General features: G+C 40.6%; 5 protein-coding genes and 2 long non-coding RNA genes across 27 annotated transcripts; 1 reads left to right on the top strand and 6 right to left on the bottom strand.

The window, feature by feature from the left end:
- Positions 1 to 27,900: 27,900 nt before the first annotated feature.
- On the bottom strand, positions 27,901 to 115,194 carry TMEM245 (transmembrane protein 245). 3 transcript variants are annotated; one of them, XM_030011085.2, is made up of 19 exons: positions 114,514 to 115,194; positions 104,217 to 104,334; positions 102,888 to 102,989; positions 101,836 to 101,943; positions 97,442 to 97,528; positions 95,906 to 96,115; positions 90,579 to 90,748; positions 85,613 to 85,636; positions 79,053 to 79,157; positions 77,669 to 77,751; positions 75,412 to 75,502; positions 74,513 to 74,611; positions 71,107 to 71,238; positions 63,248 to 63,370; positions 56,635 to 56,780; positions 40,004 to 40,104; positions 38,416 to 38,590; positions 35,405 to 35,599; positions 27,901 to 34,387 (listed from the first exon to the last, which is right to left on the bottom strand). In XM_030011085.2, exons 1-19 carry the CDS (start codon positions 115,135 to 115,137, stop codon positions 34,342 to 34,344), a joined length of 2,739 nt encoding a protein of 912 aa, XP_029866945.1. In that variant the 5' UTR covers positions 115,138 to 115,194; the 3' UTR covers positions 27,901 to 34,341. The 3 variants fall into 3 exon arrangements, with proteins under 3 accessions (XP_029866945.1, XP_029866943.1, XP_029866944.1); XM_030011083.2 differs by lacking the exon at positions 97,442 to 97,528 and having other exon boundaries at positions 114,514 to 115,191; XM_030011084.2 differs by lacking the exons at positions 85,613 to 85,636; positions 97,442 to 97,528 and having other exon boundaries at positions 114,514 to 115,191.
- A 1,751-nt stretch (positions 115,195 to 116,945) lies between these two features.
- Positions 116,946 to 135,261, bottom strand: FRRS1L (ferric chelate reductase 1 like). Its single transcript, XM_030011086.2, has 5 exons — positions 134,896 to 135,261; positions 133,050 to 133,134; positions 132,432 to 132,570; positions 128,975 to 129,221; positions 116,946 to 128,507 (listed from the first exon to the last, which is right to left on the bottom strand). The coding sequence occupies exons 1-5, from the start codon at positions 135,116 to 135,118 to the stop codon at positions 128,335 to 128,337; spliced, it is 867 nt and encodes a 288-aa protein (XP_029866946.1). The 5' UTR covers positions 135,119 to 135,261; the 3' UTR covers positions 116,946 to 128,334.
- Positions 135,262 to 158,336: 23,075 nt separating this feature from the next.
- On the bottom strand, positions 158,337 to 336,288 carry EPB41L4B (erythrocyte membrane protein band 4.1 like 4B). 3 transcript variants are annotated; one of them, XM_030011373.2, is made up of 25 exons: positions 335,949 to 336,288; positions 279,040 to 279,144; positions 268,265 to 268,307; positions 265,957 to 266,035; positions 262,466 to 262,510; positions 261,610 to 261,662; positions 257,245 to 257,365; positions 256,517 to 256,604; positions 255,841 to 255,929; positions 255,437 to 255,506; positions 255,095 to 255,264; positions 254,882 to 254,991; positions 252,767 to 252,797; positions 252,224 to 252,257; positions 251,119 to 251,186; positions 232,947 to 233,128; positions 228,023 to 228,138; positions 218,529 to 218,654; positions 207,827 to 207,894; positions 194,220 to 194,324; positions 189,720 to 189,858; positions 189,235 to 189,312; positions 168,852 to 168,920; positions 164,825 to 164,988; positions 158,337 to 163,192 (listed from the first exon to the last, which is right to left on the bottom strand). In XM_030011373.2, the coding sequence occupies exons 1-25, from the start codon at positions 336,228 to 336,230 to the stop codon at positions 163,123 to 163,125; spliced, it is 2,505 nt and encodes an 834-aa protein (XP_029867233.1). In that variant the 5' UTR covers positions 336,231 to 336,288; the 3' UTR covers positions 158,337 to 163,122. The 3 variants fall into 3 exon arrangements, with proteins under 3 accessions (XP_029867233.1, XP_029867235.1, XP_029867236.1); XM_030011375.2 differs by lacking the exon at positions 168,852 to 168,920; XM_030011376.2 differs by lacking the exons at positions 158,337 to 163,192; positions 164,825 to 164,988; positions 168,852 to 168,920; ... (5 more) ...; positions 228,023 to 228,138; positions 232,947 to 233,128 and adding an exon at positions 246,876 to 248,311 and having other exon boundaries at positions 335,949 to 336,277.
- Positions 336,289 to 337,438: 1,150 nt separating this feature from the next.
- On the top strand, positions 337,439 to 338,893 carry LOC115340199. The gene is made up of 3 exons (XR_003922978.2): positions 337,439 to 337,531; positions 337,624 to 337,688; positions 338,409 to 338,893. It is a non-coding gene; the product is annotated as an uncharacterized LOC115340199 (long non-coding RNA).
- An 8,547-nt stretch (positions 338,894 to 347,440) lies between these two features.
- Positions 347,441 to 351,915, bottom strand: LOC115340198. 7 transcript variants are annotated; one of them, XR_003922971.1, is made up of 4 exons: positions 351,651 to 351,915; positions 351,014 to 351,104; positions 349,368 to 350,101; positions 347,441 to 349,269 (listed from the first exon to the last, which is right to left on the bottom strand). It is a non-coding gene; the product is annotated as an uncharacterized LOC115340198 (long non-coding RNA). The 7 variants fall into 7 exon arrangements; XR_003922975.1 differs by lacking the exon at positions 351,651 to 351,915 and having other exon boundaries at positions 347,441 to 347,613; positions 347,985 to 349,269; positions 351,014 to 351,577; XR_003922976.1 differs by lacking the exon at positions 351,651 to 351,915 and having other exon boundaries at positions 347,441 to 348,977; positions 349,063 to 349,269; positions 351,014 to 351,577.
- A 117,916-nt stretch (positions 351,916 to 469,831) lies between these two features.
- On the bottom strand, positions 469,832 to 669,649 carry PTPN3 (protein tyrosine phosphatase non-receptor type 3). Of its 9 annotated transcripts, none has more exons than XM_030012301.2 (27): positions 669,629 to 669,649; positions 570,664 to 570,818; positions 559,960 to 560,067; positions 559,745 to 559,802; positions 558,576 to 558,654; positions 557,055 to 557,099; positions 556,066 to 556,118; positions 545,689 to 545,809; positions 541,531 to 541,618; positions 535,193 to 535,281; positions 529,787 to 529,850; positions 524,478 to 524,650; positions 519,337 to 519,471; positions 517,647 to 517,823; positions 506,599 to 506,622; positions 504,512 to 504,710; positions 503,442 to 503,519; positions 502,395 to 502,451; positions 497,306 to 497,462; positions 495,357 to 495,523; positions 493,206 to 493,296; positions 492,880 to 492,941; positions 491,881 to 492,027; positions 487,667 to 487,795; positions 479,239 to 479,384; positions 478,425 to 478,560; positions 469,832 to 474,509 (listed from the first exon to the last, which is right to left on the bottom strand). In XM_030012301.2, the coding sequence occupies exons 2-27, from the start codon at positions 570,799 to 570,801 to the stop codon at positions 474,432 to 474,434; spliced, it is 2,799 nt and encodes a 932-aa protein (XP_029868161.1). In that variant the 5' UTR covers positions 570,802 to 570,818; positions 669,629 to 669,649; the 3' UTR covers positions 469,832 to 474,431. The 9 variants fall into 9 exon arrangements, with proteins under 9 accessions (XP_029868161.1, XP_029868155.1, XP_029868156.1 ...); XM_030012295.1 differs by lacking the exon at positions 669,629 to 669,649 and adding an exon at positions 643,503 to 643,705; XM_030012296.1 differs by lacking the exon at positions 669,629 to 669,649 and adding an exon at positions 643,503 to 643,705 and having other exon boundaries at positions 495,357 to 495,520.
- A 2,221-nt stretch (positions 669,650 to 671,870) lies between these two features.
- Positions 671,871 to 1,023,661, bottom strand: MOCOS (molybdenum cofactor sulfurase). 3 transcript variants are annotated; one of them, XM_030012223.1, is made up of 16 exons: positions 1,023,604 to 1,023,661; positions 972,421 to 972,517; positions 874,190 to 874,279; positions 871,496 to 871,562; positions 811,222 to 811,863; positions 772,094 to 772,170; positions 727,709 to 727,908; positions 713,102 to 713,218; positions 709,816 to 710,262; positions 701,864 to 702,026; positions 694,562 to 694,643; positions 690,208 to 690,329; positions 689,484 to 689,589; positions 685,381 to 685,507; positions 682,895 to 682,999; positions 671,871 to 675,459 (listed from the first exon to the last, which is right to left on the bottom strand). In XM_030012223.1, the coding sequence occupies exons 1-16, from the start codon at positions 1,023,625 to 1,023,627 to the stop codon at positions 675,313 to 675,315; spliced, it is 2,613 nt and encodes an 870-aa protein (XP_029868083.1). In that variant the 5' UTR covers positions 1,023,628 to 1,023,661; the 3' UTR covers positions 671,871 to 675,312. The 3 variants fall into 3 exon arrangements, with proteins under 3 accessions (XP_029868083.1, XP_029868082.1, XP_029868085.1); XM_030012222.2 differs by lacking the exons at positions 972,421 to 972,517; positions 1,023,604 to 1,023,661 and adding an exon at positions 899,928 to 900,199; XM_030012225.2 differs by lacking the exons at positions 871,496 to 871,562; positions 874,190 to 874,279; positions 972,421 to 972,517; positions 1,023,604 to 1,023,661 and adding an exon at positions 899,928 to 900,066.
- Between the last annotated feature and the right edge of the window lie 129,772 nt (positions 1,023,662 to 1,153,433).

Below are 1,153,433 nucleotides of genomic sequence, written 5' to 3'. Positions count from 1 at the left end.
CTTAGAGCCAAAGTTTACAGATACATCATCTACAGGAACCCCACATGAGAGAGAAACCCTGATCTGTTACCACAGTTACATTAGCTCAAGTGAGAGAAGCCTAGGACAGCTATATTGTGGAAAACATGGTATGTTTTCCTAAAACTAAGGGCTGTGACTATGCAAGTTGATCCGTGTTTGTATAGGGATTACACAAGTAACCTTTTCTTTTGCATTCACAGTGTTCAACTATGCAATTTCAATGTTTTTCGAAAAGTTACTGGTATTGTCCCAAGGGCACAGCTAATCACCTCGGAGCTAACTGTCTGTGCTTTAACCTGTTGGTCAGGATTAAATTCTATTTCCATTCAGGCCAGGTGGTGGCAGGTGAATGCAATATATTTTCTCTGTCTCAAAACTGGCTCATCATTGCACTTGCCAGTAATTAGCACACTGAGCAGAAGAGACCAAACCTACGTGGACCATGGAGATTAAACTAATTACTGCTCCTAAGAAAATTCCTTAAGCTTCCCCCTCCCAAAAGGCATGCTTGCACATGTATGACAATCACTTTTTCTAGTTAATCGTCTTCCACAGTGCTATCAAGAGGACACCTCTTACCAGCACTACATCCACTCTGTTAAATAAAAAGGGATGACTGGTGGTGTGTGAGAGAATTATCACTAGCACAAGAAGGGTATTAGCTTCTTATTTTTATACCGTTTCACACACAGAGCTGCATAGTAGCTGGCAGCCAAATTACTCCAGGAGTATTATTCTGGGGCTTGCAGTTAAAGAAAGAGGTCCCCAAGAGTTCTCTAGGTCTCCCCAAGCAGCTTCAGAGAAGTTCCGATGGGATCTGATCAGCCAGAACCAAAAAAGAGAGGCCATAAGAGGATACAAAGGTCAGAAAATACATCGCCTAGTAAAGATATAGGCTGGAGTCGCAGGTTCACCTTACCGGTAAAATCATTGCAGACAGCTTTTTAAAAAATAAAGTTTGGCCCACAAAAAAACCTGACCCATGTCAGGCTTTGTTTCTTTCATAAGATCAACAAAAGACAGGTCACAGCATTGGAAATATATTAATCTTTCTCTCCAGAAAGTCAGATGTAATTAAAAAAAAGAAACTGTAGATTGTAAAGAACATCTCTAAGAACCACCATGTTCTAAACTGATTTATTTCTTTGGTCCCTAATCATAAGTTAGGCTACCTGCCATCCCACCAGTGATCTTTATTCAGCCTGAAATACTCCAAAGCCTCCAGGAATATATGGTTGTTGTTCTGTATTTAGTTTTTAATCTATCAATTAAGCTGCAAGGTGGCTATGAAAACAGAGAAGTTACATTTCTACTTGCAGGTACAAATTGCTTAAAGATGTCGCAACACTTCCAGTACATTCATAACTGCTCTCAGGTAGGCATGATTTAGACATGAAGTTCATTCTCTCACTTCCCTTCAACTAAAAGGAAGTATGTGAGAAAAATCAGTGTACCTCAATGGATGCTTGGTTGGTGGTTCACTAAGCGTTGCTGTAGTTAAATTGCAAAAGCTCAGACTTAACTCAAATTTACACATGATAATTGAGAAAGTAAACAATATTGATTTTAGCTCAGTATCTTCTTTCCATCAAAGGACAGAGAGAAGTGAAACTTGCAACGTTTTGACCAAATCAATTTAATGTAATTAGCTTTGAAACATCTCTTTGCCGTTGTGATAGTGGGAAAATAAGACTGTAAACCCAAAGCATATTATAGAAAAAGATGGTCATGCAATACAGGTATTTCCATCGCAACGAGATACAGCACTCGTGCATGCACTTTTTAACAGCCACATAGTTATCTCATCAACCTGTCAGTCCTCTCCAGAAGTGTCACAAATACCTTTAGAAATAGTACAAAAATACCTACAGAGAGCATTTCCGAAAATTGAGGCCTCACCTGTCAAATTTGCCAAGTCTCAGAAATAAATACTTTTGCACATCTCTTTAAATATATATATAAGACAATAATCTATGTCCCTCATTCTGACCTCGACAGGAAGCCAGTAGTGTCACAGAGCATTATTTTTATGGCAATTAAGCCCTACATAAATGTGTGTAAGCAACTTCCTTGTCGAGCAATTTTTTTCTTTTTTTAAAAGGAGAAAACCAGAACATTTAAGTTGAACTGCTCCGAGAAAGTCGAAACAAAATCTTCCCTGATCATGCCAAAATTTTTGGCTAAATAAAATACTTCCCTAATTCAAATGAAGTGTGAAGAAATGAATAAACAGCTTCTGAGTTATCCACCATGTAACAAAATACACAAGAGTGATGTTTCTGAAGGTGACATTGAGAAGAATTTATTTGGAGTTTCTGAAAGCTTTTGATAAAATCCTCACAGAAGCTTTATTTGGAAAAGTCAGTCAGTCAAGCCTCCTCTCATTAGCTCACAGTATGGGACAAAAGCAGGAGAGTAACAGAAACCAAACAAATAAACAGACAACTTCTTGAACTTGAGCAAAGTCAACAGCAAGGCACACCAGGATGGTTGCGGAGACAAGAGGTAATTCATATAGTTATTAGTGAATCACAAAGAACACCGAATTAAGTTTTTGGATGACATCAATGTTTTCTAGTTGTTAAGCACTGTAAGAAGCTTTGGGAAAAAAAACACATTGTATTAAAGAACTGAGCAGGAAAGTGGCAGAAAGTTTACTTTTTTTATACATTTATAGTAATTAGACACTAGCAAAGAACAAGCACCCTTCTCACACATGTTAATGCACTTGGAATTTTCTGACGATCTTCAAGACATGACTGAGATAGCAGTGAGAACCATGGACAACTTTGCAGCAACAGATGAACACAACTTTACCCTGAAAGCAACTGGGATGCTTAAGTTGGGTAAGTGCACAACCAATGCAGTATCAGAAACAGTGACATGAGCAATGAAAAGGATGTCACAAAACATGTTCGTAGGGTCTGTAATAGTGAGCTAACCCTCACTAGAAGAGTGAGATAAAACATGCGAGTAAATAGCACAGGTGAACAAGTACCATTTTTAACACTTCTAGACTGGATTAGAACATGTTCGAACCTAGATGGTGAATAAACAAATAAAGGAAAGAAGTCTGAGGAAGTGTGTCAGCAGAAAAAGAAGCCTCTAAGGTCTGAACAGCAGGAATGATGCTTGTATTGGGAGCTGCTGGCATTTTGTTCAACAGGAAATAAGAATGTGTTGTGAGAAACACATTAGGGCTCTACAAACATTCAAGACGAGAGACAAGCAAGAGAAAAGCAAGTCGCTGTAATTTGGAGTCCCATGAGCTGCCACCAAGTCAGGTTAGTAATAGAGAGCACAACTTGCAGAGGAAACAGCAGTTACAAAAAAAAAAAAAAAAAAAAAAAAAAAAAAAAAAAAAAATCAGACAACTAGAGTACCCTGTAAAGTTGTCATCAAAAAGGGACATGTCTGGAGAATCAGGTGACAACCCAAGATGAAAGATAAAGGGCTCTAAGACTCAGAAAGGTCTCAAACAAGCAACAGCCAGATCTTGCAAACCTGTAAGCAAAGAGAAGCAACATTGCTCTCACAGGAAAGCCCAACCGATCCATGGAAAAGCATGAGCCATATACAGATTGAAATACGCTGATTAATTTAAGGACTGTTCATTATAATGCCTGTATTTTATTAATTGTAATGTTGCTTGTAAATTCTCATTATCATCACTGCCTGGGAAAGGAAGATACACAGAACTGTGCTTGAAGATGCTCTTTGTAGTCAACTGGAAGCAGCCATTACGCTATGCATATTACCCCGGGTATAGATCAAACATGAAGGCAAAAGTAGATTGCATGGCATATTTACAAACATACAGAGAGGAAGCTCATCACCTAACACAGGTGCCTAAATTACCCAGATCCCCTTAGTCAACTGCTACAAATGTACGGGGCATTTACTATAGATATTACCATAATGTTCTACCAAAAGCAGAGGGAGTTTTCAATACCAATAGGGATGCAAGTCAGGCTACTTCTACACTTGTGGAAAAATTACAACCAATACTCATTCCATTCTCCCACTCACACCTATACTCCTTTTCATCAGTAGGCCATTAAGCACTGCAACGCAAGATAAGTATCATTATTCTTATTTTGGAGGTGGAAAAAAACCCTCAAACCCTACACATGAAATTGTTTCACCAGCATCACCTGGCAAGGCAATGGCAGAAATGGAAATTAAATTCAAGTTGGAGGAATCTTAGTAACCAACACAGCGGACACAAAGATGTATGTCACACTGCCAACTTCAAGTGCTTTAAAACATCATTAAACTAACGTAGAATGATTTTTCCATTCCTTACCCCAAAGCTGGATTCAATTTACAACTGCCATTATCTAGGTTCCCTAGGTCACTTTCAAGCATACTCTCAAACCTTATTTTCTTTGTTTTCAGCTGCTGATATTTTATTTAAAAAAAAAACAAAACCCCGACAACCACTGTGACATTACAATCACAAGAGTGGGTAACAATGCCTGCCTTAGGAATGGAAGAAATGCAATTGCTTGGGCTGGATCTTTTCTTACTGACTTTTTTTTTTTTTTTACCTTGTATCTGTTACATTCTACTTCCATGACTATCTCTATTTCTGTCAACTCTATTACAGAGATTTTGTACATACCAGATTTTTTTAGTATGAGGTCACAAAATCAATCTGCTCCTGTGACCTCAAAGAGCAGTTTCACAAACCCTCAAAGGCCTTACCCATCCCAGGCTACTGTTGCCTTTGAAGAAGCATATCAAATGCCATCTCATAGCATTCCTCAAGGCATCCAAGTCTTCCTCTTGTGTTGAAGTGGAAGACTGAAGCACTGATCACTCCCTATTGCGGATACAATCCTGCAGGCAAGGACTAACCCAAACTCACACCTCCCCTCCTTCTCCTTCTCCCATCAGCAACGTTTATATATTCTGAGTCGTGGGATACAGGTCATGGGATAGTAGTTGTTATACAGATCTACACCACCTTCCCTCCCCTCCTGTTCACAGCAGCAACATAGCTGCGTCCAGCCCTCTGTGCTTACTGAAATGCACTTAAATATTGTATTTGGTACTACAACACAAAGACATACCACAACTGATGACAATTTTTGCTTGAGGTTCAATACTGGTTCCAGAAAGCTCAAAGCCAAGTATTCCTGATGGTCCTAACTCCTCTAGCCTGTAACAAAAACCCATTTTTCCCTACCGTATAAAACAGAGAATTACAAAAGCCAGGTTCTTTTTCGCAAGGTAATGGTCAGCTTATGCTGTTGCCAGAGATACGAGGCAGCTGCTCCCCTAATAAGATTGGCATATGACTACCCTAGATGCATCCTGTAAACTATTAATTCTTGACTCTTATTTGAAGTTTATTGACTTTTCTTCTTTCTCTCCCTTTTTAAAACATATCAAAGTTAACTGATTCTAAACATAGCGTCAGTCTTCCCCTTTCCTCAACCCTCCTCCTGAAAAATTCAGGAACCTTGAAGTTTAGAGATTCATCACACTGAAACTTGCTGTATACAAAACCTGGATTTCACTTCACTCAAAAACACATCTGCATCTCACATACATCTTAAAAAAATAAACATTTTATTCTGACGGATATAAAATATCCCACAAACTTTGCCTCTGCTCTTCAGTTCTAAGGATAACTCAAAAAAGGTCTGGTATTACAAAATCCACCCCTTTTCCATTTTTCCACTTCTAAATCCTTTATTTGTGTATTGGGTTTGAGTGGTGAGGGGGGTTTTTTTTTTGGGGGGGGGGGGGCAGGTTACAGGGTTGGCTTCTGTGAGAAGCTGCTAGAAGCTTCCCCTGTGTCCGACAGAGCCGATGCCAGCTGGCTCCAAGTTGGACCTGCCGCTGGCCAAGGCTGAGCCCATCAGCAATTGTAGTAGTGCCTCTGGGAGAACAGATTTAAGAAGGGAAAAGTTGCGGCGGGCACAGAAACTGCAGCCAGAGAGAGGAGTGAGAACATGTGAGAGCAACAGCCCTGCAGACCCCCAGGTCAGTGCAGAAGGAGGGGAGGAGATGCTCCAGGTGCCGGAGCAGAGATTCCTCTGCAGCCCGTGGGGAAGACCACGGTGAGGCAGGCTGTCCCCCTGCAGCCCAGGGAGGTCCACGGTGGAGCAGATCTCCACCTGCAGCCCGGGGAGGACCCCACGCCGGAGCAGGGGGATGCCCGAAGGAGGCTGTGACCCCGTGGGAAGCCTGCGCTCCTGGCAGGACCTGTGGCCCCGTGGAGAGAGGAGCCCACGCTGGAGCAGGTTTGCTGGCAGGACTGGTGACCCCGCGGGGGACCCACGCTGGAGCAGTCTGTGCCTGAAGGACTGCAGCCCGGGGGAGGGACCCACGCTGGAGCAGTTCGTGAAGGACTGCAGCCCATGGGAAGGATCCATGCTGGAAAAGTTGGTGAAGGACTGTCTCCCGCGGGAGGGACCCCACGGTGGAGCAGGGGAAGAGTGAGGAGTCCTCCCCCTGAGGAGGAAGGAGCAGCAGAGACAACATGTGACGATCTGACCCCAACCCCCATTCGCCGTCCCCCTACACTGCTGGTGGGGAGGAGGTGGAGAATTCGGGAGTGGAGTTGAGCCTGGGAAGGAGGAAGGGGTGGGGGGAAGGTATTTTAAGATTTGGTTTTATTTCTCATAACCCTACTCTGGTTGATTGGTAATAAGTTAAGTTAATTTTCCCTAAGTCAAGTCTGTTTTGCCCGTGACGGTAATTGGTGAGTGATATCTCCCTGTCCTTATCTTGACCCACAAGCCCTTTGTTCTATTTTCTCTCCCCTGTCCAGCTGAGGAGGGCACTGATAGAGCAGCTTTGGTGGGCACCTGGCCTCCAGCCAGGGTCAACCCACCACAGTTTGTCTCTTGCTCTGTATCTGTTTCCTCCTTTCCGATCTCCAGACCTGTTCCACTTCTCTCTCATCTGGCTGACATGCTGAAAATAATCCCATATTGCCCCCTGCCACCGCTGCCACATCACTTTATCCCTTAACTCTATTATCAAAGTGCTTTTGCAACATGCCCAGCCTTAACCACACAGTCGAGGCACACCAGAAGTGTACCAAAACTGGTGTTGCAGAAATCTTTTTTACACTCCACTACACTGACGTTTTACTCACCCCTTTCAGTCACAACTCCATGAGGTCTCCCCTGCTGCACCCTTGGGCAGTGCTCCCACCAAGCTTCAGTTCACCTTCCCTCAGATCCCACATCCTCAGACCCTTTTAAGTCATCTTGATCTGAATAGGGGCCATCACAACACCTGGCAGATCAATAGGTTCAGAATGCAAATCAAATGGGGGTTGTTGAACAAAAAAGCCCATGCTCAGGCCACTGAGTAACAGCCAATGAACACTGAAAGGGGGTGAACGAAAGAAATGCTTCCTCCTGAGTTTACCTCTATCTCTGCTTTCAGTAACGCTGTCCTCACCCTCCTCAAATAAATCGTTGACTTGTTCCAACTGCACAAAATGGACCGAAGAGGCCTCAGGGGCAGCGCTCACCTTGCATCTGAAAAACATCAAGCAGATCTAGAGTGCAATAGAAGGTGAGAGTTGACAGAAAAGGATGTACTTTTGTTTAGCTCTAATTTAAGTATCTTAAGACCAAACTAACGCACAAGTCCATATACACATGCATGATAAACTGAGAAGTCACTCTTCTTCGTAAGAAAATCTGTCACTGATCCCTTGTCTGCTGGAAAAGGCAGTCTAAACTTGAGGCAAGGTCCGTCCGTAACGATTCCTAATTTTTGCCACTCATCGTCAGAGCGGCGGCAGACCGGACCTCCAGACCTGAAGGTCTGGGGGTGCTGGAAGAACCTGGCACACAGCTCTGCCATTGGGCGTGTTACTCCCTCGCAGAACCACACAATGCCTCGGTGCCCTCGCAGCCCCTGCTCACAGAGGTAGAGCCTTTTCCGAAAAACAGACCCCGCAGCCTTGTTTTTATACACGGGCTGACATGCTCTGCCCGTTTCTCCCAGCTGAGCTCGGGAAGCTGAATTTGCAGTCACACCTGAAACAGCAGCAGCCTTTCTCCTGTCAAGGGCAGAATCACCCTGATGACAGCGGTGCTTGCAGACTCCAGGGGAGGTATTCAAACACTTCAGATGCTGCAGCATAAAAAAATTAGAAACACAGCTGATCACAGAGATAGCTCTTTGGTTAAACACTCTTTCTTCACATTCACTGCAGTGCAGAATCACTTCCCCTTGCCTTAAGCTCTTTTATCAAGTGTTTCCCTACGGAAATACTTCTTATTACCCAAATCAATATCCACTGAAGTGGATTTAAGAATTTTAAAGGCCTTGATGTTCGCTATTAACATCAACTTGGATAGCTACTCTGTTAAACACACATGCTTTCAGTGGTGATTCATTTGCAAGAGTCTGTGTGCCCTGGCTAGTGAATTTATTTTCCATCAGAACATTCTGTACCAGCTTCTAGAAGGTGTCACTAGATTGTCACTGTTTGTGGCAGGGAGTTTTTTTATTAGTAACTGAAGTGTTTGCCTGAAAGCATTAGGCTTCTTCCACCTAAACTTAACATCACCCTGAGAGTCCTATCTACTCTGGAGATGTTGGCAGGAGCAAATCATCCACAGTGCCTATTGGATCATCGCGAAGCATTCAGAATAGAGAATAAAGTCACAAACACTTTACATAAGTTAAATATCACATTTTTCCACATTCCAAATGAAGAAATACCTCAGGTTTATGAAGATGCACACTTATTTTCTCTGTAACCTTCTGTTTACCTCACAAACTGGATTTGTGCCTACATTTTCTCAAAAACAAAACCAAGTTTTACAAGAAGTTACAGTGACTGTGCTCCCAAAATTAGTATGTCTATTAACTCTGAACACTTATGTTAATAATACACAATATGACTAATACCTAACTCTTAAATAGTTTCACATCATATGTAAGCTGTGTTCACACATTTGTGCATCTTCCTTCACCAGGGAACTAGCCACAGAGGGCTTGACCTCCTGAATGCTAAAAACTCCTGGCTGCTACTGAACTCCCCCGGTTGCAGGTGCTTAGAAGTTCACAGAACTGAGATCTACAGCTGCATAAAGGGTTTTAACAAACACAAATGCATGTGCAACAAGGCATCAAAGACTAGCTATATGCAGGCAAGCTCACGCTGAGGCCACTCTATTGCTAGGAAAACTGCATTAAGCTATACGCATGAATACATACTGCTAAAACTAGAAGTACGCATGAAGAGTTTTTTCATTTCTTGTGACTCTACTGCATCCTTTCTCCCACAGCCAAGGCACAACCCAGCCTAATTCTAGAATGTACAAACGGGTGGTCACTGGAGTTAGGTACTTCTGAAGACTTTTAAAAATTTTGGTTCTTAAGGCTCACTTGACCAGGGAGAGACCACATCTCAGCTGTCACATACGTAAGCCCGAGGGGAAAAAAAAAAAAAAAATGTGGCTAACTATGCAAAAAATGCAAAGCCTGTGCCTCATGACAAACAGTTAGGCCCAGAGCGTCAAAATACACATGAAGGACTTACACTTACAGACTCTCAGAAGCATAGACAGGCTTGGGGTGTTTCTCTCTGTATTTCTTAAATCTATCAGCTTTAATTGATTCCAAAGAAAACCTTATCAAAATCAAATCTTATTTCCACCCTCATATATACCTCCTCCTTCACAATGTATAGAAAAATCAAGGCTTAAAGACAGTACAGATGCAATTAACCTCACGTCACCTATCTATTCTGGGAAACTGAAGTTGTCTGCTGCGCTGAACGTATTTAAATTGACGGACTCCTATCTGGTTTTAATCTTTCGAAACTTGCTAAGTTGTTCTTAAATGGTAGATGACTTATTTACTTCAATCTTTATACAAATTCCCGTCTGACAAGTCCTCATGTAAAAGAAATTGAAGTTTTAAGATTAAGGAATCTGATAATCCATTCCGGATGAAACATTCCAGCTGTGGAATGTGTTCACCGTGTATCACAGATGCTGCCACAATAGAGTTTCTAACTCGGCTAAAATTTGCAGAATTTCACATCCTTATGTTTTATGGTGAGGTTTGTTGTAGCATTTTCTTTGTTTAGGGTTTTTTAAATTTTTGTTTACATTATCGCTTAAGTTACTTAAATCTCTCAAATTCTTCTTGCATATTCCTTATTTAAATTCTACTGAACATTTTAAAATCAATATGAAATAGTAATTGCACTGTACCTAATTAGGCAAAAACCATCTTTTATACTAAGAGAAAAAATTTCTTTAAATAAGAAAATAGATCTAGTGTATTTATATAGCTTTAACTATACTTTGCACTTGTATAAAAAAACTCCAATCTCTAGAGCAAGTTTAACTCTTCATGAAAGACATACTGAACAGTGATTTGGTTTTCTTCCACAGCACCTCCTCAAAAATCCATTCAATCCATTCACAAAAGTGGAGTATGAAATGTTTTCGGATACTTTTTTGATTTGCTACAGTTCTGCTTTTGCACAATTTTTCAGACAGAGCAAGAGGGAAGCAGAGAGAAGTCTACTTGTGTGCCTGATGATTTACTGCACTTCATGGACTCGGAACCATAGTTTGCTAGCTTTATTTCCCTCGTGAGCAAGGTTCATCTTAAGAAACCCATACCAGCTTCATCTCCCATGCTCCACAAGCCTTCGACTGGAGCATACTGCAGACAGCATTTACACAGCAGCTAACCTGCACTGAAGCTTTTTGCATCAGGCAATAATTACTAATTTCATCACTAACCAAAAACTCCCTTAATTCATTGATTGCACCTTGAATTCCTCCCTCTCCTTAAAACTGAAAGCTGCTGACCCTCATTTTAGAAGGAAAGGAATTTTTAAGTTCTGTTCTGACACAGTGCTGGTAAATTACTGTGAAAGGATCACTTATATCACAGCTAGATGACAGGCAGCTTCGCACTCAACAGCTCATCCTAATGGAAATCAAATCAGCTGAGGGAAGAGAAAAGACATTTGAGACATATTCATGTCATAAAAGTTTTGAAAATTTACAGCATAGTGGGGAAAAAAAACAACACAAAAGTATAAATTAGAGGAATTTCTACCATTTTTCCATTTCTATCAGTTCCATTATATAATCTCTAGTGAAGGGTATTTGTAACTCACCCATAAAATTTTCTCAAAACTAAAATCTTTATATAGAAAATCTCAACACAAATTTCATTATCTAGATGCAACTTCAATAACTTAAAATTAGGAACAAATCATTCTTCTTCAAATGCATTGATCCACTACTTCACTTTAAAACCTGTTCTAAATGAAGAGTCAGGCTATCCAGTAAATAGGTTAAAACAAAATAACAAAGACCCTGATTGCAAAACCCACAGTTTCTTATACCAAAAGTGAAGCTCCCAAGGAAGGGGAAAAAATTCTGGAGTGATTGTGGGATGATTTCCCCCCACAGAGAAAGAGCAGGACTGAAGTACCTTTTGGCTGACATTTCGTCAGGCAGCATGTAACTCGATTAGCTCAACGACAGCAAACTGCATACTTACACTCTAAAAATCTATGCTCTTCATTACACTGATTCAAACCGATGATTACAAATAACCAGTTGTAGGCACTAGCTGCATTCACCGAAATGGAAAAATTTGCAGATGTTTGATAAACACACAGATGTAATTATCACTTCAGATTTTTCAGCTAAAGCTGAAGAAATTCTTTACCCTCTCTGCAATGCAGGCACAAATACACAACAGCTATGATATTCCTTGGACGCTGCCCTCCAGCTGTTTGCTCATCCAATACAAAAAATTACTTTATTATTTTGGATAAACATACTTGATATTTAAAAAATGTTTTCTTATTTCACTGCAAAGAATGCAAAAAAAAAAAAAAAAAATCGTCTGATCCCTGTTGCCCTTAGATCTCTTGCAGTAGCATAACAAGGCAAGAGGAAACCAAGACAATTTAACATATAATTCAATTGGGTTCCCCTTTCTCCTGCACCTCAGGACACCCCTTTGCTGAAGGCTGAAATCTGTCTTTTCTGAAAGCATTACTGAGACCTCAGGATTATTGTACACAAATGATATATGTTACCAGCTCCAAGTCAAGTCTCACAGGGCACACCACACAGTTTCTAAATAACAGCATTTAGACTTCACGGGGAACATTGCAAACAGTATTTTAAAAATTCTGACTTTTCTAAGTTTTACACTTTTAAAATCTAACTATTACAAAGTAAATCCAGTGGTTTCTTAACTTTGCCCCTCTATTACTGTTAAAGCAGAAATTATAATGCAAAGTTACGGCATAAAACATTTATATTTCTGTGCTTCGCTATGCATGCAAAATACATTTTTCCCCTGTCTTTTCCAGGGGTGACACCTTAGGGCTCAGACACGCAACCAAGCCACCATGGGTCCTATGAGCACTGAAAATAGCTGATGGGCATGCTCTAATACCAGGGAAAATGCAAGGTAAGGCAACTCTGCTGAAACACCTTTTATTAAATCAACTTCCCTTGCATTTGCCCCGGGGCTAAGAGCACACACGGAGACAGGCAGAAATGTCATAACTCAGTCCCAATCCCGAATGCTTGGCCTTGACAGTGCGACTAGACAACTCCATGTTAACTGGATTCAGAGACTGAGGAAAAAGGCAAATATCTCTATCCCTGCCCTCCCCCTACACCCCCGTCATCAAACAGGCTGGGGTCTCTGTGGCTACAGAATTTCTCTACCGCTTAAATTAATTGTTAGAGACAAAAGCAGAAATCTGTAGCCTGCGTCTCAAGCACTACCTACCTGCGCAAGAACTTCTCCCCCACCGCCAGGCTCAAGCAGAGGCTAGGATTCTGCTCAGGCTTAGGAAAAGTAATGGTTGAAGAACACCCTTTCTCATCTCAGGTGGACCTTTCTTCAACGGTACGTATAAACACGCAAGTCAATGTCGTCTTTTATATTTCCTTGTTATAAATCCAGCTAAATCACATTTAGACATGTACAATCTTGCTCTGACTTATTTTCCTTACAGGGCCATCTGTAGTCTCTGGATTCCTAACTTGTCTTCCTCAGGACACAGCTAAGCTCTCCAAAGGTAACCAGAGAGTATCCTACTCAAAAGGAAACTTTCCTATACCGTTTCAAAAACGCCTACCAAGCAGTTCATGTCTTCTCTCCTTTGTGTCTCTTCCTTTCTTTTGGCCAAAGACAAGACACACAGTACAAACCAGAGCACTAAAAAGTTACAGCAACTGCTGAAAATCCAATGAAAACAGTTAAGTACCCTTTCTTTGACAGACTTAAGAATGAAACTGGCAGCAGTGTCACATTTTCTATGAAAAATGTACAACTTGGGGTAGAAATGTTCAGCTGCCAAGGGAATATATGCGTCTATATGAAAAGTTGCATACGAGTAGACTGAACAGCTGCCAGCTCCATTACATACGTGAAAGCCATAGTTTAGATTTTTAAAATACTTTTTTTAAGACAAGAAATAAAAAATGACCCAAATGCACGCCAGCATTATCTGTTAAATGCTAAAGCTTTTAAGTGACCTTTACCTTCAGATGTTAATTACGCATCAGACAACAGAGTCTTCCAAGTTCCTGCTAAGACAAAGCAAATCAATATAGGTACTTTCCCCAAGAAATAACAGCCTTACTTTACATCAGCATCAGTCTGCTGACAGCACTGCATACTAAATTCTGAAATAATCCACTGAAAGTAGCAGTTTCTCCAATACTGTTGGCTTAAGAGTTAGCCAGTAATTGCACCTGACGAGTATAGGATACTCAGCTGTTCACAGGATGAAACAATTTGCTAACACTGAAGATCATGAGATTGTTATTATTTATCAAGTGTCAATGAGATAAAACTGTAATATATGCAAATGCAACACATCTCTCCCAAGGTATTTACAGTACACATTAGAAAGATAATACAGTTTCTCACACCGCAGCGAGTAATTAGATAAACTCACTTCAAATCAGGATCTTTTCCTTGGAGTTACTGTTTGTACTAACAATGCAGACGGACCAGTTTTGCAAACCACACTTCTCCTGAACCAAAGGAACTACCTTTATTTTCTAAGGTCACTGCTGAGTCCCTATTTTACAAAAGCTTTTGGATTAAAGAAGTATATTAATTATATAGTAGACTTGGAAATTCTTTGCTTGGTAAACTACTACAACAAACAGTATATTTAAATCAATTTTTTTTCAAATCTATTTGTAAGCTAAGGATAGGATCGGTAGCAATGCCTTTATGCAAAAAAAACTTCCGTTTACGAAGTTCAAAGCCTATTTGTTGCTTTGCTGATCTAGTATCTTTTCGCTTCCAAGACGATGTTGGTTTCCCCAGCAGCACCGTTCTGTTAAGGAGAAAAATGTACCACAACTACAAACTAAGGTAGCCTTTGATTAACATTATCAGAAAGTGATAATATTGACTAGCAGTAAGGACTGTGCACATTAAACACAAGCCTTAAAATAATTCTCACAACATCACTTGTATCCCTCTATTTACTGAAGTCTGTGCATATTTCTCAAATACACATTTCTATAACCAATCATGTTACACTATTTCATATCAACCATTGCACTAATCATATGCTGTGCCTACAACCTTTGCTTACCAGTAACTCCACGTAACACACATAACTAATCATATTTAATTTCTAGGTTGGTTTTTTGTTTTGGTTTTTTTTTTTTTTTTTACAGTTTGCCTAAAAACTTATTTTAGCTACTGTTCCAGACTGGTCTGAAAGGGAAGGTAGTCTTGAATAATTTGTTAGTTCATAGTACGTAGGTATTCCTCCTTACTGCTCACTACAGTCCAGACTAGCATATTTAAACTCTTTCTGTACTTGACCACACAGTATTAGTCTAGGTCAAAATGATCAAGGTGGAATAAAGCAAGCGTAAAGTCTTGAAACTTCTTTCTTTCCTCAGAATCTGCTTTAGGCTGTCATTTAAGTACGAAGCTGTACGCAGAGCATCTCTCCCATGCTGAACAGCCACTATAGCAATACACAGTAAAACTGCCTGGGGCTGGCATTGGTGCTGTTCCCTGAGCTTACAGGAACATTTCCCTAATGGAGTCATCATAAGGACACACAAAGAAGATACCCTGAAGATCAACAGACCCAAAATAATCCCTAGGATCTTATCAGAAAGGACTTCTCAGAGCAGAATCAATGAGGGTTCTGACTTTCCGCTGCAGGAAACAAGAAGCTTACTAAGAAACATTCTTCCACAGCTTTTGTCTGTTGCTGACGATAAGACAAAATTTATATTTTAATCTGGTGTGCCCCACAACATGCCAGCAGTACATTTTTCTCTGCTGGACGACTTTGTTTTTTTTTTCCATATCCTCTGAACTTGGGACAACCAAAAATTTTGTGTAGGTAGTAATCCTTCTCTCAGAAGCTTAACTGATTTTTTTTTCCCCACAGGAACGTGACAATTCCCAGCAAACATTTTGGATAACTGGTGAGGAATATTCAAGTGCTAATTATAGGTTCAACACAAACATCGCTTCAATATTCAGCTTGGAAAAAAAAAAAAAGTTTCTGAAACTTGGTCAATGACAGATAAAAGCAACTCTAAATTTAGTTTTCAGGAAAAACACATTTTTAGTTTGCCATTTCTGGTGGGAAATTTTTGCATTTTCACTTTGTGCTGTTTTCCTATGGTTTCACTTCCTGTTTTAATTAAAACTTCATTTTGAAACATCAAAAGTCTTTGCAAGATGATTGTCTTTTCCAGAGAACTGCAGCTCCTAGAAAGAACATGGTCATCAGTGCAGCTGCCAACAGCAACATCAGAACCTGCTAAACATGAAGGTCTTGACAAGTTTCTGTTACGTAAGCTGCCAAGTAGATCTTCATTAGGAATTTCATTTTTAACTGTGCAGTCTCACCCTGCTTCAAGATGGTTCACTCTTCCATGAAAATACATCTACTGCTGAAAATGGGGTATACTACACAGCCAATGCTACGATGCCACTGCTTTTCAGAGAAATGGCTATTATTTGAAGAGCAGCATCTGCTTTTCATTAAGTTCTAACCCGTTCAGGAACCTACTAAGCAGATGTTCTGGAAATAGCAAGTTAAATGGACAACTCCTACAGAATTCAGAAGCATGCCCTCAGGTTTTTTTTCTTCCATTCTCCTTCAACACAGACAGACGTTCTCTGAGCACTACCTACTGGACATTTATGGCAAAGATATGTTTTACATCCATTTTCACTGGTGCTTAAGCAACCTCGCTTGGTGCGTGGTTTAAGCCCAGCCAGCAGCAAAGCACCATGAAGCCGCTCACTCACTCCTCCCCCTCCGGTGGGATGAGGAGGAGAAAATATAAAGAAAAGCTCGTGGGTCAAGACAAGGACAGGGAGCGATCACTCACTAGTTATGGTCATGGGCAAAAACCAGACTCAACTTGGGGAAAAAAACAAAATCAATTTAATTTACTACCAGTCAAATCAAAACAAGGATAATGAGAACTAAACCCAAATCTTAAAACACCATCCCCCCACCCCTCCCTTCTTCCCGGCCTCAACTCCACTCCCAAATTCTCCACCTCCTCCCCCCAGCAGTGCAGGGGGACGGGGAATGGGGGTTGGGGTCAGTTCATCACACCTTGTCTCTGCCGCTCCTTCCTCCTCAGGGGGAGGAGGACTCCTCCTCACTCGGCCCCTGTACTGGCGTGGGGTCCCTCCCGCGGGAGACAGTCCTTCACCAACTTTTCCAGCATGGATCCTTCCCACGGGCTGCAGTCCTTCATGAACTGCTCCAGCAGGGGTCCTTTCCGTGGGCTGCAGTCCTTCAGGCACAGGCTGCTCCAGCGCGGGCTTTACCACAGAGCGGCGGCCATCTTGGGGGGCCCCCGCTGCCCTCCGTGGGCTGGGGGACACAGCCTGCCGCCTCACCGCGGGCTGGGGGGGCATCCCCTCCTCCTTCCCTGACCTCGGCACCTGCAGAGGGGTTCCTCTCACACCCCACTCCCCTCACTGGCTGCAGGTTCCCCTTCTCAAACCTGTTCCCCACAGGTGTTACCACTCTCACTGACGGGCTCGGCCCGGGCCAGCGGCGGGTCCCACCTGGAGCCGGGGAACCTTCTAGAAGCTCCTCACAGGAGCCGCCCCTGCGGCCCCTACCCCGCTACCAAAAAACCCCACCTCACAAACCCACAACACTTGGCACCTACACAAAACTGGGGCAACGCTCTTTTGGTTTAGGACTAAAAGCTTGGGTCCTTGTCCTAAAAGCATGTTTCTGATGGAGACCAGCAGGGAATAACTCTTTTCTTATAAAGCAGCCGAAACAGAGTTGCATCCAGCCCGTTTTTACCCAACTGTCAAGCGTTTGAACACCTGCCTGAGAGGGTTCAATACTCTTTTCTGCCTACAGAGACTAAAACATTACTCTTTCCTCCTCACTTTCCTCCATCTAGAGCTAGGAAGGCAGTTTCCTTTCTCAGCTGAAGCTGTTCCGTTGCACACCGAGTATTTAAATAGCAATTAAAACAGAGTTGAGCAGCAGCCTCGGTATAAAAACAAGCTCGCTTACTTTGTATGAAGTTGCTACTAGAGCAGCAGCAAGGAATCAGTATCCTCTTCCACACCGGCTGCTCTCAGGAAGAAAAGTAAGCTGAACTTGCATCCCCAATGAACATTTAAGCCACCAGGCTAATTTACAAGGGGAAAAAAAAAATCCCGTATATAATGCTGAAATTGGCTGCGCTTTAGAATACAATAGCAGTTGCTTCTCTGTTGGGCCAACAGCCCAAATTCAGACATGCAGAGCAGGACTACTGAGAGTACGTGCACTTAACAGAAGCAGAGGAGCAACACCCAGTTACAGGTTTGGGAGAGCTCCAGTGCACATCTGTTCCTGAGCCGCTCAGCTCTGCCAAGCCGACGGGCCTCTAGCCTCATCCAAGGACAGGTTTTGGGGAACACGGTAATAAAAACAGTAGTCCTGCAAAGTTCAGCTGCCTCGAGGATTAAAATGAACTCAATAGTTCAGCATAGCAGTTGTGATATTGGGCATATAGATTCCAATTCCTTTTCCAGATCTGACCTTTAGCCTGCGCTTCCATTTTGTGTCTCTGAGTGACCGTACACCGACACACAAATAACAGCTTCTGCTCGTCAGTATCTTATACTTGTTGGCAAACAAAAGCAAAGGAAAAGAGGAACGAAACCCAAAAGATAATCAACACCATCAGCGGTCAGAATGAGAGCCCCAAGCTTCAAGCATCTGACAGAGCCTGAGGAAACGCTACCGCAGCAGCGCTGCCAGAACCGTCAGCAGAGCCGTGGTTACTTTTCAGCCTTTCAGCAGGGAAAAGGCAGCCGCAAATGCAATCTGCAGTGGGCAAAAAAGGATATTCAAAAACCCCACAGAACCCACGAGGGTGCCCCTTGTGCCAAAAGACGAATCCGGAGGAGACCCAGGAGGGGGATGTCCACATTTAATGGCTGTGTGGAGGAGGTGGCCGCCACCACGCTTTGTTTGCCTCTGTTGATTTTAAAAAATAATTAAAAAAAAAAAAAAAAAAAAGGCAGTATTACACAAAGCTGAAAAGGTTTTAGTAAAAAAAAAATTTTTGATTGGATATTAGGAGAAATTTCTTTACTGAAAGGGTTGCCAGGCATTGGAACAGGCTGCCCAGGGAAGTGGTGGAGTCACCATCCCTGGAGGTGTTCAAAAAACACGTACACGTGGCACTTCAGGACATGGTGTAGTGGGCATGGTGGTGGTGGGTTGACGGTTAGACTCGACGATCTTAAAGGCCTTTTCCAACCTAAACGATTCTGTGATTCTATGGAAATAATCTGAAGTGAGAGCTCATTAACTAGCCAATTAGTTCAGGCAGTGCAAGCAGCCAGGGGAGCCAGCTCCTTCACCTCCTGTAACAGGTCTACCCAAATCACCTTACCGCAAATCCACGTTATCCACAGGAGAGGTAACATCCCGAAGTCTGTTTCGGATGAAGCAGCCTTGGTGGTAGCAGCTACAAATAGATGTAGCAGACGCATGATGTATCCCGTATATAGGTAGAGCACGTAGGAAAAACATGCTCCATACCAAAATCCCTGATTCCTTCTACCACTGCGCCTATGGCTTCCTCCCTCTTCAATGCAAAGCGTGCGGGGTGGGATTTTTCAAAATCCCTTAGTACGCTGTTTTGACTCCGATGCTACTGAAGTACCCGATTAAACTCCCGCCGTTTGTAGTGAAAGCACAGCTATATCAATTCTGTTTAACCCACCTGGCATTTCCCACTACCTCATTTTATCTGTGAAAAATAAACAATTACCAACAGTCTCCCACTTCTCAGTAGGCTGAGATCTGCTCTTGACAAGTTACCCAAACATCCTCATCTGGAAAGAAGTAAAAGAAAAAGAACTGTCTGGCAGTAGAAATATCCATCTTTTTCCACAAAGGACTCCATGCATCAGCAAAAATGTTCCACTGTTGTTTTTTTTATAAAATACTTGGTTTTAAAGATAAAAATTAGTCATGAGCAAACACTACATGAAAAGGGTCAGTCTCTTAACAAAAACAGCACCAATGCCTCAGTATCACTTAACTCTGCCTGATGAAGAGGCTGCAGCCAGCAACAGTTTACCCAGTTCCTCTTCTGAACTGGATTTCATAGGGAGAAAAAACCCAAAGCCAACAAAAAAACAGGCGGTGCCAGTGGGACTTTCCTATACTTTTATCAACTTGGCAAAGCTACAAGGTCATTCTCGTGCACCAAGAGCATTATGGATTAGATTGCTCCTTCACTGAAGAGCAATTAATGCTTGGAGGATCAGTGGACACTACATGTCATTCCAGAAAATGTACTGACTCTGGAAGAAAATGAAGCAGCACCTAAGCAATCGAGAAAACTTGACAGCATTTTCCAGCACCACAAGCAACAAACGTTACTGTTAAGAGAGATCAAGGCAAGGCAACTTTTTTTTTAAAAACAAGACAAAAAAAGCAGAAAGTTTTTTCACTCAACATCACAGATATGTATTTGAAAAACATAAAAGTCAACAAGCTAACATCAAAGCCAAGCCACACAGAGCTGAAAAATTTATGTGGCTTCAGCATGACTCATGGACCTATTTCCAACTCCTAAACCCCTAGTGAAATCACTTTTTGTAACCACCATTTTTGTGTTATAATAAAAAGATACATTAAAGGACAAAGATCAGTAGAATGCAACGAACTATCATGAAATTTCAGGTGCTGATCTCGCAGCTGCCAAGACAACAGGCCTTGCTTATCTTTGCAGACAGCTACAGATGCTTTAAGTACATGAGGGGGTTTAACTGAATGAAACTATCTCTATTTTAAGCATGCACAGAATTCTGTGACAAAGGGGTTGTTCTAGCCCCTATTTTCCATCCTACACAACAGGGGCCATAGGATTTTTTCATTCAGAAACTCAGTTGTCCTGCACAGTGTAATGAATGATTTTAAATCCTCGAGGATGATTAATACCTTCATCAGTGAGATTCTTCCATTGGTTAATTAGTCTTAAAACACGTGCCTTAAGTCTAGTCCAAATTTGTTTAGAATCAGCTTCCAGCCATCTGATATTTTTACCTTCTTGAAAGGAGTACCCTTTGATTTTTAAATTTGCTTTTCCTTACAGTTTGATCAGTCCACCATCAATAACCCCTTTCTTGGCTAAACCCCAAAGACTGAGTTTCTTTAATCTTTCATTAGAAGGAAAATCTGTCAGGCCTGAATCACCCTTTTCTCTTGTTTCAGAACTTTTTCCACTATCCAACATCCTTTCCAATGCATGAGCCTCAGGACTAGCCCAATTATTTTCTCAGTTCTCCTATTAATGTCACAGACATATACCTGGTGCTATCTTTTTTACACATCCAAGGATCGTATTTGTTTTAACCATCATCCAACACCAAGAATTTTCATCCTGTCAGATGTCTAAGCCGAACCATAAATTCTCTAAGGAGGCATTGGCTTCCAAATTATAATCCGCATAACAGATACATAATTCTGAATGCATCACCTTACATTTGGCTCTATTAATGTATACGTTGTTAAAATGAGACCAGTTTGACAGGTAACCAGGATTTCTCAGAAGGAATTTCTACCTGTCATTGCAAATACTGAGAGTTACTACATTTAACCTTCAAATAATTACAATTTTTCTTCCTATCTTGATATACATCAACAATATTGTGACAGACCAAGAACAGTTTCTCCACAGGAACCTACTGCAATTCTTTCTAGAACAAGTAGTCTCATTTATGCTTTCTACAGTCACTTGACTAGTTTATAATCCATCTATAGTTTCCGTGTGTGTTACCAATTTTTTAATCTTGATGTTATTTTGACATGGTGTTTGTCAGCTCTCACAGGAGTCTACCAGGTCAACAAAATTCTTCACGGTCAATCAAAATGAAGTATTTCCTTAGGCAAGACTTGCCGTGTGCATGACTGCCCAGAAGACAGGAATCCCCTTTATGAAAGCATCATTTCGGTTTAACCAAAGAATTATTTTTCATATTTTATTTAATTTGTATGAATATTCAGAGCACTTCTACTTTGAAAGCAGGACATAACCGTAGAAATAAGCTGCTGTATCTAGGAAGAAGTGAGTGTCTTTGCTTTGTGGCCATGGATATGGTGGATTTCTCCCGGCTGGGAGAACTTAACCTCAAAATTATTTTCTTCAAATATTTATTCCTGAGAGATAAAGAGAGTAATGACATTTGAAAGTGCACAGGCAAATCTGGTGTTCTTGTACAGGTACTGAAAAATTTCCTTTTAGCTACTTAATAACTACCAGTGCACGGTAGCTCATTCTGACCAGAGAATTAAATCTATTGGAAGTTTTTGTCACCACAGGACATTCATTTGCTCTCATAAGAGAGAGAAGTGCTTTGAAGGCAGGCTTTTTAATGCTTGTAAACCAGTGGTGATGGCAAGCAGAGAGTTCAAATTAATTGACATATCCGTAGTTTTATTAGGAACACATAGCCATAAGGCTGACAATTTCTCAGATAAATATGGCTAGGAAAACATATAGGACTTCATCAATTTGGAATAATTGGCAATACTCCAAAGAGAAAATCAAATATATTTCATCCTTGAGACAAAAAAAATCTTTTGTTTAAGTCTCCACAAAGAAATTGGCTTTACAGTGTACAGGTAGCTTATGGTTTGTCAGGATGTACTGAAAAATGGGAGTAGACTAATCACTGCTAGAACGATTGCAATAGTATAGCAATGACAATCTAGCTACAACTATCTACTAACTGTATTTCATAAAGCAAAGAAATAACTTATTACATGTCAGTTGCAGACCACTGAGAAGCATACAAGAAAGTATTTGACATTCCCAGTGTGTAAGCTTCTAAATTCCCCTGCCACTGTCTCAGTTCTTGAAAGTCTACAGCAAAACCAGCATTTGATAAAAGCCAATAGCCTTGCTCTTCACAGAACAGAATTTCTTTGAAAAATTCTGTAGATTATTAACTTAACGGAAAAAAATAAATCTAAAGCATATCTGACATTGATGTTTCCTGAGGGGGATATATACTGGTTATAGGCTTTTACTCAGACATCTGAACAGGAAGCTGTGATTTTTTTACCTGGTTGAACTGAAATGAGTAGAACTGAATGGTCTTGACCAAGAAAAAGTTCCGAACACCCCAGGGAAAGATGACTTTTTTAGAACCTTTCTTTGACAGGGATCTAAGCAACTACTTCCTTTGATAAAAATCAGATCTAGATTCCCTTTCTGAATTGTACAGACTGTTTTTTTGAAATGCATCACATTTAAGCAAACTCTTATAACAGAAGCCCATACCACATAGTCCTCTTGGAGCATCGTACTGTTCTCACTGCAAGACCGCTATCCCCATTGTCACAAAATACTGTAGCAAACTCCCAACCAGCGAACATAAAATAATGAAGTTACCCTTTAATTATCGATCAATATTATTCAACTCTTTTGTCCTTTTTTTGGAGATCCACACACTTGTAACCTGTATGTGGACGCTGTTTGGGAACTGCTATGCTTTGACACCCACTGGACACGTGTTACCTTGACATCTAGCCTATAAAGCCTTCCTGTCATCAGTCCAATGCCAAAATCCCTGGGATGGTTCTGGCTGGCAGAGCTGCCATCTCCTAACTTTGCCATCATTAATTTGCATTCTGAAGCTACTGAGGCTAGGTCTTTTCTTGAAAATCCACCTAGTTAGATAAACCTACCTGGATAAAGTCTCCCTTAAATAGTAATTATAAACATATACATCATTACAACTCATTGACTGTGGCATCTTAGAAAAGATTTATTATTTAAACTGTAACGGGTCAGTTGTTACCTCTGTTCGTAAAACAGAGGTAGAAGAGAATTATATGGAAATTCGTCTTTGTCGTGGTGCTGCTTGTTAATCTGGTGATCATGAACCTGTTTGTACCATTAGTTACTCATTAATTCCTAAATCTCTGTATCAAATGCTCTTAGCCTTTCAATCCATAATCCCAGACTGAGGGCGGCAAGTTTAACTCACCAGCATAAGGGTGAATGCCCCAAGAAACTGCTGAAGTTCAAACAAGCCAAATTATCCAAAGCATGCCTTTTCTAAACAAGCCCAATTACATTCACAGACCTGACAATGAAGAGAAATTTTTTACTTCTGAAAACTGAGAAACACAGACTAAGATGCAAAATTTGTAACCTAACCTCTCTCCACAGATCTAAGAAGATCTGTGATCTTCTTAGAACGATCACAGTGTGTAGTCAGCAACAGCAGCACTTTAAAAGAGATGTGGTCAGTAGGGTCATGCAAAGGTTTTAAATCAAACATTTTTCTCCCATTAAAAAAAAGAAAAGAAAAGGCCTTAAGTCAGGCCAGCCAAGGTTATATGTGAGTTTCTCTAAAACTTCAGACAGCTTCAGCTGAAAGATACTTATCAACAAATTATGAAAGCACCAAAGGTTCTTAAAGTTTTATCACAATGGTCTTTTCTCTGCTGTTCGTCTTCTTAAGTAAACAGAAGCAGGTTTTTGCCCAAGATAATTTTGGTTTTATTTTTTATTAATAAAAAAGATTAGATTCTGGTAAGAAAGGCAAAGTCAAAGCAAAGAGCCTGTTTTCGTTATCTAAGGCATAAGGATTTGATTCCACCTGTGAAGCAAGAATGCAAGTCTGTGCACTGTTCTAGATCCACAAGAAAAAAACCAAACAAAAATCACAAACAAAAACCACCCCACACAGCTGTTGGTACACACTTGGACTCCAGCTTTCACCCGCATGCATTGCAAGTACCTTCAGTGTTTAAAACCAAGTTATACTGAAGGGAAGAGGAACTCGCTGAGGGAGTGGATGGAGATTTTTATAGCTATAGGAGATTGTTATAGTTATAACAACGGTGTAGAAACAGTGGAAGAGTCTAGTGTACATCATTTTGGTTGTGAATTGAACAGGGGACTGATGCAGTATTCCTGCCAGGCAGACCATTAGCTCTACTGCGTGTGGTCATGAACACAGTTTTGGATGGGGTGACAGCGAGGGCAACGTCTCCGTTAGCAGCTTTCAGTAATTGTTGCTGCTTCCAGGCATTTCCAGATACACAGCCTGGTCTCGGTGCTACTCGTGTGTATTCTCGGCTTCCTGCTGCGCTTTGGGACTGTGCTCCTATCCTACAGACCTACGCTCAAGCTCATTCTAGTCTTAGCACTTGGGGACCTGGTAGAAATTAAAAATATAAAATAAGGAGCCTAAAAGACCGGTGAGGGAGTTTGGGAAACGAAAGTTATGTTATTCCTTTGCTTCATGGCTCCCATCCTATCTTTTTCTCCGCTATTCTGTGCCCCAAGGCAGCAGAAACCCATGCAACCCATTACAAGACAGGGCTCTGGAGGACCTAGAACAGCTGGGGCTTTGTTTGCTTGAGACAGATCGTTTAAGCCCTACATGAAGCTATGTGCTCCACTACAGCCACCAAATCAGTAACCCCTGTGGCAGGTTCTAAGTTTGAGAAATACACCCCTCTGCAGTCGAGCAGAGCCATGAATTAGCTGTTTCCTGCCATTACGCACCTGCAAAATGCATTTCTTGTGTCTTCCTTAAAGCAACTTGCAGCCACCAACTTGACCAAAACGCTTGCGAGCGTGCATGCTCAGAACTTCAGGGAACTGGATCCTCAAAGAAGTCGTCAGGGTCCACCACAGCACAAATTAATGGCAGCATTAATACTGTAGTTTTAAAGATTACCTCATATAAAGAAAAAAAAAAAGAAATACTTGCTATGATGTGAAACATGAACTTCCTTGTGAAAAGTCATCAGCATGGAGTAGTTTCTGATTTGGGACAGTAGAAGAAAGCTATTAATTGTTTGATACAAAGCTATATGAAATGATTTAAACATCCTTCAGTCAAAGGTAATAATAAACTTAATGTTTCATGTGGAAGCTCAATTCTTTTTACATTTGATATGTTAGGATTACATTATATATTTCAGTTGCAGCATGAAATTTTATACAGCAGCATGAGATACCACGTTGGTGTTTTTCTGAACTTTCATTCTTCATACTATTTTCTTTGTTATCATTCATTGTGTGTTTCGATTTATGTCAACTAGACGTAGTTGAATGTCTACGGTGTTTTTTTCTTAAAATGCCAATTGCTATTTTTATGAGTAGTAAAGCCAAAAGACTGCAATTGCCTTGTGAACAAGGGACTTGAAAGTTCATGAAATTAAAAAAAAAAAAAAAAAAAAAAAAAAATCCTATCAACTATTACTTTTCAGTGCAGTTTAATTAAAAAGCAAAACTTAAGTGTATAACTACAGTCTTCTGAAGCAGTAAGAATAAAAAGAGTTGAAAGGAATCTTTGGAAAATTTACCAGTGTTCAGTGAAAGTTTCGATCTGATTTTTCAAATCAGAAGGCATTTGCTGTGTCTATTCACTGTCTAGGAAGATACTCCAACCTTACAAAGCAAACATATTCACAGCTAATTGTCCAGACCTGAAGCTTCACAAAACTGTCTCTTACCATCATCAATCTACTCAAAATAAATGCACCTGAACTGTATGCTTTGAGTGTACATACACATAAACATCCATGGAGAGTGCATTTTGATATAGGCAGACATGGCGGTGCGTACAGCAGTCGTTTGCTTTGGCCTCACTAAACAGGGAGAGGAAATATTCAAAAATACATTAGAAACCAACCTAAGAGAAAATTTTGTTCCAATTTATAACACATACAACAACAATTATTTCAGAATGGATGAAAAAATGCAATATATGGTAAAGGCTACTCTTCCAGCTTTAGTTCCCACCAGTCCCAACAAAACAACAGATTTATCTTCCAAGTAGCAACCACCTACTTGCCAGAGATTTCTTCTCACATTTTAATTAAATGCTAAGAGCTGAAACCATCTGATGGAGGGGCTTTTACCACCCCTTCCCAAGCAATTTTTTTTAATGCTGAACAAATTGCAACAAGCAGAACTGAGGAGGGAATGGAGAAGGTGTAAGGCCTTCAGAGGCTTGCATACATTCAGTACATGTCCTCCTCAAAAGCGACAGAGGCATTGTAACAAATACTGCAGCCCTGAGTAGGCAAAGCTCTGTTCTGAGGTTGAAAGACAGTTGGGTTTGTTTTTTTTTTTTTTTAAAAAAGGCCATCAGTATGTGAAAGAAATTAATCTCCAAGGCAATCTACTAGAATATAAATTACTGTACCAGAAGATCTTTGCTTAGATTAACAAGCCAATTGAATTCTCCAAAGAATAAGTTTTTAGTTTGTAAGTGATGATGACTTCTTACAATGAAACAATTATCTCTTTTAAATTAAATGTCTGGTCAAGCTCAAAATACATCGGTAACATATTTCTTTCAGCACATTTTTTGCCAACGTATCTGCCTGATAACTCATATTCTCTACCCTCCCACCCCCAAAATATTAATGAACAATATTGGACACATACCTCCTGAACTACTTTGAAGGAACAGTTGAGACTGAGCAATTAGGCTGCTTCACTGGTGCTACATCATTATAAAGCTTTATCTGCTATGAGTGCTGAACAGAACTACTTATTTTCACTTAATAAAAACAAACACTGTATCTGCACATTAAAACCACTAAAAAAACCCAAATGAGAGTTAAGGAGCTCTCACAGAAGTGCATGTGCTTTGGGCTGCCCGATTACAGCCATGTGTCTTGGTTCCAACTTTAAAGGAATTCTGAGCATCTTGGAAGACTTGCCCCGATTTTCAAAAAAATCATTATGAGGTTACTAGCATCAATTGCTAAAAAACCCCACCTTGTATGCACTAAACTAAACAAGGTTTGATCCCTTCAGCGAACTAAAGACCTATTAGCTAAAATTGACTGTGCTGTATGAATTACTTCAAGTCAATGAGTCTGGTCACAGAACAGTGAGAGGGATGGAAAGTGGAACATCAGCCATACCTCTTTTCAAAAGGTGTGAGCAGTCATGCAGGGAGGATTTGATCACTTTTGCTTTACAGTCAATAGAATGATCTAAAATTATGCTTAGACACTAAACTACCATTTCCATTTCAGAGGGTAAGCCATAATGGAAGTAACTTGAATCACCTACAGCTGCTGAACGTAAGCTTCTGTAGTGTCCGGACGCGAGGCTGTGTTACTGCAGGCAGCGCTGCCAGGTGTCAGCTGAACCACAGTTACCGTTGAGGCACGTCCTTCCTTACCCTGTGGAAAATGTGAAACAAAAAAAAAGAGAAGTACGGCTTCTCTCAGTGAAATGAAGTTATGCTCAGGGACTGCAGATCCACTGCGGTTCGTCTCCAGCAAACCTGTTATTTCATCAGATTAACTGCCACCTTAGTGGCTCATTCCAAAGATTCCATCATCCAAATCAAACTCAGTTTTCTTTACATTAACAGCATTTTATTTCAAAATATATTAACCATTCTGTGCTTACAAAGGACTGCAGTGTGAATACAATATTAAGTTAAAAGCTTCTTAATCCTGCTACAAAAAACTTTTTTATTAGGAAGAGGACTGGTGCATACAATCAAAATTATTTAGTTCAAATACCTCTGCAGTCTACATGAGTACTTCTCAATCTTAACTCACACATTTTGTTCTGCCACAGATGGACACAGGGGTTATATTTTCAATATTATACATGCAAAACCAGGTACTGTACCAAAACCAACTATGGCAACATTAGTTTAGAACATAGTTCCTTTCTGAAGATGTATCATGTGTACATTTACAGACAACACTTGCATCAACAGACAACAGAAGTTATTGCTCCAAATCCCCACAGCTTCTGGGTAGGAATGCACGCTTTAGAACAACCCGCGCTCTGTAATGCAAAAGATCTGCTGTAAGGTTTGAGTAGCATCTAGCCAGTCTTAGGACCTGATGTCAAAACTTTCTTTGGATTTGGTTTGGTGAAATTTACCAAAGGGAAAAGCTTTAAAACCGTCATGCTGAAAACTCTTCAGATATATACATGGATGCTAGAGCACTCACTCTGCCTCCATTACCTTGCAAATGCATCCTGCTGCAAGCAAATACACCCTGGTTCTAACTCAAACCTAGCTTTGGTATCGCCACATAGTGCTATATTCAAAGAATAATCTCTAATTCAGTGCAACATGAATTATGTTTGTCCAAGTCCATCCATGTGCAGAGCACATCAAGGATGCATTTACTCGCCAATTAGCAATTCCTTCCTGAATTGGACATACTATTTCAGTATGGACATTCAAAGCATGCCCTTCAGGTCCTGGAATCGATCCCAAAAAGAGGATGAAGCAATACTCTCATGTACTAAACCAGATTCAAAACAAGATACCAGACGAAGCGTGGAAGAGCTTAAGAGACTAGGGAACTGAAGACGTATTTCATGACCTATTAATTTTGGCAGCTCTTTAGTAGATGTATGCAAATACTTCCAGGAACAGTAATCTCTTAGCAATGTATTACTAGATGGAAGAACAGCTTTTCCCAACTTTGTATTACAACAAAACAGTTCTAGCCATCCTACCAGTATTTGCTCGGCTCCTCCCCAACCTTTATCAAGTAAACATTAATTCTAGAAAATGTTGCTTGTTTTCACTATATACAGGCACTATTTTGTTCTTAGGTATCTTAAAAAAAAAGATAGGACAAAATGTCAGTAAAAGTCTGAATAGGACAGACACTGCTCGTATTTATATAACGCTGCATATCGATATATATACATTTACAAACCCAGTGTAGAATCCCTGAATATGCTCATCAATTCCGGCATTGTTTCTGGTTTCAAAATACCAAGTTCATTTTCTACATTGCAATTTTTTTTCTTTTAATTTCCAATTTTATCACTTAAAAGCAATTTTGGAGAATTTTACCATAAAGCATTAAGGTATTTTACTAAAAGTGACAGATAAACAGTATCAGGTTAAAGGTCAAGCCTCCCTAACGTTTGTTAAGAGTTTTAGGTAATTCTAGTTTTGTAGAAGTAAGAAAGGAATTCCCAAAGTATGCTTCACCACAAAGCATAAGAAATAATAAGAAACCCTTTGAAATACAAGCTGAGATAGAGTTTATAAAGATGATGCATCCATGGATTTAAGAGATGCCAGCTGTCACTCAATAAAGATTACTTAATTGGGAAATCAATTTTCTCTTGTAAAATTGCAAATTTCAAGGCAAACAACTGCATCCCTAGAAGAAGAATGCTACCTCCATTGTGAAACATAATGAATACTAACTCCAATCCCAACAGCTTTCAGCACCTTCTGAAGGAAGTTGTAGCTGTTTCCAGAGGTAGTATCCATAAAGTTGGCACTATCTGCAGTGACAAGCTTAAGCCAATACAATATAAACACAATGTTTGAATAAAGGCAATGTAGGAGCATCTTCTACCACTGATGCAAAGCTACAGAGTCTCAGTAGAGCAATGGTATTTTCCCATCCTTAGTTTATCAGGTCCGTAGGAAAGGCAGCACTCTGCAGTATTCTGTCACCAGTACTAGGGATTAGCAGCATAGCAATTCTGCTGCTGCTTTTGCTGGGGAACAATTTTATCCAGTTTTCTACTTCCAGGCTTTCTGGAAAACAATGTTTAACATTGCACCCGTATACCTATTTCAGAAGTTACACCAATACCCACAATGTGTAATACTGGAGACAGCATCCAATCTTCCTTACACAATGCTTTTTTTCTTCTTTTGTTTAATTAAAGAGATTATGGGTTTCCTAATCCAATAATCACTGACAAAATACACATAAGTATATCTTTCTCCCCAAAGTCTTGAAGAGAAGCCACATAGTCCTTGAAATCAGACAAGCCTAAATGTACCCTAGATGAGCTGCGAATACATACCGTTGCGCATGGAAATATCTGACCGCTGTCTCTATTATTAGATACGTGGGTATCAACTTAATTTCTGAAAAATGTATATCATATGTATGACTACAATGTTAAACTTTAAAAAAAAAAAAAAGCAATCTTTCAAAATAAGTCATTACTGCTCCCAACTGGTCACAGCATCTGTGTGCTGAAAGTCACCATATTGTAGTAAGGCTGGCAAAATGAATGTGTGCCAGATTTTTGCCCATTGCAGTTTGTTGCTTCATGTATTAAATTAAAGCAGTATTTACAGTGACCTGAAGTTAACACACTAGGCTGTAAACCAGCACACATTCACTTCTGCTAGCTCTGCTACAGCACAGTAATGCTCAGCTAAGGTACAGGAAGGGGAGGAACGGCTAACTTGGTTCAAGAAACAGTTACCACTAGCCCTTTGGCACTATACTTACTTAAAACAAGCTTGATTTGCTAGAAGAGAATGATAAAAACCAGTGCAGTTGTATTTTACAATACCATGAGACCATATTGTTATGGTTTACTACAAGCATTCCCTTCTGAATTCCAAATTGGTTTTGCTCAAATTGAATACTAAATGTACTAAACACAAGTAAATACCTGCTCCTGGAATGATTGTTTACAGTAAAGTTAAAGGCCATCAACTTCTTGCATATAAGCATTATGAAAAAGATGGTCTCTCCCAAGAAAACTTAATGCCGCTAAAGAAACAGGCGTGTGAGGAATTCCCCCCCCCCCCCCCTTTTTTTTTTGAAACCCACAAGCCATCTAAAAGCTTAGCCCACTTATCCCACAGAGCTGCTGCTTGCTTATGCAGATGAGGCAATGTAACCAGGAACTGGTACATTACAATGACCAGAAGTCAAAATGACCAGTTTGATTATTTTCACATTAATGCGAGACTGATCTAAACTAAACTGTTCTTAAAGAGGCTGTTTCTTTTCAGAAAAGAATATAGATTGTTAAATACGCAAGGACAAGTTCTTGTATTTCTACTGGTAATCAGACGCTAAAGATAAACCCTAAATAATCAAGGTACGCTTTTTCATAATGTGGTGTTTTGTTTTGTTTTTCTAAACATGGCAAAATTCAGTGAATATTTCATATTCTAAGAAGGTATTACTGGAGGTTTTGTTTCTTCTTTTCTTTTTGTCAGTATATTGTTACTGTACCACCACAGAACCATACAATTGGTTCCTCAGTCAGGCATGGCACATAGCATGAGCTCCTTAAACTACATTTACTGAGAAAGACTCAGTAGGTAGAAAGACTCCCCCACGGAGGGTTCTTCATAGCAAGTCCTAGCTGAATTTGAAACAGGAAGCATCAATATGAAGCCTCATTTCAAAGGAGGACAAACTAAGAAGACTACATCAGATATGAATTCTTCATGTTGGGAAAGGACCATTTCAAAATAGCAACAGATCTTCTCAGCTGATTTGACTGATTTGCCATTATTGAAGATAACTGTGTCTGAAATACCATTTTAATCTTCACAGCAGAGGTCTAAGGGGGTTGGGTAAAGGGAGAGGGAGAAGAGGAAAACTTAAAAACAAATAAAAGAATGCTTTAGAATGACTCTTTAAAATGACTTTGTTGAGTACCATAGGAATCTGAAAGATTGTCTCAGAAATAACTGGGATAGCAAATGTGGTCAACAGAAACACCTTGACCAGTGAGCAAAGAGGAGCAATGGAAAACTGGAAATACATTAAAGATGCGTATTTCTTGCTAGTAATCTTCTTCAAATGCTCTCTACAAGAAGCTATAATAAGAACACAACATTTCAGTGCAAAACTGTGAACTAAAAAAAGTAACATAATAAAGAAGTTTCCCAAGTATCAGGGTGGTCTCATTCAAGCTGGTTAGAATGTTGCAGGAGTACTTGGGGACAGCCTCAGGTTCTTTGTTGTCCTCCACCCCAGCCAGCAACAATTGTAAAAAAGTGTTGCATTAAAGATTTGATGTGAGCCACAAAACCAAGGAAATAAAAGTACAGGACAGTTAATTCAAGCAATACATCCTTCTTATTCAGTTAGTTGGAATTGATCTGTAAGTCTTTCAGAATTTAAAATATTAAATGGGATGTTTCTGTATTTCAATGAACTTGAGTCAAACCACTAAATTAAGCCTGAGTCTGTCCTCCAAACACTTACCTGCGAGTTTGAAAGTGTAAAACCAGCATCCTTGAAACCCCTCATTTAAGCATAAAATTTCATCTGTAAAGTTGCAGCAGCTAATTTTGAGAATCTGAGGAGTAGGCTATTTGTGTCTTAATAGGCAGCCTGTTTATTGCAAACCTATAGCAGGACTTTTTTGCTTAGTATCAGAGTGCCTTCCAATCACTTTCTATGGCAATGTATTTTTAGAAACAATACAAAAATACATGCAATATTGGGAAAATAAGAGCCTTCCACATCTATCAGCACTTCTGCAACTTGAGTAAAACAAACATCGATGTTAGCGAGAGCTATTTGTACACAAATCTTGGATATCCTTATCGCTAGATAAGAAGAGATTTTTGTTGCAACAGTTGCATGACCGTCAACAATAAATGCAAGGCATGCCTGTATTTTGTATAACTCATTATCAAACTCCGAAATAAATTCAAGAGAAGTTACTAGAAACTGAAAGGTGGTTCTTTGGTTAAGCACATGCATCTGCTACTTTGTACCCAGGGCCTCACCGTATTTGTGGAAAAGCTGTTCAAGTATGAAATTTCTACGAAAAATCCCGCTTCCTATTTATAAAAAGGATCCATTTATAAAGATCCATTGTGTCAAAATATTTCAACAGTCAATACAAAAGGCCTTAAATGTCACCAAACCTGCAATTTAAGCAAAATTACATATGGAAGAAAAACACTAGAGGAGTTTGATGCTGTGACCTAGGCAACACACCATTTCAGGCATTTAAGAACTCTGTTTATTATTAAGATATATCTTAATTTATAAGATATATTTTATAACTTATTAAGATATTTCGCCAGAGCCTTACAGGGGAAAAAAACCCAAACTAAACCAAACCAAACCAAACTCCATGCTCTCTCCCCTTCCTCTTTGGAAATAAACTTAAATTTGTTTGAAAAGTTAATTGAACTCAGCCACAGCATTTGAAAACCAACACTGAACAACCCCCATTCAACTTCTTCCTATTACTGGAAGCAGACATGACAATCATACATTACCTCTGCCTGAAAACGCTTAAGGCCTTTGATTAAATTTAGTTGACAAGATGACTCCACTGCGATGGTGGGTAAACAGCAAAATACTATCACATTTCACTGCAAACGAGGGCAAGATTTAAACAAGTCCTCCTATTTCAATAGGAGGAAAACCCACATTTAACAAGTCGCATGTTTACTAATTTCAGGAAGATACTAGAAATACCAGTCTCCAACAACATTAAATTTCAGTGCATATAAGACAGTAATATTTAAGTGTTCTTATGAGTTACAGATGATGGTCAAAGCCTCTAAAGAAATACTCTGAGGAGCAGCAAATAAGTATATTCTACTTTCATTTAACAATGAGTGGTTTACACCTTTTTTCCCACCAGATTAACTGAGAATAAATATTTTGGAATTAGCTTTCTTTAAAGTTACTACAATTTAATAACACAAATAACCCAATAAATAAAAGCCAAGTTAGTTATTTCAGCAGATAAGATAATGACTCCAGTGGATATAGCTGTCCTCTTCACTATTCTTTTTATGAAGACAGAAGGTCTTCAACAAGGCAGTTGAACTGTGTGTTAGTATGCAAAGCCATGGGAAGTAGACATTCTCTCTTGAAGAGGCAAAGTGCACAATAATGTAAGGCCAGCAGATGTTCGAGAAGTGGTTTCTCCTAAAGCCTAAGCTATGCTTCCCTGTGAGCTGCCCCTAGGCACAGCTGGAAGTGGACAGAAGGCCATGGCTGTTGTGAACTCAAGACAGAAGACAGATTCTCTCATGTTGAACAGGCGCGGCACAGTGCCTTCATCACTCTGCAGCCATTTTCACCTCCTCAGGACTCTCTCTAGATGACCTGGGGGTGGGGTGGGGGGAGAGAAAAAAAGTAAGACTCAAATCTGTTGAGCGATTACAAATATCTAGTTTCCTACACATTAAACAGGAAACTAACACGCATGCAGGTTTTTGTGCGTGCTGTGGGAAGCTCTATCTACAGCATAAACAGAAAGTTTTGGAACATAACATCTACAAGTCAGAGACTACAGACAGGTCCAATTAGTGGTTTTTCTCCTAAGTTACCCATATGAAGGATGACAACATTATTCATGTGAATGAAGCAAAGGATTATTTCTGACAAGCACAGAATCCTCTTTAAGATATATGTGTGATGAGCTAACCTATGTAATTGAACAAGACAGTAGAGACATTAAAGTGGCTACTGTCATTAATAACTTCACAGTGATTTCCAACTCTAATTAAGTATTCAATTAGGAGTTTATTCATCCCATTCCTTAACCGTACAGTTTAAAGATACGTTTCTATATTCCACGTTCAGTAACTTGAATAAAGAGATTAATCAAAATCACACTTTTAATGGAATAATGGCATATAATGTTACCTCATTTTTTAAATTCAAGTATGTTTGTTTATATTTTGCAGTACTGTACAGTAACACACAACAATGCAATATTTGCAGGCAGGCCTCTTATTAAGGACAATGAACACTGACTATTAGGTATCCATGAATAACAGTCCAGCAAAAAGGATGTTCAATCATCTCCGAGCACAATGGCAACATATAAATTATAGGAGACAAAGGTATTATCGGTGAATTTTCTAAAAGAGCCTTCTGTAAGAAGCTGAGAGACATTAAACAAACATTTCAAGTTTTCAAGTTCCAGTGAGTATTTTACTTTACCAGAATTTTTATTTCTAGAATACTGGATAGCTGAATCCTCTCCAAAAAGTTCAATACGCATGCAGGTGTGTATGCACACTCATATATAAGCCTCATACATTCTCTATAACTATGCATACATACACTTATCCATGTAAAAACATTATGTATACATATAAGACACTTACAACTTACCGGTAAATCTGTAATGGCCACGCTGCTTGCGATGGAGTGGGCACTGAATTTGTTGGACTCACCAACATGGCACTATATATGTTGGAAGCAACCACAAGTATACAAAGTAGAATTGGTCCTATGATGGCTCCTTCCAGTCCCAGGTAATATGCTCCACCAGCTACCGCAAGCCCTGTCAGGTAAGGATGACCACCTCTGGAATTATGGCACAAGCAGAATAAAATAAAATTAAGAACAACAAACAACAATACTATCGATTATAAAATGTGAGTTATTAATCATTAAGTTTTATTAAGCTTAGAAAATGACATAGCTAGCTATCAATACCCATATTTACACTGTAAACTGCTGTTTGAATGACTGCACAAATATTCCAAGCTGTATTCTGCGCTGTACTTGCACAACAGATGAAACAATGTATTGTAGCATATAACGCTGGTAATATCCACAATGGAGTAGCTACTTTCTAGACATCTGCTGAAGAATGTCTGAAGGACTTAATGGCAAAAACATTTCCATTTTGAAAATGGAAAGATGATTGATTACAAAGACTGTTCATGCTTTACGGTCAAGAATTGTTAAATTTTAAGACAACCAGCAATATGTACTATGAGTGCCCCTGAGCAAAGACATTAATTTACACAATGATAGCAACTTGCATTGCATCTTTCAGAGAACAGTTAGCATATATTCTTTGAATAAATAGTCATGTCTTCTCATTTTGTTATAAAACAACCCCTCAGACTGAGTGTTTGTTATCATTAGCTTTTAATGTTTTCAGATGAAAAACAAAACCAGTTTTTTATGAACACATTAATATTTCTGCAAAGTTGGGGCCAGTGGAGCTTTTGATAAGAGCTATTATGGCAGCAAGTAAGCCATGCCGTTTTTCTTTTCCGTGTTTCAGTTCAGGTGCACAACATGAATCCTATCAACAGCATTTACACAAAACCTGCTCATCCTGCTTAATCTTTATAGCTAAAATAATGATGGTAATATGGAATTATATAAGAAAAGCTACAGTTGAAACTGAGCACCCAATTTTGAGGAAGCTGCTCTAAATTCTGAGTGTAATGGAGTAAAAATACCAGCTAGTCAGTTTAGAGCTCCAGCAGCTTCTGCCAGGTTTCTACTATGGTCCTGACTTCCACCCAACTCCCACATTGGCAGTCTTTGCCTTCATCACAACTGTGTGCAGAATGAGACCATGAAACATGACCTATTACATCATACACACCTCAGTCATGTCTTACCTAGATCACACTTAACCCACTGGTAGGGCCAGATTGTTTTTCTGAGGGGACAGATTTGACCTTAAAGTTTTATGTTTCTCCAACAGTAGACACGATTCATTTCTAAACCCCTAAAAAGTTCAAATAGTTTTTTTCCAGCATCTGCATCAGTTTAAACGTTCTTCTGGCTAGTTCGCTAAATTAAACAACAGATCACCTGATGAAATAAGACTACAGTCTGCATTTAATGCATTTGGCTAACCCTGCATAACCTAGTTATAGCTATTTCAAATAGAATTAATCTAATCTGCAAGACAGAATGATGCTTACTGTTCTATTTAATGGGAAGAATACAATTTTGCTCCACTGTCAGAAAATCTATTCCTGCCACATATATTTTCTGGACGGTAAACAGAGCCTGCATCCCCTACAGTCAAAAAATGTATTCTAATAAGTAGAAGACTTATTGGCTGGTTAAATAGCTACTAGCCTTGAATTTATCCATGATTTATTGTTGTAAAAAAAAAAAAAAAAGTAATTTGATTATACTTCACCTGTTAACTTTAATTCATGCAAAATAATTAATGCCACAGTCCATGAAGATTATTATTAATACTGTGCGTATTATCATCAGGTTCTCTCTGTTCAGTGTAATTACATTTGGTGAACAAAAATATTAATTTCTAACTTAACACAGAACTGAAAACTTAATGTCCTTATTCTACATTAACTCTACTATAATAAACATCAGCACAAATGAGGGACTAGTACCAGCATGTAACTAAGTCTGGACCGTGAAGTCCTCAATTCAAAGAGTTTACTAGGATTGTTTCTGATGATCAAGACTGAAGCAGTAACTAGAAGAGTGCAGCTTTTTATCTGTATTGTACATGGTTGTGCACGTCTTGCGCATATGAAACTTGACAGTTCACGTCTTTGCCAGCTCTGTTAAACAGCACTGCTTTGTCTTCTAGTCTGAATTGCGTAAAGGGATTCACTAGATATTTCAGCAGCAGAAAATGTCAGTGGACATTTCAGTTGCACTCGGTTACAACTGCAAACGTTGACTTTGTCTTCATAGTCTGAGTTTGTTTCTCTGTGTACAAACTCAAAGCTGAAACCAGGAGACATTTCAAGTCAAGAGAGGCAGCCAAACACCTAGCAAGATTTTTCAAGAAATCTGTGCCTGCCTCCCACAACACAGCATTGGCTACTGCCTCAGTAGAAGCCTATCTCCAGTTTTGCAGTTTCATCTGTCTCAACATATTTAAAGATCAATCCATAATCAATAGGTTTTTACACTGGGGTACGGTGACACAACACAAAGGCTGGCTTCAAAAAAAATCCTCAAATTCTCACAGTCCATTCTGAAAAATTATTTTTTTCAGGTCCCTAACTAGCTCATGGATTTCTTGTTTGTTCTGCAGCATCATCTGGCATTAGGTGATGTAAAGGAAAATGCGACACATCTTTAGTCAATGATTAGATAAATCACAAAGGTACTCTTAGAATTACTTTACCAATTGAAACAGTTGATTTTGCTGACTTTGAGAATGAGTTCAAGACCTCTGGAGTGACCAAGTTCACAGAAAAGAGGGCTGGGAAAGTAAAGGCACTTAGGCCAGTAAGACTTCTTACTATGAGGTGATACCACTACACCTGTTCCTGTGCTTGAAGATACTGTTCCGCATGCTTCCGAAAAGTAAGTTTAATTAAAGGCGTCAATGATCATTAAGGATTTTTACAATACTACCTTTAAAAAGTCTTTAATGTACTTACCCTGATATATCTGAATAAATTGCTGTATCTACAAAATAGGTTGGCAAGAGGTGAAAAACCAAAAGCAAAATGGCTTTGCATCCTTGTCCTTGCACAAGCCACAAATCTAGAACTGCAGGGATGGCTGCCCAGTATGTCCCCAGAAACGGCACTGCTCCAAGGATTGCTGCTAATGCTAGAGCACACAAAAGCAGAGGTGAGAAAAAGACCAGAGAAACACATTTCACAAACACATTTACAGTTAAATTCTGACACTTTTGCCACACCAGTAGTCCCACTTCTATCAACTCTTGTAAATAAGACACTGAAGAAGTGCCACATAAGGGTCTTGGTGTTTTATAGCTCTGCTTTAGGAAAAAAAGAAAATTCGCTATTCCCCATACAGAAAAGCTTCACCAACTGTCAGTCATAAGGAGTTACTTCCAAAAGAGACCAATTCAGAAAAATTCAAAGTTATACCGATCATGCTCATTTCAAACTTTTACATAACTACAAATTAGCCACTGTGTGCAAGAAAGTATACCAGCAAAAGTCTCATTGTAACTTACTGGATCTCCTGTAGTCAACCGTAATAATGTAAGTAGTACTGTGAGAAACCAGGCGAATACAAAATCCATGACTTACATATTTCTGTCTGCACATGTGCACACACAGGTGTACACCCTTCTGATTATACAAATACCTGCTGTAATCTAAAGTGATGCAGTACTGCTGTCATTTTAATGCAACAGGGATGACCATAATACAAAAAATAATTAAGGTTTTTTTCTCTTTCTTGGTCTCATTAACTAGAAAGCAAAAACTTTTAAGATTTTGCATGTAGCTGAAAGAAAAAGAATGATTACCTTCCAAGTAGGTCTAATGATTCCCAATTCCTTTAAGACAGGTGTACTTTAGAATACATTCTATTATATCTATTATATTATTATATCTATTCTATTATCCATTTTCTATTATATTGGGGTTTGTTGTTTTATAGCTTCCCCTTTTGTTCCCTCATACATGAATGTACAACATTTTTTTAATTACTGTTGTTATTATTTTTAGGGAAAGAGAGGCAAAAAAGGAACAGGGGAGAAGATTTTTTCAGTGAAAACTGTTCAGCCATTTCCAAAGCTACGATTAAAGAATTAGAGAAAACCAGAGGCTGGTAATACAGTCAGGCAACAGTACTGAGAATAAGAAGCATGCCTCTATCATGCCTTTTCATGATACCAAATCCTCCTGCATTTAAGCATCTTGAAAAAAATCAGCATCTGTCAACTATGGAAGAAACAAAAGCCATGGCAGGCAGAATGAAGTTAAAACCTGGAAAGACTTGGACTGAATAGAAGGAAGAAGGAATTACATCCAGCAAAAGAAAAAGACAGGAGAAGTAAAAATAGCTGGCAGGGGATGTGTTGTGAAAACAGAAAAAGGGAAGGCTTAGAGGTAAGGCAGCAATCAGGGACTCCACCCTACCCACGGCCATTCTCTAAAAATAACTTCAAGACTAATCTTATCAGCAACATTTAATCCTACTGATCTTGTACAATAGATAATTATGTAACATTATCTATAAATAGATTATAATTGTTCAAATTCTTACCAGATGGTATGAAGACTATGTTAATCCCAAATATAGTGTGAGTCAGCCAAGTGTAGAGTCCATAGAACCCAGCCATTTTGAGGGAAGCATCAAATACACCTCTAAAACAATCAAAGAAATTCTGTTAAATTTTGTAGCCAATAGGATTCTGGGAACTATAAAGATATACACAAGCTGTTTTGAAAAACTGCAAAGCCATTAGTGCCACAAATAACATAACTCAAAACGTAACACCAAACCCTTTATGCATTTGTTCCCTATGAAAAGAATAAGCATCCATCACATCTGTCATTTAAGGCATTTAGACTCAAAAACCCCCGACTGTTCTTTACTGTACAATGGGTTCCAGGGACAAACTCCTTGAAAGAAACTGCTCAAGTGTCAGACCACATCCTCCATCAAAAAAACCCTTTTATCTGTGAGAAGCAGTACCATTCTACATACGAACTACTTTTTCTTTGCCCTTTTCCACTTCTACCTGTTCGCTCATTTATCTGCTTACATTTCTATACCTGCTCATTCTCATCAGATTAAAACCACTGGTCTGTGAAGTGAAATAGGCTGCTTAAACTCTTACTTTCCTACATACTTACATGGCTTTCCAGATGAAAATAACTGACCACCTCATATTCACTACTGGATTTTAGCCTCAATACCTTTATATTCCTAGCTTTTACGTTGCTTACTAGATTACATTACTAAAAATCAAATAGAAAGTCTGGTAATCTAATTAATTCCTGCTGAATCTACATCCAACATGGTGGCCACAAAACAAAGTTCTCCTCTCTTAAGTATGACCACAGCTTCATGAGACAGTAAACAGGCAGCTAAGTGCTGTATCATTTTTACAGCACTAGTGCACTTAGACATGTGGAATATCCTATAACTGAACTGAAAACCTGTGCCTTAGGACTACAGTCACAAAAATTATACTCTATAACTGGTATGTCTCACTATTGACTATGCCAGTTTTTCACCCTTATTTGAGAAAGGCATGAAGTTTCCTGAAACTGCTATTTTAGCTTGGATCTAGGTAACCAAACTATCCCTGAGTTCGCCTCCTCAGAACAGTCTTAACAGTCACATCACTGCAGAAGCGGTGGCACACGCACCCTCTTAGCAAAGATAAATGCGAAGTTTGCTGATGTTAACTTCCCATTCTACGTTTCATGCTTTTAATTGCACTGCTTGTGTCTTTGCAGTTTTGGGAACTCTGGCAGGAGGGCAGAGAGGACAGGAAGACATGCAACAGAAATCATGGAGCCAGATGCTTAGTGGAAAGGTTTTCATTGCACTTTGAAGAAGAACACGTTCTGCGCAGAAAACGGCCCTTTCTGGAACTAAAGCCTCTAAGAGCACAGTTTTTTTCCTCTGTTGAGTCAGTAAAGCCTTCTAGAAAGGAAATCTTCTCTGCTATTAAACTACTAAGTAGAATCTTCTCTCCTGAACTACCAGCAAGCATTCCAAGACTCCCAGTTTTTGCTTCTTTGGGGACTATTCTCATTATTATTTCCATGGGCAGTTTGCATATTTTTGCCCTCCTTTACCACATAAAGGCACACATAGATTCCCAAATGACTGCTGAATCAAAATGATCTTATTTTAAATTCACCCAATGGAAATTACGAGTGCCTAATAAATCTCACACATCAACACTGTTGATCAAAATGTGAGATCTCTTAACAGATTAACTAGGAACAGCTGCTGTCAGCCATCTCCCCCCAAAAAAGAGGGAAAGGGAAAACATGGAAGAAAGCAAGCTTTAAAGAATGACCTGAAATAACAAATCCAACCTTTGACAGACAAATATTATGTGCTGCGTGAAGAAGGGGAAGAAATATTTACAAATACTTGGTGGCCTCGGTGAAAAGAACCTGAATACTCTGCAGTTTAAGTAAACTTCTATAATACTAAAATGGGAAATCACAGACCAAAATATATAGAATCTACAGATTTTGAAGAGTGAAACACTCACCTGTATTTTAGTCATAAGAAAAGTAAGCTTCTGGCATAAAAAAAAAAAATGGCAAGGAGGAGAGAAGACCCCAAAAACCAAAGCCACAGTAAGAATGCTAAATGTGAGTTTGCATTAAAAACTCAAGATGTTTTCATACTTTAGCTACTCAAAAGTCTTAATTTTCTGCATTTTCTGTGACATTTAATTCATCTCTGCTCTTTCTGAGAATATCAAAGGAGCACAATATTTTTGTTACAAGAACCTGTTTATTAATTGAAACTGATTCTGTCAACCATCAAGTATAAAAATCACATAAAAAAGGAGGGAAAAATAGTCAATCTATCAACATTTTAAGGACACCTTACAGAAACAGAGGGCTAAATACCACTTTAATCCATACATGCAAGTTATCTGTGGTTAGATTTTAAGAATTTAGAACATGAACAATTACAACTGGGTCCTTCACAATGGAAGCCTCTCGGCTGATGGAGAGACGAAGTGCTATCTGTACGGCAACGATCATGAGGGTGTGACAAAAAAACCCCATCACTTTTCCTGGTTGCACTGAAGATACATTTGTTCCCACTAAACCCTTATGCTTTTGTCAAACCAACTTCCTCAGCCTTGTTGGTCTCTTAAATCTTAGACCTGTCCCATAGAAAACCCTTTGCACTATAAAGAAGGTATCTCACAATTTCTGAAACTCTTCCCTGGTGACACAAAGTTTTCAACTGTTTTTAATGCTATTTGCCACAGGTCCTTCCAAAACAAAACCAAAAAGCCCCAACGTATCCAGAACAATTTGTTAAAAGGAAGCATTAAATTTGAATATTTAATAGCATCTATGAGAACCCAGATTTCAACATGCTATAATTAAATCTTCGAGTAAATCTTTTTCCTATCAATCAAACAGGAACTGTGGCAAAAATACATCTCGGTTGTCAAAAATATTTTAAAACTTCCCTTGAAATATCTCCTTATTTTTCCCATAAAGATGTTTTCTGTACTGTAGTAAAATTAACAAGGTATTAACAACTTCTGTAAGTATGCCCAAAAACTACATTTCAGTATACAGGAGGCGAGGCCGGCCTCTGGCTTGAGGCAGGTATCTGAAGTATCAACTGTACTTGAAATTACAATATCTATCTACAACTACAGGAAAGACTCACTTTTTAAACAAGCAGGCACTTTAGATTTTCCCACAGAGACTACAAAGGAAGGGAAGACAGTCTTATTATGGTAACCAAAAGAAAGACAACCACCCAGAAAAATGATTCCAACAGCTAGAATTAATTGCTGTAAATTTAACTGTGTTAGGGTGTAACTGTAGAACTGTTTCTCATTCATAAGAAAGCATCCAAAACTGCCCTTCTAATTTACGCAGTTTTAGCATTTCAGTTCAGAAAAGCATAACTGTTATCCTCAGACTAATTTTATTCAAATTTAAATTCAAGTTCTGCCATGCGTTTTGCTGCTGTAGTCATGCAGCTTGTGAGAAAATTTTACAGTTAAGTCCACTACTCATTACAGATGCACTAGTAGAGTAACAGAAAAGTTAATCATGGACCAACAGGTATGTCCTGGTCTGATGTCATTCTGCAAGTTGATATATAATATATTTCAATAGCAAAATAGTATACACCCCTAAAAGACTGTAAAACAGTACAGCATCTCTCTAGCTTCTTGCATGTAGCACACACAACTAATAAGCTGAAAGAAGGCATCACCCAGTGCTGAGCAGCTGTGAGGTGCCAGTGGTCAAGCAGGAAGCAAGAGGAGGTTGCACCTAATCTCATTCTCCTCCTCTCCTGCTCCTTCGTGTCTGCCTCAACTAGTCAGAAAAAAGCACAGAGGATCCTACTTTGTGGCGAGTGTGGCCCAGGAGAACTCTAAAGTCTCTGAAGACTCGTGTTTGTTACTTCTGTCAGAAAAAACAAGAATCATATCTTAAAGTCTCTAGAAATTCATATCCGTTTGACTTCATGGTTAAGGCAGCTAAAAAAATAATGCTGAAAACACTAGCCAGAATTTCATCAACAGTATGCTTCAGCTACTCTGCATCTGTGATACCAGATCTTAAAGATGATGTGGTATGCTAGTGCAAACGCTGAATAAATTTATTACCATCTGTAAAATGCAGACCTTCCTGGTGAAATTAAGACAGTAAATTAATTTAATCTCTTAATACGTTATTGGCATACATACAGTTTCCTTTTACATACACAAGAGTAACTGTATGTTTCAGAAATCAGAAAATCCAATTGCTGCTCATGTCTCACTTTTGGCACTTTTGTATCTGGATGAACCACTTTACCTGCAAGAGCTTTCATCTGCAAATGTGTAATTTATGAGCATTTCACAGCAATTTGGTGTAAGGCATACTTAGACATACATATTCCATTTTACTTAGCTTTGAAAAGCATGTAAAATTAAAAAAAAAAAGAAATCAGAGGACATGGGTCTTACTTCACATGATTCAGATTAAAAATGAAGAAACTTCTGTCAAATTGTCAAATGTTTCCACATAGCTGGCCTAAGTATTTTTTTTTTGTGAAAGTTCTTTCTACTTAACTGAAAAGCTAGGGAATTTGCTTGTAGATTTCACAAGGGAAAGTGCTACCTTTTCATTTTATGGGTTTGGTGGGGTTTAATGGATTTTTTTTTTTTTTTTCTCTTTTACTGATTTGCCATAAAAAGTCTTTGCTTCTATTGAAGTGAAGTTTACATTAAATGTATGTCCACCTGAATTCAGGTTCACTTCACAGAGCCTGCAGGTAAGGTCTGTTCACCATTAGCGACACAGTAGAATTTCAAGAATTTCAACCTAACGCTACAACAACCCCAGTTGAAAGGAAAGAGGCAGAAAAGTAAAGACTCCTGGGATGCAGAACATACCTCAAGCTTCAATTCAGAGCATCCATTTTTTTTGACCTCAGAGTTAATTTGATTTTCTAGATCTCTCTGTCCCTAGAGCACTGGAGGAAAGAGCATATGGGCTGAAATGATGAGAATTGGAGTTTCCAGAAAGATTAGAGTAAGTATCTAGTAAGTTCAGAAGAGAGATTTACTGGTTACTATACTAAATTTATAATGAAGCCATATTGACCCTGGCCACTGAATGGGTGTAAGAGTAAAGACTAGACAAAAGTGATATTTGTCTTTGGAAACATTTGCAAGAATTAGCATTTCCCTAAATACTTTACAAAACACTTTATAAGCCGTACAGTGGTTTACAATCCAATTAAAATGCAAGTTTGATAACAGGAACAGCCTAAGCCAAAAATACTACTAGAAAAACACAATATCACTCTTTCACCACCTTCTTTACACCACTGACGTTTGGTATTTTCCCATATTCTCTAAGTAGACATTACAAGGACTGTACTGCATCTTTGTTGCAAAATCTTCCTGTATACAGAGCTGACTAATTCAAAATGACACTTTAAGAAACTCCAGCTACTCAATTTCCTTTGAGAATACAACCTTTACATCTTGCAAGTAGAAGGTTCAAGGTATAAAAGCAAATGCAATGCATTCCAACCTTCACAGCAGGTTCACAATTTATTTCAAATCAGGTTAACTCAGAACTGCAAGAAAAGAGCCCTCCCATTCCCTTGTTCTCAAGCATTTATTTCTGCCCCACCCTTCCTCTGTCCACCTGCCAGCACATTCTCTTTTACATGCGACAACAGTTTGTACAATGAATTCAGCTAATACTTATTTTTTTCTGGGTTAGTTTTAACTAACTAGCTCAGCTCTCTACTCCCCATCCAACTTATAGGGCAGTAGCATAAATAGCTGCGTTCACACCAGGAAAGAAGCCAGCACCCTCGCAGCTGGAGGGCAGGACTCTTCTTTGCACAGTGTTGTCTTATCCCAGCTGAAACTAACAGCCGCTGTCACCGTAACTTCAAAGCCAAGTAACTAATTTTTTCCTTCTGACACTACCAAGATCCGTTGCAAAAGACAAGCTACCAGTGACAACCAAAGGACAGCTATTATCTTAAAAAGGACTGAAGTATTCTTCTACAATGATCCCCCAAATTTCAAGTGATCACCGGGAGAACACTGAAGAATGAAATGACTCAAAGAAGTCCTTTTGCAAAAAAACTCTTAAGCTGTTCTTTGACTTCTTTTAAGGGTTTTGTTCTTTTAGGAATAAAAAAGACCCTCATCATTTTTCAGTTTCAAATTACACATGAAAATAAGCAAAGAGCACTAAGATATATTCCAGCTATGAACAAAGCAGAAGTGGAAGTTAAGTGTTTCTTGACAGAATAAGATCATCTCAGGAGCAATATAAATATGCAAACGATTTTCAGAGACAACTCCATGACAAGATTTCAACAGTTTTGCTGTTGAAATTACTTTCTCCTTGGGAATGATACAATTGAACAAAGAGATGTAACAGCTCCAACATATGGAGGCTAGTAATGACACTAATCACATAAAGTGGTATTGTCTAGAACAAAGCACAGGTCCTTGAAATGGTGTAACATGCAAATATTGCACTTCTCAAGGCAGGACAAGGCTCCAGTGACTGCATCAAAACTTCACACTTCTAAACAGTAGTAACAAGCCCAAAGGACACAGCAGCAAACAGACTTTCTTCTCTAACAGAGAAATGGCTATATGCTCTGAAAAAGAACAATTAACATTTAGTCCAACCTCTAAGAAATTCTAGATCTGATTATTTTTTTGCAATACTTTTGTATTCATAATAGTCATTAAAAAATAATTACGAATATTTTGGCCTGTTTTAGTCACATATACCACATAAACTTAGAATTATTCTTCTGAGAAGCACATTTGAGAGCATTAGTTATTTCTGAATCAACTATTTCTAACATTTCCAGATTTTTATCACGAGCAGACCACAATGCTTACTAAGTGCAATACCTAACCATTCTTAATATGGATCTTGGAACATAACATATAAAAAGGCAAACTAGTTCAGACTAAAGGTCTGTCTAGCCAGCATCCCATCTCCAGTAGAGGCCAGAAGCAGATGCTCAGGGAACAAAATAGTACAAACTTAGTTAACAATCCCCCTGAACATTTTTCCAGCCTCTATTTCCACCTCAGGGAATATCATGAACCTCATGCAGGCTGTCCATTTAGTAATCCTCAATTAATATCTATTCTTAGCCCCGTCTAATCCTGCAAGTTGCTGCAGCTCCAACATTCTTTGGCAAGACCTTCCCCTTGTCTACTGCCTGTCGCATGAACCAACACATCTTTCTTATTTTTTGAAACTGCCTGCTTGCTTTTTGATGATCCCAAGATTTTATGTTGGAAGAGACCATGACCAGTCCAACCGAGGCATCCTTTCCACACTGGCTCTGACTCTGCAAACCTCAATTGTGCAATGTCCTTTTCCCAGACTGGAGAGTCCTAACCAGCTCAGTCACTCCTCGTACAGAAACTGATGTATATGTTCATTCCTCTAATCAGTCTTGTTGCCCTCCTAGTTTTCTGAGATGCAGGAACCAGAATGGCACACTAATTCAGGGTATAGGCAAACCACAGACTCACACAATGGCAGTAATATTCTGTGGTTCTGTTGTCTATGTCTGTTGTAACAAATCTAAATGATTGATATGCCTGGCAGATGTCTTTAAGTATTACCAAGCACTGAGCTAGCATGCCTACCTGAAAATACAGCTCTCAGGTGGTAACTGTCAGCACAGAGGGCATCAGTTTATGTGTGTAGTTAGGACTGGTTTTCACCTGCATGCATCACTTTCATCTACACTACATTTCATCAGTCATTTTATTCCCCAGACACTGCTGTCTTCTGAGTTTGTCTACAATCCTGCTGCAATTTCACGATCAGTCCTCATCCTTACTCGCCCAAATAGTTTTGCAGCATCAGTGAGGTGTCCCTCTCTACTTCTTTTCCAGGACAATTATGAATAGATGGGATAGTAGAAGTCCCTACCTCAACACCGTTATTTACTCCTGCCCTGTGTTTCATATCTTTTTAACTGATTATTTATCCATGCAGAAACCTTCTCTATTATCTCATCACTACTTAATTTCCTTGAAAGTCTTTGGAAAGAGATGCTGTAAAAAGCCTTTACGAAACTTCAGTAGAACATAGCAGCCAGATCAACTTATTAAGGGTCTTGCTTGCTGACCACTTCAAAAAAACATGAAGAGTAAGCCAGAACTTCTCTCTGTGAAAACTTGATTGATTCTTTGCAACTAAATCATACTCACCAGGTGCTGGTATGTCCTTAACTTTAGTTCCTACTAAGCTGCACAGTACTGATGTCCAGCTTACATGTCTGTACTTCCTGGGTTCCCTGGAACTTTCTTTTTTAATTATTATTTTGCCCTTGAGTTTTCTTTGGTGAGTTAGTATCATCCACTCTCAGCAATTTGCTATTGCTCATTTTGTCTGTTCCTTCTACAGCCTCTTCTACAGTTACTAATTTCTGAGAGATTGTGCCGCAGCTCACCCATAAGAAGGGTTTTACAATGTGACCCCCTCCACTTACCTTCACAGCAATGAAAAACACAGCACCAATTTACCTCCCCCCTGCAACAGCCTGCAGCAGCCTTGTTGTTGCTGAGTACTCCTTGTCATCCCCCAGCCCCCCTGAGTGCTTCTTGCTTCTGCTGCATATGAAAAATGGTATTTTGGTTTAATAGAATTTTGTGGAGCTTTGAGTAAATGAATCAAACTCCCCCCCCCCCCCCTGCTTTAGGCCTATTTCTATCTGCTAAAGTTTATGATCCTTTTGTTTTCTTCATTTAGCTAAAACTTCAGCTTTTTAAAGGGTAGTTTATCATTTCCTTGGCCTTTGTTACTTTGCTGTTCAGCTATGCAGTCAGTCTTCCCTTTAGCCTTACTCAAGCCTTTCTTAGCTGTTAGCATGCACTGGCACTGTACAATGAGCATTTATTATTCTCCACACCACTTGTAAGGATGTAATTCTTTTAGATCCCCATTTTACTTTGAAAAGTTCATCAATGAGAGCAACAGCTAGCGGGACTCAATAAAGCTCGAGATCCATTGCAGTCTTATATTAAGAAACTCCCAGTCTGTTTAGAATATTACCATTATAAAATTATGAATCACAAGCATAGAGAAGAGGGTATTTCGATTGCTTATGCTGGTGGAGAGAATAAATAATGGATAGACCTTATAATTCAACCTTATAAGACAAAAAGCAAAAAGGTAAAGCTGTGATGTTAAATCTCTGAAATGTTAGGAAATCCTGAATTTTTATATCAGCCTTCATGCTGTCTTCTTACATTTCAATAAATCTGTATTTTAAATAGCAGAAATCTAACCAAGGTTATAATAACATACACTGCAACCTTAAATACACACATAAAGAATTATTAGATATGCAAGCATAAAATCCTGCAATATGTTACACTAAAAATAATTCTCAATAGTATCCCTTTACTCTTAGAAATGCCTAATAGAAGATGTCTTCCCTATACATTTAATAACTATTTCACCAACCCTTGTCTTTCCATCCCTCCCAGTTAGCTACTAGGCCTGCCTTAGAAGCAAAGAGAAAAACTAATTCGCTGACCTGAATTCCAGATGCAAGTTAAGTGTCAGTGTTTTTACTGATACAGCCTATGTCACATACCAACTAAACTTTCATTCAAATAAAGATCGTAAGTTCTGACATACAAATAACTGTTCAAAAAAGTTGGTGTTGTAGAAAAAGCAGCGTATATGCATAATTGCCTAAGTGCAATAAGTAATTGAAGGACTAGTATCTAAGATGTAATGTAGTTACATTATTCTGAAAGACTGCGTGCAAACCTGGTTATGCGCTTACATGTGTGCACACACGCAAATAACCCACATCTATGTGTTTACAGATACCTTCAGTGTTAAACAAAGTGGATAGTCACAGAATTGCAAACTACAAAAATGCACTAAGAGAAATTGCTGTTAGAACATATAGAATTTGCCATCTGGAATATGAAAGAATGGCAGCAAATTGGCACTGCCTGATATAAAACACGGAAGCCCTGAGTAACCTGTCAATGTGTTTGAAAATACACTATACCAGTCTGCATGGTGTAAAGAGAACTGTTTGTTTCAGCATCAGATTATGCAGCATCAGATTATGCCCTTAAATAATCTCATGAATTAGGAATACTAAACTGTAAAATTCCTACAGGCTTTGTGACATACTTGACCCAAATTATGAGTGTACAATAATGAACATCTTTTCATAGTTTCAGGGAAATTTGGAAAAGGAGTACATGAGCAAATAAATTATTTTCTGAAATTTTATTTGAGTATCTGTTTGTATTATTCTTTGAATAACTTTTTAAAATCATGTGTACGTAAAGCAATATACAGAAAGCTGTGTTTAATAAGAACAAGAATTTTTGATATAAAAGAAAAAAGAAACAGAGGTAAAGACAAATCCCTTTTTTTTGCATATGAGAGAATATTTAAGACTAAAATAGTGGTATGAGCGAGTCACATGGTTATTGCTACTAAAACAATCAGCCAATAAATACTACTATCTATCCCACTAGGATAATAAGGTTACAGTTACTGTCAGTTTGGTCCCGCAAACGTACTGAAACATTGCAGCATCTCGTCTAGATTTATAGACTACATTCTACTTTTTTTTCAGGAACTCAACTGAAGCTTTCCTTTCTTCCACGTGATTTAAAAAAAAAAAAAAAAAGTACCTGTTATTCCCAGTTTTAGACTAGAAAATTATTTCATTAAGACAGAATCATTTTCAACTCTATTCCCACCTTGTAACATACACCAGAAGGAGAGCTTATAACGTTTCAGTGAGGTACTGTTAAATGCATTCCTGTGACAAAAGAGATTTCTGCTAGAGATACTCCTGCTACTAAAGAACATATATTGCATGCAAAAATTCAGTCAAAACATAATCAGTTAACAGTTGTCTTTGAAAAATTAATCTGAAAAACATTATTAATGTTGCAGTAAAATAAACAAGATCACACATTTTGCTTTTTCTAAGCATTAGCTTAACATGCTGGAAGATTATTGTTTTCTGTGGGAATTGTATCACCATCTCATTTTCTCCATCATTACTGCCAGGATGCCACAGCAAACCAGCTAGATGTTTAAATAGCTGAGATTTTTTTGTTTGTTTGTTTGCATGGTAGCTCATTTCAGATCTCTTTAAATGTTAATAAATAAAAGTTGAAAAATCAGTAAGAACCTATTTCAGCCATCAAGGCACTATAGGCTTTCTTCATATCAAATCTCTCTTTGTCTTTCTGGCAAATTTCAGTTAGGGATATGATTACTATTTCCCCTTTAGAAACACCTAATATTTTAAGTAACTTTTATATAACCAATGAAAAATCTGATCAAATTTGAGGTGTACGTGGCAAATGAAGAAAATGAAACAAATAATGATAACCGTTCTCAAATTGAAAACAAACAGTACTCATCTTCCTGGCATTACAGAACAAACGCCCACTAACACGTTTCAAGGCATCACTCAAAATACTGATCTGGGTTTAAGACCATGTCACAATGTAATTAGGCCCCACCAAAATTGAAAGCTGCAGTAACTTTAAGCCACAGCCATACCCGTGTGCATGCACTCATGTGAAAGTATCGCACACACTAAATTGCACTGAGGCCGTGACAACATGCAACTTAGTAATGTGCAATATCTCCACCAGAGCAAGCAGAATGGGAGCTTCAGGGAAGAAGGGTATGGTGCATTCAGGAAGAGAACGACATGCTGCTCAGGGAAAGGAAAATGGTTCAGGCAAAGGTGTGCATGCTACTACTTTGGAGACCTGTGAATTGGAGAATTACTGCTTCATCCATTCGGGGGGGTGCGGGGGGGGGGGGATCCAGACAAGAGCACCACCTCCCTATTTAAGGGGTAAAGGACGTAATTCTCCTACTTACGCAGTGAGGTAGGTGACTTAAGAACTGACTTGATTTTACAGAACCTTTCTGAACAAAGAAAATCTCACACCGATATTTGCAGATCATTTCCCCCAACCCTCAAAATACTACTTCATTAATATAATTATAATTACAATGAAAAATTTCACTAATATTGAAAACTAAAATTATCTGAATACACTAAACCGGTCCAAGTGGTTCTCACATTTCTAAAGCAAGTCATCTTCCTAACTCTGAGAGTGCTGCCAAAAGAATTCCTGCAGCTCAACCTACTCTGGCATAACCCTTGTGCCACAGTTGCCAGTCCCCTCTCTACTCCCCTTTCTCCACTGGTTCCTGTAGCTGACTTTCAGTAGTTTTAGTGAAAGAAAATCGTGTATTTACTATATTCACATGCTACTAAACACCACTGCCAGTCAAGGAAGACTACACACGATGAAGGTGCAATACTACCTTCATATTTCATCACATTTTTGTGCTGATCTCCACTTATGTAATATGGAAAACAGGAAAAAATTAAAATTAAAGAAGAAAAAAAAGGACAGAATGCCGGAAGGGACAAAAGGCAAAGGGCAAATGAAGCATTTATCAAGAAGAAGAAATAGTAATGAAGTATTGCCACACCAATAAAGTTAAAACTGGAGTGAGAAAGACCTGAGATTGATTGCAAACCAAAGAAAAGAGAAACAGATAAACCAACTGGGCACGAAAGACCAAAACTATGAGAGAACAGAAACTATTTTGCTACTGAGACATTAGCAGTATTCAGGATTATTACCAGTTTCCTGAATTTTTATTTCCCACCTCATTTGCAGGCAATGACACGGGAAATTCCAGCATGGAATTTGGCACTGTGAATTTTGAATTAGTTGCTTTATTTGAAGTAGCACCAGTACTTCATATATCAGTCAGAAAACCCTGTGGTCATACATGCCTTTGGTAGTGATCTTCCTCCCAGACTTTTTACTGCTTTTTACGGAATCATCAAGCAAATATTGATCTTTCCTCTCCCTCCGCAGATTAAATGCTGCCTTCCCCAAAATGCAAATGATCAGAAGGAGCAAAGGCAGTATATGGCAACAAAGCACATACAAGTGCTTACTCTAATCATCAAAGTTACTCAAAATTGGGAAAAATGATTTATGAATAGTTTGCAAAACTGTATTTGTTCTAAAGTGCAAACACTGTCGGTCCCCTTCTGGAAGATTGCTTGGAGGCTGGCTGCGACAAGTGGGACAACTCCATCAAAGGGAGATACCTGGCGCAAAGGCAAATGCCCACCTTACAAAGAGAATCACATTTGCAACACGGGGAAAGACCAAACCACCAGGAGGCTATGCCTTGTGTTTCCCTTTGCCTCCTTGTCCTGGGAGAAGCCTAGAAAGACTGAATTATGATCCCAGGCTTAGAAGGTCCACACTGAGCAATGGCGCTTCTTGCACCCCTCCCTCTCCTCTCGGTGTCTAAACTCTTAGAAAAGCTGCCCAACTACCACCCAGGCCCTTACTTCAGACGATCCCCAGCATCAGCCCCACCACCGACCTGATGCACACCGACGCTAGCAGCTGCCCTGCGCGTGGGATTTGTCCTGCTGAGCACAGAGCAGTGGTCCTCACGCCATACAGGAGTTCCCTCCTCCTCTCCACGCCTCAACCGTCTGGATGCCGTGGTCACGGGCCTTGCTAAAGTCAGGGTAAATGGCAATCACTGCTCTCCCCTTGTCCCGCTACGACAGTCACCTCCCCAAAGCAAGGCTCATGTTGGTCCCATGGGAAGTTTCATCCCATGGCTTGTAGCAGGTAACTCTTGGATTCCCTTCAAATTCTTTAAAACTCCTGCTTTGTCATCACAGCTGTATCTTTTTTTTTTCCCCACTAGTGAAGTGCAAGTTTAACATCTGTGGTATTGTGACAGAAACTGTTAGATTCAACACTTGGCTCAAAATAGGCTGGAAAGCAGTTCTTACCTCAATACAGCTCATAAATCAATCCCTATGAACAGAGAACTGTCACTGTCTTTGCAATCTCATCACCAAGGGAGTTCGAAAAATATTTGTAAGATCTATAGCTACTTATAGTCCAGACAATAAAAATCACAACACAGCTCTGATGAGAGAAACTGTAATGGGAAAAGGTCTTGGTTTGATTCGGTGCTTGTTGGATAACAGTTTCAAGTTAAGGGATTTCTTGAGCTACAGAAACCATTCGCTGACTGCCCTCCTCCTTTTCCCCTTCCTCTTCTCACAAATAAATGGCAAAGGACCCAAAGGAACAGACTTCCTTGATTGTATCCAAGTTCCCTAGTACTTTTTACAAACATATTTATAAGTAAAAGAGCAACAGAAGTGACTGACAACATGGAAGAGGAGTATTTTCATGTCATTTGGTCCATGAGCAACAGTGATGTAACTGCATGTCTTGCCAGAAGGATCCCTACCCTCTGACAGGACTAGTCAGATGCACTCTTAGCTTTGTGCATGTGCTATGTCCTGCTGAAGAGTGATGGGAGCTGGAACACAGCTGGTGACTTTCAGTATTTATAACCTGATCTTTCTACACTTTTGGTCAACTTGAGTGCATATTTTGAGGCTGAATTCATATTGTGTAATGCTGTCACAGTCTAATGACGAAAGTGACTACAGAAGTTTCATTAGTTGATAATTCATGATACAAATGGAGCCTCTTCCTCCCATCTTACCACCAGGCATTAACATCCATTTTGCATGCCTTTTATAGATGAGGTGAACAAGCCATTTTCACATTTCTACCCCTCTAGCAACAACTCATCTTCAAAAACAAAGGACAGCTGCTACTTTGTCACAAAAGAAATGGTTTGCAGTGGCAATTGTTTTTCATATGGCAACAAATTGGGCACGCATAAACTCATGGGAGTTTGTTACTATAATCTTCATATTTACATACTGAAGATCACAGTAAGTATTGAGTGGAATGCAAGCTAATCTAGAAGCATTACAATAAATCCTTAGGTACAACCGAGCAAGAGAGAGAAACTTCTGAAAAATCTCAGAAAAAGCATTCCAAAGAATTCAAATAAGGCACCAAGTACAGGCTACTCCAAACAAATAAATATGAATGACTGATTCAGGCTACCTTAGTGAACACACAGACTAAGTTCCCTCGCGTATGACAAACAGCTTCACATTCCACATTCTCCCGACACTGGCTTTTGCAGTTACTAATGCATGGTGGCTCTTTCCTACTCATTTTCCTGTGGCTTCTCTAACATTATTTTCTTTCTTTCCACCATTCTAAACTCTGTCAAATATCTTAGGTCACCTGCGTGACAGACCTATAAACTTAAAATTGCATTTAATACAATCCTCCTTGCAGAGTATCCATGTCCAGAGAAGCCATAACCTGGCTTTTGACACTGTTCCCCTCTACCAAGGGCTAAAGACAACAATTCGTGAGACAAGTTTCAGTTTCTAAATCTGCTCACTTTCTTCAGAAGAGACAGAACTGAGATACTAACCACATGATCAATGAAAACTCAATAGCAGTCACTCAAGAGAAGGGCTATTAGCTTTTTGGCAGAATTCCAAATTTGTTGCTGGATTGCCCCTTCATTTCAAATGACTATAGCAGTTATCATTGTTGTTCAAGATCTTACACAGCATGATATAACCTTCTTATTGTTAAAATGTACCCAGAAACAGCTTAATTCCAATAACAGATAACAACGCTCACTTGTAAAGTACACCTAAGAACAATGGCAAACATTCGGCAATGAGTCTGGAAAGCAGTTTTAATACATCTCTGGTTTAAAGTCTATTCATGTTTTATATATATGTGCAGGATGACACAGAAAGCAATGGTGTAAGAGACAATGGCTGTATAGAATTTAGCATGGAGTCTGTTGACTTTGCCCAGTCCATCAACTTTTTTGAAAAACCGAGCTATGACTTAAACACCTTATTTAAAATCCATTTATCACATTACCAACATGTTAGTGTTTCAAGCTGCTAACAGGTGAAAGCTGACAGTTTCAGTCATCTGTGATGAATGAAATACATTACTGTACCACCCCAAAAATTGCTTTATTGTGAGATCTCAGTGAACCATATTTAAAAACACAAAAAATCCTCCTTCAATTACTGTAGTGGTTTAGAGGTGAAACATAAGAATGGTAATTAAGCATGAAACACTGTGGATGCACTCTGGAGATGCAGTACTGTAGTGTTTTAAGTGGGATAAGGAGAGCTCTCCCCTGTTGTTCCCTTTGGTGTAATTTGGTTCATGGAGATCATGAACTAGATTTCTCTCAGATGAAAATGAACTGGAAAATGCACGCCAGGAGCATACATAATACACTCCAGCTGCAAATGGGTACTTAGTCCCCAAGATTAGACTAAAAATAGTTCAAACTAAATAACTCTGAAATGTGTACAGCACAGATGTCAGGTCCTCCATTTCAACTGTTTTGCTGTATGAATCTGCTACTACTGAGCTGTGCCAGCTGTTAATGCCAACATAGCTGCAAACACACTGCTTCCCGATACGTTAGGGATGTCACGTGTATCAGTTTTATAAAATACTAGTATTCACTACAGACCTCTGAAATTTTTTTTAGGCAAGTCCACTCAAATTGCTCTTTTAACAATCAAGTGGGAAAAGTCATCAATGCTAGGTTCTTGAAAATCTGTGAGATTTGCAACTCGTCTTTCAAACATGAGCTGTCGCAATTGCTAAGTATTTGTAGTTGAACATGAAATTCAAAAAAGAATTTTCCAGAAAGGGCAAGAAATCAACAACATACCTTATTGCTTCCTCCACCGACTGGCCGACTATATTTGAGGAGGGACCTGGCTGAGACAAAGGTGTCAGGCTTATCACCCACTTCACTGGCTTGTAGTACTCATCACTGGAACTCAATAGGTAGAAAAGTGTGGTCAGAAAAATCACCTGCAAACCAAATTCGAGTTTTAAATTAGAAGGCAATAAATACTTTCCAGAACTACAGCATGCAGCTATGCTTCAGGTATTGAACTTCATTGGAAAGGCACAAAATACAATTCCACAAGCTTGGATTTAGAGAAACACACACAGCTACAAGAATAATTTTCTCTCCTCCTCCACAAAGAACTTTACAGTTACAGCTAAACATTATAAAACTTCTAGCCCTGTTCAGCCTCTTCCCAAAGTCACATCTAGATCAAACAACTAGAATGTTGTTGATTCAGATCAACAACATTCTAGTTGTTGGTTTTTCTTCCCCAGCACATTTAGCAGATCAAAGAATTACTGAATAGTAATATCTATTCTTAAAAAGCCCCAAACAACCCACCACCAAAACACCACTAAATAAATCTGAGTTGTCTCAAGAGTCATTATGCAGCTGGATATCAGATATGAATTAAACAAAAACTCACAAACAGAAAATTTATAATATTTATTAGGCTGGCAATCCTGATTCATTACTCCTGTGAGTTTGAAGATGAGTCTCAGCAGAAGTGATGGCAGTTCCACTGTTTCAATTTAAAGACAAAAAAAATACAATCAAATTATATTAGCTTCCTGTAAGTTGCAGTCCACTATGTTTTCCTTATTTTCCTGTCAGTGGGCTCAGCAACTTCTTGGGCTAAGCATACATCACAAAAATGTGTCCATCCACATCTTAATCTTTTGATAAGCCAAACAGCCTGACCTCCATGAGTCTCTTACGTTCAAGCATTTTATCCAGTCTGCAGACACCTCATGCCCTTTTCCTGCATTGTCTCTGAACACGCTCAGAGAAAAAAAATGCAGACAGCACACTACCAGTACCATTACCAGTCTCAAGAATGACATCCATTTGTCGCTGTTCCTAATTCCTTTCCACTCAGGCAAATGTTACTACTACCTCCCCCGACCCTCCCAGCCTTTAACTTGAAAGTCACACTCAGCTGTTCACCTACTGTGACCCCTTTCCAAAATATCATATATAGGTTTAGGCTGTATTCCATCTTCCCAGGTGTGTAACTTCTGCCTTGGGTGATAAACCAACCTATCTACTAAAACAAGTCATTACATCAGCACATTTAAACAGTATACTGTTAACATTCATTTTGAGATCATAAAAACAAACACACACACACACACAAAACCAAATCCCCCAAACCCCAACCCTGAATTAGGCCTTGGTTTAACAGGAAATAATCCAGTGCCAGTAGCAACATCAGCTATGTTTTGTTACAATTTCAAATGAGTAAATCTTAAAGCTTGAATCAGATTTTAGCATCCTCTGTAATGCTGCAACTATGGTTATTTTCTCCTTGATAGGGCCTGCCATTTCTCCAAAGCTACTGTAGTATTTCCTAATTTTGCTACAAAACTCCCTATACTGAAACAGGCATCCAGGTGGTGTTTTGTCTTCCTTCCACTGGGATCTGGCTACAGATCCTTCTTGCAGTGCAGTTTTCAACACAGATAGCAGCATATTGCTCTAAGTACAACCTCCACTCATCCTGACACTCTCAGAAAGCAAAGTGAAAAACAGCTCCACTGGATCTTGTTTTATTAGGACTGCCTCAGTTAACTTCTGAAGATGTTGCCTCTTGAAAAGAATCCAGCAGCCAGGGAATGAGCTAATGAACTGCAGCAAACAAGCAAAGCTTGATTCCCTGTGGTATGAGAAACATACAGGGCTGACTTGAGACAGGCTATGAATAAGAGCTTAGGGATTAGTTCAAGAGGCAACATGCATAGCACCTGTACCGACTTGAAAAGCTGTTCTTCCCCAGTGTTCACAGAAGAAACTTGCTTTCTTAGGTAGTAACAGCACACCAACATACACATACCTATCTGAACTGTAGAAGCCAAAGTGACAGCTGAGGATGAACAGCAATGGAATAAAATGATGTTAAACTAAACTACAAGCTAGGAAAAAATACAAACCTAACTCCTTCTGTTAAGACAAGATGCATGTAACCACAGCACCATACAAAATCAACTGAATTTTAGATTACCTGCATTTTGAGAAATCAACATATTTGCTTTAGCTCAATAGGTACGGAAATGCAAAAAGAAGCAGTAGTCACAGAATATAATAATTTATCGTGAAGTGGCTTGCTGACTCTTCAAACAAGTAGAATAGCTTCAACAGTACATTCAGCAGGAAAAAGATATGTCCTACCCTGTATCAACTGGAGTCTGAAAGTTTTCAGACCTCTTTCACAGGGTATCTGAGATTTCAGATATTACCTAAACTGTTTCCTAAGCAACAATTCAAGATCCTGCTGATGACTATGAGGAGGAATTCACCAAAGATAAAATAGTAAGATCTCTCCATTGTTAAACAATTCATGGATTACTATTTCTTGCAGTAGAATTTGTTCTGTAGCCCAAAATGTTGAATACTCTAATTTGAGTGGGGATAGACTGAATTCAAGGAGAAAGCTACAAGTAAACACTCTATACTAAAATGGTAATTCAGCATTTCCATATATATCAAGAAAATACATGACTTAATTGCTTGTGCATCAGGTCCATAGACTTGGGAAATATTTTTGTATCTGCCTTTCATACTCAATTTTCTGCTCAAAAGCTTTGGTCTTGGGTTCTTTTTTTTTTTTTTTCTTTTTTTTTACAGCATCAAAAAATTTGTGTGTTCCCCACAGGACTGTGGATACCCATCAGCCAAATGGAGCTTTTCTCTTCTGATCTTTGTAACAGAGTATGAGCAGAGTGTGCATATATACATGCACACACAAAGGCATACATATACATCCATGTGCATGTGCGTGCAGATAGGATCTTGTATTCAGAAGTGAAATAGAAGTGGCACTCTTGTAACTAATGATGAGTTTTCAAACGCCTGTTGAGGATCTAAATACAGTCTTACTGGATCATAGACGGATATGCTGCACAGATTACTTCCTACTGAATGTTTTGATGGAAGATGTATTTTTCAAAATAGAGGTTCTGAACAAAGTGTCTATTATTTCTGTTCTAAAGTGCAATATTTTAAACCATTTATCAAAATAAAACTCACTATTTAAATATTTATTCAAGATGACTAAAACTGGACTGAAATGTAATCAGTTGAAAAGCTAACCACTTCAGGAATTGTCTTGTTGGAAAATTTAAATTAGTTTGTGCCACTTCAAACTAGTAAAAACTCTTCTGTAGCAACTAAGAATCCTGCAAAATGAAAAAAAAAAAATAGGAGTACAGTTAAAGCTGGAGTAGTGCTTTCTTTTAAACACAGCTCTACCTAGACATAATTTAAAAGAATTCCTTCTGTTTCACATTTAGAGAAAAAAAAAACAAACAACCAAACCAAACCTCCCTCAGTAGCCCATTAAATATATCTTTCATCAAAACACAGACATGGCATTTTCAAGAGTCAGCTTTTTCAGCTGACACTACTGGCTGGACCATAGCAACACACAAAATGTGCTCAAATGCTGCCTATCTAGCTTTAGGGTTCAGTCCATTCAAAATGTAAAAAATCCATTCCAAAACTGCATTAAAAAAAGGGAGATGGGGAAAGGATATTGGGCCAGGTAGCAGTCAAAGATGCAGCAACTAAACTAAAACAATCAAAAACTCTGAAACTATTTGCCCTCACATTCAAAACGAACTTTATACAAAAGCTCTTTCTCCTTACTGGAGAATAGTGAGTTTTCCCAGGAAACCATGAACTTCTTAATTCAATACTTTCCAAAAGAGAGCAAAAAACAGCTCAGCTTAAAGAAAAACTAAACTGTTAAAGATATCCACCCCTGGAAAGTAAATTATTGAAAAAAACCTTGCTACAGCAAAAAATGTAAGTATGCCTTGAGACCCCAGAAGAACAAGAACCGTTACGGTCACACTTCTGGTATCCTCCTCCTCACCTGGAAGGTATTTTTCTTTAGCTCTGAAGGAAGGAACACGAATAGCAGGTAAATCTAACAATGACATAATACCAAATGGGATTCAGTAACAATGCACATCACAAAAGTTAAGAAAGCTGCAGTGATTTATCCTAGGGTCACATCTGGATTTTTGGTGCTTATTGCATTAAGCTGTTGCAGGAGGGAAAGACAAAAGAAAAAAAAAAGGCACAAGGAAAAATTAAGAAGCATTTATATTATTTCTTCATGAACTCCATGACAGTTCATTAAGTTATCCTAAAAAGTGCTTTAAGGTTCAACTAAATTCTCACAACAACTAGCATTTTCATTTACTTACTGCCTCAAATAATGGACTGTATTAATCTTTATTTAGTGCAGGCTATTTACTGAATAACCTAGATTTAAGTCCTTTCTCTTTCAGTCACAAGCTGTTAACAAACCCAAACTAAACCCTACTAAAACAAGTTCCATTAATTTATCTTTTTGTGTTTTAAGAAAATCTGTTTAGTTTTTATAGCAAGAACCTTTGCGAAAGACATTCATAAAGATGAGAAACCATGCCTCTGAATAGACACAACAGCCTATGAAACATACAGTGCAAACAAGATGAAGTTATAGCAGTCTCCCACAGTGTTTAACAGCATTAGTAACTAGTCTCCAGGTACGCATGCAAATTTTAAATGCCTTCAAAAGAGGTAGTTCATACAGTTACAAGAACACCAACACTTAACACGACATTTTCTGTGCATAGAAATGGAGGTAAGTATATCCCTTTACCTTGGTGTATTTGAAGTACAGTTAACAGGACAAAGTTGTTCAGGGATTGTTTTGCCTTATTTCTTAAAAGTTGAAGTATTTCTAATTTATCAGTTCTGCTGTTTGCATTTCAAAGTCTACCATTATCAAGAATCTACAGAAAGAACCTATACGTGTATTAAAACAAATCTTTCCTATATATGTAAGATCACTAGGAGTGCAAAAATGGAAGCTCATGGTCAAATCCAAGAAACCAAGAGTGCAGGACTGATGTGTTTTGGTTGGGAAAGCCTTATACGACCATTTTAAGCTAACATGTTCAACCTACAACAGAAGTGGAGGAAATAGAGCAGCCTTTAGGGCATCTAAGCTTTCAAAGTTTCCAACACAGCAATATCCCAACTAGCTCTGCTAAACCAGCTGACTGCACAGTGCCCCAGCAAGTGGCAGGACCCTTCTGACAGACAAAAAGGCAGGATCACTCATGACAGCAACAGCATGTAATGAACTTGGTAGAGGCCATTGGGCATCTGGAGCTAAATTTTGTGTGTGAGCAATGAGCGCGTTGAAATTATCTGCAATTATTATCCAAACTTGTCATTTTTAAGTATGCTAACTTCTCAGATACTGTTTTCAATGTGTCATCATGGGTGAATTGTGGGCCAAGGAGAAGAAATGAAATATTACCATGCAATCTTTTCTTTACTAACTGAAAGATAACTAGAGAACAACAAAATTAAGTGGCAGTGATTTTCTTCAGTTCAAGACAGCCATTCGATTAAGTCTTATTGTGATCTTAAATACTGAAAAGAATCCACTTTGGTGCCTTGAAATGGCATTATTTCAATTTTGCAGCTTTGACTACAAAGACCTCCCTCCTGAGCAAGCACCGACGAAGGCAATGAAGTTAAACTGGCAAAACTGTTTTCTAACAAATGTTTTTGAATCCTGAACTAAATGTGAGGACATGGATTTCAGTCAAGCTTCCAAGATCAGTATCTGTTTAGTTAAACCAGGAAAAAGTCCCAGGCTAGCATTTTAGGAGATTTTTACTTTAAGTAACACCTGTCATAGCAAATAAGAAAGAAGTTACCTCTCATTATAAATTACTCCACACGGCTGTGACATTTACAAACAAAAGAAACTATAAACATCTAGCTCACATAATACACTAAAAAGTAATACATCTGTTAAAGAAAACACCTTTAATAAAAAGGTTTCAGAGACTACTACTCAGTGTGGGCAATAACATTATTAAGAATGAACTTTGTGTAGAAAGTGTTCTGTGAAGAACTCACATAGGTTAAATAAAAAAAACGCAACCACCCCCTCACACAGATTTGTTGAAGACACTTCATTAAAAGAGGGAATATAAGGTAATCCTTGTGAAATAAATACTTTGGCTGACATCTCCCTGTAACAATTTTTCCTCTCTTCAGAGAGCATTGGCTTGTTTAAGGATATGCTTATGAGGACATGCCGTAAGATTTCAGCAGTTATATATGATAACACAAGTTACAGCTCAGTATCTTCAAGGCCAGAAACAGAAGTTTTCCATGAATAGAATGATAGGAAGACTGCTAGCTCCTTAATGTGGAAGTTACACAAATCTTGCCCTTTGCCTAGAATACACCCCGAACAAGAGATTTGAAAGTTGCAAAATCTTAAGGAATTTTGATATTAGATAAGATTGGATGATGTTTTCAATGCTTCAGGTTTGATTTTTCTTTGTTACAACATGTGCAATTAGGTTCCTTCAGCAAAACAGACCATCTAAACTGATGACATACTACTTACCACTGAAAGCACAAAATTGAGAAGAGCTGTCCCACTATGGAAGAGGATTGTCACTAATGTTGTAACTGTAGTAAACAACAGGCTCACATTGCGACTCATCACTATCCACAGAGACTCCAGGATCTGGAACAGGAGGGGGAAGAGAAGACAGTCAGGCACCAGATAGTATTAGCTAGGACAGAGAATTGCTTACAGTGATTCATCTCCATCAAGCCATACAAAGAAGACATTTTTTAAAAAAAAGCATCTTCCCTCACTCCAGAATTACAGCACGTAATGTCAAGTGAAAATGTCTACTTTACCAAAGACAAGTTTCTAGGTAGATGGTTACAAGGTTTCAGAATTTTTCTCCCAGTGCTCAAAATTATTTCACCATGCTAAACTGCAAAAAATCTAGATGCTGTGACACTTGTTTATTGCAATTAACATCACCATCAGTTGAAAGCAGATCTTGTCTTGGGAGAGAAAACTCATCTTTTCAAAAGCAGAAATGCTAAAACACAAAGACGAAGGAGTAACACCACAAGGTAGAAATAAATCTGAAGACAGCTTCAAATCAAATAATAAAATTACTAGTTTAATAAATTTGTTCTAAAAATGTTTTTACAGTAATGAGATACAATTTTTATAATGTCTGCAGACAACTACACAAGTTGTGATTTCGAGGAGGGATGCACCAGTTAGTCAAGCAGTTGTGGAAAATAAATCAAACAATGCTAGACAATCTATTGAATTTTGTACTGGCTTGGGGAACTGACTGCTGATTAGTTACAGACAGTAAAGAGTAGTTTTGAGACATGCCTTTAAACACAGAATATCCATGACAGCCAAATTAGTTTATGTACGGATGCAGACACATCAATCTGAATAAGGCAGCAACTTCATGAGACGTTAAGGACATAAAGGCATGGCATGGCGCATGGAGGCATCCTAAACACAAGGCACAGTAGTTTTGTAACAAATATTTCATTCAGAAGGAATATTCTAAGACTATATTAGTGAAAGTGATTCAAACATATAAAAGAAGCAAGGTTACAAACAAAAAGCCTTACCTTCTTTCAGACTAATATAACTGGAAAAAAATGTAAAAGCTCTGACACATAAGCCCTTCTCCAGGCTCAAAGCTGTAAGTGAAGACTTCAATACTAGCAACAGTTACTCTTGGTTTAATGAGTATCTTAATCAATTAGACTGAATTAAAACAAAAAAAAGCCAAAACCCCAAAACAACAACAAAACAACCCCAACAGTAGCTGGCTTTTGCAGAGCAGGCAAAGGAGTGTGAGCCATCTGATTGCCTCTCCTTCGGAACTGAGTGAAAGATATGGAAGATAATTTATTAAGCATAAACTTGGGAGGGAATAAGTGCTGGGGAAGTGACAGGGAATTACAACACATAGTAAAACCAGAAAGATCTGCTTAGTTCATGCTTCTTGCTATTTAATGAGAATTATGAATTTTAAGGCTTATCTTTTGAACAGGTTTTATTAGTCTCTCTTGAGAATTCAAGTGAGGTTAGAAGTGAAGAGGATATTCTGCTGAAAAACATTCTTCCACTGGTACTTGTCCTCTTCCATCTTCTATGGATTAAGAATTCATTCTGGGGGTGCAGCAGTGGTATAATTTCATGCAGCCACCAGGCAACTTTATTAAATGTACATTACACTATGAGAACTGTAAACACACAGCACAGTGATTTTTGAGGGAATTGTTTGTGGCTAAAGCAGAGGCCTTTCAGCTGGTAGTCAGTAAAAATAGTACTGCCATTGCTAGTAACAGGCTGTAAGTTGTATGCTAACTGTGCAAGGTTCCAGTCCCAGATGTTTAAGTCTGTTACTAGAACCTGGTGTGTGAACAGGAGCTTGGTGCCACAGGCCTCTTGTTATGTTGCGGAGTTCAATCACACAACAGCAGCGAAGGCCTTGAAAATAGGGATGCAGGTTGAAGACAAGGGCCCCCGAAACACAAGCAATTCATTGAGGAAGAAGGCATTGGAAAACGTACAATCTTAAGAGCTAGCAAAAGACTGCTTTTGCTTTAAGAAAATGTGGTAGCAACTAAGGAAGGGGAAAAAAACCCCATAAAACCAAACAGGCAAGCAACAGGACAAGTCACCTGCCATGTCTTGGAAAAGTAATGCCTCTCCAAATATCACACAGCATATAGTCCACGGCAGAGGTCAAGGGGTGGAAGTTGTCCAGAAAAAGAAACACCTTATAAAATGACAAGCTCCTTAATTTAAGGGAAGAAGATGTCCATTTCAGTTCCAGCTTTCTGTATTTTAAGAGCTGTTGAGCCTGCTTGCTTTGACTTCTGTGACTCACGCCATCAAGGATAGAGGCTATTGCTGCCAACTACACAGCGTCACCAGATGGTATTCTATCCTCACAGCTCATGTAGGACATGATTGTTAAGGACTGACCACTTTGAATACGTAATGATAACAATTAGTAGATTGTAAAACAAACCATTAGCATGAAGTGTGTTGTTAAAGAAAGCTGGTCTAGTAAAGTTTTCAAGATTAAAACTAGCTTGATTTATCAGTCTTCTAAATACTGATCACAGCAATCATTAATTCCCTCCCTAGCACACCATCACTTGCAACATATCAGCTGAGCTGATATTGGTGAGTGGTTCACAAGGACAGGGGCTTATTCCATCTGCTACAAGACAGTGTATGTCTAGTGGGGGCTGGGAAAGCTTCCTTCAAAATAGTATGTTCCTCCAGTATAGGTTGTATTTGTTTAACACTTTCCCTAGAAGCTTTAGCCTAAGGAGCTGATAACCAGGAGTATACAACTGCAGTTAGTTTGAAGGCTGTTATCAGGTGGTTCAATCACTATCAGGAATGGTTCTCCTAAAAGAACATCCTTGTTAGGTAGAGTCACTGGTTGGAACTGTTGTACTAGTTATCACTACCATTTGCTTTAGAGTAAGTGCAGACAGTGCCTTTCGTTCAGCTTCAGTATCTTATGAAATCAAGTGCATCTTTTAGGACTCATCTCCAGCTACAGAGTAAGTTCCTCGTTATGCATATGTACCATTAAAATTTCAAGACACATGCTTCTCATTGTTAGGATGAGAAAACAGACACAGCAGACATTAATCACTACTGAATACAGTATCAGAAAGTGCTCAAACACTTCACTAAGTCACAAAATCAAAATACCTGCACCTAAGAAGAGTTCATGATGCTGTTTGATTCCCAGAGCATACTGCAGCTGAGTTAATGAGCTCAGTTACTATGCATAAACAATTTCTAACACCTTGCCAGCTGAGATGAGTTCTCTAAAACACAACTGTCAACATTTATGCAACAATGACACTTTTAATATTACTGTTACTCAATAACTGAAAAACACACCTCCTTCCCCAAAACTCTGCTTTGTAAGTAGCCTTAAGAGACCAGGGTTTAAAAGAGCTATGAAGCTGTACAGAATTCAAGACTCCCTTATGCATCACACCGTGATGTGCCACGGTCAGCATCAGTTGCTGTGCCTTTCCAATCTGTAACAGGCAAGAAATCAAAATTGCACTTAATGTTTTTAGCCACCTAAGGTACCCTACTGGCCACTTAAACTGGCCAATACTTGAAAGCAAGGTTTAAAAGGAATTTGACCAAAACAAGTTATTTGCTGAGAACTTCAAGTCAACAAACTTCTGGAAGCCAGGTAAATTCATGTTCCTAATTTGATTATAGAGATCATTAACAGATTTATAAAGGGAATAAAACTGGACACAAAGAGGGATTAGGAAAAAAATCTGTTCTTCTGTATACTTTTAATTTTTTTTCTGTTCAGAAAGATGTATCATCCTGACAACTCAAAAATGACAGCAACAGAACAAGTCAGTAAACCTTTAAGGTAAAAGACAAACAATGGACTTTGTGAAGAACAATACAGTATGCACAAGATCAAAGGCTTCCTGCTCCAGTTAAAAGCTGATTTCCAAACAAATGTTTACCCATAAAGTCATGGGATAACCCTTTAGGGCTCAACAGCTTATTTTTGAAAAAACATCTTTGCTTGACCTTTACATGAAACAGAGACAAAACAGCAACAGAAAAAGGACCATCCTCCAGCATCATGTCTTTGACCTTCTGATTGTAAAGAAATCAACTCCTCCTCTAAAAATATGCATCACATTGAATTTCACCTACCCTGAAAAAAACAACACCCATTATGAAGAGAACACAAAACCTCTGAATGCTTACCTTACCAGAAAAAAAAAAAAAAGTACGGTAGTTGAATTATTACTGAAGAGTGGACTGTATTAGCTATAAACTTAGGAGACTACTTGAAGAAATTCTCAGGGCCAGAGAAAACATTAGGATATGTGGTAACTCAGTGAAAGTATTTGAGAAAGTGACTTGATTTGGCACACACAGATCAGCCATGCTAGAGGCACGGATAGAGAAACCTAACTGAGCTGAAGCTCGCTGTGTACGTCTTAATGGAAGGTCCTCTGTCTTCCTGTCTAGGAAATCTCTGAATGAGATACTGGCTGCTGGTGGAATGATGAATATTCTTGTGCAAGAGGCAAAAAGATCAATTTAAGGAGACACTGCTAATGTCTCATATACCATCAAGGGAGTTCTGAGTGATCATTCACAGATTTAGCCAGCAGGAATTTACTTTTTCAAGGTTTCAAGCCTTCAAGAAATGGAGGAAAAAGGTATGAATGGAAAAGCAAGTGAATGGGGAAAGAATGAGGCTTTTTTATTTTTCAGAAATTAAATCCTAATAGTCCAGCTATATGTTGCTTATTTCATTCACCTGGAAAACTACCTTAGAATAGACCATGGGGTGCAAAATTCGAGGCACAAGTGAGGATCCACTCTAGTTCGCTCCCCAAACTAAGAACAGGATGAAGTAAACCCCACTTCAGAAACACATCACTGGATAAACTGGTTTAGAGCACTACTGCTTCTAAAGAATACCAGAAAAATCTGAAGCTGAAAGGCAGCAGTGCTGCTAACACCAAAGCTTTTAGAAAAAAGCAAACTGATGATCTGGAAGAGCTTATCTTCATAATAAATCTTCAGGCAATTTACATGTTTATACAGTGAATTACTTTAAAATAATTAAGGTCTGTCTACATCAAACTAGAGCTAAGCGTAACTGCTATAATGAACAGCACATTTTGAGGAGGGTACAGAAGTCTTCTGTGCTTTATCTAATACTCAAAGTACTGAATCGATGCATATTGTTACAAATTAAATGAATGACAGTAATTCCCCAGCACAGCTATACCAGTGATTTAATTATATGCTTTCAACTCTAATATGAAAGTTTCTTCCACTACGGGAAAAGCCTGAAGTGAAACTCTTGCATCTGTCATCTTTTAACATTTTTCTTACAGCAAATGCTCCTTCTCTTACTAAAGAGGATGAACACTTCCTATGATTTCCATCAATGGAAAAGAGCTTATCTGCTTGTGATTGCAATATGTCAAACAGCTGTATTTTCAGAGAATACAGTCATCTGTACTATTCTGAAATATTTCAGAAAGCCAAGGGGCCAGCAAGGCAGTTATTCTATGGTAAACACTAGCCTCAATCTATGCGTAAGTACTTATTATGTGCAAGTAGTGTAATCTTAGTTTACTCTTTTCCAAAGGTAGAGGAAATCTCACTATAGCTGCATATCCACACACACTTCTTCACAGTTATTTCATTGTCTTTAAATGTTTTGTGTTTTGAAAAACTGTCAAAGCAGTTTTGGGACTGCACTGTGTCTTGCTATATCCTTAACTGCACATTAGCATTGATTTCAAGTCTCCAAATGCAGAAACATCCTGCAGTTTGAATTACAGCTAACCTATTTAAATCCCCCCACCAATCCACCCCACAATCCCCACCACACACAACACATTCAACCAAAAAAAAAAAAAAAAAAAAAATCCCACCCAAAGTCCCACAAAACACACAAAAAAAAACCCCAAAAAAAGCCAAAAAATCCCCAAACCAAACACAAACAAAATCCACCCAAAATAAAAAAGGAACCTGCAAAACCAACACCCCTCAAAAGCACCCACTTAATTTAAAATATTGATCCTTCCCAATTCAGTATGCCATTCTAATAACTCATGGTTCCTCTTCAAAATACCAAGTGAAAGATTTTCATGCTTTGATAAAAACATAAATCCTGAATGCAGTAAGCTTCCATTGTATCCTAGGGTAGGTAAGCAACTTGCTTCGAAACACCAAACTTAAGTCAAAACTATTCTTATTTTCATCATCTCCCAAGTTTTAATGACCTAAACAAGCACAGAAATCAGACTTTCATCAATTTTAATTTGAAATATCAGTGAGTAACGTTTATGCAATGCATTGTGGATGAGCAAGCCAGCAAAGAAAATGCTGCCCAGTAAGGATGTGAAATCAGGATTTAGAGCTATATACTGTGCTGACTGGTTTACAGTCTGTCATTAAGGATGTGAGCGTATGGAGAAAAAGGACAGGTGTTTCCCAACAGCTGATGAGTAATGAGTTCATGGAAATAAACAGGAAAGCAAGTCAACTGCTGGCACTTTTTTTCCCTGAACTTCTAAACCAGATTTTAGAAGTAAAGCAAAGCATGCTAGCTAGATGTAAATTTTAATATTAATGTATTTCAGTCTTCAATATTTATTCTCTTTACACTATTTCCTGCATTATTCTAGCCTATTTAGATTACTGAAGCACACTTATCATCATGGTTTCTGAGCACTGTGCAGCAATGCTGTAAATGACATGGCTAGCACCTATCGTGTAGTTTCTCCTCCTTCTCTCCCTCTTGCCTAGAAGGAAACTCCATATTGATTTTAAATGATGATGTGTTGTGCATTTTTATAACTGCCTCAAGCATGCATGGTCAACTTTCAGAAAGTATTAAGCAAATTTCACTATTAACTGCAAGAAGGTTCACTGCAATAAAAAGTTTCTCTCAACTTTTTCTTGACTCACATCTTCTGTGATAGAAACTGTAACCATTTAAGCAGCAGTTCAGGGAGGACAGAAAAAGCACACAGGCCCACCAGTTAAACCAAGAACTGCCTCCAGGCAAATACTAGCTTTAATTGTATCCACACTTTAATTGTATCCACAGAAACATTATGTTGCGAGTTAGGTGTAAATAGTATTCTTCCAAAATGGATAAATAGTAATCTGAAGATACTTCTCATTTATAACAGCTCAAGTCAAAGATGAACTATATCAGCGATTGACTCTGTATAAAAAATGTTAAGTCTGAAATGCTTAATAGAGAAATGTAGTTGCTTCAGTTTGGATTGCTTTCAATGCTTTTTCTTTTTCTCCTTATGAGGTGAAAGGTCCAGTGCATTAATTGAGGAATTCACACAGTGTAAAATATTAATTTCATTCTCCACAGAACTTTCATAAAAGAAGAGAGAAATAAGCTGCTTTCAACCCAGTGAAGAATAATTTGAGGGAAAAAAAGTAAGACTACAAAAAAATATTTTGTTTTCACAACCTCTTGGTCAATAGTTTCCTCAATTATGACCTAGACAAATTGGTCTCTTTTTAAAAAAGACAAAACTACATAATATAAAGCATTTAAAACCAGCTTGCAGGTGACACAGGTAATCCTACAGTAACAACCTCCCTCAGGAAGAAGTCTGGGAAGCTAGTATTAATGAAGATGCTGAAATCAGGAGGGCTTCTTCATTGTAACCACTTCTGTTTGTAGTGTGGTTATATCCTAAGCAGGCTTACAATAATTGCTTAGGTAATTAATTGTAAGTAACACTGTTTCCATAATTTTCCATGCAATTGAATCCATAACCTTAGTGGTAGTCCTAGGAGGAATTCTTATCAGTTAAAAATGAGACCAATTTGGTAATAAGGGCAAAAATACATACCGAAAGAAATGTTTCAATGTTATCATGAACAAATGATGCGACATCTTGCCAGTCCAGAATATCACCAAGCCAGCTGTTTTGACGGTTTATGTGCCATTTGTGTCCTTTGTGTCTTCCAGAGTGTGTTACATTCTTAAAGAGAGACAAAGACGTAAAGAAAACAGACATTTGAATAACTTACAGATATGAGAAAGCCAAAGACTAACATTTTCTTAATGAGGAACAGAGCCAACATGCATCTAAATACTTAGAGCTGCTTTAATTGGCATCCTCAAAAAATACCTGGAAGTACTCTGTACACTGGAAAAATTAAAAACTGACAGAAAAATCATAGTTAAGTATCCCATGTAATTACAGTTCAGTATATTGTACTGATTCACCTCAGTTAAACATTAGCTTTACAGCTTCACTGATACAATGGTATCCATCTTGCTTTTTATGAAAGCACACAAGAAAGAAGTAATATTTTAGTTACTGCCTACATAATTTACTGTTTGCAACATACAACTTCTCCCAGGTACAACCCACAAATGAAAATACAAGCAGAAACAAAACAAGTAGTTTTCTCACAGTCAGTGTCTACTTCTGCACTGGCAACGTTCAGTCATGAAAAAGCTAAAAGCTAAACTAGAAGCATGGAGGATTTCTTCTGACTACACAGCTTTGTAACTGCAACACAGCGAGACAACAGGAAATGGCCATAACCACAACAGCTAATTCCTTAAGTGGCTTCACCCTAATTATGAAGTTGCCTATTGTCCAGCTGAATCACACCTGATTACTGTCTGGCATGAGACTATTTGACTCAGTCCGGGACTGCGACAACTGTTTCAGAGAAGGATGCCAAAATTCCACTGCAAGCAAGTCCGAGCAAACCCGTTAACTACAACAGACCTCATCCTAATCTTTAATAGCAAAAGACTTCTCAAGTTCTCAACTCTGATGTTTATATAAGCGTCCCACTACTTCTGTTAGAATTTTCCAAAAACTTTTAACCTTACCAGCCTGCATTCAAAATGACAGTATCTTTTTTGGCATACATGGCAAGTAGTATTCCAAGTGTAGCCCCTGCACTGATTTATCTAGGAGCATTACATTTTCTGCTTATTACCAATTCTCCCTAGATGCATTGTTACACTTTACAATGCACAATTAGCAACATTCTTTAACAATCCACAGCAACACAGAAATCTTTTTTCTGAGCTGGCAGTTTATTTAGAGCAGAAACATGAGTGGTCAAAAATCTCCCTCCAATAGGCCTTCTGTATTTGCAACCTGTATCAAGAACCGATTTTCTGTTCATCTAATTCTTTTTTCAAAGACAGCTCTCACCATTAACTAGCAGAATCTGGCATCATTTGCAAATTTTGTAACATTGTTATTCATACACATCAAGTTCATTGTTATTCAGCAACTATACTATTGTAGCAACTAAGGCCTCAGGTGTTGATAAATAAGGGATTCGAAGAAATTGTCAACTGGTTCCTCTTCAACAAATTCACTAGATCTTAGCAACAAAACAAATCCCCACACCTGAATGGACTAAGAAGAGGAGATTCTTGCCCTTGAGAAAGACACCTTGATTGCAGTGTTATGCCATCATCCTCCAAGTGGTTTATATTCTGCCACTGTTTTACTTCATTGAGTACATAGACACAATGGTGACTGATCTATCGCAACATCTGTAGAACCTTTTAAAATACACACCATTTGCTACCTACTGATCTTCTCAGAAAGTAGCAGTTACTGCTTGAACCCACATTTCGTCAGCAATTCTTCCTCAACTCTACAGCTTTCATGAAAGAGTTATCACCTGAGCCTGGGTTCTTCAGGCACCTACAGATTGCTTGAAAGCTGTATTGAGTTAGAGATGGTACACATGTCCTCCATGCTGCACTATCATCTAGTTTACCGGTTTTCAGATATACTAAAAGGACCACACAAGGCTGTTGTAATACTACAGAAGGAAATAGCCAGGTGGAAAGCACTCAGATGAGACATCTACATGGAGATAGAGTGTGACAGAAGGGGCAAGATTAGAAATAGTCTCTGGAGGAGTTACCTGCAGCCCGCAGATAACCAGCTGCAGCCCAGCATGCCAATGGTAACATAGGGAGCCTAGTATGCAAACAGCAGTCAGGGGAACAGACTTCAAGATTGCAGACAGCAACCACAAGTGTGTTCCTGAAGCTCTTTCTGCCATTTTGATCGCTAGGAAAGCTGTTTCTTACCCTACCAGAAGAGCATCTACAAGAAAGAAACCTCATAGCATTCCCTCAAGTAACAGCTGCAGGAAAGAAATCACGTAACGCAAAGAACACAGACATAACCTGTGCTGCATACTGCAGCGACAAAAGTACTCCTACTGCACATGTAGTGACACAGAGCTCTACTGAGCCATACAGAGCTACGGACCACCTGACACACAGCCTATATTAGTAAAAGCAACACGTTTATCGCTATAACTGTATCAAAAGTGGCACATTTCTTGGTCAAGCGTTTGACACTGAATACTCCCAAGTGCTTAAGGCCAGCCAAAATCTATTTTAGATACAGCTTTAATTTCTCCTCAGTGGTCCCATATTCCTCAACAGCGTCATGTTATCTCTCCACATGCTCTTCTACAGCATTATCTTGTCAGAAGGAGAAACTGATGCTTTCCCCTTCTATTTTGACTACTATACTGAAACTCTTAAACTTCTTTTAATACAGAGATCTCGGAACTTTAGAGGTATTTTAAAAACAACTGTATAAAGAAAGTGTTCATATACTATAATAGCAATTATTTAAATATACAGAAGTATTTCAGGGGTATGACTTCTGGATTTTGATATTTCCATTACTCCACAGCTAATGAATTGCTTTTTCCTTTAAAAGACAAAAAGCATCGGCAGCATGAAAAACATTTAACTCTTATGAACTTTTCAAGGTTCAGTGTGCAGAACCCATTATAGGAAGGCTAGTACATTTGGCAAAAAATGCATCATAAGAAACTCAGGGAAAGGACAATTTCTTTCACAAAATTTCAAAATTAATTAAAGTTACACAAATCATGCAGAATACCTGTTTGCTTTTCCTAACCCCTCAAGATCACAAAAATTCAAAAGAAAGCTCTAAACTATGAAATACTAAATATAAAAAGTGAGCAAAGTGTAAATTAAACAGCATACATAACAACACGCATAAGTACTTAAGTGAAGGACATAGCTCTGGCTGTACTCAACCTGTGACTGTAGAATGGATCTATCTTACACACTTAAAATTTTTACCAACTTTTCATTATTATGACCCTTACTCAGCATTCCAACTTTTTGCCAATCTCTTTCTCAGAAATACATACTTAGCATAATTATCTCAAAGCACTAAGTGATAGTTTATATAAATAAAATTTAAACAAGTTACCCACCTTCACAAACCAAGAATGATAAAGCCTGTCCCAGAGCTCTAGCACTTGTTTTTCAATCACAGCGGTGTTATTCACTTTTTCTCCTAAAATCTTATGGAGCTAAAACATACAGAAATCTTTTATTATACAGGACAGAATAAAGCTGGCATTTACTGACGAACTCCAAGATAGATGAATCACATAAGATTGTCAATAAAGGCATGGCTCAAACCCAAATGATTAGAAATGCCGAGTATCAGTATGGAATACGCACCTCAGACAACATAGTTCACAACATGAAGATTTTGTCTGTAAAAAAACCAACATTCTGCTGCACTAAGCTGAGGACTTTTTTGCACTGAAAAACCAATGCTGTCTCTAAAATGCTTAATCCAAAATCCTTGATCACCTTGAGAGTAAATGTTTCAAATAATTTGAGATGCGTGCTAGATATCAAAATGTATAAATAAGAATCTTGGCAAATTCTCCTGAAGAAAGTTAATTTAAATAAATAAATTGTAATTAAAAAAAAAAAAATCCAACCTACCACACCCAGCCCACATAAAATCAGAGTACTGGTGGCGAAAAAATAAAGTCTACATTGCCTACATCTGGACAGCTACAGCCAGATGAAAAAAATTACTCATCTTTATTTGATGCATTTTCACCAGCAATCTCATTAAAATGATGACAGATTTTTCAGCTCTTAAAAATAAATATTCCTCCGAGCAGAAAAGACTACTGAAGTCACTCCCACCCTGCCTTCAACTCACAAACTACAGAGTGGAAAGAATAGATCTGTCAACAAAATGGTTAACCACACAGAAAAGAATCACTGACAAAAATATTTTTATTTCTTTTTACTTTTATGAAATACAACAAATGAAAACATTAAAAAAGGTGGGAGAGGTCACTCTTACCTTATGTGTAATCCATTCTCGACCATATTGGTACACGTTATTAGCTGCTGAATTGAGTGCCTTCTGAATAACCTGGGCTTCTGGCAGCCAGCTAGTTTTTTTTAAAGAAGGAAAACAAAGTTAACTGCTACCTATTTTACCCATTTCATTACACCCAAAACACATTACAAATTAACATTATGGAACAACAACAAACAGTTAAGGTTAAATACATATAAACTTAATACAACTAGAATATTTCCTTCTACATACCAAAGAACAGACTTTCTCATAAGCAAAGCACAATTAAATCTAGGGCATGTCACTGCATTTGGAATTCTCCAAGGTTCCTGAAACCTTAGTTAAATTGATATCTCAACTTTTTCAAAAGAGATCTGCTCTTCAGTCTGTATGCGTGCCATTCACACTACATTCTTAGAAATTTTCCTAGTGTTCTACTTTTTTGAAAATACTACATGAAGAAGTCTCGTCTAGCTGCAAAGACAACCTTCTGAATTATGAGCTGAATGTAAATTGTTAACGTAGTTTCCCTGAAAAAGTGATCAGATGAAGCAACAGGTTTGGGCACCAGTTATTCCTAAGTCCCCACTAAACTATCTGCTCAGGAATTTCTTCAGGGATTCATGTCACCTTCAAGCTATGGACCTACAGAGTTGCCAGCAATTCAACACTTGTGAATACAGGGCACACGTTCTCTGCATTGACTTTCCTTCTACATCTTGATTCAATGGCATATGTTGGAGCCCTTCCAAAACAAGAAAGTATTCAGGAAATAAAACTGCTGCATTTGTTCACCTGACCGAAGATCAACATGGAAGCTTTTCTGTCTGTATAACCCTTCAGAAATGTTCTGCAGTGGAATTCCAAGACATTTCAGTCACTCACCTCTAAACATACTGTGAGCATCAAGCTCTGAAAGCTGGTGAAGCTTGATGGATTTGGCAGGAGGTATACTTACTCCTAATGAATTAAAAGATAGTGTTTTGGATGCTTCAAATTTGGATGCAAACACTGGAAGTAAAAATTTTAGCTAAAATTCTGCTAATTACTCAACTAGTACTCCAGTACTTTCATTATGTGAATAAGCTTCTGACAGTCAAATTTCCATTTTCATTAGTCCTACTTATTTCCATCTTATGGCAAAATGGAAAGGCCAAACAACACAAGAGATGTCATGAAGGAATACACAAACACATTTTAAAGTGCTTTCTGTTCTCTTGATTATGATTACTTAAGTATTACTAAAGCACATATTACTATAACATTTATTAACGATATCATTTTAGTTCTGTTTTTGAAAATTTCTCTCACTCTTATAATACCGCACACACTTTATTTCAATCCTGTTAAACCATTATCACTTTTGTTTAAAAATTGCCCTTGAAAGAAGTCAACCATTCTGTCCAGGAGACAATTCTTTTTTTCCTGGTAAGTGCCTGGACTCACCTTTACTCAATGTCTGTTTAGCTGAAGCAGAATGAAAGCAAACTGAAACATTCTCCCCTCGAAATCATACTCTTCAGTCTTACCTATTCCCCCTCTGCCATTCATGCAACCACTTCTTTGCTCACCAGTTTGCCCTTGTTTTTCTCTATATGCATTTCTCTCAAAATCTTCTCTCTCCCTTAATATTTGTCTTGGTGTTTGCTTTAATCATTACATAGACTGTATCTTACAAATTTCCCATTGCGTACACAATACACTTCTGCTCTTAATAGGAACAGCCCTTCCCAACTGATTCATACCACAACTCTCCCCATCCACCATTCCTTCTACTCTCAAAACTCTTCTTCAGTTCACTCCAAAAACATTTTCATCAACTCCTATTCTCTCAAAGGCATTCTGCAGCCAGCTCTCCATGTTGAAAAAAATAATTTAGCTCTCATCTCACAACCTTCTACAGAGAGCATTCTTTGCCATTACTTTTCTTTTGCAGGTAAAAGGGAAAAGAATATTGACCTCTTTATTCTCTGCACTATACAAGTTTTTCCTCCAAAACTGTAACTAGAGAAGTTTATACATCTGTCCTTCCCACCAATGTCCAATCAGTCCTCAAATGAGATACCAGATTGACAGTCCTCCAGAGTAATGCATAAATACTACTGCTACCTGAGAGTTTAGCTTTTACATCTGCCTGCAACAGTCACTCCCATTTCTGTTCAGCTATGGGTTTTTTTTAAATTAAAAACTATGCATAAGAGCACCTGGAAGCTTGTTCATCCACCCTATACTATTCGCTTAACTTCAGCATTCTTACTTTGCCCATTCTGGGTGACTGGCTACTGTCTCATTGATCAAGCTGCTTGTGACTTGAATCATGTGAACACTCTCTTGATGTACCTAAATTAAATATAGAGAGAGGAAATGTTATGCAATGCAAACTAGAACTCTTCCTATATATGACAGAGAGGCTTTTTTGGGGGGGTTGAGGGGGTGGCTGGGTGACCAGTTTGTAAATTTAAAGAATAATTCTCCCAACACAAACAACCCATTATGAAGAACAAAAGTGCCATTAACTCAAAAAAGCAGTCCATACAATAATCATCAGTCTGTTCTGACAATTTTGGTCACACACTGTGTGACTGGTAATAGCAAATGGAAATTTAAACCTTATCTCACCAGTGGAAAAAAAATTTAACAATACAGCAGTGCTGTCAAGGGAAGTACTAAAATACAAAACACAGTTTCAGATACACCTTTTTAAGCCATGGATCAAAGAAGTGTAAAAATTAATGAATGCTCAGCTCTAACATGACCAACCATGCTATGAAGTGCCGCACCAAATTAATTCTTCAATAAGACTGATAAAAGACACCTTTTATAAATATCTTAATGTTCCTTTTATGAATATAAGGAAGCTTTAGGCAGGAATGTTTGCACATCTTTTAAAGCTTTGAATTTTAAGTACTCAATATTATATAAGCCTACATTTTAGAAAAGGGACATTGACATCAGAACCCATCGATTTTTGTTCCGTAACTGTATTCAAGTCAAGTCAAACATTCAATCTCCATTGACTGTTTCAAGTATGAACACAGCTCCATTAAAAAAAAAAAAAAAAAAAAAAAAAAAAAAAAAAAAAAGGAAAAATAGTACATGAGTGACCTCTTCTGGTGAGCAAAAAAACCCCCAACCACAAACCAAAAATCAATTTCAGAGAACATCTGATCATGAATCTCAGCACATTTAAACTCAGAATAGGATACCATGAGGTTATTACAGGCAATTACACAAACAAATTGACAAATACACCTTAAGCATTTTGCAAATATGTTTCTCATGCGAGGTAAATTAAAAAGAAAAAATTCTAAGTGGCTCTACTGTTGACAAGAAAAGCGTTAACAGGATGAAAACCAAATCTGTTCCTGTAATATATAAGCTAGTAATTCTTTTACTAGAATAAATTTCGTATTTCCAAATGTCTATATATTCGTTTTCTCATATGTAAATAAACATATAAATGCAATATATAGATTATTATATATTAGAAGTCTTGGAATGGTAACATGTTCAACTACAGAGCATTTAGTTGCTTAATTTTTCAAAAAATTCTCTAAGCTACACAATTTTGCATAAATATCAGCAACTTTCATTCAGCATTTAAAATGAGCTCTATGATTACATTCCTTAGCACACTGTACCTTTGCAGTAAGGAGCAGGGCTAGCAGAAGGGTTCCTATCACTAGCAAAAATATTATGAAAATGCTGATTATTTTATCTAGCATTTTCTCCAACCACACGATCATCTGTACAGAAAAAAGAAAAAAAATCATAGCATATAAATCAATCTTTAATGAAAGCAATGCTATATACTATATGACAGTATTGTTAGCTTTATTTACAATCACAGTGCAAAATCAGGCTCTAATCAAACAGCATTTACGCCCAAGCTTGGAGATGAACAATTAACAAGCGATGTTAGCATGATTAAGGTCATGGTATGACATGTGATTTTGCAAACAACATTGACACATTACCACAAGACACAGCAAGCTCTCTGCAAAGCGAGCAGTAACTCAACATTTACTTACTAGACCTAAAGAAGCTAGCATTCATGTCGGCTATGAACCTAGAAATTTGTCTTTGTTTCTTGTCCTCCAGCAACTTGGAATCTTACAGATGCTATCTGCACAGGACCTGGAAGCTATCAAGGTATACTGCAAAGTACAACCATGACTTTCAAACTTCAATAGCTAGTAACCATCTAAATGACAAATGAGGTGTTCCTGCAAGTAACCAAACTTTTTCAAGCTGCTCATCACCTTCTGAACTGACTGGGCCTGGAGGTTTTCTACATTATTGAACATCAGGCCAATTATTCAGCACTGACTATTTCTATCCACTTCCAATCTTGAAAGGATGCTCAGCGTTAAACATGCATCAGCTAAACCTACTGATACAGGAAACAGGCATGTATGTTGTTCTGTCAGTTTATGGAAAGGCCCATTCTATATACGTCCACAAACAAATAGTGATACCAATTAGGATTAGAGAAATTCTGATAATGTCATTCCAAACAGTAAAACTGCTCAGCCACGCGACTATGCAGAGTGCTCTAGAACAGTGCAAGCTGAGCTTCGTCTCATACACAGATTGACTGTTTACATAAAAAACTGTGAAAGCCAATGCAAGTATGACCAAATACATTTTTCTAGCTTCTATGGTTCAAATACCAAGGCTATTTCTACTCCATCTGGCATTACTGCAGGAAAAAGCAGCAGCAGAAGGCCAGCTGTAAAATTTGTGCTTTAAGAAAACTGAAGTCAAAGCCAATATGCAGTAAAGGAAAGTATTTCCAAGTGAGTACAAGTTATATATTCAGTGACTAGGCCAGTAACTTTTTAGTTAGAGATCCTACAAAACTACTAATATGCCTGCTGATGGTTTACATTAGTTCTTTCTTCATTATTTAACCTATCCCTACATGTGAAACTGGGCCTGGAACAACTAAATTCTACAGACTGCTGTGTGATGATTGAATTGGTTAACGCTGAAGTTATAACTCCTATTTGAAAAAAAAAGTAAGGATTTTTTTTGGTGCTTAACCTGTAGCATCTGAGCAGTTCATGTACATTAAGCAATCATTTTTAAACTTCAAGTTCTTTTACAACCAGCTTCTTGTTTGATCTATATTAACGCAAGGATTGTATTCAGCATTTTAGGACTGTTGTTCAAAATGATGAAGAAAAGTGGAAGAAAGCAAAATCCTTTTAAAAGAAACAAGGTGTTGAGCCAACAAGTTTTTGTAACAAAATTTTTGTAACAAAATCTGCACGATACTATGACCTGCAGAAAGGAATTCAGAGAACCTGAAGGAATCTGCAAAATCTTTTGTCTTAGATATTTTTAACATTTTTCAGCACTGCTGAAATATTTCAGCCATCAGAAATGCCTTGCCAAGTGCTAGAGGGAGGTTACCTGACTGCCTGCAGCTTTCTGAAAAACTCTGAGTAGCCTCTACCTGGGGCTGTTACCTCTTTGGAAATAAGACTGAAAACAGGATTTGCTGTGCTCTTCCAAGCCTCAAATACATCTAAGGATTATGCAAGAGAAGCAAGAAATAAAAGTCCCTGTTTTAAAGGTCAGAAATAAAAAATATCACTGAAAAACACTGGATGGCCAGGGGATGGAAATTTTATAACATGGGCTTCAAAATAAAGCTATTAAAAATTAAAGCTGCCCTTGTTATTTCTTAGTTAACAAAGTTCAAACTAATTGCTATTTACTTTCTAACTTAGAGATAAAAGAAATCCGCTAGCTAGTCTTACATATAGCACCTTAATCAGACTCACTGAATCCAAGAGATTGGAGGTACTGTCAGAGATTTTTAAAAATGCTAGCCTCAATGACTACGTGAGTGGTATCCAATAGATGAAATCTCTGTGCATCTGAAGCTGGACGCTTTAGATGTTTCACCATGCTAGCAACTACTGGAAGATCAAGCTCCAAAAGATCAGGATGAGGACTCTCTCTGAACTGGAACGTGACGAACAGGGGATCTTTTCTTGACACTCCTTACTGTGGGTTAGAGTATGCCTACACTGCCACTGAGGTGCGGCTGCGGCACTTGTAAAGCCTGAATTACCCTTAATCTAGTTAGTAAAGTAATGGCAGCACTGATGTTGTACCAGTACAGGCAGCAGCCTCAGCCATGCAAGCCCACCTTGTGTTTATTTACTTGGGCAGGTAGCCCAAACAAGCTAGATGAAAGCCAGCTCTGGTATGCCTACAGGTACTGCAATTATATCTCTCACCACAGTCTTAAGGAGATCCAAGTTATACAACTGGTACACAGACATATCACAGGAGAAGACTGAATTGGATTGAGTATTGTAGAAATAAAAGCAGATTCACAGCATTCACGTAGGGCTATATTTACTCCTTCTCCTTTAATTTGCTTGCTATTAAACTTCCCTTCCTTTCTCTACATTTACCCACAATACTTCCTTAGGAAGCACTCACCTTTGCACACTCAGGCACACCCATAGCATAGGTGCTATGTTACTGCAGGTAAACTAGACTGTTAAATCCCTGTGTGCTTGTACTTACCACTGCATCAGGTCCAGACTTCATTCTTACCCCAACCCTGTCAGACCTCCCTTTACAACCTTCCTGTAAACCACTGGCATGCACGCAAAGACAAACATATATTGACTAAACACTAGTCATTAGCCAGAGATCATAAAGTTTTAAATTCACTTCCAAGCTTCTAATTTAAAGTTAGTCAACAGCAGGAAGCTGATGCTGCCACAACATACAAAATTACGCAACAAAAGGAAAGCCAGGCTCCTAAGCTACAGAAGGTCACACTTTTAAACCCAAACTGAAATGTTACTGATTTGTGATAGACTGTCCACAAAAACTATCCTTAATTGCCACAGTTTTGAAGGGAAAGGTATCAATTTTTTAAACTTTTTTTTTTAATTAACCTCCCTGTAAAAAAAAGTTTTTAAGATGAGATGCATTCTGTTAAAATGCTTCTCAATAATTTGCAAGTACTCCCTGCTTTCAACTTTTGGGTGATGATACAAACCACACTACACCCCGCTGTAGCAGAACTACAGTTCATGCTTAACAATCGGGAATCCTAGTATCTAGACAGGTTCTCCGTATTATGCAATATAATACATCATCCATGAATTAATATTTTCATGTTTCACACTGCATAGCTATCAGAACACTAGTTTTTCTGGTATGTTTTATTTACTGCATTGCCCACAGAGTGAAGCATGCCTACACATCTACTTCTTTTTCAATTAAATCTACATAAAATTATCAAAAGGACTATTTTTTTTTTCTTTAAACAGCTTCACTATCTATCAGGATTTTTTCCTTTCATTCCCTTTCATTCAGTTAATATCTGAGGCTATCACCTCATTAATATCATCTGATAAGAATAAGGGGAAGCCTGTAATCAGGAGACATCTCAGGGTTATGTTGAAATGAGTCAGACGAGAAGTTAGAAAAGACAGAGAATGGGCTATATGAGGTCTCAAGTCTACTTACACCAGTGTCCCACCAACAGCAACTGCAGAATTTAGCAATTCTTTCTAAAGACTCCTGCCACAGGCAACGTTATAAAGAACAAATCATGCTAGCCCAACTGAACCTATTCTGTATTTTGGGCTATATACCATGTTAAACTATGTGATTATATACTATTCTTGTTTGCCTCCTCCCCCCCAACAAAAAAAGTTTCAAGCAGCTCTGACAGACGCTCTCAGAACAGGAAGAAAAAAATAAGGTTTATCACTAGCAGCCATAATCAACCATCATTTCAAACTCTGCCATCTCTAGGTGGTGTATTTTTAGTTTCTTGGTGGATTATTAGAAATTTATCTTGGTGTTCTCACAAGTACTTCCCTTCAAAGACAGGCAAAAAAGAGAAAGGTGCAAAGGAAGCAACCTTTTAACTGCATCCAGTGTTCTATATTACAAATCTCCTCCTTTGCCTCTGGTAGAGTATGATTTTTTTTTTTTAAATGTAGTTATTAAAAACAAACAAACAAACAAAAAAACCCCCAACACAACAAAACAAACCCACAAGAACCTGATACGGTTTGCACAGTATTTTTTTGCCTTTTTTTTTTTAATCTTGATTATATTATTACAGCTTGCTCATGCACAGGAGTCAGCACTGCATGTAACACTATAGGACTTTCAGGATCTCTTCCTATGAAACTATAAAGTAAAACAGTATTTTTCAAAAATAGCTCCAAGGAAATAAAAAAAAAACCCCTCTGTTAAACTATATCCACAGGGTTTTGCCCAATAACACAAATCTCTAAACTAAAAATAAAATCCAGACATTTTAGAGTTGAAGGCAATTACAGTGAAATTTTTTTTGCAACCTATCAATATTAAGGAAAAAATTGATCTACACACATGAATTTTCAAACAAGCAAATGACAAACTCACAGCCAGAAAAAAAGTAGCTGAGACTAAACTTTCACCTATGGCTCACTGTACTCAGCTCTTCACCTTAAGTGTGCTAACAAACCAATACCTAATCAAAAAAATTTTATGAAGGGTTATGCTTGCACATATTTACTACTTATAAGTCACTCAAATAACACAAACGTTTCAAGGTCAAGAAATAAAAAAGTAATTTTAAAACATCCAAACTATGTTCGAGGGCAAAAGTACATTCAAAAATTCCCCTCTTAGTGGACAATTATAACTGAATCATAAAGCAAGCAACTCTACCCCCTTGTTCAGAAACACAGAAAGCCCCCCAGCATATGACCCTGAGTTCACTGATTAAATACTGAAGATCAAACTTTCTAACTTCATTATAGCTGCTCAGCCTGGACTATTACTACACGCAGCATTATTCCCCATCTGCCACCCACAGCAGATACCAGCTGTGCAGCCCCCTTTCATTGTTTACAAGAACCTTTTAGAGAGTTGTGCCAGTGCCCCCATGGCCTCCATGCTCTACTCTGTTCCGCTTGTTTTCAACAGCATCCAGAACGACAGTATTTTAGGTGTCTTTCACAACATGCAAGGCAGACCTATGGTTTCTACTGTAACAGCTACTGAATGGAAAGGATGGGTTGTTGTTTATAAAACCATAGTAACCATTCTGACTCTCCCACTAATACTGAAGTGGTACGTGAGGATAAGAGTTGCTGCTGGAAGAATAACCCATTTCCAGATATAGTATTTGATTTTTTTCCTATTTCACTTAATTACTTGGTTTTCATATATTTTATCACATACTAGATTTTCACCTTTAAAACTCGGAGGTCCTGCAGAAGTACACGTGCTACAGGCATCCCTCTCCAGCTCTGCGCTTGTCTGAAGCAATGACACTGCCAAAGTCCCAGAGAGATACCACTGCACTAAGGAGTTGTCCAGATTTCAGTCACACAAGGCAAAATGCGGACTGAATCAGTTTTAACTTCTCGAGATAACAGTTCCCCAAAGAACAATAGTTAACCCTAGTTGACTAAGATGAACCAAGGGAACTGAGGAGTACATTTCTTATAAAACACATCACACACTTTTAAAAGCCACACACATACACGCAAAATGAGTATTTTAGCTATACCAACTGCTTTAATTATATTTTGTAGATTTTTTTACTAGCCCTCACTTCCCTTAAGACTGTTGCTAGATTCAGCAGTTCTGAGATCGTGAGTATTCTCATTTCTCTCCTGCTGCACCAAATACCACTGAGTATACAGGCCAGTTTGACACTTCCAAAGTAAAAGATTAACAGCACTGACTGAAGCCAGTCAATGCGCTGTTTGCAAGCGCTTACGTTCATAGCTTTACAACTGTGCTTTGCCCTTACCACTCCCATGTTAATTCAGTTAACTAATGCTTTCTCTGAGCAGAGAACAGCTCTCCAGTCCGGGAGAGAACTGGTGGTGTTATGCATACAAGTGGGGACCAGGTAGAGATCAACTGTTCTTAAATAAAAGTGCCACTAAATCACCCTTGAAAGGCTAATGCAATATTCTGCTGTACAAAACATTTAACTATGTGCATTCATTTTAGAAGAAGACAAGAGATCAGGTAGAATTATATGACCTTCAGTAGCTTATATTAAGAGCTGGAAAAAAGACACTTGGGAGAGAAAAACTAAGAAGCAAGGCATGTTAAGGAGTGTTCATGCTGCGAAAAATAACCCCAACAAACCTCCCCAAAACCACAGAATCCATTAGTTGGAATCACAATTTTTCTGTTTCTTTACCTTCTTATTAAGCCAGTGCCACAGCTTGTCAGTGGCAGGGGGAAATGGAAGAAAAGGGAAAAAAAGACAAGAACACAGTGGAAAATTATTGAAAAATGCAGTAACAGAGAAGGAAAAAAAGCAACAAAAGGCAGGCAAAGTCATCCACAGAATGAAAATGAAATTGTTCCAGACACAAAGGTAAATTGCAATAGGAAGAAAAGATCATAACAACTTCTAATGCAAGAACCTAGATTTTACTATTAACATGCACTTTTTGAAACAAAGAGGGATATAGCAAATAAGAACAACTTTAATGATATTAACAGAGCTATCAGCATAATCTGGGCAATTCCAGTTTAATTATACTGAGAGCTAACATCTCAGATTTTAGGGCAGGACTTCTAAAAGCACTCAGAGAAGGGCACTTGACTGAAACACCAAAACTTAACATGAGATTCTTGTTTATTGCATTAATACTCCCATTCAGGCAGTTTCCTATGTATTTCAAAACACTCCTATTATGTCAACTACTGTTAAACAAATTTTGTATCTTTTTTTAGTACCACATTCATATTAAAACAGTCACATTCAATGGCACATCAAATATGTAATTAAATCTGATACACACACAACAGCAAATTGTAGATCAAATAAATGTATGGATTTCATATAATTTCATTGGTTGTGCAGAAGGTTCTTTGCACTTCTCAACAGTCAATTTCTCCTTTTGTAGTACAGTTATTTTTCCTTACTAATTCTCAATAGTGCTCAAGTACACCCATTTCAGGACCTAGTTTATGTAGGACTATACTCTTAATTCTAGCCATTAGTGATCAGTTAGCAGCATAATCACAACAGTGAAAAGCTTTAACGTTAAGATTCATCTATGTCAGAGGTTAAGATTAAGTAGGTGAAGTTTGTTTCTCCCTGAAAACAAGATCATTGAATGCTCAATAAATCCAGTGTTTTCACCAGTTGCCAGAAATTATATTAGCTCCCAATGAAAACAAAATGTAAGAATACTTCAAATTAAAAAAATCTCAGAATGTTAATTAAGTTACATCAGAAGCGAGAAACAGATTTACAAAGAAACATGAACATCACAAAACATGAAAATAAAATACGTCACAAAGCACCCACTTTTACTAGCTTTTAATACTCATGGAAAGAATCACGGTAATGGAAAGCAATGACAAAACTTCAAAAGCCTCAAACTGACACCATAGAATTTATTTCTATTTTACCTCTTCACCTATGGAATAATTTATCAGTGAAAAAAGGTAAAGTTGTTTACTGATTCAACAACATACTTCTGCCTTTAACTTTACTTCTGCATATTAAAACCCAGTATACATTAGGTTCATCCTGGAAAAAACATAGATCTCATGACTGTATTTCTCCACTTTGCAACTCCAATACAACAAAAGCTAGAGCTCTATTGTTAGCCTGAAATTTTAGCAGAATGTGAAAGGAAGTCTTTGGTATTTTTCTGTAATTTCAGCCTCCTGGAATTGGATGATAAATTTCATAACTAGGAAATAACATTCTATGTCAAAAATAACAATCATTTTTTTATAAGTGTTTAAGACAATATCTGGGAGGCTCTACCTGCCTACTATCTTACCAATACTGATGTTCCAGTAGTTCTACAAACGTAATCAATCCACATTTAAAAACAGACTACAGCTTATTTCTAATCTTCAAGTAATCCACAATTAATAAGGCAACAGCCACTTTTCCAGTATTTTACTGGAAAACTATTTATGCAAGATCTTACATGTCTATAGAAGTATTTCCTACAATAATATATGGACTGGTAGAGGTTCTGCCCGTTTTCTGTGCTTGCTTTAACTATGTGCTGAACTTGGTACCAGAAGAGCCAAACCTTGACTTTACCCAAAGTCCAAACAATCTATTACAGGCCTCCATACATAAAATTCTAGGACATTATACTGAGAAAAAGCATGTAATAACTCCATGATTCACTGAAGTCTACCAGAAAGCATGCACGCAAAGTACTAGCACATTCTAATTAATAAGTCTAGTGCATGCAGTTGAGCAACTGCCTGTGCTGAACTCCCTCACAAACTCTAACCAAAATAAAACTAGTCACCATATTAAAAGACAACAGTTTTCTTAAAAAAAAAAAAAAAAAAAAATTATCAGTGAAGCAAATTACTAGTTCTTGACTGCTGGTAAGAACATACATGATACCATACCTATTAAGTTTTATGATGACTTGATGGATGACAACAGAAACCTCCCTAATCTTCCTTCCAGGAAGTCTCCCATATCTGAACTGCTGCATCTGTTGGCTCCATGGGGCAAATGCACAACCAGGGACTAAAGAATACAGTAGGAACATCCTATTTGCATAGTCCATATTTAAAGCAGGCCTGCACATACAGGCACAGCTTGACCTACTGTTTATGAAGAAAATGAAAAGCAATGCCCTACTTTCTTTCCTCTTAATCAGAACTTCTCTTCAGTTCAAATTTGTCTGCATTTCCAGGATAACAAGAGGTTGATGAGCAGTGCGAAAGTAGAAGAGCAGTTCTTTTCTTACTGCTTTTATATAAGAAACAGACATAATCAGTAAAGCTCAAAGATTTGCATGCATGAGCAGTACTCTCTCATAATTTCTCACAATAGGTTATTTTCCAGACCATGTACACTAGCCTCCTAAACTCTGTTTGGGAGAAAAAGACATGCCACTCGTCTTCCTCATCCTCACTACCTTTTATTCAAAACTGGAACTATTTCCTAATCAGGCATAGCACTTTAGAAAGACCAAGTAGTACCACTAGATATTTGTGTGAAACTGACCTTGTCAATGGCTTCTTGTACCTACCTAAGAGCCCCAATACATCCTGATGCTGAGATTCAGCCTCCAAATAATTTGGTATACAAAACCCAAAACCAAACCAAACCAACAAAAATCACTAAGCAGCTTCAGCTCCCAGGAAAAGAAAGTATAAATAAAATATTTAAAAAGTAAACATCTCATTGCAAAGGAAATGATCCTTCAATCTTGGTTTCTCACACACACACAGAAAAGGTATGCTGTAACAATTCACTCTGTGAGCTTCTATTTTGTGTTTGCATATTTTTACTTCCTCTTCAACAGTGCCTACTGCAGCCAAAATGATTGGTAATCCAACTTAAATGCAGCTCATTCATCCTTTCTAAAAAAACTTGCAGGGATGTCAATTTCATTCCTCGCCTTTCCCTGTCTCCACAAAAAATACAATTGCCAATATCCTATGGCATTGCTTCCCAAGTTCTCAGAGGTGCATCCATGATCCTACAATGCACAGAATAAGCACATCCAGTAGAACTTCAAAGATATGAAAGCATTAGTGTGATAAGCATTGGAAGACCACATATAATTCCAGCCACCCACGATAAAGCCAGGTGAACTGTAATTAGAATAGCCACAAACAAGGACAACAGAATCATGCAGAGTATCAAATGTCCTTCTTATAATGGCTAGAAGAGCTTGAATTGCTTTAATACACACAGCACAGACTCAGAAGGAATATGACTGCCATCTAAAAAACGGTGGGGAGAGGGGAGACGGAGAAATGAGTTGCGCCAACACTGTGCTTTTGCTTAGACAAGAACAACATGTATATAAACTGACCTTCAATACATTTAAGCTGAAGAGTGGGAAGTTCTGCTGCACATTACGACAAAAGCCCTACCTTCTTTAAGGAGAAAAGACTTAGTGGAATTAGGAAGGATACTATATCATATAGTTATGCAATACAAGGATACTAAACTTGGCAACTCATGAAATACAATACATACGATATTGTGTCTGGAGAGTCTTCTTACTTACAAAACAAAAGCTTTTAAGGAAAAGCTTTGTATAATGTAAGCTTTTATGCTAAGACGTTAATACTTTCCACTACCTTTGGAAACCCCCTTTATCTTGTTCATAATTGTATTCTGAAAGGCTTTTCCTTTTTCAGATTCTTCCTCAATGAATCCTGTGAAACCGTTACTTATTTCCTACAGCCATTTTAATGCTTTTGTTGACCTTTTGATATCCATTTACCCATGAGATCTGGCTTAAGCTCTTCCTTTTCCTGTAGGAATTCAGAGCTCTAACTGCAGACAGATCTACCAAGGTAGAGATGCTCTGACAAGTGTACTTACAGGGTTCAGCTCTTCAGTTACAGAAACTCTGAGGTAACGGCTTTTTCTGAAGCAGAGAATACTTCAACAACACAGTTACAGAAAGCACACTCTTACACACTGGCATAGATTATTTTGTTTGTAATAGCTATCAGGTTAAGTCAAAACTTACAATTCTGAATGGAGGAGCCTTCAAAAATTTTATGGAGCTTTCCAACTCTGCAATTTGCAATGCAAATGTGGGCACATTTTGAGTGGGGGAGAAGGGAGGGGGGCACAGAAGCCTTATTCTATGACACTTCCCAAATACCTTCTCTCACACATATTTTCTCTAACAGAGGGAAGCCTCCCTTATGTACCACCACGCCACTGTGTTCAACAACTATACTTCCACACAGTATAAACAAATGTGTTCAAACTAGCTCAGGCCCTACTTAGAGAGTAAAACAGGTTGCTTTTTAAATTAAGTTTTCTCAACAGAAGTAGGAATGTCTCAACCTTCAGATTAAAGCTCATTAACTTCAAAATCTTTGTAATCAGGTGACTGAATCACAAGAAGTTTGCCTTACTCAGAGAAGGAATCTTCTGAAGCTAACTCAACATTTAAGAAGTGACTTCTGTCAAGCTTTGCATGTAATCGTTTAACGAAGTTTAAATGTGTACTTAAGTGTGAATAGTGACAGAAGAGACATGGTTTAAAATACACCATAAAACAGATACAGTTTTACATGAGAGACATGTCCATTAGTGACAGACATTTATTTTAGAATTAAAGCATCTCAGCATACAGTGAATGGAGAATAAAACAAACTTTCAGGTTTCTTAAGGAAATAAGTAGGAATACCTTACTGTCAAGCTTTAGCATGACTCTTCCGAGCCCTCTGATGGGCCTTGGAGCAAGAGCTTCCTGACGTTCCTTCACAAAATTTTCAACAAGTTGCCACCAACTTTTGCAATGGTTTGCCACGAAGTTCAAAACTCCAAAATGAACCACGAGTTTTTTAAGTGCCCAAACTGTAACCACAAGAAGGAAATCAAGTGTTAAAGGCTTCAGAGGAGCACGACAAGACTACACATCTATTCCATTCTGAAAGACCTACGAAAAAGAAAGAAAAAGATCCTTGAGTTTTATTTCCCATTAGAAACTCCTTTCAGAACTTTCAAGTGGTTTTAGTACTAATCTCCTCATCTGCTTTACAGCCGTGCTCATACGGAATTTAGATGGCAGCAGAAGAAAGGTGCCTGCGTACTGCTCGATTATGCAGCTAACAGACTTGAGCAAGGCATGGGATAAGCAGGTGCCATTCCGTGATTCCAGTACAGTGGATTTATCACATCTTCACACACACACACCCCACTCCAGACAACTACACATAAAATACTACATTCAGAACTTAACAGCATGTTACACATAAAAGAAAATTTTCAGCCTCAATCTTCGGTTTTAGGCCTTCAATACCATTAAAGCTGTATCTTTCCTTTAAGGACTGACAGCAGATCATGCATAATTTCACAGTAAAGAAGTGTTCATTTAAACCTTCAACTGAAATATAACTACTGATTAATTTTGCCTTTAAACATCAAAAACACTATTTTCAGATCAGCTTTTTATCTTGGCTTGAAAATGATCACACAAAGCTTCACAAAAATCCATACTGATCTTCAAAAACAGACAAGAGAAGAACTATTTACAACTTTTTTTTCCCAACAAAGGCAGCATTTTGCTACCACAAACAGCTTTTCTTTAACACTCCTAACATATATCCACTGTAAAATAAAGGGCTTCTTAACAACACTAGAAATGTCCAGCATTACAGTTACAGAACTAAAACCTCATGTCCATTTACTTGCCATGAAATAAAGCCCAGAGACTTTTGCATAAGGCTTATTGTTCCAATCCTGCAATGGCACTGCTCTCCCTCACTGAGTATACATGCAAAACTTGTGAATCATCACAATCAGGCATGTAAAAGCAAAAAAGCATGATACATATGAAACTTTCCTTCGAAACTATTAGACCTTTAATAGTCATGAAATATTTGCCATACTCCTTTTTTATTCAACAAGATGTTACACCACTCAAATTTCCTATCTTATCACTGAAAAAAAGAAAAGCGAGTTATCTTCCAAAGCCACCAGCAAATTTAACATCAGAACAGAGAAGTTAATTAATTCATGCTATAAACAAAGATTTCTATTACAACTGACTTTACTGGAGTATTGATGCAAACATACCAGTCACAAAAACATCATTACAAGATACATCAACTTAAAGGATCATAATTATTATATGCAGCAGTAACAGACCAGGAGATCTCGCAACCCAGTCCTGCCATGACCTACTGATACACAAATCTCTAAACAAAACTATACTGCATCCCCATACTGAAAACTATGGTTCTAAAGGAAAACAAAACAAAACTATTAGCAACAGAAACACATAATTCTCCTAATTTCTCCCTAATTTTTTTAAACCAGAATTCAGTAACAGTGAACGTCACATGTAGATCAAAAACTAGTCAGTGTTAAAAATTCTACTTACACAGTAAAATAACTTTCTGTGAAAACACTAGCAGCACTCACTCCTCTAATTATATCGTATTCCTCTAATTATATCGTATTTCTAGCAACATTTGATACTGAATTCCCCATCATTACATTCGTGTGTACTTTTAATAAAGCTTTTTTTTATTATGAAGGACATTCTCCAAACTAGATTCATTACTTACTGCCATACATCAACACCACAGTAATTCCCTCGTCCTCAAAAATTCACATCATGCTTCTACTTGGAAATGTGTAAAATGACATATATAGCTGAAAAGGTTAACTTTTAATATCCACAGGGCACTTCTCAAAGTTCCAGAAGAGCCTATTGTCTGTAAGCCACTCGTGTAATAGTTTACATTCTTGTTCGTGGAAACCTCAACTCAACAATTTGCTGACACTTGGTTTACTTACCCTCTGGCACCACCATGTGGCAAACATGGGATTTATTCTCTTGAAGAAATAGAATGATCTCATATCTTTCTACTAAAGATCACGTGGCAAACATATACAAAAAAGGAGAAAATACAGTGCGAATCCAGCACCTAACTTGCAGGTTCAAGTTTTGTATGATGAAATGCAACTCACGGTCAATACACAAACTGCTGCTCGGCAAAACATTGCAAGTTTGCATTTTACAAGGTGAACACCATACCTGAAATGGCATTTTAACCTTCTGCTATATTTAAAAATAACTGTTTAAATATTATCTTCTAAAATAACTGAGTGTGCACTCATTGCAAAGGTGATGCCAGGAGGTGCTGCAGTCAATCACATGGCTGTAATTGTATTAGGTTAAGAAGAGGCAAGAGAGAAAAAGCTAAAGGAGGGCTGTTATTAGAAAGATGTGAGCAGGAGAAAGGCTGCATAATAAGAAATTCCAAACAACTCCAGGAAGCAGAAAGCGACCTGAAGACAAAAATAGAACTAAAAAAAAAAAAGATGCAACAGAACGAGCAAGGAAGTAAATGAAAGATCTTAAAAAGACAATAACAGGATTCCCAAGCTCACATCACTGAACAAAATGCTACAAGTGTTCCACAACCTGGCTTATTGCTTAGCTTTCGAATTCAAAAGCCATTTTTTCATTTTATGGTATGATCACAGTATAGTTTTTCCACCTTCTACATTAAACAATTTTAAAAGAGCATCTCATTCCACCAAAGTACAAATGCATTCAAGGAAAAATGTTAATGGTACCAACAAACTTCTCATAATCTAAATGCTTCTTCATGTAAGTCCTGTCTACCACTACAAGGAACTCTGGTGAAATTAACACCTTCCTATTTAAGGTTTTAGGGGTGGGGTTTTTTGTTTGTTTTTTTGTTGTTTGTTTGGGTTTTTTTAACATACTAGAAGCATTCGCCTTAGGTCTCAGAAGTGCTTAAAGTTGCAAGGAAACTTGCTTTATAAGTCTTCCTATTTTCCACTACTAAATATTTTTAATACCATCTCTCTTTTAACAATCCAGGTTCACTGACCTTCTGACACTTAACGTGATCCACTGTTCTAAATTTGGCTCTGTTCATCATTACACTGCCTTTTCATAATATTTTTGTGGTGATCTAGTTATATTCAGTTATATGCCCAGAAAAAGTACTTAACGGCCCCGTGTCACTGCTAAGGCAACAGGTCACAAATATTCTCAAAATTGATTTCTATTTTGGCATGAGTTTATTGTTCAGGTAGTTAGTTTAGACCTAGTCACTGGCAGCAGGAGTATTCATCCATTTCAGTTATAGATGTGCACTTTAATCCAGATTTGTCTGGCTCAAGCTTAAAACCAGTCGTTGTCTGCCTAACTGCAAAACTATTGCACCCATTTTTCCTCCCACCCAAGTAGGTGTTTCTAAACAAGTGGTTAAGTCATTCCTTCACTTTTCAATAAATTAAGCCATGTAAGCTCTGCTTCTCGTAAGTGTAAAATTTATTTTCTAATCCCTTTATCATTTTTATGATGCATTTATGAGCTACATCCAACCTGCCATCACCATTTCCCAAGATGCCCCCACACGAGAACTGGGCAGTTTCTTCCACAGCAACTACACTGGGATGAAAAAAAAACAAACCTGTCTCCTTTTACCCTGTATTCACCACTTATACGACTAACAATCGCATTACCCTTTAGCTGCTGCTACAGCGTCACAGTCAAACATGCAGCTGTTCCTTTTGCCGTGCCTCTCAGTGTTCAGAGCCCCTCGAACCCGTAAGCATGGCCCCACAGTCATGACTTCCAGATGCAGAACTGGACGGTTTATAAAGGCTTTGCGTATTGGGTGTAAACGGCACGGTTTTGGTACCAGGGTGGCCACTGGGGTGGCCTCCATGGGGAAAGACCACAGGCTACCCTGTGCCAGACAGTCAGTTCCAGCTGGCTCCACAGCTGACCCACCACAGGCCAAAGCTGACCCCTTAAGGCATGGCGGCGGTACCTCTGTGAAAATATATTGAAGAAAGGTCAGAAAACACTAGAGAGGGAGAAGAGGAGGGAACACCGAGAGAACAAGTGAACAGAAAGGAAGATGGAATGGAGGGATGAACAGAGGGAATAAAAATGCCAGGGGAGAAGTGGTGCTCCATGGTGGAGCAGGAGTACCATTCAGGGTGACCACAGCCTGTGGAGAACCCACGCCAGAGCAGTTACACCTCTTGACGGGACTGTGGCCTAGGGACGAGGAGATGCCTGAGCCGGTACCTCCCCAAAGGGACTGCAGCTCATGGGTGAGCCCTCACTGGAAAAGAAGAAAAGAGCGAGTGGCTCTGTGGGTACTTGGCCACTAGCTGGGGCCAATCCACCACGCTCGGTAAAAGGGAAAATAGCTACCTTTAAGTGTTAGATACACGAAAAAATGCTGACAATTTGTGTTTTAACTGAAGTTCAGAGAAAACCCAAGCAAATTAGGAAACTCACTTTGCTTACAGGAGGGGAACGGGAGAAAATGCCTTCAGATTCTTAGTTACTTCCCATCTTCCCTTTTCACCCCCCCAAAAGAGTATTGGAAAAAGCGGCATTCAGTTTTAAAATAACCTCTTTACATAGCTATCATAACTACTCCATTCTTGCTTGATATACAAGAGAACAGATGCATGTAGATGTGAAGTAACAAAGCTAATTAACCTCAGAGCTAAAATTAGAATCAAATTTATCTTGCGACTTGTCCACAGAGCTTAGCAACCCACTTTTAATGGAAATTAAAAGCTAGCATGAGCTGTACTTCAGTACTGAATAACAGCTAAAATATTCTCTATCTATAGGTGCAAAAACGTGAAAGACAACACATCAAGAGGAAGAAAACCAAAGTACTCTAAACCAAAACTATTCTTACAAGGAAAGGTATGGCACTAAACTATTCCAGGTAACTACAATAGTCAACAGGCAAAGCAATTTTACAGAGTTGTCCACTACATGATAACAGGCAGTGCACATCAATCTTCCTATTTGAAGCTACAATTCATCAAGAACATTATTATGTTATTGATGTTCTTAAGAAAAAAAAAATTGAAAAAGTTTTAAATTAAAACTCATACAAGCCTGCAAGCCTTTCCTTCTATTTTATTTAACACAAAGCCTAAGGCTATCCAAAGTCATCATTTAACGTATATTTCTAATAACTGGAATATTACCTGCAAAAGGCACCGGCAATAGCTGCACAATCCAGAAATTTAGCCAGATCTGGACAATGACAATGGCCCACACTAGTGTAACAAAGTAAATATCACTAGTTTTCTTTTTTCTAAGAAAAGATCCAATCTCAGGTCTTTGTCTGCTCCCAGAAGAGGATGAAGAGGAGAAAGATGATGAAGCATGTGGAGGCTGATCACCTTCTGTTGCTCCTAAAACAAACAAATGCAAACAAAGAAGTGGAAATTATCACATTAACGTTCACCACAACAGAATATGCTCCCTAGTCCCAAATTAACCTTTTTTTTGTTGAGTTTTGCTTGGGTTTTTTGTTTTTGTTTTTTTTAATTTCTCTAAAAGACAGAGACAGCCTTGGCACTGATCTGAATTTTGAAAAGATAGAACAGGGCTGTGTAAGCTCTCCCCCATCATGCAACACCATGCCAAGCAGTGCCAGGAGGAGAGAAGAAAAGATGCTACGGCCTCTAAGAGGCCTTCTGTCACTGCAGGTAAGTTACAAGCCAAATATATTTTACCAAATAACTGTAAAACCCTGAAAAACACAAAGTGTAACTAACTTCTAAAAAAAAATCTAAAGTCTTAAAAGAAATCTTTGATTTCTCTTTACTTAAGTACTCAAAAAGAAATCTTAGATTTGATCAAAGCTCTTTTAAACCAAACAAAAAAACACAGCATACATTGAAGAGGAAGCTTGTATCTTAAAAATTTCTTACTACGCTTTTTCTGTTCCTGAACACTCGCATTACAAACATAGCACTCACACTGTGATCCTAAATTACTTGCTTGTGTAACATATTGTAACAAGAGCAAACATAAATCAGTGGGTAACAAACGTTGATCATTCTCTCAGTCTAAGTTAGTAAACATGAAATTCAATTTAAAAATGTGAACTGATGTGTTAAAGGCACTTACAAATAAACAGTAAATAGTCATTACAGGCAAAAATATGTCCATATTAAAATTCTTGTTTAGAGAACATAGTAATTTATTTTATTAACTTATTCAACTTTTGAGTTGGTACATCTGCCTAGTATCAGACTAGCATGGATGACACCAAATCCATTTTCAGTCACTGTTATGTAGTAGAATCTCTTCCTGAGAACACCAGTACTAACTTTTACTGAGGCCTCATGCTGATGGCGAAATGCACACACTTCCCACACACCATTATTTGAGAAAAATTTGCAGCCATGGTGGAAGAATGCACACACAAGAAAACCTGAAAAGTTACTCTATGCTGAAGAATAAAAAGCAGTATGTTATGCTGGTGCATACTGCAGCAGGTAAGTAACGAACACAACTCCCTTCACTTGACTTGTGTCACATCAGCACCAATTACTTTCCTCCCACGTAGAAAAACTGCTGTAAAAACTGTATTACAATATACTACAATGCGTATCAGTCAAACAACTCATGTTCCACACATGCAGTTTCAGCTGCAATGTGTCACTAAAGCCATTCTTAGCCTGAAGCATGACAGCTAGAATGTACAAAAAGACAAGACGGATTTGTCATACGTGTACAGTAGTGGTAAGTGACAAATTCTGCAGCCTCACACACTGGATGAACGGTCTTCTTTTGCCGTAGAAATCTGCACTGGTGTTCTACAAGTAAGGGGAACTCTTTTTAGAGCTTATAAACACTTCCCCACCACACTAATACAATAAGGCAGATCTACTGATTCTCCCAACTGATAGACACTGGGACAATGCGAGAAACATCAGCTGGTTGCTGGTAACATATTTGGTGGAACTTCAGAATATTCCCAAAGGAATTACAGCATGCAAACTGAAAGAAGGAACTCTGCAAGCAGCTAAACACAGCCCAAGCTTCCGGTGGAGTGCTTTTTGGCAAATCAGTTCATGGCTCAAAGGGATGAAGGCCAGCCCCATGATACACAAACTACACTTCAGAGAAAAAGACACAAGTTAATTTTTCATAAGGGGAGAGAAAGTTACCTGTGAACAGAAGCTTTCCTAAAAAGACAAAGTGTTTTAGTCGTAAGAAATATAGGGTCTATCATTCCCCTGTACTTCTCAGCCTATTTTTAATGAAGCAGAAGAGCACTAATAGAAACAAATGGATCCAGCTTACGATGTGCTAAAGGAACACAAATTTCAAAGCAGTATATGCATAATTGAGAATTCTCCCCTATCAATTCAACTTACTCAACACTTTTCTTTTTGCCTTTTTTTCCTCCAAAATTAATATAATAAACATAAGAAGTAACATGACAAGCAGCAGAAACTCAAATATTTATTAAAGGGAAGGAAGTGCTAAAAGTCAAAATAGAAAAACCAAAGGCATTTAATATGCTGAAGTCTATGCCTCAAGATAAAATTATCCGACACTTTTTGCCCCCAAAGCCCTTAGTAGAGTCACTTTTATGAAAGAAAAAAGAATATTCCTTCTTTTGGTAACGAAAAATTTGATCAACATATTTTTGCAATGAAGAAAACCTTAATTAAATAACAGCAACAGTAATGTTAAGAGTAGTACAAATTAGACCGCCTCGTTCTCTTACAGTTTTCCTATTAACTTAAGCAGACTGTACGTAGAATGCAAAGCACAGATGGGAAAGAGCTGACAAGGAAAAAAAAGAATAATAAAAAAAAACAAAACAGGAAAAAAAAATTAAAACCCCTAGGGGATTCCAAGACGAGAAAGCTTTTTCACAATGCAGTTCTGCACCACTTTAAGCCAAACTAAATTGGCATTGCCAACGACCCAGTATTCTCCCCATGCCAAAAAACACACAGACTCCTTAGCATCAGAATTGCCATTCAGATGACTGTAGCGTAAGTCAGTTCACGAAGCTGATCCACTCAAAAAACCCACCAAACTTTGCAAATGAAAAAAAATCACATTTTGTTGGCAAGATATGCTCTGCAAACCAAGGCATGAGTGCCTTGTCAACACAAATAGGAAAAAAAGGACTATCAGAATAAAGGACTATCAGAATACCGATGTAGAGCAACTTCAAGTTCTGTAAAGCCCCACTTAGTGTGCTTCATGATATTTTTAGAGATGAAATGTGAAAAACACCCTTCTATCTTCCAACTAATGAACGTATCACAGTCTTTCCCAACCGGTTAACATAATATCCAGTAAAGAATTCTAGCAAAATCAGAATGTATGGTATTTATTTGAATACAATAAAAACAACAAAAAAAGTCAGTTTTCCAGGCTGTCTTAAGACATGTTCTTTTCTTTACACAATAAGTTCTCTGTCAAGTCAACTTCTTGCTGCCATAGTGTTTTGAATTATTCTCCTCCCATTCCTTAAATAAAAGGAAAAGGAACAGCAGCATACAGAAAGGCAAGTATCTGTATCTCTATGGAGCAGGGTATCAGAATAAAATCTTCAGTTAGATGAAACAGTGATTTTATTACCATTAATGAAAAAGTATTTCAGAACAACAGGATGAAGGTACCCCTTCATGAATAACCACATTTTTCTGTAATTACAAAAGAAAAAGGTTTTGGTTTTTTTTTAAGAAAACAAAGAAGGAGGGAGGGAGGATAAGACGCATGACTACATTTAAGGATTTCAGTATCTATCATATTCAAAGCCAACGCGACAATAGAATCTTGCCTACAAGGCAGCTAACAAAATACTGCAGTGGTATTTGCTGCTTAAGTTGCGGACTTCTCATTTGCTGTATACTCTGGAAATTCTTGGGGCACCAGGAAGGACAAGAAGTCAGACCACCTTCACTGCTATCATTAAATTCCTCACCCCAACCCTAAATACTGGTATTCAACAACAAAATAAGGAAAAACATGAGTGGTCAGAAAAAACTGTAAAATCAATACAGCTTATTTCCCCTTCTGTTTTTTTCATGAACAAATTTAAGCATAAGGAGAACAGTAAAAACATGAAGCATTGATTGGTCTATAATTGATTTAATACAGTATAAGCATTGTTATTGCTACTAGCAATTAATCAACCTTGACAACCACTGACATATTTAGACTAGATATGAGGAAGATCTCCTCCTGCAGTCTGCTATCCACCTGGCTGAAGATGCAAAACCTTTCAAAATCTTAAACTTCTCATAAAATAGTTGTGTGTTACATTACAAGTTCCAAAGCAAGATAACAGAACATCTAAAAATCACTGGAGAGGAAAAACAAAAGAGTTGCAGTTTCTTAACCCTGCAGGTAAAACCTGTTGCTGTACAAGAATAATGTTTCATCACCATTCACACAGAAGATCCAAACCAAAGATGACCAAAAGGATGCTTAACACGTGTCACAGACTATAATGCTAACTCCCAACAGATTGTTCGAAAATTATCTGAACTACTGTTAGGAGTCAACAGGAAACTCCATATTTGTTCTTTTCCTGCTGTGAAGGAAAACAACAGAATTTGCAAGACAAAAAAACGTCTGGTTAACTGTCTCAAGAAAATAAGTCAAAAAACATTCACTATAAAAAGACATCTTTATAAAACCGCTGTAGGTGGGTTTTTTTGGCCATGAGAGGTTACAACTTGAAAACAGAAAAAAACCCTGTCTTAAAGAAGAGAAAAAAATTAAAACTGTTGTGCAAGTGGAAAAAAAAAAACCCACAACACAAGCAACAAACAAGAACACAGCCACTTACATAGCACATTTGTGGGAGACTGTTGCTTGACTGGGTGTTCAAAAATCCAGCTAAAAAAAAAAAAAATCTCATTTCCAAAATTAAAGATTAGAGACAGTAATACAAGAGAACTGTTACAATGATGCTCCATTCTCAAATTTCAGGACATATGTCCATAGGGTTCTATATTTATTTTGATGATAGTCATGTAAAATATAGAAACAAAGATAAGAAAAGAGTAAGTTGCCTAAAGCTGCCCTTTTTAAATTTAAAATTAAGCATATTTTCAAGTACAGCCTACACTGACATATTTAAAATTAGGAAGTGTTTACACTTCATCAAAAGATTTCTGAAGATCTTGTTCTACACCATTTCACCTAGTGGCTGAAATAACTCTTTAGTTTCATGAATGGTAACCTTTAGACAGAAGGTTTTAATGTCAGATGCTCAAAGCATTCTCTCCTGCACAATCACTATGTTTCCTCCTCTGGAGCATGATTTACACATTACAGACAATATTAAGAACATACTATCTTGAAGAAGACAACTCTTAGATACAGCCAATTTTAAAATGAAGTTTTGGAAGTTCACATTCTGTCAAGTTGAATGACCTGTTTTGTCTCCTTGCAGGAAATGGATGAAACCTTTCCATTTCCAGAGATCTCCGTAATAGCTTATTTTTCTAGTATCGCATTCCATCAAAGGCCTACCTGGAAAAATGATGGTAAAGTTCAAAACCAGTGATGGACATCTAAAAGACTTGCAAAGAAGGTGTTTAAGCCATTACTTACAGGTTTCTAGTTGTGTTATTGTAAGTGAAAGTATCATGACTCAAGCTACAATGTCAAGTAAACTCACTACAGGAAAGACTTTGAGCATGCCATAGCTAAACAGAGAACAAAGGTTTTTTTGTCACTGTGATGTATACAAAAATTATTCCAGTCTATCTGTACCTGGTCCAGAAATCCAGTTTTATCTTGTAACTGCCAACAAATCAAAAGAAGGCTAGGGAAAATAAAAAAATTAATAATAAAGAATAGAAAAAAGCCATACCCTCATTCTGGGGGAAAAAAAAAATTATTCTAGTCAGGCCATCTAAACGTACAGAAAGCCATGTAAACTATAATTTAAAAGACAGCTTTTATATTATTGTCTTGTTAACATCTTTAAAAACAGATAAACCTGTTTCATGAGGTAAGTATAAATGTGATATTTTGGACAGAATGAAGAGGATAGGGACTATTTTGAAATTTGTTCTTAATTCTCTCCAATTTCATGCCTTTAAAGCAAATTCAAATGTTTTCTTACAGAGTATTCAGTCACCTGAGGGTTGTGAGGAACGTTCATTATTGGACTCATCTTCTGTCATTGAAATTGCCATGGCAATTGTTGAAGCAGCAATGGAAATCATCTGACCAGGAAGCTCTGCCCCTGTAAAATACATATGTGTATGTAAATAAAAAAAAGCTTAAGTCTTAAAATGTTTTATTTGTTGCTTGATAGCCACGGATGCTGTCAAGCAACAGAAAATATATGGATAGACACTGTTAGTTTTTAATATGTATTATATGTAGTCAATACAATCAAACAGGAACAACTGCTATTAATTTTAGTGTTACAATACACCTGGAGCCAAAACACAAAACCAGTTATTTGCTTAGCATTTTCCTTGCTAATGAACTGTCACTGACCAAGTCACTCGCAGCTGCTGGCAGTTTGATTAATCTAAAAATCTCTATACCAGATAATCAATTTTACTAACCAAGATTATGACGACTTTCAAGAAAACTAAACCAGCAAGACAGGAAAAAAGTTTCCCCAAATAATCATACAGCTAGTACTAGAAAAGAACACCTGACATTTGATTTTGTGCAAAATTGACTCGCAACAGGCAGAACCGATTTTCCTCAAAGTCTGAACACAAACCATAGTTTTAAGAAACTGGTATTTTAAAAATGAATGACTTGCTGGATGGAGTTGTCTCAGTTTCTCTCATGCTGAGCATTATAGGGGCTACTAAACCCAAAATGCTCATTTCTTTCAAAATTAGCCTCAGATTTCAAATTTCCTGGGCTTGCTTTATGCTTGAAACTACACACAGGTTTCTGTAAACTTAAGCAATCGGGCTTGATAATGAGAGTCACTACTTTGCTATGGAAAACAAACATCAGTCCATTGCAAAGATCTTCTGTAAAGAATCAAAGATGCACTTCAGCATGTGTAAACCACTTTGAAACAAACATACTAAAAATCTTAGGGTAAATTCCTGCAATCCATCTGATATTGAATTTAGAGTAATATGGTCCAGATTCTTTCACTTGACTTTACACAACTTTTGCCTCCAACAATAAAAGAAATAGCGACTGATTTCTTACCAGAAGACTCCTTTCCATTCTGCTGTTCATGCAACATGCCTACAGTCATCAGAACAACTATAACCAGAAACACAGGAATCCTCCAGGAACCTGCCACCGAAGCTGAAAGATACAGGGGTTTTTTTTACAAGAAAAATTACGCCATTAATAAACTCTACATTTAGCAAAACCAAGAAAGGCACCACATCAACCAAGAACAATCTGGGCAGAAACTAAGAAGTGTCATAAAGCAAACAAATTTTCTACATTCATGGAAAGAAGAATAGAAAAAACAGGTGAACCAGTTGCTCAATGAATAAACCAAATTGTTACCATTCCTAACTCAATGACTTTAAACTATGCTGATATATTCTTTAGAGAACAATTTTTAAAACAACAAGCAAAATTACGTGAAAATACCCACAAAATAAAAACATTTTAGATATCAGAGGCAAATTAAGTTCCCCCCAAAAATCTGTATTTATGTTAGATCTCCAGAGAGTGGTGGCATCAAGCAGTGCCTTCTTGGGCTTTGGCTTTTCAGCTAGTACTTCCAACAAATACAAGACTGTCAAAATGTAAGCAAATGCTAAGCCATTATGTGTAGCTTAAAACCTCAGGAAAGTGTCCCGACATGGTCAGAACAACCCTTGAAACCTGCTGCTAAAGCAAAGTAAATCATTAAGTATGCTGTGAAACCTTCCATCATGATAGTCTTCTATTATTTGCATGCTACTTCCAGCATAAACTCTGATATGATAATATAATCTGATGTTATATTAAATATGTGAAATAATTTTAATACTAATAGATTACTATAATCTTATATTTGTATTAGCAGATTATACAGACTAGTGGCAAATTTATTTGGTATTGTTGATATATCGACATGCTTGTTGACTACTGAGAGAAATTTTTTTTGTTTTACTTCTATTACATGCATTTTACAGCCTCAGCCTTGGTTAATGGCAGGCTCTCAAGAAAACAATAATATTAAAAATTATCACAAGTGAAAAATCTAAATCCACCCACATGTGACCCCAGCCCTTCCCCACTATCAGGGAGTCAGTATCAGGTCTGGAGCCAAATAAGGGAAAACCATGGGAAGTACAAACTGAGCAGGAGGAGTGGAAGACAAATGTTGCTCAGCATCTTGATGCCTTCCCATTTCCTACTCCAACTCTCTCTCCTGGCCACATGCAGCCAGAATTTCTGAGCAGAGAAATCAGCCTGCATCTTGGCTAAGACTCCATTATAAAGACTTATCAGAAGAGGAAGCAAGTAGCTTTGTTTGCAAGACAACAGAATCCCAGCCAATGCATTAGAATAGAATAACTTCTTGTTACTCACCTAAGTGAAAGAGCAGCATAATCCAGACAGGGACAGAGATTGCTTTTAAGTAACGTTCCGTGCTTATATTCCACTTGAATGAAACCATCAGCAGGTAACCAACTACCAACGTCCATATCTTTAAGAGAAAGATACACACAGGTATGTATACATACACAAGGACAAATATTTTGATGTGTGCTTATACGCACAAACATGCACCCCTAACTGCCATATCAAGAGAACTGAAGTCAGGTTCTAATCCTTTGAGAAGCCTACATTTCCAAACTGTCAATCAATTACAGGAGTTTTTGCTCCATATAAGAGAAGCGTAAAGTTTGTGTGAAGTGTAAGGGCAGGCTAGACATGCCTTCGGTCTGCCTTCAGTGCGGTTCTAATGTGAGGCAGTATGCGTGCTTTGCTGGACGCAAACCCTGAGGGAAGATGGTTTTGCACCCGAGACCAAACAACTACTCTGGAACTGCTACTGAAAAGGTGAGAACCTAAATGAAATGCAGCCACCAGCGGAGCTACAGGGAGACAGAGCCAGCAGAGCACCACACATTCCAGCACAGAGCAGCTTGCCAGCTCCCGTGAGCCAGTCCCAAGAGACAAAGGGGGCTTTATGCCAAAGACAGCCATTAGAAAGCACAACAAAACCTGCTGCTCCTCAGCAGTGTTGGTCCACAAAACAGTCATGCCTTTAAATGACTTGTGACACGTAATTTGGCCAAATGTGGACTCAAGACAAACGTCTACAACCAACAGAAACCTTAGATATTAAGACTAAAGTTATAAACAAACAAAAAAAAATTGATCTGAAATGCATGGCAGCACTCTTTTAACAGCATAGGTTCATAACAAATTCACAAGGCATATTACAGCACAACTGTAATTGCAAGAGACAACTCAGCATGAAGATGCTATCCTACTCCCTAACAGCCATGTAACATCTTTGTATGATAGATGTTCCAGCATCAAGCCAACTTTTCTCTTTAGCTTTTAAATTTAATGATAAATTACAAATAGGAGACTCAGTAAGTTCAATAAATTAAATTTTCTGATTAAAAATATGCCAAAAGTAGGAGGCTAACAGGTCATAAGCCTATGTTTAACAGCTAACAAAGCAAAACATGTTGCACTGCTTTTAGCCATGCACGTAGCTGAACCAAAAGCCAGCATTTCAGGGTTTAGGTATTCAATAATTTTTTGTGTTGTAAGTTACAATAATTCATCAACTGTCATTTCTAAAAGCTTAGCAAATGACCCAAGTAAAAGTATTTCTTCTTTCAATTGAATAGAAAGAAATAGCTTATTTTAAAATAAACAAGTCATCTTGTTTCGGACATCAAACAATAACAATCCGGAAGCCCTGTAAAAAAACTTGTCAACTGACTGGTGCAAGAGGTTTAATTTCAGTGACACCATGGAGTAATAGTTCTTTATCGGTTAATGTTATGGCCAAGCACCTCCCTACGCTGCAAGAAATAATACTGCACAGGAACTAGGGTAGCCTACTTCTCTAAGTTGGGTAAGCCTACTTCGAACAATTCATAGCTGAAAGCAACTGACAAAACAAATTAACTTAAACTGACAGAGACTAGGATTTCAACCCATACTAACTTGGCAACAGCCTAATTTTTTTTTCCCCTTAACCCTTTAAAGGCATGTTATATAACCTTTCCCACTTTTTCTGAACGGTCTCCAAAGGTTTTGGCTACAAGAGTGTGAGAATATTACTAGCCTCTTTACTATTACATGTCCATCTCAACAACTGACATCATAGAAAAGAAGAATAAAAGATACTGCCTACTTTCATTAAAATTAAGCTACTGTCATTATTGCATTAAAACTAGAATGGATGCAAGTTCCATGCTAAGCCAAAATGCCTATAAATTTGATTTATAAGAGTATACAGCTAACCAGGTAACTAATATACACACTTCAGATATTGCAGAATGTCTTAGCTACCATAAACTATTTATCAAGCTGAAGTCAGTTGCAGATGCCTAACTTTCACCATGTACTCTGAGATTTTAAATGCCTGTTCAATCACAATTAATATTTACAGACATGCACAACTCCCATATATCACAATTTTAGGATGGTTTAATCCTGTAAGCTTTCCTTCTTCCTTCCCTCACTTATCTTCATTGTCTGAACAGAGAGCAAGGACCTCATTTCTCACATCTCCTTTGCATTTTATAGCACCCCTCACAAACTGAACAAAATGTTGTTTTGCCTTCAGACAGATAAAGTAAAACGGCCTGCTTCCCTGAACAAACTGCTGTAGGACTGCAGCGTAACTTCTTGGATTTCAGGACCCACTTTCGGGTTACATTGGTAATTTTAAAAGGCCGGATTTAGACAAGCCTAGGCAAGTCTGAAGGGCTTCAGTTCTCTTCAAATTGCCAACTGGATGCAAAATTACACCATACAAAGATGCAGCTTTTATGTTAAGTGCAAGCACCTGCTTCAGTGTTTTGATTTTTCTTTTAAATTTCAGTGTTGGAAAGTCTAGGATTTATCAGCATGACCATATCACCAATGTTACTGAAAGTCTGTTCACAGTTCCAGTTAAAGTTGAGAGAACTCGAAAATCTGAGACGCTCTTGGCTTCGGCATAATTTTTTTGATAACAAACTCTTTCTTACTACTGAACTCTTGACAACATTTATATTGAAGAGTAAAATTCTTTATTTACACAGTTCACTCCCTTTTTTCCTATCAGCAATTTAATCTCTAAGGGAGAGGTTTTACAGACGCTCATTTAATAGCTCACTGCTACTGAAAGCTGCAGTTCATTCTCTCCCACTGCCAGTCAGGCAGTCCCACCTCTTCTGCACACTAGCTTCAACGTTCAGCCAGCCAGCTCAAGCTCCCTAAGCTGATAAAAAACTACCCGGAAAAAACCCCACGAGTTTATAATCTAATTCAGTTATAGCTAAACAGGCTCACAGAGGTAAGGCAGGCACTAACAACAGGGCAACTGAAGCGTATGTCAGAAGTGGGATAAGCAAGAACAGCTCCTCATTGGCAGCAAAGCTGTCGGAACGACTCAGCCTTCCTTGGAATGTTGCCCCAACAACTCAACATCCACCAGGGAACACATTTCCTACCTGCTTCATGTAAGCCACCCCCCGGTAAACACAACAGTGAAGACTGAGTAGAATAACAAACAGTTACTTCTTTTGATATATGCTCTGCCAACCTCCTAAAAGTTTTCAGTTTTTAACAAGTCAGGACCTATCAAATGGCATGTTTGAACTCCTTCATTCCGTAGTTGTAGCTCTACTCTCTCCCTTTGCCATTTCAAAGTGGTGTGGTTTTTTTCCAGGCTGCTCTTTTCCACTTGGAAATCATATGGCAAAGTTTTTTAGGGTTTGGTTTGGTCTGTGCTTTTTTTTTTTTTTTAATTGAGATATTTAAAGCTATTTGATGAAACTATGGATCCAATTCAAACAGTTTCCCATTTATCAGCTTCTTTCAGGATTATGACCAAAAAACAAGTCCTAACCATCTCACCACTTCCCTTTGACATTTAAAAATAAAATTTTCATTTGGAAATAGAGATTTTCATTAGTTTTTCTTAAAATAGGAAATGCTTAAAAACATTGACCAAACATTCACATGGCACTTTTGCAAACTTGAAACAGTGCTGCACTGAGTGAAGCTGGTTGAAGAAGTGATTTTTTTTTTAACTGCAGTGCATTATTTCTATGTCTTCCTCCTCAGTGGCGATGCAGACTGGCAAAGGAAAATGCACCTACCGCAAAAGCTGAGCAGAATACTGTTTGACTTGAAAAATGAAGTGACACAAGGCATTAAATGCATCACTAAAAGCCAAACTGTGTTTGCCAGCATGAACATCACAGTGTTTTCTCTATTTGTCTGTTCATTTGAAAATGGTTTTCTAAACAATAAAAAAGATAATAAGGAGGCAAGTGAGGAATTATGAAAATGTCATTTTGATTCCAGTTTTCAGAACCAAAATTAATTTCAGGTGGCTTTACTGTATATTCCACAGTACACAAGAGGAAATGTACCACAATGTGCACAGTTTGGCAGAATGAAGAAAGTATAACTGCCCTTCATTTAGCATGGAGACAGTCTTTGTCAAACAGATACAAAACCAAAAAAGCCCCAAACCAACTAATCACACGTATAATACTACTGGCCACCTCAAAGCAAACCCAACCACCTTTTCCCTTCACTAAGGAAGACATCATTTACCTAAGCAGGTAAATAACATCCTGATTTTTTTTCCCCCCTAAGTGAACACAAGCATAAACCTGACAGACTGGGTTATTCCTTGTCCTAAGCCCAAAGGACTAGAACAGCATACCAGTTCTGTTTCTTCTAGAACCCTGAAGTGTGACATATATCCATGTAGATATGTTTGGCGTTGACACACAGACTGCTAAACCACATGAAACAGAAGCCTGGTGTTTAGCAAGACTACCTCTTTTTGAAGGGACAAAATTATGAACTTATAACTAGCATCCTGGGGTAAGGGGTAACTGACCATCAAAATCAACACTGCCCTACACGGGTTAGAAGTATTTTCAATGTGTCCTGCAACATTTCCTACACTATGAATTTAAGGAAATCCTTTATATCCAAGATATGCAGAAGACTGCAGGTATGGATGTTGAAAATGCTCCTCCTTTAGTTCACTTTTCCTGTCTTAACACAAAAGTTATTTATGAGAAAATCCATTAAGAGAAACACTACTCAGAAATCAAACTTTTCAAGATTCACTTGCGAAAAGAGCTTTTTCAGACCACATCAAATTCCCTGCAGACAGAGCAACACTCCTCTGACATGCTTCACGATGACACTTTCACAAGAGATGGCTCCTCAAGGTACGCAACTTCTTCACCTTCTTTATTAGAGAAAGCACAGTTAGAATTTTGCTGGACAGTTCCGTAGCAAGCATTCCTTTCAGAGGTGGTAGAAAAAGAAGTATCATTGTGTTCAAATAGTACATATAAATACCAAAAAAACCCCCCTAACTTTACATAGCCTATATAATCAGGCTCAAGGCTAGTGTCAGCTTAGTGCCTGGGGCTGCAGTTCATGCACATAAATCTAAACAAGCTCATAAGCCTTTTCAAGAAAGGTATCCCACAGCAGGTTCTCCCAAAACTGAGGGTGGGTGTGGAAGGGAAAAACAAAGGTGGAAAAGAAAACACTATCAACATCTCAGTCTTTCCCTGCCCTCCCCATCCTGTTTTTAAACAGGCCACATGTGGTCTCTACACAGTTGATCTCTACCAAGTTGTGAAAACAAACCCAAAACTGTGGTTTTGGCAAGATGTGTTTACAGTCAGTACCTGGCTGCATGATTTATGAGTCATGATACCAAATAATGAAAGGATTATTATAAAGAGCAGAAAGAATACTTAAGGGCTTTTTTTTTTTTTTTTTGGGGGGGGTATGCTGGGCAAGTTTTAAAAGCCTGCTCTAAGAAGAAAGGGAAGGGGAAAAAAAAAACCCCAACCCCCAAAAAACAACCCTATCTGAAACACTCGAAAAATAGGAATTGTACACAACTCAAAAATCAGAACTGTATTTTTCTCATTTACAGTTATTCCAACATTATAGTCAACCTTAACCCTTTCCTTTGCTAGAAGAGAAATTGCCCCATCTTAACAAAACGTAGATGCTTTTTTGCCTCCACGGGTGATATTCAATAGCACTGTGGAAGCCAAGCATCTGGGAACCTGTGACCCAAAACATTTGCCAAGAAGCACATTCGAGAATTTCAGTCTGCAAGGGTTACCTTAAAGGCTGCTGACATCTAGTGCCAACACAAATGAAGGTTTCCCTGGTGAATCCCTTTGATAGCTTCCCTGACAGGGAGCAGCAGACAGTCGACCGGCCAAAACAGACACCACCTACTTTGACAATATTGCAATGCAGTGGTCATGGCAAATGGTGTTTCCAGATTTGCCCAGCACTGTAGAGAGGAAAGGGTTGATTAGGTCCTCTAACTGCATGGTAACCACTAGAACAAAATAAGTTGCACCTAGTACAGTCAGAGATATAAAAATACACTGACACACATACATATGAGTACACAGTTTTTACCCTGACCAATAACTTGTGACAAACCAAGGAAGAAAGACTGGCCATGGGAGTAAGATTTTGACAGCCCTGTAACCAAGTTCACTCCAGAGAATTCTGCCAATTATGATTATATCATATTTAATTTACTAAGATGAACTTCAGAGTCAATGTAGAACAGCTGTACAATTCATTTCATCTGCCGAGATCTACAAACTAACTATTTTCTAAATAAATATGAGCATGTGAACCCTGCTGGGGGGAAAAAAAAAAAAAAAAAAAGAAAATACAACTAATAGTGGGCATTTCCCGTATATTACTCTAAGTGTAAAATGCCAGGCTAAAGTAGTTTGAACTCTTGCCATGAAGCAGAAGAATTTCTCGTACCTTAGATACAGTGCTGGATACCAGCGTACTTCCTACAAAACTAGGATGACAAGGCAGTCCAAGTCCAAGTCCAATCAGTCTTCAGAAGGTATGCTAACTGCATAGGTAACCATGCTGAAATTGCCATAGCATATAAATGCGTAAAGGTTATATTCAGTCTGCTATGAGACAAACTCCCCTTCTTTTCAAGGAAAAAAAAAAAAAAGACAGAGAAAAACATTCCCCTTCCCTATTACATGTAACTGAAGTTCATGTAGAGTCTATGTCCTCTACGTAAGACTTCTGCAAACAACCCATAAAGAAGGCTGGAGTCAGAGCAAGGAACTCATCTGAAATTTATAACCAGCTCCTAGCTTTAAGGTCCAGCAGCCTACTACATTTTTTGAGCAAGCTTCTTCAAAGATGATGCAGGAACTGTAGAGCACGAAGGGAAAGAAAAGGAGATGGTGGGAACAAGATGCTTGTAGACTAGCCTAAGATCTTGGACTCGGTCTTCAAATGCAGTGTTTTGCAATCACCTATCAAACAGTGCTACCATGGAGGTATCTACGATTCCTAATTCAAATTGCAGGTGTGACTTAAGAACCACAGACGGGAATATAGCCAATTCCAAATCTTCACTCATCAGCACTATGAATGGCTTTCCCAGATTTGAGGACAACAGTGACAACGGTACAAGAAAGCTCTGTAACATACTGGTGCCAAGATACAGTTTACTACGTCATTATCACATGCAATTGCTGCATTTGGAGAACATATTTTTCTGGAACCGAAGAGAATTTCTGTCACTGTATCACAGCCTAGTAGATACCATGAAACTGCCTTTAGTTAGAGAACATCAAACTGGTATCCCAAAAACCCATAGTTGTTCTCAGTCAAATTCCAATGATAGGCATCTTCTCACTTCTCTAGCACAACAGAGGGAATCAGAAAGGGAGAAGACAACCATGCATGTTGTTATTCTCTGTAAGCAGCAGGGCCATCCAGACAGGGCAAAGCTCCAAATGAGAATAAATACACTGTAAACCTTTGTAGCCTAAGACAGAATTGTTGGTGGCTGGAGCACAGACACAAGATGAAACCTGCCATAAACAAATGTACTATGCTAGTCAGTTACTGGTCTTGCACTTAAAACAAGCCATGCTCGCTCGTCTCTTTTATGCTTTTAATAAATGATTTATGTATCATATTCTTGGCAAGACAGTATTCCTTGCTGTCTAAGTGGAAAATTTACTTATTTTATCTTAATTAAGTTATTCCATATCAAAATATTTCAAAACACAGAAATCTAGATTGGCTTAGTGGACTGCTAAAAGAAACAGTACAAGAAATGAAATTACCATTACTTTTGCTTATCACATAGAGTGTTTACAAACAAAAATAGTTGTAATCTTCAGCAAGACAACATACAAAAGGAACCATGGAGGATTCAGATCCCAGAGAAGAACAGTACAATGGAGAAAACTGACTCGTAATACACAAAATTCCTGTGCAGCTAACAAGCAGACGGTACACGTGTAAACAGAGTCCTACAATATAACGTGGCAATTAAACGGCTTTAAAATGCTTAACTGAAGTTAAAGCAGATACTACGAACTGATCCAGCTCAAGGCTCCTCCGCAGCATGGATAAAATTAAGTTATCCTGCTACAGCTCTGAGATAATACAAATCCGGTAGCAGCAAAATTCAAGAAACTGGAATAGGAAAACACTGTAAAGTGTACAGATGATGCCAGGCTGAGTTGAGGTTACTTACAAAGGGAAGCCCCAGAGTTTTCTCACATAGGGCCCCAGAAAAAGACACAGGCAACTTGCACAGAAAGCTACGGCAACTGGTTTGCTTAAGGAAGTCCCTGGTCAGTTATTTTGACATGAACCCAAAATCTTCCCAAGGAACTCAAGTCAGAAGAGTCCTGGGAGCTTACTACCTTTTGGCCAGTTAAAATCTTACAGCACTTCAATGAACACGAGTGTCATATCAGAAACACCGGTGCAAAACAAAGCATCAGAGACTGCTAAACAAAATTGCACTGAGCACGCACAGACATCCAGCAGTGCATTACGACCATAGTTATGAGGTTATATTGGTGCAACTTCCCTCAGTACCCTTATACTTACCCAGTGTAAGTATAGCTTAATTAACTAAGTTTGATAAAGGACCGGACTTAGCGAAGTCGGTTAGTGTAGCAATATCGCCGATTCGTTAAAAATAAAATGGGTAGGCCAGTGCAAAGGGAAGTCTTAAGCTTATCAGGTAAATTGTGTGGCAACTAATCAAAACTTCCCATCAGTACCAAGCCATGCTTATGTTCTCCACTGCTCAGTTGAAGGTAAAGATGGGTGTATCTTGCCTTTTTATAAAAATAGAGCGACTGTCTCTACCTATCTACTCAGTCTTAATTATACTTCTGAGGACAAAACAGACCAGAAACACATCTCCCCTGATGTTTTCCAGCGTATGACAACACTTCAGAATAGAAAGCCCAGAAAATCTCTTCTTCCAACGTTCACCTTCAAGAGACAAAACACATTCTCCAATCCATCCTATTCACACTAGAAATAGCTCAAATATCCTTCATCAGTACATTCAGGAGAACTATGACTTTTTTGTTTCTGGTATGTACCTCTGAAGTTGTGTTTGAGATAGCAGCATGCACCGGCTCCACCAAAGGAATAAAACTTGTATTCAAAGAATATGTGTAATTCAAAATCAGAAGCCGGGACAAGCTTGGTGGCTTGTTTTCTTTCTTGACAGTTTCTCTCTCTTGCCCACATAAGATCAGTTTTAGGCAGTTCTTCAGTTTCATCTCCACGTATATGCCCATTAAACCAATTGTGCATGTCATTTTCCACCCAAGGTGGCGGTGGGGGGGCGCGGTTGTTTTGTTTGTTTAGAAAACTAGAGCAGCCTAAAGAAAGTCTTTGACACTAGGCAATCTGAGCATGCCAATCGTACATCAGTATCTAATAAGTACAAGTTACTGATCTTCTGTGCTTCGACACACCCATTTACTTGAGATTATGTAGTATTTCTTGCATTTTCAATTATAACTAACAAAGTGAAATTGAGTTCTGCCAGAGGTTTTAACTAGTCTACCTACTGAAAACACAGGAAAGAGTAGTCTCCCAGAATCTTTATTACCATAAGAGAAATTTGTTAAGTTAAATCGACAGCTTTACTTTTTACTGTTTGAACTGCGTTTGCACCGTATGATACTTTGAGAAGGAAAAAAAAAGAAAAAACCAGTACACTGAGAAACACGCCTTAAGACGCCTTTCCCCCCCAAGTCAGTTGCAGAGCTGAACTGCTGTTTCACAACACTGAGGACACACCTCGCAGCTCAGAGCCGATGTTTGCCCAAGACCTCCCCTGAATTACCTTTGACTTCACAGCACCTCAAAACTGGGGCATGACCAAACTACGGCCACGAAACACCGCCGGAGAAAACCCGTCTGCTTCTGCTGCACTCCCTGCATGATCCAGAGCACCTCCCCACGCCGCGGGTGATAACTCGGGACCTTTTCCGAAGGTATTTTACACACGGTTTTACAGCGAAGGCAAGGTTCGCCCTCCACCACCGCGATGCCCTGACAGCCGGCGGTTAGCTCCGGCACCCCCTGCTCCCCGCCACAGCCCGGTGCTGTGAGGAGAATGAACTGCTGCGCCCTTTAGCGCGGCGGCGGGGAGGAAAGAAGAGAAAACAGCAAAAGGCGACTTCAAACAGGCGATTTTACGGTTTTAAACCTTTGCCTCCACAGAGCCTCGCCGCCGCCGCCGCCCCGCAACAAGTGAGATGGCGGCCGGCGCCGCGCCTCAGCCCGCGCTCCCCAACCGCCCTTCCCGCCCGAGGCGGGCGCTCACCCACTGGCTGCTGAAGTAATCCAGCCCCTGGCAGATGAGGCAGGCGGCTTGGGCCAGCAGCACCTGCACGCCCAGGGAGCTGCCCAGGCAGTGGAGCCCGTAGAGCAGCGGTCCCCCGGCTCCCAGGAGCAGCAGGAGCCGCCGCCGCCGCAGCACCTGCTCCCCCAGCGCCTCCACCCCGTAGTTGGCGAAGCAGATGGGGAGCAGGAGGGCGGCCAGCAGGACGGGCGTGCGGGAGCGGTGCAGGCGGCCGAGCCAGCGGCGGCCCAGCGCCGTCAGGGAGCTCTTGAAGGGGTGCAGGAAGGTGCCGCAGAGCACGGCCCAGAGCAGCGGCCGCAGGAAGGCCTCCAGGATGAAGTAAACCAGGACGGCGGCTCCGCAGCACAGCCCCGCGAAGAGCAGCGCTCCCGTGTTGTAGAAGGCCTGCTTGATCGGCTTCTCCAGCCGCGGCAGCGACATCCCCGCCGGGCCGCCCAGCGGCAGCCTCGGCACGGCCGCCGCCGCCGCCGGGCCCTCCGCCCCGGCGGCACCCGCGCTGGAGGAGCCGCCCGGCCGCCGCTTCTGCGCCGGCGAGCCCGGAGGGACCTCGGCGGGAGCCGCCGGGGGCTCTCCGCTGTCAGCCATAGCGCCCGCCCTCTCCCGCCCAGCGCCGGGCAACGGCCGCCGCTGACAGGAGCCGACGCGCAGCCGCCGCCTCAGGCGAAGGGTAGGCGGCCGGGGCTGCTGGGGGCTGTAGTACCGCCGAGCGGCTCCGGGCACGGCCGTACACCCGGCCCGGCGGGGAAGGGTGCTGGGAAATGTAGTTCTGCGGCGAGGAGAGCCGGCGGCCGCGCTCCTCCCCGCGGCGTGCGGGGAGGGGGTGTGTGTGTGTGTGGTGGAGGCCCCTTTATCCCGCGGGGGTTATTCCCAGCGCCTTCGTTACTTTTCCTGAAGGCGGCTGCCAAGGGCCGGAGCTCGAAAGAGGCCGGCGGCTTGCCCCGCAGGCCCTCATCCCCACCCAAGCAGCGCAGACCTGTTGCGGCTCCGTTAAAGGCTCTCCCGCGGCTTTCGTCTCTGGAAACGGGGAAATACTCGGAAATTTGCAGCGTCATTGCGCGGTGGAGAGCGAGACCAGTTAGACCAGGCGGAGGATTTTTGTCTTGTCTGAACGCGCTCTGGCATCAAACTGTTGAACGACGAAGCATCTGCGCTTTTACTGGGAATTAGGCCCACTGAAAAAGTAGTTGCTCTGTGCGGGTTTTTTTTGACCTGGCATTTGTGACCTTATGTTGCACCAAATGTTTCTTGCAAATAATCCAGGGAGGAGCTAATTTCCTGCATCTGGCATACTCCAGACCTCGGTGTCCTTGCACGAGGGCGACGGCTAACATTTTACAGGTGCCCTAAATGCCTCTATAATAAATATGCTGCATCTGAGCAAGTTTTGTGAGGGCTGGAATCCCTGACATTTGAGCTAGCTTAGTGCTGCCACTGTGCTACTCAAACAGTTGTCCTTTCACAGCTTAACACAACCCCTGAGCAGGTACTAAAGCTGTTGGTAATGCTGCCATAGACCCCGCAGAGGGATCTTCCTCTTTCTTCTGAAAGAGAGATGCAGCATATCCTCCACAACATATTACAGAGGCTGCATACCTCTGAACACATAAGAAGCGCATAGATACTGGAATTTGATTTTTTTTTTCCTCCTCCTTTTTAGGATTTACACACAAGTTTAACATTATGTAACTTCATGGAAGATTTGTGTCCACCAGGACTTCAGTGGAGCGTTTCTTGGACGATGCAGATGTCTAAAAGCTGCAATTACCCTGAGCACAATTGTTTTGCAAGTTAAAAACAGGAACACAACTGTTCATAGCCCAACTTTTAAGAAGGCAGAGCAATCCAAAGGCAACAGACTATAGGTGAGACCTATCCCTATCATCATCCCGAGGAGGAAAGGTAGAGGTTTTTCCACACGCTTCCTGTAACCGTGTTGCATCCTACGGCTGTAGGTGGGACTGGGCCCAGACAGTTTCCTAGAGCTTTTGCACTGCAGTCCTGACTTGTCCGTGCTGCAAAGCCTTTCCTGCCAGTTACACGCACGTTCGTGCTTACAAAGGTCTCCCTTGGCTCCTGCAGACCCTTGTTTTCCTTTGCTGAACAGATCACGTGCAGGTTCGACAGAGTGCTTTAATTTCGTGCAGTGGAGGCATTTATAGACCTACAGGTATCTCATTTGATCCTGATGGTGATGAGGCATTACAAGCAGTTGTCCACGAGAGAAGCTTTTATTGCACCTTAAAACGATACTGTCACTTACTGCTCTTTGATCAGATAGATCTGCCTCCTGGGAGGGTGTTGAAATAGGTAACAAGCATGCATCGCTATCTGAACCTTTTCTCTTCGGTTCCTGCAGAGAGGAGGAAGCATGCCAAAAAAGAGACTCTAATGGCTCATTATAATACATTTATTGTATTAAAGTTCAATTAGCAAGTGTCAATTAAGATTTACACGGGGGGGAGTTGAGAGTACAAATCCTCCTGTTAGATAAATAGAGATGCCAGCAAATCAAACCTTATAGGCACATCCTTATTCCTTTGATTTTTCTTAACAGACTCAGGCAGTCACATTCTTCAGGAATAGAAATTAATGTCACCTCTTTGACTTGAGTGAAGCTATAAATACTGATTTACATAAACTGAAGATTCGGTCCCTACTATAGGAAACCTTTCCTTTCCAGTTTTGTGTTTCACTATTCATTATGAACAACTTGGTCCCTACTGTAGAAAACCTTTCCTTTCCAGTTCTGTGTTTCACTATTCATTATAAACAACTAAACACATCAGAAATAAAATTAAGAACAACAACAAAAAGCACCCAAACCCCAAACAACAAACCCACAACGCAGTAAAGATTTCTAACTCCTGTATTACCACAGCACGAACACTTAAGAACAGGGACATGACTATAAACATCAGAAAACAATCTCTGAGGTAACAGCTGAGGGAGGATGCGTGATCTTCACAAGACACACCTCAAGATCTGGAAACTTAATTCCACAACAGATCTCAAATGGCGACTGCAGCCTTAACAGCTGGTTTTGTTAAGACTTGAAAAGTTATGTGATTTTAGATTAGATGCCCATTTAGGTATAAATTGCACTGATAAACTGTGGTTTAGGCATTTTTATGGCCATAGATAAACAGTGCACCTCAGGGTCCTATACTACCAGAAATTCTCCAACAGTCCCTTTGGATGTAGTTTTGCTGCCAGCAATTCTTCAAGGGTGAAGAGGACAGCAAAGGAAGGCTTTTGTGTCAATGTAGAAAACGTGTGCGTGCCTAAAAGTACACGTGCCAAGTATTGAGAGTCCTCGGTGCTCTCCTATGTAGAGGGAAATATAAAATGCGGCATAACTAGTAAGAGAGAAGCTCGTAACTGCTATCATCTGCTTCTGCACTAGCACCCGTGATTTTGTGCATTGAACTGAAGCTGTTTGAGTCCCCTCCCAGAGCTCCCAGACACCCCTAGTTCTTATTCACTCGATGTGCAGTCAACACAGCCCAAAGCTGTCTTACATGTGATACCAAAATACTGGGTACTGAGGTGGCCAGGAAGCAGAGGAGACAGACAACGCTGGCAACAGCAAGTTCATCATGATTTACACCCGAAATAACCACATGAAACTATGAAATAACTCAGTAACAAAGCCACAAGGTGTCAGCATTGGCCTGTGTATTTAGAAAATAACTCTCTATCCCTGCTTGAGAAACAACTTGTTTGTTTTAACCTGTGTTACTGAACATTTGTGAACGTTCCATTGAGGTTAATCTCACTTCATTAATTCATCTCAGTTTAATATCCTCTTCAGATGAATGAAAAATACTCGACATAAACTACTATAGTTTCAACAGTAGCAGGACCAAATTAAAAAAAGATGTAATCTTTAAAGTTCATCATTAAGATATAAACTTTAGGTCATCAGCACATACCTTTCTATTTGGGGCTAAAGAAAAAAAATTAATCTTTTATGCAGATCAACTGCTAATTTAATCCAAATTAAATGTAATTTACAAAATAGTGGTAAAAAGAAAATGAAAAACAGCTCTTGGAAATACCGGCTCTGTTTGTACCCAGTGATTATAGCAGTGACTGACTTTACTGCAGAAACAACTTTGTTCAATATCTCAGTTAAAGTATATGGTATTATCAGCAGTGCTATACTTGAATGATTCACATAGACGACTATTAATTTTGTTCAGTTCACAAGGCGAATGAAATGCATGGTCGTAAGGCAGAGCAGTCAATAGCACCAAAGATGTTCACTCAGTGGACCAGCATGCAAAACACAGCACCAGTAAGACCTTGGGATGAACAAAATCCAGAGCACTATCTCGCAGGGTTTAGCCCACATGGCAGCTGTGTGCGTGGAACAAGAGCTGGATATACAGAGATCTGAGTAACAGAAGAATATTTTGGCTTCGTCAGGCTTGTGACAAAATGCCTTACCAATCTGTCAAATGTTACGTGGCACAAGACAAACAGAATATATTTTAAGACCCTCTGTTGAGTCTGTTTGAGGCCTCTATTGATCATGATCACTTGGATAGTGCACAAGTAGCTGACACACACGAGATGCGACCTTTCTTGCAGCCTGCAGCTACAGGGTAGCAATACTACAAACACAAAAAACAGAGCACACAGTGTAAACACAATACATTCCTTGGTGCCTTGAGCCAACTCTTGCTCTCAGTCCACCAGCAAGGAGCTAAAATACCTGGTCAAACCTGAGAGATCTCAGAAGTTGAAACACCCCTGTTTGAGAGACTTCTACAGCTGCTTTTGCTCACCGAGTATCATGAGACTTCCTCCTCTCTGTTGCCAATCTCTAATATAAATTCATTTTCTTCTTTTCTGTAAAAGGCTCTTCTGACTGCTTCAGGAGCTGCTCTGCCTGGCCAAGCAATAGGGCAGCAATGACAGTAGATAAAGAACACCCAAATTTGTAATACTGGCAGCTTGATTACAGTTGCATCAAATAGGTCACAAAAAACACAGCATAGAAGTCACCACAGGAACCTCTACAAGCTACTTACTACATGACCATTGAGTTAATACTTTGTTAACACACAGATTATTAGATTTATTTACAGCTTCACTGCGATTCTGATGGTGAAAGAAAAAAAAGAAGTAATCCCCCACATCTGTTAATTCACTACTGTGACCAGCCTCACTGACTTAAACAGAATTACTCAGGGTAATAAATTCAAGCCCATGGCACAGGAAGGAATTGTTAACACAAGGCAACAACAGAGACTTCTTTAGCCTCAGAGACCTTTTTTTTCCCTTTTTATAAAGGCCATACCACACATTTTCTTAGACTAAAAAGGCATTTATTGTAACAGATTTATAAATATTGTTGTCTGTCACTCAAATATCTAACAAGGCTCACTTGAACACCGACATTTAGTATAAAACAGATGTTACAAAGCAGTATTTTAGGGCATGCACTGATTGTAAAGGAGACCTGTAGGTCACCATAATTTCATTATGTATTCATTCAGTGTTATTTTTCTGAAAAGACTAGTGCATAAATACAAAGAAGTTTGATGATTACTTCTGGACTACAAAACCCCAGTCCTGTGCTCCTACCCGACCAAATGCTCATTGACTTCACATGGATGCTGGGTATTGGCATACAGAATGGAGCCTAGCATAAAGAATGCAGAACACCACTTAACACTATAGTTACAAGTTGCTTATTTGTATGTTTTATCTATGTATTAGTCTTGAGAACGCTGAACAAAGTCAAAAGGTAGAGATGACATTTCAGGTTCAACCATTACATTTCATGTAATACAAAACAAGTAGCAAGAGTTAACATAGTTACGACAGCCTGCTTACTTGCAAAGAGGTTAAAGCAAGCTAGACCTCAGGATATATTAATCAGAAAAAACAAGGCATACCAGGCATCTCTCTTCACCTAAAAAGAACTCATGATACTTCAAATATGCTAACAAAATGTATCTGTCTAAAAGGCTGGGGACGTGACACACAAATATCAGGGTCCCACCATTTCATTTTTCTAATGAGTTAATAGGTTTGGAATTTCATCTTTGAGACTCTGTGTCAAGACTTGAATGATACTTCCAGCTTTAGAGAAAATCTGTTGTGGTAGTTTTTTCTATTTCAGTGTTTATCACTGGTTTCATAGCACCAACTGTGCAAAACTGAAAAAGAAATCATTGCTTTTATATGTGAGCAGTCCAATATTTCAGACGCAGATATCATCTTTGGGGCTTAAATAAGATTTTTTTTTTCCTTCTAGATTTAAATATGGCATCTGTACTTCCGTTCCTATTATCCTAATACTCTATATGACAGTATTTTCTTGACTTATTGAACTTATCCTCCAGTTTGGAAAAAAATTGAAAATAACACTGTAAAAAGACTAATCTGAGGCTAATTTTCGTACCGAAGAAGGTGACAGAAGGTGAGTATATAAACACTGCAAACATAATACCCTAGCAGGTCACATCTCGGGTTTCTTTATATTCTGGATCATTCTGCCTATCAAAAATCAGCTAGGAGTCACGGAACATGTAGGATTCTGTGTTTTGTCTTCTTTTGTCCCCAAAGCAGAGTCTAGCCTTTTGTTTTTAAACTCTCTTGTATAATTCTCAGACTTACACACACACACACACAAATACCTTCAGCAAAATTGCACTGCCCAAATATTAATTCTGGGAAGAATATTTTTCATTAATCTAAACTTTGCAGATCACTGCTGTAAAAATTCGGCAAGAATATTTTTATTCCTTGGCACACAACTTAAGTGAATTGTTCCCTTATTTAATCTTCTACTAACACCTTCTTATGAAATTGAACTCAGTGATGTCAAGCTTGAGAGAGAGATGTGAAACTATATTGGGCAACACGTTGCAATCACTATTTGCCATAAAATGTTCACTGCCCTGAGTAGGCATTGGAGCCATAAAAGATTTGCAGCTGCTTGGCACTTTTGAAAAATCCAATTACTTCTTTAAAAATGTAAACATGAATTTAAGTAAGTATCACTTAGAAACAGCTCAGAAAAGTACTGCTACCAGCTAATTCTGTAACACTCCAGTCTATAAAGTCTACAACACCTTTACAGACAGTTTCTTAAGAGCACCATATAAAAGTTCACCTTGTAAGGACATCCCTAAATAGCCTCTCATTGCAGATCAAAACGAGCCTATACGGAGCAGCAGCTATTCTAAAAGAGGGGCCATGAAGTCCTGCACGTATTCCAACCTCACATTGGTTTGCAAGAACATTCCTACTTAGATAAGAAACACGGAAGTAGGACAAAAGCCACAGTTATGAATGACTGCGAAACTGCGGCGGGGGCAGTTCAGATTGGACGTTAGGAAAAGGTTCTTCACCGAGAGGGTGGTCGGTCCCTGGAACAGGCTCCCCGGGGAAGCGGTCATGGCACCCAGCCTGTCAGAGTTCAAGGAGCGTCTGGACAACGCTCTTAGTCGTATGGTTTAGTTTTAGGTAGTCCTGCATGGAGCAGAGAGTTGGACTCAGTGATCCTTATGGGTCCCTTCCTACTTCAGATATTCTATGAATGCAATTCAAACTACTTAGCAACCCAAGGAAAAAAAAAAAAAAAAATCTGCCCCTTTCCTTACAGCAGATTCATTGCTATTGCCAACTCAAATCACAGATTTTCAAAGCAAGTAATGTCTTTTCAGCCTGCTTTTTCACACTTATCAGGCTCCACAAGCTGCATACGTCCTTCTTGACATTTAGAAATTACACCGGTTTTGCCTCACTATCTGAGCCCAAATTAGATAAGTTAAATAACCAAGTTCAAGCATACATAATTTTAGCAAACCCACTGTAAATATTAAAAAAAAAATAAAATGGAGGTTACATAAGTGATTATTTCATACTAATAAAATAGGTTTAGAAAAGGAAGGTTTACCTAGATCTTACTCTGTATCTGCAAAAATCAGATACCTCAACATGTAAATTGCACAGAAATAACTAGATACGAAGTAAAGATGTGGTGAAAAGTTGACATACTGTCAATAAATACAAATTGTTTTGTTTTGATTAGTTTTTGTACTCAGGAAAGTGAAATTTTCTTTAAAGCCTCCCAGTTAGATCCATATCTGTGCTGGGCAGGCTGTGGGAGAGCTGCATTAGGCCCTAACACATCACTACAGAAATACCGATAATGAAATTTTAATTCGGGAAATAGACAATGTACAATGAAAGCTATTAAGAAAAGATGTAGAGCCTCCATCTTTTGATACTCCAACTGCTGCGGCAGTAGTTCGTAAAATGGCCAGTGAGCAGGTACATGCGCAGCAGCCGACTGTCATTACTGTCTACAGGGTCTTGACAGGTTTTCGTACCTCCAAAGGAAAGATCAAGCCTCTAGCTCTTACCTTGGAGTTTCATGGGAGTACGCATCTTGAGGCACAGTCTGACCTTGTGCTCACGTGAGCCCTTACGCAACTAGGACCTGCATAAAAGCTAAATTCTCATTAAAGTCAGACTCTGTTCCTTCTATTCACATCAAATCATATTTGCTTCTCATAAAAAGCGCCAGACGTGTTCTGCCACATGTAAACTCGTGCAAAAATAGGAAGTATGCCAAAACCATTAGTCATTCCTTGTCCTTCAGCCTTACTACCAGTCTATCCACTCTTCTATCCCAAACTGTTTGAGGTCACCGATGCCTCACTGTGTAGCATCCAAGCAGACTGCTTTGCCCGTTCATTACACACCGTGGAGTCAGAGTTGAAACAGAGGATGCCAATTCATGCAGGTTATGCATGTACACAGCTCCATGGAGCACTGAAACAACCATAATATTTAAATGTGTTTCCACTTCTATCATAAATCTAAGGCTCTATATGAAGTTACACTTTGCATAAAATACTAGGACTCTCACAATAGATATCTCTGAAAATAAGTGATTGTAGACCTTTCTGTAATTCTGTGATGTACACGTTTCCTTCTCCTAAAGCTATTACCAAATACTTCTCTTTGGGGAAATATTTGAAGATGTTTTAAAAAAAAAAAAAAAAAAAAAAAAAAAAAAGGCATGGGAAGTACACCTGCTACACATCATCATTCCATCAAACCAAGAAGTCACAAAATGCAATTTAAATGCTGATAAAAGTTATGAAGTTTGTTTACAAGCTTTAATTCTGTCTCTAGAGTACAGCATGGTGCAAACTTCCAGTGGACACTGAAGGGATCAGAAAGACCAGACAGAAGGTCTATTCCCTAAAAGGAGAATAATTTCCTTCTTTAAAAATGTCTGATGCACTGGATGGATGGGAAAGTAAGGAGAAGACAGACAAAAAATCGGGAGACCTGTATCTTCCCTTAAACTTATAGCAGTCATTTACTTACAGATAACTGGAGTATCATCAATGACACAGATTTCTAACCTGGATAATCATGAAGACAGCTGTGTGTCAGTCCTCCTTACCCACTAACTCCTCTTCACAGCTGGGCTAAGACTTCTTAGGATCACCTCCCTAAATAGCGTAAGGCATCCGCGGAAACAGCGACAGGACATAGGCTACTGACAAGGAGCATGGTACTTTTCTGAGGAAGACTAGACATAAAACACTCACAGTAAGAACACCATCCACAGCTTGGCAAAAGGAGATACACATATTTAAGGGATTTGGTGATGTACACCATGCTGCAGTCATTCTCTTAATCCCTATGTTGAAGACTGGAAAAGTCAGTGCCAAACACAGCTTTGACAACTTTTAACACAATGTGGGGGTTCCTCATATTAGGGAGGCCACAAGTGTTTATTTTCTTGCTATCCAAGTATTGCAGAACCAATCAAGAAGGACAGGAAGGCCACAGAGGGATTTCAATTTTTTCTCATCGATATGTTCTTTTTCAAAACCAGAGTATTTCCCTTATAATAATAGAATTCTGAAGAAAGCATCACCCTGTATCCAATGACATTATCAAATCAGCTAGGCTTTTTTTGGGAGGAATCAATTAGCATTTAGGAGTATCTCACATGTACATAAAAATAGTTATTTGATTCCAGCAAAGAAAAAAATGACTTTCTGAAAGTCTGTCCTCTCCACTTCTCTTTCTCTCTTTCCTATCCTACTTATTATTAATGTCATTTCGGGCCTAGCTTATTATTTGTAGCAGGGTAGCAGTCAGACACTACAGTCCAAAAAAAGGGTCCCTTTGCAATAGGCACTGTCACAAATATAAGCAGCTGATTTCTCTTCCAACTAACTTATAAAATTTAGGTATAAAACATTCTAGTTAAGATGGACAGAGCAAGCAGAGGGCGATAACATGGTTAACGTAACAAGCAACGGTCACAAGTGAATTTTGTTCTGCACGGAAAGAACATATTCAAGGATGTTAATTAATGCCTTATGGTCTTTGCCAGTCCTATCTTCCTAAGTAATAATCAGAGTTGAATTTCCAAAGGACGCCATACTCTAAACATGCACTTTCTAAACTCTGTGCCTCTGTATTAGGTCATCCTGCAGCAGGTAATTCTCAAAAGAAAAGCACATTGGAAAGGTATTCTTTAACAGCTGCTTGCTAGCAGTCACCATAAAGAAACTAAGAGTAATTTAATTTGGAGAAAGAAGTGTCTGTCTCCTTTTCCAAAGGAGACCTTTTCCTCTACTTTGTGTTGGTACCTGTTAATTAGAAAAATCCCAAAACTATTTGAAATGCCATAATCACTTAAAAGTTACTTTGAAGAAAGTTACTTTGTAGTAACTTCATGTAACAGGGATCAATCCTGCTTTTCAACATTAAAAAAACCAAAACAAACCATATGAAAACCAAAATGCCTTCCATGACAAGTTACTACACCCACTCAAATGTTAAGACTTACCAAGTATTATACAAAGTTAAACACCACCGAGGTAAAGCCTTTTCATTTCTCTAATGGCCTTTTTCTTCTCATATTTCTTCATAACTAGTAATTTCTAAACACTTGTACCTTCTTTGTTTGTCAACTTGAATCTCACGTTCCTGCTTTTCCCACTCTGAAGAGCAACTCTCAGACAAACTCTGTGCTAAACTCAACCCTCAGTTGAAATGCCAAAGAATAGGTTGTTTTGCGGCTTCTTGCGGCCTTTTATTTCCACCCCTTTGATTAGAAATACTTAATCAGTGCTAATTAAGTACTGGGAAGCTTGGGTGAAATTTTTAATAGAAGTGAATGTTTCTGCTAATACTTCAACAAAAGAAAAATACAATGACAAAAACACCAGACAGCACACTGACAAGTAAACTGAAAAAGGAAAAAAAAAAAAAAAAGTATTTTTTACCCTAATTGAGAACATGGGTACAGCTGAAGACTGAAGCAGTTTGTACTTTGCAGCAGACATAGCCTTAAGCAGCTGTGCCTCTGCTCTGAATTTGCTGTTGCTGTAGAGCCTGAACTTTAAACATGTGTGATTCCATATAGGTGGGAAGCAGCTCTACAGGTGTTGCACGTTTGCCTTGGTATTATTATTGTCGTCTTTAATGTACCTCTGTGCTCTGGTCCAGCCAGGCTATCCTAAACCCAGCACTGTATTAAAGAAGAAAAGAGGAGCCAAAATGGGTTTCTATCCTACTTCAGTACCTTTCAATTATTAGGTTAGCCCTTTAGTGGGTAATCAGGTAAATGCCTGAAACTAAAATAGTAAATACAAGGCCATAAACTAAAGCAACCCTGAGGCTACTTTAAATAGCTGTGATCTCTGGGAAGGAACTGCACTATCTCAGTTGCCTACAAATTAGCACAAAGGAGAAGGAATTTGCCCTAATGATTTCTTCACTTCACCTGGTTGCTGAATATAAAACTCATTATCCAGGCTTCAGCCATCTGCTTCAGCCAATCTTAAAGCTAAATTTCACAGCCATGGTGGACCAAAGCAGATCTTCCTTACTGGGTGGTCTCCACTATATATTTCATCAGATGATGAGTAGGCTATCCAACTTAAGAGAAATAATTTATAGGAAATAAAGCTACTATATGCACTTTTAAAGTTCACTTCATTCTGAATTTCTCTTCACCCCTCTCCTGAACTCTAGTCCAGTAACTTTAAGTGAACAAACCCTTAAAGACATCAATGAAAATACATATTACTACACAATCTTTCTTTTGAAACAGGGATAAAGTGTTTGCGATAAAACGTTTGGATTCATTTTCAATCTAATTCATATACTTTAAGCACAGGTTTGAAGAATGCCAAGCCTAAGAAAAATTAGTCTACAAACTTCAGTCTGTGAATAACGATGCAAATCCAGCAAAGCTAGTTAATCTTTTTACGCTCTGTGCAGCAGTGAGAATAGAAAGGAGATCTATCACATACTTTACCAGATCCTATGTTACAGAGTCCTCAAGCGTACCACATTAGATAGAACTTTGGCACAATTTAAATTTTAATTCTATTGAAATGGAATTTTAATGCAAGTTGGGAAGTGAATGAGCAACCTTATCTAAGCACATTTGACTGCTCCATGTAGCCATGTGTCATACACTTCCCTATTACGCGAAGAACAGAAATTGTCCACAAGAACTCAGTTTTTCGTAATATTCTGTGGCTCATAAATACATTTTGACATTTTCCATTTCTGTAATATTTAGCTTTGTAATATTTTTGGTGATAAAAAAAATCTAGTGTATTTCCTCTTTAGCTCATCTTTTTCCACAGTAACTACATTTCAGCAGTGGTTTGATGAAACTAAAGATACTGCTCTGCTCATTGATCTCTATGTTTCCTTACAAATAATCTCAATTGTATTTCCATGTCTTTGTAAGTTAACACCAGCTGCCCATATTCACCTTTAACGTGAACAGGATATACAGGCATACAACACAGAAAAACAGACTACTTCATACTACTACACAACTGCTTAAAAACGTATTTACATGTCACCAAAATTACTGTTTTTTTCATAAAAAGAAAAGAATTGATTTAATCTATTGAGAGGACGTCCTATGGCTTGTTGGAACTTCTATATTCTGTATGTTTTATGCTTGTTTTTCCTATCTATGGAGAATTTACATTACCGTATTCTCCCCTCCCCTTGTTTAAATAACTTGATATCTCACTCATAAAAAAGTAGCCATTTCTTTCAAGAAGGTTGTTGAAACTCTACTATTATAAAGACAGACATTCATCACCTCTTTTCCATTGAAAAAAAAAAACAAAAAACAACCCACATTAATGCTTGATTATGCAAGTTTAGTTTTGGAAAGTACCAGAGCAAGTAAACCTTGATAAATATTAAAAAAAAAAAAGGGAGAACTGTCCGTTACCGAAGGGCAGGTTTTATACTGCTGTGTCGGTATCCGGATCTTAAGTTCAGAAACTGCACTTGGAGTTGTGCTGTCTGCTCCAGAAGTACCAAACAGCATTATAATATTTTCCCAAATTTGCTTTTTGGGAGCAATTTGGAAGGCAATTTTGTTATTTGATAAGGTGTCCATCACTAAATTCACCTAAACACACATACAGACAGACACCCCTCCCAAACACACATACACACACACGCACACACATTGATTTTACAAAAGTCTCCTTTTCTTTAAGCAAGTAGTCACAACACTGAAAATATTCTCCTATGTGTTCAGTGATTATTCTTAAATGATTTGTCACCACTCTGCCACTCAAAGGAGATGGTTATTTCATTCTCCTGAGAAGCTAACTATGTTCAAAAGCAGCTAGATGAGGATGGTGGTGTGATATAAATTCCAATAGAAAAACGCATCGTCCATCCGTATAGCCGTCCATCCTGAGAAACTTCCACTGACAAATTCTTGCTATCTTCCATCGGTCATGGGGTTCCCATCAATAAATAGAAGGTCAGTGCAACAATGAGGAGTAAGCAGAATGGAGAAGAGAAGGTTTGATAGGCAGCCGATGGCATGAAAATATCTTCATACTTGTAAATACTGACAACACGCTCTGATACGGGTGGTGAGTCTATATCATGACGAGTTATAGAACCTTTAACAGGTAAGGGCAGAAAGAAATAACGTCAGATGCATTTTTTCTATAAGTCTACCAAAGAAACAGGTAGACAGCCAAGTAATTTTCAAACCTACAGGAGCATGCAATATTACACTGTCAGTGAGTAAGGTGATTTCTCTGCTTTCTGAAATTAAACTTCCAAGTAAGAGAAATGAAATTCAAGTAAACAATAAACATCCTTCAAAGGAAATCAGAACTTCTAGTTATGAAGTTCTTCTAAATTCAGCTTTGGGGAGTGGGAGTAAAAACGATGTAGCCGAGAAAACACGACATGTAGGACTCTGTTATTTAGCTTGTCTACCTTTTTATCTGTTTTTAAGCCTCACGCTGCCAGAATTTTAGTTCATTAGAAAAAAAGGGGGCTCTAGTAAGACTAATGTAATTGAAAGACATTTATCCATTTTGGCACCTCAGTTCTGTCAGTAACACAGAAATCAACTTACCCTGAATTGCTGGACCCCAAGCAAACAGATAGTACCAACTCAAGTGCAGATCTACGATGGTTTCCTCTCGGGGAACATATACAGGACGCTTGAATCGACAAGTTACACGATTGTTTTCAAAAACCCCTTCTTCATCTCTAGCAGGATTTCTCTGGATTTCTTTAGCCCACTGACCGACATTATAGAAGTGCTGTATTCGGACTCTTCCATTATCATCATGAACACAAGCCATGACATCATCTCCTCCCTACACCGTAAAAGCATATTGGTAGAAGGAAAACAAAAGTGTCACAAAGCATTTCCTCATTTATGTATATAATTTTAATTATATAAAAACTAATCAAGACCTGGGGCTCTCATTCCTTCTTTCAAAGTTATATATACACAATTTGTTTCCCTAACCATGTGTCTTCAATCAGATTGAAAAGCACAAAGTGGATAGTAATATTTACTTACCCTTACTAACTCTGAATTCTCTTTTGGATCTTTCCGAGAGTTATTTTACCTAACAGATATAACATATTTGTAAGACATGATATCACCCTGACATCACATAATTAATTGATCAGTGGAAGGCTGTTTTCTTCTGTAATTTGTGAAGTTCTGGGACCCTGCTTCATAAAAACTGGCAGTCTTGAATCCCTGATGTGTACAAAACCCACTGCATCAAATCATGGACAGAAAACCAATATAATTTAGTAAAATAGAGGAGATGAATCTACTAAATACAGGAAAATAATAGCATAAATTGCAGTCTGTCTTTTCTAATCTCTTCTCACGTTCACTTAAGGGAACACCACTTCTTGTATCTCTTAAGAGAAAATGAAAACTGTTCAGCTTGTAGTAAGAGAATACAGAACACCGTAAGATACAAGAAAAAAAGTAATCAGTATGTGCTTCTTTACACAGCATAAACAGCTGCCAAGCATTCCAATCAAGCAAAGAAACAACGGACAGAAGGAAGTGTGAGACAACTGTTTGTAGAGATCATTTGTAGAAATATTAAAGCAGCTGCTAGAACTATTCCTCAAGGTCACTGCCAAAGTGGTAGAGCACTGCATCACTCAGGGATTAGCATTAATTTTCGGAGTACTATCTCATAGAAGCTTTAGTATCAAGAACCATTAAAACACTGTGCAAATTGGATGAATGGCATTTTACTGAACACCACTGCCACAGGTGGTATAAAACACAGAGCCGTATTAAATACAGGCCCCACTTCTCCAATACTAGTCTTTCTGATATGTCGTGCTGATGATAGTACATGATGCTTGCTAGCACGATCATCTCTCAGTTCTTTATTATAGGGAAAGGAGAGAAAAAGGGTGCATTTCATCTCTCCGGGAACATTGCTGTGTGGATTTGTGAAAGGTGTGCCAGAAGTGTGGGAAAAAGGGGACAACTAGGTAAAAACACATGCTTGAGCAGTTTCTGCACCTCGGTGCTGCTGCAGGCAACCTTTCCAGCTTCTGTCTTGAGCCTATCCTTGCTCTCCATGACTTATTTTCCAAGTTTAACTTCTATACATCTGAGCACAAATCCCTCATTCTTAAGTACAAAGAGGCAAAAATAAAGCTGTTTTCTCATAGAAAAAAATTAAAAGGAAAGAAAAAAGCATTCCGAATCTCAATTAACAGAATGACATTACCAAATCCTGCCTAGGCACAAAAGCCTGCAAGTGGAAAAGCATGTTATTTGAGACAAAGAAATAGGTCACAGGAGTTAAAAAAAAAATCTATTGAGGACACAAAATAGTTTTTTTCTCCTGAACTTCTGTAGCTATCCAGGCCACACCATTTTGATTAGGGCCTCCAAAGCACAGCCCACTTCTCACAGCTAAGCTGTTTTGACCCAGAGTCATTTTACCATTAGAGCCTGCACATCCCAGGACACCAAAACATCCTGGAAGTTAAGAAAAAGGATGAAGTCAGCAGGAGAACAAGAGAGGAAGACAGATGCTAGCTGGTTTAGTCCAGCTGACTGATGGGCATTAGATCACCTATGCAGCAAATTTGGAAGCGAATCCTTTTACTTTACACTTACTTTATTCTTCTTACCAGAAGCTGAGGCTTAACATGCTGCTTGGTGTGCCTGGGACGAAAGGTAAGGCCTGCTTTCCAAGTGGCTGACGAATTGCAGGCAGTGGGACCCTGGGACCTACTGCCAGTATATCAGAGTTACAAACTGGTACTATGATCCTTGATAGCTTGGGGCCAAATACTTAAATGGTGCTGAGCTGCTTTGAAAACCCCGCTGAGTACATGCATTTCCAGGCATCTAAACTCTGCCCCAAATTTGGCTGTAAAACTGTTCCTCACACATTAAAAAGATGAACTGTTTCTTGTGATGTGAGCTGTTCTTTAGGACACAGAGACTTCTACCTTTATTGTGTTTATTTACAGTGTCATATTAAAACATATATGGTAATGACTGAAAAGTACCTGCCCTGACATTTTCTTTCTATTTCTCATTTTGGGTCTGATAAAAACATTGTTAGGTCAGCGTGAGACTTCCCATTCATTTTTGTGGGTCCTAGCCCAGGACGCCTAAATTCTGTATTTTTTCAGACTACTGCTTACAGCTGTACAAGAAAGAGTCCTGTCCTCTGGCTTGTGATTAGGACATAGGCTCAGTATTGTTTTATATACTCAGGAGTGTTTCTGCATACAAACACCTACATTATGAACTGCATTTTAATCCTAAACATTTTACCAAGGACCACAGACAAAACATCTTTGCATAAGTCGTCTATTGCTCAGGGTTTTTAAACTTCACACAGTACATGCTCCTGTTTTGCTTACTGAAACACAATGAAAAGTGAAGCTTTTGAATGAGGAAGTAAGTACAGGGATAAGCATAAGACCAAACCCAATAAAATCCAGGAGAGATAGAACAAAAAATTTTAAACAGGACTGCTTCCTAGAGCATGTATGTTTAAATTAGCAGGAGTCATTTTGTCACACATTTGTGGCTTCCCTGGAACAGCACACAGGTATGAAAGAAACAAAAATATTTTGAAAGTTTAACCATGAAAGCCATATTTATATCACTGAAAGTCAGCTGATTTACTGAAGAATAAAATTATTTGCTATTTAGTTTCTGATGTGCTTTTTGGCCAAGTAACACTGACATAAAGCACAACAGGTCATTTCCACGTGAATTGGCTTATCCCTGAGGGCAAAAAGCTGGTAACGTTCAGACATTCAGAGCTGAACTGAAATACTGTTTTAATGCTCAGAGAGGAAGGGAAAGGACACGTTAGGAAGGATGAGGCAGTTTTTCTGGGAGGCAGCGGGCCTGGCTTCTGCCTCCAGGGTAGCTACCGAATGGTGCTGTGTTTTCAGCAAGTCAGTTTCTCCTTATATTCTCTGTTTCTGGCAGAACAAATATAAACAATTTATATCCTAGCCTGTAAAAGTGTGCACACTGTCAACATGAAGAACTGTACATGTCTTACCATTTTCTTGTCCGAGGAAAATCCCACTGCCACCCAGCCATCAGTATCGGCACTCAACTCAAATTCAACATCAGCTCCTATTCTACGGTAACTTAGAAAGTAGTCACAAGTCTCTGCATTGCATCCAGGTTTACCATACCTAAATGGAATTGGAATACATGTAACTTTTCCTCACAATTTCCTGCTATGGAACTTCATTATGTTCCTGCAAGAAAAAACTAAAAGAATGCATTTTGGTATAATGGCAGTAAAACATAATATAATATGCTATACACAAAGTACCACTAATTAAGTGTTAGCAATTATTACTCTTTCAGTGTAAGAATGTATAGCATTTAAACAGTACGGCAAGCAATTAATTACGCACAGTGTTACTCTGTTGACCTTCCTAGCCCTGCTTTTGTAAGTGCTTCATGAAAATACAAGAATCATGAAATAGCTGTAGGTCCAGAACTATGATGTATATCCTTAAATAACCTAGTTTCCTCAGATAGTATAGTCCATAACTACAAAGTATGTTCTTAAATAATGAACATTTATTACAATGGATATAGTCTCCAATATAATCAGTCAGCATTTGCAAACATAAAGGTATCTGTGCTCTTATCTCAGACTGACCTGAAGCATCCCTTGGTTTTTCCACAGTCATCCACTCTTATTTTTGCGAATGGATCCACAGGAGGAGCAGTAGGGAAAGGGTAACCTGTATGATCAGAATAAATCATTACTAAATAAAATACAAGGAATAAAAAGCAGTAATACTAAAGAGAAAGGGTTCCAATAGCATTTAATTTGTCTGCTGATAACCGAGCTGTTCAGATGAGGGACTACTTTGTCACGTACACGATCCCTTGCTTAGATGGTCCTGGATCCAGATATCAAAGTAACACCGATAACTGAAAACAAAAATTTTCTCAGGTTTCCTACATTTGTCAAGAAGGGAGAAGGATGTCAGCGGATGGCTTTGCTACACCGAGGGCAAAAGTTAACTTAAGGCAGCAGGAACACGGAGTAGTGCAGTCAACTAACAATTAGGGATCTCTGCTCACTGCACTCTTTGTGTGCATTCTTAGTGCCCTCAGGAAGTCCGTAAGGGAACTAAATCTGACTAACTCCTTCGCCATAAATGACAGTATTAAGTATAAATGCAGGGCACCAGGTTCAGAGCTGTGGGAATGGATACCGAAAGGCCCTTATAATACATCCTCCATTAAGAAGTAAAATAAAACACACACGGCAGTAAAAGGTAAGAGAGTATCAAAACAGGGAATTGCCTGCAGGTGTGGCCTGCAATCACTTGTGAAGGAAGACCCAGAAGAGCCGGACAAGGAAAGTCATGATTCCGAGCAATCCCCTGTCTGCTGTACAATAGTACACCGAAGAGAAAGTGTGAACATTTGCAAACAGACCTTTTCTGTCCCGGCTTGTAGAAGTTTGTGTCTGTTGCATGAACACAGGTATTTTAATAGGATGTTCTTTTACTTAGCCAACTGAAACCCAAAGTGCTAGTTGTGAAACTAGGAAGTCCTCTGAAAGTGCTTCATTGAATAGGAAACAAACACTCCAGCTAGTTACAGCATCTGCAAACAGACGTTTGACCTACACAACTTTAGCGTTTGGGAGCCCTGATTCACTTCCCCAGGTTTCTGACAATACCAACAGAGAGAGAAAGTATGCTGTAAACTGCAAATTACAGCCCCCATTGACCGTATCGGGGGCCTGGGTAAATTACCCAGCATGAACATATTTAGTTGGCAAAATTTCACAGCAGCCTGTGGCAGAGCATCACTGAAAGACCGGTCACGGGACACCCCATCTTCTCACTTCTTCCTTTTTTTCGAATGCATCAAACAACCGGTCGTCAACGCAGCCTAGCCACAAAATTGGAGTTCTAACATTCCGCCGTTCGTAGATTCAAAAAAAAAAAAAAAACCCAAAACCAAACCCACCCCAAACCCCACGACTGCCACGTTTCTCACCACTCAGGACATCACACGGCATTTCGAAACACCCCCCCCCCCCCCCCAAACCCAGCACTCCTTTCAACTCAGCACCCCCGAAAGCTTTTCCCCAGCGGCTTTGCACCATCGCAAGGCGAGCCACCGCCGGACGGGACGAAGCCCGGACCCCCGGAGCCCTCCCGGGGTTCCAGCCGCGGCCTCCGGCTCCGGCTCTGCCTCCCGGCGTGGGCTCCCCGGTGGAAGACGCCCGGGCCCGGAGGGGGGGGGGGGGGGGGTACCGCTAACGCCGCAGCCCTGCGGGAGGACCCGGCCGTCGGGCAGGGCACCCGGGTCTCCCCTCAGCTCCCGGCGCCCTGAGGAGGAGGAGGACAGGCCCGCGGAAAATGGCGGCGGGCGCTGGCCTTCGTGCTGAACAACGCCAACGCCGCCGCCGCCGCCGCAGCCCACCCGGCCCGGCCCTCCCTTCCCCTCCGCGGCGGCCCCCGCTCCCCGCCCGGCCGCACCCTCCTCGGAGAGGTAGCGCAGGTCGTAAAACTCGCTGGCGAACGTGCCGTACGAAGAATCGTGGTGAGGACGCGCCGCTTCTTCGCCGTGCTCCCCGCCGCCCGCCGCCTCCCGCCTCCCGCCGCCTTCCTCCGCCGGGCTGGCGGCGGAGCCCGCCAGCAGCAGCAGCAGCAGCAGCACCAGCAGCCGCCGCCGCCAAGCGCCGCGGCTCCGCACCGCCATGGCGGCGGCGGCCGGGCGGGCGGCGGCCGAGCGCGCTTCCTACGCGGTCGCCCGCGGGGTTCCTGCGCCGCCGCGGCCGGCGGCGGAGCGAGGGGAGGCGGCCCCGGGTGGGGAGGGAGGGAGGGAGGGCGGGCGGTGCACGGAGGGACTGCGGGGGTGGGCGAGGGGACGGCGTGTGGGAGCGGGTTTTGGGCGGGAAAAGGTGTGGGGGGGGCGGCGGCCCCCAGCCCTGTCACGGGCAAAAACCCTGTCAGCGCTGAGCCCTCCCCGGCCTCGGGTCGCCAAAACCTCTCGGCGTGATAAATCCTGCTCGCTAATTGCCGGGCAAGCTCACCCCTTGTATATATATATATTTTAATTTTTTTTTCTATTTTTCCATGACTTTCTGAGGCGGGACTGAAGGCACCACGCGACTTAGCGCTCGTCTCAGGTAAAAAAAAACCAACCCCACGCCGGCGAGCGCTGGCTGTCGGATTGCGTGGTCTTGCTTTGCGTCCTACGCCACGTAACGGCAGCGACGCAAATATGCTGAAAAACTGGCAGAACTGAAAGAAAGCCCCGCTTGTGTCGTGTGTGTCCCCCCCCCAAAAGTTTGCTTAGGCTCTTGTAACCCTCGCGGCTAGGCGTTACGGATGCGGTCGCGTTCTCGCCGTGCCGTGGTACCCGCGGGTTGGTGGAGGAGCGATGACATTTCATCCCCCACGTTCGCCCAAGCGGCTCTTTTCTCGGGTTTGCGTTGCCGTCTTCTGGTTATAACTATAATTTCTTTCTTATATTGTTACGCATGGTTACACTCCCTCCTCTGAGAGTCTGGAAGAAAATTCAGCAAAACATCAGGGGGGTGGGAGGGAGAGAGAAGAAGACGCAGCGGTCGGCGATATTCTGAAGATTGAAATAACCCTCGGTTTAAATCTTTTCTCTTTTAGTATCGATGACTGAACCGAGTTACTTTTTGATGGGGCACTGAGACTGCCCGAGACCTAGGCTGCGTTCGGGGTAAGTGCATTCCCTTGGGCCGAGCGGTTGCTTGTAATACCGGAGCGTGCCCAGCTGCATCGAGTGGAGGACGTTAATTCACGTCTCCACGCTTTAGTCCGGTGGATTAGCATGCTATCTCTCACTGCAAAGAGAGGAACAGCCACACAGAGGTGAAAAATAAGTTGCGAAAGCGATTTCGATCGCGTGCAAATTCAACGTGTTCCACAGTAGCGTATGGAAAAAGCTATGGGAGAGCAACACCAAGCTCAAGTGCAAAATAATGAGTCCCTTCTTCCCACCTCGCTGAGCTTGGCAAACTTTACCAGGCCAGTGGAAAACAAGCAAACAAATGGCAATAGAAAAACGCTTATAAATCAGGCTAACAGGAAAATAAGGCTGCAGCTTATTCTTTCTGGCAATAATCAACTCTGATGAAGGCCCCCCGCCTCCTTTTTGAAATAGCTAGCTGAGGGTTGTGATGCCTGTGAAGAAGCATTTGCTCAGCGAGGGAACAGCTGTCAGCTGCATGCTAGTTTTTCCTCCCTGGAAACAGGCTTTAGTGCACTGCGATACGGGCGATGCTTTGCAGATATAGTAAACACTTGGGATATTTATCCTGTATTGTTTGTACCTACATGACACCTATCGTTTTAAATCTGACAGCTAAGATAACTGTCTGTGATTACAGTGGAGCTGCACTGATTTTCTAAGGTGAAGATACGGCTAAGAGACTGACCCTATTGCAGGTGCCTCCCTCCTTATAAATCTTTAAAAATTAAAATTAAAATACTCCAGACACATTTTTTTTCTTAGTAGAACCTCTTGTGTTTGCCTGAAGGTTGTCCCTACCACAAAAATGGGTTGCTTATAGGAAGCAACGGCATATTGGGACTGCTGGAGCACTAATGAGTACCTTCAGTTTTCAGCAGACGGAAGGGTCTACACTGCAACTAACAGCACTGCCCGTGTGGCAGCAGTTCTGCAGGGAAGAGCCTTATCTGATCAAGTGATTAAGGCTGCCATCAAAAAAAACATTTAGCAAAAGGAGTCCAAACTGCATGAGGTTGCGCGAGCAGCCTTAATCCTCGAACACCTAAACTTTCTGAATGCCGTAATTCACAGTTTGCACATGCTGGTAACACCTTTCTTAGACGGGACGTACGCATGCCATGTGGGAACCGTGGGTTGGAAGGCATGGCCGTCCCCTGACAGCAGGAGTCCTCTTGCTTTTGGTGAATTAGAGATGTGGTCATTTCCACCATGTCTTGCGGCATCACCTCCTGCCTCAGGGGAATCCAGCAGTCAAATGCCTTGCATGATTAATTGCCCTAGCTTGGGCGATTCTCTGGTGCTAGCGCTCAGTCTAGCGGTGTCTTCCCAGGACTGGAGACAGGGATTATCCCCAGCCATCCCTTGAGGCCCATCCTGCCTTCTCTCTTGGCTCTGTTTGTTTCTCAAAAGCACACCTTTCCCCTGGAGGCTCGTGCTTTTGGGGGCATTTAGACTAGAAATTAAACCTTCAGGAATAAGTCATAGTTTACCTAACAGACACTCAGAAAAAAATCTTGTCTCAGAGTCTCTAATTGCATTATTCAGGAGTGGCTGCAGCTCCTGTACTCGGGGCAGGGGGGAAGAGGGTAAAACCCCGCTAGTCATATAAGAGTATGGCCTGACTAATGAAGAGAGGGGTGGGGAAAGGCCAGTGATGCTGGCAGACCATTAGAAACCCCCAACACGGTGTCCTTTGTGCCCGCTCTTCCTTTGGGACCACCCGTGGCAAACAAGTTCCCCCTTCCCGCTGCTGTGGCCAGTTAGGCTGGATCCTGCCCGATCCATTTGCTTTTCTGTTTCTGTGTGTGATCTAGCAGGTTTTGTCCATTCGATAGTCCTCTTACAAGAGGCTCAACTTCCTTACTCAGCTCTAGGTTAAGTTATTGCTATTCCCAGTTCACCCCCAAAAGCCGAAGCTGGTTAAGTTCATACTGCCCTGCGCCTTCCCAGCTACTTCCTCAGCGTATCTGTGCCTCAAGAACAGCTCCTTAAAGTTTAGTGCTCTTGGTTATTTCCATCAAACCAATGTTTATTGAAAAATCACTACATATCCACCAGTGCTGACTAACAGAATGACTCCTGAGATGTTGGTTTTCTTACAATAGCCTGAACCAGAACTTGTAATTCATACGCAGTTTTCTCAAACCCTTACCGCAATCTTCTTCAATACGGTGAATGTATCTACTCTGCCAGTAATTTATCTTGGACTTTCCTTTATTAAACAACAATACAAATTTTAGAAAGTGAGAAATCTCCCTGATTTCATTAATAGTCATTCATCCTGTGCTCTAGTTAACTATCTGTGACTCTATACAGAAACATGCTTGCTGTGTTAGTTACTTAGACTAAGATATGGGAGAAAATATGCTAGGAATTTCTTGCACGCAGAGCTTTCTCACAATGTGCAAAACTGATTGACGATGAAAAAAATGTCAAATGCCAATTCATTACCTCCTGTGAGAAAAGTAAAAACTAAGCGAACGCCTTAGAAAAAAACCCAAAACGCTATGGAGGAAAAAGAGGTGTGCTAGTTCTGAAAGCTACTAAACAAAGAGATGAGCGAGGTTTTTGGAGGCATGGTACTGCTTTGTGTCTTCTGGAGAAAGGCAAGAAGATATAAACTCTAAATATGTTATCATCCAAATAAAAACTGCATTAGATCATTAGATCATCTCTTGCTCAGCACTGGTAAATCTTTCTATTTCTGCTGCCACTGAGTTATGTATCTGGTCTTGCTCCAAGGGCAATCGTGCCTCTGCAGCCAATACTGCTCACAACAGCACTCTTTCTATAAAATTAATCTAATGTAGGAAAAAAGCAACGTCTCCAAGCTCTTTGCCGCAAGCATAACACACACCAATCTAAAGACTAAGTCCAGCAGTCTTAGACACTAAATCAGCATGAGTTTTGCTTCCATAAGCACTATGGACCCTTCCCAAGGTAGCTTTTTTTTGTGTTAGTTTACATCAGGCAGCTTATGTCTTTTCTCCCAAGACTGCATTTTTTACCTCTCTGGCACTCTTTGCTACCCCAGCGTGAATGCAGCGCTGGGAGGTATATCTACCCTGAAAGCCAGATCTGCCAGATGGTGGCACAATGTGCACCAGGAGGTTTTGGAGCAAAACTTTCCACATTTTTTAGAAAGTCCTTGTTACAAAGAGGTTATTTATAGTGTTATTCTAATAAGGAGCCAAAACAGAGCAGCCTTTTATTAGAACTCGCAATAGAGGGCATTACATTGAGGCCTCCCCGTGCACAAATACCATTTACTTACTGTGCAAAAATTGGCCTGGAGAGCTGAAAAATTCAGCTTGTATTAGCAAAGAGCTCATTTAGGTGGGAATGTTTTAAAGAGTTTAAGCAGTACTGGCAGAATCCAATTAATTCCATGTGTGACAATGTCATTTCATCCTAATTAGTTAAGAACTCAGAAAGACAAAAAAAAAAAAAAAAAAGAGAAAACCCTGTCCCCTCGTGAGACTTCATCTGAAGAGTTACGATAAAAGTTCTATAAATTTGCCTGTTGGAAAACAGTCATTTAAAACAGCCTTTCCCCAGCCTGAACTCAGACACCTCTGAGTCTAAATAATAATAATAATAATAATAATAATAATAATAATAATAATAATACTACCCTTATATTCCAGGGAGCAGGCAATCAGGGCAGGAGAAATCAGCAGAGAAGCTCCTTTCGGCTTGCTCCTCTGCAGTGAAGTTGCTTTCTGTACGTCCTAACTGAGGCAGCTCCTGCCCAGGAAGCGGGGTTCCATAGATTACGCCTCATCCCCTCCCAGGTAAAAGCTGCAGGAGGGGATGCTTTGCTTCAAACAGCCCAGGGAAAAATTCCTGGATTAGGGGAGGGACTTTTCCTCCTGGGGACATCGGAGCCCAGGTGAAGGGCAGCCCCCAGACCCCGGGAACGCTCTCCAAGTCTGGTTTTGGGCTGGAGGTGCACAAGTGGCTTCCCTGACTTTAAAATAATCTGTTGTCTTGTCCGCATTTAAAACAAGTCAAAGTCAGTTATACTGAAGGCTTTGGGTACCAAAGAGGCACGCTAATGGAGAAGAGCTAAGCCTCTCAGAAGCCTCGCCGCAGGCTTTCTTAACATCCACGATGTGCAGAAGAGTCTTTGAACCTTGGATGTGGGGATGAACCAAGCATAAAACAATTTACTCTGATGTAGAAAAGATCCCACGCATCTGCTAATGGTGTAACAGCAAGCAGCTTCGGAGAGCTTGGATATATTGTTTTGAAATGCTTGTAAACTGAGTTAAAAAAGAGAAATTTTTAACGTTTTAATTTACTTAAGTTGTTACTAATATTTAAATTACTGAAATCAGGTTTACTTCTCATGATGCCAATGAAGTCAGAGTTCAACATGGTTTATTTATCCAGAGATGCTAGAATACAGCACTGTTTTATAAAACACAGTGTTATTGGACAGAACAAAACGTTTTGCAATGGCCAAGATTTAGAAGCACTTATACCAGTTGACGTGGGGATAAAAACATCGTATTTGAGGGTTGGTAGAGGAGAAGTTGCCTCCTTGAGAGAGGATCTCTAACCACAGTTACATCTCTTGTTTCTACTAACCAAAAAGATTGTAGCGTTGATAAACAGTTGGGATTTTCTTGTTAAGATCTTCATGTGACACCAGCAATAAATAAGACTAAACTTATGTTTTCTTGTTTCTACTGTGCAGCTACGTAATATATCCTAAGGTTACTTCCATGTTTTTCATACAGATGTTTACAAGGATAAACCTAATTAAAGAACAAGTATTTAACTGGCTTGTCTTCATTTGGCAGTCAACATGCGCGTGGAGGAAAGGTTTCCAACAGCCTAAGGTGTATGCTGTGCAATAACCCCTTCCCTTACACTTCAAATAAATAAGAGCATATTACGAATTCTGAAGCCATTTCAGTATGTTGTTAAGTCGATGCTTTTGAGTTTTGTTCTGATGCTGTTGCTATGCCAATTTGAGACAGGAATACAGTCTTTAAGCATTTGCTGACAACAGTGCTCACCAGTGGGGAAAAAGAAAACGGGGGGGAAAAATCCAGACATCAGTCTGGTACTTGGAGAGAAATCCAAACAACTCCCCTGTTCTGATGGCCAGTTCTCCCACATGTGCACAGAGCCCTCTCCATGCCGTTGTAAAATATCCACATACGTCAACACCCCCAAAACGTAGCAGCGGAGAGCAAAAAAAGCACTAAGCTGAGGTTTTCCATAGCTGCTCGCAGGCAGTTGCAGAGTTACTGTGCCAGCACCCGACAGCTTTACCAAGCTCAGGCCACGCTGGGGCAAGGTCCTTTTTCTACATACGGGTAGAAGCGCCCAAATCCTGAACCCAAACATGGAAAAAACAGTTAAGCTAACTGTCAGGCAGGGACGGGGTGCTGCTATAGTCCCAGCTCCAGGTAGCCCCTTGAGGATGGAGTTAATGTTGTGTGGCACTAGTGCTTGCGAAGCAGCACAGCTTTTTCCATCCATCGTAGTGAACAATGCTTCTTCTCATGCAATGTCTCAGCGTTTAGTTGGAGTATTTTTAGAAGTGTTCACATTTGCTAAAAACAGCACAAAGCAAAAAAACCTCAAACTCCTCAGAACTCTCATTTGTCGCGAAGTATCAATATTGGTAATATTTCCAAAGTGAAAGTCAAGAACAAGGTTTCAGTTTTCTTATTTTCTTTAGGGAATCAGAGTTCTTGTTTGATTCTACCATTTTGCTCAAACTCATGACATCATACTGTTCTTATTATATTCATATTTATTTTGATTGCCATTATCCAAAGAGTTTAGCAGCATCAGAAAGCAGAATTTGGATACTTTGTTTTCTCCACGGGAAAGCTTTCCTTCTCATTCCTAGTTCAAAGGAAGTTCTCAAACCACAAGAAACTCCTGCTTCTGACCAGCTCTTCTCTGAAGAGAAGTTCATGCTGAAGTTCAAGGTTGCCAGCAGTCACCCCTGCCCCTCTACCTGGCTCCCTGCCCGCGCATGATGACTCAACTTCTAATGACGCAATCACACGTGAGTTTTTCCACAGCACCTGGCCCATTTCACAGCCTGCAAGCAACGAAAGGGTTGACCAATGTTTATTTTTATCTTCTCTTTTCTATTTGAGCTCTACTTTGGGGGCAACTGTCAAAAGCATATTTAACCACTCACTTTTAAAAACTTGCACATATCCTTCCAGTCGTGGCCCCACGCTTATGAAACTGACCTTCAGAACTACAGCTAAGCGAAGTCACAATTTCTTAGAAGAAGACTATTTTGCTTTACTTTTCCGATTATTTTAAAGAAGGGACCCAGGAGCATTTTGCATTTCTCATAAGGGAACCGGGAGACCTGTGTAGGCTTGAGATGCAGTATTGGTATTTCTGCTTCAGGGTAAAAAGGGAGTTCTTCCAGCTCTTCCACAGCTTTGTAGCTTTAACAGAGAGAATCATCCTGCCCCATTTCGCAGAGGAACACTGTTACACAGGTATTGCACATAAAACATTTAGCAGGACAGCTGGCCACGGGCCTGAGGGACACTCACACGGACAACACGGGCTGTGCCGACAAGCGCTAGCTTAACAAGCGCGTAGGCAGGACCACAAAAATAAATATTTCTGGTGCTTCCATGATCCTTGTTTGAACAATTGACGCTCATATCACTTCCCTTTTTCTTCACTGGTTGTCCTCTGTCAGCAGAGGTCTCGTCTCCTTGTGCTGCTTTCCTTCTAACCATTCCCATACTGGGAGGGTTTGACAGGTACCTGACCCCAAGAGAGGGCTGGCAGAAGGCCTGAATGGATGCTGGGTGCTCTCTGTAAACCCTCAGCACCTTTTCTTACCCCCAAATTTCTTCTTCAGTCCTGGCTGTTCTTCCCCCGCAAGCCCACACGCCCCCTCCCGCTGCTGGGCATCTGCAGGCAGGAAAACTTCTTCCTCTGCCCGCTCCGGCTCATCAGGTGTGCCGCTCAGCCAACAGAAATAGCGACGTGTATACCCTTCGAGCATAAGAAATCTGCAGCGAAACCTTTGCTTGCATAGACGAGAGCGCGAGCATTTCGATTCATTCGTCAAGTGCTTTCACTTCTCTGCTTCCCAGGAGGAGCAAATATGATGACCGTTCAGGGGCTGTGCAGGGGACCGAAGCTTCGGCTTTGTGCGCTCTGGAATAACAATTCCCATTTGCTCACGTCAACCCCTGTTTACGGATTAGTCCCGCAAACTTGAGTGGGCAGTAGAGGAGCGGTTCAATCACAGAGGACCGTATCATTCATTAGCCCTGACCAGGTTCGTTGCTTTCTCTGGCGTGATGGGTGAAGAGGCTGGCTAGTTTCCTAACACACGCAAGCACCTGCGGTCCGTGTTTGTACAGCTGTGTATCCTTCAGGTGAGCCGCTCACCTAACCTGACATTGTCAGATGCCTGAACTGTATTGCAGGCGAGTAAAAAGGAAAGCGCTCCTAGATGCAATTGTACACAGTGACTCCAGTTGCAGACTGCTTTGCTTTCAGCATGTGGTAGAAGAAAGTAGAAAGTGAAGTTAGGACAACATTTATGGTAGCCATTAGTGGAAAAAACTGGGAGGCTTTATAAAAAAACTCTTTTCCAGTTATTATTCACATTGACATCTAACGGCAGTTTTTCAGGAACCTGCCCATCCTGCCTCCCTTTCTCCTCCCCCATATTTCTGCTCAGTAGGTACCACAGGGGTAAAGAGCTCATTAACTGAGATCGCTATTTATAAGCTATCGGCAGTTATTGTCATATGAGGCCCACAGACAAGATCAAGGCTTCATTGTTGCAGGTGATGCATCCACATGGATGTCACGGGTCCCTGCTGTAGGGCTGGCACTGAAATGAGGCAGCAGATCACAGCGAGCTTTGAAATACTACCCCCAGCTGCTAGCTCAAGGTTCAGATAAGCCAGCAGAGTTCCCCAGAGAGCGACATTACCAAAATCTCTTGGTGAGCTGACTCCACAGGCTAGAAGGGAAGAATAATATTTCAAATAAGTGGACTGGCAGAGTTCAAAGGGATAATAAGCATTTAAATTCAACATGAAAGACATCTTCCTCTGCAGGGCTTTAGGATGGAATGTAGCCAGCCAGACAAACTATTTAAAAACCCCTTTAATCAAGACTATTAACATGGAGATTTTTGTCTTAATTAAAAACATCCCACTATTCAATCACATTAAAGAGAAAGTGATACAAAATGTAATTTATTTCCCTATTGGAAATTCTTTAAAAAGAACGGTAAAAACATTTTTCCTTGCAGAGAGTCACGTCATCATTAACAGTTATCTTTGAGAGAAGATTCATTTAATCTATTCCATTGCTCATATTTTAACTCAGAGTGAGCTGTTGCGCTCATATTTCAATGAAAAAGGTAGAAAGCCTACTTTTTGGCTTCCCAAATGTTTAATTTTCTGGCCATAAGCAATAGTAAGACAACCTAAAAGGAAAATGTTTCTTCTCCCAAGTTTCCTGGGATCTCAAAAGATGCGATAGAAAACAACGCTAGCTCATGTATAAAGCAGACTTTCTCTTTTTTTTTTTTTTTTTTTGTGCTTTTGGAAGCAGACCACATTAAAAGGAGCCTATCCATTCTGCAGAAAGCAAAGCAGCCAGAATATTACCATGCACTTGTATTCGGCAAAGCTTTTAAGTGAGCACCAAAAAGGGAAGATGATGTTTCAGGAGCCAGAGAGGACTACCAATGCACCTCCCTCCTTTCCTCAATTAGGGCTTCAAAGTCCTGCCCACTACTGGGCTCCCTTCTTCCCTCCCAAATAGCTGTCGACTATTTAGCTCACAATGACAAAGAACAAGAGAAAAATGAATAAGACCAGAAAAGCCCTTACAGAACAGCCACGGCAGGGATGCTTCACACAGAAACATGGCATCTGAATGGAGATAGGCGGTCCTTAGCAGGACAATGGTTGCTGTTCACTTTATTTTCAGCCAGATTTGCAGACCTGTGTGGTTACAGAGGAAGAGCAGCATATGGGACATGCGTGAAACCTCACCGAACCTCCCACACAGCGCTAAGCCTGCCAGCTAAGAAACCTAACCCTGGGCAGGGAAAAATACCACCGTCTGACGGAGCTTTGCCAGTGTGAAACAGCAATTCTCACAAAATGAGAAGCGGTTCAGTGGGACTGCTGTGGTGAAGCTGAGGACATATCATGTTGGTCTTACTAGACCTGAAGAGGTTGCAGGGTCATTTGCTCATCGAGCTCCTATTTCTTTGCACTCCTCAGACTCCAAAGGTAACGCCTTTGCTGTAAATCCATCTTCCTTCCCAAGCGGATGCTGACTAAACTGGCAGATCCAGAAGAAGGAGCATATATGGCAACATATCTGATACATCAGTGCAGTGCTATATCTGGTTTATAGCACAGCCGTGTGCTAACTCAGCCAAGTTGCTTTGACCCTGGGACTTGGTTGGTCAGCTTCTGCAAAAAGACTTTTGTCAGATTGCAGAAAACCTAAAAATAGCTTTGAAAAATGCCCTATGTTCTCCATGATGTCTTCAGCAGTGCAACGTCAAGGTGCATCTTACCCTCTCATGGTGCTCAAAGTGATCAAACATCCCCTTACTTGAACTGAGCAGTGCTGGAGCAGCAGCATAACCAAGCATCTGCTTGATAAGGTGGAACGTCCCCACGTATAGCCTGGTTCCTCCATACCCTCCTGAGCCCTACCACGCTTTGCAAGGCTAGCTTCAAATGGCAAAAATTTCAGCTTTGCTGTCTTGTGATAGTCACATTAACTTTCTCCTGGTATAGCTGCCCTGTTTGGGCAGGAGAATGGATGTCGGATGGCAACTGCATTCTGAGGTTGCTGCCTGCCAGGACTCTTCAAAGAGCAAGGTTGCTCCCTGGAGCTCACTAAAAATATTCTAAGTGTATACCTTGTCCTACAGATCTGTATGGGTAAAGAGCAACATCTACCTTTTTACAGGGAAGCAGCGTCTGCATCACCATAGCTATCTACAAACTTAACGTCCTCTTTTCCAAGCAGGTCTAAATCACAGGCATCAACTTCCTTTACTTGGCAGCTTAGTCCTCTACCTCAGCCCTTCAGAAACTTGATGAAATATGCTAATTTCCACCAGGCTCTATTTGCTCCCATTTCTTAGAAGGTATTTGTGCAGGGCATGAGCTGAATAGAGCTGTGCCAGCTTACGGCAGCAGGCATCTGGCCCGTACCCTCTTGTGAGCCGTAGTAAAACTTGCTTACTAAGCCTTGAGCATTGCCTTGTTCTGCCTTGTGCATTATAGATAACCTTTCCTTGAGCATACATTTCTGGAGGAACAGAAAAGGCAGAATCCGTCTGAGGTGTTTGGACAGTTCCTAGGCATTAAATCTATTTAGTTGCTACTTGAAACTAAATCCATTTGAGGGCTGTTTGATGACTTTAGTTAATTAACCAGGCTTTTATTTGATGCTGGTTATTCTTACATTCAATGAAAAAAAAAGATCATTTCCAGTATTGTCTCTTCAGATAAGAAGAATTAGCTGCTTTTTCTGATATAATCACCTCTTAGTAAGTAGCCAAAAAAGATTCATTATTGCCTCTTGAAGCTAAAGAAATGTCAAAGGTATTAAAACGTTGACATTTTGTTGCAGTGAGATCTGTGAGATCAGCCAGACAGCTGCCTGAAGGCAAGCTCCAAGATTACTCATCTGATTTTGTTGCTTTGATATGGTATTGTGGCATACAACTGCCGTGACTCACTCCCTCCCTTGTCAAGCTGCACACAAATGGCTTTGCCCCATTTGTCGTGGTTATAATGGGCTCGAAAGGGCCAGCACTAGAAACCCAGAGCCGCTTGTGGTGTTGGTTTTGACAATGAAATAAGAGCTTGCTAGAATCTGTATTTCTTTCACCAGTGCAAAATGAAATGCTGCACGTGACCTGATCGGCAGATGCTGAGAAAAACAGTTTTAAATCCTTCGGGTGCAGGCGGTTTGGATAGCTCGGCAATGTCTAAATGCCCTAAGAAAAGATTATTTCTTCTAAATGACTCTCCTGCCTTCCTTCCACCTTTCCTGGTCCCATTTTCATTTTATTACAGTCCTTTGCAAGAGCAGTGAGAAGACAAGATGAAAAAAAATCCTTGCTTGGTGAGAAGAGCTCATCTGTCTGTGTGTCCAAGATGCCCATTCTTCTTGGTCACCTACTGTGGACTCTGGCTACCGTCCAGCTGTAGCTCTGTCCTCCAGCCTTGTGCTGGTGCCTTTAAGTTTACCGTCACCCATATTTTTGATCTTGCTCGAATTAGACCGCACAAAGGCAGACAATGTTCATCCAGCACGTAGAAGCAGCCTCAGTTTCTCTGTCTGCTGGCCAGGACAGCCTGTGGGATGCCCTCGGCTTAATTCACCACTTCTCCAGGCTGCCCGAAACTGCCACAGGTCACAGTGGGACAACCATTTCACTAGCTCATTTCTTCCCTTTCTCTGTGTATATGTTTTAGAGATACTGACTACTGCTGGGCATCATTTTCTTTTTCACAGGAGAAAACAGGATGAATAGCTTTTTTGACAGTTTGAAAAAAGCAGATTTACTTTTCTCCACTTCTTCGTTAAAGGAGGTGGTAAGACATGTGCGCTAGCAGTACAGCAATGAGAATCAGCGGGCAGCCGTTCCTTCTCCCCTAACCTACAATCTCACTGGGCACACAAACCAGTGCAAAAGCAGAGGCCTGAGTAACATCAGGAAACACCTTTCCTCAAATCCCCACTTTTGAAATAGAATGGATTTTAAGATCAAAAATCCCACCATTACCATCACTGCAATCTTCACAGAGTCCAGAAACGCAACTCAAGCTACAGCAAGACCTTACTGCCTTCTCACCAGCTCGGTTCTTGGCCTTGGCGTTTCCACTGCATTTTGTGCAACAGTTCAGAGCAGTCCAGGAAATGCACTTTTACTCACTGATTGTTTTGAAAGTCTTACCTATATTTCGAAAGGTTTGAAGTCCAACCCACACAGGAGAATGGTACATTCACAGATTATGGTTGTGTGGTTTTTTTCTAAGCTAAGTAGTAGCAGACATTCTCAGGATTTCTCTCTCTCTCTCTCTCTCCCCTCCAGTATGCAAAGTTTTGTCTCCGTGGTCACAGTACAAGTCAAATGGGAAGACAGTTTCTTCTAAATCCTTTTCCATCCCCAAAGACCGCCAAAACTCTTTCCCTGAGCCAGACCTCAAGGGAGAAGTTATCACTGTTTGTGCCTGAGGTCTCCTGGCTGCCTTTTCTCCTGTTGCATTTCTGCCTTTGCATTTACAGCCCATGGTAGCTCTGGAGAAAAGCAAACTGTAAACCTTCCTCAGCAGGACCAGTGAGCAGCCACACCTTGCTGGCTTTCACATGGAGCAGATAGCTCTGCCCACAAAAGGGCTTTATTCTCTTGCATATTTACCTTGCGGGAGACACAGCCGTTGTGCCGAAAACTTCAATGAAGTTCAAAAATGCCAGTGAACCGTCACCTGCCACCTCTGAGAAGTACAAAGCAGAGCAGGCTGAGGGTAAACCCTTCAGGCAGAAAGGAAGTCCAGAGATTAGAGAATATGGGCATGACTATGGATAAAGTCTATTCCAGCGAGTCTGGAAAGCCACCAAAGCAAATACCTCCAGTCATTTATTCCTCATTGGTATTGTATAGGTTTCTTCCCAGGTGCGGACATGAGCGTTTATTCATGTATGGAGAGTTATCCTACTTCTGCCCTTTTATTTCCTAGGGTTTTAGGTTTTCTACTGGTTTGCCTCTTTAAGCATTTCTGAAACACAGTGGTCGTGCTGCGGTATATGACCTCCCCTGGCTAGTGCCAACCCTCGAGTCTTCTGTCTCAGGAGAAGCGAGAACTCTTTCAGTTTTGAGTGGTGGGCTTTCTTCAGAGCGGAGGCAATGCTATATTCCTCTCAGCTCCTGAACAAGCCTGACAACCACAGGGTGTATCTTGTGCCCACAGGAAAGGGATTTACATCAGCCTCCATCCCCCTGGAGCCCTGCAGCCGAGGAAGCTCTGCCGGGATCCTTGCCCTTCGCCACAGGCTGCAGGTACCTCTGCAGTTACCCATGCTACCAACATTTTAGAGTGTTTTTTGGTGGTTAGCCCTCTCCCTGCCTTTCAAGAGCCCAAGGGCAAGGAAAGCCCATTCAGTAGGACTGCCCTGACTGTGAGTTTCAGCCTGTTTTGTGAGTGATCCCATGTTAATCACCAGCCTTTGCCTTTGGAAGGATCCCCAACACCTCAATGCCAATGCATCCCGCTTATGCATCACTTGCTGGGGCTACGTCTGGGCTCTCTGCAGCCGAGCTATCTCCAGACAACAAGAGCTGAACCAGCATGCTGTTCGTTATATCTCGCTGGTATTTTACCCAGTAGAAATTCTGTTAGCCAACTGCAGTTTTCACAAATTCAAGATGAATTCATGGTGCTGGCAAACCATTTTTTTCCAGGTTAGCTCTTTAGACATCACCTCCTGTGGTGGCAGCCCAATTGCCCCACAACTGCGTTGTTGTGAGGCGGTTGCTGCATTTTCCCAATGTCTTTCCACTGAAGGAATGCCAGTACCAGGATTTTCTTTAGATTTCTCTACAGCATTCTTTTTTTGAGAGCTCACACTTCTTTAAGTTTGATATCCAGTTGACTCTTTCTAAAGTGATCCCATTTCCATGTAGATGGTTTAGATGAAGCCCCATTGTTTAAATTTCATTTCTGTTGCAACCACGTACACACAAGAAAAATCCAGGAATGCAAAAATAAGTCAAGTCTGACAGAGTAACTCTGCAAGCCAAAAGCTATCTTCTATCGCTTTCAAAGCAGAAAAAGGCCTGGAGAAGTATTTCTCCTGTCTCTCAAGTCCATTTCCATTTGCCAACACACGCTTTAAAAGTATTGTGTCAATAAATACTAAAAAGAAAGAATCCCACAAGTTAACACACCATGCTGGGCTCATCTATTTGTACCAACATATAAAAATCAACTACAAAGCAACCAAAGTTTTCTACTGCCCATGCAGACTTTGGTGCAACTCTCCTCCTTCCCGCTCCCTTTCTCTCCCCCAGTTCAGAAAAACAGGAGACTAGTAAGACCACCACCGTGTTTTCCTGGAACCTTTTCCCAGAGGCCACAAAGCCCCTGCACTGCCTGCACCGTGCTCCCCAGCGCTTGCAGGAGGGATATGGACTGGGCACTTGTACCACTGCCTAATTCTCTGATGGCCAAGGAGAACCTCTCCTGTTCTCTAACTGGGGGTTCAGCCAAACCATTTTAAGGAACATCCTCTAAAAAGACAGTTGATGACTTACTTACTTAAAGAAAGAAGTGCTTTCTCCCTGCTCGAGTCGTTCAGCCTCTACCAGGCTTTTCCTCAGCCATTGCTGAGGGTTTTGCTTTGTGTTTGGGCTCTTACTGCCTCTCAGAAATGCTCACAAAACAAAGAGGGGTGAGGTCCTCTTTCTGCATTTGAATTTTAGCTGCTCAAGCCTCTGCAAGACATTTCATGAGAGCTCTCAACCGTTCCCCACTGCTCCCTTGCTGGAAAGCAGCCATAGCTGCTATGGCAGCAGGTACGGCCCCTGCCCTGAGGAGGAAAGGGAATTAAAACAGCCAGATCACCCCGAGATCTGCAAGCCAGGGGTCACAGATACATTTTTATGTGGTCCACGTTGGAGTGGGAAGTTCCCACAGACTCAGTTTGTGAAACACACCCTGTACCCAGACTTCTCTCCTCTTCCTCACCCAACTTTCACACTCAAGTCTTGAGCTCGATTATCTATTTCACGTTCAAAAAAAGATATCCCAGAACATCCCTAAAAGCCTCTCGCCACGTAGCCAGGGCCAGATGCAATCTGCAGGCAGCCTCAAACCTGGCAGGGGAGCCAGGGCTCACAAGCGAACCCAGACTGGCACCGGCACACGCAACACGGATGTAACCGGGCGAGGGACATCACCAAATTAACAACAGCAGCTTCCAGTCCTCCTCCGCCTTTCTGCAGCCTCCTCTGCCTTCAGAGCGCAAAGAACGGCGCACACACCCTGTAGCACACCCGAGCAAAAGGTCAAAGTAAAAAAAAAAAAAAATATATATCCCTTCTGGGATTTAGCTGCTTTTGGATCTTCCTTCTCCTGAACGCTGGTCCTGGAGACACCCAACTCCCCCTAGACCTGTCCACAGCACCGGACTCCTTTCCTTTAATTTCCTAGCCGAGCTGTCCCTCCGTGTGATGCCCGACAAACCCTCCTCCCCAGGGCTTCTGCCCCGCATCCCCGTAGCCTCCACCCTCGCGGAGCAGATGAGGACCGTGCGTGTCCTGCGTCAGTGCAAGCCAAACAGGCGAGGCTCAGCCCTGAGGATTTATCCAAACCCGACCATGCCGGCTACAGAGAGGGAAATAACTCATCTATCTTTCTCAGAGCAGGCTGCAGCTTCTCGCCTTCATTATGTATTATTCTTGTCCTCAGCAAAAAAAGCATGCAGGAAAATAGCTGAGCATAAGTTATCAAATGTGCCTGGTTAAAAGTATCTCGTGATTTAAAGCCTTGGCACAGCACGCAGCACAGGCGAGCGCTTTCGCTGCGACTGTTTGAATTACCCCAGCTATTTTGGAGGGAGGCCGGGGAGACCAGTCCCGCCCTGAACCTAGGCCAAAGTTTCCCTAGAAGAAAAAGGCAGAATTTGTATAAGCATGAAGAAAAAAGAAGAAAAAAAAAAATCTTGTCCATTCTCTTTTCCGTAAGGCATGGAAATGAGGAACAAATCAACAGTACATTAGCTAGAGATGAACATTTAGATTCAGATTTCATAAGCTTGCACATCTGGCTGATAACAAGGCATGATTTGTTGCAAGCTCTAATGAGATGTATGGGCTTCTATTAAGTGATTAGGGAGAGAAATCTCCCTCCCCTCTCCCCCTGGTCGCTTCGTTTCCTTTTTTAATTTCATAATGGACAGTTTGAATTTTCTACAGACACTAATGGGATCTATTTTCTCTCGTGGGATTTTGCTCCAACACATTCGGTAAATGAAGATATGAGAAGGAAGCAGCCTTGAGCAGAAGACTGATGGCGCAGCCCTGGGCGCAATCTGCCAGAATGGGCTCGGCAACGCCACGGAGAGCAACCGCCTGCCTCGACGGGGAAGATTTTCTGTTTACCCCGAAAGGACAGCAAAGCGTTTATAAAAAGACACTCTTCCATATCAACGAAATAGCTTGCATTAAGTTTGCCGAAAGCTGAGTGGAGCCCCAGGGGTCTGACGGTGACGTGAGGCACCTCGGGGTGGGAGCGGCAGTGCCGGACCTGGGATGCTCTGGGGACCAGTAGGTGCTGGGACCTTCCCACCACCAAGCCCCGTCCTCCTGTCCCATCCCGGCCAGGCTGCTGCAGTTCTCAGCCAGCCCGTGGGCCCTACATAAGGCTTTACGCTCCAAATCTGCAGGATGCTACTGCCCACATAGCCCCATGGCGGGGCCAGGTATTAGTAGCCCACCCCGCTGCTTTCCTTCCCAGCAACTCTGCGCCCCTAAATAGCGTGATTTTTTTTAAGTCGGATGGTGTACAAGTTGCCCAAAAGGCAATCTCCATCCTCCTGGGCGGGGGAGACACTGGTGGGATGAGATTCACATCCCTTGTCAGACACCCGAGAGCACAGAAAAGCAAAGGTAACTCCAAGCAAAGCCCGCATATGTTCTTGTTTACTCCTAGCGAAAATTCAGCCCGTGGTGTTAGGTGTGCGAGTGAGAAATTAAACAGTCATGTGTTTCACGGGATAGCTAGAGCTGAATGTACTCAGTTACTGCTCGAGCCCACACAGTTACAGGCTGCGGAAGAGATACATGCATAATTCATATACTTTTAATTAAATGGTAGTATCTTTCAATATATTGCATTTATTGTAATTACATTTATCTCTTCACACTCTTTGACCTACTGAAGCATCACTTTTTTTTTTTTTTTCTTTCCGTTACAATATGAGCATAAACAACACTAATTGGACTTTAGGGCTAGACCTACCACAGGAGACCCAGAGCTCTCTCCCCACCAGAACGAGCAGCACCAGAACTGGATGCCCGAGAGCCATTCAGGGAGATAGGACCTGCCCCGAGCTGGCCCACGGCTTCAGGTGGCAAGTCCTGCATGTCCTAAAGCAACTCTCTGGGGCTTGGGCGCAGTGTCCTTAGAAGGGTTTTCAAGGAAGCAAAGCTGTCCTGCAAGAGCTTTGGTCAAGCAGAGCCTGCCATGCAGCCAGGGCTCTGCAAACGGGTGAACAGGCCGGTGGGGACAGCGGCTCGAGGTCGGTGGAGGTGGCCCTCGGAGATCACCTGAGCCACCTTAGTGTTGAAGAAAAGATTGCTTTCAGGAGCAGGGTGTCCCTAGAAAATGGAGCCTGGAGCTTTTGCCACTCAATTCATAGGTAACGCACGCAGGTAGGAGGTTGCTGAGACTTACCGAGGCACGCTCTTCTCTGCCGAATTCACGCTGAGCTCCCCAGGGTCTTAAAATGGAACCCATCAGATGCAGCGAAGGCAGCAGCTTGTCTGTACCTCCCAGGGTTGGAGTCTGTTGAGCTGGGCAGGTGATGAAGCAGCAGCCAGCGGGACAGCTCTTGTGTGGGGAGATGTTTCAAGCTGCCGTGGATGGGACACAGGACCAGCAGTGCGGGGGTTCAAGTCGTTGCGTTAACGCAGCTTTTGCAGAGAGTGAACCAAGATCGCGTTGCTGGGGGAGGATGGGAGATGGAAATCCCGCAAGTGGAGAAAGAGCGCAAATTGCTCGGAAACATCATTCTGACTGTCAGAAGAAGGTCTTTTTCCCCCTCCGGGAAGGTATTTCACAGTTCTGGTTTGTTAGATGCTGCTCTATGAGGCCTGGCTTTTGTTTTGTTTTGCTTTTCTTAGCGCACACACACACAAAAGAAAAAAAACCCAATAATTCAAACAGTTTCACTATGACTTAATGGTATGTTTCTCCCGTGAGACCAGGTGGGCAAACCCAGAAGTTTGTTATCGGTTTCATTGCCAGAGCAGTAGTTTGGGTTTGGCAGGTGAGAGGTTTACACCTAAAAAAACCCCCAAAACACCCCAGCTTGGGCTGCCCTCCTTATTTATTACCACATAATATGTAGCAAGATTAATTCCAGCTGTGTTGCTTTGAGAAGAAAGCACTTACATTAGAGCACCTGAAGGGGATTAACGAGCTGGCAGTTTGGCTTAATGAAGAGATGAGACCTCTCCCTCTTCCACCCCATCACCCATCTCTTTCCAGTGGTTCTAAGTTTGATACAGCAATACGGAGCAGCGTAGCTAAAGACCTCATCTATCTGTAGGAAGGATAAAGGGATGGCCATGGCTACCCTGCAGGAGTATGGGGAGGTTGCTGAAACATGCTACCTGAAGAAAGAAGGAAGGCAAGGCTATCTTTGGTCATGTTTCTTCGGGGTGCCTCCATTCACTAATGCCTTGTTGTTAAAATAGAGTCTAAGCCCCAGGTATTTAGGCTGGACCTGAGTAGAGCCCCGGCAGCTGGACCAGGGAGCCCCTGGTCCCTAATGAGAGGTCATCTCATGGGGGTTTTCTGGCTAAGAGACCCCGTTGTGCTGCAATATCTGTCAGATGCTGCTCCCGGGGAAGGCTGGAGGTCCGACAGCAATGAGCCGAGCCACTTGGGGAGAGGGAGGCCACCGTGATGTGGGCAGAGCTGGCCAGAGGTGGGACAGACAGAGGGAAAATGAAGAGATGGGTGAGGCACAGGGGAAGGGTAGAAGACCAGTGTGGATGGAAGAGCACCTACTGAGGGTCAGGGAAAGCGAGGGCTGGCAAGGGGCTCCAGAAATGCAAATGATTTTCATCTGGAAAGCGAACAAAGCCAGAGTCGTTAGCGTGGGAGGGGAGGGATGCTCACGGGGGTGAAGGAAGCGGGCGTCTGTGGACCAGTCAGCGGGTGAGTGCCGAGCAGAAGAGCGAGGAGGATTAGCAGGATGGTGTGGAGAGACATGAAGGGGCTAAGGAGCAGGTGGTTTGAGGAGACACCTTCTGCTCCCAGTGGCTTGTGATAACCAGGGCAAGTTGTCGAGCTGGCCAAAACCCTCACTGAGCCTTGGCTTGTCAGGCTGGAAATGGAAAACGGGAGTGCTCTTGGGCTGCAAAACTAAGTCGGCTCCAGCAGTCCCCCTCCCTGTCTTCACACGCCGGCAGTCTTGGCAGAGGTGCTTTTTGGGGGCTCTCGTCCCTGTATTGCCTCAAAAGACCCGTCAGCCAGCACGAGGAGGATGCTGCTGGTGGTGGTCGGTACCGCCGACGGCACCGACCGCAGCCCTGCCGCAGCCCTCGCTCTGTTCCTTGAGCAAAGACCGGCCCCGTGGGGTTTAGTCAGCTGTGGAGGGCACAGGTATGGAACTCCTTTGCAGGAGGGAGGAGGGACCGGTCTCACAGTGAAGCCCCCGCCATCAAATCCCCAATTTCGCACACCCAGGTAGAGGGAAGCTCACACTGACCTCCCTCCCCAGAGCCTCACGTGTCTCCTCGTGCCTGCACAACCTGGGAGCTAAGGCAGCCTCTAGAATGTCCAGAGCCCCAGCTCCTACGTGTGCCTCTTTCTTACATCCACAAGCACCACAGCTCTCAGCCCCACCAGCCTCAAACCCTCCCTGGGTGACCCTGGAGCTGCAAACACCTCCCCACTGGGCAGCACAGGTCCCACCTCGGAACACGGAGCAGTTGTGTTGGCCACAGCAAAAAGCGTACCCCAGGAGGGAAAGAAGCGCTGGCGGGTGTTGGCAGTCCACCCCCTGCCCCAAAAAAACCAACCCTTGTCCCCTCCTGCCAAGCCACCCTGTGCCCTTGCCAAGCCTGGCACTGCTGGAGGGGTCCAGCAGCCAGAGCAGAGCAGGAGGCAGTTAGCATGGAAATCACAGTTTTTTGTTGTTGTTTTCAAATGCAGCAAGGCAAATGATTTAAAAAAAAAAAAAAAAAAAAAAAAGATAATTGAGTTCTTCACATCACGGGGCCCCTGTGATGCTAAGCGTCACTGACTAAATATCTTTAAAGAAAGGAATTTGTGCTGCGTTTTCCTTGGATGTCCAAAAGAGTTTGCTAATGAAAGGCAGAGGCAGAAGGATGCAGAAGGGTAAGTGTCTCTCCGCTTGAGGAGCTGAATAATCAGAGCTGCATGAAACAGTAAAGACCCGTGTTGCTTTTACGCCTCGCTGCTGTGCCAGATACTCTGATGGCAGACCTGTGCGGTTGCTGGCAGTGTATACCACACACACACTGTGGAAATATTCGTTAAGACCCCATATAATTAGTATCAATTGCATATTGCCTATGTAATGATGCAATTTTATATATGTAGTTTTAAAATACACTGAAAAGGCAAACATCGTTTTAGGCAATGCTTTGCCATCAGGCCACCCTGCGGGTGATGGTGTGGGTTGTTTGCTGCTCTCTTTCTTCCCGTTGTTTTCCTCCTTTCTCCCCTGACCATCACAGACCCTAAAGCCTGGCGAGAAGACACCTCACGTACCATATGTGTTACTGGCAGCACGTACGACATAGCCGCGACGGTCAGGGTTGTCAAACACATCTGATGCCACAGCTAAGCTGATCCCCTGCCCAGTTGCTCACAAAAAGGGCAAGCCGCTCTCCCCATCTGACACCAGGAGGTAGGGATGCTCCTGTGAACCTGCTGTGGGGTGGCTGGAGGAGGGCAACGGTTAATCTTTTATTATTTCACTCATTCCCCGGCATCTCCTCCGGCAGGTCTGGTGACAGCCAGCCCCGGCACTGATTTTGCCGTAGGGATGCCCTTTAGGGCGAGTTGACCATGGGGATCCCAGTACCAGCCAGTCCCAAAGTCTTCACTGAGGTTGGTGAGACCATGGCCATCGCCTTTCACGAGGGCTGGGGTTTGTTCCACCAGCCTGCATCTGCACTGGTTTGGGCACCTTCCTGCCCCATTGCTGCAGCAGGATTTGTGCAACACGGCCAGTCCGGTAAGTATTGCCTCATCCTTCCCCCCCATCCCGAGTTAATAGTGCCTGCACGCTACGTCTGTTTTCTGCTCTAGAAAGCATGTCCTCTGAGCTACAGAATTTATCTCAACAACCTCACACCCAGTCCCATAGATCAGTCATCTCAGAATAAACCAAAAAAATTGTTCAGATTTACATCTCTGAAGTCCTCATGCTTCTCAGTTGCAGCCAAGTTACAGGAGAGTCTTCGCTAGTGCACAGCTTCTCATTCCCTTACACCCTAGAACACTATCTCTTTAGCGAAGACGTATATTAAGGGGAATTAATTAACTAGGTTTGCTGGCTAGCTAATCAATTTTCTTGGTATAAATTGAGTACTGATGGAAGAACGTTGATCTGTTGCTCCCCCTGCTTTCCCTGCGTAGAGATTAAAAATAGATGAATACCCAGCTGGAGAAATTGGGATGGGATCATATTGCTTCCAAATATAGAGTTTTGGCAACCTCAGAAAATGGGGTGAACATTACTGGGATTTTATTTCATAAATGCACTGGGAAAATTAATGTCAAAACCGTCCTGATTTAGAGAGCTTTCAAAAAAAGAAAATGGAAGTGTTTCATTCTGAAGCAACCTTTCATTTAGACATTTAAAAAATGGCAAAATCAAGGGCAAAAATCTGAGTGAAATGTTTTGATTGTGTTAAAGCAAAAAAATATTTACAATGAACAGGCATTTATTTATTTATTTATTCATTTATTTATTTTCCTTCATAGAACAGTTTTATAACTTGGGGTCTTTCAGCCCTGTGTGAAATGGAATATTTCTCCCCACCCCTCCACTCCAGCAGTGCTTTTTGCCACCTTTTGAGCCCCAGCTGAAAAACCAGCAAAACGCCATGTTTCGCGTTTCTCCACCTTGATCCTGCCAGTGTTTTTCCAGCTCTGGTATTCAGCAAAGCGTGCCCCAGCTAATGACCCAACAGATGACTGGCACCCTACAACACTGGTCTGTAACTTTAAGCTGGAGAAAACCCTCTGGAGAAAACCGCTTTTTGAAGAAATTCTCTGGTTTTTCCTTAGGATGTTCTTTTTTTAATGAAGGTGGATCCACTTTATTAGCAACCAAATGTTTCCTTTATTTGGCATAGTGCCCCATGCCTCCTGAATGACTGATTTGACTACAAATTGCTCAGAGACTGTGATTTATTTTTCATCTCATTTATTGCAGGCATGAATACAGGAACAGGTAAACAGCTGAGCCGTAAAAGTTTCTCTCTAGGCATGTTTTCAACAAAATGCCATCATACACTGTCTGATGATACACGCTGCTACTCAGATGAAACAAAATGGTGTGAGCAATCTTACTTTAAAGCTGCTACCCACCAGTCAAAGCTGCAGCCGCCAAAGAAGCCTTCTCCTCCACTTGCTCTCTCCCTTCCCTCCTTCTCCACGTCATCTACAGGTTCTTTTACGGCACTTAACTTTACAAAACACAGTTGTGAAGCTGATCTTACATGCAATTATGGATCAGCCTCAGTATATTTATTGCAAACTCCTTGAATATCAGGACATTTAAAAAAAAAAAAAAGAAAAAAAGAAAGAAACAATATTCCATTGCATAATTACGAGTAGGGTTTTGTAGCCAATGAACCAGAAATGTATTCAGAAAAAAAAAAAAAGAAAGAAAAACAAAGGATATTTGTAAACAGTTCAAACAAAACATGGCGCTGCCTCCAATGAAACATTTCACTGCATTGCCAGCTCTGTTTCAAATGGGCACGTAGGCATCCTGTCGCAAGAGAGTTGTGAAGCCACGAACTGAAACTTTGGAGGATTAATTTTCAAACATTGCACTTTCAGGGTCTAAGTATGTCTGAAATGTGAAAAATCTGCACACACTGTGGGATCTGATAGAGATGTGGGATCTCAAACAACTTTTCTAAAGAAAACCCGGTTATTCCTTTTAAAACAAAATAGTGAAAACAGCTGAACCACACAAAAACAAAGCACAATTGATTGGCTTCCATAAGAGACTGCAATATGAGAAAATATTTAACTCCTTGCATAGCTATTGAAATGGCCAATAAATTTTGCTGGAATCACCCAAACATGACAACATTGCATTCTGCCGCTTAGAGACTTCACGCTGGAAAGCTGGGATCTGCTGACCGGGTCGGAGCATCGCTCGGGGCACTGTTAAAAGCCAGGGCCACCCCTGGTAGGCTTTGCCAGCGTGGCTATTAGCAAGAGGTTTCATCAACAAGCTATTCCCAGACCGGGCACAACTATAACGATGCCTCTGTGCTTATGCCGCTGTAAGTTACCCCAGGTCTCTGTTCTCCCCGTAAAGGGATAAAAGCTGTTCCGACAACAGGGTGTTTCTGGTAGTGTATTTACACCTAACACGCAAGGCTTTCGCTGGCAGAGCTACGTCGATCACAAATCATACCTCAGAGCACCCCTGGATGATGTAGCCGTGTCGGCAAGGGTTTGCAATGTAGACCTAACCAGAGGGACGGAGAGCCGGATTCATCTCACTTAACTTTAAGCAGCGTAAAGGTAGACGTTTAAGTCAGAGACACCTCCAGAGGGCAGTTCCTTTGATCTCTTGTCAGCGGAGAGTTGGGCATATTAACGTTAGGTGAGATGAAGCCTTTCCCAGGAGAGCTGAAGAGACGAACTCCGTTCAGCCACCCTTTCCTGTCACCGACTCTGGACACCATGCTTCAGAAGGCTGCTGTTCAAATGCGTTATCTTTACACACGTCAATGTACATGATAATGATAGCCTGTGCTGGGCTTCATGCTGCCACAACTACATAGGCAAGCTCATGAAAGCTAGCTCAGATACTTCTGCACTATTATATAGACATACCCTCAGGCAGAGTATCCTTTAACACCTGTAAAGTTAAAGTCGAGGGGCAAATCTAGAGTATTTGCCCCTCAGCGTATGTTCACGTTGACATTGTCTCGTTTACAACAGTTTTGGGTAACAGGTGTCCTAACACTGTAATTCCCAACCAAGAGGTGAGGCAGGAGGGTTTATTCAGAGGATGTGAAAAGTGAGACGCTCACGCGTGGCTGAAGAATGTACGTAGTAAGAAAGAACAAGGTGATGACATTCCGCAGTTAAAAGTTTAGTTTGATATCAGTAAAACAGTTTTAATAAAGCTCCATTAGACTACAGAATAGGAAACGGTGGCAGGCAGTGGATAAGACACTAAAACAAGACAAGGCAACGTACTTAGGGTTGTTCTGTGGAAAACAGCCCACGGGAACTAAGCGGCCACGCGAGCCTTTCCCTCTTCTCCTGGTGGGAACCAAGGAGGGAGGAGTCTCTGCTGTTTCTCAGCTATAAAGACTTGGCCGCTGTAAAGTAATCTCGGTTCACGTTTCTTGTTTTCCAGTTCTGGCTATTTCAGCTGAAGAATTTTTATACAACGGGAGCAAAACATTGCATTTAAAATAATAAACTAATAGCTGGTTTACGAGCCAGAACATCTGGTGGGCTGGTCCGAGTCAGGCATTCAGTTTTGCTGAAGGCTTTTCCTTCTGTGACCAGATTGCCCTAATGCGGGTAATTGGATCTGTTTGCCCCCAAACCTGAAGGCATGTCGCGGGGTTCCTAAAGTCCACTCCACGGCAATCAGTACGACCGAAACGTGCGTTCAGATCTGGTTTTGCTGTTTTTCCTTGACAATGACTTTGTGAAACTGCCGCCATTTTACACAAAACTGGGGCTTGCTTAACAGCAGGCAGAAGACCAGATTCAGCTAGTCAGCGCTGTGCCATTCCCAATGTTACTTTTGCTTTCCTCTCCCAAAACAGCACCTCTGATTACAATTTTCTTTTATTTGTTCTTCACAATGCTCCCTTTTACTTGGGCACAGACAAAATGCGCTGCTGCTTCTCCCTCTCCCAGTCCCTTCTGGGAAATGGTGAGTAACAGGACACGGGAGATGCAGCCTTTTGCGTCTGCTGCGTTTTCCCCTCCTTTCTGATTTCTTCACAGGGATTTACTGTTCCTAATCCATTTTTAATAACCTTGGGTTGATGGAGCGGTATATTAAGACATAAGGAACAGAAGTGGCCTGGCACCGTAACTAGAAGGTGGACAGCGTACAAGTCCTATCCGATTACCCAGCAAAGTCACCTGAGCGCTCCGAAATCTGCAGTCCAGGCGTGTTTCTATGGCTCCTTGTGCCCATTGCTCACGTTGAGCTACTTCATTACATTTTGTATTGCGAGTTTCTACCTAACACTTGTGCTGTTTATTTTGCCCCATTTTATGGCAACCAGAAAGGTTTGGGGTTGGTGGATTTAACTGGGGAGCCTAACGCTAATTTCTTGTCCCAGTAAATATAAAAGAGACAAGTCATTTTACACCTCCACGTTGCAATCCACAGTCCTACGATGCTCTCAAGAATTATCCTTTCAGAAAAAGAGCACAAGCTAACTCTGAAGGAAACTCAGTCTCACAGCAATCACTTTCCCAGCCTCCACACAAACAAACTGCTTAAGCTGAGATAAAGCCATCGTAATCAGTATCAAATTAAGGGCAATCTTTTATCTTAATACAAACAAGAGAACATAGCGTACAGAGTAACAGAAAAATATACATCTTCAGCCATACAAAACGCACAAAACTTTCCTGTCGGAAGAGTACCTTGTAGCTGACAGTTGTTGGTAGCTTTCTGGATGACCCTGCACTACTGAACGGGGGGAAATGGAGAACTTCTTTCTTCTTGGTTTTTTTTTTTTCCCTAGGAAACAGTGGGTGGCATTACCTGCATACCATAAACACCCTCCCTGGGGCTGCGGTTCTGCTAGCACTGGACTACCCACCCCACCTGATGCCCGAGATAGCTCCACTGAAGGTAAGAACCTGCTTGGGTGCTGGAGGTGAACGGGACGTAGAGCCAGGCGTACCCCCCACAGGTTTGCCAGTACACGCGTGCTGGTTAGTAGAGTGAAAAAAACGGGCATAGACACAGCTATGTCATTAACCGTCGTTGCTGTTATTCTTTGAAGTGACCAATCGATTCACGTCAGTCAGGAAGGTGGTTTATCTAGCCAGGAAGGAAAAAAATCCTCCCTGCGCGAGCTATGTCCACACCGCCGAGGCTCTGCAACCCGCAGTGCTGGGGCAGCAGCCGTCCGAGCGTGGGCGAGCTCTAATGCCTAGGCAACCCGGAGAAGGTAAAACTTCTCACTTCGTTAAAAAAAGTCAGTATCAAGCTAGAAAGTCAGTAGCAAATTACTTTAAACAACTGATTTTTTTTTTTTTTTTCATTAATGGAAATACGGTAAGATTTAGTTGAAGGTTTAGGTCAAGATGACAAACCATAGGGAGCGTTGGGTGCGTATACCTGTATGGTGGGGTGTCTTTCCCCCTTGCAGCTATTTATGTCTCTGAAGTGAAGGTTAAGGTTAGGAATTTAATAAGACAGCTGTTTATTTTTTTCTGTGGAGACTAACAGTCCTGGGGTTAGGATGTAATAATCATTCTTCTGCTTTAAAAATGGTTCTTTAACAAATAGCAGTAGCTCATTGCAATTTTCAGTTGTACAAAATGACATATTTTCTATGTTACTATCAAAATATTCTGCATAACATTAATTTCTGTGCACTTATTAACATATGTACAGAACAGTGTTTCCCAATAGAAATCAGTATGCTCCTTGCTGATCCTTTTTGCCCTAGATTTTCCAAAACCAAACCTGAAATTAATTGTGTTAATAGTATAAAATCTCAGGAGAGATAAAGGATTGAAGGTTTATTTCCCAGCAGCAAACGAATAAAGGAACTCCTTCAAGTTAAAGTCTAGCCGAGACCTAATTTTAACCAACCGCGGTGAATCCAGGCGAGCCAGGAATATCACACATTTTCCCGATGCATTATGTTGAGTACACAGAAGCAGAGGAATGTAAACAGACAGAAGGCACATGAAAGGCCCCAATCCATTCTCCATCTGACGGAAGTGCGAATTTCATAATTCTGTCATCAAGAGTCTTTTCATCATTTTCTCTCTCTCAAGTTCACGCCTCAGAGTCTCAGCGCTGTGTAATTAATGCACAAACAGCCAATTATGGGAACAACAATAAGTCTCAGATTTCAATTTAAAATAATTAACATTTTCAAAATACCAAAGGAGGGGAAAAAAGGTCAGACTCGATTCAGTGAAAAGGCTGATAACTGATGCCTGATTCACAACCAAGTACCACTTGATATTTCTGAAGAGCAAACAGAGGCAAGAAAAAGGACATAAAAAAACCCACATGGCAAAACAGTTTAGGATTTAATCTCTACCCCCGTTAAAGGCTACTGATTTCAAAGGAAGCCGGACTAGGACTCTCAAAATCAAACACCTACAGTAAATGCCATCACAAAAGACTGGTGTTACAGCCTTCTGCTCCTCAGCACGGTCGGATATTGGGGGACATCTCTACACGCTGAATTTACTACGGTCCTGCGCACGCCGGGGTGTGGGAAGCAGAGCCTGAAGCCCTCGCTCTCACACACCGAATCACTCCAGAGCCTGCTGACTGGCAGCCCAGTCTGCAACTGGGAATGCCCTGGGTTAGTGATTCCATTGCTTAAGAAATAGTGCGGGGGGAAAAAAAAACCAACCCTGTTTACTGTGTTGTTCTGAGAGTTAAGTATCTAATGCTTGTAAAACAGTTTGGAGATTTAAACTGCAGTGCAGAAACCTTGCCGTCCCTTCGTGGACAAGCAGGGGTGGAATCACCCACTTGTGTTTGAGACATCTTACAGAAGCTGAGTTCAGCACTACAGCTTCAGAATTACATTTTCACTGGAACGATAAATTTTTGGATGAGTTGGCAACGTTGAACAAGCGTGCAGGTGTAATTAAACTAACATCTGCAAAAAACAGCTAACAAATGAAAACGGGAATTGACTGTGAATCCAAAAGTAAAAAAGGCTCATCTATTATCATGCCAAAGAAATACTTTTCTCTTCAACATAAGCCTAGGACCTTTTTGCACTCCAGAAGTATTGAATATATCCAGTCCTACATTTGTATTCAGTAAATTATCGGCTTGGGAAATTCAGCTTTGCTTAAATTCTAGAATAAGAAGCCAGCATGCAAAACAGGTAGGATGGAACAACAGAAAACTGAAAGCAGGCTGCCTGTGGAAACATGGGATGGCTTGTTGTTTCTCTAAGAAACTGTAGCTTGACATTACTAAAAGAAAAAAAAAAAAAAAAAAAAAAAAAAAAAAAGAGGTAAAAGAAAGAAAACCAGTGCCCATTTTTCATTCAGAAGAGCGGGCATGTCTCAACCTTAGCTTTCCCCCAGGGACATTTAATTTCAAAAAACAAATTGCAACAGTAATTATTAAAAGAAAACATTTGTGGTTCAGACAAAATGACTTGCCTGAGGAATATCTTCATAACCCTTTCTCTCCAGGCCATTGGCCACAGAAATGGTACGCTGCCGGCCGCAGCAGTTAATTAAGGCAGGTTTTTTTCCTCAGAGCAGATATGTGTTATAGATATTTCTTTACATAACCCACCTATTCTGAAGTAGGTGTCAAGCAGCAACAGGAAATCTTTTGCTATCAGGGGAAACGTCACTTTATGGTAATTATGATAGAAAATGAGAAATCAAGCTGATACCTTTAATGCAGAGAGCATCATAGTATTTCTGTGAAAGAACTGCACGGTACCTGTCTGCCAGCGAAATCGGTTTATGCGACGTATATATTGTCTGGACCGTTGGAGTTGGTATAGTCTCTGCCAAAGATCTCAGTACGGGCGATGGAGTTACCAGCGTTATCTTAGGAGATGACTGCGCCGCACAGCATTGTAATTTGCTGTCTGTAAATTCTGCCTACAAAAAAAAAAAAAAAAAGTATACAGACACGGAAAGAAAAAAAGCGTAGATTAGCTTCTACTGCTCTTGCTACATTTCACCATCCAATTCATTGCCAAACACTCAGTAATAACAACTAATAATGAGAAAAACGGGGGGCTGTAGCTAAAGCTGCTCAGTGCAGCCTCCGTGGATGCTGAACGGCCACCTCTTTCGATGGCTCTTCTAGATGGCAACATGCGCTACGTGAGATGAAACTCCACGTACGGGACTGGCAGCATTCGGATAAAAGACATCATCAGTTTGGAGAATGCTGACCGCAGGAGATTTCTGGACTATTCTTCAGAAATCCTATACAATTTGCTGGTGGGTCCTCTGACTGATCTGTGTTTTGCAATAGCCAGGAGTCCGGGCTTGTAGGAGTCCGGGTTTCAAAGTGTCCATCCCTTTCCCAAATTCGCTAACTGGAACGTGCCTCAGGAGAAATATTCTTGCAGTATCTACTGACAGGCAATATTGGAAGGGCTGCTTTAGGACAAACAGCAAGCAACTATCTCCTGCCTTTCAGGTGAGGCATATCAGCGCTGCAGTATTACAACAGAGACTGTGCCAGCCTATACAGCTGGAGGGGGGGGGGGATCCCTAAAAATAAAACACCACCGTCTTGCTTTTCGGCACGGACTATTTCTCATGCCAAACCACAGTGGGTAGTGCCTGTGGTGCGCGGATGACCCTGACCTGGGAAAAGCACAGAGCAACTGCAGTTTGTCAGCGCGTCAGGACCATTAGGATATGCTCCTACTGGTATCGGCTGCATTTCTTTCTTGCCAACTTTTTCTTCTGAACTTGGTTCAGACTTTAAGGCAGGGAGGAAGAAAAGTCACCATCATAAAGGAGCAGCTATTTGAACAGCAACTTTTTTTTTTTCTTTGTCTTAATTATTTCTCAAATTCTGCAAGCCACACAGGATCAATGCTAAACACAAATCAGTTTAATCAGCGGGACAATTATTTGAGCCCAGGAAAGAATGGCTGTGTTAGGTTTGCTTGCTTATTGTCATTTTTTAACGTCTCTGCCGACGTTTCAGCTCAACCCGACTGATATGCTCCAAAACAACCTCTGAAGCAAAAGGAATTCCATTAATTCCACAAAATTAGTAAAATGGAAAATGTAAAACCAACTAAAGAAACTCTCCCTCCAACCCTGGCCAATTATGTGTGTAAATACTGGCTAACACAACCTGTCCAAACATCTCTCTCATTCAACTTTTAAAACTCAGCCTTACAAGCTGCAGGGGTATCAAATTTGGTGTTCCTCATACAGGATCCCTGTCTTCTGAGAACTGCCAGATCTTACTTTATGGCATGAGAAGGAGGCACCACTCTGTGAGGCTGAGGTAAATTCTCCCAGCCTTACTGAAATCAGCAGAGCGATGAGAAATTACACTTGCTGAAGATTTGCCCCGAGTGCTAAAGAGTATTTGCTCTGGATAATGGTTTTACAGTATATATCCAAAGCATCTTTTTATATATATCTGCTTGCACAGTATGTTTGAATCAAATATTTAACTGCTCTAAACAGATATAATTTCATTAGTTTAAATCTATGTGACTCATACCAGCCTGAGAATATGGTCATCAAGCCTGCCATTTCTCTATGGAAATCTCTGAAATTCAGAGGGGTTCCTGGCATGAAGCTTATTTTTAAATATTCCAGGCAGCCAAGTTCTCTAATTTTTCCTCTGATAAAATCAACACAGCTGCATATACACCACCAAATTAGAAGCCCTACACAAAAGGTAAAGCCTTCCAAATGTCACTGTTCATACCTTTTCCCCCTCAATAACATTTCAATGTTTTGTTCCAAGCAAAAAAAAAAAAAAAAAAAGTGAAGGGGAAGCAAGGAAAGCAAGGAAAAGAAAAAGAAAAAAAACCCAAACAAACAAGGAAAAAGATTAACAAATGTTACCATCTGGGACTGTGTGTGACTGGAGAACGTTCAGAGTTAGATCTACCTGTAAGTAAGTCCTAGCACTGATTTAGACCCTTCCTTTACAGCTCCCACCTGCAGGGCAGCTATCTTCAAGCCCCCGGCAGAGCCCGTGCATCAGGATGAACTGAAACGCTGCTGGGGAGAAGCACATCTCTTTGGGCTGGGATGGAGGACCGTGAAACACAGGACCAAAGTCTAATTAACCTTCCTAATCGTTTTCCCTTCTTTATGCAGTCCTCTAGGTAGCTGCTCGTTTACCACAGATGTTCGTACATAACTCTCTAAAAGGAATGCGTGGAATCATATGATGGATCGCACACCATTAGATTTTTATTGTAACGGTGTTTTAAATGTTTGTGATCTGGATTCTGCCCTCCACTCTGCCCAGGGAAACGGGACTTTATGGGGAGAAGAGGGAATTTCAGAAAGATTAGTTTGAATTTTACTCTGCTGCTTCTCTCCCGACAGAGCATAACAAAAATCTCAACATTGGAATTTGCCAAGAAACAGCCATTTCCTGCAAGATGGAAATTTCTGTGGGTAAGTATATCAAGGTAGCTTCTTTTTATATTTTAAAGTTCTAGTCCCCCAATGATGAAAAAATATTTTATATACCCCTCCTAAATTTTGCTTTCATCATAAATGTCATAGGCAGAAAAATAATTTCCTGACAATCATTACTAATTAGTGGGAAAGCTATTCTGGGTGTATCTTTTTTGCTTAGGTAAAGTAGTACTAGGAAAGACACAAACACTGTAACTTTGGTTTAGCTTTTACCACAACTGTACTATCTGGACTTGGCTGACCTAGTGAAAAGTTGCTGCGACATATTCCCGTGTATCTTTTGATACCTTTAATTAGAGCTAAACGGTGGCACTGACGTAGCTTAGGGACCCTAACTAACTCTGGCTTTAAAACACCTATTTGGAGAAAAACAACATTTAGGTCAAATCCCATGATCAGGTTTATCGTGAAAGAAAAGCCTCTTTCTTTAAATCATTAAATGCAGACAGTTACTGCACATGGCCCAACAGTGATTGAAGTTACTTATCTCTGATTATATGCCAGATATAGATTGCTGCTATCAGTAAAAGTTAAGGTTAAAGTCTGAAATGCTTTGTTTTGCAAATGTAATTTAAAAACTGTAAGTCAGTTACTGTGGTTTATAATTGTAATCAGAGAGTGTTTCTTATAAAGTAGATCATTTTGTCATACTTACTGCGTAACGCCTCTACCCTTAAAGTAGGACCTAGATTGGACTTATTTTTTAAATTATCAAATAATTGTTTCCTGTTTGTATGTAGTTTACCTTACCAAAAACCCCAAATCCCAACTTCTGTGAAAGTTTAACAAGAACTGAGTTCAATACTTGATTCAAGTTATTAAGTAAACATGGGAGTTTATACAAGGATACCATTGTAGTCATCAACACACTAACTATAATTCTTTTTTAAAATTCAGATGCAAATTCAATGAAAATCAGGCCCCTCTTTGTGATGGCACAGCAGGCGGTTTCGGGCAGGAGGCCATGCAATCGCTAGACAGAGGACTAAGTCTTCCCATTCCCTTATTGCTCCTTGGAAAGAGGCTATGGAGCTTCACAACTGTCCTCTACAGTCCTGAACTGAACAACATTCTGGGACCAACCGCATTAGCGGTGAGCCTTGACCTTTAACTCTTAGTCCTGTGTCTAGTAAGCGGCAATGTCTGAATGCAGGCAAGTTAATTATTTGTATAATGGAAATATTTAACTGATTTGCACTCTAATTTCTACTTGGAATTTTTTTTTTTTTTTGAGGACTGCTTAGCGCATAAGTTTCTGACACTGTTAAAAAAATCAGCTGGAATTGTGTTAAATACACAGTTTTTTAGTTGCACGTTCTACTTACAGAAAACTGTGGTACTGTTGTAAAAGGATCGAAAAAAGGATTAGATGTATCAGCAGGGAATGTCTTTATCTTTAAAAAAGATAAAGAAAAAGATGTTACTTTCAGAGCATAAAAATGCAAAAGAAAAAAAAAGCAGCAAAGCATTGCAACTACAGTGACATATCCAACAAATTAGAGCAGTTCAGCAGTGCTTGGACCAGACCAAAAAAGACCCCTCCAAAAATGCATACAGAAATCTGATGATGAATAGTCAAAGCATAAATATGAAAACTCGATAAATTAATTTTAGCATGTAATTAAATCTGTTGTGCAAATACAGAGCTGATTGCATACAATATATCTCCCAATTCTGTCAACAGCCATTGGATTATTATCTGCTGCCTTCAGCCAGCACTACATTTTAAAATGTGTAATATGAAGTGCAGGAGCAAATTCTGCAGAGCAGGAACTTTGGCTAAAGAACTTGTGCTTTCCACATTTTAGATTTCCAAAGTTTCAGTTCCACAGTTGCTGCCAAAGACAGACAAACGATCGCGTCAAGCGGGATTGAAAGAAAACCGTATATGAAAAAAGCACTGGGGACAACTGTTTGTTTCGGGCAGCTACGAGGCCCTGTGTTGAGAGGAGGGCTGTGGATAACGGGTGACCTTAGGAGGTTTTTTTGGAAAACCGCCCGCAGAGGTGAGAGACCAACACGTCCATGTGCCGAGAAGCCTGAGAGCTCCCAGGGCTTGGTCCATGGGCGTATGGTCACCGGTGTGACCAGGCCCTGCTGGAAGTCGCTTCTGCCCTTAAAATCACTTCAACCATTAACTGAAATTAAAGAAATATTAGAAGCAGCAACAATCTCTGTCCCACTGCATTGTGAATGCTGTTTCTCGTGATTTTCCTCTTTAGAATGCAGACGTTATTCATTCATTCAAAGAGATGACAAAATAGCAAATAAAGGTATCAGTTTTGAACTGCACTTCATGCTTTCCGTTTGGAAAGCCACATTTTTCACTGTAAAGGTGCGTTTTTCACTTTATTATAGAAACTGCTGTGCATTTGTTTGTTATGAATGTCTTCAAGCATAACTCACTAACTACACATATATAACTGTTGTTTAATAATGAGGAAAGCTACCCTGAGGGCCTTGAGCCCGTAGGCCAAAGCAAAACCTGAAATTATGACGTCAAATATAATTAAGTAAGTGTATAGTGTTTATTTTGTAAATAAAATAACAGAAGCATACTGGCTATAAGGATGCCAAGGGAAATTAACAGCCATCTGTGGGCCCACTTCTGCAAACACGTGGAATTAATCTGGCCATTAACTGTCAGGCTTCTTACACACAAAGAGTATGGATAGCAAAGATACAGTTAAACATGTAAATACCTTTTTTAACAGAATAAAGGTGTTTATAAGTCAATTACGCAGGCGCAAATGAACAAACAACTGTGTGAGGGAGAAATTCTTTTAAATCACTATTTTCTATTCAAACATATTAAAGAAAATTTCACACTCCTTTTATAGTCCTATATTCACGTCTGTTAGCAAAGTGTATGTACGCTACAATGCCGATTGAACCTACTCATTGGATTGAAGCAACAGCTCCTTGCAAGTTTCATACCCAGAGCCAAGTCTGTCAACGCAAAACATGGACAGCTGTAGCATGTCTCACTCTTTTGAGACACAGCAAATACCCACGAGCCCAGGTTGTCATTCTCAGGTTATAAAGGGTTTACAACATGACGTTGCAGTACAAAATACAAGCGCACTCCATTACGAACACAATATTTGAGCCAAAGGCAAACAGGGATGGGAAGCTGGTTGCTCATAGGCAGCGTGAGTTTGATATTCTACAGCCAAAATCTCTCTAATTTTGCAGGTTGGTCTCATTAAGGAAACGAAGCACGGTGACTGAATACAGAAAAGAAAAATGACGCAGAGCGCTATTCAAGAGCCCACTGGGATTTGGGACCAGAGGCCCGCAAGAGGAGTCAGCCCTGATTACACACTGCGGCACACAGCCATGCAGAATACTCTCTTGCAAAATCAGTCCTGCCATCTGTGGATGTGCCTAAGGCCAGCCTACGTATCAAAACACGGCAAAAAATGGTTACCCTGGCTTAGTTATCAGCGCGAGTTCCTCTCTCGGGGAGCTGTGCTTATTTAATCTTGGGAATAAGACAATCTCGATAAACGAAAGGCTCTCTAGGTTCTAAACCCACCAATTTCCGGCACTTTAAAGAAACTGAAAACAGAAATTAAGGAACAGAGGGGAAAAAAACATACTTGCGTTCAATTTAAGAGTGACAAACAGAAACCACCCTTGCTCAGCCTTTAGGATTTACTGTCTTCCTCTCAACTTTTTTCCATCTGAGAAGAGACCACTGTTACTCAAATGGCACAACGGAGTTTATCGGTTTGGCCCGGGCCTTGATAAGAGTGCTGCTGCCAGCTCCCACAGGCAAAACAGAGAGACAACGCTGTTGTTGTCTCCTCAGCGCTGGCAAGAGGTTCTTATCTATTGATGGCTTGGCTCCTTTGAGTACGAAGTAGGTACAATGTCCTCCTCATCCATGCGACAGCAGAAAAATTCTCTATATTCGAGAACACTTTTCAGACTGAGGATACGCAGGATGGGGAGAGAGTAGCGTGGAAAGCATCAGTGAAGCAACTGGTTTATGTGAAACTGAATTTGGAAATTTGAAAAGTCTTTTCGCCCAAGAATATACTTTGGCCTGACTGTCCTGCATGTCCACCATGGCCAGCAGTGTGCTGATAACAGCAGCGGTTGCCAGCACCTGGGAAGAGGAAGAAAACCCTGTAATTCCCACCCCACCACACAAGGAAAGCAGCGTCATGTGTGAGTCTCCTCCTAACCCTTGTCTTGGGGTCGAGTTTATTGCATGGAGTCAAAACTCTCAAAGTAGCTCAAAAAGCAAAACAACTCTCTGACCACAACAAGAGGCGAAGACCTAAATGTTATACAGTGCCCACACGGTATATAGCCTCTCTCCCTGTCCTCGGAGGAAGACACACCATACCTTTAAACGTCTCCTGACTCACGTGGCAGAAGCAGACTCTAAACTTTTCCTGGCTGCTTTCCTCTCTCTGCTGCGGCAGCATCTGTTGAAAGATGCCACCTGGGGACCGAGAAAGGAAGAAGAGCAGAGCCATCTCCAGCACCTACCGCAAACCTGCCGTTCCTCCAGCCTCTGGAGACCTTCAGCAGCTTCCAGGCTTCACCTGGGATTGCAAACACCAGGGGAAATTGGGAAGAGGAAAGAGGAGGTGGGCGGCCCTGTGTGCAGGACAGTCTCGCGAAGCTGCATTGAAGCTGCTCAGACTAGCAAAACACAGTAGCTGCTAGCGCGTGGATTGCCTATAGCCAAGCTGCTGAGGTATTCTGTCTACTTTGGTATAAGACAAAACGAGAAATAACAGCTTTAAAGTTTACAGCTGAGCACAAAAATTCCCGCGGTGGCAGCTGGAGCAGCAGCCGTGTCCACATTGCAGACCTGCTCCGATGAGCACGTTCTGGCACGCTCAGGCTCTTCCATGGGAGCGAAAGGGACTAACGGGTGTCACAGGGGCTAGAGAAATATCACGAGCAACGAGAGGTCGGAGCTGTACTTTCGATAACAGCACAGACAGACTCTTAAGTATAAAACTTGATTTCAAGCACACCTGCTCTCTGCAGCAGTGGAAACAGTCTTGCAGCCCCAGTCACGACCATAAAACAACCTTTAAGGCAGGTCCCATAAGTAACCGTCACGTCACAGGGGCACGGCATGAAAGGGGAGTGAAGGTGTTCTGCGTTCCAGCGGCATCTCACACGCTGAGGGCTTGTTTCACAACCTCAAATGCCCCTTGCTTGAAAGGTCAGGGTGCATTACCATAGCAGAACTACTTTCGACAAGTATTTCCTCGTCCGGAATATTTAGCTTGGCAAGTTGAGTATTTACTAAGCTTAAAAGAACAGTTGACTCTTAACAAAAAGAAAGAAAAAAAGAAAAGAATAATACAAAAAGGATCGGCACAGTCCCAGGACAGGTCCAGTGGTCAAGTAATCTTTAAGGAGAAAGATCTGAAAACCAGTCAATATAACAGTCACATTGATTTTGTGGGAAAATGAGTCGATTTTTATTCCTCTGTGGCCAATTTTCTGCTAGTACTCAAAGATTCTTGTTGCATTATTAGCTGTCCATTGGGGTGACATATTTTGGAGGTATCTTTGCCACACTCAGAAAGAATTAACAGCACTAATTTTCCTTGATATTTATACTGCAAGGAAAAATGAAGGAGAGTGAAGGAAGAAAAGGGACAACAGGACAAGAACCTTCCCCTTTTCTTTGCATTTGTGCAAAGAGCTCTTCTGGATAGAATTTAAAATCTCGGTAAAAACAATTGTACTCTCCTGAAACACCTTTTAGATGGGTTAGGAGAAAAAACCCGTAACTTTCTCATAAAAGCAAATGGAAGTGGAGGGAGACAAAGAAAGAGTACTTTTATCAAGTTAATTGATATAAAATTAGCTATTTTTGGTATTTCTATCGGAAGGGAAAATTACAAATGCCCTTGCTGTGACAAAAAAGTACCACTTTTGGGAGAAGTGGGCTTAATTTCGATATGTTCTCTTACATTGGGGACAGTCAGTATATTCACTGCCCTGCCACAACTTACTTTCCTTCTACAAAGGTCCGGTAAGATTTTCTGCTGTTGGCACTTCCCTTCCCTCCCACCCCCTGCACCTTGGCTGGAGGCCTTTAAAACATGATGGAGAAAACGTGTGATCTCAGTGGGTTTGCACTGTCACTTTGTATACTGGCCAGATGGAAGAAAAACTTCAGGCCAAACACTTCGCTAGGTTCCTGTGCATCACAGCAGCAGCAGAGCTGCTAACACCCGAAGTGGTGTCAGAAACACGGCCCTCAGTGTACACATATAGCCAGAGGAATATTCTGTGGTGCTTTATTTCAAAATACATGCTATAAGTTGAATACCATCACATCCATACAGCACAGAGGTTTGTTTCTACTCATAAAATTAGAAAAGATCAGCAGCCGAAACTTCTGGATTACATAGCAGAAGCATTTCCCAGCATTGCAGAACTACATTGCCGTAGCATTTCCCAGTCCTGACGTGTGATGTGACTTTAAAAACACCAGTTAACCATTAGACCTGGTTTCCAAAACCAGTGATATGATCCTGGACTTTGCAATTGTTCAGTAAAGCTCCTTGTCTGCTGTCATACCATTTCAGTGGCTGAAAAGAATAATAAGGCGGAAAATGTAAAACCAAAGTGGGAGTAGTTCCTGGCTCCAATGATCGATCACTCAGGTAATGTCAACCCCAGTTCTCTCCCTTTGCATGTGGCAGCAAAACCAGCACGATAGGTAGGCAGGTGTAATCACTGCCTGGATGTACGGGGCAAAAATCAGACCAAACCAGTGCAGTCCAATAAACTTGTAACAGGATGGAGACGTAAATCGGCAATACCATTGGCTAGTCAGTCTTGGAAAAGGCTTTGTAAACTAAATGCCTTGATGAACCACATGGTGCGAATCCTACGCGCATTGCCTCACAGGCCACCTTCGTTCCATGGGATGCAGAATTTTTTCCACTTGTTGAAATGATACCCAGGTGTCAGTGTCAGCAGACAGATTTCATTCATACGTATTAAAGAGGGGCAGTTTTGCAGAAATGTACTATTGAAAACACCCTGGGGCACCCAATGTGAAGTTTCTGAAGAGAATGGCCTTCTGTGCAAGTCGCTAAGCCAGGGAGACAGTGTGTGTTCAGAATGTCCCTGCCCACTGTCGCTCCCTCTGGGGAGATAACACCGCGAGATCTCCCTCCTAGCTCCACCTGGTCCTTGGGTCTCCCTTGGTCATCTTGCAAATAACAGGCGGAGACCGGAGTTCAAAGAAACGCTTCGAACAACGTTCATTGACACCCAAGAACCACCGTAGCTAAATCCAACTGTTTGACTCATCTGACTTATCTGCTTGGTGCGAGTTTCCACAGGACTGCAGTACGGAGTCCCCCTCCCCACAGGTACCACTTAATTCCTTTTGGTAAACTGAGAAAGCTCCACCTTGAAATTCACGTCCATTCCATGGTATCCTTGCTAAGCCAAGTTCTCTTGGGGTCCCCTCAAATGGTGAACTTGCCATTCCTCTGCTCACGGACATACGCCAGCCCTTCTCTGGACCTTGCTGCAGGCTGAGCGCACGTGTCATGGAACGTGCTCCGGCGGCATACGTCACGTTCTTGATGTCTCACTGGGTGCTTGTACAACAGGGATGGCACCTTCCTCTCCATCAGATATTTTCCTCCGACTTAGAGTGACTTTGTGCAACCCTTCCTACCACAGAGGCGTTGTCACGAGGTGGCTGCGTGGCTCCTTGGCTGTCCTCCAGTGAATTCTGGTTCCCAAATGGATGCTCAAGGGAGTTCATGGGAGTGACGTACGAGGTTCAGTCTCTGCTGAAGCTTGGCTTTGCTGCAGCTATAGCATTTTGCAGATAATTAATGCATAGTAGTTTGTGGCTACAGTGTAAGCTATACACTATTTACAAGCAGGTCTACCTAAAACACAGTAGTTAAGATGCCCCGGGTAAAATCCTGAATATTCATGCCAACTTTTGTACTAATTTACAAGGGCAGCCCTGCAAATCGTGTTGGTGCTAGTATTCCTCTGATGCTGCCTTTAAAGATGGAGTACTCTGTTGATCTTCACTCTAAGGATTGTAATCATGGGTTGCTAGCAAAGTGATTTCAGAGATATTCGGAGGGGATGGGGAACGATGGCAGTAATGTTATTAAGTGAGCCCAGCATCTCTCCAGCACATCAGAAGGGAATGCATGTCCTGGATCATTTTTACAATGTAGCTTTGCCTTGAGACTGTTTTTGAGAAGACATTCTTCAAAAGAATACAGAATAAGAACACTTCAGATGTGACCAAAGCAAGACAGTGTCCATGCTCTCACAGTCTTCAGGATTTTCAGTACTCTTTTGCTGACGCTGCGAAGGCGAGCAAGCTTAAGCAAAACATAACCTCAGCATGTGTTATCAGCCTAGTCAGCATCCCCTGAGGAAAACGTAGCAAGGCAAAATGATGTCCCAGTCCTGATGCGTTGGCTAAAATGCAGACTAAAGATTGCAGCGTTTTCTTGGTCCTTGTTTAAAACACGGAAAGGAAGCAAACAAGAAGCAGTAGGTATACTCGCTGGATACGGCTGCTCTCCAACGTTGCTGCAGAGTAAGTCAGTTGCATTGCTAGGACAGCTAATGCAAAGTTACTTTTTTGCCCCTTGGTCTTTACCAATGAAATCAATGATGATCCAGTGCCAGGTGCCTAGATCGCGTGCACAGCCAACAAAGTCAAGCGGCATCTTCTGCAGGTGGAGGCTGTTGTCATAGGAGAAAGTCACTAAAGATGAATAACACCAAGAGGAGGAAGTGAGTATTGTGATTCCTGCTAGTTGAGAGTGCCCCAGGTAAGCCATAGAATTCCCAATTTCACTGCCAGCAAGCAGACTGTACATGCATTTTGTACCAGATGGAGACTCACCACTAGCCACACCTGATTATTTCTAAGCACAGACACTGACAGCTCATCATCCAATAACTGTTGGTTCACCATGCCTTATTAACACGGAGACTTCAAAGCCAGGGACATTTCAATGAAAGCTGACTAATAACCACGTAACATACATGCACTTTTTCAAAAGCATCAGTATCACATTCCTCCACTGAAAAGTTATGATAGACTGATGCAAACAGTGCACTGCCTGACCCTTGTCCAACACAAACAAATAGTTTGTCTTTCTACTGTAATCAGTCTCTACTTCTGCAAGAGCAAAACCTGGCTGAAAGTCCTTAAGTGTCCAGAAACTCAACCAATCACGGTCTCCTTGAATGTCAGGGTAGTAAGAAATACTTTGCATTAATTTTCTGTCCTATTTTTCTGGGCTACTGAGCTCTGCCAAAATCCCCAGGCGTTTATACAGTTCGTTATTCTAAAGGAAAGGAATGGTACAGGTAGATTGAAGTCAGTGGAGCTGCAGAAAAAATGTTAAAATTACAAACTGGTGCACTACTTATATATCTATCCAGAAGGACACTTGAGCGTATTTTCAACTTCAGCACGTGACTAGTCCCAGTGACTACTGCAGCCTTCATCTATGCATATGCCTACAAATTTTGGTGACCCTTCATGGATTAGGATCTCCTCAAATACACATAGGAGTGCTGACTGCTGCGCTGTGCTCCAGTTTGCCGGTCTCACTACTCTAAAAGTCTGTTCTGAGCTAAACTTCTTCATAACAATAATCCTCTCCCATCATAATATGCCACCTTTTCCAACACGCATCGTGGAAACAGAGCACTGCTTTAAATCTAGTGGATACAAAACTATTTGATTCTGTCAATAAGACCAACTCAAGTAGAAGCTGAAAGTCTATAAGGAACAATGTTTTGCTTGGTTTAAGATTTGTGCATGAACAAATCCAATCCCATATCTAGTAAATCTTTTGTGATAAATGTTACATATAAAAACCTATTTATTCATAACCTCAGGTCTTTGGCTATGGAATCGTTCATATTGCCAGCCACCAAGCATTGAAAAAACACAAAGATTCTGTCCTGACTGCAAGTAAAATCTTGTTCTGCTCAAACACAACAGCTCATTAGGCATATACATGTACAGATTCAAACACCTGCATTGTAATACTTTGCCAATTCAGCGCCATGAAACACATCAAATGCCTCTGTGTCTGTTGAGTCCCTCATTAAACCAATCCAGTATCAAAGTAAACGTATTGTTCCTTTTCTCAGCTTATTTCCATCTTTTCAAGAACAAATTGGGATGCTACCTTAAGAGCCAGTCTCCCAGTCTGAGACACTGTACTCAGGCATGTTCCATAGCTAAAGAGATTAGTCCCAGCCAAGGGATAATCCCAATCGATTAGGGCTATTAGCACATAGCTCACTCTCGCCATTCCTTAATTACAGCAGAAATGTCTCCTTTGGACGGAGAGGAAAAGTACAAAACTCCTCCGCTTGGCGCAGGAATGACAGCAGTTTCAATGCCAGAAGGCTGCTCTATCATTTGAGCAGAGCTCTGCTTCCCCATAATTTGTTTATTGGGCAAAGGGTCCAGGGGATCCATTATTAAAGACATCTCTGTGAAAGCGACTGAAGAAGATTATAATGCTGCAGTGAACGGGAAAAGAAAAGGGAAATGGGAGAGAGGCCAAACAATGACAGTCTTCTCCCTGGAGGTCTGCTTGTGGCATTTCTTCAGGGGAAGAAACACACTGCGAATAAAATGTCACAGGCAGATAGATCCTGGTCCCCAGTCAGTGACTTCCTGCCCATCCCAGCAGGAGCTCACTGGGAAGCCAAACTGGGAGCTGGGGATTTCCTGCAAGGCGTTATTTCCAGCACCGCTGCCTCCAAGGCCCCTTCCCAGCACCGTGTGGTGATGGAAGAGGCCAAAACACACTGTCGTCTGGCAACCTCTGCTGATGTTACGGTCCCTGGGAAGATTAGAGTTAACTCATTTGACTCAGAAAAACCCTGAAGTCTTTCTAAAATCTAAGAGGAGCAGAAACTGGTCCTGCCAACTTCGTAACTGGGGAACAATGAGGGGGCTTACAGCGATTACTTTTAATTTCTCCCCAGGAGCCCTGGGATAGATGAAGGCTAAGATCCAGGATACTCTGTTTTCTTGGGCGGGTGTCATTCTGATTTGTTGTTGGTTTTGGGGTTTTGGTTTGGGGTTTTTTTTGTAATCTGTGCCCGCTGCTTTTTGAGCGCTCCCTCTGTGCACAAGCAAACATGGGCTCTGCTGACCGCAGGCATTCTGAAGAGAACGAGCTTTGTCTGAAGTCTGGGCAGCTCAGCCACTGATGCAAACACATGGAACTCTATCTGGACGTGAGCACTTGAGCTTCACGGTTATTGATTTTGACAGTTTGCTCAACTCGGATGCAGCGCGAGATGAGTGCCGAATTGTGCGCAAATTCGGGTGGTCAGAAGCCCACTGTGCTTGGCACACCATTTCCCGTCTCCAACACTGCCAACAGGATTCTCAGCAGAGCACGTGCACGTGGCTTGGTGTGCGTGCCGGATGGCACGGGCAGCTCCTTCATCAAAATCCATCCTGCTAATATCTGGCGCTTCGCCAGAAGCGGCCAGGCGACGTTCCGCAGCGTCAGAGCACTTGCGAGACTCTAGCCAACTTTTTGGCAGAGGAACAAGAAACGACATTAATTTGCTAAAAGAGTTTTGTAGAGGTTCGCTTTCCTGACCTCCCTGGCTGTTCCTCCTAGAGGGTGGGGGGCTTTGGTCTTAGGTTGCTGAACGTGAGATGAATGCCGTGCCAGAAAACAAGCCATAAATCCGCAGTTCTTCCATAGCATTGGTTTTGCGGCCAAGTTCCAAGGAAAAACTCTAAGGAGTATGCAAGAACTGTTTTCTATTCAGCAGGTTTAAATTGGATGTACAGCACATCTACCTCTGTAGAAATTTTCTTCCTCAGCCCACAACAGTTTAGCATTTTGTTTTTCAGAGGGTGATACAAGGGGTAAGGAACAGAAGAGGACCCTTTCTACTGAGTTCAGTGGTTTTCAATCCAGTTACCGTGATAGTTGATTAGCTGGAATGAAGAACTCCTGTTTCCTTCCTTCCACAATTAAATTACAATTTTCCTCTATGATCTACAATATTTGGGACAAGGCACAGAAACTGCGGAATTACCGCAGACGTGCTGAGATTTATGCGAACTTCAAGTTATCGGTTCAACTTACTGGTTATTTCTACTGCTGCCACTTCTCTGAGTTGTACAAAGTCAAAGCAGAAGATCTGTCCTGATGTAAATCTCACAAGCCAATGACTGGGTCTCTGTTTTGGTTTTGCTTGGTAGTAGACAGACTACAACGAATTAAATAGATATTATGCCTTGGTAGGGGATTTTCCCACTGTTGTGAATAACAGTAAAAAGCAGAGGACGAATCAGTAGATATAGGCCATGAGAGAAAATCTCTGGTCACTTAGGTGCCGCTTGTTGTTCACCAGAAGAGACTGCTACTGGAACTGCTGAGGAATTCTCATCAGAAAATGCCTATTTATTCAAACTGAATGTGTTACAAAAGAAACGGTGCTGATTCAATTTTCTCTATACTTAACTCCCCCCCCCCCCCCCCCATTTTAAAATGGTTTCACTCAGCATTTTGTCAGAGGAATTTTTAGTGCCTAATTTAGAAACGACATTTTGGTTGGAAACATGAGTTCATTGAAATTAATTAACAAACATTACTTGAAACTGAAACGCTTCGCAACTGCTAAAATGAAAACACTTCAAACTGGCCTGATCCTTCTCTCTACCCTTCTTACTGCGCTCTGGCATTTGGTTCAGGATGTTTTCCAAAATGCAGGCTTTTCAAAGAAAATATAGACCACCAGATTTTACTTTAATCAAAGAAGAAGAAGAAAAAAGAAGATTTCCTATCAGTTCTGATTATTCAACTGAGTGGCAAATAAAAGGAAAGTTTACTTGCTCTTTTTGCTGGTTTTACAAACTGAGTCACCCAGCCAGTCAAAAAACAGCTCGGAAAGCAGATGTTTCCATTTTCTGTTGGAGCTTGGAGGCATTCAATTGAAATTCCACTGAACAGCCAAGCAGTTAGCATCACACTTGCTATCACACTGGAAAAATGTGAATTAGAATTACACATATATCAATTCATTAGTGGGTTGGAAAGAAAACAAAACACACAATAGTTACTCACTGGAGTCTAAATGCAATTGTCACTAATCAAAGTGAGGAAGAGAGATTATGAACTTCACAGCTGCTGAGACAAAGGGAATTATGTACTTCTCAGGCCAAAGGAAAGGTGATTAATATGCCTTTATCAAAAGACTTTGAGACTTCATGACTATACTTGTCTCATTCAGAGAAAACATAAGAAGATATACCTAGTTTCAAGTAGGCACTTGCACAGAAGCTGAACATTTTTCTATTACACGGATTACTGTAGAGTAGAAAAGGAGACTCAGCCAGTACATCCAAAAGTTGACGCTCTAAGTCTGAAAAGCCCTGTCTATCTATTGTTCACTTTTATTCTTCTCAGGCAGACGTTACACCTGCTTAACTGCTGCTAAAGACATTCACTTGCAAAGTAAAGCAATAATCTGAAATTGAAAACCAAAATTGAGCAAAAGTATGACTGAATATATCAGACCTGATTTACAACAATATGCAGGTTCTAAAAGATTTGCTAAAGATTTGCCTTCTCAGCTTGCGGCAGGAGGTAGATGTCAGCCAGTTTGAAATCTGTTTGCTTGCATTTACTTGATCCCCTTCACTTACTCTGATGTTGATTTCAAGCAAAAGAGAAAGCCACTGCTGTCATGGAATGATCATGTTTTTGATAGGAGGCAGAAGAAAGGGATTGCAGGTACCATTTTCTTCTTCTTCTTGTCCTCTTTTTTTTAAGCTACAATAATGTTTATGATCCTCAGGTTTCCTGACTTTCCTAACCACTGCTGAAGTGGTGGCAAGCTATATCGCTTCAGAGGCACTTAGAAAATCTTTGGACTAAAAATGGTTATTGCACTAATTACACAAAAAGAGAAGCACCCAGACAGTCTTGCACTGCCCCGTCTATGGTGTTTGGCAGTTTCAGATGCTCTGCGCTGTCAGGGAGCAGTCTCCCTAGGATCTTGCCTGTTAGTTGGCCCCAAGTCACTGTTATTGCAGTCAAGCACATCCTAGACTCCTTCTCGTAAATTGATGAACCTTCAACAGCCACAATAGTCCCATTTGGAGTAATACTCCAGAAACTACGCTGCTTGCAAATGCACTTTATCACTCCCACAGTCCTCAGGAGAACCGTTTGTGAAACCACAGGGCTGGGACAGATGAAACCATCCAGCACCCATCTACAGAAAGACCTACGCGTACAGCTCTGACACCACAACCTCCGTCCTCCAGCTTCATAGGCAAGTCTGTAAGTGGCCATCAAACCACGCACCCTATAGGCACAGCAAACATCCCACAGACTTTAGTTACAGAGCACTAGCGGTTCTCTAAGCTGTTTTCCTGGCTCTATCTCCCTGCAGGCACACGGGTGGTAGAAGACCCACCAGTCTTTTGGTGTAAATGTCTTCTCAAATGAGCTCCCACCACGTGGCAGGCCTGCTATGGAGTCCAGGCAAGGTTTTAAGTTCCAGGACCAGCTCTGCCTGCACCATCTGGCAGAAACCAGATTTATGGATAGGCGTTTGCTTATTTTATAATTTCTACAGGCATGGGGCAGGCACATGGAATGCCAGAGGATGGTTAAGACAGCATCTTAAAATGTACAGAGGTGACTACAAATAATTGTATGTGGCAGAATTTATCACCTCTCTAGGGAAAAGCTTATGCCCTCTTGATCCAAACTACCTTCTGACATTCCACCTTTACCTTTATCTCAAGTTTTATAAAAAGTTAGCCAGTGGGCCATTCATTATTTAAAAACAGTGAATTAGAAGATACAAAGTAGGCACAGTGCAGCATCACACGCCTGCATTTTTTTCCACTTAACACCTTCCCCTCTTTTTGGTACCTTTTCTTGCTCATGTACACATCGCATCCAATTTATCACGGTGTCCACTGGTGCAAAGTCAGCAATGGGTTTCACCTTGTGGATCTTTTTATTTCTTGCAAAATTCACTTTCAATTAGTTAAAGAAATAGGGAAGTGTTAAATCATTTGTCATACATTTACCGAGCGCACCGAGTTGTTCTGCTCAGCATACAGATAATGGGGGAAAAAACATTCATTGAGCCAAGGAACTTAAATCCCTTAAGGCAAAATAAAAAGTAAACCTAGATGTTTCCAGTTCATCTTTTAGCATGGTCTCATTTTGTTTCTTCACTGGCTCTTGTGTGTCCTTCTGTAACAGATGAATGGGAGCAAATCCTCAAAGAGCTGAGCAGCAGTCAGAGTTTTACATTTTTTAGTGAATGTTAAACTAAGATCCAAGAGGCAGTCGCCGAGCCTGACACTCAGTTATCTTGCATATTAGTAATTCAACAGACTGCTGATGAGATTGGCATCCACCGATAAAGCCCTGTGCTTGAACACGCAGAGCTACATATTAGTTGCAAGTCCTATTTATAACGCTTTATGTGTGCAGACTATAAGAAGCAGCTATCGGGGAGTGTGAAAGTCCAATCCAAAATGTACTCACCCATTATTCTGGTTGCCCAAGTGCCACGATCGTTTTTAAATGTGCTAAGTCCCCTCTCTAGTTATTAGCATGCTTCATATAACCTAAATGATGCTCAGGTGATTTGCATTTGCTTGATTGAGACCGTGTGCTCCCAGAAGCCTTGCACCGCATGCAGCGCTGAGCGCTTTCTGCAAACCCCCAGCCAAATGCCTCATACTCAGTTTGACTGGGCATTACAGTGCAGCCCTTCGAATTGTGTTCTTATCTAGCTGATGCCCTTTTCTTGCAGCAGAAAAAATGGTCCTTTGCGATATCAGTAAATTTAGAGTGTTCCTTGAGTCCATACGCAACTAGATTTCCTGTTGCTACGAGGTTTTTGTATTAAAGTTCTTTGCTTTAGCAATTGCTGCTCTTTGCTTTTTCTAAGTTTAATACAGAGTTAAAGGGCGTGAACTTGAAACGGGGAATAAATGTACATTTGGTATGTTGCTTACTGCTTTTGGTTCTAATCTGTACGTATAACAGGCAAACTGCTTCTTTGTGCAAATAATTCTTCTTTTGCTCATAATTGGTCATTGCATGTAAGCTTGAATGTGCAAATACTGTTAATTGAGAAGCTGGCTTGGAAAATAGCATTTTTGAACATTCTCCTTTCAATCCAGGTCATAGTTATTGCTTCCAATTCATCTTGTACTAAGAATTTTTTTTTTTTTTGCTATGAAAATGTAAAAGTAGAAAGCTGCTAATTCTGAAATATATCACACAGCCTTCATAAGTTTTTTTGAGAAGACCTATTTTATCTTCGGTGTGTAGTTCACCATAAATAAAGTACTTACAAATTTGTCTCTGACTGAGATGTTTTAAAGACCTCTGGGGCATGCAGATGTACTTGATCTACACATTCAGCCAGTTAGATGGTAGATACATACCATCTAATGCTCTTATCAAATATTAGTCTGTAATTCCACTATAGCCACTTTTGTTTAGAATTCAATGCCAAAAGGACTGGTTTTGGAGGTATTAGAGTGTGATATGTTTGCCTGTCTTCCACTGAAAAACTGCTTTGCACCGTAAGTGAAAAGTTCTTCGAAATGAAGGCAAGAAATACTGAACTCATTTCCTACTCTGCTATTTGGCTTATTGCAACCTTGCAAAATTGTCATGAAAATTTAGCAACTAAAATCCAACCAACTCTTCTTTACCAATATAACAAACGTTAAAGGGGAGTGGAATTAAAAGATTCTTTACTCATTCTCCTCTATTCACTACCCGTTGCTCACTATAACTATCCACTGAGAGTTTGTCAGGATGTTTCGTCACCTCCATCGAGATACTAATACTTCTCACAACTTCACCCTGAGATGACTGGCTTTTGACCTGGTTACCTTCACTTTGTTTCCAAAATGGTAGATGCTAATGCATCAAATTCTGTGCTCTTTCAGCCTCAGTGAGATTGCTTTCAATGAGTAGGATTGCATACGCTAGTAATGCTATTACTGAAATAGAAATATGTATTTCCAACTAATCCTAAATAAAAATATCTAGTTTTACACTGAAGACCATTTTTTTTTTCATTTTTAAACTATCATACCAATAATTTATACCCCTTAAATGTTGCATCTCAAGTCTTGAAAAGGCAAATAATTTTGTACTTCCCGTTTTCCACCAATAGATGGCAGGTGAAGCTCTAGAAATTTATTCACTTGCTATAGCATGAATTAAGAACACCTATAGTTTGCAAGTATATAGCCAGCTATAAATCGGTGCTCTCTGTTATCTCTTCAGATGTGATCATGATTTAGTCCTAGCTCACCCACCTTGCATTATAAACTTTAGTCCAGGTTTAGGAATAGCTACATTTTGTAAATAAAACTGTTCATTCTTATTTCTTTTTATCCTACTCCATTGGGTCAAACCGAAGTTTGCGCACACCGTCTTTGCACAACCAACTCTCTTGGTCGAGAAGGTATTTGTCAGCGTGGCGCAGCAGCTGTTACCTTCTCAGGGTCTTAGGACTGAGCTTTCTGTGATTAAACAAGAAAGCTCTGCATTCATAGCCATGTCACAAATCATACTGATTGTAAGCTGGAACGGAATAGCTTGAAGCTCAAGCTTTGATTTCCAGTTCCATAAAAGCTAGAAATGTGGGGAGGGGGAGAGAGAGACTGGTGGCAGAAAGAGCCTACTACACTGATAAAATTAATTTTAATAAACCACAATAAGAATGCTCATAATGTGATACTACAGTTCTTCACATATAATGCTGTATTTTTTTTAAAAAATCCAGTTCTTTTCTGAAACACAGAAGCAGGAGGGATTGAATCTTGTTTACATACAAGCCAGGTACAGTGCTCAAAGTCACAATGGAATGGTATAAAAAGAAAGGGATTTTCTTCTGCACATGTTATAATGATTTTAAGGACAGCGAGTAATGCGTTGTAGTCAATTAATTGTAGGATTTACTTGAAAAATGAATACCAGTGGGCACAAACCATGTGGTTTGAGGAGTGCAGAGCACAAAAGGATACCTTGCCTTCTAGGCAATCTGCGTTAGTAAATGCAGATTCTTTTTCCTGCAAAATGATTTCCTGAAATCAGTCTGCCTCACAATTGCCCTGCTGTTACTGGCTGTCTAAGTATTGGTGACTAAGTGACCATCAGCTGGTTCTTGTATATATCACAGTAGCTCCTCCAGGCTGACCGAGTAGACAAATTTGACTGCTCTGATCCCTGCATGGCAGCCTGGATGAATTCTATTAATCCAATCCGTCCACTAATCCTTCCATTTTTATAAGTTAATTTGGTTTTGTGAGCTCCACTTCTAACTGTAACTCTCAGCATGTATTAAAGCTTCCACTGTACAGGCAACAGCAGCAAAACATGGATAAAACCCAAGGCCATCAAGAAGCATCAGTGATTAGACACCAAACAACAAAGATCATGCAGCTGAGTCAGTGACTATTAATCACTCTCCACCAGTAACGTTATAGAAGAGAAGGGAGGATGTCTGAAACTGCTTCAAATTAACAGCTCTCCAGTGAACTGGCGAAGTTTGGCAGCATATATCATAACCAAAATAAAAAAAAAATAATTGATTTTAGGTGTCCAATTTAGGTGCCTTAGTCTCTCTAGTCCAGACGACAAAGAGAAGACAGTTGTTTGAATGCCCCTCTGCAGGAGCCCCCCCTAACTATGTAGGAACCTGAACTTCCAGCCCTATCACCTCAGGCAAATACCCCAAATCAGGGCCGGGACATCGCATGCAAACCCGGCACACCACTGCTAACTTGACAGCAACACGACGCCCAGCTGTACGTGATCCTCACCCTCAAATGACAGCACATGTTAGCACAACAGAATTATTAAATAATCAGACTGGCTCAAAGTTACGCATTTCCCCTTAGCTCGCTTTTGTTTGGAGCCTCTTCCCCTGAAGAGTAAACTTTTCATTCAAACCTCGATTGAGAGCAGCCTGTAGCCAGTGAAACTGCAGAGAAAAGTCTGTAAACAGTAACTGCTCTGTAGAGAACAAGCTGACCTTTGCAGACATTAAACAAAACAAAAAGGGTTGATTGATGCTGTGCAGTACATGCTCTCCGAAATATTAAAACCAAGAAAGTCATGGAAGGTTAGTGTATGAACGTACAGCGTGATAAATTATGTCAGCAGATGGTGGGGTAGGAAAGGGGAAAGCATGACTGGGTAAAATATTTAGGGGAAAAAAGCCTGTATCCACAGCTGGAGAAGGAAAAGTGTGTAATACTGGCTTCTATTAAATGGAAAAAAACCTCCAAACCTATATTATGTAGAGCAGGTCCGTTGCTAAAGTCTCCATGACTCGTTTTTTAAAATTCAGATTAATACAGTAAGATATGGTATAATGTTTTTTAGAATAAGAAATCTATTAGTAAACTCCAAAGGATAGCTACTTACAGTTTAGCCACAAACACGTTATTAATACAGAGAGGGACAATCTAACCTATATAGAAGCATGGAATCGTAGAACTGAGTCCAACCGTTAACCTAGCACTGCCAAGTCCACCACTAAACCATGTCCCTAAGCATCACGTCTACGTGTCTTTTAAACACCTCCAGGGATGGTGACTCAACCGCTTCCCTGGGCAGCCTGTTCCAATGCTTGAGATCCCTTTCAGTGAAGAAATTTTTCCTAATATCCAATCTAAACCTCCCCTGGCGCAGCTTGAGGCCGTTTCGTCTTCTCCTATCAGTTGTTACCTGGGAAGAGACCAACAGCTACCTTGCTGCAACATCCTTTCAGGTAGTTTCGGTTTCGGTCTGCCTGAACTTGTCAACCCAAACTACAAACAGAGGCTGCAGAATGCTGCGCCTCTTTCTCTCTTTACTTTGCTCCCTTTTCATTTTCCCTTCCCGCAGAAACGTACAGGGCGGGCTGGGGGAGCTGTGTGTGTTGTTCAGCTTAAATACAATCTCTTCCTGTCACTTTTTGGAACGGGATAGTTTTCATCACCTGGCACTTCAAGGAGATTCCAGGTAAACCTCCTCATTTTCGTAGACGCTCCCCAGTCTGCAATGGTATTTTCAGGTGCAAAAGCAGGTCCCTCGCACACGGTGGATGCAGGAGCAGCAAGCGCTGTGCTCTCATTGCAGCTGCTAGCGCTGGAACGGTTCTCCCACCAAGGAGACCCAGGGGCTCAAGGAGCTGGAGGGCCCCTTAAATTTCAATTTGCTGCAGTTCAGACATTCAGCATCTGCAGTATAAAAGTCTCGGGGCACAAAGACTGTTCAGCTGACCAGGTTGAAGGGCAAAGAGAAGAAGGTTGTCAGCGGGAACGAGGCGGGTGCTGGCAGCACGCTGATGGAAGGTAAAGAACGTGCTTATTGAACACCCTGAAGTTATACAGGGACCACCGAGCGCCCTCGAGGACTTTGCAAAGAAACAACCTGTCCTTCTAGGGCTGGTGTCCATTCCCAAGCTGCGGCACACCAGTGACAATCTCAGCCGCTCCCCAGCTCCCGCGCAGTCCCCCGCATCCAACCTGTCCTCCCGTCCACAGCAGCAAGCCTCTAGGCACAGCGCACCTCGTGCCCGCCTCAACGCGCCTCTGAAGCCAAAAAGCCACGGCTGAATATTCGCAGCCCTTTCGCAAGCCGCGAGGGGCCTGAGAGGGATAAAAGCCTTCGCTTCCTCGGACTCGCAAGGGAAGCCTGCATCCACCGGTAACGGGACACGAGAAGTTACTTACAGACGGGTACCATACTGTCTCTGAAGCAAAAGGCACATCCCCCCCAGCACCTCTCCGACACCGTAAACTAGGACCTAACCGTGCGGTGAAAGCAACGCCCAGGACAGAAGTACCTTAAGACAAAAAATGTTTATGCCAAAAATGTAGTGCTGTCCCCGTCATGCTTTTTAGATGCTTTAAATATGGTTTCTCGAAGACAGCAAAAATGGCTTTGGACAGCAGAGGAGCTATCTGGCATTAGAGCTATTCGCAATGCAGAATGACTTGGAGATAGTTAAGGATCGTACTGTGATCCTTCAAGTGATCTGCTGGGAATCTGAGGTGAAAGCCTGAGATCACTGAAGTCGAGAGGCATTTTGACTTCAGTGGGATCAGCATCTCTCCTTGGCTTTCAAGCAAAAATACAAATCACATACCTCTAAGAAAAGAAGTTAATAATCAACATGTTGTAGATTATTTTGCCTTAAAGTGAAGCAAAGCACTCAGCTAATGAAACATGAAAGTGCGGGTACACGTCTTTGGATTGGCTATTGGGTAAGGTCTGAACAAAACTTGTGGGGAGAAGAAGGGACTTTTCAGAAAACTCCCAAAAGCAAATCTATGATCACATTAGGAATCTACGTTAAAGGGACAAAGAAGCTCGTGAAACCAGTCCAGCAAGGTGCAAAGACACCCGGGCAGGAGAGAGAAACAAGAGGTCATCCAACAACAACAAAAAAAATCGCATTCAGAAGATCAGCCGTAATATTTGTTGATGTGGACTGATTTTCAGAGATGCTGAGCCGGGTTTGACCGAGATGCTCAGTATCACTGAATATCAAGGAAACTTACTTTAATCCCGTGTACTATCCAACACACTGCATAGTATCCCATTCATTTCAGCTGCAGACAAATTATTGAAAACTTTTACATTTTCCTGGTTGCAAACTGAAACTATTTACCATAGGTGTGGCCTCTGTGAAATCCATCAGGAGGTCACCTGGCTCCAAAGCAAATGTACTTCCAGCATCTGTAGAACTCTAAAGGCAAAGAAGAAACCCAGCATTGAAAAAAGCATTTCATTTCTGTAATTCTGTTGGTTGTTTTGGGTTTGGTTTTTTAATGCCTTGAAGCATAGATTGCCAAGTGGATTTCAAATTTCACACCATGTTTTTAAAGTATGGTTACTCAGCAAGTATGCACTTTTGAAATCAAGGTAAATATTAATTTAATCCCAATCCACTGCCTCCTAATGTTGATGAAAAACTATTACTGATTTTAGCTGGGTCTTGGAGCAGGCTCTAAATATTTCCTTACACAACAGGTTAAGCATACTACTACAACTCTGCATTAAAAACTACTCCTAAACGTAGAGTTACTCCATCTAAGGAAAACGTGTTATCTGCAACTCTCCCAGCTGACATAAGCTCCTCTCTTTGCGTATTACCTTGCCACCAGGTGAAACCTGTGTTTGTCCTTCCGACGTCTGTGGTGTGCACGTTTTCTGTGACCCGGGAGATGCTGAAGACACAGGTGTTGATGCCGCTGCTGCTGCTGCCAGTGCTGGAGGAAGGTCATCTTCATCACTGCAGTTGATAAAAGCAGACAGATCTTCTCACCAGAAAAAGTCACCGGCCTTTGACCGTATTTGTGCTGGAGGAGGCACTGGTAACCTGTATGTCAGCTGTAGTGCTTTGGAGTGAAGTTCTGTTTACTCTTCCATCTGTAATGCAGCTAACTTTTCAAGTAAATTAGATTTTTTTAAGCTTTAAAGATTACTCAAAAGTGGATTGGCTAGGTAAGTCTCATCTGCAAATGGAAATCTTATGGGTATGATGTGCAAGTAGTGTTTCTGTGGAGTATGTATATATGAATAAATGAACTTATTTGATATTACTCTACTTTAACGTTTATTCTTTTCTGTGGAGGTTGACAGTATTGATAAGAACAGATCTGGTTAGATCCATCCGTGGGACTGACTGCTTTACTGGCTTTAGACCGCAGGAGATTTGACACCCATTGTGCAGCTAGTCTGTGCTATTGTTTTCAAACTGTTTTTAAAGGACTTTGACTCCAAAAAGGAGCTCTTTAGAAACATTCTTGAGAGGGTATCTTTTTCCTGTCCCATTTATTCCATCTACAGAGAAAACATTTTATTTAAAACCAGGTTGCATGCTTCCCTTGGGCTCTAGGACGTCAAGCTGAGCTCTTTCCCTCTCACCTACTGTCATCGCTAAATGAAAGCCAGTAGAGAATATTATACCTTCATTTACTTTTGTAGAGCCCCATTGACTACAAATCATTGGGATCAGTCAGCCCTGAGTCAGGATGTTTCCAACTGCTAATTCAATTGCATGGAGGTAAACAGAGTCACAATTTGGCCTACAGAACCTTTATTACTGGGGATGATGTCTGAAAAGGAGAGACTACAGCTTGACAGTTTAAAGCACGGGGAAAAATCATGAGAGAAATTATTTCTGCTCATAAAATGGCACCAATTTTAACTACCAATTAGGTAGTCACAGTGCACAGAAGCCTGCCATGTCAGTTTGACAGACACTTCCAGAACAGAACTGTACTTGGTTTAGTGCTACTTGAAGGCAGCATGCCTGGGCGACACAGTACTTCAAAACTACATGACATATGGGGTACACAGCCTTATGGTGGGTTGTTTGGGTGATAACAATGTTTTTTTATTATGATATAAAGCTATGGTGATTACTGTTATCTTTTCCATCCTTCATTTTTTTTATTTCTTCTGGGCTAGGAGAGAATTCAGCACCAGAGCATGTACAATACCCTGGTTTTATGGTGGAAAGAAAATGCAAAATCTTTTGGACCTGTTCAATAGATGTTTTATTAATGCAGCAAGCCAGAGTTGGGCTGTTGACCTAGTTAATATCTCTTTCAGAAACACGCAGCTGACATTTTCTCAGACCTTGCTCCCCACTCTCAGAAGGAATACACTGGCACCCTCCACATCCTTGCTGGGTAAAGCTGCTCTGTTGCATACAGGGAAGCAGAAAATTGTCAAGAACTTGCCAGTTCAGAAAGGCTCCTTAGTGTCTGTGAACCAAAGCTAAGGGTTAGGGTCCAGTCTTATCAGTCATCAAGCTAGTAGCACGCTAGCTAGAAGACTGAGAATCCGCCTTCTTCACTGGATTCCTTTCACAATACTCCTTCACTATTTCTTTGCATTTCCCATATTTGCATTCCAGACACAAGATAATTTAAAGTGGATAGAATTTGGGTCTACAAAAAAAAATTTACAAAATCACAGCCCGTATTTTTAACTAGGGAGTCTTTGACCCTACACACGGCCATAGCATAGGTGACACCTGTGGTTAGAAGTGTTTATGCGCCGTTCCTCATGCCTAACACTGGACAACTGAAAATCCACACGGGGGCAAGACATACTCAAAAGTGGTTCCTCAAAAACTCACCGATCAAAACCTGAGAATCCACTCCTGAATACATAAATATATTTTTTTTTTAAAACATACTGTTTAAACGTTGCTTCTCTCTACGTGTGTAATAACACCATTGCCTTTTCCACCGCGTGACCCTGCCTCTAGTCTCCTTTCCATTCCACTTGCCTCCCACCGCACTGTTTGTCACTTCAGCTCTTGCCTTCCCAAGTTCTGCTCTTCCCAGACGCTACTGAATTCTCTGTGGTACCGTTACTCCCAATGGCCCCTGCCATCCTTGCCCTTCTCTCTAGGACAACCTCTTATCATTTTCATTTACCCTCTCCTCCTCTCCTCAGTGCTGTTCTCGGGCCACGGGTTCTGCAGGTGCTCAGCAGCGCTGGGGGACTGGTTGACTGTTCACGTACAGAAAAGGGAGGTGCTTGGTCTCCGTCCCAAAGATTTTCTCTTTGCCCTTTGAGAACAAGTTGGCTAAACACTTTCTCAGACAAGAATGATCTAGTAATAGATGATTTTGCTATTACTTCAGGGATGCCCCCTTGAGATACCTATTTTCATTATTCTATGTCCTGTTACCTATACCTCTCCTTTGGTCGTCACCTTCTATTTATTGGTAAATACACCCTCTCCAGCCCTAACCTACCCTAGAGCAATTTTTTTCACCCAGACTCTTAAAAACTCATTTCTCACCAGCCTTGCTGTCTTCAATACCAACTTATCCTACTACCTTACTTCCCACGGGAAATTTTCTGCTTCTGCATACATAACATCACCAAGGTATCCTTTACAGCAAAATTGTCTACACAGCATAACCTTATTCTCTTTGTTTGCCATGTAGCAGTGTTTGAGGACCAAGTTTAACAACCTGTTTAGGTTACAACTTAAATCGAAAACTTTTCCAAGTGTGTGTACAAAGCCTGTAACTAGACCTGCAATAGGACGTGAATTTCTTGCCTGTCCTTACACATTGGTGTGCTCAAAGAATAGAATCAGCCACCGCATCCCGTTCGCTACCTGCCATACGAAGCGCATCAAGTAATCGGTCCTCTCAGTGACACAACCTTTTCCTTTGCTGACTGCTACCTACAAGTCCCTGCATTATATAAAAATCAGAAAAATCAGATGCATCTTGAAATATGTAGGAGATTTCCTTCCCCTGGCTTGTAGAAAAAGAGGTATTAGAAGTGGTGTCTCGTTCCAGAAAAGCCCACTGCTGTCTGAGCTGTGCTGGGCAGAGTGAGTGAGGAGACTTCATTCAGGCCTTGGGAAACTGCTCCTACCAAATGCTGCCAAGTTCCCTGTCACACATTGCCTTCAGGATTAGCAAGCGGTAAGGGAAGCTGGGTTGTCCTCCCAGCTTGAGTTGTCAATTCCCATCTCCTATCTCATTTTCAATCCATACTGGTTGATGTATCGTAGCAAAAGAGAGCGTGTTATGTGGCCTGCCGACCACGCTGTGGCTGTGCGTTCCATACGTCAGCCTTGGTCTCTTGGACAAATACCAGTTTGGCTAATTGCTCATTTTCCTCCTAGTTACAATTTGATTGATTCTTCTGTTTCTTCTCCTAAATATTTTTTCAGTTTTGATGATGTAGATTGTTACTTTTTTTTCCATAACAAAAGCCAGTGTTCTTAACAGCGAGACAGAAAATAACTACCTATTAATATTTATTAAAACGCTTTTGGAGAGAAGGAAAACTTTTGCTAATGTTGCTATATATTTAGTGACACTAGAATGTTAAATTGCTGGAGGCACTAACAGTTGCCATTCCGCGTAAAAAGCATACCTATTTTTTTCTTCATTATGGCATTGGTGTTCTTGTACTAATAAGTTTATGCTGACGTTGTCCATTTTTCCCCCTAGTTTCTGGTGGCCTTGTCTGTCCTTTCATATAAAGGACAAACCAACAAACTGATTTCCACATCTCTTCAGCACCTCACATCTCTAGAGACTCTCAGATCGGATGAATTATGCGTAAGTGGGATGCCAGAGCCCTATAGGCACAGATCACTCTTGCCGGGACTGAGACTTAACTTTGCTGGCTGTAGCTGTAGCAGGCTCAGCAATTTCTGCATGTGACAAAATCAGAGAGAGAGGGTGCAATTCCTGAGAGGGAATGGCTGACAGCACAGCTTGACCACCCTACAGCTAAGGACTGTTTTCTTCATTTTGCAAATGGGGTTGTAATTAAGCAGATAGAGAGCAGCTTGCTCCAGCTCACACCAGGTCTTTGACATTTCATGTGGAAAAGAGGTTTTTAATTCCTAACCTATAAGCTCAGAAAAAGGCAGAGGGGCTTGCAATCTGAGGGTTAGCAACTGCATAGGGACGGCAAATTCATTTCGTATTAAAAGCTTGAAGATTCTCGGCGATGAAAGGAACGGTATCAGTATAAGATCATTATCATGTAATTGCACTCATGCCTTTCAGAAGGCACAGCTAGAGCAATAATTAGCATCCCCCTGCATTTTCAGCTGCGGTAGGCAAAACCATAAGGATAATGCTATACGTTACTCACAAACTGTACTGCCTCGTTAACTTCCTCACACGAGAAACTTTAATCTCTTGCTTTTCTGTAGGGCCAGTTGACGGCGTAGTTTCAGGTCGCACTGGAGCTGGACTTCTAAAAATAACAAGAAAAATATATGTGGCACAGTCTACTCCAGGCATATCAACAAAGTTCTAACTCATCAACACGTATTTATCTTGCAAAGTGGCAAGTGCCCATTGAAGTTCATCCTTTTGTTCCATTTATAGTTCACAGACCAGTGTGCATGAACAGAAAAGGATGTGAGAACTCACCCTCCTGTGCATTGCTTACCATTTATAAAAGCAGCAACTGATTACAAATACAGAGCCTATGTAAGAGACCGTGTGGAAATGTCACTGTTTCCAAAATACAGTATTTTAATAACAGCTCAGCAATTCAGTCATGTCAGAAATATTTTTTACAAAAAATACCTTTAAAAAAACCTATTTGATAAATTGTGAAACCTGTTCTGCTTAAAATAGTTTTTACCTGAAATTAAACATTATCCTTCAGCGTTTGAAAGAGCAGCACAAGGGAAATAACTAATGGATTTGATCCAAGGAAAGGATACTTGTTAGAGAAAAGGCAAAACTCAGATGTGTTTCAGATGCTCATGAATGTGAAATACATCTGCAGAGCTCCAGCAGAGGATAGAAATGGGAATAAGGAGACCCAGATAAAAGGATCTTCTCTTTAACCATTTATCAGTAGAGCTAACTAAGGCTTGAATACAAATAGCATAAATACTAAATACAAGATCTTCATGATGTTGGGAGGAAACCATTGCAACCATGAGCCTGAGTGGCATGAAAACACATGAATCATCACAAATACTACTTTTATTTGAAGCAACACATTATGATTAAATACACCATATGTGTATTGCAAACTCTGTAAACATAATAAATATTCCAAACATTAAAAGAGTAATTTGAAAGTCTTGATTAATCAGTTTGTGAAATGGTATTCTGCCATCTAATCTGAAATCAGATACTAAGTTAGTACTTACGCAGCCCTGCTGATTGCTGGTGGGACTGCTTCATGCACTGAGCTACATTCCACAACTGACAGAAGTGGCACAATATTGTCTCTAATATTATAAATTTAGATTGAATTTTTCGAGTTTACTTGCATCGTATTAGCCTTCTAAAGCCATAATAAGAGAAGCATATTGAATCGTCACAATTGTGGTTCCCTCTGATGCCCCTGCGGGTTTTAAGCTTCATTAATTCTCTTTGATAACTTCTGAACCTGCTGTCCAGCTACAACAGAGCCCACTGGGATGGTACAGCCTTCAGATTATATCTTCAGTTTTCCTATGTGTTTTTTAGTCTTTGGGGAGGTCACAGAGCATAAGATGGAGCAATGGGAAGCATAAGAGTACAAAGGACATACATAAATCATAAACGCGACTCTACTAGTTCCACTTCTCATGGAACAACTTTTGTCAATTTTTTCCCTGCTTTTTGATCCCATTAATTTCAAGAATTCAGTACAGATAGCAGCAAGACTCATATTTGCCCCTTCCCAAATTCCAGTTTCAGGGTCAGTCATTTATATCTCAGATACGCAATGAGATTAATGCAGAACAATCCAGCCAGATTTTCAGACCTTTTGCTGAGTTTGTTAGGCTGGCAAATAAGGGGAAGATAAGAGAAGAAAAAAGCCCAAACCACCTTGTTTTAATCTTGAAGTCACTATGTCTGACCTGGAAATCTGTGAATCAACATCATGGTGGAAGCCCCCAATGTCATTTTCATCAAGTCGGGCTTCAGAGTGGACGACTGCTCTAGCTATTCCTTTCTTAGACAACTTTTGCTCAACCAAAGGTAGCTTTCAACAGCTAAGACAAATTACGAGTTCAATTTACCCAAACTAATTTTCAGTTCAAGTTCTGACATAAGCAGGATAAATATGTTAAGACCCATTTAACAGCTGGATCTGATGGTCGGATCCTCAAGGGGTATGAATGTGTGCAATGCCACTATTTTCAGCTCTGAAATACATTAGCTGAAATTCTTGCTCTGAAAGAGTAGTCCTCACAATTCTCCAATACCTTTATAAGAGGGTGCTTACAAGTTTTAAATATTTTCATCAACCCAGTGAAAGCAGGAACAAAAATAGTGGTATAAACTACAGGTGAGTTGAAAAATTCCTCAAAATGATAACAAACAAGTTCCTCAAAATGATAACAAACGATGCACTCATACTGTCAAGGTCAAGGGGCTCAGGCAACAGCAGTGTGGAACAGCAAAGCTGGTAACAAATCTATTTCCAGTTCATGGCTACTTCACATTTCTCAAGACAACATTACAATCTGTAATGAAAGTAAGTCAGATATTTTCACACAAAGGAAAATTTGAAATTACAATTTCAGTTCCTTTAAAAAGTTTCATTTTACAAAGTCTATATGTCTCCTTTTGATTCTCAGGGTTTGCAATTTTTAAAAAAAGGGGAGGATGTGGGACTTTCGACGGAGCTATTTCAGTTGCCAAAATCAAATTTTTGTTTGAAAAGATATTGTGCAATTTTGTAACTAAAGCAGTTTATAATGATTTCAAAGCAAGTTATGAAACTGATTTGTATATATGAAATGTTTTAAAGTTCTAAGTCTGAATTAATCTCAAAAAAAGTTTCACATGAAAAATTTCACTCAACTGTGATTAAAAGTGTTTGAGAACCAAACAGGACCTATTCTCTAATCCAACAAATAGATGAAAAACTTACTGTTTTCCTTTGAATGTTGCAAATTTTCAAATGAACAATAAAAAATAAAAAGCCAAGACACAGTAACACTAGACACGCCTGTTCTTATTTCAGTGATTGTGACTGCTCAGATAAACTTTACTTGTATTTTGTATCATGCCAGTAAAGTATCCCACTCGCTTATTTTGCAAAAGCAATACAAATTTAAGAGCAAAAATCTCTTTCCCTTTATTATAAAATTTTACCATCATTTTTATTAGAGGCTGGATGCAGTGACTGTCCTTCTCCCACTGTTTATCAGGCCTCCGGGAAAGACACAAGCACCATTTAATTGCACATTGCAAGAAGCTGCAGGTTAGCTAGGGTGTAAATTGAAGCTACTTCTGAATGCAAAGGAGCAGTGGCAATGCCTCCACCCGTAGAGGCTGACTGAATCCAGTCTACCATAAGCACAAAATGAAATGTTAGACCAGTCCTACCAACTGCAGAGCTGCATTTTTGCCCTCGCTAAAACCTTGCTAGGTTAGCTTTTTCCACACCAGCCTAAAAAAAATCCGTGACAGCTCCTGTTTCGTCTGCAAACACCCTTCCTTAGTCTGAACATGCTCAAAACTGTTGCTACTCTCACAACAGCAACCAGATGCAAGAAGCGCTCAGCTTGATCAACTCAGAGCCTGACCTGTGTTTTAAAAATGGCAGGCTTTTAATATCACACAAACTCTTAAAAAAGATCTTGTTGATACTCCTGAAAAAGAAGCAACTATAAAGCAGAAGAACTTCTATTGTTACCTTTTGAATTCTACAGCCAGAATATATTATCTTGTATGGAAAGACACGATTCTTGAAGAGAAGCCTTGTAATTATTTTGGCTATTTAAATAGAGTCATTATGTGCAGATATCACCATTCGTAGTTTATAGTCCTATATAAACCATATAGCTTGAACAAAACCCTAAGTGTTGAAGGATCAGCGGGACTCAGACTTAAAAAAAAAGAAAACATTCAGTGTATTAGAGTTCCTTTATAAGGCTCTGTTTCAATGTCATTAATTCATAAGAAACCTTTTTCCAGTAACAGTATCCAACCACTACAGCATAAAAATGAAGGTACTGAACCAAGACAGAGTTACTTAACGACCTGGCACCTTACATAAAAATCTGTCACCTCCTGGTGAGAATGACAATAACAACCACGAATGTCAGCAGGCAGCGGCAGGTCATCAGAAACCGCCTGCGCACCGAGAGCCCCAGCGCGCTCCTGAGCAGCAGCCAGCGCGCTCTACTGACCCAGCTTCACAAGCCTGCCCAGAAACATAAACGAGTTCTACAGATGCCCCCCCAAACCGAGAAATTAGTTTTCTTCTCGGAGTAGCAGCCAACAGCGCTCCTGAAACCCAAACTGCTCACAAAACCCATGCGCTGGGGAACATTCCGAGCGACCACAGACGTGTGCTCCGATTTATCTTGAATCTTCCGCGGGGACGCGATGTACGAGGGACTCGGGGTGTCCCACCCCGTCCTGGCTCAGCTGTAATGGGAAGACTGGTTTGCAGGGCTGTGCACCATCCCTTCGGGTACCGTGGCTTCTACAGACTGACATGCCTTCCTCATCCCCTGCTAAGCTGGCTCCGGGCAGACGTCTGTTTTTGTTTGCGCAGTATTTTGTTTGAAACGTGGCAAGTGGGCCGTGCGGGAGCGAACTACTGTGCACCCAGTAAGCTGAAAGGGATAAAATAACTTTTCTTTCCCCGGAGGATGCAGTTCAGAATTTTAAAACCACCGAAGTCTGCTGGGGGAACCCGCTTTCTGCGTTTCTCTTTAACAGGTTTTTTCCTCCTCGCTTTTGTTTGTGCCCGTTTCGCCATCTGGAACAATCGCTGTGCCGTCCTCCCAGGCTAAGGCCAAGAGGTAAAGGCTAAAAGCCCCATGATTTACAAGGATACTGCATGAAGGCTGACCTTCCTTCAGGTGCTGACTCATGGGAAAAAAACCCAAACAAACCCACTGGGTGATTTTTGGCTTCAGAACTCCCTTTGAGTGGGAATGTGGTAGTGAAATCTTGGGAAGTAAAAGCAAGGAACAAAGGAAAGAAGAGGAAAAATGTTTGATAGATGCATTCTCTTGTGTAGCAAAGACATAGCCTAAAAAGCTAAGCAAGCACACAAATCTTTTCTAAGTCTGTGCTCTAAGGGTTTCACACTTATTTCTTTTCCAAAGTTACAGCCATCTGAAGTTAAGAAACAATAATATGTGCTTTTTCACTCTGATAAGGTAGCTTTTCTCAGAAGACAGGTTAGCTCTCCAAAACATTATTTGGACATTTGAAAGCCAGCATCAAACTTTATGAATAAAGGTTTTTTTCTTCTTTTTACCCCCTCCCCCCCCCCCAAGTTAGATTGCAGATGTACAACAAAGCTCCTTGCTACAGTAGCCTAATCCAAAAACAGCTTGTGGACTTTCCTTACCCTCCTCACTTGACTTCTGTTTCTTCTAAAGGAAAAAATTCCCTCCCCTCCCTTGTCCTTATAATGAAAAAGCATCTGCAGTCTAGACAAAAATGTGATGCTCCTGTGGCCCAACAGATAATGACGATACAGAAACTGTTCTTTTCCCCCAGCTCAGGGTAATGTTGCAGGTCAACACCCAGTATCTAAGGTCAAACTGAGCTACAAATCCTACCTCTCCATACAGCAACCAGGAGAGCCATTATAAATGCTGCAGTTTCCAAAGAGCCTAGGCACAGTTTAAGGGACACAGCCAAAGAAATGCACCTTGAGTCGGGTATTTCATCAACTTAACCTCATCTGAAAGCTCTGAGTACTGCTGCTTTCTCTGTAGCTCAGAGATTAAGAATACACTTACAAGCAATTCATCAGCATCTGACTTCAGGCAACAGGTCAAAGAGGTCTTTAATACTCAGAATGAAGTCAAAGAACTTATCTAGGTGTGCTATCTGCAATCTTTAATGCAGACTGGCATGCAAAGGGTATGCAAGAGTTCAGCTTAAAGTTATGACTTTGATGCAGAAATTACTGGGTCAGGTTCTTGTAGAAAGCCAGAATAGCAGATCCATTAACCTGTCCACTAGATTTAGGTCAGGCTGATGTGTATTTAGATATTCACTTTGGTTTTGGAAACACTGGTTGAAATTTTTCAGTTGGAGAATGAATGTTTATTTTTTAGGATGAAGATTGAATGAAAAAGCAGCTTTTTAAAAGCAATTAATATTTGTTAGGAAGAAGTCAACATAGATAATGTTTTTAGTTTTTCTAGAATATTTCACAACACATTTAGAAGGAGGTATTTAAATGTTATGCTTCAGCCTCTGCCTCATAGAGTTAAGTCCATTCTGATTCTAAGAAAACACAACCTGTTGGGATTCACTGAAGTTCATGTCAGGTAAAACCAAGCATATAATTTTTGATCAGCTTCAACTCTGACCTGCCTGAAAGTTCGTTTGTATATATCTATTTTTCTAGGGAACCGAAGTCTTTGACTTGAGGAAACAAGCTGTCCATAATCATCCAGGTGACATGCCTATTCTTAGCCTCCAAACGTCAACATGGACATCTCTTACCACAGCTCTCGCTAGACAGCTGGTTCAAAACTTCAGCTCTGTGATGCTTAGAAACTACCTACCTAGAAACTGTCCATGGTTAAGGCCCCAGACTTGAAGCCCTGGTGTCGGTTTGCAGTCTTTGTAAGAACTGCTGTTAGATACAGTGTCCAAGAGAGCTTTGTGGGCTGCAGCCGTCTCTATCAATTGAAATTTCTAAATAAAAATCAATTCATGTGCCTTGAAGTCTGGAGCAGCTGATAAGCAGCTGTACAATAAATTCCACTTCTCTGAGAACACCACTACCACCCCAGAACCCTAGCTTTCCTTGCAAAAAGAGAAAGTTGGTTTTTTTCTTAAAAAAATGTTGTCTTATGATTCCAAAGAGTCCCAAGTCAGTGCCACTGACAGAAATCAGTGTGCAGAGTACATATTGTTGGATAAGCTAGAACAAACTCCCTGTGCACATACCTATATGGTGTTGGAAAGCTGCCCTGACATTCACTAGAAGTGTGTGTATAAAAACAGATACCGAGGTGTTAGTTTCAGCTCCAAAATGCGTACACATAAGGCAAACATCAGTACGTTTTGCACCCTGCTTATACAGTCATATCCCGAGAGCACCTGCAGAAAGCCAAAGTTCTCTGAAAAAAACTGGTTCAGATTCACACAGCACCAGGTACGTCAGCAGGATGTTAGCTCAGATACCAAGAGATGATAATTCAAATGTTAATATAGTCTGTGCAGGTGAGAAAGGAAAGGGAAAAACACAAGAATGCAGCCATCACTTTGAGTGACACTCCTCCCTTGATGATACTCAAAAGTTGTATGTAAGAAGTATCATCAGTTCGGTCAGAAAAGGTGTAGGACGTATTCACGTAAAATGAAAGGCGGCCAAACTCAAAAGCCTAGCGTACATCAGATGCATGAGCCACAGCAGGGGAATCACATTCTGACAATCTGCATAAGCAAAGCTTACTCTGCAGTGGGCATTCAGAAAAGTGCCTGCAATTACTTCTCCTGATTCATCTGCACCCTGTATAACTTGATATAATTTAATATTTTCCACCCTTCTTTTCTGGTGTGCAGCATCATCAAGCTCTGTGAGATAACATTTAATTTTACGTTACGTGTTGAGCAGCTTCTAATGTAATTAGTCTTAATGTAATAGCGTAATTTGGTTTTGGATGGGAAGATTTACAAAGAAAATTAGAATAAATGAATGCACAAGGCACCAGCTGGTGCTTATACCTACTCCCACATAAGAAGAATATTGCTATTTGCAATCCTATGAAAGATGAGATAATTTGGATAACAAGGATCAACAAAGGGTGATGCAGCAGTTGGTCTAAACAGAAAGAAATCCGCAGACAAATCCTGAACCATGTGGGATGTAAAGCATGCCAAAGCTGGTAGCAATCCAAAAGCATGTTATAAGGGAAAATAAATATTGCAGTCCATAAACGTACCACACGGTGCACGCCAGCGAGCGGCAACAGCGACAAGAACAGTAATAACTGACCAGCCAGCTTGCGGGCTTCAGTTGAAGAGGGCTCTTGACTAACAACACTTGGGCACCTGCCTCAGAAATGCAGGAACTTGAGTTTACACATTCGATCAGTATTTTCCATGAGAGGCTGCATAATCTCCATCCTTGGAGGTTTTCAAAATTCAGCTAGACAAAGCCATGGCTGACCTGATCTAGTGTTGGTCACAGTTCTGCTTTGAGCAGGAGGCTGGACTAGATGACCTCCGGATGTCTGCTCCAATCAACAGTTCTATAATTCTACAATAAATAACTAAAATTTCTCAGAAACAACGTCAATTACTATTTCAATTTTCCAAAACATAACCTCAAAATAGTGTATCTATTTTAACATCTGCATAATCTTGTGTGTGTAACGGTAAACAACTACTCACAAAATGAAGACTAACATTCAGCAGATGAAGAACGTGTTAGTGTTCACATGTACCAGCTCTTGAAGACCTTTAGCCAGACCACCTGAATCAGACATGTATCATGTCTAAACTTTCCTGAACTCCAAGTGACCACGAAGAAAAAAAGTATATCATCAGCAAATCCTGTTGCCAGATAATTTCTGTCTTACAAATTTGACTTCAGTTGCTTACCAAACTTTGTTTAACTTCAGGCATTTTTGCTAACGCTTCCACTGTCTGACTTGTCCCAAGATGAAAGTTTGGCTTGGCAAACAGGCTATGCCCAAGGACAGCCAGTATTTTGCCTAATTTTTCCATTAGCAGTACTAGCAGTTCCTGACATCCGGACTATTTTGGTCTAATTCTTCAATTACTGGAATTCCTGAAGCTGGTACAGCAGAGTTATACTGGGGATTACATTCGGACATATTTGAAGAAAAGAACAAAATAAGGAAAGCGTAGACCTTTATGTTAAATATAGTCAAACTCTGTGTGTGTGAATCTGTGTGCACATGCACACACATATACACGCTATAGGCTTACCCAGGTGGTCATAGCCAGAAAGAAAACAGATATTTCAAAGAGTTTTCAGGAGAAGTTAGTGTATAGGCACCGGGGAAGTTGTACAGATGGTCCTTCTGTCTGGCAAAGCTTTGAATAAGGAAAGGAATAATGGAAGGAATTCTCTTGATAGGGTTCTGTGCTTAGCCATGTATTTATTACATTTAACAAACGAAGCAGGCTGGCAATTAGGTGGTATACTTCTGGAAAGAAAGTTCAAGAGGTTATCTTTCTAGCAGCTCATCCCTTTACTAAGAAATGGGTGAGGTTTATAAAATGGTAAAGAGATGACTATGTGATTCACATTTGCTTGATACGCTGCAGGAGAGAAACCTCTGCATCCCTAATCACTAGACAGGGTGGGCCTCTGATCAAGAGAAGGGTGTGACCAGAGGTGATAAGAAATCGGGTGACTACAATTTTCATTTTTATATTTCCTACAATATTTTATACTTCCTTCATTACACAAATGTTCTGGCAGACAGCCTGAACCCTGATCTCTCAAGGCTAAAAGAATCCCAGTTGGAGGCAGGTGATGCGCGCCTTACCAAAACTATATACAAGAACATGCAGTAATCTCAAACCTGAATTAAGTTAGATATCTAATCAGCGAATTCTCCATGAACACTTTGCCCTTGACACCTCCATCTGGACACTGAGTCAGATACCTGGGTGTAAGGAAGTTTCTAAAAGACAGGGAAATAACCGCTGTTACTTCCTCATAACCCCTTCTGGCCCGTTTGGCACCATGACAGGTCCTTCTCTTACAACACTAAAGAAGAAAATGTTCTGTTAGAAAGGCTTTTCTAGCTCTAGTGGAAGATGAATTCTTCTTGTTGGTCATAAAAAGGACTGACATGATCGCTGCCTCCCTTGCAGACTTGGGCCCTACATCCCAAAAGAAATACTGTTAAAAATCACTGCAAAATGACTGGCATTGCAAATTCCAAACTAGACCGATGTTCCCACAAACGCATTGTTACTACATGCCTTAACAAAGCATGCCTCACTATGTAACGTGGTAACTGCAAGCTAACCGTATCTCTTCTTGATTCGATACGGGCAGTATAAAAAGCAAAATAATGCAAATATATAAATAACCCATTTTTTCAGGTATTTCTTTTTCCATAAATCAACATTATGTTCTGCTTTGTCCAAAATGCTTATGCCCCGGCTATATAGCTTGGCTGTACTTCTCTGTACGTATTACTTGGGTGTCGATGAAAACGCGTGTGCTTTCAAGTCTGTTACACCAGAGCTGTAACAAAGACACGTGTAACTCTTCCTGGTTAGGATTCCTGTGTCTTATCAAGAAAACTCTCCTATTTAACCCACTTTTGAAATTCCCCTCCCATTAGTTGCTCTCGTTTTACTCTGTTCAGCTGAAAGCTCTGCCATCTGCAGCCTGGATGGATCCAGCCGAGGTAACCGTACAAATTCCCCTACCGCCACTGGCCAGACCTGCGGATCTGCTAGGGGTTATCAGCAAAGCAGCAGGGTCAGCGAGGGCAATGGATGACTGTGTCCCAATTCGTAGTGCACTATATCAGTCTTAATTGAGGATTAAGGAGAGTATAAGTTAGGACACTGCAGCACGTATTGGGTTATTGAGTCACCAGCTTTTTCTTCACTGAATGTGGGAACCAGCACTTGAAACAGTCTGGGAGAAAAAAAAAAAAAATCCTATCCAGAGGAGGGAAAGCTATAGAGACATATAGCAATGCTCTCCAAAAGCAGGGAGGAGAGAGGACTGTACTCTTCTGTGGTTCCACATCCTCCTGCAGCTTAATCTGATGTGCACAGGTTAGCTATTAACAGGCAGATCAGGAGACAACCTTGCGCTTCCAGCCTGTGCACCAAATGACAGAGCAAATTTCACAAGCTTTCCCTTCCTGAAAGCTGACAAAATAGTGCAATTTCAGCTTCAGCTGTGGGGGTTTTTTCCCCCTATTTAAAATGACTTAGATATAGAACTATCCACGGTTTGCCAACAGACACAGAAAACAGGTGAATAAACTGTAACTGTTGATAAGTGTATCAACATGACGACTTTGCGTAAGCACAACATCGTTCCAAGGCCATGCCCAACAAAATGACTGGAGACCTGCTCGTAGCGAAAGTGGCTATACCACACATACATATGAGTAATTACTAGTTGAACCAGAACTAATGCTACAAAGAGCTATAGCAATTGTTAGCCAAATTGAGTCTGCCGTGGCAGATGCTAAAATAATTGCTCGGGGGGATTACAGGCTATAGCCGAGAAGTTAATTCATTAGAAGCGTAATCTTCAGAGTGGCAATGGACGAGCAGACAAAATGGTAGCAAAGAGAGCACAGTTCTTTAATCAAACAAGTACTACTGCCCTCCTTCCTCACCTTCTATTTCCCTATTTGTATGAACAACTCATGCTTCAGTTAATGATCAAAACTGCATATGTTTGTTTACTAGCTAGCCTGAACAAATTTCCCAGTGTCTTGGGTTTGGAAAAAACCAGAACGTTTTGCTAGTGCATTGTACAGTCATCAGTAATCAAATAAATAAAGTCACTGTCCCTGCTATAAATCCCTTGCATGAAAAGAGTGGAGTATTGTTAAATAGCTGCAACAGATACTGGTTTCAACCGGCAAGATATTTCAGCAAACAAATATTCCTCAAACATTCACATAGGTATTGTCTACAGGAATGTCTGCATGGGTACTCGCAGGAATAAAAACTATATTCCACGGGGAGGGCTTTTTTACAAAGGATACTTGTTTATTTCTCAACTAAAGAAGAGAAGAACTCCCAGGTGACTTGTCTGACCAGTATGAACTAACCCTTGGCTCTGCCCGGATGCAATTCCTAGCAGACCAAAGGCTCATTTATGTCCATTCCAGTCCACAAAATAGAGGTTATAGAGGATGTCATTGGCAAATCGGTCACATAGTGGCTATCTGCAAAGGTGCATATGTCCCTGCAGAAAGGGAAGCCACTTGAAGGAGAAAGCGAATTGGTTAGACACTGAATTTATTTTCCATTATTTTTTGAGTTTTGAACGCAGGCTGTTAAAATTAGTCTAGCCCTGAGCATTGATTACTTGTATATTTGCACCTCCAGGACACAGACACAAAGCAATAAAACAATACCATTTCATTTGGCACAACTAACTGTAGAGGAAACAATGCTTGACATAAACTAGATAAAAATAAATATTAGACAAATATACACCGGACTGCTGCTTACTGAGAACTCCAAAGTGGCTTTTATGAGTTTATAAGCTTGGATGTGTGCAAAAGAAAATAGTAAAATTAGCTTTGCAGCCAGGTTGCCATCCTAACTCATGCTGAATAGTACTTCACCTCACAAAGCACACAACTAATTTACAGCTCAGCGTGATGAAGCAGGAGAGAATCTATTACAACATGTAAAATAGGAAGGCTTTCCTACAGATATTATGCAGAAGTTCAGCAAAGGTCAGTATGGAAAACAAGTGTGTAGCCACGCTCCAAATCACACAGGGCTTTACAAACCAGGTCCTCCTGAACTGCTTCTGGAAGTGACAGCAACCCAACAAAGGGTATTGTGGCAAAGACAGTATACGAAACCCATTTCTATTAAATGAAGAAAGAGGTCACTGTAACATACATGATGGATTTTCTCAGTGGTCCTAAGAAAGTTTCGTAGGGGTCTAAAAAGGGTAATGGCACAGGAGAAAAGGTAGCTGCTTTCACTAAGCAAACATAGCAGCTCTGCTAGTCCAATCTAATCAGAAAGGAAATTTTAAATGAAATATTTTTTGAAGACTATTGCTGATTTATCACCATATAGGAAAGATACACATTTGAAAAAAGGGTTGACAAATTTTCACAACCATAACTGTTTCTTTTTGAGTTCAAAATGATTTAATTTGTCAGACATAATTCATTACCCCCCTCATCCAGACTTTTCTGTAAGATGCTTAAATGTCTGCTTTCAGTTGCAAGAGTCACCACCAGAAAGCTATAAAATAAAATTGTGAGATGACTAGTGCTCTAGTACATATGTATATTACATATATATAGCATATACACTAGCATAATTAGCTGATTAGCAGCCAGTGTGATTGCCACGCTTTAAACCCATCAATTTTTTTCATCAAACTTCCCCCTTAGATTTGGACACTAAATATGTCCAAAGTGATGGCACTACCACACATATAGAGGCAGGCAATTTCCAAATACCCACGGTGTAACCTCCTCTCTAATGACCTGCTGAAAGACAGCATACTGTGCCATTCAAATAATGTTTACAATTACTACGCCTCTTCAGAATGGCCACCTCAAAAAAGACTACCATCCACTAACAACAGACTAAAAGTACAATCCAAAGTAGTTACTACTGCCTGCAAATGAGGCATTTTTCTGAAGGCTGGCTATCAAATGCCTTTTTTTCTGCAAAAAAAACCTTGCACAAATCAGAAAAACACAAACACGGGTATATTCAGTTTGGACACCTAGCACGTTTCTGATACAAAAGTTATGAAAACTGACTTATTTTTATATACGCTTTTCTAAGTTTGTCACCAGACCTGATTTTTTTACCTTGACCTTTTATCAATTGTTTAAATATACACACTCGGTCTGATTTTTAAAGTTGAGCTTTTATTAATTCTTCAACTATATCTGATATAGGTGTATAAAATAAGCACCCTTCTGACAGACACATTCTCCTCAGGTCATCGCTTGGTGAACTTTACACAGCAGCTTGGGGATGAGCAAATTGACCTGTAGCACCTGTTTGAGATAACGTTTGGAAAATGCCTCACTATATCATGCATTCATTTGATGTTTTCCCTACGGACAAGAAGCAACAGACCTTACATTAGGGTCCTGCAGGCTGGAGGTCTTACTGGGATTTACAAAAGAGGTCTCTTCTTTCACAGCCTGTTAAAAGAAGGAGTCAAAGTTTAGTACAACATCCATATACTTAGGAGAATAAAACTGTTTATTAAAAAAATATTCCTGGAAGCTCCCCAGAAAACTGCAATACTCAAAATGCCTACTCTGCCCAGATTTAAAAGGCACCGTAATTTTTCTTTTTCACCTCTTACAGTTGAGATTCACTATGATGAGCTACAATGTACAATGTGCAAAGCAATAGCGTGAGGAAGAGATTGGATAGGGATAACGGAGGAGAGAGAAAGGAACATTGATATTTACGGTTCCTCCAGAAAGCATTTGAGCAGAAATAACAAAAATCAACCCAGGCAAGCATACTGTAGTTGAGTTGTTCTTTTAATTGGAGTAGAATAAATATTTATGTACTCTAATCAAAATAACGATGCCAACTTTTCATTCGGTCTTTGAAAAATTAATTGAAAAATGGAATCCCCCACATATAATCACACTGTACATGCAATTCACAGAAAATCTCACCCACTACTGCTCTCTGCTAAATTACAGTCCTGTCTCTCACATACCATTTGTATATAGAGTTGAAAATACTAGTATTGCAAAATGACTTACATGAAAATTGCTTGATTACCCAGAAAACAACCAACGCGGGCAGGTGTTGGTTTATACTCTTCAACTGAGATGCAGGGTTCCACAATTCCTGTGTAAAACACTGCACCCCTCTACAGAAAATACTGGCTGAAGGCGCAAGAGTATCTCCAAATCAGTAATGGACTTGGCAGGCTCTGGCATTTCCATTCTGCTAAATGGATAGAAGGGAACTGATATGGTCCTACGACAGAGTGATTTTTCAGTGTTCAATATCTGAACCATAATAATTTGAGGCCATCGGTCCAGATCAAACGGAGTTAAATGTGTCAGTCTCATCCTCTTCAAAAAGGATGAGACAGATTCCTTCAAATCCATCAAATCCAAATCAAAGGATTTTACAGGCATGTAAAAATACTGTAAATTTGACGCGAGGCCTTCCATTCAACACAAATTGATAAGATTTCATTTGAGGGTACTCATAAGAAAAAGAAAGAAAATCAAAGCTGAGTTTCTTCTACACCTTAGCAACGAACTACAAAATACCAGCAGGGATGCTCAGTGCTTGGGGAAATCGCCCAAGCCGTGACAGTTTTAGATTCGTTTCTCCCTTGTGCCAGAGAGAACAAAACCCTCGTGGCCACTCCCCAGGTCATTATTTACCGGAGCATCAGCCACGGTGGGAACAGACTGTTCCAGTTTGTACACACAATTAACCGTACGGACAATTAAACTGGAACCACTGGGAGCGTGGCAGCAAGTGAACTTTGTCCTGGGTGTACTCCAGCCCAGGCAAGTACCTGAGGTGATGGTTGCTTCTGTAACCCTTCCTGTTAAGAGTTGTTGCACCTTGGATATTGATACCAAAACCACCGTCAGCAGAGAGGGGACCCTCCGAACCTCACCAGCAGGTTTGTCCATCTCCTGGGGGCTAGGTTACACAGAGGAAGCTAGTTTACAGCTAGTTTACTCAGGGGAGAACAGGATCAGCAGTAGGAACTGGAGAAGCTCCACCCCAACGTAGCGCTCTTACGTATTTGGGATTAATCTCCCTCAGCCAGAGGTTTCCTCGGTTCTGGGCAAATGCTCTAAGCATTAAGGAATCAAATAAAAGTGGGACATAATCACACCATCACCACCATTGTAACTCAGCCACCGAACGTTTTGCAGCTAAGGTTTTCAGTGAATTAGCGTCACACTGTGAATAATTTCAGGACCAGGAGTGCAATTTCTATATTTTAATAAATTCATAACTTCAAGAAATTTAGCTCAGCTCTAGAAACCTTATTTTTTTTACTGGTCTTCTAGTAGCTCTGTCTAGCATAATGTTTATGCAAAATCTAGTGCTTCCTTGAAAGGAAAGAAAATGTTTTTAAGGAATTGAAAGCACTGAAAATCATTCTTTGTTGGCGTAGATGAGCACTGAAGTAATATTTCTTTGTTCTACAGAAACTATAATGCTTTTTATAAAGCTGTTGGGTTTCTCAAAGCTGTAAACATGAATCCAGCTGTCAGAAACTTAACACACAGTCTCTTCTTCCGTGCTGATGTCTTAACAACATTTTATTGTTAAGCCTGACAAGCTAGCTGCTTATTATGTGTCAAATTGGCTACTTTTTAAAATCATAAATTTTACTTTATTCCAATTTTCACCAAATTAATTGAGCTGCATTTTAAGATGCGCTTGAACACAACAATAGAAAAGAGAATACAGAGATCAAGGATGCAATGCAGGGGCTGTGACCAGGAATTAAATGATTAAAATTCCACCTACTTAAACGCTATAAGCCATGGACCTCATTAGCCGGTTGAGAGGGCTTCACTGTATTAGTCCCTAATAGCTGATCCTTGGTTTCTTCTCAGTTCTGTGACTCCATTAGCACTTTCTTTTGCCTTCTCTGCATTGGAAGGCTAAGCCTTCCGCAAATCACACTCACTAACCGCACAAGGACTTCCTCAACTTTACTGAAAAGATGTGAGCGTAAAACAAGGCTTACACTTGTACACAACTCTCACGATATCATTCCCAGGTGGTTTGCCTTCATCTGAAGACAAGTGCACGTGCGAGGGCCAGGATTTGGGTTTCCACTGCAGGATGCCCTCCGTCAGCGGAACACAGGACTTTAGGCAAGGCTGGCAGGAGGTACGTGGTGGGGAACATATATGGAGAGCTGGGCAGCGGCTCTGTCACCCACAGAAAATACAGCACTGAGCCGTGTAAGAAGACAGAGGCAGAAGCTCGGAGCTGCTCAGATCTTAACTAAGGCAGATTCTCTCCTCACCCAGAGGCTGCTGCTCTGAGAGGGAGAGGTTTCAGGGCACAGCAAGACCTGGAAATTTCATTTATACAAAAGCAGATTCATTTAACAACTATCCAAAGAGAAACAAGCTGGCTTTTCCGGCTACCACACTGCAAAACAAACAAAATTAAAGGTCGATCCATATAATCCATCCACACAATGCCATTCTCTTTTCTTATCTGCACTGGGCCCAGAGCAAAAGAAAAATTATTAATGTTCCAATTTCATATGCCATTAACTTTCTGGATGGTGTTAGAAACAAAGATAAAGCATTACTTTATCATACTAGAGACGAGAAACATGCCTGGACAGAAATGCCATTGTACAGGCTCTCTTCAGAGATGACTGCTAAAAAAATACTAGTTTCACCAAAAGATGAAAAGAGGAGAAAAACACCTAAGTAATACCAAATTTTGCCCACAGCTGCCTAAGCGATCTTACCTATGGGCTGCCAGGCTGATCCTGACAGTTTTCAGACGGCTTTTCAGTCGACTCCTGAGTACCCATCACCCCTGCTGCTGTCCCAGCAGCCAGGTCCCTTTGGAGCCTCAGAGAGGGAGTGGATGCTCCAGGGATACTACATCAGACCCTGCTGAGCTTTCCAGCAGGGGTGGGAACGTTTTCTGGCCCGTGGGAGCAACTCCACGTATGAATTCGTAAGCCCCGGTGGCTGGATTTGCCTAGTGAACAGCAGCTCCTATTTTCTTCTGAAGGATGAGTTAGCCCCAGGATGATGGGGAACAGGACCTCGAAACGGGAATTGGTTTCACTGGGGGAACACGGGAAAGACACAACTTTGGCTGCAGCCTTCTGTGCTTCTGCACAGACAACTAATTTTGGCTGGGACCGTGGGCTGGAGAGCCTCCAGCGGGGCACGGTGCGAGCCAGGCTGCGTTCTTCAAACCTCAAGCAAGCGTCTCGGGGAGCTAGAGCCCTCTGTGCCTCCCCTCCATCACAAGGGGCATCGCTGCGGCTCTCACCCCATCTGATTCGCAACAGGAGTATCTTGAATAAGCAAAAAAGTCTGCATGAAGAATCTGATCACTGCAGCCAAGGAAGGGTGTCAGGTTCTCATCTGAGAAAGACATGGGTCTGGAAGGCTTATATGAAACATATGATATCTCTTATTTAGCAATTTCACAAAGTTCCCAGTTGCAGAAAGAAAGGGGGAGCAACGCAGCTTTCACACGTTTGGAGATCTTCAAAGGTAAGGAAGCAATGGTTCTCGCTGCAGCGGCCTGGAAATACTTCTCTATCTTGGCTCTTTCTGGCTCCGCAGCAATGCTAAGGAGGCCTGAAGCGTACCAAATTTTTCAGCTCTTCATCAACTTTTTTGTCATTTGTCAGCCACACCGATTGTTGGCTGATCTCATTAGATAATACAGGCTAAGCAACACATCATGGGGAAGAACGCCCTGCCAAGGTAAACCTGCCTTGGTGATTTAATATGTCAAATGTATCCTTTCAGGCAGAAAAGCATCGCGGTTAGGTCTCTTGGGAACAGACTACTCTGTTTTTCTCCCTCTGAACAGGGCCTGGTACCATGTGTCTCCTGCCCTATGGCTGGGCTCCTGCACGTCACCGCAATTAACAGTACTTGTCTAATCATGTACTAGCACTTACAGACATGCCAGCTAGGAGACATAGCTGACATACCCACAATGCGTTGTCACAGTCTTGTGACACAACTGCCACATTTGCCTCCAGTATCCCAGGGAAGAAATTCAAGATTTCCCTTTTCCCACATTCTGTTTATCTAAATCCTCCCTCCCTTCTGTACCTCAGCAAGGCTGCCGCATCATTTCCTCAGCTCCTTCCCCGACTTTGAGGTATCATTGCTGACACACTTCTAATGAGCTGCCATGTATCATATATTGATCATCCTGGCCCACACACATTCAAAATCTTGTATTTTTATACCTCTGACACCCTTCATTTCTTGCAGCCTCGCTTTTAAAGTTGAGCAAACCTGTGTCCCTGTAGTGACTGAACACAGAGGGTTTGAAGCTGAGCCATTTTTAAATTCCATTCTTATGAGCAATTATAACTGACGTGATGTTGTGCTCGCTGCTGTTCCAGTCAAGAGTCCCAGCGCGGTTGCTTCTTTTCACTTAGCCTGAAATTCGCCAGCGAGTTTATTGCTCATCCAAGTGGGTGACTAACAGCAACAGCTTTAGCAAGGAAGGCATCGTGTACATAAGGAGCTGTGCAAGCTTCCCCCACAGCCTGAACACCTCAGCTGTGACCTGTTATACTCACGTAATTCCAGTTCTGATCTCTGTGCGAAGACTGTCGAATTGTGCAGTAGCTCTGTGCTGTGAATAAGGATGGGCGGAGGGAGGGAGGGAAGCAAATAGCATCTAATTCACGACGGAAAGAGGTTAAAACGTTGGAAAAGCTGATCCTTTCAAGGTACTTAAGTCAACATATAGTGAAAGCTAAGAACTCCTCTGGGGATCCAGAAGGATTTGTTTAAGTCCTATTATAAGAAAGATCGCATAAGTTTATAAATCCTCAAGTGTCAAACCCTCACCTACTCTATTTTCGTTCGTGACCTGATTAGGGTTTGAATACAGATCCCCTTAAGTGAATAAAGCTCCAAAGACCCAGCTCACATAAAGACAGCCAATTTTTTCTAGCCATACATGGCAAAAGCACCTGGACTTTGAAGTTGACAAGTCCTTACGCTTGAATCTGTCCTTAAAGGAGACAGCACAACGAAAAAGGCAAAGAATCATCAAAAATGTAGCTAAGACACAGTAGCGCTGAGTCACAACACTTATGCACCCTTTCTACCATAAATAATGCATAGATCCCAGTCTCGTTTACATTTGCAGCCGTGGCTTGCACCTATGTAGAGAGCGTGGGCTGCAGGATGACACCGGTACCCCTGCGTGTCCTGAGACATTTTCGGTACCACAGTCCAGGCCTTCCCCTGAGGCAACTCTAGATAGCACAAGCAACCTGCACTTACTCACATATTTGCAATACTTAAAGCAAACCGACATGATCATAGGTCTGTACTTGTTTCTAGGACAGGGAGGAAAAAGAGAGAGAGATGGCTATCGACCTGGCCTGAAAATTTACATGTGTATAAGCTTGTGAAGAAAGTTCGCCTGTGAAAGGGGCTAGAGGATTGAACGTCCCTTTGTTCAGCGTAAATGTCCCTTTGTTTACTAAGAATCAAGGCAGGGGAATCAATTGCTCAAGAACCCAAACCTGGCTGATAGAAGATACCTCCCGCCAGCCAAGAGCTTCCCTTGGGGTTGATAAAGCAGAAGCGAATGGGATTTTGTATGCTCTCTGTAAACAACTCCGCATCTCCAAACTACCTTTTCCCACCACTTTTTTTCTCAACAAACAGCGCGTAATGTTCAGTGCGGAACAGCTCGGTGGTAACGTCACCTCTGTTTGTCTTCCATAAACTGCATTGCAAAAAAGTATCTTAAAAACGAGCTTGGCCTTCCCTTGCCTGCAGACGGGAGTAATGCAAAAATCAGCCGCAGTAGAAATCTATGAGAAACGGGATCTCGGTTCCTTCCCTGCACTAACCTGCTAGACTTACATCGACCCAAGGGTTTAGGAAAGCTTGGGTAACAGGTGGAGAATACAAACACCACTTGTAGAAGACAAACTACTAGAACACAACACACACCGCCCGCCAAAAGAAAAAGCCCTGCTGAGATAGCTGTACATTTGCTCAGGAGTGTGTGCTTAATTCTAAGGATAATTAGGATTTGCCCAGAGCCAAAGTGGATATAAATAGCAACCGAAACCTGCTAGTATCTTTCCTCCATCAGTTGGGCCATGAACTGTTTGGCAAAAGGGACTCTTTGTGATACTAACAAGTCTGCTCAATCACAGTGTATCGGCACTGACTCATGCAAGCTGCAGAGGGGTTTTAAATGCCAGGGAGAGCTGGTCTTTTGTATTCTGGCAGCTCCTCACTGCTGCTTTATACCACTCCCTCTCAAATGAAGAGTCTGGAATAAATGCAAAAAAAGGAAGCAAAAAAAAAAAAAAAAAAAAAAAGAAGAAAAGATGTCAGCTGCTTCACAGTGTTTAGTGCTCCCCTGGAGCTTAATTATGTGGGAACTGTGATATGCAGTCTGTCAGCTAGAAGGTGGCAGATCCCTGTGGCAGAGTTTGAAAGGTGTGTTGTGAAACACTACTCGTTTGCTCTAGACCTACAGACACCGTATGGCATGCCCTGTGCAAACCACAGGTTCCCACAGTCGTGTGTGGGTTCCTCGTGTTTCTCACCTGCCGTGTCTGCGGCAGTGTGCTCCCGGATTCAGCTTCCAGCATCCCCGTGCACACTTTAGTTCGATTTTCCAGCTAGCAGGATGGCACATAAATTATTTGCATCTTCACCAAATAAACAAACTCACTCGTGTTAGTTTCCTGCTGCTCTATAACTCTAAACCACATGCAGGGCTCAGTGATCGGCACCATAAACTTACAAATTTTCAGTCTCTAAGTCAGGACTGTAGCTATGGGAGATGGTGTATTGCCCCCTAGGAATGCGATAAACAGCTCTTCAGCATAATTCTGAAATGAAGCAGTGCAGAGACCATCTTCCAGAGTATATTTTCAAATGTATTGCACAATTTCCCCTGGTTTTATTTTTTAAATCATAAGCATTGGAATCATTCATTTCTAAGGCTCTCTCTTGTGTTGGTGTCTAGCTGTCATAAAGAAAGAAAACTACAGAAAATTTCTGTCCCAGTTTATGTTTTCCACTTGCAAACATTCACTCCATTCTCGGAATTAACAAGGAACAGCTTCTTCTTCTACTACATGCAGGAGGTGCCTTCATAAACTTGTCACATCCTGATGTTAGTAGCATATGGTATTGAAAAGATTCCTACTGCTTCGAGAGAGCTGTTACAAATATTTCAAGCAACAGTTTGTTAATTTTGGATCTGATCCTACAGTGCACCAATATTTTTCTCATGCTTTTACACCTAACTGTATAATGAAGATGCCCCATGAAGTTTCATAAAGAATGAGTTAGACCATAGATTTTGGGTGCCTTTAAAAGAACATTTCATTTCAAATAGCGTGTGCATAAAAGACAGAGTCTGGTTCTTTCTTCTTCCTTTTACAAAGCAGAGGAGTAAATCCTCATCTTTTTTGTGATAGCATGAAATAAAGGAAGATCTATGCTGTACATGAGGAAAATCAGCCTGTCTTGCTTTACAGCTCGAGGAATATAGGCTGTGCCTTACAGAACCTAGATATACTTCCTGCTCTGGCTGCCTTGTAAGTTGAAATATGACAGTACAGAGAACAACAGATGAGAAATTGGAGTCTTAAGAATAAGGCCAGAAGGCAGGACTTCTCAGGGATTTAATATGGAACTGGTGTCAAAAGATAGAATTGGGCAGAGGATAACACGGTTAGTCCTCCAGATATACTGGGCAGCAGGATATGTCACGTGGGGTCAGAGAGGGGCAGGATCACAGCCCTGGAGGAATAAATGGAGTTAAATGGTTGTCTTCCGCGAAGAAACCATTTCTTATCCGTTCCCTCAAAAGGATGCTGTAAGAGTCTCTGAGTCCTTGACAATGTCATCCCAGCTCGCTTTTCCCAGAAGACGACTGAACTGCCACTGGGAAATGGCTTAGCTACTGGTATTCAGCTAGTTGTTTGGGTGGCGGGGGGTAGAGAAGATAACTGGGTGGTTTTATGGTATGCTGGTTTATCGGGGCCTCCTATAGCCCCCTTCCCTCCTCCCATTTTCTAGGTGATAGGTGGTGTGTTTCCAACCATTCCTTCACCGTGAGCATTTTGCCTACCCTTCCCAGCGCTTGTGTAGCCGCAGCTCCTTGCTGTAAAGGCTGGCCGTTGCCCGGTCTCTGCCCGCTTATTTTAATATTATTATTAAATGTATCTGAGAAGGGTGATCTTCCATACATGACAGGAGGGGAGCTCAAGTGCAGAAGAACTCATCTCTAGTTGCGCAGGCAATTTTGTGGCTAAGCAGGGAGTTGAATGAGGATTTCCAAGATTATGGTGACATCCTAATTTACTGGCTGTAACTCTTAATCCATACCTCGTTAGCACTGAAAGCTTCAGGGATTTCAAACTGAACTGTATGCCACTATTTTTCCACAATATGTGCTATCCTGCAACAGTCGTCTTTTCCCTCCTTCCCCCTGTGAAATCACAAGACTTTTCTCACTGAGGCCGAGCCCACAAACACCTATTTAACCCAATCTGACTGCTAAAGCCTTGTGCAAAACAACACAGGTAAGAAGGAAAAAAGGAATGCCCAGCTTGCTCTGAAACTTATTTACAACGTAGCAGCAGCTAAAGAATACCGTTATGGCATGCATGAAAAAGCAACCCAGGATGTTCTCCCTTGGAAAGCCTCAGAGTGAAAAATTAAGGCAGGGCAGGGCGTTGAGAGATGCATATGTTAAGCACATTTCCTATCTTGCTTTAGTAATGCTGTATTCTGAATGCAGCAGCACACACTGCTTCCAGTCTTTAACTATCCAGTCAAACATGACTATTAAGCATATTCAGGAGAAACTCCAAATGTGAGAAATATACCATGACATGCTGTAGAAAAGACACACAGGAAAAACAGAGGGCAAACCCAAGGGCAATCAAACGAGAAACATGCTGCATAAAACACAGTTGATACAACGCTGAATTCAGAGAGGTGAGAGAACTGCTTTAAGCGACTACTAAAAGAAAAAAACCCAACCTCCTTTCCCCACACGCTGTCAGATTTACGGTTTCTGTGCTTGAAATCTAGTCAGAATAACCAAATTTTGATACTTCCTCAGGTCTAGCTAGCCCAGATGTAATCTAGCTCTCGGATGAAAGATCTGCCAGGGAACAACAAATACACGAAGATGATTGTCAACAAAATCCTTTGCAGGGCAAGTTGACCCGATATGTTATTGTGAAAAGAAACAAAGCAATGGAAACACCAACATAATTTGTATTCAAAGAGAATAGTATGCACAAGGATACCACAGGAGCTTGGGATAAGAGTCATACCAATCTTTCTGCCTCTACTTTTGTTCCTAAAGCATTCTATTTGGCTTTATTTTTGGCACCAATGGCATTATCTTGTGGCCACAAATTACGCTTGAAAAGAATCCCATATTTTAGGTTTCGCTTAGGTTTACCTCTGACTGGGAAATCAACTTTTTACAGTCAGGCCATCTAGCAGCATTTTTCAGTTGCACGACATCATTACAGGACTTGTGGTGTTTTTCAAACAGGACGTAAACACTGACCAAGCAGTGAAAATAGCAGCTTAATAGTTAGTTAAGAGCACACGATCAAGTAAGAAAACAATAGACTAGCTAACATTTCACATTCAGACATCTAAAGTTAATCCCCTAAAATAAAGGTTGCATCTGGATGCATAGATATTATCTTTAGAAAACCCTTAACCACAGTTTCCACGAGTGGTGGGTAGCCTCAGAAAACTCCAGAGGTTGTTGTGTCTCAGCTACAAAATAAGTAAAAGCTGCAGTGACAAAATCAAAACATGGAGATTTCCTGGGGCCTTCTCTCCTATTTTCTCAGCCTCTCTCAGCTGCATTAATCATGTCAGTTAGGACAAATTTCCTACTTCCATCATATCAATCATTTTGAGTTACCTGAAGAAACTTCAGAGCAGCTAGAGAAAGCTAGATCAATGTGGATACTTGAGATAAAATAAGGTGCTTCCTCAGGAACGACGTGATTTTTGAAAATCGGTGCAAGCTATGCCAAAACTAGAAAGGTGACATATTAAACACAGATTACCTGGGCGCCTACTCTAAAAGCAGCTTCCACTTGAGCTTTAAGGATATTGCACTTCATATGGTCAGGTACAGATGAAGGTGACACAGGGGCATGAAGAGTCTTTTCAGATACTTTCTTGTCTTCAACCTATATTTAATATAAAAGACAAGCACAGTGACATCTATTAGAAAGATAAGTTAACAAAACGTTCAAAGGTCAAATTTTTACTTGTAGCAACTTGATTCAGCAATACTGGATAAAACTTCCATGTTCGTACCCTGATAGATACATCTTAGAATAAAAAGTTTTCAAAATATTTAATGACTTGATACTATTTTCAAGACAAGAAAAGCCTCAGGGAAGCCTGAGTGATAGAAGCAAGAAACTGCTGTGGAGTGAAGATACATGGAAAAAGCCCAGCCAGGCCCTGGAGTGGTTGCCCAAACCCGTGATCACACCGAGGAAGCAAACATTGTCTCAAAATAGCCCCCAGCAGGCAGAAGAGGGAAAAGTTCACAACACTCAACTATAGCGAACTTTGGTTTCTTACACCACCTTAAGAATGTAAAGGGGCTTTGCAAATTTAACCAGAAGGATCTGAAGGGATCTCCATGTAATTGCAAGCCAAGCAAAATCTCTTTCATCAGAAAGAGAAAAAAAAAACCAGGGAGTTTAAACATTGCTGCTGCTGTTTCCACTTGATGTCAACCCTTTACCTACGCAGTGATCTGGATCAGAAATCTAAAGCCTTAGGACAGCTAGTTTAGTGACCTGTTCAAACACGACCTAAAGGTTTTGTGCCTTGAACAAACTACATCCAGCAGAAATACCAGCATGAATAAACTTCCCATGAAGAAAAGAAAAAAAATAGAAAAAAAAATAAGGACAACATAACATTAATGTATAAACAAACGGGGTATGAACGAGACCAGGATTGTAAACGTGAACTCTTGAACAATCAAACTGTAATATCTTATATTTTTTTAAAGAAGAATTGGGCAATGGCATAACAGCCGTTGTAAACTTTCCTATTCTTCATGGAAGTGAGACCTGAATTACAACCGAGTAACAGGCTAGATTATGCATTCATTTTCCACTCTCATTGCTGCAAAGAGCGAGTGGTTGTATACACCCAGACAGAACAGATATATAATGCTGTCATTCAGATTTCAGCCAAAACAAGTACAAAGCATCAGTAAATCAGATTCAGCGCATCCTTGAGGTTCACCTCTGGCAAAGTATTTCAAGACGGAACCGGACATTTTTTAGCCACTGAAATTACCCTATGATTAGCCCTTTAACATCAAAACCTGCCTCCTTTATCTTTTCTACTGCCCTCCTCCATGGCATCCCACTGGCTGACAGTAACTACAATCTTACTGACTCTTCTCTCAGGTCCACGAACAATCACAGACAAAAGGGAACATCAAGATTCGGGGGACACTTTCCGCAAGTGGAGCAAATCACAAATGCAATTATGTTGCCTGAGGAAACTGTTCTGCAAACACTGGCCAGGGGAAGAGCCAGACCTCTGCAGAACTCTTATTGACACTGCAAGATATTTCTCATGTGTAAGCAAAATTGGTCCAGCAGACTTCTGTGTGCAAAATGCCATAGCTGCTAGGTAGGATTTTGAATAACTGTCTGTTAAAGGATTGCTCATCATGAGATTTTTTTTCTCTGGCAAATTTCTAATAATTCTTACATGTTTATTTGCTGAGCCACATTTACTATTTTTAGTGGAAGATACTTTTTGACTTTTCATTCTCCCCACTTTCTTCCTAAGGGAAGAAGAAAATACTTCAAATGAAAAGTGACAGCATCTAGCTGGAGCAACTTATGGCACTGTAGTCATCTATTCAGTCTTGAATATAATGGTAGTTCTGGCAAACATATAAAAAAAAACATGAAATATTTGTTTGCCACAGGTGTCTTTTCTGGGGTACTCATGAAGCTGAGAAGTGGAGATACTCACAAGGACAAAATCAACTGTAAAGAAAGCACAACTTTTTTTTTCACCAATAGTCTTGGTAGCCACAGTGCAGTACTACACACTTTAAAAGGGCCGCTATTATTGTCAACTTCTAAGCGTATTGATTTCTAACAGCAGAAAGAACAATGCACTAAGCAGTGGCATTTCTAAAGGCCATGCGAAATCCCACCTTTGTTTTAACACTGCATACTAATTGAATAGCATTTCAGTCAAGCAAGGTTAAGCAACTGTATTTTACTAGCTAAATTAAGACAACCGATGCTTGTTTAGGACACAAGCTTGTTTCATAACTCAAAAAGTAACAGAGTCCCAACCATCTGTTATTCAGATGGATATGGATATTTTTCAGTCCTTATGTTCTTCCTCCCCTGCCCAATTTCCCCACATTGACCAAGAGCAAGATAAAAGCCCTGGGGGGCTGCCCTGTAGCTGGGAACCCTCAAAAGGTCTAAATCTCCTGCTGTATTCAGGATTATACCAGATGACTCCACGTAATGGAGACTGTCCCCAGCGCGGGATCTGATGTGCAAGTCTCACACGGAGATTCTCATAACTTGAGAGGTCCAAACGCTGATGCTCACTGACCTGGCTAAAAAAGCTGCTCTTGGTGCTGCTGGAGGTTGCAGACTTCTTAGAAGTCATTCCCGGGCATTCCGCTCTGCTTTAACCCTCGTTTGGGTCACACTTTAAGGGTTTCACCTTCAAGCAAGCAAAATTTGCTTTGCTTGCACCCCACCAGGAAGAGCAGCACCTTCAGTGACCGATCACACGCGAGGAGCAGACATTGCTGCAATCGCTGCTTGGCCTCATCCTGCTCACCAGATGCTGAGCCAGTAGCCCAAGGCCACCACCTCCCCCTGCCCCAGTGGAAACGCTATAGAAAGCATCTATATAAGTTCGTGTTGTTCCTTAATGCCACTGATCTTTACATATAAGCCCATTCATCGCCCAATTTAACTCCTGAAATATAATTGTCATCAAGAAGGCAAAAGAAAAGAAAAAAATTAAGGACTATACAAAACCACACAGTACCTTCTATGGTTCATTTCACTAGTTTATAAGAAAATCAAAGATCTAAAACCTGCCTGCATTAAGAATCTCTATATACTATTGCTGCAAGAATGAAAACTGTAATCTACTTTACTTTGCTGAATAATAAAGAAATTTTACATTTCCAGAATCCTTTTCGCTTGCAGTGATGAATGAAGCATAAAGATAGCAGCTGGGTATTCAAATGTTGTACCAGGTTGGCAGTTATTAAAATTTTATTTTCATTTATAAACTAAGAGCATTCTATGTGGAAGCCATTAGAAAACTAAATGTGGCATAATATTAATGAAACTTCCAATTTTATCATCTCTTATTATGTAATTTCAAAGAATTTGAGATGCCCCTTTCAAGCGAATGTCTGAGAGTCAAACTTGCATATGAAAGAAATAATCTTCCTGCTTAAAACTGCGATCTAAGCTCATCCTAAAAGGTTTAGAAATGAGGAAAAAAATGTTAAGATACCTGATAACACTCCAATTTTCCATCTCCAGTTCTGCTGGTGCTAAAAAATAGCAATATGTTCACATCACTTTCACCATTGATGCAGAACCTTACTTCTCCAGTGAAGGAGAACACTGGAGAATTGTATTTAAATGGGTTTGATAGAAGTGGGTTAAACAAGCTCAGATATATACACATATAAAACTAGATGCCTTTTTTTCTTCTTATAATTGAGGTCTTATGTTTGCTTTTCTCCTCCCAAACATTTACTTTAAATTCAATTACATTTGCTGATACTAGAACTGAAGGCAGATTTGTACAGTGTTAGATAATGATGACACTGGCTTTGGTTTGCAAAGCTAACTGAATATTAAGTACACGTACAGAATATAAAAATAGTTGCATGAAACACAACAATACCACTCCTGTACTTAACATTTCCATTCTCTCTGCTTTAAAAGGTTCATGCTTTGTTCCACATCAAACTGTGTACCGAGAGCAAGATTCACGATCTTTTGCCTCCGTGAATTTATCAATATTCTCTTCTTAGCCAAACAGTATGTCTAGAACACGTATTTAGCTGGAGACATCTGCAGAACAGAATTAATATTTTGTTTAGGAACGCAGGTCTATTCTTCGTTGCTAGTCATCACTACTAGTGGGAGGTAAAATTTTAATGAAGACAACACAGATATATAGGTTCTGAATGCACATTAGCTATGTAAGATCAAACCCTTTTGTTTCCTGGGACTCAACTGCATCTGCAAATGTGCATGAAAATCTACAGACTCTTTCGCCCCCTTTCCACCAGGAGATTTATTGATTTTTTTCCATGTGATAGCTAACACCAATTACGAACAGACACCATAATGGTAAGACCTGTATGATTATGTGTTATTCTTATTTGAGGCAAAGTTTGCAAGCAGAAGCTGCATCTTTTATTAGAAAAATATATTTGGAAAAACAAACAAATGAAAAAGCCCCTCATTAAGCTGTCAGATACGCTAGACCTTCCTCGGGTCAACTATCAGTCGGTCTAATGAAAGGTGTAACTCCCAATAAATCTTGTTATGTTTATATCCTTGGAGCAAACCTCTTTAGTTCCTGGTATCAAATTTATTTTATAAAATGCTATTGCTCAATATTATTAGATTCTGCCTCTGTCAGTGCCAAGCTTCATGATAGCCTTACTGGCTCATGGTAGCCACGTTCCCTGGGGTATACCCTCCGATCAGAGAATCATACAGAACAGTCTCAGATATATCAACAAAGTGAGTTGGTTTTGTGGGGTTTTTTAAACCACGAATGATTTTTGGAACGGCGGTAGCTTTAGGCTTTGCAGTTGGGCACGGGGCAGGTAGTTCCACGGCTTTTTTGCAAGCGGTATGATTTGCAGTGGTATCAGTCAGTAGCATAACTGGGTAGCCCTGTAATATGGTATTGGCATGCTAGCAGAAGGCCATAAGCTTTGAACAAAGTTTGCAAAGTTTGCATTGAGGCTCATCAGGCTTGCTCTGTCTGAACCTTTCTCGATCTGCCTGCAGCTTTGTTTTACCAGGTTTAGCTGTAACAGCACTAATTTTATATAGAAAAAAGTAACACAAGCAGTTATTCTTTGTAGAATGAGATATTTATGACTCTAACACAATGATGTAGTACAAAGCAACACAGGGCTGGTATGATAACAGAGGCCCTGAGAAACGGAGACAGGCGAGGTGGTGTAGAGGAGCGCAGGCATCGGGTGATAACGCAAGGGGCACAGGCTGGCCCCACGGTTATAAACAACTTACCAATGGGCAGTTAAAGAAGTGCAGACCTAGAGCTGGACAAAACTGGTTTTCGGGGCAATGAAGAGAGTGAAGACATAGTATCTAGCACATATATGTAAAAGCCACCATGTATAGAAAATTTGGGTGCAACGTGAAGATGCAGATCAATGAAGAAAGAGCAAGATGTAAAAGCTACCATGTATAGAAAATTTTGGGTGCAACGTGAAGATGCAGATCAATGAAGAAAGAGCAAGATGGAAAAGCGTGTTTGCAAATATACAAAAGGACACAAAGTAGATCCTAGAGCGAGGAAGAAGAAACCATGAACGTGACTGGATGGAACACTGGAACAGGCTGACCAGGGAAGCGGTTGAGTCACCATCCCTGGAGATATTTAAAAAGACGTGTAGACATGGCACTTAGGGATAGGGTTTAGTGGTGGACTTGGCAGTGTTAGGTTAACGGTTGGACTCGATGATCTTAAAGGTCTTTTCCAACCTAAATTATTCTATGGCCATCATAACACCCCCTCTGACCCCACCAGAATGAAATCACCAACCTTAGGACCCAGGGGTGTAGGGGAAGGGTGAGCATAACACCAGGAAAAGGGGTAGAAATGATCTGAACTGTATTAGTATCTTTCTTTTTATGTAATAATTACATCTGGACTAATAATTACTAGACTGCCAAGATTTCAGAAATGTTAACAATACATTCTTGGCTTTATATTATATATATACACACACACATACACACATGGAGCAAGGGGAGATGGGAGAACATATTTTTCTAATGAAAGGTTTGCAAGAAAGAACATCAGAAATACATTCACAGCTACAACACTTAGGCTTGTCTCTCCTGGAGATTAAGGAGTCCGCTAGCACCAAAGGGCATGAAACGCATGTTGAAAGTGACTTTTATCATTCAGTAGGTGGACAGACATTTCCACTGTACCAAACAGCTCTGGAAAAGCGATTGGACGCGTCCAGTCCTCATTCCCATGAGATGAAGTTTGCTGTAGCGGACAATCAAATTAATTAACTGCTGAATCTAATTTTCCCAATTTCTTCTTAATTCTCCTATGGGTTGATTATTAAGCCTAACAAATTCCAGCCCCAAAGCATTTTGCTTGAAAAAATAATAATTAGCAACAGGAAGAGGGGGAGTGAAAGTCGGGGCTCTGCAATAGACGTGGAAACCGTTGCTTTATTTCCAGAAATAGAGCAAATGAAGCAGCTTTGTAACTGCTTCACTGGTTTTGTTTAAGCATAATATTTCAGAGGATGCAAAACTAGGGAATAAAAAGCACTTAGTAGAATAAAAATCAATGGAGTGGTGCAGGAGAGCTGTTAACGTTTCATTTTTTTGGCAGAAACGAGCCACACTGACCACTCGCTAAAATCTGTTCGCTGCTGGACTGAGTAGCTAGTTAACTACCATAACCAAAGGAGCTTTAAAGGCCACATTCCCAGCGAAAAACGCTTGTCACAGTTCAGGGCTGTTCAGTCCTGTCTAACCTGCCCCGCTGCCTTTGTGCCGGGCAACGCTCCACAGCATTTCAGCCCAGGGTTAGCCCAATATTTACGGCATGTCCCTCTCTTTCATCGGAGAAGCCATCTGCTGAGGCGACTCCAGGCTCCGCTCGAAGCTCAAAGACCTGCGGTTTGTTTGTTTTAGCTTTACGAGCTCTGCGTACATGTTTCACTAGGATCTAGGTCAGAAAACGGTGCTTGAAGAAGAAACCACAAGCCAGGGGCCAAAAGAACTTCAGAATGATTTGTTGGTCACAACCCACAGCCCGTAACGTGAGGGCTTGATCACTAGGTGCTTTCCAGTGGTGACTCTGGGCCTGTTTCAAGAGCACGTACACTTTTCAGATGGCTCAAAATGGCAATTTTAATAAATTTTGAGGGACTGGCCTCCTCTGCATTCACATGGTAACCGCTGTTCACGGGATTGCTGCCCAGCTCTTAAACCCAAACCCTCTATGACTGCCAGGAGAGGGTTTTCATGAGACAGCCCATGTCTCTAGCCTTGCCTTCTGCTGAGCTTCTGCCAGAAACAAAAGCATTCAGCAGCTCCTGGAGCTCATTGCAAGGCTTTTTCATCAGCTAAACTTTGACTGATGGCAGTCTCACCACAGCAGACACAGGCTGCGTTTACTGTGCAGCTGCATTTATTGTGAAGCGCTGACTTGCTATGATACTGGGTTCTGCTAATTAGTCCTTAAATAAATAATCCATCTGACTGTGGACAAGATTCTAGAGCTGTCAGGACAAGCCAAAGAAAACCATTAATTATAGAAGATCTGAGTTCTCCTTCCACAGATTTCCAGAGAAGACGAGTGAGAGGATCAGAGGTCAGGCCTTGCCAGGCAGAAGTTGCAGGGACTCTATTGGGACTACTTGCACAGTATGGTGGAATACAGGACCAAAATGTTTGGAGCTTTCATTTAAAGAAAGAAAAAAGACCATAAATCTACTCATTTTGAGATCACAAGGGTACCACTGAGATTATCTGTTCGGATCTTTTGTGCAACACAGGCCAGACTGGTTTATCCACTTGTGCGCTGTGGTCAACACGGAGAAAGTCCTCTCACTTCTTCACTTTAGCCCTTTATATATGTGCCAAACTGAGCTGTCAATAAGCTAAATAGTGTAGGACAGTGCTTTAAAGCATGTTTTGGACATTGCACCTAAGTGAATGTTCTCAGCTGGGGTTCAGACAGGGTATCAGTAATTACATCCGAACTACAGTGCTCCTCACACAAGACCTGGGTATTCACTGGATGAATCTGCAAGATGGAGAATTTTCCTTTGGCAAACTATGTCAATGCTTAATTAGCTTTGCCTACAAAAAACTGTACTTATTACCAGTTAAGAGTATTTCTAGAAGAAGAACTTGGAGAAATGTCCATGGGAAAAAGATGACTTATTTTCCATTTCACCCCAGTTTATCTACTTTATGATTTAACTTTTTATCCCCACTCAAATCAACCAGTCAGACAAAATGACAGCTCCTCACAGCTCATAACCAAATAGATTTGGGGAAAAGTCTAAAATATTCCACCTTCATCTGTTCATTCAGCAGTCTCCAAAAGTCACGGCATACGTCATCGCCTCATGACCACATTCATAAGGCATAAGGACTGCAGTCCGCAGCTGAACTACACCACCACCCCATGACACACCCTGGACACGGTTCTTCAAGCAAATCTTCATGACGGAAAATCTACTGCGTTATGGATTAACTTCAAGTAACTACAATATTGAAAAAAAAACTCCAAGATTTCACTTTTTATTAGAAACACCAGACTCGCTGATTTTCAGCCTTGACTTCCATCTCCTGGATTCTCTCATCCAGAGAAAAGAAAGATTATGCTATGTAGAAGATATACAGCCCCTTTGTGCTTGCATTTTTGATACACTTTGCCACCTCTCCTTTGATTTTAATTTCTCTAATGCTTGTTGAAATAATATCGATAACGAAAGGCTGTTTGTGAAACCAAGGCGAAGTAATTTAATTGAGTTCTCCCTTGAACCGACAGAAAACTCTCGAAACACCACCTTTCTTTTAACCCGTCTGCAGAGTCACTGGGGGGCCAGACCCACCTCATTTGAAGCCAGTTGCAATACTCTCATTGAGTTTACTGGGTCCGTCTCAGGACTGATGCGGTTGCAAACGAGAGGTCCGGGTCTCTGTGGTTCTATCCAGACCCAGCTCAAGGCACTGCACAGCGCAGGCACAGTGGATTTTGCCTCACATGGCTACAAGGAGCCACCGACCTGCTGGCCTCTGATCTCTAGCAGAAACAGCGGGACATGGCTGTTTTGCCACCCTTGCAAAAACTCACTCATAAAACACCCACTAACATCAGATGCCAGGGGGGTTTTAAGGCGTAATATGGACTCCTTATGTAGAAAAACAAGATTTTTTTTTTTTTATCACTTAAAGTGTTGTTATTTTTTTACAGCTCTGGGCTGCCTAGATGACTAACTCTTCGCAACTAAACTAAAACTACATCATAACATTGTTGCAGCAGCTTCTGAAATTTTAAAAGGCAAAGTTGAAGGAAATGCTACATCTAAAAACCAAATGCTAGTCCCATAAGGAGACGGTGAGAGGTGATTAAAAAGCAAGCCAGTTGCAGATGAATGTTGATTTGAATTGGAGGTGAAAAAGCAGGAGCTTTTGAATATGAAGTGACAAAGGCGCTCTCTGGCATATATAAATGTAAAAGTATATATATGTATATGCTATACCTTGTTCATGCTGACGTGCAGGGCTGGCCACGGTCCAACCACCTTCACACTCTCCGTTTCTATTTTCTTCAGATGAGAAGTTTCATCATAAAGAAGGGGAAGTCCTGAGCTCAGTTCTAAAAAGATGCCCAAAAGAAAGAAAGAAAGAAAAAAACACAGTCTGAAGGGAGGCTACAGAAGAATTGCAGAGCAAGACACTCAACTGCGTTTGAAGAGACAGCAGTCAGCAAACCATCTTCCCCGTAAGACCCTCCAAAATGTTTCATAATTATGCCTGTTGGGTCACGTCATTTTGCCTTTTTCTATTTAGCAAACAATTCCCCACCCTCCTCCTTCTCACCCGTCCCTTCATTCTAGCAGGGCTTTTGCCAGCTTTGGGCTAGATATTTTTCTCCTCACCTCCCTCCTCCAACCCCCCCCCTATATTCTAAAACTCAGTTGACACCAGAGGGATTATTTATGCAGCTAAGGTGCCACTCTCAGAACACGTGATGTGTAAAGAGATCAGAGTATAGCTTTTGGCTTCTCTCAGACATCTTTATTTATATGCCAGCCTCTTCCAGACTGTTGTCAGGAATTTGCTGTGCTTTGTCAACAGAGATTTTGAGCAAGCCACCGACACAGAAAGACAAGGAAAAATATTTTTTTGAGACAGACCTGAAAGGCCTCTGCCAACATCTCGGGGATGGTGTGGCATATATATGTATATTTGCAAGTACTCTGAGAAAAATGAGCTTCATCATGTGATGATTTAACTAATCTCTGCGTCACCCTGTATTTCTTTTTGCCACGGATTCTAGGTAATAACAGTTGGGAACAATCCGGTATTCTCTGGAGTCTGATTCAAAGCCCGCTGAAATCAATAAAAACCTTGCACTGACTGCAGATTGGTTTGGATCAGGTTCTTAACCTGTCCTAAGAATATTAAATATTACTCATTCAGGATCTAATTCTACAGCTGTTTAAATATACATTAAGGGCTTTGCTGACTCGAGACAAACTGCTAAAACCAGCTTATAGGGATAGAAGCAAAAAGCTGTTTCTGGCATTGCTGAAACATTATCAGACCCTGAGGTAACAGCGTCCTAGAAGGGGTTACAATATCAGCATCGACCTCCCCTTGGTGGTCTCTCATCACAAGTTAGCGATGCCAGAGTTCAGCATTTCTCACATCACAGCCGCTTCTGCGGATATGAGACTGTGAAACTGCCCAATGACACCCGGGAATAAATTAGCACAGCTGTAAGATAAGACACGATGATGTTGTTTTGTTTTTTGAAGAAACACAGTCATTCTATTTTCCTGTTGAGAAAGAACATAGAGGGGGGGAAAAGTGCCTTATTTAAATCATTCAGGTTTGCTATGATTTAAAATTGACTTTTAAGGTGTTTTTTTTGTTTAAAGGGAGACCTCCAGAAAACAAGCTCGCCGGTTTAGCCTTTTAACTCAACCTTGAAAATAGATTAAAAAAAAAAGGGGAAAAAACTGAAGTCCTACAAAAGACACACATTTCCTGAGTCAGCGTTAAGTCTTGGCAAAACCAGGCTTTCATTTCAAGCAAGGATCTGGCAGCACTGTGGTTTTTCAAAGCACTGTTTTCAGCCTGAAACTCAAGTCTGTATTACACCATTCTCTGCTCAGGGTTACACAAGGACTTTTGTAGCGAGCAGTTCAGGAATAAAGGATGTCTTTTTTTTTTTTTTTTTTAAGTGATAACCTGCAAGCTCAGCCCAGAGTTCAAGAGGCAAGCTGGGCCCCCTCTTCTCATTCATCATTTTCCGTTACAAAAAATTCTGCGAGCTACTTTGGATGCTTGTTGGCATCTGCTTTCAGCGATAGTCCCAGCTGCCGCCGGTGGATCTGCTCATGTGCACCTGGTAATAATCCATGCACAACGTTGCCATGCCAATTAGGCTTAGCAAGCGGCTCACCCTCTCTGTGCGGCACTGTAAGGCTAATTTCTGTTGAATACAGTGGTCCCTGGGAATACATTGGGGGAAGATCTGCTGCATAGAAAGATACGATCTGTCTAAGTTAGCTTGGAGGTGAAGGGCAGCCTCGCAAATACAATAATCAGGCTGAATGCAGGAAAACAACATCTTCTAAACATCTTCTGCTGAACTGCCTTCATAAACACACACGTCAGATTTGTTTCACCAGATTTCACTTCTTCCAGTAATTGAAGTAGACAAATTACTCGGAATGTGAAAAATCAGGCAGGTCTGGCCCGGGTTTGTTTTCTGTAACAAAATCCCAGGCCGTGTGTTTGCTGAGAAACATGCACCAGTATTTAAAGGGAACCCTGGCCGGGCGTACTGTTGTTTCCTTCTCTCCTGCCCATGTCCTGCGAATTGCGCCGGAATTTTGCCATTTATCAGAATAGGTGTAAGCGGAGGAAAGGCAGACGCCTTCTCCCTCGCTTGACCCGATGCCAGGTACGTATCGGTGGGTCACTCCACGTTCCACTTCAGATGAATTTAAAACCACCTCAGAGCTCGGAGATGAGTCCAGTCCATAGGAACTGGAGTAAATCACGAAACGCCCACGGTCCCTTGGAAAAACACAAGGTAGCTGAACCGAAGCGCTGGTGTGCGCAGCCTCGCGGGGAAGTTTCCACTAGGATAGCGTATTCCCCCCATGAGACCTTTTGGCTCTCCAGGCATTCCCACTTGAGATATTTTGGTCACAAGCACCCTCTTCCCCAAAAGCGTTCCCAGGTTAGTGACCACTTACTTCCTAGAAATAATTTCCCAGCAGTGGCCTTTCCGCACAGCCTGGAGCCAGACAGCAGTCCCCCGTGTCCCCGACGCAGATCCCTGATAGCGTCTCCTCTCTGCCCGAATTTTTCTTGTCCCACACGCGTGCCGTCCTAGATAACCGACTGGCAGCCAGCACGCTCCTAACCGTTTCAGCATATACCCCACGAGCCTTTTCCACAAGCTCTCTGCAAGACGGTTTTCTCAGCTGAGATAGCCTGAGCAGCATTTTAACGAAGCCATTAAAAACAAACCAAACCGAAACAAGCCCGCTGAGCACCAGCCTCGAAAAGGCACCCAGACCTGTCGCCCCAAACCGCAAATGAATAACTTTGATTCTGTTTTCAGGGAAACGGTCCCATCCATACCACCGCTGCTCTAAGGGCGCAAACGCGCCGGGTCTAACTGCGGACTGGCCTTTCAAGGGAAAAAATCAGCTTTGTGCCTTTCAAGGGAAATATCAGCTTTGTGCCTCCGGCCGGGTGCACGGGTACAGGTCTCCTCAGGGGACCAGCGATGGGTGGCCGTGGGGCAGCATTAAGCAGCGTTAAGACAAGCCACATTTCATCTCGCAGGTTAACGCTCCCTGGGCAGAAAGAGAACTGCTCCCGACGTTTGTCCTTCTGCCTTTCTAAGCTTTCTTCTAAGGTTATTTCAGCAAGAAGGAGGAGGAGGAAGGCAGCCTAAGAGGAGACACACAGCTGGAATAAACACCCCGTAGGGTGGTTTTTGCTGTTGTGTCTTTCATCACCTTCTGGTGAGCCCGGCTCGGCGGGACCCACGGCAGGGCCGTGGGGAGCTGGAGACCAGCCGACGCTTTCCAGCCACGGCAGCCCCACGCACCTCCCAGCACGAAGGTACGCCAGCGAGGAGCGTACGGTCCGCGAAAAGCCAGCACGTCTCCTGGAGGTTGCTCCTAAGGGAGTAGCTTCATTGAAAGACCCAGCAAGCAACTCGTATGGCTGCTTGGGATTCCTTCCTTAAACGTCTGCAACGCCCGGCGTTTTTATTTCTTGAGCTTCCCTCCTAAAAACTGTTATCTCCCTCTCCTTGGGAAAGAAAATGAAAGGAGATGTTTCTGAAACAAAGTCTGATTAAAGTGCCTGTGCAGGTAGATGCTTGTGCATTACTGCTGAGGTGGGACAGCCAGCCTACAGTCGAGGTCACCCAGCACCGTCCATTACAAGATCCTGGTTTCAGGAATTTTAAAGCTGTCACATTAACTGTCCAGGCTGACAGTTTCCATAATGGATGCCTATCTCAGGGTGATTTACAATTATAAAAGGCAAAAACTGGGCAAAGGAAGAACTTCTCGTCCCCTTGAGACGAGGAAAATAACAGATCCTGCCCCGTTTTGCCCACCTTCTGAAATTCTTACACAGCTTCAGCATCCCACGCGCTGCAGAGTGCAGAGTTTATAAATTTGGAGAGCAAGAAGTAGGATTGCTCAGTGGCAGGGATGTTTCTCTTCCAGTTCCTGTGTGGACCTACAAACATTTGGCCAAGCTACGTACCCTTAAAAAAGCCTGTACATGTTCAGCAGCGGAGACTTACACCCAAACTCCCCAAAGTTGCATCAGGCTCCTCTCCTCTTTGATTTCTACAAGCCAAGAATTCCTCCACCGAGCAAGCAAGCATACTGCAGTCGTGGCAGGTAAGGCTGAGCAGGAATTGTCCCCATTACCCAAACTGAGAACAAGATACTGTTTGTCCAGTGCTCCAAAATTTCTGCTGTTTGTGCCCAGACACGAAAGCAAGAGTCAGATCCAAACGATGAGGGCTGAAGGCCAGCTGGGCAGATCAGCAAAATACAATGGCAGACGAGGATAGGTTTGTGAAAGTATACAAATAAATAGTAACGATGAAAAAATAGCCTGTGCCAAGTAGCTAGAGACTCAGTATCTGTGACTAATTGGGTATTTGTTCAGCTATGGAACACCAGTCTAACACCAAATCCCGCAACCCCATACCAAAGCCAGGGAATTGCAAATCTTGTCTCATTTGCACATACTACAAAGCTAGCAAATAATAACAGGGAGCATATTCTTCTCTTCAAGGAGAAAAACTGAAACGCGTGTTGCTTTCCTTTCCTTGCCTTCGCCTCCTTGCCAGAGACAAATCTGAAAGCGGCACAGTTACTGAAATGACCTTCATGGCAATGGACTTACTGTTTGGGTTTGGAACTCCAGAAACAATGTCTTTGCTGTCCGGAGCAAGGGCACCAAAATTCGCGTGGTGGTGGTGGTGACGGTGGTGGTGGTGGTGCCTTGCAGGCATTTTTGTGGTATATGGTGCTCCACCATTCTCCTCAATGTTGAACTGATGCAGATCACTGTTGTTCAAGGGATAGCTACAAAATAAATCAGTTCAAATTAGAGCGGCAAGCAGTAGGGCAAATTGTACTTTTGGAGAGACAGAGTGCAAACTTTCTTGGGAAAAAAAGGCAGAGCTTTTTTGTAAATAAAATTTTGAACGAGGTATATCCCAAATCTTTACAGTTTTCTGTTAACAGGAGACTCATAAGGTGAGGAAAAAGGATGCCTTTGCTTGTTTGGCATGACTTTAAGATCAGAATTATTTTTTATTTTACACACTACGTAATCTCTGCTAGACTCTTATGCTGAGTCAAATTCTGACTGACTTATGGAAATATGATTCTCAAAAACATCAAAATTTGTCCCGCAGGAATTAGCAACTTCACCTGACATAGGAAAGTGGTCAGGCAGCAAACAATAACTCCTTTAAAGAGAAACTGTCAGAAAAGCAGACCAAGGAACAGTCCCAGAATAACGTTACATTCCTGAAAGTTTGGGCCTCCAAATTTACGGTGCAAAATAGCTGTACGAAAAATTTGTGACTTGGGAAAAAATGGAGAAACATCCCATTGGGAATAAAAGGTTTTACAGGTAACAACATACAAAATAGCACTTGGTCAAAATGGAATCACACCTCTGCTGGTAAACTAACTGGTTTTTGGGTTTTTTTGCATATGTTTAGTTAGGAGATTAACTGTTGTCAGTCTACAATATATGGAGAAATGGAGACCTATTGAAATCTTAATTCATCATCTCTAACTCAGAGGTGTCAAATAACACTGTTCATTTTCTTCAATAGTTTTAACTGATGCTGTTTCATTTTATTGTTTGAAATGACAATGAATTTCTAGAAACGATATTTTCTCTCCGTGCCAGCAACCAAAAAAGACTCAGATAACTCTACACAGATACTGCAAATGACTTGAATGTGCTTTCCTCACAGGAGTGCTTAAAATTTTTATAAGCTTTTAACTTATTCTATAGTATTGCATTAGACACTAGTTGCAGTAAATCAATTCATTCCAAGATGAATCCCCTGCCCTTTTGAAAAATGCGAAAGAAATTATATCTTCAGCTGCATGGGTTTTCAGTTTGCTTTTATTACTAACAGCAGCTGAAAACCTGACAATATGGAATAAAGACAAACAGATAAATTAAAGGAACAATGAATAAATTATACCTAGCTACTTGCTACATATGTTCTCTGCAGATTACTTACTGATTCAAGGCAAAATTAACCAGTCAGCTGCAAATAAACACATCTGTATCATTTCCAAAGATATGCTGAAGCACGCAACTTGGTACATCATTAATAACCACTGTCTTCTTAGCAACAACTTCTGACAACATGAGGTTTCTGACTGGGTGGTAATTGAATAACACTTTTATGCTGGTTACTTTTTGAAAGCAGGAGGTGGGGAAGGGGATTTTGTGTATATTAATCTTGGCAGGTTCCTGGCACGTAGCAATGACTGCCAATAAAGGCACTTCTGATGCCTTATTTGCCTTGAGGAAACAATACAAATAGGTGAGTGATCCACAGGGGACAGCTTTGGTGAGCTCAGATAATCCAGGACTCGTCCGTCTTTTGAAACTGCACTATATCTTCACTGTTATAATCAAATCAAGCAAGTGCCTACTAGGGGAAAATGGTACAGGTTAATGAGATTGCACACTAATTGTAACAGCTCTCCTGCACTCTCCCTTCAGGAGCCTGGGATTGAAGTGACATCTTTTGACCGCAAGGATAGCTGGTTTTGTTCACACGGTTAAAACCCTTATTGGAAATAAGATCAGTCTTGGGCTGGAGCCTCAGCACATCCTTTTTTTTCAATCTATGATTCAATTTTTTTTCAAGACACAAAACCCCAAGTGCTTGGGAGTTACTTTCACTTCACCCGCTGGCAGGCTGGTTTAGCAGATTTTTCACTGGTCTTTTCAAAATGAATGAGATCACACCAAATCCTTACATTGGCTCCTCATATTGCTATGGGCATGAGGTAGCTTCCATGCTAAAATGGGAATGAGATGAGCAACTGAATGAGCCAAAACCCCTCTGGCATGTGGTCAAACACGCACTAAATTCTCTAGAAGTATTTCTTGACTGTCCAGAGAGGAGTGCCCACACCACGTAAAATGCAGGGAGACCATTACTTCAAAGAAGTAAAGAGCGAGCCCAGCAAAGCGGATGCTCAGGTATACGCTGAAATCCTTGAGGACAGTAAGTCACAAAGCTCCAGTTAGGATGTCAATACCCAGGCAGTGCACTCTGATGTGAAATCCCATGTTGGAAGTGCTGGGCCCATTTAAAAGGATGCGGTCATCTGCACTCTTCCAGGGCTGACAGCAACTAACAGATATAGAAGCAAACTCATCTCAGCGGTCCGTCAACTCTTGCACTTCTGATGGATATGGAGTGGGGCTGAGGAAGACTTTTGCACCCATACCCTCACTACTAGACTGATGAGTTACTGAACAATCATAAACAACAGGGCTTGCATCAGCCCCAGAGCCAGTCTGCTAGAAGAGTTGACAGTACCCAAGCAAAAATATAATGAGTAGTCCAAATCCCTTTTCTGTGTACTCTACTATATAATTTAGGGGCACGCTGGACATCTTAGTGCAGTTCCTACAAGGTGGTATCATTATTACCATATATCACATCTGCTTTTCACTTATTTTTCTGTTCTTACACTGTCTTAAATCTAGAGACGTGAGACCTTTCCCCTCAGTGCATCTTTTTGCCATTTTTTTCTTTCTGTTGCTTGCTTCTATCTGGCTTACCTGAATAGATGCATCCTCATCATCCTTCCCAAACCACTGACGCAAAAAAATCGCTACTTTCAATGAACCAACATTCTGACCATATCTTAAGCCCTCCAGGTTTTCATATTTGCTCCCCAGACATCAAGTAACACTCTCAGATTATGTGCATACATGGACAAGTATCGGTTTTCATCCTTTCTCTTGTATTTGTCTTTTGGTCCTCCTAGTATGTCAACGTTACATGTTTGTTTTACCTTTTAATAGTCAACTGGCTGTCCTGCAGGCTTCCTCTTTTTCCTCTGTTATTTACCTGTGTAGTTTTCTCAACAAGCTCCAGCTGCTTCCTACATAACCAACTCCTGTCCTTCAAGGGAAATGAGGCAGGGCCCTACAGGCTGTTATGTAGAGGAAGAAAACGTTTCTTCCTTCTCTGTCCCTCCCTCAGGCAAAGCACTCCTGAGGATTCAGTTGCCGGAGGCTGAACCTTCAAAAAAGCCACTCAAATTTCACAAGACACTTGGTATTGCCTTTAGCCTCAAGCTCATGTAATTACTTTCTTCTGACCAAAAAGGCAGCATATTGAGGAACGGGGCAAATAATGTGTATCTTCTGATTACTTTTTCCATTTTTTAGTTTTATGTACATTACTAGTCCTCTATCACAATTTTATACTCCTTACCCTTCGCTTTGAAAGCAAGAAGACAAAAAGGAAGTTGACATTCCTACATTTCATGTGCTCCAGCCATCTACCGCCTTACCAAACCATGCCTCTAGTGTACAACTCACGCATACAACAGTGTTAAGAGATCATAGAAAAATGGGGAACAGAAGGGTAAAGACTGAATTATTCACCTCTCCCCTCCAAGCTGAACTAAGCAGGCCTATGTTACCCCAGCTGATAGGCTGAACTGAATCTTCTACACCTTCACTAGCAGCGTCTCCATGACCTCCCCTGTGCAATCTATTTCAGTGTCTCACCATGCCTACACTCACTTTCTTTGTTTATCCTGTCTCCTTTACAGCAATTTAAGCCTGCTATTTCCTCTCCCATCCACCACAGACACAGCGAACAGGTCTGTATTGCTACAGAAACCCGTGTTTTTGAAAATGGCTCTTCACGTCTCCTTTCAGAGTCTGAAGGGCTCTGAATTCTTCAGTTGTCCCTCACAGGTCACGCATTTCCTACACCTCTGATGCGCCTTGCCATACCTGTCCACCCTGCTCTGCCTCCGACCTGTGGTGCTCAGAACTGGGCACCCCATTCCAGTTGAGGCCTTGCAAATGCATTCCCAAGAGGAAGGATTGCTTCCTACGGGACGTACTCCTGTTTATACACCAGAACATGACATTTGCTTTTTCCTAAATAGCCTGGGGTTGTTGACTCCTGTTCAACTTCTGGTCCTCAGGAACACCAGATCCTTTCCGAAACTGGCCGGGTTTCCACCCCCCACAACCTCAGTTGTGAAGCAGGTTACTCCTACCTAACAGCACAAACATATTATCATTCCTCCTGAGCTGCGTCCTAAACTTTCTCACGTGCTAAGATGAGATGCTAACCCATTCAGGATTTTACTCTCATCCACGACAGACTTGGTGTGAGAGAACTTCCCATTTTGACGTAACCTGTGAGCGACAAGAGATTTTTTTAAAAATCAATTGCCTTTCCATGCCATCCTCCCAGCTGCCATCCTCATTCTCCTGTAGAACATAACCGTGTAGACCTGCATAAACATCTTTCACGGGCATCCCAGAGCAGGCTTACTCCTGCACCCTGTCTACGTCCCCTTCTTCCACACTTTTCTTGTAGGCAACTCCCACTTGTCCGAAGTTACACTTGGAGAGCAAATGGTGGGGCTCTCTTCTCTCTCCTCCGTGGAGAGGCTGGTGGAGCAATAGCAGAAAGCAGGCTCAAACTATCATGCCCCTTGAATGACTCTGCATTGAGTTCACACCCTCCCTGCTACAGCTGAAAGGTGGTTTAGAAAATCCCAGCCTTCTAGGTCTGGTTGTGATAAATAACCTTCAACAATTACCACACCCACCTCTATTCTTTGCTTTGAACGCTGCTTCTGCACCAAACCACTGCAATTTTCTGATGTTTAAAAATCCTCAAACTTTACACAAACGCCTTCAGAACCCCTCTCGATCCTCCCCCGTCCGCAGCTCAGAACAAGCCTGACGGTGACCCGCACAGCTTTCAGCAGCTCAAATCCACGCTGCAGGCTTTGTGCTGAACGTCTCGGGAGGCTCCCCCAACCACTTCACTCCCTAGGAGAAGACATTTCACCCATCACCATATTGTAACAATACCTTCTCCGACATCAAAACGGGCTTTAGATGTGCTCCCAAATGGCAGTCAGTGAAAGTGTTAAAGTGTATGTTAATGTGTATGTATATTAATGTGTATGCATGGCGGAGAGGCTCTCAAAAGTCTAATGAAAGCAGCCATTGTACGTGAAGCTTCAGTGTGGCAGCTGGGGGGGATGAGACTTAACAGCTATGTTAAGCCAAACATTCATTTTTTGGGGCTTCATCTCTCCCGTTGGGAAAAATAAAAATAAAAAAAGACTTTGGGTTTATTCCCTGTCTGTGCTTCAAAAGAAGTTAAAAAAAAACCCCAAACAAACCCAACTGAATTTTTAGCCAAACTTGCTTTAATCCCGTTTAGAATCTCACACACCCCTTGTGTTGCTAAAGCACGCAAAATAGCACAGAGAGCCCAGGAATTTTGCGTACTCTGGAAATTTCCCTGTGGAGAGGAATGAAGAGAAAACAGGGGGATAGAAAGAAGGTGAGGGTTCTGCGTGAGTATCAATTAATGGCCAGAACCATTGGATTGAAGCAAAAGACTTTGACAGGACCCAGCATTCTGCAAGAAGGGAACACAGACCATGGCAGGAGGACTGCTTACGAAGTAGAGAGGATGAAGTTTCATTTTTGCAGCCAAGGACTAGGACATACAAAAGCAATGAGCGTTCCTAAGTAAAGGAGGATTGGGATCATTAAAAGCAAACCTATGGGGTTTTGTTTTTGTTTTTTTTTCCTGCACCATGTAACCAAGAGCTCTTTGCTAGCCAGAACTGGCTTCCTAAACTGTGTATAATCAAAGCTGATAGTGCTGTTACACTTCCATGCTCTGCCCTGACATCACCAGATGACAGGAGAGCTGGCCCAGTTGCTTCCTTTAGGGAAGGCCTGGGAAGATGCGTTGCAGATTTCTCTCTGTGCTGCCAGGGATGATCCGCAGTCCCCATCCATTCCTAGGGACACCTCAGAAAGCAGAGCGGGCAGCCAGCAGCCTTCTCCCAGACAGACAAACCAACCTTGGAAGGAAAGAGAAAATGGCAATGGGGAAATACGTATTCAGAAACGGTGATGGGAGCGGGGAGAATTTCTCCTGCAGGAGATAAAAGTATATGCAGCAGCTTTCTGCATTACAAGATGCTGAATTAAGTTTTGAGGCAGGAGTAATCTGAAATTCTCCACAAGAAGAACAGAGCCTGCAGCAAAGCATGTTCTAATAAAATACCAAGAAACAAATCTCGACTCGACAAAGCCGTTGTCCTCACAGATTTCACCTTATCTACATAAAGATCATTAAAAAAATACTGCCTTGCAAAACTGTCATGCAAAATATGCCCACTGGGGAACTAAACTTGCTTTTCTTCCTTTACAAATGGTTTTAATTAATGATAACGATAGCTAATGATATTTAATCACCTGTCAAAAAAATTCATTGTCCCAGATGTCCTTGCAGATGAGAAAAACTCCGAAAAGCAGACACAAGATTTTCTAAGACAGATGAAATCCTCCCCCAAGTCAGTGCTGCCTTCCCCTTTCAGTCACAGGCAGACAATGTATGCCTGTCCTTGGGAAATAAAACAACTCGGGGTGGCTAACCCCGAGCAAGCTAACTCAGGTTAAAATGGGAGCAAAACCAAGCGAGGAACTTAGACCTCCGAGACAGCCCGCAGCTGATCTCGGGTCGCTAACCGTGCTACAGCCTCTTCCACCACTTAACCCATTAAATAACTCGGGTCCTGTGAGCTAAGCACATCCCTGTCTCTCTCTCCCCCTTCCTCAGCACCACATACACGCAGACACCAAAAGCATGCAGACAGAGAAGGAGGCACTGAGGCTTAGCTAAGAGAGAAGAACATGAGAAACCGCGGGATGCGACAAAAGAAGTTGCTGGACATAACTGACGAAAGCTTAAGCAGCTAACAAACGTTACAGAGCATGCCCCGAAGGATTGCCGGATTTCACAGGTAGTTACGGGAAAGCTACATGAGAAATGGCCAAACTTCACAGAGCACTGAAGGGGAGTATCAGGGACTTTTTGGGGAGAAGAACCTTGCGAGGCCAGCACTGCCTAGGAAACCGTATCAGTAAAACCACATAAGGTCCAAACTACCTAGGTAGCCTTGGGAAATTTGAGTATGGACTTAGCAAAACCGGGAGGAATGCAGGGAAAAAGCAGGGGTAACTGAGAGGAGACAAGGGAAGGGAATAGGAGAATCGATGTGCATCAGGGAAGAAAAAGCATGGGAAAAATGGAAAGGAGGGGGAGAAAAGGGACCAGCTACAGCAGTCTAGGCCATCTTCTTAACTGCAGTCCTATTTTCTGTGGGCGTGTATGCATACAGGATTGAGCTCTCTGTGCTGCCCCATGTTTGTCTGCTGCTGTTTGTGTCTGCGGGTGCTGGTAAAGGCACTGCTCTCCACCTCTTTTGCTCTGCACCGCCGGCTGAATGTGTGCTCCGTGTGTATTTACATCTCTGGAATACATGATCAGCATCTCTACAGGCTGGGCTCGGAACCAGGAACTACAGCAGCCTCACATCTAGCAGATTAGGAAGGTAAAATCACTTTAGCCTTGAAGCCAATCCACTGGATTTGGCTTCCCTTAACGATATGCTCCCATCTGACAAAACCTCTTTTCTGTCTCTCTCCCTACAAAGCTGAAATTCCTTGAAAAAAACCATGTTTTTAAAGAAACTAATCAAACCGTAGAAGTTCCATGCTTCTAAATTATTCAGATTCTGAATGTTGCCAATGCCCTACAAAGAAATACGCAGTCTTCTGAATTTTCAGTAATTTGCCATAACTTTAAAGTCCAGCATGAACATACCCGACGCCGTTGCCACACAAATAATTCAGGTTAGATTTTTGCCCTTTTAACACGTTACCAGTAAAGCCACTGAACAGGTACAGTGTGCAGCAAGTAAAAACTCTTAGCAAGGCAGGACAGAATTTTTCACTCAGTTGCTCAGAAGACAGTATTAACAGGTAAAACTAACACAAAATCAGTCACTCAGCACAGCGAGGGCTTTCTTATTTACAAACTTGCAACCTGTCCTATCTGTTCTCACTGCAACACTTGGGCACCTTATCTGAGTTACAGCAAGAAACTGTCCATTTGATCTTAAAAGCAATTTTCAGACTTCTTTTTAAAGTCAGAAATTGAGAATGAAAGACACGTTAAATACAACAGTAGAATCTGAAAATGAATAATAACAAATGGAGCCATCCTGGGCTCTAAATTTTCATACAGAAGCAGCATCCAGTTTTACATACAAGTTCCTTGAAGCCTTGCTTCAAATCAGCCTTGCTTATTGATTCAGTGAGCTCCAGGTGCTGAAAACACAGATGCTGAAGTCTCAAAGCTCCCTTGCCTCTTTCATTCCTCTTCTCTGTTCCCACAGTCTCTACCAGACTTAATTGCTTTTCCTTTTCCAGTTTCTCCCATTGCACATTCCACTGTAAAACTCTGCTTTTCCTAAACCCTCTACTTGAGCTTTCCGTTTCCCTGGCCCATTTTTTGTCCGAGCTCTTCCTTCCTTTTCGTCTGACTCCTACACTCCTACTGATGAGAAAGATTTGGCTCAGGGACACACGATGCTGGCCCTGCTGCCTGCCAGCAAGGCCTCAAAATTCAGGGGCTTGGCCCCTGGAGATGAAAAGCAACACAGCTATTTTGTCATCTGTTTAGCTACTGAGTTCATTGCTACATCATTAAACGATTTAGAGAGCACTGGAGATGTATTAATGTTTTGTATTTCTACTTCTCTAAGGTTCTCAAAATTGCAGAAATTGGTAATGGCAGGTAAACCATCGTGATTATAATTCCAGCACAGATTGTTATGGGTTTAGTAAGGAAAAAATAATTTATAAATAATTAGCTTCTTATCTGGAGTTTAATTGTATTAGATCAGTACTTCCTACTACTGATTAGGTGTGGCTACTTCTTTCATTTTCTTCATGGCACAGAAGTAAAAGATGTTTTTCATTGCCTCGTTTTAAAAAAAAAATACTGTTTTTTATAATCCATCAACATATGACATTGTTAAGCCAGAAACTACAGGTTTTCCAAACTGTTCCTGTATGAAACATCTGTTCTTGCTTAATCCAATACATCTTCATCTTTGATATGATGAGCTGCAGGTTTTGCTGTTTGATAGTTTAAATCTAAAGGTCATACTACTAGTGCTACAAAGAGGAAGAGGAAGAGGGAGAAGGAAAAAACCAAGCACATGACAAACTTAAAAGATAGAAAGTACAAAAAACAATCAAAAGCAGAAATGTAATTGTGGTGGCAATTTGAAAACAGAACCCTGGGGGCATTTCCACTGGTTCCCCAATAGCCTTAGCTCAATATTTATCTCATTTTTAAATTAGCAGATTCCTCAGCTCTCAGAAGGTGTGATGACTAAGGCAGTCATCATGAATGCTTCTTCTGCTAGAGAGAAGATGAACTAGATTTATTCTGAAAAGACACATGCAACAGATCACGGAAGATAAGATGCCACCAAACCAAAAGAGTAGTCCCACAAAGTCAAGAGAAAGGCGTTGTTCTAGAAACACAAAACAAAGAGGTAACATTGGGCCTAAGATACCAGGCTTTTGGAACTTCCCCTCTCCACCAATCTGTGTGCCAAGTCTGCCAAGACTGGGGAAAAAGAAAAAAAAAAAAAAAAAGATAAAAAAATTGCATCTTTAGGAGAGTTGGATGGGAGAGATAGTTGTTTTTTTTTTTTAAAAAAAAACCAACCCCACACCTTTTCCTCCTGTTCAAAATTCAAGGTATATTACATGCAGAAATTAAAAGCAATATGCAAGTTATTACAGACATGCTTGCATTTTCTGTAACAACCTACTAATACATGCAGTGGACAGTGCCCAGAGAGGCTTGACTTGTGAACTTTACAACTAAATTCAGATTAACACTCATAAAACCAACTGTTTCAAAATAAGTTGTTTTGCTTTAAAGGACAGTCATGAAAGAGTCATTAGTATGTAGTTGAGAGCAGCATTTAGTCTGCAGAAGCTTTATGACTGGAAGTGACTCATAACATGGGAGGAACTCCAGCTCAATCAAGTGTTTATCTGTTTTTTGTGACACAGAGGCAACAAGAGCAACAGCACAAACACTCGGAAAGGAAACCTATTTGGCCAGTCACTTCAAGGTACAACACTACGTGGAAAACAAAGGAAGCTGAACAAGGTCTTCATCACTACCACACACTGCTTTGCAATGTACTGCAAGAGGCAGAGAGAAAAGCGTCGTCCATCCCTTGACGTGTTTTTTCTTACCTACTTTGACTAGTATTGGTTTTGTCCAAAAGCTGCATCTTTCTGTGTGTTTGGTGCCTGCTGAGCAAGGAGGACTGATTTTCCTGCAGGCTCTTCGATACTAAAACTTGGGAACATGCATAAGAGCACTGTGTTTTTCCAAGCATTTGCAGTTTGACTGTAAAGTAGGAAAAAGTGTTTACTGTGAAACGGTTCAAAATCTCAATCCTCACACTGTAGCACAGGTTTGGTTAGGGTGCAGAGGCTTGACCAGCAGAGCGCTGGTTCAAGCTGGCTCTCAAAGAAGATTCGTGGCTAGCACAGTCTTAACAAAAGAAGCTAGGGTCCTGGTGGATCAGTCCCTTTTCGAAGCACAACACACACAGTCTGAGATCAATTTAAAAAAATACAGTTCCTATTTTATGTCCATTAATGCCAGCTGGTCTGTAACAGCTCTGGCTTGAACAGCCTCTTTGGCTACCATTAGCGATGCTGCAATGAGAGCATTCCCCTACAAGTCTGCTTTCCTTGTTTCTCCTTTGCAGAGTAAGAGGAAAACCACTCATCAACAGTCCTTCCAGAGATCTAGTGTGTCAGGTTAGGCGGATGTGTGTCAAAACTTCTCTCTTTCTAGCTAGGTAGCAGTAGCCTGCCTGCTTGATACAGAAACTGGAACGACTTGTGGAAAACCTCCTCTGAAAACAGATGATTGTGGTGCTGAACTGTCTTCTTCCTCCCCCTCAGAGGGCTCCATCTAGCCAACTTTGACGCCTGAGAAGCAAGTGATATCCTCAATTTCATTTTTTTCCTCGTCTTAGACATTCCCCAGCTCATTCCTTGCCAGCAGCTGAAGTTCCATTCTCAAGATTACTTGCAAGCTCTAACACTCTTTCTCTTGCAGGCTGAAGAGACATCTTCTGCAACACTCATCCAGAAGGAAGGAAAAATGACATTTTACATCACAAGGCCGTAATATATGCTTTGTTCCCATCCACAATGTGAGAAAGCAACCCTCCTTTTGGTCAATTTGCACATGGGTTCACTGATAAAAGGATCTGGAAGGACTCGTCCATTCTTTTCCTTCAGTGTGCGAGCCCCTGACTGCCAGCTCTGGAAATCCATTACAAAAGCCAATCCCTTTGTTCACTTTGCCTGTGACTCGCATCAGCTAGAGAAAAATAGCTGAAAATGAAAGTTTAAAGAAAAAGCCCACACTAAAACAATTTACCAAAAGTGCCAACACTTTCAGTATTGTATTTCAGTATTCAATATTACTCATTGGTTTGCATGCCAGGGCCTGACTGGGGCTGAAGAGCGATATGTTTCAGTCTAAGTTACAGATGTGGAACTGCCAGCTGTACGATTCCTCCACCAGCTCCTGGAAGAGAGGACGCAGGATTACAGAGTTATTACAGGGCAAAAGTAACTCCCCTGCAAATCCGAATCCACAGAGTGGAGCCTGAGCTCTGCTGGGGAAGAACTGGTGTCCAGCTTTATTAAGCGCAGGAGGAAGGTATGCAGAGAGATGATCAGAAGATATCCTCAGCCAAGATGTATCGAGCAATTCTCCACCGCGTGGAAGAATGCAGCTGATGACATGCTGGACTTCAGATCAGTGTAATTTCTCAGATGGCTACCACTGTATTCACACACGCCGCCCCCCCGACCCCCCCAAGCTGATGTGAGGATAGTGTTTATCTCCTGTAATCTGATGACAGAAGAGTTTCTAAGTGTATGCTGGACTTGTAAAAAGAAGACTTCAGACTTGCACAATGAACAGACTTCAGAAGGGGGTGGAGAAATTTTGCAGACACAGTTCAACAGGTACCCCCGAGAACATGCTTCATTTGGATTCAGAAGGTGGTACCTCCTTCAGGCAGTTTGCAAGGCTTTTTTTTTTCAACAATTTCCCTGTCTATTTAGAGCACATTCAAAATGCACTGATTTCTCTGTACCTAGAATGACTGTGTAACATGGTCTTTGGTAAAAATTGAGGCGTTTCCTCATGAAGAACTCCTAGTTAAAATAATTCAACACAATCTATAAGCACTCACATACCAGGGCTATCAAGTCCCTGTGTTGAGTTTGTGCATCTATAAACTACCAGTGGCTTTCTGTAGCAGCACGAATCTAGGATGTAGTATTGATTTACATTGCCAGAGCTTTCCCAATATTTTATTTTTAAACAAAAGGTGCTACTACATTTAACAGCTGAGTTAACCAAACATTTTCCACCTTTCTCCTCTCTCTCCTCTCTCTGCTCTCGCCACATAATTTGGTTTTCACCTGCAGTGTTTTGTGTTGCTTCAAACACAAAATTGCATTCCTAACATCACAAGGCCTCTATTAGTCACTTGTTAAAACCAATACTTCTTAAGGAAAGAGTGTACTAATTTTAGGAAAAAAAACCAAAGTGCTTTTAAATTTAAAACAAACAGATGGATACTACCACATCCACCTTTGTTCAGGTGATGTAGGCTGCACAGGTCAGTCAGAGCAATGCTGGGGTCAGAGAGCAAACAGGTGGAAAAGCTCCCTCTTCCCGACCACATCCCAGCCCATTTGCTACAAGAAGCCAGCTAAGACTAGAGCAAGGAAGGACAGAGAAATCGATCCCTTCTTACCTATCCGATCGCTCGGTGGCTTTGCTGGTACAGATTTCTGCAGACAGCAAGGATGTGGGATGAAAAAGCGAAAGGGGAGCGCAGAGTGCGTGAGCGCCTTCCCCAGAGAAGCAGAACGACAAGTGCTTCCCTCGAGGGGACACGCACAAACTGCAGAGCAGACAGCTCCCACGGGTTGTTCTTCACCCTGTGCAGACCTCCTGCACGAGGCGTTTTAACGCTTAAGGACCGGTTAGGCCTTGGGCTGTCTTTTCTTGCGATCTGTCAGGGAGATCCCTCATTCAGTGCACCTTCAGCAACAAACCAAACCACAGATAACAACACGGGATGAGGAGGAACACTGACGACAAACCACACAGAAACCAATGAAGTTACGTGACAAGAATGGTACTGTATTACGAACGTAGGTGTGTAAACTGTAAAGCAACAATGCTCCGCTTTAACGCGAGTATTCAAAAAAAAAACCTCCTCCAGAAGGCATCCAGAGCAGCAGCTAAACTAGGCTCTTGTTCCAGTGGCTCCAACAAAGTTTCTCTTTCTTCCTTTCCCAAATAAAATGCTGCTAAAGCAGAGGAAGACTAGCTGGGGGAAACTGAAGTCGCCCTCTGTGATTACCCACCTTAGGCTTACTCTGGCATTTTCACATCTCAGTGCACAATGGCTTTATTGTTTTCCGCTCTCTAGAGGCTGCACAGAAAACATCGATCCAGCACAGCATTAGTGATTCCAGGGCAACACAGGTACAAGCATAACGTGTATCATATCTCTCTCCCCTCCCCCCAAATCTTTCAGAAATCAATAATGCATCATAATCAGAACAAGAAGATTGAAAATTTTTATTTGTACTTAGCACATACAGGAAAGATCAAAACAAATATTAAAAGATAGAATTTGTAAACAAATATATTTCACAAAAGTTATACACTGTCAAATTTGCTCTGAAAAAATTCATGGTTGTAACCATTTATAAATGTGTATTTATCAAAATCAAGTTAAAAACTACTTAATTTTTAAAATATCCCAAATGAAGATTCATTCATTCCAACAACTTCAGAGACACCACAGGTGTAAGGCCTAATTAAAACAAATGCACGAGTGAAGATGGCACTATGATTTCCAGTTTAAAAAAAAAGAAAAAAAAAAAAATATCGGCAAGTGATCAAAATACCAGCCAAACCTATTTAAAGACCTAGGTTTGTAAAATATACATTCAACTTTGCAAACGTCTAACTTTAAAAAAATAGAGCTATTTCACTAGATCATTGTCATCTTGTAGTGTACCGATTAAGAGCTGTGGTTTTGAATCCACTCAGAGAAAAGTTATCGGTAGGTAGTTTTATGCGATTGTACAGTTCACTTCCATAATCACATTAAAAATAAGAAGACAGCAGCACCCTTTCAGCAAGGATTCATTTTTAACATTCTTGCCTTTATAGCAGCAGGTATGGTTCTGGGGAATGCTATCAATATGATCAGTAAGTCAAAAAAAAGGAATACACGTACTCCATGAAGTTTATTATAGTGTTCTTTCCCTATACTTGTTTTCAAAGTTAGGCAAGCACCTCTATTTTTGCTGTGGAACACAAAAATTAAAAACAAATGACACCCAAACCTATGACTGCCTCAGTAGGCTCCCTTTGTTGGTGGTCCACAAGCCATTTTGATTGCCAGCGTGAATTCTGTTTTTTCCTCCCTCCAAGCTCCTATTTGCATGTCAACTAAAAAACAAAGTTTCTCAAACTTCATCTATTAATTTGACTCAAAAGAAACAAGGTTATAAAAATAACTAAGGCACAAATGGCTGATCTTCAACAGCAGGCAGAGGGTCACAGATTCAAAAGTATGGTAGAATGTAAGTCTCCAGAAATACGTCTGGTCTCAGGGCACTGGAAATTCTTATCAGCTTTCACAAAAGGTTTTTCAAGATTTTTTACAAAGATACGGAAAATACTTTTCCCAAGAATGTCCATGAACACGAAACAACGATGGATGTACATACAAAGACACACACTTTTTGCACAATACACTTGGAACATACTGCAGACAGACAAGGACCATGGAATGCAATGATCGTCTAAGATGGCAGGTGAAATGAAGATGGCTGTTTTTCAGAGAGTCGTCATGAGTTTATCTTGGTACACCATGCTTTGGACTCCTCCTAAATTCTTCTGGTTCTGTTCCTGGATATATCGTAAATTGCTGTCCTCTCCACTTGTGGGGGGTTTCCAATATGGCCTGTCATCATGATAGGGTGGCCTGTACCATTTGCACAGTTATTGGTTAGTGAGAGATGGAAGTAAACTTATGAGTGCTACACAGTAACATGAATTCATCCAGCAAGCGCTAAGCATGAGTAGGGTGTGATGGGCAGCTATCGGGAAGGGAAGGAAATGGTGGCGGACCTATAGGTCCGATGCAGAAGCCACCAAAGCAGCAACTGGGAATCTTTTAGCTGATTTCAAAAGGCTTTGAATTGGAGCTCAGTCATTAAAAACCCTCTCTGTTTTCTAGTGTTATAGACAAGTGCCGTGCATCAATGCTCCTGAGGGAGGAGGAGGCTGTAAGAAAACTAAATGTGTACAACAAGTAAAATAAACCATATCATGCAAAAAGTTGAGCTCACGGAAATATATCCTTAAGGTCTAAAAAATTAAGAAAGGCAATCCTGTTAAGAATGAGAACTGCTCTTCTGTAAATATTGCCATTCGTTCAGTGCTGGTGCAGTTAATTACACTGAAGCAGCCTGTAAGTTACACAGTCACATTTTGTTAGGATGAACACCCAGGGTCTATAGTTAGTACAGGTATTCCTCTGTGACTATATAGTGAAACTTGCAGAAGTACTAAGAGAAAAAATATTTTTTCCTTATTTGTTCATTACTTATTGCTGCTTAGAGATATTAACCTCAATCATTCCTACAGCATCTCCTGAATCATGGGGGGGGGGGGGCGCGCGTGTGTGTGCATGTAAATAAATAAATAAAAATTTTGAACAGTATGTAGGAAACCACAATGTTTAAGATTCCCTTATTACCAAACTGAAGTGCACTTTTTACTTTAGTAGGGGTTTTTTTTATGCTAGCAGAAATATAGGCAGGTTTAGATTTTACCTTTTTTTTTGAGATATTCTAAAGTTATGTAATGACAACTGTTAATTGGAATTAATTTTCTCAGAAGACTGAACATTAAGTTAACTGCAAACAAATAATTTCAGCAAAAGAATTTTACTAAGGAAGACTGAGACGGAATTCCACATATTATTTCACAAATTATTCAACAAAACCCCCATGTGTAAGATGTATTGCACAGGTAGTTTCATTTCAGCCCTTGGCCCATTCTAGACTTGCATGCCCAGCAGAAAGAATTTCATGCATCTGTGGTTTGATATCAAGTTCATAGCTGGATGGATTAAGCTTTTTCAAATCAGGCTATCCAAGATGTTAAAACATCCAACTCTTCCACTTTGACTCCAAGTAAGAATAACTTGAAGCTTCCACTTCAACCGCACGCTTACGCGCTTCTACCTGACTGGGACAAAAATTCTAAGCACTTTTTCTACTGAGCTTGCACGACTGAGCTTTTCAGTACATTTTTTAGCCTTACAAGCCTAGCTATTTAAAAGCCATTGTTCATATTTCACTGACCTTGATCTTTGCCCAGGCAGTGGAAGGGCTGAAGGGGGAGGTTGTCTACACATATTACAATACATTATTGTGCTTATTTCAGTATCGCTCTGCTCCAGGGTGAACTATTTGGCTTTAAAATGTTACAGACTAGTACCATGAGTGAAGAAATCTTTAGAAAAATTTCATCAAAACCTCAAATGATTTATAAAATCATTAACCTCTCTCGGCAATCACTCTTTTGTAATGTGAAATTGTACATCTTAAATCACACAGAATTAAATGGACAAGTAAACCCTCAAAACAGGAAGAATCTTGAAGTACAGGCAAAGTTAATTACCCAATTTAAAGTTTTCTGTTTCTAGCATAAATTTAGTATCTGTTTTACTGCTGATGCCAGGAATTTTGAGATGACAATGAGTATGTCTGCTTCTCTGCCTAATAAGTATTTCTAATAACATATTTGCCCTTTCCCTGCATTCTCAGACTCAAACTCAGACCAAATTGTCTTTTCATCCATTTTAAGCTCAGCCTCATCTCCAGAGCCTGCCTACACTAAGAACAAAGTCTACCTATCCTGATGTAAGAATATAGAGATAAAAATGTAAGATGAATTGGAATGAAGATTAGGGTATTGGTATTTTTCAGTCAAGACAGTAATAATTTGTCTAAAAAACTGAGTAACCTAAAAAGGTTACTTTTTATTAGGATAAAGTAGCAGCTGATTTTTATCACATGTACATGTACAGACATATCCACCAGCAGGTGTATGCCTCCACTGTGCTGGACCACCAAGCTGGTTCTAACTTGGACTGAATTTCTTCCAAAATTTCTTTTCACTCAATTTCTCTCATTAGTAGTTACAAAATAAAAAAGTGTGGTGAGAAAGTAGCACAACAGCACATGCAGGAATATTTTTGTGAAACAGTTCTCAAAACCTCAATGTTATAATTTCACTAACGCTAATTATCAGTAAAGTGCCATTACATTGTTCCACGTACACGTCATTTTTCCATATACATTTCTGCAAAAGATGAAAAAAGTGCTGCAATGCAAGAACCTGTTCACTCGCAACTTAACTTTACCCTAAAATGAGTTTCTTCTTTGTTTTAGGAGATTAAACACTGATCAAATTGCAATTAGTTTTATTGAAGCTACTGAGAATCTTCCCATGCTACATACTCCCTACAGAAATACACTGAAGTTGTATTTCAAATTCTGAATTAAAATCAACCTGAAAAAAATTTTCACCAAGATTAGGACATTCCAAAGCAAAATCTAAACAGAAGTTATTTAATACTGCCTCTACATCACGTATTTCTAACTTCTGTTTGCTTTTCATGTGCAGAAAATTACCCAATACGTCCACCAAAGCTTCATGCCAACAGACTAAGATAAAGAAAGAAGTAATCGCCTTTTTCACAAAGTGAAGATTGCTTACCTTACATTCACAGGTGTATGTGGATGCCAGTGTGGCTGAGCAGGATGTATATTTGGATGATACTGTGGCTGCAAGTGAAAATATTGAACCCGGTTAATTAAATCATATAAAAACTCCCTATTAACTTTGAATTTTTATTTTCCTGGGGCCATGAGGAACATGCTCCCTGTGAGCCCTAGAAACCCCACTGTTTCAGACCTTCTCCTGTGCCATTGAGCATATACATGAGACCTCTTGGTGATGAGCTTGCTCATTAGGACACACTCATGGGAAAATGCAAAGAAAATTGCTTTGCTGTTTGAGAGAACCTGGCACACCTAGTGCTGCTCATAGAAAGCACATCAAAAGAATGTCAGCTTTAATCAAAGGTGGAGAGTGAGAAAGGTTACTATTGTAACAGCAATCTTCAGAAGGTCACCTATCTTTGGTGACAGCATTTCTCTCTCATATCCATAAGATCTTGAGAAGAAACAGTGACACAAAATCACTAGTGAGGCTTTTAATAAAAACAAGCGCTAAAACTAAGTTCTCGTGCACACACTCAGGTTGGATGAAAGCACAGCTTGCTTTCTCAGTAGCACTGACTGCTAGTATCGCAGATAAAAAATGGGTAAGGTTTTTCACTGAAGTGTATAAAGGAGCTTGTTTAAAAAAGACAAACAAACAAACATTTGACCAGCAATGAACTCCTTAAGTGTTGTGATGGGGAGATAATTGCAACTTGGAACTTGTTGTCATGGATCATCCAACCTGAGAGGCTGCTCTAGATAAAAGCTTGCTCACAGAGCAGTCTGCTGAGGTCCATCATATTCACAGTCCCAAAGGCTTTAACCTGTGATTTCACAGAAAGGGAAGGGAAGGGAAAGAAGGTGGCAAATGGAGTGTATTCAGCTTACAGAGCATCCAAGAACACAGGGGAAGAAAGAGCGGAGTCCTTCCACTTTCCCCTTAACTCCCAATGTGATGTTGTTCATTTCTGAACCACCTCAAAGAATCTCACCCCAGTGAAAAAGAAAGGGGAGCAAACCAGCTGTACTAGAGCAAAAATATTTACGACTAAATAAGAAAATGACAATATTCTCCTCAACAATTGTTATGCTCTTACCTGGTAGTTATGGACTTCAGGAGTATTTTTAGCACTAAGGGAGAAAAAAAAAAAGAGCTTTTATGTAATCAATACATCTATGTCACAATTTCCTATAGTTCAGGGTTCTACTCTTCAGGGAAGTATTACAGTGAAATAAAATTCCTATTCTTAAGGACATCAATATTTTATTCAAGATATACACCACAGCAATTAGAGTGCAAGAAAAAGGGGTGCAAAATTTTTTTCTTCATTTTACATTTATGAAACAGGAACAAATAATGCTAGATAAGTTAGCATAATAGCAATGAGCAGAAAGGAATTATGTTTAACTTTAGTCTGATCTCAAACACAAAAAGGAAAAAAAGATTTAAAAATGGAAGCACTTAAAGTCTCATAGGCAGTCCCCAAGAAAAATCTGGTGCTGAATAATGAGATCCCAAAGCAATTCATCTCACACCAGAGAATTTGCTTCGACAAATCCTAATGCAGAAATGGTCTTCAGAATCCTTTTTGCCTGACAACAGCAACTGAGAGGTAGAGAGAACTTGGGCAGTCACTTACCACAGTTGTGCTGCTTTCACAGGATTGTTTGCTTAAAAAGAAACAAACAAAAAACCTTAAGACAGGTGAAAAAACCTTAAGACCTGTGAAATATCAGTCATTTTGCAGCTATTGTGATTGGGATGTTACACTACAGCTTAAGCAAATCCTCATACAGACATATGTGCACAAATGCGTCAGAATCGCAACTGCAGCCCTGTGCTTTCTAGCATTCCTGTGTGAGTACATAAAGTATGAGGCAGACACAAACCTCCCTCTGTTTCTTCAAGGGGCAAAGCCTGTCAAAGATGACAGCAGACAGAGTATTCTTCCCAAATGTCACGAAAGAAGGACTTTTGGCAGAGTAAGTTCTGCACAACCAGAACACTACTCTGTTCTCACCTTGCTGCAGCTACCACTTCAATACCGAGTCCTTCGGAAATTGGAAGCTACCCCTCACAGAAATTTTGCATCTTACAGAAACCAGAGTATTCCTGAAGCTGGTAATGGCCTGTGTCTTATTATAGTGAACGATGGTAGACAAAAAAAGCCCATCGGTTGAGAATACAGGAAGGCACTGAGCAATCTTGAGCAACAAGGTCTTGGCTTGTGCTTTGGACGGGCTGGAAAGAACAGTGAAGAAGGCAGTTGAGTAACTGGGAGGTATCTTTTCCTTTTCCTGACAAACAGCATATTTCTCAAGAGCAGTGAAAAACTGCTGAGTGATACAGCTGAAAATCCAAGTCTCTGCTGAATTCAGAAAGTGGATGACAAACTTAATGAGACACTGTAGAAGTCTCAAAGAGACCGAGCTAGGACAGAATCCAATGCCTGTGGGCTGCAACTAGGTACAGGTCTTAATGGCCAAGAGATGCGTGAAAGACAATAATCTAAAGGGAGTTTTTGCATTAACTTAACAAACATGCTGTTGAGCTCTCTGGAGGGAGATCACCTGGGGGTGACAGAAGTTCTGCCAGGCTGCTATGCACAGAGAACTAAACTGAGCATAAGCCACACTTTCTCCCTTCTCCCCACATCTCACAGACAAAAGTACAGAAGCACTGAGACCCAAGGTATAACCTGCAGGTCTGACAAATCCTGTTATTGTAAAAATAAAATTAAAATAATCCATTTTTCCACTTATGAAATCATCCACACTTACCATATCATTGACTCTCATGTATCACGTAACAGTATCTCACAAATTTAATAAATTTGCATTTCCGTAAAAAACTGACACGTACTAAGGAAAGGGGGGGGGTAGGGTGGGTTACAGCCTCTAGAAAGCATGCATGCTTGCTACCCTTTTCCCCCCATTGTATATGAGAAATAGAAGTGCCCCCACATAACACCACCACAAGGACTTTTCATGGAACTGAGATTCATATTCTAGGAATACAAAGGAGTGCAAAGACATCCTAAGGGAATGTCAGCTCACCCTGCTTCATACAGCAACTACACCTCCAGCCTCAAGTAATACAGAATTTAGAGGGGGTTGTCTTGCAGTGCTCCTTCCTAGGTTTTTCTACAAGGAATAAAAATCTCAGCTTAAGTTTTGAAGGACAAATGACAAAACCACAAGGGAAATCAATTCCTTGTCATTCCATTCTAATTCAACACATTTCAAGTCCCAGAGAAAGCTAGTTAAGGTCAGAGTCTGGATAGGTTAAAAACGTGCCATTACTGTCAGGAAAGCAGCAACAACCACATAATGAGACTGCTCAATAACCCTGGAACTGTCTGGCTAGATAAGCAAGTCAGTGAGGCTTTTGGACTCTGCTCCACTCTACATGACAAATGCACTTCTTCAAAGGCAATGTTACATGCTTTCCCTCATTGAGTTTGATGCAACTTTCTTTCTTCCTCAACAGAGCAACAAAAGAAACCATAGGTACCTTCTTCTGCATAGATGGGGGATGGAAGAATTAAGTGTAGACAGAGATTAAAAACGGTAGATACGAACAACGGACTCTGACTCCGGAGAAAAAAAACCATGTAAAGTCTGATTTTTTAGGTGGTCTGACATGTTTTTCTTTTTATACTGTGGAACAGATTTTATGCTTGTAATACAACATTTATATTAGTTAACAGGACACCTGCATGACTGGTTCAGTGAACACATGTACAAACATTTACCCTTAAAAGTTGAATGCCTTCGAGAAGGATATCGCTTGCTGGGCCTTCTTTCAAATGTACTAGTCCTGCGTAATCTTGTCCCATGTGTTGCTTGATACTCTGTCCGCCCACTTAAAATACAGAAATAAACAAAGTTAACTACTGCCTTTTGCTGGATGCTGTACCCACTCCTTTGTATAAACACAAATATATTGCTGTTACTTCGCTAAATACCTGAATCTGAAGCGTGATCCCAGCCTTATGAAGTCGGATCTACTAGATTTACTATTTGCTGGGGCTCGCAATCTGAAGAAAGCATGGTGCTCCACTGCACACTTCCACAAATGTTTGCACGTTTTGGCACTGTCTAACCGGAAAACAAATGTGTGCTCTTGCTCTCTGCCCTAAATGCAGAAACAAAAGCTTTGGAAGTTGGCATGCATGGTATTAGTTACTGTCCTTGGCAGGAGAAATACAGCCTGGGCCAACAGTGTGCTGAGCCTCCCTTGTGTTCTCACCAGCCTGAGCACACAACACACTTTGTTGGATCAGGCCCAAGTAAGGGAAGAAAGTTACCTGTTCATCATCTTCCACAACCACAAGCGTTAGTTTGCTCTTTTTAAAGTCCATTTTTGTGATTTTAGGCCTAAACACAAGAAGCAAAAAGAAAATTAATGGAAAAATGGCATTTTGTAATCTAGGACCATCCCCCAAAACGCCGGGGGGATTTGCAATCCTGGAACACACTTCAGGAACTGTAATAGAAATATGATTTGCTGGAAATGTCACTATTTTTCAAACAAATACTTCACATTTGAGAGTGGTACTTCTAGCCAGGCCAATTTACCTTCAGATTTAACCTTGATATTTTAACCTTGCAGATTCAATCTAAATTACAAAACGTAGTCAAGATCCCATTACGTAAAGGAGAAAGATTTCAGCATTTTAATAGAAAGGAATATAACACAAAAACAAATTACCAAAAGAATAAGCCTATTTTGTTGGCTCCTTCAAAGATCAATATGCCCGTTGGTGTCAGTCCAAGAGCATATTCACAACCATCTCTTCCCTGCAAGCAAGAACAGAATCAATAATCAATTATGCCATTAGCAGCGTAAATCTTACTATAGTATAGTATGTCAAAATCCATAGGCTTTAAACTAAACAATAAGGTTTGCGTATTTTTTTAACATTACAGAGCAGAAGAATACGCATCTGTATTGGGTGCAAACTGGCGGGTTTTGGCAACAGGAGGCTGCGGGGTGCCCTGCGTGGGAAGAGGCTGCGTGCTGCCCCAGACGGCTCCGATGTCTGTGGAAATGGCCCCGGCACCAACACTGCAGCCAAGGGAGCCCACACCTCGGCTCACCTGTGTTTAACAGCAAGCAGTAGCTGCCAGGGGAAGGAGGCACAAAAGGAAAAAAAAAAAAATATAATAAAAAAATCGAGGGACATGGGAAAAGGCATGTGGAAAGGGACACTGTGGGGGACGTGGCTGGAGATGCACTCTTGGGAGGAGCCCTGCAGGAGGGAGGGAATTCTGAGGGACCACGGCCCACAGGGCAACCCACACCACACCAAGGACACCCCGAGGGACTGACCCGCACCAGGGCAGGGACCCCACATTAATAAAATAAAGTAGTACGTGGATCTTACCTTAACTACATGCATATCTACACCATACATTTCTAGCCATTTAGCTTTGTTCAAGTAGCACAATTCAGCCTGCGCCGGGCTCTTTCCCCTAAGAGCATAAAATTTATTTACACTTTATGGTAAGAAATTTTTGTGCGTTTTAAATGTTTTAAAATTCGTTCCTCTAACCCTTTCCTTTGGGTCCTCAATCTTAATGACACTAAATGGTATTTCAAGCTTAGCTTATGTTTTTACCCTCTTCCCTCCAAATGAAAATAAATCAGAGGGACAAAAACTGAAAAAGGTCTAAAATTGCCAATAAGGATGAAAGTTCAGGTAAGACAGAATCACTGAAATGTACCATATTTATTAACAAAAGACAGGAAAAAGAGTTTGCTACTACCCTGAACATAAAACTTTATATGTGCATGTGTGAAAGGAGAGAAAGAGAGAGAAAGAGAATTGTTTCCAACATAAACAGGAAAAAGATCTGACTGTTTAAACTGTTATGAAATGATCTAAATAAAAACAAATTAAAAAAATTAAAACTCACCCCACCAACCTTCCTTAATTATCACTTGCTATTTCTAGGGAAGGGGAGGGCTCAAAATCTATTTACAGCACTTCTCAACTGACAAACATAATCATCATTTCACATCTGTTGAAGGGGTTCTTGTAGACGTATTTCACTTTGGAAGAGAAGAAAACCTCCTGTTGCTAGAGACACCACTCCCACACAGGTACCCTACCTGCACTCTTTCCACTTCTGAAAAATGTCAAATTCCATTGTTTCGGTCTGGTTTGGTGCAAACCTGAATTCAGACACGAGTTCTGGTGTGTGCTCTGGGTGCTCACACTCTCCCAGCTCAGCTGCAATCAACCAATTGAAAAATTAAAAACATAAAGATTATGGGATGACCAGAAACATTTAATTCCATAATCTCCACAAAGACAATGATAGTTTGTAAGTTTTTAAGTATGTTGTAGAAGAATGCACTTGTGCCAATGTTGTAAGTTAACACCCCCCAGCCCCGGCAAACTCAAGCTAGATTGTAAGTTAACCGCTTGTCCCCGCAAACGCAAGTCAGATTTTACAGCAAAAGTCAGACAAATGCATTTGCAGGAGCAGTGTAAGGTTATGGTACAGAATTCTGACATTCAAGAATGTTAGAACTAAACCAGCTTAACTAAAGCCGCTTCTCTGGATTTTAAAGCATTTAAAGGAAATAAAGTTTCTATTAAAACCAAAAATCAATGCACTACTGTTTCAGAAGAGGTTACTTTGAAACTTCCTCTCATTGCGATGAGGTCATACTTTTCATTCCAAAACTCTTCCCATTCTGTTGCATGCTTTGTTACATTACTGTTCCTGTCAAAACATGAAGGCAATGCCTAGTCTCAAGAAACCAGTGACAAAGTTGTGGGGTTTTTTTTTAAAACCACAGTGGTGGTGTAATATTCTGATTAAGTAATTTTTAAGGAAAGAAATGTCGGAGCATTAACATAATTGAGGTGTCACTTTCAACTTATTTGCTTAGGGCCTGGTATCTTCTTTTCTAGGAGCAGAACACTTGCAAACTCTACTGAGCTCAGCAGGAGATGCAAGTGCCGAGCATCTCAGTGACTGACACCCTTAACCGTCTTGTGCCTGCGACATACTTTGCTTCTGGAACCTCTTAGCTATACAAAGAGGCTGTAACGTCACTGCCTCGGGACTGAGAGACAAACATCAGTGGCAAATACACTGTTCAGCAATACTGTGTGTCACCTGACATATGATGTGATTCCAAACCAGGCCTTTGTCAGTCGGGGTTTCTTGACTACTACTACTACCAAAAAAAAAAAAAAAAAAAAAAACCAAACCAAAAAAAAACCACAGGGGGAAATTAATTCCCTTGAAGAAAACAAGTTTTCTTGCTTCAGGGCAGTTTTATACGTAACGGTTGCAAAAATTTAATTCACTCTCTGTCTTCAAAAATACCTAGCATGATACATTAGAACATAGGAAGTTACAGTCAAAATGCAATCTGTTGACTGATACACCTACTAGGTGGTTTTGAGCACTTGAACTTCGCTCAAACATTTAGCATTCCTCAGGATATTAAACAGATTGAGTTCACCGATCTTCATTTCTAAATACTGCCTCACACACATTTTTTCTCTTCAACGGTAATCTTCCATGGTGAGTTACAGTATTCTTATCTACATGTCTTTAACAGAGATATCGCAGCTCTGCTGCTGTTTCGTCTAGGTTGGAAGCCTATTTAACACAGATGATGCTAAGAATTACTGGTAGTCCAGTCTCCAGTATATAAGAGGGAGCCACAACAAACATTAGCAAGGAGGACTTCAGTTTCTTACTTTTCTTCCCCTGAAGTTTGATGTGTTGACAACTATCTAGGAAAAACATGGGAGATTTCTCTACTAGTTCACCGAGAGGGAAGGTGGGGAATGAAGGCTGACTGTGCCATAAAGAGGACATGTAAGGGTGGGAATAACCATGAGCACGTAGGACAAGATACACAGAGAAGCTAGGGCAGAAGTATTAAGTACAAGAAAAATACCACCCTTGTTTCTCAATAGCTGCACTCGCTGTTTATCCACTTTCAGGCAAACAAACAACGTCATTATTTTGATCTCTAAGAAACAAGTCTTGAGAGTAAGAGCCAGTAAGAGTCTCACCAGCTCCCCACACAGGGTAGAAGGGCAGCGGAAGAAGGGGGAAGCGCGGCTCCGTAGGAGGATGCTCTCCCTAGTGTCTTTCCTGGTGGAATTATGTTCCCTGAATGGCTCAGCAGCACTAATATTTTTCAACACAAGAGCACAGCAGAGGACCCATCTCTTCATTTGCGGTTTTATGACAAAGTATCATGCTTTGGCATGCCCCTTCTCTGGTCTTTTTCTTTTATTTTCTTTTTTTTGTGTGTGTGGGGGGGGGAGGTGTTACGTAACTTGCTTATATACATTATCTGTGTTCTTTAATAACTGCAGAAACTGGGGGACATTTTTAAAAGGAAGTTTCCTAGAAAGTTTTTGAAAACTGCAAAAATATGTTTATCTGTAAATATATTGTTGATTCTTTTACAGAAGAAAAAAAAAAAAGTTTGCACTATCCCATGAAGATGTCTTATGATTAGAACTGAAAACTGGAGATCTGAGAAAAAGTTTTCCTTTTGAGTTTAATTAGTAGTTTCAAAAGTATACCTGGTTAAATACGAAAGCCACGCAAGACTCATGAGGTAGTTAACTTATTCTAACAGTGATGATTCAAGTTTGATGACAACCTTTCTGCAGATAATCCCTAAGCAAAGCATACGATTATGTATCTGCTTCACAAGTTACCCCATACTGCAAATCAATGTTATTTGCTACAGAAGTTCCTTCACCGGACTGGCAACAAACCAACAATTTACGTTTGCATGGTGATTCACACAGAACACCAGCCTTGGAAACTGTTGTTTGAAACAAAGAAAGAATTACTGTAACAGAACAACTTCCTTGAAAAAGAAAATGTATGAAGTTTAAAGCTGTCCTGTCAAGAGAAAAGGCTTTTCTTTCAGAGGGCTTAGAGTACCAATTCCTGAATAGCCATTTATAACTTTTTCTTTACTGTTAGGAAAGCCACACTAAGGAGCAAGACTGGATTTTACAAAGTAAATGTAACCTGCTGAGGGGGGGAATAATCATTTGACATTTCTTTGAACTCTTCTGCTTAATTAAGTTTCCAATGCCAATAAAATGTAACAAAAGTTATACCAAAGAATGCTAATTATAGCATATGTCAGCAGAGATAATAAATCAGTTGCAATAATGAAATAATTTTGGAGAAACTTATTGTGATGATGTCAAAATAGTGGAAAACTGAACTGGAAAAAAGACAGCAGGAAAGTATAAAAGTATGTTCCCACAGACAGTGTCAAGAAGTGTTAGTTTTGGTACCTAGTTGGAGACATTATAAACATGATGGATAGCTATTGTATTACATTTACATAGTAATCACAGGTGTCAGTTACTACCCAAAATCTTGAGGCATCAACCTATTATTCTTTGCTTGGTTGTCCTTGCTTAGACCAGGGGTGAGGTTACCGGTGATTTTATCTGTGGAAACGGAGGCAACAAATCAAATACGGGCTCCAGATTTTCTCCATCTCAAAAAGACGAACAGAGTTTGCCTGCGGCATTTCTTTGCACACCTAACAGTCAGAGCTGCGCCAGACTGGCGCAGAAAAATAACCCACTGCCCTGTAGATTTACATCTGTTGCTCTTTGGAACTGACTTCCCAGTTTTGACTGTCAAGTCCATCTAGAATCACTGAGTTATCTCCACTGCTGTATTAAACTAAGAGATTCTGCCTAAGCACTCCGTGTGCCATTGCCAAGCACCAGCAGAACAGGAAGAGTATTTTTCATTTCGATTCATTTTGCTGCTGATATGCGTAGAATGGACCAGCTCACTGCACTTTCTTTCAGAAAAAAATGAACTTGATTTGAAATTCATTACACAAGTTTCCTTCCCATCTGCAAAACAAACGGCCTGAAATGGAATGAGTATTTGTATTAATGTATTCACAGCAATAAAAAAAACCCCGTTTTTCCTACAATAAACGAATGAAACTTAGTGTCATAAGGTTGTTGTGGTTTTTTTTTTTTTTAATCTTGTAACCCTTGCTCCTGACACAGAAGTACTCTTAGTTCTTACCTTTCTATATAATTTTCTCTTCTCCAGCACCTGCCACCCCCTCCCTGCTGCTCTGTAACCATCTCCCATGTGGCTGAAGTAGTAACACCGTGCACACACCACAGCTGCTCCCTCAGTGGGGAACTATTTGGTGTCTGTCTTACCCGGTCAGTCCCTGGTTTCCCTGAAACCTTTGTCTATCCATGCCTTTGAGGCTCCTTCCCCTTGGCAAGCATGCCAACGTTGGCTCACGTAGTTCAGAAGTTACGAATGAAGGGAAGGCAGGAAAGCGATCTCCCTAAAATTCTTCTCCTCAGGTAAAGGAATGGCATTTATATATCATCAGTGAGAAAACATTAGTAACAAAGAGTGAAAAGAAACTAGTAGGTGAGGTTTTTAATACATTAAGATAAACCACTTTCAAAAGATTGCATACCTTGAAGACACAGAGCTGCTAGTTCAACAGCAGTTTCATACGGGCATTTCAGTCTTAAAAAGAAAAAAAAAGCTATAGAAATCATGTCTTTTTTCTCAGTGAACGCTTCTTGCAATAAAGCTGAAAAGTAGTCTGATATAAGAAATGGAAACATTAACTTCCACAAGCTATTAATGATATGAAACATCTACAATTGATTTTTACTTGCATATGATTATTTCCTAATTTGGTACATTCTAATTACTACTAAACACATGATACGCTCTACCATAAAACAAGCTTGAACTAATAGAGAAAACATTAAATGGACTAAGAAACCATTTTTGCTTCAACACTATATTTTAGAACATAGCATTTTAAGTTTTTGGGGGTTTGTAATTTAAAAAAAAAAAATAGAGCAGGTATGAATATATTGGCCAGGGTGAGACTATAAACACACAAAATATTTTTGCAGGGTTGACCTGTACAGAAAGTGTTGCACTTCATCATCTTTTCCTCCTCTACTTTACCTACCATACTGAAAAATATGGTAAGCCCATGTTACATTTTCAAGTATAAAAATCAGGACAGTCTTTGCTCTCTTTATACATTTCCATCACCTGGTCAATCCATCAAAGGTCTTTACCCATTCTATTTGTCAATAATATAGTCATGATGCACACAAAGTCATGTTATCTCTGTGTTCTAAAGGAAAAAAATAAATGCATGTGGAACTGTAAATCATGTTTATAATCTGTGCACGAATATCATAAAGAATTAAAAAGATGATGCAGTTAAAAGTAAAATTTTAAATCACTAAGAGATTAACTATTATAAATACCTTAAATTACAGCTGTAAGAGCAAAGATGTACTTACTTCCCCGAAAGAATGTCTTGCCGGAGCTGTAATACAAACAGGTACCTGACAAATAAAGATTAGGAAAGTCAAAAGTATATATAATGTCATCTTTCTAGCCCCAATGGCTGGAAAAATATCCCAATTCATTGAGCAGTCACAACATTTTCTTTAACTTGCTCTTAAAAAAAGGGGCCTTTGGGATCACTCAGATACACCCTGCAACCTTCAAAGTTCCCATAGCTTTCACTAAAATAAAAAAGAAGACAACATTTTTTACCTACTGGCTGTGTTCAGGACGTTGTCCAAAGCCTTGCTGTTTAGAGATGTGCTCTATCTGAGCATACACCACAGCCACCTAAATGTTATTGACACTCCAGTGTTCTCCTGAACTGGGTCTTGCCCAATTCAGGCAAGAATTGAACTAGAGAATCTAGAGCCAAAATACAGATAAAGGCATGAAGACTTCAGGGCTACCTGCTCAAACACAAATACTGAGCATGGGGAAAGTCCAAACTAGGCAAAAAGGAAAAGCTCAGACTGAATTTTCACTTAAAAAAGCAGAAAGGTTCTGAATGAAAGAAATCTGAATTCCATAGAGCCCAGGCATTTATTTAGGAGGCCAAGTAGGAATTTACAGCCTTCAAACTAGCAGTATTTTAAGCTGTTGCTAATCTTCAGTTCTAGGCATGCTTCATGTTTCACAGCCGCTCAAGAGTTGGGGTTTGCGGCATGCAGAAGTGCCCCAGGTCATGGGGAGCTCTGTACAGGACAGGATGGCAGAGGCAGGCTCTGCACTGCTCTGGACACTGCAGGGTGAGGCTTGCAACGATGAGTGACTCGAGAAAAGAAAGCATGAAGCACTACTGAGTCAACCCAGTAAAGGCAAACATCAACTTCTCCTATCTTTACAAAGGATGCTATGAAGACCAAGTGTTTTTCATCACAGAGGACATGCTGTGAACGTGGTGAAGGATGAGTTGTTGGAATCAGACAGGGAAACAGATATGAAAAGGAAGATTAAAAGAGATTCTCATGATACACTAAAGCAGAATCAGACTTATCCATGTTAGCTCTGTGTCACATCTCTGATTCACCTACTTGGCTAATACCTGACTTGCCACACAAACCTGGGTATCTGCATGCATAGATTAAGGGCAGACAAGTATATTTCCTGTTCTTACTGTTTTCCTCTAATGATGCACAACCCCCTGAACTCTTCTAAATTTGCAAGAAAAACCTGGGCAGTGCTTCTGTCGGTGTCAGCTGGCCTGTGCAGGGCTGCAGCTCTGCTCTGGTTGGTATGGCTTACTCTTGCTCCTTTTCTGCACGCAGACTGACAAGCATTGCCATCTCAACTGTTGATATTCCAAATCAGCAAAATACCTTAGAAAATTCTCCACAACACACATGTACAGACATGTATATTCCTCTGTTGTTTTTCTAACTAAACTAACTAATCGGGTCCCATAAAAGTGACAGAAGATGTCTTCCAAAATGCACTGGATTTCAACTGTGTTTTTAAATTGGAAAAAGATAGAGTGGGTGAAGGGTTTCAATGCTTCCCCATTACTGTGCTAATTATGGGAGTGTGGTGTTTACAGCTTCAGTAGAAACTGGAGTCTACTAGAAAACAGGTCTCCACAAGGAATTTCAAACACCCTCCCAAACCAGGCCAGTTCATGGTTACTGTTAATGATCATTTTTCTTCCTCCTCTTACTCCCATTCGCTTTCCCCTTGGAATAATTCTGAGTATATAGTTGTTAATCCTCACTTTTTACTCAACAAGCTACCTGGAAAATATGATCCAGCCAGCATAAAGATTCTTAAGAATCCAGCAACATTCAAAATTACTTTCCCCAACAAAAAAGGAAAATGCAACTATTTGTTCACTGTAAAATCAATTTCCAGCTCATTTTCATTTTCCTTGCATAGTTTCACAGTGGTCTTCTGTCAAGCTTATAATTAAAAAAAAAATTGTTCGTAACGCTGACAATTTAGCTGACTAAAGTGTTTTTCTAATTAAAATAGTCTTCTGAAATGTCACCTTTCAGCAATAATTAGATCACAAAACATCAGAGGTTAATACTTACAGAGCAAATGTCTTACTTGATCACAGCAATGATCACATAGCTCAGAAACCCACATCTCACAGTGACTAGGATCATATACTTCAGAGGATTAAGCAAGAAATCTTGTAGACAGTAATGGAATAATTTGACCACAGAGGGAATGTAATACTTGTCCAACATCACCCTGATGTATGAAGACTTACATCCATTTTCAGAAAACATATATTATTCCTACTAATTTAACTGCATTTTCTCATTAGAGAATCCCCCAAATCATCCAGGTTTTTGGATCCTCTAAGATCTTATACTCAATTACGTAAGTGGCAGGGAGTTCTATAGGTTAATTATACATTGTCTGGCAATATGCCCTTTTATTGAATTAACACTGCTGCACCAAACTGATAATGGATATTAAAGCCTCCATGTCAGTATCATAAGGTGGTGACAATTAGCTCTTTGATCTTGTCTCAGGCAGTGAAAAAAAAAATACATGGTCAACACAGCAGATAGAAGACAGTAAACATATGCCTGCAGGCATAAGTTTAATGTAAACATCACATGCACGCGAACTACAACAACCAACAATCTTTAAACATCTTAGGCTGACTGGGAGTACACTGATTATTGCCAACCAAATTAGAAGACATAGAAAGTGCCCTACGGTGAGAAACAGAACAACAAAAAAAGATAAAATAACATTAAGATAGATGATTACTCTACAAAGAAGACAAAGTTGGCAGATACAAAAGTCAACCCTTTTCCTCCAGCTGCTCTCTCCCCAGTTTTCAGAATATTCGCTAGATCACACCAGGGTGCTACAAACCCAGCAATGTATAGTCCTCACAGCCCAGAAAACAGCCCACCAGAATGAAACAAAAGACCTCCAGGTATTCTAAGGTGACTTTATACAATGCAGTCCTTACACCTTTTGCACCACAGAGAACTCGTGGCGAAGTGAAAGAGATTCAGCCAACCAACCAAGAACTCAAGCTGCCTATTCCCACAATTCTGTGGCCTTTATACCATTATTAAATCACCCCCAAGTCTCAGAGCAAGTGGGACAATGCAGAGCACTGGTATTTTAGCAGGACAGGATGGAAAATCCTCCCAGAGGTATGGCAGGTGTCGCTGGTGTAAGGAGCAGCTGTCTCCCAGCTGAAGCTCTCCCCACCCAACGCTGCCTTTCTTTGCTAACTTCAAAGCACCAGAACACAGCATCTCCTATAGACTAAAACACTTGGGAGAGGCCCATGAATGGTTTTTGGCAGCAAATAAAAAAGGTTATGTTTCTCTGACAGTAGGAAAACACCTAAGAAGTCAGACAAAATGACCACTCTTAGTAAGACAGCTCAAATCACCTGCTTACAGTACCCCCATGTACCTTAGATGTCGTATTTACCCCTCTGCCAGGCACCCAGTTAACCATGCATAGTTCCTACCTTGTAAACTCCTCATGAAGGTTGTTCGGTTCTGATGAATAGTACTTAATTCGAAAATGCAACGTGTACGGAGGTCCAACTGTATATGCAGAGATTTTAAATGGGGGAAAAAAAGTTTACACTAGTTGCGGTTCTGCTAAGGCAGAACAACAGCCACCACCCCACAACCCAAGAAACCCAAAATTAAGTATGTTTTTCAAATTCTTCAAAGCAGCAAATATTTCATGTTTTTTAATTAAAAAATGCATGAAAAAAGATTAGATGATTACCATACTTTATGATACACTAATCATTAGATTAATCAAGCAATAGTCCATTTAGCAAACACATTTTTGTTAAAAGCCCCGCAGCATCCTGTGAATGACAGCAAGTTCCAGGTACGCTGCCTGTTGCTGGGGCCAGGGGGATATGGAAGGGGGAGGGTGATGCTTCTTCTTACCAGGCACAAACACAACTCCAAAAAACCCCCACCCAATAGATTGGCTTTCGATTGATACACGCAAATGAGAAAAGGTAAGATAAATAAGGTAAAAGTGCTGACAAGGACTCTGGAAGGCACCCATGAACACAGAAAGCTAACAAATTCCAGGAATTGGAGTTGTAAGAATTGTTATGTGCTAATGCCAGAAGGTGAACACTAGGTCTGACTTTCTATGTAACACAGATAATAAAATGTTACCCAGCTACGATGAGACTGTGACCAACGCATCCTTATCTGCCTAAGCCTCACCTTCCAGACTAACAGCCTGCTGGTATATTAAATGCTGGAAAAAATGACTCTTTTTCACACCTCTCTAAGGTCTTCTGTAACACGGCATCAACACAGTATATATGTGCCTATTAATGATTCATTCTGCTAAACAATATGCAGCCCAAACTCTAACAATTAGAGCTTTGACGTTGGCTCCAACAACAGCTCCTAGAAGACAGGTTGTAAGTACCCTAGGCTGACAGTTAGGCACCACTGGTAAGGTCTGCGTAAGCAAGATAATGACTCTTACCTGCTCACTGCTGGCAAAAAAAAAAAAAAAAAAAAAAAAAGAGCAGTGAGCAACATCCATCATGAAAGAGGAACTCTTCTCAAAGCACCTGCTGAATGTAAGGTAAAGAAAAGTATCCTGTTGTGAGACAGACCTTTACAACACTCATCAAATTGCTTCCCTCTTCAGCGTTCCTCAGGGCAGGGCTTGGCCAATTTCTTTTAAAAACAGGCCCTTCACAGATTAAACACAGACAAACTGCTGCAACTAAACTGGTTGAAGGTGCCACAGAACCATTGATTTTCCACATTTTAAGACAGATCAAGAAAAGGACAAAGCTATCGCAGAAAGCGCACCTGCAAATCACTTAGTCACTTGAGGTAGTCTGTGATGCGATGAAAAGGTGAGAGAAAGCCAACCACCAAAACCTTAACCATAGCAGCTATCTTTCCGTCTATTCTAGCAGACTGACACCAACACACCATGGGGTAAAAGCAAACTGTCCTAAAGGTCTTTGAAGAACTCCACCATTTACAAAAATCATCTAGATATTTGGATACTTATCAGAAAGAAAGGCAAAGCACCACTGAAGCAATCAAGACCCATCTCTGTGAGGTCCTGCAAGGGGGTCAACAATTTCCTTGCAAAATGCTGTATTTTAATCTCACAGAAGCGATACTATCCGTTGGCCTATGGCTGTTGCCAACTGCAGGACATTAACAAAACACCGTTAGTGCCGATGCTGTACTGTATCCAAGCCTGCAACCAGATTATTAGAGATCCAGGAGCAACTTGCCTGCCTTAGCTGATTACAACAAACAACTCAGTGGCCAAACCCAACCCCTCCACCCAAAACTCCCTTCGATGAAACAGCAGGTATTTCTGCTAGTTTTACTCATAATATACAAAAAAAGAGGTTAACCGTTACTCAATGATATATTTGCCATTTTCTCTTTGGGGGAAAAAAAAAAAAAAAAAAAAAAGCAAAAAAGAACAGGAAATCTGTTCTGGATCAGCAGCAGTGACAGAAACAGCAATCTGTGTCCAGGCAACCTGATTTCACAGATCAGGCTGACATTACCTGGCAACCTACTCTGCCTCAGACAAACAGCACATGTTTAAGGAGGGCTACTGAAGGCTGGTCTATTGCTTATAAATGCTCTTGCATTTAGACATGTTACAGTCAGCCAATTAGTCATTAAATTAAATCTATTTCCTAAGAAATATTTATTCCATTAAAGGCCATATTTAAACATTCACAATCACATTCAAATACTTTAAGTTGAAATTCTTAAGGAAGTAACAAAATAGGCAGACATGGTACTTACTTTTTATTTGCTTCTTAATGAATTTTGAATGGTCCAACCAGTGCTAAAAAAAGAAAATCCACATTTAAAAGCAGTTCCATTTCAAGATTTTGTTGACACAATAAACTAATTACAGTAAAATTTAACAGATAAAAATCTCTTAGAAGGAAATATTGCCATATTTATTTGCTGAACTTCTACACATTTGCGAAAGTATTTATTTGCACATTTACCAGCTTACCTTCTTTCATGGGGGAAAGCTTGACTAAAAAAATGCATCAGTACTGCCAGAGAAGTTTCACTTTTCCAGAGAGGAAACCTCAAAATCCAAAGCCACGAAGCAGTGGTGTGTAAGGAAAAAACCCTTTTGGGCAACAATTAAACCTAGGGACAAGTGCCCCTGAGGACAGCAGGCCAAACCCCTGGGTTTCAGTCTCCTTTCAACTCCCCTGTTTGATGGAGAACCTCCAGAACCTGTACTGTCCTGCCTTCCATTGCTCCATAGCCAAGTTTTTTCAAGATAAGGATGAAGACTTAACCCCCACTAAAAGCATTTTTGGAAACATTGATGCATACTCCCCCTCCCCTTTTTAAACTAATGGCAAAAGATCTTGAATAGATGCAACTATGATGACAAAAAAGTATGCTTCCCAGCAAAGTTCGTGCAGTCTCTCATAAATGCAAGCTGCATCCACAGAAGAGTAGCAATAAACACTCTCTGGTGTAAATTTAGCTTAAATCTTTGACTGTCTCTGCGCAACGTCCTACACAAGGCTGCAATCTGATGTGAAGCAACCCCACGTAAATGCTCCTGTCGCACAAGGTAATAAACCAGCATTTGGACTTCCCTGAGATAAATGTTTTTCTATCTTTATGTGTATATTTATTTCAAAATAATAAACTAGGTACTATGGAACAAAATCTTAGGAGAAAAAAACCCTCTTTCTTCCTCCCTGTTGAAGCATTCATGCTTTCAGAAAAAGGAGGATCTCTGAATGACTACTTATCATTCCACTAACACCATGCCACCATGGCTAAATAAATGTGAAAAATTATTTGTTGGATAGTAATGCTGGTATTTATTTACTAAGCATGTCCTAAGCCAAGGCAAAAATTTATTTATCACAGGTACAGAAGAGTCTGACAACTTACAATCCTTGAGGTAAATAAATCTCACAAAAAAAGGAGAGAAAGAAGGAGAAATGGAACAATTATTCTGAAGGTGCTTTTATTTGCATGAGACTTGCTAGAGTCCCTTAGGTGAGGCTGCCAAGGAATCCATCCTTACAATTTGAGAAATCTCTACCAGAGTGGAAATAAAACATTACAGCAGCTCATACAAATACATTCTTTAGAGTTGGAAGTAATTTATTCTGTCTCTACTTTGCTCTCTTATGAAGAATTACACCAGAAACCACAGCAGTTCACAGAAGGTTTGTGAAATTTCAAATTTTTGATAAGGAAAGAATATCAACATTGAAACTTTGCTTTTTTTACTGAAATTATACAAGTCTGTTACTTTCACACCTCCAGGGCAGATTAAGTTTTTATGCTTCAAATACCTAGCTACAAAAATGTCTCTCTCCTCAATATTTATTCTGGCTAAAGATAAACCACTCACAAAGACAAATATACTGATTCCATTAAAAGAAAACTTTAGCTTCATGTTAAATAAAACCAAACATGAATAACATCTATAGTACAGGCAAAAATCCTTCAATAACTTTTCATCTATGGCTCACGTTAGTACCATGTTCAGAAATAAGCACCGCACAACCTGAACTACTATAATTCCCAGTGAAATAACAGCTGATAGTCCCAATCTTGGAATATAGTGTCCTAGACATATTAAAACTCAAATAACAGCAAGTTTCAAACTGATTATTCTTAAGTGTAAATACTTCAAAGAAGGTTTAAAAATAACTAACAAGACTCTAGGAACTACTTGCGCAGACCATTAAATGAGACTATAGCCTAGGCGGGAAGCTATCATTCATTCTCCGTACCCAAGCAGCCAGAGGCAGACTGCTCCAGGAGATAAACACAGCAAACATTAAACTCATCTCTCCTCAGAAGCAAGAATGAGCTGCCGTTTTACCCCCAAGCCACATTGCACATCATGGCTGTGTGTGATGTGGCCACCACACAGATCACAAAATAAAAATACAGAGGTAGGAGGACATGGACTGGCAGTATTATTGGCCCAGTACCGGCAGTATTATTGGCCTACAAAATAGCTATTTGATGGAACCACAAAAAGTACAAGCAAGTCGCACATGCAATTACCATGATATCAGAAATAATTTGAAACCAAGAGAAAATTTTGCAACACAATGTTTTGTGTGAACCTTCATGAAACCAATTATTATCATTTCTAATATGCAAACAGTCTCTGAATAAACATATAAAACAATGTGGCTGGGGATACCTCTTATCACAGTTTCAATACACAACAGCTCCTGAAAGCTTTGGCCTTGTCAAAGCAGTGGGTTTTGGTTTTTTTTTTTAAATATACTGACACATTCAATCCAGAAGTCTGATGTTCAGCATCCAGATTCCACCACTACATGATGTAAGCAACCTCTTAAATGCAATCAGTAGTTTCAGCTGGCTCTTGCAAAAATCTCACTGTATGCAGTTCCACACGTCTTCCTTTTGCAGTCATGGACCCCTACAAATAGTACTGCAAGTTATCAAATGTCGATGACTGTTGCAAACATGCTTCTATGAAGTAGCAACAATAGGCACCCAGCTGTCCTGTGCCACCCCTGCAATTCACCATGTCTCCCTAGAAACACCATGACCACTGCCATCAGGAGACAGTAAGGTCCTTCTTTGTTCATCTCCACAGTTGGACTGACTCAGCTCCAGCTTCCACTCCAGTGAAAGGTTCCCCTTTTCATGAAAAGGCTCTCAAATGCTTCAGCTATTCCCACCTCCTGCCCTTCCAGAGGTCTTGGTAAGACCAGCAACTCGATTCATTTGAAACAAAGGAGGAGTACTTTTCTCCTGCATCTTCTAAATGTATCAATCAAACATCCCATCCGTGCTGAGGCTTGCCATCCATTATTCCTCTGTTGCAAACACTGCTGCTGTTCTGAAGAATCCACTTCATCTTTACCGGCCACACTCTGCTAACCCTTGCGTGCTTTTGTGAAACCACTCAAGTGCATGCATCTTTTTCCAATGACAAAGTGTAGTGTCAGCTCATCTTTGTCATAGCCTAAGTATGTTCAGTCACTGGTTTTTGTGGACTCCAGTTTTATGATCCCCATGCCTTCATTTCCTGCCCCCCCACCCCACCCCGCTTAGTTCTGTTTCTAACCTTTAATACTTGCAGCAATATGAATGTTCTATGGCATCCATTCTGTGAGAGCACCAAGCCTCAGCCATAAAAGTAACTTTCTGGCCAATTGTAACTACTGTACAGAGCAGAGAAAAAGCTAGTATAAGGCTTTTAAGTGAAGTGTGCTCAAAACCAGCCATTTGTGTTTCCACGTGCACTGGAGTTTTCCTGAAAGCAAGCTCTGCAAGTGGAAGCGCAATGCTTCAAGCCACGCTTCACACCTCCCGGCTTTGGTAAGGCTCTGAGAACAACACACCCCTACGTACTTACTGACCTTCAGAGAAGGCTTGACCCCTACAGCACCCTCAGCAGTGACCATAAATTAAAACACAGTTTTGTCTACCAGGAAGTGATAAATAAAATTGTATTTGCAAAAAAGCCTAATTGTCTTAATCTTCTCATTTATTTTTAACTTAATTAAGGCTAACAGATGAGCAGAAGCAACTGGAGGCTACTTTTTTCCAGAAAGGACTCACTTAAGACTACAGCATAAAAGGCTTCAGTTCATCACTAATAGAAATATACCTGTGTTGTCTTAAACGGAATTTGGTCATAAGGACACGTAAAGAGACAAGCTGCTAGGGCAGCATACACTGAACTCAAAAGTAAAAAGCTCTCAGTGACACCAAAGGCAGCAGGATTACACCCCTTTGTTCCTACTAGGGTCAGAGCCACAATTATTTGTAACTGCAACAAAGAGGTTCTGTTTAATTAAAAAATATTTCTTTCAAACGTATCTGTGGCATATGATTTCAGTTGAATTTAATATGACAGAAAGTCTAGAAGGATTTTTTTAAAACAAACTGGTTTTAGCCACAATAAAATTTTGCCCCCTACAGTTCAAAACAACACAAAAATTTATTTGCAGAAACTCCTTCCCATTCTGCCAAGTTCCCAAGATCTGCCTTTTGATCTTGATTTTGCAGAACATTTATCTTGTTTTGAGAACATACCTGCTAATTTTTAGTCCAAATTAATTGCCAAGTTGCTTTAATAAACAGCTAGCTTTTAGTGAAAGAAAACTGTAATCTCCTACCAGGAAAAGGCTGCTACACAGCTCTTGCACCTGCCCATTTCATACTCCTGAAAATACATTTAGGATCATGCCGCAGATGGATTACTTTAAGGCATTTTTTTCATGGCTCTTTACAGAAACTAAACATAAAATTAATATCACACATATTTCAAATCCTGTCATGGTAACGTTTTAATTATCACCATGAATATTAAGACTGAAAGATAGAACTGAAAAAGAAAAATCCCAATTACAGTATTATTTTTGCATACAGAGCAGCATATCACAAGGCACCGTAACCAATCTGTGGCATTCATAAAAGCCTTGCCTGTCCCAGCCTGAGCCTGCACAGAGCCATCTCAGAAACATCCTGATACGTGACGTGGTTTATCTGTAGTCCAGACAGACTACACATGAATGATGGAGAGCTATATGGACATCCTTCAAGACCATCATCCCATCTTAATTCGTATACATGTGACAGTCTACTTCAGCCCAAGGAATATTTTGCTTTGCAGACATGAGGTGACAGAAGCAGAACTTATAATTGAACATGAACACAGACAATCACTACCACACAAAACAACAGTACATACAAGATTACTCCCCTTCTCTTCTCGGCAGTGAAACTTCATAACCCAGAGAGGGGGGGAATAAAAAAAGTAAACCACAAAATTATATAAAAACCTTGCTTTGTGTAGTATAATTCTCATTAATTATACAGAATGAAAGTTGATGTCACTCCAGATCAATTCTAGAAATATAAAGTAAGTTACCTTTAATTTTGAAGCCTGTGCCCAAACACTCAAAAAATAAACTGAAAGGATTTGTAACAAACCTAAACCTAAACCACAGACTAAATCTGTGGAAGACAACTAAGGAAACCACTTCAGCTTATACTCTGACCATGCACAAAGACAAAAGAAAACAGCAAAAACTGTTTGCTGTCCTGAACAGACTGGAGACTTGATTTCTCTACACTTAGAAGCGAGTGAAGAAGCATCACTGATGGACAGTATCACAACCACCTGCCCTGTACAGCTGCTTCTCAAGTCTGTGCCAGGGAAATGGTCTCCAGTCCTCCTGGAAACAGCAAGTGCTACTGGAAGACTAAAAACTAGAGATGCTCTGGAAAGTCTTAGTGTTTTGGAGTCTCCCACCAAGTGTTCATAGACTGCAATACAGCCTTGGACAGCCACAGCTGGAAGCAGTCGTTCATCAGGTGCTCCACATCCCTGTGGAGACAGCAACCTTGTCTTTGTCCAGTTACTTGAACTGGCATTTGCATCACTGCCACTATTAGTAACTGAAGCACTAAGAACTACAGGATATTGTTACCTGTACAGCTCTTGGGACCTTCCAGCTGTGACTGGCATTTGTCGCTCTGGGCTACAATCCACAGACACACATCCTGCAACACCACAGTCCCAAAGAGCTCATCATCCAGAGGAACAAAAGAGATTCAGGGAGGGGAAAGAGAATCACAGGTGAATTTCACTGTTTATTCATGGGGAAGTGGGATTTTTCTACCAGAAGCAGAAAAGGAAACCTTTTGCATTATCAAAATATTTACCAATCTCCCATCCTCCCAACATTCAATGTATTGAACAATAAGACTTGTCCCTATTTTGTTCTGCCTAACAAGCACTTGTTGTTACAGTATTAAGCAGTACGTAAGGAAAAAGACTCCTGGCTATCACACTATGAGGCTAATTGACTGGTTTGAGTTGCTTATTTTTCCACATCCCTCACACCCTTAAGAAGTCACAGCAGTAATATCAAAAGCAAGCAGTCAAAAAAACCCTCTTCATTTGAATGACAATGAGCCCTTAAAAGAAAATTCAGATGCAGCAGAGGCAGTCATGAAGCACCAAGTCCCTCCAAGACCCTGACCCAATAGCTGCTGAAACATCCAGGAGTCTAGTTCATGATGTGTGTAGAGAAAACAAAGGCATTTGAGTACTATACTTTGTTGTCCAGCTTGCTTCACCCCCGGCCCTCACACTGCGTTGTTGAAAACTTAGGTTGTGAAGCACACAGACCCCTGCAGAAAAACCTGGCCACAAGGCCACCTTCCATACGGGTGAGCATCTCAGTGTCCGGATCAGTGGGTCCTGACACATTGCTGCTGGTTAGGACCAGTCTGGGCAACACAGTTCTTGCCCCTTTTTTTTTTCCCTTCTATTTTTGTACTTGGAACACTGCTTTCACGAAAGCCTATTTTAGTTTCTATGTGCGCTTTCCCATCTCCTCCCTCCCTTGTCTTCTCACCTCTCACAGCAAATGAATCAAAACCCAATTTAGGAATTGGTCAATATTAAGAAGTTCAGATGAAAATGCAGCTTGACAGGACAATTTACTGCAGGTCGGTCCTGGCTCTCATTTCCCCGGGGAGCCCTGGCCCCCATCATAGCCATGGGCACCTGCAGGAGGCATGGGCTGTCCTCACACAAAAGTCTTGCTGTACACACGCTGTAAATCCAGTGCTTCCCAATGCGCCAGATACATTGGGAGTGTGCACACACCCTCAAAATGGCTCAACTGGCTGCAGAGCACAATCTATCTACCCAGCTGGGAACGGCTGTACCATATGGACCTTCTTTAAGCCAAGGGGCTTTTGTGACATTAGAGATCAGACATAAAGGACTTAGAGGATCACTGAGACGCATGTAAGAAAAGTGGCATTTTAATTCTTTTGCTTCCATGCATTCCCAACTAAAGTTTCATACTGCAAAGATTACAGCAGCTCAGTTGTAAAAAGAAAAAAATAAATTTAAAGATGTATCTTAAATCTTCTTCCCCTTCAATTACTCTGTAGTTGTACTTGCGATCAGAAACTAAGTCATGAGGGAAACAGAAGCAAATTCCAAGCTAATCAACATGGACAATCCTCCTGTTCTGAATTCCTATAAAACAGGGGGCTGGGAGGGTATCCGTGTTTTGCTATCACAGGACAGACAACTGCATAGAATATGTTGCACATGACCAGTTTCTGCAAAGATGAATAAAATACTTCCTCGTGGCAACTCAGCTTCAATAGTATGGTCTCACAAGTTTTTATTACTGCTATTTCCAACCTCGACTAAAGCTTTCAAGGCTTCCTGCTTTGCTAGAACACACACACCATAGTAAAAGTAATTAAAAACCCAATAAGCTTTACATTTCCTCTAAACCACTGCAGAGATCTCCTATATAAGAGTGACACTTTTATCACCCCAAGCACTGCTTCTCTGTTGTAGTCCTGTAACAGCTGAACAAGAAATTATTTCTTTGATTCTCATTTCCTTCCTTCACTCCTCCTTCCCCGCGCCCCCTTCCCTCTCTTCCACATACAGGAGGAACAGAAAAGCAGAGCAGGGTTTTTACTACAAGACGATGGAAACATTTGAAGGACCTTAGAATGTTCCCAGACTCATTAGAGCTGTCCTAGAGCAGTGGTCTCCAACCTTTTTCAATGGCGCAAAAAGTAAAGTTTTTGAGCACACACCTCCAATACATGCGTATGTCCCACTGTACTACTATATTATGCACATTACAAAACATACACAAAAATAGAAATTAAAAATGGATGAGAACGATGAAAGAACCACCAGTAGAACAGCTGCAGAACGCTAAGTCTCAGGAGTTTTGTTACTGAGTCTGGTAGAAAAAAAGGGTTGGTCCAAAGCACTTACAATGCAACTACAGTAAGATGCAGCTTTATTCCTCACTATAACCTATAAATTGTGATCAGTCAAGGTGCTGAACATCAGCAGGCAGTGTATCTGTGCCACTTTTTAAACCCCACTTAGGAACAGAAGTTTTCCACTACATCAAGTTCTTCCACACACTAACAATACTTAACAACTCCTCTCCCCCTCAAGTATATCTACTTCTGGAGTTAACATCAGATAACTTAAAAATACAGTAGTACACAAAGCTTTGCTTTAGAATAAACTACTAGATGATTGTCTACATCCTTCTGTTCATGGATATCTTCAAAGAGTACAAGATACAAACTGATGCAGAGCTCACTGGATAGGCTTTACAGTATTTTCTGCTTTACTGCTGACTTCTTGCCTTTCACAACTTTATGTTTTTTAGTTATATTGAAATTTTTTTTTGGGGGGGGGGGTATTAAAAATAAGCTGCTCAAACAAATAAAGTCTTTTTCTCTTTCAAAGCAGATAAGCCCTAATCATGATTTTCTTTTCTAAATCACAGCTATCAACACTGCTTGTCCTGACTCTTTGGCAAAGTAACAGGACTGCAAGAAACACAGTACACTCAAAAGCTGCTGGCCTTGAAGCACACAGAAGCAATCTCCACTATTCAAAGACTGTTCTGCGCTCTCTTATTTATAATGGTGGCTTAAAGATGTTTAGCACTTAACAATACCTAATAAAGACAAAGGCTTAGAGCCTCAAGGAGTTCATACAACTTTAATCTCCCAGTCCCGCAACTGCCGCTGTGTGGCTGGGCTGGCACTAAGCAGAAGCACATGGAAGCTATGCATTAATTGCTATGCAAATGAAATGAGTGGGTCACAAGTTCAAAACAGACCGAGGAAGGCTGTTAAAGCATGGAACCTTTTGCACAGGGTGCTGGGGAAGATAAAAGCTTGTACCTTGAAGTCTTCTAAACTCTACTCTGCCCAGTTTAAGCCAGACAAAAAAAACCAACAAAAAAAACATAACAAATGAGAGCTTTCAGCCTTGCGCTTCAGTGAAGGTGAAGAACTCTGCCCTCAACACTCCTCTTAATCCAGGAAACTATAACCCTACTACCAAGGCCCTACAACCAGTGTTGGCTTTCTTAGGCCTCCCCCAGAAGCTGCTCATAGCCCTTATCCCTCTTGTAACTGTAGATGCCGTGATTTACTTCCCCCCACTAATACAGAGCAAAGAAATAGCACACAAAGCAAGCTAAAACGATTGCACATATAGGCACATTTTGCCCTGAACACCAGGGATAGAGCTATCTACGGAAAACATACTTGTTCACACCTCTGATTCATTTTTCTTACCATTCAAAAGAGCCCTTCAGTTTTGCAAATATATAAGAAAATGAGCATTCTCTGCTTCCTCTGCCAGGTCTTCTGCTTCTGATCTGCCCTCTTTCTTGCTAGGAAGGGATGTTTTGCTCTCCCTTTCTGCTTCCCTTCTTTCAAAACATTAGAGAACTCCTTGCTAGGTAACTATTCCTAGCTATCAAGTTCCCAATTAGGCGATTTGACAACCAGTGACAATACAATCTGTTTTTCCTATTATGAGCAGGCTCTGCTCTATTAGCTGTGTCCTTATGATCAGGTCCATCATAAAAGGACACACAATTTATGTAATGTAAGTTTTATCAGGCACACACACACTAAACTTTCTAAAAACCCCAAACCCATTATGGACATACTTCATTCAAACATCAGTTTCCAGTGATAAATACATACCCTTAAATTAACTGGCATATCAGGATAATGTTTAAATAGAAAATACCAGTTTTCTCTTCCCCAAAAGCATAGATTCCCTTTCTCAATATCAAGTCATTATAGTATCTGGACAGGTTTGCTGTTTCTTGTTTAAAGTCATTGGTAAAACACAGATGATAGTGCAGCTGATAAAACACTGATCTGACCTAATCCCATTGACTCTTGCTAGAGAGTAAAGCTGAGAATTCTGAGATGATAAAGTTAGAACCTACATCTCACAAGATGTCAATATTGCAGCTACATTTTCCCATCATTTTATTCTAATAGCACAGAATAAAATGGAAAAAACCATCTATGTACTGACCAGATAGCCTAAAAGCAAACACTTATTTCCTAAGTCTGCATAGTCTCTAACCACAACGCAGGCTGCTGTCATACCAATACTTCAGCATGTAAGGTGAACAAAGGAAAAGATTAAATATATAGCAATACAGTTTAACCACAAGGTTGCAGTCTTTTAACCCTATCTTATTAATATATCTATCTACTTGCATCTGTAAATACATTCCTTTTTTTTTTTTTTTTTTCCCCTCCTCCTTCTACCTGTAGATGCTGGAGGTCATTGGATAGGGGAGAAGGAACATTTTTCTCTATTACAAATGAAACTAAATCTACAGAGCAACATAATCTGTGCATGGAACAGCAAAGATAGGAGTTACAAGAAGCCCTTGCTTGTAAGAGATTTAACCCATTGTTAATACTGTGAGCCTACTAAACATAAAGCACATTTTTCGTCACCCACAATTATTGCTTCTTCACTTATGTGCAATCAAGTCATGTGCATATGATATATAATGACACATGACTGATTTCGAAGTCTTGGCTTTATGTACAAGAACCAAACGTGATACTAGTTTTTTCAGCAGTATATCCCCTAAGGCCTACATCTCTCCATGAAACTGCACCAGTAATACATTTATAATAGGCAACACTAACTACTGCAGAACATAAAAATTAACTGAAGTTATACTTACCGTAACCTGGGAAGCATCCATGAATTGTAGGCCAAAGTAATCAGTTTCCACAAGGTCCAAATGATATACAATCTGGTCAAACAACTCCTGTCCCTTTGCATTTTTCTGTAACAGAAAAGAAAGTAGTTTTTTTTAATGGGTGGGTGCAAGTTGGTTTGTTTGGGCAGGTTTCTTTTTAAGTTCAAATGGGGGAAAGGAGATGCACAATGGAAAATAATATCTAAATAGTAATACTTTTTATTCTAAAGATTTGTATTGACATTTCTTTTTTATTTTCTTCAAGAAAGATACAGTGACATGTTGCTGCTGCCTGCAGCTGTTTCAACAGCATCAGACTTCACTCTCAAAGAAAATTTTCATAGTTCACTGTAACTCAAAGTGTAGGAGAGAAAGGAAAGGCTTATGTCCTGTAAGTGTCCTAAGTCACATTTTAAACCCCAGGAAGCCAAATTCTCCAGGAAAAGCTTGCTTGACACACTGCCTGAAATCTGCTGGCTGTTATCACATATCAACTGCAGTCATGCAGTGTCATACCACCACTCAAGCTGCAAAATAAATTCTGGACAGCTTGAAGACTTGAAGAGCACTATGAGGAAAATTAATGGAATTTGATAACAATCTTTCCATAATGTTGCTAATTGCAATCACATTTACAGCCTTTAAATGGAGAAACAGAAAAAGGGGAAAAAAAAAAGCTACAATTCTTACTTGGCATGCCATCTGAAACACATAGGCATGGAAACAAAACTAACCCTAATCATGGGCTATGGGTAGACAAGTTAGCTGATCTTAAAGCTAGGCTGCATTGGCCTGTGTACTTGTTCTGAGGTTAAGCCAAGAATTTGGATACCCAGTGTTTCAACTTCAAACACTAGAAGCAGCAAAGCTTGGAGGTTACAGGTGGGTAGGAGAAAGTGGGAATAACAAACCAATTTTTCATGCAAACCCTGCTGTGTTACTTGGGGAAGGAAGTTTTCAAGTTCCTGAGCAAAAAAATACCTTGGCTAAAAATATATGAGATGATCATAAATCTCAGTGAGAGACTGAAGCTACAGGTGTATTTTACACAGGAAAGTACAGATCTGGAACCACTTATGTGCCTGCTGTCCCTCACATACCTTTTTTTTTTAATTTTTTTTTTTTTAAAGCTCTAACATATTAGGTATTACCACTTCATCCCAAAATGTAGCAAAATTCCCTGATTTCAGCTGAAGGAGAGCTAAATAGCATTCAGTTCCTTTAGTTTCACCTTCTGCACAAAAGCAGCATCAAATGTAACATGCAGAACTCCTGTCCAGGATTCCAAGCTGTCTAAAATCTGTCTTTTCCAGCAAAAGACAAGATGAAGAGTTTCACCTCTCTCTATTTTTCCAAGGTCAAGCAAGCTTAGGTGTAGGTAGCAAGTTTTATTTGAGGTTTTTGGGGGTTTTGTTTTTGTTTTTTTACTAACAAAGCAGCAGCACAGATATCAAAGCTTATCAAATTTCAGGAACAGCATTAGGAGCTCCATTAAAACAAGCTGCATAAAAACTTAAAACAAGCTTTAAATTATCATCGTAAGATACTGCTTTATTATTTTGGGGGAGCAAGAGGTGGATAACAGCCATTCTTAATCAAGATTCAACATGCTATTGAAAGCAGATGAGCATACAACAGCTTCTTAAAGCAGTACACTGCTAAGAAACCATCACCTTTAGAAGTACAATAATTGCCATAAACCAAACAAAAAGATTGCTAAAATGTATCCAGAATGTATTTTCTCATATGTAGTAAATTCAGCACTTGTTAAAAGAAGCCAAACCAAAGCACAACAGAATTTAAATTGATTCTGTTCAAATGAGGGAGGAGGAAATCCTCCAAAGCAATAAAAAAAGAAATGGCAAGACACGAGGAATTCACAAAATTTGGAAAAACTGATTTGACACCCTACGATCACTCTGTTCCTGGTTGCTTGCTTTATGGCATTAACTGCCAGTACGTTTATCTTCGACTGCCACACACCCAATAGAAACCAGAGAGAGCACACTCCACCTTCTGTACCCAAATAGTAGTTAATGTTCAACATATGTGTTACACAGAGAATAGCTCTGCACTGCACGGCTAGACCATAAAATGCAGTATTACATACATAGCTTACAGGAGATCATAACATTTAACTTGTCACTAAATGAGCTTTCCCAGCAACTCATACCACTTAGATAAAGCTGCTGCAGCCAACAAATTGCTGACAAAAAACTTTCTTTGAGATGTTACACTAAAGGGGGAGATAAAAGTGACTAACTCCTTTCCTCCACGGACAGTAAAGGATGACCCGTTCTCCTTTCTTCTGCCTCTTCACTGCCTGACAATCTAGGGAGTCAGATTGAGGACTGATAAATTGGTACCTGTGCACTGAATGAAATGGGTGGTATAGGCAAAATAGAAGGGTTTTTCCTCAGAATTTACATATGCATAGAAGTGGTCTCTAATGGAAAACATGTCCATATTATGAGAAACTTGCGATTTTCACAGTCTTTTCCTCCTCCCCTCCTTCTAGATAACACAGAAGCTAAAAAAAATGCTTCCTCTTTCAAAACCTGGTACCACATAAATAATATGAAACTGATTTCATTCAAGAAAATTTTGATAGTAGATCTAATCAGTTGCAATTTAACAAATCACACTTTCTCTACAGACCTTTGACTACTGCATATTTTTTGAAGATAAGTCTAAAATAACCCAATCGTAAACTAAGAATATTTTACAGTCCTACCTTGCTAGACAGATGGTTCAGAACTGTCAGATATAAAAGACCTGCATAACTTACATCTCGAAAAAGGGAGAATACGGCAACAAACAATATACATATACTACTATATACAGTTAATACTTTGTTGTTACAAAAGTTGCTACAATTGGGAACAGTGATGTAAGGAAAGTTGCAAAACCTTGTTTGGTTTTGTGGCTGCGGTTTTTTTTTGGTCAGTTGTTGTTTTTTAAAGCAACAATTAAATTACTGCCAGTTTTTCGTGGAGTGTTCCTTGGAACCCAGGAGAACTTGTGCGAGCACCATGAAACCTCACAGGCAAACACTGGAGGGGGGGCATTTCAAACATCAGGCTTACAAACAAAACTACAGCCGCGACCCAAGGTAAAATTGAACTAGCATGAGGCAGTCACTTGTGTTCCCTTTTGCCCCTTTGTCCTTGAAGAAACCTAGAAAGACTGAATTACACTTGCAGGTTGGGAAGCTCCAGGATAACGAGCAACTACTGAGAGAAAGGGGGAAAAAAAAAAAAAAAAAAAAAGAAAAGGTGTTTCTCCTGTCAGTCAGCCCTGCCCTGCCTGACAGTCATGCCAGTTTCCTCCACTCTGTACCCTGCAAGCCCTTCTTAAATAACCCCCCTATCATATTTTCTTTGGGACCATGAATCATAGCATCAAAGAAAATTTTTATGTTGAATGAGGATTTATTGCTGGGTCCTCCTACAAGGACTCAAATTGGCATGGGTATAAAGCACCTTGTAGAGCCACAGTCACGGCTGCATGGCCCACATTTCAAGTAGGTTAACTTTTTAGCTGCCAAAGACTTCCAGTCTCAGGGAATCTACGGAAATTCTTGTCAGCTAAAACCTGACAAAACAGAGATTAACTTCTCTCATTAGAAACTCTGCCAGACTTGACATGTGAATAGGCAACAGGTTTTAACATGCTTTTGGTGGGCATGAGGGAAAAGGCAAATTCATCAGCCAGGGACATTTTACACTAACTGGCTCTGTCTAAACAGGCTGATCAGTGTTGATTTTAGCTGTTCCAGAGTCGTTTGAAAGGTTTTCGCCAAAGGGCATGAAAAGGGGACATCCAAGCCAGAAAAGTCCCATTTTAGTGCAGATACGGTGCAAGAATGCCATTGATCGCTCTCGGAGCACACACAGCAAAGCTGGACAGCTTCTGTGCACACCTTCCCCAAACTGAAGTTCAGTACGTAGCAACGAAGCGCAGTGCATTTACATGAACCCAAGTGGAGTGGCTGAAATTGTTGAGTCATACTAGAGAGCTCAGATTACAGCATTACAAATGAACTATTAACAGTTTTCAGAAATAGCTGAAGTTGTGCTTGAGAAAACAACCCGTCAAATAGGCTAGGAGGTACATGAAATAGCCTGCAAGTTGACAAAATGATAACAAAAAATAGGCAAATAAACTCCTGCCAAGAAAAAAGTCAAAGCCAATTAACTGTAACGTGTCCCAAATGGAATAGTGAGTAGTAGCAGAAATGAGTAGGTAGGGCAGATTTAGTTTCTTTTTCTAAAGAAAGCACAGGATTTTGTATTCTGCAATACATCAAATATTTTTGCAGAGTGGGCTGCTATGATCTCATGGTCACAGACCCCAGGTTTTAGCTTCTAGTAAGTTAGTAAAGGGGCATTTGTAGCTAGCAATTCTCTGCTCCACAGGCCTGATATTGCTCTACTCTGATGGTATCAGCATTTCCTCTCCTTGGCATTTGCTGGAACTGAGTAGCTCGGTACATTCTGCTCAGTCCTCTTACACCCGAACTGTTATGAACTCGTTTTTCAAACCTACAGCTAAGGCTTTATCTGCTGGCCATGTTCCTTAGTAGTGAGAATTCGCTTTGCCTTTTAACAATCACTGGCAATGTTGTTTCCCAGCATTTCAGACATACTACAGGCTAAACATGCACAAAGCCATCTGGGCTTCTAATTAGCCTTGACTCCTGGTACTCGTTATCACCTGTCCTTTAACTTGCATGCTTTTAGATAGTCAAGCCCTTGGTTTCTCAAACACATTCACCTGTACTGAAAGAAAGCAGTATTTGCATCATTTTAAGCACAAAAATGCAACTCTATATTCTTATAAATCTGTTCACGAGGTCCCTTGGGAAGAAGGTGGGACAGACATCACCCTCTGCGACCTCTAAGCTTGGTCACTGGGGAGGTATGTGACTACAGCAAAGTCATCCTTCAGATCCTGACTCTTGTAGGCACATCAGAGCTAGCTCTTAACTAAAAAGAGCTGCATATTATACAGCACAATTGCTATCATAGCTAACAGCTTCAGCCAAGTACGCATTTGAGGCCATGGCTGGGCTTGCAAAAGCTGCACTGAAAACCATGCTATCCATCCCAGCAATGCTGCTATAGGTAGTACTGTCAAAGACATCAAGTTCCAAGAGATGACACAGTGCAGAAGGCATGCTGCTCTCTGCAAACTAGCCATGACCTTCGTGCCTGCCCCACTCTCCTCCCAGGGGACCTAACGAACAGATTCCTAAGAATGTGGAGAGAGTTGCATTTTTGTGCTTGAAATTATGCAAATATTGCTTTCTTTCAATATACAATAAATTCAGTGTTAAGACTAAAAGAAAAGCAAGTTATTTCTTAACACATCATACTTCCAAGAGGCTAACTTGCTCGAGCTACGTGAAGATATTAGGTTATTTTCTTACCAGTCAACCATTGACTCAAGTTTTCAGTTCTGGCTCCAAGCTCACTTGAAAATGTGACGCTGTTCAAATGACCATTAAGCCCCTCACCCTGTCATGGCAGTAACAGCAGCATTGCTTCAGAGCCTGCTACTGCATGCAAATTATGTTTAAATGTAGTACAGACCATAGAAACAAGCAGCATTCCTGAACGTGCCCAGAAGAAAATGCAACTGATGCATTTGAACTTTCAGCTGAAGCAGAACAAAATTTGTTCTAGCCCCTTTGAGGAATTAGCTAAAAACAAGAGCCAAAATCACCTTAACCTCCCCTTAACCTGCAAAAAAACCCCAAAACAACAAAAAATGCCAAATGCATACATACACCACCAAAACCCCAGCCCTTCAACAGAAGACAAAAAGTCCCCTGAATAGCATTTACTTATTATAACCTTGAAAGCACAGTCATTTTGCTCCCAGTCATTTTTGTCAAGGCCCCAAACTAAAATTGCTATTTCCTGAGCAAAAGAGGCTTACAGGCAAAGTTAAAGAACGCCTCAAAAAACAGCAAAACACCAAAGCAAAAAAACCCCCAACCACAAACCAAGCCACTTCCTTCAAATTACTCTCAAAGCCTATGATAAAAATAGAACTCTCAAAAACTAGGACTCTCAAAAGTCGCATCCCATCAAGAGGACAGCAGCAACCTCAAATAAAGAAAAAGCACACTACCATTTAAGCACATTCTCTCTGCGGGTAGATTGGCACATAACAGCGCAAGTGAGCTGGATTTCTGTGACTAAGATGCCAACGAGAATTTGCAGACAGATACTAAGAAAAAAATCCCCAAAGAGTTGGTATAGTAAACCTCACTATTGCTGCACAGCAGCGTTTCTCAACAGCACTCAAACTCTCAGCTCTCCACCAATTATTGGCAAGAATAATCAGTGTTCACTCCCTGCTAAAGAAGATGGAAATGGGGATTAATGACTTCAAATGACAAGTAGCACCTCTGCTCCTTTCCACAGGACAGCAAGGACTGAAAGTAGAAAGTCTATAGAACCAGTATGGAGGAGAAGCCTGAACAAGAACAAATAAATAGATCACCACATTTTATATGTACCAGGCAAGCCACTACCTAAACCCAAATGGCACCGGGCTTCTAGTCAGACCACGATACCTTTACCATGCTAGCATGACATTGGCCAAGTCTCTCGTATCAGCCTAAGCTTTCTACCTGCTATGTAAGGGCAGTCACTTGTGTATTCAAAAAACAAACAAACAAACAAAACCAGAAAAACAAAACCAAGAAACCCAAACCACAAAGAATAAAGGGTGGGGAAGAATAATACGCTATTTTCAAGCTCTGCAATAGGAACGAATGAAAGATTTTTAATTATTCATACAGTACAAACTCATTGAGATGAATCAAAGATTGGATCGGTAGCACGGCATCATAGAGAATATACAGAAAATATAGCAGAGGGGGAATTACATTACATGCAGAACAATCACTACAGAGCCCAAAACCATGCCAAGTAACCTGTTCGGAAGATGTTGTATGTACAGCAACACTTAAAATATAAAACAGATTCAAGAAAGTCAGGTGAGATTTGAAGGGTGAGCCTAGGGCTTCCTTTGCCTTTGCCAGTTCGCCCATCCCTGCTTCCAGTCACTTCCTTCCCCACCTCCGAAACACATTCTACCTCTTCCTCAAGTGGCCAAGTACAACAACAAGTGGACCAGCTTTGTAAAATGATCTGTATAATGCTAACTTTTTCCGAAAGCTGCTTTTGCACGGTTGTCTTCAACATACATACTTTCACTAACTAAGCTTCACAGTAGAGTCCTTCAACAACTAACTATAGTAGCACACCTAGTCCATTTTGCTAGTGAAAAAAGGAGCATGAAAGTATCATGTCTCAAGACCTACATTATCTGGAAGGCAGAATTCCGTCACTTGCTTAGTTTTTTCAGGGAAGATGTCGGGGCTGGACACAGCTGGTTCCAGCCATCTCCACAATGGACCCACTGGCAGTGGTCAGAAGGAAGCAGGTACAAAAGCCAGGAGCGAAGGAGTGGATTTGAGCCTGGGAAAGAGCTGTCTTTATCTTGACCCATGAGCTTTCTTGTTCCTAATTTTTCTCCACATTTTCTTCTCCCACCCTGTGGATAGGGGAACTGAATGAGGGGCTGGGTGGGAGCCTGGCTGTTGGCTAAGGCTAACCCACCACAGTGGGGAAACCTTTATGCAGGGCAATTTTACATTTCAATCATGTCATCGGTCATCTGAAGGGCATGCTGTCTTTGAAGAGCCTTTAATCTCTCCAAAAGCCACATGAAGGGCAAGCAGATACTACCGCGATGGGTGCCCTATAAACGCAATTACTATTGGCAACGTTAATATCAGCACTGACATTTTTATTCTATTGGACTCAGATGAAGGTGAGAGTTTCTGTTTACTGTCCCTATCATCTACATGTACTACCGGCAACACAGACCTCTCCCAAGAGCAAAGCACTGTCAACACTTCTAAATGGGATCCTCAGGCAACAGATAAAAACTACCATCAGCCACAGAACAAAGGAGTATAAAAATCCTTACTTGTAACTTTATGTTCCAGAAGTGGGTCCAGACTCCTGTTATTTCAGATACAGGCAGGTTACCCCATCACATTTGTACACTCAGAGGCACAATTAAAAAAATGATTATTTGCACGGAAAGATGATTCTTTTTCACCCCTAGACTGCCAGCTCCCCCTCCTGAACTGCTTGAAATACTACATGCCCCTCAGGTTCAAGCACACAGCTGAAGAAACACGAAGTAGCTAGGATGAGGAGAACAGAAACCCATGCTAGAACTTCTTAACCTACATGATTTCACTTGAAATATAATTTACAGTTCTTCATCCCCACAGGAAGAGGGAGAATTTGATAAAGCTAAGCTGTGGGTGTTGAAGTGGCAGCCACCTTTAAGAGAAGATACCATCAAACACATAACGTAATGTTTTGCTTCCCTTGCATGACTTGCCCACTGCCCTCCTGCACAAACCATGGTGGGATATAGGTACCATTTTGCTGCAGAGCTAGAGAAGATTCTAGGTAATGACTTTAAATTGCATTTGAGAAATAACACAGAACACCGGCATAAGCTAAATTGACCTAAAAGAGAACAAGGAGAAAAAGGCAAATGCTATCAGAAGAGAATCCCAGGAGAGTTTAGCAAAGACTCTCTGCTTTCTTATGCTGATGGCAGTACCAAAGTTTCAAAAGACATCTTTGCTTTCTTATACGCCTGCATTTGAATGCTCCACGAGTAGAAATGGTGTTAAATAGATGCAATTGTACAAACAGAATTTTCCATATGGACACATGTCTTCCATACACATTTTGCATGTGTATGTGCCTGACTCAACTCTTCCCAATTTTTTTAACTTGTTTTTTAACTTATTTTTATGACTGTCTGCAATAAAACAGTTTACCGATAAGGCTCTAATGGCAACCTTCCTCTAGCATAGACACAGCTAAGACCAGCAGTAATGCCCAGTCAGACATACATGCAATACAAGCCAGAAGTACTTTTTATAACGAAAGCCTGCAGGGTCCCTCATACCCCAGCCAGCCAAGAGTACAGGTTCTGTTTCCGAGTCTTACCCAAGAGGTTTGTCAGCGTAGCTGTACAGCTATATGCCTAGTAAAGAACTGCCTATAGGGGGAAATTACATCAGTATAACATCACTACTAATTTAAGCTAGCAGTGTTTTCAAACCCCCTCCTCACACAAACATTCACTTAAGGGCCACGCTGTATAGCCCGGTACAGGGCCCGTCGTGCCAAAAGCTGTTTCTTGAATGCGGGGTATTGGGGCAAGGAGGCGGCCACAAAGCCGTGTTGTGGCTGGGAGGCAAAACCTGGAAGGGCTGCTCTAAGAACTGACAGCTTACACGACGCCTTACAGGTCCTCACTCTGAGTGTATTCAGCAGGGTCACCACCACCACCTGCTGACCTGTAAAAGCAAAAAGGTGCAGATTCCTCTAGAAATATCAGCATCATGTATGCTGCAGGAATTTACTTTTATCTATGTCTAAGTTCCTTAGAACCACTCCTCTCCTCCAGCATAATAATGCATACTGTTCACGTTCACATAATTCACATTCAATTGTTTCTATTTTTTTTTTTTACTGAAATAATACATATTATTTGTGGCACTTTTCATAGCAGAAAATTAATTCCACGTGCATACTAACATTAGCATTAATTACCTATTCCCTTATCTGGCACAAAGTCTTATAAAGTGCTAAACCTTCCATATAAATCATATTAATTATTGATCACCCTGACAGTTACAGCTGGTAAACAAAGTTCAAAGATGTGAAACATAGAAGCAGTGACCACAAAGGGAGTTTAGAACTTGAGGACAAAGCTCTAAGGTGGTCCTTCCTCAGAAGCTCTATGGATTTAAAACGCAAAGACAAACTCTTTTAGAAGTTACCTATTTATTCAGACAGCCAACAGACTTCAGCACTCTTCACTTTTTGTTCTTTCATACACTAAGTCACAGGACCTCTCCAAAGAATCAACTCCAATTATTTGCTTCTCTCTGAAGAGAGCCAGAAATCCAGAGATTCAGAAAAGTCAGTAAAACCTCTTAAACCGCAGGTTTATAATCAGCAGTTTAAAAAACAGAGAAAGACCAGGGAAGTTTGCCACTAAAAATATTTTATTTAGTGGGCAGCCAAGAAGACATAACTCTTTTTAAATACAAATGTAATTAGCCAAGTATATGCAATTAAGGAAGATCACTACAAATTACATTTCTTTCTAGAAAGACAGAAGATGCAATAGGAACAGCCGTGTGGGTTTTTAAAAAAAAAAAAAAATACCACCTTACTAGTATAATTTAAAGAAAGTTAGAATAAACAATAGTTCAAGCTTACAGGAATCATCTCTCTCAGATGATGCCACTGCTCAGTGAGAAAAAACTAATGCCAAACCTAGGTTTATAATATTGAAAAGAAGTCCAGCAGTCTAATCTCACTGCTGCTCAGGAATTATACGAGACAAGACAAATTCTCCTCGTGCTGTAGAATTTAACTTCTTGCTTGGTTATAAATATTCAGATCTGAAGGAGAAATGGACACCTCACAGCACTGAAATAGGCATGGCAGCACAACGTTCTGTTTATCTACATTCTGAAGAACGAACAAGGGCTGACATGTCTGCATTTTTTCTTTTAATTAAAGAAAAACCACATTTAAGTTAGAAGTTCTGAGTGTCAATATGAGGACCAGAAAGACTGGGTTATAGCTAAAATTGATTTCTTGCATTTCATGCCAACCAACAGATCACCCAATCAAGTTAAGTAAGTAAGAGGCTGAGAAGATAAAAGCAGTGATTATTGACAAAATCTCTGACACCATAGTTAGTATGCAGAAAAGCACAGTATTGATCAGAATCCGGAAAAGTGACATTTTCAAAAAAGACAGACAGAAAAGAGGAACCACAAATCTGCACAAGTGTCAGACTCCTCCCCTGTCAGGTTCCCTGCAAGCTGCAATTTTTGCTGCCTGCTTGGAGGGAATATCATACGCCAGCACTTCCTTTGGAGGTACCTTGAAAGACTGCCTTTGGAATTTTTTAGGCAAAAATACAGATGAAAATACATGATCAAAGGTACACGCTGCATGTACATACATTCCAGAGAGTATAGATAGATCAGCAATAGTTAGAAGGCTACCCCACATATGGTTTGGTTTGAAAATCCATTTGCGGCAGGCTGCAGTTTGTAGTAACTTGCAGGGAAGTTTGAGTTTTGCCTTTCACTTTGAGGTTTGGCTGCCCTGCCTGTCTCCATGCCATTAAACGGATTCTGGCCATTTACATGTCAAGGAAAATAAAACTGGATCCAAAAGACTATAGTGGAAATTAAACCCAAGCACATAAAGGAGTAAAAAACGAAAGTGTCAGCTTTTCAGCTTGCTTATTTTACCTGTGTATTAACACCACCTCCACAGGAGCTTACACTTTTGATTCAGACCACCACACAAACATAGGAAAACTTCGCCATTGCCACAGTGATTTCCAGATATTCAGAAGAACTCGTTAAGCTGGCAACACTCCCAGTTTACTGTGACAGGTTAATGGGGCATTCCTTCTGGCTGGCTCTTTCCACCTGGGCATTTTACCTCAACAGAAGTTTTGCTATGCTTGACAACTTTTACAAAAATCTTTTTCTCAGAGTCTGGACCTCAAGACAGATCAGATCAAACACTCCGAATTGGCCAGTCACAGGTGGCTGAACTGCTACTGTCTCAGTTATTTAAAATGATAACTTGGTCTTTTAGTGAAACTTTTTTTTTTTTTTAATTCAGGGAAAAAAATGGCAAGAATTCCTTACTTACAGTATGAATCTATCAGACCATGCTAGCATAGTCAAGTCCATATCTAAAAGCCACTGTAACATGAAGCCACTTCATAGCTTTTAGTTGGAGGGATAATGGGCCAGGTAAAAATGGAATCACTCTGTGGTGGCCCCAGCAAAGGCTGTACCACCAGTTCTTTGCAGTTGCAAGACAGCCTCCATGCAGATATTAACAAAAATGTTTGGTTATAAAGCAGACAAACAAAATCAGTAAAGGGGTCTTTGTCTCAGAAGAATTTTATTTCACAATGAAAGCGAACACAGGTGCAGAGAATTCCCCCAAACTCGCAATACTTCAATTAAATATTCAATCAATACTCAATTAAACCTAAACCATCAGCATTAATACCAAGCATTCTGACTGACTGAAAAGTGACTCACTGAAGGATCAGATTTTGCTGTCTTAATTCCTTATTCTATCACTAATCACAGAATCAAAGAATCCCAGGTTGGAAGGGACCTCAAAGATCATCTGGTCCAACCTTTCTTGGCAAAAAGCACGGTCTAGAGAAGATGGCCCAGCACCCTGTCCAGCCGAATCTTAAAAGTGTCCAGTGTTGGGGAATCCACTGCTTCCCTGGGGAAATTACTAATAGAACCAATGTTTCTCATTTCCAGACTTGCAGACTTGGACAACAGTCAAGAGCAAACTCCGGTTCTTCTGTTGGAGCAAAGTTAACGTATGCCAAGCTCTGACCGTAATAACAATTTTGCTGCCTAATGGCTTTTAAATGACACCGACAACTCAGCTGACTTCAAAGCCATACACGTGTAGCCAGCAGAGCCTTTAACTGCAACCAAATACAACACCGTACCAATGACGTAGGAAGAACAAGTGTTAACTCACTTGTTCAGCTGTGTCGATTCAGAAAGAGACAGCATGTGATGAAGTTTATTCAGGCTGAGCAACAAAGCACATATGACTGTTGATACAGCCAGAGAGTCTGTAGATTAAGAGAGACTCAGTTTTTCATCTCACTGTATAGAAAATACCATATGTTGGGGGAAAACAACCAATTCAGATGAACAGAGTGATAAGCTGAATGCTCAATCACTCGCCAATCATGCACACTGAAGATCTTAAATTATGCCCTCTTTTTAAATTTTGGATGAAAGACCAGCAAAAGTTGTTTATCTCGACTGTTGGGTTTTCAGCATGGTCTCCCACAACATCCTTGCATCCAAGCTGGGGCATTATAGTCTAGATCGGTGGATTACTGTGGACGGCTGAATCACTGGGCTCAAAGGGTAGTGATTAATGGTTTGTACACTACCTGGAGACCAGCTGTAAAGGGAATTCCTCAGGGATCTATCCTGGAACCTATCTTGTTTAACACCTCCATCTACCATGTGGAGTAAGAGATGGCACACATCTTTGCTGACTTTTTGGAAGACACCAAGCTAGGGTGTGCAGGTGACTTGCGTGAATGCAGTACACAAGGATGCCGACAAACTAGAAATCAGGAAAGGGCTCCAATGGTGTTATGAGGCTGCACCATATGCCCCATCAGATCAAGACAAGTACAAGATCACTACAGTGACAGGCAAAACAGACTCATCTTGGGGAAGATTAATTTAATTTGCTGTCAATTAATAACAGTAGGATAGTGAGAAATGAAAACAGAACTAAACCCACCTCCCCCTCCCTCCACTTCTTCCCAGGCTCAACTTCACTCCTGACTCTTCTACCTCCTCCCCACCGAGTGGCACTGGGGAACAGGGGCAGCGGTCAGTCCATAACACTTCGTCTCTGCTCCTCCTTCTTCCTCATGCTGTTCCCCTGCTCCAGCATGGGGTCCATCCCATCCCACGGGATACAGTCCTTCATGGACTTCTCCGCTGTGGGTCCTTCTCATGGTCTGCAGTTCTTCAGCAACGGCTTCAGCATGGGACCCTTCCATGGGGCACAGTCTTTCAGGAACAGAAAAGGGGTCACAAGTCCTGCCAGGAGCTTACTCCAGTGCGGGCTCTCCACAGGGTCACAGCCTCCTTCCAGGCACATCCCCCTGCTCCGGCATGCAGTCCTTGATGGGCTGCAGGTGAATATCTGCTCCACCGTGGTCCTCCCTGGGCTGCAGGGGGACAGCCTACCTCACCATGGTCTTCCCCACGGGCTGCAGGGGAATCTCTGCTCCGGCGCCTGGAGCACCTCCTCCCCTCCTTCTTCACTGACCTGGGGGTCTGCAGGGCTGTTTCTCTCACATTTTTCTTGTTCCTCTCTCTCACAGCTGCTGTGCAGTGGGTTTTTTCCCCCTTTCTTAAATATGTTATCACAGAGGTGCTACCAACACCGCTGATGGGCTCAGCTTTAGCCAGCGACGGGTCTGTCTTGGAGCCGGCTGGAACTGTCTCTGTTCAACACGGGGACAGCTTCTGGCATCTTCTGTCAGAAGCCATCCCTGCAGCCCCCCTGCTGCTAAAACCTTGCTATGTAAACCCAATACAAATGCCTGCCCTCCCTCAGAGACTCCACAGTCTTGACCTCGGTATCTAGGCTTCTCATAGATCATGTACAGATTACTAGGCCTTCAGTATGAGATTCAAAATAGCCCGTGTTCAGGCGGAGGGTGGAGAGCAGGGAGTCACCTCAGTCAGTCTTACTGACCTAGGTCAAGACAAGGCTATCTTAGATCTGCCATACTCATCGTTACTGAAAGGCAATACTCTCTACTCACAATACAGACCACTGAACTCATGTCCTCAATGAGTGACAAACACTCTTTCACTCTGTGAGAAGCAGGATGGCTCCTTTGTCTGTCTCTCTCACCCTCTCTCCCCACCCCCAGCATTCAGAGGACAAAATGCCTCTACCCTATTATTCAGTAACTATAGGCATTCAATTAAAAGACATATATATTTTCTATAATATATTTACTGATACAAACACAATCAACCCACCAGAACGTAGGTTATTCTGATGTGAGAACACTCTCTCCTTCCTGCTCAGAGATTCCACACAAAGTGAAGTGCCAAGACTCCATGGGTCACAGAGAGTCAGCGGGGAGCACACACGTGCCTGCAAGCAACACCAAACGCTTTCCCGCCTCATTTTCACAACATCCAGAGGCTGTGAAATCTCATGTATTTCAAATTGTCCTTCCCCAGCCTGAGTTGTTCTCTCATTCCCAGTGAATCCATTTTCCCTGGTGAATCACGAAAACATAAAATTTACAAACTACAATATGGCAAATATTTAACACTTTAAAAGCATTTTTAAAGCTTATGTTACTTGAAATGTAAACGTAGGTTACCCACACACCCCCCAACCCATGTGAGTCATAAACTCTCCCACTTTCCCCCACCCCCTAATTTAAGTTTCCTGCAAGTGAACAGACCTAAGATTGACAGTTCGTTGGTAACAAGCCTCTCCTGACTTTGTGTGTAACTTGCACTGAATTAATGCAGTTTTGTTTACAATGCAGCATTTAGAAGCAAAGCGTTTTCTCATGTTATCTTCCAGTTGTCTTCTAGATTTCATCACTGTTAAAGCTGCTGGTTGTTTTGAATTTTGGGGATAAACCGTGAACTAGGGCGAGTATTAAATTGTAGGAATTTGCTGAAGCACAAGGATAATGGTAGACATCAAACTCTAACTTAAACAATCATCTCCGTTATTCTACTCCAAAACGTCTATTTAGTCAAGTGTAAGTGCTTGAAAAATGGAAGCCTAACTACAAAAAGCATTTTTAAAAAAAATCCATTGGTGTAATACATCTGGTTCCCAAGACACACAAGATCAAATAACAATTTTCAGAAAAGTGCACGTCTAACCAGTTTGTTTTAAACCAACACATTCAATGCTTAAAACACCATCTTTCAGAGAGCCACCAGTTGTCTTCAAGACCCTGGAAGGGGTATATGGATGAAAGAATGAGTTATGGCTTGTTCACCTTTTGGATACTGAGCATGAAAGCCTGGGAGAACATCCCTCTGTAAGATAACTGACATTCCACTTCCCTCATGGAGAGGTTGTGCTACAAACGATTTATTCTGGAGTAACTCCTGCACCTTGGAAAGAGGAAGTTGTCAGGAAGTTGAGCACCCATTTCAGAATAGGAGGTCTGCAAGGTAACCACAGCTGAACAACTCTGCTAGAACCACTATGGCTAAGTTCCTTATGCTGTTAAGTCTTAATACTAAAAACTAAACACATATCATTTTCTACTGCATAATGAGACTGACTCACCAAAGATTAAAAAGGGTTCAAAGGGCATACCAAAGACATTGCTCAAAATAAAGAAATCCCTTAAAAAAAAAAAAATCATCTACCAACAGTCCTGAATATAACCTATCAAGATGAAAAAGAACTGAGCGTAGTATGTAGAGTACTCAGTGGTGTTTTTCATTAGTCATATTTACATCATACTTAGAGATGAGAATTTACACAAATTGCAAATGTCTTCCTCACTTTGGAAGATATCAGCAGGTATGCTGCACTATTTACAAAGCTTCATAAGGAAACTAGAACTGTCTTACTTACATTTCATTTACATGTCAGAACATGCTGGTGCACATGTAACACTATGTAATGGAACAGACATCACATACCGTATTTTTATCATGCACTAAAACCACATCTTAATTTTTTTTTCAACAGGTCTAGATGGCATCTGTATTTTTTGCACTTTGTAGCAGCTCAGCTATCGATCCCATATTCTTCTTCCAGCATCTTGATAAATTGACTAAATCTTACTTTGATGTTTTCAGACAGGGTAGGGGCTAGTGGAGCCAAATAATCTTCTGTTCACGTAATGTTACAATATTAATAAAAAAGGAGTATTTTTGTCTGTATTAAATATAGCAGGCAGATCAGCTACCTGGCAAAGAAAGCATGCAATACCAGGAGTATACATCTAACATCTCATCTGCTACTGATCCAGAAACTGAAGAATCAAAGTCACTGCTGTGAAGTAGAGGAGAAAGACTGTAACTGAAAGAAGCAAAGGCTGCAACTATGTGGAACATTTAAGAGTCAAGAGAAGACAGCAATAAAATGTGAGAAGAAGGGAACAAGAACCACAGAAGCAGGTGTAAATTTTGACACTTACGAGGTTCAACTGAGGAATGCGAATTGGGGAAGAGACAATGTGGAGAAAGACAGGAAACCAGCCAGTCATCTTCTACTAGCCTGGAAACCACAGGGTTTGCTAGCATCAATACAACAAACACCTTTCTCTATTAGATGCTATACACACTTTACTGAGTCTTACAAGATCTTTTTAAGGTCATGAATTTATCTTGCTGCCTGATCCTGCAATGTCCAGTGCAACCATGCCTTAATGGTGCCTGGTTGGCACCATGATCGAGATGCTCATGCTATAGGCCTTGCACAGCTGTAAGACTTGAGAGGAGCCATTCTATCTAACTTTCGCCTAAACACAGTTATTGGTAGTTTAAAGAAGTTATTTTTAAGTAGCTTAACTACAAAAACAAATGGAAAAGCCAAATCTGGAGGCCCCAGAGGAGGGAAGAAGATGGCATTAGAAAAATAAAGCAGACTATTTATAGACAAATTTATTAAAACTGATAAAAATTTTCCAAAACTAACAAAATTCTTGCACGTGTAAATAATTGTACTAGAGAACAGATTGCAAGACAAGAATCAAGGTACAGGAGGGAAATGGATTGGGCAATCAGTTGGCAGAAAGCCCTGAATCAACGGCCCATACTCAAAGGATTGCCCAAGCAATACATTGCCCAGATAAACAGCTCTAGAAAATTGTGCAACAAACTCTGAAGTGCCAGTGCCTCAAATTAAGAGAAAGGAAGCACAGCTCTCACACAGCCCACTACCCTGCTACGGCTTTCAAACACAAATGCAGGAGTAACTCACTCGGATTTTGTGCTTCAGGTTCCCAACACATGTCCACTACAAAATAGCTGGACTTAAAGATTATTGTAAAATTACTATCAGTTCCAGACAAAAATATCTGGTGTAGAGGTATGGCATACTACTTCTGAAAGATAATAATTAAGCAGCAACTAAGATGAAGGTAGGGGGATAATCAGTGGTGTACTAGTCAGAATAGAGGATTATTTCATACTAAGCATATTAAGCATGGAGATTTGGACTATGTTGCTGCAGCAAGCCAATGTTTACACTCAGAAAGTAAACTCAGTCCTGGTGTGAATATACATAGTCTTTACTAACTCTTGAAGCCACAGACAGGGATTACTAAACATACTCTTAAGAATTCACAAGCTCTCTACTGCTTTCAAGTTTCTTGCTTCCTATTATGCTGAACTTGAATTCCCATCCATCAGTGACAGAGAAAGCCCTTGTGACAAAGATGCTGATTTAGTGAAATACAAGGAGCTTAAGACAAAACCGGTTCCGAGGAAATCCCAGCTCCCCAAAGTAGTCAAACGTGTGCATGAGCGCACATGTGAAGATACCCACGCACACTTAAGATCCCACTTTCTGAGCCCCATTTCAGTCAAGAGGCTGATTCGATGCAATGAAGCCTATAAGGATACTAAGGATTCCCCAACAGCACTATTAGAACTCCATTACTAGGAGGGAATTTCTCATCGTTATGGGGAATATTAAAAAACAAAACAAAAATAAAACTTGCCTAGTAGAACTCTGCCTAGACTCCAGTCCCTTGACAGGAAGAAAAGCCAGACTGCAATCCTGAAGCCAGAAAGATAACATGTTCCCCTAGGACAAAGCCCAAAAGACTGCTTGTGCCAATGCTGAACAAAGCATTCTTGTTCAAAGGGACACAACTGTGTTTTTTTCTTTCCCCACCTCTCCCCCTACACACTGAAGGTACATTAATTAACTGCAAAGCATGCTGCTAGAGCATGTTAAAGCATCTCCACTGAATTCAGAGAGGTTTCACATCTATACACACACATTCCCAAGCAAAATAAAAGAAAAACGAACCAAAATAATGTAAAAATATCAAATGACAGGAGGCTCCAATATATCCTTTGTCTTGCTGATCCAGACACAGTAGGGATGGACAGATAGATAGACAGATAGATAGAAAGAAAGAAAGAAACAACAAACAAACAGCCCACTCCTGAAAACATTTAAGGGTAGAGATCTCATGGCTTCTCTGAATCACCTGCTCTAGTGCTACACTATCTTCCCAGTGGAGAAATTTTTCATGATGTCCAGCGTGAACCTCTCAAGCTGTAAAGAGGTCTTTGGTCTTGTTATATCATCTGCCACTACCACGACATCCTTGGCTCCATCATCTTTGTAACTGCCCTCCAAATAGTTGCAGGCTAATATTGGATCACCCCTTAGCCTAGTGTACTTCAGACAAAGCTCACTCCCCTCAGCCTCCCCTTGCAGATCATGCAGACCACCTTGGTAAATCATCCACTGAAACATCTGCAGTTTCTTGACATTTATTTTAAACTAGTGAGCTCAAAAGGAATGTTCCGGGTGTAGGCTCATCAGTGCCAAGTACAGAAGAACAATAATTTCCCTTGATCTGCTGGCCACACTCCTAATGTAGCACAGTACGAGATTCATTGACAATGACAGCACGCTACTGGTTCATTTTCAACTTGGTTTCAACTATAACCCCCAGTCCTTTTGAGCAAAGCTGCCACTTAGCCCACCAGTTCCCAGCCTTTACTGATTAACGGTATTGTTATGCCTCAGGTGCACAGCTTTGCACTTTGTGTTCAACTTCATGAAGCCTCTGATGGCCCAACCCTTAAGTCTCTCAAGATCCCTTGGGATTTATGCTTTGCCGTATGTCATGTCAGCCACTTCCACTAATTTAGTGTCATTTGCAAATATATGTCATCTTCCAAATCACTAGTTATTGAAAAATATGGACCCCAGAATCAACCCTTGGCGTACTGCACTCAGCTGCCAGCTGGATGTCGAGCTATTGATAATAGTCCAGCTGATTTTCAATGCATTAAGCAGATTGTTCATCCAGTCCATACTTCGCTCAACTTCTAAATGAGAATGCAGTTGCAGGCAGTGTCCGAAACCTTAGTAAACTCAAAAGGTAATATATTCACTGGTCTTATGTCATTCATATAGCCAGCCGTTTTGCCCCAAAGGCCAATGAGACTGGGTAAGCATACTCTTGTTATATGCACACTATTAAGTATTAATTTCTTGACCATGTATTAGGAAATGAAGCCCAAATGGAGACAAGCCATGATCCTTCCAGGGATCGAAATGAGGCTGATGAGCCTACAACTTTCAGAGTTAAGTCTGACTTTCTTGCAGATGGGTGTAGCATTATCCTTTTTCCATGACTTTTCACCTTGCAGTCACATTGCCAACCCTTTCAGCTTCCTAAGGTGAATTCGATCCAGCACCATGGATCTCGGTATATCCAGTTGCTTTAAGTAGTCTTTAACCTGTTGCTCCCTAATGTGATCTGCCCACCTCCTTCCCAGTCTGTACCAGTACACACAAATGTATGAGAACTGGCTCTCACCTGCAAAGATGAAGGCAAGAAAGGCATTGAATACACCAATCTTTCCCACACCATTTATCAGTAGGTCGTCTCCCCCACCTCATCAGTGGATCTGCACTCTCCTTGAGCTTCCTTTTTCTACTGGCATAACTGTAGAAGCCCTTCCTGTTAATCTTCATTAGCCCTAACTCTGGCTGGGCTTTGGACTTCCAAGTTTTCATCCTTAAATACCTGAGTAATGCTTTTAAACTCCTCTTCTGTTGCTGGTCCATGTTTCCAATTCTCATATGCCCTTTTTCTGTGGTTTTGTTCATCAAGAAGCCTCCTGCTCAGTCAAGTGGGCTTTCTGTTCAAAGTCCTGATCTTCATGGAAAATGAGATGGTCTGCTCTTGCTATTCTTTAAAAAGATTTTTAAATTTCCTTTTCAAGCCCCTTATTGACTACCTCCCCAGGGATTCTAATTTAGCAAATCCTCAGACAAGCCACAGTCCACAGGCCTGCTCTTACTGCTAAGCTTCCCAGCCTTCTCCAAAGCCTGAACTCAGTCATCTCAGGATCGCTTAAACTCAAGATCCACCAGCCTCTTCCACCTTTGTGGTCAAATAGGTCAAACAGGGCATTACCCCTGGCTGCTAGGAATTCATCAAATACACCTTCTAGGAACCTCCAACATTGTCTTCCCAAAGTTTTGAGGCCTTCCCAGCAGATGTCTGGACGGCTGAAAGCCTCTGTGAGGACAATGGGCAGCAGAGCTCTAGTTGTTTGCAGAAAGCATTAACCACAACTTCCACCTTGTCAGGCAATCTGTAAAAACTCTGAAACAACATTGCTTGTGTTCCCTCCTCTCTGATTCTGCCCCACAGACTCAACAAGCATGTCCCTGCTTTCACACTAGAGCTGTATGCAGACAAGGAGAGTGCAGCTTTCCCTCTCTTTCCCTTCTGACCCCTCCTAAACAGCCTGCACCTACCCATGACTGTGTTCCACCCATACATCCTACCTCACCAAGTCTCTGGGATTCAAACCATGTTACAACGCTGCAACTCTGCTGGATAAAACTTTAATTTTGGGTTGTGCCCAATTCTATTAAAAGAAAGACTTAAACAGAAAGCCATGGCAGAAAGTATTTGCGCTTTTTAAAAGGGAATGACATATGACATTCAGATATTTAACTGAAAGTGTTCTGAAAGTGTACATTTTGTAACTCATTTTGTAGCATTTAAAAACAAAACAAAACAAAACATTTTTAATTTCTCCACTGTTTCTTTTTGCCTACAAGTACTTTGAGGTAGGAAATAGTCACACGGGTTGGTTTTACAAACAAGCATGGGACAAATACTTTCATTAAGAAGTTTTTGACCCTTCCATTCACTGAAGAGATGTTTCAGATCCACCCAGTAACTCCCAGTTCTTGAGACACTTTGAAAAGGCTGTGGAGATTGGAGAAGATTTCAATGACTAGGGAAAAGCAAAAGTTGCATTCATCTTCAAAAAGGGTAAATATACAATTGGAAGAACTACAGGTTGGTCAGCCTCACTTCAATCTGTGTGAAAATCATGAAACACATCCTCTTGGAAAATACTACAGGGCACAAAAAGCAGATGATGATGGGGAAAAACACAAGCTTGGATTTACCAAGGATAAATCATCCTCAATCAACCTGATTAACTGCTATGACAAAATGACTCAATCAGTGGATAAGAAGAGAGCAGCTGATGCTTACCTCGACTATACAACTTTCAACACAGTCTCTGACAGCATCCTTGAATCCAAGTTGGTGTATTAAAGTCTAGATGGGTTAACTACCAAGTAGTTAACACTAGTTGGATGATTGGGCTCAGAAGGCAGTAGTTACCAGTTCATACTCTACCTAGAGCCCAGTTACAAGTCAAGTTCCTCAACTGTAACGCATCCTCATTGAGCCTTTGGAAGACATCAAGCTGAGGGGTGTAGCTGACATACTACAGGGCAGGACTGCCATTCAAAGCAACCTAGACAGGCTGGCAGAACAGGCCAATAGGAACCACATGAAATTCAAACATAAACAAAGTTCTGCGCTTGGGACAGGCTAACCCCTGGCAGTGGTACAGGCTGGGGTCTGATTAGCTGGGGAGCAGCTCTGCTGAAAAGGACCTGAGGCTCCTCGCAGGCAGCAAGCTGAACACAAACCAGAGGCACACCCCAGTGACATTGAAGGCCAACAAGCATACTGGACTGTATCAACAGGAGCAGAGCAGGTAGATTGAGAGAACTCACTATTCCTCTTTACTCGGCGCTTGTTAAATCACATCTGGGAGACAGCATCCAGTTTTGGGACAAGAATGACGTTGATAACTGGAATAGGTTCTGCGATGGGCCACCAATCATAAGGGGATTGCGGCACTTTCCCTGTGAAGAAAGGCTGAAGGAACTGGGTTTGTTTAGCCTAGAGAAAAGAAGGATTTGGGAAAGAGAAGAGCAATCTTCTGATACCTACGCATAAGTAACTGCAAAGACAGACAGAGCCAGGCTCTTTGCTGAGGTGTATGGTAAGAGAAAAAGACACAAATTGAAACAGGAAAGGTTCCACCTACATACACTAGAAAACCTCTCACTAGGCTGCCCAGAGAAGTTGTCTTGAAAACTTACAAGGATGGAGATTCTACAAGACGAAGCCCTCAGCCTGAATTCAAACAAAAAACTGGTCTAAATTCAGTTTTGACTCTGCTTTGAGTACAAGTTTGGACTATCATTCCAACCCACATGACTATGAACTGAAAGCATCTGGAAAGGTCTCCAACAACAAGAATATTCTCTAGTTATACTAAGCATTTTCCTGTTTAAGTTCCTCTGAAGAGCCAAGTTTTGGACAGCAACTTTACCTCTTTGTATACCACATCATTTTTTCTTCCACTGGAGAAAGCCAATTGGTTTTATAACTTCAGGATTTAACAATTCAATAGCTTATGAAGTATTACCTTACGACATTTCATTATGGCCTCTAAACTTACCTTACACCAAAGAAAAATCTGAATTCAAAGAGGGGAGGAAAACACCTCTCCACATCAAGATAGTTAGAGGTTGTTCTGTGACCAAAATGATCAAAGTGAGTATCTGTATCTACTGATAGGAGGAAGGATTTGAAAATATTTCCAATATTTTAAAAGCATTTCTGTACCGAAAAGTACAGAAACAACAGTCAACGTGTTGTGACGAGGTACACATTAGAACACACACCACAGTATCTCTCCACCCCCAACAAAGGAGGGAGCACTCTTTCAATTCCCAATCCTTTTTGACAAGAGTAGAAAGGCTCATAAAAATACTGCACTGACCAGCAGTCAACAGAACAATGCTTAATGTACGCTCAGAGATCTCTGCAGTAGATGGCATTTTCTGGTGAAAGAATAAACGGCATTTTCTGCAGAAGGCTGGAATAACGTAATTTCAAAATAACAATGAACAACTCGTGAGGTATCTCCTGATTTGCAGACACTCTATGAAGCATCTGCTTTACTGTGTCTAGTTCTGACCAGAAGGGGCCAAGGTGGGAATCTTTCTGCCCTATTACAGATGGAAGGATCCACATGCAATTATACCTTAGCAACACGAGCCTCAAAAATGACTGCTGGCTTGCTTCTTTCAGAGATGCAGAGTACTCCAGGATCCTGCAGCTGTATGGCCTCACTGTCAAGCAGGCAGCAGTTACAAAGAAGCTTTGCATTGTTAACACCAACCAATCTTCCATATGCCATTTTTCAAGAATTCCTACTATTAAAAAGGGAAAAATAATCTATTTCTTTTCCTTTATCAACCTAGGATACCAGAAAAGCAAAGCTGCTTCCATAACCAATTCTACTATGAGAAAAGTTACCACTGAAGTGGAAAACAGCAATATTCAAAGTAAATCCCCATAATATCACAGTAGCACTTCAGTGAGATAAATACAAAGGGAAAAGCTCCCAAAATATAAAATGGTCCACTCCAAGAAGGCAGTTTAAGTAAGCCCTTCCACAGCACTGGATCCTATCTCTACTCATTACTAGCAAGCAAATCCACACTGAAAAGAACAAAGAAAAAAATCCCTCTGATATACTAATCAGGTACCATGTTCCCTTAGAACAAAGGTCCTGGACAAATATTTTTAAATTTTATTCATTTATTCTCAGCATACCTTAGAGGGGGGTTAATTTGTCTAGGAAATGTTATAGCAAATAGTATGAAGACAACTGCATTTACAAGCTAGGAGTCTATTGATAGACTATTTCTTCCATCCTACTACTTAAATAAAACCCCAAAACTTTTAAGTGCTACTTTCCCCAGCTTGTGCCTTCTATCAGAATAGGAGAGGACTGCTCTCTTTCCATAGTTAGAATGGGTTACTTCTGCAAATTCTCAGTATTTCGGGTTTCACTGTAAAATACTTGGCTTCTCTTCACAGGAAGAGAAGTACATAATAGGTGTTACATTACTTTTTTTTTTTTTTTTCCCCCTTTTCCCTCAGACAAGGACATTTCGAGTATTTCCACAGGGCGTATTACTTTCAAGGTTTCCACAGGGATCCAGGTCTCCCACTTAAGAGTCCAAATGACCACAATGCAGAAGATACATCCGAAGGGAGGATTAAGATGGATGTTACCTCACAGCAAAGCCTGTTCTTTCTATTCCAACAGAGCAATTAACCCAAAGGTTGAAAGCAGAGCTACAGGTGAAGTATATTTCTATCTTAATAGGTTCCCAACATAAATTTCCCTAAATACTCTCATAAACAAGTTAGAGAAATATGACCCAAAATATAGCGATGTGGGGACTCATCTGGTTGATCAACTGCACTCACAAGACAGCACCTGAATAACCAGCAGAAGGGCATTTTAAGTTATTTCCTGGATCTGATTCTTTCCAACAGTTTTAATTAGTGGTTTGGATGACAGAATGGGTATGCCTTTAAACATTTATAGATGGCATCAAAACCATAGCTCAAATAACTTAGGTGAAAGTGTCCAAAATAAACAATTCTGTACCAAGAATTTTTTTTAAAGATCACACTGAAAAGTCGAAGTGGTACTAGTAATGTAAGTATTAACCAAAGGAGGTTTAAACACAAAAAAAATTCCATCAAATATAAGATACTATACAAAGGAGATAAATCAATGAAGCAATAAGCAGAGGAGAATGGGTGCTCACAGTGGATTAAAAGCTGCACACGGTCAATACTAGACTGTTGACAAAAAAATGCAAGTCCCATTTTCGAGGAGGAGTGTTATCTTAGACAATCAGTGAGGTCTGGAAAGCAATTATAGTTCCTTGGTGCTAATAACAAATCGCAATTGGAATCCCACGCTCAGTTTGGGGCTCCATGTTTTAAACTGCTGACAGATGAAGAGAAAGCACCCAAGAGAGAACTGCAAGGATAATGGTTTTAGCAAATGTGGCTTATAAGGAACAACTAACAAGGCTGTTTGGATGTTTCTCTCAAAAATGCAAAAGGCTATCCTGCCTACCACCTAGGAACCCGCAGCTCAACCACAACACTCTAAACATATACTCTTTCAATACACAGAAGTGTGTTATGAAAACGACAGCAATCAGCAATGTTCTGGATGGAACAGGAAAGTTTAAACTTGCAGCTGAGATTATTTGGATGAGAATAAAGTTTTAATAGTTAGAACACTAAAACAAAGGAACAAGATACCAAAGGATGTTGTGGGATCTCTTGCCTTTGATGATTTGCAAGAACAAGACTGACAAATAGCCCAAAGAGACTTGATTCTGCCCCACTATCAGGGGTAAATGAACACCATCACTTGCATTTCTGTGGTCCAAAATGCCTTTGCAGTATTAAGTCCTCGTCATCTTCAGAGTGAGTTTGTTCTTTAATTTAACAACTGCCCGTGTTAGGAACAGAATCAGAATGGTTGAGGTTCAAGGGACCTCTGGAGGTCACCTGGTCCAACCCCCCTGCTCACATAGGGCCAACTATAGCAGGTTGTCCAGGACTGTGTCCAAATCACTTCTGAATACTTCTATGGATGGAGACTCCATGACCTCTCTGAACAACCTGTTCCAGTGCTTGGTCACCCTCCCAGTAAAAAAAGCTTTTCCTGATGTTCAGATGGACCCTCCTGTGCTTCAGTTTGTGCCGATTGCCTCTGGTCCTGTCACTGGGCACCACTGAAAAGAGCCTGGCTCCAACTTCTTTGCAGCCTCCCTTCGGGTACTTATACACACTGATAAGATTCCCCCCCCAAGCCTCCTCTTGTTCAGGCTAAACAGTCCCATCCTCTCAGCCTTTCCTCCTCTGACAGATACTCCAGCCCCTTAACCACCTCAGCAGCCCTTCACTCAACTCTCTCCGGTATCTCCATCTCTCTCTCGTACTGGGGAGCCCAGAACTGGACCCAGCACTCCAAGTGTGGCCTCCCTGGTGCTGAGCAGAGGGGAAGGATCACCTCCCTCGACCTGATGGCAGCACTCCATCTAACACGGCCCAGGATGCCGTTCACCCTCTTTGCTGCAAGGGCACATTGCTGGCTCATGTCCAGGTTGGTGTCCACCAGGACCCCAAGGTCCTTCTCTGAAAGGCTGCTTTCCAGCCGGTCAGCCCCCAGCATGTGCTGGCGCATGGGGTTGTTCCTCCCCAGGTGCAGGACTTGGCAGTTGCTTTTGCTAAAGGACAGGAACGGGAAGGTAAGACTTCCTACCAAAGAACAAGCTGGTCTATGACTCTTAACAAAGACAAAAGATTCAATGGTTTCCAGATTCTGTGTCCCTACCACTGCTGTAAGATGAACTTGAGAGAGGGACCACGCGCTCTTTCCGTGCTTTAGTGCAAGAGTTACGAGTCACAAAACGCAAAGAAGGTCCTGACAGATCAGTTCAAACCACTGAAGTCTCACCCACACATACATGAGAACGGACAATGCCACACAGCATTTAGGCATATTTTAAAAGGAGAAAAGACTGAAATACTCTTTTCTTGTTTATTCCTCTTTTTAATTTCTATTTCATAATTTTTACTTTTTCATCCTTTTTAGTAGCTTAGCTTTAAGGTAAATAGCAGAACTTTCCTTCTATAAGTTATATTCTTCTTCTCAAGACTGACTTGAGCAATCTGTCTCCCGACTGTCTTATTTTTATACTTTACCCATTCTCTGTTTTCTTCCATATTTTTCACCTTCTACCAAATCTTTCTTCCGTTCTCTGCATCATTTCATCAACTCTTAATACTGCTCTTCAGAGCTATAAACTTACAGATCACATATGCCTTGCTACAACTTACACTTCAAGATCTTGTCAAGCCTGTTCTCCAAGGCGCGCACACCTTCAAGCTAAACGAAATATATTTAAATGAAGTCTGAAATTACTACTTGATAAACAGCACCGCACTTGTACAGTGTCTCAGATGTGACTCATCTCTACCAAGGAGCTAATATACACATGCATGCCAAGATCAAATAGAACAAAACAAATGCTATCAAGATTAAAAAGAATCACACATACACAGAGGTTGGCATTTACAAGGCACCCCAAAGGAGCGTGTGCCCAACTGAAATGAAGTGAAATTTGGGCACACATCGCCACCCTCCAAGGCACATAACCTTCAGCTATACTTCAGGTACAAATGAAGAACAAACAGATAAAAAAAAAAAAAAAAAAGCAACAATCAACAGAAATAACTCAGCGCTGGGAGGCAGACTTCCGATTTTAAACCCTAGGTTTTGCTATTGCTTCAGTCCCTTATTTTCCCAATTTGTTAAACAGCTGTCTGTGAAGTTTTGAGATGTAAACAATGTAGAGCATAGGCAGAGGTCTATGCTGCTTTCAATTTAACCCGCGGGAAGCCCAAATAATTTCATTGGGAACATAGTTTATAAAAAGCTGTATTTGTTCCCAATATTACTGCTAGTAATAGTGTTCTTTATTCTGGGTCACTGTGCATGTCTGTCTGCTTCCAAGTATGGAAGCAAATTCTCAGTTATCACTCTGCTATTTCAACACCCAAAACTCAGATGGAAAGATTCAGGTTTGTAATGACTCTTTCTACATTAGTTTCTCCCGTATATTACACTCTGCTACAAGCAAGCCATGACTGGTAGAAGCCTGCTTTATTCCAGGTTATTTAATAGCACTGAGTTTATATTTCCTCCAACATGAGGAACATTTCTTGATAATACACTTCAGATAATCCTGGAATGTGGGTTCAGCTTTCACCTGAAGCACTGCTGCTTTCTCACAAGCAATCAGGCCACTTTCTACATACTCAAAATGCTCTAATTTACTGAAACTTTGAACTTCTCTGCTATCTGGGATTTTAGCACCTTTACTAGCAGAAAAGTATTCCGTACCCTTCCAGTTTATTTGGGGGGAAAAAAATGCTATTTATCTGTGCTAGCTATGCCATCATTCCTAAGGCTCTAATTGTCTCAGTAATTCATTCTCATACATGAAAGCCCCCCCCTCCCCGCTCCACCCCAAATTATTAAACTGTTTTTGTTTTTTTTAAATGCAATCAGCTTTCAGGAAAAGATCTACTGTATTCAGAAAATTCAAACTGACATGTAAATATTTGTGTGGAATAAAATTAAGGGTCCTTTATTCTAAGAGCGTAACTCCTTAACATCTTAGAGTAAGAACATCAAGAAATTCACCAAAATGAGTTTTCTTCAAAATTACATTAAAAAAAAATAAGCAACTCCTCCTGGCACGTGTGTCATTTAGGAGTAGAAAAAGAGAACAATCAGGAACCAAAACAGGTGTCACTAGTAAGAGCTGTAGTGTAAATGTCTTTTTCAAATTGCACACACAAACACAAGAACAAACAACATTCCAGCCTCATTCAAGTTTAAATTAAGATTCAGAATACCTAAGGGCTGGTATGAAAGCATCCATTAATTCAGCTTTTTTTTTTTTGAGGGGAGGAGGGGTAAGACACAATCTCTCATTTATTTAAGCAGCTATTCAAGAAAACTGATTATCTTTCTAAGGGAATGTTAATTCCTCTGTCTTTTCATTCAGCAACTGAACAAGTCATACATACCTGTATTACATAACAGGATTGAGACACGCACTCAAAAAAATAAAAATCTTTTTGGATGCTTTCAGCAAAAATTTATTAATACGGCAATAGATTAAAAAGAGATGGAAGTGTTTGCACTACTAGGTCCTTTACAGTAGATCATATCACAAGCGCACAGCGAACATGCTGGACTATTTGTCAAGAGTACAACAGAAGTAGAAATCTGCACCTTAGCTTGAAACATAGCAAAACCTACCCTGTAAGTACATATGCAGGTTCTGAAATCCCATCTCATTATCACAGGCAAGCATGGTACCTGTGCAAATTATAAAATTTCTTGCCAAAGGCTATTTGTGATGACCAGACAAGGTTACAAAGCCATCTGCAACTGATGCATCAAATTTGTGTGGATAGTGCTGTGATTTCCTCCCCCTGCCATACACAAACATTTAGCCATTAAACAAAATCAAGTCTGCAGCACAATTAGCATAAAAATCATTATATGCTTCTGTTAAGTTCTGGATGGCTAATTATCATACAATAGATGACATTATGACATGAAAAGGCATATACCAAAGGTTACAATTGTGAAATTTAGCTGCAGTTTCCATGTTTATCAGAAGGCAGGCAGGAGATAAGGGAATCAAAATCTCATTTTGGTTTCAACACCCAGCAACATTCCTCTGTTCTGAGCCTGTGCTCACCACAGCAGCTTCTATGCCCTCTCTCACTCTTGGAAAGAGCAGAACATGGTGCCACTTTGTCCACAGGAAAAAAGCTCCTCACCGTTACCTCTCTTCAGTAACTGGGTCTCTATAAAGAAAACATGTCCCTGTGGATTCCACATCTCCCAGGAGAGCACCTCGGACTTTTCAGACAGGATCCAACTGGCACTGTCCATGGAGACTGCTCACCTGTGCAGAGCATAGACTGTAGAACTTCTCAATCACCCCAGATGCATGCAGCTTCTATATAAATGTAGCTTAGTCTCTGTTGTCCCCCTTCCCTTGCTAATGCCTCATCTCAGCACCGACCGTGCTGAAGAGGAGGAACGTAAGCCAAGTAAGACTTGCGCAGAGTCCGAACAACCACAGGTTGTGTAAGATCTGTTCCCTCACATTCTGCCTACTCTCATCCCACTTGTGGCAACAAATAGTAAATCTCAAAGTCTGCAAGATAAGAATCGGTTGAGTCTTAGCTACCTTTAGCCACCTAAATAAGAACAAAAGAACTGGGCTCCTGCTGAATTATTTTGGGGAAAGGAACACCCAGGATGAGGCAGCAGCCCTGCAGACATCCAATACACAAACACTGTTTTATGCAGACAGAAAGTGCCAGGACTTCTCTTTGAAGTGGAAAAGAGCACCTCTGTTAGCTAGCAGTCTCCTTGGACAAACCAGGAACAGAGTCCTCATTTGCTCATGTCTTTCCCTACCAACAAAACTAATGGACCTAAAGATATCCCAGGCATAAAAGTGACTTGGGGAAGAATGAGTACAACTAACATTCTCGTTTAACTGAAACAAAACCAACATGCTAAGCAACTGGAAAGTGTAGGAAAAGGAGGTAGAACAATCACAGCAGCACCTTAACCCAAGTTAACTGAAGCAGACAGGGGCTTACCTAGCTCTTCAGACTCAATTGATTTCAGGGAGTAAGCTTCAAGAATGAGCAACCGAAGACAGTACATTAGCAGGGCTCAAAATCTGCTTACTATATAGGCTGTAACACTGGCAATACAAAAATTGCTGAAGACACAGGAACTGGAGCTAGCATAAAACATCCCTCCTCGAAATTTAAATAGTGAAATGTAAGGGATGAGCTCAGGTGAAAAACACTTACTTCTATCAGTAATGCAATCTTGCAAAAGGTTTCTGTTGCATGGTAGACCTGTCTTGGTCTATTCTCTCAACAAACCAGTTTCCAAAATGGAAGACGGTGAATCTGAGGGGCATCAAAATGCTGTTGACTGCTAGACTAGCACTGACTCTCTACTTTTATCAAATCTCCACCCCCCAAACCGTACTTAAAAAGAAGTAGGCATAGAGAAGACTGGGACAACAAAGGCAGTCTGAAGCTTGACACCTGCTTCAGTAGTTTCTGTATAGAGAAACAGATCTACACCAAATCTGAATTACGGAAAAGAAATTCATTATGGCTGGCTGCGTATCATCTGCCAAGATAATCTACCAGTGTTTGTTCTGGGCAGGTGAAAGGCCTATTAAGATATTACTGTTTGCACTGCCTGCTTGCCTCCTGACAAGGGTGGAGCACTGGAATAAGCAGGTCCCAGCTTGTTGGCACCACAATAAACTCAGAAACACATATCTTACTCTGGTTCTGTCCAGAAATTTTAGTTGTGTCTTCTTGAGTTTCAAGTACAGTGTTGTGGAGTCAAACAGCTCTCTGGGACCAAGAACTGGAATGAAATAGGACCTAGAACATGGTTTCAAGAAGGGGAATGCAAGAGCATATGGGCTATATACATGATGCTACTGGACAAAGAGAACACAATCTCAGTATGCCCAAAAAGTACATTATGAAAAAATGGATCCGCGCAGGTAAAAATGCTCAATTATGAACTACTACAATTCACTGACACTAGCAATGACATACTTTCACCACAAGCCCCTATTTAAATAGCAGCCCTGATACCACTCACATTTAGTATCAAGACAGATAGTAGACCACCAGATCAACTTGCTCAGATCCCTTAATTAAGGTGACACACTACAACTTTTCTTCAAGTGTCTCCCCCCCCTTCCTTACCTCACACCCTTTGGGAAAATAAAATCATCATGCAACAGTTAAACACCCTTCCAGTGTCACAACCAGCTATCTTACATTTTCAGTATGAATGAACACTGGCCTTGTACTCATTTCTAAGGCTCATTTACAACACAGCTGGATCAGTTCTTTCCTAGTTCATTTGCTTTCAATAGGGGCTTCATTCTCAATTCAAATGACAAATTGCTCCAGCAACCACACATGCACATGGCTTCCTCAAGCCTGGCATTTATAGGTTTAATAGAGGCTTTTAAACTGCCGATGTTTTAATTACTATATAACAATATATACATGTTAATTACTTTGGAAGACCTGTGCAAAGTAGACAAGCATTCGACTTTAATACATAAATATTGCAGCCAAGGATGTTTTAGCTATTGAATAGAGTTCATACTGTTGATTCATTTCATCTTTGATGCATTTTCCCAGCAAAAAGCTTCTAACAACATGAACTAAAAGAACATAATCCCTTAAACATCAGGAATAAACCCAACTCTGTTGACCTGAATCTGTTCCCATCAGCTTCCTTTATCTGAAAATTGGCACTCATGCTAAATGGACAATATAAATAACAGCATTTAACGACTGGTGTTTTCTTGATAAGCTGCCTCTACTTTTCCAGATCACTCTAGGAGAACTGTATTTGTTAATGATCTCATTCAGATATTGCACCCTACTAAATACTTTCCTTCGTGCTCATTGTGGGCTGCCAGAATTCTTCATTTCACAAGGAAGATGGCACAGTCATCCCAGTTTCTCAACAACGTAACATCATAATCTGTACTTTACCTTTGCCGGACATTTAAGCTGTACAAAGTGCTTGTGAAAACCTTTATTACCAGACACCACAATTACTGCAGGAGGGAGGGGGTAGGAAGGAGAATCAGGATTGAAGTACGTTTCAGATATGTACCTTGCCTGCATTTGTTATTAGCAAAGCGTAACATTCAGTGTGATTAGTCAGGAAGCACGAGTCCTGCTTCATTCTATGACACTGGCAGAAGTGCACTGAGGTGATGACTGTCAACAAAGCTAGCTTGTGATCTGGAGCCATTAGAGGTGCGCACATGCTGCAGCCAGCCACCAAAGTCACATTCTTATTGCCTTTGCCCTTCCTCTCACTTTTACTGCTCTTTTATTCATGTGACATTTTAAGTTAACACAAGGTTCCCAACCTTTACACCACACCTTCCACAGCAGAGGCTGCAGTCTCATTAGTTTCCAGAAACCTTATCTCAACCCTGATTTTAAAAACTAATGTTAGCATAACATTTTTAAGAAAGAAAAAAAAAAAAATCTAACACCAGAAAATGCAAGCATGACAATTCAACCTACCTTATATAAAACAAAGATCCCCTGGCTGTCTATAAGAGAATCTCTGTAGTAAAGGCAATCAGAAATTATTTGACTACTACTTGACCATAGGAGATGATTATCCTAATGATAATGACATCAGTCAAGTTTTGCCTTATCAAAGAATTTTTTTCTTTCAGGAATTCAACTCCGGCTTTGACCACAAACCTTTTCTTTCTTCCTGCAGTTCTCCCCTCGAACTAAACAAGTATACCCCCTACACTGGAAGAACAAAGGCAACTTTTTTTTTTTTTTCTTTTTCTAAATTAACTTATTATTTATATTCCCAAGCTCAGGTTTGCTTTTACATCAAAGACAGTTTTTCCAACACTATGCTAAGTCCTGGTGCCAGTTTATTTATCTACTGATTTAGAAGTAAGTTTTTATCACTCCGTAGATCTTTAGGTCCCAGAGCTGTACTTGGAGTTTCCTTTGCCCAAAGCAAGTACAGAATGCACCAACATGCAATTGAGATAGGAAGTCAGGAACCAGTCATTAAAAATTCATGTGAAGAGCACAAGAGCTTCAGGAAGAGAATGTAAAAACCAAAAATTGTTAGGTGTCATGAGTTTGGTTTGTCATCACAGCCCATCCCCAAATGAGTCATGGTAACTCAAAACAGAGATCATTAGATAGTCACAAAGCATACATAATGAAGTTTTATTGAACAACAGGTGCACTTCAGCATTATTAGAGCAAAAACACCCAAGTTACTGCATTCTGTAAGCATAAGATCACTGAGGAATGCAGTAGATTTTATTCAAATTTACCAAGCATTTAAGTACTTAAAAAAAACCCCAAACCTTTCCCAACTCACATCATCTGACATTTGCACCTATTTCTATGCAAGTTAGCAAACACTTTCAAATTCTTAAGGGTGGGGAGAAACCCACACTTGACAACCTCAGGTTGATTTTTTTTTTTTTTTCCTAAAAGCATGCAGCAAATTGAAGGCATATTATTTTTTTGTCAACACTGCTGCATGAGCATGTAAATTCAATGTGTCAAAAAGAAGAACGACTATGCTGAGTTGCATGGTTTGTAACATTCTTTCTTACTATTATAAACAAATTATGATAAATTACACAGGCTTGTAGTAGAGTTAATGCAATCTCTGCCTTTAATACAAAAATATAAGAGTTCATCTTTGTTTAGAAAAATGCACTTTGAATGGATTGCTATAAGCTGTTCGGTTTCTAACTTCGGTATTTTGCCATTAATCTTTTCATGTGTTAATGCTTAACATTCCATTTAACTAAATCCAAATATCACTAAGGTTATAAAAACCAGTTTAACCCACCTTTTGACCATTATTCTTCTACTGAGCTTTAAGACATGGTCTTATTTACTAGAAGGCCTAAGCAGAACAATTTGTCAAATCTTTTCCCCCAGGTTAAACAAATACTGCACAGCAAAGTACCAAACTCCAGGGCATCATAAAGGTCTCTACTACTCGACTGTCCGAGTAATACTTTATTTGCTAAGTCTTCATGGAAGCCAGTTTACAACAGTTCTCCTCATCTAATCAAAACAAATACAATAGTCATACTTTGCTTAAAGTATTGTCTAAAATTACATTAGCAGTCTGAGGTTGGCAGCATCATTTTCCTGCCTTTGTTCTTAAAAGACGCTTTACAGATGATAGTCATAAGTTATGCCTTCCACAGAAATGAAGTTTCCTCTACAGGTCTAGTTTTTGAAGGAGACAGATTCCTCAAAAAAAGGATCCCAGATAAAGTTAAGACATGAGCGGTAAACACTTCTCCAACACACTGTCATCAAGTATCAAAAACACGCTTCATATCATACAAAACCAAGTTCCAGCTTTGAAACATTCCTAACAAAGATGTAGTTCAATACAAAACGTCAAGAGAAAAGAGTATGCTTCTGGAGATGGGGGAAGGCAACTAGTGTTTGACCAACTCATTCCCCATACTTATGCATGTATACATTCTGTCCACTAGGCTGGAAAACAATACGTTATGAGCTCAGCGCACCAGAACAGAGAGCATTTCAAATTCAGAGAATGAAACACAAAGCACATGGAACTGCTGCAAGGACAATCACTGGGGAAGACAGGTTAGCTCTGTTAGAGGGATACTAAGACAAAAATCCAGCTACAGCACCAGTCACATTAATGTACAGTCTTCAATATATTGGCCAACGCAGTTGAATCTGGTGGGAAAGGATTATCACAGCAAAATAGCTGTCTCCTGTGTCAACAGCAGAAAATTTGGAGAAAGCTGCAGTGATCACTTGGCAGATTCTTAGAGGTTTACATATCAAAAGAGTGGAACATCCATGTCTTTCAAATACTGCTCAGGAACATGTGGAAAAAGAACAAACTACAAACGACACTAAGAAAAAGTGATACCCCTCTCCCATCCTTACCAATGAGAAGAAAACCTAAAAAATGGTGGACCAGCCTGAAAAGCAGCTCTATTTAAATGGTATCTTTGAGAAAAGACGTGATCTGAATTCCTTCTTTTGAGCATATTCTTTAAGTTCTGTTCAATCTATTACCCACATACAAAGCCACTAACAATTCAGGTTACACATGTCATGCTGATAGCAAATTCAAGACTTGGATGATAGCTGAAATCTTGATCATAATTTACTGTGACAACTTCGTACTAAAAACATCCAAAAACAAAGAAGGAAGAGGTCTAGTTTGAATGAGAATCAGGTTGAATTTGAAGGACAACCAGCTTAGAGACAGAAGGAGAAGAGGAATAGAAGAAAGAAAAAGAAGAGGTTGCTGTTCCTCTCCTTGGATTCCTTAGCATAAGATTCAATTAACAACATTCAACTCCACAGCACTACAGGAATGGCACTTTTCCGACCAAGACTATCCTTGGAAAAGCATATAAAGATGGTAAATTAAAATACTGGAAGCAACTAACTTTACCATTTTCTAGTCTGTAGCTAGTTACCCAATGCAAGAAGCACTATAAAGCTTTTACACTTGGCGCCTAGCGCACCCAACTAAAAGCAAGAAAGTTTCATATTTAAATGCAGAAGCTTAAAAGCAGCATTGGCAATAAGTGGAGAAAGCTTTCCTTTTCTTTCTAGAGGAAAGGAAGGAGCTTAGCTACAGGGTTTTAGCAACCCTTAGGGCCAATGCAGCTCAACCAAAAAGAAGTACATTGAGATTTAGTTGAGATACGTCAGTTTCCTACCCTTAAACACATGGTTATTACAAACCATATACAAGCTTATATACATATACACACATATATAAACAAAGTTATAAACACACAAATAGCACAGTGGGCTGATTTGTCATCTCTATCACAACTGCAAACAGCCCTCATGCTACTAGTTTATCTGAACTGCAGACTCTGAACCTAGCAGTTAAGAGTGAAACCAATTTGACAGAAGTCTGCCAATTTACAAGCACACACCTACTTCATTGAGACTGGTCAAGTTCTAAATAAAGTATATTAAAGCATTTTAGATGACGCACAAGATACAAGTATTGCATTTAAACTTTGCCTATTTTGATTTTTTTTTTTTTACACTGACAGAACGAACTGGTAATTTGCGTGTTTAGACAAGTCATACAAATTCAGATGAGGACTTTGTTTCCTCCCCCTCAGAATCAGCAGAGAAGTTTAACAAAAGTCTCAAAGCAGTCAGAGGGCTTAACTTCATTAATTTGGAATTGCCTCCCCAACCTCACCCCTCCACCCTATTAACCTAAAGCACTTGGGCTGGGGGAATATCAAACCAGATTTCATCCATCAATTTGAAAAGTTCATGACAAATATTTGGTTTTCTGTGTTACAAGTGTGTAACAAGTCACTACTTCATACTTAGAATACCTATAATCTGACCAGATTAGTTGTAGCACAGACAGAATTGTATTTTAGTAAATTATCAGCTTTGTCTGTACTTTAGCACTGTTCTTAACTAAATTCTTCATGGCCAGCTTCATGTAAAAAGCTGTAAGTTTTTAATTTAGGCTTATTGGGTGTTCCACAAGGAAAGCTCACCTCTTCCACCCTACGAGGTTATGACAAGGCAGTCACCTCAATCCAATAAAGAATGTCAAAGCAAAAGGAACTTTGTACTGTAACACTGCAATACCCTTAGTCAACTTCCAGTATTTGTGTAAGGTGAAATTCTGCTTCTAGAACAAACTCCAGATAAAAAGGCACTACAGCTGAACTTATTTCCTCAATCTCACATAGTCAAGCAGCTTTGCATCTACAGTCTACATGCTATGTTTCTGTAGTTTATCAATCCAATTTCTCTTGCAGACAGTGTTTCAGATCCCATTTTGGCCAGTATAAAACTCAAAATTTGTTCCTGAAGTACACCTGTAGTAGTTTCCAGGGGCTTTCCAGACAAAAATCCCTACAGAAGAATACTGGGGATGCAGAAAGAGCAGTCCAGAATCATACCAAAAAACCTGACAGGGCAAGCAACCACTGCTCCCGGCTCCTCAGAGAACCACAACAGTGCTCGACTCCCATGACATCTGTCACACTACAGGCATAGAGCTGATAACTAAAACAGCGAGCTCATGGTAACTACAAGAGCAAAGGATTTAGTGACCCTTTGCTGGTGAAGCATGCTAGAAGAGTAGACTTTCTTTAATAAGGTGGAGGCCCAAACTGGCAATCTTGCTGCAGCTGTTGCATAGATCAGTACTCTCTACAAAGCGCATGCTCCCATGACTCTGCTAGAAATTGCCATTTCCTCCACAACGCAAAACATACGCTTTTATCTCAGTCACTGCAGTGCTGTATCTCACGGTTTAAACTCATATCTGGTTGTTCAACAGACAGGCTAAGACACAGGTGCACACACATCCTTCTGCCAGTTTAGTCGCAGAGCAAGACAGCTAAAGGCAGTAACGTCTTAGGCAATCTCCAGTAATCTTTTTGCAGCAGTTTATCAAAGCCTCAAGTCTTTCTGTCCAGATGAGAATTACAGATATTGTCACCTTACTACCCAGACAGTATAACACCTCCAAAGATGCTTTGGGAGCATCGCAAGAGGAGCAGCAAATGCCTGCAGCTTAAAATAAATAAAGAAAAAATTTAAAATTAATCAAATCTTAAATTGGAAACCTTCACCCATGAACACTAAAACCAGCACCTCCCAGCTCTCTGGTCAGCATGCATTCACCCTTTAGCTTCCCAGACCAGGAACTCAAGTTGATCTCCCTCACCCTGCAGTTGCAGCACAATGTCCCTGAGTGTACAGGGGTGCAGGCATGCATGTACACAAAAAAGCACCAGATGGCCGGGGAACTCTGTTTTCTCAAGCATTTTGAAAATTGGATTTATTCCACAAGCCATTAGAAGAACACAACTAGTTGGTCATAAGAAAGAAAATCCTGAAGCAAAACTTTGTTTCCCTAGTTTTCCCCTCAAAAAAGGGGGGAGAAAAAAAAAAAAAGGCGCATGCTTATTCAAATGTTTAAAATAGTTGTCATTCTAGTTGAAACTGTCTTTCTAATGTAACTCGTGGATTTGGAGCTAAAAGCCTATTTTCCACTGGAACTTTTTCAGCATGATCCAGAACTGTTCATTTGTGCTTTCAAGACATAAATAAACTTCCACCTGCTTCTTAAAGAGTGTTGGTTTAGATCATGTTCTTAAACAAAGTTTCTTTCCATGAATGTGACAATTTAATTATTACATTTAGAAAATGCACCATAAAGTCAAACTCATCCACAGTTTAGTTTCCAAGTGAGAGACTAAACTAAAAATAATTGAGGAATTAGAAATGTCAATTCAAATGTTTTATCTTTCTATTTTACTCACAATCAAGAATTACCGAGTGTGTACTAGGGGCAAGACTTATTTATGGAATACCTACAAATAAAGATTTACAATTAAACTCAGGCCACTTGAATTTTATGGATCCCTGACTGGTTAGGAATCCAGGCTCCACTCAGTGCAATGTCATTTTCCCTCAACAGCATAGTCTTACTTTACCTCACTTGCAGCCAGCCTCAAAGGGATAAGGAAAGTAGGAGTACTCCATCACAGGATATCCACATCAAGTAATGACTGTAAGAAAACCTTTTCAGCCCTGGTTCTATTTGAAACTCCACAGGCAGAACCTAGAAAAAGGAGACCTCCTCTAAAATTCCTAGAATCTTTCTAATTTCAGTATCAGCTTTGTTATTCTCATCAATTCTGGCTCCCTGTTAGATTCTGAAAATAAAAACTGGAAACGGCTGGGTCCAGTCAGCAGTAAATTAAATAACAGCAGGATAGTTTAAACCACTCATCAGGATTTTAAGAAAATTAAGTCTCATAAAACAAGTGTAACTTCTTCCTCCATAAGACGACACTTTTATCTGATTGTGGCAATAAGGAACCTTAGAATACGTTTCTGCAAGACACCTGACTTTGGCACAGATGAGCTCTTGCAGATCCAGCTTGAGCTACTTGCCACGATTTCTGTCACCGAACCACGTTGCTGCAGCAACTAAGCATTTCTTCCCCGCTGAATACTAATCTGCCTGACTTTAGCGGGGCAGAGGAGGAGCACTCACATGACCAAGCTATGAGAGCACTAAGTACATGAATCAAACCATTCCTAAAGTGATTATTTATACCCTCAAGGCCCAACTCAACATCACAGGGGCTTTTACAGCACTTTCACCCTAAAGAGCTCCCACGCCCTCTGTCAGGTTTTTCCTACTGCTTGCCCCCTTACTTATGCCATACCTTTAACAAATTTCTGACATTCAATGCTGCAAAAGTGTTTTTTACAGTGAAACATCCCTGGATCTGATCCCTGACCTGCCTTTCAGCACAGCCCCACAAACAACTGAAAGGGCAGGCATCTGCCTGCAGCACTAGGATGGGAACGAGAAGGCAAGAACTCTTTGAACTCGTATTGACCATGAAACACCTGTACTCTCAAAACACAGCCTATGAGACAGTCCAACAGAAGCAAGCGTAAGCATTCCTAAAATAGATGTGTGTAGTCCACGATAGGCAGATTTAAAAAAAAAAAAAAAAAAAAAAAAAATCAGGATGCAGAACTGCATCAGCACACTGTAGCTGAATTCAGTGAAATCACAGGTCACACACAGAGGAACAGAAGTTTCGCTCACACTCACTAGGTCAAAGATAGTGCCCTGGATCTCAGCAGCACTGTAAGAACTCCGGTGCAACAACAGAAGAACAACTGACCATGAGCTCTCAGTGTAATACTACAGCCAAGAAAGTAAACATGAGCCATGAATGCGTAACAAGGGAACATTAAGTAAGGAGCAATGCCATTTCATGTAACATTCAGCAGACCATTATAACAACATTGCTGTGCTCAGCTCAAATGTCCGCGCATTATGCACAGTCAGAAAAAAGCCACAAAGAATAATTTTGAGTCTGAAAAGCATCTGGAAATAAATTTTATCTATTTAGACAATCGAAGATGAGACTAAGAGGTGGCTTGCATGTGAATTTCGCACACCTTCATGTGTAAAATATTTTTCCCCATAGTCGCAGGACTTTTCATTGCATGCCTGCTCAGGTACCAAGACAGGGGATAACAGGGACCATGAAAATATCAGATACAATAAAAGACCTGTTATTATTCTGAAGAGTCCACGCACAAGGTGAATAAGTAACTGCTTCTCATTAAAGGCTCTTAAAGGTAGACAAAATAATGAGATCCAAGGAGACAGCTGATGCTAAAAAGTGACAGGCTTAAAACATGTTCTTGGAAGAAGTTCTGGAGACTGATCAGGGAAGGAGAACAGATTAAGTGTTCACAATGATCCTTCCTGACCTGAAACAAATCTACAGTTCAGAACCTATTCATTTACAAGCCATCCATATGACTAACTCTCCAATATAATTTAAAAAGCGATAGTCCAAATGATATCTAGGGAGAACAGTCAGTTGACTTCCATTTAACACCATCGTAACAGGCTTAACAGAAGATGTTAAAAGGAGGAACAAACAGGAACAGAGACAGCTGGAACCTCTGCTAGCCACTTACCCAAAGCAAATTTTCTTAGTTAGCAAATGTGGTAGCTCTGTCGAAAGTGGTGATCAAACTGCTGGGGCTTTGGGGGTGGCAGGGTGGGGAGGAGAAAAAAAAAAGATACAAACAGGTAACAATAATCACCTTACTGATTTTCTGTAAATCCTGCATTCTAACAATTCCCTTTGAAAAATAATTGCTTGTAAAAACAAGAAGTCCTGTTAGTATGTATAAGTTTGTATTCATTTAGTCAGGCCATAAGAAAAACTGTCTCCCTCCCTCCCTACTCAAGCACAAAAGTACAAAAAGAAAATGTGCGTCATAAATCCTAGCTACTTCAAACATCAATTCCATTCCTTACCGCCACCAGGAACCGGCAGCCTCATAAGGGCTTTTGAGATACAAAAGTCGCTTTGAATAACACCATAAATTCATTTAGCTCTGAAACCAAAGCTGCACGCTTGCCTCCTAGCACTAACTACGGGTGCCTGTTTCTGCATTTATAACCTATCCTTTAGCGATAAAACCACTCCAAGTTTATTAGCGTGGCAGGTTATGTCCACATATAGGACAGAAACAGAAGTATACCACAGAGCACACATTCCCTCATCAGCCCTGCACCCAGTCTCCCATTCCCCGGTTTGTCTCTCGAAGAGCTTCCACTACCATCTTTGCAGAGACAGAGGTTACCCAAGTTTGGAATTTCACAGAACATACTCTTCAAGCAAAGCGGGCGACACTATTAGAAGTAGGCAAAGTGGTCGCATCTTGTCCCTCCGGAACTGCACTGAATTCATATTTTGCCTTCACAGATATTTTTTCAGCACCACAAACTGCTGTTGGATTGCACAGGGTCGGTCAACTACCTGGTTGTTTGCTGTTTCCAATGAGTGCTTTCACTTCGTGTACAAGACCACAGAAACAAAAGAACAACTTTGTTCTCCATCTCACCTGTATCAGCTCTGCAATGCAGACAGACTATTGCACCATTTTACAAACTAGTACAAAAGATTGCAGTTCTCTAAGACTCACAAAAGGAAAAGTGGGAGAAAAGCTTTCTTCCCAGATACATACCGGGACTTGAGTCTGACCCAAATGCTCCTGCAGAAAAGCAGGCGGCACTATTTGGAGAGCTGCCCTCTGTAGCAAGAGCTCCCCAGGCCTGGGACTTCTCACAGGATCTATATTTGGTAGCTCCTGCAAGTCATTTCGCACTGCTCTAGTCTTGACAGCCTTATGCTGTTAATGAGGTTAGTGCATATGCAATAAACAGGAATTCGTACTCTTTAAATACTGCCCTATCTTCCTTGCAACCTAACCATTCATTTGCCCTGTAGCTTGCAAAAACCAGCTTTTCGAACACCTTGCTGGAGACTTTGGTATTACTTAAAAGCTCTATCTGCCTTAAATTAAGAAAGAACTTTTGACTTCAGTAAACAGTAAGATGCCTTGGAAATCCTTGCACTTCAGCTTGCCCACTTTCAACAGCCCCTGAAAGTCACAGGGAAGCCATAGAGGTTCTTCAGACTATTTTCTCTTCCCAGAAAGCTTCCAGCACTTAGCTTACTGAAACAGCTGGGAAAGTTCTCCACTCCTGGCATTACACAAACGCTGAGAAACTGACAGTTGTAACAGGGAAAAATCTGCTTTCTGAAACAAACTTCTAATTAACAATATTTTCTATTTATGAAAGACTACATCTTTTTGCTTTGTCTGACAATTTTTCAGATTATGATCATGCTGGAAATGTTATCAGATGATCCACTTCTCTCTGTCAAATTAAGATGAAACTCTTCTAGAAGAAAGACTTCTATCATTATCTAATACCATTAACGTGAGGGTGTAAGAAATCAAGGTCCCCTTTCCTGGCCATAACCATATTCCTACAGCAAAACAGCTGAACTTTTTTTTGAAAATACACTTTAAGATCAAACGTGAAAATACATCAATATCCAAGCACACAAACTGTAACATGAGAGTATCTGCTGGCAAATTTCAATAGCAGCAAACAAAACCCACTTGTTTTTGTTTCACAGTGCTGAATTTTTCTATTCCCATTCCCCTCCCAGGAATGCAGTCATCAACTTCAGTCTATTCTTTGCTAATACACAGACAAATGCTCAAACTCTTTCCTCATTTTCCCCATACTTTGTAAACATCTTTACTACTTAAAGCCAGAAATGACGCATCAGAAAGGTTTTACTATAGGATAAATCTATAATGCAAATTGTGCATCAACACGCTACACAGGAAAAAAGGAATTGTAAGCAATACCAGCAAAAGAGAGGATGGCTCAGAGAATTCAAGAGGAAAAAGAAGTGAAGGTAGTGGGTAATCTCTGCTTGTTTCCAATTCTAAATTTAAGAACACTAGAAAAACATTTGTTGTGCAGATTATTTCCTCATAGATTGACCTCCTAAAATATATTAAGCACCTTTCCTGAACTACCAAAATCCATCAATTAAAAAAAATTTTCCCCTCCAAGTCCCTACTGCTCACAACAAACAATTTGAGTACTGTTGCAAATATTTTGATGCCCCAAAGGCTCCCCCATTTTCACACCCCAAACCAAGGGTTTGATTTGCTATTTTACAAATTTTGCAACAGTTCATCCAACAGAGAAAAGCCAACTGTGAAATATCATTGTATGAGAGGAGGGGAGTGCAGGGAGACAGAGCAGACATACAGGCAGATGATAGCTTAAGCAATCAGCTTAAAGGAGAAAAGGTAAAGTGCTACAGTCAGCATTTAATGGCTTCACTGGCCTCTGTAAAAGGAATCGGCGATCTCTGCTGTCTTAGTAAGCAGGTCCCCCCATTAAAAAGAAAACCCATCAAAATCAACATCATCTAATTAACTGGAAGTCAAGACCAGGACTCTAACGTACTGCTGAGAGCTGCGTGCAGAATTAACTGTGCAAGGCAGCCACTGGGCACACGTAAAGCCACCCTGCAGCTAGGTGTTCCGAGCCACAGCTCAGAACATGGCCTTGGCAGACGAGACTTGCGGGCTCAGGAGCCGTCACAGAGCAGGGCTGGGAACACTCCTCCTCGGAGAAAGGGGATGTCGGTAACAAATAAGAAAACACCCTGCCACCCTCTCTTCATTGCTGAACAGCAGGGGAAGAAAAAGAAAAAACCTCAAGGAAGCCCAACACATGAAATAGCAGGAAAAGGGAGGAAGAGAAACTTCCACAACAAACAAGTTATATTGCTGCTGTATTAAACCAACTCTTCCCTCCACAGAGCTACAGCAGGACGTCCGAATTCACATCGAAATACATCGGCATCCAAAGATCACAGCATGAGAGAAGGTAAGCAGATACTGCCCACTGGACTTTACACTTCCAGGGCGCTGCCTACCCTAGTGATACGACCGATTTTGAAGAATACCACCACTCTTCACTTACTTGCTTAATTCAAAGAGATAACAGACTCATCATTCATCATCTCTCAAAGCAAAGCACTCATGGAAAGTTCATTATTCAAGAAGAATTTCTACTCAGTAAGTAGCCTGAATATAAAACCTACATACTGAGGATTTGCATCTCTGCTGAATAGTGATCTTTGTTGCGACACAACGATTGTACAGAGTACTGGCGTTTTCAGATCTGCTTATAAAAATGGAATTTCTTGGGTTTGGTCTTTTTACATAAATGGAAGCCCTGAATTTAAAATCCTACCATATAACAGCTCCAGGAACCACTAACAAGGTATAGAAGAGATTTATTTCAATGACAGAAACCAGCCTTGACCAATTCTGGATGGGAACAAGGGAGAAGGAAGAAAAACTTAATAAAACTGTTCCTTTTCTCAGAAAATGTGGAAACATTCACTTGCACAATTAAAGCAGGTAACATTTGGACATTAAGTAATTTTGTTCGGACATAACACCAACAAAAAAGATGTGATGCAGTTAGCATGTTTATTTTATCCATCAATATTAAAATGAAAATTTGCTTACAGCCTAGGATACTGTTAAAGCTTAACACAGCCAACTGAAATTGCTTATCTATCATCTAATACATAACCTACAAGACCTCACATAGTGAAATGTACACAGTAAGAAACCTGGAACTTAAAAATGGGAAGTGGTTTCCTTGTTTAGTCTCAATTTAGGCAGAAAAAGAAACAGGTGTTTTCCCAGCCAAGACTGCTAAGCTACAAAATTCCTCTCAAGTCTACAATTATTATTTTATATATATATATATATATATATAAAACACCAATGAAAATAACACATACAATCAATTACTAGTACTATGAAGAACTACTGTCAAAAAGCATTATTTTCAAACAGCCACAAAAGAATTCATCCTTGGATAAGTCAGCCTTGGAAACAATGTTGCAGTCTACAATAATTTAATTACAGGTTACAACCCCTAAGTTATAACACTGTGCTTTTCTAACTGTATATTTGATACTGGTATGTTCATACCAGCCCAAGTTCTTCAAAAGCAAGGACCTACACTCTGCACATATTTGTGTAGCGTTATTTGTTGTACTTCACAAACATTAAATTGGATCCTCTGTTAGGATTTCCAGTCTCTATTTATCATACAAACTGCACCACATGTATTAAAATCATGAAATACAGTAACATCTCAATTCAATGTGTTTTTCAGTATACTGGGAAGAAAAAAAAAAAAAAAAAAAAAGGCGACATTTGGTATTTGTTTGGATAAAGGATAAACTATCTGTGGTTCCATAACAGCAAGGAAGGGAAATAATCTGAATCTGTACAGATCAAAACCATAAACAGCCAATATAAATTAGCTCTTAATATTTTTCATGCTGGAGTCTGAATCTGGAACTTCAACAAGTATTTTGAAATAATCTCATCACAATATAGCTAATGGGCCAGGACATATTTGAATTGATGCATAGAAATAAACGGAAATAGCAAGTCAAATGAAGAGCAGATGGTCACTCTAAACACTTCATTATCCTCCAACCCTTTTATTTCTAATGTGGAAAGAATAAAAGAACATTTACCATAGTCTGCATTGGAAAACAAATACTAAAAAACCCCATGTGTTTCTCAAGTAATTTAAAATACTAACCCAGCAACACTGTACATACAGTTAACAGCTGTCAACTTCATCCTTCTAGCTAAAAATAAAAGAAATTATTTGTACTTACCCTTATGTTTTACTTTGCAAAGGGTCTACAGATTCAGTGACATGTAAGTTCTCCCTTCTTCTCTCAACCTCCTTCCCACACCATTTGAGTTTTCAGGTCCGTTTTTGTCGTCTCGTATGAAACCACGCATTTTTAAAGTGAGGAGGTTTAACCTTTGAATTAACTATTTCACCAGTCGCTACCAATGTTCCCCTAATGTCTGCTCTGCAACTGGGAATGCTCAGGACAAGCGGCCACCCGCACCATTTGTGCGCTGACAGACAGAACGCTTTGCCAGTCAAGCTGGCTGAGCCAGCGACGGACCTTCCACAGTTCAGACCCCTGGCCACAGCTGGAAAATTGCATTTTTGTGGGGAAGGAACAGGACTGAAGAGCGTTCCAAATTTCTGACAACTGCAGAGAACCACAGAAATTATCTAAACTGGTAGGAGTGAATGGGACAGAGAACTATACTCGAGGCCCTAACCAGAAGGCAGCAGACCTCTAGTGCTCTTTAAAGAGATCCTCCACGGTGAACTGTTTCACAGCTTGTGTAGCTGCTCCTGGGATGCAAAGGAAACTGCTTTTACAGATTGGAAAAACAGAGTGGGGGGGGAAAACTCTGCAAAACTAAAAGAAATCTGCTCTTAATAAAAAGAAAATTCAGTAGGTATCATGCTAGTAATACAGATGATATCCACACAGAAAAAGTACAGAGACTTGCTCAGGGAGGAGACTGCAAAGGAGAAGGGTGGGTGGAAATGGCTGGGAATTTAAAAACAGAAGCCCTGAATAGGAAAATGGACCTATGCTTGGAGAAGGAGAGACACTAAATGAAGCCAGCCTCTCAGAGAAAGCTACGGGAAAAGAGATACTTACGGAGGGGCTTACCAGTAGGAGCAGAAGGAAGCATGTGAGGAAGAAAAGCATGCGCAGAGAAGCAAGGGTAGAGATAACCTGTCCCCTCTGTTTCAGAAAAGAAATGGCTAGACAATACATTCCATACTTTACATACCACTTCTAGTTTCTTCACCATTTCAGCCTGTCTCTTCCTGTACTACCTTCTGTAATCCAAACAAAACTAGTCCTCTGCTTGCTCTTCTATATGGGCTGCACTTCCGAAGTCTCTTTACTCTTATTTCCTCCCTCATAAGAACTTTTTACATGCCAAGACACTCTTTTTCCTCTTCAGGACCACTACTAAGAGCCTGAAGCTACAGGTTTGCTACCTACCAATCTAGTCTGGAACACAACCACTGGGAAAAAAACAAAACAAAACAAAAAAAAAACCAGCCAAACATTAGATGTACACTGTTTACAAATAAACACATATTATCTAACTGTTCTGAAAGTTTCCTTCTTACTGACCATCTCCATTCGCATCCATGGTGGTCTTCAGAGCATCACCAGTGTTCATGACCGCGTAGTTAAGTTCAGTGCAAACAGCTGCTACTGAAATGCATTTTTGTGCTAACAAACAAGAGGCCCAGCCACATTGACATTTCACACGGTTACCTTCCTCAGCATAGGTGTGTTCTAGTCCATTGTAAAGAGGCTTCCGAAAGAATACATACAACAACCTTATCTTCTACCCATCTCTTCAAACACATAAGCTCTCCATCAGAGAATTAGTACTAGGTGCTCATACTTTTATCTTTTCAGTATACTACTCCCATTATTGGCTTTCTCCCCCTCACTCTTTGTCAACTTTGCAGCAGTGATCCTGTTACCCTATCTATCTGTACTGCATTGAAAAATTATATTGGCTTCCATAAATAACTAAAGGAACTCACAAGCAGAATTTATCTAGCATATGCCAAAACAAAACCCTGTTCACCGTCTCCCTCTTTTACTATATACTGTTGAAATGTCTTTTATCTGCTGTAGATTTATTGGGGATGTTTGGTGAGCATGTTCAGGGCCTAAAATTCCCTCTTCTCTCTCAAGAACCTAACATGTCGTTGTCCTAGTTTCAGCTGGGATAGAGTTAACTGTCTTCCTAGTAGCTGGTACGGTGCTATGTTTTGAGTTCAGTATGTGAAGAATGTTGATAACACTGATGTTTTCAGTTGCTGCTAGTAGTGTTTAGACTAATGTCAAGGATTTTTCAGCTTCTCATGCCCAGCCAGCGAGAAAGCTGGAGGCGCACAAGAAGTTGGCACAGGACACAGCCAGGGCAGCTGACCCAAAGTGGCCAACAGGGTATTCCATACCATGTGACGTCACATCTAGTGGCAAGGGATACCCGCAACCTTGCGGAAGGTGGCTTGTCCCGCTACCACCCAGGCCATTACTTCAGACGATCCCCAGCATCAGCCCCACCACCGACCTGAGGCACACCGACCCTAGCAGCTGCCCCGCACGTGGGAGCTGCCCTGCCTTCCCTCAGCCCCCACCGCCCTCCTCCTCCAACAACCATATTTGGGCATCTTTGGGGCCACAGGCCCACCGCGCCCGAACGCGTCATAATCGGCCACAGGCATCAGCCACCGTCACAGTCGCCATCACAGTGGCCTACTGATGTCACCGGCCCTATATAAGCAGGGGCCCCGCAGCCGGCCCACAGATGGCCGAGCTTCCCGGCCCTCAGACGCCAAGCATGCTTGGAAGGAAGAGGAGCCGGAGCAGCGAGGCGCACGGCTGCCCACCTCGGCGTGGGACGCCACAGAGCCTCTCCCCGCCACCGCGGAGGAGTCGGGCACCTCCCACGAGGAGGAACGCCATCGCCCCTCGCGCCGCCGGCGCCGTCGGCCTCGATCCGCTGATCGACGCCATGCAGCGCTTGGCTGTAGGCACACCACCAAACGCCGTGCAGCCCAAGCGAGTCTGCCTGACGGGTGGCGGCAGCGAGGCGGGCGGCTGCCCACCTCGGCGTGGGACGCCACAGAGCCCCTCCACGCCACCGCGGAGGAGGAAGGCGCGTCCCAGCAGGAGGAAGCAGAGGCAGCGCAGGAGGCGGAGGAGGAACGCCATCACCCCTCCCGCCACCAGCGTCGTCAGCCTCCAACCGCTGACCGACGCCATGCAGCGCTTGGCTGTAGGCACACCACCAAACGCCCTGCAGCCCAAGCGTGTCTGCCTGACGGGGAGCAGCCGCGGCAGCGACGCGGGCGGCTGCCCACCTTGGCGTGGGACAGCACGCAGACGGTTCCTGCGACCGTCAAAGAGGAAGGCACCTCCCAGGAGCCTGAGGAAAGACAATTGGTGGAGAAGAAGGAGGAACAACATCCCTCCTCGAGCCAGGAGAGCGATGGCCCTTGCTCACGCAACCATCATCGTCCAGTGCGCAGCAGTTGGCACGTCGGGGAACAGCGTGGGGCCCCGGCGTACCTATCTGCTGAGGCACGGTGGGAGGCCCAGGCGTGACAGCCCACCAAAGGACGACGTGGAGCCCATGGAGGTAGATCCACCTCAATGAGAGCCATCGAAGGCAGTGGGTGCACCTGCCACAGGGATCACCTGGCTGCACCCCGACCACCCAGGCTCCTTCGCCACACATGGTGCCAACACCGTCGCAGGAGCATCCGGCCAGCTCCCTGCCGGCAGCCCAGCCTCTGCACCTTCTTGACTGGACAATAAACAACTATGAGAATAAAAAAGCTTGCGTCCTCTCTTATTTAGCACTTGGGCAACTGCGTCTGCACTCCTGTCACACCACCTGATCTCTGCCTTTGAGTAGGAGGCTCTTTCTAGAAACTTTCCGTTTCCATGCCCACCCGCGCGCTTTGGCGGTGCCTTACATTCTGGGGTTTTTTAGGCTGTGACATCAAAAACTTGATACTAGTCTTTTAAATGGAGTAAAATTGTCATAATTAAAGGCACCGAACCCTAGGAATGTCTCATTTCCAAACTATCAGTCTCACTTCAGTGCCAGGTAAAGTTATGGAGGTCATTCTGGGAGTTACTGACAAACACTTGAGAGACAATGCAGTCATTGGTCATAGCCAACACGGGCTCACAAGGGGAGAGTCCTGTTTAACTGAAAACAAACTCCGTGGACTTCCCGCAGGCTCACCTGCAGCATCTCCCACCACTAAACAGTTCTTTTGCTCTCAAGAGTTGCCTGCGCCCTTCTTCCCCATCCCCACCACCGCCCCTCGTGAAGAGCTGCCACCTCTTCCGCACCAAGGCCCGAGCGAGAGGGGAGGAGAGGGCCTGGCTTCCATCGAGCTGCTGCCTTCCCCGGGTGGCAAGGGACATCCCCATCAGCTCTCCTGCCTTCCCCAGTGTCCTAGTTTCAGCTGGGATAGAGTTAACTGTCTTCCTAGTAGCTGGTATGGTGCTATGTTTTGAGTTCTGTATGTGAAGAATGTTGATAACACTGATGTTTTCAGTTGTTGCTAAGTAGTGTTTAGACTAATGTCAAGGATTTTTCGGCTTCTCATGCCCAGCCAGCGAGAAAGCTGGAGGGGCACAAGAAGTTGGCACAGGACACAGCCAGGGCAGCTGACCCAAAGTGGCCAACAGGGTATTCCATACCATGGCACGTCCCATCTAGTATAGGAACTGGGAAGGGGGGGGGCGGGGAATCGCCGCTCGGGGACTAGCTGGGTGCCGGTCGGCGGGTGGTGAGCAATTGCACTACGCATCATTTGTACATTCCAATCCTTTCATTATTGCTGTTGTCATTTTATTAGTGTTATCATTATCATTATTCGTTTCTTCTTTTCTGTTCTATTAAACTGTTCTTATCTCAACCCGTGGGTTTTGCTTCTTTTTCCCGATTTTCTCCCCCATCCCACTGGGTGGGGGGGGGAGTGAGTGAGCGGCTGCGTGGTGCTTAGTTGCTGGCTGGGGTTAAACCACGACAGTCGTGCATTTCTGAAGCAAAGCTGCGGTCACATGCGCATACCCCACCTCATTCCTATTTCTAGGGGGCTGCGTACGTCCCTGGCTTTTAGTACCTGATTCTACTATGAACGCTTTTCACGCACCTTCAGTATACACAGCAACGCATCCAAGTATACGGTACATGCATAACATAATTTAAGGCTACCGCCAGAAGACAGCACATCGAGTTCTAGCTACAGTTACTTGATCCGAGCTGTAAGGTAATGAAAAGGCATTTCAAGATGAGCTGTGGAAGCAAAATACCCAAGCCCTTCTAAAAAATGGAGCTTGATCAGTTTATGAAGGGGATTACAGGTGCTGGTGCCCGCAGGAGTTCATGAACATGAGAGGCCTTCCTAGTGCTGCAAATATGCTTTTAACGTTTTCCAGCAAGTACTCTAATTTTATGTTGTTGAAAGGTAACTTCTGCATAAAGGCGGCATATTATCAATTTCGTAAGTGATAAAAGCTTTAAACAATTAATAAAAAATCCTGTTCCCCATCTGATGTAATACATCTATTTGGGGGGTGGGGGGTGGGGTAACTCCTCAGTTAGATTCAAGTCATTCTCTGGAGTCTCTACATGCGTATTAGTCCATTTCTTTAGAGTTAATATTCCTGAAGCGTCATTAGGAAATCACGTGTGATATAAAAGAAAGAAAAAATGAGTTGTACTTCTCTCCCGATATTTATAACTTTATCAAGTCAAATACACTAACCAATAATTATAAGATAGAGATGACTACTCAAGAGCAAATTTAACATTTACATTTGATGTAAGCATAGAGGCCAGATAGCAAATTTTGTTATGCTCATGTTACTCCAGCAAGAAAAGGATACAACGCATAGAAGATTAGAGACTACAAAAGGCTATTGAAGAACATTCACTATCCCTATCCTGAAGTGTTTCCATAGCAGCCGAAACAATTATTAAAACAGATACACCAAAAGGAAGGCAAAGAAACAATACAAAAGCTATCCATCTGAAAACAACTCACAGATCTGAAGAGTTGTATTTGACTTGTTCATTAATCCAATCATTAAACATCACCTACTTTCCAGTACATCACACAGGTCTTTGTAATGACGTTCACAGCAGCACAGAAATTTATCAGAGCAAGGAGATTTTTAGAAAGGAGTATTTATGACAGAGAGTGCGTTGACTGGCTGTGGCTTCATGTCACAGAAAATGTAAGGTATCCTATATCTGCTTTGCAGGATGAGGATTTCCGTAGTAGAGTAAGCTTACCATTTGTTCCCTCTTTTTTATCCCACTTAGGTTACACAAACCCAAGAACACGCTACATGTGTTCATTCCCCTCCTGCCCTCCTGCAACTTATCACAGAATACTGTTTTCAGTGGCATTAAGAAAAGGGACACTAATTCCTGCTACCCTGGACAGTCCCACTGAATAGCCATCTTTCATATCCTCCCTTTAAGCTTTCATACAACGCACTAAATTAAAAATCAGAGGCTCATATTTTAGAAATGCCAGCAACCACGTCTTAAAGTCAACAAAAATTTGGCTTTTTGGCCTCATCCGAGAGCCATCTATAGACTATTTCGTTTATATATTAACTAGCAGGCATCATCACTGCTGCGGAAATGTCAATGCGCTTTCCCTGCATTCTTTATGTAAGAACACAGCATCATCCATAACCAGTTTTTCCTCTCATTAAAGTCATGAGTCCTCCAGAAAAAGAGGCAAGATTGTTTTGACAGCAGTGAGCAAGTGGCCTTCCGTCTACCTACAGCCGAGCTACAAAATCCAAACGAGTAACAGCCTCCAATGTAAGTGAAGATGCAACACAAAAGATACTAAACAGGTTCTCCATGGTAAAAAGAAATATGACGATACCTATGTGAGAGGGAGGAAAGGATGGTTTCTAATTTAAGTATTTTTCTCCTTGCGTCAATCCTTATAACTAGATTTCAGATGTGCAGATGCGTGGTGTCAGGTCAAGAGGAAGTAATGACACCATCTATGCTCCCCCTTCCCGTGGGAAATCACCCCACAGCAACAGAACTGGTCAACTGCCACTCACTCCTATACAACGGATCCAACCTTAATAGCATCTCACATTCAATACAGGGCCCTGAGGAGCTCCTGGGTTTTAAAAGCCATCCAGTGCATTATTCTGTTTAGAAAGAATACTTTCAAAGTACACGATTCTGGCCTTAATAGTGAACAGAAAAGCCAGCATCGTCAAGCAATCCTTGAAATTTCATGCGAGAAGCTGAGTACAGACACCATTATCCAGGGGTATCTACAGTGCTCAGAATAATTTTATGTTGACATTTGTATGGGGACAGCTGGGTAGGAAACAAGTTCAGGAAAGCCAGAGAACACCTACAAGTGAAAGAGTACACAGCACCGTAGAGGGCAGGCTAGAAGATGGGGTAGTCCGAGGGCAGAAGACATGCAGTAAAAGGAATGAAGTGCAAATGCCCCAGAAGGAAGCGAGCGTGGAAATGCAGATAAAGAAGAAAGGTGACCCTGGTCACAATATTGCTATACAGTCTAGAGAAGAACAAGCTAAGGAAGGACTCGGACATCCAGGTAGATCTCTACTTCTGTTTCCACCATGAGCAGACAAGAACTTACCAGATGTGCAGTTTCTAACACAGGTACTATCACATAAATGATAACCTTAACCCCAAAGACAGTTATCAACCTACTGACGTAGGATTTATTTTTCCAGTACCACCATCAGCCCCCGCATATGAGAAAACACTGTGGCAGAACCTAATACATTTAACCTAGACAAAAGTTTCAGGGTTTGAGCTTTACTTGAATATTAAAAAAACCAACACCATTAAGTCAACAAAAAGCCCTGAAACTTTTTTTGTACACGTATAGCTAAAGCTTTCCCTCAGTCATGTCTTTTCTGTCATTCCTCCACACAAACAAATAGATCCGGTAGTCTTTAAAAATCTAATAAACCTTTCAATTATTTCTAAGTCTTAGATAGCTGCCTAAAAAGTTGTAGTTGCAAGAGTATCACGTTCTAATATCAACAAGGTCCTTTTTCCACTGTAAAGACAACTGGGGTGTAATGTTAGCAGGCAGTAAAAAGAGCACTTTTTACAGATGCCAGTATCTCCCGAAATAAGTGCTTGTGAACACAATCAGCAGCACAGTAAAGTCCTCTGCCAATTAACTACACACTTGATTTCATGGGTAAGCTGCTCACTGGTAATGAAGCCCACACTCCCTCCCTTTCAATAAAATTTGAGCTGAAATGGGAAGAAAACACCATACAACTTTTTTTTTTTTTTTTTTGAAACGGAAAAGATGCTACTCAATTCATTCAGCTTAACCAGTCCTGTACCACAGCTTCTGAGTATTAAAGCACGTTCCATTTCAGGCCCTAATCCCATAAAATCTAGAGCTGCAAAGCTCAGAGAAACTTTACTGATCAATTTCTATAAATGGTGCAACGCCTCTTTCAGTTTTTCTAACTCTCAGTGTGGGTGTTACTTTCGTGAAAGAAAGGGAAAAAGCATGAGGAACAGATATGTAATTCAACAGAACCGTTTTTAATCCTCAAAACATTGACAGCTATTACGTGCTCCAGAGTCCTCCACCAGTCTAGGGATTTCAGTGAAAAAAAAACCAAAACCCAAACCAACTTCTTTCCCTCTCTTTGGACAAATTAACTACAACCACCACATGTGCAGCTCACATTCTGAGAACACTGGCAGTCTAGGCTTTGTCTGGAGGTCAAATTCAAGCAAGAGTGCTCCACGGCTGCTTTACTGGACCAAGCAGATACTTCCATATACTTTCAATACTCAAGGATTAAGAAGAGTGCTATTACCTTATTTTCCGATGCTTCAAAACCACAGACCGTCTTAAACAGGCTCTACAGCAAAAGCTGAACCCTGATAAATCAGAGGGAGTATAACCTTAAGCAAAATATTTACTGAGCTTATCTACATAAACCACTAGAAGTAAATCCTTAGCACGTTGATAACATTCATCAAGCCTTCTTTAGAAAAGGTTCGTGCTGAGATGTTAGAAGGACTGCAGCAAGTTGCGAAGGAGATGGGAGGAGAGGAAATGTATTAGCATTTCCAATATCTGGAAATGCTTGATCCAGGCGGTGAGGCAAGGGAGGCCTGATAATTCTGCAGCAAGTATCTCTAGGTGGCTCCATTCACATACTTCTATATGCACTTGTAAGAGTCTTACTCCATCCCTTCGGTTTCTTTTAAGCAGAAACCATAGGGTTGGCAAATTCCACGTTTTAGCGAAATGACGCCAATGTATACAGATAACTATTAATATGAAAGGCACCTAGCAAGATTCAAAAGGTACTCTTGAAAAAAAAAAACAACCACTCTCTCTTTTACACTACAGGTTGTCACACTCGTCATTAGTAAGTTCCCCCATCTGTTTTTGTAGATGAAGCTCACTGGCTGGCGATTATTTGGGTTGAAACGGAAAGATGATTACATGTTTTTCAAATATGATAAACTTCTGTATTATTTCATGGGAAACCTGGTTTTCAAGAGGGAGGGAAAGGGTCAGCAAAAAAAGGACAGGTATAGAGTGTTTAGCAGCCGCGAGAGGGAAAAGTCTGGCAAAACCTAAATTCCACAAATTAGCAATATACACCGCGCGGGCTTCCTTTAACAGAGACGAGGACGTACAACGGGCTCCGGGGATGCCGAAACCCCTACAAACGCGGCCCAACTTCACCAAGCAGGCAAACACGAACGCACACACGGCTCGGCAGGCCGGCACCGTCCCTTCCTCATTCCTTCAGCGCAGCACCAGGAAAAGGGGAAAAACTTCAGCTCCGGCACCGGCCGGGCCGCCCCTCACGGCCAGCGGGAGGGCGGGCGAAGGGGGACCGGGAGGGCGGGAAGAGAATCACCTCAGGCGTCCCTCAGGGGGGGAAAGGCAACGCGCCACACACACGCCCGAGCGAGGCCCCCGCAGCCCCTCGGCCAGCCCCGCTCCTCTCCCGCCGGCAGAAAGGCGGTGTGTGTGGGTCAGAAAACAAGAACGAACGAGGCGGCTCCCCCCCCCCCCCCCGCAGACCCCCCGCCGCCCGGCCTCGCCTCACGGCCGCGGCCTCGCCCCGCTCTCCCCGCCGGCGCCACAGGTGCTGCGGGGCCGCCCCTGCCGGCTCCCCACACGGCAGCCCGCCAAACCCTCCTCCTCCAAGCCGGGGGGGGGGGGGGGGGGGGTGACGAACGAACGACACACACAGAGCGGTAGACAGGGACAGCCCCTCCGGGGAGAGGCGCCGCGGAAGGCATCGCTGCAAGGGGGGCTGTTTTTTTGGCTGCGGGGGGGGGAACGGTTGCCCACCTCCACGCTCGCTCCGGGGAAAAAAGGGGGGGGGGGGGGGGGGCGCAGCCGGCGGGGAGAGCGGAGCGGCGGTCATGGCGGGGAGGGACGCCGCGCACCTGGCAGCAGGTGCACGCAGGCGGGGATCGGCGGCGGAGGGGAGGAAGAAAGTAGCCGGGCTCGCCCGGAGAACGGCGCACGTTGCGCGGCCGGGGCTGGGTGAGCCTGTCAGCACGGACGATGCGGAGGAGGGAAGATGAGGGGAGATGGCAAGCGCTGTTCCGCAGGCGAGGGGAGGCAAGCGCACGTTACTCACCGGCAGCTCCACGCTGACTTCGGTCCCGTCTAGGAGGAGGACGCGGCACTGCAGCACCGGCTTACTGCCGCCGGCCGCCGGGATGTGAACGGCCGCTCCGGCGCCGTGCACGACCCCTCCGGGGTGCGGCGAGGAGGGGAAACCTCCCGCGGCGACGGCGGCGGCTCCACGCAGCCCCCCGTCCCGCTCGTCCCCCTCACCGCCGAGCCCACCTCGCCCGCCTCCTCGCCCGTAGCGCTGCATCGACCGCCGGCCAAAGGTCCTGCGCAGGAACCGCAGCATCCTGGGGCGCCCTGCCCGGCCGCTCACACCCCCCCCTCCCCGCCCTCCCTCCCTCCCCGCCGCCGCCGCCGCCGCCGCCGAGCCCGCAGCTCCGCGCCCGGCCGGGCGCCGCCTCCCACGGCAACGCAGCACCAGCGCCGCCCGCCGGGAACCAGGCCGTCCCCGCCGCCCCGCTCCGCCTTCCAGCAGTACGGCGGGGCCGGCCCCGCGGTCCCCTCCCACCGCCGAACCGAGCGCTGTAGGCGGGGGAAGGCCGAGCGGCGGGCAGGGGGAGCTGCTGAGGCGGGCGACGGCGGCAGGGCCACCTGTGGTGGCGGGGAGGCCCGCCGGCCGCCTCAAGCCCCGCTCCTCCAAGCGAACCGCCCCGGCGGTTGTTTGGGACGATGGCGGCGCTTTGCCCCTCGCCGCCGCCCGCCGGGCCGGGGAGGAGCGGCGGGGCCTCGGCCGGGGCCCGGTTTGCCGCTTAACCTCCCCTTCGGCCGGGGCGGGAGAGGGGACGGGGGAAGCGAACAGCGAAATAAAAAAAAAAAAAAAAAAAAAAAAAAACGGGTTGGGGAGAAGGGAGCGAGGCCGGTGCGCGAAGAACGCTCCCGCCTTTGCCGATGCGATCGATCACCGGTGGTCCGGTGGTTTTGGGGAGAACGGGTTCCCCCGTAAAAGCGAGGCACCCTCTCCCCAGACCTTCCCGGGGTTTCGCTCCCTCTCGGTTCTGCTGCAAGTGAGGAAGGAGCGCGGGTTTATTCCAGTGCCATAGCGAATCCATAGGCACAAATACCCCCTCACGCAGTCGCTCCTGCCAATAAGTTAAATATTTACGTATTCCGGCTCGGGTGGGAGCACGTCTGATGAATGGCCGTGTGTAAAATACTGGACCCGAATCGTATCTCGTGGAAGCAATCAGTGGGACTAATTCTATCACCCTATGGTCAGATGCGATCTAAGGGGCTTTGAACTGAAATAATTTGCTGCTTCTAAAGTTTTTTCGTTGTTTTTTCTGCTGTGGATTTATTTCCCTTAACCTTGCTTCCAGGCCAGTTTACACAAGCGTCCTATTAGGTATTCGGAAAGCCTGCCAAAATGTCTCGGCTTGTCATTTTTTATTGAGACTTGATAGTATTAGGTAACTGCCTGCTGCTTCTGCATCCTTTTCCGTGTTTCTTCAGCGCGCTGCATCAGGTCTTGAAGTGTCTCATCAGCCAAGACTGTCACTAAACTGCATGATCTTTGGCAGGGATGCATCGGCAGCCCTTTCGGCACTGTAGAGCTGCATAAAAGAGCTTTTACAGAAACAGAGTGGAAAGGTGCTAATGCCTGCTAATGTTCACAATCAAGAGTAGACACAACAGATTATGGGGTTTTTACTTTTTTTTTTTTTTTTTTTTTTTTGCATTAGGAGCAGAATTTGAATTTTCTTTCAGATCCTGAATGGTACAGCACACTGCTTTGAGCACTGTGAAGGTATCACAGTCCCATCAAGCTCGTTTGCATACCGTATGCAACACAAATGATCCTAAGGGTTGGAAATTCAGCAGAAATACCCTTGTCTCTTGAGGGAGCTACAGCAATTCTGGTGCAAAGGAGAGTGGGGTGGAAGGGAGGTCTGGCATCACTCAGGACTGGCCTGGCAGAAAACTGAGCGAGTCTTTTGCAGTGCTAAAAAGCTTCTTCACTCAGCTGTGAGACTTCAGCCCTTTGTCTCAACTTCTGTCATGAAAACAGAAGTCTGCTATTTTAAAATACATAAACCTAGGCTTGCTTGACTTGCAGTAGCAGCACACACGATACAGGCCAGTGGCCATACCCCAGAGGCAGTGCTGTATTTACAGAACCGCCATAGAGATGCCGAGGTCCCATTAAATCTCGCATTAAGCAATAGGAGATAATGCTCACGGCAAAGGATCTTCTGGAAGGAGCTGGGGCTGGGGGGGGGGGGGGGCATGGGAAATAAAGCTGGTTCCTTAGTACCCAGCTTCTCTTGGAGTAAAACGATTCCACCATTATTTTGTCTCATGTTACCAGCAGAGCTATCTTTAGCCCTGAAACAAGAGCCTTGAGCAACTGTGGGTACTGAGGATGCCATGATACATTTATTGCAAGATGAGAAGTATTTAAACTAGTATTTACATTCGGGTTTGTACTTTTACGTTCCACTCGTCTACACCCTCTCTTCGTTTTCAGGTGGGCAAGCGCTAAAGTGATTCGGTTTGCTGGTACCTCTGTGCTGGAGACCCTCCTCAGGGTGCCTACTGCTTGCTTGCTTTCCAATGAGAGGCACGAGCAGAAACTGCTGTGGTTCTCATCTGTGCTGTGGTTAAGGGCATTACTTTTAAATCTTTATCAAAATAATAGCCCTTCACTGCAACATCTACCTCCCAAGGAGTACTCCAGTCTCCCCTGGAAGTCATAATTTGATCACTGCCCCAGGAGAGGTGGTGACCTAGGTGAACCGTTTGTACTAACTCGTATTGCAGTTCTGGGAGCAATCCCTGCAAGTAACCAGCTTTACCAAGGGTTTTGCCATAACGCTAAGCAGCTTGTAAATGGGAGAGTATTTATGAGAATCCTTGCTGACATTTGTGTAGTAGCAGCAAGATGGGCGATCTGTAACCGTTGGAGACGCTATTGCTGGTGTGGCTAAATAGCTAAATACAATTGTGATGAGCACTTTATTCTTGCCCTTTCGTTCAGAGTTTTGGTTTTGTTCAAATCCTGTCTGATTGCTTTTTGAAAGCTTCGTCATGGAGGCAGCCACCTCATGGGGATGGGGAGCGAACCACTGACAGTCCCGTGAAGAGACTTCTCCCGCACTGGGTAGGCACGCGCTGCCTGGACATCAGAGACCTCTTTTTTGTTTTACTTTCTGTCACTGCGATCACATTTATGGATTTTTCCTGGCCTGCCAGGCTTTCACTGTCTGCAAAGGAGTGATCTAAATTTAATTTGTGTGCAGCTAGAGTTTCTTTTTCTGCAGTTTTGAAGAAATGTTATTGTTACTGAGTAACTTAAACAGGCTTATATTTTGCAAGCTTCTGCCGGGATATGTTTTGTTACAGTCATTACTAAAAGAAACTTATATGAAAGGATTCAAAGAACAAGTATTGATGTGAACCCAAATGTCTGTGTTAATAAAACTAGGGGGGAAAAGGCAACTTGAGGAGTTACGACATACATTCATTCAGGCTTTCAGGTATCAATTTGTTGGGTTTTGTTTTCTAAACTTATAAATGAAATTAAATTGTTTTCTGAAAAAAATTCATTAAAGGAGATACTTTTCAGCATGAACATTCATTGGATTACAACATTCCTGTAGCAGTTGGCAGTTCTATCTGTTTATTTTCCCCAAAAGCATGTCGGTTATATGAGCAAGCCTAATGTCACTGGTTTTCAGGATGGCTTTATATATAGATACAGATCAAGAGTAAAATGCAAAGGTAATTCTGAGTTATGCGGCTAAGGATAATTTGCATTTCTATGCCATCTTTCAGCTAGAGAGATCCTGAAGCACTTTCATTAATAAAAAGGAAAATTATATGTAGAACTATTTCACCAGCCTGAAATGCAGCAGCTGTTTAACAGCAGAGAAAAATACTAAGAGTCTCTCTTATACAATTGTAATGGAAATATGAATTTGGATAGGCAGAAAGTTATTATGCAAATCGTATGGCCATGATGCTGGGGCTAGTGGATGTATTCCTTTAAAAGGTACCACACGGTCGCAGGTAGTCAGGGCTTTCCTTTATAGTACACGAACTATCTCCTCCAAGCATTACAAGAGAACTGCATTAGGAAAAAAATGTAATACTTCTCCATTTGGAATAATACCAGTGTTACAGTAGGCATGAATTTTGGCAGCTATTGCTGTTCATGTTAATCCTTATATTCTGGAAAAGAAAAATTCTTTTTTCTGTCAGAATAAATAAAAAAGTAACTCCTTCCAGAATAAGTGTGTCCACTGAAAGAGCTGTTCTAGTATATCCAGAGAGGTTTGTTGATAAAGATGTAACAGCAAAAACCTTTCCATTAGAAAATCTACAGAAAGAAAACGTTTCTTGCTGAGTGAACACTTTGCAATGCCTCCCGTCCATCTAATAAGCAGGTTCAATATGACTTAATCGGATGTTCTTCCCTTTAGTGAGAATTTTATCAGGTTTGTGCTGACCTCAGTGCATAGAAAATATTTATATTCAAATGTGTGATTAGGTTTAAAGCATTAACAAAAAAGTTTTCAATGCTGTGTTAAATTGCAAAGATACCAGATGCTCAGCTGACAAATTGAGGCATCTTTCCACTGGTGAACTGTTTTGATTTTAATCTTAGGGGAGCCTAGAAGACTGCTCCGAATATTACCTATAAACAAACATCACATGCTGAAACACTAATGTTTCCTTGAAATATTTTCTGGCAGTAATTATGTGTCTTTTAATTATATCTCCACTGAAAAGAGATATCCATGGCTTCTTGTGCTGTGCGGGAATTATTACGATCTGAATTTTGCAACAAAGATCCCTGTGATTGACACAGCAGTGCTGAACGGTACCTTGCCTAGGTATGATGGGGCAATGAGCCGGTTGTGAAAACCACTGGAAACCTTCAACGTGTATTGAAAATCATCCTAGAAATACAAAAAAAGGTGAAAGTTATAATGAATAAAGATCCCATTAGATTTGGATAATTAAAAGAAGCTTAAGTCAGATTCTCAAGAGTTTTTACTCCTCTGCCAGGACGTTAAGCTGGCAGCAGAAAGGAGATCCTCTCCTCATGTGGAGACTTGGACTCTTCATCTCTTGGACTGTTTCGGAGTCAGAGAACAAGGGACAGAAGAAGGACAGAGCGCTGTACTTGCAGGAGGAGGAACTTGTTGGAGACAAACCAGTCAACAAATGAAGAGTCGAGTCAAGAAAAGTAAGTATTCCTAAGGGAACAAAAAAGGAAAGGCAACAAAAAAGAAAAAGATGCAGCCACTGACATGGCTGCTGAGTAAGTTTCTTTGTCCTGTGTCTACTACCAACAACAAAAAGGAAGGAAAAATCAGGACTGAACGACTGAACCACCAGTGCCAATAGTTTAAGTAAAAATAATTAAAAAAATAAATAAATACAATCTTTATTTCCAATTTGTAAACTTACATTATCTAGCACAGGTTTTGCTGAAACCTGAGGGATGTGGAACCAAACTGTTGAGTTCTTACAAAGTTGCTTCATAAAGTAGAAATTTTCTGTAACTATTGTTTTTTAGAAACTGCATTTTCCCAGACAGCAAACAGTTCATTTTCAAATACAAAATATGTATTAATTAAAATGTAGTCTGTATCTGTCTGATAACCTGAGTATAAAATGAAACACCATCTACTTCCCACTGAACAAGAATCTGCCACACAAGTGGAACCTGCATTGATGTTCAAAAGAGGAAAATCGAAGGAGGACTGAATCACTTATTCACCCCACAGCATGGCTTTTAATTTCTGTTGTATGGCATATCGACGGGGAAGCGTACAGTCCTCTCTTGTGTGTATATGGACTTTAGCTTCCAAGATTGATTGTCAGACACAAATCCAAGTTTATTTTACAGTAAAGAAATCCATGCTAGGGTTGGAGAGCAGTATTTCTTCGTAATATATGACCTGGAGGGGAAGAATATTTTAAAGATGTTCAATGACTTCACAGCTACTTGATCACTTAAGTTTTCTGACATGCTGCTTTCCTACTGAGTTTGTGGGTGTTTTGTTTTGTAAGAAGTATAGCACCAACTGAAAGAAATATTTTTCTGAATCCTTCTCCTCTCTTTCCCCTCCTCCATCAAATATTAATATGTACATACCCCGTCAACCAAGGCGGCTTCTCGCCCAGCATTTTCCTCTTCTTATTGCCCCGCACTGTGCTATGCACACTGTCCTATGCCATCTTGCAGTGATGGCATCAGAACGCTCTAATGTTCTTTCGAGGCTGTTTTCTTGTCACATAAAAACATTTTTAATTAACGGTATATTTATTCTCTCTAGATCCTCTGTCGGATAATGGCAGTGTCAGGTGGAGAGATGCTTAGACCACGGGAGGAGCCGTGATGCTGCTGGGGGTAGAAAAGGGTTCAGCTCAGCTTTCTCTTGAGATTTTCCCATGCTTATGGCAATTTACCGGTTGGAGTCACTGGGCAAAACTTCTGGCAGGTTTGCAGAAGCCCTTTCCCAAAACCAAAAGTAAAGTGATGCAGACTGGCTGGAGCATGCAGAAAGATCAGAAAGATCCTCCTTACATCACCGGAAGAAAATTTGTATCCTGTGAATTTCATCAGGAGGAAAGGCAGTGAGTCCCAAGAACTCAAAGAAATTAATTACTTTTCTCATCTTTCAAAAGTCAGACAGTGATACAGAAAGACATGTTTTCTCTAAAAAAAAAAAACAACATCGAAAGGCATTTGATGAAGGACTGCTGCTGCTCAGAAGGCGTGGCTGCATAATGACATCCAGCAAAGTGCTGGGTACTGCATCTTGATCAGGGCAAGGTAAAAAAAAAAAAAAGGATGATTCATGTCATACGTATCCCTTATATGTATCCCAATACTTAGTTATAAAGAAATGTTTTTACGATATTTTCATAAGAAAGCTTGATAGCTTTGGCAACATTATAACACGTTGCTGAAGAGACAGAAACAACTATTTCTTTGTTTACCTAAATTTCCCTTAAGCATAGTCCAAGTTACAACACACAAGAAATCTGTCTAAAACCAAACATGACTGATAAAGAGAATTCTGCCTGAAATGAACAAATCCATTTACACACCTTCATTTTTTGTAAGAACAATAGTCCCCATAGGTATTTTCTCCGAAATACTTGGCATGCTTTCAGCCACACCTGAACTCGGTTGACTGGGTGCAGATGTATTTCAACTGCAGTGGCCTGACTCCTTTACAAGTTTGAACACACGGACTCTTGTAACAGCTGCAGCGCAGAAAACATCTGTCTTAAACCCTGATAGATGGGACCACTTGCAGACATGGCAAAGTCACTCGGTGGCTTTAGGTGAAGCCTGGAGGTTCAGGGAGCATTCCTTTCTTGTTCACTGGTGTGAAGCCATGCAGAGAGAAGTTTGCTGGGCTAGACGGGATTTTTTTTACCCTGGCAGCTCATGAAAGAGTAGGGCATGTGTCATCCAAATTATTAATACATAGTGAAAATAATTGTAAGCCTATTTAAATGTAAGTTCTTTTATACTGTGTGTAAGATCATTGTGTTGAAACACTTAGCAATTAAAAAAAAAAAAAAATCCAAGCTAGAAATAAAGGAAATGTTAGTAGTTGTACCTCACTGTAATCCCTTCTCCTGCTGAAAGCACAGCAGATGTTTGATTCCCATGTTTACAGTTTTGGAGGCAGGCGTAAAAATATTGTGCTAACAGGCAGGCAACCATAAGTATTCCCTGTTTGGATATTTAAATATTCTCACCATCATAGATGAGCAAAATGAAATAGGAAACTAGACTGGGCTGTAAACTTTTGTCCTTGGAGCTTGCCCTGCATGGAGCAATGCAGAGGATGGATGACAGGCGGGGAAGAGGCCGTGAGGGTGAGCGGCTGCTCCCCTCCTGTGCTCCGGGGAGGTGAGGATGCCTTTCGGGGAGAGGTGGGAAGAAAAGGGAGATCTCTAGATCTGCTAGACCTGGTCCTCCACAGGAGTGTAGCACCATGTTACCATCTCAGCCAGGGCACTAGCTCTACAAAACTTATCCCAGGACCATCAAGCCACGCATTAGGGGCTATCAACCCGGAATCCCGTAACGTTCAAGCTCCAGTGTGTTCAGGCTGGGGTTCTATTTAATGAAGAACTGGAACTATATTTTATTTGACCTGAGTGAAAAAGAGGTTCAGCGTGCTACTGGGAGGTCTCTTGAATGTGGAGAAACGGACTGCTTACTTTTTGTCGGGAGCTCTAATGTCTTCTCAGGCTTTGCTGGGAGATTAAATTAAAAAAATAAAAAAAACAGGGTTTTGTGGTTTTTCAATGTCTTTTGAAACTGCTAAGCAGGTTTATACGGTTATCCAGAAAAGGTAAACAGAAAGTTACTGAATTAGGTTTACATGTAGACATTGAGATAAAGCATTACGATTAAAATCTTGCTTTCACCATCTCTCTTAAATGTAGCAGCTGATGTTGTGTATTCTCAGCAATTAATGTTTTACTGCATTTGAAAACTGGAGCAGAAAGACTCTCAAACACGGGGCGGCAACAAGTACATCCAGCGACAGAAGCTGGCAAAACCCAAGTCAGAACTGAAGTAGAGACGAACGCTGATGACAGCGATCCGGTCTTCAATGGTGGCAGAGCACGGGCTGGAGGAAGCCGTTGGATGCGGTGGGAAGCTGGGATCGGGTCCCTTCCCAGGGTGTGGGAACACCAGAGCTGCATTTGCATAATGGTGCAAGCTAATATTAGGAGCGGCTGGGCTCCCAAGCAGGAGTTTACCAAGGGTTCCTTCACTGTGGGAGAAAGACTCGCCTCTCTCAGGTTAAAAAAAAAATAAATAGGACAGAGATGAGTGTTTACTTGTTGATGCACAAGTTCTTTGAAAGACCAACTTCTTGGAAAATTGATTTGGATGAATGTGCCCGGCCCCCTCAGCCAGTCAGACTGCATCTGCGAAAGACCCGCTTAGGCATGGGGAGAAAAGGTGATCCCATTTTATTTTCCAAGGGCAACAGAAGAAACAGGACTGTGCATAGCCCTTACCTAGTGCCCAGATTACTCTGTCGCTGTGGGCTCTCTCTGAATGTTGTGCTGTGGCCTCTTGTGCATCGCCCTTCCCTCGAACGCTGAAACTAAGCATGCCTTTTATTCTTTCTCTGGCCCAATCATGAAAATGTGAGTTTTTCATAAGGATGAAAACTCTGATTTTTTTCAAGCACATTGAACAGAAAGATCTTACTTTATAGAGGCTTCAGATAACTCAGATAGATAGGAACATTGCCACGTATAAGCTAGAATTGAGATGTAGCTCTGGAAAACTAGCTCTTATCTACCTGCGTAACAAGGGCCATCTCCATCTTGCATGGTGAAGTAACTCCCTACTTGCCAAGATCAAATGTGCAGCTCAGGCATTTATTCAGTTCCTAAAGTATACCTATACCTGCCTGGAGGCACATCTACACAGACTACAGAGTTGTTTACATAAAAACAAGAAAGGGAACCCAGAGCGATGTAGCCTCCTCTGGTAAAAAGTCAGACCAAAAAAATCCCACTCGCTCGTGAGGACTGAAAACCCTTCAGGCCTGGCTTCAGGGAAAAAACCTCCGCAGATAAGATAAGCCTGGCAGCAATCCCAAACTGGATCCCAAACTGGAGCTCTGCCCAGCCAACTGGGAGAGCTGGGAGCCGTCCAGGGGTAATACCTCCTGCTCTGAGATAGAGAGCGAGTGTCAGGAGGGGTGAGAAGAGCTCCCTGGCTGCTTCAGCGGCTGGCGGGGGAAAAGGGTGAGCGGGGAGGTAGCCGCGGTCCAGATCATAAATAACCTTACTACGGAGTAAACCCACCGATTGAGCAGACACTACAACCCGTGAGACGCCAATGCTGGGTTTTCCACAGCAGGAGTACATCGTGACAGAGGGGTAGCCGGGCTCCTGGTGTCTGTGGGTGGCCTTGAAGTCCAGTCCCAGGTAAAGTGCATCCTAAATGCTGCTGCGGAACAGAGCTAATGATCGTACTAACAAGAATGATGGTCTGCGTTTGGCTTTCTGGCTTGAATCTTCCTACTGCCTTCTTTGGCAGGCATAGTTAATAGCGCAATTATAGATCTCGGCTATCAGCTAATGTATAATTTTACAAATCTCAAACAGCAGTTGATGAGAACCCCGCTGCCAGCATGAAACCTGGCTCTCCACCCATCAAGCAGCAGGGTTGTCTAACATGCCACATCACAGCAGGAAAAGGGCCCATTCTGCTCTTCCTGAAACAGAGTTGGAGGAGGCATTTGGACGTATAAGATCATTCAAAATGAAAGAAATTCAAAATGACTCAAAATAAAATTCAAAATCGTTCACAATAAAAGAATCAAATAACATTTTAAATAATTAAAATAAAATAAATGAATCTGACAATACGAACATGGCAAAGAAAAGAGTAAAGCTCCAAAGAATAAAATTTAAGAAATATAGGGCTGCTTTTCTATTCTCCCTCATGTCCGCCCGGCGTTCTTGTAGCAGCGTGGAAGAGAGTTAAAGCTAAGCTAGTCTTCCTCTCCATCAGAAGAGATGGGTGCCTGTCCTAGCCCTGTGCCTGTAGGATCTGTGTTGCTATTGCTTCCAGAGGTGGGCAAGGGCTGATATCCCATCTACCGGCGGAGGAGGAAGAGTCACGGTCGTATTGCTTGCCTAACAGGGTGGCCAGTCACTTTTAGTTGCTTCAGAAACATCATTCTTTGTGCATAGGGAAAAGGAAAGATGTCACTCTCGGATCCTAGTCGGTCGCTAGCTCAAAGCTCATGGTGACCCTGAAAGCGGCACGCCAGGACGTATCGGCTCATCAGAGCTCTCTACTTGGGAAGGCTGGTTCTCTGCCTCCCTCCAGCTCTGCTTAGGAAGAAGAGGGTATTGTGTGGGTCGCTTTCTCTCTGGTATGAAGGGAAAGGGTTCCCATGTGTGGCCGTAGAGGAGTTATTGTTCTCCTCCTCTTTCTTCTCTCCCACAAGCGTAAGAATAGATGTAGCAAGACGTGTTGTGAAGGGTATGCTTGAATAGTAGGGCTCTTTTGTCAAGTACAGAGCAACTACAGCTTCAGCATACTTCAGTTTGCCTTATTTAGGTGGAATTAACTGAGTTCATGTGCACTCCCTCCCTCAGTCTATTTCTGGGCTTTGCTCGTTTATGTAACAAAACTTTCACATCAGTTTGGGCCCAGATCCCGTAAGAGTATTCTGGCCAGATTTGAAGGTTAGGTGAAGGTCACAAGGAAACAGAAGTAAATATACAGCCGGGAGCACGCCGGTGGTAGAGGAATGGACTGGATGCCTTTGCTAACGATAGGATCTGCAATTTTATCTGGCTTGGCTGTTCAGGGAAAAGTGATGGGAACGTTTGAGAGCTACCCGCTCGGTATCCCAATATGTGGACACCTTTGTTTTTCTGAGCTAAAGCTCTGTCGTCTGATGACACCCAGAAATTATAAAATAAAATGAACTAAAACTCAGATATAAAAACTCACAGCAGCACTGAACTTTGCACAGTTTAATTAAAATGCCTAATTGGATTAGCAAACAATAATTTGGATTATTGGATTTGCCACACAATAGTTTTCAAATGCATGACGAATCTCAACGAGTGAAAATTCTCTCTGTTAAGTGGGCCAGCAGTTGGAGTTCTCTTATTTTTCCTGTATCTTGGAAACATCTTTCTGAAACCTTCATTAAAAATAAACAAACAAACAAAAAAGGGGAGCAGGGTGTTTCTCAGGAACACTTAAAAAAAAACCCAACAACTTGACAGGAACTTTGCTCTAAGTCCACAATTATCAATAGCATCTACTAATTTGTTATGCCTGACTTGTAGCTCACTTCAGCAGCTTGATTTTTCAGGCTGGACTAAGCATCTCTCCTTTGAAAATGCATGTCCGTGTATACCATGTCACGTATCTAAACTGAGCAGCAACATCAAACATTTAATATCACTAATCGTGGTCTGTGGTCATTGCTCTGACTATATCTGCTGCTCTGAACAATCTTGCCTAAAAATTGAAAGAAGATGTCATGCTAATGCTTAATCTTGAAAATACCTGGGAGCCAAGGTGTCTATAGTAGAACCAGCAAACAAACAGCACGGATTTAGCTAGATTAGTGGCTGCTGATTTTTCCAGACAATAATCTTTCATATCTGACAAAAGAAAAACTGATTTAGATGTCTGACATTTTGCAAACATGGTTAAAATTTAAAGAATGGAAACAGTGAGGAAGCCTGGCACTCATCAGAATACAAAACCCCAAAGCCAGTCAGATGTCTGATTCCTAAAGAAATGCCTAGGAACTGGAAATGCTGCAAATGGATTTTCACTGTAGAAGCTTGCTGGAAATGTCACCAAAATATGATTCCCGGTAATTATTTGTAGCCCTGGACAAGTATTATTGTTCCTGACCAGCAGCGTGAAAGTAACATAAAGTGAATATGTGGAATTCTGTTTAAAACAAACAGCTCGACATTATTTGCTCAGCTAGAGAGGAGTATTGTTTCTGTGAATTCCAGCCATAATAGAAGTCTGAGCACAATATTTCAATAATAGCTTAAATAATCCTTGATCAAAGAGCAACAGGGTGGTATTAAGAGCCAGATGGATTAAATCTTCCTCGGGGAAGAATATGGAGTCCCAGACCTTACCACCGCTCCAGATGAATTCACCGGAGGGACCGGTCCTTTCTCATGCTCCTGGGGGATGCAAGCAGGCAGCGAGCGAGCAGGGAGGGAGCGGGACAGGACCGCGGTCCCTGGGCAAGGCTGCAGCGGCACCTACACCTCTGTAGGTGTAGAAAAAGGATGGTGAAAGGTCCCCACAGAAAGACACATTGTCCCCACAGCATCCCCGTGACTGCCTGCCTCCCGCGGTCTGAGGGACCGGAGGCACGGCTTCGGCCTGAGTTACCTTTGCCTGTCAGATTTGAAGGGCTGGTCCCAGTCCTGCCCCTCGTGGGGATGCCTTTCTCCATCCACTTATTCAATTTTTTAGCGCAGCTCACAGCAGTTAATTCTTTCCTGGCCCAAAAAAGTAGAAAAGGAACTGGAAGAAAGATGCGAGGGTGACAGTTATCACCCGCTGCCTGCTGTAAGGTGCAAAATGAAAGGCGGTGTCCGGATGGACTTACACCTGCGAGACACTGTATTTGAATAGATTTATGTGATAGTCACCCCTCTGCTGAGGACTGCCAGATGCCCAAAGCCTTGCTGGCTGGCTTCCCGGCATAGGGAAAACAGTGAGATGAAGTCCGAGTGGATGGGAAGAGTTGGAGACAGCAGGCAGGGCAATCCCTTCCATCTCCCCACAGGTCACTGAGGAGACACCGCTCGCTTCTCTGCGAGGGGAAAGGAAAACAAGGAAAAAGTGTTCGGATGCAATGCTGTCGCCTTGTAATACCTGCCATTGCAGTAGAGAAATTGTTCGGTTTCCTACCTGTAACGTGTATGTACCCGTGGCTTTCCCTATATCCAGAAACAGGGGATCAGAAAGGACATTCTGCATTCAGTCCTTGGTATTGCAGATTATCCCACCACCTGGCTCCGTACCTCATTTTAAGGTGGCTCTTGGTAAATCGAAGTTGTTTGCTGTCTGCAAAATAAAGGAAAACAAGGTGGGCAGTGAATGTAAGTGCTGTACACTAGTCTGCTTAGGAAGAGGCACTCCCAAACTCAATCCTGCCTGCCCAAGACCCAAGCCCTGCAATACTTATCTTTGAAGGCGTACAGAATAACAATCTGTAGTGCGTACATACAGATCCTGAGTTATTCGGGCAAGTCTGGCAGCACCACGTCAGCCAGCTTAACCAAATAATCTACTCGTTCTTAGTGCTTTCCCTCATTAAAGCATTTTACAAACCCTGCCTTAATTAAAGTTCACAGCAGTCCTGCGCGTTAGTAAAATGTCATTATCCCAATTTTACAGATGAAAAAATTGCAACAGAGAGGTGAAATGCTGTGCTTGAGGCCGCAGAAGGAGACACTTTTAGGGGCAGGATTAGCCATCGGGAGCTCTTGGCTCCTCCGAAGGCACTGAAGCTGGGTGCTGACATCTCCTGTTATCCCATACTTACCTTCCGGAACCGGACCGTGCCAGGTATGTGCCAAGGAGAATGAAGAAATCAGCAACGTGACCTTGCTGGGGCTATCGTGGAGTCTCAGAGAGCTGCCCTGTGAACAAAAAGGGGCCGCAAACAAGTTACAGCAGCCTCTGAGGCTGGGCCAAGCCACGGCAGGCACTGTACCACCTTTGACCGCTGCTAGATTCGGGACTTAATCCCCCAAACCACGCTGCCTCCCTGAGCCCGAAACCTACGGGTGACCGCAAACATAACGAGGATGGCTAGCAAGCTGTTGCAAACACTGATCCGAAAGCTGTGCCATTTGCAACCCATCTGGAGTGATGTGGGGTGCAAACTTCTACTCTGAGTCATGCGGCAGAGATGTGAAGCCGGGTCTCCCACCTTTTGAGCCACCACCCTAGCCAGAAGGCTCAGGTGGGTGCAGCTGACACTCCTACACCTTCCATTTTCATGTAAATGTTCAAAAGGTTTCATTTTTCCCAATAAGAAAGGAAAACCCCTTTCTACGTGTTAAAAAAAAAAAAAAAAAAAGAAATCACCACAAAGCAGGATCATCACCCACTACTCAGATGAAAACGTTTGGGTCAAAAGACACTTCAGGACGTCTCTAGTCCCACCGCCTGCTCAAAGCAGGGTCAGCTCTGAGATCAGGCAGGGTTGCTTGGGGTTTTAGCCAGTTGTGGCTTGAAAAACTCCAAGGATGGAGATTACACAACCACCCCGGGCAACCTGCTCCAATGCCTAATTTTCCTCGTGGTGATTTGTATTATTTCCTTATATCCAGTTGGAACCAGTTGGACTGTTGTCCTAGAAAGAAGTGTGTCATTTCACCTGGTTGTGGCCACCCCCAGTAATTTTTTCCTTTGTTTGAACCTCTGCTTAAAAATAGTGAAAAAAAAGACTGCAGAAACTTTTCGGTATGGATTTTAGCACAGTAGCACACTGTCAAGATCTCGTGCTGCAGGCTCATGATTACATCAGAAGTCTGATAAGAACATACCTTTTTTGTGGCAGAATGCAGCAGCTTTTTAAAGACTCAAGCGTTATTTCGTTTCCCCCCCTTGTTTTAATGAGACACTGCTTTCAGATTCCTGTAATGGAACACAGATAAGAGGTCTCTAAAGCTCTCAAGTTTACATCACGTCTTAATACCCTAAGGCATAGATATCATGATTGTGATTTACTGCTGAAATTCACCTATTATATTCACGTTGCATCAGTAATATTAGTCACCTGTTACTTTCTGGAAATTCTTTTATAGAAACATAATACTCAAATTTTCTTGTGGAGTTCTTTCTATATTTACTTTCCTGATTTGGGGCGGGGTGGGGGGGGAGAAAAAGGTGTCGTGCAGGATCTAAACTTCACCTGAATCACCCCTTAGTAATTATACATACACCAAAGCCAGGAACTCAGTATGCCGTGCGGATGAAGGAGGAACGTGGGTCTCATTCGGCTTTGACTGTTGTAACAAACTGCACCATCAATCCGGTCGTGCCCGTAACTGCGTATCGCGTAGCTGTGAAATACTCGGCTGCGTTTGCTTTGTCCTATGTGCAGGAGTTACGTGCCGCTGCGCTTGCACAAGAGCTGCAGCCGCAGCCAGCTGCGGGAGGACCCTAAGGTGTGCCACCTACCTGGGACTTTCGATGCTGATGTTTGGAGAAGTGCCAAAGGGCGACAAAATGACTTCTTTAGTCCACTGATATTTTCCTTTGTCTGGTAAAAAAGAGAAATGTGGCGTGGACTCTACCAGGCTGTTCTGCCATTGGTATCTTCTGGGAGGGCTGGTTAATGAAAGGATCTTTCCCGTGGAATGAAATACGGAGGGACGGCGTGCTAAAGCTGGCGTGGTTCAGCCTTTGGACGCTGCCGTTTTCTCATGTATCTTGAGGTCCACGGCCTCCTACACCCCAGACACTGCGGATGAAAGAGTAGTAACCAGTGGCCACACTTACCAGTGGGTGAACGCTGAAACCCCAGCGTGAATCATCCAAGACCTTGCTCTGCTTTCTCTTCCCTTGTGAATTTCTCGCTGCCGTCGGTCCCTTTCCCCTCTCTCTCAGCTTTCGTCTGATCTGCACTGCATCAGCAGGAGGGAAGAGTGCAGGGCAGGCAGTCCTGCCATGCCTGGAAAGGAGAAATGAAGCAGGGAAGCCTGATCGGACCAACGGACCCATGTCCTTGAGTAGCAAAAGGAGTCAGAGTCCTAAACTGTGGCTCACTGGTTACCCCAGAGCAGCTCCCGTGACTGCCCTTGTTCTGGAGAATACTGATTTTTATCATTTTCGCTCTTCCTTTTCCCCCTATTTTTGCTGTTCGCACTGTTGCTTCGCCTTGGTTAGGGTCAGAGAGACAAAGCCACGAGCTGGCTTAGGCACTGCTTAGACCATAGGTGCCGCAGCGATGCTGCCCAGGGAGCTGGCTGATCGGAGAGGCAAATAAATCCGCACTGAGCTCCCTGCTGCCAAGTCAGGCCTGGGAGTGGTATCCAGCCAGCGAGCTGAAGCCTAACTCAGGTGTGCTCATGCGACCTGCCGTGGCTGCGGTGTGGACATATGGTCTGTTTTGCTGGAGGCCAAAAAGTGACAATTATTTATATCTCGGTCTTAAGCATGGGACTGCACTCTTATTCCTCACCAAGATGAGTAAGATGGAATAAGAGGCTCTTATTCTCATCCTCTCTTTTCTCCCCTCCCTCCCCAAAAGAAAGATTTTGGTTGGTTTCTATTATGTTTGTTTTGAACAATCATGCAGTTTCAATGTGGAAGTGTCTGATGTGAAAAACACCTCTGTATACTCTGACAGAAGTTGACTATATCTCAGTAGGATGAAGTCCTTGCATTTCTAAACACAACGTTGGTGTTTTCTGTTTGAAGTTTTGCAGTAAGCCAGCCTTATAACCACTAGTATTTTACTGAAAATTAATACAGAAATTCTTACCTGCTTCTGTGTACCTACCCGCTTCGGACAAAATAGTCAAGGGGAGCCCATGTCCTTTTGAAAGCAAGCAGCTGCTGTCTTGAAATGACATCCTGGTAAATTGGACATGTAATCCTGTTGGTTTGTTACCCTGCTAGAGTGAAGTGAGGTTCAATTAAGTACTGAGAAGAAAAAAATAATAAACAGAGTATTGTGGAGCTTCCCCTAAACTTAGCCGGGAGGATCTTACTTGCGCTAGAAGCTTCAGCCTGCTGTCCCTGGCATCTCACTCCGGAGCCCAAAATGCACGCAAAGCACAGGAATAACTTCACCGAAGCTCATAAATGGGGCAGGGCAGCACGCTGATCGGGACCCCAAAGCCTCCAACCTTAAGAGACGGGAACGGTGCGCGTAGCAGCTTGTGAGAAATGCGCTGCTGGTGCCCCTGATGATTCACGTAGCCTCACAAGAAGAGTCGATGCTGATCTTCCTCCCTCCCGCGTCGAGAACAGCTAGGAAGCGGCCCCAAACACGCCGATGGCTGTCACCCGCAGAGGTGCACGGGGCTTTCCCCAAACACAGCTCAAGCCGAAGTTTTGCTGCGATAATATACGCTGAGCCCGAGGCCAGGGTTTGACTGCTCAATGGGTCCTCGCGCTGTGAGCAGGCTCCTTGAAGTCAGTTGGGAGTCCACGCGGAGTAATGCGTTACCCACCACGAGTAAATGCATCGCAACGCGTTTCAAACAATAGTCAAGGGCCCCAAATCAAAAAAAAGCCTATCTCCAGCTGCTAGGAACTGCATCAAGAGAGAAGTTTCCTTGATTTCAATGGCATCACCTGCAAGGATAGAATTGCCCACATCTGTAAGTCAGACCGGGGCCTTGAAGCATATTTCTCCTGGAGCGAGGATTGCATGTCTGCGTTTTGTGAGCATAATTGGATATTCTGCCTGTGCTGAAGTCACAATAATAGACCCGATCTCTTGAATCTGGAAGAAGGCTTACAAGCGTGCTTTCTTGCCCTGCCCTATTTTCATAGGCCAAATACCTGCTGTAGGAAAAATACACAAAAGAAACAGCAAAACCCCATACCTTCTGCTTTGGTTGCTGCTAGAAATGTTCCGGTTTCCAAAGGTTTGTTCCATAACCAATAATTAAGTGCACTCTCAATCCATAAGATGTATAAAGCAAGCAAATTATACAGTAGCATGTCTTACTTGTCTCTCCACAAAAATAATTTTTTGCAGTAAGCAAACACAGCGGGGTTTGGATCCAACCGCTGTTTCAGTAGAAGTATTATTTGGATTCTACATTATTTTCATATCCGTGGTGAAATATTTTTAGTTAAGAAAGAAGATTTATGTAATGAAATGCTTATACCTGTAAATCCATAGTGCTGGAGCATATAGGATGTATTAGGCACTTCTGGTCATTGAAGTTATAGATTCGCCTCCTCAGTCTGAGGAAAGCGTGCGTGGGGAGACAGTTATCAGCGAAAGTATCTGTCACAAAACAACATCTCTAATACTATGTTAGTAGTTCCAAACATGAAGTGTGAGAAAGGTGATTTCCTTTTCTTCTGTTTCCCTGTCCCAAAATTGCCACCTATTTCGTATCTATTCAAAGGCGGAAGGCATCAGCTGCCTTTGATCTTTAACAGGAAAACTCGGAAGCAAATGACAAGCTATAAAGAACATGTTTAATAGATACTGAATATTTCCCTACATAGGCGCAGCCTGGAGAAGCAGAGGCCAGCAATGAATATGTGATCTAGAAACCCCGCCTTCCTGCAGCGGTGCGTAATTTGCATTAATTATGTCTGTAGCCATTACATCTGGCACTAGCCTGGGCTTCTCTAAGCAAATGGGAGATGCCATAGTTGTATTAAGAATTTTGCTTTGTTTGTCAGTGAATTGGGCTTTCTGTCTTTGAGCAGAGTACCCTTTTATCAGGTGTTCGATAATCATTTTTTCAAGGCCGATTTCACAGCAAAGGTTCTCTGTTTAAAATTTTTAGCATTGCACAGGGAGCATTCTGCAACCTGGAAGTGATTATACGTTTGAAGGTATTTAAACGATGTTTGAAATGCTGAGTTTTTATTTTGACGTGTAAGATTTGCAAGTTGTGGTTAGTTATACATACCAAAAATAGCTTTTCAAGAATGTTCAGCCAAATGGTTTGCTTTTATACAAGAATATAGACAGAGAGCAAACCAACAAAATTGCAGATTTAGTCAGGGAGTTATTGCTTAAAAATCTTTCAAAATTTTCATATAATTGCAATGTGAGCTGAAGAAGAAATCTTGAAGTGATTTTGCTCTGAAACTCTGTTAGCAGTTCTTTGAAATTTTTCCTTCTCCCCATGGATAACTGTGAACTCCTGCAAGACAGCTGCCCTGTTACACTGGCATGTGTCCTGCAACACACTGTCTGCACTAGCCTGCAACGCAGAACTGCCTGGGACTTTCTGTCCTGAGGCAAAACAAGTCTAACAATAATTTACCTGCTTCAGTGTATTTTTTATGAAAAAAAAAAAAAAGAAATATTATATGTATGTAAAATGTATCATATAATTAAATATACTATCTATAATAGGTATAGTATATTCCAGATAAGATATGAAATACAAAAAATTATATAGACAATCGAGCCTACTTTCTGCAGACCTTCTAAAAGGGGAGACTGTTCTGACACACAGAAGCTTCAGGGATCCTATATTCTTCCGGAATCTAAACATTTGAGAGACTATTTCCACAGCAGTTCTCAGGCTAAAAGCAACTAAAATGTAACCATTTTTACTACTACCTGGAATAGCAAAATTATTCCCCATCAATTTCATATACTCATGAATATGCATGCACTACTACTTTCTTTGCAAAATGGGAGAAATGTGAGAAAACTAACTTTTGTCTCCAGAATATGTTAAATATTTCACTTACAGGAATCCATGAAGACAGATTTTTTTTTTTCCCCCCTGGATTCTACCGACAACAGGAATTGATTCACTGCACTCTCCTCGGAGAAAAGGTGCTTGGCATAGCTGCAAAGTAGGTCTGTCTACTAATAATGCATACATAGATAATGCGTATGTGCGTACATACGTACAATAAAGTATCACTGCTTGGAAAAGCTATTGGAGGCATATTCATCATTTTGCTTGGGCCTACCCAACCTAGCGCTGAGAATAGCTGCTGGAGATGTCAGCAAGTGAAAAAGAGAGTCCCACCGAGAATAGCAAAACCACCAGCAGCACCATCTACCAATTCGTCCTCGTTGCTTATGCATACTAAATAGGACTTGACAATCCTACACGCCGTTGTATCAGCGAGCGTCAAAGTAGGTGCAAGCTGATGGTTTGAAGAAGAATATATTCTTATTTCTTCCCATCCGCCAGGTTTCTCCGCGGCTCCCCACCCCCGGGAGACATTCACTAGCAAGGGAGAAACTTGCATCGCCGTCGTGGGAGTTGAGAAATGGGCTATCGCCAGTCCTGGCAGGAGCTGGCGTTGCCTACCTGACCGGCCTACCAACCAGCGGGGACACGCAGTGCATTTTTAGGGCTGCTGCTGACATTAGGACAGGCAGAAAGGTTTTTACGTAGCGCCGTCAGCGTCGGTGCCGACTGCCTCGCTTGTTTAAAAATGAGCCTGCAAAATTTATTAGATGGAGCCATCTGCTTCTCAGCCATTCTCCTACACTACCCCTGACAGTGACTGTCAGGAGAGAAACAATGAATTTACAGCAGTGGGTGAGAATCAATTGCATTTCTGATCCCTCTTCCAGAGCTGCTGGAGCCCTTACAGTGCAACCTGGAGTATCTGGTAACACATCTCTTTTGAACTTTTAGGGTGTAGAGTAAGTATTTGCGGTCACTTTTACTTTGTTCCTTGCAAAAGCCAATGAAGACGACCCTGCAAAGGAGTTGTAAAGTGTTCCCAATCACTATTGTTAATCGAGCTAAGGAAGGAGGAGCTTCACCGTAACAGCCCCGTGGTTTTCTTTTTTTTTTAAAAGGAACCTGTTCAAAGGTCATTTGGATCTTATTGAGATATAGCCGCTGATTTCAATAGGTTTTGAATAGGGCTATGGGTGTATGTTCTTTAAATAAGGAGTTTTCATTAACTGATTCCAGTCTGGAGCATGCATTTTTTTGTTAGAAACACATAATCTTCACGACAAAATTACTTTTGGTTGTGAACGCTTCTTGAGACTATGTTTACTAACGAAAACTGAAAGCGCTGTGGTTTTTTTCTGATATTTACCTGATGTGAAAATCAGGTGCAAAAACTTACAAAATTTTGTCAAAACAAGAGAAGAAATCACTTCGATTCCCTTGTATTGCAAAAGAAATGTATTAGTTATGCTCCTCCCACTCCGGATCTAAATAAGAAACCGTATGTCCCAAACCTTGGCTGCTTTTCAAACTATACCGGTTGATCTAACTAACAATAAAATACTTTTGCCTGCAAACCTCAGATGACAAAAATACGGACTCTGTTGATGTTAATCAGCGATTTAAGGCAGCAGCGTAGCTAATTCGTTTCAGCAGCTCTGACAGACGAAAGAAACAGGTGAAAGGCGTCGCTGCCGTTTCTAGAAGTCGATTCACGTGTCCTCAGGAGTTCGCTGGTTACCTGCTGCATAGGCTGTGTCTGTTCTTGGCAGGACCTTATGGAGGAAGCCGTTCACGAGCAAAGAGAAGCACCGACAGTAGCTCGGCGGAGAGAGGAGCCCTTGGGCTGGCTGCTGCGCAAGGCTCTCGTCGAGGGCGGGTGCCTATACCCTTGCAGCGCTTGCACGCTCAGTGGCGCGCACAAGACCCGCTAAATTGCATCTGCTTCCATCTCATGGGCTCTATCTGCCTAACGCCTTGCCGGTGCTGCTGGCACGGCCGCCCGCTCGCCGCCGTGCTCACCGCGGGGTGGGAAACAAGCGATGCCAAAACCCAGCAGCGTGCCGTCTGCGTTGGCTGCCGCCGCCGCTGATCCCCGTACGGCCGGTGCCCGCCTTCTCGGGGCGGCTTGTTTCACGTATCACTGTGTGGTCAGCTGCTCTTCTCTATTTTAGGATGCCCTGTGAGCGGCAGTCATGCTCATTCACATTTAAGAAAGCCCGAGCCCAGGTTGACTCGGTCCTGGAGCTGCCGGGCGCCGGAGGAGTCAGCGTGCCAACAGGGAGGCTTGCAAAGTAGCCCAAAGAACACGTTTAGGATAGAGTGGGCCATAAGCCGTGCCCGTCTCAGGGCAGAGCACCAGGAGCCACTGCTGTCTTAAAAATTTGCAAGTCCTTTCTCTCTTGCGGATGCCTAAAATCCTTGCATTTTCCTCCCTTTGGTATTTTTGAAGTATTTTGGTGTTACGAATATGCCAGCAGCCAGCTCATGCGGGCAGGTGGCAAAAGGCTGTCCCCTGCTCCAGACAGCTTCGGTTAGGGTCTCCCACCTCCCCAGGCTGTAACACGCGGAGAGTTGGGACTTGGGGCACTCACGCTTCTCCTGGAGAAGCTAGCCCTCTTTTCATGGCATTGCTAAACACCAAGTGGAAGAGAGAAAGAGCTCACGGGTGACCCAGGGACAGCGCGGTCCCAGCGTTCCTCTGAGGACAGCCCTTCCCCCGGGAGCACATCTCAGATCCCACCTCCCTGCGCACAAATTCGCCAGCTGTAACCATGGCTGTACAGAGGCAAGTTCATTCTTGTGCTCTTCCTCGCTGTCGATAAACATTGATTTATCCCGTGCAAAGGGGAGCGGTCGGTCGCGTCCGCCCGGCCGTCGCGGCACATTCCTGGGCAGGAGTTTGACGTTGCCCTCGAATCGGGCTCTGCCGGTGGGACAGACGGAGGAGCACCCGGCCCGTGACTCCGCGGGGAAGGGAGGTGTGCGATAAGAGAGCGGCCCCCGCGCTGCTGAGCATCGCGAAGGCAGGAGCAGCTCAGGGCACGCTGAGAAGCAGAACGTGACGACCCCGAAAAAAAGGCGAGTTTGGGAAATAGTGGCGTATTCAAAATGAAGCTGCTGCGTCAAATTTGGGGAAAGGGAAAGGTACGGGAACAGTTCAGCTATTGTTTGTGAGTAGTTTGTGGTATCGGGAAGTACAAAGTAGATACAGCGAAACCAAGAAGTATTTGCACATTGTTTGATTAGGTCACCAGAGAAAGTGAGAACGACACATAATGTACTGAGCAACGCGACTGGGTGATGATTATATTCCTAAGCCTAGAAGACACAAATGAGTGATGTATAAAAGAAAGAGGAGAAAAATGTCACGTTATCTGTTGGAATTGCTGCAACGTCACGAAAGCGATTTGCGGAAATACCCACAACTTACCAAGAAATAACGCCTGTGTCTCATCCCATCCGTAGCAGAAGAAAGCTGACACGTGCAGAGCTGCTCGTTGAAAGCACTGAGCCCATCCTCCTCCTCCTCCTGCTTCTGCCTCACCCGGTGGCGTAGCAAAGCACTTCTAGCTTTCGCTGAAATCAAGAGTTGAGGACATTTAACATCTACCTGAATTGTTTTGCACCTTGCAAAATTAGGTACTATGAGTTAGGTGTTTTTTTCCTACCCAGGCTGTGCAGGGTACCTGCTACTCTTGCATGAGAGCGAGTGCTAGAAAGCAGAGGCAGAAGTACTTTCTGGTACTCTCTGGAGCAGTTCAGCTCTAGCTCCAGCAATCTGTGTTTTCTTTTTATAACGGCACCTCTCCCTGTGGTATCTTAGCACTTGCTAAGAGGTAATCTCGGAGAGTAAATACATGTCCACTCCTCTGAGTTGCCTAGATTGGATTTGTCCTTTAATTCTATGTTCTGGTGGGATTGCTTATGTAACAGATTTTTTTTTTTTTTTCCTCGTTAAACTAAGGTTGCAAGTCCATGGTATGGAGAATTAGGCAAACATTTCATATCATAAAACTACAAGCCTGTGGGTGTGATGGGCTTTGGGCCAGCATCTCTGAACAGACAAATGGTTTTTGTCATTTTGAGGAGTTAGGAAATCAGACAGATTGCACAGAGATGAGAAATAGTAAATGTGTTTCATTAAAAATTATTTTCTCAAGATGGTTTCAACAAAAATATTGAATATTGGAAATGTTGTTACACCTTTTTCAGCATTGCAAATGTAGGCCAGCAGGCCTGTTTTAAAGGAGTAAGAGGGAGGAATAGAAATAAAAGTGGATAAAAAGCTTGCAACAAATCCCAAATGTGTATTTATTTCTTAGGGAAACAATCAGTTTAACACACATGTTGATGGAAAGGATGATTTCCTAGAAAAAAAAAAAAAACACAAAACTTTCTCTTCAGAAAAAGACCTTTGCATGCACAGGTTTGAATGGCTGCATGAGGGACATATACATGGCGTCATTGTGGTGTCTTGTGTTGGGGCGGCTTACCAAGGAGCGGTAAAAACCACCCATGAGCAAGCCGGTGAGCTGCCCTCTCTGATTCTTCCCAGAAATGCCCATTAGGCTGACTGGAAAAAAGGTTAATACCTGTAGGGCAGAGTCCTCTTTCTGTAGATCTGGGCAGCATCTGCCGAGTCTGAATGGGAGCAGCTCCCCGTTCAAAGAGGGACACCCCACCAATCCCTGGCAGAATGTTTTCTTCTAGTACCTCTATTCTATCTGTTTTCTTTTACCCTGCTCACGAAGGATGAAATGAACGCAAACCAGACAATTCCACTTGCAGAAACACTGCTCTGGCCAGCCCTGCAACTACAAAAGTCAAATCTTTGGCTCAGGGCGGCGGGGCTCTCTTTCATCTCCTTGGCGGCTTCGAGACCAACCGTGCCGCTCAGCTGGGACCAGTATGACTAGAGCTGATGGAGCACTCGGCGTCGGGAGCCAGCATCACCTCCCAGAAATAGCCAAGCCAAAGGCGCACACGAGCAGATTTTGAGCGGTGTGAAGCGGGGCCGACACTGCCTGTCAAAGAGGAGAGAGGTGATTAATTAGCTGCCCAGGCAGTGTTGTTTTCCTCTGCAAAGTAATCTCTCTTTTGGAGCTGGGAGACACACTGCTGACGGTGCTTAATCACTCCTTCGGGACGCCGAGGTACGGGCTCGCCGCAGCCCTGGGAGGACAATTAGGGCTTGGGAGGGTAATGCCGGGTTCCTGCACTGTTGTCCCAGCTCCGGCAGGTTTGCCGTGGGGCTACGACTGGTCGCTTGGGTTTTTCTGCCTTCATTTGCCCACCTGAATGAGTTAAAAGATGGGCTTTGTGGATTAGTTATTTAATAAATTCTATTGTGCTTTGCATATGCAGCACATCATTTAAGCATCCCTGTGGCTGTGCATGTTCATTAAAAGTTCAGGAGTGGTTGTATTACAGCAGGTGAGTGTATTTTGGCACCCCCAGTTGCACAGATGCATCAGGTTGCGAAGAGAATTTAATGTGATTTCAAATAAACCATCTGAAAACGTTACGAGCTCTCCCATTTGTTTGGATTAGCATAAGCTCTTCCTCCCCTCATCTCATTTCCTGCATGTTTAAACTACAAATACAGCTGAATTTAAATGTAATCCTCATGTCTTTACCAACTCATCTTCACTGACAAAAGCACATCATTAAGAAATAGTAGCGTAAGGGGGGGGACTAGCCCCCCGTTTCTGAATGTGATGAAAGCAAACCCATCCAAAACTGTGCTAGTCGTTTAAATTTATCCCCTAAGCACAATAAAATTGGTATCGCAGAGCTTGCAGATACAAAAAAAATCTAAGTTCAGGTTTAGCAAAGCATTTTGGTAATTTTGGGATGCCTTCCTCAGTTCATAAACACTCATTACATGTAAGCAGACCTGGTGCCTGAAGAAAACGTGTACTTTAATCTATTATTGATTATTTTTACAATCTTCAAAAGCAACCGGAGCGTATCTCAGGGCAGAAGTGGAGAAGCTGAATGTGCAGTGCGTACCCTGGGGAGCTGCCAAAGCCAGTTCCACCTGCAAAGTAGCAAGGGGTTCATCCAAGCCCGGTGCACCTGGGAGAGGAGAGCGGTTATAACCTGATACCCCAATTCAGTAGCAGTGTGCAGTTAGACAGCTTATATTTGGTTTGGGGCTGGGGTTTTTGGGGGTTAGTACAAGATGGGCTTCTGCAAGAGCCATTACTTTTAGGCGGAGGAGTGTTTAGGACGTGAAGCAACTCGTCACTGGGAAGTCGTAGAGAGCGCCCTGAAAAATGGTCCAGCTGTGGTTTGCTTTGCCCCGGCCAAGGCTGGCACTGTGGGAACTACAGCCAAAGGCACCACCAACCAGACCTGAAAGTGGGCTTCAGAGCAAGTCACTTCAGCGGGGGAAACTAAAAATCACTTTTCAGGAAGACTTCTTACCAGAAGGAAGACATAAATGCCAAAGTCTTCAGAAAAACTCTCTTTTTTTCTACAATTTAGATACTCAGATTCCTCTCTGTTATTGCCTGCCCTGCCTTGGAGAAGATAGTGACCACTGGAAGAGACGGTCACTGGAGGCACAGAAACATGTAGCTTGGTCATAACCAGCTGTCTCAATAAAAGCAGAGAGAAGCGAGGCACCGGGGTGGCCTGGTGCAGCTCTTGTGCTGTGGCAAGAGGAAATGTACAGGGAAAGCTGTGGCACATATACATTGTCAGAGATGTCACAGTGGCCGTACTGAGTCAGACTATTTGTCAATTTGGCCCAGTATCGAGCCTCTGACCACGGTCATAGCGGACACGTAAGGAAGAGTACAAGAACAGGTTAGGCGTGTTTTCCCAGACTATTCTTCCAGCCTTTGAAAATTTGCAGCTCCTGATCCAGAAGGGTTATTCTGGTCTTTAAAAGCCTGCAGTGGATATTTGTGAATTCACCCAGTTGTTTTTGACCCAATGTGAATATTTTACCCCATCTCTGTGAAGAACCATTTCCTTTTGCCAGTTCTGCCCTGGCCACCCTCTGGTGTCCCGGGGTCCCGGTGGGACACCAAGCTCACGTGGGACAACCAGCAGTCATTCCCTACCTACCTTCCCATGCCGCTTGGTGGACCTCTAGCACATCCATCCTTGGACACGTCCTTTCCTGGGCTGGAGAGTCCTGGTCTCTGTGGCTGCTCCTGGTGTAAAAGGCATTCCACACCTCTGAAGATCTTCATTATCTGTCTCTGAACAGAGCGGGTGCCCCAGGGACCCTCCTGGGGTGGACGGTTCTGCCACCACTGCTCCTCCTGGGAGGGAGTTGACCACAGGAGCAGGTCCCTTCCCTCCAAAATTGGGTAGGCTGGGGATGGGGGGAGACCTCAGGGAGGGAGGTGTGTGAGAGAGAAACCCTTCACCCTGAGATCACTGGCCCCTTCTTCACAAGTTTAATACTTGATGGCATAGCAACAGTCTTTTTTTTTTTCCCCAACGTATCAGTCCTGTGAGATGAACCTCACCCTTCTCATGTTGGCGAGGCTCACAACCGTGAGCCTTGCTCTTACAAACTGCCCGGCCTTATTGCCATGCCGCACTGCGAGCTTGCAGCTGATTTTCTGACTTTGCCCCACATCATTCCACCCAGCACTTTTCCAACACTGCTGCTTTCCAAACACCTCCAGCCCCATCAAACAGCTACACGTTTCTTCTTTTCTTCTGGGCATATTAGCTTGTGTTGTCCAGGTTGGATTTTATTACTATATCCTCCAGATAAGGCTACTGCCTGCATGATAGAGTCTTTGCCTCCTACTATGAGATTAGCTGCAAATTTAATTTGAGGGCTATTCATCCCCTCTTGATACCTACCATTAACAACAATAAAAGTAGAATTCAACAACTGAGATTCCCAGCACCCTTTGGGTGCCTGTCCTTATTTCAGTATACGGTTGTTGATCATTCCGTTTTATCTATTTACAGTCCTTCAAGTAGTGTTCGGTATACAGAGCAACTCTCTGACACGCTATTAATCACCTTCTTTGAAACGACTGTAGAAAAGATATTGGGCTGCGAGCCAGTACTTTTGGGATCATGTTAGCGGTTTGCTGTCGTATTTCAATCACTTGCGCTGTGCAAAATAACCCAAGATGTCCCTCCCTCAGGGTATTAAGTAAAGATTGCAGCCCCTGTGATAAGGGAAGATTCTGACAAACGTTAATCTGCAGGGAGCAGTTTGGTGGGAAATAAAGGGCAAGAGCATCGCCAAACGGCCTTTTCCTGCGCAGGGGGTGCTTTACGTAGGCGCACGCACATTTTGGGAGGAACCCTGTTTCCCCAGCATTCTCTCATTGCCACGAATATCGGGGTGCGTTCGGGTGATTTTCAGCATCCAGAGCTTTCAGTTTCTGCAGATTTAGAAAATCCTTAATTAAACAACAGAAGGCATATTATCCTGTCTCCTTTCATCAGCTTGGTATCCATCAACTACAGCTGGCACAAACCAATTATCCCTGTGGCAACCACAGCTTTTGACAGCTCTTGACACAGACCGCTTTCAACTTGCAGGCACCCCATGCTATTTTTGTGCTTTTGCGGATGATCGGAGACTGCGCCGCGCACCTCCTTTTACTTCGGGGAAGAGCTGCTGGACTTGTGCAACGTTGGCAGTCGGGAGAGGGCTTTCGGTGCAGCGTAGGAGAAGTTGGCCGTCCTCGTACTTGGGAAGCGGGATGTTTCCATCGGGTTGAAGTTGATGCTCCAACTTTCTTGGAGGAGCAGCGGTGGCAGAACGGTCCACCCCAGCGCTGCCGGGGTCCGTGGTGCGTACCCTGAGATAAGCCGGTGCGATGGCACAGCCTTCCTGATGTACGGTAGGAGTGGGACGTACGTCCCACCGCACGGGCTCTGGGAGACGGGAGATCGTCTCAGGCCGCCTACGAAGCGCTGTGATCGCCTGTAGGCTGCGGAGCAGTACGCAAGGCAACAGAAACCCGTTGCAATGTTTGAGAGGAAGGGGAAAAAAAAAAACATACCGGGAGGTCTTTCAAGGCATCAACGTCAGTTCACAGCTAATTAGAGGGCAGGAGGCTTCTACCGGGCTAGTGACCGGACTGGCTCTGCTTCATGGCTGCTCTACAGCTGACAACAAGATGTAGGTGACCAGGAGCTCAGGCTTTGGGCTGGGCATCTCCACCCCACTTGACGGCAAAGCCCGGCAGTCGCTTCCCACACAGAGATGGTCTCCCGGCTCAAAGGGAGATTTAGCCTTTTTCTTAGTTTGATCCACTTATACTTCTCCAAGAGCCCAAGCTAAAAGCTATCGAGTTAAATGGGCTTTGCTTTGGGTTTCCAGCTTGTTGGAATGAGGCGTAGATGAAATGGTCCCAAATGTCCTCATTTGTAAAAATATTACTTATTTTCCCTCTGTGCTTAATTCCATGATCTAACAAAAATATGAAGCATGTAGTAGGGCATAGTCACTATCTTAAGGACAAAAAAATTGTATTGTTCTTCGCAACACCTCCCCACAGATTTTTAGTCCAAATCTCCTCTCATGGAAATCGATGAGCATTTCAGAAGGGAAATCGATGAGCATTTCAGAAGTGAGATCAAGGAGGATCCAGAGCAGAGTCCCTCAATGCTTTTTGTTTACCTCAATAAGCTATAGCTCTAGGCTGCAAACCTGGGTTTAGCTTTGCATATTTTTCTCCCTTCTTTTAACGGAAACCTTTGTCGGCATCATTTCTGGGTAAATCTGCAATATACAGGCTTTTAAAGAATCAATATAGAGATTGTCAAAGAGTCAAGAGTCTGATTTCCCACACACACAGAGGTTGGGGTTTTTTTTATGGAATGAGAAGCAGAATACCAAGTACCAGCCTGAGGAGTAGGAGAACAATTTCATTACCAAATGCAGAACATTCTCAAATTCCTGGAGTTTACGTTTAAAAGGAACTAAGAACTTGAGGTTGATATTTTGCATTTGGGGGTGTTTTCTGAAAAGAACTTTTAGGGAAATTTTTCTCCAAGTGCCTCCACATATACTTAACTGGATTGACTTTTAAAAAATTGTCTCTTCAGTTAAAAGGTAACATTTTGTAAAATTCCATATTAAAATTGTATGGATTTTTGCAAGGTCTGAAGACACCATTAGACATTTGGATACCTCTTTAACACACTGGTAACATAGGCTCTATAATTTTAGCCACTGGAGGGCTCCCCAATTTTTTAATTAATTTAATAGGACATACGGTATGAAAGAACGGAGGAAGGAGATAAAGCAGGGTGGTCCTAACCACTACCACAGTCTCTACAAATACTGAATTTCATGCAAACTCCAGGTATTCTTCTGTGTATTCCTCAACCGAAATACTGAAAGAAAATAATTTCGATATTTCTAGTAGAATAAATATTCCACTACACAGTGGCCAGCCAGCAAGACTGGATGTAACTGACTAGCTAGATAGGCATAAAAACACAAGAAAATTAAAGTTTCAGGACTTGATAGCATCACACAATTAGGCAAATTCCCAACAAGTTTTACTTTAATACATCAGTCATTTACTTTAATATATTAGTTTTTTGTGTGGATGATTTACATTACCATTGCAGCCCCCCATACTCCCAGCCTGCCAACTCACCCCTACGCTGCCATTTGACTGATTTGCTCCTCAGAGGCAGCTGGCCAGAGAAACTGTCTTGGGGTTTTTTTTTAATAATTATCTACATTTTCTATACTGAAGATGGTTGCTCATGGCTGGATCAGGTTGCAGCACAGAACAGAGTCTGCTCCTGCATCCTGCTCCGGCCATTGCACTCTGAGCACTGAGCTAGCCATCTTCCGAGATCCCATTCTTCGCTCAAGGAATTGCTTTCCTTTAAATGGAAAAAAAGAAAGGGGAGCAAAGGGAAGAGAGGAGACATCCCAAGCTGAAATCGTATTAAGAGTGCCTGGTAAACCAAGAGCATCCTGCTTTTCCAGAAGTGGGGACATCCCAGACTGTGCAGGGCACAGACTCCTGCACCCACGTATACAACATCTGCTTGGTTGGTACATGGGTGACTATAGAGGCAGCACCACCACCCTGTTTCACCCCTCTGGATGCATAGTCCATCCAAGAAACTAACCGAACGTTTGGCTCCAGCTTCACAGCCTCAAGCCACAAAAAAAAAAAAAGCAGAATCTCCTCAAAAAATGGCACTTACCATACCTGCTGTGGTCAAGGGACTTGCTGGTTGCCCTACCGCATCCACGCGCGATCTCATCAGAGACCTGGCGGTGTGCCTCTTGCCAGAGCTCGCTGCGCTTGCGGTCCTTACAGAAGGAGACGCCAATAACCCTACGGAATGAAACATTTGCTGGTGAATACAGGAGGACAAATCGTGGGCACGCTTGTCCCGCTGGCAACCATTTTGTCAGAGCTCGGCTTGAACTACTTTTGTACATAGCGTTACAAACCTCTCCATCCTACCGACCTGCACAGCTGCCTCGCCAGCACCATCCTGATCAGGCACAGACCCAGCAGTCTGGTGCGGTGAGGATGATGCAGCTACGCAGAGGTTGGTACGTACTGCAGAAAGCAACGTGAATGGGGAAAAAGCTGAATTGTGCGGCTCAGACTTGCAAATCAAGGCACAGAGAATGCAAACGCTCATCAATGTGGATGTTTTCAGTGCATCCTTAGGAAAGAAGAAATGAGTGGCATCAATGTTTCCCTCAACTCTTGTCTTTCATTCTACCTTTGTGCAAGGTCACCAGTATCTCACCACGGTGAGCCGTAGCTGTAGAATCCTTAGCAGAGAGGCATGTTTGCTGCTAATAAAATATTAACCCAGAGGAAGGGCTTGTAAAATATTTAAATATCAGACATTCCTCTACTCATCGGCTTCCCACTTGGCACAAATCACTGCCATGCTTTGGAATCTGATCAAACATGTTTCACAGGTACAAAGAGGCTAATTTATAAAGAAGGATTAATCCCTCTACAAGACCAGGCTGGTTGGAATTTCTCTTTCCCCTTTTCATGCTGCAAGGCTCTCAAACTTTTTTCCACACAGTGCTTTTGTGGCGAATTTTTTCACCAACTTGACTTACAGCCTTTTGAGGCCACGTGTTTTAATTCAGAGACCCGGCAGCTGAAAATTCCTATTTATCCACAAGGCAAGTACTATTTTGCCCTTGGCACTATGAACATCTTTGCAGTAACCCTTCAGCATACTTCGAGCTTGACCCGTAGAAGGGCAGGCAAAGTTACAGCGAGCCCTGGGACCAGAGGAGATGATGAGCAAAGGTGGCAAGTCATGCCAAATATAGTGCAAATACCTAGAGGTGGTGCAAACGAAGTTCCCTTAGGACGTGGGAAGTCAGCAGAAACAAGGGGAGCACGTGGCGACCTTCACCTCGTGTAATGGAGGTGCGCATACCATGGTGACGAAGGCCACATTTCAATAGCAAGTGATGTGGAACAGCATTGATTTTTGTTTGAAATGGGCTGCTCCATCCTTTTGAGAAATGATGGGGCACTCTGAGAAATTGTGAATTATCATTTCCTATGCATCCTTCTCCCACCTTTTCTGAGTGTGAAGGCTTCTGTCACATTTCCCTCACTTCTCCGTCAAGAATCCTCATAAATTTTGTATGCCCTCACCGGCGGCATCAGTACACTGAGAAAACACAACTGCAGTTTTAATGGGGGGTTTCTGCACTGTGGGACTAGTTTGGGATTGATTGGTTTCTCTTGCCCAGCTCACCTCCTTCCTCAAATTACGATTTCTCACTTCAAACAGGAGCTAGCTGACTTCAGAGCAAAGCTGCGTTAAGCCCCTTGCGTTCACCTACGGAGGCAGAGCCCATGCGCTGCAGACGTTTTCACCTAAATAACCAGAGACAGAAGGTGGGAAAAAGGAAGCAATAGTATAACCGCCCCGGGAGGGGAAACGACCTCAAAACTGCGAGAGGCAATTTGCGAGAGCAAGCTCTAGAAGGCACCGTGGATCTTTACCTGTTGGATAACCCTTCCCCACGCAGACCCTCATACTCCTCGCCCAAGCGGGGTTCCCCGCTGCGATTCCTCCCCCCGGGACTCCCACCACGAGTCCCAGCTCTGCAGAGAGCACCTTCTGCCCTGCACCTCGCGCACACAGATGGGAATTCCTGTACTTGTCCCATCCCATCTCTTCTTTCCCCCAAACCGGCAGGAGCCAACTTAGCTGGCACCAAAACGTCAAAATCACCCAGGAATGCCTTAAGCAAAAGCTGTTTCTTCTTTGCCGTAGGCAAGTCTGGGTCTTCTGTTGCATTTTGAAGAAAGATGCCCTCTTAGCTCTCTCTGGAAGCAGATCCAGCCGGCACTAAATAAACGATATCAAAGTAACTCTGTGGTCCGAAAGAGGGACTTTTCACCTCATCCAGAGCCAACTGCCTACCCAGCTTACCCTGGGACAAGCCCCGTGCCCCACCGCATTTCTTGTTTTAGTCATCACCATAGAGGAGCCACAAACACGCACAGAGAAGCATCTTCCAGATGCATGTGTTGATCGTTAGTTAAATAAATTAATTTAAACAACAATTTAGCATTAGAGCTATCACGGAACTTTAAAATCATTAAGTGTTCAATTATTTCCTAGAAAAGCTTTGAAGTGGTGCTTTTAAGTTCAGCTCTCCAGCAGCTATCAGCGAGCTGCAGAATAGGGCATTTGCATACCCCTGGCTTGGATGCTGGCAGCCTTCCTGTCTATTATTTTATTGGGTCTAGATGCAGATTGTGGCAATAATGTAAAGGTTTGTCAAAGTGTTTTTTACTGTTTGGTTTTAAATTTACATTACAAACGCCTCTTCAAAAAGATCCAGTTAATCTCAGCTTGGCCTGTTGCCTGGGAAATTTTCTGTGTGGTGTTTAATATTAAATATAGCTCTTGAAGATTTCTTTATTTGCTGAAGTGTTTATAATTATTGCTGTTTTCATCACAGCTTGAAATCGGTTATTTCATGAGTACACAGGTAAGAATGAGACTCTTCCTATGTTTCATGCAAAAAAATCACCATCATTTTATTAATCAGAGAAAAGCTATTGCTAATACATTAGCCTGCAGAAGGTGAGAAAGGGAGAACTGAAAGGTTTCTGTAAGAATGCCTAAAGAAATGGCAGAAACACGATACAGCTTTCAAACACAGACAAGGCTTCATTCTTTCTGTCTTGTTTGATAAAAAATGAACCACATAGTGAATGCTGTAGCTTCATGTTACTCCTGTCAAATCTTTAGTAAGTGGGTGTCCAGGGAATTAGATCATAAGCAGAGGGAATGTTCCTCTCATTCGAAAGGTTTTTCATTGTGTTTATTAATTTAACCATTGACTTTAAGAAGGCAAAATATGCTGTTTTCAAAGGGATTCAATAAAGTGAGATCTGCCTGACCCCTTTACAGGCTATTCTGAGAGACACTTATCCTATGTATCAATGGAAATATCTAGAGAGAATACATGTAATATAATTATTCATAAAAGAGAGCTAAATCACTGAGCAGTTACACATCACTTAGGCTGAAAATATCTTCAATTAAGGTAGGAATGAAGTAATATCACATTTTATGCAAGTTCCCATCAATAAGCCTGACACATGCCAGCTCCCATTTAATAACATATTTTACTTCTAATACTTCTCCTTTTTTTCCTGGTTCAAAAAATGTGGAAGAGGGCTCAACTGTTTCACAGAAGTGAAACGCGGTTGTGGGAGGAATGTAAGGTTTCATGTTTTAGGGCACAGAACAATCCCCATCTGAGGAGGCTAAGATGCATTTTCCTGTTTGGAAAGGAGCACCAGCATCACTGGGATGCCTCATCACTGGACACAGGAGATGGGACAAGAGGCAGCATTGGTTAAAACCAGCCTGAAAGGTCCTGTGATTCATGCACCTCTATTTCTGTCCCCATAATGTTTGGGAAGACCTTTCCGTGCGAGCCAGTGTTAACTACCTCCCGTGAGTAAACCGAAATGAGCTTGTGTTGTAGCGCACAAGTATTTTCAATGCATTAGGCTTTCTCAAATTGAATGAATAAAGTACAACTTCATCCTGAGTAGCAACCGGGAAGAGAGAGAGAAGTAAAAAAGCAAAGTGCAGAAGGTGGGTTAGGACTGGGGAGTCATCCTGAGCGGTGGGGACCCGGGCAACCGGAGCACCTTTTCCAGCACAGGCAACACGCTGCAGCCGGTGAGCTGGAGAGACGGGGCTCTTTGCCTCTGTTAAGCATCCTAAATCCCACTCCGCGTGGATTGCAGGGACGTTGTGCACATAATCCCACTCCCCAGCACCTGGATCTCAGTGTCCGCAACACGGAGAGAAACCAGGCTGGGAAGGGAACCAAGAACACCGAGAAGCCGTTCCCATGGGAAGCCTCACTAAATCCAACCTCACACAAGCACGCTTAGTCAGGAAAGAGGAGGGCTGCAGCTCCTGACAGGGAGCTCTAACAGCAGTGTAATCAGAAAAAAAAACCCAAATCCATCCTGCGGCAGCACTTAGGAAGCAACTGCCAGGCTGCAAAAGCAGCAATGTGGGCAGCAGCAGCTAGAAACCTGAATTTCCATGTCAACGTCTCATGCTTCTCTCCCTCCGTTATTTCCCCCAGGGAAGGGGTTGCAAATTGGGATTCAGCTGTTGAGGTGCCTAGTGCCATTTCGGGCACCCTGGGGTTGCAGAGAGGTCTGCACGGCACTGGCAGCTCCCTGGGAGCTCTTTTTCCCTGGATCAGCTGCTGGAGGCCAGGTGGGAGAGCAGAGAACATCTCGAAAGGCATCACACCCCCATGTTAGGCAACTAACTCAAGGTAAACTCAAAGAGATCCCAACAGATGCACAGATCTAGAATTAAAGGAATGAAAGGTAAAATCCAACAAATTATTTGTCAACACGGCTCTAAATTTAGTCTGTATAAACACACACATACTGTATACATGTATACATAATGTATATAATTGTATAAAGAAACACAAATAAAGTATAAAATGTATTTTTAAAAAGTAGCGTATTATTACATGTTGTGAGAAATAACACTTTAAATCAATTGAATGTGAAGTACGGCAATTTCCACGTAGCCAACACCTTTGCCGAGATGTTTTCTGATGCACCTAACCAGTGCTGGCCTTCCAGGAGACACCCAGATTTGGCAAGCTGCGTGGCAGGAATGCTTTTGTGGGTCTTTTTGGCCATTTTTGATGTATTGTGATATGACAGCCCCACGTACAGCCTGGCCTCATTTGTCTCAGAGGAATAAAGTTACTTTTCAGTCCCAATGACAGCGCTGTAAAGTTTCTTAGGATTTTAAGGTATGGGAAAAATGCAAGTAGAACTTTAGCCCTTCTTGCTGTCTTGCTAAAACCTGTTCGTATTGCTCTTTTTTGGTATTGCCACACTCTTATTTGATATTGCCCTCCTGTATCTTGCTGATATTTCCTAACAGACCAGTTCTCCCAGTGCTCATTAAAGAAAAAGCGGAAGCAAGAGGGACCACGGAAGCTGCAAACTAATACTGACGAAAACTGAAGAGGACAGAGGGTATTCCAATAAGTCTTTCCTATCCCTCCGAGGATGTGCTCCAGCAGGGAAATAATCTGACCCTCCATACTGCAACCTAACAAATGCAGGATTCATGTCTGACTATAAACTACCCAGAAAGCCCTAAGTGTAACTCTGTTATACACGTAAAAGATATCATTCTTCAGGAATGTGATAATTTCTGAGGTAGAGACTGTTTGCAGCAGGTCAAAAAGTTTAGGCAGAAGAGATTCCCACTGAATGTTTTGTAGGAATTTACATTACATTTTGTATGACCTATCTGTAAATGAAACTAACCGCAAAGATCAAGACAAACAAAGGTTTTTATCTTGTTAAAATGAAACGCACAAACATGACCTATGGGAGAAAATTATGAAGTACGAAGTCAACATTTCCCAGAAATTTTAAGTAGTGTAGAATTTGAGATTTTTGTCTCTTGGTTCCAATTTAGAAGGATTTTTTCCCCTGCCTCAAATGTCTGTCCTTGGAAAAGACATTCAGGTTCCCAGCGAGCTCTGCTATTGCATTGTTCACCTATACTTCCAGTCTCCTGAGCTAAACAAATACAATTATCTTTATTGACTCTGCTCTCATTGGCATGAGTTGGTTGACTTCGGCTGTTCGGGAGCCACTTAGAAAGTGTAAGTTGTCTCTGAGCAAAGGCAGTGGCTTTCCTCTGTCATTCATTACAGCGCATCTTCACGAAGGGCAGAGGAAGTAATTTCGGTGTTATGCTTCTTGAATAACGTTAGAAAGCTTTATGGTCTGCAGACGTACACTCACCTCTCTCTGTGCAGCCTCCGGATACAGCTGCAACGGATACGCCTGTATTTACTGACCTGTAAACTGGCTTTAAAATACACCTAGATAACCCGGCTGCCCTCCGTTGTTGCTCTCGGGTGGTTAGGAACAAACGGTCCTGATTTCTCTGGAGCTCTGGGATCTGTGGGTAAACGAAGCGTGAACACGATTTTGCACTAAACATTTAAGTCTATAAAAGTAGCGACCTAGCGCACGGCATTCGTTTATACCTTAAAAATATCATGAACCTTTGCACGGATAACGTGGCCAAAGCCCACACGGACCGAGGCCAGGGCGTTGCGACAAGCAACTCCCGAGAGCCAAGGCGTAGAAACGGGGTTGCCGTAAGACCGGCCAGGAGGTCGTGGAGAGAAGCACGGGGGCACGTGCGATGCGTCGCGTGAGCCGTGGCCTCAACGCGTTTCGAGCTCAGCGGCTCAACTGTAGATGCAGGCAGCACAGGGACACATTCTGTACCTCTGAGCTGCCTGCCGGCATCGGACCTGCTGCAAGCATCCCTGCAAGCTCATCAGCGCAGGCGGAGCGTTACCGCCCGGTGTTTCTGGATCTCTGCAGGCACGTCAGAGCAACCGCTGCCGCTCCGAGCGGTTTGCCAGCTATCGCTGGGCAACGTGTCCAGATCCTCCAAACGCTGCTCGGAGTTTGTGACTGGACACGTGTGGGACGGTTCAGGCAAATGGTAACGCTGTGGAGCTGCAAACAAAATGAAAAGTAAGTTATGACGTATGAAATCTCGTGCTAGATGCCGTCACGCTTAACGCGGGGATGGCTACGGCTGCAGTCCTTATTCCCGTATGGATGGCCCCGCTCTGGTCACTAATGGTGCGGGAGAGCCGTCTGACTGGAACGGGTTATGTTGGGCTTCGTATGGGATGGGGAGGCAGCTGTGCATCAGGAAACGCTGAGGAGGAACATAAACCCACCGAGGAAAAGAGCATAAACTATTGCAGGAACCCACAAGACACTTTTCACACGTGCGAGGAATCAGTGCCATGCTCTGCCACCCTGCACCGGTGAGTTTTTAAGCAGCCCGGGCAGAGAAGCAACAGATGAAATGGGATGGGTGAAACGGAGCTGGCTGCCCCGCTCCTCCCTCAGTACGACCCCGGCAGGGATGGGGAACGGCTCCCGAAGAAGAGACCGAGTGGTTGTGGGTTTTCAGCCTGGCCTGCTAAAGCAAGGAGATGTGATGGGCGGCTGGGAGGTAATAACAGCTTCAGTTTTAATGTGCCGCTGCATGGGGGTCAGAGCTCTTACAGAGTCATGGAGCTAATGGGGCCGGTAAGGTTTTTGGACTGGCCGGTAGATGAACAGGGGACCTGGAGAAGAACCCAGAAAATGCTGGCAGAGGGTGGTGAAGGCAGCAGCGGTTGCGCTTCTGCATTTCTGAGCCGGGGTGAAGGCACTCACCTGTGGCTATCAGAAGGCGCTGGCACTTCCCAACAGGACCCCTAAGAGATGAACTGGTACTTGCCCCCTTCAAAGCAGGATGAGCTCCCAGTGTTTCAAACCAATACAGAAATGATGGGGCATCAGGTGGAGGATGGGGCTGCGGACGTGAAAACCAGGCTCCCAAGGAAAGCTCTTGCTCTGGAGATTTTGCCGCGGGCTCTTCCTTGTCGCCTACCTGCAGCTGAAAGACCTAAGGTTTATTTCTGTGGAAAATTCTGCCGTCCTTGCTGGGATTTCCCCATCCACAGCGGCTGCCTTGGCTCCAGCGAGAGCCTTTGCAGTTGGGTGCCAAGGGAGTCAGCTCTCGGGGATACAGGATGCTGGTGGTGGCTGCTCTCAACTGGGGCTCAAACGGCCAGAAGCTGAAAAAAATAGGGAACACGTGAGTCAGAGTTTAAAACTGCTGTGGTTCTGTGGGGTAAACATTATTTTTAATGTAGTGGCTATTTTTTTCATGGGCAGTGCACACTCTGAGAAGTTCCCATGTGAGCTCACTTACCACAAATTGTTACTTTAGTTCTGACACAACATATTATACAAACGCAGCACATCATACAAAATCTATAGTGAGAGAGTGCAATCCTGTAACTGGTTTTACGATAAAGGAAAGAATTAATAGGAACAGCAAAACAACTCTTTAAAAATCAAATAAAGCAAAACCAGATTGAAAAGCATTAGTGATAATATCAATGCAATTCCAGTTTAACTCCATTAGAACTGAGAAATTACCAGTAAATGACAAAGAAGTGTTCGCTGCACACCAGAAAGTCCAGATAATGTCAGATTTTTTTTAGGTTTTCTCACATTGTCTATATACAATACTGCTCAGCCTCTTAATGGAAGTAAGGTTCGACCCTGAGTTTGCTTCATTCCAGACAATAATCTCTCTCGTTGGTGTGGCATGATGGCTAGGTATTTTTCACTGAATATATACAGTCCATTCCTTCTACCGTTAAATTTAAAGGTTTTATGGACAAATACAATGTCCTATAAAACGGTACTGTAGAAGCTGTGACCGCATTTGAGTTCACACATCCCCTGGTTAACAGTGAAATATATTTGCTCAAGGTTCGGTAGTCACCGACGTTATCCATTTATTACCTGTTGGCAGATTTGTTTGTGCTGTATCATAGAGTGTTCCTGAATGCCTGTTTTACATTTTCTGAGAGGCTGCATTTTTATTTCAGCACACCCATACACACTGTCAAGCACCCAAATTCAGCTGGAAATTTCTTTCACATCAGTGGGTTTTTCTTTGTTTCCTTTTTTTATAATAGTTCAGAAAAAACCCCAAGAGCACAACAGTATAAAACGGGCATACATAAGCACACGTATCTTGTCAAGATAGAAAGCAAGCGCCCAAAAGCATTCAGAAGGAAACAAAGAGAAAAGGCTATCCTTGAATCAAATTATGACTCCTTCCAGCAGAGTTAGCAAATGCTTTTCCGAAATATGAACATATTCCCGTTTTCCAGGACCATTTCAAAAATGTTTGGTTCTGCTCTGAAAAGTGCCTGATATTAGGCTTACATCTAATTTATCCAACGCTCCGTCACAGACGTCATGTGTTTGCTTCGGGAAGAAAATCAACAAATCCAAGTTTTGAATAGCAGCCCCCTAATCTGCACTTGGAAAGGCCCGCTCTGCGCCTGTCCGTGTGCGCAGACACACACGTGTGCGTGGCTGTAGGCAAGGGGACGTGGCCAGGAAGGCAACCGGATAATTAAGCAGCTGGGGAAATAGGTTTAACGGCCCTCCGTCAGACCTTAGCCATTTCCCCTCGCCCTCCCACACAGGGTTCAAGCCGGGATGAAAACAGAAAGCGGGTACAAAATCCAGCTCTGAATTTGGTAGTTAGTGCAAGTGCTATAACCTAACGTTGGTCAGAAACGGGTCAGGTCTCCAGCTAGAAATTAAATGCCTTTCAGGGACGTGTCCAGAAGCTGGCGTTGGAGGAGAGGGATCCCCTGCCATCGCTCACGGACCACCCCGCTGAAGCGCAGCGGGTGGGCACGAAGCTGCGTGGGTTTTTTGCTCTCAAGGTCCTATTCATGCGGCGGGCGTGCAGTGACCCGACACCAGCTGCCTGGAGCCGCGGTCATCCTCACGGGGACGAAGACCTGGCTGGCTCCATCAGGGGAGGACCGGGCAGCAGCTCTTCCCTCTTTAAGCTTCTGATTTTGGCCCAAAGCTTTCCTGATGGCTTCGCTGGCACCACGTAATTTTCGGTCCACTTGGCTAAACGGGGCGGGGAAACGTTATTATGTCAAAGAGCTGCCTCTCGTTGGATCCCATTTCAACTATCCAGGTCTCGGTACTGCTGTAGTTGTTCCCCAGGTGCTGGGGAAAGGGGGAGCAGAGACCTGTGGCTGGTGGCTGCTCAGAGAGTTCGTGTGACCTGTTCTAACCTCCAGTATAAGTGTCATCCAGAGGTGGGCTGCTGACAGATCATGTGTAGGGAAGGTACTTGGAGCAATCTTCATCTTAAATTAAGTGGTTTTTTTTTTTTTTCTCCTGTAATTACCAATTACCATAACAAAGAAACTGAAGGGGCTGATCTGATTTGTATTGAGAACAGTTTTGTTTCCACTTCTTTTCTCTTGTCTTGGGAATAAAACGTGCAAAGTACCAGGGAAGAAACTTTCTAATAAATTGTTGAATTACAACTAAGCTTTTGAAAGATTACCTGTATATCTATGGATACACATACATATATATCTGTAGGAAAGTATAGAAAAGCGTCAAGTTGACAGACGATATTTGTCTTACCTTATGGCTAACAATCCTCCTGAAAAGTGACATGCTGTGTCTTTTTCCCTTACTGCATTTTGCCATCATAACTTCTCTCACCCTCAACCACCTGCCCCTGCAAAGCAAGCTAACGAGCCAAAATCCAGAGTTCCCCAAAGAATCCTAATCATTGTGCCCCACCACTCAGGGCAGACGGTGAGACATTTGCACTCCGTGACGCTCTTCGGGTTTTATCCCAATTATTATAATGGCAGTAAGGTCAGAGACTTCCAAATGCGGATGAGGTAATACCTGCCTCCTCCTTTTCTTCTGCTTAACTTGGGATCAAAGCAGTCCCAGTTTCCACCTTGACCGCTCTTCGGACCTGTCTAACGCGGCACACGCGCTGTGGACGTGCTGGCACGCTGCCTCCAGCTGTGGGTTTCTGGAAGCGTCGCATCCATCACGCAGGGTGCACAGTAGCCGTGCAAGTCACTCTTGCTTTTATGTGGCCAGGTTTTGGTAACTGGGGGGGGAGACCAGCATCAACTTTCCACGTAGTGCCACCAACGTGGGCTCTCTGCAGGGTCAGGAACCTCGGGGATCCTGGAGCCTCTGGCCAAGGCAAGCAGAGTCCAGAAATGTTGAGCCGTTAAGCTGCAGCAACCCTCCACAGCTAGATTTTTTTAGGAAGAAGAAAGAAAAGGATATACCCAGAGTAACACGGGCGAACATGCATTTCTGTAACCTGTGGTTTCTTTCTCCTGGCTTCCCTTCTTTATCACTCAGGCATTTGAGCTGCATCGAGGATTTCTTTCCATTACTGACTTTTCCATTTCGCTTCGTAGGTCATTTTAGGCCCACAAGCTAGTTTCCTTATTTCTATCTAACATTCCATGTAACTTCAAAGCATTCAATTAGGTTTCTGTCCTTATCTTCTCCTCTACCTTGCCAGCTCACCATGTTTGTTCCAGGCTTTTCTGACTTCTCACTGACACCCCGCTCTTCCCTGCTGCTCCTTACATTAGCAGTACCCTCCCTGGAAATTAACTCCTGCCATGTACCTTACCTTCTTTTCCCTCTCCTCTCCCTCCAATTCCTGTAAATTCGCTTGCTTTAGGATGTATGCCCCTGACAGAAACTGTGCCTCTGCTGTGCCCCTCAGCATTATACCTCACGGGCTTCCTTCGATCAAAATGTCTCTAGGGGAAAAAGCTTCTCTTCACTGCTCTGTGTGCTTTAGTCAGTAAAGCTCCAATCCACGCCTGCTTAAAGAAGCTTAAGTAATTCATAGATGGGCAGCAAGAGCACTGTAAACATCATTTTTCATAAAAATGTGCACCAGGGAATACAAGGTTGGTAGGTAGCTCTGCATTTGCATTATCGGGAAAGTGTGCTTAAAGGGACGAGTGATAAATACTTACAGCTCTGTAATGAACTCCGGCTGCAGTAGGAGTTGCTTATTTTCCTGCACTAATATACCCATACTGAGCAGCTGAGAATGAAAACTTGACTGGGTGTGGGTGCGTTTATACCAAACTCTGTCTTTTTGTTTGTCTGCAGATACTCATTCTGAGACAGCTAACTTTTCTAAAATAAGTTACCAAAATAGGGAAAACATCAGTTTGTTTGGCACGAAGGATTAAAAACAAAAAAAACCAAAAAAGGCATTTTTTTACAATCTTTCTCAGTTTAGCCCTGTTTTCTTTTGAAGGTTCTCATTAACTAGTAACCACATTCAAAAAGTAGTCTAATTAAGTAACATTCATGTAAGAGAAGGGGAGAGAGAAGGCTTTGAAACAGTTGGTAATTGTTAATAGTTTTCTACAAGCACATTCTAATTCTGCATCATTTGCCACAGCTGCAGAGTTGTAACATCTGAGCCTTGACTTCTATATGAGAAGCAATCCTATCTTCTATTCTTGTATAGGTGGTGAGCAGTCTATTTTCATTTATTTTGGTGCCGAACCAGCAGTCCCTCCACGCGGCTGTTCCTTATTCACTTCATTCACTTCAGCTACATTAGTTTTATATGTGAGTAAGAGGCCTTCCTTCTGCTCCTGAGATTTGAGACCAAGAACTTGCAGAGATATTGTGAAATACCCTCTTCAAGCACTTTATCTGCTTTAGACAAAAGATTTTAGAGCTTACTCCAAAGCCTTCATCTCTGTAGTTCTGCAATTTTTTATTACTTCTACTATTCTTCCTAGGCTACTTGAGCTTTGATTTCTCAAACAATTCTACTATTTTTCACAGTTATTTTCCTCCCTTCTTTCTCCTGTGCCTTATAATCTCTACCCACCAGCTATTATCCCCACTAACCTCTTCTGCCTGATCTTGGAGCCTGCACAACAGTTAGGAACATAAATAGGAGGAAAAACTATGTATTTGTGACGGTACCTGGAAGTCATCTTTTTTGTGAATCCTACGTCTTATTGACGAATACCACCTCAAGATCACCATCACATTTATGTAGGTTTCACTTTTGTTTGTGTGTTAGAAAGCATCCTGTGCAGGGTTTGGAAGACGCTACAAACCCACTCTAAATCAGAGCTCATAATACAGTAGGGCCACTCATGACAGAGTGATCGGACTCTGGTTCTGGTTGTCCTTTTCCAATTCCATGCTAAGTCAGGTGGACTCATCAGGACGCTATATACTTCTTTTGAGAGTTTTTCTGATATGTAGAGCTGTTTTATTGTAGTAGAAGATTTTTCTTTTTTAGGGACGCAATTTCAGTATCTTCTAGGCTTTGATGCTCACCTCCTTTTGGCAGCAGCTCAGAGTTGGAAAAACAAGTCTTTCCAGAGGGGAAATGTAGCAAAAGGAATTTCTCAGCCACCCCTTGTGTATAGCATCGAAGCAGAATCAGACAAAGCAATTGGAAAAAATACTGTGGTCTGCCCAAATATATCTACTAAAATAGGTTGCCAAAATAGATGGCATTCTCATGCAGCATATATGAAGTAATACTGGTACGGAGTTATTTTGTGAGTCTTTCCCAAGAAAAAAACGTCAGTTAGGTGGAACAGGAATTTTCCATGGATAGGTTCAATTAAGTTGGTATATTGATCCAGAAGGCTTACCAAGCCCAGAATTGGTTCCAGGAGGTGAAGGAGACTGAGATTCATACCAGCTGGTGCTCAAAGATTAAAGCATTCTCCTGAGATGTAGAAGACCCAGACTGAAAGCGTTACCTCTTTTTAGACTGGTAAATATTTGGCTAAATATATAAAATAGGATAGTTCCTTTTGGGAGAGAAAAATATTTCTTCATAAATCTGTTTGTCCAAGAAGCTGCTTGAGTCACGGTAAGCACAGGCAGCCTTATTCATGTTACCATCACATTCAGCTGATTTCTGTCCGCAGAGTAATTTCCACATTATTGTTTGTACTCAGGTGGAGATACTCGTACTCTCTTATCTGTGTTCTCTTTTCTAAGTAAGATGGTTTTCTTTTCGCTATGTTCAGAATGGAAAGTTTCAAACTCCCAGTTTTTTTAAACAAAACAAATCTCCTCAATTTTCTGGCCTGAGCCAAGTTAGATCTATATAATTGCCTAAAGCCACAAGAGTACCGCATTCTGCTGGTATACCCCTGCACGAGGCTGGACCTATCAAACCTGAATAGCGTAACTATCTTTTCTACAAATGTACTTGAAATGGGATTTCTATCTTTTTCATACTACTTAAGATACTTTAATTTTTGCTGCTCCTCATTACTCACAGCAATTTTATGTACTGCTTTCCATTTATCCTCTGGCCAGGATGCAAGTTGCTGATGATGAGAATGAGGACTTTGCGATCCTTTCTCACAGCTGATGCTCCCAGTTCCACATGTGGTCCTGGGACATATGTCCAGAGAGAGATCCTGTAGCAAGTGCACACTCACAGGGATGCCCAGATATTGGGAGCACGTGTGAGAGAAGGCATTTGAAAACAAGATGAGTAAACCCGTTACTGGAAAAAAACTGCAGTATTGGGGACAAACGCCTTCCAAGAGCTAATGAGTCCTTGGCAGGAGTGGCAACGATGCGTTTGGTTGATATTCTCTTACTTGTCTTAGCTAAGTCCTCTAAATCTATTAACTGAACCTTTGTTTTCAGTGTTAGCGTTACCAGACTTAAGTATGGAATGAGGTAAAATGAGTTGCTGACACATTCAGACACTGATCTATTATCGAAAAATGTGCCTCTCCCTGAGTCTGATTGGTAGTCATCATGCATTTCAGAGGTAAATAGCACCTGTGGTGAACACTGAATGCAGCCAGCAGGAGCAAAGACTGTTTATTAAATCAGCAAATGTGTTGAGGTAGTTCTAGCAAAACCAGATAAATGAGTTCAGTTGTCCTATGCGGGACCTCTCTTCAGGTCCTCTCTTCGAAGTGCTCCTAAAGCCCCGAATTATTATAATGACCCACGTGATCTGTTGAATTTGAAAACTAATATTTAACTATTGACTTGTTGGTAGTTACGTCACAGGCAGCTCCTCGATCCCATTTTGACAATGGGAACTGAAAACGAAAAAAAGGATGGCTTAGAACCATTTGATAAGACTGTCATCGTAAATGGTACTTATGTTTGCATTTTTAGAACAGGGGAAAAAGCCTTGCCATACTGGAGTGGAAGTCTCCGTCCTCCATTTTAGAGATCTAGGATGAAGGATGCTAAAGCAAGCGCACGTCTCACTGTACACTGGCTGTGAACGTAAGCCCTACCCCCCGTCGCAGCAAAAATCACAGTTCCGTACCTGACCAGTTAGCAGATGGCAGTTTTCTATGTATAGTAACATGGAAGTAAAGTCCAAGGAGATACATGTCATACCTGCTTGTACACACATGCATACATCACTGGAAGAATTGATTTCTGCTTTCTAAACACTATATTTAAAATATGCAAGCAGAACTATAGCGTAGCTACTGAGTGGCTTAGTGAACAGCATATCAGAAAAGCAGAAGGATATCACAGTTCTCAGTTTGATTCTCATTTGCCGTAGTAAACTTTGAGTGACTTTCATCAAATTGCTTCATCTTCCTGTGCCTCATATTCTCCATCTCTAAAAAATCAGGGTAAAGAGATCTTTTATAGGATGTTTGAGGCAAAGATTTGCTGTCAGTCTGTACATTACTTCATTAGGAAATACTGTTTTTCCAAAAATGAGCTTTCAAAGCATGTAAAACCTGTAAGTTCCTGTCAAGAAACATAAAAAGTTGTTTCAGAAGTATTCAAGACTTTTATAGTGTGGGAGTTCTTGTGAAGATGGGTCCGGGAGTACTTTTCAGGACCAAGGTTTTGCACAGTGCGGGACAAGTTACGGACGTTCCCGTATTTCTTCATGACTATGATTCTTGCTTTGTTTTGAAGGTAAAGATGATGCCTGGCGTGGTAATTGTCAGAGTAGGATGTGCTTAGGGATGAAAGTGGCTATTCCACAGTACTCAGAGATCAAATAGTGTGGTTGATGGCCTTCATCAGCAAGCACAATTTGACATCTCCAGTGAGAGCCCACCTATGGTCTGAAGATAAGCAGTTTAGCAAGATGTCACAACGGGAGAAGAAACAGTGCTTTTTTTTCATCGCGCTGCTGTGTAACCCCTGTGTCACTGCCCCTGGGGCACCCTGCACCCTCCTGGTCACCTTAAATCACGCGGAAGGGGTTCAGAGTGACGGTAAGCATGCAAATGTGATGAGTGGGGATGGTTAACGTGGGCACGAACAGGTGGGGACAGGCCAAAGGGAAGTAAGTTGAGGAATGGCGGAGAGGAGGTGGAAAGGGGACAGGAAAGCAATGCAAGGAAAGAGTTCAGGTTGTTGCTCCCTTAATTAGGACGGGAGCTCACTGCCACAAGAACTCAGTGAGTCATTCACGAGATAATTGAGCTGTTGTAGGTGGCAGATTTTGGAAGAGATACGAAACCTGTTTCAGACCACGAGCCAATTTCGGATTACTGAGGGCGTACACCTTACACGGGTGCCGATCGCTCCAGGTTTACACAGTTCTAACACACCAAAACCACCCTGCCTCGTCTATGACAAGAAACCAGAAAGATAGCTGGACCGATCCAGCCAGATCCCTCGCAGAGGATGTAGCAATAGCATTTTAGGCAGCGAGGATAAAATTTGGGTGAGTAACAGAATCGGCTTTTGTCATTACTTGCAATGAAACGCAGGTGACTCATCTACCCTCAAAAATTTATTTCCGTGGTACTCTCAGTGTCATTTTTGACTGTGAAAGGTTCAAGTGAATCATTTATGAACATATTCTGGCAGCTCAGCCAAGGGATATTCTTCCAAGCCCTGTTTCTTGATGAGACAAAAATGGAAAATGAAAAACTGCATTCTGATCAAACTAGAGCTTTATCCAAAATTTCACCTGAGCCCAGGAAAATTTAGTTCAAAGTTCTCCTCTGGTCTGGAGCCAGTGATTCAAACTTAATGTCTCTGCCTGTCAGAAAGGATAACATATAATTACCTACCTCACCAGGGCATTGCAAAAATTAGTTACTATTTGCATAGAGTGGTTGAATAATTTAAAAGTCTCCATCTCTGCTTTTGTGAAAGACTGTCTTTCTAAAGCAAAATAAAGTATCAGTAATTTCAAAGCGGTAGTAGGGGAGAAGGCATTCTCCAGAGCACAGCTTGAGTAATCCAGCGATGCCAGAAAGAAACAGGCAAGTGCTGGGGAATAGCTGGGACGTGTCGTGCAGAAGGACCGGACAGCCCGCTTCTGCAGCAGGCCTCCTCTCGCAAGATCTGGGACGACCTATTTGTTGTTCAGATGGAAGGTGTCTGCTGTCCAGTGAGGGCAGGCCACACGTATTTTGATAAGACAGAACCAGTAATTAAAGAAAAAATCAGGAAGTTGTTTGGGTTTTTGTTTTGGTTTGGTTTTTTTTTTTTTTTTCTTTTCAGTTCAACTGCCCCACACTTTTACCGCAGCTTTCCCTTGTTTCTTGGATAACCATACCTAATGGCACCCCTTTGCCCTCCCAGGTTTCAAGGGATGCCTGTGGTCCTACTGCAGCGTGAAGACGAGCATCCTCTGCTCACCTCCCAGGATTTTGTGCTGCTTTCGCCTCGCATGGCAGAACCGCGGTGACAGGGAAGCTGTAATTTGGCTTTGGTATTTAGATTGCACTTATCAAAACAGTTCATTTGCATTCGCAGTCTCACCCTTGATTACACCTGACATTTTAAGTCCATTATGTTTGAAAACGTCTTGTCTGTCATTTGCAAGATAGGAGAAGCAGGGTGTGCTGGGTTCCCAAAAACTGCAAGGCAAAGATCTCTTCTGTCCACACGCTTCTTCAATTCTCTGTTACTTTGCACTTCCATCAGCTATAATGGGGGTAGCGCATCAGGACTGAGCAGGGCTATGCAACAGAGACCTGCTCCAATTATTTTTTAAGTGCGATACTGCAGTGTCACCGCACGTACACATGCCAAGGACGCTGTTTCTGCGTTCGGTTCTTTGGGGTAGGGACTTTCCTGTTGGGGTGTATCCTGGCTGTACAGTGTCAAGAAAGACTTACTAGTTGGTTTTTTTTTCTCTTGGATTGCCTGATTTGAATGGAAGTACTTCGAGTTCAAATCGCAAGGCACTTCTGCTATGAATTGAATTATTTAAAACTCTGGCGTCCAGGTTTCCTCCATCTTTAAAATAGGCAGCCCTTTACCCACACACGGTGTCACCACTTGTTTTGTCCAGGTGAGACCCTGTGTGTGTAACTACACAACCTTGTGTAACTACACAAGGTTGCAGATGCAGTGCCTTGGATAGGTTTGCAAGAAGAAACGGAATGACGGCCAAACCCTTAACCATCTCAGCGTAGAAAGCTTTCTTAGTTATATTTTATTGCCTGAGTGTTCATTAGCTACCTAAACACCCTTAAATCCCTACGTAAAGTGTGGAGGAAGGAAGGAGGAGATCAAAATAGGATTACCCTGAAGACAGGGTGTTGAGGAGTCTACCTGAGGTCTGGGAACACCAGCTCGGTCTCCTAGGCTTGTGCTGTCCACTCGAGTGTGGCCCTTTGTGATTTTACCTGCAGAGCCGCTTGGGTCTGTAAAAGAGAAAAAACATGGTAAATACAGACATTTCATTTTTACTTCCCAGGGAAGGCTCACAGACATGGTTGGGGCTGATCATAACACACGTCTATTTGTGTCAAAACATCCTTCTGGCTAGGAGTTTCCTGACTGAGATAGGCGTGTATCATCACGTACCGTGGCGTAGTGAAGCATCCCCGTACGAGCGCGAGGTTTACCTCATGCACGCAGTCAATACGCTTGAACAGTTGTGTTTGTGCTTTGCTCCTTAGTCCGGGATTTCTGGAAGAAATGAGGAGATTAATAAAACAGGGAAGCAAATGGGGACATACAGAGGAGAAAAAATGAGCTTATGCTAACCCTGCCAACTAATGGGGAATGTGCTTTCCTATTTGCATAAGTATTAGTTTTATTATTTTAACTCATTGCTTCTCTCTCTCTACTTAGTTTTGTTTGTGGTTGGGATTGATTAGCATAAGTTTTTACAGAATATGAACTGCAGCAGACTTCTGCTTTATTCAACAGCTGGGGTCACCAAGACACGAAAAAGCGACTTCTCATTGATATTTCTGGGAAAAGATTCAGAAAGGATTTTAACCTACATAGTTTTCACGTGTAACAGGAACTAAAGGAAAAAGGATTACAGTAAAAGAAAAAGATGGCCTTTTCTACCCACCCAATCTTTCAACAGTTCATTTCAGTTATTTATATAATGAAAGAAAGACAACAGTTCCAACAGAGAGGGCAATGTACTATGAATTTTCCACTTCTGCATATATACCCCCTGTGGTAATATTCGTTGCAATGACAAAGCAGCTCCTAAAAAAGAGCAACTCTTTGTCTAGATTTTTTTTTACTTTCAAAATGCATTTGTAACTAAAATCCCTTTGAACCTTATTAAGAAATTCCAGCAAACGTTTTTGCTTCAGTTTCCCACTTACATCAGCCCAAAGGAATAAATTAGAAGAAACTACCTTATGCATGTAAATGTCCATGGGTATATGCATTCACATGAGAGCCCTAGGTCTGCAGGAATATAACCGATGGACAATATGGTTGCAAAAAGATCTCTAAGAGTGCCTTTTGAAAAGCAACAGCAGCTGAATGTGTTCTCACTGACAAGTATTTGAAACTAGATTTCAGAACTAGAAGGTCTTTTATTTTGAAACTGTGTTGGTTACACAGAGATCTGTGTGGCTGGTGGAAAAGGACATGGAAGCCCCAAATGTCCCATTCCATAAAAGGTCCCTTTATTCTCTTCCCTTTCTGATAGAAGATGCTCCCTTTTTTTAGTTTGTTTTTCCCAAAGCCATTTCCTCCCTCTTCTTTCTACCTACAAGTGAAAAGTGCACTCGTTTAAAGCCATGAGATCTACATTTCTTCATTAAAAGTGTATTAAAAAACACACACCAGAATTATATTGTGCATAATGCAGTCCCCATCACATTATAAAGTACCAGCAACAAGAAATATTGTCATCAGTGCTGTCTTATATTCATTAAGCAAATACTGCTTGAGACAGTGCTCGGGTTTTCTTCATTTTTCTATTACATGATCCATCGGACTTTATTTTCTTGTGATTATGGAAACAACTGAACATTACACCTATAAGTTCTAGTTGCTTGCTCCATCATTTTCTTTTAATAGGTTTCAACAGCAAAGAGAAAATTAAACCAGGGAAATCTTGTAACAGAAAATGAAGAATACCTGATTATGTGCATACAGCAAGTACTGAGGGAGGGTAGCTCATCTTAAGCTATGCCTAAAGGGCACGTTCACCATTTTAGTTCCTAGGCACACAGTTTACCACTTACTCATATTTTATGGAGACATTTCACACAAAAGTCTGACTACTCGCAAGACAGTGCTTTGATGCACACTTATCCAAAAGGGAACAGGGACTGGGGTTTGCATTTTATCCAACAAATGAAAACATAGGACATAGGCTTCGGCACTTTAATTCCAGCTACAGCCAAAACGATACCTCTGACACTCTGGCCGTCACTGCCTTGAAGGTGCCTGGGTCTACCCTGTCTGCCACGAAAAATTGCTCGTGCACTGGGCATTGCCCCGTGCCACAAGGTGCTCCTCTCTCGGCCGCGATAAGTGATCGTGCACTTTGTTTCTCCTGAAACCTAGTGAAATCCAGGAGCTGAGGGTGCTTCTGCCCATGGGAAGGGATGACCTTCCTCCAGTCATCGTTGTCTGAGCCTGCTGGACTGATGGGACAGGGTACGGCACAAAAACCAGCAGGTGACATGGAAAGCAGTGGTGGCAGCTGTTGCACTGTCCCTTCCCATGTCCCTAGACCTTTCCAAGGCTGCATCTTCCTGTGGAAGCTGTGCCACCTTGCCGGAAAAGAGTTTAGATTAACCAAAGCGGGGAGGATGCAAATATCTATAGCATCAATGGGGCATTCAGCTGAGAAGGTGCCTTTGATTCACGAGGACTCTCAGGACTGCTACTGTATTTTATGGAGTAACTGCAAAAAATAAACAAACACGCAAACCCAAACAAAACTCTACCAGTGAGCAACTCCTGCTCTGTTCTGGGTTTTTCTTTAATAAGGCATGGATACAAGGCACCGTCCGCCACGCTAATGTTCTAGATGGCAGATGGAGCTTCTGCCCTGTAGCCCTTGGTAAGTACCTAAGGCATTGGCTGACATGACTGATGCAGCAGGATGAAAAATTCGCGGATTGGAGGTGACTTGCTGCTCCCCAGTCAGGCTAGAATAGGTGCTATTAACTCAACACTATAGGAAGGATAGGCACGCAAGTCTCTCCTCCAAGGCAGAGAGGTTCTTGTAAATCAGGTGCTGCAAAGGTCACATTTAGCTTTTATCCTGGTGCTACTAACCTCTGGGGCCTCTCTGGCAGCGCAAAACTACTTTAAAAGTGGTTGCAAGTGAAATTTAAGTTCTCTGTGAGTAGTTGCAGCAACATAAAGAAGCCTGACTCTAAATGAGAGCCAGGCACAAGGAGAAGACATATATGCAAAAGCTCTGCAGGTGATGAAAGGATTCTTTGTTTCACCACAGCAGTTGGAGATGAACTACCACTGTTGAGTTGCTACCAGGGCAAAGACAGCTTAGTTAATCTGAGCTGCCCTCAGTCCACATCCCAGATGGAGGTATTGTGCTGTAAGAAATAGAGTTGTTCTGTGGACGAGAAAATAATTCAGTTACAGATTGACCTGTCTCCGTAACAGCAACTGCATGCTGATTTTTACCTCTAAAATTGTCAGTGTTTTAAGACCTACCCAAAAGCATTAAATGAGCATGGAAGTAATGGGAAGGAACAGGGTCCTACCTGCTTCATGCAGACGGAGCACTAGGCTGCTTGTTGCTGGCAAATGTCTCGCACAAGAGAAGGACACGATGTCAAAGTGACGGAGCTGAAGGTAGTCCTTGGTCCAGAAAGACACGCCATGAACTAACTCTGATCAGCTCTCCTCTTCAGAAGACAGAATAGAGGAGTTGGTGCTAAAGCAGCTTGCTACCATATGTCTCAGATTGCCAATCTCGCTTTGGAGCCTCTATGCAGAAACTGCGTTTCAGTGCTGCTGACTAAAAGACAGAAAGAACAGCTCATGGATAACCAGCCTTACACTGAGAACATATTTGGCCACCCCACTGGTGTAAGGCAGATTGGTCTGAAACCCCACGGAGACCTTGCGCATCGACAAGCGTGCAACCAGGGTGAACTAGACGTCCAAAAGCCACGCTATAACTTGGCTTTGGAGAAGAGCAATGTCCTGAGATCAAGGGGGCACAGTGCACGTTTTGTGAGATTTCCCACCCAGTCCTCGGGTGCTGCGAGAACTCCCTCCATCAGGCACGTGTCTCCAGGACGTGTTCAAGGACCAGAATCTATGCAGACAGTTTCCCTACAGAGCTGCCATGCTTTGCAATGTGGGAGAGCTTGCTCCTTTCTTTATTTTCCCGAGTAGGGAATTATTCATGCACATTACTGTGGCCCTGTAAGAAAAGAAAATATTCAGTTCAGAGCATACGTGCACCCTTTCCTCTGCCACTGGTGTGCGTGAATGCATGACCCGCTGTTTCTTTTAATCACACATGACCACAAGCTCTTTCCCAACCGCTGCCTTCAAAATCAGCTTGTGGATGTGGAGAAATACAGGGTAAGCCGTATTTGCTGGGAGGGTTGTGACTGCCTAGAGCACCTAATGGTGAAGAAACCAGACTTCAGCAGAGTCCTCTCCCTTCTGCCTCCCTCCTCTGTTGCAGCCGTAGCAGTATCCTGCCTCCTGCTCTGTTGCTATGCCAGCTTCAGTCAGAGGTTATCTGTACGGTAATACACAGCTAGTTAGGGATAGCAGCACTACTTTTATAGCAAAACACAGAATAAATGAGCAAAATAAACTGAGGATGAACATACGTTGCTTGGCCAGATGACCTGTGCCACGTCTGCTTCATTTCCCCGGGCATGGCTTTGCTGGCCACACCAGCACATCCACTCAGCCCGCAAGGAGAACGTGTGCGCGTGTCCGTGTGTCCCTGCCCCGGGGCTTTTGGTTTCCAACCTAGTTACGATACCTCGGGAAGTTCTTCTCGTAGCCTGGCCCCCACCTCGGTACAGCAGTCACTCCTGCTGATCTCTGTGGGTCCCGGGCCAGCGCCTGTGTAGTGCAACACGTGAGAATTAGGGCTCTGCCTCGCGGTCGCAGGAGAATGCGGCGGCTGTGATTTAAATGCTTATTGGCGCCTATGCTGCTGCCTCCAGCAGACATTACCATCCCAGCGGCAGAGGCAGTGAACCTCTCCCAGAGCCCCAGCAGTTCAAAACCCCAAAGCGACATAAACCACCGCTGATTTCAGCTTGCTCACAGATTCCGAGCAACAAACCGGAGCGGGTGAGCAGCAGAGGTGCTGCCCGTTCTGCAGTAACCCTTGGCAGATGGCTGGGTTTTGTACCACCTTAAGCTCCCCTCCAACACAAATCCAAGCCCCATGATAACAGCAGATGCACAGGGAAATCACGGAAGTTGTTTTGCTAAAAATTCACAAAGTAACATGTGGAATACAAAGACCAGAAGCATCCAGGGCCTGATTTTCTTATCTCAAGCTTTCAGTGTGATCCACAAACACGCACTGGCTCAGGCCACACAGGCGGCAGGACGTTCTCTCTTCCAAACTCCGGATGACCAGCAGATTCCTAGAATTTACTGCTATACGTATCTTGTTTCCGTGTGCCCCGCCGTTCTTCCTGCTTTGCCTTTTCATGCCCATTTGCATTCCTTTATCCAGACTCTTTTCCACAGTTGCTGGTGTCCAGTACAGCATAATAGAGCTTGATTGGCCCGCAATCAACTCTTCAAAATACAAATCACGCACTATTGTCTGATATGTCGTAAGTCATAGATGGTGGAGAATAATTTGCTTCTCTTTCTCTCTCTCATACCAAGAAATTTGAGGATACTTTGGTAATCCTGCCATAATGCTGTGTGTCACTTCAGAGACCTTCAGAGGCCACTAAGTTACAAATAGCTATCAATTTGTGAGACTCGAGCAAGCTTTATGTAGCAGTTTGATATGTAGCGTTACTGCAGTCAGCACTGATTTCACCTATAAACAGGTGCTACTTCCCGTTCTTGAGGATTTCTTTGGTGGGAGGAAGTATATTAAAAATAGACAGTCTTAGTTTTGCAATTATCTCAGAAATCAAGTTAAAAATACAGTTTTAAGGGTAGCTCTTTACTGACAGTGGATTTTGCGTCAAACTTTCTCATCTGTTCTGTGTAGATTCTGCTTTTAAGCAGGGTGGTATGGTATCGCTCTCCAAGGTGACTGAGATTTTTGGACTTATACTCCTTCGCTGTGTAGCTTTCCAAATCCTCCTCTCCATTTCCTTGTCCTTCCTACACTACAGGCTGCCTTTTCCAGCAGGTTGCGATCTTCAACAGTCAGATAATATACTTTGGTGGCACAAAGCCTCAGCACCACAAAATTCAGATATAACCTTGACAATATGAAGATGTGTCAATCTCCTTTTAAAAAAAAAAGTCAAACTTTACACGAAAAAAAAGCATACTTAGCTTGGAAATTCATACTAAAATAAGAGAAACAAACCTCTGCCCCTCCAAGAGTGCTGTATTACTTAAAAGCTGCCATTACCTAGGGAGACAAAGGAGCAATGTTTTATCCCTCATTGCACAAAGACTACAAATGCATCTCAATGTGAGATGCTCCGTCTACAACACTTTTGCACGGGGCATCGGTAGACCTTTTTCCACCAATTCCCTCGAGTGGCACTGCTGTGGTTTCTACGAAAGGTGCTGAGCTGACACCAGACTTTAAAAAGTAACCTTGCTAAGTGCAACGCAGTAAGGTGAGGTAGGAAGGAAACTTGTCTTCTGGCCATTTAGTCAGCAAGAGCAATACTGTGAGAGGAAAAAGCCAGACACCAGTCATTACAGCTTAGCATTATTCAAAGAGCGAAGTAAAGCTGGAGAGTTAGCCAAGAAGTGAAGTCATGCTGAGCAGCGCAAGGTCACCTTCTAAACGAAAGCCTTATATGACACCATCGCTACTACGTCCCATCCAGGTGGGGTGGTTCTCCACCTCACCATCCTATCAGAGGTGGTTTTCCTTGAGTCCAATGCAGGTTAGGCATTAAAAAGCCTTTTACACACAATGAACAGGACTAAGCTCTTCCACAAGCACTAACATGACAGAGCTTTTCGGAGGAAGGTTTCCAGAATTTCTGTCTCACTTTTGGAAATGGCTAAGCTGTGTCAGCTAGCATTGTGTCCCTCCTTTCTCCAAACAAGTAAATACAAACAAGTTAGTCTGAGGCATCCTTGTGGCACAGAAAAATCTCATCCCGATATTTACCGTCAGACAAGGCTAAAATAATTTTTTGTATCAACACTAGCGAGAACCTAACCGGTAGGATGTGCCTTCGATGACAAATGCTGAATAAAAAGTCTATCAAGCAAGAACGGCCTATTAACTCATCTCCCCTGCAACTAGGGTGAACATTCAACATAGAAATGTCTCATATCCCATTTTTTTCTCAGTGTCCTCTGTGCTTAGGCCAACTTGTGGTTTGGGTTGGGAGCAGTGTAGTCCCAGTGTTAGATGTACACTGGCCAAAGCTGTCCCTATAACTTGGGCAATACCATCTGGCCCTGCCGTTCATCTCCATTAATGATTTTTGGCTTTGGCTAGTGGCTGAGCAGAAAGGGCCTCACCGAATTAGCTCGTAACTTCTATTCTCTGCAGCACCGGGCAGGATCCTGCTAGATCTGACACTCACTAACAGAGTCAGCCCGGTGCCACCTTCTGCCTCGGATCCATCCAGGATCACAGATCATCACCAAAGACCAAAATCAGCAGGAATCCAGGATTTTACTCCCTATTACAATTAGTGAAGCTACTAAACCAGTTCTGATTTTGCAGGTCTTTCTGATATCCTCCCAACCTAACAAGTAAGAAAACTTCTGAAAAAAAGATCTTTGCTGTAGTTGTCTTGCTCAGTGCTCCCCAGCTGTTGGAGGCAAAGAAATCTGTATCTCTATAGCTTCGGGCCACATGGCTTAGCTCAGCAGTCAGTTTTCCAAGCCACAATTATAAGGATTACTAACTAACTACTCATTGTTATTATCTGTCACTAGACGTTAATTTGGGGGCAGAGCTTGTACATTAGAGTTTTTTGGAGGATGCTAATGATGTAATGGTAGGGGAGGGGAACCTTTTGATGCCACAGTAACTGAAGAGAGAGAAATGAAGCCAAAATCTTGTAAACCAATAATAAATCTAACAAACCAATACAATGAAGTGGAACAATTATCACTTTAAGTGACTTTGTGTTTGCATTCACCATCAAGGCCTCATTTATGCAATTATTGTTTGTAATATTGTATTGATCCTTTTGCAAAGGGACAACTGTACTGATTTTTTTAAAAAGAAGAGAATAAAAAAAAAAAGATTAATGCTCTTGTAAACAGGGATGGACTGGAAGATTTCAAAAACCATTTCACTATCCTGAAGGCTGGAGCTCAATTATTTACCAGTAATTGCTCAGATACTGAAACTCACTCTGCTCATCCAAATCGCTTATGAGAAGGAATTGGTTTACAGAAAATTCCTTTCTTTTGCCTTGGAGCTGTTTCCTGCATTGTACAGGCGCTTGTAAATATGAGAAGTGGGCAAGATTTCTGGAAGCTCTGGGTTCCTACAGAAAATGATTATGCATCTAAGAGGGTTTTCTGAAGTCCCTAAATAGCTTGTAGTCTATTTCTGTGAGTTTCAGCTCACTGTGCTACCTCTGCAGACCTCACCAGGTACATATTTGAATCCCAAATGTCTTGGAAAATATACTGCAACCACCTCTCCCAGCTTGTGACGCTGAGTGTTTTGTAATTTATCTGCATTTTTGAAATCCTTAGCATACATTTTAAGTAAATTTATTTCCCCAAAACAGGCTCCAGGGATGAGATAAGTGCTTTTCTGAGAAACTGTAAGAGATCCTGGGCAGATCTATCTCAAACAGACCATGCTGGCTGCCTTTTCACAAGGGCAAATGGTACCAGTTTGTGGTTTCAGGCTCAGGGCATCTCCTGAGATACAGGGAGTTTGTGTCCAAACAGTATGCAGTGCTTGCCACCGATTCCACAAAGTCAGCATATATTTTGCAGTTTTTAACATAGGTAAACTAGGCCTAGATCAAACATTTATGCTATTCCAGCGAGTCGTAATGCAAGTCAGGCTGTCAATCATGCCCCCGCACAGATTTATTATACCTTTTGATTGCCAGATACAAGCGAATTGGAAACAGAGGCTCCTAAAATGGCTTCATTGCTCTTCTTGTAAGCAATCAATTACTCCTAAATTGCTTTAAAAGATATGATTTTATGATGTCTCTCTTACAGTCTCCCTCTCTTCTCTGTCCAAATGCTCAAAGTACACAACTTCCCTATAAATCCCCCTCCTCCTTGCAAGCAGCACAAAATGATCTTCAGCCAGCAGCTGAGATTGCTTCCAGCACAGGCTAATCTTGATCCAGCAGTGGGCTTTGATAGTCAGCTCTGATGCAGGCAGTCCTAGCAATCCCTCTGTGCATGGGAATTGCTGAATTTCAGATGGGGCTGTGATGAACTCCATTAGTGTCACCGTGCTCAGCAGCCCCTGACAGTAACGGGGACTGCAGCGCTGTGGTGGCAATGAAATACCGGTACTTCGGTTAGGCGTGAACAGAACATACTTGATGGAAAATAACTGGTGAAATAGTCATAAACCAGCATGTTATCAGTAACGGACAGATCAAAACCCGAACTTCATGTTGTTAGGCTCTGTTGTCCCCCGCAAACAAGGTCATAGCTGGAATGGACCAATTCTGCTGTCTGGGAATAACCTCCTACTGATACGGAGGGTGTCATTTCTGTGTTAGTGTAAGCTGATCTAAGACTGTATTGCTGCTGAAAATGATGTTTTATTCCCTCTTCCAACTCGTGGTTTCAGGTCCCTGTGCCTGCCTCGCAGTAATGCAAGTAAAAGGGTGGAAGAACACAAGGCGGGGGGGAGGCACCTCTTCGCACAGGGGGTTGCTTGGTGCAGAGCAATAGCCAGACTGCCTGCTGAGGGGGACAGCCTGGAAGGACAGAAGTCCCCTGCTGTCTGCAGGCCAAAGAAGATCAAATACACAGAGAAAAATCTTACCGAAAGCTTTCGAATCGGTAATAACACAAAGTAGGGGACGCACTGCAGGAGCGGCACAAATCTCCTTTGAGCAGCGAGCGCTCCTGCATTGCCTAGAGGATGCTGGATAGGCAGAAGTTGTCTTGGCAAAGCAGCAGAGATGCAACAGCAGCAGGTAGGCACTGAACTCGAGTGCTGTCAATAAATGAGCGCTGGTTAGGTTTGCTGTCTGAAAATCAACCGTGTTGTTCTGGTTTTGCCTGTGAAAGTTTCACCGTGGGAAAGAACAACAGGTAAAGTCCGAGCTGCACTTAGGAAGCGTGGTGCTAAATTATTCTATAAAAAGGAAATTAAGCTATATCTCCTTCCCAAGTGCCGATCCAGGAACATGTCCAATTTCTGCCCTCCTTCTACTGCGCGACTTCAGACCAGAGCCATGTCTTCCCAATTCCTTAGCACTTTTCTTTCTGACTTCCTTGCGTTGTGTCTCTGCCTAGCATCCACTCCCCCAGGGCGAAGCGCTTGTGGGAGTTTAGTCCTGCCAAAGGGTCGCTCGGAGCAAGCACGGGCACCATGAGCTGCTGCCTCACAAGGGACCGAGTTAACAAGTGCAAGCAGCCCCACGAGAACTGCCTCCAGCACCTTTCTCTTCACTTGGAGCATACCTGGGCAAGGTAATTTAGGAGCCGAACCACCTTTGTGTCAGCTCAGAGCCAATGCCGGTGCGGGGCAGTTTCACGGGGTGATGTAAGTCAGTGGGGTGAAGGCTGCCTGGGCTACGTGGGGTTTCATACAACCGCAGGGACAGCCCCTGTCTGCCTAAGACTGGCTTTGGAACAAGTAAGTCCCACGGCAACAGCTTAACGGCCTCAGTGCCATTGGCACTAAATTTGAACTTTTCACTGGCAGCACACCCAAGCCTTAGCAGAACACGGCCCCTTTAGCCCTCTCCTCATGAAAAGATTGGGTGTTTAAGACACCGCCGCCGGCGTTTAGACTTTCTCCTTGACAGCAAAAAAAAATTTACAGCAAATATCCACGTTCTAGAAAGATTTCACAGGGGCTGAAACAGCAACTCAGATGCTCATCGTACATCAACACACGGAGCTGGTGTAGTAGTTGTTAAGCTGTTACCTGGCTTGCTTTGCTGTCGCTTGGACTTCAAGAACTTGCTAAGCTTGGCTGTAATACAGCTTCAGCAAGAAACAAGGAGAAACAGGAAAGCAGCTGCAGCTGCATAGAAAGGTTGAAAGCCACAGCAGCAATGCAGAGTCTCTGATGTTGTTTCTCTATCCAAGGCGTTCATTATCTTGTTCTGCACAACAACATTTTTCCTATTCCTACCTGCCGCTGCAACCACTGCCTCATTCATCATTCAGTTACTGCACAGCCTTTAGGAAAGGATATTTATGAGATAATCCATCTTTCTTCATATGCGTAATAAAAATAAATTAATAACTACGTTAATAAAGCAACTACAGTATTTTAAGTTCTTTTCTTTATTGTTAGTGTAAATCATGAATCCCCCTCCACCCAAATTATACCACAGAGCACAATTCTTACTCACAACTCAGAACTTTCAATTATTTTTTTTTCAATTTATAGCAACTTACCTTCTCTACCTACTAGTATACCCCCAGCTATTCTACTGACTGAAGACACTCATTAGGAACAAAACATGCATTATGGTTTTTGGAAATCACATTGCTGCTTCAAAATTTAAGCAAAGGGTTTACAAAGTTATACATATCAAGACAGTGGGTTAGCACTACATATTTCTTCTCAAAAGATCATGCAATTATTCCTCATCAACCTCCAGACTTCCATACCAACAGCTGGAATTGCTTTCACTGTTACTTCCTGGCAAGTATTGTGAATGATGACTACAGAAATCCTGTGACATTCAGAACTTTGGCATGATGAAGATTAATCTTCATTTTAGAAACTGGAAGCAAGCAAATGTGAATGTTAATGTAATTAAAAACTTGCCAGTTGGGGAACGTCGGGCATGAGGCTTGAACTTATGGCTAATGTCACTTTTTCACAGCTGTGATGCATGTGCGTATAGAGAAGAGAGATGCGCTGAATTCTAAAATATTTAACATTTGCAAATATGTTTCATGCTCCCTCTGTGTAGTTTGGTGTAATTCCAAATGAAGCTACCAAACCCACTTCTGTCTTGTACTCAGGATGTTTTACCTGCTTTTGCTTCTACATGGTGCATGATTGCTAGTCCCAATGCTAGAGCTGAGGGCAAACCATAAAAATCTAGAAACATATTCAGTTTTCCCATTGTTCTCTATTTCGATTCTGGAACTCAGAAGGGGATTTCCCCTTCCCGATTTTCTTTGCCCGTGGCCAGCAGGCAAACCTATTGCAGCAAAAGAAGACATTTCACACACAGTAACCTAATTTCAAGCGTAAGAATTATATTTCTGGAAAAACTATTAGTGTAAGACCGTAATGACTAATCTTATGCAACTGAGCTAGAGAAATCCAAAGAACAACAAAAACCTTTCCATTTGTCCACCAATATTCCTGATTTGGCACAAGAAGGCAGTACCTGGCTGTGTCACAGGATGCGAGGTATTCAAACACTGAAATAATTGGAAACGCACAATGTCTGGGACCAACTTGATTTCCAGGCTAAGGGTTTCATTGTCGCATGCCCAACATACCGAACCCAGCCTTTGGATTCATATCTGCCTGGGACAACCTGCCATGTTAACTCCTTTTCATTTTAACTCAGGCATAAATAAATTCACTGGCAGCTGAAGACACCCAACATTCAGTTCCCAACTAGGAAAGGCCTAGCTCAAAAGCAAACAATCTGCTGTTGTGTTTCAAGGTCAAAGACACGCTGTCCCTGGAGTTAAATGTATAGCTCTACCACATACTCCTTTCCTTTTGCCCAACCCAACCTGGTAAGACTATGGAGAATAGGGTGGGTTACGGGCCAAAGTGGCAATGCCACATCTAGGGGCTCAGGAGAGCCCCAGTTTTTCAGCAGGTCGTGAATTTAGGTCATATTTCTCTGATATACTTGCCTTATAGGCAGTGCCTCTCTAGTACGCCCTCCCAATCACAGCTTCTCCCCTTGAGCCTCAGCAGAGAAAGAAAAGTGAACGCATCCCGCCCTTTGAGACTGAAACTGGGATGCGTCTTCCCTCAGCCATGAAAGAGCAGGGAGGTCCGTGAACCTCAGGCTCAGCCTCATTTTTCTCCTCCCTTCTTTACATCAGGGAGGATGACGGCCAGCAGGGAAATACTTGCTGTCAGGTAGCCCAGGGCAACCGTAGGGCGCTCGCACCTTGCGAGGTCTTCTCTTCTCAGGAGGCTTCGGCACTCGTTCTGCCCCTCAAACCCCTCGGTCCACTTCCGTAAGGCAAGGGAGCGCAAACGTCGCTTCTCCAGAGAGGAGGCAGAGGGGAGAGGGAGGCAATAAGAGGCTGCTCCCACCGTTCCTCGAGGACAGGAGAGAGATGACCGCGGACAGCCCTACCAGCCTTGCTGTCTGTTCAACTCGCTCAACAGCCACCAAGGTATTGCAGCGGGATGTGTTAAAATGAAAACACCCTTCGTCTACTCTTCTAACGCGGTATGTTGTGGGATCCCTCGTTCCGCCTCCGCTCTTCCTTTCCCAGGAAAATGCAGGAATGGGCTTCACCAACACGAAGGCCACGTAAGGCAGTTTACCCCTTGCTTAATGGATTTACCTTACCTTTAATGAGTTTCAGCACATCTTCACGGAAGGTTTACACGCGTTTAGCTTGATCTTCTTTTCTTCAGTTCATTAAACCAATAATGAAAGAGCTCAAATACTAGGACTGTTAGTGAGCTGGTCATGGCTAAAGTGGAACACCCATTAAAACCCGAACTAACCGCTTCAGGTAGGATTTCTGGTTATAGAACTATTAATTTAAGCATTTCGCCATGCTAGCGAGTTCTGGTTTTTTCATGTACGTAAAAAAAAATTAATCTATTAATCTTCAGTGTGAGTATCTCCAGAAAGAAATGAACAGGAACATTTTAATTTTCAATCAGCATTTCTGGTGGATGAACACAATTAAGTACCATCATATAAAATACCTGTGATAGCTTAAGGCTGCAGAGTGAAACTACATGAATATATAAAAGAGCCAGTGAATGAATCATAAAAACTTACATCTAAACCACATAATTCTTCTTTAAAATAATAAATCAGGATTAACCTAAGCGCATGCACATATCTCTGTGTACTTACCTATGTGCTCAACCCGCATTTCAAATCCCTTCAAAAACATTCACTTCTGTTTGAACCAGTGGGAACACAGACAGTGGTGTGATGCTATTCCAAACAGCAAAAAAAATGCAGGTAATCCAAAAATCATGGTAAAATATTTATAGGAATTAATTTATAAATATATAAACGCTGGTCTATTACCTGTTACAAAGGCCATACCACAAATCCCATTGTAAAACCTTGCTTTCCATTATTTCCCACGTGTCTGCTCCAGGCAAGCTCCAAGGTCTCCATGCATCCTAGGCACCCTAGGACAAAGAAATTTCTGATTTAAGTGACGATGGGACAAGGGCTGGACTTGCAGAAGAAGTCAAGCAAGACACAGGAACTGTGGGGCTGCCTGGCCACAAGGGTGGGAGGAGAAGCTGAAACTGGTGGGGCAGGAATGTCAGGAGCCACTGGGTGCAGGGTACAGGAAAGATTTTGAGAAGGAAGAGGGATACAGGGAGAAATGGTCTGGAGGGACACAAGCCCAGGACAGACATAATTACAGAGGTGAGAGAGACATTGCTGCTGGACAGGAGCGTCAGGAGGTGGACAGGAGCAACAGAGGACAGATGGCCGTGACACAAGGCAAGAGCAGGGCAGAGCGTGGAGATCAGACGAAGACTGGATGGGATTCACCAAGCAAATAAGTGGATCAAAGGCAAACAGCAAGACTTGAAAAGATTTCTGGAGATAGGTCCCACGAAAAGAAGATATGTTATAAGGTGGTGGTGGTGGTGGGGAAGCAAAAAGGAGAGAAATCATATCCCTAAGGGCAAATTTATTCAGGTTTTGCACCACATATTTAGAAAGGGTGGGACTAGTTTGCCATTTCTGTTGAGCACTTGGACTAATTAACTTCTTTTTCTCTTTTTAAACTATTTTGGTGCATAGTATTTATTCTCTGCACAGTCCCGCAAACAAACGTACCTATGGCACCAAGAAATGAACTGCTGAAAGATAAAAAGTACTAGCTGAAAAAGTGTTGATGAATTCCTCAGGGCTTTGAGAAACAGTGAGTAACAAGCACCAAAACAAATACCATCCGCTGAAGAATATTTTTAAACTAACGTGTTCGCTGAAGACTTTTCCCAGTCATATCTATTATAAAATACACTATGAAGTGGTTTGTCTGGATTTTGGAGGAGAACGGACTGGAAGCTAAATCATAACCCAAATTGTAATAAAAAAGATGAAAAATGTACAAATAGACCATATTAAAACTTGCTTATTACATTTTAGTAGTCTCAGGAAGTTGTTTACTGTATATTTCTTCTTTCCTGATGCTAGATCTACATTTCATTTTTCCTTTCTGTCAAATCTATTTCACTCACAGTCTTTGTAGCTTAAACACTCTCTCAGTGGCAGCAATTGTATTTCTCTGTTGTCTCATCATCTGCTCCTGTTCAGGTATAGGTTTTACCTATGACAATATAAAGCCAGATATGCTTGAAGATTGTTTCACAAGATCTATGGAAGCTTTAGATTTCATTATAGGTTTATTTATTCTACTGAATAGATGTACTACTTCAACAGTGTGAGAATAAAATTCACACATACAAAAATCAGTAAAAGGTCCACTAACGATATGTTGCTCATTAAGAATGGATTTGTAATGGGCTACTCAAAATAACTCTTTGCTTTCTTTTTAATAGTATGAGGATGCTTAGATTTACAAGTCTATGGCTTTTATTGAATTAACTAAAAAGCAATATTTCTATAAACAAACAAGATACTGGCTCTCAAGTTGAACAACAAATCAAAAGTTCTTGTTCAAGTTCTAATAGTACAGGAAATGTAAGCAAAGAAATTTTACACTTTATAGCATGCACAGCAAAGGAAGGCAAAATTTTCCTTACTTAAAAAGGGAATCTGCTAGTTCCTGGCTGGTACGTGCACACATACCTAATATGTGCAGTAGCGGCAAATGCCACAGTTTAATATTTAATGATCCTATGATCAAAATGTTTTTATATGTCCTGTAAATGGCACTAATTTGTCATTCTTTTTAATCTACTATTCCGTATTTTTTTTTCAAATACTAATGGATGACAAGGTCTACCAGTCTACTGTATATATTCGTTTGGGTAAACCTTTGATGGCCAACAGAGATCAGCAGTGTGGTACAGGAGAGATTTTGATACTGAAAATAGAAGCAAAGCTCCACCAAACTCTCCTCAAGTGGAGAGAAACTTTAACACTCATCTGCTCATCAAGTGTCAAAACAAATCATCTACATGTGACGGGATATGATGGGAAAGGAAGAGAAAAAACCAAACATGAGAACATCTTTTTTCCCTAGTTTTTGGTGCTGTTATTCCTTTGCAAACTTATCTCCCATCAAGGCCTTTTATGTGGAAGCATCTTCCCTGCAGTAAGTCTGCTGGAAGTGTTCCATACTCCCGTGGACAACATGGCCAGGAAAAGGAGTGGAAATGGGGCACGTCCTGCCAGCCCACAGCACGATTAAGGGTTCCATAGATGCAGTATTCTTCTTAATAGACTTCTAAGAGCTAAAATTTTTCTAAAAGTTTTGCATTGTTTGAAGGGAAGCTACGAAATCTACTTACCTTCTGTCAAAAAGTCACTTGTGGAGTTCTGCAGCTCTGACTTGCCAAACACTGACTCATTCAACCTTGCAGTAATATCCCCTGAAACAAGATCTCCACAGAAATCATAATGGCTTTGGAATACAGTGCCACGCTCCTCCACAAATATCGTTAAAGCCGATGGTCTGTGCATCTCATCTCAGCAAATCCTCAACAGCAAACTTTGGGTCTGAAGTGTGGAAATGGTCTAACAATAAGCAAGCGGTTTGGTCTCCTTTCCACTGCTACTTCTTTCTTCCCTGAGGAAGAAGTTATCTATCCGTCTCATAGTTACCTTTGGTTTTCTTTCTCTAGCAGGCAAGTGTACGTAACGTCCAGCGCAAGCGAGATGTGATATTTGGACTGACCTGCTATTTGCAGATGGACTGCAGGAGAAGCAGGAGAATTGTCCCACACTGCCCCTTCACGCACAAGATGTGGCAAAATCACATCTGAAGCCACAATTACAGCACAGAAAACACTGAACCCGTGAGGAAGAGTACTTGATATTGCCAGGCGGTTGAGGAGAAAAGCCCAGCTCCCGAGATCACGCATGCTATTGCTGAGCATACGCACAGAAATGGGGCATCGGACAAAGAAGGGGATTATGTGGTGCAACACGCAGCTTGCACTGAATGCAGGTGTCTGAAACAAATTGCTCTGGAGGACTCACATCCATCTCTCTCCAGATAAAATTTGATGGAGAATTTGTATTCCCCCCAAGGAGGGCAGATGGGAGCAAATATGGATGTACTTCTATAATTTTCACAAGGATCTGACAATTATTAGTAGTTCGTCTTCAGGTAGCACTTTACGTTTACAAATCTCAGTACAAGCTGTATTTAATTAATGGTAAGTCCTTAAATACGCTGGAGTTGAACTAATGCAGCTTAGAATGACTGATGCATTCAGACAGAAGAATCGTTAACCATAATGAATCACATTTCGGACAACGGATGGAATAAGTATTAGAAATATACTTGGATGGTGTGTGACAGGCTGGTAAGATAAAAATTCAGTTGTCTGACACCAGCTGTTTTGTAGCCTTCCAGCTTTGGACTGTTTTCCTGGTAGATCCATAGCCATAAGGGAAGCTGAGATTGCAGTGTGCAGCGATAAGAAGATACGCAGTGTTTGCTCATGATCTCACAGACAATGTTTTTTTTGTACAGTACCAGTACAGCCAGGGCAGTTACTTACTAATTCCCGATGATTTTAGCAGATGCAAAATCAAGTCGACAAGTAACCGTCAAATCACTGTCACGTTCAGGCTTTTGGAAAGGGACATAGTGTAGTATTACTAATTAATGGGTATAATGTCAGTAATATCAACATAGCAGAGCCTTAATGGAAGACCTGAACGAAGACCATCACCTGTTTGAGCAGATCACCGTGATGATTTTGTGGTATGAGATTACTTGGGGTGAAACAGTTACCTCCCCAGTCAAGCCAAGAGTGGTTCTCTTCTGGGTGGAACAGCACTTCAAAAGCTTTGACCATCAACATCCATTAGTTACAGACACTGCATTCTCACAGAAAGCCTGAAACTCACTGGCTCTGTGCCTTGTATTGCTTTTTGGAAATACCAGACACTATCTCAATGTAATATATTTACAATTGCATTTTGAATACCTCTAAAGTGACTGGCAGGCAGATCAATTTTTTTGATAAAAGTGACTTTTTGATATTAAAAAAATCTGCCTAAGCAGTCTGCATTTAAATTTTTCTTTAATATATTGCCGTTAAACTTTCTGTGTCTGCTTCAGTGTTTATAAGTAACACCATTATTCCATGTCCAGATAAGCACCATTCATTTTCCATTAGATTTTCTCATCCTTAACCCCTCGAATTGAGGGAAATGGCAGGCACAGCTGCTTCAGAGGTTGCTAGCAGAGGCTGCGGCAGAGGACCAAGCTGTATGAGCACTGATTACCACCCTTGCACCCACAGCATGCCTGAAGGGCTTCTCCAGCCTTGCTGCTTAAGCTTGTTTATCTCCACCGAGGCAAAAGCTGGGTTTGACTGACATATGTTACTGACTCCAGAATTCTTACAACAGCATGAAAGTCCCCAGAAGGTTGTAAAAAACACTTACCCAGCTGCACGGTTGTTATTCAACTGTACAAAAAGCAATGGCCTACACCAGCACAGCGAGGTGCAGGTATAATCATACTGAAGTTAAGCATTCCTGTGTATCAAATCTATATGCTATTACTAATAATATCATAAAGCATCTTGATGTTATTCTCATTTCTTAATCTGCCACATTAAAACAAAGTTCATACTTTCAGTCCTGTAAGATATTGAGACTTTGCTCCTTTACGCTCACACCGATTAGCTTCCCCCTACAGAAGCAAATGAGAAGTGGACGCAGTTCTTGCTGTAAGTATAGGTAGCCTGGTAGCTATGGTAGCAAGCCTTTGCAAGAGTGAGCCCTGTTTTGGAAATAACAGTGCACAGGTTACATAGAGTAAAATAAACACAGATTTGTTTATTAGTAACCTGCTGCGATAAACAGACATGAAAAGGATTAGGTGTTCCTTTGGGAAATGTGTCTTCTTCATATTAACTACGCCGCCAGTAGCTTATTAATGCTGTGTCAGCTTTTGTTTACAGTTTTCACAGAAAAAAAAAAGAGAATTGATACAACAGAACATGAATGTAAATAAACTTATTTGTTTGCTCAGTACATGTTTCAGTGGCTATTTAAATCAACAAATGAAGATACCCTCACCATTATGAGGCAAAGCAGAAGAACTAAACTAAAATCCCAACAGAAAGTTGTCAAACCCTCACATTGGGCTGCTTGGGGAATGCATAATACATGTAGCATTTTCTTTGTGGAATCAGAAAGTCACATTACACAGCTGACCTTCACTTTCATCTTCCCCAGTGAGGTTTGGGGTTAAGTTTTTGGGAGGAACATGAAGAGTTCTAGGTCTGTGAGAAGCCACAGTTCTTGTTCTTCTGCTCAGCTGTAAAAATCATTATAAAATAAACTGAATTGGTCCCCTATGAGACATTGGCTTTCCAGAGCCCTGGGGAAACGCACCTAACCCCATTCCCCAACGCAGCAGGAGAGGCCCCTACCAAGGTCGTGCTATAACACATACGTTCCTACCAAAGTGAGTGAGAAACAGAGGAAACTGCTTGGGTTTTATAAATAACGCAACAGTGAACTGTTTTCTTTAAGAGAATGAAATACCGAGGAAAGGGCTAAAGAAATGGGTTGTGTTTGAAATTAGAAAAGAAACCTAATGCTTGGTCAGACCTCTGTCCTAGTAGGTGTACAATAAACCTGGTCTTGTTCAATTTTGTGCGTAGCTGTGACAGCAGCTCCATCGGGTTCCTTAAGACAGTAGTGGAGAAACTCAGGGTACAAGAGTATTACACCATAAAAACCTCCTTTCCTTCTTTTTTTCTGTCTAATCACTTAATTCTTCTCAAAGTCCCTCATCTTTTATTTTCTCCCTCAAGAGTTTACTGCTCCATTCTCCTTACCCTGCCTCCCTCCAGATGGGAGTACCAGGGATCTCAGTGGCAGGTACTTCACTCGCTAAATTAGGATCTTCAGGCTGAAAACACAATCTGTAATTTTATAGCAGCCTGCCCCGCTTGGGCCATTAATCACGCATTGTTTGTGGGGGTTAGGTGCTTTATCATACATCAAACTCTAAAAATAAAAGTAGCAGTAATGACAACACCCTGGCCGGCCGGGACGTGTTGCTGAGGTTCACCGTTGGAGGTACAGGGAGAAGCTGCTGGGACCAAACCCCATCACCCTGCGGTGTCCCTGGCACGTTTCCCCAGACGCTCCTGGCGTCACAGTGAGTCAGCTGCCGCTCCTCGACTGCCAAAACTACGTCAGCCGCCTGGGGTTAGTCAGAGAGAGACCAGGGGAGACGGCTGTCCCTCCCCAGATGCTATCATTAAATAGGCTGCGGCCCCGAGTACAGAGTGGGGCTGCGGTGGAAGGGTGGCCAGGCCCTCAGGAGGCTCCAGAAGCCCTGGGTGACCTACTTCGTTGACGGTCCATAGCTTCACGTAGCCTGCTTCTTCCTAATTGCCACCCTCCTACCGTCTCTCTCCTGCCCGCGTCACGGGGTGCCCCGGCGGCTGGTCCCCCACCTGCCGTCAGAGACACAACCCAAAAACGGCATCCCGGGTCCGGGAACGGGCCGAGGTCCCGGGAACTTCACGGTTTTGCGTTGTGCTGGCTGGCATGCCAAGGCACAGCTCCATCCGTGGCGGAGCATCCGTGCCCGCCGCCCTAACGACTCACCGCCTGGCACCCCAGGTACCGAGGAGATGCAGGCTGATGCTTCGGAGACCAGGCTAGGGAGGTGCACCCCCAAAATCTCTGGAAATCCAACGGGGCCCAGCTTCCTACAGAAATGGCGTTCCCCTAGGAATAGCCTTATTATTCTGGCCGATAATACGGGTCCCTTTTAGAAAGGCTGTGAAACGCAACAGAGCATGGGGGGGTGTTTGCACACATGTATTAATAATGTATAACAGATGCTCAAAACCTATGATTTGATCTCATATAAACATTTATAATGTTCCCTAGTTAGAAACAGGCAAGTTTTTCTTCTTTGGCAATTAAATGCATGTTTGGCTGCGTTCCTATACGTTGATAGCATCTATTGTTCATTACACTAAGCAGCTGGGTTAAAGAAATAAATAAAATTAAATAGGAAACGATTTCTCTACAGCTCGCTTTTCCTCCTATTACTTGTCACGTGCAGCAAGGAGGCTTGCAAAAGTCCTGTGTATGTTGCTGGTGGTGTGTTATGTTTACAATTTTCAGAGCCTTAGTGCTTTGTTATTTTAAGCATGTGCAGGCATAAAATAGCAATATAGTGATAATAAATATTTACCATTTCTGTAGCTGGATTCATTTACAGAAGTCCAACTGCTTGATTTCTATTTTACTCATATTTGAGTGGATGAGAGATTTTTGGAGATTAAAAAACCTGACCTGACTGTATCTCAAGCACCTGGGTCCAGTTCTTCTAGGTCTGGACTAATATTTATTACATGTAGGAAATATAACACGGATTGTCCACAAAAGCTTTCTTGCCTTAAATTGGCATATGTATCCACAGCATACGGAATAAAGGAAACTTAAAGGGATAATTAGAAAGCGCACACTGGAAAGTGAAGAGATGTTAATGTAGCTAAAACCTGAGAAAAATCCAAATATTTCAAAGTAGAAAACTTGACAAGTCAGATCCCTTCAATGCTAACGCAACATCATCAGTGACAACTACATCCTAAGTAGACTCATTAAGGGGAATGCCCACAGAAGAATACTTGTACCCTCTTTTTAGATGCAGAACAATCTGATCATCAGGCAATGATCAGCCTGACAGTAATCACTCCAGCTAGCTGAGAGGACTTTTCATAGCACCTTATGAAAGAAGCAGCCTTTTGATGCTCAGCATTTAGCCTTGCCGTTGTCAGGGTGACTGGAAAAGAACTGCACATAGAGTGGGATAAACCAGAAAAAAATTGATAAAACTTTTTGCATGGAAAAAAAAAAAATCAGTTTTACAGAAACAAAATACTGGTTTAAAGTCATACCAATCACACCGAGATTTACTAGAACTACTTGAAATAAAATGAAGTGTTTGATTTTATCTGGCCATGATAGAATACAAAATTTAGGTCAAAGCTGAAGTCTGACATGACAAAACGTTTACTAAATGGTTTTCTTTTTTCCACTCAGCTTTACATGAGGGAGAAAAGGAAACGCCTTGAATGAAGAAAAAGGAAAAAAAATAACAGATAATGACATTTTTGAGTGATTCATCAGCTGGGCCACTCAGATCTCGTAGTTCCTAGCCTGCAGGGATTTTACCCTGTGACCAGCATGGGCAGGTCCTGTGCAGCAAGTTTCACAGGTATTTAGCTGCAGATCGGGTGCTACCACCCTGCTGCCCCGCTGCTGGGCGTCCTACCCTATTGCTGACCTAGTGCAAGGTAACTCACGTGAAAAGCTGTAACGACCCTACACCTTCCTAGAAAGGCTTTTCCTTGACTTCAGGTACTAAATTACAGCAAAGACATTGTGTTTAAGGCCCAGCGGTGTAGCACATGGATTTGAATGAGACACGTATGGGAGCAGGACCTCGTTTTATCCCTAAGCAGTGGTGAAGGGGAAGAGAAAGGGCCTTGCATTTTCCCATTCGTGTTTTAAAAACCTAACACATTATATTATCACCTAGAATTAGGTGATAAATAAAACGTAGAACTAATCTGTATTCTAAACTAAAACGCATCTTGTACATTAAAAAAGCAAGCTTTCAAAGTGAAGCGCCAAACCTTAGCTGTGCTAACACTGAAACCGCGAGAGAAATTTAAAATTATTCCACTTCCCTACCTCGTGGCGATGAACCAGCTTGTTGATCGTCTTTATCGCATCTCCTATGTTTTTCGAAGAACTCTGGTCTTATTCCCCACCCAGGATGGGCCAGCCTGCGGAGCTGCTGCTTTTAAAATACAGCTTTTAATCTCTGATAAAAAATAATTTGTGGGAAACCAGCAAAGCAAAGCCACGCAGGGGGAGAAGGGTCCCCTCCGCCCTGGTCCATCTCATGGCCAAGGTTGCTGAATGAAGGCAAGCGGAGCCTCGCGCAGAAAGAGGTGCTGGCGCTGCCAGTCAGTGGGACACCAGTATTTGTGCAGGGTTCAGCTTCCATCTCTCTCTGCCACGCTTCTCTTGGGAAGGAACGAGGATGGTCCCTCTCTGACCTGAAGGAGCACGGCAAAAATCGTGTTTGTCAACTGCCGAGAACTGTAGTCATAGATGCCACGCAATGGCCCACAAAGCAGAGAATAACTCATTTTTCAGAACTGCGCTTGGACAGCATTTGGTAAATAGCCCATTAAACAATAAAAGAATAACAAAAATTGAGTGTTTGCTCATAAACTGGGTACTGTCCGCTTGGCGTGCCAGCCAGAGCTTTGTGGGAATAAAACTATGCGGTCACGCGACAAAAGGTTTCATCATCAGCACAGGGGGATGACAAGCCCTCACTTTCTACCACTGTGGTTCTTTACACAGCCCTGTAGCACTGCCTGCTGCATACAATTGCCTTTTTTTATCGACATTTTCTGACTCAGCACAGGACATGCGAACAATGCTGCTCACTGAAGGAATAAATATTGCAAGAAGACGTTTTTCACCAAAGCGAAAGAGAAACGGGAACAAGCGCACAGAAATGGTACAAATTCGTAGGGTACGTACACGTGACGATGGTCTCACCAGGCGGCTGTCCATATTGTCCCCAGATAACGTGTGCTCGCTGGGGGCTGAAGCCGTGTCCAGTTCCTGGGGAACAACTGAAATGATGTAATGATGGATAAGGAGGACATGGAAAGAGAGTCAAGTTTGGTCAAAAGAAACTCGGGTTACTTAAAGTACACGGTCTGTTTTCATTTTTTGGCTAAAGCACCTCACTGAAAACGTATTATGTGATGACAGAAAGAGGGAACTTGCCATCTGCCAGTATCCAACACAGCCAACAATATTTTCCTGTCCAAGCACCAAAACTGCTTTTGTGCCATATATACTCGAGCAGCTGGCAATCGCGGCAGAGCAACAAGCTGCTTCAGTGCTTTGACACATGGTTAAATGAAAACAAAAGGAAAAGAATCAGTGAGAAGATTCTGGCAAGTGGTTAGAAACTGGCAAGTCGTTGAGCACCCATCTGGGTCTAGACCCCAGATCCTCCACAATTCTGGGACGAGTAGATCTTTGGTTTGGTTTGCTCCTTGCAGGAAGGCAAAATTCAGCTTCCTTCCCATGCTCAAGGTATCCAGCTGAAAGACACTGGAATCACCTGCAACCCAACCGATTTAGCCTGTCTCTGTGTACATGTGTGCTTATGCTCCCAAGTGACGGGTACCAAGAACTGCAACGATTTGCTGCTTACCCCTGAAGAAGATCTCCTCGTTTGCAGGGAGGGAGTAATTGCAGTTTGCTCCTCACAGGCAAGCGTGGCATTCACTGGTCTCGCTGACGTTAGTTACTGCGAATGATGAAGGGGGCTACAGATGCCCCCGCAGCGGTGTCTGGGTCTCTCCATCACTGGTAGTTGGGCAAAACGTGCGGGATGAAGGCAGGTGGAGGCTCTGGAGAAGCAGCCCTTGCAAACCCTATGGGTGAGAAAAAGCCACATAGCTCCTACTGGCAGAGATGATGGACCAGTAGATGTCACCTAATGTATCATTCACATTTCAAAAACTTCTCTCATTTTGGGGCAATCTTTATAAGACAAGCCTGCCTGGCCCTGCTCCTCATGATAAATGTTTTAAGCAGTGGGTCTCCTTTTGTTTTGATTTTTTTTTTTAATGAGTGTCCTAGTGACATTTTTTTCCAATGCTGGTGTTTTTGATAGCAAATCTTTCTGACGTTTCTTGTTTGCTTCTGCTGCTGACATCTCATCTTGGTAGATCAGGAATGTGTGTGTGTGTCTACGATGTCCGTCTACTGATACAACCAAAGTGCCTTCAAGCACAGAGTGAACTTCCAAAGCTGCTTCTTTCTGCACTTTTTAGCTCTCTAATAATTTTTTATTTTCCTTTTATCCTTCTCTCAGTTCCCTAGTGACTCAGTGTGAACTTGTTTGAAATAATCTAAGATAGTTTGGCCTGAGAAAAGACATGCTACAAAAGGCATAACCTGAAAAAAGAAAACACCACTTTTTTTTTCTTACATGTGGGAGAGGAAAATAGGGCCAGTTTTCACCTTCTTCAAAGGAAGATACCACTTGTTGCTTCTTCTATGCTTTTGCAGGTGTCAAAAATGACTGAGGATTGCCTATCACTGATCAAGGAGAAGGACAGGCTGTTAAGGAGGGTGGTGGAGGTATTTTGGTTTCCCATAGCCTTTCATTCGCTATGTCCCATTTTCAGCATCCTGCTGCAATGTGGCTTTTTCTGATGGATGATGAGAGACACTTATGCACAGTTCCATTTTTCAGCCTAAATCCCTTCCTAGACGTGAATACAAACTGCAGCTATATCTGGGATTTCAAAAACTATTGTGGAGAAATCTCCCATTGACACAGAAACTAAAGAGAAACTCTCTGTGTCTAGAAAAAAAGGTTTGCAGCTTACTTGAAGAGCCGCAATAATAGAAGATTTCAAAACACTCTATTCTCTGTCATTTGTAAGCTTTATCTGGGTCTGTGTTGCAAACACTGTTGGTATATCTCCTCCTATTCCATGCCTGAAACGACTCCCAGAGCTGAGGATATTGAAGGAGAGGTAGTTTGCTGATGTAGCATACTGTGGAGGGGATTCAATTACTTAAAAATGGGTGTCTATTGCCTTTTGAGATGTTACAGAGCATCTTGAGCAGGGATGGGACTATCCATCTAGCGGGGGCAGGACTAGCAGGACACGACTCAAACCTCACAGGAGACCCCCACACTTCTGGGAGAACAGGTAGAAGACCAGGTAGTTTGTATTACCTAAAATGATGCAGGATGTGTGTGCGTGAATGGGGCTGAGCCTTGTAGTCTGCACTATACAAAGCTGCTTTGAATTTTTTTCTTTCTTTCTTTCTAGAATTCATTTCCAGCTGCAGTAGACAATGCTTTCTGTGTTAGCCCAAAGTGTGTTTGTCTCCAGTAATTTTATTTCAGAAGCCCTTCATTTTCAGCTAGGATTAATCCCAATTTGACTTACAGATGTCTGAAAAATAAGCACCTAACTCGAATAAGTTTCTTGCCCTGATCCCTACAGCCCATATAGCATATCTATGCTCCACGAACAGACAGGCACTGTCAACTGCTTAAGATCAGAAGGAAGAATTGTTATCTGAAACTACCTGCCATTCCTCACTAGCTGCAGGAGAAACCTAGAGAATGTGCTTAGACTAGACCCTCACTTCAGGAAGTTTAAAATTAAATTAGAAGTATCCCCCACTTTGAGTAAGACAAATACTACAAATAAAACCTTCTGTGCTCCACTTTTACACTGAGTCCTAGTGTTTCTACAAGTTGCAACAGAAGCCTCACTCTTCAAAGGCAATGTGAGCCCTCTGCCTACCCTTCGGGCAAGTCCATGGTTCTTTAATCCATTGCCTTGCTAACTTCATTATAACCACTAATAGCAAATTTAGATCTATCAGTATAAAAACCATCTAGCCCATTAGTTAAGGGAGGTGCATTCACATCTCCACAAACACAAATAACACAATGCGGTCTCCGCAGGTGTTGATTAGACCTTGAATGAGGAAGAGAAAATTGGGTCTTGGATTCCTGGAATGATGTGAAGAGCTTAATTTAAAAAACTCATCTATGAAGTAAACACTTTCTTTCTGTTTCTTGAGATGCAAATTACTTTTAGTGAGAAACATTAATGGCTATTTAAAGCGGTCATTCTGGCATGCTTCTTGTGATTTTAAGGTTTTCCAGACTATTAGAAGGTGACATAAGATACATGGAAGGTTGGGCAGCTTTTTAAGCTTCTATGTTTTTCTTTCTTTACCAGCACAGAGAGTGAAGTTGTCAGAAGCTCCTGAACATAGGAACCCATGGGCTATTTTGACAAGAGATACAGGGCTCAGATTCACAGTTAAACGATGATGATTTAATAAGTTTTGCTGCTGTTTTTGCAGGCCAGGGAGGCACGTCCAGCCGGGCACGGTGGCACGGCTAACACACGGGTACCATCTGAACGCGTATCTGAAGTCTCAGCCTCCCTGGATGATGAGAAGCTGTGTGAACCAGCTGGACTCCTCAATCAGCTCTAAAAGTGGTCCCTGGCATGCCAGTGTGGTGAGATGCCTAACTTTAACCTTGATTGTTTAGGCATTTTAATTGAAAGGGAATTTGTGGTTTATGCTTGTGAATAGATCTGGCATACAAGGGACTCTTCCGTCGTAAAATTATGATCCTGCCACAGCACTGCCATGCTCATAGGAACCTCAGAAAGTCTTTCAGCCCATCTTTAAGCTCTGAGGAGAGATCATAGAGCACTGCTGGTAGATGCCTCTCTACTAGATGATTCTCAAAGTCAGTAAATAAAAATGTCCCAAGCAGTCATCCCAAATAATCATTGCTAAAATAGGAATAGGAATTAAGATGACATGATTATTCATAATGCATCGGTTTTGAAAAGAAAGAATAAAAGTGTTTTGCCAAATATATTCCATTTCATGCAATGGCTAGAATTCACATCTACACAGTACATTATAGGAACTACCCACACCAAGTGACCTTGGCCCATCAGTTTCATCAAGGCTTTGGGTCACCTCAATAAGTAAATTTTAATTTATATTTTTCACCCCCCACCCCTTTTTTTTTCTCAAACGAGTCTACTGAAAGTTTCAATTTGAGCAATCCAGATACTTGCATTTGTGGTAGGTGGTATGATAGAAGGTAACATGTTTAACAAACAAACAAACATTCACCCGTCTGTGATTTTACCTGTGCAAAAAGCCAGCACGCACCTTACACTACGCTTCTGTAGCCTCTGGCTCCATCGCAGAGACTCCCAGCTGCGGGCAGGGAGGTCTGACGCTAAACAGAGTATTCCCAAACAGGAGTGGGAAAGACTCTGTGCTGGGCAAGACACCATCCACATCAGTGAAATCTCAGTAGCTCCACAGATGTAGGTAGAGAAGAAAACATTCACAACTCAGTCAGAGGTGGAAGCACTTCAGCATGCCAGATTATTTATAAGAGAGGGTATTTTTATAGTATCTGCCAACTGAATTTGGTAGGATACAACATTGAATATGGCTCCATTCACTTAGTTACCTGCCTGGCCTAACCATGTGGTCAGCTCTGTAATTTATTTGTCACCAACTTTTAATCATAAAATGTTTATGCTAGGATGCAAAAGAAGAGAGGAAATCACCTTGGTGCTCACAGACTAGCAGATGTGCCTCACCCCTTTTTGGATTTAGTAGATAGAAACTCAATCTATAAACTCCCCTCTCTGTCTAATAACAAAATTAATTGTCCCTCGAGGTAAATATTGATCCAAGCTTTGTCCTACTCCCTCTTGGCTTCCTGGATGAGTACACCCTGATATTGCCCTCAACATGTCAAAAATTTACCTCATACAGTCATTCATTTCTAATGAAAGCCTTCTTAAAAATACATCCTAAAAATAAATGCTGATGGTCAGTAGCTGATTCTGGCAAGCAATTTCCACTCAAAGAGCAACTATCTGCTCAGCTACAAACATTCACAATAAACAGCCTGGCCATAGAAACTGGTTCCCAGTTTTCTCTGCAGCAGGCAGTCTGCAATGTTTGTCAAAGCAAATAAATGGGAGGAGATGCAAAGCAGCTAACAGCTTATACATGAAAACCTATTTCCAAATTTCCAGCAATAAAGTCTTTCCAAAAAGATCGTCTCAGGAAAATGGGTCTGTCACTTAATATAATTATCTCAGAGTATGTCTTGATTTGCTATATTGATAAATGCTGTATTGGTGAGTGCACTTGAAAAACTAGCACACAGAAACATGATACCTTACAGGAAGCTATTACTAATAATGAAAACCTTTCAGAAAAAAAAAAAGAATAGCTGTAACATGTGCTGTCATGTGGAATAAATGAACCCAGGAATACCATACATAAAAACTGGATAGATCTGTATGAAAATAATGTGTTGAATTGTAAAAATAATTTTTGGTGATATCAATTATTTTTGATAGTAATACCAAGCAGAGAAGCAGCTGAATCAAAACTATCCTCCTCCCCATACATTTTTTTTTTAAACACATATAGGATCCTCTACTGTAATAAGTATTTAGACACAAAATATGGCACTGTGTCAACAAGGCTTGACTGTACATCCACTACACTACCAGTAAACAGGAACACGGACCTGAAGCCACCTGATAACAGGCACTTGCTTTTGGGCCAGCCACACAGAAAACCTCTTCCCTAGCCGATACGTGTACCGTATCACTTTCTCTCTACCCCATAATGTTCCATGTGTCAGCTTTCTGCAGGGCTGTCCTAAATCCCACCCTTGTCACAGGCAGACCAGATTATTCCTCCTCCCCACACAGTTCTGAGAAACCCAACTCCTCCTAGCTCAGAGGCAGCGGTGCTGAAAAACTGGCGGCGAGACGAGTAAAACACAAAATACAGTGTAGGGAGGCAAACGGTGTCAGATATAGGACTGGAATGAGAAAGGACCCAGTAAATTAACTTTTTCTTAGATATTCACTTGTGTTAACCTTAGCCAACAGCCAGACGCCCACCCAGCTGCTCTCTCACTCTCCTTCCTCAACAGGAGCAGGGGGAGAAATAGGATGAAAAAGCTAGTCGGTTGAGATAAAGACAAGGAGATCGCTTACCAGCTACCATCACAGGCAAAGCAGACTCGACTTGGGGATAATTAACTTAATTTTGCCAGTTAAATGCCAGTTAAACTTAATGCCAGTTAAAATAGATAAGGGTAGTGAGAAACAAAGACAAAAAATGAAAACAAGTCTTTCTCCCTACCCCCACCCCCAATTTTTTCCCAGGCTCAACTTCACTCCCTGATGCTCGACTCTTCTATGTCCCACCCCGAGCAGCGCAAGGAGTCGCGCCGTCCCAGACGTGCCCACCAGTGGCTGATGGGCTCAGCCATGACCTGCGGTGGGTCCATTGCAGAGACGGCTGGAACTGGTCTGGTCTGGTCTGGTGCAGGCCTCTGCTTAAGAAGAGTTTTTAAGAAGACTTTCCTCAGATAATAGCCCCCGCCGCTGGCAGCAGCTTGCCACCTACACCTGATACGCACTGCAATTGGTTTTTCTTAATGTTTTCAACGGCTGAATCTCAGTTTAACAAAGTGGTAAGTGGAAAGACGTAGGTATTGCACTGCATTGTCCTAACGCAGTAGCAATCTCTAGGACACACTATATGGAGAATATCAGCTTATTCTTCCTTGCTGACCTTCATTGTCATTAATAGCCGTAATGCCAAACAGCCATTCAGCAGCTTCATACCACTATTTACACAACTCAGCTTAAAAAGAGTTTAGAATCTCATCATCTGCTTTTTGATTAACCTTACTGTGTCTTTGCAATGAGACCTGTCATTACCATTACTGTTCCCTGGCACAGAACCCAGAGTGCCATTTGCAAAGGTACCTATGTCTCAATCAAGGCAGGGCGCAGCCAGAAAACAGCAGAAAACAATAGTACAAAGTGCTGAATTTGAGCTTATTATGTGCCACATACACAGAATCCCCTTGAGTCCTGCAAGATGGAGTCTTCCTAACTCCCTTCTGATTTAGGGCCTCCACCTCCTAGAGCAAAAACAAATACGTATTACCTCTTAAATGAAGCAGATGAGAATTTCTTGGCTTTAGCGATCTTGAAAAATATACTCTAGCTTTCCCAGTAGAATATCTGCACCGGTTTATTTTTTCTTAAATGAGCACTCACGTACTGATTTATATTTACAGCATCTGGCTATGTAAATTTTTAACATAAACCTGTATTGAGTAGGAAACCAACACCTACCATTACAAATAGGTTTGCATGGATGCAAAGCTTTCCCTCTAAGGATTTCAAGCATGTCTCATGTGCACTCCCTACAGTTTATCCCTAGGGACCTCCCCTCTCTATAACCCTGAAGGAGGTTGGAGCCTTGGCTGGATTAGCATTGAGACACATGGGCAAATGTAGTCAGGACTATGCCTGAATGATTTTGATTTACAAAACTAGGTTGGAGATATTCATCTGCCTCTGGAGGAGTGAACAGCAACTGTTCAACAGCAGCTTGTCACTGCTTTTAACATTCCCCTTTCTGCCTAGGGGGTAAATACATTACATTGGATTTGCAAGGTGGGTGTTTATAGTGGGGAAATACATTTGTTTCTTTCTAACATGTACATCTCTCTACTCTTGGGACAATATTACTTAATCCTAGTGAAGTATGTTGTTGGATTTTTATTTTTTCCCCTTCAGCTACACCCTTCTCTCCAGCTCCTGTTCGTTCACAAGCCCACCTATTTTCCTCCTTGTGTGTAGACTTTAGAAGTCAAACTCAATGTCCTTTGAGTTTCCTCTGTCCTTCTGGAACGGCTGTGTTTTCTGGTGCCTCTGGACACTCGCAAATTCCATCGTTTGACCAGGGGTACATTGTGTATACCCTTACCTGGCCTTCCAATAACAGGAAAAGTGTTTTAGAAAGAAAGTCTTAATTCCCACTGAAACATGCAAGCCAACATCTGTTTAAAGAAAGAGACACTCCAGATGTTTGGTACAGGGTGCTATGGCTTTGAGTTGCAATCAGTCAGGGCAACATGGGAAAGAGGATCTCGTTTCCAGAGACAGCTCCTCCTGATTCAGGCTAAATCCATCCTGTGTAGGCAAGGCAGAGGAAGGATCAGCCCCAAGCCTGAACTGCAGATACTCACCCTCTGGCCTTCTGCAATGGGCCTTGCAGAAGTGGGAGAAGACTGTCTCCTGCCTGCAGGATTTGTACACTATCTACCATTCACGCCGTGCTACCTCTCCTCTTCTTGCATGTACTCTGCAATGGAGATGGCTATAAAACAAAACACAGCTGCCCTTCTACTGAAATTTTACTAATTTGACGTTTTATTGCTGGTGCTAATAACGAGCCATTTGTTGTGGCACTGATATTAGAGATACCTTTTCCTGAAGAGAAGGAACTGCTTATTTGAGGCTTTTTAATTGTTTTGGCCAGGCTAAACCACCAAACTTGTTACAAAGCTTTTACGTAGATTATTACCGGCAACATTAGCATATTAATTATTCCTCTGTGAACTCCTAAAATGTTAATTCACCACATACTGCTAATTAAAGAGGGCACAGCTATGAAACTAGGCAGAGACTACAGTCCCATATCCAACAGAGTTTTCTGTTACCTGATAAATAAATCAGCTTTCATTACTTTTTTGCTACTGAGCTGAAAGGACTACCTGCCCTGACTCACCAACACGTAGTGGCTTGCCACAAACAGCTTGGCATCCTCAGGATTATTTCTAGTTTACCCCAATAAATATGGACTCCTGGATACTACTATATACTCTAATTTCACTCTTTCCAATAATGTTTTAGTCTGGAATCAGGGGACCAAGGAAAGACTTCTGGTTACATTGTTTGGGCCATGGATTTGGCGGATGGACCACTCGGTGGATAAGGAATTGGCTGGATGGTCGCACGCAAAGAATTGCGGTCAATGGCTCGATGTCCAAGTGGAGACCAGTGACGAGTGGCATTCCTCAGGAGTCAGTATTGGGACCAGCGCTGTTTAACATCTTTGTCGGCAACATGGACAGTGGGATCAGCAAGTTTGCCGATGACATTAAGCTGCGTGGTGCGGCTGACACGCTGGAGGGAAGGGATGCCATCCAGAGGGGCTTTGACAGGCTTGAGAGGTGGAACTGTGCAAACCTCGTGAAGTTCAACAAGGCCAAGTGCAAGGTCCTGCACATGGGTCGAGGCACTCCCAAGCACAAATACAGGCAAGGTGATGAGTGGATTGAGAGCAGCCCTGCGGAGAAGGACTTGGGGGTATTAGTGGATAGAAAACTAAATATAAGCCAGCAATGTGCGCTTGCAGCCCAGATAGCCAGTCCCATGCTGGACTGCATCAAAAGAAGCGTGATCGAGGGAGGTGATTCTGCCCCTCTGCTCCACTCTTGTGAGACCCCCACCTGGAATGCTGTTTTCAGCTCTGGGGTCCCCACCGTAAGAAGGACATGGACCTGCTCAAGCGCGTCCAGAGGAGGGCCATGAAGAGGATCAGGGGACTGGAGCACCTCACCTGTGATGATAGGCTGAGAGAGTTAGAGTCATAGAATCATTTAGGTTGGAAAAGACCTTCAAGATCATCGAGTCCAACCATCATCCATGCCCACTAAATTATGTTCTGAAGTGCCTTGTCGACATACTTTTTGAATACCTCCAGGGATGCTGACTCAACCACTTCCCTGGGCAGCCTGTTCCAATGCCTGACAACCCTTTCAGTAAAGAAATTTTTTCTAATATCCAACCTAAACCTCACCTGCTGCAACTTGAGGCCATTTCCTCTCATCCTATCTCCAGCCACCTGACAGAAGAGACCAGCACCCACCTCACTACAACCTCCTTTCAGGCAGTTGTAGAGAGCGATAAGGTCTCCCCTCAGACTCCTTTTCTCCAGACTAAACAGCCCCAGCTCCCTCAGCCACTCTTCATAAGACTTGTGCTCCAGGTCCTTCACCAGCTCCGTTGCCCTTCTCTGGACACGCTCCAGCACCTCCATGTCTTTCTGGTAGTGAGGGGCCCAAAAGTGAACACAGTATTTGGGGTGCAGCCTCACCAGTGCCCAGTACAGGGGAACAATCACCTCCCTGCTCCTGCTGGCCACACTATTTCTGATACAGGCCAGGATGCTCTTGGCCACCTTGGCCACCTGGGCACACTGCTGGCTCATATTCAGCCGGCTGTCAACCAACACCCCCAAGGTCTTCCTCTGCCGGGCAGCTTTCCAGCTGCTCTTCCCCAAGCCTGTAGCGCTGCATGGGGTTGTTGTGACCCAAGTGCAGGACCCGGCACTTGGCCTTGTTGAACCTCATACAATTGGCCTCGGCCCATCGATCCAGCCTGTCCAGATCCCTCTGTAGAGCCTTCCTACTCTCCAGCAGATCAACCCTCCCTCCCAACTTGGTGTTGTCTGCAAACTTGCTGAGGGTGCACTCAATCCCCTCATCCAGATCATTGATAAAGATATTAAACAGAACCGGCCCCAAAACTGAGCCCTGGGGAACAACACTTAAATCCAGTTGGTGGCTGGTCACAACTCCATTCACCACAACTCTTTGGGCCTGGCCATCCAGCCAGTACACCCATCCAAGCCACGAGAAGCCGGTTTCTTCAGGAGAACGTTGTGGGAAATGGTGTCAAAGGCTTTACTAAAGTCTAGGCAGACAACACCCACAGCCTTTCCCTCATCCACTAAGCGGGTCACCTGGTCACAGAAGGAGATCAGGTTGGTCAAGCAGGACCTGCCTTTCATAAACCCATGCTGGCTGGGCCTGATCACCTGCTTGTCCTGTACGTGCCATGTCACAGCACTCAAGACAATCTGCTCCGTAACCTCCCCTGGCACCAAGGTCATACTGGCAGATCTGTAGGTCCCCAGATCCTCCTTCCAGCCTTCCTTGTAGATGAGCGTCACGTTTGCTAACCTCCAGTCAGCTGGGACCTTCCCTGTTAGCCAGGACCGATGATAAATGATGGAAAGCAGCTTGGTGAGCACTTCCACCAGCTCCCTCGGTACCTTGGGTGAATCCCACTCGGCCCCATAGAGTTGAGCGTGTCCAAGTGGTGTAGCAGGTCACTAACCATTTCCCCTTGGATTATGGGGGCTTCATTCTGCTCCCCATCCCTGTCTTCCAGCTCAAGGGGCTGGAAACCTGCAGAACAACTGGTCTTACTGTTAAAGACTGAGGCAAAGAAGGCATTAAGTACCTCAGCCTTTTCCTCATCCTTTGTCATTATGTTTCCCCCTGCATCCAAATTTTTCTTACTTTCCCTTTCTTTACTCAAGCTAATGTGAAGTTGTATTTAGACTTGCTGGTAAAGAGCTCTGGGATCCTCCAATGAGGAGTGCTGTAAAAAGTCCAAGGCACTGTCAGACTGGCAATTATCTAAATCATGGGGAATTCACTAAAGAAGATAAAGCTATTAAACACTCCATAACCCGGTTGTTTTAGAGGAAATGCTGAGAGATAAGTATTATTTTTTTTTTAGAAGATAGGAGAGTGAAGAAATGAAATACTGCTAATACATCTTTTTTCCCTTAAATAAGAAAAATAATGTGTCCAGAAGAAGCAGAATCCCTTTTTCTTAGAGATAAAATTACAACAATTGCTAGAAAAAAATCCCACATGCATGTTTTGCTCTCATAATTCCTAATAGGACTTGAAAGTATGGTTTGAGAATTTTGGTAAAGATGCAATAATCTTTGCAAATTCATGCCAATGTTACATAGTCGATGGAAAGATCCCCAGATTTAACATCATGAGCATACTGCTTTGGGGTATAGCTTTGCTTTGCCATAGCATGAGGAATAGTGTTTCCATTGGTCAAACACAGCTGGTTTGATGAGAGCAAGGGAAAAAACATACATGCACACATAGCTCCCATAAAATTTCAGCAGGTTGGCATACACGGCTCTACCCAAAGAACTGAGGAGGACTGAGTAAGCAGAATTATATATGAGCTAATCTATCAAATAACAATAATTTTTAAAAATCACCACAGCAATACTGTAGGTCCCAACTCCCTTATAAGCTCCTTCCCAGCAGATAAACAGTGTAGAACAAATCAAGCAAGCAGAAACCCCCCGGCTTCACTACTGCTGCACCTGCTAAAGCAAATGCAGTCCTATTTTAAAAAGCGTGTCTGCTACAGTACTTGCTCACTTTAAATCAATGTTCATTTCCACTCAGTATTGTACTGACACCATAGAGTTATACCATTCCTACATAAACCTTACAGTTCAAAATGATGTAGAGAATCCTTACTAACACCTTACGGGCAAGATAACTGCAGTTCTTTGTTTAAGCCATTTATCTGAGTACCACGTTCCACTTCTTATGATGGGATTTAGCCCCTGAGCTGGCTAAGTGCCTCTGTTTATCAATTCCACAACACATTAAAAAAAAAAAAAGAAAAAGTAATATATCTCTCCTCACGTATTCAACTGGTTTTAAGATCATAGCCAAAGGACATATTTTCAGTCAAAGCTGTGTGCGATCCTGCTGAAAGTCATAAACCTCCCTAGCTTTAATGGTTCTGCCAGAGTACCCTTATTTAGCTGCTATGAAAGCATAACGTCAAGGCACTTACTGGGAAGCAAAGTTTGTATCTGTCTGTGTTCAGCCGAAGTGAGCCCTTGGCTCAGCGCGGCTAAATTGCTCTCTCTGCACGTTGGCCCCTCTCTGCCTGCTGGCACTGACATCGCTGTGCTCCTTAGTGCTGCTGCAATTTTGCTGCTCCTCCTCCTCTCCCTACAGCACGCAGAAGACGGGAACACAGAGACTGTGAGAGAGGAGATGTACAACCTTAAACGCCTCTAATCCAGGTTGTAAAAGACACAGAGCAACCAAAACCCAATTTAAGCACGACGCAGAATATGGGTCCTGGAGCACGACGGAGCCCACTTTCTTCTCTGCACATGAAGTCTCAACGAGCAACCGGTTCCCACCGGTGTCAGGGGGAGCTTAGCTTGTAAACTGCCTGCTCAAGACAACAGAGAAGGTGAAAGAGTTGTGGTCACATGGTTGACACACTAATAACTAGCATTTGGTATACCCTGACAGTACGTTTAGTGCCCCAGATTTACTTCTGGAGGTACCATACAAGGCTGCCAACACCAAACTTGCTGGCTGCATCCTGGCTTGGCCATCACCCCTGAGTAAGCAGACTGTATATAAGGAACTGACTGTACCTCTGGGATGCATGGGGTGGTCCTGCTCCTTCTTTGTTCGTACCTGACGTAATTTGCTTTTCTGCCTGCTCCCCGTGCTCTGGCTTGGGGAAAAAGCAGCTAGCAGAGTTTGCCTTCTTGCCCTCCGAGGTCTGAACGCAAGGTCTAAAAGCAAGCCATTTCCTCAAGGCAGGGTAAGAGTGCTTCTTCCCGCAACCCTCGGTCCCAGAATGGGGATGCATCGCTTGAAAAATAGTCCAGCCCTTGGAGCACGTCTGTTCGGGAACTACAGACGGAGGGAGAATAGCCTCGGCATTGGCAGAATGAATTTTTTTGACTACTAAATGAGAATATATTTAGAGTTCAGTTCTGGAAAGGGTGGCGGAATCTGATGACGAAGAGACAAAACTGACACAAAGAAGGAGAAGGATACAGCTAATGCATTCATAATGCAAGCCTTAACTCTCTCTCCTGGGACGAACTGAACATGAAGCTATCCAGAACAAAAGGAAGAAGCCAATTTGCATAGTAAGAATGGGAAGACCTAAGCATACAGTGGTGTTTCATCCACTTTCAGTGCTGTGGGTGAAATGTGGTGTGCCGTTTCCACTGGTGGTTGCCAGTTTCAAGTTTCTCGTGGAAGGAAAGACAGAAAGAGGGGCAAAATGAGAGACATATCCAGGGAGAATTGGATACTTTTTTACTTCCTCCTCTACAGTCCTCAGCTTGCAAATGAGCTTCCTTCAGCGACATGTGCCCGTTCCAGGCCTTGCTTTTGCTCCAGGCTGGGAGTAACTTGGCAGCAGATCAAGCAATCAAGCACACTTTCATTAATTCAGGGCTGAGCTGCCTTGCCATCACTTCTAACCTTGTCCCCTGACACAGAAGAGCTTCGCCCTCCCCACGTGCCCCGGTGGCACAAAGACCTGCTGCTTGGCGCTGGAGAGGATGCCGTACAATTAGAGGCCGTATTCAATAAACCCGATGGAGTGGAAATGGCCGAAGTATATTAGGAACACTGCCAGTATAGGACTCACGGAGAACAGCAGTTTTATCAAATTTGAAGCAAACAGCAAAAGCTGTCATTAACGGAAAGGTCATCACACTGTCTCCATAGTGAGTGATGTGACAAGTCAAACAGTTTAGCATTTTGAGAACGGTGCCCAGGAGAAGCCAATGTGTCTGGCATCCAACCATGGCCTTGTCACTGCCTGTGGGGTTCCCACCATGGGGCTGGAGTCATCGCTGCCCGCTCTCCCAAGGTGAGGCCACAAGAAAGGCTTGGAGAAGATGGAACACACTGCTGGTGAGACACATCCGAGATGAACTTGACAGCTAAACGTAACACATTGCGTAGCCGAGGGTCTGTTGCTGTGGTACTCTGTAAGGACGTGACCAAGAGTTCACCTCGATGCAGTGCCACCAAATTAAAGTGTCACCAAACCCAGGCTAAAAGCCTTTGCATGTCCTAAGAGGGCCTTATGCCTACAAGATACTACTTAGACCTATGCTAGAGCGGTTCATTGCAAATTTCAGTCTCAGCTTGGGCTGCAAGCATGGAAATTGCTGTGCATGGGTAAAGCAGAGAGATTCTCCGCAAGTCTATACCTTGTGGCATCTTTTGCACTTGTATAGAATGGACCTTTTCTGATCTGGCAGCATTTTGCCCAACATTTGCATGAGTACCGAGGACTACAGCAGAGATCAGGTCAAAGAAGAATCACTTTCTCTCTCATACGTGATTCAATTTCCCTCAGGTCTTTCTCGTTCTCATCAAATAGCCTTTAGAATTCTAATTTCTGTTCCACTTTAAGGAATCAAAATAAATGCTTCATGGCTCATGACGCTCTGTGGCTCTTTTTCCAACTATTTGCTGTAATGAAGTTACAGGGTTGGGGTTTTGGTTTTTTTTTTTTTGGGTAATTGTTGAAAGCTGGTGATTCTAAATAATGGATAGATCAAAACATAAGTCTTAAAATAATTACTGCCATAATAGCATTTGCAGTGTGCAGCAAACACCTCCCAGCTGGAGCTCATCCCTCCTGCTTGCCTGCATAGTTACTCTGACCAGTGCCAGGACCACCTTCTTTTCAGCATGGAGGGCACCGAAACACCTTCCCTTGTTGCCATGCAGGTTTATTGATGAATTAGAGTATTGGAAAATACATTATGGGGAATCAATGAATACATCTATTTCACATAGCCTGTTTCTCCTCTCCCAACCAGTCCCATATAGACTATGTTCTCTCTGGAAAGTATATTGCCTGTGAGGGCTAGTGTGCAATGCATCTGATGTCCTGGTAGTGCATACTCTCATTAGGCAAATCCCAAGGATAACTGAGAAGCTAATGAGAATGGTTACAGATGCATTAACAAGGTCACTGATAAGAATATAGTCACAAATCACCTAATTAGGAGGGGGGGGGAAAAATCCAGGCAAGCTTTTCTATATTTCTGTCTTACAAGTGACCCTCTGCAGCCAGCTGCCAGCAATTACTTCTCTTTCCCCTACCTGTATGGATGGGTGCCAAAATATCTCTCAGACTTGGAGTCTGAGAGGAGAGGAAGGAGCAGGAACTCCTGAATTCTGGTATTTTGATCCAGTACAGACAATTCATTTATGATTCTGGGTATATGTCTTCAGGGCTGCTTCTCCTCTACCCTGAAGAGTTGCTCACATCCATCTACTCCCCTTCTGAGTCAAGCTCATTCTGCACTCATTTTGTGTCAAAGGACATTGACGGGGGTGCAGCACTTGCTACACTGGATGTAAAACCCACAGAACCAAAGAGAAACATTAATCGGGTTTTTCATTGAAATCAAACCTCAATATATAAGAATTTGGGTGTCGTGGTTTAACCCCAGCCAGCAACTAAGCACCACGCAGCTGCTCGCTCACTCCCCCACCAGCCCAGTGGGATGGGGGAGAGTATCGGGGAAAAAAAGTAAAACTTGTGAGTTGAGATAAGAACAGTTTAACAGGACAAAAAGGAATAAACTAATAGTGATAATAATAACGATAATAATAATAATAGAATTGGAATACACAAAACAAGTGATGCACAATGCAATTGCTCACCACCAGCCGACCGATGCCCAGTTAGTTCCCGAGCGGCGATCCCTCCCAGCCCCACTCCCCCCAGTTTATATACTGGACATGATGTCACATGGTATGGAATACCCCTTTGGCCAGTTTGGGTCAGCTGTCCTGGCCGCGTCCCCTCCCAACTTCTTGTGCCCCTCCAAGCTGAAAAATCCCTGACTTAGCATAAACACTACTTGGCAACAACTGAAAACATCAGTGTGTTTTCAACATTCTTCTCATACTGAACCCAAAACATAGCACTATACCAGCTACTAGAAAGAAAGTTAACTCTATCCCAGCTGAATCCAGGACATAGGGTCAGTGAAACTCACTTCTCGCACCATTAGGAAATTCTGATTTCTCCAGGTTCTGTTTGATTGGTTAGAAGCAGGACAGAAAAATAGACACGCTAGTATTCCCTATGGGACTGAATAAAAATTACACTTCAGTCTGATGAAGTGAATAGGATGGAACCCAAAAGTTACATAATTCTGTCATTCTATAGGAAATGTAAAGCTGACATAATCCATTCCAATTTCATCAAACCCTCTACACTTCCATCAAGTAAAAAAAAAAAAAAATCCTTCAACTGCATGAAAACAAATTGTTTCAATTCAACCAAGAGTTTTCAGCTTAGCTGAATCAGCACATCTTGAGAAAAAAATGTGCCTTCAGAAAAGTTTTGTCAAACTACAAAGAGATGCAAAATAATGAAATGTCCTGCGTCTGCAGCTGTACTCTGAGCACTGCCTTACTGTTAAATGGGCAGGAGATTTATTCCTAATAGTGAGAATTTACCTGTTAATATGTAAACTACTACAACCTTGTTCTGTTATGGGTTTATAATACAAATAATTTGCAAACCAGTTATGATGTAGTGTACATGTAGGCACAATATATGTGTACACACATGTAGAATACTACAAATACTGAGCACACATATTTATAATAGTCGTACTAATATATGCCTAGATACAAAACTCTTACATCAGTCATACTGAATGTGTTTATATAAAAGGACTATATATATGCTAACTACTTGTAGCAGAGGATGATGCCATGTAAGCAGAGCCTTATACAACTAGAATACGGCCTTAAAATAGAGATTTGTCCTCCTGTCCATTAATATTCACTAAATACTGCTCAGTCTTGCTCAATACAGCAAATTTCCCTACCATCCCCCATCCAGTGAGACAACTTCATTCTCTCTTGGCACTTTCAAGGTTACCCTCTGCCTGAACAAATGATACCCATGTTATCTTTCCCCAACTTCGACAGAAAGGATCTTGTCCTTCAGGATCAGTGTGCAAATGGGTGTGCACTAATAAATAACAACTCTGCTCACTCAGACAGCGTCCTTCACAGAAGCGCTTTCCAATCCAGTCCAATTAATAGCAACATCAAACGAAACCCCTGCCAGCTGGGATATAAAAGTGAAAACCCACACTGACTGCCTGAAGACGAAAAGAAATCAAGGTAGGGAATAAACATAGAAAATCTACTCATACGTTTCTGAAAAATTTAAGTGGAGATCCTTTGTAGCCTGGTAGCCAACTGCAGGGGCAGCTGTGTTAAAACACAATCTTTTTTGGGTGCCCTGGTGTCAGGTACCCCCCACCCACCCAGGCACAGAGCATCGTGCGCTGTGGACTTGCTGGTGGCAGGGTGTCCGTGTCCCCCCCCCCCCCCCCCCCCCCCCCCCCCCGAGAGACAGAGGTTATCTGGTCTTCTGGGTTGTCAGAGACAACACAGATACTGCCCCAGGGTGTTAAGTCAAGTCTTGCCCTCGGGCAGCACTTAAGCCCTGCCTGGGAGGGCAGGGATGAGGGAAAGGAGCAGGGACAATGCCCACGGGAGATGCCTAAGGAACGGTTTGCTGATGTCTGCTTCCACTCTTGGGGAAGAGTGGATCCCCAAGACTTTCAACTCCTGCTGTAAAGCCACCGGGTGCTCGGTTTGGTATCCGGACCCCGGAGGCTTTGGCGGACGATAGCCCTGAGGGTCTGTAAATGTATTCAGGAGCTGCTCCATAGTTTAGGTCTGACCCTGCTGCTGGTTCCGACAGCAGTAGGAATTTTTTCCTTTAAAGCATAGGAAAAGGAAGTTAAAAGGTAGTGAGAACCTATTCAATGTCAGCAGTGCTTCAGAGCCAAAGTCCCAATTGTAATCGAAATAAATCAGTAGTCTAAGAGGAAAACTGGGTATTTTTTTCCATTTTCAAAGATCTCCATGCCTCTTGGATGTGCCGTGCATTTTAACTACTGAGTACATTATTTAGTAGGAAAAACTGTAGAACAAAAGATTACCTTTAGAAAAATCACTTTTGTCGTGAATGCCAAGTGCCACAGTTAGCTCTGCTCAGAACTGCAGTGGCTTAGTGGAGTCACAGCAGCCAAAAGTCTCCGCTGCAGTAAACACCTTGATGATAAACGAGTAAACAAGGCGGCCAGCCCAAGACCTTGAGTGAAGCCCATCAAAAGGTACTAGAGAAAGGGAAACATGATGAAACAGCAGCTTGAGAAGGCATAAAACATAAATAACAACCACGGACAAGCTTGAGAGTGTTTGGGTGCTAGTCTTGAATGCCCCTCTCACCACCCTCACGGACATCAAAAGATAATACAAGATTTTTAAAGCTGTAAAAAACACACTCCCAGCTGTGGCCCAGCTTTTCCAGTCACCTCCCCAGCTTCAGGAGCAGCTCAAGGGGGGGACAGGGAGGGCAGGACAGGGTGATGGAGATGGCATTTCCCAGGGACCCGCCGTTCGCAGGGAATATGTCAGCAGCAACTTGCTTGGCAGACTCTAAGACACCAGGCATATGCATACGTAACGCATACATAATTCTGTATATGATTATATCTTGTTCAGATCAAAAGATGAAATAAGGTAGCAGGTTCATCGGTGCAGAATAAGCCAAAGAGTGAACGATCACACCTGACAGCCAGAGGTTTGTGGAAGCTTCATGAACTGTTGCTCTGAGTTTCTCGCAGAGGTTTGCACCCACGTCCCTTCATCGCTACCGTGCAGCTCCCGGCTCCGCTAATTTCACGATGCCCCATTTATTCTCTGTAGCTTTTAAGAAAACTGAGGCACATTTAGAGGATGAGGTTCCTACTGATGTTGTTAATAACAGAAAAGGCCAAAAGCTATCTTTTGGGGCTTGGAAAAAACACCATTGTATATCGGAAAATTCAGACTGTGATCTAAGTGTTCTTTCCTCTCATTATCAAAAAGTCAGCATATGTCCCTTGCTGGTTTCTGTAAGGGCTGCGTAATCAAAGATTTTTGCCTGGTTTTGGAATAGAGATGTGTAAGCCAAACAAAAAGTCTTCAGGGTGCTTTTTTGTTCCTTTTTTTTTTTTTTTTTTTTTAAACATAGATGTTTTAAACAATATTACCTGTAAGGCTGGAATAAATCAGATCTCTCTCTTGCAGCCGGCATGCAGTATGAATGATATATTCTGATTTCATCTGTTTGTCCAACTTGCATGGTTCTAGCTAATCAAGTAGAAAATAAACAATAATAATGATTACAACTAGAACATCAGTCCTTCAAATTTACTGCTTTCTCTCTTCCTAAAACAGTGGGCGAGAGGTGAGACCATTTATTTATTTCAATGCATACCTTACGGTTTGAAGGAAAAGGTATGATTTGCTCCTGGCTCTGCAGGAAAAAATATTGTACATTGATAAACCCCTTGCCAGCAGGAACAAATTCAGACTGCACATTAACCTTAGGCCTGCAAAACACCAGTTGAAAAAAAAAGGATGTCATGTTCCTCGTGTGTGAAGAACACCCTATTCTTCAAACTGAATCACATTTATTTTCACAGGCGGGTCAATATTTTATCTTGATTTGCCATATTTAGCGTTCCCAGAATGAAAATAGGTAAAATAGAAAATCTTCTAATTGTCACAGATTCTGTGCAAAGCTACAATGGCTGTATGTCACCTTGATAAGCAGCTTATCCAGTACAAGAGAGCTGCGTTCACAAATTAATGTAAATTACGTGAAAGCACCAAGGAGCGGAACACAGGGCTATTATTCGCTGAAAAGAGTGACTCACAGTATTGCCGCTGGAGGAGAGCACAGAACCGTGCTCTTCAAAACCCCAGCTTTGGTGTCATTTCACAGAATACCGTAATTCCATTTCCTAATGAAAGTAGCTTTGGCCTTCAATCCATTGGTCTCGCCGTATTAAAAATTCATCAAATACAATTTAAATTAATATTTTATTCCCTTTTGTTCCCCCTGGCCTTTCCTTTCCGGAGGTAGCTACGCTCACGTGTCGCGTGCAAGAGCAGTCTCCTGCAGGCACCGTCGTCTCCGGGCTGCGGGAACACCGTGCCACGTGAAGGCAGAGCTCCTGCCTCCCACGCAGGCTACGGAAAGGACCCCCACATCCATTTTATAACTCCACGGCGGGACACGCGCGGCTTCATCCCCATGTCGTCTTGCCCGGGGGCTACAGCTGGTCGTGGGCTCCGTGCCCCGGAGAACGCGCAACCCCCGACCCGTGAGGCATCTTAGGGGCTTTTGGGCTAGGTTCATGAGAAAATGAGGCTGGGGGAGGTTTGTATCCCGAGGAACTTGGCCCGGGGCTTCCCATCATGGCACAGGGCTTTGGCCGCTGAGCGCCAAGCTCAAACTTTGTCCATCACAAGCTGCATGTTGGAAGAGCTCTTCCAAGCACCAGGTCTCCAGAGACAGCCAGGCGTGTCATCCAGGGAGCTACGCGAACCAAGGCTACTTGTGTCTAACGAACGCGTTACTAATTCCACGAGGTACCTCTTTTTTTCTTTTCTTTTCTTTTTTTTTTTTTAATTTTCACTTTGGTTTTTTTTCCCCAAATTATAAAAAAATGCTCTGATCACAGTAAAGTCATGCTTTGCAGACATTTTGTTATTCATGTTCCATTGTCACTTATTAAAATAGAAATGCCTCGGAGTTTCACAAACACACACACAGTGCTCAGAAGCTGCAAGCAGTTCTCTTCCCTCTTCCGTTTAGAAATTCGCTAACAGCTGGAAAGCCACTTCCTTTTCTTTCAAACTGAAGGCAGAATTTAACTGCAAATGAGACAGTGTTTATTAAGCATGATTTGTCATGATCTTATAGGAAAAAACAAGTTCTAAATCAGCATGTCCCAGCAAAAATTTAAAGTCTGTCCACACTTGTATCTTCTGCCCTCAATAAGAAGCGCCTTCACGTCGCTCTCAGTCTTAAATACTTCTACCTTTATATTTTAGGACTCAGCTCCAAACTGTCCACAGCCTCTTCACGGAGTGCCTATAGATCAGTCCCAGCCTTTATCTCATTTTTTTGCTCTCCAGACCAGGCCTTGCCTCTATTCCTGCACTTAGGCATGTTCATTCTGGGTCAAGAGGCTTTTTTTTTGGTTAGTTCTTGTCAACTGCACAGTGGTTTTGTGCCTCCTCAGCTCTCCCATCTGGCCCACCTTTTTAATTTCTGTGTTATCATATTTAATTTTAACTTTATATGATTCAGCCATGAAAAAGCATTTTACGGCATAGTCTATAAGACAGACATTTCACAAAATAAAAAGCTGAAGTGCATTTCTCGGGAAACAAAAAAAAAAAAATCTTCAGAGATGGTATGGTCTCTATTTAAGTTATTTGCCATTTTTAAAATGCTTTTTCCTCTGCGGCAAAAACTTCACCCACTCTTGTATTCCAGCCCACGGCCACTGTGAATAGTTTGGAGCACCCACACACACGTTCAACTTCCACAGGTCTAATCACAGAGTCCTTTTCACAGAGTGATTTTTCAGATCAACCTAGATGGAAAAATTAAAAATCGCAGTTGATTCAAAGTCCTGAAAATTTCCAGGTGGTTCTGCAGAAGTCAAGTCAGGCTTGACCACGAGATGAGTACTGTCACAGAGACGTGGTGTTGTATCTACCTCCCTGGCACCGGCTGCTGGGGCTTTCCAGTCTTTGATGCACAAATTCCCCGTGATATTGCGGTGAAGAGCCGACACCAACGAACCAGGCTTGTTTTTTCATTTTTATACCCTAAACGGTCTTTTCTTTTTACCGATGAATGTAACTACAGCCAAACCGGCTCAGAAAGCAATGGCAATCACTCGCTTGCACAGTGGGAGGAGAAATGAAAGATAAGATCATTTTTGTCCTATCTGTTTTTTTAATGACCATGAAAAAAGCCTCTGAAATTAGTTGAATGAATCTTGGCACTTCTTTCTTGGCTAAGATCATAATTTCATGGTTAATTATTCTGTATCTAAATTCTCTCTGGTTGCAGCTTCCATGAACTTTTATTACTTTAGCAATATTCCTGGTTATCAAAAGTCTATGTTTCTGTTTACCAGGGCAGTAATACCCACCCTCAGGACAGTGTCTCAGCTTGACTTTGGACTGTATAACTTTGGGGTTTCTTTTATGTGTACGAGATAGCAGGTCAGGTTACGTATTTGTTCTAGCTGCACTATAGCTGTTGAGCAGCATTAGTACAGGAACAAATGAACTTTTGTTTCTCTTAAGGGTACAGTTAACTTAAAATTAAAATCTGAAGAACGAGTTTGGGAAGCGTCTGTCTCTTCTCTTTGTCCGTCGCGGTGCTAGCTGGGCTTTGCCGTTCTTTAAAATACATTTTTGTCCTCTACTGCGGGGAGACGCAAATTGGAAATTTTGTACAAAATTTAATGAAATACTTAATCTGAAAAACTGAAAATGTGCTTTTTTCCCTTTAATGTTTTTCAGTTACATGTTATTTGCAGTAATAATTAAAAAAAAACCTAGTAGACCTGTATTTTAAGCTGTTTCTAAAACACTGCATGCAGAAACTTATACTTTTGCATAAGTACTAACGAACCGATGTCAAAACTCACTTCACACAACAGCTAACCATACAAACACTCTCTGCCCCAGAATCATTTAGCTTTTGAATTCAAGTTCAATGAACAGAAAATAAAAACTAAGTCGTCCAGTCATTCTCCCCTTGCCTCATTCAGAAGTGATTTTTCCCTTGGTATTACTATTTACCGCGGCATTTCAATGGAAAAAAATAATTCCTGGTGTGAAGACAGTAATATTGAGTAGCTGGGACACGATCTTGTTCTTGAGCGTTGCTCAGGAAGGGCTCTTACCTCTTACTGATTTCAGGTGGATTCACGGCTCATGAGTGAACGTGGATCCGACCAAAGGCCTGCGTGGCCACAGGCGCTCCTTGACCTTCGCGCGGCTTTCCTGCGGCTTTTTTGGCATTTACAAAGAGCACCAATAAGTTGTCAGGGGCTGGTGCCCTCCCACCGGGGAAGCGGGAGGTGGCTCCCATTTATCCTGGACTTCAGAAGAAGCTGAGGGCACTCCACGCGCTGTAGGCTCAGGCATTTAATCAGCTTCCCTCATGACATACAAGAGGAAATGTTTATCAACACTTGACACTTAATGTCCCTACCCCGCGCACACTCCCGCATGCATTTGTGTAAGAGCTCCTTGGCCGCTTGTCAGGCGCCAGCAGAGATTGTTTTGACAACATAGTTATTCGTGACGATTCCTCCAAATGGAAACATTTCACAGCAAAGTTGTTCACCCTCAGGGTGAGATTTCTGAGCACAACCCATGCGACCGATGGATGCTACTTGAACCGCTAAGTAGCTGTTCACTGAATGACAATAAACGAGTGACTTGGTTTAAGTCTGACACTCTGACAGGGCAGAGTAGAGAGCTGAACCTGGATATTTTCCCTTTAGATGAGTTTGTTAACCACTAGGTAGTTGGCTGTGCTGGGCTAAGAGATATTCTCACTTTCTGGAGCTAAATTTGCAGGTTTCTAGGCAGGTAGAACAAAAAATGTATTGAAATTAATATAACTTTTTTTCATGAGATGAGGTAACCTTTGTCCATCCAATTTCTACAACAGAAAACTGCTTCTCGAGTGATCCTGTAAGGAAACATACTGCATTGCTGATACGACTGTGATGAAGATAGCACAAGGATGGTATACCAGCTTAGGAGCGCTGGTCCTCTGAGCAGCGCAAGCGTTAGGGTGTCCAGTAAACCGGACGGACTCGTGGTGAGATGCACCGATGTGCTGTCTGAGGGTGCGCCTTCTCACCGTGTAACTCCTCACCTTTCTCTGAACAAGCTTTTTTTTTTTTTTTCTCTCTATGTGAAAATAATAGCTTTTTTTTTTTTAGGTAGTATGGTAGGCACTACTTTATAATCCTACGCATCTTCAGAGTGCAAATGGACATCAGCAGCTAGGTGCTCCACACTGAAAAGTAAACAGACTCCAAGAGGAGAGAGCCAGCTAAAAATAGTTATAATAAGAATAAACTAGCCATAAATGAGCATGATGGACCTTAAACTATCAAAAAGGCACAGGTCTCAAGCAGCTCTGCAGAGAAATCCAGACTGGAGAAAAATGAAGCAAACAGACAAAAAAACCCTCGTCAAACTAATGTTAGGCTGTCGGGCTTCATGAAGTTAACAAACTGTAGCCCTTAGTGCCACAGAGCTCATCCTTTTGTTGGGTATATTGACATCCTTTGGCCTACCAGCTTTGCTGTCCTTAGAAAGAAGCAAACTCCTAGTTATTTCTCAATATTATTCGCTCTTCTTTTCATTCCTTTTCTTCTCTTTGCTATGGGCAATGAAAATGGGCAAATGAGTATTACAGGCGTCAGGTACAGGGATAGTGCTAAAAGTCAAGGTAAGACAGAGAACGTAGTTTTTAAAAAAGCTGTCAAGAAAAATCATTCTTAGGAAAGGGAGGATGAGTATTTAAAAATAAAACTGAGGCATTTCTCTATGCCGAAGTTATACTGAAAACAGCTTTTTTTGCCACTTTCTTCTCCCCCCAGATACATATGTTGGGTGCCTAACCGAAAATGAACTACTAGAGAAGATTTGCCTGGGCTGTTTTGGCATGGAGTGAAATGTTCCCACTGCTGGAAGGCATTTCTTCCAGGTATGGCCCTACAGGAGAGCTTGCCAAGGCAGACGCAAGCGAGCAGTTCTGGGGTTTGCAATGCTTTCCTACCCAGAAAGTAACTTGGGAAATCCCTACGTGCCCTGCCTGCACAGTGAGGCAGACGGATGCAAAAAAGCCTTGTCGTTGGTACTATTCATGACCCTTGGGAGACAGAAAAGGATATGTAGCAGGGAACACTGGGCAATCTATAAATTGTCCTGTATATAAGGCCCCTGTGTTCGGTGTTTAAGCACCGCTAAGTTATATGGTGGGAACATAGCTGGGTAGGAGTTTGTTTTCAGTGCTGCAGAGTATTTGAGAGTATGCTGGCTTGCTGAGTTGCTCTGCTGGTTCTTACAAATAGGAATTATTTTCCCACTTGTTCAGATTTCAGGGTCTTTTTTTTTTTTCCTCATGGACGCACAGATGTACATATCATCATTGAAAGGCAACCAAGGAACGTGAGGTGAGGAAACTACAGCTGATGACTTTTGGGTCTCTTCCCTTATTCTGTCAAAGGAAAAACTCACTCAGCCAAGAAAGGGAACTGATAAACCTTTGAGCCTGCCTAATTCATTCAGCCCATCAAAAGGCGAGGAGATACACACACAGCCCCATTCATCCTGGTGTCCTTGCTGTACATTAGTGAGGGATGTATTCACCCTTTCAGGGGCTCTCAGTACATCCTTTCATTTTGGACAGTGCCTCATTCACCTGCTCCTGAAGTGCATCATTCCAGTAATATCAATCTAGGAGGCCATCAGCCCTGCATACTTGATCATTTCCAATTAAAAGAGCAACGTCTGCATTGTATAGGAAGTAAAAATGCTGGAAGACTAAGGAGGCCAATACCTAAGTTTAGCTATCAGAGGTGAACGTAACCTAATTTAAATGTGATGAAATTAGATCGTTTGCCCTAATTTTCATGCATTTAGCATTATCTCAAGAATACTGATAAGGATGGAGTGAACACTTGAGAGCAGCTGGCAGGCAGCATGGTCACTATGCTGCACCACATACAAAGTTTGCTTTCAAATGGAAAGTTAGATTTATTAAAATGAGAGATAAGAGTGAGCTATCTGACTCTCCAGCTTGTTCAGGTGGGAAAGGGAGAATGCCAACATCCCGATTCCTTCTTCTGCCTCTGCTAGCCTGCTCTGACTGTACATTGAAATAAACTCAATACCGTTTATCATTTTAAGGGGAGAGGATTGCTCTTTGAGATGTGTTGGTGGAAAAATTGGGATGCGGGAGATTATTTGTTTGCGTTTTGCTTTTTAATTAAATGGAGCTAGGAAGAGGAGAGCATCGCTCCTTTTGTCAGGCCATAAGTAGCGAAGACATTGCTGGTTCCACCTATTGGTAGAAAAGTAAAAATGACTTTACTTTCTAAAGAAAGGAATTCCAAGAATTTCTAGTGCCATCTATGAGTGAATACAGAGAATTGCCAGTATTCCTACCCTTGTTTTACACATACACACATAAAAATATAATACGGAAGTGAATGTTGCTCGTCCTGCCTTCTCTATGTCCACATAAGATCTACGTGAATACAATCCTGTTGCAGCTGTTTAATACATGCACTTAAATAAAGCCATCTGGAATTAGGAAAACTTTAAAATTCATCCCCATAGCTTAAGGCACTGGCCAAAACAGCTGACATTGTCTGCCATCATAATACCAAATTCTTAAAAGAAAGCCCAAAGGAGGTACCCGGGCTCAAGTCTCTAAACTTCCTAAATCACAGTGATTCAAGGTGAAAAACCTGCGTTTGACCCAGAGCATGCCGAAGTGGAACACCTTCCCACTGCCTCTGCTATAGTTCAGGTTTTTAGAAACACGTCCTAATGCAAAACCAGATGAAAATGGCAAGAGTTGCTGCAAAATCCTGTTGCGGTCCTCTACTCACCCCTAAAAAGACAAGCACGATCCGCCTGGAATTCCCCCCTGGATCTTTCTGGGAAGCAATTTAAAACCTCAGAATGATAATTATCTTTTGCCGATACACTATAGGTTGAATTCAAAATGCTATTGAAAACATACCATTAGAGACTGTCAGAAGAAGGGATGTGGGAAATCACACACTTTAACATTTCCTTTTTGAAGGTTCCCAAATGTACCAATTTCAAAGTGCTCAACTTATCCCCGAGAGAGCCTTTTCTTTTTTTATTTCTCCTCACCCCTACCTCAGTCTGTTTCCTGTTTTTTCTCTCCAAAGAGAACAGCAGCAAAGCAGAAGTGGCAATCCAGAAAATAAAGACTAGTCATATTGGATCTCATTAGAGAAAAATATTAAGAAAAGGACTACAAAATATCTTGAAAAACGTAGTGTTTTCCCCCAGGGAAAAAGTTAGGAGTTCACATTAAGGCAATATTCATTTGCAGAACCTTCTCAACACAAATTTGCCACAGAAAATGTTGTAAATGTTGTCATAAAAAGCGGAACACCAAGAAAGTATTTCCTGGTTTTTTTTCCTATTATTGTAAAAAAAAAAAAAAAAAAAGAAAAGAAAGAAAAACAACCAAACACCAAAAGTGCAAGGAGCTGTTTGGGGCAAAGTATTAAAAGCAAACCCCCAGCACTGAGAGGTGTGAATGTGTAACCTGCTTGGATCTGCGGACCCTCAACACCCCCGGCGTAGCTGAGGGACGGGTAAGAGGATGACGTTCAGCCGTGGCCTTCGCGCAGCTCAGGGCTGGCCGCCCAGTAGCCTGTGGGTGGGACTGGGCCCCCCCCAGCACGGTGTGCTGGTTCCTAAGGCACGCCGGCCAAAAGGAGACGAAGCAAATGGGGACCGTGTCTAGCAGGGCTGGGTGCAGAACCGGCTCAGGTCCAGAATTTCCTATTTCCTAGCCTATCTCCTAGGCTGACTGCAATGCCACGCGGGCACGTGCGTTGTTCTGGCTATTAAAGATCTGGCTGGGAATAAAAGTGACCCTGCAGTACACAGATGTCATCGCTCCCAAGTGGCAGAACCCCTTATTAAGCAGAGCATGTTAGATTAGCTCAGCTTTACAGTTTCCTTTCAGTTCTCTGCGGGGACGTCTTTGCAGCAGTACAAGCGATGTGTGCGTTTTCTTTACAAGGTTTCGCGTCCCTATTGGCCTAAAAGTCAAATAAGTACGATCACCTCGGCCAAATGATGACCTGGGTTTTCATATGTAAGTAGACAGCACCTCATTACGCTATAGAGAGATGTGCACAGGAGTAAAAATTGTAACATCTGCTCTGACTACAAAATTATTTTTAGTTTTAGGACAAGGTTCAAAGAAAAACCTTGTGGATTATGACACAGTTTCTATGTTAAACAGTAAAGGAAGTGTATCATTTGTATTGTGCTGCTTTCAATTTCTCTAGCAAGCAGAGGTTAAAGCAGAAGGTTTTCATTAGCCGGGGACTTGCATTCTCTTGGCATCAGGTTCATGATAAAAATACAGCTAAACATGGATTACCAAAGGAGCACTTAACTCAAAAATGACACGCAGAAACTGAGAATCCCAGCAAGCAATGTACATAATAGTGCAGTTCTCATTGTTGAAAATGTGAAAGAAAGAGAGCAATGTTACATCCATTGTATTTTCACCTAAATCTTTCCCTCTGAATAAGAATATTTTCTGTTAGCTTTAAGATGACACCTGATTTACAGTGGTCTTGAACGAACTAGGGGACGTTCTCCAGAATCAAGCACAAAGGAGATATAAAAATCTAACAGCGGCATTTTCGAGGTAATACATTTTAGTTCAGAGAATACGGATGTATAAAAATATAGGAAGATATGCATTTGGTTTCCAGTAGGCAAATGTCAGCAAATGACCAAGAAGGGCATGGTGCAATAGAGCCCTGGACTGAGACCCTCGTTTCAAAGCAGGTGTAATGCAGTGAGTAAAGGGCTTGTAGGGGTTAGTACTGTGGCAAGGCATTGCGAAACACACCCTAAGCTGTATTGTCCTGTTCTTATCTTTCACTTGTCCCTGTAATCCTTCACATTTCTGCGATGTATGTCCAGAACTTGTATTCCTAGATTTTGTCTAAGGCCAATGGACACAACCCTTTTTCCGTCTAGCGGAAGATCAGTTGGGAAACTATCCCAAATGCGGGTACCTCCACATTTGGGCCTTCTGCACATGCCCTGATGCAAAACGCTCTTTAACAAATCCATGTGCATCAAGTAATTAAAACTGCAGATAAGTGTTTCCCATGCACACAGACACTATTGCATGCCTCAACTTTTTCTAAGCCATCTATTACCAGACAGCAAAAACTTCAATACCTTTACCCATGATTTATCTATTTTTGCCCGTCAAGAGTCTGTGTAGATACGCAGTGAGAAACAATGGCACAACTGCTTGAAAATTTATCACAGGATGTGTTATCACAATTTCAGCACATTTCCAAGCAATAATGATAAGTAGGTTTTAACCAAAGTCCTCTATCTGACCAGGTTGCCTGAGGAATTACCTTTTTTTCTGTAAGATACCACCATGGAAAGGACAAGGTATGGTCCCCCAACTGGAAAAGAATAGAAGGAGCTTCAATTTTCTAATGCGCATTACTAGACATACTTTTATTTCCCTAAAGGTTGATGAGTCTTTGCTGGTTTTGGTGGAGGGTTTTGGTTTAATTTTTTGTTTGTTTTATTTTGCTTTGGTGTTGGGTGGTTTTTTTGGCTTCAGGAGAAGCGGAAAGGATGCGCTTCGGTATTAGGAAAAATTTGACCATGTGGTAATTTCGTGGTTATAATTTACATACTGCTATTCATGTGTATGTTTAAATTGCATAAATAAAACCAATGAGGAAACAGTTGATTAAACGAAACAAAAAAATCACAACCATATTTGGGGAAAAAAAAAAACCCAAACCCAAAAAAACCCCAGGAGAGATCATTAGGAAATACACTCCCAGGCAGCGACTACCGTGCATATTCCTGCATGGGAACTGAGCCCAGAAGATGCCCTTTGGTTTTGCCCTTGAAAATAGTGAGTCAAGGGAAGGAAATTTCAATTAACTAGAAAGCAGAAGGGCAGGTTTCTAGAAAATTCTTCTGAGAATTATGAAAATAGATCCTTATTTTTCTTTTCTTTATTACTAGACACTGGCTGCATTGATGTGGGCATATAATAAAATTGACCAGAAACACAAATCTCTACTAAAACAACCCAGAAATCCAGAGCAAATCAAATGAACAACTTATGCCAAGAACAAGGGGGCTAGGGGAAGGATTTGAAAGAGTTAAACCAGTTTGTCTTGCCTTTCTCAATAAAACATTTTGGTTTAGTCCTTTCATATTTTCACCTGTGCATACTATTTTTTAACATAAATTGTGAAAATAGGTCCACAAAATAGTGTAATAACCCTGAAAGTTCACAGAGCAGGCTGCATACAAAAGGCCTTCTTTGAACTCACACTGGTGTGGTTTTTTCCCTTCATTTTCAAGTAAAAAAAAAAAAAAACAAACAAAAAGGAACTGCAAGAGAATTATTTTCCCCTCCAATTTTTTGGTTCAGCTATCAGTTCAGCCCTCCCTCCCCCCCCCGCCAGCAAGTTCCTTGCTCAGCTCCACTTACGACCTTTCATTTTTTAAGAAAAGGGGAAACAAGATGAGAATTTGAAAATTCATGGAAAATAAGGCTGCCTATTTGACTAATGTAAACATTCACATTCAAAATCCTGGAATTGATCAGCATATCAATTTGTTCCTGACACCGAGGTTAGTATCTGAAACAATGGTACCTCCCCCACTTGCTCGCGATTCAAACCCAGCGTGTGTCATACCTCTGTGCACGTTGTTCTCCTGCTCAGGCTCAAAAGGATGAGCAACAGTAGTCTTATGAGTCAGTGCCTTCCCTGGAGAGCCTTCAACCATAGCATTATCAAGGTAGTAGTTCTGTTAATTCAATCTTGTGAGTATTTGCTTTCAGCCACTAATGATGGTAGAACGAGTCATTCCTTTCATATTTTAGGAAATCCATCTTTCGCATCATCAGTAGAGTCAGTTTTTGGGGGTTGAGTTTGACCAATCTGATATTCACCAGGACCAATTTCCTCCTGGTTTCATATCCTTACCTACGCCGCTGGTTTGGCTCACCTTCCTCGCGCGGCTGCGAGTAATTCAGCCGGCTGCTGTTATTAACATGCGATCGTGGTAGGTTTGTGTTTATAACCTGGTAAATCACTGGTGCCTGGGCAAAGAACATGCTGTTTCTGCTGTTGCGGGTATTTCCGTGGCACAATGCAGTTTGTGTGGCGACGGCTGAGATACAGCAGTGGGGTACTCCTAAGAGTACAGCTCGCTGCCCAGGCTAAGCTACCCCTTTGGCAGCACTAACTGGGTTGCCTTCATGGCTTGTGCCATGCAAATTCTTAAAAGTTAAGGTCCCTACGCACATCTACAAACTAGCTAGAACTAGAAAAAAAAAGCCTGCTGGTATAAATCAGAATGATCTTCTTATTTTCGTCAATATTAAGGGAGTTAATCTTAGGTTGTACTAGTTGCAAAACTGGCCTTCAATGTGTAATTGATGACACATAGCAGCTGCTGGGGAGGAACAATAGATATGCCCCCCCCCTTCTCCTTCTTTATGAAGAAGTTCCATTCTTTAAAATGCTCATCAGGTAGAGATGACTCCAAAGAAGTCAACGCACATCATGTTTTAAGATCTCAGATATTCCGGTGGTAGGTGATAATTTTATTTTAGCTTCAGCTGTCAGCATTAGTTAATTCTAATGCTAAGTAATGTTGCTTCACTTGCATTCCTTGGGTATAAGGAATGGGAAGCGTCACACCGGTCTGTGCTACTTCTTGCTACTTGTGCTCTCAAGTAATTCTCAAGGTATACTTTTTATTTAAAAGGCTTTTCCATGCATCTAAGGGCGAGGAATGTGTTCCTCTTCAAAACAGGTTTGACTTATTCCCATGGCTTATGCAGCTGAAAGAGCAGAACCAGCAGCAAATAGCTAAATCCAGCTCGACTTGTTGTATAATATTAAAAATTATTTATTTGCTCCCTGCAAACTTATTCCAAAAAATTAGACAAAAGTTTACAGAAAATAAGTGTTTGTGTTGCTAGCAAAGCACATAGAAGTTAGAGTTGGCTCTGTCTGCCATAAATATCATCTCCAAGGGCTATGGGAGCTGATTTTAAGAGATGTCTGGCACTCCAGCATCAGAAACTAATCCTGGGATGACTTTTTAGAGTCACCATCCTCAAATGTTTCCTTTCCACAACCCATTTACGGTGACAAAACAGACAGCAAATCCTTTCATTTCAACAATTTCTGGCTTCAGCACTGCTGTCTCAGCAGGATGTGAAGACAAGATAAAAAGGCCAGCAGTGACTTTGCCTGTAGATGGGTCAAAGAAATTTTTCATGAAAACAACTTTCATTTCATCCCTAAGATGAAGTTCAATGACTGCAGCACAGTCAGGTCCCAAGCTATTACATGTGTAATTAAACAGCTCAGAAGTTAGTATACAGCTGAGAAAATCTAGGGGGGGGGTGTTTCCTTCCTCTTTTTTTTTTTTCCTTTCTTTTTTTTTTTTTCTTTTTTTTTTCTTATTTTATACATGGTTTTCAGCTGAAAAAGGATTCAGGAGTGTGCCTCTACAGACACATGGCACAAGCTGGACTTCTGCTCCAAATGTCTTCACTGTGGGTTCTCCCTGTGATTTAATCCTCAGGAGGGGAAGCCAAAGAAGATGCAAGATTTAGATTCCATAAGACCTGCCACCGCCTTTTCCAAGCCCATCCAGAAAAAATAGGATACGGCAACCAGCACTGCACTAAAGTAACACAGAGCAACACAGAACAGAGCCAGCCTTTCCCAAAGCAGTACAAAATAGTTCCAACAAGAGCCTAACGTAAAAGCCATGCTTCAACAGAGGTAAGTTTCAGAAAACGAGCTTGAGATAAGTGAATGCCCAGCTCCCGATAGCTGAAGGTGAAAAACTTGGAGACTCCGGGGCTGAGCACTTGCTGAAACCACGATGTTGCTGTGCACGCCGGACGCCGAGACCAGCAGAAGAAACAGCTGGATTAGCCGCCTGTGAGCGGCTCCCGTTGAACGGCCCAAGGAAGGGGGGTCTTTTATGGGTGGAATAACAGTGGTGCAGAGGATTGAGCAAGGTCTGCCTCCTGCTACCCTCCAGCGGGCAGCTGGCGGTGATCCCCTGGACCCCAGGGTTGGTGCAGCAGCCAGAAGGCAGTTGTCGAGGGTTTTGCCGGGCATCTGCAGTGCAAGTGCCCTGTGCCCAGGACTTTGTCTTCAAGGCGTAGAAAGGGCAGACTGCCCACCATTTTCTGTCCCTTTTTCCCCGCTCTGAGGCAGCTAACTGCATCAGAAGGGGACACAGATCATTTCCACCAGACCAACCGTGAGCAATGATGTGTATTTAGAAAGGGATTTCAGATATACGCTGAAGCGAAGATGACCTTGCCTGCTGGGCTGCCCAACACATGGGAGCTATCTCAGAAGCACCCATCTGTAAAAGTGGCAGCCTGCGTCAACCTCCTCACTCCTCCATGTCACAGCAGAACCACCACAGGGATGGCAATTAGTTCAGGACAACATACGCAAGCCTCGAGCACGCACGCGCATTTTGCTTCAGTCAAGTAAGGATATTTGCGTTATATCAAACTACTTTGTAAGAATAATTTGTTCTGGACCAACGTATCTGCACCAAAAGTGAGCTGGGGACATGGAGACAAAGCTGAAGGTCTCTTCTCAAAGACACAATGTCTGAAGAATTATGAAAGTATTTTTCTGGATCACCAGAGTGGAGGTCTTAGACTCAAGCATTTTTTCATCCGCAAAGACTTCTCTGCCCACCAAAGAGGAGCATTTTTATACGTGTATCCAAACAAAGACAATGGGGAATTCTGACCTGAATGGACAAACAAGTTGCCAGTATTTTCCCTGCATTATTAAACGGCCAAGAAAACTGCTCTTTATCCATTTCTACGTGTTGATACGAAATGTGGTTCTGTCAGTGAACTCGTTACCAAAAAAATTATTCCTTGTTTCGAACAGAATAGGTTATTACATGACTATGTTGCAGATACCTCTGCTACAATCCTTTGTCATGTTTGTTTGGACATTCACAGCTAGTTCTCAGTTTGAGAACTGTAGAAACTTGCACAGCAACCAATTTATCAACGTACACAAATTGCCCAGTCTTGAGTTCCTTAAGAGGAACAGAAGAAAGGACCTAGCAGCTATTTTTGCATGACAGTGGCTCAGGCGCATCACTCTACTTGCTGAGCAGTTTCTATTTACCAGGGAGCATTCACACCTTTTCTTTTCAATGGTAGACCCCCGAAAAGTACTCTTTCAGTTGAGCACACACTCCTCAAATTTTCAATGTAGGCTTCAGTGAGGACATCTAAGAGTCACACACCTAAATTGCACGGCCTTGAATACTTGAAAAAGAGGGGTTTCTACTTGTGTCAAAACACAAACTGTTCAGCCAGGAATTCTTGGCGTCAAAGTGAGAGCCTAGGTCTTACTAATCTAGCGCTTCCACCTGGAAAAAGAAACACTAAAAGAAATGTGAAGACCACCAGCAATGTGGAGAAAACAAATGAGCCTGCAGTAGCTCAAGGGAAAGAGACATAACCTTGTTTGAAGAAAAGGCTCGATATGTCAGCAAGAGAACGAATTTGGACAAGAACGGGGACAACGACGCTTTACTGCGGTGACTTCCAAAATTTGGAGAAGTTACACCAGGGAGGCACGTGGCAGGGCTGGGGACACCTGCCCGAGAGGTGGCTCTCCGTGCCGAGGAGGACCCTAGTGGGACCGCAGCCCACGAAGGACCCACGCCAGGCAGAGGAGCAGTGGGTGGCATGGATCAGCAGAGAAAAACTGCTGTGCACCGGCCCCAACCTCCCGTGTCAGCGGTCACCTCACCCAAGGGACGGGGACGGACCGAGGGCAACTCGCAGTGAAAATAAGGACTGGGAAAGTGGGGACCGGGAAAAGGGGAGGAGAAGTGTTGGACTGAAGCTCAGCCTGGGGAAGGGGGAGGAAAAGCGTTTCCCCCAGTGTTTGTTTTATCTCTTGGCATCTTATTTTTTCCCCTCAACAGCCAAATCAGTTATTAAAAGTTTATGTTAATTGGCAATGAACTAAATTAAAGGAAATTCCCTGAGTCAAGACTGTTCTGCCTGCGACAAGAGCTCTTCATTTACTTGGCATTTTCACACAGCTCTACACTGCTTTTTTTTTTTGCCAGTCACCAAAATGTGCTGGTACGGGGATGTTTCTTCTTTAGGACAGGGACGTGTAACATGCAACACGCGGTGCCCATGGCAGGGGGCTGTGGGGTTACGAGAAGGTGCAGCCATTCCTGGCCATCGCCTCTTCTGAGGACACCACTGCTCTTTCCCCACCACGGCGGAGATCTGCTCGGGGACGAGAGGCAAAAGCAGCCGTGGTCTAGCCTATTTCTGAAAACTGAGCGTGAAAGGAGGCTGCCACTGTTGTAGTATTTCGTACAGCCTTTTTCCTAGCCAGGAGCAAACAGGGACTTACCTGTGCATAAATATCAGTTTAGCTGGCTGTACCACCCACATCTCGTCTGTATGCATTTAGGAAATCCAGCCTTCTCAAGAAGCGTTCATGAACTGTGCAATCGCAGCAAGACGCTAGGTGAGCGTACAGCAGCGGGACCCATTGCAGCTGATGAGAAGTACCACCATCGTAAAGCTGATAGCGACAAAACCCATCCCTAACGCATATGATAAAGCCCAAAGGAACTTTTGGCTCCTGCAAAAAAATATACAGCTTTTGGTCCACAAAGAAAACAGTATCCTCTTGTATCCGTAAATCATCATAGCTCAAGAGAAACTAGTACCTGCGTAACAAAAGTGTTACAATGCGTTCCTTATAGGGTCAGGAGAGTCCATGGCTTTTTAATCAGCTCTTGGATATTTGCAGTTTGGGCAAAGTCCTAGGCCACCGGCTTAAAAGTTAGAAAAATAACAGAAATATTTCTTGGGCCGGTTTTGAAATCTTTAAGCTGTTTGTGCAACAGGAAGACCAGGCCCCAGGAACAAGGGAGTGCCAGCAGCCTGTCCATCAACACAGGAGATGGCTTCCACTCAAGAAACATTCGAGTCTTTTGGGTGCGACCAGGGTTCACAGGTACAGAGGATAACAGAGCTATGCGGGGCATGCCTTCCTAGTTTGTCATTAACACCTAAACAATGGCTTAAAACTGCAGCTGTATTGTTCTCAATTAACTGCTACGTGAATGTTAAAAAAAAAAAAAAAAAAAAAAAAAAGAAGGCTGGAATACACCGAGGTCCATAAACAGTTCTCCATTGTCTGAAATCGAGTTTCATTTCCAAGATTTGCTGATGACACTGAGCTATTCTGGGTGTACTCCACAGGGAACTGAAGAAAGGTGGAAAACCAGACAGCACGTTGTCAGGTTAAGTATATGCAATTTTAACTGTTTCCAAATGCTGCTAGGTACTGAATTGAGTACATCAATTCAGAAGAGACACCACTGCATTTTAATAGACAATTTAGTGACAATCTCTGGACAATCTGTCAGGAGCCAAAAACAAACAAAAAAATCTGAAAGGAAGCAAAATATTACAGAATGAGATAGAAAAGTAGTCTACTAATATCTAGCTCATCATACAAATTACATTTACTTTTTTGCGAGAAATATTGCTGAGGCAGAATTTAAAGGTATCACAGGAGAACCGTGTGAGTCCCACAAGATTTTGTGATGATTTAGACCACTTTTTTAAAAGGTCCACCCCAGTAGCTATTACATGTGGCTCTAAGTGCTGAACATATAAAAGGATGACCTTGGGGGAGGGGGGTAGCTGTCAGCACACAACACAAGATTTTTAAAGAAATTAAATGATGTGAGTAGCTGCAGCATACTTTACACCCTCACCCAGCAAAGCACTTAAGTGCAGTCCCCTCTATCTTCAGAGAAACGGAAAGGACCAATGCTGCCTCAAAAGTTTCTGCTGCTAAGCCCTACCAGCCTCAGGAGCGTTCAGTGGGCCCAGGATGCTGAGAGAAGAGATGCGGGAAAGGTACTTTTCGAGAGAAATTTACTTTGTCATATTTCACCCACAAAGATAATAGCCATAGAGAATCTTCAGCCATCTGCCTGGCAAGTTCGTACGTAGTCCTTAGGACAAGGGAGACATGACAAAGGCTCACAGGGAGGAATCCTCTGTAGGATGGGTCTCATTTAACATCTGCACGAGTGACCTGGAAAAAGATGAATAACATGCTCATGACATTTACAGATGCTGATTAATTAGAAAATGAGGCAAAGAGCTAATACGCAGGTGAAAGACAGTAAGAAAATTAGGTAACGCTGTGGTGAGGCTTATACGTGCAGTCAACACACACATATGTGCGTGCACATCTGCTTCCAAACACAGTGAAGGAAATTATTTTCTAAATGACTGGTTTTATTGACATTGGACTCACTCTGTTGAATGGCTAAATGAAAACGCTTTTCCATCAAATGCAACCATCTAACATCTTTTCCTGCTGTGGGCAATGCTGTTGATCCAGTTGTTTGTTTCCACGAAGGTGACTTCAGACCAGATTCCCCGATAAATTTGTTTCCTCCTATCTTCTGTTTTAGCCTTTGTATATCTGTGTTGCGAAAGCAGCATGTGAAAGCATTTCAGGTAAATTTCAAACAGAAAAGGGCAAAAGTACAAACGAGCATATTAAAAACTATTCATTTGTACCTGAGAAAACAAAACTTCGGTTTGAGACATGTCCTGGAGATGACCTTGTGCCGGGAGGAAGAAGTGCAAGGGTGCGATTACTCCACGTGAGCAGCGCTTGCAGCCACAGCCAGGGAGCTGGCTCTCTTTGCCAGAAAAACACCCTCGACTCTTTCAAGTCCTTTCCCTCCGACTAGCTTCCAGATGGGGCTGCCCGGCTGGATGTGATAGCAGGGGAACGGCTGCCAAGGCATGAACACCTTCCCACCTGCTTGAGGCCGGCGGGAAAGCTTTCTTTGCACTTACTCTGTGACCTGTGAAAGAAAAGTTTTTCATTTTTCACTTCCGAACACCGGGAGTCGGAGCCGCTCGCAGTCAACGCAAGGTCAAACCACTGATTTATTGCTCGCTTTCCATTGTTTCCTTCCTTTGGAAAAACAGCTCTGCCCCTTTTTCACATACCGCTTGAAAAATCCTTCCCCAACTCATGGGCCAGCGCCCAGGACACCTGCAGGAATATCAGGAATATTGAGCTACGCTGTGCGCTCCCTGGCCCCACATTTTACACTCTGATACGCCGTACCAGGGAGACCTTGGTAAGCTGAAAGTGTCTCACAGATTTGACATGGGGCATATTTTTAAAGCTATGTTTAGGGTTGGTTGGGTTTGGGTTTTTTTTTTTTTTCCTTTTCAAGATACATCAGTCTGCAGAGAAGAGGCTCTCTAGGGGAAACCAGCAACACCCCCCCCCCCCCCAATAAATTCAGAATGGGTTGGACAAGTTGCTTCAAAGGATTTATTTTCTTTAAATCTGTCTGCTTATAAACCCAGACATGTATTCTAGGTGTTAGCATCCCCCTGTGACAAACCATCCCCTAGTTTATATGAATGACACATGGCAAATGAATCCCCATGGGGATTCCCATGGGGCAAATTTGAATGGGGCAAATATGGGGCAGCTCAGCCCTGCTAGGATGGAGCCAGAAACTCGTGGTAGCAGTAGGTGTGCTGCTGACCTCCTGCTTCTCCCCCGTTCCTCAGCTGGGGGCTTCTCCCCCGGCACCCTCTCTGCAATGCATCTCCCGTGCCTAACAAGAAATGCAGGAGGAGAAGACGCAACTCTGCAATTAGCCGGGTGGCGAAGCCAGCTGACGACGTACGCAGGGCAGCAGGTCAGACAGACTGTGAAGAAAATTAGATTGGTTTTGCTGTACTCTCATGTGCTCTCCCTGCAAGCCCAGGGTCATATAGCACGCTGGGTTGCCTATAGCACATCCTATCCCACATCACAACTCTGCTGTGCTATAAATGCGAAGAAGAACCTGCAATTCCCCTAGGATCATCGCTGCAGAAAAACGTCTTGGCCTAATGAAGGTCGTTCAGACTTTTATTAGATGGCACGTGCAGCTTTGCAAGAAAGGCTGCCGATTTGATTAGAAGAAGCGGAATTAGTGTGACTTTGTTAGCCTATTTTCAAGGTATCACAGCTCTGAGGAGCAGAAAGACACGTCAGCGTGGCACTCCCGTAGCTCCTTGGGCGTCAAATAGCTTCAAGCTTCTTTCAGAAGCCAACAGAAAAGCACAAACCACCCTCCATTAGCAGAGAGACCTCTGTTAGCATCTGTCTCTCCCTAATAGCCTCAGCCCGTGGCTGACCAAAGCCCCAAACTTTGCTCCGGCAAGAGGTGCAATTGCAGCAAAGCCTTTGCATGCACCTATATCCAAGGCTTGACCTTCCCGACACCCAGCCGGGCGCCCGCCCGTGAGGTTGCCTGGGCAGGTTGAAGGCATCGCTGCCTGCTGACTTTGCTCCTTTGCTGGCGTGGTGGGGGGTTTAGCAAGCACACCCGCAGCAGAGCGGGGCACGTCCCTCGCCCCATCCACCGGCGATTGCGGCGCGGCATCTTATCGCAAGGTTGCGTTCGTCGGCCCGCTGGCGTGGGAGAAACAGAGCAGCTGCCTGCTGGAGGGCAAAGTATTGCGTTTGAGGGAATAAATTTAAACCAAAGCGTTCGAGCCCAAGTCCAGCAGCTCATTTAAGATACAACGCCAAGATGTCTCACGGGGATTTGCGCTCTACTTTGCCCACGACGCAGCGCGGTCTTTGCGCTCCTGGTGCGGCCAGAGCCCGGCCGCGGGAGCTGCATCGTTGCGGCATATCCCCGGGCGCAAACGGCTTGGCTTTGTCTCGCTACGTGAACAGCAGCAGTCCAGGAGCGGTATCTCCTACTACCGCCGAAAAAGCAGCACTGACGTTTAGGACTGAAACCCCTGAAAGGGAAATATTTGACGGTTAATTTGTAAGACGGTCAAAGGTCGTCTCTGCTTTGGAAGTTATAGGTCTTAACCACTGTTTGAACTCTGTATGGTCCTGGGAGATGGACAGTACCCCAGAAATCTGGTGATTCCCTACCTCTCATAGCTGCAGCATGCCGCGTTTCCATCCTTCCTCCAGCAGGGATGCTTACGATCCGTGCACCGCGTTTGCGTTGCCACCCATCCGGCTATGTGGAACTTAGTCAACTAAATAGCAAATTCCGTGCTTGGAAGTATGCCTAATTAAGACAAGTAGAGCTGAAGGAATTGAGGAAAAAGTAATAAACTTAGGCTGTTCTGATACAAGACATCTGAAGTTGATCTGGGATCACACATCTGGGTTATTATACTGGCATTTAGAATATTGTGAATACTATATGTTGGGTGCCCCAGTTAAAAGCCTTACTGGGAGAAGTTGTGACTGATGCTGGCTTTCAGCGGTGCAGCATCCGAGGTCAGAAGGTCCCTTGGCACCGCACCTCGGACATGTTCGGATAACTGTGAGATCCCAGAGCCCAGATGCAGCATTTCACACAAACAAGAGGCAGAAAACAAAAGCATATATCATGCTTAGTACAGCGCATGCCAGACAACAGCTGGCCAGATGTATCATTTTCCAGAGGAGCATGAGAAAAGGTTATTCTCTGGGAGGACTTGATGAGACTTGTGCATACTGTTCATGATCCGGAGTCTTGCTCGAGCTTCTAGAGCAGGCCACAGAGTCAGGGTCCGGGTCATTTGCCTGACACTGCCGTTGGACTGGTCTGGGGCAAATCAGTCAGCATCCATCCCTGCCCTTTCACTGTCCTACAAAATGGATAGTGATCTAGCATGTCCCACAGCATTGGGAAACCAAAGGGATGTTACCGGGTCTTTCTAGGACCAAACCTCAGATTTAAGGGAAAAAAAAAAAAAAAAAAAAAAAAAAAAAAAATCATCAATTGTTTTTAAAGACTTAGTAACAGAAACTTTGTTCTAAGTAATGAAAAATGACTGATCAAATGTAATATTCCTCCATAAATATTAGTGTAGCCAGGCAAAGTCAGAGCATAGAGCGAAACAGTTTTTGGAGATTCTGCCTTCTTGTGGAGCAAGAGACTCTGAAGACTGTTTCATTTCAATTTCCCTCTAATTAAAAGCATGCTCAAATAAAGCCCACGACACACGTACCTTTCCATTTGCAAATCTATGCAAGTTATATGCAAACGTGAAACACACAGGCCTATGCTATTGTCTGAGCTGCGAGTGGTAGAAAAAGTGAAGGTAACGGCTGGCACAGGGAAAGTTGAATGAATTTTCATCGAGCCCTTCCTACATTAATGATGTGATATACTGTCAGCAGCAAAAAGACAAGCTTTAGCGTGCCTCAGAAAGCCCCAAGACCCTTCAGAGAGGCAGGGTCCTCTGGCACAGCCGTACCCACGCCTCAGCGTAAATGCCGCAAGCCCCTCGCTCGCGCTAGACGAAGGCAGCTTGCGCACGAGGCGTGTGCTTCATCAGGTCATCGCCGAAACCAAATTTGCTCCTTGGAACACACGCACACGTTCCCATGGTCCCGGGAAACAGTGGGCTGCCCAAATGGATTGCCTCGGCTGACCTGACGCAGCTCTTTCCTGGTAGAAAATATATATTAAAGCTCTGTTTAGGCCAATTTGCCAACTTCTGCAAAGGTTAAAACCTCACCGCCTATCCCCATCTAACTCATGGCGTGGGCACAAAACTGCACCCCCACAAATACCTGTAGGGTGAGTAGGCAAGATGATCTTACCCATAGGTATTCCTGCAAAAGGTAACCACAGCGTCTGGCTAAACAGCCTGCGGGCTGGTTCTGCAAGAAACTAGTGAATCTGCTCAATATTTTAACTCTGTTGTCTCAAGGCTTTTGCTTGCTTCCTCTGTCACGAACACTATCGCACTTACAGTTTTACGAGTCAAGAGATGAGGTGCACCTGGCTGTAGGGAAATTGATAGGAGAAATAAAGTGCTCTCCTTCAAGCTTAGCTAAATGCCAGGCTTTTTATGCAAAGGTGCAGACTGCAGTATGCTAACTACAGAGCTCTTAAAGGCACGTAGAAATCAGGCAGCAAAAAGCAATAAAGGAGTTATATGGCTTCCCAGATAGCCTTAAAAAAAAAAAAAAAAAAAGGCAAAAAAAGCTTAAAAGCAACTGGGTTTAGTCATAATTTTACCTTGGAACAACATGGTAACTCTGCCTTGCAGAGAATGTATTATCTTGGGCTTTGGAAGAGGTGGGATCTGGAGCAGGCTCTTTCACAACACCCGTGATTGTTTTCCTCTATCTAGAAACAGCGTTAACCCATCCAGACCAGGTGCCCCAGTTATGCTAGGTGCTGTAAGAAGACCTACGAGCCCAGTTTCAAATGGGGACCCCAGAGCGCCTGGAACGTAGGCACCAGTTCCTCTTCTGCTGCATGGAGCAAACTGGCGATTAGGCTGGGATCTGCCGTAGTCTTTGCTCTACCTTGTCGCTGGTGGTATCACTAGGTGGCCCTGTTAGATTGTCTATTTCTTCTGAGCAAGTTTTTAATCTTCAAAATAATATTGTAGTGTTAGGGATTGGGGCTTTTTTTTCTTTTTTTTTTTTTTCCTTTTTTTTTTTTTTTTTTTAATAAAGGAGTCTTATTTTGAGAGAAATTGTGGCATGAAGCTGGGAGCTTGCCCTGAGGTTTATTCTTTGTATTTAGAGAGGAAACCTGCAAAACCGCAACCCTTGGCTCATAAGGATGAATTTTGTTTAAGACAGGGTTTCTTATAACACTGCTTGAGATGACCTTTGCTCTAAAGCCAGTAAATGCACATAAATAAAAGAAGATGGGATTTGAGCAGCTGATACTCCAGCTTGCTTTAGTAGAAAGCTGATCCAGAAGTTTGCTACAATTTGGCCCAGTGCCAGGAGGAAAAGGAGAAGTTTTTTCCGAGTGGAAAGGCTGGAACATTTACATAGACCCTTACATTTACCTGGGCTGCCGAAGGACAGCGTACCAGCTTTGCGATTCTGTCACGTGCTACCTTTCTTCTTCCTCCAAGAGGTTATTTGTGCTTCTGTGGAAGAAAGGCCATTGCAACATTCAGCTTTTCATTGCAATCCTTTCCAATTCAAAAAATCAAGGGTGTTTATATAGTGAAGCCTGTAGTCACTTGTACAGCTGCAGCGTGAAGGCAGCTTGGGAGTGAAAGAGTTTGTAACTAGAAAAACCCACACAACCACAACCCTCAGCACTGAGGAGCTGGACCGAGGCTCTGTGTTTCATTTTGGGTCTGCTGGGTGAAGGAAGACATAAAAAATGGGAAGAGAAGAAATCAGTAGTGCCTGGGAGAAACAGTGGCACCAGAAGAGATGCTGAGTGGAAGAGGGTGATGCAAGCCCTCAAAAGTTACTGATGAGTTATCTCCTGCAAACAGCCACCTCTGCTACCAAAGAGTGGTTGGTACTGCATCAGTTAAGGAAAATCCAAAGACCGGTTAGATTCTTCAGCAGTGAGCTGACCCTCTCACAGTCTAAACACTTGACAACTGCTGTAGTTAAAGACTGTGCATGCTCCAGAAGACCAGCTGCCCCAGCACAAGTCAAGAAGATGAAAAAAACAAATGAGAAAAGAAGACCACACCTCTCCACCTTATCCACAGAAATTGTAAACAGAGCAAATCTTCGTCTCCAGCAACGTGTCAAAAGGGAGGGGAGGGAACAAAGAGTATATTTGTCCAGCTGGCAGAATACAGCCAGAAAAATTATGCAGCCTAAAATGCTCACTGTCTCTGAAAGGAGAACGAGCCCCGAAAAGCAGAGGTCTGCCATGGCACCAGTTGCTTTACGTGGGGCAACCAAGCGAGGGGTGGGTTTCCTCCATTTGCGTCTGAGCCGGCAAACCCACCAGTGACATCTGCTAATGTTAATGGAGGGAAATCTGTCCTGGGTACTGCAGAAATGCTGATGATTACTGTCTGGATAGCGTAATAGCATCAGTCCCAGTAAGAGAAAGAAACCCAGCTTCTCAAAGCAGATCGTTTCAGTTCTGAACACCTTGACTAACAAAAACATAAAGGGGCTGCCCAAGACCCACAACAAAAACCTCTGCTTTTTTCAAGCTATTTAGCTTCCATAGTGCTGGGATTTTCCTGGGCACTTGCTGGGAGGCTGTTACAAAGGCTCAGGCAGGATGGTACTTTCAAGCTGACAAGTACGGGAGATTCTGGAGAGCAGACTCGGATCCACAAATAAGCAAGGGCTACAAACAAGCATGAGAGATGCCACACGTTAGATTAGGCAGCCTCTAGGATCCCTTCCTTTCCTGAGGACACAGCTTCCAGTCAAGTGGAGCTTTGAGATGAGCCCATGACCACCTTTCTGATTAGAGTTGGCCATTTGCAGGGCTTTCCAGGGGTTATTTTCTCGTTCTAGCCTTCCACTTGAATAAGTTAAGGCATCATATTAAGTGGCAGAGACTGCAGCGAGAGGTGTAAAACCCGCTGTCTGAGAATCCCCTTTGCTTATCCATTGCTCCAAGGAAGGTCCTGCAATTACAAGTGACAAGGCAATTTGGCACAACAAGAGGCATTTACCACTTAGCAATTCTCACGATTACAGGGGATCAAGAGGCACGTCCAGCTCCTATCCCGGTGACAAGAGTTCCCTCCTGAGCACTACAGGAGCAGCAGCAGTCACTAAAGTCAGCTCGTATGACTGGCCGTAAGCTGAGTCGTAGGGAAACGTGTCACCTTTCAGCCACTCTTCTTAAACATGAGCGTATGTCCCCTGTTAAGTACCAAAATGATACACGCAGCAAAAATAGAGATTAAAAAATACTTAATGCAAGAAAACCTCCCAGAGAAGATGCTTTCCCTGCCTGCATCCCTTTCTCCAGCAGTGGCCCCTCTCCTCCCAGAAATAAATTATCTACGTATTTCTAAGCACTAAAGCAAACACAAGGGCTTTTTACATCTCTCCCAGCTCTGCCTTCTCCATACAACAGTTGTTTCCAGTTACAGCCGGCTTCCATCAACATCTCTCACCCTCCTTGCTTGCAGGAGCTGATTTTGATACTGACTTCATGTTTTCACCTTGGTTGTTCCCTGGGCTGGGGTGGGGGGAGGAAAGGGGAAGGAAGAGAAAGTGAATGTCAAGAACCTGCCTCAGATAAAATATTCAAATCTTACAGATAAAATATCCAAATCCCATCTTTACAATAATACATGGGAATGGAAAACGTTTACCCAGCTACATCCAAGCCCAACGCACTGGAGCAGGGGACTGTACCAGCCTGGTTGGCAGCACCTTACAGAGACCAAAGGAGGCAAAAAACTTTGCATCGCTTCTGTGATTAACTAGATCCCCTTCACCAATCCGACGGCAGACACGGGCTGCGCACACACAAATATCCTTTACGCTTCTGCTCCACCAGCATAGGTGCCGTGCTCACGCGCAGCAAAACGACAGGCGAACTTCTTCAGAGGTTTCAGGGCAGCCTCAGCTGGACGTTAGGCTGTCCCGTGCTGCTGATCGGCAGGAACTGCTCCCAAAATGATGAATAGAGGTTTGCCTTGCAGCCGCCTTGTTGCCCCCCGTTCTGCGTTCCCGTATGCCCCCCCAGCTCCCGAGCTTTGGGGTGGCCATAGCAACATCTCCAATATCGCCTGGAGTGCGAGCTCTTGCCTCATTTCAAGCAGCCTCTGCTCTCGAAAACAATCCTCTTGAGTAGCAAAACCTGCGTGCTTCACACTTTATAGCCATTTTAATCCCTGACCGTTTCACAGCAGGCTGGTTTCTGACGCTTACCAGGTGCAATTGGCCCAGCGCGTCCCCCTTTTGCCTTCCCCTGCCTCTTGCCAGCGCTGATTGCTGCTGATTAGCTTCACAGGAGAGTAACGCTGCGACACACCAGCCTCAAAGCACGGGTGGCTTTACCTGCCAGCAGCTTTTCTTCGGCACCCTCTTGGTAGCCTCAAAAGCTGCTCATCAAGGCGACGTCCCTGTCCGCGCTGCGGGGCTCAGCTCTGCTTGTTGCACCCCGGAGGGTCAGGTCTCTCTTCGTTCTTTTCTAGCCAGAGGGTTGGCTGGGCTAAACCCCAGCAAGCCCCTTCGTAAGAGCCGCTGAATCAAGCTGGGCACCATCTGTAGTCTGGAAATGGGCATCCCACTCCACCAGGTGGGAAAAAGCTCGTCGAAGCACTTATCGTAAGCTGGGCACTTCGAGCATCCGTTTGTACGGGTGCCACGCTGCCGTGGGAGCCACTCATCTCCCTGCTCTTACAAGTTACAGACGTTTCCTTCAGCCTTATTCTAGTTTCAGGCACAAACTGCACAAAGACCGAGAAATAAGGAGCCCTGAAGGATTTTTGGGAACCCCGCATTTGCTAGCTCGGGATACACATGCACCCCTCCCGCCTTAAAACACCGCGAACATCTAGAAACCACTCCTGAGAAATCACGGCGGGGTGGCAACCGGGAGCGGAAAGGAAAGAGGGAAGGAGAGGGAGCACGGAGGCCATCCCTTCCCTCGCACGGGCTCCAGGGAACCTCTCGGCACTTGTACAAACCCAGGAACACGGACCCCCGCCCGCACAGCGGTTGGCAGTTAATTCGGATAACGGCCGTGCCAGGCCAAAACTGCTGGTCCGCATCGTCTCTGTTCATTGCCTTTCTCTCTCAAATTGCTGTTTGCAAAAGTCTTCCAACGTGCTTTGCTTCCAATGCGCTTACTACTGTTTAAAAAAACCCCAACAGACTGCCTCGAAGACATCCAGAAGCATATATACAGCTTGAAGGAAAGATTTTGTTTAGTTTTTAAGCCCTTCAGTGCTTTCAGATCTAATCATTTATGCGAGGAGATAAAAATGTTACTTATTGCAGACCAGTGTATTTCCAGACAGATCTAATCATCATTAGCCTTTCTGATTACTAAGTAAACAACTTGCTTAAGTATTGATCATAAATCTATAATATTGCTTGGATTTATTTTAGCTTTGCACATTAGCGTCAGCTGCTGCGAGATGCAAATACAATAGATTCGCTTTTCTATTGCTTGTCAGAATATTGTACATGTGCTACTTCAGTATCCCTGGCTCAGATATTGCGTTCCTCCCCTGGGGTCTAACAAACAAGAATTTCAAGAGGGCAGAAAATGAATTTCTAGCCCAGGGGAAAACATTTGATGAAAAAAAGCTGCATTGTTAATAGTTTTCATGGAAAATGAGATGAAAGTGGGGATGAAAAAAATATTACCGGAGTGGTTTTAGCTCTAAGTGCCACCGAGGGCCTGATAAGAGCCGTGGTTTGTCATTTTTGAGCCCAGTCTCTTCTGCACACTGGGGCTCCCAGTCAGGCTCACGCAAGGCATGCCTCGCTGGGCGTAGGATAGGAGGAAGACTGCTGCTCCCCGTGGGCGATGTCAGGCAAGGGAGACTGTCTGGTAAAACCTAAAATGTAGCTCAGGAAGCATTATGACATCTAGATTGCCTAAAAATCATTATTTTTATTGGGTGTATTCTTTTTCATGATGAGAAGTTCTTTACTCTTGTGGCTAGCAGGCACTTTACACGAGAACTGTGAAAGCCCGATTTGTCCGATAGAAATGTCAATGGAAGTCATTTAGGTCAGCCTTCACAATATTACCTTGTACTTTGAAAACAGCAAGAAAAGTAATCTTCCTGTTTTATCCAGAAGGAATCAACGGCAGACAGGCCAGGTGGATCTCAGGGTTGGACAGCAAGTCATTTTTAGCGCACGGATCTGCTGCTCTGCTCATCGCTTCACCACTAGAAGAGGGAAAAGATGTGTCAGAGCGTTAAAGACTCACTGCATGCACTCCCGCATCCCCTCCTTGAAAGAGAGGGATGGTGACTGCAGAAATCCATCTTTATTGTTCTTGGATTCATTACGAGTCGCATACTGATGTGCAAAAAAAAAAAAAAAATCACATATAAAATCCAAGTGGGCCCAAAGTGTCAAGAGATCTTACAGGAGCTCCTGGTGAGGCAGCATGCAACTGAGGTAACCAACTTCCCCAACCTGCTAATTACCTTGATCCATTTTCGAGGAAGGGGATAAAATGTCACGATGATGTATTTTACTTCAGCTAATCAATGCTGCGGGCTGCAAAGCGAAAAAGAAATTAACCCCATGAATTCACCATAACCTTCTTCGGAAACCTTTTGGGTTTTTGTGCTTAGCTGCTGCAAAACAGAAGAGGTTAAATAATGAAAATGCAGGAAAACGGCTTGCTTTGCTTCTCATCTCTGCTGGGTAGCCTTTAGAAGAGGCACTGTTAGGCTTTTCCCTCTGCTCTCAGCAAGCAGCAGCGGACGTGCTCCGAGGAGCTCGCCCACCGAGCTAACGCTATAGCAGCGTTAGGATGGCTGGAAATCTCAGGTGGTGAGAAGGACATGGCAAGCCATCTACCGTGTGCTTCTTCAAAGGGCTGGGTGAATGAACCAAGTCCAAGCTCTCCCCTCTTTTTTTTTTTTTTTTTGTTTTTCGGGGTTTTTGGTTTTTTTTTTTTTTGTTAAATATCGACTATCTCTCCTCTTTCTCAAAACTGTCCGCTTATCACTGACACAAACATGCGTTCCCTGCCTCACTGGCGCGCACAGATGCTTCTCCCAACCCTTTGTATCAGACTCCCTCTGTGCTCCAGATCGCGTGTGCACTGAGAGCGGAGAGAAAGCAAACAACTTTCCTAGAATAAATTTGACCGTAAAAACGAATCTCCGTGAAATTAGAAGGTTTTTAGCAAAACTTACTTTTTTTATTTATTCATTTTAAAAATAAAAACACTCTGTGGAAAACTTTCCTTTAAAAACCAAATAGACCAGTTGAAAAGGAACTGAAGTTATTGATTTGGAAGTAATTAGAATGCCAAAAGCTTGCTAGGTGACACACGTGACTGGACTATTATGAAATAAGTTTATAGCTGTTTAGGAAGGGCCAACAAGAAAAAAATAGTTTGGTGTATCAATGAATCATTTTATTTATTTTTATATCCTGTCTTTATTCTGACAGGACACAAGGATAAACTTAGAAGTCTCTACTTCGTAATGAAAATGAAAGCAGCAGCATGGGACACACGAGACGTCTGCTACAGGTCAGCTAACAAAGAACTTTAGGTAGGCAGTTTCAATTTATTTTCTTCCTTTTTTTAAAAATGTTTTTTTTAAGCCATTAGTTGAAGACTTTGGTAGCCTTTTCCTTTCCCAACAGAAAGCTATGAAACCGGCAAGAAGCTCAAGAGCTTTTTGGGGTATGATGGCAATGATTTTCTGGAAAGTTCAAGGGAAGGGGGAGTCTCGGAGGATGGGTAGCTCTCTAAAGAAACGGCATTAAAGGCACGCACGCATGCTGTGCCAGTGCGGAGGAAGCATAGCAGGAGAGCAACTTGGCTCCGGCAGGAGCTACGCAACAGCCTGAAACTTGAGAAGAATAAGGAAAATAGGAAATAGGGTAAATTATTCAGAAGCGTGACAGAAGAGCAAGAATTTATAAGGGTAAAATCAAAGGCCAAAGACGTCGAACAGGCCCAGAGAACAGTAACTTTAACAGGAAAATATGTAAATTAACGTATTAGCAAGACAATAATGATCACTTCTCAGTGGGAAGGGAGCAGCTGGCACTGCACATCAGAGCAATTAATGCCGCTTTGCTTTAGTATTCCCCGAAAAGGATCCAGCTAGGACATGGCTGGGCAGAAGAATGATGCCCAGGGAAGCGGTGGAAGAGCCAAGATGATAACCAGAAAAGGGGCAACCCAAAAAGTAGTCTGGTAAGGTAGAAAACATCAAAGCTTATTTAACTGCCTAGACCTGAAGAAACGCACCCAGGCTGCTCGGCAGCCCGCGGCGGAACATGTCAGAAGCGCTACAGGATTTTGTTGAGCGCTTGGGGAAAGAATGGCACTGGATAATGGGAAAAGAGACATGCGAGATGTTCATCTTTAAAAAATGACTGAAACGTCCAAAGATAATAGAGCAAGTGGCTTCAATTTCAATTCCTAGAAAAAGCACTGGAACAAATTGTCTAATTATACGTGAACATGCAGCAAGCAACCAAGATACAAGCAACCACCATCACCAACTCATTAAAAAAGATCACATCAAATCAATCTAGTTTTTAACCCATTGCCATACCAGGATGTAAAATCTAAGAGAAGCCTGGGGTTTCTTTGTGGGTTTTTTTCCCCCCCCCCCCCCCGTTGTTTTGTTTTTGAGCTGGGCTTTTTTGTTCCACATTCAGCTAGGTTTGGAAAGGAGAAATAATCGCTCGCCACGTGAAACGGACCAACCTCGAGGGGCTTCAGGAATACAGGAGTTTAATAACATGCCATGAAATGAGATCCCTTTAATGTTTGTTTATTTATTTTACACTTGCTATTTTGTATCTTTGGATATCCAGACCACACGAGCCGGCTCCCCGCTGTGACACTAGCCCTACAAAGTATTTCTTTAAACCAGACGGTAAGATTTACACAGCACCCTGGGGTTCACAAATGCCAGATGAATGTGAATACACATTTCTTCGTGCACATGAAAGCGCACTGCAGTGACATCCAGAGCTGTTTTAAAAATAATTATCTGCATTAGTCACGGGGTTGAGCAAGGAACGTTTTTATAAAGGCAGAGTTGTCAGCCTCCATCCACACACAGCGGAGTGTGGGGAGGTGCAGGCAGAGATCTAATCTATTAAACCAGTTGATAAATACCTTATACCACTCAGCATGAAAAATTAAGCTGTGAACTATACAACATACGTGAATTATCTTCTAATTCTATTAGGCAGGAACTCACAGTACAATGTTGCTGAGAAGGCAGGAAAACTTCTGTTGCAACTCCCAAGTAGTCAGATTTTTTGCTGCACAGCTGAACAAGGGAATTCAGCGCCTACTGTTGGTACCACAGGTCTTCGAGGGACATCTGCAATTTGTTTCGTACAAAAAAAGATTGTTTGCGAGCTGTTGGACATGAATACTCTACCTCCTCCTCCAAGCTTTGCCAGATCTTCCCTCGTGTAGATTAAAATCTCTTTAGCTAAAAAAACCATATCCACCACAACTGAAACGCTGCAACAAAAAATACTTTTATCAAGATATTCATTATGACTCCAGAAAAAAACCTCTTAAAAAACCTCCGCCCAACCAACCAAACTTTGATGCCCTTCCTAAAGGAAAACCATCAGCACTGCTGAGTTGACTGGGATGCCATGGGGCATATCTTGTGGGACAGGAGCGGGCCATTACAGGTCACCAGTGCCCTTGGGGTGATTTGCCAGCTTTTGCCCTCAAGGGCTGCTCTGAACTTTCTTGAAATCATCCCCTCGTGGAGAGGGGGGGGGTCTCCTAGGACGAGGGTACGGCACGCCAGCCCCTGGAGCAGGGACCGGGCGGTGAAAAGCCTCTGAGCCCTACAGCTGCCCGAGGAGGGACGCGTGGGCCTGGAGAAGTTCAGGGAAGAGGCAGGAGACCAAGAGACTTCGGGGATCCACGGGAGGAGAAAGGTGGTGGGCGGCTGCAGGGTTTTCACTGCGAGGGAAAGGAGGAGGGGGGCCAGTTTGCCGGAGCAGGCTGGGCAGGGAAGGCGCGAGCGGCAGGCGACCTGAGCTGCAAGAAGCGATGGGGACATAAAAGAGGAAGGTAAGAACACCTGGAAGTTGTGGACTGTGGTCCAGAAATCTGGCTATTTATTTGCAAATTATCAAGAGACAGAAAAGAATCAGTTAATTTCTCTCTTCTTAACCATCCCCATCATGTTACTTCGGCCCAAGGCACCAAGTTCCCCTCATCTAAATAAGCCAAACGACTGACAACCACCGGCCACTGAGAAAAACCAAACTGACCTCAGCTTTCTAATTGTTCCACCCCCAACACATAAGAGAAAACTAACAAACCTTTTCAACAGAAACTCTAAATTATCCCCTTTTCCTTTAGCAACCACCTACGGCACATGCACATAACTGGTGGCTGCATTGCAGACGCCATCTGTTCCAGCACAACAGCAACTCACCCACTTCTGCCCACTCGGCATGACCAGAATTTAACACCGCATGCTGTGTGCGCAGGGGAGGCACATGTGTTGCGAGTGATGGAGGAGAGCAAACTAGGATAAGGAAGGGACGGTTGCTGCTAGAGAGGGAGCAGGGTGCAGCTGAGATGAACCCTTCTCTTCAAGACGATGCCGAGTTGGCTACGCTCAAGAAGGGGGGGGGGAAATTCGTCCTGGGAGAACCAAATGTTTCACCGTCTTGTAAACTGCTTAGTCCTGATGCAGCCACCCAACCCTATTGCTACCTTACCACCAGCTACAGCCAGTAATACATTTGTTTTTAGTGTGAAACTTCTCCGGTGCAGAACTCCACAGAATATATTTCCACAAGTAGAGCATCTTATGGAACACGTGTAAATCATTCTGGGAGCTGGCATCAGCCCTGGCATGGACACAGGACCACAAACTAGCCCGTAAGTTCGGTTCCCTGGTCTGGCAATTCTGCTCCGTGGCCGTGAGCACCGCAGTCTCTGCGCCTGACCTTACCTATTTGGAGAACGGATATAAATAACTGCATCGCACACTACTGTAAACCAAACTTTGCTTGGCAACAAGATACAAGGTGTTCACTGTACCTTGTCCATTGGGGGCTATCCAAAAAATGTATTATCTTCTGCAAAATTTCAGATTTCAGTTATTTCATTTATTGCTACCTTTCCCCGCCCCCATAAATAGGGAATATAAGAAAGCTAGCAAGATCCTTGCATTAGAAAAGTAAATTTTTTTTTTTTTTTGGTATGGACTTTTTAAACAATTGGTGCTGTTCCATCAAGATCTTGTCTCCATGAAGCAATAGGATCACAGTGAGAACAATTTTTTTGCCCAGAGTTTCAATTCTCTTTCCAGAAAGGCTCTGCACTATGTGGGCTTCCTCTCAAGGCACATTGCCAACGCTTTACTTCCAGTTTCTATGACTTTCTTCTTTCTTGTTTGCTCTACTCAGATAATCCGGGCTCCATGCAATACCGTTCCCTTTGCACTTGGATGCTTCAGAAACTCTCTCAGTTCACATGGCTCGACTTCTGCTCCTAAAATGTCTGCTGAAATTATTTGTGGGCTCATTTTTATTATTGAGCCATTAATAAAACAGAGTACATTTACTTGTTCCCATATTTAGCCTGACTAGGAGGAGGATGTCATACACTTGCTTCTTTATATACCATCGTTTTGGTTGATTGTGCACATATAAACTGTTTTGTCTCTCCTCTGAACTAGCTTGAAAGCCATTTGGACGTGGGAGTGCATTTGATCGTTATTTGCGCAGCATCAAGCGCCCTAATTGGATTAGATGATAAACTTGAATAATAAGTGGTTTGATTAAGGAAACAAGACATGATACGTAAGTCAATCTGTTTAAATATATGCTGAATGCAATCACGGCTACGTGAAGTATTTTATTTTTCCTATCCCTGCCATCTAAACTCCCTCAGAAAAGTGATTTCCTGGTATTTAAGTCATTATCCTTAAAAAAGTCCTCAATCTACATAACCTTGTAATGACAAAAAAGCAAACAGTTTACACAGATGGCAATAAACCAAGCAACATTCAGTGTTAATTGAACAAGTAAATCTATGCACGTATTACAGGAATCTGCAAAAGCAAGCACTATGCATATAAATAATAAAATCAGGTTATATATGGATTTTTTCAATAGTGTAAATGAAGTTTTTACTTTGGGACAAAGATTGCTGTGGCACGGTAGAAAAAAGCATTCCTTATTTATACATTATTTAAATTACCTGTATTGCCATCTTCATTTCAGACTCCCCCCTTTTTAATTCTGTTTATGGTTGAAATGCCAAGCTGAATTTATGCCTTCTCTGTCCTTTTTGGAGCTACATTAGTTATTCACTCGTGTGTTTGATTTTATATATATGTGCACACATACACACACATATATATATCTCTTTATATACATCCCCTTCCTATCCACTTGATAGAGAAAGAGACAGTATTTGAAAGTAGTGCCATTTAAACAAATCTTTAAGACTCGTCTTGTAGTAGCAGTTGCTAAGATGATGTTTCTTAGTTACACAGCTCAGGAGCTTTAAACTATTTTCCCCTTTTTTAACCAGGCCAGTTCTGAGTACTCACTGCCTTCTCTGTCAAGCTGAGTAACAGAGAACAAAACCAGGAAAATAACAGTATGACCTGCATCAGGCCATGAAAAAACAGACGGCTTTATGGAAGGGAAGAAACCTTCCCATTCCAAAGGGGGCTCAGGCTGGCTGTAGCATCCCCCCGCCACAGGGACTGCAGCCGAACTGCCTCTTTTCCTTCGTAAAAATCTAAGGGAGAAGGCAGAGGAGGAAGCAGCTCCTTTCAAATTGTCGTCCTCCTGCTTCTGCAGAAGGTCTGATCGCACTTTGGTCCTTCTAGCCCTTCTGCCTCGCGTCTAGGCTCTGTTCGGTCCTAACTTTACTCGAGCTGGAAGTTCTGCTTCTCCTCAGTTCCCGCTTTACTCTTCAAAAGCAAGCACATTATTCACCGTGGAAGGAAGAGCTCCTACAGAGAGGCGGTATGTTCCCACCCGCGTGCCCGAGACAGCCGCAGGCTCTGGCCCGTGCCCCGACATCTCGTTTGATGCGGCGGGCAGAGCTACAGAAGCGGCAGAGGTGCGACAGCACGGTAAATTTGCCGCGAGCAGTTCTCGCGGAGGACAAAAATGACATTCTCTATTCAAAACGCGAGTGTCCCCAGCAGCAAGATTTCTGAGGAACGCTTAAGCAAAGGGAGTAGACCTTCTCGTAGTAGTATTTCTTAAACTAAAAAAGAGCCCAGCAGCACAGGTGAAAATAATACAGCCTTCTGAACAGAAAAATGACACTTCCAGCCAGTCTGGATACAGCAACAAGTATCTTCAAAGGCAAAAGGCACTTCAGTTTTTGGCATGTAACCAGAAGGCTGGAGTCACTACATCCTTTTAGGCTAAGTATTATACATTATACATAAGCAAGTTGGCCGCTTTTGAAACCAGCAAGCTTATGCTAACTTGGAATCTGTATAAATGAATGCGAAGCTCCAGAACTGCACTACGTTTACGTTACATTTGCATTAATTCTTCTGAACATGCATAAGCAGAGCTATCCAGATTAAAGCTGAGGACCCACATACTCAAAAAGGATGACAAATCTCTTTGTAGCTCGCAGGGAGTAACATCCAGTATTTCATTTTAAATGAGAATTTATGAGGTCCAAAAGCTCGGGGCATTTGTACTGACACAGAAAGCTCAGAAGGCCAAAGTTAAACTTAAGTAGGACCAAACCCATCAGCAATAAGCACTCCTGTGGTATTCTGTGGGGTACGTTGATGTATACAGTGCTGTTTTTCACACACTCTTCCACATCTTGGGATTACCGTCAGCACTACTGACACCTTAGCCCACGCCATCACGCGTGCCAGTGCAACCTTAATGCCCCACATACAACTACCCGCTGCGCTTGAGACACGGCGCTAGTGCTCAGGAAACTTCTTCTGTCAGTGCCAGATTATTTATTTTTTAAATTGTAATTGATGCACAGAAGAACTAAAGGCTCCCGTTACGGACAATGTTGCATCTTCTGCGGGTGGATGCTAAACTCAATGAAACAGGAAAAATAAATCAGAATACCTCTGCTTTAAAACACAGGGTGTTGCAGGTGTCCGAGTTCCCCAACAGCAGCGTCAGACAACCGCACGAGACTGCACGCGAGTTCCACCGAGTCCGGCCTTTTAGCACGCTCCAGAGAAATGCTGATGTCCCTCATCCCTGCAGACGGACCTGCGAAAGTGAACTGGCTCTGAACCCAGAGATCAGCAGCAGTCATCCGTCTCCCCAAACACCTTTCAGTTATTCTCACGTGCTCCTTCTTTTTAACAAATGGAAAAAAATTCAGTTTTGTCATTCAAATGAAAAAACGAGCTTTCTTAGCAGATTAGCTTTTGCACCTGCTATCATTACATATTTATTTTTTAGTACATGGAAATCAATTTAGTTACATTATACTAGGACTGACCAAAAAAAGGCAATTTAATCCCAAATCAAGATGAAAACTGGATATTTTAGAATTTTTATGATATTTGTTACAATATTTTGAGTAGCGTAAGGAACATAAGCCAAACTGAGCCACTGCTTGAAAATTTTGGTGTCACCGAGATACGGCACCAAAACCCTATGCGTGGAAATAATACATATATTGGGAAATGCCAGTTTGACATACATACTCCCAACCGTCTTTGCCTGATATGAGTTACATAAAGACACTTCTTCCATACTCCTGGCTTCCTGGCGGAGCACCCCACGGTTGCTGGCACCGTAAGGATTTTAAAGGATTGCCCTGTGTGTAGGAATGGAACACCTCGGTGCTTTGCATGGTCTGAAATCACCCTTAACACTAGGCACGTTAAGGCCCTCTTCTCCCCACCAGCAATCAGCTGCGCAAGTCTTGACGATACAACCACGGGCTTGGAGTCTACTTTATCTCCTCCAAAAGGCACTTCTGCACCCCATCCTGCTAACAAGCTGCAAAGACACTGGTACATCTTTCTGTAAGCTGTTTCGTATGGATTTCCAGCAAAACCTTCATCCTGGTAGCTTCCTATGCACCTATGAGAGATTCCAACCTGCATGCATATCCCATATCTGGGCTGTGCAGATGGTTGGTTTTGGTCTTGTACTTTCTTTTACCAAGATTTCACTGAATTCATAGCTTCACCATGAAGGGTTATTGGCCTCAAGCTTAAAAAGACTAATCAGTAGGCAGAGCCATGTCTTGTAAACAGCAAAAAAGCGCTTGCTAACAACCATCGCAGTTCTTAACTGAATCCCAAACATATTTTAAGGTCAATGCTCTATCCATCTGGTAGCGTTAGATTCAATCTTCAGTGTGTTTTCTATTTTGAAGCTTATAAACTTGCATTTTACATACACATGTAAACAAAAATAATTCAAGAACAGCATCACTGGGCTCCAGTTTGCTGTGAAAACGTGACAACCACCCTGGAGCAACACAAGGTGTAGAAGATACGACTGCTCGGACACCTCTGGGGAGTACTTTGAGGCCGTAGGAAATCCCAAAAGGAAGGGTAGTCTGCGCATTTTATACACAGTAGCAAAAAAAGAAAATCCACGCTCAAACAGTTATTTATATGGCCTTGTATCTCATGAGTGCAAAGGTTTATTGGTTTAATTAATCGAGACAATCCTCTGTTATAAAAACTGTTGCAAGTGAAATATTCCTAAGAATTTGTGGCTTACTTGGTTGCTTTACTTCTCCGGCAAGCTCTTTATGAAAGTGTCATGGTTTAACCCCCCCCACTGTTTCTATAGGGAGCAGACACTTTCCATACATATGTTTGCTTGCTTAGATAAAATTCAAGCTGCAGCCACGTGTGATTTTTTTTTTTAAAAGGATTAAAAAGGTCAGTAACTTCTTTATGCAACTCTTATTTTCTTCTTGAATAAAGCCACAGTAAAACCATATAGCCAAAAATGTTTTATTTCACCATTAGCCATATAACCAATAAGCATAAAATGGTGGCTGTAATATTTTTGTTCAAAACAGTTCCAAAACCCAAGAAAACTATACTGAAAACATTAACCAATACTTTATTCCTATAAAAATAAAAAAGAAAAATGATACATTCATTTCAAGAAGTGTCTACATTTTTAAACAATAAATTAAGCTTTGTAATATCAACATCAATTTACATTTAAAATGATTTAAAAGAAAAGTACAGCTTAGGATACAAAATAAACTCTTTCCTTACCTTCCAAATACATCAAATACATTCTTTTATTCCTTTAATGCACTGGCACCTAAGAACTCAGAAGAAGAAACTAGAGAGTGCTACAGAAACAACGATAAAAAAAAATAAAAATAGCCAGAGTCACTGAATGGATATTATCCTCCAAGCTTTTTCTACATCTCTGACAAAAACGCTAACCTAATGTATATGAAAATACAAAAACTTAAGTGACTAGAATAGAATAGTGGAATCTTTTGCAAAGCTTGCAAAAAAACCCCAAACCCCCAACCCCCCCAACTTTGGCTTTCCCAACTGTTATGCAATTTATTCCAGTACTATTAAGTACATTTCTATGTTGGTTGCAATGAAGGTCAGTTTTAACTAATCATTACTTATTATTATGAATGCCTGGCAGATTTTCAAAGCCTTGGTAGGACTTGTCCCCATTATTTATCTTGTATTTCTCCATTAAGGTTACACAATGAAGTGTGAAAACCTAAATAAATTATGTTTCGTACTCACTGCACAGGTCACTGGAATATAAGCATTGATACTTGTAATTTATTTTGCAAAATCTGGATTTGAAATACATTTACATTTGAGCGCATATACTAATTCCCCACCTACCTTCTACAGTAATTTAATTTCTGTTAAAAACTAGGAAAGCAACAGTTAGACCAGGTTTTCATTCAAGTATGTGAAACTCTGAATTAGAAGGGCACTGATCAAGAATAACTCAACTGCTACCATGCTAACCTGCTGCTTAATTGAAGCAAATGAAGCCCATGAAAATTAACACCGCTGGTCTGAGCTTTTTTCCCCTGGAATGAACGTAGGCCTTCGCTGTTCTTGCAAACTCATATAGATATACTTGATCGTACTTTAAACTGGACTGCTTGGGTTAGATAATACAAGTACAACCCCACTAAGGTCAATATAGACCGCTGATTTACTGAGCAGGCTTTCAGTCTCCTCCCTAAGGAAGGAAGCCCTTTCCCCTTCCATTCTGCAGCAAGGACTTGTGAGCCAGGATCGCCATCAACTCTTCACGAGAAAGTTGAGAAATTAACGGGGTGGTTAGGTCAGCGTCGACTTTTCTGTGCTTTAGCAGCCGCACTGCTTACAAGTTGAGAACTAGTTTGGTTTATGACTACCTAAGATGCAGCCACAGCAAAGACGACGCTCACTTCTAGCAGCTGGCTTTTTTTACAGAGAAACTATTTTTCCCCTTGTTAAAGGTATAAGCGTGTTTTGTATAGATTTTGGTAAACAGTCCTTCCTTACTTGAAGATTCAGATTTCAATGTTGTTTTTTTAAAGCATTAATTCTAGCTTAGCACAAGAAGACTTCCCAACGTGTGGGAGAGCAAGCTCCAAAGACTTCCTACGTGCAAAATGGTTATTCTGCAAAAAGCTGATAGAAATATGATGCTAGACTGGTTTCAGTTGGTAACTGATGTTAGGTAATGGATTTATTAGATCTAGCAAAGCACATGTTTCCTCTTATCATGCGTGGCAACCTCACTAGTTACCCAGACACATTCGGGTTCCATTTATGTCTCAGGAAAAGACACCAAATGAAAACAGCCAAAATAATTTTTAGAAGGAAAAGAGTTCAGTTTTGTTTAATGTTACTTAAAAGGACAAAGCAGTACATGAGGAAAAAGTTCAACTTAAAAACCTTAAAATTATTTTCTAGGTCAGTTTGACAAAAATTAAATCCCAACAACAGTAGGGCTATTTAGTAAAGAAATTGCTCCAAAAGAAATGATGCATTTAAAACACAAAATAGTGTTCTGCAAAGGGAAAAAAAAATCTTGCATTTCTCCTACCCCTACCTTATCTGTTAAAAACATTTTCATCCTCACAATTTTCTTTTTTTTTTTTTTTTTAAATAAAAATCAGGTCTTATCTGCCCTCAACAAAACATTTCCTACATGCTTTTTCAAAATATCTTTATGATTTTTACCACTGTTAGCAGCACTGTTTAAATTCCTCAGGGAGGAGCTCAGTTCAGGCTGGTCTGAACACCACATTGCACCTTCAGCAGACAGAAGTAACATTATATCTTAAGCAACAGCAACATTACTTGGTCTGTCTACGACAAAGCCAGTTTTACAGTTGTGGGAAACCTCAAAGTGGTTTTATAAGGTAAAACAATGACAACTCCAGAAACGACATCATGAAAGCCAAGAAAACAGAGGTTGGGCAACTAACGGTAAACCAAAGTGTTTCATTAATGCCTATTAAAATCAATGCTTTAATATTTTAAATAAGAATTTCATTAAAGATGCAAAACCTGCAGCTAAGCTCAAAATAATACACAATCTAAGACTCTCATCCAAGTCTCTTATCCAAGTAATCTGCAACAAAATTAGGAGAGTCAATAAAGGCACATTCTACTCTGCAATCGCAAAGTCACCTCTTAAGATGAGTTTGTCTTTAAAAAAAAAAAAAAAAGACAATAGTTAGTAGTCTTTTAACTATAGCCAAAACTAAACAGTGTCAACAGCCCACATAATTTGTTTTTTCCATTATATTCTTGGTCCTTAACAATTGCTCTTTATATCAGTGGTTAAATCAGACCACTACTGTCACAGGGTTAGTCTGAGCTGAAAAAATGGTTAAATCCATCAATATCATGTGCTACTCCTTCCTTTTCATTCAGTGAAACTTACTTTTCTTAAAAAAAAAAAAAAAAAAAAGACGACAAGTTTCAGTGATTGTGGATACTATTTTTTGAAGCTTGTACAGCTACTGAACAACTGGAACATTAAATATGTTAAAGTACACTAAAACTAAATCATATTGCATTAGATTGCTATATTTAAAATGTTAATATAATACTATTGTTAAAACAGACAGTCATCGGAGATGGCTTAACACTATCAGTGTCAGAACTTAAATGCAAGAGAATCCATTTAATCAAAACATTATGTTTTATATAATGAATTAATCATTCACTTGGCTTTCAACTGCCTTTGAATAAAGTATTTAATGACACAACTTTACCTTCTATATAGTTTCAATTGATAAATGCTTTTAACCAAGTAGACTAATTGCAGGTTACCAATTGAAATACAAACATTTCCCAGCACATGCTCTTTCGATAAAGGCTTTATGTAAATGAGTAAAATAAACTTGCACTTAGATGCTACATTTCAGCAATAAAGCAATAACAATAAAGCCATTATCAGTGAAATAACTATGTTTAAATTTTAATTGATTGAATATGAACCATACGTGACTTTTCAACATATTCAATCAGTGGACCATTTATGCATTTAGTCTGACACATAAGAACACTATCTACAGGGGAGAACTTTTGTTGTAAAACGGTATCATATTATGCTTGTAATAAAGCAAATGCATAGTTCATTAGATACTTCAGAACTACAGTTCTTTTGAAATATAGATATACTTTTCACCAAGTGTTGCATAGTATAAAAAAGGAGGGAAAAAAAGAGAAACATTAAAAACAATGAGCGTATACAAAGAGCTATTGCTGAATTCTTAGGTACATTTTGATTGCATATAATTTAGTACCAACACCTAAAAGACAGGATTATTGAAAGCAAACCCCTGGATTACAGAATTTTTTGTTTGGTTGGTTTTTCAAAACACCACCACTATTCAAGGTTCGGTTGTATTTTAATGATTCATATTTCATACATCCTGTTACACAAAAGGCATTCATGGTTTACGGCACCGTTTTTCTTATTTTCCATACATGGTAAGATCTGTCCCTCCCACCTCTGTCTCAGAAGTGTTCCCCTGCGATATTTCTGAAGACACTGTGCATAGGCATTTTAGTTACTTCTGTATCAAATATAAAGCCACTTAGTTAAAATTTCTTTAATTCTGAAGAATAAATGTTAGTGTATTTCACAGTGATGAAAACCTCAAAGGCTTATTACTCCCTCTTCATCCACCACCATGCCAGAAATTTTGAATACTTATTGTCATGATCACACAAGCACAGGCAAAAACCAAAGTTAAACTGTTTATGAAGGTTATACAGAATCTTGACTTCACAGCATTTTCTGCTATTTGTCAATTGCTTGACAGTTAAAAAATTTGTGTTAGGAGTTTTAACTGCTACCAAAAAAAAAAAGAAAAAGAAAAAGTCAATCAACTCTGTGTCTTTTTAATTTCCTAATTCTTGTGGAAACAAAAGCCAGCATTAAGAAGATGTTTTCATAATTAGGCTTTCATTGCAAGATCAGATCTAAGGCATACATTATTCAGTGCAAAGTCATCACACACTACAGAGAGAAGACAAAAACCCCTTCATTCTCCCCTATGGACCCTACAGGTACATGTGCAAAACCCAGCAAGACTGAAATAAAGATGGACACAATGTACAAGATACTTGCGTAGTTAATATTTGCTCTATGGTTTTAAAAAAAAAAAAAAATCAAATATTACAGAGATTACTATTTTTATAGCTTTGAGTAGTCTCTTAGTGGCCATCAATGTCAAACAACTTATTAAAGTCCAAATAAGAGTTCATGAATGGTATTACCGAAACCATCTAAGTTTACCGGAACAAGAGCAGCATTTGTTGTCACAATACGATCATCATCATTTAAACACACACATACTAATGTAAGCCAAGCCTACACCACGTATCTTGAGGCTGGAGTTATATAAGGAATACGGTTACAGTGTTTTGGTAAATACACGTTCAACACAAAGAAACATAAATAGCGATAGGAATATAACAATAACCTTGAACACAAATAAACCGTAAGTTTAATCAAGTACTTCCATGAAAGAAACAGATGTCACAAAGAGATGCTCTAAATATTTTCTTACTATTTATTTTCTTGCTTTTTTGCTCCTTGCCTTTTTCACTTCTTCACAAACTATTAATTGGAAGTCATGCCAACTGCAAGGGATGACTGAGACCCGGGCACAACAAAACTTAAAAAAAATAATGAAAAAAGAGATGTTTTAACAGAAAGGGACACACATAACAAAAAGGAGGCTTTCGTTAACCACTCAGCAGGCACAGATTCTTTAGTGCCCACTACTCCTCACGTGGGAAAGAGCCACGAGGTTGTCTCACTGGTCAATATTCTCTCTAACAGCAGCAGGCAGCCTGCACTTGTACAACATTTCTCCACATGCATTTTTCAAAAAAAGCTTCCCGACCAACATGTGCATGTCCAGTATCATTTTACTTTTGGAGTCACAGACAGATTGAGTGACTGGATGCAGTTTAGCACGTTAAGACTGAACCAGTTACAGTCTCTTGCCTTCCAATCTGTGCCCAATCAAGCAAGAGGATAATGATCCCAAGTATTACAAAAGCTTCAGTGAAAGTGAAATCTGGAATGCAGCATACAAGAATGAGCGCAAACCTAATCATCTTTCAACCTAACAAAGCCAAGACACTTTCCATGTTGCCAATTACCCTGCATGTTCCAATTAAAACTCTTTTGATCACTCAATAGTAACCAGGTATCGTCTTTACCTGTAATAAATAATGTAATCTTGAAGAAAGGACCAAGCCTACAGAAGACAAGAGTCAGCAATTCAGCACATCCTACATTCACTTTTCAGCTGTCTCCTGGGGAAAAACCCATAACCTTCTGGTAACATGAGAGATGCATATTGTACAGCTGTGGCAGTTTCTATAATGAAACTCCAGATACAAATGATAATATCCATAATACAAACCATAATTCTAAAATATATCTGAATATGTGTGTATATATATATCTAAAAAGAAAATTATCTAATTTTCTTTTATACACATATAAACACCCAGCTAATATGCCCCATAAAAATTTTTCCTTATTTAGGACTAATCTTTTAAATAACAGATTTTTAAACAGTCTCTTAGAATATTTTTTTTTTTTAAACACTATTCGAACATGAAGACCTATCTCAGGGTAATCAAAAAGCACACACAAAATAAATTAACATCATACAAATGTGGTTATATTGTTCAGAAAGTCCAATTCTCCCATTTGAAATGAAATGGAGACCAGTGTACCTTAGGGTGAATTATTCATCATTGTACAAATTCATTCCCTCTTTCCACGTAAGTCTTCATGTGACTTTAGCTGCATTTCCATAAAGCAAGAAACACAGTAAATGCGCAGAACTCTTGCAAAAGGGAGTCGTGTTTCACTGGATAAGAGCAGTTTTTGCTGAAGGGCAGCAAGTCAACATTTTATCACCGTCTGAACACTAGCAACACCTGTGCCCTTGTAAGCTTCACACCTTGAATTAGCAGCAACATATTTGATGGGTTCAGTAGTAATTTTTCTTCCAGTATTGGATTAGACTACTTTGCATATACAGTAAGTCAAAAGTCTAGTACATGTGTGCAACATTAATCCACATTTACATCTAGGAACTCATAAATACACATGGAAACAAAGGTGACAGAGAATTAAACCTTGATTTAAATTAAAATATTTTCAGTCCACGTATAGAAACAGCAGTGAAAAACGAGTATAAAGGAGATAGACAGCAGAAACAGAAAAGGAGTACAATAACTAAAACTGTAAGTAGGTCACTGTTAAAAGGGCAAGTTGCAATTAAAATTGATCAACAGAAGATGTAGATTGTACCATCTGCATAAATGCTTAAATGCAGCATTATTTTGCACATCACATACAGTAGATGCGATTTCTAGGAAGCGTATTATAACAGCTGGCATACTTACTAATAGATTTACGGTATCTGAATACTTAATTTCTCCAGCTCTTAATGTACAGTAGTTACGCATTATTAGCCTTTAAAGCTCTTTGTCAGCCTTTTAGAAGTCAAGGTTACATTTCCATGAACATTTAGTGTCCCAATAAGAAAGTTACAACTATTCACCTTCAATGAGCTTTTATACAATACAAAGATACTAAATACCTTCTTAAGCTGAATCATTTCAATACTATGAGTTTTCTTTCTGCTATTTCAAAGGAAACACAAGGACCTTTGTAACTTCCAAAGTGAAGGGTGTTTTAAGGCAGTAAAAGACATGTATTAAGGTTTCCATGATTGTTTATGGTTGTCTATGTGAATAAAGCATATTACACACAATTGCTCTCATATATTTATCTACATGACTTTGTTATACTGTACATGATTTAGCAATCTTCTTGAGAAATTTAAAGTGCCACAGTTCAAATGTGCTCATCTGTCTTTTCATGGGCTTCTAGTCCATTATAGTTGCCTTCAGAAACAAGCCCTTGTTTTAGTTAAAGAGCAGTCTTTTTAGGGGAAAAAAGAATTCATCCTTCACTGCTGTGCTAGCTGGAATCCAGTGGTCGAACCAATCCTTCTTTGTAAACACGAAGAATAGCTTCACAAACAAATTTGTATTGACTCTGTATAAGAAAGAAAAAAAACAAAAACATTTATGGATGGTTAATTAAACTCCTGATTATACAGTAGTATTGAATAGGACTAACAGTCCCACTGCTTCCTTTTCTCCTGGAGAATGACAGGAGAGGAGATAGAAAAATGGAAGGAGAAAATCCAACTCTCCTGGCTGTGTTCACAGTAAACAAAGGTAACATTTACTCTTCTTTGAGGGACAAGCATTAAAAATCTCACACTAAGGAAAACACAGTCCCCAAATTTAAAGGAACACATGCTTAAATTTAAGGGAATAGGATTTATTTGTAAAAGCTATGCAGATTTATATGATTCTTCTGACTAAGTTTAACTAGCTACATATGTTCTTTATACATCTCATCTATATTCTTGGTAGTTACTTGATTATTACAAGTATTCTAACCTTGCCAATCCTGCAGTTACATATTACTCGGCACATTTAAGTTACATGACCAAAAATGCATTTAAAGTTACCATATATAGGCCCAACTGCCTTGCTAAACACTTTTTTTTTAAAACCACCTACACTATTGCAGAAGATGGAGTCACCTTATTTTCGATTTGTAATCAGACCACACATCTTTCGTAACAGAATGGGATCAAAACCTTTGGAATGAATATTTTTGAAGAGTAGCAGCCACATTACTTGTTCTGTCACCCAACATTTTGAGCTTATTTAGTTCTTAAACAGTATTCGCCAATTAGATTAGTGTTTCTTTTCTGAATTATACTATTACAAAGACTATTTCTTCCTTGATCTTGTGATGTACCTATTTGTTAAAAGCAATTAGCCTGTGAGCCTCTTTCTGAAGAGTGATACAGGGAGACATTAGCAATAGGACTAGTGCAGAACTAAAAATCCACATAGCCTGAAAACATTTTTGTGACTAACAACACCGAGACCACAAGATGATGGAAATTTAAAAGAACTTACAGAGATCAAAGCATACCTCTCCTCCAAAAGTACTTTTCACTATTGTCAAAACCCCAAAATGAACATCTTTCCCCAAAGCTCCATGTTATGTATTCAGAGAAGTGCAGCTTCACATTTTCTAAATCCCTTTTTACATCTTTGAAATGTTCTCCCAGCTGCCCTTGTATGTCAGCACTCATCACCTCTCCAGGAGCATCTGGAAACATTCTCCCAATATCTCCCAAAGGACAGGACTAAAAGATAAGGCTTGGACTGTGAAGGACCTTAGGTTGCATTTAAATAACAGTAGCTGGGGATGTTATTCTTGTCCATAACCTGCAATACATTTTCTCTAAAGTACAGAAAAACTTAAGGCAAACTGGGGGATGGAAATTAATTTTCTGCATCTCGATTTTCCTGCCTTTTCTTTCAACCTTTCAGTCAATTACTCCCACCTTCAATATCATTCTGTTCTTTTGTCTTTCTTTCTTAATTACCTTGACTTTTCTCTTCATTGTTATTGTCATTTGCATATTTCTACTGCCTGAACAAGCCAAGTGTGATATTTAGCTCTCTTCAATACTTCTGTTATCTTGTGTGATCAAGTTACCTAACAAATAAGAATGAGCACTTCAGCATTGCTTCCTCTGACTCAGACTGACTACTTGTTTTCTTTGCTCTTCTCTGCTGCATGCATTCTTACTGCTCACTGAGCTGATAACTAGTTCTATTATGTACGTCCTAAAGCACTGCTTTCTGTATTGTTTAGTATCTCTAATTTCTCTTTAATGGAAGATAATGGTTAGGGGTTTTTTTCCTTTTTTTTTTTTTTTTTTTTTTTAAATGAAGGGCCATATGGTTACACAAATTTTGTTGTAGCTTTATTATTTCGGTCGAAGCTTTTGTTTGGCTGTTCCCAATGACCAAGTTACAGGTCTTTGAGAAATGACAGCTGTCTCATGACTAACAGCAGACACTAAACTGACCAGTTAATAGCTCTGATGAGTCCATTCTTACTTACTGAGTATGCCCTGTCTGATATTAACTCACAACATGCATCTGGCTATGTGTATCATCTTAGAATTGGAGCGCACACACAATCCCCACAGGGCAGCTGAGCATGCTTCAGGCAAGGCTATTACAACACAACAATCCCTAATGGCTTCTCCCAGAAGCCCTAAGCTGAATATCAAATATGAGCAGTGGGGCTAGCTGGAATGCAGGCATGGGAATGCGATAGAGCACCCAGGATAGAATCAAAATGTTAACGTGCAGCTCTTTGGTGTTCTGTTTTCTCACAGTCGAGTGCTTGCTTCTTTGTCTCATTTACAGCAGCACAGTATGCCAATTCTGCTCATTGGCTTTTCACAACAGTATTTGCATACTTCAGAAATAACAAGTGAATTTATTTTCACAGTATTGCTCCTACAAATCACCCCTCTCCTGATTGTGCTGATAGTGAACTGTGGAATACAGCAAGCAAGGTAAAGAATCCTGTTTTAGATAATCAGTTTTCCACACTCAGGGTCTGGTTGCTAGTGTACTTATCACTATTCCCCATATTCTTCAGTTATATCAAACTGTAGAATACAAGGACAATTCCTGCTGATTTCTGTTGTAACAAGAGGGACTCGGCCTTCTGGCAAGCTAAAGTTTACTTCAGGTTCTCATGTCTGATTCTCAAAAAGACAACCACCTCTAGAAAATCTAAGCCTGAACTTGCTCAGTTCATTATAGAAACTGAGGGGTGTAGAGAGGTACAAGTTCAGAAGCCAACATTCAGCTTCCTTAAACTTGAGGCTAGTGTTGTCATAAGCTCAGCTTCCCTTTCTGCAAGGAACCGGCAGGGGACTATTCAGACATCTCCCTCCTCAACCATACAGTCCCGATGCACTTCCAGAGAGTGCACTCCTAATGCAATGAACAAGAGCGCCAGCAGCATGCATGAACAATCTCTGCTCACAGAGCACTCTAATGTTACATAAGCAACCGTAATTCCTGACGCTTTCACACTCTTTGATAAAGCATGACTTGTCCCCCATCTAGTCAATCATAATGCTAGCTTCTGCGGTCATTAATCTGTTAATGAATAGAATTTGTCTTCTCGAGTAACGTTTTTCCTTCCCTTGATCGAGTGGAAACACATTTTCTTTTGAAGACGAGAGGCAGAAATGCCCAATTTAACTGTTGACTTTGTGGGTCTAAACGCCTTTACTTCCATTTGTCATAGGGCATTTAGCTCTCTGAGATAACCCACACTTAATATTCTGTCATCCAACCTGTACTCAAGAAAGGAGAGCCTCCCATTCTTCATCCTTCGTCTCTAATGTTCATTTCCAAAGCTGACACAAAGCTGCCCTCATGATCTCAAATTGTCTTTGAGCCAATTCCATCTTAAAATCACCTTCTACTTTCATATTTCATTAATTGATACAACCCAACTTTTCCTGAATTTCAGTCTTGCCCTTTGTTTTTTCCAAACTGGAGTAGTGGCAAGATTTAGAAAAAAAAACATATATTGTTCCTATCGAATTTCTACTCCTGAAGTGGGCTCTTGAAAAGCCACTTCCTCTCTTCAAATCATACCACAAACCCTTTAATTCTACCTTCAGTTTAATAACTTCCTATAAGGCTCTGTACTAGAATGAAAAGCAAAAAATTATTTTAGCTTCTTGCAGAGCATTTAGGCAAAGGAACATGAACACGTTATTTGTGCAGGTCTGACTTTGTGCATTCTAACGACTTGCAATGTATAGAAATCAATTATCTTTTAATGGCAAGGTAAGAAATATTTACAAAAAAGTTAAATACACACCTCACAAGCAAAGCAGCCTTTGCCACCGTGCAATGTTATGATAAATGTAGGAAGCATGAAATATAATGGCAACTGAAGACTCATACAACCAGATAATTTAAAAAATTTTTGATCTGTTTTAAAACTGGACAAATGCAGCATGTATACAGAAAATGATGTTTCCTCTCCATCACTTACTGATGTTTGCACCATCATAGCTCGCTGGTCTCGCATTTTTCGTACAATATCCAGTGGATAAACAGGTTGGTTTCTTTCAATTAAGCACATGGCTGTTTCCATAGTGACCAATACACCAGTGCGACCGATTCCAGCACTGTGAAACGTAACAGAAAAATAGTCTGTAAAATTAGGTTTTTGCAATGCACCAGATTCATATCACAGTCTTAATACTAGGATGCTAAATAGCCTTAGAAGTTACAGGAAGACCTTAATAAAATTAGAACAGAGTGCAAAGTTTATCTTTAAAGCAACTTCAGTAATATTTCCTGCCAATTATTAAAAAGAAAAGAATTTTTATATAAATAAAACTAAAACCTCACTTAAGGTAAATGGATTTTTAACAATTATAACTGCTTACAAGTCTGAATGCACTGGTTTGGTATTTTTGACTAAAAAAAGGTAAGAGCTAACTGACTGCTTTTTGACAGGCACATAACAGCAGAAAAAAATTCGCAGTACCATTCAAAAGGAGGTTACAACAGTGGTAGAGGATGAAAATGGAGAACAACTTACATAGCAGATTATGAGCTCTATGATAATTACATAACTAAGCCATTTCACCAAAAAGTTGCAGGAGAAAGAGAGAGAAAAGAAACTCATCCTTTAGATACAACACCAGTGCTTCCATCTTCAACAGTGAATGCTGGTATTGCACAATTTAACATTTTCATTTAATTCAAGGAATCTCTTGTCTTGCAGACAAACTTTTCAAAGCAAATGCTCACTCTATGGCTGAAGCAAACCTATAACCAGAATTTTAAAGCACAGGTACCTGCAGTGAACAAGGACCGGCTCATTCTCTACCCTCTTTGGCCTCATACAGGTCACAAACTCCAAGAAGTCCATGGAGTCATCAGGAACACCATGATCAGGCCAAGCGACGTACTGGAGATGGGTGACGGTGTGTTGTTGTTCTGTCTAAAATACAGTAAGGTTTTCAAAAAGTGTTCAGTGTCATGACTCCTGTATTGATGTTTGCTAAATAAAAGTCATACTTTTCACAGTAAGCATATTCTGCAGATGCTATAAGATGCATGATGTAGAAAACGTTTGTCATTTTCAGATTCTCATATGAACATGTAATTCTTCGAAAGCGTGCAAAAGGCATAACATTTTCTAAATAAACGAGGTATCAAGTTTAACTTCTGTGATCGAAACACATTTTAATTTTTTGATTTTATTGACTGTTGACCTATTATACCTTGACATCAATGATTCACCTGAGGTAAAATGCTGCAAGACTTATGCATAATAGTACTATATAATAGTTTAGGACAGGTTGGAAGAAACAGCTAAAACCAGCAGATGAGCTATTGAGAACAATATCAAAACAACAGGGTCTTGCGGCTACACAAACTATTCTAAATATGTATGTCTGCATACTTACAGATTCAGTTATAATATAAAGTTGCCTGCAACATTTGTTAAATCTGGTTTCTGTTAGAAAACAATATCTATATTATTCATACATACATGTTCATTGTACATATGAGTGACTTCTGTATGATACAGGATACTTTTCTGTATGGAAGCAATATAACTAGTTAAAAGATTCTGTTGTACGAAGAGCTCTTTTTTTCATTCAATTATACCTAAAAATCTGGTTTTACATAAGTTCTTTCCGTTTACCTTTTTGTTAACTTTGATTATGAAATCACTCAATCATCTTTGCATTCAGATTGGGCTCAACTGCTATGTTACAGCTGTAACCAATGATTAAGACACTCCTGAGATCTGCTGCATCACACAATGAGGATCTCACTCTTTACAAACTGAGACAAGTCTTCATGTTCCTTTATTTCTTCCACACGTTTAGCAATAGTTAAACTGTTAGCTGCATTTTATCGACATCGGTTACTAGACTTCACATTTGACATACTACAGAAATAAAACTCTCCTTTATCACTGTATTAGTCTATAAAACCTGGCCTCTCCCTAGTGGTCCACACAAGAATGTTTTCATGATGCTAGTGACTTTAAGAGGTTTTTTTCCTTTTCTCTTAAGTGCACGACTACTGAAATATGTGACCTGCTTTAAATACCTTCAACTGCTTGCTTTCCTCTTCCACTCGAGGAAGTGGTTAGACTCCGAGGGAGCAGGCTAGGAAGATACAGAAGACAGAATAACTACTGCCTATGTACCAAGTAGAGTCCTAGGAAATGTGTTTATTCCAGTCAAAGTCATTGCAGAAATATACAATTGCCTCCAGGGACATGAAGATAAACAACACAGCTCATCCTTTGCTTCTTACAGATAAAGCCTGAGCAATCACAATTAAAAAGTCTAGCGTAAAGCCCAAGTGGACAATGTAACCTAAAATTAATGACCAAGCTCGCTATAATACAAATTGCATTGGGATCTACCACGCAGGTCGTCAAAAGACCCCACAATGACTGGGATCTCTGCAAGAAAAAGCATGGCCTTTTTCTACTCAGCTTTGCTGTCATTATGTAGTTGAGCTTGACCAAATGATTACACTTTAAATTTTTCTGAAATGCCACAGATAGAAAAAAAACAAAACACCATGACAAGAAAACGTTGTTAAAAAGTCCTCTTCTGCAAATCTGCATGTGCTTAATCAGAACCTCTTCAAAAGGGAAATGAGATAAATGTAAAAATTACATGTAAGAGTTGGAGCTGATTCTCTGAAATCAGAGACACTTGAATTACAGTATTCAGGTGAAACAAGGTCTTGATTCATTCTAAAGTAATCCAGGAGTGAGTATCCAGTCACCTTCCGTGTGCATCAAGAACTTCTAGCCATGCCTCATGGATAAGTGCCAGTGGCACACCCGAGAACCACCGACAGTGGTCTGTAGCATCAAAAGCCATTTTACAAGCTCAGAAAAGAAGAAAGAGTTAACTTAATTTTTACTTATCAGTAATTCAGGCTCAAATATAGCGAGTTGCATTTTTTTTTTAAATAGTTCATAGATATTAAGTACAACAAGCATGTTACATAAGGCATTCAGAGTAAGAATACACTGTAAGAGCATGCCCATAGTCCTCAGAGCTGCTTCTTTTGGTATGATCATTTTCTGTTACGTGCCCTATTCATCCCTAGAGACCAACATAGCTGTTTGGTAATTATTCCAGGTATGCCTCAAGCTTCAGTATAGTTTTCTAGTTATTTGTGTTTTGATATAATCAGTTTTGATTCTTTTGGTTGAGCTTTTTTGAGATGATTCAAATTGTTAAACCTTGACCATTACATCACTCGCTTTTCAAGATCAAGTATTTTAAAATACTTCATTTTTTTTATTAGTAAGTTAAACCTATTGTAAACAGTAGTTATATTCATATAGGTTAGAACTAGTTTTTCTAATTCTAATATTTTTTGTCTCATGTGGAAGATATCAAATCAGTACTCTGATGAAGTCTAGATTTCTTTTAAGCTATTTTTAGTGGTTTTTTTTTAATATAAAATCTTCAAGTCTTTACAATCATAATGAAAGTCAACTTTTAAATTCAGAAAACATCAGTCAAATACCACCACACATGGAAATAACTTGCATTAAAAGACCACAGTTACTACAATCTAGCACTCATACATTAAAAAAGTGCTAGAGTTAAAGTTACTGGTCCCATAGTTAGCCCCACTGTACATGTCCTGTTAACAATACTTATTTTTAAACACACTATTTCTCTCAGACCCTGCTACTTTGTACAAACCTGGTAATGGAAAATAAGAGGTAGCTTCTCATTATGCTCAAGTTGCTCTCCAAACCATTATTCTCTGCAAGTCAGCTTAAATCCTTTCCACAAATTTTTTTTTTTTTTTTTGAACTGAGGTTTTCAATGACAGTCATTGTAGCATCCTAATGACTGATAAATGTAGAATTTATCTTTATAAAATCGTGCTATATTAGTCCTGTTTTATAAGTCTAAACTTACACAAAGTGAGACAGCAAGAGTTGCTCATGTCCCAGTTGCTATTTTTGCTAACTTGACATTGTACACCTTATTTTTCCAAAAATATTTAATGTTTTTTGCACTCACATGGACTGATTTCAATTGAATTTATGTATTTGATATTTCCACAAATCAGCTTAAAAATGGTGGACTGAAAAGAATGAGTCTAAAGAACTTAGACTCCTGTGACACTTCTAGATTATGTAATTTGCCCAGTTTATCATCAGCCACTTGGCCAACATTTAGCTGCTTCAAGGTATTGACCCACATTTACTTGGCACACAGCTACAGAGATCTAAGACATCATATGTGTCCCAAGGTATTTGTTACTGTCCTTCTGATAACGGTTACAGCTACTGCAGCAAAGGTATCAGCCAAAAACAGATGTACTTGTACCTACCCCTCCTGTACAAATTCAAGACATCTTACCGCAAAAGCAGCTTCATTGTGGTTAAGCTAATATCACAGATTTCACTCAAAAACACAGGGTAAAGACACATGATATTTTCTAGTAAGTATGCCATTGGGATTGCAACTCCTGACAAAGTATAGGGTTGTCAGAGGTAAAAAGCTTCAAAAGGCTGCTGTAACACTTGCATAACAATCTCATTGTCAAGACCATCTTTCTGCAGTTTGCAACCTTGCTTATTATAATTACATAAAAAGGCAGGCTTGCTCGTTTCATTCTTCTGAAATGACTCTCCCTGTGTTCTCCAGAAAAATAATACACAGCTTAGAATGATAACACTCATACAGCAAGAAGGAAATTTAGGCTTGAAAGGACAACCTTAATTTTGACTTTTCTTAAAATTCAAGAACTGATTTTGCACTTCACCTTTTCATTTAATGTCCTTTTTGGTCTAAGTTATAATATAATCTTCAATAAAAAAAAAAAGAAATTTCACCATTTAGAACTACATTAACCTTGAAATGGTCCTATTATCTTCTAAGCAGGAAAAGGTATGGTCTTTGCTAGTAAGCTTCACAAATATACCTTGAAAGCTGAGACTCAGTGATCAGGGTTAAAGCCTAGCTTCTGAAGAGTAGATACTTTGGCAGTGGCATTTGGCATTTCTTTGGGTAACTGTTCCCACCTCATTATGCTTCTGTACACCCTTGCCATAACATTTTTAATCTACTTTTGTTCTTCAGCTCTTTACTGTTCAAAACCAACTCGTTTTCTTCTATCATGAGTATTTGACAGAACAGAACACATTCAGCGCAGATGCTTTTCAGAGAAGCCTTTAAAATACCTCCGCAGTGCAACAGGTTTGTTCAAGACATTTATGACATGGTCAAATTTACATAGATTTCTTTGGAAAGAGAAAATACAAGGTCTTGTTTAACGTGCAGAAGCAAAAGTTTCAGTGAACCAATCTAAGAGTATTTAGCATGAGCAAACTCAACATTTCCCCCCACAAACTGCTGTATGACAAGTATCTGGCAAGGAAGACAACTGGTGTGGAAAGCCTCAGCCCAAACAATTAAGATGTGTAAAAATTACAGATATCCTATTTTCAGCTGTTTATAGCAGAAAGTGCCAGCAGCATTGTTATTTACATTGCTGCCTTTGTTTCTTCTATTATCAATTTAACACAGTCACTAGAAGGCCTACATGCTGGTCATTCATAAACAGAAAGAAACCAGTCATTCTTCATCTTACAATTTTACCTCCTCCCTTCAGCAAACACCAATATCCTTCCTTAGCAAAATGAATTTATGCTTAATTCTCAATTTGTTTGAATGGCTGCATCAATTTATTTTGTTTTTCCTCAAATCATCGCCTCCATCATTGTGATGTCCATGGAAAGTGATAGCTTTTAAATTGAAATGAAGCTTGTCTCCCCAAATCCCTCTATTTGCATTGTCATTGTCTGCACAATCATGCTAAACAGTCCACATTATGACACGAGCAACTGCCTTAATTACCCTGACCTGGGTTGTTCACAAGGTGTAAGTGCTCTTTCATGGCACTGACTCCTCATTCATTATAGCAATGGTATAACTTTTCTTTAAAGGATGAAATTCAATCAATTTTTAAACATCTTGATTTTTTTTCCTTTTTGTTTGAATGATTTAGTTTAGTTAATAAAACTAAGCAGGTGGGAGAATGACAGGGCACTTTGGAAACAACTAACAAGGTGTGGAAACAACTAAGTAAGATGTGGCAGAATAAAGAAAAAAAACAAACTTGCAAAATTACAGTTCTTCAAACTTATGTGAGTAATATGCTTCAGCAAGCATCATCTCCACAGCCTTGCTAAGTTCCATGGCTGGGTTCTAGTCACACTGAACTGAAATCAAGAAAAAAGCTTGTTTAAAAAAGGGAAAGGAACAAAAAAAGTTTTTTTCAAAACATAACTGGATGAAATCAGTGAGATTTAATGAGCAATGATGTGTTGCGAGGCAATTATCTTAAAGGAAACTGAATGAAAGTTTTCTTCAATGATTAAAAAGAAATATTTATCTTGTTTTACAAAATAGTGTTCTGTGTGATGAATTCTGCACTCACACTACACAATTTCTTTCTTTTGGTCTGTTTGTTCTGGTGCCAAAAAGTGTTCTGAAGCTTTTTTTTAAAAAAAAAAAAAAAACCTCAACAAACCAAAACCAACTAAACCTCAAAAAACCAAACTTAGTGCTTTATTTGCTTTTCTTTCATTTTGCTACAGGATAGCTTTCTATCTTGGTCTTGAAAAGAAAAGGTAGGAAATCAATCCTTATTTCATTTCATGAGGCTTAGAAAGGTTACAAATATTTCACACATTTGCAGTCATTTGCTGATCTTCAATGACAGGTAAAGAAGTACTGAGTTAAACTGCATCAGAAAAATCCTAAAAAGTTTCTTGTTCATCAAGTCTCCTGAACATATATGAACAAAAGGCCAAGGGCATCATTTCATAAACTTCGCTTTTGAGCTATTTTCCCCTAAAGGCAGATTTGAAACCCGTGCAACTTAATTCACAGGAAAGTCTTTCACAAATATGCCGTTCCAACAGAAATCAAGTCTCTTGTGAGTTTGGAAGCTTTATCCATCTTACTATTAAAAGCTACTTGTCTTCAAAAACACCAGTCTGATGACACTCACATTAGTTCAGGGAATAATAAAACCTTGGTTTGAATTCAGATGACTTTTTATGTATTCTTCAAAGAATACAATAACAATATCTGTCAGAGGTAGTACATATAAAGCTTTGCCTTCTATAGAATACATTTGGTCAGCTTTAAGAAAGCAACTCAAATGACATGTAAACCTAGGAGATACTTCAGTGTTTCAGAGAGTTCGTTCACTATGTTTTAGCAAGCTACAAAGGTTTTTTATTTCCATCTGAAATGCCAAATGCACACAGAGCTATCTATTTTTGTTGTTATTGTATAGACAGCTCAGTGTTCAGTGTTCTTTTGAGTGTAGCCGCTTTATTTAAGTGTACAAGTAAACTTGCCTTTAGTGAAAAAAAACCCCTAAACCAAAACAACCTTACCCTCACCACAAACACACATCCACCTAGGACTAACTTTAGCATGCTTTTGTCTAACCTAGATGAAATCTATGCAAGCATATGCCTTTGCATTAGAAAGGATGTTCTCAGCCGAGAGCTATCATGAGACAACTCGCACAGCTGAAGAGCCCTGTAACTTTCACATCTGTTAACATGTCTACAAAGGTACACTATATTCTCACACAACTCAAAAAGAATTAACTTGTATTAAAAAAAAAAAAAAAAAAGACTGCCCCATTCTCATTAGGATTTTGACTTTCACATGCTAGTAAATAGACACCTGAAGTGAAAACACATAGTGAATACAGTTAACTGGTGAATTTACTCAAAACTATGTACTGTTTTGATAAATACTAACCAAGAAAAAGAACAAGTATTTGAGAAGACTAAAGTGTAATATTTTACATGAAGCATTAACTAACCCAAGTTAATTGGCAATCAACTAATTTGAGTGACAGGGACTAAAAGTTTGTCTACCTATACTCTGCAGTACTGCTTTAATGAGGTTCGTTTCTTCTGTGCTGACATTCAAGTTTATCACTTACAGATTAATTGGCTGAAGAACAGAACCAAAAAATCATGCTGCTCCCTGACTGTATGGTTTCTCATAGCTAGAAACTGAAACACTGTAAACCGTCTGAACTGAAAGACCTTAAAGTACTGGCATCTCACATCTTTATGATTACAAAGGAAGTCTTAATCATATTGAAACAAATTTGGATGCACTGCCAAGTGATAGAGTCAGTCACAAATTTATAAGACTAAAGTGTGGGTCATCTTGCTGTAAGAACATCAATTAAATGTTAAATTTTAAAACAGACATTTTCTTTTTCTTACTACTAGCAATTCTAGTAACAGTAACATCTACTTAACTATGCAGAAGTTTAAAAGACTGACTATTATTGGAACTGTAAGTTAGCATTTGGTCATTACACAGTGATTTCTTACACATGTATCTTATGATAGCGCAAACCCTTCATCTTTTTAGAAAATATTTGTGACCATAGAATTTTGGAAAGGCGATGAGAAGGAAATGTATAAGAAATGTAGGACAACTTACAAACAAAAGCCACACTACATCCCATATATTCAGGTTGTGGGAAGTCTAGATGTGATCTGAACGTAGATTTCACAACACAAGCTGATATGTAAGAAGTATTCCATGTATTTAACTTTCTTCTTGCTTTATAACCCTTCAATTGGCATAAAGTATTAACAGCTATGGTATATAAGTACCTTACATAAATTGAGTACATTTCAATTGAGCTATATAAGGATTTTTTTTCTTTTTTAAAATCGGACTAAAGACAATGAAAAGGAACTGGTGAGATTCTGCATCTTCTCTCAAAACAACATTACTACGCTTCACTTTGTTAGCTATTCTAGCTGCATGTGCCATTAACCAAGTGACCCATATTTCATCCTTGAAAGAAGACAGTTACTTAGAAAAAAACCTCATTGAAAATTGACGTACTTGTGAAGAGTCAGTGACTGCAAAACTGTTTATAGAAAAGCACTAAACTTCTTTATGAAGCTTATTATAGTACCTGTACAGCATAATGTATTATAGAACTTCAGAAAGTATGTTTTTAGAGAAGCTCTAAAGAAATAATCATACTATGTTGATTAATATATTAATATTCTTTTTCTAAAAATGGGTATATATACGCACACACTTTTATATTCACACACAGACATACATGCTCAGACACAGAGTCTATATCTACCTATCTATACATGTATTCATTCAGCTTGCTTGGGGATAATTAAACATAACGGGTGTTTACCTCAACATTCGTAATCACCATTTCTCTGACAACATAGGCAATCGTACAATCTTCAGAGTGGCATCTGACACGAAAGCTGCCATATTCCATTACATCTGGTGGATCAGGCCAATACTGATGACATTTGGTCTGTAAAGAAAATTAAGCAAACATCAAGATGGTATACAGGCACTTCTGTTTCCAGTCTCCCCTCCAATGCTATGGTTCAGGGAATTCAAGGAGCCGTATAAAATCTATTCTGGTTTGTTCATGAGGTGTTTACATCCAAATTGGAAAATAGCATGACAAAATAGGCTAAATTCTCTATAAACATTTTAGTAATTTATAATAAAAATTCAGGTAAACTGGATGCAAGACGCTTTCTGTCTGGTACTTATCTGCAATTGCTAAAATGACTTCTGAAGACATAATGTAGGAGGAGAAACAGATAGACTTATTCAGCCTTAAGAAGAAAAGTGTAGGGGACAAATTTTTAACTAACTTTGCTATAACCTGCTATTAGGTGGCTGAAGACAGACCCACAGTTTTCTTGAAAGCGAACAATGGAAGGACAAGAGGTAACTGAAAAAAAGATTCAAAAAGGGAAATTCTGATTAGAAGTTGGCAAAAAATTTCCGTGAGGATGGTCAAGCACAGAAACAAGATGCCCTATGAGGCTGTGGAATCTCCATCCATGGAAATAAAACTTAACTAACATGATACTGTGCAACCTGCACTAAGTTCAAAGCTGCCCCTGCTTTGAGCAGAGAGGAGTGGACCAGATATCTCCACAGGTCCCTTCAAACCAGAGTTATTCTTCAACCTTGAAGCAAGATCATGCCGTAAGTAGCGTGAACTAGTCTGTCCCCCTCTACTCCAACACTGCAATCTCGCAGCTGAGGGAAAGAGCAAGGCAGGCTCCATTTCTGGAGGCCCTAAGAGAGAACTCATTCTGCACAGAGAGAGGGAGCAGGAAAAGGAATAGCCAACAACACTGTCACCCCTTAATACGTGCCCTCCAGAAGTTCAGCGTGCCTGTTACTTGTCTGGCTGCTTCCATAGGAACGGTTTCCTTTCTCCTCTCCCTGAAAGCAAGTGGTGAAGGTAATGAAGCCACCCTAGCAATCTTCTAAAGATTGCTTCCCTAACTCGGGTATTAGTTTTCAGGCCACTAAGAGCTATATGTTCCTTTGGGTTTTGGCAGGAATTCACTGGATGGGAGAAAAGTCTTCATTTTTCCATTCAATAATATTTTGTGGTTTAAGGCAAACATATTTTTAAAACGCAAAATAAGGCCTATAAACATTAGTAGCAAGAATACTATATTGAAAATTATTGCAGGCACAATAATCCACAGTAATTTGGTCATATAATGAAAGCTGCCCTTCACACTTTCTAGTGAAAACTGAGCTCAGAAGCTGGAAGAACTGACGAACAACTTTAGTTCATGTGCGTGTCATTTGTCAAAGAGATGTATATTTTTTTTCAATGTCAGATGCAAGACTGAAGACAGAGATCTCTTAAATGACTAATTGTATCTAAATGCTAAAGTTATAAACAAAAACCTAGAAACATACCTACTGATCCAGGAAAGTGTAGTTTGCCCTCTGCCTCAGACAGGTTTCATGCAAGGCCATAATGGCTTAACCTTCAAGCCTACCAAAGTGTGACAAGCAAAGCCATACGTGCACACAAATGCACCTGATGTATTTTGGTGTCCCTCAAACTGCACGTACAGTACAAGTGAGAGCTGAAGTGGAATTCAAGATTAAAATTATATCCATGAAATACCCTATTTTTTCTAAAAGAAAATAGATTAATCAGTTCTGTGTACAGGAGAGAAAATGGTTCCCTATAGTCATTTTCTGCTGCTGATAGTAAGAGGCTGATCTTCAGATCCCTACCACTCTATTGCTGAAATGATAAAGTCTTTCTTATTCTGGTTCACTTCTAAAGGCAGATAAGATAGGCACAGTACATGTAACTAGTCAGTGTACATGTAACTTTTGCAGAAACAATCCTAATGCCAATATCTACTCCTCATTTTAAAAGGTAAGCTTAGAGCAGCGCTGATGCCAAAGTTTACTACCTCACTTCCCACCTAATCAAAGGCTGAAATGCTGTGGAATAAACTGAACTTGAAAAAGTATTCCGGTGAGATACTAGTTCAGTGAAATCTTTGTCCACTGAAGACAGCTCAAGTTTGCCCATCAACATAGAGTTTTCAACATTTCATCCCAGTAATTAAATATTCTCATCTTCTACTTCTGGAACTCCAGTCATGTAAATAATTGCTGTCATATAACAAATATAAACCAAGTAGCTTCCAAGTATGAGTCCACTGGACTTACGAGAAAGGCATACTAAAGAAAAGTCCAGCTGAGCTGTAAGAAAATCCAAAGGATTAATAAAAAACCCGCTTGACAACTCCCCAGACACGGTACCGAAAACTTTTAATACATTTTAATACATTTTAATAATAATTGTTACTAGCTCCAAAAAAACCCCAACAAATTGATATTCCCAACATGTTTATATTTCAGCTTTAGTTAATTTGGATTCTCAAACTTATCAACATTGCCTGTGCCATCTATAACATTTTTTTAACATAACTTCTTTTTAAGCCAATAGAGTGGCAAGATCTGGAAATTTTAAAATGTTAAAATTTCTTAATTCTGTCTTTCTTGGGGCTCAATTTTCAATGGTCTGAAATCCAAATTTTAACCATTATGCCTGAAACTTTTACTGTAGTAGTTTATCTGAAATACTTTCCCATTTAAATTTAAGCCAAACTAATGCATCCATTTCTAAAAAAATGAACATCACGGGGGGGGGGGGGGGGGGGGGGGGGGGAGTTTTTTATCCTATAATACAAATCTTAACACCATTGAAAAGAGACGTTCTAGAATGGCAAACCTCCAGGGTTTGGGAAAAGGTTTGGCATTTGGCAATGGGGATACTCTGGCAAGAACATAAATCTTTTTCTATTCCTGAAAATTCACCCACAAACTGGGCAACTGTAGTTCACCTCTTAAAGTAAACACAACTCAAAGTGTCTGGTGTATAAAAGGTACCAGCAGAATGGTTAGAAGTTAGCAACAAATTGCCTTGAAGTTTCCAGCTCACTGGGCAAAGTACAGACTAGTACCAGCGGTGTTTCTCCTCAATACAAGGAAAAGAAAGCAGGAAGCTATTTTGACTGCAGTAAAATTGAAAGATGTATTTGTGCCAGATGATGTTCAATAATGTCTGTCTCCATGACCAGCTACATAACCTGACCATGGTTAAAGTCTGTTGCTTTTCAGCTTTCACACTTCTTTCATACATTTCAATGAGGAATTACATTGTTGATTAACCGTCCTTACTTACGTCTCAATCATTATGCTGTTTAGGACCTGAAATACTCACTTTCTTGCTTTCCAGAAAACATTGGTTTTTGACTGGGATGCCAGATAAATTTGAGAGTGTAGGATAGATCACATAGGAAGTAAAGATAAAGGCTACAGTGAAGGCATATAGAAGTCATCATCTCCACCTCTTAAAAAAAACCCGTTCAGTTTTCAGCTTCTAAAACTTCAAAACCAATCCCTTTATGTGCATTAATAATCTAAAAACTTCATCTTTAAAGCTACAAAGGATACGTTAAATCAAAGTACAACAGAATGCACCATATACTGCTTTAATTTTCACTGTATTATTCTGAAATTAATGGAGTGCTACAATTTACTGAAACAGAATTAAAAGAATTATCAAAGCAATTCTAGGAAAGAAACTGCAACATAAATAAAAGCAAGGGGGTTAAATTCTGACAACCAGCATGCTGAAACTAGTAAGTAGTCCAATGGCAGGCTCCTGTTTGAAGTCAGACCACAAGTTTTGCTCAACCTGCTCAACGCTTCCAGGTGTCTGCTGAATTGTTAGGAGAGCAACGGCCACATGGAGCCAAGTTCTCAGGGGGAAAAAAAAATGACAGCACATAGTACCTGGTTGATCAAGAAGACGGAGTCAATGCAGTGATTTCTGTTCATCAGACAGCTGGTTTGTTTTCAAAGCAGCATAACAAAAAGAAAGTTGCAGAGTATCTGTTCCTCTAAGTAATTCAGAAAGCCTGGCCTTCAGAGAAATGATTCAACAGAATCAGCCAGCCTATTTTAGGGTTATTTAATCATAATGATGGGAAAAAAGTTTAAAGGCACAGTACATTTCTTCAGCATACAAAGAACCTGAACACTTACCCGTCCTCGTTCAGTGAGAGTTGTTAACATGATGATCAGTGACAACTTGTGATCCCAGACTACTTGCCAGAAGTGTGCACATGTGTGTGGAAGAGGCCCCTGAGTAGCAATGTACCTGTTCACAATGCCCACAGAAGGAATTTCCATCTATAAAGAGAGAGAAAAATCCTATGCAAAGTTTGCTCTCACTAGTCAAGTACTATTTTAATTCAGCATTTCATTCAAACAGGAAGTTTTGAGGGAAGATTAAGGCTGCAAGCTGAGTAATAAGACGATCAAGATCACAATTTGTTATGTGAAAATTCTTTAAATATTTAATTTAAACCACATGTATACTATAGATTCTATAGTCCTTCATGCTGACCTAGGAAAAGATGATTAACAGTGAAAATGTATTTGAAAACTTCAAACTGCAAAGTTTTCCAAATTTTCTTTAATATTTGGTAAGGAATAATGGTAAGGTATATCAAAGGTACACTAGCAAAAGCAGTTTATTGCCTGATACTAGACACAATAAGTTAATAGTTGATTCTGTGATTTAGGTGTTTAACTTAAGTATCTGACACAAACATCTATATATTTCCCCCTCTTTTCCCTGTCTCCCAGCCTACACACATGATTAGGGGAATCAGGGCTCTGGTTTATCTTCTGGACTCTTCATAGCATAGTTGGTAGGCCGTAAGTGGAAAGGGAAAAAGGCTTAGTTTTAAGCTCTAAGAGACAACGTCAGCATTTACAGTATATGGAAAGGTAAACCAATTTTTACTGGTTAATGACTCTGCACATATTACAGTGTATACCACATGATTGCATCTACTGCGTATCAGGATGGCCACTTGTTTCACAGGAGATGCTTCATCTTTTACATTACGAATCTTTACATCTTTTACATTTACAAATTCCCCAAACATAAAATAAAACCCCCTTATTCCTTAAAAAGGCTAAATTTAGTCTGCTATTGTAATATAGAAAGTGAGCAAGTGCAGGTCTCTGACTTACATTCACATAATTTGCATTAATGTAATCTTCATCCCCTTGCAATATTATCCTTGTGGCATCATCTGCACACACACAAAAACCAGAAGGAATAAAATTAGCAATTAAGGGCCATGCTTCCCTTCTACTAAGTCAAAAAACTGAAGAATTGCAGACATACAAACAGCAAAATACAAACCAGAATAGATTACCTTTTAGAAAATAAAATGAACAATGATATGACTTTGATTATATAATGAAATCTTTAATCAAGAAGTTCAATACAACTGTTTATAAGCTACCATTTAGAGGATAAGGCAAAACAGGCAGAAACTGTGCTTAATACTCACAAGGTAGAACATCTTTGTATCTATTCTTGTCCATATTCTGAGGTACTTTTGCACATGTAACAGCCAACCCTGGTTTCTTTCTATAAAGTTGCTGCAAAACAGAATGAAAAATGGTAGGATTTTGAGGGGTGTGATTATGCTATATACACCCTAAATAGATTCACATGAAAATACACAGACTGGAAAAAAAAAAAAAAAAAAAAATCAGAAGTTACTTTCTTTAATCTTTTTCCTAACCATCTGCAAAATTCACCTGAGAGTTTTTTGTATTTAACATGACAAGAATTTCTGTTATTGCTAGCCCATCATCATCTCTAGACGAATTTCTAGGGGGAAAAAAAAAAAAAAAAGGAAACGTGAGAGTCATAAACCATTTCCCTGCAAGATTGCCTTTTTCTAATAAAACTGTGGGCCAGTAGGAAAATAGCAGTTGAGGGTGGAAGAAGTGAGCAATAAAAGACATCACAAGAAAACCAACTGTATCTGGAACTTCATTATTGTTGCCTGGCAAAAAGTCATTTGCCATTGACAGACTTAAACTCTGCTTAAGTGGAGAAAGATATTCTGGAAAAACTGGATTATTCATAGTCTACTGGCTAATTATTTACTATTTTACTAATGTGAATGGAGAGTTTGAGAGCCACCAAAGCTGATGAGGTGATGTTGCCATTGTATCTGCTTCTGAAGATCACTAAACAGTGAACTCAAAGAAAGGCCACTAAGCTGGCCCCTAGTTTATTGGATTTCAAAAAGGTTTTGCGCTTTTTTGTAACAGCAGTAATATCCTTTTATAAGGGCTGTCAGGAAAAAAGTCATAAAGGATCAAATGTTCTATGAAGATTATTACAGGAACTTTGTGCACAAATTTAGTCAATGGCTTGACAATTCAGAAAGAATTGAAAGGCTAGTTCATATCTTTTGAGTTACTGTTTCAATAGCCAACAGGCTCATTGCTATTGCTGCATTGCAACAAGTGCTGTGGATTTTGGAAAGCAGCTGTGAACCACAGTCTACAATTCCTTAAAAAAAGGGGGAATCTTAACTCTCTGAAATCTTGGAAACAAAGCAAACCTGATAAAGAGAGTGGTTATGCAATAAGGAAGACCACATCTCCTCAGCTACCACCATTAAATCTTACGGCATTTGAAAAAACTATGAAGGAAAAAATATCAAAAAGGGGAAAAATTGTATTGCTGTTCTACAAGTTTTCAGCATCAGAAAGGGTTACTCCAGAACTCAACAATGTGAAACTTATAAATCATAATAACCAGGGTTTCTCCAAAGTTACTATAAATGTTTGGAACCATAACAGCAAAACAAGCACAAACATACATACATACACTGTACTCCCTTGCCATTAGAGAAGCAGCTAAATTATCTTTTGGAATTTCTTAAGCTAACACTGAAAGAACTAATTTAATAAACTATAAAAACATGTTTTCTATGACATTCCTTGCTAACACATTGAAGAACATGACAAACATTAATTCATTAATCTATACAGCAGTTCTTCAAAGTCTCATCCTATATATATAGGGGAATCTCACCTATGAAGTAATCCGCCCAAGAAATAACCATCAGAGTTTTAGATCACCAGGGAGAAACACCACAGAACTGGACATTACAAATGTCCTGCAAATGGAAATTAACATTCCAACACTTTCATATCAACCTCTAAGAGCAGGTGATGAGGAATGGTCAAGCTGCTACTGTTATTCCGTGAAAGAAGGCAATACATGAGAACTTGAAACCCTAACTTAAGATACAAAAGATGTTTTAGAAATGGCACTGAGCAGCATAGAAAGAGAAGCAAAGTACAAGACTGACCTCTGCCAAAATGCCACTATTCTACTCAATAAAATAATTAAGAAAAAAAAATACTAATGTAGTGATCTTTGGCTACTTGAGCTAGAAATATGTTCATTAAAACACATTTTTCTCAGCAGGTGATGTTTAATGCAAGACTGATAGCTCATTCTTCCCTAACCTAAGTAGTGAAGGGTGAAACCGATGGGCAAGTCACATTCCTGCTCTCTTGAGATAAGACTGAACAGGAGCAATGAGATTTCCAATTAATTAAGCCCTTACGTTACTTGCTGGTCACAGCTATTGGTCTATATTAATGGCGTTTGAGAGTTGAGTATTACTTACCTCAAACTGAATAAGGACAGTCCCACTTTCCAGCCCTCTTCTTAGCTGCTCCATAGACTCCTCCAGTGTATCACCACCATATTCAGAACAGATCGGAAGAAGAGATTCTGGGAGATTGTGGGAGTCAGCTTCGTCTTCTGATTTAGGCTCCACAAACTGTTTAACTACTGAAAGACGTATTGAAAATTAAAGTCTGTTACATACAGCATTAATGTGTTTGCAACACATACTAAAATTTACCAGCTTGCAAGAACAACAAAGTTTGCAAAGCCAAGGCCTCAGAAAAGCAAAGAGCAACACATTTAACTCCATTTCTCTATGTACTATATTACTGTAGAAACTACTAAGAATAAAATGCCCTTATGACCTTTCAGAAAAAGAAACTCCTCAAGGTGCCTATCTATGAAGGCAAAGAACTTGACTTCCAAGGACAAAGAGTTTTCTGCTACAACCTTGTCTTACAGAATGAACTGCTGAATAGGCTAATGAATCACAACATCCACCATGGTAAAAAACAAATGAGTTTTGCCTAAGAAGGTTTAAAGCATAATTAATGGAATATCTCTGTAAGAAGCTTATATAAGTTTGGACTCCCAACAGCAAAACAAACATGAACATACTTACATTGTACTCCCTTGCCATTAGAGAAGCAATTGAATTATCTTTTGCAATTTCATATGCTAACATTGGAGTAACTAACTTAATAAACTACAAAAAATGTATTAATCAGTTTTCTATGACATTGCTTGCTAACATGTTAAAGAACATGACAAATATTAATTAATCTACACAGCAGTCCTGTCTCTATGAAAGCTATTGTATCACCAAATATGTCCAGCTGTGGTTATTCTCTGCAATGATCAGAATGACTCATACCTGCCCGACTTCAGAAAATGGGGAGCTGTTCATACTCATGCCTATACAAACGACTGGCATGGGGCCACAGGTTATCTTTAACTAAGAGCAGACTTCTCTCATCTGCAAGTAAGAAGGGGACTAGAAAAGTTACGGGAAGACTGAACACTGCATAGAACCAATGGAAAGGCCTACAATAATAGGAGTGGGACCGTTCAGGGCAATCAAGACCAAGAGCCCATCTGTCTTCCTAGAAACACAAGAAATTTTAAATAAAGTAAATGCTACAGAAGTATATATCATTTAGGCAGTTTTATTCCATCCTGTTTCTCAGTGATGCATAATCCCTTCAGGTTTTTAAGTCTTAATGTAACCAGAAACTCTGTGCAAAGCTTTTCCATAACTGTGCATGTTAAGGTCTTACCACAGCTTTTCAGGAAAGTAAATAATAAACTCAAAGTTTCACATCATCTGAAAGCTCTTGGGATCTGCATGTGTTTCAATACAGAACAAGCAAAACCAAGCTGGATGGGTTCCCCATATTTTAAATATACGGGCTTAGGACCCTGCGTATTTCAGTGATTGTCTCCTGTTTGGTGGCAGCAGTTTAGCAAGTAGCCAGCACAAGTCAAGCTCAGTATTGTCACAAAATGTCTATTGTAAGAATGGAAAGAAAGAAAAGAAGCTTATTTGACTTGTTTCATTATATAATTGTGCTGGGGAACAGCCCATGGGTATTTGCAAACCTGCAATTGGGGATTTGTGAAATTATGCTGTATTTAAGAAAAAAACAAACCAACACTCAAAATCAAAAACAAACCACAAACTTTTGCAGTGGACTATTTGTTCTCACAGATTTTTAGACTTAAATAAAAAGAAATTCTAACTAGATAGATTCTTTGTTGCAGTGCTAAGAACCTATATAGTTAAAACTATTTGTACTACTAATTCAAATGCAGGGAGTTCTACTTTTTAGCACAGACCTATTCCCAGTGCGCTGAGAACACATCTATGTAAACAGAAAAGGGTATACCACCAAGCATAAGAGCAACAGTCTCATAAACATTAAAAGTGAACAAAATTAGCCCGGTTACCTTTCCGCCTGACCAAAAGTGCAAGCTCTCTCGTGTGAGATTCTCTGCTGGCTTTTATGAACATGACCACCTGGTCATGCGTGTGCTCTGAGATATCTCGGCCATTAATTAATACTATCTGATCACCTTCATTCAGTTTTGGAATGCATTTATCAGCCTGTTTCAAGACCAAAGAAACACATTAATGTCATTGCATCCAGTCATGTAAGCAGGAACACATCAGGATATTAAGTTCATCATGTAAGCAAAGTCTTCAGAGTTCTCCTGACAAGGTTTCATCTTCTATATCAGAAGTTCTATCAAAGGATTCAGACCTAAAGCTGTCTTTCTTGCTTCAAAGCCTCACAATGAAAATGAGAAACAGTTTAAACAGTATATTGATATCTATAAAAAGAATTTGTATTTATCAAACCGCCATCATCAGATTGCTCTTAAAGATCTAAATTTCAGACTCCAAGCCTCAACAACCCCTGGTTATAGCCATTGGCAAATGAATTTCTGGAAAAAGTGTTTTGGGCACATAAGATAACACGCTTCAGTTTTTATGCAGTGAATACTGAGAAGTCAAAACATGATTCTGATGAACATTATTTAAGTGACATGACATTCCCCAGGCATGTACTTTTTAAAATTTAAAGAAATCCATGCACACTTCACATTTTTGTTATTTATAAAATTCTTATTTGGTGGATATCAAATGATATCTACAAATAGAGAACGGTCTTCCTCACTTCATTGGCTGAAAGTTTTAACAAGAAGATGCAGGTAAGTACTCAATGTATGATGCTCAAGTACCCTGCATTTGTGACAAATTCTTTTGCTACCTGTGCTGCAGAGAACACTAAGACAAGGTTTTCCCCACCTCAGATGAAAACTTACATTATGTCTTGTCTTGGATACAGCAATTTAGATTAACTACTGAACTCTAGGGTTTGGTTGGCTTTCTTTTGCCACACTTCGTAGTATGCTTAGCTCTAAGGCCAGTGCAAAGCAATTCGGGCTATGGCCAGAATATGATGATGATGATACAAAGATGATTAAGGGGTTAAAGCATCTCCTGGATGAGAAAAGGCTAGGAGAGCTGGGAGTGTTTAGCCTAGAGAAGAGAAGGCTCAGGGTGGATCTTGTCAATGTATATAAATACTTGAAGGGAAGGTGCAGAGAAGATGGAGGCAGGCTCTCTTCAGCGGCGCCCAGTGACAGGACAAGAGGCAACAGGCACAAATTGAAACACGGGAGGCTCCATCTGAACATCAGGAAACACTTTTTTACTGTGAGGGTGACTGAGCACTGGAGCAGGTGGCCCAGAGACATTGCTGAGTCTCCCACCTTGGGGTATTCAAAAGCCATCTGGACATGGTACTGGGCAACTGACCCTAGGTGATCCTGGGGGGGTTAGACAAGATGACCTCAAGGTCCCTTCCAACCTTCTGTGATTCTGTAATGTCAATGTGCAGGATTCTACAACCTTTGAGTGTCAAATAGTGTAACAATTTGATTTTTCATTGCTATTCTAATTTTTATTTTGTCTAGGAAGTATCCAACGACACAAGAATGATATCTTGATATACTTATATATACTCCATTTCATTTGTTATAGAAATAAGACATAGACGTTTAGTGTTATTCTCTAGTCGTAGGTGTTGCCTATATTTCCTTAATGCCAGCACAGGTTCCCTGAACTTTATTTATCCAATGTTATTAGCCCTATCATAAAACCATCACTAACTCCCCATATGTGAACAAGATGTTCTAATTAGACCCAATCCTTGTTATGCCTTGCACTGATGGCTCATAAACCAAGTTTATCAGTGATGTACTATATACCAAGTGAAAAATAGGAAGAGGTGGAAAAGAGAAGTGTTAATGAAAGAACCAGCAAGAAGAAAAATGCAGAATAAAAAGAAAATAGAGGCAAGGATATGAAGAAGAGAATAAATTGGGAGTCACTTCTCAGAGAATAAAGTAAAAGGAAAGAAAACTTAAGACATGTATGAGTGCCACAAAACAGATAAAGGAGAAAAGAAAGAAGAGAGAGAAATGAAAGATGTATCTAAGAGGAAAAAATTCCAAGCAGAAAAGCTGCTCAAACATTTAAAAAAGGAATAGTTTCCCCCAACTTCTTTCAAAGAAATAAGGAAAGAAAATGATGAAGGATAGGGAAGACTGACAATGATTAATAAAAAACCCAAATGTAAACCGAAAAAGAATGGGAATTAGGAAGAACCATGGTGCTCTTCAACATTGATTTATCTAGGTATTCAAGGCTCCCTAAAAACTGCCTTGCCATATTTTGTACAATTTACAAAGGCAAGGCTGAAGAATGCAACTATGAATGATTGATTTAATCACTCTGAAATATTACTGTTTGAGATATAAGTTATTCTCTCTGAAATATAATTATTTGAAAAAATAAGTGATATAAAGACCATATCAGGTCAGTCTAGGAGAGTCAAGAAGTCAACAAGAAAATGGAGGGAATGGTGTCTGATCTCCTATATTTGTCTATAATTTAGATTTCTTGGCTGGCTGCTAGCTATTATTCTTTATTACAGAAGGAGATTAATGTCTTTGTGCAAAGAAACTTTGTTAATCATGTGACATGTTAATGCCTCAGCTCTCTTACTTGAATCATCTGACTACATAAAATATATCTTGAAGGAGAATTAATTCCTTCTATGTAAGCATAATTTGTAGATTTTTCAGATACCGAGCTTTTCCAGACAATTAATTATGTCAAAGGCTTCCTGTCCTATTGACACACCCAATGTTTCATTTTATGCTAATCACCTTATTATTGCTCCAAGAAGCACGCCTATCATTTTTCAACGAGAAGCACTATTAAATAAAACCATAAATGACTCCTTTAGCACCTTAGGACATTAATACCATTTGTGAAAAAAAGTCAGTTTAGGATTTTAGTTTTAAAAAAAAACAAAACAAAAAAAACCAGTTGCAATAAATGGTGGTTGATTAGATGTAATGCTCCCCCACAACAATTTTGGCTAGTCTGTCCTACAATCCTCCCAGCATACTAGATTGCTGCTGTATTAGAGGGGGATTTTTAAAAGAACTTTAAGACATGAAAGAGAAAATACTGCCTTTTTTTGGTGAGTAGATTTGCTTCCCCTCCTCCACAAAAACAACAGATCTTTTTGTAGGAAAGGGGCAAAAAATAACCTACAAACCTGAGAAATAATCTTAGCAAATAATATTACCAAACAGCATCCCTGAGGACAACTTACAGGGTAACAAGTGAATCCAGAGCAAGTTAAAATTGTAGCAAATACAATGAAGGAAAGGCATCATTGACCTAATAATATAAAAATGCATTCCACAGACTGCTTAACTTGAACTTTCAAGTATCAGCTACATTTCATTAAACAGTCAAGAACAGGTGAAATTTAGTTTATGGAAAACAATATAATCAATGTTAATACTGCTATGCTCTAAAAATAATTGGTTTTTTTCCTCTTGCTGTAACATGACATGATTTCTTAACGCTGCTGTTGAGTATATCATCTTGGATAACTGTTTCCAATTTATTCCCTGACCCTTGATAACTTGCTTGCTTGGTGGCTTAACGAGGCTACAGATCTAACTTGTCACTTGCATCTATGCCTATGCCACTAATTGGAGACACTTAAATGAAGTGTGTAAGTTAGAGGTCCAGTCCTATTTCAATCCAAGAGAAAAAAAAACAGATCAATACTTTCCAGGAGACAACCTGAATCTGCCAAAGGAACTCACTGCCTCTGGAGAAGCATCTTTCATTCTCTGATTGTGGAATGAGCCTGTTTGCCCTACATTAACTTCAGTATCTCGAACCACTGTCAAGAAGTTTGCTAGGTTGACCATGAAACGTTTTAAGGACGGTTTTATTTTCACTTTGTGGATTTAAGTTATAATGATAATTTCCTACTACTCTTTTATCCAAATAATTATTGTAGTTCATAAAGGAATGCTATGCACTGCATAAGTCATAAATCATAAGTGTGGCAAAACCAACTTCTCAAACAATCCGTTTTAGCTTGATTTACATCACAACATTTAGATATCAGTCCTGTAACTGCTTATCAAATTTCAAGAAATCTACAAGACGCAGAGCACATTGGATTTTTAGGATTAAGTCAGCAGTATTTCCAATCAAGTTTGCACTGAAATTATTTTATGAGAGTTGGGAAATACAATTTGGAAGACGATGAGTGAAAAAAATTTGAAATAACATATGTCCTCACAAATTTATGTACTAATTATTGAGAAAAAAGTTACTAAGACGTTATATTACTATTTCACAATTCAACAGAAGAATTCAATGGTTGTACTGATTCTGATGAACATTCCACCTAGTCCATAAATATTTCCATAAGCAAAAATCCATGGCAAAATAAGAACAGAGCAAACATATTCTGCACCAACTCTCCCCTGCCAAGTACTTTCCCATCCCATAAATATTTTTAGCCCTAAGGATTTCCTCAATCTATCGTGGTTTGTCTATTCAGTAACTGTCAGCAGGTTTTTCTCCCAAGTATTTGTCCTCTTCTGAACATCCACAAAATTATTTTAACTACAGCATCCTTTGTCAAGGAGTTTCACAGGTCTACTATCTTATGCATGAATAACTACTTCACTAAGCATGAAGAGCCTGACTTTCACCAACTTAATTGGTAGCCTGTAGTTCTTCTGCTGGAATTCCCTGCTCACAGTACTCCTAATCTTACAGATCCCTACTACATCTCCCTTAAACTAGTTCTTTTTTCTAAAGAAATGAGACTACTCACTCCTTTAATGAAGACTGTTCCACATCTTCAGTCATCGCTCTTGTCCCTCATCAAACATTTTCCAGTTCAAGATACACTTTTTGAGATAACGGGGGAAACAAACATGCTTTCTACTGGTATCTTGTCTGGCTAACGCTTCCAGATCTTTTCATCTGTGGTTTAAGAAACCACTGGTCAAATCAATTTCTAAAGAGAACAGCTCAGCTGCTATCTCATACTGGTTATGGGTGTCCAAATTCCTACATGTATGGACCTCTGAGTGGTGGAGTAACAAAGGAAGGGATTAAGAGTCTTAAAGATTTACTTACAGGTGATCCTGGAGTTATTCTTGATACCACTAATGGCATTTTTTGATCTACACCACCCTAGAGGAACATCAGGTAAACAACCACGATAAATATACCATTAAGCATAAGCAGCATTTAAAACAAGTAATCACTTTTTTTTGTTTTTATATAAACTTTATGCTCTGTCATTATAGGCAGAGTTGCCAAGATTGAATTTTCATCAGTAAATGGCAAGGGGCGTAGTGTCTTTAATTCTACCATTTTCCAGTAAAATAGATCCAGTGTCTTTGCTTGGCCATACATTTTAACAGGCAATAAACAGATCAAATACAGCATTCATTCTAACCCTACCCCTTCAAGCAAGCCCAATTCAACATTTGAACTTGCAGGGTGGACAGTGTTCTTAGCTGTTTTGATGGACCTGCAATAGATCAGGTAGGATCAAATTTCCAGACAACTGTACTCCCTTATTCTCTTTACATGACATTCTATCACTGCCCCACCAATAAATGCCCAAGGTGAAAAGATCAATCTGCTTCAATTTTGATATTATGGCTACTTTACAGTACTTTATCTGCTTAAATGGAATTTCAGTGAGGAAATGTAAAAAATTTACAATAGTAAACTTCAATAGTAATTTCCATTTCCTTCATAAATTAATTTTCACCTTTCCAATAGGATTTTTTAATGGATATATTCAATTGGATAGCAAAAACTATTTAACTTGTTTTATAATACAGACGTCCAGTTTTCCAAAATTTGATGCCTTAAATTAGGCTTCCAAGTTCATATTTAAGCAGCCAAATAGGCAGTCTGCTTTGGAAATGTGCCATGCCTATAGTATATGCAACTAAAACCCACAGAACTACTAGAGGCTTATTTCTGTAAATGTTGCTTTAGCATTTAAGGATTAGGCTGCCACTTTTAAAAGCTCTTGGTCCATAAGAAATTCCTGTAGAATATACTGCTTTCTCCAAAGCATTGCATTAAAAAAGAAAGATAATCATAAAGTCAAAGCATAGTATGTCTATAAAGCATTTAAAAATAACTAAAAGATTGCTGTTTTACCTTTAGATTAAATCCAAACTTCCCATCTTCATCTGGTATGATACGCACCAAAAGTAAATCTCCCTCAATTAGGTCATTCTGCAATATATAGAAAAAACAAACCCAAACTTTTCTAATTTTTAAAAGAAAACAGCAGCAAATTAAGAAATAGTGCATTCAAATTTAGATGTGCTGAACAAGAATAGTCTATGTAAATCCATGTTTAAAATAGGAAGAAGGTAAGGTTACAGAATATACTTATGATAGTAACCTTTTAAATTGTAAAAACAGCAACACACATAACAGCAAATATATTCTCTGCTTGCTCTGTCCTAACACTGTTACTCTCATCTTAGCTTTGTCAATTGACAGCTTCTATTAAAATTTTCAATGTGATGTCTTTACTAAAGGTGACTTAAAAGGAAAAAAATATTAGGTGCAACACATGTGAAACAATTCTGCTCTAAGGACTATGAAGTGACTACTTTTTCTCCAATTTTTCTCCTGTAAATGGGTGCATTGGTATCTTCTGCAAAAGATCCGCAAGCCAGAAGGATTAAAAGTTGGCAGCAGCTACTGGACAGGCAGGTTAGGAAGCTGTTTATCACCCACCTGAAACAGGCTGGAGAAAGGGGAGGAATGATCCACTACCTAACGCTAGCAAGGAGCAGCTGCTCTCTAGTCAGTGCAGAATTCAAAGGATGATGTTTAGCTATCCTGAAGAAGAGATGCCTGGGATAAAGCAGAGTTGTGCCTGCTATCAGGACATATAGCAAACTGAGTTGTCTGATCTTTCCACTTGGAGAAAATAAGATTTAATCATGTGAGGATTCCCATTCCACTAAGAATTTCTCCTACAGTTGCTTCTGGAAGCCTGGACACTACGGAAATCAATGCAGTTGGCAGGCTGGCCTATCATACGGTGTACACAGCCTTGGATAAATTGGAGTAGTAAGACAAGATTTATTCTTATTACTGCATAAAATATGCTCATCCTGAAATATAACCACAATTTTTGCACATTCTTAATCTACAGTTCAAAGCTACATTCAGTACTAGTTTCGACTTTAAAAGCACGCAGCTGAACATACCTTATCACAGTAGTACTGACTGGAATCTTCCGTTGAGCTACTTTTTGTAACGTTGTCATACGTTTCTAAGAACTGTTTATCCACCCCTTCCAACGGGTAAGAGCCAGAAATGTTACCAACTCCATTGGGAGACTGAGCCAAGGCTTTAGGTGAGATACGAGTCAGAGAACTCCGCGTTGGACTGTTTCCCAATACATTCCTTCATTTAAAAAGGATAAATAAATATTACAAAGGTATCGTTATCCAGATTTTTAAATTAAATCATAAAACATACAAATATACTGCCCAGTTAAAAGAGCAAGCCAACTTTATACTTAGATTTAACACCACTTCTTGAAGTGAAGGGTAACAGGATTGGAATATGAGCTAAACCTAACATTTGATCAGTGGACATCCAGAAGAATGGAAAAAAACAAAATTAGAGTAGCAAAAACATTTTTAGCAAAATATTTGGCTGTTAGCAGTGAACAGCACTGGTGCAGTGGTACAGGAAATCACAGTAACAAGAAGAGAGCTGAACCCCAGGGGAAAGGCACTTCACAGTTGCCAATCCTACCCATGAAAAGCTTTTGCCGTGGTTCCACCCTCAGTCTTGCAAAGCACTTTTTTTTCATTCCTCCCTCTTACGAGTGCCATCTCAACCTTATCCCTCTGGGAGAAGGTGGTGTGCAGAAAAGCATGGTAAATTGTTAAAGAAATAGGATATGAAGTGACAATGAAAGGTTTAATTACAGTTACTATATTCCGTCACTGAGGTAGTTATAACCATGTAGAAGGACCCAGAATTAAATTGGGGTGCAGACCTGGCCTAGTGATTCAAGAACCTTAAAATTCATGGATAACAAAAGTCGGTAATTAAATACCTCAAGTCTTAGAACTGGCCGAGCTGCCTGGTGGTGCACCAAGACCTTTCAAACACTCATTTAGCTACATGCCCCCTTGTGAAAAGGATGAAATGCAGACCTCTAATACAACTAAACCCCTTCTTTAACTGGACCAAACTCACAGATACCATACAAACTAACTGCTCCGTCTTTATAAATACTACATAATACTTTGTGAAAATCTCTGTCCTGGGGAAAGCTCAGGTATAGCTCAGCCACAGTTTCCTATCACTAACATAGAGCGCTGTGTATGGCAAAACCAGTCCTAGCTACTTGAACCATTTCCAGCAATCACTGCTAGCTGTCAATGAAGAAGTAATATTACACTATAGAGGAATGTAGCTTAGGCTTTTAACATACAGGACTTGCATTGCAGCAAACTTTAATAATGCAAATACTTATTTCTTGGCTTGTGGAAATCTGACTACAACAAATGAAACATTCTGAAAGGTGCCATCAAGCAAATGTATTCACGCCATAATATTTCTGATGTTCAGTTATAGTACATGTACTTGGCAATGGAAATGAAGTGTTTTGTGCAACATTTGCAGAATTTTCAGTTATTACAGAAAATATATTTTCAGTATTTGGGAGATATTATTCACTTGGCGCGCTCAATAATTTCAAAATACTTTGTAGTAGTGAACTATAATGACACTTATACTGTCAAAACTGTGTTTTAATCTGATAGCTTCCAGGACTTTTCATGATTCCTGTGAGGCTGATGTTAAGCAAGGAGGAACATTGTATATGTAAAAACATCCCAATAAGTTTTTCAGAACATAGGAATTTTGAAAAAACATTTCACTTACAAGTTGACATTACAGATCATAATGATTTTTGCAGTGTAGAAAAAAAAATTAACAATACCAGAAAAATATGACAAATTATTTCAGTTAATGCCTTCTGGCACTATATAAAGAGTTACCAGATAAGATTACCAGTGGATTTTTGTATCATTAAACTTTTACAACTTTTTTTAACCAAGTTCTAATAGTGATTAGGGCTCTCTTAGGACTTAAGATTTTACACATCCTGATCCAAAAGCTTTTTTTTTTTCCCCCACAAATCTTTACAATCTTCTTTTATTTGTGTCTTTTAACCATACAAGACCACTACTTTGAAAAATCAGTTCAAGTTTTGTATTTTATTACATATCTTAAAACTAGAGATTCTATAGCAGGAAGTTTAAAGAAAACTCACTTTGGTGATTCTTGTTCAGATGACCTGTTTAAAAAAAAAGACAAAAACAAGAGTAAATGAACATAAGTTAAATCTTCAGGAAAACAAGAACTAAATTCTAATAACAATTAAAAAAGCCTGCATAAAAGCCAGAAGGTGTGCTCATGGTAAATTAAAGAATACTTAATCCTCTGCTGGAAGTCTGAATCAGACAATTACGGAATTTCTGAAACACTCAACAAAAATCCCAGGGCAGCTCTAACTGCTCACTTCCACTTTTGGCACAAGCCCAACTACAGACAACACACATCTGCTACTGCTACTTAAACTATTTAGGAGTTTACAGAGGCAATTACTTAGCAAGACACCCTACATCATTTAAGAAAGTTTTCAATGTGGATCACAATGACTACAGACATCGCTGACTGTATTTTGTAAAAAGTCAAACATGGCAATATCTTTATGTAGAGTTAACAAGAAATGAGCATAGGCGGCTTCAGAAGCGTGAAGTTTCTTACACTTATTCTTATCATGTGAGAGCAGAACAGATGTTGACAGAGAACTTTAAGACAAAGCATAACTAAAGCAGAAGTGGTTGCACAGATGAGGACAATCTAGCAGGGAAAAGAAATCAAAATTTGCGGTACATAGCATTTTCCAAGGCATTCAGTTAGCTTCGTCAGAAATCACCTGAAACAGTGAGCTGAACTATATTACATCAATTAAGACAATAGCCATGATACTAAGATAAATTTGAAAGTAAGAGTTACCAAAAAGGTGCTTGCAAAGCAAAGTAAGTTTAAGGCAGATGGGATAGCTTTACAAATTTAATTAAGTAGTGTCCACAAAACCTGCAGTGATGTAAGTCCATGCTGGAAAAATACAAACATGAAGTAGTTCGGTTTGAATGTAGAGTTGTTGAATTGTCAAATTATAGGAGGCAATTCACAGTATGCAGTTAAATTTTCAACTATTGTTCTCTAAAACAAACACAATATTAAGAATTATGTACTATGTTTCATCAAAACTACAGTAAAAACAGCAGCAGTATCAATCTGGTTAAGTTTCTTTACATGTGTTCTACAATATGAAGAATGTCTTCCTTGAGAGGCAGAGATGGTGAAGCTTGATTCCCTAAGAATTTGTGGTGGTTTGGGTTCTGTGTACTTTTAATTTTTTTAAAGCACTAAACTTCTTCCTTTTTTAATGCAGTCATGCCCCCCTTCTGATTCCACTGACCCCCATTCTCCCACATATACCTGTGGTTCTCCTTGTTTGCAATCCCCATAGTATTTTTACCCCCTAAGTGCCAGCAGTGCACAGCAGATCATTTGGGAACATACACTCACTTGCTGCCTGACCAGCCCACATCTAAATGGAACAGACAACCATTGAACTCACGCTGTAATTGCTCAGTGAGAGGAGAATGTCAGTTTGAGTTTGTTTGGGGTTTTTTTTTCTGCCTAGTCACTGACTTTCACTAATCTTGTAGAAGACACTGCATCTTTGAAAACTTGACTCCTACATTAGATTTGACCGCAATTGTCCAAACACTCTCAAGTGGGAACAGAGGCGGACGGGCAGTGCAATGACATAAGCCTTCCTTAGGAAGTCACGCTAAAAATAAAGAAACATTGAATTTATTTTCGTTTAAGCTTATTGATTTCCTCGTGAGGCAAAGAACAATGAAACTGTACAGCTTTTCTACATTTTGCCACAGTAGAGCTACAGCTCTATTACCAAATTCTGTATAGAATTCAAGTTGCTGTAAGTTAACCCTTTCAAAAGACTTCACCAAAAATTTACACACATAGAATTGTGATGCAAACGATGCAATGTCCCTATTTTAATACATTATCTCCCCTCTTTCCTCCCAATAGAGTGAGGTAATTTGAGACAGAAAAAAAAGAACTGGGGCTTTCATTCACATACTGTGTATAAACATACAGCAAATTTTTCATCATCTCAGTAATACATCTGGAGACTTAAATGGAGGATACAAATTCTTAGTAGTATTTGCTGAAGGCTTATCTGTTAAATTATTGCACTTCAATTCAAACATATGAGCTCTGAAAGAGTTACTGAATCATTCTGTAACCTTTTAAAGTGGAAGAAGGTAACCAAAAATTTGACCTAGAAAGTGACCGAATTCAAGGCTTAAAAAAATTCATCAGTGACAATGCAGCTGTGTTATCCTAAAGTCCTTAGTAGCTCAGCATGCTAGAGCTGCAGAATTTTGCTCTGCAACTCAGTTAAATAGTATTTCTAACATTTAATTACTCGCCAATATCATAAAGTGCCTTAAACATGAATGACTAGATGATCTTTTCTGGCTATACGGTACCCCGCATTTTACTAACCTATCTTCCTCATTTCATAGCATACGACAAGGACCATATTTTAAGTCAATAAAAGACAATACTCACCAGACCAGCCATTCAACTTTTTCATTGAGAAAGAGCGCCCTTCCTTGCAAGGAAATTAAGCTTTCCATTGGTGCAGCTAACAAGCAAATACTTTAAAACTGCAGGTAGTTTCCCTTCCTTACTCCACAGTATATCTAAAATGATGCCATTTCAATCTTTCACTCACTATGGATTGCTCTGTTGGTGATGATCTTCATAATAAAACTCTTTGCCCTGAAAAGTCTAACACTTCTCTTCTGTCAGGAGGACAGAAAGAAAAGGTCTTAAGGAAAGACCCCTCCTCCCCATTTTGGTGGGCCCTACCAGGGAATTCTGCTATTCTGAGAACTGAGGATGATAAACTACAGCGGAGTAAAACCCCAAGAGAAAAGGGACAACTGAAACAATAGCACTGTAGCAAAACTCCCCCTTTACAAACAAATGAAGGAAACATCTGTAGGTTTTGCCCTTGTGCTGTTCCTGAAGTTCTTACAGCTTCATTTATTGTAACACCTGCAGGGCTGGGGAGACTGAATGTGCCAGCACTGCCATTATCACCTCTCTTCTGAGAACTGACCATTAAAACTGGGATTATTATTCATAAGCCAAATAAGTGGAAGATACTTGCAGCAACGCCTTTTTGCTGCCTTTTAGAGAAATTTATATACAGAATATTCAGCACTTCTATGAACAGAACAACTGCGTAAGAAGGCCACGTAGATTCTTTGTGCTGCATACTTAAGAGTACCGTTACGGAAAAACTTGAGGACTTCATGGTATACGCAAGTTTTTTAGTGATTTTCTACAAATTCCATTCACATTTATATGCTGCTGCCATCATCCATAAAAAGATACTTTCAGTTACTCCGCATTGCCTCTATTGACCGTATTCCAGTTCACTGACTTTCTGTGAAATTTTCATGCATTCTGATACTCTGCAACCACTTGGCTTGCTGCAAAATTTGCCTTATCATAGATTTGGAATTCAACTTTAAGACTTTCTTTTTGGATGCGAAATGATTGTTTTTTGAACTGACAAGGAAAGCGGAGTACATTTTAATAAGGATATATATTTAAAAAGAAAGGTTTACATGTAAGCAAAAATATATACATGTACTACTTTCATGTATATTTGAGTGGAAGAGCACAGTAAGACTCATAAAAGTCTAGTAGTCCTAAAACCCTAATTTGAAACTAACTGAAATGTTCTTAGACCCATTGTCTACTATTAGAAGGACGTCTTCCTTGAGAAAGACTGAAGTACACAAACAAGGACAAAGGACTTTTGTGAAATGCAGCGGGTTTTGTAAGAACAAGGAATTGATCACGTCTGCATATGATTAAAAACTAAGGATAAATAACTTAGTTTAAAATGTTTTTTTTAAATTATTTGCAATTTTCTACCAAGAAAGTAGTTACTAGGACTTGGCTGGATACATCTGAAAGGTACTTTTATCAACAGTAATGCTTTAAAAATTTTCTTTCCAAAAGGAATTATATTTAAGTTAAAATAATGATGTGTTCCCATAGTACCTTTACCAAAGCTCACTATGCAGCTACAGTTTATTGTCTATCAAAATGGTAAACTGAAAGAATTGAACAAATGCAGCATACGTTCAGGAAATCTATTTTCAGTGCAATACCTTCACCAGATGATGCATCACACTTACACCAGGAGCGTATATGCACTTCCAGAAATTCATAGCACAGTGCAAGTGAATTTCCTTTTTGTATACTAGTTCATCATTTCATTTCCTTCCCCTCCAACTCTGGAACTGTACACATTATGCTGTCTATATCACCAGCAAAAGATAGTTTTAGAATATAAGTTAAAGAGGTTTATAGCTTTGGAAGCACGTTTAACTTAAAGAGCAAAGCGTATGCAGGAATATATGGCATTTATCACAAGTAGAATTGTAGACTCCAAGTAATTTTGGTTGGAAGGGATCTTGAGACATCACCTAAACTCTTGTTCAAAGAACAGCCAACATCAAACTCAGATGAGGGTGTTCAGTTCCTTGTCATGTTGCGTTTTGAGGTTCTCCAAGGATGGAAACACCTCCACCTTTCTGTCAATGTGTATAAGGGCTTAACTAATCTCAGTGTGATTCCCTCTGTCCCCCTGCCAGTGCCTTTTGAGCATTTCCCTTGCTGTAACTCGTGTCCATTGCCTCACATGTTTTTGCTGTGCGCCTCCAAGAAGATTTGGCTCCATATTCTTGATAACCCTCTTCTGGCAGAGTAAGGCAACAATGCGACCGACCCCTCCTCAACGTCCCCCAGCCTCCTGGATCTCCTTATACATCATACGCTCTTACCTATGAATAACTAGCCAGATTCATCTCACCAATTATCTGAATATAAGATCTATAATGTCTCATTTGTCAGTAAGTTTTTCTAACCGACTGATACTATACCTTGTCACTTAGAAATGTGTTTTACAGTAACCTTCTTTCTGGTTAAACAGAAAATTTCACAGCTAATCTTTCCTGTCAGGCCATTGAGTCTACTCTAAAAAACTACCAAAACACTTGTTCCTACGCAGTCTGCTGTTCCAAACCAGACAGACATCTTTGATTTATTTAATTACAGAGTGAACAAGAGAAACTGAATACAGTTCAAGTAGCAAGACCCTACACAGCTTTATCAGGTAACTTTTCCAAGCCAATAATCCAGTTATTTTTTCCCTTAAGATAGCACCTTATATACATAGTTAAATTTATATATTCTTACTAACAAGTACCCTTCCCACTCAGAAAAGTGTGTTCAAAACCATGAAGAAAGTCATTAAGAGGGCAAGCAATAGCTATATTAACACTCCGAACAATTCCACCTATAGTATAAAAAAACCATTTAAAAAAGCACAAGCCATTAAACTTGAATTTACAAGGACAAAAATAAGCTCTGCTCCTCATGTAAAGGAGAAATTGGTCCTGCACAGGTAACGTGAATAAGGTTATCCTGAACCACAAGGAAATCTGTTTGTTTCAGTAACTGGTTTTTGCATCTAACACCTTCTTGTCTGAAAGAAACACCAGCTTACTTTAATGAGACAACACTTGGGACAAGTGTGGGTGTTGGCAACAACGCATGGTCTTCCCACAAAGCTGGATTAAAACTTTAAATCCATGAACAGGAAAGAGTGGAGGATACTCTTCCCTTTTCTTAGTGACCAGCAGAAAACCACGCAGCTTCTCACAGATGGGTTCTTGGAGGTTAAGATCATTAAAAAACACAGTAGTTTTCAGTTTGCATTTCTTGTCATTCATTCATTCACTTTCATTTCTCATTGCATTGTGAAGTGTGAACATCTGTATCACACCTCAGGCACCAGAAGATGCTTGAGAAAAAGGAAAGGAACATACAGGAAAAATTAAAATTCAAAGCTCCTTATATACTACTTGGTTACATGTCCCTATGTTTTCATGGCAGACCTTGGTATTTTAAATTCACCAAGTGTTTAAAATGTGTATTATTGAAACGTTTAAATCTTCAGATTTGTAATTTACATCAAATATTTGAACATAAGGAAACAAATAAACTCATTTTAGTTGTTTAAATTTTCACTTATTTACTTGAAGGTAAAGGGTAAGCTAGTTTCTTTCAAGTTTTTTTCTGTTCTTGTAGCAGCTCATCGGTGAAGAATCCTACACATGAACTACTGGGCGTGATAAACATTAAGTTACATTTTAATTTTTTTTTTTCCCCAAAGATATCAATACCAAGAACCAGAACTTGCAGTGGGGATGGACAGCGCAGTCTTTCAAGACAAAACCTAACATCTGATACAAGACCAAGCATGTCAGAGTAGCTAATTCCAAAATGTAATCAGTCTATTGCCCCAGTTGAAGCCAACTTAGTTTTGAAGGTTACTGCTTGCATCAACGATATTTTGGAATTTCCCAACCTGGTCTTGAAACCTTGTCACATACTTCAATATGACTACTTCATTTTCACTGTAGCCTTTTGCCCTTAAATGACACAGTAGCATACAGATTGCATTAGTGTCACAGAAAGGCAAATCAGTAACAATGAATTGTTCCTCTACACCAGTGAGGCTTTCCTTATCCCAGATTTGGAAACCGTAGTGGTACCTTTATCAAGATAGACTGCAACAGTGGTAATCTTCAGGTACTATACCAGGCTAAAAAAAGTAAAAATTGCAATCAAAAAGAATTCCCTGCACAAGTCCATCAGCCTGCCTTTAAAAATAACCACCTGTGGTTTAAAGCTGTTACACTGAAAGGGAAATATTTGTCTTGAAGGCAACCTCTTCCAGGAGGTCTATCCAGGCTACCTGTCAGGATAGTAGTTGGTCAGGATGGGCTTATGCCAGGTAGCCTGAAACCAAGACTAGGAAAAGTCAGTTTTAACTGAAAAAACAGTTATCAAACAAGTGCACTTACTAATTAGTGTGTTTTGTCTCAATATTATTCTTGAAATAATTTTAAAACCAAAATAATAGTAGCATCATGTGCATATGCAAGTAGGCGTGCGATAAATATAGTGACAGAGTGAGTACAACATATAGTCAGAAGATAGACTGGATTACCTGTTCTGAACTGGTGAGGCACAGCCAATAACAAAGTGTGGTATAACACAGAAAGCAACCTATGAGACTTCAGAAGGCTCAGGGCGGGGTCCATGTCTGTGTTAGTGTTAATTTTTCAGTGGCAGTAGCAGTCAGATGAGATGCACAGCAGCAAGGCAACAAAGAGGAGAAAGAACTGACAGGGGAGGCTTCTTCACAAAGGCTGGGGAGCCCTGGGCTAAACAAAAGTCCTCTTGAAGTCCTCTTCAGCACTGTCTTTGATGACAGGGTTTGTATGCAGCTGTGATTTGAGATAGCTGGCTTAGATAGGCAAACCTATTCATGCCCTGTGAATAAAGCTCTATTTAATATATGTTAATTTGGGATTAGAGCAATTTTTTGTCTATAATACATATGTAATAGACAGCTCCAATCTTTTCTGCAGACACTAATCTGAGAGAGAAAAATTGCTTCTTTTTACTATGAGTTTCAAATTGTACTTGAGTGTGAAAGTACCTTAGATGATTTGGGTAGCAGAAGCAGTCTAGCTACACCAAACACAATCACAAGCTTGCCCTGGCTTTCTGTCGTTCACCTATGCGCATGATTTGCTTTCTTTTTTCCAGTCACAGCCTGTAGGATATACCTCATATATTTCAGTTAAGAGGTAGAATGTTCACACAAAGCACATTTTTTAAAAGAATCACTGTGTTCTTCAGAGAAACAATATAATAAATGACAAAATATTCTTGACCCTCATCTCCAGCATGCTCATTTAAAGTACTTAACAGTAAACATAGTTCTAGGTGTTGACATGTTGATACAGTACAATATATTTAAAGAAATGGAAGAAGAAATGTTAACAACTGATATGTTTTATGCTCTCTAAACTAAGAGCTGTTCCACATAATTTGTTTTCTAAATTGTGTACTGTTTTATGGAAAGAAAATAGAACTCGATTGATTCCCTTAAGTGAGTAAACACAGCAAGGAAAAACATCAATTATTAAGAAAATAATTATACTTGGTATTGTCAGGAGAAAAAAAAAAAAAAAAAAGGTGTATAGGGAAATAAATGCAGGTGTACATACTCTGCCAACAGTGGTGGCTTCTACAGTTCTGATACCCACCAAGGTTCCTTCCAAGCATGCCTTGGTAGAATTATGTATACAGCAAGTCTCATTATACGAGTTTTACCTATGTATTTGTCTCAAAAAGCACTATACCACAACAGATCAGTTTGAAGGTAGGCCTGTCTTGGACCACTTGTCATTTTGACAAAAAGGACTTAAGACATTACCGAGGGGCTGAAGTGAAACAGGTGAAAACTATCCCCCCACCCCTGAAATACTGATGGCAGCCTGAAAAATAGAAAAGAGCCATATCCTGTGCTAACTGCAGCTTGCACTGTCTTGAGCTTCAGCTACTGTAAAAGAAATTGATGTGAACATATTTAGTTTACAAAAATCAAGCAGCTGCATGATTATAATTAAGATTTGAGGTCCGAGACAACAATTCAGCAATTAAAAATCAGCATCTTACAGTTGTTTGCTAGTAGCTCTCCAAAAATGTTTCAGATTTTTTTTCATACCAAAGCTATTCAGAGTTATAATTAGCATTAACTAACACCTTTTTTGACAGTCTCAGACAGCCGGCTAGGCAGTAAAAAGAGAGCCCTCTAAAGACAACGCATTTTAGCAGGACCATGAGAAGCTACTATTGGCTCTCCCTTAATGAAAAAGAAATAATGAAATTACAAATCTGGGGTTTTTTTCCATAACATGTTTCAATTTTGTCAGTTCAGATCTACTAAAGACCAGCATGGCAAAAATGGGTAAGTTGGCTTTAAAAGGTTTATCAGTACACTACAAGGTGTTTAATAGTTAATACCTAAATATTCCTAAAGTGTGGCAAAAGTCCAGCACAAGTGTCCATCTTTAATACTGAAGATATGCAAGTTAAACTTTTTTCTTCTAAAACAGATTTAGCTGATAGGGTAAGATTCCCTCATTCAATAAAGCATTCGGGGAAAGAAAGATTTTACAACACATATATACTCAATTTTACTTTACATCTTTCAACAAGGGGAGTGAGGCAAGTGATGACTACTGTAAGAATATAAGAGAATGTGGACTAACATAAACTGTTGAAAACTTCAGCGTAGAGAAGAAACATTTTTTTTATTTGTATGGTTAGTGTATATTTTACCTCAATTGTTGAAAAGTATTAATGATCATTTTACTTCATGAAAGTCTAGCAGTCAATACAACAAAGGATCATTCATTCCATGCATTCTCCTTCTAAAACACACACTTCAAATTTAAATTCATCAGACTTATGCAAGCATTTTTTCAGTTACCTGCAGAGTATCAAACATTATAAACATACCCAAGAAATCAAGAATGCATTGGGGATAAGACATACAGAAAATTTGGTTTATATGAGGTAATAACAGTAAGCTTCTCCACAGTGAGTGATATTACTCAGATATGGCATAGTCATGTAGTGCTCAGAAAATAAATGAATGTGTTATTTTCAAATTTAGACCATCCTATTTTCACTGTCTAAGAAACAGCATAAAAGCAGGCTTTCCCACTCCATTCTCAGTAGGCATAGGATAGGTGAAACAGGAAGGAAAGGAAAAAATACAGGGGAAGAAAAGAAAAATGAAAATAAAAGAAAAAACCCAACAACGTACTGATTGGGAGGACACAATCCGCCAGTCACCAAACACAGCACGGCAACTTAGTTTTCTGTCTACAGCTTCTACCCTCATCATCTCCTCTTATGGTCTGCCTCTTATTATTTTTACTCAGAAAATACTTCTAAAAGTGTATAATCTGTAAATGTTAAACACAGGAAAGACATGGCTTCCTATGTATGACTATTCACAACATCTAGAGGCATCACTTTTATATATTATCATGGTTATTACTGACGCTACTAGTATTAAAGTTCATCTGACTTCCAGTCAGAAAAACAGAAAAACAACTTAAAACACCAGAGTGACAAACTCCAAATAAGCATGCAACATGTTAATTTTCCCCTTCTTTCATAGAAACCTCTGCTGTAATGTAGTAACAATATTATTGTATTAAAATTTAAAGAAAACAGTTTAAATCCAGAGTTTAAAGCTACAGTTAGTAGCTGCACACTATCACAGAAGTAGGCGAGTCCTATTAGCTTTCATTAATACATTGGTTCTCAAAAGCATACATCTTGCCTTAAGGTTACTAGGGATCGCTAGAAATCATTTTCCTCTCGTAACATTACAAAGGAAGCTGCATTTTAATACACAGCTTTCTCCCCGGCTGAAAGTTTTAAAGTAGCTTTGTTTTCTTTTTGAGACTGAACAATCAATGACTTTTTTGTACATTATTCCTGAAGTTAATATTGTGTTAATCTGAAGTTACTCATTAAGAAATGCTTCTGTAAGATAAGAGTGAAGCCACACATAAAATGTAATATATGAGCAAACAAACAATCAGTGCACAAAGATAGGTGCCTCAAGCCCTGGAAGCAAATCTAGGAGTGGTTAGACTGCTTCAGGGGAGAACAAAGTTGGTCCTCAAGGAATACAGCAAAAATGCCTCAAGGCAAAAAGCAGAGACTGCCTTTACACTAGCAATCTACAGTTCCTCTGAGGAAGAAAAAGATGGATGACTGCTAGCATTATTATGCTCTTGTGTTTACTGAAATGCAGTACCTCTTTCAACTGACGATACTGAGCTGATGAGGTGGAACATAAGTCAAATCTTAAAAGAGTTCAATAAGTCTCCCCGCTCCCCCCCCAGAAAGGAAGAGTTTATAACAGGTAGGAAGGGGTTGCAGAAGCTACTAGGAAACAGGGTATTACAGATGTAAACAGGCATGCCTTAATAGCTTCGCTAATTTTACTGAGAACTCGACTACTGAATACTGTTTAGGGATGAAGGGTTGGTTTGTTTTTAACTTGTCATTTTGTATCATGGCAATTGCAGTTTAGGAATTTGTCAAAATAAAGCTTATGCAAACACAAAACTGTTTGAACTCATTTTAATATTATAACTGATGATGATTGTTTTGTACTAAAGCTATTTTATTTAAAAAAAAAAAAAAAAAAAAAGGCAATGAATTGTTTGCAGAAGGCCTTACCTCCTCTGTGGACTACGGTTCTGAGAAAACTCCGAATCACTGTCCTTCGACGTTGGAGAGCCCTTATAGGTGTAAAAAACATCCTCCGTTTCAGTAATGTAACTAATCTCATTTGTAAGGTTATCTACAGATGAGTGCCGTGGTTTACGAATTTCATGACGTAGTCTAGGACTCCGCCTTAAAAATAAGGAACACAAGCACAAGTTGGAAGATCAGAAGAATTCATAAAACTTTATCAAAGTGAAATTTCTATCCTATTGCAATCTATGTCCTGAAATCTTCATGAGAGGCCTATGGCTCTCAATTTAAATAATCAATTTTTAAACATTTTATATAGTATACTAGGCAATCAGTGCACTGAACTGATTCATTTTTCCCCCTCTTCTAATATGCTACCTGTATTGTTAAAGTTCTAATCATAGGATAATTCAGGTTGGAAGGGACCTATGGAGGTCATCTAGTCCAACCTTCTGCTCAAAGCAGGGTCAACTGAGGCTGCTTAAGCAGGATGCTTAAGGCTTTATCCAGTCAGATCTCAAAAACTTGAAGGGTGGAGACCGCAAAACTGCTCTAAGCAACCACTGCTCAACTGTCCTTGTGGTGAAACATTCATTATGTCCAGACAGAGCCTCTCGTGTTTCAACATATACCTGTTGGCTCATCCTCCCACCATGCAACACTGAAGAACCTGGCCTCATCCTCTAGCTAGCCTCCTCCTAAGTGTTGCCAGGCTGTTATTAGGCATTTGGGAAACCCTTGCTTCTCCAGGCTGACCAAGTGCAGTTGTCTCGGCCTCTCCTCATAGGGTAAGTGCTCCAGCCTCCTGACTAGCTCGGTGGCTGGTGGCCTTTGCTGAGCTCGCTCCAGTTTGTCAGTGTCTTTCTTGTATTAGTGGATACAAAAGCGGCTGCAGCATTCTAATAATGTCTAACGAATGCTGAGCAAAAGGGGGATAGTCACTTCCCTTGATCTACCATCTATGCTTCTGTTAATACTGCCAGGTTGCTGTGGACTTCTTTGCTGCCAGGGCACAGCAGATAGCTCACGTACAGCTTGCTGCCTACGAAGATTACCAGGTTCTTTTCCAGACAGTTGCATAGCAGACAATACTGTTGCACTGGGTTCTTCCTTCCCAGGACTTTGCATTTTCTTCACTGAATGTCATACAAATCCTATTGGCCCATTTCTCCAGACTATCACGGTCCCTTTGGATAGCAGCCCTGCCCCCAAGCTTATTGACACATCCCCCCAGTTTGGTGTTGTCTGCAAACTTTGTGAACAAGCACTCCATTGCCTCCTCAAGGTCATAAAGACGTTAAGCAGGACAGGTCCCAAAATAGATCCCTGCAGTACTCCACTTGTTATTGGCCTCCAGGTAGAGAATGACCCATTAACAACTCCCTTCTGAGTCCAGTCATCCAACCATTATTATTTTTTTTAAACCATCTTGTTGTCGACCCTTCCAGAAATGTAATGTCTTAACTTGGGTATAATATTTTGGCAGACAGTATGAAAAGCCTTGCTAAAGTTGAGGTAAGTGACACCCACTCTTCTCCTGTTGTCATATATATTCTCGGAATAACAATGTTTAAATATATACGTACACACTACCTAATTATTCAGCTAGAGTACATACAATTAGAAAAGGTAGGAAGCTGGAAGGCATGAGAAAGGCTGAAACTGGATTTACCAATTAGGGGTAACAGGAGGTGATCGAGAAGGAAGGCTTTTGGTCTCTAGATGCTCAACAGATAAAGATCGTCTCATAGATGGGTTCCAAACCATTCCACCTATAACTTTTCTGCAGTACTGGCTGTTTACAGACCTGAAAAGAAATAGAAGACTGTATGTGAATTATTTTGGATAGAAAATTTAAATGACATAAAATATGCTTATGAAAGTCAATTTTATAATTCATGTGTTTTAAAGAGTCACCTGTGCTCACCCTTCCTTACTTACGCATTTGCATTCTCGCAGAGGCAGTTGCTGTCCTTCACTTGTAGCAATAAAACTGTTAATCCCTGCTACAATGCTAATCACAAGCCTCAGTAAAAATAACTTTTTCTGGGAGTTATTTTTAACCCAATTGTGTTTAAGAAGATGGAGGGGAAAACAGGAAATTCAGTGTGTCCTATGGGTACTGAACCAAGTGCCAGACAAAACACGGTTCAAATACAGGCAAAAGATTCTAGATGTTCCCTGTTAAAACTCATAAAGAGGTAACAATTCACTAATGGCTTCACTGAGCACAGGACTACCTTAACCATCTCCCTGCTGCCTCAGCAAATAAGAGCTACACCAGACCACTCTATTTCAAGAAGGAAGCCACATTGGAGTGATGTGTTCCTTACAGGAATAAACCATTAGAGAAAGATCTGACATGAAAAGGAGATCTCCAAGTCTGGACTGCTTCTTGTGACAAGAATCTGACAAGATAAGGGTTGCATCAGAACCAGAACCTTAGCTTGAAAAGCAATAAAAATACCTTGCTAATGGAATTATACAGCATAAAGAATTTTTTTAAATAGATCAAAATTGAGATAAACTAACTTTTATGTATCTTATTACACAGCATTCCACAAGACAAGCAGAGAGATAAGCTGCTCATCCTCAAGTTTACAAGCCTAGGATTTCTCATGGGAAGGCAGCAATTTATGAGTTACAGAGAAATCACCTTTGGCTCACTACGTCCTGAGCTGTACCTAATGGGCAGCTGGGATAGCAGAGCATGTAAGGACTTTACTATAGAGCTGAAATGTCTCAATTTTACATAGCATTAAAAAAAAAAAAAAAGTTGTTTATCCTGTGGATATTACTCATGCTAATATCAAACCTTACGTATGCTTTGCATTGTACTCCTTTTTGTTTATAAAAGAAAAAAAAGCAACCCAAACCTTTTTTTATATTCTGAAGCATTTTACATATCTTGTTCATGATTTTAAAGCAAATTAATTCCTTCACCTTCTAAATGTGTACTTTTAAAGATTCTCCCAGTTTAAAAAAACAAAGAAGGAAAACTTAATATGAAGCGACTACATATCAAAATCAGCTACCCATGTATGTTTTTAAGCTTACTAAACACACAGACCATGAACTCAGGAAAAGCTTTTGCCTGTACTATCCATTTTATTTCTGTAAGTCTTCTGAATACCAATGACAAGGCACCAACTACTCTGGCCTTCTACACAAACAAAGAGTTCTTTCTAAGAAGCCTTACATGGGTAAAGTGGAGAGGGAGAGTGGAAAAAGAGGATGTATTATAAAAAACGTGTCTTGAAGAATTCCACATATTTTGCCTTCATCAGCTTTCCTTTTTTACAAGTACCTGTTCACGCATTTTCCAATGCAGGTGACTTTTGAGGTGCAACGTAACTCATGTGATGGAAGCCAAAGCCCTGGCCCTGACCCCAGAATGACTTTAACAATATATTCTTTAGATATTTCAGTTAAGGTACATAACAAACTCCTGAACTCCAAGTAGCTGCTCTTTAGATGTCAAATACGAGGATATTTCTCAGCAAACATACGGAGAGGCTGCCAATGCTTTTCTGGAATGGGCTGTAATATCTTGAAGTGACAGTTCCTTGCTCCCATGTATTACCAAGGTTATCCTTTGTGAAAAAATAGGTACATTTTTAGCTTTTCAGAAAGGAATGAGAATGTTGCATAGGAGACGTTACTCAGCATTCAGCCCAGAAACACTGAATGAACTCACCTCTCAATCTGAGATGTGATTCTGCCTTTCCTTAGAATAAGGCTTACAGGTGATTTTTACAACTCAGCAGCCTAATTTAAATGGAATTTCACTAGTACCTTAAGCTAAGAGAATCTAGAAGGGCACAGAGATGTGCAAATAAGAAATTGTATTAATGGTTTGCAAGAGTTTAACTATTTGAACTGATGCAGTAAATGCTAGGATATCTGCCTCACATGAGTTAAAAGAACGTAGTACAAGCAAGCCACCAATTCCAGAGGAAAACTTGTGATACTTAAGGTGGTAAAACCTGAATATAACCTCCCTCAAAGCTGACAGAAGTTGGCTGAAAAGAACTATTGAAGACAAGTCAGTCTTAAAACCTCCAGGGTTATATGGTGTGGTCGGTGGGGTTTTTGTGTGCGTGTTTGGTTTTGTGGTTTTCTTGGTTTGGTTGGTTGGTTTTGGTTTTATTGTTTGTTTTACTCAATGCAAAATTTTGTTTCCTTTCATAAGGGAGAATGCAGAATCCCTTTTTTTGTTGCGTAGCTTCCACATGAGATCAGAGCCATCCTTGAAAAGGAATGTGGAAACTCATGTTGTCTCTTACAACATTCCATAATCACAAATAAGTAGGAAAGTAAAAATTTTCAATATATGACTGATGACCTTGGAAGTGGCTTGTTCACACCTTTTCTTAAATCGTTGGAGAAAATTTGCTGAGTGACAGTGACCAAGTTGACAGGAACTACTGAAAGTCTCCCAAAATTCCTGTTGCTTCTTAGGTACTTTAGCAGTCTCTGGTAGTAAAGTTTGCTGAGTCATTTCTGCCTCACGTAGATCCTAAATTTCATGCTGGTTGCTGGCGTAAATAAGGCCAAAGAATGCATTAGTACAGAGGATATAATTAAGCTGATGGAAGGTACCACAATGAACAGTTCTCCCTAGAGATGCCTTAAGAGCTTAAATAAGCAATTCACCAGTGTTAACGCCTCAGAACATGAAACCACTGGAAAAGAACTCTTTCTTAGTAACTTAGTTCAACAATGAGAGCTATCCTGCATGCTACAAGCTATTAAGAAGTTGTAACAGTAAATTTGTCAGTAATCAAATTTTTTGGTAAAAATTGGCGATACTAAACAGGTACCCTTTGGAACTCATACTATTTTCTTTCTTAACAACACAAGGGCTGTGCAATGCCTGTGTGTGTACGTGTATATAACAAGCATCAGGATTTTGAAGCTGTTTGCAAATTTGAGAGAAATAAAGGACTCCAGGACGTGACAATCCTACAAGCTTTGAGAAAGTCACCTCCTCAAAGCCTTCACTATAGGAAGAACAAGTTCATATCACTCCATAGAGGGTCTAATTCTCAAAATATAGATCTGTAAAACATTAGAAAATTAAATTACTGTTCGTACAACTACTCGTTTTCACTTGCTTCAGCTGTCCTCTAGTACTAGGTGAAAAATATGGAATTCCACTCCAGCAGAAAACATAACAGTTTATCAGTCTTCTTACTGTTGGGCAGCCCTCATGGGTGAACTGCTTCATTTACAAGCAATACTAGTCCACTTGGTATTAATTTCTGCAGTATCTAGAGAGACATGACTGTATGAAAAGCCAAACAGCCACCGAAGTCTGGGAAGCTATTTGAAGTGTGATGACATCATCCAAAAGTTGAAGCTTATCCAAACAGGAAAAAGAGAATCAAGTCTGACAAATTAAATGTGAAGTTAAACTGTTAAGGGAACACACTGCAAAAATCCCACAAACAAAAAGAAAACAATAAGATACTTTTCCAAAAATCATCAGAACAAGTAGGTTTCTACAGAGACTACAGATGATCAAAAGACCAAAGAACCCTCCAAAATCTCACACTCAGAGAAGATAATGACATAAGACTTTCTTTTTCATTCACTATTAATATGAAAGATTTTTGGTATGTTTCATGACAGAATTTTTCTCGGGGGTGGGAATGACGGGACACAGATGAGACCATGATGACACACGACATGACATTTGTAGCTGAATTGCTGATAAATGAAACAACAGAACAAATCAACATAATGAAAGAAATCACTGGGACTGATACTTATCAAAAAAACTAAAAGCCTCTAAGATGAAACAGCAGAACTACTGGAGTATAACCTCCCACTTTAAACTAGTCATTTAATCTACTCAAGATCTCAAAAAGACATTTGACAAGGTTCCTTAAACCCATAAAGAAACTAAGGAGCTAGGGAATAGGGTCCTCACTTGGAGAAATTGCCTGTTCACTTGTGACATAAAAAAGAGAATAGGAAAAAATGTTTTAGATTTATCATGAAAAAAGATCAGTAGTGAAGCCTTAGACCAATATCTGTTGGGGGCCCTTCTGTTCAACATATTCACTAGTGATCTAGAGAAAAGAGTGAACAAAGTTTGCTGAAGATATTAATCACACAGGATAGCAAAAATAAAGGTCAATTGTGAAGAAGTGCAGAAGGACATTACAACATCAAGTGACTAGACGATAAACTGGCAGATGAAGTTTAATGAAGTTAGGGCCCAGTTGGTGCACATGGGAAGGAACAATCCCAGCTTCATACCACCATGAAACAACCAGCTCCATGACCAGCAGAACCCAACGAGGCAAATACAAGATTAGAAATGTCACAAAAGTGGTGTCTTGAATACTTGGATGGGACAAAATTTTTCATCTCCATGTCAGTAACAAGTGGTTGGTATGATGCACTCCAGAAATTGCCCTAAAATATTAAACAGAGTGTGTATATGACACTAAGGGGTAAACAGTTCAGAGCAAATCTGTTCTGCAAATTCTCTTATTGGATCATTACCTACATGACATTTTTACTTTCTAGTGGTTTTGAACTGAAAGAGCAAGTTGAAACAATACCAATAAAACATGCTTATATTCAAATACCTTTTTAGGAAATTATAAGAAAAGTTCTATTGTGACGATACCACGTTGCAGAAACTGAAACCATAGCTATATAACTTGTCAAATGGTTCACATACAGACTGGAAGACAGCTGTGGGCAGAACTGAACTCTGTCACTCTAGCTTGAGCTATCACTGACACAGATCCTCACACTTCAATTACAAAGCAAAACATGCTTTCACACAATACTTACTTAGCTGGATTTCTAGAACCCAGGGTCCAATAATGTGACAATATCTTTTTTTCATGAGGTAGTGACTTCTTTGCCTGAAAAAACGTGTGATGCTCTACACAAGACTTCCATAGATTTTTGCATGCTCTGTAATTCAACATGTTGAAGGCAACAATATGCTCTCTGGATTCATTCTGTAACAGTAGGAAATACCATGTTTCAATATATACAAGCAGATCAAACTCAGTAAACAAGCTCATAAAACAACAATAAAATTACTTTTAGCTTAAATAGGAAAAATGCATTTAGGAAAACAGAAAATCAGCATATAGTAGATTTTGAGCTGGAGATGGCCAAAATATGACTATATGTGACTATATGAAATTCCAAACTGCAAAAAGGACACTTTAAAAGTTTAAGCAATACTGAAAAACTATTAAGTTTTTCAGTTTCTAATCCTTACAGTGTTAATGAAATATTTAAGCCTAGAGTGGTAAAGATTTTGTATATATGGGTGTAATATTAAACAGCTAAATGTAGTTTCAGGTTTCCAGTCAGATCTTGACCTCCTGTGACAAACAAAACTCTTAAACATTCCATTAAGGGTGCAATGTAGAAAGGAAAAACCCCTCAATCTTTGAATTCAAACTCTTCACATAAGGCTTCAATTCAATAATGTTCTTTCAAGAGCCACCGTATGCAAAAACCATCTGCCTGAGAGTGTTTTAGAAGACACTAAAGATGTTAACAGTGATCCGTCTTGGGGGAAAGAAAGTAGCTGTGATGGAACTGGAGCTGCTGCTACCACTGTTCAAATCCAATCCTGTTTTCTGGATGATAACCATGAGGCCACAATGAGGAGATCAAAAGGAAGCAGAATACAAAGCTTGTGTGTCTTGGTGCAAACTCTTACTTGTAAATTCAGTGCCAAAGTGCCAGTGAAACACAGGTGTAACAATTGTGCCACCCACGTTTATGTCCTCACCAACTGTAGATCTTGTTGAGCTATTTCAGATCCCGAGAGAGTTTTGCATAAGATAGGTGGATTGCAAAGCCTTTTTATTAAAGGACTCAGAAAGATCTAATAAAGCTCTTTCTCATACAGTCCAGCAAGAAATAGAGGTCACACCTGGATAACACCTTGATTTGTCGTTGCCATTGTCCTTTTATTTGTTCACAGCAACAGTCCCGCTGGGAAGTACCTACAGACCATTTTGGCTGGAATACTCAATCTGTTTTTCTTTTATTCTTTTTATTTCTGGGCAACATTTTACAAATGCCATGTATCAGAGATTAATGCCACTTACTGCAAATCACTTTGACTAGTTCAGAGAATCTATGACTGAAGTCACTATTTTAGAAAACCAATGAGAATCTCAAGAGAAAGATAAAAAGGATTTGCCTCTTGATTTTACATAGGCACTGCAAAACATTTAACTGATTGCAGTCTTTCAGGCATGTTTTCCCTATAGCTATTAAAACATTTAAAAAATTTTTTTTCCTTTAAGAAGTAGGGTTTGTTATTTGAGCCTCATGCATATTAGAACCAACTAATCTTTGTCAGTTCACCACAGTTGCTTCTAATTAGCTTATGTAAAATAAAATGTGCAAGTATAGTGAAATTTTAACTCAGAATTTCTTGCAATATAAAAAGCATACATCACTTAAAGATTTAATGATAAATGGCATTTCTGACATACTGTCTGTTGGTTGAATACCACTTGATGTGTTTTACTACTCCAGAAGACAAATAAAAGGAAGTGTATAGATATTTTTGTTGGCCTGGAGCACTGGCCTTTCAATTGCCACAAAAATCAGTTTATCCAAACGTCTCAATCATATTGAAAAGTCATAGAGTAAAGATAAGGAATTAAGTACATCTAATATTCTGGTTTTAAATTTAAGTTTGAAATTAGTAACGAATTTTGCTCTCTACATCACAAGTATGTTCTCAACTGTTGTAACAGAACCTTCTTAGCATCTTCTAAGTGGGCTAAAAGTTTAAATACAGACTTAAACTAGGATAAAGACTTTCAGAAGTTTCAGAAAAACTTAGTCAATTTTTAAATTAACAAAATCTTTTGTGAACATAACCATCTGGCTCACTAACAAGCCATGTTGCAAGTCGTGCTATTAAATCTATGCACCGTTTTAAAGGTGAAGAGAGTTCTAGCGGGATCCAAGGAGCTAATGCCCATCATACTTCTCAACTCAAGTTCCAAAAGAACAGTATTTTAATAGTTATCAAGAAACAAGGATTAGAGAAATCTGTGGCCATTAAGGTAAAGGGAACAATTCTCAATATCTAAAGTGAGTGTCTTGCTATTTCAACATCAGGGAAAAACTTTGCATCAGATGTATGCCTATTCCATTCACAGAGAATTTGAAAATAGCTACAGCATAGCAAGTACAAATCTATTTTAATATGCAGAAAATGAAGGTGGTTTTAAGTATTAGATAAGCACATTGGAAATAAAGTTTCATTTCTGGAAGCTTTAAAATGTTGCCTGTAAACCAGCATAGTTCCTATTCCTACCTTAAATCTTGCACCCTTCATTAAGTCTACTTATCATGAGCTTTTATAGCACCAGACACTCACTGATTCATCAGTCTTGCTCCCCAGTCCTTATGTAGCTCTTCAGTAGAAACAGAAATATTGCATACTTCTATCAAGTAGCTGATCAACAGACTGAAGCAGTGGGAGGGTAAAAGAAGAGATGAGTAGCAGGGAGAGAGTGAGATAAGGTAAGTTGAGTCTTCAGAACAGGGGCATAAGGAAAGAAAAAAGGAGTAAGAGAAATAAGAAGAATAAATCAATGAAACATGGCACATCTCAGACGACTACAAATTCATAGCCTTTGAGAACTTTTTGTAGATTTTGTAATGAAACCTACACGTGACATACAAAACTGAAATGTTACAGCATTGTCACCATCTTTAATAAAATCTTGCCTATGAATACGTAGTATCAGCTCTGCTTTCCCCACATTCGTCCATCTTCCTGACTTTCAGCCTCATTTACCTATTTCCTCCTGTACCTTCAAGGAAAAATCTGATCAATCCAAAGACCAACACCACTTCAGTCACCTGCCCTCACAAACCCCTCAAGCGACCCACCGTTCTGGAGAAAACCCCTAGTAGTCCAGCTGCCCCCCCACTCCCACTGCACTGCGACAACAAGTTTTTCCAAGCAATACCACTGAAGTACTGCAGGCTTGCTGCTCTAAATTTCAACAAAAGCGGCTAACTGACAAGGATGGATGTATCTAGAGATTTAATAGCACACCTGGTCTGCTTTTCCATATCTACTGAGAAAGAGTAAAAAGGTCATGCGGCTGGCCTTATTTTCCCTACAGTTCTGTAGCACTTTAAGCATGATATAGTGTGCATTACTGTAATCTCAGTGGGTTATGAAATAAAGAACTATGATCACTTAAGAGGAGATTAGTTAAAAGAATCAAGGGCCTTGATCTCTCATCATTTATCAAACGCTTAATGGAACAAACTTTAAGAATGCTGCACTCTTCAAAGGTGACACAGGTCTCCAGAAAGAAAAATTCAATTTTTGACAGCAGTCAAATCTTTATACAGTGAACACACATATTTTATATGCTCTTTAAGTCCAGAGATTGTTATATGTTGACAATTCTTCCATATTCCAAAAAAACTGTAGGTATACTCATTTTACTAACCACTGTTACTCATCACTCTCAGAGAATTCTGTTCCTATGTTTATTCTCACAGACACATTTGGAAGTTGCTGTCCATAAGCTTGCCCATATTTGTATACTTGAAGATACTCAGAATTTAAAATGACTACTTATCAGTGAATTTTTAATCCTCAAATATAGAAGGTGGTAATACTTGCAAGTGTGATACAATTACACTGAGTGTAATACAATTACACTCACAAGCTAGTAGAATGGTTTGCCAACTCCTCGTTTCTTCTTACAGTGAAATATATATGAACAGAGAAGTTTGCATATAAACAATACATTTAGAAACCTAAAGGTTGCAAAAAGACTTAAGACCCTTCTACAGTGGCTTAGGACACACTCTCTCAAAAAAGAAAACAGTGTCATTTGTGCATGCTATGTGTGTAAGCATTAGTGCAGTAATACTATCTCTAGATACTTTGCTTACACGAGCCCTGAAAATTAAGAATGTGTACATAGATGTACACTCCTCAAGTTTGGAAGATACCCACCAAACTTGGAGGGGGTGGCAGTGCTGGGGAGAGGGGAAAAAAAAAAAAAAAGAAAAAAGAAAAAAAAAAAGATTAAAACATTCTCCTTCTGGGTAAAAAAAGCCTCCCTAGCAACCCGTGTTCAGCAGACCCTCTAATCAATGTGAGTCAAAAGGTATTTTTGTAACACAGCTCCTATCAGTTCAAGATGCCATTTACTACTTGAAAGAGCCTTCATAGAAGTTTATACATACAAGTTAACACTTACCTTTTACTATCTATTCAAGTTTTGTCCTCAAGTGAATTAAATTATTTGTATATCTGCTGGTCACTAATTTCTGTCTTTTTTCGGTCATATTAAATATTCTTTTCCCTTGTAAAAAGATATCTTAATTTAACTGATCATATTGTGCCAGCACAATACTGTAATCAAGATTTTTTTTCCCCTATTAAAAAGACTAATATTACAACTGTTCTGCAAAAAGCACACAGCATTATGAAGACAACTATTAACAGCAGAAAAATTTTACATCAGTTTTATTAACTATCTTCACCTATTTTGCCAACTTCTAAAGCTATGTTACAGGCAGCAGGAGGTGCACTACTCCCCTTTCCAACCTCATGTCTTTCAGCTGCAGAGCTCTCCTTTTCTCCAGGAACCTTCCTTTCTCCCAGAACTCTGAGCCCCATAAGCAGAAGGGACCTCACAAAGTCCTCCTAAATGGGATAAGCAGCCCTTTAGTGGATTCACTGCATTGAGGAACTCTACAGGGCAGGGATAGCATCAAAGAAAAAAGCAGCAGATGCTGGCAAAAACATGGAAATATATGCTAGGTTACTAAATACCGGAGAACGGACAAAGATCTGCAATTCTCCCAAGTCTCCAAGGGAGAAGAAACCTGCATGGGAAAGATACAGTCCAACAGACTGAATATGGAAGGATTCAATGTTGGAAAGGAAACATAAATGGGAAACAGAGCGAGGATAAGAGGACCAGAATAGCAAGGACAAGTTAACAAAACAGAATTTCAAAGGCAAGTTACCACAACAGAGCCTTTTGATCAGCGTTTTGTTGTCTTAACATTTAAGGCAAAAAAAATTGAACATGACCATTTGAGCAAAATAAAATTAAATGAATACTTACATGTTTTTGCCGTTGTTGTATAAAAAACTTTTTCCTTTTAAAGGAAATTTTTAATATGTTCACCCTAAAAGAAAGAAACAGACCATGAAATAGTAAACAATGTTTAGAGGGATAAAACAATGAAAAATAATACTGCATAGATAAAGCCTAAAAGATTACAGCTGTTAAATATTCAATGAATAGTATGCAGCCATCTCCTGTGTTGAGTGGCAAATAGGTGTCAAGAAACTCAAATGAAAAATTTTAGCTAAGAAAGGCCTTTTTAAAATTGAGTTTCTTCCTCATTTACTCTTTAAATAGTTCACATAGCAATTCTCTCCCACCAAAGCTATTCTTGCAGCAAAAACTTGATGACATCCTCTACTAAGCTGCACAAGTGTTAAATGTGTCATGTTTGTATAACTTCAGAATCATATGACAACTGTGACTAAAGGAACAAAATTTAAGACCCTAATGACATGACAAGGTTGGTCATACATCATCTGAAATTTCCCAGAGACTTTACAGAATTGGCTTCATAATGTGAAAAAATATCATGTATTAGTAACTAAACAAACATTTAGTTAAAATCAAAATTGTAAAAGGACAAAACCTAAGAAAATTCTTAATATATTTTTCACTTCAATTATTAGCATTGCTACATAATTTATGTGGTAAATTTATACAGAACCACACATCTCTTTTCTACATATACATAGTATGAATAAAGATTTTCTAAGGTAAGGATTATAATTGGAATTGGAGCTCAAGCAATTTTCATTTTAATTATCAGTTTTGCTAAATTAAACAAACTTCTAGGTACCCATGCACCTTCCTACAGCAAAACAAGATTTGTCCGAAATACCTAAGTTCTCTCTGCAATACTTCTACTTCAATAACGGAAAACCTACACATTTTCGAAAAAGAAACCTGTGACCTGTGATAAGCTGGAATCACAAGGATGCATTAGGAAAACTATTTAAGGTCTCATCAAGTCATATCTGCCTGAAAAAAACACCATGAAAGGGGTTTGGAAGGTTGCTGCTAAAAGTCTCAGAATATTCTTGTCAACTGATAATGTTTCACAGCACCTTAGATCTCATCAAGTATGAACTATATTGAAGGTCATCTCAGTTCTTACCACAGTTTTTGCATCACTCAGCAAGTGGGACAATGGCGTATCATTCATTCCCCACTACCCATGAGAGATACATGCTTCAGTTATAGAGCAGTGTCCTTTATTGATACAGGAGAGTATATTTGCCAGTTACAAACAATAAAGGTAATGGAACGAACAATCCCCTCCTGCACAAAAGAGGTGGAAAACTGAACGTGCGCCCATTTCTGAAAATCTTTTTCTCCATCAATTACAGAACCACAAACAAACAGGAATTTCACTAACGCTGTTCTTTGACTACCAGGCAAATTGTTGTGCAAGTTAATGGAAAGTTGAAATCATATCCACCTCTCCTGTTAGGCCAACTCTCGAAATACTTGCACCATTTGACTTGCTACCTCAAAGAGTAATGATCTGTATTGCTCATCTAAAACTTCTGGATTCTGAACTTCCCGATAAGTCACATAAACTTTCAGTTGTATTTACTGAGATGCAAATCATTTATGTATAAAACTTTTCTTAATCCTAGTGCTACTCCACCTGAACTAGTTCAACTCAAGTTTTGTGCTTCTGGTTCTTTCTTACCACATTTCTTGACTCAGATTAAACTTCAACAAGTAAGTTTTTGTAGTCATTCTCAGCTTACACAGTTACTGTCACAGTCTGTTCTTACTCTAACACAGAACCAGCAGAAATGCAGGACACAGAAAACTAACCTTGCAGACTACACAAAAAACCCTCCACCCAAGAACAAAAAGGTAGCCAACATCCCAAAATACCAAAACTCTCCCAATCCTTCTCCTCTCCCCCACCCTTTTTTTAAAAAACATGATTCACTGCATGACCACATAATCACTTCAAGCCAAATCAGGGCTTTAAGTCTCTTTATTTTGACTCTTCTCTAAGTAGAGCATCTCTCTCAATTCCATTCATTCTTTTTAAAGTACAACTAAACCTGTTTAATTCAGTGACAAAGAACACTTGCTAATCTGACAGTTTTATTTAACATTAACTAAAAATCATTTGCAATGTTACGCCTACAAGCTGAGTGAATGATGCATATAGCAGAATCCACAAAAAAAATCCAAGAGATTAAGGTATCAAAGGATTTAGATTTAACAAATGCTTGAAGATGCCACATCCAAAACATGATCTGAATAGAATGCAGTTACTCTTATTCTAACTGGTGGCTCAGTTGCCCTTATCACTCACCAATAATCTGTCCAGTGACTATGCAACATTCACAAATCATTAAATTTCACAGTTTACTTGTAAAACACTCAATACTTGTAGCATATTAATACCGATACATCTTTTGGGTCCCACCTTCCTATCATTTACAAGGGTCGAAATAGATTTGTCAGTGGGCAACAGAATTACTCATTTCTGATCAAACTGGTAGTTCTGTCATAGCAGTTAATACTAACAGCTGGTATTTTTGACTTGAAGAAAAAAAAAATGTTTCTTTAGCTGTAAGTCTTACACTTTGCCATTAGAAGATTCAGCAGGAAAGGTTCCATCAAGTTTGCTATGTAAGACTGTTGAGCTGTTTTTTAAGTTGTAACTAGCAATGTAGAATGTATTCCTCTAGCAGTTTCCCTGAAGTTTTCAAAGCAAAGAAACTGCATATACTGAACAGCATTTAATACAAAACCTTAACTGCTGCTGATGTAGAGAGGGCTCGTATGTTTTTGCTATTAAGATAATATTTTACTTGCAAAATGAATTTGGAAGTTATCACAAAACAGTTGAGCACCCCCAAGAATAACTTTCTAGAGCATAAAAAATACTGTGTTAAATCCAGAGTTATTTTTTAAACCTGTCTTGACTTGCATTGCCTCTGACTGATCAGTCAGCTCCTTACGTAGGTTGCTTGATTGAAAATCCTCCTTTTGCCAAGACAGTATTCTCTCACTGCCTCTGTTCCTGAAAACTTTTGGTCCCCTTTGACTACTACCATATGGCAGAATTGTATTGTTGTCATCCACTAATGCTGCAGAGTATTTTACTTAAAAGTTTTGGAATGAGTGCTTTGATGGTGTTTGCTGCCACCTTGAGTTCTACCACGTTTATGGTGAAGACTGCTGAGCCCATAGGAAAAACTACTTACTACGAATGATGTTACATAAAAAGCCTAAATACCATTTCAATTAACTGATTTTTTTTTTTTTTTTCTTCATTCTCAGGCATATACTGTTCTGTAAGGAATCTCCTAACCTGCACACTTTCAGCCCATCCAAGATACATTAAAACTCCAGGCATTACAGAAATATATCCTGCTCTGAGGTCTAAAAAGAAATTAAAATTGTATACTACAAATACAGCACAAGTTAGTCTGCCCTGCTGACTTTCCTTGTTTGCTTGTTTGGGTTTGTTTTTTTTTTTTTTGGGGGGGGGGGGTAGGAAATGGGCACGATTTTTGCATGAAGAATTATGACTAACTCATTCAAGAAGCCAGAAAAAAAATATCAAAAAGTTATCCCCTATGTAGTGATTTTTTTGCTCCTTTCAAGTTGCAAAGATATTTTAAAGAGAGAGTAGGAAATCTTGGAACAATTGCATTAGCTGACAGCTGAAAATATTGCTGCCTAAACCTCATATTTTAGAGTGAAAATTATTTGAACTGAAAAATCTGTGGGGTTTTTTCCTTCATTTTCTTTTTGTAAATGAGAATAGGTTTTTGGGAATGATGATTTAGCATCTGTGTTTTATTCCTCTGTGCTCTCCAGGAGTAAAAGTAGCACAGGAAGATGTGGATTCTTCCTGTCTTGTGTGCTATAAAGCTCTCTTTCCCTTCCCTAAAAAAATCATATAGTCCTGGATTTTAAAATGCCATCACCATGGTTTTCAGGAATAACTATTATCCATTCATACCTTAGGTCACTAAGTTGGCAGAACAAGACTTGCAGAAAACAGAACACGTGCCTCCAGCTGGCATATTTTAAAACCTGCAGCTGTTTAAAGAAGCTGAGAGATCGACATATGAAAGGGCAGAGCTCAGGGCACAAGGATGAAAGATAAAAGTCTATTATGCTTTAGTGTGCATTAAAAATGGAAAAATACAAAATGTCACTGTTCTGTAAGAAAGCATTATTGACATACATTTAGGATGGTTACAGTACATCCAAGTGAGTTGAAACACCACTCACTGCAAAGGAAAAGAGAAAAATCCAAAGACTGTGCAGTACATCTTCCACTTAAACTTAAATTGAAACCAATTTTATTGCTTTCCCATAGGAAATACCTGTTAGGATGGGTTCATAATGAACGGATGGAATGACTTCAGTATTTAAGGAATATTGCTAAGAAGTATCTTTTTATGTAATTAAGGGGCAAAAAACAAGTACAGCCCATTAGAATGCACTTTTCTGTCATGATTAAGAACACTATACCATCTTACTGAAAATGTTCTCCAGAAAAAACTGTTTATATGAGGAAATTATGCATAACATGATAAAGCTATACTATATCAAGTATACAAAACAAATTCATACTTACTTTAAAAAAAGAAAGACTGGGAAAAATGCTTTCTGATCCAATCCAAAAACCTTAATGAAATGCCCAGCCTCCATATAATTTCTAATTCATTTTATCATTTTTAGTATGGTATAGCTAATAAAGCCCATAAGTACTATAAATAATTATAGCTTAACTAATTTCTAATGTCATTCACGTTAGACTTCTTGTGCACATTGCTTCTTCATAGAGATTAAGTTCTACAGCACTATCATTCATTCTAATGTTTTCAGTATCATAGAATAATGCAAAGGTCTCCCCCTTGGAGACTCAAAAGCTTGTTAACATTATATAGCCTTGTTTGATGACATTTAAAAATTTGCCTAAATTATATTATCCTAGTTCCAGTAAATCTGAAACTCCAGATAACTCATTTTACATTTCTTTTCCAAGGAACAAATATCTTCTTGCTGAATGACAGGATAAAATGATCAGACCATTAGCTGTTGAGCTTTACTAGTAATACTACTGTTGTTGTTGTTTTTTTTAAAAGACAAATTATTGGATATAACAGCAGCAAACCTCTAAGACCACAGGGTCCTCCTAATCATGTACTCACACCTGTATGTGAATTAACTTGATCAAGACTTCACACAGTTGAACGAGTTCAAAAGTCTTAGAAAATTAAAAGGCTAGGCAACAGGTTTCATTTTCATCTCAACACAAGGAAATACCATGATACCCCACAGAGAACAAAATTTATGTATTGTAGGCTTCTTTGGAGTAAATGTTAAAGCAAATGGAAATAAGATTGAGAAGACCAGACATATTTCTTTACTAGTAAAGGAATTTACCAGGGATAGAAGCTTGTGCAAATGAGTTTTCTATATACAGCAATTCCACCAGATGCAATCCCAATCATGAGATCTAGATTATGGAGATCCTGAAAATGAAAAACACTGTAAGAACACAGATGAAGTTTGTGTCATTCCCATTTATCTACTTATAAATTCATTTTCAAGTTTTCTATACTTACATTGCTTGAGGCAAAAATTCTATCACATATTTCGATTTTTTTCTCTCATACATATTGTTCCTTTGATGTTATCTACTAGGTATTATAAACTTTCACTCATCAAAACAAGTTGTAACGTCCATCTTACTACACTAGATATTCCTTAGGTCAGTATCAGACTACATTTTCAAGTCCAGCCTTATTAATTTAACCATGGGAAAGAAGTTGAAGTACTTCCCAGGATCAGTCAGGTAAATGTCACAGAGTTTTGGGAACTGAACACAAATGTCCTGATTCTAAGCTGTTTAAAACGACAAAGGAAATAATTCCTTATTTTTTCCAAAAAGGTCTTACCAACAAAGACTGGGCAGGAGGTGACCACAATTCTGCATATGAGAATATGCTACAGGAATATACACGTGTACATGAATATTTGATACACTAAACCGAATCCATTGTTAACTAAACCAAAAACTGTGCATTAGCTTAACACGCTCAACTGGAAGAACGAATCCATAGATTCACAGTCCTTTATAGGTATTGAGATACTGTCATGGTTTAACCCCAGCCAGCAGCTAAGCACCACGCAGCCGCTCTATCACTCCCGCCCCCCCGCTCAGTGGGATGGGGGAAAGAATTGGGAAAAGAAGTAAAACTCATGGGTTGAGATAAGAACAGTTTAATACAACAGAAAAGAAGAAACTAATAATGATGATGATAACACTAATAAAACAACAATAGTAATAATAAAAGTATTGGAATATACAAGTGATGCACAAAGCAATTGCTCACCATCTGTTGACCGATGCCCAGTTAGTCCCAGAGCAGCAGCGATCCCCCCACCCCTACTGTGTTATCAACATTCTTCTCATACTGAACTCAAAACATAGCCCTATACCAGCTACTAGGATGACAATTAACTCTATCCCAGCTGAAACCAGGACAGATACTCAAGAGGAAACACATGCTTCCATATAACCAAACACTCGAGTTAAAAGAAAAAAGAGAAAAAAAAAAAAAAAGGCTGGGGGAAGGACATGGAATGGTCAGTTTGAGTCTAAACCCAAACTAATGTTACAAAAGTTACAAATCTTGGCTTCCCATTTCTCCATGATCAACATGTACTAATACGTTACACAAATTTCTAAACAGAGCTGAACACATGCATAAATCTACATGTAAGTGTAGAACCCCAAAACATCAGGTTTGACTCAAAAGTAGTTTCAGACTATTTGATAAAGGATGGCCAAAGGTAATGGATTCTCTTAAAGCCTTCAGTAGCTTAGCTGCTCCTCTAGATGGTACTCTGTGCTCAGTTAATACAGTTTTCTTGTATGTCCAATCCCAATTTCTTTATATTAGTAAGGTACAGAAGAAAAGAACAGGTAGCACGTGCTCTAACAATACTGTGGAAAGCCTACAATAAATCCTTTAAAAATAGTTGAATAGAAGCATGATACAGGCATATGAATGAATGAAGCTGAACCTAATTTGCAGCATGATTTACAAACCTCCAGTGAAATACCACAGCAGTTCATAGAGAATGAGCATAACCTATTTAATACATAGTGCATTAACACTGAATACTGACAAGATGAGAGGAATACCAGTCCTATCTCAGAGTATAATAAAAGAAAATCATTAGGTAGGTAGCAGTCCAAATACACTCAAAGTAGCCCAGTATCAGCTGAAATTACTGAGAATTGTCAGCAACCTGCTGCCCTGCTTTGCCAAGAACTGCTGCTAGAGGAGCTGGTTATATCTCCATTGGAAGAAGCTCCTGAACTGCCAGTTTATGCCAGCTTAATGCAGGAATCCAGAACTGACACCCCTTAATTTTAACACTTGGGGAGAAAACTGAAGTATTTCAGGAGATTAATTGCATGTAATTTAGCTGCCCTTGCCATGATACAGCCAACCTAAAGCAGGGCAGAAACCTGTATTATTAGCACTTGAAGCTTACTCCAGGTTCCTGTTTTTAAAAAATCAATACTGTAAAGAAAAAGCAGCTTTAGGAGAAAAAGCTGGAAACCTACACGATTTAGCAGAAATAAAGGATTAGCTAAACACTTGATCGGAATTAATTAGGTTAAACTACTCTGTTTTCTCCAGGAGCTTTCTCAGCATAAAGTTCATTCCCCACCCTCCCTCCTCTGCCCCAGTCCAAAACACTAATCTCCCATGCTATTTGTTACAAAGAATTCTCTTGTGTTAAACGTAAGAAATCCCAAACCAAGATTTTGGAGCAGCATAAAGAGGGTCTCCCAAAAGATGATGTAGATGTGCAGTTATTTCTCTTTCGAAACATCTATGCTGTTAAATTGCTGAGAAACTAAGAAATAACATGCATATATTTTTCTTTTTACCTGTTTCTTTGTAGACATAATCATTAAAAAAAAAAATAAAGAGAAAAATGATCATGCCAGGCACCTACCTAGTTAAATACTGATTCACATTTGATTTAATTTACAATTACCATCTGGATTTTCGTAGATATGGAAATAATATTGATTCTACAAATCTTCATGTCTCTGAGTACAAATGAAAGATGAGTTAACATCAGACTAATTATTAGGCAGATGAGAGAGTGGTCCAGAGTCAAAAGGAGATTAGGAATGAAAGAAATCTCAATACAGTTTTAAGGTATCAAATTCATTCTCCTGAGTTTCCTAACATTATTTCATTTTTTAATATTACGATTTCAGCAGTTCAGATTTATCCTCAGAGAAAAGCAGAAGTGTTTGCAGATGAAAACCAAGCTCAGATTAATTCACTAATGGAATTTTCATATTTAGCAAGTTGCTAAAAAGAAAGCTCACTCTCGACTTCTGCAAAATATTTAACTATGTACCATAAAACATTAAAATTAAGGAAACTAGATATTCATCTGTTCTTCAAGAAACATTATCCAAAAGTATCCCGTTCTCAACCACCAGTACAGGAGCAGCAGCTTCTTTTGGCCATTAGTATAAAAGCCAGGTGTTACCTGGTTCCTCTGCCATATACAATCTAAGAGGACTAACGCTATTTTAGCAGCAAAGAACTGAATCATAAGGATCCAGAGAGATAAAGCCTTTAAAAAAGCCACAGTTCAACTAGTACCTGCTAGATCTGTTCAAAGCACTTGGATCTGACAAAACTGGGGGGGTGATTTAAGAGCAGTACTAAGCGGGGGGAGGATAATCGGGAAGCATGGCAGACATCCCTGCCAAAGCTGGGGTATAACGTGGTAGCCCCTGTGAAGCAGCAGCATACTGGGGAGGATGTATCTAACCTTCACTACAAACTTCAGAAACAGACTGTTACAAACTTCAGAAAAGTGTCAACATGGGCTACCTGATGAGACCAAAGTTGAGGAGTATTCTTCTGCAGGACTGCTGCAGCAGAGGCAAAGCACTCGGCAAATGGAAGACTACCAGAAGACAATGCTGAGAACCTCCACTCTGTTATAAACCAGTGCTGTCACTTTTCTTATAGGCCTTCAGGAGCATAATCAATGATAAAGTGTTGGTTGAAAGGTTTGTCTCATGGCATTCAGTCCAAACAATGACTTGTAACCGATGTTTTGGAAGTACAAAACTCCAGAGACAACCAATCACACCTCTACTAATAACCCCCCTTCTCAGGTTCTGGCGATTCACAGCTAGAGGATTTCCTGGATCAGAAACTTTTTGTACGTTTAATAGACCGCAATGAATCATTCTGTTCCTGAACTGCCTAACTGCTCTTGATACCTATTTCACCTTGGTCATCCATTAAAATAGCAGTAATCCCCACAGTTCAATTGCAGCCATATGGAAAAAGTTCCTTTTGCTTAAACCTGTCTCTTTCTAGGGAGACTGAAGCTCCTTAAATCTCTTACTACCAAAGCAAAAAATAGTAAAAAATTGTTTGTTATTCACATTTTCCATGCCGTTCACCTGCTACAGAAGGCTTTTGCTTAAAACATTCATGATTGTTATCCTTCTCTCTATTTTTCTTATTCCGTTACCCACTTTGAGATAAGGAAAGGAGAGGAAGAACAAAACTCAACATTCAATTTATATCAAAACACAGATTTAAAAAGTGGCATGACATTTTCTGTTTTGCTTTCTGTTTCCTTCCTAGCAGCTTCTAATTGTCTAGATGTTCAGTTCAAGTGCTAGAAAAAACAGACCACTTCAAATATTGTCATGCTTCAAAAAAATTGAATTGTGGTAAAAACATTAACTTAGATTGAAACAGTAGCAAGACAGTCTGCATCATAGCAGCCTGGAATAGAGAAGGCTTTGATTCAAATCTGTACTCTATTTGACTCAGGTCGTACAGTTTGGCGTCTGGCAGTGTAGGGGCTCGTGACTAAGATTCTGACAACCCATGAGCCCCAGGTCATTAAATATGAAACAATGCACGGGAGGGGGGGGCAACAAAACAAAACAAAAACAAGAACACTGTTTAAGTAGGGCTCTCCAGAAGGTATTTCTACTCAGATGGAGTAGCCCAATACACTGCAATAAAATTTCATCTAGTTGAAAATGTCTGCACCCACTCTAAACTATCCTCACTACTTGGCACTGGTATGACCACTACTGATATCCTGCATGCAGTTCAGTGGCTTACAACTCAGGAAGGATGTTGGAAATTGAAGAACTTCCAGAAACGGCATCCCATGAATATTAAGAGAATAGCCTCATGGAGAAAGTCTTGGAACTTAAGTTGGCTTATCAAAATACTAGGCTACAAGAGAAATTAAAAGGCATAGACTGGTCAAGTTAAGTGCATATAGGGGAAAACTCAAGTGTGACAGTAAAGTGTTCTTCAATACAGCAGAAAGGTGAAAGATGACACAACAGGCAGGCAATGAACCTAGACAAAGTCAGATTTAATAAGATGCTTATCTACCATCTAAAGGTAATCACCTTATTAGAAATTGGGGAGGCTTTTACATTATCAGAAGACACAAGAACATAAGAAATTTGTTCACATATGCTAGAGTACTTACCCACAACCAATGCAAGTGAACCAAGGTATCTGATCACCTTTAACAGTTGTCACGTAACAGTTGCCTCTCCTGATGCTCATATCAGATGGTATGAGCACAGACAGTTCATATTTTGATCACTTCAGTTATTTCCTTTCCTTTGTACTTTTTCCCATCCCTAAAAAAGGCCTCTACTGTTTGAGCGTTGTATTTCATGAATATGAATGTAATTACAGTGGCTTTATACAGGAGTACTTTAGGAATTCTTAGAAATCTAATGCAACACTAGCTTATTTGAGGTAGCATAAAGAAAAAAACAGAAAAAACCATTATGCTGAAGGAAGAAAATGACCTTTTCTATCCCTTCCATCATTACATAAATTGATGATCTTTTAAATTAAAATTCTCAGTGTCAGGATTATTAATAAATCTCAGAACAATGTTAGGAAAAACAGTAGTCCTCTTCATTTAGGAAATCAATCGTCTGCACTGCACTTCATTAAGTTTTTATACTACAAGCTTTATGCCAAAATAATTTGCTATTGCATAAAAGCACAAATGGTAATTTGCACACCAGGATGCAAATAAAAAAAAAAAAGTATTTGGGGGATTAATCTCAGACAGCCAGTGTAATCAAACAATTAAATCCCAGTAGCCAGTGAAATATTAGGACATGCTTATCATCAATGCACACCCTGTATCTGAAAGATTCCAAATACATTTTTAGTGGTCATCTTCCACACTGTTAAATACTGCTTAGATTTAGCCTGGAGTCAGGGAATACAGGAATAAAAAAAAAAACCAAACACAACAAAATACCTCTATATTCTTAACACTGTGTTAGAAATTCAGAGAAAGTAAACTCTTAGAACACCTGCCAACTACATCATAGCACTAAACAGATCATTCATTTTCTTTCATGCCAAGACATTCATAAACTTTAGTAAACTTATTAAGTTAAATATATTGCAGTATTGAAACAATGTATCTTAAAAATACATTGTTACTCTTTCAAGGAGACCTAGCTGATTTGATTGACATTCCAGAACCCATGTTACACAGAAATTATTGTAAAATCACCCAACTCTTTAATTAAAAAATAACACATGATAAAGTCAATACTTAAACGCTACTTGTTTTACTGCTATTAAGTTCATGTAAAAAAAAAAAGACATAATTTTTTTTTTCCCAAGTGAAAAATCACAATGTAAACATACTCTACCACTGTGCAATTCCACTCCATAGAATTCAAGTGTTCGTGCTATATTTATGTAGCAGGACTCCGCTTCAGATTGCTTGAGGCCACTGAAAGAAGGGGAAAAAACTTTATATATATAATATATATATATGGACCATAGTCAAAAGTAAAAAACCCATTATATTTATTCCAAATGCAGAAAAATAGAAGAATCCCCCAACCCGGTGTCTGACAAATAAGCCTCATTAACTAGTGCCACGAGTTCTTCACTGGTGAATGCCCTCCTAAACTCCTCTCAAAAATCGAGCAAGCTATACATGATGTTACTACCTTAGCCATTTTGAACCAGTTCTTTCAGAAAAATCATTTATATCTGTTTTGTTTAGAGATGAGGAAGTGATTCCCCTATAAAAGCTTCTTTTATAGCAAGAAGCTGTATCTGTAAATATTCTATATTGCATAGTCTCTCAGAAGGAAGTAATTTAGAAGAAAGATTAGAAGCAGGAATGTACTAAAAAAATAAGGGGGAAAAAGATGATTAAATTAGTTAAAAGTTATGAAACTTACCAAGGAAAAGCTATCTGAGTTTATCTACAATCTATAAGTCCTAAAATACTTTTTTTCCTCCTGCTGCCAGATGTGAAAAGTGCTGCAAGACTTACAAGGAGTCTATCCTCTGGTCTTCTACAAAGCTTCTACTATTCTGAGACTTTTTTTTTCCCAGAGGCAAAAACTCAAAAATCCCCACAGCTCGAATAAATGGATCATATATCTTCATGGAAGGGCTACATGGAATCTAACAGGAGTTTTAAAAAACAGAGAATCCTATAGTAATCCCTACCTAGCTGGTTCTCCCATGCAGCCTACTGACTCTTCATCTGAAAGGAATGCAATGTGGCCTAAATAAGATTCCTGTAGGTGTGATAACAAAAGTAGCCCCTTCCAATAAATTGCAGGGCCAAGACCAGTCAAGAACCGATCAGACGAGAGGCAGCTCTAACCTGGAATCTGCCACAGCCTATTGACATTGTGCTGTGCCCACAGGGCTCCTGGTCTCACAGCACAGATCAGCGATTCAGGCACTACAGCGCTTTCGAGTAGCTGTAAGAAGAGGCTGAAGGATGCATGTAATATCTACACACATCTAACCAGAAAAGACATCCGATATCATCTTATCGTATCTGCAACTAAGTGCAGATAAAAACAACTCTTTGCTAGGTGAGCTTCTAAAACGACGTGTGTAAAATTACATTAATCAAACGCGGTTTAAATAGAACCTGTAAAAAGCTGACCTAACATTGTGTTAAGAACTCCAGATACAAAGGCATTCCACATAAGGCAGTAATTCTCATTTTTAAAAGGAGCTTTACCTCAAAAGGTGGACATCTATTACTTCCAATTAATATCCATCCTTTCAAATTCCAGGCCATCAGAATACCATATCCTGAAACAGTCACTTAAGGAAATACTACATCATGCTCCATGAAACTGAAAGTTACCTTGAAGTGGAAAGCCATTGCCAGCAGTGTGGCTTGAAGATGTCACAACATTGGAAAACAGAGCAAAGACAAACAAAGAGCTGTTTGTCACAATCCTGAGACAAACTGCTTACTCAGGTCTACATCTACAGTGACTACTGTCACCTTGATTTTGACACATTGGTAGACCTTATCTCTTTCACTGTGTCAGAAAGGTAGAGAAATGCACCACAAAAAGATCATTTTATTTTACAACAGGATGCTGACTATGTTTGCAAGAGTACATTATTTTCATTTTTTAAATTTTGATTAAGAACTTTGTTCAGAAAGATGCGGGTACCGTCTGTTGCATACCAACAAGATATGACTGCAAATTTTAATTCTCAATTTCCATACACCATCTACACCAGACGAATCAAGACTTGGATCTTGAAGGGCCAACAAGAAAAAGTATCTCAGCACAGACTTAGGTTTTTTCTTGTTGTTGTTACACCTCCCTACTCATTTAGAGATGAAATGAAACCTTGAGGTCCCTAAGCAGGCGGGAGTTACTTGGTGAAAGATAAACAGGCAAACGGAAACGGGCCTTGGTGTCTCTTTCCAATTTTTATAGCTGCTGATACCCAAGGGCTAACAAACATAATCTGGAATATAAGCATCATATCATGTTCATAGAACTATTTTCTCAGATTTTGCAAAACAACAAAAAAACTAGCTAAAAAAAACTTGCATTGAGCTACAACATTTAAGACATAACATGGCTTCTGAAGTCTGTATCGTGTTTCAGCAGTTGCAGCCTTTTAATTTTCCTTTGTGAAAGTTTCCCAAAGAATGGACACTAAAGAATGAAAAAGGGTAGATGTTTATAGGGCTGGCTTTGCAATCCTGTAATCTAAGAATGCCAATTTAATAGGGATAATAATTTACAGATATCCCATATGGTCTACAGCAAACATTATTTACTCCAGATCAGCAGAAATCTCATTCCAAAACAACACTGTTCTCCTCAAACTGTAAGAAGGTAAACTCTCCCTTTCTGTCTTTCCTTCTCAGAAGGCCTAGTAAACACCAGAACCATTCTTGTCAAGTTATGTTACTGGCACCGATCTAGTCAAAACCACATCTCAGACGTAAGTATTCACTATGAATGCCAAAGGAGAGTGCAAGAAATACTGCCAGGATATTCAATAATTTGCCTGCCTCTCCCTGCACTCCAAAATTAATAGGCCTGAAGAGCTAAGTTTCAAAAAAGGTGTTAAGACAATAAAGAAACATTTTTCCCAGTCCAGTCTGCTCAAGTATTTTTATTCAGAACTTCAGTTACCACCACCCATGTGAATTCAAATACAGCAATTAAACTTCTTGGTCATCAAGGCTTCTTTCTACCAAAAACACTCAATGAAAGCATCAATTTCACTGAAAGGACCCCAAAAAGAAAGGAGTCTTTCCAACAGACCCCACCACGCCTTTGTCTGGACCAATGGTAACTTCTAGTCTTTCCTCTGCAGGACATAACCAGTTTTATATCTCTGCCTAAGATAGCACTAAATCCATGAGTTTAACCCAACCACTTCAAGACTCTTCAGAATCTTCCCTCAGTGGTCTCCAAGATAACTTCTTCCTAAAGACAAGCAGTTTTATTGATGCCTGTCTACAAGTTCCCCTCTAAAAACTTCTGAGCCTACTGGAAACTGCAAATTAATTTGGAAGGAGTAGAGGCCTGAGCTGTTGTGCTCCTGAGCATGAACTGCTAGAAAAGCAGTCCAGATTAATACCTACACAGAGGGAATGGTTGCAGTTAGAGCTCAGTGGTTGTCTCTTCTTTCATCCCATAAATGACAAAGCAAAGTGCATGTTCTGGACTGCTAGGCAGCACACATGAAGTTCAGAACAACTCACTAAACCCACTAGCAGTAAAGAACCAAGAGGGAGAGGTGAGAGTACTGAAAGATGACAAAAAAAGTTGAGGAATATCAGGGGGAGATGAAAATGGAGATTTCAGGGTATAAACCAAAGAAACTAGGAGAGTAGGGAACTAGCTCTACTGCAGTAAAGATACAGAGAGAACAAGTCCATAGAAGTTCAGATTTCATTTGCCTAAATGCTCACAGACAATTTCTTGGGTTGGCATATTTGCATTCAGCTTGCGAGTATCTGATCAACACCACTAATTCTAAAGCTGCAGTCTTACAAGAGACAAATCAGCAGGGTCAGAAAGAGTAATGAGCAGTGGACTGGCTGGAATAATCTGTTGTAGCCTTTACAATACACTCAGGAGAGTGGAGAGAAAGCACAATGTTAATTGAAGTGTTCCTTTTTTTTTTTTTCCCCATAGACAGACAAAAAAAATTCTATAGGATTTGAAAAATGGTCAAATGTCCTTGATCCAAAAAACCCCTCAAACATCTAGTACAGCGTTCTAGGTGGTTGCCATTAATAATGTACAATGCTAACTGATCTACTGGTTGTTACAGCTAGAAATTTATTTAAAAGTTTTAACACACTGGTATCGTACTCTGAATATGATTAGTCTAGCACCTACATGATAAAACCAAATATTTAATTTAATAGAATATTTATAAAAAATAAAACTATTTGTTGTACTGAAACTACCAAGAACTTGAGTCTTCCTTTTGTCGTCTTTTTTTTTTTTTCTTTAAAAACTCAAAAGGTGCGAGAGAACTAAAAGTTAACGTTACCTGTGTTGCTCATGTAGCGATTCTACTTTGGTAAGAAAATCTTTGTTCTGCTCTGGTATAAAGCTGTAATTTGACAGATATCCTGAATGATGTACTGAAGCATTATAGTCTCCAAGTTGTGCTGTTAGGAAACAAGAAACACATACACAAAGTTTTCACAGTTAATTGATTATTGTTTAGAACGAATTCCTTCTCCTCATTAAAACACATACACATATGGGGAAATGCAGGAATTACGAATTATTTCCCAACAGACAAGCAGTGTTGAACACAGGGAATTGTATAACATCAGTGAAAAAAGATTTTTTTCAGAACACGCTTACCATAACTATAATCTCAGGCACTGAATGACTCCGTACTTTAGTTACTTATATAGCCCCACTTTTGCATCACAAGCTATAACGCTACCAGACAGGCATTACATGCCATGTCAGCACAGATGTGCAGTACTGTAACATTAGAGAAAACCAAATTGCTTCAGTAAGAGACAGCAAATGAAATCAATTTGATATACATTTGCTTGACTATAACATATTAGAAGTCTTCAACAAGATCTGTCACTTAGAAAGCATCTACTCTTCACAGTCAGGCAAAATTGTTCAAACCAACTGTGGCTCTGTCCTAACAAATCAATTGTTAATCTTGCCTCAGCTGAACAGGAGTTACTTAACAATGCATGAGAATTAACTGCTGATTTAAACATAACATTACTAAGCTGCTACCAAAAGTAAATATATGTTTACAGCCAAATAAACTAAAAGTTCCCTAAAACTTCATCCCTTCAAAAATGATACTAATTAGTAGATATTTTTAAATAGTTACTAGATAAAAGCTAATTCTTATCCACAGTTGGTGGTATATCTGAAAACAAATGAAAGTATAAATGACCATAAGTTTATAGCCTCAGTCTATGCAAGTTTCCTTTAAAAGCTAGGTCAGCATAAGTTTCTATCCTGGAAGACATACACAAACCTTTTAGTTATAAAGATGCAAGGTTTGGGGCAGCAGGGCAGTTGCTTCAGAGAAAGTACTTGCCTATTTGCCACAAATTTACCTAGTTTTAATTAAGTAATTCAAAACCCATATTTCATGAAATCTGTCTTTTCATTAAATAGTTGAAGAGATTAAACCCCCCAAATGATGGTACGTTTAAACGAATCACTAGAACCTGTACTAATCTGCTCTTTCACTAGCGAGCATGAAACAGTTATCATAAAGCATTAAAGCTTCCCAGAAGTTATTGGTATGACTTGTAAATTAACACAAAAGAAAGTACTTGTATAGACTGCAAACAATTCAGCATAGAAAGCCTCTCAACTAAATCAAAGTTAAAGAGCATACTTTTAGGAACAATACTATTACCATTATTTTCCAGAAAATGCGAAGTATAAAAGAGTGATTTAAATGATTCAGGTTGGGGGCGGGCGGAAGTTGTGGACTTCAGAAATAACTTACAGCTACAGTAACTGTGGAGTATCTGTAATGCAGGGGATGACTAATATTTGCCATTTCCATATTCAAAAAGCATGATTTCTATGGCTTAGAAAACAGAACCACTGTGATACAAAACAATTCTCAGGCAAATGCGGTCAGAAGCTAATATAGTTGCACACCTAATTGTCAGCATCAAGGGAAATATTTAAATAAAAGAGAAAGTGGAATGATAAACATTAAGTGATCTATTTTGAATGCAGACGTTCCTGCAATGCTTAGCCCTTTCTTTTTAAAGGTAGCCTGAATTTTCAATCAGTTCACAAAATGACTGGCAAAAGACTAAATATTTACCATTCCAATCAAAACATGTATTTGAACACTTCTGTCAAATAACAGATCTCTGAAGGAGAAAATAAAACCAAAAAAAAAAAATCAAAACAGGGGATCCAGAAGTATAACAAGAAACTGAAATAATTTTTAGGAATATCTGTGTATTATCAAAAGTCCAAGTCTCTGCCAAGACTAAGGCAATAACAATAAAAACAAAAAGTAAAAACTCTTTGAACAAAGTAGGTAAGTTAATGACAGCATAAAGATAAAACACACAAATTCACAAATGACAGTAGTTGACTGAAGACTTTTTCCTTTATTAGCTGTTAACACAACCCATCTTTTCTATGAAACATTGTCTAGATTTTAAAGGTTTGTGGCAGCTAGCTTGAATTACATTCTTGTCAATAAGAAGAGACCAGATTGCCAGGAATAAGACAACGTAATTGTCCAATTTCATTTGCATTAGGTGAAAATATTGTTTACTGTAGTTTTACCTTTCTAAAGAGGGCAACTGCTGTTCCTTCATGCATTATGAGGTAGAGTCTTCTTGCTCATCTTCCAAAAATGGAGGTTGCTCTGGTCTTTTTTCTTCTTCCTCCTAGCTACCTGAGGTCATGTCAACAAGGGGAGCAGTTTAGAGTACTATTTGCTTTTCCAACTCCCCAGCCAACTGTCACAGTTGAAGAGAAACTATAAATGCCGATTAGTAGACATCTTGGAAGACTAATGATCTTGTGCAGGATTTAGTTATCCAAGTAGGAAAAAAAAGTTAGGGCATATCAAGACCTCAGTAAGAACAAAAACCCAGGAGGTTTCTACCTCTTTACTGGATTTCTCCAGAACAGAGCAGAAGGGCAGGAAATATTAAAGACCTATTTCTAATCTGAGTTTCTCCTGACATTGCTGGCTCGTGATCAGAGCAGAAGCTGATACTGACTCAATGAGGAAAAAGTTACAGTAAAAAAAAAAAAAAAAAAGCATATTTTTATCTTTCTCCATTCTAGCCAAGAATTTGCTCTTTAATTTATTATAACTGGGAATGAATACAGAGTAAAATGAAAGAAAATGGAACGGAGGTAATAGAGGAGGGGTTGGGAAAAAAAAAATCAGTTATTTGAATAACAGATTCTTGTATTTTAGCGATCTGTATCTAATATGAAAGGCTTTAAAGAAGGGAATGTGATGGATTCATTTAGAAGGCTATATTCAATAAAAAGAGGACATTTATTTTATAACTCTTACTAAAAGGACAGTGCACTAGCCAAGTAGCCACAGAATAATTTTCTATGGATGAACTCCCATGTTGACATACCAAAACAGTAGTTGTACAAGCTTTCAATACAGTAAGAATTTATAAATGCTTGAAAACCAAATTAAAATCTTGAGATCATATATGTTTACAGAGGATATGAACTGCCTATGCCTTATTGAAGCCTAAACAAGCCATCTTTTCTTCAGACTTTGTAAAAAGAATTGGTTCAGTTAGAATGATGTGGTGGGTATGTATTTTTTGTCTTTCTCCTGGCAGCAGAAAGACTTTTGTGCAGGAAGGCAACAAAGAAAAGGACTAATTAAAATGAAGAAGAAAAACGTACACAATTTTGTAAGATTTGGATACAGAGGAAGGGAAGACCAGGAACAAGTGAATTTATGTAGCAATGATAGATTTCAATAGGAATTCTATGGGTACACATGCATCTTCCCTGGAAAGAGAAACTCAAGTACCAGATATATTGCTGCATTAAGGGGAAAAAAAAAAAAAAAAAAAAAAAGTTTTATAGAGGGAAGATCTGACACATATGGAAGCAGAAAAAGCCATTGATGCCAACAAATCTTACAGTAATTACTGACGCTTCATTTATTCAGTGGTTTCTTCCAAGAAACCATTGGTCAGTTGGCTTATATATTAGGGTAAGGCAGCACTGATCTCATTTCTGTTTTCCACTACCCTAAAAGAAGGGTGCAAAAAAGACAGCCAGATTCTTCTTTGAGTTGCAAACCAGAAGGATGATAGATAACAGAATTTCAGCATTGAAAATGCAAAACTGAACTGGAAAGGCCCTGAGCAACCTGATCTGACTTTGAAGATGACCCTTCCAAGCTAAATTTGCTTGTGGTTCTTTCTTACATGAAGTTATTTTTGACATCCAAGCTTTCTGCTGCATAAGTAAGATAATTACTTGTTTGGTTCCAGTTTTAGAAATTAATTTTGTTGTTGTTTTTGAATACTAACAGAACCAAAATACCACCATTTTAATCTGGCCCAATTTCCGCAGGCAGCCCCAGAAAACGTAACAGTAAAAGAGAGAAGCCTTTAGCTTTGTATAACTTAAAAGGTGACGAATTTTGGCTTCCCATCTATGTGATATCCTTCATGGTACAGAAGACAAGTTGGTCTCCAATTCTAAAGAGTTTGTTTGTAAACAATAATAAAAAAATTTGCATACCAGAACCTATTTCTGCATATGGGCATTCCAAGTAACTACAGGTGTCAGAAGACAAATGTACGAATGGCTCGTTAGGCATTATTTCTCATCAAGCATGATGGGAAATCAGTTATAGATAATATGGACAATTTGGTCCAAAGGAATGCCTACAAGAGCTAGTCCTTGAAAACAGGTTTAATATCAACTTTCTAAAGACTTGAGAAGTGTACCAGAAAAAAAAAATCAAGTCGTTTCACATTGAATTTGTAACTTTTTGCAGGGTTGAATAATTTAGGTTAAATGAATAAAGCACAGAAGTGAACTGGAGTCACCTGTTTTAAAAAGAGGATAATTACATAAGCAGATCAGGTTCTCAGTGGAACAGAAAATAACCAAACAATGGGACAAGTCTAGCATACAAGTTATATAACTAATTTAACTTTTATCAAGGAATAAAAATCCTCAGGTATAAAATTGCAATCCAGGATTAAAATATAGTTAGGGTCACATGACTGGCCTCCAATTTAGGACAGCAGTAATGACCGATGTGCTGAGATGAGAGTGAAATACAGCATTACAGGCTAACGATAAATTTGTCTTCCTATGGACACTGGGGTACAAAAAGAAGACATACTTCCTAATCTGTACAGTTCAATCAGTTTAGACATTTTAAGTCATCACTTCTTGGCACAAATAGAGAACAGAAGAAAGATGATGCACTGCATAGCATACACTAAAGCAGTTACTATTTCTCAACAGTAACTACAAAGTATTCAGGTATGAAAATGCTTCTGGAATCAGAAAATAATCCACTACAGCAGAATTCAGTTTCAAAGAATCAATCTAAAAATGTAGACGCTTATTAAAGAGAAGCTAAAAAGGAGCACTGAAATGAGCAAAATCCACGTAGATGTAGAGAGTAAAGACACCATGTTGAAAACGGTTATCAGAGAAAGACTTTAAAAAGGACCAAAACCCTCATAAGTGGATCTTGAGAGAAGGAGAGGTGTTTCAACAAGTGGAACCTGCATCCAAATAAGGATGAGAGCATGAACTCTAACCCACTCAACCACTGAGTAAGCAAGCATAATGTCCCTACTGGACAAGTAGAACTAGCTATCATGTGGATAAAACTAACCTGTTTTGTAAAAGGAAATAACGCTTCACACTCAAAAGCCGTTAAAAAAAAAGTTCAATCTAGAGATGACTGTAAGTAGCTGCTTATGACCACTTATGACAGCTCGTTACTTTGTGGTGAGACAGAATGAAAAAGTAGGCATTAACAAAAGCAAAGGAACATTTGTAGACAAAAATGCCAACTATACATACACAATGGTGGTCTCCAAGCTATCTATTACCACTGCAGAATGAAAAAGGAATCAGTCATTGTAATACCTTTTATTTAACAAAAATTAAAAAAATTAAAAATCAGCTGCTCAAAATCCAGCCACAGTTAAACAACAAAAAAAATCACAAGGAAGAAACAAATTAGAAAGTATAAGTTATACTGAGTCGCTATTTCTGCATCTCAAATGCAATATGTACTTCAGAAACCGCACAGTCACAATCAAAAAAAGTATTGAAAAAGCAAAGCATAATCCAAAGTACAAAGCGTATTCTTTTTGAAAAAGCATGGGGGTAAAAGAATTAAGGGAATAGTTATCAGTACTCCCAAAACATTAAGAGGTTTTGCAGAACTAACGCATCTTAAAACTGGTCTGATCTTCTGTCATGTATGTTTTCTCTCAGCATTCACCACTACTCATTATCATAATACTGTACTACATGGACCATGACCTTGGGTAACTGTTCTTTTCCCCTTTTTAGTTATGTTACACAAAAATATTTAATAGGTTCACCCACCTTAAAAATACAGAAGTACAATACCAAGTCCACGAGGCACTGTAGAAAGTCAGCTCCTTCAGCTACAACACTGGCCAATAGCCCAGTCTGGGGTTGTCCACTCCAGAGATTATAGCATTGTACTTTGTTTTGAAGCGTTACAGATTCAAAACAATTATTTGTGGCATAGTGGAAGAACACTAGACAAACAATACTCGAAGGAATGATCTCCTGAAGTGGCCTCTGTCTTGCCTAGCACAACTGTAAAATATAATTAAGGGAAACCAGTCCAAAACAGCTGGAGAGCTGCTGTATATCAACTATCAAGACAGTCTTAGGAGAACTGTTGTACAAAGAGATGCTAGCAAGCTCAAGAGCAGCAATCCAGACCACAGTGAACCACATGGAAGAAAACGGGTACATATTTCAATCAATCTCTCCAAGCAGATTCTTATATTGGAAGTTTCACCACCATCACATAGATAACACTCTGGTACTGCTGATGACAGGTACTGTAAAGACATGATAAAAGTTACCTGTGACTGAACAGCATTACTGCAGGCTTCAGAAGAACAGATGGGACATGCACGCAATCCTCAGGCTACCCAACACATCTGGTAAATAATTTCAAACACTGGAAATTTAGGTCAAAGTTCTCTTTGTTCATCCAGTCTGATTTTGATTCTAAGGCAAAAGGGCTACAGGTGCCCTGGAGAGTAGCAGGAACCTGACTGGCCTCTGAGCAAATCTCTCAGCTTACATGATGTCCTTCTGAGCACTATTTCACTTCAAAAAAACCATAGGTGGGGAGCATACACAGAGAAAAATCCCCAAATGCTAGCTATGAAAACACGCAGGTCTGTAAATTCGGAAGTCTGAGGTTTCAATGTAATTTCTATAAAAAGAGAGAGGGACAAAATTAGGGCAAGTTAGAAGAGTCAGGCAAGAAGAAAGTTGATGGGGGAATTATGTGGCGTGACTCTCACTGTGGAGCTGCTATTGATGTTCCTCTATGTCTTACAGGTCACCTCCTCCTCTGGGATATCAGCCTTCTGGCATTCCCAAAATTCTAACAAACTCTCTTATGTTTCCAGAACAGCATAAGTTCCTGAGGGACTCTCACACTAAGCTCAGCTTTCCTCGAACCCTCACCCTCGCTAAAGCCCATTTGATTCCCAAGCAACTAGTCAACTCCTTCCGGAACAAACTCCCAAAGATAGACAGCAGCGTGCTAGAGAAACATCCTTGTTCTCAAAACAGAGCTGAGATGGGAACAATATCACAGGAGATAAGAGAAAGACCCCAGTCATAATGAATCACTGAGCAACTGATGCTCAGGAAAAAGAAAGCTTAGAAGTATTCATAACACCTTTTGTTGGCTTTGATGATGTGCTTTAGATTCAAGTCCCAACCCCGCAAAGGATTTACGCACATAAGAGCATATTCCCGCCAAACCCATGGGACTTCTTACATTCCAATAGCTAGTCATTTAAACACTGTTCTGGAAATGAGAACTTACTACACAAAATGATAGAAAACAAGTAGTGCTAAATCAGCTTTGTGACATTTTAAATAAAAAAGCGATACAAACACTGCATAGGTCCCTCATTTAATGTTAAAGACTGTACAACATTCCCATTTTACACTAGTAAAAAGCAAGACGTACGATTTATCATTAGATTGTTTTTTTCAGCACGACTATCCTTCAGACTTAACGATTTCAAAATTATTTGAAATGCACCTTAACAAGTTCTCCTTAAAAAAAGACTTCAAAATCCACTGATCATTTCTGTCACAAAGCACATTTACTGATAATAAACTAACAACTTATTCTTCAAGTGTCTGAACCATACTTGCAATCAAGTTTAGTCACATGCTATTTAGTCACAGTATTCACACCCACTTGTATTCCCCTGTAACTTAGCACCCCCTGACAACATAGGGTGGGCCACAATGGCACAGAGCCACACATCAGAGGTTTTTTTTTCAGAACCACAGTGCTGAACCCAAACACCTGTGCAAAGGGCAATACAGAGCAGCAGCACTCCAGTGGCACGACAGACATCACCACCAACTGTCCCTCTGCAAAACTCAAAGCCTGTGAAAGTCAACCATACAACTGCCACATGTGAAAACTGTAGTTAAAAAGCAAGAGCAGAAATATGAAACATCAGCCTTCATGCGCAATGAAAGACACCTGCCTCAGCCTCCCGCCAGTAACAACAGCTCCACCTTTTAAATAAATAAGCATTAGATTGTCAGATAACGATGATTTCCCCTTCTGCATACAATTAACAGAAGTTACAGAAGGAGAGAGCAGCCTGAGAATCACCAAGAGGTGGCAGGAATAAGAAACAGCTCAGGTAGAACCAATCCATGGCAACTTCAGACAATGGCTTTTTAATAAGAAGATACCTCATATCCAAAAACTTCAACCCTCCTTAATAAGTATGATTAGAAAATAAAACACCAAAAGAAAACTATTTAAAACAATTTAAGTTGACAAGAATCCTAGCAAACATGACTAAATAAGCAGACCTACACACACAGATTTCAGAAGGTCTTTCCTATGCCATCTTCTTTAGGTAAATGCCAACAACCTGGTAGCAGAACAAAACCCTTTTTTTTTTTCTTCAAGGGAATACATCTTTCTGTTAAATGCTTCATTTATTCTGCCGATGCAGAGAATAAATATAGGTATCATACAAACAGCAACAGAAAGGCCATCTGCTAGCAAAAAAGAAAGTTTAGGGTTTGGGTTTTTTTGGGGGTGGTTGTTTGTTTTTAATAAAAGCCCCCCCCCCCCAACTGGAAATAATAGCATTATCATAAGTTAGGAAAATGAGGCAAATAGCTGCATGGGAAATTCCAGAATGCACCAGGAAAGAGAAAGATTAAAACACACTAGCACCCTTCCACAATACTCACTGACTGTCTGCTGTTCTCCTTTAGTAAAAATAACTGCATTAGTAGGTATTCAAAGCACTAAAATGGGAATGGTCATAAAACTGAAGGGGGAAAAGAAATTACTTTGGGATTTGGGGTACACTACCTGTGGCATAATTAATTTTAAAAATCACGTTAAGCTTGACTTTGTGATAAAATAGTTGCATTCTTCACTGTACCTTTATATTTTTGTGCTTTAGCACAATCAGGTCAACAACACCGCATTTAGCAATCCTAAAGGTTCAGAGTGTTTCAGCCTTCGAGTGCCCTACGGTGCCCCAGGGATACGGGAGCAGGGACACATTTCCTTTGGCAACAAAACTGGGACTACTGCCTACTATGGAAAACTTGTTCCGGTTTCAACTGTTCTTACTAAGCTTGAATGTGGTTAAAGTTCCGTTTAACAAAAAGGTGCACCACATGATATACTTAAACATAAAAGTGAATGTTTCGTAGCCTCTTGGGATTTTCATAGAGGCCAACAGTTTATTACTTTCTCTTTTGAAAACCATATTTTAATTATTTAGCTTGGTCCTTATTTCAAGCAAAAATTACCTCAATCATTTCTGTGGACCTTGCTAGCCTTTCCATAAAGAAATGGGATAGATATAGATCAGCCAAATAATTACACAACTATTCTAGTATGCTTTCCCCAACAACCATTTTTAGAAATATACAAACTCTACTAAACCCTCAACCTGTTTGTTTGTTTGTTTAATGAGAAGGATCTTCCTCCGTTTCTTCCTTTCACTGTTTAGGATGCCTATAAGGCATAGGATCAGGTCCATTTTAGTTTTCCTACAGAAGATATTTTTCTAATATCATCCTTAGAATTCCTTTTTTCCAGTTGCAGGCAGACGAGAAGAATACAAGTTCTTGTACGTAGAGTCACCTTAAACGTATTGCAAAGTGCCAGGCAGTTTTACATATCTAACAAATCAAATTCCCTGAGAAAACATTACATAAGAACATTGGAGTTTCTTAATCATGAGTTTACCTTCCCCTTAACCATTCTCTAGATGGTCTCTTATTTCCCTGGAATGCTTTCCCGTAGCTATTGTAACACACAGTAAGTTTCATTATTTTGTTTCCAATGACAATGAAAACCTGCCTTCTTTTTGTCAGCAGTACAAGCACACATAAGTAATAACAATGTTATTCTTGTATCAAGTTGGGGTTTTTTTTGACAGACCTAACAAGTATGCTTTTTCTATTTAGACTGTCTGAAGGCTGCTTTAATAACCTGCACCATCTTTACAAAGCATCACCTGTAGCATTTTAAATATTCCACACAAATAGATAAGGAAAGAAATCTTTCCTTATTTTTCAGTGCCAAACAGCAGAGAAGGTAGTTGGTCAAATACATTTAACAAAATAATGATTAGTTATTACTTACATTGTACTGCATATGATGCCAGGACAACAGCAGAATTAATGGGGCATGACAACCTGGAAAGAGGGGAAAATATTTTTATTTAGACATAGGCTGTATAAATGTATTGTTAACAATACCTCTGCAATTAGTTCAGTACATGAAGACTCATTTATCTTCAAAGAGTATCTGATTTTTTCTTACAAAGTTTGATTGTCAAAGCACACTAGGACTGGACATTAAAAGCTAGTTGCCGTATAACAGCTTCTTAAGAGAATGGAAGTAACGAGTCCTAAAGGCCATGCTCATATTGTTACTGGATGCTTATTCAGGAAAGCAAAAGGAGAGGCAATTTTTATGGGGCTCTGGACATTATTTTAATAGCTGCAGTCTGGTGTATTTAAAACTAGACACAAACACTAAAATTAGCCAAGTGCCAAGCACAAAGACAGCTCTGATCTCATGACCAAAACTGACTCCATAGAGGGAAAAAAAGCCAACACCTAAAGGCAATGTACATTAGGCAGCAAGTACTCGGACTACCTTTTCCTCTTTTTTTTTTTTTTTAAATGTACAAACACACAGAAATCGCAGGCAAAGGAACCACTGGGTATATTCCCACCATATAGGGAATATAACCCTGAAATAATGAGAAATGATAGCATAAATGGCCCTTTGCTACTCCCTCCTGATTACTGCACTAGACAGCGGGTCCCCACATTTGGAATACCATGCCTGGCACACCATGTCTTGCATAAAGATGTCTCAGGTTGACATTGTACCTGCAGATGCACAACATCTCCTACAGCTCATTCGCAACAGACTTCTAAACTGCTCTTCATAAGTGAGCTATGTGAAAATTTGTGACGTTTCCTAGCAATTTGATTTTCTTTTAAAGCAGTATTTCACAAGGCACAATTTTATAGCAACGATACCCTCAGAAAAAAGCTTTATTTTTTTTTTAATTTCATTTTTAAAAGAATTATAAACAAATTGAAGATTCTTCTTATTACCTTCCTTCCACAATATCAGTCTTCAATTGCAGGAAGAATAAGTGCCTAGAAAAGATTTTTTGGAAAACAAACAAACAAACATTTATTTATTTTCACAATTCAAAGGTACAGTTTAAATTGTTACATGTATTAGTTCTATTTTATTTGATTTCTTAGCAAACTATACAAACAGATGAATAAAGCTTAGTGCCACTTACAAACATACAATCATACACCCACTCACTCTCACAACAGTTTTAAAGATCTTTGTGAGTCTGTACTAAACTCCAGGACCATGGTATTAATGCCACAACGAACACTACAAAACCCAAACCATTACAGAACTGGGCTCTCTTTCTCCCAGGAACATTCATCTTGGATGTAACTTAAAAAAAAAAAAAAAAAAAAAAAAAAAAAAAAAAGACCCCAACCCCAAACTGTGATAGTCTATCTTGAACTACCTAATGGAGAATGAGATCTCTCAAGTAGCATATGCTGACAAAAAGCTCTTAATTCTCCAAGAGCAGTTTAGTCTTGCTCTTACTAGTGTGTTTTACAATGTTACTTTATAGTAATACTGGAGAGTTGGGATGTGAAGAACCATGAAGAGAAGGTCTTTGAATAATTTCAGTTTCAAACAACAGAACAGCTTACAACAGCATTATTAGCAAATACCAAAACAGGTCAATAGCTAAGTTTTCTTCAAGAAATATCATTTAACATGCTGTACTATTTATATTCTCAAGTCACTGAAATTAACAATGAAAACGTTACAAAAACATTACCAAAAAAATGCCCGATTAATGAGTGCCTGTGAATTCTAAATTCCAAATCATGTGCACTGAACAAAACAAGTATTCAGTTAAAGCCTTCTCACAAGTTAATTGAAAATTGCTTGTAATTCATGTACCCCACCACCCCAAAAACTCAGAGATAGGTTAAAGAAAGAAGACTTTAAAAGTCTACTATAAACTGCAGCATTATAGATCTTTGCATGTTAAAAGTAATGGGCAAACTAGAAAACAAGAACTGTTATCTGTTCTACCTGAAACAAAATAAACCCCACCCTCCCACGCCCTGGGCATTAAATCTACTACACATGTTCAAAAAACTGACTCAGTGTTGATACAAAACTTCTAGCAGACTTAGGGCGTGCAGACAGCTTAATAATTGAACTTCCCTATTTTTTAATCACTGCATCTAATTAAGGGATCAGAAAAGAAAAGGAGAAAAAATGCAACAGGCAAGCACTTCAAGCAATGAAGGGCTCAAAAAAACCAAGACGACTCCAAGGTGCAAATAAACCAACTGCCGTCTTTGTACTAGCTTATACTCTGGCTGCATTTTGGAGTTGTAGACAGCATATAGAAGAAACCATTCATTATAAGCATCACATCAAGCTGTCAATTCCAAACACATTCAATACAAAGAGTTAAACAAAGTTATCTACCTAATAAAGCATACTTTGCCAAGCTGTGGAGATGGAAAAGGAGAGCTTTACACTTTCTTAGTTCACGGAAGCAAACATCAAACAGAAGTTACCTGGTTTGTTCTTGCTGAAGTGTGTTAGGATCAGGTATAAAAAACCTTACACGGAAACGAAGGGTGCAGGGAAAACCTCCTGCAATATTTTAGAAGAACAAATAAATTTTGTTTAAAAAAAAAAAAAAAGAGCCTGAGGTTTTATTTCTATATTTATAGAAAAGTTACATGAGCAACCACATAGAAGTCTCATGCGTTTTTCTCATGAAACTAAAAGAAACCATGAGAAGTCTTTCCTGATCCCCCAACACCAACTATGAGAAGAAAATACTCTCAAATACTGTGATGCTTGCATTTAAAGTAATTTGTATATGCTACTTTACATAAAAGGCATTATTTAGTTATCTTTGCCTCATAGATAGTAGAAGAAAAAGCAGCAGCAAGTGTATTTGAAGCATCTCAGTTGGGATAATGCTCAATTCCATCTTACATATAAATAGAAGAAATTAACAGAAGTTCACCATGTTAACTGCACATACTTTTATTTCAATTCATATGCAATCTACAGCATATGGTAGAAATAAGAGAGCTGAAAAACATAGCTCAAGTTTCACAGCACAAATTGGGACAGTGTCACTCAGTCCTCCTAAGCTGCTATCTGGCAGGGTCACACTGGACTGGCCAGCCTGTCCTTGGTAAGCATTCTGCGTTACGCAAAGTTGTTTATAAACAAAACATACTAGACCACCACACACACTTGGAAGTGTGTGGTGTTAGGTTTTTGTTTGGTTGTTTTTTAATAAAAAAAAACAATATTTTTTTAAGTCTACTTAAGACAAGAAATCACCAGAGCCTATACATGAAACTGTCTCCACTTCCCTCAATCAAAACCCCTCCTCTTTATCTTCCCTGTGAGGAGGAATTTACTGGCACCACAATATAACTACTGCTTTCATGGCCAGGATGTCCGACACTGTTCAGAAGCCAGGCTTAGATGCTATTACAGCATCAAAAGTTAGTGCCCTACCCGGTCTTATTAGCACTCAGGTAGCAGTAAGATATGTAGAAAGCTCTGCTGAAAACACTGGCAGAGATAAGACTTGCTCCTAAAGAAAATCTACCATCTGGATGGATGCACTAGTTTACAAGAACTGTATTTATTCTAGTCATAAGAACACAGAAAAGCAGGACTATGCAGTTACAAACAAGATATTAAAAACAAGTCTTACCTTTCAACTGTTTTCTAATAGGTTTGTTTGGTTCAAGCCATCGCTGTGAAATGAAAAACTATTAGATGGATTAAAAATATTTACAAATAAATACTGTTTATTTATGTGTGTGTGCATGTACATGTGTGTATACATACATGTGTATGCATATATGTGTTTACATATATGTATACACACATACACATGCACACACGTTTATTATTTGCTATACTTACAGGTGAATCTACTGAAGTTTCATTTTGCTGTAAACCAAAATATTCCTTCTCTGTCACACCCAACTGGTTATAGGTCATATCCAACAAAATCTGTCCAGTGTCTTGTTTCTGAAAACAAGAAAACTTTAGAAGTGAAACTCTGCAACACTTACATGTTTTAAGACACAATTAATTGAAATAAATTAGTTTTTAAAAAAATGTAACTCATGAATAAAAATAGCTGCTAATCATTGGTTCAAAGTTTCTGAGCGATAAGAACTTTATTTGATAAAAGTTTGTTTGTTTGTTTGTTTTTTAAAAGAGGCTTTCTTTCCAAAATAGGTTAGGCATGTGAAATCTCATAATATGAATTGACATGAACTCAAGCCCTTGAGGTCAGTCCAGCAGTTTAACTTGAAGCAGACAACCTCTCCCTTGACCACGGTCTTTAGGAGCAATGCCGTTCTCCTGAGCTGTAGCCTGCAAGGATGGCTTACAGCCACACGGGGCTGCTCTGGTCCCTGCTGTCACCACCAAAGCACCCCGCTCTCTTTCCACATCAGCTGTCAAAAAGCAAAGTCAGTATACACTAGGACAGGGGAAAAAAAAGGAGGAGAATGCTGTGCTCCAGCCATATGATCCTGTACTTCAGCTCCCACCTGCCCCTCAGCCTCCACACGCTCAGCTGCCATTCAGCCACCCCACTTTCTGCCTAGATGTTCCTCAAGACAGGTATTACAGACCAACTGGTGTAACTGGGGAATTACACAGGCAGTGGAGATCTGGGAGCATAAGCACGGTATAATTTTCCCCCAATCAAACAAGTATCTCAACGCCACGGCATTGTGTAAAGCAGATTAACCAACTTCTGCCAAAGAACACTGTCAACCAATTCTATTAAAAAAACCCAACCGCAGAAAGAAACAAACAAAAAACCCCTCAACAAGATTGCAATCCTAAATATGCTAATATGTAATAAATAGCTTGCAAAGCTGTGTGGCATTTTAGGTCTAGATTATTATGTATGGAATTGCTGGACAAAACAAATATTAGGCCTGTTTGCTTGGTATCTTGTCTATTCAAAAAATATAGCAAACTAATTTTTCATATGATCTTCCAAATATTCTTAAAAGCAGAAATAAACTGCACACGTGCAAAAACAATGAATTCACCTTAGACTGCAAAAGACAAGCATTTTGTTCTGAAACAAATTTCTTAAAAATTAAGTTCTGATTTAATTAAGTTCCGATTTCTTAAACTTCTTAATTTCTTAAACAACCTCTTGAAACAAAGGACTTCATGTATAAGCATCATAGTGACTACATTTTTGTGGATGGCCCCAGTCTTAGTGCATATGAGTGCTCACTTAAGCCAGGGACACAATACTGTACCCAATTCTCTTTGTCTAGACCTTGTTTATTATACAACACTCAAGTCCTGTTCAGAAGAGAGATTTATCTTTTTGGTTTTTTAAACAGGGTACCACACTGTTGTAATCAAGTGCTTTAAATAGTAACATATTCCATAGTCTTCCCTTATCGCATAAAAGCATCCTTCCTATTTAAAAGATGGGAAAAGAACAAAGATTCAAGCAAAAGAGACTCACTCAGCTACCTTATTTGGGAGGATGGAATATTATCCAACACTTCCTACTGCTACAGCAGAACTCCTAGTAGCTCATTTGTGATTTGAATGCTCAGTGTTTCTACATCAGGCTCCAGATGCAAGGTAAGGTGACAGCCAACTGTTGGCCTCCTGTGAAAAGCTATGCCCATTTTTCTGGAGCAAAGTCACCTATGAAGAAAACAATGTAGGCAACACTCGACTGTCATACGTACGAGACTACCCTTTCTCCTCCAACAGCCTCCCATCTTGTTTAACTGCCACAACGAACAGTTGAAGTCTCGCAATAAATGCGAGTCCGCTCAGGCCTGTAAGTCTGTGGGGCCAGCAAAAGCAGCAGCTCTGTCCCCTTCTTCTTCCCCAGCTGCACATTCCTACTCCCCTCCTTTCAAACAGGCTACTGCTCCTTGGGGTATTCAAACCATGGCACTGATCAAAACCAATTTTTTTCTGAAATAGCGTAGACCTAGATCCAGCCTAGAAACTGAAATCTCAGTGACAGGTAAGGACCACGCAACCATGCGTTCCTCATCACACACAGCCACAGTGCCGTGCACCTGCCAGGCAGTTCTGTCCAGCACCATCAATGAGGTGGGCTCCACTATCAAGACTGAGATTTGCTATCAGAGATTATGCATATATGTACAGAAGAGGGCCCTATGAAAACAGCAGATGCCACCTTAACCCTCTGAAATCATGGGCATTTCCTGATGTGAATACGTTCATCTTTAGCACTGCCTTACTACACATACCATATTCGTTTCCCCAGGGTTGTGTTTTTGTAAGCAGAATATTAAGAACACTTTCAAGTGACAGCGCATGACACCTGCACAGCTCAGAAGCGTAATTGCACATCTATGGTGCTTGCTTCTGACACGAGCTAAATGAGCAACTGTAGTTACATTGTGACCAAAAGCAGTAATTACAGGGGATGAGACATACACTTCACTGAAAGTGTTCGGACATCTCAGGTTTCGTTACAAATGGGGCAGGAGAAGATCACAGAGGGCAGATGCTTCTGCTAATTTTCTCTCTGAATTTCAACACATCTGACTCCCTTCAGTCTCCTTTCTTTGCAACAGCATTATCTCTTAATTCCCTTCTCATTTTTCATGCTTCTGGTCCTTCATCCCAATTCAGATGCCTTCACTTTCTCTCTCCCACCCTCTCACAATTGCATCCCCCCTTCTCCCCCAGCACACATGAATTGCTAAGCCTTCTCACTGTTTCCCCGTAAAGACAAGCAAGCTCCCTGCTACAATATTCTTGCTCGACAGTCGCAGTTCTCTTTGCAATGTTCCCATGGGTTTCCCAACCCTAAACCCAGCTGCTCAGCCAGTACTAATCTCCTCTTCCTACATACGTACTATTTCCTTCTCTTCCTCCTCTCTACATTTGCTATCAAAAGCAATTTCCAACACTACTTTTCTGTGGCTCCAGTTCTTGCTCTCAGGTATTAAAAGCATAAAGTTTCTTCCACAGTGCCTAGATCAAGCACCCACTCCAGAAATCTAAGCTAAGTACAAAATGTCATTTTAAATTGTTAAAGTCTTCTTCAGTTGTTAAAATTCCCAAAGCTGAAGGTTTTTGTTGTTTTTCCTCAAGAAAACTCTATATTTACTCGGCTTTGGCTTTGTTTTAACACGTCCATTGTTTTTCAGCCTATACACCTAAAAATAAAGTTACCACACAGCTCAAGCTGCACAATCTTTGATCTATTTTGCACATAAACAGTTTTGAGATCTAGGTGTAAAGTGAGGCCGGCTAAGCATGTCACATCACTGCTTTTGAATTTTGACATCCATTCCAATACAGTCCATAGCCACAGTGTACTCTAATACTACAGGGAGTCAAGTGCTTTATAACACATTGTATTTTCACTCCCCTTTGCCATAGGAAGGGGGCAAAACAACATGAACACCACTCAGCTAAACTGGGCATTAGAACCAAGTTCTCCTTAACCCTGTCAACCGTTACAGCAAGTAGTTAAGACATTCTTAATAAAGCTCTTGCCCTTCTGCAGTGAGATGAAAAAAAAAAAAAAGTTACACACTTTCCACACTAGCCTATTCTATTACAATGACACAAGCTTTTAAGATAATCTTAAGAATTTTAAAGTTTTTTCTACTAAAAAGAAACATTTCCAAGAGGCTTGCTTGTTTCCACCCTGAAAAGAACTTTGAATTTACTTCATCTTCCTGACATGTACCAACCCTTATTCTGAAGTTTTAAAAGCTTTGCATCAACCACCTCATAACCACACACCATTCACCTCCATTTAAATCTGCCTTGAAATATATTTCACCTTATGTTGGATAGGCCAAAACTTAATATTTAAAGCAGTCATAACTAACATCTATTACATTCTGTCGGTGCCACAACAATTTCCTGCTATATTTAGGGAATTTAGATTAGTCAAGTTTAATTTCTAGTAAGCTACACAACTTTGAAGAGAAAGAACCCCTTCATTATTCTTAATGTCAAGTACTGCCTAGAAGCTGGGGTGATCAAGACCCACTGTCTTAAGAACTGCATAAACATAAGTGAAGACTGTTAGTTCTTTGGAGTGGAGAGGTAATATGCAAGTAATCCTTTTCAGTTTGTTAACTTCTACGAGGTAAGTGGTACAAAGTGACACTTTAGGAAGACAGTGCAACATATAGCACATCTCCCTGTCCCTCTCCTCTGCAAGAGCTTTGCCCCCACTTTCTGGCAATGATAACCTCACAGTTAAGCACCACCTGAGCTTTTGCAAATTCAGTCTCACTTCAGACACGATACCCATTGCCCCTCATGTGCTGTTTGAGGCCATCCTTTCCTAACTTAGCCTGTAGCAGTCATCCACCACCAAACAGCCTGCGTCCTTTGGCCTCAATACGCCTATGAGCTTGAAACAAAGTGCTACACTTTCTTTTAATTTCCACACTAATTTTACACACAGCTAATTTGTTTGCTCTTCTGCTAACTCTCCTTTTCTCTTCCTGGAATTTATTTACTCACTTGATGCTTTTATTCAGAGCATGCAAGATTTTGTTTAGCTAGAATGAACAGAACAGCCTTTTCTTTCCTTAGGTCCAGACTTTTGCAGAGCATCCTAGTTGTACTTTCTATGCCTGCCTGACTGGAACTTCCCGCTTTTGTCTGCCAGTAACCAGGATCCACACATGACATTCCCCAGAGGGTGGGCCTCAATGCCAAGACTAACACTGTTAATACTTCCTTGACATTGGCTGAAGATTCCTGCCTGGTGCATAATAGTGCTCACCTTTTTCAGCACGATAACACACGAGCAGCTCAGCCTACCAGTGTTTTCCTCCTCTATTGTTTGCAACTGAAAATTGAGCTTAAAAAAACATTACCTCATCTTATGAAAGCTATTAGTTTACACTACTGCTTTCCCTCACTGCAATTACTCCTTGTTCAAGATAACCTATGCGCTACCTCATATTCCTGTATCTTTTTTTACTGTTAATAATGCCTTAAACCTTACATTCGTGATTTACTGAAAAAGATTCAATAGCAACATGCTAATGGAATGTCTCAGCCAAGAATCCTATTAATGTCCTTACACTGTTTAACATCTCCTTTTCAGCAGGATCTGCTGTCACCTCTTGAGGCAACTCCCTGCCCATCCCGTAACTCTTCCAGATTCCATACACTCCAGCACAGTATTTTCCTATGTAAAGGTCATACAAAATATTTATCCAAGCCCACAGAGTTTTGACCCACTGCATTTCCTCTGCCTCAAAAATGATTTAAAACAAACATATACATGAGGTTAGTCATTCCAATTCTAACTTTGGAAAAATCTCCCCTCCACTAATTCTTTCCTTCAGCATTTATTATGAAGTCAGGCCCCACAAAGGGCTAAGACTAACAAGCCTGCTGTAGGTCAGATCACTTTCTCACTGTCCTCAAAGGCATCATCAAATTTCATACTGCCTTACTGTTTTCTAGTCATAGAGGATACTGATCTGCCTCGATATAAAATAAATATTTGTTGCGAGCCTGAAACTTCATACAGCCATTCTTTCAACATGCAGGGACACGGATTAGCACTAAACTGTCTTGTATTATCAGACAGTATCCACTAGGAAAACCTAGTGACAGAGATCCAACAATTCTGCATCATTGCATTTTACTGTGAGTAGTTTAAAATTATATAACTCACATCCACAATCAGAAAGAACCTTTAACACTTGTATCCCTGCCCATTATTTTAAACATACCAAGAGTAATTGTTGGTGTTAGTTGTAACAATCATGTTTCTTCTCAAATACTGGAAGAAGGAGCTTAACTGAGATGGTGGGGAAGGAAAAAACATTCCTTACATTTTGAATTTCAAGTCATGCAACTTTTCTCATTATTACTACCTAATCATTTTATGTCTAGAAGGAAACGCTATTACTGAAAGCCAACTAGTCTAAAAGCAAAAAATCACAGGTACTAAGACATAAGTGTCAACTCAGAAAGACAACACAATACAGAAGTGATCTGACACTGTAAATTTTATCCCTTCACAACAGTCAATTTACTGGAAATTGAAAGGCATACTTCCCAAGTGGTCATTCCTGGTAACTGAGTCAAAGTAAAGCAATAATGGAAAATTCCTGCATGTTTATATCAAAAGTTACAAATAAATTCGCATTATTGCTCAATATACACCTATTAAATACACCCAGACATGGTATGTGAGCACATTCTGTATATATTAGAACAACAACTAACATTTTTCCCCATGTGGAAAGCTTATGCATTACAGCCTGTAACATGACAGAGGTAACATCAGAGACAGAAGTGAATTAACCTTATCACAAAATTCAAACACCTGAAATTTATTGGGAGGCTTCAAGAAAACCTGGATATAATTAAAGTGCAACACTAGGTACCAAGTGCAGTCAAGTCTGTCTCAAATGTGTTTTTGAAAGAGGAACATTTCCAACTCTTAGCTTATGTGCACCTTATATCCTTTGCCTGGACTTTGGACATGTTCCATCTAAACACTGAAACACATTACGGGGGAAAGACAAGAAAGGCCATTTCAGCCTTGCGGAGTTAACATACATTTCAATTTGGACTGTAAGCAATGTAGTGGAATGTGTCTGTACTCCCATGTGAACTTTCTTGATAATGATGACCTAAGAACAGCACATACCACAAGTTATACTGATTAACTCCTTGTGATACCATCAATACAAATTCCAGATTCATCAAAACTGTAGTATGAACACCTTTAAATAAAAACAACAAACAAAAAAAGCCTATCGCTTCACTATTCTGCCAAAGCCAAAAATCCATGAGAAAAACGGCACTACTCTCTTGAAGTTAAGTCTTTATTTACAGTTGGTCAGGCTACTGATATTCTTTGAGATAAGCATTTTATAAGAACAAATTTGCAGAATCAAATTATGCAGCTAGCTTATGGTTTCTTAATAGATAGAAAGTCCCTCAGATTATTTCCATAAGCAAAATCCACCTTCCTTCTTCCTTGGCCCAGTTTTAGGATACTTGGTTTTCATTCACACTGCTACAGGTACAATCACTAGGAAAAGAAAGTACCATCTAGCGGAATGATAAAGAGACCTATAGCTATAACTTGATAAGTTTCATAAGCCCATGCAGTTTGCTAACAAAGTTTGATGAAAATCAGCTGCATGGACTCTATAAAGAACCTGTTGCTACAGAAAGAAAAGAAAGTCATATCTCTATTCTCCCTGTTCTGCAATTGGAGACACCATGAATGTTCTACCATAATTTTAAAGATGTCAGTACTAGTTCAAAATTTCAAAATACATACTTTGTTCTTTCCAGTGTGTCAATAGGTTGTAAGTTTAGACTATTTAATCTATCATCTTTGTATTAAATTTAAATCCACCTCAAATTTACTAGTCTTGAGCATCTGTGCAGTGCCAATAAAATATTAGAAATGACAACTTAGGAATATCTATTTGCTTAAATCCAAAGCAAATTTCTCTCAGGTTCTTCTTACCATTGATGTTTGTTTTTCTTTGATGTTATTTTTCTATATAATCCCTCTATGCCTTTGAAAAAGAAATCCTTGCAGTAAGAATTCTGTGTTCAGATAGCTGCTGCATGACAAAGCAATGCTCAGTATTTTTCAGTCTGTTGTCACTAGAATGGGAGGAGTCTTCAATTCCATTTATGCTATCAAATGGATGAAGGCCAAGCTTTGAGTATTCTGCTTTTCCCCTATCACTTTCCACTATTTGTGGTAGAAATGTATAATCCTGTCTATGAACGTAAAGCATACTTATGTATACATGAATATTAGCCTAATATTAGTTCAAAGTCTAACATATATCCAAACTTACGGCTTTCATAAATCACAAGCAGGTGCCACTAGCCCACAGACATACAACTCTGAAAAATTCCCAACCTTAATTTTCCACTGATACGTTGAAGTTCTTCAAAAGCAGAAAACACTATACCCTATGCTTTAAAAGAGGTGATCCTGTTCAGTTCCAATTCTCCAAACTCAGACAGGAGAGAAAAATTCAACAGATTTCAGCAAGAACAGTAAAAACTGAGAAAGTAAAAAACTAGAAAAACATATTTACAACATTCACAAGACATAGTATGTCTTTTTACCCATGTATCTTATCTATGTCTAGTCATTTCAGAAAGCACCTTCATTTTAATAACGTATTACTACATTAATCAATACATTGCTGTTAATTTGTCTTATAGATAATCGTGCCATGTGATATACATATTTAATTTCTTAAAAATAAAGAATTATCAGTTGAGCTGGCATCCAGAAATTAATAAAGTATGGAGCAAAATCAGATCTATAAATCAATGTCTTGATGTGAGAAACAGTTTCTCTAAAGCAACACAGAAAGACTTCACTAGTGGGGAAAAATCTGTTCAGAGCAAAACTTACTTTCCTTCAATACATGCCTAGCTGATTCCTAGACTGACCACAGACCTGAGTTACTCTTTGCTTACAGAGATAAACCTGAATGATGTTGGCAATTAAAACAAAAACACATGCACAGTCAGGCACAAACTTCACAAAGCTGAATTTTTCTGTTAACATAAGCAGAACTTGGATACAAATTTTCTACAGCTGGCTTCAAACCCTTTTGAGAACTGGACCTTCCGACACAACCAGAGTGCAGCAAAGCCTGTTCTTAGGCAGACATCAAGGTTAGATAATCAGTAAGGGCCATCCTGGCAGATAAGGGCAGGCTCCCTCAGTACAAGTATGAAAGCTCAGTACTTGAAGAACATAAATCTTCTGGTAAACCTCTTCCTTGCATTAGCCCATAACATAGCAGGGTAGCCACTCTCCCCGCTTCTTTTCAATAAAGCAATAATGGGTCCTGCATTACCCCTATGGCAGTTCAGCATTATAACTGCAGGAAAGGAAGCCCTTCGGATTCCTGGATGAAAGAGGTAGCCAGCAGGGATACCCTGGGGATACGCTGCAGGCAGAGAGAGAAATCAGCTGGGTCTGGAGTTTCAAAGTGGTTCCTATTTACCATATTGCACTCACTGCTTAAAGGATGAAATGAGAAGCAAAAGTTCACTTGTACAGTGCTGGACTTCAGGCCAAGCGCTAAATCTAAAGCTGCGTAAACACTTGTTTACAAGGAAGAATATACTACTGTGCACAGATTTCAAAAAGTTTTAAATTCCTCATTTTTCAAAAAGAGCCTTGTGCAAGGGGGTGGGCAATTATGTTAGCTCATTGACAGACAAGGCAATCCTATAGGACATGCTGGAGATGAACAATGGAAGTTGTATACTAATCTGTTGCTTCTTCTCTTATATATCTACTCTCCTTGTACTCCACTCCCCAATGTTAGCTATTTCATATATAGATACATATGCACATATATATGTATATAAATATACATACATATTAGTATATAAAATATATACTATATATGTATATAAATATACATACATATATAGTATATAAAATATATACTATATATGTATATAAATATACATACATATATAGTATATAAAATATATACTATATATGTATATAAATATACATACATATATAGTATATAAAATATATACTATATATGTATATAAATATATACTAAAATATGAGACTAATTCCATATGGAATAGAATGAAAATCATCTGTTTACCTATCAAATAATTTCTATTTCAATAAATATCCAACAAAGTTCAAAAATAAAATCAGTCTGCAAAGAGAACTGTAATAATACTTAGGAAAATATAGTTTTCAGGTGAAGTTTTGAATCTCCTATACGAAAGCACTGTATAATCTAACATACCAACAACGCAGCTTCCGCAGCAAAACGCTTCTTTGCAAATAGGGTAAATTGGATAAAACAAGTATCATATACACAAATTCACACAGTTATACTTAAATTCATCCACAGTTTTTCTGCACGGTCAGATAATTCTACTGAAAATTGACTGAGGAGTGAAGATATTTCCTTTGTTTTCCTTTAAAAATGAACAAATACTTTTAATCAGTACTGAAGGGTATAAACCAAAATATTTACAGAATAAAATACAGCAAAAAAGTAGAGTATAAACCTCTGTTAGTCCCCTTTCCCTCCCTGCTCCCAGACAAAGAGACTACACTGAAGTACAAAAGACTGAACAGGACTGTCCTACTAAGCCATGATGTCTTCACTATTTACATCATCTTTGCACTTCAGAAAATATGTATTGACATCACTACAGGAATTTACAAGGCCTCCTCCTTTTAACACTACCAGTCCTGTGATGGGAGAAAAGGAGGAGCACATTCAAATTTGGGAGTTCCCTTTAAATATGAATTACTTATTCATAGCTGATAATGATCGCCAGATCTGTTTCTTCATCATTCCCATATCATACAGAAGACCTTTTTCCAGATACAATCTGCATGCCATGATTTTATGACATTTCTGTTGGTTGACTTTAAATAAAATTAAAATAGCACTTCATAAATCCATTTCATAATCAGTAATTCTGCAATTTGTAATGGCAAAGCTACATCTTCAACATCTTTTGGAAATCCCATGCCTCAGAGTCCCCACATTCAACCTTCTGCTTTCAAACAAATTTCTATGTATTAAAAAAAAAAAAGTAGTTCTTCAAACTTACATTGACTTTGAAGCTTTGTACTGAGCCATCCAAAAAGTGGACGTTACAGATTATCTCTGATCGGGTTTTCTCTTTTGGTAGTTCTGATGCTCGTATGTTATTTATCCTCCCACCTAAGGCTCGTAAACGGGAGTTCATAACTATTGCTGAATAACCTATAAAACAAAAATTATGTTTAATAACAGTTCTTATAATTCACTATGTTTCATCTATGTTTTTTCAGAGAAACCCACAACATCATGAAGATCTCATTACACCCCAAATACCTGTAGTAACAAATGCTTCTTATAGAAAAGAAAAAGTTGTAAAATTAGCATGCTGTACACAAGAACATAAATGCATATATAGCGGGGCTTCCCTGTTCTAAATGTGAACATTCTGAAGAGAATCACAGGTAACCCCTGCAATGTATACTTAGGCTAGGCAGGGGCCATTGCCTTAGTTTAAATCTGTAAAAAAACCCAAACAGCTACTCTAAAGCGGGAAGGCAATGTCAAGACGAGTTTTTATCATTTGTAACTAGTAAATCCCTTACCGCTTTATACATTTCCTACATATTTCTATATTTACCATACAAGATTGACTACAATAAACCAAATTGGTTTCCTCTCAACTGACAAAACAGTCTTGAGTTAATGCAGATCACGTTTTGTCAAATAGCATTTTGTTTCAGGAATATATACACAAACACCATATGTAAGGCAACCAGAATTAACATTAAAAGCATGTCAATATTTTACAACCTAGCATACATAAATTCATGAAGCCAGAAATTTATATCTGAGAAGAGCATCCCACAAAAAAAACCCCACCCTTTTGTTGGAGTTCGTTTTTTTTTTCTTTTTTTGGAAAAATCTTCATGAACACCAAAACTCTGAAAAGCAGTTTAAAATGAAAACAAGGAAACCCCCACCAAACAGAAAAAAGCCATTCATTGAAAAAAGAGATGAATTAAATACAGTCAAGCCTGTAAACATTTCAAGCCTCTCTTCACTGGATCAGTTTACCAATTAACATCACAGCACATAAAGCCAGTTGGCAAGCGAAGCAGAGGATAGTTTTCCAGGTTAATTACCATACCAATTACCAAATCATACCTCACTTAAAGGCTAGCTACAAAGAGACTTGCATAATATGAGTGTTTCCTAGACTGCTGGCCAAGCTAGACAGGACCAACGTCAGGACTGTTTTGCAATCTCCCCTTATTTGTGTATCTGCCTTAAAACGTAGGCTGGCTTTTCTTTTAAGCAGCTAAAGAAACTGAACAATTCAGAATAAAATCACTTAAAGTTCTGAAACATCATATCTACTCACACATCACTACAAAAAGCAAACGTGAAGCGCATGAAGAGCCATGAGATGGAAAATTGTATAGAGCAAAGGCAACAAAGCAGTGCAGTGATCCATCCTCATGTAACAATGCGTAATCTAGACTTAGAAGCAGCTATAACAATTCCCTTCTCACAGAAAACTCAGAAGTCAGACACACAAAAGCATTCAACAAGTACTCTCATACTTTTTTTGTCAGCCAATTGATAGTTTGCTATTTTATATTTTCTAAAATCAAAACTGTAATTTGCCAAGACTCGTTTATTTCACCAGCACATTTTGTTTTTTCCTAGGAGATCAGCAGTATTTTCCTATTCTTTCCCAAAGGTGTGGTTTTAGGGGTTTGTTTGCTTTGGCTTTTAGTTTTCTTTTGTTTTTAAAGGAGGGGAAAAAAAGAAGAGGTGATCTTTAGGTGAATTCTGAACAGTATTTCCATATAAACCACTATACAGCCCTACTGCTTTGAAATTGTTCTTGATATACAGTCTGCAGTTAATCACAGTATGTTAATTTTCTATTTTTTTTTTTTTTATTACCGAAAATGGGCTTTCTTATTCAGGAATAGTTGTTGCTAAATAAAACATGCAGTTATCTAATTATCAAGGAAAAACAAAAAGGTGAAGATAGATTACAACTGTACACAAAGCCTTCAATCTCACATTCTTTAATTTTCTAGCAGCTAAGTTTTAAACTATTTATTCAGCACTGTGTTCATCTTTTACCAAAAAGCCAGGTGACTACATGAATTATATTGCACAGTCTTTTCTCCCCTTTCCACCCTGAGAGGTCAAAAAAGAAACCTTTCACTTGCAGAAATAGCTCTCTACCCACTAGTCCACTGATGGGTAAAAGCAGAAAGTTACTCTTCGCTCTGGGCCAGCCACTAAATGAGAAAGAAGGGGTTTGGTAGCCAGATTCAAACTTTCGTCAGCCCAGTCTTCGGGACTCAGTCTGCATTGCGACACCTCACGCTCCTGGAGCTTACAGATTTCTCCACTGTTGGGAAAATGCTGTTTGACCCTTCTGCTCACACTCCCCAACCTTTCTCACTTGCCACCCCCAACGCTTCCTATCTTACACTTCCACCATTCCCTTTTTCCAAGTATTGTTCTACTTCACTTCCACCTTAGCCAGGCTTCAGCAGAGAGCAACGATCACAGGAGTCTCCAGCACTCAGCTCCTGATCTGCCAGGAGAAAACAAGAAAATCACGCTCAGCCCCTGCACTCCGAGTGCAGAGCTTGCTGCAGGATGAGCCATGCTTGGAGACCCTGTGGAAATTTTGATATGTAATCCTAATCACCCTCCAGAAGAGCAGTATTTTTTCAAGTGTTACAATATAGCTCTGTCTTGCTACTCACTTGTTCAAGCTTCAAATATAGAAGACGATAAAATAGCACCAATAACATTTATATATCTATATATCTACGTATATGTTTGCTAAGCAGAAAAAAAAAAAAAAAAACCCCAAAAAAACCCTCCAAAAACCCAAACTCTTTTATAACTGTGAAAAAATAAACCTGAATAAACAAATCAATGATTTTTATTTAACTTACTGTGCATAGCAGCACAAACAATTACAGGTCCATTTCATACCAAGGTCCCTCTCTGTAGAAAGCCTAGCATGTCACTGGGATAACCTAGCCCATACTTGAGGTAGATTTAGTAGGCTAAGTTTAATCTTCAGATTATGGTCGCCTATGTTTTTCATAACTTAAACCCCTAACATTTCTTCTCCTCTTATGTACCAATTTCTACATGAAATTCGACCATTGCCCCTGATAAACCATATTATACTCTCTAAACCCAAGCCCAGGTCTCCACTGAATGCTGTCAGCTAGACACAAGAGATGACAGGAATGTCACCCTAAAGCTGTCTGTGACAAGGATGAAATTCCATTTTGAAGTTTTTCCCAAAATAGCGAGAATTGTGGATGCTGTCAAAGAGAACGTACAATATGCATCGTTATTGCTGAACTTCCACATGTCCTCCAGCTCTTTTCTATCCCATAAACCTGCTAACAGTCTGTCTCCTAGCATCCATAGAAGCTATCCAAGAACTAACAGTAACACGTACTTGCATATTGCTGTTCCTTATAAAATCAGAGAGGTGCTCAGTTTTAGATTAAAGTTACAGTTGTTTTTTATGCTAGTTCTTCACAGTTACATTTATTTTCATATCTTCAGGTTATATGCTGGATGCCCCAACTGAAACAGTAATTTGGGAATCCATCACAAGAAATTCAAACCTGCTAGTGTTACCAATTTGCATTGAGTTCACAAATGAAACCTTGAAATTCCTTGATTTCTACAATTTTATGTAAAATCAAACCAGTAACACAGCCGGAGTTCACGGTTTCTGTTTACAGCATGCAAAGCGCCCCAGCTGATGCTGTCCTTGACGGAGCCAGCTGACCATGGAAACTGTGCCAAGGCCGGGATAAACGGCTGAGTGTTTGGACACCACAGCCATTAGTCAACTGGGGCTCAAACAGCCTCATCAAGCCCCAGGGAACTGCCACCAGCTGGGAGTCCCGAGCAGAGAAAGCCAGACTCTCTACTTCCCACCTACGTGGCCTTCAACGTTACTCTGCCAACGAACGGCAAGCTGCTGAAGGAGCTGGTTTACAGGTGTCACGCCACGGGCCTAAGCCATTTTGCGTGTCCCAGCTTAACGTGCCGTTCGCTCAGAAACTCTGTGAGGAAACACCACTGCAAATCCCTAGTCTAAAGGGCAGGGGAAGGAGAAAAGAAGAGAGGTGAGCAGCTGCGTTATTAGCGCCTGCTCTACTACTTTTCTTCCATATATGACCTGCGTTTAAATCTGTATTTTAAATAGGCCCAGATTACTGAAATGGCTGATCAACCCCAGTGCAACATAAAGGGGTACGTGGAAGCACATGAAGCAACCTGGGATGGCAACTGCTTTTGGGATAGGCAGAGGGTCACCGAGATCTCAGGCAAGACCTGATGCCGGCTCTAAACACCAGCGACCAGCCTCCAGCAACCAGGACCAGCCATTACATGCAAATCCCAGCTCCCGCTTTGTAGCCTCGAGCAGGAGGCTAATTCACAAAACAAACCAACAAAAAACCGTAAGACAAATTTGAACGTTATCAACAAGTGAATAGTTTAATAATTATTGCCCTTTCCCTAAAATAAACGTCTTGAATCCAGAAAGTTGAGAGTTATATTTTAATTAAAAAACAAACAAAACCACCCGCAAAACAGTTATTTTCACCCTGAGGTATAAAACAAACACATGAAATTCTATCCCATAATCAAACCATGCAACAGGCTTACAGGAGCAACAAATACAGCTACAGAAAGAAGTTAATGTTTTCCAAGTACATTAAACACATTTCTAGACAAGTTTGGTTATGCATGCCTTCTTCTACAATAACACTGCAGTCAAGCAGAACAAAAATAACATGTTTTCCTCATCTTTTATATCGAAGACTGACTTTTAAAAAGACTTTTTCCAAATCAGCATGTAATTTCTTTCCAACTCACTTAGGAATTGTTGGTGAAGAAACTTATGACCTGATTCTCAGTATAACTACCATTAATGTGTTTGTTACCAAGGAATTAAATCAAGTGCAGATTTGCTGAGTATATACTGAGGACCTTCTATATATAATCACACTGTATATAACTGAATAGTTTTTAAAAAAAAAAAAATCATTCATTACCACCATTTCATTGGGTAAATGGGGATATTTCTATTCCTGCAAGTGGGTGCATGCATGTTTTTTCTAGAAGGGGACTACTGCACTCTTAGAGTTCTCAGAGTTTCTTTATAGTCATGACTGAAAATATATAGTTCCATGTTGGGCTCTTGAAAATCATAAATAATGCAGAATCTGTGGGAATGTCATTTTTAAAAGGATAGTGCTTCTAACCCACTTTCATTGTCTGAGTAACCACTCCGACAAGGAAGGAAGGAAGCTGTAGTACTGAAGAAGAAGCTGTAGTACTAAAGACATGGCCAAGTCTTGTATGTCCTTTCAATAACAGTTACATTTTAGGGTTACCTGTTGCTTTATTTAAAAGATATGAAATAAAGTAAATAGGAATATAAAGAAGTATAACAAATTAAAAGTGTCTTTGTATCAATGTATAGCCCTAAGATGACCAACACAAATGCTCTTCAGCATGTAGTAGCTTTCCCTATTTGCTGGTTAAAATAATCTCCCAAATTATCATCAGAAAAAAACAACCCTAGTGAACCTGAAATTTTTGTAGTAATCTATATTCTGATCATTATTCCCATGTAGTTAAGAATTATTTACACACCTCAAAGCCATATCTATCATCAATGCATCTTAGTGAGCGTTAAATTATCCAGCCAGATTTTCCAAATATAAGTCTGAAGTTTAACTCAACACCTATGAAAACCAGCTTCTGTTTTCACCTTCTGTGGAGGAAATGCTTCATCTTTTCTACATTCCCAATGAGAAACTAGATGTGTCCCCATTAATATAAAATTCCACTCTAATATTTCACAGGAAAATCCCATGAGGTATTTAACCACAATACAATATTTGCAAGTTTCTATACAAATTACAGGGCATTACTAAAGCAACAACCAAAGTAAAAGACAAACTTCATTTTGAGCAATGTGTCCAGGTTATCACTTGCTCCGTATCTGTAGTTATTTCCCACAAACTTTTCCTGACATATTGATCATAAATTATATAGAAAGTAAATTTGGAAGCCAGAAGTATCACAACGTGATGAAACTTCGTATCACTTGGAAAAAATCAATTAAATTACAAAAATAGAACAAGCATGAAAGCCTTACAGCTTATGGTGTAAAAATACCTCCAAATTGAGATACAAAGAATAAAAGACCTCTTGCAGCATCTTCTTTCTTACAAGCAGAATAAAGGTTAACATCCATGCTGAAAGTTTGTGTGCTTGCAGACACACACACAACCTCCAAAGCAGTACTGCAAGTTTTCCAACCATTACTCTTAAGACAGACAGCAATATCATTATAATAGTAGCTCTTCAGCCCCAAATTAAAATCAACTTCAAAAAAATTAAGATTTTTCAATCTTAATTGAAAGATTCAGTTTTCCTATATTTGCTTCCACTGGCTAACATCTGTGATATATTCCAGCACAGTAAAATTATTTACCTGTCATATAAATAATGAGTAGGTCTAGCAAAGCATTCTGAGAACATTATCAGAAAGTGCATGAAAAAGGCTTCAGTCATTTTAGTTATCATGTTAAGTTTTCCAGAAAAACAGATCTTACAGGCAGAGATTCTTTACAGAAAATGAGTCCATTAAGAAAAAAAAAAATATAAGAATAGGCGTTTTAAAGTTATACCTTAAATACGTATGAAAATACCTGTATTAACATATATTCTTGTACATATTGCCAGCCCAATATTTACGAGAACTAGTGTAGAACAGAGTAAAGAAAAAAATTCTTCCATAGCAAAATATGATACCTCTTCTTCATCTGACAGTTCTTTATCCACAAATAAACCTTCAGGGTAGACCGTATATACGATGATATCTCTATTTGCTTATTTAGAATGTACTTGAAAGCATTTTAGTTTCAACCAAGGTAGTTAGGAGGAAAAATGCTTCGATTTAAAACCAAAAACCAAACCACAAGTAATTTTGAATACTCTTTCCTTTGCTAACCTCCACAAAATTGGAACCTAACTTTTTATTTTACTTTTAAAAGCCAGTAAGTGGACAAACTGGATTGTTCCTATGTCTAGAAATCACGAACCTACCTAATTCTCAGTAGTCATTGCCTCTAAGAAGAAAATCCAATATATACAGTTGAATAAATTAAAAAAATCCCCACACCACTACAAGAGGTTAGGTGCTTACTTAGCGCATAAGATTAAGTGCTTTGCAAGACTTCCCTGCACTTCATTTAGCTTTCCATTATAATATATCTCTGGTAAACTCATATTGTGAAGTGTGTTCAAGAGAAATCCAGGTATTTTGAACTCTGGATTCAGCAAGAGCACACATGAATGTCAAAGGTGGACTGGAGGAGGTAGGCAGGAGAGGAAATAAGCCGGAGTTTTAGTTCTAGCATTACACTGTATCTTGATTGACATGTCCCTAAGATCCCACTAAGCCAATAACACACTGAAGGTAATGCAAGCGCTGTGAGAAGCTGCAAATACCTGGTGCAGATAAACCATGCAGCACAGTAAGCCACCCACTCAATTCAATCCTGCTGCCTAGTACATACATATACTCATGCAGCTGGACTGGGGACAACACTTCTGTTGGAGACCATCCAGTCTTCCAAAGGGTGGCAGAGAGGGCCTTGATGACAGACTCAGTACTCTCAAAATACTGTATAGGTGTAACAGAAAAGGCTTTACTCTCTTCAGACCATTACTATACATTAATATTGGTTAAGTTAAAGAAAACAGACCTGCACTTAAAACAACAGAGTAACAACACTAAGTAAGTGAATCATCCTTGAAAAAAAGGAATAGTCATGTCAAATATTTGTTCTGTACACATATTTTATATATATATATTCATTCTGAGACAAGTTTTAGAGACAAAGGCTCTACTTCAACTTTTCTCAGTTTCTTCTTCCTCTTCCCCCTCCCCTTTTTTCAAAAGGTTTGCATACCAACAGTGCTTGCTGTTAAGACTGAAGAGGACACAGACTGGCTAGCAATAAAGCAGGACAGGATCCTATTACAGGCTAATAGAGATTATTTGGCCAAAATAGTGATTTTTTTACATAGTCATAGTCTTTGCATGTGGGGAAAAAAAGAATCATCCCAGCCTCTCAGCAACACGTTCGACAGCAAGACTGGTTATCTGAAAACCTAATCTTGAAATCAGATAACCTAAAGGTAATTAAATTCTAGAAGAGTTTACTGGTAGAAAAACAATACTGATCATCGATTTCAGTACTTGGGTTCTTAACATCCTTTAATCCAACTTCTAAGGAAAATACTTTGGTTGCATTCGCAAAGGATCAAACCAGATTGTATGAATGACCCTTCAAACTTCAAGGGTGTGAATCTGGTCATGCCAACTTCACTGATGCTACTTTACGTACATAGAATTAAACCATGCACCTAACTCATGGCAGGATCCAATGTGTCATCTTACACAGCATGAAGCATTACTGTTAGACCTTAGATACTGGATTAGCACTAGTACAGAGATACCATCTACTGCATGCAGAATGAGTGAGAGAAGAAAAACAAATGGGAGGAAAAAGCAACTGAAGTAATAACAGAGACCTGCTCCCTACACTGTTCAAGTACTATAAAATACAGATGAGAACAAAACACACTTGTAATGCTTTCTCATTTTCAGTAGTTTTTATTGCTCATGTAAGAGATCTTTATGATGTTTATTTTTATAAACCCATTTATAAAATAAACACCTTAAGCCAGCATGTTCAGGGCAGTAACAGCTCACTGCTCCATTTCCTGCACTGTGCCAATCGAAGAATTCAGGAACTCTACAGCTTCCTCTATCGCCTGCCTCAGCTTTAAACCACACCACGGCACAAAAGAAAACCATCTCACCGAAAAACGCAAGAGCTATCACTAATTTATTTCCTAAATAATGCCTTTTTGGGGCTACAAACAACATTGAGTGAACTCAATTCAGAAACTGCAGATTGAAAGTCAAAGTTCACCTTCCTCAGCTTGATAGTGTCTTATGTTAAGAACACTGAAGAGTGGAAGAACATGAAAAGCCAAGTCAAAGTGGAAGCTGAGCGTTGCAGTACCCAGCTACCAACATTTCCCATAAATAGTTCAGGATAGGCTGATGTATACGAAGGTACTTTTCTTTAAGACTAACTGCCATGTTGTAAAATCAAATAATCAAATACGAAGCTGTGTCCACACCTACAGTATTTGGGTAAGCAAATAATGCCATTAGTTTATATATAATAAATAATTTATGCCTTCAGATTTTCAAACCAAATAAGTAAGCATTCACCACTGAATTTTACAAAGACAAGCTACTAAAATATTCTGAAACCTCAGGTATCGAGTTAATTACCATAACAAAATTTAAATACAAAAAGACCTCATATTCCATTAGCAGGCAATAAACTGTATTTCATGAAACTATTGTATGACAGATGAGAACCATCATGTCAATTTTACTGCCAAGTAAAGTTCTGATAATTAAAGAGAATTTTAAATCATCTGCATTACAGATTCAGGAAGGGATGCAGAAAAACAAATAACCAAAAGCTCTCTATAAGGATTAAAACAGATATATCCAAACCATACTTTCAAAGGGGAAATTCTACTGGTTTACTATATCCATAGTATTATACTAGTCAAGCAGTCTAGAAACTACCTGTGCTACTTCTACTGATCTTAAAAACACAGAAAAAAACTTAAAGTAAAACAGTGATTATCCACACAGATGACACACTATCCACTAGGCTTGCAGGTCAATACTAATCTCTACCTCCTCTAGTGTAAAATAAATAAATAAATAGAAATTTCACTTTTGAGAAATCACAGTGACAAAACTTTGCTGAGAATGTCAGAAAAGCATCGAGTCACCGTATCATGTTCCCTACCTGAGACATGCTGTTTTCTGATAGAGGACAACAGTTCAAAGTTACTATCTGCAAGTTAAACGACTACTGATCTACACTGAAACGATGTTTCATTTGCTGATGCAGCATGATGGCCTATAAATAAAAAAATCATAGTATGCAGGTAATAATACCTCTTATGAGGCAACTCCTACAGGTGTGTTCAAAAAAAAAAAAAAAAGCTTTCAAAAAAAGCCTCTCCTCTTATCTCAACTGCATGTCCAAAGTAATTTTTTTTCTTATATATTAGCCAGTCCAATAAAAGATCTCTTTCTACAATATTTGCCTCTGATTAACACATTACATTTTTCATGTCAAAGCTACAGTTACCAAACATTTCATTCTTTTCAACAGGACTGATGTTATCACACCTCGCATTTCATCCTCTTTCTTTAGAGTAAAAGAAGTTTAAGATGTTTTTTAGAGCAGTAAAGAAGCAGTTCGTAGACAGAACAGAATAGAGACAGAACAGAGTATAGACTCAACACAAGGCTGTGAATCTAAGTGTCCATATTCTATTCCTGATGTTGTCACTAACAGCATTTTGTGAACAGGTCACTTCCCTCCTCTCCAAATTGAACAAGGATCATGACTGAAGTAATTGCCAAAGCTTAATTTTTAAAAACTTGGAAAAAGCAGGCAGCTTGCTGTAGGTAACTGGATCGTGAATAAAAAACTTAAGAACTTGTTGTTACAATGCTATCTACTTCCATAGCACGACTGAAGAGAGTTTCTATGAAAGAACCAAATGGAGCTTAAATCCGCCATCTCAAATAGATGCTGCCGGCAGCGGTGACTGATTTCCATTGCCAAGGGGGGAAGAGAAGGAGAACAAACACCTTAATCATGGCCGTCACAGTATTAATGCCACAGAAAGCTAACTCCACTTTTAAAGAAAATAGAAATTCCACTCAAATTTCACTGGTGCATTGTTGCAAAACCTGAGAAATAGCCTGAATTTACAGATGACTGAGGTTTCTTTCTTGTTGTGGGCACAGTTGAGTAGTGGATCAAGACTGTGAAATCTACCTGCCACTTGAAAAGGGGATGAAAAGCAAATAGAAAATATAGAGCAAGAGGAGTGAATTCAGAACGTCATACAGCACTATGCAAAGCCTGCACTAATGAAGTCGCCACCTTAGAATAATTTTGTGTTTTCAATTAAAGTCTACCTCGTCTAGACATTTAATCAATGAAATTGTGAAAAATTTGGAAGTGCTGGGATCTTCAGCTGCCTGAGGTTCATTTGAAGTATTCAGATATAAAATAAAGCCATTAGTAGTGATGTCTTCACAAGCTTACACACATGCAACATCAGGTCTCCCAACATCAAAACAAAACTGCATATTTGCCCATCATTACTGTTAAAGATTTCCAATATTGCCCATGCATTAGCTAAAACAGTTTTTATTGCTTTCACAAACCTCAGCAGCAGGCAAGCAACGGCTACCAAGACCAATGACAAAAGTTTTCTGCTGCAAATGGTACTCAGCTGACAAACTCAAACAGATTCTTAAGCAATTTTTAATTATATATGCTAGATTTGTGATCAGAACTCTTGATCCCATACAAGACAAAGCCAAATTAAAGTTTTGCACTGTCACCCACTGTTTTCCATTGATGGTTGTTACTCAGTCTGCTTCTCAACACAACATAGGACTGTGTGCCATTCAAACTTGGGAAGAAAAAGTTTCATCACTGGCAGAAAAAAAAAACCCAGTCCATATTTTATGCAAGAAAACTTTCCTGTTGGAGAAACATCCAGATGTCAGAAGAAAGCCTATCTTGTAAATTGTGTTAGTGAACACAAAACACTCTTTAGACGAGTTATCTTTCTGCACCCAGACTTTTCTTTCAGACCTTAAATTTTCAAACATGATGGAACTGTTTTCTATACATTCATGCTTCATCTATTTTATAATCCATGTTCTGCCATGAGCTTTTAAAATGTATTCTCTCAAGCATGACAGAGGACTTCCGCTATAAAGCTTACAGCCACAAAAGGTCCCCAAAGGGATCTGGAACAAAGCACTGGAAATCATGCAGTTAACCACAGAATACTATTGAAAAAGATAAAATGGTAGAATAACTTAACCACAGCAATTCTTCCTTTAAAAAAAAGGAGGCACACAATAGCAGTCAGAAAATTAAAAGTTATGTTATGAAGGGAACTTCAAACTGACAACTTAACTTCAAGCTATAAGGACAGAAAAAAATTTCTTTTAGACACTATAGTTGTATTCAATTTATCCTCCAGGACCATTCAAAACAACACAAGTTCAGAAGATCTTTAAGTCTCACAAAACTGATTTGTTTGAAGGAATTACACAAAGTTCTACCTCTCTAACTACAGGAAAGAACTTGAAAATGTGTTGCAAAAGTCTTGCAACTCAGAGCCAGAACCTAAACAACATGATGAAATTAAAACACCTCCTGATACTTTGATCATAACTGTTACATATTCAGATTAGCAAAACTGAAGGGGTTCATGTATGAAGATTATTTGCCATGTGAGGGAACCAGGGGAGAACTTCTCCAGAAAGTTTACAAATGTGGTGATTTGCAAGTCTTCAAGAAGAAAAAGCAAATAGACACTGAGAAAAGCCAGCCTGCAAACATCTGCACTTTGTAAACAACTGTCATGGAAGAACGGTTTTCTGCTATTCTTTCCTCTTTATCTTCATCTCATCTTACTCCCCATTTATGACTGGCTGACAAATTTATATCTTAAGCTTACCAAAGAACACCTTTTTTTTCTTCCCCCTTCGGTTTATTGCAGAGACTTCAAAACATCTATGATCACACCAATTTGTTATCTTCCATCTAATAAGATCAAACTGTTTGCCAGGACCTGCAGCGGCACTGACTGCACATAGCTTTTGCACAAGTCCTTCTCCTGCATGAAGAGATTAGGTAAACAAAAAAAGAGCAACACTGCCACCCAAAATGGCTAGCCTTTTTTCCAATCCCTGCACATGCTTGGGTGTCCTCACTTTAAAAGAAGAAAGCAATTCCTACACACAGTGAAGAAAAAAATAGAGTAAACTTAGGACAGGACATGTCCTAGCTTGCAAACAATCTGTGCTTTCTGTTTTTCCATGAGCATTTAAACAGTGTATGCTTTAGACCAGCAAAATCTAAACGTTTACATCTTTACATCCCTGTTAGGCAATTTTTTCATCACCCTACAACATTAACACGCACCTACTGACCGCAGCATACCGCACCACAAGGAAACCACTCTGAAAAACATTCATCTAAAATAGATACTCCCGTGTCTTCCCTCCATCGCAAACGCAGTGATCTTTTGGTCAGCTCCTCCCTTTCAACAAATTAATTCACTTAAGCCCCAAAATAGTTAAAAAGCAGCCGCTTTTTTTGCATGCTGTCAGCATGCAACGTGGTTTTGGTGCCAAGCTTAGCCACAAGCTGCCAGCTGGCCGGGCAGCCGGGTCCCAGGCAGCACGGAACACTTCCCTGGACCCGGGCAGGCAGAGAACCCTTCCACCATCTCAGGGTGGGCAAGAACATTAGGCCAACTTTTAGGCAAATACCTTCTAAATCTTCTGCCGTGAAGCTACCAAAATGATACACTTATTTTTCTCAGTTATGTGCACTTTAATTCACGGTGCTGGCAAAGTGATAAGTCTGCCTGTTCCAGTGGCTACAACTGATGTGGACAGGCTCAGGCTCTGTTCTGACAGCTGGCGGCCAACTCCAAATCAAGCGGAACATACTGGGAACCTGGAAACCTGAGGCCAGTGAAGGGGATGCCCATGAGAAGGCCGAGGGAAGGTGGCTTGCATTCACAGTGAGCAGGAACCATGCAAGCCACGACTGGAGTTTGGGGGAAGTAAAACGGAGCAGGGTAGAGTGGGATTTTTGGAAGGGTGACTTGGTAAAGAGCTGCTTGCTCAACTCCTTTGGGTTTGTTATTTTGTTTTGGTTTAGGTTTTTTTGGCGTTTTCTTGGGTTGGTTGTTGTCTCTTCAACTCTCCTACTGACATATAGTGCCTTCACAAGTAATTCAAGCCCACTTAGGTGGTTTTTGTTAATTTTTAACACAGCTATCCAACAAACGAGCATTTATAACAATGCTTCCTGTTGCTATCTGAAGTAACGCAAGTCTCTTGAACGTTGTATTTACAAGCTTGCTAAAGCTCCCATGAACAGCCAGCCTCACAATTTACAGAATTAAACAACCTCCTTGTTTGAGAATGCATCTCTATTATCCACTATATAGCAACTGCTGCTATTTTTCAGAGTTTAAAACTTGGGGGCTAGTTTAGTTTTTACATTTCAAATCACTTAATACACGAGACAAGGCCAGGCATTTTTAAACACACACAAACCAAAGTTTGCCAAGTAGATCTGACATTCCCCAATCCTTCCTATTTCAGCTTTTGTATTCCTGGCTGGCAGGTAGAATACGTATCTACTTCCTGCAAAGCAATCTTAGCATGCTGTGGCAACCGATTACAGAGGAATGCAGGCACTAGGCCAGCATTGGTGGTTTATACTGAAACAAGCAAAAAAGGGAAAGCTTTGCTTACAGTGCTGAGATCCGGTATCTCTCTCCCGGTTACCCCACCATTAGGCGCTTTCGCATGGCAGTGATAATGAGGAATGCCTCCCAACAGGCAAATTCCTCCAACTTAAAGTGGGAAGGCTGGGACAGGCAAAGAGGGAGTTGACTGCAGCACCTTATCAGGTCAGAGCTATGATCACAGAACAGTTGGACTGAGAAATAGGACAGAAGTCCACAACCACTAATGCTTTCTTTGCTTAGTGTTTCTTTCACAACCCTGCTATAGACCAAAACTATATTTTAAAGGAAAGGCATCAAAACAAGGACTGCTTGAAAACACAATACTGTGTTTCTGGTTTTGCTTAAGACTAGTCAATTGACCAAAAGCAAGCAATACAGCAAATCAATAAACAAAACAGCTCATTTCCCTGGAAAGAACTGATTGTCATGAGAGCTTTAAAGGAGAAATTAATTTGAAATCAATTCTTCAAACAATGTCGTCAAGCTTATTTTACCTCATTAACTGAATAAAGGAGATTAACAACTTGATTTTGGAAGCTATTAGCTAAACCTTTATATAGATTTCTAATATTTAAGCTTATGCTATGATCAGTAACAAAGGTAATGACCCCTATTCCAGATTGCCTACCCTAAATTACACCTGTGTAAAAATACTCAGCTTAGCTTATTTAATCTTAATTGTTTTCCTGGTGCAAAATGTACCTTGTCATGACCAGGTAAGTGGTCTGCTTGCCCACAAGAGCTTTCTGAATATGACATCAATATTTACACATGCTGAATGCACTCAACCCCCACCTGATCTTTGGAATCAAAGTACAAATTCTGGCCTATGCCACATACACTTTCCTACCATTAATAAAACCTAGAATTTCACCTAAACAAGTTTGTCCCTTTCAAAAACAGGGTGGGGATTCAACTTCAGCATGTAACGGGAATTAACTGCCAAATCTAGCCAAAACTTCACCGAAATTGATAAGCAAGGTATCTAACCTTCAACCAGGGTAAATTCATGCAGTAGTACAGTCCCCCTTTTGAAGCAATATGACAAGAACAGGAATCCTTTCAAAGTAAAGGCAACTTGCAAGACTAGACAGAATAAGTGGTAGAACAGTTTTGTTGGGGACTGAATGCAACAACAGGCTGGTTGCCTACTCTGAGCCAGCAAATGCAAAGCAGCCAAAGAGAAACTCAGCGGCATGCTTGAAAGGGAAGTCTAAGAGAACTTCATAGCAGAGCTATGGCTGGGAAGCAGTTCAAAACCTTGAGAAAAAAAAAAAAAAAAAACCAACCTACAAAAGGAACGCCTCCTGGTTTAATTCTTATTGTGTTTACGAAGAAAGGGCTTCCCTTTCCATAAATTTCCAAATCATTATATCAGATGATGTTCAAATGAAAAAATAAATCAGAACCGATAAGGCTAATTTAATCAATGATTAGTGCAGGCTCTGAAGAGTATAAGGAGTTTCAAGTAGAATAAGTAGAGGATCAGACATGAAAACAAGTACTGGATGAATAAAAGCATAACAGGATAGGTTGGAACAAAGCAAACAGTAACGAGTATGACAGCAATGCAGAAGTGGAGGAAGAAGAAATTAGATATGATAGTGGAAGGGACTTATCTGGTACCTTTAAAATAATGAATAAAGTTCGTTCCTAAGGAACTAGATCAGAGCCAGGGGAAAAAAAAAAAAAAAAAAAAAAGAGAGATTTAGGATGGGTGATGTTCTCATTTGTACAAAACTCCTACTAGCACCATTAAAAAAAAAAAGTGAAGGTTTAGACCATCAATTACTCTGAAATACAAGACACGTTTGGGGTGGGGTTTTTTTGTTGGGGCTTTGGCATTTGTTAGGGTTTTTTTTTAAATACTCTTTGAAATTTCAGCATCTTTTGTGGGTTTCCCTTCATAAATATTAGATAGTATGATTTCATGCTGAGCCTGAAACGTTTCCTTGACAGCACTGCTTTTTAGTCCTAGTCAATCCCAAACAAAGTTATCTGCACAGTTGGGTAAGGATTCAGATGCATCTCATTCAACTGTTTGGCCTTCTCTTACTGCTGAATTTGTCCTCTTTTTATCCAACATTACTCAAATACATAGTGTACAGACAGCTGACTAACACTGACCACATGCACCTTACCTTCTGTGCCAGACATGCACTACTACACTTAAATACAGATCTTAACTTCTTGTTTTCCAAACAGATAAAGGTTTGACCTGCTGAAGTATAAAATATTTTGTCAGCATTCACTTTTAATGCTTCCAGACCAATTCCTCAGCTCCACTCTGTTACCATCCCCAGAAAGATGAAGAGGAAGGAAAGAAAAGAGAAGGAGACGAAAACCTCAGAAGAACAAAGATGACATCTCTGTCTGGCAGCATCATCACAACCATCATCACAGACCATACTAATTACTTTCTTCCACCCCAAGCCTCCAACCATATTTCAGTATACAACAGTTTAGCAAACTATTTTCCTCCTACCTCCAAGGACTTTATGTTCAATCACCAATATTAAAACATTAAGGAAAAAAAATGGCAATATTGTCAAAGACATACAAAATTAAACTAGTACACTGTAGCGTAGTAAGCTTGTAAGAAAGGTGTAGATGTGTGGACTATGTGCATTCTTACTTGGGTAGGTTAAATCAGAGGAATCGTACTGTAATTTGCTCCATAAGAAAAACAATATTAATTTAACTGTTTTGATTAATTAATCAAATATTTGGAAGGCAAAGAGCAGGACATCAAAACAGGTGAAGTAAAGTTAAGTCCTTATGAGGCTGTAGCACCTTTTCCTAAATTTATGAGTCCAGCTACGACTGAATAAGTTTATTCCAGTTCCCTCTTCATCAACTTTACTGTTACCAAGTCTAAGAAATTTAGTATTAAAATACAACTCTCATTACAAATGCAGTAAAGAAAGGATTAAAAATGTTTATGAGCAAAGGAGTCATGTATCTTCTGGAATAATACTGAAAGCCAAAATAAAGGAAATTAAAGGAAGAAGATAAAAATTAATTTTGGTTTATTACAGCCAACTAAGATATCATTTGAAGCATTACTTAAGAGCCAAAAAAAAAACCCACTCAAAAAACCAAAACCCCACCAAACCCAAAACCAAACCAAAAAAACCTGCATCTGTTTCTGGGTAAAACACACCTTTTTCAAAAACTCAAACCACAGGGCACTTTCCTCTGGTTTCCAGCCATGCACACCTCCAAAATTGGACCACAAACTAGGCTCTAAAGCTGAGTTTGGAAGCAATTCCCAGCCTTGCTGGGTCTCCCCCCACTCCCCGAAGAGAGCGGCTCCAGGGTCCCAAACCCCAGCACACCCCTGCCCACGCCGTCAAACCGTGCCACGCTGCCGCCGCTAAAACCAAACGCGGACATTCAAGCAACTCGTTAACCACACGGCTAGAATTCCCCACCAGCGCACAAGAAGCAGGTTCTCAAACAACGGCAAGAGATGGTGTTTCCAGAGCACCCGCGAGGTGTGCTAACGCAGGAGGTTTGCAGCCTCGTTGCCAAGAACAAACCCCAGGAGAATCCTGGGGGCTGCCTGCCTGGAGAAAATGGACTCATGACCAGTAGTGGGCATTTAAAACCACCAACTGCTTTATTTTAGGGCTAATCCATTTGAGGACCTTTTCCCTCCTTTCCTTCCTGCCCCGCCAAGGGAAGCCATCACCAAAATTACTATATTTGTAATTGTGCAAACAGTAGTTAATTATAAATCTAGCAATCAATACAGAAAGATGACAGCACGCCAGTGCCTGAAGCAGTGCTATCTGTTTGAACACGGTCTGTGATGGCTGCAATTATGCTAAGGAGTCAGGGAATAGTAAGAAACATCTACATCAAACATCTCTTCTTGCAGACAAGCACAATGGAAACACCTTGCTCCCCACTTCAAGAACAGGTCCTAAAGTGGTAAGGTGCTAGGGGAAAAAAAAAAGGTATGGTTGATCTAAACACAGGGGAAAATAAAGATATCAAACAATAAAAGAAAAAAATAAAATCAACAGCAACAACACAGGAGGTAAAAAAATAGAAAGTTTTTACTTAAGAGAAATGCTGACCTTGTAACAGTTTTTTCCCTGCTGAAATGCTTTTACTAAGACAATTGCCACAGTTTCCCATTAAGGGGGGGGGGGGGGGGGGGGGAGGAGAGCCTAAGAGCAACAGCCAAATTCAGAGGTAAGGGAGAAGTAGTCATTATAAAACAGGCTTATTAAGTATATCCATATATATGTATTCAGCTTTGATTGCAAGATATCCAAATAGTTTGATTGAAACAGTATCCAAAAGTTGCTAAACAAACTCAACCCAAATTATAACTTAGCCAAGTAGTCCCTACACTGAATTTTACATGCGTGTCAGTCACAGGTTAACACATAAGGTTTTGAATATTTAAGTATTTTTTTCCATGAAGTAGCTTACAGGACTTTGTTATCTCCAGTAAGAAATACTTAAGTTCAATTCTGAAATTCAGGTCTAAATTTTTAGGTTTTCTGCTGCATTGTACACATTTCATGTATTATACATTCAGACATCACCATGCTAATACAGATCTTAGGATTATTTCCTAACCCAGTGCACAGCAGAATTTCCTTGGCAAAATTTGAAAGGCTAGTTAGCATGGTGTTACAAAGAATGTCAAAAGAGTACACTGACTTTTGAATGATTTCTACAATGAACTGCTGGGACAAAACCAAAAAGACTTGCTGCAGGAAGCCCAACCACTACAGCTGGTCATTTTGGAAGAAACAAAACAGAAAAAAAACAACCAAACAAACAAACAGGATTTGTCTACCTCAAAGTGTCTTGAAACATATACATCTCCACTATTTATAAATTTGTCCTAACATGCTCAATTTGTTCTGCAACAAATATATATCAATATGTATATTATGTGTCTATATATACACACAGAGCCATAAAATCATCTTCATTCAGGCGTTCATCATTTACATATCACAAATAATAAACCAAAAAAAGGGTATTTGGTACTACTAGTCAAATGCTTTCTGATTATACTTGAAACTAGGTTTTTAAACACTACTCTAGCAGCATGGTGTGCATCAAGCAGAATCCTACAGGAGGCAACTTGACTGAGAGCTCTTTCCTCATTTTAGACTGCTGCCATATAAATAAAAATAACTGAGTATCAGTATTATAGTGGTTTCTCTAACATAGAACAACAGTGTCAACTCCTTTAATAAGGGTATCGTTGTGTGGTGGTAAAATTTTGCATTGGTGGACTGACTTACCTCCGACATTTATTTTTCAGTGGAATAAAAAATTATTACTTTAACAAGATTAATGTTATTTTCACACAGCCATCACCAATATTTTAGAAAAACATGGCTATATATGACCTAGATCATAGAAAAATCTAGGTTGAAAGGGATCTCTGGAGATCATCTGGTCTAACTGTTTTTGAAAACAGGGCTTTAAAATAGATTTTCCAAGGTCCCATCAGGTCAAACCTTGAATATATCCAGCAAGAAAGACTCCACCACTTCTCTAGGCAACCTATTGGAGGGTTTAATAGTTCTCAAGGGAAAGATTTTTTTTTTTGCCTTATATCTAGGCCTCTAATTTAAAAACAAACAAATAACCAAACAAAAAAAACCCAAAACCAAACAACAACAACAAAAAAAACCCACACAAAAACACAAACAAACAAAACAACACAAACCCCCTCCAAATAAAAGGAGGAATAAACAGGTAGTTTAGTACACTAACAATTTCCTCCTCAAATTTCAACATACTAACCTAACGTATCCCATTGTCCAATAATATAGTTTAAGCATGAAGTGAAGACTGAAATCTCTGTATTGCAGAAATTATCCAACACTGGACAACTGTCATGTCTTAACACTAGCAATGCAGCAGGAACTGACAGGCATTAGAAGTTAACATCTGCAGAGTATTTATTTCAAGTCACTACAGTTTATAATATATGTAACTGCTCAAGTTATTTATTTATTATTGAGTAATTTGGTAACACATCAGTGATCCCTTTTGGTGGCTGCCTCTGGCACCATTCACTGTCCTACTGAGTTGCATAGGCACATCAGGATGCCTCTGAAGTTGTACGTACTACTACTCTCATCTCCTATGCTGCTAGATTGCCACTTCTCCAAGCCTGAGCTCTTCCTCTCTTCTGCTCCCACAGCCCAAGCCTTCAAGTCCCACACATGCTTCCGTACTGCCAGTCCCCTCTCTTGTCTTGCCCAGCCATTAGTCAGAGGATGTAGAGTGAAGCAACATAGGTAGCGGTTGAACCCAAGTCAAGCACCTGCTTGCTCATTAGCCTGTGGGCAAACCAACATATATACTTGCTGAGCCTCACACTGAAGCCCTATCCTTAGGGCAGGCACTAACCTTTTTATATAATTCCCAGCTTAATGTCTTTAAGACATCTCAATTTATTCTTTTTAATATAAAATACGTTGAAACTAACCAACAGAGTCAGACATTACTGGAGTAGGGATGGACAACCAGTATGCTCTTTAGTCAACAAAACAGGCTCGGGAGTTGAACGTTCATTTGATTCATGTTGTTTTAGGTCACCTGACAGCACATCAAAGTTAAAAGTACTGAAGAAACAGAAACTTTCACCTTGTTTACTTGTTACACATCAACAGCCAAAAGGGATCTCAACAGATGGAAAGGAAGGACACTAATAAAGCCAGACTTGTCACGCTGTCGGACCTTATCTGCTGGCAAGAGGCACAGTCGCCTATTGCCTTGAAGTTGCCATCTAATCAATCCAGTAAAACAGGCTTTTTGGTTTTTTTTATTACCCACGTTAAGAGTTCAACTTTGCCTTATAAGGTACAGCAAATGGTTGTAAAGCCAGTTTTTCTCCTCACTGCCAGAAAGAAAAGCAAACGAGCTTCAATGAACCGTGCGAGCCATCTCTAACCAAGAAAGGCCGTTACACAATTTTGGGTGTGTGCACCTGGCAGCTGAGGACCATCGATACGCACAGGACTGACCCTGTGCTGCAACCATCCACACAACCGAGATGACACCTACGGGAACACTGTCTTCAGAGCTCCTGTAGTGTTTGGCCTACAATCTACTTCTGTAGAGAAAGTTGTAAGGATAAGCATGTTATTGATTAATTATTAATACTTGGGCTTAAAAGTAATTTTACTTAAGTAGTAGAGGGGATAAAACCAAGTTTGGCATTTAAGTTAATGTGTTCTGTTTACAAATATTTGGGGGATGGGAGGCGGAGGGAAAAACAGAGGACACACACAAAAAAAAAAAGCTACTTTTGCCTTTGGTAAATGAGGTGATAAAAGCGCTACAGTGTCGGGCACTTGGTAGACTAAGCAACATGCAGATTTATTGTCTTCATAAAAGCTTAACACAGCTTGTATTTGTCTTCGGCTGCTTGCTTTGACACCCAAAAGAGAAATTTTAAACCAGTTCTCTTATAGTGAGAAAGATTTACTTCCTGGGTAGTTAGAAAAAAACAAATACAGATGACCCTAGCACACAACATGACACTACTCCAAGTCAGTCAAACAGCACACTCTGGTTAACAAGTAACAGAGTTTGTAACTGATAATAGTAACAAAATCGCTTGCTTTTGAGAGTACATGATGACAGAGCTAACTTTAGACCCCAGTACATCAGATTGTAGAGGCTCACTTGTTAAGACTGCAGTTCAATTCATTAATTAATCTCAGCAGATGCTATTGGAAAAGTATGTTATCCATCAAAACTCCTTTTAATAAAGGGTCAGAGTCCTCCTTCACAATCTAAGGAAAATGGGTAACACGTTACGAGTAAGCTTGGTTTCCTACATAAAAAGATAACAACATCTCTTAATCATTTTGCTCCAAGAGGATGTTGTATTTTTTGAAGAAACATTATTTATATCATGTTTTCAGAATCAAGAATTCAACACAAATAACAGGAAGTTATTCTAGTGATGAATTACCTTTATTACTAGGTCTATTCTGAATGTACCCAGCTTCATATTCCACTGAATCATGCTGTTTGATTGCCACAAAACCTTTGATTGCTCACAAGTCAGATATATCTGTTTAGAAACCAAGTACAGTTAGATAAGTGACACTTACTGTAAAACCAAATGTACCGCTATCTCAGGATCTGAAGCCAATATAATCAGCTCAATATAAATTAACATGTAATAAACAGGGTTTACCAATTTACCACAGATTTTAAACAACTCTAATTGTGTTCTGTTCATATTGATAAGGAGAAATAACTAATTTTACATTACAGAACAGAGTTAAGCGTAGTACTTCTACCACATCAAAATGCAAGAATTTCACAATTAATAAAAGCAAAAAAAAAAAAAAAAAAAAAAAATCCCGCAATGAAAGAGGCAGGAATGTGTTTCAGCAGCCAGGCCACAGTGCAAACCTGGAGCAGGGCTTCCAGCGGTTTTGCTCTAAAGTCAGGTAACAAAACAAGTAATCAGTGGAAAGAGGCAACAAACTTCTTCCTAGAATGCTCAGTGAAACACTTGGATAGAAAAGAGCAAACAAAGAGTCTCCCATCTTTAGCTAAGGAGTTAGAAATCAAGTGTGTAAATTCACCTTCACATTATGTAATATATGCATAAGAAATTAAAACTCTAAGGAAATGGGGGAAAAGTATTCAAAGCACTGTATTTGCACTTGAGCATTTACCAAATATGTGAAGCTTGTGTCAAAAGGGTAATATCACATAGCCCTCCCTTACTAGTAAGCACATAGTTTCACTACAACAAGATGTCAAAGATCCTATGCTGAACGCAACTGCATATTTGTAAATAGCCAGTTGGGGTGTCAACGTGGTGCTGAATTATTGTATAGTAATGTACCAGAAAAGCACATGCTATTAATAAAAGTTGTCTGTTACCATTACACTGGTGGAGAGGTGTTTGTTTCACACTTAGAAAAAAATGTGATGTTGCAAGCCTATGCATTCAGCTACAACAAAAGTATGACGCTCCCTATTCATTCCAGGGAGATACTACCTGATATACACAGTAGACTGGCTAGGTGCAGAATGCTGGTAGGCAATTAAGTGCTTCTTAATTGAATAGTAACAGCATGCTCACATGCGCCATCAGTTATTTGGTACCTTTGGTCAAAGGTACCGCATATCAGGACAGAATAAATGAAAAGTTTATTAGTTTTCAGACAAATATTTAAAGTCATATCTGCTCAGAAAAGGCGTAAGACAAAAGAAAACACAACCTTTCCCATTATTAAACACTGAATCACTTCCTAGTTACCAAAAAAACACTGTGTTCCCCTTAATCCTGGAGTCTTATCAGCTCCCAGGTGCCAAATCCCCAGCTTCCTTCAGATAGATATCTTTTTCTCCAGGTGTGCATTTTCAATATGAATAGGAAACATACATAACCAAAACTGGAAAATTAACTTAAAAACCACTGAATTTAATGAAAGGAAAGCTACAATTAAGACAGCTGCTTTACTACAAGAATATTGCTAGGGAGTTCTGAAATCTGTCAGGGATTTTTGGTCTCTTGCCACATCAGTAGTGTGCCCTGACTGGTGCGGTCCCACAGACTCTCCCTCAGCTTATGAAACCTTCTGGCAACTACTTCAAAGAACAACTGTGTTGCTAAAGTCAAACAAATCTGAAAGCAAGAAGAATCAGTTGCTGAAGGTTTGTTGTTTTTTTTAATTAAAAAACCTCCACCATGGCTGCAAATATAAAAAACCCCACACTTGTATGCAGTCTTATTAAAAGCTACTGTTAATATACGTGAAGTACAGTATCACAAGAATTTTCACAGTTGAAGAGTTGCCCAATATTCACAAATCTGAATTTACTCAGTGACACCTCAAACTGCTTATTACTTTCAGAGTAAAATGGAAAGTATTGATTATGCCACCAATTGTTTCCACAATTATAAATTGTAAAAAAATAATTTATAATTATATCACTGGCTTTCAACACTGTAACAGCTATCAAATGCTGCTTATGTCCACAAGCAGCCTAAGCTGTGTTGTTCTACTATTGCTTTTTTAAAATTATTTTATTAAATACATGGACAATTTAAGTTTTTAACCAGGTATTCAAACTCAGAGATGACTAAATTCTTAGCAACTTTTTCAGATGTCACACAAAACAAATTATATTTACAGAAACATGCTTTGAAGGGAAAAAAGTTTATGGTCCTTAATACGATAGGATCTTTCTGTAAAAAGATTCCCAAAAGACATGATCTCTTTTCAAACTAATCCTAGATAGAATAACACACAAGATGATTTTGAGAGTAGCTTATGCTCTACCCAAACTAAAGTTCACCAATGAGTTTCCATCAAGTGAAAATTGTGACACTATTTTTACCAGGCATCTGAGAAAGCCATAGTTGAAGGTCGCAATGGGCAGAAGAGAGACCAAAATTGCAGCTGGGCTTACTGTATCATTCAAGTTAACAGAAGGACGGTTCTAATAAATAATTGTATTGATTCATGAATGAATTGAGAGAATGAAGATTTAAAACTAAGTTAGGCATTCGCAAGGGTGGAGATCTTCATCAAACAACAGTAGTCCAGAGAGTACCGTGTGAAAGAGCAAACTATCAGAGTTCAAGAATTTTATCTTCTTAAAGCCTTCTGATAATTAACAAAATCCATTGGCACACTGGACCCAAAAATAAGAAGCCAGGGACGTGAAAAAAGTTTGAACTATACCATAACTATGGAGTTAATCCACACTGCAGGCCAGGATGTTAGCCAAATTTTTTAAATGAGTTTCCAAGGTGCTTTAATAAATCTTTACTGAGATATATATATAGATAGATATATATATACACACACATGACTTGAAGTACGTGGCAAAAATAGAAATTGTCCCATCCTATAACAACCACTGAAAGCCAGTCGGGGCAACCTGTGCTCACTAGGTTGCTCAAAACCACCTTTCTTTCCTATAGTAAACATGGACTAAGACATTCTGAAAGAATATGAAGATAAGGCAAGCTGTACTTTAGCATGTGCTAGCTGATCTTCACGTTGACCAAAGTACAACCTGCTTTATCTACAGACTAGAGATCTTTAATGTGTTATTTAGAACATTAGCAACACTTTCAAGAAGTTACCCGCTTCCAGACAAACCACTAGCATTGAAGCAACCACAGCAATCAAAAAATCCTTGCATGTGCTTAACTTCAGGTACATGTCCAAGTTTACCTACAACCAAAAGCTGTGCCTCTACCTGTACCATTGTAGTTCAAGAAGTGCAGTCCTTTCCCATCTAGGTAAGAATATGAAAAAAACAGACAATTGCAAAAATTATGAAAAGCATTTTACACTGACTCAGATGTAGAAATAGAAGCCAACTGCACATATACATCCAATACCTGGGATAAAAATAAGCAGCTTTAAAAAAAAACCTGCCAAAACTCAGTGAAAGAGCAGAGACCAGACCTCTGCATACCCAGGGTCAATCCCTGGGAGATGCCCCATGTTGAACAACAGGATCCATATTCACACAACTGTAGGCAAAACAACACAAGAACAACACTACAGTACAAAAGCCCACGCGTATACAAGTCACAGCTCAGGCTCCCAGCTTTGATTCATAAAATGCGTCACTCCACAGAGCGTAACTGTATCACATAACTTGCTAGGGAAATAGCCATGGTTACTCACCACAGTTTGGTGTTATGAACCGCTTGCTCTCCATAACACTACATACACCAGATTAAAATCTGTCTGGGGGTGGAGGGAGAGGACAGCGGGAAATCAATGAACAAGATGTCAAATCGTAACTACTTTCGTACTTTAAAGTGCAAACAAAACAGCGTTTGACTTAGTAGTGAAATACTTCACTGGTGATTTCAGTTGCTTACAACTGCTCTTTTTCCAAAGCTATTTTTTAAAGTCTTGTTTAGGTTAAAAAAAAACCCAACTGGTTAATAGTGTAACTAATAAATTACTTAAAAAGAAAAGGAGCTTTTTCTTCTTACAATACAAAAAATGAAAAGGTAGCTTTACTGTGTGCACATGCCATGTTTTACTTGTTATTTAAAACATATTGTTGAGGCATCCAGCCTTGGTTAGTACTACTGGCATCTGTCAGAATTACTAAAATTAAAGCTGCTACCAAACCATTGTAACCGCATTTGCCAGCTACAAAGGTTGAAGCATTTTATTTCACACCAATTTTACCATTTCTTCTCTTTCAGAAAATAAAAAAAGTGAAGAACACTTTCGTATTGTCCACCTTGCCATTTCAGAAATGAAACCTTTTAGCTTGTTTGAAAGGTTATGGGAACTTAAAGGAAAAGTACGTAATTAGTTTCATATTACATTACAATGGAAGAGCAAAGTAGAGTTAGAATCACTTTCCGTACATCCAGTTTTCTTCTTCTTGCAGAGAACTTGAAAATATATTGTTTTCACCTCAAATGATAAAAAACCTCTCCAACCCGTTGTAAAACATTACCACCCACTCTGATAACACACATATACAGGTTTGAATTAAGGACTGGCTTTTGCTTCCATTTTTCATTAATTTCTATGAGCAGCATCACTAAACTTTAGTGGGGAAGTTCTAAAAAGAAAAACAAGAGATTCCTACGACTGGTATGTTACTGCCTTAATACTGCACAGTATTGATTAAGAATAATTATCTAACCAGCTCAGAGTACACAAGCCACTAGGTTGAATTAGGAAGATAAAAGCTGGTTCTTGATAAAGATGATAGAAAGTAGGTGGCCGTGACAAGGGTTACTACGTTACCTCTTGAAACATACTGATCTGGTCAATACAAGCAAGCATGCAACATACTACTTTGGCTGTATTTCTACTTTGTGATGCAAGGAAAAGTATCTGTTTCACTTTTGGCGACACACCACCTTTCAAAGAGCCCCAAATTCCTTCTGCTAGAAAAGGGATTATAATCACTTAGCTTGAACAGCTCCTTTCAATTTCAGATTCTGAAAAACACGGTTTCCTCGGCAGGGCTTTTAGTCATACTTCAAAGTTTGGGACACTCTCTCTCTCTCTCCCCCCAACATACGTTGCTGTAAGTGTTTGTATGAAACCTAAACTTGCCAAGAGAGGGAACTGATGAAATTACAGCCAATATGGCAGATTAATTTACGCCTGTACCATGTGCAAGCTTCACTGTTTCTTGTCACGTCCGCGTTGTCTGTAAAACGGCATTACTTATCTACTATTCTTTAATCTTCATATCCAAGAGAGATTTGCAGAAGTTTAACAGGGGGAAGCTAGTCACAGAAATCAACCAGATTAGCCCAGTCCTAATGATCTTCATTTCAAACAGATGCAATTAGGATAATGTGCTGGCTTCGGACTAAGGGCCCTACAGCCTGCAGAGATCTACCACATCCCTTATGCAGTAATACGCTCTCCTGTTAAATCAACGGTGAGGCTTCTTGGACAGAAGAACTGCATTTATTAAAAGGAGAGGTGGTGTTATTCAATGAAGACGCATGCTGAGATGACATAGCAAGGCCACGTGAGAAGGCACTCATACTGTGGAAGTGTGCCAGCCAAAGCTGGAGGAACTCTCAGAACAGTGAAAAGGCAGATACATTTCTGCCTGAACCTTTTCCAAATTTTCCTGGAAACCGATTTAAAAATACCTCACATCTTATTGAGGAGTGCCAGATGGAGAATCTGTATTCCAAACGTATGCCCAGCGCCCAGATTTTGCTTGGACTTCTCCAACTTGCAAGCCAAGAGCACACGGGACTCACCAGATGAGCAACAGTACAGCAGTGCACCAAGCATCTCTGAGGTTGTGAAGTTTCTCTTGAATCTTCCTGGCCCAGCAGATGGGAACCCTTTCTTTCCATTACTCATGTGCAACATTTAGAAATCTAAAACATAAAATCTAGCAGTTAGGCATGACCAGTTGTTTCGGCACAGTTCAAGTGACTGAATTATGTAAGGAAGTATCAGAATTTTCCTTAGGGAGAAGGCTCTTCAAGATTTTGAATGCAGTTTGCCAACAGGAGGAAAAATTAAGACCAAAAAAAGCTTTATAAAAGTAAGCTATTGGAGAATGTTTTCTATAGTATTTGATTTCCTAGCCTTTCATGAAGTATTTTCTGTGCAGGGATATGAAAAGAAGAAAGAAAAGGAATACAAAGTCCTATACAGGACACCCGAGTAAGTTTCATATTACAATGCTAATAATAGAAGTAAGAACCCAGTAAGGTTCAGTACATGCTGATATGAAGGCAACGGTATCTTAGGATATGGGGAGATTAGAATAAATTATCTCAAGGTAAGTCAGGATGGAACTTGCAGCACATCTGTTACTCCACTCCAACTGCCTCTGCGCCTGCTCTTTCCCCTCAGTAAACACCCCGACAGAAGAATAACTTACCTCCCATTAATTCACACTTGTCATGAGGTAAGACCGTACACACCTTCTGATTTTTAGGCCTTGATAACAAGAAAACACTACAGCTCATGAAAAGCATCCAACTCCAAAACAAAAATGCAGGCAGAGTGTTTCTGGCTGATACTGACACTTCCACGTAGCCTGGACTAAGTTGCCTAAACCCTGCCTTTCCTGTGGGCTTAAGAGACAACCCCAGTTCAGAATTGCCTGTTGATTGATTTAAGTAGCTTCCTACTCAAGTGAAAGCCATCCCATGTTCTAGCCCAAGGTATCCAATGCTCCCATCAGGGGCTGAAATGTCAGAGCTATGGATTCTCACCACCAGCCAGACACCTGCAAGCCGAATGTACTAGTGTTCATCAACATTGTGCCAATCCCCCTTGTTGACTAACCCCGTGCATTTAACACCATAGAACAAGATATACATTGCACTGCTACACAAAGGTAGCCAGAAGATAAGAGAAACCAACACTACAAGCTAACATCAACTAATATGAGGAGGACTTAAAAGAAATAATTTTTGCCTCATATACTCAAAGCTGTAGTTTTGGGAAAACAGCTGGAAAATGTTGTTCTCTCGCTTTTCCACTTTAGTGCAAACTTTTCAGTAGATGACCACACGCTGTTGCCTCTGACAGCAACCAGTTCTCAACTTCATGGTTATAAAGCTTACAGAATTGTTTCTCATTCAAAAAAAACCACACCACAAGGTTCCTACAAAACTTACAATGCACATTTACCGTATTTAAAATAATATGGTTGTCAACAGCAGTCCTCATCACCATTAACTTTCAGTTTACTTTTAACTGCTCGATTTGTAGTGAACAAACAGCCCTATGTATAGATGCCAGCACGACAAATACTATTTGTGAACACACAAAGTAACAAAATAGAAGAACTGCTCACTGTTCCTGCATTTAGTCCACCCTGGAGAATTTAACGTGACTTCTGTACACAACACTTTCGGTGTCATGCCTACGTAAGGTTACTCTTTTAGCATCTGTGTAAAGCTACCATTTACTCATCAGTACGAAAAGTACTAAGTCACAGCTTAGAAGTGTATGGACAACTGTCTCTACTATAATACTGACTATTAAAAAAACCCACTCAAGAGCTTTAGAAATTAGTTGCTATTTTAGACCACTGGACTGGATGAAAACAAGATTTATCACGTGACAAGCCATGAATGTATGCAAGAAGGTGATGTTACTACCACACTAGCTTTTTCATTATCATCTTCTGCATTAAGCGTATTACACCAATAAAACAAATTGATAAATTACAAAGCAATTATAGAGCTTTCTGGATATGCTATTAAATTACAAAGTTGACTTAACTATAGTCTTATTACAGTCTTAGTTTGTACTAAAAGTATTTTGGAGGCATAGGGGTAAAAAGTTAAGTACTGTGCAGTACAACATGTTACTGTGATATTACCCAAAATTTCTGTCCTGAAATCATGAACTAACTGTCCCTGTCTTAGAAGTGATAATGGACACATAAGAAATGCTTATTAAATCTCAGAGAGATATGACAAGTGTTACGAGTTTTTCCAGGAATCTACTGCCAGCAATATTAGAGTGTTTAATGAAACAAAATCAATCTTATCAACACAAGCTGGTTCTTCAAATGAGCTGTTCTGTTAAGTGTACTTAGAAATATGTGGAATATTACATTTTTTCTTATGAATGAAAAACCAAAGATGTATTAGACATTTGTCACCAACCCATCAATATTTTTTTGCCACAAGATAGTGCCAGAGAATGTCAGCATCATAAAAATTTAGTATTTGTATTTCGTTAGCAAGTTTTTCTGGGTATGGTAATTAAACAGACCTTTCTTCCCCATATCCCTGCTTGTTAACGGTTTACTTTATGATCAAAACTGCCCAGGTAATGGGGACAATTTGTTTCTTCTACAGAGTAGTTTCAGATAAACTACAAAAAAAAAAAAAAGTGAAAAAGCAACTCCCTTCCAAAGCTAAGTAAGTATTCCACACATCTAAATTCACTTTTTATGAATAACTTTTCTATGCAATACTCTGCAGAATTAGTACTTCAGTAATATATATATTTCTACCAAAAAGACAGTTTTGGATGATCAAAGTAGCAGTACCGGTATTTAATATTATCAAAGTACTGATTTGTTCAGATTTCTATTACATAGGTATTAGAGCAGTAGCAATTTGTCCAACAAGCTGTACAGCCACGAGGGAAGTAACCACCCTAGCAGGGAAAACCAAAAAAACCCTGTATCTTCGAAAGAGAGAAAAGCAACAGAAGGAGAGGCTGACTAACTACTTCAGATAATCTCAGTAAAGAGAGGAAATGAGAAATGCTGCAAGATGAACGGGAATTTTTTATTAAAAGAAATACCATCTTCTACTGCCATTGCATGTTTCACCAACAAGGTAACTTGGTTTCACACTTCATATATATATATATATGTTAGATATATTATGGGTATAGATATGGATAAATTATGTATTGGAGATTTTTCTATCCGTAAGTCGGCACCCGAAATGCTGAAAGTAACCACTGTAGAGACCCGGCAGCCTTCGAGGTGAGCTACCTCCCGACCCATACAGTACCACAGACCGCTTATCTCCGGGCTTTCAGTTCTGAGCCCTTGGCAGACCCGTGCCGAGCAGCCGTCCGTCCGTCTGTCTGTCCGTCCGTCCGTCCGGGCAGGGGCACGGGCGCTCCTCTCCTAACCCCCCCCCAGGGCACCCGGCGCTCGGACGGGCTCCAAAAAAAAAAAAAAAAAAAAAAAAACCAACAACAAACTCTTCGGCGAGCTGCTCCGCCGACGTTTTGGGGGAAGAAAAGGTCGGATGAGGGAAGGAACCAAACCAGCTCTATAGCAGGAGACAGCAAAGGCAAGCGCAGGAGCGAGCGGCGACGGGACCGGACCGGACCTTCTCCGGCGTCCCGTTCCGTTCCCCCCCGGGGACCCGGCGGTGCCCACCTGCCCGGCCGGCGGGCCGCACCGCCCTCACCCCCCCGCTGAAAACACGAGGCGCGGAGCGGGGAACAGAACACGGAGGGACCCCGCGGCACGGCACGCTACAAGCTGACAGCCAGCCCGGCACCGCCGCTCACCTTCCCGCTCGCTTTTCCCTCCCCTCACCCCCGCTCCAGCTCCACCGGGACCAGCCCTCGCCCCCGCCGCTCTCCCGCGGGGCCAGCCGCCCGCCCGGCCACTCCACCGGCCGAGGAGGAGGAGGAAAGCGCAGAGGCAGCCCCGGCGGCGGCGGCACCACCGCCTCCCAGAGGCGCCCCGGCGGCGCCAACTTTCCCCTCAGCCCGGTTTCCACCGCCCCTCACCGCTCCCGCCGACGCCGCCCCGCCCGGTACCTGCCGCGCTGCCGCCGCCGCCGCCGTCCGGCTCCCCCCGGGGGCGCAGAAGGCCGTTAAGGCCGTTACGGCCGTTGCGGCCGCCGCCGCCGCCGCGCGGGCTGAGGCGAGCAGGTGCGGAGCGCGGCACCACGGAACCGACCCCGCCGCTCCCGCCGCCGCCGCCGGCTCCTGCGCCTGGGCTGGGCGGGGCGGGGAGGAGAGCCCCTGTTAGCCCGCGCCCGCCCCCTAGCGGAGCCACAGGCCGGGCCCCCCCCCCCCGCAACTCCCCGCCTCGGCTTCACTCGGATGCCTTCGGCACTTTCCGGAAGGGGGAATGGGAGAGGCGGGGTGGGGTGAAGGGAGTGGAGTCACCCCGGGGGGGTGGGCTGTTCCCCTCCCCTCGCGGCGCATGCGCCCTAGCGGCGGCTTTCTGGTGGGCACCTGTCTCCACACGGCGGCCGCCATGGCGGGCCCGGGCCTGGGCCCGGTCGCTCCCGGGTTCCTCCGCCAGCGGGAGGGGAGAGACGGAGCTTCCCTGCCTGCGGCGTGCGGGCCGTACCTCCTGGCTGCGGGGCACGTAGAAGTCCTAAGGCGCGGCTTCAGAGGTTGGCATGAGATCGGGCAGGGCCCGCCTCAAGCCGCTTGAGGCCCAGGCCCCGCTGGCAGACTCTGAGAGGAACCTGGTGTCCGCTCGCGTTAGCGCCCGGGTTAGTAACTAGGCAAACGCAGAGCCTGGCGAAGGTTCGTCAAAGAAAGCGCACCCCACCCGCTCGCTTCTGCTGAAGGGAGGAGGACGGGCCTGGCCGCCGGCGAGGCCAGGGGCTGAGGTCCCCAGAAGGCATGGGGAGGAGCGCCGGCCGTGCCTCCCGCTTTCTTCTCGCCTTCCTACTTCTTACAGGGCATGCAGCAGCACCGTGCGGAGGGACTAGCTCAGGTCTCGCAAGTGGTGTAACTGTGTCAGAGTAACTCTACACCCATGCTAATTAACTGAGCCTTTCAGCGGAGCTAATTAACTGAAGCAGAATACTTCAATGGCCAAGAAATCCGGTGGTATGTTTTCTCCAGTGGCAAAGACGGTTGAAGAAATTTCCAGATGCTTGTTCCTGCCCTTGTGGCACACTTGTGCTAATGCGACTGTAAATGAGATCAGTGAAACAGTCCAGGTTAAGGTGTACACAAAAACTCTCCAAAAACGTATGAAACCTGGATGCTATTTTCCTGATCTGTTTCAGCCCCTGTCGTCAGACATCTCCGTTAACACAAATGCAGGGGTGGGAGCTGGGAGAGAGTGAACTGCTGTGCCAGAAGGTCCGTGCAAGAGACACAGATCCAGAGAAAACCGGAGACATGCCAGAGAAAAGTGTATCAGACTATTCTTTGACATGGCTATATTGTTTCAAATTCCAAAACTGCCCTTTCCAAACTTAATTTAGGGACCTCTGTGCTGCATTACATAGTATAAATATGCCTGCAGTGGAGATGTGGCTTTCCAAAATGCAACATGGCTCTTGCAAGTTTGCCGTTCCTTGGTATGCCACTTTGCTGGCTAGTTTGAATGAAGTAATTCGAAGGTAGCAACTCCAGATGCAGTGAAAGCAGGAGAATGGGAGCCAGTTTGTGCATGTCTACTCAGTACTGCCTATCTAAATTCGAGTACTGGGAGAAGCGTAGCTGTATCACATGTTTTCCCACCAGGGACAATGCACACTGCTGCTCAGCATGGCTGATTCACAGGGTTTTTCAGATTTCCTGCAGATTCCTCTGGACAGTGCTGTCTTACACTCATGAACATGTTCACCTACCCTGAAGAGCAATTTGTTCAAAAGTCTTGACTGAGGAACCCATCTAATAATCTAATCCCTCTTCATTTATAAAAGGTGCATAGACTTAATCTTCCACACATTTAAATCCTAATGAAATATTCAAAGTAGATAGGCTTCATTCTAGTTAACTAGTTCTGAGACTCAAAGTGGGAATAAGTTAATTTGTTAACTCTGTAACATTCCTCCCAGAGTGTGAGAGTATTTAACTCTGAAATGATAGAGTTTGTAAAAAAGCACTGGCATTGCCATCCCGGATCAGCCCATTAGGTCAGTGTGTTTCCAACAGAATGTCTCCTACTTAATGGGTGAGGATGAGACCCCTCTAACACTTTGTGTGCCATGGAAGGAAGTTAAACTTCCTTTAAACCAATAGTCTGCATTTTCCAAACAGTCGAAGTACTTTGTAAGCAATAGTTATCACCTCTTCCTTTAGAGGTAATGCAGTAAAATGTGCTGCATAACAGATACATGAAGTTAACACATGGCCAAGGGCCAAGCTGCTGCTCCCTTTATTTAAATAAAGGTTACCGCATCTTGCCCTCCACATAGTCCCACGTAAGTCTATAGGAGCATTAATTTAGTGACATGATAGCCAATACATTCCAATTAATCATAGTCAGGGCCTGATGACTTTTAGAGATGAAATATGAGTGTATCAGGCATTTTATTTAGTTGTACAATTCCTATGTTTCCAGTAGGACCAAAGCTGTTCAGCGGACAACTCTTCCACTACAACATCAGAAATTATACTTTTGGACCTTGAAGGAAATACGTAATCCCAGTCTTCTCATACGTTAAAACTATTACCTGTTATATTAAGCGCTGTCAGTCATACCAGCAAAGAAGAGCCTCCCCCGCTGTGTTGACTGGGAGTTGTAGATTTAATGGGAACAAACAACAGCTTTCTATTACACACAACTACTTACAGCTCTGAAATTCTGTTCTTGGCAAGTGCTTTCCCAAATTCCTTGGTTGTATGGAAAGGCAGAGAATCCTATGCTTAAGAGCAGAGAAGGAGGAATGTAATAGCTGTGATTACCACACAGGATACCATAGGAGCGCTAGTGAATTTCTCCCACCAACAGATGATCTCTCCCACCAAATGTGATAACAGCTAATAACAAAATAGCAATGTTTCAAACACACTTCTGTATGTGAATGTTCCTACACAATACCTATTTGTTAAAAATGTGCTAAATTAGATATATATTAATTCATTACCTGTAAGTAATTTTCCTATCACACAATCAAAAATGTGGACAGAATACTAACTCCATGAAAATAACAGCCTGAAATTAAAAAGAAAAAACAACACTCCCCTCAAAAAAAACCCAAAAAACCCAAACCAAACAAACAAACAAAAAAAAACCAAAAAAAACCCCACCAAAACCCCCAAAAACCAAAACCCAAACAAAACCCAACCAACCAAACAAAAAGAATCAAAAACCAAACAAACAACAACAAAAACCCAGGAAAAAGGTTGTCTCTGTTAATTTCACCTTTTGTGGGAGAGGCATTATTATTTTCTGTAATTACGTAATACACTACTTTTTGCAGGGTTGTCTCCCATTCACTGCATGTCTCAACAGCTGCCTTCACTGCACATGTTAACACCTACAAATTGGATGGCTACTCTCATCCTGTTGAGTACCCAGATGAAGACACCTAGGACACAGTTTTTCAACTCTCAGTTCCTGCGTGTGTTTATTCACATGTCTGAGCACTTCTTTAAATAAAAAAAAATCACAGCCTGAACCTCCATTCAGTTTACACAGAAAAGGAAAGCACTCGGTTGCTGCTCAGAGGGAAGAAGTCCTGCTAGAGTCACTTCCTCAGTATCACCCAGAAGTACTGTTGCAGTAGCAAACGTCTCTGATAGCAGTTTGCACAGCTACCTAGCCAGGAATCAAGTACTGATTAAAACTATGTAAGGAAAAAAGTTGCAGGTAGTGTTACTTTTAATATAGATAAGTTCTCCAGTTAGATTAACTTGTAGTGATACGAGGAAAAGTGTAGCACTGTAAAAAGTTGAGGGAGAATAGAGAGCTGCTTATTTGAGCAGCATAGCCAGCTTGCTCATGAAACCACAGTTTAATTCCACAGCTTAGACCAGTTTTCTTTTCTCAGCGTTAGTAGCCAGGGAAAGATTAACAGGAAGAAGTCCCGATCACTGCTGGGCTGTGACTTAATGGAGGTAAAGCACAGAGCATGTTTTAAGAGAGGTATAAAATGATTCTGTTACACTTAGTATCCAGTTTTGGACAACCTAGAGGAAAGAAGTATGAATAACTGATTCAGCAAACAAGTCTAATGGGGAAAAGTTAAAGATTTGGACAGGCTAGGGATAAGCACAAGACAACAAGACAACTGTCTTCAGTCATGTACAATGTCCCCTGTGGCTGGGATGAAGTGCAAGCAGCTTCATTCAAAGCAAAGATTACAATAACATGTTAGAACAAATCTTTCCAGATATAAACCAAACTACCTAGGTGAATGGCAGAACCTCTTTCACTGCATGTTTTAAGTGTAGCTGAAGTAAATATCCTGTATCTAGGGATTGATCCCTTATTAGAGAAGGGTAAAGAAAAAGACTTCCTGAGGCCTCCATCAATCCATGTCTGTAGTCTGTATGACCTGTGGAGGGTAAATGCTTTAGGCTTGTGTTGTCAAGACCAGCAAGCCTCTACTGAGTAAATATACATATGTGGTAAATATACATGTGTGTGTGTATATATATATATGTGCACACACACAGATTTTCAGAAGTTAATCAGCCAAATTTAAGAGGAATTCCTTCAGGTGAGCAAAAGACTCCTTGCTGTCAAAATCACGGACATGCTAAAGCTTCTCAATAGATAGTTACAAAGAGGGGAGGTTGTGCGTTTGTTGTTAGTTAACAATTCTTTATCCTAACTCTTCTTCCTGAAAAGGCTAAATCATGCTTAAACTCAGTTCAGCTTGAGACAGAAGCTCATGATGGGAAACTTCACCCCAAATAATTAAATTCTGGCACAGTTGTAACTGAAACTGGACCTTTATAAGGAAAATGTTTGGCAATCTGAGCTGTAGATGTTGTGGTCACTCTGCCTTATAGATAGATCCGCATATGTGTGCACAGAATAAGTTTCACTCCTCTTCCAGAGGCACTAAAGTTCTAACAACCATCCTTATCTCAAGTTCATGAGATATATTTTGAAGTCTCAGTCTTTTAAAAACATAAACCAACAGTGAACTTTCCAAAAAACCCTAAGTGGCTTAAAGTATGTTCACACTATCACGAAACGCTGGTTTAAGTGGCTACAGGCTGGGAGCGTACACACAGGCAGTGAATGTTGCTCAGCAGTTAGACAGTAACTTGTCTGGCCAAAGTAATTTATGTGCTTGCACAGTCTTCGTGGATGTTATCGTCCTCCCACACTTTGGCTGAGAATGTCAAAAGTGCCTACATTTACTTATAAGCACGTATGAAGTAAATCATGTTACGTGCTGATTCGTGATATATGCATCATGAAACATTGGTTAAACAGTGGAAGGGTACATGAAAAAATTGACACTGGGCATGTACCTACAATGTTGCTCTTAGTCCTAAACAGTGAAAATGTACCAGACTGTAAAAACGTATTTCTAAGGGAAACTGTGAAAGTACAATCAACTCAAGCATTTAAACTCAGGCAGAACATTGTAGATTAAAATGTGTTGCTGGGAAATTAATCTGTGTGTACACACATAGAAAATTAAGTAATCATTTTTATCTCTACTTCGATTATCTGATCAGTAGTATGGTGAATATGTATTTACATGAATATTGGCCTTTCTGTCACTGACAAATATGCATCTCAAATTATCTTTTTGGCTTGGTCTCCCTTTACTCCTCCTTATGGCCACTCAATGATTTCCTCTTATCAGCAATATATAATTATTGTAAATTATGAGAGAGGGAGACATATTGTTATAACTCACATATTTTTCTTGCATTCACATATAACAGTATTTCCCTACTTCAGGATATATCTTTTTGAACCTAAAAAAATACCATTCATAGGAAAGAAGTGTCAAATAATTTTTGCTTTGTCTAAAATTTGAAAATGTTTTACATTTAGCAATTAACAATGAAAAGCATATTTAAATGGATCTTATTTAGATGAACCCAGTATATATATTTAATACAGCTGCACAAGAGAAACAACGTGGCACTATGCTAATTTTCTGTAAAACATATTTTGTTTCTTTCAAAATTACCACTCCCTAAAGTGTAACAGGAGCCCATTTTAGGTTCTGTGTCATTTGAATTTGAGATGGAACATTGAAGAAAGCTGCTTTAATTGAAGCTTGAAAGATATGGAATTGAGCCTTCAGGGAGTGTTGGGCACTTTTCTTGTCATTCTGGTTGATTGATTTGCATTATGTAGGTGGGGAATGTTGTTGATCAGGCTGTCCATTTTAATTTTGTACTGGTTGTGTCAGCTTTAAAGTGAAGTACGAGCTCAGCTTTAAAGTGAGGGGAGAGCATATAAGCTATAGAACAGACACCGCGCTGCAGGCCAAAATAAGTAAAATAGCACCATTTACACTCTTTTGAAAAGTATGATATTTAAGTCAACTTAGAATATCATATGCTGCAATACATTATCATTAGTGTCCTGTATTGCATAAGCGCCTTCTCTTTTTTGGTGTTCTGATTCACATGTATATGAACAAGCTGGAAGAAAAGTCTTTAAACTTAACACGTCACTTTCCTGGTTCCTTGGGAAATACTGCTCTGAATTTAGCAGACAACTAACAAGACTTAATGATGACACTTGTTATGTCCCCTAAAGGAAAAAAAAAACCCAAAGCTTTTTTTCTTGTTCTGATTTACATTGCAATGTATGCCAAACCTAACCTGGCTGCCATCAGATCACCGTGTCTTGCCACTGCTTGATTTCCTATCAAATCATTCTATTTAAGAGGGGCTGAATCAGTCTCCTAATTTGTTGCTACATGCACATCTATTGCAATCAGACTTTCTTTTAAAAAACAAAAGCAAAACAACTCCACACTTACTAGTTTTCTGTGAACCATTTCTGCCCAGAGTGTTTAACTGGGTAACTGTTCTTGCTGTGTTGCTGGTAATACTGCTGTGACTATTGTGAAAACCAAAAGCACCTTCCAACAGATGGCATATAGGCCAATTAATGACATCAGTGCTTCTGCGTTATTTGGCATTCTACATGAATGGAACAAATAGCCTTCCCTTTTGCCTGTGTTATCATACAGCAGTGTTCATTAATGCTCTCAAAAATGGGGAAAAAAAAAAAAATCAGGTCCCTCTTCCCACCCACTCCCCACACCCTGACAAGGAAACCATATGTTTCAGGAGATTAGTAATAGAGCAGCTTCTTTCTGAAGGTCACAATTAATGCAAAAAATAAAACCTTAACTATATTTCTTTTAAGAGGTTGTTAATGAAATGTGCGAATGCCTCAGCATTTTCATATTCAACACATTTCAGTCCAGTAGCACACAGGCTTATAATGTACCTAAGGGGAGAAGACACAAAGAATTAGGTCTGGAGTCTGGGGAAGGCAACAGCTTGACTAGACTAATTGATTTCCAGACTGATGTTTTAAAAATCTATACAGTGAAAATACTAATGAGGCCCTATTTTGGAGGGAGGAGGAGAAGAAGTTCTAAATTTAACTATCAACTTCCAGTAACTTTCAGTTACTATGAGGTCTTATGCTCCAGGTATTTAGGTTGTAAAGCAGCTGGAAAGGGTTTTCTTCCTATGAGTCCTCCAAACATATCTCGTATATACCTGGCTCTATTTGTTGTGACATGCACAAAAAGCAGTATGTGTCAGAGGACTTAGAAGTTGGATGTTGTAGCATTAAACTTACAGATGCCCAGCTCTGGAGTAAAATCAGGACTCCTACCTGTAGGTCTTGGGCTGCTTCGACAGAGTATGTAGGACAAGTTTGCCAGCTCATGTTGTGTTGAACTGTCAACACACCGAGTAGGGAGTGCTCGGTCAACATCTTCAGCAAAGAGATGCTGATGTTAGTGGTAGGAAGTGCTCCCGACACAGGTACCCGTTAAGTCTCACATCTCTGCCTCAGGTGCTCCAGAGAGGCACCTCTTGAACATAGGTAGGATTTATGTCCCTTATTTCTGGATTCTAATCAGGACCAGGTATTACCTGAGCTGTGGTTTCACAGCCCTGTTAGTTGAAATGTGAGCATCTGCAGGAGCGCATCTCAAGGGACATAGACTGTGCATTATCAAAATCAGGTGCCCCTAAAGTCTCTGATTTGCTGCCTTGTAAACACTAAGGGTTATAGTGCAGGAGTTTTAAATTTAGTCCAAGTCCCGGTCTAGGCTTTCTAAACACCTATGTTGTATCTGGCCTTTCATGCTGTTCATACTTATCCTGACTCTTGTGAGAAACGTTCTGAAGCTCTGAAGGGGCTATCATCATTCTGTGGATTTCACACATATATAGAAGAATTAAAAGAGAACATTAAGCCTGCAGAGTCATGCATGCCCATGTTAGGAAATACAGGTGTTAAAATCATTCACAGATTTAAAATTCTGCCCTCCTAGCAAAGTTCTCAACTACAGGGTCCCATTTAATATTGGAATGTTACATATTCCTTGTCACAAAGCTATCTTGTGGGGGGGGGAACGACATGACATTATTTAACCCTTCTAACATATTGGCCAGTTTTGAGAAGAAACATAACCTCTTGAGTTTTTCCTCTTTGTTGCAAAACCATTTCCCAAGTTCAACATTATTTCTCAGAAGTTAGAATTTGGGGCAGTGCAAAGCTACCCAGACAACGATGATTAGTCTACCTCTTCCTGAATCACCTCATGATGGCGTTTGCATTGACCCTGGTGTCCTTGCAAGGCAAAAATAAGAAAACATGTCCAGAGAGAAGGAAAAGATGGTTTTGTTGCAGCCTGGCCTTAGATTGGCTTAGGCTGCCCTGTCTCTGTGCTGAGTAAATGCTTGTGGATAGCAGAAGTCTATTGAGTAATGAGAGGCAGTGGGAGGGCAAGGAGAGGAAACAGGAGGAAGGGACAACAGCCTTTGAAATTTCTTATATTAAGTAGTTTGGAACGGGGATATTCACGATGTTATTTGTCACTGGCTATTTCTTTTGTTCATGCATAATAGAGGCTTGGTTGTCTTTAGTGTGCTATGAATGTTTCTATTGCTTTTCTGTACAAAGTGGGCCAAGGGATGTTAAATGCTTTACTGCTATTTTGGAGTCTTAGGTCCGTCCTTTAGATCCTTAGATTGACTCGTTCTTTTCCAGACTAAAGAAGAACAAGATTTATTATCCAGGTCCCGGCACTGCGGTCAAGTGCTCTCATTCCTAATTATTCCAAGCAGAGTGAGACACATTCCCCAGAATGACCAGGTGCCTAAGCAACCTTTTTGAATTGCTTTAGTTAGAGAAAGAAGTCAAATCATTATTTCCTACTTTCCTTGTAAAGGATCAAAGCCAGCATTTCTAGATTAAACACGTGGTAAGAGTGGCATCTAATGGCTCTGAAATCCTCAGGACGGGGGCGGGGGGGCACGCTGATTTTTGAAGGATCACATATAGATGTTTTGCCATTTTTATGAGGAAGTACAGGAATGAAACAAGGATTTTGGATGCCACCAGGCACCTAGTTCCACTGGGAACTGCAGTTTTTGGTGCTCAGATGCATGTGGATCCTGTGTGGAGCTAGCTTGCCGGTATGAACAGTTTGAGTACTTTTGGTGAAGTACCATTTCTATAAATAAACAAGTGTATAGCGCCATCACATGTTCTTCTTTTCCTGCCTTCCACTCCATATCGGACTTTTATAATTCTAGAATTACAAATATGACATAATCACCAACATTTCCGCTGGTAACATTACTCTCTGTGTAAAGCCCGATAGCTAACAAAAACTGTTTTCAAAGCAGAGCTGATCTCATTGCTGATGCTTGTGCATAAAGATGTTTTGGCATGATAAGATTCTGTATAAACCGATGTGTTTGTTATTGAAACATACCTTAAGTTTTCATATCTATTCAAAAGGGAAAAGAAAAAAAAGATAGTAACTTCTTTCCTGGATGGAAATGGCAAAGCAAAAGGATTTTTGAAATCTTCTAATCTACGACTATTTTAAGTAGAGAAAGAAACAAATTAAGCTGATAAGAGTAGGCTATTTGGCCTTTATGCAAATAAAAATTCAGTTGTTTCACTACAACAGAAGATGCTTCTCCTCCAAACCTTTCTTTATGAGTCAATAGGTCCAAGTAGCAAATGTCAAGCACTACTGCAACCTGGTATGCTACCATCTGGGAATTTCAGATAAGACTCTGTCAAAAAAATGTCAAAGAACAAACCACAAAATAAAGGGGGGAATTGCTTACAGTGGGTTAGTGACTGCTGTTCTATTAAGAGAATTAACTGGAGCAAAATAACTACAATTATAGGTAGGAACTATAATGGGAACTTGAATGAAATATATATAGTTATATGACCCACTAATGACTCAAAAAAAAGCCATAAGATGAATGAGTCACCAAGTTCTAAATATAGTTCCCTGCTGCAATAGTTTTATCATCAGACAAGGCTCCACTTGAGTTAAAGGGGAGCAAGGGCTATCTGATGGGGTCCTACAGCCATGCCTCAGTGATTCGTACGCTGACAACAAAGGGAGAGGCTACACAAGTAGTTTCTATTATAAGTGAGGTAAGAGAGAAACGTTTGCAAAGGGATGACTCAGTGATCAGAGGGCTTTCAGTTTGACTGCGATACAGTGCTTCAGATAAATGCGTTCATTATTTTCTATAGCCTGTGACCTTTCCTGCTTCATAAATAGTAACATTTATTTTTCTGCACAATATTTATTTTAACATCGTCACTATTGATTTCACTGTATTTCATCAGTTGTTCCAATTGTAAAGTTAGGCTCACTTGCTAATATAAGATCAGCAGCTTTCTAAAGGCAAAGAAAATAATGAAGTTGTGCTACAATTTTAACAGCTGGGAACAGAAATAGCCTTTGACACAATGCTTATAAAATAATTTTTTTACTACATGACACAATTTGTTTTTAAAGAACTGTGATGTGTCTTACAGACACATGTCTGGCAAAACAAAGTCATGAGAGGGGTAAAACAAACAAAATGACCTCTGCTTTGCTGGCCACCAGAACAGCACAGGAAAGGAAGTGAAGAATTTTACAAGGTCCTTTGGAAACATAAACCCAGAGACTATATTGCAAATGTTCTTACTATCTTTTGCAGTGCTGTCTCTGAAGGTCATTTCTAATTTCAGCCACAATTTGCATGAAGTGAAGAAGTAATACAGATAGCCTGCTAGAAAGTTTGTGCGTTTGGGGCACCATATATTGATACAAGGTTCTTCTGAGAGCTTATATGCAAAAGTATGTCTCACTACTTCAAGAGATTTCTTTGCACATTTGAAGAAGTTTAAGGAAACTTCAAAATAATGATAAAAAATGGTAACCTATTTCTCCTTTTTCCCATTTCCTCTCTCTTGCACCACATATGCATACTTCTAAAGAGATAAGAGGAGTGAACTTCATTGCCACTCTGCTGCAGAAGTCCATAGAGACAAACTTAAACAATGATTTATTTCTCAAAATAAATAAAACTGAGAGCAGCCTTATTTCCCTGGGAAAAATTGGCATAATTTACTGATATGAAAAATAAATAAAGCACATAAATAAAAAGCATCTGGTATTTAAAAGCTGTTAAGAACCCGGCCCAGCCAGCCTTTCTCATGTCTATAGTTCAAATAAATTGGCTTCCTCTTCGGGGTGAACATGGGATGAAAGCACAGGGCTTGTCTCTTGGCGTGGGTGATTGCGGCGCACCATTGCCCGAGCTCATCCTGTCAAAGCAATAGAGCTCAGAGTTTAAGCTGCCATTCAATCCCTAGTTTAGCACAAGCTGTTTATAAGCTCTCCGGTAGCTTGTTAATACAACACCATTTACATTGGTTATAATGACACCAAAGGAATAAATTAAGAGAGAATATTTTAACTGTACCCAAATTTAACTTGTCTTTTGTTGCTATTCAGATCAGCTGGTCTGTATGTAACCTCGTCTTGAAAACATATATGTAAAAATAGGAGGTTCACGGATAAAACTAGTCCAGAAATATAACAGTATTCTGCATGAGAGTGTGCAGGTCTGGCTAATTTGTTCCTGTCAATATCAAGACAACCGTTACATGCACTGAGTTTCTTTGAGTTAGCGTGTTCAATAAATTCAACCCTGGCAACAGTGCTGATGTCTAGCATTAGGGTTACAGACCATACGTCCATAAAAATCTTTTCTCCAATCTATTCTGAAATTCTGGCAGTGCAGCTCAGAGAAAGGGAAGAGATATAGCAGGCCTGAAGCAAATGATGAAGAGCTTGCGATCTCCCCGTGCTTATTTATGTGACAAGTCCTAAAAACAAGTCGGCATTTCCTGCAAGTCACGTGCGTCTGGGAGTCTTTGGAGATTTGTGGCAGAGAGGGTGATGCATCCTTTCATTTGTAAGCTGTGCATGCCTTTTAGGGGTTTCATTGGTCTATCCAGGGTTCCCTCGCAGTTAAATTTCTTGTTGTCTCTTCCACACACTGAGGCAATTGCCACAATGGAAGATGTGTGTGTTACACGTTTAGACATATATTCATGAAAAGCCTAGTATTTTTAAAACCATGCATTTTCAAATAACCTGCTTTCACACTATTCATATCTTAGTGTAGAATTAAATAAATTTAGTAGTCCATGCTAGAATAGGAGTATTTAGAATGTGAACTGTTTTGTGGGATATTAACTATAGAATGCTACTGCCATTACCTTTGCAAGATGAAACGATGGAAAAGTGTGGTTGATACCCTCAATATCAAACGTGAAAATATTATTGGTGGTAGCACAGATTTTCACATCAAAAGCATGTAAATGCTCAGAACTATTTATTTACTTTTTATAGTTAAGACCTAGGAAAAAAGTCTTAAGTAAAATATTATAACTGTAATTTTTCGGTGGGCTTATTATGAGGAGCTTGGTGAAGTTTTTTAAAGAATTATTTGAAGAAATTGACAGCAGTAATTTCTTTAACATTGAAGCAAAACTTATGCCATTTTCATATAAAAAGTAGATCCCTTCTTAGAAATATTTTTTGTCTATTTTGTGTGCCAAAGAGAATTTCTTTCAATGCAATACTCTACTGCTGAAAATAGTATTCTGCCAAGGGTGTAAAATGTAATATGAAATGAAGATGGATTTTCATGAAATTTTTCAGCCAGGCAGACCTTGGTATATACCAGAAATCAATAATCATTTTAGTCTCTTTTAAATCTTGTTATTTATTTCTATTCTAATAGAGGGAGGGAATAAGAAGCCCCCTGGTGACAAAACTAATATCTTTGTATTGAAATGGATATTAAAAAAGCACAGTATGTACTTAGGGACTCTAAACTGCACATACTCGTGTGCTTTGTTCCGTGCCCATAAAGAGTCCCATGGAAGCTGAAGAGGACTGTTCATATGCATAAAGTTAAAGCATATTCCTAAGCACTTGTAAGCTGAAGGGCTATTTTGACAAATGCATTAAGGATCTGTCATCCTTTTCCCTTTATGCTTATATTTCCAGTGAAAAGAGCACTCTGTATCTTAAATCTTTTTCATCAGACAAAACTGCACTGGAACTCACAGGAAGGGAAATGAAATGCAGGAAATAAAAATCACTGTCAACCCCATTGTATAAGAAGTTTACTGTGGGATGTGTTCTTTCAATACCTTAAAGCTACTCCTCCAGACTGGATTTCAGGGGACAATGTGAGAGTATGAGCTTAGAAAGTGAAACCAGGGCTCTGAGCAGTGAAAAGCATTGGCCGTCAGTCACTTCTGAGGAAAACTTGAAAAGGATTAATGCAACAAAATAAATTGAGCATGAATTCAAATGACTTGGTCAAGCTGAATCAGAGCAAAAGTTTCTATGATGCCGACGGCCTGGGAAAACGGGCTTTGCTGTTTTGTAACGGTACAATCTACTTTTTGAAAAAAGCCAACAGCATGTGTTGCTGTTTCTGGTAATTCCAAAAATCTTCTTTTACACAGAAGACTGAGATTTTGTGATTTAATAGCCCACTTCAAAAGGCAGGCGGAAAACCACACCTGCCCACAAACTGTATTTTTTATTTATTTTATCATTTGCAGAAGTACACCATTACAGAAGAAATAGCTTGAAAGGAAAAAGACAACTGGGCCTATAGATGAGTGGGGTTCCAGGCTTAATTCTAGGGTTTTTAGCTGAAAGGAATTGACCCTATAGTTAATATAAGATGGTATGATCAACCAAATAAAACTTTCCATTCTGAAACTGCAGCATGTTTGTTTGGAGTGTGTGGAAAAGGGGAAAACACTTTTAATATGATCATACATTTAGCTGGGAATGAGAAAATAGATTATATTTAAAGAATGCTTTTTCTGGTGGCTGGGAGTAAGGTTCAGAAACAAATCCCTTAAACTGCTATTATTAGCCATCTCAGAGGAGAGAAATATTTTATGTGACTCTGCCCCAGTTTGAAGACCTCTCAGTAATACAAAGAAATTAAAGTAAAACTATATGAAAGTCATTTGTCCTAATTTCTAGCGCCTACTAAAGTGATCCATATTGAAAATCTAATCTAAGGAATGATGCTTTAAAGGACTAGTTCCCTGCTCCTAAACATAAAACATTTTTCCCATCACCTCTTCTCCTTTGCCACAGAGAGGCTGTTGTGATTTTGTTTTATACCTCCAATATAAAGGTAATGCTATAATCTTAATAGGAGCTGAGAATGTTTAAAATTCAAGATACAGTTTCTAGGCATAATGGCAGAATTGTATTGGGTCGCAATCTACAAGCATCACTTTATTTTCTTGTTATGTTAATTCATTGGTGGCAGGTTAGGTGCAGTCTCCCAGTTCAACTTACATTCAGTAAATAGCTAAAGAAAAAGCCTAGCAATTAATCTGATGAGGTGAAAACCCTTCAGAAAATCGTCCCCTTCAGAAAACTGCCTCCTATGTTCTCAGTACTCTGGAAAACAGATAGAAAATACTGTAAGGAGTGAAAATTACCAGAAATGTGTGGCAATTTAAAAAAAAATAAAATCAGGAAGCATGCGTGAAACTGCAGTATAACATTTCCTGTGATGGCACCAAAAGCGCATGAAGATTTAAGAAAAAAACTAAAACAAAACAAATCTCAGGGTGTCCTGGAAGTTGTTGAAGGAGTTTGAGGCAGGAAAGCCACTAGTCATTTACAGCCAAAAATACTGTGGATTTCTGCCAACCTTGTATTTCTAGGTTTGTGTCAGTCCATATTTTCCCTGTCTTTCTGTTGGCTACTTGCCTTTTCAGTACTTTAACTAAAGGGTAAGAAATAAAGCTATAATTGGCCAGTGGACCATACTGATGAGTCAATACACTGCTTCCTTGGAGGCCAAAAATACCTTTCGCATGATGTAATGGCGGACTTTTATTTTAATTGACAACTAGTGCTATAGTCAGTGTCTATGCTAAAAACTAATGATCTGGATACTTGAGGCACAGAGGTGCGGAGGAGACAGAGGCATTCATAGCCATTACTTACCAGTGACATCCAGTCAAATGGATACACTGTATGACGTAGCTGCAAAGATTACAGGTTTCTATTGGGTAAAATTCAAGAAGGCAGCATTTGCAGAGAGAAGTAAGATTTTATTAGATAAACTGATAGAGGTCAAAGTGTGCTCTGCTTGGTCATGGAATCTCATGGCTATAGCATATACCAGCAAGGTCTCTAGCGTCTTTCTAAACAGAAAAGATATCGCTTCCATTTCTGCCTGCATTATGAGGATTTTAACCCTGTATTTACAAGTAATTTACAGTGCTTGATGATTAACAAGAACAGGATCAAGCCCCAGCTCAGCCCTGCTCCCTTGCTGGCACTAGTAGTAATAAAGAACAGTACAAACTCATTTTGGATGCAAAAGGAAATATCTGTTGAGTAAAGTCAACACTTGAACTGAAGAGAGGGTGTGAACAACAGTACATAGATATTTCTGAGTAACTTTGTGTGTGAATGTACCAGTTGTGAGAGAGGAGTGTTTTGTGGCAGGTAACTCATGGATGAGTCAGGAGCAACTCTGGTGACAAACCTGCCGGAAGAGTAATTCGCATAAACCCGTCACATTAAAACTGCCTTTAAAAGTATGTACATCTGTGACACCAAATACTCTGAATATCCACAGAAGAAAAAAAAAAAAACAAAACTTCACGAATCAGAAAGCTGGTATCAGTCTGACCACAAGAGCCAAACCTGTAAAAATGGCCTGAAGTTACAAAAAACACATAAGAAAGTTATGAACAAGATGGTCATTCTCAAAGCAAGCTGGAGAGAAAAAAACCTTTCAGAGCCCTGGCACTTCTGGGAGTCTGTAAGGTTATGGAAATGCTGCTGCAGTTTTTGTTCCCCCCCCCCCTTTTTTTTTCCCCCTCTTTTTCTCTAAAACGGAATGAGAGCATAAAATAGAAATAAAATTCGCTTTTAACCTCAAAAAAACCTAACTCACTCGTTCCCCGGCTTTGACAGAAAAGGCCGCTTCTTTTTCTGTTTCGCAATTCCCAATTTTTAAGGCTATTTTTCCCCCTTTCGGTTCGGGGAGGGGGGGCGAGGCGCTCGGGCGCGCTCCCGCCGGTCCTTTGGCGCCCTCTGGCGGCCGCAGCGCCGCTCGTGTACCCCCGAGCCGCCGTCTCGGCGGGGGAGGAGGGAGGGAGCCGGGGGGGGGGGGGCGAAAGAGCCCCCCCCCCAAAAAAGACCATTTCTACAGAAAGAGCCGATCCCGCCCGTGCTGCTCCGTTCACGCTGGGTGGTACTTACAAAGGCTTGTACCTCCTGAGAAACGCATTCCTTCCTTTGCTGGAGGTGTGCCCTTTACAGGGAAACGGACCTGGGGGTCCCCGGTAGTCCTTCAGCTTCCTCTTTTCGGAACAAAGTAGTTTCCGTAAAGCTGCAAATTTGCAGCCCGCGAGCTTTCATTTCCTGTAGAAATGCCCCAATCTTGAAGCTCTGAATCAAACAAAAAGCTGGAAACTGGATGCCCGGGACTCGAAGCCCAGCACAGCCTCTCCCGCATCCGACGCCTTTGGAAGACATCCACGCTGCAGGACGGCCTACCGGCCTTAGTCATGGGCCAGGAACCTGTTTACACTAGGTTACAGCATGGTAATAATAATTTACAACTTCTGGAAATGAAAGGGTTTTGATTTGGGTGGTTTTTTGGGTTTGTTGTTTCTTTTTTTTTTAAACTATGTGACATTAGCTGTAAAGAAAACAGTGGAACTCCCAGCTGTATTAGCCCTGGTAAACTGAGCTGAGAGTTTGTTGTTGCTTATGCTCCTGCGGCTTCTGGTGTGTTGACACTGAAATCATGTGCAGTAATAGCGAAAACAGTTAAACACAAAATACAAATCCCATATCTAAGGATCTCATTCCATAGCTCTGTTTTTCCTCTCTCCCCAAACTCCTTTCTAATGTGTATTGCAACCGTTCCACTGCACAGTTCTTTCTTTTGAGCTTTTCTTGAAGAGTTTTGCCTTTTTCCACAGAAAGCAGCTTACCATTTCCCAAGGATGCTCCCAAACGCTCTGCATCGCTTTTGCTGCTTATCTTTGTTACGCTAATGCATTTTTATAAGTGTGTTTGAGCTTTACAATGTAGATCAAATTAGATGGCCTGCAGAGAGGAAGTAATGTAAATTAAGATGAGGGCAAATGGAAGAATAGGTGTGATACATGTTGTGTACTGAACTGCTGGAAGTAGTCAGCTGCTCAGTAGCAAGCAGAGCTCAAAATCGAGACTGAACAGAGAGGAGTTAATAGCAGACAGGGGAGCTAATAGCACAGAGAGAAAGAAGAGGAATAAGAGTGTGACTACTCCATCATGTGGCATGCTCCTGTCTGTGTCTGGCATGATGGGAGGAGGTATGTTATTGAGCAAGCCGTGCTTTTTCTCATTGCCTATAATTACAGATACACCCGTAACTGCACACACAAGCTTATCAAAAAGAGGATTTCACCTCCCTTTGGACATGAGCAATGCTACAATAGCTTCTGTTACAGGCAATACCTTTGTGCAGGTGCAGTTTGGTGGAATTCTCCAGAAAGCTGTAAAGTCTTCATTTTAGTTTTCAAGCCACTGTGGTAAGCTGGTCTAAATTATTCAGTGCTGCAGCCCAGATACCAATTCTGGGTCACCTCATGTGATGGCAACCCTCTCCACTCTCAGGAGTCCAACGATAGCAGTATATTCAGACACATACAGGCATAATTGCGGGTTATGCACACAGTAGCCCTGTCTCTATCTCCCTACTGTTTATACACCTGCAGAGTCTAAGGAAGAAGAGCAGCTCAGGAGTCACGTATAGATCACTTGTGTTTGGGCAATGCCGCACAGTTCAGCTTCTGCCACATGCACTGAGATTGCGAGACTAGCTATTGCTCCATCTGCCTTGCTGCTAGGACCAAGGATTTACCTCCCCTGCAACTCTGAGGAGATTCAAATCCTAGCTCCAAATAAGGCATATTGGAGAAAAAAGCACCGAACATCAGTCTCTTGTATAAGCTGAGAGCAGAAATTCTAAGACCTGCAAGTTATAACTGCTTATGCCTTACTTCTGGCAAAGACTTGACCTGACTTACATGCCTATATCCAGGACAGTGTCCATGGCTGTAATTCTTCCAGCCAAGAGCTAGATTCCTAGCTTTCTCCCAGCTGCCGACTCAGTCCCTGAGCTTCCCCTTGGAATTTCCTACTGTGATAACCTTTTGTCTCCTTGATCAGTAATACAGCTGTCAATATGCATAAGGGCTTGCTGGACTGAGGGCTTGGGGTTGGATCCATCTCTCCCCTGAAGGCAACAGAAAGCTTCTTCCTGACAGTGCTAGAAGGGCAAAGGGGCTACATAGATCTAGCTAAAGCAAACGAGGGAGAGTACACCCCACCCATTCTTTCACAGCATTTTCCCTCCCTGACACTGGATAAAGGAGGAGTCGTCCTTTACCATTGAGCATTAAAATCATCACAGCTAGATAAAATTAATATTTTGTTGTGACATTTAAGGAAACACATCTGGATCAGAAAAACGTATCAATAACAGGCTTGACCAAGTATTTATGACACTTACTGTTATTTTCTAGTAATATTTTCATCTTTCCCTAAGACAGTTAAAGTGAATAGGAACATGGTCAATACAAGCACAAATTTTCAACCTCCTATTTATTCAAAACAAGGTGTATTGCATTAATTTAATATGGGTTTTAAACATTTATTTACCTCTATCATCTTTGATGAAATCATCTTTCAATTGTAAATCTCACAAAGTCAGCTTCAAACATTCCTGTTGAGTTTTGTCCGTGACTTCAATGAAGCTTTAATTTTGATCCTTACTTAACCATTGAAATAAAGAAACACGAGCAACTGGGATAGTGCCTGGGTGCTTTATGTAGCCCCATATCAAAGATACTTCTGTTTTCTTTCAACAGAAGTCATTCAAGATCCCCTGAGCCTGAAGGTTCCCTCCCATTTCTTCTTAATCCTTCTCCTACGCACTTGTTTTCATCCATGCCCAAATATCAAGGCACACAAAGTCTGTTTATATGGGATGAGATTAACTGCCAAGACATGAGCAGTTTGAAGGTTGCTACCCTGCTGACTTCTGGATTTTAGACCCAATTTTAAGCTCTTCCAGTTGTTGATGCTGAGATAACAGTCATTTCTCTTATTTTTAGCCATGAGCAGCTTTGAAATTAACATTTATTTGGTGCTGAATCTTGCATTTGTTTCCAGCATAGGAATAAGATTTTCCCCACATGCATTTGGCTGTGTTGATCCTTAATTAGAAAAAGGAAAGAACAGATATGCATTTTTGAGAATTGAGTTAATATTTGCTTGCACTTCATTAACTAATGCCAAATGCAGGAAGGAAGTAAATGTTCCATTCTTTAAGAAAACTAATGAATGAAAGCGCATTACAATGTGGAAAAAATAACACGGGAAACATAATTACAGGCAGAAAGGGTATTATTCCAGTTCTGACACTGGAAAAGGAGAGGGAAAGCAAAGTATAACTAACTTCAGTTTCGGTCAGCTCACACCGTTACAAGTGTTGTTTTATGGTAACGTTTGAAATGCAGCTGTTTCCATAGAAAGAAATTCTGGGTCTGGGTCTACCCTTGCTTTCCCTGGGCGTCCTGTGCACTGCCCGTGGTAGTAGCGACTTGAGCTCTGCCTGCTCGCGCTCTGCTTGCGGACCTAGAAGACGTGCTGGTAAAGTGCCGGTTGGCCCGGCTGCACCATCGTTACTGCAGCTGCTGCTGTAGATGAGCCCTGAGTGACCTGCGTGGACGGAGCGAGCCGTGGCTTCCCGGAGCCGTGAGGTTTTTATCCATGGCATCGTCTAGAAAGTCGTGCTGCAAATAACCTAGTACTGTGATGGGGTGCCAGCGTCTGAGCAGCGATGGTCTCTGAAGATAAAACCGAGCAACCTTCCTCTGCTCCCAGTCATCCCTAACAACCGGTAACCGACTGGGACCCTTGTTGGCAGCAGCCGTGCTGAAATCCGATGTTAAGTGCCGCTGTGATGGCCGTGCCTCCGTGATGATCCCTGTCTCCCCACTGGGCTTGTGGCTGGTGACTGGGCGGTAGACTGCCCTACACACATGTAGAACGACAATAAGCCTGGATATCTCATCATCGGCATACAGCTGTTTATAAAACTGAAAGGCTAATAGTAACACTATCCAAAATAGAAGTGAACTAAGTATCAAATGTACAATGCCTCTCGGGATAAATAAATCATGTGAGTCACAGGGAGCTGCAATAGCAGAGGCTGTTGAAGTTCAGAAAGGAACAGGGGTGTAAATGTCATCGCCTTTTAGGGACTGTATACTTGAAGGAAGATGCCATCACAACATGCTGTGCTTTACTTTGTTTTTCTGAACCTCAGTGGTTTTGTGCTCAGCTGAAAGGGAAATCCACAAGAGCTTTGTGCACTGGGGTTCTCCATAAGGCTGTAATGTTGTCTGCTTTTGTTTTGGGGATCAAAGGACAGGGTCTGGTATCTCCTCACTGCAATATATGGCCTGATGAGAGTAAGCACAACTTTGTTTCAAGGGCTTTACCTTTTTCCGGTTCTTTATGGTTCTAAATGTCTTCAGCTTTCAATCACAGCAACGCACAGAGTGCCCAGCACCTTGCAATAACAAATCCCAAACCTGCTGCTGTGGAAGCTGGAGCTCCAAAATTAATCAGGGCAGGATTTCATTTATGATTTTATTTTCCATGCAGAACTTTCAGTAATCTGCTGATATTTGTAACAGTATAAAAGCATTGGTAAAGGAATATACACTGTGTGCATTCACTCAGCTGGGTTTCTACATCACGTTAAAAAAAAATAAACAAAAACACCTTTCTGGAGGCCATTGGTATCTATAAGTATCTGAAATACTGTCCTGGGAACGGATGGTCCCTGAAGAAATGCTAAGCTCCCTGGCTAATCTCTAGCTTGCCCACTGGAAACACTCACACTCAGTAAGGTAAAGCATCGCTGAATGCTGGGCTGCTACTTCACATGCAGACTTGTGGAAACTCCTGATGGAAGACTGGAAGCTATGGCTTGGCATGGACTTGCCCAACCCTGTGTATTAGGGGCACGTTCTCTTCAGACTTGGGTGGCTCTCCTTAAGATTTACCCTCAGTGCTAATCAATAAACAATACGTGAATTTGAGGAGCGGGTTCGGAGGACAAGGATGATTTAGGTGCTGCAGAGAGCACAGAGTACAACCCCATGGCTTCAGCCCTAAGACAACTGGAAAACGCAAAGCGATGGTGCAAGCAGCAGGCAACTGAGACTTAGTCCTGTACCAGATCCTATCCTTCTGGAAACGAAAGGACATTCCTAAAGGTATGAGCCTGGCAGGGTTCGGCAGCAAGGAAGCCTGTAGTTTCCTCCTCCTGCCCTGCGCCAGCTCGGGCCCCGGTGCTGGAGGCAGCAAGTGGGACAGGATATATGAATTGCACTCCAGGGAATTACAGCACTGAAGCCTCCAGCATTTCTCCAGGAAAGCAGGGAAGGGAGGGTGCAGAACACACCTCACCTTTTACCTCGTCTATATGAGTTGATCCTCAGGATGAACTGACGTGAAATAGTGGGGTAGCCTCAAGACAACAGCTACTTTTTCTTTTAAAAAGAGATATATTTATTTACACCATGAATCCAACAGCGGTTCAGTGACGACCGCAATATCGCCAATCTTCCCAAAGGTAAAACCACAGCTGGGATTAGATGTACAGCTAACATAATCCATGAAAGCTTTATTGAAGCCCATGCTAATTTACATGGCTTCATCTTGTGTGATACGTGGAAAGACAACCTCAGAACAGCAAAGCCACTAGGGAAGGAAGGACAAAAGAAAGTTAGTAACCTTCACTTTGAGGTTTGGTTTTCTTTTTTACTTTTGCAGGTTTCTGCCTCAAATTAACATTGGCTAATGAAGTTCTTTGCTGTGAACAGTAGGTCGATTACTGTAAGGATTACATTTGCCTTTAATGAAGTGAATCTTACTGCTATTGCTCCTGCTCAAGGATATCCTAATAAATGAAGTCTCGCATCCTAATGAGTTTCAGCCATATTAGAAAATTATGAATAAAAAAAATTCCAAAAATAATTTTTAATTACGCAGGGATTGTTCCCAAAGCGAATCCATCTCAGACAGGAAGGTGGCTTTAAATACCTGCTGGTTTAAGAAGAACCATTTCCAAAGGGATCATTAGAAAATTCATCTTTTACAGATGCAACACTCATGGCACCAATTAATTAATGAAGCTGGAAATTAGCATAACTTTAGTACCAAAATAGATACAAAGTAGCTGTTAGAACACAAGCATCTAAAATAGAAAGTCTGATTTGTTTCTTCTTGGTTATACCAGTAAAGCAGAAATTAGACTTTGGCCTATGAGCACTTCCTTAAAAATAATCTTTCCTATCTGCAAAATTAAGACTGTGAGATGAAACATACCTTAGACAAAAATACCTTAATTATTGTGAAGTGTCAAAGCATCACTGAAATAACTGGAGCTGTACTGATAAATCCCAGCAGAGCGCCTGAGCCATCTGGGTTTCTGTGCAGAAGAGAACTGCAGTTCCATACCTGCCTGTTCTATGGATAGTTCAAACTCCACATGGCTCCTCCTGATACTAAAACAAGAAAAGTCTAAATCCATCAGGCATTTTCTTTATTAACCTGCCAGTCTCTGTTATCCTGTTCTCTGCTTCTGACTTTAAGTTCCATTCTTGCATTTAATAACTAGTCTGATGATCTCAGCTGAGTTAAATAGCTCAGTTTTTTCATACAGTAGCTAATCCATCTTTGTGCAGCCATGCAGAAGTAACACTGATAACTACCGCAGTACTTCTGCTTCAGCAACAAGGCAACTAAAGCCGTGAGAGCGGATAAAGTGCCTCTGAACTCATGTCCATAGGGTATAAATCCAAGCTGGAAAATCTAACCAGACTTCCACCTGAGTGGGAGGAGGCCTGGTTAATTTGCTTAGAAAGTGGCTATGGTGCCCGTTCCTGCTACCGCTGCTAAAATCATGTTAGATGAGGGCAAAAAATGGAGATGACACATTTGTAAACAATCTAAAAAGAAGCAGTCTCCAAATTTACCTGTTCCACGACCTTCCAATGCATTTACAACAGGGGATGTGGGTTTTCTTATGAGTGTTTTTCCAACAATAGAAAATGACTTGATGTCAACTTCTGTTTTCAAATGGCACAGACCGAGTTGGGCGTAGGAGGAAGGAGCCAGCCAAGAGGAAATTTGAGGCTTTTTAGTTTCCCACTGTAAGCAGGTATGCATTGACTGTACAGCTTCCAAAGGCGTATGCTGCAAGTCAGCATTAATAATAGCTCACAAAAATGTGGCTAAACCTGTATAATACACAAGATGTAGTCATAGCACCCTATAGGACAGCACCCATTATAGTGCAACCTCCAGCTGTCTAAGTAATAAACCCTCCACCTCCTCCAAGTCCACCACATTTACACCCTATTTGTTTCTAAAACTCCTCAGTCCCAACCTTGAAAGAACGAACATGTCTGAGAGAGGCAGCAGAAGTCAGGGTGATCGGGGATTTTCCAAGGAAATGTTTTTACTGGAGAATTCCATTTCTGAGAACTCAAATGTTTCTCCAAAGTGTAACTGTTAAAAAACTAAATTACCCAAAACTGCCAAGAGAACAAAGTATCTTGAGAGGACACATGATAGGCTATGGTGCTCCCACAGCTTGTAGCGCTTGTAATACTTGTGGGTTTTCCAGTGGGATTCCTGCATGACCTTGCCACATGGAATAAAAAACCCCCTCAGGTTCCTGCCACAGAAACAAGGGTCTGGTAACCCTGGGGTTTTAGCTTCACTGCAACTTAGCTTTCGACTCTGCAGTACGGAGCTTGCAAACCTCAAATCCCAGTTGACTCAACCAGTGGTTTCCAGACTTTTATCTCACAACTGGTCCCTCCTCTCACTGGATCTTAAAAGCCACATGGAAGCCATGGAAAGTGGACTTTCAAGCTCAATTTCATTCATAAACAAAACATTTTGACTGTTTCCAAAACATGGGTTTTTTCTGCCACTGTGAAACATTTTGAAACATTTGTTTTCCTCTGGAGTGAAATATTTGTCCTTTTTCAGAGTTTTTGGATTCCCAATAAACATGGAAATTCTCATTTTAGTCAGTTTCTACTGAAGTCCAAAAGTGGAAAGAAAGAAAAAAGAAAAAAAAAAACCCAAACCCCAGCAGCATCCGCTACTTGGGAAAGCTGCGGAGCTTTCCGTTCCTAACAGCAGAATCGCATTGCTGGTTAGAAAGAGCAACACCCAGAATGGTTTTGCATCGGAAACATGGATGAACAGGAACAGCTACAGCCTTTGTCATTATAATCGGAAAAAAAAAAGAATTGAACCCTTTACTTATATAAGCTAAAGATTTTGTATTTCCCTGCTTTTCATCTAAGTGCTTTCTTTGTATCTTAGCCAGTGGATAAGAAATTAGTCAAGAGGTTTGAGATGATGTGAAAAGAAAAAAAAAAATCTGCTAGACCTGCCTTTTTTCAGATGTTTGGAACTTGTAGGAGCAATTAGTGCTTTGTTACAATAATTGAAAATGCTTATCTTCTGAGCTGACATACTTGATGCATGAATCCGATTACTTTATGTACTTAGTAGGGATTAGAAGAGGGAAAAATGAAAAAAATAGTAAGTTTTTTTTTTCCTCATAGAGGGTTGCGGGGTTTTGGAGAGGGTTCTTCTTTAATTTTTATTTTACTTAAGAACAGAAGGCTGCAATGTCCTCAAGTTATCCAAAAGTCAGTTCCAAATCACTTTTGCTTTGGTTTCATTGAAATTTTTCCCTTCAGCAAACTCAATTTTTGACATTTTATTTGGATTCACTAAAATTTTATTTTTGAATACTGTGGAGGAGGAGAAAGTTCTCTCTGATACACTTTGGTCTGGTGTCCTAAGGAAATAAGGATTACATTATCATGCTTTCAGTGTGCTGCTTTGCTTCCCTGTCCTCCCCCTCTCTTCCCACACCCCCAAAAGATTTTGAATCTAGTTTTGATCAAATCTGTCAGAAAGTTCTGCAATTCTTACAATCTCAGGAAAGAAGGCTGGTGAGTAAAGTTGGAAAAGAAACACTATTCATACACCATTAAGGGTAGAAAAACAAATATACATCTTTCTAAATGTGGGAGAATCTGCACCAGTTTCTTATTACAGTCCTACCACTTACAGAACAGCTTGTTACCAGTGTTGGGGAGTTCAGGCTGTCTGCATGATGGTCTCCTGGCTGAATGCATAGGGTTAAACCAAAAGCTTTAAAGAAACAACAAGAAACAGTAAAATAGAGACAAGGATAAGGCTCTGAAGAAACAATAGGGAAGCCAAATATTGAGAAATTGCCTTCAGCTGGGAATGGTCTAAAAGGATGTTGTCTTCCCACAATAAAAAAAAAAAAAAAAAAAAAAAAAAAAAAAGAAAGAAAAAAGGATGATCCCAAACTGTTGCTACATCTTGGATCTAGAAATCTAAGGACACTAAATGATCTGTGAGTATTACTGAGAAATTTCAAGTACACAAAGAGAGGCCCTGACAGAGAAGAAAAACCCTCCCCATCACACAGCAGGTTGCTCCCAGCCAGTGATGGAGATCTAGGTCAAAAGGAACGGATGTGTATTTTTTAGGAAATATTTAGAGATGGGGAAGTGGATCTGTTTCATCCTTTACTATAACGTATTGTGTATGTGAGTAGAAGAATCAGTAATGCTTTGAAGAAACCGTTCACAGGTTATTAGTAAAACACTAATATTGTCTTCCACAGAAGTGGCCTTAAACCTCCAAATGCAGCTAGGCTTTTCTGTGAACCAGACAGACAGGGTATGGCAATACTGGGATCCCACTAGGAATGGTTGCACTAGGTGGTCATACAGCCTGAGGCAGAGGAAGAGTAAAGATCACATTTAAGAATGGTTGAAAGGAGGGATTAAAAAAAAGCACAGGTTGAACCGCAAGCCTGAGAGAAACACGGTGGTAAGCCAAAAGCCATTTTAGAAGAAAAAAAAATTGAAACACCAGTTCTTAAAATCATTGATAGAGGAAACAAGTCTTCTTTGGAGTAGCCTTTTGTCCCACCCCACCATTTTCTCTTCGAAACAAAAATCTCCACCGTAAGTGGTTCTTATGCAGGTTTGCTGCCTGTGTGATACATTTTAGGGGCACAAAGGAGCCAAGGGAGAGCGTGACTGCCTGTGCAAGGTGACATAAACAAGTAGGGTGTACGGAGCGCTCTGGAGCAACTGCCCCGTGACACTATTCCCCCACAGTAAGCAAAAGCAGGATAAACTAGTCTGCAATTACCAAGTGGGTTAATTCACTCCTTTAAACATAAACATAGATCTAAAATGAGATTATATTACATCAGAAACAAGGCGAAGTTTGAAGATATTTGTTGGAATTTGGCTTAATGACTCTTTTGTCATTGTAATTCACACCTTTCACCTTGCTAATATCTAGCAATTGCAAATTGGCACACTACCAGAAAATGAAAGTAGCGTCTTTCACCTGTCCTTCCTGTTTGCTTTACCTGTTCTTTCCTATTTTTTTCCACATATTTTGCAGACATGGTGGATTTTCTCTTAAAAGCTGCTAGTCCATTTCCAATTTGTAACCACTGTACAGCCAGCTCCCCTTCATTTGTTTTTAAAATGAGCTTTTTTTTGTTAAGCTTATAATTTCAAAAAAACCCTATGCAACTTGGTGCATTTTACACTCGCTGGCTGACAGTGGATTACAGAAAAGACCCGTGATTCCTTATTTTGTCATATTTCCACCCATGACACATAGCCTACAAGTGTTTTGTTAAAGATGACAAAGAAATTCACGGGGACTGTGTCCAGAGGTACCACAAGTTATCAGAGCTTTTCTAAAGCCAGAATGGAGCCAGCACCCCGATCCTGTCTTTGCAGAGACTCAGAAGGAAAGCCCAAGCCACAAGCTGGTCAGCCGGCGTGTGGAGCGTTATACGAGGGGTTTCTCCACCACGGGATGGGTAGAGCACATGGCTGGCAGCAGGTCTGCAGCAGCAAGGGGGTGAAAGCCCTGAGATATGAGGAAAGAAGGCAGCGCAGGCTGTTTTGAAGGTGGTATTGCTGAGCTGGGCTGGGACCCAGCTGCCCGCCTAGCCGGGTCCCCTCCCACGGTGGATAGCCCACAGCCCTGGAGAAGCTGTTATCATCTGTCACCACCAATTACTCACAGAAATTCTCCTCCCTTTAGTTCTCCAGCAGATGTCTTGTGGCTCAGACTCAGGAAAATCACTACACCCCTCTTGGACACAGCAGACGCATCTTCCAGTGGCACAAAAAGCAAGGAAGGAATTTCCCATGTCTTATAAAGTCAAATTTTCCCTGTACACTGTCACGTGAACTGCCAGGAGAGGAAGTGCCCTGTTTCACTTAACATGTGCAGGCTGCGCTGCCACTGTGCCCGGGGGGGCCATGGTAATATCCACTACACCTATATATTTCTATAGCCCATAGTATGTTATTTATTAAGTATCCTTCCCAGCAGAATCATCAGTGCTCATCAGACCAGAGAAGAGTCCCTTTTTCCAGGAAGCTTATCCTCTCAAGATTCCAGTTTCATGAATCAGATTTCTGTTTAACTCGTTTTATCTGACACAAAACACAGCAGATACTTCTCTGCATAGAACGTAACAGTGGGAAACAATGCAGGCATCCTTCTAGAGGGAAGAAGATAGTATATCAAGTCTAATTTGATAGCTGTCTTTCCTTCAGGCTCACAGAACTTGCCAAGTAGATGCACTCTGCTGTCAGTTTTTAGCTTTCCCTCTCTTCCTTATCACTCTGTTAGGAATCAACACTTATGTTTGTAAACACCGGCACCCCAGTTTAGGAAAGGACTATGGCCATGGGGGCAGCAGGAAGAATTTGCAAGAGTTTTGTTATGGTGCTGACATGTTCTCAGCAGATATAGGAACGTACTGGATTCAAATGATGCCTTGCAGATCCATTTTCGTCCTTTGGTTAAAGCAAGATTTAATCTGGTAAAATGCATGGTGGCCACCTTTAAAAAATATATGGTATGAAAATACCAAATTGTGTATCTGAGATTAAAATACAGCCCTGCCTTTTCACTGACAGCATGTGGTGCATGCTGTTTGCTTACTCATCACAGTAACTACTCTGGTGCATTCTTCCAGGTTTTCAATATTAGATTATCTGAGCATCTAAAATCAAGCTGATGGAATGAGTCACCTGATAGATTATTGCCTAGTGAAAAAAAGCACAGGCTTGTCATTATATTTGCCTACAAAGCAGCACGCACACCAAAAGCTGACTGATAAATACCAGCAGGGTTTCTAATGGAGAATCAGAGCAAACCACACCAGCAAGGTGGTCCGAGTAAAGCTACGGGACTGTAGCCTGGCTCTTTTCCTTCTAAAATGATGGAAGGTGTTACCTGAGGTTCAACAGGTAATGAAGACTATGTTTCCACACAGCTTTGGACCGAGCGCTGGCAGCAGGGCTGGATGCCTCCAGCTGAGCCTGGAGGAAGGGAAGGGAAGGGCAGGCACGCTTCTCCACCAGGAGGCCTTTGGAGGTAAAAGGTATCTGTGGTGGGTTAACCCTGGCTGGGCACCAGGTGCCCACCAAAGCTGCTCTATCACTGCCCTCCTCAGCTGGACAGGGGAGAGAAAATATAATTAAAGGCTTGGGGGTTGAGGTAAGGATGGGGAGAGATCACTCCCCAATTACCGTCACAGGCAAAACAGACTCAACTCGGGGAAATTAGTTTAATTTATTACCAATCAAATCAGAGTAGGGTAATGAGAAATAAAAGCTAAATCTTAAAACACCTTCCTCCCCCTTCTCAGGCTTAACTTTACTGCTGATTTTCTCCACCTCCTCCCCCCCAGCAGTGCAGGGGGACGGGGAATGGGGGTTGGGGTCAGTTCATCACACCTTGTCTCTGCCGCTCCTTCCTCCTCAGGGGGAGGAGGACTCCTCCTCACTCGGCCCCTGTACCAGCGCAGGGTCCCTCCCACGGGAGACAGTCCTCCACAAATTTCTCCAGCGTGGGTCCTTCCCATGGGCTGCAGTCCTTCATGAACTGCTCCAGCGTGGGTCCCTCCCCCGGGCTGCAGTCCTTCAGGCACAGACTGCTCCAGCGTGGGTCCCCTGCGGGGTCACAAGTCCTGCCAGCAAACCTGCTCCAGCGTGGGTTCCTCTCTCCACGGGGCCACAGGTCCTGAAAGGAGCCCGCTCCAATGTGGGTTCTCCATGGAGCCACAGCCTCCTTTGGGCATCCACCTGCTCCCCCGTGGACCTCCCTGGGCTGCAGGGGGACAGCCTGCCTCACCATGGTCTTCATCACCACGGGCTGCAGGGGAATCTCTGCTCCGGCGCCTGGAACATCTCCTCCCCTCCTTCTGCACTGACCTGGGGGGCTGCAGGGCTGTTTCTCTCACATGTTCTCACTCCTCTCTCCGGCTGCAGTTGCTGTTCCACACCACCTTTTTCCCCTTCTTAAATCTGTTCTCCCAGAGGCACTACCACTATCGCTGTTGCCAGCAGCAGGTCCATCTTGGAGCCGGCTGGCATTGGTTCTGTCAGATATAGGGGAAGCTTCTAGCAGCTTCTCACAGAAGCCACCCTTGTAACCCCACTGCTACCAAAACCTTGCCATGCAAACTCAATACAGCATCCCATCCTTCTGGCCTCCCTGGGGGAAGGGGAGATGTCTAGACAGTTGGCCACCAGCCCCCATCCCAGCCCTTCCCCTCCCATGGCCAAGAGAGGGACCCTCTCTGATCGACAGCGACAGGCAGCTGGTATTGCGAAGGAAGAAAAAAAAAAAATAACAAGGAAGCAGGGGTAAAACCAGCACTTATGATACTGAGGTGTGGAAGGAAGGAAGACAACTTGCCTGAGCCCTCCCACAACACATAAACAAATGCCACAGGCGAAATCCAAAATGGCAAAGCAGAACCACATTTTCCATAGGCTTTTCAGTCATAGAAGCCATGACTACTAGCTATTAAAACAGACTTAATGGCCGAGAGCTTCCTGTCATCTCAGGTGGTTACAAAAATAACAGGGACGCAGGCGCTGCCAGCCTGTCCTGTGTCACGACCATGGCAGATGTCACACCGCACGTGTGGAGAACGCCACAGCTCTGGAGCCGTAATGGTCCCTCGCTGCTCCCGAGGGCAATCCCATGGATAGCACAGCACCTCCTACAGAAACGCGCTTTTTTTTATCCCCCCCTGAGTAATTTCTCTTTAACGAAGCGTAACAAAGTTGCCCAGTATTGCTTTCTCTGAGCGTGAACTACTGCTTGTAGGAAGGTAGGGTAGCTCCTTCCTGCAGGACTATGATGAGAGGAAAGGACCTGCCCTCATTTATTTAATAAATAAAATAAAGTTGCATGAAAATGAAAAATACTCTTAATGAAAGGTGTTGGATTTTTTTTTTTCTTAATAAAAAAAGCGAAATCCAAATTGGAATAGTCTCCCAAATACTTCTGATAAACCTCAAAAGTTCCACCCAGTGTGGAAGGAAAAAAGTTATGGAAAACATTTCTGAAGCCAGATAGAATTCTGTATTTATTAACAGGAGAAGTTCAAAAGATTAATCATACAGATTCTTTGACATTTCATCTTGCAAAAGCATGATCCTGATAAGAGAAACGTTCTGGCAAGAGCACCCTCACTGCTGAATACACGGTGGTTACTCTGGAAGAGGGAACAAGAGCTAGCTTGTTGAAATGGCACTGCAAATGCAGAAGAAAAGCAGGTTTTACCGAGCACTGCTTCTAGACACTTCTGCAGAAGTTTGTTTGTCTTACAGATGCGAATGAAGTGGGAGCTGCAGTCCAAGTTCTTGGACTACCTCTGACACGGCACCGGCAGGAGGAACGAAGGTAGAAAAGCCATCTCATCCTTGCCACTTATTTTTTCTCTCTCTCGTTCCTGCTGGTTTTAACGTTGGCAGAGGATTCTCTGGGGGGGGATCGTAAGGCCATTTGTCTCTGAAGCACAGAGATCAACAGGCAGCTCAGCGAAAACCACACCGGGGGAAGAGAAATCCAAACTGCAAGCCAGCAAGGTGAGCTACTATTTCCACCCATGTTTTTTCAAGGGATTAGCTATTAATAAAGATTTAACTAAGCTCTGCTTTGCCTGTACAGCTGCAATATTAATAATAGACATGCATCTTGTAGATCTCTTGTATTTCCTCCATGACAGGTCTGCAGCAGTGAATATAGCTCTGGGCTGTTTCTATATTACTGAAATTCATATCATTGTGATTTTTTGACCCTTTTCTGCCATTATCATCAGAAATAAAAATGAAAAAGTGTTTCTTCTACTCAGACTCTGCTGTCACTCCCCATGCCCACTGTGTATTATCTGCCTCCTCATTATCTCGACCACAACAGTAAAAGTACTGAATGAAACACAGACAAAAACCCTGGAGCTAACTTACAATACCTGACGTTGCATATTGCCTAACTAAACTAGCCAATTCCCTTTTGCAATCAGATTTTGATTTGATACCATGGCTGGAAATCTTGAAATTGTTTTTGATTCTGACCTTACTTCTGCCTCTCTCTTGTTTACGTACTTTTGTCACCTCTAGAAGCTTGGAGCTTTACTTCTTTTGTTTTGATTCCACAAATATTCATGTTTTAGGTTGCATGAATGTCTGCGGTTTCTAGAAAAGACTAAACCTAGGGTTTTGGGACAACGCACAAACTTCCAACTGCTATATTAAACCCTTTTTAGTAACAACCCCTAAAACATGCATCAGTATGGAAATGTTTGGTTGATAACATTTTTTTTTTTTCTGGATAGGAGTTACCTCAAACTTCAGGACACCTTAAATTCTGGCCTAATAAAGTGCTATTAGCTCTACCCCAAAATCCATCCCTGTGTCTTCTCAGCGTGGGAAGGAGGCCAGAGGGGGTGGGCATCCGTTACCTTCCTGGCAACACCAGAGGAGCTGCAGGGACTTTATTCACAAGTGGCTTGGAAACAGGCCAGCTACAGTATGTGGAAGCCATGTGAAATGCATATGGCAGTCTTGGTCTTTTGAGCTGTTGCGTTCTGATCGTATGACACCAAATAAAAAAAAAAAAAAAAAAACGGCGACATCAGATTTGACCTTCTCTGGTTCTGGACAAAACAAGCGTAATATCAAGGAGGTTTTTGGCTTTCATGTCTCTTCCAACTAATACGTGCCTCCCTAGTAAACGTTTTACAGATCCCAGTGGTTTCTGTGGAACAGAAACAAATGTTACAACAAACAAATCCAAAGGAAAAGGTTTGGGGTTTGGTGTGTTGGGGTTTTTTTTGTTTTGTTTTTTATCCCCTCTTTATTCTTTTGTCCAGAAATGACAAAATTGATTCCCAACTTGGAACACAATTGTTATGACAATAAATCAGTTGACTTCACTGCTGCTGTGCCATCCAAAATGACTTTGTAATCTGGAAAAAAATAATTGTGCTGAGGAGAAAGGGAGCAATGGCCATTTCCCAGGCTTTTTTGACCTTCTGAGCAAGAATTGGAACTTGCCTAGTGGTTTAGATGCTAATCTGTCTACCCAGTGTGTGGGTGTGCTCTGAGTCACAGCCAACATGTGCACTCACTTCTAAAACAGGGCTTCCTAAATATTTTTGCAAGGGTAACTTTTGTTTAACTTTCATTTGGCAGAGTCCCACATTGGGAATGGTCAAAAGCTCAGGAAGGACCATATGTTGTATATGGAGCTGCTAAGAACAACTTTGAAAGTTTTCAGACCTTTTTGTCTCAAACTGAAGAAGAAAAGCCCCCCCTTCCCCCAACATGAATTAAGATACCGCTTTTTTCTCACCCACTTGCCAGCAAACCACATCTGTCAGGCTTCAAGTGCTCAACAACAACTGTCTGTCCACAGCAAAGATAAATGTCTAATTTTTTTTTTTTTTTTTTTTTTTGGCTTTTGCGGTATTTATTTCTTTAGTCCATGCCTAGTTACTAAAACTCAAGGGGCATTCTGCTGAGGACGTTCCAGGCAACTGTAACTGTGCAAGTACTGAGCAAACAGGATACAGTGGCCATATACAGGCAGAAGGCACCGTAGAGATTTGTGCAAAGAGAAGTAATTTTTTTTATTGTGCTGCTTATTACATAACTGGGAACATGGATAATGAACATGTTTCAGTCAGAGCATCACAGGTGTTACAAATTGCTTTCTCTCTCAGAGGCCCTATTATTAACCCAGTTACTGCTGGTAATAATACCTGCTGCTCTGCAAATAAGCCTGAAAAAAGCACTGGGGCCAGATTCAATAAAGGGCTTAGGTGACTCAGCATAAGTTGGTGTAATACCCCATATTTAAGATCTCAGGCCTTTGAGCAGAGTCTGAATCCTGAGCAATAGATCTATAAAACGCACAAAGAGCGTTAGGTGCCTGCAATAACAACCCCAAGCAGCTTAGCATGCACCTGCTTAGACCTAGCCAATAAAGCTGGCTGGGTGGGGAGAGGAACCTTAAAACCCACCCGGCAGACCTGCGAGGAGATACTTGCATTCAGTCAGGATCTGCAAACCAGATCCTTTCCGAAATATAGCTTTGTGGGCTTTTTTTTTTTTTTTTTTTTTCCTTCAGAGAATCGAGCAGGCCTTAGGCTTTTTAATGTTCTTCCTTTGCCACGCATTTATAAAACGCTCTGCTGCTAAAGCTGTAACCTGGGAAGTGGATGTCCTAAGTTTGGTTCCCTGCTTTGGCTGCCCAGTGTGCGTGGGACCCCCCCCCCGGGTCCTTGCCTCCCCAGAGATTACGCAATTAGCAGCTCTAAAGTAGGTCAGTATGAGTGGGCTGGAGGGATACGCTCCTCATCCTCCAGCTGCAACTGTGCAGAAAACAATTCAAGATTCATTAGTCCATAAAGCGAAAGAGCATATTAAGCAACCGAGTCATGTTTTCTCATGCTCAGGACACTCACCTGGCATGAGGGCAACCAGGTTTCTGGCCCTTGTCTACGCTTGATTTTGTGTTTTAACCGGTGGCGGTTGTATGTGAACGACAAGAAAAAGAGGTCCCGGCTGGGGAACTAAAACTCAGGGATGTCACTGGAGTGAGTGCTGGACCCACCAGCAGGCTGGTGACATGGCTGGAGCAGGGCTGCATTGCCAGAGTAGCCTCTCTCCTGCTGGCCAGGCTTTCTCTCCAGAGGCTGAGTAGATCTGAACCCAACTATATTTGCATCCAAATAGATTTGAATATTCCCTATTCAAATAGGGAATGAAAATTTCCAAGTCCTCTAAGTAATTAAACAGGCTGCTATGTAGCGCTCGGGCTGAGGAGAGGAATTTTGCATTTCAGCAGCAAACAGCGACAGCCGCTGCGCGTGATCGGGTGAGAAATAGGTCCCTGAAAGCTGAGCGTGCTCTGAGGACACTTGTGGGACCGACTGTCCCTACAGTAGGCTTGGTTAGGGATGCGTACAAAGCAAGCCTTCAATTGCTCACTCAACTCCACCGAGGTTGGGACAACTCAAGACATGCACAGAAGTACAGCTCCAAGCTCCTGGTAAACTTAAGAGCAAATAAGTCCTTGAACTTCATGACCATCAGCTTTGTTGGGATTTTAGTCTTAAGTGTTTCAGTTGGGTCAAGACCCAGATCAGAAACTCTCGTATGGATTTGACACCTATCTCCTTTTTATATGAGTGGCAATGGATAGAGCCCCCCGCAGACTGCGGCACTCCAAGCTAGACCATCCCTCTGGAAGGAAACACCAGTTACCCAGTTACAGCTTTGACTCGGTGGTGATGCAGTTGACAGCATAACCGGGCCAAAAATATGATAGCAGAATTGGGTTTATTTTTCAGAGGCAAAGTCATGCTGTAGGATTGTGAGGATAAATGCAAGTAAGCAGACCCCTCACTACCAACAGCTCCACGTGGCCAATGCAGTAGAGCCTCTATCCCTTGGAAACCCAGCGCAGCAAAAACCTCACAGATGTGATGAAGAAAAACTCTCCAAAGAGTTGGAAACCCTTCCAGACCCAGGAGGTCAGCGGTCCATAGATGGGTACGCCTTTGAGATGCAAAGTATATGCCGAGCGGTATGGCAAACGTATTCCAAACCCATTTTAAAACTTCTTTCTGCTGTTTTCTTCCTCAACGCCGTTTCCCTTCCTCGCAAAGCCAGCCTAGGCCAGCCGCTCACTGTCCCTCCGAGCCCATCTTCCCGCACGGGGAGCTGAACGCCTCCAGCTGCTGGTAGCATTCCCACCCATGTTACCACAGCAGCAGAAACAGCAAAACATTAAACACAAAGATGCCGTGTGGGCAAAGTCCCTGCGTCCTCCGGGTTCCTGAGCAGCCTTTATACAGCTGCCAGGCCTCCGGAGGAGCTCCGGTTCCTTTTCCAGCCGAGCCTGGCACATTTCTGGGACAACTGAGATCATCTGTGTGCAGAACAAGTAGCCAGCACTGCTTATACCCACTATGTGTTTTTCAGAGAAGCATTTTAGTGGTCCATCTATTCAGAGTGAGCATAACTTAAGCAGTTTCCTCAAATATACTTCTCGGTAACCTTTGACTGGTACAATTGTCCTTCTTGTACTTCTACCTGGGCTCCACACTTGCACTGCATAAGCCCTTCTTCCAGAGATAAGTCAACACAGAGGAATTCACATGGAAATACCTTCCGACGTGGTGTTGAGATGAGGAGCATATAAAGAGCATGTGTATTACTTTGGAGTTGTTTTCAGTTTATTTTTTTCTTCCTTTGAACATATCTGATCTTCAAAAAGTAAGGAGTGATATAGACTTCATTTCCTATTAGCTGACTACAGCTATAGATTGGATTGACATACACTGATGTGTTAATTTGGCAAGTTATCAAAAAATCAGAGCCATAAAAGCTGACAGTCAGGCAGCACAGTTCCCTGGAAAACAGATTTCCTTATATAAATCTTTTGTTTTGACAATATGACAGCTCTGTTCAAGAACAGTAACTGTACTGGGACAGTATATTTTGATTTCTCCAAGACACTCAATTTAACACTGCATGACATTTTGATTTAAAATGTGCCTTAACTGGAACTTACAGGGTGTGTGTTAGATGATAGATTAAAAATTGATTCCCTGGTAGATCTTTAAAAGGTAGCTTTCCATGAGGAGATAATTAGGGCTGTTTTTCTTGGGGTGTAACTGGGACCAGTTTTAATCTGACATGATTGTATATGTCAATCCACAATCCAAACAAACAAAATCTGAAGTCTTTACTGGCAAATTTGGTAGGTGATTGAAAAAAATGAGTAAGGTCATTAAGAGGGAATCACTCCTGATTTGAGGCTGATCATTCATTTAAATGGCCAGTCTAAAAAAATGCATTCTGATATGATCAAAAGATTCTTTTTAAAGACTCCTCCTAGACAATAACCACATTTTTGTCTCCTCAAGACATACAGAGAACAGAGACCTCCCATATTTTCCCATCAGCACACACATAATACCACAGTGCTGCTTTTAAGCAGCAAGAATAAAATATATTAATTTTAGACTGCTTTTTCAAATCTGAAATGTAAGCAAGCCATCCTGAAAGTGTATGTTTGACATTTCATGGCTGGGAAAACATAATCATCAAAACCAAGCAAACAAACAAACAAAACCCCGTCACCCCAAACACAAATCCTTTTGGGTTGAAATTTCCTTGTTTGATTTCAACTTAAAGGTGATTGTCTTTTGGAAAGATTGAAAAAAATAATTTCAGTAGTTATTAATTGTGTGACAGATAACTAAAGTACAAGCACAAAAGTGCTTTGTATTTTAAAAAAAGTTGTTCAGACTAATTTTGTTCTGCCCAAAGTTACTTTCTTTTCCCTCCTTTTTTTTTTTTTTTTTTTTTTTGTAAAGGCTTAGACTAGTGTGCTTCTGTCATATGCTCTTCTAGAGTTATGAACAAAAATATGTATCATCTGGGCTCTGGGAATGTACAAATATTACCAAAAGGAGCAGACTAACAGAAGATATTTGAAATACATGAAAAATTATGAAACCATAATTGAAATAAACAATAACACAGAGGGAGAAGTGCAAAAGGATAGCTTCTGTTATTTTTCTTTTAAATTTACATTTTCAAATAGGCTATTTAGGAACATCTAGGACCATGCCACATAGTTGAGAAGTCTGTTTATCACTGTTAAAGAAGAAACTGCATTTATTACATACATTTTGCTTTCTAAGAGGAGTAAAAACCATTGTAATGGCTAATTTAGTATATTCTCCTTTGAAAACCATCTCTGCCAAGAAGGGATTGATTTTTAAATGGCTTCGAAAAGGTTGATCAGGTGGCGTGCCGAGCCTAGCTAGGTAGCTGTGCCTATATGCAATATGTACACCTCCCACAGCATTGTTTTGACAACTAATAGTTTTTGAGACAGGAAGAAAGCCCACAACAGTAGCGAGAGTTGGTGGGATCTTAGATCTTAACCTCTGTGATGCTGTTTCAGGACATTTTCTCTTCCTGGTCTTGTCATATCTGTCATGAGACAATCTCCTGGAGAGATACCTGACACCAGACGTTACTAATCAGTAGTTTGCCCCAACTGCCTGGTGCAACAGAGTGACAGACCACAGAAAACCCCAGCTAATATTCACAAGGAAAGAGCAGGATTCGCCTGTGGAGTGAATACCCTGGCAGTACAGCACTGGACCTCCATGGACCTAGGAAAAACATGTCCCATGTCTAACTCTGAGCTAATTTTTCAATGTTGTAACCATCCTGGTGTGTCTTGGAGGACAAAAAAAAAAAAAAAAACCAACCCATAAATGTCCTAGTTTTCCCTTGAAAGACATTTAGGGAGACAAAAGACATTAAGCAGAAGACACATGGAAGTGCGTCATCACTGACAGCTAGACCATAGGTTCAGGTACGAAGTTTCAAGTTTCTTGTTGACTTCACATAGCAACAGATACAAAGCCAACAGCTCCCAACAAGTAGCTGCAGACTCCCAAAGATGTACCATGCCCATTTTGCTTAGCAGAAAGGATTTCTTAAAAGACTTAGTTTTTTATTTATAAGCTAAAATCTGCTGCAGGTTGACCTTTTGGAGCAGTCTAAGAAAGCACTTAATTTTGAGCTGAAATGCATCACCTGCTGAAGCACAATTTGACCCTTTACAGCTAGAATGGGCCCATTCAGTGCTCAATTTGTATTTTTAACGAGTCAGATACATGCACTACCTGTTCCTAGCAAGTGCTTAATACCGTAAATGCAACCAGGCTGGTCCTCCACATAGTCCTTTCTTCAGCCCATGGGATAACTCCATCGGCTTTTTGAAGGGGGGGTCACTGCTGATTCATGCCACCAAAAGGTGTAATTAGAGGACCCAGCTTGTCCATCCTGAGGTATTACATGGCTTCCTTCTTCCTATGGATTTATTTCCTTTGGGTTTGATTTTATTTTTTTCCATGCAAATTTTTCAGCCTCTACAGTGCAGCATAGCACATTTCTGCGAAATTGAGGGCCAAACTGAGATTGAGAAATCTCCCTTTCCCTCTTACACACATGCAAAGGCAATGACACACGGTATAAAGTTACATTTCATACACAAAACTGAGCAATTTGAGAGCTCCAGTTACCTTTTATGTCTTCCGTAAAAGGCAATTGGATGATTTTAACCCAGTATGACTCTTGTTTCCTTCTTAACATTAGAGTGAACAACAGAAAAGGAAAAAAAAAAAAAAAAGAAATCAGCCCATGAAAGAGAAAAAACACTCACTTATATCGCTTAGGTTACAGCAAAGCTAAAATTAAATTATTGTCATCCTGCTTTCTAAAAACCTTTAATAGGACACTAGGCAGCAGAAAGGAAAGCATCGCTGTTTTTTTACAGCACAGATATTATAACTCCAGGTTTCATTTGAACTCTATTACAGTCAGTTCGTTACGAGGGGGCTGGCTCCTAAGTCAGCTCAGCAGGATGTTGTACGTAAGGAAAATTTTTAACTGTCTGTCGTCTTTTGCATATGGGACTTTGTAGGGAGTAGAAAACAAGGCAAAACAGAAAACATCTCTCCACAGGTGAACTGCATCTTTGCTGACATCCCTGTCTTATTCTGCTCTTGATAACCAACATAAAACCCTGTACAAAGTGACATTTTTACACCCAGAACAAAGACAATCCTTCCATCTGGAGTAAGTTTTAAATAACATCCTCGTGAAGTTGCCAAAACAAGCTGGGCTACTCAAAAGGCAATGTTTCTTGAGTTCAAAGAGAGAAGGTTTTTTTGCACTGAACTTTGTTCTGGCAGTGTATTGAAGTGGCTTCGGGACATACTAATTCCGTTTCTACCTTTGCTTAATATTTTGTTCAGACAAGTCCGGTCCAGACTTAGTTACCCGACTTCATTGTAGTCAGCTACATTTCTACCTTTCTGTCATACTCGTCTCTGGCACGCTGGAAATCTGACTTGGTGTTTTTCAGAAGTCTTTTAAAACATTCCTAATCATATTAAAAGCAAAACACGTACAGATTTTTTTGTTGTTGTTGTTCTTTCTTGCCTGTGTTACATCTTCGAGTAATAAAAATAAAATTTCTGGTTAGCAAAGAAGTTCTGTGACAGCTTCCTTTGGGGAAGGAGGAATGGATTTGGGAATATTTGCACTGTACCATAACTCTCAGCTGACATTTGGATAAAGTATTAGAAAGCTAGCTGATGCCTTAGGAAAGAGGCTTTGCATTGTCAAAAGAAAAGACGTTGGTTTTAATCATACTGTCTTTCTAGAAAATGCTTTCACAGCACTCCAGTCTGCCACTCAAGTTACTAAATCAAAGCTCGTTGTTCACATTCTCCGCCACACAAGCAGCCCCACGCCACAGCACTTTGCAAATACAAGTGGAAAGTCAAAGATTAAAGCAAGTGTCTTCATGACGCTTTTATATCAGAATTCTTCATACAAGTATCCTTTCCTTTGCTTGTAAGTACGCTAATCATATTTTAGTTGCATGCCTACAATATAAAGTTAATAGCTTCCTTATTTCCTTATTTTAGCATTTCCCCTCTACTCCCTCTGCCTTTTCAATTATACTAGCTAGATCATTTCTTTCATTTCCTTTCTCCAGCATCCTGCTTTCATATCTTATAAAAAAACCCATATTTGGTCACTTACACTTTTCTTGAGGATAAGCACACGACAGCAGCATCTCTTGCTCCACCATGGTGCTGTCTGTTGCAGAGGTCAGTGGTCTTTTGAATAGCGCTTTAAGAAAATATTTTGGAAAGCTAAGCTCACTCATGCAAGCTTCTGATCTTCTCCAGTACTCTTGGCTTCTGTGTGTTGTCACATGTTATCCTCCCTCCTGAGAAACCTGTGAAACAGGTCTGGCAACACACATCTTGTGTGTCAGAAGAGTTTTAATTGATTCATTGCAACAGGTACCCACCCTCATTAAAAAAAAGTTGCTGAAAGGAGTAGTCTCTTAGCGCCTCATTTGAAATTACAGAACCTACGGAATGTCACAGCTGGTGCACTTTAAAGGGAAACTACTTGATGGGTTTGCGAATATACAGGAAATAATTTAAAATCAATCCTACATGCCAAATAAACCACAGCTAGCGGTATAATTCGGATGCTCTGCGCTGTGGGAGAGCAGGAATCCTCCTGCCGTACACCGAGGTGGCGAGGGCTGCCACTGCATCTCCCCAAGGCACGATTCCTGGTGGGACAAACCAGCTCCACCTCTCCGCTACAGAGGCCTCTGCCTCCACGAACAGCAACTCCGATTGCTACTGGTGTGAACAAACGGCGTGGACCTGATTTCTGAGAAACGCATCCTCAGGACCCCGAGGTTCATAGTGCCTCAGTGCTTGCGGAGGGGATTCCTCCATGCAGCAACGACGGAGGTTGCTCTGCCTTTCTACCCATCCCAGGGCTCGGTGAGAAGCCCCCAGCGCTGCCCTGCAAACCCCTCACAGCTGTTACCATTTCTTTGTTACCCAGAGGGACTGCAGGTGGGCCCTCATGAAGACCTGCACCGGTTTCACATCAGGGCACGTGTCGTAGTACCCCCATAGCAGTTTCCTACTGCTTTTGCTCTTCCAAGCTGGTGATACCATCGTCAAGCGCGAGCAAGGCTGTGGTTAGCGAGGAACCAAAAAGCAGGAGACGCAGGATTTATGCCTGACTCTGCCTCTAATTTGCCCTGTCACCTTGGGCAAATTGCTTTACCTCTCAGTGTTTCTGTTTCCCCATCTCTAACGCATGCATAATTATAGTTCCCTTTCTTTGGAAAATGCTTTGAAACCTATGTACAAAATGCAGCATGAAAGAGGAAGCTATCATTACTGCACACTTGTAAAATATTGGGATGAGGCAGACAATAAGCAGTGAGCATTTGAGATTTCATGCTTGTAAAGTGTTGTGTTTTAAGAGGAACATGACCTTATTGTAATAATGGTTTAAAAAAAAGATACTCCTACAGAATTTGGCAAAAGTTCAGCTTCTGTTTTCACAGAGGAACGCTGAGAGAAAAATCTAAATCAATTCTCACTTCTAGGAACATTACGCCCTCCTGGAAACAGCAAGTCCACCAGAGGTTCCTCGGTGGAAAATTACATAATACGGCAATTTCCTGCTTTTCTCTCACCTGGGTAAATAAAATCTCTCATTTTGCAGCCTGTGAGTACTTACATTACACTCAATAGGTCTAAATACCCATCCTCTTTCTTTTTCTCTCTCTTTGAAAACTAAAACTCAACAAAGCTGGCAAAGATTGTTTTTTTTTTCTTTTTCATGTGCAGGTAAGCTTGAACAGATTGATGCAAAGTTGTGTTTTCCGGAGGTTGAATTCACTGACATGAGAGCCTTGTACTTGTTTTAATACTTCAGCGAACAAAATGAAGGAGGTGCTTGTATTCACCCCAGTTCTACAGCGTTGCTCAATGAGGGCCCTTCCTCAATGAGGAGGATTGTAAAGGGCATGACAGTGAATTAATTTTCCCCTGGAGTTTAGAGCAAATAATTTTTCACGTGCTTTACTCGGGAAGACAGCAGCTGCTGGGCTGAGAGAAGTGCAGGATGGAGCTGCCTCGGCTCTCCTGCCTCTGCTTCTGCTGCCACAATCCACGCGCTTTCAGCCTGAAGACATCTCAAGTGATGGCAACGCTCTTGAGATGATATACTGAGGACCCATATAAGGTTGAAAACTAAGACAAACTTGCAAAAGCTTTCGGGAATTATATTGTCTGTGTTGTCTGTGAAAAGCGAAGTTACTGCTTTTTTCCCTCTGCATCCTTTTTCTGTAAGACAGTTCTCAACAGAAATTTGTTTATGGACTGTCCTGCTTAGACTAAAATCCTGGGTAATTCTTAACATGGGCAAAAGCCCAGAGATTTAGCTGGGCAGTGCTGAAGTGAAGATAAGTGGCTGTGGGCAAATAGCTTTTTGTGAAATGCCCCTTGATTGCACGTTAGTACTGGCACATTCTGAAAGCTTACCTGAGTCTTGAAACATAATTCTCTACATGACTTAACATGGCCAGCCAGGTTTATTACAGACCAGGAGAATGGTAAACGTATAACCTACCTGCTTCTTACTCCATAATCCATTAACTTCAGAGCCATGTTCTAAGATGTCCTAAGGTTACTGCACTGACGATTTATAGTACGAAGTGAATCACTGAGAGCTGCAAGCTCCGAAACCCTTGGAAGTACATTTGCAGAAGGGCATGCATTTATTTGTATTTTCTGAATACATACAGTCGCAGTAGGTGACTTCTCAAAAATCACATTCTTATGACATTATCAAACTCATACCGGGTATCAGATTAGCATGGTCTGATTGGAATTTCAGTGGAAAGGACTGTTACGAAAAAAGAAAGGCTTCTTGTAGAGAGATAATACAAAAATTGGATAAGAAATCCTTTAAAAAATTTTTTTCTCTTTCTGTGTTGAGCTGTAGTTCTTCCTGGGGATGAAACAGGTCAGGAATTAAGGCAGTTACCCAGCCTTTGGAAATGCAAGGCACAACGTGAGTTGATTCCAACCTTTTACAGCATGAAGTGAAAAACAGCAATTGAAGCTAGGCTTTTTTTTTGGTGCTTGAGATAACATTTGGATGAGTGAACGCATTTGGTTAAACATCAAATCCTAAAAATCTGAAAACCATCTAATAAGCTAAGTGAACCACTACTGTCAACTGCAGCAAAAACACTAGGAAGAGTCAAGTTTACATACAAGAGCATTCTGTTGTAATCATGAAATTAAAGTATGAAGTGATAGCACCCATTTATGTCTTTGGACAGACTCCAGGCATTCAAACTGATGCATACATCTGTATGTGAGTTATTGCAAAGAGCGTTCAAATGACAAACATCCCATAATTGTGGTGCTTGATCTTCCAAGAAGCTCATATCTGTAATTATAATCATTGTCTGAAAAAACAGTGCAGGTTTACAGTAACTGTGCAATTCATGCTTGTCTCCACTTCTGTCACTGAAGTGACAAAATAACTAAGTCATGCTCACATCTACTTCCTTATAATGCTGCATTTGTCCTCACCCCAATATCTGGGCATAACCTACAATTATGTGTCATTAGCTTTCCGTGGAACTGATCAAAGGTTGTCCAACTCAAGGCTGATTTGGGAATATGCCAGAAGACTGAGGGTGGACCCTAACTGGCATAAAATGGAGCAGGTTTAAGCAATTGTTTCTTTAAACAGCACAGGTTTCCCACTTCAGGTAATAACTCTTGTTACCCGGTGCAATGTGAAGATGAAATCCTGAATATATTGGTCCACGGAGGCACGTGATGGTGTCATCCAGACCATTTGGGTAATCTTTATTTTCCTGTTCTAACTGAAGCACCCTAAAATGCTTAATTCAGCAGAATAGCGTTCGTTTGAAAAAGGCTTTCAGGTATTACTGCAAAGCATCTGCTGCTTGCGCAGCAAGTGCTGCAGGACTTCGGCAAGGGGAGGAAAGGGAGCCAGTGCTCTCTTTGGAAGGGATGAAGCTCACCTGGGGAGAAACGATGCTGAAACTGCTGCCTCAACCTGGAAGCAGCGAGCCGTGAGGTTATGATACACAAAGACGCGAAGCGTGGTGTTAGCGGAGTACGCATCCACGCCAACCGTGTGCGGGACCCGCAGCTGCTGTGTGCAACAGCCTTCAAGGAAGATTTCTCTTGTTGCATCCATGTGTTTAGCGTGAAAGGCTGTGTTTCGGACGCCTGCGGTGTAGATCCCTGTACGTGAGGCGGTCAGCCCAGGCTCTCTCCATAGTCAGAGAGACCTAGACTTTTTTGCGCTTTTTTTTTTTTTCCTTTTTTGCGCTTTGTGCGCTGAGTCGCTCTCTGTTGTCTGTAAAGGGGACCTACTCTGACCCGCCCTGAGGTGAACCTCTACATTTACTAAGATGAATTTTGCTTTTCAAAGACTGCACAAAACCAAATAAGGTTGCATTTATTCTTCTAGCTGCACTTTTCCATTCCTTTTCTCAGACAGGGGGATGAACAGTTTCCGCTATGTTGTGCCCTGCGGACTCTAGGATGACCCTGGGACATATTTCATCCTCCTGAGACCTACTACTTGCACCCTAAAAAGTAAGAGGAGCCACAAGGCAATACACAGCAATACCACTGCTGAACATGTCACTGCCTAGAAGCAAAAAGCAGGGGACCTGTGTGGAACACTTGAAATTTATCCCAGAATAAGATTTCCTGAAGATCATATAAATCCCTTGTAATATTTGTGGGGTTTTTTACTTTAAATTAAACAGCGACTCAACATTTTGATTTCTCAAGATCACAGATCCAAAGCCATGACATATTTTTAGGCAAAATCTAATTCAAGCATCCACTGGGAGGGTAATTTCTGTGCGACACGTATCCGCTGTCAGACACAGTGCAGATTCCTGCAGAGCAAACAGCAGTAAGATAACTTGGCACGCTGGCTACTTCATCTGGAGTCTTTTCAAGGAATGCAGCTTTAAATACTTGCCCATTCAACACTACTATCAAAGTTTTTCCTCCTAAACTGACAGTTCCTTTAGATTAATGAGCAGAAACCCCATCGGGCTGAAAGGACCATGGGAGTGAAATCAGCCTGCCGAGCTGCTCCAGAAACCTGAAGGGATCCAGGGACAAAAGGCTACGAGGAAGTGATGTGCTTTCCCATTCTCTTTGAGGGTGATGCAATGTGCTGTTAATCCAGCAGTATTTTTTTTTTTTTTCCCCAGCTTCAGCTCAAGGGATCAACAAACACACCTGAAGGCATGAGGGATGTGTTTAAACAAAGGAGATGTGAACAGAGTCAAACCTCAGACTTAAAACCAGGCAAACAAAAAGACTGCATAAGGCAAAAAGGAGGCAGCTGCAGTAATTGCAAGGGCAAAACCGTGCAGAATAACGAATCCAGTAATAAATTGCTGCCAGCACACACAGATTTTCAGTTAACTCTGCGTGCTGTTCCACCGCCTAATCCTGCCTGTTGAGGCGGGCACAGTCTGGAAGATTGGGGTTTAAGTATTAAGTTCTCTTTCCAACTTGTTTTCTCTCCGTATTTGGTTACGTTGTGGTGTGAGTTTCTGGTCAATGGGCTGGTGAAACGAGAGAGCTGATGCACTGAGAGTCTACTTCTGCTGTGTACTCGCATTTGCAGCAGGTCCCCTCAGAGCCCTACTGACCAGCTTCGTTATTTGCGGCTTTGAACCCAGATTCAGGATTTCCCGCGGTTCATCGGGCCATTACAGATGAAGGTGCACTGAGATGCTCGGTGGGCCGACATCCCTCAAGTCTGTGGCTGTTTTCTTTGCCAGTAGTGAATCATGCTAATCCCACATGGATAAAAGAAAGTCAGATGTAAACTGTGAAAGTCCCATGTTAAAGTCAGAAAAGCATACTCTGCAGGTCAAGATTTTTCTTGCTGAAAAAGGTAGGGAGAGGTAGATATCCAAGTGTCAGCCCTGGAACTCTTTATAATGACAAATAAAGGCAATACATAAGTTCCTTTTTAATGCTGCTACATTAAATAGAAAAGGAAGGACTGCATTAGTTGCCCCCATTCAAAATGTATTGGTAGAGAACGAGGTCTCCACCACTGGTTGTGCTTGGACCATTTTCCACAGTTAACCTCTGTGGATCACCCTAAAACAAAGGAGCCAGGAAGCCCAATTAATTTAATTCAAGAAGGGAGGATAGCTGGAGAAAAGAGGGCATGGATAGTTCCCTTGGTCGTGGAAATCCTCAGATAGTTGTCCTCCTCAGAGCCCATTTGCAGCTGCTCCACCACCTGGAGCATCTAAGTGTACATCGGGGCAAGAAGCCTCTTTGAGCAGTGCTGGGAAAGCGAAGCTGGCTTAAAACCACTGTTGTACATATCCTCCTCTCACTGTTTGTCATTTTATGTGAATGCCTGGGTTTTCATCTGTTTTTCAACTACAATTAGCATAAACTGGCACTTCCTCACCCTTAGTGCTGAAAATTATTTTTGTCAGGAACAAAAAAACCAGAAAGGTATAATAATGAGAGGAAGAGGATAGTCTTGACTATTAGTCAGTGCATGTAGCCAAGTTCTTCTAGAAAACAGTAATTAAGCATAAATAGATTAGATAATTCTAATCTTTGCTAGAAATGATAGGCTAAAACTAGAGGGCACACCGAGGCTATTAAATATACAGAAGATCCCTAGTACAATTGCATATATGTGAAATAAAAAAAGGGGATTATTCCAAGGGGGAAAAAAACCCAACCACAAACGTTCATTTAAAAAAAATCATAAAACTGATCATTTAGGGTGTAGGAGGTTGCTCAGAGTTAGTTGGAGGGTTTAATTAGGGCTGCATTTCTTGGATGAGTAAGCTTCTTGACTTCTTTTCAATGTGCTGACCAGAGGACATGTGTAAGCTTCACTGTATTTAGTAAATACCTTAGGGTAGATGAATTCCAAGTGACAGCCACATGGTTTCATGCAGCAAAATGGTGACTTGTCATCACCATCAAGTTATCATCACACAAAATGTCAACAAAGAAATGGCTATGTTACTGGCAAGTGAGTGTGACACCTTGATGACACGGAGTGGCATTTAGCTTCTTTTCCGCAGGTATAAGCCTCAGAAGTGTGACTCCTTCCTAACTTAGTTTTAAATCCCATCATTTCTTTTATCTTAATACTCATTTTCACAAGCGTGACTCTTCCACACCCACTACAAGCAGGCAGCCCCTATTAACTGTATCTTCAAATTTTAAGAAGACCTAATGCACCAAAGGAGCCTGAACAGGGAAAATGCCTCGCGGATGCAACCCAAATTTAGGCAGTCTCTGATTAAAGCTTTAACCCTACTCGATCATTTGTGTTGTGTCCAACAGCCGAAGCAAATTTGAAGCTCCAAATGCATTAAGCTTGATGCTCCAGGAAGGAGCTAGAAATGCCCCCGTGAAACTCCATTCTGGACTAGGGAGCCAGATGTGTCCACGCAGATCAGCAAAGAAAACGTCCCCCACTCGGAGGGCAAGGCGACGGGGCGTCCTCTATTTAATCGTCTAAGAACTCCTCACTGTTGGTGTGGCTTAAAAAATCAGGTAAGTGTTCAGTTAGATATTTGTTAGACTTAGATGAAAGGAAGTGACACGTTGGGTACAAATTAGCTTAGAGAAGGATAGCAGGAAACTATTTTAACACTGCATAGGATCACTATTTCAAGAATATGATTTTTGGAGATATGTTTGCTGCTGAATTTAATCAGTATTCACTTATGTTCATTACATATAGATGCCGCTTTGTCTTACACACAAGACTCCGGCTTTCTCACATCTAAGTGCGATATGCTTAATAACTCAGCCCTTTGAAGTACTGTATCTATTGATGTCTTTGCAGCTAGCCATAGACCTGTGATTTTAAGAATTCTTTTATATTTCCAAGTACTCTCTGCAGCAGGGGATGACATCTAGCTTATTATCCACTCTGCTACTGATTTCTTTGGCATCTCTGCTTTGCTTCCTGGGGATCAGGAGTTTTGATCAAGGATGTAAATAAAAAATACAGTCTAGGCTCAACTTTTTTTTTTCTTCATTCAGGTAACTAGATGTACGTCATGGTTTAACCCCCAGCTGGCAACTAAGTACCACGCAGCCACTCGCTCACTCCCTGCCCCCCCGCAAGTGGGATGGGGGAAAGAATTGGGGAAAAAAAAAGTAAAACTTGTGGATTGAGGTAAAGACAGTTTAATAGGACAGAAAGGAAGAAAATAATGGTAATAATAGTAATAGTAATAAAATGAAAACAATAATAATAAAAGAATTGGAATATACAAAACAAGTGATGCACAATGCAATTGCTCACCACTTGCCAACTGACACGCGGCTAGTTCCCGAGCAGCAAGCCTCCTCTCTTGGCCAGCTCCCCCCAGTTCATATACTGGGCATGACATCACATGGTATGGAATACCCCTTTGGCCACTTTGGGTCAGCTGTCCTGGCTGTGTCCCCTCCCAACTTCTTGTGCCCCTCCAGCTTTCTCGCTGGCTGGTGATGAGAAACTGAAAAATCCTTGACTTAGCCTAAACATTACTTAGCAACAACTGAAAACATCAGTGTGTTATCAACACTCTTCTCATACTAAATCCAAAACAGAGCACTATACCAGCTACTAGGAAGAAAATTAACTCTGTCCCAGCCAAAACCGGGAGAATGTAAAAGTTCAGCATGTTGTCCAATAGAAGAGGTTGTTCTAGAAGGTGTCCAAGACCGCTAAGTAAACATGACTGTTTAAAAGAGAATTTTTTAATGCTTGATCTGACATTAACTTTCAAAAGGCAAAATACTTATTCACATAGCTATTCAATTTAACTTCGCTAACGAAATAATTCCAATTCAGTTTCTTACAATTATCATTCTGGTTTTATAGTAGCTTCTTTTGACTGAAGAAAATAAGAAAAGTACAGTTCTATTTTTTACACTACTTTATGCATATATACAGTTCTAATATTATGCTTCAAATTACCAAAAAAATGTCATCCCTTTGTGGCTTATCAAAGGAGTTCTGTGATATAATGCCAACATATACCTCTCAGTTTTTCTGCTGTTAATTACTCTGATCCTATAAATCTACCCCGATGCCATGACTTAAAGTCTTATTTTCTTGGTGAAGTCACACATACCAGCATGGAAAGTGAAGGCATTAGCTAGTGGGTCTTACCACTGTTTTATAAAACCACTAAATTTTAGGAGCTAACAGAAAGCCGTTACAGCAGAAGACGTTAACATTTCCTGGAAAACAATCCAAACTTGCTTATTATCTGCACAAGTATACCTTTCTGCCCTTGAAGAGAGTGCCTCAAAAAGAAAGCACAAATATAACATTGAAGAGTCTGAAATAATACATTGTCTTAAGGTGCTTTCTTGCATTATGCTCATCATCTTAACAGTTCTTAGTATCACAAACTTTCTTCAAACTTGAAACTTTGCTTTATTTGGGTAGGTCTATGGTATGCTCCAAGTAATGCCTTTAGTTATTCCTTTGGAACAGTATGATTTTTTGCTGACCTTGTAGAACTGTTTTAATCTTCATTAGCAATGCTGCTGCTGACATGCAAATGAAAAGAATAGGCTTTTGTTCAGTTTGTTATACTAGTTTTGTAAGAGCTACCAGGAATTAAAAACCAGACTTGAGTTTTGAGACAGGCACATAAAACTTGACTACTCATCACACAGTGCATCGGCTGATTTAAACGTCAAATATAAACACTCAACCCAAAGACAGTAAGTCCAACCAAAGACGATTGCAGCATGAGGCATTGCGATGGCATGATGACGACAGATGTTCTAGACTCTTTATAACTGAAACAGACTGTTAGGGTGAGGAAATTCAGAACAACACTTGCCTACTTGTAAAAGCAGAGGGGGATTGTTTTCATGTTTTAAATTCTAATCTTACCAGTATATTTACTCTAAATAAAAGGATTTTTATGATATTGAAGCCAGAAGAATGTTAAGTCATGAATTCTAACCAAAATAGCTGATAACACAGGTTAAGCTGTGAGCGGATGGAAGCGTTTCATTACTCTTTGATAACTTGCAATGCCTTGTTCTTACAGCAACAATGCTGATGTTCTGTTATTTGATTTTTTATTATTATTATTTGGGGGTTTACTATTATTATTTAATTATTTTTTTAAAATAATTTATGTTTTGCAGTCTGACCTTTTTTGATATGCCCTTAAGGACCAGATACAGTTTGCAACTGAGTGAGTCTGAAAAACAGAAGTGGAATGATGGTCCACTGGTAATTGAGTAAATGAATGGGATAAAGTAATTAACAGGAAATTGATCCTATTCTTATTTAGCATATATTGTATGCCTTGAGAAAAAGGGGTCTTTTTCTGTGTTTGTTGCTGGATGTAAATACCAGTCAGTACCGCCGTCTAAGCCCAGTGCTGTGTAGCAAAGGCTTTAAAAAGAAGCGTGAACTACCACCGTGTGTTGTGCATTTCTGCTTTTAAGCCCAGATATTCTGTTCAGTGATTTACATCAACGTAATATTTGTTCCATTAACAATTTTTTACAGAGTGATAGAAAACCAGATATTAAAAAAATAGGGAATCCAGCTGATACCCTCTCTTTGAGCAAAGATCCACTAACCAAAAAAAAAACCCAAACCACATTTTATAGGATACTTTGGACACCTTATTTCATCAGTCAGTGGTACCTCAGCATATAATATTCAACAGCTAATGATGTAAACAGATGGGACTTTTTGCTAGTGTGAGTCAGCTTCATATTCATGATGCATCTTCATTAGCATTTTAGTCCAGATCAGGAGGGCGTGCTGAACTGACTCTCCCAGTTCCTGTGCTTTGGTTTGGTCTAAGAGAGTGTGAATTGCATCAAACTCCAGCCCTAAATAGGCATTCAGTCCGTGGAGTAAAAAAAAAATCCCTGAGAGAGAGAGTGGGGATGGTCTGTAGAGCCACTCCTATTGCTCTGCACTGATTGCTAATGTAGTGCTCAGCGCTACTCCTTCAGTAAAATGTTGGGGGTTTTTTAGTGATCAAAACACATTGCCTGCAAGAGAATATATTCCATAAAAATAAAGTGCTTTGGGGGAACAGGCCGTGTTTTTCGAGGGAAGGGATGGGAGAATGATTGAAAAAATTCAGTACTGTGGAACTGACTGGGGTGTGAAGGTTGGGGGCTTTTTTTGATTGACTTGGTTCCAATTTCTTATGGGATTTTTGCTTTTGCTGTGTATTATGCTAAGAATTTGAGTATTTTAACATTAGCCAAAATATATTTCAAAGTTATTTTTCTGTTTCCAAATGAGAGTATTTTGCCTCTAAGTAAAAGAAAATAAAAATCAAGTTTTCATCTAAATCCGTGCTGAAACTCCCACGCTTTTGAAATATCAGTCTTTCTTATGGGAATATATTTCATTTTCCAGAAAGCTCTCTTTTTAAACTATTGCTGAACTGGCACTAGTATACCAGATATGGCTGAGCACAGGTTTCATAACAAAATTATATACTCCATTTTGGTCGCTGCTGCTACCTAGAAATCCTTCGGTCTGTTGTGAGTTGTTATTTTCCAGGAAAAGGCAGCAGAAAATTAACCTGTACATCCGAATTTGTGGTAAATGCCCGAGGAGCCTCACCTTTGCTCCCGTTAGCTTGTTCTCCTACAACAAATGATACAGTGCTGTGTATTCATGAAGTTTTGTGCATTTGCAAAGAGTCAAAGGAAAGCAAATTTCTTTCTAGTGGTGCCAGGCTCTGCCCCTTCCAAGGAAGCGCGTTGCTGAGAATGCAGAAGAGCAAATGTTCCCTTCCTTTCCTCGCCTGACGCCCCGCCACCACCCACAGCATTTGGGCTCCTCCCAAGGTCAAAAATGACAATCGGTTCTCTTCTCACCCTGGAAGAGGTGGCATTAAAAGCATTAACATGAAGGCGTGTGAATCTTGGAGAGCATGGAGCTCGCCTGCTCTGCCAATGCAGTGGAAAGATTTATAGTTTCTAATTTATTTGGGTTGCACCACTTTTAGTGTGGTAAAAAAATATATTGGCTTTTTTTTTTAATCCTGCTACAGCTGTTCCCATACAGGAGTAAGTAGATGCTATAATGCGCTTTTTAGGATAGTGGAATAACAGTGTGCACAATCAAGTTTGTGCTTATACAGCCAGTTGAATAGTCGTCTTGGTACAAAATATCGGTGCAAGGCTTGGGGCATTTTTGTGGGGCAGCTCGGGTGAGGAAAGGGCTTTGCATTTGACCCCGGTTACGGCCGTCAGTCTGTGGGCATCCTGGTTTTATTGGGCATTGTCTCAGCTCGGTTTCTGTGCAACTTCTCCCTCCTGCCACCCAGCAGGCAGGTTAACATTTCCCACGTTACAAAACCCTCCTGTGATTTCAGCTTGGACGCCGGGGAAGAGGTGGTGAGAGGGATACCCCAAAGAAGCAAGGACCAGAAGGGGGAAAAGATGCTCAAGATGAGGGCAGCAATGCTCAGCTGAATGGGTCAGGCAAAGGCAACCCAAGAGAAATTGGAGCGTTTTTTTTTTTTTTTTTTTTAATCGCCCTGCCGTGAGCAACAGCAGCTGAGGGTTGATCTCGCGAATCCACGAGACGCGATGGCATGATCGGAGCTGGAGAGGGCCTGACTCAGCCTCCTGGTCAGCGGGGCTGGAAGCGCCAGGGCTGACCTGCTGCGGCTGTTCGGGTAACCCAAAGGCAACAACCTCGCTTGGGTAATGCCGAGGCTTTCAAACAGTTTCCTAATCTGTGGGCAGCCACCCTGCTGTGTCAGGCTGTTAAGGAGAGAGAGGCGTCTTCTCCAGGAATGGCCACCTTCCTTTTCTCCTGGTTCAGTGTCAGCAGCTCCTTTTCCTGCCTTTGCTGAGGCATGGAGAAAAAAAAAAAAAAAAAAAAAAAATCTGTATAAAGCTGCTGTTTATACTGGAGGGAAAAAGAGAAGGTTGATATATTAACATCAAATTAAAGAACTTCCTGAAGGTCATGTTAAAACATGCTTCCTGACACCGACTTCAATTAGTGAATGGAGTCTCAGATTGCTTTGGAACTTTGCCTGTGTCTAAGAGCCTTCTCTTAACCCTTGGCTTGACTAGTTCTCAAAAATCAAATTGCAAACAATTAAAAAAATCAGTTTGCCAGCACCACTGTGCACGAAGCAAATGTTACTTTTACCTCTTGCTAAAAACCAGCCAATCAAAATGCCCTGTGACTCAGTTATTCGTGAATTGGTCTAGTTTTCCTGTGAAAACTATAAAGAAAATTTCAAATTGCTTGTACGCCTCAGCAAATCCATTTTTAACCAGCTCAGCCCTATTTTTGGAATGAGCTTTCATGAGCACATAACCAGTCAGTCCTTCTCGTTTTTATACTTTTCATTTTGTCTGGGTTGGGGGGAAATATGTGTCATTTATAAATTAGCTTATTATAGCCTTGTGTTGAGCTCATATGGGGAGCATCACCGATATAAATTAGATTCCTTCATTATTTTAAATTGTAGTCCTAACAGAGGAGCTAGTAGCTAAATACACAATTATATACTCATAATAACATGACTCTGACCAAAGGGCAGTGGGGAGATGTAAGACGCTGAGTGAGCCAACTGGTCAAGCAACAACAAAAGTCCTTTTTACAGCCAGTCATCTCCCCCAGGGCTTCCTTGAAACCTAAAGAGCATTGTTTACATTAGAAAAGCTTCTTACAAAGGAAGCCCAGGCTGGGTTGTGACCACTGGCTAACCATTAGGTGGGGATTTCGCCCTCCCTTCACAGCTCCGGTGATACCCGGCAGCCTTGGCTTGCCCTGAATATTGGACTGACCTTTAGATGCCAGCTCCTGTCCATGATGCCTGCCTATCCCTGTGTACAGGAAAATACATGGCTGTGATAGTGCAATGACTGATGGTTTTCCAATAAAGTATTATACCAGATCCCTGGGACTTTGGGTTAAAGTTTTTGATGCTGTTTTTAAGGAGATCTGGGATGGTTCTGCTCTGGGAAACAGGAAGCTGAACGCAAGCAGCCAAAAGAACTTGGTACTTACTACGCACCCTGAAAGATAGGTCCTGCTTGGAAAAGTCTCATGAATTGAGAGTTAATCATTCAAAGAAAAGGGAAATGATAGCAACAAGATGTAGGTCGTGCTCTGGAAGAGCAGATTAGGGATGGATCGTTTGCAAATGCCATCCAGCTGGCAGCCATTCTCTCCCTCTTCGTAATAAAACACACTTAGTATTTGCTATCAGCATGAACACAGTTTAAGATTATGTATAGGCTGGACCTGCAAAGCGTGGCTTTTCCAGAGGCGCAGAATTTGTTAGCTTGTCTTCATTGCACATTTAGAAGTATGATACAGAGCCATCAGTATGTACTGCAGTGTAGGATAGGGTAAAAGACATCCATCACATTTGTTATTGAGGTAGGTAAAGAAATTCTTTATCTCAGAGCTCCATTTCATCAGCATTATGAGACATTTCACACTTGTGAGAAGTCTCGCAACATATCTATACACATGCATTTATGTAATGTTCTTAAAATATATCTATCTCATCAAAAAAGTTGGTGATGAACTCAACTCATGAAGAACGGCAAAACTCCACACTACGGCACATTTAATGAGGAGACAGCAGAACACGAGCTCAGATTTTACTCACGCTGTGCTTACGCTACTCCTCGGTTAGAGCAACGCGAAGGAGATTAAAGCAAGAGCCCAAGTTGTCACAGACTCATTGCCCACTGTAAGAGGAAGAAGGGGATTGTAACTTGTCCTCCCATTTCATTCCTCCTTCTTCTTATCGGGCAGAAAAACTTACCTAGGCAAGTGCTTATGCACCCCACAGAAGGATAATACAGCCTCCATGCACTGAGCTCCTTGTGAGAGATCCTGCCCTCTGGGTCTACTCCAGCCTGAGGGAATAGCCTGGAGCAAAGGGTGTAGGAGTGTGTTTAGTTTGCATGACCTAGTCCTTTGCCACTAGAAAAACAGGCCCAAAATCATTTCCTCGGGGTCTTTCCATTGATTCTTACCTGAAGGTGCTGTAAAAATATGATACAGGAAAGATAAATATGCAAGCACCACTCACAGATCCACTTCCGAATAGCGTGAAGGAGAGAGGAGATAAAAGTGCCTAAAAAGTGGGGGCATGGATGATTACACATGTTTCCAAAGTACCAGTATTAAAAAAAAAGGAAAGAAAAGTGAGTCTAAACTTGAGTAATGTTCGGCTGCAATACACAGCAACCACAGCATCTCTCACATACAAGTCTGTGAGGAAATATAGCCTCTTCTCAAATTCCCTAGCTGGCACATTGTCAGAGGCCACTGTTTCCTTCACTGCTTGTTCAGCATAAGAGTCAGTAACATCATCATTTTTCTCAACAGTTACACGTATGTATTTCCAAGAGATTTTTCTGGCGTTTATCTGGATGCTTTGGGACACGCTGACTTTGAAAGAGAAGGTCTGCGTGCACCTATCCGTCAATCAGGGGCATCTTTTAATTAGGGTGACAGAAACACCTGCTGTGTGAAAACAGGCGGTTCCGATGTCGATTATTCCTCTCTGCCATCAGGTGAGACCAAGGCCATCTTGCGTCAGAGCATATCGCAGGGACCTGTGGAAGACTCGGTCCCATAGCACGTCTCCATCTAACACCTCGGGGACGGGGTTACCGTGTCGTTTGTCAATCACGCCGAGGAGCTGAGAGCTGGAGGACAGGGATTCCCATCACCCCGTGTCAGTTTAAAGGGATATAATAAATGTATGCAAAGGATACGAAATCAGATGCAACAGGAAAAGCGAAGGCTGGTTATCTATGGACCTTCTAGAAGGCTGTGCTGTGCCATAGCCTCGGGGAGGGAGGAGAAGGCTCCTCGGGACACCACGTGCGCTGGATCGCGCTTGTTGTGTCCTTGCTTATAAGCAGAGCCAGTTAGCCATTTTTTTTTTTTCTCCTTCAGCAATAAAACTGGGGGGAAAAAATCAAGAGGAAAGAAAGTCTGTTGGCTCAGATCAAGCCAGATTAACTTATTATAGCTTTCTTGTCAAAATAGGGGGAAAAAATTGTTCTGGACAGCACAAGAATTCAGTCATGTTTATTGCTAGCGATGGCCAAAATTATAGTGTCACGCATTTTCTGTATTGGCACGTAAGGACCTGGCACATTCTCCTGTTATCAGTCAACCCTCTGATTCAGTAAAAGCCAGAGGAATTCGATTAATCCAATTCCCCTGCTATGTTGGGGGGCAGTTGATGTCTGATCACAAATTGCTCAGAGGTGCATGGTGACCCTAAGCAAAGGAAATCGAGAAAACAGGAGTCTTGGTGCCCTGACTGGAATAGTTCTGCAAGAACCGGGCACGAACCACTTCATTATCTAGGGCAGGCACAGTCACCAGGGAAGCGAAAGGCAGGGAGCTCAGGGCAAGAAGAAGAGGTGCTGTCAGGGACACGAGCGTGCGATGCAACGTGGCAGCAGAAGGAAGCCGACCAAAAAGGCATCTCATCGGAGAGGCAAGACGTGAAACTCTCTCGAGGTGACTTGGCTGAGGCGTGATCAGCAAAACTGCGCAGAGGTCTGGGCATCCCTCTGCTAGAAAGCAAATCCTGAGTCAAAGGGAGGTCAAGCGGTACCAGCAACGATCTCCGGGCTGGGAAGACCGATTTGAGGAAAATTAAGAGAGCCTGGGTAAGCTATAGGCAGTTTCTGGGACAAGACTATCTGAAGGGTGAAAAGGTGAAAAAGGGAGACAAATCACTTCAGGCAGAGCAAGCAGTATGACTAGGATCGTTATGTATTTGTATAGCACTTAAAGATTGCTCAGAAATTTTATAGAACAAATAAAAGTTCATAGTCTGAGACTTACAGTCTAGTCAGAGGCATGACAGGGCACACGACTTGACTTAAAAAGTGGAAGGAAAGAAAATGGAGGGATATTACTATATCCCTCAAGGATATAATAATAAGTAATGTGTTGAAACTAAGACAGGACAAACTTAAACTGAACATTAAAATTCAAATAGATCATTAGGGCCATAGCAAAATCTCCCAAGAAAATTGATGAAATATTCCATTTATCACACCTAGCAAAATGCCATATACAGTATCACCTGGGAAATGAATGAAGTGATCTCTCCCTGGAGGAGTTCACAGTGTGTTTCATGCAGGCGAAGGAACGCAGACCGGGTCTCAGCAAGGAGCACGCAGAAACAACGCAAACAGCAGAGCGCTGGACACAAGCGCCAGCCTTTGCAGACATTGTTTGCTTTGTCCACGGAAAACGCAGAATGACAACTACTGTCATACAAAGCCCCATTACACCAGGGATATATCGCTAGAATGGGGTTTTCATAAAGAGGAAGCGCATTTTTAGAAGCTCCATTTCTGTTGTATGAAGCATAAGGAGTGTATTCTGATTTCCAGAGAGAGATATGGGCTTGATTCTTTGCCATCTTGCTTCCCAGTAAATCATTTAATACCATGAAGTTTGTAATACAATTCTGTGTCACAACACTAACATCACGCTTACTTTATAGCTGTTCAAAAGACAATGTAGGATGCAAAATAGCTGATCCTTATTATCATTCTTCTCTGAGATTTAAATATTGGATGCATGCAAGACCAGACACCTTACAGCAATTTTATGCCAGGAAGTCCACTGGAGTCATTACTAATTACACGGGAGTTAGATCAGGATCAGCTCTTAGGGCAATTTTATTGATTTCCTCATTCTATTTCAGATTCCTTACACACGTTCCTCACTGGCTTAGCAACAGTGAAAGTAATGATCAGCATTAATACCTAGAAAAGTTGGGGCAGAAAGAGAGGGAGACTTCCCTCACATTCAGCACAGCAAAATGCCTCTGGGAGTAAAGTGGACAACATCTTCATTGTTAGGTGCAGTAAAGAGATTTGCAAAATATGTCATCTTTCAAACCAAATTTCATTATTGTACTTTCCAAATCATATTCCACCAGTAAACACATTTCTCAAGGACTTGATGCATCAGCCACAATTTTATTTCCCTACAGCAACTTGCTTAGGAGTCTAGGAACTGATACTCCAGAACTGACTGAATGGTCCCAGTAGTGTAGGATGTTTTTTCCAGTGTGGCTGAGCCTGAACATACTTGCTTTTGAATAGATAAGATAAATAGAACAGATAAAGTTTGCCATCTAGAGGAACTGTGCAGAAATCCACTGTTCTTTCTACTGAATCTGTTCTTACAGTTACTCTTGTGAGCATAAGCAGGCCAACAAAAGCAAGCGACGCATTTTGGTATTGGTTGTAACTAGCCAACTATTGAAGAGGTGTAAACAAAATGATAGGGAACACTGCCTTCAATTTGCTATTTTTGCCATCCAACTTCTCCCTCTTTTTGCATCCTGTAGAAGGACCCCTGCTCCATCTTGCATCCACAAATACTCAACGGTGATGTCCCCTTCCTACCCCTTTCTGTGCAATAATGAGAAAGGACAGCAGACGGGTGAATCTCTGCCCTGATATTTCGGTGAGGTGTAGTTTGGAGGATGGATAAGATGCCCCCCCCCCCCCCCCCCCCCCAAAGTCCCAGCAAACCTGAGTTATCCCATGGTCCGATGGAGCCCCGTGGATGTTTCCTAGATAAGAGATGTAAGCAGCTTCTCTTTTGCAGAGCTTGCCGCTCCCAATGCTGACGCACAATATGAAAGCTTGGGGCTCAATACCCTCGTCTGCTTCAAGGGACTGAAATATCAACCTCTCCCTTTTCCAGGACACCATCCTCTGCTCTCGACAGAAAGACAGAATCTTTAGACCATGGAGAAGGTCAAAGGTCAAGGGCACCCTACCTCATTCACCTGTGGATCAATGGAAATAATTAAGTCCCATCACCTGTGTGTGGTTTTTATCTCAAACAGCAGAGGAAAAAAAAAACATATAAGCAGCCCTCAGAGCCAGATCTGTAACAGGATGGGTCCTAGACCCCATGGAGTTTATAGATCTTAGCCAAGACCTTTAACTACTAGACCTCAGCTCTGAGTAACCTCGCCTCTGAAACAGGTTACTCGGTGGAGAATAGGGCTGTGAAGTGTCCTACTGCACAGCCCAACACACTCCCCGTGGGGCTTGCTGCCACCTCTCACCAGCCCTAGCATCCTACTCGCCTCCAAGAGGAGCTGCAAGCTGACTGAGCTGCAGGCGTCAGCCCTGGAGACTCCGCCAAGACTCCAAACCAGGGTGGAAAGGGCAGAGGCTAGCAAAGGAGAGCTGCAAAATGAAGCAGCAAGTTACGGGGCAATTGCTTCAACCGGGAGCATAGGAACAGAAAGGGACCTAGGCCACAAGGTATTGCAGCTGCCCGAGAAACGCAGTTGATAAATCAAGAGTAAGACGGTACAGCTGTGGTCTGGTAAAACCTCACAGGCACATTGCAGTCCCTTGGGTAGGACACGTCTCTGCGGTGGGAGTCGCAGAGCAGCCACGTGTTGCTTACTTGCTTGGTAAAGCCGATGGGGCTTCCAACCCTGCAGCGGCGCGTGCAGGATGGAGCGGGAGGAAGGTGACCACGGTGGGCAGGCATGAACGCGTCCAGGCAGCAAGGCCAAGGAAAATCAGGTCTCCTGCTCTTCAGGTGAAATCAAGCTGCCCCGACTGTGTGCAATCCCGTCGAGGCTGCTGTGCCACTCACCCTCGTCAAACATGCAAAGCGACTCCCAGCTACTTTCTCTTGCATAAGAGTGCGTTAGGTAAGCACCAGCATACAGCACGGTGGTGCAATTATTTGTCTGGGCACAAGGTCATTGACACTGTTTGTTAAAATGCCTCAATTTCAGACCTTAGCTTCTGCCTCAAGCGCAGATGCTTCAAAGAGATTGTGAGAAGAGCGAGTACCGCTTTCATTTCGCTGGATGGAAAGTAATATCTCCTTCCAGCTTCAGGCACAGCAGGGTAAAACAGTAAACAGAGCTTCACATTAATTTCCATTACATTTGGTAGGGAAGACTTAGTATAATTAAGCAAATAGCTCTGTCCTGCTTCTTTTGAAATCAAAAAGAGTTTTGCCTTTTACAGAAATTAAAAACAGAAAAGTTGCTGTGCTTTTTTGCCTTTTCACGGGCACGCTGATATCGGAAGAGTCACGTCTTGGTGGAAGTCAATGAGATGCTGCCGTCTTACACCAGGGGCGAATGCGACCGATCGTGAGCTGTCGTCCCTTAAGCTAATTACAAGCTCATCAGTTCAGGGATTCTTCTGAGTTCACTTTTAGGGATCAGTGTGGTTAATCCTCTGAACCGTGATTTTTAGCATTGCGATGGCGTACCTCAGGACCTACGTTTAACTTCTGAATTGCCACTCCTTTGGGCTGGGAAGCTGGTGACAATTAGATGAGTCGTCCCCAGATCAGTGCTGGCCTGATACATTACCCACCCTGCTGTACCCTATTGTTTAATCATACCTCACTCCTCTTAATGGGACTCATTAATCTTTCTTTCAAGTTTCATTCTATTTCCTGCTTTACTGAGATTTATGATGAAAGAAAGAGAAACGCTGCTAATTGATCCCCTTCAGGTGACATTATCTCCTGCAAGAGCATCAATCAGTGGTGGCAAACATCTGTTTGACAAGAATTTTCCTTTTTATATTCCACTTTGGAAATTTTAAGAACAGCTAAAGCTCTGCTGATAAAGGATGAGCAATACACAGCCTTCATCTGAGAAATTACAAGTACAGGGAACATGGTGATAGAAATCTCTCAGATCTCTGGCAGCTTGGTCACGGTGATTATAAGATCTAGGTGACCAGGCTGGCAAAACCTTTTCATCAAGAGCTGTCCTTTGCACATTAACCTACATGTGTATAAGCCTCTGAACACAACATCCGTAATAGCCTGTGTGCACAGCTGTGTCAGCCTGTGTCAGCCGAAGGAAGACAAAAGTTTCCAAGTTTAGCCATTTACTGAAAGAGCAAGAAAGGAGCAACCGCCTCGGTCCTTGGCCCACATCAGTTACTTGGCAGACAGAAAAACACAGGGAGAAAAGGAGCGGAGCTGACTGACCGCGCACGTCCAGGCTTGCACAGAAGCAGACCGACCGCTTTGGTCCTCCGACAAAGTAGTTATTGCTGCTTTCCGGCCCAGACGGAAAATGCTCCAGGCTGTCACGCAAGGTTCAGCCCTTGAGGACGCTGATATGCCTCAATTGCCCCGAGCAGCCTCCCAGGGACCCCCACTACCCCTGCCCAGCCCCGAGGATCCAGCTCAGCTCCATCTGGGCGCCCCGTCCAGCCCTCCTCTACGCTGCAACGGCCTGGGATGAATTATGCTAGAATTAGGGATCCTTTTTGATCCCTTCGTCACCTGTCGGGAATTGTGCAGATATATTTGGCGCTGGCCGAGGGCTGAGGGACTGATTTGATAACTTCTCAAGGACTCTCCTCCCTCCATTTTGCTATCCTTCTCTAATATACTGGGCTCACGTTCATCCTTGAGATCGATTGCGTTTCACCAACAATATTCAGTTCTTGGGAATCTTCCAAGTCATCGGCTGGAAGAGCCCAGCTTTGTGCAGCTCCCTGTAGTTCAGCTAGATAATATGCATATGTGGATGCCGCTTCAAAGGGAAGAAGAGCCCATAAAAGCAAGAAATGTTGACTGACTAACAACCTCTGTCTGGTTATAAAAGACTTGGCTGCAAGGACACCCTACTGTATTTTCAGATTCACAAACCTCAGCTGCTATGCCTGTGCCTTGTAATACTTCATAACAGAAAAAAGAAACGAAAAAGTTGGAAATTATTTCCAGCTTTGCGGTCTCAGCAGACAAAGATTTTTGGCTCTACAACTTCTTCCCAATAAAACCATCCTACTGATTCCGGTTCTTCATCACCTTGGAATTCATGTAGGTTATTCATCACCCGAGCACTGGGATTTCAGAACGATACTGAGGGAGGATTCTCTGCTCCCATGTGATTATGGTTTTTATACATGGGTTGCATCAGGACAAATAAGCATGCCAGGTGCCAGGGAGAGAAAAATGAGGCTGCTCAGTGGTTCAGCCCTTATTTCATTCCCATGATTGCCTGAAAATCTCATTGACCTGTTCTGCCTGATTCACACTTTTTGGATTGTATATGCTAAAGAGAGAAACACAAAGATACAGCTGTCAACAGCTCTCAGCTTCCCTTTGCCTGCTGACAGTGAAAAAGCTGATTAACTGCTTTCAGATGCAGTTAATTTAGTAAATTAGGAAGTGGTACACCTTTGTCTAAACTTTCAGAAGTACTTGGGCTGCACGGCTATTTGATTGTTGGACCGTTCAATCAACCCAATTTTTATTGAGTGTTCAGCTCATACTTCTAGAAAAATCAGATTTGTTAAGTATCCCAAACTGGGCATACAGAAATGGAAACACTTCAGTCACGCAGCAGCTTTCTGAATATTGTGAAGATCCATTTAGACCATACTGAGGGAAGCAAATATGATTACCTCCAACGTTCTAGAGGAGACAGGAGTTTACGCAGCAGAAAGGAGTTTAATTCTGCTGCTCACTTCACTCAGACCAAGGCTTCAACCACATTCCAGCTTTGCAAAGAATGTATTAAACATGCCCCTCCTATCCCCAAAACTAGAAAAACAAACTTTTCCTTGATTGAGTCAAAAAGGGAATCAGCCAGTAAGTCCACGGTAATAGACTTATGCCCTGAACTCAGTGTAAGGTTTCATTTAAAACTAAATTCAGAGCCAGTCTTTAGGGAGCAGAAGTGGATGTACCGTGGCCAAGTCTCTAAACTGATGGATCCATTCTTACCATAATGTAACATTTTGACCCAGCTTGCCCCAGAAATGGTACGTGCATGAACTGTATGACCCTTCTTACTCATTCAGCACAAGAGTGGATGGAGAACATCGTTCAGCCCTGTAGCTCAGGGGCAGATTTGTTGGGTTATCTGGTTTAAATCTTCGGGCATTCAGCAAAGGATATTTGAAGTCACTCATCATACTTCTCACTGGAGAGGAAAGTTTGAGGGCTGCAGCCCATGATGTATGAGGAGAGACCGGGAGAGCGGGTTTCTTCAGCCTGGAGAAGAGAAAGCTGAGGGCAGGGTGTACAATTACCTATGCGTGGGGGGGTAGAGAGAAGACTTCTCAAAGGTGCACAGTGAAAGGATAAGAGGCAACAGTCAGAAGCTGAATTTCTGAGAGGATCTAAAGAACGATTTCTTCACCAGGAGGGTGGAAAAGCACAGGAAGAGGTTGCCCAGAAAGGTTGTTGGAGATACTCGAAACTCGACTGGGTACAGCCCTGAGAAACCTGATCGAGCCCTGAAGCTTGGAGCAGCGTGTTGAACGCGGGCACCTTCAGAAGTCCCGTCACACACAGTTAACCTGACATTGACAACTCGATAACCAAGAGGCTAACCAGAAATTAATGAACATTAACAGCACTGAAAACAAAATTTCACATGAATGAATTCACGTAAAGCCCATCATATTAACTTTTAAGATCTTATTAAGATTCTATCGCATTGCAACATACTTTTTGGCTAACTAGCTGAGAAAACAACTCATTTATCATCACAGTGAAGTCCACATCATTGTAGTCTGATGACGCTAGTGTTCATGCAGCTTTATTTTTAGATAGAAATAACTGAAAGCTGGAGGGGAGACCTCACTTTTAAGGCAGCATTTCCCAATTCCCAAGTCCATTCATGAATTCGTAGCCGCATTTCCAGCTGGATTCTGGGCTCATGGCTCCCATTGCCCTAAGGGCACTAAGGAGTCACAGACCCTTGTTCTACTGACAGCCTCTTAAGAGGTTTCATCTCCTCTGCCATTCGTGATCACACATCCTCTTTCTGACAGCTGCAGTTATTACTTCCACAGAAAATCCAGGTTAAGAAAGGCTGAGTGTATATCAAAATAATGCCAGCAGCCAGAGGTCAAAAATCATGATGTTTCTGAACCAGTAAGTCTTGCTACAGCTGGAAAGCTTTTCAGCTTTTCATTGCAAGATTAAGGTCAGAAGTTTCCTCTTTCTGAGAAGTGTGTCCCTTTGTGAGGCCTCCCCCTCCTGGTTCTGCACCCAGATACGATTTTAAGGTCCATGATTTTAAGGTTTACTTTGTCTTGTAACTACTTTGATTAGTAGCTTCATCACCATGTCCATATCCAGCATGAGTCTCTTTTTCAAGAATAAGCTGACAACAATATGATTTCAGCGGCTCCTATTCAGGATCCGGCAGTTAGTGGGCTGCAACAACACGAATTGGTAGGATGAACTATAGTATGGAGCTTCACAGACCTAGAAATTGCTTTTATTTATGTTAATGCATTCTAGGGGCTTAGATAATTTTATTTAGTTTCATTATTCACTTTTATTTTTATTTTCATGTTCTTTCTAAACTGAGTTTTGATTTTTTTTTTGCCTATAGACAATGCTATAGACAGCAAAAGTATTCCATTATTTCATTAAAAAAAAATTCCATTATTTTGCTATGTTCCGGCACTTGCCATCTGATACCACTTTGCCTCTCAATCTCTATCTGTTCCTCGTGGCATAAAGCTTATCACCAAAGACTTAAAAAGAATAACAACAAACACTTAAAATTTCCTAATATGGGCAGTTTCTGAGAGATATGTGTGCCTATGCTACGGGAATTGTATTCCAGCAAGCATTTCTCTCCACACATAATGTGATGCCTGACTATATGCCTCCCCTCTAACCGCTGAATCACTCTGGATTTTCTTCTCTTTGACAAACGTCACGGCCATTTTTCCAAATGACCTATCGTGTAATATCACTATACGGCTAAACTCGTAGTCTTTCAGCTCAGAAAGCTGTTTAGGCTTTTTCAAAGCTAAATTCCTCTTAGAAAATGGGAATTATAATTTTTAAAATATTTTGCCCATCAGTATTTTGGGGCTGATGGATGAAATTAGAAGAAATACAAGAGGGGGTGGAATGATTCTCCTAATCCAAATGTTCTTATTTGAAGCAGAATATTTATTTAATGTAAGTGCAGATAAGTATGCTAATTGCAATACCTGACAATCTCATTTAGATCATATATACCTTCTTAAATACATGATTACTTAGCTTCTTAAATACACGATCGCTGGCTTGTATTGTTTTTGCACTTAGAGAAAAGGTCTGGTAGGAATCCACTTGCATTTTTCGTAATGTTTCATGCATGCCTCTGATGATACACCCCAGCGCTCAATCCTGCTTGACTAATTTAACCAATTGTTTCAGGTTACCCACTCAATGAAACGTCAGATTCTCTCTTCCTCGACATATTCTCCACTTCACACGTAAATAGCTCCGAATTACCATGCTGCGCCAGCGGGAAAGGCACGCGAGATTGAATGAATACCAAATGACTCCATGACGCCAGTACAAGACGACACAAAATAGCACGAGAACTTGACAAAGTACTTCCCTCAGATACAGCACGGGCCGGCAGTGGCGGTTTTCAAACTGTTTGAGTGGGGACAAATTTTGCGTGGGGCACAGTGGAGCCAGGTCCCACGGCGTCTGGGGAGGGACACGGGCCCCCGCTCCTGGGTCTGCGCCCCTGGGAGCTGCTCAGAGTTCAGCCAGCGTGGCTGTTGTAAGCTGCTCCTTAGCGTATGACAAAAGAGAGAGGGTATAAAGCTGCATTACAAAACTTTATCCCGCACATCCACAAGCCTGAGGACGCATTCTGTTCGCAGGGACGGCAGCCGTTTGGTTGTCAGGGGTACCGCTGCGGGTCTGATACAAAAGATGGGGTGTCACATCCCATGCTCCCTCGGAAAAAAACTGTGCATGCTTTTTTTCTGAGTATTTGCCAAGACTAAAAGCAAAATAGTTTAGCCTATTTAGACTTCTTGTGCTTGAATATATATACGAGTAGATGCAAACTCTCCTAGACAATGAGTGTTTGCAAGCTGTGCCCAGCTCCTGTAGCTTAGGTCTTTTTTTCTAATTGACTAGACATTACTGAGGAACACTGTAGCTTTTTACAAGTACTGACTGACAGATAAAGCAACTGAGACGAGAACCTTCTCTTTTCAAGTGTATTAAACAATTACATTAAGCTTTGGATAGCAAGTCAAACACAGAAATCTTGCGTTCTTGTTCCTTAAAACGGAATAAAGATGAACATTTGACACAAGACAAATTCAATTTCATTTCAGTATTGAAGGGTTCGCTGGAAGAAATCTTTTGAATATGACAGTAAATACAAAGGGTCTGAGTATAAGCAACAGTCCAAAGCATTTGGCTAAACCAGTGAAATTACAAATATCTAATATATGACTCACTGGGAATTACATCCACGAACAATGGATACCTCAGAGGCTCTTCTCCATTTGTAGAAGTGAATAGATGGGTTCAGCAGTGCAGGACCTTCTGCAGTCTTCCAGTTTTGTTTTGCTTCGGGAAATAATAACTCACAAACTTTTCAATAGCTTTATCTGATTCATCTATTATAAAAGCACAGAAAACAACAGACTTGACATTAGATCATGGCTGGCTTTTCAAACACAGCCTCATGGAAAACACAGCCCTTTCAGAAACCAAAAGCTGATTTCACTTTTGGACTGAGGAACCATCTCTGCATTAACAATCCTGGCCAGAGTACTTTAATCCAGATGGGACACTTACCTCTGAAAAACAGCAAAAAGCATGAGACGGGCTCAAAGACGGAATATACTGGTTATCTAGGAGAAGCTGAGGTTGACGTCCAGATTTGCAGTGTGTTGACAAGTTTTGGTTGCAAGCCTGGAATAGATTGGCTCACAGAAGAAACGGTTTAACATAGAAATGCACCTAACCATAGGCTATCCATGAGCCATGCAAGGCAAGAGGCTCTTCATTTGAGATCAACGTCATTTCAAATTTGCCATGAAACTGCTGTACGAAATCAAATGCCCTGATTTCTCACATTTCGTCTTACTTGGTGGGTATTTGAGAAACCCCTCAGCAATTTTCAGTGGCAAATGCTACACGCATTTTTTTGTTTGTCCCCTTTTCTCATCCTGCTTTTGCTATAGTCTGTTCCCCAACAGCATAATTCTTGAATATCACCCTTCCAGGATGACTTCGCAGCAGCAGCAGAAAAAAGACTAACTTGTTCTGTGACACATATTTCTGGGCTTCTGAGGTACCTCTGCACATGGCAGTGATGCTCGAGGATGCCCCATGTCAATCCTCCCTGACATCTCTCCCTGTCCGCAGTCGTGAGCGAGCCACTTCGCTCCTTATTCAGGGCACCTGCCTATTTTCTTTTCCACTGCAAGGAACCCACAACCGTCATCACACCGAGTAAGCAGCAAAGCTCGGTGACACGAAAGGGAGGGAAGAAAGGTCTCTTAAATGGCACCTTGCTTAAGAGGCACCTCTCTGCTGATGACTTACTCTTGAGTTCTCTGAATCTGATTTATGGGCCTGAGGATACCTGCGTCCTTCCTCTCCTAAAAAAATTACAAACTGGGTGGCGAAGGCATGTGTATCACTACTTTGTTTTAAACTTTGACCGTAGGAGATGCCACTTTTGTTCCCCTGCCACATTTTTTCCTTGTCACTCTGGCCTTGTGGCTGGTGCACCTAACAAGAAGTCAGAAACGTGGGTTCGTTCCCATTTCTGCTTTTGAGGACTCAAACTCGTGTTTCCTCTAATGGCCCATCCCAAACCATGCCTGGGGCGTTGTCCTCTATTCTTGCTGAAGTTCCACCTTGAACCAGTCTCTGTAACGCACTGTCTCACATGCCCAGCAGAGAGGAGGAGCGCTCTGCCTTCTCCTCCCTTCTCCGAGGGCTGTGTCTATGTTTTGGCCAAGTAGCTGCCTCGTGACAGCTGTATAATCAGAGACGGGGACATACCCACATCTTTCACCTCCACAGGAGTGACCTACCCGTTGGGTTACAGAGTCGTGCTCTTCTTCCCCTCCCACCCTCAGTGAATCCAACACGAACGAGTACCTCAGACGTACGTGCAGATCCTGCCTCACTGTTCCCATATCCCTCTCTCTCTCCGGCCCAGTGAATCACAGAGCGTTTCCGCGTAAACCTCATGAGAAGGGGAGGACAAGCCTTCCCTGTGATTCCCACACACACCCAGCCCTCTTAACTCTCCAGTCTCGCCTACTGACTGATGGGTTAGGCAGCGGAGAAAGATGGTGTTGGATCCCTCCAGGCAAAGGAGGGGGGAAATGAAGAACCTTCCCTTCTCCAACACCCTTGGTGAGAGCTCCAACTTCTGGATAACAGAGATGGCTCCAACAGGACTGCCTCTGGACATATTTTAAAGGAAACCAGTGATTATTAGTGCATTTTGTGCAGGGCCTGAGCTGAGCGTGCAACCGATCGGCATGCTGACTAGACAGACGGAGGCCAGCAGTGCGATAGCTGGAGGAACACCTCACCTGTGAATCCCAGCAGCGATGAGACATCCCTTCCGTCCTGAGCCACATACTCGCCCCGTGAGCCCGGCAATGCCTCCAAGCAGAACTTGGCATCTCATGAGCTCAAAGGTCAAGAATGCAACCACCACCAGTAGACACGTCAAGCACAATATATATTTTATTGGTTTCATTTCCAAGAAAGTTAAAAACCAGACTGAAGAAGAAATGCATAGCATAATCTCTACAATTTATGAACTACAATCATATTCTTTATGCAGTCCTTCCTTTTGATTTGTGTATAATTTTGACAGAAGGGTGACCTAAAATTGTGACCGTATTTTGAAGGATGCCATTGAAAGTATATAAATCATAAACTGTATCTGAAATATCTTAGTCATATCAGAGAACACAGAGTTCGGAGGCTTCTCCTAAAAATGCTGATTTCTCTTCTGTGATTTTGGCCTCCTGGCTATTATTAGAGCTTGTAATAATCATCATTTTTGCCTTGAGATTTGGGAAGGAGTTAAGTCCCACAGAAAATGGACTGTGTCTGAATAATTCATTGTAAGGAAATACAGACTTAGTTTTCAAATATATAGAGGACTTCCTACATACAGCACTCTGGAAATACGCTATTAGGTACACTTCTTATCCATAGAAGGTAAATACATATCTGCAATTAGTCCAAAGATTTAATTTTGCAGCAATGGGTGTACTTAGATGAAAGAGTCTGCCTTCATATGAATTTGTCTTTTTTCTATATACTCTGACGATTGAGAAGGCACCCCCTTATAGAACATCTAATCTTTCTATGTAATATACACAGCGTTTTGAAGTGTTTATGCCCTTTTCATTCCTGCAGCACCTGGGTTTGTATTATGCCAGCTTTCTCTTTCTTTGAATTTTTTTTTCACATTATGGGAGGGATGTTCTTTCTACAAAACTTACAGTGCATGTCATTTAAAAGTGACTCTTCCTACTTCAAGATTTTCCCCAGAGTATTGGCACTGAGAAGAATTTGTCTTCATTGATGGGAAGACATCTCAATACTGGCGGGGACACTCCACTTACTAGAAGGGAAATATTATCTTTTGTTGAGATGAAAGATTCCTTATGTCTCTTCCATCAATCTGAAGCGTTGTGACATTTCCTATCACTGTAGCACAAGGATGTTCCTTCTGGGAAATGCACAGAATATACTAATGAGTATGTTCATACATCAGAGAAAATCTTTTTTTCCCCTGTAAAATGACAAAATTATGCTTGATCTAATATTACTAAGCTACAGCAGAGAGAAAGTGTAATTGCCTGTAAATAATAGGTCAAAATGACCAAGCATGACATTTTTAAAGTTCAAATCCTCTCATCCCTAGTTATCCTACATTGCATTAAGGCTATTCACAAACAGTATTTGTCAAGCCACTGTGTACCAAAGTGACTTATTTTGTAGTAAATCCAATAACAAGTGAAACAGAGCTAGCTGAGGTTTGCTTTCAATTTCCTTTTCTAACTTCTGTGCCATTTTAAACAAATGACATACTGGTGAGGTGAAGAGGACAGAGCAAAGCACCAGAGATCACCTGAAGGTCAGCATACAGCAGGTCTCTTCATATTAAATTTGCCAGAGTTGCGCTGGCTTTCTATCCAACAAAACAATGTTCTGCATAACAGAAAGGCAAAGAGTGAAACAGTTAAAAGAGATTTAGATACCAGGAAACTGCTTTTCAAGGTTCCAGAAAGCCTGCTCATTACAACATCAGATAATTGACTATTAGACAGATAAACCCCCAGCTTTTCAAAGCAGACATCAAGGAGTAGTGCTTGGGCTCTGAAGTGGAAGGTACAACTCTCAAAACTGATCCTCAGTTTACATACATATGAAACGTCTCTCTCTTTCCATGTATTTTATGGCAGGTTGTAAGAAACAGATAATGTCTCTTCTCATTTCCATTACAAAGCTCTGCTGAGAGACTAAGAGTCTGCTCCAGCTGTAGTGAGTAAAACCAGTTCTTCAAAAGAACAAAAAAAAAAAAAGAAGGAAGAAACCAGGTTAAAAAAAAAAAAAGAAGAGAAAGAAAAAAAGACCATCTTTGAATTCTGATTTGCACACTGCGCTTCCCTTTTCCCATTGTACGTCGCTCTGCGGTAGTCGCTCCCCTTTCGGGATGACTGTTTGACCAACACTTTCACAAAGCCGCTTGCTCCCCTCCAGGGTTATACTCAAACAACTCAAGGATTGCTTCAGCCAGAAGCACTTTCACACAGTTTGAGCCAAAATTGCCCCAAGGAAGACTTAAATCATGCTGGTTGAGAGTTCTGATGGTGCTTTTAACGGGGTCAAACTTTCACTTCCCAAATGGCAATAGAGCACCAATCTCGAAGAATTTCCTCTTCCGGAAGGACTTCCTGGAAGCATGAAATTGCCCTGTGGCTGGTTGGATCCATGTTGGGGGTCATAAAACACCTGGCCTCAATGTGTTCAGTCTTGCATTACATCAACTTTCCGTGTGGTTTTTTGCTGTGTGGCTTGCTGTATTTATTTTTTTTAATTTTCACAATAATGGATATTTCAGACTAAGTCCTAGGTTTCAGACATTTGCTCTCAGAAATCAGAAAGCATGAGTCATATTTGGGAGAGTAAAGAATCAAAAGCCTTCTAAGAAGGACATTATGAAAGGCACAAAGAGTAAGAAAAAAGAATACTTTGACCTGTTTGGGATGGAGAAGCATCCGAACTGTCAAGAGTTCCCTTAAGTGGCCATCAGAGACCACTGAGGATAAACAAAGTTTGTACAGAAAACATGACTGTATTAGTTGAAAAATCTCTAATTAGAAAAAATGTGTCAACATTCACAAACACGTAAGGAAACAAGTGTGTGGGAGGTCATCCCACAAAATAAATCAGACGGAAAACTAGCAAATGGGAACAAGAGAAAGAAGTTGAGAACAAATGGATGAAATTGCTTCACAGGGAATGTGTTTTGCAAATGGCGTACTGAATCTTCATTGATCTTTATGCCTCTTTGGCATCCTCACACACCACTTTTGAAGAGGGAAACACAGATTTCTCAATAACAGTTCCCTCTTCTCCGGTGCTTTCAGACTGTCTACACATCACCTTCAGTTTCATTTTTGAAAAGGTGAATGGACTGTACTCTCATGCCGCTCTCCCACTGTTCCCTTCCCACCCACACTGTTTTTAAAATATGTCCTGCATCCTCTCTCTCAAATGTGGTTTTAACAAAGCAACGTAAGGAAGTAGTGTATTATTGTGTTTACTTTCCTTCATTGAGATGTGGGTTTCTGACAATGATGTTGGGCTTGTTTTGGGAGTCATCCACCAGTAAAACTTGATCAAACCTGTTGCATCCTGAAGCAATTGAGCAAAATAGAGTTACGGCTGCTGTAACCTAATCACAAGCAAAAACATGTAGGTGAGCTGTAATTATCAAGGTTCTGCCATCTGATAACATTTACAGCAAACAGAAAATTAAAAGACTTAAACCAGAAGCAAATGAGTGGAAGCTTTTTCCTTTTTTTTGAATAACTGACTACTGACTTTTCCCTGGGGTTGCATATAAATCTCATCTCCACCGGAGAATCTATCCTGAACATTTTTCTTCACTGGATGTCGGGGGCTGAATTTCTGTATTCTCCTTCAGCACTGGAAGTACTTGAGACCCAACCGATAAAATATCTGGAAGGGATGAGCGCAAGGGCTGGTTCATCAGGTATATGCCAAAGTTTGTCTGAAAAAAGCAAAATACTTATTGAGATGCAACTCATGCTACAATAATCAGATCTATAGAGGATCTCACAACCCAGATATGTTTAGAAAAACAATATTGCTTTAAGAATAAGGAGGTATGTACTATCTCCATGTAATTAAGAACATTTTAAACTAATTAACTATAATAGACTGGTAAACAAAAGCTAACCCCATGCTATTCAAGAATAATACCTTAAGTAAGTGGATAAATAACGTAGTATTTCATCATGAGTTCCACAGTATCATATATGTAATTAACACTCCCTCACAGTCTTGTCATTCAATGACTGTTCTGCCTTCTTGACAAATACAGTTAATGCATTATCACAGATAAAGGCTAAGCAGCACGAGAATGCATGTATGTTCAAACAGTGAGGAAAAGTCTTGCATCTTCTACCATGAATTATTCGCTTTGTTAACAGAACTTTGTTCTGTCTAGCCTTTGTGAATTTCCCTTCATTTGTTTTTATGAATATTTTAGTACATTGTACAGAAAATATTCAGAAAGTTTGTTTTATTAGGACTACCACTTGTTATCTGTCATTACCTGTGAAGCCATCCTACATAAATATTAGAAATACTTAGATACGTGTCCTTGTGATACTGAATAATAAAGAAAAGAGGAACAGAATAACCACCTCACCCACTGACCATACAACCCTGAAAACCTGATCTGCGTGTCTGCACTCTTACGTGTGGTCTTGGTCGTAAGCACGTTGAACGTTACAGTTGTAGCAGTGGACAGCTGGGTGTGATCTGGAAATGTCACGGTAAGAGACTGGTGTGGTTTTGTGGTTTGCTTTTCCAACAGTGGAGAATTTACAAATGCACAAGAAACAGACTTGCAATCTCATGATAATATTTTGCAAACAATTAGAAAATAGTTAATTAAAGAAATATGTAAAGTAAGAAATAAAGGAATGCTGAAGACCATGTTAAATTGGTAATTGATTTGTATACTTCACAATGTCTTTGTTCTTCAAACTGAGGACCTTGGAAACCCAATACTAATTTTCTTGTCTTTTTTTTACAGGTTTCAATAAAAAGTATTTTGATTTGGTAGGCTGCAGCCAAAATGTACCAGTCACTCTAAAGTGTAAAGTAAATAAATAAGCAAACGAAATTCATTAAAAACAGAACTCTATTCTCCTTCTCCATTTCCTGATTACGTTTACTGCCACCGTTCAGATAGATTATCCTGAAATTGAGGGAATTACATTTACAGCAGGTTTAGAAAAATACAGTAGGTAAAAGGAATTGCAATAAATTTAAAAAATAGCGTTAGCTGCATTTAAGGGAGCATATTTGTCAGACTAAATATAAAGGCAGTATGTTTTCTCCTGTTCTTACACTGTATAATTAAATTAAAAAAATAGTGTTAGCTGAATTTAAGGGAGCATATTTGACAGACTAAATATGAAGGCAGTATGTTTTCTCCTGTTCTTGCACTGTATAATTAAAGAAAGATACAGTAATGAGGTAACATGAAACAGCTTTTAGTCTTTGAAGAATTAGTGAGAGGTAAGGCTGAGACCTACTCCCAAGTACGAGAGATGCTGTAAAGCAGAGATCTATCCAAACACGGCCTCAGAGTCTGAATTTGGGTCCTTCCATTTCATTTGTAACCTAAATATTAAAAAGAAAAACAGCTTCCAAGCAGAGGTTTTTTTGGCTATTTCTGCTATTCCTTCATCTCACTGGCATTTCATATATATGGGGTATGAGTTGGACCTGATCCAGCCTGTCCTATTAATGACACTTTTTGGATACCTGTGACCATAATGGTGTCAACACTGGTGGACACAGGGTAGATCCTTACGGTCAGCATTCTAGTATTTAATGCTGAGGAACGACAGTAGCACAGCAAGATCCCAATCCTTTAGCACAGTGAATGCGTTGGATCAACCATGATGGTAAAATGATAAGTTAGGAACTGTTTCATTTAAAATACGAAAGTACATAGTATTATTTTTCCATTCTTGCTTTTCTCTTATTTGTTGACAAGCTGTGGTTTCTCTATTGGCATAAATGATATGTTTTTCAGTCTTGTGGTTAATAACCTGGATTTACTTTCTATACCCTAGTGCGAAAATAACAGTTGCCATAATTCTGTTGTTTTAAAAAATCAGGGAATCATAACACACATATTGTAAAACGACTATTAGTCCGTGCTGCACCACATTTCACGCAGGAAGGAATTTTATAACTCATCTGTGTAAATGAACTTATTTGATACATGAGAAGTTTTTATTTATATTTACTGTATTGACATCTTGATTTATCTTAAAACAAGACTAAAATAAAGCTGGGCAGCTTGTTCACTGTGAAGAATTTAATTCACCAATTTTTCTATTGTTGTGAATCATTTAGCAAGATTTTTTTCCTTAAAGCACTTTAAACCATTCAGAATTATTTAAGAAAAGGCAAGTGTGAATACATCTTATCTTCAGGTGTTCTCAAATACTGTTTTAATACTGGTCCTTAGTATTTCCCTACTGTGATTGGGCATTTAAAATCTCATAGTATTTTTTTCAGTGCTGAGTCTGGGTGATGCCTACGGAGTTTTCGCGGTGATGGTATACTGATGGTATACATATTTTGGTACTAATACCTGCCTGGAATTACTGATCTCTTTCTTTTGTGAATGTTCTTAAGACCAAAATTTAGCTTGTGATTACCAGAAGTGGATTTGATATCTTTTAAGTAAATTTCCTTGGTTTTTTCAATAATTACAAATCTTTGACTCAGCAAATACTGATAATAGCACGCCCCGCCCCCCGTCCCCAAGCAATGACAAAAGCTGTGCATCCTGCCATTCCAGCTCTGTTTCAAGAGAAAGATAAAATGTAGAAATTGGCCCTTCTCACATTTCACTGTTGAAAAATGAGGCTTTCAGACACAGAGATTACAGCCTGCAGAGTTATTACAATGAACTGCATAATCTCTTTCTGCTGTTGCTACCTCTTCCTGACTTCAAGGGCATTTTATTCTGCATATAACCTCCCCAGAACACACCAAGAACTGGGCAGGGAGTACTGGGCTGTGAATTCTATGGCTTTATCTGCTCGGTCTTCTGATGGCAGCAGGGGCTCTTCCCATCATTCTTAAACTTCACAGGGACAAAAAATGCAAAGCTTCTTGATTAGTAAAAAGCACAACACTTCGCTGCTGGGAGAAATAGATAAACTGTTCTTATTCTTGCCAACAGTGAATCATACGATAGTCATCACACTCAAAGGAGGAGCTATAAAATGCTGTCATTCTTGCATGTTGTCTCAAGTACACTTACTGGATCAACAGTAATATGCACTGCTTAGATATTCACTGACAGAGAAATATCCTGGGTGCAGTATCTCCTTTGTAAGATAGAAACCTGAGGTGCTGCATCTGACAAAGGCTGAGATGAGATGCCTTCAAGCTACAGCTCCTAAACAATCAGTTAATTCAGACTAGCACTTGGTAGGGAAAATGCCCTGCTGGGATGTGTAACAAGCACATAAGTAATACTGCATGCTAAAACTTAGCTTTGAATGGATGAGTTCTGGATTTTGCCCCTGGATGTAGCTCTCAGCTGCCTTCTCCCGGTAGATAAATTTACCTGTTCACATCTGCTCATTTTATACATAAAATAACATAACCTCCCCTCCATACAAAGGTTTGGAAGATGCAATTATTAGAGCCAAATTTTTTTTTTTTTAACGTAAGGATGTTTTATCAGCTCCGGATTCACCCAAACTTATTCGCAAAGCCTTACAAAACAGAAGAGTGGAAGAACTGACTTTCAACATGCTGGTTCTTCACACTGGAAAAAAAGGAAACTTTTAACTTGGTGTCAAAAACCCGCATCTTGTTCTGCTGAAAATATCTGGACAGCAGAATGTTTTCCTAAGAACTGATTTTCCTTTGCTCTACCTTAAATAAAATGCATTTTCCAGTTCAACCGCCAATGAGAAAAAGAACCATGTTAATTCAGAGGTCTATTAATTACATCAATCACTGTTTGCAAATGTTCCAGATCTTTGGATGAAAAGCTTTGCATAGTGTAAAGCCCTGCATTACTATGAAAATGATGATAATGATGCATCAGATAAGAGAAGTCATTTGCTATCCTTGCTAACGTTTCAGTAAGCAATCCAAAGGCACGGCATCTGATTCTGCAGGGAAAGAAGCTCTCCCAAGGCAAAATGAGATACATAAAGGAGGATCAACAGCCTGCAGGAAAAAAACACAAGCCTTTTAGCGTATGAGGGCATGTGCAAACATAATGGATTTCCCTTGATGTACTGCTATCCATACATTTATGCTGGGGCAGACTGCTAATGCAATTCCCTTTGCTACCTTGACAGCAAGTCCCAGCTTATAGCACCGCTGCAAATCTACCCACAGGGCTTCCGCTATTGTTAGCGTTAAACTGCATCTGCAAAACACAGAAGACGGGCAAGAATTCAATGTTCTCTCCTTTCTGTCTATGCGTGTTTTGCATCAGGTGGTGACGCATGTGAAACAGCGTGTGGCTATTTTTATGCTATTTGCTTAATGCAGTTATCTAGTCTTTCGTAGTCTCCTGCAGTAACAGAGAGAGCTCTGTCACAGAAGGAGAGCTCATTTTTCCTTCTCAGTCAAAAATTACAGAAGGAATCCTTAACGAGCGTTTCTTCTGAACTGATGGCAGCAGAGCTCAAGTTCGCTTTGTAGAGGTGTTTGCGTTTTATTTCAAACAATGTGATAAAAGGTTTCATAAAAAGTAGCTGGCTAAGCTTCAGCACCCTGCTTTACTTTTATTGGGAAACATGCAAATTGCTTGTGTGGCTAATTACAGTAGCTGGTTCTGACTTTCAGCTGCAATCCACCTATGCAAAGCCTCAATCTTTCAGCTTGGAGCAGCAGGTTCTCAGAGTCTCAGAGGGATGGAGAAAAATATGATTTCAGAAATAAATATCGAATCACCTCTTACAAGCCTTACTTTATTTAGCTCATTACCGAAGTTCATTGGCAGTGCTGTCATTTGGGCTACCAGTTTGATGAAGTTCGATATATTTTTCCAGGTTGGTGTTCTTGGAAAAAAAAACCAAAATGGTAAATATTGACATCTGGCTCTCTTGTTAAACATTCAGGATTTGCTATCCATTCGCATGTGCGGTATCTTTAACATTTTGGAAATGGAGCAACTACAACAGCCTTTCGAAAATATCAGTTCCCCTTTTACTGGGAAATTAGCGTAAATCTTATTTCGCTGCATTTGGTTTTTGTAGTTCAAATCGCATTATTGACAGCTGGGAACAAACTCTGCTAAATTCCTTCACTGAATCTGTATGTGATAAAAAAAGAAAATGGAGTCTATTAGATGACTCCTTAACAGAAAAGCGCATGCTAGAGACGTGAGTCACCAAAGCATTAGCTCTGCAATTTAACACAGTCACATGAACTCGATGTTCTTTCTCTCTCCCCGCTGCGAACTGGGAAAGGTTTGGATCGATGTCCTCTGCTAGGTCTGCTTAGCACACTGAAGATGCCAGAGTCCTTGAGTGCTGCTCACTGATAACCGGCTGGTGACCATCACCCCCCAGATGACTTGCACGAGGGATGGGCTCTGAGATCTTCTCAGACCAGTTCAGGCAAAACTACCAGTTCAAACTATCTCTTTCAGGTGTCAAGCTAACCCAGAGGACTTGCCCTTACGCAGAGCAGGGCATGCTCACAAGGTTCCATCCGCCAGCAGCGCTGAAGGCTGGGAAAAAAAATAAAAAAAGCTGAAGGCCTGGTTCTTTGCAGCGTGAATACTGTTGTGCAGCTGAGGGAAGCCGAGCGCTGCCCCGCTGTGAACAGCAGCACTGTGCTCTGCAGCGCCTTGCCTTGCCACGCGTCTTTTATCTGGCGCCAGGTTGTTCTCAAGAGGCTGGATTGCTCTCTTCGCCTTAGTTCTGTTTGAAGGAGTTACTTGGTTCTAGGAGTGCTTGTATCAAGAAAAGCTTTGCATCGCTGAGTTAATCGGAATGAAAGAGAAGCTCATCTTTGCTGTGGGAAATGTGCAGAAGACGCTTCGCCTCTCCTGAGAATCTGTGTCCCGGGTAAGGTTTTGTTGCCATTAGAGAAAGAAGGTCCCTGAATACAGAGTGCTTTTCCCTCTACGGAGGATTCAAGTCATAACCCAGTAAAACCCACGTGGGTAGAGAAAGTCCTCTGCATACCGCACCCCATGTGGCAGCTGGGCAGCATCCCTGCCCGGAGTGCCAGAACGCACTCCGACGTGTCCCCCATGTTCCAGCTGTGGCTCACCATTACCCGGAGAGGGCTCTTGTCCTCAGGCTACCCACCACGGCCGGGAGCTCATCTCACAAAGGCACGCGTTGCCGTGACCGGCTGGATGCCAGAGCCTGCTGTGCAAACCCTAAGTCATCTCAGGTCAGCGGGAAGCTGTGCCTGGACAGCCAGCCCCTGCCTGCTCGCTTCTCCCTGGTCTCGCTCCGAGACGGAGCCGCCAGAGCCATTCACCAAGGATAACGTCCATTGAAAAAGTAGCCCTTTGTTTGCTTAATGAGTCACTGAGGCGAATCAATTTATTATTTTTTTTTCCAAACAAAGAATGCATTATTTGTCACTTGTTTGTGCATTGTTTGGGTGAATGATGTTCAACCTATTTGTTATCGCTCTGCCCCTGTGCTGCGCCCAATCTCTGGTGTTCGGCTGGTATTGGCGAGGCTTCTGAGCCCTGACTGGCTAACGAACTTTTACAACACAAGCTTAACAAACAGGAAGCAACGAATTTAGAGTAAGGATTTTCAGCTAAATAAATACTTATAAGGAGATCTGTGAAGCTTTTGGGATGCCGAACTGTCTAGCCATCACCTGAGCACACTCGATTCCAAGAAGCAATGCAACCTTAGGAAGCAGAAGGACTCCAAATGTATTTCACACTTATTCTTCAGTCACTTTCTTAATCAATTACTCTGCTTTGATTATATTCACATCTGCTCTGTTTTTCCTGCTAAGTAGTTTGTCACAGTAAGAATAAAGTTTAGTCTTACGAGCTAACTGTATCATTTCAAACACTTTCTGATTTTCCTGCAGATTTCTCTCCTTGAATGACATCAGTGCATCAGCTCGTGTTTTTCAAGACCAAAATAAACACACTGTAAAGCAGTACATACTGAATAAAAGCAAGCACAGTAAAAAATAATGCATATTAATAGTCAATTTCTAAATAAAAAATGTGTTGAGCATTTTATGGAAATAAACCATGTCATGTCTGGGTTGTAAGTGCATCCTCTTTTTACTGAAAAAACAAATGGTGACAATTAGCATAACAACTTAATTGTGAATATTCTTTCAGCAGGTATTTCACTATGCATGCAACAAAGACTCTACATCTTATATATACATCTACACATACAGCTGTTTTGGAGTACTATACTGACCTTTCTACCTCTGGCAGCTGACAGCGACTGCAGAAATTCTTTGTTTCGTTCCCCAGACTGTTGATCAATGCAGATTATTTGACATCTGCTACACGGCCCCACAACCTGCAATTTTAGTTAAATTATTAATTTTAATTTAAATTAAAATTAAATTAAAAACACAGAACAGTACAAGCTTCTGACCATCATAATAACTTAAACACATATCTTTCACATATCTTTCCTGTGTTTTTTTTATGCTTTCATTACGTAAGAGGCCAGGCCTGTTTGCCTAACGTAGTAGGAACATTTTCAAAGGGTTTACTTGCAAAGGTCTCACTGAATTTTGAATTTGCTTTTTTCTTTTGTTTTCTTTTTTTAAGGAAAACTTTCCCAGAGACAGAATCTGAGAAATACTGAACATTTACATATTTGTATTTCCTGATGGCTTCACTTCATCTACGGGCTGGCAGGGCTACATGCCCAAAAGAGAACTGAATACAAAATTAAGCCAGCTCCTCAGGATTTAACCCAAGGAGGATTTTCTTGGGTTTGTTTTATATTGTTTCAGTGCAGCTGAAATGCACAATATCTTTCTTATATGCATGGCACTTGTAGATAATCAGAATGCAAAATGTGACTTTTCACAAGTTTACATAATCAGAAGGAATAAAGAGATCCTCTAGTCTGACATCATATGTAATACAGCGCATGGATCTTAAAGTCAATTCTTTTTTGAACTACGGTGTCTTTTTAGGGAAAAAAACCCTTGGAACAAATTTCTTCTTAAAACATTAAAATGAAGAAGGAAGACATATTGCCATTTTACTTAATATTGCACCCCTAACTGTAGCAAAGCTGTACGTTATAGAAACTAACTGTTCTTACAGTATCCCAATATATACATTCTACTTTTGTAAAATGTGTCATAAATTTCAAATAGGGCAAATAATTAAACCTTACACTGCAAACATTTTTATATGCTGAGCTGAAGTATTATTTCATTTTTTTTCTAGATACACTTAGAACTGCTTGTACAACTCTTCAGTGTAATCATCAAACCTATACATTTAGCTCAGCTTTTTTTCAGAAAATGATTTTCCACAGCTTTAATATTTTATTGAAAGAACAAGAAAACAAGACAGAGAAAGAAACATTTTTCCCTGCTTTGCTTTGTTCAACAGCTGCTTCTACCATTTTCCTGGCATCAAGCACCATTAATATAATTTCTACTGTTACTACATCAGTATTTGAATAAGGACCTAGCAGAGACTGGAAAAGACAATGCAAGTTGCATAAGCCTTGCTATTTTCAGCTTGCAATCCTAAAGTATTTCAATGCCAGAAACAGGAATACCTTTTTATTTTGTAGTTTTACAGTATCTTCCACAACAGGATCCTGGGCTGAGTTCCCTAGCGCAACTCCAGCCTCCAACAAGCTACAAACCAAGGATTTTGTCCTTTGTATTCCTCATCTCCTACCTAAAGAAATTTTTCCTCAGTTTTCTGTAACTCATATTACAGCTTACTGATCAAAGTACACCTAAGAAGAGAGCAGATAAGCCATATTTTCCACCCTTACTGAAAAAATGGCCTTTCCATTTCTTACAGTATGCTGACCAGAAAGAAATAGGAGTGATGACTATCACAGCTGCTAGATTTTACCTTAGCACTTCTGTTATTCACACCTTCATTATGATCCCTAAGAAAACAGTGAATAATCCACTTTCACATCCTAGGCAATGCATTTTCAAATACATATTTCATAACTAAGAACCAGACAAATCCAAGAGAACATGTAATACATGTGTGCATCATTCCCTTAGGTTTCAAGTGTAGCTTCTTTATGGATCCTTTGTTGAAGTTTTTCTCAAGAAACGCATTTGCCAACAAAGTCTGACTCTTCAGCATTTTCCTTACAGTACAAAGCAGATTATGTTGTTACATATGATACGAAGCATAACATATGAAAAAACCCTACCAGGCTAGACTTAGAAACAAGTCTTGAATGGAGATTAGGACAAAATGTATACAACAGAGGGCAATAGACAGTGATTGTTCACTTGTATTCCTGTCCAGTCTTTTGGCAATCAGTTGCTTGATGTGCAGCAATCAAGCAAGGTTACATTTGGACTATTATGCTTAACAGCAACCATTCTCTCGTGACATGCTGGCTAAATATTTGCTGTAAACTCTGCCTCAAAACAGTGATTATTATTCTGCTCAGTTGGATAGAGGTGGGAAATGTTGTGAATTATGAAATTTTAAAAAAGGGTGTGGAGAAATATGTCAAAACCTCTCAATTATATTGAAGCATGTTTGCCACAGGTCACAGCATGGTGGTTTTTTGGTTTTTTTTTTTTTTTTTTTTTACACACTTCATAAATTTCATCTGCACAAACTGTGTCGCCCATGTTCCAGTCAAAGTCTTGCAAAAATTGCCCTGTCTCCAGGGGTCAAAACAGTCTGTGATAGACTGGGACTAGGACAAGAGAGATGAGTTCGCACCTGGAATCGCAGAGCACCTATTGAAATCTCAGCCCACTCTTCTTCTTCAAAGGACTCTGGTGCACTGATGACAATGTTGGCACGGAAACGTCGGATTAATTCCTCTATTTCCAATGGCTCTTCCAATCTGTCTCACAGAGTTGACAGAGAAAAAGAAAAATAAGGTTTATGAACTAGTTCTGCACTATATGTTTGTGCTGTAAGAATCTAGTGGCTAATATGATTCAGCAAACGTTCCTCCAGAATAACCTGGGCCAAGTTTTATTACAAAGGCTATGAAAATGGAACAAGGTATTTAACTACAATTTGTAATCCTCCAGGTTGTTTCTTCAGAGGTGTAACCTGGAACTGTAGGTACGAAAGCACGTCGACAGGTGATTGTGAACAATGCATATGAGAAAATTCCTTATTAGGTATCATATGTTAGGCTAATGGTAACAAATGAAAAGATCTTTTGAGTTAGCAATCATTTGGCTCATTACATGCTTCTACAAAGAAGGCAAATAGAAACTTATTCTGCAGATGCTGCAATGGCAAAAGGGAGAAAAACAGCTCATGCTGAAGGTGAAAAAGGCCAGTAAAGGCATTTTATGAGAGAATGTATTCCTCGTATTATTATTATTTGCCTTCGGGATGCAGCAGATTGCACCAAATGATAGGTGTTTTGAAAAAAATTAATCTCTGTGTGGCGATGTCTCCACCTCTTTACAAGCATTTGAACTGCCAGAGTGTAGATTTGTGTCAGTGCGGAGAACATATATAAGGCAGGCAGAGCAGCAAACTGCATACAAATATCAGAAATCTGGCTGCACTTTTGAATTGTCATCCTTCACTCTTCTAAAGGAGAACCTGACCAATATGAGAAAAAAAGACAGCCCTAAAATTTGCAAGAGAGCTGTCTCACTGCCATTGTTAGCGGGGAAGAGCATTTTTTTTTTTTGCATTAGCCATTACAGACATGAACAATTTTTGATAATCCATCAGTTGTGGTCTGACAACTTTGGGATATGACACCCTACAGCAAAGGCAGAAACCTGGGTAAGTAGTGAAGAGAGAAGTTTCTGTCCTGGAAAAAAAATATTTTTAAAAAAGTAAGGACATACAGTTTAAAATGTGTTTTAATTAAAATGAAGAAAAACATGCAAAATCAAAGTACAGGGAAAACTGTTCACATCAAGCAGTCTGGGCAGAAGAGGCCTGTTAGATGAAAAAAAGAGCTTGATTTTATTTAAAACAGTCTGGATGATCTTCTTTAGCAGACAAATGCGCATAAGGATAAACTGCCTGGGCAGATTTTCAGTCAAACCACACAAGCCCAGCTCCACCAAGCCCTGGCTGTTCACAAGGGCTCCAGCAGCCTGGGGGGTAGAAAGTGGGCTGGGAAGCTGAAAGGCTCCAGGTTTTCCCTCGAGATCCCCCAAGCAATCCCATGGCTGAGACACAACCCGTAACGATTGCGGGAGATAGGAGCCAACAGAAGGTGTAGACTATGCTGATGCTCAAAGTTTCACTTGACTGCTCTCAGACAAGGAGAAAAATAGCAGTTAGTCATGAACAGGTTCATTTATGCTGTTGTTCTTCCTAGCTTTGCTGTGGGCTCTTGGAGCTTGGGTGCTGCGTGGCCTCTAGTTTTGAACGCATTTTGTGACACGTAAGTGACTGCCAGCGCAGCCGGTACCAGCGGGACGTCAAAAGCCCCGGTAACCTCAGAGCTGGGCCTGCGGCGTTCCGAGCCAGCTGCTGAAAACTAATTTGAGTTTCTACTATTTTATCCCTTGCTGCTGATCCTCAAAGACTGCAATGCCCCTACTCCTAGTCTCTGCCTTCAACCTGCTCAGGCTCACCTCCAAAATACCTCACCTCTCTTGCACCTATCCCCAGTCCTCAGAACTGCTTCCAATTACTTGGCAGCATGTATCTGAGTCAATTCCCATTATTTCCCCTCCCTCAAAACATGCTTTGGCTGGATGGAGTGACAGGCACCTTCGCCCTGCAAATCTCAACAAGGATCTGTTGTGAAAATCCGTGTAATTTGCCAAAGCCGGGCTAGGTACTTTGGACTCTTCATGATAGTGGGACCTGCAATGCAGAACGCATTTATTTAACAGACAAACTTGAAAATGAATATTTGCATCTTCAGGGGTGTATTTCTAACAAGAACATTTGAGCACAAGGCCAGGCCATGGGGACTTTAATGGAGGTAACCTGTAATGGCAACACCAGAGAGACAGATGTCTCCATGTACATGTAGCTCTCCAACAGTACGCTACATTCTGATTTTTAGTTAAATTGCTGATTCTGTTTTAGATCACCTCCCAAGAGCCAAGTGCAAACTGGAAGATTAATTTTTACTTACAGAAGGTACAAACAAAGAGAAATTATTAAAACTCAATTGAAGATTGAAATTGTTTTATAAATCTTAGCAGGTTTCCATTAAACAAAAACAAACCCACATGCCAAGAAGCTAAGTAATACTTTCTAAAAAAGAAAAACATTTAATAAAGGCCCATATGTGCAGATTCTTGAAAGTACATTGTGCAGTTCAGTATTTGGAAAGTTCACACACCATGGTTTAGTACCAGTGCAGAATGAGGATGCTGTATATCTATGCTGAATTCCTTTCCCGAGCACCCTGAGAAAGCACTGCATGGCAAAATAGGGAGGAGTTTTCCAACTTGTGCTACAGAGTGGGAAGCAAGATGCTTCTCAGGCACCATGGCAGCTCCAGTCACATCTGGAGTTTCCTTTGAAGAAAAGATGATTACAAGCCTAGTAGTACTGGAAGATATTAGGTGTAAAATCAGTGGAACATCTGACATTGCATGTTTTACCAAAGTTCCCTGTCCTCCCTCAGCCTCACTTGCTGCTCCCTCTGGAGTCTTACTCTTCTTCTTTGCACTCAGATCCCATGTCTGGAAGGTTCCTCACTGAGTCTCACCATGGAACAAGCCCAGTCTGAGTAAGGGATGCCTGCAAGTGTTGTTCTCCCAAGGAGATGTAACCCAGCCAGTCAAGCCTCAAAAGAAGGCATTAACTATCACTGAGAAAGTGTAGTCAAAATGGCTGAGAGATGGACTGATACAAACCTTTCCCACGCATTTTTCGCAGAGGAGCCCTGCCATGATATCCTAAGATTGCCCAACTGTCTTCTCCTAAAGAAAGAAACCCTCAGGCGATGCAAGCTCCAGTGGTCTGTAGTGATGCTTCATTCAGTCAGTGGTTTTAAATCCTGAAGCTATATACGTATCCTCCTACATATCTCTCTCCCTTTCTCTCTCTCCCTCCTCTACTCAAAACAGGAATTTCAGTGCAGGGGGCATGTTTGGTGGGTGACTAACAGGAGAGAAGATGACTCCAAGCAGAGCCTGGGAAGTTTGGTGAGACAGCAAAAGGGGGCTCAGAGACAAATGCCGGGGCTGTGGGATGCACAGCTATGATGGAGGCCTTGAGGGCAGATTTTCTGTGGAATTTGAGCCTGTCCTAGTTATATTCAAGAAACAACAACTTTCTATTGTCAGTATACGAAAATTTAGTTGGTAATGTGTTCCTTATCTTTGAACTCTGGGCTAGCTCAATGTTTCATTTGCTGCTTCTATCTCCCACTTTTGTACAAGTAAAGCCAAATTCAATTAAGAAATGAAATTAATCCAGTCCTGCAAGTAGTTTTAAAATATTTCTGTTGTGAATGTTTGCTCTAAATCTTAATCCTTCCCATAGGAAAGAAATAGTTCAGCGAGTAGCAAGATTTTGTATTTTCACCTGCCAGATTATTTATGTTGAAAAAAACCTAATTATCCTTGTTCTTCCCACAAATAGAAGTTGGCTGGCTCCCAATAATCTCCTGCCACCAAATCATTTGACAAGAATTTTGTTTAAGTTTTCCTAAAGATGACTGGCAGACAGATTATGTTCAAGCTTTTAATCCAAATTCTCAGAAGTCATACAGGAATGAGTAATTATAGCAGTTTAGTACCCATATATTTGTTGAACATTGAAAAGTAACTATCTCTAAATTTACAGATAAAACAGTTATATTGGCATCTTATGGCAAGATTCTGGAATCCAAGACCGCTGAGAGACATTTGGAGACAGAAGGATCTTACCTTGCAGAAATATGTTCTTTCAGCTGCAGAATGCTTGCTACATTTATCAGGAGGTATTGTGCTTCATTCACAAGAGAGAGTGAGATGTTTGCAGCAGATGCTAGACCTAAAAAAATCAATCCAACATTCTAAAGTGATCGTTAAAAATCAGGAAGATTATACTAGTAATTTCACCTCATCTTTCCTTTGACCTCTTATTCATTCTCATTAAAAAATTATTCATTTGGCTCCAGGCACTAAGGAAAGATTCCAAGAATCCCCTCAAACCTGTAAATGATAATGATGTAATGCATTTAGAAACCGAGACAGAGCTGAGATTTTACCAAAATTGTGAAACAATTTACAAGAGCAGTATCTATGGATTTTCGATGCTCTTTCAATTTGATCCCTTTTATAATGAAATTTAGTCTAAGAATAAATACTTTGTTTCTAGATATTTCATGATCAGTTTTCAAAATGATCATTGAGTTTCCAGACAAAATCATGGTGATGATGACACCCCCACCCCCCAGACTGGTGTATCTGTACATTTTCACTAACTGTAAGAAGTAGAAGGGCAGCACAAACACAGTTTGGGTATATCTGTACTCTTTGAAACCTATTAGATCAATATTGGATGACTCTTTCACCCTTTATGAGGGTAGTTTTATACTCAGCATGAAGTCCATGAGCCTGATGTTTACTAAGTGAAGAATCACAAATATTTTTAAGAATGAGAACATACCTTTGACATTTTTCTGATGCGACTTTTTCATGTCTGAACTTTGTCTTATCAAGCGACATGGACGACCAAGAAACATGGAGAACCAGCCAGCAATTCTTTCTCCACAGTCATATGTTTTTACCCTATTACAAGAAAAGAGGGAGTTAACAAAATTTGATTGCCCAAACATTAATTTGCAAAACTGAAGACAAATTACCAAGATGTTTATTCTGCTTCTTTCAATACAAAATACAGAATCTGTATTGTCTGATGCAAAGTTCTGCATAATTTTGTCTCCCCATTTCCTCCACTTCACTCTGTTACTCTTGAAGTTAACATTCACGAGATCTAATTTAGTTTTATACAGAAAATTACTGTGGAATAAAGGACTAAATAATCATAATGCTCAAGACAGTGACTCTGAAGTACAGTAACTGGTAGCCCATATTATAATATTGCAATACAGTATTATGAAAAAGTTACTTTCTGGTCTGTGCTTTTTACTAAAACAAAGAGGCTTAATCTGAGTTGAATTTAAGATTGCCCCACTGTATGTAATTTTTAATGATCCCACCAGGTACAATGATGTTAATTCCATAATTTAATTCCTGTTATAGCAGACATTCCACATTAAAACATGGGTCCACTAGCAGAGCCCAAATATCTCTCTATCTAAAGATGATTTCCAGTGCTAGTAAATTGTCTAGTGAGTTATGCAAGGCTGGCAATAGATTTGCCTTCTTTACCTGGGTGTAATCTCTCCTAAAGGCTTTTGAGATCACCTCTCTCAGTTCAGGAGGGGCACAGATCGGACCACCGGGAAGTGATCCTGTATTTGCCATTTGATTCCTCAGCTCTGAGTAATCTTAACGTCAAGCTTTTAAAAAGTAGGCATCTGGTTTAAGTTTGTTGTCTGGGTTCCCCTCACAGATAACGGAAAGAGGTAAATAGTTCCCATCCATATTAGACCTCAGGATGGGATGACTCTCTGGCAGTGTTTAACTCTATTGACTACAAAAGGAGATTTGACTGACACCTAACTTTAAAATGGCATAAACAGGTAAGAGGAACGCAAATTCTCATGCCCATCTAGGCAGGATTCTTGTAGCCGGGAAAGTGAAGTAGCAGTGGTCCTAGGCTCACCTTGTTGTCCTACCCAGCCAAAGAAGCTGATCTGCATGGAAATCATTTGCTCTGTGAAACAACAAAACAGCTCCTCACAGCAAAAGATGATGCAAATGATGCTTAGCCCTAGGACTGACAGAGGAAGTAGCTTGGCTTCACGAAATGCTTCGTAGGTTCAACTGAGTTACACAGGTAGAAAGCCAGGACAAGTGAAATCAAAGGGATTTTATAATCCTGCAGGGATTAGGCAGCTCTTCAGCGCTTGTTCTGAATTTTGATTGTGGTACAGCTCTGCATCCCTCTCCCCATTCTGAGACTGGACAGATGCCAACATCTAGCCAGTGATGTCCTAGAAACGAAATGAATCTCTGGTACTACGAGATGCAGGCACTGTGGCAAGATGCCAAAAGGCGAGTCTCCGCATGAGATTTCACAGTCTGAGCTGAGTGGTTCTCATGTCCTTGCTGGTCACTGCGTTAGGGAGAAGGCTGCTAACGAGAAGGCATGAATCTTCCATGGTAACAGTACGGGTGATACAAGTTCCCCCAATATTTTTTCCCACCCAAACAGAGGTGCTAGGGGTATTTAAATTCTCTCCGGAGCCAACTGTCTCCAGTAGCCTGCTGGGACTTAATACTGCATAAATCAGCACCAAATTTTGTCCACTTTTTTATTTGCTTACTATTTTGAGTCACAGCGGCTGAGTTAGAGACAGGCAGCATTCTTAGTATTTCATCAAATGTCACGGTGTAGTTTTTGTATTCCAAGACTCCCGTGTTTTCAAATTGCTTTTCCTTATCATCAGACCATTTTCCGAGCAAGTACCATCATCTCTTCAAGGTCTGTTTCAAAGTCCTTCTGTTGTAGCTCAATTCTACTCATTTTCTGCTTGTGTTTATTTTTGTGGAGTATTACTTTACATCTGTCAGCATTACATTTCATTTGGCACATGTCAGGCAATTTATAAAGGAGGGCCTGGTTCTCTCAGGTTCACTCGCTGTTTGCCTTGAGTCCCTCACTCATCTTCCTATTATGTCTTTTAGCTTCAGTGCGTTACAGCTGGTCCCTCTAGCTAGGTAATTTATAGAACAAGAAACAAGGACAGCTGAAGTCTGAATATTGATCCCAAGGGATATAATACATAGATTTACGCACAACAGGCTCAGTTCACCTTGGTTTTAGCTACACCTTTGTCTTCTTCTACCACTGATATCCTTCTCTTGATCTCTTTGATATTGTGGCCTGTCAAAGAGGAGGCTGTGTCCCTGCCTATTTCAGCAGCACACTAACCTTGAGCATTTAGGGTCTTCTACAACATCAATAACCTTAACACCACTAGCTTCTCCTTGCGTCTGTCCGCTGTTAGATATTATACTAGAAAGCCATGTCCCTCCGACGTGAGCAGCACATGCTGATGGACAACCCCTGCTGAGATGAAGGCTAACACTGATGAATTGTTCCACAAGGAAAACTTGGGCTCATTAAACTTTCATGGATGCTGTAAAATTAAACTTCCTCATGTGACTGCTTGCACATTGTACATCGTGTGCTTTTCTCAGCTGTCTCAGTGTAAATTCAGAATAACCACCTAGGCCAACAGAACGGGATGAAATCACAGCATCATAGAGCAGAATCAATAAGCGGAAAATGCCTTCAGTAGGGGTTTCTTCTGAATAAAGGCCTTTTAACAAGGACTTTTGGTCCCACTGCTCACCTCAGACACTGCAGAAAAGACCCCAGACCACAAATCACCTCCTGTCCTACTGCAAAGCACTGTTTTGCTCCTATTTCTCATTTTTTTGCCCTGCAGGCTCCCCTGCTGAAACACGGGAACCTGGCATGTAGTGCTGTTGGATCCCTGAGCAGTTTCAGAGCCTCATTAATGTTGTCCACTCATTCTGCCTTACTTTCTGCCTTGTTTATTTGCTAATCACAGTCCACTCCATGCAATTTGTCTTGTATCTCCCCTTTCTTTGTCATTCTGTCCTTCTTCATGGGAAACTAAGCAGTTTCCCATGAAAATTTCCTATTTCATACATTAAAAATGACACAGTCAGTGACATGAAAGACAAGCTACAATAAATAGTATGGCAGCAAATTATATGCACACAGAGAGAAAGACAACCTAGGCTATTTTACAGCCTGTAATAGATGGGCTAACCATGGGGAGGCTAAGGATGAGTCAACACTGAGGGAAGTGGGACAGATGGATAAAACAAATGACTCTTGGGTGAATTCCACTACCTGAGGAAAATACACTTCTGAGGAAAAGATCCTCTTTATCATCTGAATAGCTAGTAGAAAAGAAGGAGAAGATGATTTCCTGTACGGCTCCATGGGGAAAATGGCCACGTCTTCTGCTGGTTTGTTTATGTGTTACCCTCAGAGAAGCAAATGTAGCTGGTTACAAAGAATTAGTATACCTTGGTTAAAAGAAGACATAAATCTGTAACTGGCTCTTTTAGTTGGACTTACCAAGAGACTTGGTGAAAAGAAACGTAGTAGATAATGCAAATGTACTTTAGGAAGGTACTTGATACACTGCCACTCAGAAAACTTAATGAGACTGGGAAGTACTTAGAAAATATGATGGATAAACACTTAAGTTCACTGATAGGAAATTAATTTATTCATAATGTTATATTTTACTGAAGTGGTATGTCTCTTGATTAGAGGTAATGTTATTTCACACACTCACCTGCAACCTTCCCAAGATTGTTAAGGGGACACTGATCAACATGGGTGGTCAAAACAAAATTAAAAAGGGTTGTAAATATGGAAAGCTGTTTATAACTTCAGCAGATTCTAGCGATTTTGAATCTGCGCAGCATGAAATCAGCAAAGTTGCCAGCACCATTACTGTCAAATGAAGGAACTGAATTCCAGTCCTGCTGAGGCCCCCGGTTGGCATTTGGAAGCAACTGGGGACACCCTTCCCTTTTCTCATCCTTGGAGTAAGTAAAAAAAAAAGAACTCCCTTATTCAAGTGAGTGCCAAGTCATCACAGTCTCTTGTATCGTCCGTCCCCCCGCTTTTTCATTTTTATTATTTTTTACTGTTTTCTACCAGACATGCTGGGCATGCCAAATTACCTATCTAAATCTGCCTTCTCCTGGTCCACTAAGTCATTCATTGTTTTCCACCCTCCCCCTCTTTTTTTAAGGACTTCTGCCCCTGCGTGTCCATGCGATCATGTCCTGAGTGTCATTACAGTGATTTTCAGCTTTGATTCCTCTCTGCTCTCACTCACCTGTGTGAACAGACTTTACTCTCACAGATCACAGCCTCTTTTCCAGGATTTTCTTCTAGTGATAAAGAGATTGGTTCCATACCTAGATGGGCAGAGAGCAAACCGTATTTAAATAAAACATTTATGCAGAATCATAGGCTCATGAAAAAAGTTCTTCTTTTTGCACCTGTTCACAATCACAGCAGCGTCCCAAATAACCTGACAAAATTTCTTTCTTTTTGCTAGAATTATATTCTCTGCCTGCAGGTGGCTCCAAATGATAATGCAAAGAGCAAAGGCTGCAGATGACCTTGGTACCCAAACCACATTAAGGAATATACAATTTCAGCTTTGAGTGACTTCATTCTCTGTGTATCTCAGGCAACGAAACTGGCACAGAATTACTGCCTCAGTCATGGTTTCTGTTGAAAGGATGAGTTTATCACTGTTGTGGCCCATCTAGCAAATCAGGAGATGAGGTTAATCACTGTCGGGTTGGGTTTTTTTGGAGTGGTGGGATGGAGTGATCTGAAAGATGAAAGGTGAAAGGTGGAGGGGGGGGGAAGAGAAAAAATAAGCACAGGCTGTTCAAGGAAAGAAATGTAATGTATCATAAAACTACGATAATTTAAAGATAAAATGTATGGAAACGACTAATGAGAGAATTATTCCCATCCATCCGTCTCTAAGTTTAACCCAGATGAGGAATCCCTGGTAATGATCTATGTTAACAACTTCTTCCACGGTTTTCTTATCTTGAACAGAATTAGCCAAAGAGATGGAAAGGCTACTGTGGTTTACTAGAAGCGAAAAGAAAAGCTGTACTATTTTGCTTTCTGTTAATTGAAAGCAATAATCTTAAATGACAAAGGGTTTTACTGTGCAGCTGCAATAAATCCAACTCTTTTCCATTATACTGCAACATATACCAGCAAAGACTGATCTCCCATATCCCAGCTTTATAACAGCACATTTTGATTTCACTCACTACTTCCTGTTTATATTATTCTAGTACGAATAAGACTCAAGCTCTTCCAGCTCTATGATATTGTGAAATCAAATTGTTTTATTCTCTTCTGAAGAGTAATGAAATGTAGTTCAGACTCACTATATCCCAACTATCGGCTCTGTTCCATGCACAGTTTACAAAACAGAAAGTCGTCTACTCCTTTTTCAGTTAATGATGTCAGTATACTTCAGAAGTGAGGACAGAGGGGGAAAAGCTAGGTTCACTTAGGAAAATAAAACATGTAATAAATGCACTGAACTCACTTGCAACAACCTGAAAAAGAAGCCAATGTTATCATCTTACAGACTAGAACTAATGTAATGCTCTTGTACTTTGAAACAATTAAACATTAGCATCATTCCTTCTGGAAAAGAAAGAGTTCAAAAGGTTTCGTCCTGTATGCATCCTTAGCTGTTATACCTTTTAAGAATACTTTCTAAGCAAGGCATACTCACAGAATTTCTTAAGATAGTCTCAGGGCTTTAAAAAGCCCTGCTTTTATACACCAGCAAGTGTATCACATTTTTATTGAACAGTACACATTTTACAGTGATGTTTAGGTCAGTTAAACATTGTTAATTACAATTTTATTCTATCTTAAGGCAAAAAAATAAAGCAGAATATTGCCAGTTACTAAAATGTAAAAGCTGTCATTCTCCATGGTCATTTGCTTGATAATAAAATTCACAGATGTGCTCACAGTATTAATATAAAAAAAAAATTCTTGTCTTTATAGTTCCTATTTTCAGTCAATGAGAAAAATCAGAGGTCTGTTATTTCAATAGACTGAAATATAAACTATTCATGTATATTCTTTCATCAGTGTATGCACTTAATTCCCATTATTTTTACTGGCAGTAACACATGACTATTTGAAGGCACAATAAACTCCATAAAGTGTAATTATTTGCTCAGTTTTGCGAGCATCATTCTACTCCAGTATTTTAAAGGGTCTTCACAAGACTCAAAATTTCTCCCTCTATGCAGTGGCAAACCAATGCCCAACTTGCCAGAGTAATGCTGACTGTTAGCTAAAATGGAAAGACAGAAATTAGCCTTCTACAGAAATCTATTCTCAGCCAAATTCTGTTTGGCTGACTTTTGTGTAGGTCAGGAACAAACCCTGTGTAATCTGTGCCCCCATGTATTTAATGGAGCAGGACAAGAAGATTTCCCTTGATTCCCACTCAAGTAATACAGCTTCTAGAAATAAAGGCACTTGCTCCTGCCCACCTTTAAGGTGCTGGGAGCCTAACCGTTAACTGCTTCAGTTGATATACAAGAAGTTGTTTTTCTCCATGGGGGCTTATTTAGAGTTACACTGATTTTCTCAAAGCGGGTCCTGTGATAGCAAGGGTTCATTACACTCTTCACGTCAAAAAGAATAGGAAATGCCCGTTAATAACCACATAGCCTAAGAAAATAATTCTGACAACATTAATAAATGCAGTTTCTCAAAATTAAAATCTTACTCCCTCTCCCGAAGGCAAGTACAGCCAGCGAGAGACCAAGCACAAGCCCTTCCTCTCCCTCTGCTCTCACTTACCCCGTTCCTCAGGGATCAGGGGAATACCTGGAGCTCCCCAGCTGCCACGCAAGGCAACTAATTTTGCAGGCAAGCCAGGGAAAGATCCTAAGCCTTCAAGCAGTTTTGGCCATGTCTAGAGCCCCAGTCTCATGTCCTTGCTACCCACAGTGGTGGCAGGATCGCAGGGCTGGGTCAGTCAGACAGCGGGTCTGCCCATCCAAGGCTGGTTGTTAGACGGGCTACGGAGACACCCAACACGCAGGGGTTAAAGAAAGAACCTGAAGTGGCGTCTCAGCACACGGAGGACTCAGCGAAAGGTATTAAAGTAGTTACTGTCACACTGAATCACGCTGACAATTTTATTTTGTTGGACAGAGAAGAGAGAGAATATTAAACCATATTGAAATAAAATAGCCGTAAACAAATTTTCCACTAATGAAAAGTTCTAGAGGGAGAGGAAAGCACGTGCCTGGAGGGGGAGAGAGAACAGACTTATTATGCTTTAAAAGCGGCACAGATAAAGTCTTCACCATAATCAAATAGCGTAACAGCAAAATGTTCTTTAAAAATGCCGGATACTTCAGCTAGGTGGGATTCGCCCCACTCGGCTTTAGGCACTTACCGGAGGCACCTAATGCAGCAGCCCAGTTGCCTTTGGCTCTCTCTGTTGGAGAGAGACAACTCCAGACAGCAAAGCGCGCTCTAGGTGGAGATCATTGCCACAGCCTGCTCTCACAAGGAGAAAAGCGCGGACGATAGCAGAGAAACTGGTAGAGAAAGCAGAGCGGTTACGGCCTCCTTGCAGAGGAGCGGGAGGAAGGCAGCCTGCTTGACCGCAGTTGTCACCCAGTCAGCTGGGAGCTGCTGGGTTTTCACGTTCACTGGAGCGGGGGGATTCAGTAAATGAGCAGCTCAAAGGTTTGGTCTCTCTTTTTTTCACCACTGTCGCCTCCCTCACCCACTCCTCACCATCAGATACGTCTCCATCACACTGAGAAGACCAGAGCAACTCTGCACGGGGACTGTGAGGGCAGGGGGAGCAGAGGGGGAGTTGGAGAAACAAAACCCATCCTGGAAAGATGCATGCTACTGTGGCTGAGGAAAGGCAGTTTGCGTGGGAGGCATCCAGTGGGAGAAATAACTCACAAAGCTGGAAGAGACCTGGAGGTGGCTGTAATCAGCAGGCTAAGTGCTACAAATCTGAAATAACGTTAGCCACCGACACAGGCCAGTTGAAGGCTTTGAGCTGCAGCCTGGTTCATCAGAGGTCTACTGCTCCTCACCACGCTGATCGCTGCTCCAGCTACACATGCGGCGTTCAGCTTCAGGTCCTAAATTAGCAACAAACTACCGACAGGCTGGCAAGAGTGCTGACAAAAGCAACAGTGATTAACATGGGACTTTCAAGGAAAGACTCAACTTACTAAATTAAATTTGTCTGCCATGAAATGATTTAAGTGGGAGACATAACAATGACCCATGTATGTGAAAGGATAAAAGAAAAATTTAAAAATTTAACACCAACAAACAAATCATGCATTTAGACTGCAGGTAAGAGGAAAGAGAACAGAATAAATATTGTAACAACTTCCTACAGATTTATCTGCTCGGTCTTACCCTGCTGGTTCTTATGTGTTCCCATCACTGTGCTATCTTATGAGCAATAAGCTCTGGAATAGTCTCCCCAAGCAAATAAGAGCTACTATCTCACTGTCGAGCATTAAAAAAATGCCACAGGTTGCAAGAACACCATGAGAGTGAAAAATAGCAGGACTATTATAAAAAGAGGGCCCAGACCACCTTATGGGCTAGGATTATTGGTATCTAGAGTCATTATACAAAGAATAAAATGACTCTACTCTTACACACTGGGTGTACCAAAGCAGGTTATAAATAAATGCCAACCGTGTTTCTGTTAGAGCATGCTGGAGATCTGATCTGATTACTTTGGGGCAGAAAAGTGATCCATAGACTTGGTCAATCACTTCTGGGTGGAAATGGTTCTCGCATTCATCGGAAGGAAGGTGAATGACAGTGAAAACTCCAAAAATGACACAAAGTAAAATGTAGGATTTAAAGGTGAATTTCACCCTGGCCCTAACTATGGCAAGAGATTGCAAATCTCAGTGAGAAATGGGTGCCTTGACTGTCATTTTTGTCTGAGAAAACTTCCTCCTGACTCCCTGAAGTATGTCAGTGCAGGTATTATTATTGACAGGCAAACATACTAATGGATATGCACTTGTCTGAACAATGTGGTACTAGCAAGGAAAAAAATGAAGAACATACTCAGAAGAGCAGAATGAAGCAATCAGAAGGCCCAACAGAGCTGAACCTCTGAAAATGTGAAGGATAAATGGAGAAAGTTTGGACAAGACTTCACGCTGTGTCTGCAAGCAAGAGGTACGGGCAGAAAGGAAGAGAGATGGTAAGGAACTGAATTTCTAGAAATAATTAGTTCTGAAGCACTTAGTAATCTAAAAGTTGTGAGAGAAGGCCGTCTATGCAACTGTACTACAAAAATTTGACGTGCAAGGTGCTCCACATAGAACTGAACTGTATTAACAATACCTTTTCAAAGAAAGATTATAGAGGGAAGAGCGGAAAATAGCAGCGTTTGTGCCAATGAGCCAGTCTGGAATCCCTAAGAGGAGACTAGATTGTGTTTGGGATCTGAGACAAACACACACAGAATCACACAAAACTAGTGGAAGTACCCAAACGTACATTTGACAAACCTATTTCACACAAAAGAAATCAACTGGTCAGACTTAATTTTATGGGGAGTGCTCAGACAGATGGAGAGGACAACTGTAATGTACAAGCAGAAAGGAGACTGTAGTTACAGATCCACTCATGGATTTCTAATAAAGGGTGAAAAATCTGAATATAGGTTCCCCTGTTTTGCTCTAGCTGCTGAAAATGTGGGCACATATATTATTAATGGTTAAGACATACAGGCTGAGTAAATGTTAGACCCCAGGGAGATGATGAGCACCATTCATACACATGCAAACTTGGCATTAATAATGACTGTTGTGGAATACAAACCTGTTCCAGCGTTCAGTGCTAAGAGCACTGTTAGCAAAATAAATAATTTGCACCCCCAAATAGCAAAGGGCTTTCTGTAATACTTTGATAAGTTTTTTTTCTTTTTTTTTTTTCCCCTCAGTAGAGAATAAAAAGGGTTTTGATGAATCCTAAGAAGCCCAAACATCATGAAATATTTGCCTGCTAGTGCAAGTATTTAACTGAGCTAAATGTCTGGTCCTTATTTTAATCCATGCTAATTTCCACTGAAGACTCTACCCCTCTAATCCCACAGCTGGAAGGAGGAGGAGAGCTATAAAATGGGAAGGTCTTTGGTGAGGGTGTTTGATGTTAGACTCCTCCTATTTCTTTACCTTTGCTGCAATAACAGTCCCTTCAGGCCGGTGGACTTCATGATGTGGAGAGATACACTAGTCAGTAAATTTCCACATCTGTCAGTTCATTACTCTTTCCTGGAGCATCCACTTTATGATTGCACATAGGGAGTCACTGTCTACTCTCTGCCCATCCCAACAACAAGCTACGAAACCACCCAGGGCTGTATATTACAGCCTGGGCTTTCCTTGCCCACAGCTCGTAGCAGAATTTGTCCCTGAAGTCAGTAAGCACACACAGCATTCAGTCGTTTGGTGGGTGCATCGTGATGGTCTGACAAATTATAGCCAATGGTTCAAATATTCATTAAAGAACTTCGGTGGAGAAGGTGGCCTCTGTAAAGGCGCTGGAGTTGTGTGAACAGGAAAATGTGGCTGAAGAAGAGGGTCCCATGGAGGGTGGGACCACGTTTCTCCAAAGCCCAAATTCCTTATCTTAAGCGACCATGAGAAGAAGTGCAACGTATGTGCCTGAAGGAAAGGCCAGATAGTGGTCATGCCTGCAGGGAGAGAGAAGCAACTCCCCGATGACCGCCCAAGCCCACTGACCCATTCCCAGAGAATCCTGGGAATGTGAACTGCGCATGTCGAGACCATCGACTCATTCTGGAACATTCCTGAGCTCACACTGCGCTTGCTCAATGATGGCAAATCCCCACCTACAGGGGCGGACCCTCTAGGTATAAAAGAAGGGAGGATGAGCTTTCGGTGTGCCCTCCAGAACTGAATCTCTAGACTGGCTGGACCAACACTGGACCCAGGACTGGTGAAATCCTTTCCTTCTCTCTCCCCCCTCCTCCCCCCCACCTCTTTTTCTCTCTCTCTCTTTTTTCCACAGTCTCTACACCTCATCCTTTTAAACATAAACCATTGACCAAGTCTAGAACTAGGAGTAGATCCAGCCGCCCCCGGGCTCCTCTCTGAGGAGTCTAGAAAGCAAGGGGGTCTGCTCTGAACCTCCTGACCCGACGGGAGGGGTCTCCTTATTTTCTTCTCTGAATCGATCCCCAAAGAAGTAAGGCTTACGTATGATTAGCATGCGTTGTAGAGTTTACTGACATAGTTTCATGTTCCTTTTTCTGTTTCTTTTTCTATACCTCCCTTCTCCTTTCAAACAGCGGCTTAATGACATGATGCAAGGTTCATATTGATAAGTTCACTTGTACTTGGTCAAGGTTAGCTTGGTTGAATAAATGTTGATTGTTGTTTGAACTCCCCTGGTGTTGTTTCACCTTAATTCTGACAAAGGAAATCCATGAACCTGAGTCACTCCAACCCTGGGACGCGAAACGCATGCAGGTGTCTCTGCCCAGAATTTTGACGCCAATAATGAAGGGGAGAAATGGATATTGTTTACTAACCTTCTGCCTGAATGACCATAATTTTTTGCTTCAGATCAATTGAGGGATTTACAAGACACAATCTTGGCTCCTGCTTCTGAGTCATGCAGACTCCATTCTGGTTTACAACCATCCAGTTTCGGTCATACAACAAACCCTGGTTTCCTACTGGCCATTCTGTAACCTGGGAAAGCATCAGGAGGGGATACAAAGGTTTAGAAAATGTTAGCTGCATTAATAGATTCATGCAGAAAAGTGAGGGAAAAGAAACCATTAATGAAATTCTTTGAATTAATCAGGAAAACTTGTGCACGCCAATGTCAGCCTTTAATAAGAGAAGCCCTAATTGCAAATCAAAGATAAAGATATCACTGCACAAAGCTGACAAAACAAAATGAAGTTACTATAATTTGTTACATATTATCATACACTTTGATTTCACAGAGCTGTAAGAATAAACAACCTATGAAACACTTGGAAAACTGTTTTCAGTTTTATACTCAGCCATTTTTAGGACCTTTCCCCAACAATTTTCTTTTAATTTACAAAGCATGGACATTTCATGGGCGTTTGTCCTGGTTTCGGCTGGGATAGAGTTAATTTTCTTTCTCGTAGCTGGTATAGTGTTATGTTTTGGATTTAGTACGAGAAGAATGTTGATAACACACTGATGTTTTTAGTCATTGCTAAGTAGTGTTTATGCCAAGTCAGGGATTTTTCAGCTTCTCATGCCCAGCCAGCAAGAAGGCTGGAGGGGCACAAGAAATTGGGAGGGGACACAGCCAGGACAGCTGACCCCAACTGGCCAAAGGGGTATTGCACACCATGTGACATTATGCCCAGTATCTAAAATGGGAGGAGTTGGCCTGGGGGGATCGCTGCTCTGGAACTGACTGGGCATTTGTCAGCGAGTGGTGAGCAATTGCATTGTGCATCACTTGTTTTGTATATTTCAATTCTTTTATGATTATTATTGTCATTTTATTATCATCATTATTATTTGCTTCCTTTCTTTCCTATTAAACTGTCTTTATCTCAACCCACGAGTTTTACTTTTTTTTTTCCGATTCTCTCCCCCATCCTACTGGGGGCGAAGTGAGCGAGCGGCTACATGGTGCTTAGTTGCTGGCTGGGGTTAAACCTTGACAGAGTTGTATGAACTAGCGCAAAGCCAAACAAACAAAAAGCAAGAAAAATGGGAAATTCAAAATTCTGACAAAACTTATTTTTCATAAAACTGGAACCACTTTATCATTAATCTATTTGAGAAAACCTCCACCACTGAGGCTTCTGGTTTAGCTAGGAGCATAATAGTTTCTCCAGATCCCCTTACAACAAAACACACTGTCGTCTTTGCTATCCATTCTTCCATTACTTCCATAACACTCTTTACATCCAATAGTCTATACAAGCATACTGTCCTTGCTTTCATGTACATTTTTCTGGTGAAAAGAACATCTGTTACTGATGCTACACAGATGGTAATCTTGAAATCCAAAAAGAGAGCAATTTTAGTAATGCCTTTGGGCGATATTAATAACTGCTTTCTCCTTCAGAATGTTAAAATATTAATACCATTCTTTTAACATAAAGCTGGGCATTTAAACATATTGCTTCAGCTCATATATGCTTTCTAGTCACAGTTGAATATGGAGAAAAGTTAACTAGAGCTGAACTTTGTTGAATTCTTGTAGAAAAGCTCAGTGCACCTCACACGAATTAACTGGCAAAAGACTTTAGCAAGAAGTATTGAGAAAAATATATGTCAAGCACAGCCTGATGCTCTGAAGAAAAGCATGGCTGGAAGCACTGGTTAGATTAATTAAAAATCACATTTTTGTTTAGCACGTGCTCTATCCAAAACCCCACAGAACCCACAATATCCCACTCTTATTAACTTTTCCAGGTTTTCTAGGAGCCTGCAGCAGTAGCTTGACACCGACGGCCTGACTAGAGAAAGCTGAGGGCAAGCACTCTGGAACTGAAAACTTAAAGCATTAAAGCTGAACTCTGAATAATTTGGCCACAGTGCTATCAACTGTACTGAATACAGAAAACACATGGAAAAATTTTAAAGTGAAGAAATGTATTTTATCAACCTACTTTATTTATAATATTCTTTAGCAGTTTTCTAAGTGGGCATGGATGAAAAATTCAGTCAAAACCGGAAACTTTAGGTCTGACGGTGTCATCTGAAACTACATTGTGCAAGCACCTCAAACTGTCAGCACCTAAATGATGTGAACCTTTGCCCCGTCTTTTTAGGAGAGGAATCATAGCCCAAAGACTGCAATATCAGCTGAAGAACAGACTTTTGTTCTTGCTGGAAATTATTCTTTGGAGAGGCCAGTATTTTTTTGGTTATCCTGTATAATTAGATTACAAAATCCATTTGAAAAGCTGGTGATCATCTGAGAGCTGCAAGAATTTCCTGCTAACAAATTTTCCTTCCAAAACAGAAGATCACTAATTAGTTATATATCCTCCCATGGATCCAACAGATCTTTACAGGATTTGCGAGATATAAAGAGCAGAATAAACTAAAAGAGCAGAAAAAGAGAAAAAGAGCACAAAGATTCCTAGCTGCCTATTGTAACGTTCAGTTGTTTTGGTTCCATTTCAGGACAGCAATCTTATTCAGGAAATAGCTTAAGTGTTTGCTTACCCTGCACTGAAGGCAAGAGGTTTTATGAGCAAAACAAAACATTCTCTCCTTAATCAGAGCTTCAGCTAATTCTTACACGCTGATAGGCATTGTGGGGAAAGCCCAGCTAACTACGTAGCAGATATTTGGAAATAATCAACACCTTCCATTCAAAATAGCTCTGGTAGATCCAAAATAATGGCAAGTAACTCCATGCTCCACTCCGAGCTGCAGCGCACTACTACAGGTCCTCAGCCCATTTTTCCCCTTCCTCTGGGTGTTTGCCATTGTAGTAAGAGTCAGACATACATGTGCCCTGCGGTGAGTCCCTGTCCTCTCGTGGATGACCCCACACACCGTCAAGTGCCCTACTTCCTCTCCACTTGTCAACTTACTGTATTGCCCGTGTTGCTAGGACCCCAATAAATAAAGTTGCAACAACAAAATAACTGTGTACCTGCCTTGGACAGAGCTGGTTTGTCGCTAATACTGATACTGGAGACGAGCATGGGAGAACATATACATTTCTATTCTTAGTACTTAGGCTCGCAACCTGTGCAGACCGTCTCCTGCCATTATTTCAAAGAGGCTGAAGGGATTGTTAAATAATTACAAGCAACTGAATAGAGCAGTTCAAGCAAAGTCTGCCTGCTCTGCTTTCACCTGAGACGTGAGAAGAGTGGTTCAATCTGGCTCCCTCGGATTATGTCTGACATGCCTGCCCAAGGCTAGCAGATACGACACAGGCTGCAAAGACGATCCACATCCCCGTAGTCCAGCAGCAGGAGGTCAGGCAGGGCACTCAAATGTCACTAAATACCTATATTCAGGCAACCAATACAGCGAAGTAAAGCAACCAATGAAGCTTACCGCGAAGTAAAATAAAACAGGTTAGCGTACATCGCAGTAAGCAACACTGCGTTCCATAGCTCCTAACTTGATTCCCTGAAGTTGTCTGACCATCTCTGACTACTGAGATAAATTAGAAGGTGAGGATAGAAAGAAAGCAGGGACACCATGATTTTACTGATAGATGCTAGCATACACCTTCATTCCCAGCACGGCAGGTGGGCTAATCATCCAACATAAGGTCTTCTCTACCTGTCATAAGCGAGGATCATTGCATAGTACAGCCAATACATGGTATTGTCCTACCCGCTTTAGTCCATTTTTCTTACTGTAAAGTAAAAATATCCATTGCAAAAACATGGTTTTGTTTTTTTCAGAATTTTCTTGAAAATATTTTAGGCTGCATTTCTCCATAGTTCACAGTAATGTCATCATGAGGGCTAACCCAATTTTTGAACACATTAAAGGAATCACTGAATAGGTTTTAAATTATGCAAATTTAAAATTGTTAGTGGTCTTACATATAATTTATCCACTGATCGCTAGGAATTTGCATTGTATTTTAAATTAAAAGCTAATTTGTCTTCTGTGTTGAGATGCAATTTTTATACTCTGAAATCTACTGCAAGAATAATAAAGTTATTAATGTTTAAAGTCCTAACCTTTTTCACTGGGCACATTGCATTATGTAATTATGCAAAATTCATTGACATGAGAGATGTTCGTGTTTAAAAATGGATGTTTAAAACTTGTTTTTATGTTGGAAAAGAAGAAAAAAGTGGTCTGAGATGGAGGTTAGTCCTCTTCTCTGCCTGTCCCCATTTAATAAAATAATCGTAGGGAAAAGAAAGTGCATTTAAGAAGTTGAGATAGAACATTCTGCCCTCAGCTTCCTGCTCCATGTGTACAAAACCCATGGAACAACACTGAACAGAGACCGTCCCATGGCAAGGAACACTTTATAAAACACTGTAGGAACTAACTGACCTGCTGATGATCTTCATGCCAAGCTTTATCCCCCCAGCTGCCAAAGCACTCTGCACTCTTATTTTCTCTGGAGGTCAAGCACCTCCCATACTAAACCACTTAGAATAGAACAGAGAAATCAGAGTTTAGGAGAGGAGGAGATTATGTGACTCTAAAGAGGAGATTAAACAGCTGTGAGTTTGTATTCGCATCCTCATCGAGTTTGTCCTCCCGCCGCTAATCAAGTCATCTATCCTGCAACCAGTAAGTCAGCGGGCAGATTTCACTGGCAGATGGGCTGGGTCCTGCACACACAGTTAGCTGGAATTTTCCACTGCACATATTATTTTAGGCAAATGCAAGCAATCATGTACTTACAATAAAGCCTATTTACTACACATGCTAAACGTCTGACCTCCCATACCAGCTGGAGGCCTGCACTTGAACTTACAAATCTGTGAGATTCTGATCTCAAGTATCCAAGTATCACAAGATGAGTGAAATTATTGCTGCCCAGTATCTAAACCACTTTCACCTTTTCACATCAGCTAGCTTAGAGCTACCCTATAACTGATAAAAATGGAGATCAAATTTTTAATTGGGAAAATACTTTTCTAGACTTCCAACAACTACAAAGCATCTAAAGGTATTTTAGATTTAAAACATGAAACTGAATTTCAGTTCTTGGATTCTAACCGAAGACCAAGGAAACTACAAGCTACATGATTATTACTTCAGAAGACTATGAGTTTACTAAAGTAAGGGGATAATATAATGTTAAGTGTGAAGTCTCTATGACAAAGACCACTAAGAGAATGGCAAAGGTATAATTTTTTATAGCATTCAGTCTTTTCATGGTAAAGCATCATAATGATGCTGGTATAATCAATATTTTAGAAGGCAAAATGATTTTCACCATTTGATTCCATTTAATTGTGGTAAGGTTTCTCTAGGATATCTTGCTTCAAACTCCAGTGCAGCGTGGGTTATTTTCCTGTTTCAGGTTGATACAGGCCAAGGTTGCAGTAATGACATATGTAGCTTTGTGGAGGTTAGTGCACTCTGCAGTTAGCGATGGTGTGGGTTCTGGCAGCGATGGCTTTCTGTTCTACGCTTACCCATTGGGAAGAGACCGAGCCACTGCCTGATTTAGAATGGGATTAACTGAGTTTTAAAGCTCATTACAAACAGTGGGCTGTAAATTGCCATTTTTACCTCTTCTATAGGCAGACAGTGAGACTGACAGACCTTTCACAGGCTGGTTATAAATGTACGACAGGTCTAGAAGTGCCACTCAGACTTCTGGGAAGAAAAAAATGAAGAATGCCTGCTGGACAGGAAGAAGATCACAAAAGCATACACATTTTCTTTGGGGATTTACTTCAATATAGAAAATTGCGAAAATCAAAATACTCCTTTGACTTCATCTCCTGGCCTGCTCTCCTTATGCATTGAAAGACCTTTGTCACAGTATCTATTAGGTCAGCGTTCACTGTTCTTTCACATGTATTTGTGTATCTTCTATGAACTAAGTGGAAATGCACAAAAAATGTTCTTTGAGAGGAGGAGGAGAAGAACTAAATGCTATTTATAGTGAACTTCCAGTCCCTTCCAATACCATATACTAAATCCAATATATGCTTAATTGTATATTAGTCTTTGGCAATACAGGCTCTGTCAGTGCTTAGCTTACTGGGTTCTAATGTGGCTGATGCTTTGTTATCAAAAAATATCAAAACAGACTTAAAAAATGACTAGGCATGCAAAACTAAACCTCATAATGTAGTTGCAGTTTTAATATCTATCTTTAAATTACTCAAATCAGCTAGGGTTAGCTGTGTAATCCAAGTTGCCTTGGACTCCTCTTGTAGTCAATGGAAAGAGACAGAAGTATCCGGAAACAATTCATTTTTCCTACCGCAGATGCCTATTTTATGATAAAATGAATTAGTAGGTATCAATCTCTCACTGCTTACAGAATAATATATAACTTTAGAGAGGTAAGTTGAGGTAAGATGAACCCTGCTTTCACGCCATTAACACATGCCTGGCACAAGAAGTATGCATGAGGCATGGGGATTTTCCTCCTCCATCTAAAATTACATCTGTCTGCCAGGGAGTACCAGGTTTATATGAATTTATCACCTAGAGTCATTTCCCCTCACAGAGCTTGAAGAGAAGAAACCTGGTTCAGCTTGTAGCGAAACATAAGCTTTCTTTCATGCTGAGGTACATCTTACCTGTTCCTGGGCACAATTACTTCAAAGCCTTCCTAGCACTGAATGTTGCAGTATGTATCTCACAACACCAGCCTGCACGTTAAAAATAGAACTTAACCCCAAAGGGGCCTGAATACTGCTACAACATATTTCAGCAGCTTCTGTAGTGGGCTTCTGTAATACGGCTATAATAAATGCAAGACTTAAACAAAGGTTAAAACATTTTCACATGAAATGTGGGATTACTTTAATTTTCTAAACAGTTTGATTTAGTGGGAGGCTAATAAGGAGTGGAAATTGTTTGTTCAGGTCTCATCTAATGCTCAAGATTGTGCCTGTGAATTAATGACATCATAAGCCAAAACAAATTTAAAAATACGGATGTTTTGTTGATCATTTAACAGTGTTTGCCTTAATTCCCCAGCCTCTTTTTGCATTAAGAAAAAAAAAAAGATAAATCATGATCAAATCAGCTGAGAAGCCATATTTTAAATGCAGGTGATTTATCACCGGATTTGACCCCAATTTTCACTCAGATGTGAGACAGTGACCTACACCAGTAAGTTTTCATAGGGAAAGTTATACAGTTATTGACATTCATTTAATCACTTCCCAGTATGGTACTAAGCAGAGTCACATTCTAGGTCATGTGTGGGCCATACACCTATTTCATCATGCATTATTTAAAAAAAAAAGTCACAGCTAAGGTGACGATATTATTAACTTGGTAAAAAAGCAATTAAAATCTTCAAAGAGTGAACTTTCAAATAGTGCAGCAACACTTAAATGTCATATTTCTGTTGCAAATGTATTTTTAATGATAACATTTCTTTGTAATGTAAATCAGCTTCTCTCAATTATAACATGTTAATCAAGTTATTTCTCAATTGCTGCCTACCCATCATTGCCTACAAGTCCATCACATGTCATTCTGTAAAAGCATACTAATTACTTGATTATATTTTAGTCAAGTTTTGTAAAACCAACTATTTTCTTCAAGACTGCATATTATGTGCAGATTTGTCTATTGGGGGGTAGGGGAGAGCAGAAAACATATTTGCATCCTGTAACTTCAGCCTAATTGAAAATCCTTCAAAGTACCTTAGCACGCAGGACTTGATCCTAGAAATTGGAGAAAAGGAAAAATGGGTATCCTAGAAATTGGAGAGAAGGAAATATGGGTACCTACACACTGCCTCCTAATATCTCACGTACATGCTATTCCTGGTTGACATGTCCGACAGGGGTAAGGAAAAACACAACGTTGAGATGAACATTTGATTCAAAGCGCGTACCTCAAATGCAGAGCAGGATTTGATTGGGTAGAGGTAAATGTTGGTGACAGTGATGGGCTTGCCACCTCTTCTATATGTTGGTACTGCAGTCTCAGAAACAGCTGCCCTTATGCTTTCCACTTCAGCCTCTGGTGGCTGCCAGTTGACAGTTGTCTTTGTTGCCGACGAATTATTCCCGAGTTCTGTGTCTGAGATGTGCGGTACAGGAGACAATTTATCTGCATTGTTAAAGGAAGGGTGGTCATCTGGGACAGACTCCGTCGTCAGCTGTGTAGAAGACGACTGGAAGGGAATCTCAGTGTCCGATTCGGAGAGTCTGGTGGCTATGATAAATTTCAAAAAAGACTGTGCATCTTCAAAAGAAGACATGTAGCCAAAGGATATTCTCACAGAACCAGTGGGACGTCCATCAACCAGGTCTATATCATCTCCACAGACATGGCCAGCCTAGTTTGAAATAGGAAGAAAACCAGAGAGCTATTATGACAGACTTTGTTTTATTTCCCTCTAATTTTACATAGTTATTCACAAGTCTCTTAATTCTAACCTGAAAAACTGTTTTCAAAAACACAATGTTAACTCATGAATACAAGAAAAAAAAAAAAAAAGGAGAAAAAAATCCCAACTATCTTATTACTTACTCAAACTGGGAAGAAAATTGTTTTGAGATGCTTGTCCTATTCTACCCTAAGGCAAGCGAGATTTCTCAAAAACACGTCAGGAATCACAAAAAGGTTGTATGTCCCAGGATGGCCTGTTAGCTAGGGCAGTCTCCAGGTATATTCCGGTCTCATCTGCATAGTTCACTGGGATTTAAACTGGGATATTACATTCAGATAAGTGAACAAACCATTGAGACTGCTGATTTTTCTGGGGCAGTTTGCTTGATATTCGCTGTCAGAACAGTTCCATTTTATACCATCAGTGGTTTGTTCATGGCTCGTGTTAAATAGTCCAATGGATAGCTATACAGCTGAGAACTGGTCTGGGATATTAGCAAAGCAGAGACTTGAATCTAGAGCTCCAACATCCAAAGTGACCTCCCTTGTCATTGAGATATGCAATAAATCTGTCTTGCTGCTCCAGTCAACACATCGCTTTCAGGATGGAGGGAACTAGCCTTCCTCCCAGCACGTCCTCCTTTGAAGAACACAGGTTTCCACTCGTGGAATATTTTTGTTGAAAAATCCCTCAAACACCCTAATAGTGACCTCCATGTAGATAGCCTTCTATTTGATACACCTTTCATACAGCACTTTCAGGAAAACTCTTCCTTAGAGCAGAAGTTTCTCCTTCCGTAAGTGGGTCAGTGAACGCTGCCGCTCACCTCCAGCGAGGTAAGCTAGAGACCCCATTGCTCATCCATCTAATATCAGGTCACCGGTGTCCTAAATCAGCACCCTTATTCCTCTAAGTGCAGCAGCTGTTTCTTTTTTTCCCTCAGCATTTCATTTATTTACGCATTTCTGTTACATAAAAATGGAAGTGTGAATAGTTTATTTACATGAGGGCTTTTTTAAGCAAGAAGTGTCACAGTTCAATGAACACAGATGCCATTTATGCAAGGAGAAATAAAAAAATCCCTCTATGTCAAAGCATGCAATATAGTAGTAAATATTTTAATGCAGCGTGATGTAGTTTTTATCCTTGACAATAGAGCAGAAGCAACATTTGCAAAATTAGGTTGCATCTGTTAGTATACATGTAACCCTTCTGCCAAGTATTGATTGATTGACTGAGGAGAGAGGTTCCTGCAGTGCAAGTGAGTAAACGAGTTCCTACGTAACTTCCTAAGAAAACTAACCACACTTCTCCAGGGACCCTTGAGGGTCCTCCCTCACAGGCATTTTATACATGGAAATCTTCATCAGGGAAGGAAGAATACACTCAGCACCCTGGGAAAAGGCAAAACCAAAGTATATGTGCAAATAACGTGATAAAAGATGTCTTCCCCTACACAGTACTGTTGTCAATAACTCATCCAGATCCCTCTCAAAGGACTGGTGGGAGTGGAATGTCCCAAAATAATGATGACTGCTTGACTGCACCACCTCATCATACAACTTTTGGCAGATTAAGTGTCTTTTTATAGGTTTGAGTTTTGCCTATCCCCAATTAAATGATACAGGCCTGTAAGAGGCCACCCAGTCCTTAGCAAAATCCTCCTTACGTAAGGAGATCCAAGAGCGTTGCAGCTGGTCATTTGGCATTTTGCACTTCAGCAGAAGGGTAGACCTGCTTTTACTTTCTCAGAGGAGAGAGCTTCCATGGTAAATCAAAGCACCATTTTGCCAAGGAAGGTATTAAAGAGCTCTGTCCCTTTAAGAACTTGTGCTATCAGTCTTGCACGTAAATGTGTTTGCAGAAGTTATCTAAATGTCTCTGTGAAATTATAAGGGAGCTATAATATCAATACAGCTATTATAATTTTTTATCTTTTGAAGAACACCATTAATAAAATTTCAGATTTTTCTGTATTAATTTACTGTGATTTCAAACTCTGACAAATATGCAGACACGAAGCCTCCCCCGCTTCATTGTAATACATCCTGCTACACAACTTTTAATGACAATTTATGGAAAATATTAGTCATCTAGGAAAAAAGTCACTACATTCATGTTCTAACAATCTAACACACCAGTAATCTAGGTAAATGTCATCTAAATTTACTTCAACTCTCTGAGATTCACTGTGTATTCTCATTTGTTGTTTCTTGTCCAATTTGTGTATGCGTTTTAAACTGTAGCGTCCAACAGCAATACGTCTATAATACTTGAGCATTCTTAAGTACAATTAAGGATACTTAAGGAACAACATGAGATGAATTGTCCAGGAACTTCTGTTCTGCAGGAAGTCTGGATTTCATGTAATTCCAAATCAGAACAAGAAGCCGCAATTTCATATTTTCCAGTGAAATAAAAACAAGCAACGCATACTGCTTTGGGTCCATCAAATGATTTATTTTCAACACGCCATTTCAATGAACTGAATTTCAGTTCATTTAGTTCTTTAACATGGCAATTGAGTTGAAAGGTCAGAGAAAGCAAACCATATTTACCATCATTCTTAAAGTTGTAAAGACTCAAAACCACAGGACGTGATACACCTACTTTAGCTTTTAACTACTTAGGGGTTTTTTTTGATACAGAGCCACACTTTCTTCTCCCCTTCAAACTTCCCATCTTTAGGAAATTCAGAACTCATTGCCAGAAGATGTCTCCTGGGTCACTGAATCTAGGTATTTTCCATGGGCAATTTATCATGTCATCTCATTCAGAAACTAACCTGTAGGTTCCTTTGGATGTCTTCATTGCTTATACCCAAATGCATCTGGCAGGCTCCTGTGTTACAGAAGCAACCTGTGCGGACATGTATGTTGTAGAGACTGGCCATCTTGTCCACCTTCCCGATTCAGCAGGAGATAAGACATAGAAGAATGAAAAACAGACATTTTAAAGTTGTGGTCAACAAGATACAATGTTTTAAAGGTACAAATCAGTTGGAGGTAAATTACCTCTCTAAATTATTAACAACTTACTGTAGCTTTTATCACTCCCATTCACATTTAGGATTTTTCAGCCTTGTTATTTCAGCTGAAAGAAAACAGTGGTGGAAACAGAAATGCTTACCTTGGCATCGAGAAAGAGTGCACACAACACACACACACAGAGCATATCAGTTCGGGTCCTGATCCTGTTAATGCTAGTAGATGTGCTCAATTTTAAACCTGTGAACAGGTTCATTCACATCAGTAGTGCTAATTACAGGCCTGCAGTCAAGTGTCATTCAGTGTCTTGACAGAACCATCACCTACAACTGCCTCTGCAGAGACCGAAGAGAGGCCTGGGGCACCTCTTCAGTCACCTAAAGAAAACCTTCCTCTCCAAAGATCTGAAACGGAAAGTCCTCATTGCAGAAACTGACTATATCTGTGGGATTTTGGCACATGAGTGCTTGAAGAATCAGCCCCCCCAGTAGGCATGAACATCTGACAGGGCAGGGACTCAACTGGAATACCTCCTTGAGCCTTCCACATACAACCACCCAGTCTACCAAGTCCCTGGTGTACTTTCTCCTTGTGCTGTGCTGTTCTGTGTTATACCATTTCTTTATTGTCCACTAAATAATGAATGGGCAGAAATACAATACTTGATGACAAACTGGCGTGAATAAATTATGTGAAGGAATGAAAAAGGTGTGCAAAGAGAACAGAAGCACATGTCTGTCTGTGCCTCGGCAGGAGACGCATATATGCGTGCACCGGGAGGATGGCACCGGCAGGGCAGCACTGCAGAGGAGAGACACAGATTGCCAGGGTTTCGTAGCGCAGCTAAGAAACAACGGAAGCACACCACGGGGATCCTCTTAGCACAGCTAAGAAACCATGGAAGCACACTGCAGGGATCTGAAAACGCTTTGTGTTGATTTCAAAAAGCAACAACAGCAGCTGGTAAGGTTAGCTGAGCAGGTACGGCGAGCGCCAGTTATTTCTTTCACAACAAATGATGAACATTCCCCGGTCAGGACTGGGAGAAAGGACAGTCAAACGGTCAGAAAGATAGCATGAAACCTGGCACATTCTATCACTACCACAGACTTCCAGAACAACCTCGCGCAAGCTGCATTCATCTCTCTGTGTTTTTGCTCCTTTTTCTGCAAAAAAGCTGAGAGCTCTGAGAAGAACCACGCTGCGGAGCGAGAGGACCCCGCCACGCCAGTGGCACAATCCTCCTCGCGGGGAGCTCAGGCTCAGCTACGTGCGGAGAGACAGCTCAGCCGAAAGGTGCAGGAATGGACGTGTCGACCATCTCAAACTAGCCACTTCCCTAACTGTGAGCTCATGCTTTATCTGCCTGAGGTATCAATGTAAACATTCAACCTAGTTTTTCTAGCCGGCTTAATCTCTATTGGCTTTTATTGTTTTTACCAGAAATTCTCTTTGTAGAGAATAATAGCCCAATATGTGTAGCAAATACTTTCTGGCATAATTCAGCATATCTTCTGTCTCCTATCTTCTGATGTCATCAATCTTCTGATGTCAGCATATCTTCTGACATCTCCGAGTTTAACTGTGTGAGATACCAAGCGCCTTTAATTTCACTATCTCAGTAGCTTAAAAAAACAAGCCTTCTATTAGAACTTGCTCCAGGCTGAAATAATTCAACCTAAGTAGTGTTTAGCTCCGCTAAAAACAGTTCAAACAGCATTCTTTTTTTTTTTTTTTTCAGGTGTGGAGCACAAGGTACTCTGCACAAAAATGTGCTGTATACACAGAAGAAATCCTACATCATTATAGTGCACAAGTTCTCAAGTTCACACTTAAATATGTTCTGCACCACCAGTTCAGTTCAAAATGGTATGGTTCTCAAATGGAGACACAATCAAAATAACTCCATATATCCAGACTTGGACAGCAGAGAATAGAATCAGTCCCAAGATCCCTATTCATGATTAATGCCTTGGAGAATACCCTGTGTTCAAAGCATGTTTCCCAAATCAAAGTTATAGTAAAAGGCATCTGTTGAGAAAGACTGTTGTGGTGTCATTAGCTTTGGTTTGTCAGAAGACTTCAATCTGGGAGCAGTGACATTTTCTTGACTTCTTTTTTCATTTAGATGAGAAAAGTTGTCATCCTGGCATAACACGGTTTGTCATGGTGCTAGTGACTCATGGGTGGATCTATTGTTCTGTTAATGATGACAAGCAAGGCAAAAATCATGACACATACTTCACTACTGAATTCGTACAGTGTTTGGGCTTATTTTCTCAGTATACAAAAAACCTTTAAAATATATAATCTTGTTATTATTATTACTTTTTGAAGAAACATTGATGGGGTAACCTTGCTTATCAAAGTGTATGTAGTGTAATGGAATTTCCATGACACAACTTCAAGGAACTGCTAACAAGATTTTTTTAAAAATCTTTTTAATTTTGTCAAATAAATTATTACTGTTCTTTAATGAACAGTAATTTCATTCTAGCGGTGTGACCCAATGCCCTTCTCCGACAATACTTTTAATTGCGATATATATGAATCTGTACAGTAGACAAGGATTATTGATACATAAAAACATAAGAACATCAGAGGAATATAGGGAATTGCGGTTCAGGAGAACAAAGATAAGTTATCCATAGCTTTAGTATTAATCAAACTCCGTTATCACCAATGTGGTAACGCTCACAGGTCTTGGGAGCGTGATGCACACTTTTCCTTGCAAACGATGACACCATGAAAAGAATCAGTGTGGGCAGCACTGGAAATCTATCTGTCCCTTGAATGCGTGCTCGACTTTCCCTTGGACATATGCTTCTATTTCTTCTTGTTTAGTTTCACCCTAGAAATATGCTACTTGGGGAGTTAATTTAATCTCTCTCTGCAGTGCTACCACACAGCAAAACAAACAGAACATAAAACATCTGTTACAGTTATTTCAATGAAGAAAAGCTTATTTAAATAAAGCACATCTTTAAAATTACCATAAGGAGCAATAATGGGTGTTGAGCTCAGGGTTATGAAATACAGAACGCTGCTTGCAGCGCTGTGTAACAGCGGCAGCTGACTTTTGGGAGCCAGGCATACGTTCATCAGTGAAGCATGAATGGTACTAATGGTAAGTACACAGCTTAATGTACTCAGATTGTCAGTTTTGGTGTTTCCACGGGTCTGATATTTGGAACTATTGTGCCTTGGTCTTTCAGAGCTTAAAGAATACAATTAAACTGCAAAACACATTCAGAAATCTTGCAGCATTTTTACTGATGTCAGTCGGTGAGGACATGGTAATGAAGCCATCACGACATCTTAGAGTCCTTCTGTCCCTCTGTCCCCTTGGCATTCATTATATTTTTCTGAAGCTCTCTACTGCGGGCCAGATCCTGCAGGTTGCTTCACACCCCAACACTTCTGATGTCAGGTTGTCTTGATTTTTGACAAGCAAAAGGTGCTTTTCGCACTTCCAGGCCGTGGTCTTCAAGTTTAATAAACACACATGAATGAGTTCATCTAAATAAATTTTAAAATAGTTCTTTTTTTTCAGAGATAATTTCCAATTTAAGCACAGCTGCCTTCCTCAGTGAGCTTTCCTTTAGTGTTGCCAGAATGACCAAATGCTCACATTTAGTTTTTTTTCATAGTGCTCTATCTGATAAATACTATTAAAATTTTAATTTTTTTTAATATAAAAAATATTGAGGTCGAGAGCATTTTTTTTTCCCCTGGTTTTAATGTATTACCCTACAATAGTCCCCTCTTGGATATCTGGTATTTTAGTTCACACTGAGCAGCTGGATAGCTCTGAAAAGAAGTGAGATTCTGGTGTGTTCTGATTTCCCATTCTGTCACACAGCTGCACTGGTGACTTCTCTGCCTTTGCTAAATGACTGACTTCTGCTATCCCTTCCCTTCAGGGCCTGTGTGGCAGCCAGCTGAAGGGTGTAAGCTTTTCTCTGGCTTCAGGCTCCATTGAAATAAGTCTGAGAATGATGCCTACTGTAGGTAGATATATACTAAATGATAGTAAAGATTTACAAATAGCACATAATTTTGCACAATACCTAATCAACTAAATCTAAGATTTTCACTAAGAATGATGGATTCTTTAGGAGCCCCTGCTGAAGTCATTCCTATAGGATCCAATTCTGTAGCTCTTATTCAAGCAAGTACTTCTTATTTGTGCAAGTTATTTTACTGAGTATCACAAGAATTATTCACATGAATAAAGGAAGTTTTTCTAATAGATCACGAAGTGTCCCCAAAACCCCCAAATGATATAAGTCAATACTGGCAGGTACTGTCCTTCAGGAATTGGGATTGGGACTTCTCATTCTACTTTCTACAATGCCCAAATTTCAGAGCAGTTTGTCTGTCTGATGGATTTGCTCATTACAAGAATTTCACTGCACACCACTGATGGCTGGTTATAAAACAGGCTTCAAGACACTGTTCTCCACATCCACTGGTAAATTAATTCACTGATTCATGGCACGGAATTGGAGAGAAAGTAAGCTAGCTCTTTCTGTCATCCAGCATTTGACTGTGAAATGTTGTTGCTGATGCAAATGCATACTTAATCTTGTTTAATACAATTTAATAAGAAGTAGGTCAGAAGAAAAAAAAATATATCAGCACTTGTTTCCATATCATTTAGTAGGGGGAAAAAAGCATTTTAGATGAGTTACAGTATCATTAAACCCTTTTAACTGCATGGTTTCCTGCAACAGAGCCATTTTTTCCCATTCCAGGGAAAAAATTTCTACATGGGCAGGTTCCCACAGTATTGATGAATCTGATCCTCTCCTTCTTATTGCGTCTCTAGTTGTTGACAATGTTTTAAGCTAACTGGAGAGTGGATGTAAATCTCTCTTCAGTCTACATCCATTCATCACTCACTCTGACCAAAATCTCATTGGTAGAAGGCAGTGAGGTATTAGACAGAGATACTGCAATTTACTAAAATTGTCAAACTCGGTGTCCCGGTAGTGGAAATGCTAGCTTATCAGGAACTTTGCAGTCGATGTGATAATTTTCTCTGCTAGTTTCAAAGGCACTCAAATAGCAGGTAAGATTGCATGGGAGAGAAGCAAGCTGGAAACATCAGCATAATTCAGAGTATGTGGTTTGCAATTCTGCAGGTATTCTCACTTAGAAGATGCCATATACATAGCAAACTGCAGGTCCTCCATGCTTAAAGGAGTAACAATAATTTTACATTTCTGAGATCCAGAAGCTAGAAGATACTTTGGGGACAGGGTGGCTAAAAGGAAGAAATCAAACACAGGCTTGATTGTTAATGGATGACCTCACATTTTTTCAACTGCTTTTTTCTTCCCTGTAGTACATGTGGTGAATTAGGGCATGGACTTATTTGGAACATATATAAACTTCATGAATCCAAGATCCAGCTATTTGAAACTGAAAGGGCTGATGAGTAGGCTAAACAGCTTGGTTTTCTTTGATTTGGCATCTCAACGGCCACAGGTCTCTCCAATCAATGGCACTTTCTCTGAGCTTTATTTATTTATCTATTTTATTTTTTACCTGCATTCACTGACAGTCAAAGTCTGGTTTGATAAAATGACATCAGGGAAAGGATGGATTCCAGGAAGAAAAGCAAAGCAAAGGAACCCAAGCCCTCCGTGGCTTCCTAACTCTAACTTTAACAGAGCATTCCCTCGTGACTCATAGGAAAAGGTCTGTATCTCTACAGGTACCATTGAGCATCCCTAGCTGTTTTGTAGGCTAAAGGCTTTGGGTCAGACTACTACTAGTCAGAGAAGTGGAAGCGAGACGCAAACAACACAGAAGACTAAGCTATAACTCCTACCAAGAAGGGATAAAGGGGAATGTAGCAGACTAATAGAAATGGAAACAATGCCTAGGAATAAAAAGGTGCAGTGCATGATACTGAAAATCTAGTGACAGACTTAATTCATGTCCCAGCCAAAACCCTCTCCATGTTTTCCTCTTTCTCTTAAATCACTTAAATCCTTTTTTGTCTGTATTTGTCTCCTAAAAACGGGGACAATATATCACAGGGAGGTTGTGGGGTTAAAATCCCATTATGGACTGTGTCGATATATTACTTTAATTACGGCCATACAGGGTCCTACATAGGATTTGGGGGGGGGGGGGGGGTAGGAAGATGCAAGCAAGGTAATAGAGAAGGTGGGGCCAGGCTCTCTTTGTCTTCGAAGGATTCAGATGGTGGACTGAAACTGGACACTGCAGGCATTCAAAAGCAGCTGATCTGCTTTCACCAAGATCAAGAAAAAAGGATCCAGTAGAAGCTGTCAAAAGTGCAGTCCTTTTGCTGCTACCATGCGGTTTCTTTTCACATCTCTCCCCTGTGTAACAAGGTGTGTAGTTTAGAGCCACAGTTCGGCCCTGTTACTAAACAGAAAATATTTAGCCTCCCTCATTCATCTGAGATTCTTTCATCTGAACGACTATGAGCATCTTATTTTATGTCCTTTCTGGTTTCCTTAGCAACATGCAAGGACACTCCAGAGAAGCAGTGTCAGCCTACACCTTCAGTCTAGGCTTTCGTGAAGCTTTCTAACCTTGACCAGCTCTGATGAGCAGTTTAATACTAGGCAATTTCAAGCATACTATCTCACATGCATCTCTGTCCCTCCGCAATGAGATATTACAGAAAGCAACTCAGCCTGTACTCTGTCACTACTTCCTCAGCAAGAAGAGAGCTTCATTACCTACTAACTAGGTTTGCATTTATCACACCGAGCCTCTCAAGTACAGCATCTCCTTATGCTCAGTCAGTGATCCTCTACCTAGACCAATGAAATTGTCTCCTGTGTTGCGAACCCCTTGTTGTAAGGGCTCTCTTTGAGTACCCAGGGCCATGTAACCAAATGTAAGCAAAGATCCAGACTGTAATGGCATTTCTTGCCAGTTTGAAGCAACAAGGTGCCATTAATTGACAAGCCCTTGTGGTTTGCTGCATTGCTGCTATCTCCCTGCTTACGAGACATCCACAGAGCCATCGGAAACTAATTGGAACCAAGGAAATTAGTGGACGTTAAACAGGAATCTTCGCAAAAATCTCTTTCTCCTTGTAATCCTGTTTGCATTCTATTGTGCTTGTCCATCTCCTGTCCCTGGCTTCCTGAAATCAATGGCTAAATCCATAGCTAAAATCAATAGTGAGCAATCACCCCAGCAATTTTTAGGTAGCTATTGGGAAGATGGCCAAAAATCCCATTAGGAAAGTTAAGAACACTTTTCTTTCCCTGAGTCATCAAAATTAATATAATGAGTGGTTATGCTTCTAAAAGCATTAGTGTAACTAGTGCAGAGTCATTTGACCATCTCTGCAAAGATGTTCTTAGCTGGAATTAACAAATGCTGGATTTCCATTTTCTATAGCCCAGACGAAAAAATGCTGCACTTTTCCACCTGCAAAACAGAATGATTGTTTCCCACAAAAGTAAAAAGTAACAGATGGAAAAAACATAAAAGGATTAAAGTTTGAAGAACAACAAAGATCTCTTGCGTAATAACTTTCTATGAAGATTTATTTCACATAGATTAAATAAAGTAGAAAATATCCCTCCTCATTGCTTAACAGCAACTCACTTCCTCCTGTAGGGACATGGTATGAATTTCCAGACAGGTACTGATAGCTACTACCAGGCTCCGGCCAGTAATCTGATCAAATTGACCTGGTAACAGCTTCCTGTGCATGTGAAATGCTGTAGCTCCTTTTTTTTCCACTCCTCTAGTTCACATGTTGTCATCGCTCTATTTCTGTACCTATATACCAGATGTACAGTGCCCTGGAGCTAATCTACCCATGAAACAGAGGGTACTGTCTAAGACACAAACAGCAATTATTTCAAGCAATCTACCCACTTCAGGTGTTGGATGGTCCCTTTTGTAGTGTAACGGTAAGTAGTGAGTATATACAAATGTATTCACCACTTGATATATGAAGATTTGCCAGTATTTAACATATTTTCTCTGCACTCCTGTGAGGCTAGAATAAGTGGGGAAGACAGACACTGAATCCCTCAAGGTGACACCGAAAGACTACAGCAGAAGGTGAGGATTTCACCTGACCAAAGTGGCTATCACTATTTTATTTATCTTGAGCAACTACTTTTATGTGCATTTCCCATCCTGCCTCACACCACTTTGTCCCACGTTACTTCTGTTTGCAGACTTGTCCAAATCCAAACAGACAGGATAACTTCTACCTGCTTATATTGCTCCGTCTCTTCCCCAGTCACACCTCTCCCATACAACACCATTTCAGACTATTTGTTCAACTCTCCTCTGCTTCTGATGGCTGGAATCTCTTTTTTTTTCTGCTTTCCTGCCTAAACTGGTGTCTCTCTGCCCAATCCGTGTGATAATGGACTTTGGGCTGCACTGTGGGAAATTTAGGTTAATCATCAGGAAATATTTTGTAGTAGTGAAGTAGTAGTTCCAGAACAAACTGCCTCCAGAGGCTGCAAAAATGTTCAGGTAAAGATGATCCTATCTTGGCACACAATGATGATGGGTAACATCTCACAGTCCCTGCAACCCTAAGATCTGTTTTTTCCCCTCCACATCTCAAACCACAGGGATGGATTTGCCTTGGCTGCTAAGCTGCTTACAAGACAATTCACTGCCATAGGATGCTTTGCATGCAGAAGGATAAATGGGGTTAAAAAGAAAGCAAAATTTCTTTTGTTTCTTAGGGGAGTCTCATTCTGGTTTTGCACTCTTCTTATCCTGCTAGCACGTGAACACTGGCAGAAAGAGGCTACCAGGGTAGAGAAGGTGCCATGGGGCCACACATTCCGATGGAAGACCCTGGTCGTCACTTCAGAACGATAGAAAGTAAAGGCAGGAAAGGAAAAAAACAACAGTGGGTCATTGAGTCTATCCTTACATTAACTCAAGGGAGGCTGAGATAGAAGGAAGGTGGGTGACACAATGGGCAGATGCTAAAGTAAGAGCAGTCATCAAATTGCATTATAGATTTGTGCTGAAGGGACACACACTGGAAGTTATCTGCTGAGAAGTGTTGATAGGTTTTTTTATTGAGAAATGGATGAAGAAAGGTAAGTTCAAAGTCTAGACCTCCCTTCACTCTCTCTGGGTTGATGAGAGTGAGCCAGGACATGCTAATGTAGGCTCCCAGACAAAACTGATCATAATCTATCTGAGCAGGGTTCTCAGTCTCGAGAAGCAAAACTCATCCATATGCAACGCTGCAGAAGAGCCTTCCTTAGGCAAACCAAAATGTTTACGTTCTCTATCTTTGGCAGCTGATTCCTGTTATAGCAGTTTGTCTATCACACACAAGTGTGCAGTGGCAGACAAGGCTGAGACTGCTAATGGACTGATGCTCGTTCCCTTCCTGAGAGGATTTTTAGGAGGTGTGGCAAGCTTATGTGGATACCAAGGGAACTTTTGCAGGTGAGACAATCACAGCAAGCTACTTCTGTTTAGCTTCAGGCTCCAGGCTAAGGAGGCAGCGTGAAAAAGCAGAGCGGGAAAGGGAGCTGGTAATCCACAGCTGAAATGGTGGCCATTTTTCAAAAGATAGCTATGATGGTTTGCTCACTTTTTTAAGCCCATGACACACAGGAGGAAAAAAATATTGTCTCAGAAGACCAGGGTGAAAAAAGAAAAAGTTTGATAAGGGAAGTGCTATTTTTTCACCGGGGGCAGAAAACACTGAACTGGAAGGTCTGACTGGGTAAGAGCTCTCCAGGGCATACAATTCAACAAATGTTTCAGGTGAAATTCCATCTGCTCATCCCTGCCTCTTACGCCTTTCCCCTCCTCCAGCTCCCAAACTGACTTTGCAGAACGAAATGTGAAAGGATTACAAAATTACTCTACAATTATCTACTGAATGTACAAAGAATGCTTCAGAGGTCTCTTCTCCCTATGAGAACAAAGAGGAAAACTTAAAATGATATTAGCACAAAAGGTCCCTCGTAGCAGAGATGGTGATTTTTTTCAAATCTGCAAATGGAAGAGAACATACAACTTTACACTTTGACCTGATTGGTAAGAAATCCCACTTTTTGTGTGTGTATGATTGTTGTTTCAATTCAATGTTGTTCCCTTACAGCTGTTCCATCTCCTCTTTGGCATTCAAACAAGGCTGGAACCTCATAGAGTCGTAGGCAAGGTTTTGATAAAAAAAGATGGCAAGGATGCAAGCTGAAGCTGAGTCATTGCTGTCAAACAGTGTTTCAGAGATTGGAAGGACTTGGGGATGTATAAACACGTGACATTCATATATGCTGAAGACTGCAGGTGTTCACTGTTAATAAATGACCTAATGGTGATTCTCTGTGTGAAGTCTGCAATATTAGCTCAGCATCGAGCATATATGCAGTGCCTTTTTTTTTGTGACATCACAAACCTCCTTTAATATCTAGGGCTAATTGCTTCTTTTTCTGGTAGCCTCACGAGGGAGCAGAGGATCGACAGCTCGCTGCATTAACGTCAACTCTGCTGCTTCCATCCTGCACCACTGACTTAGCAGAGGTCCTTCGTCTCCACCCCTGCACTTTCTCACCTTTCAAAATCACCAGCCTGTCATCTGTCCACACTTCATTAATAGCAAAAACTATAACGCTGGAGAATTATCCATTCTTAACTAGACAAGTAAATATGAAGAAGCTGTTTGGCATAAAGGCCATGTTTATGTCCTGGACCTGTCAAGTACTCATCATGAACCCCTGTTCATAACCAGGGTTTTTTGGTGCTGCAGTGCAAATAAACACATAACATAAAATGACAGACGTGCTACTGCAGAGGACAGGCAGCTTGCGTGAAAAGAATACAGGTATCCTCCCAAGCAATTTCAAGAACAAATTACTACCAATAGTAGTCTACAAGACAGCTTTACTGAAGGAAATAATTTTCATGGGAAGTATTTGGTGCAGCTCAAAGGAGGAAATTTAATGTAGTTTTAGTGCCCAAAGACAAGAGGTTTATGGAGATTTCAAAACCGTAGTAGTTTTACCCCTAGATAAAGAAACGTTTCATGAAAAATCTGAAGAAAACCCAAAACTTCTGAGTGACTATTGGTGTTTGGAGCCTGCAAGTCCCTCTTCTTTAATTGTTTTAATTACCATTTAGATTAAACTAACTAAACCGGTAATTAAACTGTCAATCAAATCAATGATACATATAGTATATAAAGAAAGTTTATTCCAAATATAATACCCTAAACCAGTGACACCCTCCAACAATCGCAAAGAAACAGTTAAATGAAAAAGCAATAGCAATTCAACTTCCACAATTATTTCACTCCCACCTTATCACTTCTTAACATCCAAGTGTTCTATATCATATATATTGGGACAGGAGGCTGTCAAAAACGCTGCCATCCCTGAGAGTACAATCATGGTATCGTTTCATTTGTGCGCCTCACTTTAATGAAATGCTTTCATTTGATCTTGAGTACGGCAATGAAGGTTTTACTCAAGGATGAACCTGAGATTGTGGCTATTTCCTATTGGTGCAGTTGACCCCACGTATGTAATTCAAGCATGTTTGTGTTTAGTGGCACAATCTTGTTAGCTCTGGTAATTAAACTCTGATAACAGTGAGAAATGGATTTCAATAATAGAAGCAGGTAAGAACAGCTTTCCTCCCAAACGTTACACAGATGAAAGACATCATTTTTTCGCCGCTTTCATTTTTCAGTGGCGGTGTTAAATGTCATGTATTTCAACACACGCCTTTCACGTTCTAAATATCTTGGACTTAGTTCAGAGTTTTGAATATCATGTAAATTATGTAAATCTTGAGGCTTAAATGTAAGCTTGGTATCCTCTGAAGAAACTGTCTACTTATGAAGTCTTTCTTGCCAATCTCAAATGGTCTGAATAAACTGCTCCAAACCTCGTCATGATATTTTCTCTGGAATCAGTTAGTCAGATTGTCCTTTTCAGGCTACCAAATGCTAATGTCCAGCCACACTGTGCCCTCTAATAGGCAATGGGCACATAACAATTGCCTGTCAGAAAGACAAATAGAACTGGTTGGATGCCTGGCTATAAGTAATTAATTATAGATGGGATATCATCCATAAAGGAATAGGACATTCTGTCATTTCTCTTTTAATATACTAGCTGAAGTACAACCTGAGTCATTAATTGGTGTCCACTAGTAGTAGGTATGTCCGAGAGAAATGTCATCCAATTTTCCCTTCATTAAAAATTCCCCAAAATGTTTTCTGGGAGCCTTCTGAAACTGTTCTCCTAACCCCACTAGATTGCATTTGGAGACTAACCAGTGAATCCACATGAATGTGCAGATCACAGACATGACCAAACTAGAGGACGCTATTTCATTTCTAAACCATTAACAGAAGTATTAGATTTAAATTTGATCTGAATAAACCTATCTAATTTTAGACATGCACACAGGTATGAAGATGAGATTGTATTGTCAGTTTGATGAAGCTTACTCTCTGCTGTATGTATTTTGTTTGTAATCATAAAGAAGCAGCAAACATTTTTCTCCCCCATAACTGCTATAAGATGTCTATGAAAGAATTTCATTCCATAAAGAAGACAATTATATATATATCACACGTATTATAGCTTTGGAAAGAATAGTGCTGTTGCTTATTAATTTCTAAAAGTCATTAAATTGCGCATTATTTTAATTAAACAAAGTAATATAACAGGCACTGCAGATGTGACTGGTATGCATTTGAAAACTTTATAGTTCTTTATTCTACGTACTCATGCCAGAAATGACAAGAATCTGGTGAATAGCACAATCCAGATGATGCAGATCAATAAAGAAACTTTTTACGAGCAGCCACTGCAGCAAACAGGGACAATGGAGGCATAAGACTATAAAATATTTTTTTCTTTGAGGGTACAGTTGAGTTTAAAGAAGTGAAACAGCCAAGAGCCATTTTTACTTAGAAATTGTGCAAATCAGAAGTGCAAATAAAGGTTTTGGTTTTAACCAAAGGACAGAGGCAACATCAGAGCATTTGCGGAGTGTTTTACCCACCCAGCTGTGTTAGTATCTCCAGTCTTTTCTGAACATTGCCACACGTATTCAAGACTGTATAAATGGCTAATTCACTCCTAAAATGTGGGATTCTTTGAAATGAAATGTTTTGAATATTTGAGACTATTTGGTACCATAGTCCAAAAAAAGGCCTATGTGAAGAAGAGCTTCTCCAGTACCATACATTTGCCCACCCCATGTTCATCAATGTGGTAAGTGCCTTAAAAAAAATTGTAAAACTCCATATTGACAGGCTACAAAGTAACTAGTTCACTTCTGTTCTCCTTTGTGTATATATGGATCCCCTCTTGTATTCTCCTAGACATGTCTCTGCGTTCCCCTCGTTATCCAGTTGTTCTCTCCGGCAGAGGAGTGCTGAGGAACACCTTTTGCAGCACTCCCACTCTCTCCCTAATGGTCCAGAATTATCAGCTACCAAGAGCAATGCAGCTGCCACTACTGCTGGCAGAGGGAGGTAGTCGCTGAGACAGATGGTGCCAGTTATTGACAGCTTTTAAAAAATCAAGGTCATACACTTGAACATGACTTGTGGGCTTATTCAATCATCAGCCAGTGAAAACCAGAAGAAATAAGCAAAACTAGAGCACTGTGGCTTTTCTGACTTCTGCTGATGAGCAAGTGAGCTACGTTACCCTATGTTGCCCACTGCCTACACAGTGCACAGACATACATGATTATGGTCATACACCATTATCTCTCTACTGAAGGTAGAAAAGGTTCACAAAGTTTCGTCTTACAGATACTCAGTATACCTGACGGATAAAGGCTAGCGAAAGCTGTTGAGAAAGACAGCATTTAAGGATTTTTTGAGATTGAATCTCACTCCTTACACTGATCATTCAAGTTTATTCAATGCTTCCTCAGGAATATTACAAGAATGTAATTATTAGAACTGAAGGGAAAAGAGAACTCCTCTTTCATGAGTGACTACAATATTTTGAGATCTGATTTCACTTGTATGTCACAGCTCCAAGGCAGTCTCTTATATCAGCTTTTCTAGATTTGCTCTTCAATTCCCAGTTTTGAGTACTCTAGAGAAGGAAGTCAGCAAGAAACCAAACTGCCTAGTCAATGCATCCTGTTAAAAAGGTCCACTTCCAAACTTCCTATATATAGAGCATTAAATTTGTAAGATATTGGCTTTGGCTATTATGTAGTTTGCATTGTGCTAGTGCTATTTATTGGATTCTCTTTCTACTACTTTAAAAACGGTGTGTATGTATTGTGCAGAGCTACGAAGAAACAAAACCAAAACCTCAGAAGGGACCACTATGGACAAAGTATTTCCTTTAGAATACAGAACTCATTGTGAATATGCTTAAAATATAAACAAAACACTTAGTTAAGGCAAGAGAAAAACATACCTGTGAAAAGCCGATCACCTCTCCGTTTTCATCGAGCACATTAAAATTAATGATTGGACCCTGGACATCAGGATTGCTGAAATCTGTGTCGCTGTAAATACGTACTACAGGAGCCCCATTGGCATATTTTAAGGTAGACAGCACAGTATAGGTGTAGTGAGCTAATGCAAAGGTATGCTGTTTTATTTTCTCCATTCCACCTACAAAAGAAAAGTGCATGTATGTGTCAGATGCCTTATTTTTATGGAAATGTAAAAAAAGGATGATTTTTCAGAATGGTGTAGTGGGAGGTAACTAGCAAAAAATTGATATTTTGGGGTTCCTTTAAATGAATATACAATTTGCAGAAGTTTCTTTCCTCACACAAAAGCTTCAGAAGTAGTGTTGTACCAAGGATTTATCTACAATTTATCTACTGTAGAAATCTAAAGTTACACTGAAATGGATTCATGCGCATTACAACATTGATAGTTCCAGCCTATACATATCACTAAGACGTTCTGGCACAGTTAATTTGAAAAGCAAGTTTTGCTCCAGTTCTGGCTCTGGAGATCATGGGAACGAGGCATCAATTCTAGCACAGCACAGAGAGCAAGTTGCTCTGTCAAAATAAAAATAATAAAATTCTAAATGAAATTACAAAATACAAGTGTTAGTCTACAAGGAATTTACTTGAATACTGAAGAAATATTCTTCCAAGCCTGCTCTTCTTTTTGCAGAAGAAAAAGAAAGAGGATGTTGTGAATGCCTCATCGACTACACCCATGCAATCTATTTGCTCCAGAGAAGCTTTGCAGAGAAGTTTTCACAGAACTTGGCCCGGAAAAAGCATAAAGAGGAAATATGTTGTCTGTCTTTGGTTTGGGGGTTGTTTTTTGCTACACTGAGGAGTTCGGAAAAGAGGACTGCAGAGATTTCCTGACAGATGGAGACCTCTTCTACATCTCTGCTTTCTGAGAGGACGTTGTGGCTCTGTTAGATGTCCCTATTGAAATGACTTCTCATTCTTGTATTCAGAGGATATGCCATAGGATGACACACCATGGTCACCTATGGCTTTGGGGATATTTTGGTTCTCTGCAGGAAGCTAAAACAGAATTATCAGGTACAAAACCAGCCATTTCAGTCAAAGGAGAACATATATAATCTGAAATGAAGAAGTAGGTTGTGGTGTTCACTGGGATAAACCACTGACAGGAGACAAGTAACTGGGTATGACAATAAATATGGTACAAGAAAAGGAATAACCCTAACACTAACCCTAATCAAACAGTAATTTATCACGTAGAACAAGTAAAGTACAGGCAATCTTCAACGTAGAAACTGAAAATCTATGAATTTGCATCTTTATGGAAGACAATTAGAAGATAACAATATGATCTCAAAGTATTGTAAGAAACACAGGGAGATACCTGAAGGCTAACAACATGTTTAAACCCAATCAAATCTCTGCTGGAGACAGCTGGAATTTTGGCTGAAAATCCAAAGTGCTTTCTATTATGCATACTATGCATTGCGCTATGGTGGGCCTACATCATGTGGGAAAATAAAAAAGGAAATAATTTCCTCAAAAGCCTCCTGAAGTAGCACAATATTTTTCTGCCCGGGTTTTAGACCTAGAGTATTTTCTGTAACGTTGAGTATCTTATTTGAGGTACATGAGCATTTCTGTAACTAAAAAGAAGTTTGACATTTTCTTTTGCTTTCTTTTTTTAAACTGTGTAACTACGAGTCTCCCACTTCCGCACATACCATTTTTATATCTAAGTATCTGGAAACTTCTACTGTCTGATGTAACCACCCTTGGACAGAAATCTTGTAATCTGATTGTTGACTTTTGTCATAAATCTGCTTGCTGCCTTTACTCATAAAAAGACTGTGTCATTTATGAATGTATACAAAGGAAAAAAATAAGATATCTTTCTCCTGACATACTGAAGAATTACAGCAACTTCTGTTATTTCACATTCCTTCAAGTTTCTATATTATGTGCTATCTCCTTTAGATAAGCTAGGAGAGCAGACAGTAAAAGCATAGAAACAGATTAGATATAAGGTGGAAGTACTTTTTTTGGTGCTAAAGAATAATAAAGAGGAATAAGATATTTAATGAGATACTAACACACAAAGCACTTTCAAGGAAGGTTGCCAGAAGCTAATCAGTACAATTTCTAGATGTTAGCCACAGTAAACTTGGCAAGCATCTCTAGAACATTTTGGTCTGAAAGATGATTTGTATTTTCAGAGTTTTTGAGAATAAAAGATTGCCTAGTCAGAGATGTCCTAGTCATTGTTTGATAGAAGTTAAGAGTCTTGAAATAGTAAAAAAAAAAATAATAAAAAAAAGTTATTTCTCAGCATTTGCCAGAAAGTAGCTGTCTTAAGAGAAGTGACTGCCTTGTCAGCTCCTGAGACGTCTGTAATGTCCTGATTCAGAGCTTTTCCAAATTGGCAGGAATCTTTTAATGGAAGATTAAACTACTGTCCTTGTGTCTTGTTGAAGAAATCTCTTATTCAGAAATTTCAGTCTCTCATTCACAGCAATCATCCTGCTATCATTTCTATATTGTCTTCAGCCATTCTCTTTTAAAGTTGCTTAATCACATTTCCTTGTTCATTAGTGAGAAGCTGATGAGCCTCTTAATTATTTATTCTGACAAATCCAAATGCTATAGCCTGCAGTTGCTTTGCTGCCCCGTGACTGGAGAGCGGAAGCAGTGTTGCCAGGGTCCCGTATTTTTAAGTAGCAGAATAGGTTGTGATTAGGTCTGATGTCACAGAAAACCCTGTGAAACAAATGCCGGCAATCTGAAGTTTGTTCTGACAGAAAAAGGGGTATATTCAGAAAATAGTTGTGATTTATTTTTATTTTGCTAAACAAAATGATCTGTACTGTATCCTGCATAAATCCAGTGCTTACCTCATCTCCCTCTCCCTACTAAGGAAAAGAATATGAAGAAGAGAAAATAAAACCCAGGACAAATCTTTGGTCTCTAACATGATCTAAGGACTTGCATTATTGCATCTAGTCTCATATTTGGGGTGACAAAAATAAAACCCATTGCTTGACTGAGCCTGTCTAAGGTAAATGAGAAGGTAATCTTCTATATCATGGTTGAATTGTTAGTTATTACCTTATTGCATTCCTGCATTTTAAACTCTGGTTTTATGCCCAGTTCCTTAACTCTGAATACTTGGAGGCTCTTCCCTAGCTGCCTGTTTAGGGATAAAAGAAGTAGCACACCTTAAGCCTTTGGGAAGACTTACAGCTTGGAAAAATCATCAGTACTTCGTCTTGCAAAGGTGCTGGGAAGGACTCAAGTGCCCTGACTCCCTCTCACTTTATGGATTTTATTCCTTATCACTGCATTTTTTCATTAAGGTGAATTGCATCTAGTTGCTCCTAAAAATGATTTTAAAAGGAAGAACAATTTATGTGCTCTGTAATTTGGATCAGAATGAATCTGACGTAGTCTAAATTACACCGGTTGAAGTCTATCTAATACCATTCACTGTATTTATGCGTGTAGGAACACATTCAGCACAAAGGATGCTCTCATTAATGACTTACTTCTTCCTGTGGTAGAAATGTAAGGACTTCCCTGTCAAAAGGGAAACTCCTGCATTTCTGTGGATTAATATGCCCCTTATTAATTTGTCATACCGTGTATGTGTTTTGACTTTACATTAAGCCAGACATGATCATTTAATTAATTCTTCTTCCCTATAGCACCTCATTTTTCACACTATTTGTTGCCACAATGAATGCCATATATTTCTGCAGTAGCAAAGTTACGGAGCAGAAGAGATTCACAAAGCAAGCTTGTACTTTTGTGTACAAACCTCCTGGGCAAAGACCTCTAGTGAAACTGTGGAGACGCTGTTAAACCTCATATTGCTGATGTATGTTTGCACATTGCATCCTGACAGATTAGCACTATCTCAGACCTACTGTCCCATCTTATACTTCCATTTAGGTACTGTTACGGAAACTGATACTGTTCCAGTATGGAAAATTCAGAGTGCCAGTGCATTGGGTAACCCATGGATACATGTACAATGTCAGCTCTTCCCCAGGAATTGCATGTGTGCATATGCCTATCCGTAGAGACTGTGGGACAGTTCAATCATCTATAAGAGAAAGGTAAGTTATCTCACATTTTTAAGAGGGCTCAAACTATGTGCATTCAAACTATGCACAGTTGTCACCACAGTACTGTAAATCCACTGCTTGGCTTGCCTGGTGATAACTTCTTGTATTTGCCTTACCTCTGTCTTATTATCTGCTTGTTATATGCAAAATAGAGTAAGATTTTATTTTTCCAGTGGAATTTTATCTAATCACAGAAATATGAGATACACAGATGCCCAATAAGTATTCAGTATAGAATGCTTCTGAGCCAGCGTAGACCTGGTTTTGCATTACATAAATGGCAAACATGTAATGGCATACAATCTCCTCTCTGAAACAACCAGGATTTCAGTAGCTCAGATGTTCAAATGTTAGTTCTTCCTGAAAGAACTGCAGACAGATAGGCGTATGTCAACTTCTATAAAAGATTTTGAATACAGAGATTAAGATAAAGCAGAGACTGAAATTGAGCCTCTAGAATGAAAGCTCTGGTGCTTAAGGTTTTCAGGCTGTACTAGAAACCTCTGTGATCTGCATTCACGTACAGTTCTTATCTCTCTTATGAGAAATTAAATACTGGAGATAAGGAAGAAGGGAGCCATAAATCAAATATAGAGTTATTTTTCTAACTTGATGGGAAAAAACCACAGAAATTGAGGTTTACGTGAACAAATTCTCTGTTACTCTAGTAAATCCAAACTCACATATATCTTTGGATAAGAAAAAGATCAATGATGTGATTCATTATTCTTCAGCATTACCTAACAGATAGCAAAGAGGCAGAGAAATGATGAGCTGAAATCTCAGCAAACCAATCAGCAGGGAGTGAAAACCAAGAGGTAGCCACCTTCTAATAAATGCCAAACGAGACAGATCACCATGTGGGACCTGTGAGTCAATGTGCTAATGAAGCCATGGAACCTGTAAATCCTGTCAAACATTTGGAGTCCTTCCTTCACTTCCTTCAAGAAGCGTACGTTAAGATTCATTTCTGGGCTTTTTTTGGTGTTCTTTTATGCGTAGAACTGAATGTCTCCGACTGAAGTCTGTCACCTACTTAGTGTTATTCTCCCAAAGAACATCTCCTGAGGATGAACTCGGTAATGGTAGCTTCATATATCTCCTTTGCAAATGTGAGTGCTTTGGCTTAAAATCACATTAAACAAACAATGTATTCTAACCACTGCTATTTTTTAGCAATCCTGCTTCAGACAAAACACTGCAAACATGACAATGAAATATTCACATGATGATCCAACCCCCTGCCCCCAGTGTGCAACCCTGTAATGTTATAAATACAATACTAGAAGAACAAATAGTAAGAAAAAAAATATAATAAACTTAATAGGAAACCTTGCTTACTCGTCCTCTGGTAGAGCTCCTACATTCATCAATAAAAATATTAAATATACGCTTTCCTGGTGTTATTTTTCCCCTAAATTATGGGAACAGCTGTCTTAAGTCAGACCAAATCTAGCTACTGCCTGTCTCCCACAGTGAGGAGTAGCAGATGCCTAGAGGAAAAAATATATGAAAAAAATTATGTAACTTCTAAGCAGCTACAACTGATAGGTTAAAGATTAAATAAATAGAATATAAATCAAAAATACATGAAAATGAGCTTACAGGTTGGCTAACAGCAACTAAACATTACTTTTAAAAACAGAACTAAGGGTATAAGAGCCCCTCATGGAATTTAAGCATTGAATTTAATACATTATCACTTCCTTGGAGTCAACAAAAGGAGCTCTTCTAATGTAATAGCATTCCAATATTGGTCATAACCGTTAGCAAATCTAGTTCAATAAAACTCAACATAAAACACTGTAACCAGCTTATCAGCAAATTCGTAAAACCATCCATCATCCACAATCACAGACAATGCAGAGAGCATGGACAGACTGCAAACCCCGTATTCACACTGACTCACATGAACAGTCCAACCAACTTGATCTATAAAACACATGTAACAAAAATTGATTTGGGGAACACAAAGTGGGGTGGACCACGACCTTTTCTGCAACTGAGGTGACTGCATTGGTGAGCAAGAAGGGAAAAAATCTGTGTCCCCAGATGTCATTTGTACTTCCAAAAAAATAATACCTTGCCATGCATAGATTAGAGCAGGCTTCCACATAACAAAAAGAATTACATTAAAAGGAAATTTCAGTTATGAAACTATGTAAATTTTGGGGGGTGAAAAGTACATAGTTTTGTTTGAAAGTACATAATTAAGTTGCAACAGTCCATCTCACAAGATCAGTGTCCAGACTGAAACTTTAGATGGACTCCTGCAACTTAATTATGTACTTTCTGTGTGTCCAAAATGGAGTGGCATGTTACACTCTCAACACTACTAAATCCATGCAGAATTCAATGGGTAATAGGGGGACCTTTTACTCTCTCAACACTAATTCTTTGCATAATAGCTTAAATCTTTTTATTCTCTTCCTTCTCCCACACCATCTCAACAGTTTAAGACTGTGGGAAGCAACTGCTTAATCCTCTATTCAGAATGTTATACCAAAAGCAAACATGAAACACATATTCGGTGTTTATCTTAATGAACAGAAGGCTCTTTGATGCCCCATCTCCCACTTCTTTAGAGGGGCTAATTCAAGCTCTGTTTTCACACAGTGAGGGAAGTTAGAAGTCTTTGTTCTGAATAAAACGAGCAGCACATTCTGAAAGAAGCAGCTCCTAATTTTCAAACATCATAACGAAGAATACTTCGCCTTTTTTTAAAATTTCTTGGGAGTAGTATAAGAGAGGGGAAGTTGTATGTGCCAGCTGGCTGACTCACTTTTAGTATAGCTGTTTTAATTACAGGTACAATCCAATTTCAGTTAACTGCTTGTTAGACTGAAAACTCTCTAATAATTCAAATAAGCTCCAGGTAAGATACATTGAATTTACTGTTTGCTATTGTTATGAGGTTTCTTTTTTGAGCCAGAGGAGGGTGTGTGTGTATGTCTGTCCATCCTTTTTTTTCTTCCATGAGCCCAAGCCGTACTCTCAGCAGAGGAAATAATTTCAGGATGACTTTTCAAACCATAACACCAGCAACATAAAAGACGAATGGGGAGGCTTTCTTAAAAAGGTAGACTGTTTTGCACACCGCATGGAAGCAGCATTCAAAGCACAGCTCCAGAGTGCTGGATGACATGAGCCCACAGAGGTTTCTGCAAGAACAACAGAATCATCCCTAAAAGTACGTATTTATGTGATATTCACATTTTACCTCTAAAGGCTTTATCTCCCAAGGTTTTTCTCAGTCCAGCAGAACAACTTCTGCTTATGATTCTGTCATCTTAATGACTAAATGCAAGAGAAGCTCGTACTATAAAAGCACATGAATTCTCCTGGTAGCTGTTAGAAACCTGAATATAACATACAGGCCTGTTTTCTGCTTTGTTATAAAAGTGGCTTTGTCCTTTGTTTAATGGAGCCTGCTATGCACAATTCCTTGAAGTCAGCATGTGAAAGCTTTACTACTGCTTGTTTCCTGGTATTTTCAGCTCTCAACAGTTAGGCTGCTAATATGAGGCAGAGCATAAAACTGTTTCTTTGTCTCAAAGCTACAGTCATGGGGATTTAGAAAACGTAAGATGGGGCAGTAAGTCTTATGTTTTCAAGTCAATAAGACTAATTCAGCACTGACTTTGCATGAACACTTACTGATTTATTTATTTATCTACTTATTTGAGTCAGCAACAACTTTCTAATCACTTTAACATAGTAGGAGGGAAACCCTTCTCATCTTCTGCTCAGCCAGAGACTATGATACTATCATCAGGTCTGCAGCTAAGCACAATTCTTCCCTCAAATAACTTTTCTATAAGAGCCAGTCACCGGTACTACTTGATGGTCTCATGATGTTCTAATGGCTCCGCAGTTTTGTGGGTGGTTTGTTTTGGTTTTTGTTCTCCCCTGAGGGGAGCTGCAGACCAATGGAGACAAATAACCTGCACCAAAAATAAGCTGAATATAAAGATAAATCCAAATGTGTTTTTCTTAGGAGGAAATCTCTCCCTCAGCATCAAGAGAACCCTTTAAAATATTCTGAAAACCCAGCCAACTTCTGTCTTTGTCTCCCTAAGATGACAGATCCCAATCTGAAGTCTTGCTAGGATATAAATCAGTTCTGTTTCAAAGCTCACCACGCCTGCATTAGGTGAAGAAGAATGGGTAATCGTGTGCTCAAACCTTACACTTCAGTACCCACTGGTTTGACTCTACCTTCTTACGGGTTTTACATTAGCAATCCTTTTTACGTAACATTTCTGGAATTTCTCTGTCAGTGAAACACTTTGGTGCCCAAGGCAGCATATCGATTTGCATTCCAGGTTTTCCCTGCCTGATAATATTGGTTGGACACCTTTCCTCTTTTTCTCTGGCAATCTCTGAACCAGGGCTGTGGCTGCCAGTGTATGAAGTAGTGGGGATGCTCTATGTCTGCTCTTCTGCAGCCTTTGTATCCCACTCTTTCTAAGGCTCCACAGAAATTGCCCATCACAGCATTACAGGAAATACCCCAACTTCGTTTAATTAAACCAAGAAATACGATACAGAAAAAGAAAAGTTTCCAGACAACAAATTCTAAGGCATGACGTTGACTAGTGATGGAACAAGCTAAAAATATACTCAGTTTTTCCATTCTGTATCTGTAACATTCAGAAATATTGAAAGTTCATAAAATAAGCTCTAGCCATTATTATTAAGAGAACACTATTATTCTTAGTGAAATTTTGGATTTATTGATATTCATAATTTTATCACAGCCTGAAAGGATGCTTTGCCATTTGTTTTGCATTCTCAGACTAGGTCTCTGCTGGGTAATGTTTTTATAATAATAGCTACCATGGAGGGAACAAACAGTGTCATTCATGAAACAGAGGTAATAAAGCAGCTACAATGAATCCTAAAAACTGCTTTGAAATTTCCTTGATTTGATGCCTTAATCATAGGGAAGCATGCAGTCAATATTGAAAAGCGCTCAGGATTCTTGGACCTCATCCTAAACTGAATTATACCAGGACTTGTCCCAAGCTTTTTAAACAGGCAAATGTTGTTTTAATAAATATCTACATTAACACCACAAAAGAGACCTTTAGCTACACATTTCAGGAACCCCTGAATTCTTTAATTTTTTACTGCCATTTTTATCGACCCTCCCTCAAGGTCACAGCATTAACTCTGCTTTACATCATTCACTGTTCTTGTGAGGACCAAAGGGTGACCTGCTGACACATTTTCCTTCACGTGGTCATTTTTTCTGCCTGGATGCGGCTGGCTCAGATCTCTTGAAGGTCATTGGCAAGGTTTGTTAGATAGTGAGATGTGTGAACATACAGAACGTTTCACAGATAGTGAAAGGAAAAACCGAGAGCAAAAAATGGCTACTTTGCCACAATGCTGAACACTCTCAACACACAGGTTTGAGCAATGATATTACAGTCCCAGTTTCACTTCTCAAGAGTTCATTCAATAAAAGTGAGATGCCAGTACTTCTAAAGTACGGCCACTGCTGTGGCACACTCAGCAATAACCTCTGTAAGAGAGTACCAGTATTTTTATAATGTCCTGCAGTGTTGGCTGGCATAAATTAACTTTTGGCAGGTTGTCATTACATTGCTCATTCCTATGAGCTTCTGAAATCCACTGCACCTAAAATATTGTGTGCCCTCCGAGTCATGAGACTGATGAGTAACAAGGTAGTGTCGTGGAGAAAGACTGAACATCTGTAATTTTGTAAGCACAGGATAGGTATTTTAATCAATTGCAAGTCCAGTGTGCAGATCTACTAAACAGAAGACGGGAAGAGAAACCTAAGGTAGAAAGTATGAATATTATAAAGTAATCTATTCTAGTTTTTGCTTCCTTCTAAAGACTGTAGGTCGTGTGCTTCAGAAAGAATTAACCCCTTGGTTATTAAGAATTAATCTCTTGGTATTACATCAGCTTCGATAAGCTATAGCACCATAAATCAGTCAGAATCTGTACTTCAGATTCGGTTCAGAAGAGCTGAAGTACTTCAAGACATGAGCAATTCTTATGTGTACCACATGCTGTCTCATGCTGTAAATCAAGACCTACGGTAAACTAGAGAACTGCCCCTGAAGACAGACTTAGACAAGGTTAAAAGAAAATACTGATCTGAGCAAGGCATCGGTGAAGGATGAATGCTACCAACTCAGAGGGAGCCGCTGTCAGGGAAGAGAAGCGAGGCAGCACGCACTTAGGAAGCCCTGGCCTTTTCCCACGGCAACCTGTTACACCTCAGCCCTGCAGAAGCGTGGCAAAAAGAGTAGGGGCTGCTGCTTGCTGGTGTGTCAAATGAGGGACTTTGCAGTTAAGGTGTAAACACAAAGATTAAAAATGGCTTAAAAAACCCATTTTCCCCATCGTTTCCATTTCAGGTATTTTTAACAATAGCAAGGCTTTAGAAAGGAAGGTCCAACTTAAGGCACTGTTCCCAAATTTCCCTTTTCAGGTGAGGAAGAGGAGGCAAGGTGGCAGAGGTTCCCTTCCCACCAAGTAGGGATGAAGCTACAACACTCATGAGGGGTTGTGAGAGGGCCCAGATTCACTTATCTCTTCCCTTGAGAGGCTTCAGACTCTAGTTTGACACCATAACAATAAAGCAATACATTTTACTTCCCTGGATTCTTTGGAGCTCTCAATTTTTGGAATGCTTTTTCTTACATCCTGACACAATATTACCAAAGTGGTAATACTGGTTACTGCTATTCAAACTGTGCTACAAGATCCACATTTTAAGATGTTAAATAACACTACTGGGTCTAATGAAGGGAAAAACCAGAAATACGGCTCTTTTTGTGTTTTCTGGTCATTTAGTATTATCTGCCATACACTTCTTTCTTTCTCTGATGCAGCATATTTGCTAAAGAAATCTAGAATGCAGAAACAGCCCCCTTTTATTATTTGATAAATGGAAATATTCAGAAAATATTGGGGGCTTTACCAAGGAATGAAGAAATTTAAGGAAATAAATACAAAGATAATCCTTGTAACTTTCTTTTTCATTCTTGCTCCACCAATGAACAGTGCAGTCTTGCTACTATAAATGAAAAGTATGACCATGAAAAGAGCTTCATATTTAAAGCATCATGAAGTAAAAATCTTTAGAATCTGTTTTATTACCTTAGCCTTGAATTACAAAAATTTGTTGAAATATCTTCATCTAATACTCCTCCTTTTTTTCCACGTTGAAAGATGCTTAACTCAATATATGAGACAATTTGAATGGCTTCGATCATACACGAGACCCCTTCTTAAAGAACCTTGCCTTGGCTTAGTCTCTCTAGCTGAGCGGTTGGGAGCTCTGTTTTGCAGTTGAAATGACTCAATCCTTTTAAAGATTATTATTTAGTCTACTTTGTTTATTAGGTGACTTTACGCAACAGGTATCCTCTTCTGAACTGAACTAACCAGAACGGCTATTTCAGGCTGCCCGAGCTTCTACTATTTCTAGAATCAACCTTTCTGGGCTGACCAGGCCTCTGGTGGTCTTAGATTTCCAGGAGATGATTCTACAGGAACTACATCACCCCACCGTGGTACTTTGCAAGAGATACAAGACACTTAATTCAAAACAACAGCTAACTTCAGACAGATTAGGACTGCAGTGATTAATGAAACCGTTCAAACATTTGACTGCAAACCAAAGAGGAAAACTTTGATAATTAAGAAGTGTGAATTTAAATGCATGGCAATGCATTTAAAGACTGCATGTGTCAAACATTCATGTGGGTGCATTTCATGCAGAACTAGTACATTCATTTACCTCCCTGCAACTCTTCTGCCTTCTTGCATATGGCAGGATATGAGGGAAAGCAACATGTAAGTGATCAGTCCTGTTTCATTTTATGAGAACAATAACGGTCCTACAATATTTTGCGGGTTCCCACCCACAATATCTTTTTACTGGTACTCAGTGACATTTTTCCAAGGACCTCCTCAATAATTTTTAAGAGTTCAAGAACATCTTCAATGTTTATTATAATGGTTTGAACTTACTGAGCAGTTTTCAACAGCGAAACTTTACTAAATCAGTGAGACCAAAATGCAACTGCTAGCACATCAACCTTGGTGCGTCGTTCTATTTTAGGGTGTCCTAAAGTGACACCATGATCAGATGAAGTGTTTATCAGATAATGTTAGCCTGGATGGTGATATGGCTTCTCTACCCTTTTCCCTTTCATTATAATTCCCATTATGACTCTCACCGGAGAGCGCTCTCAAATGAGAAGGCATCAATATAACTATGGAGAGAGATCAGAAAGATGCACGATACGCTGGCCTTTTGTGGCCATGGCAGGCAGTCAACTTGAACTCCCCAGGAGAGAGAGCAGTACTGACAGCTACATAGCAAGTCCTTTTTCAGGAAGCTGCTGAAACTTCAGCGGTCTGGAACTGGTCTGAGAGGTTTTTTACACTGGTCAGCAATTTTGCTTTTTCTTTGTCTTCTCACCTACTTTTAAGACCATGCTCTCCAGAGTGCGAGGAGGCTTAGCACGTGACATACCTCTTGCTCTCTATTCTTTCTAATAGCATTGTGTTCTATCCTTTTTTTTTTAATTATTCTTCCTAGCTATTCTAAGATCATAACCTCCACACAGTGTGAGAAGTGATAGAAAACCTACATTTTGCTCTTAAGAGAGACTCTGTAGTGACTCAGAGAGTTCTACTCTCTCACATACCAACTTAAGACAGATGTTTCACAGGATTAAAACACCCCTCATAAAGCTGGAGAACAAAGAGATAAATAAATAGATAAGTAAATAAATGTTGGCTCAAGCATTTCTTTCCTTCTGTGTCTCTGAACACACAAGAAATAAATTGATTAATATCCTCAAGTTATGATGAATCACACGATTTTTCTAGGATCAGTAGAAGCGGTGAAGTTGGAACACTTCACCTGTCTTGAACACAGAACAGTAAAGGAAAAAGGAAGGTATTATAAATTGAAGGGTCAGAAACATTATAATTTTATGGTCCTGCCCAGACTTGGCTCACTCATAAGGTCAAACCAATCAATCGATCAAAAAAAAAAAAAAAAGCTTTCTTTTTGAGGCCTTGACAATGCAAGTCTTGCCAAATGTACTCATTACACCTCTTCCCGTTTTTCTTTCTTTAGCGGAATGATGCTGTCAAGTTCAGTATTCGATCTACTATAAAAGCTTAGATCCTTCTCTATCAGAGCAGATAACAAGATGTGTTGGTAACAAGACAGCGTGCTGATTATTTCTGACTAAAAATTGAACCTTGAAGGCTCACTTTGTTCAACAGCCAGAGACAGCAACCGCAGTCTTTATTTTCTTCTGCAACCTACCGAACTTTGACTCAACTCACACTACACTTTCTTGTAACATATGATGAGCTCTGTCATGAAGGATTAATTTGTTTCCTACATCTTATCCAGCTCTTTCTCTTCCCTCATTTCTACAACTCTTTATGGATAATATTCACCGAACTTGGGTATGTGTGATATATTTGTAATTTTTTCTGAAGATATTTGGTAAAACAGAAGTTAAACACATCACTATACTTGTCTTCTATTTTTGCTTTTTGACTATGCTGGTATTAGTTTCCTCCTCAGATTTTGTCTCTTGATCTATATGCAGGGAAGAGACGGATGCATGTGTCGGGGGCGTCAGGCAGTTTAATGTCAGTTGCTTGTAAGCCAGGTTAGTCAGTAATGTATTCAGAGCATATTAAAGCCGACAGGATCCTCCGCAGCTGTAAAGCTCTCCTGCAGCAATCAGCAAGAATATCTTTCCATACGCTACACGTTGTTGAGACGCTGGCCCACCTTTTCAAGACATTTTGAAATTCCTCCATGTTAACTGAATGCACCCCATCCGACTTTAGTTCTTTATTTTTTGTATTTTGTTTTGCAGCAGAGAAAGGAGTATTTGACCCAAAGACAGAGGCCGGATCAGCCTGTTTCACACAGCTACTTGTGGAGCGGGCATTTATTTAAAACTCTCCCTGTCAGAACAGAATGATCTATTAGTACCACAAAATGTCATGATGCCCAGAGACAGATTTTGAGAATTTCTGCTTTCATGAACAGGAAGACACTTTCAAGACTAATTTATGAAATGGAGAGGAAAATCTATCTTTAAAACCTCTTAACACAGCCATAAAAATATATTGCTTTTAAACACCTATGATGTTATTCAATTAATGGATTGGTATTGCTACTCTCAATTTATAAATTCCAATTTATAAAACTCTCAGCCTCTTTTTTCTACCCTTCTTGTTCTCGTGCTCCCCCTTCTATTAACCTCCAGCTTTTATAGATTATTAAAGAAAATCAGGAATGTTCTCTGGCAGTTACACTGAATTGTATTTTAAATAATGTAGTCACTTTTCCCCTTAGAGAGGAGAGACAGCTATTTAGAACTTAGAACAATCTAAGGGCATGTCCATTTTTATAAAAGCAATGAAATCAATATGCTAAAATCATAAAATATGTCATTAATTAGTTTCAGACAGAAATTTATCCATTATTGTTATACTGAATTCTCACTTTTAGTTAATGGTAGCTGGAAAATGGCGTTCTGCTTATCAAGAAACTATGACAGTGATATTTTCTAATTATCATATCAGGAAGGAAGCTGAAGTATCCAGATCTCCTAGCTAATAAAACCTCAAAGAAATGTTTGTTTCAAAGACATTCAACTATTTCATTTCCACGCAGTCAAACTTTTTGTGAATAGTGAAATGTAGTATCTATTAAGTAAAACATTTAAAATACAATGAAATAAATGCTAAGTACTATATCTAGATAGCTTATACTAAGTACTATATCTAGATGGCTTGATAGAATAATTTTAGACTTTCTCCTGTAAAATGTTATATTAAAATAAACACATTTCAGTGAGACAGATGACCCCTCAGACAGCTCTCCAGTAAAAATTATAACCAGTTCTAGTCTATTCCTCCCTCCCAGTCCATTTGCTTATTCAAAAGATTGAGCAAATCAAAGGGGGGAAAGCTGATTTATTATTAGTGTTACTATTATTTTATATTTAGAAACCATTACTTCTAGGAAAAAGAGGATTAGAATGTGGGACTCAATTAATCCTTAGACATCTGCAATAGCATTTCCACCCTTTTTGTTTAATTTTCTATTTCAAGGAGATGTCCAGGTCATGTAAAATCACTTCTTTTCCAGAAATAACTCAAGTTTGGCTTGGTTTTATAACATTTTTCTCTTTGTCTTTTTTTTGCTTTTGTTGGTTTTGTTTGGTTGGTTGTTTTTTTTTAAATAACTCTTGTGTTTGTTAAGGGATCTACTCTTGTCTTTATGTCTACGATAAATTCAACCAATTCTTGGAAAGAAAAGTAGCAGCCCCAGAAGAAAACCGGAGACAAAAAGTAATCTGATGGCTGGTCTGTATACATGCACTCCCACACAGAAACCCACTAATTGTGATAAACAAAATACCATCTGTCAAAAACATGTCATGTAAGTAAAAATGAAAAAAAAGTTTTCTTAGTGGGCTTCAGTGAAGAAAGACTTATTTAAAAATCACTTTCTGGTTTGTGGATTAAGAGGGGAGCTGCCAGAGTCTGGAGAGATTTTATACTTTATCCTTAAGCTTTTCAGCAGTACAACTTTCTGTGTCAAGTTTCTCCTTCTGCCAGGCTTCTTTCTCTCCCTCCCTCTCAAGCATTTTCATGTATTTTTTCTATTGGTTCTGTTCTTGTACTCTTGCTCCTCTCCAGACCTTTCATGTACCAGCAGAGGTGAGACTACTTGCTTCTGTTGCTAATTCACACTGTATGAACAATGTCCACAGAATCATCCTTTCTCTGAACCTCACAAGCAGCATTTTTTGCAAAAATACAATCAAACCCAGAGTTGGAGATCTCACAAATCAAGTTCAAATCCACTCATGTAACTTCCAATGTATTTCTTCTTGTAGCTGGGTCAGAAACTCTGAAGAGGTCCCTCCTAAGTCCCTGGGTCAACACCTGAAAACGTAGGTGTGTCAGTGAAATGTATCTACATTCACTTTTTTTCCCTGTTAAATGTTCAAATACTTGCTTAAAGGATGGACCATGCAGTATTATTTACCTCACGTATTCCAAATACAATTCTACTCTATAAAATAAATAAATCAAGACTGGCTTTCAAGCAGACAGATGATGCAAGTAATAATCATTGGGGTTGAAAAAAATCACATTTTCAAGTTCTTTTCTAGAAGCACGAGGACAAGAAATGTATTCGTGTTAACATAATAAAACTAAGTAGCATTTATAGTCTCAAGAGTCTAGGCATTTGCTATTTAGGAAGGATACCACACAGCATAAGACTATGAGAACAGTGGAAGAGTTAGAAACGCTAGGCGTCAGTCTGTGGCTTACTGTAACTGGCTTGCCCCATACTTTTTAGAATGGCAGTTCCTCCAAATAAAGACCACAGTCTTTTTAAAAGCAAACCAAGGCCATATTGAGATCTCATTTAAAGTGGTATCAATCTAGGAGAAATCCATGATTCAAATCTAACCTTATCCTTATTTTCTGCTGCATTCATAAAAATTTCTTAACATACATACAACTACTCTAAACCTACTCAAAATGCAGGCTATTAATTTTCTAAATTATTTATACAGATTTGGTTGTATTCCTTTACTGGTTTTCCCTTAACTGTATTTCCTATTTATTGCATGGGCTTTATTCTTTCTACACTGCTAAAGCTCTGCATTTTCATAATGCAGAAACTTTCAAGTGGCAAGGTGATTCATAGACTACTTGGAATGTTACTTTTTAGATGCTTTTCTCGGGGAGGAATAAATGGGAATGAGAAATAATATTCCAAATCTGGAATAATTTCAGAATCTTCCAGTTGATTTTTTTGTTTACCAATATGTGATCACACTGCTGCTGGGAGTGAGTGGAAAGTAACAGGGGATAATTCCTCTAAAAAAAAAAAAAAAGAGTTTATCAGAAAATGTAAGTTCCAGTATAGCTCTGTGAGAGATGAAATAAATACCAATACATTGCAGAACTCATAAAGAACTCATAAAGCAAGTCCTCAGGGCTTGCTGTTACTTCTCGCCTTCTGCTTTCTGAATATTGACAGCTTATGTTTTTAAGATTTTTTCTGAAACAACGATCTAGAAAACTAAAGGTTTTTTTAAAAAAAGGGATGTTCTTAGTCACATGACTATAAAACAAAGCTTTAAGGAACATGTCAATTATCTCAGACTCGTGAAAAAAATCTGAACTGCTGAGGTCACTGAACCTGCACTCATTTTGAAAGCATTCTTAAACTGCTGGTCCATTACTTCAAATGTATAAATATATACATTGTAATTTCATATCTTGTGCTCTATTAATCCCATAAACTAACCTGAAAAAACTCCCAATAAACATAAAAACACAAACGCTGTCCCAGAATACCCTCTTTCCCACTGGCTGAGGCATCAAATGTGCCTTGTCAAACACCTGGGGATCTGACAGATCAAAACTTTGAGACGTGAAAGGAAGGAGTGAAGGGACAGCCTCACGAGACGAGGCGGTTAGCCAGACTCAACCTAGGAGCTCTACAAGGACGCTGTGAAACAGGCACTGCCCACAAACACACAGCGTTGGGATAAGCTGCGCGACTAATACAAGGGCTGTTTTTAGCCGCAAAACAGTTGTTCTTAGGTTCCTAATAACACAACTGTGAATCTGTATATTTATGACTATTCTGCAATATTAAAAAAAAAAAACACCCAAAAAACCCCCCAAAACCAACCCACACACACACACACGGTGGCTTCCAGCCTGCGACAGTCCGTGCCCTGGCTGGCTGTAAGCTCTTCCTACACAGAAAGCCCTAAATGCCAGCAAAAGCCACGCGTGGGACGGGTCAGCAGCTCTGACCTGCCACGGTTCACCCAGCTCCCTCGGCACCGTCGTCTCACTCGCCTGCAAGGATGTTCCTAGCAGAGCGGTCAATCTGACCTGGGCTTGTGTTGCCCTTGCTTTATTCTCCTTGTCCGGGCTGGGACAGTTCACGGGTTGAAGGTCGCAACTCTATTTTGGTCTCTGCGTAACAGCATAAGGTCTCTCAAACCAGAATACTTAGATGTTGCAAGCAGTTTTCTATATAAATGTGAAAACAGGACTGGAAGGAAGAGGGAGATCTCTGGCTCTTTTCTGTACTGAAGTAAGAGGGAAGATGTGTGACAATAAGCAAGTGCCCAAATACAAGTATTAAACCTCTGTAAATTCTTGCATTAATAGTATGCAATACATAACACCAAGGAAGTTTTTAAAACATGGCACTGACAACATAAAAAGTCATATTTCTCTTAAAATATAAAGCACCATGCTTTACAAGACAATTTCCAATTTCCACCTCCAAACAATACCGCTCTCAAGTTGAGAGTATTTGAGCCGAATCTCCTCCTAACCTCACTAAAACAATTGCAGTGAATCAAATCACAGTGAAACTTTGCCTTCCCACGCAGGCACATAGCTCCCACTGAATGCTGTAGGAATTGGACATGCTCAGAGACACGCCACGCTCAGCTTCTTCAGCTTGACTATGACCACAGCTGCACTGTGTATCTTGGACAAGCATGAAAATCTCAAAGAGAGCAAGGCTTTTCTTGCCTGGGCTCTAATTTCCATGACTCATGGGTAAATCAGCTTACCTATGCTTCTTCAAAGACTGCAAGCTCTGTAGCTTCCCCTTTCTTGTCTGCTCATTTGCGCGGCTACGCATCTGTTAAACTGTTTCTGAAACCAAAGGCATTCAATGCCTAAAACTAATATTCTTCATGATTAATAAATATAAGAATGCAGGTTTTCACTACAAAAAAACCCCCCTTTTTATAAGGTGCTCAAAATAAGGGTGGTAAAAGCCCTTCATACGGTAAGTTAGACAGCAGCAGCTGAGTTTCTCAGCAGCCAAGTCGCACAGCTGCTGTACTCCACTGCAAAAGCTCATCTTGCTCGGCTTCAGTCCTCAGAAACATCCCACCAGAAGAATGTGTTGAAAAAAGCGGACCAGAAAAAAGGTCCACTTCTTTTCGAAAGCCATTAGATCTGTATCAGGTGATATGATACTCTGCACTTCTAAAAGTAGTTGGCAGCATGATTTCCCATTCAAGATGGCATTATCTCTCATACTGTGACAGTGACAAATATTAAACTTGGGTGCTTTTGCTGGATTGTGGGCTGTAAACTACCATTTTTTTCTAGTTAAATAAAAGGTGTTCAGAAGAAATAATGTTATAAAAAGAGAGAGAATGGCTGAAGATGTATCCAGTGTCCCACAGACTGTATCTGAAGAAATGCTTTCTTGTGTTGACTAGCAAACAGGAAAGCGATGCTGAAAAGAAAAATTAAACATTTATGAGGAAAAGATGAATGAGCTTTAAAAAAATTATACTAAAGCTGTGCCATTTGTCAGGGTTTTGAAGGAATCCTGAGAATGAGAGCTTAGGGGCTTTAGGTAGCTTGTTATATAGGTTTCCCCCCCTCCGATTCATGAGACAGCTTATATTTTACAGCTAGCTTCCTTCAGACAGTTTTGTCAATCCTGCACTTTGTTCTTCTGCTTAGAAGGATTTTATTCAAACACTGTTGCAGGTGGTCCACACTTAAGAGTAAAAGAAACCTCCCAAAACTGTGCAGAAAAGATTAGCTCTGGCTCATATTTTTACCACAAATTTTGCCAATATTTTACACTTTTTCTTTAAAAAACCAGGCAATTTAGCCCAATTAACTGAGTGGTCTCAATACAAAAAAATGGATTTAAATAAAAAAAGTTTGCAGGTACCTAAGCTGAGATAAAGTACAGTTTTAAATTTCAGAGGATATTTTTATTATCTCTAAGCAGGTGACAGCTACTGCCAGGTATAAGAACTATCCTTCTTCCTCCACTCCAGCCTTCAGTCTTCTTTAACTTTTCTAAGCTTTGAAATGAAGATGTTCTTAATACCAGAGAAAGAGGCTTTGCATATGAAACGAATTATTAAACTCACATGAGATGCATCCATTTTGGAGATGAGGGACTGCATGAAAGAAAGATACACTGTGATCTTTCCCTTCTTGTCACCTTCATATTAAAACAAATGCTGTATCATTATTGGGAAGGGTTTGTCCAAGGTCACTCAATTGTTCAGCACTCACAAGCTGGCAGCCCATCACAGGCAGAAGCGGCACATATAATCATTACTGATGCTGGCAGTCTCCACCCTCGCTAATGCTACTCGTTCTGTCAGGCAGTCCCTGGCTTGTCGCAGGCAAACGTAATTATTCTTTGAGCCGTGCTTCAGATCCGCAGTTGAAGGGAGCTGTTTGATGCTAGACCACAACTAAGTACCAAATGGTGTCATGCCTATTACAGAACATGCAAGTCAACAACTACTGTTTAATTAGGCTTAAATCTTCCCATCCGAGGCACGACACGAATGCCAAGCCATGTGCTGGGGATCTCTGAAGGAAAGCACCTCGCCTCCTCCCACGTGTGAACTGGCTGAAGGGCTGCCTTCTTGATGCTGCTGTACCTCCCAAAGAGGGCTCCCCCTTGGATGGCGTTGATCCCGTCTTCAGGATATGGGTGAATGACTCAATTACTCAGCTTCTGCTGTTACCGTCAGGCAGAACTAGACAAGCTACAAGATTTCCTGGCTCTAGAGCCTCACAGAAAATTCCCTCTGCTCTGCTAACATAAAAAACCATTCCCCCCCCCCCCATTTTCTTTATTACTCCTCTTCAAAATTTGTAGTTGTAACTGAAACTGCTGAAACTTGACGCTATTTAAATGACAACTGGATTTATTCACATGAAACTAGGTATTTGAGTTTTCAGCCAAAACCTTTAAATAACTTTAAAACATGAACATTTTGGAGATGAAAAAGAATTCTGTTTAAAAGACTCGTAACATTACATTGACTATCATTTTAACCCCATTGGTCAAAATATGTATCAATTAGCACGTTCAAAAACAGGAGAAGTAAACAAGTGTCCCACAAGCTGCAAAGTCCTGAAAAAGTTTTGCCCAGACTTTCAGTAACAATTATAATGCTCCCTACCTTCAAGGAATTTTATCCCTTTACGAAAACTTCTTCTTGAGGTAGAGATGTCTTCATTAGTTCATTTGAAAATATTTAGATTTTACTACTCAAAAATTCCAGACATGTATGATTTAATACTATTTTTAAAATTACTGAATGCTCTCTTAGTTAACGTTGCCAAATTGACAAATACACCTGGAATGCTACACACATTATATAGAGAAAGAACAAAGTAATCCCTGCTGAGGTTGTTTATCTGCCAGGAACTGCTGTTGCATCAAAAATTCCCATAAAGAATAGCCTGCTCCATGATGTTAGTAGAACACACAAAAGCCATTGACTACTAACATCTTATAGTTATGCTTCTTTTCGGTAGCTTGACAATTCAAAATTAGCATTGATTTAAAACTCTCCTTCTGATAAGGATCAATACATAAAACATATCTCTGTAAATATTGTTTACTGAGGAAAACATTAAAAAACAATAACAAAGATGAAAGCACTTGTTTTGTGAAGATATGTTGGGCTGCTTTGAGCAAGACACTTTTTAAAAAAGAATTTGTAAAGGGGGTGTATGCATATTTATGTAGATACCTTCACACTTTGCAATTATGTCTATTTTATCATATACGAGTTTTACTCAGTCTGAGCAAAGCTCGCTATCCACAGACTGCTCCTCTTCCCCCTTTATTATGACGTACATAACAAATTTTGTTTGATGTATAAACAGGTGTATTTTCCAGAAAAAGGTTTACTAAATGGGCTCTAAAGTGAAGATATTCTGCTTAAAAAATTACTGCAACACCACCCCCTTAAATTGCTTGAAATCAAAAACTTCATTAAGACCTCAGTCCTGGAAATAATTTATTAAATGTCATTAATAGTTATATTCTTGTAAGAGACTCTTTATAGAAAAGCCTGATAAAATCAAATCCATTGGTCTGCCTAGCAATTACTGTGAAAGTCCAGATAGGTTAACAGAGAATTTTTCCTTTTTGGAGGTTGGGGGCTTTTCTTGCTTTCATATGGGGTTCTATATCCAGCTCATAACTCTCTTCTAATTGCTAGCACATGGTTAAAAATGTAATGGAAAAGCTTTTATTTTCTATTAAATCCTTGATAGCTTTTTCAAGAAGGGCTAAACTCTAAATACTTAAGATTAGTTTCAATAACCATTTTTTACTATGCCCATAAAAAGCTTACACGCTCCATTTTCATCCCTTGCTACCATTCCCATACATGTAGCACAGACTCTTTCTTCCCCAAATGGTACACTGGCACCATGAACCACAAGAATAACCCAATTCCTGATTCTGTGCTCATGGAAATCAATGAGAATTTTTTTAGTGATTTAAATTAATCCTGAATCAGATACGTAGTCTACACTCCTGAATGCCCATTTTTACCCAGGTGCTGATGGACTTGTCCAGCTTTTCAGAAATGCTCCAAAACACAGTTAGGATTAGTCACTGAAAAAATTTGGTTTTAACCTGACAAGAAAAATTCAGTTTCATGTCAAACAAAATGTTTCAAGTATTGCCTTCTTCAAGCTCAAGAATGGCCCATCCCAGCAAGCAGGAAACCAAGAAAAGGCAGCAGGAGACTTGCATGGATGAACAAGAAGCTCCTCACTAAACTAAAACATAAAAAGTAGAGAGGTGGAAACAGGGCCAGGTGACCCAGGAGGGATAGAGAGCCATGGTCTGAGCATGCAGGAATGTGATTAGGAATTTGGTAAGGGATGTAATGGGTAACAAGAAGGACTTCTACAAGCAGAAGTCCTGGTGAGGAAGGACACAGAACAGGCTAAAGTTCTCAACACTTTCTTTGCCTCAGTCTTTACTGGTGAGCCTCACCTTCAGGAATCCCAGGCCCTGAGGCCAGAAGGAAAGCCTAGTCCGAGGAAGACTTACCATCACTGGTGCAGGATCAAGTTAGGGACCCCTTAAAATAAACTGGGCATAAACAAGTCCGTGGACCCTGATGAGATGCAGCCACGAGTGCTGAGGGAGGTGGTTGATGTCACTTGCAAGGCCAATTCTGATCATCTTTGAAAGATCTTGGTGACTGGGAGAAGTGCCCAAAGGCTGGAGGAAAGCAAGTGTCACTCCTATCTTCAAGAAGAGCAAGAAGGACTCGGGGAATTACAGGCTGGTCAGCCTCACCTCAGTCCCTGGGGAGGTAATACAGCAAATGAGTCTGGAAACCATTTCCACACACATGAAGGACAAGAAGGTGATCAGGAGTGGTCAGCATGGATTTACAAAGAGGAAATCACGCTTAACCAACCTCATAGCCTTCTTCAATGATATGACCGATTTGGTGAACGAGGGGAGAGCAGTGGATGTTGTTTATCTGGACTTTAGTAAGGTTTCTGACACTGTCCCCCATAACATCCTCACAGACAAGCTGATGAAGTATGGGCTAGATAAGTGGACAGTGAGGTGGACTGAAAACTGGCTTAGCTGCCAGACTTAGAGGGTTGTGATCAATGGCACAAAGTCCACCCTGAAGCTAGTCACTACCCCAGGTGTTGATACCGAGTCCTTTGCTGTCTAACAACTTTATTAATGACCTGGACAATGGGACAGCATGCACACTCGACAAATTTGCAGATGATACAACGCATGATTGTGCTGCCATCCAGAGGGACCTTGACAGGCTGGAGAACTGGAAGAAGGAACCTCATGAAGATCAACACAGAGAAATGCAAAGTCCTGCATTTGGATAGGAGTGAACCCAGGCACCAGTACAGGCCAGGGTCTGACTGGCTGGAAAGCAGCTTTGCAGAAAAGGACCTGGATGTCCTAGCGGACAACAAGCTGACCACAAGCCAGCAATGTACCCTTGTGGCAAAGAAGGTAAATGGTATCCTGGGTTGTATTGCACTGGTCGAGGTGAACCTTCCCCTCTATTCAGCACTGGTGAGGCCACATCTGGAGTGCTGTGTCCAGTTCTGAGCTCCCCAGTACAAGAGATACGGACATACTGGAGTGAGCCTAGCGGAGGGCTACAACGATGACTAAGGGACTGCAGCATCTCTAATAGGAGGAGAGGCTGAGAGAGCTGGAACTGTTTAGCCTGGAGAAGAGATGGCTCAGGGAGGATCTTCTCAATGTGTATAAATACCCAAAGGGAGGGTGCAAAGAAGATGAAGCAAGGCTCTTCTCAGTGGTGCCCAGTGACAGGACAAGAGGCAATAAGCACAAACTGAAACACAGGAAATTCCACCTAAACATCAGAAAAAACTTGCCAGAAAGCCCTCAGCCTTGAGCTGGGAGGGCTGTTTGTCTTCATTCCATTGAGCAATGCATTTAGTCCCTATGAGGGTCTAGAAAAGACATTACAGACTCATTCATTGATACAAGCAAAAGGCAAAAAGGCCTACCTATTTATGCTGCTAGTTTAGTTTTCTAATGATATATCCATTGTTCTTTCATACAGACACAGTGACTAACAGCTTTAATAACCTGTAAGCAGCCAGACTTGATTACAACTCTCTTCATTGTATTATAAAATTCAGCCTCTTTAAAGAGAAAGCAGGGTTTCTATACAGCTGATCAGGAACCAGAATTCCTCTTATATATGAAATTCCAACGTATTAAAAAGTAATTCTGATTTGAATTGCAAATATAAAGTGATTAAATTTCTGTGAAGTGAAAATTTAAAAAAACCCGCACAATTCATGCCCATGAACAAGCATCTTCTCAATAATTTATAAACAAGCTTTAAGGAAGCAGTTGCTGCGGTTGCTGAAGAGATTGCACTCACTGGCCTAATCAAGTGTCTTTCCATCACATTGAGTGACATAACTCAAAAATTCACCATGTTGGTTTGTTCTGATTCCTGTATACTTCTAAAGTTAGCGAAAAACCACATCTCGCTAATTACATTTTGAGAGCATTTAACAAGATGTATGAAAACTACTACCTTGTAATCTACAAGAAACCCACATAAATAAAAATATTTCCACATTTTGTAGATAAAAGACACAATAACATTTCTTTAAAAAAAAACAAAACAGAAATCGCACATTTACACAAAATGTTTAAATTTCATGAGAATTAAATATCAGAGAATAATTTGTTTAGTAACTACATTTCTGATGAATAACATCAGCAAATGAAGGCTATATCAGTATCATCAAGAAGCTTTGCAGAAGACTTAGCTCTTTCTGGAGTTACCTTTCTGAGATTTGGTAGACTCTCAGTTGGCCACAACACACAAACAGAAGGAAAATCAGTTTCTGGATTTAAGAGCAGCTGAGTGAAAGTCTTCACAATTCCTTGGGAACATGCCTTATCACAAACCACCATGGGCACTGCTTGAGGGACAAGGAAGAGAGTTGCCAACTTTTCTTTTTAGCTGTATTCTACCAGGTTCATCAAGTAAGAAAGAGGCTCCAATGTGGGCACATAAGGACTTCTTATGGACTTACTGGAAGAAGGAAATCACCTGTGTGAGATACCACCTCATAACAAATCACATGGTCCTTATGGATTTTCCACATTTCCTGGAAGACTAGCTTCAGTGCACAGAGGTTCCTTGGACACCTTGGATCACTATTGCCAAGTTAAACAGGAAAAAAGGCTTTTTCTGGAGGAAAACACTTGCAGCTCAGTTAAAGCCAAGAAAACAAAACGCTGAGACTAACAAAGTTTCTTCCTTTATAAAGGAATCATCCCCTATGGTGGACAGAGTAAGATATCTATTTCCTAGTAAAACCTTTCTCATAAAGATCTGTAGGCCATGGATAACTGGACATAAACTATGCTAGCTCCAAGGCTATATAAGTTGTAATAAATCCTGTACAGCTTCAAAATTATCATACAGATGTCCTAATACCATTTTTACTTTTCTTCTTTTATTCTCACATGCCCTAAGCTCAGTACTAAGTACAGGTCATCCAGACCTGGGTTTCACCTACACCAGCTCACCAAAACCAACCTGAGGTTTGTTATTTATATATTCACTTACTGAAATAAGTAATAACATATTCAAAGTATTGTGATACCTTGGCATTAAGCAGGCTCAATTAAGATATGAATACTGGATTAATTTGCCACTTTTATTTGGAGCAGGGTGTTATAATTTACCTGCAACATAACAGTACAGTATGGTAAACCCAAATATTTCTGCTACTGCTAGTCAAGTCACACTGAGATACTAAAAATTAAAATTGGCCCCCCAAAAGAAGCAGTAAGTACAGCCACAACAAATTCTCCATAAAGCTAGTCTCTGGGGTCCTGGCAAGGGGGAGATCAATCTCAGCACTTCTCATTGCTTAAAAGCAATGCCAGCTACTGCCATCAGACAATGCGACAATCAGCCTCACGTTGCACTCAGCAGCCTCTGCTTGGGCGCGCCCTGCAAGGTCCTTACAAAATTTAAATGTTTTATTCCATCACCGCTAGCTGATGGACACAGAAAACTGCCAAAATCCACCGAACAATCCGCTGATGACAGACTGCTGACGCACATCTCCACAAAATCTTCCCAGTAAAGAACCACATGCACACAAACCAATACAGAAGGCTCATATACCTCACAGTCGATGCTTACTCCCGTTCTTTTTCCCAAACCTGCACCCTTCAGCCCCAGAAATACACAGGACCCACGCAATTATTAAAACCAGTCAGTTCATATGCTTTATGCCACTCCTATCTAACCTCTCACAAACATCTATAGATCCAACCCAGGTATCTCAGATTATATCCATTCCCTTTTAAGGGTGCAGAGAAATCAAGTGACAAGAGGAGACAGAAGGTACCACTGCTCACCCAGCTCCTCCGGGGCAAGTAAGAGCTGCAGCAACTTAGAGAACACTTCTGACTGGTCAGTATTGTTGGGAAAGTTGGGATGAGGAGTTAACAGCAGCATTTTTGTCAGACATAGGCACGTACTATCTTTCCCTGCTCCTGGTGTTTGTTTTTTTTGTTTTGTTTTTTTTTTTTTTTTTTTTTTTTTCAGAAGTATGTAGTGTTACACTGCCTTCAAGGTAGAAGGAAAGTATCGATGATGTTGCCCATGCTTTAATTTTCTTCCCCTTGTCCTCCCAGGCCTCAGTTCCCTTTTACATATAAGCCCAGGAGAAGTTTGTAAAAATTGCTCCTAATTCTCCTCTGACATGAGTATAAGACACTAAGAATGAAAAGGTAGTCAAAGATTGTTAACAGGAGAATGGGAAGCAGTCTTTAAGTGTCTCCTTCACCCCATGTTGTAAAGTAGATATGGATGCTTTCTTTAAATCTCAGGGCATTAACACTGCTTCATAGCCATTCCGCCAGTTTCATTAATTGCATTTCTATTCCAATCATTTCATAAGCAGACTGTACTTATAATCTGGCTATTTATCCTAATGTTTGATGTTTCTGACTCACATAAATACATTATGTTTGAATGCAGAGAAGTACTTTGCATGACAAATTTGAGATTTCTGCCGGAAACATTTGACTGAAATTTATTTTTGCTATCCATAGGGAATAAGCCTCTACATTATTTCATTGTTATTCACATTTTGGTAATCGCATTAGGAACCTCTACTAAGAAATGAAATGGCAATGTGCCTTTCTTTCCTCTAAGAGCAAACGTCTCCCTCCCCCTCCCAAAAGCACAGACCTTGAAAAAGCATTAGAAAATTAAAAAGCCAACAGAAATAAAATGATGTATCTATGTTTGAATATTCATTAAAACACAACATTGCTTAGTCACTGCTCGCCATTTGGATGATGCATGGTGCTTAGGCAAGCTTAATGCAATAATGGGAATTCAGTCTTGTTCTTAAGGGATGGGTGTAGACTTTAGTGGACAGATTCCTAACGGTGCTCAGCTGTCCTAATTGCATTAATATTGTTCGGTCATAAACCATTTTACATCAGTTGATGATCTGACTTTATGTTGTAAATAAGACCACAGAGAAATAATAACAGATTTCATTTCTGGGCTTTATTCAGATCCGTCTTGATGTTCCTCATTCTATCCAGCAGCTGCTCTACCTACAATGCTTTATACTAAAAACCACACGCCCGAGTTGTTTACTGGAGTTATTTGCCCTTGGCATTGTTTGCCCTTTGCTTCTGTGTTGTTATACTCTTCTATCCCAGAGACTTCCTCTAGCAGTTCCCGCGCTGGCAGAAAATTTACCGCACTTTATCTCATTCTGTATAGCTATTATCAAACATCACAAGCACGAGAAAGGATGACATAAAAATATCTTTGGGCTACTAAAACCCATGAGTCCAATTCATCTCTTGTTTCACCTCACAAATCGCAGCGATCTGTTAATTGTGTCCCCCACTGCTTTTAGATTTTGTGAGCATCAAATCACAGCAAGTTTCTTCTCTGGAATCTGCTGAAAGAAACAACAAAAACTACAACTAAACAAAAAATGCTGCCTCTACTCTTACCCTTTTTAACATCAGTTTTCTAATCTGAATACCTGACGTATTTCCTGCCACCTGAACGTCTGGCAGCACTTGAGAATCTCCTTTGCTTTGTTATACCGTCCCGCAACTCCCATTGATCGCATTTCCACCAGCTAACTAGCAGGAAACCCTCGTTTTCCGTACTTGGAAAAAATATGAACACAAAGTCATGGTGAAAATGGAAACCTGGGAGAACACACAGCCTCGCACCCCAAGCACAGCCATCCTGCTGAACCAGTTGTGCCTGCGCTCAGAGCGTGAAGAGGAGGTTGTTGAACTGTACATGTTGAACACCATGGGCACCTTTCCCAGCTGTGACCCAATGCCTGAGGCTCAGCCCCATCATAGGACAGCATGCGGCAGACATAAGCACCCGCAAGACATCACCTCCCAGTAGCATCTCACATACTGGAACAGAAATAAGTAGGAAGATTTAGTATTTTTTTTATGTATACAAATAAATTAGTGGGGGAGGAACATAATGGAAATAATCATTTTGTCCATGAGCTCAAGACACCTGGCAAATCCAACTCACTAAATATCAAATCTCATCATGAGTTCTACACAAGTAACTCCCATGTAATGCTGCCCTGCAACTGGGCTTGCACTGTAAGTATTTCAGCATATCGCCTTCCTTTTTCCCATTCTATAACTTTCTGTGCTGGATGCAGCCATCGGCCTGATCCTTTCATCCTTTGATTAGCTGGCGACAGATGCTGCTCCCCAGCTCTCTCCAACCACAACTCAGGAAGCCAGCCATATCCCCTTCCCACAACCCTTTATGCTATACATACGCTTACAGCGTGACTTGAGATCTTTCATGTTGGAGAGTGAAATAATTTGGAGGCCTGTCAAAACCAGGACTTTAAAAATCATCCATTATATTTTAGCTTGTTGCAGCGTAAAAGATAAAGCACAGTTGCAAATCGCACATAATACTGCTACCTATATAGAAATGTTATTTTACAGGAGCCAAAATCTCAGAAAGTAATGAAAAAGTTATGGTTTGTTCTAGAAAACTCAAGAAGTTAGGTCAAATCCTGCACACCTTAATGAAAATAGTTGCTCAAGTAACAGCAAGGCTGGTTCAACTTTTTGCATTATCAGCGTATGATGGCTGTGCAGAGCTATCTAGTTTGCTTAGCTGATTGTGCTGGTTTTGGCTGGGATGGAGTTAATTTTCTTCATAGTAGCCAGCATAGGGCTATGTTTCGGATTTGTGCTGAAAACAGGGTTGATAATTCAGGGATGTTTTGGTTACTGCTGAGCAGGGCTTACCCAGAGCCGAGGGCTTTTCTGCTTCTCCCCCCACCCCACCAGCGAGCAGGCTGGGGGGGCACAAGGAGTCGGGAGGGGACACAGCCGGGACAGCTGACCCCGACTGACCACAGGGATATCCCAGACCATACGACATCGTGCTCAGCATATAAAGCTGGGGCAAGAAGCAGGAAGGGGGGACATTTGGAGTGATGGCGTTTGTCTTCCCAAGTCACGTCAGGCGTGATGGAGCCCTGCTGTCCTGGAGATGGCTGAACACCCACCTGCCCGTGGGAAGTGGTGGATGAATTCCTTGTTTTGCTTTGCTTCCTTGCGCAGCTTTTGCTTTACCTATTAAACTGTCTTTATCTCAGCCCACGAGTTTTACTTTTTTTTTTTTATTCTCCTCCCCATCCCACTGGGGTGGGGAGTGGGGGTGGGAGGAATGAGCGAGCGGCTGCGTGGTGCTTACTTGCCAGCTGGGGTTAAACCATGACACTGATACTTCTTGAAAAGGATAAAAATTCCTTCTAGATTTGTTATCAATGTAATGTCCACTAGTCATGTAGTGCGTATTAGTGCTAAAGATAGATAAGTGGCTTAATAATTTAATGAGACTGATTAATAGAAACATGTCAACCCATTTAACTGGGTAATTATTATCTTTGCATTACGTTTCTCACAATTAAACTAGCAGAATCTAAACATCCACAAGAATTACACACACCAAGAAAAAGATATTCTGGAGTTTGAACTTCATTGTTTTCCTTAATAATTGGATGTACCCAGCAGTTCGACTGCCCAGATCAGCAATGCATTTTGGCTAGCTCAAGGCCCCCTCATTGATCTTTTGCACGCATGGCAAATTAGTCAGTATGACAGCAGCTTGCAGCCCCCAATTCCTTTTAATGTTTTTTTTTCTTATTGAATCAAGTGGCATAGGAACAATTGGATTGTCCCCACAGTTTCTTTTCCTTCCCCCCCCACCCCTTTCTTGAACAGTGGTTTAATTCCCCTGGTGACTTGCTTCTAAGAATAGCAAAGACCCTGTGGAACAGCAGGAACAGGAGGCACCATGGGAATGCTTTAAACACAGCAAACACTGCAAAATCAAACATATGTGGGAAAACACACATTTTGTGTTCTGCTAAGCACGGTTTTAAATCCACACAAGCATCCTTTTTTTTTTTTGATAGGCAGAAACACATCCCTAAAGGATGCCATTGCGTATTTTAGTCTCTGTTCATGCGAGCACTCTTTTGTGCTGCTGCTCATCCCTGAGCACCCTCTAATTCTGTGGACGTACTTGTGTGATGAGGCAATCAGGACTGCATTACATATTTTGGATTATAAGAAACAACTGATTTATAGGGTGGCACTTGAGTATTTTCCACACTATTCTCCAGGATAGTCCATGCAGCTTCTGTTCTCCACCCATATCATCTTAATATAAAATTATGGGAGATTTTATGTCTCAAATACCTTTGGACCTGACTCATGTTTTTTAGATTATATTGATATGAAGTTCAAGCCTCTGCTTAGCAGCTTCTGTCAGACTACACAACACACCGGCTATAGAAGAGACTATAAGCCAAAAGTGGCAAACTCTGTAACTGTCACCCATAGCCCTAACAAGGATTGTGAATTCGAGCATTCAGCCAGAGTATTTGATGATTTTTATTTATGGAGGCAGAGGCAGATGAAACTTAGGTTAGTAGGTTGGGCTGCCAACTGCCAGAGCTCAAAAGTAGGTACGCTGACTACTCAGCCTCTAGGCATCGACTCTGGCCAAGATTTGGGGTGGATGTCTGGAAACAAAAATCTCTTAATCACTTCATCAACAGTGATGATGGTGAATTGGTAGATCTTGCGAACCAGAGCCTAAGTGAAATCTAACTGAGTTTCATGTCCCTCTAGAAGATCATCTTATTTATCTCAAAATAAAAATAAAAAGTAGATATTCTCATATCAAATCAATAAAGACAGTGGAGAAAAAAGAAATTATAACAAAAAATCTAATGATACTTGTTCTAAATGAAATCGGGTTGAAAAAATAGTCAAAAACATCTCCATGAACACAGATGATCCTAGTTTCCAAAAAACAACAAAAAACCTGTCACTAATGTGAAGAGGAAAAAGGGAAAAATAAATGTAAGAAATTAAAAACAGGTGCCTGGAAGCACTCTGAAAAGCCTGTTGCTTTCAGTTACCCACATAACATAATTTTTGGTATACTTTAAGAAAACAATACACTTGGGCTCAGGCTTTCTACTAGTTAGAAGCTGAGTTTCACTGCTTAACATATAGTCACAATAAAGAAAATAAACTATTGTTGTGATTATGGGATCTATATTGAAAAAGAAGCCTTTCAAAACAGACATCCTCCTCTGTCCCAAAACAGGATCAAACACAACATAACTGTGATCATCCAACATACCCTGTCATCTGCTCACTCATCTAGAATCAATTTGCTCCAATTTTTCTTTATACAGTATGGAAAGAAAATCATACCACTCTACAGTGTTGCCAAAATTTATGAAAATTTATTTATATAAATAAAACCAGCTCAATAATTCTGATCCCCAGCCTTGCCCTTTAATTTCTGGGATGAAGTTCTTTTATGGTGTGAACTCCTAGCCATGTCCAAGGAGTGAAACTAGCTCAGTTCTTAGGGGTCAGTACTCTGAAGATATTTCTCAAACCCACCTATAAATGGCAGCTTTTCAAACAGCATCTCCATGATCTTGGCCAAAGATTTAGGGGCAAGTGATGTCAACTATCATACCTTCGCTAACATCAATAAACTATGACAGTTTGTACTGGGTGAGGACTCCCCACAGGATCATGAATATTGGTTGCCCTGCACAGTGCTGTAATTATTTAGGTCATTAGAAAAGGGGTGTAGTATGCTGCCATGTCAGAACTGTGGCATTTTCACCTTATTTTACACTGACTTGGAACATCATGCCTGAAATATAGAATTGTGCTGCTAGATACTCAGGAGCGAATACCTTTTTATTCCTTAAAGGTTTTGCCAGTGTGGCTATGGTACCAAGATCCTTCTAACATAAAGAGGGTTTACATCGGCTCTTGTGACAACAGCTCAACCTAGTTTGCTTAGTGAAATAACTACATACACCTGGCAGACCTTCTGCCAACATCGCTCGACTGTAAAAAATGACAGTCCTCTGACTGACGTAGTTAGGCTGAGAAAATTTGCATCGGCGATCTTACCTCCCTAAATCCCTGTGATTTGTACTATTTATTAACGATAAAATGATAAAAAGAAAAAAGAAAGGGGAGGAGAAAGGAGGAGCAGAGGAAAAACTTACAAAAACATTTTTCCAGCTGTCACAGAACTGCAACATTTGCAATTAAAGTAGCTCACAAGTGGAGATCCTTTGCCCAGTGAAAGCTTCTTTTCATGGAAATTAGGATGTGGGTGAAAATGGGGGAACTGGGGATGTGATATGGGTGAGCAGGTGTGTGGATCTTAAATCTGAAGTTTGGCTGAGGTGCACAAGTAGACCAGAAAGCATAACAGACCTGAAATGGCCATTATAAATGCATATAAACCTAGAGTAAAGCAAAATGAATACTTTTAGCAATATAGCACAAGAACTGATCAAAATAGGTTCAGTGAACACTTACTTCTGAGAATAGTGAACTTTTACTTGAATAAAGCCAATCTGAAAAATTTCACTGCTATAGCAGGCCTCTTATAAGAGGGACTCACCTCTTTTAAAATGATTCAACTGTCCCCTGAAAAATGAACATTAGAAGACAGGTGCTTTTTAAAATATATTTTACCAGTAGCAATTGTGAGAAAATATGCTCACTCCAACCAGGTGTATGAGATGCTTCTTAGTCTTTTGAATCCACAGCTTACCTGAAAACGCCAAGACTGACTTTTAAATATTTAATGACCTTCTGTTGGGGGGACGTAATCATCTGTGTTCTTTCAGTTCTCTTCCACCTCAGAGCTTTTCCACCTCTGCAAGGCTATGCCCACCCCAAGGTACGTGGGTGTCTCCGGGGAGGGCAGCGAGGCTGGACCGGAGAAGAAGAGGCAGGGCTGCCGGGCAGACTCCCGGGAGCAACCTGAGCCCAAGGGGGACTTGCCGTTATCTCCGCCTCTGCGAGCGCCAGGCATTTGCTCATTCCACCACTGACCGCCTCTAAGTGTTTAAACCGCAACTAGAGCAGCTAGCGTACAAGCGTTGACACCGTACCTAGAACGGCTCTATTGAGAGCCATCAAAAACTCAGCGAAGGTGACAGCGGAGGCAGATGTTTATCGAAAAAATAAACTGCGAGTGTGGAGCATTAGACGTGAAACCAGTCACTGTAGGTAGAAGAACTCTTCTGATTATATCCTGTAATTTCTTTCTTTCCATTCTATATTGACTGAATCAAAATCGGTGGAGACTAACTGCAGTTATTACATGATTTGCAATTAGTCCTGTTCATCTACAATGGATCATAAACTCCTTTATTCTCTTGTTCTCTGATATGCACATCTTTGCTAAAGTAGTGTAGTAGTTCAACTGGAAGTAACCTTAGTGAGACAATAGGAAAATTTTATTTTGCTTTTATTAATTTTGTATCTGTTGATATACTACTTAATGTTTCTTCCCAAATAATACATTTATTGCTCCAGCACATCTAAAAGCTTCAAAGTACTCATTTCTATATTAGCAGGTCTCCCTTCAGAGGTGTAAGAAAAGACGTTGTAGGACCTGAGGAAGAGAATGCTAGTTAACGTTTTGCCAGTAGATGTCTCTGCTAAACACACTGGAGGGAACAGTAGTTTGAAACTTCAGCAAACTGCAAGTGGCAGTTTGCATCCTTCAGCTGAAGAGCAGGGGGAGAACCAACTAGGTCACTAGCAATTTCTGAAGACTGTTCTTACATAGCCACAATAAAAATGGGGTTTGCTTAAAAACTCAGTGACTCCCAAGTTAATTAAATATTAATTTTGTCTCCTGATATTATCTCGCCGAGTAAGAAGAATTCACGAAAGGCTAAGCTTATGTATTAATATTCTTGACAGAAGTTATGAATGTAGTCTTGCGGGAAAAAATATTTTTATCATTTAAATTCTAGCTTTTGTGAAAACAAGCAGTCCATTCCTACTTCCAACAGAACTGTCTTTACTTAATTTTTCTCTTCAAACTAAAAAAGTCAGTACGTGGAAGAATAAATTTTAGTTTTAGGCTGAAATAGTGCAGTACATGGTAGAATAATTATGCCCCAATGGATAACATTCAGAGGTTCTTACAGTTTCTTAACATCTATATGTTATTTGGCAATGGTCTTATTTGCAAAAGCGCAGCTTCTAAGCAAAGAAACTAATATTAGTTTCTCATAATTGGCACTTGCCGTTAACGTACAGCGTGATTTTCTGATTAATAATGAAAAAAAGATCTCAAAAGGCGCAGATCAGCTGGAAAAGCATCTGCTTAAAATACACACGCATAATTAGAAGAGAACGTCAAACAGACTTGATTACATATTTCATGGGTATGTGTCAAAGAGTGTAAAGCATTTGACTTAACCCCAGGGTGACTTCAAGAGGATTTACTCTATCTAGTGTTTGTGATTAGTACCACATAATCTGGATCTGCTGAACAAGTAGAGTTTCACACAATATGCAAATTTCCTTTCGCTTTAATTTAGCCCCTTTGGATTTAGCATAAAATCTCTGTGTTGCATGAAGGGCTGAAACAGCTGGATCCAGTTAGCTAGGAAATTAAAAATGTAATAAATGAAATAAGGTAATCCTTGCCATGGTAGCCAGCACGCACTAGAATGGGACCCTGAGATCTGCTGAGGGATGGCTGAAGTGCACATCCCTAATGCCAGCCAGACCTTCTCCCGCAAATGCCAAAACACTGATCCCTTGTCTAATCACAGTATGCTCTAGTTTTTCGGAAAACTAAATTTATTTCACTGCCCTGTCAAGGCTCATCTTCCAGGTGCATGTCGGTAAGAAAACTGTTCACGTATGAATCAAGGAAATTAGTATCTACAAGGTAACATTTATTTCCTTTTTACTATATCAAGATATGACAAAAATTAATTAGCAATATATTATATTGTTTAAAATGTAATGGAATTAATTTATGTGTAATTTTATTCTCCATTTCCCTTTCAGTTTTGTTTTTTAGCTGAAAGTATCCAGAGACAATTCTTGAGTATTTTTTACACAGGTTTTACAAATACTACTGAACAAGATTTTTATTTTTTTCCCATTTTGAAAGGGTATTCCAAGAACAACAAGGACCCTAATCTGATCAATCAATTTAAGCATCAGAAAGTCTTTGGAAGGTCTGCACCCAAGTCTAAAAGCCCTCACTTCTGTTCTGCTTTGAAAAATATGGTCCCATAGGAATTTATATCTATCTCTTAGCAATGATAATGACAACTTTGTGGTGAAAATGACAATTCCTTCAGATCCTAACTATATCTGACACAGAAAATGATCTAGGGAGAAAGGTATTACAGACAGAAAGTACTTCTTCTCGAAGACATCCTTTGGCCATGCGTAGGCAATGCTGGATCGGTGTAGGAACCAGGGGATCAGAGTTTTATTACTCTTGACTGCTGTTAATATTCCTATGGCCTTTATTGAAGAGTTGGGTCTTACGCCCATTCTCTCTTGACGTAGGCTACAACAATTTCTCCCGCTTTATTTATTGAAAGTGATGGATTTCACAATGCTACCTCAGGCAGAACTGGGAACAGATTCTGTATCTACAGTAAAAAAGGTAGGCCACATCCATTAATGACTTCCAAATACACCGTATGTGCCTGGCTGTACTTCCAGACAGTTGCACAAGACTGCCTCACCTACTCACTTATTTTGTAATACTGATTCTTTAATTGTTTTAATTTCACCTACAGCCGTTAGCAAATGTGTGCTCTGTTGAGCATGTCTTTCCTAATAAATTAACCACAGTCCCAACAACGGCTTCTTTTGATGCAAAAGAACCAACTGAGCTTTCTTTCCTCCTAATCCGCTTTAACCAGTCATTTGAAAATGAAAATGATCACAGACTTCTGAAGTCAGCTGTACATATACACTCTTTATGTAAGACATCTTTTTGACTGTTTTACCATAACAGGGACGTTCTCACCCTGGAGACAGAAAGTTTTTTGCCTTTGCAGGATAGTTTGTCTGCTGTCAGACTGTGAGCTTTTCCCTCTCAGAGAAAGCAACATCTACCTGCATAAGCTTGGATTTGAAGCACGAAATATATGTTGCAAATCAGAAATCACTCACAGAATAATAGACAGATAAGGGTTTCACAAATAGAAAACCTCATGCTGAGCCTTCACACTCCTCAGGCTTCTTCCAGTGCATTCCCTGTTCTGCTTTACTGGTTTATTTCAACCACGAGAAACGTAGAACCTGCCCTTCCCAACACAAGCCACAGATCTAAGGGAAGGTAAAAAACCCAAACCACTATTTCCACCTCAACTAATCTGACAGTTCAGCTTTCTAGTCCCAATGGGATCATTAGCAGGAAAGTTATGTAGAAGTAAAGAAATGTCCTGTACCACACTAAGCTAATCATCTAAGCTCCCTTAATAGACAATGAGAAGAACTGGTATTGCTGGCTGTAACTCCTCTCACTCTAAATTTCCAAAAGAGGTCAGAGGGATCGAGCTGGTGAAGTACTGTCTGTTCCACTGATTGCAGTGGGAATCTAAATGGTCACCTCAGATGTAGGTGCTGACAGCAACATAAGATAAATCCCACCCAGAGATTAAATGCAGATCTGCAAACACATTTAGTTACCCAACTCCCTGCTCCCCTGAAGATTATCTATAGGATTTAATAAAAGTCAAGTAAATTTTGTGGCCGAGGAAAGGAACTCAAGTCTCCCAAGTCCTCATCTAGCTCCCTGGCTATTACATTAGCCTTCTTTTCATGGCCCCATTGACTTCAGTGGAAGCATTCATAACAGTGTCCACACATATGAGGTCCTCACAGTGAAACACAATCTCTGAAAATTAACCTAAAAATGAACAAGTGCAGGTCAATACTGTGTAGAGGTTCTGCTTCATCAGTAGGTCAGGGCTTAGTTTCACAGCAACCATCTGATATAAGAAAGGTGTTTTTTCTGCCTTACATTATCCCACGTGCAGTAAGGTCCACAGAATTGCAAGAAATTTACACTGTATAGTTGGTGTTCACATCAGTAAAACCTCGTTCAATAGATGATCTGAATAGGAATGAGGCTCCACAGTTTGAGTCAGGGATAAATGGGATTCACATACAATGTACTAAAAAACATACTGATTGCTTAATCATTTGCTGTACTACTATAAAAAAAACCCCTCAATCTCTTTGGTTAGGAACACAATGTTTTATTTTTAACTAAATAAATAGAGTAGATATAGAAATAGATTAATCACTGCAGTTCATTAAATGCTCTCCCATCTTGCTTTCCTGGTTGTATACTATTGTATACCTCTCCTGATTTCAGTGATAGAGCAGTGAGAGAGCAGGCCCAGGATTTTATCATTCTTGTTAGATCACCACCCACTATCTTGAAGAAACTGAACAACTAACATGGACAAACTCTGCTCTTATCAGCTCATTAACAACTCTGATTTATAGCTACCCCAGCTCAATGGGGACATCCACATTCTTATGTTACCAACCAGGGTTGAGAAAAAAAGGATTAGCAGAGACAGAAAACAGACAAGAATGTGCAACTAATGACCATACTCCTGTCTTAAATCCTGTATTTGGGAACGACCAGTGTAGGAGTGCAGTTTGCCGCTCCTCAGGATCCAGAAAAATAGTTCTTTTAATTCACTGGCTCTTCTGGCATTTCTGGGGGCTTTAGTAAAGTCAACACTGTGACCCACAACACAATATAACTGAGGATACTAACATGTCCAGCAGCTGCCATATTCCCCGTGCAAATGCTGTTCTTCCTATTTCTTCCCCATGTCTGTTTGTTTTTGGTTTGGTTTTTTTTTCTCTAATTATTTAACCAACAGTTAGATGAAGGTGTATAAATCATACAAAAAGCAAAGTGCATACTGTGGTCTTAATTATTGCAGGTTCCAGTAACTTCAGAAGTAATTCCTGATCTACGATATGGAAGTGTAACTAGTAGGACACCCAATACTCTTCCTTATCTAGGGATTAAACTAGACACATAAGGAAGGATGGAAGAGGAAAGACAGGCACAGGCTACACTAACTAGCATACAAGAGACTCTTCTGCTGCCAACAGGGCAGGGTTAAGGCTTCCTTGGTGAGAAAAAATGAGATCAGCGACTCCCACATCCTTTCATGTGGAAACACATAAGGCCCACCAAACCAAATCTGCCTGAAGTTTCTCCTTGTAGCCTTTAATATTTGGGACCTGCAATGTACACAGCCCTGCCAAAGGAGAAGTTCTCGGTAGCTGCAGACCTCAAGAGCTCAGTTATCACCGGACGAGTGAGAAGCCTGCCAGTGTTGGACACCGAAGCTCCGTGCCATTTCTTGCCTCGGCAAGCCGCAGCCAACGCAAGAGCACCTGTGGGGATCCCCCAGTTATTAGCTGCCCCAGAACCCTCTTCCCAGAAGTCTCCCAAGCATGAAAAGACTCTGCTGCAAATCTGTCCCCCTGGCTGGATGCCATCAAATGCCTTCACCGCAGAAGTCTTGTTAACTCTTTTGTCTGAACACAGAACAATTATCTCTTGCCAAGAGTATATTTTCTGTCAGCTGTGCTGCACTTTTTCTTCATCAGCTCAGCTTATAATAAAGACATTTTCCCCTTCTTTTAGTTCCTAAGAAGCATATTTTTCTCTCCAGCTGTATTATGCAAAAACACCCAAGACATTTATGTGCAGTACTGCCTCTTCCTGTGTTATCTCTACAGGTCTGAGGAATGACTCTGACATTTTTGGTTCTTTCCTCGGCCTCTTCAGAGATTAGGCAGTTTGTGAATGCAATCCACATCAATATTAGCAAATGCATACTAAAAAAACCCAAAACATAAAAGCAGTTTTTATTTCCAGAAAGAAACCTTATATACAGATGAAACTCTGCAAAGGCAGCCTTGGCAGGATTTCTTCTGGCAACTCACTTTTTTAAAGCTTCTCAAATCATGCTCTAGCTGTTCTGCTCTGCTTTCAAGGGTACAGATGATGTCTAGTTTGCATTAGTCAAGTCACAAAAGAAAGCTAGGAAAACCTGGACTGACGTAACATGCTAGCAGCAAGAACTGCTAGCAGTAAATAAATAACTTACTTTCTAGTTTGTTGTCTAAACCAAGTTCATTTTGGGACAGAAATTTAAAAACAGAAACAGTCACCTCACTACCCACGAAAGGAGAGGAGAGATTTTTGTCTTTTGACATACCAGTAGTGTCATTATCTGGGAATCAGAATACCTTTGGATTTTAAGCTCTTATGCACTCCCTTCACATTTAGAAGTCGAACTTTTCTTTCTGATGCCAGAATTTAAAATGTCTTCTTTTTAGTGTATCCATATTTTCCTATTTAGAGTGTGGATGGAGCATCTTCTCCCTACCGTCAACTCATCAAACATTTTTTCTCGGGGGGAAAAAAAAAAAAAAAAAAAAAATCCAACCACCCATAACTCTCTCAAGTACAGTTAGAGAAGGTGTTAATTATGAGCAGTGAAGTGAGGATGTCAGTACAAATTGCCCAGGTTTCTTTTACATTAAAGTTCATCTTGTGGCAAATGGTTGGCATAGAGAAAGTAAAAATTTCATCAGTGATTCATTCTCTCTCTTAAACCAAGGGAAGGATTTCCCCCTAAAATGAAGAATTTCATAAATGCCAGCCAAAATGGAACATCCACTTCTGGCACACCTATATATCATAAGCCAGAACACACGTATTAATGCCATCTTCAGTCTTATGATTTTTAAAAGAAAAACTCCAAATGCATTAAAAATATGAATGAAAGCAGCACCAAGGATGAAAGCAGTAAAATTCACAAGCATCACACCCATGGTCCAAGTTTAGGTGACATGCCCAGATAATGGGAGGATGAAGTCACAAATTCCACATAGGAGAAGAAATCCCAGTAATCCCTGCCAATCTGACTGAGGAGAAAATTCTTTTCTGGCCCTAAACTGGATGACTTGCATAACCCTAAGTGTTTAAGCACAACACACATGAGAATCTATGCAGTACCACTAAACACAGGCTGCCCAACATCCCGTCGCTGGCTGCAACCAGTCCTTGATCTACCAAAGGATGATAAAAATTATTACAGGGCAAAACACAACTCAAAAGTCCCGAAGACCAAGTTAAAAATCAAAGTTAGCCTCACCATTTAGCATCCTGCACTATATTTTGCTTTGGCTGTTACGTGGTATAATTGCCTTTATGAAAGCCAACACAACCTTAACTCTCCAACAACCAATGAAGCATCCAGTGAATTTAAAAACAACTTTCAATTCATGATCCTTAGGAGACTTAGATTGCATTTTAAAATTTCTTCCAATACATATATTTTCTTGTGAAGAGAATGAATGTTTCCTGAACAGACATTGTAATTAAAGTGCTCGTTGTAACATAATTGCAAATGATGTACCTTAGTTTCATTTGTAAAACTGATGAAAATTTACTAATAAAAACACATACCAGCTAAGGTTAAATTTAAAAATCATATAGACGCAAGACCTCTGAAAATGGCTTAAATATACACACACATCATGATGTAACTCTGGCATGAAATATGCCTTGTTGTTAAATGGAAGCTGAGACAGGTCAAGGATTTAGTCAGACGATATCAGACTCAAAAACAGATCTCTATTTTTCACACCACTGCCTAATCCTGAAACTTTGATTTACCTTCTATTAGTTATCTCCCTCCCCATCTTCAGTAATTACACTGGTACAATCCAGCTACAGTACACCCCAGAAGAACTTCAGCAGTGCTTTCATTACACAGAAGGACACGATTAATAACAACAATATTTTTTTTTTTTTTTTGCTTGTTTCTACTCCAGGCTATTTCCAACCCAGAATGAGAATCTTTGTGTTGGGGGAGTGCAAAGCAAATACTCCAGGAGCTAGAGCAAAGGGAGATTCAGAAGTGGTTCATACCTGACAGTGCATTTTGCCACTGAAAACTCTGACCATTGAAGTGGAAAAAATATGCATAAAGTGGTTTAAAACAAATCTGCAGTCCTTCTGGATTATGAAGTGTTTCTAGAGCATGCAACAGTTTTGTTGTACACACACAAATGCCAATAATCTCTGTTCAAAAGAAACAGCGGACCTTGGACAGAAATTAAATAACCTGCAAAACTCCAACGTTCTCAACGACGTGCAGGGGAGAAAAGGATGGTGAGAGGAAAATGGCAATTGCAAAGCACTGAATCTCCTGTTGCATCGGTCCTGCCAGGCCCAGATATATTCAACGCCTGTACAAACTGAGGAGCTAAACGTTTGGTAAGGTAAACTGTTGTAGGCTGTGGTGCTACGCCGCAGGCCCCCGGGCAGCCTTGCTCTCGCAGCCAACGCAGAAGGGCCAACAGCGATGTGACGGGGCTGAGGAAGCTGGAGCACTGCGGTCACCCTTCGCATAAGCTTCAAAGAGCGGGCACACAAAATGCATGGTGCTTTTTTTTTTTTTTGATTTCTCTTCCGTAGGATTAAATTCTAATTAAAAAACCCACACCAGATGGAAATTTTTGTACTTACATGCACATACACGTAAGCATAATCACTAAGTTTTAGCATGAAGGGAGATGTTGAAAGTTCCTACTCATCTGGAACACAAGCTTAATTCATCTCGGGTCACGGATAATGGTGTAGGACTAGCCTGACTTTGCGGAAAATTCTTGGATCATGTGGTGATTAAAATCCTTTACAGAATTTAATTTCTTCTTCCACTGTGGATTCCTGTAAGTTACTCTCATCTCTTGTAGATGTAAAGAGGCAGTGCTGGCACTTCTGCTTTTCAGGATGGCACTCCAGAATTTGACTAGAGACCACCAAAGTACCTAGGCTACACCAGCAGTGCAGAAGCTTTAAAATTCCAATATTTGTCAAAACCATTTTTTATTTATTTTTTCAAATTTCTCCTCAGTGTAGCTTTCTTCTCGTTTACTCTTTCAGCCTATATTTTTCTCATCTTTCTTTATCTTTCTACATTTTAGCATTGTGGAAAAAATACATTTTAAAATTGAAAATAGAAATATTCCTAAATTTTTATTTTTTACAAAAGGATTATAAGTGTGAAAATTTGAAGCCACATTCACATTTTTGGCATTCTTGGCACCTGAAAGGTCTCAACATACTATTTATTCATGCCTCTATTCTACCCTTTCATCCACTGATATCCACTTTATTCAGGTTCAGGGCTAAGTATTCCCCTCAGTCTAGTATCAAGAGATTTTTCAATTGTTTAGTGAAATAGGTACCAATAGGAGGTTTAGATGGATGAGAAATGCAGCGGAGGAAATGCTATCATCAACTCCTCTGTTATGGCAGGCAACGCTCCTACACATTAAACCAAAGCAGTCAGCCCTCTTTACAAGGGAATGCGTTTGTTTAAGATTGCACATTTTTCAGAAGCATTTTATACTACAAGAACGTATACTAAAGGCTGGTTTCTGATCTCTGGTCTCCACGCAGAGCATCATAAAGCAAAGTATCCTCACTTGTTGGGGCTCAGTCAGACTCCTGCTGAAGTGGATGAAAACTCTGCTATTGATTTCCACATGCGCAAGACCTCAAGCATCTAACAGAATACTCCTCGCAAAAGTCTTCCTCTGCGACGAAGAAGCAGCTAGAATCCATCAGATAAATCCTGACAATAAACCTCCACAGACACTAGCTGAAATTATACCAGCCTGAAAAATGCATAGTTAGCGTCTCTGTGGACTCAGGCCTCTTTTACATCATGACGCACTTTATGCCTTTATATAGGAAATCAAAGAGCGTAGCGGAGAAGGGAGGTGCAGACATTGCACATTAACCGCGCGCATACCTGAGTATGAAACACATATTTCGGGAACATATTTTGTTAACCTGGCACACATCGTGCAAGCCTCCTGCAGAGCCAGTGGTGCAAGCTTCCCTGGCCAGGTGACATCTCCTGCCCCTTTCAGGAGAATCCCGGAGCCACGGCAGCGATCACAGAGAGGTTGTGCATTTGGGGTGCTGAGCCAAACCAGCAGCAGACTAACCCGGAGTCGACAAGGCATATGAGTGTCACCCTTCACATAGGGCTTCTGGCTTGAAGATCAGCTCAAAGTTTTATTTGGGACTTCAGCGTTTTTGTGTGTGTATTTGCGGAGAACAGTGTGGATACTTTTTTTTTTTCCCTAACAAGGCTGGAATAATTCAATACATAAGACCTGAATAAACCAGTGACACTGAAGTCTGATCTTCACACTGATGAACATGGATAGTAAATCTAGAAAGGAAAATTAAGCTACAGCCATAGAAAATATGATCAGGCTTGTGCCCTGAGTATAAATCTGGAACTTCACTCTTCAGTATTAGAGTTATGTTAACTGACCTGTGAGTTTTTCCAGAACTTCAAATCCATGTTTCAGAGCAATGATATCAAGAAAAGAGACTGTGCCATCTTCAAACCTAAAGAATGGAATAAATGAGCACAGTAAACAAATCATGCAGCTACGGTACAGACTTTAAATCTATTTTGAGTTATTGCTTTATATTCAGTGAATCTAACTTGCAGAGTGGGAACTCTTCCCTTAGGGACTCATCTTTCAGTCTTGTGGTGTCCTGTAAAGCAAAAACATTCTTCAAAGCTATAGAGGTTCATATGAACAGTTGCTTGCACACAGAAAGTTGTATTTTCCCCTGCGTGGGCTACTTGTGGGTTTTGGATTTTTAAAGCAATGGGTAACAGCTATGTCTTATGAGCTAATGTCACAAGGTCCTAAATGACCTTCTGACAATGTCAGGAATAGGTGAGGAGACAGGTAGAGACTTTGTGTTTGCCCCCCCACTCCAACATGATTACATCTAACACAGTTGAGTTAGAAGGCAAGAAGAGACCTTCCTTATCTGGAGCAAAGAGGAAGATCACTAATAAATCTCCCTCCACGTGCTCCTCCTGGAAATTAAAAATAACTGACCTATAACATGAGCACTATACAAAGGTGGGGGAAAAGGTGCATCTCCCACCAACATCTTTTAAAGGAGACACCAAATGGAAACAAAAATGCCGGATTTGATGAACTACTGCAGCCACTCCCACAGTTCAGAAGGAGAAGGTGCAGCTCCAAGGTGGGGATGTCTTCAGGGAATGGTGCCCAAGAGAATTTTGAGGGGGCAGAAGGGACACCATATCAAGCATCAAAACATGTTTTATTTAGGCTTTGTGTGCACCGCAGCCCACAAGAAGTTTTAAGGAGTGATCGTTCAGCTTGCTTCACCACAAAGGGGAACGCAGAATAACGCTGACAACTGATGAAGTCAAAACTGTACAGAACTCACTACCATGTAAGGCTGAACCTGGGGTCACAGCAAGTCTCTAAGAAGGCGGGAGCTATTTCCAAAACTGTAACAGTTAATGCTGGAAATGAACCCACCAGCAACAACCCCAAATCTCATGGTTCAAGTTTAAAATTAAATTCTGACCATGAGGATGAGACCTTCCCGGGGACCTGGTGTTCCTTGAATGTTTCTCAGAAAGGTCTGATGATGCCCACATTGAAAAGTGAGATAAGAACAGTTTAATAATGAAAGTAAAATTAAAATATAACAACAACAATAATAAAATATAATACTAATACTAATAATACTAATGAAAATGAATAGAACAAAAAAAAGAGAGAGAAATAAAACCCAAGACAAAAACAAGTGATGCACAATGCAGTTGCACTCGCTGACCGATGCCCAGCCAGTCCCCGAGCAGTGATCCACCCCTCCTGGCCAACTCCCCCCAGTTTATATATTAAGAATGACGTCCTATGATATGGAATATCCCTTTGGGTAGTTCGGGTCAGCTATCCTGGCCATGCTCCCTCCCGGCTTCTTGTGCACCTACTTGCTGGCAGACCATGAGAAAATGAAAATTCCTTAACTTAGGATAAGCGCTACTTAGCAACAACTAAAACATCAGTGTGTTATCAACATTATGCTCCCACTAAACCCAAAACACACTGTACCGGCTACTAAGAAGAAAATTAATTCTACCCCAGCCGAAACCAGGACACTGGACAACACGGAGCACAATAGAAGCACTCTTGGGCAAGATGACTTTACATCCACACATAATAGACAAGAAAATAGGGCATTACTTTTTTTTTGCTGGATGTATATTATTTTTCACAATGCACGTAAAAAGCTTTTGGTGCCACAATTAAATATGTATTATGAAAAGGCTCAAAGGTTAAAAATGTCAGACTTCAAATGCTTTTCCTTTAATAAAATAAACCTCAATAGAATAGCATAGTAGCTCTCACTTCTACAGTGATTTTTCTTACTTATATTCCATTTAATTTTTCTATAGTTATCAAATAATTTAAACGCTGCAAGTGACACTGTCAGGTGAAGGACATATAAAGCTTCCCAAAAATATTTGGTAAAGTTCCACACAAAAGAATAATGCAAGAGTATTGTGTATATATGGTAATATGTTCAGCTGGGATGAAAGAAGACAGATAGAGGCAGCAAATAAATATAAACCAAGTGGTAAGAGAAAAGTGGTGGTCTGCTACAAGGATGAATGGCCCAAAAGAGACCACTCATGCTCACATATTTCAACACAACATAGGCCAAAGAATCCTTCTAAGGAATTTCTGAATCTTGCCTAGTAACAATTAATAGCAAAGTCTGTTGCTCCTGAACTTCAGGGAAGAAACCTCACTGGCTGTCAGTGATGAAATTTAAAGTGGTCACTTGTGATTTGAAAGAGACCTAACATCAGGTATGCTTTCACAGAGACCTGCGGACCAGTATCTGAGGGAAGCAATACTCTATACAAAAAGCCAGAAAAATTGGGGGAGGAGGAGGAAGAAGAGATAAGGCAGAGGCTAACAGTAGTTTTGGAATTAAATGCAGAAAAACATTAAAAATTTGCACTGGCTGCAGGAAATGTCACAGTGGTCTGACACGGCTGCCAAGGACAGATTACAGAAAGGATCTGTGAGGGTGAATTGACCTGCCCTGCTCAGTTACTGGCAATGGCCAGCAAAGCAAATAAAACACCGGGAACTAAAGACCAGATCAGAGACACTGGCACTGAGCCCATCAAGAAGACTGCACAACCCTCAACAACCTTATCATTATCAGAATAGAAAAGCACTTGAAAGGGCAACAAAGGTGCCAGCCTAGATCTTCAAAGGCCTCCAAATCTTACCTATAGTAAAAGGGGAAGCAAAAATTGGATTTCTGTGCAGTAGATGTGATTATTAACTAAGCAGACAACTGCAGTACATCCATTGCTAAGCAATAGAAGAGATGCATGAACCATGTTACTGTTCTAAGATCTTAAAGATTTTTATGGAAATAGTCCAGAGCTTAGGAATCTCTTTCCATTCAGAAAAAAGAAAGCAAACACAATTGTGGGGTTTTGGTCGAACATTATGCTCCAGAACAGCACAATCGTGGCGGTATATGCATCCTGCATTGTTTTGTCAGACCCGTGTTATTTATTCTTTCTGAATCACAAAAAAATTGCCTGCTGGGAGCTCCATTGCAAGAACCAGAAGCCATGAAAGAATTGAAAGTAATGGTAAAAATATTTGCTCGAAGATATGGGCAAGTCACTCTTTTTACAATTTAGATATGGACTATTTTGCAACATTCCTCTCTTGTATTTTGTATGTTCATATGGCCCCTTCTATTTCTACATTACCAGCTTTCCATTTCTGATAAAGAAAGCACTAACACTTCATTATTCCTATAATATGTATATTTACACTACTTTCAGCGCACTTGACTCTCACGTATGTTCTTCAGATTTACTGAACACCTGATTCTCCATTTCATGTAAAAATTTACAGGAATCATCTATAAACTCTGATATTTAGCAAATCTATAAATTCTGATATTTAGCAAATTAAGCCTTCAGTGCTACAGCAATTCTACTTCGTACATTGCAAAACATGATGCTATGAAAGGTAGCTATTCCCCTCTTGACACAAAAAGAGCGCGCTCTCAGAATATCTAAGTGTATTTAAGATTGAGAGCAAACATGCTCCTTACATTGCAAAACATTGACTTCAATGGCTACTTTTCTGCTTGATGCAATTGATGCTTCAAATGAATTGTTTCCCTACTTCCAGTTCCAGTGTCAGAATAATCAGTTTAGGATGAAGTTCATTTGAATGCCGGTCTAGAAGCCATTTCCTGAAGTAATACATCATCAGCTGCAAAACCTTTATAAGGGATACTTAGAGAGGCTAATACTGCAGAATACCAACCCAAGAAACAACAAGCTTACCTCTCTTATCTAGTTCTTATTATAATTGATCCCACTTAATCACATCTGGGATGAGCTCAATTGCTTAGCTGATTGTGTTTGTGAAAAGCTGATAGCACTTCACATTAACCTGCTATCCGACAAACTGGTTAAACAGCTCATGGCATAATAAAAACCAGAGCAGCTTGCCTAAATCTATCAAGGAGTTATGAAGCTGATGAGCTGCTCTTCTTTTCCAAATCACACAAGACCTCTGCTTTTTCCTTTGAGTCATGAGAGAAGACTATTGCTTACAGAGAGAGGTCCCACCTTTAGGATCTTCCTAGAGATGGAGACAGGCTAGTCTTTCTTTGAATCCTTTTTCAACTGGTTGTTGTGACACTTCTGTTAAGTTTCTGCGTACAAACATTATTTTCTAAAGCCACCATCCCACACTTCAGGGCAACTGAAACAAGGAAGGAAACTGTGACATCTTGGGCAGTTTGAATTCGTCCTCTCCTCAGCCAGGTCACCTTTACACGGAAATAAGATGACAAGAGTCATGGCCTGGACAGATGTGATTGGAAATAAAGTTCTTAAGGGCTAAACAAACAACTCTTGTTTAAAGAGAAGATTTATGAGTAAAATTTGGTGGAAGGCAAAAATAATACCCTGGAGCTGGACAGCACTGACTTAAGTCAGGAGTACAAAAGGGCCCTCAAAACCAATCAGCCAATGCTGAAGTGGTGAAATATCTTGCATACCTAAGCTATTCTGTGTATGGAAAGTATACAAGGCACGGCTTTTAGGTATTTTGGGTGGGAGCGCCTGCCTCTGCATTCTGGGAAGGCTGACTTGCTTAGCAGGCAGATGAGTGGTTCAGCTGGTTTTTTTTCAATTCATTTGCCCAGACAAAGTAAGTCCAGACACAGAGCACGTGCAATTTCTGCCCAGAGCACGGTCCAGAGCTTCGAAACTCTGATAAAAATCCCATCACAAGGTCAAAAAATAATCCTGCTCATTTGAGAGCATTGCTGAGTCAATGCAAAGTGCAACGAAGGAGCGCAGCGGGGAACATCACTGTCAGCCAGCTTCCACTCCCCTCTACACTGTGGTAATGACTCCATTTAGGTCAAATGAGCAGAAGTCATTCCTGAGTTTCTAAAGCAGGTAAGAGTGAAACCAAATCCACAGAGAAAGCATATTTCTTGAATAAGCTGCTTTTCTTTTCTTTTTTCTTTTTTTCAAACACTCCTCAAGAGTGGAGCTGCCCTTTGAAGTGAGATGTTACACGAGTTCCTTTCATCTTTTCAATTCATTTATTTTCATCTAATTAAAAAGTACAACAATACAGAGAGGTTCTTGGTATGCATTTAAAAGTAGTTCATTCAGATCCTATTTTTCACGTCTTAGAGATATTCCATATTACCTCCACATGAAACAACTGTCTTGGCAAATTTAGTTTTTACATATCATACATTTACTTGTTTATTCTAACTGGAATTACAATAGCACCAAGGGTATACAGTGTCAAGCTTATGGCTGTAGGAACAGGCTGTTTTCAGTCGTATTTGTGTTCTTAGGTTAGTAATTGCCATCTCTGATATTAGCAGGAGAATGGATCTTAATTGGTCTCACTGCTTTCCAACATCAAAACCCAACATTTGCAAAAGCAGCTATATTTGTTTTGCTTTTCTTTAACTTAAAAAACATCATTACCAGTCTATGAAACCTTTAGGGCCCTGTTCTGCTCTTCAGCACATCTATCAACTCCTCCTGAGACAAAGTTCTCAGGTACCTTTCCAGGGTGTTTGTGGCTCTCCAGAGGACAGGATTCCCTTGGTCTGGCTTTGTTTCCCACAGACAATGCTCTTCGCTTTTAGCAATTTGCCAGTTGTCTGTATTAGTCACCTTCTTAACTGGGTGAAACCCTGGTCACCTTAACACCAACAGCTGAATTTTAAGGCAGCATCACACAAGACCGAGCATTTATCTGTAGGCTTTTTGATCCTCTACTAGTAAAACCTTTGGAACAGGATCTAATCCTCAGATAACTAACCTCAGGTACACACTCCCTTTGGATTAAATATCTTTGCTTCACATGGTGAATGCCGCTGAAGCAAGTAAGTATAAGTAGGAGATAGCCTGTTGTAACAGGCATGTATTCTATCATTAAACTATGCTTTCATAATAATCTAACTTTTGCATAACTGCCTGCACAGGAGTATGCTACAGTAAGCCAAGAATTTAAATGCTAGGAGGGCAGTAATAAATTATAGACCTCTGAATAAGACACCTACTCTCACCACTTCAGCAACTCCTTTTTACCTCTGTTAGTGGCACACTACACGTTCATGAGCAATGATTGTTTCTCACACAATGAAAAGAGAATGCTTATCTGCTGCCTGAACAACGGCCACTTGTGGAGGAGAAAACTGAATGAATAAATCAATCCATTTTTATTTCTCAAATGTCCCTCTGCATCTCTCCCTTATGTGCAATTTGGTGAACTTCTAACTGGTAACTTTGCTCACTACCTATATCTAGAAAAATCTTCCCCTTTTGCACCAAAAGATTAGCAATCCTTGAGTCTGTTACTCAAATCAGTCTGAATGACACATTCTGATTTTGCAGATTATCAGCTCCTCAGGGCTCTGCCTTTCAGTAAAAAAAATCACACTTCTGACAACTATGCACCACACTTACTTTCAGCTGTATGCAATTTTTTAATAAAATTAGATTTCTCCTACTAATATCATTTTTACATCTAATAGTTTACAATATATTTTTTAAAAGTATTTATACAAGAGCTTTGCCTGTAAGCATTTAAATCACGCAACGATGAATAAGTTGTATCTCAGGGATAACATACTCCCCCACCAACCCCTACATGGACCCTCCAAAGTCAAAAAATAATAAAGCTACTTTCTTTTTCCCCACCAAGAGAGTCATTGGGCACAAAAAAACCCCTGCACTGCATTTGTCACTGGCCAAAGGTTTGCTTCCAAATTCACGAAACAGGCCAATGTGGTTTCATGGCATTGATGGGGCAGAGGGGGAGAAGGTAAATAATCTTTTCCTTTAAAATTCCACCATGCAAAGGAGTATTTCCTTGAGGTATATTACATTTAAGTCTTCAGGAACACGAGGTCTGCTGGTTAACTGGCCTCAAAGAATAATATGTTCAACTATGAGCTAGTTAGCTTGCAATTTATACTCATTGATCTTAACTTGTAACTTATTAATGTTGACAAGAACTCCATTAAGGTGCAATTCAGCGTGAGCAAGTGTATTGCAAATGATTCCTGTATCTGTCTGAGTGTTTAACATTTGATATGCATTATTCTCCCATGATTAAATATCAATAATCCAAATGTTCACACCTCTGCTTCTCATGGGAAGGCAATATCCAGATATAACCCCAAGTAATAGTTAAAGTGAGCAATTTGCAAAGTGTATTTGCATAAACTGTTCACTGATCAGTTATGAGTAATGAATCATTAATAAAAATTCAAAGCCCTTTCTTTGATTTTCTCCTTAGGATGAAAGAAAGAATGAAAGACGTTCTGGAGATAAATTTTTCAGAGGCAATAATCTGACCAGCTGTAATCATTTGTCCATGTTCAGTATAAACAGATTTGTTTATTTCCTCATGAAGATTGAGATGCAATCTTTCATCCTTAAACAGGTGCATTTGGGGATAAAGAATAACTTTGTAATGAACTGGTAAAGACAAATCAATTTAAAATTTGGCAGACAAAAAAGGCTCCACTTGAACACGAATTTATTCTTAAAAATCCACATGTAAAAATACCGCTGTCTAATCATGTGTGTCAGTGAGGCAGACCCAGATCAATGACCTCGGATAATGTTAGCAGTAACTTATCCTCAGATAATAGAGAAAAATCCCTATGACTGCTTTCCAATGGGTGGCCTCCATTTTATAGAAAGGTCTGTGCCTCAAAGCAGGGGTTACTGCAGTGCATAAGCCTTATTTCCACTGCAGATAAAAGTGAATCCAGCAAAACTTCTGAGCACTTTATTTCCTCAGTTGGGGGGTGGTGTGGTGTTTGAAAAGACTTCTCTGATCCCATCCAGAAAGCTTCTTTCTCTAGCAATAAAACTTCTTTCCGGACCTAATTTTCAGAGGCCATGCAGACCTAAGACTAGCAGAATCCATTTGTAGCTGTGAATGAAAACACGTTCTTCACTATCAAGCCCGTCGTGTTAAACCATTCCGTTTTGAGCCACCATTTGGGGCAGGTTTACTCCTCCTTCATGGCAACCTGAAAACTAACTTAAAGAATTTCCAATGTTGGGACTGTCAGTAAGACAGAGGCTCAAAATGTGCTCATGATGATGTGGGATCTGGATAGGCTGGGCTGATGGGCTGGGGCCAATTGTATCATCTTCCACTGGAAACGAGGGAAGTGTTGAAGGCATCACACACCAACTGGACTCTGAACCACACATCCACATGGCAGCTGTCTTCATGGGAAACTGCACTTTTAGCATCTTTCCACTCATCACTGACTCAGATAAATTACATGCAAGAAATCATTTTCTTTTTTATAAAGTGGAATGAGTATTAGGTGGATGTCAGAAGCATTCACGCATGTGCTGAATATTTAATAGCTGTCAGCAAGAATATAATGGTATCAGTGTTTGTTGTCTTTTGTTTCTGATGCGAATGTGCACGTATGTGGAACTGCCTGTAGTTGGTGGCATATGCCAACTACAAGTAATAACAAGTAAGTACTAAGCAGCTAAATTCAGTTTATTGTATGATATATGTACCAACAACACCCTGTGTACCCAGAAAGGCTGGCAGCTTGATAGGACTGGCATTATTAAATTACTGCTATAAAACAACTTAAGTTCAGAATAAGGTCTAATTAGCTAGTTTGCATGTTGAGACCTTTGTGATAACAGTAAAATCGTCAAAGCAGAATGAGAAAACACAAATACAAGGAAGGCTTCAGCTAATAAGACATTCCAAGATATACATGCAACCTTTTTAGGCCTACGGGGTGCAGCCAACTGAGACTTTCATGAGGAAAAAAGAATATTCTTTCTGCCCCGCTCTCATGCTTGAAAAAAAAAAAAAAATTACATAGTAAGATATGCTACACCAAACCAGGTGCATTTTGGTAATCAACTGTTTTACTGTAAAACCTACCAAGCTATGTTTCCACTTTGAGACCTCAGATTTTCAGCATTGTTATGAGGCTTGCTAAGACTTCACACTACTCTGTGAGGTCAATGGGTAGCATCTCACTCGTAAGATGAGGACAGGGAAGTTGAAGAAGTAAGTGACTTTTCTTTCCAAGAACCTACTTTAACTGATTTGCCAAGCTCAGTCTGGATATTGGGAGTTACCAAATTTCCAGAAAATTGAACTCACAACAGTGATACTGAATTAGGAAGTACTCCTAATTTCTCAGTGGTTTAAGTAGTCTGCAGCTTATACTGCAGAAAGCCAAGAACCCTTTCCATGCAATTGCCTCTCCTCTTCAACAGGAGGGCAGTGATGGAGACGCCAGGAATATCAGGCGCTCATGTATAAACAAAGGTAGCTGCTTTAGCTTTCACAAGTGTCCTGGACCTGCATTGATAAGGTCAGTAACTGGAAGAAGTTCTGGAGGTCTTCCAGTCATCGGAGTCCAGAAGAAAGGATCACCTCAACTAACGATTCCTTCAAGGACTCGGGAAAACTCTGGCATGTTACCTGGCATTGCTGATGCTTGAAGTAGGGAGCACAGAGAGATGACTCCTATCCCTGGCTTTGACAGAAAAGAGCATAAGTCAGGTAGATGAGGAGTCAGCAAGGTAAAGAAACAGCAGAGGGTTAGGAATATGTGTATCAAGAGAAATAAAAAGTTCAATATTCATAGAAGCATTTGTTATGTAAGTTATATCATCCCAGCTATCATCCAAATCGAAAACAGGATAATGAGTGGGTGGAAAAAGCAGAGATGTTTATAAGCTAAGACAAAGTACGTGGGCTACAAAATAGAGGGATTAGAGCCTCTGTAGGACGCTTGACATTAGTCTGTGGTAGAAAAATAACCACAAATAGAAAACATGTGCTAAAGAAAACACATAAATATAAGAGAGATGGTGGTGAAGAAAACAGAAATGTTTTGAATTGAAATCTCTTTAGTGAGATGTTCAAAACAAGCAGGACTAGTTGCTGAGATTCTGCTACAGGCTATGTAGCTATGCAGGAAAAACCAGATACTTTTCTACCACTCTCACAGAAATAAATACTATAACTTTCCTACAAGCAAAACCAAGATAACAGAAATGGTTAGGTTCAATTGCTCCTTAACATCAGAGCCAAAGCCAAACAAAACCTGCTACAAATAAAATAATTATCTGAAAAACAGCTTTTACAGTTATACAATACATGATGGAAGACTTTGACTGATAGAAACCCCGGTCAGAGGGATTAGAAATTTATGTGGCACAGACAGATAAGCAGCCTCAAAGGAGGTTCTGAATGTGATAGGGGCAAAATGAGACATTATTGAAATTACTTGGTCAGGAAAACTGAAGTCATCAGATACTTAGATATAGATGAGACATAAAATTACTTGAAGGTGAGATTCAAAAATGCATAGAATTTGCATCCCAAAAGAATGAAAAAAGAAAGAAAATGAACTTTTAGATAAAGCCTCCAGCAAAAACCTGCACCAAAAAAAAAACCCAAAACCTCTGAAGAGAGATTTTAGCACTGCTTATAAAACCTGATATGGAATCAGAAAAAGTGCTGCTCAGTGAAGGAAGCTACAGCTGGAAAGATAGAAAGCACCGGGATAAAGTGAGAATTCCCAAGAGCCAAGCCCTGACAAAGCAAATTAAACTGAACAGCAAATTATTCTTTATATAAAATCAAAGGAAAATATAAATAATATATAACAACACACATAATATATAATGAAATAAGGAATATAAATAAAAAGAAAAGGGCTGTGATTATTATTCAAGAAGCAAAGAGCTGGAAGAGGAAAAAGGGTCTGAAAACTAAATGAGTACTTGGTTTCAGTTTTTAACAAGGACTCTGATGAAAAACATAGGTCAGGACAGGGTGACTCATGGCTGAAAGTGTGTGGAAAGTGTGAAAATTGGTTATTGCAACTGGTGTGGAAACTCACTTCAAAGGTTTTAATGTACTTGAACACAGGCAGACAGACAAACTATGTCCCAGAATAGTAAGAAATTGGCATGAAAAACTCCCAAGTCCAATAACACAGGCCAGTAAACAAATTTGTCAAATCAGGACTGGAAAACAGAAAACACAATATTTCTACTGAAGAAAGGGAAACAGAGTGATCCAGGCAACAACACATCTGTTAGCTTGACCTCCGTGTTATGTGTGTCTGAAAACAAGTTCTGAATGAAAGGACAATTAAATGAGTAAAAAAACCCACGTTCAAATGCACCATGGATTGTGCCAATGGAAAATCAAGCCCAGAGAGGCTGCCATTTTAAGAGCACATTATTTTTCTAGGCAAAGGAAATGCAGAACTAATTTGTCTGGATTTCAGTAAAACATTACCTCTAGTGCCATATGAGACGCTATTACAGAGTAAGGAATATTAGAAGAACGCTACAGTAGGCTAAGAAATTGTGCTGAAAGGGGAACTATTAAGCTAGGATAAGGTTACCTGTTTAGTTCCTCAAGCACTGGTTTTGGGACAAGGATCTCTTTTAGTAGTCTCAGTAACGATCCTGGCATAAAAGGTAGGAATGTGAAGATAAAAGAGGCTGCTGAAGTGAAATCTGGAGATTGTCAATGCAGAGGATGGGGCTGTGTATTGTGTGCAGTAAGAAACAGATAATGTTGAAAACCCTAAAACCAGAAACAAGATTAAACGTATAATATGCTATAATGTATGATAAATACATCATCATGCATAAACCCTATTATGCAGTTAGGGATTACTGACATTAACTTCTGCCATGAACTGCAAGAGTGTCATCTGAAACATCAGATTTATTAGTCGATCAGATCAGTTATCAGCCATCAGCACGACAGACAAGAAAACATGCGAGGACTTACAGATAGAAAAATATTAGCACCATTAATAAAGGTCTGATAAGATTTTCTGTGCCATGCTGCGTATGATGATCAGAGAAAAAGAAAGCACATCTTATAGAAGTGCTCAGTTTGTTTAGTACGGAAATTTAAAGCTAAGCAGAATTGCTCTTCGTAGGTCTAGAGATGGAAAAGGTGGGTAACAACCAGTGAGGAAAAAGAGCTACAGGACAAAATGCAGATAAATGACCAAACTGACCACAAGGTAATACAGACTGCAAATTAGAAGTCTTGTGTCCATCCAAGATATGAAATTACAGAACAATTTTCCAACAGAAGTAGCAAGAACAAACCAAAACCAACATGCCCTCCCTTCCCTGTGCCAAAGGTCTCCCCCTCATTCTGCACACAGGCTCAGTATAAAGAAGGGATTATATAGTGTGGGTGTCTTTGACAGCAAAGAGGTTGATTACATGACCCAGAAGGTTTTTGCACCTCCTAAGAATCCAATAAATGGAAATGCCAAAATAGCAACTCATCTCACTTTATGAAACTGCATATGAAAATACCATAAACACAGAAGTTTGTAACTTTGGGAACCCCTGAAAACCCTGGAGTCATCCCTCTTGATGATTTTCCTCTGACCAAGTCAGTGCCATTTGACACCCAATTAAGGTGGCACTGTCTTGCGCAACATCAGTTGTATAGACTACTGAGAAAAGAGCAAAAGAAATTCTTAATAATAGCTTTTTTTTCTTATAAATTTGTATGCATGTTTTACCAGCCTGACAATACAGCACATTGACTAGTTCTATATGCTTCCAGTAAGGAAGGTCTCTGGTAGTGGTGGTGAGGAATAAAAAGATAATTTTATTTAGATTAATTGTCATGGAAGTAAGAGGTGATCTTGACAGCTATATGTTTTTATAAAATGATGTTAAACACAGTAAAAATAGAAATACCCACCTCCGTGAATGTTTTTTTCACATAAAAGCACAGAAAATCTCTCTGCCTCAACCATACCAGACACAAAAGAATCGTCAAGAAAGGAAAATTCTACAGTGACACTGTAATACAAAATACTCATTTGAAAAACTCAACGCGCACCAATACAGTAGTCATCTATTGTCTCTTACCAATAAAAGCACTTTCAAAATTCAGCACTGTCCTGGTTTCGGCTGGGACAGAGTTAATTTTCTTCCTAGTAGCTAGTATAGTGCTCTGTTTTGGATTTAGTGTGAGAAGAATGTTGATAACCCACTGATGTTTTTAGTTGGTGCTAAGTAGTGTTTATACTAAATCAAGAATTTTTCAGCTTCTCATGCCCAGCCAGCAAGAGCTGGAAGGCACAAGAATTTGGAAGGGGACACAGCCAGGACAAACTGTCCAAAGGGGTACTCCATACCATGTGACATCATGCCCAGTATATGAACTGGGGGGAGTTGGCCGGGGTGGGGCGGATCGCTGCTCAGGGACTAACTGGCAACTGGTAGGAAATTGCATTGTGCATCACTTGTTTTGTATAATCCAATTCTTTTATTATTATTATTGTTGTCATTATTATAATAATTATTATTTTCTTCCTTTCTGTCCTATTAAACTGTCTTTATCTCAACCCACGAGTTTTACTTTTTTTCCCCCAGTACTCTCCCCCATCCTACTGGGTGGTGGGGGAGCGAGCAAGCAGCTGTGTGGTGCTTAGTTGCCGGCTGGGGTTAAACCACGACAGTCCTTTTTGGCACCCAACGTGGGACTCAATGGGTGGAGGTAACGACAAATCGGACTGGAATGCATTAGAACAACTTTGTTATAAGCATTCATTATACTGGTTCAATAGTCACTGGTCACAGTGTTGATTTATTCGCTCTCTAAGTCGGTGCGCTTGTTCTTAAAGTTGCGTTATGTAATACCTGATTTGCAGCGTATGCTCCCTGTTGGGCTGTTTATCGCCTGTGGGATCCGGGCTAGAGTTATCATGTTGTTGTACTTTGTAACACGGGCTTATGATACTACAGAACTGCTGGTCGTGAAACTAATCTGGCATTTGTACTCAGCATTGCTGTCTTCTCCGTACTTCGGGAGCCATCTATCAGAAACTATTAATAATTACACTCTTTACCTTTTCTCCTCGGAGAGCCAATCTATGGGGGAGACACATTCCTTCACCTTCCCCTCCTCCTCCAGGCAAATTACAATAGCTCTTGAAAATGTGGAATATCCTTGGGATGTTCAAACCAGCATGTTTCTCTTGCTATGTCTCCTGAATGTGTTCCAGGTCTTTTTTAAGGTTAAACAACTATTTCAGAATACCACCCAGAGATCTGCCCTGAGGCTGGATAATCACGGGTGACATGGCATATGGGAGAACACGGGCAGGTATCTAGAGAACTTCTCACCTCCAGAGGGGCAGCTCGCTGCTCGGGAACTAACTGGGCATCGGTTGGCAAGTAGTGAACAGTTGCATTGTGCATCAGTTGGTTTGTATATTCCAATTCTTTTCTTATTATTATTGTAATTTTATTACTATTATTATCATTATTATTATCATCATTATTTTCTTCCTTTCTGTCCTATTAAACTGTCTTTATCTCAACCCACAAGTTTTAGGGTTTGTTTTTTTTTTTTTTTTTCCAATTCTCTCCCCCTTCCCACTGGGTAGGGGGGAAGAGTGCGAGTGGCTGTGTGGTGCTTAGTTGCCAGCTGGGGTTAAACCACGACAAGCTCTCAATGAGTTTATAATCCTCGTGGTTGGAAATATATTGAGTTTTTGTATATACTACGGACAGCATATCAGTAAGTATAAGACAAGAAGGTTGCATGCAAGTTTCACAGAATTGCATCTCCCCACCACAGAAAAACAGGTATGTTTTCTATAAAAAGCCCACTGGAGAAGAGTTTCTCATAACTCATTTAGCAACCAAAGACTAACCATGGCTGAAATGAAACTACTTGCTCTTCCACTTCTTTGATGTTTCGGGTACAGTACATGGATATTTCAGGGACATGCAGCCAGGTAACTGATGTTTGTAAAATAATAGGCAGTGAAGATGTCTGGCATGAGTAGAAATATCAAGTAAAAGAAGAGCTGAGGTTGCTCCAAATATAGTACTGTCTCTTTAGACTTGGTAACCACTGGCAAGAACTAAATATGGCAGAAAGCAGGTAGCTCTGTATGCAGGGAATTCATAATAATATACAGAAGAAAGTACAATCGCACTTGAAAGTATGCTCAGTATTATACAAGTAATGAAATACTTTGCAAAAACAGAGTCTTGGGAAGATAAGAAACAAAGCAAAAACAAAATTCACATTAATTGAGTTAACATTGGCTCTGTGACTCGGCAAAAAGGGTGCTGCGGTGTTATACCACAGCGCAATCACAAGCGGCACACAGCATTGCCACCCACAGCTTGGCTGCCAGACTCTCGAATTTCCCAGTACAAAGGAAAATAGTTTGCATTAACAGAATGGGAGTTCTCCGACAGCAGAAAGTTCCCCAGTGGAAAACAAATACGAATTTGGAGAGAAAGGGGACATGGAATTGCCATTCACAAATACCATATACAGTTTTTAGGGAAATACAGGAAGCATAGAGTATGAAGCCTAAAATACCACCCATCCAGTATTTTGGTGGTCAGACAAATCCATGATTTTAATTTTAGTTCAATACTAGTCTTCTATGTCAGAGAGCAGAAATCTGGGATTTCATAGGGCAGTCTCGCATGACACCTTAAAATGACACTAACAGTAGGTCACCGCAAAGTTTTGCCTTCAAAACTATTATTCACATAATGAATTCCAAATATATTTCAGATATTTTAATCTCAATATATGTAGAAAACCCCATAAAAAACCTGATAAGACTTGTCAGGCCATTCAGCATTTTGATATATCAGCTATGCTTTTGGAAGACTTCTTTCCTCTACCCTCCCTTCCCCATATATGTTAATGTTTGCTTTACTAGATATAATTACTGAAAAAAACCCAGTTGAGATTAGATTTCAGTTATAATTAATGATGAATGTGTCAAAGTATTATGATGTTGTTTATCACACTGCTTACAATGTAATTTAGTGCAATAATACTAAGACTTGCTATGTGACAGTTATTTAGCATTTAAGTCTTCTTAAGATGCTCTGCAGAGTATCCTGAATGTTAACTATGGGAAGATTATTTTATACAAAAGCAGCTTCAGGCAAAATGTAGCGACAAGTTGCTAGAGCCCAGCAAAAGCTCTTAAATCTTATGTCATCTACAAGCTGAAATATAATAATTAAATAATCTAGACATGTTGTAAAGCTAATGAGAAATCCAAAGGATAAAATTAAAAATTGACATTAATAGGGCAGCTTAACTATATGAGGAAAAAAACAGTCTTTGTTCTTTGTGATACAATTTCTGAAGAGATATCTTCCTTTTCAATGTGTACATACACAGAAAAGATTGAAACTTAAGATCCTGGAGGAAAAAAAGAAAGTAATAACTTTGGATGCCATAGACAGACAGCTCAGGGTATTTTAAGGTAAGTCTTAGCTGTCCCAGTTTGTTGGGTTTTTTTCCTCTTTGTAGCCACTAAATTAATTTTGTTTTCACCTCAGACATAGTCCTAAAGAATTTTCTACTCTCAGGGGGTCCTGGCTGCATATTCACTTGTATGCTTGTGAATCCTGTCTCCAGCCTTAGGCTTTCTGCTGCAACGAATGTGCAAGTTTGCCCTGAGGAGCTGTGTCCCAGCCCAGCACAGAGCTGCTCTCAGCGACCTCCGTTCTGAAAGGAAAGCAATAGTTTTACATGTGCTGCTCTTGACGACTAAACAAAGTTAACTGATTGCTACATGTCTTTACCAGGAAGATATCAGGCATGGAGGGAAACAACCAAGAATATATTCGTTATTTTTGTAGTTAGCGTGGTTAAAATGAAAATTTTAATGCTCAGAGGAAGTCTAGATGCAAGGTCTAGTTTAAGAAAAATTGCAGAAGTACATAGAAAATCAGTTCACTTTGGGATATTGTTTTCACGTTGTGACATGCTGAAGACTCATATCTAAAGTTCAAAATTCTCAACGGAATTTGTTCATTTTGCTGTAATTTCTCACTGTGCCGTAGCATTCTGTGCACATATGACATGGCATGTACAATTTATTAATGTGTTGTAATTTCATTCTCCTAAACTCAAATATACTTCAGGGACACGACTCTAGCCTCTGATTAAAAAGCACAGTTCTCCACAAATTATTCTGAAAACAAACCAAATACTAAAAGCGCTTATAGCTCAGCTGAGACATAAAATACACGTAATCTTTCATCAAGTCCTGCCATTCTTGTAGAAACAATTCTAAACCATCATTACTTTAGTATAAACCTATAAATAAATACTACTAACATCTTGTTGCTATGTCTGAACTGCAAAAAAACCTATCTGCAATTCCTTTTCATTTGTAACCTATTAAAATAACTGATCAACTGTGTTTTCATAACAAGCATATTCTCTAGATTTTAGAGTGTCTAGAAAAGTAACCCTTTTTAGGGTATTTTGTGTCTAATATTGTATATTTTTGGAGAAGGGATATACCTGATAATACACTGTCAAGAACATTTTGCCTAATGCAGTTTTGCATTTACTGAGGTTTTTAAAGCTACATTTATTATTGGAATTCAGTTCTGCAGATACCATGTTTAATAGAACTTGACTAATGTTTCTGTTCAATTAGCTATCATACCATCTATTAAAATTCTGGTGTTCAAACTCATTGGAGCCATTTCAAAGGCTCCTTTGAGAAAACCAGAATACATTAGTGTGGTAAGTGGAAGATTTTCGAGAGGTACAACATCTGATATTGGCACATCCATCATCACAAAAAGCTTGGAAAATTTTAAGCTATGCAAAAAGAATCGGCGTTTTTTACCACGTTTTGTCACCATAATAACAAATGCAAATGATGGAATGGACTGATGATAATATCGATTATCCATAGAGATGGATATTGATCAGCCAGAGAGATCCTGGTAAAATTTGACTCTTAAGGAGCAGTTGGTCCCAGGCCTGGCGAGTCTGGCTACTAATTTAAAGGTGAGCCCCAGAGCTTTTGAATTGTTCTAATGACAACCCTGCTAGCAGTAGCATGCTCTATGGGCAAATTTATCAAGGACTGTAATCAGAATTTGCGGCTCTTTCTCCCTCACCTTCTCTCTGCGCTAGCAGGTAGATGTCACCAGGTAGAGTGTTTGTGCAGGTAGGCTGAGAAAGAGCACCGTGCTGATTACTTCTGCCCATAGCACCTGTGTCCGCAGAGGGAACTGGTGCCTGAGGGGTTTTCTGGAGAGACTGGCAGGGACACACACTGCATGCTCCCATCATGGGACGTCCTTATGGAGTACTGGTGCCTATGTGCAAGTTCTCTGTCCTTTAGATCTTGCACTTTTCCTTGGTCTCGATAGGTGCCACCCGCTATGTTGCGTTTGCTCGCACTTTTTCCTCAAAAAGATTGAAGCTACTATTCCTAATTTAAAGAAAAAAAAAAATTAAGGTTAAGGGAGTCATCTTGACTTCCTTCCCTGCTTTCAGGCAGATATGTGGCACTCGGTTCAGTTTACGACCAAGCTAAATCCCTGCAAACCATCCTCTGATGTGGAGAACGTGACTTGAGTCATTTTGGATTTCTTTCCTATATATCCGTGAGATATACATCCTTAATGTTTATCCTGATTAGAGTAAATTGGACGCTTTCCAAACAATTGCTCACAAGCACCTGCTCAGGAACACGTTCAACGATTCAACTCAGACAGCTACCTTGCACCACGCTGCACCGTAGGTCAGCTCAATGCTGCTAACTACAGTTAACAGGTTATAAATTAATACCTTGTGTCCTACCATGGACATTCCCATAAAGAGATGATAATGAAATACAAGCAATGTACATTAGCCTAAATGCAAAATGCAACTGTAAGTTTATTATCTCCATTTGCATGTTTTCCTCAGTTACTATTTAAAACCAAATCTTAGTGCAGCTCTGACTGACCTTTTTACAGTGCCCACATACGGAAGATAAATATTGCTCTCCTGCTTTATGAAGGTGAACTGGAGCTTAAAAAGAAAAGAGCTGTGGTTCCCATTTTGAGAGATTATGGTTTCTGTTTTCAGGTGCTGGGAATAGCTACTGTTCTGCCAACTAACATCAATGTTGGATTTCAGAGTTTAACACAGGCTGGGGAAATAAAATCTGCAGCCACTTTCAAAAACTGTGTTAAACAGCAAAGATACTTATCCTAAATTCAAACAAATAAAAATTTTATGGAACTTGAAAGATGATCCAGATCTCTCAAATCCTAAAAATTTCCTTTAATCATAGGCTATTACTCCTTTGTGGAGTCAAAGTACACTGTCAGATTGCACACTGAATAACAAACAGCAAGTAATCAGTATTATGTACATCTAAGACACAAAGCTGCACAGAGAGACTGTCTAAAACCAGGAATTCATCTGGAATAGGACAAGAATTCCCTAAAGCGAGTAGAGAAAGAGAAAATATTCAGTCTCAGAGTCTCTGAAAAGCACAATTAACATGACTGTTTAACATGCAAGGATTGCTTTAAAGTATCAGGGGACTATTTGAAGGCAACATAAAGAAGCTACCAAATAAAATCCATTATAAACAACAATACCATCATACAGACTATGCTGTACATAGCCTCTCCTGTCAGCTAAACGGTGTACCTTTTGAAAGGCATGTGACCAGGTAACACGGTCTTGTTAATATCAGTTGAGTACTTTCAGTCAGAATAAGCAGCAGTGGAGCACCACAGCGCATTTCTTAATTTGTAAAATGCAAAAACAGAGTCCTTTCTTTTCTAGATTGCTTGTTCTCTTTTTCTTTTTATAAAGGCCTGATGAATCCTTCCAAAACAAGACAGTGTAGGTGCAGTTCTTGGGAACAGCAGCTACATACATACACATGCTTGCTCTAAGCAAACGAAAGCTAGCACATCTTAGCTGTTCTACCTCCTGAGGTGTTTTGACACACACTGATAAGCCCACGGCTAATATTTGTGCTAAATAAGGGCCAAGTCTTTGCACTGCTCCCTCTCGGAGACACTGGGTCCTCAATGTTCTGGAAGACTTTGTCCTTCTCTGGAAAAGCATCTGCTGTGTTTAGTCAATCCAGCGGCCATACATCTCTCTTACTGTAGAGGTACAAATTAACTATGCTTGCCCTGCTTGCCCAGGTATAAATCATTTATATTTAAGGAAGTAGCATTGTTAGGAGCAAACGGTCTCTGTAACCTAATGGAAGATAAACTCCACGTAAGAAAAAAAAGTCTTATTCTAGGACGCTGCTTTGAAGTTGAACCAGCTAAACCGCATTATTTTCCAGTGAGAAAACATGCTGATAAAACCCTTCATTTAAGCAAAATATGTCGTAAAGGACAGAAAAAAATCCATGTTTACTTCCAACGCAGTCAGCTAAAATCTCATTCTTCAACAACGAACACATTATGGCAAGAGGAGGTTAGAGATAAACTAAATTGAATATAGCGTAATTATATATAATTGTAATTGTACTGGTAATTATTTTTCTTAATTTGAGTCTTTATCAAATGGCTGAGGAAATATTTATAATGTAATTGTTATGCACACTGGCACAATCGTAATTCACACTGCAAATACAGGGCATTCTCTAAAGCTTTTCTTAAGAGTCAAGTATAATCAAGGGATTGTGAAACAAAACCAGAAAAACAATGGAGTGAAAACAGAATAATGAGTCAACATTTCATTGGGATAATCTTACAAGGAAGATCATAAAAAAATGTAATTTATAAAAAAAGACTGCAAAACTGTCACTAGTATTTAGTCTGAATGTCAACATTTTCTACCAACGCAGGGTTTCTGCAAACAGGATTATTACTGATACATCTCATATATGCCAAGAAGGTCTTATTCTCTTAGGATGCTGCTATAAGGCAATGCTAAAAGGGAAAAGACAAACTTTGAACTTTTCAGTCATAAAGAAATTCTCATTTTAAATGGTAATCAAATTGCCAGGATGAAAAGGATTCAAGGTTTTATTACTCTGTTGACTATATTTTCCCTGCAATCAGGGAAGTAATTGAAATAAAAATATTAAGACACAATGTTGGAAATAGTACAAGGTAACGCTGTCTTCTCAGATCTGCCCAGAGACTGCAAGAAGACCCAGCAGGGACCTGAACTTCCAAACCTAACTGGGGCTGTCTAGATATGTACATTATTAAACAAATAGAGAAAACACAGTAGACACCATGCCTCACTGAATTTTAGTTGCCTGAGGTTGAAGAATCAAGTTTGTCTTTGAGTGTAAGATGCTGTCTAAAAAATCAATCACTAACCTAAACGGTGTTTACTTACACTAGCTATATTGAAATAAAAAACCCCCCATAGTTTTAAAACGATACTGCTAAATGTATTTTTTTCTTCCTTTTAGGATTAGGGTTTATTCACAGGTATATTATAAAGGAGATCATCTCACTTTTCCTGTGCAGTTTAATGTCATGCAAAGACTGTCAAAAAAGGCTTTTTTTCCTTTTTTTCTGCAAACTGAAAGAGATGCCAAAGATATTTTCCCCTATGGAAATTAGACAAATGGTACTGTCACTGCGTTCCCTTTTTCCTGCAGATCTGTAATGCATATAGTAATTATATCACCATGGGATGTCAAATCACTGTGGTATATGAAGCCAGAAAGTCTCTGTTGCAATTGATAACTATATGTTCCAGTATGAATGAAGTTTTACTGTGCTTTGTTTTAAATTTAAGAATCAAATTTCATCCCTACAATAAGGCTATTCCCTAGAAATTAAACTATGTTAGAATTCTTGTTTTGGCTTAAGGAGAAATGGGCAAGAAGCAGAAGACGGTGTCTGGATGTCTATTTATTTTCAGTGGAGCACCAGCAAATGCTGCCTGATTTAATGGTATCTAAACCTTGTAAGGCAAGTTTTATAAACAGAGGTAAACAGATTTCCCAGCTGTAGCTGTTGGTCCAATAAATTAGGTTACTGCAACTTAGGAGCCTTGCCTCGCTTGCATTTTAGACTACTGTGACTACAACAACTCCCATGTCCTCAGAGTCTCAGGGGCAAGAATTTGGCTGAACGCTTCTTGTTACAGCCCCATGCACAGCCTGGACCACAGAAGCAGGCTTAAAACCTGCTCCTCTTCTGCTTGTGAAATGAAAACAGCTGGGTTCAACGTTTGGGTTTTGGCCTCTTCCCTAAAAGAAAACTTTGGATTAGACAATTTGTCATGTATTTAGGTTTTCAGTGGAAACTGAATGGGCACAAGAACAGTGTAAATAATCTCATATCAACACTTCAAAAAAGCAGTGTATGCCTGGAAAGTTACCAGTTTGAAATTAAGTGATTAATCAGCTATTGTAACAGAAAGAGTTAAGATCCACATTATTTATTCTGAGGACAGCATCACTCAAAGACTTTCTGAATCACAAGGAGCCCTAAAACAGTCAAGCCACTACAAGTAAACTGAGTTGATATGCTGATTTTTCTGTAACATCAAGTTCTTCCAACGTTTTCTAAACTTTAATCTGTAGCTGTAATCAATATGCACCTCAGCACAGCCCAGAGAAAAGGTGAGGAAGAGACATGGCTTCTATTTTTACTTTCTGTACAGTGAAGTCTATAGACATGCTGACAGCAAGGCAGGGCAAATCGGCCGGCGAAATTAGAAATAGTTAGGAGTACAGTATCGTAGCTATCGCTCCCCCTCTGATGGTGCACACTGGTCAGTCTGTTTGCCAGGTCACTGCCTGAGACGCTGTGTGGCCAGCCAGAATTCAAAGGCAAAGGATGTAAGATAGGGCTTACACAGAGGACCATGCAGAATCAAAAAATTAACCTGTCACGAGACACGGGGTCCCACACCTCTGTTACTCCGGATATTGGCTACTGGCTTCGATCTCCAGTAGGCTCAGAGGAAGAAAGAGTTCTCAGTTTAAGTTGGAGGAAAAAAAATATTTGTCATGCAATATGCTGCGTCCATCCCTATGGCTTAGATATTGTCTGGTCAGTAATTCCATGAAAAAACTCACTAGTGGCACACTCTCCTTCTTGTTTGTCTGTATACAGTTTTCCTTTTCATACATGTCATGTGCACCTTGAAAATGTGTTGACAGTGCAATTTGTGGACATAAATATAGTGAGCGAATACTACTCTTCCTCCACCCCCTTCAGGACACCCACACAAGAGCAGATTTGACAGACTTGTCAAGTATTTTCACACCTTTTCAATATGCCACTATAGATTTAAAAGTATCTGAATGAACCCCACATGGTATTTAATGACGGTTGGGCTTTCCTTGTTAAATTCTTTGTGTACCTGAGGAAAAAAGTTTCAGAAATGTTAAATTAATGGATTATTAATCTTTAACTTGGTAAAGCAGCAGAGATAAGAAAAGTTTACTTAAATAAGATGTTCTGCTGAGGATTCTTATGATCATATAAATTTTTAACATTCCTGCAGCCATTTAAATAGCTGAAGGTAGATCTCGTTGGCTCTTATAACTGCTTCATTAACTACAAAATGATCTCTTCAAGATTCACATTCCTCCCTTTAGCTCATAATTTAAATAAACCAGGCTAGGATAAGAAATCTTCCTTTATCTTTGACTCACAGTTCTGATTGCCAAGCATTTGTGTTCATCAGACAGGAAGGGAGATTAAATGAGAACTTATTCAGTGCACCCTGCATGGGAGAAGTATGTGTTAATTTACATTTTCTTGCACATGGAGAACTGAAATAAAACCCATATTTGCTATACTGTAACCATAGTTATACTGCAAGTTTGATTCATCAAATAATCTGAATTTCTGAAAATTTCATATAGTTGATCTTAAAAGGTAGCACATCCACTAAGGTATGCATACTATCACATTAAGGATTTGGTGACAATGTTAATAGCATGCAGGTATTAGAGAAATTTTTAAGGAACACAAAATGAATATATCTACATTCCTATACACGTTTCATATAAATGAAGACTGCAGGTGTGTTCGTACTGTGGACATTCATCTTCATATACTTTATTCCATAATAGAAAGATTTACAGAAAATATTTAGGATGTCTGCTACAAACTGGCACACTAACAACTTAGGAGAAGACTCTCCTTTAATGAGAGAAGCATCGCACAGTTTGATTCACATTTGGTATAGAAACTGAACACATTCAGATGTCTTCTTGGCTGGAATCAAAGTTTTACATCAATTCCATTAATAATGTTTACCTGTGCTTTGTTGAGAACTTACATAAGCAACAACACAGTTTAAAGAATACAAACAAGAAAATTATGAAGGTGCTCAACTTTCTTGGAAATGCAGTCATGTTACTGAGATACAGTTGGCTTCATTATATCCTGTTATTTAAAACATTTTGCATGCCAAGTCCTTTATCAAGTTCTGGTTAGCCACACCGCAGCATTTAGCCCTCACTAAAATTTCAAACTGCACCTTGCATCTCTGTGTGTAAAACTCATTGTAAACCCACCACTTGGTAACAGAGAACAGGAAGAGCTACTGCTGCATGAAGTTGTCACATCTAGAATGTATACTTACACGCAGTCAAAGCTTTCAGGGAGGAATTTTTCCATAATTATCTGTCTACTGGTAAATCAACTATGGTTTCTTGCTTACGTTGTGTCCTGATACATATTCACAGATATAAAATTCCAAATTCTTTAGAAAATGTCAGCTAAAGTGCTCGGTCCTGCTTCTTTTTGTTGATCTAATTTAATCATCACATTCATTAACTGCCAAGAGTGTAACTCCTATGAACAATTAGAGAGGTGGTTTTCCTGTTCATCCCCAATTCTATAGCAGTCTGCCTAGGAAAATCCCAGAAATGTCGAGATGGAGAATCAATGATAATTTGTGTATTTTGAAAATCGATTTAAATTATTAAAAGGGATTAAATTTGGCATATAGAATGTAATCAAAGGTCTCCTGTTGAGTCCAACAGGAGATGACTTGCGCCAACAGGCCACTACACAGCAGTTCTGTTGCTCTCCTCCCAAAGAGCTTACGCTATTCTTATTTACTGCATCATGTTTTTGAAAGCCTGCGAATGCTCTCCCTAGGCTTTTAGCACAACAGACTACAACCTCTCTGGGGCTACGTGTGTTATGCTAGCAACTGGCCATACTAAAGTAAGTACAAAAAAAATATATTTGAAATCTTGAAAGTTATGGTGACAGGAAAATGAAAAAAATACTTTGACCTTGTAAACACTACAGCAGCTTCAGTATGAAATTATTAGTAAATATTGAACATATTTATGTTAACCATGAAAATATGACTAAATATTAAAACTTACACAAAATACAAGTTACATGTAAATCAAAGGAGAATTATGAAGTTTCAACAAAATATTCCATTTTGACTGAAAGCTGTCTGCCTTTTACATTAAGAAGTCACCTAAAGTGATGCTTTCCCATGAAATATTTGCATTTCAGTGAAACAGCAGTCAAGATTGCAACAGATGACTTTAATAATACTTTTCAGAAAGATGTCAATAGAGATTCTGGCAACTTCAGAAAGTAACTTTTAAAAAGGAAGTGAAACATGATGCTATTTGTGGAATATTTAATACCTTCAGAAAGGTGTCCATGTGTTTTCAGTATATAATGCAGAAACTAAAAACTGCATCCAAACATCTGATATCTAATTAATTAGATTAATTAGATTAAGGGTAGGAATCTCAGCCAAGCAAGATTCCTATGCTACTATTCAATGTGACTCTGCAGAATACGATTTTCCATATAGGAAGAACAGTTTAAGATGAATATGTATTAAAGTAACTGTGAGCAAATATCTGATCTTGGACAAAAAAGCAAATTTCCAAAAGACAGATTTTGTACATGACATCTACTTCCAGAAACATCCAGGTAATTCAGAGGAGCATTTCTACTTCATGGAAAGCAAGGTGATTTTTAGGATGTCCACCTGATTGAGCTATACTAACGCAAATCCAGAAAGAGAAGACAGAATATTTCAGTTCGAAGGGACCTACAGCGATCATCTAGTCCTGCTGGCTGACCACTTCAGGGCTGACCAAAATTTAAAGCATGTTATTAAGGGCATTGTCCAAATGCCTCTTAAACACCAACAGGCTTAGGGCCTTAACCACCTTTCTAGGAAGCCTGTTCCAGTGTTTGACAACCCTCTTGGTAAAGAAATGCTTCCTAATGTCCATTCCAAACCTCCCCTGGCACAGCATTGAACCATTCCCATGTGTCCTGTCACTGGATCCCAGGGAGAAGATCTCAGCACCTCCCTCTGCACATCCCCTCCTCAAGAAGCTGTAGAGAGCAATGAGGTTGCCCCTCAGCCTACTTTTCTCCAAACTAGACAAGCCCAAAGTCTTGAGCCGCTCCTCACGGGACACTCCTTCCAGCCCTTTCACCAGCTTTGTTGCCCTCCTCTGGACGCGCTCAAGGACCTTCACATCCTTGTTAAATTGTGGGGCCCAGAATTGCACACAGTGCTCAAGGTAAGGCTGTGCCAACGCTGAATACAGCAAGATAATCACCTCTTTTGACCCGCTGGTTATGCTTTGGTTGATGCAGTTTGCCCTCCTGGCTGCCAAGGCACACTGCTGGCTCACATCGAGCCTGCTGTCGACCGGCACCCCCAGATCCTTTTCTGCAGGGTTGCTCTCCAGCCACTCCTCTCCCAATTTATACTTGTGCCCAGCGTTACTCTGTCCTAGGTGCAGAACCCAGCATTTTGACTTGTTAAATCTCATTCCATTAATCTTTGTCCAATGCTGCAATCTATCTAGATCCCTCCGTAAGGCATCATGTCCCTCCAGAAAGTCAACAGCACCTCCCAGTTTGGTATCATTAGCAAACTTGTTAATGGTGCATTCAACTCCTGAATCCAAATCATCCATAAATACGTTGAACAGAACTGGCCCTAGAGTTGAACCCTGAGGAACACTGCTGGTGACCGGTTGCTAGCCAGATGTAGCCCCATTCACTACAACCTTTTGAGACCTGTCCTTCAGCCAGTTCCTCACCCAGCGCACTGTGAACGTGCTCATCCCACAGCTGGATGATGTGTGCAGAAGGATGCTGTGAGGGACAGTATCAAAAGCCTTACTAAAATCCAGAAAAACTACATCCACCGCCTTTCCTTCATCCACTAAGTGGGTGACCTTATCATAGAAGGATATCAAATTAAACAGGACTTTCCCTTTGTGAACCCATGTTGACTGTGCCTGATGTTGTATTATTCTTTAAATGCCTTCAAAGGTACCCAGTATAATCTTCATAATTTTTCCAGGAACTGAGGTTAGACTAACAGGTCTGTCCCTGGGTCTTCCCTCATGTCCTTTTTGTAGATTGGAATAACATTGGCCATCTTCCAGTCAGCAGGGGCCTCCCCAGACTCCCAAGACCTTTGGTAGATGATCGAGAGGGGTCCTGCCATAACATCCACTAGCTCCTTCAGTACTCTGGGAGGAATCCCATCAGGCCCCATGGACTAATGAACATTCAGCTGATACAGCTGGTCCCTTACAATTTCAGTGTCCGCAAATGGAAAATCACTGTTCCCACCCCTGTGATCCTCCAACTCAGGGGACTGGGCGGCCCAAGGTCTATCAGTATTACTAAAGACAGGCAAAAAACGCAATGAATGCCTCAGCTTTTTCCTCATCCCTATTAGTCAGATGACCGTCTTCAACAAGTATTGGTCCAATGTTTTCTTTAGACCTCCTCTTGCTATTAACATACCTAAAAAAAGCCCTTCTTGTTACCTGAAACAACTCTAGCCAGTTTCAACTCTAACAGAGCTTTGGCCTTTCATGTCTTCTCCCTGCATATACAAACCACAGCTCTGTAACCTTCCTGCGAAGCCTGACCTCGCTTCCAGAGATCGTACAATTTCTTTTTCCCCTTCAGCTCCACAAGGAGTTCCCTGTTCAGCCAAGGAGGTCTTCTGTTCTGCTTGCTTGACTTACGACACGGTGGAATTGCCTGCTCCTGTGCTTCTAAAAGGTGGTTCTTACAACAGTGAACGGCTAAATACGAAGGGACTGTTTCCTACTCAGATGTGCAATATCCAAAAGAGAGAGTCACAGCTAAGTTTATGATACTCAACAAAACAACATACAGCATCTTTATTTTCTTATACAAACCAAGCTCTAATATTCAGATCGTTGGACCCAAAATGCTAATGTCTCACTGCATTACTGGTGCTTTCTAAATTACGCTGGTAGTCAAATCAGCATGAAATCTATTTCTTTAAAAGAAAGAACAGTCTCATGCGTAAACATCTGATGTGCAAAGCCTTATTTTGAAAGATATCTGTCACAGAGAGATGTGATTTGAACTATACTAGAACCGAGTAGTCAAGATGAAACTAGAAAAATGTTACAAATTACTATCAGTAACAGATGAGTAGACACAACTTGGTGTCCACATATTGGTATTCCACAGTGAAGGATTATATTTCTTATATGCATACACATGCTTTGTTTAATTTGATAAAAGCTCATGCAAGGTTTATTTTATCTTTTATCTTTCTCAAGACAAAGTCAGAAAATATAAGGCTAACAATGACTCTGGCTCTTTAATTGGATACAGTCCTTCTAAACTAACCCATCATGACAAAATACAGGAAAAATGTATATACACAACAAACAAGAACTAAACATAATCTGACACGAACAACATCCCTCTTTAATAGTGATGAGGACTTCAAAGCAGCTGTCTTCATTTGTATAGTGACAGCAGAAAAACTTAAAAAAAAAAAAAATTGCTTTTGTAGGAAGGGTTAACTGGGTTACCGTTACTTCGCATTAATTTATTGTTTTGCCCAAGAGGATGGACCATGCTAAATCTGTCACTGACAAAAGCAGCGTGCCATTTTTCTCACTTGAACTGGTCATATATTAGTGTAGCTAACTTAAGATCAACCAAGACACTTCTAATTTAGGCCAAACTGATATACAGTTTGACAAGATATATTCTTATCAAACTGAGTGATAAGAAGAGTTAGATTCATACTAACCATTTTTTAGCAGTGGATGTTATAAAGAAAATCCACCCAGCCTATATGCTGAACTTACAAACTGTTGGCATCAGCACCAATCAAAGAGGGAAAAAAAAAAAAAAAAAAAGGACCACTTCAGAGTACTACCTGAAAACATAACTGCAAATTGTCTGCCATAAAGTATGAAATAGGACATGCAATCCTTTCAGCATCAGTATTTTCCCTGCTGTAACTCTAGAACTTTTTTATCATAAAATTCACTGAAAATAAAGCTATTAACAATCATTTGACACAGTTATTAAGCCATAGCAGGTGTTATTTGATAATATAAATGCCTAGATATGGAAAAAGTAGATTATAATAATGCTAGACAATTCCTCTGAATTTTTTAATTGAACATGAACAGACTGAAATGTGACAGCCAAGTGTTTAATCAAATCTGAGTATTTCCTGTTTTGGAAACCGTTGCTTATATGTGAAAGTCAAGAAAGACTGTAAAACCTTTTTTTTCTCAAGAGCATCAATATTTTCCTTTTTCTTCTGAATTAAATCTGTCTGAGAAGCCTGTAGATGTTTCTTTCACGAGTTCCCAAGAGCACAACTGCCAGATGCACTCTTGCATATATTTGACTAGTAAGAAGATGGAAAAAAAAAAAAAAACCCAACCCCATGCTTGTACTGGTAATCTTCAAATACTAGACTGAGTGGTATCATCTAAACATTTAAACTACTCTGTTTCTATGTATCTCTTTTTCCCCACTAGGAAGCCAGTGACCACTAAACTTTTTTAAAAAGTAGCTTTTTGTAGCTTAGCTATAAATAAAATGGAAAGTAATATGGGTATCACATAAGAAGTCACATAATCCGAGTCATTAAATTTAAGATGGTTTTGTGAGTCTTCTGCTATTAAAAGACAAACCTCTATGGGCATTTCAGCTTGCTCTCTTGTATTCTGACTTTATTTAGACTGCAAAAATATACCCTCCTCTTAAATGGTAAGAATTGTCTCTGATGATACTGACAAGAATAAGCCTGATGAAGAACACCTTTCAAAAAAGATTTTAGAAGCATGATTCCGGGTGGAAGTCAGTCACTGGACTAGAACAAAATCCAGTGAAGGTGAAGTTCGCTTTCGAAACATCACATATATGGTTGCCACATGATATACGAAGGTGTCTCAGTCTCCTTTTGTGGAGCCTTTATGGTGAGTTCATGGATCTCGAGGGATCCATGCACAGCAGGCTGAAAACCACTGATTTTTAGCACCTTCTTTCTGAAAAGGGCAAATAACAGTGAGCAAGAATGGTTAATATCAACTCATGACACTATAGTGCATTAGTATGTTGTAGTAGAGGAGATGCTTCATCGTTTGTGGTCAGGCATTTCCTGACATAACCTTAGTATCAGTTTCTATTAGAGGAGTACACTTTTTCATTGTATAATGATTATTTGCATTAAGGATAAAATGTTAAAGGAAATGACCTAGCCCCAGCCCATTTTGGAAGAACTAGATTTGGATTGCATTGAGTCAGTAATTTTAATTGCCAGGCACTCCACCATGCCTCCCTCTGCCCCCTGTCCACTGAAAAGAATAACCCAAACCCACACAAGTAGTAGGGAGACATGATCTGCTATAAAGGGAAAAAAATAAGTATTTCCTAAGAGTTTTGCTTCGAAAAGGATTCACACAGAAATACAGCACTGCAATTAGCATAAACCTATTCTACTTAAAGTACAAGCTGAAGTCCCTGTTAATGCTCAGAGAAGTTTCTGAACTAGAGATTGACTTAAATACATATGCTTCAGTCCTTTTCTGAATTGGAGAATAGACATCAATATTCCCCTCCCCACTGCTTTCATTGCTCTGCATTACTGTTTTAAAATCTAACTCAATACACTTTCCTAAGTCTAAAAGTTGTTCCCCGTCACCGTTCCCACAGAGAGGCCTGGGTGGGTGATGGTCCACTCTCCTCCCCCTACACCTTCTCCTCTACGCATCCAAACCAGTCCTTGATTTATCCAGCACAAATACCCCAGTTCTGCGCAAAACCCACAGCTGCTTTGGAGCCCATTGCAGCAGCCTCCGTGCAGAAGACACGTCAGAAGCGTTGGTACATGTCGACGGGAACGGCTCTGACCCAAAACTCGTGACAGCTTCTGATGAGCCATCACCACCCACTTGCAGATCGGAGACACGTGAAGAGATAGAGACGTTGAGCCATATTTCTAGAATTTCCCTGCCCGCTGCTAACAGTTGATGAAGAAAACCTCTTCCCGAGGCTGCCCCCCCCTCCTGCGGGTGAATCAGCTGTGGGAGCAGATCCGCCTCTCCCCACGTGGAGCTGCCGCCCTTGCGGCAGCGACCCCGCATCACCACGCCTGGGGCTCGGGGCTGCCACCCTTACAGACACGTGGTTCCAACTTTTCCTCCGTTTTTGGAATCTCCATTCTACTTTTTCCTCATTTCTATTAGCTCATGCCTTTCTCCCACTCACATCATCTCACGCTTTAAAAAAAAATAATCCCAAAATGGAAAAAATAAAGCCCTTGTCACAGTCGTTCCCTGCCCTGATGACTTTCTTACCACTCTTCCCCTGCTTTGGCAGCAGAGGTACTACAGCACAAGGAAAGAGCAGGGAAGCCCCCCACCAAAGGTTAGAAAAAGCAGTAATTGCTTTCCTGGGGGAAGGAGGGAAGACGCGAGAAGGATTCATCCCTTCTTGGGTGGTTCTGGAGAAGCACAGGGATGTGCCCCGCGCAGGGCCAGGCCCCTGCCCGGGCTCGGAGCTTTCTGCACATCGCAAGCTGCGCTCTGGAAAACCAAGATTAAACTCATTCCAAAGGAGCCAATAAAGTTTCAGTAGCCAGCTCGGAACAATTTCAGCATCACTGTGGAAGTATTTAAAACACACACACACATGCCAGAGGATTCGGAGCACATAAAAACTAGGTTAACATAATGTTAAATATCTAAATTGACCCCCTGATACTAGTTATAGCTCTTCCGTATGTCTGCCTTAGCTCATGCTTTTGTCTCTAAGACTTCAGGAGTCAAACAAAGAGCATTATACTAATTATATACTATACCATGGAGTATTTACAGCAATTCCTGTTCCTAAGAACTGCCTGAGGTAAAAAGAGAGAGCAAAAGCTTTAATTCCTGCACTTTGAAGTAAATCAATCCCTTAACATTATCTGAACAGGACTTATATGTTGTAAATATTGTCTGGGTCAAAAAGCCAGTCTCACCCTTTTACACGCTAATATCAAGATACTCTAAGTACACAATACAAACGGTGAAGAAAAAAAATGTGATTTTTATGCCAAACAAGTCACCATTGTTTTTCCCTCATATATCAAACAGGTTAATCACAAATGTAAACTCTACAAAGCACAATAAAAAGTGTACAATAAATTTATCACCAGAAAACAAATGCTGTAAAATCTCAATAGCTGGTGCTAGAAATTCACAAAGACTCTCAAAGAAGACTTAGGGAAAAGGTTTGATTCTAAATTTGAGTATAACAACTCCCTAGGGCAAAACTATGTCAGGACAACTGGCTAGCCACAATGACCGCAAAGACACCTCATGGTTCAGGCAGGATTTTTACTGTATTTAATCAAAGGCAAAATCAAGTCCTGGCATATAACAGAATTCCTTTCTTTCTTGCTATCATCTCAAAACACTTTACATTTTAAGAAAAATGCAGTTTATAATGAGCTCCAAATTTCTCTCTTTTATTTAAAAATGAATGCATTGTAGCTCCCTAGCAAATTATAAGGTTTATTTCATAAGTCAATAATTTGGTGCCAGTCATATACTGGGATGGAGGTGCTTAACAACACAGACTGATGTTTGGTGTGATTTACATTTACATTAGGCACATGACTACTACTGGCTTTCAATGAGACTTTGCCAATGAAAGAAGAAACACACTTAGTTTAGTTCAGCCTACTTCCAAGTAAGAGAATCCACAGTACAGTTTAAAATTCTTTGCATTTACATTTTTTATTAATTTCATTTTGCTGAACATCGTTAAAAAGCATGCAAGATCCGCTACCTCCCCCGCCTGAAAAAAAACACTTTCCCCTGTGTTTATTTCCATACTGTAGATTGCAGCCTAGCACAAAGACACTCCACTGTGCCCAAATGTAGTATCTTCCCCAGAGGCAATGTAAGTTGCCTGGCATGGATGTCTGTGGCACTGTGGCTACATTGCATTGAGGACTTCAAATGATCTGATTAAAAGTAGTTTGGGAATCTGTACATTGTAACCGCATCCTGCAATAGACCCAAACATTTAGACATTAACCAACATGATGCCTGTCTTTTTGGCTCATTCCTAACATTTACAGCTCTAAGCCCTATATGTGACCCGCTTCAGATTGGGATTTCCCAACTGTGCAATAGGAAACACTGAGGATGAAAACACAACTCCAATCTTATTTCTCCCTGGCACATAGGGAAGAGCTTACTCAGTAGAGCACCTTCTTCTGTGGCTCTGGACTCTGTAAAACATGGGAGCAGGCACTTCAGGAGTAGAGCGGCAGGTGATTCATTTTTTTTTCTCCAAAAATCTCTGCTGGCAGAGCCTGGTAGTTACAGCTGACTTTGTACTCAGGGAGGTGTCTCTGCAGGAAGCACTGAACTAGGGTTTTGTATAGCCTGGAAGACCCTAATCACCAATCTTCTCCAGCTGTGTAGCTAAAAAGAAATGCAGCACCAGCTGCTCAAACAAAAGTTCAAGAATAAGGCTGCCTTCAAAACTGATAGGGGCTTTCAAGGCAAGAGTTTGAGAATATAAGTGAGGACATCCAAAAGTCATATGAATAGAGGTGGGGCTGACTAAACAAAGCCATCACTGCCAACTGTATTGCCTCTCCGAAGTTTTACCTACGTTGTTGCTTCTCTTTGGGTGACTGCCTACTAATCCAAGTTCACAAACGTGTTTTTAAGTGTTTGGTTGTACTCAACAAGCATTTATCAGAGGCACTGCTTTCAGTTTATCCCAGATTCAGCAATTTAAGGTGAATCCCATGGTGAATCAAGATCAAAAGTGATCCCCACAGGATTCTGTTTGGCTCACTGATTTATAATTTTCAGTTTATTCTGACTATGCTGAGTTTTCTGGCAATGAAACAACTTCACTATTGAAAAAAATAACCACCTGGAGGATTAGAGTGCAAAATGACATATGAATGCATCCTTAATGGTGGGAGTTAGAAAAAAATTAAGCAAAACTTTCCGTTGCATCAAATACTGAAGAAGATGGCTGGCTGCAGTGATGGCTGGCAGAAAAACACAGCAAATGTCAGCTGCCACTTTGGATGTCCTGAGAGGTAACAAGACAGACTGCATGAAGTTTTCCAGCAGATACTTACACTTTGGCAGAGAAGGGAAAGAGCAACAGGTTACCTGAACCTTCTTATAGTTTACTCAGAAAGCAAAAAAACACCCTTTCTTTTATTTTTCCACAGCCCTTCTTTCAAAAAACAGTTGTAAAAGTTGTCAGAATTAAGCTAAAGAATCAGCTAAATGGAAAGACTTTGCCTGCCTTTCAGACAGGGAGAACAGCTGTGTGAGAGTCCTACACAGTTGTGCTCAACGGCCTCTGGCCTCTCATCTCCGCAGGATGGGGTGGCAATGGGGGATGAGGGGAAGGAAGAGACTTGCTCACCCTCTTGTTGCCTGTTCAGGCTTACAGGTCCCTGTCAGTGGGTGCAACAGGTCTGTCAGGTGCAGAAGGCAGTCTCATGGTGCAAACGCCCATTAGAAATTAAGTGAAGACCCCTGTTGCTTCCCAAGTATCTCACCCAAAAGTCATCACTGCTGTTTGAAAGGACGTTTGTTCAGGAATGTTATAGATTTGGAAATTCCCCCATAAGTGGTCCTGTTTGGAGATCTCGAAACATCACAAAAATGTGGAAGCAGCATAACAAAATGCTTGAACAAAATGTAGTAGTCAACAGGGTGATACTTAATTAAGCCCACTTACCACATTAAAGCAATCATGGGTAGACGGACAGAGCCCTTGAGCGTGGAGTCGATGGGCATACACTAGGCTACAAGGTGAGCATGTGTTTAAGTATTGTGCTCTTCTAAACATGGTCCAGTCCTTACGTGATTTCTCAGCACTACGAAGAGTTTCTATGGAATAAACCAGCACCTGACTCTATATTCTTTCTTTGTATACCGACAGAAACATGCGGTAATGCTAAAGAGACAACTTCAAGCAGACGACCGGCTTTTTGCCAAGTGATTCTCGAGCTGCTCCATATCCACCACCCAGCCTCAGGATTTTGTCTCCAGCTCCAGCTCTTGGGATCCTAGTGATAGCTCTCATCCCCATCTTTCTGCCTCCATTTTCCACTCCTTCCTTCCCTTCCCCTCAACATGCAAAAACTCAGCATGCAATTGAGGATTCAAACCAGTCACTATACACATACGTGCATAGACATGCACAGAGTTGTCCCAGTGACCTCTAGCATAGTTCTCCACTATAGTACATATATGGGTGGGCACTACTTAAGGACATTTCCTGCAGAACTGAAGACATCTAACCTTTTACCTGCAGGTCATATACACCAGCCACTGAATCACCTCAAAAATAAAAAGCTACAGAATCAAGAATAAAGAAACCCGCTTTGGTTAAGTACAATGCATCATAGATTACAAAAGTGTGGGTGTTGCTTTGGGGCTGTCAAACCATTCAAGCAGCAGAGGCAAGAGCCACTAAAACTCATCAGGGACAGCCACTAAAACTCGTCAGGGACAAAGTCATGCCATCTGGATTTCCAAAGCTTTTGAAAATGCATTTGGAAACGAAAAACACACAACAGCTAATGCACTAGATATTTCACACTGGTAGACTAAGATGCAGATATCCAATTTACAGATAACGCAACAACTTCCTTTCCCTTAGTCATAAATTCCAGGATGATCGGATTCTGAATAGCACTCCCAGATACAAAAGAAAAATAGGGCAGATGATGAATATTTTATCGCTGAATTCTTGCTATACATAATCATATTATTTTATTATCTCATGCTGTGCAGAAAAAAACATGGGAAATGAGGCTAGATTTGTGAATGATAATAATAATTTGTCAAGCTGTTTGATGCAAGGATGAAAATACAATAAACATGATTTTAAAAGTTGAGATAGGAAGACTGGCTACTGCCATGAAATGGGAAAACGTGAAAGTGATTTAAGGGTATTAAAGGAATGTAAAAGAGACTGTGATAGAATAATTTATATAGCAAGAACAACAAAATAAAGTACAAGAAACACTAGCAAAAGCTGTATCTACTAAGACAGAAGGTAACCATTTTGACAGTCCTGGGAAGAAAAGATGAATAAACACCCTCCCATTACACATCTCCACTCAAGTTTCACCTTGACTTAGAAAAAGCCATTTCCTTACTACACTGCACTTTGATTATGCATGGATGGGGAATACCTTCTGCTAACAGTATTCAGATACACATAGTCTAATCCACTTTTCCAGTGGTATTTGTCAGAGTTCAAGTTTCCTTATGAATTACCACATGAAATGACATGTTTCAGTGTATTCAATCCCAATGTTAATCCAGCACTGTAAACAAGCTTTTTCAAAAAAAAAAAAAAAACAAACAATTTTAAGGAACCAACCTTTGGAAGTCACAGAGACATGCCTAAAGAGAGAATGCAGATGGAGCTCAGGAGAGCGCAGAATCACTCACAAAAGCACAGAGGCTGGAAAGGACTCCTGGGGATCTCAAATCCAACCTCCTGCCCAAAGCATATCCAGGTGGAGCAGGTTGCTCAGGGTTTTCTCCAGGTGGGTTTGGATACCTCCAATGAGGGAGGCTCCTTACTGCAATTTGGCAGGGATAACACCTGGCTAAAGTTGCTGTTTATAGGAGAAATAATGACCCAGGTGTTTCAGTCACTAGCAAAGAAATGGAAACGTGGCCCACACATAAGGTAATCATATTAGCTTTGGCCATGGTGGCCTGGCATTTCATTTGAAGTGTAGTAGTTCTGTTCCTAACAGCTCGCTCGCTCTATTTTATTATCAGGAAAACACTTTAAAATGATAACAAAGCAAAACCCATAAGATGTGAAAGATTAAAAAAAAAAAACCAACCCAAATTTGGATGATATAGCTTGGAGGACATTGACTGAGAATTTCAATGCTGTTGTTTTTATTTTTCAAGAAAGTGGTTATCCTTGTTCCTGACCTATCATTGAAAACTTCAAGCCTCTCCAGGTAAAACTTTAAGTCTCCACAGTTCACTAGGGATTACAGACAGCATCAATAATGCTCTAAACATGAACTTTTAAATATTAGGTTTTTAAATAATAACCAAAGGATTAGATGAGGACAAATGTAAATATTTACCTATGTACAATGACTCAGACTGTCTGCATGACACTTTGGTGTCTAACAGGAACTAGTATCACATGCCTGGGTATCCAGCTGTCAGATTTGATTATTTTAGTTAGGTTCCCTCATACCCAGATTAGACACTCTGTAGACAGCCTGAGAGAGAAATCAAATTGGACAAATTCCTTTGTTTATAACTCTGTAGCAGAAAAAGGTTAAAGCAGGTCCTTCTTCTGATCCAGTAAAAAAAGCCCTTGAAAGCAGTGGGAGCCTCATATACCTGAAAGGCTTATAATTAGTCAACCTCTGAAAACTCCTGAAAAAGATACCAGAGATAGAGCTCCCCTCAAGGTTCCCACTTACCTTTCCCTGCTTAATTAAAAAAAGGTATAAAAGCAGAATTGAGATCTAAAATGCATTTCAGATATTTTTATCCACTATGCAATCTCAGGAGTCATGTGTCAATTACCTCTAGAAAAGCCACTCAGAAATTAGAGCCTGCCCAGGTCAAATTAAAGCAGGTTTTCTCCTCGGCTTGCAGGTGACGCAGGAGCACCCTAGGGTCCCATGATTTTTATGCCCTTTCATCCTGACTTTCAGCGAGTGCTGCTATTCAAAGCCTTTTTGGTTTGAAAAACCAGAAACAGAGGTCAGAATGCCAATGTTTCCCTGTTGTTTTTATTTCTAAATTAATATATTAACTGGACATTCACCGTACCAATTTCTGTTTCAGAAATAACGCATGGCCTTGTATGGCAAAAGAGCCAAGCTAATGTGGCCAGCCTCTGCATTTACCAGTCCAGAACCAAAACCCCACAGCAGCACTCAGAGCACACACCTAGAAGAGGTGCACACACATGAAGCAACATTATGCATTACTACATGTACAGTGACAGGTCAGACTTTTACATCATGGGAGATGCAGGACATTGTGCTGCTGAATACACATCCATAAATAAATGCAAGGCATGAATGGCTTTTTTTAGCATTTCCCCTTTTCATCTCTAGCCTCTCCCAAGGACTATGATTTAATATTAAATGCTTATGTCAAGCACTTCCTTTGTGCAGATGGACTGGATGTGAGACAGGAAGGAAAACCCTTTACTGCATTTATGTAAGCTGCTGCTGGCGTGAGGGAGAGAGGCAGAGAGACCCAGCATCACTAAGAGTGACATTTCAATGTGTTAAGGGACTGGGGAAACTTATCCATTGCCCTGCATTTGCCTGCGTGTGTATGTTTGACTTCCTTTAGGTGTCCTGTATTTTCTGTAGGAGAGCTTCACAGCTTCTCCAGAACCTCAGTCAGGGAATAAGAGCGCTACAGATATTTGTCCTAGGTAATTTATCTTACTGCATGGATTATTCTGATAAAGCTTCTCTTGAGAGTAAAGCATGCCACCTTTCCAGTGAAATACATGGACCTTACTTTCCAGTTTCACTGAGGGTCATTATACTGTGTGATCAACCTTGGCCTGGCTGCTCCAGGTACAGAGCTTCAAAAACAAATCAGGCTTCCACTGAGGTACTTTAAATATAAATTAAAAAATGCATGCACTGACCTTTATGTCACTGAATGAAGCCTTATATTTTTACCAGTTGTAACAAACTAGATCAGGGAAGGAAGGTATATATTTCAGATGATGTTCTTTAGACAGGAAAAAAGAATACTAAGAAGAAAACAGAGTTAGACGTAAAATACCTATCCAACTGCATAAAGAAGCATAAGTGTCACAGCCCAGTGCATGCACCAACCCCAAGGCATTTGTGTGATGCAAACAGTTATCAGCAAAAAACCCTGTTTTGTTAAACAAAGCCTTACCTTTCTGCTATAGATTTCCTTGGGAAATAAAAATCCTCTCCTGCGAGGTAGGCAGCTGCAGTTCCACCTCCGAAATAGGTTTTCCTCAAGAGGGGGGCAATCCGGTTGTTTACCAGTAACGCTCCTAAACCAGTTGGGAATCCAAAGATTTTATAGAATGAGATGGGGATAAAGTCAGCTTGGTGAACTCCCAAGTCTAATGGAGAACTGCTTACATATGAAGCTGCATCTAACAGAACAAACCACTTCCCCGGTATTTTGATGGGGCAGAGTTTTCCAGATTTTATGTCCTGTATCCATGAAAGGGGATATTTGGTACCAGAAAAATTGCTCTGAGCTGGATAAGAGAAAAGATGAGGTGTTGTGCAGTTTTGTTCTTCAGCTGGTAACCTGTTCTTTTCTGATAACAAGATTTCCTTTGGTTTTATTGGAACAGACAAGACATTCATTGAGGCAGTTATCCCCCTCATACCCACCACAGATGTGTGGCTGTCAGTTAGGTAACAAAATCGACTGCTGGGTTGTTTTGTGCCTTCAGGCATCCAAGGGAATGCTTCTGCTACCAGTTTAAGTGCAGCTGTGCATCCAGATGTGAAAATGACGGTATAATCTTCAGCAGTAGTGTGAAAGTGTTGCAATATTCTGAAAAACGGAAAAAAAAAATCCAATTATTTTCTGATTTTTCTATTTTATTGCTGTGTGATATATTTTGTTTTTCCTCAGCATACATTCTTCTGCTTTGACACCTGATATGAATAGAAGTAGACAAGTGTTGCCAAATAGCACAGTAAACTTCAGCAAGTGTACCCCAGACCATTTTGCCCACAAGAGACTTTTTCCAGTGCTACAGTGAACGTGGCTGTGTTTTAAGGATAGAAGCCAATTCTGCCTGGCTCTGAATAGAGTGGCCAGTCTGGTCCCTCAGTGGGATCAGAATCACGCCTGCATGTGATTAAAATTACACTGTCCTTGAGACAGCCCAGTTCTATTTGCAAATTATTAAGGTTTTTAGTTTACAAAGTATTTGGAGCAGACAGAATATCTTTCAGTTTAAAAAAAAAAAATCTACTTAAATACTGGCCTTCCCGATTAAGGGTCACAGGATTCAATAGGGAAACTTTAGTATACAGCTTTGCTCCTTGCTTCTATTATTAACAACAGAAACAGAAGACAGCAAGAAGCAACATATGCTTCCCATGTGCCTTATGCACTTAAGGCTGTAATCTCTGTAGTCCACAGAGATAGCCTAAACCAGAAGCAACCTAATGTCTTCCAATGAGCCAGTCTATGAAAACTTAAGCAAGCCAGTCTTTTGAGACACGTCTACACTACACACTCGTTGATGCCTGGGCAGCACCTCATTGACTCTAAACTACTTTTTGTGAACACCATCTAACGCACCTTTTGGTACCCATGCTAGCTTGTGTATCTATTACAGTTTTGCGGTGTACAAGATGGGTCTTTTCAGAGGCTGAGGAACAGCTTCAATTCAGTCACCTTTCTTACCTTTTTCACCTGACAAACTTTCTCTGAATTAACTTTTATAAAATTCCTACCAGTATTAACAGGAAACGTAACAACCGCCTGAGAGACACCAGCTTCAGTGCACGGAGCAGAGCAAACAAAATTGAACCAGAGCATAAATGTTGCTGCTCAGCAATGCTGTTTGGTTTTCAGTCAGGGTAAGATGTAACCGGCTTTCTCAGTGCATCTCTCCTGCTGCAGAGCATTTCTGTGAGCAACATAACATACCAGTGCTCTCCAAGCAGCTGGCACTCTGATCTGTGTAATTCCAAGGTACAGACCAGCATTTGGAGAGTCTATGAACTCTGGTTCCCAGTGTGTATCATTAAAAGTTTGCATGTTTTATATAACAACAATTAAGTATCCAACTTTCTATGTTTTTACCTCTGTGAGCACTAGGACAAGTTATGTATTCACATGTATGTGCACACACAGCATACCTTTTGAGTTAAAAAGCTCGGTGACTGAAGCAAATTCTTAATACATAACGTCTTCATAAGAGCAAGCTGACAAAAGCAGCAACAAAAAGGATGCTGAAGACTCTTATCAAGACTGCTCCTCTTCTACTCTACGTTTTCTCTGCTCTCCTCCCCAGTCAGCCGCTTTGTGCCACACAGGCTGAGTGGGAGGTGAGACACAGCTAGGCAAAATGTCAAATTTTGCTCAGGAATAACAACCTGCAGTTCTCCATAGGAATTGTACTCGTTTACCACAGCGCTTAATTTGACCAAAAGACACTGTAAAATGACAATAGCTGGGATGCAGGAATGGTGGATCGGGATTTAATAATGGCATGCTGTTGCCCAACCATGAATATCAGAGCCAGTGAGTACTTTTAGTAAACATTTTCGCAACTTTACAAAACAATAAATATTATTTTGGGTTGTTTAGGCTTACAAATAGTGACAGCTCTATGTTTAATTCATAAATAAGAGAGACAAAGCTCATGCACATCGGTAGTATTTTAACTATATTTAGTTTTAAATTATTAAAATTCAGAAGCAGCTGAACAGTTCTGAAATAAAATCCATGATGTAACACTGATGCATTTACCTATTCAGTTCAGTACCAGAAATTGACTTTCACATGAAAAAAATCAAACTTTAGGGTAAAATTTTCAAAAATGCCCACATGAATTAGAGACATTTTTTTAAAGACATTTAAGTCCTAAAGCTAGAGAAACAACCAAGTTACATTTCTAATTTACTTAAATAGGAAATAGGTTCTTTTGCGAATCTCACTAGGTACCTATTTGCATTTTGGTCTCTCAATGCCTCATAAAATTGCTATGACTCCAGCATTTGCAAAAGGGGTAGAATTTTCAAAGTCATACTTACATTTTGGCTGAACTATTTCTAACGTTAAAAAAGGAAAATAAATAAATAAAGCAGTAGCAACTGAGTTAAGGGAATTTCCTTCTCCAGAATGACTTCTGATGCGCAGAGCAGAAGAGCTGCAAGCACCTCAGAATAAGCTTTATAAAATGAATACCACAAACTCCTGAACTAGAGCAGCACTGCTGTGATAAAATCAGAGTACTTAGGGATAGAAAACTGCAACACATCTGAACGACTTCTGCAGCCCGCAATACTACATCCTCTGTTTTGACATGAATATTGGGAAGCACTGGCTATTACACAGAGAATTCCTAATGCTCTCTGTCTTCGTGTAAGACATACCCCATTACAGTGAAATGCAGTTCACTTTTATTACACTCCTGGAAGATTCATAGCCATATATAAGGTCATCGTTGGCAGCAGGACTAAAGACTTGCGGTAGAAAACTGATAGTTTGATCTACTCTAGCTCACAGCTGCAAACAGCAGTGGTGTTTTATAGTATTACAAATTTCCACTTTTCAAAGGACTCTGGAAGAAATGACTACAGATAATTGTTTCATTAAACATACTGATACAGTTGTGCCTTCACAGGGAAGACGGCAGAAAGGCTGAGAAACTTGACCCAGTACCTTGCTTTCAGGCTGGCAAGGTGGGAGAGGAAGATGCACGCTCCATCTTTGCAGTACATCGAAGACCCACCATGACCGGCCACCTCTTGTCCCCCTCCTCTCACCTCCCCAAAAACACACCGATCACAACACAAGGAGGTCAATAACGCATGGCCAAGAAGCCTGTCCAGGGAGAAGCCACTGAAAACACCCTCACCTGACCATACTTCCCTGTGCACGCTTGTATTCTCAGACCTCTCTGTTAGCCGGTGTTTAATCCTTTTTAAAAAGTTGCCATGAGAGTTTTGTATCTTCATGACTGCAGTTGAGCCAAAATGCCTTACTACTCTAAAGTAAACACTGGTAGGGAAAGTCAATTAATTTTCAACCAAGCTTGCTGTCTCATTTTATACATTTAATACACACATAATTAATAATGGGCTTTATATTTAAAGATTTCTATAATCAAGTCATATATTTTGAGGGAGTAGTAATATTATCTATTTTATCTAATCCAACAGCCTGCATTAATAGTTTAATTAGAACTAGACACTCCAGATTGCCACTGGCAGCTCTGCGGAAGGTAAAAGCTACCGATTTGTTCAGCTACCTGAGGTACAGAGTGTCACCCAAAGGTAGATGAAAGGGATACCCTCCAAAGCTGCTGCCTGGCTGCTATTACCTCACGCAAGAAACCCTATGTTCCTCCTCGCCACCAGCTCTTCGTTTGTGGCTCTCAGCAGCAGATCAGAAGCAGCGCTCCCACAAAGGTACATATGTCCATACTATACCATTTCCATTACAGCCTCACAAAATTCAGTTGATTTACATGGCTTGTCTTCCATGCTTCTAGGCTTTAAATACTTCTAAAATATGCTTTAAATCAGTTTCTCCACTCTCTTTAAATTTACCATTTTGCAAACACCTGTAAAAACCTGAACAGCAAATTATATTGCTTGGTTTGGGTCCTTCCACACTTTAACTTCTACTGGTGCAAACATTGCAAATTCTAGTTGGCAAGATCAAAATATGGCCAAGGAGTTTGTGATTTTCATGTTTTATACTTGTATTCACATTTTTATTTAGATTGTATGTGAGCTTTCATAAATATTGTCAGTACAATGATTTTCTGGCCAGTAGCTGATCTAGCTAAAAAAGACCCCTTTTAAAAGTTTAAGTATTGCCTTTGTAACAAGAGATTCAGATTTGAAGACAGAAATGTAGTTATTTATTCAACAGCACAAGTTTACGCAGCACTTTATAAAGGCTACTTTTCAGCTGCACATTTACATATAAAATTTTTTTCTTATTATAAAATTTTTCCATTGTCATGCTACCCATGAACACAAATCTAGTTTGGACCTGTACTGAGAGATGCTTAGCTTGAGCCTCAGAAATTTCATCACATTGCTTTCCGCTCTATAGTAACTCCGAAAATATGTAACATACTGTTGTTTAAGGAATAGGTTTTGTATGAATGACAATTAAGAAAAAAAATTACTTCTGAGTCAAACAAGATATTTTATTTTGATTTAGAATTTTTTTATTTTTACGTTAGAGGGTAACACTTTTCATAACTGGCATTTTAATGCTTTCCGCACACAAGTGCAAGTGAGAAGTACAGACAGTGGCTGCATCTACATTTCTGGGTAAGAGCATTTTAACCTTACTCATTTATTAATTAAGGGTCAGCTCCAGCTATCAAAGCAAGCAACTGAAAAACTCCTGTCAACTTCAGTGAGGGATCCTAAGGTCTTGTAAACTGCTGTGGTTGTTACAGACAGCAGGACCTGCACCCTGCTTTTAGACTTAATTTAACATGTAGTGGTAGTTCTTCTGTACATGTTTTTCTCTCTATGTATATGAAGAAAAAAGGAACGGAAGATGTGGGTATCCTCATTCAAGCCAATGCAGAAGGATACCGTAAAGAAGCACACACTGCCTAACATACGACCCAAATTTTCCTTAACTTCTCTCACTGACAGAAGTGACAGCTTAGCTTAGCTAGTTCCAGCTATATCCATAAGGGGAATACTCTGGCTTAACAAACTAAAAAGACAAGCCTTCTGGGTAGGTAATGTCTTACATCTTATTTTGTAAAGACAAGGTCTATTCAATCCAGCATGTCACAGCACTGAGTTATATTCTCATTGTCAATTCCCAATCCAAACAAAAGCAAACTGAAATCTATGAATATTTTTAAGAATCAAATATATTTAAGCAGGAAAAAAAAAAATCTACCAAGTCTGTCTTCCTCCAGAAAAACATTAATTTAATGAATAAAGCCCTTGCAGAGGTTTGGGTTTTTTCTCTTAAAGCAATGTTTTCAACAGAAATCTAGTGTCATATCATCTCTGTGACCTGTGCAGCTAACCCAGCAGAGGTCCATCAAATTGAAGGATTTGCCCATGTATTAATACCTGCATAAGGAAGAGCACTGGGATAAATAATCCTTTATAGTTCTGTCTCAAAGTTTGCACAGTCCCCTTTTTTGTTTCAGTTTCCTTTCTCTTACTGACAACACACAAATTTAAACCTTTCAGAGCACATGCTAACTGTGAAACAGGCACACACTGCTCTATTTATCCTCACTGGTTACATCCACATAAACTTGTTTTCTGGCCATTTTACTCAAAAGGCAATCATTCTGAACCCAGCTTCTTCCCATTTCTGCTTGCATGAGAGTGATTAGGATCTCACCCATTTACACAACTGCTGCTTATGGCAACACTGAAATTAGTTCCCTGAACGTATGAAAGAAATTATTAGCTGGAATGTACCTCATAAGCTCCACTTGGCATAGGTAGGCGATGGAAAAATCCCTCCCTTTCTATTTGAAAGCATTACTTTCTTCAGGCATTGACACTCAGCCGTCTGAACTGAAGCATTATAATCCATTATATTTATTCTCCTAGGCACTGCCCAAATCACTGGAGACACACTGTGGAAATATCCGTTTGCTTACAAAGGGTCATAGTCGCTCTTCACCAAATAAATCCCCTCTCCAATTCTGCAAAGCTGGCAGCACAACGGAATGCCTGGAGTTTCCCTTGCACATCTTTAGAAGAGCAGGAGCCCTTTAACGGCTACAAAATGTCATCTTGCAGGAAAAGATGCTTTGATGAACACCACCTATGAGAAGCACACACCCTGACCGAAAGGTGTTCACCCTCATTACAAAGTGCACATCCAGAAGGTGTTCAGTGTCACGCAGGGCATACTGAAAGAGCAAACTAAAATTTAGGGTGGTATTATGGCACCGCATATAACTAGAAGAGTAAAACAGTCAGAAGGAATCATGAAAACCATAAAATCTGATTCTGCAGGCTAACTGTTGATACACTTTTGTTCTAACAGACAAATGTAGCTCCTCTCACTGACAGAAGCCTATAACTTTCTAGATGTGGCAGAAACCCCTGGGTAATTGTTTCCTTTGAAATTAAATAGTTATTTTTCTGTGTAGAGAGGGAAGATCAATAGCTACATGATTTTAAAACCACTTTGTGGATATTTTTTGTGAGTAAGATCAGCCAGATCCGTTGACTCAAGTGCTTGAACAACTGCCAAAGATTTGTAAAAACACTCGTGAATCCCGGTATTTTCATTAATTAGGACACAAATGACTCTGCAAATTTATACCATAGGTTCTTCAAGTGAAAATTCACCACCTGCTAGTCGAGTCAACCAGGAAGGAAATGGAAAAAATAACCCATATTTTAGGCAACCATTTAAGGAGGACTAGCCATAAACATCAAACAGCTCATGAACAAACCCATTCCAAACTGTATTTGGACAAACTAATTGCCAAATAGAAAACTACAAATGAATCTGAATCAGTTTGTAAATCATTCATGTATTAGAATTCAAAGTATTTTTGCAGCAAATCTTAGGAGTCACCACGAGGAATCAAAATTAAAACCAAACGTAGCAAGATTTTGTACATGGACTAGCATATTGCCTCAGTTGCTGTCTAGGCAACTTCAGCATGAGATGTTTTCATCACAGTATTTTCTTCGCAAGATAGAGCAAACAACTAAGGTCACTGTATTTTCCCTTTCCAAACTCCTCTAACCTAGCACAGACCGTAAGTTTTTTATTTAGGCATCCCCTGAGCAGAAACAAAGAACGCATCAAGATTCACTTCAACGCTGAACACTCAAGACAGCACAGAGGTATCTTTTCTACCAGTAGTAGGCGTAATGTCCTATTCACAGGCTAAGCGAACAAATTAAAGGGTGTGCGTATGGAAATTCACATCACCTTAAAGCATCTCCACTGTGGACACCAGAACACATCACCCTTTGGAGTCCCTCAAAAGCCACAGGCTCTACAGCCAGCAGCTCACCTGACCTAAGCTAGAAGTCTACTTCAGGCTGAGAAGTCTCGCCCTGGACATGTCTAATTCTATCCGTTGCCTGCCAAAGGCATTTAAATGCCTTGTGCATCATACACAGCTACTCTTACCCAGCTCAACCTCAGCTTCGGTATCTTTGGAGCACAACGATGTGCCTTTCCGATCTTACTCAGTAAGTCCTGATCTCGAACCTTTCCACATGTTCTGAGCTCCAGCTGGAGAGCTTTGTTCCTCAGTGTTTCAGTGTCTAATTAATTCTGCGAATGCCAGCAAGCACCACTGGCGTGAGGCCTGCCTACCCACCCTAGGGATATTTGCTGGTAACTGGTCAGAAGTTACTTCACTTTGTTTTCTGATTCTTGGAAAGTGGAGCGTGACAGCTGGCTATTTTCCAGCAGTATAAACTTGTAAAGGCTGTTTCAGAAAAAAAAGATAAAAAGAAAAAAAAAAAGCACACTTAGGTGTTCTGACGGTTCCACACTCTCAAGTTTTTACAGTGCTTAACCTTTTAAGTAACCTCAGGTAAGAAATTAAATGTTCTTTAAGGTGTTAAAAAAAACTTCATAAGCTAGACTTTTTTCTTCTTTTTTTTTCCTTTTTTTTTTTTTGTAAAAATAACATACCATTGCTTGCAATTTTCTTTTAACATTATTCTTTGTTTAACTTTTCTTTAATGGAATTTGTGTCTAGATCAGATTTGGCTTTTAAACTGTGTACTTCTGTGATCTCTCCAGCTATGGTGGGGTTTTGGGGTTTTTTTTTTTGTAGTGGTTTTGCAACCAGTTAAAAAACTACAGCAAATTTTTTTCTGAAACAGCATGTCACATACTCTAGACACTGTGACCCTAAGTCAATCTCTTTTCCCTGTTGGTGTCAGAGAATGGACATGTGACAACGAGTAGCTATCTACAACCCATTTACAAAATGGATTTGCCATCAAAACCAAGCAAGTTTGACTTATTTGCACATTGCCTGGTATTTTGGATTGTAAAGTGCAAGTAACTAAGCATAGTTTTGAAAGCATAACCCAGCATTTCTCATACTATCCAGCAACAGTTAGGTTTATTCTGTGGTGCATGAGTCAAGCACAGACATATGCTCATTACTTATTGAGTCTTCCATTACTTATTCAGTCTTTGCATTTTTACTTTGGGGTGGTATTGCCTGGGACTAAGGTAGGCTTGAGAGGGAGTAGGAGAGCAGTTGTGTAGATGAGCCTGTGCAACTCCCGTTTAGTGGGGGCTTCTCCACGCCGGTTCCAAGCAAGTCCATTCCTGAGCTGCGCTGGGGATCAAAGCACAGCAGTTGTGACAAGGTGTGCTGGTCCCAAACGCTCCCACACAGCTAGCAAACTTCTCCCACCGTCTTCTTTCTGAAGTTTAAGGACTCACATGTCTGACACAGCTAGACTCAACCACTGTTATTTATCAGACAATGGATACACCAGAGTCTATAGCCTGTGAAGAGCATAGCTGCCTGCCTCCTTGGTAGGACGCGCCACTTGGCAGACATCTTCCCAATGCTGAGATCCATCTTATGGTTCCTACTCCAATTCCTGCTCTGAAACAAAGCCTTGATCCTAATCTTGAAATATATCAACCGCAAATGAAGATAGCTATATCAGTGATCACATACGTATTGCTCACTTTTTAATATTAACCTGTTCCTCTGGAAAAATTGCAAAATACAAGATGAAAGGAGATGGACAAACACAAAATGTTTACATGTCAGAAGGAGTCAACTACATAAAATAGACCCATAGCAGTGATGAAGTACTCTGATCCCACATGTCCAGAAGCTCAGAAACTGACCGTTTCCAGCATAACCTTTCAGATCCACCTCTTCAACGTACTTCCACAATATGACTGATGGCCTGACTACAAAAAATTATTACACCCCTAGTCAGAACTTTCTTGCCTAAGGGGAAAAAAAAAAAAAAGATGAAGAAAGGATAATTTCTTGCAATTCATAAAAGGTACAGCAAGTTCACATTTAGTTGGGAAACACTTAGTCCCAGAACTTCAGAGGTACTCAGGTGCTTAAGCGGGAATTAGATGATTTTGTGAATCTGGGCCTCAGTTACTATGGTGACAGGGACTACGGCAAACACTCGTACATAAATAGGCCTTATTTCATCAACAGTTGCTTTTCAAGTACTATGCTTTTGTCTGGAAATGGCTTTAGATGAAGGTGTTCATCTGAAATCACCTGAGTCTGCTTTCAAAATACAGAGGGCTTACATAAATCTATTCATGCATTTCAACAGCATTTTGCTTTACATGGCATAGGTATCCCAGGCAAATTAGACAAATCCCCAATAGCCATTTGTACTTTCCCTGGCTCTGGGGAAAAGCCACAAGTGTGGAAGACTGCTGGCCACCATTCATTTGCCATTTGTTTTTCATGTGGTGTGATGGCCCACCTCAGCAGCGTAGCTCTGATTTTGCTTTCTAGGAAGAACATTGAAGCATTTTACACAAAAATGCAAAAACCTCCTATCAGTATGAAGGGCAGTGACAATAATATGAAGAGCAGAGCCAGTAATCCTTGGCACATGAGTTCCTGAAACCTGCAGGACCCTCATACTTTGGTAAAACAGTGGACTATCCAATCGCTTGTGAGTTAGAAATAACACGATACTATGAGTGTTAGTGAAACCATCCTGGTGACGATAATTACAGAAACACTCAAGAGTGAAAGGGTTTTCTACTTGTTTGTTGAGCCGACCAAAGGATTCTCAGTGTCAGTGTACAATTGCTGCACCCTGTTCAAACTGAGCCACGTTCATGTTTTGGCTCAAACAGCCCCAAGATTTCCCAAAAACTATGAATGGATGTTTGTTCATATGGGAAACATCATTTCTGCCTGTCAAGTTGCTCTTCATTCACTTTAAATCCTGACAACTGTGCCTTCAGTGCTTCTGGCAATTGAGGCAGAAACTGTTCTACACATGATGGATGCAACAAGGCATAAATGACTGTTGAGGGATACTGTTGGCTTGCCTTAAAACAGAACCTGGTTGCAATCCACGACAAACACATTAGGGAACAAGAAACAATAAAAGCATTTTAAGGAGCTCACAAGTGGCATTTTTAGAATCATGAAGTGAAAGCAGCTTAAAGGGAACTTAAAACAACTTAAAACCTATAGCATCACAAAACCTTCATATAAATGCCATTGCCTTACTAATTGAACAGAAAATATTAATCAAACTCAGGAACCAGCCACTGCGTATGTGAGAGGGAGCTAAGAGAAATATTTTGTAATTTGCTGCAATCCTTCCCATATTGTCTGAGGATCATTCTGTTCAAAGCAAAATGGACATGCAAATTATAAACTGAAAGTAAGTAATACTGCTTAAAGTGTCCCATTAGTTAAATCTGATATAAAATAAAACTGCTATTGATTAGAAAGTTCACCCCAGAGGATGTATGTTAAGTAACCTTTCCTTTTTGCAATTTGTGCTGCCTGGCAGCAGCAAACCTCATGAAAACAAAAGTAACTAAAAAGTATACTAACAACCATAATTTCCTATAATCCTTCTACACTGCATCCTCATCTTGTAGAGCTGCTAGGCAGAAAACCTGAGCCAGAAAATGTAGTAGCTTCCTTCGATTTCTCTTTTTCTCACTATCTAGCTCCTAGGAGATAGAAACCTAACCTAGGAGGCCAGGAAATCCAGATGTGAGATGGTCAGTCCATATGTGGGAATAGACACCTATGTCCCATATATTCTGGGAGACATTCTGAATAGCAAATTCATTGTTGCTGTGAATGACTGCAACCTCACTAGAGCCGATTACAACAGGTAAGGAGCAATACTTAGGAATCTGTTTCTGTCTTCCCAAGTATGCCACCCTGCACAGCAAAGCCACAAAAAAAAATCAGGTCAGGGAAAGATTCTCAAAATTAACAGAGGACTACTCACACGTGTAAGATATTGCCATGCACAGGATGACATACCCTGCTCAGCTGAAACAAAACACTCAGCATCTTGTGGGAAGAGACCCACAGATCACACCTTCAAAACAGTGATAAAGTTGACTTTTTAAATTCGACATTTTTTACAAAATAAAACCAGAAAAAAACGGGATGGAAAAACCTCATCATGTTTGACTTCTTTGAAGGGGTTATTTTAAATGGGATGACCAACAGCTAAGAACGTTTGCAAAATTCCTCCTTCTGATTCCAGGGATCAAGGGCCTTAAAAAAAACCAAAAGAAAGTAACATGTTGCAGCTGGCAACTGAAATCTGCATTGTAGCCTTTCAGCACTCAAGTTGACACCTATGTTATGTTGACCTAGATAAGCAGGAAGACAGATTCTTCCTGATTACACGTAGATACACAGAAATTGCCAAATTCAGACTTGGCTAACTTCACAATACTGTCCATGCTCATGCACCAACAAAAATTTTATTCCTCATGACAAGATTTCTTAAATTTTGTTGTTGTTGAGGGGAGAGGTTAATTATTATTCTTGTTATTACTGGTAAATTTGCGGTCATTGCAGCAGAACTAATAGTTGTGACAACACTGATGCAATTCCTGTCAGTGTATACGCGTGTAGGGGCACATGTGTTGTTGCATACTCACAGTTGCATAAAAGGAAGCCCTCTACCCTTAATTAACTTTCAAGGAAAAACATGGTCTAGAATTTATTGCTGCCGGGATCCAAAAGTCCTGAAAGTGTATTCAAGCTAAAACGAAAGACTGGGTATATTCATGCATTACCTTGTACAGAGATGAAACCCTTTTGGGAAAAATGTAATTGAGTGAATAAATCTTTCACTAGACATGGATTTAACCTATAACCCTCTTGCATTAGTGAATCTAAGCATTCTACAAATTCATCAAAATTGTAAAGCTTTATTATTAACTGGAAAAAATATATTCCACAAAAACTAGAAATTGTAACAGCCTTTGTGTTACTCCACAGAATCACATTACAATAGGCTAGCTGTTGTGAAAGTGATCTCAAATACAAACCAGATGGGGTGTGAGCAGTAAGATCTGATCAGAGATTTAGAGATCTACCAAAGCTGTCCTTCACAGCCCTGGGCTCAAATTCCAGCAGGATCAAGTCAGATTTCATACCCACGAAGCAGGAGAACAGAATTCCAAGATGTTTACTTTACAAAGGTTTTTCAGATGAAATCTACTGTCTTTTCTGCTCTGTGTACTTTTTAACTCTACCTATCACGATTTCAACACTATTTCTGAAGAATTGTCACACCTCCGATGCTTTGATATTAGCTTTAGTAACATCTAATATCATGAGGAGTGGAATGAAAAGTGCAGAATATATTTGATGAATATTTATTCAGTGTTCTAAAGACACTTATGATACGTGTGTCTGTGCCCTTTGTACATTGCTTTCTGCAAACATCCCAGCAAATGTACAATGAGGATGAATGATTACAGAATGTTCTAGGAAAGCAAATACTGAACTTAGAATCAGATTTCTAGTGTACAATTACAAGGGCTATGTTCTAAAAGCCAAAGGCAGAAGCTTAACACGCACCCTATGTCTCATCAAAGGGTTCACATTTTGAATTGCAAGATCTCAAAATTAATTACTGGCAAGCATTCCATCCAACAAGGATGTCAGCAGAAATTATTTGGTGAATAACAAACCACACTGAAGAACAGTCTAATTTTTACGGGCAACTTCCAGAATAAGAGATATGAAATTCCTAACACAGAATAAATAATTACGTTCTTTGCCCAGCTTACTGTCACCAGCTCACTAGGAATTTGTCCAGAAATGGACACCAAAAGGCAACTTTTTTGCAGAAGCCATATTTAAAAGACAATTAAATCCCAGAGGGATGTGTGAAAGTCCATCGTACTGCAGTACATATTTTTAGCTATTACAATTTCAGATTTCATTAAGTGTTTGTTCAGTGTGACAGGGCAGCAGGAGATAAGTGCTCTGGTGTATCATTTCATACTTTTTTATCATCTCTCTAGACCATCTGGCTGCAACTCAACACTGCATGCCCCTAAAACAAAGGTAGATGCATAAATTGTCAAGAGATGCTATCAAAGTAAGTTACCTATGAGTATTAGCAGAAGGAGACAGAAACAGTAAGTGGTCCACTATTAAAAGCAGAAGGGCTCTTTCCAAATGTACTTCACTTGTGATTCAAAGATAATTAAATGTGATGGGTACGAGGTATTTTATATTGTTGCTGCTTATTCACATTATAGATCTATTGTGCTCTTTTTCATTACGGATGATTTTTAAACAAGTTTTTGAAAAGGGCAAGAATTGCACACATATTTTCAAACTTACGGTTTAATTCTTATATCACCCTGCCTTTTGAAACTCTGCCATTCCCTTGCATAACAATATTTTCATAGCAATATAAAAATAAAGGTATTGTGACAGCCTGCTGCACAAAACCTTCAAGAAAGCAAATACCTTTACTTAACCCAAGCTATTAGGCAAAACCTTGCTCTGTTGAGATTGGACAGCCATCAGTCAGGCTTTCATTCAAGATATGTAGACGTTGTCCACTAGGCCAGTGCTCATCACACTAGGTTTGACACTGCATGTATTGCTACAAGTCTGTGTGGCTCAGTAGTAGCCTTGGCCACTTTACTTCTGGTTGCTCAACTCTTGCTACTCATTAGAGAGCTGCTATCAGGCTCACCAGCAAAGGGTTAGAACTGAGAATCAGCCCTCAGTAATTCACAGACCTGTCTTACAATATTGTTTAGACCACTGCTCCTATAGAAAGATTGCTGAGGCTTCAGTACATTCCAGTTAGATTCTTACAGTTACAGGCAAGAACGTTACACCCCCAAATTTTTCTCTTCTAAAAGAACCTACCAATATTTTTGTCTGTCTTTTCATTCCCACTAGCCAAAATCAAAATAGTTATCTTTACAACAAAACAGCTCCCTCAGCAGAAACCAGAAGCGGTGGAATTCACTTAGTGGACATCTCTGTTCCAGGGTTTTCCCAGGGAGCTCCTGAGGTTAAAGGGGTGTTTCTGCACACTACCACGAGCTGGGCAATTTCTGTATGCTACTGAGACCTCGCTCTAAACCATTTACTCCCACTGAAACAACCACCACCACTTTTATTGCACTCATTGTACATTTTGGTTAGAGGTCCACTTATCGCAAAATGTCATATTGCTTGTAGTAATCCAGACACAAGAGCTTAACAAAAGAATATGAAAGATATAAAGCTCTGTTTATACTTATTGCTGAGGTACTGCTTCAAATTTATGTAGGGATGCACTACTGCTGATATCCCACCTTTGTACCATGTAAAGAACTTCATACAGCTCTCCGAATACCTCTCTGAAGGCAGAACACCCACAATGGTTGCTTATAAAGCAGATTCTGCTGCAGCGTGTCACTTTTCAGCTGACAGATGTTGGGCAGGTTCTCCAATTCTCTGCATAGAGCTACTGATTGATTTGTTTCTTTTCTTGAAGCAGGAAGGTTACTGCTTCCTCTGCTGCTGTCTTCCCCTCCTCCCTCCCATTTGGCAGCTATTACAGAAAACTCCTGCAGCAACAGCTATCACTTCAAATCCTGTCTATTTTTCACTGGAAGCAGCAGATGTACCCATAACACTTCACTAAAGTTAGTAAGGGAGTGTTGACATGACATATCTGTACTACAAGATCACTGCAGATTTATTGGGTGCTTAAGCCTCGGTTCAGAAGAGTATTTAAGCATGTCTTTAACTTTTGATGCTTACCCATTGTTTTCAATTTGTCTACAATTACAAACATACGTAAAAAACTTCAACTGAGACATTATACAGTAAGGTCACATTCATCTTCAGTCTTCCTCAACCCCTATAAATTACTCAAATGTCTTAAATGTCATAACAATTTTATAAGCCATTCAATATTTCTTTATTCAATGTTGAGTCACACTGATTATTTTTGTTTAACCACAGGCCAAGCAGCAAAATGAAAGCAGAGTGTCACTCCTCTTATTGCCAGCAGGCTGGCAGTAAAGGGGGAGATATTGAGCAGAACTATAATGGGTTTTGGCATAGCCTTTTTTGTTTTTCTTTCTTTGCGTGAATGTCCTGTTGTGGAGGTCTCTAAGAAACACTTACAGGTAGAGAGATTCTAGATAAGAAAAGCTACTTTGTTTATAGTATTCCTTCAATTTGCAGTGCAGTCTTCTAAGATTTCCATGTCTACACCCTTCTTTAAATGTAACTTTCAAGGTTAATTTTTATCAAAATAATGCCACTTACCAACTTTGAATAATCATATTTTATATTTTATATTAATTATTAACAATATAAAAATATTATAATTGATATATTTTTTATATTATTGCACTTTTTAGTGCAAGTTTTTTAAAAACTGTAACTGTTTCCATTGCCTTCATGCTTCATCTAACATATGACTCTAAGATTGACAGATAAGGACTGAGCTTAAAAAAAAACACCCCCAAAACCATCTCCCAAAATCTCACTTCCTTTTGCCATGAACTAGTAGTACAGACACACACTTGGTCATTGTTGTTGTTTAGTTATTTGCAATCTTTTAATACACAAGAAGCTCGGCTCACCCACAGGATCCCACTGTGAGAGATGCTGTGTGCACGCAGTACAAACTAAATTCCCCGAAGAACTTTGGGATGACTCCGATTGCCTTCCGATTCCCAAGAAAGCCTGCATGTGCTGCAGACTCGGCAAGTTTTACAGCACAGCCTTGAAAAACACTTTACAACTCAGCAGACTGCAAGAAGCAAAATCAAACAGAAATCTTGTTTTGCTTAGATAAATGTCTGTGTGCATGCACAGAGACAAAAAGTACTTTAAGCTAGGGAGAAACACATGTAAATAAAAAGAAAATTACTCCAGAATATTTGTAAAGCTTTACAAGATCTGAAAAGCTATGCAAACGAACAGAGCTTCTATGTGCTCCCCAGATAAAGCTGTTGATTTAAGAGAAAGAAAAAACTTACACTCTTGTGATATCTACTTTAATCAGTGCATAAGACTTCATGTGGACACATGGAGATCATTTGCGGCTTTATTGTCCTCGTTGTTCTCATGAGGATTAAACTTATTGTTATTCTTAGATAGAGCTCAGCAACATTACAAAGAAGAAAAAAATATACATCTGCCACAAAGTTGCATTCCTTTATGATCAACAGAGGTACTATTATTTCACTCTGAATGAGAAACCAAACAGAGGTTTGCTTTTAAGTCATGATACTTAGGTGCTAAAAATGTTTATTTATTTTGTACAATAACTCAATAAGCATTTTTACGTAACATATTGAGTAACAACTGAACAATCAGGGAATTCAAAAACTTAGGGGTTTTTTTTCTCCCCTTGATCTCTCTTTTCCCCTTCTGCTTTTGCAGAATATTTGGTAACCGATGCTCAGAAACACAGGTCAGAAAAACAAAAGCATTACAATGTACTCGCACATATTCTGTTGCTCTTGTATGTCCACTGTTCTCTACAGCAATCAAGGTACGCTGCACTTTGATCCTTTGTTATTCTTAGAAAGCTAAAATCTGAAGTCCTTACACAGGCTAAACTCTTTGTCTTTTCTCTGCATGGGTGGTAACATTTAGGCACTTAAGCTATTAAGTGTCATACGCCAGATACTGCAAATTGACACTCTTGCTAGCAATTCCACTACATTTGTGCCAAATAAAGACTGTTAAGATAAGAAGAAGGTGGTGAGTGCGAGCATTTATCTCTCTTAGATTTGTTCCAAACAAATTAGCAGTATTACTTCATTTCAGCCATTTCTTTCCACTAAGTCTTTTGAAGAAAAATAAATAAATAAATAAATAAATCACTGCTTTGAATTCCTCTAAGCTTGAATTAAAGTACTTTTACACAACTTACTATAATATTCCAAGGCATGCCTGTTCCTATCTGTCCACAAGGCCAAAGTTTCTAATTTAACACATCTTCCTTAGCATGCTCTCCTCGGGAACTCGGGAAGGCTCGCTAGGCCTTAGCATAAGTGTAACGAGTCGGGCAGTGAAGTGACCCTCGACTGTGCCAGGAACTCCTACACAGCTACGACAGGGAGATACGCTGGGCATCTCAAGGACTCCTGCTGCCCAGCGGGGGACGGCAGCAGAGATAGCCTGTTCTCGTAACAACCTGCAGCCAGTTCTTTCTCATAACAACCTTGAGACATAACAGTCCTCCCCTGACGATCTTGGAGCATCCCGTATCTATGTTTGAAGTTATTCTCCAACAGCCTCGGAATTTTCCAGCGCAGCCGGGATTCTAGATATTTGTTCATGATGAATGTCAATCATCTCCCGAACCTACAAACAGCGGTACTGAGTGAGGCCCTTTGAGCTCTCCTGGACCGCAGCGGGCTGCGACCAGCATCTCCCTCTCAGTGGGATGCCTCTCAGAGCTCGCAAACTTTCCTCTTTGCGAAAATCGTAGGTCTGTTGCCGAAAGCTGACACGACCTGGGCTGATTCTCTCTGTTCCTTGAGGCTCCACCCTTCGCCTGCTGACAAAGATGCCAAAGCATTCGAAGTGAACCTTTTCACTAACCTCGAGGGGAATTTTTAACAGGTATACCTCTTTTCCTCTCTTTCACTTTCTTTTACTCTCTTTTACTCTCTTATATGTATATCTCTTAGTGTCTATGCACGTGCGTGGACTAACCTGCATAGTCTATAGTAAGTATGTTATGGCAAGTATATTATAAGTTATTACTTTCAAATATATACTTAGACTTCGGTCGTGACTTTTATTCAACTGTGAATGAATTTTAGGCTGCTATTATACTCATAATCCCTTTAGACATAAACCGTTGCCCAAGTCCGGGACTAGGAGTCGATCCAGCTGCACCTAGACTCCAGCAGGAGTTTAGAAAGCAAGGGGGTCTTCTCTGAACCTCGTGACTCAACGGGAGGGTCTCCCCTACTTTTCCACATTCCCGATCTTTGCACAAATCACAAGAAATTAATTCTAACTTGATTTTTCTTTGCAATATTTTCTTTTACCCTATTAGGTTGCGGTCTTTATATACATATAGTTTAGTCAGATTCTAACTTAATTTTCTCAAGTGCATTTCATCCATGTACTAAGTAATGAAGTGATCCTTGCCATCGAATTCTGTGAAGTCGCACTTTTCTATAAATTTGTATTAAATCCTTTTTCTACTGCTAATACAATTGGAGTTGATTCTTTAAGCTATCCAAACTCCTCTCTCTCTCTTTAAATCCCCCCCGCAACACCAACTTGTTGCCCCCGAGTAGCTCTCCCCCATCGCAACTGAACCAAAATGGGTATTTTGTTCTCAAGGCTCATTGTGGTCTTGTTACTTAACACTTCTCGTCCACTGCCAAGGTTTTGACTCTTGACTCTGTGCCACAAACCTCACCACTTTCTCATGCATTTTCAAATGTTCCCATTTCTGCTCTAAAAAAAGCTTGTAGCAAACATTCATTAGCAGAATATCCACTTAAGGATATTTGCTTACAAGTCCCCCTTGTTGCATTCCACCCCCGCCACTCCCCAGAAAAATATTCTTTCAGCAAGAGCGACACTGGCACTGTTACTTCTCATGTTGATCTCTCTTGTCTACTGGGTCTACTATGCTCCTTTAAACATCTGTGACCACCTGCAGTCTCTGCTCTTAAACCTAGATAATAAATTTTTCAGGAAAGAGACTACCTTCCCCAGACACTACCTAACATACCAAGTATCACAGTATGAATCAGGTATTTTAGGCACTATCAGAGCACAAATAAAAAGAGATGTATGGTAAACATTTGTACCCTAAATGTTTGAATGCAATCCAAAATGCATATAAAACATGAAGATTTTGGAAGCCCGATTTGATAGCATGTCTGAAATTCAGGCTCAGTCAACATACCTCTAGCACCTACTAATGTTGATAACAGCTTAACACATTTAACTGTTTTTTAATCAATAAGTAATTATGTTTTAAACTGATGTTACTTTAACTGATAATTTTATTGAAGTGATTCACCCAAGAAATCACATAGAGGATGTCTGAAAATGTAGATCTCCTCTCTCCAAATTACTAGATAAAGCCTGCTTCTGTCAGCAGTAGAATCTGAAATGTTTCACTATCAGCATGATGCTAAAGAGGTACTTATTAGTACCCACAAAAGAAAATAAAAACTTTATGTGAAAGCTACCCAGAGACCTATAATATTTTTTAAACCTTGAAACTTAGCTACATCATCTACTGTTTGCTCTCAGTATCAGAAAGCAAGAGAGTATACTAATGGGCACAGCCAGGAACTATTAAGATAAATTATTATAAAAGAGTTCAACATTAATAAAACAGGAGTAACTGACCAAAAAACACACATACACACACAAAAGGAAAAGGTTCAATGAAGAAGCTTAATTTTGAGGTTACAGCATAGTGGTTTCAAGTGATGTGTTAATTTCTTTGGAAGTAACAAATCATACTGCTACAATAAGACATCCACAGGGAAAAAGAAGCTTACTAATGATAAATCATTGTAATATAAAAGCAACCAGATTAAAAGAATACTTCATTAAAAGATACAATTTTTTTTCTGATAAGACAAAAATGCCATCGTAAGTACCATATTGCAGTACACAAAACCCCATCTCTTCCAAGAAGCCTCTGAAATGCTAAGCTATTATTTCTAGATACCAAATGTAATTAAAGCACAACCACTTTAAGTGCAGTCTAAGCTGGATTAATCAATAATGCATCAACCCCACGCTCAAAATAGCAGGTCACTGTCACCAGGGTCTAGCAGGTATCATATCTAGGAAAAAGTGAGCACAAAGTGAGCACAGAACGTTTACAATTCACCAAATATACAATGGACCAAGCTTCACAGCCTTCACAAATTCCAGGGCAAGTCTCGCGGGAGAATAACTGAGCACTTGGTTGCTGAGTGAGGCCAAGGTAATTCTGCCAAATGTAAGCAGTTAACCAGCTCCTACCACCGGGGGTTTGGTTAGCTCTATCAAGTTTTAGTAATCAAGTAACATTCCCTTTCAGATAAAGATACAAATCTACAAAAGGGAATATGAGTCAGCAGGATGCCCCGGCAGCCAAGGCAAGCAGTGTCCTGGGCTGGATTACCAGAAGCACAACCCATCATCCTCCTCTACTAAGTGATTCTCCATTTCGGCTGGGATAGAGTTAATTTTCCTCCTAGTAGCTGGTTCAGTGCTATGTTTTGGGTTCAGTATGAGAAGAATGTTGATAACACACTGATGTTTTCAGTTGTTGCTAAGTGATGTTTAGACTAATGTCAAGGATTTTTCAGCTTCTCATGTCCAACCAACAAGAAGGCTGGAGGGGCACAAGAAGCTGGACCCAGCCAGGACAGCTGACCCAAACTGGCCAACGGGGTATTCCATACCGTGTGACGTCATGCCCAGTATGTAAACTGGGGGGACTTGCCCTGGGGGGGAGGGGGGAATCTCTGCTCGGGAACTAACTGGGCATTGGTCGGTGAGTGGTGAGCAATTGCATTGTGCATCGCTTGTTTTCTATGTTCCAATCCTTTTATTATTATTATTGCTATTATCATTATTAGTTTCTTCGTTTCTGTGCTATTAAACTGTTCTTATCTCAGCCCATGAGTGTTACTTGTTTTTTCCTGATTCTCTCCCCCATCCCACTGGGTGGAGGGGGTAAGTCAGTGGTTGCGTGGTGCTTAGTTGCTGGCTAGGGTTAAATCATGACAGCGATCATTAGATCACACCAGGAGTACTGCAGTTTTGGGCCCCCAGAACATGAAGGATGATGATCAAATGCAGCTAGTTCAGTGGAGGGACATCAAGGTGGAGCATGTGCCCCACAGGGAGAGGTTTTTAGCCTGGAAAAGTGAAGGCTTTGGGGGGATCTAATAGCAGCTTTCCAGTACCTCTGAGGACGTCATCAAGAAGACAGAGCTAGGCTCTTCACAGCAGTGCAGCAGGAAGATGTGGGACAAAAGATATCGAATGAAATGAGAGAGGATCCAACTGGACAGGAGAAAAAGCATTTTCACCATGAGGACAGTAAAGCAATGAAATGGGCTGTTGAGAGGGATTGTGCAGTCTGGAGTTCTTGGAGGTTTTCAAAGGGGTATGGCTTTCAAGAACTGGATAATGCCCTGAGCAACCTGGTCTGATAGCTGACCCAGCTTCAAGGAGGAGGTTGGACTAGAGGCCTCCTGAGATCCCTTCCAACCTGAACTAACCTGTGATCTTATTATTCTAATAAAAAGTCAACATAAGGTTTCTTCATTTCCTCCTGATCTCTTCCTCCTCAGTACAGATCCCATTCTTTTCACCATGTACCAAACACCCTCTCCTTTCACTCTTCAATTAAGATTTTCTACATTTAAAGCACAAGGGATGACTGATATCTTTCACTGTTTTCTTTTGCCCTTTACAGAAACAAGAAAGCAAGAAGCAGAGCAACAACACCTCCCAAAGCAGACAATGCTTTTCTCTTTGCAAGTGTGAAAACTGGTTATATATATGCCATACCACAAGAAAAACAAAATGGTTAAGTCTTAAACAATTACGAATCTGAAGTCTGGCTACTAACTCCAACTGGATGTGCTGCTGTTTTTTTTTTTCAAAGCTGACTGATAGTGCAAGCATGAGAGACAATTTCAATATTTAGAAAAAGACCGGTCAGACTCTTGACATCCACTCACACTTATGCTTGTTAGATGATATGAAGAAAGCACAATAATGCAGAGCAGAAGAACAGATAATTTTACTCACAATTCATACTAGCAAAGGGAATAATAAACTGTGTTCAGGTACGGGCGCAGGTACTTGTGGATAAAGAGCTGGAGTGACTTAGAAAAGCTTGAAGTCCCTGGCACCATGGGTATGGTCAAACCGCTTGTGTAAAAATATTTAGGTTACTAGAACATAAAACAAGTCAGAAATTAAAAACAAAAACCAAACACCCCCATGCTATTCTTCTCTGTGTTTGTGTAATTGAAAAATAAAGCCTGCTTAAAAAAAAAAAAAAAAAAAAATCTATTCTGAACAGCAGTTAAACATGTGCCTAGTTTTAAATGTGGGCTTGTGCCCCACTGAAGCAGAGGCTGTGTTATCCCAGATGGCAACAGATAAATGGAATTATTTTCTGGAGTGGAGGCCTGACACCGTTTACGAGAAGGGAAGTTTAAGCCGGCTAACAGCAGCTCATCAAGATCTGTCCATATCTGTGTGGGTCTTTCTGGTACCCACCACCAGAGCTACCCGCAAGTCCTACAGCAGAAAAGAGAAGGCAGCAAAAAAGGCCAGTGGATCTAGTCTTCCACTGGTGTCTCCTAAAACAAAGCATTTAAAATCATAATTCACTTTCCATCCACCTTCCTTTTTATGGCTTCAGCTATGTCTGCCAAGTACAAAATCCAAGGAAAAGAGTTTGGAATGAAGTTTTCTATAGCCTGAGGTTTGCGTGTCAGTACATCTTTCTTCATCAGTCAATCCTTCAGCGGAAATAATTGTTTTGAACTAATAAAACAATGAAGAAAATCTAGTACCAATCCATATTCTGTATAATAGCTTTTGAATGTGTTTTTTTCTCGTTTCCCAGATTTCATTGTATCACCTTTTTGTGTGAGTATTAGATTTATGCTTGCAAAAATTTGAATCCAGATATAAAAATCATGGTAATTTTGCATGTGCAAGATGAGGAGTTCTGGCAGCAAATGAACTTTTAAATATAGACCATTACAGATTTGCAGAAGCCAGAAGAGCTTGTCACTTTGTGTAGTCTGTGGACAGATTAAAAGTTCCCATCCTAAACAGTCTCTGATATACATTTTTTATGTTTTTTAACCATTTTCCAAGGAAAAAAACTGCATGTGTTTACTGCATTTTGCATAGCTTTTGTGAAACAGCTTATCAGTAGGCATGATTGACTGAATTGGCTTGTTGCTGCTCAAAAAAAATTGAGAATGCACTTGGCTGATTTTAACTCCTAATACCACTCAAAAATTTCCTGGCTAATTATACTTTTGCAAATGTAGAAAACCCACATGCAGCGTTCTAAAGATATTAAGTTGCAGTTTTATTGCACTGATGGCTTATTGATTAGGGAAATGTTTTACACATACAAAACCAGCAAAAAAACTCTGTATCTGCATGTAGGAGAGAGTCCTATGAGAAATATTTTATGTTCTTTTAATATAACTAGGAGGGAAGCAGCCAAGAAAATAGCAAGCTATATTAAGGAAAACGTTACAAGAGATAGCACATGAAAAGATTTTTTTGAAAAAAAGTCTGGAGCAAACACCACATATAGTTCATCTCCAAGTCACCTCCAGCTTATAGCTCAGACTGTTGTACAATCACCAGGAAAAGCACTTTGATCAAGGAATCTACTTTTTATTTAAGGGATTCAACCAATGAAGTATTTACATGTGTTTAAACACGTCAGTTTTCAGACTGAAATTTTATCTAAGGGCAGGATCACTATAGATGGAAATCATGTGGGTCCAGTCCTCAGACACAGCAAGTCAAGCACAAGTTGCTGGAAATAATCCCCACTGAAAGCAGGCACTGACATCAGTTGAGGATGTCACTTTGGTTTGCACGAGTGAGCAAGAGCCAGAGGGATTCTGCAAGCATCCTCGTTATGAGGATGATTTATGAAACAACCCCATTAGCACAGGGTAAGCTGTGTCTTCTCAGCTTCAAGAAAGTTTGACTCAAGAAGACAGTTTAGCTGTACACATTTTTACATTTTTATTATATTATTTATCTTTTCATTAAGTCAAAGAAATTTTCTCCGCTTACAGAGACACCTTGACATTGCAATAAAGTCCAAAACACTAAAAGCCTCCCTTGATTTCACCCTGAGATGGAGTGGGGTAAACCACTAAATATTTCTCCAAGGGCTTTGGGAGCTGGACTTGCTGGGAGTTACAGGAATATAGGATCTCACAGAAAAGGTCAGCACAGAGAAGCAACGTCTCTTTCTTTAGCAACTTTGGCTGTGTAGTGGGTGTCAAAGATGTGTGCTTATTTAAAAAGCTTTGTATAGTACATGCTTTGGATAGTAACACGTTAAATGTTTAAAATTATGAAGCCCTATTCCACTGCCTTCTGTTGTAGCTTACCTATAATCAGCACCTCTACTTACCCATGTTTAACTAATTGGTAGTCCTATTCAGAAATGTCAGCAAGAAATATGATTACTTGAAAAGAAGCACATTTATATAACATTAAATCAACAGCTAATTAATGTAGCAAATAACCACTGCATTTTCATTATAATCATGTAATCATTCCAAGTGTATTGGTTATAGCAACAGTCAATTTTATTACACAGATATATCTCTGTTTTGATTATGTTGTTAAAACGTAACTATACAGCTAGCTGTTTCATGTATTAGAATATTCAACAGCCTAATATCACGTTCTTCCACCTGTTTGGGTTACGATATTCATTTGGTTGGGCTTTAAGACGTACCCCTGGAATTATCATGAGCATTAGCCGATAAAGGAAGAGAACAAGATATATTGATGGAAGACAGAGTAATGCAGTACCACAGCATGCTCATGCATAATACAGACAGCCATTTATTTCCCTCAAGTAATAATAAAAAGGTTCATAAAGATGCTAAGCTTTGCCATTGTGCCTGTAGAGCCAATTTTAGTACGTGTATTTGTAGCCAAAAGGGTCCTGCAAAACTTCCACCAACAGGCCAAACCATTAAGAGTCCTAGCGATGACTTCTTTATGATGTATAGCCAATCTACTCCAAAAGAACAAGCTATGGACTTGCCTCCCTACGCTAACTGACCAGCACTGAGACCCATTGCACTGCCTGATAAACCTCTTTTACTTGTCCAGAACATCAGTACTACCTAAACTTATGTCAAAACATCTCCATTTCTCCAAGTTTCTTGGAACTGTGGACATCTACTCATTACCCGCTCCCTATCCGGAGGGGTATACCATTGCCCTGCTACTCAGCAGTGGTATTACCCACAATGCAGAATGGCACCCACACTGCCAAGCAAGAAAGAAAATGCAAATCATATTTTCAGCCTGCCCAGGCTCCCAAAGGAATGCAGCCATGGGGGGAAATGTTGCTACTGAGCGCAAACGTACCTTTCACATCACAGTGCTGCTTCCATTTCTTTGGTACTATCTGGAGCTCTAGCCCTAGAAGCATCAATAAGGTGATTAGGAGTTAAATAGATTAGAAGAGGCCTTCCTAAGACAAGGTGTTAGAAAACTGGAGTGAAATGTAGCTAAATCTGTCATTACAACTCAAACACTTGACCAGGACACATTTTCTCCTCGAAGTCTGTTAACCAACTATTCCTGACTTTGCTCATCAGAAGCTTTTTGCAAGTAATTGCTGCATACTTTGTATGAACAAATTTGTCAATGGCAAAAATTCTTTTTACCATTTTATAAACTCTTTGACTGTTCTTTACTCACGGTATTAAGTTCAGTCACCTGAGCCACCACAGCGGCTCTAAACTTCTAAAAAAGAAAAGAATCAGCTAGCTAAGCAGAAAATAATGAGGGTCTATGACCTCGTCTGTGGACATACTACGGTGTTTACATGGGGTGACCACCATTTCTAGAAAAAGAAGAACCCAGAACATTTCCCCTGTTGGCAAATGCCTAGCCATTAAATACTTGGTGGAAATACAAGTAGGTAGGTTCACTTCTGATGGAACATAGGCAGGGGATCTCAACATTTCTTTGATTCTCTCCAGAGAGCCAAAGGGCCAGGAAGCCATGGTGAGGTGAGAGCCTCAGAATCTGGTCTCCTAAGTTGAAATTCACTTTTAAGATGCTGAAACAAAAAGCACAAGTGTTCATTTTTTTTTAAGTGTCTAATTAAATTTCCTGCACATGCAATTCCAAAACATTCTGCTTTTGGAGAATACAGCTAGTCACCCAGTGTCAGATTCATGACAGGCAGCATTTCTACTGCATGTGAAGAAAGAACCAAGGGCAAGAACAAAGAGGCAAAATAAAGGTAGAAATACTATAGAATGGTCATCAACACCCTTTCTGTGGTGCTGCCTTTCTCTTTGGCCAACATGAATTTCCAGGCTATTAGGAAGTAATTCTTCCTAATATTGCCCCATAGTTCTCATGTTTCTGCTGGGAGGAAATTTTCTTCTGGGCAGATACAGTCAGTTCAACTCATGACAACCACTAAAAAGCAAGCAATAAGAATGAGACTGTATGGGAAAAAGAGCAACAACAACAAAAATATTCATTGCTTGCTGTGATTGTGATTAAATGACACATCACCACACACTGGATTGAGTAGACCCAGGATATTCAGCACAGAGAGGTCAATATCTGTCCAAACTCATTTTCATTTGACATGAGACATGATAGTTCAGTGGGATTGAATTGTCAGGTACCTAACATTATTACGGAGACCTTGTACCTTGACCTACCAGGTAAGCTGTTCCAGTGAAAGAAGCTCATTTCAAAATCCACTGCCAGGTACCTTGCCATTTACCAAGGACTTCAGAGATGGAAGTGCCAAGACCCTTTGAAACCAACTCATTTATTTAACTACGAGTGATATCACTAAACACAAAAAGGTATTATTAAAATTCTAAAATACGCTATCTGGCCCAAGAGTTCCTGAACCAGAGGTCACTGGTTGCTGGAAAAGTATAGAAGGAAAGTATCACAAACTGATTCCCTTATTCTTCCCTAGGTGTCTGCTATTGATACTGAACTAATGCCTTATGCTAAAGTTAAAGTGTTGGTGTGGGACTCAGATGATCAAATTTTGGTCAAATGGTGCAACTTTCATTTCCTATGCAACTTTGAACAAACCACATGCTTTCTCTGCTTTCCCCCAAACATACCTAGAAACTACACAGTTGTCAGCATCATACTCCCTATCTGATGAGAACATATCTCATTAATGTTTACAGTAGCAAAGCTCCCACCACCAAATCCAAGCAGTACAGATCTGTAGCTGCAATATGAATCATTGCCACCTTCTCTATTTTTAAGCAGCCACATTTTAAGCCACAAATAAATACAAAATTCTAGTGCAAAGTGGGCCCAATCTGAAAAGTTTGGTCTCAGTTGTATGTCCCTACTTGGGACTATTCAGACAAACTTTTTTATCTATTCTACATGTATTATTTACCAAAGCGTAGGTCTCGCCTTATTAATGCTCAGTTTTGGTGGGCACATTTCCAACACTATCTTAACATGGTATCTCAACACTTATAAAACTTATTATATTTTATACTGCTACAAGATTATCATTATTATAAATAAACTATTTTTCTCCTACCAAGGTGCTCCCAGCTCTAAGGGAACACTTTGAAGCCTGAAAAAAAAAAAAAATATTGGGACCAATACTGTTTAACATCTTCATCAACTATCTGGAGAACGGGATGGAATGCACCCTCAGCAAAGCTCATGAATGGTATCGTAGTAGGGAGACTGGTTAATGTCAGAGGGCAGAGCTGCATTCAAAAGAACCTTGACAGGCTGAGGAAACCAGCTGACAAACCTCACAAAGTTCAGAGATAAATAACTTCTGCTCCTGAGATGGAACAAGACAGTGCATCAGCACAGACTGATGACCAACTGACTAGGCAGCAGCTCTGCAGAAAAGGACCTGGTCCTGGTAGAAAAGTTGAATATGAGCAACCAGTGCACTTGTGGGGCAATGAACGCCAACCAGATACTGGGCAGTACTAATAATAGCATGGAGAGCTGGTCCAGTGATTATTCCTATTGCCCAGCACTCAAAAGGTGTCTAGAAGACTGTGTCCAGTTTTGCATCTTCAATGTAAGAGAGATCTGCAAACCGGAGTGAGTTCAGCAGTGGCCCACTAAAATGGCCAGGAGCTTGAAGCACGTGTCCTATGAAGAGAGACTGAAGAATGGTGTTTGCTCAGCCTGGAGAAGAGGAGGCTTCAGGGGTCCTCATTACTGTCTGCCATTGTAAAAGAGAGGGGAGTTACAGGTAAGATAGAGGCAGACTCTTCTCAGACATACACAGTCAAAGGATAAGAGGCAACAATCACAGCTACAGCAAGGAAAATTCTGATCAAACATAAAGAAGAAAGTCTTCCCCACGAGCGCAGTCAATCAACAGAACAGGTTTCCCAGACAGGCTGTGTAATCTCCATCCTTGCAGATAAAACTCTAGTGGACATGGCCCTGAGCAACCTGACCTAGCTTTTGAAGCTAGCTATGTTTTGAGACCCGAGGGACTCCAGAGGTCCCTTCCAACCTGAATTATTGTACAACTCTGTATTTTAAAAGTGAAACTATGCAAAATCATTATGATATGCTGTAAGGAGGTAGAACTTTTCTGCTGCTTTGTAGAAGAGCAATTGAAACTGAACTCACCTGTGGGAGGCAGAGGAGAGGGGGCAGAAGGGTGTATCTGATATTGGGATTCCCACAGCATTTTAAAAAAGGTGGAAGGAGAAAAAAACAGAGAGGTGTTTGAGAGGAAACAAGTTACAAAACCATTGGGGCTCCGACAACAGAATTTCTGCCAACCAACAACCTCTGACTGGAAGACAACTAAGAGGACTCAAGAGCCAAATGAATGGGGGAGGCTTACAGAGAAACAGTTCCTTCTACGCTAAGGGCTTTAAAAGTCAACAGGGTCAGTTTAAAATTGATCCATTGTCATTTTATAGGCAGTGAGTGAAAAGACTGCTGGGTGGATGTAATGTAATCACAGCTGTTCAGTCCCGTGAGCAGCGTGAGGCTGCATTCTGCAATAGCTGGAAGCAGCAGGTAGCCTCTTGCTGGAAGCCCTACTAAGAGAAAATTGCCACTGCTGATCCTCATGCTGCTGTTGAATTTGATGGGAATTTTCACTGCATAAATGACTGCAGGATCATAGCTTACATTAAAACAGCATAAACATAAAGAAACATGTTTTAACTTCAGAAGTATATGGCTCCCAGTGGTTTCTAACCAACAGGAGCTCTGTGTCAAAGGGCAAATTTGGCTCCCAGCTTACTGTTGCATTACCTAGTTGCTGTTCATAAAAAGGAGGAAACAAAAAAAAAGGAAAAAGACATATGCATTCATGGATATATGTCTGACTCAGTGATGACCTTTCATTCTGATAAATTGCTGATTTTCCAAATATCGGAAACAATGTATTTATCACATGGAAACTGACTGATGTGTTGGCAATGTCCTTTTCAAAAACCTCTGTGCCAGCCAAATGTCAAAGTCTGTTATTTCATGTTAAATGGATTTATCCAATTCTCTTGCAAGTCAGTGCACAGCCTGACCTTAGGTAGGAACTCCAACAAGGAAGCCTGTGCAAGGGAGCCTGAGAACAAGCACATATTAGTCAAATACCAAAGTACATTAAATTCATAACTAGCCTGTACAACACAATCATGTAGATAAATCTCTAACAAATATTCTACCAATATCCTACTTTAGTGAGCATTCTAAGGAGTAAAGCACTCTGCTTCTTCTTTTCTTGTCTGCAGCAATGGAAAGGAGAAAACTATCAATGCTCGCCCATGCAACACTCACTTTGAAGGCAGTTCAACTAAATGCATTGTACTAGGCTGAGCTGGAGCTTCCCTTGATATATCGAGTCATCTGTCTAATGGGAGCACTTCCTCTCTTCCTACATGGAAATTTGAAATTAACTACCTTTTTTCTTACTTCCTGTTTCAATATCAAAGAAGGTGACAGTTCTTGTCACGCTTCTTTAGACATATTGTTCTGACATTGGGAGGTGAAGGAAAAAAAAAAAAAGAGAAATTTTGCTGTACATCAGATTTTTTTTGCCTCTCTGGTGTCTGTTCCATCACTATCCTTGAGGGAAAATATCTGTTACCTGATGAAGAGTACTCCTTCCTTCTTTAGATCCTGTTTCCCTCTGGAATAGCCTTCATTTTGCTGTACTGGCATTTTAGATGCCCTTTATTTTCTCTCCTTTCAGCATTTTTACCCTACACAGGCTTCTTTTTCACTTTAAGTCTAAAGAAATATGAAATAAAGGGCAGGGAAATGTCTTCTTAGAGACAACAGCTACAACTTTTTCCTAGTCAGCTGAAGGATTTCTAACTGCATCTAGAGATTTCATGCAAAGCATGCATGTACATACCCTGTATGCAAGTTGTACGTATCTTGTTTGCAAGAAGAGCTCATTCAACCCTTTACCTAGGCACATATTTACAGATACTTTGCTCTATTTTTGACCCAAGCTTAAAACCTCTTCTATCAATAATCAAGAAAATTGAAATAAGGGACCAAACCGTAAGACTGTTTTCTTTAAATCCAAAATATAAGGAAGATATATATGTGAACAAGAACCTTTGATAACCAAGAAGTTGGGACAGAAGATCAAAAAAATCCCCAAACCCTAACAATGATTTTCGCTCTTATGATGGATTTTAATTCTAAGCTACAGCTGTATAAAGTCCTTCAAAGTTATTAAAAGTTGTTCTTCCCAATCAAAAATATTAATAAATTGTCTTAACTATATTTTGCCACCAGCATTGATAGCTATCCTAGCCAAACCTAAAGGCTCAGTCATTTTGCTTCAAAGCTGTAAGGTTCTTATATGTGTAATCAATTTGACTTGCTTGTAGATAATTAAATACTAGCAAGTGACGAAAACTAGACAAGATGTATTGATTTCAATTGGATAAAAAACTCAGACATGTTCTCTGTGATTGTTCAATATGTAAAAACGTCTCAGAATACCACCAATGTCTTGCAGCTTGAAAATTATGGTAAATGTTAAGATGAGGTCAAGGAAGATACATGTGTAAATCCTTCCCTCTTTGGAAAAAGACTGTACTCCTATAAATAGTTCCAAGGCAACATCTAACTATTAGATCAGTAAGAATGGTGGCACTGACTTCTGTCCAAGTGCGAGATTCAAAAATCACTTAAGTTCCTGGGTCTGACAAAAGGTGGCTCTTATTAATCCCCCAATTAATAAAAGCTCTAAATCCCTGTTTGGATCATCGTGAAAAGTGAGCAAACTGTCTTGACATTCACTGCAGGTGTTAAAAAACAATTGCTTCTAACTGAAAATACCACCTGTAACTCTGAACTCTTATTTCCAGCTCAGTAAAATAATCGAGAACTTTTCAACTTCTAATACTCCTATCACTAGCAATTATACTTCAGTGTTCTATGAAGATGGAGATGTATCTGTTCCTTGCAGTAACAGATCACTGCATTGTTTTAAATAAATAAACAATTGTACATACAAATAAAATGTAATCTCATGACACGAGCAAGTCTTAAAAGTTAGCTCTTCAAATTTCAAAGGTATTTTATCTTCTCTTTGATACTTAGGCAAAGAACTACATGTATACTGGTTGTGACTGAACATGAACTTCAAAATCACTATTCCCAAATACAGCAGAACTGAAAATTCTTCTGAGGAAATGGAAGTCATGTGTCATTCTGAGCAGACATGTCCACACGGTGTTTGAAAGTCGTTTTTAATTCCAGTTAAAATAACAGGAATCCTTCTCAGGTGTCAAAAGACACTGACTACTTACAGCTCCTGATGCAAACTGAAAAAATGTGATTTTCACAACATGTAATTTGGACACGACATAAGGTGCAAACTATAAAACCTACCTCATGAAAATAGACCTGATTAGAAAACAGAACTATTTTAATGAATATGGGTCTTCTTCATTTGCAAAGATGACAAATTTTGACTTCTTATCTTTCTGCCCAAAGACACAAAAATTCAAATTGGACTGAAATTCAAATATGACTTATTCCCCTTTCCCAGCCAATGTCTTCCATGTTGACTGATTCCATTACGCTACCCTGAGAGAGACTTCCAGCAGTTTGTTAGAAATAAAACAAGATAAAATCTTACTGTTCATAACTGGTTAAGAGGGAAAATATTTCCTAAGAATGCTCTGTGATCTGTCATCTTCCACACGAAGGGAAGAGCTATGGTGTTCTTGGGGTCTTAAATAATGGTTTCAGGGTATCATTTGAAGATGGCATTTTTCTACTTATTTACTTCTTGTCTATTAAAAAGCAAGTCAGGTCAAGCCTCAAGTCTCACAGAGGTGCATTGTATCAGAGAAGAGAAAGTTGTGATGATCTCCAAGGCATTAAGAAAAATGACTTGTCAGTTGCCACAGAATGCCACAGGACTTTCAGTGGTCACCAATTTTTTTTTTTTCTCCTGTCAACAGCCATTTGCAGATAGCCTTACTAAATCCAGAAGCTTTCCCCAACTTTCAGAATACATTATTCCTTCAGCAACAGATACAGAGCATCATTCCTGGTGAAAAAGATTCTTTGTTGATCGCCGTACAAAAACAACATTAATTCATTTCAGAGGACTGACTTTCAGCGTTGTGATGTATTTCTATATACACCCCTTATTGTAATTCAAAGAAAGAACTTAGAAAAAAGAATTATTATAAAATATGGCTTCTTTTGCCAAGGGGGAAAAAAAACATACATGGCTTAAGTAGGTGATCTGAGACTTCGACCTTTTCAGTAAACTTACAAACAAGCTTTGCACATTACACTGTTTCATCTGGCACACATTTGTACTGGTGTGGGTTAAGGCACCCTAGCTTAAACTGAGTATTACCTTGCTCTATATGCAATTTTATTGATTTCAGTGGGAACTATTAGTGGAAGCAAACAGTACAAAACACGTGCCAGGGTCTCTAAGGTGCCTCCCCGTCTTAGAAAACATTTTTTTATAAATGTGTGTGTTCCATGGGAGTATCTTCACTACTGTTTATAAAAGTTTTAGTATATTCCAGTCCACACCACAGTTCCTTTGCATCTCAGATACCGTCTCATATCCTGTAAACTCAACTTTCTTTGCCACTATTTAACTGCCTACATTGAAAACAAATGAACAAAAATTAGGCCATACTTTTTTACATGCATCCTTTCTTTCTGGCATATGCACGTGTCAGTTTTACTCAACTGGCTGAACAATCTCTTTTGATTAAAATCCCCCCTGTTTATATATGCTAGCAGCAGAAGTGCAGCATATGTCAGTTATTTTCATGCATCTCAAACCTCTTTGAGTCACTTATTCCAAATTACAGATCTTTATTCTGTAGAAGGAAAATGTGCTCTTCATCTCTCGGTGCAGAGCCTTTAAAACATAAATAAAGACATGAAAACACTGTGCAGTGCTAAGTCAAATGCCTATCAGAAGTCTACTATGTCAAGAGCTCTTTCTACCAATTAGGAAATGGTCTCAAGCAAATAAGATCTGTTTTCTGTGAAATCATGTTGATTTGCATTAATAAAGTTGCTATCCTTTAATACTTTACTGATTGACTCTTTCATATATATTTCAGTACAGATGTCAAGCTAACTGGTATAAAGTTACTTGCGCTTCACTGGAGAATGAATACTTTTGAACTGTACAAAGCCTGGGCATTGTAAATGACACATTTGGAGTCCCCCAACAAGCTACATAAATGTCAGCATGGTCCTGTACATATTTTCCTCTTCAATAAGTTATTAGGTTCACTTTTTCTTTTTGTCTATCCAAGCCATCTGTGTGTTGGAGAAATTAGTTCCAAATGTGTGTAATTTAAAATGCATCATTTTTCACAATGTGTGCAATCAGACTTGAATTACTTAGAAATTATCAATGCAAGCTGCCTCACTTAACCCTTTAAAGGGAAAGAACATGGAAGGATAAAAAAGTATATCCGGGCAGTGGACTAAGTAACTGAAATCAAGGTAGAAGAGGTCACAGTGACAAAACCCTGACCTCACCTCATTGCCAAGACCAAAACGCCCAGGTCACAGAGGCAATGCAAATTAGCTCACAAAGAAGCCATCGTTACTTGCAGCATGGGCGTCAATTATTAACTTGTATTGCTAGTCATAACCCGAGGTTTTCATAGATAGTTCCCAAGTAACTGTGTACCCTTCCCTCCTACATAAGGGGAAAAAAAGAACAAAAAGTACAAAAAAAGGGCTATTCTAGACTGGGGGTTTTTTCCCCTCTTAGCAGCTATAGAAAAAGTAATGGATTTCACTGGCACAAGTAACAAGACTGATCCTCCCTGTCAGCATCACTGTAAACTAGCAAACTCCTTAAAGCCAATGAACTTATACCTATATGGGCGAGTGGGCACAAGTCCCCCTCCTTTTTTTTTTTTTTTTTTGAGGTGTAGAAAGGGCACAAAATTTCACAGATGAGGAAAAGAAAAACCAACATCAATTACTTTGCATATCTTGTCCATACTTAAAGGTACACAGCTTTAATACAGTTATTTAAAAGGTTGAATTAAAACACAGTAAAACCTGTACACACTTTGCTAGTGTTTGCTAGCTTAAAGGACAAAGCAAGGGGAGCAAGGTCTGAGAGTTAGAACACTGCCTGGGAACTCAGAAAATGGTGGTTTGTTTCCATGAGCCTCCTGGACGCCTCATTCATCACCACTCTGTTTTACTCACTTCAAGCAAATATTTCAGAAGGGCTATGATGAAGGCAAAAGCATTACTGGTTGTGAACACCCCTTTCCCCCACATTTCAGAAGAACAAACAACAGAAACATCACTACAAACAGAGCTTAAACCTCAACTGTATGCATGATGCTTTGCAATGATATAGCACGCTTTCAAATGACTTAGAGTGCAATTTTGAGTACTCACAAGGCCCTAGGTTTTGTTAACTGCACTTGCGTGTAGACTTTACAGAATTTTTGCAGCATTTATTTCACAGCAAACCATCAAAAGGAGTATGTGCTGCTCGTATAAGCATGAGAGACTTATTCTAAGAAAACGCCAATCTGTAACCTTGGTCTCAAACTGTCCAAAGACAAAAGACACACTCCTTCTGTAACGATGACCATGATAAAGTTTGGCTGCATGTATTGCCAAAATTAAATCTTGGGGGTTTTTTTCTGAAATAATTTGTTCCAGTATATTATTTTCCACTCAGATATCTTAAAATGATAAAAAGTATCCTCTTATTAAGCCTCAGAACACCTCTGTATCTCTGTGAGATATTACCTTCACATTTTACATGGAGAGAAACAGGTTCCAAGAAGCTAAAACAGACACCTAGCATCACACAATTTGGTGTATTAGGAAGAATTCTAATTCTTGCAAACTCCAAATCTATGATTAGCTGTCTAAATTCTAATATAACTAATGTTTTAACCTTGCTAATCAACATCTCACCAAAGATTTGTAATACCTGGAATATTACAAGGTTACATACACAGAGATCTACAAACTGCAAACTTTTAAGATACATTATCAATAACAATAATAATCAGCTGAGTACCTTGTGCTACATTTAAGGGACAATGTAACATAAAAGTCTCAAATGATCTGAAGAAACTGGGTACTCAAAAGTTTGACCTAGCAAGCTATAAAAAGCAAGGCTGCTTCAATATGGAAACCCCACTTAAGAATTTAAATAAGATAGTATTTTAATCGTACAGCACAATAGTTATTCAGTTTTTGAGAATTTAACCTAACAGAATTAAATTTCAGCAACTCAGTGAAGTGTACACTTGCTGAATTAAAATATGTTGGATTTCATTTGCACTGCTGTGTTGAGTATATTACCTACAGTATCACATTTCTGGTTTGTGGCTTAACTTCAGACATACCCTAAACCTGTATTTTGAATAGTCTAGCTTGTGGGTCACCATCAATACTGCAGGACTACACTCTGCTACTACCACATGTTACCATCAGGAGAACACCTCAGACAGGAGAATGCTAATAAGACTACAACCAACATATCTCCCTCTCTCCCCAGTACTCACTATTCACTGAAGTACATTCCTGCTTTACAATGTTTTAAGATGTATTAAATGTACTAATGATGCAGCTGGCACATTAGTAGCTGTCCCATGGTTGAGTTTAACTCTGAGTGTGAACAGCAAAGTATACACGAGGGAAGCTTGTATTTACATGCACAAACATGCCTAATGCTAATTAGGCAGAATGCTGGACGAGGGTGTAATTCGTTGCAACATTTCCTATTCTACATTTCACCACTGCAGCTGGGGCTCCTTCACACTCACTTGCCTAAATATTTTCCTTTAATGAGTTTTCTTAGGTGAGAAATATATTCCCTCTATAAACTTCCTTCCCAGACTTCTCAGAAAATAAAATTTACTCTCTCCTTTTTAAACAGACCCAAGCACAGGGAGAAAAATTATTCATTATATATATCAATTTCCTTGCTGCTGATAAGGCAACTGTCCTGTGCAAATGAAAGATTCAGCTGAAGTTTTTTTTTCCCTGTTCTATTAACACTAGCTGAGCTGTAGCCTTAAGAACTGTGTTGGGAGCCCCAGTACAGGTGAGATTATCTTTCCTCTTTCTCATACCTGCTTGCTTGAGTTGCAGTGACAAAGGCATCTGTGAAAATAAGAAGTGAGCAGGCAGACCTCTTGGTTTAATTTTTAACACTAAAGTCCAGCTTACGCTGTTGAGAGCTAGGGCAAAAGTTTTACCATTTCGTGGCTTGTACAGCTATGGGTAACTGCAAAACAACAGCCCTTAGCCTCATCCTACACCACCGTTAAAAAGCTGTCTAGCACATTTTCTCAAGTTAACATTTTAATGTAGCCTAAACTCTCTCCACAACTCTAACGTGGGAAAGCTTCATAGCTATACTGAACTGTGTATAAAAATAACTATGTATCTGTTCGTCTTACAAGTTTTTAATAATATAAACTCAATACATAGTTTTATTTCTCCAACAATTTTGAATTGTTCCAAAAATTTGTAAATTCAAAAGAAGCTAAAGAACAGGCTGTGAAACACTCAGATATGCTGCTATCACCACTTGCTCTTCCCTAAAGGGGCTACAGCACAGACAAAAACAATGCACAGGCTTCTGCAAATAAGAGCTCTTCTCATTTTCACTTATTCAGCAGAGAGATGGATGGTAACGCCATATATTCCTACCTAGCTACTTAAAACATCAGCTCTGCGCTGAGAATTATATTGTCTCTTACTAATCTGTTATTTCACAGCCTCCGCAAAAGTAAGCTTTAAGTAGGCTTGTGAAGCGGAACAAAATTCTTGTTTTACACCTTTCTTGTCATGGCCTGCTTTTTTTGTGAGCAAAATCTATTCCTTTTTTAAGGTTGGACTCCAAATTAAATAATGTGCCAATCTTTTAATTTGTCCTCACTAGATATTTTCTCCAGTCACACGTACCGTAGCTGTTCATATTGACCATACCATAGTTGTTTATATTGATCATGGGAAACTTAGTGCCCCACAGTTGGAAGAAAAAGAAATACAGTGACAAAGAACAGCACTATTTTATCCCTCTTCTTCCTCATGAAAAAACACTGACCATAAACCTACCAAGTTCTTAGACTTTTCATTGACTGCAATGCATCGGCTATCTTTGATCCCCAACAGCGGTAACAGTGCTGGGCTGACTGCTTCCCACAAACACAGGTGGGATTTGCACTGAAGACTGTGACGTTTTCCTGCTTTTCTCAGATGTAGACTGTTTCACGTAAGCCACTGCTCCACTCAGGTTACTGCAATATGGTAAGATGGCTATTTCTGCCACTTTTAGAATTACAGCAGTAGTAACAGCTGCCGATATCGATCTTGGTTCAATCATTTCTGTCTGCCATTGAAAAAAACCCCAAATTTCCTTTCTTATCATCATCTTTCTCCCCACCATCCTGCTTTTGCACTGAAGCTCTGCATAATTAAAAAGTTACCACATTCTGGACCAGGCATTTAATAAAATGTATATTTTCTTCAATAAATACAATTAAACCATCAGAAATACATACAGTAAATAATCTTTTTTAGATTCTGGGACTGGATTCACTTCACCTAAGTTTAACATCTAAACCTACACTAGTAAACCCTAAGAAGTGATTTATTCTACCTACCTTAGATACCAATCTCAACTTCAGATAGTTAAAATTAGCTAACTAAACTGACCGGTTTATACACGAATACTGCCAAAATGATGCGAACAGTTTAATTAACGGTTTTTTTTAGCAGTTTATGTCCAATTATATCAGATTGTCACACGAAAAAAAATTAATACCTCAACATCAGCATTTGACAAAAATTAATTCCATTTCTACAGGACCCCTGGCATTTAATTGTATCAAATGAACTTTATTTTTTAATGTTCTGATGGGAAAAAAAAAGCAAAAGCTTTTATATTCATTTCTTTCCTGTCTCAGGTAGGTGATGGGAGATAAGCACATACTTGTATACTGGGAACTCACAAAGGTATACACAAAAATCAGCAAATTATGGGAAGGTTTGCTGCTAGCTCTGTGTGCAGCAGAATTAGGGAAGTTCACAGAAGGTTTATTTCCACCTAGCCACAGCACTCTGCAATGTAAAGTTCTGTCTGGAGAGACAGTGGGGAATGCTTTGACTTTCATGAATTAAAAATTATGATCTTCTCGTTCACATTTAGATAACAAAAAATGGTCTAAGTCAAATAATTTCAAATGATCCAAGCAGTGTTTCTTTTCAGTTTTTAAATCTCTCAGAATTTAGGGGGAGAAGTGAAATCTGGTCCAGGATGTTTGGCTACCCCAAATCCCAGAAGAACGGGCTTTTACTTGCCTAGCGATTCTTTCTCCCTCAGGAGGACATGGTCTGAAGATACGAGTCCTCATTGTAGCATTTTATATTTTTAAGTGATAGGAATACAGTGTGATTTAAGCATTGCAGTTACTTAGCACAACTATTTGGTAATAAAATCACCTGAAATTATTATTGATTAGAAGCATCAAATATGTAACGACACTGTACGAGTTCCCTGGCAATTTCTATGCATATCTACATACAGACACATACCCACACACAGACATAAGCATATATAAAGCAGGGGTATCTCAACAGCAGAGAAACACACAAACCAGATGTCTTTAGGAAGGCAGTGCCAAACCCACCAGATTTCTGCTGCTGTTGCCACCCAAGTGATGATGTGAACAGGTATAATCAGCAACTCTGAGGACATACTGATAGGCTACAGGACAGGGATGGGGAGGATGGTACATGCCCAGGAACTACAAGGAAGAGGGGATGAGGAAGACCCTCTCTCTCCCTTGTTCACTGGAAGGCTTCTCCAGTGATAACAACTGGATACCAAAAATTAACAAAGGTGGGAAGAGGGAAGTAATGCAGGTATTATTGTATATCAACTATGTTTTTTATTAAAGATGATTACTTTTGTGCATATACGCACTCCGTACAACAAAAAAAACTGTCTGGAGATTCAGCTACTGACTGAGACTCATAGATCTGCAGATCTACTTCATACATTAATTTCTGGAATGATCCTGAGCAAGTCGTTCTACTTTCCTGTACTACAGTTGCCTGTCTGCAAACTAAGGGAAAAAACAGGATGTCCCCTCTTCTGTCACTGTCTACCTTAAAATATTAAGTGTTAAGGGAATGCTAAGCTATTTGAATCAAGGACTGTCCAACCTATACCATAAGTGAATTTAAGCAAGGCAGATATTTTGGCAATAGTGATTTAAAATAGTTTCTGTCACTGAAACACGAACCCTAACAATGCCAAAACTGTATGAGATTCAGTAATGAATTAGCAACAGCTTTTTGAAAATCTACAGGATTCCTCCAAACCCCTATCTTTGAATTCTAAGCAGAAGAATGAAGCATATCCTTGCTTTTGATGGAACTCTCTTTCTGTTCCTCTGCAAAATCCTCTTTGAAAACTGGGGATTCTCCAACCCCTATCTCCACAACTCTCTGTGGCTCCTAGAAAACCTTCTAAAAGAACGGCCTTCAGCATGCTTCAGATGGTAGCAAGTTTCCAGGTGTTATTAACCAGACACTCCAGCACTGCTCCACAAGGCTAAGTGCTCCCTGTCTTCTTCCTTGCTCAAATCAACTCAAATATTGTACAGGAACAAGGAAGTGAAAGTATTTTCAGATAATCCATATAGTTGCACATTCATTTGTCATGTCGTGTTGCTTTCTTTCTTGGTTATGGTAGTAACAAGCCATTTTCATTTAAATAGGATTATTAGTTATTATCATTTATAATATATCTTATGCTTCAGCTCTCCTGAAGAAAGAAACCCCTTCTTGGTTCATTTTGCTTATGAAAGATAAGGAGACCAGAGGAAGAGGATATTAGTATATATTTGGTACTGGCAATGCATCCCCATGCGGTCTGGGAGACAATCCATTGCATAACATCTGCTCAGATTTCAATACAAAAGTTAAATGAAATAGTCCACCCCGCCTTTTACAGTATGTCCAAATTACAGGGGATACATAAACAAAGACATACTGTCTGAGAACTGAACACATAAGTTATCAAAAGAAATTAGAGGCCGCTTACAGCAGTATAGTCTCTCTAGTTCTGTGCATATAGAATAAACTATAAAAACTGAAGTGAACTTTTCTCATCAAGAATGAGAATCCTTCGTAATTTACATACACAGACTTGCAGCTATTATCAAATAATGTAAGCAGTCCAATTGCTACCATTTGTGCTCAAAGCTGCATGGCATTTATATTGTGCAATCAATCTGAGATGCTTACATATAGATAATTAAATTCAAAACCAGTGACAAAAGGAAGACAAGTTTGGATCGATTCTCACTGGATAAAAACCCAGACTCCATATCAATTTATGTATCCGCTATTATAAACACCTTTATATATTGCATATATCTGGGGGCTAAAATAGTTTACCAGAACAACAGTGCACATCTTCCTGTGCTTGGCAGCAAACCAATTCCAGTGACTTAGGCAGAAACAGACTAACTTTTGTATTGCCACAGCTGCAAAGGGGTAACGTCTTCCAGGTAGTATTATGAGTCTTTGCAGTTACCAAAGTAAGAAAAGTTCACAGGTAATTGTTCCAGGTTTTCTACAAAACCAAATGCTGAACAGGAAAGGGTTTGGGGAGAACAGGGTTTCTTGAATCCACAAATGTTTGTGATTTTGTTTTCCATGTTTCACACAGGATAAACTCAAACACATTAGGAGAGGTAAAAGGAAATCCCTGAATAGCTAAAACCCCATTACATAATGAACCACAGTGTTTATTATGCAAGAGTCCGAGCTTTAACTCCCTTACCTGCAAGACTGAGACCACGAAACTCATGTAAGTTCCACTATCATACAATCTAGGTGAGAGGGACATAGAGAAAATGTGCATCTTTCTTCTTCCTCCACTTTGTACTTGTTTCCCACATAACTAACACTAATTGGATAAAAGCAGTATTTTAGGGACCAAGTCTCTCGACCAACGGTTAGTGGCACGCTGGGGAAAAAAAAAGAAGTTTCAAACCCTTGGCCCAAATCAGGCAGAATAGACTGCTTAGGAAAATATTTTTTGGGACCTCCACTAGACACACATACATAGGATCCACTTTAAATTTTTCTACTTACTTCATGCATTCTTTTCCCTCTGATTATCCAACCTCAACTCTCTGTTGTTGGTGCAACTTCTCTGTCCTGTTGTTACAAGCAAATTGTCACAATACAAATTCACAGAAGATCAGAAAGCCAAACCCCAGTGACAATTTTAGCCTCTTGGGGGATGGGGAGTAACTTCATGCCATGACACAACCTCTGGCAGTATCTCTACCTCAAGCTCCTCCTGAGGATGCTGTCAAATTTCAAATCAGCGAGAATCAGAGACCTCTGGTACAGGGAAAAACAGATGCTGGGTTTCTCAGTTGCAGTTGACATAGCCCCAAATAAGTATCTCCGGTGGGGAAAAAAGTGGGCAGGCTGCTGCTATGAAGCATGCCATCTGTCAGGAGCCAAGCCACACACGAGCACCAGTCAAGCAAAATGCCTATTTGAGCCTGTGGTTGTGCATTTTTTCCCCCTCTCCGGGCTGATTTACGAACTCGGGAAGGCTCGCTAGGCCTTAGCATAAGTGTAACGAGTCGGGCAGTGAAGTGACCCTCAACTGTGCCAGGAACTCTTACACAGCTACGACAGGGAGATACGCTGGGCATCTCAAGGACTCCTGCTGCCCAGCGGGGGACGGGAGCAGAGATAGCCTGTTCTCGTAACAACCTGCAGCCAGTTCTTTCTCATAACAACCTTGAGACATAACAGTCCTCCCCTGATGATCTTGGAGCATCCCGTATCTATGTTTGAAGTTATTCTCAGACAGTCTCAGAATAGAATAGAAAAGCCGACACAACCTGGGCTGATACTCTCCGCTCCTTGAGGCTCAACCCGTCACCTGTTTAGACAAATGCCGAAGCATTCAAAGTGAACCTTTTCACTGACCTCAAGGGGAATTTTTAACAAGTATACCTCTTTTATTCTCTTTTACTCTCTTATATGTATATCTCTTAGTGTCTTTATGCACACACGTGTGCTAACCTGAATAGTCTATAGTAAGTATGTTATGGCAAGTATATTATAAGTAAGTTATTACTTTCAAATATATAGTTAGATTTTGATCGTGATTTTTATTCAACTGTGAATGAATTTTAGGCTGCTATTATACTCATAATACCTTTAGACATAAACCGTTGCCCAAGTCTGGGACTAGGAGTCGATCCAGCCGCACCTAGACTCCAGCAGGAGTTTAGAAAGCAAGGGGGTCTTCTCTGAACCTCGTGACTCAACAGCAGGGTCTTCCTTACCCTTTCCCACATTCCCAATCTTTGCACAGATCACAAGAAATTAATTCTTTGTAACATTTCCTTTTACTCTATTACCTTTTCGGCCCCTATATACATAAGTTTAGTTTGATTCTAATTTAGTTTTTCTGTGTGTATTTTATCCATGTAGTAAGTAAGAGAGTAAACCTTGCCATTAAATTCCGTGAAGTTGCACTTTCATATAAATTTCTATTAAATCATTTTTCTATTGCTAATACAATTGGAGATGATTCTCTAAACGATCTGAACCCCTTTCTCTCTCTCTTTAAATCCCCTCCCTGCGACAAAGCCTACTACAAGCCTACTGTACTCTTCACTAGTACTGTCAATCCAGAAGCTTTCAAAAGTGAAAAGGGAGATACTGTAAGTCTCCCAATATTTACAGCTACCATGTAAGGTTTTCTCTTAGGAGCAGAAGTCACAGCTGTGGCCTTTAATACCCACAATGTCACAATTTTAATTTCACAGTCAGTGCAAGCAGTGTTCCTCTTGTAGACAAGAGAGTGCCAAGTCTTTGCACAGACATGAGACACAGGCCCAGGCACAGGACTGGAGTCCCACAGAGGCAGAAATGCAGGAATCTTACATTCTGTTCTGCAGTTTGGGTTTGTTTTGTTATTATTTGGTTAGCAGTTTATTCAATGCAGAGTATTTTTTAAAAGTCTGCTGCCATTATACAATTCTGATGTCCACAGCATCCTTTACAAATCTTTTTAAGGCAGGCACCTGGCTAGAAGGTAGGGGCTGTTGCTTTTCTAGCAGCTCTTCAGAAGCAATGGGGCTGATTTGAAGATCTATTTTACATAGACAATACATAGACAATATCAGGAATCAGCAATCTCATATAGTTGTTTCTAACTGGGAAATATGTCTCAAAGTAATGCAACTGACAGTGAAATCACTGAAAAGGGGCTGAGAAGTTAGAACATTCAGCCTATGAAGTGAGAAAAAACCACTTTAGATAGAAAACAAGCAGGAAAAAAATTAAGATCACAGAAAACAGTGATGAATGGCAGTATGCCTTTTATCCTTAAAGTATAACTCTTCCCTGAGATCAGTCTTATCCTCTGTGATAAGCTAGAGGAGAGAAAAGAATGTCAAAAGTCCTAAAATCTGAACTCAGCAGCAAAAACTGTGAAAATGGCTGAGAAACTTCTCAACCAGAATTTCTTGTAAAACTTGCATTTAAAGGGTTGGCTAGGGTAGTGGAGAAAAATATAACAAATAAAAATAAAATCATGGCAGCCACATAACAGTATAAGAGCCCTCTGGGGTTTCAAGATTATTCTAAGGCCTCTCATCTCAGTCTGCTCCACAGAAATAGACAAATCGCATATGTAAAGACCAAAGAGTTTTCTTTCTCAGTAGCCTATCACCCACAGATTTGAATTTGGTAGGTTTTTTCCCTTCACATTACTAGTCTTCTAGACACATTGCAGGCACTACACAGGTATAAAAGAACACAAAAATAGGGTTCTGTATTCAATGCTGCCCTGCCTTGCAAAGCTCTTTCCTCTAGCCATATCACCTGCCCACAGTAGCAGAAGGAAAACATAATAATCCCTTTGCACTGTTATTAAATCAGCAGATAAACCTGTGAGCAAATATCTAGAGGAGAGTGGCTAAGGAAGAAACATCTATTCAAGAAATGTAGAAAATATATGATTAAATTTACTAGAACCCTATTTCCAGTTCATTAATCATTTTGGCCTGGTACAAACTGCTGCTGGGACCTCGAACAGAGTACACAGACCTACTACTTAATTTTGCATCTGACTAGTAGTTCTCCGCTCCTGACTTGCATCCCTTTCTCTGTCTTTAGTTTTATTTCAGATAACTCAGCTATGTGCTTAGGTGGTCATTTTTATCAGCAGCCCTAGTTTACCGTACCCACTGCAGGTAGCTTATGTAATTTATGTTTTTAATTTTTCTGCAAAGCACCTAGTACAATGGTGAGAGGCTCCATTTAAAATTACCTACATAAATAAGCAAATATAATACCATTAGCATATAACAGATTGTGCTTATCAAACTATAAACACTGTAGGTTCAGAAAGTTCAGTGGCAGCATGACTACCAATGCACCAGAGGAACATGTATTAATTTTCTAATAGGTCTAACAGACCCTAAAATGTTGCATAACACAGTAATAACCTTCTCACAATTTGCTAGGAAGAATTTAAGATTCTCATTTTCTTCTTTACACTGTATCAGTAGCTTTTCCTGGGCAACACGCTTGTGCTAGACCCAAAAGCATAAAAGTTGCATACAGCCAAAAACTCCCCCGACATCATTAACAGCGGGAATAATGTACAAGACAGGTTGAGAGCTATGTGCCCAGACGTAAAAGCTTCTGAAAGCTGTTCTCTACCAAGGGATACCCAGGATCCTGGACTTTCCAGCCCCAGATCCACAAGTCAGTGCAAGTCTCAAGCAATTTGAGCACCGGCTCAGAGCACCGACAGAAGGGCACATTCCAGGGGAGTACCTGACATCTTCCATACCCACTTTCAGAGACAGGACACCAGCCGATCAGGGACCTGAGGCATGCCGCACGCTACAGCCGTTACTACGAGCTGCTGTGAATCTGGCAGCAGTGGTTTTGACCATCTCCATTTGCCTGCCCTGCTGCCAGCCAAAAACTACCCATCTTTGGCACAGCTGGCACTGAGCGTACGTGCGTGTCTCCACTGCTTCAGCACCACATCCAGCATCTGGACTTAAAATGACTTGTCAGCAGCTCCAGTCTGCTGGCTCTGCTTCCAAGGGTGAACCTCTAGAAGAGGCATGAGAAGAGGCCATGGGAGAGAGTAGCAGCACACGACCAAAGCTGGTAGAGCATGATTTACGTCACAAGTCATCTCGCGGCTCCCGTAAAAGCTGCCTTCAAGTACTTTGCTACAGCAGAATGAAGGAAAGATAAGTCTGCTGGCCTCTGTTCACCAAATAGTATTTTGCTGGTTTTTTTTTTCCTTCTAGAAAGTGGCACTGATCTGTATCCTACACAGAATAAATCACCAGGGCGATTTCTTTCACTGTGGTTGTAAAAACAAGTTTAGCAACATTTATATTTTGCTGTGATTGAACCTTCCCACAGAGCTGCCATTCACAAATTTTAAATGACTTGCAATATGCTGTGCACCTCAGTAATTATATTCTAAGTTATCGAGTTCACACACGCTCTCTTTTTCTAGCAACCCACGCATGCTTGAGAGAAATTACTTCTGAACACGCTTAATTTTAAAGTCTTCATTTTACACACTGTATGTAATCAAACTTTTTATTAAACATTGCCAAGCAATCTGTCTCATTTAAAATGAGCTGCTAGAAGAGGTAAAGGTCCATTAAGCTGTTAATTGCACACTATAACTCTGATTTCTTGAAAAGTTATGTTGAATATAGTTTCCCCAAATGCTTAATTTCATACTTACCTAATTCTACTGCCATAGCTACTACATTGGTCAGGTATATGGTAACATATCGATACAGCCACGCCAGCAAAATTCTCCCATGTAGAAAGAGGAAGCAAAAAAAGAGGATTTCATTTCCATTTCTCTTGCTTGAGTTTGATATGGGGAATTTCACTGTACAGGTACAAAACACAATTCTGCTAATGTAAAAATACAAGTACACCCTAAAGGCAGAGTGCTTCTGCTACAGTAATGGCTTAAGTGATTTGAGAGCTCAAATTCATTGCAAGTAAACCTCAGTTAGACTTGAAAATGAAAGTCAAGCAAGTGACATAGAAAATGTTATAGGCCACTGTTTTTAAATTACTTATAATGGAGGTCAAAAAATACTTTAGGCCGTGAAAATAAAACTGAGGTGACTCCAAAACATGTAAGCCACATACAAACATTTTCCAAAAGATTGCCACCTCTTATATATGGTTCAGAAATGGTTTGAATGCAGGTCTTTGTATGCAAAAACCACCATCAAAACATTTAAATTTGACTATACCAAACTCAAGAAACAGAAATGCTTTTTACATACTAGCTAATTAACTAGACCTTCATATCATGTAGCCTTGTAAAAAATAATAGTATTTCTCATTCTTAAATGACTTTATATCCATCTTTGGTTTAGTTTGTAGTAACTTGAATCATATGATCATGAACTTAGAGAGTGGAAAAGGATGAAGCATACATTAATTTCTCTCAAAAGGCACATAACTCAAAGTACAGTATCACATGAATGCTGCCAGTTATTTTTCCTTTTTTTCCCCTATTCAATCAGCTGTGCAGACCTCTTCGCGACACTGAGAATGAAGTAATTAGCACTGGTATGTGTAAATTTATTATGTCTAGTAGGAGACTCTTTGTCAGGGTAACCTCTTTCCTCCAAGCCTTATGATCTGTCCATAGGAACATCTTCAGCCACCTGGCTTTCCGGTGTCTTATCAAATCCAGGCAGTTTAAAAATGGCAGAGCACCCTCCCAGCAAAAATTTGTGGTCAATCCCTTCCCACTTTGGAAGGCCTGTGACAGCTCTGAATTGCCAGGCATGCCTTTCTCACGTACAGCAACATTCTTCACTGCACTGTCCACAGGGGACAACCACAACCAACAACCCCTCAGCAGAAACACCAGAATCCAGGTGCTTTAGCCCTTTCATTGATACTCGTGCTTACAGCTCTGACTTTCACGGGCCACAACCAGGAAGAAGGTTATCTTAGCTCTTTTTCACACAATAGGAAAAAAACATCCGAAGAAATCAAAAGGGCCCAAATTTACAAAAGAAAACAGCATGAGTATTTTGTTACGTACAAACAGCCCTGAAACATATCAGCACTATCTTTCAAATTACAATAGCTGTTCAGGGCCTGAGACTTCAGATTAAGAGAATTAAATTTCCAAAACTCAGTGGAGTGTGTGCTTATTTAATTAAAAGCAGACAGAATTTCATTTGCACTTCATTGTTAGGAATACCACCTATAATATCACATTTTGGCAGTGCAGCTTAACTCCAATTTATACTAAAAGCATACTTCATCAAACTAATTCTGAAGTTCATTACAAACGCTAAATGCCAGTACTATTTGCTATAGCGATCCCATCCCATTTGGATGTTTAAATAGCCAAACATGGTCAGATAAACTTGGAGCGGCTTGTGAATGTTTTACGCTTTTTTAGATGAAGTCTTTTGTATTTGACCTGCCACCGTGAGCTACATTATGTATCCTTGATTTTAAATTTTCACAGGTATGACTCAAGGTGTTGAAAAACTACAGAACTTTCTTGCTTGTACCTGTGCCTATAAAGTACATCAGGTTATTTTATTTTCCTCTCACAAATGAAGCAGCATATTATAGTCATTACTGGACTATATCCCACACAGCAAGGATTTCTCACTGATAGAAATTTACCCTTGTGCACTGCCTTCGGACAATGCATATGGCCCAGACTGTGCCCTTGTAAGGCTGGCACGTGGTAAAACTTTCTCCCACCCAAAGGAGAAACAGGGAGACTTGAAGAGAAGGAACAGCATCCCATTTACTGAGACAGACACTCAGGACAGCTGGAATGTGCTACTGGAAAGTCAGAGGCCTCCCTCTTTCATCTGAGCAGCTATGTCAGCCAAGTAGGAGGGAGGAGAGGCACTGCTCCTACCTGTTTTGGCTCAGGCAAGTTTGGTTACCTGACCTATAATTATGGTTGTTTAGGCTTCTTCCTTGGCTAAGGTAGTCTGTTGCTGACAGATTTACAAATTCCTTTCAATCTACTACCACAACACATTTAACTCATCACAAATAAACACAGGCAAAGTTTATGCTGGAGTCATGGACAATAATGCAGAAATTATCTGCTTGTAGCACACTGTTTACCCAGGAGGAATCCAACCAAGAAGAGTTAGGAGGTCTGGTTTAATCCAGGCTCAGTCACTGCCTTCATATGCTGTCTCAGCCATAACACTTCAGAGGTCTGTACAATTTCATACTCCAGTTCAAAAGCACAGTAATACCCAAAGAACTAAAAAGGCAGGCTGTAATAACAGTTATTGTAAATGTGTAGTTATGTAATTGCAGACAAAAATCAAGTGATCAAAACCATCCATAAATACCTTTTGCAGGGGAGGAAACATTTCCCAAGTATGTTACTAAAAAAACCCCACATTATACTGTGTATACAATATTGATGGAGTTCACATTAGGCATTCTGCCATAATTAAAGTTCTATATCTGTGGCCTGCTGTTCAGTCCTTGGAAGGCCAGACAGGTACTTTCCAGTAAGCTTGTACAAGGGGACTTCAGGGTTTGGGGCGTATCAGTGTGGGACTAAAGGGTTTCCAGCACTGCAGGGCTAGCAGAGCAGCTCTTGTCTAACAGAACATTTTGGATTCTACTTTTCACTTTCCACAGGAAGACAGATCTGTGTGAAATAAAACAACCTTCAGCTTTTACAAATTTACAGCAAGATTGTAAGCATCTTCAGACAAGCTCTTACTGGCAGGCAGATCGTGTTCTCCTGTTGCAAGGAACTTGGCATGGACAGCAAGTGAACTGGAGGTTTCGCAGCAGGCTCACCAGAGAGCCAGCATCCTAAAAGATGGCTGACTGGGACACCACACAGGATTTTGGCACCAGAATTTTGGAACCAACAGGTCAGCGAAATTTTTCTTAGCAGGGCAAAAGTAACTAGGATTCTGCCTCACACCTGTGGAGTGCTTCCCTTTTTTGCACAAAAGCCTCAACATTATATTCCAGAGGTCAGTTTTAGTATTGTTCATCATGTTTGTTCTTTTGGTCGTTTGGTTTTTTCCTTCCTTCCTGCAAGACAACACTGTTTTCATACAGAGTTTACTCAGAAGTCAGAAAAATCTGCTCTGTGAACACTGATAGATTTTCCAAATAAGTGATTCATATCTCTAAAGCCTCCTTTATCGCATGAGAGCTACTGTGCAAAAAAAATATAGTGAAATATTAAACACTTAAAAAAAGGTAAAAAAGACAAACTAAAAGAAGTGGTAAGAGGATGGCTGAGAATAGCCTGAGTATTGAAAAGCTCCTTTGAACACTATTGACTGTGAACACTGGATTCATCACAAGCCTAGGGAGTCTTCATAAAATCTAAAGCATACACACCTTACTCCTCTAAACAGTCTTGCCATCCAAAAGCTTTCAATAAATTCTAAAGTATTAGCAACATGTTATTGAGCTGGTACTCAATAATACTAATGATGCAATTTTCTTCTGCCTTGACACATACCAAATATACTAATAAAATCTAGCAAATTAAACCTGGATTCACTAGATGTTATTAACCTTAATATAAAGGAGACAGTTCTGTTCCAAGTCTTGCTTCATTTATCTGTCATATTTCTGTATCTTACCATGACTCATGCTGCTTCTTAAAGGCACCCTTTAATTTCAAGGACACCATCTTTGCTTACAACCTTAGTATTGTTTAAATAATAAAGTTTAAAACAAGTGAGAAACTTGAATTAATGAAATAAGCAGAGAAACAAAGGAAAGAATAAAGAAAGTTAGAAGGAACTCATTAATATTGCCAGCATATACTACAAAGGTCTATCTGAGTTTTAGGCACTTATTTGCTGCATATTTTCAAACTACCAATGAAAGCTAGTGCATTTAGCTTCAAAGAACTAGATGCTCAAAGTGATCAAGTTAATCAAACAGTTTTCTCTCCTTCAAGTCAATGTGGTTTCCCACACAATACCCCTCTCTACAAAATCTCACAGTCTTCTTTCATTTTTGCTCCATTCATATCAGTATCAACCAGTTTATGGACCACATTATCACTTTCAGCCTAGCATGAAACTTCAGAACAAGAACAAACAGGAAAAATCATCTTCCAACAAATTTATTACCTTCTAGAAGAATCCCCACAAAGGCATGCTTTCTTTCATCCTGGAAATTCATTGTGCTTGCAGGTTTCTTCTATTCATTTGACATGCCCGTGCCATTTCCTTATCTTTACAATACTTTTTGTCTTCTCCTAGCACCCAGAACATTTGATCAGGTCACATCACCATTTAAAGAATCTTTTTTTTTGTCACAATTACCATACCGTTGATTGCTGTACTGCAGGACTTATTTCAATGACCCCATTCTATTTTGGCTACACATTTCAGAAAGATGAAGGCAATCCAGAACAAGCCCAGAGACAGGGTCAATGAGATTGGGGTGGGGGATGAAGACTACACCTTGGAAGTAGAATCTAGAGGAGTTTATCTTGTTCAACCTATGAAAACAGGAGAATGGGACAGGTCTCCTCTACATAAATGCATCAGAAGGGGTTAATGGTAGAAAAGACCACAGAAGCCTATAGGCAACACAAAATTCTGATGCAGAAACAAAAGGACACTGGCTTCTCATGAGCCAGTGGAAGAGGGAGTTTTCTAGCCCTCCCATTGGGAAAGATCATCAATAGCAGATTAAAAGTACCCTGTAATAGCAGGCAATGAGACACAAAAAACCTGAAGGTCATGTGCATTCCCATACTCTTGAACCATACCAGCTGGGATGTGTTTCTGACCTGGCTTTCCTGAAACCTGGCACCCTAAAACCCTTACTGGGCCCTCACACTCTCATTTCATCCCTGCTCAGGCTAAGGTGGCCGGTTTGCACCACGTCATTACCCCTTGCCACTCACTGCCCAACCTTCTGCACTTGCTGTTCTCAGTTTCTTCTGCGCGACCCTGCTGTTGCAATGCTTCTACTGGCTCCGCTCCCTTTGATTTTTAACACATCACCCGGGCAGCCTGGAAGCTGTGCAGCTGCCCTGCCTTTTTGCCACAGAAAGGTTCAAATTTTCAGCAGGGCAGCAATGACCTCGGTAACAAGCCGTAATATATTTAATGAACACAGATAGTTGGCATCTGCCTGTGGCCAAGTGGGTTCTCAGTGCTGAGGGGAGAAAAAAAAGCAACAACCACTAACAGATGTAGGATATTAACTGAGAATTTCAGCAAGACAGCAGGTTGCAGAGGGCAGCAAAATAGAAAACAAAAAACAGTGTTAGGACTACAGCATCTAGCATGGGTGCTGTAAATAACCTGTTCATTAGAGAAAGAGAAAGCTGAAGGCATGTGCCATTGTTTGGCAAAGCAAATGTGTTTGTCTGTAAGAAGACTGGATGAGCTACAGACAGTCTGGAACAACGCATAAAAGCCAACGGCATTATCAGAGATGAGAAGGCAGCTGCAGTTACACTTGATGTAACAGGGACAGATGATAATTCTCAGGCTACATCACAACTGAGAGAAAAAAAAAATGTAATGAAATCACTCAAACACTGCAGAGTCACCTGCCCCCAAAGTTACTACTACTTGCAGATCGTATCTGCTTCCAGAGAAAAAATAATGGAAGTTCCTGAATACATCGCTATATTCAGGAGGTTAGAAGTTCACCAGTAGTTTAGAAATATATATATATTCAAAATGTAAATAATACGCCATGAACTAGTTAGCCCCTGTTCATGATTAAAAAAATATAAGCAACACTAATAGCTATTCACTTAGATGGACTTTATAATAAAACCATTTCAGTGCATACCAGTGTTTAAAGTGCTAAAAATCAAGACAGGATCATGAAGTGTGTTCAACAAAAACAGTACCAAAGAGCTGAGGAAACACAACAGTAAGTAGAGTTGGAACTGACATGCTTTCAGATGGGTGTTTTGGGTTTGCGTGGCGGGGTTTTGGTAGCAGGGGAGGGGCTGCAGGGCCGGCTCCTGTGAGAAGCTGCTAGAAGCTTCCCCGGCTCCAAGTCGGACCCACCGCTGGCCAAGGCCGAGCCTATCGGCGACAGTGGTAGCGCCTCTGGGAGAACGGATTTAAGAAGGGGAACCTGCAGTGAGTAGGCGGATTGGGGTGTGAGAGGAAGCCCTCCGCGGATACCGAGGTCAGTGAAGGAGGAGGGGATGCCCCCTGTGCCGTGGTGAGGCGGCAGGCTGTCCCCCGCCAGCCCATGGAGGGGAGCGGGGGAGCAGATGCCCACCTGCAGCCCGGGGAGAGAGGAGCCCACGCCGGAGCAGGGGGATGGGTGCCCCCCAAGATGGCTGGGACTCCATGGGAAAGCCCACGCTGGAGCAGGCTGTGCCTGAAGGACTGCAGCCCATGGAAAGGACCCACGCTGGAGCAGTTTGTGAAGGACTGCAGCCTGTGGGAAGGACTCACGTTGGAGAAGTTCATGAAGAACTGTCTCCCGTGGGAGGGACCCCACGCTGGAGCAGGAAGAGTGAGGAGTCCTGCCCCTGAAGAGGGTAAAGCAGCAGAGACAAGGTGTGATGAACTGACCCCAAAACCCATTCCCGGTCCCCCTGCACCGCTGAGCGGGAGGAGGTAGAGCAAATCGGGAGTGGAGTTGAGCCCAGGAAGGAGGGAGGGGTGGGGGGAAGGTGTTTTAAGGTTTGGGTTTACTTCTCATTATCCCTGTTTGGATTTGATTCGTAGTAAATTAAATTGATTTTATTTTTTGCCCAAGTCAAGTCTGGTTTTTGCCTGTGACCATAAGTGGTGAGTGATCCCTCCCTGTCCTTGTCTCAACCCAGGAGCGTTTCCTTATGTTTTCTCCTACTCATCCCACTGGGGGGAGGAGTGAGTGAATAGCTTCGTGGTGCTTTGTTGCTGGCTGGGCTTAAACCATGACAATGGGGAAGAAAGACTCTAATGCAAATGATGACTGTTTAAGGACTCAAGTCTGCTGGTTAAAACTGTAGCAAGGTGGGGCTCAGGTAGCAAATATAAGGATGACTGCAAAAAGCTCTGCCTTTCAGCAGAAGTGACACCAGGAATTTCAGATTCATTGAGACACAGATGCCACCAGGGAAGCCCTTGGGAATGCTGTAGTGTCTCTTCAACAGCTTAATTATAACAACAGATGAAGTATTCAGATTGCTTTACAAGTTAAATGAATAAGGTTCAAAATGGAGCTCAATACCAGGTTTGCTAACTTCACAGAAAGATTATTAGAGACTACTTAAAAAGGTGCAGTAATAAATTATCTCTGTGCTTCTAAAAACATAGATGAAGTAGTCTTTCCCAGGGTTATGATGTTAAATATAACATAAGATAGAAACAGCATAGGTTAAACTTTCATTGGTTATGCAATTCTCGGTAGAGGATCACTGAGTAAGTTTCAGATGGTGGAGCAAAACAGAAAGTGTCTGCAGTCTTCAAAAAAATTAGACGTAGGAAAAATATCAGCTGAATTTTGGACAACATAGATAACTCAGGATGGCATTCAAAATTTCTTAACTTGAAGCAAATGGAGCACCTCTTCAATGCTACATAACTTACACTGAGAAACAGAAGGACACTGAAGTCAAAACCAAGTTGTCAAGCACAGCAGGTGCACACAGGGGATGGCAGAAATTATTTTTGTGCTAAATATCCAGTCTTCCAAAAGCTTTATTTAAAATACAAATAATCATCTAGGCCAGTAATGAAGTTGTCAGATTCCCCTGGAGCTAGCAAAGGAACGGCTAGTGTTCCTAACAGCTAGACAGGACTATGTTAACTACTCACTAAACAGCTAGGGCAACAAGTGTTACCAGAAAAGTCACAGACTGGTGTCTCACTATACTGCTTCTTAGGAAGCAACCGCAAATCCAGAAGAGGGAAGAACACTGCATTTCTTCTACAAGCATTATACAGCCTAGGGAGGGTAAAAAGTTTCCATATAAACCCTGAAAGAAACAAAGGGATGAAGAAAAGGGAAAGATGGGATTTGCGTTGGGGAAATTGCGCTGGTTTTATCAGTGTATTTTGTTCCAGTTGGAATATCTCGTTCATTAGCTCAGGTGCCCTCTCACAGACTCCCCCGCGGACACAGAGGCCATCAGGTCCCTGTCAAAAGAGCAGGTGAGGAGACAGCGAGGCTGTGGGCATTTAAGGAACGTGAACTAACATGGTGGCCTGAACCCAAGTACGCCTGTACCACTCTCCCTACTATGAATGTTATTTGGAGAGCAATGGCACAGCAAGATTGCTTTTAAACTTATTCTTCATTGCTTCTTTGCAACAGCCACATCATAAAAGCAGATTCCTGAGGTTTTTTTCTGAATTGGGAAGGAAAAAAATTAAAGGTCGTATCCACCCTTTTCCAGACCTCTTTGCAAAACACCTTCTAACCACCCATACAAATTAAACTCAGAATTGCCCAGAAGCATTTCATCCTTTATGTTCATAAACTAGCAATCTTGACCTCCAGATTTTAATTTATTTTACTGAAATATTTATTTCTTTCAATAAATGAAGCATTCCAGATTTGGCTCTCTTTGCAACAAAGATTGCTCAAAGAGCGTGATCATGAATGTACAAATTTTATTTACTGCAATCTCTTCATACAAACCATGAAGGTATAAAGCTGACTACCAGAAGAGTAACAGACAGTATTAGCAAATTCCTTTCTAAAGCTTCAGTTTATCAAGTTAATGGTTAATGAATTTAATAAAACAGAGATGAAAGTCCAGGAGCAAAGTTCCAAAGTAAAACAGACTGATATCATCGGTTCTTAAACCAATCTCCTAACTCATTAAAAAATAACCGTACATGTTACCCTGGCCAGAAACTTTTTACTACCTTGCATAGGATTGCAAAGAGTAAACCCACCAAAAGTAATGGATTGACTCCTAGAAACAACTATTTATAAAATGGAGTCCCTTGTCTTCATTTTAAGTTTCCTATCCATCCCACTAGCTTTTTTCTTTTAGTGCTAAGGAGAAAAGAAATAGGTTCACACAGTTGCATAAAAGGCTCGGTGTGGCCAAGGAGAAACAAGAAGCATCTGCACCAAAGCTATTGCTCTGTCGTCACTCGGTGCACAACAGAGCACAGAGTTGGGATCTCAGCCAGCTCACTGTGGGCACACTGGGACTGTTTCATTGCACGCCTACATACAATCATTACGAGAGGAAAAAGATCACCCCTCTTGCCTATTATCAAGCTCTTCCAAAAAATCTATCCATTATTCGCAATTAGCTTCTAATGCTTCTCCCATTTGCCATGTACAGAGTCACCCAGCGAGCACTGTCGCTTTTTGCTAGACTTCACTGACTGTGGTATTTCAGACTTGCCCTGCTGAGCAGCGGGCTCAGGAAAAGCAGCATTTGCAAATGGCGTTACAGAACAAGCATGCAAAAGGGCTGAACCACCCTAGTTTTGAAACAAGGTTTTGAAGTTGATAGGTACCATTAACGAGGACAGGACGCAGCGCTCAGATGTCACTCATCCGTATGGTCTCCCGTCGATGACCTTTGCAAAGGACAAATCAATACTAAGCAGATACTGTATCTACTATTTCTTACTGTGTAGGAAAGGTCAACCAATTTTCATGTATGTATCAGTTCTAACATTACTGTTTTCAGACACAGAACTGCTTAAACCTGGGAATAAAGAAAAAATTCTTACCTTGCGCATAGCACCATTTCTTTTTAAAGAAAGACTTGGAATAGAAACTTATTTCACAAGCAAGGTATAATGCTTATAGAAGAAATGTAAAGCTTTACCTTGCCATCGTGAAATGATCTCTACAAATACAATGTAAATGAAATTATAAACAGCACTTACAAGACTGCTTCCTTAGCAAAATCCAGTACCACCTGTGTGTTTTACCACAGAAGCAAATATTTTTTTTAAGTATTAAGCCATTTACATTCATTTTGTGCATGCCCACTGCACCTGTTTTCGTTCGTATGCACAGGCCACAGAAATCATTCTCCTCTTATAGTTCACTTAGATGGCATATTTTGAGAGAGGCCTTTATAGAAATACACTTTTTCGTTCTGTATTTAAACTTGATCCCATTTAGCTCAATGCCAAATCCTTTTAACTTCAGTGAGAAAATTCTATAATACAAATATTGCCACAGTCTAGGAGATGCCTGGTGCTGAAATCTTAGCTGAAATTTCTTGCTTTTTTTTAATATATATATTTGAATTCTCAAAGTATGATTAAGTTTAACATTTCATAGTACCTGAAAGTTCAAGGATGAACATCAAAACTCTATTGAATTCAACAACACTGTGTTTAAATGAAAAAGTATCCTGTTGTATATCTTAAACACACCACAAACATAAAACAACACTAAAACTTCAGTCTGGCTCTGATTAGAAGACACTGCTGCACTATTTGATATTGCAAGTGTAAGATCTACAAGGACAATATTTTAAAATATTCAGAAAGCTAGTATTTTAAAACATTTGCATATAGGAAAAGGGTTATTTAATACTCAGTAGAATGAATTTCTGAGTTGCATTATCTGCAGCATTGTAAGGAGATATTGCACTCATGTTCTTTAGCTGTATGGAAGTGGAGCAATGGCATTTCCATACATCCATAAGCAAAGTCATAAAAAGGATCTATAATCTTTTGATGAATACATTTAATACATTTCAGTAAGGTTTATTGCAGTTCTTGCTTCCTCTTCTCAGTGTCACTCATGGTTAATGTAGAGATACACACAATGTTAAAAAAGTCTCAGCAGTTCATTTCAAGTAAAGAGAAGCAATGTTTTTAAGAATAAAATACTTATTCTTACTCTTATTGTACTTGAATCGGTCAAGAGGTAAGCCGTTGTCGTTATTGTAATTTTGTAAATCATAGAAAACATCCATTGACAAAAATATTTAATATTTAAATTCTTGCAAATCCATGTTCTAAGAGTGGTTTCTGTCTGTCAAGCAAATATGAAGGCAAAACCAAATCATACAGCTTTGTACTGTGGAACAGTGTACACTGCCAGATTAGGAAAGTCTATTCTGATGTTGCTATCACCAGTATCGACAAATATAAATCAAAAATTAAGCTTTTTGTTTATTTTTAATTAGTTGCTTGTGTCACCTCATCAGAAAATCAAATTAAAAAAAATTTTTTTTAAATCATACTGTCTTGGAGTCAAACACTGAAAAAAAGCCGTACTTCTGGCTGCAGCCATGTGCCAAAAGCAGAATTATAAGCAAGCAATTCATTTTAAGATTTCTGAAACTACCCCCTGAATTATTCTTTCACTGAGGAAATCCAGTCTATGCACTGTGATACAGGACAGCGCTGTCTGTCTCCCTGTCTTGTCATATTGCTTATTTTGATTTGCTGCAATGGCATGGAAGTATAGATTTTTAATATACTTTTATTGCCTTTTAGGTAGCTGACTTACTGACAGTGTTTTTGGGGCATTTTCTTCCTGAATTTTTATGACTGTCTTTTTGATGACTATGCTTTTTAAATTTTTATTGGGGAATAATGGCTGAAGTTCTATAGGGATAGATGACAAATTTTGTTAGGTGCAATACTAAAAATGTTCATTTGGATGCAGAGAGCTTTTTTTTTTCCAAAAAGAAAAAAAGAAAAAGAAAAAAAAAAAAAAACAAAAAACAAACCCAATACAAACACTGGCATAGTTCTTGTCATCTCCCATCCTGCTCTTATAGAATTCTCATGCTTTTTTAAAGCAGGATCCAAAATAAAACAAGCTGAAGATTTCAGCTCTTTTAAAGTAATCTTTACATGGTGAAAGTCTGTTTCCTTGCTCCCTAACAATGAAGAACGCAGAGTACAATAGTAATTATTCTAAAAACAGCTACACTTTCTACTGTGCCTTCATAAGAAGAACGATAAAATGGCAACATTGAAATATCACTGAGAGTAAATGGAAACCAGAATGCTAATGCTGCACGTGAGCACACAGGTATGCTCAGGAGACTCTGCAGGACTGTAGGTATTGCTGTACCTGGCTATAAGTGTCTGCTTTTGAAAACAGCTCTTCCTCACAGATAGTCTCTTTCATTTCATTTGGCCCTACATTAATAGGTTGTCATCCTGCACAGCATGAGAGGGTTGCAGAAGAAGCAAAAATAAATACTTTCTCCAGAAAGTTGAGGCAGGGGACGGGGACAGGACAGGTTATAGCCAGCAGCATCTTCCAGCTAGAAAGCTTGTTTTTCACACCCTCATAAAAGTGCAGTCAGACAAAAAGCAGCAGAAAGGTGTAAGGCAGATTTTCCTCATTACAACTATGAACATTACAATGCTATAGTACCATCGCTATTGATCTGAATTCTGTGATGTGTTTTGGAGAAATCTTTGCTTTTAAGGAAGATGATAAAACAAAGAGGAATCCATGACACTTCTTTCTTTGCACAAAGAATGCCATTAAAGCAGGCACATAAACTCAAAACATACATATTCTTCAATAAAGACATATTTTATAAAATAGCAAGAGTTACCTAAAACAACCCCCTAAAACCAATAACCAAGTACCTTAGTGGTATATTTCTTCACGGTGTAAACTAATGGCAAAAAGTGTACTTTCAGCACACTATCCTGAGCTTTCAGGGGGATACCTTATTTAGAGATTCAGTTCACTTTCTTGCCCATACCCAGAATCCCCAACACTCAATTTTACCTTTTCTTTTTCTTTTTGCTCTTAAAAATCACACTAAAACTACTTTAAAAGGTATTTTATTACTCCAACAGAAGGAAGTACCTGCTGTAAAACAATGTACACATTCCCATAAGCTTTTTATAAATTCTCACAAGCCATTACACCCTATTTAATTTCATCTGAATTTTAACCATGTCCTTGCACTTAGTTCCACCTTACTATCTTACCATACCATCTTACGAATAATCGCTTTTGAGATTCCAACTTCTATATCTTAATTAAAACTGTGAATTTATATTACAGCACTAATTTAACTACAGGACTTGAGAATTGGGGCATCTCAGAGAAAAAGAACTTTGTCCAACACTTGACTGTCCAAGTACCTTGTGTTTTAAAAGTGAGGTGTTTTCTTTACATGTGACAGATGACCCTCAGAAAATGACATCACATCAAAGTCATCAAAACAGCACAGGCCTAATCAAAATGAAAACTATGAAGTGCATCATACAACATCTGAAAGAAAGATTATTCTACCTGTATCGGACATGCTCGATTGTGTCATATGTCAGCTTGCTGCTGATATTCTGACTATGAGGGTTGCCTAGGAGACAACAGAGATATAGAAGTTAATCGTTAATCACAATTTTGCTATTAATTTTTTCTTTTATGAAAGTATTACACCAAGACAGCCTGAAAAGATGACAAAGAAAGATTTAACATATACTTCACAGCAATGCCCTGAAGCTCCTTAGAGCAGTTAGTTGAGAGAAGAAAGCAATTATGACAGACCTTGAAACTTCAGCTGGATCTCTTACTAATACTTAAGCAGCTCCCTTAAAAAGAAAATGCAACTGCATATGCACAAACGTACTAGGAAAAACTACAGACAGAATGCACATTCATAAATACATTTGCGCACTAGCTAAGAAGCAATTTAGAAGAGACAGCATCTGGAGATAACAGACATTTGTGATTGGACACCAGGACTAACCCTGGGTTTTTTAGTGTCTGAAATTCAAATAGCTCATGAAAATATAAATTTTATTGCAAAATTAGTAGCCACCTTAGCACAGCTCAGCACATGCATGTATTAACAATTAAGACAGCACATAATAAGGGCATGCATTTATCTTCTTGAGCAAAAAAGATTACAACAATATCCACACAGGCACAGCACACTTCCCTATTAGCAAATGCTTAAAGAACATGCCTAAACAGTTTGGAAACAGAACAAGAAAAAAAATGCTATATTAATACAGTTTTTGCAGTATTTTGCCACAATATTAGCTACTCTCTTTTTAAAATTCCAAAATCACCCTGCTGAAAGTTATTGAGTGAAGGTGTTGAAAAGAATAATAAATTTAGATCTCAGACCCAAAAATAATACTTAGATTTTTCATGTCTGATGTTGCATTTCTGTAATTTCCAATTCAAATATTCTCAATTTAGAAGTGAGAATCTCTCTTACTTACATTACTTTCCCTCATTTATACATGCAACAGCTAAACTGCAGTTCTTCGGGCCTGTGGATTATCACCAAGATAATAAAAAAAGCTGCAAGTCAAACTCCCCTTTCACTCACATCTGTATCTGTTAAATGAACTCTTTTCATACAACAGTTACTGCCCTCAGAGTACCAGAGATGTAACTGAAAAAAAAAGAGATTTGACCATACTAGAGGTCTCGTTATCATTTCAGATGAAAGCAGTATTAAAAAAAGATACAATTTGTTCTCCCACAGCATTATAGGTACTATGCAACTGGCAGCACTACTATTTCTATTCACAAGCACTCAATTGGTTCACAAATTAATTTTTTTTCCACCACTGATGTTACTTATTATAAGGGTTGAGCCCAATGTTGTTTGAAATAACTAAGATCAGAGTGCATACATTTCACTTTACAATGGCTGTAGTGACAGAACATTAATTTTAATATCCCTGACATGTACTTGAATGTAATCAAATCAGTGTATCTTGTTATAACAGCAAAAAACCCTATCCCGATCAAGAACAACATCTATTTCGTAGCGGATCTTAAATCCACTCTCTGGATCCTGGCCTCGATAGCATTCGGGAAACAAAAGAGGGGGAATTGACACGTACAACGGCACATTGACAATGAAAACTACCCAGAACTCTCAAGTGGCTCGCCCAGGTGATAAGCACAAATGTGCTGGTGCTTGAGTGAACACAGTTTTCTTTTAAAGCAGTGCTACCCAGTTCCCAAGTGAGGAATCACTTTGCTCTATGTATCAGGGAGCACAAGAAAAACACAAAACTAGCAAAAAGGACACATAGCCCACAGATAGTAACACACAATAAGAAATTTTGATTACTTCAGTGGGACTACTCACAGCAAATATAGATAATACTGTACAGTATATTTTTTTTCTGGTTGAGCATGAATTGCTCTAATGCAAACTGTCTCACACAGTAACAAAATTTTCTAAACAGTGGGTGATGCTGCCTTTGTATAAAAGCACATTCAGTGTGTGGTTCTTGGCTAGATAATAATGCCAGAAAGATATGAAAGGTTTACGTAGAGGATCTGGGGACAAAATACTTATAAGGGGTGCTGAAGTGCCCACGTCCACAGCTGTAATAGCTAAATCTCCACCCAGATACTGCATAATTCTGTAGATATTTTTACTCACATTCTTATGTGCAAGACTGCTTTGGCAATACAGATCCTTTTTTCTGAGTATGCACCAAAGTCTAACAGTCTGGGAGAGGTATAGCACCTATTCCCTGCCTAAATTCACTTGGGAACTTTGAGCTAAGCTTTCTTTTAAATAAAATGCTTATACTGAGCCGCAGTATAAGATCCCTGTGTTGACTCTCACTGAGAAGGGTGGTGGTTCTGGATTCTGGTCCTTGCATAAGAAATTGTTTTTGCATTTTGCATGGAAAAAAAACCCACTGAACAAACAGCGCTCAGAGCTACTTTGTATTTGTTTATCCCCAGCATGGTGCCCTAACCCCTGGGCAACAGAGTCATGCTCCTTTTTTCTTCTTCACCAGCACAGACAGGTCCTTGGCCACCAAAGAACAAAGCTAGGGGGGACACAAAGGGACGATGGCTCCTTTGTAAAATCACTGGTCTTCCAACTACTCTATAGCAGTGTTAAAAAACCTGCAGAAGTACTCTTCCAAGAACTCAAGAGGCACAGTTTTGATCTATTTAGATAGCAACTTGAGAATAATGGGAACGCTGTTTTGCACTTACCATAAACGTTGTTTCTGAGGTCATCAGTAAAAGCTTTAAGTAGACTCTCTGGGAAAAGTGCTGAACCGGCATGGTCAAGGTAAGTAATCCCTAAAATAAAAATTACTCGATTCAATTTTTTAAATATTTAATTCCATTTTCTCCCACAGACTACGTTGTGAAGTGCACCATTCAAACACCCCTAGTGCAGTACACCACATAAAAAGTCAATTTCCCTAAACTTCCTGGGGTATGATATTTCTCTGCCTGACTTAGAGGTCTCTACAGCTCTCGAAAAACGCTTCTCAAATATGTTCCAACAGTCAGGCTGTATTCACAGCAAGGCATCTTTCATTCACTTAGCAGAAAAAAAAAGGATACAATAGAAGCCCAATATTTTGATTGCATCTTTATCATTTTTAATTAAAACCAAAATATTTTAAGAGGTCCTTCCTTCCATGTTTAGATTACACATTCTTTGGAAGAGAAAAATCTTTTTGTTCTGCCTGTACAAGACTGAGCAAGCTGGTGTCTTCAGTCACAGTACCTTGTTGCTCCTAGGCACTACTTACTATGAAAACTGCCATTACCACAATGACAATTACTATTATTAACAACAACAACAATACTAGTGTTGCCTCCTTACTGACAAATGAAGCAACTGTCTCAAGAACTGACAAGGCCTAAATCACGTTTGAAGCCCAAAGACAGGACTAGTTTAAGTTTTAATGTATTTAAATTATTTCTTGCCACTCTGCTGCACTTAACATTCAATTCATTTTTAAAATCTCCTTTTATATTATTAAGCTATTGCAAAACTTTTAAATAAATGCTTATTGGAAACGAAGGCTTTTTCATGTTTGGCCATTTTCGATTTCTTAATCTTTAGCAATTATTCTTCCATTTCTCCAGTGTGTTTCACGCCCTTTATTAGTTTTTTCATTTCACTTACCTTAAGTATTCCAACCTATTTCAAATTTTAATAATGATGAATATGATTAAGATTAGAATTTATTAAGTCTTTTAAAGGCCTTCCCTTTCCACAGGGATTTAAAACTGAGTTAAGCTTTAAACAAGAAGCCTCGACACTTGGAAATACATATTATTATATATTATGTTGCTGTAGCAGTGATTCAGTGGGTAACGGTGTGAGGTAGTGCTAATGATAAAACCAATCCAGACACCCATCCCTTCTCTTATTTTCAAACGAGAAAAGCCCTCCCCCGCCTTAAGATTTGCCAACTTACAGTGTCTAGCAAAAGCAGAATTTTTAATGATGGCCTGAAGTCAATCAAGTGTTTTGAGGTGCTTTGAGGGGTGGAGCGTGGACAAAACCTGGGTCGATTCACTAGACGCACAGACTTTTTAGGTTTTCGCCTTTTTTTCTGAAATCCTAGGAAGTTTCTCCCAAGCGGTACGAAGCGGCACGTGGAAGCACGCGGGGGTCAAAACGCAACCGGGGGGTCCAGCCGAGCCAGTTCCCGACGGGAGAGGTTCCGGCTGCTCGGCTCACCCCCAAAACGCAGGGGGTTTGGAGGGAGAGAGGCACGCTGAGGCATCTCCTGAGGCGGAGATGAAGCGGGGAGCAACGGCCACGACCACCGGGGCCCGGCTCAACGGCGGCGGTCAGGGCTACGAACGACCCACGGTCACCGGCTAGAGCTGGGAAAGGCAGGCCTAGAGTTGAGAAAGGGAAGAGGCGTCCCCGAGCCAGGGACATGGAGGAAGGACCGCTGTCCTGGAGGCGATCATCCCGGCCAACGCTCTTTCTCAACGCAAGCCCACGCAGAGGTGGGCTCGTCGGCTCTTATCGGCACCGCAAGCACAGCCTCTGGAGGCAGACGAACGCCGGGTTTGGATCCTTCCAGCCCTACGGAGATTGACGGCATCGAAGTGATAACGCAACCGTACAGCACGAGGAAAAACCAGGCAACCGGCTGGGGCTCCTCAAACCGACGAGGGGATGGGCGCTTGCTGTCCCGACCAACGCTCCTGTGAGGCGATGCGGACTAAAAGATCTCTAAGTAAAGGCCCCCTAAGTGGTTTTTCAAATTTGATTTGCTGCGTAGCTCATTATGAAGGACAATACTGCAGTTCTGTGAAACGGACGTAAAAAAAACAGCCTGTCATTTTTTAAATCCTCCTCTGGTTGTATTACTTTGAAAATGTGGGAGGACATTTGGCTGAGGAAGGAAAAATTATTAATTCTTAAACTTTAATGCTGCTGTTTAATTGAAAACAGAGAACAGCATTTAACGCTCTCTCTCCACTGCCCAAAAAAAGAAATAGGCTCTCTCGTCATTTGAGACTGCACTGAAACAAATATCTTGCTACTGCACTTTTATGGTGTAGTTTTTTCCTTCCTGTCTTACTTCAATAAAACTATATTTCTAAAGGAAAGAAAAAAAAATGTGGCACATGCATAACACTGGCAAAGAAAAGAACATTAATAACTTTCATTGTGCTTTTTCCCTGGTTTAATAACATTTGCTATTTTAACTTTATTGAATACACATTAACCAAAGAGATTTGTCAGTATATACAGAATAATACAGTTTCCCCTGTTTCACTGTGGTATTTAGTATATAGGCTGTCAGCACTATGAAATTATACTGTGTACAGGAAGTAACAGGAGAAAGAAAATATAATATGATCAACCAAAAGAAAATTAAAATGCAATATCCATCAGGACATGGTTTCATTGCTCAGGGAAAATGTAAAATTAACTTTTAGTTTAATTTACATACTATTACATTTGGAATGTGTAACTGACTTCATTGATCTAATAATATACCAACTATTTGATAAAATCACATTTCAGAAGTAGGGGGTTTTTTATAGGAGTATCGAAAACCATTCAATGTGTCGGCATTAGTTACGGAAAGTTATTCAGCAAGAGTATCGGTTCATAAGCTGTAATATTCATATGCTAATATTCTTGCAGATTAATTTTACATGGGGAACTCTTTCGGAACCAACGCAGGCCAGTCTGTCCTGCTGAAGAAAACCCCAGCCCAGCTCTCTGTTCTCCTTCTGTGCTACAATTCACCTCTTAATAAAGCATCCACCATCTCTGCATGCCTGCCTCGGCTCTTTGTAAAACTTCACGAGAGCACATGCACATACAGCCTCAGGAATGCCAGGGGACCATTCAGTTTAACTGAACATTTCTATCTCTTAAATGAAAAAAGATAAAGATAATTTAATTTGGAGCATTTTAAAATTAGAGCTTAAGACCAGGTGAGAACACTTAACCGTATATAGTCTGACTGCCTGCAAAACACCCAAGGCAAAAAGAAACTATCTGGATTAATATTTTGGAGCCAAAATACCTGCTTCTGACAAAAGCATGCTTTCAAAGGTAACTCCACCTGACTGAAGAAATTTAAAGACATCATCTGACGAACTGAGAGTAGAACAAGGTGGTTACGTCTTCATTAAATCTTTTAGTAATTATTAAGCTCTGTATATGCTTACCACCCAGAGGATGTTCTAGAGGGGCAGGAGCACAGGGAGACCATGGAGGCACTCCCTACAATGGCCTGGTGGCACATGGAGAGTAAGCTTTTTCCTCCTTCACACCCCACCCGTAAACCCATGCCTGGTCACCCAGCTCCTACCTGGCTAAATTATTACTACTTTGGTATTATGTAATCTGCTCTTTTAATCCCTGAAATTGTTCTTGGTGCTTCATATTTCTGAACTTTGACTGAATATCACTTCCAGAAACGACGACTTTACCTACATTCCGTGTAGCTGCTCCATGTCCACCTCCTTAACCTTTTGCCATCCTGTGATTCTACCACAGTCACCAAAACAAACCGACCTGCACTGTGGCTTCACAGCTATTTCTCACAGCCCCAGCACTCCAAAATTCCTGCACTCCAGCTGATTACAGGCTGCCAGCTACATTGCCGAAAGTTTCATAATGAAGAATGAAATGTGTAGTTACAAGGCAGCAACGGTACGGAGTCATGAATTTTGATTGGCGGATATAATTGCAATTCAGTGGGATTATATACACAATATTACTTGTAAAGTAGATACAGCCAATGCCCCGGGGAGACAGTATATATCTTAAGTACAGCAATATTAATAAAACCAGTATGAAATAGATTATATGAAAACAAGCTGAAGGCAAAATAAAGCATTATCTGTCAAAAGATAAATATGAGCGATTTTCATACACCAAAACAAAAGCAAGATAACAACCAAGTGTCAAAATAGGGAGGAGAGGGCTCTACAGAGGTTGTAGACAAGTGTGATATCATTTGGACACAGTGAGGTTTTAACAGGTACAGGTACCTCAGGTTATTTTAGTCATCTAAGTCAGATGCCCTTTAGAGGCAGCTCCCTCTTTCCATTGACTGCATAAGAACTTAGCTCCCCCCAGGGATGCTCCTAAATTAAATGTCAAAAGTACCTTTAACTATGTAATACATGTAACCTTTGTAAAAGTGCCTGAAATCTCACAGTGATACAGGGCATGATATGCCCACACACTGTATAGACAGATAAAGATCCTGGTTGTGCAAAACCATTAATGAAGTACATTAAAAGCAAAAAAAGAAAAAAATCCTACTAATATGGCTTGAGATTTGCTTTTGCTGGATATTTTCCGGATTAAACATTTAGTGAATATTGTTACCTGTACCTTCAGTTCCTGTTTGGCATCGATTTAGACAAAAGCTATCAAAACCAGAGTATGTTTTCTGAATAACAATGTGCCACTCACCTAAACGCTCCTGCTCTGCTAGACGGTAATGTTTTGTTTCCCTTGCTTTGGGCCAAGGAGCTCTTCAAAAGACCACAAAACCATAGTGCTTGATGGACAAGGCCTGAATAGTTACCATGCAGTTAAAGGAGACACTGTTCCTCAGCATGATTTGATTTAATTGCTACAGGCCCGGTGAAGTAAAGCAGCAGTCAGCCTGCAGCCATGGGGCACATTCTGCTTCCCACTGTCAGTCCGCTGAGTTCATCAATTCGGGTAATCACAGCTCAACCTGACTGCCAAATGCTGATCCGCACTGGACTGTGAGCAACTTGGATAATGGTATCGATATTTTAAGGGCCACTAACAAGTTACTGAGTTCTGTGGGAAACTGGTGTTTAATTAATGTATTTTAGTGTTTGACTTGATGGAGTGATTACAAAAAGCAAAGCATGAAATGTGCAATTACATTTATCTGTAATAAGTCCCCATTATTTTTTCTCCACGTGCTATTGGCTTGCATTATTTGCTCTCATTTCATTATTACCTACAGCAAAGCAGACAGAACATTAAAACGGTTTACAGTCAATACCATACACCCTCTTCGCTTGCTGTACTCCTCAGCAGGGGCCAAACTGACTCCACAAAAGCTATTTAGGTGGCTAGAGTTATTCCAGTAAGCACTGGCCCTATTCTATGTACATGAGCCCCTACCTGCAGCTTATAGCTTACAGCTTGCCGGTACTGAGGTCTATGTAAGCGCAAAAGAAAGCAAGGCTTTCACATTTTCTGAGAAGTCACATCCAACCCTATGAAATGTATCTTTCACAACTACAGAAAAAAAAATTACATGCCATGAAATTTCATCGTTTGCCAGCTTCTGTGCTAAATGAGACCACAGTAAAGGGATCAATCAGCACCCACCTTCATTCATTTGGCCTACCCGTAAGACACAGCTTTATTCAGTGCTCACTTTTTGCTCACTGGGGCATGATTAAATATCGACTGCAGTCAGTGATGTTATTTCCACAGACACCTTTAATGGTTTGTGTAAGACCAGCTGAAGCCTTACCTGTGGGTATGAATCAGAGGTACCTCAGCTACATGTGAATAACACACTGCAGCCTACCGTCTCGTCGCCTTTGGATGAAATATAAATCACAAGTGATTCATGTTTATGCAAGTCTTCAAACAACTGTAACTCACCCAAACCCAAACTAGCTTTCACACCTCCCTAGTGAATATACTACCATCCTTCAGTCTCTTTTTTTTTTTTCCTTTCTCTCTGATGCAATTGATCAAATGAAAGAAGAGTTGAAAGAGAACATGTTCCCCGTTCTTCTATTGCTGGAAAATGCTTTTGTTAGTTTTGCTGAAATTTTCACAGAAACATTCACTTTTATGTAGGAAAGAGACATTCAGAATTTCTACTGGAGATAAAAAGGTGATGGTAAAAAGCAATGTTTAAGGAATCTTAGTAATAATTTTTTATAACAGTGGTCATTAGCTAAACATTCTAGTAGCATTCTCCTGCTCCTCTTTTCTTCCCCTTCTTCCCATAAAACAGCCACAGGCTTACAACAACATGCCAAGATAATGTTTGAAACTGACTTTTCTAGTCAGTTCTATTTCTTGCTCTGTGACCTGAATTAATTGGATTCATATAAAATCTAGGACAAATTAGTGGCTCTAAATATTCCCTGAAAAAATACACCAAATGAAACGTGCAGTGATATATAGAAAGCCTTTTAAATTATTTTATGGGTTTCCAAAAACACTAGGAGAAGACAAACCAAGTTCAAAATAACAGAAAACCAAAAAGTAACCCTTATATTCTCCCTTTTCCCTTAAAACTCATTTCATTACACAGAAATACTCACATCACTATGAGCTTCTGGCAGCTAGAGCCTTGGGTTGAACATGCAACCACAGCAATAATTAAATGCCCGCATGAGAACGGGAACAAGCAGTGAACACTGAGCGACAGGCAGCAAAAATCAGTTATCCCAACCGTTGAGGCCCTACAGAAATACTTCCCAGACGTCACTTCTTCCTGATGACAAGACAACATGTAATGCCTTGTTTGGCAAACGCAACAGTACCTCCGCTGGCTTTTTCTGCCAAAAAGAAGGGGCTGCTACTGCAAACCAGTAGTAAAGTTATTCTCCAGGGGAAGTTCTTCACACAAGGTTCCCCACAGACAATTACAGCCCTTGATTTATTTATACCATCCAGCAAACAGCCCATTGCCAGGAACAGACAGTGAAGATCAATTTCAGGGACATAAGAATAAGAGAAACATAAGTTTCCTTTCAGCATAAATTTGGACTATCTTTCAGAGACAAACACGTAAAACCAAATAACCACATTAGCAAGAGGAACTGTATGTAAATTCAAAGACTGTGAAATGAAGAGTGTGAGGACTGTTGGCCAGGACCCCACTCTCGTAAGACGAGAGGACTAAGATTGTCCTGGCCCACAGTGGGCAGTCCTTTGTTACAACAGGTAACTACACTCATCACCCAAGCTACTTCCATCTGAAAAACAGGTAGGTCGTTAGTCTACCTTGCTCAAACCAGAACAGTGCTTCAGAATTGCATCCTCCTAGTAAGAAACTACATCTTATCCTCTAGACTATGTTTTTTCATGGTCAGTGTATTCTCCTATCTCCCATGTCGTCATCGTTTTGCTTTAATACCCATCTTCACCCACTTGGCTTCAACAGGTATTTCTCCCTTGACAAGCCAGTAGCACCTCTCCACCTGATCTGGCTAAAAATGCCATCTTCCTTTACTTCTAATGCATGATAAATCTGACAACCCATTCCAGGCCCAGTGGTACCTCTTCCAGCTGATAGCCCTTTCTGTGGGAGCAACAGGGGGATGGAGAGCATGGGGTGGGGGAGCAGGATGCACATTCCAGAAGATCTCCGAATTTTGTAAAGCTAGAGTAATTCTCCCTAACTTTACTGGAAAAATACCTCCTCAGACCAATACATCCATATCTCTTGGCTTACACTCCTAACTGCTACTCCTTATCTGGTTTACACTCCTAATTGTTCTAGTAGTCAGGAAAAACAGCATTATTAAACCGGGAAGACGTTTAACGTTTAATGCTTGAAAAGTCCACATATAATACTTGACCAAGATCTCCTGTGTCACCTTTTCATCAGTAAGCAGTCACCGATGTAAACTGAAACCACAAACAGGAGACAGCAAAAATTTTTCAGTGTGCTTTCTATAGTACGAAAAAATGTTAAGTGTAGGAGTTTCAGTATCGCTTCTGAGTAACTACTTAAGACTTATATAATGTATGGTGGGCATTTCGTTTTAATAAGACACAGAAATAGTGAGATATTATTAGGGAGATAAGAAGTATGCGTGAAAAACTACATATAAGCTTTTCTAGTGCATATGTATTGGGTTAATCTAAACATTTTTCCATCATAATATCTTTTGGCAGCAATTCCCCACAGAGCAAGCCAGTTTAACTTTTACTTCATAATAATTTGATCCAAGCTGCTACCTCAAGTGAAACTTACTCAACTATAAACAGACCAATCTAAATGATAAGATTATGCTCAATTGCTTTACCTTTACTGAAGTTCACAGACTGCATTAGATATACAGACGACAATAATACAACTCATTAAATAAATTTATTTCTTATTTGGGGATTTTTGTGAAATGAGAAATATTTTGTAAAATTTTTCAGGACTGACTGTAATTTCCTAATAGCTCCACAAACAATGTAATACTTCAGTACAAAAAACTTCACCTAATTGGAAAAAAAGATTTTTCCCACTCATAAATATCTAACAGACACAAACAGGTTTCTGTCAATAATTTAATAGGAATGTAATTATACATTGGCAAAAACGTTCTGTTAATACCTTCCTATATTTGGCCTAAATTAGTTTCTACAGCTTATTTTCCATTTATTAGGGTTCTTCTCAAGCATAGATTCAAAGTATTCAACAACCAGTTCCAGGAATGTGCTAGGAATGAAAAAGTACATTTATCAAAAAATAATGTTATAGTAAACCACAGTTTTTAATTCTGAAGCAGTAGGTCAACTGCAGAGATTTGTTAACTAGTTCTAACAAAAGTAACAAAACAGCAGCTTCCTAATGACTAGGCCTGAACGCAGCAGTATGTGAGAGAAATCCTACCTAACACAGGCCTGCTTTTAATAGGAATAACAGCATGCGGCTTCCAGATATTCTATTTCTTTTAACTTCACTGATGTCTGGCATGTTACAGCTTACTAAAAAAACCCTAAAAATCACTTGAGCTGTTGACACAAGCACATAGTTGATGACCCTCTTTCTAAAGGACTGTTAACCTGTGACACAGCTTTTGGAGGTTTGGACATTACTTTGAATCTCTCTTTGGACAGCAAAAATCCACTGCTGGATACTGCCATACAGCTGTTTAGGAGGAGGAGTTTGTGGCTCTTCCAGAGACATTACCTTGCATTGGGTACAGACATTATCATTTCAGAGGTCAGGTTCTCTGACCTCTGAAGGGCTGCAATGGGACAAAAAAGTCTTTTCCAAAGTCCAGTGAGTCAAAAGGAACCCAAGCGAAGTCTGATTGAGTCTCCAGCTGTACTACAATGAATAACCAGAGCAGAACTTTGCCTTCAGGTCACAGAGACCTCAACTCTGTGGAAGAGAAGCAAGCTCCGTTCAAACATGAAAACATGCATCAGGGTCTGATTCAGAGCCTTTGAAGTAATTATGAGGCTCTGCTGAACTCTGTATGAGTTAAACCATTAACAAATACGCTATAATCAGCACTTCCTAAACATACTGCACTGATTACCTTTTTGGTTCCAGGCCAAGTTAAAGAGCTGGGTTATGATCTGCACAGAAGCTTCAATGACCTTTGAAACAAGTGAAATTCTCCTTTCTAGAATAAGATATGCTGGGCTTCTCATATTGCTATTTCCTCATATGGCATCTACAGGACATTTTCAGTCTCTGGGGTATGCATGCACTCTCTAGAAGTCCAGGTATCAATTCAAAAAGTGAAACATTTTTAATAATCCATTGACAAAAGGAGTAGGAGTGCTATAACAGAGGCAACAGCAACAGAATCTCAAAATGACATAAATCAGCTTACTAGAGTCACTTACATCAAATGAAGAACTGCTCCAGAAGTGTATTCAAGGCATCCGGGTGATTGTTTCCTCCAAGCACATAATACACCCCCTTATTTACAAATATGCACAGATACACCTGTGTATGCAGTACTGAGATGGGTATATGAATATATGTACATCAGTATCCCTTTAAGAGGATAATCAGTGTTTTCATGTTGCTTCTTGTGGCAGAACATAAGGAAAAGCAGATGTGAATCTGGAGACTCTCTTCTCTTACAGCTCTTTTCCACCTTCTCTTCTCTACCGCTTCTCTAACTTTATATTTTGATATTTTTGGCAAAGTGATAACTTAGAAGTCATCACACCTGCTTTCAGTCTCACTTAATCTAAATTAAAGTCTACAAAACAGCATCAACACTCAACAAAAACAATACCAACTTTTGGTAACATACCAAAGTTGAGGGGTTTTTTTGTCAGAGCTTCTTTTCATAAGGAAAGAAAAGATACTTCACTTTAAGTGCCCCTTCCCTCCCTCCCAAATAAGACAGACCAAAAAAAAGGTATCTAAAATATCTACGTTAACCATAGTTACTGCTGGATATCTCTGAAGAGAGTTAGGCACACTTCTAACTTGAATAAATTTGCATTCACTAGAGAATTCCACTACAGGGGACTGAGTTCTAATGCTGTTCAGCAAACTGCAAGTCCATTCAATCAACTACTCTTCCCCTTTGCAACTTTACTTTGTTTATCAAGATGCTCTATGTTTAAATAAAAGTAGGATTTGTGGCACCTGTGAAGTTAATCCGATTTATGCTAGTACTAAGAGAATACAAATATCTGTGCACCATGAACCCAATAATAGACTGCCAGTACTGATACAAATATACAGAATTTCATGTTTGGTAACAACCTTCCACTGGATACGTTTGCCTACAAAAATGAGTTTCGCAGTTGCTCCTTTTTTTTTTTTTAATGGACCCAGCAATAAAGCAATTACAACTTTATCCCAATTTTATAACCATACACCTAAAGAATATTTTTCTGTGCTTCACTAAATCATGGTATAATTCTTCTCAATTAAAGGGCTTCTTTCAATACTAACGACATTAGAAATGAAAGAGAATTATAATTTCACCATAAATTATTCAAAGCACTAAATACAAATGGCCTCATTAACACTAGACTAGCTTTGAGAATGAATAAAAGATTATGCATGGAAAAACAAATACTCCAGTTTCCCTAATCTCTGAACTCTGAGCTTCAAATCACAACTCTGCCAGGACACCAGCTATCATGTTTTGCCTCAAGGCAGCTGAGAAAACGTTATGCAATTAAAAATCAAGGTCTTCCCCCACAAAATGTGTAGTCTTGCCATATTTGAATAAATGACAAGATCAGACACAACATTCATACAACATATTTTACTCGGTTTATGACACAAGATACTTGAAAATACTATCTAGATAAAACCACGCATAGCATACTCTGCCTCCAGAACTGACTACAGGATTGGATCTTGAGTATGAGTACCAATTTCATATCTGGAGTCTCCATAACTATCATAACCACACTGAATTCCTGGAATTCCCTACCCACGCTAAAGCCTGGTCCTTCTTTACAGACCACTTCTACTGATGCTGTACAAAACAGAGATTGCTGAACACGCTTACTCCTTACATGGGCAAAGGATGTCAGGTGGCAAGTAGAGAGTTATGCAAGCTAAGAAATTCAGGAACTGATACTGTAACACGAAGCAAGGATGGAGAGGAATTTTAAGTGAGGTGAACATTATTTATGACAATGAATGATCAAATTAATAACGAACAGTATTATCATAAATGGAAAAGTAATAGTAATTTGCTAATATTTCAGAGCTAATTTCTGCGCTGTTAATTTTCAAATACTTCCTCAGACCTGTTAGTCTAAAACTGTAACTAGAAATAACATGACAGAATACTACTGAGTTTCTGTAATGAGCTCTTACTGTATCCTGAAAATTTCTACTTTTTTTCTAATTTGTGCTGCGGGCATAATATTACCATATTCCCCCAAAGCAAATATGTTTAAGGCAACAATAGTACCTTCCGTTCTTATCACTTTTAAAGCTACTTACTTGTCATTAAGATGAAATTCATTTGTAACTCCTGTTTATTTTTAGCAAAACCGCACGAACATTTTTCACCAAAAGGATCACCCACAGGAGATGTAAAAATGAAACACCTAAACATATCAAAACCACCTTCTAAAACAGTTAGTAAAGGTTCCCAGTGGAGCATAGAAAGGCCAAGGTATGAGTCAGGGGGTTGGAAAATGTAAGGGAAAAGATTGTAACTCTAAGCAAAGGAAGCACAAAATCAAATTGTTTCAATACAAACTTAAATTTTAAAATTAGTATGTTAGGGTGCCCTCATTTGTGTCCTTGGTTACAGTTACCTCAGGAAGGACCTGATTTTCAAAGAATTCTAAGATCTCATCTATTGCAAATCTGGTTCAGTCAGATGTCTCAATCTGCCCCACCACCCTTCAAATTAGAGTATCCAAAATTCAAACACTTAAGGGGGAAAAAAATCTTGGTCAAAATATTCTGTCACAATAACTGAAAGAGTGCACCTAACCCAATGCATACAACAATTGGTTCTACATGTTTCATTCCTGATCCATTTACTTCTAAAAACTGCTCTCCAAATTTGTGCCATAAATACCAGAATGGGAATGATCCCTATTATGTCATGTAGTCACCAGCATAATGCAGGTAATGGCTCCCCGAAAGTCAACCTAGAACGAACCCAGGCAATTAGCTGCACAGAACATCACGCAGGTTTCATGTGAGATAACTGCTTTGAGGAAGTTTTTTCCAGATGGACAGTGAGCACTCCTCACTATTTTGTATAAACACCAGATACCTGGTACTTTGCCTCCACAGAAAGTCAGAATAAATTGATAAAGTGAACCTCATAAGATCAGTTATTGCAGTGCACACAGGTTTTTTGGTTGGGTTTTTTTTTTTCTACAGGAGCAAACTACGGGCTTCCCTTCTGCAAATTCTGCTGACAGACGGATACAAGAAAGGCTTTAAGTGTAAATTTTACTTCATGCCCACCCTATGCTCTTTTCTCCCTACCCCCCTTCCAACTTGAGACACATTTATTTCCTTCTGCTAAGAAAGGTAACTGTTAGGCACTTTGTGTTCTCGCCACAGTGAGACTAAAATTCCTGGATATTTATATATATATATACATATATACACACACCAATTTATTTATATTTCTTTATGTTTCTATTTATATATATACACCCATTGTAATGACTGTTCAGTGGAAAGACAGTAAGAAACAATCAGTTTAGATAGGAATAGGTTCTTCCTTATATGACTTTTTTCTCTAGTCTTTCATTTTTTCTCATATCATATGCCTGTCTACCAGCTGGGAACCCCAACCAACATATATCCAGAGACTACGTACATTAGACTAGACTGCTGTTTTCTTCTGAGTCATTCCACAAAGAATACATAGTGCAGTGAAGTAGACTCAATGCACGCAACACTGTCTGTAACTCATTTACATTAAGAGCCTAAACAGTAAAGTTTCTCCTCTGGATTCAGCTATTTCTGTTCTCCAACTACGGGAAGATTCAATCTACAGCCAAAAAAAAAAAAAAAAAAAAGGAGATGCGTAGTGACTAGAAAGACTGCAAGTCATGTAGATAGATTATTAAAAACAAAAGTAGTATAAAAACTAATCTCTTGTCCTAAAGGAAAAAACAAGAAAGCTGCCTTCCACACCCCACTCCTCATATCTGGAAGCTTTTTAAAACTGTATTATAAATCTCAATTTTATTCATTTGAGAAATTCTCATGCTGTTTCAATACAACCCATGTAAGAACCCAGACAATTTTTAAAGACACAATAAATTCTATAAACATAAAGTTTAGGAGGCATTTGCAGAAGTGGGAACTAGCCAAAGGCAGGTTTTCCCCCTAACTTCCCAATACCCACTTATTATAAACAGTTTTATGTGTAATATTGAAATACAAAACCTGAAGGAGATCATTGTAAATTAACTGCCATTAGATTAGTTTAGTATGTAATCACATTTCTACCACTAGAATGGAAGGAAACGGAAGCAGGAGTGCCTGATATTAGAGGTTGAATGTACCAACAAGGTATCTAGTGTTCAGATTTGAAGATTTGATCAGACACTTTTGGAAATGTGACAGCTGTCATGAGATTATTTGGTACAGTTTCCCCCATTTCAGTGGCACTGAAGTTTATCCAGGAAGCGCTGCAGTATAATCCTCATGACACTTTACGAGTACACCTGTCCTTCTCTGTACTTGCAGAAATGGAAGAAAAACTGATTAAAGTTCCGATGGTAACAGCTATTTAATCTCTCAGGAGCTGTCATGCTCAGTGATGCAAAGCTCGGAGAATCGACCAAGTGCCTCCAAACAAGTGTTACACACTGTGAACTCTGCAACAGTCCACACATTCAAAGGAACAGAGGTTTTCGTAATTTTTTTTTTAATGGGTAGCTTCAGCTTCCATAAGCTAAAAAGCTGGATTTGCCTTTCATTAGAGCTAATCAGAATATAAATATTCCAATGAAAGCAGGTGTTTTAAAGTTTGACATTTGGGGGGGTAGGGAGGGGAAGATTTCTGCCAACTCTTGAAAAATACCAGATGGAAAGGAAACTCAGTAAAAAAAGTATCGATGTACCTCACTAGGATTTATACTTTTTCATCATTCACAAAGTAGTCAACCTCATACTATTACAGGCTTCTAAGGATAACCGAGAGGGTGAGTTACAAGAGGGAGAAACAGAAGGCTTCACCCATTAGAGAGCATTTCACTGGACTAGACCCACCCTTTGGGCAAGCTGATATTGAAAAACTGGGGGTGGAGGGAGGGTTTGTTTTTATACAGCCTACATTTCAAGGAGGGTTCCTATAGTGCCACAGGAAGGCTTTGTCTTCTTTCCCCAAATCTCTCCTAGCGGGTCAGATGAAGCTGGGGCCACAGTAGTGCCCACTAGAAGACAGTCCTGGTTCCACAGCCCTGCGGTGTTGTGATGCTTTCTGTGCTCTGCTGATGAGCTTCACCGAGCCTGAACATAAGGCAGCTCCTAATAAAATCATCATTACTTCCTTCCTCACTCCCAGAAGTCTGGTTTCTTTCCAAGCAGTAGTTTATAACCAAAGATCACTTTAAATACTATTTTCCAACCAAAAACCCCCACACTTCTACAGAAAGAGAAGACAGAAAGTTTAAAACTAAACTTGACAATGAGCTATGAAAATTACTATTGAAAAAGCTCTTTGTGACATGAAAAGGAATATTAAAGCAGCCTACTTTTTGTTCCAGACATCTGCCTCCTTTCCCCTTCCTCATATCCCACCTCTTCCTTCAGCTCAGTGTTTTACAGACACTGGAGAGGCTTTAAAGAATGCAACTGAAGTGGGAATCCCCACTCATGATCAACCCTTCTCAAGGAGAATATTTCACAGTATCAAATCCTAAACTGTTGTTATGATAAAAAAAAAAAAAAAAAGAGTGCTTCCCAAGGAATAGATTTCCTTTATGTCAGAGTTACAATTGCAGTGTTTTGTTCATAGGAGAACCACTTCAATGCAAGTAATCCCTTCAATGCTGTAGAGCCATTAGAAAGGTGTGAGTACATGAATAGCTGCTATTCTAATTAATGAAAAGCTAAATTTCCACCTAAATCCAAAATCAGAGCCCTTACTCTGGGTTTACTCTACAGAAGAAAAACAAATTACTAATTTTATGGTAAGGGAAGTTATTCTGCTACTCTGGAACTGACCCTGAAGAACAAAGAGCAGATACAACTGCTAGTGCTATGACATTTTAGCCAAATTCCACTTTAGAGAGTTTCACCCAAGCATGAATTTGGAACAGTTTCACTGAAATCCGCAATTCATTTCCCCAAGAAATGACAGATTTATAGCTGTGGTTTCAACAAGACCTACATCAAAGACAACCTCCACACAAAAGTTAAAAAAAAGAAAGAAAGAAAGAAAGATTCTCACAAAGACTCCAGCTTTGCAAATTAAGATGGCTTTTGGGGACATTTAATGTACACAGCAAGTGATTTTCCCATTACAACTGTCATAATTTTTCTCCCTTCCTTCTGCATTTCTGCTCTTCTTGAGTTTGGAAAGATATTAAGACAGTTCACTGATCGAATATTAACTAGACAGTTAACAATCCTTAAAACAGAGGGCTTAATTTCATTACCAGAAAAAAACCTGGCAGGGACATGCACCTCAGTCAAATCAGAAATAGATGTAAACAACAGAACAGAAAGGAGTTTCTGAGTGCCACTCACCGGGGCTGCTCTGTCCCAGGAAAAAGGAAAGTCAGCTGTGGTGTAGTTCAGATGTGTCACTCTCTTTATTTCCTTAGTCTATCATCTTCAAAATACACATTTGCAGCCACCTCTTAAAGGTTATTTTTGCATTTTTATGTCTCTTGCATGTAATTTCATGTTACCCAAAACATATCTTACATGGTTTTTAGTTTATTTCTTAGGTACTGCAAGTCTTCCAATTCACTTCTATTTAAATGGCATATGTTTTTCTTCACTTATACTAGCATTAAATTATCTCCTTTTTAGAAGGGCAACCAGTCATCCTGCATTTGTATTATTAGGCTGTCTCGGCAGCATTGTACCTCTCGCTAAACGACTATGCTGAGGTGGTAAGCAGAGGATTATTATCATATTGCTACACTTCATGACCACCCTCCACAATAATGTTACTTCTCAGGCATTCACATTCTTAAGGGAATGCATTTAAAAGCTGTTATTCATTAATCAAATGTTTCATTTGCTTGTGAACACAAACTCTATGATCAAGTAACAATGGAGTGCAATCAACTATGTACAGTTTTGTCTGAACATCAATTCGGTCAGCTTCCCAGCTACGCAATACTAGCGAGTTTATGTAGCATGTCTGTGGCTGGCAAAGGCTCCTTTTTCATGCAGTCTTTAATTTTACTCCATTCAGTCCATCAGGTAGGGAGTTCTTGCTAGTTAACCACTTTATTTATCTGCTTTTATGCAGTCTCATAAGAAGGCAACATGCAGTATCAGAGCAAATTGGTCATCACAACTGAGATCAGACAGGGTATTAAGAACAGTCTCCCATACTGCTCACTGGCCTTACGCACTCCTAAATTGACTAAATCTGTAACAAATATTTTCGTAGTGTGTGATGAATCCAAGACAATGACAGATATTTTAAAAGTTGCATACTGCCAGAGCAGCTGAGTAACATTTTGTTTTGTGACCATTCTAATTGTTTACATTAAAAGAAATTATAGGCAGATGTACAAATAACAAAAATATGACTCCCAGTCACATGTTTAATAAGTTATTTTTTAAGTTACACTCCTAATAAGTTACTTGGGAAATGAATGGCACAGTAGATGAACAGTGTATTTTACTCAACAGCAATACAAAGTCCTTTTTTTTTTACAGAAAGGCAACATATGTTTGTACCCATTACTGATACCACCAGTTCCAAATTACTGAATTATGACAACTTTAATGCATTGTGTGGCATGAACATAAAAATGTGGAAAATCCTGGGCTTCAACTTCTTCCTCAAGAAGAAATAAGAGGATAAACTGTCTGATGACTGTGTAACTTCATCTGACCTGTTCATAAGTTTGCAAAGGGGTATGAACAGTGAAATTTGGTGTTTAATTGTGCATTAATGAAATTAATTCACACAACATTAATTTAATTGATGAATATTTCTTCAAATGAGCTTCCTGTCATCTTTCCAAATTTTAATTTAGGACATTACTCTCCATATTGCCAGAAGAAGTAAGCTTAGTTGTGCAATCGTCCTTCCCCAGCTAACCATGTCACCAAAAGATCACATCCTTTGATATCTCTCTAAGAAGACCTTAAGTGACAAAAATCCTGCCCAGTCAGGCAGGATTTCTTTTAAAAGCATTTTAGATCCTGTTGCTCCAGGGACTAATCTGAATAAGCACAGAAACCACATCTTTTTTACTTCTTTTGTAAAAGACACATTCCCCTGGCTGCTATGAGAAAGGAGTCGTCATTCTGTACAATCCTGAAAGTTAAGAAGGGGGAAATAAAACACCAGTAAGAGAAAGATTTCTCTCCCAAAGACCTGCTTCCAATTTTATATGTGTATTTCATGCACCAGAAAAAAAGCGACCTGACACTTTCTTGCACGACACTCTCACAACAGCTGCCTGCCTGGGGTCGCATCCCCATGGCAGGCACTTTGCAGACCATCGCTTCTCTACGGCAGGACAGAAGGCGAAGGGACAAAGAGCACCGCGGCACCGGATCTATCTGGGCTGCCACAAATACTGGCAGGAGAGTTACAACTTGCCTCGTTAGCAATGGAACTAATTAAGTCTGACTTTCTACTGCTTTGTGGCCTGTCTTTATGCCTCCCTGCCCTACTATACCCCTGTTTCTCCGTAACTCTGACACCCCTTTCGCACACCAGTTCTTGACACCTCCTTATTCATAATACCTCCACGAAACACATCTCCTCCTAACAAATGTGACAGACACCAGCCTGTGGTTCTCAATAAGCAGACATGGTAACACTATCAGCATTATTAACTTAGGAAGAGAAAAAAATATTATACCAACCCCGAGCTGACATATTCCTAAGAAGAATCTTTTTTTTTCTTTAGTTGTTTTTAAGTTTCTAAGTTCAGTGAGGTATAAAAATTAAAAAAAAAACCACCTTACTAGTATTTTAGTGTCACATAAAGGAAAACATCGGCGTTGATGGCTTGGGCCAAGACAACCTAATATAAAAAGCCTGAGACATTTGAGAGCTCAGCATCCTACTTCCTAAGTATCACCTCTGAGTGAAGCATCCCACTAGCCTCCTGCTCTGCAAATATATTGTGCTGTCTACTCATTTATCAACCTCTCATATCAGTGCTTTTTATTATGCAGTACTCTGCAGTATGGTCTTCCTGAATTCAATGACAGTCTTTTCACATCCAAGCAACATCTCTGCAGCATCTCTCTGATACCAAGTATGCAATGAATCAAGCCGATCAACAAAAACTGACCTCTCACCTCCCTGTTTGTCTTTTTGTCCTTAGACTGGGAGTGCCCTTGAATTCTGGCAAGCAGCTCAGATATGGGAATTGCTATCGTAACATAAAATAGAAATTTCAAGAGCTTCATGTGCCAGGTTCTGGTTTTGCAGAGGAAATTCCAATATAAGCACAGGGACACCACAAACAGATCATATCTGTCAGAAAACTTACATACACTATTTAATTAATAATCTTACATTTCTTATTAAAAAAAAAATCAGATATACATCGTATGGAAATACACAGAAATAGGCTGGGAAGAAATCAATACACATCTCACATACAGCAACATCATAACAACGGAGGAGGACAAACAGGAGAATCTAAGAGGAAGCAAAAGCAATGGAAGGAAGAAAGCACCACTGATGCGGGATTTTGTAGGAACAAGATTTTGGTGCATTTCCAATTTTTGCGTAAGAGATAACAAAGCATCTTGTGCTTTTCTAAATAAAACACCTGCTTGTTTCAATACTTTCATACACTCATATACATCTTGTGCAGATATTTATTTTAGAAATAATGTATCTTTTAATTAAAAGTGCAATTTTTTTAAATGTATGGCTGATACCCTGCAGGACCTATGGAGTTCCATAAAGTATCTTTCCAAATCTAGTATTTTTTTTTTAATCTCTACATGTTGATTTAAAAAATCTAATGTCTGTATATGATTATTTCCTGTTGTAAAGAATCTAGTCCCAACTAATCGACTATTTATTTCTAAAACACACCTGAAAATTCTGAGTTCATGTCAACTGTATCAGGTTTATAGGGTTTGGTACTTTTTTTTGCTCAACATTTCTGTATTCCAGACAGAGTTTTAAATGTCTTGTACTATGTGACACAGGCGATTACAGAGCCAGTGTAATGGTGCAGTGAACATCTTTATATGGGTATTACAACACCAAATCTGAAGTTAAAAATTAATGATATATATTACTCTGAGTAATACAATTCAAGAAAGAGAAGACATTACCTGTATCTTTCAGGGAATTTTTTTTCCTCTAACTAAACTTTAAAGTAACTAAAACTTTATTCAGTGCTGAAATATTACAATGACAGTATCATTGTCCACTCTTCACTAAGACCTACGTCCATCACAAAAAGCAAAAGACCACCCAGCTCTGGGTGATCAACTGAAACACCAGTCCTGCAGAGAGCAGACCACCGATAGCCTTCTGAATCCTGAAATGCAAGGTAAGAAATTCCTTAATAGTATCTGTTACTTCTATGTAGGCAGAGGAAAACATCTGAAACTAATGCACAGTTGCTGTTACTGCACTTGGTACTAAATCCACTTTATGTTCCACACACGCTTCCTCTTTGATATCAATTCTTTAGATAATAGCTTATTTAGATAACTGCTGCTGACTTGAAATCGACAGGAAGCATTAAGCCTTTACATGAGCGTAGATACTGGTTTTTACAAAACAATTGTCACATAGTTGTGCAGTTACACTTCCCATACCACAGCTTCTTTTTACGATACATTCTCCACCCACTAAATGAACCTTCCTAGATGTCTTCCAGCATTTCAAACTGTCCAAGAGCAGCCTCCTTCAATAAATGTAATTTCTTTTGCTTTCTTTTCCCTGGCAAATAAAAAAACCAAAGTGTTTCACAAAATCAAATCATGTTGTGACAGAGGGGCTACAGAGGACAGGAGCAGGTTACCAGCCAGAGATTTCACAGCTGCTGAGGAGAGGAACAAACCTTGCACCGTATTAGGAAGAGGAGCTCTCAGCTTTAGACACCAAAACGAGAGGTTTAGAAGATTTCTTCTCTGTTCAGGCTGAGCTAGAGATGAGGTAACTCAGTGAGACTTACTTACTCTCCAGCACAATTAGCAGCTCTTCTAATGACACAGGATCTTCCAACAAGACAACAAAAGCAGCCTCATACTTCCCCTACCCATTGCTTTTGCTGCCTTTGTGTAGAAGAGGTAAACACTGGATTAAAATTAACATATGCCAATCTCTGCACATGGGTGAAATCATTTTACCTTTCTGGGAGATGCTGTCTCTCCCAGGACTGTAGCTGCCTAGCTTAATTCTGATCAGCAACGGGTGGGTGGGCTTCAGGGAACTCACAATTAAATATTGCATCTAACCGTAAAATGGCACATGCCTTGCTTCTGGTTCAGCACAGACCTTAGACAACAATGAATCAAAATAAACTTATCCCTCGTTATCAAATTAGTTTTTAAATGGCATGATGAGACTTGTATATTGCTAAATTCCTCAAAGAACAAAATTGGTCAAAGAACCTAACTACAAATGTTTTGCTGAACACACACAGTCACTTAGTCTTCAAGAAGAAGAAAAAAGAGATTAAAAAGAAAAGATTCATCCACAGTTAAAAATTATTAATAATTAGGAAATCAGCAGAAAGTAACATAAACACAAGCAGAAGTAGACAGCTACGAGATCAAACAGAATGGTCTTAAAAAAAAACAAACAAAAAACAAACCTCTGTAGATGTAAAAAAAAAACAACAACAAATTATTTTAGGATACAAAAATTATTCCAAATAATTTTTTTTTTTTTTCCTTAATAAAAGAAAAAAACCTCAGACACGAGGCTGGTAGAATTTCTGGTTTGACAAAGTAAGCAAACTGGCATAGCAGTAGAGAAACTGAGGTCACACCTATGTTTGCAATCAAGAGGTGAGCACAACTGTTCAGGCTCACAGTACACTCATCTCCACAAGTTTCATAAAATGTGAGCATCAGCTACCTATCAACAAAATTACTCTGAGCTGCCACACCAGAATGCATTTCCTATTTCTGAAATTTAGCCAAAACACCAGATTACCCCAAACGTGACAAAAGAGATAGGCTTTTCTGTTCTCAGAGGACAGAGCTGACCTTTGCTAACCGAGCCACTGACTACTAACTGAAGTGCACAGAGAAGGCCTGCTTTTCCCATTCTCCTACTTCCAGGAAAAGTCTCAGTGCAAATAACTACCAGCAATATGGGTAAAAAGTCTTTATTTTTGTGTGAGGTCAGATGCAGTACCCAGCTGTTCCTTAACTGAACAATAAAATAAGCTCTCGCACAGGTGACCAGTTCATGGGACATCATCTGAGTTTCAAAGAAACAAAGGCCAATTCTGTTACTCAAAGCTTAGTCAGCCTTTCCTTTTTGTTTAACGAGCCAGCTACATTATTATTGTTAGTTGTACGTAATCACACATACCGCAAATGCTCATACTACTAAGGTAACACATGATTTGTCACATGACTGTTACTGAAGTACGGAACAGTGACTGATTTGACACTAAATGTGACAGTGCATCTTACCTCAGTTAAGTACTATCTTCAAATAGTCAGCAGCCCTTAAAGTATACGTGATCGCTAATACAGGCTGGTTTTTATTTGGGGGATGGGTATCCACTGCTTATCGCTCTTGGAAAGCTCCCACTGAAACGGACACAGCTATCTTAGAGGAGAATACTAACACACAGCTGAAACTGGAAAGGTATCTTGGGATTAAACACTGCATCGCAAATCACATGTCAGCTTTTTCTTTTTTAAAACCACGGTACAAACTGAAGCTGATATTTTCTTTGCTATGATAAACATCACAGAAGCATATTCATCCCCATTACTTAACAACAGAACCTATAAACTCCCGCTGATTTCTTTATCCATTTCTAAAGCACAGTTTACAATCCTACATTGCAGATAAGGGTACACTGCTCACAAGATTAAAGTCAAGGTCACGTATTGCGCATATGCTGCTGCCCGTGAAACAGGGATCCGTTTCACAGACTCCACGTATATTTTTAGAAGGGGCTGCTCTAGCCATCAGCTAACAGCCCTTGCATTACAAAAGTGAAGATAAACTTTGGCTTAAAAGGTAAAATTTAAGGCTTCTGTGCCGAAACAGACAGACCCCTGCTGATTGAAGGAAATAAAGTAATTCCTTTTATTCCTTCACAAAACCTGAAGGGGAAATCCCCAACACACTCAGTACAAGCCTAACTTTCTTTCTGATGGAGCCAAGAGTGAAACTCCCACAGACTTTGATAGGACCACAGGTAGACCACCTTTGAAAAATCCTGAGTTTACAGTACGTCTGGTAGACAGTGTTCCCTATACACATCTGTTGTACCTTCTTCTCAACAGGCACTTGTGCAACTGTTCATACTAGAGCTACAACAGAAGCACGAGCACCATGCAAGCAAAGGTTTATAACACAGAAGAGGTTTCTGCCTTCCCCAGAGAACACCGTTTGCACAAGATGTCCTTAGTGGATGCCACCAAATATCAGCAAGCATGAAGAAGTGAATACATTGATATGCAACAATTATTATTATCACATGCTGCTTGTAGGAAGATGACACTTCCAAAATTGAGCATTAGGCTTACATCATGGATATCTGAAGAGGGACTCCAAAAATTCTGTTGACATAAAAAGTGAGCAGCAAAATCTGGATTTTTATCCAACTTTAATGATGGAAAGATCTTTGAGGCAAGCCCCAAATAAACAAAGCAAGACATTACTGTTAACTACTTAAAAACAGAGCTCATTCTCCTTGGTCTAGTGGAACTAGTTAAGATTGCTATTTACTACAAGGGATTAAAATCGCCGCACCTTTGTGCAGTAGGGAGACACCCAGCAGAGATCAACCCCATGAACAGCTACAGGTTCCCTAGTGAATCAGTGTTTGTACAATCAGGATTTAGTCAGGACTTACCCTTAAAGCTGTCCTGAGGCCACCAGAGATGTAAAACTTCTACCTCATCCCCCAGCCTGCATGTTCTGGCAGGTCACTGAAAATGCTTAAGTAGCTAAATGCCTGAAAGTCCCACTAATTTTTTATAAGTCACTTGGAGAAGGCCCCTTTACTTACTGTTGCTGCTGCCAACCTGTACCTCAGCCACCTTTCCTTTGCCTTACTTCAGCAAGGCAACAAAGACCTAGAGCTTTAAAAGGCATTTCATAACATCAACATCAGTGTGTCGAGACCTTCAGCACGTGGGGATACAGACAGCTACATGGCTAAATAAAAGGAGGCCAAGGAATAAGTACAAGCAACATGCTTATCACCCCCACTGCCCCGCTGTCAGCCAGTTCTTGGACTCTGTCCTGGACTAGTCCAACTAGTCAGCTATGAGACAAACAGACTTGTATGGCAGGGGACGCTTAGCCTTACACAGTTGGCCCAGGAATCTGTCCCTGGACACCTTTCATTTGGCACTACTGGCATCACTTGAAGGCTTGACTAGAGGAGATACGCCCCTGTTTTTAAGACAAGAATCCCAGACAGGACACCACGTGTATGTACAGCGATCAGTTAAGGACACTGATCTTCCTCACGGAGGTGACAAGCTTTCAAGACGAATGGATGATGATTTATGAATTGAGTAACACGTTAAAATTCTGAAGGGGAAAACAAGGGGCAGAAGGAATTCACAACCTAGGTCACCTTACCACAGACTATTATGTGATTTCAATTAGCTAATATTATGACAGATTCTATTTTATACTCCGTATTTGGTTTTGTTTACCTTTTTCTGGAAATATTCTAAATTATCTATCATCCACATATCATTTTAGTAAGTTGCATGACCGAAGTGTAACTCAGTAGCCTACATTAGCCAAAACATTTTCAAGTGGAGGTTAAACTCCTAATGCTTTGCCTTTGCAGTGACCTCCGTTTGGGAACCCGGACTGATCCACCAGACATCATTCGTTACCAGATAGATACACTTTATTTCAAAACCAGGGAGCCTCCAGAGAAACGAGCCTGAGTCCCAGGAGTTTTGAAAAGTCACCCGCTTAAATGTCTAAACAATGTTTGCAGTTAGTTACAAAACACCCACTTTTCAGAATCTTGGCCTGAGCTTAGGACAAGCAGTTTCTTGTTATCAAACTTTCACTGATGCAATATGACTAATACCAGACTGTGAAATTAACTTACTGAATCTTAAAGAAAAAGTTCCTCAAAATGCTGCTTGAACTTAAGTTTTCCCGCACCCCTCTAGAGGCAAAGAGTAACTCCGTTCTCTACTAAGGACCCGAGCGTGAGAAAGCCCGCTCTTGCATTCGATCACCAAAATGCAAAGACATGACAAAAAGGGGCAGTAACGCGAAACTCTTAACAGAAAGAGCGGCCTAAATAACAGTTTCGGGACACCCAAACCGATGTTATTGACTCTGCTCTCCTACTCTGTTTTTCCCTAAGTCTTTTGAAGTGCTGATATCGCAAGCATCGATACCTCTTTAAGCGTAATAAATTATTGTAGTATACCCCCCACCGTTAGATTTGAAGTAATATTGTATTGAAGTAATACTGTTCCAGCAACGCTTAATGCTGGGGGGAGGAGAAACCTATATGACCTGCAAAGGTACTTTACAAAGACCCGCCTAACCACAGACCTTCCCTAGACGAAGGGGCCGTTTTAATTCGCCTTCCCCCCCGCGCCCTCTCCTCAACATCTCCCTTGGCGCCTGGTTGCCGGACCGAAACCCCGCTCCTGACCTCGGGGGGCACTTCTGCCGGAGGCGAGGGAGAGGAGAGGAGAGGGGGCGACCCCCGGGCCCCCCCCGCCCGGCCCGGCCGTGTTCGCTGAGGGGGCTGCGGCGAGGCGAGGCCGGTGTTTTCTGTCAGCGGCCGCCCCCCCCCCCCCCCCCCCCCCGCCTCCCTCCACCCCGGCCCCTTCCCCCGCCGCTCCCTCGCACCTGAAACTTGCCGCCCGGGGGACGAGGCGAGGCCGGGCCCGGTCCTCCGCCGCCCCCGGCTCCCCCTCCGCGGCCCTGCCCGTCCCTCACCCGCCCCTCTGGGCTGCGCCCGGGCCCGCGGTACCTCGGAGCCGGGGGAACTCGCTCTCCCGGAGGCCGCGCAGGCCGCCGCCGTAACCGTACTCGTAGCCGGCGGGGCAGGCGGCCTGGAAGGCGCGGAAAGAGAGCAGCTCCCCCCGCGGCGCCCCGGCCATGCCGCCGGGCTGACTAAGGCGGGAAACGGGGAGAGGAACTCTGACAGAAACACCGGCGCGGCTCTCCCCGGCCAGCGGAGCCTTCCCGCCGGCAGCGCTGCGGGCAGGTACTGCGACCGGACCGGCACGGCACGGCACGGCCGCGCCTCCCGCCTCACGCCCCGCCTGCCTTTGCCTTGGCCCGGGGCCGTCCGGCCGCGGCCGCAGCCGGGGACGGAGGCCGGGAGAAGGGAGGCCCGGCCCGGTCGTCCGAAAGGGGCCGCGGGCAGCAGAGCCGTCTCTTCCCCAGGTTCGTCACCGGGAGCCGGGCACCAAAGCAGGGAGATCCCCGAGCCCACGGAGCCAAGTAGAACCGGTGCAGCTGAAGCGCAAGGCTTCGTTTGGCTCCGGAGTAACCGGTGCGCCTCAGCTCACGTCCCCTCTTGCTGAGGCACGCTGTTGAAAATAGGGGTAGCTCCTGGAAGCGTCTTTTCCCTAAAATTTCCAAATTCAGCGCTCAGGTTTTCCTCGTTTCCTCTAGATGATGCCTCTTCCACTGCTGCTAATAGGTAGGGGAAGTCGCTTTCTCACACCTTGCGTTTGGCGTGTGGTGCTCCCGCGTCACGCTTAACTGGCTCCGCTGGCCAGAGGTGCCACGCGGCCGGTCAGTCTACAGGGCCGTGGGTGGCCAAAAGCCTGAGGAGCGGCGTGGGCTGGTCGTCAGCTGTAGAGAGAACGGCAGACGTTCACGTAAAAGCCTTTGCTTTGTAGGATAAGCTGTAACCATACACGTACACAAAAAAATCGTAGCCAAAGGAACGCTGGGGTTTGTGGCGGTGTTTTTATCAAATGGGTTTTTTTGCCTGACATACTGTTTGCAACGGATTTTTCTGCTCACAGCTCTGCAATCTGTAGAGCATTAAATGACACACACACACACACACCCAGTCCAATACTAAAATAAAACTGCGCGCGTTAGGATGGATCTGCATCCAAATTCTGGTAAGGCAGAGTCTTTAGTTAGATTGTTTGAAATACTATCAATTGGTTATCAGTGAAATGGGAAACTACCAAGAACACTCTTCAGCCCAAATTGAACCGTAAAGATTTTCATTTACAAGGTGGTACTGAATAAAAGCCACGCAGAAAATTTAAAAATAAGCCTGACATGAAATAGCATGCTAATATGCTCCCTGCTTTATATATTAGGATGTTTTGCCTGGTTTAAACACATAGCCCTGGCTCCAAGGCGCTGCAGAATATTTCTGTAACGCTATAAGAATATGTTTGTCCCTGACTCTGTATTCATGATTGGGGCAGGTATATAGTGCTGCATCTTATTCCTGGATGTAGCAGTACATTTTCTGGCCTAGCTGATGACCTCACCAAAACTAATTCCCAAATGAACTATACCTTATGCATTTCCTTCTAGGTGAACAAAACACCTCTGAGGAAAAAGAAGTTGCCACCAAGTAGAGGAATGTTTTTAGCTGATCTTCTGAAGTCACTTTTTTTTTAAAACCAGAACCCTGCACTAAATACCTTTTTTTATTTTAATATTTATGCATTGCAATTTAGAAGAGCCTATGCCATCACTATGACCTTTTTTTTTACTGCAGGTATATGTAGAAAATACCTGCCATGGATTTTCCCTCATATTTCTAGCTTCCTGTTATCAATTTCCAGAGCAATTTATTTATATTGATCGCTATGCATAGTTCCCTTACCATTTTCATGTGTTGTTTATGTCAAATAGCTGTTTTCATTTCCTTATTGAACCAAGACTAGTTTTCCCCACCAAAACAGTCCTTTTTCTTGATGACAGAATGCAGCTTTCTGATCTTACAATAAATTCATCTTAAGGATCTAATTTCCATTCACATTTTTGTATAAAAATGGTTCCTCACAGTGGATTTCCATCTTTTTTTTTCCTCCTGATTTTGGAAGATTAGTCCTTCGGAAGCAACACACACATGGAGATAGTACTAATTGGGAATGTGCTCTGTTTGCACATTGCATGTAACCTGGTGATCATCACTGATTGTTGGGAAGCTACCAATTTCCGATACAGGGCTTAGTTCATCTTCATCCACCATAAAGGCTGACCAGAATCTTCTAAATAACAAGAGGCATTAAGGTCACTCTGTGTTAGTATAGAAGTTTTGATGTTTGAAAATTAGCATAACTTGTAAAAACTAAGTAGGTTTTACTGCTGAATGTTTCTGAGGTAAAAGCTGGAGATTTCATGGAATTTCCACATGAAACCATAGTTTTTCCATCTGGACATTGCAGATTCGTATTTACAGAGTAACTTTTCCTCTTCTCTGGTGATTAAGTGAAGCCAGGGGATCAGTCCATGTAAGCACATTAATCAAATTATATACGCTGGTGGACAGGTATGCCTAGAGAGTCGTGTTCACAAAACTGTAAAGTGATAAAATGCTGTTAGTGCAAGGATCACTGTGCACGTGCACCGGGCACACAAATTGCATACATTATCACCCCCACCCATGCGCACACATGCACAGTTTTGCAGGTTGTTTCTTTAATGGAGGCTCAGTAGCAGAAACAGAGCCATTTAACTTGCTCTTTCTAAGTTTTAGCAGAGGGAAATAATGCCTCCAGGTAATGTAGTTAGTAGGTTTCTTGGTTCGTAAGTGTTAATATGTAACACTACCATTCCTTGGAAGATGTTACAAAATAGGAAAAGGGGTTTTTTAATCCCTTCACTGAACTGTGACAATACTTCTTTTTTTCTCTCTAGCAACGATTCAAAAGCACTGTAAGAAACAGGAAGTAACAGCCTCTGCACAAATACTATGTAAACAACTAAAAAACCCATACGCTTCTCTGTAAAGGGGTTGCTCTGTCCTCTTGCAGCTCTACAGAAGAGCAATGGGACTGCAGTATTGGTTCTTTAGGGTCTATTTCAATGCGGATAATAAACCATCATCATAATACAACTACATGATGGTAGGGTATAGAGAAGATGGTGCTTGCTGGAAGGACAAAAGACAATGGACTCAAGCTGGAACAAGGGAAATTCTGACTAGATATAGGTTTAAAAAAAACCAAATTCCCATGAGAGTGGTCAAACACCAGAGCACATTCCTCAGAGAGGCTGTGGAATCTCCGTCCTTCGAGAGATTCAGAACCCACCAGGACATAGCCCTGAGCAACCTCCTCCAGCTGAACGTGCTTTGAGAGGGAGGTTGGACAGGAGACCTCCAGGGGTCCCTTCCAACCGCTGTAGTTCTATAATGATTAATTCCGATGATCAGCAAAATATTTCTAGAAGTAATTAATATTTGGCTGTTAGCACCAGCTCTCAGATAGCCTGGCAAACAAGAGAAGGTTGTCCTGGGGCAGGAGCATGGATTGCATAACCTCCAGCACATTTTGTGACTGTATTTCTAATACATCCTACTTGTATACAAACCAACTGAACAGCATTAAACACGGGCAGTATCTCTATCAGTTGCAAATATGCAGTAAAGGTGATTCTGCTCAAAGAGAAAAAATAATACCCTGCCTGTTTGGCTTATTAGAACAAGCAATGGATTATTCACATTGCCCAAATTATTTAAGAAACAGAGTTACAGAATAGTTGAGGTTGAAGGGGACCTCTGAAGGTTGCCTATTCCAGCCTGCCCCAGTCTACTTATTTGTGGTTACTCGCTGTTATGCCACTGGTCTCCAGTAACAATCGCATCTTTTATAACGATGACAGCAATTGACAGCTACTATACAAAAACACTGCACATCACATTTAAGTCCAGTCATCATAAACTTCCAGTTCTGAACCCTGTCACACCCAGCTTGCTTCACCATTGCCTGACTATCCCAAGACACATCGTACAGTCTCCGCCTTTGAGAAAGCCTTACCGACAAAGCTGGTATAAAATACATAGGCTAATGCTGTAGAAAGTCACGAGCTCAGGCTTTGTCTCTGCCACTGGTCTACTGCATGAGCAGGAGAGCTTATCCCTTCCTTGTAGTAGCCTTAGGTATAAATTAATGAAAACTATGAATCAGAGCTTATGGACATGACTGGATATTGTATTAAAGGGTTAAGCAGTTTGGAATTACGTAACACAAAGCATGCAGAGTATTAAGAACCAGCATAATGCAGTATATGTGAAAACTGCAAGAAAGGTCTTGGAATGGAGAGGTTTTGCTCCCGGGCAGAATTTTTGCCAGCAGAAAGCTAGATTCTGCTCTGATCCTCCAGTGACACTGAAAGCATTAGTGGAAATGAATGCTACAGCCATTAAACGATTGCACAGAGGTCAGCACAGGCACAGCCTCGCCTTTGTGGTTGTATATTAGGAAAAGCGTTACTAGCTCGTTGCAGCCCAGATCATACTTGCTACACATTTAGGTGTGACATAACCCTTCTCATTTGTTCATTATACACAAAACGAGTTTTCACCCTGCTATATTCTTTTTCATGTTGAGTCATGGAACAATAAAATAAAGACTATTTTGCTCATTGCAGAGACATCCTGATGTGTACACACACTGCTCCAGTCTCTGATTAGTTAACTGGTTGATCTGAAAAGATGTGCAGTATCAGAAACTAATGCAGTTGCTTACTGACTGTAAACAGTTATTTATTGACTATAAGGAAAACTTTATCTAATTTACCACATGTTTACAGCTAGTTACAAGAAATCCACTTCCTATATGGCCCTTTGAGCCTACCAGTTATAAAAAGCTGCTAGGGCACGTATGGCAAAAGTCAAGATTACAACTTCTAGTTTATCCCTGTGCACATTTAAAGAAAGCCCAAAACTATACACAAGAAAAAAACCCTGGTTATTTTTTCACTGACATCTGATACTGTGTTTTGCACAGGGATCGTTGTCTTTAGTGTTAAAAATGGCCATATTTCTCCTCAGAATTAGGGCTGATCATTGTGAACTGTTTAGACTGTTGGTCTGTGGCGATCTTCCACTTGGGGAAAAAAAAAAAAAAAAAAAGTCCTTTACATACACAAACCCTTAGCGATTATACTCCAGTTGTAGCAGAAGCAGGCATGAAAGTACAGTTTTCGTGGCTTAAGTGGAAGGAGGCTATTGATTCAAATCACAGCAGACACTTCAGCACTCAAAGGACTATCTCCAGCTCTGAAGTAGGTTGGCAAGAGTGTTGCCATGGGCTTCAGTGGGACTTGGGATTTACTCCTAAAAAACTTATTAGCAGAAGAATCACTGAGAGAGACAGCTGTCCCTGCTTGCTGGCTTGCTGCGTGTTCCCCGATGCTGTCAGGGCTGTGACTAATGGCACCCATTATGTGTTTAGTGGCACCCCAGTAGCTGAGGAGAAGCATTTTAGGAAGGGAACGTGAGAACAGACGGGGAAGCAACCCCTGACACCACTGCACGGCGCGGTGGGAAAGGCGCAGCTCTGGCGGAGGCATAACAATATAAACCTTTGCATTCTCCAGCCCATTGTGGTCAACCACTTCCAAGACAGTACAGCCATGCAGTGTACAGCCATACTGCTTAATCCTTCCCCCATAAGGGTCAACATTTCTAAACAAACCCAGATCAGCAGGTTGAGAAGGCTCCTGAGCCAGCAGAGCAAGAAGCTTGAGCAGAAACACAGGTACCGCGGTGATTTGGTGGGACTAGCCATGCAGCCAGCAGGACGGGTCACCTCTCGGATCCCTGCCCTTTCTGCCCTCCCGTTCCACTAATGCTCACCATTTCTTCGTAGCTTCAGTCTGCGTGTACTACCCCCTTCCTCCTCCAGTCTATTTGCAGCACACTTTCTCTTCCAGTTGTCTTTAAATTTGGCTAATCCTTGCCTGTCAATAGTGATTCCTGAGACAGAGCCCCGTCCCTTAAAAAAATAGCAACTGTCATGAGGTGGAAAAGGAATCTCTCGATGGCACAGCTGGCATGCTCTGCCCCACTTCCACGCTCTTCTTTAGGCCTGTGTTTTTAAACTGTAAACTCTGGGACAGAAACCCTTTTTTCTACTATTACCGAATGCACGTGTTCAGGGTTGGACGCAACCGGCCCCTGTTCCAAGGCAAACCCCAGTCCCCACCTTAGGTAGCAGGTGATGAGCATCTAATGGGTTTAGGCCATAAGCACTGACGCTTGATGAAAGTATTTAATTCCTGCAAGTGTTACTATTAAACTTTATGTTCAAAGGGTTTAACAGTTATTAAAATATCACTTATTGCAACAGCATGACAAAGCTTTGTGTTGCTAACGAGAATCCAGAAGTTCAAAGGAAGACTTGATCACATAAGCCTCTGCTTTCAAGAGGCTGATTGTGTTGCAAATATGATGTGCACAAGTTTGACAAACAGCAACTAGGCCGTCTCTCATTAAGTCATTTTGGCTAAAGCAGATTTCAGTGGAAAGACATTTGCATGCACCCTAAGAGTCAGGCAGGGGGCACTGGAAGGAGATGTGAGGAAAACTGAAGGACTGAAGGAAACACAAAACCAAAAGTTATTTTAACAAGAGGGACCAAACCCAACGTGTTTGAAGAACCTTATACCCCATATGGAGACCAGAAGTGAATATGGTTTGGGATTCAGGGTTTACCGCTTGTCCTCACTCATATCACCTGCCCAGACAGGGCAGTTTTATCAGGAGACGTCTGTTACAAATCAGTACTGCGCACAGAAATCAACATGAGTGATAACGCAGGGCTGGGTTTAAAATGATAGGTTTCATATCATAGCACATCCACTATGACTAGAATTTGCAAATGCATGCAGCATACTAACGCTTTTTGCTTTTAATATAATGCATCCAGAAAATATAAACACTTTCGATCTCTGACAGGGCTACAAGTGTCACGAAGATATTTCACACTGAATTATTAATGTGGATTGGAGAGTCATAATCTTGCTCATTGAGGCTTAGTGACACTGACTTTAAATGGCAAACAGCTTTTTACAGTTATGAAATCTAAAATGTTTCATATATCCACATGCAGAAGTGCAGAGAAGATTTCTGTACTGCATAATAGATGCAACACATCCACGTATGTGTTGTTTATAACCATGAAGTTTACAATTTATACCTGTTATCACAAGCTACCAAAAAACATTCCCAGCAGTTCAGCTTTAACATGCTGGCAACTTTGTCAAAAATTTAATTCTCTCTTCCTTTGAAATAGCTTTGCAGACTTAAATATGTACCTAAATATGCAATAATGTTTCTCATCCCACTTCCCATTCTTAAAGGCTTGCCATTATCATTTGATTGTTCAGCTTGAAAAAATTCAGAATCTTTTGTGCAGACTAAAAACCAATATGAAACAAATATATGATGAGCTACTGTCACCAGTTGAGCTTCATTATTTTCCATATATTGCTCTGAATTATTTTATTTTTTTTTTAGGTACTCACTGTGTCTGTTAGGTAGTCTATTTGACAAACTCTCTTCAAACACAAACCTAAAGTGTATTTGATGCTGTTGACCAATTTTGCCACTTCTGGTAGCACAGTAAGGTATTTTGAATAGTGATTTTCCTGAGAAATTTTTGCTGTACAAAATCTTCCACATAAAAATATTAATTTCCAAACACAAGTGCTTTCACTTTGAAGACACCTTTACCTTTAGTTTCTGAAGTGCAACTGGGTGGTGGGGAAAACAAAGATCACCTTTGTTAATTTAAAATAATCCTGTTCTTAGTGAGTTTTAACAGTCTTTTTTGTGCTTGCAGATGGGTTCCAAGCTATAGCAGACAGTTCACTACAGTAAAAATACTTACTCTGTCTGCGCAGAGACTTTTACATAAGATCTAGGTGTTAATATTTTTCCTTGAAAATGTTAGAAACACATTGTAAGAAGATATTGCCTCCAGCTTGGCACTGGAAGCTTTAATGAAGTGATTATTGCTGGTCTTTTTAATTTGGCCTTTTCCAAAGTGGTTTCTACTAGCCTGCAATTAAAAAATAAAAAATAAACATTTTAGGTCTTGTCTTTGATGGAGTCTCAACTACCTGAAATTCTTCTATACTAAATTCTGAAAGGCACTGCAGCCTTCATTCATGGTTTTAGAAATATTGCTTAGGAGTCTTACTTTATGTATGACAATAATGTATACCATCAGCAATGATAACTAAGTTAGATATGATACACTGATCAGTGGCCAGGGTTTCACACACCTGTAATCAATCTATTAGGTAAAATTGAACTGAGAGAAAGAAAACACAGAATATTAGTATGCATCTGTAATTCTCCAGTACAGTGCAATAGATTGCACCAGAGAAGGGAGAAATGCAGCTGGGATTGACAAAGTAATTAGAAGAACAGAAAAGGGAAGGTCCTAGGTTCCTGTTGTGGTTTAACCCAGCAGGCAGCTAAACACCACACAGCCATTTGCTCATTCCCCACCAATGGGATAGGGGAGAGAATAGGAAAAAAAGATGAAACCAGGACAATAATATCCACCCCTTATTCTATACCATCTACAGCATGCCTAGGTCCCACACTTTCCAATACATCCCAATTAATCACCACCACCTTTCCTGTGTTTTGATATATACACACAGATATCATTCCCTAGTCTATGTGCCATCCCTCTAAAATGTCCATAGAGTTCATTTAGTCCATGACTTCGGGCTCCATCTGTCATAACAGTCCTTCAGGGCAAGAGAGATCCTGTGTGGTGTTGGATTGTTGCATACCAATGCCAGTTCTGGTTCCATCATTGCTGCACTTTGCTTGGTTTCATCAGAATTCATTCTTCATTAATCTGGGTAATTCTTACTGTAATACTGTTGATAAGGCATATGACAATTACAGTAATGATGACATACAGTATTATATAGCAATTAACATCATACAATTTAATTCATTGGGTATTCTTACCCAAAATTAAATCCCCTTGAGGCACACATCAGATTTCCCCATCCTTCCGCATCACCCACCAAGTACACCCAGGTCCTTGAGCAAAACCAGTCCCACAGATGGGTTTGCCTTTGCCTGAGGCAGGAGTAACTCAGACTTTCTTCCCCAGTATGTTTTCATGTGCACTACAGGGACTTTATCCCCTTCTACAGTATGTAAAAGTTCTGACTGGTCAGGGCCAGCCTGACTGGCAGATCCTCTAGTGTTGACTAACCAGGTGGCTTTTGCTAAATCTGTATCCCAATGTTTGAGTGTCCCATTACCCATTGCTCTCAGCATAGTCTTTAACAGTCCATTGTATTGTTTGATTTTTCCGGAGGCTGGTGCGTGATAGGGGATGGGATATACCCCCCCCAACGCCATGCTCTTTGGCCCAGGTGTCTATGGGGTTGTTTCGGAAAAGAGTCCCGTTGTCTGACTCAATTCTTTCTGGGGTGCCGTGTCACCATAAGACTTGCCTTTCAAGGCCCAGGATAGTGTTCTGGGCAGTGGCATGGGGCACAGGATATGTTTTCAGCCAGCCAGTGGTTTCTTCCACCATTGTAAGCACATGGCGCTTGCCTTGGCGAGTTTGTGGGAGTGTGATATAGTCAATCTGCCAGGCTTCCCCATATTTATATTTCAGCCATTGCCCTCCATACCACAGGGGTTTTAACCACTTGGCTTGCTTAATTGCAGCATGTTTCACATTCATGGATAACCTGTGCAATAACGTCCATGGTCAAGTCCACCCCTCGATCACGACCCCACCTATATGTTGCATCTCTTCTCTAGCGGCCTGAGGTATCATGGGCCCACCAAGCTATAAATAATTCACCCTTGTGTTGCCAGTCCAGCTCCACCTGAGCCACTTCAGTCTTAGCAGCCTGATGCCCCTGATGGTTGTTTTGATGTTCTTCAGTGGCCTGACTCTTGGGTACACGAGCATCTACGTGACGTACTTGTACGATCAGATTCTCTAGCTGGGATGCAATATCTTGCCGCAGTGCGGCAGCCCAGATGGGTTTACCTCTGCGCTGCCAGTTGCTCTGCTTCCATTGCTGTAACCACCCCCACAGGGCATTTGCCACCATCCATGGGTCAGTATAGAGATAGAGCACTGGCCACTTTTCTCTTTCAGCAATATCTAAAGCTAGCTGGATGGCCTTCAATTCTGCAAATTGGCTCCATTTACCTTCTCCTTCAGCAGTTTCTGTGACTTGTTGTGTAGGACTTCATACAGCAGCCTTCCACCTCCGACGGTTTCCCACAATGCGACGGGACCCATCAGTGAAGAAGGCATATTGCCTCTCATTTTCTGGCAGTTTATTATGCAGTGGGGCCTCTTCAGCACGCGTCACCTCCTCCTCTGGCAATATTCTGAAATCTTTGCCTTCTGGCCAGTCTGTGCTCACTTGCAAAATTCCTGGCCGACTGGGTTTTCCTATTCGAGCCCGCTGCGTGATCAGCGCGACCCACTTACTCCGCGTGGCATCAGTCGCGTGACGTGTAGAGGAGACCCTCCCTTTGAACATCCAGCCCAGCGCCGGCAGTCGGGGTGCTAAGAGGAGCTGTGTTTCGGTACCAACCACTTCTGAGGCAGCTCAAACTCCTTCATATGCTGCCAATATCTCTTTTTCAGTTGGAGTACAGCGAGCCTCGGATCCTCCGTATCCCTGACTCCAAAACCGCAGGGGTCGGCCTCCGATCTCCCCCGGTGCTTTCTGCCAGAGGCTCCAGGCAGGGCCATTCTCTCTGGCTGCGGTACAGAGCACATTTTTAACATTTTGTCTTGCCCGGACTGGCCCAAGGGCTACTGCGTGAACAACCTCCCGTTTAATTTGTTCAAAAGCTCGTCGTTGCTCAGGGCCCCATTAGCAATTGTTCTTCTTCCGGGTCACTTGATAGAGAGGGCTTACAATCAGGCTGTAATTTGGAATATGCATTCCCCAAAAACCCACAATGCCTAAGAAAGCTTGTGTTTCCTTTTTACTGGTCGGTGGAAACATAGCTGCTATTTTGTTGATCACATCTGTTGGGATCTGACGATGCCTGTCTTGCCATTTTATTCCTAAAAACTGGATCTCCTGTGCAGGTCCCTTGACCTTACTTTGTTTTATGGCAAAACCAGCTTTCAGAAGGATTTGGACTATTTTCTCCCCTTTCTCAAAAACCTCTTCTGCTGTGTTACCCCGTACAATGATGTCATCAATGTATTGCAGGCGTTCCAGAGCTTCACCCTTTTCCAGGGCAGTCTAGATTAGTCCATGGCAAATGGTAGGACTGCATTTCCACCCCTGGGGCAGTCGATTCCAGGTGTACTGGATGCCCCTCCAAGTAAAAGCAAACTGTGGCCAGCACTCTGCTGCCAGAAGGATTGAGAAAAACACATTAGTGGTATCAGTTGTGGCATATCACTTGGCTGCCTTTGACTCCAGTTCATATTGAAGTTCTAGTACGTCTGGCACAGCAGCACTCAGCAACGGCGTGACTTCCTTCAGGCCACGACAGTCTACTGTTAGTCTCCACTCTCCATTAGACTTTCACACTGGCCACATGGGACTGTTAAAGGCTGAGCAAGTTTTGCTGATCACTGCTTGGCTCTCCAGTCAATGAATCAACTTATGGGTGGGAATCAGGGAGTCTCAGTTGGTGCAATATTGCTGCCAGTGCACCGTTGTGGTACTGATTGGTGCCCGTTACTCTTCGACCTTCAGCAACCCCACAACTGAAGGGTCCTCCGAGAGACCAGCAGGGTAGACAGCTGTTTAATTTCCTCTGTCTCCAAGGCAGCTATACCAAAAGCCCACTGATACCCCTTTGGGTCCTTAAAATACCCTCTGCTGAAATAGTCTATGCCAAGGATGCACGGAGCCTCTGGGCCAGTCACAATGCAGCGTGTCTGCCAGTCATTCCCAGTTAGGCTTACTTCAGCCTCCAATACAATTAACTGTTGGGATCCCCCTGTGTGGTGGTGCATTTTTCCCCCCCTCCAGGCTGATTTACAAACTCGGAAAGTCTCACCAAGCCTTAGCATAAGTCTAATGAGTCGGGCAGTGAAGTGACCCTCAACTGTGCCAGGAACTCTTACACAGCTACGACAGGGAGATACGCTGGGCATCTCAAGGACTCCTGCTGCCCAGCGGGGGACGGCAACAGAGATAGCCTGTTCTCGTAACAACCTGCAGCCAGTTCTTTCTCATAACAACCTTGAGACATAACAGTCCTCCCCTGGCGATCTTGGAGCATCCCGTATCTATGTTTGAAGTTATTCTCAGACAGTCTCGGGGCTTTCCTTATCTGCACGTGAAACGGTACCAGCGCAGCTGGGATTCCAGCAATTTGTTGATGACAAAAGTCAATCATCTCCCGAACCTATAAAAAGCCGTACTAAGTGAGGCCCTTTGAGCTCTCCTGGACCGCAGCGGGCTGCGACCAGCATCTCCCTCTGAGTGGGACTCCCCTCAGAGCTCGCAAACTTTCCTGTTTGCGAAAATCAGAGGTCCGTTGCCAAAAGCCGACATGACCTGGGATGATTCTCTCCGCTCCTTGAGGCTCAACCCTTCGCCCATTAAGAAAGATGCTGAAGCATTCAAAGTGAACATTTTCACTGACATCGAGGGGAATTTTTAACAGGTATACCTCTTTTATTCTCTTTTCACTTTCTTTTACTCTCTTACTCTCTTATATGTATATCTCTTACTGTCCTTATGCACACGTGTGTACTAACCTGAATGGTCTATAGTAAGTATATTATAGCAAGTGTATTATAAGTTATTACTCTCAAAGTTATACTTAAAGTACTGTCATGATTTTTTGTTCAACTGTGAATGAATTTTAGGCTGTTATTATACTCATAATCCCTTTAGACATAAACCGTTGCCCAAGTCCGGGACTAGGAGTCGATCCAGCCGCACCTAGACTCCAGCAGGAGTTTAGAAAGCAAGGGGGTCTTCTCTGAACCTCGTGACTCAACGGGAGAGTTTTCCTTACCCTTTTACTCTATTAGACATAAACCGTTGCCCAAGTCCGGGACTAGGAGTCGATCCAGCCGCACCTAGACTCCAGCAGGAGTTTAGAAAGCAAGGGGGTCTTCTCTGAACCTCGTGACTCAACGGGAGAGTTTTCCTTACCCTTTTACTCTATTAGACATAAACCGTTGCCCAAGTCTGGGACTAGGAGTTGATCCAGCCGCACCTAGACTCCAGCAGGAGTTTAGAAAGCAAGGGGGTCTTCTCTGAACCTCGTGACTCAACGGGAGGGTCTCCCCTACTTTTTCGCATTCCCGATGTTTGCAGAAATCACAAGAAATTAATTCTAACTTGATTTTTCTTTTTAATATTTCGTTTTACCTTATTACATTTTGGTCTCTATATACATAAGTTTAGTCTGACTCTAACTTAATTTTTCTGAGTGCATTTCACCCCTGTACTAATAGAGTGAACCTTGCCATCAAATTCTGTGAAGTCGCACTTCCATATAAATTTCTACCAAATAATTTTTCTATTACTAATACAATTGGAGGTGATTCTTTAAGTGATCCGAACCTCTTTTCTCTCTCATTCCCCCCACAACACCCTGCCACACCAGAAATACAGATGGGTTCTGCCCCTTTATAGCTTGATGGCATTAGTGTAGACTGTGCACCAGTGTCCACTAGAGCCTTATACTCCTGTGGCTCTGATGTGCCAGGCCATCGAATCCACACAGTCCAATAAACCCAGTTGTCCCTTTCCTCCACCTGGCTGGAGGCAGGGCCCCTCTACTTCTGGCCGTAGTATTCATTACTCACTTGTAAATATGAATCAGAACTCCCTTTATTAAGATTAGAAGTAAGATCAGCCCTTCTACTCTGTCTGGGGCACTGCCACTGGAAACTGGAGCAGCAGTTTTCCCGGAAGACCCCCCCTTTTTTGATTGGTTTTCCTTGCAACATATGTACCCATGCCTCTAGGGTTGAGGCAGATTTTCCATCCCGCTTCCTGATGTCCCACTTCTCCATGGTCACACAGTGTCACGACCGGGGCTGAACAGACCCAGGAGTCGTGTTGAGTTCAGAATTCCCTTGGGCTAAATTAAGGTCAAGTGACACCAAATGATCAGATTAAACATTTTTTCATGGCAGAAGCAAACTGAACTCTCTCAATTACTATCCTTATCTCGAATTCCTCACATTCCCAGGTTTTGGCACCAAAAAGACTGTGGTGGGTTGACCCTGGCTGGAGGCCAGGTGCCCACCAAAGCCATTCTATCACTCCCCCCCCCACAACTGGACAGGGGAGAGAAAATACAACAAAGGGCTCATGGGTCGAGATAAGGACAGGGAGAGATCACTCAACCAATTACTGTCACGGGCAAAACGGACTCAACTTAGGGAAAATTAACTTAATTTATTACCAATCAACGAGAGTAAGGTAATGAGAAATAAAAACAAATCTTAAAATACCTTCTCCCCACCCCTCCCTTCTTCCCAGGCACAGCTTCACTCCCAGATTCTCTACCTACTCACCTCCAGCAGTGCAGGGGGATGGGGAATGGGTGTTATGATCAGTTCATCACATGTCTCTGCTGCTTCATCCTCTTCAGGGGCAGGACTACTCACAGTCTTCCCCTGCTCCAGCGTGGGGTCCCTCCCGTGGGAGACAGTCTTCCACTAACTTCTCCAGCGTGGGTCCTTCCCACGGGCTGCAGTTCTTCACAAACTGCTCCAGCGTGGGTCCCTCCCCCGGGCTGCAGTCCTTCAGGCACAGATTTCTCCAGCGTGGGTTCCCTGTGGGGTCACAAGTCCTGCCAGCAAACCTGCTCCAGCGTGGGCTCCTCTCTCCACGGGGCCACAGGTCCTGCCAGGAGCCTGCTCCAGAGCGGGCTTCCCATGAGGTCACAGCCTCCTTCGGGCATCCCCCTGCTCCGGCGTGGGGTCCTCCCCGGGCTGCAGGTGGAGATCTGCTCCACCATGGACCTCCCTGGGCTGCAGGGGGACAGCCTGCCTCACCGTGGTCTTCCCCACGGGCTGCAGGGGAATCTCTGCTCCGGCGCCTGGAGCATCTCCTCCCTTCCTTCTGCACTGACCTGGGGGTCTGCAGGGCTGTTGCTCTCACATGTTCTCACTCCTCTCTCTGGCTGCAGTTTCTGTGCCCGCTGCAACTTTTCCCATCTTAAATCTGTTATCCCAGAGGCACTACTACAATTGCTGATGGGCTCAGCCTTGGCCAGCAGTGGGTCTGTCTTGGAGCCAGCTGGCATTGGCTCCATGGGACACAGGGGAAGCTTCTAGCAGCTTCTCACAGAAGCCACCCCTATAACTTCCTCGCTACCAAAACCTTGCCACACAAACCCAATGCAGGAGGCATAACAGTAGGTGGTGCGGTTTCTCACAACAGGAATTGGCATGGAACTACCTCAGTGACCTGTGTAACCCGTGATAACCATATACATCAATTCAGGGAATAAGGAGATCCCTCCCATTGGGTCAGGAGGTTCAGAGCAGACCCCCTTGCTTTCTAGACTCCTTCTCAGAGAGGAGCCAAGGGGTGGCTAGATCCACTCCTAGTCCTAGACTTAGTCAATGGCCTTATGTCTAAAAGGGATGTGTAGGGATTATGAAAAGGGGAAAGAGAGAGAGAAGGGAAAAGAAAAGAGAAAGATTTCACCAGTTCTGGGTCCAGCGTTGGTCCAGTCAGCCAAGGGGTCCAGTTCTGGTGGGCGCGTGTATAGGACTTCAGTTTGTGTCCTTTTATCATCCTTGCCCCTCCTTCAGGTGGGCACTCAAACTCATTAGGCTAATTAGGTGTGATGTGGGGTTTGTGCTTTCAGAACCTTTGGGAAATGGGTCAGTGGGCGTGGGGTCGTTTGGGGAGTAACTTCTCCTTCCCTACAGACGTGACCATTGTTTAATCTTTGGCCATGCATGGTGAGCTGCCCTGCTCAGCATATCACAACAGCGTATCAGAACACGGAGCTGCCCACCCTCTGGCACGCTCTCCCCTTATGCAGAACTTGCCCCTCCACAATGTTTGAGACATTAACTCTTTCAGTCTCTCACACGCAGGTAAAACCACAGGGTGGTCCGTGGTGTGTAACCCACTATATTCTCTCTCTTCAGCAGAGGAATGCTTACTCCTAATAGCTGAAATACTGGTCCGTACAGGTGGAGAGTAGGACATATCCTCTTTGAATTGCTGGAACTCCCGGGACGGTTTCTCCACAGCCAAGAAGCAGGCCCATAGGGAGGAAGAGAGACTTTCTTCATATTGCCAGAGTTGACCAGCCAATTCATCCACTGTCGGTGTCTGTCTTTCCAGGTCAGTACTGCCAATGGGTTGTCATAGGATGATGGTGCGCTCCATACCAACTTCTGCCACATGGGTCATGGGCACTGGGCTTCTTCAGGATCTCTGGGTAATTGTGCATTGTCTGGGTCAGAATAAATCATCTCTAGCACAGCTAATTCCCTCGGATACTGGATACCTCTCTCTGTGGTGGTCCACTTGCCTGGGTGACACATAACATCTTACTTGAAGGGGTACCTTTCCTTCACACTTGACAAGTTGTCTCCAGAGGCTGAGGGCTTATGTTCCTTTTTCAATTACCTTGTCAATGCCACCTTCCCTAGAAAGAGATCCCAGCTGCTTGGCTTCCCTACCCTCTAATTCCAGGCTACCGGCCCTGTTATCTCAGCATTGGAGCAGCCAAACGACAATGTGCTTGCCTGGACAACGGCTAAAATCTTTTTGCATATCCTGCAGCTCACTCAGGGATAGGGATGGAGAGGTTACCACCTTATAAATGAGTTCTGCCTCTTCCTCCTCTTCTTCTCATGATGGCCCTGCTTCAGGGTAGCCTGCCTCATCCACCTCTTCCTCCTTCCCCTTCTTAGTAGGAGTGTCTTTCCTTGCTAGAATGAACTGACTTTCCCATCTAATATCTCTTCTTGTATATAGGGGTGACTCATACCGGCACGGTTTGGTTCCCTGGTTCAGCCGCAGTGCCTGTCGCCTGGAGTTGGAATAGAGGAAGAGCTTGTTGCCGGCGTTGGAGCAGCTGCAGTGCCTGAGCCTACACTTGGAGCAACCGCAGTGCCTGTTGCCTGGAGTTGGAGCAGCTGCAGTGCCTGTTGTCATGGTTGGAGCATCCGCAGTGCCTGACGCCTTGAGTTGGAGCAGCTGAAGTGCCTGTCGACTAGAGCTGGAGTAGCTGCAGTGCCCGTCGTGGGCGTTGGAGCAGCGGCAGTGCCTGTCGCCTAGAGTTGGAGCATCCGCAGTGCCTGTCACGGATGTTGGAGCATCCACAGTGCCTGTCGACTAGAGCTGGAGCATCCGCAGTGCCTGTCACCTACAGTTGCAGCATCCGCAGTGCCTGTCGCCTAGAGCTGGAGGTAGCCGCGTTGCCTGTTGTGGGCGTTGGAGCATCCGCAGTGCCTGTCGCCTAGAGTTGGAAGCATCCGCAGTGCCTGTCACGAATGTTGGAGCAGCCGCAGTGCCTGTTGACTAGAGCTGGAGCATCCGCGGTGCCTGTTGACTAGAGCTGGAGCATCTGCAGTGCCTGTCACCTAGATTTGGAGCATCCGCAGTGCCTGTCACAAATGTTGGAGCATCCGCAGTGCCTGTCGCCTAGAGTTGGAGCATCTGCAGTGCCTGTTGACTAGAGCTGGAGGTAGCCTCAGTGCCTGTCACGAATGTTGGAGCATCCACAGTGCCTGTCGACTAGAGCTGGAGCATCCGCAGTGCCTGTCGCCTAGAGTTGGAGCATCCACAGTGCCTGTCGCCTACAGCTGGAGCATCCGCAGTGCCTGTCGCCTAGAGCTGGAGCTAGCCGCAGTGCCTGTCACCTACAGTTGCAGCATCCGCAGTGCCTGTCGCCTAGAGCTGGAGGTAGCCGCGTTGCCTGTTGTGGGCGTTGGAGCATCCGCAGTGCCTGTCGCCTAGAGTTGGAGCATCCGCAGTGCCTGTTGACTAGAGCTGGAGGTAGCCGCAGTGCCTGTCAAGGGCGTTGGAGCATCCGCAGTGCCTGTCGCCTAGAGTTGGAAGCATCTGCAGTGCCTGTCGCCGTTGTTGGTGCAGTCATAGCGCCTGCTGCTGGGGTTGGAGCAGCCACAGTGCCTGTCGCCGGGGTTGGAACGGCAGCAGTGCCTATCTGAGAATAGAATAGAAAAGTATCATTAGGTTTGGAAAAAGACCTCTAAGATCAAGTCCAACCGTCAACCCAAAACCACCATACCCACTAAATCACATCCTGAAGTGCCTCGTATATGTGTTTTTTGAACACCTCCAGGGATCATCGAGTCCAACCATCATCCATGCCCACTAAACCATGTCCCGAAGTACCCCGTCTACGTGTTTTTTGAACACCTCCAGGGATGGTGACTCAACCACTTCCCTGGGCAGCCTATTCCAATGTCTGACAACCCTTTCAGTAAAGAAATTTTTCCTAATATCTAACCTAAATCTCCCTTGCTGCAACTTGAGGCCATTTCCTCTCATCCTATCTCCAGCCACCTGACAGAAGAGACCAGCACCCACCTCACTACAACCTCCTTTCAGGTAGTTGTAGAGAGCGATAAGGTCTCCCCTCAGCCTCCTTTTCTCCAGACTAAACAGCCCCAGCTCCCTCAGCCACTCTTCATAAGACTTGTGCTCCAGGCCCCTCACCCTGGACACGGGTTGCCCTCCTCTGGACACACTCCAGCACCTCAATGTCTTTTCTGTAGTGAGGGGCCCAAACCTGAACACAGCACTCGAGGTGCGGCCTCACCAGTGCCCAGTACAGGGGAACGATCACCTCCCTGCTCCTGCTGGCCACACTATTTCTGATACAGGCCAGGATGCTGTTGGCCACCTTGGCCACCCGGGCACACTGCTGGCTCATATTCAGCCGGCTGTCGACCAGCACGCCCAGGTCTTTCTCTGCCAGGCAGCTTTCCAGCCACTCTTCCCCAAGCCTGTAGCGCTGCATGGGGTTGCTGTGACCCAAGTGCAGGACCCGGCACTTGGCCTTGTTGAACTTCATACGATTGGCCTTGGCCCATCGATCCAGCCTGTCCAGATCTCTTTGCAGAGCCTCCCTACCCTCGAGCAGATCGACCCTCCCTCCCAACTTGGTGTTGTCTGCAAACTTGCTGAGGGTGCACTTGATCCCCTCATCCAGATCATTGATAAAGATATTAAACAGAACTGGCCCCAGAACTGAGCCCTGAGGAACACCACTTGTGACCGGCTGCCAACTGGATTTCACCCCATTCACCACAACCCTCTGGGCTCGGCCATCCAGCCAGTCTTTCACCCAGTGAAGAGTACACTTGTCCAGACCACGAGATGCCCGTTTCTCAAGGAGCATGCCATGAGAGACAGTGTCAAAGGCTGTCCCGATCCAATGTCGGGGAAGGTTTTGATATGATCCCAAGAGCAAGATTAAGACACAAATGAGGTCAAATGCCGCATAGTCAAAAGAGTTTTTATTATCAAAAGTATCAAAAGTGGAAAATGGTGGCGATAGGATAGAATGGAAGAAAAGGTAGAAATTAAGCAAGCAGTCGGGATAGAGTTGCAAGGATAGTCACCACCATGGATCCAGCGGCATCCTGTTGGTCCTCAGGCAAGCAGTCGGTGGTGGGAGTTGCAAGGATGGTCACCACCACGGATCCAGCGGCGTCCTGTCAGTCCTCAATCTTCAATTCTTTGGTGAGGAAGAAAAAGCTCCCACAGCTTGTCTCTATGGGTTTTTATAGGGCATATTTCAATGATGTCACGCGCTGCAGGTTTCATTTATCACAGGACCTTTGCGTGATCAACACCAGAAACCAGTATCTTATCAGCTCCAGCCCAGTTTCCTCCCCTGGATGCCTCAATGGCCTGGTAATCGTCCTTATGGACAGAGGGGTGTCCTGCTTAAACAGGCCATCTTAGAGACAAAGGGCTCAAGATAAGCAGTTCACAGTTCCTTGATGACAGCCCAGTCCCTCACACCTAACAATCTTTGAGGCAAATGGTTCAAGATAACAATTCAGTCTCTTACAAAGGCCTTGCTGAAGTCAAGGAAGATAACATCCACAGCCTTTCCCTCATCCACTAGGCAGGTCACCTGGTCATAGAAGTAAATCAGGTTGGTTAAGCAGGACCTGCCTTTTGTAAACCTATGCTGACTGGGCCTGATCCCCTTCTTATCCTGGACTTGCCATGTGAGTGATCTCAAGACAAACCGTTCCATAATCTTGAATACCTCCAGGGATGGTGACTCAACCACTTCCCTGGGCAGCCTGTTCCAATGTCTGACAACCCTCTCAGTAAAGACATTTTTCCTAATATCCAACCTAAATCTCCCCTGTTGCAACTTGAGGCCATTTCCTCTTGTCCTATCACCAGCCACCAGCCATTCAGTACCTCAGCCTTTTCCTCATCTTTGGTGGCAATGTTCCCCTCTGCATCCAAGAAAGGGTGGATATTCTCCTTGGCTATCTTTTTGTTGTTAACATATTTGTAAAAACATTTTTTATCTCTTACAACAGTGGCCAGATTGAATTCTAGCTGAGTTTTTGCCTTTCTAATTTTCTTTCTGCATGACCTAACAAGATCCCTGTACTCCTCGTGAGTTGCCTGCCCTTTCTTCCAAAGATGGTAAACTCTCCTTTTTTTCCTGAGTCCCAGCAAAAGCTCCCTGTTCAGCCAGGTCGGTCATCTTCCGCAATGGTTCGCCTTGCGGCGCATGGGAATAGCCTGCTCCTGAGCCTTTAAGACTTCCTTCTTGAAGAATGTCCAGCCTTTCTGGACCCCTTTTCCCTTCAGGACTGTCTCCCAAGGGACTGTCTCAACCAGTGTCCTGAACAGGCCAAAGTTTGCCCTCCGGAAGTCCATAGTAGTGGTTTTGCTGACCCCCTTCCCTACCTCACCAAGAATTGAGAATTCTATCATTTTATGGTCGCTAAGCCCAAGACAGCCTCCAATGACCACATCTCCCACCAGTCCTTCTCTGTTTGTAAACAGTAGATCTAGCAAGGCTCCTCCCCTGGTAGGGTCACCTAGCAGGTGTATCAGGAAATTACCTTCCACACACTCCAGGAACCTCCTAGGTTGCTTGCTCTCTGTCGTGTTGTATTTCCAGCAGACATCTGGAAAGTTGAAGTCCCCCATGAGAACAAGGGCACACGATTGTGAGACTACTGTCAGCTGCTTGTAGAATGTTTCATCTGCCTCATCAACCTGGTTGGGTGGTCTATAACAGACTCCCAGCACGATATCTGCCTTGTTGGCCTTCCCCCTCATCCTTACCCGTAAGTACTCGACCTTATCATCACAATCATGGGGCTCTGTACAATCAAAACACTCCCTAACATAGAGAGCCACCCCACCACCTCTCCTTCCTTGCCTATCCCTTCTGAAGAGCTTATAGCCATCCATTGCAGCACTCCACTCATGAGAGTCATCCCATTATGTTTCTGTGATGGCAGCTAAGTCATATCTATCCTGCTGCACAATGGCTTCCAGCTCCTCCTGTTTATTGCCCGTGCTGCGTGCATTGGCGTAGATGCACTTGAGCTGGGCTATTGATTCCCCCCCCCAACGTTGGCATGCCGCCCCAGGCTCGTCTCTGGTGAGCCTAGTTTTATCCCCTTCCCCCTTCTAACCTGGTTTAGAGCCCTCCCTATGAGCTCCTCCAACTCATGAGCGTGAATCCTTTTCCCGCTTTGAGATAGCTGGACTCCATCTGTTGCCAGCAGGCCCATTGCCATGTAAACCTCCCCATGATCAAAAAACCCAAAATTCCACTAATGGCACCAGCCTCTGAGCCTCGTGTTAATCAGGTGCGTTTTCCGGTTCCTTTCGATATATTTCCCTGCCACTGAAGGGACTGAGGAAAACACTCCTCTCTGTTGCCAGGAAAACTGTCACCAGGGTTGGAGCAGCCACAGTGGCAGTTGTCTAGAGTTGGAGCATCCGCAGTGCCTGAAATTTTGTTGTGAGAGCCAGATACCTTTTCTTCCCCTTGAGGGTAATGAATAGTGTTGAACAGGGCTCAGTAGGCATGGGCCAGGCCCCAGCACGTTGTAGTGATTTGTGTCTCTCTGGAATTGCTAGGGTGACGGCATACTTTTTAAAAATATTTTTCTAGGTTTTCAGGATTCTGCACTTGTTCAGGGGTGAAGTTCCAAAACACTGGAGATGTCCACTGTCCTAGGTACTTGCCCATGCTATCTCACACACCTTGCCACTCATAACTATCCATCCTCAGGGCAGATCTCTTGGTGGTATTCTTAACTAGTTGTTTAACCTTAAACCAGACCTGAAACACATTCAGGACACATAGCAATAGGATCATGCTGATTTGAACATCCTAAGGATATTAAAAATTCTCAAGAGCTGTTTTAACTAGCCTGGAGGGGAAAGGGAAGGTAAAGGAGGAGGGGAAAGTGTCCTCCCTTGTCTCCCCCGTAGATTGGCTCTCCGAGGAGAAAAGGTAAAGAGTGTAATTATTAACAGTTTCCAAGAGATGGTTCCCGAAGTACAGAGATGTCAGCAATGCTGAGTACAAATACCAGATTAGTCTCGCGACCAGTAATGTTATCATATCATAAGCCAGTGTTACACAATACAGCAAAATGATAACCTTAATCCAGCCCCCAGAAATGATAAACAGCACAACAGGAAACATATACAGCAAGTAAGGTGTTACATATCACAACTCTGAGAACAAGCACAACAACTCTGAGAGCAAATAAATCAATATTGTGACCAGCAACTATTAAACTAATATAATGAATGCTTATAACAAATTTGTTCTAACATCCTCTGTTCAGATCTGCCACTATTGCAACCCTTCGCGCGCCACGTTGGGTGTCAAAAAGGACTGTTGTGGTTTAACCCAGCAGGCAGCTAGACATCACGCAGCCGTTTGCTCACTCCCGCCAGTGGGATGGGGGACAGAATCAGAAAAAAGGTAAAACTTGTGGGTTGAGATAAAGACAGTTTAATAGGACAGAAAAGGAAAACAATAATTATTATAAAAGAATATACAAAACAAGTGATGCATAATGTAATTGCTCACCACCCACTGACCAATGCCCAGCCAGTCCCCAAGCAGCGCGCTGCCACCTCCCGGCCATCTCCCCCCAGTTTTATTTTTCAGCGTGACGCCATACGGTCTGGAATATCCCTTTGGCCAGTTTCGGTCAGCTGTCCCGCCTGTCCCCCCTCTCTCCCGATCCAATGTCGGGGAAGGTTTGGGTATGACCCCAAGAGCGAGATTAAGACACAAACGAGGTCAAATGCCATATACCCAAAAGAGTTTTTATTATCAAAAGTATCAAAAGTAGAAAATAGTAGCAATAGGATAGAATGGAAGAAAAGGCAGAAAACAAGCAAGCAGTCGGGATAGAGTTGCAAGTATAGTCACCACCATGGATCCAGCGGTGTCCCGTTGGTCCTCAGTCTTCAGTTCTTCGGTGGTGGGTGCACACCACGGCTTGTCTCCATGGTTTTTTATAGGGCATATTTTGATGATGTATGCACATATGTATTGTTCGTGCACTGTTCACACGCTGCAGGTTTCACCTATCACATGACCTTTGCGTGATCAACACCAGAAACCAGTATCTTATCTAAGACTACGGTTTCCGTGAGAATGCTAGCCTCCACATTCTTGCATGCTTGTCGGCTTCAGCCCAGTTTCCTCTCCTGGATGCCTCAGTGGCCTAATAATTGTCCTTATGGACGGAGGAATGTCCTGCTTAGACAGGCCATCTCAGAGACAAAGGGCTCGAGATAAGCAGTCCACAATTCTTGAGATGAATGGCTTGAGATGACAGTCTAGTCTCTCACACCTAACAATCTTTGAGACAAACAGCTCGAGATAACAATTCAGCCTCTCACACCCTCCCAGCTTCTTGTGCCCCCCCAGCCTCCTCGCTGGCAGGGCAGTATGAGAAGCTGAAAAGTCCTTGACTTTTAGTGTAAGCACTTTCTCAGCAACAACTAAAACATCAGTGTGTTATCAACATTATTCTCATACGAAATCCAAAACAGAGCACTATACCAGGTACTAGGAAGAAAATTAACTCTATCCCAGCCAAAACCAGGACAGTTGCAAGTATTTGAACACCCATATTTCCCACAGATTTCACATTTAACCCTTGAGCACCTCTGAAAATGCAGACCTCCATGACTCATGTTTTGTAAATACATTTAGAAAAGCATGTGGGAGTTTCGGGTTTCTGAATACATGGTAAGTCTTTGGCATATTTTCACTTAATCAGAGAATCTTCAGAAGTGTCTCAGAGCAGGCTTTGATAGAAAACCCTCTTGGTTACCCTGCTGTTTTGTGCAGAGGAGGTGTTTGAAAGCTGGTGAAGAAGAGCAGTTGTGTAACTGCTGATCTACACTCAGATTTCCATTGACCGTGACATTTGACCTCAGCTGACTAGATCAGCACAACAGTTGATAAAATTGCTAAAGAGAAGTGGTGGTCTGACTCACTGGTGAAGCTTCAGACAACTCATTTACTGCTGGCACAAAGGCTTGGCTCCCACGGGCGTTTCAACATGAGGCAGTGCGGCATCTCAGGCTTCTTCTGCTTAGAGGCAGCGTCATCTCCAAATACCCCCATAGGCTCTTTCCTGTAACCCGTGGGTAGAATTAAGGAAGCAGCCACAGAAATCAGCTCATTAGGAAGCAATTTAAACTAATAGGAACAAATCACAGACAGAAGATGGGGAGATTAAACTTATAGGGAACTAAATTCAGTGCAGATCATCTGCTTGCCTCAAGTCTGGCTGGAAAGAAAACTGCTTCCTCCAGTTAGTGTTGTGAATAAGTGCACTGGCAAGTGATAACTCCCAAAAGTTAGTGCTTATAGGGTTACACCAGGATGTCCAAATCCCTAATTCAAAACAGGGACTTGAAACCATACTGCACAGGCCTGCTATAAATACAGAGTTCACTGGGGCTTCTGCAGTAGAGGTTGTCTTAGTGCTTATAGTCTGGTGGTAGATTACATACCACGGAAAAATATTTCATCTCAGTGGACTGCATTAAACCTGGTGAATCTGACTCCAGAGCATTGTGCTTCCTGAACCTTCTTCCCACTCTCTATTCACTATCAAACACATTTTTAACTTTGTACATTATCTATTTCTGGATAGAAAAGGACCATACCACTTATAACAAAAGAGCTGAGTCCCAAGATCGCTGGCATCAGTGAGGGGCATTAGAAGCACTTTCTTGGACTCTGTCTAATGACTTCAGAGTTTGATTCAAGTCTGTGGTTTGTAATAGTCAAGAGCTACTTTGCCTAGCCAAAGAGAGGAATAATCACCTCACGTTGAGTCTAAGAAGATGTATAATAGAAATAAGATTAAATTACTGCACAATAAAACTTGTGCCAATTTACAGGTTAGGCTTTAGAGTCAAATGTGCTGCAGCAACACTCCAAACCTTCTTACATTTCAAGCTATACCCTTTAAAAGTTTTCATTTAAATTTTTTATGCTTCACTTTATAAAAAATTAAAAGAAAGAGAGTTTTCCCACAATTAAGAAGTACTCCGTGTACTTTTAGAAGGGGCTGCATTTTTTAAAATGTTGGGAGGTAGCGTTCTGTAATTGGAGTTGACACTTGGCAAAGTGAACATGCACACTTGACCCTGCCAGGATGTCTCTCATCTTGCCTCCATGCATGTGGGCACATCCTTCTACAGCATCTGACTGGCAGGCAGCAGCCCTCAGTCAGCTCTTCAGCTTGCTGAAATATCTGGGTAGAGCGCTGGAAGCAGTCAGACGGTATTTATAGTATACAACAAAGAATCAGGGGATTTGTGAAAAGGAAATGAAAGAGGAGCGATTTCTGGCTTCCTTCATATTCATAGAAAATATTAATAGCATAAGGAAATAAGAGAATTTTGCATAAAAGTGAAAGGCCAGGGAGAAACACAAAGCAAGCTCCCTTTTAAACAACAGAGAGACATCTACCTGCCAACTGTCACGTAAGCGAAAGGAGTTAATGTCAGACCTTGACAGGCAAGTCTGAAAAATTTGTTACGCTGATAGTGCTCAGACTTTTTTTTTTTGTCTTTACAAGGCCCTTTTAGACAGTAGCAAATGAAGAAATAGAAGGAAATGGAAGCTTTGTAAATAAGACAGAGAGGGGAAATCAAGAAAGGTTATGACATGAATATAATGAATATAAATGAAAACCTATTACCCACAGCAACAAGAAGTTACTTCTGGGATTTCTCTTTGAATGACATACCTGAGCCTATTCCAGCTTTTCCATAGCTAGCCAAAACTGGATAGATAAATCTCTCTGTGCTGGCAATCTCAGCGTGTTTGCTGCGTGGGTCTGGCAGCAGTGCTCACAGCCTTGTGCTGACAACACGAAAAGCCCACAGTTTCTAAGAATCAGAGATTCTTTAATTTGTAATGAGAAGTCACTGTCACTTTGGAAAAATGTTGCCATACAGCTTCGCATCAAATTTTTCAGCAGCCAAGTCATCCAAAGTCATTCTATATACATCATGTGAGTTCTTCAGTCAGAAGGCTGTGTCAGGTACTGACTGAAAAGATGATCTACTTCGCTTGACGAGATGCGACCAAGGCCTTTTGTGTTCGTTTGTAGTCCAAGAATTTCTTGATAGCAGCAACTGCATGGTAGTTAATGTTAATAAAAGCATTTATACGTCCCCCTGCACCTAATCAGAGCTAACACCATGCAAATCCTATAAATTATAACAAGCTACATTTTTGTTCATTAAAACTGTGTGTAAATAAAGAAAATGTCACTCATCCACATTCCAGTTTTTAGCGTGGTTAATAAAGAGAGACATTAGCTTGCAGCAGAAGAGGCAGCACCATGCCAATGTTTGCAAAACTGTTATTGGCAATGAAAATAATTTATTTGCAATAATACATTCTTTACATTTTTGACTGTGGATACATATCCAAAAGTTGAAGAAAAGAATGTGCAAAGTCATTTAATTTATTTATGAAATATGTATGATTAGAAGCTTGATTCTAATTAGGTCATACAATTACAATAAGTCTCTTTGAATCAAGACTTTGCCTTTGATGACAATGAACAAGCTTCCAAGCATAAAGCACAACAAAAAATTACAAAAGCAACTACTGATTTTTTCAACTATTTCTTGCTAAGAAAGGCAATCCCTTCAAAACTACTGTGAACTGCATTGGCGTACACCATTTATTTATGTATCGATCATAAAGGCAAAACTAACAGGATCACTGGTCTTGTATGCAGGAATTCAAGGAAGGATTCAGCCTTAGTAGATCCAGACCTCCAACCATCTGCCCCAGCCCCTCGTTTCTTGTGCTATGCATCTACCATGCAAGAGATTATTTTTCCTAAACCCAAGTCTCTCGTTTTGCAGGCCAACAGAAATTAGGAATACTACAAAAATATACGAGGGCTTTCAGGAATTTTAAAAAGGGGTTATGGAAGGCAAAAATAATTTCTTGTCACTCTTAGCAAACTGTTAAGCAGGCTAAAAGGGAAGAGTGACAAGGGCTATTGCCTCTTTCATAAGAATGTGCAAATTTATAGGATTCAGGGAGAGGGGGAAGGGAATCAAGATCAGGACCACGCCACTTCCACTGAGTCAATGGTAAAGTTGACATTCAAGAGCAGGACAGGCTGTTTATCACAGGAGGGGTACGCATAGTTTTGTGACTCTTAATAAAATATCGAAGGCTTAGCAGACATATGCTTTGTTCTGCTTTTGCAAACTTTCATTTATCTTATGTACAGTAAAAAAAAAATTAACCTTACACAAAGAGACAAGTAAAATTCTATGCAATGCAGAACCAGGACTTACTTGAGATTTTGAAATTCCCACATCAGTTTACTCATCAGTAAGCTCAGGTAAGACAAAGTGACAAAGTACAAGCGTGGGATCCTTATTGTTACACAAGACAGCAAGAAAATGTATTAAAAAAAAACAAACAAAAACATTTCAATGGTCAGAGACAGCTTCATGGCAGCAATAGATGAAACCAGCCTCTCTTCACTTCACACACTTTTCCCATTCTAGTAGGGAGAAAGAGATAGTTGCACTTATCTCAGGGATACAGAAGGAAATCTCTTTCATGCTGTAAGAACCTGAAAAGTGAAATTCTTGAAATGTTTATTTCTTCAAACAACACTCAGAAAAATAAAAAACCTCCAAGCCTGTCATTCCAGGTTGTGCAAACCCTGCTAGGCCTATGGCTGCCACCCCCCCCCCCCCCCCCAGTATATATATTTCTCAACATCTATGAGTACTGCATAATAAAGCAATTAATAATAACACTTTGGCTTATATAGTGCTTCTCAACTGAAGTTATCAAAATACTTCACAAAGCTTAACATTCAGAAGGGATTTAAAGCCTCAGTACTCCACAGCATAAACCAGCCTTAATATGAGGCAAAAAGAACAGTAGGGAGAAATGCCAAATTATTATTTCAAAATCTCTTTGCTTTGGTATTCTCACACCTTTCTCTGGAGCATATATTACTGATCCTTGTTAAGGACCAAACAATGTTTGGTCAAAAAGATAATGATTTTTGTTCCTACTCTGGTTTTTAGACAGGAAGGCCATGAGGTATGGCTGAGATACCATTGTATAAAACCAAACCGCCTTTGAGTTGATCAGATAGAATGATTTAGGTACCACAAGAAACACAGACCTACAGTATAAATTTCCCCTTTCTCAGTCCTGTGCTTTGACCAGTAGATCACACTCATGCTCCCTAAAGCCTAATGCCATTCAGCAGTTTCACAGCTGTGGTGTAAAATATTGTATCCAGCACTATTTGTAGCATAGAAAGAAATAAAGTATTACTACATATATACCTCAAAGATCCATATATTATTCTCTTTTATGATAATCTTTCATAACATAACTAGCGGTGCTTCTTTGTATTGCTGTGTACTGAAACAGGTTCCATTCTTAAAGTAGAAAACCAAGATAAAGCAAAAAAAATCGGTTTTATATTTCATATGATGATTCCTGAAATTAGAAATATACTCTTTTTTTTTTAAATTACTGATGTTCATTGCTGCATTGCAAAAAAGTGAAAGATTAAGGAGGTTTGTCACCTTCTATTAAGAACTAAATCTGTTTAAATAACAAGAGACCTACTTGTCACAGTATTTGTCATAACTGTCATGCTACATCCTAACAGAATAATGAAAAACAATTGTCTTTGCCTTGCACACATGCAATAATCATCCCTGAAATCCTTCCAAATCCTGATGCAGGTGATGTCAATAGAAAGGATCAGAAAGTGGTCTGAGTGAAGCTGGGGGATGCAGAGGAGCTATACTGGCAGATGCAGGCAGAGGATATTTTGAACAGAGCTTTATCCCCATTATGCACAGCTCTGCCCTAAGTTTCCAAGCTACATACTGCAGCCAGGATAAAACCAGTGATTTAGGAAATGTTGCAGAAAATTTGAACATTGTGAGCAAAATCCTTTCGTAGATCCACTGTCCCTAGAGCCACAGCCAGGACTCTAAATCTTGGGTAAGTCTTGGCATTCATGAGCCAACAACATTAGTACACTTGTGCTATTACATATAACTACTATAATAAATATCATAAGGTTAATTTAGTAAAAGTGACTCCATTCCCCATTCTTAGTTTAACAGCAAGGCTACGTATGAAAAGCATACGTGGCAAAACTGTACACACTATTGCCATAATAGCTATTGTTGAGTGAGCTACTTAGTTTTTTAAACAAGTTGGGGAAGCAACTCTCTTTGGCAGAATCTGTTTTCCTCTCTTAACTTTTTTATTAATTTTTATTTTTTAAAGCGCAACTCCAGCTGCTCTGAACTGATCTCATTCCTGACACACAGCTCCCCTGACCTGCGAGCTCTTGCCCTTCCTTCAGCAGGTGCTCACCGCGCACACAGAACTTTGCAACAGATTTGGGGTTCCTTTCATTTACTAGGATGAAGAATGGACTACGCCAAGGACACTGACATCACTTCCAATGAGATGTCATGTAAAGCAGAAGGCTTAATCCATACTCAGCAAGACCCCCGTGGCCTGAAGCAGAAAGCAAAAAGGAGGTCTGGAAGAGCAAAATTCAAAACCAGAAAAGCCTCGATAACGTTTGTTTCATTATACACTAAATATTTATAAGATTGACAAAATCGGCATTCTACAGCATACCACCTTGTGCTGGGAAAATGAGTCGATAATACTAGAAGACAGAGAGAAATTAGGCAAGTGACGAAGGCTGTGCCTGTGGTACATGCTGTGTGTCAGGCTGCTAGCAAAGCTGCCAACGCTGTCGCGCTGGAGAACGTTGTCTGCTGCATCCCTTAACCCAAGCCCCCTCCTGTCTGAAGAGCTGGGTGACCCGGTGACAGAAAGCACCAATTTCTTGGCTTCCACAAGCAACACCTGTGGGGGAAAAGGCTCCCGTACTGAGTGATGTAGAAAGCTTTTACTTTTTTGGTAGCCTGAGTTTCTCATGCACAGCCTGAAGATGTCATTACCAGTTCCCCTGAACTCGTCTGTACTGAATCGTAGAAAACGTTTCGACATTTTTGCATTTCTGGCTGACATTAATCGGGGTTAATTGATGATAATGGTAAGGGTAATTAGTTTTAACAGGCATTAAGTCCCATACCCCAAGCCTCTTACGACTGAAATAGAGCAGCAGTCAAAATGTGGCATGAAAAACAACACAGCAATATCCAGTTATCTGCAAATGTAGGGGGGTGGGGATTACATATGCATTTGTATGCACTTGGATACGTTTGCGTGTATCAGACTGCTTTAGAAACAGCGAAGTCTTGTCCAGCGTGCAATTCATTGCTTTTTTGTAATTGATGTTGGCTGAAATGCAGCAAGCTGAGGTTTGCCAACAAACCCTCCAGCATCAGGTTGGGAAGTTGCACCGCTTTGTCCAGGAAGAAACAATTCCTTGAACTATCATTTGAAATTGCATGAAGCTTTCAGTTCCAAGTTTGCAAAGCTTAGCTAAATCTTGTAGGGTTTGTTGGTTTTGGTTTTTTTCCCAAGTTGTGTGAAACATCCTGTTTGAGAATAGGAGAGACAGTAAAGTCAAAAGCAGAAGCTACAGTTCATCTGACTAGTGCAGCGGCTTGAAACCTCAGGCAGGAGCTGTCACACTGAGAACTGAGATGACAACATGCAAAAATTAAAATACTCTGTCTCACTTGGTCTTCCGACACACCCGTTCCATCTCCTCTCCCATCAAAGATTTCCTTGCTGTAAGCCTGGCACCCTTGGGTCGGTATCAAGCTGTTTGGGACTTGTCTCCCTAAGGGCATATTCAGGTGACCCACAACAGCTGTACCAACCAGCCACCTCCCATGTTCCTGCTGATCAGCCAAGACTGGCATACACATTGTGTGCTGGGACCTAGGTTTCCACACGGTATTACAATTACTGTTTGATTGAAATATCAGGAGAAAAAAAAAAAAAAAACCACCAAAAATCAGCGTTAGCCCAGTTTTACTGGTAAGCGCAGTAAAGCAGAAAAGATGGGTGAAACTATTGGTCTGTGAAGTTCAGCAGAGTATGGAGAAAACCACTTATCCTGTTCGGGCCTCAAGAGCAGCTTTAATTGTAGAGGCGGGGCAGAGCAATCATCTCATACTGAGGTTAATGCAATTCACATTTATAAAATCAACTTGTCCCAGAAAGCCTGACAAATATTTGAGATTGAGACACAAATATTTGAGAAGACAGGAGATTGTCTTCTCTGCATGAAGGGGTGACTGTTCCCAGGACTACAGCACAACAGTAACTGCTGTGACTTCTGTGGCTAGGCTGATGGAAGACAACTGGGGATGTGATCGCAGTGTGACAAGGAAAGTTTACAGTTGGACCGCATAAAAGCCTGATCCTAAATTTTCCTGAAGTCTATAAAATAGATATTTAAATAGTAATGCAGGCAGCAAGCACTTGTAATCCCACTGAGTTCAATTACTTATGAATGTGCTCAGCACTTTTGAACACTAAGCTATTTATTTGTTTGTCTGTATGTACGTACAGACACACATTTCTGTATCTTGCCTTAGACAAGCAAACTCGACAACACAGGGTTTAATCTTTCCACTGTCTCACCCTAAAATGCTATTATAACTCCTTTAAAAGGAACAGTCTTCCTTCACTTCTGCTTTCATGGGAATAATCTGGGTCTCAGACATCAATAGCAAGACAAACCAGAGAAGACATTTTACAATTTCATTATCACCTACTTGAGCCTGGAGCATGAAAGCCGGATGGCCACTTCGCTCACACTTGGGTTACAGAGCTAACATGAGTGAAAGGTGATTATAGTTCCAGTCCAGGCTTGAGACTGAGAAATGAGGTGACTGTTGGCAAGGTGTCCTATCCCTCCCCAGCTTTCTGTACATTTTTCCCAAACAGCTTTCAGTCTACTGATAACTCCACGTAACTAAGTTGTATCACTCAAAACTGAGTTATACCACTCCCCTACTTACAGGAACACACAATCCAATCCAAGGATTTTTAAGTGGTTTATGAATGCTGGCACTATGAACATCATCACAACTACCCTGTGAGAGGAATTGGGCATTACTACCGTACAACAGATTTCAAAGTCACCAGGGAACTTTTTGGGACGCCTGGGCGTACTGCCAGTTGTATAGGTTCATCTAGTACACTGTAAAATAATAGGTCATAAGACCGAAAGTAACTGGCTATGATCCCGTAGCCACTCTGTGCATGCAGGCCAGAGGAATCCCCTGAATCAATTCCTTTTCTGTCTCAAGAACATCTTTTTTGGGGAAAAAGAAAACCCCACACAATCTTGCTATGGCAACTTCCAGTTATGGGCAATCTACAACAACCTTTGGGAAATTGTTCCAATTCCCAAAGACCTCGTGGTTAAAACTAAAGAACAGATCAGCTCTAGCATAATAGAATATTATCAAGTATTATCGCTCTTTTCCAAAATGCACACAGTAATATTAGGATCCTAATTTAATAGATGAAATTCCTATATTTGAAGAAGTCTCCTGATATCCAAAACATCATTTTTAAATGAAAACATCCTAAACACAAAGCTCTGTTGAATACTGATGAGATATTACTCAGGTAAACTCTCTACATAGCTTAGTGTCACTTAAATGCTATAGGCAAGACCTTTAGCCTTATTGCTTGTGAAAAACCAGACATGAACAATCAGAATCCTTAGAAAACGTCATCTTTGATGCTGCCTCTGTTATCATCCCATCTAGCACAACACTCATCTTTCAACTCACTTTAGACGCTGCTTCATAACAAACATTTTCCAGAAGTTTTGTAGGTAGAAGATAATATAAAATATTGACTCCATTAATATTTATGATTCCAGGAAACCTGTGGCAGAAGAGGTTTCCAGCTTAAGCCCAATGTCTCCTTAAACCAGGCATCAGGAACATCAGCAGAAATGTTAATATGAACCCTTGCCAGTGAAGAACAATCACGAACCTCCAGGCCTGGTCTGAAGAGAGTGAGCTCTTTTGACACATCTAGGAACGTGAAGTGTTGTGGCAAGTTTAAAACCAATAGTCCTTTCTCCTTGCTATAAGAATAAAATCTTTCCTTTTAGCTAATTATTTCTGGGTTTGAATCTGGGGAAGTACATCCCTGCAGCCTCCAATCTCAGTGTTTTTCTGAGCCTTCAGGAGCTGGAGGATTTAATTTTTATAACAAGCTCCTAACAGTGCCTGGCAGAATGCGTCCGCAGTCATGAGCTCTCTAGCAGAACAGACCTACAGCACCCAAGTTCTTCTTTGGATCTCCATTCTTGAGGGCCAGCTTTATGTTAAAATAGAAAGTCACTTAAATAACCAGAAGAGACTTACTTCCTCTGGGAATAGTTCAGGTCTACTAGTGTCCTTAAAAGGAATTCTTGATGCATTTTTACTAAATGCCTTCACTTAGAAGGTTTTACTCCAGGATCCTAATATTTCCTTATCTCCTTTGAATCTTTTGTGAGGGTAAAGCAGGATGCTAAGGTGTGTGAGGGGGTGCAGAAAGGCAAAGAGAGCACCATTACTGATAAGAGATGAAGTTCCCTAATTTTGATGAGACAAGCACTCCCTATGCAGAGAAGGATGTAAAGAAAATGAAAACATTTATAGTGGACTATTTCTTTCATCTGTGAGCTGATTAAACAACTTCCAGGGAAGTAGTTTTCTACTGAAAGATGCCAAGTCAATGAAATTTAGATGTGTAACATGTAGTAGTATTATAAAATGCTGACAAAGAGTTATCATGGCTTCTTGATACAGTTGGAATGGTTTGTTTTTAACCACACACCAAAGTCAAATGCGCATTTACTCACAACAAGACATTTTCACTATGGATTGCATTGTTTAAATTTCTCATCATGATCTGGGAAGAAATTAAATTTTGATAAATCCTGCCATTTCCTAAAGAACGGACATTCTGTTCCTTGACTAGCTCTGTTTAGTACATCTTCATAAATGCACTGCAGACTTGTTTAGTTTGTAAATAATCTCTCCTTGCTCCTTTCCTTATTCAATTCTTCATAATCCTGCTGCATTCTTTTTCAAGAATACTCATTACTCAAAAATGTTTTTTGCCAAATCTTGTCCTGAGGTATTCCAGCATAGCCTGAAGGCTTCCGATTGTGCTTTCCATGACAGTTATCCTCTCTTTTGCCTTTGATATGTTTCGTGAATGGTTCTTAACAAACAATTCTGTTGATAAAGTACTAGAAAAAGAAATCAAAGCATCTCTCAGCAGTGGTACCTCTGCAGGGCAAACAGGAATAAAGCACAGTAAAAGTGTATTTGTGTCACTCAAATTAGCAGATGTGAGTCTGAAAGTGCTCTGCAAGAGATATGGTGAGAAAAGCCACCACTTTAATGTAGGTTCATTTCAGAAAAGCACTATACTTTAGGAGAAATAACTCTATCCCACTAGAAGTGTTTTTCAAGATCTAAATGACTATCTTTAGGCTTGTGAAAGTTACTCTTACACTAATAGATTGCAATTTTTAAAGGACAGGTAGAAGTACAGAAAATAAATGGAAATCGTGGATACACGATTTCTCTGAACAGGGTTTGCTAAATACTGCAAATACAAGTATTTCTGGAGTTCTTAGTTACCTGTTTTGAAAAAAACAAACAAAAAAAAACCATCAGCACCCTACTTGGTATAGTCACAATATTAGATTAAAGAGGGAGAAATAGTCCAGTTCAACATTCTGGCAGAAGTGGAACAGAGGGTAATCTGAGTTTCTTATCTCTGAAAGATCTCTTCTGCTTGCTAACTCTCCTTGCCTCTTCATGTTATTTAAAATCAGTAAGAAATGCTTCATTTCATTGTCAGCCTCATCACAGCAGTCCTGGGAAACAACTGGACAGGTGTCTGAAAACAAGCACACTGAAGAAGCTTAAGTAGAGTAATTTTAATCAATACTATTTCAGATATAAACTGTCTTAATATAGGATTAAAAAAACCTAGGAAAATAGTGGAACTGAATGATATTCACCTGCGCTCAAAACCACTCCAGTTAGTCTTCAGGTTTGAATATTGTGTGATTTAACACATCTGATACCACTGACATATCACTATTGAGCTACAGACAAAGACAATACACAGGTAGTATTTCAACTGACTCTGATATCAACCCTAAATTGTAAATTGGCTGCACCACAACAAGTTCAAAGGAAAAAAAACCCCAAACCAAACCAAAACCAAACCCCAACAGTTTGATGCTGAGCTGATGGTTAAGAAGCAGAGTATGCCACAGGTAAGTAGTAGGGCCCATTTTGTTCAGTATCTTCATCAGCAGATTTGGTAGCAACAGAGCACATCCTCAGCAGATCTATGAGGAGGTTCAGTCCAGAAAGACCTTGAGAAACTTGGGCACCGAGCCAACAGGAGCCTCAAGAAGCTCAGCAAAAAGCACAAAGTATTGCACTGGGGATGAGGTGACCTCATGTGCCAGCACAGCTGGAAGACAACTGCCTGAGGAGTAGCCCAGCTAAGAAGGACCTGGGGGCTGCAGTGAACGCTAGGTCAAACACGACCCAACTCTGTGCTGTCACTGTCAGTGCAGGAAACTGGTGCTGGGCTACATGAGGTAAAGCTTTGCTCTCGTCGCTGTTGAGACTGCAGTTGGAATGTTGTGTCCTGTTTTCAGCCTCCCAGTTCAAGACAGATGCTGAGAAACTGGAGAGGGTCCAGTAGGTTGCTATCAAGACGGCTGGGACCTAGAGCTGCTCCTCAGAAGCTGTGTGCTAAGACAGCTGGACTTGGACTGATGAAGAGAAGCCTAAGGGGTAATTTGCTAATAGCCTAAATTGCATTAAAGAGTTAAAAGACAACAGAACCAACTTCTCCACGATGGCAGACAGTATAAAATAAGGGGAAATGGCCAAAACCTGCAACTTGAGAGGTTTAAACTGCACAACAGGAAAAAATTCTTCACTAGGACAGTAGCGCAGCACTGGAATAAATTATTTTTTGAGATGATGACAATTTTTGCAGGGTTTTCTCACCTGGCTACGTAAAACCACTGCTAAAATCTCCTCCAGTGTTGGAGACACATGCGTTTAAGTGGTTGAAGTAGACGGTACTTTGGCAGTAGTTGAAGTAGACAACCTCCAGAGATCAACACTTCTACAACTGTGTCATCAGTTGCTGATGGTCTGTCTGCAGCTCTTATCAAGGACACAGAGCTGGCTTAACCCAGTTCTCCTCCCTCTTTTCCAGTTGAAAGACCTGTCATAACAGACAACTCTTCTTTCATCTCTCAAGACTGATCTAATTTTTCCAACACTAACACCAACCTATTTTGGAAGCATGTGAGGCAACACTAATGGAGTGCCTCAAAGCAATCCCTGAAAAGCTCCCAGTCAGCAAAACAACTGCGCATCTATTTCTACCACCCTTATTAATATGCTCTAGATTTAGTGAATTCTTGCTGATTTTAACAGGACTGTTCAGCATAGATCTAGGGCAATAGGGAGGCCTTAATATAGCCGGCCTCTATTTCCACTTCCAGCCAGAATACATGAAGGTTTTTACATATACAGCATTTAAATGTCATAATAAAGACTGCTTTAGAAACACTCATGTTAGAATAGAATTTGAGAGCATCTTCAGTTCTGCGCAGCTTTAATTTTCACATCCCCTGGGGGATTCTTATCAGTCATGAAAAATGTTCTGGAGAAAAACTTTGTTTCTTTAGAAGTTTCAAACTCTCAAGCATGCTTTTTGGACACTTGCCTAGGTAACAAGTTTCCATGCTAGGAAAGCAAAGGGAGATTAATACACAGTAAAGAGAAATAATTTCTATTTTTTAAGTTTTCTTTTTTTTCTCATAGGGCTGACATCAAAAGAAAGTACTGAACTTAACACAGATGTTTCAGTTGATCCATCCTGAAATATTCATTGTGGACAGAAATTTTGGACGTTGACTTTTGTTACCAATATGGGACAAAGATGTCTTTCAATTTGAAAATTATCTCACATGAGGAAGTCATATCCTGCTTAATTCCACTTCAAAATTTCAAGCTAATGCTATATATGCCATCATGAAGAAGTCAACTATAAATTCATACACAGCAATACATAATTCCTAATTATTAGGAAATATAAGGGCTTTACCATAATTATTTTAATCTATGTGGGTTTTTTCTGTAGTCATTTTTATTCCATAGGTTCTTTTCATACATGTCTGATTAGGAGTGGAAATACACAGTGTATGCAATGCCAATACTCCCTTTTCTTCCTATTTTGAGAGCTGACCTCACTCCTTTGAGGTTAGAGAAACTGAGAGCCTTATGTCATATCAGCCACGTATGTGGTGCAAAGCAGCCTGTCACCTGCCTTCTGCGAGTTTTTACCATACGGTTCTCCAAACCAGAAGGAAAAAATAAAAATCCAGTCAGTCACTGTGCTTAAGTTAAGAAATGCCTCTTTCATTAGGCAACTTAAATTTAAAATATGAATCAGTTAACCTTAGTTTCGTGAGGAATTTAGGGGACTTCTTCCACAAAAATAAAGATAATTTTTATGAAAAGTTTTCAGATGTGGAACTAGGCATCAGCTCAGCTGATTCAATAATTGATGACCTGTAAGTGTGAGCACTTACTGTATTCTGGTTTTGCTTACTTTTCTTGACAAAATGATATGATTGAAAACCCCCATGCTGTTCCATTAAAGGTACCCTGAAAAGGGGAAATGGAACCTCCAAGTGTGCTGATATAATAATTTGCCTCTTTGGGTTTTTTGGGGTTTTGGTTTGTTTGGGTTTTTGTTTGTTTGTTTTTGTTTGGTTTGTTTTTTTTTTTTTTTTTTTAATTCTACTGGCTCACAGGAAAGTAGAATTAGATTTTCCCATAAAAATGTCTAAATAATAGCTTGCCCTGTTTTCAGGGGATTAAAAAAAAAAAAAGAGTCAAAGAATTACATCCACGGAGTGTTCCTTTGCCCTCCAGAACATCTCTCAGTCCGCTACAGCACGTATCAAGTGGAGCCACGGTGTCTGCTGATGTTCAGTGTCTGCTCTGAGTGGGGAACTTCAGAGCCTGGCAGGGAGCTTATGCTGTTGCCATGCAGAAGCAGAGGGGAACATTTGATCCAGTGTTATTTCAGTTCTGCAACTACCTTCTGCTAAGCCTGGTATGTGTATGATAAAGTTATTTTAATCTGTTGTTTATTCCTTTGTTTCTTGTTTTATTTTTAGCTATATAAAAGAAAAATGTTTGAAGTAATAAAGGCCAGCTGTTATAGTATTACTTACTTGTTAGGACAGTATTTCAAATGCCTGTTGTACTCCTTTATCTGCGATTACAATACCTTATGGAGCCTCAGTTGCTGCAGCCCCAACCTATAATTATGATCGTTCAATCAATATTATAGATTTAAAAAATAAGTACCTTTTCTTCTGTTCCTTATCTTGTAATCAGAGTAACGTTCAATTTGTATATACAGACATGCTCTTGGCATCTGTGAGGTTTTTCTTCCTCCTTTCAATACTGCACACCAGCTCATCACGGCATCATTCCAGTTTCATTCAAGGTGAGAAAATGCCTACCTCATTAGGAGAAAAAAACCAAACAACTCCAAACCAATGAACTGAGTCACCAGAAAAAGCAGGATATCAAAGCCCAGCTGGGAACAGCACAAAACAGCTTTCAGCCCCTGTGACACTGTAGGAGCAGATGCCTCGAGGAGTGCAGACTTCAGGCACCAAAGTGTGACATGTATACCTGCTCTTAACTGTATTCATCCCACTTCGGTGAGAAAATACATCTTGTTCCCAAGCAGATTTGTATCTCCTCCACATGGGCATAATGCAGCCCCTTCACACCTCACAACGCCGTGGTCCTCCTTTCCCGTCACCCACAGGTCCCTCGGCTCACACTGCTCCCCTTGTAAGAGCCTTATACCAGGCAGTGAAAGTGGTGTCCAGTTCCTGAGATTGCTTCCCCCAGTTTCTTGAACTAGCGGTTGCATTTGCGACATCCAGCTGAACTGGAGAGCAGGCTGCTGCTAATCAGGAAGGGAAGGCAAAAAGCTTCCACCTTCACTCAAGCGGGAAACAAAGTCATTCAGTGGGCGATGAAGACGCCCGGTCTCCTACATATCAGGGTCCCAGGATAAGAATCTAAAGCACCTGAAAGTGCAAGATTTCGCATGAGTTTTTCCTGTGACTAGTGTCACTCCCCTATGGAGGGGCACACATGTATGTATACAGCTGCAATAGAGAAGTTTATATTTCAGTTTTTCCTTTACCAGAGACAACAGTAAAGCCCTCTGCCTGGCCACCTCTTCTTTGAAGCCTGTAGATACTAAATTTTTGAGACACCTATCCTCCAATAAGTTTGATTGAAATAGGCCGCTAAGATTAACAGTTTTTGTGGATAGAGACCTACGTAGTCTCTTTGGGCAGGTGAGGAGTCGGCTGGTGAAAGGATTAGTCTCCACTATTGCTGGAGTTTATCACCACCTCCCTTGAAGACAGAGTTGCCAAGCAGATGAAACAGTGATAGAGCTTGACCGGCGTGCTTGTCCTGGCTGAAATTAATTCACCACTATCTAAGCCTGCGTCTGGTGGTAACTGCACTGTGCTTTCTCCCTTCCCCGCCTCCATTTAAATGCAGCACGTTGCTGTGGTATCAAGCACTGCATGTTTGAATGCCATTGACACAAGTAGTCTCGGGGTGCGCTTGTTAAGTATTCTGCCTATGAACTTTGAGACAGTCTACAATCTGTTGTACAAGATATGCAAACTCCTTGGTCAAGACCATATTTATGTCTACTGAGCTGGAAGCCAAAAGGAAAGATCGACTTTGTAGCTTCCCTAGGGATTCCTCTCCTCTTGGCTGGTACCTCAAGAACTGTACAGCTTCTCCTCTCCTTCACTGTGCTTTCTTCACTGATTATAACAAGACCTGGGCAAGAAAGAAAAACCTGGGTAAAGACAACTGGCTCATGAAGTGCCGGAGTAGATTCCCAGCTGGGATAAGCAGGCATAGCTCTACGTGGTCTGTAAAAGCTACATCCATTTGCATCATCTGCAGATCCATCTGCTGCCTTCAGAGTGAAAAAGGTTCTTTCTCAAATGAAGAGAAGATAAAGGCCATGCCCAGTGGACTGAGCCTTCCTCCCTTCTGCCCAGTTAGGTGACAGCTTCCTTTTGTCTCCACAGTAAATTCACACCTTATGCTATTGTGTTGGGTCTGGCTGAGATGGAGTTAATTCTCCCCATAGCAGCCCTCATAGCGCTGTGCTCTGTAGTGGTACCTAGAAAGGTGCTAATAACACACCAGTGTTTCGGCTACTGCTGAGCAGTGCTCGCACAACACCAAAGCTGTCTCTCCAACATTTCCCCCCTTCCCCTCATCGGCAGACTGGGGCTGGGCGAGATCTTGGGAGGGGACATAGCCAGGACAGCTGACCCAAAGTGACCAAACGGGTTTTCCATACCAGATGACGTCTGCTCTGCTATAAAAGCTAAGTAAAGGGAGATGGAAGGAGGAGGGCATTTGTTACTTTACATTTGTCTCCTAGAGCAACCGCTATGCGTACTGAAGCCCTGCTTCCCAGAAAGTGGCCAGACATCACCTGCTGATGGGAAGTAGAGAATAAAATCTTTTGTTTTCCTTTGCTTTCACACACAGCCTTTGCTTTTGCTTTATTAAACTGTCCTTATCTCAACCCACGAGCCTTTCATTATATTTTCTCTCCCCTGTCCAGCTGAGGAGGGGGAGCGATAGAGCGGCTTTAGTGGGCACCTGGCATCCAGCCAGGGTCAACCCACCACACTACCCGCTGTGAAACGTTATCCGAGATTCTAGTATCATACCTGTTATTCTGTTATTGAATCATACTCAGCACATCATGGTTAGGCAAGTCAGGAAAGGGAGGTGATGTCAAGAAGGAAGCAGCACAGGACAAGGGTCAGGAGTTGTACACCAAAGACTACATTCTGCTGAGAGTTGTTTAGCCCAGTCTGGCTGCAGATCAAGTGAAATCTGGCTTTGTGAAAAGCGTTGAAGCAACACTTTTTCATCAATTATATAAGCGCTCCTCTGTCATACAGATGCTTGTTGGGTAAGCAACACTTACTAGGGTGGTACTTATTTCTTTATCATCATTATCATCTGTGTGCTCATAAACCCAGAATGGTACCATAAAAGGAAGATTTTAATGCTGATGGAAACACAGTTGGATGTCAAGATTATGTAGCAAAGTTCCCATATACATGGATTACACTTTCTCCTTGAACAGAAGGTAGCTACTTTTGAAACTCTGAAACAAATAGGGACGCCCTACTGTAGCTTGAAATTATGAAGTAATGGGATAAATCTGAGATATTGCCCCTATCTAAAAGGTAATACAGTGCTCTCCGCATAAATGGGAATTTCACATAGGCAACTGAATGGATAAAATATTTAGGGGTAGGAATAAAAAGAAACCTGAATAAGAGAGCCAAATTTAATTTAGAAGCAGGGATAAGTATGATAAAAATGGATATAGGCAGATGGAACAGACTGAAACATCTCTCTAGGGAAAGGTTAATATTGTTAAGATGAATATCCTAAACTACTGTATATTTTTAGCTCCTTAGCAGTATACGCATCATATGGTTTCCAGTAAGGTGGTGCTGTTGGTTTACTCTCAAACTAAAGTTTCTTATAAAGAGTTTACAAGATCTAGCATTACCAAAAGTGTGTTCCATCTCAGAAAATGAATAGCCATTGCTTCATTTGTATCAAGATGATTCCTCACAATGTTTGCATTCCAGAGAGTACAGCACCACGACAGGATAAAAACTCTAGGTAAAATAACTAGAAAACTAAGTAAAAGAAAAATAAGTGGATTTTTTTTCCCCCATTCTCTTCACTGGGTGAGGCATCTACCCATTAAAAAATAGTTAGCAAGTACAAAAGGTAATCAATAGCAGTGGTGCAAAGCAGTATTTGAATTTGCTGATTTTTTGTTGTTGTTGTTTTGAGTAAGCTTTAGTAACACTGGTAAAAACTTCTCCATTTTATATTCAGCTACCCTAGGCATTGTCCGTGATGCAGTGTAAAAATCTTTCAAAAAGACAGTGTAAGAGTCCTAACTGTTGAGGAGGTGATGGGAAGTGCAGCTCCTGACTGAAATCTGGGGGACAACAGGTCTACAGAAAAGCCTAAGGAATATGTTGACTCCTGACAACAGTTTTGTCTTTCAAAGGCACCAAATTCTGCCCCCACCCCATCCCGCTTGGTGTTTCTCCATTGGGGCTTTTAACAAGTTCTCCGAATCTTGCATCTGGCCCTGCTGGGAAAAACTAAGGTCATGCCAGAGGCTCTGGCTGCATTTCTCAGCATAGTTTGTCTGTATTCTGAGTAAGCAGGTTTTCCTTCTTCTCCTGATGCTTTGTGGTAGAACATGCAAAGGATTTATTCCTTTGACTCAAGAGGCCTAAAAAGTGTTTGGTGGAAACTTGGCAGCTGATATCCCTGACATTCCCAATATGGCCTTACTCAAACCAGGGTTTTTGGATCCTGCTCGGAAATTCCACAAATCTTTGGCTTTTCCTAATGTGGTTCCAGTGACCAGGGCTTCTGTTCAGCAAAGCCACTCTGAAGATAAAGATGTGCCTAAAGGTAAATTTGGCCTTAAATGGTTTCCTGACTGGGGAAGGCAAATAGAAGCAGCAGCATGGAAAGGCAAAGGCTTCTCTGATGAAGTGGAAGCACACAGAAAATGTCTGATTTTGATCTCTAGTACTAGAATCCGTTGATTCATACAGCTGTATTTGTGAGGAATTACTCCTGATTTATACCTCTGCACAATTTTAAAACAGATTCCAAACCAGGTGTAGAAACTGTGGGCCCAGTTCACCCCTGTACTACTTTGTTTTGACATCTGTATCAACCTACTGACACCAAGAGACTAAGGTGGGCACAGTGAGCAAACACCCTATTTAAGCTTTTGGATGCTGGCTTTGCTATCCCTCGTCACTTGTGGTTTTCTTAGGGAAAAAAACAGACTAATGAAGTTTGAGATTGTCTAGCTCCTCAAAGTCTGAAGGGGTTCAGAGGAGGAGTTTCTGTTTTGGTCTGCCTATATTTTGCGTTTCAGATTTGCTTTGCTCATAATACTCGAGAATAAGATTTTGAAGAGGCAAATAAAGGTTTTTCCTCTACTTCCAATGCTGTCCCTATCCTCCCTACCCTATTCACCTTTCCCAATCAGAGAAATAGCCTGCTGTCACTGATCTCCTTGTATTTTACAATAGGGTTGTAGATTATAGTCTGGTTTTATATAACACTACTCTTTACCTCTTTGGTAATGCAATTCTTTCGGTAACTCCAGAGTTGAGTGAACCAGACAGCAAATATCATCGTGATCACCCAAATGTGTTACTGCCTGTCTGGAGGAATAGTTATCATAAGCACCTACCGAAAGATCACACTTCATTAAGTACATGTATAATGCGCTAAAGAAGATTGTATAAACACGCACCTATAGTAGGGGACTTCTAAATACTCAGAGAAAATGCACACATGCCTACAGAGACAACCAAAATCATCTGCTTGCAATAAAATCGCATCTAAAGCTGGCAGCAATATGTCAATCAAAATCACCTGCTGCACAGAGTGAGAAACGCATGAAGTCTATATTACTCAAATCACCACAGGATAAAATGCAGTTTACTTGCCTATCCTGTCCTTTGCTAAACATCTTTCTCTCACCCCCCAGGGTGGAACAACAGACTTTCCCACTTGTCCCATCAGTCAGAGCTTTATGAGAGGATCATTCCCATGCCTTAGATTTCAGCGAGACAAGCTCAGGATGAATCTGCTGACCACACATTTGTGCCCAAGGCAAAGGCAGACAGACTTCATATTCACAAAGCCACAGTACAAAGGCGTTCAGATCTTTCTGATGCTCTTAATTTCCTGCTGAAGAAAAGCAGTCATTTCATTGAAGGCTAAGGAAAACACAAGGTGTATTTTATCTCAGATATCGCTGGGATAAATACAATAAATTTAATTACTTGGCCATCTGAATTCAATACATAAATCATAAGATAGCTTGGTTGACTTGTGATTGGTAATCTATTACAAATATATTTATTTATTCCTATTTGTGTCACTGAGAAATCTGCATGCCTTTGGAAGAAAAAAATCGTACTTGGGTTTAGTTGCTCTTCTTTATACTGATATATGCAGATTTAAACAGTTTATGTGGAATTCAAAAATAAATTGCATCAGGTTCTCCAGATGCTGGAAATAACTTACTTTGCCTGTCCTGCAGCATTACTGGTTGTTTATCATTTCAAAGTTCACAAGGTAATTGCCTCATTATCTGTTCATCTAATTTCACAGAGAAATGACAATCCCTAGCTGCTGAGGTCATGGCCCATCAAAAATTATACTGTCTCTAATTTTATATCCGATCTCTGGTAGATCTTAATTTGCTTATCTCAGTTCTTATATATCGACTAAATTGCTGAATTCTATTAAAATCTCCACCAGCTGCCCAAGATTTAAGACTGGACTACTGAATTGAGACTTATTGAATTATTAAGACATTATTGCCAATGTGAACCAGTAAAACAATAATTAAAATATACAAGATTAATATGCCTTTTAGTTTCCTGTATACCATTTGAATTCAGTCTGAATGTGGCTCTGTACAAACACATACATAAAATATCCTATCACCTCAGCGTGACAAAAACATGTCTCTCTGGATTTTTTTCCTTTATACAGTTACAGTGACCTTAGCTGCAAGAGCTTTGAGAAATAAAGGTAATATTAAAATCATTGTGCAAATTTTCTTGGGTGGATAGTGTAATATTTTCAAGTTGTATTTTCCTATATAATGCTTTAGATTGAACCCTCTGAAATGTTATTTGCTGTACATACCGAAGATCGCTTTCTCTAAAGAGTTATACTTAATACTGTATTTAGCTTCCTACTTTAATCTCCAAGTGTGTCCATGTTCCCTCCACAAAGAGAATGGCAGATACTGTGGTGATGGTCACTCCTGGATTCAGGGTTTCCATTTTTGGCAGTGCTGCCGCGTTTCTGTTGCTGGAGGAAGGAAAGATCTTGCACAAGGCAACAAAAACAGTATTTAATAAATCCCTGTTGACCAAGCATTGCTTGATCTCACAGGTCGTTGGGAAATTTGACCTCTTCACATCCCCCTTCATCCTCCTGCATCCTCACTGAGTGGGACTGTTGACCCCTAGGAGATCCCACTTGATTAGATTGCTCCCCAAAAGTATTATCTTACTCTGCTACCGTATTACAGTGCTAAGTGCTATACTTTCCTACTTCTTCTCTTTCCACAAACCTCTCGCTTCTGACAGCAGTTGCATCTCCACCACCATTGGGATCCCAGCAGTTAAAAGGACTACCAGCACAAACGAAAGGCAGTGATAGTTGCTGCATCTTCTTCACTACTCACAAATCTCTAAATTTGGAGACAAGTATGTTGCTGCTAGATTTCTGTTCCCAGTGCCTGTTGACCAACACCTCTGCTTCACCACTTTGTCACAGCAACACTAAGCTAAAGCACATGTCCATAAAAGATCATTTTGTTTCTGAAGAGCAGGTTCCCAAGGTGACATGCAGCCTTATCATTTCCTACTAGAGCACAAAGGTAGTCTTTAAATGAAAGATGTAATAGAGAAAACAGATCATCTAAATATGCCCAGAAAGACTGATTCTTCACTGGAGGAAAGATTTAACTTCTCATTACCATTTTTCTTACATGGCAGAAATACAAAGTCAAAGAATTTTGTAGCATTCATCACCAAAGGCAGGGGAAAAAAAAAAAAAAAAAAAAAAGACAAAAGATGCTTACCAGCACCTCCCACAGTGCTGCTAACTGGGTGTGCATGGAAGTCGAGAGATGATTAATCACAGGGCTGAAAGATCAGGTTTTCAGAAGCTGTTTTAGATATCCTTGGTATTTCATCATCAGCTTGGTACTGTGCAGCAGAGAGGAAAGTCAGGCATCAGAATCAATGTGCCCTGAGGTCACTTGCCCCTTATGCCTTGCTGAAGGTAGAACTTTGATTGCTTTTGTTCTTGTAAGTCATTTGGCAGTTTGTTAAAAATCTGGCACTGCATCACTTTGTCGGTGACTTCACTTGTGCATCTCTAGTGATAGCCTCAGAAGTGCCCTGTTATGATGTTTCACATTCAGGGTGTTCTGGAGCTTGGCCTGTTTCAGGAAAGTGAGGAGATCTTGCTACATGCTGGTTTAGGGGCCAGGAGGGAAAATATACTGCTGTGACAAAGTGTTATTTATATCACATTGGTGCTCTGGGTAAGGAACCGAAATCCTGTCACTGGGACTACAGAGTGAGAAGGAACACAAAAGGAAACAACAGTCCATCTGGAAAGGGTAGAAACAAATGTAGAAAGGCGCATGGGAGGTTACTGAAATAGCACATGGTACGACCACATCAAGAAGGCACTGAGACTGTGTGATGAACTTGCTGGGGTTTTAGATAGGATACGCTGTATGCCAACTTTTGTAGTGTTCTGCACATAAAAGCCTTAAGCGTGAACCTAATAAACTTTGTACAAAATGTAACAACTATATTCCCCCCTTTCCCTTGGTCCCACAGTTTGGACCAGACTTAACATGAAGATAAACCAAGCTTTTAAGGGAATCGTGAGGGAAGTCTCGGAAAAAATTTGCATCACACAAAGCAGAATGTATTTGGATATATATATTTCCTCCTGGATCCATTCTTAAGCTATGTAACATGGCTCATAATTAAAGCAAAGCAAAGCAAAATTCCACCTGGCATTTGTGCTTCACCCTTATAACAAGAAAAAGAGGTTCTCAGCCTCATGGATGTTTTATTCATTTGTGCTTGAACCTACACCATGCAGGGAAATGTGTTCAAATATAAAGCTGCTTTTATTTTAATCACAGAATCATAGAATCATTTGGGTTGAAGGGACCTTAAAGATCATCTAGTTCCAACTGCCCACATCTCTAACTCCTCTTGTTTATTCCCCATGCACAGTTTGTTTTCACGGACACCATCTTCCAGGGCATCTAACAGGAGACTCATTCGATAAGAGTATTTAATTAAAACTGAGTGAATGTATATTGACTGGGAATCAATTTCTTTTTTTCTTCAAATGGTTTATGAGCAAGTACTCATTTCTATTAACATATTCCTTAATGGAAGGTATTTGCCAACTAGTTTGGACACACTATTTTTGATGTCAGCAAACTGTTCCATTTTGTCTGCTTGCTCTTCATGGTTCATAACTAGTCCTAAATTAACAGACAATATTTTTGCTTCTTGATTAAGTATATGAAACTTTTTAAACAAACAACAACAAAACGATAAATAGCAAATACTGAATTAATGAATAACAAACACCACACTTCTGGTAAGAACCATTTGATGAAAAATCACCTACACCAGGGAATCATGAATCACCCAGAACTCATGAGCATTTTCAAGAGTATCTGGCAGTTGTTACAAACAACAAATAATACAGCTAAAGAATAGCTGCAGAATGAAGCAAGCCTATTTATTCGGAATTGTGTTGATGAACCCACATTTCCTTCATCCAGTATTTATTGTCCCATAAGTATCTTCCTCGCCACTGCTACAAAAAGTTTTGAAATATCTTCTTTCCTCTTACTCTGGCCTCAGACAATTACAAACAAACATGATGTTCAGCTTAGCACAACACAATTATTCAGAATCTGCTTTTGTGTTACATGAACAATGTGGTACAGGTCTTCCCAGCAATGCACACTTTCTTCACTGAGGTGATGAGTTGCTCTGGCTGCTACCTCAGCAACCTGCTAGTTACAGTTTACGTAGCCTGTTATTTACATAAAGGGTCCTGGCTAGCAGGCCGATGAAAACACTTTTAATTGTATTGGGAGCTCGAAGAAGCAGGCATGCAACTCCAGCGCCTGCTGTCTCCTCTTTACTTCACCTTTACCTTCCATTTCACAATGTCTGGTTGTCTTTTTGCTCTCACAGCTTAATAGATTACAAGCAGATACAGAAGCATGTTCTTGTAGGGATTTTCGTTTGCTATTTTCCCAAATTTTTTCTTCTTTTGACAACATAATGGGTTTTTCTGCCCTGAAATTTTGTTTTGGAAATCAGTGATCATGAGAATACATAAAAACATAAGAAAACCCATAGTGATTTAGCTAAAAGATTTATATAGCCTAGCATCTGCCTCCAGTCATATGCTAATTGCTCATGCCCAAGGAAGAATGAAGGGAGGCACATAGCAACACTGGCCTAGCATCCTCTCCCAACCTCAGGTGCTACCTGCTTTAAGAGCTTCCTGAAGTGGAGGTGGTGCCTTTAACATTTAATAATCTTAATTAGTGTTACTTCCGGTAGTGTGCCCAATTTTTTTTCAAATTTGAGAACTTTAGGGTCTGTTGCACTCTATGGCCAGGCATTCCACAGCTCAACGTGGCTGTGCCACGGGGCAGTTCTCTGTTTGGTTTGAACCTGGTCCATGCTAGTTTTATTTGATGCCCTGTAGTCCTTGTATATACAAACCTTTTATTCCTGTTAAAATAAATATTAGCTGACTTTCATATAAAAATATCAGATCACAATGCATGTTGTCAATGAGACCATTGTCACCTCTGTGTTATCAAAGACAAACAGACAGTACAAGAAAAGGCTGGGCAGAGGTGATAGCAGGTCGACAGCAGAGATCCTTCCCGGCGCACTAACGTGAGGACTGTAACCATCGCTTTTCACCATTAGCCGTGCTTACAGCCAAAGACAGCCTCCCTAACATCGCCTCTCCCCTCAAAGCATACAAATTCCAAACCTCATTAAAATAACAACATTCATTTGTCTGCCCGGGAGGAGGCCAGGCTGTCTCAGGTCCTCTCAGGATAACTCTGGATGCCTGGCAGACTGAAAAGCGCTGCAGAGGCACAGCGTGCTCCTTGCCGAGGAGACAGAGCAGAGACACCCGAGCCCACTTACACGCGGGCACAGATCCATCTGTCAAACCCTCTGGGCAGCGAAGCTGATGAAGAGCAGATCCTGCACCGCCACTACGGGTTAAAGCATCAGCTATGAAGTAGTCCAGATCCTGAAAAGACTTCCCGAGGACTGTCCAGCTGAGCAAAGGTAACCTGTGCGCGGGGCTCTCATCTATCAGAGCCTGAATACGTGTGAAATCGTCGGGGCTGGGTCAGCATAACCCTCCCGTGTTTGAAGACTGCCAGACACGTCCTCTGACAATATAAAGCAGCGACTAAGGTTATTCGGCCTCAGATCTGACTGGAAAATTTCCGAGGATAAGTTTTTCAAAATCCAGGGTGCCATTGTTTGAAATGAAACATCTCACAAAACCAAAAAGCTGGCTGCGGCATATTCAGGGTGCTGTCAATGGCCAGAGCAAAAGAGGTCAAGCAAAAAACCCCACCACAGAAGAGCCAATAACCTTACAATTAGGCCATAGGAAAGACCTAGGTATTTGCCCCAGTTCTGAATTGGGGAGGAGTTTTTAACCAGCATTTCCTTAGTAGCCAGCACATCGCCTGCTCCGTGAACAGCAGCTCTGTTGCCGACAATTGCTCTTCACAAGATGCTGAGAAGATTTGGCTCAAAGGACAGCAAGTGGGCCAAGACTGAATAAGAAAATTAGATAATAGCAGGCACATGCATAAAGTCCTTCAGGCTTAAATACTTTCCGTATTCTTGGGAAAAAACCAACACTTCTCTGGGTAGGTTTTAACCAGTTAATTTTAAGCCAGCAAAAGAAGATATTCCTAAATAACCATAAGTCATGCCAGTCTTTATGTTGTATATTAAATAAAACAGTTCCCACTATGTGCACATTGTGTAATATTGCTGAAAAAGCGTCAAGGGATGGAGATCCTACCAAGCATCATCACATCCCCTTGATGAGGTGTCTCCTATTTAATTTTCTCAGGATCCTGCTGCTGGAAATGTTATTGCTCTGATTAGGCCTGTTTACATGTTAGCCATTTTCTGCCGATCCAAAGATGAACATGTTTTGGAAATCTATGATTAAAGCTATTTGCTTTAACTTAGATGTTGATACTACTTGTGATGTAGTGCCTGCCATAATTCTAAGGTATTCCCTGCAGAGATAAATCTGAAGGAAATAAGTATTTTATCCAGAGCTTGCCATGGAAAATTGCAAATGCATAAAAAACAATCTTTGTAGCTTACTATGAACAGTACAGCATCCTAATTCTATACAGTTGTGTAGAATTTGTTTTTATGTAGATTGCACTTCATCTCGTTAACTACCATCATATAAACAACATCATTAGTCTTCTGAAAGATTGTCTTAATAAAACAAGTATATAATATTGTGTTGCTTTATCTGTGCTCAGAAATCACTATCATTTTAATTTTATATGGGAGTACAACTATTGCTGCCATATTACTATACTTGGACCAGATTCTGCTGCTGCCTTGCCTTTGAAAACAGTCCCACTAGCCTGGCTGCAAATGGCAAAGAAAGGATTTTGCACTCAGACAAATATCACTTTGGTCAGAAGGAAAGAATAACCAAATTTTTTACTACAGTCTCTGAAGCTAAAAGGCACTTTAGTGCCCAGGCAAGTGCTTCTGCTCTTTGCAGCAGGTGGAACCAGATAAATCAATTGCATAAATTCAGCAGCTCTTCTCAGCCAATTCACATGAACAAGGTCCATCCCACTAACTGGAAGCTGGAAAATCCTGCTCTAGGTCTGCACAGAACTAATTGGTTTGCAGCAAGTTTCATGCACTTTTTCATTTTAAACAAATCTCTGAAGTCTCATAAATCTAGGTTTACCATGTTTATAAAGCTACAGACCTCCCAATTTGTACTCTAATTATGTTTTGTTATTGTTATTATCAGCTTATTCTTGCTATGAATGTTTTTGTATCACTTGAAATTGATGCTAATACTCCCTGACATATAGCCTGACATGTATTAAGAATGCAGAAAATGAAATGACAGAACTAATTAAAAATCCATCTGTTCAGTTAATTTAGAGGTGTGCCAAACAGTTCAAATGAGGCTTGGTCAGCAGCAAATCACATCCACCTGTACCATTTGCTTAGCAGTTACTGTCCTGAGTAATGTTATTTCCTTAGAAACACTCCTACTATTCAGTTCAGAGACTGCACACTGAGCAGTGAGAGCATGAAAAACACAGCTATTACTCTTGAACAGAAATAGTACACGTAAAAATGTAGTATGAGCCTACTAAATGAAAAGAAGACATACAACAAAATGCTGTATATCATGTTGACTCACTCCATTAATTGTAATGACTGTGCCTCCAAGACATGGAACAATCACATCAGTATTACCTATAGAGATATTGCAGTTCTCTATCCAGGAAAAATTTCCCCCTTAATGTCAATGGTCTGTGCTTTTCTCTCCTGTAAGCCCATCAAAGTTAATAGAGTTGTACCAAGAATACATTTGGTCCCATCTGATTATGGCACACTGAACATGTTATCTTATAGCCTGGCTGCTGTGTTATTGCTTTACATGCAAAAAACGTAATAATTCAAAAAGCATTCAACTGGCAAGCGAGATCTTTTTTCTTTTAAAAAGAAAGGAAAATAAGCATGTCTCAGTCTGGTGAGCAACGGTCTGTTATGTGGCAGAACTATATTATCACAGATTAGGCATATTTCCTCTGTACCAAAGAAATTTTGCTAGAATAAGAAAAGCATCTGTGTAAAATAAGCTACTCAGCATTTTCTTCCTGCTCGTTCTGCAGTGAACTTTCCTCCAGCAGGTACCACTTGGATTTGCATTCCAGACTCCAGGGAACGCAGTGCGTGCACGCTCCCACGCGCAGAGGGACTCCCTTAGCCGGTCACTTTGACTTTTGAAAGCTGCAACCGGTGGACAACTTTAAAGAGTTTAAAGCAGACAGCAGCCACCTGCTTTTAGCGTGAAACTAACAAAACAGCCATTAAGGAACAGCAAAACCGCAGGTTCAATGACACGAACCAACTATTTCTCACCAGCAAAAACTTTTGCCATTTCCCATGCTCAGCCTGGTTGAAGGTCAGCACTTTTATTACTGTTCCCCAAATTCTAATTTTTGTTTACACAAAGTGTCCTTCTGGTACGCTCGGGAATCTAACAAGCCATGAGCAAGCGCAAAGACACTGCAAGCTGCAGCAGAGCCAGGTCGGGGAAGCCCACCAGAACCAAGACCTCAGGGTACCAGCTCCCATGGCCAGGCACGGAGTCATCTATGGGGCAACTTGCGCGTTACCTCCCTAAACATGGACATTAGGAAGGACCTTCATGGATGCACACCCTTTGACGTGCTTTTCTATATTGCTACAAATCAAGAGAATGAGCATCACATCACAGAAGCAGTGGGGAAGGGGAGGCAGAGAGCAGAGCTGCTGGCTGAGGGCCACAGGGTCAGTGCGGGCAAACTCGACCCAGAAAGCCCGGAGGAAGGGATGCAGAACCCTTTTACTGACAGAGGGAGATCTGGGGACTTTAAACCCGTGACTTCGCAATGGCAGAGAAGGCGTTAAGAGAAAAGCGGGCAACAAAGATGAGCAAAAAAGGTTGGACAAGCTGAAGCAGACAGAGGGATGGGAAGCAGGACCCTAGCGAGGCCCCTGAGTGAGTGAGAACACACCTGCTGGCAATCCTTTAGTTGCAGTGGGAGTATTTCTCTCTTGTTTATTCCAAAATCACTAAGGGGATTGTGTATCTCTAGCTGTATTAAGCCTGCAACAGTGTGATGTCCTATTCTATACAGGTTTGTATTAGGGAGAGGGGTGTTCATTTCAAAAGCATTCACTGAGCAAGGAAGCAACATTAGTATTTCACTAATTCTCTGGGATACTGGTTATTGTATGTTCAACTGATGTGTGGGATAGCAGGAAGCTGACTATGCACAGAGGTGTAAAAGACAGGCTAGTGAGAAATGCTGTATTGATCCCAGAATGTGGGATCTGATTAGCACTTTAGTTATCTTCTATTGTCAACAGAAATAATCATTTACCATCCTTTTCAGTGACAGCAACTCATTGACAGGCAAAAAAAAAAAAAGTCTCACAACTGATTTATCTCTCTCACTAGAATAAATTTAAACTCCAGCAACCAGCTGGGGGGCATCACTATTAGTGACTAACAAAGGACAGGTTGCTAAAACTCTAGGTTCCAAAAAATGTAATGATTTGTCAGTCATCTGAAAAATAACATCTCAGCTTGCCCTCCGTGCGTAACGTGGCTTTGGGGATTGAAAGGGACAGATATACTAGATGCTGCTGCCTTTGGGACCATTTTCTTAGACAGTCCTATGGGAATCTCATCTAAAGTTACAGCTATACCTTGGTGTTTCTGGTCCAAGCCATAGCTCCTACTATATAGTCAAGTATTTTTAGGATTCCCACAGTAAAGGTGATAAGGTTGTGACCCTAAGTCATCTTTTCTGGGCTTTCTCTGCACAATATTGGGGCAGAGCTGACCCCGGCCTGTTCTTACACACCCATACCAACAGCCAGCTGTGAGAGCATACGCTCATTTTAGAGCAGGGTCTTAACCCTAAGCACTGAAATTCAGAGAGGAGTTATTTAACCACAAGAAACAGGGAGAGCACTGAGTTTGCACTCTCAGTCCCCAGTGTGGAAGATCTTCCTGCTCATATACCATGTTAATGAGCTTGAGCAGAAAAAAACAGACCGGTTCTGTTTTGGCCAGTGGGGTAAATCCAGGCTTCCAGCACCTGACCTGGTAAGTATTTCGCTCAAAATAGGAGAGCTTCAATAGGAGAGACCAAGTCCCTGGGGTCTTGTTGGGGCACTCTAGCCAGACGATTGTGGTGTAAATAGATGGTTGTCTTAGATCCAGATCCCAAAGGGAGATTAAAAAGAAGGGCAGCACAGGAGCCTGGTCTCCTGTCTTGTGGATGAACACTCCACCCGGGAGGCCCTTTTCCTCCTCGCTGAGCTTTGTGTGAGGCTCACACCAGCAGCTGTGCTCCCACTCAGAAATCACGGGTGACACCAGCATTGCCCTGCCTGGTTTGGGGGTTCAATACAAATTTAACTGCTGAGCTGTTTGGTGCCAGCAGGACTGATTGATTACATTCAACAGCAAATGCAGAGAAATATAGGCGCTTCAGGGTTTAGGTTGACTCCAGGTGTTGGAGCTAGAACTAGTGGTAGTTACCAGCCTACCTGACTCTAAAGCCTTGTTAAGGCACAGGAAGGATGAGGGAATAAAATTTTATATTTTAGAAGGTAAACTAATTAGTAGAGGTGTAAGGGCAAGGTGAAAACTTCATTTATAGAAGAGAGGATGGTACAGCTCAGTCAAGATTTAGGTGATGATCGCTGAGCTTTATTAAGAAGTGTTCAGTTACATTTCTGTAGTACCGTCTTCCAAAAAAATTTCTCCCCTCTCTAAAAAAAAAATATACAATCGGTAAGCAATATATGTGCTGCTTTCCCACAACAATCGCACTTCTGTCATTTCTCATCAGCTCCAGGAAAAGATTTGCGTGATGACAAATCTATAGTGTCTATGTACCCTGGGGAAAATTAGCATGCCATTATGATCTGTGTTAATATTTGGTTTATTTCCCAGTCAAACATTTGCTGTTTTTTTTAAAAATGTGGGATAAATTAGCTCTAATCAAATCAATATTATGGGTATTGAATTGTTTTGTTGCTTTCAGATAACTTCCTTGATAACTTTTGTAATCTAGAAATCTTGTGTCTGAAATACCTATTACAAAGTTGTGAAGCTGAAGGGCTGTACTCCTAACAGCGCCAGACTCCAAACTGCTTGAGCTCACAGCATTGTGCAGGGAGTTGATGTCTGATGGAACTTGAGTGTTTCCCTCACACAAAAGCAACATCCACATTCGCTGCTAGGAAGAGACTTGATTCAGTGAGCCAGTACGCCAGGAAAATGTTATCAAAGATTTAGGTCTGTCTTAGAGCATTCTCTGGGAATATTTCCTGCAATCACAGTTAGGTCAAGGCTGTCCATCCCCATTGCCTCATCTGATCTCAAATGCCATTTGCAAGGGTTTCCAGGTGTGCATGCCATGACCATTGAATTCTGACATGATCTGAAACCCACTTAGAGAAGCCCCAAGACTGAGGAAGCTGCAAGCATCACTATTTTAGCCCAGACGGATTTATAGAGTGGTTGTAAACCCATGGAACGTTCTGAAAAGACAGATTCATGCCATCCGAGTGAAGAATTGAGCTTGGGGTTCATTTAGCATATTATTCCCTGCAAATTGTTTCAACATTTTTTAAATATCCAGGAAAAGTTCTCTCCCCTAAATTGCTGGAAAGTACCTTGTGTTTTTCAAGCACAGGTGTACAGTGTGCATATCTTTATCCTTTGTACATTGTTGACACTGCTTCACATTTCTACACCCCACAATGGACTGAAATCCAAGTTCCTCATTTTGTCTCTCAATATATTTATACTGCACAGTTTAAAAAAACTTGATGTTACTGTTATTAAATGTTAGATCCAATTTAACATTTACTCTCTGAAACATATTTATAGCAGCAAATAGGTTTTTTTCTCTTCATTTATGCAACATTTTGCCTAATGAGCTAAAACTTACTGATTCGTTTTATTTTACTGAATGAAGATATTCATATGCAGTGAGAACATTCTTGTTAAAAGGGTAAGCCTTGTAACCAAGATTCACTGAGCCAAGAACTAAAGGCTATGTGCATAGCAGTGTAATTTAGCATTTGCTCAATGGATATATGGTCAAAGTTAACTGTCACAAAGACAGCAAAGAGTGGCGAGGCTGGAAAAAGTGCTGCATATTTTAACATATACCTTCTTATTTTTCTTTCCTAGCACCTACATTCCTGACCACAGCACATAGCGTATATTGAATTATAACCACAAAGCTATCACTTCCTGTTTTAAAATTCTCTCTCCAATTCTAGTGTCCACTTGCTAAAAAACATAATGAAGAATTTAAGACAGAGAAGCACAAAAAAAATACTGAAGGACCAGAGAAAATGCCCTTTAGTGAAAGAACTCCATCAGTTTATACTATCGGAAAGAAACATAAGACATGGCTTCACAACACAATCTTTTCTTCGCAGGGAAAGAAAAGCATTGAGGAGGTGGTTCTTAATCAGATAAGAAAGGGCCAATACCTGGAAGCTGATACTCAACAAATTTGTATTTGAACTAAGATGTTCCTTGAAAATTGATCAACTATTGGAACAAATTTCAAGGAGAGGTGACTTCACCCTCACTTGTTATCACTGTCAAGCAGAACATTGCTGCTCAGAGGGGCGACTGGAGGCACCCCCAGTGCCCACCACCCTCCTGAGAGCACGCAGGCCACCTGCACGCTACGTGCTGCTGCCCTCGAAGCACACCTCAGCATCCCGCTGCAGACCCACCTGCAACAGTTTCAAAGCACAGGTAGAGCAAACTCCAGCCTGCCGCTCGACAAAGCAACTTATCTTTCGTCAAACGCAAGTTATTCAGCTCAGTACGGCAAAAGGAAACTAGGCAAAATATAATACCTGAAATTTGGAGGTCAGGCAGCAGGGCTTCCTATCAGCCTCAGTGCACAGCTAATACCTACCATATGCTAGCTCCTTCACAGAAGCGTGCCCTCTGGTACAGCAAAATATTTATGTCACCCACCACTTCCATACTGGAGTATTGTCCGAGCATTTCTGACACTTAGTAAACTATAGCTAAGCAGCAGAAGGGTTATACAGATTTCACAGTCTGCAGAACAGTTAAGTAGCTTGCCCAAAGTCACTGATGTGTAAACAAAGAATTTACAAGAAAGCATCCTAATCCCAATGTGGAGAAGTCAACCCTAAAATCACAATGTCCTGATTATAATATAGAAACACTGAACTTGCAGAGGGGGATGAACAAGCCAATTCCTTGGGACTCATCTGCTGAGGCTTTCCCTCTGGGTGAATTTCCACCCAATTCTTTCTGCTCCATAGACTATTTAAGTGGAAGACTGGCATATTTCCAGGGAGAACCTGACTGCAAATGTAGATTTTTTTTTTTTTTTTTTTTTTTTTTTTAAAAGATGATGGAAAATTAAGAGCTTGAGAACACTGGGCCAGATCCATAAGGGGTGGAAGTTTGCTATAATTGCTGACTTGGAGACCTAAAATGTAGACAAATAGATGTTTAAAGTGGGGGCTTTTTCAATTCACTATGATGTGAATGATTGATCTACTGTGCTAAGGAGACATTCAACTCTGCGTCTGCTGCAGTTTGCTGCTTTGCAAAAGCCCAGAATAAACCTCACTAACCACAGCCAGGTGCAAAGTTTGCACTATTCCATAACATTTGGGTTCCAGGATTTGACATGATGGAAGGGGAAGACTAACAAAACTTAGATCTTGTTTCCAGCTGAGACAACTTTAAGTTTGGACAAGACACTTGAAACAAAAGCGTTGGTCCTTGGGAGCTAAGCTAGGCTCCTAGGCAGTTTCCTGTGGTTTCAAGGTTAGACCTAAATCCAAACTAATACTGTTAACTTTTCTAAGTAACACATTATAAAGCTTAATGAGTTTGTGGGTTGGAGCCTCAGATGGTGTTTGCTTAAAGTATTTTGGGATCCTCGGTAAATTGACACTAGGGAAGCGTGCCGTATCGCTCTTTACTCCCATTTTGGTAATATTTAAGCTTGCATTCGTTTTACAGTATTTAAAAATATATATCCCCTGATGCGCTTATTGTTAAATATTCAGCCTAACTGAATATTCCTTAGACAGATAACTGATCATTTTACAGTACTGTGTTTAGATCAGAGAAATTAATAACATCAAATTGCAGCCCAAAGTGATTTATACATTTGAATTCCTGACCATATTCAAGCCTATTACAGTGACAGATTTGATCATCCTCCTGTTTCATTGCTGTAAAAATATGCATTTCCTTTTTGTCTTACTGGAAGTTTTCACCAAGAAGCAACTCTTCAACCAGGGATTCCCAGACATTAGACCAATGGACTTCTGCTTATCCTCAGAATGTCCCATGGACCACAATGCAGCCTCATCATCCAAACTTTGATTTTAAAAAAAATCAATTTTTTTCTGTTCTGTGTGGTTCCATAAGCCATGTTACCGCAGCCTGCTGGCTCTGTTAGGGAGACAGCACTAAGAGTAAGATCAATAGCATTAGCATTCTTAACAGCCTTCAAGTTTTTGTTCCTAAAAGAGGGTGAGAGCAGGTTTTCCCTGTTTTGATGCTCCATTCTCAGGCTGGTCCTTGGGCTCCTTTCCTTGTCCCTCTCCTTTATTTTTACCAACAAATAATAGTACAGGAAAAAGCTACACAGCAATGATTCCCTACCAAAAAGGTTACCCATGCAAAATTCTTGAGTTACTCTTCAGATACCTCCCCCACCCCTTTTTCCTCTTGCCAATTATAATGTACTTAAGATTAAAGTGTGATTTTTTTTTTCTTTGAAGAAGAGATGAATGTGTTTTCCCACTTTACTAATTACAACATGATATATGAGGCAGAAAGCCTTGCGAGAGGTAGCACAGCATGCAAGTGCAGATGAATAATAATTAGGCTCACATGTTTTAGAAATTAAGATTTTTATTAGAAGGCTGTTATTTGAAAGTTTTAGTGCTGTGTGTAAGTGCAGTTAATATAAGTGGGCTTTTTTTTTTTTTAAATCCAATCAACCAAGTCCTGCTTATAACGTAGGGGCTTCAACTAACTCTCAGTAAATTCAAAGACTTCCACTGACTTCAAAGGGAGTTGACTCAAGCCCTAGCAAAAGGATTTGTAAAAGTGATTAGTGTCAGGGCTTTGTTTTAGAGCTAAATTGTAACTAACCACAGAAAAATGGTTTTATTATAAAGATTTAATATGCATCTGGGAATAAGAATTTCTCTTCCAGTTATTGTAAGACACCCAACACCAAGGGAGAAAGGAGAGTCCTATTGCTTTGTTACAACCCACCCTTTCTTCATTGTTGGTAAGTTTGTGCTGTCTTTCAGCAATACAGCAGCATAACAGAACAGTATTTGTGCTACCAAAGTGGTGTACATCTCCAGGGGCATACTGGGAGTGAAGCCCTAGAAAGATGACTAGCCAGATTATGCAAACCCATCTTTTTCAGCAGGCATAGGACAACATGTATCCTTAGCTTCACTCATCTAACCTTAAAAAAAACCAAAAACCATTGCTGTCCCTAGGTGAAGTCCCTATAATAAATCCCCTCTATTCCTACAGCCCAGTGTTTCCATGAATTATGAAGCTATTCAGCACAGCGGAAGGTTGATTACACCAACCAGGAGCACCGGAGACTCTTGGTTTGGCTGTGCTGATCCAAACTGCCCTTCTCACTTTAAGCCTGCCAATTCTCTGAATGAGTTACTTCACGTACCTGGAGTTAGATATTCCTCAGTTATGTACAGTATCCTCACCATACACATTTCAGGCACTGCATCTCTTGCCTCCCCATTCTCCTTCAGTCTTGTATAGATCCAGCTCAAGGCTCACTATTAATTTAATCCACTTATCCTGCACCCAGATCTGTACCCACAGGGAAACATACAGGTCTCCATAAAGAATGCAAGGTCTGCCAGCACTGAGTAGATTCTAGGACAAGGGACTCCAATATTATTCGTTGCTTTAAGCCAAGCCTACCTTTTAGCATTAAAGAACAACTGCCTGGCAGTTTCTTAACTAAAAGACCTTGAGAAACAGATTTTTAAAATGCTGCAAAAAAAATTTAATCTGAGCAACCAAGACAGCATTTGTGATTATTGAAAGTTCACAAGTTATGATTTATAGGCGTAATTACTGAAAACTTAAATTGTCAGTATGGACATACTCAGTCTGCAACCCACGGCGAGAACTCCTTCAAGCCTTGCATACCAACCCAAACCAACCTTAAACCAAGGAGGTCAGGCACTGATACCGGTGTAATAGCGGTAGCACAGCGTTCAGAGTGCTCTTTGCAGACCACAGTGAAGCCTGGGTTGCGACACGCTGTGTTACAAGCATCCACTCTAGTTCAAAGATAGTTATGGGCACACAGCACCTTTCACAGCAGTACAGGTACAGCAGGTGGCAACATATGAAAAAGTGCAGCTCTAACAGTGCTTTATTTATACTGCGAGCATTTCCAAGTATTTAATGCTTTAAGTGTAAAAAAAAAAGTCTGGAAGAAAGAAGAAACAGCACAAACAGTAGCTATGTGCTTAAGCTACTATGTTCAAGTCCAGGTTCAAGCCTTCTCAAGTTCTGTTGACGTGTCAGTTTGGGATTTGGGTTCAGCTTAAAGATCCATAAGTGACAGCGTGGGGAGCTGACCAGAGACCCGGAGCCACAGCATAACACGAGCTGTACGCCAGGTCACGCTGAGCAGCAGGCAGGGTAAAACATCTGCATTTGAACCTGAAAACGCTGGTGATGCCCACAGCTTTGAATACGCTTTTGTTGTAAAATCAAATTAGCATAGTCGTTCTCAAATGCATTTCTTCCTAATAAGATCTCCAGAAACAGCATGACACTGACAAGTATGCTGACATACAAGAGCTTTCTACCCACCGCTCCTTCGAAAGGAGGTATTTAACTCTGCTGGGAATCAAGGGCTTCTCCATATCTGTTTGCAGTAGGTTAACTATTGATTTTAACTGCTTAAAGTTTAACAGAGCTTTAGTGAATTTCATATCGATCTATTAAACTTAATCATTATTGGTTTTATGGGTTCTGTTAAAACATATAGTGGCCAGGTGTCCCAGTCAATACCTATATACTGTTTTCAATTAACTCACTTCAGGGGGAAAAAAAAAAAATCTATGGAACATATCACTGGATATTTATTTTGCTAGTCCATGTCTTGACTGCTTATGCAACTGACCAAATCAATTTTTAAAACAATGTAACACAGATGCAAACTATCATTGAAATTCAGGAGGAGTCTTCCGGTATTAACTGCTTAAGGTTACACTAAACATACGAAGCAATGCAAACACCAATAATCTGTTTTAGTTCATTCCCAGTTTCATTTTCTCAAAAGATTATGGTGTACACATGTTTGTTTGCACTGCATTGTGGATCCTTCATAAAAAAAGAGTTCTGAGCTTACCAAGTGGAATTAAAAAATGGTGTTAGACATTGCAGCAGCTCTGCCAATAACAGGAAAGAGAAGATTTCTCAGTGTCTAAAATGCCTACATGGCATGAGGGAAAGCAATCTTAATTTAAAATGGTGCAGTTCCAAAGTTTTTTGGGTTTGTTTTTGTTTTTTTTTTTTTGGGGGGGGGGGGTTAAGATACCACATTTCTTTGCTAGCTTTCATAGAAATTATTCTCCTTTGTTAAGAAGATGGGAAAAAACATCCTTTTCTCTCATTCAGGACCACACTAGTATTGTCAAAGATCTTTCTTATGGTTTATTTCAGCCAATGAAAGTGTGGCCTGCCAGTTTCACATCAAGCTTATCACAGCTGGTACAAATCATTCCTGTCCATCACAGCTGCAATATACCTCAGTCATCCCCTGAAATCTAGAGAGAATGCTTTAATCATTTTACTGACTTCTGCTGGTGTTTTGGCACTGCAGAACTATTAAGAAAAGGAAAAGTTCTACAACTAGGTCAGATGTATTGTTGGCATAATAAATCAGTTTGTTTAAAACCTGGTTTTATTCTACTTTGCAGTTTTGGAAAGTGCTAAAGGTACATACTTCAAGCTTCAGTATTTAAAAAGCAACTCCTTCCTATTTTTCTCATTTCCTTTCCTTTTGCCAGATCATACGTGTTTTAAGTTTCATGATGCAAATGCAATTATGAAACAGCCTATGGGGATAACACATCTATTCAGAAGTCACTGGACAATTGAAGTGGACAAAATCTAACATAACCCTAACCTAGATTTTAAAATGGCTAGTTTCCAGAAGACTATTGTATCCATAGGTAAAGTGGGCAATACATTTAATTTAGTTTATACCTTCTGTATTTGCCAACACAATTTATCTATTCAAGTTTTGGGAATGGCATTTTTAACCACATGAGTAAAACAAATCCAATTCTGTACCTACGATGCATTTTGCAAGTGAAAGAAGTGCTGATTGAGTTTATAAGCCTGGAGGCAAATGTTACCCCAGTTAAAACACAGTTAGAAAATGTACCTATGTAAGTTACATGGTACAGTTTGCGTTGCCAGTGTTAAGAGATAAACTATCACAAAATATCCATTTCTTCAGTAAGTCAAGGAGAGAAAGAAGTGCAAAAGTGAAGATCCACAGAGCTGACAGTAAATCCTGTAAAACAGTGATTTAGCAAAGATCCCCCACCTTTTTTTTTTTTTTTTTTTTAAGAGATGAGTTACTAGGGTTTTGATCGCAAGTACATCAGACATGTTCTAGTAAATCCATTTTGCCTAACTTCCATAGTAAGAAAATGAACAAAATGAGAGCTAGCTCTGCTAGTTAAAGTTCTCCTTTAATTCTGTAAAGGTATGATTAGGCATTCAGTTTCTCTTTTTTATTATGTTTCCTGTACATTTTATAATATCTGTTCTGCAGCTGCCTTTCTTAGCTTTTATGTTATATTTTTATGTTCATTTAATCAGGAGCTAAAGTGAACAAAATGATAACAGTTCCATTCCCCCATATTTTCTGTAGGGAGAAGTTGACCATACTGCACAGATCAGAAGGCCAAAAAGTCAAACTAACAGAACAGCCATCATCATTCAGAGCTCAGAGTCTATCAGGTTTTTTTATTGAGTTTCATCTTGAACTAAAAACTCAGTTTTCTTATTACCTTCTAAGGAGTTCAGAATGGGTGTAGGTTTGTCTGTAGCTCAGAAACCACCCTCACAATGTCCTAAAAATGTGGAAATTGCTTATCGGAAAAGGATTACAGCTTTCCATGGCAGATGCAGGGGGCAATAAGATACCACTGCATTACCTCCTGTTTAATGTAGGATACCAGTTATTAATGCAGCACAAACTACTGTTTTCATGATAATGGTTATTTCAGTTGTAAAATTGTGAAAATCAAACTAAAGCATTCATTTCACTAAGTGTATGAAGAGAAGTTTTAAATTAATATTCCTAAATAAACTAACAGGAGAGAATTAAAAGGTCTAAGTAAATTATTCTGGTTACCAGAGGAAAACAAAGCACGATAGAGTTGACTAATATGGAAAACAGGACCAACTTCTTTATTTGGTAAGGTTCCACTCTGAAAGTAGCTGGTTATATCTGAATTTAGAAAACCCCCATTGGAGCTGAATGTGAGGATGTGAACTGGTTGTTGTGGTAAGAGACTTGAATGTCACAACCATGGCAGACTACTTATGTCTTTCTCAAAGAAAAAGCTTCCAAAGCTCATGATACTTCGGGGGGGGGGGGGGGGGGGGGGGGGGGTGTGCAGTTCTGTGGTTTGTTTTTTTTTTAAAAAACAAACAAACAAGCAGCCCCTCATTATATACCTATCAAGGTCATAGAAGTTACTGGAGGAAATGTGGGACAGGCCAAAGAAGTTTGAGGAAAGGGTCCAGAAAAATTTTTATAAAGGGTTTCTTTGACAAAAATCCAGTTCTACACACAAACCTTTTTAGGTAAAGACAATCACAGGGCCACAATAAATACATGAGATAGAGGATGTTTAACTGATGACATGTAAAGATTTTAAGCCAGGCGGAGACTCTAACTCCCCTTACAAAAGGAAACCAGACTGCAGGCACAAGAAAAATGACTGTCAGTAGTGGAAAAGGACATTTGAAGACTCATTGACAAGCTTTTGCAAATAAACTATTGAATTAACAGGCTTTCTCATTTCACCTACTCCTATGGCTAGATAACTTGTGTATACACATCAACAGACATGCGTTTCTTGGTTTAAAAAACACAAACCCAAATATATGACAATAAACTTATGCCCCCCTTTCCACCCCCTTCCACCTCTTCTGTTCCCATCATAAAAAAAAATATATCACATACTTTAATGGTGCAACCAATTCCAGGAATCAAAACTGTTTGCTCAGAACCGAGACACGATCAGGCATATTTTCTCTTGCAGCCTAAGTTTTAAAGGGTTTAAAAGACAGCCAGATGGAATAAATTAGATGATCTTTGGCCTCTTTCAGAAAACAGTGACTCAATCTATCATAGAGCAACTCTCCAGATTATTTATTGGGATGCTTGTCTCCTAACAAAAACGTCAGCAAGCTTCTAACTGTGTTAGGTTCAGTTAAAAGGAAGTTCCAGGTTGGCTCGAGCGAGAAGGCAGCTGAAGTCTGCTCTGCATTTAGCAACCATGAACCACAAAAGAAAAATATGTGCTTACGTCTGTCTCCCGAGAGAGGCGATAAAATGCTTTAGCCACTATTAAAGCAGATTACCTCCCTCTTAAAGGAGGCCCTGCTTACAGCAAATGCAGTTGATGTGCTTATTACCTAAGGTGGCTTACGTCCGTGTCCCTGCCGCAGGGCAGTGCCGCGTCTCCCAAAGGCGGCATGCCACCCTCCTCGTGCACTAACGCCCACCTTCTTTTCCAGTTCCCTGGAAGCTAGGCCAGCCTCCCCCAGCACAGCAGCCTGGGAAGTCTGGTTGGGGCTGTGGGAGAGGCACCCTGCTGCTGTGCACCCACCGGGGCCGCATCATCTGCCTGGAAAGGCTGAACTCAAGGGAGCCTTGCTACAAGGTACGATCCACTCCTGCAACCTGGCATCACCCCCAATTCCCATCCCATGGTCTCCATCACCCACTACTCAAAAGAGAGATGCTGTGAGACTGTTGAAGTATTGAGTTATGCGTCAGATATGCTCATTAAGAAATCAGCAATAAGTAAAAGAAATACTTCACCTCCAGAAGACAGAAACCTCTCTCCGGCATTATTAACAACTGCTTAAATCCTACCCCTCTCCCCAAATAAACCAGGTGAAGATTTAGAATTTTTTTCCAGTATGAAAATCTATGAGAGAAAACAGACAAGCATAAATATTGCCTGCAAATCCCTGACATGCTGAGAGTAGCTCTTGGGACTATGAGCAGCTCATATTGTGTCGCCCAAATAAACTGAGTCATCCTCTCTCTAGACACTGTTACCTAATTCAGCCTGCATGATTTGACCTTGGAGTTCATAAAAGTACATTGGAACAGAAAAGATCTCAGAGAGCCCATAAACCTAACAGAAAATTTGAGAGTTTTGAAAAGAAATTGCCTTTTTCTCTCTGGAGAAGAAATAGATCAGTTTGTGGGAGTCTTGTGTGCACACAGTTGCCATCACGCTAACTTTTCACTTCACTTATGGATGTACATTTGCAGGTGTACAGCATATGTCTTATCAGTGAACAGCACTATGTCCTAAATATGCTGACCCTGCCTGCAGCACTAAACTCTGACACAGCAGTAGGTACAGTATCATTTAACCCTGAAAGGGTGGGCAGAGCACTGGAGGGGTGATGAGGCTGAGCACATGATGTACAACACCACAGGTAAGATTCAAACCATTCATTTGCAATCTAAAAATGCTTCCTTCAGCATGAAAGATTTACCCCTTAATTCAATTTCTGAAATGGTTAATTCTCTGCATAACCTCTAGCAGCTTGTTTTTAAATATCTCTGCAGCTGAAACACACAGCCATCTGATTAGACAAATCCACATTCATTCCCACTCACCACAAACCTCATCACCTGTCTTACCCCTGCTCCTCCTACCTTCATTCAAAAGGTCAGCAGGGTTCAGTTGGAAGGGGGGGTCTATAACATATTTGGGGCATTAACATTTTGTGACTCTCTTCTACCCTTACAGAATTTACGCTCTGTCCTGCTGTAGCTGGTTGTAAATACATAGCCCTGAAACACCCTGTGTAGTCTGACTCAAAGTTTCAAGCCCAAGTAAAACGAAAAGCTAGACAGAGAGATTTTTTTTTCCATATTAGCATGAAAGGATGACAGGACAGTTTTACATACCACTCAGCATACATATAGCCTTTTGCTTTAACTTGACACAGGCCAGACTTCTGTCTGTTCAGAAAGACATATGCAGAGATAAACTTCAGGGCTAGAAAGACTTTGTACTAACTAGCTAACCGTTCATAGTTTAAATGAGAGCACATCCCTCCTGGTTTGGATTAGCTTTTTGGTAAACAAGTTTTCAATGCACAAAGATAACATTACAAGGAATATCTGGAATCCTCTGAATAACTTATGCAAAAGCTATTAAACAATCCCTCTGTCTGTGTCCTTCGTAACTTGTCACATATATTTAAATGCTAGAATCACATTTGTACCTGTATATTTTGCTTCTATAGGAGCACATTTCTCTCCATTCCTCTTTCAGAAGCTGTATCTGAACCACAAAAGTGTGACAACAGTACACAGCATGGATCACTTAGCTTAAGCAGAACCAGAAAACTTGAAGTCACATATAAAGACAGTATTACCCTTTTCCCATAAGACCATTGAAGTCAGGTCATAATGAACAAGGGACAAAAATAATTAGGAAGAGAGTTATTACCTTCTGAAGGGGGAAAGTAAACCAAACATTATCCAGAAGAGTAGCTGCTATACTAAGGAAAACCAGAGCAACACTTTCATCCAAGCAACACAACTGTCAAAACCTACTGCCAGACCCACAGAGCTGGGAAGGTAAAGGAGAACACCAGCAGCATTTATAACATTCTCGCAGGCATCTGCATTTTATTAAAGCTCAGAGGGTGGTCAGGTGTGATCTATCAAGTAGGCTGCCCGTAGTTAAAACCCATTAAGCAGCTTCAGGAATTGCTATTGGGCATGTTCATCAACTGCTGAGTGTTCTTTTTGAGTGTTTATGGAGTTTCCTATTTATCTGAATTTCACTGGTCCCTGCATACCCATAGAGAGAATATTCTAATTTATTTTAAGCCTCACAAATCCCAACACTTAATCCTATGCTAAACAGAGCTTGTGGCTTACATTAAGACAAAAACTCAAGACGGGTTACCTGTGAGGATTATTGAGAACCTTTGGGAAGAAGATGGGGTTTGGGGTCGTTCTCCTAAAGGGCAGGTATGAGTTAGTTCTCCTTAACTGATAGATGAGGGTCTCTCGTCTGACCTTGAGCTTCTGTAATGATAGCAATTACGCAGTCTTTCCTGACGGTTTGTTCTTTGTCAGTTTTGCTTTGTACTGGAAAGTTTTCCCTGATATCAAAGTTACATTTCCCCCCTCCACTTGAAGCCCTTGGCTTCTTATCTTCCTCTGTAGATTAATCATCCATGACTGTAACATGCTTAATGTAGAAATTGCATCTCCCCTTGATCACCTTATTTCTTGACCGGACATGCCCAACTCTGATTTTTTCCTTGTACATTCTTATTTTCCAGACCATTTACTAATGCTTTGCTATCTCTAAATTTTCTTCAATTTGTCTGTCTTTCAAAAAATGTGGCACCCATAATAAAGTGAGGAACTCTGTGAGAGCAATGAGTTCTTACTTGTAAAAGCGACAGTGTAGCATAATGTCACTCTTGCTTTTCATATTATGCTGACATAGTATTTGCGTGTTGTTTTGATCCATTATCATCCTCACTGCTCAAACATCTTTTCACTGTACATCTTATGGCTGACTGAAACTCAAAAGGTATCAAATGTGCACTGTAGGTAGAGCTGTCAGAGCAAGTGGTTGTCAGGATTTGATTCTAGAGAGAGCACACTGTCGTATAAATCAACTGAAAGGGTGATGGAAAACGTAAGCTAGTTCATCAAGAACCATGAAGGTGTGGGAGACCTGCTAGCTATGAGATTATTTAGGAAGGAAGTAGAAAAGAAAACTGAAGAAGGAAGGAAAAAACCAAATGGAAAGGGCAAAGTTTAAATAAATCTAAACCAGGTAATAAATCAAATTTAATTTGGGAGATAAGATACAAATTGTATGGGCTTATTAGATTGATTAATTACCTCTTCCCCAGAACTTCCATCCAAATGTGCCAACATCCCTGCTCACTCATGTTGTATTTACATATATAAGTATGTATGATTGTTCCTCTGGAGTTCAGAGTACAGGTGCTTGTAAAATAAACCTCAAACATGGGATGGGAGACATTCATGTTTATTTTCTCTCAATTTCTATATTTTAAGTATAAAATATACTTACAAAATAATGACTCATATTATGGGTATTAAATGCCAGTCTTGTAAACTCAACCAGCTTCTGAGGGTTCTAACCAAGGAAATCGAGGTTCTGTGGAATAAACTGAGATGTCTGTTATATCCACAGAGCTTCCATTGTCTTCAAGTTATGTTCTCAGTGACGCTGAGCAAAATTTACAGCTGCAACTAAGTTAGTAAGTCTTGTTTATGTGCAATGGAGCCCAGCCCTACCAGAATATTAGGAGAATAAAGCAGTATATTTTTTTGTTGTTGTTGTTAGTGAAGGTAGCAGATAGAGACTTCAATGCAAAGATCTGCACAAAGATCAAGGGAAGAAGAAGGAGCATTTTAGGCTCCCATTTTTCCAAACAAAAGTGCACTTGAAGATTCCATTTTACTTTCTGAATTCAGTCCTCCTTTTGTTCTCCAACTTTGTATTTCAGGAAGATGCTGCTGAAATTCAGATGCCGTGGGTTTTTCTCTAAATATTTTCTCTTCCACTTCAATATTGTTTAAACAGACAGGTATGCATTCCTACTACTGTTTCAAGACATTCGGTATCTTGGTTTTGATCATGTCATGGTATAGCTCAAAATCATGTGCACAAATCTTTAATGTTCTAATAATTCATTGCAGAAAGTTCTTGACTCTTCTCTTAAAAGTTATACTGGCATGCTTAAGCAACTACAGTCATGTTCTGCTCTAATGCAGGAGCAAGCGTGTCAGATTTGCAGTCAGAATATACTGCTTTTCTTCTGCCAAAGCCCTCTACGGAGCACGCCTGGAAGCAAGGTCTTTTCTCCGATGAGTGGCAGAAGCTTCAAGCTCCCAGGTGTCCCAAGTGTCATTTCTTCCCTCTAAGGCAAACCACCACTGATCTAGGAACTGCCAGTAGCTGATTTCCATAAGACACAGTCTTGATTAGGATCAATAACAGTCACTATTAATTTGTGTAGAGTTAATTGTCATTCCTCAGATGATGCTAAACAAAAAGAGAAGAGAGCTCATTTTCTGTTGTCTTTGCATTCTCTAGGCTGCACAATGGATGTGAGAGCATCTGGGCACTCCGCTTGCTGCTCAGGTGTGCCGATGTGGAGAATCACACCTCAGATCTTTTGGCCATCCACCACGTATGTTTAGGTGATAGTGTTTCCTGCAAGTAAAGTCAGGAACAGATTGTTGGCATGTGAAGATCCACCACCTCATACAGCATGGAGTTATCTGGGTCAGCAAGAAGAGAATTAGTAAAAGCAGCTCTTTTTTGAATTAAAGTTTATTGGAAATATTCTCTCCATAAAATTTATGACGGCCTCAACACACAAGGGAGAGGCTTAGACCTATGTTTTTATTTCAGTTTCTTGTTATGAATCATTTGTCATGACCAGCTAACGCGCTAAAGGGAACTGTTGTCTCATATAGTGCTTTTCTGTGGCTAAAGGCTTCGCTCCAGCTAACATATCCCTGTTGAGCTTCTCTGCCAGCTTTTGGACATAATGTCAATGTTTTACGGATCTTTACTAGACTTGCTCAGAGAAAAACAGATTTTAAGGGACCACACTCACCATCCCATTTCACCTTATCAGTAATCATTCAAACATCACAGCTTGTGCCGTTATGAGAGACAACTGGTTTTGTTTTCTTTTGTTTTGTTTTAAGGACTACCTTTCCCCAGGTACCTCTGCCTGGGCAGTGCTTCACTGGGGCATTAACACCCAGTCTAGGCTGCACTGTCGCTCTGTGGACAGCACGATGGAGAGGAACTGAAGGCAATTTTCAGAAATGACTGAGACCACAAAAGAGCTGGAAGTCACAGGGTTTTGTGAGAAAGTTTCCATCCCTAGCCCGAACAGATTCAAGCCTATAATTGCTACCAAAGCAGGTTGGATCAGTTCAAAAATTGTCAGTGGCTTTTTGGAAGAGGCATGGATTTCCATGACTTTTTTAGAAATCTCGGAAACAGGCTCATGGCATGTTATTGCATGTACCTATGGTTTTTGTGGCCTTGAGAGGAGAATTTGGAAGGAAAGTTATTTTTGCCCCCCATTGGAACTTTTTTGGGGAAACAACTGAGCCTCTGATTTGGAAGGTTAGCATTTGATTGCGCCCATGTTGTTCTCAGTAAAAATCTTCTCACTGTCTCCAGTGGGCTAAAGATTGGGCCATAAATCAAAAATCATGTTGAAACATGGGTAAGTGATATGGACACTATTGATAAACTGGTCATTGGGATTTTGATGAAAACTTACTACAAATCTTTAACTCTATAACTATCCTTTGCATCCTCCTGTTTTAGTTGTATCATCATGCACAAAGGACATATTCTTTACAGAATATTGGAATGACCATAGTCATTTAGATGAAAATACGGTGTGAGGTCTGTAAGCAGTTGGTAGTGAGGGGAAGCCATTTACTACACATTCCCCTCCCCACGCGGATATAAAAACAAATGTTCTACATTGGGGTACTTGGCATGTACAATTGTGCTATTTACTCAAGTCTGCTCTGTCTTGCAGTCGCAACTGTTTGTTAGTCGTTGTTCTCTTGATGGTTCCTTCAGTACATTCATCTTTCTCTAAAAACTGTTTGTTTTCAGGCTTGCAGTTGTGGACACTCTTTTCCTCCTTCAAATATTCTGGTCAGAATTTTTAAGAGATCTTTAGGGATCAGGCCCCCAGTATGAGAAGCGAGGAGAACTGCATACCTTACTTTCTTAAGCATGGTTGAAAATCCCACTCTTCACTCATGCAAGGTCAGGACTAAAAGGTTAGAAAAGATATCCTTTCAGGCCATAATCTTGCAAGTATTTAGGTACACAAGTTGAATTAGGCTTGTGCAGAAGCATTTGCAGTATGTGGATTTAAATGGAGATTTGATTAGAAAAGGACCTTTATATATGCAAGGAAATGCCATTTTGAAGGAACATTTTAATACACTAGTGTGTCTGGGTTTCCTAGATACTTAGCAATGGAAAAAGCCAAACTTTTTAGCTCCGGTATAGCTTTGGATTAGCAAGCAGGTCCTGGACACACATTGTATTTTATATACCGTGAACAGTTTCCTCTTTATTAATCCAGCATGCAAGGCTTTCATTTCTTACTGAGGCCCATCTTTTTATTTCTTGCAGATTTTAAAATCTGTTGTGTTGGCACTTTACTTCTTGGAGACCACTGGTGTCATTTTCTCCAAATTGTTAGCGTAAACAGTCTGTAACTTGAGTAAGCCAAATGTGGGTGTATTAATCTTCCTAGTGCCAGCTAAGCAAGCCTGGCAAGGCACAGTTTAATTCTGATATGAGAAAAGTAGTAAATAATAATCTGTTGGGTTTTTTTTTCCCTTTTTAGTGCTGAAAGACCCGGATCCTTGTAAGTATATTTGGCTCTTGTAAGTTAAAAGATGAATAGAAGATGAAGGAAATTCTTTTTATAATCATATACAGGAGCAAGGATGAGAAAGTTAGGAAAGGAAAAGAACAGCATGGAGTATTTTAAATAGTGGTCAAAAAGGAGACTAGCATATCCAGACAGCTGGCATCATCAGCGTGAGTTAAAGGCTGGCTCCGTTACATCAAATAAAGGAACACATGACTTAATGAGTGTTCTGCAAGATAAATAAACTAAAAACTGACTACTGTCAGACATCATTCAAGATATCTGCCACTCTCCTTAGAGAGAAGTCTGCCTCACAAGCCACTTCATCAACCTCAGCATATGGTTGCATCGCGAGATGTCCTCCTGTACTGTTACCATGGGGTAGTCCAGGTCAGATTTGTGTGGGATGCTCAAGCCTGACTTTCAGGACTGAGAGTGTAATTCAAGTCTCAAAGCTTGCTCTGTATTAGCAGAAGGTGTGGTGGCAGATTTCCCACTCCTCGAGTTGAATGTCAGGAGCTGTTACTTCCACAGCAATGTTCCCCCTTCCCCTGCAGCCCACAGATAGAGCTCACTGGGTTTCTGGATCAGGATAGATGGCACAGAGATGCGGGAGAGCAGGAGGCAGGGTGATGCCAAGGGAAGGATCCAAACCATCCTGGCAGCAATGTGCTTCGAACAAGAAAATATGGAGAGCCTCAGACAGTCAGTAATGCCATATTTGCAAGGACATCTCTGGGGCTTCAGGAACGTGCATGGACAACTTGCTTCCCCCAAAACATTCAAAACATCCAGGGAGATTATCAGCACTGTGGAGCTGATTTCATGCTTTCTCCCAGGAGGGTAAATATCTCTCCTTTCATTCATAACCAGGGAGCAGAGAGAAGATCCCATCACATGCCCGTTCCAGCAAAGCTCACATGTAATCTGAATCCCCGTGGAATTACTAAGCCCTGTGTTTATGGGCTTTATATTCATGCTCCACCCTGTGCTTAAATCCTTTGCTGGGCGGGGGCTGGAGCTCCCTGCCATCTGAGCATGGGTTACCAGGGAAAGGACGGCCTAACATAACACCAGCTTTAGCCTCATAAAAATGTCACGGATCAATTCACCTACGGGCTTCAGTATGACCTCAAATAAATCACTGAAGACCTCAAGCTTTTGAGATCCAAGCACTCTTAATTACTCTTGATGTGAACAGGATGAAATGGGTTGCTCAATATCCTACCATCCCCAAAGTTTCAGTATTTACATCTATTGAAGGGGTTTGCAGACACACAGAGCCCTGGATTGCTGTAATATGTTCTCCTTGACAGGAGGTGATAAAATTCCTTGGGAAAATAGGGTTGAGTAATCCATCCCAGAAGCTTTACACACAATAATTATTTACTACTCTGCTTTCAGGCTTCTCAGACACACAGTCTTCCACCCCGCAGAAGAGTACTGATGCACTCTGTCAGAGCTCTGGTGTTGCCATATGAGGTCAACAGCACATTTCAGAAAGGCTCTGAAATCTTTGCTCTGCTTTGTTGGGGTTTTTTTTGTGAGAGGGAGGATCCTCCCTGATCTGCAGTGGCCGTTCTCCTCCCAGCAGAACAAAATCCAGCTCCTTCCTTCCAGACCTAGAGAGCCAGCTTAAACCTACTGCTCGCTGCTCGACTCTAACAGCAGAGAATGCCATAGCTGCTGCTTTTCTCTGGGCAACGGAACAGCAGAGAGAAGAGTGGGAGGGACGCTGCTGAATCCTAGCAAAAGCATTTCTGGCTTTGTGCAAATAGGTAAACACACGCTTTCAAATTTTTGAAGTAAAATTCACTGTAGCTGCAAAGATGTTTGCTGTTTAAAAGAAAGCATTGCCTTCTCCTGCTTGAAATCAATAATTAACATTGCATTTTCTCTGACACTCCTGAAATGAACACAAACAATCATATATACACAAACAACAATGATCTGTCAATCACAGCCCATCACTATTTGTTCTAGAAGTGGACGAGGCCAACATATGGGACAAGAGCCAGTAAGAAAAATAATACTGCAGGAAGCTTTAATGCTTACTGTAACCACAGCCTGAAGCATCGGCGCTTCAGACATCAATAATTTACAGGAATAGATAATGACAATAGCTTGGTTCAACTTCTCATATGTCCCACAGGAAATAAATTGACTCAGGTAACTGGAGATACACTGCAGTGAGTTCTGAAGTACCAAATTCTGTAAATTTGGGTCTAGCACTCTTTCTGATGCTGCTAACAGATGTGAGGGTTGGGCTCAAGTCTGTGATGTAAGGGACAGTCTTGCCATTTATTTCAAGAGGCTTTTCAATAAGGCCCTTCATGGCATTTCTCAAGAGGCTTAAAGTACTAAACCAAATCATCAGCTTAGTCTTCAAAGAGGAAATGCTTCACTTTGTCCATTCGCAGAAATTTAGACACTTCTGGGATGTCAGGCAGCAAACATTAAACCCAAGCGAGACATTATTGTCCCACTGAAATAAATGGGCATTTCATCATTGGTTCTGAGACTAATTTCCTATGGTGGCAACATACAAACATAGAAAGAAAAGGAGGAGGATCCACAGGTGATTTAAGGAAAGTCTATACCCATGCTTCTTAAGTGAAAAGTAAAATCTACTTTAAAATTGAGAAATTTTAACATTGAGACAGAAGTACAGCAGCAGAAAGCTAATGTAATCGCCTTTTTCTACAATGGCAATGTATTTTTAAATATCTTCAATTCTTTTTCTTTTAAATAAAATACGGTGAAATAATAGAACAAGAACAAAACGCTATCAAATTATAACGAAACCAGCTACTTTAATCCGCAGGTGACAGAACCAATACCACCTTCATGCTTTATTGAAATGTGTTATAGATGGGCTCAATTTCCTTATTCCCTCTGCTTCAGGACAGTTCACTGTTTAAGACTAAGAAGCAACAGCACGGTAAGGTTGGACTGGTACAGGGCAAAGGAAAATCACTAGAACAAGCAAGAAGCTGAAGGATAAAGAATCTATATAATGTCTTTGTTTTCCACGTCTGACATATGCAGCACTTTTTACTAATCTAATATCTATGTTCTCATCACTTTGAACCAAACTTACTTCTAACTCCCAGGTCTCTTCTCTATTGATCTGTGTGGCACCTTGTTCAGGTCCCAAGTAAGTGCCAACCCTACGCATTCAAATGGCGAGATTTAAATCAGTCATGAGATTGTTTTTGAAATCATGAGAATCTAAATCAAATCAGACGGTGTTTTTTCTTTATATATTTACCCTCCGTTTTTGTGACTTCTGAATGTTAGTTTTCAAAATCTGCAGCTGTGACAGGTAGAAAGTCTTTTGGAATTGGAGCAGACATTTGTATGCACTCACGTAACTACTGATGCTTTATGAAACACAAGCAATATCATGAAACACTAGCAGCATCGTGAAGCACGTAACACATCTTAAGTTAATAAGACAAGGCCTGTTGTGAGAGATTTCCTATCTAAATAAAGCACTCTGCCTCTTTGGGGTTTTGAGCTAGATCTTAAGATTTTTCTGTCCAAAACTAATAACGCTTCTGGTTCATATTTAAGATATGTTCATATGTTTATTAAAAAACAGGTATTTAGCAGTAAAAGATCAGAGAAAACCTTAAGAACGCAGGATAGACTTCTTGACATTGCAAAAATTCACTCATTTTTCTTTCTGGACTGAAACCGTTGCCACTGTGGTGCTGCTGCAGGTCCATAGCTGATGGAAGTGGAGCTGGGGACAAGGCAGCCCTGGAAAGCCTGGGTAAGGCCTTTCCCAACCACAGCCCCTGTGGTATGAAGGGGACCCATCTCATCGCGTGTCCATGAGTTGCTGTGGTCCTAAGCTGGGGTAGACGAGGAAAGAGAAGCAGTGGGCCCATCCACACACACTTCTTTGGAGCGGACTACCTGTACACCCCAGCCTTCCCGAAGGTGGCTGTTATCCCACCAGGTTTCTGGCACATGAGGGTCACACCAGGAGGGAATGTGCCTCCCAGACCCTCTTTGGGCTTTTTGCTTCCTGTTCCTCTGATCCGTGGCTAAAGCACAGATGCTCAAAGGTGCCCAGGTGCCCTTCTTCCATGGGTTTGACTGTCCGTCAAGCTGAAAGTAGCTCAAGAACAGCCACACGGACCAGCAACGCACCTGACCCATCAGTCTGACTCGAATCACAGGCTGTACGTGCCCCCATGACACACGGGGGACACGTACCCCGCAGGCGATGCCATTTACACGGGCAGCCTGAAATGGAGAGGGCTGTGCTCCTGACCACTTTGGAGACCACTCTTGTTGAGTGCTGTAGATATAGTCATCAGTTGTTTTGGCTCCACTAGGGATGTAGGCTAAATTACTACAATCTGCCATTTCTGCTAGGTTTTCATAAGTGTTCAGTGCCTGCAGTCGGGTTGGGTATGCAGAAGAATCCAGCTGCAAATTAACCACTGGAGTGTTTTCTAAAAGCAGCTTTTACTGGGTGGCAAATGCATTTGAAAATCTAGGAAGAAAAGGTAGTCTATAGAGCTTGACAGGGCAAAGATGTGCATCTCCAGGGCTGGTCAACACCCTCCTAACTCCATGCTTGTTCCCATCTCCACATGTAGTCTTCCCCCACAATTGAAAGCAATGAGATCGAAGCGCCTGTGAAGGAGCAACTCTCTCTTAGTTGTTCAGATAAGCTCTGAAATACTTTGAAGATCTGTCTCTGACAAAGAGTACAAGTCCTTTGAAAAATCTAAAGTAAAAGAAATAAGGATCTCTGTCTCCCAGCCTCTCCAAGGAAGAAGTCAAGAAAAAATGGGATGGGGAACAGAGGTTTCACCAAGCCATTTATTAACAATCACAAAGGCATCTTCTAATAAATCATCAACTTAATTCAAACACGCTGAATTTACATTTCACTTAATTTCCTTTCAAGGTTGTTACAAGTAATATAACAACATGGTCATTGTTTTAACTCCACAGGGATGTTGTCAAGGCAGTATATTACAATATATGAAGTTAAAAAAGCCATGTTGCCAAATTTATATTATTATGTAATTTAGTTCCCAGTGCCATAAATTTCAGGTGGCAAGTTTAGCATTTTGAGCAATTCATCTGGAAAAGTGACAGTATATTTATTTCTACCTTATTTCTTCTCTGTGTTCACATAATAGAAGTAACTGGAAAGCTATAGCAGACCTGTAATGTAATAAATACAGCACTGCACAAGATATTTGGAAGCCTGTGACAAGGCAAAACTATAAATGTAGTCCTCAATAAATCTCAGGTTTGGTATAGTACCTGTTGACCAATGCCATTTCTTCTGCTTAAATATTGTGCAAATGAGTTCTGGGGCAGATTTACTGGGGAAGGGGGAGAATTGAGAGAGGGTTTTTAGTCCCAACTATTAATCTTAGTGGTGCAATGCCCTCTTTCTTTTTCAGATGACTCGGGGTAAGTCCAAAGCTACTTTACCAGTTACACTGGGGCTCTACCTGCCTCTGGCATGTGATACGCATAACAGATGTGTATGCCGTAGGCACATTATTCAGTGGCAGCTCTTGTTTGTGATAAATGCAGGTAGTCCACCTATATATTCAGTACTTTTTTCTGATTGGTATAAACTGACCCTCAGTAATTTGTTATTAGGAAGCTGCAGCTTCACAGAATTGACATTATGATACCCATAATATTTTCATAATCTGTGAAGGCTAACAAGTGTTACAATGGAGTAAGCACTCCTGTCCTTTCATGAAGTGCTTGATAGAATTGGACCTTCTCTAGAGGTAGGATATGATTAATATAACCTCACCCCCAGATCTAAGAATACTTTGATTATTTGCCCAGATAATTAAAGCTGTTTACTTGTTCCATGAAAGGCCAATTTAAACAGATTGTGAACCTTAGCCTAGGGAGCATTCAAGATTGCTGCAGCTTGTTACCGGCAAAGGATGAATTTTAATACTACCATAATTATTTCATCATTATGAACATACTGAGGTTGGTACAGATGCTTCCTAAAAATGGGATTATGATCTAAGTGTGCTGCAGATATACAGAAAGCTGTCAGCTATTTCATCAGCCTGCCTCAAGGCTAGAAATAAATTATTCTTTAAGGAAATGTGGAACACTGACTATAACCTTTAAACAGCTAAGGGAATTATGTTAACAAATATAAATATGCACATGTATGCAGCTTAGCAGAATGACCAAATTACTATCATTTGGGGCATCCAAACACACGTTAAGGTATATGATTTCTTTCCCTGCAGGTTCTGATATTACACTTTTCTTTCTTAATACTAAGTTCATCAGTATTCTCTTAGGCCTCATGGGAAAATGAATTATTAGAGGCAGGGATGATAGCCAAAAGGCACAGGGTGTAAAATCTTTGCACGGGGCTTGCAGGAAAGGAAGAGGATGTGTTATAGGGTCATGTCTATGTCGGGAGGTTACGCCTTTATCAGGTACAATGCAAATTTAGCTTGCATTATTTCTGTTCCTTTAACTCTCTCTGTGGGCATCCATATTCAGAAGTAAGAGAGAATTTTTTGGCTCTGGGATTAACCAGAAGAGCTGCTGGGGACTTAGGAGGAGTGATATCGGCAGCCCCTTCTTGTGAGAAGGATGCTGTGAGTTGCAGGAATGACTTGCATTAACAGACTGAGTGGGTGCTCTTAATCCTCTTCAGTGCAATTGCCAAGGTTAGACAAAGTGACTGGTAAGCAACCTCTCCTATCTTCACTTGGGTCACAGATTCAAGGTTTTCTGCATGAGTGCAGAATTAGTGATTGCCTTAAAATAAATAAATAAGGGAATAAATATTGGTGTGGGACTGTGGAGAGGTCCGAAATGTCTGTCTGCACACTCAGACCTCTGCATACTTCTCATGGGCTTTCAGGAGTCTTAGTTTTCATTGGTAGTGAAGATCAACAGATTTTATATGGAAGGTTTTTTCTTCCAGTTTACATTTTGTTATAGAACTAGCTGATACAGACAAACATCAAAATGATTTTGTTTTAAAGGCAAAAAAAGGGGTGGAGGGAATCCAGACTAGTAGTCCATTTGCAGTTCCAATAGGACCTCTCATTTTCCCCCTCTAATTGCTGGCATAACCTTCAAAATGGGATGTCACTACTGCCCAGTGGCAGGGAAAGGTCTTCTGTGGAACAATATACTCCCACAGAGGGCAATTACATAGATAAAGAAAAGGGAAGATGGAAACAGTACTCGGTTAATGAGATATAAAACAGTGGAAAGGTAGCAAAAATACATTTGAAGGGGAACATATGAATTCATGTGGGGCCTATTTGATCTGGTTTACACATTCACTGATATTTTAACAGGATGTATTGCTGGCCATTACTATAATACCAAATTTCACCCAAGTATTACATAGATTTATTATTTTTCACATAAAAATACTTTGCAGAAAATAATTTTTAAATGTTCCTCAATTCAGGACACTGAATTTTGTCTTTGAAAATGTTACAAATTAACTTGCTAAGGTAGTATTTTGCCCCTCTTCCTATGCTTGCCTCTATTTTGTTCAGCTGGGTATAGCTTAGATAAAGCATAGTGGGCTACATTTTTTGTATTCTTGACAGCAGGAAACAAAACAGCAGGGAAAGAAACAAAACAAAAACCTTAGCTGTTATAAAATCAAGAAATCTCTGCTAAATGAGTCAGCAAGGTCTAGATCCTTGCTCTTCACCCAGTCATGTGCAGAAGTGACTCTGTCACAAAAAATCCTTTTAAAGAATTACATTTTTAGGTAGAAGCATGAAAATAAAAAATAGGGTTTTAACACCATTTGATCTCTTCTCCAACATAATCTAATGCTTTGCTAGAAAGCACTGACATGCCAGGATGCAAGCCCCTTTGATTTTAAAGTAAATAGGAAATGAGAAAAACAACAAAAAGCATCCCTAACCTCTAATTGCTAAATCGACTTTTCCGTTTGTTCAGTTTAGTTAACAAAAAATTAAAAATCAGAGTGAACTTCTGATACATGAAATGTATTAATTAGAGTAAGCTAAGGAGGTATCTGTCCTCAGAAGACCATATGGCTTAGAAGTAAGTAATTCCACATCACTGGTTTGCTGGCAATAATGGAGTGAGGCGGAAGAATGAATTAATTTTAAATCACATCCATAAGGGAATGGATTGTTCAGAATGTTCTTTGTGCCACACAATGACTGTAATTTTAAACTGCTAATACCTTACAATGAGACCCATAAATGGGTTATTTCTTGCCTTTCATGGGGCCAAATTCTGCTCTTTTGATGTTCTCGTGTAGCTGTTATTAAGATCAGTGGAAGTCGAGCCAGCTTTTACAAGTGTGGGATTTGTTTGAAGTCTATTTGGACACAGTCAGATAAAGCCAGGCTGCCCAGCTCAGCTGTTCCTCCCCACGTGCCACAAAGTGCACACAGCATTGGGTTGTGCAAATAGTGGGCTCTTGCCTAACTACTCCCTCTTCCCATCCATTAGCAGTTTTTAGGGTCAGGGGTTTGCCTTCACTTTCTTTTTTTTCAGTCCTGGTTAGCTCATTGGGTCTCCCTCTATCACGGTTTGCCTGTGCTGGGGCCAACATGCCTGACGAGAAACTTCCCTGGAAAATGTAAAATGTGAGAATGTGTCTTTGAAGCATAGGATGCATCTGACAAAGCTGAAAATACAGCTATAAATTTAAATCGTTCAAAGTATTGCACATCATTACCTGGAGAAGAAAGCCATTGTTTTTGTTGTTGCATGTTATACATTGTACAGCCAAGCCAGAGACCTTGATCTGCAGGATAAATAGGAGATTAAAATCTCCACCGTGTCAGGAGTTATGTTATTCACCGGCAGTGTCTACCACGTTGGCTGATGTTGGCTGATTTATATATGGGAGCATGGGTACGGGCACTTAATTAAATACAACCAAATTACAATGACCATAACTTTGAAAGACTGAAACTTAAGTGATAACACTGCATGGCTTCGGTATTTTCTTCCTAGTTTCAAGCCTCCCTGACCAGAGACGCACCACATCGTGGCCCCAAGAGCAGCTGGGCAGAGGGTATAAGCTGTGACGCATGCAGGGTCAACCTGCCCTGACGGGATGACCGCCCACAACCTTGGCAAGGCACAACCCACCCCTGGGGCTATGGCCCAGATGTGCAAAGGTAGTTGCATGTCCTAAACCTCGCTGGTGTCACCAATGGGCAAGCCTCTTGAGGTCTAGATGCTGTTTAATCTACAAAAGGGTCTGCCAAGCTACCTAAGGAGCATCTACAGCCGTAACTGAAGCTCCGCACATCCTGCTTAAGTTGCCAACTCACCCTGAAGACACCTGAAAACCAGAGGTGCTCAAGTTCTCATTGGCAAAGGTCCCACAAATCTGCCAGTGATGCCCTGCGCAGCTGTAATCTGCAAACCAGGTGCTGCCTTGCCGATCCTGCCTGATCGGCTGGGCTCTGTACAAAATGAGAGGGGATGTGAGGCAGCCCTCCGCTTTCAGAAACAGCTAGAAAATTTGGGTGTAGGTCATCTGGGTTAAATTCAATCCTCTTGTTAAAGGGATCTGAGTCCAGCTCTAGGCAACTGCTAGCCATTATACCATACAGTAGTCAACCACGGAGCATTAGTCATCTTCCCTAGTGGGACTGCTCCCTCTCATGTGACATATCTAAAATATCTAGACCGCAATGAATGCTGTTTAGCTCTGAAAGCTACGCTGTTTCACGTAGTATTAAACTAAATAAAGCATTTACTGGTGTGGGTAATGGCACTCAGGTTTCCCTGACCCACATTACTAAACAACAGAGCCAGGCCCAAGCCCCTTTGTAAGGTGAACATTTAAATTTTCCATGCCAGGCACAGGAGCTCCAATGAGAAGAACTCAGAGGAAATCACCTACTGTCGGAGGACAAAGTAATTCCTTTTGTGCCACTGCAGGAAAATCTTTCAGGGGAAAGTACTCTAGCTAAACCCTGCTAATGCATCAGCTGCACTTCTGTGCAGGTATGGCCTTGAGATCTCTACTCTCTTCTACAAAAGATAAATGTGAGATCAGGATTATTAACTGCGTTAATGTAGAGAAGCGGACAGAGAAATACGGTATGATCTAGAGGGGGTCCATAGGAAACTGGAAGGAATTATACTGATGCTTTCCCACATCATTAATTTTTGTGTTCAGGTGTATTCTCCTCTGAAGGCATTCATCAGCAATCATATACCATGCAAATGTGCTTCTTCTTTCTCATATGGAATCAGAAAACATGCACCTGCACATTGTTTTTTCCTGTATTGTTTTCCATGAAGTGCATTTGTAAAAGAGTAGAATTGACTAGAAGAGTTCTGTGATCCTGTTAGTTCAGAGATAAGCATCCTACTCAATTCCTTTCTGTAGCTAGAAGTGTCAAAATGATGGAAAGACGCAGAAGAACAGTGGCAGAAATAGAAGTTTGATGGGGTGAAGGAACAGAACAGAAAGATTGGAAGAGGCTAAAAAAACCTTCAATGATCTTTGCATATATATAGGCAGTTTAGAAAACATTGTCCTAGTTGGAATGTATCCACTGAAGTCTAATCAGCCCCTGAAATTCCACCAACAACAGCCCAGAACAACAGCTAGGTCATAAGAAAGGAGATCAATTTTTTGGGGTCCTCACTGAGACTGAAACTTCAGCTTATGTCCCACAAGCCGGAGAACCTAAACTATGATGGGGGTCTCCTCAAAAATGAGCAATACTTGTGTGCTTACAAGCAGTAAGCTCCACCAAGGATTTTAAACAAGCAGCTCTCCAGAAAGGGATCCTCAGCACATCTACAGCATAGCCTGGTTGCAGGGGGAACGGGTGCCAGGGTGGATGAATGAGAGCCTGGTGTGTTGGGAGCACACATCTGCGCCCAGGGCAAGCTCAGCTCACAGAACGTCACTTGCCTCCTGCTTAGGCTTGACTGACCTCAATCCCAGTGGTGTTGTGGGGTACCCTCCTTTCTCTGTTTTCTGCCTTCACAGCTCCCATGCAAAGTCAGTGAGAGACAAAGCGTTGAGGTATGAAGCAGCTACTGTTCATGTCGGTGTAAATTGCCAAAGGAGGAGGCAACTTGTGGATCCTCTCTTTCTCCCTCACCTATCTCTGCTTCACTCACTTCTTAGTTTTCCTTATAAAAGTAAGAAAGATTCATCTTAGTGATCAGCTCCAGCCCAGTTCCAGCCAGTTGCCTTTGTAAAGAAATTGCCTCAACCGTACCAAAATATGTGGGAAAAACAAGAATGACTTGGTCTTAACCAGTTCTCTTTGTCACAGTGAGATGACTACAGAGGTCTCTTTTTTTGGCAGGGCATCCCCACTTTTTTCCCAGAATCACTGAGGCACATGAAGGCTCTCCACAAAGAAGGGAGAGATGAAAAATGAGTCATGGAGGGACTGTCGTGGACAGAGGTAATGGCCCCAAGTCTCATTTGCCCTGAGGTTGCTTTATGTTCTGCTGCATGTGTGAATGGACCTCAGAGTGTACCTGAAAAAAATAAATCTGCTCATACCTCTCTGGCACTGCTAGGATGCTGCAGTGGGTCACAGCATGAATTGAAACAGACAGTCTGTCTTTCAGCTGGGACTTGAACTGTGTTTTGCTTTTACTGCGTACAGGCAGTATCCTAATGGAAGAAAAATTTAACAGGACGGCACTGAGCAGCTCATGGAGAAACACAGACCCCCCTCTGGAAGCGGAACAAAATGTCTCAAGTCTGGCTCTCAGTGAAGCACCCTATATTCTCTGCCAGTGCTTACTTGACAGAAAAAGTGCCAGCCATAGCAGTCAAATGTGCAGTACTTTGTCTTGCAGAATCTGTTGCCGCCACACTCTGCAAACACACTCTCCCCAGGCAGCAATTGCAATAGGTATTGGATCAACATAGCAGCCAGCCCTAACAAACTTTTGTTCCCAGATAGACTTATTCAGCTGTCTTTGTTTTGCTCCACTGTAGTTTTACGTAAGAAACCACAGAGAAGTCCAAATCCTCTGAAACTAGCCAGTGGTAGAGTGGCGTGATGGTAAATAAAAGTGATGGCTGCTGGACAACCTTGATTCTGTCCCAGACCTCGACTTATTTTGGGACCATACGCAAGCCATTTTATCACTTTGTGCATTTTTTGCCTGCAGACTCTTCCTTTGCTTTGGCTGCTCAGATGGTCCTCTTTCCAAATGAGTCTGCATCTCTGGATTCTTGTCCAAACCACACGATACATAAACAAACAGTAATAAATGGCACTTCTTGAAAAGTGTCTTAGCAACACAGGAGCAGACCGGATAAAACAAGGGCACTCCTGTGCACTTTTACCAGGGGAAAAGTACGTATGAGCTAAGATGGGTGTCATCCTCCCGCTGGGTGAATCAGAATGGCTGCATCAAGTGAGAAAGGACTAGCAATCTGTGCAGCGCTCTGACTGCGCTGCAACACCAGCCAGCCCTGGAGACGATGGGGAGACGATTTAATAGCAGTGTGCTACAATATGCTGAGAGAGGTGGACACTTCTAGGGTAAAGTGCTGCTGCCGTGTGGTCCCCTCCTAGCTGATGAGACTTGAAGAACGAGCCCTTATTGTTGCTCTAGGTAACACGGCTGCTCCGAGTTATTACTAATCTTTACATGGTACCAGGAGTGCTGACACAAATCCAAAAGAAATTTTTAAACGGCAGCCACAAAGATACAGCAGAAGAAAAAGATAAGGGCTGGGAGCTAAGTCAGAAGCAATCAAGCCTCCAGCTTCATTGCTTACTGTAGAAAATATGGACTGTAATTGGAAAAGTTTTAAGCTGTATCTCACAGCAATTTGTGCAACTGAGAAGCCTGATAAACACAAATTAGCCTTGCTTCTTACAATTTCAGAGTCATTATTGATAGTTTTAATGCATTACACAGATAGAATAAGAAGAAAAATGATGGCAACAGCGTTTGGTATCATTTATTTTTTTTATCAACCCACAGAAGCTTTTATTTGGGGAAAATACAAAGCTGAAATGTTTTCTCATATTTCAGGTTTACATTTTCTCGGAGAGTAGACTCTAATTTCCCATTGTTAGATATCTGAAAGGTTCTTATTTCATATTTAAGTTAAATATTTTATTCACAGAACTCTTGCAATTTTGTCTTTATGCATGTATACACCTAATTGGAGAATAAAGGTCATAAGTGTTAGTCATTCATGGAGAATTATTAACTATTACACAATAGATCCACATATCTATTCTTAATATTCCTGTAAATTTATTCATTTTATGGTAAATTTAAGAAGCATCTATAGTGCATTATTTTTTTTTTTTTTAGATAAATGCTCTATAAACAGCCAAGACTATAAAGCTAGCTGAAGTCTACACTGTTTGGTCTCAAAAATTCAATACACTGCAGTAAGCGGGAAAGATTAAGTGACTTGAGTTCAGTAGTTTAAAAATATTTTCCAAGTCTTCTCTGTGAGAGGCTAGAGATTGTTCACATGACTTTCTCCCACAGAATTACAATCACAGAAAGCAAGCAATTACTTTTTCATACTCAGTCCAGAAAAGAACACTTGCATTGAAAGAAAACTGCTGAAGCTGTACAGTTCAGCACTCCAGCAATAAGAGATACCACATTTGCCACCCATTAGCATCACTTTATCAGTATCACCGTTTTACAGATGGGAAATCCTAACACAGAGAGATGAAGGTAAAAAATACCCACTAATTCTGGTTGCTCTGTTTGAAATACCTTGGACCTACTTTTTTAAAGGATTTACTGTACACAGCAGCTAGCGTATCAAAAGAGTTTCCATGGATTTCAACAGCATTTGAAAGTTATCACTATTTCTGCAAATGAGATCAAATGGATATCAAATCAGATAGCCAGAAAATGAAGAAAACATAGTAAAAAGATCACCTGTGAAATACCTGCTTTACATGATTTTCTTTCCGCAGGGTCTTTTTCTGCATTTTCTTTCTGCAACGCCTTTATTCATTAACTGCACCTCTTCCAAATCCTGCATGTCTCCCAAAATCTGTGGCTGGTATCCTGCAGAAAAAGAAGCCTCATTCATTAAAAATTGCACACCACCAGGAAACTGAAAAGTGAACTTAAAACTGGTTGATGCTTTCCTATATGAAAATTTTTGTCTTGTAAATCGGTGATGTATTGAAAGCAAATATTTTTGAGGAATGTACTGGCTTGAGTGCTTTGAATTTTTATTTTTTTTTTGCTTAACTACAAAATGTTAGATTATCATAGTTTCAGAATAATACAGTTATGAGTTATATCACCTATTTCAGATGTATTTTATTTTATGGTGTAACAATGTTCAAAGGGATAAATGTCAAAACTATATCCAATTTTTTGAACATTATGAGTGAGAAACCTGTCACCTGACTTGACTTTTTTTTCACACTTTAGTCTGAAAAGTGATTGTTTTTCAATTCTTTGGTTTCCTTTGCCTTTTCAGAACATTCCCTCCATCCCCAATCCTGGAATTTCAGAATGTCCTACAAACTGGAAAGCTCAGGATTTGCAAATGTCACAAGGCTCTTTAACACACATATATGAAGTCTGTTTTTAAAGTTGGGCACTCTGGGCTCTTTTTTTCTGCTTCTTTGCTCATCAATTTCCATTTTCCTCACTGCATCCTAAGATGTCACTGTATTTATTTTCCAGCTTCCTTCACCATCTTCATCCAGCTCTGTTGGTCCTTATTTCCAGTCTTTGTTCCCATCCCACTCATGACATCTTTTTTATCGATTGCTTGCCAGCCTCCTCCCCTCTTTCTCTTTCCTAAGGAGCTCCTTGACAAACTCCTCTTTTCTCCACAGGCTTGTTTTTTTCCTCCCTTGCTTTCAGATGAAGCAGATTTTTCTTCTGAGGTCCAGCACAATGGCACGGAGAGCTCTGAAACCATTTTGTTACTCATAGTCCAGTTGGCCAAAAGAAGCCAATAACACTGCTGCTTACAGCTGTACTTGCCGGCAGACATGGTACAGCATCGCACTGGATTGTGCTCACCATAGATAGGAAGTTTGGGGAATTTTACCCATTAGCAATGACCATATTTAAACAGACATTTTTAAACAGCTTATTCCTTGTACAAATACAAGATGTACCTCCCTGTCATAACAGTCTCTCCCCACCAAACTTCTTGACCTTGCTTCAGGTAATGAGGAAAGGAAAATAAAAATTACTGATGCTTAAAGAAAAAGACTGTCAAGTACCATTTTGTTTTTCAACTTATGTGAAATAACCTACGTTTCTCAGGCATTGTTCCTCAAAACAGCTGCAATGTCTTTAAAATAAATACCTAAATAAACCCTACAAAAGCAGCCAGAGGCAGACATCTTATCAGCATGAAAATTTTAGACATTAGTAGTTAAAAGCTTGACAAAGTTATAAGAAACTGAGGGGAGTTTCAAGGGCAACATCCACCAATTTTAATAATAGGCAGTGCTATTCGCTCCACTGATAATAAAATACAAAGTGAAATAACCCATGAGTAAAGCAATATGTTAGCAACAGTGTTAGCAGATATTAGTCTCCCTCTGGTCAAATCCTTTTGGCCCAACATTAAACCTACAGGCTAGTAGAAAACAATTGACAACATGCTTTGGGATTGAATTAGAGGCTTCTAGCTTCTAAAGTTACCTTACCCTTTTTTTGCTTAAATCACACAAGCATATGCTTGAGTTTCCACTGGTAATATGAACCCTGCTTGAACCTGAGCTGACCTGTACAGAGCCAGCTAAAATGCCTAGGTATTTATGTTACAATTTATAAAGAAAATCCAGATAAAACACCCACAGACATGAAGGAACTGGCTATACCAACACTGGCAGTGAGCAGGACATACTACAAAATAATTTGTGTTACATGGCAGTCTGGACAGAGTTCCTGAAGGATGCTTTAAAAGGTGCCAACATTGTATCTCTCCTTAGCAATTATTTAAACAACAAAAAAAAAAAAAAAAAAAAAAAAAAAAAAAAAAAAAAAAAAGAGGGAAAAGTTGTGGCTTAGGTATATTTTGAATGGGGTTTACTGAGAATACTCCCTCTCAGCAGAATAACAGTGACTGATAATGACTGAAATCTTATTTCTTTTGTAGCAGCATTTGGCTTTATTTGCATCAATCATGAGAGTTCATTCAGTCTTTTTTATTAGGTTGGGATGTAACGAATACAGAGTGGCTGGCAGAAAACTCGGTCTGCTCTGGAGGAACAAACTGTGTGGGCTGAGTCTCATCAAAGCCATTGTGCTGATCATGGTTATGCAGATAATGGTTAATATCTGTTCAGGAAAAAAATTTTCTTTTGATTCCTTTTTGTTTTTTATTTTTAAGGAGGAGTGAGTATCTCCTGACTCTGCCTAATCCTCTATTCACTTGTTGAAGAAAAAGTCCTATTTTAATTTGGCTGAAAGAGGGATATAATGGGGTTGACTCCTCACACTGAGCTAATTACAGACCTTGGGCAGCTCTTACACTATTCGACTGTGGACTAGTGCAGTCATTAGTGCCTGTGCTCTTGAGTCCACTGAGGTGTGTGGTTTGGGATGCCAGTGAATTTTGACAAAGTGGTCCATCTTCCCCAAAGCCAATTTGTGAGCTGCACGTGAATTCACGCATGAAGCAGCTGCAGCCCAGGCTCCAGCCCCGGCTCCAGCCTCAGCTAATATTAGTTGCATGGTCTGACATTGACTGTTTATAAATTGCCACCAATAATTATTAGCTAGCATGCTCAATGGAGAGGGAAGAGCATCATGAAATAAGACAAAGGGTGTTAAATGACAAAATGCAACAGCATATTAACATACTAATGCATCTAGAATTTGCCACAGATACAACAGACTCTTAGAAGTCATTCAGGCAAGAATTTGTTTTCTTCTAAAAGGAGGTGAAACTATGGAAAGGCATAGGAAGATGAAGGTCTATATTTATCTTAATATATTTGGGGCCAAACAAATTATATTTGCAGGATCCAGGACACATTTCACTCACCAGCCTAAAACTTACTGAAAAAGAATAACCCACGACACAGATATAGAAAATACTCCACTCCTAGGAAAAATGACTTGTTTGCAACATAATTGGCTTCATATGTGAAATCAAAAAGGGAGACGTTTTTGAAGCATTTATAGCAGACTTCAGTGCAGCAAGTCTGACATGCTGTTTGGATGGTTTGTACAATCTCTAATGTAAGATCAGGTTGTAATGGGCCTCAGAGACATGCAACAGAGATAAAAAATACTTTTGAAAACAGGCTTAGAGATAACAGAATAAGCAACTGAAATTTGCCAGCCTGCAGAATGTACTGAGATCAGATTACAAGTGTGATTTCTCTTTTTTCTGCTCCTTGGTGCCACAGTGGACTGTTTAAAAGCAAAATAAAACAAAACCCCGGAATATGCAGAAGCAAAGTAAAAGTGAACCTGCAAGAGGAAACAGTGTTTTCCAGGTTGGAACAAAGAATGCAAAGAGGACAGAGATAAGCACAGAACTGAGCACTAACCTGCATTGGGCAGAGTTGCTCTCTCTGCAAAGAAATAAAACCATTCGTGCACAGCCTCACTGACAGTACCTAAGGAGAAAAAACGGTATACATATGTAAGGAAATAGATTAGTAACTTGTAGAAATTGCTCAAAACAGTCACATCCACTGACTGGGATACTACCTGGAAGCATCAACACTCAGATCTCACAAGTGAGTGTGATATCTGAAGTTTGAGTGAAAGGTTTGAAGAGAAGACGTAGGCATAAGGAAAGATATAACAATGATACATTGCAGAAATTATTCCCAGAGTGGGTGGGTGTGAATGGGGCATAAAGGTAAGACACAGTCTTGAAAACAGAACGTTTGGAATTGTTTCAAAAATTCTAGGGCTGAATATATGTAAGGTGCTGAATACCAATTACAGTTTATTTTATAGAAGAACAGGCATTCAAGAAGGTGGCAAACATGGAGATTCAATAAAAAAAGGAAAAGAGTAGCCATGGTTTCAGCAAGTAGCCAAATAAGGGAAGAAAGCTTTCTCAAGTTTCAGAAAGCTTGGTAACAAAGAAAAATGCATAGAAGTATATGAAAAAGAAAAGATATAAAAAGTGTCGCTTTGATACTACTCATCCAAATAAATAAAAAAAAAATTAGCTGGTATCAGATTGGTTTATATCTGTTAGTGCTGGAACAGTTGTGAACTGCTTCTCAATTCGTATTCCCATTACATAGAAATAGCACTGACTGCCCATTTATTTCCCCATCTATACAACCAAGCATCCCATTAGGGTTGTTTAGTTGCAGAATTTTGGGGGAATCTTCTATTGAATACTCATCCACTGTGACCATTACATCTTCTGCAAAGTTTCTGCTTTTAAATTCTCATATGTTTTGGCTGGCCTTTCACTTTCCTCTAGATTAAGTGTGGGGGTCTGCATTTGGGAGACAAGCTTTTTTGGAAACTGCCTGGCTTACTGAACAGTAAAACTTTTCTGTTGGGCTGGCACCACCTAATCATTACTTTTTACTTCAAATATTTGTGCAACCTTAAAATGTCATCAGTGACATTTATATTAATTGCTAGATCACAGATGAGAAGGATTGTTTTGCCTCTAGACACAAAATGCCTGCTGGCCCCTACAAATCATGAAAATGTTACATTATTTTATGAAAGAAGCCAGAAAAAATAACACTTCTAATCTTTAATCAGCCACTCAGATTCATTAACGGAGAAATGCAAGTGCAGGGAATTTATGCTCAATCTCAAAAGGGAGCATACTCTGTACAAAAAAAGCCTTTGGAAAAATCCTAGTGTTCACTGAGAATATATCACTGGCCTTTTTTAAATGCCTATAACTTGGTTAATATGAGCAGACTTTCACAGAGATGGCATAAGAAAAAGCTATAAGCAACAGATGTCAGGGATTTCCTTGTGGGGAACACTGGGCAATTTTCGGTAAAGCAGGATGCAGCATGACTACTAAGCATTATTGAGGAAATAGACATTGACCACAGATTTGAGGTGGATCTGCCCAGGCTTTCATCTCCAATGAACTCTCCCTTCCTCCAAGACAAAAGGCTTTAAAGTCAGAGAAGCCAGGTTTTACTGTAGTATTAACCAAGATCCTTAACTTTTCTGAAGAGAGAAAAACCAAAGTGACTATGCCAGCTGGAGTATAAATATCAACAATTAAATTAAAAGGTTCATAAATCACTCCTCCTTCCCACTGTGTCCTTGCAGATGAGTCATTCCCTCAAACCTATTTTCAATGACAATTCAGTGACACTCAATCGCAGAAAATCCGCCTAGCAACTCCCGGTCCCTGGGAAGTTTTTCAGGAGGAATTGACTGTCCACTGCCTGAACAACCCGCAGGCTCCCAGCTCCGTAGTTGCATCCTCCTCTCTGCCACACGCAGCGGGTCCGAACTGAGACAGGCTCAGTTCCCTACCACACTGGATCACTGTCCTCTCCCTCCTGGGAATTTCACTCAATTCAGGTTTTTTAAAGAAACACAACACTACTGTAAAATAAAAAAAAAAAATTAAAAAAAGAAGTATACAAACTGATAATAGTATTGTGCATCACTGATGTAACTGGGGTCATGAAACAAAGCTGACAGGAGCTTGATGCAGACAAACCAGAGAAGGTAGCTCTTCACGCAGAATGCAGCAGAGTCCTCATACTCCTTCCCAAAAGATATTTTGGATGCCAAAAATTTTACAGAGGTACAAGGGGAGGCTGAACAACTATTTGGAATAAAACTCCACTGAAGGTTACCAAGCTCAAGAAATCTTCAGAGATGCAAGTAATTGGATGCTGGGAGAGTATGAGGGTAAATATCATGCACTTGCCTTGTTCTTTTCCCTAGGAGTCAACGTATGGCCACTGCTGGGACGGAATGCTGGACTAGCACTTTGGTCTGAACCAGCACAGCTCTTCGTAGGTTTTTGCATAACAAAGAAAAATGCACAAAGTATTCATATTTCCAACCAAAGATATGGACCCTTCCAAGCTCAGCACACAGTGCATCTTGTGCTTCTCAGCACACATACATCTTTGTAGGACTTTATATCTCAGTAGGACTTTTTTGATACAGTGCAGACCACTGACACATCACTACAGCAGATTCTTAATAAGAAATATAGCCAGATGTATCTGTAGGTACATGTGCATGTATGTATACATGTATGTATCTATCTACCTACATACCTACCTACCTATCATTTTTCAGCCCATCTCTGTGTTCTGAGCATCTTTCAGTCAGAGATCTCTTCCTTCTTCCATTATCACAACCAGCATCAATCTTAGAGTGCAGAATACATTAAACACCAATTACAGCTTTTTATTCTGCAGGTGAGCTTACTTGTTTAGTTTTGTTTTGTTTCCAGTCATGGTGCATTTGCTGCTTTTATTCCTCAGAATCCCTAGCTTGGATTATTTTTCCTCCAGTTAAGGGTTGCTTCACATAAAAGCAGACTGCAAACATATCATTTTTAGATGAGCCACCTGGATATTATCACTGCTGTTATCTTTTCCCACTTTTGTATCATTGCACATCTTTCTTTACCAGATGTTTACAAAGTCTCTGTGGATCACCTTTCTTACCATTTGCCGAGAGCTTGAGCACCAAACTCTGGTTTAATTATTTCAGGGCTGGTCACTTCTTTTTTCACTAGCACATTAGAAGATAAGTCAACCCATAAGGAATCACTTCTCAATCTGAGAAACTGATCTTTCTCCCAGTGAATCAGCAACTACACATAGGGTTGGGCTCCAAAGAGGGAAGGAAACCTTGTGCATAATGAAATGAATGTTATTTTGAAAATACTCTTTATATGTTTCATAAATATAATAATGATGGATCAGATGGGGAAGTTTCATTGTGATGTACAACACAGATTTCTACTATGTATTATTTATTATTATTTTATTTTATTATTATTGTATTTTATTGTATTGTATTATATTATTTTATTTTATTTTATTTAAGTCTACCTATCACCCACTAGCCTGTGAAGTGCGTAGCTCAGCGTGACATGCCAAGATCCTGACACCCTTGTGGAGACACCAGCCTGCATGACAAGAAGGAGTTGGTGGTGGTTGGCCCATCAGCACCAACTACCAATATCAGGAACTACATGAACCCAGAAAGCAAGCCAAAGGAGTGGCCAGCACTCAAATACCAGGAGATTAAATCAACACTGCAGGATCCAGGACAAGGAGCAAACAGCAAATCAGGGGAAAATTTACCATCTGAAGGCACAACGAGCAATCACTAGGAAATGGCTAACTAGATCAGGTTTACCTACATTTAGTTATTAGGGAAGAAGACAGTGAAGGCTTGCTACTGCCAGCCCCAAAGGACTAGTAATCTAGATAAGAACATAAACTATTGATCTAAGACTCCTCTTGAGGTACCAACTGCAGAAACTTCCAAGTCCCAAACAGACCTGGTAGTCTAAAGCCAGTGCTGCTGTATTTACTGCTTGTTGCAGATTTTTGAATAGAGCTCAGTCCACATAGGCCTTGTAAAGTAGTATAATTAAGTTGTGCAAATGGTACAAATACTGAATTTCACCAAATTCTGTCTTTTGTTGCACTGAAATAACTCATTATGATCAGCAGTTTGAAGCATATAAGCAAGGGAGATATTTAGTGTCTCCTAACTACCTAACTGTGACAGAAGCCAAAATCAGCCAATGTTTTGCAATGGAACTGCCTAGACCTTTTCTTTATAATGAGATCCCCAAAGAAGACCGAAAGACTTTGAAATTCAGAAAGCAATGTTTTACTAGAGCTTGAACCAAAACAAAAAAATTGAATAGAAAAAGATCAAAATGACCAATTCAAGCAGAATAGAAATAAAAAGGTTTCCTAAACATGTCTTCCTCAGTTATAGGCTTGGTTTCGGACAACTCAGTGACTTTCTAAGTTTGTCACAAACTTGACTAATCCCCCCTGATCCCTAGGAAGTCCTTTCCACCAGCCTCCGAAGTCTGTCTGTCTGCTCCTCCTGAGCTGCAGGCTCCCGGCTCTATGCTGTAACTCTTCTACGTGCCACATTCAGCTGTCTTGCAAAGTTTTTCCACCCACGTATGCCCAGCTGCTGGATAGACAGGAACCATCTGCTTTACCCTCCAAGGGGCTGCACCTGACCTAGCCTTCATAAAGGGACATCCTACAACTGTGAACAAAGGAGCAAAAAAACCCATCATTCCTGTCCACTATGCAAAACTTCAACAATTTAATGATAACCTGTTTTTTTTATGGATTTTAGTATAAAGGGAAATGCTAACCCTAACAGATGCAGCATCACCCTAAAATTAGTTTTTTTCTGCAATATAAGACTTAGACAAAACAACACTGTTACTATCTATATCCATATATATTTGACAGCAAGGATGAATATGTCAGCCATAGCCTTTGTAAAGATCTGATAAAGGAAGAGGTGGCGTAAAGCAGCAGCAATTAGATTTTACACTTCCTTGTGAAGTTGATGCAACACAAAGTAAGACACGTTCTTTAAACGTTAAAACACAGTAAATACATGAATGTCTCAGATGCCACCATTGTGGAACTGGAACAGAAAGGGATACCTGAATGAAATGTCTTAGAATAGCAGAAGACACTGATACGTTGGGAAAGGAAAGCAGTGTAAAGTTTTGAATACGGGTATAAGATGGCTACGTGGAAGGGACAGAAAAGTGAGGTTGACAGCTGAACGGATGCTAACCGTGGTGGTTCCTCTGGTTGAGTGCGAGGTATGAAGGATGAGAGCTCTACAAAAGCATAGAAAAGGATGGGCATGGGAGACAAAGAAGGGGAAAAGGACCTGGGTCTCATATGGAATCGGACCCAAGCAGCTTGCATGTGCCTTATGCAAAGGAGTTATTTGGCTTAAGTTCAAGGCCAGCGCTGAAAATACATAGCATAAACCAGTCTGTCAGACTCTGCAGAGGATTTTACAATCTGATGTTAATAGGAAGGCTGGGTGCCTTCCCACTCCATGGTGGCTTCTGTGATCAGGGTGGCTGTGGCCTGAAGAAAGCAGGGAGATGTGCTATGACCTGGTACGCTTCTACCTCTTGCATACCCTTTAGCTTTAGCTTGGGGGAAACTAAAAGGAAAATGCAACATTATACAACAGCCAACATTATATGAGCTACCAGCATGACTGTCAGGAGTGGGAAACTAGTAGGCTCAAATGGCAAGGATTCAAAAGAACAGCTAAAGGCCATTTGTTTGCCTGCCTTACATGAATTAAACAATTAAAATAATGTTTCAACTTAAATACTATCAAGGTAATTTATTTCAATTTCACCCAGTAAATTAAAAAATCAAGCATTTAAAATCATGCCACAATATAAAAGAAATCGGTAGATCCATAGACTCAAATTTGAAATCACGGAATCAGTATAACGTGTACTTAGATTCATGACAACTGTTTCATTTTTATAAAGGAAAACTCTAACCTGACACAGGCAGCACCCCTTAAAAGTGGGTACTTTTGCAATATAATGTAAGTGACAGTACCCCTACATGAGGCTGGAGTAGACTAGTAAGGTGCAAACATTTGAAGATAGGGTTCTCCATAGCCAGTAAAGATTTGGCAATAATATTGAATTAAACATGCCTTGCACTTGGCTCACTGAGAACATTTCATTTCAACAGAATTGCAGTGTTCACTAATGACTGAAACCTTATTATTTTTGTTAAAATTGTCTGGTATTTGGCTTTATTTGCTTCAGTCGTGGGAGTTCATTCAGTCTTTCTTTTTTATTAGTTTGGGATATAAGGGCTAGTAAAAGCTCTGTCAGCTCTGGAGGAACAAACCGTGTGGGCTGAATCTCATCAAATTCACTGATGTTATGCTGATCATGTTTAATATCTGTTCAGGGATGTAAAAACTTTTTTCCAGGAGTGAAATTGTACTGACTCTGCCCAGTACCCATGAAAGGAAGCTAATCTCAGGGCAACTGAGGGAATACTATTCACTTGTTAAAAATTCCTATTTTAAACAGATTCTAAAGTTGGCTCTAAGCAAAGACACTTTTTCCAGATTAATAACCCTCTCCTTTCTCAGAATCCTGAGCAGATTTACATAGAGCCCTAAAGTCAGTTCATAAAACATGTTTAAACTGGCGGAAGAGAATTTTATGATGGAAAAAAGTTCGCTCTTTTTGAACCTATACAAAAATGTACTCAATATTTCTATTATATAAGGGAGCCCAAACCTATGGATGTGTTTATTATTTACTACCTCCTTTCTGTTAAAATATATTTTTAAATGCAGCCTTCCCATATACTCAAATTATTCAATTTCATATCAAAGTGCTGAAAGAGATGCCTCTTTTTAAACCTCTCCTTTAAAGAAAATAAATCAAGAGGCTAGAAGAGCGTCCTATAGCAATTTATTCACAGCTCTGACTTTCCAAAAGATGTGAAATCAAAATGAGCCTGAGACTTGCATATGCAGGTCCCTGAAGAAGTGAGACAATCTGTAAACCTGCTTTCTCCTTTTCAGGTGCTTGCAGAGCTCCTCGGCTGTTCCTCTGCCTGATCTTCTCCCTCTGAGATCTCAAGCTGCCAGTCTCCCTCCTTTCATTTCTTTGCCTTTCCATGGTACATGTGTATCTCCCCCGCGCTCTGCCACCACTCTTTTCTTACATCTGCCAAGGATCTTTCTCGTTTTCAGGCATCCCTCCAGCTGGAGCAGAGCCCTCCCTTTTACACCTGCAGTAGCCCAGCTACCCCAGCAAGCATCTGGGAGTGGGGGACACTAACCAGCTGTGACACCTCCCAAGTCCTGCCGAGCCTCTCCTGTTCCCCGAGCGTCAAGGAGAAAATGCCTCCTGGATGCATCCAGGAAGGAAGGAAGGACCGTCGACGAGGCACGAGGGAGCAAAAGATCTGATTTCCAAGATCCCAAATGCTCCTCACGAAGCACAGCGTGCCCTTGTTGAGCACTGCTTTCTGTGGGATGTTGGCTGTTCCGTAACTTTTTGGGTCAGATATATACTGCAGCTAAAAGTTCTGGCCTGTTCAGATAACTCATTTAGCAGAACTAGAATCCCAAGTGATTAGTTTTCTGAGGAAAATCTTCTACTGAAATATTCTGTGTCACATTCCTCCTATCCTTTAATCTATAGGCAGTGCCTTGAAAACTTATTTGGAGGTAATTTGAATTTAAAAGAAGAAATAAATCCACCCAAATCATCCCAACAGCAGCTGACTTCACTAATCAAGAAAGATTTTTACATAGCCAGGGATCTTTCATCAAAGACATCATGAAACCTCCAGTGGAGTCACTCAGGACTTTGCAGGATATTATAAAGCATCTTTCATTCAAGCCCTGTCTAAAATTCATTATTAAACTAAGACTGTCAGAAAATGAGGATGAGGGTGGGCAAGTCTTGTGTGAAAGTAAGGGGCTGTGCTCTTGCACAGAGCCTCAAACAATTCCAGCATCCGTACTCCAACCTGACACCCGCCGTGGGCAACCCTGGAGAGAACCTGCTGCCCTCAGCCGTGCTCACCTGTAGTCCCCCGCTAACGTGGCACAAACGCTCTTGCAGGCACTCTGAGGTGGCCTGTTTGTTCTCACCACCTGATTTTCACACCCATAATATTCAACTGATGCACGAAAGGGTTGCCTTTGTTGACATTTTTTGTTTGGTTTTGATTTTGGAGTTTTTCTCTATGACAGACCTGACTGCCTCAATTCCTAGAGTAAAATCTCAGAGACATCTCACTGAGTGGGAGGATTTTAGCTTAATCTCCCACTGAAATGAGGCTTGTTTCATCGCTCATTCTGCACATGTAGGTACAAGCTGGTCTCCTGCTTTCTAATCCATTGTTGAATTTCAATCAAATTTGACAAAGATTCTGTGAGTTTGGTGAAAACGAGGCAGCAAGCTAAAGGGCCGTTAGTTCCCCACTGTGAAGAAGATGAGTAAGATCACAATCTTATTCTTAGGCAATCAGAGACTCAAACAGTTGAGAGAGAGAGAGAAAGTAAGAGGGAGATGTGTTGAAAGCCAGGCTTTTTGCTTCCTCTGCCCAAGGAACTACTCTCTCCGTTGTTTCTTTCTATTCCTGAAACCAGGACCCCCACCCTTCCTGAAACCAGGACCCCCATCCTTCCTGAAACCAGGACCCCCATCATTCCTGCCTCACCAACCATTACAATTCCACGTGCTTTATAGAGAACAGAGTGCCTTCTGGTTTCCAAAACTTTGTTTTGATTTATTTTTATTTCTTTATTTTTTTTAATAGTTGGAGAAAAATCTGTGGAGGAAGCAAGAGCTGCGAGAAAGAGAGCCTGTAACTGCTTGTGAACTGAAACAATGGCATTTTGCTGAAGTTGTCCTGGTGATATCTTATATGTCAGTGGTCACTTCTGGGTGAATTACTGACCGTTACTCCTCTGCATTATTTTGTTCCCATCCGTTGGCTCTGTAAATAGTATGGCAGGTGCAGGTGACGAACTGCATGGTTCGATGCTCAGCTCTTACTGACCAAAGGGCTTCCAGGAAACACTGAGTTGCTCAGAGACCTAGCTGTGAGGCAAGTCCAAATCACTTTTGACAAAAAAAGAAAAACCTTGGTTAATAGAACAAATGTGGATCTTTTCTGCTTATGGTTTAGGGTAATCCTTTGTGTCCTTGAATTAGGAAGGCCAATGTCATGCCAGCTGTATTGGCATGCTTGAAAATTCAGCCTTTAGCACAGAATAATGATGAAACTTGGCTTTATAGGAGAAAATCTGATTGAGTTCCAAAGATGAAAATATACCCCCCCAAAATAGAAATAATGTTAGTAATTAGCTAAAAAAGAGTGAGATTCAATGACTTAATAGTACCATTCAAAGAGTTTTAAGCTCTTTATAATTAAGAAAAAGTTTAGAAGAACAGAATATGAACTCTCCTGTTATGAATGGAGGTAGTTTGCTAGGGGTGTTTTGGCAGCAAAGTAATTCCCAAAATAGAGTACTGGATTCACTCCCAGCTAAAAGGAGCAAAACTTGCAGATGTTGCTAATGCAGACAAAAAACAGAACATATATATGTGACCAGATGCGGCAATTCTAAGAATTGCATCTGGCACAGAACATGCGGCTGTTTCAGCATCACACCAAGAAGTGTTACTCACTACTTATGTACCATATCTTTCAGAAGGCCCTGATTCAGCAAACAATTTAAATACATGCTTAACTTAAATATGTAAGTACTCCCAGTGGGATTACTCATATGCAGAGGGACATGTTTAAGCAACTTGCTGAATCAAATAATAAACCCCCTAACAATCTGATCTGACTATGAGTCAACTGAATAACAAGATTCACCATTTTTTCCCAGAGACAAAAGCTCTTTTATTTTTCTGTACTTTATTTGCTGCACTCTATTTCCTTCAGATTTATTTCTTCTCTTGGGTTTTGGTTTGCCTGCTTCCTATTGTTATTGTTCATCAAATGTTTCATATACAAGTGCTTTCCAAAACAAGGCAATCAATCCAGAGTAACATATTTGCAGTAATACATAATTAACTGAGTATTTTTCTGTCATGCAATGGCTGTAGGATTTACAAAATTATTTTCTGCATTCATTTATACTGATAAGCTAGAAAAGTAAATAAAATTCCATACAAAAACCTAAAGAGAGCAATAGATGATACTTATTTGGCCTCACATTATGCATAGCTACATTTTTGATTTTCAATTATATTCACAACATGATGAGGAGTTGTTAGGAAATTATCCACTTCACTTCACTACTTTCTTCTTTCTTCAGCTCTGGACTGTCCCATCTGTCTTGCATTCATGAATTTTCTGTCTGAGGACTACCAGCGATGGTGCAATGCAAAGGCTTGAGGGCATTGATTGATCATGGGAAATCAGCAGATGCCAATGTTTCCTTAAATTAAAAAAAAATGTACAACGCCATTTCCTGCTTCTAACAAAGGAGGTGAGAGACCTGTTGGTCAAATATTATAATAATCCTTTCCCTTTTTTGTTCTTACTTTATTTCCCTCTTTCTCCATGATTTTCTTCAACACTAAGGCTGCTCAACACCATCAGTGTAAAGGAAGCGATACAAAAGCATCGCTTGTTCCCGTTGCCACACAGGAGAACTGACTGGGAGACACTTTCAGAAGGACCATCGTCTTCCTGACCGCTGCTGGCCCTGCCATCCTCACTCCCCGGCCTCTCTTCTCACCACCCAGGTCTCCCGTTCTCCCTTGTGCCAGCTCTGGCACTCCTCACTCTTTTCCATGAGCCAATCTAATGTGCTAACACAGCAGCTGGCTAGCCAGAGTTGTCACTGCTTTTGCTTTCTGCTGTCAGGGAGGTCCATGGCAGTTCACGGACAGGTCTGGTGATCACCAGAGCCAGCCCAAGACAACTGGTGGGAATGCATGGCCATGAGCAGGGTGGCCAGTGGGAGGGGGAAGTGTGAAATCCCTCACTGAACAGCATGCAGCTCTTCAACTGATCCACAAAACCATATGCTTAAGATGGTGCAGGTTTCCCAAAGAATTTGAACAAGAGACACTGGCAGTATCCACTTTTGCTGGATAAAATTTCCATATGTGGTCAAGGGATCAAATAGTGCCATGTCTCCTAAGGAAGAGTCCAGAGCCCCCACTTCCACATGTTCTGCAAACAGTGCTACGGGCAGCTGGGGACTGGAGAGAAAAAAAAAATCACAGCAGGTTGGCAATAGTTTACATGCAAAAAGGAGTTTAATTCTTTAAACTGTTGGTAGTGAGTTATTTACCTAGCTCTAACACTTTACCTACAAGAACATTACGAGGATTAGCTGATGTTTGTGAAGTGCTTTATGGATGAAAGTACTAAGTGTCCAGGACAGAGGCTACTGACACCAATTGCTTTCTGGCATTCTGCATTATATATGCAAGGGAAGCAATGAATTTAAACAGGTTTACTAAAACCCATTTGATTAGAAAAGAAATCAGTCGTGAAATGCTTAAAGGCAAAGCTCCTCACAGGGAAAGAGGACAGTCCATTCCCTCGTTCCGGTGCAGTAGGACACAGTAGCCCTGGCCATCTAAATAACATGCTTTAAATCTGCTAGGTGTGTGAGAAAACTCATTCACCAGATGCAGCAATGCTGTGAAATCCTTCCCCTGAGAACTAAAAAGTAGCAGATTGCAGTTAAGGATTTCATAATGCATCCTGGAAGACAGCCCTTTCGAAGCTGAACGGAGGGGTCACTAGGCCATATGCCCTGGGAGCAGGTCACCCAATTAATCTCCATTTAGGAGAGCAGAATAATTGGCCTCTGAAGTAAAAGGTGCTCATTCAGATAAAATCTAGATGTTGTAAACTTTGAGATTTACCTATTCCTAGTTATTAACCTTCATCAGATTTAATTAAGCCCTGTGCAGAAAGCACAAGCACTGAGAGATTTTATACCCATGTCATATTTTCTAAAGGGAGGCTACATACAATGTCCTCTACCCCTTTTGCTTTGCTGAGTGGGAATTCTGTCATCCAGTGTTTTCCTGCACACAGTGGAGAACATCTGAGAGTACTCTATCTGGAGTAACCTACATTTCTGCAGTTCACAGGGAACATTAAACATCAACACTTACTTCAGGAACCCTAGTTATAGTTGCCATATGTCTGTTTACATTAATTTTTCTGTGTAATCCCTCCATCAGCACTAAATATCTGACCAAGTGTGAGAAACTCCCTACTTTAGAGAGAGGAGACATAGCCCTGAGTATTTTGTTCAGTGTCTCAGCAAGCAGAGCACATCTGTATATTGAAATTTTATCTGGATATCCTCTGTCAACGCATTGATGGATACTGAAGTTACTGGCATGGTAGAGCCATACATGACCTAAACCTCAATAACATAGCATTTTGCATTCAATCCAATTATTTCATTGGAAAGATGTCTAAAAAAAGACATCTAAAAAACTGACCCTTTAAGATTCACAATTGAGTCAGACATAGCTGAGGTGAAGCTGATGTGAGAGGATCATATTCCAAACTTTTTACTGGGAAGCTCTGTTCCAAGAAAAATCTATGAGGGCTGTAGCTTGTTTGTCTATACAAAAATCAGGAAACATTTTTAAAGTAAGTTTATAAATTTGAGGAGTATTGTACCATGCCACAAAAACTGGAGAGACTGTAAAATGGCAGAGTATGTGATTTTTTTATTGCTGCAGTTCCTGCCTAGATTTCTGCAGTCCCTGGAGGTTTTACAGTGCTTCAGTGATTCATTTACAAGTCCCATGTTTGCGAGTGGCATGAATGCAGTATTAAAACCTACAACGGTCATTTGCAAACTGTAGTCTTTTTTGTCTGTAGGGAGCCGAGCAGCTCCATGATACTGTTGGCAAGAATGCCTTAAAGCATGGAACTGGAACTGCCGCTGATGAGACTGCTGCATTAGAAAGAGCCATCATCAGACCCAGCAGGCAGAAGCATCACCAGAAATACAAGAAGAAGGGAGAAAGGGAACTACTGCTGCTGTAGAAATAGCCACCACATAGGACTTGCCATCCTCACCAAGAGAGTAGAAAAAAGATCAGCCACTACTGTGGTCCAAGGTTACTTGTAATGAGATCTGCTAGCCATTTCATGAGACTCCTGGGATGTTTGGGAGGGATGACTTTGAGAGGACTGTATGTAGGAGGCTGTGAGGGAGGGTAACAAGGTCTCTCTCTGCAGCCCATCTCTCCCTCTCCTGAGATGCCTATCATCTACCCGTCACATGCAGATACCCTATCTTCATCTCCTGCAAGGCGCAGCGCGTGGTCCCCGAACAGCTGCTGTTTACCATGATGTGCCTCCTGTGCATTGCAAATGGGGCGTGGGGGGTACAGACCATGGGAAGAAAGGGGTTGTTGGACTTTTTGCCTGATAAATCCCCTTCACAGACCCCAACACGAGCATAGGTCAGTGCGAAAAGGAGGCAGTTCTTTCAGCAGGAGCACTAACCTCTTATTGCATAAGCAAGAGAGTCATTTTGTCACTTAAGGCCAGAAGGCAGAGCTGCACGCAGGATGAATGGGTGAAAGCTTCAAAACCTCTCTGAGATGGGAAGAAAAACACACTGTTTTGCTGAAAATATCAGCCTTCCAGAGCTTCCTTCCCCTGAGGTTCAATGTAGCCCCGCTTATTGTATGCCAAACAAGACAGGGAACTTTGTTCACTGAGTGGGAAGTTAGAAATGTTTCCAGGAGCACTGTCATCACTGCCATCTTCACCCACAGGTTCAGAGATGACTCAGTGCATCTGAGGATGCTACTTTTGGAAACCAAGCTGAGCATGCTGCTCGTGCCAGAGATGGGGCTGAGGTCAGGCCTGCTAAACAGGCGTAGCCTTAGCCCCATCAGTCACACACTAGTTCTAGGTGTTGGGGTTATTTGACTTCTTTAATTGAAGAGAAAGGGGGGCTGTGTATTATGCTTCTGCTGATAAAGTCATTACAAGTTAGCCTAACCAGATCTGGCCGTGAATCAATGGTCAGAAATTGTCTGGCTATATCATTCAAATTATGTGAATGCATCATAGGTCTGTATTTGAATGATCACGTACTTTTTGCTTTCAAAGACTGATATGTAAAATCTCTGCAGCATCTTCAGGCTTCAGGAAATAACATAACAAAGGCTACATCTTTTCTTTGAATGCTGTACTGTTTCCATTGCCAAGCTGGTACTCCCTCAAAGAGGGGAAAATTGTTCTCCTTTAAGCTTATTTGACCTTATTTGTTTTATACTAGTAAAGATATCTGCTACTTCTAAAAATTGTTAATGACCATACTTAAAAATATCTAGAACTCAAGTCCATTTTTAAATAAAACCACATTTTTCCTGATTGTATCGCAAATGCTAGATCTGTGACAAAGGCAGGAAAAAGCAGCATGAACTGCTCCACTGGAGCAGCAGAAGAAAAGAAATCGCCTAAGCAAGATTTGCTAATACCAGATTGGGTGGCATGGTACGTTCCAAGTGTTTAAAAATAACAGTATGACATTAGTGTATCAATGGTGCAAAATCAAAGGACCGCTGTCCTGGTTGGTAGGTCAGGAGTCTGGCATACACTGCTATTTTAAGTGGTAATAAAGTCTTTACAGTGACAGTGTAACTAAGAAAAAGCTACTAGAAAAATTGTTGCTCTGTTACATCAGTGACTGAAGGAAAATTTTAGTTGCAAGGCTTGCTGTGCATTGCAGGTTGAATCTGCCCTACTTGCCATGTATTCGTTCTGGCAAAAAAATGCACATGTAAATGTTCACAAGCAACGTGGACATGACGAAGGGTGAACAGGTACTTGAGTAAAATCCGTTAGTCGAGCAAGGTAGCATGCCTGTGTCTAGTTATTATCACTTGGCTGTGGGGGCAAAGTAAGATGATCGTGGAATTGGCTGCCATAGTAATTATTCTATATTTGTCACTGCATTTGTGACTTCCATGTTAATACCAGTGAAATTAAAAAGCTTATAAAAGTAGGAGCCTGCTCTGTCAAGCATAGAGATATCTGAATGAGAAGTCCATGAAGTTTTACATTTTGTTTTCTTACATATAAATCAAATCACTCAGATTTTTCAAAGGTAACGAAATCCATCACCCACCTTCAAAAGTCTTAACCTAAACTTTAAAAGTCCTCTTTCCTTGGTTCCCAGTAAAATGGACGAATTTCTCTCATTAAAAGACTTCACGATCAGAATTTTGTACAGTGTGAATTTCCTGTTAAAGTTTTGCCATTAGTTAAATATAGAAATGGCAGAGTAACTCTCAGAGTGGATCATTTTAAGTCTTCTAAGAGGATTAAAATATCTGATTCAGAGACACAGCCATTAGATGGATGACTTTTCAGAGTGAAGCAAAGCTCAGCCCTGCTCTGATGTTTATCCTGAAACTTCTATACATATTAAAGTTTACTTTGAAGGTATGTTGCCAGTGTGTTGACTCTGTATTTCAGCAATACTGAATGTGATTTCTCATACTTAAAGTGACTTTTACTTTATTCAGTAAGACATATGAAGCTATAAATAAGGAATGGGATTTTTTTAGCTATGTTCCCAATGGCTTAAGTTTACTGGGGCTTTTGAAAGTCTTGCTGATGCTCCGCTTCAGGATTAGATTCGGAAAATAACCAGACTTTTTCACATTCTAATGCCGAAAGGAAGAATGTATTACTGCTGCTGTTCATATGGAATTGCTACCTGGAGCTCAAACCTGACCCTTGTGCCCAGCACAGTGCAAAGCCTCAGCATGACAGGTCCTTCACCTAACAGCTCGTCTTGTCTAGATGAGATATGAAGTATCTAAGTAACATCTATCATTTACATATTTTCCCCAGTGGGGATGGCCATCATTTTGCCCAAACATTTTGTTGATGATACATCAATTACCAAAAAAAGAGGTCAAGAACCTTGAATTACTCCTAACTGGTAGCAAGCTAAATTAGCTGTTGAACTTCCAGTGTTATTTCCATTTCAGCAATAAACTGCAGCACATTGTCCTCCTGAACTGTATTGTATATTCTTTTGTAGAAAGAAAAACAGTCACAGAAAAATAGCTGCATGTGGTTAAAAGCATCATTCCAGAATTTGTGCTGAGACACAACCAAGGTATGTCAGCATGCTTGTGCTCAGTCTGTCTGCTGCTTTTTTCAATTTTTGCATAAATTAAAGCGAGCGAGTAAAACCTAAATATGTGAGACAGAATTGGACTTCCTTAGTCACCTGTGACTCAGCAACAAACTAGACTCTGATCCAAAATCAAGCAGAGCTCCAGCAGTCTTAACAAGCTCTTTGCTAAACTCTCATCAAACCAAGATAGAAGTTTTCAGACTCTGGCCTGGATGAAAATTAAAATTGTGGCAAAATTTATGATTAAAAGAAATAAATGAGTGGTCACTCCTCTTGAATTCATTGGGCATGAATTATTACCTTCTTGGAAGTGACAGCTGGAAGAAAGTCTTCCGGCTCTGCTCAGACCATAACACACTCCCTATGGCTTTCCGTGGAGACGTGGCAACACAGTTTATCAGAGAATGAGTTGAACACACTAACTGTACTGTGTTAACACAGGAGACTACTATTTACAGTGCACAGCTGGAACTGGAAAGTACTTCATGGTGCTGCAACTACACTGGTACCATTTGTCTCATTCTGGATCTGTATTTCTTTTTTCTATCGCAGACTCTTTCACCTTAGAGAATCACAACCTTCTCAAGAGTGCAGGGGTCTTCAGCAGAAGATGCTTAACCCAACACTGGCTTGTAATTTTCTCAAAAACCTTCAACCATACAAGAAATAAATAGAGTTGAAGTGTTGAGGTGAATTTACCAAGCTGTGCTACCACTGCATTTATATTCATTCATTCATTCATTCATTCATTCATTCATCTCTTCAAGTTACTAGGTTACTTGCACGAGCCTCAGTGATTTAGTTTATAAGCATAGCATCAAAGCTTACCAGCTACATAGGAAAAAGGGTGTGATCTCTTAGAGAGTCTCATATTTTAAAATCTCTACGGTCTGTTTTGTGCTTAGGACTGAAAAGCTGTTTTCAAGCCTCGAACAGCAGAAATTACTTTTGTACATTCCTTTCTTAGAGGACATAGATAGAAATGAGTTTTTTGTTTGGGTTTGGTTTTTTTTTTTTTCTTTTTTCTTAAGTATGTTTTTTATCTGGTCAAGGGGCAAGCTACATGTTGTAAAGGCTTTCACACCCTGGAGGCATATCTTGAGGCAGATGCTTAGGAACCAGCCCTTGCAGATGAAGTTGGGTTCTGTAAGACGTGCATGTCTGTGAGCATGCCTGTCTCTCCTTGCTCTATTTCTCTTCAGGACTTTTCAAGAGGAGATTCACTGAATATTGAAGGAGGAAGGGGACAGTCCTTCCATCTCTGTCACTAACTTCCTGAATTACTTCCTCCGCTCAAACCTGGCAATGTGTGTTGGATGGACAGTGAAACAGATCCTCAACTGCTAAAAAACAGCCACTGATGCCCTTTAACTGATAGCCACGTTGAGAGTCTGTCCCACTCCAGTGGGTGTCTGATGATGTATGTTGCAGAGCGAATGTATGTGAATCTCTCTGCAGTTTGTATATAAAACATGTTGGTAAAGCTCACTTTCTATAGGTATATTAATCTCATTGTCTCCAGCTTTTTATGGTTCATGGCATGCACTAACCCTTTCGCTCATATGAATAAGAAGCATTGAGAGCGACTGAGTTATTGAAAGCTTTTGTCTGAACAACATCACTGTACTAAACAGCCAGATGCATGTGGTGCTCTGTTTTGTTTAACACATCCCTGTTTATTCCCATAGAAAAGCCAAGCCATCGCTTCTAAATTTGTAATCTAATCTCCAACATCACACAGGCCCCAAGATTTCTGAGGTTATTAGAGTTGCACATTTTTCCCTGATAAAATATTAAGAAGTTAGGTTCAAGTTACTGAACGTAAAAATATAGATCAATATTAAAAGCAAGAAAATGAGAGCATTAAAGAGAAATTGATGTAAAAATACACATTCAATATCGCCACCCTCAAACGCTCCCCTTTGCACTGAAATTTATATTTTGAATCCAAGTATGGGGTTCATGTTTACTGTTTTCTTGGAAAAACAGAATAATTTTGATAAAACCAAGCAGAACTCCACAACACTTAATTGTATTTCCATACCACATGTGATTACAAAGAGAGTAGTAGTGATAAGGATATTCCCTTGACATGACTACCTATTCCATCCCATACTCTTCAATAACCATTCTTTAAATAGTGGGACACTCACAGGGTTTAATTTTCCCAAACTTATCCTATCTATGCACAGAATAGAAGTAGTGATTAATTTTTCAAAAGGCTTTGTTAAAGCCTTCACTGTTGAAAAATTATGCAGTAGGAATGATAACGCAAAACATGATCATTGCTGTTGTCTTTATAATGCTTTCTCTTCTGAACTATTGGATTTCACCAATGGGTATGTCTAAATACTAAGTAGAAATTGGTACCTGTTAAGCTGAACATCGGATTTTTTTGAACCAAGAAATAAATATTGCCAGAACTGAAGCTTTTGCCAATAATAACCTTGTGAGAATAGAAATCTTTATGTTGAAAAGTCATCACATACGTAGCTGTTTTTTAATGCCTTTTGTTATTGTTTTTATAAAATTAAATAACTAGAAGTTTGTGCAACAGAACAACAGATTGTACCAAGAAGGAAGGCACACCACACCTTCCAGAAAGCAGTGATCAGGTCCTGGCATGATGATATTTTGCCCTGAATTTTAATGCACAACAAGAAACAGGGAAAATAGCAGTCATGGCTGTAGCTAATCACCAGAGCCACAGAGAGCGAGAAGAAGACAATTCCCCAGATGGCCTTCCCATTCAATTTTCTGTGCCTTTGGCACTGTCTGTAACTCCTTATGCTGAATCTCATGACCTAAATGCACAGGGGGTACCTTTTTTTTAATCATCTAGCTGTAGAAGGAAGCCATGGTTTAAAACAGCACAACCCAGTGCCAGGAATGAGAACTTTTAGGAACTTATCTTGCCTCTTGGTGATGTCAGTGCCAAAACTAATGTCCTAATCTTAAACCACTGAATACTATAGCTATAAAAATACAAAATAAGGAGAGGGAGGAAGCCAAGCAATTCTGTATTACAAAGCATTGCCAAGCTATATGGATTTAGTACGTGGGCATAAATACTCAGGGCAGGGCAGGGCAGGGCAGGGCAAGCTACTTGCAAAAAGCTTACTCAATTTCACACTCAGCTTTCAGGCTGAAAGCAACTAAACAGATTCTGGCTGGTTAGCACAGGTCACACTAGTGAAAATATGGGCTAGCAAGCAAAGTGCAAGTCTAAGTTTCCCAGGGCGCTTGTATTTAGTTTGCTAACCCACAGAGCAACCCCTCCCAGTATATCATTAGTACTATTACCTGCATCCTCTGGACCAGAGCTTGTACGTGCATGTTTACTTGTCATGCAATTGCACCTTTATTTCCTACACTTATTCCTGAGATGAAGCATGAAAGATATATTCTAAAAGAAAAGACACAGATCAGATGTGCCTGTGGTTTCTTACCCCTTTCTCCTCCCTCCCCTCTATATTTAAGGCCTTATTTAATAAATTCATTCACATATCTTTAGGATTGTGCCTCAAGTTATGTTTGTGCCAGTGTTAGGATATCACTTGTACTCACTGATACCCCACCTTTGGTAACATTCTTTAATAATAAGTACTACCCTGGGCACCCTATGGTATTCTTTGATCCCTCAGTACCATGCTTACGCCCATACTTTATTCCTTTCTGTGCTAAGCCTCATGACAGATGTCTGTTGTATGTCTCCCTTTAGTGTGCATAAAAGCAGCAACGGTTTTGATTTGCCCTTTGATCCTTTGAATTTTACTTTGCTTTAATCAAAGGCTGACAAAGCATTATGGCAAGACTGCATGAGAGCAGGTGTCCAGGAGAAACACAAGTGTATGGTGTGCCCTCTGTATTAAGCAGTATCAAAATAGTGTCCTTCTCCAAAGTGAAGATAAGTTTGAAGAAAAAGGATAACAGTTAGAGCCTTTTTCATGTAAAATGGGGACATCCATAATGTTTCTCTAAGCACAGAAAGGTAATACGGGTACCTATAGCAACTAGATATTCCCATTCTGCTCCAGGTAATCATTTAGAAAAATTAAAACTGTTTCACAGAAGTATGTGGAGATTACTAAAATGGTAGGCAACAGTGCAAGGATAGAAATAGAACTAAAATAAAATTATTTTAAAATATACCCTCTATGCAAGATGTCAAGTCCTAGTCAGATTATAAAAGGGATTAAATAACTTCAAAGGAAAATTAATACATAAAGTTGATTCTTAATATCAGAACCTGGTCTGCCTGAGCACAAATGCTATAGTTTCTTTAGATCTCAAAAATGTTAATTCCTTTTTGCCTGCTACCAGCACAAATTGCCTTGCTGGATGAAGGACAAATGCCAATCAAGTAATTTGTCAGTTTTTACCTCGCTAAAACCTCTGTGTTTCTTTACAAGACAGAAAATATAAGGAAGGTAGATGCTGACATATGATAAACTGTCATCATTTTACTGGAGATATTCAGTAATTCTCTTGTGGCTATTTATAGTCATGCTGGAATTTAGGAAGATTTACCAACCTGCTGATATTGCCTGCCCTGTGGAAAAAAATAAACCTCCTTACACGTCTCAAATGTTTTTTAAAGCAGTGAATAAAAATGCAGTAAGAACTGAATGTTCAGAATTTTTACAGCATCTTTTTATCCCTCCAATTATTTGTTTTTTATATTTTAATCTCAGTCATTTTATGTTGCAGTAGATTTGTGTTTTCTGAACACAATCCTGAACTAAATTGCAGCTAGTCTTATTCTTTCCCAGACTTCATTCATTTTCAATCATCTATAGAACTTAACTGCCCTATGAAAACTGTGCAGTTTTTAATTAAGTTTATTTTAGGAGCCCCAAACTAAGGACACAGTGTAGTGCTAAAGAAATCTAAACATTAAATAGTGCAAATGAAAGCTAGATCATTTCAGTGGTGTTTTTGCTTTGACAACAAAATAGGACCAGAATGCCCAACTCTTTTAGTCTTGAAAGAAAGATCTTATCCTGAGCTAATATAATTACAATTAAGTTAAAAACAAACTGATAGTTTCCACAGTTCTTTAATTAGACCAGAGTTAACTGAGAGTTATTTTTCTTATGCCAGATTTTCCCCAGCCTCTAGGACTTTTTCAGAGCATCCTGACTTCAGAGCAAATGACACAACTATTCAGTATGCCATTACAGGGTTTCTAGTGTTAATTTCTAATGTAAGTCTCCTGTTAGCTTTTGTTGGTTTTTAGTATCACCCAGATACATGTTTTTAATCATGAGCATTCCAGTGACAGTTATTGTGTTCACTGGTTGGGACAGAATAACAAGAACTCCCGGCCAGATCTCTGGGATTAAGGGTGATAATAAATTGTATTAGATGTAGACCTGTAGTACAGCATGAAACAACATGAGATTTCACAGGTATTTTGTGTCAGCAGAGGAATGGCACGACTTAGGAATTGCTGGTCCCTTTCTGGGCTCCAAGGAGAACTGGTCTATGTTGGCCACAGCCTATTATGTCTGTCTTGCTCCCTGTTTCTTTCCCACCTCTGGTTCCTCGTTCACAACCCGTTTCTGTCATCAGGTTGCTTATCCACCTCCTCATTGCCTACAACCAGTCTCCTCAACCTCATCTCAGTCTTTCTCCAGACTTCCAGGGTCTGGCCCTCCATGAGTTGTTGCCTTTATCCATGTGCCGCCTTCTACTATTTAGCCTCGACAGCACCTCAGAGCAATGTCCCTTTTAAGCCTCATGAGACGTCCTTGCCTCCTCAGAATTTATCTTGATGCCCAGTTCCAAACTAGGTGTCCCGCAGGATTTTATATCTAATGTCTTCCCACAGGAACAAAGGGATGGGATCTTACAGTCCAGGCGCCTTTCTTTTTTACTGTAGGAAACTACTTCCTAAATCAGCTCAAACTCCAGACAAAAATTAAATATTGTCTGTTCCAGACCTCCTTTAACTTCTAGACCAAACTTAACCAGATTCAGTTTATACTCTTTTCCTTTGTGCCAATATTGCCCACACCCCGTGTTAACTGATTTACTTACAGCCAGCAAGCATGTCCTCTTCTCTATTTTTACTAAACTAAATAAACTATGCTCTAAACTAAATAGATCGTGCTCTTCTAATCGCCCTCCTCTAGGTAAAGTTTTACATTACCCATTCATTTTAATCCTCCTGCTCTGCACCTGTTCAAGTCTGGATTCATCTTCATTAAACATAACCATCCAGAATAGAACAAAATATTGCAGACACGGTCTTAGACATTAGCACTACTACTTTCCTTTCTGTACTGGAGATGCTACTTCTCAAGCTTTCACATCTATTTTTGAGGCTATATATGTCAGACTGATGTCTCATATATTCCTATAATAGACTAATACTCCCAGTTCCTTTATCCTCATCAATTCTTAAGAGTTGACAAATTCCAAATTTATTGATGAAATTTGTGTTATTCATCCCTAATCCCACTTCCAGCTATTGTACTGAACCCTATCTGTGCCACCCCAGTTGCCAGTGATATTCTGAAGTGTACCCTGAATGGTATTCTAACTCTTCTTGAATATTGTCAGTGCCTCACAATTGCTTGTTATCAGCACATTTAGCACACTGCCATTTTTGGTGTCAAGGTCATTAATAAAAATATTTAATGAGTTCTGTCTCAAGACTGATCTTTTAGGAGTAATCACTCTACAGTCAGATAGATGCGCTTTCAGGACAATCTGGAGCTCCCTCTCTCATTTTTTCCTTACTAATCTTATAATTCTTCTATAAAAACTGCATCTTCTACAGTTTAACTAATAGTTTCCTATGTGACATCCAGCTGAAGAAAACACAGACTAAGAAAATGCAGTATCTCTAATGTGTAAAACCAATTCCCTAACAAAGAAAGAGGTGTGAAGTCAGTATACTGTGAGGCATCTTCAGCAGAATCAAGTTATATTTTATCCCCTTTTCACTCACTTTATGCTTTTAGTTATTCTTCCCACAAACATTTCTGTGAAGACATACCATGCCTAGGAGGCCACACACATGAACCTCGTTATAACACCCATCCCCTGCCACCGCACACTCATCTCAAAGATTTTTATGGTGTTTGTTATTATTTTGTCATACGGTCCAAACCCACAACATAATAGCTCTGTTCAAACTCCTTGCTATGAATCTTCCAGACTCGTGTGTCAATTCCTTCTGTGTTCCGTAACATGCGGTGTATCTGGCCACGGTGGCTCAAGTGCACTGTGCTCTTTGTATGCTGCTTCCAGTTCAGATGAGCTTATTTCCAGTTCTGAACTCTCACCTCCTTTACACATCCTGCCCTTGACCCTGTACTAAACATCCCATCCTCCTTGTAGAGGCCAGTATCTATTAGCTGGCTCTGCAGATGTTCAAAATCAAAAACCACTGATTCAGCTGCAATAAAAAATATTCAGCACATCTGCAAACCAGATCTCACAGGCTGAAGTAGGATCTGAAAAAGTGAGTAGCCCCCGGTCAGCAATCATTTGCCTCACTTCACACAGGAGGAGAGACAATCCCACTCCCAAGGCCAGAGAATTCAGTTATTTAATTTGTCCTCAACCCGCGATTCTCAGTCCAAGCCTATGTGTGTGCCCAGATGGTCCTGTTCTCCTGCTAGCCTTGCCTGTAGTTATTCCCTGATGTGAATTGGCTCCAGGGCTTCAAGCAAGCTAGCTACACCTAGTCCACCACTAATTTTCTGTGCAAAGGAAGGGCTTGCAGGGATGTTTTCAAAGCAAGCGGCAGTCAGGCTAGTAGCAGTGCAGCTGCGAAGGACATGGCTCACAGCTCTGGCTCTTAGGCTGGCTCTCTAGCTGACACTTAACAGAAACCAGATGAAACCGAGGACAAGATCATAGTTCTGAAAAGCGAGTTTAAGGCAACATAGATCCATCTTCCAGCTGAAGCTGGGATTTAAGGATGCACCAGTGCTGCCATTTTAATTTGGGGCCAGAACACAAACTGGAGCCCCAACCTGCTGACTACCCACACTGCTTACCTGCTGATTTGTAATCTAGCATGTGTCAGCCGGTGGTCATGCAGGGCTGGGGGATGCAAGCAGTTGGCACTGGCCATGCTCAAAATGACTCAACACCCAGTCTTCAAAGGGTGGCCCAGCAGGCTTGGCCCCTTCTTCCATAACATCCCACTCTTAGCATCTCACCACAAAAATGAGATCCCTGTATTGGAATAAACTGAGCTAGACAAGAATGCTAGTGGACTCCGTCAAAGGAGAAAAAGGGTCTCGGAGAGTTAGGCTGCTTGGGACAGTGGAGTAGACGAGACTGGATAGGACCCCACAGAAGCTAGAGCAGACAGCGTGCATGCCAGTTGCTCAAAGCATCTGAAGAAACTCAAGGCCACCTTCCTGCACAGCCATCAGAGGGATATCACGCACCCCTGGGCTCCTTTAAAACCACAAATAGTGTCAAAAAAGTGGAGGAATCTTGGCCACTGTGAACAAGCATAGCAGGCTCTGACTATAAATGGTTTGTTCAAAGTCAAGTAGGAAACCTGTTGGCACAAAAGTGAAGAAAGCTCAGTTTTTCCAAATTCCAGAGATAATTTCAGCCATATTTGTTCACACTTTAAAAGAAAAATTAAAGCTTTACAGTTGAAGATGGATGAACTATTCATAGCAAATAATGTAGCCATCAAACATAGACTTTTAGTCACTTTATGTATTATCAATGAGTAGCCTGATTTTTATGAATATGCTCGTTAGTTGTAATTGTTTAACAAATGATTTATCTGAAAAAGTTTCATCCCCTGAGTTGTCTCTGATCTACTTGCTCTTTGATTATTCACTAGATGTGGTACATGATTACTTTGCTCCCTCATAGAATAAGTGAAATATTATCAGTATCTGTGAACACTTGCAGCATGAATATTCATTTGTGATTGCACATGTTAAATGACTTGTCATTAAAGGCATCCATTATTCCACTATGAAGAGTAGTTTGACTCTTTTTTTAAAATAAATGTAATTTATTGTGGCATCTATTCATTAGAAAGGTAACTTTAAAAATACAGCTAAGTAATTACGTTTAAATGTTAATTCATCCCTTGCTGCAAATATTTTTCCTTTTAAATACACATTTTAAATGCTGTTATAAACATAGAAATGGGCTTCTTAACTCTTGCAGAGCCGAACACACCTTTCAGCATGGATTATCTTCAGAGAATCAGCATGTCTACACTGAAACCCAGCTGTACGATAACAATTTGCATTCACATATGCTATTTTTTCCTGAAAGAATTTACGCTGTAGGACACTGAGAAAAGTGGCGCCCAAAAGTTAAAGAGAAAAAAACAGAGACAGGGAGAAATTGTAGACATTCACAGGAAAAACCAAATTCTCCAGGAAATAGAAAAATGCCATAAAGTAAACAAGGTGAAGTGCTGTGGAACAGTTAAAAAACTTGACAGCAAAGAAAAGCTTGTAACAATAAATGACTAAAGAAAGAAGGACACTGAAGCTAGAAACTCTGCTTATAATTCAGGCATATTAAAGGAAACTTCAGATCTGTGTAAAAGGCTGGCATTAATTTGTTTGTTTACACTAGAAAATATTACACATTGTTTTTAAATTTTTTTTTCTTTATCCAGAAATAGCACTCTGAGCACTAATTCTGTGCTGTTTCAATTGCTTCTCACACATAAAATCAATATCTGCCAAATACGGCATACCAAGTGAGGTAGTGACAAATAATGGACCACAATATGATTTGTTGGGAGTGTTTCTGATGTTCTGCTAAAGAATTCAGTTTTAAATGCTCCAGTGTCTGGGGTACCCACAGTGAATTGCCCTTATAAAAGCTGTGCTAAAATTTTTAAAAAACAAAAGTTCAAGACCCGCAGAAAGAAATTCAGATCCCTGCTTGGTGCCACCGAATTCCAGGGAATGTTTATAATACTTGTGTAAAATACTTTCATACAGTTCAGTAGAATGTTGAGAGTCTCTTACGTAGTCACTATTGCCAATGAGAGTATAGAATTTTTTAATTAACCGTGAGAAAATCAAGCAGATTATGTGATAAAAGGTAATGTAAGTTAAAGCTTTTTCATCCATAAAACAGAATAATAATACAATATATTAATATTATATTATAAAATATAAAAAGAATAGCAAAACATGGTTGCAAAAGGCAAGTGTCTCTTTGGAAGATGTTACCTGCTCACTTACTGCAGCAATTACTAAGTAGAGGTAGATCAGCAGGAGAAATAGGAGGCCTTCTCAGATATGTCTCCAAGAAGAGGAAAAAAAGCTGCACTCTAAGCCTACAAATAGCATTCAGAATGGGCCAAGAAGCACCCAGTGGATTAGACACCATCGGGGAATGAACTGCATAAAACAGTCCAGAAACTAAAACCTGGGACTTAGTGTGAAGGAATACAAGGCTGAAGAGACTGACTCAGACCGCTGTGTTCTAAGTACTGTATATCTTCCATCAGGAAGATGGAGATATTTGACAAAGCAGGCATTTAGAGCTTGGGCTTGGCATCCATGGAAAATCCTACCAGAAATCTCAGTCTCGCTCTTTGCTTTTTAGCTTTAGCTCTAAGATTATGGAGATATCTTATCCATGGGCTTCAACAGAAAATGTTCATTATCTACCACTGGAGAACTACACTGGGTACCTGGAAACAGAAAAACAGAGGAAAAGGTGATAGAAGAACAGTCAGAGCCACTAAGGAATCCAGTGTATTTAGAGTACCTACAACTGCAGGAGTAAACAGGGAAAGATCCAAACAAGAATCTGATATCTTTGTGAAGCTGGGTAGAGCCACAGCAAAGAATGATAGCATGTTTTAATATACAGAGTGAAAAATAGAGCAGACACATAGTGTGGAAGCAAGTGCAGACCAAAACAGTAACCTGCTTTTGGACAGAGTTGCTATATTTGTGAAAACCAAACTAATTTTCCAAAAGGCTGTAAACAAGAATAAAATGGACCGATAAGAACAGAAGTGTATATATCCTCCAGAAAGAAAAAGATTCAGCAACAATCAAGATCATTATAATAGCATCACTAAAGATTTCCTAGTGGAAGAATTAGGTCCAGCAACTTAATAGTACCTTGACTATAAATGGAGCATGTGTTAATTTTAAATTGGACAGTAGACATCAGGTCCAGTTCCACATCAAAATTACAATTAAAAATTGAAAAGAAAACCTAGTCATGTGGAACACAGGTGGTAAATCTAACATTTTACATTGGAAAGCCTACTTCTAGTGTAAATATTTGTGAGTTGGTTATTAAGAGAAGCAAAATCCTGAAAGATTATGTAAATTGGCTCTGATCATCTTTCCAATGCTCCACTCTATGTAACTGAGCTTGATTTTAGGACTAATATCTTGAAAATTTTGCTGCATATGAAGGTTAGGGTACAAAAAGTAAACCAAGGTATTCAAATGTCTCACTGTAAATTATTCCTGTCTGGTTCTTTAGTCCTAGTATAGATGTTTAAAATTTCCAAAATATAACTGAAGTTATGATGCCTATGCTCATCTTTTTATAGATATATTATTCATACAACACAGATTGAAGACAAATTGCCTCAATAAATTGTGTTATTTCATGCAACAGTGGGTATAACATTGTTGTTCTTACTGTGTTGGCATCATTGGAAAGATATTTGATTGTTGTAATGTCATAGAGATATTTTTTTTTCAGTTTAGCACCATGCAGTTTATTGCTTTTAGCTGATGTTTTGATTTTTGTTCCCCTGCCACCAGATACCCCATTTAAAAATCGTAATCATATGACTTCCTTTATGTGAATGAGTACTACTTTGTAAAAATCTCTAATAGAATTTAATTGAATTCATTGGAGTTTTCAGCAGCTCATTCTATCCTGGAATAAGAATAGATACAAATTTCTCCCTCTATAAACTAGTGGTGAAAACATGTTTATTATGAGACTTATGAATAGAAGACTTTCTTAGATTCTCACTTGCAATACTGTACCATCAGTTACTGGAATCTTACTGGCTTAAAAAATTTTGAAGGCATGAAGTAGTTGCTGAAGGTACAGGAGCCAGCAGGAAAACCCAAATCCCAGTATTTTCCTCTCAGGTTTAAAAAAATCTCATCTGAAGCCTGACTGGTTTATTGATTGATTGATTTTGTCCAAATTGGCGATGCAGTAGAAGAATCGCATGAGGAACATTGGGAATTTTCTGTATTTTGGCTAAATTTCTTCATAAATATTGTATCTCTAGCCAGGGTGTTGGACATCTATTCACTGATACCATTATTCTATGTGGATAGAGTTGAATGAACAGGATTCAAAAAGGAATAATATTTCAAAATCTGAAAGTACTGAGGCAACTTGTACTACTTTCTCCAAGTCAGGGTACAGTCCAAAATGGATGGCAACACCCTCTCTCTAAAATAATTTCTTGTCTTTCTTGTGAGTTTCCAAATATATGACAAAAAAAGAGTGAGAAAAAAGAGACAAATATAGATGCTGATAATTATAGAAAAAGCCTTCTGGCACGCCCAGAAATAGAACGCAAACTTCTGACTCATAGGTCTGCATCCTGGCCACGGCACCACACTGCATTTCCCAGAGACTTATTTTTATTGAGTAAATGAATATTTCATAAATATTAAGATTGAAATGTATAGTAAAAATGTCACCAAAATCTCATTTTAAGTACTGTTAAGAGTTTACTGTGTTTATACACATTTTAAAATAATGCCCCATAAGAAAGCCCCCAGACTGCAAGTTGTTACATCATTTCATTACTAAAGCTTAATGTTTTATAAATCATCAATGTTAATCTATCTGACCTGGGCTATGAAAATCTTTCAAGCGCAAGTAATTGGAATTTTGCAAGGATTTTTATTTTATTAGGAAATACAAAAATGCGAAATGATTAAGGTGTTTTCATGAACAGAGACAGTATCATGCTATTGTGAATGAAATTAGTTTTAGGTTAACGTTTTGTCAACATAGAGGAAAGCTGCCTGTGTCCCTGGTATCCATTATCCATTCTCTCTGACTTCATTGCATTTAGGAAGACATTTTGTAAACAGTCTGAAGGAGATTTTAATTAATTAAATAAGCCTAAATACAAAACGTTGTGTTTTCTAAGAAACATATGGGTTTGGTGTCCTGAATGTGTGCCCCACGTAGGTAATACTCAGTTCACTGAGTTCTAGAAGCTCACTTGGCACTTTTTGCATACAAGTATCTCCCTGTTCCTTGGATACATAAATTATAAGGAGAGAATACAAGTTTGGGAAGCACAAGAAATACAGATCTAGAGCCCTGCAAGTATGCAGATTTGTAGAAACAATAGACGCATATAGAAACGTACTTTATATGTTATGACTTTTGGTGGGGGAAACAGCACAGTTTTATATTTTAACAGATTTTAATAAATGAGAAAGTAGAGGGTTTGGAGTTTGTGGAACATTGTTTTCCCTTCTGTGAGCACAGGCAACCAAGGACGATCTACTCGGCACAGAGGAAACCGATCTTCAGGAGAATAGCCTACCTGCAGCCAGTGACAGTAAAGGGGCAACAAAAGGAGATAGAAAAAATCAGCTCCTATTTAGTTCAAAATCTAAATGTTGAGAACAAAATGAATCAAAATGCCAGAAGAAATGAAGAATATGCTGGGCATACAGGCGAAGAGATGTTCAGACTGCTTGCTTATGAGCACACGTTTCACTTATTCACTGAAGCGGGAAGGGGGCATATTAATCAAATGTTTAAAAACTTGATATATTAGAAGGAATAAAACAGCAAAAACAATGGAGGAAGGGTGTTCTTGCTCATCCACCACTCCCAAGTCACTGACCGCCGGGGACCAAAAGGTCTTAAATCGTCATGCGCCAGCATTCCAACAGAAAAAATCACAACATGGATACAGCCAGCATGTTCATCCTTCCATCAAATCTGAGTGCAGAGTGAGCTCCAAAAGTACTCTTTAATAATGTGCGGGGGGGCGGAATTAATTATGAGGGGGCCTTTCTCTCCGACTGACAGATGTTTCAGCAAAAACTACACTTCTGTCCCTGGCTGGAACTTGTAAAACTATAGATTAATATTTCCTGACCTGTAACTGTGTTTGACCTGGGGGCATTGTATACCACAGAAAGTGCTTGATTATCAGGCTAGAGGTGCCTAATTCAATGGAAGTGATGGAGTCTGATTTACATTTCTTATGTGGAAACAGAATCAAATATATAACTATGTAACCAGTATGTTCTAGACTTGGTGCTTTAATAGGGCCAACTTAGAAATGCTGAAAATAATTATGAATTAAATCAGTCAAGAGAAAAAAAATAAACAGAAGCATCTGAGAGATGACTGGAACTATTTCATATTCTATTCAAAATCCACAGTCAAAAAAAGTGGAAAAATATCCACACTGCCTAAAAAGCAACTTAGTAAGGGAAAAAAGCAGGTACAAAATTATATTCTTTTTATATACGTATGTATATGTATTTTTAAAATGGAACAGAGGGAATATATCCATAACTACTCAAAGTATTCTGTGGTTCATTATTTTTAAATGTGTATAAACACAGGGTAAACTCTCAACATAGTGCTCATAACAAGATTTTGATAAGAATACTGTTCATTCATCTGTTTAATATTTATGAAATAAGCATTTACTTAGTGAAAGTAAGCCTTTAAGTGAAGCAGTGTGGTTCTATGACCAGAATGAAATGAATATAAATAATATAAGTTAGAAACTAAGAGCTATAGAAAATATATAAAAGGAGGAAAAAGGGAAATTATGAAAAACCTCTACTCGGCAGAGTTAAAAACAATGCAAATGAGACTTTTAAGTAAACTAGGAACAAAAGAAATCCTGAAAACAGTGTCAGTCCATTGTTTTTTAGACAGAAATTCTGTTCTCCTCTGTCTGGGCTGAACTCAGAATGACACTGCAACAACGATGCAGTCTCAGTGCCGGGGGAGGTGGTAGACTTATCCCGCTTAATGCAGGAAAGGCAAAGTGGTCTGTCAGAACTGTGCTCTTCCAGCAGTGGGATGATGCAGCTAAGCCTGTGCTGACGAGGGTGCTGCAATAGTTCCCACACTACCAATACTCCGGTCGCGGCTGCTTAACTGCTTCCTTAAGTGAGGTGTTTCTAAAGGAGCACATCCATGTAACTTGGATTTTAGACAGGAGCTGATTTTTGTTGTCTTGAGGTTCCTACTGGGAGCTACGTCTCAACCGTTTGTTTGTTTGTTTTGTCTGAAGACTTCCTGGCAGGCTGTGTGGAGAGGACCTCTGTAAGATCTGGCATTCCCACCTCACCTATAGCATGCCAGCAGACAGCTGGAGAAGAGCTTGTTAGCCTTCCAGCAAAATTGCAGAGAGCCAGAAATCCAGAAGTTTAAAGAGTACTGACCTGCAGACTGCTAAGTGCCTGGCTCCTTAGCAATCCAAACTCTCATGTGAATCTGGGGAAACAAGCCAGGAAGGCTACTAAGGAGCTAGGAACACCAAGGGACACAGGGTCTTCAGTTATGGATCAGAGAGTCACGTGAATTGCCCCAGAGTCGTGATTTTTGGCCTTTCCTTTTCCAAGAAGATTTCTTGATCTGTCAGGGCTTGATTGCATACTCAAAAGTGAATGCATTGCAAATCCTGTGCAAAAATACCTGTCTACACAGGTCCTGACATCAGCTAGAGGAAGAGGTAGCCTAGGAGACTGTTATTTTAATGGAGATGACTTAAGCTCTAGCTTCTGTATTGAGGAGAAGGAAAAAAAAAAATCCCAGCACAGGGCACAAAGAAGTTTTAGGTAGTGTAAGGTGGAAGAAAACAGCACATCATCAGGAGCGTGTTATTGCAGATGGGAAAATACAATGGGAATGGCATTGCTAGTCCCACAGACATGGTGCACCTAAAGATGTTCATGCACTCATCCAATGCCACTGTGCCCCAGACAATGATTTGTTTAGGCTGGGGCTTGGGGGTCAACGGTTGGACCATCAGTTTGGCAGCATTGCTTGTGCAGGAATAGCAAGCCATTTATAGCAGGGCAGTAGAAAGGGGAAGTCGGAGGGATTTCTGTAGGATCTGTAGCCAGAGGAAGGCACTGTCTGGAATTCCTGGATGGAGGCTTGGGAGCAGGTCTCAGACATCACACGCTCTGTCATCACCTTGTACCTACCAACATGCTCTTCAGACCTACCCTCAAGTCCCACGATACCAAGGTCTAGAGATCTTGTTTCCATTTTGACAGACACTACACATACCTAAAGGGTAGAAGGACTTCTCTGCCCAGAGTAGTTTGGTAGACACAAGAAAAATCATTTTTAAACAACCATCAAATCGAAGCCTGTTATTTTTTATGTCCTTTCTGGTCCACAAAGAGCACAGGACTTTTTAAAATGATTTGCTTGCAAGCTGTCTGTTCCTTCTCCTAAACAGTGCACTGTTGATCAGTTACCTATAGCCTTGCTTAGTCCCATCTCAGAGTTTTAGTTTCTCCGTCAGTGCGATGTCCATCTACACCCATCTAAGGCAACCTTTCACATGATTTGGGAATGCTCAGCACTTTTTCAAGTCAAGTCTTTCCTTTTCTCAGGACTACTTCCGACCACACAGAGTTGATTTCACACTGCTGTGAGTCCCATGCCAACGCTAAGTTTCCAGCTCAGTTCCTCACAACATGCCTGAACTAAAACCTGCAGTACAGCTTTCCAAAAATGGCACCATCGCAGCTTTACTTTGTGGCATACTTAATTCTCTTAAAGCCCAGGGCATTTCAGCAATGTTGGACTGGAAAATCAATGCAGTTTTACACTGCATTGAAGGTCATGTCTGAAGGTCTTTTATATTAAGCAGTCATAGGCCTGTTTCCAAAAGTGACATGATTTTGGAGTTTTCAGTTTTACAGGTGCTTAATCAAAAAGGCTGTAAAGAATTAGTTTTCTCTGAAACTACTGAGGATCTGCATTAGAAATCAACTCTTACAGAAAGAAGAAAATGGTTTAAAAAAAAAAAAAAAGGAAAAAAAGAGGCAAACGAAAAGAGGAAGGGGACCAAAAACTTTGGGGCACTGTCTCATTGCTTTTCCTACAGTAATTTTTTTTTCCCATTTTTTAAAACAAATTGATTTTTGGTGAGTGCATCAAATCTCTCTTTTCCTTTCTCTGTCTCTCTTGGAATATGCTGTTAGAACAGTTACTTCAGACACATGTATTTTAAACTATTTACTTTAAATTGTGATTTGCATACTGCCAAGTATTCAAAAGTGGTTGTAATTACGGTGGTTGGGAGTGACAAACACCAGGAGACCATCTATCAAGCTAATTTATCTCTCTATCTGTATCAATATCAATCCACTCACTGTTCTTCTTTTACAGTATCAGAGATAATACGGTATTTACAGTGTTATATATTTGCCAGATGCATGTTGATTAAGGGAGAGGATATTTAAATGCGTCTTTGGCTGGTTTCTTCATTCAGCTGTCTTGAGAAATACTCAAAAGTAATTTCCATTAACTACTGTGCTGTTTACTGGTGAGGACAGAAATGGTCATTAGTGACTCCCTGCTGCTGAATGCAGCCCTCCACTTGTTCATCATAATTCTTGGGGAAGGTTTGCTTTAAAATAGGAAAAGAACGCTAAAAGGAACTTTATGGATCATTGTTCCAAACTCGCTGCCTTGTCGCAAATGCCAGCATAGACTGACATTTATTTTTAAGCTTAGGATGCGAGTTTTAACAGCTGAAGCAAAATCCATATGGGAGCAAAAGGAACACATTTTCTATCAGAAACTTCAGGAAAAGGGGAAAAGAGCAGTCAAGAGTCCAACTAATTTGGTATTCTCTTAAAAACCTAGGCCTGGATTATCAACATCTTAAACCAGGAAAAGTTTCTGGAAGATTTCTTTTACACCTTTTCTGTTTCCTTCTTCGTGCCAGTGTGACGTGCAGAACCGTCTGGAATAGGATAGGAATGGTGTCTCCCCAGGTAAACACGGGGAAAGGACTTGGTGCTTACTCACGGCCTGTGCCATCCTATGCTGTTTCAAAAAGCTTGGGCAAAGAGACCTGATGTGCTTGTTAAAGTAGCTGTCAGCACCTTAGCCTCCCTAGGGCTGAATTTATTTAACAAATCATTTTAGGATGTACTGACCTTGCTTGGGCCTTCCTGGGTCATATTTTCCAATAGATGAACTATTCTTGAACAGTTTCTCCATCCTGTAGGACAAAAATAGGCTTTTCTTTAACAGCAGATGAGCACTGTCCCACCTAGCTATTCCACAACCAGTATATTTACTGCACAACCAGTATATTTATTGCAGAAGTTGGGAGAAAATGTCACTTCGCATTGTTTTTATAGTTCTCATATTTTTTTCTCACAGTATCTCAAGGTTGTAGCAGAATATTGAGTCTTGTTCCCCATGAACATTGTGATAAAAAAGCAGTAAGTTGCATTTATTCTTTTCCTATAGTATTTTTTACTTTCCCCACAGCATTCTGGTGGTTCAGGAATGTGACAAACCTTATCTTGCTGGGAAGTAACTAGAGGATGATTTTTTGTGGGAGTTCAGCCCTGCTTAAGACATATGATGCGAATACACACAAGGCAGCAGTTTTCAAACATACCCATATATATGATGGGCTCAAAACCATCAATAAATTGATCCATGGAAATGAGTGGTATGGTAAAAAAGCAATACAAGCCATTTCCATGAATCACTGCACTTTTGGCAAATTCATGTGCTTAATCACTAGAGAGCAGTCTCTTTTAGGCAGACTGTCTTGCAAAGGTACCAAATGATTTTTCCTTCCATGCAAAATTCCTTGTCAGTCTTTTAAATAGACTCTCCTCTCCAAAAGAGCATATGAAATATTCCTTTAAATATAGAGACACCTAAACCCTACCCATAAATTGATGCTAACATGCATATCAAAGTTTTTCTATGGAACTGTATAATGCCAGAAGCACTTTTCTTTTTCATAAAAATCTTAATGAAGCTTAAAACAGCAACTTCTAACATCTTTACTTAGAGATATAGCACCTTGTAGCTTTTTTTAATAAATCTGCTCACTGATTTCTTTAATTACATGCAAAAAAGTGTATAGGTTTATATACACATCAAATGAATAAAGTGATGTTATCTAGGCAAATGACATTCTAGCATATGGGGAAGATCTATTAAAATAGGAATGAGGCCCTGTGCTGACTCCATGAACTCTGACTGCTCTGAGAGGAGCAATGAGATTTATGATTTACGAGCGAGCTGTCCTCTCCACCGAGAAACATCCTCACATTCCAAAAAGCATCTACTCTCCTCAGGAATTTTTTGGTTTTCTTTCTAATTTGGGGAAATTCTCATTATTTTTCAGCATTTTAGGTTAGCAAGTACTGTTCAGGTACGGGTTACAGCCAACAGAAAACTAGAGGAAAATTCCATTTTACATCCACACGATTGTGACCAGTGGGGAGGCTTGTGGTTTGCAATATTAAAGGAAATGCATAGTCTTTGCAAGTATAGGGTCTTAGTTATTTCTTTCTTCAAGGAATGATAATGCAGTAAATCATACACCTATGAAGTTTTATTAAATATTTATCATAAAGATTTACCAGCCTTATTAGTTTCACCTCTGCCAGCAGTGGAGCTTTCACAAAATGGAATGTGATTTCTATTTTCCACTTCTCAGCCTTTGACTACAATGCATTAAGACAATACAATGATTTATTTTTCCAGATGTGTTTTTCTTTCTTTGAGCATAATTTTCTTCCTGGTTTTAATTTTACACTTGACTGAGGTGTATAAACTGAAGGAGCTGAGGTAGTTTTGGGAAAATACATAGATGGGTTACAAAATGCTTGAATCGTCATTTTGAAAAAAACAGTTGCAGCTATAAGATCATTATCTGGAGTCTGAATACAATTTATTTAAAAAAAAAACCCCATGATTCATAGCAGTGGCACAGCAGTGGTGTAAGAAGCACTTCTCCCAGCTTAGATGAAGTGATGGGCTCTGGAGATGTGTGCTCCATTTCTAACTTGACCTCAGGCTTTCTGACTCAGGTAAGACAGAGGTGACCAGACAAGGGCATAGGGAGGAAATTAGAAGTGCAGACATTGTTTGGGTTAAAGCAGACTCTTTCTTTGATTGTCTACTACCCTGGTTTCCTAAGTGTTGTCACTTTATATAATCACACTCTTGTGGTTATCTCCTCCACAGGAACCTCACGTGCTTTGTCTTACTAACTTTTGAATGCACCAACCAGTAGCAACCAAATCTGACAGAAATGTAGACAACTTGGAAAAAAAGTTTGTACAAGCTTCATGTACATAAACAGCCATCTAGGAAAGAAAGCCCCAAGGGAAAAAATACAGAATCACAGAATGGTTGAGGTTAGAAGAGCCCTCTGGAGGTCATCTAGTCCAAAAGCCATGCTCAGGCAGGTCTGCCTAGAGCTGTGATTGCCAAGGACTGTGTCCAGATGGCTTTTGAACATCTCCAAGGATGGAGACTCCACAGCTTCTTTGGGCACCCCGTTCCCGTGTTCAACCACCCTCACATGAAAGAAAGTGTTTTCTGATGTTCAGGAGGCTTTTCATGTGTTTCAATTTGTGCCCACTGCCTTTTGTCCTGGAACAAGGCAAGGGGACCTTGAGGACAGTGGGACCTCACCCTTCATTGAACAGTGAGAATCCAAACGAGAAAAAACAGCTCTTAAAAATGCCTCAAGTTGCAACTATGCTAAATATGAAGTGAGAGTAATGAGTCAGAACCGGAGTTTGGATTGTCTTTATTATGCAGATAGTCAGTTTGTTATTTTAGGTCAACATCCTGGGTATGTACTACTCTATGCAATGGGAGACCTGCTTTCTGCCTTGATCTGTCTGTCTTCCTCAAGCAGCCTAACAAGATTTCAGGCTTTTTTCAAGGCAGCCGAGCAAGTTTGCTGGGCAATTCTGGCATTTTCTAAATGAAATCAGCACAGAATTATTAACTAAAGCCATTCTTGAGCTTAATAACCTGAAAGACGGTCCCAGTCCTTGCAAGTTGTCCGCCCCCAGCATTGTGTCTGACTGCTTTTGTTTGCTACAAATAACTGCTCAGCAGCGATGCCTCCCAGTTAAGCCTCTGGGCTTCTCAGCTCCATGACTGTGTCTACCATTGACTTGCTATAACATTGACCACAGGACTGGCTCACGTCTGAGCATGGGCAGGTTGTGGGACAAGCCTGCTGAGTTTCTGCCGACCCATTTGTAACTGGGAAGCCTGTGGCCTGCAACCCTCCTGTGTACAGGTCACTGCCTGAGGAATGTCTGTTCTCTCCTGCCCTGAGACTACTGAATGTTCTCCAAACCAGTGTGGTACTCCCACGGCTGCTTAGGTAGCAACTCCATCCTGTGGCAGCAATACAGGATGGAAGATTTAGACTAGCACTAGGTAGCTGAAATCCATGTGCACCTTCACTCCCATCTTGCTATTGTCCTGGCATTGACTCCTTCTGTGGTGGCCATAGGTTTGAAGCTTGGTTTCAAACTGCATGAACAAATATTTTGTGCTGTTTTGAATTATTCATAGATTTCATTATGCCACTATTTATAAAATCCTATTCCCTATTAATGCATTTGTCTGTAAAACACCTGGAAAACAGCATTAAACATGCAAATAACACTAACTCTGCAAAAGAAAACAATGACTGACTAAGAAGGTCTTTCTTCACTAAGACCTTATGCCATTGCCTGTACATTGAAGTAGCTATAAACATCCCCTCTTTCTAGGTCCTCCATCCTTCTGAAAGTCAGAGAAAGAAGGGAGCATGGCATGGATGTGCAGGAGGGGAGAAGCAGCCCTGGTTGTGTCCATGGGCTCAAGAGAGGCATCCAGGTAAAGCTACTGATGCAGAGGTGGCAGAAGCTGTGAAAGCTTCCCTTGAAATGACGTTACTCACCTCCTGGCCTTGATTTGTAATTCCTACTGCCCAGCCCTGTGCCACCTCCTCGGGTCTCGTACTTGCCAAAGCAGGAACTCCAACTTCACTAATTGTCCAGTGACTCCCAAGCCTATGCCGCAGACCACCCACCCGTATCAAACCAACTCAGGGTCACAGGCCTTGAGCTGCTTTATTGCCGAAAGCAAAAAAACCGAAAAAACCCCCAGTTTGTTGCTGTACAAAGACATTACAGGGCATGTGGGATATCTTGCTCAGAACTAGCTCAAGTATTGGCTGAGGGTTCAGCTCTTTTTAATACAGGAAGGCATATCAAGTTTCCCTTGTACTGTTAAAATCTGTATCTTTGTGAATTCATTTACCCACACGTTCAGAAAACAAGTTCCCTTAGTGGGGTAATTCTCCTTCCCCAAGCCTTGAATTTCACTTCCTTACCTTCTACTACCTATGGCTTTTCTTTCAGTTGGGAAGTAACTGTTTCTGACAGCTCATTAATTGGTCTCCTATATTGCAGTTAGGAATAAGAAATGTCCCATTTGCTTTCAGCTTGCGCTGCTCTTGTGGTATTTATTTGTGAACTCTCTCTCTGAGCTTTTCATGCCTTTCTAGCTAAACCCTCCATTCCTTTAATGTTTTGGATTTTCTGTCATGTCCAGACTGCAAACCATCCACAAATTAAAGGCTTGTATTACATTACTTCTTTTGCTTGGTAAATTCTATTTGCTTTAATCATAGCTTAATTCTGTGCCTCCTCCTTTTAAGATATGTTCTCTTATCCAAGATACAGGTACTCAAAATTGCAAGCCTAGCTCTTCAGTCTTATATCAGTCAAAAAGTCCTCTATGTTTTTCTCTCCTTTATGTAATCTCTGCTAAAATGCATCTCTCTATATATGTATTCATACATTTTCAGATGGAACACAATACTCCTCAGATTTCTGCAATACAGTTTCATAGTCAGCCTCCTGTGTCTGGGGTATCTGAAAACCATGAAGAAAATTTGCTGCTTCAGAATCTGCTATTATCAGAAATAGGGCTACCTCCACCTGCCTCCTTCCTTACAGCCCCTACTTAGAGATACGGAGTGAAGTGCTGTTCTCCAGAGTTTCAATACTGGTGGGCATTGTTTTTTAAATCTCCTTTATCTCCGGCACCACGTGCTGTCCATCAATCACTCTGAGCCAAAGATTTTAACAAAGAAATGTTTCTTACCATATCCAAGTTCTAACAGACCAGCACAGTATATTATGGGTTTCTGCATAAAACAATAACCTGTTGACCAATTCATACCAGAAACTTCTAAGGCTCCCTACAAGCTCTGTAATAGTAAAGCTGCTGCAGTTTTATTACTTTTTTTTCTGAAACTATTCTGAATTGATCTCTATGCTGCTTGGTGGTGGTGGTGTTTTAAAGCTCTTTGTTTTGGGTTTGCGTGGTGGGGTTTTGGTAGCAGGGGAGGGGGCTACAGGGGTGGCTCCTGTGAGACCCTGCTAGAAGCTTCCCTGGCTCCAAGTGGGACCCATCTCTAGCCCAGGCCGAGCCCATTAGCGACAGTGGTAACACCTGTGGGAGAACAGATTTAAGAGGGGAAACCTGCAGCAGGGGAGGAGATTGGAATGTGAGAAGAACCCCTCTGCAGATATCGAGGTTGGTGAAGGAGGGGATGCCCCCGCAGCCTGTGGTGTAGATGGCAGGCTGTCCCCCCACAGCCCATGGAGGGGAGTGGGGGAGCAGATGCCCACCAAGATGGCCGGGACTCCATGGGAAAGCGTGTGCTGAAGCAGTCTGTGCCTGAAGGACTGCAGCCCATGGGAAGGACTCACATGGGAGAAGTTTGTGAAGGACTGCAGCCTGTGGAAAGGACCCATACCAGAGAAGTTCATGGACTACTGTCTCCTGTGGGAGGGACCCCACGCTGGATCAGGGGAAGAATGAGGAGGAAGGAGCGGCAGAGACAACGTGTGATGAACTGATGCCAACCCCCATTCCCTGTCCCCCTGTGCTGCTCTAGGGGAAAGGAGGTAGAGAAAATGGGGAGTGAAGTTAAGCCCAGGAAGAAGTGAGGGGTGGGGTGAAGGTTTTTTAAGATTAGGGTTTACTTCCCATTATCCTTATTTTGATTTGATTGGTAGTAAATTAAATTGATTTTGTTTCTTCCCCAAGTTGAGTCTGGTTTTTGCACATGACCATAACTGGTGAGTGATCCCTCCCTGTCCTTGTCTTGGCCCATGAGCTTTTCATTGTATTTGCTCCTCCTCATCCCACTGTGGGGGAGGACTGAGCAAGCGGCCGTGTGGTGCTTTGTTACTGGCTGAGCTTAAACCACAACACTCTTATACAGAGCTTCACCTCAAATACTACCCTTTCCACTGATACCATTAATACATTTCCTATGGCAAATGGAAAGGCATGGAAACTTCACAGAGAAAATGTCTTAAGAAAATGTTCAAATCAATTTTTCACTATTGCTTCATTACTCCCCCCGCAATAGCTTTCATGCAAATATTCAGAAATTCCACAAAGGGTTCTTTCAGATAAGAAAATGTCACTCTATTCAATCCAAGTCTGAGGAGGTGTGCATTCTCAGGAGCTTTTGATGTTTTCCCACCACTGAATTTTCCAAAGAAAGGAGGTAGCTAACATCTCTTGTTTATACCCACATAGGGCAAGGGGAAAAAATACACCTACCATTTGCTGAGCAAAGACTGAAGGCAAGCTAGAATGGCAATTAGATTTTCAAAGTTTTATCAGATTCGGTAGATGAAATGCTGATTATGATTTATCTTTGTGGTGATTTTGAAGGTGTGTTGAGCTTCCTGCTGCTTACCATCCCTGAATCTGGATGTCAAAATCTCAGAGGGCAGACTCAGGAGCCCTAGTATGATCTAAGGTAAGAGGAGTAGGAGCCATCCCATCCTATCCAGAAGCCTGCACAAGTACACTGTGCCAATGTGCATTCACTTACTCATGAGTAACCTTTATCTTTAGACCCCTCTTTGCCGGAGAAGGAGAGAACTGCTCCTTGCTAGCCCCTACTATGCAGCAATGCCTCCCTGTCAGAGATTGCTACAGCTGGTAATCTCCGGGTAGAAGAGTTCACAAGAGTAGGCTCTACCTCACCTGAGGGAAAATGCATTTAAACTGTTTACACTAACCTAGCTGACCTTGCCTGAAGCAAATTAGGGAGCGCTCACTACTGCTGTGGGTGGCTGCTCCTCCACCCTGTCCCACCATGCTGTGACTGGGAGAGGCCACCAGCTCAGGGCCACAGTGGAAGAAGTCTGGGACACGGTTGGAAGCCTGTATTTGTGTGAGTTAGACTCTTGGGAGCACTCCTAAATGATACAGGACAGTCCCTGTCTCAAAGGTCGCTGGACTTTTGATCCACCTGCCTGGGGCAGTTTGTGCTGAGGAGTCACAGGTGAAAATAATTGGTATTGAGTGCCAGCAAAAATCTTCTGAAGAGGTCAAATTGGTGGATAAAGGTTCTTGTGGAATGGGGCTCAGGATGGAAAGACTCTTGCAATAGTGATGGAATTTGATATATCAGGTGGAAAACAAGAACTATTTTCATTGTTAGTTGAAGTGAAAATATGGAAGATGCAAATTATTCACAGAAGGAAACTGCTCCTTCCTTGCTGACATAATCAAATAATACAAATACATACGCTAATTCAATCCATTTGGCAAATTCCCTCTGTACTCAATAGTTAACATTTCAAATAATAAATATAATTTCTTATTATTAAAATCGAAGTAACTTGAGTATGTGCCTCCCATTTCCATGCTAAAGGACTACATCCTGTCTGTTCTTGTTATCACATACCAGAAATAGTAACACATCTTCTACATGTCAGTTTAAAAATAAAAAGGCATGTTTTTCCTGACAACCTTTACATGAAACTTGATTTAAAATTTTTAGGTCAATTCCAGAAATCTGATGCTTCATGCATTATTTTCTGAAAGGAGAAATTCATTATGGTAACTTAGATTATCAAATCTGTCACATCATGCATGAATTTAAATATAGGAGTGGGAGTGAATTAGTTTATGGGTCAGATTTATAAGCATAAGGGTAAACTAGACTTAATACAGCAGAATTTGACTCTGATTGATTCACAGATAGCCATCTTTTTTCAAATATAGTCAGAAGTGACTGTCCATGCAGTGGACATGAGGTAAGTGCACAACCATTAAGTAATATGTATGTTCCACTGAGATATTTTTATTCTGTTTCGTGTTTTCACTTCGCTTGTCCTGCTAAGTAACGTTTTTGTTCATGTTGTAGTTCAATTATTTTGAAAGCAGGATGTGAAATCCAGTGCAAAAAGAATCTGTGATCAGAGCTAGGAATAATTTGTTCTGTTGTAAAGGACTTGATAAGTTTTCTATTTTTTCCTAATATTCTGTTTATTAATTGGATTTAGATCATGAAATACTGAAAAGGTACAATAATGTAAAATATTAAGGTGCTGTCAGATATTTTAACACAACACAGTAATAAGAATTTGCATTTATCTTAAAATATACTTCTGAATGTGGAAGCATAAAATGATATTGCAATTGATTCTCATTTTGTGAAATTGCTCATTGGTCCAAGGTTGTCAAGGACAATGAATATTGTGCCTAAATCTGTGATTAAGAAGCAGGAGGAAAATGACAGAAAGAAAATCTGAGTTGACAGAAAAACTTCAGAAGAGCTGATGATGGAAGGGCTGAAGATGCACGAAATGGGAATTGACATCATTAAGCTGAAAGAAGCATTTTAAGTTGAGTACATGGGTTGAGAAATTACTAGAGACAATTAACGATGATATGATCTAAGCTCTCCTGGTGAAAAACCACACTCACATCACTGCAAGTAAGTTCTGATCCACTATAAGTCAGTAGTCCCTTCCTGATAAACAGTCAGCCAAATACATACTTAAGTAAAGAGAGAGCAAAATACAGTCAACTATGGACCTGATCCTAGTTTGGACATAGGTAATTCTTGGCACAGCTCAGGGCACAGAATTTGGAAAAGAGAAGGTAGAAACCAAAGGAAAAATAGCCTTCTTCATAGGACACCCTACAGACACCCATGGAAAGTAGAGACCTTCCCACCATGAAGGAGAATAAGAAGTAACAGAAAAAATTAAGGCAACTTGAAGGAGAGAACAAAAAGATGGAATATAATGACTTAGCAAAATCTTCTTTTCCATTTTTGGCACAATCATAAGGGCAAAGCTCCAGCTGCCTCCAAAATACCTAAAATAAACACATTCTCCAGCTTCTTCCCTTATTTCCATAAAAGCCTTAGTATTCTATAACTATATTGTTCTCATGGGAACCCCATTTTTTCTGCTTACATTACTTTTTTTGTGCCATCCTTTCTTTCCTCCATCCAGTTCTCACACCTTTTTGGGTTATTTTTGTTTCCTTTTTCTCTAGTTTGTAATCACCCTTCCCCCTCCCTGCCTTTTTCTTATTTCTAGACTGGCTTATTGCTACATACCTAGTTTGCATCTCTTCTCTTTTTTCTTTGACCCCTCCTGCTAGCACAAAACCACACAAAGCAGCAAGCTGAGAGACTTCTTTTGTTACTTCCACCACTACCTCTTGGCTCTGAATGCATTAATAAGCCTTACTGCTACTAACCAGCCACACCTGGGGCCTCAACCCACACCACTGCCCATGGACACAGAGGCTGTTTTAAGCTCAGCCCAGTGCCCTCAAATCTCTTGTTTTTGGCTATGCTGTAGGAGTGCTGGTCTTGAGCTCGGCCACAGTTATGCCTAGCCATGGATGGTTCTGATCTGCAGTCTGATCTTCCAGCTTAATCTCGGACCTGCTCTGTCATGATGGACCTGCTCAGCAGTCACTGGACTTGATCTTGTCCCTGACTTCCAGGTTGATTTCACAGCCAACTTGCCTGACAATCAGGACTTTTGCTTGAACTTGACCATGATTTCTAGGCCTGTTTTGTTCACCTCACTTGGGTGTTGTGGGATGAGAGCTGCAATGTTGGAAGGGGTTATCCCCCTTGGTTCCTTGTTCCCTGTCCTTGAGGGAGCTGCTGGTCCTTGCTGCTCCTTGACACCTGGTCTGTTGAGTTCTAGGATATTTCTTACCATCTACAAAATCTAGCTTTATCCTAGAAGTTAAGGAATTGCTTCCATTAAAAAAAAAATTAATAAATTCTTCTCTTCTGACTAATTAATATCCTTGTGATGCAAAAATTTAAAAAGCTCACCAGAATTTTTAAAAAAACTACTGCTTCCTTAAGAAAATCCTGTTGATATTTTTTTTACATGCACAATGTCAGAACAGGGGAAACTTCATGTCTTTCTGTCACAAGCATCATAGAAAGAAAACAAGACCAAAAAGAGAAAGCTTGTGCACTTGTGAGTGGAGCAGGAGTCTGCTACATTTTGCTGTTCCATTTTATTGGCTTGATCCTGCCAATGGTGTCCTGTAGCACTTGCTATGAGCTACTGTACATGTCTTTCAAAGTCAAGCAATCCTATTCTTATTGTCCACAACATATTTGCTATAAGTACTTGAGATGAGTTGTAATCTCTGACCCACTGTATATGATGGGAAACACAGACTTGACAAATGAAGAGCGAGCTTTGACTTTTTTCTGACAAATGAAGAACACAGACTGACAGCCAAATGAGAAATCCATTCTAGTCTCCTTTTAAAATGGATGAACCTGTCAGTAATCTTCTAAGTCAGATAAGAATTACCAATAAGTCTGAACAGATAGCCTACCAAAGTTTAATAAATAAACTAATAGTATGGGGGAAGAGCTAGTGTCATTCTGATGCATTGGAAAGAGCTTGTAGAGGTCAGCCTTGTATGTATGGTACCAGGTACCAAAATAAGAAGCATGCTCACTTTATAAAATGTAATTGTAATTTCAGAAATCATTGAAGTGGAATGTCATTTTGAGAACTTGTTGATTGTTTTCTGGGAGAAGTACATTCGGTGGCAAGAGACAAGTCACTCTGCATAGCTCCTGGTAAGTTTGTGACATAGCTGTTGAAATGTAGAAAGTGAATGGGGGTAATATGGCTTTCACAAAAGCCCATCAGTCCTAGCCTATGTGACATCCTCAGAAGGATGCCGGAAATGGACTGGTGCTGTTACTCAGTAGTACAAAGCAATTAACTGGAAAAAATAAACAAGTGCTCATCACTGTCATCTAGAGATACATACCTACCAATTTATCCCAGAAAGGACTGTTCACAACTTAAGTGGCTGCAGTATAAATGAATATTGACAAAGTTAGGTATGATGTCCCTCCACAAAACCCCTTACAAGCCAAGGTATCACAAGTAATCCTTAATAATTTGAGCAGTTTTGATAGGAAGCACTTAAATACAGCTGTGACTCTGGACTAGTGATCACAATGGGCGTTTCCTCTGATAGAGAGCAGAAACTTTCATATTAATAGGGAACATAAGACAACAGCTACTTCTCTGCTGAAGGAGAAGGGATTTCCCTCTAACTCCATCATTTGTCTGCCTGGTCTCCAGCTCAGCTGCTCTGCCTCAGTGTGGAACAAAAGATTTGCTCACAAGTGCACATTATTAGCCTGGTTTATGTTAATTCAAATTGGTATGTAAAATTGTATCCAGATCTATCACAATGCTAATAATTTTAGAGGAAAAATGTGATAATGCATGTCATATTTCTATTAATTTGTAGTTAGATATTTAAAATTGCTGTCGGTTGCATGAAACTGCAATCAAATAGCAAACAAAACTCATTCAACATCACACAGTATTAGGGATGTTTAGCATTTTAAAGATGTGGGCTAGTATAATTATGATGCCTTTGATAATAATTGGCAAAATGCATAATATATTAATGAAACTATCGATAATATATAAGATCATAAGACTATTCAGGTTGGTCATCTAGTCTGAAGTGTTTCATTTCAGTGTTGTTTGATACTTTTTCAATTCAAAAGCCTGTTTTATATTTTATTTCCTGGTCACGTTTTTGGAATTCTAATGTCACACACTTGTGAAATACTTTCTTTCACAAATGTAGAAAATCATACTATTAAAACCCATGGAACACATGTTTCTATCGTGTGGTACAACAGAAAATAAATTTGCAAGGCTACAGCCCTTACACAGTAATAGGTAATCAGGAAATCATTTCTCAAAAGGAATAGTGTGAAGTCATTGGGCTATCTGTGATCTCTGGGGACTTCCCAGCCATCTCGAAGTACTATTTATCGCTTGCACATCTGTACTGAATTTAAGAGTGTATATTAAATGAATGTTTTGACAGGTTCTGTGAAAAGTTCCCAAGAATGTCCATAACCTGTGAAGTGGTGAGTGGACTCCCATCACACCTGGGCATGACTCATGGACTTTACCATTCTCAGGTGAAGCAGGCAAAAGCCTGGACAAAAGGGACAGTCAGAGGATCTCAAATGGACAACTAATATATTATTGGAACAATAAATATATTTCAATTTCTGTGAGATAATATTATTAGAAAAATCTGCTTATTGGCCTGAAATTAACTTCCTAACTTACACTAATAAAACCAGGATCTGCATGCATCAACAGCAAGGACAGAAAGGCTGGCATCATGCCTCTTTCAGGCATGTCACTAATATGAACCATTCAATTGATGCTTGGTGATTTAGAAAGGATTTCTTCATTACATCCCTATCCAGGGAAAGACAGAGAAGAGGAAAGAAGAGAAAACAGCATATTTCAGATGGAAGGGACCTGCAACAGTCATCTGGTCCAACTGCCTGACCACTTCAGGGCTGACCAAGCTAAAGCATGTTATTAAAGGCATTGTCCAAAAGCCTCTAAAACACTGACAGGCTTGGGGCATTGACCACCTCTCTAGGAAGTTTGTTGCAGTGTTTGACCAGCCTCTTGGTAAAGAAGTGCTTCCTCGTGTGTGGTCTGAACATCCCCTGATGCAGCTTTGAACCATTCTCATGCTGTTCTGTCACTGGGTACCAGAGAGAAGAGCTCAGCACCTCCCTCTCCACATCTCTTCCTCAAGAAGCTGTAGAGAGGAATGAGGTGGCCCCTCAGGCTCCTCTTCTCCAAACTAAAAAAGCCCAAAGTCTTCAGCTGCTCCTCACAGGACGTTCCTTCCAGCCCTTTCACCAGCTTTGTTGCCCTCCTCTGGACGCATTCAGGGACCTTCACATCCTTCTTAAATTGTGGGGCCCAGAACCACACACAGTACTCAAGACAAGGCCATTATTATAGGTTCACTTCATGTTGGCTACAGCATGGCTTTGGGGGAATGGTACTAAACAGCAGTGGAGATCTGCAGACATCCCACCAGGCTGAGAGGGAAGCAAGTTGCTCTTCAGCTGGGTCCACCCTGCAGCAGAAACTTTAGAGATACTACTGGCAGGCAAGGGTTCATGGTGACCTGGTTCATACCTGTCAGCAGTATAAGGGCATTGAATGCATTACCCAAACTGAAGTTTTTATCTCTCTGCCTCAAAGATTACTTTGCTGCTCTGTCAGTGTACATGATTTGTGTGTTTCGTAATGAACCAAACACAAAGTATGTCTTCCTCTGGACTGCCTGAATGAAAACCGGAGGAAAGCTGCCCAGCATTAACTGTTTGCAGCAACAGTGACACCCTGAAGCAATATAATGACCTGCGAAGAGTGATTTGTTTATGTCAGTTTAGATGCTCTGTCTTGTTATCTCAATAACCTTTCTGACTACCTTTATTTTTTGAGCAATTTAGACAATTATTTATAATGTATATATACTGTCTTCTGGAAAAAGGGTTTCTATGGGGGCTCTTCACGTAATAAAAATCCTGATTTTAACCCTTGTCATGATTTCCATCCATTTAAATGTATGTTCAAGCTGTAAAACTAACTGTTTCCCAGCATGCAAATGACTTGAGTACCAAGTTATGCTTGTAAATCAGACATCAAATATGCAGATCCCGTGACATGGCAACTGAAGTGTACATTTCAAAAGATATACTGGCATTTAAGCATTTTGTGTTTAGGTGTTCCCGAATACCACCAGTGTGTTGCTTTTCATAATCCACTATAAAGCCATTCACCAAGGGGCTTTTTTCTTCTGGAGAAGTGGAATTAAAAATAATAGGTCTGTGCAAATTTGGGAAGGTCAATAGGGCCACAGAGTTGTAACTGACAGTAAAAACTGCCCTGCTATTACTGGGCATAGAGCGGCTCAGGGAACTGGTAATGGTCAGAGACTCGCACTTGCATACTGGATGGACCTGTCTTTTACGGTAAATTGGCACTTCTGCAAGAGTGCAAAATGATTCATAAATATTAGAAGCCAATGAGAGTTCACGTAAATACATGTTAACTGAGATGCAGTTTCTTGAAAATGAACTGAAATTAAAGAAAATATTTAATAACATAATGTATAAAACATTACCCCCACTTTAATGTATAAAACATTTCCCCAACTTAGTTATTGCAGGAATCAAGGCTCCAAGCAGCACAGAGTTTATTTCCAATGTCTTTACTCCCCTTTGTGTGGCTGTGAATAATTTTGTATATATTTAATTTAAAAAAAAAGAGACATGATCCAAATCCTGTAAACTCGGATTCAGTTGTTAGACTGCTGAACAATTCAGTTCACAGAAGAAACTGGAGAAGTAACGGGCAGAAGCTGAGCCTGCACAGAGAGAGAAGAGGATCTTCTTCCTCTGAGTCCTTTGAGAAGCTCACTAAAGGAACTACATCCTCTTATTTTATTTCTACTTCATATGAGAGATTTGGAAAGCTCATTATTCCTCCAGTTCCTCTGCTGTAAACCCGTAGGAAGCACCTCTTTCTCTGCAGGAGGAAAAAGATTTCAAATACAGGATAATGAAATTGTTGTTTGGTTCTGAGAATGCCTTTTTCTCTTTAATGAATGATTAATTTAGCAAAGATGTTCCAGTTCCAACCAACACTTGGATTCAAAATATTTTACCCACTCCTCTATTTCAGCCAATAGTGATTGGGAAGCTAGAGCACAGAGATAACTGGTATGCTCCTGAGAACTCCCACGGGAGTGCTCCAAAGGTGTCTGCAAGACCAGAGCTGCTCTCTAAATGTTGGAGCATGGAACTGGGCACTCCACACTCCCTGCCATATTACACTGATGATTCTGGTATCAGGCAATTTGGCCATCGTGACGTGTTCAGCTAGGCTGCCTGCAGTCTCCATGTAGACAGCTGGTTCACACACCATCCTCCCTGTGGGTACCGAGGCCAGTGTTGAGGAGCAACCATCACAAAGCCCGGTACCTCCACAACTCTCATTCCAGATGGCTTCGTCTACTGCCAGGTATCAGCAAACGATACTAGTTTGAGTAAGTGTCTGTCTTAGCATCGCTTTACATACTGGAGCGTATCCCTCTACTATTTGCTATATGTACTCCTGCTTATCTCAGTGTAACAGTGGTGCTGAAGCACAGCTTGTATACCAGTTGAAGTTGCGGATCCAACAGCCTGGCCTGCATTTGCTCTCATCATTTATGGGACAATGCCAATTCAAAATCACAAGTCATAAACAGACATGTTTACTTACAGTTGTTAATAGCACCTTAGATAGAAGTAAAACACTTTTTAAAAGCTCGCTTATTTCTCTGCACTTAAATTCTCCACTTTTTTTCCCAACTTCTTTCGATCTAGACAATGAAAATGTAAAAAGGTGTCCGAAGTTTTTCTATTTATCTGCTAAAGAACAACTTTCACAGGATTTATTCTTAGTTGCAGAGTATTTCTGGGGGTGATAAGTCGGGTAGAAGCTTGCTTCTGTAACATCTAACTGTTTGCCGGATTTTGTCAGCTGTTTAAGACAAATGTGACCCTCCGATAGCCCTCATCAACAAAATGCTGCGAGTAGCTTCCATTTGGATCAAGAACGAACATGGTCTGCTGGCACCGCTCTCCGCGAGCCACGCTTCTGTATTAAAGGCAAGGCTGGATGCAGCTTTACTCCTTTTAATGAAAATAAGTAGGGTTCTCAGCCTCCCAGCTTGTTGCCGGTGCTCTCCTCAACGCTACTGCGCGAGGCGTACGTGCCACCGCTGCGCAGCAGCATTCCGCTAACAAAACGCCGGTCGCCTTTCAGCACGCCCAAGTTTTGCTCCCCCGACCCGAACTCCCTTTACCCCACGGGTGCCCTGCGAGGGCTCCGCGCAGGATGGGTGGGGGAATGCCCCGCAGCCTAGAAAGCGAGCCTGGGTCCCGCACGGAGATGCCTGCCGGGGACACCCGGGGGACCCCGCACCGGCACTTCTCCCCGTTGGCGGGTCCCTCTCCGCGGCCGGCGGTACCGCCGCGGAGATTCCCTCCCACCCCCCACGCGGGACTCCCACCCGCGGGGGCGGCTCCCCTCCGCTGCCGCTCCGCCCCTAGCCCCTGCCCCGGAGCGTCCCCGCTCCCCCGGCCCGCAGTGGCGGGCGGCGGGGGGCGCCCGCGGGCGGCGGCGGCGGCGGGAGCGCGGGCGCGGGGGTGGCCGAGGAGCGGCGGCGGCGGCGTGAACGCGGCTGCAGAGCCCCAGCGAGCCGCGGGAACGGCGAGCGCCGCGCCGCGCCCGCCGCAGCCGCCGGAGCCGGAGCCGGAGCCGGAGCCGGGCGAGGAGCGAGCCCGGCCGCCCGGAGCCGCCGGGGAGAGGCTCGCTGCCGCGGCAGCCCCGCGGGGAGGCAGCGAGGGGCCCCTCGCCGAAAGAGCGAACACCCCCCTCCACCCCTCTCCCGCCCCGCCGCCTCCGCCCGCCCCCCAGCGAAGAGAAACAAAACAAAACCCCGGCACCGCCACGCTCTCCCTCCTTCTCCTCTTGGCATTTGGTGGTTGTTTTTTTTTTTAATTATTATTTTTCTTTTTTTTTTTTTTTTTTAATTTTTTTTTTGGGGATTCTCCTTTCTCCTGCCAGACTGACTTGCACCTTCTTGATAATTTCTCTTCCCCTCGTTTTTTTATACTCTTCTCCCTGCTTCCAAACCCTGTGTCTGTGTGTTTCAATACTATCACAACCTCTGCTAAAAATAGATCTTTTTATATACCCTTCCTCCTCTCTGACCCCATCCAACACCCCTTGTTAAGGTGAGTTGTGTCTTTTCATCACTTTTTTCCTTGTGTGTTGGTTTTTTTTTTTTTTTCGGTTTGGTTTTTTTTTTTTTTCTTCCTCCCCTTTAGGGCAGGTTTTAGGGAGGAGGGGATGTGGAGGAGAGAATATCGTGGGGAGTCAGGCATGTTTGCAAAGCCTTATTTTCCCTTCTGCAGCCTCAGCATCATTCCGGACTGCTCCCTTTTATCCCAAGGATGGAGCTAGCTGATGAAAGTGGGGAACTACTCTTCCTTAGCACTGCATGCTTGGGAGCCACAGCAACAGCAGGAAAAAAAAAAAACCTTCTCTTTTTTCCTTCGCCCCCCTCCGTCCCCCCCATTCCCTCCTCCTCTCTGTGTTTTGTTGTGGTTTGGGTTTTTTTTTTTTCTTGTGGGGTGGTTTTTGTTTGGTTGGGGTTTTTTGTTTTGTTTTGGGTTGGTTTTTTTTGGTTTTGGGGTTTTTTTTTTTGGTGTGTGTGTATGCTTGGTTTCTGTTTTTAAGCAATACACAGGGGACTTGGAAAGAATTGCATGTGATGTCGGGGGAGCAAGTGTGCGTGTGCACGTGTGTCTTGAGTGTGTGTGTATGCGTGCATATGTATGTGTGAAGTGCATTTGTATTTTGTGTTCATGGGATGATTGATAAAGCTTCCAAACAGCCACTGTACATAGGGTGAGGAGCACGGCAGAGACTGCTGATGGAGAAATCGGTCAGGGATGCAGGAAAGCTACAGAGCTCTCCACAGAGTTTGGTCCCTTGTGCTCCAGGACATCTTTCCATAGATCATTACTGGCACCTTCAAGGTGATGGCTCTCATTCCTCTCCTGGCTTCTCAGTAGAGGAGTGCTGAGAGGGAAAACTTTAGGGCTAACGTGAATTGATAGCATTTCTGTTCCTTCAGCAGCCCGAGACAGTGTTATTCCAGGGATAAGTGGGGAAAACAGCATTGTGATCCAGAGCAAACGGATCATTTGCTGTCACAAATTAGTGTTCAGTGAGAAAAAGAGAGATGAAACATTATTAGTTTGGCCAGCCAGCAGAAGCACTGCAGCCCGGTTTACTTCCCAATTCCAAAGTTGTTTTGGACTGTTTTTCTTTCTTCAGCTCTTTAGCTAACTGTTCCTTTTGACAACAGAAATGTGTTTCTACAGTAGAACAGTCTATTATAAATCTGCTGGGGAACGATTTATTGTTCAGAGACAATCAAGTAATTTATCTGTTTCATAGATTTCCCCCAGTCTTTTAGTGTGCTTTCAACTATGTATTTTACCTATGTGTGTGAAGTGGGGTAATATAGATTTTAGTTGCATTTTACCAAGGAGTTAAGGCATAACTTGCAGGGTGCCATTTGCAAAGTGTCACTTATTGTAAAGCAAAATAACAGCCCCTAGCTCTTTTTCATGGATTTTTTGCATCTCCCTTGTTTGTTTCAAAACAAGCAGGTGATTTTGCTTAAGAACTTGGAAGGAAAACTGACTTCACAATGATACAGAGTTTCAAATATTCAGAGCTGAAAATTATTACACTTGTCTGACAGTGAAACTTGAATTTGTTTATGAAATCTAGTGGATCCAAAGTACATGAAAGAGCACTTTGTATACATAGTTTTCTAACAGGTTGAATCATTTTTGCATCTAAAAGTTTACAAATGCACTAAAAAGGTTGCTATCATCTGTGTTTGCAGGCCTTCATGCTCTGTGGATACAGGAACATTAATGTTGCCTGTCTAGTTAATGCAATTCCAAAATAACAGATCTTTTCACACGCTGCGTAGATGGCGTTCAACAAAAATGAGCAGTCATGGAAGTAGTCTTGTGCTATCAAGGGTCATTTAATAATTTCTTTTTCTTGTTAGCCTAAATTAAAATATTTTACACAAGTTTGCCTTGGTTTTTTTTTTTTTTTTCTGCTGTGGCTGGCTGATGTGAAAGCAGGAAGCATGCTTTGAGTGAGTTGTGCCATTCCTAATGCTTGATAGCAGTGAGGGGAGAAGCACCTGATGTGCTTTGTACGTCATCCCTGGAGGTATGCAGGAGTGAGAAAATGAGATGGAAAACCAGCACAGTGCACTAGCAGTTTAAATAAATAAGTAAGGGTGATGCATGTTAGCTTGTCAGCTGCTGTTCTGCTGAACTCTGACTACTGGCTAAACACATTTTCTTGGTAAGCACTGCGATGGGATACAATTTTTCTGATTTGACAGAGTTTGCTGTTAAAATCACATGTGGCACAGGACAGCTCTTGTTCTGTTGATAAAAATCATGCCTCCTCATTTTAATCCAGAGAAGGCTGAAATATCCACAACTACTGAAGTCACTAGGAGTCACTTGTGTTCAGCACTCGTTAGCATTTTTCATGTCAACGTGTCAGGATTTAGGATATTTCCAAAGGATACAATTGCCAACAGATCTGTAATGTCTCATTTTGTTTAGATTTTACGTTGGGTACATACAGTATGTTTACAAGTCAATGTTTTCTTTTACCGCAGCAAGACTAAAATGTGTCAGGAAATGGAAAACTTTTAGCATTGTTTTTCTCCTGGGCTTTTAAAGAGAATTCTCTTGGTATCCTTTAGCTGTTTGTGAAAAAGCAGTGTTCACTTCACAAATCTATGCCCTAAGTTCCTTATGCCGGTTGATTAGCTGTTGACATTGGTGAAGGAAAAAAAAATATGGATGGAATGTTTGTACAAAAAAAAAAAGAGCAAGTCATGTGTTTTTCTATCGTTAACAACTGAAAGACCAGAGTGCTTTCAGCTGGATATGAAAATGCTGAAGCAAGGTTAACATTGAGTTTGATCTGGTGATCGTTCCCACTGTCGTGAATGGCAGCACACCAACACTTAGGTTATTCTATAATGTACAAACCTAGATTAAAGGCCCCTTTCATTTATGTTTTGATGCTTGGAAAAAAACTCAAACCTTGGATTTATTCCCCTCTAAAGCCATTTTTGCTCTTGAAACAAGCCTTATAAAGCTGTGAACTGCTATAAACAAAGTAATGGAGGGAGAGTTCAGAAGTCACTCTGACTTTGTGGAGCTTATTGCTGTAAAATAAGGTGGGATTTCTCTCTACTGTTAGCCAACTGAAATGATTTTCTTGTATTATTGCACTTTATTATCCTGCAATATCAGTCTAAAATACTTAGTCCAGGGAGTTTTTATTCTGTGGATATGGTGCTTCCACAAATGAAGAATGTGTATATTTTGTCTTGTCCTAAACTACAACTAACCCATCAGTTTCAGTAGTATTGTGTCACGGGGCAAAATTACTGTTTCATTTGGACATACTTATTGAGGAAGCTATCTCGATCCCGGATTTTCTTAAGTTTTTAACAAAGGAAACGAAAACTATCACAGTGTTGACTGGGATTTTTGGGGTCCAGTGGTATTATCTACATCCATGCAGAATGCAATCACAATATACATTAAAAAGCAGTAGCATAATCCATCTGAAAACAAATGAATAAGTCTTTCTCTGTAAATCCCTCTTTCTTTATTAGTTTTAAATGGTACTACGTCTGTGTTTCAATCTGAGTGTATATTTGTAATTTTAAAATGTTTAGATGAATGAGGTTACTTTATGCAAAGCTGACTTTTTATTTGGGTTTTGTCTGCTAGAAATATACTTTTTGTGACAAAATAGATTTTTTTTTTTTTCTGCTGTACTTGCTTACACATAGAAGCAAATAAGTATTTTCCTCCTGGGAACCATGTATAACTCTGAAGAGCCAGGCGCCGAACAGAGCTACAAGCTGTTACCTTCCCAGCCTTGGTGAATGTGGAAGAGTGTCAGGGGTAACAAGTGCTCGGGCATGGCAGGGAAAGGAAGAGCATGGCTCTTGGGAAAGCAGACTACAACTATCCAGTGCTGCAGTGGCTGTGTGCTCCAGGGCTAAAATAGCAAGTCGCTTCCCCACCCTTAACAGTGTTAAACTCCTCTATCTTGCGGTTTGCATTCAGTGATCTGCTTGGTTTTCCCTTTGTATTAGAGTAGATATGGAAGACTTAATTACAGTCTGGTAGTGCTAACACAGCTCTCTGATGACAGCTGTTTGTAGGAGGTCAAATGGAAAATAATTGTGGAGGGGAGTCTCTAGCTACAGTGTTTCTTCTTTGTGGTATGTTTTCATTTACACCAGTTTTCCCTGGATTTGCATCCAGCTATAATACCCTACTTGCCTGCGTAGGCTGGAGGCTGCTTTGTGTGGAGAAAGTGTTTGTAGGAAGGGGAAAAAGAATATTATTGTTAACTTCAGACAACACAATGTAACAGCTGCTCCAAGTCCAGCCAAATGCAAGAATACCTGTGGCTTTGTAGGTAAAACTTTAAGAATTTGCTTGACATGAATACGAGGTTTCATACTTCATGAGAGGAGACACATTTTTAAATGTAATTCAAAAGGAATGCTCTTTTCAGGATGAGACTCAGTATTAGTAAGTCCCTATGACCACCCTTTTCCTGTGGGATCTGTTTGGAGCAGCCCAGTTAATTCCTGGTTAAAGTGGGGTGAGGCCAGTTTCTCCCATTCGATCCACTACTGTAACTCCATGCTTGTAACTGGGTACCTATTCCAGAGCTGCAGTGGTATCAGTAACAAAATTTAAGCTTTGTTTATAGGGCAAAATATATAACGCACTATTGATTTCTGCTAACAGGCAATGCTTTTAACAGGGTCTATGAATCCAGTCATTCTGATTATGGATCCGTTTTTACCTTGCAACATCCATGACTTTCTCATCTACGCATTAGATATATTAAAATGCTGTGGACACTTATAGGCTCTAAGGAAGCAAAATGCTTATCTTCTGTAAATGATAGATAAAATCCTTAATTTGTTATTTCATTTGTTATTGTGGGGATGTGGATGGTTCAGGACTACCCCTTATTTGATTAAAATTTGTCTCTTAGTTTTCTTAAAAATAGTTACAAAAGGATTTTTTATTATTAATTTTAGACAGTCTCTTCTGTATGCATTTAAAAAAATGTTTAGTTTCATAATGAGGTTTTGGGGTAGGCCACTGAGGTGTGATGAGAACTTAGCCCTCTTAATGACTGGTTGTTATCATACTTTCATTAATATGAATGACATATATAGTGACAAGGTCTTTTTCAAACTTACTGGCACTTTGCATACAACAATCTCTTTTATAATGAGTCGTCTGGAGGTCCCATAAAGATTATTTTTTTCTTGATCTGCAGTGAAAGTATGAAAATTTTAAGCAAATCAAAGTAGTAGTTATTTGAGCTCTGGTAGAATAAAACAGCCATGAATGTATGGTTCCCTTATCAGTCATACCACTGCCATCTTTACACCTGGGTGAGTTCAGTATAAAACATTTACAAGCCAGCCTTAGCAGTCTGGGGCAATACCTTTAGGTCATGATGGCTGCTTCAGTAATCCCAGCAGAGATACACCAGTACTCAATGACAATGTGGTGAAAGAGAGGGAGTATCAGCTGGGAAGTAAAATAGGGCCCTGAGGTGGGCTTAGAAAGCCCCTCAAGAAAAACAAAAAAGTCTGTCTTTCTGGAGAAGAAGTCAGCATGTGGCCATGATGTACTTCTAAGCTTCCTTGGACTTAAGGGCTGTTTCTATACATGACAAAATCCCAGTGGTTTACCAGCAGTGCTGAATCCTAATGAAATTTATATAATCCAGCAGAGGCTGTAACGGGAGCAGAAACGGAGAACTTCGCAAGTGTAGTACTTATATTTAGATAAGAATGTAAATGGTTCTTTCTCCTGCTGTGATACCAATGGAGAAGTGTGCTCTGTTTCGTTTGTGTACCTTTTGAAAAGGTTTATATATTTTAACTTATAGTAATGAATGGGAAATGATTTATACCAGAAAAATATGGAAATTCAAAGTTAAAGGCTTATCTTGCACTTAACCATTACAGAGGCATGGTCTATGTCTTGGGAGTGCTTGTTGCAGCTCTGACAAACACCTCCTAAAGTGGCACTGAAGGTGGGATTTGTGTAATGCTTTTCCTACCTGTAAAATGGGATAGCATAGTTAAGGCTAAATTCAGCAGTTCCTATTCATGTTAAATAGTTTCTCAACTTCCGTGGGATTGCTTGCCTAAGCGAGAGACTCACGGAACAGTGACAACAGGAAAGGTGTGAAGTATTATTATTATTATTGTTATTGTTATTATTATTAATATTATCTCAGAGAAGCTTGTATGAGATGGCTCATGTTCCGGGCAGTCTGCATCACTAGACCAAAATTCCTTGGCACTTTCCATTGATTTCTGCAATGCATTACTGCTAATTCTGTGGCAGGATGAAATTAATTGAAAGTCCTTTCTAAAATCTGAGGTCTAAATAAAGGACATGTTAAATATAGGAACATTTTAAATATATTAATTGTATATGATAGTTCAAATTTAATGTTTAGCTGTATGTTTCTGGATGTCCATCTATGTGCAAGAAATTATTTTTGGATTTTCACCTAATGTAAAAATACTTTATGACTTCTAGAAGCAGATAAATACTTCATAGGTAGTTCTTAGACATGTCAGAGTTGAGACAGTGGTGAGACACTGGAACAGGCTGCCCAGAGAAGTTGTGGATGCCCCATACCTGGAAGTGTTCAAGCTCGGGTTGGATGGGGCTCTGAGCAAACTATCTAGTGGAAGATGTCCCTGCAGATTGCAGGGGGCTTGGACTAAATGATCTTTAAAGGTCCCTTCCAACTCAAACCAGTCTATGATTCTATGTTACAGACGTCAACTAATTAGCCATCACAGCAACTCCGCCTTGGGTTTTGTAGTACATACATAGACAAAATTTTAAGCAGCAGTAATAGTAAAATGAGAGACCATGAGAGCATAATTTATTTTTCCTTCTCTTTTCTTTTTATAGTTAGCTTTCAGTGGTAATGTGGGATAGAGACTAGAAAAGAATTGTAGATTTGACTGTTCCCAGCCATTGGCTTAGTTTTAAGGCTCCTTACGTCTTTTTGAGTGGGGATCGGTGCTTGTATTAGCATTTGGGATTGGCAGGATTCCCCTGCCTGGCAATACGGAAGAATCTGGGAAGGGGAGGATTTTGTGATTCTTTCACGTCTGAAGGTAAAATCTGCAGTGCCATATGGATAATATCAGATCATCCACTCCTCTGAGATCTTTCCAGTACATATTGCAAAGGCAAGCTCAGGCTAGATCTTCAAGGCCAAAATCTTAAAAGCAACTTCTAAATTTGCACTCTCACTCAGATTTTGCTTGTGTGTTGCACCTGTGTGTGCAGCCTAGAGATGTAAGTGATGGGAGGCAGAATCAGGGATAGGAAAGTAGCTGGAATCAAGGAAAGGATTTAGCAAAAGGGTAATAAAGTACATTTAAGAGCAAAAATGTGAAAAGGTAAGTGTGGGGGTGTCCTTAAGAGAGGATGGAAGAGAAAGGCATTGCACAGAGATGGAATTAATAAGATTTAACAGAATGTGAGAGATAAAAAGCCCAAGACAAATATCAAGAGATGGAGGCTGGACTGGAAGAGAGACAGCACAACTAATGGTAGAAGGCGAAAAGACAGGCTGAAAGGGAGCTGTACACTATCAATTTAAAGTATAGTTTCAAGATCAGCTTAAGCTGATCTATATTCCAGCTGCTTCTGCAAAGGGAGTCCTGCACACTCACTCCTTCCTCCGAATGATGTGCTGCAACTGGTAATATGAAAAAAAGAAAAATTCATCCAGATCAGATCCTTAATCCAGCTGACTAACTGCTCATATTACCATTACAGCTGCCTCAAGGCAAACAGGCTGGGGGGGCGGACATAGGAAAGGGCAGCATAAAATTGACTTACGCTGATGACAGATCTGTGGTCTTGGTCTGAAAGTCCTGGTGAGATTCTGAGTTAGAAATTATTTAGAAGAGAGGCTGGCTAGGAAGACTTGGAGTAATAACACAAAGAAAGGAAGAAGCCCCCTGGGACAGTATTTATAGTGGGCAGTTTAGGCAGCTGCATGCAAAGGAAAAAAAGATGCTCAAAACACTTAGGAGGCAAAATCAAGCATTTAAAAATTATAAAGAGACGGTATTTTTGTTGCCTGTGTATTTAATTCAGCATCCATAAGCACGCCTGCTGATGCAGTCTTTAATTACATGCTCAAGTGGGGCTTTTTTCCCTCGGGACAGCTTGCAGAGGCTCCAGGAGTACCATACCCTTCACGAGTGGCTACCCTGTCCCTCGTGACCTCTGTTGAGCAGAGCAGTGCCTGTGACTTGGGGCTTACTTCACCTCCTTGGATCATGAATGACGAAGTCCAGTGCTCAGCAGTCCCACCAGTAGCTCCACGCTTCCCTCTCACATCCTTCATGTACATCTCCTTCACGGGCCCCAGCGTATTTCATACTGACTTGTACTGCTTTTTATTAATCCAGTATTTATGGCTCCCAAACAAAACATCTTTTGCCTCTTTTTGCCTCATAGCTGCACCTGCAATGTGCTATACATGTGCAGCATGTGTTAAGCTTACTTTTAAATGGTAATGTATGCTTCAAGTTTCTCTTGGAATAAGAAGAAACAATATAGAAAAATGAAAATAAATTCATTATAAAATGCCTTCAGAGAAAAGGAGGCAAAGATTAGAATATGTTTTGTAATAAATGAAATATAAAGCTCTTAGGTCTTCTTGGCTATATTTTAATGATTTTTTTTTTAAAAATATTAAATGGGGAAATTAGATTATGCACAAATACACACACACACACACACACACAAAACCACATTACGGATTCCACTCTTTGAAGGAAAGGGTTGAAAAAGAACAGTTTACCCAGCCCTGTGAGAAATAAGATGCTGGCAGATGATGTCATGCTGTCTAGACTAGAATAAAAGTTGTATTTTAAAAAATCTTAGCTAACTTATTTAAATAAAATATTTCAAAATTCTAAGAAATCAGAAGTGTTAGGTGATGATGTTAGATTTTACTTTGATCATGTTCTATGGGTTCTGGTGTCTTTTCATAACATATTTTTAAAATGCTTCTTTTTTTCCCTTTAAGCATACCTGTGGAGAATTGCATAATCATAAGAAGATATGACTGATTCTTCTGGGTTATCAAGTTCAGTCCCTTGCTCTTGCAGCCAAGATATCATATAATTCCTTTCATGTACTGATCAAACTGCTTCTTAGAACTACTCAGGGATTTTTTTAGTTCCCATACTACCATTTGGAGGCTGTTTTGGTATTCTGGTTTCTTTTCCCCTTAAATATGTTCATGGCCCGCTTATATTACTTTGTTCTCGGTCTAATCTTGTACTTCAGCTTCAGTGGCCTTTTCTGCACAGTGTTTACTGCCCCAAAGTATGGAGCCGTCCTGCTTGCTGTCTTCCTGTGCTAGGCCTAAAAAGCAAAGTTCTTGCCTGACAGAGTTCAGCTCTGGTGAGGACTGCTAAATTCTTGTGAAGGATAGACAATGGTGTAAAGTTAGACATAATAGGGTTCTGGTCATGCTCCTCGTTCATGTGATGACTAACCTTAAACCAGTCTGCAGTACTGACCTTCAGAGAGTGAGTGATATGTCAAGTGCCTTACCCACATTTCTCTTTGGGAGTAGGTTTGGTCTTCCAGTGCATAGTGCTCTATGGGGTTTTTGCAGACTCATTTTCATTTGGCTTAGTTCTGGGTTCTCATTATAAATAGTTCAAGTAAAGACAGAAGGAACCTTTGTTTATAGTTTGAAAAAAAATCCTGTTTCTACTTGGGATTAAATTTCAATTGAGGAGAGTTGATACTTTAACATTTAAACAGATACAAAATTCTAAGCATTAATCTTTCAAATAGGAGGTAGTCATTATGCTCTAAGCAAAATTATTTTCAAATCACACTGTCTAATAATCTGTCCTGGTTTGGGCTGGGATAGAGTTAATTTTCTTCCTAGTAGCTGGTATAGTGCTATGTTTTGGGTTCAGTATGAGAAGAATGTTGATAACACACTGATGTTTTCAGTTGTTGCTAAGTAGTGTTTATACTAAGTCAAGGATTTTTCAGCTTCTCATCACCAGCCAGCAAGAAGGCTGGAGGGGCACAAGAAGCTGGGAGGGGACACAGCCAGGACAGCTGACTCAAACTGGCCAAAGGGGTATTCCATGCCATATGACATCATGTCCAGTATATAAACTGGGGGCAGTTGGCCTGGGGGGGATTGCTGCTCGGGAACTAACTGGGCATCGGTCAATTGCATTGTGCATCACTTGTTTTGTATATTCCAATCCTTTTTATTATTATTGTCATTTTATTATTGTTATTATTATCATTATTAGTTTCTTCCTTTCTGTTCTATTAAACTGTCTTTATCTCAACCCACGAGTTTTACTTTTTTTTCCAATTCTCCCCCCCTATCCCACTGGGTGGGTGGGGGAGTGAGTGAGCGGCTGCGTGGTGCTTAGTTGCTGGCTGGGGTTAAACTACAACATATTCCTAATCAAGAATGCATTGGATTTCATGTGGATTTACCACTTGTACTTCATTTGGGAAGATAGAAATTAGTAAGTTTTGATTCTGGACTCATTTTCTAATTTTAGAATTACTGGGAAGAGGAACGTGTATATTTTATTTTTGTTCCTTGAAGTATAATGTAAACAGAGGACAGGAAATAAAAGTGGCTGGCCTTGTTATGTTTCAAGAATTTACTTGAAATAGCTTTATTTTGAAAAGTGGTCAGGCAGTTGGACTAAATGATCATTGTAGGTCCCTTCCAACTGAAATATTCTATTCTATTAATTCATGATATTTTCAGTTTGATTTTTCTGTTCTTTCTCAAAAACCAAGGAGTAAAGTAATGATGTTGAAGCTTTTAAATTGTTTGCAGCTTTAAAGTCATTGCCCCTATGTGTGAAATATTTTAACCAACATTTCACCTGGAAGGGTGAATGCTCTATAGTTAGATTGATATGACCATCACTGTCTTTATCCAGGTATATACAAACTATTTTATACATTACTGTGTTATACAGTTAGGTTAGTGTTTGCCTAGTGTGGAATTATTGCATCTGTCATTTAAAAAAAAACCACCTTCCTATATTACTTGTCATTAATCTTCTGTCGGAAGATTAATATGGGTAGATAAGATACAGTTCTGTTATTTATTAGATATTTAAAAGTACCACAATAAGTAGTATCTAAAATGACAATGCTACAATAATACTACAATAAGCACTATCTAAAACAGTAAAATCCCACAGTGAACGAAGCAGCTGGAACTGTAACTCCTATCAGCTGCCCAACACCAGACACCCCTTTCTGCTTTCTCCTGGGCCTGTTGACATTTGCCTCACCTGCAGAATGACTATGCATGTTATCTACAAGGTGTTAGTCCATTAGTAATGAGCAACCTTTAATCCTCCTGTAGACATCCTTTTCATGGAAAAGGGTGTGTGTCACACCGTTAAGATTTAAGTATACCTACATGGGCAAATAACTTTACTCACTGGATTTGTCCCATTTAACCTAGTGGGACTGCAGTTTCTCATTTGACTGTTTGTAGGAGTAAGCTCTGAGTCATATTTGTCCTTCAGACCTGGGCATGGAAGGGATTCAAGATCTGTAGGGGAATAGACTGCCAGCATGTGCATGCACAAAGGTTGGGGCTGGGAAGAAGCCTGGAGTCCTTTGCACTAACTCTATTCAGAAAACCAGAATGTTTATGCTAGCTGAAAAGAATGTAGCAATGTACGCAGAAGTGTTGTTTAGGTTGCTGTTATTAAAAAAAAACCAACAGGTTTTTTTTTATTAAAAAATGAACTATTGATCTGGAAAAAAAATATTATAATAATATGTCGTGGCGGTGTGTGACCTGTTTTCCTAGGATGCTTTCGATGCTTTTTGGTTTTCAAATTTTTTTTCCACATGCTGTTGCTATGGTAAGAATCAACACATTAGGGAGAGGTATCATAACAAATAATGTCATAACAAATAACCTGTAAGAGCTTTGCATTTCCTGGGACAGCACAGAGTCAGTTTGGCTTTTCAAATGAAGCCCTGTCAAAAGAGTTTTCAAACTGTGGGTAGCATCTCTCTTTTTGTATTCATGGACTACTTTTGCATGGCTGAAACAAATCAAGAAAGTAAACTTTTTTATCAATAAGGTTATTATTAACTACAAACAAATTCTCACCTCCTTTAGAAAAGTTTAGGTGTTTTATAAATCAGGAGGGAAAATATAGAGAAAAAAAGCCAGAAGGAAATGTGATGGGGTAATGGAGATGGAGATGAAGCTAAGAAAAGCAAAATTAGAGATTTCCAGCTTTTGCAGGGGGGCAGGGAGGGAAGATGTAGCCCAAGGTTTATTCAATTTGACTTTTAGGAATCAAGTCATAATAAAATTGGATGAGTACAAGAACTTGGAAATACCAGCTGTGGCCTATAATGGCATGCCAAGCTCCTACATGGTAAAGATTGATCAAAGTATTTGAGTATTGAAAAACAGGTGGCATCTTCAGATGGTTCCAGACCTAATTGCTGCAACTCCATTACTGAGAGTACTTGTGTACCACAGCCTGCTAAACAGAGATCCTGTTGAAGAGTTCTGAATTTACTGAACAGAAGTTACCTACATTTCAAAATGTGATGAACTAATCTTATCACATGAGATGAAGCTCTACTTAGTACGCTTTTAAAATAGTAACTGTAGTTACAGATTGGTTATATGCATGGGAAGAAGTGGAGAGGGGATCAGAGACTCCAAGTTTGTCAGAGTAGCTGAAGCCACAGGAGATGACAGGCAGTGGCTCTGCTGGAAGATCAGGAGATCAAAGAGAGTCTTTACTCAGCGTTGGAAGAGAGTGGGTTTGCCACGTGACAAGGCTAACTCCCAGTCCTGTAGCAGGATGCTGGGGAAAAAATTTTGAGAGGACTGCTGGTCCCCTCCTGAGTTATGGACTTTGAATATAGGAGACTCAAGTCTGATCTCCATCCATCAGATAGCCAGAATTAGGGGGATTGGCCAAGAGAGTTTAGTCCAAATTTAATGTTTCTCACCACAGACCTGAGGGGTTTTTTATATAAATGGTCCCATCAATCCAGATGTGGCTCTAAATTATCACCTAAATGCCACGTAGAAGAGTAGCTCTGTACTATTAAACCATTTAAAATGGAAAGTACAAAAAAATGTTTAGTTAGAGGTTTAGTTAAGTCTTCAGGCTACAATGACTTCAGTTACTTTGAAGCAGGCACCTCCTCAGTTGCAGAGTTGGTGGCCTCACACCGAGCCCAGCATCCCTTCGGAATCATGCAGAGTTTGCATTGCAATAGTGTTTCCAGTGTTTTAGCAGTGTGGCAGGCTTGCCTTCAAATGTCCTGGCTGCAGTTTGCTCACAGTAACCTTGTTCAGACCCACCTATGTGTTTCAAGGGTTAGCTTTCTGCTGTTAAGCCTGCTGGATATTTTGATCCAACATACCAGATCTCACTTGCGGGCTGGTTTGCAAACTTCCCAAGAAGCAGAGTCATGGTGAAGGTGCCTCCTTGGCAGAGGAGGGACTGTATTCCTGCTGAGGGATGCTGCTGAAGGCCAGCAATCCTGGCCATCCTGAGCTTGGATGGTCCTCCTGACTAGTAGTATAAGTGCTTTCACATAGTGTGAAGACAGTGGAGTTCAAGAATAACTAGAGTGAGGAAGCAGGCGGATCAGCTGGCTGAAAACTTAGGAAAATCCCCCTCTAACAGGTTTCAGTCTCTAACTTCTATCAATATTAAAAAGGATTTTATGCCAAGGACCTCTGAAAATCCTGCTAACCTTCTGTCTTTGTCAGTATTAGATGTGGATATTTTAAATCAGTGTGCAGAATTTCTGTTGTTTTTCTGAAAGGCTGATGGCAGTCTGCTGCTTGCCCCCCTCCTCTTGTCTCCAGTAACTCTTGTGTCCATTTGCTGGTATCAGCCATGTCTGCCATGGGGCTGAAAAGCTCAAAATACAATCCAGTCCCTAGAAGTTTCTTCCAAATATGTGCCTGGACAGATGAGGAGGACATTGAACATGAGGAGGAGACCACAGATTATCTGTGATGGGCCCCAGGGAGACTTTTGACATACTCCAACCATAGGAGTCGGTCAATGGCTGGACCTTCTTAGACAACTAAGACACTTGAAATCTACACAAGTTTGTAGAAAACTAGGCTTCTTTAATGCCCTCTCTGTAATGCTTTTGTTCATAACCCTGACATATGGTAACTATCCACATCTTTCACAGGTACCCTTGGCATTTAGGGATGCTTGGCACTCTGCAGACCTTTGTTTTCTGCTGCAACTTTTGTTAGAATTGTGTTAATTTTCACTGTTGTTACAACTTCTGGTGCATTTTGAATAGTCATATATTTCACTAAATAGTTTATTTAAAATGCTTCTTTGAGAAGGGTATTATTGTGAGGTTTAAAGTGTGGAAGGTCTGAATGAAAAGCAACATTATTCTTTGTAGCCCTGTTTTGAGGGTGTCTTCTGACACATGAAACTTTCATTATACTTTAATTATTGATGGGAAGCATTTTCTTACCAGCATAGCACTTACACACAGTGAAATCACTTTTCAGGAGAAATTACTGCAAGCAATTTTTGGATGAGTTTCAGTTTTGCAAATTGCTTAGGTTTTTTTCTTTGTTTTTTCTTAGTACCCCATAAATTAAAGCACAAATGATAAGCAAGATCGTTATGCTGTCATGAATCACTCAAGTTCTAATGGCCTAATGCACTAAGCCTTAATTAGTAATATTGTATTTTTAAAAAGACAATATTGTGAATGAAATCGGAACATGCACTGTTTTATAACTGGGCTTCCCAGAAGATTTTAAATGGATTCCTCTTCTTAGTATGTTTTTAAATAATTGATACGGCCACTTCAAGCCCTTAGTAGACAAACGAATTATTGGCTGCTAGTGACAGAATTTGGTTTGGGCATAATAACTTCACAGAGACATGGCACTGCATACATCTGCTGCTCTAATTAGAAAGTTTGCCTAGGGTGCTTGTATCAGAAAGAGTGGGAAAAAATAGTGCTGCACAATCTGTTGTAACGGAGTGATTCCTGCAAAATGTGATTTATACAAGATTTCTGGTTAACGCTTTCACTTCTGCTGGAACACTCAGATGCCATTTCAGCAAATTTTATACAGGCAGTACTGAAGTGGCCTTACCTGAATGGACTGCCTGCTTGGAAATGCCACTGTTGTATGCTAGATTTAGGGCCTTCAACTGCATTGGTCCGTGGTGCAAAAGACTGTTGCTGCTCTGTTCTACAGAAGTCTGCTAACAGGCCCTTGAGCCGCTCCAGCACAGAGAATAAGCCAGCAATTACAGTTCCCTGGTGCTGTGTCCCTTTATTGCAGATGATAAGCTTTCAGTTTATGCTTTTTTACATACGCAGTGAAAATCAGGAGTAACAGCATAAAAGGAGTTTTGGTAGTCCAGTGACAGCCACACATTTTCTGGGGGAAACTTGTTAAGCTGGGGCCGAAAGCAGTTGCTCTGGGACAGTGATCAAGAGCATCTCATCTAACCAGGGAGCATACGCCACTTGAAACCAAGCCCTTCTTACTAAAGCCATTGTATCTCATCCAGTCAAACAGCATTCGGGTCAAAATAAATAGCTGTGGTTATGGGGAGAATTAATCAGAAGTGTACAAGAGAGGCTTTTGCTTGCTTGCTGACTTTAATTTACCAATTCACCAAATGTTTCCTGGGAAAGGATCAGTTTCAACAAATACCTGTTTTTAAACACACAGCAGGAGTTTGTTGTCATGGAACTATAATTTATTGCAGCTTTCTGAAGAAACCTGGTGGGCTTGGTGGAGAGTATAGGCAGCTAGGTTCTGTTCTCCTTAGACCTCATTTAAGTAAATACATAATTCCAGTACAAGGCACTTTAAGGGCGCTGAAAGTAAAGTGGAATTTGATTTAAAGAAAAGGAATTATCCCAAAAAACATTTATGCCTTGGAGAAAGTGAAATGTGATCAACCATGTGAAATTCTGTGTTATCAACCAATCTGAACGTTTCAGAGAGTAGATCAATGTCTTAAAGGCAAGTACAGGTGTTATGGGAGATGCAACTCTATTTTACATGCCAAATTATCTGTTCATAGTATGGCACTGCGGAACAGCAAAGAGGCAAAGCAGCTCTTCAGGTCTGATGATGAAATGTTTGTAAAAGCGAAATCAGATGTCAGAAATAGGAGAAATGTAGTAACCTGATATGAAGGTGTACTTCTGAATATCTGTTGTTCTTTTGAATTTTCCTTATCGATTTCTTTACAAAGGGACAGAAAGGATGAAGCAATATGATGCTGAGGGATCTCATTTATAGAGCATCCTGCGTGACACACAGCTGGATTTAAATTTCTTTCTTTTACAGTTTTAGGCTTTAGCTAATCCAAGTACTTAAGTATGTTGTTAACTCTATGGTCAGTGTAACTATTATTTATCTTTTTTCAAGATCACAGATGATGATGGTAGAATGGTATCTAGAATATGCATACATTAATAAATTTGTGGATAAATAGCATAAAGTCTTTATCTTATTTCCATGAAATATCAGAAATTTCCTAAATAATGAAAAGATAGTGGTTTTGTGCCAGGATTTGGGGGGGGGATTAGAAAGGAAAGGAGGAGAGGAAGCCACAAATTGTTGTCATTTATTTGTTCCCCCAGCAGCAAACACCTAACAATCAAAGAAACCTGATTAGAATGATGAGAGAGACTTTAGATCACCTGGTGTTGAAGTTAAGTTTATTTTCCCTGTAAGGCATGCTTAAAGCATTCTATTTATGGGTATTTGAGGTTTTTTTAAAGTTTAATTTCCACTGAACTGAAATATATGGTTCTAGGAAGGATCTCATCAAGGAGGACTGTATAAAATTCCTTTCTTATCCTTCTAAATGATTCTGCTCTTCAGTGGGTCATTAGCTTTTTTGCAGTATACTATGTTCATTTGTGGACTAACTTTTCACATATGTATTATTCATGTTGTGACTGGTGTTCAAGTTTCATCAATGATTTCACTGCTCAGAAGAACATTAGAAAGCACGAAGAACATTGTTTTGAATACACTGGTACTCTACATGCTTATTCATGTTGGGCATACACCACGACTTTTTGCATATCCTTTCTAAATCACTCCTGATACACAAGTGAAATTGAATTAATTATAGAATGATATTCCATCTTCAGCAAAGACGTGTTCCATTCCTGTTTGTCCTGCTTGCCTCATCAGCACAAAAGACCATATATACAGGCAATTTCTTTTCTACCCTTCTCAAGTCCCCAGACAATGGTACAAGACTAAAAGGATAACATGAGCCAGTTTTTATGCTCAAGTTCCTTCCTCCATTTCAGAAATGATCACTCTTCAAAAAAGAACTTAAAATCAGAAGCTGATGGTCAAAAAGTGCAAATGTGGCTAAAACCTAATGTGGCAGGTTGGAGATGTTTCCATGGTACCTTGTTTCCATAGCCTGAAGTTCAGGGGACTTAGGTTTTTCAATGAACTTGACTTCCTGACCAACCAGTGTCCGCTGGTATAAGGAGCAGCCTTATCCCTTTTTTAGTGGATCATGGGAATCTGATGGCCAAAAGCATCATGGAAGATCTAGGCAAGCTAGAGAAAGGAATGGGAGTACATACATTTCAAACCACATGCGGGAAACACTTCCAAGTGTTCCAGCTTTGACTAACACTGGAAAAGCTTTTCTGTCGGACTTTTTCATGGGAAGCAAGTTTTTTTCTGCCAGAGTGGGGTGAAAAAGGCAGGTGGAGATGGGCAGGGAGTATTATCACCAAAGTATTTTTCTATTGAAATGAATTTCTGATACAAAGTGTTCAGTCTAGCCCTTGTGCCATAGCACCACACGAGCAGGATGTGCCATAGCACCACATGAGCCTGACAGGAAGGATGAGCAGCCAAAACCCCAGCTACACATCTTTTTGGGCACTTGTTAGTAGGTACTAAAGGTTCCTTGGATCTTATCTGTAGCTGCAACAGAGAGCTGAATCAAGTGCAAGACTTGAGAACAATAAGGAAAAAAATCACTAAATATTTTGAGTGTAATAGAACTATATGCCAGCAGGTAGCAGGTGTTCACGGAACATGATCCCTCATTAAGCCATTATATATGTATTCATACAGGTGGATATATGAAAAATAGAATACAAGAGCTTAGAATTTATATGGTGTTCTTACCAGAAAAGAGGACAGCACTTGTTAAAAAACCCAGTTAGTTATTTTTTATGCCACATGACCTAAAGACTGGCTGAAGAAAAATTAAAAAATGCTGGCAGGTGACTCTGAAAGGATCCTACAGTAGCTGGTTTATAGACACACTTTCTCATCCAGTACCAATTTTGAAGGTACCGATTTTTGATAATCGTTTGAAGGTGCCAAATGTACAGTTCTCTATTAAAGTTCTGTCACTCTGTTGCAGTGCAACTTACTGCAGGCTAAAGAGCTGGACTACAAACTGGAATAAGCACTAAGAAAATGGCTAAGATCTTATTCTTAATAAAGTAGCTCTCAAACAGAAATAGTAGAAGGAAATGCAGAAAACGAGAGATCACTCAAAAAATCTAGTTGTATATCACTATTTTCACCTGCTGATGCAAATTATACTTATGCTGGGGTTGGGAAAGCAGATAGTAAGACACCCTGGTCTCAAATATTTGTTGTGTAATAAGGAACGTTATCTGCAATGTCCCGCCTTTTTGGTGTAAGAATACAGTAGGGTATGGGAGAGTGTAGGAGTCACCTCAGTATATTTTCATTAGCATTTCTTTTGAGGAGGGCTGCCATCCTGCCTGGGCTCCTAGAGATATCCTCAAATACTTGAAGCATATTTTCTGCTGTTTGGAGAGTAGGTGGGTAGTCAAATTCATATGAAGTGGGGACTTAATGAATAAGAGTGCCTCATGTAGATGCTTAGAGAAAATTCCTCCTCCTGACCTCGCTCTTGTGAGAATTATTTTGAGGAAGAATAATCCAGGCCAGTATTTGGTAATTGCTGTGTTACAAATGAGATTTATTCAATCTGCTATCTGCCTAGATATTCACAGTTTTCACAAAACTCAAGCTTGAGAAATGCACATATGTGTACAGGCACTGTGTATTTTATTTATGCATGGAAATACACTTGTATGTTCTGCGTAGAGAATCAGGTTTCAATTTCCTTATTCAAAGCTCAATGTAGTTATAGGCTTCTGTGGTTTTGATTTTTGTTGTAGAACTTCTCACAGACAGCTTTGCTGGGGTTTTATTATGAGTCATGGTAGTCTGCTAGTCTCATCTGTTTCTGCCTAATCTCATCTGTAAACTTTAAAATAATATTGGGTTTCCTTTTTACTGAAATTTTAACCAGTGGGATAAAATATAAAGCATTACTAAGATATTGCCATTCAGTGTAATTTAGTTTAGCTGGTATGCTTGCTTTGGAGTCCATCCTAGTAGCTAACATGCACAAGGACTGGGGTTTGTGACTGTGTGGTAAGCTCAGTGTTGAAATCCCTCTTATTTGTTTCACCATTTTGAACACTTTAACATATTCCACCACAAGGTCTCTTGCTGCACAGAAATATTTTAAATGGCTCTGTTAGAGCAAGTTCAAAGGATGAGCTCTCTGACATGTATTCTTCAAAGCAAGACTACATTTCTCCACAACAAAAAAAACGTGTCTTACCTCTCCCCCTTCCTACTGTGAGTTGTGCCAGAGCTGTCATTTTTTCAGTAGGGATTGTTTATAAAAAGGACCTATATTCTGCTGTTCAGCACACTAGAAACCCTTTAGTTTTCAGTTTCAGTGTATAAATATTGATTTTGTACCTCACTGGTTTTGTTAGTTAACTCAAAGGTGATAGCATTTTTGTTGAATAAATGTCTTTAAGGAAATAAAATACTGTACCCTCCTAAAAATTATGTGCTTGTTTCATAAAGTGACCATTTAATCCCAGCATCTAACTGCAGTCTGTTTGGGGTATTCTGGATTGGATGTGATGTGTTTTGTTACTTAAGAAAGCCATCCTCAAAAATGACCACAGATGGCTGTTTATGATCAAGCTATGCAAAATTTACATGCAGATTTGAGTTAAATCATCAAAGCGCTTGATTCTGTTAGATATGTGTAACTATTCTTGATGCATCTCCTATAGCAGTTTACTCAATTATTTTAATGTAACTTTAGATTAAATATAAGTATTATTGCTCATTAGAAAGTACTGGATTTTGCAGGGCCCACTCGGCTTCAGATTTCAGCATGTCAAGAAATTAGGAACTGAGGATGAGTTAGAACCTGGGAAGGGTCCCATGCTTTGATCCAGTGAAAGTGCTTTTCATAAAAAGGCCTTAAAGCTAATTATCCATGGAAAAACTGCACTTTGAACCTTGGGCTCAAGCTGTGTGATTTGATTCCTAGAAGCCACATTTGTGGCTCGGTGACCAACCCCTTGCTCCTATTCCTGTGAACCTGACTTCAGAACTCCAGCCAGTTGGAAAACAATTCTGTAACCAGAATGAGAACAGCCTCAGGCTTGCAAAGATTACAGATAGAGGATACCTGGTAATGTGAAAAATCAGCCGCACTGGTGTATATTACAACACTTCTCTGAAAGCTCAGTTTTGCAGGTTGCTGAGCATTGCTCAGCCACCATTAATTTCTCCTGAAACCAGTGGACCAAACCCTCAGCTTCATAAATCAGGGAAACTGCTACTGTCCCAAATATATGCTTGATTACTACAGAAAAAAATCACATCAAAGCTGGAGATGGTCTGAATTTTCAGGTCTGCATATTTTATGTCTGCAGTTCTGCCAACGCTATTTGATACTAGGAAAAGTTTCTGATCAAACCAGGGTGGGGGCGGGATTAGGAAGTTCCTTTTTTTTATTTTTGAGAAATTTTTTTCCTTTTCCTTGTAAGCATTGTGTGTCTCACTCCTCCTCCATTGATAGTAAGGTGTGGAAAGCCACCTCTGACTTACCAACAATTCTTCTCTTCTTTCAAGTACATTCAGGTGAGAGTTGATGAGTACCACCAGTCATATGATATAACCAAGTAGCAACATTTCAGCTACACTGGGCAGGTATTCTCTGCCTCAGACTTGATGAATGCAGACTTGATGGTGTTCCCCAGCAAACACAAAAAACAGATTGTCTTCATTGCATTGAGTTTTCCTAAGAGGTTATGGAAAGAAACTCGGGGAGAGTGAACACAGCAATTCACATGACCCAATAATATCTCCTGCTTTTGTCACAAATACCACAAGTTTGACAAACACAGAAAAGAGCAAGGGGGGAATGGGAAATGAAAGGGAAACAAGTATTCTTGTGTCTGCACTTGTCCTCCTCCTACAGCCTTTTGGAGAGTCTCATGAAGCACTCCATGCCAAGTAAGGTTTTTCACCCTGTGAGCCCTGGAAGCTTATCCATAGGGTTCCCCAGTAGTTCCCACAGTCTTGCCTACATGAAGAATGCCAGCTCAAGGCTTACTGTCAGGCAGCTTTTCATGCATTAGTGAATCCCAGTATTTCAGACTTGCAAGAAGGCACTCAAGACATCCTGCTTGGAGCCACTACTTTTTTAATGTTGTTCCTTTCATATTTATTTTTGAAGCTATGCAGCAGGGCATCCACTCCTAGCTCTCTCCTTTCTCTGCCAGGCTTTCATGCCTTCCTGTTTCATCGTCATCATGGCATTTCACACTCAGCTGCAGTGCCTTCATGACTCAACTGCAGGCTTTGTCTGGGGCAGCAATCTGACTCTAGCTGTGCAGCCTGTCTTCACAGGTGCAGTGGTGGCAATTTTATTTGCCTTTTAGTCCATAGCTAGGAGTGAATGTTCTTGCTATGCTATTTATTTAGTCAGAATCTGGGTCTTACATCTTGCCCTTTGGATTGTACCTGGACATAAAGAAGGCTTGACTTTTCACAGCTCTTTTATAGTTTAATGTACTGCAGTTCCTTTGGTCACTGAAAGTGTCAACTTTACTATAGGGAAACACCGCCTTGCTAGCCATCTCAACGAAGATGAAGATATTGCCTCTCCGTAACTGTCTTCCTAATCCTTTAAGCCTTTCCCAACCCAAATTCCTGTCAAATTCGTAGGAGTGCAAGAAATCTAGGATAACAACTTACAACAATTACCAGTCCGGTCTCTGAATAATACAATAGTTGTATAAATATTGAAGTTAGGATTCTACATTTCTGTTTGCATTATTTCTGGCAACTAATCCTTCAAGAAGCCAAGGGGTTCATATGTGAGAAGTGCTGCTAGCTTATGTAACCTTGTTGTGATGCTTGTTTTCATTGCAAATACTTGTGTGGCTATAGACAAAAAATAATTGCAGCTAAAGATTCCATCCACTATTTATTCATTTTTTAACTTTTTAATTGTCTTTTATTTGTGGCACAATAGCTAGCAAAGCAGCTGCTTCAGCATATATTATTTGAGATAACTTTCTATTTTTTAAGGTAGGGGCTGTGTAAAAATGTTTTGAATAATGACCTTTGGGGTATGGCAGTACTACACAAATCTTACTGTCAATAGAGCTAGTAGGAAGAAAAACAGTTGAGAGAACACATTAGCGCTCCAAAGCACATACTGTTAGTTCCACAAGCAAATACTTACTGAGCTGACAAACATTGGGCAAGGTTTGCCTTGCTGCAGTATAAGTGAGTGCAGCTTCTCATTCCCATTTTAAAACAATATTTGCAATTAAATGTCTAACCAAAATATATATACATAAAGCAGACTTACTGATAACTATTGGTTCAAACCTTCTTAGCACGTGTGCACCCCGAACTCCTCCTTTCCAGAGTCTTGGCTTTGTACTGCTCAGCATCCATTTCCTGCTATGTATTGGTGCTCAGCTTCTGAGGAAATTAGGGGGAGAAAACACTTAGAAAAAAAAAGCGCTTTGCTCCCTTCTTCAAAAACAAAACTAATATTCTAAAACAAATGTAAAAAACCTGAACAACCCAGACTTAAGATGTTAAACATGAACAGTTGGAGACATGGGCCACTGATAAGGCTGTAGCTTTTCATACCCTTGCTCTTGCTCTGTGCTCCTCCCAGGTAAAAGCAGAGTTCCTAGCAGTGTTTTCACAAAGGATGTGCCATGAGCAGTCAAGCAGCCAGTTCTCTAAGAGACTGATGTACCACCATCAATATTCTTGATTAATTTTGAACTTTCTGATACAAAATAAACTGCTTATTTTGATTACCATGATGCCCACAGAAATCTGTGTAGAAATCTGTGTTGAACATAACCCATGTGACAAATGCAGATCTTTTGCCCATTTAGAGTGACTTAGAAAGATGCATACAGGACCCAAGCTCTCAAAGGCACCAAACTCCCACAAAGTTTTCTGTGAGCCTTCACATAAATACCTTTGAGGATCTCAGTCTTGCCCTTTTGATAACCCAACCTGAACTGATGTACCTAAGCTTTGAAGCAAGCACTGCACTGAAATACTATTTTGTGAACCAACATCTATCACAATAAGGCTTCTTTTAGCATCAATGAAATATGCAACTTAGGATGGGAAGCCTCTTCAGCCAACCGTTGATGATAAATATCATGTATTTCCCTTCTTTAAGCTCTTGAGCAGCTGCCTTAAGCACATCTGTTAGTCAATGTAGAGAGCTGGGAACTTCCAGAGGGCCATTCAATTATTAAATGGATTGAGTTACCCTCAGTTTTAAGAGGATGATAACCCCCTGGTAAATGAAGTGTTTTAATTTGTCCTGCAAAGACTTAAGTAACATTTCTGTGGGAATATAAATAATAATTGTTACATGGATCACAATAGTTTTCAGATATGATCCTACAGACCCCCAGGCATCTGTGGACTACTCCTGAGGGATCTCTGAAAGGTAATTAACAACAGCAACCCACTGGTAGAAAATTTTATTCTGTTATCTAGGGATCAGAAAATTATTGGGGAATATAAACAGAAAAACATTGAAAAACAGAGAGCTGCTGCATCAGAGCCAAATGATATTAGCAGTTGAAGAAACATGCTAAATTATGATGCAAAGAAAGATATTCCTTAGATATCTCAAAATGATAAGGTGTTCTGTCGACATGTCTATAGACAATAATGATCTTACACCACTTCCTCCTGGGAGCTCTATTTCCTATGTGACTACATTTTCACAGGGCTAACTGAAGCTGCATTTCTCCTAAAACCAGTTGTCCTGAAATAGGTCTGTGATTCTGAGTCAGTTCTTCCAGTCTTATACTTATGAGAAAGAGGACGTTTGAAGTGAGGTGCTGCAACTGTCCATAAGACTGCCTGTAGCATCTGATTGTCCAGTACGTAGAGTGAAAGTTTTCAAGAGGTTGACTCTTTGAGCTAATTCTGTTCACACTGATGGCAATGAATACAAGTAAAAAGCCATATAAAGAGACAGAAGCAGCTCAACTCAGAAGACCACAGCCAGTGAAAGCAACAGGAACATTTAAACAAGTATTGCAGGAGGTTTTATTTTGAGGGCATACTGTCAGAGAGGGGAGCACTGATTCACCTTTATTTACTGTCCAGCAGCATTTGGAGAGTATTCCCCCTTCTCCTACTTGTATTCATTCAGATTTGTGCATAATTGCCCTGCCTGAGGTTCTCATAACTAACCAAGAAGAACAATTTACATTAGCAACGTTATAGAGAACTGTGTAGGTAGAGTGATGCAGGCAGTCATTTATGTTATTGACTGCATGAATCAGAAGAATAAGAAAAAAAATCACACAAAAGGATTTTGTTCAGAAAATGAAAATCTATAAAGGAAAATAAAACACCCACCCCAATATTTAGTTTAATCTGAAGTGAAAATTGTGCTTATGCAGCATTTGGGGTTTTAAACTTTTCTATAGACACACAGCTAGTTTTACAAATAAAAATATGATAGAAATACAGCTAGTTTACTCAGAAACAAACATTAGAATGGTTAATTTACAGCTGCCTAGATTTTTTTTTTCATACATAGACCAAAAAAGCCAAGCCTTTGTACTGAATTCAGGCCAAATTTTGCCAGGGCTGGCCCATGGGCCTTTTTCTTAGGTGGTCAGCAGGGTAGCATGCCCAGACCCAGTATCTCCAGTGTTAGGCTATGGCAAGTGTTAAGTTTGAAAAGGTCTATGATTTTTCTTTCCTTTTTCTTTTTTTTCTTCAGGGGCATGAAAACATTTCTGATGCAACTGTAGTTGTCTTAAGAGGTCAAATGTCTAGTAACTGGAAAATGGGGAACATTTGATATTATAGTCTGAGTCAGGCTTTGTGTATGCTTTGTAAATGGCTGTTTAGTTGTACAGAAATAAATGGAGACCTTCAAATTCATATCTTGTCTTGTTAGCACATGGATATGCCATTCAAATTATGCAAAAAGACCAGACTGCCTTGGCTATGAAATGCTCTTGGGGTATGGTAATCTGATAATAACCAAACACCATGGAGTAGTCTTATCATTTTTTATAAAACCTTATTAATTATGTGAGAAAAAGTATGTGGAGGAAGATGAGATTGGTCATTTGGAACAGCTCCTCTTCAGGTTTTTAATCTCTTCTCTTAAATGTTTATCAGCTACTCTGACTTCTTCAGTGAAATCACTTCTGGGAGTAAACCTGTGCTATGTGTGAGCAGTGTGACTTAATGGAGGAAAGAGAATGATGCAAACCCCCGAATTTTCTTAAAATAGGGAGTGACAGATTTGTCATTTTTGTGGTGACTTTTTCCTCCTTTCCTTTTGCCATACAAGTAGTCAGCAGGCTTGAATTTTGAGCAAGTCATTAATCGCATGTGCGTGTGTGTGTGTTGCAAGGTTGAAGTGCACATGGTCAGTTCTTCAAAGGAGCTCAAGACCTAAAGCCTCTTTATGTGTCACGGACTAAGATCAGGGCTCACTCTGGTAAGCTTTTATAAAAAGCTGGACATAAAAGAAAGCAGTCAAACTGGGGTCTCACCCGGTATGAAAGCATGCTCCATAGATTGATTCTGCAGAAATAGACCCAGGAAAAACTTCATGAGGCAGATACTTCCCTCCAGGGTGGCACTTTAGCAAGCCATTAGATTTTCATGGAAGTGGTTTCTGTAAGCTATTAAATCAGCGAACTGTTTTTGGCCAATTTCCCTTCTCAGTTCTCGGAGACCTCTCTTTGAGCATCAATGTGTAATGCTAGAATAAAAAGAGAACAGTAAAGTCAGAGTTCATGTGGCTCACCTCTTCTCTATCCCCACGTCTATAGATTATAAGATGTGACCTCTGCAGTCATTTGTTGTTCCTCCGGAAAGTTTCTGAAATCTCCCTACTTGTGAGATGATTCTCCAGTTCTTTATCCTAAACCTACAAAAATGTTTGGATAGCTATGCTGCTACACTGAAGTTCTGGCAGGAAAAAAAAATAGTTGATCTCTCTGCTGCATGATGATCCCTACATAGGCAAGGAGTTCCACATTTGGGTTCAAGACTAAGTCAGGGCTGCTGGTTGTCAGCATTTATGGCAGCAGTTGCAAGCTTTCAGGTGACATCAGAAGCATGCTAACATTTTGAATGATGAACTCACTGGAGACTACCTATTCTTGTGCAAATCCTACTCTGGTTTGGGTTCTAGTGTGTCTCCTCTGAAACCCGTGTAGGTTTGTATACAGGTATTAACAAAGTCAATGGACATCTTAAATGACAAGCTTTTTCTTTCCCCTTCCAAATCGGTTTCACTTACAGGGAAGGCACACTGTAGACCAAACAACTAATATGTGTATTTCAGTCAAGTGAGGCACTTCAGTAAGCAGTTCCAGGATCCACTGAATGAAGGTCATTGACAATGCTAGTTAACATTAACCATTCTGAGCACTGAATCTTCCCACTTGTAGTGAAGTTCTTTATGAATCCATTGCATTAGATGTTTCATCATTAGGAGTCTTTAGGAGTGAATTATGATAGTGGCAGTGCTGCTGCTTCTTTAGTGGATGGAGGGTGCATCAGGGATGTCTCATAAATAACCAGAGATGGTTTCATGGTTCAGACTCTGAGTTTTGGCAGATGTGATTACGGGTCTGAGGTCTACTCTTGTCACAGGTTGTTTTTTGTATCAGCGTCATGTCTTAGTTTTCTAGCAATAAAATAGTAATTGGCATTTTCTTCACCAAAAGGGTTATCAAACACTGGGGAACAGGCTGCCGAGGGAAGTGGTTGTCACCATCCCTGGAGGTATTTAAAAGATGTGTAGATGTGGCGCTTAGGGACATGGTTTAGTGATGGAGTTGGCAGTGTTAGGTTTACGGTTGGACTCGATGATCTTAAGGGTCTTTTCCAACCTAAATGATTGTATGATTTATTTTTAGGGGGAATGGCTTGGATTACATCATTGTAAGTAGTGTGTCAGAACCAAGATAAATAATAGAAGTAAGTTTAAAAAGCCAATGGAACAAAACTGAATGGGGAAATTAATGAAGAAAGGCAGCATTTCAGTCCTTAGTTCTACATTTACATTGTAGAGTTTTACCTCCAAACACATTCAGCACAATCTTTTAAAATAGTAAATTGTCTTCAGAAAATTATTACTCAATCATCATTATTGCAACAAATTCATGTTGGTTCTCATTTGGTGCTTTCACACTTAATTTTTATTTTAGTTCATGAGAACCATGAAATTATTCTACCTGGTAAAATAAGCATATGGGAATAAAAATAACACCTAGACTCAGATACTTATTTAACTTATTACCTATAAATGCTTTATTTTGTCCCTTCATAGAATTTTGAAAAAAGAAAAGTTATGGCAAATTCAAGAATAGTGAATATTTTTGCACCATGAGATAGTGTACATACACAACTTTTAAAAGTTTTGAAACTTTTTTTGGAGGGAAAGGTTAAAACTTTTGTCTTGAAGTCTTCAAAGGGCAGTATGGAACATAAAGCGGAACACAGCTGAGAAAACATCTGGTTAAATATGTTTTGAGGTGACCTATAGAAGATATAGATGGTTTTTGATACTTTGTTTGTTTGGGTTGTTTGGGGGTTTTTTGCTTTACATCAGAACATTAATCTTTCACATGTTCAACCCCATGTAATCGAGACAGCTCATGTTTGCAATGCACAAAATCTGCGTGTCCGGTCCTGAACTGTCAGTCAAGCTGATAAGTATGTGTCCTGTTGACTGTTTCTGTCAGAACAAAGGTGGTGATAGGAATCATAATATTTTTTTTTGCTAAAAACATTTCAAAATGATTCATTGGCTTGAATAATTTTTTTTTCTGTTCATACACTTCTCATTTTTAACATCTTAAGAAGAGTCTAATTTAAATGAATGTAAATTTAAGCTGTTATTTCCCTTTCCAAACTAACCCTTCTACAATTCTGCATCATGGGCTTTCTCTTCCATCTTCCGTACTACTATTACTGCTCTTACTTTCATAGTAACAGTGACTTTCTCCTTGTATACCTGACTAGGTATTATTCTGTCCTGAATTTATGTCCACCCTCTTTTCAAAGGAGAAATATTTGTTCTTCATATTCTTACACTATTCCAAATCTTTAGGCAAAGTAATGGTTACAGAGTATATTAGGACACCACTTTGACTATGAATAATTCATGCCAGCATGCTTTCTCTCTGTGTACATTTGGCTCAGTAGCACAATGTAGTGATAGCGATGCTGAGGCAGTTCAAGAAGAGCTGTTAGATATGGCTTTTAGGGTTCTTGCTCTCATTCAGTTTTATTTAACTTCTGGTCAGGTACCTCATCTGAGGTTTCACAACCTGTCTCCATACTGCATGAGTCTTGTGCTACCAGATACCATTTCAGTGACTCCAAGAAGTTTTGCGGTGTACAGCAGATTAATGTAGCAAGAGATCAGGTCCAACTAAGTACGATATTTGAGATAAAGTGTAAAGACGTAGTGTGTCTTTATTTTAAAAGTTTTTTCTTAATGATTTTTATGTGTAATAATGCTTTTATTTTTTATTGGGTGTAGTGACAGTATCAGTTACCTATGGTGGGTTTGTTGGTTAAGAATAAGCTTTTGCTGCAGTACAGAGTTGTGATACTTTAGGTTGAGTGATTCATCCTGGAAAACAGTATTTTAGGTGAACCAGAGGCTAGAACAGTGGAATGATAAATGAGCTGATTCACTAACCTCGTTCAGGCGGCTAGCTAATAATACCTCTGTATTGGTCTGCATTGACTCCCCTGGCGAATGCAGCCAGATAGGGTTACTACTTTCCTGTATTTTTTATTTGATTTTCTTCTTCCTTTTTTCATCTACTTGTGAGAAATACTGCAAATTATATACTGGAGCTAAAGCTTGCAAGAGGAAGTTGGTATCCTATTTGTCAAGAATACAAAAGTTAACTATTAAATTGTTGTTTGAACCTCTGACACAAGCTTTGTCAAACTCATTCTTCCTGCCCACTATGCTCAAGTTATTACTAATGAACTGTGCTTTAAATGATGTAGAAAGCATGGCCTTTTCTTGAAGGAAGCCTCTGTGAGATGTATTGTTGGATAGAGTTGTTGACTGATTTAAGAGTTTCAATTCCATCCTTTCTCTGAAACCTTAGCAATCTGCTGAAATGAATGAATGAATGAATGTTAACCGTAGCGCCCCTTTTATCCTTCATCGCCTATCTCTTTGCTTGCTGATGCTTTTTATGCAGAGCACTTCTTCATCTGCCATTCTGGGGAAGTCTTAACTCACCAGTGATGCTTTTGAAACTCAGGAGCATCGCAGTGCAGTATAGTTAATAACAACACCTTCCTATCTCATGGATTTAGTACTTACTGTAACCACACTAGCAACTTAATTTCCTAGGTGTATAGCATAACATGAAATCTATCTGCCTTTTGATTTGTCCAGAAATTAACATTGCCAGCTGGATTGATTAAGAGCGTGCTGCAGTCCTTGATGTCACATGTGAGATCCATGCGTGAATCTGTCTTTGGAGATCTGAAGCGTATCTTGGGAGAAGGAGGGGAACAACACTGAATTCCTTCTTTGCTCTTCCTCTAAATGTTCACTGTATTTAACTAAAGCATATTTTGATTTTCTATCTATTTCCTATTGCTAGAATATGGAATTACAGGTTGGGTACAATTTCTGCTATGGCCAGAACATTACACTAGTCACGTTTTCACTAGCTGGTTGGACTAAGGCTGGCCCGTCAACCAGTGCACTTGGGTAACGGGGGCAAGAAGTGAGTTTTGATTCTGCAGCACTCACTGTCTCACCAGCAGAGAGAAAGGTCTCCTCTGCAGCACAGTCATCATTGCCCAGATGAAGGCAGTACATCCCACCACATATTTCACCAATAGCTCCTCTCTCCTGCAGTTTCCCCTAGAACAGAAGCCTTGCTGCTGGCTCCTCTCGCTTTGGTGTGCTCTCCCTCCTGCCTCTCCAGCTGCCTGCCTGTGGCCACAGCAGGGCACTAACCCCAACCTGGCTCCTAAACTGATAAGCCATGCAGCTTATTAACTCCTGTTCTGTTTCTTGTGCCACTTGCTGGCAACCTGGCTGCCCAGAGACATGTCTAGAGGATGTATGATTTACAGGTATTGCACAGAGCATGAAGCTCTTTTCCATTCCCATAATGGCTTTTTGCTTTTCTTTTTGAAAACAATACTGCTGGTATTTTCCAGGAAAAAGCTTCTGAATAAACACTTTTCCTCCCACTGTGGTTTGATTCGAAAATAGAATTTTCAGCAAAGTATGAACACCAGCAGAAATCAATGTTCTTTTACTTTCCTTTTTTTTTTTTTTTTTTTTTTTTTTTTTAAATGCTGTATCTCCCTTCCCCCAGAAACAAATCCCAAATCAAAAAGTCAGGAAAATATTTTCAGTTTTCTTTTTGTCACCATCATTTGTATGGTTACGTGTAACAAAACTTTGTATGATGCAATGTCTGGACTTGTTGGCTAAATGACTTTGAATAGGAAAAACTTATGTGGGAGAACCAGTGTAAAAGTTGGCATGTACAGTGATTCTTTGTTGTTAAATACTTTGGCAAATAACTACATGTTGATGGTAAAGTAATGGAACAGGAAGCGGATAAATATTTTCAATATATAGCCCCTGATGTTTGAAGTCAACCTCCTTGTTACTAGCAGAAAATGGGACATCTTCACAGCACCACAATGATAATTTCACTTCTCACTGTGACAAAGAGGAAAGGAAAAATTCTTGGGAGGTAAGATAAACAGGAAATTTCACTGCAGCATTAGGCACCAAGAATAGTGAGGTACTATTTTGAAGAAAAATGTTGCAAATGCTGTGATAACTGGCATTATTTTTGAGTTAGTATTCATGAAGTTTATAATTAATTAGGATATGTTGTTACCGTTGCAGCTGAATTTTAACTCTACAGCATTTTAGCATGCTCTTTTTTCTTTGACCTAAATCCGTCTAATTTTTTGTCTTCGTTAAAAGCACAGAACAAAAACACTATTGTGTCTTAGGCTGTGCTCAAGCAGATCAAGGAAGTTTGCATTGCTAAGCAAAGCCATATACATTTTAGTTAGCCCAGAAATGTTTGAACTCCACACAATTAAGTGAGATGAGTGTCCACGTGATGGAAATGTTAACTGTTTTTGCTTAAACCTGTTTGTAAAACAGACAGTCCAATGGGGGAACAAAAGAGGGGGAAAAAAATCTGAAAATGTAATCAGGCATAATAACACTTAAGCTTAGAGAGGAGAAAAGCATTGCATTTGTATATGTAAATGAAATGTCATTACAATTCAGTGTCTTCAGGACAGTTCTTCATTTATGTTGGTTAACATTAGTGTTTCTTAAAGATGATTTAATATATATTTGAAAGCTTTTTTTTTAAACTGATAGATTATGCAGAAGAGCATGGCTGCAGTTTTGCAGATATCATACAATCAGCACTTCCCCGTCCTGTGATTAAGATTTCTATTCTAACCAGAAGAAAATGGAATACATTTCAAAATGCTGTGAAAAATAACAGAATACCCTACGTGCTAACACATTCAAGACAACTGCTCACGATGTTATCAGGTTCTGTTTTGTTCTTTGAAAGTTTGTTCTATTTACTCTCTTTAAAAGACATGCTTTTGATTAAAAACGTGCTGGGTTTTTTTTCCCCCCTCTTAAAGCAGAGATCTTCGATCTCTTGATAGGACAGGATCACCAGCTGCCTTACAAGCTTTCACCGAGGCATGCCTTACTGGTGCCTCACGGCCCTAACTGGGAGAAACTGTCCTCGCAGCCTGTCGTGGTTTCAGCCCAGCCGGTAACAAAGGACCGGGCAGCCGATCGCTCACTCCCCGCCCCGGCCACGGTGGGATGAGGAGAAAATGTGAAGGCACGCTCGTGGGTCGAGACAAGGACAGGGCGGGATCACTCCCCACTTATGGTCACGGGCAAAAAACAGGCTCAGCTTGGGGAAGAAGCAAAATCAATTTAATTTACCACCAATCGTATCAAAACAAGGGTAACGAGAAGTAAAACCAAGCCTTAGAACAGCGTCCCCCCGCCCCTCCCTCCTTCCCGCCTCAACTCCGCTCCCGGTTCTCTCCACCTCCTCCCCTCAGCGGCGCTGGGGAGCAGGGGACGGGCCTCAGCCCGTCGTACCTTGTCTCTGCCGCTCCTTTCTCCTCAGGGGGAGGAAGACTCCTCCTCACTCGTCCCCTGCTCCGCCGTGGGGTCCCTCCCGCGGAAGACAGCCCTTCACCAACTTCTCCAGCGTGAGTCCTTTCCGCGGGCTGCAGTTCCTCACAGACTTCCCTGGCGCGGGTCCTTTCCGCGGGCCGGTCTTCAGTCACAGACTGCCTCAGCGCGGGCTTTACCACAGAGTCACCGCCATTTTGGGCGGCCCCCGCTCCCCTCCGTGGGCTGGGGGGGGGACAGCCTGCCGCCTCACCGCGGGCTGCGGGGGCATCTCCTCCTCCTTCCCTGACCTCGGTATCCGCGGAGGGGTTCCTCTCACACTCCAATCCCCCTACTCGCTGCAGGTTCCCCTTCTTAAATCTACCGCCATCGCTGATGGGCTCGGCCTTGGCCAGAGGCGGGTCCCACTTGCAGCCGAGGAAGCTTCTAGCAGCTTCTCACAGGAGCCGCCCCTGCAGCCCCCTCCCCTGCTACCAAAACCCCGCCACGCAGACCCAGAACAGAGCCCAGTGGGTATGTCGCTGTCTGCTCACAAGCCTTGTCCTCGGAATAAGCTGTAAGACTAAAGGCCACATAACGCCAAAGCAGGAGGAAACGCCTGCTAGGAGATGGAGTGGCCACCAGTTCTTTGTTAATACGGCTAATGGGCTGGAATTCTAGGAGAAGGGCGGGTGTGAAGATTTGAGTGTTTCTCATCTGCAGCGTGAACCAAACAGGAGGAACAGAATTAAGTAAAAGTAGTTTTGAAGGTTTCAGAATGGAGCAGATCCTGCAAACTGTGGTGCCCATTGCAATCTTTATTGGCTGCTGGGTGCTTGAAGATCCTCCAGTCTCCCAACACAGGCATAGACCTCTGGTTCACATCTTCTTTGGCAAGATGCAACACTTAGATCCTTCTGTAAATATGAAAAGTTATCAGTAACATGTTTTAAACTTTTCTAATAAGCTCCATTTTTTTTCTATCTTCAAAACTCTTTTATGCACCTTTTCATGAAGTGTTTTTCTACACTGGATCTACAATTCACTGTCAAATGTACATCCACCAGCTACCTGTAGACTTTTTTATAAGAGTATCTGTAGCCACCAGACAGCTTGCTTCTGGGCTTTGTTTGCTTGCAACCCTCCTACAGATAAACCTATGGACAAATAAAACACCTCTGAAATGCGATGAACCTCTGAATGGAGAATTCCACATAAGAACAATGGCACACGCACGATCTTGCTGCAAAGAGAAGACACCTGACAAGCTAGAAGCCCTGCTCATGGTGTCTTACCTTCTCCCATCGGGGTCAATTTCTGTGGATTGAGATACAGAGGTAGAGAGTTCCTTTTATTTCCAGGAGAGGTATTTTCCAGGCAGATTTAAGGAAGATGTAACTTTTTGGTATCCTGGTTGTATGCAGAGAGCACTGGTGTAGCCATACCAGAGTGAATTCCATGAGGCGCATTATTTCTGAAGATAGGCAAAAAGAAAGGAAGGTCTGCTCACCCTGTTTCAGGATTGTTTTATCACATCTTTATTGCACAGTGAGGAATGTGTTGATACTCATATGGTTTTAAACTGGTGGCCCAGATAAAAAGAGGTATGTATCATCTTGCAATACCTAAGCCACCCAGTCTCCTTCTCATTGCTTTTGTTATTTTCTTGGACATTTTCCACCTCCCTCCATGACATCTCCTGGTTTTAGACATTTTAGAGGCATGTTGGTTTTAGCACGGTGGGGTTTCAGGTGTGTTGATGATGAAGTGGCCTAATTGTAAATGTTGGCAGTGCTGTGTCAAATGTGATTGTATGATATTTATTATGAACGCACATTATTATGCTTTCCATATTTTGTTCTTTTTTTAACTCTGAATTGTCTGATGGTTTTGTCATCTGACAGATTTTTTTTTTTTCCTGGTCCCTGGAGGTTTAGAGTTAGCTAAGCATGGTCACAACTGACATCATCTCATGTCAGTGATAGTCCTCGCTTTGAGTGGGAGATTAGACTAGATGACCTCCAGAGGTTTTTTCCAACCATCATTTCTATGATTCATCATGTATTAGTCATTCATTTTCTGTGTATCAAAGGTGTCCTTAACTTTATATGCTTCCTGTGACTTGTTAACAAGCTTGTGATGGTGGGGGAAGTCGTATTCTGCTGCTCAACAGCAGGTTGAGATACCCAAGAGACACAAACTCCTCTTAGTGGCAGGGAATGCCACGTTCAGATGGCATGTGCTGTTATTAAAAATCTGAGTCCCTCTGTAGTTGGTGCCTGATCTTTCCCCCAGGGAAGAATCCTTGCACACTCACAGTCATGGGGGAGATCTGAGAAATTGTTCCTTCAGATCAATTTCAGTGGTTGAAAAGCATCACGTTTTGTGCACAGATCTGTGAGTTTGATAAGATGGATAAATAGCAGACAGGAAGAAAAGAAATTGCCTAACTGGAGAGCAGTGGTAGCAGTGGACAGTACACGTGGAACTCAGTTCACTGGGGTTTCTCCTGTACTATGCCAGCTGCAATGTTGACAAAGCAGTGGAGTTGTTTGAGACTGGTAGGTGTGACCTGGACCCTTGATATCTGTTTATAAAGAAGTTTGCAGAACTGTAAGTATACTACATATATTGCTGTATTTATTGGGCCAAAGTGTGGTATCACACTGAAGCCACCTCTGGCAGACCCTGTACCTGTGCACTTTCACACGGCAAGAGATAAATAGGTTGGCGGTGGGTAAGGGAAAAATGAGAATCAGTTGGGGAATGATGAAGGTTGTTTAATGAGCTGAAGATAAAAAATGAATAAAATTTAAATGCATATCTTGGCTAAGTGAGAGACAGATGGAAGAAATCTACAAATTTTGGGGGTGTGAAAGCTCTCCTGGAAAATGCAGCTCTGTTGAAATCAAAATACTTCACAAAAGCAGGTCAACTGCAGTAGACTTTTGTTTCAAAAAAATAAAAAAGACTGTCAGACAGAACACATTTTAATATTTTTGAATACATCTTTTTTAATTCTTAGTTTTGAAGTGATTCTTTCGATTCATTTTTTATCTATTTTGATTTCTTTAGAAATAAGTGCAAACAATAAACAAATACACAAAAGAGCCATGGAATTTTCCTTCCAAGATTATTTGAAGTGTTTCAGTTTTGCTGTAATTTGGAGCAAAGCCAGAGTATAAAATCCTTGGAAATTGCTATCATCCGTTCAGTTCCCAGGGTGCCTGAGAAGGGCTTGTGCTCTGAATTGCACTACAGCTAGTATCTCTTGAGATGCAGAAGCACCACTAATTGCCAGTAGCCCTACTACAGCTCATTTGCTTTGCACTCCGGATTCCAAAGGACTGAATGTGCAAGTGGTTTCAACATCCCGCTATGCCGGATGTCCAGCTGTAGTGGTACTGCTTCTCCTGTCACACTGCACTGAAAAGTAGAAGCTTTGTTCTTTTTTGCCCCATGTGCTGTGCCTAATCTCTTTCAGGATCAAAACAATTGTAAGGGAAGATTTTTGTATTGACACTTTCTGGGGACTATATAAGAGATTTAGTAGAGCTTTTCTTTCTCTGCATTCCTTCTTCTGTAAGATCTATTACCAGGTGACTGGGATAAGTGATGACTGGTATGTCTTGCAAGAAACAGCTCAGTTCTGCTATTGGCTATTAACTAATTGTTTTATACCATTGAGAGATTCTTTGCGTGTTTGTACATGAAGGATTCTGTGATGCAATCTGGTGTTTGAGTGTTTAAGGTGTCATTTAGTGCTGAAGTAGTTATTGTTCTTGTAGGAATTCACAGGAGAAGTGTCTTGGAAAAATGGTTGCTGTCACTGTATACTTAACACACTCTATGATAGATCTTTTGCATTACAGTAAGTTGGTTTGTATTTTAACAGACAAATTTCATTGCCTTTCATTATGTCTTGTGCATAGGATATTTAAAGAAAGGCATAGTTAGGACCTCATTAGAAGTCAAACAATTGAATGAGCTTTTGAATTGAGCATGAAAACTGGAGAAAAAAGACTTGTAATTTTCGTCCTGGTTCTGGTCTTGCAAAGCAACATTGGATTCATGTGGTATGAGAAATTTAGCATGATCCATTCAGCACCTTTCTGTCCATTTTGCTGCAGTGCTGTCATTACTATGAAATCCATGTTCAGGGACCTTTTTCCTTTCAGACATGCACATTGCTCGCACTGTGGATAATTGGTTATGTATGGGTAGCATGGGAAGAAGACTTTTCTTAAGTGCTTGCAAAGACACTGCTTGGCAGAACTACAGTAAATAGCTACTTTAGCAGTGGTTTTTAAAACTAATTTATGAGTTTGTCTTTTTTAGACATAGTGACTTTTAAACTAACAAATACAAATTTCTGTATGGTTTAAAGACATCATATGGCATTTTTAAGTGCTACTCAAGAGCATTGTCTGCATTCAAAATCAGTGGCCAATTTACTTTGGGGAATGGAGGAGGTAGGTGTTCTACCTAGCTATCTTTGCAGCAGATTCCTTACTAGAAAGGAAAGTAAATTTGTCCCTGTTAAACCTTTAAAGAGAATATTCTGTTGTATTAGTGGGGTTAAATGTTTTGAAATTATAAAGTACTTTTTAAATTCAAATACATTACTTGGGGGTGGGGAAGCAAAAGAAAGATTTAGCATTTCTATACCTATGCAGGGAAGGTACTTAAGGGCTATTGTGTCTTTAACAGATAATTAGCATACACAACGTGGCAATTTGCAAAAGTTACAGACCGCATTAAAGTCAAAGTCACAATTAGAACTACAGCTGTAAATAGCACAAAAACTGGAGCTGTCTTCAAAATGAGACATTAAGAAGTTCAGAAAATATTAATTTTTTTCTGTTCTTTTGTTTGTTTGCTAATGAAAAGGACCAAGACTCAGCTGTATATGAAATAAAAAGAATTATGTACAGAAAGCATCTTGTAGCTTTACAAAATATCTCCTGAGTGGATTGCTTAGGTGCATCATATAAGCTAAATTTTGTCAAGCAAAGCTCTTTGTGCATGACAAAGAGATTTTCTAATAATAGATGCAAAGGAGGAGCCAGAAATCTATGCCAATCTAATGAGAAAACAGCTTATGAGCTCAGCTTCATTTAGGACTAAGACCAATGTAATACCAAGATGAGGGCCATTAAAGTTTATTAAATTTGTCTAATATCAGCCAGAATTAGTTAAAAAAATACATGGGTTATTTATGAAATATATACAATCTGGAGCTAGTTTGCTTTCAAATCTCTCCCGTGAAAAGTAGTCCTTTATGATGATTTCAAAAAGTTGTCATTAAATGGCTAGACCAAATGTATTTTAAAGTGCTTAAGGAGATATTTCATACAGCAGCAGGAAGCAATGTGTGTTCCTGTTGTGATGCTTTTGCATTCATGAGAGAAAAATGTTCTTTTTTAATATGTAAATATTGAATTTGTAAAATATATGTAGAAAAAAGCTCTAATAAGATCCTAGGAGCTCCACTTCAAGGCTTAGCTTGTAGAAACATTTTTGTGAGGTGCAGATGAGACTCTCTAAAACAGATAAGCCAGACAATTGCACTTCATCAAGCATAGTCATGAAGGAGAATCTTCGAAGGGGTGGAGGCACATGCCTCGGCCGCAGCCACCTTCTGACCGATAGGGTCTTTTACAGACAATTAGCTGTTCTGAAGGTTGCCATCTGTGGTGGGGAGGACTGTTTCTTGGCAGTGGGATGCTGGGAAGGCCCACTGCTAGCTGACTTAGTCCTGGCTGACCACAGACCTGGGAGCTGGCTGTGCTGGTCTCTCAGTGGGCCAAGATCCAGGGCTGGCGGGTAATACACAAAAGTCATAGCCGTTGGTCTTCTAGTACTAATTGGTCCTGATCTAAAAACCTTTCACAGAGCAGGCCCAGGTTACTCAGAATAACGTGGTTCCTGAGTGATCATAGCCTTTTCTCAAGGTGTGTTTTGGTAACTCCATCAAACGTGAGCCTCAGGTAGGCAGAGGCCATCACACCTTCTTTTCTGCAAACGGGCTGCAAATGTGACGTTCCCCATTGCTCATGATGGTTGGCCTTCAGAGCAAAGTGCCATGCTTATTCAGGTGTAGTCTCGCCATAGACAACCACAGGAAGGTACAATGTGAAGGTAGAGATAAATACTTAATTTAGATCTTCTCAAACATTTAAAAAAGCAATTAGTTCTTGGCATTTTGACCATGTAGGGGACATAGAAAAAGATGTGTTCTCTTAGTGATTGAGGATTTTCATTTTTGAACCTGTGTCTTCTGTATCTTTTGCTGATCTTTTCCATGAGTCGCTTAATTGCTGCCTCACACAAGCCTTTGAGGAGTAAGCTGAAGCTGTGCAGCAGTCCTCAAGCCCATGGATAAGCAGAGGGAGCATGCTGAGAGGTTATAATAATAGACATGCCGACTGCTCTGTTGAAAACCTTGGCTTGCCCCTGAGTCTGTCAAAGATTTCTGCAGTGTCTTGCCTCTTTTCAGAACCCCTAGACAAGCCAGAGCCGTTGTGCCTAGTAAGAACCATTCCTCCTCAAACCCTTACTAGTCTTTCACTGCTACTTTTGTGCTAGAGAAGCCCTTAAAAGGAGTGTTCAGAATGTATTGATTCTCTTTTTCCCCCCTTCTCTTCAAAACATCCAGGAAGATTTTGTTTACATTTCCATATGTTTATTTAGTTAATCTTATGGACAGAAACCCACATTTCTGTCAGGGACATTTCCAGCTCAGTGGCCCATCTTGGAGAGTAGGAGAGTATGAAAATAGATTTACTGGAATCTACTCCTAGGGAATATATCCCAAAATGTTATCTTTATTGCTGTTTGTATGTAAGCTACAGACATACTTAAGGCCTCATACATGGTGAAGACAGAGCCATGGGGTGGGGGTTAGTTAGCTTGTGCTATTTTAAAAATTTAAATGTCACAATAATAGTAGTATACCTTGCTGCTTTTATAATAACTTTGAATGTAGTATTTTTAGCTTATGTTCAGTGGTGTCCATGAATCAATGCTAATCAGTTGATGGGTTGACAGGGCTACAGTTTTCTGAATTTAAAAAAATGAATCATTAGTAGGATGAAGAGTCAGCATTCTTTATGGAAAGAGTAACCTTTTTTTTCAAATTCAATTAATAAAGACAGTATTGATTTAATTAAAAAAAACCCTTGCCATCCCTTGGATAGGATGGAATTCAGTTCCTATTTCACTTGTTTCTTGGTGATTATGGAGCAAAGAAAACTCGAGACATGTTGAGTTATAGTTTTACCAGAAGAGCATAAAGCAGTAGTGGGTCAGATTATTTTTGTTGATAGCTGGGTAAGACTCCTGTGTGTTCTAATTTACAGACTCTTTAGCTGTTAAACTACTAGTTTAGAACAATTTTTTTCTTAGAGGATTAATTCTTTTGTAGATGAGAGCATTACTAATATAACTTGTTGATCCTAAAACAACTGGACACATTAAAAAAGTAGGGAGTTCAAACAATTGCTTCTAGCAATAGACTCTTTCAAAAGAAATAAAGCATAACCAAGTTACAATTGTATTAACAAAAAATCATAAAATTATAATTAAATTTATTCAAAATCTGTGAAGAAAAAACACTCCCTGATGTACCAAAATCACTCATAAAAATTAATAACAATTATATGAGATCCCTGAGCTTGCTTTAGTTTTATGAAGAGGCAACTATTCACAGGATAAGGAGAATTCTTGTATTTTTATGTACAGAAGTGTCAGTTTTGGAAACCATACGTAAGTAAAAGAAGTGGATGCATGTGCCACCAAGTAAAGAACGTGTTGCACATACATTCTGTTAAAATACAGTGGTTTACGCTTGTCTACAGCTTATTATTATGGTTACTTATTTCAGCTGGCATCATTCACACCATCTACAAACTAGTTGTATGTAAGCAGCATGGCAGAGCATTGGTGACTTTTTCCATAGGCTGAAGAGAAATACAGAATGACCAGATAATACGAGAACACAGTAATCCTGAGCTACCCATTATTGTGGGTGTGGCAGGGTGTTGTTTTCTTTAATTAAGGTCAGCTAGGTTTGTTGTCCTAAAAACATCTGTTACAGCTCCTGGAGGATTTGTGGGGTTTTTGACAGGAACTATTCAGTTGTTCTGTATTAATGCAGATGGTCCCTTCTAGATTTTCAGGACTGCTTTAGGGTTTAAAATCTGCTTGTCAGAAATGCTGTAGAAGCCATGATAAGATGTTTTTCCTTACATAACTTCCATTTTTCATACTTTACCGTCTTAAAAACAGCAGGAGAAAAAAAAAAATCACCCTAAAACAAAACAAATTGCCATGCAGCAAGATATATCCTAACCTATCAGTTTAAAAAATGAAGGATATAACTTTTCTTACAAACCAAGGGGCAGCATCACTCCTACCTTAATTTTTATCACTCTTTCTGCACGTTTCTGTTGCTGTGGCAGTAAATCTTTGCCCTTGTGATCTCTCGTGCTAGAGGTTATCTCCTCTAGCTTCTGGGATTTTGAAGCTTGTTGTTGTCTTCATTCATGATTCAGAGGACAGTGGGGCTTGCAGCAGTGAACAGAGCTCTTTCATAACCAGCCATCTGTGAAGAGTCGCTGAGGAGGGCAATACACACAATCCACCATCATCATGGGCGGATGAATAGGAGTAATGGTGAATAGGGATTACACAATCAATTTTTTTTCGGTCCTGTATGGTAGGTTGTTTGTTATTGAAGAGTCCTCAGAGAAAGACGTTTCCCCGGCTGACATACCCTGTCCTTCATTTCCAGGCAGCTTCGCAACCGTTTCCAAGCTGGAGAGTTCCCATAGAGCGTAGTCTCTTTGCTTTGCTGTTCCTCTGAAAGCAGCGACCCTAGATCTGTAGTGCCTAAACAAACATACACTTGTTTACAAGAAGCATTTATAAAGGGGATGATTCCCCCACTACCCAGCTATAGTAGCGATGAGGTTTATGGTTTTCATTTCCCAACTCCAGCAGCTGAGTAACATAAATAGCATTTGCCCTTTTTACTTAATGAGCTTTTTGGAAATCTGAAAATATATTCTTCCTTTTTAGACTGACTCCTGAATCCTTCCCTTTTTAAAAAAGTTGTAACTCTTGTTGGAGTAATTTTTTGGAGGAAAAAAACACTCTGAAGAACTCCCAGTATGTCCTCTTGCCAAGGAAGTTCTTTTCTCTTCCAGATTGTCTGATCCTCAGGTTCCTGTGGATCAGTTGCACGTTTGCTTTGTGAATTCTGATGGAAAAACCAAAATGATGTAATCTTTTAAAAGTGGTTTGTTTTTTTTTTCTTCTCGGCTGCACATATGGATATTATTTGTCAACATTTTCTAATCAGTGTGGTTAGTCAACGTATACCAGTTGTAGAACTGGAACGGCTAGACCCATGCAAGATCCATGCAGAGCTACCCAGGACGTTGCTCATTACGTTTGCAACAGGCATCCTGTGATCACTCTGAAGTTGCAAGAACCAGTTATTTTGTATTCAAGACATTTTGTATTCATTTCATGTGTGTGGTGCTCACTCACGTGAAAAAGATGTTTTGATGACTCTGGTTCTAGTTAAAGGTAGAGTACATAATAAACATAGCTCCAGAGGCAGATCTGGGGTTCCCTGCAGGATATTATCCTCAGGTTGGATCATTATAGCAGTTCTGCTCCTACAGTGAAAATCTTGATCCTGTCTAAAAGTTTCGTAACTACTAATCACGCTGGGATGATGCAGTAAGAGCTGCTTTTGGTTAAACACTGCTGTCCTGCCACTGAAGCTTATAATACACGTTTTTCTCCCCAGGAGTATAATTGGACTGTAGGCTTTTGTATCAAACTACAAAATGGTCCAAACCTCTTCTCGATGAATTTCTACTAAGGTTTTCGTTTCACGCAATGCAAAGAATATAGACCATAACTAATAAGGCTACATAGCGCTACCTTGCCCATGGAGAACAGCTGACTGTTGCCATCCAGACAGAATTTTACTTTACCTGCAAGCCTTTGAATGTTAGAGATGCTAAGCCTCATCATAACAGAACCTCTCCAAAATCTGAGATCTTTTGTGTACGGTACTGAATACTGAAGTAGACTGCTGAAGTAGTAGTGCTGTTTTATATAAATTTTAAAACTACATATGCTGCTAAATATAAACAATTCATAGGTTTATAAACATAGCCCTGTAGGAAAGTGACAATACTTCTGATGTCTCTGAACACAGCATTTTTTTATTTGATGTTTCTTTTCAGTTGACAGATAAATCAACTCAAAAGTAGCCAGACGGTTCCCAGTTGAATATGAATTTGAGAGGGCTGATGCACATTGCTTAGTCTAAAAGTCTAAAATAAGTTACTCTAAAGCTATTTGCTCTGAAGTCGCCAGACTTTACAGGATATACATAAATAACTTTGTGCAAAACTTGAATCCACTCTTCATGTTAAGCCATATGCCAATTTCAAGATCTCCAGCACAAGAGCATTAGACATATGGACCATTCCCTAATATTTCTGTGGAGCACATGTTTGATAGGAGGCTGCAGCTCGTGCCTCCTGGGGGCTGAGTCAATGGAGTGACTTCTGTTCACCTCCACAGACTATTGTTCAGGCACCATCTGCCTGGGTTGTTCCCCATCTTGGTGGTAGACATCTGATTATTTGAGAACAGGATCAGGTCTTACATAATATTGTAGTGTATCTAATGGGCCATTAAAATATGCAGAGTAGAAGTGATTGTTTGCATAACAGTCTGAATAAAACAAAGAATGAACCAAAAATGTTGCATTAAATTCCCAGTAATGGAGAAACTATGTTAGTAAGCTGATTTCTCAGAGAAAAACATTTCATAAACAGGTAAATCCTTCAGAAGAATGCAGGACTTGCTCATGAGAAAAAAATACTGGAAAACTCAAGGAATCTGAGAAAGGGGGATGAGAGAAAAGAAAACTGTTTTCCTTCCCTTCCCCCACTTATTTTGACCAGAGAGACCCTATGTATCATACACCACTTGACACTTTCAGGAATGATCTTACTGTCCAAATGGCTTACAGAGCGCTTCACTAGTAAAGAAAATAATCAATAGGATGAGATATTAAAAAGGGAATTTTTCCCCTACTTACTCCAGGCAGCACTGTCAAGTCTCTATTGAATTTATGATCTACAGGAAATTAAACACTGACAGCATCACCAGCAAAGATAAGCATATATTGCTTAGGGTTAATGACTTGCTAGATTTTCTAAATCAAGCTATGTATACATTAGTACCTCAGATTTTTATCAAGTGACTGTTGGCAAGTAACCATGGATAATGATAGCAAATGAAAATTCCTTTTATAAATGACAGAGTCGTGCTGTTACATTTTAAGCTCTGGATTTCTAAATGTCTGCCTACTGTCCTGGCAGAGCTCATTTACATGTGTGCAGTATTTTGTTTGAATAACATAATTGTTATGTCACCCACTTTTGCACACACTTACAGAGTCCTAGAAAAGGAATTAGAAATGCTGAAGCAGTTTGCAGTCCAGCAGATTTGGAACCTTGTGCCCATGGTTGACTCCAAATTCATAATTAAGCATCTAAATTAATGGTTCTATTTACAAAGATGCTGGGCTCCCAGGAGTTCCTTTATTTGCTTGAGATATACTGATCTTAAAATTAGGCACCAGCTCATGGTTTCTGCAGCTCTAATCAGATGTTTTTCTTAACTTTCCAACTTCCCCAGAGCTGCAGGCCCCTTTGAGCTTGAGGCATAAACAGATTGATTGAGCCTGGGACTGTTTAGTTTGCTTCTGTTTTAAATCATGTAGTAGGGACAGGCTGGTGGCCGATTGGTATCCTTTTCCTTTCAGCAATATCAAAGACTGGTTGCCTTTCAGGAGTTGCCTTGTTGACATACTGGAGGGAGGCTCTTTGAACACCAAGGTGTGATGTCCTTTGTGAAAGCTACCCCACAAGGCTGGTCATGATCAGTGGGAACTGGCTGATAAGGAAAGAGCTGTTGTGACACATACACAGACAGAAGAGCATTGCTACTGTCGACATTTAGGTTATCTCTTCAGTCACTGGAAAAAAAAGAGAGAGAGAGAAGCTCCACACAAAATGTTCTGAATCTTCTGGAGGAGCCTATGGGTTTCCACTGGCCACAGGGGGAACCTCATTTATCAATCTAAACTAGGTATCTGAAGTTCATGCAGGAATTCTCCAGTGTGGCTGAGTCAGAGTTACTGTAGATACTGTTAGTCTACTGTTGTCTGTACGCTACCTATGTAATCTATTCATTTTTCACTAAAATTGAAGGAGGGAGCTGCAAACCAGTTTTGGGTTTTGGTGTTTTTTTTTTTTTTCGGTGAGGAAACAGAGAGGCAAAGAAAAAGCAGTTTTGCCAAAACTGCAGGAAGAATCTGCAGGGCAAAGAACATCTCCTTCGGGATGCATAATGATGGTACATACATCTCCTTTCCTTTTCTTCCTTCCAGGGCCTCTATTGAGGCCCTGGTCAGACACAACCTTCCCTTGCTTGTGTGAGCTGAAAAGATTAAAGCCTAGATTGGTTTTGTATGCTTGGTTGGTACTGATATATTTATTTTTTTTTAAACTGTATTACTTGAAACCTCTGGGGGTGACACAACAGAAGGAGGAATAAAATCCAGGTCAAGTACATAACATTACAGAGCACTGGCACTGGGTTGTCAGGAGAAAAACAAAATAAACACAGTGTATGAGTAAATTTTCCTTAGAAAACGTACAAGAAAATAAGAATTTTTGTAATAAACTTTTCCCCCTCTTGCTGCTTCATATCTGAGGCATTTTGTGGCTTTATCAGTGTTTTACAAACAAAATTACAAGCGTCCAAATAAGGTGGCAGACCAAATAGAGTCAATACAGGCTGGAAAATGAAAACAAATCGACCCTCTGTTCGTATGCTTCTCCCCCTCCCACCACTGCTATCCTCTCAAATGCCTATCAGTCAAAGCCACGGCCAACAAAGTAACTCAGAGATAGGATTAAATAGAAGAAACATTCTTCATTCCTGCTTTGAAGGGTGCTGAAGGCTTGTTATGAAAGACAAATGCCATGACTGTAACACAGGCGCAAGCACCCTTGTAGTAACAGCTCTTCTCGCCTAAGAGTTAACGGGGTTCAAACCATTTTGGTTTATCAGCCAGATGAAAAGCCAAAGAAGTTCACTTTGCCAAAAAGAAGAGTAGCAGTCTAACCCCCTCATGTTACCTGTTAGTGAGCCTTTAAAAAAACTCCCCTGTAAACTCAAATTTGGCATAATTCCAAGAGTGCAGTTTGTCAGCATCACTGATAAGTGCACTTTGGCACAAACAGAAAAAAGGCAAATAATACTATATGAAAATTAATTAAATTTCATAGGTCTGTCACTGTCTTTAAGTGAAGAACAGATGATGAATGAAAATGTACGAAACAATTGTAATGTGGCAGATTCAAAGCAGGTGAAAAGCCAGTACCTTATCACAGTTGCAGGTTTTGGTGGCAGCTTGGGCCTTAGCAGTCTTCACTTTTATGACCATCGGAATAACAATGGTACTAACAAGAAAAATATCGATAGGAATGCAAGCTCTCCTATTTCAGTCTTTAATTGTTTCCCTTTGGGTTTTGGATAGGTTAACTAAGTATATTTCTATTGAGGGGCAATTCAGGCAATTTCTTTCTTAATAAAACAAAAGTACATGTTTGCTGGGTAAAAAAATTAGTCGTCTTTCACATTAAATCTAGAATCCATTTAGCAAGTCAAAGACTGATGTACCACTCTGACACCTAAAAGCAAGGGGACTCAATTTCTAGTCTCACAGAAAAATCTTGAGAACATAGAGGGAAGAAGAAGGTTGTTCTTTCAGTTGCGGAAGAGATGCTGTCTTTTCTGGTCTGGCCCTGTGGAGTCAGGGCTCCCCTTGCTTCTGAGTAGTAGCTGTGGTAGCCCCCCTGTTTGCATGCTGCAATCTTCAAGGAAAGGTTTTACTTTCAGAACACATAACTGGTTGCTGCATGCGACAGGCTAATCATTTGAAAACTGTACATGTTAAGTCTTGGATGAGCAGGTTATGAAACACACTAGTGATGGGGAAAATTGCTATAGTGTACTTGAATGCATTAAAAAAACCCAAAACATTTCAGAAAATACTCAAAGACAGTTTTCCAGTTGTTCAGGATCAGATTTTCAGATAGATTGGTGATAAGTCTATGGAAGATCAACCGCTAAAAATTTGTTTGTAGAGAAACTTCAAGTTGCAACCAGTCAGACTGTAAGGATGTGTTACGGTGTTACGTACCTAAAGATGCTGGTAGGCCTGTAATGGGAATCCAAAGTACAACAGTCACAGAATTTAATCCAGGTTAGGTATCTAAATACTGCTAAAAATTCTAGCAAGCACCTACATGCTTCTTTTGGCAGAAATAAATACCTCTTAAAATCATGCCAGAAACTGCTAAGGAATGGTCTAAATGTCTATCCTACTGCATTTTTATTAGTGACCTTAGCAAAAAAAAAAAAAAGAGACAGAAAAAATGGCCCAATACTCTCACAATACAGGAGGAAAATGGGATCAGCTTGAGGGGTGAAGTAATATCAGTGGAATAGAATTTAACAGTGAGATTTGCAAGGTTATGCATTTAGGGCCTCATAAAAAGATCTGAACTTGTCTGGAAGAGATAGTAGGCTAAGTGGCAGCAAAAAAAAAAGCTATTTTCTATGGAGAGGTTTAAAGAGCCTGGATTCTTAGTCTAGAAAAACAAAAGGCTGAGAGCAGACATTATTATTCTCTGTTACAACATCAAGAAAGTAAACTTTTGAGATGAATGAACTAAGTAAGGGACTGCATTGGCACAAAGAAAAAGTGGGTATGAACAGAAAACAAATTTAAAGGTTATTAGCTATCAGAGGAATGGGTTTCTGCAAAAGCCTTCCAATATGAGCAGGAAAAAGCCCAGCTAGTTTTAACATGGCGGTTATGGTGTTTGTAAAAGGCTTGGGCTGGTGTTACTGGGTGGAACTGATGTCCCAGGAGGGGAGGAGTAGGAGGTCTTTAGAGTTTTTAATTCTTGAGGTCTTTTTAGTACTTTGTGTACTATACCATAGGCTTTAAAGTGTTAATAAAATCAGTTCTTAGCAAAATTCTCCTTAAACACTAACCCATCTTAATTTTCAAAAAATGGATAGACTTTTTCTGTTTATGGTGGTGATGATGATGATTATTATTATTATTATTTTGTTGTCATTGTTGTTGAAGGCAACATGGATAATCATAATGTGTGACACATTTCAACCAATGTATTTTTTGAAGAAACTTCTAAGTGGCTAAAACTAAATTTTAGTATGTTAGTTTTATCACATTTGCAATTATTAAAGAGTGAGTATTTCTAAATTTGATGGATGTCTGTATATATACTCATCACTAGAATCTTTATTTATAGAATTTATTTAGGACTACTGACCTCAAGGTTTATGCTTGCCTGTTGCATGATCATCATCTACCAAGTTCCCAGGAAAATTATGAACGAAATCTGGGCTTCCCTAGTGTGTTCTACTGGCATGTTCCATATCCATGGTCTGTAAGTATTTTAGTCACTGATCTATCTAGTCATTGCTCAGTTGTCTCTACTGAAGAAATAATTTGGTGTTGGGCATGCTTAAAGTACCACTGGTAGGAGCCCTGTTGCGTTTTATGTGTAACACTGTTCATCAGCTAAAAGATGTTATGAGATCCAGCAGATCATTTTATCTTGTAATTGCTATGTCAGGGTTTGGATCTGCCTTGGTCATTTGCCTTGTAGTTGTTTTCTAGCTACAGTTTCTAAAATATTTCCCCCTCCCCCCAGTAAAATTTTGTGGTTTTTCTCTTTTTTTTAACCCGTGTTTTTTCTTTTCTCTTCCATCTTCCTGGATGCCTTGTTATTTATTCTCTTTCATTTATACATTGGAAGTAAATAAGTAGTTGCTCAGGAGCTATCTTAACCCAATGGCATTCCACACTGTATACCCCAGTTTTTGACTACCTTCTGAGACGTAAAAAGACTTTGTTGATTTAAGCCAGCTTTCAAGTACTGTTGGTAGATCAAAAAGACTTTATATAGTCCAAGAAGATTATTGCAATTTCACTTAAAGCTACCTCAGAAGGGGAATAAAATATGTGATAGTTGTTTTGTCTTTTAGATACTGTGGTCCACAGCTGAACAAGGATTTCAGAAGGACTCAAATTCTGAAACTCTTTTCTGTTAAAAACTCTAGTAATTAGGGTTAATATCATTCTTCTGGGAGTTACAACCCCTGCAGGTGTGAACAAACTGTGATAGAGAGGAGGTGATTATTTTACAAAAAAAAAGGAAAGGTGATAATACAAAATGGAATTCACATACCGGATACATAGGGAAAAATGCTGTCATGATGATAGAGCCACAATCCAACATCACCTACATGGGTAACGAGGAAAATATGGAGAAATAATAATACTTTGCGGTACTAAAAATCATGCTATTGCTAGTTTGTAAAAAGATGCATCTAAAGAAAAGACAACTCAGTGCTCTATGTATGAGTACGAATACTAGACGTTCTTATTTTTCTTGACCCCTCATTGTACAAGTCCCAGATGAAAAACAGCACTGAGGTTGCTTTGCATCAGTAACACTTGAGTTAGCATCTATTAAGAGAATTTAGGACATTCAGACTTCAAAGCAATTGTTCCAGAATTTCTGCAAATTCCAACACTCGTCACTACACTAGCATCAGGGGCTATGATTTAGAATTTATTTAGTGTTGTGGTTTGTTTTCTGGGTTTTTTTGGTTTTGTTTTGTTTTGTTTTTCCCCCAAAACCATGGAGCAAAGAGTCCTATCTACACTCCAGCTAGTCCTTCACTCACGTATCTGGAGTATATAGTTTGGAGTATATTTGCTTTCTGGAATAAGGTGAAAAAAACCTTGTCATAAACTGTATGTTTCATTATGTGTTTAAGAAAGAAAATTGTTTTGTACTCCCAAGAAAGGTTGTAAGTTGGGTAGATAAAATGAAAAGCAAGTAAAAAAGTTACCAGAGATAGCCTAAGCCTCAGATGTATGTTCTACTGGATTGATGCTGATTTAGGAAGCATTCTTACTTACTTTGTTATGTTTAGAAGAGATCTGCAGAATTCCTGAGAGGCAGCAGCCTGATGTTGAATTAGGTACATCCAGTAAGATAAAGTCCTAACATATCACAAACAATAATAGCTAATATTACTTTTTGTGACATATAGTGGAACAGATTCTTACTTGCTGAATCATTAGATTATCTTGTAAAAGAAACACTGAGAATAATGACATAAATTAAATTCTGTATCCTGAAGTAAAAAAGCATCTTTTCTAACAGTGTAAGGGCTGAATACTGAACAGTGTTGTATGCACTGAAGAGCATAAGATAAGGGGAGGTGAGGAAATACGACAGGGTCAAGAGAAGCTACCTTTGGAGGTCTCGTTCATGGCCATCGACTAGAAAGCTATGATAAGAGAGATTTTCTTTTGAGTTCCATTTCCAACCAGAAAATTTCAAAGGCAAAACATCACCTCAGCTCAGCCAGAAATTGCTGTTTCTGTGTTTTTTTCAACCCACCATTGGCATAATGGGAAGAAGAAAATCATTGCATTTTAATTCAAAACTTTTTGTCTAATTAAACTGAATCAAACTGTATTTTAAAATATTTGGCCCATGCCAAACAGCTTATTTTGTCTGTTATATTCTGATTTTTTTTCCTCATTTTTACTGTGTTACCATTTTCCTGTCTGCAGCTTCTGTAAAGGTACTGCATTCTGTTTCTTCTCCTACCTTCCTGTTGACAACACTGGTGTTTAAGTCCTGTAAACTGACAAAGTATTGCCATGTTTCATGATTTTTCCTCAGATGTCCATTGTAACTTCAGTTTTCTTTAGAAAAACCACGTTTCTAGCCATCCCTGTTACAGAAAAAAGCTTGGAAAACTGATTCCACATACATTTTTTAAAATGACCATAAAAATATCTATTAGATATTTTTAGATATCTCTTAGATATTTTTAATGTTATTTTAGGAAGTAAAAAATGTCTTTTACAGCTCAAGACATTATCTCCTTTTCTGTGGCTTTTTGCTACTTTGGAAATGTTATGTGGTGTCAAGATGAATAATGTGGAATCACAGTAATATCACTGCTGTATCTAGAGAGACAGAGGTACATGGCATTCCTGTCTTATTTTGTGGTTTACTTGTGCTATGTAGTTACAGCAGTAGTCTGGGGTGGCATATAGTCCAGGAAAATAACTAGAGGTCTTTTCAGAAGCTGGATTCATAGTAATAAATCGCTTCTTTTTTTTAGTCACTGTTTTCCATAGTGACTCTGTTGAAATAGAGCAGAGCTTCTGATGGAAGTGTGGAAGGCTATGTCTCACTCCCTTGCCCTTTCTTTGGCAGAAAGAGAAATTAGGACAGGGTATTTTACACTCCTTAAATTACAGTGCTCTGTGCTTCTGCGTTATTGTGTAGAGCAGAAACTTAACCGGGTGGCCAGCACAGTCCTTTGGAGAAGTGTCTCTGTCCCCATTAACTGTGGATGACAGCTGAGAGAGAACAGCAACCTTAAGCATGGGTGTGTTGGATACTATCCTTATCCTTCCTTCCTTTCCTCCCTCCCTCCCTCCCTTCCTTCCTTCCTTCCTTCCTTCCTTCCTTCCTTCCTTCCTTCCTTCTATGGTGTCTTGAACACCTTGGAAGCTAGTGCTGGTCCAGGTGATGAATTACAGACCTATGTAAGAGACTGTATATTTTTACTATAGCCACCTCATGTGTTCATGTATTACCAGTTCATCTTCCTCAGCATAATTTGAGTATTCAGGACTTTGGAGTCGCTTCAGACCACCAATTTTCTTTTCAAAAGAGCAAGCAATCCAGCACGGTGCTGCTTCTTTTTATTTAAACTACAGCCGCTGTATCTATATTCAAGAGCTGCCACAGAACACTGCTTGCAAGCAATCTTCTGTCCAGAAGCGAGGAAGGTTAGGCTGGCAGCACACGCTGCACAGCTGGAAGGCCGCTGCACCGCTGCTCAGAAAAAACTCGATTCCCGAGCCAGTCAGCATCTTCCCGTTCTCCTTAGGCACTCCACCTCACTGATTTCAAACTGCCAGTACCTTTCCAGAAACACCTGGTTAGGGGATTTGCTACTTAGATGGGAAACTCATTGTATTAAATATCTTTGCCGTGTCGTACCACTGGTTTTTAAGCAGACGTCTCCATTGATCTCCCCGGGGAGTCTGCTTTAAACCAATGGCATAATTTGGCTCTTTAGCAGTAAGGTTTGTTCAAATAAGAGCAATCTCTGTTACAGTCACAGGAATGCTTCCACACTGAATGAATCAACGTGCTTTCTATTTTAAACCTGACTTTGAATTGCCATCCTGCCCATCTCAAAATAAAAGTTTCAACAACTCCGTATTTCTTATTGCATGCCTAACACATTTGAGTGTAACTGGGACAAGATGGCATTGAAATGCAAAAGCTTGGGAAAAGGAGGTGGTATTTTCTTTCTCTGAGCAACTGCAGCATTCATGTTGAGAAACAGCTCTGTGCCCCACCATTAATCTCAGGTGATGGTACTGCAGCCCCATGTCATGAAGTCCTGCATAGGTCAGGTAATTTGTGATTTAGCCCAGTCTTTAGACCACTATAAATACATGTCTTAACAAAAATAGGGCATTCAGGAGATGGTCTTCATTGTTTGTTCCCTTTCACTACCCTGGCACTGTCATCTGTCTGCACATACACCAGATACCCCGGAGGCACAGAAAACAAAAGCTTAGCTATGGGCATTTGTCCCCAGACCAAACGAGGAATTAAGTGCTTTCCTAGACATACATACTTTCAAAGGCAATAATCATAAAGGGATCACCTAGTTTCACATAGAAGGTGGCATGAAGTACTTCCAGCAGGATGTGTAAGATCCAGTGCAGTTCCTGAGAAAAGGGTACAACATATGGCAGCGTATTGGTGGAGCTGCAAGCAATCTGTTTGCAGCCTTATCTCAGCCCCAGCTTCTTATCAGGCTATCTTCTATGGATGTGCAGATCCTGCAGAGAAAGGCATTATTAGGAGCTGTAATTGCTTCCTATGCTGGAGTAGACCATTTAAAGAACTACTGTACAAAAAATGTAAACACCAGAGCTGCATCTGATGAAGAATGGTGACAACCAGAGACATGCTTTTCCATGGCCAGACTGTGGTTTTATGTTTAGATTATGGAAAAATCAGTAATGTTTTAAAACACATTTTCTCATCTATTAAGCAGTACATATTAAAGAAACTATTAGACAAGACGTAACGGTTCAACACTGACTATTCATGTTTTTAATCTGTAATTTAACTGGGAAGTCCTACCCCACCCACGTTTGGTTTTGTTTGGTTTTTTAAAATTATGTCTTCCCCTTGCAGTGGACTTGAAGGTCTGTTTAAATACTGCTTATTAAAATGAGTGGGTATTGAAATTTTCTGTTCAACCAACTTCCTACCACCATTTTTTAATTGTAATTTTTTTTCCAAAATTATAAGTTTCTTGGCTAGGTTAGCAAACACTTTAAAATAGTCAATTTGCTCAGTTGAGATGTGGTTTAAAAATGAGCAGCAGTATCCAAATTGTCTGTTGGATAAACTTTGTCATTCTGTTTTACACAGTTTTGCAGATTCTAATATTCACTCACAGGTGTAATTTAAGATATCCACCCAAACACAGTGATAATTATAATAAGCAAGTACTTCCTTAGGAGGTTCAGAGATAATTTTCCTCTGTTCTGTCAGTTAGCAAAATGCTATACATGTGTTACAGAATAAAACAGTGTAACATCTAGTAAGCCTTTAATGAAGATCTTCAAAAGCTATCTGGATTAGACCTGGGCAACTGGCTATAGGTGGCCCTGCTTGAGCAGGGAGTTGGATCAGATGACCTCCAGAGGTCCTTTCCAGCCTCAGCAATGCTGTGAGTCTTGTGATTCTGTAATGGTGTAATATCATTCCCTTTATTCGTTAGTGAGCATGTCACCACTTTACATTTAAAATGCGCTGACCTGCTGAAGTATTTATTGCATACCGTTGAAACATGAGGGTGGTTTGTTTGGGGTTTTTAAAATATTAAAACTACTACATTCTCTTGTTTTAAATAGAGAGCATAGATGTCTTCACTTCATGCGTACCTGATGCTGAGCTCAATCACACCACCATAGCTCAGGAGTAACTCACTAGCTTCTATCATTACAGTAGCGTATAAGCTGAAGGGTGATGGAAAATCTTGCCTGCCATACATATTTTTCCCTGTGTCATAATTTTAAAAAATTGCTGGGTTTTGCTGCATAAATCATACAAGTCCCTACCATGGGTTTTTTTCAGATTTTCTGGGCTGCCTTCAACAGCAAGAAAGACTAGTATCCCTTGTTTACTTCATTTGTGAGTCCTTCCTGTATAAAACAAGCAGATCAAACCTATATTCTAGGGTGGGTTTTTAATGATTTTAAATAGTTATTTACTCACAGGTGCAAAAAAATGGTTTCTGTTGAGCAGCTTTACCTGTAAGGAAGAGCTTGATCTCTGTGAAGACCTGAGTACACATCTGTGCTATAGATTTTAGTGTTGTATAGAGATACCAGAGTGAATTTTAAATAGCTAGCTTGAATAGTCAATGCAGTCTCGTCACAAAAGCACAGAGCTCAGTTCAGGGTCATAACTCCATTTTCAGCATGTGTGGAGTCTGTGCTGCTTAGTACAAATTCTTCTGATACTCAAAAAGCTCATTTAAAGCAAAAGTGTAGCTGCACCAGATCTTGTTATAGAAGTCAGTGTCACAACTGCTGACACCATTCCCCAAAGGGGGAGCAGCTGACAGCCATCTGAGGAACCTCTCCAAATACACAGACTTGGGGAGAGAGAGTGTCTTTTCCTGCAGTTCTGTGTTCCTGTAGAGTGACTGAGTAGGCTACTTATAAATCTAGCCCAAGTGGTGATGTTCTTAGTGTGATAGATCAAACTTTTGCTTCTTTAACAGGCCATGGAACTGTATCAAGAAAAAAAAAAGGCATTTTAAAGTGTGTTATGAAAATTAAAGAACAGAAATATTTATGTTCTGGTCTTGTGAGTCAGAGTTGCATTTTGGCAGGAGGTCTCAGAATATGGTGGGTATGATGGCAGTATAGTAAGTGTGATTTTCAGCTGAGGAAAATTTAACACTATCTCTGTGGCTGAGAATCAGATGGAAGTGTTGGTTTTCACTTACCTTTTTATCACAAAAGCAAAGCAAGGACACATTTGTCAGAGTGTGCCAAACTGGGCACTCATTAGAGGGCAAAAAGAGAAAGATTCAGCAGTAAAATATACTGAGCAGGACAGGACAGGAGAACAGAGTTGTGAGCATATTTACAAAAGCCATAGATTATCAACCCTGGTACATCTCAGAGTCCAGTTGTATCAGTGGAGGTAGCCATGCGCTTCTTTACCCAGGCTGGTGGTACAGCTTCAGGTCAGGAAGACAACACTGTGCAGAACCTGCTGCTCTTTCTGCAGAAACCTTTCCAAAATAAGAGCTTTCCCAAATCTCTGAAGCATTTGGAGATAGCAGCTTTGTATCTGTTAGCCATCAATCAGTACCAATATTCAATGGCATAGTAAGTGCCTGATACTGCTGATATTTAGGTGTCCTGTCACACTTGTTCTGTGATCTTCTTTAGTCATTGCTTGAAGTTTTGGATTCTTTATGCTTGCTTTATAACTAATGTTTGCATTTTGCCACGTCAGTCATTACAAACCTCTAAGCCAAAGGTCCAGCAAACTTGCCATCCCCTTGATACAAGAAGTTTTACATTGCTTCTTCAGTATGGGCAGATGTGAATCAAAGTCCTAGCTCCAAATATATTTAAGCTCTGGAATAATTGATATCCAGATATTTCATTTTGGGCTTGTTTTTCCGCTTTCACTTTGTCGTTCTCTTATGTGAGCAAAAAGGGCTTTTTCAGACATCTGTGGGGCTTAGCAGGACAAGCAGGCTCCTAGTCCTAGGGGAACAGAAGAACCATGGGGCTGTGTGCCACCGTTTTTGTTTCATAAGGTGCTCCCCTGACTAGGACTAAGACTTCTCTTTGTCAGTGCCCATCTCAAGCCTTTAAGGGAAATGACCTATCAGTTTTTTGGCAGCTGCATTAAAAAAGAACTTACTGTCTATCTGTCAGGAGAGGGGATTAGTTAAGTGGGAGCAACAGAGAGCTCAGCAAAACTACTTGGCTAAAAAGAGAGTTCTTCATAACTTGTAGCAGTGCTCCTCTTCGTCCCAGCAGAAGTGTCTCCTGTTCCTGTCCCCTCTGTTTCAATATTACATTTAACACAACGCTACAGGGAAATGCATGCCCTCGTTCCTTTTAATGCCATTAATTCACTACCTTTAGAAACAGTACAAGATTATCTGTGGGATTTCAGGGTGACGTTGTGAAACCATTGGGGGTCATGAATGCTGTGCCTCCAAACTTTCCTAATGTAGAGCAGTAGGATTTCAGTTGATTCAAGGTCCTAATTGTTTGTGGGTGGCACTCAAATATTTTTCTGAGCTGTGGAAGTAAAATATCAGGCACTTCCAGTCTTGAGTGCTGTTGTAAACAGTAGCTCTTGTGCTCACTGGGAATACACTGCAAATGCACTTCTCCTTCCTTACATTTTAAAATCACTTTAGAAATTATCCTGTAAATTCCATGCATTGCAACTCCATTCTGGCAGATCACAATTTGTGAGAAAATGGGAAAATTAACTTTTTGACCAAGGAGGAGAAGAGGAGGAGCCTGAACTGTCTCAGTCCTACTATTAATTCCACATTTACTAAACTCTTAAGCTTAGTAGTAGTCATGTTCATCCAGGCAGAGAAATTTTCTTGATTAACTTTAGGTATATTGGAAAGTACAGGAGCATCAAGCCTGAATGAGCACTTAAGTGACCACGAAAGTGCCATGGGGAGGGTTCTGTTAATCCTTCTTTTCACTTGGCAGCACCCTCTTTGGATGTGAGAGTATCCCAAGCATTTGTTGTTGAAAGGAGGAATGGAAAGGAGAGATCAGCTGTTGGACCAGGGCCCCTGACCATTGCCTTTTAGACAACATAAGAACTGAGCTGCATTTTGTACACTAGGCATTGATAGAAGCCCTTCCCTTAATGGATTTTTGGGGGTTTTTTTGGGTAGTCGCTTATTCTGGGAGTGCATTATGGAGGGTTATGTAATACATTGTAAATATGCCAGATACCAATAATGAGGCCAGTGCTACTCCCATCAAAACCAATGGCAAATTGGTCTACTTCATCAGAAGATGGACTTAGGTTTAAAATGGTTTGAGAGAAGATGACTGTTCCTTTTCATGATTTTTCTTTTCTTATTACTCCCTTTTTTCCCTTTTCAGTGCCATTACCATATGGATTTAATCCTGTCCCACGTCCATTAGCCACTAGTGTTGCATTAATGTCAGCTGGCTGTATAAGATCCTCCTTGGTGTACGGTCCTAACTCCCATGGCATGTGTAACAAAAGCAACTTGGTTCCCCATGGCTTCTGTCACTCATTCCTAATGTATTTACCCACCCTGCCCACTTTTTCTAATCAGTTTTATCACTGACTATATTAATGCTGCCCCTGAATAATGACTGGAGTTGGAGATACGAAGTATTGAAAATTGAGTCTGAAAAGACCAGAAGCTGGAAACAGATGGAAAAACCTTCCTGAGGGTGGTGTGTTCTTCTTAAGAACTGTAATCTAGCACTATTCAATGATTTTAAGTGATCCGATTACCAAAAAGAAGAAATGGTTCTAATAACTATATGTTTAAATGATCTTAAGAACCCTTTTTTCCCTCCCCCAAGTACTGTAATTCATTGCATCTGTTTTGATTACTTTTGCAACCTGCTCTTTTCCTTTGGCAGTTTTGCTATACTTTGTGAATATAATGGTAATACTTTAGCTTGAATACTTTTTTTAGTTTGATGAAAACAAAGTATTTGGTTTTCATTTTATATTGGTCTATGGAATGCAATATAATATTTCCTCAGTATTCATATTGAAATTGTCAGATGTGTATGTGCACTGTCGAAATCATTGTAGAATGTTAAATAAATTGTGACATCTGTGAGCAGCCTAGAATGACAAAGAAGGATGACTACAAGTTTGTGGATAATGAATGTAATGGCATGACGAATAGCCAAGGAAACATGTGAAATAATTTTCAAATATGCCCATTTTTTCCCCTGTTCCGCACCACACACTCTTACCCTCCAAAACGAGCTTGCGCATTTTAAGTAGTGCGTATGTGTGAATTTGTAAAATAGAGAGCTGATAGTTTTTACTCAGGAAGGAGCTATTCCTTTCAAAACTTTTATGTTTACAGTGAAAAGACAAAAATTTAAGAAGACATTGTTTATGTAAATATGCACACTTATCTCAGGATCCCCATAGCCAGCAGTGCACGTCCATACCCCGTTTGCATGTTCATTTCAGAGGAGTCTATACCAGCCCCCTCTGCCAAAGACCACGAGGTCAGAGGGTGATGGTGGGGGATAGGGACCGAATCTGGCCCGATGTCTGGTTGGTCTTGGGCAGGTCCTTCACAGGCTCTCGGCCACCCATCTGCCTGGTGGGTTTGCATTGCTGCCCAGTGCTGACTACTGCAACAGGAGCTCACTTGGGGCTCTCAGCGAAAGGTTGTCCCCCCCCGGGGGCCCTGAGACAAAAGAGCAGCTGGTCCCATCCTCCAGCTGGTCTCCAATTGTGGAGTTTAGTTACACTTTAACGGGAATTAATGCAGATGGGATGAGACTCACATGCATACGTAGGGTACATGTCCATCAAGAAAATAAACAGGGAATTCTGCAAGTTGCATTCAACAGAAAGCTTTAATTCAGGTCATGTTGCAGTCCAAATCCGATGAGAAAACTGTGGTTTATACAGTTTATCCTTTTAGTAGCGTTATCCTTATAGACGAACCCAGGGGAAAGCTAAATGAAAAGTAATTCTAGCAGGTGTTTTGTATAAAGATGTTTACTACTAAACTAACCAAATCTGATGTATAATATAGCAGTTACTGTATTAAAGTTGCTTAATCTATGAACCACATTCTCTTTTATTTTGTTGCTGGACAGGATCCTTCTGTTACTGAAATTTTTAGTGGAACTGGTAACCAATTATGTTTCCATGTTGTAAAATTTACCACGTTCCTACAGTAGGGGATAATACTGATTATTCGTATATACATTTGTTTAACCTTCCTTGATTTGTATATAGTGCATCCATTACTGCATCAGGGACATGGTTCTCTGTTGTTAATTTTCCTAAAATAAATGTTGAAATACTGTCACAAGGAATGATATGGGTAAATTCCATTTTGTTCATGCAAGTGAAATGATCATTGCATCTCGGAAAATCTCCAACTCATATTCTTCCATGGAAACAAAATCTTATCAAGGGGTAGAGAGTTCCACTAGGAATTTTAATACCAAAGAAAGTTAATTTTTTTCTTTTTTTTGGAGGAGGAGGGGGGTCGGGGGGTTGTGTGGATACTCCTACCTGTAGTATGCCCTAACTGCAAAGTGTGTGACACTGAAAAGATAAAAATAAAACAAATTACTTGCAGTCTGAAGCCATGTCTTATATGCAGAGGTAGGAACTGGTTTTGTTTTTTTTTAAATATGCAGAGTGACTGACTGGAGGCTAACAGTAATAATTATTAAAATCAAATGCCATTGTATTCTAACCATTGCAATCATTCAACTGTTACAGGTGAAATCCCAGCTACTAAAATCAAGGGAAAAAACCCCACTAAATGCCTTGAATGGGGCAAAGTTATTCCCTGGGAGTAATTTGACCTCTAACACAATTTTGTTCTCTGATACAGGATCTGGATCAAGTTATTACCTATAATGTCTAGATAATGTTGTGAAAACCTGGAGATTTCTAACAGCACTAGGTGTTCTTAGTAATTAATAATGTGGCCTTGAGCACTTTTGCATGAATGGTAGAAAGTTGATATTTTCAGGCAGGTATTGATCAGACGGAATTTGGGTCATACTTGTAGGAGGCTGTAGAAGAATAGTCTCTTCCAGGCAAAGCCTCATGCAGCAGCCTGTTTGTTAAGATTACACTAGGCTTATTTTTTATTTTATTTTATGAAAAATGACTCCTGCTGTTACAAGGTCAGTTCCTTTGCAGTGCCATCTGCAATATATTCAGTGTTCATTGTAGTCACCGAAAGGTCTTTCTCTGCCCGTTGCACCTGAAAAAAAAAAAAGCTTTTCAGAGTTGAAGTTTAAGCATGGCTTGGGAATGTCTGTTTGAAATGTTTACATTTGATTCATTCGGCTCACGAATTACAGTTCTTGTTCTATCTTTTGCCTGTATGACTTTTCAGCTGCAAAACAGAGCTCCAGCATTGTGGATAGGGAACTGAAGATAGATGACATATAGGCAAAAAATATAATTTTATATATGCCAGAAGGCAACAGAAGATTTGACTTGGAGATGTTCTCAATCAGATCTGAAGAGCAAAGTAAATGTGGAGGATCAGCAGTATAAAGAAGTAATGAATAGCAAATTACACATAGTTGTCATAAAGCAATGTTTAAGCTCTTCTACTGGCTGAAATAGGATCATGTGACTTACTAAATGAAAATGCAGAATAATATCATTAATTTATATACCATTTTGCAAATTCCTGGCACACTCATTGCTTTACATTGCTCTGTCTGTGCTTGCAAGTTTGCTCAGATTCAGCCACCTTACAGATGGGCAGTAGGTAACAGCTTCATAGCATACTGCAAAACAGTGGGAAGGAGGAGGAATTTTGCCAAAGATATTGACATAAACCTCTAAAGAAAAATGCTGCAGAGCAAGCAAGAAACGCAGTTTTAAATACATATGGATGCGTTCACACATGGGCAGGCTATATGTAATCTATTTCATCAGTTGTAAGCTGGTAGGATGAAAAGCTATGATTTTACTGATTCTAGGCATCTCAGACCTGGCGCATCTTCCTTTGTGGTGAAGCAGAGGCTTTAAGAAAACTACCTTCAGGGCAAAGAGATTTTTAAAGGTTATGAATATGTAGCCTGGAAGGCTTAAGTTTATAGATGAAACTATTATAGCTGGATATGGAAGAATAACCTGCAGACAAAAATAGTGCTCACAGCCTGGCATTTCAAACATATCACATTGCCGGTCATTTTTTCAACATGTGGGGCTACAGCCAAGTGTCAAGTTTAATTGCAGTCACTGTATATTATCAGTATGGGACTAGATGATGAATTTTTCACTCATGGTTGTGAGCAGTTAATAAAATGGTAAGTTGGACTTGCAGTGCATTCTCATGTATTTGTTTTAAACTTACAGATCCTTAAAATTCTTCACTTTTTCAATTAGAAATAATGATAGTAGCTCTTGTTCACTGTTATTTCCCTTTTACTGTGTCCCTTCCTTTTATCAGAGAAGAACAAGGTAATAACAGAAAGCAAAAACAAAGAAACATCCACTGACTTCATATTTTCAGTCATTCAGCTGAAATACAATAATTCAAGGATATTGTCCAGGCTTTTTTAAATAAGACCCTTTTATTAAATAAGGAATTTTAGACTATTTTTTTCCCAAGCCCTGTCTGTTGGTCTTCAGTGACTTACTGTGAAGCTGGCTTCAGCGCCACAGGGACTCCAGAAATGCCTGTAATTCCTTTCCCATAGTAGATCATCAAAGACTGAAACACTGAGATGAGAACTGCTGATCATGTTTTTCTTCCATCTGATTTGGGTGGGATGATAGTACATCCATTACAGAATTAAGAGCTTGCCTTAATACATAGCTTGGCATTTTGCCACGGAAATGGCCATAGACCAACTCTGCTGAATATTTGTACTGGCTTGTGGTGGTGGCAGTGGGTAGTGGTATGATTTTGAGCAAGCAAAGGGTGAATATCTAATTTATTTTGTCTGGTTTGCTTGATTCTCAGTTGAATCAACAATGACTCAGTAGCTTCAGTGTAACAACGATTGTTGGAGGTTATTTCAGTGTGCATTTTGGCATACGAATCTGTATTCAGAGTTAAATAATCAAGCTTTATATGGATACTCCATGAAACTGAGAAGTTGAATACAGTCCTGACCTTATTCAGGTCTGTGCCAAAGCCTGCACCAACTTCCTGAGGGCTGGGAACTCTCATTGCATTGTACATAACAATGATTTTAAGGAATTGCCACTTAAGATCAATTGCCTCTTTAAATATGGCATAGATACTTAAAAGGCTTAACTGGGAAACATCACAACCATGTGTGGGAAAATTGACACACTTTTCCAACATTATCAGAACAAATAAAGCCGTAGGCACATGTTTTTCTTGGCCTGACGTAAAGCATCATAAGGGAAACATTGCATTCACATTAGAGAGTGGTAGGTGCAAGAACTTAATCTGGTCAGCACAGGCAAGAGCATCTGGGCTTTTTGGGGATGGTAAGGAGTACTGCTTATTGCTTGGGGATAACGTGGCAACATGGCAAAATTCTGTTATGTAGAGCAAAGGTAAGATGTACCGTTGTGATGTACAGTCAGCTTATGTGGTCACATATGTACGCCAGCATGTTTGCTGACACCACTTTCTGGGATAAGCAGTGATAGAAAGCAAGGCTTCAGAAGTTTCATACGGATTGATGGACATGTTAATAACTTCAAGCAGTACTTTTCCCTGTTTTCAAGTATTAGTTCATGTAACATTAGAAATGAGTTATGAACAGGATAAATTGGTTCAGTTACTTACATTTCCACTTTAAATATCACCTCTTTTAAAAGACCCTGCTGTAATTATTTTATTTCACAGAATATTCAGATATTGACAATTACTATTTAGAGTCTAATTCTGCTGTAGGTATGTTACTCTAAGGACCAGAATTCAGATGAGAACCCAGGTCTTCTGTATATACTTCTGGAAATCCATTTCCAGGATAACAGAAAAAAATGCATTTACTGTCTCTGTAAATGCTCACTCAATACAAGGTGACCTCCAGGTGATTTTTAACCATTTGAACTTTTCCCTCTCTTTGTTCTCTTGCAGTGAATCTCTTGCAGATTGGAAAGGTTCTTAGAAATGTTGAATTTTCCCCCGCTATTTAAAATAAAAAATGTCAGAAACACTTGTTCTGATTCTTATTTTTGGAATACTTAGTGGAAATCTTAAAGATGTATATTGCAGGTTCTCACACTTTAAGCTGAGAGACAAAAGTGTTAACAAAAAAATCTCTTCTTCAAAATGTCAATCATTGGAGTTGTAGAATTTTTTAAAGAAACAAAGAATTTGTGTATCTAACAACAACAACAACAAATGCTTTTATTTACCCAACTTTTGTTTACTGGTTTTCATACTGTCCTTTTTTCATGAGTTGCCTTGTCATTGTAGTTTACTAAGGTGAATAAATGTTGAATTTTAATTGGAAAAAAGTAGAAAAGTAGAACTTATTCTTCGTTAAAAAAAAATAAAAATTTTCATGCTCCTTGATTTTTTTACACAAGGCAAAGAAACAGGACAAAATACCAGCCCGATTCCATGCTCTTTGCTGGTCCCCTTTACAGGCAGGTCTGTCTTTATTAGAGGGCATCCAGAATAACTTTGAATCCAATTTAAAAGGTTTTGCAGAAAACTTCCCTGCCTCCCTTGCACATCCAACCTTGGTCATAGTTTGGTTTCTTAAAATGTGATGGATTAGGATTTGTCATTTGTGTTTTGCCTCCCAGGTGGTGGACAACGCATATTGGTTGGGTACTGTACTGCACTGGTGTCAAATACAACACAAGAAAAAGTCGTGATTGGTTCAAAACGAATCACCACTGATAATAATCCATGCAGGATGAAATCTACACTTTTCAGTGGGTCTTTCTGCCATTGAAGTGAACAAACCAGACCTTTTATTTCTGTGGAATATCTGCTGGACTGGACCCTTTCTGGTGGTTACTCATGTACTCTCCCAGAAACTGTACTTTAGAGCAAGCCTGTATAAATATGCTATTTAATGGATAAATGGATAGAAGTTAATCCTGTTGATGTTACACAGACTACTATTACGCTACCTATTTTAAGGCCTTAAAGTTGGAAAGAGAACAGTTCGAAAACAATTTTGTGTTAAAAGCAAGCCAGAGCATTTGTTATAAATGGTAATTCAGATCTTTTACTTACAGATATGAGGCATGCAGTGCATAGTCTATTTGACCTGGTTTTGATAAAATGGGGAAATGATAAAGCTGGAAAGAATAGCTTCATAGTGTTCATTGCCTCAGGATTGATTTAGATTTATGCAGCATGGCACGTATTTTATAAGATTAGCTTATTTTTATTAATATCAGCATTGGCTTTTTACCTAGTCACAATTACAGTTTCATCTCTGTAAATAAAACCAGCTGTAACAACACATTCTTCTGTCCTTTCCCTGATTATCCTGCAACCCCAGTTTCATTGGATATCAACCAATTTTGCCCACTTACTCTGATCTTGCAGTAGTTTATTCAGATTGTGTGTGTCATGCTCATCGTTTTCCTGTATTGTTCATGTTTCTACAGTTCATTCCTTGTGTTTTGCGTTTTAAATAGCATGATTCATCTGTAGCTGTCACACCAGTTTACTAAGAATGACATTGTATCTTTAGAGAAAATAAGGCTTAGAGGAGTTGTGTGATGTAGAGGTTAAAGGCAGCAAAAGATTTCGGGTCTTTTAATTTGCATACACTGCCTACCCAGTCAAGCTATTTAGATATTATAATCCTTACAGTAACAGTGAAAATCTAGGGGAGAGAGGAAAATTCAGGAAAGAAAATCATCTAACCCAGAACCGCATGCCTTTGTGAGTGTGTGTGTGTATGTAGTATGCTATAGGGTTCAGTAATTAGGAAAAGAGATACACCATCCCTTAACGTTTAATAGTTTGCAAATGATTTGATGGAGATACAGAATCAGGGCGGAAGGATGTGGTTAGATTAGTTTGGGATGGATGTGGTGTCAGCATGCATAGAATTTTTTATTAAAATTGCGGACTGATGGCAGTGGTTGTGGCTACTTGTAACACAGCCAGGAACTGAGTGGAGTGGTTTTTTTCTCACAACAGAGTGGTAGTGCATCTCAGGTAGAAGTGACCACAGCCTCTGTGGTATCACATTGCGTGGTGATTTAAGGTATGAGCAAGAGTCCTGCAGGAACTGTCTTCAGATCACCAGTCGCTACTCTCTTCTGGCTGATATTGGAATTGGAGACATTTTTCCACCCCCTGAAAAGCAATTAATTACTGGCTGAGTCTGAATGTTCTTCATTATTTAGGTTTGTGTTATATCAGTAGAAAGACTATCTGAGTCAGAATATGCTTATGGATGCTCTCTATATCTTTAGAGGAAGAAGTAATCTGCTCTTGCTTAAATCAGCTATGTCTTGTCCTTACACATCAGTTCAGCATCTAGCAGCATCTCCAATATAAATCCTTGCTGAAGTAATCTATAGCTGTACTGTGCAAAAGAAATTTGGAACTGAGTTGGATTTTATGTTTTCATGCCTGTAATACTGGAATGATTTCTTTTGTGTGCTAAATTTATTTACACCTCCAACCTAAAGTACAGTTTTGCCCTTTTGGGTCTTTTGAGAAGACCACTCACTAAAAATTATGAGGTAGCTAGAAATGGGATTTACGGTCCGCATTCACTCTGTTGGCTAATACAATTTTTTCAGACCTATTCAGCTTATGCAAGCTCCATGTAATGTGCTGTTCTGTTCCCTGGCAGAGAGACATTGAGAAATACTATAATTTTAAGAGACTGTTCGAGGTATCCTACATTTTGATGAGAAATTTTTGTTGTTTATTTTATATATTCACTGTAATACACTGCATATGGTCTTAATTCTGCATGCTCTACTCAGTCAAAATTTCCCATAGAGGACATTTTGGACTCGTCAAGACTTGCAAGTGTAAGTCCCATGGATCTTAACAAATAAGAATGTATCGCAACCGAGAACAGTCAGAACTTCACAAAATCATTAGTCAACACTTTGCAGAGTACAGAAAAATATCTCTGTTCCACTCAAAGCCTAATTATTGTATTGCAGAATTTTGAGACACTAATAAGGACGTATTGAGCTTTTGCAAGCCTATTGCCAGTAGGCAATTTATTATTCAATAAATCCTCCACCCATGATCAGCTAGCTAATGGAAAGTGCTCCAGACTTGAAGTAACAGCATGTTCTTTCTCTATTAGCACAATGTTTGCATTAGAAAGATCAATCAGAATATTTATTAGCACAATATCTACAGAAGAATATTACGATTGACTCTGGATTGTTGGAAAATTATATATTTTACATCAGGCTTCAAAATAGCCCCCTGGGCTTTGGCCATGGGCTAGTTTTTCTCCTAGTTTTAACTTCAGGGCAAGAATTTTGTTGTTTGTTTTTTTCTGCATCTGTTGTTAATGTGTATTGAACTTCTTCCTCAACAATAAAAACCTGAAGTTTGTTCTTTATGTATTCCTTCTAGGCATACACTGCTTTCCACAGTATCTCTCTGTAGCTTCTTTAAGCTTCTTCTCTGCCAGCTACCTTAGCTGTGGGGACAACTCTCACATGGTATTTCAGCAAGTGTATTGCCAAGACAGAGCTGGAGTCTGGTGCTGCTCTAGAGAGACCTGTGTGACTCCTTTGTGGAGACAAATGCACAAGGATATCATGATGTTGTTGAAATCAGGGCATTGTACCCAGAGAATTAGCATTCAGTTTCTATAGGTGGATGAGTAGATAGATTGTTTTGATTATTTCTTTTTTCCACTAAGCTTGAGCTCACCATTTCATTAACAGAAGTACCACATGGATCTGATTAATTAAATGTTAAATCTTTTATTTCATTAGTCCTCGCTTGCATTGCCAACCTTAGCCCACGTAAAATTGAGAGCACAAATGAAAAGACCTATTTGTTGTCCAGTTCTTTTGTTAGGCATGGTTACTTTTTGCATGAATCTGCTTACTGAATTATGTCTCATCTTGCAGCAGGTAGCCCAGAAACAAATGAGAGTCTAAAATTGCATTCAGCTGTTAATAGATAGTTTATATTTATACCTTAGCCTACAGCTAAGATTGCTTCTGTATGAGAAGTGTTGGAACTGTACTTGCCACTAAATTACTGTCAAGTTCCTCATATCTTGTAAAGAAGAATATGTACACCTATGTTGCCTTTTGAAAGTTGCCCTGAGTCAGCACACAGTATTGCCAAATTATTTGTCGATCCAGATAAATGGTGATCTTTTAGACAAGGTCTTAGATATTTCCTGAGGAATATTCCCTCCAGAGTGTGCAGGACCCAGAATATAGACTGGCTTGGGCAGTCCAATGTCTACAGCATTTCTCTAGGTATGCTGCAGTCTGCCTGTGGGTGGATTTTGGAGAACAACTAACCTTCTTGCTACTTCTGAGACATAATTGCAGACTGCAACTGCCGACTGAGACTCTAATTCCACTGCTGTGGACGTATGGTGACTTCTGGTGATTGGGGACAAATACCGACAAGGAGGTCCTCTCATACTAGTGTGTGAAAGTTTTGCAGACACAAGAGAGGTGTGCTCCCAGGTTGCCAAACACAAAGAGCAATGCATGTTATATACTTACCCACCATTTTAGATGCTTATTGTAACAGGTTAGATACTTAATATAACAGGTTTCTAACATTTTGAGCTCTCCACTATTTGTAAATATTAATTCTTAAGAGACCTCTGCATTCTAAATGAATTCTGGGGAATAAGACAGGGTAGAAAAGAAGTGCAATACTGACAATTTAGTCCATGGCTTCATCATGAATAAGCAAAAAGGACTTAAATGTTTGGGACTTGCTGTCTTGCCATAGGAAGTGTGGGAGATAGGTTTATAAGGCTTCGCAAGACACCTTAGCACACACCATCTTGAAAGTTTAGAGGGACAATAGACCTTGTATAGGATATCACTTGGTTTCCATATATCCTACCAGGCACTTGCTTTTAGGATGCCATTTATTTGTTAGGCAGCACTGAGGTACATGAGCATTCAAGTACACCTTGGAAAGAAGAGTACTCATGCCTGGATAATAAGTCTTTTATTTCATTAGGGTGCACCAAGTATCCCCCTGTCTATCATTTCATTTGCCAGAGTTTTCAATGTGCCATTAATGCCAGTGCTGGTAACAATGTGTCCAGATTACCCTGGAGGTAGGGATGACAACAACAACAACAACAAAAAGCAAAGGTGAAAGTATGCGAGAGGAAGTAGATTTTTGTTCTCATTGTGTTGCAACTCACTGAGTCGCTGGGCTTGAAATGAGATCTCTGGATTTGCACTTCTCTCTCATGTCTTGCTCAGCTGAGATGTGAAAGCTTCCCCATCTTAAGTTAATTAAAGAGCTTCCATTAATGCAAATTTGTTTGAAATTAAGCTTCCATGCTGCATGCACAGGGAAGAAAAAGTTGGCAGATTTCAGTGGCACAAAACTGCACATGCATCTATGTGCATCTTTAGGGTCCGAAATCACCTTTGGAGTCCAGCTTTTATGTACACGTGAAAATCATCATCACTGAGATACAGTTCTCTCATGGAGTGCTCATTGCAGTGAGGTCCTGGCCTGCACATCTGTAAAAGCTGCTTTTTTTTGGACATGACAATTAATGCCAACTGCAGGAGATGTAGCAATTTGCATTAGTTTGCTAGTTTAATTACTAGTTTAATTTGTCCCTTGTGCAAGAACTTCCAAAACCACCTTGGTACTCTCTAAGACTGTATGGGTGGTTTTCCTGCCAGCCATTTCTCACTCCTAATTTAATCCTTTCACGCTTTGTATTAGACCACCAGGACAGGATTTTCCTGCTGCCCCACAGTGTGTATTCCTGTGAGGATATTGATTCACTCCAGCTCCATGAGTAAGTGTGGTGACCTTACCAGATATCCAGTGTCTTCGGTCAGTCAGGGATTCATTTTACAAGATATGTCAAGCCATATACCAAGATGAGGTTACCTCTTATGTTATCAGAGGGTAAGGTGAGAGCTGTAATACTGGCAAGAGGACTCTCAGACCTCAGTTTGGAAGCCATACCCTTTTTCATTCTCAGACTTAAATGGAGCAAAAGAGAGTAAGTGTTGTCACCTGGATGAGGATACAACTGCCAGGCATCTTTAATGATTGCACTGCTTTTTCTTCTGCCCTCCACTGTGCCGCTTTCTAGGGTAACTCTCCTGAATATGTTGTGAGCATTATTTATGTTCACTGGGGGATATAAATTGCAAGCACACAGCTAACTGTGATGACCCAGATTGTTTTTCCGTACAAGTAAGTCTCCCATTCAGGATTATCTGAATGTAAATATGGTGTGTCCTCTGATCAGAATAAGGAAGACTAAAACTTCATTTATCTATCAGGTGTTAAGGGAAACCCTACACCAGCTAGGCACCGTGGATCTCTAGTTTTTAGAAACTGATAGAGATTTTTCATCATTTACATTTTAAAGTACTCTCAGGGAGATTATACTGCATCAAAAGACTTGCAATTAAGACATCATTTGAGTAGAGTAATGCTGCACAAAATCTTTGATTTTAAATCAAATTAGAAAAGGCAGCCATATTTCCCTCTAAATAAAAGTGAAAGGTAACAATTTGTAGATAGCCTCGCAGATATCAAACTGCTGGTCGTGTTGGCAAAATGCTGGGGACAGCATGCCTTTCTTATTGAACATAGATCATGGGCTTGTAAAAATGTTGTAGTGAAGGTGAATGGTCTGATAGCTGAAAATGTTAACCTTCCCACTGCTGTTTCTGGGCTGGACATACACCATCTGTGCTTCCTATTAGCATTGCCTGCTGTGGCATGCACCTCCTCATCAGTAGAGGAGGATTAGGTTTTCATTTCTTCAGTATAGCCCATGATCAATGTCACGGCTGCCCTCAACCCTTGAAAAATGTATTCCGTACCTAAGGAAAAATAATACTTTTGAGATGAAATGTGAATAAGCGAGCTTTGTTCCCCCCTTAGACCAGGGGAGTAGGTGCCAGTGGGTGTATAGCGGCTGTAATGGAAGCAGAGGGAGGCCCTTCGTTTGACTGCTTAAATGAAAGCGTCCTTCACACAGTCACATGCGCAGGAGGATGAACTTGCTTTGGACTCCAGGAGCGTGTAATGCAAGGTGCTGAGCTCTTCTGAAAAGTGGGCCTGTGGAATCTGACACAGTTCTTCCCATTCCTAACATAGAGATACCCAGGCCACAGAAAGGGGATTATACCTAGCACTAATTAGTACCCTTGCTAGCCTTCTTTCTAGGACCTGTGAGCATCCTGTGTGCTACGGGGCCTGAATTCTCCGTTGTGCTCAGAGATGGGAGCCTGATTCCCCTCTGCTTTGGTGTTACCTGATTCTCTCGTATCTGGCCCAAGTGTTTACATCTGTGCTAGCAGATAGCTATAAAAAGTATAATTAGAAAGAATTTATCATTATTTTGCATAGATAAATGGTACGTTGTTTGGTAAATGGCGCCAAAGGGCAAAAGGCATAATTGAAACAGATCCAGTTCTTGCTGGATTTGGACTGGTCACAGGAGTAGAGCAATCTGTTGCTGTCATTGCCCTTGATGTGTCCAGTATGGAGAAAAAGAGGATGTTGCACCAAACACTGATACAAAACCCGAACAGTGAGTTTTATTCACTGGGGCTTTCATACCGGCTTAGTTCATGATCATTACATTCATAAGCAATAAAAATAAGAAAAGTAAATGAATGGATTAGAGCAAGTGAGTGGAATATAATGCTTGAAAGATTGAATTATTTAAAAGAAAATAGAAGATGAACTGTGAAGGTTTTATTTTCCTTTTTGAATCAAACTTCAAAATATTGTCTGAGCCACTAAATTAGACAAGCAGATTTATGTTTTGTTTCTTGAGTTTTTATGAGTGGCACAACTACATGGGCATTGAACCACTTTGGAGACAGACAGAAAAAAAAGTACTGAATGACAAATGCCTTTATTCCTGCTGACTTGCAGAAAAATCAGCCAAAAATAAATAATTCTTAGAATGTAATGAAGAAAGCTTGCAGTGCTATTTTACCAATAGGACATAGTATCCCAAAGAGGGTAAACATTTTAACAAAATGTATGAGCTTTTTGTTATCATCCTTTGACTCATGTTTTTCTTTTCAATATACTCAGTTGTTCCATGAATTCTCAGTAGTGTAGTACCCAACAGTACCTTTGAATTAAAACAGATGGCTATACTACTATAGGTTTCTCTGCAGCATAGCTTAAAGATGCCGACTGTTTTTGCAACACAGATTTGTTTCATGTTGCAAAACCAAGCAAATGTCTTTCTAATGTGATGTCCTCATGTGGGCCATTGAGACTAATCAAATCATATTAAAAAACCAAATTTCTTCTTTTTTTTTCCTCTTTGCCTTTCCCTGTAGAGCAGTTAGCCATCATATGATGCTCATACATTGCACTGAAAATTTTATCTTGGAAAAATCACTGTGAGGTTTTGAGGAATATCATTATTTTCCTCAGTGGGATGGTCTTTCATTCTGTCTAACAATAAAATAGCACATTTATATGCACACATCCTGCCTTGTGTATATAGTATTTTGCATTGTTTGGGTTTTTTTTTTTCACTGAGTGTGAATGGTCTTTAGTGTCGCAGTGTTAAGAAACAAATCAGGTCCAAATACCCCTTTAAAATTAAAAGAAAAGGTTGGATGACTGAAGAAGAGAGGATGATAAGAGCATAAGACTAGTTGTTGTCAGTGGGTCAGTGTGTTTGGCAGAGATTGGGAGAAATTTCACTCAGTGTGAATTTGATGTGTCCTGTCAGCTTAGTTCATCTTGTACTTCTTTCTTGCTTTCTGAGGAGTCATGATGCCATGCTGATCTGTGCCAGTAGCAAACTATAACATGTTCAAGCAAACACAGCTCCTTGAGAAGTTGGTAGAAAGCAAAGCACAACCCATTTGTCAGTACTTGCTCAAGCCTCTGCCAGTAAATCGTGGCTTCCTCAAGGTGGGGGGCTTTTCCTCTTTTTGGAGGGTACCATCACAAACTGCTAGATACGATTGGTCCAGCTGTAGGTTTTAATGCTTAAAATGACAAATCTAATAAGGTCACAAGTGGATCAAGCTCTGCTGAATCTTGCTCCAGCGGTGTAAAAGGTTATAGTGTCCTGTGGTCTGTGCCATCTATCCTCCAGTGGACAAGGGCCCTAGAGCAGAAATAACAGAAGGGAGTGTGTATCAGCTTCTCAGCTACTGCAAATCACAGTCCAACGTATCTGCTTCAATTGCCGTTACATTAATATACCAGGCTGTCAGCTGGAGCCTCTAAAGAACAGGCAGCTTTGCTGCAGGAACATGAACTTCCAGGGGAAGTGGGAAAAGAGAGGGTTCAACCAGTTGACAGTTGCATCTTAAATCTCTGTTGTTCATCTCTTCTTGAGACATTGGTAAAAGGCCAAGACTAGAATAAGCATGGTGCTGAAATTTAGTTGCACAATTGATGTCTTGTTTCCTTTACTTTTTTCCTTCTCCACCCCCCCCACCCCCCCAAATTTGTTGCTTTTTGTTGTTTCGGCACAGGAAAGGCTGACAAACAGTTTTTGGGCTATCATAACTTCTGCTTGTTTGGTGAGCAAATTTAATCCCACAAGAATCTTTTGTATATTCTTCATAAATAGCTAGAGGAGTACCATCGTCTTTAAGGCTGCAGAATACACTCACCAGGAATAACTGAAAAGATTGTAACATCTATCCAGAACAATAATTCCCAGAAGTTTGGAAAGTGTTTAATAAAGCAACTTTAACAGACCTTTTACGGTAGAAAATTTGTGTGTCCATCATGCTTTAAGACAGGGGAATTTAAAGGATAAAGCTGAACAAGGTGACAATTGACATTTCTTTTCTTCCACTATCTGCCAGTCCAACCATTATATCCAGCATATATGTACTACTGAGCAGCTCATATTTTTTACAAAACGTCAGAAGTTAATGATACAATATGACTATCCTTAAATATTTCCTTAAATTTCCATCTTACCTGTATGGTATATTACTCAATAAATGTATGAGGATTTGAAGATCAGTTCTGGAAGCCTTACATTAGCCTTCAGATTCACCGAATAATAGCCTGCCTGAGCAAAATGATAATGCAGCGTTTTTACTGACAAATTCACCAAAGACAGGGTTTTTTTTTTTCATTTTGCAAATACCAGCATGCTGATCTTTGTTCATGGATATTAATATCATGACAAAGTTTGTGAAAATGGTATTTCTGAAACACTGCCAAGCTTTGTGACTGCAAAGCTTCAGGGCCATATTTTCTGCCTTGAGTGAACTCAGAAAGCTCAGTGGAAAAATCAGTGGATCCCTCACATGTAACCATGGAAAGATTCCTCCATAGGAATATGTTCAGATGGGATTTTTCAAGGAGCCTAAAGGAATTAAGTGCCTTGTTTATATATCTGTGCAAAATTGCATTGTCAATCAGTACTTTCATCCCACAGCTGTTAGAGAAGATAGCAAAGCTCCCCTTTGATGCATAGATGCCCTGTAACTTAAATCACAGTTTGGGGGAACACATATGTCAGTCAGGCATGGCTGATCAAATTACTGAGCACACTGGCTCCATATGCATATTGCCTTTTTTAAAGTTGTTATTAGGCAAACAAAAACTATGGTCTCTCCTTTTTTGTCTCATTTGCAGAGTGAGAGTGTAAGAGAGAACTTCACCTGGAGCTCAGCAGCCCTTGGATTTGGCATGGGATGCTTTTTCACTCTGCTAATATTTTTTTAATAGAATACAAGTCAGTAATACCTTGCGTGTGCTGGATTAGTAAGGCAGTCCTGCATAGCCCTGCCAAAACAATCTCTTCTATGCGATTCTCTTGTTTCAGTCCCTTCTCTGTTTGCTCTGATGTTGCCAAGACAGAAATGCTGACAATGGTGTGGAGTAGGAAAGGGGAGGTGGAAAAGGAGATAGGGGATTACAAAATCCCAACAAACAGTGATCCTGAGAAGCTGATACAGTGCAGAGAGATATTTAGTCCTGAAATTATTTAAGCCACCTTGTAAAGCTCCATTTAAAATGTCCTGTTCCCATATACATGAATGGGGAATGATGTTTTGCTGGTGTTCCATCTTTTTGCTGTCCGGTTCCTCTGTTCTTCTCTTCCCTCTACTTATTTCATCACTGATTGTCTGAAGGTCTTGCAGGCTAGTAGGTGTAGATGAAGCTAGTACTGACAAGCGCATGTAACTGGCCTTTTCATTTTTGCTTCTGCGTGCATGTGGATTAGCTGTCACTCTTTCTGGTATTTATACCTCTGGCACTGATGAAGATACTAGGCTTACTGCTTGAAAGCCTTTCCATTTAGGGAAGACTTTTTTTTTAACACTGTAACAACAATTCTGGTTTCTACTAATAAAATAAGAAGCAAACAAGAGCCTCAGTAATTACAGTACAAACAATAATCCAAAGATAATTTATATTACTGTGTCCTCCCACTTCTGTGCTACTAGATGGGCAAATTTTTCAACTCCTGTGGTAATCTATATGAGCCAGAAGGCATTTTTCACTAAGCTCTACAGCATGTATTTTTTTGCCTTTGGACAGCTCCGGGAAGAAGGCAGGATGCTGGCGCCCCTATGAACTAGCTGAATTGCCTTTATTTACACAGGCAGCTTCTCGAGTGAAACAGGTCTTGTTGCACAACTACAGCTCAATATATGACTTACAGAATCCAGCCAATTCTGTAAATATTTAGAAGGACTACCTGACTGCAGTATGTTAATTTGGGGGTTGTCTCACCCAACTTTCAGTGTCTGGTCTAAGCTGTTTAAGTTCTCTCCAGATGAATATTTGTTGCTTTCTGTTGATTGCAGCCACACAATGCAGTATGACACAATATGTATATGTTTACAAGTAGGTGGTTATCTCAGCTTGTATCTATGTATAAGCATTCATAGATTATTGGTAAATTTAAGAATAAAATTTTCCACGTTTAATTATTGATCATGTTTAATGTGCAGCTAACAAGATTTATTTTTAAAGGGGCTGTTATAGCTTGGGATTTTTCCATGCATCAGCAAAGTGAAGCAGGTTAAACCTCTCCACTGAAATGAGATACGAGGATATATCAAATCGTTTAATCGCTTGTCTAATTTTAAGTGCAAAAGCAGTCTTGTGTTTTGCTTATGTCATTAAAAAAAAGGGAGTACTGAAGGAAATGCCAGGCTTACAGCAGTAAACATACATACTTTTATTTCACAGAAGCACAGAACCATTGAGGTTGGAAGGAACCTCTTGGGATCATCCAGTTCACCCCTCTTACTCAAGCAGGCTCAACTAGAGCAGGTTGCCCAGGACCCTGTCCAGTTGGGTTTTGAATATCTCCACAGATCGAGACCCCACAACCTCTCTAAGCAATTGGTTCCAGTGTTTTTAGCAATACCCATTGCTATCAATTGTTAAATAATGTAGTACAACATATGGTAAGAGTGAAGCTAAGATATAAGGGGTTTTTTTTGAACTTAAGAAATAATGTCTTCAAATGCATGCAAGATCACTTGATGGAAACTATACATAAAAAACTGCACATCTGAACCTCACCTTGCTCTCAAAAAAGGGATTATAAAGTATAATGGAAGTACAGATGATTGTTTTCTTTTGCATTATCTACATTTCCTGTGGTTTCAGAGCTGGGGTTTTGCTGCTGGCTGGAAGACATAGTAGCTCTAGACATTCCTTTGAAAATAAAATGTGGGATTTAGAATGGGAGAGGTTTTTTTACCTGTGTGAAGGTTTGGTTTTTTCCCCTAGTATTTACATTGGTTTTTCACATATATTTCTTTCACTATGTGAATAAACAATTTACATGAACATCCTTACTGATGTGTGCAATATAAGGAGTTCTTTGATGGCAATCACTTTTACATATCCTTCAATTCCTAAAGGTGTTTGGATGTTTGGGAACATTGTATGGATTTGTAACATTCCCTAGAGATTGTAGGCCCGTAACCTGTATCCACAAATACTTTTCTATGATAGATATATAGGCTGTATTATTCTTGTAGCAAATAAGAAAATGTAATTTAATTTAAAATAATTTAATTGATAATTTTAGGTTATTCTTTGTGTCTGTGTTTGAACATGTCAAGTGGAAACCGATAACAAAAATATACATGGAATTTTGCAGGGTACCAGGTGTCTTTTGTGAGACATGAAAAATAAACACATATATACTGAAGAGAAACATGCTAAACCCAAAGAATGAAGTATTCATTTGGGCAGTAAATATTATAAGCACAGATGGTAAAATATTTGCTAAAATAAAATATTTAATGTGGGCATTATGTCTATAAAATTGGACTGCAAGCATCAATTAGGTTATGCAACAAGAAGAAAGAACCAACAGAAAATGTGAAGAGTTGCTAAGATAGATAAACAAAATCAGAAGTGTCTTAGAAACCAGGGAAAGTTCTTTCTCTCTAGAGGGGACAAAGGTGAACAAGCATGTGTTTCAAAAGCAGGCATTTTATTTTGTTCAGACTAGTTCTTTCAGGATTACGCAGGTGATCCAAGAAGATGTGGCCAGCGAGAGGGTAACCTTGGAGGGAATTCATGGCTGTACGCCAGCCATTAGGCAGGCAATCTCAGGTCCAAGGGCAGTAGTGCACCTATGCACTAGTCTGCAGGTGTACAAACCGATACTTTTCAGTGGAAGCAAGAATAAACAGCTCCTGCATGCAGCTAAACAGTACTAGTTGAAAGCTTGATCAGAGGCTTTGGGCAGAATGAAATCTTAGAGAGAAGCTACGAAGACTGTGGCTTGTGCTTGGTAGCAGAAATGCCAGCTGCAGGCTATAGAAGCAGCTGGTCTGGGAATCTGTGAGTATGACCCTGAAAAGGAGGAAAAGGGAGGACTTCTTGGGCACAGGGCTTGTTGTAACAGAAAACCTGAGCAGAAGAAAACCCTGCTTGTTCTTCTTCTTTTCTTTCTGCTGCATTCAGGGAAACGGGACTTGTTGCTTTTTTTAAAATTCTCTTTCCCTTTGTGTGTATGTGTGTAAGCAGCATTACGCTTAACCAAAATGCTTATAATCTGTTTCTTACTTTAGTGGAAACAAATCTGTTTCTTACTTTAGTAGAAACAACATTATAAAGGCCCCAGTTTTGGGTAATGTTCAAGCCAAGAAACCAATAATAGCAATAACAATAATTCTGTCGCCACTGCACATCTGTGAAAATCTCTCCTATGATCAGATCTGAATAGCCTACACTGAATGACATTAGAGTTTTATTGAAGAAGATGAAACTAGTCCTTTCTTCTAGGAGTAAGTCTCTGAAGTGAGGAACAGGAAGGTCTACACAATAGCTGAAACCCAGGGGCTGCATTTGGAAAACTTTACTCTGACTAAAAAACATTATCTTATAAATAATCTCACTGAATTTAGATGAGAAGTATGCTGCTCAATGAGTGTGAATCAGCTAGCCTCTGGTCCAAAGTAGAAGACTTCGAGGAGCCAATATTTATTTGTTTATAACTCTAAGTAAGTGCCTTAAAGATATTCTTTAATCTTGCTGAATAATTAGAGTATAGATCTGTGCTGTGCATTGTGCTCCACTTTGAAAGGAATATACAGATAATAACAGATTGCATCAGAGGAAAATATCCGGAGCTCTGTGTTTGTTAAATAGCTCGTAGCCCTGCAGATTGGTGTTGCTCAGGAAGGTACGCTTTTTCCACCCTGTGGACCTCAACATGAAATGGTGTGATAAGGTAAGATGGCAAAAGACCACGTTTAAATCCTGCCAGGGTAACCATTGGTAACTGGCGTATTTGGGCGTTGTGACTGCTTGGGAAAACACAAGCAGATTTTTTTTTTTTGTTCAGAAACAGGAGCCAAAACAGAGAAATGCTGACCAATAGATGTGCTGATCCAATGGGGCTGGGCTGAGGACAGTCTGAAAAGACAGCGTGCATTTGTATTGAGTAGAACTGGTGCCTTGAAAGGCAGGTACAGAAAATGAATAGTTCGAGGACAGTGCTTGTGAGCCAGGAGGACTTTTATTGTGTTCCTCTGGGGTAGCTGAGGACTCAAATTCAGTAGTTTCGTCCCTGTCAGACCATTGTAACTGGGAGCCAAATCAATTCTTCTTTGTTTAAGAACAGTTCTGGGAATGCTTGATCGATATTCACTTCCCCTTTTGCCTCTTTACACAGCTAAGTGATTTGTACTTTTATTGTGGTATATAGCATTTGTTATTCACAGACCTCATTGCGCAGTGTTTATCACCTGAGAAGTCTAGGACTTAGAAGAACACTTTATTTGATCTACATGGAACTGTCAACTAAAGGATGTATTTTTCTTCAGAGCGAGATCTAAAGTCTTATTTTATAAAACAGCCATGTTGAATTACACAGAGAAGAGATGGACAATTTACAATTAACAAGTTAATCACAATTTAAAGTTGTTTTTTTCCCTGGAATGCAAACAAGATGGAAAGGACCATACCCTCTGCTGCGGGTGACAATACAGCAAACCCATCACCTGTATTCTTGTCCATTCTTGAGTCTTTCAGGGAGCCTTCAGCCCTCAACAATGGTATGCCACTGTCTGTAATCACTTTGGGTGGAAAGCAATAGGAACATCTAAATAATTGCTCAAAATCACAGGGAGTCATGAAAGCCACTCTCTAGCTACCCAAATGCCAAGTGGCACAGAACAAAAAAGGATTCACTCCAACTAGCTCCATTCAAAAGTATGGAACAATTTAAGCTTTCCAAAGCCCACAGGGTTTAGCAGGGAAAAGGTCTTGCGAGTCAAGCTTGTGTCAGCTGACAAATTCCTGCACAATAGACACAGAGCCAAGAACTTTGCCTATTGTCTTACCTTTGATGCTTTGCACACTGTGGTAACACCTCTCCCCCTTTCTCCCAGAAGTATCTGATATGTTACTGAGCCTTTAGCCTCATAAAGGGATAATAATACTCTTGAGGTGGCTACCAGTACAGCAGACCTGTCATGGGGCTACATTTATTGCCTGAATATACCTTGCCTTGCATGCTTAGTGAAAGGGTGACCAGTCTTTTCTCCCTCTGAGATTTCTTGGTTAGGTAACAGCCAGTAATTCAGTCATGCTCTCATTCAGTGAGTGAATTCAGTGAAAATACTCGGTTCCTTTTAGTAACGGCCATTATTTTTTCTACCACATGTCAAAGAAAAGGTGATCTTGAACTCCTGCACCTTGTTGGATATCTGCAAAATTTCTTCCACTTATTATACATTCTTCCAGCACATAATGCACCATCTATATTTTAAGATTAACTCCAGAGAGCAGAGGAGTACCTTCCAGACATAATTTTCCAATCTTCCCTCTTTTTTTAGCTTTGGCGTCTTTGAAATTAATTCATGAACTTTTGGAGCTATTCCTCAGAATAGCTGAGGTCCCCTGCTAGCAATTCCAAACAAAGTAAGCCTAAGCAGAAGTCTTGATCCAGTTCATCTTCCTTCAAAGTAAACTTTGCTGCAATGGGATGCTTTGGTTCAGAGAATCTGAACTACCTGTGCTTCTCAAATGAATGGCTCTTTTGCGGCCAGGGAGGGGGATCATACAGTGACAACTGCCTTTGAAATTTCGCAATTCCCAAGACTTTGAGGGGCCGAGTTACTTATGCAGAACAGTTATTCTGTCCACCTAGATGGTAATTTAGGGATGTGAAATGATCTCTCTCTAAAAGTAAGCCACTGGCAAGCATATGGATTCAGGTGTTCATATAATAAGCTTAATCTGGAATACAGAGGCCACACTCTACAATGGGCATTGCTCTTCACGGTGTGTTTCGAACCAAAGCCTTCTCTGGTTTAGCTGCTCTATCAGACTAAGAAATTCTTGTGGCTGGAGCAATTCTGTGTTGAAATCCTTCACAACAGACTTCTTTACCTATGTGACTTGGCTATTGATGTTCTCAATATGATATCTTGATACATGGCATTTCTTATAAATCATTATTTTCTAAGATTGTATTTCTGTCTCAAGTCAGTATCACTTCTTGAAGGGAGCAGTTTAGTTATGCATCAGAGGATAAACACTGAAAATCTTTGAAAGGCAGGTTCTTTGCTAAACCAGAGTGATGCAGTGCTTTTCCATAACTCTTCACATGCCACTTAAAACCTGCCTTTTGAAGTAGCCTAGCTGCAGTCTGTTCTCTAGCTAGTGTGACTACAGCCATTTGCACTTACAGTTTTCAGAAGGTGTTGTCATAGGCAATTTTATTTTCTACAAGATTATAAGGCCAGACATTATTCTTATCACTGTGAATCTAAAATATTTCTCACACAAAATTATTTACTGACAAAGTCCAGAGAATTATTTTCTTTCTCCCAAGCAGAATTTTTTTGTTCAAATAAGTAATGAGTCTTCTGGACTTTTAGTTATTTTTTGCATTATCATGGGAGGTTTTCAAAGACAGAAAGAAGAATTAGGCCTCTGTCTCTCTGATTTTCACTGAGTTGATGTTTCCAGTGAATAGACTCCTGAGTATCCTCTAGGTCTTTGAAAATCTTCCACATGATTCTTTTCATTCTGTGTGCATCCATTTCCCTGGCACTGCTGCTTTTCAAACCTCTATAGAAACACTCATGTGAACCTGGAGGAAATATGTGCTCTATAGTCAACTCCTAATTGCCCTACTGGGCCCATCTCATTAAATGTAATGTCTTATTATCCATCTATATCTTAGCCTTCAAACATAAAATGTGACCTTGGGCTGTGAACCTGCTACTAACTGTACAAGATCAGATTTCACTACAGCTTGCACAAGAGATCTTCAAGGGGAAACTAAGGTATCTAAAAAAGGGTTTTAATGACTGAGTAGGTGACCTCAGTGAGCTACAGGATCAAAGCACCTGACATGTACTATCTCACCATTTTGTGAAACAAATAGCTGCATTTTATACCACTTCTGACCATTAAAAGCTTGATGTCTTTTTCCCAAGAATCAGTGAACAAAGAACCTAAGCTTTATTGTTGCACATCAAAGCACTCAGACTCATGTGCAATTAACCCAATTGTCATTCTGCCCCTTCAGGATAAGTAAAGCCAGTGACTGGGTCCCATAACTGCTATGGTCTTGGCAATCATAAATCAGTGAAAATTATGAAGCATTTTCTGATGGAAGAAAGTTCCTCCACAGGATAAACAGTAGCCCCAAAAGCCTTTGCGGACAGCAGCAACCATTTCTCCTTGGGTTTGGCCATATGAAAGTCTCACTACATGTAGTTGTACACATACCATACATTCATTAAATGGTGTTCTAATGAGTCTATATCTGGCTTCTGGAGATATAAAATATGTAAAATTATGACTTAGGAAAAAGTCTGACTGTTTTTATCAAATACCTACTAATAAATAGTAAATGCCTCGTCCATGTGACATACTAAAGATGATACTGTCCCTTTACACAAGTGACAATACTAATAGAGCTAGAAAAACGCCACCATTGTGACTAAGGTTTCTACTCAAGAACATAATTTTAAACATCTGAAAGACTACCATATGAAAAATTGTATGTTGATAATCTGGTAATCTAGGCTAACAATACAAGTATTAAGAACAGTATTTATTTTTATATATAAATGCATACACACATGCACACACACATACAAACACACACATATAAACACAACAGCTGTCAAAATGAAAACAAAATGAAGCAGTCAAATATAAAATTGACAAGTAGACACAGGGAGTTAGGAGAAAAAAAATCACAAACCTGACTCATTATGGTTGAAGAATAATGATTCAAGATACAATATTAAAAACTGGAACCTTTTCTTTTCCTCTTGAATCAATTAGCCAAAACGTACTGTTAAACCACAAATACACCACTCGTTAAATATTGCTCCAGGAAGGAAATACTTCCCTTGCCTCCCAATGTAGCATGTAATAACATCAGAGGACAAAAGGATGGTAGATGAAGTCTTACAGTAGATGATTCATTACTTCCTTCTCTGGTGCTTGCAAAGCTGGAGACTCATGGTCATGGAGACTACCGTGTGAAGAAGAGAACCATGTGAAGCTGGACTAGATTAACTGGATTTGGCCATGCATTTCCCATGGACTACCTCTTCCTCTATGGCGGCTAAGTCGGATACTTGCAGAAATCCTTGACACTTTATTACACACTGTTATCCTCATGGATGACATGGTACAATTACTTTTTTTCTGTGCCTCTTAGATCTTTCTTCACTTAGTTACCTGTAAAGCTAAGAATTGACTGTCAAAAGCCATGTATTATAGAGAGGACTGCAAAAGGTGTTAGTGAAGGGGTGGTGAGAAGTCTGCTTGAAAGGTGAATGAAGCATTCTCTGCAGTGGATACTTTCCAGCAGGCTTCTTGAACTCAGCAAAGTAGGGGATGTTTCCAAAATAGCATATAGAGCTTAACAGATACAATTGGTCCAATTCAGATGTGACATAAATGGAAGCAGTCAGAGGGACTAAGCAATACTCTTTTGTGTTCGTGCTAGAGAGTCTAAGGTGGTATCACTTGTATAGCGAAGCAACTGGAGAAGAGAGCTGAAACAGGGAAGCTGACGTGCAGGAAGGGAAATACAGAGCAAAGTGCAGGTCTCTTACTCGTTTGGGAAGACAGGCAGATGGGAAAGAAAATATGCACTATGTAGGCCTGAGGCTGAGCATTGATATGTTTGGCTGTTTGATGAGTCTCTCCATAGGTTCTTCCAACTTCGGCTTTGTGTAAGCAGTGATCTTATTCAATGGCACTCTCTCGTGGACCAAGTTTGGCTCATGGGCTACCACATGAAGAAGCCTGGCACAAGGACATGAAAATGTGCCTGTGTGCTACCTATATGGAGATGCTTGTGGTGCCAGTCAGTGCAGCAGATAGTTGCAACCTACTTACTGAAATAGCCTTCCACTTTTACTAAGGAAGAAAGCCAGCTCTGCTCTACTGTTTTCTGGAGCTGGGATCTACAGCTGTTTCCAAAATTATTTATGCACATCACAGGTCACAAGTTGTACCCCCTGCTAAGTTAGGAACTTATAAATTATCTTGATGTAAAAAGAAAAAAATCAGAATACTTTTTGAAAGGTAGGAAAGATATTAGCTCAAGTATTAGTTTAATTAATGTTATGCAATTAATTCTGTCTGGAAGAATGAAAAATAGAGTAGAAAAATTGAAAGCAAATGTTACAGGTGAGCATGCAAGCCTTGGAAAAGTATGTCCTCTGTAAATGGGAGACTTACCAAGGGAAAACAGATAAAACATGATTTCAAGGGAAGTTCTGTAAATCTTCTTCCTCAATGTATTGTTTACTTTCCTAGATAGTCTTCTGTATGTCAAAGGAAACATTCCCATTAGTAAATGTAAAGCGAATTATTCGTATTGTAAGTTAAGTCCTTAAAACCTGAAGTATTTCTTACAAAATTAAAAGAACTGATTGAAGAAATGTTATGTAGAGAGCTTGTTCTTAATCTCAGCTGCATAGCATTCATTATCATGCTTCAAAAACGCATGGAGGGATCTTTCATTAGGTGCAGTATTGCTTCTGACAGCACAAATTAAATCTACCTACAGTGGATGTTGCCTGTTACTGGATGGAAGCATTTATTAGGTCTAGTATGTGCTGCTCCAGCAGACAGTGAAAAAGATACACAATTGATTGCAATCAAAATACAAAACAAAAACATTCCAATAATGTTCCTTATTTGCATAGTTATCAGTAATCCATGGAGGATATAAAAAATCACTTTTAATGCATATACAGCTGTACAAGTGTCTATGCATTTTGAAATTAATATAAACACCTGTGTATTTAATCAATAACACACCTCACATCAAAACTGTCCAACTCCATTTCTCCCAACATATTTGTAGCATCAGAATTCACATCCCTAAATAGTATCATGTGCTAATTTTTTTAGAAATAACAGTTATGGAATAGTTTGTGAAAAACATTTACCGTGTAGTTACTTATAAATCACTTCTGGCATTTAGATCAGAAGAGCACTGCAGGATGTCCTCGATTCGCCCTGCCCTACATATCAGAGGTATGGGCTGGGCTGAACCGTGTGTTATGTAGAATTCCAAATTGGTGTTTCTACTTGTTTGCAGCTATAGGATGCTATGTGGCAAAATCCAGTTCTTTCTACTGCATCTCTGAAGAGCCTCAGAGAAGCAGCAGCCAGAGAAGCACTTGTCCTTTTGCTGTTGTGGTTCAGAAATGCTAGCAGTGCAGCTGATGAGCCCTCCTGGAGCTATTCGGCAAGCACATATTTGCACCAAAATATGAGGCAGAGAGTTTTGTTGCCCTTTATATATGAGGAGTTAAAGACAGTACATGAAGTAATGAGTCTCAAACAAGAAAATTATATGGTAGCACTAGAGCTTAGAGAGATGGATTCCCAGGCCACGCTTTTTTAACTGTCCTTGGCATAGTGAATGAATTAAAAAGCAAGGGGCCTGGGGGGACAGATACCAAACACTATTAGGCTGTGTAGTGACTGTTGGCTTCTTTTGTACTGTATATGAAAGTCATCCAGAGCCTGGCAAAAAAGAAAGAGGAATCCTGATTTCAAGCTTGGTGTTGAATGGGCAACTAGACTGCCTACTTGTGGGTAAAAATGACAGTTTGTTTTCAGGTGGAGGTTTTGGTGGGGTTTCTGTATGAAATTCTGCCTCTCTAAGAAAGATAAGAGTTTCTTTCCCCAGCATAAGTGACTGGCACTAACAGTCCAAGACAAGCCTTCATGGCAGTTATTCCTCTCTAGAACTCTTCAGCAATTGTAATTTCTATTTCACCAGAAGCTCTGATTCCAATATTTTCCTTTCCAAAACAGAATACAACACCAAGTGACACTGTCACTTTGTCTCTGAAACAAAGCTGATGGGAGAAAAGAGTGCACAGAGATATTAATATAAATAAATAGTTAATATTTTTCTGTTCATGACCAGCTTAGTATGTACATATCATTGTATGCTGCTGTGCAATGGAAGTGCTCTGAGCAGCTAACCTCTTTCTACCTGTATTTATTAGGACTAAAGAATGTAAGTCTGAAAACACGAACCTGTTCCATCTCAATCATATATAATTAGCTTTTTCTCCTACCAGAGTTGTTATTGGAACTCCCAATGACTTCAGTAGAAGCAGCACTAAGACCTAAATTCCTTAAAATTAAATGACACTGCAAGAGCAATACTCCTCCTGTTCCCAAAATGGACTAATACATTGATTTTGAATCCATGGTTTGGAGAATCAATCACAGATTAAGTGTTTTTTTGAGGCAGGAATTAGAAGTATAGCAGTGGGAGAATGCTTTAAATGAATTGTTTATATTGTCTGCCAACAATTACTTGTTTTTGTAATTCAGCATTACTCATGTTGATAAATTAGAATTATATATTGTAAAATGGCATGACATCTGTTCTATGGGGGCAGAGGAATGCTGATGTGAAAGCCCCTCTTAATGAGGAGCAGTTGATATATGTGCGAGCACTTTTATAATTTTGTCAAACAACATAAAAGTGTTATTCTGGATTTACTAGCAGGAAATAAAATCCAAATTGAAATAAGATTTTTAAATGGCACAAAATCCCAACACTTCATGTCACCAATAAAAAAACCACACATCCCGCTAAACAGGAAGTCTTAAAGTTGCAGTACTATCTTGTATGCAAAATCAAAAATATTATTTACTCAAGCAAAACTCCTGTCTGTGTTACTGCCACTGGAGAATGAATAAGTATCATTCTCTGTATTGTCTTTGTTATAATTTAATCACAATTATTGATAGAAACACTCACTTCAGCATATCCTTTTAAACATGTCTGTAGGGGCTCAATCCTGACATCTTGTCTTGCCATCCTTCCATCTTGAAACCTCAGTGAGGTTTTAGGTCAGTAATGATTCACATGCAGTTTGAGGCAGTTTCAGGACACTCACATTTTTAGTGTTTGTATCTTAGAAGCATAATCCTGAATATTCTGTTGAGTCAAGTTATGGTTATTGACTCTTGAAATACAGATGATAAGTGTTGTTCCTTTTTTCCATTTTGGAATGGAATATTTATGACCAAACACTACTTCTCCTTCTTATTTGATCCATCTCATGAACTTTAATGGAGAGCAACAGACAGGGTTTGGCCAGTGGGCATATAGTGTTGAAAACCAGACAATTCCAACTTTATCATGTTTCACATCTTTGCATCAATGTCTGCAGGGCAGTCGGTTGTTTTCAGTCAATTTTTGTGGTCCACCAATGCTTTTAGCTTCATATAGTCCATTTTTTGTTTCTTTTAAAAACTAATTCATCTCTCTCAGTGCTGACACTGGCTCTTCCTTTAGCTAGTTTTGGGACAGAGGAAGGTGATGCAGGCAGTAACTTTTTCAGAAGCAGGTCTCCTTGTTCGGTGTGTTGCTTGTTTCTCTGTCTGTGGAAAAGTAAATGTACTTACAGATGTCTTCAAAGGAAGACAAAGCCCTCTCTTCCTCCTCCTCATTAATAAAAAAGAGAACCTCTTAGTAGAGTGTGAGGTGCTTGGGACAAGATAAATGATGTTTTTATTAAAATTAGTCAACCAAACTGTTTTCTATAGATTGGGTTGTATTAAAACATATTTTTCTTTCTAAAAGGCAAGTGCGATGACTGCCTAATCGAGAATTAAAATAATTCCAAGTATTACTGACAAATTGTCTACAGACAAAGAAGAGAGCTTATTAGCCAAATTGTGAACAGAATCTGCAAGTGAGAAGGTGGGACCTGGTGGTGTCTGTCTGGCAAGCAGGAGCTCACTGACTTTAGCATGTAAATCAGCATGGTATAGTTGATAAAACTGATGAGGATCACCTCTTCTTTTGGAATAAGAGCTCAGAATTACTGCAAAATGGGGTTACCGTACAGTGTTTAGAGTCATCTATCTAAATCACATCATTGATAGGTATTCTTCTGCCCTTGAGCAGCAAAACATATTTAGAGGGAAGGGAAGCCAAAGGCTGTGTTTAGCCTACCACTAATCTGCTGTGATTTCCCACATCCTGGCCCAGAGGGTAGCCTCTATCCTGCTCTCCTTTCTGTCCCTTAATGCAGAAAGGAAGAAAAGGAACATTTCTCTGGTGTTTCTCCCCCTCACTTCTAGGAGGAGGGAATAAGCTCAGCCCGTGGAAGAAGGGTAGAACTGAATTTGAGGCGAAAGGCAGGTGTTGGCTTAAAAAGCATGACATGATGTGATTTGGGGTGAGGAAAAGCAGTGGTTTACAGTTCAGGGCATTGAGTTATCTGTTACAAGGATTGGTAACCAAAAATGTATTTGTAACTGGAATATAGCAATACTGTGTGGTCTGAAAACATAATAAGGGCTGGCAGGCAGGAGAATCTGGCCAGAAAAATTTATTAATGTCTCAGGCAGTAGTCTGAGTCCAGTCATGTTTTTTGATAGCTGTGACCAGGTTAGCCTGTTGTCTTACTTCTACCTCAGATTGCCAGGGAAGGGAAGTGCTGAAGAAAAGCGCGGTCAAACAGCTAATGGCTTCTGGCCTGGGAGATCTGGGGAACTGAGCTCTTTTCTCTTCCAGGTTTGGAGAAATGTTGCACTCCCAGCCAGTGTGCCAGCACTTTATTTCATATGGTCATTTCTCGCTGTGCAGCAAGACTGGATTAAATTGTGCTAGAAACTGCAAAGAACCAGCTCGGGAATCGGGGAAGCTGAGTGCTCCCACTCAGGCTATTTACTTCATCTGTTCCTCTGATTTATGGATGTAGTGGGGGATTGACCTTATCATGTTTGAAAACCTGAAATCCCATAAGAAATGTCAGGATACTGAGTTACAAACAGGCCAGTTTGAAGTTAGAAGTTTAGATACTGTAGATTTCTGTGCATGTGCAGGTAAGACCTGTCCTGAAAAGAGATTAGCTCCTCCAGTTACGTTGGGTAAAGGAACAGACCTAATGCACGTGTTAGGGCTTTTAACTTACACTGATCAGAATTTTATCAACTTGATATTGCAATTGTAAATATAGAAATCTTTCAAAATTCACAATATAGTGTCCTAGGTGATTTGTAGAAGTAAAATACCTAGAAATCTTGCACATTAACCATGCATACATTTTTATATGCTTTCATTTCAGGTCTGATTTGTGTATAATCTGGATGCACCCGTTGTTTTAGAATAATCAACCTGATTATAATTTCCCCTTTTTAGTCTCCTTGAAAACAACCCTAAACCCAAACAAAAATAACAATTTTCTCATCTTCTGGGGTAACGTGCAAATGAACTGCTGACTCATAAGTGCTTGTGTTTTGCACAGATTGCCAGTCTGGGAAAAAATGATGAGAGACTGTAACATTCTGTAGCTTTTGAATTTTGTGGATGCCATTTGCTAATATGTATGTGGGGTTTATGTCAGTGAAGGAGTCAGTATTTTATCCTCTAGGCCCTCCATTTAAAAAATTAACTTGTGATTAATTGCTGCATGCTTTTATTACTGCAATGTAGATGGATTTTAAAAGCCTTTTGACAAAAAATACACCTTGGGGTATTTTACATGCAGTAGCTGTAGAGCACTCTGTAGTTTTATTTTGTATTTTTCATATTCATAGTGATTGAAAAATCAACTTCAGTTAGGGTCACAGGATAATAACATCAATTCTGTTCTTCTCCAAAGTTTGATTTTCTGTTTGTGTTTAAGAAGCTGACAACCATATCTGAAACTCATTGATTATCTGCTTATAATAGCTCATTGTCTCGACGGAACAGATCAACAAACCTTTTCCACTTTGCTGAATGTATTCCAAATAGCAGCAAAATGGGGCCAAAGATATTTGAAATTCAATGAGAATAATGATAATCTGCTTTATTTATTCTGAAAAAAAATATTTAAAGAGTAACTTGTGATCCATTTAAATGGATCCTGATTTTAGATGAAATTAATTGTTCTCTTCACTGGTCTAAAGAGTATATTTATCTGGGGGTTCTAGCATTGCCTCATAGTTTTATTTGCTTTTTCTCATCAATGAGAGGAACATCTTAAAACAGCGCATGCATTCAATTAATGTTATTTAATCTACTGAGTCTAAGCTTTTCTCTCCTAGATTTTTAAAAAATCTTGTAAAATCCATTGCCCCACACCAATATTTCAGTCATCCATGTAACTTGATATTTGCTGCTTCCTCATTAAGTCTCATCAGATTAACATCGTTATTCAAGTGGGTAGGGTTGGACGGCTTGCTTTCTTTCTTTGTATTTAAAATCCAAATAATCTGCTGGGTATTCTTGCTTCAGTTCCTTGGCCTTCTAATCTGTCCAAACACACCAGAAAACAGAAATGTATCCTTTCTATGGCGAAACCAAGGCAAGCCAGAGAATGTCTCTGCTGAAGAACACAATTGACTGTTACAAATGAAAACAAATTGATAAATCACAATTTGCAAATCACTGCAATAGGAAATTAATGTAGTGGCTTGGAATAAAGCAGATTTCAGCACTTTTGGACAATTGCTTACCACGGTCTGCAAAACAAAATTTTGTTTCTTTGACATTGAATGTACAGAGATTTTTATATAAACATAATCGAATCCTTTAAAGAATCTGCATTTGATCACAAAAGAATGAAATGATACTTCACAATGGATCTCATAAATGTGATATACATGAACAGGCCCACTGATTTACCTCTGATTTTTGAAGAACTTTGAAAAGCAAAGTAGAAAGAAATTTAATGCTCTGCTGTTCATTTTGGGAAGCGAGTGTTTGAGCCATGTGCTGTAAGTGACTCAAATCTGGATGTTTGAATTTCTTATCAATATTTTGACAGAATGGATGTAATACACAGGCTTAAAATCAGTTAAAATGGTGGGCCAGGATGCCTGTGAATATAGCTAAAAGATGTGTATCATCCTAGGGTGCTGCCATTTGGTTTTGGTACTTGATCACAGCAAAAAGCAGCAGTGAAATTTGGAGCTATCAGAAAAAGATTTTGTTTGAAGAAGTAACAGTTTTAGTGCTCAGTCCTCTAATGTTAGTAACGTGTGAAGACCTAGAGAAATTTTGGTATCAGTACGTCTACCCTGCATTAGTCCCTATAAACACTTGGAATAACTAACCAGAGCTCTGCTGTGATGGGGCAGCATTGCAGCATCATGCTCTGAGACTGCTATCAAGAAAATGCACACGAGCTCATCTTTCACTTTTAAATGAGTCAGGTTTCCCTTGGAGCCTTTTGGTTAGAAGAAAGAAATAAATACTTACCAAAGGCTACTGATAAAATCTACAGTTTTTCTTCTTCTTCTTCTTTTTTTTTTTTTTTTTTTAACAGGAGAATGTGCAACCTCCCTTCTGGCAAAAAGATGTAAATTGTGAATTTTAAGAAACAAATCCTGCTGCACAGCAGGTTTAGACAGGCTGCTACAGTTGGGGCCTTAAGGCGTTCTGTGGCTTCCCTGTGGTAAGCCATGGTTCTCATTTGTAAAGCCAGGAGAATTCCCACTGTTGCTATAATCATATGCATGATCCTTCTTCCATCTCAGTGCTCCCAGCATCAGTTAAAAAAGAAAAATAGGCCAAATGTTGGTTGTTACGTAGTCACCTATCCAAAAGCTTAGGAACTTGGTATATTTTGCAGGATTTAATTTTGTCCTCAGGAAAAGAATTAAGCTTTTCAATGGAAATCTTAAGAAAAAAAAAGGGAAAAAAGAAAAAAAAAAGTGTTGAGCCACTGAGCTGGTGAATGTTTTCCTGATTCAGGCATGGCAGTAAAGGCATCAGAATTTATTTTTGTTGAGATTTTTTTAGGTAAAACATTCTCATTCTCCCATGAACTCTAGGCTTCCAAATATGGAAAATCCTTTCAGAAAAGGCATGAGTACATACCATGATCCTTGCCATGGTATACTCTCCCATGTTCGGTCAGCTTGGTGCTTGTTGACTTCCTGTCCAGAGTTTGATTCTGCATCTCTACTATTAACAGCCTTTGATGGACTCATTTCAGAATGTGCTTTTGATTCCCTCTATTCTTTGATACCCAGAAAATATAAGTCAGTGAGTTTCACCAGTCAGTTATGTTTTGTTGGTAAAAGTACTTTGGTTTCTTTCAAGTCTTCCCTTTGAAAATTTCATCTTATATCCCCTCCTTCCTGTATTGTGAAAAAGGTTGAATATCTGTTCCATACTTACCTTCTCTGGGTCTTTTATGATGCTGTAAATCTCTGTCTTCCCCCGCTCTGTCCTCTGTCATTTCTTTTTCATTGTTAAAAGAGTGCTAGTCAGCCACTTCTTGCCCACTGTGGAAGCTGTTTCAGAAATTCCATTGTGCCTGCTGCCCTCCCGTGTAGAAGCAGGGAAAAGCCTAGGTTGGAAGGGACCTCTGGAGATAATCTGAGCCCACCTACAGTTGACAGCAGGGGTTTGGATTAGGTTATCCATTGGCCCAACAAGTCCTGAATTACTTCCAGCAAGAAAGATTCCACCAGTTCTCTGGACAACCCGTTCCAATGCTTGGTTGTTCTCACAGTGAAGAAGTTTTTCATATAGACTGATGAAATTTCCCTTTGAAGCAACTGATGCCCTTTGCTTCTTGTCCTGTCACTGTGTCCTTCTTCTCTATAACTAACTTCTAGGTATTGAGAGAATGTGATTAGACTTCCCTCTGCCCCTTCTCTTCTTTAGGTTGAGCAAACTGAATTCCTTCGACCTTTCAACGCGCATCAAGGTCTCCAACCTTCTAATCAACTTGGTGGCCCTTCACTGGACCATCTCCAATATTTCAGTGTCTCTTTTGAAGTGGGGGTCCAAAACTGGACACATTATTCCAAGTGTGACCTAACAAATGCCAAATGAAACAGTGACAATCTTTCATCTGTTGGTTTCAATTTGGCTGATGCAGTCGAGGCCCCAGGCTGGTTTCATTGCTGCAGGGATGCACACCCCATCCAGTCAGTCCCTGGCCTGCCCTGCTTCTTGGGATTATTCCATCCCAGGTGCAGGATGTTGCAATTATCTTTGTTAAACGTCATTCAATTCGTGTTGTCCCTGTCTTCCAGCCTGTTGAGATCTCTGTATGGGGTAGTATATAATATATACCTTGCTGTGCCTTACTCTATTCTTTCTCATAGAGTGTGGAGCAGAACTGTGTGCATCAGTGAAGGTATGGGTCCATGCTAGTTTTGCACAATAGCATAATAATAACAACAGATAAATAGTAATAACAAATAAATAATAATAGCATAATAATAATAATAATAATGTTCAATTTTGCTAATACTAATTATTATTATTAGTTGTTATTATTTGCTTGTTATAATTTGTTTTCTGTTTTGTTCTCTTTTCTTTTACTGGTTATCAATAATATTATATTTGCCTTTTTGACCACTACTGCAGCTGACTGGAAGTTTTCATAAAACTGTCCATGGTGATTCTGAGATCTGTTTCCTCAACAGCAATAGTTAATTCAGACCCAGCAGTGTATTTGAATAGTAAGAGGGCATTTTCTTCTTCATATATATTCCTTTGAATTTATCAACATTGAATATCATCTATTATTTTATTGCTTAGTTTTTGAGCTTTGAAAAGAGACAACTGAGATGGGATATGGTTAAATGTGAAATGGGAATGTTAAACAAAAAAAAGTGTTCAGTGTTTCTCACAATTCAAGAAACAGAAGTCATCAAAAAAAGTTGCAGAATTTTTAAAACATAAGGAAATACTTTTCTTTCTACACTATTTTAGATGCTGAAAGTATGTATGATTTCAGTATAAATTGGAAAAATATATTTAAAAGTGATGTCTCCACACTGATTAAGGACAAAACAGTCCAGGCTCAGAAAGTCCCAAACAGAATGATTACTAAAATTTCTTTACTTGATTGATTCTTAACTTTTTTTTCACCATGAGTATCTGTTTTTAGCTGTTGTCAAAGGTAGAGTACTGGACTATATGTTGTGATCTAGTATAGCCATTTCATGTTATACTTCTGAAGAAAACCTTCATCAACTGCTCAGTCCATCTTAGATTGAAGTTTCCTGAACAATTCTTTAATGTTTACTTCCTTTTGTTTCTAAAGGCCCTCAGGGAACCAAATGTTGTTCTTAATTGTAAAACATAGCCCTAGAAAACTGATGAATAGCATGTAATCTATTTAGAAGGAAATCATGGTGAGAAAGTTCATTGCCAAATGAATGTGCACAGAACTGTGTTGGAAAGATTCATGAGCAGCTGCTCCTATACAAGTGCTTTAAGTGTAGTAGTGATCAGGATACATATAAGAAACAAGCTTTTCAAAATCACTGAAATTTGGGACTAGATATTGACATAGTATTTTTAATAAACGTTGGGGAGCGTCCACAGACTGTATTTTCAAGCAGTATATGGCTGAAATAACTACTAATGCTTATATGACTTTATGTTTTATTTTGGGGATGTTACACATAGCAAATTTACACCGTGTGTCTCCCTTCTTTGTTTACACAGAGGACCACTCAATTTTTAAAACTCCCTTGTCTTTTCCTAGACATCATTCGCTTTATTTGCTAGATATTTGTTACTCATCCTTTGGTATGCTTTCCTATTAGGAGTGCATCAATTCTAAAATTTTTGTTGCTAGAATTTCTGGCAAGTTGTCATATTTTCTTCTTTCACTAGCAAATAATGGAAGTATACCCTTGGTTGGGTCTTGCAGCTAGTTCTGAGATGTAGAGTGAAGAGTCCTGGTTTGGGGTTGAGATATTCTCTCCCTCCTGCTTCCTTTTCTGCTTTTAGGAAAGAGAGTGGAGATGAGATCGAGCACTGTAAACTTCTGCCACTGAAGGAAGCGATCCTGTCCTCCTTCCACCCCACTGCTTTATTCCCTTGCCTGTGTTCTCTCTGATGTTGCCACAAGTGTTTCTGGAAGGAATCGGCCTGGGTTAAACCCACAAAGGCAGCAACATTAACAGAGAGATCCAGGACTACATTTGGTAGCAGCATCTGTTCATGCCAGCTTAAAGTGTCAACACTATAGCTTAAACAGGTTTTATTTGCTAATATTTGCAACTTCAATGAGCAGCTTTTACACTTCCAAATGACTGTATAACAGGGTAATCACACATATCTATGTCAGAACTAGTCCCTTGAATTGGTACTGAAAGTCTAAACCTGTTAATTTGGGGTTTCCTATTCTGACCTTTGATAGAGAAATAAATAAATGTGGCTTTAACAGTAGAGCCTGTAAGACCTCAAAAAGTAGTATATAAGAGGTTAATTTCTGATTTTCCCCCCATGAAGTTGCTTGAATGTTCCCCATTGAGCTTCTTGTTAGTGTAGAAGTCAGCTTCTTACTAAATAAAATGGTATCAGTAAGTGCTTGTTAGCTGAAGAGATGGCCTGTAACTGCACATTTAAGTTAATTTTAGCAACTATTCAGACAAATTCTCACCTCCTCCCTTTCACGGATATGTTCTAATTCCCTAGGAAAAAGGCAGAAAAAAGCCTGAAAAGGATGTTTCCAATTAGTGTGGCTTACATATTTAAATTCTGTCTCTCTCTGCCAGATAATTGAATAAAATGTGATACATTCTTTTGATCTTTGTCGAGATGATGTAGGCTGTAGATACTGTTTCCTTATACAGTTCATGTTGACATAGATAGTATTATGCCACTTATAGCTTCTTTGGCGCAGCTCTGGAATCAAGTGTTCAACAGTGATTAATGACCAAGAATACACAGACCTACTGTTGAGTCTAGGATCTCTCTAATCTCTGCTCCTGTTCTTTCTCTCAATTCCAGAATTAGTTAATGCGGCTTCTGTGAACACAGCATTTCTGGTGACTTGTCATAGAGTTTGTACTGCCAGCAGTTAGCATAGTGGCAGCATAGAGCTAATGATCATTAAAATCTCAGTTGTCTTATCTTTGGGGTAAGGGTATCTTTGATGCCCTTCCTCTGCCTTGCAATTTTTTATTTAGTGTTTAATACAGAAAAGGCTTTTAAACCTGTGCTAGACGTTTTTTTTCAGTCCTTACACACTATACAATCAATTAATACCCTTTGATATGTTATGCCAATTAAGTGATATGTGTGTTAACATAAATATTTAATTGTTAAAGGAGAGATCACTTTGTCCTAAAGCTTTAATTAAATTAGATGCTTTTCAGATGATTGCCAAGATGAAACAGTCCATTATGAACATTTGCCACTGCAGGAGATTTCTGCTTATTGAAAGACAAAAGGGTAATTTCATCTAGTATTGTTGCAAACTGTACGAGTCCTTCATACTGATAAGGGAATTCTCCCTCTTTTAACCTTGATATGTGCTGTAGTAATGAATTTATGAATCTTTAAATTCAGTCACATCATTAAAGTTGGGATATGATGTTAGCACTGTCAAGTAAATGATAAGGATGAAAATTTATCTACATAACAGTTAAAGAGATCAGAGTCAATACCAATTTGTCAATAATTACCATTGCTTTAAAAAGCAAAACTAACATGATAAAAGTAGGCAGCTATGGGTCTTTATTGTATACCAGCTGGAGTCTGATTATTTCTAATGACATAGTCTTCACATAGCAAAATGGAGTTTTAGGAAAACTAAATATCCTTGACACTGGGCTGCTGGGGCACCTAAACTATAACTCCCATGAGATACCTTCATGGTAATATAGAATCTAAGTGTTTCATTATCAATCCAAAATATTTCTGGTTTGGGGAAAAAAGTTCCTGTATTGGAGTTTTGCCTAATTATCTGAACATCTTCCACAGATCAGAATCCTGTTTTTTGATATGCTGTAGACTGTAGCCATGCGTATATCTCCCACTGAAAACACGTCACAGCGGTTTCCTTCAAAATATAGTACAGCTATACATAATGTATGATAAGACTAGAGAGATGTGCTATGTGAATCAAAGTTTGAATGTCCTAGTTTTCCAGATATTATTATTTATTCACTGTGTTTTTAAAGGAGCTCTGATTAAGAATCATGTCAACTGTGACAAGCCATAAAGCCAAGCAAGACTTTCAGTGAGAACCTGAAAAAGACTCTCTCTGAACATGTTTTAATATTAAAATCAGTATTGGGGAACCTGGTTCTTATTTTGCCAGGGGGAGGAGGATTGCATCAATAGAATCCTACTTGCTGACAACGTGTTGTCACTGAAGATCTTAGGGCAAGGAAATTCAAAGCACAATAGATTTTCCCTTTGTGTTGGACAGGGCAGTTCTTACTCAAATGGTTGGTCTGTATTTGCTTCTTTGTATTTGTTGACCAGGTCTCCAAAAGAAAGGATGTAAAAATTCAGCCCTCCTTGTCACCTTGGGACATACTGCTAAGTAGCTGAATGCCTGGCTTGACCTGAAGTCTTATCTGCCTCCTTGCTCTGCAGAGCATACAAATGTCAACAAGGCTGTTTAAATATAAAATAAACAGCTCAGCTTCACATCTGAGTGCAATCCTGTTGTGGGACTGGACCCTCTCGGGTTACCTGAAATATTTCCCTCCCCCAGCATCAGACTGCTGGAGTCTACCTGAAATTTTAGGCTGAATGCAGTTCTTACGTAGGCTGCAGCCTTGTGGACTTTCCAGCCATATCCTTAGTTGCTTACTGTCCGGGGTAGACACCTTGAAATAGTCAACAGTGTGTCTGATGCTAAGGTTGTGTCTAGATTAAAATGGAAGTGAAAATCAAACACATTGCTATTTCTGCAGGAATACTGGGAAGGGTTCTCTCAATAATGTGAGATGCTTTTCTGTTTTGCTGTAGGGCAAGATGTGACTGCTTAAGCAGGGATGAGGGATTTCTGTTGTTCCTGGGGTCGTGTCCAAGGAGATAGTGAAGGAACAGATTTGTGGAAGTGCTTTTAGGGTCCCAGGCATGGAACAAATCTGAAATGAATTACATTAGGTACTTGGATAATTCTGTTGTCATGTTGTTGTCTTTAATAAAAACTATTTACTGAGCAGTATATTATTGAGTGTATTTATTGAGCAATAAACAAAATTTATTGGATAATTTCTGTATTTTTATAGTTGATGGTAACTGCAGAAAAAGAGAGCAGTGCAAAACTGGTTTACATACTTTGAATGATCAAGAATTGATTCTGTTTTATTTAAGAATTTTAAGTATCATTAAAGTAGTAAGCTAGAGAAGGTGCTGTTTGGCTGAGTGCTTTACTATACACTAGCAAGGCAGCTGATAAATCTCTATTGAAAAATCATTTGAAAACCTAATACATGGGATGAGTGCTTACTGGGTTATGGATGTTCATGTTCACTTTTCTAGCTGTATTTTTTTGCTCTGCTGGGACAGTAAAAGGAGAAAAGGACTGGTGGGAGTGCAGGAGCATGAGGGTCAGGTTGAGAAAGTGGGAAGAAATCAGACCAGTGATGGGAAATGCATAGGTTTTCTTACAGATGTGAGCAGAGAGTCAGTGTGGTGTCTGCATAACCAGCAAAGGAAATGTGCACATTTTAAATGCATTCAAGGCTCACTTTTCAGTCTGAAGTTATTGCAGTTTTGCATACGCTGGCTGAAGGGAAGGAAGTTAACAAGTCACAAGACAGGCTACAATACCATGATTGTGTTTTTTTCCTGGAAAATCATCCTGATTTTGAGTGGGATTGACTTTATGCTTTTGGATCTACTGAAATTGAGAGTACTGGGTATCTAAGTCCTTTGCCCACCGCAGAGAGGATGAATGGACAGACCAGTTACTCCTCTGGCTGCACTGGATCCCAGTGGCTGCCATGACCCAGCTGCAGCCTGGGCAGAAGGAGTTGGCAACCAGAGGGCTGGGAGCTGCTCTCAGGGCACTCCTGTTCAGGCAAGGGGAAAGGCAGTCCTTGGGGGAGATAGGAGAGAGAGCGCTGGAGGACACTGGAGTGCAAGGTGCCTACAAAATAAAGGAGCAGACCCATGCAGTGGGGAGGCATCAGGGAAAGCAGGCACTGCTTAATGCCCCATTTCTCATTGGAAAGGGTAGGCCTTGCTGCCCCATCTCTGCCCTTGCCAAGTGGCAGTGCTGGAGGTGAGGCAGAATTGACAACAGCAAGACAGTCAAGGAAAACCTGTTCTTCGTCTCCTGCCAGCTTCCCTTCCTCGTGCTGCCCTTGCCCATGCCTGCCCTCACTAACTGGAGTAAGGCTGGAGGGCAAGGCATTTCTATTCACTCAAGGAGGTGAACCTCACATATCGACAGCACTGTGCGGCTGGTTTTGTCAGGGAAATTGTGTGCAATGGGAGCTGAGCTGGGCATGGGCAACCTAGAGTAATCTCTGAATCTAACTGTAGAGAGGACCACATGTGACAGTCTGCAGAGATTCTCCAAGGCCACTAAAAATGCCATAAGCTTGGACATCTGCTTGACAGCTGACTTCAGCTGTTAACTGAGATATCTGCATTTAAAGAGCTTGCCTGCTTGTAGCATGTGCAAGGCTGCATGGGAGGTGCAGTGGGATTGCTTTTGATGCCTTCTGCCAATGGAGGGGAAGGCAAAGTGGCACACAACAGGCACAGTGCACTCCCTGTTGTGTGCCACTTTGCCCTCCCTCTGCCCATGTCCTCATTCCTCTCCTTGCTGATGATGCTTACCAAAGCATCATCAGGGTTAGACAGAGTTGGTGTGGATTCAGTGAGCTGGCCTTACTGGCTCCAGAGTGACTGAAAATGCTTCTACCCAGGGAAAATTCTGCACAGGAATGGTTCATGCCCTTCTTCCTCATGTCACATTGTCCTGGGGCTGTACAAAACACAAGCATGCATACACTGCATTTAGCCGGTTGCAGAATCTGATGCCAACCATCTTGCACTGTATAATAATGAAATGTGGGGAAAGCATAGTTTTTGCCATGTTTTAAGAAAAAACAATGCCTTTAAATTAGAACTTGAGCCTGCAGAAACAAGTGATTTTTGTGAGAATGGGCTTGTGATCCTAAAGCAGTCATGCATACCCACCTAGTGAATTGGAGTAACCCAAATAAAATCAAGACTACAACTCTGGGGAGAGAGGATATTTGGTTTGTATAAACATTATTCTTGCAGATTGGTGCCAGCTTACCACATTGATGGGTTTTTGTGAATACAGTCTTTGCAAATAACTGCATATGCAAACTCTTTGTTTGCAAATTTGGAAGTCAGCTGAAAATTGAGCCTTAAGCAAATTTCTTCATAGCTATATACTAAAAACTGTCTGATGCACTGTATAATGCAATGAAGAAGCTCAGGCAGAACATTGATCTGCACTGACAGCATTTGTATTTTTTTATTGTTACCTCTGTGCTGTCCCTGTGATTCAGTATGATGTGGGTGAGATGTTTGTACTAGTACACAGGAAACCCTTGAACATAGAAAATAGATCACATTCCCAAGGGGGAACAACAAAATGACATGAGATCCGTAGAATAAGGAATAACTAAAATTGCCCAATTATTTAAACTGAGGTATTTTTCTATCAATATAAGATCTTGCTGAGCTTCCGGAGCATAATTTAAGAGTAGGCATTTTGCCTGCAGTTCATGATATAAATATTTTATATGATCTCCCACACTATTAGAATAATAGAGGTAGTGTTATTTAATCCACTCCTGGCAAAGCAGATGCTTGCCAGAATGCATAAAGCACTCAAGGAACTCTCTTTGTTGTACTTGAAACTAGTTGGTAGAATGATTTATCTGAAGTTAGACTCCTCATTGTGGAAGTGGATTTGATGATGCTTGTGAGACACAATTTAAGGTTGTGTTGAAGGCTCATTAAAAAATATGTAGTCAATGGAAATGTTGTTAACAACAGAAGGATGAAAAAGTCTCCCTAAAAGGTAAGCAGGTAGAGCAAAAATCTTGCCTGGGTAGGAGGGCAGGGAGGAGGCTGGGAGAGACTCCAGGCCTGTGAATTCTTTGAGTTGAGCTTAGTAGAAATTGTGACCACAGATAAGTGGAGTTGAATACACCTTTTGAAAAGCCGTTGCAAGTGTAGGAACTGCAAGCCTTAGCAGAGAGCATGCAAGTGCTGTGATTTCTGCGTAGTGATCTCAGAAAGTGTGTTGCAACCCAGCAGGGCTGGAGAAGTTTAAAGTTTAATAAAGCTTTTCCTAAAAATACAACCTTTGGAGTGTACTTTAATACCTCTTGTGACAGTCATTGTCTCTATTATTCTTTACCTGCAGCACACGTTTCAGTTCCCTATAGCTGATATACTCTGACTACAGTCCTTGGGTCTGAGGTGGGTATTTGAGTGTCATAGGAGTTAGGATAGGTGGTCCAAATACTCCTTCTCTAGCTTCCATTTCTACAAAGTGGAGGGGAGATGAATATTGATTGCGAAGCACTATAATTTTGCACACTTGAGCCAGGGTTTAGTAACCAGAATGGGATTGTTGCTAAAATCCTATGGAAAACATTTGATGCTATGCCCTTTTCCCCTGAGGTGATTGTGCCTGAAACTGTAATGCGTAAGGGATGATAGAAAGATGACTATTTGTTGTGTGCATTTGTTAGGTGATATTGTGTCATTCAGCACTGTTCTGTTTATTTACACTTTGTTTTTCATGCTTATTGTAGCTTTTATTAATGTGTTTGATAACATGGCATCAGCTGCAAGGCAGAAATGTTTGCTCTGTTGGGGTTTCGTTAAACTTTTCAGTATAGATTAAAAAACTTCAGCAGCCCCTGGATGGATAGGCTTGAGCTGGAAATTTACGTGTGAGTAACAAATATTATAATGCAGATGAGCCAGACAGGAGAAAGGGAAATTTATAAGGGACTGCTCTGGCAGTATTAATCTGCCTCATGTAGACTGCGTGATGAATCATCCCACACTGCCACAAGGACTGCTGCTGCTGCTGCTGAGCTCTGCCAGCAAGTGGGACAATAAAAAGTGTGCATGGAAGGGTGGAGGGGAGGGCACATGCGAGGGATTAGGAAAGAGACAAAGAAAGAACAGCTATTTAAAACTGGACATCTCAAGCCTGGCCAGTAGTTCGTGTTATATATAATTCAGCCAATTCAGTGGGTAAATCATTTCATATGCTCCATGAAATGCAATTTGCTTCCATGGCCAAGCATGAAAAAGGTTTCACAGAATTGCAGTTGGCAAAGAGCTCTTCTAGGATAGTTAATTCAGGGCCTGTGAGATTGCTGAGGCATTTTGTCAGAACATTAAATAATCACACCAATGTCATGAGGGAATATCTAATTAAGAGCCCAATTTCTCAAGGGTCTGAGTACCTGTTACAATGTACCGAGAACCCTTAATTCCCACCGACAAGAGCGGCAGCTTAGGGTGTTCCCAGCAGGCATTTAATAGGTTTGTGCCCTTACTTCATGTGGCTGGGCTAAGTCCAGGCCAGTCAGGTGAAGCAACAGTAATCAAACAAGACAAGATAATGACAAATAAGGTTACATCCCAGCAGGAATGTTATTACTTGCAGATGATGGAACATACCCCAGTGTGAAGTCCCTGGAAAAATTAGGGCCAGATTTAAGGGTGCACTCTTAGGGGTTAAATTTGTACCTTTGAGAAAGATCCGCCTGTATTCATCCAGTGCAAAAGATGTGTGAAAGGCAACATGAATCCTTTATCAGCCCAGGCTGTCATCCTGTGGCAACAAGTGACAGAGTTCCCATCCACAGTTCGGTCCCAAGGACTTCAGTGATTTAGACGATCTCATGAGGGCTGTCTGCCTTACAAAGGCAAACACATTTCATCCAGTGTTTGGGAAGCATAAAAGTTGAGTAGAGTCATTTCGGGGAAATCTGTGTGCTGAAGTTCCCTGAGCAGCATTCTTGGTGTGACTCAAGGGATGGAACAAAATTTGAGGTGGACAGTTGGAGATGTATCAGTAAGACTTTTTTCCCTTCTTACACACCTGCAGCTATCTAAAGGAGAAGAATGTTAGATGCAATCAGAAGAGAATAGACATTGTATTTTGGCTTATGATACTTCTCTTAGGCAGAGATGAGGGTAGAAATGGTGTTCTTTTTTTGGTATGAAGAAGTGTTACAAAAGGAGTAAATGAGAAAGAGCATGGCATTATGTTAAGCACTTCTGGAAGAGTGAAAAGTTAAAATCAATCTCTGTGTTGTCAGGCTCTTAAGTGAGGAATGATGCATTAGACTACCTGATTTTATTTGATTTGTTGGGAAACTAGAGCTGCTGTGCTGTTTCTTGAACGGAATTACAGGCTTCATTTAAAGAGAGATGCAAAGCGCACACATCATTCTGGAAGAGATCAACATAAGCGTTTTCTATATCATGAGTAATGTTTACTGGAAGAAATCAAATTACTGTTACAGAGACCATCTGTTTTCTTTGCATGCAATCATGTAAGTGTTTTAGGACAAGCCATCCTTTTTAATCAATTGTGAATCTCTTGTGGGAAGGCACTGTTTTCTGTAATAAAATCTATTTTTATGATAAATGTAAGAGTTTTAAATACTGGTTTCTTCTGCATAAATATAGTGTACATATTGTTCATAATATAAAGAGTAGGGTGTACAGCATTAGTTATTTTCTGTCAAGAACTTAATTTTAGGGGTTTTTGGGTAGCTGTTTTTGGATATTTTTTGGATCTGCAACTCATTGGTGTTCAACTGTTATAGCAAATAACATAATGAGTAATACGGTCAATTTATAGCCTGGGAAATTGCTTCCTACCTACATTTAGTAAATGTAGTATATAGGGTCTCTATTTTGTAGCACATCTACTGTGATAAAAGTGAATACTGGGGAAGATGATTGTCCATTCTCTAAATGCTTACACTTGGAAAGACTGAAGAAAAAAAGGTGTGGCTTGTTGGAAAATGACCCTATGGAATGACATTAGAGAAACTCGAATTTATGGTGTAAGAAGTCAGCGATGGAGTTTGAGATACACTTCATGTTTAAGGGTGGCACATTCATAGATGTATATGGTCCCGTTCATTTTAGTGGATGCTTAATTCAGCCTGCCATTTAATTTTTTTATCACTTCTGTCAGCTTCCCTGATTCATATATTGTCTTTGGGTGCACATAGACTCATAGAATCATAGAATGGTTTGGGTTGGAAGGGACCTTAAAGATCATCTAGTTCCAACCGCCCTGCCATGGGCAGAGACACCTTCCACTAAACCAGGTTGCTAAAAGCCCCATCCAGCCTGGCCTTGAACACTTCCAGGGATGGGGCATCCACAACCTCTCTGGGCAACCTGTTCCAGTGCCTCACCACCCTCACAGTAAAGAATTTCTTCCTAATATCTAATCTAAATCTACCCTCTTTGAGTTTAAAACTGTTACCCCTTGTCTTGTCACTCATGCCCTTGTAAAAAGTCCCTCCCCATCTTTCCTGTAGGCCCCCTTTAAGTACTGGAACGCTGCTAAAAGGTCTCCCTGGAGCCTTTTCTTCTCCAGGCTGAACAGCCCCAACTCTCTCAGCCTGTCCTCATAGGGGAGGTGCTCCAGCCCCCTGATAATCTTCGTAGCCCTCCTGGTGGTTGCTCTTGAATTCAGAGGAAGCTGAAAGCCTGCATCTTAAGCAAAGTCTCCTCTGATTTTAAAAGAAGCTGTGTATGTGCAATATTGGAAGTTGTGTTGTATTGTATCAAATGCCCCTGAAATAAAAGAAAGGAACAAGAACTGTAAGTAATACAATTGGAAATTCCCTGAGAAGTTTGGCTGTCCTTCTCAATGAGGTCGGCAAGCCTGAATTTCATTTGTTCAGACATGTTCAAATCAATGGTATTTTGTCTGAATAATTAAGCTGCTTACTCAGGCTTGAAAAGTGTATGGTGCTAAATTCTTGCTTTTTCTTGGGTAAACATGAAGGGGCAAAGAGGCAGAAACAGATGAAGCATGCACCTGGAAAATTGATAATGCCTACACTCTGGTGTCCCAGATGGTCCCTGGAAGCTTTCTGCCTAGGGAAACATCTGGTGACATGAAAGGTCCCTATAAGTCCTTTTGTGAAGGCTGGACTCAAGATCTCCATGTCTTATCTATTGCCACTTATTGTAGTGTCACTTGTGAACTGCCAGTATGTGGCACAGGGAAAGCTGTCTACCAAACTGCGCTAATCAATCCTAGCACGTACCTAGACCTGGAGCTTGCCTAGATTAGTCAAGAGTCTGATGAGAACTAGCTTGTCAGTTAATCTTCTTTTATCAGTCTGCATTAATTCAGTAAAAGGAAAAAAGCAGAACAAGGTGAATGGCTTACAAAATCATATAAGTAATAGAGAGTGAAAGATAAAATAAAAAATAGAAATGCAATTAGTAGTGGTCTAACAGTTTTACCCCATTCACAGTATTTTCTATTCAAATTCAGCATCTCTTCTTTCAGGAAAGTATTAAATATGAGATAAATTGCTACTTTTATTTTTTTCCTGGTTTTTCTTTTTACTTCCACCCTTCTTTTATTCAGAGGGAAGAAAACTGCAGGCAAATTAAGTATTTCGTAGAATCACAGAATCGTGTTGGTTAGAACAGACCTCTGGAGGGCATCAACAACATCCTAGTCCAAGTAAGAGAAGCTTAAATAATGTTGCTCAGAGCCTTGTTCAGTTGAGTGTAGATGATCTACAAGGATGGAGTTTCACCAGCCTCTCCCAACTACCTGTTCCTCAGTCTTCCTTTTGCTGCTGATGTTCCCCGAGAAGCTTATCTGGTTGCTCCTCGTGTCCCTCACCAGTTTCAAGTCCAGCTGAGGTCTGGCTTCCTCAATTTCATCCAAGCAGGCCAGAACAAGAAAGTTCTGCACTGGTCCCAAGTAACCCTCCCAGCCTGTTCATCCTCTGTCTGTCCACGCTGCCCTTCTGCTGTGCCTACACGACTTTCCACATGGCGAGCTGGGAAGTCCCTGTGAACCGGGGAGGCTGTGTTCAGCAAGCAGCTTGCTCTTCTGGGCCCCTTTGCTGTCTTGGTCTTCAGGAGTCATGTTTCAGTTTAAACTATCAAAAAAAATTGATGCAAATGTTGGGTTTAGATTTTTCAGGTCATCCTTCTTACTTCCCACTCTTCCATCTTCACATCCCCAAATCTTTTTTAGAGTGATACAGAAGAGTAATCTGAAGGATATAAAAACATTGTATTTCCACAAGTTTTTCTTTTTTAGCATGATTTTTCATTTGTATGTGAGTAAATTTACTATACTTTTGTTTGTTTGTTTCGAAGTTGCCAAGTATTTGACTTTTTTTTCTGGATTTTTTTTTTTTTTCCCCCCAGAACTTTGGAACAGTCACCATGAGTTCTCTAACAGCTTCAGTAGAATAGGCACGATATTTTCCAGTTGTGTGGTCTGGTTTTATCCAAGAAAGTTATATTGGTGTATTTTCAATTGTCATAGAAGATATTGGATTAGTTCTAAGAACTGTAAATGTCAACACTGCTGCTTGGAAATTATAATATTTTTATTATTAAGAAATAATTCAGCAAAATGACTTAATTTGCCTAATGGTAAAGAAAGTGGTAAACTATGAATTACTGTTGTCATAGTTACACTGTATTTTGATATAGTAGTTGTGTTCATCTAAACAGTAATAAAATAATTTGCTCAATGAGCAATTACAATAAATATCTTAAAATAAAAGTACAGAACTCCCGACTCCATTTTAAGTGCAGTAAGTAGAGAATACTGCTGTTTATTTCAAGAATTTCCTTTGTCTGCAGTGCTTATTACACTGAAGTGGGAATCAATGACAAGGTGCCATATAGGAGACTTTATTTATAGTAGCTTTATAACTGATCTAAAGTGAGATGATAGATTTTGATACCCATGACCTTTAATAGAAAAATCTCTAAAGAGAAGTTTCCAATTTCACCTCCAAAGTTACCCCTAGTGAAAGTCCTTTGTATTTTAGGCTTTACGAAGCAATTAAAATAATTACCCATTCTTGGTTGGGTTCTTTCTTTTTTCTGAATTATTCCAGTCTCTTGGCTGTTCAGTTGACAAATCAGAAAAATTATGCAGGGAAGCTCTGAAATCCTCAAAGCTAGGCATTTGCCCGTTTCTGCTTTTAATAACGTTCTTAAGTGCAGTATGTTTGGGGTTTGCATGTTTGCTTTTCTCCACTTGACCCATGGCAGCCCAGTGGTCGTAGAGGATGTGATTCGTGTGTGCATTCTGAATTCTCCTCTTCGCTCCTCTACCAGATGCACTGCTTTTCTGAAGGAAATGGAGCAGAAGAGTGCCATAGATGATTATCATGCTTGACTTTGAACTGGTCTTCCACAGCTCACTTGGTGGTACAGGGAGGAAAAGAGGGAAACAGAAATGCTTGGTCACCATTCTGAAATATATTTAGGTCTGGCCAGTTCATCTTTAAAGAGGAAAAGTCTATAGGTATTAAAAAAAAACACAAATCCAATGAATAATCTTTAAGGAAGACATTCTGGGGTGAAAAACAAGTAGAAAATATAGTTTAGAGAAGGTACAGGAAAGACAATATGCATAGGGTGATGGGACTGAATTAATATTTCAGAAGGGATCATGGTCATTGCTGTAGTACCTGAACAGTGGGATAGAAACTTTAAAAATAAATGCATTTAACACTGATGAAAGAAAAACTTATTTGAAATCTGCCCAGTTAACTAGTAGAATTGATTGATATAAGATTCTATTGAGTAAAACACTGGAAAGTCTCACACGTATTATTTCTCTACAACTAAATAGGGCAGCATAAAAGATTCTGGCACTTACTAAGCAATAATCCCCCCAGGCTGCTTATTTGGAAACCATCTCTTGGGGGTTTTATTCCTCAATATTGGCTACTGTTGAAGGCAGGAAGTAGGAACTACTTGAATTGTAGTATGATTGGAAATGATTGTCCCAGTGCCTTCATATGCCACATATGATCTCTCTATCTTCTCTGTCACAGGAAACCATCTTACACCCAGAGCAAGAAACGTAAATTCACTTGGCTGTCCCATATCTCTAAGGGACCTGATGCATGAGTGGACTAGAGAAAGGAAAGAGAGAAAAAATCCCAAGACCTACAGATCATCTTGCTGGCAGGGTGAGTAAATGTCCCGGCATCTCAGTCTTGCATTGTCAGGTACACAACGAGTGATCCTGCCTTAAGCGTTGCCTCAGGAATTTCCTCTCCAGTAATTTTTGAGAAAAAGATGATAAAAATGTCTCCTGTTTCCAGGTCTCTGACACTGGTGCACCACATATGTTCAGAAGTACTAAGCCAGACACCTCCTGTATTTTCAGTTTAAGCCTTGGACACGGATTTAATAGAATAGGCAGTTCTGTGTTGTGGGTTTTTTTATGTATGTTGTGCTGTTAAGGCCCTTTTCAAATTGGGTGGGTGAAAAAGAAATATCTAACTACTACAGAATCTGTCTAAACTCCTCATGACTCAAACAGAGATCCAAGAGAGGAAAGAAAGGAAGAAAACTCATTTTCCCGGTGCTGACTGTACTTAGACTCCTACAGATCTGGGCCTGTGTTCCCTGCTTTCCCTAGGCAATTTTTTCTTGCTTACAAAATGCAATGGAAAAAATTACCTAGCTGAGAAGCAAATGTGTAGTCAACTTATGTGATAGTCAGAACCTAATTATATGATCCCCTTTTCTTTCTGGGTTCACCTGTTCCAAAATGTGGTAGAGGTGGAGACCACAGCAGAGTCTGGAGCATTTTCTCCAGTCCATAGCAGTGAGCCAGGAGGTCTGTCAAGTACAAACAAGCCAATCCAATAGATTCAAAAGTCCCATGTACAGAGGATGACTTATTTTTCAAAAAGATGATCCAAATCAAAACAGATGACTAAAATGGCAGGGGAAGAAAAAAAAAAACCCCACCAAAAAACCCAACCCAAAGATTACCTTGGAGTTCTCCGTCTGGTGGTTTGTGTCTCTACAAAAGACATAATAAAAACGTTGCCTTCCTCCATTGGGATGGCTGAAACTCCCTCTGAGCGTGTGCTTCCCCACTGTATTTGGTCCTGCCCATGTCTGCACCCTCAACATTGACAAGGCCCTATCTGCTCCTGTCTTCTGTGCTGGAGCAAAAAGCATGAGCTGAATGAGTAGAGCAAACCCATCTTCACTGCAACCCAGGCCCAGTGGACACTTTTTAAGGAAAATGTAGAGCAGCTGAATTACGGTTTTAGCTGTGTGACAGCCCACCCCAGCTAGGAACCTTAAGGCAATTTGCCAGAGCCTGCAACACGATAGAACAAAACGAAGGGTACTCCAGCGGACAAGTATTTTCCTGCCAACAGCTCTCTGATATGCAATGCAATATCTAGCAGTATAATAGTGCCTTTAGAATTGCTACTAGATGATGTGTTTAGTATAATATTAGGCTGTTTTTCTTAGCATCCAAGCAATGTTTCGACTTTGATGAAAGTCTGCTTTTTCCTACTGCACATTCTTTGAGGGGATCTGTGTAAACACCAAAGCTGTCTGGACTTTGCCTTACTCTCCAGTTAGAAAAGGGAATTTTGCTATTTTTGCTTTTTGTTTTGTTTTGGGTTTTTTTGTTTTCAGTAAGTACTACTCTGAGCGTGCTGAAAGATCATTCTGGTGCACAGAATTTTTACAGAAATCAGGTTATTCCCTTGCTCACTCTGAACCCGATGGCAACAGCAACAACAGCCCTGCTCTCTGTTGCTGGACTCTGGAATCTATAGGGAAAGGTGTTCAGGGGCTGAAGAATCACTTTTCTGCTCTAGCAGCTGCTTCTTGCCTCCTTGTGGAAAAGGCAGTGGAGCAGATAAAGCCTGTGGGCACAGGTTTGTCCATACTTCATAAATAACACAACATCTTCTTCAACAATGTAATTACACTCTCTTGTTTTAATACAGTAGTTACTTTCTGAACCACCACTTATTTCCCCCTTAGTTCTACTTTGTTTTGTATAATATCTGTGCAATGGAGATGGACTTGACATGCATTGACACAGTGATGCCATCAAGTGAGGGCCAGTAAGATTGAGAACAATAAAGGTGCTCAGTAAAGGTGTCAACATAGTTGAAGGTTAAAGTTAATATTATCTTTATTCTTAAAACCATTTCTATGTGTATTGCTTTTGCAATCCAGGTATAAAATAAAAAAGTCCTCAAACTCAGATCTTATTGAAGCTTCATGAGCATTACTACAGGGAAAATAAGAAGTTGGTAAATGATTAAATGTATAATTAAAGGTTTCACATTTAATCCTGTCACTGCAGTGATTTATGGTTTCCATTATTTTGTCTAAGTAATACACTTCTTTTTTTCTAGTGTTTTTTCTTTCCTTCATTGTTGTTAGTGTCTCTGATCTTATGGTAAGGAAATTTATCACAAGGACAACATTTTTGTCCTCAGCTGCAAAGTACAGAGGAGAGTTAAATCAAAATATAGAAGATGCAATACAGTTCCCACTGCAGTTGGTGGGAGAATTGTGAAGTGTTTAAAATGTTGGGCCAGAAATGCTTTACGTGTAAGAACAAAGGGCAGGATGTAATCTCTGTGCTTCTCTGCTGTCATATTTAGGGCTGAAACAGGTGTCTTCAGTAGCCAGTCCCAGGAAGGCTCAATAAAGACATAGGGCTGGGACACACAATCTCCCTCTGTAGTGCATGCCAGAATTGGGTGGAAACCTGCAAACGCAGCAGAAACTGCCTTGAAAGAGCCCATAGCAAAGGCTGAGCAGAGCCCAGTGCCTACAGGCTGCAGAGTCCGGGCTCTTCTCTGGAGGTAGGTCCCCATAGCAGAGTTTTTTAAAAGGACTCATCAGGCTTCGTGGTCATCATTGCAGCCTGACAGATATGTGGGATCTCATTGCTTGTGTGAAACCGAGGGCTGTTCCCTTCCTTACCAAGTTGTCCAGTCGCTGGGCTGTGCTATCCTCTCACGAGGTTTTCTGCCAGCTGCCTGAAATTTGCCACTTTGCTCTGGCAGGGCTGTAGCAGGACTAGTGGACTGCTCCCCACTCCTGTTTTCCAGACCATCTTGTAGTTCTACTAGGAAGGGGGTGTCCACACCACCTCAGGGTGGGGAGAGCCTGGAAACGAGATCCCTCACACTCGAGTGCTCCAGCTGTACGTTTGTGGAATACGGGATACTACCTCCTCCAGCCGTGACCTAAAAAACAAGGTATTTTCTGAGGAGTGCAAATCTGCCTGTGCCTGTTAGGTGTACGCTGAGCAGATCTGCGATTTTGGGGCTTAGGTGTTGTTTCAGGGTTGCAGGGTCTCCTGAATTTGAGATGAGCACCTTGTTGCTGAGGTGGAGCAGTTTGTGGGACTTTATTAAAGACAGAGTGAAAAATGAGCTTCAGCAGCCACTGAACAAGCATTTTCTCATCACAGTTTTCATATTCAGACACGTAAATTTGTAGGTGGTCCAAACTTCCTCTTGACCAAGAACCACTTAAAGAAATGAGATTTCTTCTCCTACCAACATATGGTACTAAGATTCTTCTCTTGGAGTCATTTCACACAAGGGCTGCTGTTCTTTTCCAGACTATTGCAGGATAAAATAGCTTAGGTTTTATTTCTGGTTGGGAGTTTGAATTCACACCCATGTTAACTTCACCTAGAGCTGTTAACCTGAGCAGAAAAATAAGTTGTCTTGTCTTCACTGTTTTAACCTTAATATGGCTTATAGATGCACTCATTGACAGTTCACAGCAATGTTTAATACAGTTTAATTACACTCTGTTGAAGGTATTGTAATTTACATTCTCCATACTATTGTATAATGTTATTGTGTTTCTTCTTATTCTTTGTCTCACTGAAAATATTGGGGCCATTTTGTTTAAATCCTCTGCAACAGTTACAGTAGAAACTTCTGAGAAGAAGAGATCTTTACAGAATTGTAGCAGAATAAAAGAGCATAAAAGTGAGTTTTCTGAAGAAATGGTTATGTAGAAAAGGACTTCTGTTTTGTCTTTCTTTAGTATGTCTCTGTCTTTTGGGCAAGTTTTTCATTGCCCTAATATTTTTCAGCTATTCTTTTTTGTTGTTGTTTCTTTCTTTCTTTGCTTTGGATTTGGGTTTTTTTTTGGGGGGGGGGGAGGGGATGGGGATTGTGGGTTTTTTGCCTGGTACAGTGTTTTAAGATAGGTAACCAACACGAACATGCTATTCCAGGAAGTTATAAGAAGTCATAACTCCAGTACTGCCCTTCTTAACATTTTTTGAGGATGATATCACTGCTTTTTGAGCAAATGTGTGTTTGTTTTAGGGAAAGACTTGTTCACATGAAACTTGTGATTTTTCCTTGAGTGATAATAGCTAGTTGAAGATCTAGCAATCCGCATGAGACGTTCCTGTTAAGTCTACTCGATCACCAGACCTTTAATTGGCAGCCTGGCATTTTCCCTGCCATCGCAGTCCCTATTTGAATCAGAGGTCCCTCAAAATTTCCTAACAGCTTTCTTCAGATCTGACTAACTTAATTAACAGTTGGTCATTACCTCTCCTTCAGAATAATAATTAAATATGTGCAACAAATCCAGGCCTACAGCAGTATTGTGTTGTACCGTCTTATTCACCTCTTGCTATTGTTGAAAGTCTCTTGGTGTAACTCATTTTACGGGTACAAAAAATAAGTGTAGTATCAGCTACCCTTTAAGATGGTTGAGGTTTCTAGTCTTGCACTGGGAAGCACAGGTGTAGGTCACCTCACAGCGAGGTGCATGGTCCCGGTGATTTCAGTGGGCTTCCTTGTGTGAGTCGGAGTTTAAAGAGATCAGCATTTGCCTGCCTCATGAGAAGCTTCCAGAAAAGCATTGCTATGTCCTGCTATCCATAATATTTCGCCTTGCATATGCTTAGCAGTGAATAATTTGTATTTTTGAACCATCATATACACGCTTATTTTGACAACATTCTGGTTGTTTTTTTTTTTTTCATTTATCAGACAAATGCCTTCTTTTCACAGTAAATTGAAAAGCTTTTGCTTCTTCTGAGCCATAGAAACCTAGTGTGTTAATTCGTTTGAGCTTGAGTATTACTGCCCTTTTACTGTTCATGATCAAAAGTGTTAGCAAGATCCTTGGGGCAAACTCTTTGCTGGAATGAAATGGCACGGGTTATTTGAATTCAACTGGCTGAGCCGTTCCAATATACAGCAGAGAGGAATTTGGCCTCTGGTCCATATGCCGATGGACTATACTGGAATTTTTACCTACACTACTGGCATATGAAAGAGTACAAGTTTGCAGGCAGAGTATTTTTTCTGTCTTCTGCCTGACTCAGTATTGGTTGGACTCTCTAGATGCTACTGCATTACATTTGCATATTTAAATTTAAGAGACAGAGTAGACATTTTCATGGACTGGGAAATCATGTGCAAATTTTGAGGCCTGTAGTGTAGGATACAAAAATTACAGTTGAGATCCCTGACAATGCAAGTTCAAAACAGAAACCTTGCTGCTCAGATGGGAGTCCTGTTGAGGTAGAAAAGGTCCTTTTTTTGTATCTCATAGTACATCTTTTTGCCTTTTTAGCACGCAGCTGTTATGTGACATTACGGCTATTTCTTCAGAAAGCATGGCCACAACTTGCTTTCTGTAGATCACAAGGAACAACAGACTTATTTTCTAAAATGCATATATTCTGTTATGCATTGCTGAATAGAGGGGGCAAGCGGCTAGGAAGAGTTGATTCAATGAGAATTTTATGCAGACGAGAGTTAGCATTGTGATGTGAATGGATGTGTGAATTTTTATTGCTTACTTGCTTCCAGGCTAAACTTTTCCGTCACAAGAACCTCAAGCCAAGAGAGGCCTCAGGACCTGCATGAAGACAGTTTTTCTGGGAGGGGATTATCAGTTTTTTGATCACTGAGTTCTTTAGGAACTTTGATAGGCATCATGTAAAGCTTCTGGCTGAAGCAGCCCATCTGCAATTTGACTTGGTAAGCAGAGAACATGCAGAGAGCTGGGCTGCTGCCCAATGCCTCTGACATGGCATCAGGCAGACCTGGTCACAGGGTGAAATACCCACAGCTGGTTTATGCCATTTCAAACACAGGACAACGTTGTGCAAAAACCAGACACGGAAGCTTTTCCTGTAATTTTCTCCTGTTCTGCTGTGCTGAGCCCAGGTGATATAATTCACCTGCTCCCCTCATATATTTGCTACAGAGGAATAAAGTGCCATACCCAAGAGCTGCTTGAGTCAGGCTGTCCTGGAATTTGTGGCAGGGACCCTACTTTCTTGTAACACTGTAATGTACCAGGATGAAGATTTGTAGCAGAATGGGATGCACTCAGAGAGAGAAATAAATGATGTTAAATTTAATGATTGTATCATATACCCTGATTCTCACTTTCCAGATTTTCAATAAAAACCCTATAAAAATTACTATAAACACTTTGCAAGTATTATTAGGTTAACCTGGACTGTTAGTATTCAGGAAAGCAGCACAAGTGGTC

Source organism: Aquila chrysaetos, chromosome 4, assembly GCF_900496995.4.
Source record: "Aquila chrysaetos chrysaetos chromosome 4, bAquChr1.4, whole genome shotgun sequence".
Classification (NCBI taxonomy): domain Eukaryota; kingdom Metazoa; phylum Chordata; class Aves; order Accipitriformes; family Accipitridae; genus Aquila; species Aquila chrysaetos.
Note: the sequence above shows the minus strand (reverse complement) of the source record. Positions and strands in the feature narration are given on the sequence as shown.

Bases quoted from the DNA above. Each gene is read 5' to 3' on its own strand.
- FRRS1L (XM_030011086.2), bottom strand. From the start codon at position 135,118: ATGGCGGTGCGGAGCCGCGGCGCTTGGCGGCGGCGGCTGCTGGTGCTG. The intron at 133,135-134,895 runs GTGCGGCCGGGC...CTGATCATACAG, and splicing joins GCGCTACCTCTCCGAGGAGG to GTTACCCTTTCCCTACTGCT. The intron at 129,222-132,431 runs GTAAGACATGTA...TTTACGGTGTAG, and splicing joins TTTCCTCGGACAAGAAAATG to GGAGGAGATGATGTCATGGC.
- MOCOS (XM_030012222.2), bottom strand. From the start codon at position 900,057: ATGGCCGGGGCGCCGCGGGGGGAGCTGCTCTCTTTCCGCGCCTTCCAG. The intron at 727,909-772,093 runs GTCAGTTAACAT...TTTCTTTTGTAG, and splicing joins AGTTCTGGAAAAACTCACAG to GTGGAATGGAGAAAATAAAA. The intron at 710,263-713,101 runs GTTAGTTTCTGA...ATTTCAAACTAG, and splicing joins ACATCCAAAGGAACCTACAG to GCTGGCCATGTCTGTGGAGA.
- EPB41L4B (XM_030011373.2), bottom strand. From the start codon at position 336,230: ATGCTGCGGTTCCTGCGCAGGACCTTTGGCCGGCGGTCGATGCAGCGC. The intron at 266,036-268,264 runs GTAAGTACCATG...CTGCATATACAG, and splicing joins CATTAAGAAGCAAATAAAAA to TTGGACCTCCGTACACGTTG. The intron at 262,511-265,956 runs GTAGGAACTATG...TTTATTTGTCAG, and splicing joins CTTCATGAGGAGTTTACAAG to GTACCTGTTTGTATTACAGC.
- PTPN3 (XM_030012295.1), bottom strand. From the start codon at position 643,629: ATGAGTGAGCTTAGCTTTCCAAAATATTTTCTTAAAGCGCTATTCAAA. The intron at 545,810-556,065 runs GTAAGTAATAAC...GTTTCCTAACAG, and splicing joins GGCATCATATGCAGTACAAT to CACAACTTGGAGACTATAAT. The intron at 478,561-479,238 runs GTACCTGTGCTT...TACGTTTCACAG, and splicing joins CCGGTCCTTGTTCACTGCAG to TGCTGGAATCGGTCGCACTG.
- TMEM245 (XM_030011085.2), bottom strand. From the start codon at position 115,137: ATGGCTGACAGCGGAGAGCCCCCGGCGGCTCCCGCCGAGGTCCCTCCG. The intron at 102,990-104,216 runs GTGAGTAACAAG...TGTATCTTTCAG, and splicing joins TATGCTGCTCTTTCACTTAG to CTTCGGTGGCAGGTTCCTGG. The intron at 56,781-63,247 runs GTAAGTAGTATG...TTTGGTTTGCAG, and splicing joins TCAATTTTGTGCTTTCAGTG to GTGATTTTTCTGACCACACT.